The sequence below is a fragment of the Miniopterus schreibersii genome (genome assembly GCF_964146895.1).
Source record: "Miniopterus schreibersii genome assembly, chromosome: X".
Taxonomy (NCBI): Eukaryota; Metazoa; Chordata; class Mammalia; order Chiroptera; family Miniopteridae; genus Miniopterus; species Miniopterus schreibersii.
This window is the reverse complement of record NC_138104.1, coordinates 4,192,590-5,346,022: the sequence shown is the minus strand read 5'-3', so window position 1 is coordinate 5,346,022 and position 1,153,433 is coordinate 4,192,590. Positions and strand designations below refer to the sequence as shown.

The following is a 1,153,433-nucleotide window of genomic DNA, read 5'->3' as shown; positions in this document are numbered from 1 at the left end:
GCACAAAAGTAGCCATAGTCAGTGGTAAACAAATGGGTATGGCTGTGTTACAATAAATCTTTATGTACAAAAACAGATCCACAAAATGGGAAGAGTCTTCTAGCCAAAGTGAATAGCATAATCAAAAGTCCTAAATCATTGATGAGTTTGGTGCAATGTGGCTGGTATATAATGAGCAATGCAAGAGTGATCCCTGCTTAAGTGAAAGAGGTAAACAGTGGTCAGATCACATAGGGCCTTGTAGGCCATGGTAAGGAGTTTGAGTTTTATTCTAAATATGGGGTGATGCTATTGGAGAATTCCCGACTGCTGTGTGCTAAGTGGATTGTAGGGAGGAGGGGTAGAAGTGGAAGACTAGTTAGCTAGTCCAAGTGAGAGATAATGGCAACTTTGATTAGGGTAATAACAATGGAGATGGATAGCAATGTATGGATTCAGATTGTGTTTTGGAGATAGAATCAATAGAAATTGTTGATTAATAAGACAGGAAAAGAGGGAAATCTAGGGTTTTAAGCTTGAGGCACTGATAGGTGGTAATGTTATTAGCTGAGTTGGTAGGAATTAAGAGAGAAACAGGATTGGCAGCAAGAAAGGATTGGTGCAAAATCAAAAGTTTTGTTCTGCTTCCTAATAGACATGCAAAGAAGCAATTGTATGTAAAAGACTACAACCTGGAGCACAGGCCAAGCTTAAAGATGTAATTTGAGAGTCATTAATTAATGGGCAATAGCAAAGCCATATAATTGGATGAGCTCACTTAGGGCGAATGTGCCAGATAAAGAGAAGGAGGACTAGAGCCAAGCCCTGAGGCCCTCAATATTTAGAGGTTGAACAGAGGAGAAAAAGCAGCTTTTAAAAGAGACTAAAAAGGAGTGGTCAATGGAATATGAGGAAATCCAGGAGAGTTGGTACTCTCTGGAAGTTAAATGGAAAAGTGTTCCAAGTTGAGAGAGTAGGCAACAGCCATCAGTCAGATTTAGTTACTGGTCAAGCAAGTAATTAGAAGGGAAGCTGAAACCAGAGTACATGACCGATTGTGCCTCTCAAGTGGGAAAAATATATAGGGTGTAAAGTACCAAATTATCACCATACTTTAAAAAAAATATATCAATTTTAACACTTTGGAGGCTGTGTTGTACACTCAACCTATAATGCTCTATTTTAAGCTTCCCAATTGTTTCTGCATTTGTTCCCCAATGACAAGGTAGTGTTCTTAATTAGAAAATGAACAGTGCTGTTTATCTCCATAAGACTCCTGGAAAAGGTCAAGAGCTATGGTTGTCTCGGAGAATTCCAGTCTCAGTATCTTTACTGTTGCCATGAGGCTCCACAAATTGACCTTTGCTTTTGTCTCCATATTAGAGTCACTGTGTCTGAGAAAAGCAAGCTGTCTAGGGCACAAAGGAAATAATAAACTGGAGCAAATAGATAGACAGATGTTTGAAAAGTTATGTTCCTGGGAGGAAGAAATCTAACAACAATTTTAAAAGTCTTTTGGACTTTTCTCATTTGGGAATTATGTCTCATAATGTATGTTTTTGGCTTATACTTTTTAGCTTAGCACACAGAATTCTTCATGAGCTGGCACCCACAACCTCTCCAGCCCCATCTCTCACCATGTCTTCATATGCACCCTCTACCCCAGAGGTCATCTTGAACTCCTTGCAGTTCCCTAAATATACTATTCTTTCTCTGTTACACTCTTGAGCTTTTTGAGCATAAGCTATTTTGTTTTGCTGTAATACCCATCTCTACCATCTCCCCCCACCCACTACGGCTACCACCTTAATTTAGCTAAACTCTACTCACTTTTCAAAGCTTGGCTCATATAAACTATCCTCCAGAAAGCTTCTTTTGACTGTCTCTAGGGCAGATGCCTTTTCTTTGAATTCATAGCACTTATGTTATATTGAAATTGTCAGTTTTCTCATTTGTTTCTAAACAGTGATATCCTTAAAGGCAGAGACCATATTTTGTCTCTCTCCATCTCACACCCTAAAATACCCTTGGAGCAGAATAGGTACTCAATAAGTTTATCTTGAATGGATATATGAAGTCCATTGGTTTGACTTGGCACCTTACTTGAATTCTATAACATTTTCTAGCCTGCAATGTACCGTGTTCCTTACTAGATATAATTTGTTTGGGGTAAGTTTTCTGTTGTTAAAATCTTAGTTTGTCCTTATGGCCAGCTTTTCTTCTTTGTACTGTTTTTTTGTTGTTGTTGTTTGGTTTGTTTTTAACCTGTATTATTGAGGTAATATTCACATACCATAAAGTTTACATTTAAAGTGTATGATTAAGTGGGTTTTAGTACATTACTAATTTGTATATTCACTAGTATATTTCTTAATTTAAGACTATTTTCATCATCTCAAAAATAAACCCAGTACCTATAACAATCATTTTCAATCCCCCTCTAACCTCATCCTTTGGCAATTGCTTTCTGTGTCTATGGATTTCCCTATTCTGAATGTTTCATATACATGAAATCATATAACATGCCTACTTTCTTTCAATTAGCATAATGTTTTCAATGTTGTAGCATATATAAAAACATCTCTTTTTATGACCAAATAATATTTCATTGTATGGATATAGCACATTTTGTTTATCCATTCATCAGATGATAAACATTTTTGTTGTTTCCACTTGGTAGCTATTAAGAATAAGATTATTATGAACACTCATGTACAAGTTCTTATGTGAACATGTGCTTATAGTTCTTTTAGGTATAATAGGAGTGGAATTGCTGAGCCATATGTTAACTCTGTTGATCTTTTTGAGGATGTGCCAAATTGTTTCACACAGCCACTGTACCATTTAACATTCCTACCAGCGATGTTTGAGGATTCCAATTTTTCCACATTCTCACCAAAATTGTTATTTTCCATTTAAAAAACTATTTATGTAACCATCTTATTGGGTGTAAAATAGAATCACCTTGTGATTTTGATTTGCATTTACCTGATAACTAATGCATTAGCACCTCTTCACGTGCTTATTGGCCAATTTTATTTCTTCTTTTTAAAAATATCTATTTTGAACTTTTGCACACATTTAATAGAGTTATTTGTCTTTTTATATTCAAGTCATAAGAGTTCTTTATATATTTTGGCTACCAGATTTTTGTCACATATATTGCAAGTATTTTCTCCCATTCTGGGGATTGACTTTTTCATTTGTTGATAGTGTTCCTTGAAGCACGTTTTAAAAATTTTTACAAAGTTCAATTTATCTGTTTTTGCTTTTGTCCCTTGTCCTTTTGGTGTTGTATCTAAGAAACTATTGCCAAATTTAAGGTCAGATGATTAACCCATATGTTTTATTGTAAGAGTTTTATAGTTTTAGCCTTTACATTTAGGTCTTTGATCCATTTTGAGCTAATTTTGTACTATAAGGTAGGGGTCCAGATTCATTCTTTCGCATGTGGATATCCAGTTGTCACAGCATCAGTTGAAAAGAATATTCTTTCTACCATTCAATGGTCTTGGTACCTTAGTCAATATTCAATAAGTGAATGTGGTTTTTTTCTGGATTCTAAATTCTATTCCATTGATTTATACATCTATCCTCAAGCTAGTACCAGACAATTTTTATTATTGTAGCTTTGCAGTAATTTTTTTTTAATATATCTTTATTGATTTCAGAGAGAGGAAGGGAGAGGGAGAGAGAGAGACAGAAACATCAATGATGAGAGAACCATTGATTGGTTGCAGCCCGCAACCCGGGCATGTGCCCTGACCGGGAATCGAACCCTGATTGCCTGGATCTTAGGTCGACGCTTAACCACTGAGCCACTCCTGGCTGGGCTTTGCAGTAATTTTGAAATCAGGAAATGTGAGTCCATTAACTTTATTCTTCTTTTTCAAAATTGTTATGGTTATTCTGGATCCCTTGAGTTTCTATAGGAATTTAGAATCAGCTTCTCTATTTCTGAAAGAAAAAAAAAAAAAAAAGACAGTTGGAATTTTGACAGTTATTGCATTGATTCTATATGTCAATTTGGGGAGTACTGAAATGTTAACAATACTAAGTCTTCTGATCCAAGAACATTGGCTAGCTTTCCATTTATTTAGGTCTTTTTTCCAGTAGTCCCCCCTTATCTGCAGTTTCACTTTCCATGGTTTCAGTTACCTGTGCTCAACCATGGTCTGAAAATATTACATGGAAAATTCCAGAAATAAACAATTCTTAAGTTTTAAATTGCATGCCATTCTAAGTATCATGATGAAATCTCGTGTCATCCCACTCCATCCATTCTGGGATATGAATCATCCCTTTGTCCTGTGTATACACACTGTGTATGCCACCTGCTCGTTTAGACACTGAGTAGCCATCTCAGTTATCAGATCAACTGTCATGGTATTGTAGTGCTTGTGTTCAAGTAACCCTTGTTTTACTTAATGATGGCTCAAAGCACAGAGTAGCGATGCTGACAATTCGGATATGCCAAACAGAAACGATTAACTACTTTTTTTAAGTGAAAAGATAAAAGTTCTCCACTTAATAAGGAAATAAAAAAATTGTATGCTGAGGTTACTGAGATCTATAGTAAGAATGAATCTTCTATGAGTGAAATTGTAAAGGGGGAAAAAGAAATTTGTATTTGTTTGCTGAGAGACCACATTCTCATAACTTCTATTACAATATATTGTCATAATTGTTCTATTTTATTTTAGTTATTGTTATTAATCTTACTGTGCTTATTTTATAAATTAAATTTTATCATAAGTATGGATGTATAGGAAAAAAGCTTAGTATATATAGTGTTTGGTACTATTCACAGTTTCAGGCATCCACTGGAGGTCTTGTATCATATCATCCACACATAAGGGGAGACTACTGTAATTTCTTTCAACAATATTTTTTAGTTTTCAAAATATAAGTTTTATAATTTTTGTAAAATTTACTCCTAAATATTTTATTCTATGTGAAATTAGACAGCAGTTTAGACCTAATATGGTAAGCTGTAGCAGGTTATTATAGGCTCAATGTGGAATATAATAAAGAATGGCATTTCTGGCAGCTTTGGAGGCATGCTGCCTGAATCTCCCTTCAAGAAAAAACTTGCAATTCAGCTATTAAGAATGCATTTATCTGACAGCCTCCACCTATTAACACCTTCAGGTTCTGCCTCAGCCATGCTCTTCATGGGAATCCTCTAGCCAATAACTGAGCATAGTAAGGGTACTGGGACCTAGCCATATCTCTCTCTCCATCATAAGACTCCTTTAATGCAAAAATTTGCTTGGGAGCTCTCCATCAGGTTGGATAAGGCTTTGAAAGATCTGAACCTTAGTCTGACTCTCTCCTTCTAATCTTACTTTCTGTCCCCTTTCCTTTCACAGGCATCAGATCAGCATTATAGTCTGAAATCTTTCTCTACCCACTTCTGCTCACTCCTCCTTTTACCTTTCACAGGCATTACTGCCAATAAACTTTTGCACTCCTAACTCTCTTTTGGTATCTGCTTCCCAGAAAGAGCCTAACTAGTGCATAGCTTAAGCTATATTCCCATGTTGGGTGACTAAAAGGGAGTAATAAAAGCATATTCAGAGAAAAACAACCTATTTTTAAATCTGTTATCTTTAGGGTATGATATTGTCACAGTCCGATGACAGTTATATATAATAAAAATCAATTTAGTTATGCCATAGTTTAAGGATGACATACTTATATTGTTGCCAAATATCAAACATAGACCAGATTCCAATATAAAAAATGGTACAAGTTGCTCTAGGAAATGTACACTCTGTAAGCACATAGTCTTTCTTTCAACTGATATTAGCCAGTGTGGCTTAGAAACACAGATGCAACATCTACGTGGCAAATATCTGCATGAAAACTGGGAAAAAAGATATCCTTCCAGCCCGGCCGGGTGTGGCTCAGCGGTTGAGTGTCAACCTAGGATCCAGGTGATCGGGGTTCGATTCCAGGTCAGGGCACATGCCTGGGTTGCGGGCTCGATCAATGACTCTCTCATCATTGGTGTTTCTATCTCTCTCTCTCCCTCTCCTTCCCTCTCTCTGAAATCAATAAAGATATATTAAAAAAAAAAAAAAGAAGATATCTTTCCAGATATTTGGTGTAAGGCAGCCAAACACAAAGTTTAAATAAAGACTTGAGATGATCATCCTATTAATTTGGGCCCTACATGCTATCATCTGAAACATTCAATTGAGTTATTGGTCTTCATGAGGTAGAATGAAACTAAAGATCATCAAGGAGGACATCTACTCTATCACTATTCGGAAGCAGAAATTGAGGCCCAAAGAGAACAAATGGCTTGTCCAAGGTCACACAACAAGCTAATAGTAGAGCTAGGATTGGAACCAAAATCCTCCTTATTTGACAGAGCTCCCTCCTTCTCATTTTTGTGTTTACCATATTTGAAGTGTTACTGATTCTAGCATTTTCCTGTCAGCAGGGTACTAGATCCCATAAAGGACATAAATCCACAGTTTTCACTCTTCCCACTGAGTTCACATGCAATGCAATAGAAAATCTTCTCTTTCCATCATCAGGAATGATCTCTGATATGTGATGGAGTGGAAATCCACTAGAAGTTACACAATTTTGATTATCCAACTCTAAAGCAAGAGAAGGCCTTAAGCAACACCATCTGATTATGCAATTTTACTATTGTGGAGAACTAATCAAACTCATCCTAGAGGCTTATCTGCTGTGTGACACATCCATTCCTTGATATCAAAACTTCTTAATAAATTCGAACACGAGAAGTACTGGTGACTTATTTTCCTAGTAATTTCTGATTTTATTATTATTATTTTTTTCTTAATTTTATTTTTGTTTAAATTATTACAGATGTTCCTTTTTCTTCCCAATGACCCATTCCACCCCATCCTATCCCCCTCCCCAGTCCCTCTCCCCACCATTGTCCGTGTCCTTGGGTTGTGCATATATGCATATAAATTCTTTGGTTACTCTCTCCCCACCCACCCACCCACCCTCCTCCATCCCTCTGACATTTGTCAGTCTCATCTATGCAACCCTAAACTCCAGAAGTTGGTAATGTGTTGATTACTCACCTTCAGTTTTCAAAAGTGTTTCATAGTCAGGCTCACTGGTCTTAAGATTTCAATTTTCTGGCAAGATAAGTCAGCTCCTTGAAGAACAGGAAATTTATGAAGTTACTCTTATAGGACAAAAGAAAGATGGCAGGTGCAATAGTATCTGGTGCAATTGAATCTGCTTCTTCCAAAGCACCAGGCTTGGTGATAGTTGAACCTTTTGGTGGTTCAGTAGCTGGAGCTTTCCCTTAGTTATTAGTTAACACATTTCCCAACAAGATATCAGGGAATACCAGGCTCTCTGAAGTCAAAGCTGCTAACCAATCCTAGCTGCAGAAAACCCCATGACAAATGAAAGGGTTTAGCTTGACTCTTCTGTGTCCACTTCCTGTAATTCTCTTTTGATGGCTGGCTCTGAGTATGTCTTATGGTTTGAAATTGGCACTGCTTTGAACAGGTGAAATCTGAACACCTTGGCAGGATGAGAAAGACAGAGTATGGTAATGGCTACAGCTGATCTGGGCTATAAGAGTCTGTAAAGACTTTAGAGATTCTATTTCTATACTCACTATGAGTAAACACCCTTCCTGAGAAAGTGTAGGTTGGTATATACTCCTATTTCAAACTTTCCTATAGCAGAATCAGGTTTAAATGTATTTCAAAAATAGTTCACAAGGGAAAACTGTCTATATGTTTGTGGTGGCAAGATATTATAAAAGAAACATTCATTTATTTATTAATCACCTGTTGTGTATCAAATATTGGACTAGAGAATGAGATTATAGTACTAATTTAGACAGGAAATGTCTCTGACCCAGAGAATTTACAACCTAGTGAGAAATAGAAACAGATAAACAGGCAATTATAATACACAAGACAGTTATGGGTCACATGGGAGTGCCTAGAAAGGGAATCTAACCTGGATTGAGGGATAATGAAAGACTTCTTAGAGGAAGTGATATCTAAGCTAAGACCTAAGGAAGGTGGAAGTGAGGGACAACAGAGTGTATGCTCAGTAGGGGAAATGGCATGTGTGAAGCAGATTGAAAGAAAACATGGGGGAAAGCTTGCTAGAGGAAGGGACTGAAAGAAATGATGTAAAAGTGGAACATGATATGTGAAGTAAGGACTAATAAGGCTCTGAAGACTGGCTAATACTCTGAAGAAGACAGAACTTCAGTATCATAATGTGTATAGGTCTACTTCATGGGCACTCTATCCGTGAGTCATCACCATATGTGGAACTCTACACTAGGCTCTCTGGGAACTAGAACTTTTAATATTTTTAAAAATATGTTTTTATTGATTTTAGAGAGAGGAAGGGAGAGGGAGAGATAGAAACATCAATGATGACAGGGAGTTATCAATCAGCTGCCTCCTGCACTCCCCCTATTTGGGAACAAGCCCTCAACCTGGGCATGTGCCCTGACTAGGAATCGAACCGTGACTTCCAGGTTCATGGGTTGGCACTCAACCACTGAGCAACACCAGCTGGGCACGATGAACACTCATAAGAAGAAAATGTCACAGGACTTGAGTGCTCAACAAAGACAGAAGACCTTGAGATGAAAATACAGGACTGAATTGTAAGAGAGAGATCTGAGTTGAATTTACAAATATGGTCTCAGATAGATTACCTCCCCCAAAAGAGTGACTATGGTGACAGAAAAGCACAGACTTATGATTGAATATTAAAATATATTTATGGTTTCACTAGAGAGTAAAAAACAAACACCATCACATGAGAATAAGAAGGAAATCAAAGGGGAATTAACCTACAGTATCCTGGAGCCTAAAGGTAGGAGGACTTTCAAGGAATGTATGAATGGATGTGTCAACTAAAACCAAAGGAGGAAGTTACTGTGACCTCCAACAATGCAGTTTTACTTTTCCTTCTCATGAATCTCTCAAATGTACTATGTAACAAAACAAATATTGATAGTTTTCTTGAAATATATACAAACTGAGATGCAGAAACATGATGTGTTGACAGGTATTGAAGACAAATCTTTGATGTAGTCAAATCTTAAAGATGTGTCAACATTTCCACAGTCAGAAGATTTTTGGGCGCATCACCAGATAATTTCTTTGCAAAAGTATTTTTGGTGTTTCAAAAATAAAATTATTGATTTATCTCACAAGAGGAAAGAAGAATCTTCTGCTCTAACAATCTCTTCTTCCCCCTCAAACAAGGGCCACTTCTCTTTAGGAGAGAAATTCTTGTTTGCTTACATAAGGTAAGGATTCTTAAAATGCTTCATTTAAGGCTAAATACTTAACTTCTAGTTACATGCTCCTGCAAGGATTAGAACCCAGAAATGTGAAATTCTAAATTAGGTTCTTTTTCCTCTGGTGGGCCTTTTAATATAAACCAAATTAAGAAGAAATTCACCTTTAAAAATGGCAGCTCTCTTGCCTTCATTTTTTCCCAAATGTTTAACATACCACTTGCATTTTTTTAGGGGACCATGAAGTTTTAGTGAATAATTCCTAACTTATCAACCAGGCTGCTTGGGCCAATGATCTTTGACACTGCATACTAAAACACAGAAAGACAGGTCAAGAATATTGCAATCCAAGTTTGCTTCTTTAGCTTGATAAGCTATAATTTCTGGCTTGAGAAGCAATACCTTATGTAAAGACATTTATAACATATGGTATGCTAAAGGTTACCCATAATTTTAATGGCTATGCCCCTACACACATGCTTATTTGAACCCAGCCAACACTTACAAGGTTAAAGGGAATGTACACTATTTCAACTAAATAAACTAATAAAATTTTTGTTTTCAGATACTTACTTTAAATTCATGATGTGATAAACAAATTTTCAGTGCAAAAAAAAGTTAAAAATGCAGAATAAATGAGAAGAAAGGAAGGCTAGAAGAATAAAAGGAAACCTAGAGCAGGTTGAAGCATTTTCTTAGTCTGACCTTCTACTTAGGTGGCCACTGGAAAAGGTCAAGTCCCTTTATCTAAATGAAAGTGGATCTGATTTAAATGGTGATATTGGATTTTTCAGATCACTACAGAATGGCAATCATGCTATTCAAATGATTCATTTCTTTTGTTGACTCCAGTTTGTCTTCTAACCTTTATATAACTGAATAGCAAAAGAAAGCTCTTTAAATAATGAAAGGAACTTCAAACACATACAGGGGCTATTTGTTTTTCTCTGTCTTTCAGCTATAAACGTCACATTAACCCTAGCTAGCCAACTCTCAAAAATGCTGTACCAGTTACAAGGAAGATTTGTGTATGTGTATATGGTGGGGGAGGGGAATGAAAGTCTAGGTCTCTTTTCCAGGTTCCTCTTTCTACTGGAATGATGCAGAAGAGACACTGTCTACAGAGGGGGCACACAAGGGTTCAATTCTAGCCAAGGGCACATACCTCAGTTGCAGACTCTACCCTGACCCCAGTAGGGGCTTGAGCGGGAGGCAGCCAATTGATGTGTCTCTCTCACATCAATGTTTCTCTCCCTCTCCGTCTCTGTCTCCCTCTCTCCCTTCCACTCTCTGAAAAGCAATGGAAGAAAATGTCCTTAGGTTAGGACTAAAAAAAAAAAAATTAAAAAGCTGACCACCAAGTGCACTGGCTCTGGGGCCTCCTGGGAGGTGCAAAGTCAGCCATTGCATATGCCCTGCCTGGGGCCACCCAGCATGAGCTACAGAGCAATCTGCAGATGGCTGCTACTCGTGTTGGACTTAGAGGTGCCCAGGAGAGGCCAAGCTACGAACCACTGCAGGCTTCCACTAGTGCCAGGCCTAGCACCACTTATCGAGAGGTATGGGGCATGCTGAGGCCAGCTGCTGCTTGTTTGAGAGATTTTAGGAAAGTCCTAAGCATGAGGCAAGAGAGGCCACTTGCATAGAAAAGCCACTGGAAATGGCTTGAATGAGCCTGCAAGTAGGGAGGGGCAGGGTCACAGGAAATCACCAGAGTAGGCAAAAGTGTGAGCCAGGTTGATGGAAAATCAGATATGGCACCTGCCTATGGGCTCTGTGGCAGGAGGGCTCAGCAAAGGAACAGTGGCTTCTGCCAGCTCCTCTGTCTGGAAGAAAGCTGCCCCTCCAGTTCTTGCCCTGATATCAGACAAGTTAGTTCCTCCCAGAATGTCCCAGGTTCCTTTCAAGCTGCCCCCTCAGTGCTGGAGCTGAGAGGGAATGAGTCGAAGTAAGTCTGTGCACAGGCCCTTTAAGAGAAAATGCTGGGACTCCCACAGTTTCTGTGTCACTCAGGCCCAATCCCCGCTGGTTTTTACAGCTAGAAGTTGTGGGGACTTCCCTTCCCAGCACTGGAACCCTGGGCTAGGGGACCTGGTGTGGGGCTGGGACCCCTCGTTCCTCACGGGGGATCTCCACAGCCAACATATCCCTTCCTATTTCAAATCACCACACGTGAGTGTAGGACCGGCTGGTTCCACGATTCTGCCCCTCCCACCATTCTCAATGTGCTTCTTCTTTAATTTCCTAGTTGTAGAACTTACATTCAGCTAGATTTACCTATGCTGTCATCTTGACTGGAATCCACCCTCATATTTTAACTGAAGTGACTAATCAATTCAGTTAAGATGGTAGACCTACCTGACTGGCATGGCTCAGTGGTTAAGCATCAACCTATGATCCAGGAGATTAAGGTTCGATTCCTGGTCAGGGCACATGCCTAGGTTGGGGGCTCGGTCCCCAGTGGGGGGTGTGCAGGAAGCAGCCGATCAGTGACTCTTTCATCACTGATGTTTCTCTCCCTCTCTCCCTCTTCCTTCCTCTCTCTGAAATCAATAAAGATATATTAAAAAAAAAAAAAAAAAAAGATGGTAGAGCCATTTAACTGTGTAGATACTAGCCAAAGAAAAGTGAATAAAATTGGACTGGGGAATTTAAAAATAACAACTAAAGACTTATGTGACTCATAAATCTGAAACTTCTTTCCTCAGTTGAGTGAGTGATTAAATAAAGGGCTGATGTACAGAGAAAATGATGTATTAGTGTAGGTGCTGAAACAAGCATTATTGATTAATAAATAAACTATTATTCTTGCACTTACAAGTGATACAGGATGACCAATAAGTGGAAGGAATGTTTTGTGTCCAAGTTTGATCATTTTTATTTATTTTTATTTTTTGAGGTTTTCTTGACACTGTTTAACCTCTTTTTTACATTATTTTTTATTAATTTCTTTCAATTACAGTTTACATTCAATATTATTTTGTATTAGTTTCAGGTGTACAGCATAGTGGTTAGACAATCATACACTTTACAAAGTGTTCCCCCAGATACATCCAGTATCCAACTGGCACCACATATAGTTATTACAATGTTATTGACTATATTTCCTATGTTGTACTTTACATCCCCATGACTATTTTGTAACTACCAATCTGTACTTGATAATTTTTAAAACAAAGGCTTTTGACAAGTTCAATAAGTTGCAACCTTCTCATAACCAAAGACTCTTAAAAAAATATCTATTCCCACCCTCTATAATACCATAGACTACCAATATACAACCTGCTTTTTATTAAGTAATAATTTATTTTCTTATATTGAAGTGATTAAATATACAGGGATCTGTCAATAAGAGCTTCTGATGAATGTGAGGTAACATGTTAAACCACACTAAGCTCATAGAACTCCGGCTTAAAGCAAAGACTCCTGATGTTCTTGTTTCACCTATGCAGCTTTATTTTGAGAAGCTAGGGCTTTCAGTGGAAAGTAGATCCAGATATCCCACTATTGGCTTAGAAAACCTATAGGAAACCCAGGACTTCAGATTGAAAAAACACTAGGCAATTTTACCTTAAAAGTCCCTCTCAGGATTAATGGTCTATGTTTTATGAAATTTCTAAATTATGTCTCATTTTAGAAATTCATTTTTACCCACTTTTGTTCAATTATGAAAAGTACATATGATTCTGAGGCTTCATAAATCTAAGAAGTATTTTCTTTGTCAATTGATTAAGTAGAACTGTTTAGCATAATTTTTATAATTGTCTAATTAGAGGTGAGGATCATAACTTAGTTATGACAACCTACAAGACAGCTAGTATCAACAAAGTCACAATGACCTCCACCTCTTACTATAACTCATCATGGTAAATCCAGGGACCCTAGAAATCTGGGATCCATTATTCAAGCAACATAACCAATACCTTCCAATGTGTGAATGCTGCCCACAAAGCCAATTCTTTGCATATATCATTAAATGTATCATCTGAATTCTATCTCAAGCTCCATTTGAGTCCAAGAGTTTCTATGTAAATTTAAAAAAAAAAAGTCATCTATCATACATCAGGATCAACATACATTTTGTACAGACAAGGAAAACATTGGCCCCAGCTTCATGGAAAAGTGATGGGATACATTATCTGTGCTTATTGGCAGGACTGGTGCAATTTACTGGCATGCCTGAGGAGTTTCTAACCGTTATGCAACATATCTCCATTTATAGACAGGATGGCTTTATCATGCAGTAGCAGGGAAGCCTGGCTGAGAGGAAAGCCAAAGCTTCCCTTTGAGTTGCCTAGCTCCACACTACATGCAAATCTCAGCGAGAGTATGGAAATTACAATCTTATTTGAATATAAGTCACATTCCACTTTGGTGTAGGGAAAGTGGGAACACTTCACATGTTGAATAATGATGACATATTAATTATTGTCTCTTGAAAAACATGACTGAAGGTATGGAGGGACTGCAGAAGAGCTTCTTGGGCTACTTTAAATACACTTATACATTGATAAAAATATACGATATCAAAATAGGGTTCATTTGGGGTTTCTGCCAATTTTTGTTTGACTGCATTCATCAAATGCTTATGGGCAAGGATATTCAGTTTAGAAATGAAACCAAAGCTGTGTTCAAAGACAAATGCAGTCAGATCACATATGCAAGGCTCTGCCATTTTGGAAGTCGCTCTACATCAATGCCTTGATTAATGGTTTTGCTACTATGCAGAGGTGGTACAGAATGCTTTATATAACTTCATAAGTAGCACCAATTTTAAGTTGCTTCCTGTATAGGTGCATAGGCTCTCTGGAAGACCATCACTGTCATTTAGACTGTATGAATTTAGCAATCTATGGATTTAAGATGACTTACAGCTAACAGAGCTGTGGTTCTCTGTGCTTCAAAAACACCCAGGCTCCTTCTTATTTATGTAATGCTTAGAAGGCGACCTTCTTTATTTTGTTCTCAGGACTCAATCAGATATCATCTCCGAGGAAATGGGGACCAGGCACCTTTTTTATTCTATCACAGTTTCAACAGAGGGAGGGAGAACAACTGCAGTGTACTGGAAGGCACTCTGGAGTAAGAGTTGAGAAAGCTGCTTTGGCAGTGGTACTAACTTGCTCTCTGACTGAGAGAAATCACTTCACTCTCTAGGATGTGGTTCTCCTATTTACAAAGTGACAGATTCAGGGGCATAGGAAGAGAAGGAGGTCCCCTTTAATGAAAGTTATCCATGTATTGGACACTATGCAAGTGCTTTAATGTATTATCTCATTTGGTCCTTACAACTACCCTAGGAGGTAGACACTGGTACTCTTCCCATTTTACAGAGAGGGAAGCTGAGGCTCAGAGAAACTATTGATGTTTCAAATAATGCTCAGAAGAATCCCAGGAGACCATGAAATTGCCTCTGGAACCCTGAACTTATTGACAGTGTAGATATCTTGACCTTCAATTTCAAGCAAATCTAGTTTGCTCCTATATGTTGCATATATTGAGTTTCCATGTAAATGTTTCTGCCACTAGAAAGACAGTTGAAAATAATTTAGTAATCTCAAAGATCCTGTCTGTCTCCAACATTCCATACAATATCCAGTCACTATAAGAAAATACTAAAAGTTAGGCGTATGCTGTGCCTTTTTATTAAAGAACATCAATTTCTCATATAAATTGAGAGTTTGAAGTATTACAAGTTGTTCTTGGTCTTATTATAGAAATAGACATTCCTGAGTTTCCCATGATTCAGGGTGTTTTTACTTCCACACAGAAAGCCAGATTGATCTGGATAAGGCCATGGTGAAGCAAACATGTGAAGAGGGTAGGTAAGTTTATGCCTTAGACTCAGTTATACTGGGCAAACCAAAGCAAAAGTTTAGGGTGAAGTCAGGACTGTTTTTAATTCTCTAAGTCACTTGAGGCGGAGGTAAGCTATTAGGCTTGCCCCACTTAGATAAGGCCTGGACAATCTCCAGTTCCCCAGCTAATTAGGCAGCCCCTACTGCCCTGTGGAAATTTCCAATACTGCATACTGTTATAAATATGACTAAAGTACCCCATATTGGCTGTGAAATCACTTGAAATTACAGTTTGGTTTCATTTTAGCACTCTATACCATCCATTTCTGTCCAAGTTTATGCCTCAAGGCAATATAAAAAGAAAACCTCATAAAAGAATGAGATTTAACGTTATCCAATCAGCTCTAAAATGCTTTCCTGATTAATAAGGATTTTTTAAAAAAAAGAATTAGGCAAAGAAAACCACCCAACATTACAAGTCAGGGTTTACACCAAAGCTGGAACATGACCTGGAGTCCCAGTCAGAAGATTCTGCTATCAGGAATACCATTGTCTTTATGACTCCAAAACCTATCATGGCCCAGGGTTCCTCTGCCTTCTCTCCCTCAGGGACCTGTACCCTGGGTATAGAAGTGAGGAATAAAAGTCTCCTTTTTGGGCCTCAACAGTCATCCCTTGGTGTTGGTGTTTTGTCATCTCCAGAGTAGTATGACAGCCATGTGTTTTTTTAATTTCTCCAACAAACATTTATTAATGAGAATAATTTGGGGAGTGATATGTTCACTCTATCTTGATTGTGGTTATGGTTTCACAGCTGTTATATATACAAAAGACATCAGATTGTATAAATGAAATATGAGCAGTTTATTATATGTCAATTATACCAAATATAACTCTGTTAAAATGTTTATTGGATACTACTCCAGTGTCAGGCACTATACTTGATACTGAGAGTACAGAGATAAACAGGACCTCACAGGTTGAGTACTGCTGGGTTGAACCATGTAAAATTGCTGTATGTATATCTAAAAAATGAACAAATATTGGTAATGGTTCAACTTAACAAGTTAACAATTATATCTGCCTATACAGTCACCATGAGATAGGCAGTGTGGGTATTAATACCATTTTATAGATGAGAAAACTGGGGCTCACACAGGTATAGTGACTTGCCAGAGGATATTTCCCCTGGAATTTCCACACCTTAGCCACCTCTTATCTGGGTTGTCTTGTGCTGGACATGTGGACCATAGATCGGAAACATAGAAGAGTAAACTCTGGATATGAGATTATTGTGGTTTCTATATGCCAAATGGCCCTCAGAGGTGCTATTCCTGAAGCAATTCTAAAAAGTCACTGGGCTCCAAGAATATGCCCTTTTTCCATGTTGGCATAGGGCTCTTTGTGAACTAGTAGTCTTTTGTACTTGGGATTTCTCTGCGGTATAAGGCACTTGCCTCCATTTGTTGCACCCTTGACTATCTCTTGGGGCTTTGGTTTGTACTCATCACCTGCTTTTTTTCCAAATGAACTTCTTTGCCCTATGACTTTCATTTCTCATTGGCTTGGATATAGATTTTCCTGTCCAATGGTGAATCTTACCCTCTAATTAGAAAGTGTCTTCAAGATCAGGGACTAGAGGGCTCTCAGGATATCACAATATAATAATTTTTTGTTAATTATGTTTTGAGTTTATAAAATTATTGTTTCTATCAGAGGATGTTTCTTTATATTCTCTTATTTTTTACCTACTTTCCATAAAATGGGGGCACTGAGAGCCCCTAATTCATGAAGCTGTTATAAGCATTAAATGAGATAATACATACAGACAACTTAGAACAGTGCCTGGTGCATAGTTAGCAGTCAATAATGTTAGCTATTATTATTATTATACATACAGCATTATATTAAATAGTCCTTGGGGTAGGGGTTAGAGCAGGATAAGATTAGGGATAAAAGTGAGATGGATAATGCAAAGGAACTTCCTGCAAGGAGTTTGCAACCTAGCATGCAATTTTAGTATAAGGGATAATATGATTACTATAATTAAAAAGGCAAAATACACTAGAGGAAAGGTGAAATTCCAAGGTTAGGATGAGGGATTGGGAAAAACCTTCATGGGTAATGCAGCATTTGGAGTGGTCCCTAAAGGACAAGTCAGCTTTTGCCATGACAGATGGCCAGGAATAGAGTGAGTATGAAGGACAAAGGGAACCACATAGGCAGAGACAGAGATGGGAAAGTGTTCCCAGGCATTTGGAGGAAGAGGAGTTGGTGTGGTGTACCTAGGGGGGCCATAGGTCTCACAGGAAGTGAAACTATAATCACAGGTTAAGACCATACTTCCAGTAGATTTTAGTGTGGAGGCACCACAAGTAACTGTCAAGATTACTTTGTGCATACTGAGCTCAATGTTAAGTGCAACTGGGTGTCTGTCACAATTGGTGATGATATTGATTCAGAAGCTAACTGCAGTGGGTAGCCCTAAAATTTGCTTGTTCTTAAACCACCTGATAGGACCCAATGAGAATACAGCATCACTTGTGTTACTGCTGCTAAGGATGCACAACCTGAATGTAATAATAAGGGAACATCAGATAAAATCAAATGGAAGGGCATTCTATAAAGTAAGTAGCCTGAAATATTCAAAAGTGTTAAGATCTTAAAAGTCAAAGAGAAGCCAAGGGACTGTATAGACAGACATAATTAAACACATTGTTCTGAACTAGATACCTTTACTATAAAAGAAGTTATTGGGACAACTGATGAAGCTTGAATGGGACCTAAAGATTAGGTTATAGCTTTGTGTCAATATTAATTTCCTGATTTTGATGGGCACATTATGGTTATATAGGAGAATGCCCTTGTTTGTAGGAAATATTCACTGAAGTATTTGAGGGCAATGGCCATTAAAATAGCAACTAGCTCTCAAATGATTCAGGGGAGAAAAAAGCTCCTTGTACTGTATTTACTGTATTTTAACCTTTTCTCTAAGTTTGAGATTGTTTAAAAAATATGTATATAATTACTAAAATAGGTTTGGCAGGGGAAAATAAGATTAAAATAAAGTTAGCAAGTTATCTTTTTAAAAATACTGTTGACTGGTTACCATGGTGTCCTGAAGAGTCCTCTTAGATTGCCAGCCATCTGTGTGTAGGATGTGGTCCAGGAAGTCAGCATGACAGAGGCTGCTGTGGCTTTTGAGGGACCACACAGAGAAAAGCTGTATCTTGGAATGGTCTTCTGCTTCAGATCCTTTAGTCATATATCTAACACTTTGGTCCCCTCGCCTTGCTGTAAGAAGTAGAGAGCAGAGAGAAATAAAATTGTGGCCCAATAACAATATGCTAATTTCTCTGCTTATAAAAATTAGCAGGTGTATTTAAACCTTACCTCATACATTTAGATAAGTCTTATAAGGACCTAGAAAAGAATTTATCATGTCTCTCCTCTTTACCTCAGCATAATCAGGGACAATCTTGCGGTCAATAGTTGAAATGCACAAGGACCACCTACTTAAAGTGAGGTTTCAGCAGGGTAATTTCTCCTTCAGTTTGTTTAAGGATTGTCTATGTGTTCAAAACCTGTCACAGGGGGGAAAAAGTTTAGAACATTGTTAATTCCCACCCCACACCCTAGTCACTGTGACAGTATCTGCTACCAGCACCACCACTATCACAACCACAATCTGCCACCACAACTGTGACGGCATCTTTTCAAAAAGCCCAAGAGATGTGCTACCTTGCCCAGTGGCTGAGCCACCTCCCAAAATCCAGCCTGTGTAATTCCAAAGGCCAGTGATTAAATTCCTCAGCCAGTTGCCTGTTAAGCACTTTAAATAATTCATGTGCATATTGTATGCCACACCATACTAAGTGCTTTACATTTATTAGTTAATTTAACTGACATAAAATCTTATTAGGTGAGTGCTTCTTTTATTCCTAATTTTATAGATTAACATGCTGAGATTTGGAAAGTTACCTGTTCAAGGTCACACATCTCTTATGTTGCAGAGCTAGGATTTGATCCCAGATCAATTTCACCCCAAAGCCAATCTCTTGGCCACTTTGCTATACTGTCTCTCAGGCCATTTGGTCTTATCAACTAAATTATATGCAAATCCCAACACCTCAGTCTAGCTCATACTTTAGAGAATGAGACTTTGAGCAGGTTACTTCAAGTCTCTGGTCCTCAGTGTCTTCACCTGTAAAATGTGAATAACATTACCCACCTCATAGGTGGTAGCAAGGATTAAATGTGTTATGTGTGTAAAATGCATTTAGAACACTCCTGGCACATGACAAATGCTGAGTACATAATGACTAGTAGTATTACATAAATCAGAATGTGCCATGGGGAATACAGTATCTCTTGAAACAGTATCCAGATGATTCTAGCTTATCAGACTATCTTTACCCCAGTAGGAAGAGATGACTTTTTTCTCTCAACAGCAGAATAAACTTAGGAGTTCTGCTCTACTCACTCTGTCTCCTATGAAAATGGGAGAACTTTGTTGTTCTCTGTAAATTATTTAATTCATAAGTATTATGGAGAAACTACTACCTGTTTCAGCACTGTACTAAAGAGTGAGACCATTACAGAAGGATGAAATAAGAGTCCCGCCTCCAAGAAGCCAACAGTCCAGTGGAAGAGACTAGCATGGGAGAAATAACAATGAGGAATTCTGGGCTGTACATAATTAAGTGCTCAGTGGTATGGTATTTATTTGAAGAGACATAACAGTTTAACAGACAGAAAGGAGGGAATTGGAATCAATATTCATATCTAAGCTATATGATGAGAATATCTACTCCTAAAGTATGCAGCAGAGTTGTCTGTTGGGTGTTCACGAAAGCCAGAGTCAGGCCAGCCCAGTGGGCATGTGGGCAAATGTCACCTAGTCAGTCCCCTTTCCCTCTCAGCAATCCCTTGTCCCTTCTCAAGTCTTTTTTACCAAGCCATTTTCAGTGTTTACTCTCTTACCCCATGTTATTTTTCTTCTGAGCAATTATTGCTATCTGACTTGATCATATATATTTCCTCCTTTTTGTATATTGCCCATCTCTCCCACTGGATTATCAGCTCCTTGATAGCAGGGGCTTTGTTGTCTTCACTCCTGCATCCCAAGGCCCCAGAACAGTGCCTGGCTCAATAAATATTCTTTGGACAAAGGAATGAACCCTTGTCAGACCTGCTCTCTTCAGCTTTCTCCTTTGTTCTAATGCCAAGGCTATCGCCAGTGCTGATGACAGAGTTAGCTGCTGCAGATAATTATAACAGCTACTATTTATTGAGCCATGCTATGGGCTAGGCTGTATAATATAGTCCACACAACCATCCATGAAGTCTAGAATGTTATTCTTCCCAGCTTACCAATGCAGCAAACGAGAGCTAAAGAGAGTATTTAATATGTCCAGGTTCACATACTTAAAAGATAACCAACTTCCAATAAGGGTTGACTACATATATTTTGCTCTATGGCTTTAGTCTTATGACAACCTCTAGTGGTGTTGGCATAGGCCCAGAATTTGACTCAGAGAAGAAGAACCCTGAAAAGGTAGGAGTGGAAGATGAGAGAGTTGGTGGGTAGGTGTTATGGATTGAATTGTGCCTTGCCTTCCCCAAATGCATATGTTCAAGTCCTAACACTAATACTTCAAAATGTGACTCTAGGTGTAAATAGGGTCATTTCAGATGTAATTGTGATGAAGTCATGCTGGAGTAAGGTGTAACCTACCTCAAATATGACTGCTCTCCTTATAAAAAGAGGCAATTTGGAGACAGACACACACACAGGGAGAATGCCATGTGAAGATGAAGGCAGAGATTGGAGTAATTGCCAGATAACCACTACAAGCTAAAAGGGAAGCATGAAAAAAGTCCTTTCTTCACAGCCCACAGAAGGTACCAACCTCACAGCCCACAGAAGGAAGCATCCCACAAAGCCAGATCCCTCACACGTCATATATTGGTGGTCCTGCTTGATGGAACAAGTTAGAAACAGGACACTTATGGGGAAAACATCCATAATCTCTGCAGTGTCTGCTGTAGGATATTGATTCCATTGTCCTTTAACCCTCTGGCGCTGGGTTGCTATTACATTACTGGTAATGAAGAGAGAATCCTGCCAGGAATAAAATGGTTGGAAGTCACTATAATAGATCTTTTCACAGTAAAAATAATGAGAGCTCATGACTGATTTCATAAAGAATGGCAAGAAAAATATTCATGCCCATCCCAGGCCAAATACCCATCCTCACAAACCTACTCAGGGATTTTCAGCAATGTATATACTCCTCCCAAGTCCAGGCAATTTCTCTTCTGAACAGAGCTTCCCTGTCATGACAAGAGCTTTCCTCATATGTGGAGTTAGTGTTTGATTTTTCTAACACAGGAGTCAGCAAACTTTTTCTGTAAAAGATCAGATGGTAAATAATTTAGGCTTCAAGGGCCATCTCTTTTGCAACTACTCATTCATGCTATTGTGTGAAAGTGGCCATAGACCATATATATATGAATGGCTGTGGCTGTGTGCCAATAAAACTTTATTTAAAAAAGAGGCAGTAACCAGGTTTGACCCATAGGCCATAGCTTTCTGGTCCCTGGTGTGCAGCATAAAAACACTAAAACTTTGCATCCCATGGATACAATATTCCTCTTTTTAAAGCTTTGGTGTCCTGATTTTTCCTGGGAAATGACATCTCAGGACCCATATTCTTTTGCATTCCCATGATGAAACAGAGGGGAGAAATGAATAAATAAATCTCATTTCTTTCAGGGCTCCATATTGCCAACACTGAACTGAACTGATGCCAACCTGTGTCTCTTTAATTGCTTCCCCTAGAATATATCAGCTCATAAATTTTGTGATAAAGAAACTGCCTTACGGAGTGTCTCCTTCAGTGATGAAATGGCATTGATAGAAGAAGACTAGACTGTGTGTCTGGAGCCTTGGCATTTTGTCCCTGTCTCTGCCCCTGATAAGCCCAGTGACCTCTCACACATCATTTCATCTCTCCGATGTGACAACTCATTCCCTATCTACTTTATGGGACTGTCATGAGAGGAAAGTAAAAAGACCAAGAGACGTGAAAGTATTTTGTAAGAAGTTAAATTGTCACAAATCTATTTCTCCAAGGTAGCCAAGAATATACGAGAGGGATGCTTTTCTGCATAGATGAAAATGTTATAATGAAAAAAGAACACTAAGCCCTCATGATGTAGAGGAACAGGAAAGAAGAGGACGAAGGGCTGCACATGAAGCTAGGACAGTTTTAAGCCTTCCCATTAGACTGGCTGGTTGTTGTGTCATGTAAATTGTGTCATCTAAATTGATTCCTTTCACTTTGGGTTGTTTCCCAGCAAGCTTATTGGAAAGACCAGGTGCTCATTATTAAATTCCTTTGTTTATTTCCCCCCAAATCTATTAAATCAGCACCAAACAATGAGAATTCTGTGACACTAAGGCAAGTGACTTATTTATCTATTGTTATCTATTGCACCTGGTTTTGATAGTCCTCGTTTCTATGTGTTAAAAACACAGAGCCCTTTAAAAGTTTGATTTTATTGCAAAAAATTAGCTTATAGGGGAACGTGAAGGGGAGTGAAGGGGAGCAATTCTCTGACTGACCATTCTAAATGTCAATGCTTTTTAAAAATGCATCAAAACATATAGAATCAGAATGTTTACTAAGAGGCCAGACTTTCATCAATCCTTATAGGAAACTCTTATTTGAGATTAAGCCTGGGGTGGGAGATTTGCTGCAGGGAAAACAGCAGTGGGGTGGGGAAGCCTCGTTTGGGTCAAGGCTCTGCCACTACCTTGCTGTGTGATTTTTGCTAAGTTAGTCACCATTGGCCTGTGTCTTCTCATTTATAGAAAAAAGATATTTAATTTGATGTACTCTAAGACTCCTTTTCCCATCTACTTTTTACAAATTAATAATGCGGTCACCATGATGCTCATCATTTATTTGTTCAGGAAATGTTTATTGATATGCTTGTATGAGCTAGTCACTGGGAGTACAATGATAGACAAAAACAGATTCAGATCCTTCACCTTTTGTATCCCATGGAGTAGAGATAATCTCTCTGTTCCCTCCCTTGAAGCAGAGAAACAGAAGGGCATTGATACTATCATTGTACAATTGCTATTTTAGCTCATCCTTTACAATAGCACAAATTTTACCCAAGTCTTAAGATAATGTTGACCTGACTTAGAAACAGATTTTGGGGTGGTGAACACACAATACAATATATAGATGATGTATGATACAACTGTACAACTGAATCCTATATAATTTTATTAACCTATGTTACCCCAATAAATTCAATAGAAGAAAAAAGTAGAAACAGATTTTGTTCTGGTGGTGAACATAGACTTTGGGTGTGCATTGGGAAGATGTTTGTGACTTAAATGTGATTAGAGACTGTAGTTTCTGGTTTAGGGCAAGAGTTGTCTATCTTTTCGACCTTGTCTGTACAGGTACTGTGGTTAATCCTGTAACCTCAGCCTTGAATACAACTGGCTGGACCTGTTGGCTGGGCTACTAAGGAGAGAATTGGTAGCATTTTTACTGGAAAGAGGAGAGAGAAGATTGAGCAGGCTCTCCAGAGAAAGGGACACAGACCAGAGCCCCAGAAAGCAGAGAATCTTAAAAAAATGGGTAGGATAACACAGAAGTGTCCAAAAGGGCTGGAGTGACTAGAAGGAACAGGTAATGGATGGAAAGAAGGGAAGGTTGGGCACAGTTTTCTGGGATCATAAAAGACAAGCAGAGCCAGTTATGAAAGTTGAATATTTATTTGTCCATTGGTATTTACTTACTGAGTGCCTAATATGCACCAGGTACTTTGCTGGATTATGGAGATACAGATGTGAATTAGACTTGATCCATTCTCTCAGTGAGCTTATGGTCTATTGAAGGAGGTTAATGAATAAACTGCCAATTAGAATACATGTCCGAACTCAATGAGAACAGTGCCATACATAGTCTGCTTCAGTCACTGCTGTTTCTGTAGTTTAGAACTTAACCTGATATAAGACGTTGTAAAGTGGTGATGGTAGCTCAGAGAAAGAGCAAAGTGGAGGAATCAAAGAAATATTAAGAAAGAAGACTAGACTACATATGGTGATGGATTGGAGGTAAGGACAAAGGGAAAAAACAAGAATGAACTTTAGCCTTCTGACTTGGGCAACTAAGTGGATGGTGATGCCATTCACTGAGTGGGAACCCAGGAGTTTGAGCTAAATACAGAGACTGCTGAATAAGGATTGGAAGCCCGGTAAAGCATGGCTTATTTTGAAGCTCCAGAGGTGGCCAAAGGAGCTGACTACAGTGCCTATCTTTATGTTTCTAGCTTCACTTCTTCCCCAGTATGTCTGTTTATGTGTCATATCCTGATAAAAAGAGAATTTGAGTCATTTTGAAGAGTGAGTAGAAACTGAGAATGGTCTGCAGTCTGACATGGTGAGAGTTAAACCAGATATGTGTGTGCAGTAAGCAGTGTCTAGTCCCTCTGTCTTCAGGAATTCCAATGCTTGAGAAATGCCCTGAGGTTTCAAAAGGGATAAAAGGGAAAATGTGCTTGGTAAATATTTCACCTAATATCAGTTCTGTATCTCTGCTCACAGATGTGGGTATAGGGTTTGTCTTTCATCTATAAAGCCCTACCTCATCGGTGACTCCTTCAAATTTTGAGGTTGTCACTCTCTTAGAGGCTCCTTTTTAGCACCATTATGGAAATTAAGTTCAGGCAGAATGGAGCCACATCCCCAAACATTATATTGGGTAGCAAGATGAAAAATGAGCACGTTACCAGAGCAAAAAAGTACTTCTGTCTGGAATTTCCTCTCGATGGTTTCCTTTGGGATGTAAGTTCGGGAATTTGTTAGTTGAAACTGTTGGCCATAACACAATACTTGGTATGTATTCGTGATGGGGCTGGGGAGCTTTTGTCTAGAAGACTTAGTAACAGAATTTAAATGGGGAATTTTGTTAAAGGCAACCTTCATAAGGGAGTAAAGTGTGGAAGGGGCATTGGGCTGGAAGTCAGAAGACTTCTATTACAGTTTTATCTTTGTGGTTAACAAGCTATGTGACCCATAGCAAGTCCCATCCTTTTAATAGATCTCCATTTTCCCAGCTATAAAATAAAGAAGTTGAACTTAATGAACTCTGTTCCTTTCAGCTCTGCTGTTGTAGGAAAATGAACTGAGAATAAAACCACTATGACATAACTACAACTACTATGAACAACTATGAAATAAACTGAGAGTAAATAACTACTCTGGTCAAAAGCTTTGCTGCAAAGCTCTTTGAAAAGGCAGTAACTGGTAGATGAAAGATAATTAAAACAGCTTATTATTTTCATTAATCATGTTCTTATCCTAGAAATTAATCTGATGCCTTTCTCCCAAAGGAGCTAGCCAAAGGAGCCAAATGCAGTTCTGAGAAGTAAACACCTCTATATTCTTTTGAGAGAACACTAATTGGCCTCAGTTTAGCCCTAGAGCGCTGTTTTGGGAACCTCTGCTAACAAAGAATGTGGCTGCGGACTTGAATAAAGGTAATCGCAGGTTCCCATATTGAGAATTAGGTGAAAGAAATTGAGCACCCCGCCACACACATGCACACTCTCCCTGAGTGCTCTTTCCTCTCCCTCTGAATAAAATGGAATGCCTCCATAATGCACTGGGGAACTGGGACTGCTTCTCAAACAGCAAGCACAGCCTTTCCAATTTCATAAACAAAGAAGCTGAGGTAGCTAAAACCTCTGCAGTTGGCCGGGGATTGTAGGAACTAATCATTTTGGCTAGAATTGTGATGGGAGTCCACATCACTTCTGGACATTGAATCTCTCTGTCACTGCCAACCCAGAGCTGACAGGATGAAAACAACCAAGTCATATTCTCTTAAAGACAAAGGGTGGAAGATGTGAAGCCAGCTTTGACTTCACATCTCCCAATGTGAGATGGAAGACTTTAAAGTGTTCGATGAGTGGCCCCAAATGTTGGGCTTAAGCCCCTAAAGTGACCCCTTGTTGGTCTCCTTTGGAAATGGACCCATTTCCTGACAGTATTATTCATAGCCTGTGCAAGAGAAAGAACCTGAATGTTCACACCCTGTCTGTGCATGCCACCTGTGCCTTTTGAGCCACAAAGCAATTCTTTTTGACAGATTTAGAAAGTCATCTGAGCAGCCCCCAAGAGATCTTGCTGACTTTCCCCCCACAATTGTGTAGTTCAGCAATTTTCAACAGGTGTACCACAGCACACTGGTATGATGTAAGAATTTTTAAAACATGACTATATAGTCAGGGGCACTGACTTCTTTTCTCTTAGACTGTCAAGTAAAAAATAACAGCCAATATAACAACAGCCTCCATCCAGTGTGAATGAATCAAAATTATACTTTTTTTTTTTTTGGTCAGATCAGCAAAAAATATAATGTATTTTTTGGTGTGCCACAGAATTTTAGCAATTAGTTTATGTGTACCATGAGGTGAAAGGGTTGAAAATCGCTGATGTAGTTGAAGAAACAGACATGTTGAGCCTCAGCAGTTGGGTCAGGGATATGCTTCTTGGTCACAGTAAATTAATGGCAAAATTAAAACTCAAAATCAGATGTTCTTGGATGAATAATCAACTGGAGGCAGCACTGTCTCCACCACCACTAAGGGACATTTGGAAATGTGTGCAGACCTTTTGGATAGTGAGATGACACAGGGTAGAGGTGCTACTGGCATTAATACTGAGGGATCTGCAGTGCATTAGACAATCCCACATTTCAAAATGCCAACATGCCCCATTGAGAACCACTGTAGGCTACACCAGGCTGTGTCCACTTAGAAAAATACAGAATACAGAGTCATGGTTTAACCTGTCTCCTTCTCCTCAGGAAAAAGCACAAGGGGTATGAGATTTGAGACCTTGGTTCTAGTTCTAGCTCTGGCATTATATCACTGTGTGAACCTCAGACACGTATTCCTCTCTAGACCTCAGTTACTTCATCTATAAAATAGTGATAAAATAGTGGTTTTGCTGAAATGGTCATTAAGGACTCTTCCAATTCAACATTCTGGGCCATCTTCTTTAAGAGTATGATCCAAGGACCATCTAGGCAGCAGTTTGTTAAGAACCTAGATTCCTGCACCCCACCACAGACCTGCTAAATCAGAATTTATGAAGGTGGGGGTACTGGGATCTGCATTATTCCTGCCCCCAAAATGATTCTGAAGTTTAATAAGTTTGACAACCAGGGGTCTAGTGCTCTATATGGTGGAGCTGAATTTGGTCAGCTAGCACTCACAGAGTGTAAAATGACCATTTCTACCTCCCATTCAGTTACAGCAGCATTTGTGTTATGGCAGGCCTGTCCTCACTGAAGCCCCAAAACTGAGCTCAAGGCTTTTTGCAGGTTTCCTGCCGGAGACTGAAGCATATGAGAAGGGGGAGGGAGTCAGCTCAGGTGTTGGTGTTGGTGGAGAAAAAGAGTTTCAGAGACTTTTGAAGACTGTAGGGTTTACTTCTTTGACAACTGAGAGAAGACAGCCTGTGCCTGTTACAACTACCTGCCCAGCACCTGCTTTCTCAAGCAGCTGCCGTGACAGAGCTACAAGCTCAGACTCCATGTTCCAATTGCTGTTAACTACAGAACTTCTTTACTTGATCTAAGCACTGCATCTGCAGCCAGTCTCCTCACACAACTCCAGAAGCTATCTCTCCATCCCAGAACAGTGGATAGAGCCTGCAGCAAACACACTGCATACAACACACCCGTAGTTATTGATGGCTGCTTTCTGTTGTCTCATGGAGTGCTTTGCTCTCTCATTCAACAACCCAAAGTTGAAGGCCTCCATCAGAGTTTAAAGCCAAAAGGCTAATACACAGAGTTCACTTTTGGTTAGTTTGGTGGAGAAAAGGGTGACTCTTTGAACTTGGGGAAAAGTGTCAAACAGATTGCTTTTATGCAAAAGATGCAGGAATTGTGTTCCAGGGAAGCTTTGAAGATTTATTACCTGGTATTCTAGATGACCTTCAGGCCAATAGACCACTGGTAATCACCCTACTAAATAATGCAAAAAATGTTGGCCACACTTTCCTCAGGGGTTTCAAGTCCTCTCAAGAGAATGAAGGAAGAGAAGAGGTTAATTGCCAAACATAAGCTAGCATCCCAATTTAGGATGGACCCCTCTTCTATAGAGAGCAATGTTTCTGAGTTGATTTGGCCCAAAGCTGTAAAATATAAGATGTAGGGGATTATAAATAAAAATTTAAATGTGAGATTTCCAACATGATATTTCTTAGAAATGAACAGTGTGTTTCCCCATTTACTGCCCCCTTTCCCCAATGAAAAATTACCATTAAAGTAGGGTTTGTAGTTTCTGAACTCAGGACACTGGTTTATGTTCAGAGAAAATGCCACAGAATGCATATGTCCATCATTCGAAGGTTGGATGTGAAGATTTAATTACAAATAATTAATTTATTGGGAGCCAAAACTAAGTCAAAACAAATGCCAAGGGACAATGCACTGTGTGAGGTAGGGCCCATTTTACACCTGTTGGACAGCTTCTTAGTTATTAATCTGCCCTGACAGGAAGGAAGCATTTTTGTATCTGATACAGTTGATAAATGTGGCAAACACCACTCCTACACTGTAAAATCAATATGGAATATTTTTCAGAACAAACCCAGATCAAGCCAGCATACCAAACATAAATGGCTAACAACCAGCATGGAGACTAATTATTTAGATGAGTTACAGGGGACAAATAAGAATTACAAAAGGGATAGAAGGAGATAAGGCTGATAAAAGGAAAATGGGCTCAGCCTGGTTCATGGAAACTTTTCTCTAATAAAAAGGATCATTGAAATGTGAGATACTTATGACAGAGAGCAGTAAAATGCAGGGAAGAAATGAGCAGACATTCTGTGAGAGGTCTTTACAGCTAGTGTGCAATTCGGGGCTAAAAGTATGAATTGTGAATCAGAATCATACACAGCTATAGTGCAGAAGCCCTAACATAACAGCAGAATCTTCCAGGTTGGAAACATCCAACTGCATATTCTGCCTAGATACATTTATTTATTCAACAAGCATGTATAAAGAATTCTGGAGAGTCACTGGTGAACAGAACAGTGTCCTTGCCCTCAAGGAGTTCACAGTACAGTAAGATAGAGATATACATGCAATAAGTACAGTGATTGAAAGAGGTGCAGGGGTATTGTGGGAGCACAGAGCAGGGCAACCAAGTCCAAAATGGCAGGAAGAGAATACAGGCAAACTTTTCTAGGGGGAGATCATGGAGTTAGACTGATCTGGGTTCATATCCAGTTCTATTACTTAGTAGCTGTTTGTGACTTTGAGCAAGTCACTAATTTCTATGAGCTCCATCTGTAAAAATGTTTTTAAGAATCTCATCTGTTTGGAGAAATGTCTATTTAGGTCCTTAGCCCATTTTTAAATTGGATTCTTTGTCTTCCTTTTGTTAAGTTGTATGAGTTCCTTATCTATTTTGGATATTAACCCCTTACCAGATATGTCATTGGCAAATATGTTCTCCCATACAGTGGGCTCCCTTTTCGTTTTGTTGATGGTTTCTTTTGCTGTGCAGAAGCTTTTTACTTTGATGCAGTCCCATTTGTTTATTTTCTCCTTTGTTTCTCTTACCCTAGATTCTCGGTAAATATATTTCTACCTACGTTTTCTTCTAGGATTTTTATGGTTTTATGTCTTACATTTAAGTTTTTTATCCATTTTGAGGGGCTTTTTTTTTTGGTGTATGGTGTAAGTTGGTGGTCTAGTTTCATTTTTTTGCATGTATCTGTCCAATTTTCCCAACACCATTTATTGAATAGACTGTCTTTACTCCATTCTATGTTCTTGCCTCCTTTGTCAAATATTAATTGACCATAATGGCATGGGTCAATTTCTGGGTTCTCTGTTCTGTTCCACTGATCTGTATGTCTGTTCTTGTGCCAGTACCAGGCTGTTTTGATTACAGTGGCTTTGTAGTATAACTTGCTATCTGGTATTGTGATCCCGCCAACTTTGTTCTTCCTTCTCAAGATTGCTGTGGCTATTTGGAGTCTTTTTGGTTCCATATAAATTTTTGAAGTGTTTGTTCTAGATCTGTGAAATATTCTGTTGGTATTTAATAGGGATTGCATTGAATTTATAGATTGCTTTGGATAGTATGGACATTTTAATGATGTTGATTCTTCCAATCCATGAACACGGTATATTCTTCCACTTGTTTACATCTTCCTCTATCTCTTTTTGCAATGTCCTGTAGTTTTCTGAGTACAGTCCTTTTACCTTCTTGGTTAAGTTTATTCCTAAGTATCTTAATTTTTTTGTTGCAATGGTAAATGGGATTGTATATGAAAAAATGATCAAAGTCACTAATTATCAGAGGGATGCAAATTAAAGCCACAATGAGGTAGCACCTCACACCTGCCAGAATGGCTCCATCAACAAATCAACAAACGACTTGTGCTGGTGAGGGTGTGGAGAAAGGGGAACCTAATACACTGCTGGTGGGAATGCAGACTGGTGCAGCCACTGTGGAAAACAGTATGGAGGTTCCTCAAAAAATTAAAAAAGAAACTGCCTTTTGACCCAGTGATTCCACTCCTAGGAATATATCCTAGGAATCCTGAAATACTAATCAGAAAGAATATATGCACTCCTATGTTCATAGCAGCATTATTTACCATAGCTAAGATCTGGAAACAGCCCAAGTGCCCATCAGTAGATGAGTGGATAAAAAAGCTGTGGGACATTTACACCATGAAATACTATGCAGCTGTAAAGAAGAAGGATCTCTTACTCTTTGGGACAGTATGGATGGAACTGGAGAGTACTATGCTAAAGGAAATAAGCCAGTCAGAGAAAGACAAGTAATACACGATCTCACTCATATGTGGAATGTAATAAACAAAATAAATTGATGAACAAAATAGATCCAGAGACATAGAAGCATGGAACAGACTGAGGGATCTCAGAGGGAAGGTGCGGGTGGGAGAGTGGGTAGGGAGAGATTAATCAAAGAACTTATATGCTTATATGCATAACCCATGGACACAGACATTGGAATGGGGAAGGCCTGGGGGTGGGGTGGATGCAGGGTGGAGGGGATCAATGGGGTGGAAAGGTGGGGCATGTGTAACACTTTCAACACTAAAGATAAATTAAAAATAAATAAACTTTAAAAAAAAAAGAAAATCTCATCTGTAAAATGGGAACAAATTCACAACCTATGTTTTAGGGTCACGGCGATTAAATGACCAATCCATGGATAGGGATAGCACAGTTTCTGCCTTCCAAGTGTTTGGCAAAGGAAAGAGCATGCATTTATGTATTTCCTTCTGTTAAGCTAAAGCAGTGGGTTCTATAGGCAGTAAGGAAGTAGGTATTCTTCTAATGCAAAAGTTCTAGGGTTTCTGTCATCATTTTCCATAAGGATATGAAAAGGAAATGATTTTTCTGGAAGTCCTTCACTGAATTTGCTCTACCAACTGATATTGCTATCTACTGCTCTTTGTTTTACTAAAGCTGTCTTCTACACCTAAACCTTAGAGAAAGCTGGTAATTAAACACATGCACATGTGCACACACACATATACACAAGCTACAAACACACACACACACACACACATATCCTATGGGTTCTGTTTCCCTGGAGAAACTTTACTAATACAGTCACATATTTTAATTTCATTTACATCTTTAAAAAGATTCATGGGAGTTAAATTTTACTTTGCACATTTAAAGACAAAACAGTGAAGCACAGAGAGACTCAGTAACATGCCTAAGACTACAGAGTTAACCCGTGCATTTCCTCTTCCCCAGGCTGATTCAAGATCCTATTTAAGCTCCCCATTTGCACAGAACAGAATGTTACCAGTGGCTTACAAATGTTACCAGTAATTCCAGTGTAACTAGTGGTTCTAGGCTGTAGCTGTGTCCAGTCACCTAAGCTCTAACACCCTTTGAAGGACATGGCATAGCACACACAGACATACAAATCAGGCTCTCAAATGTAAATAGAGCCATTAGTTTGGAAGTGTACTTCAATGTTCACAAAAGCTACTTCCTTATCCAATATTAATTTCTCCAATCTGAAAGTCTGTTCTGTATATAGCAAAGACAGACCTCCAGCAAATGCAATTTTTCTCCAATGACAAAAAATCCAAGTTTGGAAAACGCTTTCTCATTTTTTGTCAAGGTACTGAATGTCCTGGGTAATGTTTGGTCCTTTACAAAACTACTAAAGGAAAAGGGTGTCACAGAACATCGGACAGCAAAGTGGAGTTGTAAGGTCTGGGAAAGAAAATCAAATGGTAGACAAGGATAGATTTAGTTGAGGTGTTGGCTGGCCTCAGATTTCCTGGCAATAGGTTTTTTCATCCAACATTGATTAAGAACCAATGCTGTGCCAGACATAGGAAAACCAAAGACAAATATGACACTGTCTCTGCCTTCAAAAAGCTCATAATCTAGTTATATCTCACAAGATGACAGAATTCTTTCATCTGTGGAACAAATACTTACCAACTGCCAATTATGACCCAGGCCCATGGGCTAAGTGCTGGGTATAGAGTGGTGAGTAAATCCTTGTATTATAGACCCCCAGCCCTAATGAGGCTCACAGTCTGCTAGGCTATTACACATGCCCTCAAAATAGCCAGAATAGGGAGAGAACACTGTAGCACGCCCCCACCACAATCTCCTTGAGTTGGTGGTGTATTTTGCAACAATGTACTATCTCTCTGTAGATTCTGAATTCACTCCCTCTCTCAGGAACATAACCCTGTGACTGGGGAGAGATTACTGTATTTTAAATTTTACAAAGCCTAATGCTTTCGGGAAAAAAATAAGACAGACAAAAACTATATTCAGACATGCAGTCTCCTCAGCCAGGAAGGAAGGCAGCCAGAGGGAGCAGTGATGACCATCCATCTTCCCTAGCCCAACCCAAGAAAAAACAATCTTCTCTGACTATTAAAGGCCTGGGGACAATTTAGAGACAGAGTCTGCACTTGCTTTTTCTCCCCTACCATATTCAATGAAATGCAGTTCTGAAGTTCAGAGAGACTCCAACTAAGTAGGTAATATGGACACATTTTTCAAAGGACCTGCCACAGCATTTTATCCTCCACAGCATCTAATACCTGTCAAACATTTTAGATTAAAATGAGTATGAAAAACACAGCCTCACTCAGCACTTCCTTTGCTCTGCAGACCAGGGACTGGAATGAAAATTAGCCCTGGGATTTAAAGTCCATACTGGGGTGCCCCCCTCTTTGTATTAGGTATCTACTATGTTTAGAAACAGTATATTAGAAATAGCATTGGCTTTGGATTTGGGCATGCCACAGACCTGCTCTTAAACTTGGGAAGTCACTTCATCTCTATGAATCTCAATATTCCCCCTCTCCATAGGATTATGATGAGTCTCAAATGAGATCATATATATAAGGGATTTGACACATGGTAGACACTCAACTAATAGTTGTCCACCTCCTTCATGTCCCCCATCTTGTCCTAAGGACAGACTGAGAGCACTCTCTTCCTCAGAGCTTATACCTCTTCTAGCCTGGGTTTGTTTTCTACTTTTTTATTCACCTTCATGTAACCAGGAAATTCCAGAATGCCTCCTGACTTCCCTTCAAGATTTTATGGCTTCACTCTGGTCTCCATTTTGCTGCAATTAGGAGGTAAGGCAGCCATGCAGCATTTGTACAACCCAATCAAATGAGCATATTCTGTCATCATTGAGAATCTGTATAATTTAACTAATGCAAATCCTCCAATAATGAGAAAGTTTCACGTTCCATGTGAAAACAAATCTCTAGTAATTAGCATCTTGTCAGCACTGTGTTCCAGCAGGTTGACTGAATGGCCTGGGCCAGAGATTGGCAGCACTCCAAAGCCTTGGTCTGTTGGGAGTCCAGGCTGAAAGGAAAAATAGGTAGGAAAAAGGGAGAACTCTTAGCACTTTTCATTTCATTCCATAGAAGTGGCCTAACACTCAGGACATACAGAAAGTCCCAAAACATTTTCCTGTCATTATCTCTTCCCTCATTTTGACCTTCTTTGGTTCATTTATTAACCTGGCATGTCTAAAGCAAATTCAAAGTATGACTTGAGAAAGTCTCCTCCCTTCTCTTTGCCTCAGTCTTCTCTGTTAATTGACTAATCTAAAGAGGAAATTCTGGAATCCACTGGATTTGTATTTTTTTTATTGTCTTCATCTCCCAACCCCCACTACTACAGCCAACACCAAAAAACTCTCTAGGTAATTAAAAGGAGTTTTACACCTAATTCCAATGTAAGGATTGAGGAGGGAGAGAGGGCTGGATACTGTACCTGTGTGTCTTCCTTAATCAAAGCATGGCTTTAACAAAATTGGTTTGTAAATTTTATTGCAATTTGGTAACCATATATTGTAAAGTTTTTGCGTGGTGGAGGTTGGGTACCCATACAACCAACCAGTTATCTAATACTAGCTGGGTGTCCTAAAATTCAACTCAATTCTGACATTGTCTACCCACAGATAGTGTTGGATTCCACAGGGGAAGGGACATAGAGCTTCCATGAACTCTCAAGGCACAACATTCTCTCAGCACCTCCACATGTTCACTACACCGAAAGCTGTCCAAGCCCATGCCTTTTGGGGTTTTATGGAGGCTTCATTCACTAGTCATGGTTGATTAAATCATTGGCCATTGGTGATTAACTCAATCTCCAGTCCTTCTCCCCTCCCTGGAAATCAGAGGGAGGGGCTGAAAGTTCCAAACCTCTATTCATGGTTAGTTCCTCTGGAGACCAGCCTTCATCCATTAGGTGCTTTCTGAAAATCACCTTATTAACATAAACCCGGTCTTGGTACAAAGGGGTTTGTTATAAAGGACAAGACACCCATTTCACCTTTATGTCTCTGAAACAATTTCAGTAACTGAGGACAAGAGACCAAATATAGCAAAAGATGCTTCAATTGTACTTATTGCTCAGGAAATTCCAATGGTTTTGGAAGCTGTGAGCCAGGAACCATGGACAAAGACTAAATACACATGAGAAATATATTTTGGTCACCTGAATGACAAAGTATATATCTCTTAAAAATCACAATATCACAGTAACTTAAACAACAGCAACAAAGGGATTTATTGGCAGGATATTGGAAAGCTTGCAGAAGCAATGGGAGGTTAAAGACAAGGCTAGGAATGAGAAAGGAGCCAGGGCAGAAACAATTTGAGCTATAGTACTGCTGCTTGCTTGGATGAACCCCAGTCATGTATATTTTGTCCTTGCATCGCTCTGTTTAAGACTGAAAGTGCAAGGATTTAGAGCCTAATTATCTCCATTTATGTCACCTGCTGGCCTCTTGGATTTGGGACAAGTGTAGGGTAGAAGGAGCCTCTATGAACTGTTTTGACTTACATAGCGGGAAGTCACCTGATCACCTCTATAACTTTAAATAGCCGTGATTAAACTATTACATTGACTGATCCATTTAACAACAAACAAGTCTCTTGCCCTCCTTACTTTGTAGCCTGAGAAGATGGAGTTACACTCTCCCTTTATATCACCTCACCACCTTCCTCCAGCTTTCATCAGCTTGTTCCTTTACGTTTCCTAATGTGAAAGTTGATAAGATGCATGCTCTGTTCTGTAACCATGCTAAGTTTTCCATGTGTTTTCTATAGATTGATTTTTCATTTCATTTGTAATTTTAAAAATAAAGTTTAAAATGTATTATTTATTTATTTATTTATTATTTATTTATTTATATTTTGTTTACACACCAGTCTAGTTGATCTTTAGTTATTTTGGTTGTTTAAAGCTCATTCTCTAGCAGATTTCTCAGGAAGGGGTCATGGGAATAATAGCCCCTAATTTCTTACATGTCAATAACAATTTGTTTTTTTTTTAAAATATATATCTTTATTGATTTCAGAGAGAAGGAGAGGGAGAGAGGGATGGAAACATCAATGATGAGAGAGTCATTGATCGGCTGCCTCCTGCATGTCCCCGACTGGGGATCGAGCCTGCAACCCAGGCATGTGCCCTGACCCGGAATCAAACCTTGATCGCCTGTATCCTAGGTCGACACTCAACCGCTGAGCCATGCCCAGCCGGGCCGATAACAATTTGTGATTCATTATACTTGAAAGTCAGTTTTGCTTGAAATGGAGTCCTTGGCTCCCACTTATCTTTCCTAAATGTCTTAAATATATTATTACATTTTTTAAACATAAAGTCTGATGATAATCTAATTTTCTTTCCTTTATAAATAAAATACTTTTTTTCCCTAGATGTCTAAAGGATTTTTCTTTTTCTTTAAAGTCTGGTGATTTTACTAGAATTTGCCTTGGTATTATTGGTTTGGGGTTAATATTCTAAGATATACAGTGTGTACTTTGAATACATAGTTTTAAAATTTTGTTTTTCTATTCAAGTTTTTTTCAATTGTAGATTTCAGTATTTGGTTCCTCTGGTCTTCTTCTTCAGGGACTCTTATTATCTATATGTTTACTATCTTTTGCCTATAATTAAAATTTATTATTTTTTCTCTCAAACCCATTTTATGTCCATTTCTTTCTAAGATATTCATAGATAGAGAGCAGGAAGACAGCTCTGGTGAGGGAAGGGGTGTTGGGGGCAGGGGGATTGAGTCAAAAAGAAAAAATGAGAACTCATGGACACGAACAACAGTGTGGTGATTGAGGGGGAGGGGTGGGTGGAGGTTGAAGAGGACATAAAAGGAATAAATAGTGATGGAAAAAATAAAATAAAATGTTTGATCCTCTATTTTAAAAGGCATTGTTATTTTTTTTACTTCTTTATTCCTTCTAGTCTTTGTTTTCCAAATGATTCTTTATTCTTTATAATTCTTTCCTGAGTACCGTCATCTCCTTTCTGAGTGTTTTAAATTTTGATATATGTTAATCTTTCAGGTACTATATTATTTTCTTAATATCATGTAGCTTGTTTGATATCATAAGTCTGATTTTTGTCTGGTTTGTGAGCAGGTCCTTCTGGCATGCTTTCAACATCTGTGGGATATTATGCCTCTTATTCTCTTTTTTCTTATAATAACTTTATATGAGATCTTGCCTTGATAAACTTTGATTATTTTTAAGGGAAATTAATTTTATGTTGTTTGGTGTACTGTTCACAGATATGGTGGCCAGCTTTCTCAGATCCCTTGGCCTTCTCTCCCCTACTTTGTTCTGTAACTTTGCTTTGCTTTATCTCTGGTCCCTTTCATGCTTAATTTTGATTCCATTACCATTAACTTCTCCTCAGTATGAGGCCCAAAGGAAAACATGGCCAATCAATTTTGAGGGTCCATTGGGAATAGACTGCTTCAGCTCCTTTAGTAGTTCTTTCCTCTTTTCAGTTACATGATTTCATCTACGGAGGCTGCTGTTTACTAGTTTTGCTTTATTTTCTTTTTTTGTGGGGATTTTTTTGGTCTCTTGAGAATGCCCTAATTACCCACTCTAACTCACATTTTAAACTGCTCGTGTTTCAGGCCTACAGTGATATCCTAGGAATTTTATTCAATACTCTTCTAGGGTGGACCCAATATCTTCTTTTATGACTTAGTCTTATTTTGTTAGATTATATATGCAAGAAATGCCTTAAGAAAGGGAGTTAAGAAGATGAACTTTCTGAGTCTTTAATGTCTAAAAAGCTCTTTTCTACTATGAGGTTTGACTAATAGTGTTAGTGAGATCAAATTTTAGTTTTTCTTATAACTTTGTATATATTTCTTCATTGTATACTAGTTTCTGATGTTATATACAGGAAGTGTGATGGCAATCTGATTTTTACTCCTTTATAGACAACCAATTTTTTTTATCTCTGGAAGTCTATAGGATTTTCTCTTCATCCTTGCTGTTCTCAAATTTTTCAGTAATGTGTGTATGTGTGAGAGAGAAAGCAAATCATTTTCATTATATTTTTTAGTACTAGACAGGCTCTTTTCATCTAAAAACTTGTGTCCTTCCACTCTGGGAAATTATAATGTATTATTTTTTAAATTTTTTATAAAATATGCTTTTATTGATTTTAGAGAGAGAGCAAGGGAGAGGGAAACATTGACAATGATAGAAACATTGATTGTCTGTCTCCTGCATGATGCTTTTCTTTAACATGTCTCCTCGGAAAACAGACAAAAATAAGGTGTGGAAGAGAATGGCAACTCACTAAGTGACACAAACTTCTTGACAGATCAATATAAGCATTTCTGGGGGAACCTGTTCTCCCTTGTTCCTGCCTCTTGCCTGTGATTTCAAGTCTTTCTGTCTGCCAGGTTGAAAGACAGAAGAAAGGGTAAGGAGTTGCTTAAGGTAAAACACAGAAAGGAGTTGATTGTGTCCATGAATCACATGTCCATATATTGCTAGGTACAGTAAAGCATAAAGTTCACTGCCACATTTTCCAAGGCTGCTATTAGAAATATATTAAAAATAAGGATATTTCCTCTATCCCAGTTTTGATCTTCTATCTTAGATCGGCAATTTCCTCCCATGGTTATATCTCATTGCAAACTCTCTCATTTAATATTTGCTCATTCTTTGAATTAGCCTTGAGAAAAATAGAAAAACATCATCAAAATACAAGGGAAGAGGGTGCTTAAAATAAGAGTAGGGGATCAACAGGAACAAACTACTTAGAGGTTGAGGAGGATGGAACTCAGAAAAATACTATCAAATGTGTTTACAAATCATTGAGAGATCTTGGTAATTATTTTTTCTAGAAATTGCTTAGATCAGGAATGCATAATGTAGGAGACTGAGGAGTAAATGACACATGGAGAACCTGAGCAGGGGTGCCTAAGTGAAGAGGAAGGAAATAGAAGGAGGGGTCAAGAAGAAGGGTACCTCAAAAATGGGGATAATTGGAGCATGACTGTCAGCAGAAGATAAAAAGCTAGTAGAGAGAGGGGTAGGGTGTGTGTGGAAGAATAACTGAAAGATTGAGCAGGAGGAAAACAGTCTTCTTCTTCTTTCAAATTTAATCGTTGCTCCACATTTCTTTTTTTCAATCTTCTTTTTTTGTACCTACACACACACACTCTTATTTTAGCCATCCTCACAGTTTTTAATTCCTATATCTCTAATATCTTCAGCTACACCTCATACCTTGCTCATGAAGTTCATTTCAACAATTTGATTACTTGCTGGGTACGTCTTGCCAGCCCTCAAGCTCAGTCTCAAAGTGCATTCCACCGTGCCTCCAAGCTTGTCTTTTCCCTAGACTTCTTTTTTGTTTGTGAAATATTTATTTTCCTGGTGCCACTGAGAGAAATTCTGGCATCATTTCTGTCTCATTCCTTTTCTTCATTTTCCATATTCAGTCATACACCAGACCCTGCTAAGTCACAATGATTCTTGAAAATATCCCATTCTTTTATCTTTAGTCCCACTGTCCCTGCCTTAGTACAGCCTCTCATAATATTTCATATGGATACTGGTACTCTGCCTCTAATCTCATCCTCCTTAATTTTACCCCCATACAACCCTTAGTACCTTCATATCTAAATACCTCTCTCATCATGTTACTGCCTTATTTAAATCTAAACAACGAAGCTACCAACCCACCCACCTGCCTACTTACCTACTATAAACATCTTCTGTGGTTCCCTAAACATTCAGTACAAGTAGAAGCCAATTACTTATCCTACCAATCAAAGTATTCTACAATCTTGTCCTGGCTTTCCTTTAAAACTTTGTATTGTGTTTCTCTTCAAAGGAACCCCTTGATCCCAACCAAATGGTTCATTTGCCATCCATCTACTGATGCTCTTTATCTGACCTGAAATATAATTCTTTCACTTTTTCTTACCATTTACTAATTTTCTTTCCATCTCTTAAGACCCAATTTTATTCTAATTTCCTCCATCCACCCCTCTTCTCAGGAATGATGCTGGGCATACAACACGGAAATCAATAGCCTTTTCATTTATATCCACCGAAGTGATCTGTCTCATCTTATAAATTCCCATAATGCCAACACTGAAAGTGCCCTCAAATATTCTCTAATCCAACTCTTTCACTGTTCACAAAAGTGGGGCCCAGTGAGGAAAAGTGTCCTGCAACGGTGACACAGTGAATATCTCAAGCCAAGGCTTTGACAACTGCCTCAGCTAATTGCTTTATTATGTATCCTCTGGCTCTTATACATTGCAATCTTCCAATATAGATATGCAATTAGTTCACACATCCTTGAGTTGTGCTGAGTTCCTGGAAGGCAGGTGATATTTCTCCTACTTTTCTGAATTCCCCACAACACATAATGCATTGCTTTGGACAGAACAGGCATTAAACAAATATGAATTAATTGAACAAGAAATGATACATCACAACCTGATATAAACCATCAATTTTCATTGTCTCATTAGCATATCCTATTCAGTAAAAATTAGTAGTAGCCTTGGGACCCTGAGTACTTACAATGACAAAGCATGGTATTCCAATATAGTCAGGGAAATGCGAGGCCTTAATGTATATTTCATAAAGCCTTTGAAGGGAAGATCTGGAATGTCTTTGCAAGTCATTTCACATAACAGTCCTCTCTCTTCTTCCTATTTTATTGATAAGAAAATTGAAATTCACAGAGGAACAAACAGGACTTGTAAAATGTACACACATTAAATAAATAGCATAGTTAGAACCAGGGGCTAAGTCTTCAATTTCTTTTTTTAAAAATCTTTTTTATTGATTTTTAGAAAGAGAGGAAGTGAGAGGGGGAGAGAGAGAAACATCAATGTGAGAGTGAAACATAGATCTGATGCCTCCTACACACCCCTTACCAGGGATCAAGACTACAACCTGGGCATGTGCCCTGACTGGGAATCAAGCCGGCATCCCTCTGGTGCACAGGATGATGCCCAACCAACTTAGCCACACTGGATAGGGCAAGTGTCCAATTTCTTGAGCCAAAATTTTCCATAACCCAGCAGAGTGGGTTACACACTATGATGGTTAAACAGTTAAGCACATGGGGTTTGAAGTCTGAGTGACTTGGCTCTTCCACTTAAGCAAGTTTATTAACCTCAGTGAACCTCAGTTTCTTCATGTGTAATAAGCCAGCTTGTGGAGCACTGAGGTCAGACAAGGAGACAGTACTCTCTACAGACTGTGGTGCCTCCTGCATTAGATTAAAAAGATCCAACCATCTGCTTAGATCCAAAGCCACTCAAGTCCCTGAAGACACTAAGGGGAGGCCAGGGCCTAGCACACTCACAGATGTGCCTTAGATTTTGCCCATAGACCTGAGATCAAGCAGAGTGCTTCCATGAGTGACTAGCATAAAGACAAACATAAGAAGCATTTGGAAGATTAACTAATTACATTATGTTAGGTACCAGGGAGCAGGCAATGCAGTAATAAGACAGCACCCTCAGGGGCTGTCACTCATCCATGATAGGCCCATTATAAAACTGTCAACAATGGCAACTAAAAATCTCTGAATGGAGGAGGCTGTCTTGTCCTCAAAGCGTTCAGTTGGAGTTTCTTAGTGCTAGGAAAGCCAGAGGGACTCTGAGGTTTCACCAAAAGTTGCCAACCAAAGTAAAAACCAGGAAATATAGAGAGAAGTCTTCCAAGGATAAGTAGCACCAGCCTCTTGAGTGGCTGTGGCTACAGGGACAGAAATGTTAGGGGAATGTTGTGACCTCCAGGTAGAGTACAGACGGCAAATTTGGGATAATGGACACCAGGGACACTTAAGAAAAGTCGTGGGAGATCACATCTGATGGAAATTAGAGGAAGACACCCATGGCATAGAATCCAGATCTAATAAGCATCAAGAACTCAGGTATTCAAGTAAGTGGTAGAAAGAAACTGCCACTTATTAAGTATCTAAGATGCATAACAAATTACCACAAATTCAGTGGCTTCAAAACATTATTCATTTATTATCTCAGAGTATTGAGTCTAGGAATGGCTTAACTATGTCCTTTGTGCAGTCTCAAAGGCTATTCAGTATGTCACCAGGGCTGTGGTCTCATCTGAGGCTTGGAATTTCTCTTCCAAGCTTATATGTGGTTCTTGCATAAGTCACTTCCTTGTAGCTTGCTTCTTCAAGGCTAGCAGGAGAGAGACTTCTGACTCTGATCTTTACACTCTCCTTTAAAAGTCTCACCTGATTATATCAGATCTACATAGAATAATCTCCCTTTTGATTAACTCAAATTCAAACTAATTACAGACCTTAATTACGTTGCAAAGTCCTTTCATCTTTACCATAAAACATAACCTAAGCACAGATGTGATATGATCATATTCATAGATCCTTCCCACACTCAAAGGAAGGGATTATGCACCAGGGAATGAAAATATTGGAGGCTATTTTAGAATTTTGCCTACCACAGCCTACCCTCTGCTCTCCAATGGCACATCTCTTCTACATGCAAAATATGTTCACAATGTTCCCAAGAGTCTCATCCCATTATTGCATCATCTCAAAGTCCAAAGTAACGCCATCTAAATCTGATAATCTCATCAACTCCCTCCCCCATCTCTTAAATCTCATCACCTAAATTATCTACATATGTCAGGTACAGCTAAGGCTTCCTTTCCATCTGTTAAGCTCTATACATGCATTATTACATTTAATTCTGAAAACAATCCTGTGAATACATTTTCATCATCCCCATGTTATAGATAAGGAAAATGAGGTATTGAGAAGTTTTATCTGCCTAGCATCATTTTGAGATTAAGTTTCACAGTTTAAATTTCAACTCAGGTATGCAGAAATTTGTTAGCTATTCTCATTGTCTCTAGAGAAGAATGTTCTGAAGCCCTCTTGGCAAGTTGGAGTTCTTAAATGATCATCCACGCCCCAAGCAGCCAAGTTTTCATGGGTTTGTGGAACTTTTAGTAGATTGTTTTCTGTTAAGTACAGAGGCCACTGAATTACTAGATGTTATCAGCAGGAGCCAGGTACCTATGTAGACAATTTTCTGGGCTGGACCAGTGTGGCAATTCTTTTTTTTTTAAAATAAAATTTTAATCCTCACCAGAGAATATGTTTATTGATTTTTTAGAGAGAGAGGAAGGGAAAAAGAGAGAGAGAAACATTGATGTGAGAAAGAAACATCAATTGGTTGCCCCCTGTACATGCCCTGACCAAGGTTGGAACCCACAACCTAGGTATGTGCCCTGACCAGGAATCAAACCCACAACCTTTTGGTGTATAGGATGATGCTCCAACCAATCAAGTGACCCAGCCAGGGCCAGCTGGCAATTATTAATTTATGTTTTAATTGTCCTTAATTAAGTCTAGATCAATGCTTCTCACACTTTAATGTGTATATGAATCATCTGTGAAAATATGAAATGTTAAAATGCAGATTCTGATTTAGTATATCTGCTATGATTCTGTATACTTAACAAGCTCCCAGATGATACCCATGCTGCTTATTCCCTGGACCACACTTTGAGTAGCAAAAACATAGAGAATATACATATGGAAGCAGAAGCAATGATGGCTCCTTTGTTCCTATTTTCTTAGTGTTTAAGTTATTCAGTTTCAGGTTTAACAAAACTTTGTTGGACACCTATTAAGGATATATAGGCTGGGCATTATGCTAAGAGTTTTCATTTATGTGTCTTGAGTGCTCTTTTGTATTTTCCATTTGAAAGTGCCATTACAGTCTGGCCTGGGTATTGTTAATCTTTCCCCTCACTCATTTGCTTATCAAGTTTATATTAAGTTTTTTTTTTTTTTTACTTAATTAGGCATATAGCCCATTTTTATTGAAGAAATATACATATAAGTAAAAAGATCATTTCACTTACCTCACCATTCAGTTCACTCCTGTTATGTACACTACACCAAACATTGATTTGAAATTAAATCCAGACCCATGGATTTGTAATGGGTAGAGAATGAAACCATGGAAATGATTTATAAGTACAGATAATGAGCATGGGCTTTGTAGTTTCTCAGAGTTCATCAAAATTGGGGTAGGTGGAATATAGGTTAGGGGAAGTTGATCAAAAGCCTGTTACATGAGGAATAAATTGCAGACTGAGCACAGGGCACGGTGTGTTGGGAATAAATGGAATTTACATCAGAATTAATTGATCAGTTATGTAATGAGTAGTAATTAGGCTTCACTGAAAACTCCATTTACCCTACTGACAGTAATGATCCTTTCTGGGGTCAGTCTAGGTAATGAGTAGTCTGAGGGATGCACCTGGTACCCTGTGCCACAAGAAATGAACTGGCCCCATGGCAATTATTTAGCAAGACCCTTGCCCTCAGATTGCTGTACAGCAAGACAAAGAAGTAGATTAAAGAGATCTCCAAAAGGCCAGTCGACTTTCAACATCACATATAAAGTATCTGAAATCCAATTGTTGATGTTGCTGAAAGAGTTTGAATCAGATTCCAAACTTCTACAATCCCTTTTCTACAGCATCTAGCAATCCTCCAGGATGGTCATCCTCTTCAACTGTCTTCCCTGGTCAGATTTGGGGTGGGACAGTTGAACAATCCATACTTAAACTAGTAAACAAAATTTGTTTTCATTAGACCTTCAGAGGGTCGTAGGAGTGTTATCCCCAACAAGTTCTCCCCTGTTCCTTTTTTAGGCCATAACCAGCTTTTTGTACTTTATGGATATAAATATTTCTGGGTCATTTCTGTACCAGACAATGTAAAAGTATTTATGATAATTTTTTTGCATTATTACTAGAAAGGGTCATTTTTTTAAATGAAAAGAATTTATGGATTTGGCAACATAAAAATTAACCTGTATAGCAAATTTATCATAAAAAATTAAAGTTCAAATGATAAAATAGAAAAAACTTGGGCAAAACACATGATAAAAGATATAGAATTAATGTATAATATATTTAATATATATATTTTGAGGTTTGCCAGTTTCTTTGTTTTTGTTGAATTACCGGTGTCTCACATTTCCCCCCCTTTGCCTCCCTCCACTCAGCCCCTGCACCACCCCAGGCCCTCACCACACTACTGTGTGTGTGTCCACGGGCTATACATATATGCATATAAGTTCTTTGGTTCATCTCTTCAAGCCCCCTCCCCTCTGAGATCTGTCAGTCTGTTCCATTGACCCATACCTCTGGACTTATTTTGTTCATCAGTTTATTTTGTTCATTAGATTAATGGTATCTTTTGATGGGCAAATTTTTTTAATTTCATGAAATCTACATTATCAACTTTTTTTAAAAAGTCCACATTTTATATTTAACACTAATGTACAGTACTATCCTCCCCCAACATAGGCAGTTATCTCACTCAACTAGCAGCCCAGCTAGCTTACTCCTGTGAAAGCATACTGACCCTTGCTACTCAGCATAACATGGGAACAGGATAAAAGTACATAATTTCAGGCTTCATCCCAGACTAACTTGATTTTAACAAGATCTCCATTGATTGATAAGCACATTCAAGTTTGCAGAGCACTAACCTATGCAAAAGCGGAACATTTCACAACTGAGTTTCTTCCCCACTGATGCCATGAAGAGTTTTAACTAAATACACAGTACTCAAGTTACTTTTTAAAGTCTAACATTTTAAACATTAGGGCAAAAGAATTTATGTCAATGTGTGGATCGGTGGATTTTCATGTTTATTTGTTTTTAGTCATCATATTTAGTTTAACTCCAGATACTGTGCTTCAATCAGGGAGCCTAAGTAGAACAGCTCGATTAGTTTACATATTTTAGAAAACCTGTTTCCTTTTTTCTCCTAAGAAACCATCAAGTCAAGCAATGCCTTTTTCCCACCATCTGGTTAGAACCTATGCTAATTCATTTTGTTCCTGCTCTTAAAAACCTTCATTTAAAACTCATAATCTGGTTGGGCAATTGCTTTCTTTCCCGTTATGTTCTTGGTTATTCTCAGAAAGACTTACTGAAAAAATAACCTTTTTTGCCTATTAATTTGCCCAACAGTCTTTAAGACACATCAGTGTAGGTGAGCAACCAATTTATGCAACATCACAGTCTGCATAGAAAAGGACTATAATTGCATTTTATTAAACTATACTAACATCTGCATTTGAAGACATTCAAATGCATACATATATAGTGCTATGTCAGGCAGATATTTTTACTAAAGTGTTTGTTGATCACTACAAGAGATCTGCACTTGCATTCATTTGTTCCATTCTGTTACCAAAATGAGGATTGATAGATACTTGAGTAACCCACCAAATCTTGAATAGGGTTCCCATATTTTTTGTAGACAGTGAAATCAATGACTAAAGAATGTGCACAGTGGGTCAGGGAAACCTGGGCTGCAGGCCAAGTTCTTTTGCTTACTAGTTTTGTGAACTTGGGCAAATTACTTAGACTATCTGCATCTCAATTTTCCTCATACATGAAACGGTGATAAATAAAATGTGAGGATCAAATTCAATAATATTAGAAAATATTTTGATAGCTTGCTTGGCCCATAATGTATGTTCAACAACTGTGTGCTTGAATCATTATTTCACAGAGCACAACTAGCCTGGTCTGACACTTAGAATCCATACCTTTTTCCAGCCTAAAAGTAAAGGTTGCCTTTTCTGTAATATTGCATATCTACATGTATGTACATATGCATGTGTGCATGCACGTATATATTTGGAATTTGGGCTATCAAAGAGAGACTTGACCTTTTCCATTTAACTTATTTCACTTAGCACAAAACCTTCTGGCAATATTTCATCATTTTTTATGGTCGAATAGTATTCCATTGTGTGTGTGTGTGTGTGTGTGTGTGTGTGTGTGTGTATAAAACACACATTCTTTATCCATTCATCCAGGTTGCTTCCATATCTTGGATATTGTGAATAATGCTGCAATGAACATGGGGGCACAAACATTTTTTTATTAAATTAATTGGGATGATATTGGTTAATAAGATCATATAGGTTTCAAGTGTACATTTCTACGATACATGATCTGTATATTGCATTGTGCGCCTACCACCCAAATTCAAATCATCTTCTGTCGTCATTTATTTGGCCTCCTTTACCCTTTACTAATCCCCCTTCCCTCTGGTAAGGACCATACTATTGTCTGTGTCTATGAGTTTCAGTTTTACATCCCACATATGAGTGAAATCATACGGTTCTTAGCATTTTTGACTGCCTTATTTCACTTAACATAATAGAAGGTGACCCAAAACAATGTATACACACTTTAACAGCTGATAACTTACTTAACTTTCACTCCTTTTCAGGTTTAACTGATTTGAAATAATGGGTGAAGCCAGACTAAGCTTTGGACATAGAAAATTTATCCTAAAGTGCCACTAGACTTTTTTATGGGGATATATAAAAGATAAAGTTTAGGATACAAAACCTGCAACAGTTGATAAACTGAGGGCACACAAATACCAAATGAAATGATTCTTGATGTTTGCAATTCCATTGCTTCATGTTATCAGCAATGCCTGGACCAGAATGGTCATCAGTTTGAAAACAGGCATTAACAAAAAAATTTATTCATTTCTGTGAATTTTTTTTAAATTTTGAAAATGAACTATGTGTTAATAAACACTGACTTTATAATCATTCAAAGTGCGTATACATTGTGTGGGACACCCTGTATTCTCAAGGTCCATCCATGTTGTCACAAATGGTAGTATTTCATCTTTTCTTGTGGCTGACTAGTTTTCCATAGTATATATGTACCACATTTTCTTTATCTAGTCCCCTATTGAAGGACACTTTGATTGTCTCCATGTCTTGGCCACCATGAATAATGCTGCAATGAACATAAGGGTGCACATATCTTTGTGAATACATGTTTTTGAGTTTTTTTGGGTAGATACACAGAAGAAGGATTGCTGGGTCATATGGTAACTCTGTTCTTAATATCCTCAGGAACTGCCATACTGTTTTCCACAGTGGCTATAACAGTTTAGAATCTTATCAACAGTGTATGAGGGTTTCTTTTCTCTACATGGTCTCCAACACTTGTCACATCTTGTCTTTTTGATAATGCCATTCTGACAGGTATGAGATGATATCTCATTGTAGTCTGATTTACATTTCCCTAATAATTAGTGGGGTTAAATATCATATGTGGAATATAAAACAAAAAAGAAGTGAACAAACAAAACAGAACAGAAATTATTCATAGACACAGAAAATAGGTTGGTAGTTACCAGAGGGGAAGGGAGGGATAGAGGGAGTGACATGGGTAAAGGGGGTCAGTTGTATGATAATGAGTGGAAACTAGACTTTTGATGGTGAGCACACAATAATGTACACAGATATCTAATTATAATGTTGTATACCTGAAACTTATATAATGTTATCAATCGATGTTACCTTAATACAAAAATTAAAGTGAGAGACATGAAAAACCGTGAATGACTGGTGAGGACTAGAATAGGCAAATAGATACTTGTTAATCATTGCGCATTCAGTTTTTGTTTTGTTTTAATTATCTGAGCAGAAACTGTGGGCTGAAGTGCTCATGTACAGGACAGTTGTTTCAAATGCCCCTGCTCATTAGGTCAGCTGAGAGATTAAGGATGGATTCAGGATTTGCCATCTCTGCCTACTAAAAGAAAATGTCACATCATTTCTTTAATGTGCCGTATCAGAAATTCTTGGAGATCTCTGGACATAGGCTAGAAAGATGATAATTAAGCATTGGGAGAATGTTCTCCTCACCAGGAAAATATATTTTCAAATCACAGTGGCTATTGGGTTAGATAATATTCTGCATGAAGAATTGATTGGTAAAAGCACAGAAAATTTTCATTTTCTGATACCAGCTCTCTGAGCTGGGCTTACTTGTAAGGTAACTTAAGTTCAGCTGATTCCTAGTATGGACTAAAAGGACCATGGGAGACTGTTACATATGAAAGAATGGGCAAGCACATAAATGCAGAAACACGAAAAAGCAACAGAATTTTTACTACTGTTTATTAGGACAGTGAAAACTCAGAGACTGAAGTTCTTTATGGTGTGCTTCTTGAATTAAGAAGGCCACAAACTCTCCCTACCTGTATCCCCGCCTCTTCTCCGTCTTCTCTTCTCTTGGCAGCCAGTTTAGGGTGTTTTGCATTAAGTACCTGCCTGTTGGGATTTTATGTGAGCTTAAATTAGTGAGCTTCTAGTACAAAGGTAACAGCTTGATAGGTAATCAGCTTAATAACTAAAGGGTACTCTTAAATATTACATTGCACATTTATTTTTACGTCCACCTTGCAAAAGTGCTTACTAAGGAGGTGTATGCCAGAAAGCACTATTGATTCGAGAGCCCTTTTCTGCATTGTGGTACGTACTGTCATTAGGCCAGCATCTGAGACGTGGAGGACTCTCTTCCTGCAGTAGGAACTATGTGAAAATGGCCAGGAAAATACTGTGCTACTGATATTACAGCATCCTTCCTACTTTTCCTACTGAGTGCAAATTCCCTTGGCCTTTGCCTGTGTTTGTCCCTGAGAATTCTGAGGCCATTAGGAAGTAAGGGGATGCTTATCACCCTGAATTCTCTCAGCATTCTTAAACTACTCTGCCTTCCTTATCCCACCTCTCTCCTACTCTGCACATCTGCCTCTTGCTCTCCCAGTGGATACTATGGACTCAAGATGGAGGTATGCATGCTTCAGCACTTTTAGCTTCCTTTTCTTAAAGTAGCTTATACAGTGAAAAGCACTATAATGTAAGACAGACTTGGATTTTACTCTGGACTCTGTCACTCACTAGATGTGTGCCCTTGAGCTAATTACCTCATTTCTCTGAGCCTTATTTTTCTGATCTAAAAAAATTAAGATAATAAGAGCTCATTCATAGAGTTGACAGGAGAATTAAATAGAAGAATGTGTCTACTATTTAGCACAGTGTCTGGTACATAGTAGACACCTTGCAAATATTACCCTTTACCTGATATTTCTCTAAGCATGATGCACTCCCCATGCTCCTGCAGGATCCCTCAGAAGCCCCAAGTCCTCTCTGCTCCCCTGATTCATTCAATGACTTCTCTGACCCTGCTCAGGGACTTCCAGATGAGATCTCCCTTCTCAGTCATGACCCTTTTACTCCTCTTCTATCATTTTCTAATAATTTACAGAAATTAAAAGTAGCCCCTGTTCTCACAATAAAGCCCAATGTCACCACCTGCCTTGAAGCTTGGGCTTGGTCATGGCCAGTCTTTGCAGACCATTGGCCTATAGCATCTGGACATTAATTTTTTCTTTTACCTGGAGCTGGCTTTAACAAAACTGATGCTACTGATGCTTTGGTATCTTGCCAACTGGTTTAAGCCTTGGTGGTTGTTTTTTTTTGCACCAGCAGATCCTTGATTCTAATTGAGCTGGTAAGGGAGAGGGGAAGGGCACTGAAACATAGCTTCCACCAAATCTCTGACCAAATGCCACAAATGCTGGTCATGGCTAAGGCCAAGCTTCAAGGCAGGCGGCGACATTGGGCTTTATTATTATTATTTTTTAAATATGTCTTTATTGATTTCAGAAAGAGGAAGGGAGAGGGGGGAGAGGAGAGAGAGAGAGAGAGAGAGAGAAACATTAATGATGAGAGTCGTCATTGATCAGCTGCCTCCAACATGCCCCTGACCGGGGATCGAGCCCGCAACCTGGGCATGTGCCCTGACTGGGAATCAAACCGTGATCTCCTGTATCCTAGGTCTATGCTCAACTGGTGAGCCATGCCCGGCTGGGTGTGACATTGGGCTTTATTTTACTCACTCCACAGCTTTTTAAGCTTGAAGTTGGTTAAGGCATGGTTAGGGTCAATGTCAGCCTCATGGAGGGAAGATCAGAGCTCCTATTAGCAGTTGCCAGTTTTTTTTTTTATGCCTAAGCTAATGGGCCCTTCATGTTTAAAGTGCAGTCTGGACCCCTTCATTTCTGAACAACCTGAAAGCCTCCGAGCTTCATAGAGCTAGGAAGGGGCAAAATCAACCATGTTTCTTTACTGAATTCCCTGGCTGTGTCTACAGAAACCTAAAGAAAGTGCTAGAAAGGACAAATTCAGTCAAACTAGCTCTTTGGAAGTCAATCAGATGGCTTAGGTAGGGACTAACGGGACTTCCTTAAGGTGGCTTTGTCAAAGCAACAGGTCAAAATGTTATATACTCTTACAAAGCAGAGTCGTGCACTGGAAGACACATGGATGTGGAACTACCTACTAGATGATTCAATGCTATGATGAGTTGCCAAACCCGTTTGTCCCCTTTACTTAGTATAGTTAACAGAACCTCTTCCTGTAATTATCTGATTATTTTGCCTTTCTTACTATAATATGTGATGGGGACAATAATAGCACTCAGCTTAGAGCAGTTTTGTGGAGAGTAAATGAGAAAATACATGCAGTTAGCACTATTTCTGGCACATAGCAGCAAGGGTTTCAGTAAATGTTAGCTTCCTCCCTGTCCCCTACTCCTTTTCCCTTGAACACAAATAGCCCCACCAGACAGTCCTGTTCAGATTGCTGTAGCAAATATTTCATTTTAGGTTGTTTTCCTTCAGCACTTCTAGAGACTGCCTCCCACGCAGCTGGTGTGCGCATTCAGATGGCAAGTGACTGAGGGACAGTGTCAACAGGGTGATGGAAACCACGACAATAGAAGACGGTAGTCTGAAGGCAGAAATAACTACTGTGAGCCCAAGTGCCCATTGATCACTGTTCTAAGCAAGCTGAAAAGTTGCAGTTTGGGTGATTGGAGGTTTTGCTGAAACTGAATTTGTTAGAATATTTCAAGATTCTAATTTAGATAGTTTGTCAATTAGAGAAATCACAGCAGGAAGCAGACCTGATAATTTACACACAGTACTGGAGGTCAAGGGCAAGTACCTGGATTGTACGTTTCAGATTTATTTGAGAGCTGATACATGCTCAGCAATGTACAAAGAAAAGAGGGGATATGGAAGTAGCCGCTGCTGTCACTGACGACACTTGTGGTCCACCTCCTGTCAATGAAATGTAGCCCTCTTTTTGGTCTGATCCTCCTGGCCTTAGCAGTGTGATTCTTCCCCACATTTTTCTTGCCTTTTGACCCTCTCTGTACCAAATCTGGTATTTCTGTCCTCTTCTACCCTTTCCCTTTTGTAAATGCATTTCTTTCAGGGTGTTGATTTCCCCCTACTACCACATTGTCCATTTTCCTGTGCCTAATGTGGCTTTCATTTTGATTTGCCAGATTACCCCAGTCATCTCATTCAATTTCAAGAGCTTGCAGGTAGAAAGGATATCATTGAGGAAATGAGATTGCCCAATAGTTAGAGTTGCATGAAAAGTTAGTGGGCTTTTAAGATAGGTTGTGAGATCCCCTTCACATAAGGTATACTAGAAGCAGCTCAATGGCCCATTCATGTAGATGCTGGAGGGTTTTTAATACCTGATAGAGAAGTATCAGGGGGAGCATTTTGTAAAGTATATGATTATCTAACCACTATGCTGTACACCTGAAACTAATACAAAAATAATATTGAATGTAAACTGTAATTGAAAAATTAAACAGATTTAAAACATAAAAAATCCATGTGAGCCCCGCCCCCCCAAAAGAATTCTGAGATCCCATAAACCTTAATAAGACCAATCCTCTCATTTTACAAATGAGAAATTAACTTAGATGTTTAAGTAGATGCAGTCAGTACATACACATGGATATGAGCCTAGGTTTCCTTACTTCTAGTCTAAGGCTTTTCTCACTCTAACATACTAGTACCCCAATCCCACCTTTGATCTCACTCCCTCTGAAAAGCTCTCTGTAATTAAATGCATTTCAGCATCAGTTGCATTCTATCTCTAGTATGACACCTTATCTTCCAAAAAATCCCACTACCCCCATGGCTCCCACACACACCAATAAGGGAAGGGGCATTAAAATTTTATTAAGAAACAAATGTCTTTGTGCCAAGCTGCTGGAGGTACCATTCCCAATGAAAATAAGCAAACTTGAAAGGAGGTATCTAAGGAGTTTGGCAAATACCCTCATTCTTGCAGGTGCTTTCCATGCCTCACTTCTCAATTACATATGGTTAGTTAGGCAAGAAGCCTTAACTGAGCTTCTGGGTTGGCCCTACCAAGTCCAATATTATACAAGATGAAGCAAAACAAAAGAAAGTGAGTCTTGCTTTCAGGGAGCTGAGATTCTTGTTAGGAGGAAAAGTACACATGTGAGAAAACAACTTCAGAACAATTACAGGTAACATGGCAGTAACTATACAATCCTATGCTTTAAAGAGAAACTGTAGATAAGAGGTTAGGGTACATTAAGGGAAAAGATTAGGGCTGTTTCTCCATCAATTTTTTTTTTCCACAATTGCTCTACCATTATCATCAACAAACCCTGATGTGTGCCTGCCCTGATGGATGGGGAAAAAAAGGAGGTGTTCATGTCAGCATGGAGATCAAGGCCATGCATCAGGCAGCAAGTGCTCAGGGCTAAGAATGTTCAGGTACATAGGTGTGCAAAGGAGGTGGTGAAAGCAGACATCTCAAGGACATAAAGAGAACAGAGTATTTTCCTACAGAATGCTGGTCACAAGCTGTTCCTTGAAGAACATCTAGAAAACAGAGAAGCAGAAGGTATGTCATGCATGGAGAAAGGAAGTTTAGTTTAGTCCAAGGGTGTAAGAGATAACATTGAAAAAAGTGGAGCCTAACTGTAAAAGGCCATGGATGACACATTAAGTCACGAGTTTGTACTTTATCCTATAGCAACCGTGGTACAAATGAGGATCTTTGAAAGGAAGAGGAGAGGGATAAACTTTACAAAAGGTTTTTAAGAAGTCTGCATTTGACTTCCAGATGTGGGTTGTTAGTGGTAGTGATAGTGGGAAAAATGATCATGTAGATGTGAATTTAGAGCCAAAGCCTGGAGATGTGAATTTCAGGAAGAAGAAATGGGTAAAACTAAGTTCTTGTTTTGGTGTGTGTATTTATTGAAAACAATACACTACTTTTAAAAGCAAAGATCAAAGGATGCTGTTTACTTAAAATCAATAAGAAAGTCTTCAGTGATTTGGAGAACTGGAATTCTTCTTCCAGTTTCATGTTTTAAAGGGAATATAAGAACAAGGTGAATATCAATTTCTTCTTTTAATTATGCATGAGTAAAATTATCTTATATTCTTGTGAATTTCTTTCCTTCTTTAAACCTAAAATACTACTTATTGCTATATTAACAATTCTACACTAAAGTGAATTTTTAAAAATAAGCTCTTGTCCCTGACAATACTACTCTTTATTTTCTATGTTCCCTTTCAGACTTGATCCCAGCATATAATTTATTTTATATGACTGTCATTAGTTACTTATATAACTGTCATTAAAACCTATATATTGACTGAACATGTTTTAATTGAAAACTCACAAAAATGTAAAATAGAGTTTAAAATAAATAATGCATTGACAAAATTTTGTTATGACTTCCCTATACTGTATCCCTCTAAACTACACCAAGTCATGTAAACTGTTAGAAGGTCCATTTGTATTTTACAAGCCTGAAGTTTGTCATCCCAAGGACATAAAATGTTGATATTTTTAAGATCATTATACTTCTCATGAGAAGATAAAATGGGCTTTAAGATCTGGTCCTAATAGTGGCAATGCTTATTTAATTCTTCCAATAATAACAGCAGTTGCATTTATTGTATGCCTACCAAGTGCCAAGCACCATGCTAAGCAATTTACATACATTAATGATCTCATTGATTCCTTACAACATCCTAATGGGATAGGCATTATCCTCATTTTGCATGGAAGAAATGTAATGCTGGAAAGACTAGTGACTTAGCCAAGATCACAAAGTTTATAAGTAGCAGAGGAGGATTTCAAATTTAAGTAGGCCTCAACCCCATTTCTGAACTCCTAATTGACTCTCAGATATTATTTTCAACTTTAATAAGAAAGGAGCTATTTTTGTTCCTGTTATTTAGTGCCTTGCTCCCAGATCCCATGTAACTTTTTGTTTCAGTGGCAGCAGCCTTACTGAATCCTTAATAGAAGTCATCAGTAGGGTGTGACCAATCCTGTGGCTGACACTAACTTCGTGAATCCCAGGGGGAAGTGGGCACACAGAGAAAATGCCTTGGCTAAGCCTTTCGAGGATTCTACCTAGTAGGAGATTGCATCTTATTCCAAAGAACCATATTGACCACTGAGCTGCTGGGAATCACTTACTTGCATGATCCACGTTTTCTCATGTTTCCGTATTACAGTACCTATTGAGGTTAGAGGATAGGGGTGGTTATGTGACTAAGCACAGCTTCCATCCTGTTAGTCCTTTGACAAATATTCTTAGAGTACCTCATATGTCTGACATTATATTTGATCAACTCTTCTCACTCTCATTTGTGTTTGCGCAGATGTCTTCTTTCATTGGAGATTCAATTATTTTTTTCATCTTACTTTCCTCTACTGTATATTTGGGGAAACAGAAACTTCCTCAGCTATTTGTCTTAGACACTCTGAGCTAGCCTTGTCAGGCACTCTCTGGTCACTTTTCGGATGGAGTAGTGCCTAAGAAAAAGCCTTCTAAACTCTTACAACCTGTGCTGTGGGTGGGATCAGGGCCAGCTCCCTGGGCATGCAACCTATGTAATCATAAAGGGCCTGTGCTTATAAGGGCCCAGACTTGGTTGGATGCTCTGCTGGCACTGTCTTGAAATTCTTAATGATTTTTGAACAAGGAGTCCCACATTTTCATTTTGTACTTGTCCTCACAAGTTAGGTAGCTGGTTCTGGATGGGGCCATGGCCCACTGTGCCAAGGGGAACTATGTTCACACAAATGATTCTTTCAAGCCTCATGTAGAGCCCCAATATTGAATTGAAGGAGAGTGGGGAGATGAATGGGCAATTCACCTTACTCAGTAGAGATCTGCTTTTCAATAACCAGTGTTAAACATCTTTCAGTTATCTTATATTTTGCAAATTGCTCTGCAGGCAGACATATTGCAGCTATAGGAGGGTAGAGAGTTAAAGACCTGGTTTACATTTAGCACTACTACTTACAAGATGATCTTAGTAAGTAACTTAATTTCTTGGACCCTCAGTTTTCTATCTATAAAATGGAAATAACACTGTCTGTCTTACATACCTGAAAGGGCGTTTGTGAGACTCAAATGAGATAATGTGTTTGGATATCGCTGATTGCTATCCAAGCTTTTGAGATCAGTATAATTGTTTATTCTTTCCAAGGTTTATGTATAAAAGCTTAAAAATTTTCCTATTTAACAGAATAAGCAGTAATGATTATTTTTTTTAAAGCTGTAGCAATTAGGAAATGCACAAAGAAATAGATCAAAAGGAACATAAAACGTTGCAGGGAATACATGGCATTGCTTGTGTTGGAAGCTATCAAAGTGATTAACTAACCACCACGATATTTTCAAATTATTATTTTAAATAACAATTAAAATCTCAGGAGCATCATTTCTCAGCTATAAATCTACTGTCTTTCAGCACATTAGCCTAACACTTCAAAAATAAAACTGATATTTGGGAGGAATTTGCACCTACCTGTCTAACTTCTAAATCCCTTGTACTCATCTTCTTCCTGTACTTCCATTTGTTGACAGCTGATATTAAATTCTTGTTATTGTTGTTTTTAAAGAAGAAAGAAAATACGTTTAAAATTATATTTCTCCTGTAGGTCAGAAGCCACTGTCAACCTCCCAGCCACCCACCCTTCCATTTCCAGCCAGCAATGGGCAATTACCCTGGTATACCATCTTTTTATAATCAATTTTTAATTAAATTTATTGATGTGACATTGGTAATTATATATGTTTCAGGTGTACAATTCTATGATACATCATCTGTATATTGCATTGTTTGTTTTCCACCCAAAATTCAAATCTTCTTCCATCACCATTTATCCCCCCTTTACCCTTTTTTACCTCCCCCACTCCACTTCCCCTCTGGTAATCACCAGACTGTAGTCTGTGTCTATGAGTTTTTGTTTGTGTTATCTACTCATTACTTTCAATTACTTTACTTTCAATTACTTTCATTACTTTAGTAATTACTAAAATTACTTTCAATTTTATATTTCACATATGAGTGAAATAAAAAAAGTCAAGAACCATATGTTTTAAGTTTTATTGACTATTTTTTAACCAGAGGAGTCTCTACCCACCAGAACTGCCAGTCTTTTGTCCTGTTAGCTGGACTGAGGTAAGGAGCCTAACCATTTTTGAAGGTTGAACTCTTAGATAAGCTTCCTCCTATCCTCCATGGCTGTTCTGACACTTTTCTGGAAAGTTAGTTCATCCACTGATTTATATAGTGAGTTCATTTTGGGGCTCATTTGCTACATTTCCAGAGTAAAATGCATCATGTGCACTCCTGATTTACAAGCTGGGCTTTGTTTCTATTTCTTCCAAGTCTAGAATTTGCTTCCTGGTTAAAAACACCATATTTCCAAGTTAGTAGACAACTAGATGGGCCATATGCTGCTCCAAAAATTTAGGGATAAAATATCTCACAACCACTGCTAGGGCTACTTCATCCCCAGGCAGCTCATTTTTTAGGTGGCCAGCCTTACCTAATTCATGCATAAATGATTCCAGCATCTAAGCAGTCCATACAACTTGGCTATTAAGATAGTAAAAAACATTGATCAACCATTTGTGGTCCTGTTTTGCTTATCACATACACATGGCTACACAATGTAAAATTTAAAGTTAGAAAGCATTTTGCAATTACTTATACTTCATTTCATTTTGCTATATCACCAAGAGTGATTCATAAGTGAATCTTCGTATTCCTATGGCTTAGCCTCCAGTCTTATCACAAATCCTGCCTTAGTACTATTTTTTTTTTAATTTCCTGGCTGGTGTTGCTCAGTTGGTTGGAGCATTGTCCCATACACTGAAAGGTTGTGGGTTCGATCTCTAGTCAGGGTGCTTATGGGAGGCAACAGATGGATGTTTCTCTCTCTCAAAGAAAAAAATCAATAGGAACGTGTCCTCGGTGTCCTTGGGTGAGGATTTTAAAAAAATAAGGCAATAAACCTCCTGGATTAGTGTCCTTTGGGGTGTTTCACTAGATTTGTTAAACTTCCTTTCTCCCTAATACTCCAAGCCTGATAGATCGGAGTACTTTGAAAGGTGCATATGTGCACAGCCTTACGCAAAATATACCCCCATTCACAACATTAATGACAAAGGGTAAGCAAAATGGAATTATTCCATTTGCCTTCAAACCAGCAAAAAGACTCTGTTCCTGAACAACTGTGCTCAAATCCCCAAAATGAAGGCTGCTGATGACAGTAGGATCAAAATTGTGCATGGTACTCATGAAATAGGTGCCTACCCACACCATCCCTGGAAGCTGGCTGCCCAATTTCAAAGAAAAATCAGGATGTGTGTGAACAGCCACTTGGCCCCAATGCAAGCTGCTTCCTTCTCTCCTGGCTTCCGTTTCCTTATTTGTATAAGGAGAGAATAAGTGTATTTTGATAGGGAAGTGAGAGACAAAAGACTGTAGAGAATAGTGGCAAAAAAGCATGGCCATTGTAGCTAGGTTACCTGGCCCTGTTCAAATTCTGGCTCAGTCATTTACAAGTTGAGTGGCCTTGGGCAAGCTACTTAAACACCCTGTGCTTCATTTTCCTCATCCACAGAAACCTGGAAATAATATTGCTTACGTCACAGCATTGTTATAAGAATGAAATGAACTCATACATGGAAAGAGTTTAGCACAGTACCTAGTACATAGTAAATGATCAATAAATTGTAACAATTATTATTACCCGTGGTCTGCAAGCTAATAGAGGTCCAGAACTTCTGATTAGGATGATGTCTAATCTTAAAGTCCCAGAAATCCCAAAATATTAGGTCCTTCATTGTCCCTTAACTATCTCACTATTGAATACTTCATCATTATCCTCTTTACCTAGCTGAGCTATTGATGAATGGAATGTTCCCCTCCCTGTCCCCCTCAAAAATACACATCACACATACCCTATAGTGCCCATCCCTTCACAATGCTTTACCCAAACCACAAAGGACATCCACAGACACATAGCACATGTACGCCCACAATATCATACTTCCACATATCATTCAAAATACACTCACATATACCTTCCACACAGACACAGTCTCTCTCTTTCTCTTGCTCGTTCCAGTAATTAAATGCAATAATGAGTTTCAACATGCAGTTTTAGAATAGTGGCCCAGCCCCCAAAGTCCACCTCCTCCACAGCACTATCTGCCTTGCCTCTCTTAATGGAATCAATATGCTCTGGCTGGTTGCCAAGCAAATGAGAATGCCTCACATTAACTGACTGAGTGAGACCTTCATTACCTGAAGTTCAAAGTTCTTCTCTTCCCAACTCTCTGTGACTGCCAAATAACATAAAGAGTCCCTTCCTGCATCACAATCACTGTAATAGTTGCTGCTTCAGAGGACAATGCAAAATTACAGCATGAAACATGAGTTATCTGTAGTCCTTTGCCTGAGCCTCTTAGTTGCTTCTGTGGACTGTGTAAACTGAGTTGTTCTAACAAACACAGTATGTTATTCCATAGTTTGGGATCCAGATACTAATTATTGGGCCAGAAAAACATAGCATATCTGGACCTCTAACTTATTTGGATATCTTAAATTCTCTGCAACACTGGTTCAGGTCTCAGGCCAGTCAATGGGAACAGTGGGAAGCAGAAAAACCTACTATTTGATGGAAATTCAATTTAAGAAAATGAGTACCCCTTCTTCTAGCTGCCACTTTGCACAATGGCCATCCCTTCAGGGTCAATGATCCTCTATGGAGCACCTTCTAGTCTCCAATTTTCTTTCACTGTTTAAAAACTCTTCCTTCCAATGCCCTGTCAGCTGATGTACTAGAGCAATAATGCAGGTATCAATGTGCTGCAGACAAAGCACCAGACATCACTAGACAACAATCCTGCTGTGAGAACTTATGCAAGACACTTCTACACTTCTCTCTAGGTGGCAGTTTTCCCATTGCCAATGTAAAACATACAGCCCTGTTTTTAAACTTCTTTGGTGGAATTGCCTGAGATTATCATTCGAGGTGTACCCACTTTTTTCTAAAATCACAAGAAGTTATGTCCTAGATTTGAAAAGTACTACTGCTCTAGGTGCTGCCCCTGTACTTATAATCATTTCCTAAAAGCAACAGGATTCACTGATTGGGACATGGAGTAAGGGAGTGTGGCTTAAAAGCCTTTACCACTTATAACTGGAAAGCCACTCTGAAGGAATCAGATCTCAACTTCTACAACTGAAGACACCGGAAGACTGAACACACGACTAAGGAGCCCAGAGCAGCACAGTAGGGTGGGAAGGGACTCACCTGTGGCTAGAAACTAAGCTTCTGGTCCTGCTTTGCCACTCATCTGTTTAAGTATGCCATTCACCCGTCCTCCAAGGACTGTTGTTTTTCCATTTTTAAAGACAATTGGACTAGATGGTCTTGAAGGTCTCTCCTGGTTTTGATATCTGTTATTTTCTCCCTAAAACTTCTGCATAGAATATAACCTATTCTAGAGTCACGCAAACTGTCCCCAACCCTGGGCCAGTGTTTGGTTGCCAGGTGAAACAAGCAAGCAGATATGTACGACAATCTTTATTGCCCTCACCAGTCACCAAGTGTGCATCCGTTCTGCTGATGGTGTCAGCAGTCACCATTGTGTCTGGATGACAGCATATTCATGTTATTGCTTGACTTGACTATATGACAGACAAAAAAGCAGTGGGTCCTTCATGGCTGCATTGTGTGCTCCCACTGTCAAGCAAACTGACTATCTGATCATGTGTGCTGACAAATGTGGAGGGGCTGTGTAAAATATAAAGGATAGTAGAAACAACAGCTGTTATTAAAATAGTAAAACATTTATCCAAACAGTTGTACTAATGTAACACTGTAGTTAGTTCTTTCCATTTTTGTGGAAATAAGTATTGATCCTAGTATCCACCCAACCACAGGAATGTTACCCTTCATGTTTTCTTTATAAGCCCCTCTCTACTTCAGTGAAGGGAAAAAAAATAGTCATATAGACTTTTCATTCCTGGGGCATTTAACTCAATTTCAGTTAAGGTTTTGACCTTCCGTAATAGGAAAATGCTACCTTTTCTGGCTTGTAATCTGGTTATCTAACACCTTGCTAAAGTGATTAAAATGAGGAGTACATGCTTTTTTAAAAAAGAAAGAAAAAGGATCTGGGTGGAGGGGGGGCAAAGGTGGGGAAAATGGGGGACATCTGTAATACTGTCAATAAGTAAATAAATAAATAAATAAATAAAATGAATTCCTATGCTTTAGATTATACTTAAGCATAGATTGGATTAATATGATCTTGATTGAATAAAGGATAGTCTGAACAATACTAAAGTCATTCCAAGTCTGAACACTTCTTTCTGGAATGCTGCAGCACAAAATGTCACTGTCATTTCATAAGCACTGATATATTTTAATGCATAAATAATGTACCTTTTAGAGGCTCTTAAAGCATTCGCATATGCATAGATATTTATTTACAACTGTTTTTGCTAAACCAAAATAGAAAAGACTTAGTTGACTTCTAAGCACTTGCATTTTCCAATTTGAATACGGAAAATTATGACTGCAGAGCATCTCATTTACATAACCAAGAGGTGGCAGTATTACATCCATTATATGTATTTTCTGCACTATGTGTCACTTAACAATAAGAAATGAAATGTGTAAATAAAAATACGTAACAAATATTTCTGCCCTTTCTAAATGGTTGCATCAGTGATAGCCACTAAAAAGCATTCATTAAAGTGTGATGTTTCCTTGTAAACAATAATCACTGCCTCCCCCCACCAAAAAAAAATCGAAGCTAGGAACCACAATTTATTACCACCAGTGAGTTTATTGCAGCTCTGGGAATCCATACGCATCCCCTTCACTGATCGCTTGTTTCTGGTAAAACATTCACCTCCTTCCCAAATATGTATGAAAATCAATTTAAAAATAAACCATGAGACTCCCAAAATTAAGAGCCTCTGTTTCTATGTAAAAAGCAATTTAGCCCAGCCAGTGTTGCTCAGTGGTTGAGTGTCAACCCATGAACCTGGAGGTCATGGTTCGATTCCTAGTCAGGGCACATCCCTGGGTTTTGGGCTCAATCCCCAGTAGGGGACGTGCAGGAGGGAGTCGATCACTGTCTCTCTCCCTCATCAATGTTTCTATCTCTCCTTCTCCTTCCTCTCTCTCTAAAATCAATAAAAACATTTTTTAAAAAGCAATTTAGAAAAGAAATAACTCAAAGAGTTGAATACAGATACATAGCATCTTACAAACTGATTGTTACTACTAAAAAATAATTATTTAAAATCAAACCCTTTTGGTTACCCCCAAGGTTGTTTTGAACATCTGCTAAGTTATGACTTGTGACTTGGGTTATGGTCCAATTAAAATTTACCTAAATTACCTGAGTTGGTTCAGTTTTATTTTTGGTTTTCTATTTCTAACCAGTCTAGGGATCAAAACCCAGTAACAGCAGAAGCAAAATCATTTAAAAACTGGAATCTGTTGGGTCACAAATTTCCTATAAAACTATTCTTAGTAAAAATCAATACTATAAATACATCTGAGCAGTTATAAATAAGTATTTGGAGTAAAAGTTCTTAGAAAAATAGTTTACATAGCAATAGAGTACTTTACATCTAGCTTTAGAGAAAGTTAAACAGATACAACTTTCTGACACTCATAGGAAAATGTTATTTTAAACCATAAACTACATTATACGAGATTTCTAAAGGCCCACCATCCATAGAACTAAAAAACCATTTGAGTATTTGGAAATATAGTTTATGTTATTTAGATACTTAAGCTACTGATTAGAATCAACATACAGTCTGTCTGGAGCATTTGTTGTACAGGTTCTAAAAGTTATCTAAAAACAATTAAAGGGCATTTAGAGCATTAATATCTGACACATACCTAAATATTACCAGACTTCAATTTCTAAAAATATATTCTAGAGAACAGTCATGAGATTGGCAGTTCTGACTGATTACGGGCATCTGAATATTTTAGATATGACCCTTTTATTGATTTTTTTCATATATTGCACAAACAGCAAACACTTCCTTAATATGTCTAGATTGAGTACCTAGTTTGTGGAAAATTGATCTATGAACAGGATTCAAAGAGTACATGTGAAGGTTATGTAATAAAATGATACAGAAGAAATGTGTTGTGCCAATGGCCACATGAGATCAAATCCTCCTTTCCAGTAATTATTGTAATCTCCCCTAAGAAATCTTCCAGTTTCATCACTTTGTGGAATAATTTCTAATCTCAATTTCATTCTCAATCAAATTTGACGCATTATGTTGTCATTTCCTATAACATAAAAATAAAAATGTATTTTAATGTCTTAATTGAATTTAAATTCTAGTTGTGTCATGATATCTTATGTTTCATCAGTTTCTCACCTTCCTCTGTATACAGATATTCCTGTAACACAATCAGATTCTGCCCCCCATACTTCTATTTTTCCTCCTTGCTAAGATATTTCCTATTCTAGAGAAAGATGTGGGTTGGTCAAGAAGAGGGGAAGGCAACAATATCAACATTTACTTGTTTATTTATAATATGTATTTTGCTATGAGCTTTACACAGATAATTCTATGTAATTATTACAACAACCATTTCAGGTAGACTGTTAGCACCCCTACTTGAAAAATGAGGAAACTCAGACTCAGAAACGTAAATTGACTTACCTAAAGTCACACAGCTGGTAAGTGCCAAAGATAGAACAAAATTCCACTTAAAGAAGGCAATACCACCAACAACAATAGCTCCCATTTACTGAACTGCATTATGTGTCAGGTACCATGCTAAGCATTTTACAAGCATCAGTTGATTTAATCCTCAGAAACTCTATGAAGCAGAGGCTAATATTATCTCCATTTTACAAATAAGCAAATGGACACACAAAAGTTATGTAACCTGCATAAGGTCAAATAACCAGTAACCTGGGATTCAAACCCAGCTCTCTTGACTTCAAAACTATCAACTCTGCTGCTCTAAAATAGAAGATAAAACTGAAGGTGGACTCCAAGGATGACTCATCTCCTGAAAGCATTTTCAAATAATCCTATAATTGTCCAAATATATGAAATTTGACTTTACGCTCCCCTTCAAAAGTAGAGCCCAGGGCTCTCTTGGCACAAAAACTCACATCTCCCCTTCACTCAATATAGTGTTTGGTTCTGTCTTAAAAATAGGGGACTGCAGGAGGAAACATGCCACTGTCCAACTTCTGACTGAGAAAAATCCAGTTTCATCGAAAGAGTTGAAGAACTTGCCTATATGGATACCACTTACAGATACAAGTGATTCTTTGCCAACGCTCATACCATTAAAGCACCATGGATAGAACAGATCCCTTTGGAATTCACAGATCCTTTAAAGAGTGGTGTTGCTTGAGAGAGGGAACTCTAGCTTTGTATATTTGCATTTAAAGGGACAAATTGTTGAAGACTGAGATCTAAGAGATTCAAAGAAATTAATCAGTCATGTTAGAATTGTATACAAATTGAAAGACATTTTATGGGTGATAGTGCAGACCTAGGACTACAGAGCATTCTTTTTCTCAGAAAAAAACACACACAAAAACACATACACAAAAAACAAAAACAAAAACAAAGCTTTTGGCATTAATGCACCACAAAGCAGAGCTATCTACAAAACACCACAATTAAAGAAAACTTTCTTGTACTTTGTACAAAATAAATTATTTCTATCTTAGTCTCCAAAGATTAAAAAAGCTCATGTCAAAGATAGAGACATCTACGCTTTGAATTATTAAAGTTGTCAGTCCCTATTTTTAAAAAGTCAAATTAATGTGCAGTCCTGGATATATGAGCCTCATTTCCATTTGCAGAAGGGAGAAGCAAGGATGCTGGCTTCATCTCTCCATTTCTTTGCTAAGTAATGAACAGTCTTAAAAGATGAGTTGTTTGTAATCAACTCATCCATTAAAAAAAAGAACATGTCTAAGGAGAAATCCAGGCATCATCAGTTGAGTTCAGTAGCAGGCTTATCTTTAGAAAGCTATGTATTAAATCTCATCTATTGGTGTGTGCATGCTAGTCTGCTAGGTTTTTCCTTGTGCTATGCAATATGTTGTTGATATATATATAATGAAAGAGCTTCATGATATGACCTTACCTCAGAGGTTTTCTGTTCAAGCATTGTGCTTATGTATGGGTAGTTTCAACCACTGTAAATACCATGGAGATAAGACTTCAAGTCAAAGCTTTGTGTCTGTGACCTTGAGTACTTAACTTCTCGTGCCTTAGTTTTTTCTCTTATGTAAAATAGCATGTTTGATTCACTTATCCCTATAGGTGTTTTGGAGTACCTATTATAAGTTCAGCACTAAGGCTGTCATGGTGAACAAGACATAGCCCTTGCCTTCATGTCACTTATCGTCTAAGTACAGAGACAGCCAATAAATATACAAGCAAAACTATAACATACACTAGTATGTTCTGTGAAAAAAAAATGAAGTAGAATAAAGGAACGGAGAGGGATGGATAAGATGGATGGACTATGTTTTTGATAAAATGTTCCATGAAGGCTTCCTTGAAGAGGGGACTTCTGAGCAGAGACTAAAATGTAATAAGGAATTCAGCCATTCAAAGATTTAGGGGAAAAGCTTTCTAGGAAGAAGGAGATAGAATAAAGACTCTAAGGTGAGTGTGCTTAATATGTTGGAGGTACAGGCAAGAACATACAGATGGCCAAGAGATATATGAAAAGATGCTCAATGTCACTAATCATCAGAAAAATACAAATTAAAACTACAATGAGATATCATCTCACACCTGGCAAAATGGTACCATCAACAAATCAAATAATGAGTGTTGGTGAGGATGTGGAGAAAGGGGAACCCTCATGCACTGTTGGTGGGAATGGAGACTGGTGCAGCCACTATGGAAAATGGTATGGAGGGTCATAAAAAAATTAAAGCTGGAACTGCCTTATGACCCCACAATTCCACTTCTGGGTATATATCCAAAGAAACACAAAACACCAATTCGAAAGATTTTATGCACCCCTACGTTCACAGCAACGTAATTCACAACAGCCAAGCTATGGAAGCAACCTAAGTGCTCATCAGTAGACAAGTGGATAAAAAAGTGGTGGCACATGTATACAATGGAATAGTACTCGGCTATAAAAAAAGAATGAAATCTTACCATTTGCAACAGCATGAATGGATATAGAGGGTATTATGGTAAGTGAAATAAGTTGGTAAGAGAAAGACAAATGTCGTATTATTTCATTTATATGTGGAATCTAAAGAAATAAACAAAATAGAAACAGACTCATAGATAGAGAATAGACTGATGGTTGCTAGAGGGGAGAGAGGTGAAAGAGAGGAAGGGATTAAGAAGTATAAATTGGGGATCTGGGAAGATGGCACTGTGACAAGAAGCAGAGTTCCCTTGCTCCCAGCCACGGACTCAATTTACCGCTAAAATATGGCGTAACCAGCTTGGAAAAACCAGAGAAATATACCTGAGTGGACATATTTTGAGTAGGAAGCACTGAAGAAACATCATTGAGTCTGGTAAGAGAGGGGGTTGTAGAAAGGGGGAGTCCCCCTGAAGCCTGTGCTGGGCTCTGAGGCTCTAGGGCTAGAGGCTGAAAAGCTCCCTCCCCTGGGAGTGTGGACTGGCATCCAAAAGCTGAGATCTCAAACCTGGAGCAGAGGAGAAGTGAAGGGGAGGAGAAAGGAAGGGGAGGAAAAGGGAAGGAGAGCCTGGTCACCAAGGACAGAGGGACCAAGGGGAACAGTGTGCCTGCAAGGAGGGGACCACACCTTCCCAATGAAACAAAGCTCCCAATGGCGGCCAGGACAGGAGTCTTTCACACCAGGTGTTGATCATAGGAAAGGCTGTCCTACAGTGTGTGGCTCCTGAATAGAAAGGGGCCAGAGGGCCACACTGAACAGCCACATACAGGGACCCTCTGCCTTCCTGTAAGGCATTGTGGAGGACACCAGAAAGCATTTGATCTCTGTGGCACAGGGAAGGGGAAGAGAGCCCTTTCACCTCCAGAGAGGGTCTGGAGGCACTGGAAGGGCAGACCGGGACTCCAGCCGCCAGAGCTGCTGGTGAGGCAAATTGGTTTTATTTGATCCAGTCTGGGGGGAGCTGGGATAGCATGCAAGGAGCTGCCCCAGCTTTACTGAGATTAGCTGTACAGGGAAGCTGCGTGGGGTTGACTTTGTGACCCCTCCTGCTTGATACCAAGGTGAGAGGGCAATGGGACCTTGCAGGGCGGGTTCTCTGCCTGTGTGTTGCTTTGTGCATTTTTGAGTTTTTGATTGCTGAACAGGCATCCACCTTCCTGGTTTGCACAGGGGAGACAGACCAGGGAAAGGTGGGATTTGTGTCTGAATAGTGGAGAGTTTGAAATAAGCACAGTGTGCAATCAGCCAACCAGATCTGGGAAAGGAGGGGTGGAGCACACCTATGTCTCCTGTAGGCTAGAAGCACCACCCCCAACAGGAAAGGGGCTGGTTCAGCTCACTGAAGCCCCAGATATACCCAGCAGGGCACAGTCCTGAGGGGGAAGGGGAACAGATCACAGGACAACAATACAATAATAAGACTCTCGGGGGTTATTGTTTGGGAACTAGAGGAGAAGCTTAAAACTCCTTCTGGGGGCTGGGCAGGCAAAGTGCTCATCAGAATTTTTTTTTTTAATAGAACTCACTGAGACCAGGCTGCTGAAACTGCCTGTACAGAAAAGGTAACAGACTGAATTCAATCTGAACCTGCAGCAGGCCATTGTATGGGGAACTAGAATCGGAGGATAGGGTAGGGACTGAGGAGTTGGCTTTGAAGCAGAGACTAACTTCCTCACAGTGAGTGCCTGACAGAGAAACCTCTAAGTAAGGGGAGCAATATGCTGAGCTACACTAGCTGGCCTGCACCCTAAATACTCTTCAGAAGACTCTGGAGTAAGACCAGGCAACCACAAGGGGGAGGCAAAATAGCTGACAAATGGAGGTGGTCCACAGAGAGCCTCAGATCAGCAAAATAACTAAGGACACCAGAGCCAAACCTAGACAACTCTTGATATTGGCTGACACACAAGTACCTCCCAGGAGAACTGAAATCAGCATAAAAAACAGTGAGCCTCAGATAACATAAGCTGCCCAGACAAAATTCACCTGATTGACCTTTTTTTTTCTTTTTAGAAAAAAAGAGAGAAAAGAAAAAAAAAAAATTCCTCTCAAATTTTGTAATATTTTTTAAATTTTTAAATTAAGTTTTTTAAAAAATTGGTTTTGCTTTGCTTGTGTGTTTTTTTGGTTTGTTTTTTTGCTTTGTTTTGTTTTATGTCCTATTCTCAAGATTTTCTTGATAGTCCCTGCTTAATTACTGGGATATTATCATTATAACCAATATGTTTACTGTTTTTCTCTATTGTTTTCCCAAAATCTCTTATTGGACTCCCTTCCTGCCCTTGCTTTATCTTTCTCTCTCTTGTTTTTCCATTGGCATAACTTTTTTTCTATTTCTTTTCCTTTCTTCTCTTGTTATCCCTTCTGTCTTCCTGTCTTTTTGTTTGTTTGTTTCTGTTTGTCTCTTTATTGTACTTTTATTTTTTATTTTTCAACAATTTTCCTGTTCCTACGCTCTACCCTTAATTTTTTGTTAGCCCTTCTTTCAGAATCTTTTCTCTGCCCCTTTTATCTCCCAGTAGCTTCTCTATTTTTACTTTTAATTTTGTTTTATTATTTTTTTATTTTTCAATACTATTAGGAATAATATCCTTTTCTCTATTCTCTCTCCTCTCTCTCTCTCTCTCCTCTCTCTCTCTCTCTTTTTTATTTTTGCTTTAACATTTGTGTTCTCACTTCACTCTCCCAATTCTACTTTCACTTGAGATGCTTTAATTGTGATTGTCAGGATTTTGTAAGATAGTCTTTGTTTCCTGACAGTTTGGTTGTGTAATGCCTTGCCTTGCCAGCAACCATACAGCGGCTCACACAACATAGTTGGGGCTCTGCCACACAGTTAGCCACTAACCTGAGAGGAGAGTCCTTCCGAGAATGGGTCAAAAACATTCTAGACCGAAGCACAACAGGAGAGCCCAAAGAAGCCACAAAAGGGACATCCACAAAAGGGACATGCCTAGAGCAAACAGCTCAGAAGTATAAGAAAAACATACCTCTGAGCTCCACTGGACATACACTACAAAATCCCACCCCACAAGACTGGGAGACAGCAAATATATCTATTATACGGATACAAACACTAAGAGCCACCAAAATGAGGAGACGAAGACACAACCCCCAAATGAAAGAAAAGGAAAAATCACCTGAAAAAGACATCGATGAAATAGAGTTAAGCAAGTTATCAGAAATAGAGTTCAGAGTAATGGTTATAAAGATGCTCAAGGAAATTAATGAGAACAACAAGACACTTAATGGAAAGGTCGAGAAACTTAGTAAAAACATGAAAAAAGAGCTAGATATGATAAATAAGAACTATGCAGAAATGAAGAATACTATATCTGATATCAAGAATACACTGGAAGGAATTAAAAGCAGGCTCAGTGAAGCAGAGGACAGAATAAGTGAATTAGATGCCATAGAAAAAACCACTCAATCAGAGCAGCAAAAAGAAAACACACTTAAAAGGCATGACAGTTTGAGGGAGCTTTGGGACAACGTGAAGCAAAACGACATTTGCATCATACGGTTATAAGATGGGGAGGAAAGTGAGCAAGGGATAGAGAACCTGGTGGAGGAAATAATGACAGATAACTTCCCTACACTGGTGAGCAAGAAAGCCATACAAGTTCAAGATCCACAGAGAGTTCCAAGCAAGAGGAACCCAAAGAGATCCACTCCAAGACACATCATAATTAAAATGGCAAATGTAAAGGACAAATAAAGAATATTAATGGCTGCAAGAGAGAGAAAAGCAGTGACCTGCAAGGGAACCCCCATAAGGCTAAGAGCAGATTTCTCAACAAAAATGCTTCACACCAGAAGGGGGTGGCATGAAGTTCTCAAAGTAATGAAAAGCAAGAACCTGCAACCAAGACTGATTTATCCAGCAAGGCTATCATTTAAAATTGAAGGTGAAATAAAGAGCTTCTCAGACAAAAGAAGGCTAAAGGAGTTCAGTACCACCAAACCAGCATTGCAGGAAATGTTAAAAGGACTGCTCTAAGAAAAAGAAGGAATAGTGAGAGAAAGGTACATTGGGATAAAGGGGGATATTGGCATTAAATAAGTATATATCAATAACAATCTTAAATGTAAACAGAATAAATACTTCAATTAAAGACACAGAGTAGCTGAAAGGATAAGAAAACAGGACCCATACATATGCTGTCTACAAGAGACCCACCTGAGAGCAAAAGATTCACACAAGCTGAAAGTGAAGGAATGGAAAAAAAAAAACATTCCATGCAAATGGAAAAGAAAACAAAGCTGGAGTAGCAATACTTATTTCTGACAAAATAGACTTCAAAATAAAGATCATAACACGAGACAAAGATGGCCACTACATAATACTAAAGGGATAAATCCAACAGGAGGAAATAACCCTTATAAATATATATGCACTCAATATAAGAGCACCTAAATATACAAAAAAATTATTGGTGGACTTTAGGGGGAGAGCGATAGCAATACAATTATAGTCTGGCACTTTAACATCCCAATATCATCATTGGACAGATCATCAAGACAAAAAATCAACAGAGAAACAAGGACCTTAAATGACTCACTAGATCTAATAGATTTAATTCACATTTACAGAACATATCATCCCAAAGCAGCAAAATACACATTCTTCTCAAGTGCACATGGAACATTCTCAGAAATAGACCACATGTTAGGGCACAAGGCAAGTCTCTGCAAATTCAAGAAGACTGAAATCATATCAAGCATCTTCTCAGATCACAATGCCATGAAACTAGAAATCAACCATTATTAAAAAACTCAAAAATATTCAAACACATAGAGGCTAAATAGCATGTTATTAAATAATGAATAGGTTACCAATGAAATCAGGGAAGAAATCAAACACTTCTTGGAAAAAAATGAAAATGAACAGACAACAACCCAAAATCTATGGGACACAGTGAAAGCAGTCCTGAGAGGGAAGTTCATGGCATTACAGGCCTATCTCAGGAAACAAGAAAAAGGTCCACTAAACTATCTAACACAACAACTAAAAGAACTAGAATGAGAACGGCAAGAAAAGCCCCGAGGAAGTAGAAGGAAGGAAATAATAAAGATCAGAGCAGAAATTAATGACATAGAGACTAAAAAAACAATACAAAAATCAATGAAACCAAGAGCTGGTTCTTTGAAAAGATAAATAAGATTGATGCACCATTAGCTAGACTCACTAAGAAACAAAGAGAGAGGACCCAAATAAATAAAATCAGAAATGAAAGAGGTGATATAACAACTGACATGATGGCATTTTATACACCAATAATGAACTGTCAGAAACAGAAACTAAAAAAACAATACCATTTACCATTGCAACTAAAAACTAAGATACCTAGGAAAAAACTTAACCAGGGATGTAAACGACCTATACTCAGAAAACTATAGGACACTGAAAAAAGAAATAGAGGAATATATAAACAAGTGGAAGAATACACCATGTTCATGGATTGGAAGAGTTAATATCATTAAAATGTCCATACTAACCAAAGCACTGTATAGGGTCAATGCAATTCTTATTAAAATACCAACAGCATATTTCACAGAACTAGAACAAATATTCCAAAATTTTATATGGAACCAAAAATAACCCTGAAGAGCTGCAGCCACCTTGAGAAAGAAGAACAGAGTGGGACGGATCACTACACCGGATATCAAACTATATTACAAAGTCACTGTAATCAAAACAGCCTGGTATTGGTACAACAACAAACATATAGATCAATAGAACAGAACAGAGACCCTGGAAATAGACCCATGCCATTATGGTCAGTTAATATTTGACGTAGGAAGCAAGAGCATTCAATGGAGTAAAGACAGTCTCTTCAATAAATGGTGCTTGGAAAACTGCAAAAAAATGAAACTAGATCACCCACTTACTCCATACACAATAATAAATTCAAAATGGACAAAAGACTTAAGTGTAATTTGCAAAATCATAAAAATCCTGGAAGAAATCATAGGCAGTAGAGTCACAGACATCTCATGTAGCGGAATTTTCACTGATACTTCTAAGGCAAGAGAAACAAAAGAAAAATAAATGAGACTATATCAAACTAAAAAGCTTCTGCACAGCAAAAGAAATTATCCTCAAAATAGGAAGGAACCCCACGGTATGTGAGAGCATATTTTCCAAGGATACATCTGATGTGGGGCTAATTTCCAAAGTGTACAAAGAACTCATACAACTCTACAAGAGGAAGGCAATTGATCCCATTAAAAAATGGGCAAAGGATATGAATAGACACTTATCCAAAGAGGACACACAGATGGCCAATGGACATATAAAAAAAATGCTCAATGTCACAAATCACCAAGAGACATATGAGAAAATGCTCAATGTCACTAATCATCAGAGAGATGCAAATTAAAACCACAATGAGGTATCACTTCACACCTGTCAGAATGGCTACCATCAACAAATCAACAAACGACTTGAGCTCGCAAGGATGTGGAGAAAGGGGAACCCTAGTGCACTGCTGGTGTGAATGCAGACTGGTGCAGCCACTAAGGAAAACAGTATGGATTTCCCTCAAAAAATTAAAAATGGAACTGCCTTTTGACCCAGTGATCCCACTTCTAGGAATATATCCTAAGAATCCTGAAACACTAATCAGAAAGTATATATGCACCCTTATGTTCATAGCAGTGGAATTTACAATAGCTAAGATCTGGAAACAGCCCAAGTGCCCATCAGTAGATGAGTGGATAAAAAAACTGTGGGACAAATACACCATGGAATACTATGCAGCTGTAAAGAAGCATCCCATACCCTTTGGGACAGTATGGGTGGACCGGGAGAATATTATGCTAAGCAAAATAAGCTAGGCAGAGAAAGACAAACATCACATCATCTCACTTATTTGTGGAATCTAAAGAATTTAATAAACTGATGAACAAAATAGATTCAGGGACATGGAAGCATGGATCAGACTGACAAATCTCAGAGGGAAGTTGGGAGTGGGTGGGTGGTGGGGAGAGATTTACCAAAGAATTTATATGCATATATGCATAACCCAAGGGCACAGACAGACAATAGTGTGGTGAGGGACTAGGGAGGGGCTGGAGGTAGGGTGGAAGGGGTCAATGGGGAGAAAAAGGGATATCTGTAATATTTTGAACAATAAAAACATTAATAAATGAGATATTATCTAAAAAATAAAATAAAAAATAAAGTCTATGTGACATTGGAGTCTAAAGTAACATCAATAAACATTTTAATAGCCTTTGAATAGCTAGCTGTAGCACATATTGTAGATACTGGATTTGAACAATAAGAATTTAATACATTTCTTTCAATGAATTGGTATGAAGTTTGATTTCTTGCAATATCATGTTTCTTAATTGTGAATTTTATTATATGATTCTTAATACAAGGATTAGCACATATTTGATTTTTTTTAATTTTTAAATTTTACTTTTTTAAAAAATATTACAGATGTCCCTTTTTCTCCCCAATGACCTGTTCCACCTCATCCCATTCCCCTCCCTAGTCCCTCTCCCCACCATTGTCCCTGTCCTTGGGTTGTGCATATATGCATATAAATTCTTTGGTTACTCTCTCTCTCTCCACCCACCTTCCTCCATCCCTCTGACATTCGTCAGTCTGATCTATGCTTCCATGTCATTGAATCTATACTGTTCATCAGTTTATTAGGTTCTTTAGATTCCACGTATAAGCAAGATCATGTGATGTTTGTCTTTCTCTGCCTGGCTTATTATTTTTTAATTGACATATTTTTGAAAATGTAGCCCATTTGTATAAACTCTGAAGATATTTACTCTGGGGATTACACATTTATTTTTTACTTGAATTTTTAAGATATGAGAACCTTGGCACATCTTTTGTATCTCTGCATCGTAATAAATAGTCTGAATTATCATGATATTGAATGAATATCCTATTTGGAATTAATTTTACTTTTGCTTCTGCTTTTACAGAACATGCATTCACAGGTCCTCTGAAATGCATGTAATTCCTTAAGTTTTTTAAACAAAATTAAAAGATACTGTGAATAGAGCTTGAAGGCTAGAATAAAAGGGAAAAATCAATTATCTATTACTTCTTTAACCTTGTTTAGACCTTTATACAAACACATCATCTGAAACAAGATATCTTTGATACAACTGGGAAATGTAAATGCTGACTGTGAAAAGTACTATTAGTTCCGTAAATATGTTAATTAGATTTGATGATGGAATGGCCTCTATATTCCAAAAAACATATCTTTTAAAAGATGCAGACCAAAGTATTTATGGATAAAATAAAAAGAATTGCAACAATTAAAAAGAAGAAATATAAATTGGCAGTTGCAGAATAGTCACAAGGATGTAAAGTACAGTGTAGGGAATATAGTCAGTAATATTGTAATAACTATGTATGGTGCCAGGTGGGTACTCGAAACACTGGGGAGATCACTTTGTAAAGAAGAAAGAAAAAGAAAATTGAGAGCAGTGGGAGATAAGGTAAGATCATAGAGGACATTCTGGGTGAAAAAAAGTCAGGTTTGGGACATATTTAGAGGCAGAGCCAACACAATTTCTTGACAGATTAGATATGGTGTGTGAGGGAAAGAGAGATGCCAAAGATGATTCTGAGGCTTTAGATCTGATCAAGTGAAAGGTTCAAATTGATATCAACTGAGATAGGGAAGACTGAGAGGACACAGTTTAGGGGGGTGGGGAGGGAAGAATCGTAAATTCTTGCAGACATGTAAAATTTAAAATTCTTATTAGCTATTTAAGTGGAAATGTATAGTCAGCAGTTGAAAAATATCTCTGGAACTTAGAGAGTGCTTACATATAGAGAGGTGGATTTGGAAATTTTCAGTGTATAAATGGTTTTTGAAGCCATAGAAAAGGAAAATCACCTCCTAAAGAGAAAGTGTAGTTGAAGAAGGGCAGAAGTCTGAGGATCAAAGCTGGGTCACTCCTACATTAAGAGATTAAGTAGATTAGGTGGAATCAACAGAAGAAACTAAGAATGAACAGCTAGTGAGCTAGGAGGATAATAAAGAGAGTAGTGCTTCAGAAGGAAGTGTTTCAAGGTGGGAGAGAAGTGATAAAATAACAAATTTTGCTGGGAGATTAAGTAAAATGAGAACTGAGAATTGACCAAAAGATATAGCCACATGGAGGTTACTGAGAAATATAATAAAGGTGGTTGCTGAAGAATGTGTGGTAAAAGCCATTTGGAGTTGTTTGAGGAGACAATGGAAGGTAAAGAAGAGACAATGATTACAGACAACAATTTTTAGGAATTTTGCTATGAATGAATAGCAAATGATGTAATAATGAAGGTGCTTTGCAAACTGCTAAGTTTATATAAAATGATTATATACAAATATCACTTCCTAATAATTATAACTAGGAAATCCACTTTACATGTTTCTATGTATTCACACTTTAGAAAGGTTTATTAATATTTTTATTGATCACCACCTGTATTTTAAGCACATGACAGTCTTGAATGCGTCAAGGACTCCCAGATATGAAAAACAAATCTTTTGCCACATGTTTATTGGCATTGTGGATGCCTTTGTTCACTAATAGCCAGAATCTAAGAGGATGTCTATAATTTTCCCATCAGCCTATATGCCCTGACACATTACACCCCAGAGAAATTACACTTTCTCTTCGATCTTCAAAAGAAGCATAAAATCTGTGAAGAAAAACAGCATGAGTCTAAATTCTGTAGAGTGGCTTGAAGTCAGTGTCATAGTTATGGAAAGCGGTGCATCAAATTAGAGAACAAAACATACCTGGATTTCTCTTTTCTTAATGAGACAATCATGAAAAGGAAAGAGAAACAAAACTTGTATTGGAATGAAACTTTCAAAAAGACCTTGAGGAATAGACACGTGATTATCAATTTTTTTTTTCATTCCAACGTATCTAAGGAATTGTTTAGGAGCTAATTCCATTCATTTAAAAAATGGGTATGGAGGAAGCGTTTACGCCAATAAGTGCCTGACAGTATTATATGGAGGTTCTGGTCATGGTCAATATTCTTTGTATTCTCAAATGATATTTAAAGTATAAGATAAACAGAATTTTACCTAAGGCAAAGTAAATATTGACTGCCATCTGAAGGGTTTATCTAGCAGGCTTTGTAAAAGCAAAGACTCCCCAGTGTGGTAAGGAAAGAAAGAGATTCATTCTCCAGGTGCATATTCTATAATCATCACCCACAGCCATTTAGGTCAGAAAAGGGAATTCTCAGGTTGGAAAACAGCCTGCAATGTAGATTTCAGGCAACACACCCATACATACACACACATACAATATTTGTAACACTAATAGCTAATGACCAACTCTGGATAATATTCTTCATGAGGAGAGCAATCAGCAGATGCATAAACTCTGTTGATATATTTATTCCCTCAGATGATTGTGTTAATTTTCGAAAACTCTTGCCTTGATGAGAGCTAGTGGGGAGGAAAAAGAAACAAACTTTGTGGCATTGTATAATTATATCCACATTTTAAAATTTCTTTTTGTTTCTCATCAAGATGCAAGACTCACCATATATCACTATGCACTGACAGCTTTAGTAGAAGAAAAAATAAGGCAAACAATTAGCCTTGGGGAAAAGATATAAACTAATGCACAATTCATGAGTTTGCTACTCATTTATACCTGCTGTGATTCTAACAGAGTTGATAAAATACAACAGTGAATGATTTTGAACAATTTCAACTTAATCTTCTGAAAAAAGACTTGGTGTTGAGATTATTTAAAATATGACTTTTTCTTATGGATTGTATGCAGAATAGTCTTTGTCTGACAGAGATTAAGTTTAATGATAGAATTTGGTACAATCTTCTTAAGTAGGCCTGGGATGACAATCAGGGCAGCTTCATTACTGCCACAAAAGTACCCCTTGATGGGATACAGTTTCACAGACACAGTTTCCATCTGTAGTAGTCAGACTCTGGCTAGATTCCAAATCAAGCCAGCTTATGCAGAAATGAGAAATTATTGCTTTAAGTTACCAAGCAGAAAAGAAGGTGGTATATAGCTGGTTGTCAGCAATAACTGAACCCAGGAATTTCATCACCCCCTAGTTATGCTCTTTTTTTCCATTGCCAATCAGCTTCTAAATCAGTTTTATTCTCTCAGATTAGCTTTTAAAATACTAAGGAAGAGATCTTATTGGTTAACACTCTTATACCAATAAATGGTCCCTTGAGAGCTACCTCTGGGAAATAAAAGACTATTCATGCCCTCACAAAACTTGCAGAGCCCTAGAACAGTGGTTTCTGGGTTTATGTCAGCCATATTGCATCACCTGGACTAAGTCCAAGAGAAGTAGTTACTACCTGCCTGGAGTTTGGAGCTATTCATATCTCAAACAAGATTAATGGGAAACCAAATGAAAGAAATGGAAAGAATTCAAAACCATATTTATAGTCCCAAAAAATCAAATGGGTTTAATTTTGCTGGATTCCTTCTAGGCCCACAGGCTCCTGTTTTGGGGTTGAGAGGAGCTTTTTTTCCCTTTCTTTTCCAAGGCAGTCTAGAAGTAGACATAGGATGAAAATTAATTATTTGTTTATAGTTATAAAGGTGGATTAGAAGAAGTGGTTTGGACTGGTTGCCAAAGCAGAGGTCCCATATTACTTTTTCTCAAGTCAGTATCATGGGAATTATATATTTGGAGAGTTGGGTCTGTAGACCAGGCATTTACCCAGTTAGCCACACAGAAGGTCATGGTTTGGCATATACCCTGGATAAGCAGGAATCAGAGGGACAGAATGAAAGGAGACTTCCAGTCTTGCCTGTAGAAGTTAAGTCTGGAGTCCTGATCCAGCTATCTTGACCATATATTGAAGCAGAGGTAGAGAGAAAAACAAGTGCCCCCAAAGACAGCAATCAATAAATATATCTTGTTAATCACATAAATCCTCCCTAGGAAAGGGAAAAAGTGAGAGATAAAAAGAAGGCCTTAAAATGTCTCTCTGACACTACTTCCTCCTGGGGAGTGGAGCAAAAGCTCTTTCATGTGAACACGAGAACAAGAGACTAGGATCCACACCAACAAAATATTTTTCCATAACCATGATTATCATATAGTTATATACACTCTTACTTTATACTTTTTTTCACTTTTTATGCCATAAACATTTTCTGTGTCATTTACATTGTCTTCCAAATTATATTTATAATGACTGCATAATGTCTCGTCATTTAGGTAATTGTTACTTCACCAGATAATTTACTTTATTAAATATTAAAGTGGTTTCTTACTTTTCTGTCCTAGATAATATTTAAATGGACATTTTATGGCTATACTTAATTTTCTCCTTTTGGATTATTTCCTGAGGTTGAATTCTTAGAAGTAAGGTTACCATGCCAAATGCCATACATATCCAAACCCAATATGTTTATTCCAACCTATACTGCCACTAGTGATATAAACGTGCCAATTTTCCCACAACCTTGTGAATATCATAGATGATCAATAACATTTTGGTTTTTCCTAATTTAATGGCTATAAAAAACACCTCATTAATGTTCTTTTTTCTTTCTTTGATTGCTAGAGGTTTTAAATATTTTCCCATATATTTACTGAATAATAGCACTTTCTTTCATAAATTGTTCATCATTGAATGTCTTTTGTTTTGAATGTCTTAATGTTTTTCTTAGAAATTCATATGAGCTTCTTAGATCATATAGATATTAACCCTTTGTCATATTTACTGGTCTTTCTTTTCTTGTCTGTTTTTGTTCCTTATTATTTTAACCACTTTTATGTGTATGTAGAGGGTTAGTTTTATGGGGTCTACATCATCCATTTCTCCCTTGCAAATTTGTCAATAGCTTCAAAGCTAATAATATTTTCAATCTTTTTTTCTGATATCTTTTGGGGGTTATAGTTATTTAAGAAAAAGACACATCACACTTCCAAAAAAGTTTCATAAGAACCAAAAAAACCTTGAACTCAACCAATTTGTAAAAGAACTAGTTAAGCTTCAAGTTTATTTTTTTCTTACTCATGCTGAAAAAGATTTTCTCTTTAAGCAACGAAATATGGATCATAGCGGGAAGCATTAACTTCTAACACTTTTCAAAGAGCACAAACCTTCTGTTATTCCATTCACATAAAATACCAGTTGACAGATGGTATTTACCAGAAAATAGAGAAGAAAAGCATTTGAACCAAGATTTATAAATTGAAAATTCTCTTAAGAAAAGTACCTGTCTACTTGGTTGGATATTTAAGAGATAATAAGCCTAAGGCTTTTGTAGAAAAATAAGACAGGGAGAGAAGGAATCTTGATCATAAACCTGGATTTTTAACTAGCTATGTGACCTTCATCAGTTATTTACCATGTCTGGTCCTGTTTTCTCATGGGACTAATAAGAAAATTAGACTGGATAATTTATTAAATCCCTTTTGGTGCTAGCATTCTAAGATTCTCCATTCATTTATTCATTACTTTATTCAATAAACATGTCTTGAGCCCATAATATGTGGCACGCACTCTGCTATTGCTGGGAATACAATATTATATAAGAAACAGCCCTGTCCTGGTGGGCGTGGCTCATTTGGTTGAGCATTGTCGCATGAATGGAGAGGTCTCTGGTTTGATTCCCCATCAGGGCACATGCCCAGGTTGTGGGCTCAATTCCCAGTAAGGGGCATGCAGAATACAGCCAATCGATGTTTCACTCTCTCTCCTTCTCCCTTTCTTTCTCTCTAAAAAAAAATCAATAAAAACATATTTTTTAAAAAGTATTAAGAAACAGCCCTTATTTTCACTGACTATTTAGTAGGGAAGATAGACATAAGTAGAACATTGATATCCCATGTGGTCTGTCCCATAATGGTGGTGGAAAGGTAGAGCAATTCACTGGGAACTAAGGGAACACAGCAGAGGAGCACCCCATCCTCATGCCTTTCTCAGCACAAGCTGGATTGTCAAGAGGAATATTTCTGAACCTTAAAGATAAATAGGATTTAGTTTAAGGAGAGAGGAAGTATGGCCTTATGGGACAGTCTATGCAGAGCAATCAGAAGGAACAAAGGCTGAGAAGCATAAAACAGCAGGAAGCATACAGAGAACCGTAAGTTGATGTTACAAGAACTCGGAGTGTGAGGCAAAGATATAAGGCTAGAGGATCAGGCTCAGCACATGGAGGATCCCTTGCATTAAGCTAAGGAATCTGGAATTTATTCTCTATGAAATGGAGAGTCATCATAGGATTCCAGGCACCAGAGTATTTGTATTTTGGCAGAAGCATGCACGGTAAATTGAAGGGGAGTAGAAATGGAGGCAGAATCAGGTAATACACTGAAAAGCTATTGTCATAATCTAGGTGTGATCCCATGGGCTTAGATGATGACAGTAAGGGTGGCTGCGTATGGTTGTTCAGGTTGTTCACTACATGAGGGGGCCTAACTGAGGGGGCAAGTGGGAGCTGAAATTTAGTCTGCTCTAATCACCAAGTCTGTGCACTGGCAAGAGGCTTTACCTTCTGGAGAGACACTGTTCTAATTCAGTCTCTCTCATTGCTGAAGCTCCATAATGCCTCGAGCTTCAGCTGGAAGACTAGAAGACTGGAAGACTGGTGACTGGAATTATCTGAAGCCTTGCTCTCTCACCCACCATGTATGGTGGTTGATGCTAGCTGTAAGTTGACAGCAAGGCTGGGATGCTCAACCAGAATACAACTATGTAGCCTAGCCATCCTCACAGCATGGTGGTGAGTTCTTGAGCATGAAAGCAAGAGTGAGAGCTATGAAGAGAGGAGGGGAGGGAGGGGAGGGGAGGGGAGGGGAGGGGAGGGGAGGGGAGGGGAGGGGAGGGGAGGGGAGGGGAGGGGAGGGGAGGGGAGGGGAGGGGAGGGGGAGGGGGGAGGGGAGGGGGGAGAGGGGGGAGGGGAGGGGGGAGAGGGGGGAGGGGAGGGGAAATTTTAAAGAATTGGTTCATAGAACTGTGGAGACTGGCAAATCCAAATCTGTAGGGAAGACCTATGGAAGAGTTGGTGTTGCAGTCTAAATCTGAAGGTAATCAACTGATTGGATGAGGCTTATTCACATTATGGAGGATAATCTGCATTACTCAAAATCTACTAATTAAATTAACCTTATCTTAAAAAATACCTTAAAGAAACATCTAGAATAATGTTTGAACAAATATCTGTGTACCTAGTAATGACCCAGACAGTCCTACAGGACCTGTCCCCTGGCTATTTCTCTGATCTTTCTCCATTCTTCCCCTCACTACTTCTACTCTATCCACAGCAATCTCCTTGCTATTTCACAAATGCATCAAGTATACGTTTATCTTTGGGTCTTTGTACTTGCTTTACTTTGGCCTGGAATGCTCTTTTGACAAATGTCAACATAAACATTTTCAGTTTGTGCTCCAATATCACTCTTCTAAGAGGCCCTTCCTGATCACCCTCAATAAATCTTGTATAAGTGTGCCAATTCAACACTCGCCCCTCTCCCCCACCCCACACTCATGCAGGTTCAGTCACTTGGTGATTAGAGCAGACTAAATCTGAAAGGAGATTTACTTAGCAGAAATAAATGTCATTTTGCAAAAAGTCTCCTGGGATAAGGCAGTGTCGTGTGATGGGAATTGGGTTAATCAGTGGAAGGAGAATGAAGTCAGCCTTCCTTGAGTGCAGAGGTTGCCTGGACTGCCTAGGTCTTACACCCACTTTTAATGGCTTTCTCTTCTAACATTTGAAATAGCATGTCTCCATATCTGCCTCTAGCTCTATGTTCTCTGTGCTCATTATGTTCTTTGAGAAGAAAGGAGCCCCGACCTTGTTATATGAGTACAAGGAAGTGTCCTAGAGGTAGTCAGGGCCATGAAACATCCAGCCCCTTTCTTTTTCCCTAAGATCTACAGTCCTATAATCTCCCTCCTCTGCACTGCAATAATCATGGTCTTGTCCATTTATGGCTCTTCTTTTTCAAAGTAGGACATAAGCTATCCTTCAAGAGAGGGGCCTAAAATCTCCCTGCAATGTTGAGTGGTTGTCTTGGCTCAGAAGTCATTTGGGGGCTGTACCATGACAGAGGGTACCATCTGTGATTTAGCTCTGTCACCATCTCAGCAGTCTATGTCTTAGTTTCAATTCGAGCCTCTGGAAGTAAGTGCTCTACTCTCAACTTCTAGAGAACATGGTTTGGTTCTTTACCTGATATGTATGTTCTCTGTTCTCTGACAACAACTCATTAGATGTGCTAGGGAAAGAAAAAGGGAGTGTGTTGGTTGCTGAGGGGAGTAGCCCAAAGGGACAGGATAGCCTGGAACACTTCATTTACTTTAGGCTCTAATCTCGTCATGTCTTCTCTCCCACTGTGTCCCTAACTCCATTATAGTCCCTGCAACATCAGTCTAACAAACACACTGTTATAATTAAGGAGTTTTTAACTACTGTTTGAAGACATTAGGAGTTGGCTTAAAAACTTGGCCATTATATTCAACAGAGAATATTTGAAACTAATGCTTCATCACTAGCTCTTTCCATTTTAATTTCTTGCACATGTGGAGGGAGTATCTCTGATTGCCAGAATGACAGCTCACTATCAATGAGCAAACACAGGTAGAGGAAGAAAATACTCAGAAGAGAAAATGAAACTGGCTGAGAATTTCAACATATATTCCCCTATGCTGAATCTGATCTTGGAAGAGAACACTTTCAGTTAGAGTTGGAAATCTAGGACAATGTATCTTTAAAAAAGAGAAATCTCAGATTCCGTAGATAGTTTCTTTCTCCAAACTATTTAGCTGTTTTGTACCTCTGCAGCTTTCCCAGAAAGTTCACTGTGCCTACAGTGTACTCTCTGGAGTGACCTCCCTTTCTTTATCTAGCAAATATCTATCTTTCTTTTAAGATTCAACTCAAGCCCTACCTACTATGGAAAACCCTCCAGTGGTATCAAAGACTGCTTTTACTTTCATGCACCTGCAACGCTTGTAAAATTTTTATTTTGAAATAATTTTATATTTATAAAAGAGTTGCAAAAATAGTACAGTTTCCATAAACTGTTCAACTCAATTTCCTCTAATGTTAACATTTTACAAAATCATTGTATATTCATCAACACTAAGACATTAACATCATTATAATACCAGTAACTAAACTATAGAGCTTATTTTAATTTCACCAGTTTTTCCACTGACATTCTTTTTCTGTTCCAGGATCCAATCCAAGATCCCACATTACATTTAGTTGTCTGTTTTATCTCCTTACTTTCCTCCAATCTAAGACAGTTTCTCACTCTTTCTTTGTTATTCATAACCTTGACACTTCTGAAGAGTACAGGTCATATTTTTTTCTCAAAATGTCATGTTTTTTCACTATAAAGTTATTATCTTTCCCTTTCTATATTGTATTGTTAAAAGTGAGTCACTAAGTTCAGCTCACAGTCAAGAAGAGAGAAATGAAGTTCCACTTCCTGGAAGAAGCATCAAAGAATTTGTGGACCTTTCTTAAAACCACCATGATAACTAACAAATATTTGAGGATATACCTTGAGGCTATACAAATATTCCATTTCACCTTAAAGTTTCACCTATTAATTTTAGATTCATTATTTCTTGCATTCAGCACTTATCACTATAGTGCTCTAATAGTGATTTTATATTTCTCTCATTTCTTCCACATTTAAAAATTTTTTATTACATTTATTGGGGTGACATTGGTTAATAGGATTATATAGGTTTCAGGTGTGGGTTTCTGTGTTATAAGATCTGTATATTGTTCTGTGTGCCCACCACCCAAAGTTCATATCTTCTCCTGTTACCATATATTAAAACTCTCTTCACCCCCACCCCCTTCCCTCTGGCAACCACCACACTGCTGTTTGTGCTCATGAGTTTCAGTTTTATATCCCACATATGAGTGAAATCATATGGTTCCTAGCTTTTTGTGACCGACTTATTTCATTTAGCATAATATTCTCAAGGTCCATCCATGCCGTTATGAATGGCAGTATTTCATTCTTTCTTATGGCTGAATAATATTTCATTGTGTACATGTACCACATCTTCTTTGTCCAGTCCTCTATCGCAGGACACTTTGGTTGTCTCCATGTCTTGGCCACCGTGAACAATGCTGCAATGAACCTAGGGGTGTGCATATATTTGTGAACATATGTTTTTGAGTTTTAGAGGTACATACCCAGGAGAGGGATAGCTGGGTCATATGGTAACTCTATTCTTAATTTTTTGAGGAATTGCCAGATTGTTTTCCATAGTGGATATACTAGTCTACATTACCACCAGCAGTGAATGAGGGTTCCCATTTCTCCACAACCATGAGCTCTGATCCACAAATTGATCTACAACTGTGTAGATGATACCTAAATAAAAATGAACTCTTCATAAATAACTCTGGATCCAAGTTTAATGTGGCTTCATATGGGCTTGTGTGGGACTGAAATGATGGATACTTCCTTTTTAACTTTATTTTTATTGTTGACATTATTACAGATGTACTCTTTTCACCCCCTTTGCCTACTTCCACCTAGTCCCTACCACCCCTTCCCTCTGGCTATCACCACACTGTTGTGTTGTCTGTGTCTATGGGTTATGCATGTATGTTTTTTAGCTAATCCCTTCACCTTGGTTCTCAGAAGAGTCAGTTCTTCCAACTAAAATATGAATATCACCTGCTGGCTTAGGTCCCTTGCTACTAGGACATGTAGCTAGCAGGTGATGAGACTGGTGCTGGCAGGCAAGGTGGGGTGCTCCCAAAGTTATTACTCCAGAGGCCATTACACAGCTTGTGCCATTGCCTACAAGGAGTAGCCTCACCAAGGCATGAACAGATGTTCATTCTCTTCCTGTGACTGCTACATGGTTTAATACCACTTTTGACCAAGAGATGGCCATGGCTGGAACAAGTGCCTCAAGATCTTCACAGAGCTGTTTAGATCAGCAAAAATTAACCTTGCTTAGACCAAACACTCTCAGCAAGTCCTCATTGACTTATGGTATTTAAAGTTTAAATGTCCAGTACGTCACACCCACTCTTCCATATGTTCTTATCTTTAAGTTCTCAGTGGTGCTTATCAACAGCTGAGCTACTGAGTGCTTATCGACTGCAACAGATGTCCATGACAACATCCTGGCACAGCTTCCTCAATGTAAACAAATTCACCCTTAGATCAGAACAACTTCACTTAAATCATAAACAAGTGGATTGGATTCGAAATCATAACAAACCAATACACAACAGAGCTCAAGAATGACACTTGTCATGAATGTGTCTCAAAGGCTCTGAACACTGAATTCCCCAAGCTCCTCCTTTTGTGGTTTCTAGTTCTTATCTAGTCTGCAGCAAATACCTGGTGCTACTATATTCCATCCCAAATGTGAAAACAATTAGCAAGCCTTTCTTCATATAGTCCTCATGCCCCTTGGTCTGCCACCTTTCCTCTTAGCCTTTCATCATGTTTATAGCTCTCCTCAAAATGGCTCCATATATGTTTCAAATTGTTGCCAGCTGCAAAAGCCTCCAAAATCAACCTCTTGCTTGTATTTATTGCTAGCTCTTCAGATCATACTCTGGCTCTCTTAGCAATACACAGTTTTCTCACGGCTTGCTCTAGTAAAATGGGATGAAGTCTCTTGTGCTTGTCCCTAGGTAGCCATGTTGCTTCCTGATCAAGTATTACAAGCTTTTTTTCAATAAAAGGATAAATGGGGAGGTATTCACTCATCATCTAGAATCCCAATATAAAAAATCCCCACACGTGGGAATTTATCATCACCTGAAAACCCAGATTAGAATGCAGTGATTAGTTCGGATTGTTGCTTGACTTCTGAGTAGCATGCATTTGAAAAACACAGAGCTCTAGCAGGCATTTCAGATTCCTCTGCATCTAGTCCTCTACCTAGGCAGGCTGATAGAAATGAATCTTTAAGAACAAGCATTTAGGTCAGACTCTGGCAAGCATAGCATTGAACATCCTATAAGCTGACAATAAATAATACAAACATATCATAAACACCTATAAAAATTATATGGGCTGATATCATGCAATGCAAGATATAACTCCTATAATCAGGACCTAATTGGCCATTTTTAGGACAGTTGGTCCCTGCCATCAATCTCCTGCCTCCAGGACTACAATTTGACCTGTGCAGTTGAGAAGAAAGTTGGTAACTGTGCAGGATATTTGTCTCTAAATATCTGAGGAGAAACCATAAAAAGAAGAGCTGAAAATTATTCACTGTGGTCAGCGTGGCAAGAAAGAGATTACAGAGCTTAAATTGTGTTTTTCCAAGTGTCAGGCTAACTGCGTCAGTAATGAAAACAACATGTAACAAAAGGTGAAACAGAGGGCATTCTCAAGACTCATCATTAAAATAATTTCACTACCTTATATTTGTAGACAAGTTAGTCAGGGATATAAGGTTACAAGCCTCTTTACAGGATGAGTATCCAGAATTGGCGGACAAGGTCAGGCAGTGTCACTGTGATTGGGATAATAAGAATTGAAAACAAAATAGATAGGGTTAGCCATCTGTGGAAATCTTTTCAAAAGCAACCAGCCCTAAGAGATGACTTGAAAATGAAATGAAAGCAAGTCCATAAAATTTCCTCAGGAAGATGCCAATCAAAATGTCATGCATTTAGGATCTGCTGTGATCTCAGAATTGTTCATCAGATTGGTAGTTAATAAGATCTGGAATCGTACACTTACTTGCTGAGTGACATTGGGCATATTTTTTGACCTCTCTGAGACGCACTGTCTTTATCTGAAACATGATAAAGGCTCATAACTAACTACCTGAAAAACTTACTGTATTATATGAAAACATTCACTAGAAAGTGCTTTATAAATGATTAGACCCCTAAAATATTAGGATTATGATGATGATGATAAAAATGCAAATGGCATAGGCTATAGAAGAAGGAGAATTTCAGAGTACATTTTTTAAAAAAACTGTGATTGTGCCTAGGCCTCACTGCCTTGTTTAGGAATATCTTAGAATGCTACTCTTCCATGGCTACCTCCTTTAACCCTCTAAGCCACAACTACCAGTGATTTGTCATCAAAATTCCCATTCATCTCAGTCATTCTTTCCACCCAGAGACAAGTATCTTCCCTTACTTTGCCAAGCCCTCCCCTGTCCTATTTTCATTTTTCTCCCTCTTTCTTACTTTCAAGCACCTCCTACTTCTCCTTGTAATGAAAGGAAGAGGGGCCATAGTTCACTCTACCCCCAACATCTTTCACTTTTCCTATCAGTTTCTTTTGCTTCTCACTCCCCAAAATACAGATGATGTAAAATAAGTCAAGTCCAAAATATGTGCATTTGATTAGGGTCTCCTTATCCCTGAGAGCGGCAGGGACCATATTGGTTTATTTTTTGGTGGAGGTCTAGGCCAGAAACCCAAAAGTATGAGCATTCCTAAATATTTTGGAGCTCATAGTGCCACAGTCTTAAGAGATCACCAAGTCTCTATCCTATGTGATATTTTACCATGTGATTCCACAATTGACCTCAAGTATATACATATCTTCTACTCATGTTTCCATCCCATTTGTTCTTTTGTAAGTTCCACAAGACTGTGTTCTACATTGACTATGCATTGTCAATACACATAATTCAATTTGATTGTTTTGGAAAACACTTGAGATAGGGGTCTGCAGAAAGATTGCCCCAAGGAATCAGGGGAACTGGGCAAAAGTTCTCAGGCTACCATTAATTAGCTATGTGATCTTGGACAAATCATGCCATTTGTTGAATCTCAGACTCTCATATATAAAATTGGTATGATCACTGCTTCTTTGCTTGTCTCACAGAGCCATTGCAAGGATTTCACAGCATCCTACACTTGTGCCTCTCATAGCAGTTGTCACATTGTACTTCAATTTTTTTTTTTACTTACCTGTGTTCTCAACTAAAGTAGCAGTTTCCTATAGGACCCTCTGGAACTCCAGAACCTGGGATAAAGCCAAGCACACAATAGGTTCTCAATGATATTTGTTGTAAGAATGAGCATATGAATGAATAAGTAATGATTTGGAAAGTGCACTGTAAATATAAAATCGTATTCAAAATTATTTCAAAATATTTTAATGAGACAAGTATTGTAAGTACCTGAATACCTATTTTACAGATGAGAAATGTACTCAGAGGGATAAAGTACTTTGTCCAAAGTGATACAATGAGTTAGTCAAGGAGAAAGGAAAAGAACTCCCTGTCTCTTGACATTTTGTACAGCTGATTTTCTGCAAAATTAGAGACAGTGTGCTGTCTCTAACTTTGCTATCAGTATTATTATTTTTATTGGTTGGAGTTTTTAGGTATCTTACCATGGGCCATGTGGGATGAGGTTGTGATAGCACCCAACTTGGCCTGAGCCTTTCAAAGACATTAAAGAGTCTTTAATGTGCCTGAGTCCTATTCTGTATCATTTTAAAAATCAGTTTGATTGTAAAGTAATTCATTAGGCCAGTAAATTCAGTGCAAAAGGATGCAAATTTTGAGCAGAGTCCAGTTCAGTAAGAAACTGGTACCAAAGAACTGAAGTTAAAAAATATTTGCTGGAGTGACTATTTGCAGGTAATCAGACAATTGACAGAAAAACAGGCTCTTCTAAAGCTCTTTAAACCACTCCCCCTCGCTCAGGAAACCAAGTAATTTGCCTTTATTTTATTAAGAAACTGTGACCCTAGGATTCTTTCGAGCTAGAATGGATGCTAAAGGAGCAGCAATTGCCTTTACGGAACAAGTGTAGGACAGTTTTCAGGAGCCCTGCAATTGCTATTTGGTGTCTCAATCAATTACATTGAAATAGCAGCAGCTGCAGAGACATTGTTACCATAGAAACACAAGGATAGCTTATAGAAGTGGACAATAGGATCTAAGCACCCCAAGCATTTCCATGTGAAGATGGTTCAGAGCATAATTATGCCAATCCATGCCACAGACAAATACCCATTTTAATACACAGAGCACAATCCTTGAAATCTTCCCTAAAGTTCCCTTTGGGGATTGTATAATAGCAAATACACTAAGTAACCAAACCTAAGTGGGGTTCAGGAAAACCCTGTGCTGGATGAGACTAGGTCATCTTTTCCACTTTACTGTCACTCTCCTGCTCTAAGCAGGCCCCCATCTTTTTTCATCTGGGCTCTTATAATAACTCATTAGGTGGTCCCCTTGCCCTATTTTTGGACTACCTACAGCTCTTCCTTTACATTGTTCCCAGAGTGATCTTTCTAAAATTCAAATATATGATTATGTTACTATCTTATGAAAACCATTTCCAGTGGTTTCCAATAACCTCCGCTGTGTTTCCAAAAATGTATTCTGGGGTTCCATTGTCAAATAAATTTGAAAAGTGCTTCTTAAAATATTCTCACTTCTGGGCATTCATCCTGCATTCTCATGTATTGAGAGCTCTGAAAAGAATACTATAGGAAATGTTTGGTTTGTTTAAGCCCACTGCTTCCATACTTATGTGATCAAAGAACCCTTTTTCATACTACCTTTATCAACATGTCCAAAGCCTGATATACCAATTTATCAGCCTCTTTAGTGTCATAGCTATGTACCACTTTCAAGGAAATCATTGGGTAAAATGTTAAGAACTGATTTCATTTCTTAGATTCATGTTCTTTTTCAGTTACAATTTACTGAAAAAAAACCTAAGGTGGTTTTTCTTTAGCTCATTGACTTGAATTTTTATTAATAAACTTTATTTTATGGAGAAGTTTTAGGTTCAAAATTGAGTGGAAAGTACAGGAAGTTTCCACATACTTCTGCCTGCACACAAGCACAACCTCCCCCACTGTCAACATCCTGCACCAGCCTGGTACATTTGTTACAATCTATGAACTTACACTGACAAGTCATTATCACCCAAAGTCCATGATTTACATTAGAGTTCACTCTTGGGTATACCTTAAGTTTTCATGATGAACTAAAGTTCCTTGTCAATTTCTAACCCCTATTGGGATTGCTCTTTTATTTAAAAATAAGGGCATCAGTAATCTATTTTTAAGAATCAGGTTTTCAAGACTCAATAAAAGTCCTTAATAAAGAACTACTACAGCATGAACTTGGTTATACATTAACATCTTAAGGCATCAGTTCTTTTCATTAGCAATTTTTCCCCCAGAGTTGAAGGTAATCCTGCCATCAAGGGAATGACACCAAGAAACAGTACAGAAACAGAAGAGATGTGTGCTGAATTTTGAAAGGGGTATAGAAGTTTGTCAATTGAGAAGTGGATAAAGGGCATATGTTACAGACTGAATTGTGTTTCTCCCAAATTCATATGCTGCAGTACTAACCCCCATGAGACAGTATTAGATATAAGGTTGTTGAGGAGGTGATTAAGGTTAAATAAGGTCATATGGATGGAGCCTTGATCCAATAGAACTTGAACCCTTATAAGAAAAGGAAAGGCACTGGCACTCTCTACCACAAGAGGAAGTGGCTATCTACAAGACAGGAAGGGGTTCCTTACCAGAACCCAAATATGCTAGCATCTTGATCTCAAAATTCCAGCCTACAGAACTGTGAGAAATATATTTATGTTTTCTAAGTAACTCAGTCTATGATATTTTGTATGTCAGCCCAATCAGCCTAATACAGCATCCAAGCAGAAAGCATAGCTTATGCAAAGATAACGCATCATAAGAAAAGAGTTTGCAAAGAGTAATAGGTATTGAGTTCAGAATGTGAAAGCCCTTTATATCATGCAAAGGATTTTCAAAAATACTAGGTCTATAGGATTAAGTCCAATGTGTGTTCTTTTCAGCAGTAGTTTTGGTGTTTTAGCACAAAATTACAAGGAAAGAGAGACCAGTCAGGAAACAGGGCCAGAATCAGTGAAAGCTCCAGGAACAGAAAACTACAAAGTTTATTAAGGATTATCTGATTTTCAGAAGTGGAATTTTCAGCACCCACATCATCTCTGAACTGAATTATTATAATAGCTTCTTAATTGTTCTCCCCATATCCAGTTTTGTCCCACCTCCAACAACCCATTTTAGTTCTATTACAGTCAGAGTCCTAGATGAATGGTTTTTAAAATTAAGTGTGCATCAGAATTGTCTTGGGGGCTTATTAAAACAAAGATTGTTGGGTCCATTCCCAAAGACTGGAGTCTGTCCTGAGAACTTGTACTTCTAACACCTCCCAAATGATGCTTTTGCTGTCAGATTTCGGACCATACTTTGAAGACCACTGATATAAGGACAAATTGGATCAATCTCCAGCTAAAAACTCAGTATCTCCTTAGTGTCTCAGGATAAAATCCTTACTTAATCTGGTGAACAAGGTTCTAGATTATCTGTCCCTGCTCTTTTCTTCTGCCTCATCTCATCCCTTCCCTCATCGAACTGCTTGATGCTCCTTATTCTTGCTGTTTAACTCTTCTATGAATTCACATATATTTTCCTATCTGTCTGGAACTCCCAGTAGAATCTTTTCTACATCCAACTACTTCTTATTTATCTTTAAAAACTCAACATACCTTTAATTTACATGAATGCTCCTCTCAACAACTAATGTGAAAGGGTTGCCCTTTATCTGTGCTGCTAAAGCATCCTGTACTAACACCCATTGTTGCACTTAACATGTCTATTTGCATGTTTGTTTTCTCCTTTAGAACAGTAGCATGTTGAAGAACAGGATCCTGTATTGTATTTCATTCATTTTTTTGTTTTCCCAGTGCCTAGCCCAGTGCCTTCACATAGGGTAAGTTCAATTAGAGTAGGATAAAGAAGAAAATAAATGAGTGCATGGGCTCTGGCTTTGGTAAAGACCACAACTGAGAAAACTGCATCTGAAAATTTAGTCTGCCCACAGTTAAACAGCTAGTGAGAGATGAGCCTTGACTAGAACCCACATATATGTCTTACTCTAAAGCTTGCTCTTTTAACCACTATCCTATACTGTCCAAATGACTGGCTACATAGAAACCGAATAACTATGAGCTACTCAAATTTCACACACGTAGGAAACAGAAGCCATATATGAGACATCACTTTACTAACAGACCCTTGCAGGCCTGAGAAATGTTCCTTTCCATCATCCCTTAATACAGTGTTGGGAAATGAGACTCCACAGCAAATCAAGAGGAAGAGACTTAGCTTAGTCTTTAAGACATCAAAATACAACACACACACACACACACATACTTTTAAGACAGCTCTCCAGAAACATACATCTGACAAAATTATTGTGAGGGATGTTTGGGCTTAGCACTTTTGGAAGGAAAGGGGGAGAAGTGGGATTGTGCAGAGGGAAAAGTTGAACAGTGATGCAGGTCAGACAAAGCTTCAGCCAACCATATGGGAAGCTCTGGAGTGAATATTGCCTGATAGAGATATCACTGGTTGGGCTAGAATGTCCAGGCTCTTATGTTCTCATCTTTTTCAGTCATTGGATGTTTACCACCAAAGCAAAGCACATCACGGATGAGGAGGCTTAGCTGAAGCAGGCCCAGAAGGAGCTGTCAGTTGGAGGCACTCTGCTTACTTAACTCCAAACAGCTGGGCAGCAAGTTCTTACTTAAAGGGGGATATACGTTAAACATCTCTATGTCTACCACAGGCCACCCCTTCTGCCAGTGGGACCCACTTCATTTGAGTAAGGAAGGGCTCCCTCAACTATTTGGTGTTTTTTCCCCTAAGGAGAAACTCAGAAAAAGGAAATTAGTGGAGCCAACTGCCTCTGCAGTTAGTCTTGAAGTTGCAATAAATATTCATTTTTTTTCTCCACTATCCAATCTAGATTCCTCTCATCTCCAGTTACCATGCATGCTGGTCTTGGTGGCTTCCCTAATGGTATAACCTTGACCCTCATCCTTGAATAATCTGAATCATTGGTCACCATATTTTTCTCAGCCTGGAGTTGCTATACTTGTGCATTGAAAGTTACAATGGGTAAGTGGAGGTATCAAGTGATACCCAAGTTGATCACCTGTGTTCCATAAATATTCACCCTATTGTTATTGTGTAACAACATCCCTATCTCTTCCTGCTGATTAGGGTCAATGACTCCTGCCAAGATGTTGACTCCTTTTTTCTCTTGTGGTCCAAAAACACAAGGAGCACCAAGTGCTCTACTGACACTTGTAGCTTGTAATTCAGTGTTACCTCCACTGTGTCCCCTGGTAAAAATGTGCTACCTTTGGTGATAAGAATCTCTACTCTAACTCTGTTGAGCCCATACTTCCAGGGACAAGGAGTACAAAATGTCCCCTTAGGTGACAGGGAGAAATAGTAAGTGGGGCCACTCCTGCTTTTATATCCATTTTTTCCTAACCATGTACGTATTCATCTTATTGGGTCACAGAACCATATATGTCTGATTCTATTCATGCACTGTGTCTTAGAAAAGGAAATCCCGTACTTTCAGAGTATTGCCTTCAAGGTGGCACTTTAGCTCTTCCTTCAATAGACCTACTGACACTATCAAGCTGGCAATTTCTGGGTAATAAATATAATGTGTGAAATAAACAATGGAACTCATGGTTTTGGGCCTGTTCCCCTACTCCTTTTCCTGTAAATTGGGGTCCTTTTCCTTATTATGACTAATATCATTAACAGACAAAGAAAAGAAAACAAAATGGATTTTGAGTTTACTATTAGTCCATAAGTATATGTCTTGGAATAACTGTCTACCTCTGGTGTCAGTGGCTTCTCATTCTCCAGGAGTCTTTGATGCTTTTAGACAGTAGTAAATGTCCATTTGCAGTTAGTCGCCAGACAAATTCCCTTCCAAAGAGGTTGGAGAGTGTCTTTTATTTGAAGTCATTTCCAATAAACAAAATTTCCAGGTGGCAGTCAAATGATCTTTAAAGTTTTTGTCTCCTGGGAGCTCACTGTGAAAGGAAACAGTTACCCACTTGGCATTTTCTTAAAGTGACTATCAAACCAGAATGATGTCTCTTTTCAGTAATGTCAGCTCATAAGTTCCTTCATCTAAGTCTAGCTTAAATGTACTATGATGCACGAAGGAATGCAAAAAATAAAAAATGGGGAGCCAAGGAGCAAGGAAGAACCAAGTGGCCATCTTGGGTTCCCATAGCCCTGACTGTTTGTTTAATTTACAACCATTGTTTACCCATACAGTATATGCTAGAAGTTTTCATTACTTATTTTACAATGTGTCCCATGCAATTTCAAATCTTTTGAGGTGTTCCAGGAGCCCTTCCTACACATATTGTGATTTTAATCCTTAAAATCCCAATGTCTAATAAAAACTAAGAAGTAATCAATTAGCATTCTTTGGCTTGGACATTTTACAATATCTAGAAACATTTTTCATTGACATAAACGTAATTTATTAAAATGGACTTATTTTTGTAAAACCCAGTCAAAATAAAGACATGTCTGTTTTACTTAAACCAACAAACTTAAACTAGCTTTCATTTACTAAGAATTAATCTTACATCATGTGAACTTGGAAGCATTAGAACTAGTTTTTATATTTCTGAGAATTTTAGAATAACCAATTCTTACAAGTGCTTGCCTTTAAATTAATTTTAACAATACCATCTAGATGCAGAAAAGTATCTAACATTTACTACATACATATATATAGATACACATACAGACAGACACAAAGACCTTTTAGCCATGACAAAAACTCACTAGTTTCTTTTTGAGAGAGGATGATGTAGCAGAAGTAGCTCAACCCAGTTGAGAAACTGGGATTCTACTCCTAGCTTTTTTCCTTTTTTAACAGTGGTCAACCTTCTAAAAGTCATCCAGACTCTGAATTTCCATTTTCTCATCTGGAAAGTATGTGTTATAATGCTGTTTAACCCATTCTCAGGCTCACTGAAAGTTCAAAAGTGATGCATATGAAAATTGTTTTGGAAGCTAAAGTTCAATATAGGAATGTAATATACCAGCTTTATTGAGACCTAATAGACATACAACAATATGTAAATGTACCACAATAAGGTTAGCAAACACATCCTTCACCTCACATTTTATTAGAGTCTACATATAAGTGAAATCATATGGTAGTGTCTTTTTCGGTCTGATTTATTTCACTTAGCATAATACCCTCTAAGTCCATCCATGCTGTCACAAATGGTAAGATTTTATTTTTTTATAGCCGAGTAATTTCCATTTAAATATGTACCCCTTCTTCTCTATCCACTCTTCTATTGATGGGCACTGGGGTTGTTTCCATATCTTGGCTATTGTAAGCAATGCTTCAATAAACATAGGGATGCATATATTCTTTCAAATCAGTGTTTTGAGTTTCTTCAGATGTTCCCAAAAGTAAAATCATTGGGTCATAAGACAGTTCTAGTGATCTACTTTATTTTTTTCCATGTATCTGTCCAATTTTTCCAACACCATTTATTGAATAGACTGTCTTTATCACATTGTATATTCTTGCCCTTTTTTTGGTCATATATTAATTGGCCATATAGGCATGGGATTATTTGTTCTAGTTCTGTGAAAAATGGCATTGCTATCTTGATAGGGATTGCACTGAACCTATAGATTGCTTTGGGTAGTATGGACATTTTAATCATTTTAATATCAAAGTTTCTCTCTTAAAAAACCCTTCAAAATCAACATTGAAAGAGGCAATTTAAGAATAATATTAAAGAGAAAGATAACCAGTCCCTAGTTTAGCAGCATCTGAGTCATAAATAATTCATATATGCAGTTTGCCACAGTTATCCCAACTGTTGCTGTCAATGTAAAAACAATTGAAAATTTTAGATAAGGTTTAAATTCATAAACGGAAAGAGGGAAGATGCTGTTTAATAAAGAAATCACTTTAAGACAGATTCATAGTTATACCCTGTAGCTGATGACACTATCAATATCAAGGAGCTTACTCTCTGATGGAAAAGCAGACATCAAATTGCACTACAGCATGATGCTGTGTTGGGAAATATACAGGGATTTATGAGGGATCAGAAAAAAACTTTCTGGAGGACAAGTTTTCAGATAGGTGAGGAGGAAGTTGGAAGAGTCCTCCAGACAGAGGTAATAGAATGTGCAAAGGTCAGCATTGAGATAAGGTATGGCATATTTGAAGGGCAAATAGCTCAGTGTGACTAGAAGATAGTTAGGTAAGAAGTTAAGAAGATTATCAAGAGTCAAGGCTGTGACAAGGAGCTTTATACACTTTAACACATTACTGTGGTTTACAAATTATGTGTAATGGGAATTCTGAGAGAGAGTATGGAGTTGAATGAAGTCAATAAAGAATAACTCTCTACCACATCTGAAATCAGAATCAACTGAGGGAGAAAATAGGAGTCAGACAAATGGATATAAACATATCAACTTTATGTTGGAGAGCATGGCTTTACACCAGTTAGTCAAGTAGACTTGTTAATACTTCATCCCTAATGTGAATATATGCCTCCAATCCCAGGTACTGCTGGAAAGTCATAGGCTTCTCCTTAAGCACATCAGCCCCTGTAAACCTTACAGCATGCAGCAGAAAATGCAGGCTTTACTGAAGGCAAACTGCCTCCAAAACAGCCCAGAAACTAAAAGACATGAGTTGTCAGATGCCCTGTAATGAACCACCACAACCATAACAATAACAACAAAACTCATCCAGATGCATAATAGTAAAATATGAGAATACAAACATAAAAGAACCCAGAACTTCCAAAAGAAAAAGCAAGAAAAAAGTTACAGTATACTACAAAGGAACAGGAATCAAATTGTCATCAGACTTTTCACCAGCAATGTGTACCTCCATGTATCTATTGCTCAACAATGAACATCCTGTAACTGAACATAATGAACACTGAATGATGAATATATCATCATTGAGTGTTTTGCCACAATGCTATAGACTCTTTATAGTCTTCCTTCTTAGGGTACTACCTCATTTTGCTGGGTCACACAAATACTTTCTTAAGGAAGAGTGAAAGAACATTCAGGAACTTGAATATTTGAAAAAGTCTTTGTTCTGTCCTCAAATGTAATTGGTATTTTGTGTATAGAATTCTAGGATGAAAATTATTTTCCCTTAGAATTTTGAAGGCATTGCATTATTGTGTCTTCTAGCACCTAGTGTTTTTTCTTTCTATAATTTTCCAATACCTTTTTAAAATTCCAAATAGTCAAACAGTAGATCTCTTGGATTAATGCTTCATGTCTCTCTTCTCTCATATATTTGTCTGCTTGCTCTAAATTGTGTGAAATCTCTACAATGTTTTCTTCTATCACTTTCTGAGAGCTCTTTTTGGTTCTTTGATTATTTTTGCTTTTCCTGGGTCTGCTTTTTCATGTTGCTGACTTTCTTCAAATATCTACTTATAATTTGCCCTTCATATTTTAAGATTTAGCAATAGAAAAGGTGACCAGAATCTTTACATATGCAAGAAGCTTGTTCACTCACAGATTTTGCTTTTAGGAGAAAAGACTATTTTACAAAGTTACTCACAGAAGCCAAAATCATCCTGGAGGTGCTAATTGCTACACTAGCTGCCCTAGTACCCCAAATACACATCACTAACTTCTTTGGGAAAGGACCTTATGATTTTGTTTGCTTGTTTGTTTCCCTGGGTGATAAACACCTGATGGTTCGTGGTGGAAATGTATATAAGCTTCAATTTTTGGAGATCACATCTCTCTTTACTGACTCCTTAGTACTAAAAGAGTTTCTCAGTGATTTTTCAAGTCAAATATATCTCCTCTACAGTTATAGACTATAGCTTCTGTTTCATTCATCATTCACTACTCTCCCATGCACTCTAGAACATCTTCCAGGAATTTGTTGAACTATCTTTTTGCTAGTGGCCTCCTCTACTTATCTTTATGATTCTGGATTAAATGGTGCCTCAGGAAAAAGAAGGGTTAAAAGTATTTGTTCTTCATATAGCCCAATAGCAAGAAGCCAAGTAATCTGATTAAAAAAAAAATGGGCCGAGGATCTGAATAGACATTTCTCTAAAGAAGACACACAGACAGCCAACAGGTGCATAAAAAGTTGCTCAACATCACTAATCATCAGGGAAATGCAAATCAACACAACACTGAGATATCATTTCACACCTGTTAAAATGGCTATTATTAAAGATGAGATAACAAACATAGGTGAGGATGTGGAGAAAAGGGAACCCCGGCATACTGTTGGTGAGAATGTAAAATGGTATAGTCACTATGGAAAGCAGTATGGAGGTTTCTCACAAAATTAAAAATAGAACTACCGTATGATCAAGCAATTCCATATGAAACATATGAAATCATTATCTTGAGGAGGTATTTGCACACTTATGTTCACTGAAGCATTATTTATAATAACCAAGACATGGAAACATCCTAAATGTCCCTTGATGGATGAAAAGTGTTGAAAAAGTAAATTACAGAAGAATATATATATATATTAGCCCATTCATATTATATTAAGGTCAAAACAGGTAAAATATATAATATATTAAGAGATACCTACTTGTGTGATAAACTGTGTAAAAAACAACAGAGTACTCTAAACAAAATTTAAAAAAGCAAATCTGGGAAAATGAAGGTGGATGCCATAGAAGTGGAGCACACTGAGGATATCTAAGGTATTGGTATTGGTAATATTCTCTAGTAGTCTTTAAATTAAACCTGTCATTATATAGGCTCTTTGGGTGGATAATATACTTCATAATTTTAAAATGTAAAGGAATGAATTTATTACTTTATTTAGCAAATGTTTAGTAAATGCCTTCCATATTCTAGCTGCTGGGAATGTAGTTGAACAAAAAGACAAAAATATCTGTTCTACTGGTGTTTACATCTTACGGGGGGGGGGGGACAATGCATAAGATTAACTTATATAATCATTTGTACTTTAGACAGTGATAATGCTAAGGATCAAATATAAGCCAGGGAAGAAGTTATGACATGTTGTGGAGAATGGGTGACAGGGAAGCCCTCACCAAAAAGTAAAGGTGTAAGAGACAAGGTCTGAGAAATGATGGGGGTTGGATCATGGAAGGCATTATAGAAAGGACTTTAGTCTTTATTCTAAATGAGAAGGAAAACCATTGGAGGGAGTCCAGTAGAGTAGTAGATATTATATGACATATTTTAACAGAATAGCTGTTAATTAATGCCGTATTATTTGCACAAAAGTAAAATAGATGTCATAATTGTTCCCCTGCAGTATTACCATGAGGATTAGAGATGATGGATAAAATATAACAAGGTCAAAACCTTAAAATATAGTGACTCAATACTTTTGAAAGTTTTTGAGAAGAATGGTAATACAAGAGAAAAAAGAAAATATTTAAGAAAGACATATTGGTGTTGGGCTAAAGTCAAGGGTACTAAGTTTGGTGCTAACCCTGTGATCAGTGTTACAGCCAGGTTTCAGGGAATTTGCTGTTAGAGCTTATCTTCATGTATGCATCAGGTTTCGCAGTCACCCTTTCCTGTAAAGGTTTCCTTTCACCACAAAGTAATTCCAAAAAGAAATGACTGTCAGAAATCCAGGTATAAGCTACATATTGTCATGCAGAAATCATAGTTTCTAAAGTGACATTGTCTGACAAACCACACAGCTATTCATTACTCAGAGCCTGAGAATTATTTCTATAGCTGAAACACTAAAAAAAGAACATACTTGAAATGTAGGAACCAAACAAAGATGTCCTTGCAGAGAAATTTGAAAAATAAGTGCAAAAATAATTGTATGGTTGTCTGCTCATATTTCAGTCATTCTGCCCTAACAATTTCACAGATCCATTGAGGGAGGGAGTCTACAAGCAGATACTAAGATTTATATGTTGAACTTCTTGTTTACTTCCATTTTACAAGGTGGTTTACAAGTGAAATTTTATGTGAGGAATTTGAGGAAAATAAAAATTAAAATATTAGAAGTATGAGTCTACAAAATATAATAATTCGTGTTAACAAGCATATATTTTATTATGCATAATAGCCATACCAAGCAACTCTATTTTCCTTTAGAAAGTTTTATAAACTATATCATTAGACAGAGACAACACAGTGATGTAACATTTTCAAAGTCTAGTCTGACTTGCAAAAGGATAAAATGCAATGAAATGACATGGGAAACATCAAATATGTGGAGGGAAATTTAGTCATTTTCATTGATTTGTTTTCCTCATACCTAAAATCAGGTACTAGATTTAGAAAACATGAGAAAGATACTGATATTTATTTGACACTGAGATGTTAGGGCAAAGTAAATAAAATGAGACATATGCTACAGGAAATTGCTACCTGCATAAAGGGACCATTGTCTCTGGGTCATTGGCTTAAATCAAGCTGGTGCTGGACAATGCCCTCTAGGAAACTGGCCACATCTCTTTCTTGTACAAAATTTGAATGCACTTAATATGGTTTAGAATGCACAAGCCAGGATCTGGGCTTGATAATCTTTGTTACACAGAGTTTTGTATTGGGTTGGGCTGTGGGGGGTAGAGGTGGGGGATAAAAAATAAAAACTGAATGTTCTATGTTTAACTTGTGGTATGGATTGAACATATTTCAATGTAGTATGAATTTTTCTTCAAAAAAGAATTCTACACTCAGAAGTGAATCACTCAGAAGCACTTTATGACAGACATCCCTTCGGTATATAAAAATAGTGAAAGAGCCAGGAAAAACAGACTAATATTGGGTTTATGCAAGGGCCAGTCCTGTACCTTAAGGGAGACTACCCCCAGAGACCTGAAGCTTTGGTTCTCCCAATGATAGGAAAGTGTCATAAGGGGAAATAAGAACAAAAAGAGGCTCTTAGCAAATAAATGGGCAATAAAATAAGGTAAGCCTGACACTGAACCCTGCTGAGACTCAAATTGACCAAGAATTGGCTGAGGCAGAAGTTCAAGGCCACCTATGTCAAGTAAGTTACAAAAGAAATGACCATTCCCTTTTTTTGTATTTCTTTTGTTTCTTGAGTTTGCTATTTGATTATTTTAAACACAAAGCACTGTACTAAATATTTTGTTTGTTTACTCTACAAATATTTATTGAGCAACTATTATGCAGCAGATACTTTGCTCAGTGTATACACAAAACAATGAACAAAATAGATACGGTCCTTGTACTCATCAATTTAACAGTCTAGGAGGAAAGGCAAATATTAAGCAAATTAATATTTAAATATGTGAATGAATATACACAAATTGATATAAGTGCTCTAAGGGAAAATTATTGTGTGCAATAAAGGAAGATTACAGAAACTTATAGCTGATTGTATTAGAGAAAGCTTCACAGAGAAAGTTACTCATTTTATTTAAAACTCAAAATAACTGTAAGTGAAAGGTGTTATTATTATCTCTATTTTAAAACAAGAAAAAGGAGATTTATAGTGAGTAAGGAAAGTGCCAGCAGATGACTCAGCTAGTAATCAGAAGAAAAAGAATCACACCAGGTATTCATGATCCTATATCTCATGTTCCTAACTACCAGCGTACACTGAGCACCAGGTTGAGGAGCAGATGTCCATGAGTTGCCCTGAGCTGCTTATTTAGGTTTATGTGTTTCTGTCTGTGCCACCTAACCACCAGCACTGCTTTATTTTCTGACAGTGAGCAGGGAACATGGTGTGGTCACAAATAACAAAGATATAACAAGACCTAACCACAAAGCACAGTGGCCATGGATTCATAGTAAGATGCATTGTGACAGCATGTGATTGGTGTAAAACAGTCACTCCATATTTTGGATTTAACTGTTTTTGTTCTATATAAATCTGTTTTTAAATTGAATTTCAACTATAATTGTATAGTTGTGCAACTCCACATTTTCCAGAAAATTAGTCAAGTATAGGATCAGGCTAGGCAACTTAGAGAACTGTTCTTGTTAATAAGGCACCTAATTGTATATAGATCAAGTATTTGATCCAAATAGTAAGGAAAAATAAAATAAAATAAAATGACAGAAAAATATATAGAAGGAATAGCAAAAAATGAATAAACTAACACAAATATCATAGAGAATAATAACAAAAGCAAAAGCTAGTTCTTGCAGAGGAAAAAAGATAGGCAAACAGCTAGCAAGAGCTAGTTTCAGGTCCAGGAGACATTTCTTTATATTCTTCATTGTCAAATGTGCCTTCTTAGGCTAATTTCATTTTTCCACCACAAGCAAAAGGTAGTAACAATTATTTTGCACAATTCCGTGGCTTTTGTTTGTATCAAAACAATATATATCTCCTTTCCTCTGCACCCTAATAAAATTTATCTAGTGCTGGCTGCATCATTACTTTGGACCCTGATCCTGTGGCTGAGAAGCCATCTTAGCCAGGTGGAATGGTGGGACCACACATAAGTTGAGAATCCATTGTCCCATCTGAATTCATTTACAAAACACAATTTCAAGGCTAAATTATTAAGAATTTCAAGACTGTCACCATAGAGATTTGACCCTCCAAACCTTCCTGAGCACAACAACCTATATGGCTGCACTGATAATATGCTGCTCATCAGGCCAGCCCTGGTGTATCAAATGATTGTTCATTACATTTGGACTTTTGCCAATTAAGCCCTTATATCTTTAATAGGCAGACCTGCCAAGCTAATTCTGTCAGCACATTCTCAGGACTACCAGTAGAATAACTCTTCTAACTAAAGACTACTTGTTTCACTTTATAAAAGAAGCATTAATCAATCAATTCAAACAGCAAATATTTGAGTTTCCACTGTGCTGTGGAGGTAATCAGCAAAGGTAGAGACAAGCTTCCTGTCCTCCAAGAGCTCACAAAACCCCTTTGGTGTATTGAAAGATACTCCAACCAAATGATCCACCCGGCCAGGGTGTGTACCACTCCTTCTTTATCCATTGGTCTATTGATGGACACTTAGGTGGCTTCCAGATCTTAGCTACTGTAAATAACGCTGCAATAAACATAAGGGTGCATATATTCTTTTGAATTACTGTTTTGAGTTTCTTCAGATATATACCCAAAAGTGGAATTGCTGAATCATAAGGCAGTTCTATATTTAATTTTTTGAGGAACCTCCATACTGTTTTCCATAGTGGCTGCACCAGTCTGCATTCCCACCAGCAGTGTACCAGGGTTCCTCTTTCTCCACAGCCTCACTAGCACTTGTTTGTTGATTTATTTTTTTTATTTTTATTTTTTATGTTTATACCTTTACTAGATTTCAAAGATGATGTTTAGATAGGAAACATCTGTAGCAACTTCTAACGTTTTTTTTATTGTTGAAAATCTTACAGATGTTCTCTTTTTTCCCCACTGGCCCCTTCTACCCTGCTCCCAACCCCTCCCCAGGCCTTCCCCACACTATTGTCTGTGTCCATGGGTTATGCATATATGCATATAGATTCTTTGGTTAATCTCTACCCCCCACCTCACCTTCCCTCTGAGATTCATCAGTCTGATCCATGTTTCTATGTCACTGAATCTATTTTGTTCATCAGTTTATTATGTTCTATAGATTCCATATATAAGTGAGATCATGTGATATTTGTTTTTCTCTGCCTGGCTTATTTCACTTAGCATAATATTCTCCAGGTCCATCCATACTGTCCTAAATCATTATACTTCCCATGTCCCTTCACATTAATGAGCTTTCTCATTTTTCATACAATTAATATTTATTGAACCTTTACTATGTAATGCACACACACTCTCTCTCTCTCACACACACATACACTCATATATATTTTACTTTTTACTGTGGATACAGAGATTAAATGAAATACTTCAAGAAAATCACTGTCCAGTGAGGAAGGCAGTCAAGTAAATAGTTTACTAACACAATGCCCAAGTTGTGGGAATATTTATTATAATATCTGGAAACTGACAAATAAAAAAATATTAATACCTTTCTCACTGATCTGTTATAAATGACCTATTAATCAGATTATTACTTCACATCTTATTTTTTATCAGCCCATGCTCAAACTGTGTGCTATTCAAAAATCTTCCTGGGTATTTGTTTAGCATCTACAAAGTCAGTCCCCATAATTCTTGCTGCATTGATAACACGATATTAATTTTTTTCAGAAATAACATTTTAGACAGAAATATAAATTAAGTTTTAAAAGTTTTTTTATCAAACCTTATAAATATGCAATCACTTTAAAAAAATGATTGAAAAATGAAATACAATTTTATTGTTCTGTCCCCTGTGTAGGAAAAATAATAAAGCCATTCATTCAATATACAGTACTTCTTATGATTAATCCACAATTGAGGATACTATAGTTGGCTTCCCAAAATGTATGGTGAAATAGAAGGAATTGAAAGAAAACATATAAAACACCTAGTCCCTCCTTATTGAAGGTTAATGGTTGGAGTAGTTCTCTTTGATGGTTTAAATGTTGACCTATAAAAGTAGAGAAAATAGCAAAGGGAAGACGAGGTAAGCCTGGTAGAAAGAAGTTGAAGTGTGGTTGCTATAAAGTTATAAAACTCCTAGACCTGATCAAAGAGAGAAAAGCTAAAGGGGTTCTTTCATGTGCTGGAATAGGAAGTTTCAGAACATTCTTGTAAGAAATAAGCAGTGATCTTGCTGAACTGCTAACTGGGCTTCCTGGTGACTTTTTCTGTCCTTTTGCGCCAAAATCAGCAGTTTAACCAGGTTTATGAAGAGACAGAAGAGCTTATTAAAATACCTGCGTTGACTTTTTTTTTCTTTTTTCCTGCACGCTGTTCAAAATTAACCAATAAATGAAAAACCCACATGGTAATGTCTCAGTTCATTAATATGAAGGGAAATGGGAGGCATACTGAATATCAAATAAGTGACCAGTCTTAAAAATAACTGCTAATTGATGAAGTGCAAATGATGTACCTTTCATGGTGCTATATTTAGTACAACTGAGAATCATCTATAAAAACTTTATTTTAGAGGAGATGGGAAAATTGAGCTTTAGAAGAATAAAGTGTGGGTTTTAAAAAATAAAAGGAAATGTGTACAGAATATTCAAATGCTTGGGAAGATGGTAGGACTATATTCTCAACTATCGTCTATTTCTTTCTCTGAATTTTTATCTTAGAACGTATGAGTTTTCAATACATGAAACATAAAAGTTATACTAGATCAGTAGGAAGTATTTAGTATCAGTGAAAGAAAAAAAAAATGACTGATTGCTTCTTTGCCTTTGGGGCATGAGCTAACAGAAGAAGGAAGAAAATGAATTCCTTCTCTATTTTAATTGCTAAATGTCAATGCAAACAAGGCTAGTATATATGTTTGTGGGAAAAATGCTGTGAGTGACTGCTTAATCAAAAGATCAAAGTAGACTTTTCAATATAGGTTTCTGTATGGTCTTTTGTTTTAAGAATGATTCTGTGTAAAATTTGTGATCTGTGTAGCCAAACTACTTTGGTTCATATCACATCTCTACCATTTGTTAACTTAATCTCTCTGTACCTCAGTTCATTTAGTTTATTTTTTCTTTTATCTTGCATTTATTTGGTTTAGTTTATAATGGGAAGGGAATCATACCTTCCTTTTAGCATGGTAAGAATTTAATGAAATTATGTAGTTACACCTGACTAACATAATGTACACCTGAAACAAACACGAATTAATATTGAATGTAAACTGTAATTGAAAAAGATTTTAAAAGAAAATAAAATGACTAAAAATTTGGGGCATAAAAGTAGATTATAAATAAATGTAAGTTATGTTATTCACCAAAATAAACACTTCATAAGGGTATAAACTGTACTTTATCCACAATTGTATCCTCAATACTTTCATAAGTACCAGGCACAAAATAAATGTTGAATGAGTCAATGAACCCAAGCACCCACTGCATGAAATTATATAGAAATTGGTAACCTCAATAACAGTGTTGGCTGTTATTAGTGAATTCTCATCAAACGCAAACAATGTAGTCAACAACAACTTTTCCCATGTAGGAAAAAGTTTACTCTGGCTCTGCTCCTGTGTAATGCAGGTGCTTGAAGTACAATACCTGGCCACTAGAGGGCAGAGAGATAGCCACTGGCTCTCAGGCAACATATCATTTGGAAGAAATAGAGGACATATGGTTTGGGTTTTAACTTTTGAGTGTCTCTTCTTTAAATTATTTCATTTTATTAGTGATACATAATAATGTCTCCAGTATGTAGTATGTCTCTGAAAATGTTCTTCTTGGATACCATGATTTAATCTATGTTGGTTTAAGACTATTGGATACAGCAGAAATATACAATGAAGTCATTAAGGTTATTTTTCTTTCTTTAAAGTGTAGCATGTCCATTTTATCTTCATTGATTTGATTAAAAAGTGCCCATAAATACAATGATACTGCTCTAGTCCCTAGCACTTTTTTTTTAATCTTTATTGATTTCAGAGAGAGGAAAGGAGAGGGAGAGAGAAACATCAATGATGAGAGAGTCATTGATGAGCTGCCTCCTGCTCATCACCCCTGACTGGGGACCAAGGCCACAACCCGGGCATGCGCCCTGACTGGGAATCAAACCACGATCTCCCAGATCCTAGGTCGATGCTCAACCACCGAGCAATGCCCATCCAGCCCTTAGCACTTTTTAATCCCTTTCTTAGTTGAAACAAATCCTCTTGAAGAATATAAACATAAATTAAAATTTTATCATTTATCAGTAGTCAAAGAAACAATAAAATGAAGGGAGAAAGGGTAAGCATATGCTGGTACAAAATTATAACTGTATAAAAGTACAGCAGAGGCTTCTTGAACAGGAGCATAGATAATCAGCAACCCTCCAACAGGTACACATTGTATAGGCAAGTGAACTCTGGTCTTTGTAATGGCAAGAGTCAGCCAGCAGACAGAGATGAAGGTTAGAGATATTTTTGAGTTTTAGGCATGTGAATTTTTAGATTATTTTATTGGTTACTAGTCAGTATAATTAATTACATTTCCTTACACACATAGCACATTTCCAAATAGTAGAGAAAGTGTTGAGCATTGTCATTGCAAAAGCAACACACTTACTATAAAAAACGTATTTTTGAAAATGATAAAATGTTCTTTCTGATTGCAAAAAAGTAATATACTCAAGTAGCTTTCAGTGAATAGAAAATCTAGATCTAGCTGTGTCACTTGATTTAAAGAATTACAGCTATCTTATTTTAGATTAGAAGTGTGGTGGCTAGGACTTTATCCTGGCTTTCAAAACTGTGCATCTATGTATAAGAGAAATGGGAATGGCTAAGCTTATTTAGATAGGCACACAGATACCTGTCCATCAGTGACCCAAGTCTTCCCTCAGAAGCAATGTAATTGGAGTAACTGACCTCTTTCATTTTAGGCTGTATTAAGAATCAGAAGCAAATTACAGACCTATTAAATGTACAGATGAGTTTTGGGGGAAAAGGCAAAACCTGAATGGTGAAACAAAACTGACTAGAAAATTGCTATCTCCTTATAGAAGCAAGACTAACAAAAATAACTTTTTTTTTTTTTTTTAAATCAAGCTGACTTTAATTTTCCAACAGCAGCACTGGATAGAAGAGCATAGCATTAAAGTACTGAAGGAAAGAATTTTGAGCCCAGAATTATTTAAATGTGAGGGTCAAATAAAAATATCTGCAGGTACAAAAGGACTGGTTTCAGACTTACTCTCCTGACATTAATAACTGCAGAACTGGGCAAAATATATTAGGTGACTGTTGTCAAGTGTTGGACAGCAACCAGTGAGGCTCATCACGCTTTCCCCTGACCCACAGAGAAAAGTTTTTCTGGCTGTGGTACAGGCAGGTGAGCCCAACTGTAGAGCAGTGTTCTTGTTGAGCCTGGAGGTGGGAATAGAATTTACAGCTTCTGATAGGACTGGAATTTGTAGGTCAGGATATTGGAGAGAAGGAAGCCTGCGTGGGGTTCCCTTCAGGTGACTGATCAGGGGCTGGGCTCTGCATGCACTATCAAAATAGTACATACCTCTAGCTTTAAAAAATCAGCTGGAGCTGTCTATAGTGTATTCTGAAATTTCACAATGGTGCTCTCTCCTGCGTACTGAGTGGTAGACTCTGGGCATACATTACCTGCCTTCAAATCTTGGGTCTTCCACTTAAAGACCTTGGGAAAATAACTTAATTTTAAACAGTTTTTTGAAGTATAATTATCATCATAATAAAATTTGCGAATATAGAGAATTCAATGTTTTTTAGTATATTCACAGTACTGGGCAATTATTATCATTATTCAATCCTAGAACATTTTCGTCAACCAAAAGAGGAAGCCTGTATTCATAAATTCGACAATCCTCATTCTCTCCTACCCACCTCCAGCCCCTGGAAACCACTATTCTACTTACTGTTTCTATAAATATGCCTACTCTAGACATTTCATAAAAGTAAAATCATACAATATGTGGTTAATATGTGGTCATTAACGTAATGTTTTCAAGGTTCATCCATATTGAAGTATACATCAGTACATTATTCTATCACCTAATAATATTTAATTATATAGATACACCAAGTTTTATTTATCATTACTCATGTGAAGGTCATTTGGGTTTTTTCCACTTTTAGGCTCTTATTAATAATGCACAAGTTTTTGTTGGCCATATTTTTTTCATTTCACTTAGATATACACCTAGAAGTGGAATTCCTGAGTCATATGATACCCATATGTTTAACTTTTGAGGATATTGTCAGATTGTTTTTCCAAAGCAGCTGCACCATTGCACTATTTTACATTCCCATGAGCAGTGCATGAGATTTCTAATTTCTCCACATTCTCATCACTTACTATTATCTGTCTTTTTTATTGTAGGTATCCTAATGTGTGTGAAGTGGTATCTCCTGGTTTTGATTTGTATTTCTCTGATGAATGATGATATTGAGCATCTTTTCATGGCCATCTTCTCATTGGACATTTGTGTATCTTCTTTGGAGAAATTTCTATTAGACTCTTTGACCAATTTTTAATTGGGTTATTTGTCATTGCACTGTTGAGTTATGAGTTCTTTATAGATTCTGAAAATAGGCCTCTTATCACATGTATGATTTGCAAATATTTTATTCCAGTCTGTTGGTTATTTTTCACTTGCCTGATAATATCCCTTGACACAGAGTTTTAAAATTTTTGACAAAGTCCAATTTATCATTTTTTTTTTTTATTTTGTTGCCTCTGTTTTCGGTGTCTTATCTAAGAAACTGTTGCCCGATCAAAGGTCATTTTATGTATTTTTATGTTTTCTTCTAAGGGTTCTATAGTTTTAGCTGTTACATTTAGGTTGTTGATCCATTTTTAGTTCATTTTTGTATCTGGTATAAGGTATCTGTCCAACCAGATTCCGTTGCATGTGAGTATCCAGTTCTCCCAGCACCATTTATTTAAGACTATTCTTTTCCCATTAAATGATCTTGGCACCATTGTCAAAAATCAATTGCTCATAGATGTATGAGTTTATTTTTGGGTTCTCTATTATATTCCATTTATCTATGTGTCTACCTTTAGGCAAGTACCACAGTATCTTGATTACTGTAGCTTAGTAGTAAGTTTTTCCAGATTGTTTTGCCTATTCTGGGTCACTTAAATGTCCATATGAATTTAAGGTCAAGTTGTTAATCTCTGGGGGGAAAAAGCAGCTGGGACTTTGATGGGGATTGTGTTGAATCTGTAGATCAATGTGGAGATTACTGTCATCTTAACAATATTAAGTCTTCCAATCTGTGAACACAAAATGCCTTTCCATTTATTTAGTTCTCCTTTAATTTCTTTCAACTTTATAATCTTAAATAGCCGAATTTTGTAGGCCAAAAATTTTTATGGGATGGCCTTTGACAGTAATCCATCTCCTGCCACAATGTAACACCTCTTTCTGGCATCCACATTGTCCCATGTTTTAAACCTTTTAAAAAGTATATATGTAACAGACTTGATATTCAAATGAACCTGGGTTTAAAACCAGCTCTGTCACTTAAGAACTGTATGACCACAGGAAAGTTAAATCCTTTTTCTGTGCTCCAATATCATATTCTTTAAAATGGAGAAAATGTCTGCTTCAGGATTACTGTAAGGAATCAATAAATATTGGAAAGTGTCTGCATGGCTTCTGCACATGGTGGTGATTCAATAACTGCTACTCTTCTTTTAACTCCTCACTCACATACAGAATAAATCTTTCCTTAAGATGAGTGTCAGTGGATAATGGAAAAACCAATCACTTATGCTGTGCTACTCTAGCATGTAGTAGATACATTAACTTTCTTAAAAAGATAGTCACTTCAAAAATTATTTAGGGGTGATTTTAGAACATATGCCTTTAAAATTATACACTACAGGCCATTCCTCCCACAACTGTACTGAGTGTTTACTACACACATAATTCTGCTAGGGATTACAGACACATGTAAGGTATAAATAACCCTTTGCCTAAAGATAATGACATTTGGGGTGGGGAGACAAGAAATAGAAAGTAAATAATTTATAGCTGTGTCTAATATAGTAGTTGTCAGTACTTCTCAAGGGGATTATTAAAAATAAGTAGTATGAGGCTTCAGAGGAATACAGACTAGACTGATCGACAGGCTTCAAGTAAATAAGGTTAAAAACTTAACCTTGGGGTTGGGTAGCCTTAGATAGGAAGAGAAATGGCAGAGGAAAGAAAGGCACACACACACACACATACACACACAAAAACCTTTTTGTGTTTTTCAGGCCCAGCCTTAGGCAATTACAAAGGCTTTAGTTGGCAGGCGTCATGGAGAAAAGCTGCCTTTCCCACACTAGACTTGGTGCACAATCAGAGCCCTAGAGTCTCTGAGGGGAGTTGCAGTCAAGGACTCAGATCCTTCTGGCCAGTCACTGTCTTCACATATTTGCATTGCTAGCCCCTGTGCCTTCATTCCTAGGTATCTTTATCTGAAGCCTTGGACAGAGGTATTTTTAGGAGGTCTCTGCCAAGGCCTCCTTATTGGGAGAAGAGTGGAAAATCTTAAAGATAGTTCCTCACTCTGACTTAGTACCCAGTACTTTTCTACTCAGAGCCCTCCTCCCTCACCCCTCTCCTCCTCACCTCATATTCTTAAAAATGCTGGAGCCTTTTGTTCCAGACTCCATCAACAGTGAGATAACCCTCACATCTACACTGATGACCTGACCCAACCAGTGCATGGTTCCATGGAAGAAAATGAAACAGAGTCAGCCCTTGCTTCAGTTTTAGCCTCTTGTTTATACTATCACAGACAGTGATTAAAGGCTTAACGCTTTCCCAGTTCAGGACTCTTATAGTAGCAATGAAAAGGGGTCATGACCTTTGAAGAAATTAAGATTGCATATAAAGAACCTAGCTGAGTCGGTATTGTAGTAAATTACCATATTATAAACATTTAGGTCTTGAAAATCAGATCTGCTAGCTTTCTTTCCCAAAATCAGAATGAAAATTAAACAGAAGATGTATGTCTTCTGGAATGATTTCTGTGGGCTAGTTTAAATAATTTACCTTCTATTTTACTTCTCTCTAACCCAACTACATGGTTCAATGAAATTAAGCACCCTTCAAAATTGGGCACTAAACAGAAGCTTATTTGTTAAAAGGATTGATAAAAAATGTTAAGATAGAAATAAAGCAAACCACTCAGTAAATCCATCTCTCATGGCTTCAGCATGCTCTACCTCAGGGATGGATGTTACTTATGGTGGGCAATGTTAATGGCTCCTACTAGACCATTGCTTAGCTGTAAGGATACTCTGATAAACCCTATCCCTCATTTTTTCCCATGTCAAGGAGGCATGGATGTTTGTGATGCCATTTACAATTATTGCCTACCAGCATAGAACCAGGTTCTCACTGGTCCTTCTACCCTAAGCCTGGGACTCTAGAAGTGGGGAGAGACACTTAAGACTCATTAATTTATTGCTCCCTAAAATACAGGCAAAGGAGAGGGAGGACTAGCAATAGGCTCAGATACCTTATCTTTAAAGAGAAAAAATTTTAACTCAAAATATTCCTCTGGGTAATGCTGACTGGTACAAAGATTTCTTTCAAATACTGGGGTATTTTGAAAAGACATAAAAAACATAATAGTTAAAATCTGAACATCAGTTTGGCCTTTATTTGGCTTTATTTGCTACAAAAACAGGAAAACACAAAGTATAAAATCTGCTTCATCATTCTTAAATCCAATCCCTATGATCAGAAAATCACAAATAGAACATGCAGAAATGTCCTCTACTGTCCATCAGTTCATCTAGCTCATTGAGGCAGAGGCATAGCAATCATCCTTTGAGGTACTGCTTTTATCTTTAAACCTTATAAATTCTGGCTAAGAAAAAGGCTAACATAACAAACTAGGTTTCACAAAATACTGATGATACATGTGTTTACCATTAAATTCTCTGTCTTTGTGTGTGTAGGGGATGGAATTCAGTCAATAGATATAATTTGTTTCAATATTAATTATATCTTCCCATAAATATTTTTTTTCTTAAAACTCTGGCTCTTACTACAGTCTGTCTGCTAGTGAGTACTCATAGATAACAAAAAGTGAATTAGCAAACGGAAAATGAGTACTAACAGGAAAAAAAAAAAGCTAATAAAAAAACTGTCAAAAGGGCACATGCAGGAGGCAACTAGTTGATGTGTCTCTGTCACATCAATGTTTCTCTCTCGCTCTCCCCCCTCCTTTCCTTCTTCCCTTCCTCTCTCTGAAAAGCAATGGAAAAAATATCCTTATGTGAGGATTAACAAAACAAAACAAAACAAGCTATCAAAGTAGTGTAGCTTTAAAGTATTTGGTAAAATTTTCTAAGTTTATTTTTCAGGCAAGTTTTTCCTTAACATATGCATTTATGATCAGTCTCAGCTTGGAACCCTTTTGAGGACTTTCATCTAAGTCTCTGATTTTCAACTGGTGTGCTGCAAAACGCACACTGGTGTGTGTTGCAAGAATTTTTAAAACATGCAATACCTGACTAATTATTCAGGGGCATTAACCTCTTTTCCCTTAGATTGTCAAATAAAAATAATAATAACAGCTAACACAACAATAGCCATCCAGTGTGAATGAATCAAGATTATATCCATTTTTTGGTCAGATCAGCAAAATATATGATATATATTTTTGGTGTGCCACCGAATTTTATTAGTTTATGTATGCCATGAGATGAAAAAGGTTGAAAATCAAAGTCAATGTGTATCTTCTAAAGTTTTGTCTTGAAAGAAAATAGTGAGTATCTTGTCCCAAATATTAGCAGTTTGAAGCTGATGAACTAATTTGAGGAGTAGAAATGACACTTCTGTTCAACTTGGCCTTCTGCATTTCTTTTTGTATCATATCTACACCAATTCCTAGAACTTGAATTCCAATTAACTAAGCTCACATGAAGTGCCAAGCACTTTGCTAATTGATGGAGATAAAAACCCAGATAGGACATGGCCCTTACATTCAAAACCCTCAGGGTATACTGGGAAATACAGAAATAGAAGAAAATAATTCTAATACAATGCAGAATGATACCTGTGATAACAGAGATATGTTCCAAGAACTATATGTACCAAACAGAAAAGATACAAATCTACTTAGGTGAGAGAAAGGAGGAGGTTTCTTGATGAGGGGATATTTACTTTGGGTCTTGAAATATGATTAGGAGCTCTTCAGACAAGGGGCAATGAAAAAAGAATAAAAACTGATATGAAGTTAAGATGACTGGTACAGCCAAATAGATGGGACAAAATTAAAAATTCAGAAAAGCCCACTGGCTTTAACTATTGATTTACAGCTTAATCATATGAACACTGAATATTCAGAGACTGTAAGATATAAAAAGAACAACCAGAATAGGTATGATGTCTTCCCGAATCTCATTTAAACCTTAATTAGATCTAGTGGGAAGCTGGCAAAGTCCAGTCTAGGTAGAAGGAGATAGACCTGTCAGTATGGAAAAAAATTGAAAAGTCATCTAATTCTTTATAAGCCCAGCATATATCTCTAAACTGCACTTTGCAATGATGGAAGAGTAGGTACTTGTATTGAAGAGACATTTTGTTTTATAAAGCGTGTTTTTATAGATATATTTTCATCTGATCTATGTAACTTCCCTTTGAGGTATGGGCATATAGAACATATATTATTTTCCATTTTACCCATATATAAGCTCAGAGAAGTAAAGTAACTTGCCTGAAGTCACACAGCATGTCAGTTTGCAGAACCAGGACCAAAATCCATATCTTCTAATACTAAAGTCTTTGTTCTCTACTATACCACACACTTTACCAAACTCTGCAACACATTTACAGAGCAAATTATGCCACGACATTGTAATTGTGCTTAAATTATTCTATGGTAATCTTTAATTATATGAATTAACTAAAATGAATTAATTCACTTCTTCACAATAAGCCTATTTATAATCATATCCACCTTCAGAGACCTGAGGTAGGCATGAGGTAACGTTTTTCCAGAAATCCTTACAGTAGAAATCTCTGCTCTCTTCTATTCCTTGCTCATTGCCCTGAGAGTTTGTCTTGTGTAGACTTACATCAACAAGCTCCCTTGCCTACAACTTCCTGTTGGGTTTGGCCAGTGAGAAGCACTGCCCTGTGAGAGAAAAAAAGTGAAATTGAGATTGGAGAATATATTCCCCTGCCTCCCTGCTAAAGGCCATAGCTCCTGTCATGTGATCCTCTCCATATAACTATCCTCCCTGGGTTCTAATAATCATTCCCCTTGTTGTTCCTTCAATACCAGGGTTGGTAACAGGTCCTGTTGTTTTCCCTGGGGTACTTTATAATTCCTTGTGGCTTTCCCTAAACCCTATTCACACCTTTGTATGGTCCCTGTGTTGATTTCTCTTCAAGTTATCCAAGATGTGTGTGCCATCTGTTTCCTGCTTGGACCCTGACTGATAAAGCCCCTAACTTTTCTTTTTCTTTCCTTGTATCCGTTCCTGATAATCTTTCCATGCAAGCTCTTGGTTTTCTAATAACCATCATATATTCACTGAGGCATCTTTACTCTCACTGTCCCCCAAATGCTCATGTACCAGTCACAAAGTCATTTACATGAATATCTCTGTCAGGTGTGCTTAGTGGTTAAGGATGTCCCACTAGAGCTATGGGACTTAGTCCCAAAGGAGCTATGGAGTTGTTGGTGCTTAAAATGTAATTGCACTAGTTTAATGGCAAGACTCATGACAAATTTCACAAATATGGGATATATTTGTCAGCTGGGCCTAGGTTTGTTTAAAATTTTCAGCTTTAAGTAATTGATAATACTCTAGTAAGTTCACTGTACTCCTAAGTTATGATGACCATGAGTCCTAGAAACCACTTTTGTCATTTGGACACAGTGTCTTCTCTACAGTATTTATTTTGTCGAAAGAAAGAAAAGTAAGAAAATGGATAATGAATTCTTATGCAAAGAATATTTGTTAATGGGAAGAGAGCTGTTATTTTAAGTACTAACATTGCCATGGACTCTCAACATACATTGGCTTCCCCGTGACTATATTTTCCCCCTACATTTAAAATGAGAATCTTCTGAGAATAGGTTATTCTGTTGCAGGTTAGCACCTATAGCTGAGGCAAAAGAGTCTCTACAAAAATCAGAGAGCTACTGGGAACAATTATCCATATGTAAGAGCAAAGTCTGTATATGTGTATATGCCCATAGAATAAATCAAATGAGCATGAACATTTGAAGAGTGAGAATAAGCAGACCTGTCTTAACACTGAGTAGTATTTCTGAAGTCCTACATCCGAATACTATAATACAGAAAAAGCAGGAACAAATATGTGAAAAACAAGCATGCTTGTTTGGAGTTAGAAAACTGTATCAGCCCAGCTGGTGTGGCTCAGTGGTTGAGCATTAACCTATGATCCAGGAGATCTCAGTTTGATTCCTGGTCAGGGCACATGCCCGGGTTGTGGGCTCCATCCCAAGTCAGGGGTGTGCAGGAGACAGCTGATCAATGACTCTCTCATCATTGATGTTTCTCTCTCTCTCTCTCTCTCTCTCTTCCTCTCTCTGAAATCAATAAAGACATTTTTTTTTTAATAAAAAAGAAAACTGCATCAGTTCTTTTTCATGTATTTACTGATTGGCTCCATGAAACAAACTCTCAACTGATTCAAATAACCCTTGCATTTTGCTGTTACTGTCCACTAAGTTGACACTTTTGACCAAATTACTAGTTGCTCTGGGTTTCTGTAGCAGAAGTAAATTCTGACAAACTCTAAGCCGATGGATGAAAGCAATATAGTTAACTTTGTAATGAACATCCACCAATGATCACCAGAAACAAAGTATCTAGTTTGCCATGACAAAAAATATTCCTAAAACATCATCAAAACCTGATTCTTTAAAAATAGCACAACAATTCAAAAAATTTGGTGATAACTTCTAAAATTGTATTTGAACTAAGACAACTTCTAAACTCAGAAATAGAGATAATTTATTGCCAGGAGGTTTCTAGTGTCTGTGGGTTTTAAAAATAAGTCCCTGTTTTACTCTCCATCTGGAACATCTTATTAGCATCATCAAAAGGAATATTTGGTTCTGATGTCTTACATATTTACTATCTTTAAAAGATAGCCAGGGGATTACAATCCTTGACATTTACATTTATCTAATTTATTGTCCACAGGCTCTGAATTGCTTATTTAATTTAAATTAATGGGCCATGTTCAAATCAAAGAAAGTTAAACTAATTAAGGCAGAATAGTCTAATCAGGCACTTTAAACTCTAAGATTTATTGCAGACATTCAGGATTTGAATTTGATTGCGTTTATTGAATCAAGCCAGGAAGCTATTTGTAATAGTTGGGTTAGGTTAATCTATAATGAAATCCAATTTAAAATTAGAGGTAGGAGTTCAAATTCAGTTCAACATTTGAGCACTGTGTGCCATACAGGTGCTGGATACTGTGGACAGAGAAATGGCTAGGCATCTTACTCTACCTTCAAGGAGTCCATAATCTATTGAAAGGAATCAAAAGGGAGAAACAGTATTGCAAGAGATGAATCTTCTTATCTCTTCTCAGTCTGAAACCCACCCTTCTGAAGAGGATATAACTTCCAAAGATACATTACTTCAAAAAACTTTTTCTGAGTACCTATTACTATGTGCCAGAAACTGGTACTAGTGCTAGCTGGGAATACATAGATCAAGTTTTTGTTTCTGTAATTGAGATGTACCTAAAGGAGACAGAGAAAAGAAACAAATGTTTCTAGTGGAGTAGAACTAGAACAAGAAATAAGCACTGTGAAGAGAAGCACAACTTGTTCTGGAAGTGTTAGGGATTATGAGATGTTGCCAACTAATACACTCAATAAACGTTTAATAAGTGCCCACTATGTGCCAGTCCATGGGGGGAAAATGTTGAATAAGTCACAGTTCCTTCCCTGGAGGAGCTCACGATTCAGTGGAGCTGCGCATTACAAGTTTTGAAAACGTTTACATCAGATAACAAAAAATTAAAATTGGAATCCTCAACCTTCTGAAAGACATATTACTGGCTTAAGATTAAAAAAAAAAGAAAAAAGAAAATTCTGTGAACAGATTAATGAACAATGTACTTTTATAGACTCAGAACTGTCAGTTTAGATGATGGTTAAACAGTTGACTTTACTGAATTGTATTGTGTGTAAAAAATAATTTCAGAGCTGAAGTTCACATATGACTCAATATAATTATGATTGCTATAAATCAAATTATGTTAAATTGCCTCAAATATTTTTCTTGGATTAAATTCCAATTTATGACATTAGATTGTACAATATCAAAATCATTGGTTGAAAAGTGTAAGATTTGGTTAACTAGTTTTTGTCTACCTAATGCTAAATGATTTAAATATAACAAGAAAACAAAGGCAGTAAAATCTCAGACATCTCTTGCAGCAATATTTTGCTGATATGCCTCCTAGGGCAAGGGAAATAAAGGAAAAAATTAACAAATTAGACTGCATAAAACTAAAAAGCTTCTGCACAGCAAAAGAAACCAGCATCAAAATGAAAAGGGAGCCCACTGTATGTGAGAACATATTTGCCAAAGATACATCTGATAAGGGGTTAATTTCCAAAACATATAAGTAACTCATATAACTCAACAAAAGGAAGATAAGCAATCCAATTAAAAAATGGACAAAGTACTTGAATAGACACTTCTCCAAAGATGACATACTGATGGCCAATAGACATATAAAAAGATGCTCACTGTCACTAATCATCAGAGAGATGCAAATTAAAACAACAATGAGATATCACCTCACATCTGCCAGAATGGCTGCCATCAACAAATCAACAAATGACAAGTGCTGGCGAGGAAGTAGAGAAAAGTAAACCTCAGAACACTGCTGGTGGGAATGTAGACTGGTGCAGCCACTGTGAAAAGCAGTATGGAGGTTCCTCAAACAATTAAAAACAGAACTGCCTTATGACACAGGATTTCCAGTGTCTATTTATTTGGCCATAAGAAAGAATGAAATCTTACCATTTGTGACAGCAATGGTTGAACCTATAGGGTATTAATTCTCAGTGAAATGAGTCAATCAGAGAGAGATAAATATGATGAGTTCACTTATATGTGGAATCTAAAGAACAAAATAAATGAATAAACAAAATTGAAACAGACTCATTAACACACAGAGCGGACTGTTCGTTGCCATAGGGGACGAGGGTTTGGGGGGGGGGGGGTGGGTGAAAGAGGTGAAAGGATTGAGAAGTACAAATTGTTAGTTACAACATAGTCATGGGGATGTAAAGTACAGCATAGGGAATATAGTCAATAATATTGTATTAACTATGTATGGTGCCAGATATATACTGGAAATATCAGGGGGAAACTTTGTAAAGTATATAATTGTCTAACCACTATGCTGTACACCTGAAACTAATACAAAATAATATTGAATATAAACTGTAATTGAAAAAATTTAAAAAGAAAATATATTAATAACAAAAAATAGTCTCTAAAATGTAACCACTATTTGACAGCAAGGAATTCCTGAAGCCCTTCCATCTGGAGCTCCTAATCTCATTTAATTGGTAAAGATTTCAGGTTTTATGTAAAAAAATCAAGTTCTGATTATTTTCTTCAAAAGGTCTTAATCTAATACAAAATTGTATTATCCTCTATTTAAAACTAATCATAAATAAATACGGACAGGGACTGAAAAAGAATGTGAGAAAATAAAAATAGTTGATTTGGTAGCATGGTGGGAATGTAGGTTATTCTTTTTTTCTAGTTATGTTTGTTCGATAAGTAAATTTTTAAAAAGTTCTTGTTTCAACTGATTCAACTTTCTTTTCCTTAGAGAAAAAAGATATTTATAGCTTCAAAGTAAATTGGTATAATGTCAATATCTAAATAGAATGACATTGGTTCCTCGTAAATTCCAAGTTTCTCAATGAATGCCTTAGGGAAAGCTCTTGACAACTCTCTGTAGTTGTGCTGTGAGATGATATAAATGCTTTGAACACTGATTCCCAGAAGTGACACTGGTTTGTTCCTAAGGGACCTTGTGTGCCCACCTCATGTGCTTGGCAATTGGCGTCCTCTTGGCATAGGAGTTGTACTGCATACTCACAGCCCAGCCTTCATCAGTATCATCAGTGTTGCTGATTTAATCTCAAATATATGCTGATTTTAATGCCGTTGGCAATGGCTGCCTAAAACATTTTTTACTACACTATAGAATCATCTTAATCTTGTCCTCATGGTCTTTGATAAATACTATCATAATATAATATTCTGTATCAGTTATCTATCACTACATAACAAACGGCCTCAAAATGTAATGACTTATATAAGCAACTATTTCTTATCTCTCAAGATTTTGTCAGTCTCCTAAAATATTTTTCTAGTCTGGGCTGGTTTGGTTTATCTATGCTGGGCTCACTGATGTGTTTTGATCAGCTAGTAGCAAGTGGATAATATAGGATGGCCTCACTCACATATCTGGCACTTTGTAAGCTATTGAATGGAACACCTAAGTTTACCTTTGTAATGAGTATTATGACATACAAACCAGAGCCTCCTTTCCAGGACAAAGACATTTTTCCCACAGTGTCTAGAAGTGTTGCCTGCTGACAACTTACTACTGCATCTCTACCCCAATAATTACCAAAAGAGGCTGCCTACCTCAAGAATGTACTCCCTCCTCAAGGGTAGCCCTCATCCAATGACTGGTTGATGCAGACATTAAAATGCCTGGCCCCTTTGTCTCAACTTGAAACAACTTTAAGAGCCATCTCAGCTCCAGAGTTCCCCAAGGAACCAGCTGAGACCTCTGTTTCAACTGTGTTGCAGACTAACTTTCACCTATGATCAATCCTACATTCATTATTGCCTCACATTTGTTGCAGACAGCATTCCCCCCAAAAATTTCTGCTTGAAAATCTCCATTTCAGAATATTTCTTCTGGGGAACAAGACCTAAAATGTGCTCCAACTGGCCTCTCTTCCTCCAGCAGGTTTTCTTGGGCTCACTCACTTGAAGGTGGTTACAGGTTCCCAAGAGCATAAAAATAAGCCACAAAGTATTTTAAGGCTTGAACTCAGATCATGCACAGTTTCTACTCTGTAACATTATTTTGGTCAAATATATTAGTTTTAAAAATAATTTTAAATGGATTAAATAATGTTAATAGCAGTGATGATGATGGCAATGAATTTTCCATGCTTTATTTGTTCCAGTCACTATTCTAGGCATTATATATAATAACTTATTTAATACCATAACCATATGAGGTAGGCACTGTTATCCTTTTTTACAGCTAAAAAAACAGTAGAGTTTTATCAGATATTTACCCAAACAAGCTAAATCTACTACATGAAATCTAAGAAATACCTTTGATCCTAAAGTGGAAGTGGGTAACAGTGCTGTGATGTACAGAGCAGTCATTCCAATTGGCTGGTTTCACTTTGGGGCTTTAAATCATTGAATAATGCTGCTGCTAATGAGGAGTTCATTAATTTGATAATTTTCTCAAACAACTGAGACTTAGATTTTATTTGAAGTCTACAAATGTTATGGCCTTCAGTACACCTGTGTTCATGGACCTTTAATAATATTTTATTCACTAAGGAATTCCTAAACCAAAAGAATTTCAGTTGAAAAATTAACCTGGTACAGTCAAACCCCACGTTGTGCAACAGAGTAGAAATTAAGTTCCTTTTTCACTTAATAAAGTAAAATACAAAAGTCATTTTCCAAAGTGGGATAATATTCACTTGAATTCTTTAAAAACTGATATCAATGCATTATCAGAAAAATGTTGGCTAAGAAAGGAGGATGTGATCTACTTCATCTAAAATATAGCATTGACTTAAAAAATCATAACCATGCTCCTGGGAAAGATGACTGAGCACCAAAAATGTTTGAAAGTTTCTCCAATTAGCAACACCTAGCTAAATCAAAATATTAATTTCGATCTTATTGCATTTATCACTTGTTGAGCATATTAAATAAATAGGGCTCAATGTTAGGCTTCTTGACCTTATTATTTTTTTGATACGGAACACTTCACAAGTTTGTGTGTCATCCTTGCGCAGGGGTCATCCTAATCTTCTCTACATCGTTCCAGTTTTAGTATATGTCCTGCCAAAGTGTGCACCTCACACTTATTACTGATATTGCTTGCAGAGTAAGATTTTCACTCAGGGAAATTATTTTGATTAATTTCTCAGTGGACTAAGGAAATATTCTATCTCATTTCTGATTCATAAACTTGCTATTTCATTCACTTTAGTTGACAGTGGAAAAGATAATTCTTTGAAATTACCAGTCACTCATGCCCTCTTTTGTATTATATTTGGGTTTGTAAACTTCCATAAGTAGGACAGGACCATAACACTGATGACATACTTCCTGGGATACCTGACTACTCCTCCCCACAGGCCACTGGGTATTGTGTGCACCTGACTCAGAGAAATTCCCACTTCACTAAATAGATCAAAATTTCTGAAACTGTGAGAACATCAACATTTTGATTCATAGAGAATTGTGCTAAAAATGCTTTCAGCAAATGATTTGTTATAACTGAGTTAAAAATGTGTAGAACTCCCTATTTTTTCAGCTGGGTCTCTATTTGTTTTTACCATATGTGACTGCAATGTTAAAAAAGAGGTAAAAAAATAATTTTTAATTGCCCCAAAGAAGAACAAACAATAGCCTTAAGGCAGTTTGTTTTCTTAAGTATCTCCAATTCCTGTTCTAAGAGAATAAAATCAAACCATCAGTTAATTGTATGTATATACACAGATAGTTTCTTCAGCGTTCAAATCCCTTTGAAATTGTCTGCCCTTTAGCTTGCAATTTCTTATTAAGTATGTTTTTGGTACAAGCCTGAAATCATCATTAAATTGCCACAGATGGTTGTCTTGATCACATTTTTCCTCAGTCAGTCTTTCCCTTGATATAGCTGGGAGCTAGCGTTCTGCTTTGACTTGCCTGAAATTTTGAAAACTAGAAACGCTAATGTCATTTTACACCATAAACTGTAATAAATTTATTTTCCTCTTCAGAATTCCTAGGAGGATCTTTATTAATATTGATTTAAGTTGTGTGGCTATTTATGATCAACTGAAGGAGTTTATAAAAATCATTAAAATAAACCCAGTTTTCATTCATTAATTTGTCTAGAACATCTAGGATCAGTGTTTCAGGCCACTTTTCCTAGCTTTCCAATTTTCTGTCACTGTACACCTGAGTGCCAAGAGTCCCTAGTAATAGCCATGTGCGTGCGTGCACGCTCAAGCAAACGCACATACACACAAGATTGCAGATGCCAATGCTGATGTTTGTAACCAGTTTTCCCAAGTTCATGTGCAACAGTTTACTTGTTTTATGTGCTGGATTAATAGTGAAATTTCCTTCCAAATATCTGTAGACAAAGACCCATTTCTAGATTCAAGCCGTGAGTTCTTTAAGGACGGAAACCTCATTAACCTTGATTATGAACCTCTAAGAGCCAGCCTAATAGTGTGGGCTGTGAGTAGATTCTTGGTGAATTAGACACTGATTACCTGAAAATCACAGGCTATAAAGAGACTGTTAATTAGGAATTAAATTGCAGAATTGATTAAATAACATTTAATACATTCCATAAAATTAAATTTAATCTAAAGTATATACTAGAGCCCTTTAAAAACTATCAACACTATGAAAACCATAATTGGAGGTAAACATGAATACAGACAGTCCAGAAAAAGGTAACACTGGATTGTGTCCAATGAAAAGCTTGAACATCCCCTCACACACCTTCTTAATATGTGCCCCTACTTCTTTCTCCTTTCCCATTATTTGAAGAAGAGTTAAAGAAGGGAAATCATATGGGAGGTGATGCTGTACTTATCTTTGTTGTTCACTTAATGTGCTTATTATTCTTGTTCACTCCTGATTTACCTTGTTCTTTTTAAAATCTGTATTTGTATACATGGGAAGTAAATGGTAGTAACAACATAGAACTCAATTATAGCTTAAAACAACCCAACTAATTCAGTTTCTGTGTATTACTGACCCCAAACAATTGCAGAAAGTGGGTGAGTCTGGTTAATGTACAAGTTGAATCTCCTCCTAATATTCAAATATTGACAATGTCAAAATAAAGGAAGTAGTTCACAAAAGTTAACTTTAATTACCTCATCTTTTTAGCAACCTATGTGAAATAAAACTAATTGGTGTCCAATGACAATGCAATGTCTTTGTTCCCTCTCTCCTTACAGGTTTCCTCCAGGTTAGGACTGGCAAAAACTGCCTTTAGTGGCTTCCCAGTCTGGGGTTCCAGATGTATGTGCTCCTTTGTACCTCTCTGTTAAAGCCCTTTTTGTTATAATAGTTATAAAGCTCTGTCTCTATCACCATGTTAGTCTGTGTCTGTAAATAACAGACCCATGAATATAAGCCTTTATCATGAATCAGACTTAAAAACAACACTCAGATACCTAAAAATGAGGTTCATGCTCAATGGTCTTTCACGGCACAATAACTATCTCTCAGTTAAAATATTTCCATATATTACACCTTGATGATGTTCTGAATTTACAGTTCCAAAGAAATAAACTGGGCCAATATCAAAAAGTAGTCTTATATAATACAGATATCAATGATGGAATAATATGAGGAACCTTAGGTATGTTTTTCTGCCCAAAGTTATTTCTGACACACACCTCTCACTGTTTATAATTCACCCATTTGGATTGGCATGGATTGGCAAACTCTTTTAAAATGCAAACAACATAAAGGTTAACACATTAATCCAATGATAAACCCAAGTAACAATCTCTAAGATATGCATAGTATTCTAAATTTTGTAAAGAATAATCATATTTTGGAAATTATTGTTGGAAAATTATTTCCACCTCCTTTAACTCACTTTATATTGATCAGAACCATATGACTTAGGTGGTTAAGTAGCAGTAATAGTAGTAGTAGTAGCAGCAGCATTACTAGTAGTGATGATAAAACCCTTATATACCATGTATTATGTGCCAGACACTGTTGTAAGCACTTTACGTATATTAATTCATTTGATCATCACATCCGCCTTACATGGCAGCTTCTACTTATATTACCACTTTTATAAATGATAAAGCCAAGTCTTGGAAAAGTCAAGCACCTTGCCAAAGGGCACAAAACTGGTAATCTGAGTTAGGACTCAAATCCTGGCAATCTGGTTCTAAGGGCCTGTGCTCTAAACCACTTACGACCATCATCTCTTTGATCATTTACTCAATTATTTACTGAGTGCATACTGTATACCAGATACTCTTTGAAGCTTTGGAGATACAATTAATAAACAGATTTGATCTCTCCTCCCAATGAGTTTTCATTCTAGAAGGGAGAGACACAGTAAATAGAAAGGGAAATTTCCTTAGTGATAAGTTATATGAAAAAAAGAAGGTTGTGTGAAAGACAGTGATGGGGTGAAGCTGCTTTTGATTGGGATCTAGGGAGACTAGTCTGAGAAGACACTGGAGCTAAGGTACGAAGGAAAGAGAGGAAAGAAGCAGCTATGTATATAATTTTAGGACAAAGTACATCAGGAAGCAAGACAAACAATAGCTCTAAGGTGGGAATAACTTTGAAAAGAGAAAGTGAGTGAGGCTAGAATGGGGGGTATCAGGACATGAGATCAGAGATGTCAAAGGAACTTGATTATGTAGAAGGATTTTGGATTTTGCTCTCAGTGAAATGGAAAGTCATGGAAAGCTTTTAGCAGGCGAGTGTCATTATTTGATTTAAATTTAAAATGGGTATTTCTGGTTACTTTGTGGAGAAAAAAACTTTATAGGGTTAAACATGGAAATAAAAAAGACCAGTAAGGAGAATATGGCAGTAGTGCACATGAGAAATGATGGAGGCATGGTCTAGAGTGTTTGCAGGTGAGAAGTATATGAATTTGAGGATGTTTTGAACTTACAGCTAATAAGGAGAGAACCTAGATGAAAATTGAGGTTGTTCTGACTCTAAATTTATGCACTTATTGTCTGCATCTAAAAAAGCTAGTTCCGATTCTCACAGTGAGGAGTGAATATTTTAATTATGGGAAGGGGAAAGGAGGGAAATGTGAAGAAAGGTGGAGGAGACAGAGAGAGTATGAGAAAGTGGGGGAGGAAGGAAAGGGGGGCAGCAGGGAAGGAGGGACAGGGAGACAGGGAGAGAGTTTGGAGTATAGAGCTCTGATGAGTATCCTCCAAGTGGGTTTACACAGTTAAGGGTTTTAGGCAGTAGAAGGTCTGTAGATTTGGGGGAGCATATATTTAGTATTATATAATAGTAGAAGACCAATTTAGCTCATTATAGAATAAGACCAGATAGACTTTATGTGGCTTCTAGGATGATAAACAGAATATCAGTGTTTATGCTCATAAGCATGGTTTCCCCTTTATTATCCCAACTGACACACTCCCCTGAAATTGACAAGCTTTATGGAATTCAGTCAACTGAACTTAATTTTTCTTTTGTTTCTTTTGTAGAGTGATTTAGCAGATTTCTGATATTTCCCTTTCAAATAGGGCTGTGTATCAGCAAAGCGTATGTCTACTGTGCACCCTAGCCAGTCTAATGTGCTGTGAAAGCCTGAGAAATGTTCAATCACCCTAATGATCTAAGACTTGTTTCTGGGTGTCTTTAGGCTTTTCTCTGGGGATATATAGACTACATTATTCTGGGAAGCAGTAACAGTAATGGTTTGGTCAATTAGTATAAGTATTAGCTATGACTAGGCCCAAATGATGAAACTGTAGTTTTAAGCATTTTGGATATTAGGCACAATATATATAAAACCTCTTTTGTAGATTAAATCAAGTTACAGCCAATAATTCATCAAATCCATTTAACAAAGCTTGCCAAGACTTAGAGGATCACTTTCTCTCAACCTTGTTTCTCCTTAATTTCCCTTCTCATACTGAAAGCTGTTCTGAGAGAAAGATTTGAAAGTCATTTGCAGAAGTATAAATGTCTAATAAGGCTTCAGGTATTTGCTACTCTAGGGACATTCTCGTTTTTCAAGAAAACTAGAAATCCTGAGTCCAAAGAATGAAACCCTAGTTATGAAATTGGGCCATCAATTAAGTGAGAAGAACAAATAAATTAAATACCCACTGTATTAGGCAGGTTTCTCTAGAGAAACAGAATAAGATATGTGTGTGTGTGTGTGTGTGTGCGCGCGCGCGCGCGTGCGCATGTAAAGAAATTTATTTTAAGGAATTGGCCTGTGTGATTATGGGGGCTGGTAAATCTAAATCTGCAGTGTGGCCAGCAATTTGAAGACCAGGAGAGCCAATGCTCCAATTCCAGTCCAAAAGCAGTCTGCTGAAGAATTCCCCATTCCTCAGCGATGCTGGTCTTTTTGTGGTATTCAGACCTTCAAATGATTGGATGAGGTCCACTCACATTACGAAGGGCAATCTGTTTTACCCAAAGTTTATGGATTTAAATGTTAATCTCATCCAAAAACATCCTCCAAGTTGACAAATAAAATTAACCATCACATAGACCTTTGATAAGGACTGTTGAAAATATGGTTCTATTTGTTTACTTCTTACGATTTGTATCCCACATTACATTAGAGAATCTTTTGTTTGCAGTTCTGTTTAAACTAAAGATAGTCATATATATATATATTCTCATATTTAAAAATAAGTAAGTATCGCAGTTTCAGGTCCTGATAGTATTTCACATACTGGAGTAATGGGAGAGAAGGCCACTGGCATTATAATTTAAGTTAGGGTAGGCAGGCCTTCTTTCTACAAAGTGGCACTTGAGCTAACACCTGAATGAAGAGAAAAAGTTATCTATGCCTATGTATAAAGGGAAAGCATTCCAGTTAGAGGGAATAGAAAATGTAAAGCCTCTGTGGAAGAAATGAGATTGGGATGTTCAGAAAAATCTTCATGAGAAGTGGCATTTGTGAAGGAAGTTAAAGAGGTGAGATTTTTACAAGTCAAGATTGGGGAAGAGATAAAGAAACACTGATTTAGAAATACAAAACTTTCTATGGAGTACCAGTTATACATTAATATTGCCTTAAAATATTAATTTGAGTCAGATGAGTCCAAATATAAGTTTATGTCCAAGGTAGGTGTTTTACTTCCTTTTCCTTTTGTACAACTAATGAGCAATTACCTACATTATGAAGTATCTGTGTAATATCTATCTAAAACCATGAATACGGGTGAGGTAATCAGAGGGACTACTATCCACAGTACATACAGAGCACTGAAAGTACTCTTTCCTCAAAGACCTTTGCTTTCTAATTTCAAAATGGGATTACTATGAAGTAAATAGTTATTTTTATGCACCTCAATGTAGAGGGTTAAGACTCATGTCAAAGTGAGAATAATTTTGATCAGGTAATGGAATACTTTCTATGTATAACAATACAATCTCAGGTAATTGGAAGTTGACTTAAAAGTTGTCTCATTGAGCCTGGCCAGCATTGCTCAGCGTTTGAGCAGTGACCCATGAACCAAGAGGTCACTGGTTCGATTCCGGGTCAGGGCACATGCCTGGACTACAAGCTTGATCTCCAGTGCAGGGCGTGCAGGAGGCAGCCAATCGATGTTTCTCTCTCATTGATGTTTCTATCTCTCTATCTTTCTCTCTCTTCTCTCTCTAAAATCAATAAAACATATTTTTTAAAAAGTTGTCTCATTAAAGCACATCCTGATGTTTTTGTTCCCACCAAGGGTTTGCTCACCTTATAATTGAACACAGTTAATGATCTTTCTGAGGTATCCCATTCCATCATTGGTCAGCTTTGATGAAATCATTATCCTTGCAGCACTATCCCTTGGTCTAAGACTTATACCTGTATCAGTCAGAGTTCCTAGTTATAGATACTAGAATCCACTCTAGCTAGCATACGCAGAAAGAAATTATTTATAGGTTGCAGGATAACTTACAGAATGTCTAGGAGGGTGAGGGACCTAACCTTGGATATTGCACAGCTAGTAACAATACAGCCAAGTGGAAAGCCCAACCACACCATGGGGTATCTCTAGCAGAAATTCTACTAACACCACTTCCTATCACTCAGCACCTATGATTTTAGACCACAAAGTGTAGAACCTCTGCCATAGTTTCCCTAGAAGATTCTATCTCTTTATTCACAGCCACCACCTCCCTCTCAAACTTAACAGGCAAGTGCATCTGACTGGTGAAGCCTAGATCACATGGACAAGCTTAGATGCAAGAAAATCTGGAAAATGCAGTTTCGTGGTTTCAAGATTCTTTGTAGAGGAAAGTATGGTAGAAGAGGATTGGAAGGAATAGTGAGTGAATCAATTTGCAATATTTTTCACATTTCCTCTCTGAGCTTTCTTGAGATTAAACATCTCCAGTTCCTTTAAATGTTGGAGGGTGTTATGTTTAGAATCTGTTCACCATCCTGGTCCTTCTCCTCTGGGCATATCCCAGTGCAGGTCCCTCAAAATGCGAAACCAAGAACAGGGTAAAATTACCAGGTATCTGTTAGCCTGTGAAAAATGAAGCAGGTCTAGCACCTCCTTTAGATATTGAACATCTAATAATACATCCTCATAATGTTCATGGAATCTAGTGAGTAAGACAGCAAGATTTGTTTACATGTCTCTCACTTTTTAAAGGCATATCATCCCAAATCTGCACTACTGTACTTATAGAGATTGTTTTATAAACAAAAGCAGGACATTGAAATGTGTCACTATTAAATTTCATCTTGTTAAAATCAGAACCCAAAACTTGATATCAAGAGGCTAAAAAAATGGGCAAAATCTATTTTCCAATATAAATCTTTATCTTTACTGGCTTTGTATCTAAGTTTTGGCTAAGCATGTTCACTATGTCCTCACTCAATTCATTAATATAAATTATTAATGTGTCAAGGCATAAGATAGAGACCCATTAGAGATGGGTTAATATTAATCTATTAATTAGGGTAAAGATAAATTAACCCAATATGTATCAACACAATTGTCTCATCAAATATATCCATCTTATGCATAGGCAAGGCTTTGTAAAGTGCCATATATAAATCCAATTACATCATTTTCACAGAATAGCCTTGATCTTTCAGTCTGACAAAATTCAACATAATCTATCACATCACTTTACCCCTAAAACAGATCTGCCTCTTGACTTTCCTGTTTGACAAAGAGGCCCTTTCTCCTTCAGGTCATCCAAAATTGAAAGTTAAACATCTCTGATACCTTCAACTCCTTCTTTCCATGATCAATTAATCACTAAGCCAGTTGTTTACTGTTCATAATAATGTTCTGGAAATTTTATGTCTCCATTTTCTACTTTCACTACCTTAATCCAGGTCCTTATCAATTCAGACATGGACCACTGAAAAAGCTTAACCGATTTCCCTCATTCTTTTACGTAGTGACAGTGTGAAGAATGGCTCTCTTTTGTTCCTGTCACTGCCATATAAAAAGCACTCTCTTATTTCCTCTGTACATATATAAGACATTCGGGGAAGGGGCCATTTCTTATCTATTTCAACCCTTTTGAAAACAACTTGAAGGCAAAGATTATAGTATCAACCCCCCATTATTCTTCAAACATTGCATACCTACAGCTTAATAGCTATATAGTACACAAATATACTAACTAGAAGCTAAGTAGAGATCAAATCCATTGACCCAATTCACTTATTAAAAGACAGGTATGGAATATTCTTATAGTATCATAGTTATGTGAAGATAATTAGATGCAACTTTTTAGAACCAAGACTACCATATTGAATTCATCTGAGTGGTCTTGTAGTAAAGTATTAGGAATTTGTCATTGGAGGATCTTCCAAATACATAGGGTCCAGCACAAAGATACTGGCAGACAAAGCACCCTGAGCTCAATGCTTCACTTGCAGTGTTAGGCTTAATCGTATTTGGCAGCAAAATCCATCCAGAGACCTTTAGAGACTCATTAAAACCAGGTAACGCTGAAGCATAGCAAAATGGTTTCCATTTGGACCATGGTGCCAGCTTAATAGATGTATGAAAAATAAAATGATTAAGTAGTTCCTTGTAAAGACATTCATCTAACCAGGCAGTTCCTAAAAACAGTCAATAGGTACATACTTATTAGGTCAGTGTAGTTGACCTAAATTTTTTGAACCATATAACCTAAACACGAGTGACAGGAGAGATGGTCTGATACCACACAAAATATGTTCTTGTCTAGGAATCAGGAAATCTGAGCTCTAATTTTGACTCTGCCACTAAGTCAACACTAACCTCATTTTCTTATCTAGATATGGAATTAGAGAGAGGCGGGATATTTGAAATGATCTGAATACCCATTGAAAACCTACTATTATCTAGACAGAAGTTATAGGTGATCAATGCATTTACAAATTGGATGTTGAATTATTGAACAATATATCCAGTTCAAAAAGGTCATGATGCAAAGCAGTTATACTATAGCATTAAATTAACTGAACATGTGGGAAAGGGTAAAGAAAAAAAATTCAGCCCTTTAAAAAAATGCTTTTCAATAAAAAACATACACACAAAGGTCTCCTTTGCAACTATCGATATTTGTAAATAGTCATTAGATAATGCTTAGTCACTGATTTGCTGAGGTGGGAGTCTTGACATTCTATTGGTCCTTTTGTACAACAATATTCCTTTTTCTTTGACGATCTTTATTCATTCTTATTCCATAGCAAAGATCAATATAGTTAAACACCAAAGGAAGTCTCAAGGTGGGTAGTTCACTATATTAAAGTTTTAAATTATAATATCATGTGCCCTATTCATATTCTTATTAAAGTAGTTAGGGTTAATCTTTCCTGAACTACATCTGCTGTTAATCTTTTAAATGGACAAGGAGAACAACTGTATATATGTATTAATGAGTTTTACTTATGAGATAGGCCTATTTTTGTTTTTTGGGGTTCAATTTTGGTGACTCAAGTGACATTAACTTTGTGGCTCTTCAAGACCTTACCATGACAGAGTAGATGATGAATCATACAAAAGAGCAGGGCTCTGACAAGGTCTCACAGTGATAAAGCATTGGGGACAGAGACAGGGAAAAAACTAGGATTCTCAAATCACTGTCACAGAAATCTCTTAAGTTTTCAATACTAATCACAGCCACTCTTCCTGAATAAGAAAGAAAATTCCCATTTTCCTGGCCAGCTGCCCCTTTCCCCTGCACTGCTCTTGTGTTTGCCTTCTTTAGACCTGGTCTCCCTTCCCTTCATTTAAATTGTTCCTGGATTTGCTTTGATCACTGAGAGCAAAAAATCAGCAAGAAGTCTTTCTGGGATAGAGAGAGGCAAGAAAATTCTGGGGGTGGGTCAGATATTTTGCCTGGGAAGTACATTGCCCTGCTATTCCCTGTTATTAGCCATAGGAACTATATTGACATATTGAGAGTCAGATAAAGGGAGGAGAGAAGGACAGGAAGCATCAAGTATCTTTTTCTTTTATTCTCAAAGATCTATGGGGGCCTTGCTCTGAATGACATAGGGAAATATGACGAAAAGTGACAAAGCACTGTCACATGTACAGCACAGCCACAAACACCAGCTGAGAACTTCATGGAAAAGAACCGGGGACCAAGGAATTAGAATGGAATCAGTGGCCAGATTACAGCATCTCAAGAGAATAAGGGAATGATAAGAGAGAAAGGCATTTAGAGAAGCAGCCAAAAGCTCCATCTTCTTTTGGTAAGTGTTCTGCTCATACCCATGAAAAGTTTCTCTAAGACAGCTGTTAGAAGAGCATTGGGAGAAATGAACATTCAAGTTTCTCCCTAATAATGAAAAGCAAAGGGTTAACTAGATGACTGCTAAAGCATGTCTCCGATCTTTCTTGGTTACACATCCCTATCAGTAAAATGATAATTACTCCTAGCATGGCTGACATTCAACTAGTACATTCCTATACAGCCCTACCTATTATTTGCATCTGTTCTAGTTGCCCAGTGCCCAGTTAGGTTACAGTACTTCTTAGATGGATCAATTGGTTACCTCCCACATGCACTCCAACAGGGGAACCTGCAACCCAGGTACATAACCTTGACCGGGAATCGAATCTATGACCCTTTGGTTCCCAAGTGATGCTCTAACCACTGACCCACACTGGCCAGGGCCAAACTTTCCTATTCACACTGACAGCCCAATGTTGCCAGCTTTAAAGGCTGACAAAGTTAATAATCTAGGGAAGATTTGGGGAAGGGGTAAATACAAATTAAAAGAACTAATATATACCAGATGGTCTAGTAGGAGTCCCAGGAGAAGCCTATTAATCCTCTCTTCATCACCTCTGTCACAAAGGTCTGGAATATAATAGGTGCCCAATAAATGGTTATTCATTTCCCCTCCACTTTGTCCTCATTTTTTCTTGGCTTCTTGGCATACAAGGGCTTAAGTCACAGATACCAACATGGGTCTCTGAAGGCCAGAAAATGAAGAGTGGCTAAGGATGATACTTTTGTCCAGACTATAACTAAAGAAAAACCATGTCCTGCCTTGTGACCTCAGAAAAGCTCTTCCATGACAATCTGGGTCATGTAGAAGGGATATTAAAATAAACAATTCATTCAACCAGAACATTTAATACACTAGTATAAGAGGCAGGAAGAAAAATTTAATGACTTCTCAAGGCTCCTTGGTCTGACTTGTGCATCTTTGCTCTGAAGACTTCAGCCAGATGGGCTTCATAGGATTTGGGCTTGTCAGGGTAGGGTATGCTGTGGGAGATTCATCAGTCCTTCAGCTTTGCCCCAAGTGCTTCATAATGATTCCCATTTATGAAGATCTCATATTGACTGATCAGAGAAGTCTAAGAATTGAAGAGTATAGCTAAAATCTTTCTGGGAAGTCTTTTTTTTAGAGTAGATAAGAGGAAGACCAAGAGAGAAGGTTGCAAGCAGCAGTGTTGCCAAGTAGGCTGCCCTACTTACCTTGTCTAAGATCAGCCACAAAGTTTTCTCTCAGACAAACCTAATGGAGTAGTGGCCTAAAGCCAGACATTACAAAAAATTTAGTTCAGAAAATAGCTGAGAGTTACAAATGCTTATCAGAGTCAAGTTGCTACCTTAGCTAGACTCTGTAGGTACTTAAAGAAATGCTGGGGAAAAGCAAATGTTACAAATGTGCCATATATTAGATGTAAAACTGGAATTTCCTATGTTGAATTTGCTTGAAGATAAATTAGAAACCATATCCTTATGAAAAAACTCTCACCAGGATTTCTTTCAACAGTGTATTTTAGAATGGCTTTTCTCCATATGCAACTTTTCATGAACATATCTATTAGGTAAAAGTCCTGCACAAAGGTGGAAAGAAGTGATTATTTATGAAGAGCCAAGGAAAGCAGGCATGAACTAAACACAACTCTTTCTACTTATTCAACTGACTTCTCATTGGTCATCTTGCGCTAACAACCAATCACCAGGAACAGCTGAAAAAGTTACTCAAGGGCCTGAAATTATAAGTGTGGCACCTTAATTTTCTAGAATTAAACATTGCCACAAAGTTGTTATGTTTAACAGAATCTTTTGTGATAAGTTTTATGTTCTGTAGCTATATACTAATGTTAAACCTATTAAAAAGTGATTCTATCCCTGGCCAGTGTGGCTCAGTTGGTTGAGCATCATCCCAGGCACCAAGAGGTCACCAGTTTGATTTCTGGTCAGGGCACATGCCCAGGTTGCAAGCTCGATCCCCAGTAGGGGACGTGCAACAGGCAGCTGGTCAATGTTGATGTTTCTCTCTCTCCCTCCCCCTTCCTCTCTCTCAAATCAATAAAAACATATTTTTAAAAAAATGATTGTAAGACACAGGCAGTCCACATGTGTCAGTTATAGCTCTTTGGTAATAGAGAAGAAATTATAATTTAGAAATGCAAGAAGGAAATCAAATTAGTTTCCATTAAAATTAAAGGAAAGCATTAGCTGACTTCATTAAGACAAGTAAAAGCCATTAGGAAATTAAATTACATGTCTAAAATCATGAAGCCCACAGATAGAGCAATAAGTATGAAATCTATTTCCTTTCTAAATTTATCCAATATTACCTCAAAACCCTGCCAGAAACATAATTCATTTTCTCATGCCTCTTTCCTAGTTAGAGTTATAGAATTTTACATAACAGGCTAAAATTATCCTATAGTAATATGCTTACAGGATTTTTATTCTGTGTTTACACCTGGATTTGTATCCTGGCCAAAACAGTCTATACAATCAAGAGTAATTTCAAAATAGGCCAAGTATTTACTTGTATTTCTTAAACATTGCTGTATCAGTAAGAGACCCAGCAGAACATAGATGGCATCCACAAATAGTATAAGTGAGGAAAGTTTACTATAGGAGCCATTTTTACAAGGTGGTAGGCTGGGTAAGATAAATAAAAATGGTAAAGTTCCTGGGGATAAAGAGCAGAGGGAAGCTGCTACCACTCTTAGGACTGAAGGAACCAGAGGAGAGAAGTGTTGTTACTAGAACTCAGTGAAAGCTGTAGCCTTGGAGAAGGGCTCCTCAACATGAATTGTGGCTCTTAGTAAAAGACTACAGCCAAGCCAAAAGCATAGCCAGGTTGAGTGTGGTGTAGGGAATCAATACCTTATCCAACATCTCTGTCTTCCCATCCTTTGATCTCGTGCTAATGCCTCCCATTAACTGAATCTGACCCTAGGCCCAGCTAGAGACCCAGGAAATGCAGTACCTAGAGCCTTCAGGGGCACAAAGCGGAGCATAAAATAGTAGAAAATGACTGTGCAGAAACAAATGGAGAATAACCAGCACAACTGTGAATAGGGACTTATAAGCCACATTCACACTTCCTTAAAATGTCCCTTTTCTCTTTCATCCACTTCCTTCATAAATCACAGCTCTTCTCTTCACACCTCCTAAAAAGGCTTGTCAGCTCTCCACGCTATATCCTGCTTATTAATATCTTATGCTCCTGTTCCTCCTCTTTACTCTTGATTCATTCTATGCCACAAAACTTCAAGAGTGAGTCTGATAAGGCAGATTATTCTTTCTAGGGTGCAGGAAAAGAAGAGACTGACACATATCAAGCTAGAATCATTTTTAGGAAGAAGGAGGAGGGGGAAACTTGATGACTTCATTTATTAATCATTTTTTGCATTTATAGTAAGATTTTCTTAAAATTGTAACCTCACTTCTCATTTTTTACCATCAGCATCACCACAGCTATTACCCCATGCAACTGTCACTCTCTTAAAGACACACCTGTTAATCCTCAAGGTTTTCAGTCTTGTGTCTTAACTCTTCCAAGAGCTAATGTCACCATATTTTCTGTAATCTCTTGCTTTCTCTCTCCAGGAGTTAAGAGCATTCTGGAAAAAAAGTAAAGTTGAATTTTTTTTTATTTTAAAAATTAAAACAATATAGTAATGAGCCTGCAGTTAATGGAGCTTATCATTATCTATATGCAGTCAGGGTAAGAAACAGTTGAAGAGAGCACTACTAAAGCCACTGTCATCCCAGGGCAACTGTGTGCATACCCAGGCTGTACCCTCTAATGAGCAACATCAGAGCCTCACACTAAAGGAAAAAAAATACTTCACTGAAGTAATCCAACAACAATATCAAACTCAGGGGTTGGGGGGGGGGAACCCAGTACCCACAGTTGCTACAATGTATTATCTAAAATATCCAGTTTTCAAAATAATTCATGAGAGATGTGAAAAAAGAGGAAAAACTGAGACACATAAGGGGGAAATCTATCAGACAACAGGAAATAACCTGTAAAATGGAATACATAATCAGATTTAACAAAAACTTCAAAGTGGTCATTAAAAGTGTGTTCAAAGAAGTAAAAAAAAAATACTTAAATAAGTAAAGGAAGTTATGATGACAATGTCCCATCAAATAGAAACTATCTATAAAGAAGTGGAAACTATAAAAAAACACAAAATGGGAATTCTAGTGCTGAAAAACACAATAACTAAAATGAAAGTTTCACTAGAGGAGATAAACAGTATATTTAAACTGGCAGAAGAATTAGTGAAAGTGAAAATAGATCAATAGGATTATGTAATCTGAATATTAGAGAGAAGAAGAAAGAAAAATGAAGACAGCTTCAGGGAAATATGTAACACTATTAAGTGCACCAACATAAGCATAATGAGAGTGACAAAAGGAGAGACGAGAGAGAAAGGAGAAGAAAACATATTTAAAGAAACAATGGATCAAAACTTTCAAAATTTCTTGGAAAACATTAATCTACACATTCAAGAATCTCAATAAAATCCAAATAGGATAAAAGCCGAGACCCCAAAACAGACACATGATAGTAAAAGTGCTAAAAGACAAAGAAAAAGAAAAAAATCTTGAGAGCAGTAAGAGATTGTCAAGGTTCACAGCTTGGCCTCTCCTGGGCATCTCCAAGCCCAGCACAAGTAGCAGCCATCTGCAGATTGCTTTGTAGCTCATGCTGGGTAGCACCAGGCAGAATACAGGTGGTGGCTGCCCTTGGCCTGCACCTGGTGGGAAGCCCCAAAGCCAGCATACCCTGTGGACAGCTTCAGACTACATCAAATTACCACTCAACTGCCTCCATAAGCAACACACTCAAGGGGTAAACTCAGTGGGCACCAGAGTCCCGCTGATGTAAGTCCTGCTCTGTGGGATGGGCCTCTGTACAGCTGATCCTGTATGGTGGTAACAGTGTGCCCTTGCAGATGATCAACCTGGGGATAAATTCCTCCCATTGATGTACCAACAGCAATAAAGGCTTAACTACAATAAAGGATGTACACAGCCCACACTAGGGGGAGTTTAGCAACTGAAGTCCCCAGCTTGGGGGATTGAGGAGGTTGTGCCACTGGACACCTACTACATTAGTCCACTTTGCCAAGCCCGGAAGACATAGCAACTCTACCTAATACATAGAAACAAACACAGGAAGGCTGCCAAAATGAGGAGACAAAAAAAGTCCCAAATCAAAGGACAGAACAAAACTGCAGAAAAAGAACTAAACAAAATGGAGACAAACAAACTACTACATGCGGAGTTCAAAACACTGATTATAAGAATGCTCAATGAATGTAGGGGAAAAGTAGATAAACTTTGTGAAAACTTCAATAGCATAAAAAGGACATGAAAACCACAGAAAAAAACCAGTCAGGCCCGGCCAGCGTGGCTCAGAGGTTGAGCATTGACCTATGATCCAGAAGATCATGGTTCAGGTCCTGGTCAGGGCAACTGCCCTGGTTGCAGGTTCGATCCCCAGTAGGGGATGTGCAGAAGGCAGCTGATCAAAAAATATCTCATCATTGATATTTCTATCTCTCTCTCTCTCCCTCTCCTTTCCTCTCTCTTAAATCAATAAAGGTATATTTTAAAAAAAAAGAACCAGTCAGAAATAAAAAATACAATAACTGAAATGAAGAATAATCTACAGGGAATTAACAGTAAAGTAGATGAAGCCCAGAATCAAATCAGCTATTCGAAATATAAGGAAGCAAAAACCACACAATCAGAACAGGAAAAATTTTCTCCAAAAAAATGATGATGGTGTAAGGCGCCTCTGGAACAACTTCAAACGTAACAATATTCGTATCATGGGAATGCTGGAAAAAGAAGAAATACAGTCAGACTGAATATCTATTTGAAAAAATGACAGATGACTTCCCTAACCTGGTGAAGGGAATAGACATACAAGTTAAGGAAGTGCAGAGAGTTTCAAAGAAGATGAACCTAAAGAGGCCCACACCAAGATACATCATAATTAAAATGAAAAAAGTTAAAGACAAAGAGAGAATTTTAAAAGCAGCAAGAGAAAAGTAATTAGTTACCTACAAGGGAGCTACCATAAGACTGTAGCTGATTTCTCAACAGAAACTTTGCAGGCCAGAAGGGAGTGGCAAGAAATATTCAAAGTGATGAAAAGCAAGGACCTACAACCAAGATTGCTCTACCCAGCAAAGCTATCATTTAGAATTGAAGGTCAGATAAACAGCTTCACAGATAAGAAAAAGCTAAAGGAGTCCATCACCACCAGACCAGTATTACTTGAAATGTTAAAGGGTCTTTTTTAAGAAGAAAAGGAAATAAATCAATAAAAAAAATATGAACAATAAAATAGCAATGAATACACATCTATCTACAAATAAATCTAAAAAAATAAAAAATAAACAAACAAGCAGAACAGAAACAGACTCATAGATACAGAGAACATTTTGACAGTTGCCAGATGATAGGAGTTGGGTGGATGAGTGAAAAAGGTGAAAGGATTAAGAAGTACAAATTGGGCCCTGGCCAGTGGGTGGCTCATTGGTTAGAGTGTAATCCCGTGCACCAAAATGTTCTGTCTTCAATCCCCAGTCAGGGTGTATATGAGAGGCAACCAATCGATGTTTCTCTCTCGCACTGATGTTTCTATTTCTCTCTCTCCCATTCTTCTCTCTAAAAAATCAATAAAAACATATCCTCAAGTGAGGATTTAAAAAAAAGAAGTACAAATTGGCAGTTATAGAATAGTTATGGAGATGTAAAGTACAGCATAGGAAATATAGTCAATAATACTGTAATAACTATGCATGGTGTCAGATGGGTACAAGATTAATCAGGATGATAACTTAGTAAGTTATATAATGTCTAATCACTGGGTATACAACTAAAACTAATATAATATTGTTTGTCCATTGTAATCAAAAAATAAAAAAATGATTTAAAATATTTTTTAAATGTTTTTTCAAATTAAATAATTAGCGAAACTCAAAAGAGTCCATATTCTTTTCTTTTTCTTTTCATTCTCAAAACACATGCCGGGAATATGTCTAAAGAATCCTGGCCCGGCCGGGAGTGGCTCAGTCGTTGAGAGTCGACCTGGGATCCAGGCGATTGGGGTTCGATTCCCGGTCAGGGCACATGCCCAGGTTGTGGGCTCAATCAATGACTCTCTCATCATTGATGTTTCTATCTCTCTCTCTCCCTCTCCTTTCCTCTCTCTGAAATCAATAAAGATATATTTAAAAAAAAAAAAAAAAGAATCCTGGAATACTAATTCAAAAGAATATATGCACCCCTATGCTCATTGCAGTGTAATTTGCAATAGCTAAAATCTGGAAACGTCCCAAATATCCATCAATAGATGAGGGGATAAAAAAGCTGTGGTACATTTATACCATGGAATACTATGCACCTGTAAAAAACAAAGGATCTCTTACTTATTGTGACAGTATGGATGGACCTGGAGATTATTATGCTAAGTGAAATAAGTTAGTCAGAGAAAGACAATTACCATATGATTTCACTTATATGTGGAATCTAGTAAACAAAATAAACAAACAAAATAGAAACAGACACATAGAACAGAGGACAGCTGTCAGAGGGGAGGAAGTTTTGGGGGCTGGGTGAAAAGGTGAAAGGATTAAGCAAAAAAACAAAACAAAACAAAAACTTCTCGTGGACACAGACAACAGTATGGTGATTACCAGAAGGAAAGGGGGGTGGGAGGAGGTAGAAGAGGGTATGGGGGTATAAATAGTGGTGGAAGGAGACTTGACTTGGGGTGGTGAACACACAATACAGTGTACAGATGATGTATTATAGAATTGTATACCTGAAACCCATATAATTTTATTAACCAATGTCACCCCAATAAATTCAAAATAGAAATAAAGTTACATTAAAAAAACACATGCATGGAGATAAAAGAGGGCGGCAGATTCAGTGAAAGCTACACTGACACTCTCCCAAGACCAAACAGGAATTACAACTAAAACATAGAAAAACCATCCTGAATAATCAACTGCAACTGAAGACTAACTGGAGAGCACCTCATAACCGAGGAGGAAAGGTGGAGACCCCACAGAGACTGGTAGGAAGCGTGGAGGCGCAAGAGGGCTGGCTGGACTCCCACAGGCAGCAGCTGAAGGTCCAGAGGGATATCTCAGTTGTGGGGGTTTCCCACTGAGGATTCTGGGGCCTAAATCCCAGGCTGAGCTCCCAGCCAAGAGCACTAGAACTGAGTGCTGTGAAAAGCAGCTGGGTTTCTGTCTGCCCGGGAGACATGGCTGGAAATGCAGGCACCTTCTTAAAGGGTCAGTGCACAAAGTTTTGTGTGCAGCCACTCACCTTGGGGTCCAGCAGAGGGAGGGCAGAGTGGACTAGAGCTGTGTGAGGAGAATCTAGGATTGTGGGCTCTGGAGATAGAGCTCAGAGGGCACCCCTCTGAATTCCTGTGCCAAGTCATTCCCCCATACTACAGAGGACATCTTTCACAGGCAGACATTTACCTTCCAAGCAGCTTTTGCCTGAGGGGGAAGCAATTGCCCCACCCTGATGGAAAACTTCTCACCTTACCCCTTACAGCCTGAGGCTCCTTAAGAGACTGATAACAATCAGCTGTCCCACTCTGTGGAATTTCTACAGCCTGAGGCTCATAAGTGAATCAGATTAATCAATCTGCAGGCAGAGGCAGACCTTAGAGTGCTTTGAGTCTTTGCCTGATCTGCTTCTGGTCCCGGGCCTTGGAAAAGCAGACTTTGGTATGCACCTTGGTCCTGTCCAAATGCACCCAGCCCCAACAGAGGAAACCTCAAGCCATGGGTTGTTGATAGCTCCAAACAGGGTACTCAAGGCCAGTCACAGAGTCTGACGCTGGCCTGCACCAGAGACCTTCCAAAAAGACTGACAATCCTAGCAGGCCTACCTAATACATAGAAACAAACCCAAATAGGCAGCCAAAATGGAGAGACCACAAAACAAGCCCCAAATGAAAAAACAAGAGAAGTCTCCACAAAAAGAGTTAAATGAAATGGAGATAAGCAATCTATCAGATATGAAGTTCAGAATACTGAATGTAAGGATGCTCAAAAGCAAGACAAAAAGATATACAGTGGTACCTCGGTTTTCAAACATCTCTGATGATGAACATTTCAGTTTATGAACGCCATAAACCCAGAAGTAAATGCTTTGATTTTCAAACATGCCTTGAAAGTCGAACATGCCACACAGCTCCTGCTGAGTGCAAGATCCAGAGGCCTAGTTGTTGGCTGTTGATCCCTCAGTTTTCAAATGTTTCAGAACTTGAACAGCCTTCCAGAACAGATTACATTCGAAAACTGAGGTGCCACTGTAGAAACTATGAAAAATGACCAGTCAGAGATGAAGAATGACATAGCAGAAATAAAGAATACATTGAAAGGAATAAACAGCAGATTAGAAGAAGCTGAGGATCGGATCAGTGGATTAGAAGACAGGGTAGAAAAAAATCACTCAATCAGAGATCCAGAAAGAAAAAACAATTTTAAAAAAGGACAGTTTAAGGAAGCTGTGGGACAACATGAAACGTAACAATGTTTGCCTCATAAGAATGCCAGAAGAGGTCAAAAGAAAGTAAGCGTTAGAGAACCTGTTTGAAGAAATAATGGCAGAAAACTTCCCTAACCTGGTCAAGGAAAAAGTCACACAAGTTCAGGAGGCACAGAGAGTCCCAAGCAAGAAGAATACAAAGAGGCCCATACCCAGACAACCATAATTAAAATGCCTAAAACTCAAGACAAAGAGAAAATATTAAAGGCAGCAAGAGAAAAACAATCTGTTACCTACAAAGGAGTTCCCATAAGGCTGTCAGCTGACTTCTCATCAGAAACTCTACAGGCCAGAAGGGAATGGCATGAAGTATCCAAGGTAATGCAAAACAAGGATCTGAAACCAAGACTACTCTATCCAGCAAGGCTATCATTCAAAACAGATGGTGAAATAAAGAGCTTTCTAGACAAACAAAAAAAGGCTAAAGGAGTTTATCACCACCAAACCAGCATTGCAGGAAATGTTAAAGGGACTGATGTAATTAGAAATAGAAATAGCAGCATTGCAAAAATGTTAAAGGGACTGCTGTAATAAGAAGAAGAAATAGAGAAACATAGGCATAAAGAATTAAAATGGCAATAAATAAGGACCTATCAATAATAACCTTAAGGACTTTATGGGAGAGATCAGCAGCAATACAGTCATAGTCATGGACTTTAACACCCCACTGACTTCACTGGATAGATCTTCCAGACAAAAAGTCAACACAGGAACAGTGGATCTAAATGGCACACTAGATCAGATGGGTTTAATTGACATCTACAGAACATTTCACCCCAAAGCTTCAGAATATACATTCCTCTCTAGTGCACATGGGTCATGCTCAAAGACAGACCACATGTTAGGACACAAAACCAGTCTCTACAAGTTCAAGAAGACTGAAATCATATCAAGCATCTCAGATCACAAGGTCATGAAACTAGAAATCAACTACAGTAAAAACAGTCAAAAACATTCAAACATATGGAGACTAAATAACATGTTATTAAACAATGAATAGGTTACCAATAAGATCAAGAAAGAAATAAAAAATTTCCTGGAAGCAAATGAAAATGCACACACAACAACCCAAAATATATGGGACACAGTGAAAGCAGTCCTAGGAGGAAAGTTCATAGCACTATAGTCCTATCTCAAAAAGCAAGAAAAAATTTTAATAAATTATTTAACCCTACAACTTAAAGAATTAGAAAGCTTCCCTGTGAAACCATCTGGGCCAGAGCCTTTGTTTGCTGAGAGTTTTTTTTATTAATGCTTCTATTTCATCAGTTGTTATTGGCCTCTTCAGGTTTTCTGATTCTTCCTGATTCAGTTTTACATGATCTCACTTGTATGTGGAATCTAATAAACAAAATAGACTGAGGAGCAAAATAGATCCAGAGACACAGAAGCATGGAATAGACTGATGAATCTCAGTGGTAAGGCAGAGGTGGGGGAGTGGGTGGGAGAGATTAATCAAAGAATTTATATGCATATGTGCATAACCCATGGACACAGACATAGTGTGGTGAAGGTCTGGGGGGGAGTGGATGCGGGTTGGAGGGGATCAATGGGGGAAAAAAGGGGGATATCTGTTATACTTTCAACAATAAAGATAAATAAAAAATTAAAAAAAGACACATGCACACACTCAAACACATACAATGCAGTATGAATTCATTAGGATTTCAAGCTCATTAATGAGAATGATACCTCTGAGGGAAACCATGATTACTTTCCACTAATACTTTCACACTGAGTAGTACCATCTCTATTCTCAGCCCAAATGGCTTTTCTAGTTGCTTTAGGGAGTTTTTCCTCATCATTGAAGTGAAATACCAGGCTTATAATAACCACTGCCTGGAGACTAGAGCTAACAATCTATTACATCAAACCCTGAGAATCAATTAAACTACTTTATTGAATCAATGAGTCAAACTTTCATCAAGCATCCTCTCTAGAGCACTAAAGTACAACCACACTTTCCTTGGATATCTATTTATCTCAGTGTTTTCCCTCCTTTTAAATTCTCCTATATAGCTGTCCATTTTCTACTTTGGCAAAAGATGCATGATGTATTTATTTGGTAAGCCAGGGAAGTGGCTGATAGCATAAAACCACTAAGTAAAAATTTTGGTGAAGAACAGAATCATATGGTGAGGGTGGGATGGGAAGAAATAAAATACCTAAGAATTTTATTAATTCTAAGAATAAATTATTAATAAATATTTAAAATCCACCAAAACATCACAAAATCTTATTTTTTATCTTTATTGTTGAAAGTATTATAGATGTCCCCCTATTTTTTCCCATTGACGCCCTCCGCCCTGCACCCACCCTCAACCCAGGCCTGCACCACACTATTGTCTGTGTCCATGGGCTATGCATTTATGCATATAAATTCTTAGGTTAATCTCTCCCCACCTACCCACCCACCCCTTTCCTCTAAGATTCATCAGTCTGTTCCATGCTTCAATGTCTCTGGATAAATTTTGTTCATCAGTTTATTTTGTTCTTTAGATTCCACAAAATCTTATTTAATGAAACAACACTGCAGAAGAATAAATGAAGTCTCATGCTATGTTACTGAATATGAAAACTCAATATTACACCAATGCTCCATTTTCCCTAATTATTCTATACATTAAACACAATTTTTAAAAATCAGTTAAATTTACTCTGGAACGTAAAATTAATTTTGTGCTCATCAGGAAGAATAAACATATATGATCCAACAAGAAAATTGTATAGAAGAAAAAAATTAGAGGGTATTTTTTATTACAAAATAATTTAAAACCATAATATTAACACAAAGAGTCAGCTCAATGAAAGAGAATAGAAACTCTTGAGAAATATTGAAGAATATATCATACATAAATATATGATTAAAATTTCATGTCATTTAACAGGAAAAGGAAAGTTGTCATACATATTCTAACAAAACCAGCAAACCAAAAAGTCATTATGTAAGGAAATAAAGAGTCATAATTTTCTTTTTTTTTAAATATATCTTTATTGATTTCAGGCAGAGGAAAGGAGAGGGAGAGAGAGAGATAGAAACATCAATAATAAGAGAGTCACTGATCGGCCGCCTCCTGCACACCCCCGACTGGGGATCGAGTCTGCAACCTGGGCATGTGCCCTGACCGGGAATCATACCCCGATTGCCTGGATCCTAGGTCGACACTGAGCCATGCCCGGCCGGGCAAGAGTCATAATTTTCAAAAGGCATTGCTAAGAAAACAGACATTCACAAAGCTAGAATATACTCTGTGCCATAAAATAGTTTAAACTATATAAAATACATTCTCTGACTGTAAAAGAATTAAACTAAAATGAGAAAAAGAAAAATTCTGGAAATGTTCCATAGTACAAAGTGGATATCACAAGGGAAATGAGAAAATATTTTGAGTTGAAATACAACGAAAAGACAATTTGTGGGACACAGCTAAAGCAGTGCTGAAAGGAAAATATAAAACATTTAATGATTGTACTATAAAAGAAGAAAGATCTCACATCAATAATTTAAGATTTCACCAAAAGAAACTAGCTAAAGAGCAAATTTGAGAAAGAACAAGGTGAAGGAAAAATATAAAGATAACATTAAAATTGATAAACAGGTCCCAGCTAGGTGGCTCAGTTGGTTGGAGCGTCATTCCATACACCAAAAAGGTTGCAGGTTCGGTTCCCAGTCGGGGCACATACCAAGGTTGCCGGTTTGATCCCTGGTCGGGTCATGTATGGAAGGCAACTGATAGATGTTTCTCTCTCTCTCTCTCTCTCTCCTTTCCTCTCTCTCTCTCAAATCAATAAACATATCCTCAAAAAATTTTTTTGAGAAACAATGAAACCAAAGGCAAATTTCTTGAAAAGTCAATAAAATTTATAAACTAGCCAAACATACGAAGTAAAAAAGAACACACAAAGTACAAATATAAGGAATGGAAGAGGGGAAATCACTATAGACAATACAGTTATTTAGAGATAATAAGGAATACTGCAAAAAAAAAAACAACACTATCGCAATCAATTTTACAACTTAAATAAAATTTTAAAATTCCTCTAAATATATGAGTTTCCCAAGCTCACTGATGGAAGCATAGATACCTTGTACAGTACTATGTTATCCAAAGAAATTGAATTTGTAGTTTAAAAACTTCCAACAACAAAAAAATCCCGGTCCAAATGGATTCTGTGGCAGATTTTATTACATGTTTGAAGAAAGAATAATAATTCCACGCAAGTTCTTCCAGAATATAGAAAAGAAAGAAACCCTTCCTAACTTAATTTATGAGACCAGCATTATACTGTTAAGGAAACCAAACAAAGAAATTGCAACAAAAGGAAATTATACAGCAATATCCCTCATAAACATAAGTACAAAAATCCTCAACAAAACACAAAATAGATACAAACACAAAAATGTAACACAACAGTACAGAAAAATGATAATGCATCATGACCAAGCGGGTTTATCTGGGGAATACAAGTCTAGTTCAACATTCAAATATCAATCAGAGGAAGTCACCATATCAACTGAAAAAAGAAGAAAACATATGACCATCTCAGAAATCTAATAACAGAAAGGAACTTCCTCAAGCTGATACAGGCTATCTCCAAAAATATTTATATTTCTCCATTGATGATCGACATTCAATATTTCCTTTTTTGTTTTTTATATTTTAATTTTTATTGAATTTATTGGGATGGCATTGGTTGATAAAATTATATAAGTTTCAGGTGTACAATTGTATACTGTATTGTGTGTTCACCCAAGTCAAGTCTCCTTCCATCACCATTTATCCCCCGTATACCTTCCTCTACCTCTCCCCACTCCTCCTTCCCTCTGGTAATCACCATTCTGTGTCTACGAGTTGGGGTTGTTTTTTTGCTTAAACCCTTCACCTTTTTCTCCCATCCCCACAACTCATCTCCCCTCTAACAGCTATCACTCTGTTCTCTGTATCTATGAGTCTGTTTCCATTTTATTAGTTTGTTCTGTTCATTAGATTCCACACATAAGTGAAATCATGGTATCTGTCTTTCTCTGACTGGCTTATTTCACTTAGAGTAATAATCTCCACATCCACCTATGCTGTCACAAGAGGTAAGATTTCCCTTTTACAGCTGCATAGTATTCCATTGTGTAAATGTACCACAGCTTTTTTATCCACTTATCTACTGATGGGCATTTGGGCTGCATCCAAACCTTGGCTATCATAAATAACACTGCTATGAACACAGGGGTGCATATATTCTTTGGTATCACTGTTTTGGGTTTCTTCAGCTATATTCTCAGAAATGGAATCACTGGGTCATAAGGCAATTCCATTTTTAATTTTATTTTTTAGGAAATTCCATATTGTTTTCCATAGTGGCTGCTCCAATCTGTATTCCCACCAACTCTGCACAAAAGTTCACTTTTCTCCAAATCCTTGCCAACACTTGTTTGTTGATCTGAAAAATCCACTATTTCTCTAATCACAGAAAAGTTATTTTTCAGTTTATACTGAAAAGTGAATTTTATTCACATCTCAAAAATACACCATAGGTTTTTGAGATATTAGATTAATGAGGAATTTTCTAAGTTTATGGAAGATTAAATAAACATCGCATCAGGCAGTCTAGAACCTCTTTAGTATGTGTAATTTCTCTAGAAAATAAGCCTCATATCTCTTAATTTGTTGGGATATGCATGTTAGTATTGGAGACCAGGGAGTCTAACAGCATTTTACCTATATTTTTAACCAGTCCTTATGCTTTCATTATTACCTCATGATGAGGCATGCTTTCTGTGGTACTTGGGGCCTCCAAGCAAGTCTTGTTTAAGTCTGACAAAGAAAGATTTGTTCACTTACTGTCATTATTACCCTCTGTTGCTGCTTTGGCTTCCGTTTTTTATGTTCTGGTAAGCCACTTACCAATCTTCTATCCACTGCGTAGCTTTCCAACTTTTATCTCTTGTGCTATAGTCTTCTCTCCTATTCTCTTTGTGGTTATGACTTATATTTATCTTATTTATTTGTTGTTGTTTTAATGGGATTTGGTGTAACAGCATAGATAAGCTCATGTTTTCATGTGCCATTTTTTAATAGTTTTGTTGTGGATAATTTAAATAACCTACATTTTACCCCCTCTAAGTATAGATTTCAGTGATTTTTAGTAAAATTATAAAGTTGTTCAACTGTCCCTACAATCCATTTTTAGAACATTTCCATGACACCAAAAAGTTCCCTTATGTCCATGTGTAGTCAGTACCCACTCCTAGACTCAGGTCCAGGCAACCGATGAACTCTTTTCTGTCTCTATATATTTATCTTTTCTGGAAATTGCATATAAATAGAGTTATACAATATATAATCTTTTGCATTCAGCTTTTTTCACTTAGCATTATGTTTTTGAGGTTCATGTAGAATATATCAGCAGCTTGTTTCTTTTTATTGATGAATAGTATTGCATTATATAAATAAACCACATTTAGTTTATCCTTTCAGCAGTGGATAGGCTTTTGGGTTGATTCCAGTTTATAAGTGTTATTAAAAATAATTCTATAAGCATTCCGCCAAAAGTCTTTGTGGAAATATGTTTTCATAACTCTTGGGTAAACACTTAGTAGAACTGTTGCATTGTGTGATATGCTTATGATGAACTATCTAAGAAACTGCCAAACTGTTTTTTAAAGTGGCTGCAACAGTTTACATTCCCACCAACAATGTATGGCCATTTTAATGGTATATCATTGTGATTTTAATTTGCACTTGCATTATGAGTAAAGATGTTGCACATTTTTTCATGTTCTTATCTACCATCTATGTATTTTTTTTGCTGAAATGTCTACTCAAATCTTTTGCCCATTTCTTAACTAATTGTCTTATTACTGAGTTTTAAGAGTACTTTATTTAGTCATGATACAAGCACCTTTAACAGATACATGACTTGAAAATATTTTTCTCTAAGTTTGTGGATTGTCTGTTCATTTTCTCTATGTTGCCTATTAAAGCACAAAGGCTTTTTATTAATATAAAGTCCAGTCTGTCAACATAGTCTTCAATGAATCATGCATTTGGTATCATATTTATGAACTTGCCTAATCCAAGGTCACAAAGATTTTCTTCTAAAAGTTTTGTAGTTTTACCTCTTACATTTTGGTATGATAGAGTTTTCATTACTTTTTGGGTATTGTGTGAGATAATGGTATAAATTCTGTTTTTTGTATATGCTATGCAATTGTCCCAAGACCATTTGGAACTATCGCTTCCCTATCAAATTGACTTAACTTTGTCAAACATCAATTGTCTGGAAATGTGAAAATATTTCAAGAATTTCAGTTCCATTCCATATGTCTATTTGAACATCACTATCACACTGTCTTTACTAGTATAACCTTATGGTAACTTTTGAATTGGGAAGTATGAGATCCTCCAACTTTGCTCTTTTCCGATATTGTTTTGGCTATTCTGGGTCCCTTGCATTTCTTTATGGATTTTAGGAATAGCTTGTCAACTTTTACACACACACAAAAAAGAGCCAGCTGAGAATTTGATTGTAATGAATCCATAGATCAATCATTCCCAGCCTTTTCATGTGAAATACTAATTGCATGTGTGTGAAAATGTACATAAATATGATTAACAGGATTGTTTGCAATAACTCTGTGCATGCTTTCCCTCAGAAACCCAAGGCCCAAAATTTAAGAATAACTTTCATATAAATATAAACAACTGGGTACCTAAAAGTGTTATCTTACAAAGTGTAAGTATTGCTTTCTGAATTTAGATTCCAATTTTTTTGAATTTCTACTTTGTTGGTTTGATTTCTCACTACTCACTTTTATTAGAGAACATAGTTAGATTTTAGAGCTATGACAGGTTGAGAGATGGAATAAAATTATTTTAATTGGATATCTCTGTGCAATATTCCATAAATATGCTTGGTTTTCACTCATGAAAATAGTTCTTGTTACGAAATAATATAACAAAACGCTTTACATGCCTGCATAGGACTTATCGGTTAGCTATGGACACAGTAACAGTAGGTGGCAAACAACCACAAAATCTCAGTGGCACAAATGCAAACCTTTTTTTTTTTTTGTTAGCTCACAACACTTTGTATCAACTAATCTAGGCTGGACTCTGCTGGACAAGTCTGTTATTTTTAGTTTTGCTTGCTCATACATCTAGGGGTTGGTTTATCTGGGTTAGGCTCAACTGGGTAGCTCTTCTTACCTCAGATGTGCTTGCTCACATATTCAGGGGTTGGTTCATCTTGTCTGGGATAGACTAGGCAGCTCTGCTAATCTCAGATATGCTTGCTCACACACCTGGGATTTGGTTGAAATAGGCTGGATTTTGCTGTGTCTGCTCCACTTTTCTCTAATCCTCCTTTGGGGTCCAGTGGGCTATCCTGAGCTCACCATGTTCTTCTGGCAAGAGGAGAGGTCAAAGAGCAAATGGAAACATGCAAGTCTCTCGAGGCCTCGATTTGGAACTGGCTCATGGTTACTTCCATTTGATTCTACCGTTCAAAGCAAATCATGCAGTCTTACTCAAATTTGAGTTTGAGAGGACACTATGGCAACACAGACATAAAGAAGGAATTTGAAGTAAATACAACCTACAACAAAACTTTAGAAATAACTTATTATTAAAATTATGAAATCAATATGAATCAGTCATGATTATTCAAACTTATATTTGAGAGTCTCATGCTTAGACCCTCTAAAAATGACCTTCGAGAATGTCACTTCACAATAATACTGTAATAACTATGTATGGTGTTAGTTGGATACTGGAAATATCAGGGAAATACCTTGTAAAGTATATGATTGTTTTACCACTATGCCATACACTTAAAACCTAATACAAAATAATATTGAATGTAAATTGTAATTGAAAAACAAAATTTAACCAAAGAACTTACATGCATATATGCATAACCCATGGACACAGACAATAGTGTGGTGAAGGCCTGGGTGGGGGTGGGGAGCAGGTAGGGTGAAGAAAGGGTCAACGGAGGAAAAAAGAGGACATCTGTAATACTTTCAACAATAAATTTAAAATAACTAAATAACTAAATAAAAATAAAATTCTATTTGAAAAAAATGACACCTTCGTGTCAGAGTCAGAGTCTACTGAAAAAATCTTAATATCTGTGCCTTTGTTCTGTTTTCTGCAATTTAAGTAAAAACATACATTTATAATACAAGGTTATATTGGTGTGCTGGCCTAAACAGTATGCCTTGAACTACAGACATTTATCTAAATAATGCTTTGGAATATCACAACTAATATAGTTAAAACAAATGGCTTTGTTCTTTTGAAACTGTGCTTTAAGCATCTGTTAGCCATTTGTACATTGCTCACTCTGATTGTTATCCAGCTCTAATGGATGTCTGTTTCAGCACTCTCTAAGCCTCTTGTGTTGAGGAGGCTCTGAGTGGGATGTTCAGCAGTTGGTATGATTCCTAGTTGGTAAAGTTCCAAATAATCATTAAATGGTAGAAAAATAATTCCATGTATTACAAAAAGAAAAATATATTTGATATGTAATTAGACTGTACTTATTTAGCAAATTATAATGGGAGCAAAGGGAAATTGCATTTTGAACAAATATATCAAAAGCTAGCATTTTACTCTAATTTGTAGTTTGACTATGGGTTTTCACTCTATTGTGACTAAGATATTATTTCACTCAGTGAATTCTAAATATAGAAAAAATGAAAAAACAAGAACCAACTTATGTAAAGTTGAAATTTCCTACAAATCTTCTCTTAGTGAAAAACCTAACAATATTTCATAATCTTGAAACCACATAAGAAGTCACATGACACCAAGATAAAATCATGTCTACAGAACGTGATGAAGCCTAAGAGAATCATAAGTTTTGGTTATAGTTAGATATATGTTTGGATAAGAACAAGTCCCGGTCCATTCACAAATCGGTTAATCCACTAGGGAACTGACTCTAGCTCCTTTTGAATCAACTCATTTTAACAATTATTTACTGGGTCCTCATTATTTACAAGGCCCCTGATAAATGCTGTTTATAGCCAGACATGGTTTTGGAAGGTCCAAGTCTAAGAATGGAGACACCTAGAGATATACTAATAAAGGAACTAACATTTATTGAGTGCTTACTATGTAAGAGGCACTATGTTAAATATTTTATGTACTTACGTCACTCAGTTCTCAACACGACCCTGTGACAAGAGTACTACCACTATTCCCATTTTACAGATGAGGGAAGAGAAGCTTAAAGTGGTTAGTTCACTGGTGTATGGTTCTACAGCTAGCAAAAAAAGGCAGACTTTAAATTTGAACACAGTTCTATTGAACTCATTATTAATCAACATTATCCAATAGGTGATAAGTGCTCCTACTAGAAATAAAGTCCAATAAGCTCTAAAAGAAGTTATATATTAAATATTAATGAAGGGAGCCATAATATGGTAGGGTTCAGTGAGGAAGGGAATTCCAGGTAGAAGGATACATGAGCAAAGCTAAAACTTTACAGATCATATTTAGGCAATGAATGGTAAAGAATTCTGACATGGCTGGTGCACTCAAAGTGTGAAGAGGATGGAAATGCAGGGTAAGGACCCCAAAATGGCAGTTTGGAATAAGTTTGTCCCACGTTTTGAATGTTTTTTGTAAGAAATTGGGCTTTGTTTCTGAAGGCAGTGGGCTGCCATAGAAGGTGTTTAGAAGAGGGATGATGAGTTTAAATTATGGGACCTCTGAGCTTACCTAAGTGGTGCTGCAGTTATTATTCAGAAATCTGCAAGTTTCCACTATTATAGCATTTGGGCCCAGTGTGTGTGGGTAAGATAGTCAGTTTGAAAAGCCCAAAGTTGAGCCAATTTGAGTACTAAACACGTAGTGCTATATTAATTACCATATAGAGACATTTGTAAAAAGCTGAGCCATTTGAAATTAATTTCTCAAACAGATGAAATTGAGAGTAAACAATTAGGAATCACAAATTCTTCTGGGAAACGTATGAGTTACAAAGTGAAAGAAATATGCCATTTTTATAGTGGTGATTTCTGAAATGAATTGCTTAACAAGGTGATGAGATATCATATTTGGACTAAAAGTTAACTTTTCTATCTTATTGAAGTTCTTATTTATTTTGTTACTTCCATAATTTCCATCCTGACTCTCTCTTAGTCTTAGCTCAATGTTTTGAACATATTGAGCCCTCTACCTGGAATGACTTTGCCCTCCTTTTGCTTGATTTACTCCTTTTTCAAAATTGATTGAGAGAGCAGGGGGAGGGAGAACACTGATTCATTGTTCCACTTATTTATACATTCATTGGTTGGTTCTAGTATGTTCTCTGACAAGAGGAGATCAAGCCTGCAACCTTGGCGCATCAGAATTACGCTCTAATCAACTGAGCAACCCATCCAGGGCCTTGCTTGCCTTACTCTTAATGGTCATGCAAGACTTGGTTTGGGAATCACCACCTTCTACATTAGCTACCTACACTTGTACATTTTTCCCTACTCCGTTCTTAATTAGGTGTACATTTTGTGGGCAACCAAAGCCACTTGTGCTCCTTCAAGCTTCTCTCATAGTCCCTCTTATACTGGGTTGTAATATTCTGTTTACTTTACTATATCCCAATGACTGTGAGCTCCATGAATGCAAGGACAGTCTTATTCACCTTTGGGTCCAATGATACAACTTCTGTATCATTTTTCCATGTAACTACATAAGCAATAAAAAGTATGTTAAATGTGACTTCAAATTATATTATAAATCAATTGTAATCAAATCAGTGTGGTACTGGCATAAAAACAGACATATAGAGATCATTGGAACAGAATAGAGAACCCAGAAATAAACCCATGCATTTACAGTCAATTGATATTCAAAAAGGGTGCAAAAAACAGACAATGGGAAAATAATAGTCTCTTCAACAAATGGTGCTGGGAAAACTGGATATCTACAAGCAAAAGAATGAAATTGGATCTCTATCTCACACAATCCACAAAAATTAACACCAAATGGATTAAAGACTTAAAAAGAAAACACAGGGAGAAACATTCCTGACACTGATCTTGGCGGTAATTTTTTTTGGATATAACACCAAAAGCACAGGCAACAAAAGCAAAAATAGACAAATGAGATTACACCAAACTAAAAAGCTTCTGCAAAGCACAGAAAACAATCAACAAAATGAAAAGGCAACTTATGAAATGGGAAAAATATTTGCAAAACATATATCCAATAAGGGATTAATATCAAAAGTATATAAATAATTCCTATAACTAAATACCCAAAATACAAATAACCTGATTGGAAATAGGAAAATGACCTACATCGACACCCTTCAAAAGAAGAAATTGGAATGGCCAATGTTGTATGAATAGGTGCTCATTATCTCTAAGCACAATGAGATATTCTTTCACATCTATTAGGATGGATATTGTCAAAAAGATGAAAGATAAGTATTGGTGACAATGTGGAGAAAAGAGAACCCTTGCATACTGATGGTTAGAATGTAAATTCATACTGCTCTTTTGGAAAAAGGTATGGAGTTTCCTCAAAATATTAAAACTAAAACGACCATATGATATAGCATTCCCACTTCTGGGTATAGATCCAAGAGAATCTAAAACAGGATTGCAAAGAGATATCTGCACTTCCATGTTCACTGCAGCATTATTCATAATAGCCAAAATATGGAAACAACCTAAATGTCCTTTGACAGATTAATGGAAAATGAAAATGTAACAGACACACACACACACACACACACAATGGGATATTATTCATCCTTTAAAAAGAAAATCTTGCCATTTGCAACAACATGGATGAACTTGGAAGATATTATGCTAAGTGAAATAAGCCAAACACAATCAGTAAGATAAATGCTGTGTGATCTCACTAATACGTGGAATTTAAAATAATCAAACTTGGCCCAGCTGGGCGTGGATCAGCGCTTGAGCGTCAACCTAGGATCCAGGAGATCAGGGTTCAATTCGCCGTCAGGGCATATGCCCAGGTTGCGGGCTGCAGCCAGTCAATGACTCTCTCATCATTGATGTTTCTATCTCTCTCTCTGCCTCTCCCTCCCTCTCTCTGAAATCAATAAAGATATAAAATAAATAAATAAATAAATAAATAAATAAATAAATCAAACTCATAGAAACAGAGAGTAGGATGATGGTTGCCAGGGCCTGGAGAGGGAAACGGAAATGGAGTGATGCTGGCCAAAGCATACTAACTTTCACTAACACAAGATGAAAAAGTTCTGGAGACACAATGTACAACATGACGACTATGATTAGTACTAATTTTTCGTATATTAAAATTTGCTAAGAGGATATATCGTAAATCTTTTACACATACATACACACACAGCAACTATGTAGAGACAATGGATATGTTAACAAGTTGGATTTTGGCGATAATTTCACAATGTATATGTATATCTAAACATCAAGTTATATACCTTAAATATATACAGTTTTTATGTCAATAATATCTCAATAAAGTTGTTAAAATTTTTGCTGAATGCCTATGTAACTTCACAGCTAATCCCTCTGGAGAAGCAATTTGACTGCTTAAGAGCCATCATTTTAATCTTAAATGCTGTAAAATGAGGTAAGATCTTATATTTCTTTCTTTTTAATTAATGTTTACTTTATGTAATGACTATGTATTTACAAGGGAGAACCAATGTTGAAGCTAAAAATTGGAGGAAACTGAACTATTGGAACAGCCATTACTCTGGAAATGACTATGAAGATATTCAGAGAATACACTAGAAATTATTAACTCCAAGAACAATTTGAGGTATTATGTTCCCTCAATCTATCAAACTCAAGACAAGGTTGACTCCATTTTGGGGCTCTTTCCATTTGTTCTTATTTACTTGTTTGCATCAAGACATAGATTCATTTTCTTTTAAAAATTATTTTTATTGTTGATAGTATTATAAATGCTCCCCTTTTTTTCTCCCCCTTTTCCTCCACCACCCAGTTCCTGTCTCACCCTGGGCCTTCACCACCTTATGCCTATAAATTCTTTGGTTAATCTCTTTCTGATCCCCCTCCCCTCTTCCCTCTGAGAGTACTCAGTCAGTTCCATGTTTCCATGACTCTGGTTCTATTTTACTCATCAGTTTATTGTGTTCATTGGATTCCACATATAAGTGAGATCATGTGATATTTGTCTTTCTATGACTGGCTTATTTTGCTTAGGTATTATTCAGTCAATGAAAATAAAGAGATAGACAGATATACATCAACATGGAAAACTATCCAAGATCTACAGTTAATTGAAAAAGCAAGATGGAGAACAGTAAGTCCAACAAGGTACCATAATTTAATTGTTCACAAAAGTGTTAGTATACACATAATAAAAATCCTCTGAAGGAATATACAGAAATTGTTCACAGTGGTAACCTCTAGGGATGAAAATAGGAAGGAAATGCATGTGAACTTTAATGTCTATTTTAAGTATGTCTCAATTGTCTAAAATATTACAAAATAAGTGCATTATTTTTATGGTAAAATAGACTTATTTCTGCAAAGTTTTATTTAATTAACATGGTTCCCATTGTTAAGCATGTTTTTTAGCTTGATATATATGTTGAACTATTTCTCTTAAATTATTTGAAGAAATACTAAGACTTCCCTAATTCCACAGGATAAGATATTTAGTTTTTAAATTTATGAAAACTTTAGAATGATGATTCATTAATGTTTTAGTTTGACCTTTTCAGGCACATGTCAAAAGTGATTATACATTTCACTAAAATATATAAGGACACATGACAAAAGATGCAGAAAAGCTGTACGCTGAAAACTACAAATCATTGCAGATATAAACTAATGAAGACCTAAATAAATGATAGTATGGAAGAAACACTTTATAGAGAAAGATGTTTTAGTGGATTGAATTTTGCTCCACCAAAAAAAATGTATAAGTCCTTGCCCCGGTACTTGTGTGAATGTGACTGTAATTGGAAAAAAAAATTATTTGCAAATGTAAATAAAGAATATCAAGATGAGATCATCCTGAGTTATCTGTATAGGCCCTGAATCAAATGACACATGTCCGTATAAGAAGAGGTAAAAATACAGAATACACAAAGGAGAGACACAGGGGAGAAGGTTATGAGAAGATGAAAGTAGAGATTGGAATTATGCAGCTCCAGGTCTAGGAATGCCTAGAGTCACCAGAAAAAATGGGAAAACTAAGGAAAGATTCTTCCCTAGATCCTTAAAAGAGAGTGCAGTCCTGTTAACACCATGATTTCAAACTTCAGGTCTCCAGAATTACGAAAAAATAAATTTCTATTTGAAGGCACCAGTTAGTTTGTGGTAAGTTTTTATAGCAACCTTAGGAAACTAATAAACAGATATAAAAATTACAGTGACCTTCTCATCAAAAACTATACAGATCCTAGCCAGTGTGGCTCAGCGGTTGAACACTGACCTCTGATCCAGGAGATCTCGGTTTGATTCCCGGTCAGGGTACATGCCTGGGTTGTGGGCTCGACCCCCAGTAGGGGGTGTGCAGGAGGCAGAAAATCAATGACTCTTTCATCATTGATGTTTCAGTCTCTCTCCTTCTCCCTTCCTCTCTCTAAATCAGTAAAGAAATATTTTTTAAAAAAACAACAAACTATGCAGAAAAAATAGTGTGAAGTGAAATATTTAGAATATTGAAAGAAAAAAATCCACCAACCTAGAATTCTAATCCAGCAAAATTGTTCTTCAAATGCAAAGCAAAAATAAAGCCTTTTTCATACAAACAAACATGAGGAAATTCATTGTCCATAAATGCACCTTGCAAAAAATGTTCAAAATAAGTTATTCAGACAGAAGGGAAAATATACAGGTAAAAACCTTGGCTCTACATAAAATAAAGACATTAAAGAAGGAAAAAGTGAAGAAGAAATAAAATGATATATTTTTCTCACTCTTAATTGATCTGATTGACAACAGCTTAGTAATAATGCAATGGGTTATTGTAGCAATGCATAAGGAAAAAAAATGAATAATAGCAATGTCACAAGGGATGGGTGGAAGGAATTGGAAATAATTTTAAATAAAATACTTATACCATATATGAAACTGTTTAGAGTTATTTGAAGGTCGACTTACATGAGTTAAAATGTATATTGTAAACTAGAATAACCATTAATTTTTTTAAAGAAGTATATTTGATAAGTCAGACAGAGAGAGACAAATACTTATATGTGGAATCCAAAAACACTGAACTCAAAAAAATACAGAAAAGCTTGGTAGTTGTCTGGAGAGAGGTACAAACTTCTAGTTATAAGATGAATACATTCTGGGGATGTAATACACAGCATGGTAACTGTAGTTAACAATATATTGTATAATTGGAAGTTGCTAAGAGTAGATTTTAAAAGTTCTCACCACAACACAGAAATTGTATTTATATGAGGTGAAAGATCTGTTAAACTAACCTTATTGTGGTAATCGTTTTGCAATATATATGCACATCAAATTATTATATTGTATACCTTAAAATTACTTGATGTTATATATTAATTATATCTCAATAAAGCTGGAAAAAAGTATATTTGATACACCAAGAGACTGATTAAGAGGAGATAAATGAAATCATATTAAATAATGAAAATCAGAGAAGGCAGAAAAAAAGGAGGAACAAAATAAATGTTGAATAAATTAAGTGAATCAGAAAAAGTTTCAAATCTGGTAAATATTAATCTAACTATAGCAACAGTCACTTTAAATGTGAATGATTCATATGTACACATTAAAAGACACATAATCAAAGTGATAGATAATAATTTCCAATCATATTTTGTCTAAAAGGAATTTATTTTAAATATAAAGATTCAGATAGGCTAAAAGTAAATGAATGGAAAAATTATACCATATTAACAATAATAAAAAAGCTGCTGTAGTTATATTAATTTTACAGAAGCGGACTTTAGAACAAGGGAAATCATGAGATAAAGAGAGGCATTACATAATAAAAAAGGAGTCAATTCTCCAAGCATATACAGCAATATTAAATGGATAGCAACTAAAAACAAAGTGACAGAATATGTAAAACAAAATCTGATAGAGATAAAAAGAGAAATAGAAAAATCCATTATTATAGTGGTATTGGAGACTTCAATACCACTCTGTCAGTAATTGATAGATCAAACAGGCAGAAAATCAGTAGGGATACAGGTGACCTGAACAGCACTATCGATCAACTTGATCTACTTGACATTTATATAATACTCCATCCAACAACAACAGAATGCATATTATCCTGGAGTGACATAAAACATTTATCAAGATAGGGCAAATTCAAAGCCATTAAATACACCTTAACAAAGTTAAGAGAATAGAAATCATACAAAGTATATTCACAAACTACAAAGGAATTAAATGGAAAATAAATAACAAGAAAGTAAAGTATATCCCAAATATTTGAAAATTATCCAACATACTTCTAAATAATTCATGGGACAAAGAAAAAAACCCAAAGAGATTAAAAATATAGTTTCAAAAGCACTGCCTTTGAACCTGATCTGTCTTGTTTGTAGCTTCACGGGCCAAGCAACAGTGTTAGAGCATAAGGACTTATAGCTGGGGCTCTTCAGCTCTCAACTGAACTGCTCTTTTAAAAACAAGCCATTTAATAAATAAAACTTAATAAGATTTTAGGGAAAAGTAATTAGAGTAAAAATCAACGAACCTGAAAACAGAAAAACAATAGAGAAAATCAATGAAACCCAAAGCTGGTTCTTTGGAATTATCAATAAAATTGATAAGCTTCTAGTCAGACTAACCGAGAATAAACAAGACAGAATTACCAATATCACAATGAACTAGGGATCATCACTGCTGATTCCATGGACATTACAAGAACAATAATGAAATACAGTCAAATCTTGGTTCTCTAACATCTCCCATCTTACACAATTCAGTTCTCAATCAATTCGTTATAGAAAAAAAAATGTCTCTGTTAACTTCAATTGATGACCTGACAATCCTTTCGTGCTCATACATCAGCATGACAAAAAGTGTCTCTCAGGCCAGAAATAAAGGAGAGAATGTGCCAGTATGAATCAGTTTACAGCTAAACTGCCTTGTTAACATCTCAAGAAATTGTGTGGTGAATATTTGTGTGTGTGTTTTTCTGTTTTGTTTTTTTTGTTTCGCTTTTGTTGCCTGTGAAATGGATAATTAGCACAATTTTAAAACATAAACAGGCCATTAAAAGATGTTGATGTTGCTAAAGATGTGAAAGAAACAATGATCACAGGCAACTGAAGAGGTAGAATAACTGTTGTTGATTTGGATAAATGAAAAGCAGTTAGCCAGTGACAGCATTTCTGACACAATGATATGTGAAAAAGCAAAGATGTCGCATGTTGACCTTCAGAAAGACACCCCTGAAATGAGTGCTGGAAGTTATTCATTTAAGGTTAGTAGGGGGTGGTTCAATAAATTTAAGAAAAGAAGTGTTTGTTTACAGATTAAACAGTACATTAGACATGTATTTTACATAAAAAGGTTAAAATATGGAAGCATTTGGGGGTTTAGAATGAATTAATTCAATGTACAGTATTTCTAATGGGAAAAAATGATATAGTTTTCAAACAAAGCACTTCTCCAATAGCCTTCCGGAAAAAATTAAGTTTGAAAACTGAGGTTCCGCTGTACATGAACATGAATGCTACACCTAGCAAAGCTGGCCTTCACAATGAAGTCACAATAAAGACTTTCTCAGACAAAAAGCTGAAGAGCATCATCACTAGATCTCAACATCACTAGGCCTTACCAGAAATGCTAAAGGGAGCTCTTTGAGTTGAAATCACATGATAGTATATAAAGAAGATCCTAGAAACTCAACAGAAAATCCTGTTGGAAATAATAGGCAAATTCAGTAAAGTTCTAGGATACAAAATCAGCATACAAAAATAAGTGGTATTTCTATACACAACGAGCAATTGAAAAGAAAATGAAGAAAACAATCCCGCTTGGCCAGTGTGGCTCAGTGGCTGAGCTTCAACTTATGATCCAGGAGACTGAGGTTCGATTTCCAGTCAGGGCACATGCCCAGGTTGCAGGCTCAATCCCCAGTAGGGGGCCTGCAGGAGGCAGCTGATCAATGACTCTCATCATTGATGTTTCTATCTCTCTCCCTCTCCCTCTCACTTCCTCTCTCTGAAATCAATAAAGACATATTTTTTTTAAAAAAAGAAAACAATCCCATTCACAGTAGCAACAAAAAGATTAAAATACTTAACAATAAATGTAACCAAAGAAGTGAAAGACTTGTATATTGAAAACTATAAAATATCAAGAAGGTAATTTAAAAACACAGAGATAAATGGAAAACTTCTGTGTTCATAGATGGGAAGAATCAATATTGTTAAAATGTCCTTACTACCCAGAGTAATCTACAAATTCAATGCAATTAAAATTCCAGTGGCATTCTTCACAGAAATAGGAAAAAAAATCAAGTCCTAAAGTTTACGTGGAACCAAAAAAAGACCCTGAATAGACAATGCAAACTTGAACAAGAAAAACAATGCTGGAAGTATCATCCTTCATGATTTCAAAATATATTAGAAAGATGTAGTAATCAAACAGTGTGATGCTAGCATAAAAACAGACACATGGACCAGTGGAAAAGAATAAAGAGCTCAGCAATAAGTCCACACATCTACAGACAACTGATCCTGGACAAGAGTACCAAGAACACACAACAGGGAAATGATAATCTCTTCAATAAATGATTGAGAAAACAAGATATCCACATGCAGAAGACTGAAATTGGACCCCTACCTCACACAATATACAAAAATCAACTCCGAATGGATTAAAGACTTAAATGTAAGACCAAAAACTTTAAAACTACTAGAAGAAAATACAGACATTGGTCTTGGCAATGATTTATTGGATATGTCATCAAAAGCACAGATAACTAAAGCAAAAATAGAAAGTGGGATTACATCAAACTAAAAGCTTCTGCATAGCAAAAGAAACAATCAATAGAGTGAGAAGGCAACATATGAAATGGGAAAATATTTACAAATCATAAATATTATTTGGGATTAATGTTCAAAATTTATAAGGAACTCAGACAACTTAATAGCAAAAAGTAAATAACTTGAATAAGAAACAGGCTAAGGACCACAATAGAAATTTTTCAAAAGACATACAAATAGCCAACAAGTATATGAGAAAGTGCTCAGCATCACTGATAAAATAAATGCAAGTCAAAACCACAATGAGATATCACTTCACACATGTGAGGATGGCCATTATCAAAATGACAAGGGATAACAAATGTTGGTAAAAATGTGAGGCAAAAGTTACCTTTGTACACTGTCAGTGGGAATGTAAATTGGTATAGCCACTATGGAAGATAGTATGTAGGTTTCTCAAAAAATTAATAATACAACTACAATATGATCCAGCATTCCCACTTCTGGGTATAAATCCAAAGGAAATGAAATCACTATCTGAAAGAGGTATCTATCTGCACTCCCATGTCCACTGCAGCATGATTCACAATACCAAGATATAAAAATCATCTAAGTGTCAGTTGATGGATGAATAAAGAAAATTATACACACACACACACACAGGTGGGGCAAAAGTAGGTTTACAGTTGTGAGTACATGAAACACAGTTTATTCCTGTATTATTATTTATTAATTATTGTATTATTGTCCATATGAACAACTGTAAACCCGCTTTTGCCCCACCCTGGGGAAAGAGAGAATATATTACTCAGTTTATAAAAAGGAAGAAGGAATCCTATTTGTGTCAACATTGATGAACCTGGAGGCCATCATTCTATGTGAAACAAGTCAGAAACAGAAAAATATGTACTGCATGGTCTACCATATGTGGAATCTAAAAATATCAAATTCACAAAAGCAGAGTGGGATGGTGGTTGCCAGGGGCTGAGGTGTAGGGGAAATGAGGCGATAGTGGTCATAGGGTAAAAAGGTTCAGTTATGCAGGATGAATAAGTTCTGGGGATCTAATGTATAACATGGTGACTATGGTTAAACATACTCTATTATATACAGTAAAACCTCAATATAACGGTCTAATTTGGGTGAGGGGGTGCCCATTAAAGCATAAAGTCCTTATATAATAAAGTAGGTTTTCTGAATGCATATGTTACAAAATTGACAAATTATTTTACCTGCTTTTATTTATGTAGACATGTTTGTGTATTTAAAATTAAGTATGTATGAAAAGTTTCATTTTACAGAAAAGTTTTCTATACGTATTACTCTAATTTTAAATATATACTGAATAAGTTTAGTAAATGTGTGTATTTCCTGCTCACCTTGAGTAAACAAAGGCACATGGCTGGGGTGTGGCTTTGCTCGAATGTGAACATGGCCAGCATGCATTAAAACTGCTCCAGAAAGTCACACCACCTTACAATAGAACCAATTACGGAGTGATGCAGTGTGACCACGTGCTAATCATTCACAGAACATTGTTTACCAGTGGTGACTATTGGATTTAAATATGTATAGTTGTAGATATGTAATATTTATTCATGTTTGTGAAATTACTGATTGTTTTTTCCACCATATGGCCTATTCACTAAAAATTGGTTAAAAATAACAGTGAATTAATAACAAAAAATAACCTGTTAATTTAATTTTAAACAAATCTTGGTTAAAAGCATTTTAAAATTAACAGTGTCAATTATCACATATGACATATAGACCAGAAGTTTTGTCCATTAAATCTAAAGTCCATTAAATCAAGATCTGCAAAATTGAGAGTTTACTGTATAGTATGTGAAATTTGCTGAGAGAGTTCACCTTATGTGTTCTCACCACATACAAAAAATTGTAAACATGTGAGTTGATGGGCATGCTAATTAGCTGGTCATAATTATTACACAATGTATAAACATATTTAAAATCACATTGTATACTTTAAACTCAATTTTCGTCAAGTATAGTTTTAAAAAGCTGAAAAAATAAAAATAAAAATTTTAAAGACACTGCCCTTTAAAGTTGACACTACAACCTTTTATTGATTTATTTTTGGGAAAATGAACAAAGTGTAGGGTAATAAATGCACTATGAATTTTTTAAAATACCCCATTGACAACAGCATGAAAATGCAAAAATTACCTAAGAAGAAGTTTCACAAAAATGTTCAATATCTTCATGGAGGCACCTCTAAAATTTTCATGATAGACTGAGAATATTGGAAATATGTCACTTGTCTTCAAATAACTTTCAGATTTATTGCCTTACCTGCATATGCCAAGATGACAAGCTTGGGCTGCTGTCTTCCACTCTTGGTTTGAGGTGGATGGACTGAGGTCTGCAGAGGGAGAAGGACAACTAAGTCCCAGGAGTCAAGGCAAGATGATGATCCTGATGGAGGACTAAGAACTCCCACCACAGAAGAGACTGGTCCTCAGGCCCATCCTACCGCAGCTGTTAGCCTTGGGAGACCTTGGGACATGATGGCCAAATGTGCCAATCCTGACTTCTATCAGGAGATGGGCTACATTTTCAGGGAGGTGATGGCTTTGATATGATGGGGAAAGATTCAGGTGAGCAGAGGGAGTAATCCTAGGCCCTGCCAGACATCAAAGTAAGAACCTTTAAAGAGGGTTGATTTTGCCACCCACCCCAGACAGAGGAGCCCCACAGAAATGCAGCCCTGCTTTCAGCCCTGGGAGGTCCCAGGGAGGCACCACCACCCTGTGTATTTCTGTGATGTGCATCTCAGGGAGAAAGGGGCCTTATGAACGCAGAGGGTACAGGAGAAAATATGAATACCTTGTGGAGGACTGAGGGAAACCCCCAACCTAGAACTACATAGGGAGCCACACAGAAACCTACCTTGTCCTTGCTGTTAGTCTGGTATACTCCATGCAGGCCTGTCAGGTTGAGGTCCCGCGTCACTCCTGTCTTGGTGAGGTAAGGGTCCTGATGTGAGGGGTGAGGCCTTAGGTTGGCGGAGGGAGGAGACTCAGGCAGTAGAAATCAAGGCAAGTACTTAAGGGTTTTCCCATTCCAAGTAGAATGGGACCCACCCCCTCAGCTCCTACTATGAGCCCTGGAAAATGCAAGGCAGAGTACCTGCATGTTTTGTATTCCGACTTTTGCCCTGGGAATCTGAAAGAGGCAAGATTTCCTCTGAGGGGGCTGGACTTAGTTCAGCAGAAGGAAGAGTCTCAGGCCCTGTCAGGTTTCAAACGGCGGCTCCAGAGGGAGGAGTGAGGGAACAACCACCATAGTTAGAAGGGGTGCTCAGTCAGTCAGACTCTGCCCCGGCACCCGGCAGAGTTCCGGAAGTGACGTGACGGACTTCCGCCTTGGGAATCTGAGGGAGAAGAAGCTTCCTGCTGGACTCAGATCAGCGGACGGAGGAGTGTGTGGCCAGGCCTTAAGGTGAGGACGCTGAGAAAAAACTGAAGGGAGCTCTCACCACAAAGAGAAGGTGCCCTTTCCCTGATCTTGTCTTTGTTGTCTGCCCTGGAGGTTCCTAGGCAGGGCCTCGAACATTTTGTATCTGGACCGCCATCTTGGGAGCCTGAGGAAAGGGAGACTTTTTACAGAGGGATGAGAGAAGTGTCCCAGGTTCTGCGAGGCGTTGACAGGACCCTTATTGGAAGGATGAGGAGACCTCCTATCATACAGAAAAGAGCCCACAGACACGCATTCCTGCTGTCAGCCTTTAGAGGACCAGGACATTTAGGCAGATTGCCTCCCGCGATACTCCATACTTACTTGTAGGTGGTATACGGGCAATAGGAGCCTTGGCCTGATGGCCGCATTCTCAGGTCTGCAGAAGGGATAGGGTGCTGTCCTTGACAGGAGTAAATATAAATTCCTTGGGAAGGACTTTGAGTATACCACAGAACCCGGAAGAATCCCCACAGAAATTCACCCTGATCCCACCGTCAGCCTTGCGGACCCCGGGAAATGCTGTTAGGCTGAACTTCTCCTTTTCTCCCCCCATTTACAAATCAGTGATCTCAGGGAGTAGTGGGTCTTGGTCTAAATGGCTCAGTCTCGGGATCAAAGGAAGAAGTCTTGGGCCCTTTAGGTAGGGCTGAGAGGATAGAGAGGGCCCCACAGAAACCTGCCCTTTCTCACAGCTCTGAGAGGTCCCAGATAGGGCTGTTGGGCACAGATATCCCTCTACCCTCCTTACTACTTTAGCGTCTGTGGGATTTGGGTGCCGTTGCCTGAGTGAAGCAGCCTCAGGTCAGCAAAAAGGAGGCGTTTAAGGCCCTGCCAGGAGTAACTACCTTGAGGAAGACTGAGGATAACCATCAAGGCAGAACACAGACTTGTGCAGATACCCATACTGCCCCTGCTGTCAGTCCCGATAGACCCCAGGCAGGCCTTTCAGGCTCAGGCCTAGCCTTACTCCCTTCTTGGTGGTCTTAGTGAGATAACTGCTTTGGACTGAAGGTTGTAATCTGTGGTCAATAGAGGGAATAGTCCCAGCCCTTCCAGGAGTCAAAGTGAGGACTCCAAGATAGTACTGACGACCTTCAACTGTAGACAGAGGGATCTCCAGCCTTGCCCTCTTCCTGTTGTCAGCCCCTGGGAGACCCCAGTAGGGCTGTTAGGCAGAGGCATCCTCCTCCAGCCTCCTGCCCTCCCCTCAGTTCATTGTCTGGTGTCTCTGGGAGACAGAGCCTTGGCCTGAAGAATGCATCCTCAGGTCAGTAGAAGGGAAAGAATGCAGGACCTGTCAAGAGTAAATATGAATACCTTCTGGATGCTTAAGGGTAACTCCCACTTCAAAACAAAGAAGTCCTCACAGAAACCTGCCCCACCCCTGTTGTCAGCTCTGGTAGTTCCCAGGCAGGTCAGTCTGAGTCTTCCCTCATTTTCAGCTAGCATTGGAGGTCTCATGGTGGTGACGATCTTTGTCTGAGAAAACCAGATTCAAGTCACCAGAGGGAGGAGTCCCAGTCCTTGCTGGGGATTGAGGTGAATACCTAAGGGATGACTAAGTGTACCTACCACCCCAGAACATACTGAACTTAACCCTTGCTGTCAACCCTGGGAGATCTTAAGCAGGGGTGGATGGATGTAGTCTCTTCTCATTTTTGTGTCCTTGGCCTCAGGGTAGTGAAGATCTTGGTTTGACCAGGCAACTTCATACCAGCTCAGGGAAGAGCCCCAGGATCTTCCAGGAGTTAAAGTGAGGACCTTGAATAAGAATTGAAGGTTACCCCCTCCCCAGCCCTTGGAGAGATAAGGCCCCTTCCCTGCCCTGCTTCTGCCCTTGTGCAAGGTGTCCAGATGTGGTGCATCCTCAGTCCCACCTAGCGGTATCAGGAGGTTGGACTCTGTTCAGCAGAGGGATGTCTGAAGTTCTGCCAGGAATTAATTTGAAGTTAGAGGATGGGGTGGACTTTCTACTCAAGAGCAGATGGGGCCTAGCTCCTTCTGTAAGCCATGATACGACCCAGGGCATAGTGGTTAAATCTGACACCCTCTCACTTCCTTTGCTGTCTCAGGGAATTGAAGCCTTGGTTTAAGGAGGGTGACCACAGTCAACAGAGGGAGGAATCCCAGGCCTTTCCAGGCATCAAGGTAAGGACCAAAACGATACCCCTATTCCAGAGAGAAGGATCCCCACAAGTTCATCCAGCCCTTATTGTCAAACCAGGGAGGTCCTGGGCAGGTGTTGCCAAATGTGGTGCCCCCTCTCTTCCTCCTGTAGATATCAGGAATGTGAACTCTTGTTTTGAGAGTTTTGTCTCAGGCCAGCAGGGGGTGGGGATCCAGGCTTGACAGGAGAAATATGAGAACCCTGAGTGAACATTGAGGGTACCATCTACCCTAGAACACTGGGGACATCTAAAAGTCTGCCCCCCACTCCTGTCTGCACTAAGGAGGAGGAAGGATTGTGATTGCACTCTGAAGTCTGAAATGCCCACTCAACTCCCCTTATAGGGGCTCAAGTAATCCCTGGCAGGGGGTAGAGGGAGCCTTTGGTCTGAGGCATGTGTCCTCAGGTCAGAAGAGCAATAGAAGCCCAAGCAGTACCCGGAGTCAGTCAGGGCCAGAACTCTGAATATCTACCAAAGGCTTCACCCACACCAGAATAGAGGGGACACCAGAGTGCCCAACCACACACACCCTACTGTCTTACCTGGAATCTACAGGCTCTGCCAGCTGGCAGCTGGCTACACCTTGAAGAGCTTGCTCAGGTCCTCGTAAAGGTTCTTAGGGGACAAGCCAATCAGCAGACCCCTAGAGCACTATCTAAGGGAAGACCTGTTAAGACAGCCTTTGTCAGGGCTGAGAAGGTTGTGTTTCTCACACTCTTCCTTTCTCCCTCAGGCTATTAGTCCCCATCACCCACCTCCTACCTACACTCCTGCCTGCTGCCCCCAACATAACTCATCATGCCTCGCCACCGCCACCGTAAGAGGCATCAGTGCCCCAAGCCTAAACAAAGCCTTCAGGCCCAAACAAAGGCTCTGGGCCTCGTGGCTCCACAGGTTCCTGTAACTGAGGAGGAAGCTGCCCCCTCCTCTCTTTCTTCTTTAATTCAGGGCACCCCAAAGGTTGTGCCTGTTGCTGGAACACCAAGTGCTCCCCAGAGTTCCCAGAGAGCCTGCTCCTCCTCTGCTGCCATCAAAGCCACTCCATTGATCAAATCAAATGAGGGCTCCAGCAGCCAAGGAGAGGGCCCAAGCACTTCACAGGCTCCACCAAATCCTGAAGTGCTACAAAATAAGGTGTCCGAATTGGTGCACTATCTGAGTATCAAGTATGTAACAAAGGAGCCCGTCACAAAGGCAGAAATGCTGAAGAGTGTCATCAAAGAACACAAGGATCACTTCCTTGTAATCTTCAAGAAAGCCTGTGAGTGCATGGAGATTGTCTTTGGCATTGAAGTGAAGGAAGTGGACCCCGCCAGTCATGTCTACATGCTCGTCAAATTACTAGACCTCACCTACGATGGGATGCTGAGTGATGACCAGGGCATGCCCAAAACCGGCCTCCTGATACTTATCTTGGGCATAATCTTCATGGAGGGAAACCGTGCCCCAGAGGAGAGAATCTGGAAAGTGCTGAATATCGTTGGGGTGAAGGCTGGGAAGAAAGATTTCATCTATGGGGAGCCCAGGAAGCTCATCACCAAAGATCTAGTGCAGGAAAAGTACCTGCAGTACCAGCAGGTGCCCAACAGTGATCCTCCACGCTACGAGTTCCTGTGGGGTCCAAGAGCCCATGCTGAAACCACCAAGATGAAAGTCCTGAAGTTTTTCACCAGGGTCACTGGGAATGATGCCACTGCCTTCCCACGCTGGTATGAGGATGCTCTGAAAGATGAGAGAGAGAGAGCCAAGGCCAGAGCTGCCACCCGTGATGGTACTACCACTATGGCCAGTAAAAGTTCCGGTGTCACATCCAGAAGCTTCTCCTGTCCTGAGTGAAGTCTGAGGAAGATTCTGCACTCCGTGTAGAGGGAAATCAAGGTTCTAACAAGTGGAGGGCTGAATTGCAGATTATATATATATTTTTTTCTTTTTGGTATGTTTCAAATGTTCTTCCTAAAAGAATTATTAGCTTCAGAGTCTAAGTTCACGAATAACATTGGTCATATATTTAGTGCTGCTTAACAGGTTTAAGAATAAGAATTTTTCTGTTCTGTAAAACAAACTGGGGAACTTTCCATCTTATTTTGTGAACTGGAACAGGATAGCATAGCATTGCAATAGGAATTAGAAATGTCAAAGTGCTTAGCAATAAAATAGATGAGATCAAGAAATAGAGGAAAAATGTACAAGATGCTTATCCTAGAATTCCTATATTCCATTTAGTCTGCTGTTTTGTAAAATTAAAGATACATACCTGGATTTATTTGGCTAATTAAAGGATGTATGCAAAATTAAATCTTAATAAATGTTAGCCCCAGCTCAATGGCTCATTTATTTTTATAGGTGTGTCTTACAGTTTAGAGAAAAATCTAGAATGGAAAACTGCTCTTAGAAGCTCCTTTGTGATTGTGAAAAAACCAGAAAGAAATCCCCACCTGGAGCAGATGTGGAAAGTATCCTGTGTTCTTGTCCCCATGCCACTGAACATAGTGCACAAACTAAGTGCTCTGTACACTTTGTCTGCAAGGATTTTCTGATAATAGGGAGATATTTCTTTGAAGTGATACTCAGAGGCTGGCACTTTTTCCTTGGCCTGGGAGAGCCAGAGCCCTCTCCACTGAAAGGACATTTTAATTAGGCTATCTTGAGTGCAATTTGGCCAGCTCTCAGCAAGGCCTAGATTTTTAGTGGGGGTGAAATGAATGAAAAGAGTGGTTTGTATGGAAGAGCAGCTGGAGGGAGGAAAAGAGTTAGTCCTTGACTCAAATTCTAGGAATTTTGAGTTGCATCCAGCTGAGGAAGACTTCCTCGTATCCAAATTAAATAATATAGCTACTAACAAGAAAAATGTACTGAGTTTTATTTACAAAGTTTAATTTTTGGCTCACTTGGTATCTTATGTACTAGAGTGATGCATATTCTCTGAGATGTCATGGAACACACACACACACAATCACAGAGAAGTGAGTCTGGGGTCAAAATCATATTAGAAATTACTGCTTGTCATTAAAGATCCAATCAATGTGAGGCACTGTCCAGATGCTTTACTTACATTACATACATACCAGCAGTCCTAAAGTCAGGGCTTACCAATCCCACTTCACAGAACCTAAGATTCCTAGCACTTGGTAACTTGCCCAAGATCATAATGTCTAATAAGTGACAGGACTAGGACTAGATCCCAGTCCTGAATTCACCTAGGCCCAGGCTGTTCCCACTCCTCCCAGCCTGAGGCAGACCTTTTGTTTCTTCATTTCTCTTCCTAGTATTCCATGTTTTTCAGGCAAAAAAAGAAGGGTGCTGTGGCTAAGGTACTAAAAGCAGGCCTAAAGAAGGATGGTGACAAGGAGAAGTAAACATGATTTGGGGATTATCTGTGAGCTTTATTTACCTAGGGTCCTCCTGCCTGAGCCCCAGGGCTCTTTGAGAGCTGACTCTGCTGAGGTATTGGCATTTTTGCCCAGTCCCAACACTTTCCTGTATTACAGCACCCTTCCCCTGGTCTTCCTCCATGTGTCTTCCTATCCAACTCTGGAACCTGGCTTGATGACCAGCTTGTCATTTCTTCCTCTGAAGACTGTGTTCCCTGCTCCCAGAAAAACAGCTCCAAATTACCTACCTTACCCCCAACATTGAGCATTTCTACTGCCTGCAGAAGCCTCCTGGCTGGCTGTTGCATCCCTCTTTCTGGAGCCCCAATAAAAAGTGCACTTGGAGTATATTTAGATACCTGGGTATCCCTCCTGGCATTTTAAACACATTCTCAAATTGTTTTTAAATAGGCTAGTGAGTAGAGTCTGGTTTGCACATAATCTACTGGTTCTTAGGATTTAACTCTCAATTTCAAAAGGGTTTTTGAAACCGAGTATTTGCAGTAGGATTCTAATAAGATGTCTTATTTGAAAAGGGCCACTGGTCACATCAACAGATGAATGAGCTTATCTAGATGGTCAGAAACCAAAGCCCCCTTTGTAAGTCATTGATGAGGAAGCAATAGAAATCACAGTATAAGCAAACATCTATATGGGCTGAATCCCTAAAGCCCTGGAGTCCTAGGAAATGAACAATGGTTCTTTGGTGGACATATTAACTCTAATTTACAAAGAAAAAATAAATAGTTAACCATCCTTCCACTGTCTCTTGTATGTACGTCTGCACCACAGGAATACCTTGGTTTGCAGTATGCCTGATGGCATCTATAAAGATGTTTGGGAATGTTCCATCATGTGGAAGGGTAGCAGAGACTCACAAGTTAACCTTTTGACTATGCATCAAAAGTAAGGAAAATATTATCAGGCTATTGAGATTATAGAGGTTATTGAAAAGGGCAGTGTAGGACTCCCTACTAAGATTTACAGGAACCTTTGAAAATAGGATGTGGTCCTATATTTGAAAGCACCTGTAACATAGTAGGCACTTGAAAAAGTTGGTGAATTTCAAGGAAAAAATGATTTTCTCAGAAACTCCTCCAAGAAATGAAGAGGGTGGTTGTCATAACAAATTATGATAGTTGCTTTTTATTGAGCACTTACTATATGACAGTTTATGGAAGAGACTATAAGTGCTCATCTACATCTTGACTTTCTCTCTTTCCTGGGGTGTCCACTTGTAGTTAGGCTGGAGGCTGTATGCCATTTCCATGCTTCCTCTGCCATTCAGCAGAAAACATGGAGACCCTGTGTTGAGATGGTAGAACTACAAGGTAGAAGCAGCCAGGATCCCTGAGTTGCCTGAGAGCAGAAGGTCCTTGCGAACAAAAATCAGAAGTTGTGTGAACAACAAAAACAAAAAATGAGTTGTAGTAAGCCACTCATAGTTCAGGATTTGTTTGTTACATAAGTGAGCAGTTGCTTTACCTAATTAATGCCCAGCACTTATTTCTGTTCTTAGGCTTATTCAAATATTTTATTTACAAAAGTAATTGTGCATGTATACATATACAAAACATTCTAAAAATAGAGATCAATCACAATTTTCCTCTTTACAAAATTATCCCACCCACAATTCAGCCCTCTTCTCAGAGGTCATGGCAAGTAACAGTCTGATGTGTATTTTAAAGCTGATTTTAGGCTTTTCCATAGAAATGCTATAAAAATATATTGTCTGTTTTACATGTATGGATAATGAAATACATATTCAACTGACTTGTCTTTGTCAATTAATAAAATGAATTTGGGGTCTTTCCATGACAGCACACAGAGGTCTACTTCACTTTAGTAATTACTCTCTAGAATTCTGAAGTACATATATGCTGTAATTAATTAAACACTTTTCCTCCTAGTAAATACATAAAATGTTTCCCACTTTTATTTGATTAATAGAACTTAAATCAAAATCTTTGAGCATGAATTTATGGGTAAATGTGTGTATTTTCTCATAAGAAAGACATTTTAATTTGGAACATTGGCTTACTTGAAATGGGCCACTGATCATAACTGAAAGGCCACTGAAAGGGTGTATTTCAAATTTTTGTAAATATTGCTGAAACTGTAGTCTGAAAATGCTATAACAATTCATTTCCTCACAAACTAATGTATTTTAATAACCTACATGGTCAGAACCATTTTATATTATCCATATTTCAAGTTTTGTAGAAAATTATGGGTAAAACATTGTTTTAATTTGTGTCTCCCATTTTCTCATTAGGTTAAGCAGGAAATTAACTTAATCCCTCACCCACAGAAAGCTGGATTTGAGTCTTTTTTCCAAAGAGACAGAAGGTCCAGGCATACGATGGGCTTCACATTTTGAATCAGCAAATGTGAATCTCTGGTACTTAGTTTTATTCATTCATTCACTCATTCATTCATTCATGGATTCATCCAGCAAACATTTATTGAACAAGAGTTCAAGAAAAACAAAAGAAAATGACAAAGCACTTACTTCAGGTTGGAGATTAGGTTAGGTTGCATCAATAGAGGTCATTTGAGGCCATAGGTTTAGTAAAATTGAGGTTTGAATATATAGCAGCCATCTCCTCTCCTGCAAATCAAAATCACACAAAACTTGATTAATCCAAGGCAAAAAAAAAAAAAAATTAAAGGGAGAAGATGTCCAAAAAATCCACAAAAGAAAATTTTGTATCCATACATTATACACAAACACATATATGCATACATACACACACACACACACACACACATATATGCCTGTGCCCATGCCACCCATGCCTATGTATCTGTAGATCATATTATATATACTGATGTATCTCAGCTCCCTTTTATGGAGCTACTCTTGGCATCCTTTGTCCAACTCTGAACTTGCACCCAGCCAATACCCAGAAACTTATCTCCTCTAGCCTAGTGTGTCTGTTTTAGGCAGCTGGCAGGTCTGTAATAACTACTATCTCATCACAAACAAAACAAGGAGCTGGAGGTCCCAGGTAACTGGAGGCTGAGGTTCCACAATGTCTCCTGCATCTCTGGTTGGTGCTGATTGTCAAAGTTTTAGATGTGGGACATCACATTCCAACTGAAGCTTTTGAAGGAACAGAATCGCAAACACAAGCAAGGCAGAGCAATCTGGTTGAAGTGAAGACTAATCCTGGAGTCCTGCTCGCTTAGTTCTCCCTTTTTTTCCCCTTAGGGATAGTGGCCCTGGCACCTAACCACAGAACTCTAGGGTTCCCTCTAAGCACTGCTGGGAAAGCTCTGTGCTAGAGGACCCTTCCTCAGCTCCGGACTTTGTTAGGCCCCTGCACAGGCATCCATCTGTGTAGACTCCATTCTGCCCAATGGACTGAATCCCAATTTTGTTGCCTGGCTTTCCAGCACTGCCAACAACTTGTGAGCCCTCAACCTTTGCATCTCCAGCATACCTTACCATCCTGTTTCTTTTTCCTCAACTCATTACCCCATACCTGACCTAGACACACTCATTCACATACTGCCCTACCCATTCATCTAGTTTCTATTCTCAGAATGAGACTGGCTGCCTTCCCGGCAACCCACCATCTCTCTTGAGATTTTGTTAGGATTTTTTATGGGAACTTCCTGCTGACAACAATCCCTGTCTCTTCCTTCATTCCTAGCCTTGCCTCTAATGCTCTCCTGCAAAGAGGCCCCTGCTAGTGCTTTACCTGGTAGCTTCTGAGTACCAAATAACATGGAGGGCCTTCTTACTTTTCAACCATGTTTCACTAAGAAGACAAAAACCTTCCATGTAATCCAGTGACTCATGAATTATGAGGATTTCCACTCTGACTAATGGGAACAGGAACAATTTCCAGATGCATGTGAGTTCCATAGTTCTCTTTTGGTGCAGCAACTTTCTATTATTCTGTCTTGCAAATTCTAGCTTTCCTGGACTCCCAGCTCCATCTCCTCGACTCAAGGAGATTGTCCAGTCTCCCACTCTGTGCACTGTGGTCTGCATTAACTTCCCAGCAAAAAACGGGGTTATCATAAGACTTATTTATATAAGACTTATCTCCATTTTTTAGAGATCACTGCCCTTCATGACCTGATGTCCAATAAATTCAAAGTTGTTGTTTTATATATTTCATCTGGATTTTAAGGTATATCAGGTAGGAATTCATTTCTTATTACACCATCTTGGCCAGAAGCAGAAGTCCTGTAATCCAAACTTAAAATCTAAATTTTTTAGAAATGAAAAATGTCCCCAAAATTTTAATCTTACTTAAATTAAAGTAGGGATTGAAAGCCTGTGAGACACATTGATATTAATATCGACATACTTACACACAACTGGAAAAATATCAACAATTTTCTCTACTAGTGGGAATATAAGTGGTTTATTTTCTTATTTATGGTTTTAAAATTTTCCAACATTTCTGAAACATATGAATTATTTTTATAATTATAAAATATAAATACTTTAGCCCTGGCTGGGTGGCTCAGATGGTTAGAGCATAGTCCCTTACACCAAAAAAGGTTTCCAGTTAAATTCCCAGTCAGGGCACATACCTAGGTTGTGGGTTTGATCCCTGGTCGGGATGTGCACTGGAGGCAACTAATCAATGCTTCTTTCTCATATGGATGTCTCTCTCTCTCTCTCTGAAATCAATAAACATATCATCAGGTGAGGATAAAAAATATATATATAAATACTTTAAAATGTTATTTTGACTACCAAAAATAAATACCCACTCTCCAGGTGGTTTGTTTGCCATATTGATCAACCACTTGCTGGATTCTACCCAGCTCTGGTGTGACTAGTGTGTGACTAGAAAGAAAACAATTTTATAATCCAGTTAGTAAGCTGTATGTAGTAATCCAACTTCCCTCACACTTTCAAAGATAATATCACACAGATAAGAATCTATCTTCTTTTTAAAGCCCTCTTTTCAGAAAAAGTATTAACTTATATTTTAAAAGGAAAACTTATATTTTTATCTAAATCATATTCTCTATGATATGATTAGAGCCAATATTTATATGAAGGACAATATACAGGTAATTTGTGGAGAAAGAATTTTAAATATCACATTCATTATTATGAGTGTCATTTATGTCTGTTGTCAAAACTCTTACTAAGTAAATCATGCTATTTAAAAACTACGTTCTCCAGTCATATTACTGCATTAATCCAAGTTGTGCCTAAAAATGCACTTTTACTTTTCTATTATTGATGCAACATATCCATAAGAATATTTATCACTTTATTTCTTAGAATATTATCAACAGTTTAATCCATAATTATCTTTCACAAACCAAACATCATGTAGAAAGTGCTGTGATTCATAATTTTGATAATGCTGCTCAACTGCATATGTTACATGCTTTGTTGTTAGTTATATCTCACAGTCATTTTCTACACTCAACAATTTCACCATTTTTTGTTGTTGTCAGTCCTCACTTGAGGATATTTTTCCCATTGACTTATAGAGAGAGTGGAAGAGAGGGAGGGAGGAAAAGAGAGAAACACTGATGTGAAAGAAACACATCAATTAGTTGCCTCCTGAACTTGCAACCCAAGCACTTGCTCTTGACCAGGAATCCAACCCGAGACCCATTGGTGCTTGGGCCGACTCTCTAACCATTGTGTAACACCAGCCAGGGCAACTTCACCATTGTAATGGTTTCATTCACACACTGCCCTAACAAAACTATTAATGGTCATTGATATCACTCCATATTATTTGTATACCTTAGGATTTTCTCATCGTTGTATTATCTGTCCCTTTTTCTTTTCTCTCTCTCTCTCTCTCTCTCTCTCTCTCTCTCTCTCTCTCTCTCTTTATTTATTTATTTATTATGTGTTTATGTTTTTATTTATTTTTAAAACAACCACACAGACTTTCCTCATGTGAGCATTTTGTGTTTCTTTTTTGGACCATGGCCCTATTTCTGAAACTAATCGATTCCTCAGTTTTACCAAATGATTTTGATACATAGGTGTTTCTACAGATTTTCCGGTGTGAAATATATACACAGTATTTATTTTTTTGCAACAGAATCATCTTACATTCCTTCTTTTTCCCCCCTCTTTAAAAAATTTTTAATTCATTTTTTGAGAGAGAGAGACAGAAAGATTAGAGAGACAGAGAGGAAAAAAATCAATTTGTTGTTCCATTTATTTATGCATTCATTGGTTGATTATTTTATGTGCCTTGACCTGGGATCGAACCAGCAACCTTGGCTTATGGGGATGACACTCTAACCAATTGAACTACCTGGCCAGGTTATTTTTCTTTTAAAATATAGGTTCACAGTCTCCAAAACAAGATGCAACTGAATTATTAAGCACCAGTATCTTTGCCAATATCACTTTTTACCAACACCATTTAATATTTAGTAGCATTTTCCCCTTGCAAAATTAAAACTGTTCTTTATTTCCCTACATTATCACCTTGTTTCCTTTATATGCATTTGTTGTAAATCTACATAATTTGATGACTACTCCACACTATTAAATAATGACAAATTACTACTACATTGTAAGACACTTATTCACATATATGCTTATTAACTGTCCGGTCATTTTTGCCCTTTCTGCAAACTCCTGTATTATATATCCTTTTCTCTACATGAACAGTTTCATAGACTTTAAGCTATGACTGCAATGGACTAAATATTTGTGTCTTCCCAAAATTCATGTGTTTGTACGTGGGGCCTTTAGGAAGTAATTTGGTCATGAAGGTGGAGCCCTCATAAATGAGACTGATGCCCTTATAAGAGGCCAGAGAGCTAGCTGGTTCTCTTTCTGCCCTGTAGGATACTGAGAAGTCGGCAGTCTGCAGTCTGAAAGAGGATTCTCACCAGAACCCAACCATGCTGGCACCATGATCTCACACCTCTAGCCTTCAGAACTGTGAGAAATAAAATTCTGCTGTTCATAAGCCATCCAGTTTATGGTATCTTGTTATAGGAACCTAAGCTGTTCTAAGCTGACTAAGACAGTATCCAAAGAAATTGCTTTGTAGCAGTCTTTAAAAAACTTTTTTCAGATATTTCAGATTTTCTGATCTTTTCAAAGAAACAGGTTTTGTTCGATGGATATTATTTATTGTTTTTCTAATTTCAATTTAATTGATTTCTGCTCTTATCTGTATTACTACTATTTTTCTGTTTGTCTTGGATTTAAGGATTTAATTTATTTTTGCCAGTTTCTGAAGGTAAAGTTGATATTACTGAGTTGAGTCTTTTCTTCCTTTCTAATATAAGCATTTCATGACAAATTTCCCACTTAGCACTGCTTTGACTGAGTCCCATAAATTCTGATACATTGTATTTAGATTTTCATTCAGTTCAAAATATTTTCTAATTTCCTTTAATAACTTCTTTTGAAACATGGGTTAGTAAAAATATATTGTTTAATTTCCAAATATCTTGGGACCTTGTTGATATAAAATAAATGTTAGGATTTTAAATGCTAGGGTAAGGAGTTTGAACCTAATGTGTTTAGCAATGAGGGGCCATTGATGATTTTTGTGAAGTATACTGACATGATCAGAACTATGTTTGAGAAAAGACACTATTGAGGAATTGACTGGATCATAAGCAGGTAGCTATGAACCAACTATTCATTTTAGTCAACTATGCCATACGCACTTATATTTATTGAATTTATCTCTGTTTCTGAAAGACCATTTATCTAAGTATTCAGGTCACTTTGAATCTAAATGTACTAGCAAATTTACTAGATAGTGTCAGCTGCAAACCTAAGTGGCACACACTTTAACTATCTACGTGAATGACTGGTTTAGTCATTATTATGGCCAAGCCAGTTAAATTGTTCAAATTGAACTAAAATTGTTGTTAGTAGAATAGATATTTGCATTCAATATATGTGTTTCAAACTATAAGTAATTGATATTTTGCTACTTAGAAACTAAAATTTAATTGTTGTGAGACATAATTAGTATGAAATCAGAATCTTATAAATCTGTCTAATTATTCTAAATCATATACCTAGAAATCTGGTTGCTAACATATTTTTACAAGGTTTCACACTCTTTTAAATAAAAACATTTACTTCAACAAATCTCTTGGAACTTACACATACTGTGGAAGTAGAACAATTGTAACCCAATGTTTGTGACCAAAAGGGTAAGCAAGATTAAGTTGGGCTGGGCTCATAAAGAAACAGAAACAAAAACAAAAACAAAAACATTACATTCTACTCAGCAAAGATTCTGCAATCTTAAAGATTTGGGGTTTTTTTTTGTTTTTGTTTTTACAATACAGCTAAGTATCACACATCCATATTATATAGGCACAAAGTTGGAACATTCTCTTAAATATATATAAGGAAATAGGAACAATTATTTGCTATTAATGGGAAAAGAGGAAAATTTATGAAGCCATGCTCTGCAGTAAAAGAATCTGCTAAGGTTTCACTTTCTCTTACATGTCTCTTTATATTCAGCATAGGAGAGATTCTTAAATTGTGAATTGGCTATACAATACTCATCCTGAAGTCACATAGCAGCTTTCAAAGAACACTCCGGAACTTTATCAAGACTACCTTTTTTGCCATTCCCTTCAGTGTTGCTTTCATTGAGACTGTGGCTCTTAATGTTTTTAGAATCTAATAAAAGTAGGGGAAGAGGGAACTTTTGCGAAAAAAATTCTCTGATATTTGCATAAAACTCATAATTTTGTCCATAATTTCAGAGGGTTGATAGATTCTTCCCTGTTATGGGTTTACTTGTGTCCTCCAAAACTATATGATGAAATCACAACCCCCAGTACCTGTGAATGTGATCTAATTTTGAAACAGTCTTTCCAAATGTAATTGTGACATTAAGATGGGCCCTAACCTGATTGGTTACATTATAAAAAGACAGAAAACAATGTGAAGACACAAACATGCAGGGAGAACATCACATGAAGTTGAAGACAGAAATTGGAGTGATGCACCTATAACCCAGAGAACACCAAAGACTGAAAGCTGTAAGAATACTCAGAAAGAACCAATAATTATGCTGACACCTTAATTTCAGACTTCTGGTCTTCAGAATTGTGAAAAAATGAATTTCTATTGTTTTAAGTTACCAATTTATAGAACTTAGTTCTAGCAGCTCTAACAAACTAATATATTCACCTTCAAGTTCTCTCTCTCTCTCTCTCGCTCGCTCTATGTGTGTGTGTGTGTGTGTGTGCGTGTGTATGTTTTAGAAATCTATGAAACCCAGGATCATTCCATTTTCAAGTATTTGTTCAGCAGTCAGACCTAGTGGCAAGATGTCTTAAGTATAGTATAAAGCAAGTTTTGTTGCAACTTCTATGACTAAGACTAAATAATACTATGTTTTAAGAATTAATGTGTAATTTAATGAAATACTAAAGAGTGTGCTTTGAAAACAGGAAAGGCTGGTACCAGAAATTTCATTCTTGTGTTCATATTCTCCATATGACTAACCTTTGTTTACTTACTGATTAATATATTTACCTGTCCTCTGCATGAGCATAGGGTTGAATATCAAATTGGCAGCTGGCTCACTTTATAATGGATATTCAAGCACACTCTTTCAGGTGTTAAGTAAAAATTTATCCTAAGCGATATAAAATATAGGCAATATGCAAATAAACCTGTACCTACTAAATGGTTAGTGTGAGTTCCTTTTAAGGTTGTTAACTGGGATTTATATCCATTTCCTGTGCCCATAGGTCTTTGAAATATGGAAAATGTATTAATTTGAAGATGTATGGGACATGATGGGGGGGATGGGGACATCTGTAATAGTGTCAACAATAAAAATAATGTTAAAAAAAAGAAGATGTATGGGAGCATAAGTCAAAAGTCAAACAGTATGAGCCAGTGCATCATATTGTTTTGAGGTCAAAGAATCTGCTGAAAATTTATGAAGTAGAATAGGTTTCATGAGGCTAAATAATAGAGAAGAAAAATTTTCCCATTAAATTTAATTTTTCAGTCTCTAAGAGGAAATATACTGTCCTATCAACTCTGAGTTTGGAGCTCTATTTTAAGAAGGGTCTTTTTCTAATTTTTTTTCATTCAATGATAAAATATTCTTTCCATTGGGTATGAGGAGAAAATATAAACATTTGTATCAGGAGAATTACATATTCATCAAATATTTACTGTCTATTATGTACCTGGCACTATGCTGGACAATGGAAATACAGAGAAAAATAAGATATGGTATTTGCTCAGGGAATTTTGCTGATAGAAGACACAAAAAATAACAATTAGAGTATGTGGTGATTGGTGGGAGGGAGTGTGGAGGATGGGTGCCCTACAAGAGACAGTACTTGAGTTGAAGCTTAAAACTGGCCAGTGCTTTCTAGGGAGATGTGATAGCATGAACTAAGCAAAGGTAAGAAACAGTGTGTTACATGGAACACTTATACTAAAAAGTGTAAGTTCATTGTTTATTTGAAATTCTAATTCAACTAGGTGTCCTATATATATTTTTTCCAAACCTGGCAACTCTTTATGTGGAGAACTGAACACATTTCTGTGTTTTGGAATGTCAATTGCAAGTCAGAGGTTGTGAGAGATGGGACTGGAAAGGTAAACAGACATTAGATCATGAAAAACTAGGTTGCCAAGTCAGGCAGCTTGTGCTTAGTTTTAAGAACAGTAGTGAACATTGAAAAATTTTTAGCAGAAAACTAATACAATGAAACTTCTCTTTTTAGATGGGTTATTCTGCCACACATGGAGCATACATGGAAATAAGTAAGACTAGGGACAGGGAAATTATTAAAATACACTAATGTTAGGTTAACGCAGGAGAGAATGATGGTAGCCTAAACTAGTGCAGTAGTTGAGAGAGATGGAAATAAGGTGGTGGAAAAAACTTTTAGGAGTAAAATCCAGAAGTTTGGGTTGTTGATTAAATGGGGTGATGAGAGAGAAAGGGAGTCTAGGATGACTCCAAAGATTCTATCTTAGTGTCTGGATATATGGCATGGGAAATATAGGAGAAGTGGTGAGATTATTAAGGAAGATGACAAGTTTTATTTTGGGCATATTGAGCTGGTAGTGCTAGTGAACCAAATAGAAACGATCAGAGGGTATCAGAGGAGCATTCTATGCAGACAATATAGATTTGGGAATGATCAGTATAGAGTTAAAACTATAAAAGTCAGAGAGCCAATTAAGAACACTCATTCTTGTAGTTCATGGAATTTAAAATCTTCTTGAAGGAAAATTGCTACTCAATGGAGTTCTAATCTTTTTTTTTTAAGTTTAAAAAAATTTTTTAAATATATCTTTATTGATTTCAGAGAGAGGAAAGGAGAGGGAGAGAGAGAGAGATAGAAACATCAATGTTGAGAGAGCCATTGATCGAGCCCGCAACCCAGGCATGTGCCCTGACCGAGAATCGAACCCCGATCACCTGGATCCTAGGTCAACACTCAACCGCTGAGCCACGCCCGGCGGGGCTGTAGTTCTAATCTTGGCTCATCAATATACCATAAAAAGATTCAATATAGCCCTGGCTGATGTTGCTCAGTGGTTAGAGCATCAGCCTGCGCACTAAAGCATCCTGGGTTCGATTCTGGGTTGCAGGTTCAATCCCCACCCCCCGGTCAGCATGGGTGCAGGAGGAAACCAATTTATGTGTCTCTCTCACATCGATCTCTCTCTCTCTCTCCCCTCCCTTTCACTCTCTCTAAAAATCAATAGAAAAAATATCCTCAGCTGAGGATTAACAACAACAAAAGATTCATTACCATAAATATACAATTATGGCAGGGCACTGTATTTATTGAAAACTATGTGGTGGAGTTCCTACTTATCTAATTTGTGGACTCTTCTCATATTTAATATACCTCAATATAATATGAGAAATTGAAGCTAAAGATAAGCCACCTTGGGGAAAAACCTAACAATATTTTTGTTGAATGCATATATCATTCTCATCACAAGGTATGACCTAACATGAACAAGATGACTTATATGGACCAATATGGGCATTATAAAAGGGAATTCCTGGCCTTTAATCCAGTTTAAAACTTCAACTCTATAACATTGACTGTAACTTTATGTGGTAAAGGAGCTTGTTCAATTCATGCCATTGGGTAGAATAATGTGGGTGAAAAGATTACGTTCATATGAAGAAGAGTTTAACTTGGAGAGAAAGAACATTTATATGTTAAATAAAACTGAATCTTTCATTGCCTGTCACAGTTCTAACATATGTACATCAACAATAAGCATATAGATGGATTACTGAGAACATAGAATTAAACAATTTACATGTTATCTCATAATTTTCAAAGAAACCTTATGAATTAGGTATATGTTATTCCAATTCTATCATTGAAGAAATTGAAACTCAGAGAAGTTGCGTAACATTTGTATAGAGTTTGTAATTTCCAAACCCTACATTTAATATCATACACACACACACACACATATATACATACACATGTGTGTATATACATAACATACACATACATATATTTATAAAAATATATAGCCTATTTACTTTTTATCACTGTCAAGGTATCCATTTCTAATTTTACTACTTGGTTCACAGTCCACATCATAAAATCTTCAAATGGATTCCTGTCTCTCTTAATAGCTATGAAATTAAATAACCAAAATATTGCTTTGACATATATCAATTTAGCTTCCTAGATTTGAGCCATAGAATCTTAGTGTTGAAAACTTTTAAAGTCTGTCATATGTAACCACCCTTTTGGTGTAGGAATTCCTCTTTGACATCCTTGACATATGGTTCTTAGTCTCTGCTCAAATATCTACAGTAACGAAGAGGAGAAAAGGTCACTAATTTCATTGATCAAAAGATGTGGTAGCTCCTAAATCTGTCTTCTAAAGATTAACAGGTTCATCCATGCTGTTGCAAATGGCCAGATTTTCTTTTTTATGGCTGAGTAAGATTCGTGTGTGTGTGTGTGTGTGTGTGTGTGTGTGTGTGTGTGACATTTTCTTTCCTCATTCATCCATCGGTGGACAATTAGGTTGTTTCTATGTCTTGGCTATTGTGAATAATGCAGCAATGAACATGAGGGGGTACATGTCTTTTCAAAGTAATGTTTTTATTTTCTTTGGATAAATGCCCAAAATTGGAATTGATAGACCATATGTTAGTTTTACTTTTAATTTTTTGAGGAACTTCCATACTGTTTTCCATAGTGACTGTACCATTTACATTCCCACCAATAGTGTATAAGAGTTCCATTTTCTGTATACCCTGGTCAACATTTGTGATTTGTCTTTTTAATCATAGCCATTCTAACAAGTGTGAGATGATTATTTCATTGTAGTTCTGATTTGCGTTTCCCTAATGGTTAGTGATGATGAACATTTTGTCACAGGCCTGTTGGTCATCAATATGTCTTCTTTGGAAAAATGTATATTCAGATCACTTTATATGTATCTTTTTCTTCTGACTTCAACATAATACTAACTTTTGTTTGGCCCCACTTTTTACTGCACTTAGATTTTAGGAAACTAGGAATATTTGTAAGGACTTACAACTTCAGAGAGTACTATAAAGGTGGAAAACCACTTTCTTTTATGATATTGGTTTATTTGTTTTTCACTAATGCATCAGGAAGAATACTTTACTGTTTGTTAATAGATAAATTATATTAGGATTGAAAACAGCACAGATCATCATTCATATTGGAAATTCAAGAGAGAGAAAAAGCATCTCAGAAATGTACAGCTAAAAGTAAGTCAATTCACTCATAGCTACAGAGGGCAGACTGATGGTTGTCAGGGTGGACAGGGGTAGGGGGGACTGGGTGAAAAGCAGGAAGGGATTAAAAAGTACAAATTGGTAGTTACAAAATAGTCACAGGAATGTAAAGTACGGCATAGGGAATATAGTCAATAATATTATAATAACTATATATAGTGACAGGTGGGTACTGGAAATATTGGGCAAATATTTCATAAAGTATATGATTATCTAACCACTCTGCTGTACACCTGAAACTAATACAAAATAATATTGAATGCAAAAAAAGTGGGTCATTCTATCTTTGTTGACAATAGTTTTTATATGGAAAATCCTAAAGAATCTACACACACAAAAATGAGTGTTATTAAAATAAATTGCAGAATATGAGATCAATTGCAATTTTACACACCAGCAATGAACAATCATATTTGTGTACACTGACCTGGCCAGTGTGCACAGTGGTTAGAGCATCAGCCCAAGCACAGACCAAAGGGTTGTGGGTTCAGTTTCCAGTCAAGGGCATGTACCTTGGCTGCAGGTGCAATTACAACCAATCAATGTGACTGTCACATCAATGTTTCTCTCTTTCTCTCCCCCTCCCTCCCTCCCTTACACTCTCTCTAAAAATCAATGGAAAAAATATCCTTGGGTGAGGATTAACAAAATATAAAAATAAAAATAAAAATATTTGTGTACATTTCCATCAGATGTGATGCCATTTACTTATCCTATCATCTAGTTTATAAAACTATAATGAAGTTTGTTCCTGAATTTAATGAGTATCTGTGTTAGTGTTGCTACTGTAACAAATTTCTGCAAACTTAAGAAGCTTAAAATAACACAGATTTATTATCTTAAAATTGTGAAGGTCTGAAGTGGTTTTGATTTGGTTAAAATGAAAGTTTCAAGGCTGCATTCTTTTGAGACTTTAGGGGAGAATATATCTCCTTGCCTTTTCCAGCTTTCAGAGTGTGGACATTTTTTGCCTAGTAATCCCTTCATCAATCTTCAAACCATCATTCCAACCTCTGCTTCTATCATCACAGTCCTTCTCTGTCTGACCTTAATTCTACTGCTTTCCTTTTATAAAATTGATTACATTGGGCCCACCTTGATATTTTCACATTAATCTCCCCACCTCAGGACATTAATTTAATCACATCTGCAAAGTACCTTTTGCTATGTGAATTAACATATTCACAGTTTCTAGGGTGGAGGATGCAAACATATTTGATGGGTCATTATTCAGCCTACCACAATATTTTTTGCTGAGTTCCACGTATATTGGTTCAACAGCATTCCCTGATTTACTGGCTTAGTTAGCTTTTCAAGGATCATCAACTGAATCCATTAATTTAAATGCAATGCATTGACTAAATTGAGTTGAGTGTACCACAATGAACTGGACATGCCAATTATCCTGCACCAAAGTCTGGACACATACCAAGTAACTTCTCTAGAGTTACAACTTTTATTAAAGTAAGCCTTGCTTACTGCTATTCACAATCTTGCCTGTTTGAGAGCAATGCTTGGGATATTTTGCAGAATCCATATGCATTTATTAATGATTCTTTCCACATTTTTTCACCAAGATATTATTTTGATGTTATGTATTATTTATTTGTATTTCCCCACAGTAAAATCAGTATTAATTTTTATTGGTAAATAGAATAAACTGTTGCTTAAATATTCATTTGAGCTATATTACAACCTGTACTTTCAGAGGCACAGATAAGAGACAATATAAATATATTTTCTAAATTAATGTAATATACAAAAGAGCAATGTATATATGTTATGTAGAGATAGATAGATAGATAGATATAAAATTCCTGGACCCAAGTCCAACATGGGGGCAAGAGGTTCCTCCACACCAGAAAGGTGTTTGACAGTTCAACTCAATTTTGACGTAATATTGTTACTGGAGAAATTAGTGGGCCAGATTTCTCCAACACTAGTGGGTGGGGGTGGCTCTTGCAATATCTTAAGAAAAAGAATTTTCTAAGATTCCCATGGAAGAATGAATGGTTTTTATTGACATGGAGTACATTCCTTGGGTTGTGGGGTTGTCAAGTCCCATGCCCCTTAACCCAGTCCTGAAAAAGGTGCAACTGGGGTTCCAGTAGAGTCAAAAGCAAGGCCAGTGTCCAGACCTTCAGTTCCATGCTACAGTCAGGTTCAGTCCAGCATCAGGTTAATTAAAGTCCATTAGTCCATTGTGTGGAGTCCACATGGCCTTGGGCCATGTGGGTCAATGCAAGGGAGTGCCTGCCCTGCAACAGGAGTCCCAAGAGAGCCAGAAGGCCAAAGGCCAAGAGAGTGAACTCCTTTGTCTAGGAATTTAAATTTTCAGGTTTTGAGCACTTGCAGTGGCCACACCTATTCTGGCCACTAGTTTGTTCCCAGGTGTGACCAACAAGTAAGCATCTTCCCATGTCACTCAGACCTTATTGGGCATTCATCCAAACTGCCTTTGCCCAGTCCCTTGCCCCTTCGATCATCAGGGAACAGATTTGTAGAGTGTTAACCTGTAGCTTTCTGGCAGAGCTGTATACATGTATACATGCCTATATTATCTAGTCTTCCCTTAACTCCTTTCCTGTTAAATAACAACTAGATTATTACAATGGTATCATTATCAACCCAGAAATAGCATCAGGTTCCACAGGTAAGTGGTTCAACCTTACAAGTGCACCCTCCTGAGATTGTGGATGAAAAAGGGCCACATACTGAATCTGAGAAGCTCAGGGAAAGCTTGTGTAGTGGCCTTGCAAACTCAGAGATCTAAAATAACCATCAAAGATGGTATGAAATTAAAACTTTTTAAAAATATATATCTTACTGATTTCAGAGAAAGGAAGGGAGAAGGAGAGAGAGAGATCAATGATGAGAGAGTCATTGATCAGCTGCCTCCTGCAAGCCCCCAACTGGGGATCAAGCCCGCAAACCGGGCATGTGCCTTGACCAGGAATCAAACCTCGATCGCCTGGATCCTAGGTCAATGCTCAACTGCTGAGCTACGCCCAGCCAGACTGAAATTAAAACTTTTTAACTAAAAGCAGTTTATGGTGAGTTGTCATGTACTAGGCTGGAATCTTCCCTAACAAAGGTCAATCTTTACCTCAACTGAGCCTATCTTATTGTCCTTTGCATCTACAATAACATTCCTTTGGAATGTCAGGGTAACCCCCCTTTATCTAGACCCCTCAGGGCACAAACAATGCACCAGGGTGGAAACCATAAATCATGTTAATTGTTGACTGTTCACTATCCTGTACCCACCTATGTAAAAGATGTATGTGTCTATCGTTTTACTTTTCATCCAATCCTAGAGGTTTCCCCTGCCCCCTCCCCACTTTACTTTCTCCTTTTTTTTCCACATTGACCCCCTTCTACTGTGTCATCTCTTTTGATTGTAATGTATAAAACAGGGTGCAAAACTGCCATTCTCCAGAGCATTATCTCAATCAATTAAAATTTTGCTTCTAGGCAATTTTTGACAGTTTGGCTCAAATAATCTCACAAAAATTTTTCACAGGTTTGAATGTTTCTTAGGTTGACAAGATACACACACACTTCAGACACCATCAATGCAAGTCCAGGTTGTTACCTGCACTTCCACAATCCTCTCCTTGGGTTTGACTAATTTGCTAGAACAGCTCACAGAACTTAGATATCATCAGCTTACTGTAAAAGGAACAGCCAGATGTAAGAGATGCATTAAGGTATGTGAAGCCTGGCCAGGCGTAGCTCAGCGGTTGAGTGTCGACCTAGGATCCAAGCGATTGGGGTTTGATTCCTGGTCAGGGCACATGCCCAGGTTGCAGGCTAGGCAGCCAATCAATGACTCTCTAGTCTTTGATGTTTCTATCTCTCTCTCTCCCTCTCCTTTCCTCTCTCTGAAATCAATAAAGATATATTAAAAAAAAAAAAAGGGGGGTATGTGAAAAAGCATGGAGAGCTTCCAATCACTCTCCAATGGAGCTGGTCTCCCCAAATCTCTATGTTTTCACAAACCCAGAAGCTCTCCAAACCCAGTCCTTTGAGGTTTTTATGGAGGCTTCATCATATAGTCATAATAGATTAAATAACTGGGCATTGGCAGATGAATTCAATCTCCAGCCCTTCTTTCCTTGGAGGTCCGTGATGGAACTAAAATTTCCAACCTTCCAACCACTCCATTGGGTCTCCTTGGCAACCAGTCCCACCCTTAGGTGCTTCCCAAAAGTGACCTCATTAACATAAGACACCTTTATCATTCTCAACATTCAGGAAATTCCAAGACTTCTCGGAGTTGTGAGCCAAGAATTGTGGAGGAAGACCAAATATATATGAGAAATATATTTTGGTTATCTGAATTACAAAATAAATACATATTTCTTACAAATCACAGTATATATATATATTTCCTGCATTGAAAATTGAAGGCACATCCAGAAAACAGAATTTTTTCCTAATCCCTACCACACTGGGTCTTCAAAAGGAGGTTTCTCATAACCAAACTAAAGTTGCTTCTCAATATAATAAAGTAAATCACTTTTTCAGGAGTTCAGACTCAAAGTTCTATTAATGTTTGTGGCAATTGCTAGTTGTAAATGTGAAATATATATACAGAAGTCTACCTATCTCCTGGGCCAGTTGACAATAATTAGAGTGCTGGGACACTCACTTCCTCAGTCTGAGATTCTGAAGGAATGTTAGAGGTCTTCTGGCCTAAACTGTAGCTCCTAGATTGTGGTATTGGCCTACTTAATAAACATGTCTCAGTGTATTCATTGGATATGCTGACTTTTTAAGAAGACTAAAGCACGAAGGCCCCTTTAGGACATTCTTGGCAGAGCTTTGTTTGCACACTTCTTAAGACTGCTTTGGGGTATTATAGATTACCTCTACCCTACCTCTTCTCTTCCTCCACCCCCATCCATTTCTGTTTTGCTGATCAACTCTTTGCTTGTATTTACATATATATCTGCTTGAACTGTTTTGCTATGAGAGAGTTACTGAGGGTATTTCTTTAAGCTTCAGTTTTATTCTGTGTCACTAAGTCCAGAGGACGGAAATCTCTTTTTACAGACTGTGGACTCAACATTTCTATATGTTCACTGCAGTTTGTAGCAACTGGAGATTTGCATTACTTTACCTTTTCCTTATATATCAAGACATAATTTATTAACTTTTTAATGAAATTGTATACATTGCTATTTCATTGTTTCTATTTTTCTTTGTTTCCATTTGTCTCTCTAAACTGTGAGCTGAGAGATTTCAGAGTCAGACTTTGAAATGAGTCAGCTGTTTAGAGCTCAGACACTGAAAGAGGTTTCCGTAGCAACAGGAGATGTGTGGGAAGCCTAATGCACACTATAGCTTAAGAAGCAGGATTTTCTGGCTGAAACACAAAGCTTCCCATTCATCCTAGAGTTATTTTCTTATTACAGGTATATGTGGTCTGGGCTAGTTTTAAGCTAACATTCAAACATGGTAAAATTTCTTCTGTATGTAAACTTTGCATTTTGTGGAAATAAATTAAATACTGATATTAAAACACATACTGTTTCAAAAATAACCATAAAATCAATAAAACACTCTTAACTAAAGGAGCTAAGCTTTAGTCAATGGTAAATAGCATAAGTATCCTATTGATTTCATCAAAAACACATTCACTGGTACAATGAATTCAATCTGGCAAATGTCTTTCTTCCATTCTTATCTGTAAAGTCGTCCTTAAATATATAGAAAATATCTGACAGCAAGTTTCATAGAAATTTCATCTTTCAGACAACCAATCTGTATTTGATCTATGGTCAGCTTATTTGATTGGTTAAAAATTGTACTAAGCAAGCCAAGGCTTCTGGCTTAATTAAATAGTCCTCTTAACCCTCAGTAGTTGCACTGTGATGCAGCCATTAGGTAGAAGTGAAATAATCAGTGTATTTCCACACATGCTCTTGAAGAAGCAACTACAAGGGCACTCCACTCCAGGAAACTCATTTTTCTGTAATACAGAAGCCACATATTACCTGGAATTTTGAAAACCAATAACAAAAGAATCAGTATATTTCTCCACTCCAGGAAACTCATCTTTCTGTAATACAGGAGCCACATATTGCCTGGAGTCTCGAAAACCAAGAACAAAAGGAATTGTAATCTAAAAAATATTGCAATTGGACCATGAGGGTGGTTGTAAAAAATTCTGCAATGGAAAATTTTGCAAAATACTCTATCTCAACCTATAGCTAAACATGGTAATTTACTAGACCCAGCTTCTCCCATGATCTTTGGGGTATGGTGAGAACTTGGTTTATGAAAAATCATTCTTTTCTCTTTATTTCAGTTTATATCCTCTACACTCTTTTGTCTGTTACCATTGTGCAGCAAGTAAGATTTATCTCCCCTAGAGTCATTTCGTTGATTTCTAAAATGACCTCATGATTTTTAGATAAAACCTGCCTCAAATTTGTGGTCATGATAATTAAAATATTGAGTGGTCTACTTAAAGTGGCCATCATTAAAAACTGTTTAGGAGCAGCAATGTTTTCTAACTTCAAAACATTCCATGACTCTAGATTCACCTCCATATTTACAGAAAGTCAGAGAAAGAATTGATTTAGTGATCAAGTAGTCCAAACTCCTCATTTTATGGTAAAACTAAGGCTTTTATTAATAGGATATTTCTCCTTTAATTAAATAAAGTGAGTTTGGAGATCATTTAATTGGAAGTATATTTTTCAGTTCTCTGCTAATATACATTTTAACATCAAATTACATGTGGTTACATACCTGTTTTTCTTCAAAAGATCTTATGTATCTGTAAGGTATTTAAGTGGAACAGAAAATCAAACTTAATCTTCTGAGTTCTATAACTTTTACTAGACAACCAAAATGGCCTTCCTTCTTTGTTGATGATAAAGAGAAAAATGTTGAAAATGCCTAATATCATCCAGACTGCTATGTAACGTAGATAAACACTAAGTATATAAGTGGCACACTACCTCTTTTTTTTCTTTTTCTACTTTTTTTTACTGTGATAAAATACACATAACAAAATTTACCATCTCAATAATTTTTTTTAAATTTTTGTATATTGATTTTAGAGAGAGAGAAAGGGAAAAAAAACATTGATTTGCTGTTCCACTCATTTATGCATTCAATGGTTGCTTCTAGTATGTACCCTGAACAGAGATACCCACAACCTTGGCTTAGGGACAATGCTCTAAGCAACTGAGCTACCTGGCCAAAGCAATCTTAGTCATTTTTAAGTGTACAATTTAATGGTATTAAATACATTTGTTATGATGTAAAAGACACTAACTCTTATTTCTGCTTTAATATAACAATATTAAAGCCATAGCTATAGAGTCAGCAAGCTACTTCATTCAAGACAAATAGTGTCTTATGGTTTCAATGAAAAAATTTTTGTATTGGTTTTCTTTTATTAGGTAGGTTCTAAATAGAATGAATGACTGTCAAACAACTTTTCAAATATATGTACCAATTCTACTATTGAGACTGCTTTCCATCTTGGAAATACTGAGGTAGTAAAATTAACCCAAATCCCAATAACTCATGCATTGAGTAATTAATGTGTTTTTTAAATCCTCATTTGAGGACACATTTTTATTGATTTTAGAGAGAGGGAGGGAGAAAGGGAAAGGAACATCGATGGGAGAGGGAAACATCAATCTGTTGCCTCACATATGCGTCATGACCAGGGATCAAACCTACAACCTCTTTGGTGTATGGGATGGTGTTCCAACCAACTGAGCCACCCAGCCAGGGCAATTTTTAACAAATACATGACACATATTTTGTGTTGAATAAATGTTTGCTGAATGAATAAATGAATGAATGAGTGAATGAACATCTCCAATTAGTTTTTACCAGTCTCTTTCATGGACTCTTTATCTTCCATCCCATCCTCCCAAATTAGGAGTATTAACCAATGCAACATACTACGGCTTTACATCATCATACACATTTCAATTTGATCTTTTAACTTGAGTCACAATGATAGTAGATTTGCCTGAATACTAGACATGACTTCTTGGCTTATGAGCTCTTTCCCCCCAAACCAATTATATCCATAAACAACTCTATTTTCCATAGCTACCTCCTTCAATCAAATTCAGTTCTATTTCAAATAATTTTGTCCCTGTTAAGAACACTTTTACCTTGGCCAGTGTGGCTCAGTTGGTTGGGCATTGTCTCGTGAACTGAAAGGTTGCCAGTTCAATTCCTGTCGGGGCACATGCCTGGGTTTCAGGCTTTATCCCCAGTGGATGGTTGTGCAGGAGGAAGCCGGTTGTTTCCCTCTCACATTAATGTTTCTCTCTCACATAGATGTTTTCTCTCTCTCTCCCTCTCCCTTCCTCTATCTCTAAAAATATTTTTTTTAAAAAAAGAACACTTTTATTTTCTTAAGCTATTCAGGCTTAAAACATTGAATCATTTTTGGCAATTTCTACTCAAATAGCTCTCATTCCATTAGTCACAGTCCCTATCCATTTTCTATCGAAGTGACTGTCATTTTCATCCACATTATTTCTCTTCTCTATGTTCATTTCCAAATATTTATCCTCTCACCATTGGATTACTACAACAGTCTCCTAGCTGAGCCCCCAGGCTCCAAGTTCTTCTTCATCCAAATAATTGCCACTGCTTTCCCTATTTGCTATCTCCTCCAACATTTACAATTTGTGTCTCTCCGTTTAGCACTAAATTACTTAGTTTTACACTAGTCCTCACTGCTGTTGTAAAATTCATTTCCCTAATGTATTATAAATGTAAAGGCATGCATTCCTTAAACTGCTCTGTATATCTTACAGCCCTGAGCACAGGGTGGCCACTCAAAGATTAAGAAAGGCATATGAGTAAAAAAAATAAATAGAAGGCAGAGTAATAGAAAGCAGACAGGAAAAGGAGAAAATAATCAATAAGGAAATAAAGGGACGTTTTCTATGCAAAAATAACCTAATATGAGTGATATCTCCCAATCTTGTCCCACCCTACCCTGTTCTACTGCCCTAGTAGAGCAGTTACCAGGCCTCTATTCTTTATGTTGTCACCATTCTTTTGGTTGGTCTGAGTACTCTGAAAGGCAGGAAGCAATGGCAGAGGTGATCTCTTAACCTTAGCATCAAAATAAGATCCATAACAAAGCTGATACCTTGGCTAGAGTACTAAATTTTAATATGGTTTGGAAAGATATTGAGAAATGAATCATCTTTGCTAAAGAAAAAAAAAAAGCCTCTAATTTCTTTTGCTGGGACCACCACCAAAAACTTTTTAGGGTTCCATACCTCAGTTTCCCACTGACTTTCACAGAAAATCTCAAATAACAATGCCTTATGCTTGTAACATTGGTTTAATCACAAGAGGTTTAGATATGTTTCTGTAACACACAGCTCCAAAATCTCAGACTCTTAAGGCACAAAAATGTATTTCTCATTTATGCAAAGTCAACTGGAGGTCATTTGATATGTAAGGTTTCTCTCCATTTTAGTAATTTTAAGATAGATGCTCCTTCTATTTTTTGCCACTATTTCAATGTATCATCTCCACGGTTACTAAGGAAGAGGCATAGAGAGCTCAGAGATGGTATATGAACTCTTAGTGTTTTGACTTAGTAGTGACATGTGTCATACCTTCTCATAGCTCATTAGCCGGAGTATTCACATGGTCTCAACATAACTAAAAACATACTGAGCTCTAAAGGGGAGCACATAGAAAATTAGGTACTAGTGCAAGAGCACCAGTGTCTTCCACAAGCACTTTTCTTATCCAAACAATTTTGAATCTATTTCTCCTTGATTTCCACAACAATTCTGTGAGATCTCTGGGGCCCACAGCAGCTTCTTTATAAAGATGTAGCAAAAGTGACTTTTTTAAAGTTTCAAATTTAACTAGAGACAGAGGTGGAATTAGAAACCAGGATGCCTCTTTTCACTCCTCAGTTCTTTGTGCTTTAAAATATTTCCTCCTGAGAGGAAAAAAAAAAAAACCAAGGGCCAGGAGCAAGCCAGTAAAATGAAGATGGTCAACTCACTTCATAGTCAGCTACTTTCAGCCACTTCCAGATTTAAAATAAAATATTTCTCTTCAGAATATATTAATAATAACTTTTAAAACATTTAATTGGAATATATTTTAAAGAAATATCAGATATTTGGCTATTTTTAACTAAACCATGGATTTCCTTATACTGGCAAAAAAGAAGAAAATTTCTATTGACCAAAAGCAGTGAGTACCACAAAGCAGTTTAAATGAGGTAGTAGAGAAAGAAAGTCTTGTTTAACAGGCATACGAGATGCTAAAAAGAAATCCAATCAAAGAAAGTTTAATATTAAATATGTGGTTTGTCTGATGGTCATTTAACATTATACACACACCCATGAATATACTATGCCATAGAGATAACTGGTCAACTAGACTTCAAAATAATAGATGTGTCCCATTTATTACTATGCCTCTCCTTGTACTCATCTCTCCTACACTAATATACCTCTGATGTAACACTTCACATTGTGTTGCATTGATATGCTTGTCTCTCCACTTCACCCAATTTTTGAAGACAAAGATCATGTGTTATTATTTGTTACAGTCACAATACATAACAAAATGTTCTTGCTTCTCTTGTTCCACCTTTGAAGGTTCCTCAGCTTTAGCCAATTACTTTCATGCTCCTCAGTGCTCTTTCCTAGGTCCTATTCTCTTCTTAATATATACTCTCCTCTTGGGAGATTTCATCTACTCCCATGAATTTAAGTACCACCTATATTGTAATGATAACCTAATCTCTGATTCTAAGTTTTAGATCCATCACTCATTGTCTATAGTGCCTCTCCTCTGCTCCTGGAACTCAACATATTTCCAGCTGAACCAATTATCTCTCAAAACTGCTGCTGCTCTTATGTTCCCTAGCTCTTTGAATGGCACCACTATCCAACCAGTGATTCAAGTCAGATATCTGAGAGTCATTTCTCTTTCTTCCTATCCATTTTCCACTATAATCAATCAATCACCAAATTCTGAACTTTCTATTTCCTTAAACATTTCTCAAATCCATAAAATGTCTTTCCATCTCTACTTCCACTACATTAATCATAACACTATCACTTCCCAACTGGCATACTCTCAATCTTTCCTCTTCTACACCATTTTCCATACATCAAAGAAAGTGGTTTTTCTAAAATACCAGTATGATCTCATCGCTGCTATACTTAAAAGTAATCAATTATCTGTTATTATTAGGTGCTCTGAGTATAGTAGAGGTGAAGAAAAATGTGGTTTTTAATTTTTTTTTATTTTTAAGGAGCTTCAAATTTAGATGAGGGTAGTTTTATGAACTGAATGTTTGTGTGCCCCCAAATTCCTATGTTGAAACCCTAATCACAATGTGATTGTAATAGAAGGCGAGGCCTTTGGAAGGTAATTAGGTCATGAGTGTGAAGCCCTCATCAATGGGATTAGTGCCCTTATAAGAAATCAGATAGCTACTAGCTCTTTCTGCCATGTGAGAATACAATGGGCAGTCTACAACTTGGGAGAGTCCTCATCAGAACCTGACCATGGGGGCACCCTGATGTCAAATTTCCAGTCTCCAGAACTGCGAGAGATAAATTTATGTTGTGTTGATAAACTGCTCAGTCTATAATACTTTGTTATAGAATCCAAAGTGACTAAAACAGGTGAAGATGAAAAAATCTATAGTCTATAATCAGTTAAGGTTTTCGGATGCAAACAACAGAAACAAACTCTGGCTAACTTAAGGGGGAAAATTTATTAAAAGGATATTGCATAGAAGACAGAACTGGAAGGAAATCTGGCAATGTAGGTTTGTAAACAGTTAAGAACCAAAGAAAACTAGTCAGTGAGAAATACAGCCAAAGTCATTCCACAGGAACAGCTGGTGTTGGCAACAGTGCTACTGGCCACCTGACTACCATGTCAATGAACAATCTCTAATTTTCCCTGTTTCTTTGCATGACTCCCTTAGAATTCAAAGTCCTAAGAAGTATTCAATTGGTAAAGCCTAGGTTATACATCCATGACCTGGTGCTAGGGAGAAAGAGGTTGAAGTACCTTGCCACTTCAAAATCCATGATGGAGATAGAGTCCTAATCCCCACCAAGACTCACAGATGGCAGATTCTCTCAGAATAGAATGGTTGTTTAGATATTAGGCTATTCCAAAAATGACAACTGTATATGAATGTAATCATGTTTATAATCCTTATCCAAAAACCTTAGAAACAGATATATTCAAAATTTATAAATTTTCAAACATAAGCAGTAATAAAATCTATATACTGCATTTTAAATAACACCGAGTGAGATTTAGGGCAATAGTTCATTATCAAAAACATTTATATTTCAGAACTGAAATATATGACTATTAACACTAAACTGAGATAAATATGGTACTCCTGAAACATTAAATGGAAAATTACAGAAAAAAATGACTCATACATTTTAAATTGCACACCATTCTGAGTAGTGTGATGAAATCTCATCCTGTCCTGCACTGTCCTGCCATGTGCCACCAGGAATACGAATCATCCTTTTGTCCAGTGTATCCAGGCTGTATACACTACTTTTCTGTTAACCACTTAGGAGCAATCTGGGTTATCAGATCAACTGTTGTGGTATCTCAATTTTTGTTTTCAAGTAGTCCTCATTTTACAGGCATATCTCAGAGATATTGCAGGTTTGGTTCCAGACCACTGCAACAAAGCTAATATCACAATAAAGTGAGTTACACAAATTTTTTTGGTTTCCTAGTGCATATAAAAGTTAAGTATACAACAGCATTGTGTATTAAAAACAATGTACATACCTTGCTTTAAAAATACTTTATTGCTAAAACATGTTAACCCTCATCTGAGTCTTTGGCGAGCTATAATCTTATTGCTGGTGGAAGGTCTTTCCCCAATGTTGATGAAAATGCAATATCTTTGAAGCACAATAAAGCAAAGTGCAATAAAATGAGGTATGCCTTTACTTAATAATGGCACTGAAGCACAAGAATAATGATGCTGGCAATTTGGATACGCTAAAAGGAAGCCTGTAAAATGCTTCCTTTAAGTGAGAGGTGAGTACAATACAATAAGATATTTTGAGAAAGAGATGCCACATTCACATATTTTTTATATTATAGTATATTGTAATAATTATTCTATTTTATTAGTAATTATTGTTGTTAATCTATTACCATGCTTAATTTATAAATTAAACTTTATTATAGGCATTCATGTAGAAGAAAAATATAGTATATACAGGATTTAGTACTATTTGCAGTTTCAGGCATCCCTTGGGGATCTTGGAATGTATCACCCACAGATAAGAGGGGACTACTATAAAGACTAGAGAAAGTCTCAAATCACTTTAGGTTAGATTTTACCACTAAATAAGGTCAGGTGAGTTCTGATTTTTTAAATAAATTTTGAAAAGTTTTCTATTATTGTAGCTTTGGGGATTTGAGAATTGCAAGAGATAGTCAACCTATCTGTTAGTGCCATAAAAATTCATGAAAGTTTTCAGAGAAAAGAAAATGGATTATTCTGAAGGGATCAAAAAGAACTTACTGAAGAAGGTAACATTTGAACCCAGCCTAATATAAAGGACAGATAGAATTTGAATGGACCTGAATGTGAGAAAGGACATACACAGTAGAAAGCGTAGGATGAGAAAAAAACCCTAGATGGGTTTTAGGGTCTGTGTAGGGAAAGAATGGGATATAGCATTGAAAGGTGGAACAAATCATAGAGAGCAAGGTTAAGTAATTAATTTTATTCTTCATCCAATGGGGAACCATTGAAAGTTTTTGAGTATAGAATTATAAGATCAGAGCTATGCTTCTGGAAGTTTAATCTGGCTGTATTGTGTCGCTTTCAAATAATTTATATAGATAAGTTTTATCTGATATCATAGGAGCTGTTTACTTTATACAATTGAAATTCATTTTCTCTTGTCCTTGTCTCAGTAAACAGCTGCTCAACACCACAAGGTCAATGTTCCTATACTTGCAGAACATTTTTATTCAATTGCCTACTAAGAAGTATTGAATGAATGTCAGAACAGTTGTGAGGAACTAGGTTATTAGTGTAAGATAAACCACAAATACACATGTAATGCAGAATACTGGACTTAAATGTGAATACTTAACCATTTCAGTTGTTGCTTATTTTGTTTAATGATATATCAGTATGCCAGATGATGATCAGAATGAGTTAATTGCAATTATTCCATGTGATTAAAATAGTTAAAGAGAAGATAAACTCCAACAAACATTTATTAAGCATTCAGCGGGAGCCAGACATTATCCTAGACAATTTCTGTACATGATACTCATGTCAAGAGTGAACTACTTCTTGGCCATGCACTAGGAAACCAATCTGTCTCCCTTCCCTCTTCACCCCAAATTCCACCCTCCTTTCTTGGATACAAAACTTCCATCTTTGGCACTATTTTGTCCTTAGCAACAGTAACTGATAGCTTTCTTCATTTTAAAGTTTCTCTAGTCACAGCTACCACAGAGATCAGAGTGGCTATATATCAAAGACCATTGTCTGCCCCCAGCTGATTAGCAGCCAAAAGCACAAAAGAAATGCATTCTCAGCATTTTTATGATATTATCCCATTATTTCCCGCTAAGTGTGAGCTATAAAAGCATCTTTATGGCCTCCACTCTCACTACTGCATTTGGCTCCGTTGTACTGTCCTCCCTACAAGCTGTTACCTGCAGACTCTGCCATGACACATATTGGTCACATATGAGATTAAACTGCAGGATATTTTTGCTCTGGAGGTTAGAACATTTCCAGGAATTAAGAGTTTTAAGAATAAGTTGTTTTGAAGCAGTTTCTATTTCAACAATATTATTAAAATACTATATGGTCCATCCCTTTAAACCCCATAATCACTCTCACCACAAACTCATTCTCCAAAGTCAGTCTTCTTTAAATTGGTAAACATTCTTTATTTTAATATTCTTGAAATTTCTTGGATGTAGTTAAAAAGATTTTTTTTAAAAAGAAAGACTTCATATTTGTCTAGCTCCTGTAACTGGAAAGATAGCATGACTCAATACAGCAATTCTCATCTTGATTCTCCCATGGCACATGGAATGGAAAGCATGAATATGCTTACCCACTCCTCTGAGAAAGTCCATTGCACTAGTCATAACTACACTGCTTTTCCTCCCATTCAAGAAGGCAAATCAGAAGGTAAAGGACTGAGAGTGACCACATAATCTCCTGGTTTTCCTTCCATCCCAGTAAGTGCCCTTTGTGGGCCCTTCTTCCACAACCTGACTTCAAAATAGTGAAGCATTTTGGGATTCAGTTATAGGGATATCTCTTCTCTTTCCATATTCTTTTTTTAGGGACTTACCTTGCTATCCAAGATTCATTTAATATCTATTTGCTGATGACTTCAATATTTTATATTTCCACAGTAAGTCTCTCCTCTGACCTCCAGAAACCCTTCAGTTTCTCTATCTACTTGATATTCAATTTTTCAAAGTCATTTCAAACTCAATTTTGCCTCATAATCTTCCTTCACCAGCTGGGTTCTCTTCCAATATGCCATGCCTCAGTGAATAGTTCCACTTTCCATTTAGTTTGGTAATTCAGAAATCTGGGAGTCAGTTCTAACATCTTTTCATTCAACATTTGATCTAATCTATCCCCAAGTCCTGTCAATATCACCAGCAAAATATTTCTCAAATCCATCCATATTTCTCCTTTTCTACAACTTGCCCCCTAATCTAAGTATCATCCTATTTCACCTGGACTACTATAATTTACTTTGCACACAGCAGACTTAGATTATAATGTTAATGGTGCCCTAAGGAGTCTCTCAACTTTGCAGTTCCCAAGCCACTAAGGGGGAGTAAAATTAGGGGATCATGACCAGAAGTCAGTTACTGGTACTGTAGAGGAGAGATGCTCATCTTTGAGCAGACTATTGTGAATGACAGATATCTCTCTGTGGAACAGTCTAAGGTCATAGTTGATAGGAAAATATTAATACAGACTATATGAAGTAGGATTCAGGAACTGAGAAGCCTGGATTCATTTTCTGGGGATAAGTGAGCTTGCACCCATGACTCTTATAACAATCCTTAACCTACCTTTGAATGCAAATTGAACATCATAAAAGCTCCTACTCAGAACCGGCATTTGTTCTTTACAAAGATCTGCTCTAGCTTCTGGATTTATTGAGCTATGTCTGCTAATTTCAGTCCTCTAGGAGAAGAAACAGGATGAACAGGGATACGTAAAATGATCTAAATATTGAGAACAAGTTTTACCCATAGCTACCTCTGTCCTCTTGCAAAATTACAAAATCAATCTCATCATACATTTCTAAACCTTTCTAATTAGACATGAGTCTATGGTAATAGTAATGTTCCTCATCTTTTACTACTCCCCCCTCCCTTATTCCCTGCCAGCCACATTGTCTCTTTGCTTTCCTGGACTATACTAAACTTGCCCCATCTTTAGAGATTTATACTTTTCTGTTGCTGCTGCCTGCACGCATCTTCTTACAGGTATCCTCATCACTTTCTCTTTCACTTCCTTCATGTCTCTGCTCAGACAATATTTTATCAGAGAAGATTTCCCTAACATCCCCCACCTGCACTTGTTGTCTATATATCCCCAGTTAATTTCAGAAGAGAAAAGTAATCTTTCTCTCTCTCTGTCTCTTTCTCTCCCTCTCTCTCTCTCTCTCTCACACACACACACACACACACATGAACACACACACATGCCCGCCCACACATTTCCCTTTGGTAGTCACAGCATTTTTTAAATTGAAGTGTACTTGACATATAATATTCGTTTCAGATGTACAACATAGTGATCTGATATTTGCATATATTGCAAGATGATCACCACAGTAAGTCTAGTTAACATCTGTCAGCACACAGAGTTACAGAAATTTTTTTCTTGTGATGAAAACTTTTAAGGTGTACTCTCTTAATAACTTTCAAATATGCAGTACTATAAATATTAACTATAGTCATCATGCTGTACATGTCATCCCCATTACTTATTAATTTTGTAACTGGAAGTTTGTACCTTTTGACGCCCATCACCCACTTTGCCCACTCTCCACCCCCCTACCTCTGGCAGCCACCAATCTGTATCTCTTAGCTTGGATTTTGTTTTTTGGGTTTTTTTTTTTTTTTTAGATTCTACATATAAGTGAGATTATATGGTGTTTCTATTTCTCACTACAACATTTGAGAACAATACCAGACTTATAGTAAGAACTCAATAAATATTTGTTCTGAAAAAAATGAGTAAATAATATGATGCAATTTAGTGATGAAATACCCTAGTGAAAATACTTCCTATTAATTACTAACAAATGCTAACCGAAAAAGTCTTACATACTTCAGTAACATCAATCTGTTTGGCTAGAATCCAAGAACTATGACAGTCTCTGCCAACACCCACTCAGAATCCCCTTTGCCCCATCCATATGCTAAATGTTTCTATTCTTGTATTTGCCTTGTGGCTTTGTTTTCAGTTGCATCTAAACTTTTTTTTTTTTCCCCAAAGGAAGAAGCATAATCTCAGTGTCTACTACATATTTAGCCTTTTCTTGTTCAAGATCTTGTGTAATTTCTTTTCCCAGGCATTCTGAACCACAGCCTTATCTCCTCAGTGGTTTTCCTACAACTAGGCCACCTGCCCTGCTCACAACATTGCTAAGCTCAAACAGGTTCAGATCGTCTATAAACTGAATTAAGCACTTGCCTTGTACTGGGAATGTATGAACAAGCTGAGTTGTGTGTGGGCAGTACAACTGTGAGAACTAGTTTTCAAGCTGCTTTCAGAGCTGTTTGAGTAGTTAGGCTTATGACAGCAGCATAAGATTGTATTCATGCTTTCTAAACTCTAGAAAAAAATGACTAAGCTGAATTTTATGGAATTAAAAATATAAATGTACATATATTTATACAGAATCAAAATAAAGCAATAATGATTCTACTAAGATTATATTGGACCTTTTTCCTGTGAAGATTTCACATGGAGCTTTTTACAAACATGGCTAATCAGTCTAGCAAAGAGAATAACAGGAAATGCAATTCTCATGCAATGGTTAAATGGCTATGGAAGGTTCATGAAATTTATACTAGGGTCTTATTCAGGATTCCCACTTCCTAATTTCTTCAGGGTGATTTTTCCAACAGATGATATTAATTTAGGACACAAGAAATAAAAATACCTCGTACTTTATTTTATGTTTTATTTATAGTTGCAATAGTTTTATGACCAATGTCAGATAGAGCATGGTACAATTAAAAGAGAACTTAAATGAGAACCAAGGTTTAATCACAGTTTAAAAATAATGGTATTCCACCTTAAGCAAGTTACCTATCCCCTTTGAATTTCAGTTTCTCAATCTGGACAATGATTTAGTAACAATGGTTCTTAAAGGTGGTTTGTAAAATAGCCCTAGTTGGGACTTTGCAAATATATGCTGGCATTTTTTGAAACTTAGCAGGTGGGTGCCTGCTATACTAAAAGTCCTACAATGTGCATGATAATCCTACACAATCAGGAATCATCTCCCTTGAAATGGCAATAGTGCCCCTCTGGGGAAACACTGGGATGGGTGATTTTCTTTTTTAAATCCTCCCTTGAAGATATTTTTTTGTTGTTGATTTTAGAGAGAGAGGAAGAGAGAGAGAGACCTATCAGTCGCCTCCCGTATGCGTCCCAACTGGGGATGGAAATGGCAACCTAGCTATGTGCCCTGACTGGAAATTGAATTCACCACCTTTTGGTGCATGGGAAGGTGGTCCAAGCAACTGAGCCACCTGGCCAGAGCTGAGCTGGATGATTTTTAAAAATCTCTTCCAGCTCTGACATTCTATGATCCTGGGATACCAACCCTTAGAGTTCCTATGTTAGTATGTAAACTATTAGCACTTGGAACCAATAAAATCACTTCAGGAATGATTTTTTGTTTTGGATATGATATGAAATTTCAACTTTTCTTACAGCCAATAAATTGTCTTGGGGAGAAGTATATACTGAATATGACAAAAATAGCATAAAGGATGAGAAAACAGAAAATAGACCTATATATGTATTTCAAGGTTTCTACATATATCTGTGAAGCAATAAAATATTCCCTCTAAGTAGACTATCAAAATGAAGGAACTATCCTGTAATCTCTAGAGTAAATACTAAAATAAAAATAGGAAATAAACATGATTACAAAGCCAAAAGATAAAATAAAATGAGTTTATAGAAATATATATTCAATTAATCCCACAAGGGTAAGAAAAGGAGGATTAGGAGAATAAACAACAAAGAAGACACCAGAAAATAAATACTAAGATGTTAGACTTAAATCTAACCATACAAAATTTTACAGTAAATGTTGGTGGTAAATAAACACTCCAATTAAAATGCAGAAGTTATCAGAATGGATAGAAATCAAGACCCAAGTATGTACTAAAGACTAGAGATACACTTTAAATGTACAGACACAGACTGAAAGAATATGGATGGAATAAAGATATATGCTATGAAATTATGCACAAGAAGGCAGAGGGCACTATATTAATACCAGATAAGATAAACTTCAAAAAAAAAGTATCACCAGAGATAAAGAGGGGCATTTTGCAATCAAAGAGGGGGTTCAATTCTTCAGGAAGGTATAACAAGAATAAATGTTTATGCACCCTTGAACACAGATTCAATATAATGAACAAATTTGACAAAGTAAAAGAGAAAACTTGACATTTCCATAATCATATCTATAGATTTTAACATTCCTCTTTCAGTTATTGAAGAACAAAACAAAAACCAGTAAAGATATAGAAGATGTGAACAACTTTTGTCAACCAGTTTCAGTTGATATTTATAGAACACTGAACCTTACAATTGTAGAGTACACATTCGTTTCAAGTGTAGATAAACCAATGTCTGGGCTAAAAGAAAAAACACAATGCATTTAACAGGACTGAAGTCTTACAGAGTATGCTCTCTGATCACAAGGGAGTTAAGTTATAAATAAATAACAATAATGTATCTAGAAAAAGAAATAAATACTTGGGAATAAACAACTTACCACTGAATGACCAGGAGAAGAAAGAATATATCACAAGGGAAAGGACAAAATATTTTAAACTGAATAATAATAATAAGTGAAACTATGTCACGTAAAGTGTGGGATGTAGATAAAGCAGTGCTTGGAGGAAAATTTATTGTTTTAAATACTTACAATAGAAAAAACTTTCATTCCAAAAAACCTAGATTAAAAAAAGCAAAGATAATCTTTGATTCTTAATAAGTAGAAGGAAATAAATAATGAAGATAAGAGCATATGTCCATGAAAATAAAAATAGACAATCATTACAGAACATGAACAAAGCCAAAATTTGATTCTTTGAAAAGTTCAACAAAAGTGATAAGCTCCTAGTTAGGTTGATCAATAAAAAAAGAGGGAGAACACAAAATACCAATATAATGAATGAAAAAGAGGTTACCACTAAAAATCTTATAGATGCAAAAAATATTATAAAATAATATTATAAACAATTTTATAACAATAGAGTAGATAACTTAGATGAAATGAACTATTTCATCAAAAAATACAACTCACCAAAAGTGACAAAAAATAAAACAGAAAATCTAAATCACACAATAAGTCTTGAAATTGAATTTGTTATTTAAAAAAGAATGTCCAAAAAGAACTGTCCAAACTTCAGGCTTTTATATTTTCAGGCTAGTAAATTTATCAAACATTTAAGGAAGAAAAAACACGAATCTTAAACTCTTTCAGAAAAAAGAGAGCAATTCACAGTTCATTTTATAAAGCAAAACATAAACCTAATTTTCAAACCTGAGAAAGCTATTACAAAAAAAGAAACTAAGAGACAGTATCCCTTATGAACATAGGCACAAAACTCAACACAATTTAAGCAAATAAAATTCAGAAACAGAAAGATATATCACAACAATGTAACATTTATCCCAGGAATATAAGACTGGCTTAATTTAAAAAAAAAAAAAAAAAAAGCAGATCATTGTAATTTTCCATATTTATTGAATAAAGGAAAACCCACATTTGGCAAGTTCAACACCCATTCATCTTAAGAAACTTCAGCAAACTAGGTATAGAAAGGAACTTCTTTAACCAGATAAAAGTCATTTACGAAACAACCTAGAGTCAACATTATATTTAATGGTGAAATATTCAATACTTTTCCTCTTAGAACAAGGGAAGAATTGCCACTTTCACCATATCTATTCAGCACTTTACTGGAGGTACCAGCTATTGCAATAAGGTAAAAAATGCATGAAGATCAGCAAAGAAGAAACAAATATCTTTTTTATGTTTGTATCTCATGAAGGTATATATGTAGAATATCACATGGAATCTACAAGTAAAACTACTAGAACCATGTCATTTAGCCACATTGCAGGATAAAAGGTTAACATGAAATCAATTATATTTTATATAAGACAGTTCAAATTAGAAATTAGAATTCAGGCAATGCAATTTACAACGGCAATAAAAACTATCATAGTCCTAGGAGTAGATATAACAACAGATGTGCAACACCTCTACAATGAAAACTCTAAGCAATGGCTGATAGAAAGTAACACCTAAATAAATCGAGATACTTGGTATGTTCATGAATTAGAAGACTTACTATTTTTAAGATATCAGTTACCCTAAATTGACCTATAGATTCAATGCAATATCAAACATAATCCTTTCATGCTGACAAACTAATTCCCTAAATGTATATAGCATTAAAAAGATCTAGGACAGTGAAACAGTTGGGAAAAAGTACAACGAACTTGGAGAATAAACTATCTTATTTCAAGAATTATTGTAAAGTTATATTACTCAAGACAGTACAGTACCAGCCTAAAGATTAATGGAACAGAGTCCAGAAAAACACCCACACTTATAACAGTTATTTAGTTTTTGAAAAAGTCACTAAAGCAATCCAATGTTGAAAAGAACAAATGGCAAAAGAAAAACTGGCTATACACATTAAAAAAAAATTAAACCCCTGACTCACATCATAAACAAAAAGATTAATTTGAGGTGGGTAATTGACATTTATGTAATATATATTGCATATTTAAACAATGAAAAACAGTAATAAAAAGGAACAAATTACTGATACATAGGACTATATCAGTGAATCTCAAAACTATTATGCTAAATGAAAGAGGCCTCCTTTCACAAGAGAGTACATACTGTATGATTCCACTTATATGAAGTTTTAGAATAGGCAAAACTAATCTGTGAAAAAAATCAGAACATTGCCTCTGGAGAAGGTGTGGGTGGGATATGACAGGAAATGAGGCATTAGGGAAATTTATGGAGTGATGGCAATGTTCTATATTTTGATAGAGTTTTAGGTTATATGTTGTGTTCCTTTATCAATACTCACTGAATGTTACACTTAAGATTTCTGCATTTCACTTTATATAAATTTTCCGTAAGTAAAGAACTGTAAACACACATTTAACTCTGGTTGATGATATGCATTCTGTAGTATTTTCTGATGAAGGGGACTGTCGTCTGCCACTTATTTTGAAATGCATTAAAGAAAATAAGATGAATTAATTGGTAGATAGATATGTGATAAAATAAGTATTGTAAACTGTGAATTTTTAAATCTGCTTAATGTGTACACACTGTATCATTCTTTCCATTTTTGTGTGTGCTTCAAAGATTTAGCTGTAAAAAATCTAGTTAGACAATGTTTCAATTAGCAGAAATCAGTACATCAGTGAGATATGTGAGTTGCCTATTTCCAAGCCAGGCTGCTCTCTGCCTTGCTTCATACTTCCTGCTGTGTGCAGGTGGCCCTGAGATCATAGGTGTTGATTGAAGACAGGACATCAGAAGCCTGCAGGTGCACTCTATTTCTAAGGAAGAAAAGTGTTGAGATGCTACATTTTACCCCTCATGAAACCAAAGGTTTTTATGACTTTGATTCAATTTAACTTTAAAATCCTAGCTCTAGCTCTGGCCGGGGTGGCTCAGTTGGTTGGGCCTCATCCCGCACAAAAGAAAATTGTTGGTTTGATTCCCGGTCTGTCAAGTCACATGCCCGGGTTTCAGGATCCATCCCCCATAGGGTGCATGCAAGTGGCAGCCGATTCATGCATGTTTCGCTTTCACATCAATGTTTCCCTCTCCTTCTCCCTTTCTGTCTCTCTAAAAATCAATAAAAATATTTTTAAAAGTCCTAGTTCTAAAAATCATATATCTCTCTATGTATATACCTCTCAGAGACCTAGCCTTTACCCCATAATCTGCAACCCCCAGGGCAGCAGAAGACAATAGCCCAGATCTAACAAGGTCCTGGACATCTGGCAGGCTAAAGATAACATCACAACTTAAAGTTTCAGCTCCTGAGTCCTAAGGTAAAATCACCCCTTGGCCACTTTCCCATGAAACCAGACAGAAGGACTCTAGAACAGATCTCAGAGCTGTCCTCAGGATCTGAAGAAATGACTTATTACTCTTACCTCACTCTGACCAATCAGCTCCCAGCACCCCTAATCCATAGTGTTTTGTCATTTTGTCCTATATAATCTGTAACCTACACTCTATCGGGGAGTTTGGGCTTTTGAGCATTAGTTTCCTGTTATCCTGGACTGTGCCTTTCATAATAAAATAGCCAATCTTTCTCCACTGCAATTCTCGATTTTAGTGTTTGGCTGTGTTAGCACCAGGTAGTCAAACTCTTGTCTGTTCCATCACATCCGCATTGCTTTATCTCACCAGTAGAATAATCTAAATGTTGTTGACTGAAAGAAACTTGAGTAGGGAGATGAAATCCACTTTTTATTTCCAACTCAGATGAAACCACATTGTAATTTCTGATTTCTGCCTAGAGGAACATCTTGGTTTTTCCAATTAACAATAATTTAATATGTTATTGTTTATCCTTTGTTCTTTTCCTTTGAGCTCATCCAATTACTACATACTGCTTTTGTTCCTTAGCTCTAAACACTACTTTTACTTTTTTATGAGATTTTTCCTAATTATAAAGTATTTTCAGTTGTATTTAAAATCATGGTTAAATGCTGTGTATTTTTGGCATATATTAAAAGATTGGATAAAGCATCATCTCTTTCTCACTTGGGGAATAGTGCAAGTTACAAAATACTGTTTTGAAAATTTTAAACAAACCATTTTTATCTGTTTGAACTTATTATCATTCAAAGTATATTCAATTTAAAGTAAATTGCATCTTCTTTGCAAATCAATGGCTTTGGAAGCAAGCTACTTTCTTGACTGGATAATCAGTCCAGGAGCCATTCTGCACTTTCCTGCCTTTCACAGAGTGTGGGACTCAAGCCATATAAGAAACACATGGATTCACTATATTCCTAAAATATTTTAGAAGGAAACCAAACACTGGCACAAAATTTCCCAAGATGTCACTTTACCTATTTTTATTGAGTAATAATGATCTGCTAGGTATTGCAATTAGTGTCATCCAAACAGTGCTTGCAGTCTATACCTCATTATTTACTGTTGCAATATTTTATAGTTCCCAAATGTAACTGTAAGCTTCTTGAAGGCAGAAAATGTATATCATGCCTTTATTTGCTCCTACAATATCAAGCGAACAGTTAGGGTCAGAATAGCTTTCCAAACGTAAATGGATTGATATGTTTCTGCGCCATTTCTCTTTCAATGCACTGACTACATTTGTGCTACATGGTTCTCTCTGAATAGAAAATCTAATAAAATTAATCTTTTTAACCCAATTGGTCATCTTCACTTGCACTGAGATCATGCATTGTCTCCTCTGTGGGCTCTTGGAAAAGCTTACTGACCTACTGATGGGAGAAAAAATCAAGTGTAGATTAGACACATTTCTAACAGTTTTTCCAGTCTCCATTAAAAAATTGTATAGCCTAGAGGTCAAGGGACAATTTTCATAACCACTTTATTAACAGAATTCATCAGCTTTATTTCATTGATTTTCTTTATAGACTTTCTGGTCTAATAGAAGAAATGTAACCTCTGAACCATTTATTACACTTTTAATCAGGTTGTGTACTTTGAAAAAGGTTACGTATACTGGAATATCCCAATTACTTAGCAACACACCCTTCCTAAGGGATTTGGAAGTTCACCCCACTGCAATAAATCATTGCTTTATACGAATAAATTATTAGCAATGTGTCTGTGAGCTCCCTCATTCCATTCAAATTTGCTAAAAAGCTCTTCAGTTGATTTGTGCTTATGTAAGGGAATGTGTTCTAAATGTTTATCTAACTTTACCTGTGAAAATGTGGAATAGGCTAGTAAATTTTGAACTTGCAACTCAAAGAACTGTTTCTACAACTGACCCCTTCACTTATTAGTCATGTAACCTTGGGCAAATTATTTAACCTCTCTAAAGCTTTGATTTGTCCCCTATAAAATGGTGACAATGCTGCCTGCTCTCCCTCCTCTCAGGGCTGTGAGGATTTACAAGTTTTGCAAGCAGTAGAACATAATACACATTGAAGGGATGATAGATAGCCATACCATAACCAAATAAATTTCCCTACCTTGAGCTATTCTTTGTGGATTGAGCATAAATTTTCCTGGAGAAGATTTTAGTTTCTAAATAAATAAAACTGAAAGCCCTACTGGCTAAAACTTGTTTATTGCATGGAAACATTGTCCAGTTCTTTCTAGAAATGTGCCTCTGCCCCCTCTCTCTGACATAACTACCAACTATTCCTTTTTCCATGCAATTCCTCCCTATTCTTTCAGGACCATTTAAAGTCTAGTTCCTCAATATGTATACACACCACACTGATTTCTTCCTATACTGAACTCACAGAAAATTTATGATGGTCTAAACCATTTGATTAACTCTGGCTTTTCTTGCCATCTTTCCCTGACCACCCCTACCAGGTCTAGGTTATGGGACCTTTCTCTGTGCTCCCAGAGGCCCCTGGGCATGTCACTTTTCTAGCACCTATTACACTTCATGTTTTAAAGAGCATTATGAGATATATCTGACATAAATTGGAATAAAATGATATTTTGATCACTTATTTACTTACCATCAATTTAAGAAATAATGATGTCATCAGTGTATTGAAGCCTCCTAGGCACCCCCCTTTCTAACCCTGAATCAATGTCCATTTTCCATGTAATTCTATATTATTTAGCTACACATATATGTAGAACTATACACCATATAGTACTATTTGTTATGTTTTATAAACTTTATATGGAATTATACTGGAAGTATCTTTCTGTGATGTAACTTTTATCCAATGTTGTTGTGAGATTCCTCTATGTTGGATCCTTGAGTATACTACAACACTTAGTCTTGAGTGTACTACAATGTAATCATCAATCCTTCTAATTGATGGACTGTTTTTTCAAACAATGTTTTAATATAATTATGCTATGACATTTCTTATACTTGTCTTTTGCTGCACATGTATACATATTTCTGTAGAGCATATACATAGAATTGGAATTGTTGGATCATAAAGTATGTATGAGCTAAGTTTTACTAAATATTACCAAATTGCTTTCCAAGGCAGTTGTAGGAATTTATATGCCTATCATAATTGTATGGGATTTACCCTTGGTCTACATACTTTCCAATACATAGTATGGTTAGGCTTTTAAAATCTCATGGGTCTTGTGTCACTTCAGATGCACAATTTATTCTTTCCTATCCTGCTATGTGGCCCACGATTTTAATTGTATGCATGACAGTATCGGTTTCCTTGTCTTTGACTTCTATTTGGTTTTACATGGGGAGCACCAGAAGGAAATCAAATGGAGGGCAGAATTTTCATTCCTTTGCTCTCTGGGGAGTTACCACATCAAGAGTTAGAATCATACTTTCATCATTTCTATTGAAGTGACCTTTTCCTTACTGAATTGTAGGAGTTCTTTATATATTCTAGATACTAATACTTTTTTTTTTTTTTGCTCATGTGAATTGCTAATATTTTCTCCCAATGTGTTGTCATATCATTTTACTTAAAAATATTTTGTATGAATTTTTTTAAACTACAGTTGTTCTATTTATCAAGTTGTTCCTTTTACAATGTATGTTTTCTTTGTCTTCTTAAATAACTATTTCTCTACTCTAAAATTATAAAGATATTTTCCTGAATTTTCTTCTAGAAGAGTAATAAGAGTTTTGTTTTTCACTTTTGACTTTTAAGCCACCTAGAGCTCATTTTTGTATGTAGTGTGAAGTAGAAATCAACATTTAGTTTATTGTGATATGGGTATAGCCAGTTTTTCCAGAGCAAATTATTGGACTCCTATCCTTCCCCCACTATGAAACACCTCATGTTTCTGTTTCATGCAACTCTTCTCTTTATCTCATTCCAGGTTCAGTGTACATGCTGACAGAGCAAGCACTTACACTTTATTATCTGGTTATGTATCTCCCTATTTGTAATAGTTTCCTATTGCTGCTATAACAAATTAACACAAACTTGAGGCCTTAAAACAACACAAATGTATTCTGTGAACTGTAAATTTTGAAGGCCAGAAGTCTAAAATCAGTTTCACTGGCAGAAACCAAGATGTCAGCAGGACCAAGCTCCCTCGGAAGGCTCTAGGAGAGACTCTATTTCCTTTCCGTAACCAACTTCTAGAGGCCTTCTGAATTCCTTGCATACATTGACTCATGACCCCTTCCTCCATGTTCAAAGCCTTAACAACTTCAAATCTCTCTCTGCTGAAGTTGTCATATAGTCTTCCCTCTTCTGTAGTAGAATCTGCCTCTGCCTCCCTCTTATGAGGGCACTTTTATTTACATTTAGGACCCACTTAGATAATCCAGGATAATTTCCCATCTCAAAATTCTTAATTTAATCACATCGGCAAAGCTCTTGTTATATAAAATGTAACATTCACAAGTTCCAGGGAATAGGACCTGGATATCTTTAGGGGCTATTATTCAGCCTATCACACTCTCTATTAGCCCTGTGAACTTTTTAAAGGCCTCTGGTTTTACTCGCCTTTAAATTCCTAATGCATCAAATGTAGGAAATGTCCAGAAAACATTCTCTGAATAAATACAATTTTGTTGCATTTCCATGCTATGATTGTTAACTCCTTCAAGGAAGACTTTGTATCTTTAACTTATTTTTTACCTTCCATTGAATCTATAACAGCATAGATCCCTAGCAAATACAATACTCTTGAGGCAATATGGTAGAATAGAAAGAGGGTTAGAATCCAGTCTTGGTTGTATCATTTATTAACAATGAATTTTAGGGTAATTTTATTTTTAATTGTTTGGAATTTTCTCTCTTCATTGATAAAAGGAGAGGAGGCAAGAGTAAGCTTAGCTAATGAGAATCCAAGCCGCACACTTCTGATTCATACAGAACATTTCTGCTTTTACCTGTTTTATATAACTACGTACCTTTTTAATTCAAAATTTTGTTTGAAAAACAAAAGGTTCTGCTCTTTTAAAAGTATTTTCAAAATTATGGTTCTCATCACAGTCCACCATGGAGATACTGAAACTCAGAGAGGGGTACTGTTTTGCCTCCTGACTTTACTTTCTGAAACCACTGCTTTGAAACCATTTGGTTAAAAAGGCCACTAGAATCACTTGTGTCTTTATCTTGGACATTGCTAACATTCTCTCTTGTCTTAACACACAAAGGACAACTGTGTAAACTCTAAGATACTATATGAATATATGATTAGTGGCTTATTTCCTATAGGCAGACGAAGATCCAAGTCTGCAGTACAGTCCCATGAAATTGCAAATCACAGCAATTATTTGGGGAGAAGAAATAGAGGAACACCAAATCACTCAGTAAGCCAGGAAACTTACTATATTCAGTGTGGCGAGGGGTACAAAAATGCTCCTTGAAAACAAGAATAGTATCTTGTTCCTATTAATATATACACACATATATTGAATAGATGACACAGTGTCTGCCCCCAAAGGACTTATATCTTTGATAGTATTATATCATACGCACAACTTTAATCTAAGAGTCAAGCTGATTAGGTTCATTGTAGGCCAATATTTGCAGTTACTCATATATGACTTCCATTGTCTCTCTCTCTCTCAACTTCAACATAGAGCTCTTAGAGCTCAGTGTCATATATCCCAAAGATGGTCAATAAAATTAGTGATAAGGAAGAGCTTAGCTTTTTTCCATGTATTTACTTAGCTTTTCTGAAAAAAATAAAATAAAATCTAAGCCTCATTTTGTTATATGAGAATTATGTTTATGTATTCTGATCACTTACAGTCTGTGTGACCTTAAACAGTCCCTTTCTACCCTTATGCATCATTTTCCCACTTTTAAAATGAGAAAATTAAGACTAAGTGATCTCTGAATTTCTCTTCAGATCCAAGGCTCTGTAATCTATTATTACATGAGTAAATGTATCACTTTCACCCACTGAACTGGTCTTCTTAGCTGTCTGTACCATTAAATAACTATTTAATGCGTACTAGGTACAAGAATTTCACTCAGAAAGAAAAAAAGCAACAGGAAGGTGTTGATTCTGTTAGTGATAAATAATGTTATTTGTTGACAAAAATTGTGATTTCTGGATATTTTTTGTCTAGTCAACCAAGAGTAACCATGATAACATAGGTTAAGTTGACTCTTACCTTATTATAAAGTGTCAAAGTCTTAAATTCCTCCTCTGTAGCAATGAAGTAAAGAAGTAACAAACATACCACTCATTTCTGAAGCCCAAATAGTTAAACTTAATGCCGTAAGTTGGGCATTTTAATGGACTTTTCAGAAATTCTGTGACAGATCATTTAAGGGTAGAAAAGCAATCTAAGCTACTACCAACAAGATTAACATTTTTAGGGTCCCATTCCATCTATATAACTTAAATCAATAGCTGGGTTCTTGAGGAATGTGGTAATCAAGAAGAGATTAATATTGTAAGCTTTTGTTATAAAAATGAAGTCCAGTCAATTTTTAAAATGATTAAAATCAGGGAAAAATATTTTTAAAACTGCATCATAAATAGTATGAAAAAAAGTGAATGGAAAAATCACATGATGTGTGGAAAAACATGAAAAATAAACCAGGAATCATAAAAAAGAATTTTTCAAGAGCTGGAAAAATTTAGAAATAACACTCAAAAAATCATTTGAAACATAGATGAATTTAATTACATTTGAACTGGTTATTTTCTTAACTTTATTGTTGTATGAGAGTGACTTTAACTATGGTGCCTAGAGTTAACAAACAGGCAGTATTTGTTAACAAGTTGAACCACTTCCCAGATAAAGATATATGAATATTTCTTATCAGTTTCTTAGTATTCCATGTTAGGAGTGATGCCTCTCTGCATGCCTTTCACGCAAAGACTCTTTTGACTATTTCCCACACATGTCAAGTCCCTAATCCTTCCTTAACTCCTCATACTCTCATCTCAGATTTTACAAAGAAGACCCAAGAAGATCAAAGCTGCTTTTCATGAGTTCCTTCAAGGCCCTTCCCTTTCACTTCTGAAGTCTTCTCTCTGTTCTCTCATTCCCTCATTTTCTTTTTGCATTTTTGAGAAAGAAATGTATCCTGCCACTTATTTGATTTCATTACTGTCCTCTGTCTCTTCCTCCCAGCATACTCATATCTCCTTTTCTGTGTTCACTTCCTATACTTCCATCTCTAGCAATCATCTTTCATCTATGTTCCAGATCAAATCTTACCAACTTCTGGGTGGATATTTTCATGTAAATGTTCCTTACATTCCTTAAACTCAATGTTTTTTATTTATTTTAAATATATCTTTATTGATTTCAGAGAGAGGAAAGGAGAGGGAGAGAGAGAGACAGAAACATTAATGATGAGAGAGTCATTGATCGATCCCGCAACCCGGGCATGTGCCCTGACCGGGAATCGAACCCCCATCGCCTGGATCCCAGGTCGACGCTCAACCACTGAGCCACGCCCGGCTGGGCTCAATGTTTTTTAAATGAAACTCACCATTCCCTTATAAACTCCTATCTAACATACCACCTCTCATGATTTCCTCATTTTGTTTAATGACGCTATGCAGTTAGTTGGTGTCATCTTGAACCACATCTTTAACCATTCCCACCTCTCGCCATCCCCTACACCTAGGTAGTCACCAAGTCCTATTGGTTGTAAGACCAAAATATCAATAGCATCTGACCTATACTTCGTGGTCAAGTTAATGTAATTCAAGCCCTCATTCTTTCCTAATATTACTACAATTGCCTCCAAAGTAATCTTTCTGTTTCTGTTCTAATTTTCCTTCATTCTATCCTTCAGATTATCACCAGGGTGCTTTCTTAACATACAGCTCCAATCACGTCATTCACTTGTTCAAACACCTTTGCTGGGTCAAGAGAATAAAACCTTCACTAGTCTCTGTGTTATTCCATATTTAGCAACATGGCTTGATCTTCCTATGAATGTTGCTTCTTAGACCTACTTAACAGCTCTCTGTTCTGGAGATGATTCTAATACACTCCTGTCTTTGGAGACCTTTCCCTGTCTAGCTGCACTCTTGTTCTCCTGTCTGTCAAAACTCAAGGCCAATTCAACTCCTTCATGAAGACTTTTTTTAATAGTTTCTTAAAAATAATATGTTTTTATTGATTTCAGAGAGAGGAAGGGAGAGGAAAAGAGAGATAGAAATATCAACGATGAGAGAGTCATTGATCAGCTATCTCCTGCACTCCCCCTACTGGGGATTGAGCCCGCAACCTGGGCATGTGCCCTGACCAGGAATGGAACCGTGACCTCCTGGATCATAGGTTGATGCTCATAGGTATATGCTACACTGGCCAGGTGCATAAAGACTTTTTTATCTCTCTGTTTGAAATGTTTCTTCTCTGCTTTGTGTTCCTTTAATTTTTCCACTTGTTCTTATGAGGTTTGCCTTATAGTTGCTATGTTCCTACAGATCCTGGCACAATATAAGTGCCTGTATGTTTGAAGTGAATTGAATCAATACATAATTGATACAATACACTAAACTATGGGTTATGGTAATATCATGTACAATGTGAAATCACTGTTTCTTTTGGTAAAAATGATTATCAATTGGTTATTTCATATGGTTAAACCTAATACTTGGCTCTATAATTGGATTTTCTATTATTTCTTTTTTTCTGGGAAGGAAATTTCACAGTGAAATGGGGTCACAATATAGTTAAAGTGCCATGGTTCTCATAGCTAAAATAGAGAATGTTTATTAGACATTCTTATTTGCATTCTTACCTTCTCAGCATTCTCATTTTATTCCCTAGATCAGGTCACCTAAATCACTACAGTAATGTCATATATACTCAAGGCTAAAAACCAAACATTACTGAAAAAAAGGCACCACATGCACTTAATGGAAAACAGTCATTTCATTCCAAAACAGTATGACCAAACATCCTGATTCAATGGAAAAGTTTAATTTTGGTTCCGGTGATCTGGTTCCACTGAGAAGATACTATCACATTGTTGCTGTACTTTACAAATGAACTGAATTCTAATTCTCTTCTTTAAATTCATAATGATCTATTTATAGGAATTACTAAGGACTTTTCACAAATGAGATTGAATATACATATAACATCACTTTAATGCACTGCACTCCACTGAGCCCATAGAGGTAAATGATTTCCTGAAAATGAATGTCCTATAGGATGCCAGTCAGTATATTTGAGTTACACCTTATATTTCTCCAATTATCAAATATGAACTTTGGAAGCCAGTAATCATTGGAAAGTATATGATTTTATTGTTCTATATTTAAAATGTTCTTTTTTATTATCCTGGTCAATTAATCTCCTTAATGGATATAATACATTTTCAACTGTGTCTCAGATGTTATATTTTTCTGTTAATTTTACATAATAGCATATTATGATTCTTTAAATTTGACTGGCTAACATACAATTAATTCTATACAAATATTCAATAAATTATAATTTGGAAATATGTTAAGCTATTTTTTTTAAAGTCATTTATCCTTAAGTAAAATCAGACATGTATTCATCCCTCCTTTGGATTCTGGAAGGAGAGAAATATATGCCTTGCCAGCTTGAATTCTGAAATAATTTCTATGCTCAACCTGTGGATCTGACCCAGTGTGACACCCTTAAAAACTCTTTTCCCACTTCTTTCCAAAGCTGCAGTTGTACTAAAAAGAGGCTCAGTAAATTTCTCTAAGCTCCACCTTCAACTCTTCATCATCCATTTTGCTCTGGCACTATATTGCAGGTCTCTATCCTACCTTATCATCTGGGTTTGTAATCCTAAATAAGATTACACATTTGCCTAACTTCAATTTTGGTTTTCCCTCTGGATACCTTCACTGAACACTCTAGACAAAGGGCCAGATCCTTATACCCTTGGGGTTACAGCCCAGGTACAACACCCAAGGCTTTAGTTTGTCCAAAAATGGAGTTCAGACACTTTGTCTAATTTAATATTGACCATTCTGTAACCACAAAACCAAACCCACATACCAAATGCTTTTGAAAGTTTTCAAACAAAGGAATCAGAAAAAAATGCATTTTGATAACTAGATTAAAGATGTTTAAAATGAAGTAGGAGGAGTGAAGCAGTTCAACAAAGTGATTTGGAATCAGGAGATGTAAGTTTGAGTCCCTGCTCAACCACATACTAGTTGTTGACATTGAAAAAGTTCTTAATTTCTAGGGATTTCTATTCCTAACACCTTTCCTGTCAATTTCTTAGGGTTATTGTGAGAACTAAAAGATAACAAAAGCAAAAACACTTTTCAAAGAAAAGGAAAATTATCCTTATTAAAATAATAACAACAAATAAGCAACATTTTGAAAGGAATGAATCCCTTGACATTTTACAAAGTGGCTGAGAAAATAATTATCTAAAACATAAAGATAACTTATAAAACCCTAGTTTCCTGTGGGTCCTGGAGCATCCTAGTAAAAGTAATTATTTATGCTAACTGGCTGTTGCTATTTTTTACTTACAATATCTCCCATTACACCCTAACTTTGATTCCTTACATGCAAAAATGGTTGCCTTTATGTTTCATGTCTTCTTTCAAATACTGGGACTAATAGAGCACAGTGACATGAATAATAGCCAATCTGCCACAGTACACACTACACCTCATAACATGATTCATCGACACAGTTTTGGTAGTGCAATTTTCCTTGATTTGAAGTTCTGGAGGTCTATCGTTTCCCTCTATATTAACTTTGAACATATGTCAGCATTCTAAAGTCCAGTGGCTTTGGACTGAACAGATGCTCTATTTTGAGGGACAAGGATTCTAATGTTTAGAGTTGTGGTTTGTAGACTAAATCAATCTTTTCTAAGGTTTCATGTCCTTGTTTATATAAGAAATAATTGTCACACCACAATTTACATAATTATTGGCTTCACAAAGTATTTCACTGCTTTTCCTTTATTTCCTTTTTGTTAAGAGCAAGTCTGAGTTAGTAGAGCTACCACTAAAGGTTTTTAATTAAATGAGCAGTCTATAAAGTAATCAATGGTCATGTTGAGGGCAATCTCATTTATGGCCTGTCTGCTTACTTGTAGATTAAAAAACCAAACTCTCCACCACTTTCTGGGAGATTCTTTCATCAAGTCCGTGAGATGTTCTCTTTGTTATAGGACATCAACCATTTTCATATCCCTATACCTCTAAAGTCAATTCTCTATTTTTAGCTGCATTAATGGCCAATTTTCACACAATGGAGCAACCTGACCAAACAGCGATCCGAAACATCATGGTAAGAGGACATGTGGACTTGCCATTACAATCTGAAAGACTGACAGTTAAAAGCTATATGTGGCAATGGTTAAATCTGGGGCTGTTTAAAGATGGCACCCACAGCATAAGTTTGGGTGAGTTATTTTCAGTAGCTCAGTTTCAGATAGAGGTTGAATTCATGTTCTAGCACAATAGAGCAACCCCTTTTATGGGCTGAGGTTGACATTTCAACTGATTGATACGTCTTTCTTGAGCCCTTGCCATGTGTCCAAAGCTGTTAGAGTGACTACATTGTTTGATTATGTTAGAAGGCAAACCCTGAGTTTTATAGCACAGATCAAATATATGCAGTGAAAAACTAAAATGAAAATGGTTGGGCAAAAAAGCCTGAGATACCTTAAAAATTCCCAACAGCAATGTGTCCAAAGAGCAGACTGGGGGACAGGATACAACAAGGGGCAGCAAGAGCCATGGTGCATATGGCCACAGAAAGGGGTTGGGCAATGAGAACAGATAGCCAGTTATCTTCTCTGTTTCCTCTAATAGCCACCAGCTGCCTTAGGAGGAAACACTGCATGTGTTTGTTTTCTTTGGCAGGCAGGCAAATTAGTCAACTGAAAAATATGAACTGCTTACTATGTATACTCTTCTCTAGGTACTGCAAGATGAGGATACAAATAAATGGATAATATAGTCTCCAGACTCTAGTTGTTTATAGTCTAGGTAAGAAGTGAAGATATCTATGGATAACAATGTTACACCAAAAGTTTGTACAATATGCCAAATGAGAGCTAGAACTTATAAAGTTTATAGAAGTTCAGAATTCCCCATCTATATGAACCAATTTCCACCATCCTTCCCTGACTTCACAAGCTAGGGCCAGTCCTTTCAGTACAGGCACACTCCTAGAACCTCCACTTTCCTTCCTACTCCCTTTTTAGTCTGTAACTCTCTGTGATGACTTTATTTCTAGCCACCTCCAAAGTATAAACCTATAATCAACATGAAAGACTGAGGACATTTTTCTCCCCACCATTGTATCTCCAGCACCTAGCACAGTGCTGACCCTGGCCCCATGCAACCACTAATGTTTTTGTCTGAATTTTCTAGGATTTCACATACATAGACTTATACAGCATGTACCCTTGTATCTAGTTTCTTGCATTCACTATAATGATTTTGAGAATCTTCATGCTGTGTTGTAACAATAATTTTTGTGCATCCTACAACAGTACTTTCTGACAAAGAATGCATTTCTGTTGTTTTAAAAAAATTTTATTGAATTTATTGGGGTGATATTGGTTAGTAAAATTGTTTCTGGTGTACAATTCTACAATACATCATCTGTATATTGTATTGTGTGTCCACCATTTATCCCCTCTATACCCTTTTCTACCTCCCCCCTCCCTCTTTCTGGTAATGACCATACTGTTGTGTACATGAGTTTGTTTTTTTCCACCTTTAAAAAAAATCTTCATTTAAAACTTGACCAAAAGCTACAAACATGAGTTTTGGGTTCTTTTTGCTTAATCCCTTCACTTTTTTCACCCAGCCCCCCAAAACCCTCCCCTCTGACAGCTGTCAGTCTGTTCTCTATCTATGAGTCTGTTTCTATTTTGTTTGTTAGTTTATATTGTTCATTAGATTCCATATATAAGTGAAATCATATAGCACTTGTCTTTTTCTGACTGGCTTACTTCACTTAGCATAATAACCTCCAGGTCCATCCATGCTGTCACAAAAAGGGAGAGATCCTTCTTTTTTACAGCCAAGGAGTATTCCATTGTGTAAATGTACCAAAATTTTTTATCCACTCATTTACTGATGGGTACTTTGGCTGCTTTCAAATCTTGGCTATTGTAAATAACACTGCAATGAACACAGAGGTCCATAAATGCCATTTACTTGTCATTAATTTGTGCTTATACTATTTGCATTAGCCTCAAAGCTGAGTTTCACGGAAGGAATATTTTTAAGTTACTTGCCAATTTTTGTAAGATTTCTTTATTTTAAGAGAGATTTTTGAAAATGCTCAAGTCAATGTAACCAGGCTCACAGAAAGTATAATTAGGTGTAGTCAGGAGAAAGTAAAACGATGAGCTAGGGCACCACCATAGTGGCTTCTGCATGGTGGAACTCCAGCTCTTTCCTTAGGACACTGTGCCTGCTTATGTAATAGGTGGTCACATGAATACCAAGTGAGGGTGCCAGGGTATATCCATGTACTCAATACTAATAGAGCTTTTCCCTCTCTCTTACTATTTGAGCTAAACTACATAAATAAAACATACCTTACTTCGAAGACCATTGCTAAATAGTGGAGAGGTATTGAGATTTCATGAGTGGAGGAGTGACATCATAAAAATGGTTATATCAGTGCATGATACTATACAGAATGTGTTGCAAGGAGGAGTAACTGCAGGCAAGGGGAATAGTTAGAAGTTGTGTTTATTTTTATTTTTGTTTATTTTTAAATGAGCATATTTAAGATATTTACACTCAAAGTAAAATATTTAAAGGAGTAAAGGATATAAAGCCCTCTTTCTCTCCTGAACTTTCAGCCCAACTCCTTAGCTAACTACTGTTAATAGTTTTTTGTGCATCTTTTTGGATAGTTTCTATGTGTATAAAATGTATATATCTATGCATATACTTGCCTATTTGCATAAATGTGATTAACTTTTCATGCAGTTCTGAAATTGCATTTTTGCTTAACAATATACCTTAGACATCTTTCTACATACGTAAATAGAGAGCCACCTAATCTTTTTAAAGTGCTACTGAGTATTCCAGTGCATGGATATGCCATCATTTTTTAACCAGTTCTCTTTATTTTGTATTTTGATCCTTATTTGAAACAAGGTAGTGGCCTTATGTGTACATATGTTTCGCATAGGGTTATTTTTAGAAGCAGCTTTGCTGGATGAAAGCATATATTGGTTTTTATTGTTGAATAACAAACTGTCTTGTAAAACAACAACCATTTATTCATTCATGATTTTATGGGTTGGCAGTTTGGGCAAGACTCAGGTGGCATGGTTCATCTCTGCTCCATATGATACCAGTTGAACTCACATTTTTCAGACTGTCTGAGAGATTGGCTTGTCCTGGATGCTCTCTCTCTCCTGTCAGGGGTTCCAGCTTTAAGGGCTGCTACAGCAGGTATGGCTGGGCTTCTCTCTTTCACCACCTGATCTTTTTCTCTTTCTCTGTGGTGACTTATCGTCAAAGAGGTTAGCCCAGGTTTAGTCACAAAGTTGTAGTGATGCAAGTGAGAACAGAAGGTGCAAAGCTTCTTTAAGGTCTGGACTTGGAAGTCACACCATGTTAATTCTGCCATATTCTATTGGTCAAAGAAAATCCATAGCATCCAAGATTAAGGAGTGAGAAGATAAGCCTCCTCTTGGAAGTTCCAACAAAGTTACATTGCAGACATGTGTGTATACAGATGGAAGAAAATGTTTAGCTATCTTTGTAAACAATCTTCCACAAAGAATGTGCAGATTTTTATTTTGACAAATCTTTCCAACTAGGATAATATTGTAATGTCCAGGTCACTGTAGAATAATAATACAGGAATGATGCAAGACCCATTGTAAAGAATGAGCCAAGTGGACTTGTTAACTGATTAGATATGGGGTGATAGGTAAGAATAGAAAATAATTTTGATGTTCAAAACTAGGCTTTTATGTCATTGCCCAAGTTTAGAATATTAGGGCCGGAAGAGACCATAGGACTTACGTGCTTCAACCCCATCTATTACTCAGATTTCTTCTTCAAAGACATTTCTGAGGTGGTTGAGCACCTTCAGTAATAGGGGCATCTCTGTCTCCTATGATAGTTCATTCCATTTTTGGAGAGTTTTGCTACATGGATCTCTCTTAAATCGAGCCAAACTTTGCCTCCCTGAAGCTTTAACTCCTCAGTCTTACTTTTGATTTGTGGAGTTCAGAGGATGATTCTATTCCTCCTTTGCCATTAAGGCCTCAATAACTGAAGCCCACTACTATGTTCTTCCTTAGTCTTTCCTTCTCTTAATTAAATATCCCCGAGTCCTTCATCTGTTCACCACATTACGTATCTTCCAGAATATCCATCCTTTCTATGAATAGCAGTATTTGGATATTCTCTTGTTTGGCAAGCTCTCTCAAAATATAGTGTACAGAACACAAGACAACACACAAGGATGGTCTGACTAGTATATAGCAAAACAGAACCTTTACCTCTTTTCCTTGGACCTTCCATATTGATTAATAAAACCAAGGCTACACTAGCTTTTTTGGAAGCTGAATTTTATACTTCACTCATTTCTATTTTTAGTAAATGAAAAAATGTATGTGTTTCATTTTAAAGTATGCTCTTTTTAGTACTGTGCCAGAACCCTTTGAAAAATCCTGTCCTTGCAAGCCAAGAGTTTTTTGCCATTTTCCATGTAACGATCTTTTATTTTTATTTTTTTAAATAAGTCTAATAAACTCTCATTCAAAATTCCTAGAGTGGTATTACCAGTACTTGGCCATTTTATTCCTAAATGATAATTTATGCATTGCATTCTTTACAAGGGAATGGAACAAAACATGAGATGGTTTGCAAAAATATCACATCTTGCTTTTTATCCTGAGACAATCTGTCTATTGGTTACTTTGTAATTTTTTTTTTAAATACAGAAGAAGCCCACTTCTCTGTGTCCCAAATGAGAAAATAAAAATTGTAATTAGACTTGAAAACTATCAATCATCTTAGTTATAGAAGCGAGGAGTACTCTCCCCTAAGACACAACAGACAGGTGATGCCCAAAGAGTTTGGTTCTCCTGAGAAGGTGGAGAGGGGTAAAATTTACACTCTTCAGACTTTTTTTTTTTTTTTTTAAAGAAAAAAACATTACCAGCAAAGGCTTGAAAACCATTACAAGTAAAAACAAATTGTTCTTTTAATATTAATATTATCTTTATCTTTTGTTGAAAAACTCTTTTAACTTCCTTTAGAGTTCAAAATATTTCATTTGCCTTATGGGAAAAAAAATCAATCAATTTAGTGTCTGAAAAGGAGAGATGTCTACTGATCTTCGACTAAGAAATCCCCTGAAAAAAGAACTGGCTGTTTTCAACATGGATAAAAAATGTTATATTTATTTATATCAGTCAAGGTTCATCTTTTAGATTCAGACAAGGAATCTAGTTTGAAGAGATCTTTAAATCTGATTATGTCATAACAATACTTTCACTGTTCCTCCCAAATTCTTGTGATAAGTAGATTTTATATTTATGTTATGAATGTTCCCCTCTGAGTCATTAAAAAATTGTTGAACAAGGACAGCCCAAATTTTCAGCTCTGCAGTATGACACTAGAATGTTCCTTCCAAGATAGCAGTGAGCCATAATCAGCACCTTTTGGCCATATTCAATCGACCAGCGCTGAATTCACCAAGCTCTACTGGGCATCCAGCCCATGCTTCTTTACCTCATCCAATGGGACATCATGAAAAACACTATTATCTGCTTTCCAGATGCCCTACTTTTTCTCTCCCTGAATTCCTGGTTTTAAACTCAAATTTAAAGTTGTTCCACAGACTGGTGTTTTTTTAACCTTCATAAGGACAGATATTTCTAATGCAGAGGCATTTTTAAATGTCCATAAAGTTCTTTAATTTTAAAATGCCAAATTCATCTATACACCAAATAAAGTGAAATAGCCCAATGCACACTATTCTTAGCTCAATCTGCCAGAGCATATTTGCATAATATCACAATGTACTGATTTCAGCTGCTTGTAATATCAGGACCAGACGGAGCAAGGCCAGGAAACAGTGAAAGTGGCGATAGAGCTACAGTACTGTTTTTCATTAATGAGAAGCTCAAAGAATGGCTTGTAAAAAATAACACTTGTCAGAACCTTAAAAGGGTGCTGTCTAAGGAGTATTGATTGATCTCGACTAGCCAGGAAATTAGAAAGAAGAGAGTCATAGTGGAACAATTCATCTTTGTCAATAAAAGGAATCTCTGTTGGAAACCATCTCTCTCTTGGCTCGTAGGCTGCAGTCTTCAAGAACTGTACATTCTGTAGCAATTTTCATGTGTTATCTTGAAAAGTCCTCCAATCACAATAATTATACTTGTTGCCTTAAACCACTTTTTTTTAAATCCTCATCATAGGATATTTTTTCATTGCTTTTCAGAGAGAGTGGAAGGGAGAGAGAGAGAGAGAGAGGGACATCAATGTGACAGAGACATATCGATTGGTTGCCTCCCACACACACCTCAACTGGAACCTGGAATTGAGCTTGCAACTGAGGTATGTGCCCTTGGCCGTAATCGAACCCGGGACCTTACAGTCTGCAGGCCAATGTTCTAACCACTGAGCAAAACTAGCTAGGGTGATTAAACCACTTTTAATCACATTTACCTACCAACAGAAAGTGCCAAGAAATGAAATGTTGACCCAATACACCCAAGAGTTGCTTAGCATTCTAACAATGAAAATGGGGGAAAGTTGCCATTTGTGTCAATGATAACTAAAAATTATATTCTGTTAAGTTGACCTTTTTCATCAGTGTAAGTACCATCAGAACAGAGATGCTACTTTGCCAATGCTATGTTCCCAGCACCCAGAGAGTATATGGCACAAAGCAAACAGTCAATGATATTAATGGGATCAATAGATGGATTAATGGATAATTACTGCAATAAACATCTGCTGGATTTTAACTATGGGCAAGACACCAGGTAATATTCATTTATTCAACAAATACTGAGTGCCTCCTTTGTCTCAGGCACTGGACTAGGTTTTAAGGGTATAACTAGGTTTTAAGGGGAAGATAGAGTATGCCCTCTTAGAACTTATAACCCAATGACAAGTAACCAGAAGTAAAAGATAGTTTCTCTATACTTGGGAGCTATTTTAAAAATAGAGCTGGGGCGGGAAGACATAAACAACAGAAAGTTAAATGAAGAGACTTTAACACATGTAATACAAAGGTTATCATCCCTTTTTATTTATAGTTCTAAAGCTTACAGGCTCCACCTGAAATTAAGTTTATGTCCACTTTTTTTGGTTTTGGTTTATGAGGGCTTAGATATCCTTACCTCAAACACTTAATCTTATCTTTTCTGTTCTCCATTTTATTTACTTTCATTTATAATTTTTCTTTCCTGTATACTATAAATCCCCAACCAAACAGGAAACAAAATAAAGTGTGATACATCTTGTTTACTTTAAAACATCACTACCTTACTGCTCACACCAAGGAAAGCAATTACACTTCAACGTTTGTTGGCCGTATCATCTCAGCACTTTTAATTTAGATGTAGTTACATTTGCATAACAGTTTAGCTGTGAATTTGGCAGGAAATTCTGAAGAGTTATTTTGGTTCTACAGATAGTGTGCCCAATGTCTAATAAGTAGATATCTAAATGCAATACTGCAAAATGTGCAGTATTGCATTTTTATCTTTACCAAAAAAAATGTACCCTGGAGGCTCATACCTTGGCAAAAGCCTTCTGGCTAACAAATAATAAGATTAGCAGCATTGCTTTTCCTGAGAGTGATAATGTGGTGAAGCCTGTTGAATTTTTGAAACCATAGTAACAATACAGGAGAAACTCAATGAAAATGATATTTAAAATTTTTGTATGGTTTACCTTTCTGATTATAAAAGAAATGCATATTCATAATTATACATTTGGAAGATGTAGAAAAATATAGAGTGTAAAAATTACTCATGATTCTACCACCCAAAGCTAAGCACTTTAATATATTGGAGTAAAAATGTGTGTGTGTGTGTGTGTGTGTGTGTGTGTGTGTGTCTTATCTTAACAAACTCAGGAGTATACATTATAGGTCCAGGATGGAAAATAGGTGTTATTGCACATGTCATTCTAATTCATTATTAGAGACTACTAGTGGACTGAGGAAGATTCTTAGACAAGGATACAGTGATGGATTAATAATGGCCACCTTCTTTCTTTCATTCTTTTATTCATTCATTCATTCGTTTTTTCCTTTTATTATAGAATATTTAAAACATAAAATAAAAGAAGCAAAATATTATAATAAAACTCTAGGTACCTATCACCTATTTCTACAGCTACCAACATTCTGCCATTCTTATTTCATCCATATCTCCTTACCTCCCCAAACTACTCGATTATTACTTTTGTACATTTATAGATAAAAATATCATATGTTAAAGTGCACACATTTCAACTGAACAATTTTTAAAAATGGATACATCCATGTAATCCACACCAATATCCAAAAAGTTTCATTCTCAATCAATCTTGCCTTCCTACACCTTGCAAGCAACCAGAATTCTGACTCTTCTAGAACCTCATACACATATACACTCCACATCCACATACATATACAGTATATACTCTTTAGTGTATGACTTCTTCATTCAGCATAGTACCTGTGAGATCCATTCATATTATCATGTTCATCAGTAGTTCATTTTGTTTATTGCTGAATGTATGCATAAACCATGGTTTGTGTATCTATTTTTTCTGTTGATGAACACCTGATCTACTTCCAGTTTTCACTATTATGAATAAAAGTGATATAAACATTCTGGTGCACATTGTGTGTAGATATATTGAATAAATACTCAGAAGAAGAATGCCTGGGTCATAGAGAGGTGTATGTTTAGGAACTGTCAGACTTTCCAAAAGGATTGTAACTTCCTCCCACTCTACCAATAATCTATGAGAGTTCCAGTTGCTCTACATGCTCACCTACATTAGGTGTAAACTGCCATTCTAACAGGTATATTTGTTTCACATTCTTGTCCAGTCATTAGCATGACCAAGTTTCTAACATACACATATCTAGGTTGAGGCCTGGTAGACACCAGTGACATCACAATGTCCATGGTGTCACAAAGGCTGCTCCTTGGCAATGAGTGGCTGGAGTGTGGGGACAGAGTAAGTGGGAATGAGCACTGGTGTCTGGTATCTTGAGAGGCTCAGGACAGCTGGACAATCAAGCTAGGTCAATTAGAGTAAAACATCATGTCTGGAAAAAGAAGTTATCATAACTCCTATAAGCTTAAGAAGCAGACATTCTCCAGCACCACAAAAACCAAGCTGCAGTTACCCATGAGTCATGGGGATGGCCCCCTGCAGGGAAACTGCTCTGTCCAGCACCTGAGCTTGTCCACACAGGTTTTCCTCTCTGTTATTATCAAATATATGACTACCAACATTCTACTGCTGATGAGCAATAAGGCCAACAACAACTGCAGAGTTCAGACGGCAGTGAACAGCAACCCAGAGTTCAGCCACCACTTTAAGGATGACACCAATTCTCAGGTGGATGAAAAGTTCTAATCCAGCAAGAAATGCTAATGTTTATATCCAGAGACTGGAGGGAGTCCACAACAGCTTCATCTGTTGACAAAATCTCTCACAGAAAGAGGCCTGTGCTGCTAACACCTGCGCATGATATTAAAGAATTTAAATCTATGGGAGTGCTTCTGGTTCTTCTCAATTTTAGTCACATTATGTTCAAGTTGTATCTGAGACATCCAAGATAAGAAATTCCATAGAGTTGAAGGGATAGAGGGTGTGGTCAGCATGGACTGCTTGAATCAGTGATTTCAGGGGAGCACAGATACCTGTGGGGAGTGGCCCTGGTGGGAGAAACTGATTGGGGTGGGGGGAGAACTTCCTTATTGGCTCTGAAGATGTAAGACCTTGTGAGGCCCAAAAGTTGGCTGAAGTCCTCCTAGATATGTTGAATTGCCATTATGATGGGGGTAGTTTGGTGCAACTACAGACAATGGATGGGGTGCAGAGGCTTCATTCGGTTGATAAGGAATGCCTAAAGGTTAGAAGTTGACAGTAATGGGACTGGGTGGAGAAGGTAGCATTGTGATTTGCATGAATTTAATGGGGCGGATACTTTTATGTGAAGACTGAAAAGTGATAAAGGAAATATTAAACAAGTATACAAAAGAGAAATTATGATCATGTCAATTTCATTTATTATTTATTTATACCCTCATTCCAAAAAAGGGATTATTAGCTACATAGTACTGTGATTCTACTTGTGGAATATACCTTTCTATCCTCTTTCATGCACACATAAATAGGAATATTATATATAAGCTAGTCTCTGGACTAAGGCATGCAATTCAAGCTGTTCTTAATGGTCATTAAATATTAGTAAATGGACTTACTTGTTAATGTATTCCATTGTAAATGTAATTATCAATCTTATTCTCAGATGAAACGCCAATGAGTCTAATAACCATATACTTGATAGAGCACCATAGAGTTATGTGATTAAATAAGAATTTTAATAGGTATAAGCATAATGCTATGTAAATTCTGTTTCAAGTGATGAATTCAAAAGAAAGTTTTATAAACACTTTCATGAACTATATTGTTAAAAATAGGTATCACATTACATGTAAAAATCTTAGATTAAGTTTTATGAACAGTAATTATTCACCCTCCTTTGTGAGTGTCAACATTTGAGATTTTCACTTATTCATCATATGCCCAAAGGCCACCCTTTGCTGCCTCTTGGCTTTTTCATAGAGGGCTGGTAAGAGGCTGTCCAGATAACCTGAGCCACAGAATTTGGTTAACCAGGTTGAGGATAATAATTCACCACTCACTGGCATGTGATCTTGGACATTGATTTATTCCCTCTGAGCATCAGTTTCCTCATCTGTAAAATGGGAATAATAAGACTTCCTCCATCTTTGTGTTTTCACAAGGATTAAGTCAATTTATGCCTGTAAACTGCAGTTTAGCACAGTGCCTAGCACAGAGTACTTTTCATGAGTAGCTGAATATGTCTTCTTTCATATATACCAAATGTTTAGGTGTACTTCCCCAAGGTGCAGTTGGACCTGGTTCTCATGTGATTGTTGGATGCTTGGGCCACTGGCTCTGAAAACCATACCTTGCTAAATCTCATGGAGATACAAAAGAGTGCTATGAAGATAAGAAGTCAGAGTTAGGGCCTGACCAGTGTGGCTCAGTGGTTGGGCATCGTCCCATGCACCAGGAAGTTGCCAGTTTGACTTCTGGTCAAGGGCACATGCCTGGGCTGCGGGCTTGATCCCTGGTGGGGGGCAGGGAGGAGGCAGCCAATCCATGTTGTTCTCTCACAGAGATGTTTCTCTCTCTCTTGCTCTCTTTCACTTTCTCTCTAAAAATCAATAAAAAACTATTAAAAGAAGTCAGAGTGATAACAGAGAACTAGACAGTCCATACACTGTTTTCCTCTTGACTTCCCACTGACTTGTGACTTACTCTCTTCGCTTTTTACTATTTGTCAAAGCAAAATGACCCAGCTAGACCTTTGCCTGCTACACAGAAGTTCTCTAAGAATGAAAGTAATAATATTGGGGTTGGGTGTACAGCTCTCTTGAATATGAGCTTGTATAAATCCAAGAGACCTTTCTGTACTATCTTTTACTCAAGACCTAATATATCGCCTCTACTATTGTGCTGTCCTTCTGACAACTGTGCCCTGTGTGTTATAACGTTTTCCCACTTTGTCTGGTTAAAATACAAAATATTCTCAGTCCTATGGGACCTTTGGAAATTGTTCAGCTTAGTGCTTTACAGTGATTCTATTTCCTGTGCCTGGTAGTTTCCTCTCATGCATGAACAGGAGTAATAAGCCAAAGACTGAAGGGAATATATTTGCAGATCTCTAGAGTTTTCTCTCTGCTTTCTCCTCTCAAGTACTCTTCCCCCTGATTAATTACCAGCTGCATTTGCTTCCTTGAATTTTGATCTTTGACTCTTCAATTCAGTAATACTACAAGTCTGTACTTGGGTCCCTCCTCCCTCTGCACTTTACTTGGAAACAACTTCCTGTAATAAGTTTGGGAAACTGGAGGGATCACCTCATTTATTTCTTTTCCCTTTGTGATAATAGTCCTGTGCAGCCTGTTGTCCAGCCTGAAAAGAATTGATTTATATATTGTATCCAGTTTTCTAATTGCTTAAGTCAGGAGAGAAAATCTGATTTTTATTACTCTATTGTGGATGACTGTTACAAATTTCAGTTTCTTGTCTACTTCTGATATTTAAAATTTTTCTTTTATTTCTTTAAGTACAGTAAGTATACCTATATTATAGTTGATTACAGATTGTTCCAATTTCTCAACTCTTTGATGAATTGTTTTTCTATTGTTGCATAACAAATTGCTATACATTTAGTCACTTAAATCAACAACCAATTATTAAGCACACGGTTCTGTCAGAAATTGAGGCATAAGTCTTTGCTTAGGGTTTTCACAAGGCTAAAATCAAGTTTTTGTGCATTATGTCCCAAAGGAATTAAAAATAAGCATTCCTGGGTGAATGGAGCACTTAGTCTTCTGGGTGCTTGGGCAGCAAGTGGGGGCTGGCCTACATGAGGTTAGCTGAAGGTATGCAGCTCCAAGAACAGTATGGGGCCTCAGGGACCTGATGTGATGGTCCCAGCTGACCAATGCAGGGTGTTTGTGCTGGGACTCTCAGTGTGCTTTGAACCACTTGTAACCTTGTTGAGAGTGTGGCTGGGGAGACCGAGGTTCCCATGGCCAAGGCATTGCCCTTGGGGTGTGCAAAATCAAAGGTCCCATTGACTGAATTTAGCTATCATGCTGGCACTTTACTTGGATTATCACATTTAACCCTCATAAGTCCACAAAATGGGTACCACTAGTACCCTGGTCCTTGCTGAATGTTACTTTTGAAAATCAACAAGAGATAACAAATTTGCACAGACTAAAAATAAAACAACAAAGGTAAAGAAAAAAATAGAATCTCTCTCTCCCTCTATCCTTCTTCTCTCTGAAATCAATAAAGACACATTTTTTTAAAACAGAAAGAAATAGAAGTAAAAAACAGAAACAACTCCAACATTTAGACAATGCTTGTGATGACATCATGCTGCAGAAGACTGACTACTTAATGATACCTTAGCAAACTGATGATGCTTTCATTAGCCATTTTCAAGAAGAAACACAATAATGTTAAAAGAACTATAGAAAAAATTGCAAGGGGAAGTGAATGTCTTAGAATTCACAGCGGATTTGATTCAGCAAGTGTTAGCAGAATTGTAAGTTCAGTTATATGCAAAAATTAAGAGCAATAGAAACCTTGAAGCCAAAGACCTTGAAGCCAATGAACATTAAACACTTTATAATACTTTAAAATTTTTGTTCAATATATTTGAATATTATTTAAAAATTTAAATGTAAGCATTTTTTGAACCAGCAATTCCACATGTAAAAACTTCATGTCAAGAAAATAAACATAGATATGTATTAAAAGCCACTCATACGTTCAACAGAATATTATTAACAATAGAGAAAAATAGTAAACAACCCTAATGCCCAACTGTAGGAAGCTGTTTAAAATACATATGGTAGAGGTGTACTTCATGCTCCAGAGTTCCCTTGCAGGATCAGGTTGGAGCGAACCCTCCATGGGACTTTTGCCAGAGACTACACCTGTGTATCTAGTATGACTCACACTACTAGGAAACACTTCCTTAAAAAATTACTTGCAAAGATGGCAGTGGATTGAGAAGAAGCTACACTGACACTCTCCCAGGAACACACTGGAATTACAGTTAAAATAGAATAAAACCATCCTGAATAATCAACTGCAACTGAAGACGAGCTGGAGAGCACCTTCATAACCAAGGATGTAAAGTGGAGACCACGTAGAGACTGGTAGGAAGTGCAGAGGCATGAGAGGGCTGGCTGAGCTCCCACAGGCAGCAGCTGAAGGTCCGGAGGGATATCTCAGCTGTGGGGTATTCTCATTGAGAACTCTGGAGCCTAAACCCCAAGCTGGGTTTCCCAGCCAAGAGCACCAGAACAGAGAAAGGTGCTCACATAACATCTGGCTGTGAAAAGCAGCAGGGTTTCTGTCTGCCAAGGAGAGACAGCTGGAAATGCAGGCACCTTCTTAAAGGGGCAATGCACAAAGTTTTATGTGCAGCCATTCACCTTGGGCTCCAGCAGATGGAGGGCAGAGTGGACTAGAGCTGTGTGAGGAAAATCCAGGGGTGCTGGATATGAGGCTAGAGCTCAGGGAACATCCCTCTGGATTCTTGTGCTGAGTCATTCCCCATGAGGCAAAATACATCTTTCTCAGGCAGACATTTACCTTCCAAGCAGCTTTTGCTTGGAGAGGAAGCAATTGCCTCACACATTGTAAAACCCCTGGAGTTTCTACAGCCTGCAGCTCATTAATAGACTGAATAACAATCAGCCTCTGGGTGCTTTGAGTCTTTAGCTGATTTGCTCCTGGACCCAGGGCTTGGGAAAGCAGACCTTGGTGGGCATCTTGGTCCTTTCCAAATGCACCCAGCCCCAGCAGAGGGAGCCACAAGCTATGGAGTGTGGAAAACTTCAAACAGGGTACTCAAGGCCAGTCACAAACAGCATCTGGCATTGGCTTGCACCAGAGACCATCCAAAAGACTGGGAGTCCTAGCAGATCTACTTCATACATAGAAACAAATCCAAAAAGGCAGCCAAAATGGGGAGAGAGAAAAATAAGCCCCAAATGAAAGAAAAAAGAATTCTCCAGAAGAAGAGCTAAATGAAATGGAGATAAGCAATCTATCAGATATAGAGTGTAGAATACTGATTGTAAGGATGCTCAACAGAATGAAATAAGATATGAAAACTATGAAAAATGACCAGTCAGAAATGAAGAATGACATAGCAGAAATAAAGAATACATTGGAAGGAATAAACAACAGATTAGAGGAAGCTGAGCATCGTATCAACAAATTAGAAGACAAGGTAGAAAAAAATCACTCAATCAGAGATCCAAAAAGAAAAAACAATTAAAAAACAGGGGGGGACAGAGTAAGGGAGCTGTGGGACAACATGAAACATAACAATATTTGCATCATAAGAGTGCCAGAAGAGGTCGAAAGTAGGCAAGGTTTAGAGAACCTGTTTGAAGAAATAATGGCAGAAAACTTCCCTACCCTGTTAAAGGAAAAAGTCACACAAGTTTAGGAGGCACAGAGAGTCCAAGCAAGAAGAACCCAAAGAGGCCCATGCTCAGACACATCATAATTATAACGCCAAAAATTCCAGATAAAGAGAGAATATTAAAGACAGCAAGAGAAAAGCAATCTGTTACCTACAAAGGAGCTCCCATAAGGCTGTCAGCCGACTTCTTATCAGAAACTCTAAGGGCCAGAAGGGAATGGCATGAAGTGTTCAAGGTAATGCAAAACAAGGATCTGAAACCAAGACTACTCTATCCAGCAAGGCTATCATTCAAAGTAGATGGTGAAATAAAGAGCTTCCTAGACAAAAAAAAAAGGTTAAAGGAGTTTATCACCACCAAACCAGCACTGCAAGAAATTTTAAAGGGTCTTCTATAATAAGAATTTAAAATAGAGAGAATAAGAAACATAGGCATAAAGAAATAAAGATAAGTACTTATCAGTAATAACCTTAAATATAAAGGGATTTAATATTCCAATCAAAAGACATAGGGTAGCTGAATGGATAAGAAAGCAAGACCCAAACATATTCTGTCCACAAGAGACCCACCTCAGAACAAAAGGCTCACAACGGGATAAAAAAACCAAAAGCTTCTGAAGGCCTTTAAGGGGGAGATTGACAGCAATCCAGTCGTAGCGGGGGACTTTAACACCCCACTCACTTTACTGGATAGATCATCCTGACAAAAAATCAACAAGGAAACTGACTCTAAAGGACACACTAGATCAGATGGATTTAATTGACATTTACAGAACATTTCACCCCAAAGCTGCAGAGTATGCATTCTCCTCAAGTGCACATGGGACATTCTCAAAGATAGACCACATATTAGGACACAAAACTAGTCTCTACAAGTTCAAGAAGATTGAAATCATATCAAGCATTCTCTTGGACATTTACACCTTTGAATATTATGCAGCTGTAAAAAAGAAGGATCTCTTACCCTATGAGACAGCATGGTGGGGCCTGGAGAGTATTATGCTAAGCAAAATAAGCTAGTCAGAGAAAGACAAGAATCACATGATCTTACTCATATGTGGAATCTAATGAACAAAATAAACATGACCAAAACAGATTTAGAGTCATAGAAGCATGGAACAGACCAACAAATCTCAGAGGAAAGGCAGTGGTGGGTGGTTGGGGAGAGATTGACCTAAGAACTTATATGCATATATGCATAACCCATGGACACAAGACAATAGCATAGTGAAGGCCTGGAGGGGGTTGCAGGGTGGAGGGGATTCATGGGGGAAAAGGGGGGTGGAGAGGATCCATGGGGCAAAAAGGGGAACATTTGTAATACTTTCGACAATAAAGATAAATTTAAAATTATATATATATATATATATATATATATATATATATATATGTGTGTGTGTATATATGTGTATATATATGTACACATATATATATGGTACATGCATAAAATGGAAGAATGGAATATAAGATATATTATATGTAATAATGCAATATATATTCACTATTTATGCATACTTATTAACATTCAGGTTTTAAACATATTTGATGATATAAATGATGTCATTTTAAATTTAGAAACAAGTTACAAGATTATATGTATAACATGACTTTATTTTTGTAAAAAATAAAATAATGGATAAAAACAAATGGATATATATTCTCAAGTTAAAGGCAGTTATCTCTGGGTAGTGGGATTGAAATTCGCTTTATTTTTTTTCTTTTATTTTTTTAATTTTCAAAAAATTTACAGTGAATATATATTCCTTTCATAAATACAAAAAATATTTTATTTTTTAAAAATATACTGTAGGACTCTCTTAATAGACAAGTAAGTGATGGCTCAGTTTTCAGATATGTGCAGACCCTGGGAGATCTGTGTTAAGGGGCATGTATTGAATGAGAGACAGTACACCTTCTTGTCTTTTTGCAGGCAGACTAGGATGCTTTGCTGCATGAGAGGGAGCCTTGACATGGTATTGAAAAATTTTTCAGTGCTCAATTATCTTATAATAAGTAGAAATTCCTTCAAGAATCTGCTAGGAGGTTGTCTTTCAGTCTTACTTTTCACTGCTGCTGAATTTTCATCTTTTTATTTGCCTTTGTTAGTGTTTTAGGGAAAAGTTGTATGAGACTGTAGTAGAGATGTTTGCCAGTCCTTCTAAAACTGAATGTAGAGAAAAAATATTCCTGTTGATCTATAATTCTGTTGTCATATATATGATGGTATCTTGAGTAGGCATTCTTTTATAATATTATTCACAGATATTAGTCATTCTTCTTACTTCATGGTCACTTTTGAAAGCTTGGCATGGATTTCTGACATATTGGAGAAAATTGTTTTGTTTCTTGTATTTATCCCAGATTTCTGAAACAGAGGAGATGTAACCCACCTCCAGATGTAGAAGGAAGGAATGCACCAGGCAGAGACTGGATTCTGGGAGCAATAAGTTTTTTTAATTTCCAAAAGATCACCTCTGGAGACAGAGACCATTTTGGTTCTGGTTTTCTAAATTGTGACTGAGAGGTCTATTCTGAAAAAGGAACATTATTACAAGCTCAAATATTAAGGCCCTGGAATCAGTTCTGCCCTCTTTGTAGGAACTTCACATACCTTGTAGTTGTTAATGTGCTTGGGGTAAAATCACACTGACAGTTTGATTACACCTAGAAGTTCAGGTGACCACAAGAAAAAATAACTATGTATAGATCCCATTTCTAATATATTACGTGTTAATAAAGTCACTCTTTAAATTTTTCTGATAAAGTTGTATTAATGTCAAAGGACATGTCCACCTAGTTTACATGTAGATTTTATAGAGATTAGGAAGTAAGACTTTTTAGGTCACTGCAATTTTCTAATATAACTTGCTTTGACACCTCAAAATAAAACTTCTCTTGAATTTCATATTTGCTTTTAATTGCAGTATCTCATATGTGCTACTCTGTAGATACATCATTATGTTATACAGTTTTATGTTGTACATAGAGCAAATTAAAAATGTGAAAAGTATACTCTTTCTGATTGGTGTTTTGGGATTCTTAGGATATATTCCTGAAGTGGGATCACTGGGTCAAATGGGAGTTCCATTTCTAACTTTTTGAGGAGAAATCTGTAAAACTTTCAACAATAATGATAAAATTTAAAAGTGTGAAAATTATCATTCAAAAATAATGATGTAGTTCTAAAGAGGGGCTGTGATTCAGTTTGGTGTATGTTCTTGAATTGTCCTCACCCAAATTAATGAACCTGAAAAATACTGCAAACCAATATCAGATTTTTTTTAAATCTTCACCTGAGGATATTTTTTCCATTGCTTTTCAGAGAGAGTGGAATGGGGAGAGAGAGAGAGATAGAAACATTGATGTGAGAAAGATACATCAATTGGTTGCTTCCCGCTTGTGTGGGGATTGAGCCAGCAACTGAGGTATGTGCCCCTGCCAGAATAGAACCCGGGGCCCTTCAGTTTGAGGGCTGAGGCCCTAACCACTGAGCAAAACTGGGTAAGGCAAGTATCAGATTTCTATTTTAGCTTGAAGAAGACTTGTAGATAATCTGAACTTAATTCCTTGTTATAGAGAAGAGAAAACTAAGATTCATTAAGATTAAATATATAACCTAGGGTCATACAGCACAGTCTTAAAAATCACTTTCCAATGCTTTTATGAAGTAATTAAACGTACAATATGCACCCTGCAGAAAACACCATTGTGGTTGCTCTATAATAATAAAATACTGTATTCATTTGTGGAGCAACTATTTTCTTTCTGGGAAGAGAAATCAGAGCATCGACTGCTTCTGTTCTCCCTTAGCTAAACATTTAACTCAGAATTGTTTTGCAAAAGCCTATTTGGTAATTGTGTAAAATCACAACCATAGGAATGAGTCACTCTATACTCAAGTAAATTTTTATTGAGATTAATTTATGCTAATCAAGGATAATGGTCTGACCATGAGCAATGATATCAGTTAATGTAAATACATGATAAAGTTATAAGAGTAGTGGTGCTTTTCTTAATAAGTCAGTTTGTAATGAAACAGACCCCCTCAACACCTGTGCTACCTTTATAGACCTGTCAATTCTTCAAACTCCCTAAGGCCTATACTACGTAAGCTTTGACTGTAGCTAGCAGAAACTAAAAAATGATTTCGTAATTCTGTCAAAAAATCTTTCTGGCATTTAGTGTCTTGTTAGGCATCTGAGCAGCAGCTAAACCTCAGCTTCATGAAATCTGTTTGGCTCTGCCTCTAATGGAGATGAAATTAAAGAAAAAGTATCAGTTTCTGACACGATCATGATTTTCTACAAAATTATGTGAATATATTATGGCCATTGTGATATGAACCCCTCCAGCTGTTTCTTTTGGGGCTTTTAGAGAATAGTTACTAATAGGTTTCCCTAGGAATGAATTGGTTGTCTGATGATGACTCATTTTTTTATATAATCTCTGCTTTTCAGAATGCATTTATTGCCCCCAATTCTACAAGCACTGCCACCCCCATCTCCTCCCCTATCTTTCAACCTAAAAATGCAACAGTGACTTCAAAACAGTATATAGTTCCATTTGATTTAATTGTGAATATATGTATACAAACTAGAAATAGCTAAGAGGCCAGTTTGGATTAATAAAATTCTGATATTTCTGAATGTTTTAGATGAAAAGTAACAAAACATTTTTTGTGTGAGTGCTTCCAGAAGAATTTCAAATACATTGTTTTATTTGATCCTGAAAACAACACTGTGATGTTCGTAGCACAGATATTAGTACCCTCATTACATATGTGAGGAAACTAAGGTTCAGAGGGGTTGATTGATTTTCCCCAGCTTACTCATGTAGAGACTAGCACCTATGTGTACCTTGATTCCTACCTAAATGACTTTTCTTCTACATGCAGCTGAAATGTTTCACTTTTTAGGCAAATGGTCATCATTAAAATTGGTATTAGGTAATTTGCACTAATGAATTTAACATTATTTAAATGAACTTTTCCATGCCATAACTAAGTGAGAATTTCTAAAGTGTTTGAAAAGAGTTAATGAAATCATGTTATTACAAAATTAATGTTGCGATACCTGGAATTCTGAATAGAAAAGGCAATAAGTGAGAGGATTCTAGGTAATATATAAAATGGTAGAAAACAGTCCATTATTTTCTGATCAAAAGTTCACCTTTTAAAAATGACAGCATGTGGTTAATAGGTTTAACATTCCCATTTAGCATAGTCATCTTTTCCTCACAGTACAGGGTACTTGTTAAAAATATAGATTTAGAAGGCAGATTGTGTAAGGTTTGATCTTATCAATTACTGCCCTCACCACTTTTTAGCCATGTGACCTTGGATCCTTAGTCAGGGTCATTGATTCCTCACCTGTAAAATGGTGGTCATGTATTAATTGGCAGGTGGTTGAAGATTGAACATAGCAGGTGGATGTGTGACATAATGTAGGGATTAACACTAAAAGTAGCTCAATTGATTGTTAAACCAGATTGTTTAGATTGAGGGAAGACAGGTCACATAACTTGGTTTCTATAGCTACTGAATTATGGATAGGTAGGTAGGTACATAGATTTATAGATATATAGATGATAGATACATACAGATGATAGATATAGATAGATAGATATAGATGATAGATAGATAGATATAGATAGATAGATAGATGATAGATAGATAGATAGATAGATAGATGATAGATAGATAGATAGATGATAGATAGATAGATAGATAGATGATAGATGATAGATAGATGATGATAGATAGATAGATAGATAGATGATAGAGATAGATAGATAGAGATAGATGATGATAGATAGATAGATGATAGATAGATAGATGATAGATAGATAGATAGATGATAGATAGATAGATAGATAGATAGATAGATAGATAGATAGATAGATAGATAGATGATAGATAGATAGATAGAGATAGATGATAGATAGATAGATAGATAGATAGATAGATATAGATAGATAGATAGATAGATAGATAGATAGATGATAGATAGATAGATATAGATAGATAGATGATAGATAGATATAGATAGATATCGAAAGAAAAAAAGAAAGAGGATAGGCATAGATCTTGATAGACAAAAGTTAAGATTCCTCCATAGCTAATTAATTATGTTACCACCCAAGTACAGAAGTATCTTCTGTATATATGTATTTGTCACATTGTTTCTGCAGTTCACTCAACCTGAATTCTATTTCTGGGACCCTATTTGCTAAGATATTAAGGTGACAAGTAACAGAATACCTGACTAAAAGATGACTTAAAGAAATAGTGATTTATTATCTTACTTAGAACTTCATAGTGAGCTTTTTCCTGAGGTCTATAATGGCAGAACTCTAAGTTGGTCTTTATGCAATTAGTTTGAGTTTCTGTTAATGGTTGCAACATAGCTGCCACAGCTCAACATATCACATTGTCAGAGGACTCATCAACAAGTAGGAAAAAGGGACTTCCATTATCTGCTATTCATCAGGGAGGAAATCTTTCACAGAACCATTCCTACTCCTGGAAGAATTCCCTTTTCACTTTTTAATGAAACTTGGTCACATTCTCGCCCCTAAACTTATCAATGGCAAGAAAGCAATGGGATTATCATGCTTGGTTTAGATTGTAGAGATACCCATCTTCCCTGAGATCTTTGCTACCTATCCTGAGCAAAATCAGGGTTCTGTTAGCAAGGTAGCAGGAGAGCATGGATGTTGGATAGGTAATAACCAGCAGTGCCTGCCATGAGGATGGGGAGACTGGTATTTGGCAATAGATTTCTATGTGATACAACCTAACACAAAAATCTACCTTCCCTTTGACCTAATACTGAAAAGGGAAGCCCAGGAGATTTAATAAAAATAATGTTAATTATGGAACACTGCTTTGTGTTTTTTATTTCTTTTTTGATATAAAGTGAAATTTGGTATATAAAACCACATAAACTTAAGCTGAGTTTGGGATTAAGGGTAATTTGGATTAATGGTTTACATAACTTTTCAAGGTTAGAAGGAACATTAGAAAATATTTCTTGCAGGGGTAGAGCTCAGTGGTAGAGCATTTGACTGCAGAAAATACTTCTATTTACATCTTGAAATCCTCCATCCACTGTTTAAGTTTTCAATACCGTATCAGTGTCAAATAATTATTTCCTTCTCCTTGAACACTTTCAATGATGGACACCTCACTACCTCATGATGTATTCCAGTGCTTCTCTGAAGAGTTTTATTAGAAATTTCAACTTCATGCTTACCCAAAATCTATCTTCCTCCACCATTCATCTTAAGAGTTGAATCTAGGGCTTCAAAGGACTAATCTTCCCTCTTTTCTAAGTTCTAGACATACAGAGATTGCTCGGTATTTCTTCCATGTAACAACCCTGCAATTTGAAAAAGTTATTGTGTATCTATATGTCTCATCTTCTTGAAATTATATGTTCCCAGATCGTGCATGATTTCATGTCCCATCACCATCCTGGTCCCTTGCTTGTAGCCTCTGCTCATCTTAAAGGTGGCATCCAGTGAAGAATGAAGTCCTCTGGAGTGATCTGACAAATGCAGGGTAGAGGGTGACATGTCTTCTCCCTCATTCAAGATACTAAATATCTATTATAGCAGTCTAAGTGGGTACTACTTTTATAATATGGAAACTGTGGACTTATACTGAGATAGGTTTTTAGTACAGTATATCAAAGTCATTTACCATAAAGATATCCTCCATTGGTCTATTAAAGTAGAAAATTACATTGATAGATTTTTCTGGCACTAAACTATTCTTTTATAGGCCAGACCTGGGGTAGGTCCTGTCTGGCCATGATGTGTCATTTTCCCTTGTACACTTGAGTTCAGCTAGCCAATATTGTGTTAAGAATTTTTATATCAATAGTTTTTTAAATTAAAAATGTTTTTCTTCTAAAACACTTAACTGGTTTTGATATCAAGTTATGAGAGCTTTATAACATGAGTTTCTCTGTAAAAATTTGTGTAAGATAAGGGTTACCTAGTCTTTGAAAGTTGATATAACACAGATATAAAATCATTTGGGTCTGATGTTCATTTGAAGAGAAGCTTTGTGATTACCATTTCATTTCTTTAATGTAATTTGCTTAACAAGTTTTCTAATTTTGGTGCCAATTTTGGCTTTTTATATTTTTTCAGACATTGATTCAACTTGTGTAGGATTTTATTCTTTTATTTTTTAAAAATTATCTTTTTTGTTGTTGAAACTATTACAGATGTCCTCTTTTTTTCTCCCATTGGCCCCCTCCCCAGGCCTTCAACATGTTATTATCTGAGTCCATGGGTTTTGCATATATACATATAAGTTCTTTGGTTAAACCATTCCAGCTCCTCTGCCTTCCAGCTAAGGACCTTCAGTCTGTTGCATGGTTCCAAGTCTCTGGGCCCATTTTGTTTGTCGGTTTATTTTGTCCATTAGATTCTACATATAAGTGAGATCATGTGATATTTGTCTTTCTCTGACTGGCTTATTTCACTTATCATAATACTCTCCAGGTCCAGGATTTAACAACAACATTTGACAGTTAATCATAGTCTCCTCTTTGAAACAGTTTCTTCATTTGGCTTTTAGGATTCCACAGTCCATTGGTTCTCCTGATACTCCACTGGCTTTTCCTCAATGACCTCCTTTTTTGATTTTCCCTCCTCTTTTATCTAATCTCTAAATGTTGGAGCCTACAAGAATTTACTCCAAGGCCTTCCTATCTTACTTAAGTTAAATCATGCAGATTCACATCTAATAAGCATCTAAATTTTAAAATGACCCAAACAAGATCCTTGATTTCTACCCACAAAATTCATTTCCCCAGTGTTCACCATCTCATTGAACAGCAGCATCATAAGCCATATTGCTTAAGTAAAGATTCTTAGTGTCTTTGTGGCTTATCTGTTTCTTTTCATAGCCAGATTCAGTGTTTCAGAAAATTCAGTATACTATATCTTCAACTATATCCCAAACTCAATCCGTACTCACTAATTGTACCACTAAGCATTTTGGTGTACGTTACCAAAACTTATGAGATGAATCTAAGGCAGTGCTTACAGGGATATTTATAGTTGTAAATGCTTAATTTCTATTTCTTTATTGATATTCTCTATTTGGTGATACATGGGTCTTCTGGTTTCCTTTTGTTCTTTGTCCAGACTTTTCTTTAGATCTTGAGCAAATTTAAAATAGTTTATTTAAAGTCTACTAAAATGCAACATCTATGCTTCTTCATGGACAGTTTCTACTGACTACTTTTATTCCTATTTGTGGGCCATACTTTCTTGTTCCTTCGCATGTCCCATACATTTGTTGAATACTGAGCATTTTATATCACCTAATGTGTCAATCCTGGAAATTGGATTCCTCTTCCGCCTCGGAGTATGTTATTTTTGCTGTTTAGTCATGTTCCTGAACTATTTCTCTAAAGTCTGTGTTTGTTTTAAGTAAATTATTTGTTGTGTGCAGCCACTGCATTCTCTGCTCAGTTAGATTATTGGTCAAGTAATTTTTGGACAAAGATTTCTTAAATGCTTGGAACTAAATGTCTCCTAGTGTTAGCCAAGGGCCACTGCCTTAACTTCCATGCAGTCCACACTCAAGCAGATAGTTTACAACTCTTCTTTACTCCTTACTTCCTGCTCATGAAGAGCCTTAAGTTCAACCCAAGGTGAGAGCTTAGACACTTTCAGCTCTTTCCTGAGCCTCTCAAAGTCTGTAGCTATCCCACCTTGACCAAAAATAAAGTTCACATTCTTATCTTGAAAAAGTAAGGTCACTGTATACTCTCACTAATGTTTTGCCCAGTGCAATTCCTTCCTTTCTAATATTTTATCACTATTACTGTTCTCTTTTTCTATCTCATTCCTCTTCATTTTTTCATTAACTGTCACTTATTTCAAGCTACCTCTTTTTTCCTCTGTCACTTATATAATAGATCCACTTTTATTTTTCTTAACTATTTTTTAGTTTAGTTTTTTTATTTCCTTTTTTATTATAATACCACTTAAAAATAATGATTCACTCATTTCTTCATTCAATACATATTTGTTCAGTACCTACTCTTTGTCAGACATTGTTTCTCACATTGGGGATATGTCCTCAGTTACAGAACAAGAAAGATGATAACTTTACCTTCACAGCAGGAAAAAAAATAACAATCAAACAAAACGTTCTACAATATATCAGGTGTCGATAAGTGTTATGAGGAAAAATAAAGCTGAGAAGAGGATATTGAGTGATGGTAGCAGAGACAGGTTGCAAATTTAAGTAGAGTGGTTCAGGAAGGAAGCTCTGATAAAGTAATATTTCAGAAGAGACTTGGAAGAAATTAAGAAGTAAGCCATGTAAAGATCCTGATCTGGGTAAATAATGTTCCAGATAGAGAGGACAGAACATGAAAAGTACTGCCCTATATCAGAAATGTTTCTCATATTTTCAAGGAAAAGTAAGGGGGCCAGTGTACTTGTGTAGTGAGCAAGAGAGAGAGAATTAGGAGATGAGGTCAGAGAAGTAGGGAGGGTGGCAGAATGTGTATAACATTGTAAAATTTTGACTTTTACTCTGAGTGAGATAGAAAGCCATTAAATAATTTTGATGAAAAAGGTGATATGACTTAAATTTTATATAATTTCTCTGGCTAGTAGGTAAAGAATAGGCTGACGGGGAAGGATAGAAATCTGGAAACTAGTAGAGAAAAGGCTATAGTCTAAACAGGAGTTGATGATGTTGGCTATGCCTAGGGTAGTAGTAACAGAGACGCTAGGAAGTGTTCAGATTGAGGATATATTTTGAAGGTAGAACTGATAATTGTTATGAGAGAAAGAAGATCAAGAGTAGAGTGAAGTCCAATTCAGTTTTTGACCTGAACAACTGGGTTAATGGCCCAGTAATTGAGCAGATGGGAAAGTCTGGGAAAGGATCAGGTTTTGGTTAAGGAAGGAATCAAGAGTTCTGCCTTGTTTACATTAAGTTTGAGTTTCCAAGTAAACATCCAAGTTTACAATGTCTTGTACGCAGGTCAAAATGCAAATAATGAGTTCAGGTACAAGTCTGGGCTAGAGATATAAATTTGGGATTCATTTATTTGTAGATGTAATTTAAAGCCATTGGGTAGGATGACATCATTATATAATTTTGTGTATTAAGGGAAGGCCTCAAAATCTGAGCCCTGGAGCACTCTAATGTATATATGTCATGAAAATGAGGAAGACCCAGCAATGGAGACTAAAATGAATGACCCATGAGGTAGAAAGACAACCAAGAGGTGGTGTCACAGGAGCCAACACAAAAGAGAATTTTGAGAAGGAAGGATTGGCATTTATTTTTTTCCCATTGTCTGGAGATTCTAAGCATGATAAAATTAATAGTTAAAATCCATTAAGTACTTAGTATGTATTAGGCATGTGTTAAGCACTTTACATGAATTATACAATTTAGTTCTCATATTAATCTTAGATGTAAATAAAAATTATTACCCCCATTTTTCAGATATAAATCTGAGGGCCAGATAAATTATATTAATTGGTTAAGATTTAATAGCTTGTAAGCATTGGATCTGGATTTGAACCTAGGAAGTTAGAAGTAAAAACTTGTGTTCTTAAACACTATGCCATTTTGCCAAAGTAGTGTTATTAGTGCTGTTAGTAGCTGTCATTATTGGCTTTGAAATACATTTTACATTTTTGCATTCAGTATGATACTGGCTCTTGGAACATAAATAGAAATATACCATCTGATAGAGAGACAAAGAGACACAATCATGCTATGGAAATGTAAGAAAATGATTTATGTCTAATTTAGTAAGAATTTTTATTAGGAATAAATACAAAACTTGTTTTAAAAACCAATTTGGGACACCCTAGCTGAGAGGCTCAGTTGATTGGAGCATTATCCCACACAGCGTGGTTAGATCTCTGGTCAGGGCACATACCTAGATTGCTGGTTTGATTCCTGGTCAGGGTGCACATGGGAGGCTACCGATCATGTTTCTCTCTCACTTTGATGTTTCTCTCTCTCTCTCTCTCTCTCTCTCTCTCTCTCTCTCTTTCAACCTCTGTCTCTCTCAAATCAATAAACATATCCTGGTGTGAAGATTAAAAAAACACACAATTTGGGGCTTTTTAGGGTAAATATTGACAAGATTACTTTAAAATTTACATGGAAATTCAAAGAATCTAGACTAGCTAAAACAATTTTCAATAAACACAAATTTAGAGAACTTGCTTGGTCTGATTTTAAGACAATATAAAACTATAGTAATCAAGACAGTGTGATATTGGCATAAGGGTATAGACATATAGATCAATGGAACAAACTGGAGAGTCCAGAAATAGACCCATACATATATGGCCAACTGAACTTTGAAAAGGTACAAAGACAATTCAGAGGAGAAAGGATAGTCTTTTAAACAGATTGTACTGAAAAAATGGGATGCAAAAACAATCTGAAACTGTTCTCATACCACATCAAAAATTCACTTGAACTACAGTATAGACCTAAATTTAAGATCTAAAACTACAAAATTTTAAGAAGATGACATAGGAGAAATCACTGTGACCTTAGGCTAGTCAAAGATTTATTAAATAGAACACAAAACACACAAGTTACAAAATAATATTTGGAAACTTGAACTTCATCAAAATTAAAAAGTATTGGAAATTCCAAGATGGAGGCAGATTGAGTGGAAGGTACACTGAAACTCTCCCAGGACCAAACTGGAATTACAACTAAAATATAGGAAAACCATCCTGAATAATCAACTGAAGACTAGCTGGAGAGCACCTTAATAACCAAGCTCTTAAAGTGGAGACTGTGTAGAGACTGGTAGAAGTACAGAGGCACAAGAGGGCTGGCTCTGCTCCCACAAGAAGCAGCCAAATGTCCAGATGGATATCTCAGCTGTGGGGGGTTCCCATTGAGAACTCTGAGGTCTGACACCCCCAACCTGGGCTTCCCAGCCCAGAGCACCAGAACTAAGAAAGGTGCCCACATAACATCTGGCTGTGAAAAGCAGCAAGGTCTGTTGCCAGGGAGAGTTGACCAGCAAAGAAGACACCCTCTTAAAGGGTCAATACATAAAGTTTTGTGTGTAGCCACTCACCTTGGACTCTGGCAGAAGGAGGGCAGAGTGGACTAGAGCTGTGTGAGGAAAATCCAGAGATGCTGGCTCTGGGGATAGAGCTCAGAGGGCAGCCATCTGGATTCTTGTGCTGAGTCATTTCCCCATACCGCAGAGGACATCTTTCATGGGCAGATCTTTACCTTTTAAGCAGCTTTTGCCTGGGAGAGCAATTGCCACACACTGTTGGAAAACCTCTTGCCCCAACCTGTGGAGTTTTTACAGCCTGAGGCTCATCAAGAAACTGAATAACAATCAGCTGCCCCACCCTGTGTAGTTCCTATAGCCTGAGGCTCATTAACAGACTAAATAACAATCAGTCTCTGGGTGCTTTGAGTATTTCGCTGATTTGCTCCTGGACCCAGGGCTTGGGAAAGCAGACCTTGGTGGGCATCTTGGTCCTTTCCAAATGCACCCAGCCCCAGCAGAGGGAGCCATAGCTGTGGAGTGTGGAAAACTTCAAACAGGGTACTCAAGGCCAGTCACAAACAGCATCTGGCATTGGCCTGCACCAGAGGCCATCCAAAAGGCTAGGAGTCCTAGCAGTTCTACCTAATACATAGAAACAAATCCAAAAAGGCAGCCAAAATGGGGAGAGAGAAAAAAAGACCCAAATGAAAGAAAAAAGAATTCTCCAGAAGAAGAGCTAAATGAAATGGAGATAAGCAATCTATCAGATAGAGAGTGTAGAATACTGATTGTAAGGATGCTCAACAGCATGAGAAAAGGTATGGGAATTATGAATGAAATTAAGAATGACAATAGAAATAAAAAATAAATAAAAAATAATTAGAAAAAACACTGGAAGGAATAAACAGCAGATTAGGGGAAGGTGAGGATCAGATCAGTGAATTAGAAGACAGGGTAGAAAAAAATCACTCAATCAGAGAACAAAGAAGAAAAAACAATTAAAAAACAGGAGGAAAGACTAAGGGAGCTGTGGGACAACATGAAACATAACAATATTTGCATCATAGAAGTATCAGAAGATCTTGAAAGTAAGCAAGAGTTAGAAAACTTGTTTAAAGAAATAATGGCAGAAAACTTCCCTAACCTGGTGAAGGAAAAAGTCACACAAGTTTAGGAGGCACAGAGAGTCCCAAGCAAGAAGAACCCAAAGGGACCCATGCCCAGGCACATCATAATTAAAATGCCAAAAATTCAAGACAAAGAAAGAATCTTAAAGGCAGCAAGAGAAAAGCAATCTGTTACCTACAAAGGAGCTCCCATAAAGCTGTCATCTGACTTCTCATCAGAAACTCTACAGGCTAGAAGGGAATGGCATGGAAGTATTCAAGCTAATGCAAAACAAGGATCTGAAACCAAGACTACTCTATCCAGCAAGGCTATCATTCAAAATAGGTGGTGAAATAAAAAGCTTTCCAGACAAGACAAAAAAAAAAAAAAGTTAAAGGAATTTATCACCACCAAGCCAGTCTGCATTGCAAGAACTGTTAAAGGGGCTGTTGTAATAAGTAGAAATAGAATGAGAAACATAGGCATAAAGAAATAAAATGGCTATAGATAAGTACCTATCAATAGTAACCTTAAATATAAAGGGATTAAATGTTCCAATCAAAAGACATAGGGTAGCTGAATGGATACGAAAGCAAGGCCCAAACATATGTTGTCCCACAGGAGACCCACCTCAGAACCAAACACTCACAACAGGCTTAAAAAAACAAAAACTTCTGAAGGACTTTAAAGGAGATATCGACAGCAATACAGTCATCGTAGGGGACTTTAACACCCCACTCACTTTACTGGATAGATCATCCTGACAAAAAATCAACAAGGAAACTGACTCTAAAGGACACACTAGATCAGATGGATTTAATTGACATTACAGAACATTTCACCCCAAAGCTGCAGAATATGCATTCTCCTCAAGTGCACATGGGACATTCTCAAAGATAGACCACATGTTAGGACACAAAACTAGTCTCTACAAGTTCAAGAAGATTGAAATCATATCAAGCATTCTCTTGGACATTTACACCTTTGAATATTATGCAGCTGTAAAAAAGAAGGATCTCTTACCTTATGAGACAGCATGGTAGGACCTGGAGAGTATTGTGCTAAGCTTAATAAGCTAGTCAGAGAAAGACAAGTATCACATGATCTTACTCATATGTGGAATCCAACGAACAAAATAAACCGATGAACAAAATAGATCCAGAGACATAGAAGCATGGAACAGACTAATAAATCTCAGAGGGAAGGCAGGGGTGGGTGGTTGGGGAGAGATTAACCTAAGAATTTATATGCATATATGCATAACCCATGGACACAGACAATAGTGTGGTATAGGCCTGAAGGGGGTTGCAGGGTAGAGGGCATCAATGGGGGAAAAAGGGAGACATTTGTAATACTTTCAATAATAAAGATAAATTCAAACATAATAGAGGACATTTTGATATAAATGGGCAAATCAAGGACCAGACACTTCACCAAAGAAGATACGTGAATGGCCAATAAGCACATGAAAATGTGCTTGACATCACTAATCATCAGGGAAATGCAGGTTAAAGCTGAATGTTGGCACATACAAGAATCAACCAATGAATGCATACATAAGTGAAACATCCAATCAATGTTTCTCTCTCTTTTCCTTTCCCCTTGTAAAATCAATCAATAAAAAACCCACAAACATGATAGATACCACTGTACAAACACCAGACTCACTAAAATTGAAAAGACTGGATAAGTCAAATATTGACAAGAATTTGGAACAATTGGAACTTTTATACACTGCTAGTAGAAGTGTAAAATTAGCATTACTACTTTGGGAAAAGTTGTAAGAGTCTCTTATAACACGAATCATACACCTACTCTCAGACACAGAAAATATACTCCCTGACATTTACCTAAGTGAAACGAGAGCATATTTCCACAGAAACCATGCTCTCTTCAAAACAGCTAAATTTTGAAGCAGCCCTGTTGTTGTCAATAGAAAATGGATAAACTGTGATATATTCATATTATGGAATACTACTCAGCAATAAAAAGGAATGAATATATGACAATATGGATGAATCTAAAAACATTTTCCTGTGCAAAAGAAGCCTTACACAAAGAACACACATGGTATGATAACATTTGTAATAAATTCTAAAATGTAAACAAGTAATCTAAGGTGAAAAAAATCAGACCACTGGTTTCCTGTGCATTGGTGGGTATTGACGGGGAAGGGGAAGAAGGGAGTTTCCTGTTGTGATAGAAATATGCTATATCTTGATAAGGGCCTGGATTTCATGGTGTGTGAATTTGTCAAAACAAACCAATTGATACACTTAACAGGTGTGTATATTATATAAAAATTTTAGCTCCCCCTCCCAAAGAAGTATACAAATATTGTGTGTTGGTATGTGTGTGAGATAGAGACGGAGAGAAGGGAGGAGTGGGAGAGGGAGAGAGAGAGAGAGAGACTATTTAAAATAATTTTGGAGATGTGAAAATTCCAAATAAATTTTATTTTAAAATCATTAAAATGTACAATTTGGAGGGAAATAATTTGAAAAACACTTTATTTTCATCATCTTGCTGTTTTTTTCTTTTTCTATAAGATTGTACTTGTCTAACAACCCATATTGCTTGACAAATTCTTTTTAAAGCAGGCAGAGAATAGCTTGTTCAATAGAAAAGGAGGAAGAATTTAGTAAGGCTGATACACCCCAGTGTAATAATCAAGGCTGTGAATCATACTTTGCTCATAGATCATTTTCTTTGGTTTTTGCCTACTGAAAAGAATAATTTGCTCCTTGGGTTTCTACAAAACATATAAAACAACTAAGTTTCAGGGACATTCCAATAATCCAGACCTAGGTTACTCACAGTCTCTTTCAGGTCATGAGACATAAAAGAATGAAGCATTTCAAGAAGATCATTCTTTTCCCAAGCATTTCTTGAATGCCAGGGACTCCTATTGTGCAGCTACACTAGGTTGATTAAGGTTTTGTGGACACTCAGTGCTATTTCATGACTGGGCCATTGCTTATAATGTTATTTGTTTGTTTGCTTGTTTGGCCTAGAGTTGTCTACTAGCTTTCTAACTGTTAAATTCCTACTCATCTCTTAAGACTCAACTCAAAATAACTCCTCTTTGAAACTTTTCAAATTTCCCTAATCAATTTTTTCCCTTCTGGCACCTTGATTATATTACAGCATCTATCATAATCTGACTAAATTGGATAGAAACTGAGAGTTTCTAGAAAGTAAAATCTGTGTATTTGGTTTCTAGCAGAGTTTAGTCACATGATATCATAAAGGATGGGTAAAAGTGAGTTACAGTTGTGGTTACATGAAACACAGAGCTTATTCTTGTATTATTATTTATTAACTTTTGTGTTATTTTCCCTGCAAACAACTGTAAACCTATTTTGCCTCACGTTGTATGTAATTCCTGTGACTACAAGGAAATTTGGAGACATCTTTACTGAAATCTCCCTGACAGTAGGAAGCAGGACTCTTTATTTAGTGACCTGCTGCTCCACCACACACACACACACCTTTGTTTTGTATGCATTTGACATTCTCAATATGTTGGTGAATGTAATGGTGACATATTTTGAAATGTCCCTAAGATCTACGAAATGCAAACATTTTTTAAGCTGCTCTGTTAAGCTGTTTTGCATTAAAGGGAAAACTGCAGTGCAGCCAGCCTTTTATAACTAATTCATTTTGGTTTTGCAATTTTAAAAGAAGAAAATAACATTTGGGTTGTAATCATCCAGTTTGTACAAGGGCATTAGTGAGAGAGGTTTACATAGTGAAGAATGTAAAACTGAATAGTTATTTCCAGCGAGTAAGGAAAATTTCCCTGTTGTTAAACCCCAGAGTACCTCTTTTTCTGCAAGACTGACTCAGTCTTAATCCATTCGTCCTTGTGCGAATGCTTTATATGGGCCTCAGTTACGTGCTGTGCATGGTTGACAGCTTATAGGGTAATAAATATCCACTGAGCCAACAAGCAGAGCAATTGACTCATAGGAGCAGAGCTTTACTCAATCATCACCTGTGTACATTTCTTACTCTAATTGTTAACTCTAGAGAATTGGAAACCAATTATTTTAAGAGTGTACACAATTATTTAGAGTAAAAAATGTCCAGACATGCTGACATATGGGGCAAACGTGGGCAATACTCTTTAATGTACAGAAGTGTCATACCTGGCAGGACGGAGAAGCCAGAGAGCCCTGGCTTTTTAACTTGGATGTCTCAGTCTCCCTACTGAACAGACATGTTCATCCTCCCAGAGGAACATAGAATCTTTGAGAACTTTAGGGAGTACATCTGTGTGTCTGTGCACCTGTAGAGTGATTGTACGAGAGATAGAGAGGCACAGTGTTTGAAAAATTAATAGGAATGGAGAAATGGAATGAATATTTCGCTAACTGGTTTAGAATTTTAATACTAAAACCCATCCATGCTGTGTGTTCTAGAAAGACTTCCTGCAAGATGACAAAATTGCAGCTGTTACAAACCTCTTCAAGAATGCCCACATAGAAATTAGAACATTCTAAAAGTGATACCATGTACTTTCTGTATTTTTTATCAGAGTAAATGTGATGAAATAAATACCAGACACTTGGTGCTCATGTGATATTAACAAAAGGGCTGATTGATTTGGCATAAGCAATTGTTCTCTGTGCAACAAATTCAAACTGACCTCTAAAAAGCAGCATAATGTTTAGAGGTCAAAAAGGACCTGAACGTGATGGTCTATGAAAGGCCCAAATGCTGATTCTCTAAGTTAGGATTTTTCTCTTTTTTTCTCATTTAGAGCTAAAAAGCAGCCCAGATTTACGGATATATCCTGTTGCGTGTACTATAGCTTGTAGCTTTTTCAATCTTTAGTGGGAAAAGGCACACCCAAGGTGACAGAAAAAGCTAGCATGGGGACCTGGTGTTTTCATCCCGGGATAGCTCACTGCATCAGGGCAAACCACGGGTCCACATCTTTGTATACTGAGTGATGAAAAGTTGTCACTGCAAATATGGGTAACAGTTTGGAATACCACTTATTTTGGTGATTGGAAATGGTCATCTATTATGCCACTGCCATAGTCCTGTACAGATTTTGGTGCTGGCGAGTGGGTGCAGCTATAATCAATACCTAAAATGTGGAAATGGCTTTGAGTAGAGGTGTAAGAATTTGGGGAAGCATAACAGAAAAAGACTAGATTGCCTTGAAAACCCTGCTGGTAGAAATATTGATGTGCTAGCAAGGGTAGGCTGGAGCTGAGTGAGGCCTCTAAGGCACATTTGCATGACATTTATTCAAAATGGTTATCAGTTGTGATTCTGCCACCCCATATCCACAGGATGGCTATAATCAGCTGGTGCAGATGGAGAGATGATCCTATTAGATAGTCATTTTCCCCCAAGTGTTTGCTTGGACAATAGGTGCTTGGGAAATCTGGGACCATGTAGCTGGGGTCTTTGAAACTCTTCAGTGAACTTGATTGGCTTAGGACTCGGGCAGGGGAGGGGAGGAGGATTGCTACAGATCATTCCCTTCTCAGTCCTTTAAGGATTCCAAGGCAATGAGTATGTTTCTCTCCAGGTACAAACAACTCCTAGATGAAAAAACTGGCATTTGTTTTGCTTTTAAATAATTACAGGAAGATTGAAGAAAGTGGTTGGGTTTTCCCCCCATTGTCCCTCATGCTCAATACAATGCAAGGGTTGGATATGCACTCACAGATAGTGATGCCAATATGAGAGGGAGTGCCATGCCATAGAGCAGTGGTTCTCCAGGCGTGGTGGGCATCAGATTCAGCAGATTCCCAGGCCTAGCCTAAAACCATGGAAGCAAACTAAACACCACCGGTGATTTAGCTACCCAAAAGGCCGGAGGGACCAGCAGTCTACTGCAGTGTTAGTATGTGCTCTTTGAAACTATGGCTTCATGGCCAATAACTTATACCAGCATTTCTCAAAGTTAAACAGGCCTCCTTAACACAGGCTTTATGAAATTTCATTGTATTAATACACATTTTTTAATCCCAAAGTAGAAATTAGTGTATGCCAGTGGTTCTCAAAGTGTAGTTCCCAGGTCCAACAGCCTCAGCATCACCTCAGAACTTGTTAGAAACCCAGAGTCTTGTGCCCATCCCAAACCTGTTCAATCAAAACCTCTGTAGGTGGGATTGAGCAATCCAAGTCTTATAAGCCCTCCAGGTGTTTATGATGTGTACAAAAGGTTTGAGAGCCAATAGTCTTTGCAGTGTTTTCCAAAACTATTCTTTCATCAAGTATGTGGCAGGGCTAATATATTCTGCCATAAGGAATGTTACAGAAGTGTGTTTATGTGTGTGTGTGTGTGTGTGTGTGTGTGTAATGAAGATGTGTGAATGCATCATCACTTGTAGGGAGGTTCTTTTGGTGACTACTTGATTATTAATTTATATAAACAGCACCTTCTGTTAAAAACTTGAGGCAGCTCAAGGAGAATATTGGCAGTAAAGGATCCTCCCGGGGTATTTTGACCACCTCTTATTTATGCCAGGCTTCCCTGAGACATCAATAATGTACTGATTTGTTTATTACCAGAAGACCTACGCTCTTCATGAACAATGACAAAGCCAAAGCAGCAACCAAAATAGTCAGTAAACCGAACTTAAAGTCCTTGGAGCAAGAGGGAGACAATGCAATCTTTTCTTTACTGATTGGAAATTAGCAAGAGTTAATAGGGGACAGGCTTGAGTGATTCTACTTCTGGCACATGGTACAAAGACACCTGAGTCCACACTTCATGCTGGAAGACTTTAAAGCTCAAGCAGGATGAGGGCTTCAGATGGAATCACAAGGTGACTGAACTTGGCTGGGTTAGGAGCTCCTGCTGAGTGTGGCTGAAACACCTTAGAATTAGGCAGCTTCCCCTCTGTACAAAAGCATGCTGATTGGGGCCCCAGTAATTTTATTCGATGGATTCCCTGAAAATAACCATTCAATTATGTTTTACCTGCTCCTCTACATTTCCTTCATATATCGACTGCTCCCGAAGCATGTATTGCCAGGCAATGGCAACTTTGGAGAGCTAGTGAATAGTCAACAACATTAAAAATGTTTATATTTTTCTTCAGCTCTCAGAGGTGGAAAGGACCTTTGATATTTATTCGTGTTTTCCCTCTACTTACAAAATGAGCAACAGAAAGGGAAAATAGTGGGAATGGCAGAAAGAATACTAGAACATAGGTCTTATTTGTATAATTCCATCACTGAATGGGAATGAGAATTTTTATTCCAATCTGAAGTTCAAGTACAATAACTAGTACAATAAAGACACTTTTAAAGAGTGTTCACGTTAATATGAATCTCTAGATTGTAGATTATCTGAGGGCAGTGACCTTATGTATAATTAAAGATTTAACTCCAGTTTCTATGACAGTTAATGGTAAGTAATAGACATGGAATAAAGATATGGTGAAGAATTTTTCTTTGAATGAATATAAAGAGTTTATTCGGTGCGTATTTGGGTATATAACAACAAATATTAAACAACTTTGTTAAACATTTTTGTGCACAGGACAGAAAACTGCCTGTACATGCTATGTCCACTTTTGGAACACAGATTTTAACAATTATTAATGCACAAAATCTTACATATCATGCAACTCTATGCCAAGATTCCAACTTTCTTCCATGCAACAGATATGAAGATCTAAATGGAAACCTAGCTAAGTCTTAAACACTTTTCCAGAAGCAAGTATAAGTATATGTTGTTTAGGGATAACCAGTCTTAATATTTCCTTGTACACAATATTCACGTGCCAAATACAATGACAAGAGAACTCATACACATAGAGATAAGACATTTCTTATTTTAACAACACAAAAGACAACATCACAGTTCCACAATTCCTGTCTTTACACAAGAAGCCACAGCAATAGTTTAACATGATAACATAAATGGAATTAAGAGAAATCTACACTTGAGGATTTTTTTTTTGTTGTTTAAATAATCTTTACTGACTGGGGTTAACAATACAATTCAGTTTCTATGCACAAAGTATAGCACAAGAACTTGACCAGAGTACTACAAATCTAAAAAAAAAAAAAAAAAAAAAAAAAATTGGTAAAATCACAAGAACACTGTTACCTTGAGCCTGAGATGCCAATTCAGATCCAACCCTGAATTTGGTGGATTTGGATTAAGTGACACAGAGTCAATAGAACCACTGAATTTCAGAAATCAGAAAGTTGCACTATACCGAACTAAAGAACGCATGTGAATCAAGCATAGATAGAAAACATTAAGCCAAGAGAACAACACAGTTTACATAATTTTGTTTGCCCCTACAAAACACTTAAGCAGTTAATTTTGTTTTGTTATGTTTTATTTTTGAAGAGCAATTGTGGCCTTTTACACTTTCTTATTTGGAGGGCAAATTTTTATCAGCATGAGTGCTGCGAAATGATTGTGGTTTGTCATCCCCAAAGTTAAAGTCAGATCATGAGAAAATGGGACAGTCCTCCCAGATTTAGTTCACTGATAATGCTTAGAATTCTTTTGCACAAGCTCAGTCTAAATGATGGGGCTTTAGTATGGATGATAAAGTTTAATGGCAGAGAGAATAGTGAACTTTGCCCATTTATTTGGTAAACGTCACTGACAAATTTGAACTTTTGGGTGAAGGACTGCTAGAAGAATTCAACAGCACCTGGAGTAAGGTTCTGTTACAGAGCCCTTGTGTTTTGCCCCCACTGGCTACGTCGATTCATTGTGGCTCATGGATTTGCCTCCGTTCAGCACTCCGGAGACGCTTCTGCTCTTGGTTGGGGTCCCGCTTCCAGATCGGGAGAACTCTGTGAGATCGTGCAGCGACGGCTCCTTGTACATGGCCACTGAAAAGCACAGAAAGAGGGTGTCAGGGGCCTCGGAATGGGTACAGCACACTGGCCCTCACCTTTTCTTCTGGTTACTAGGCCTCTGTGCTTTAGGCCAAAGATGAAAAATGCTGCTTCCAAGGATTCAGTAGGAATTGAACTGGATCAGGTTAAGCAAAATCTACCCTTGGCGAAGTAGTGTATAAAGATTTCTGATGCCTAATTTCCATCACTTATGGTTATGTATATGAGAGAACTGATGAAAAATGCATTTAATAAAGCTCTTATAAGTTTAAATATGATCTAGAGCATGCTGTGCAAGCCAAATATGAAAAGCTTTTAAAAAATACCAATTTCTATCATGATTTAAAAGGAAACTCCCAGAGTTTAAATATTAGCACAATTCTTAATGCAATAAATGGTAACTATGATTATTATGCTCCAAATAACAGTACTAGCTTATGTTTATGGAACACTTACAATGTGCTAGATACTGTTCTGAGCCCTTCGCATTCATTATCTCTTTTAATCTGTGTAAGAATCCTCTGACATACCTACTCTTATCCATATTTTACAGACCAGGAGCTTGAGGAACATACATGGCAATAATCTTCCCAAGATCATCTGGTTAGTAAAGGGTAAAGCTGGGACTGGAATCCAAATAGTTTGGCTCCAGAAAAATGTGCGTGAAGCAGTGTTATGCTGACTGGGCAGGCTGCCCTAATTGAAACCCACTAAGCCTAGGCTAGCGGCCTCTTGGAGGTCTTGCTCTGCTTTGCCTGCATTTTATATTCCTTCCCCACCATGTCTCACTACTTTTAACATCCCTGCCCATTCTTATTGTTCCCCCTTCCTAATTTGCTACTAATATGCTAATAATGACTGGAAAGTAAAACTATGAATGAAAATTGTTGGGACAATATTGTTGGGCCCTTTCAGAGTATCCAAGGAGTTTTCGAATACATGTTAAGTGTACATACATTTAAGCATCTGTTTTTCTGCCCAGGGACCATTCTGGCATAATTTGGGGTTCTTGGCTGTCCTGAGTTAACAATTAAACTACTACCATAAAAGTAAGGTGTTACTATATGTAGATATATTATGGAAAAATTAAAATCAGGAGATTAGATGCTATTGTTGCTGTTTAATATTTTTAAATATTTAAAATGTTACTAAATTTTTGTATAAATGCCTAAATGTAGAAGAATTATGTTCCATTTTCAAAAGCGTGATAAAGGAGTAACTTAAATGCATACTCATTTAATCCACAGCTCGTATAACATCAAGCTTACCTTTCATTGGTTTGGGCAGAAAGTGGGCCGCAGGCTTGTTCTTCTTCACATGGTTTCCTTTCATGATCTCTCCTTCTTTGTTCAGACCCAGATACCACCCTCGGCCTGACTGCTGTTGACGGTATATCATCGATGAATATGTCACATAATAATTTTCAAACACGGATTCTTTGAATTTGCACTCAAGTGTGAAATGTTCCTACAAGAAAAGTAAATAAACTAAAGCTCAATATTTATAGCTATGGATTTCATGGAGAACCATGTGGTATTGCCCTTTGGAAGTTAAGGACATACTTTGTTAAAGCTTGTATGACCAGTGCTCTCTTTTAACAGCATAAACTATTGTCATTAGAAAACAAGACTATATATAGCATTTTGTGTGATGCTTTAGAAAAGCACTAAGTGCAAATGCTATTGATTAATGATTAGCTCTCTTTTTAGTAAGGTAATGGAAAAATCGGAACCAGCCACAAAAGTGTAATATATCAGACAAATACAAGAGCCAAAGAATGAAAGATAAGCATAAAGCTGTCACATGGATCTTTGTTTCCTTAGGGATTAAGTATGAGAAAATAAACATTCAGTCCTTGGACTTAATTTTCATAGATTCTCCAGTTACTATAAACTATAATTTTCAATTGCCCAAGACTGAAATCTGTGTTACAATGCTGGCTGACTATATTTCTGAAGGGATGCTACAAAGAAAGATTCCCTTTTACTTTTAGGTAAACCAAATTGATTTTTCTTTTAGATCATTGGACCACGACTTAAAAAAATTTCCTCCTCACCATCATCCTTGCTTTACAGTAAAGTTTACAAGCAAATCAATAAAGAAGCAAGGAATTTACAGTAATTCTATAAGCAGACATGAGAGAACAGCCCAGGGGACTCCCAACCCTAGAATGTGATATTCTGCCACATGCTTGACCATGTTTTCTTTCGACTCGCCCATACAAACGAAGTGTTCCTGACCCAGCTGTTTCATAAAGAAGAAACCTTGTAAGATTTGTGCATGTGTGTGCATGGAATAAACAGCTATTAAAATGGCCATTTGTGCCCTGTCAGCGTGGCTCAGCCGTTGAGCAATAACCTAGGATCCAGGAGATCGCGGTTCGATTCCCAGTCAGGGCACAGGCCCGGGTTGCGGGCTCGATCCCCAGTCGGGGGCGTGCAGGAGGCAGCCGATCAATGACTCTCTCATTATTGATGTTTCTCTCTCTCCTTCTCCCTTCCTCTCTCTGAAATCAATAAAGATATATTTTTAAAAATGGTCATTTGTAAGCAAAATGAAATGAACAACAAATTTTAATCCCTAAGGAATCCATAGAGTAGCAGAGGGTCCACTTGGAGTGCAAGATAATGAAGAAAATGCTAAGTGAGCTACATATGACAGGGGCACTGAGTAAGCCATTAGATTTTTCTCATTTGCTGAGATGTTATCAGGAATAACTTTTTATAAAACCCTAAAATAAGCTACCTTATAAAAATACTGCAAGCTTTCTGGACACCAGTCTTTTCTTAACAATGCCTCCATGGTCCTACCTTCCTTCACTTTCATAAGAGATATCATTCTAAGCGAAGAGGAGCAGATTCCTCAAATTGGGGCTGCTTTTCTCTGAAGGTTAAATAATTGAACTTTTTTTTCTTTTCTTTTCTCTGGGAATCCACAAAATCTGTCTCACTCAGTAATCTCACTGGTTCCCATCTGGTCCGCAGAGTCCACAGACTGGAATCATATTTTGGGTTTATTTCTGCCTGCGGCAGCCTTGATAGATCAGAAGATTCACCCAAATTCAACCTTACCCAAGAATAAACGTTACATCCAAGGAAACTATCATGTGGTAGGAACCAAGGTGTTCTACTGATGGACTGTGAAAACTCCTCTTTGTAGGATTCTCAACATGGGAAAGTCAAGGAATGCCTACAAAGAAATTTGACTCAAAGTCTCCACAGCCCCTCCAGTGATGAAGAAAATTTCACAGAACGTTGCTAAAACTCATTGGGGATTAAATCACCATCTGGGGGGAAAATCTCATCATTGGAGAGTGGATTTTAGTTTTGTAAGGAGTCAGAAACCATTTGAAATTAAATATAGTGAGTAACACATGATTTAGGCTAGTGATTCTGTGTAGCCATATCAAGATACTATATGACAGACTACAAAATGTTGAGGTGAGACCACTGTTCTAAGGCAGGTCCCCAAAAGGGCTGCATTTAATGTCTTGTGTGATCACAGCATTCATTCACTCGTTCGTTCGTTCATTCATTTATACACATTTTCTAACAATCCATTATACGCTTGGGTGGTACTAAAAATTCAGAAGTAAATAGGATGTGGCCTCAGAAATCTTACCATATATTTTCAGGAGAAAATATACCCAAATAACCTGGACACAGGGTTTGCTGCCATTAAGTACAGAAAAAGATGCATAAAGGATGTGTTGTATGAGAATAGAGGAAGCCTGACTTAATTCTTATTGGGGGGCTGGGGAGTGGTGTACTTTACAGAGATGGTATTACTGTAGCTGAGCCTTGAAGGATGGGTAGGAATTCAAAACAGAAAAAGGAGAAGAAGAATGTTTGAAGCACAGAGCCACAGTTCCTCTAAACTCCACTCTGTGTCTCCTATCTCAGTAATTAGTCCACTATGCTGGCAACTGCTAAAACTTAAAACTTCAGGGGCCCTTAATGTTCTTCCATGTGCTCCCCAGTATGTGGTCTTGACCTTCCATTCCCATGGAACTGCTCTAGTTTGTGCCCATATTACCTCTTCACTGGCCTGCTGTATTGACCTCCTAACTGGTCTCTCCCTTTCTGCTAAAAGATTCAATTCCTGAGGAACTTTTGATGGTATCTTCATGCCTCTAGTAAAAGAGACAACTTGATGTTGCATTTAAAATTCTCCACAGTTCAGTCACAACCATGCCTTCAGTCTTACCCTCTACCATAGAATCGTGTATGTCTTTGTGCCTTTACAGATGCCATGTGTTTGCTTTGTTTAGAATGTCATTCTTCTCTCTCTACCTACCAGCTTTCCCTTCATCCCTCAAGGTCTTGCTCAAATGTGACTGCCTCTGGAATCACATTTGATCTCTCTCATTCAGGGTACTTGCATTTCTGCTCCCACAAACTCTAGCTAGATCTCCAGCTTGGCCCTGTGACTCAGGCAAATGCTTGACTGGCTCCAAATGGCAGGGGACTTGTCCTATTTCTGAATCCACCTTCCATCTTCATAAATTCCTGGTGATATTGCCTAGCACACAGCACACCATCTGATTATTATTTATGGGATTTGAATTTCAGGGATTCATATTTAAGTATTGCAAATTCCAGGATTCCAAAGTATCAACTAGTAAAAAGTCTGTAGGGAATTTCCCTAATACCATCTAATGAAATCAGTTGTATGTAGAAGGGAGCTGTCATGGCACAGACAGATCCTGTGTGTGTGACTTAGTATGTGTTACAAATAACAGATACTACACAGATACTGGCATCTACAACATTGGGGGGGGGACGACTTGGTAATTGTTACAACTATTGGAAAATGGCAAGGAAGAAGGATTCAATGAACTGAGTGCTCTGTCACATACTGGCAATTTCTTAGTCATCACCACTAAATTTAGGCTAAAAAACTCAGTAGAAATGGAGGAAAATGAGGCCGAAAAAGGACTGTAGAAGCAACCAAAGGAGTGCTCTGTTCTCTGTGTGTGACACTGTCATTTTATCCAGTGTTGGAATGAGTAGGCAGAAGAGGCTTGATTTCTATGAAATGTGGAAAAATGAATATCCCACTCATCATAGGAAAGGTCCCCAAAGAAGAAGGGGTGCAGTTATATTTGTCTATGTCTCAGCAGTGATTCATATAAATAACAGAAATTAGATTTGATCTTAATCAGCAAAGCCTTATTCAGAGGACACCAGGTAGACATATGGCAAGGAATCAACCTCCTTTGATAGATCTGGAGATGATTATTAGTGCTCTTGGCACATAGTACTAATTAGAGGTAGCAATCACTTTGCTCTGTATTTACTATGCATTAAATATCTGCTATCGTAATAAATGAGTGAATGAATTAAAAAGATGCCAAGCATTCCTTGAAGAGCCACTAAAAAATTACTTGGCATGAGTACAAAAGAAAAGGTGCTTTATATTTTAAAACTTTTTATGCATTGATTTCTCTTAAAAGTTGTTTTATCTTTTGCATATCTACTTTTTTTCAGAGAAATAATATCTTTTTAGTTCATAAAATAATCAGTCTGTCTCTCCTCTGTATTATCATTTTTATTCCCCTTAAAGTTCAAGGTTAGTTCTTTCTTAGTGAATACTGAACCTTGTGTGTGTGTGTGTGTGTGTGTGTGTGTGTGTTCAAAGTTTTATTTTTTCTGGGGTATTTATTAACTAAATAATTACTACTTTTTAAAGTAAATTTATTAGTGTGACATTGGTTAATAAAATTATATAGGTGTACAATTCTATAATGCATCATCTGTATATTGTATTGTGTGATCACCATCCCAAGTCAAGTCTCCTCCCATCACCATTTACCTCCCCTTACCCTCTTCTGCCTCCCCACCCCCCTTTCCCTCTGGGAATCATTGTATTGCTGTCTGTGTCCATAAGGTTTTTTCACCCAACCTCACACCCTCCACCCCGGAAAGCTGTCAGTCTGTTCTCTATCTGTGTATCTGTTTCTATTTTGGTTGTCAGTTTACTTTGTTCATTAGATTCCACATATAAGTGAAATCACATGGTATTTATCTTTCTCTGACAGGCTTATTTCACTTAGCATAATACTCTCCAGGTCGTGAATATTGAACCTCTTTTTCTAAGGACTCCATGCCAGCTAGTTACAATGATCATATTTTAGGTAAGGAATCAATAATACATATTTCCAGAATGAGCTTATCCAGGAGCAAAATCTAACACTTCTTTTTACCAATTTATTCACTATTAAGGGGAAATAGTTATTTGGAGGATGAAATATCACCAGTGAGAAGAAAACATCTGAAACCCTCAATATTAGTCAATAGGACATATTGGAGGATACTTACAGTCACAAATTGTAATCGTCAGCTGCACTTTTCAGGACATCTTAGACCTCCACACAGACTTTGAGAACCAAGTGAAGAAAGTGTCAACACAATGAGTAATGTTATTTGCAAATAACCACCAGATCCAATGGTGTGCCGGAGAACACCTCTGTCCCAGAACAAAAGGCTTTGGACCTGTGTAAATTGCTGTTTTCTGTTAGGGTCAGAAGCAGCAGTAATGCCCTGGGGTGTGTCTGGTGCTGAGGGCAAGGTACAGAGAGGGGTGCAATACCTCCACGGCCTTGGGAACTGGAGTCAGCTCACAAGGAGCACGGGCCCTGACGGCGGTTTCCCCGAAGGAGCCAAGTCAGGGCCTTGCCGCTCGGCCGGCAAGGGGCACTCAGTGCCATAACCCAAACGGGGAGGGCTAAAAAACATCCATGTGTCATTTATGTCATGTCGCTGCCCTAAACGCATCTATAATGCTAAAAGACACACACCGTGACTAAACGCCTTCCTAATTAAGAGAAGTAATTTGGCAAACGCTGGCCTCAATGGCAGACTTTCCATACTTTCCCCGCTGCTTCGTATTTTCAGCTCTGGTCCCCCTGACAGGGTGGCAGCGTTTCCCTCGAGTCTGTATCTCAGCAGCGTGGCAAACTTTGAGGATGGCCATGCATATTCTAAATGTTTCCTTCTGACATATTTCTCTCAAAAGAAATATTTTGACATGGGCTGCACTGATTCCCTGGGATCTCGAGAGAGCAACAGAGTCCCCTGGGGTGGCCCATGCAGACAATGGCAGGACGACGTCCCCAGATGCTGACACAGTAAGAATCATCTTTCACATGTTTGTGCTATGCCAAGTGCACACGCCCTGGTATACATGAATGTTTCTCAATATAGTTTGTCTTATTCAGATGTAACATTTTGTAAAGCAGGCATAACAAAACAAGGAAAAAAAACCCGTTTATGAGTGGGCATTTAAAGAACCTTTAAAAAATGAACCTAGTAAAACATAATTTCCTCTTCTCGGCAGGTTCTATAAACATATTACAATTCGTCTCTCTCTCCCTTTAAGCCTCTCCCCTCCCTTCTCTTCTCTTCCAGTCTTCTATTCACATTTTCAGTAGCCCGACAATCCAATTAATTTAACAATTACTGTCAATAGCAAGGGTCACTCTTCTAAATCTTAGCTGTGTTCTGATTACAATTAATTTTCTAGATTTAAAGTTAGCAGGTTATTTAAGTAGGTCTGACTTGTGCACGTCATTATTCCCCAGGCTAATGAAAATAATATGCAGATTAAAATTAGATTTTAAATTTTGTTAAAAAAAAAAAAGAACCTTAAAACAGAAATCATACCCATGGGGGTGACACTGTAACTACCTATATTCTCTATATAGGCTTCCCTTTATCAATGATTGCAAAATCCAGGATTAATGATTATATTCAGGACTTTGATGTTCTGTCCCAGGGTATTTTTGATGTGCATGAACTTCATTATTACAAGATCAAAGCATGGGACAGGAGGGGTTGGGGACGAGGGAATCAGCCCTCAATCAGCGCACTGTAGCTGAGCAAAATTATAAATTCATGATAAACAGAGGATGGTGTGTTCACTCAGATATCCTCTGGGCTGTGGGACAGTTGTGGGCAACTCCTAGAGTAAGGCCTAGCTTGTAGCCAATGAGCAATACACATGTGGCGAAATAAATAAATGAAAGAATTAACTATCATATAAAGAGAACCTAGAAGCTCCCTTTCAGATTCAAAAGGCGTTAAATGTGGCACTAGATGAATAGAGGGCTGTTTTACAGCAGAGACTAACAAGTCAACACTTGCCTCTGAGGGTAGAAAGAGTAAGTGATAAAAGGAGGAAAGCTGCCTACAGATAAATTCAATTTAAAACACTGGCGAGGGAGGGAGAGAGCAAAGGGAGGGCCTAAGGGAAGGAGGGAGGGAGGGAGGAAGACAAGAGGGAGTAATAAAGAAAAAACAGTGCTTACGCTGCAAGAATATGGAGGTTTCCTGTAAACCAGGTATAAGGAATTAAGCTTATACTGTTGGTCTTTGGGTCTGCAAATAGCTAAACATTTCAGTTATATAAATTACCTTGATTTTTGTAAAATGGGGTCTGCAGACCTTACTGGATTTGTTGTGTGAGGATCCAATGAGATGATGTATGTGAAAGAAGCTCTGAAAATTGTAAAGCTCCAGAAACATGAAATGCGGGATTCTTGCTGATAACACATGCCCAGAAAACCAGGGCAAAATAAATAAATAAGTACTCTTTTTTTTCAAGGTCCTTTTTCACTGTGGAATCAATTTACAAAGAAAGGGTCTGCCTGTACGTGTTTTATTAACATGGAAGCATCGAAATTCTGCCAGAAATTAGGACAGCACATGAATTACACTCTGTATTTAATGTTCTCCTCCAAGCTTGGTTCCCAGAAAACTGTTTTGCCTCCTTTTGTTTTTCATTTCTGCCTACAGCAGGCTGAGAGGCTGCAGTGCTTCAAGCCACAGCACCAAAGAAACATAGTGCTTTAAAATGGGCTTCAGGAAATGCTATGCAACAGGACGACTTAAATGTACACATGTTAATTAGCAACCATTTGTAAAAAAATGCCAATTATAATTAAGAATATGCCCATGGGTCTATTTTTCTGTATATGGTTACAATGAAATTTCTTGGTAGTAATTTCATATCCCAAGGTATATCATAGACATTTTAATTACCTTATGTTGACCCCACAAAATATACCAGCACACTACTGCTTTTTCTCCTTAATTCTTCACAAACGAAGATGAAACAAATATTAAGGAGTCTGTCAACCAATGGCCTGTTTAAAACAGAATGAGGATGCAGACATGATCATATTTTAGCCATGGAGTTCATTTAATCCTTCATATTGGCTTGTTCTGGATTTTCATATTTCTATAAAGCAGTCTTATGCAATGGATTACTCAGGCTGTCAACTTTTACAAAGCAATTTGTTTTATAAAACACACTGAATAAGCTAGGAAAAATAGCAGGAGACAAAACAAAAATAATGCATCCGAAGAGGGGTTATTTTTGTCTTGATATAAAAATTATATGATCCAAAGGCCTCATTAGGCTCCAAACCTGGTAAGCAAATACATTTTGAAAAGGAAGTTGCTGAGATGTGTGACAAAGGAGAGGGTCAGGCCACACGTCTCCAAGGTTGTGTAATTGGCCCAAAACAATGTTAGTATGACCCAAACCTTGCAGAAGAATACAGATTGTTTAGGCACTCCCATTCGGTGGCAGAAGATGCACTTCATTTCACATAAGACATGTTGCAGAGTGACTGTATGACCATCGTGTTATTTTCAAAATCTTACTAGGGAATCTCACAGTGGGAAAGTCTTTTTTGCAAGTAAAGAACACTTTTCTAAAGTGAATCACTCTCTAAAACTGTTTTGGTCTATTGTGTGTATTAACTCTGGATGCTGACTTTTTTTGGTGGTTGTTAACCTTCACCCGAGGATGTTTTTTCATTGATTTTTTTTTTTAGAGAGAGTGGAGGGGGGTGGGGGAGGAGAGAGAGAGAGAGAGAGAGAAAGAGAGAGAGAGAAAGACTGATTGGCTGCTTCCTGCATATACCCTGACCACGGCCAGGATGGAACCTGCAAGCCAGGCATGTGCCCTTGACCGGGAATTGAACCTGGGACCCTTCACTGTGGGGACGGACACTCTAACCACTGAACCACACCAGCCAGGGCTGGCTGTTGGCTTTTCTCATAGCAGGGCTGACCTATGTGCTTTGAAAGAGGAGTCAAATCTCAGAAATGATTTCTAAAACTACACTTCCCTGTCTTTTGGCTAGTTACTGGAATTAATTTGTGCCCATTGAATAAATATTCTCTGTTACTATGATGTTTTTAACTTGTATAATAACTTTAAAGTGGGATCAATCCACCTGTAAGGGAATTCTTTTGGAAGTATTTGTACTCAGCAACAGAATAAGCTTAGTAGGTTCAATCTTTTTATTTTTTACTTTTTTAAAATAAATACTTTTTTTACATTTCAGAGAGAGGAAGGATGAAGGAGAATGCGATAGAAGCATCCACCTATCAGCTGCCCCCTGCACGCCCCCTACTGGGGATGGAGCCAGCAACCCGGCCTGTGCCCTGATTAGGAGTCAAACCGGCGACCTCCTGGTGCAGGGACTGACGCTCAAGCACTGAGCCACACTGGCCAGGCGCTTCTATCTTTTTAAATAGTCGTTGCAAACTCCTGTCTGAAAATGTAAACTCTGGGAACTCTGAAAACTTTTCCCAGAGATCCAAGAAACTGGCATGAAAAGGAGAAAGACTCTTTCCTTGTAGATCAATTGGAAAAGCCCCGGCAATGTAGGCGGATTATTAAAAATAAAATCACAGCAAGGTGGGCGCATAGGATGTTCTGGTACTTCGTCAAATAATGAGGAGTGGAATTTTGATTTGTGTTGGATAGTGATTGTGTTAAATTTGATACGGCCTGTCTCTGCAGAAGAAAATGACTTACAATAACCAGGATTCCACTTCTTCAAAGACTTTCAAAGGAGACTTCTTATCTCTTCTCCTGTACAAGTAGGAAAGCAATGCCAGACAACAGTGACTGCTCAAATGGAAGTCATTAATGTGTGCTTTCCACTGCAAACCATAAAACCCAGAGTCTCACAGGACAAAATGCAAAGCCCTCATCTATAAATGAAGGATGAAAAAGGTGTCGCAGAGGGCCATTTGACTGCCACGTCAAATTACACCTGCAAATTACTTCTGAGGATAGGAAGTCGTAAAGAGAGTAATCTCTCTATGAAGAGAGTGCATTGAAAGGAGCTAATGAGAGGATGCTGGTGACAGTCATTTACCAAGAGTTTGAATGGGGGAAATCAATGCATTCAATTAAGACTCAAATGGAAGAATACATTCAGAACTACTACTTAATGAGAGCCTACTGTGTGCCAAGCACTGTGGGAGGCTCCTTTGCATATGTAATGATCTGGTTTAATCTTGATAGCAGCTCTGTGTAAGAACTTCAGTGGATCTATATCCCTCTGGCCTGACAGGGAGGAATCCTCCCACCTCACAAGTGAAGATACCACAGGAAAGAAACCCTTAAGTCATTATTTTATAAACTCAATTGGAAGTGTACCTTTTCACCCTAACAGTCACTGTGTGGGCAAGAGTTGCATGCCAATTCTCATCTAAATGTACAGTTCCAACATTTGCTAAAGGTTCGGCCCTTCCTCCTATTCGTGTGCCCTGCCTCTTTGAACACTGAAGAGCTCTATGCAAACCTGCCTCTTCCACTTTCCAGATTTCTGAATTTGGGCAATTCACCTGTGCTCTGATCCCGCATCCGTAAAATACCACCAGGTGCCTCACAGGGAGGATTGCAGAGGCTACAGAAAGCAGCTAGCTTATGTGTAAGTGCTCACTGATGGCGGGATCCCTTCCTTGGCCTTAATTTTAAGTTCATGTGATATATAAGAAAATGCAGCATCCTCTCCACTCCACCCCCAACTTGACACTGGTATGAAAACTACTGGTGGTCAATGAAAGCAAGTGGAGTAGAGAAGCACCTTTCCATTTCTGAGATGGGTTCCTGTTACATGTTACCTGTGTGTCTCACAACTGCTTTCAGTACTGACTCCTTTCCAAGGGTAACAATACATGAGCTTTTAATTTGGGGCTTAAAATAGACTAAGATTCTAAAATCTGAATTACTATAACATTTATTGGTGAACCCACATGATATTAAAGAGATCTGTGAAATAATCCAGTATTAATGGGCCAAGTGACATTTACACATCTCATTTTAATTACTGTGCCACAAAAAGTACAATATTATTGTCTCACTTCTTTTGTTCTAAACCGCTGTTTTACTAGTTCTACTTTTATAATACAGGTTACTAATAACAACAATAATGAAAACCTAATAGCACCTTATGTTTAAGCAGTGCCTGTTTTACAAGTTTTCTACAACTGCTTAAATAGTTATGGCATTCAAGTGACAGATAAGGGACAGTGTAATAATGGTAACGATAACAAAGGTAATGATTATAATGGATTTTGGTAGACCTTTATTTTCTCTCTAAAGAGCTTTTTTAACAGTTGAAGAAATGGAACCAGAGATGCTAATTACTCTGAAATCTGGCTTTCACACTTTATTCTAGAGAATGAATCCAGGCAGGGAAGCAGCTCCTTCTAGATGAAGTTGGGATCTGTATAAGGTAGCTGGTGATGACATGTGGCAGGAACTTATTTTTAGGCAACCTGGTCTCTAAGATGTTTCCAGCGATGCAAAACACTGAGGACCCAGAAGCTCTAATTGGGCCTGGGTTGCAGAGGGAAGAGCCAGCCCGTCTCCCAGCCCACTGCTTTCTCCACCGCGCAGCTTTTCATTTCTCTTATGTAAATGTGTGCATTTAACATTCTCCTAGATCATGCCATTAAAAGTTCATTCTCCTATTGCAAAATGTTCACGACTGAATTTGGCACGTTTCAGGTTTTTGCTTTTTCTTTCCAGTGACCTCTCTTCCCTAGAAGTTTTTATGGCATGACCCCGGAGCACATTTACTGACACTAGGTGACATGTGGGTAACGGGTAAGGAGAAATAGAAATCCAGCCAGCCAGACCCGTGCATGTACATGTGAGCCTGTGCTTGCAAGACAGCTAGAAGGGGCGGGGCAGAGACAGAGAGAGACCACAAAAGTGAAAACAGAGAAAGTAAATGTAATGATTTGCCTTTCTCAATTCCATAATCCTGTGGCCTTTGAGAAAGGCCTGCCATGCCCACTGCTCCTACACCCACTCCGAAGGTTTAATGGGGAAGGTAGAAAAGTAAGTTGTGTCTCCGCTGCTGGAGAAAATCTCTGTTTCCTCTCCAAACTCCCAGCTGTGACTCTGAGCTCAGGGTAAAATCCAAAAGGCCACCCAGGGCAGGTTGTGTTCTTCTTCAAACTTAGTATCTATAGATCTGTAGAGGAACCTGATAGAGGAGTAAACTTATTTATTTCTTCCTGGAGCTTTTCCTACACATAACGCACATCCATGGGGGGGGGGGGTGTGGATCCAGGTCTCGAGAAACTCAGGATTAGTGCAAAGAAGTCCCGAGAAAGTTCACTAGAACAAGACTCTTCGAAATAGGAATGTCACTATCACAAAGTGAATTATATTTTCGTAAGAGAAATGTAATGCTTAGATGTATAGCTATGTCACAGTAAACAAGACAACGATTCCCTGTTTATGACAAGGCGCTGCCACCTGTGATGACATTTATTATGGTTCCGCAGAAACCACTGCAGTGAAGCCTGACTTGTAAAACTGCAGTGCTTCACAGGGGTGTTCATGCTAAGCACCCAGCTACAATTCATAAATGAGCTTTCAGTAGCTTCGTTTAAATTAAATTTGGATTGTTCTGTAATTCTTGAAATACTGCAATATTTTTATATTAATTTTGTTAAAAAGGGTTTGATGACATTAAATTTTGAAATAGGTAAATTACAGTTCTTTATCCAACTATACAATTTCAAATATTTGTTACCTATGTATTACTATAATTGAAAACACAATGCAAGAATATAATACCAACTATAAGAATACATAAAAAATGATTAATACTTCATAAGCTTTGCACAACCACGACCTAGTTGGAATAATTTTCAGCTTTCATTTTCAACAGCGTAGACAGTTAAAGTATTTGCATGAGAATGTAAAATGCATAAATTATCCCCACAGGGAACGCTTAAAACTTAAGGTAATTATATAGCATAGAAGTGGTTTCAAAGAACTCAAACAAAATAGCAAATAACTACAGTCACCCTTTAAAATGATTATTATTCTGTGTTACCAGTGATCTTGATCACTAAAATCCCTCTCTTTACAATTACATTCACATGATCAAGTCTTATTTTGCTCTGTTACCATCAAGCTCTTGCAGCTGGCCCTGAAAATTTGCATGCTGTAAAAGCTGAACTAGACAGCTAGTAGAGATGAATTCTCCAGTTATGTTAATGCTGGGAACGGAACCATAACACTCCCTTAATATATCTTATCATTGCACTTTTATACTAAACATGCATCCAAATCAAGTCCTATTTTTCACATTCCTCCTGTTCAAAATCTTTTAATGGCTCCCTGCTGCCTACAGAATAAAATCCAATCTCCCTGGCCTGGTGTTCAGGGCCCTCCACAATCTTGAACCTGTTCACCTACAACTCTACCAGAAGATACCTCAACTTAAGCCAGGTTGGAGAAATAAGGCCAGGACCGAAAGGAGCAGAGATTTTTCTTAAGAATGGAAAAATACCTCCTCTGATCCAATCCCTGTACTTCAGAGGCTGAGCTATTTGCTGTGATTAGAGAGAAGCACTGGGTCCCAGGGAATTCGTAACTAGTCACTCCTAAATTTCTTTCTTGTGCTCTGTATTTAATTCAAACAATGACCTGCACGTTTTAAACATACAAGCTGCCCCATGTCATGGTCCACACACTAATTTAGCAGGCAGTGGGTTTGTACAGAGGCCGCCACCAGCCATGCCATTCTCTGAGGCCACATGCTAATAAGCAGCACCTCTCCTCACAGCACACAGAGGACAAAGGACCAGACGTCAGCATGTCAGAAACCTCCAGGCTCAGCTTCGGCTGGAATGCAAAAGCACTTTACAACTGATTATTTCTGAAGACATTCACGGCATCAAGGAAGAAGATAATGAACTTGTATCTGAACAGAAGGAAGCTAAATTATTTATCTCATACTAATTTTTAGCAGGTGGCCAGTGATGAAAAATCTATACTGGCAAATATGCCATCTATATTTCTTTAAAGATAGGCATGGGGGCTAAAACTTTAAATGTTCACAATAGATTTGTATTTAAGTCTTACGGCTCATATTGATGCCACACGAAGTTTCTTTTAAATGCGTGTGATTGGTACATGATAAACCAGACCACCAAGCCATTGTCAGCTGCATCGTCTATTCATGAATCACATCAGCAGTTGGGTTGCTTCCCCCTTTTCTAACCTCTCAGATAGAGTGAATTTAGGCTGTTGCCACTTGACGGTGCCTTCTGTACTCCTCAGCATCAGGAGTGTGCAAACACTCCTTTCCCAAGAGAAAGAGAAGGCCCTGGCCCTTCAGGGAGATCGCAGTTCTCAGAATTAAACTCCCTCACTTAGCTGCAGGCAGAACTGGTTAAACCCTGAGTTCCAACTGAAATGAACTGGAGAGAGGGGACATGAACTTGTTCTTTGGTTGACTCTCAAATGCCAATTATTCAGGAAAGGAGAGAAGGCATCCAATTATATGTGCTGGGTCATATCAAGCATGATATTTTCCGATATGCCTAGGCATCCCATACTGTCCCTAGGTAAAGCAGGTAAAACTTCTGACTCTAAAAAGGAATTGGTTTGTGTACAGACTCACGATGCATGGTTTTTCCTAGTGAGTCAGAGCTTGTCTGAACAACATCTTTATATAATGTTTACTGTTTTGCAGAATGTGCAGGGTCATCTCTGGCTGATTTATGGAGGCTCATTACTTTATACACCATTTTATGGGGATTCTCGTTCAAGTCAACAGAGATTTCTTAAGTGCCTATCATGTGCACTGTTTTTGCTAAATGAGATGCTGACGCTCATGGTGCTTAGCACGTTGGGAATAGTAGTTGCCTTCCCCAGACAGTTGTCCAAAGAGCACTTCTTGAACTGCAAGCAGAACCCATGCAATGCCCCAAAATGTGTTCTTACAGTGAGAGAAAACAGACCAAATCTGAGTTCTATAGTGTACAGTGGCCAAGCAAGATACAGACCTACTGTGGGTGAGTATCTTCCTACTAGGGTAACCTAGTTGGGCCGTAATTCCACTTGAAAATGATGCATTTGGTATTATCTCTTACAGTTAAGTGCTCTATTTCACAATCAGTAAGAGCTAAACATTTACCAATCTCTGAAAAAGTGTGACTATCTTAGGTCAAGTTATAGCTTAGAATTCAAATAGCTTATGTTGAAACCTAAAAATAGATCATTCAGAATCACACCAGAATGACCAAAGTTGTCACTGTTATAGTACCTAAAAAACATAATTTGTACATTCTAAGATTAGCCAACATGATTCAGTTTAATCAGGTTTAACTATAAATGATACTGTATATTATATGCCAATATAAGACAATAAAGCTCCATTTTTAAATCACGTTCTTGAATGGTGAGATTACTAAGTAAATCACCAGAAATATGCTTTAAACACACTTTAGTGTTTTGGTGCCACTGAACTTATACTTTCTGCAGTTCCATTCTATAGAGAGAATATTTACAAAGATGGATATTGGCTAAAAATCACAGGGAAAAGGAATGAACAGGGGGGCTGTAGTGACCAGAATAAAGGATAGTGCGAATACTTTGAGTAAACAGTAACAGAGTTTCAAACCTCATACCTTTGGGGGTGGCTCCACAGGCCATGCCCAGTACTCAGTGACTTTGCTAATTTTCTAGCCTTAGAAAGAAACAGGAGGAGACATGTTAAACAGGGGTGAAGCATTAGAACTGCAGTGTTTAACTTTGGGCAAGCACATCAAATTACATACGCAACTCCAATGAGGAAGCAAAGGGATGGCTGGGCAAAGAGCCACCAGGAACCGGAGGACAGATATACACACAAAGCTGGTGTGAGAACTGCTACAGATCACATATTTGTCTTCTTAGCAACATTACCTTTCTGTTCTTCTAGTCTCAATGTTTACCTACAGTTGCTTTCTGTATTTTGAGTAAGCAATAGGTTCTATTCTCCCTAAGCCTGAGTCACAGCCTGGTAGTAAATTAGAAACTTAGGAAGGTGCGTTACTTCCTTGAGGCCACTGAGCCAGCATTTAAGGCACAATATGCTTGGTTTGGTTTATGAAGACGCTACTGACTCACTGCAGTGGGAGTTGTTTTTGTTGCACTGCTGATGGCCGAGTTAAATGAATATACTTGTTTTTTCTCTCCTTGCAGTATGGATAGGATGGCCTGAGCTTTCCACTGTAGCCCACAAAGCTTGCTTAAAGGTTGAGGTCATTCTGTCGCTGTGGAACAAAGTAAAATCAATGAGGGATGAGGGAGGTTGTGGACTCCCTGATAGCATTCTCTAATTGACTGTTAGCTAGCTACTGGTGCCATAAAAGCCATATTTGTAGTAAAACATTAATTTACAACATAAGGCGAATCATGTTGCTCTTCTACTCAACACCTTCCACTGGCTTTCTGTCTCCAAGTCAAAACCAAAGTTCTTACCTTGGACAAGATCATATGTTATCTCATCCTGGCTACTTCTCTACTCTCATCTATCAAGTAATCTCTTTTTAACTTTATGTCACACAGGTTTGCTAGCTGGTCCCTTGAACATGCCAAGCATATTATCATCTCAGGACCTTTGAATTCGCTGATACCTCTCCCTGTAATGTTTTCCCTCCAGATACCCACCGGAACCCTTCCCTCTTATCCATCAAATGCCACCTTAACACAGAGGCTTTCCCTGACCACCCCATATGAAAGTTCCCCCCACCTCTCAGCATGCCCTTATCCCTTAGCTCTTCTGGTTTATTCTCCAAAACAAATTATATAGTAATTTGTTTATCTAGTCTGTCTACACCCTCTAGAAGATAAGCTCCATGAGGACAGGGATTATGTTTTGTTCACTGCTATATTCCAGCATTTGGAACAGTGCCTCCACCTCTGAATTCATGCCATAGAAATTTGCTGAATAGATATGCATCCTGGTGGTCTGGTAGATTGAAGGGGCAAATTATTCCATATTACTAAGGTCTTTGCATAAGTACTAAAGAATTGATTTGTCATGAAATGATATTTAGGCTCCTGTACAGATAGATATCAGGGCTTTCATTTCACCATGGTTATAAACTACATTACAATTGTAAGCCAGCATCTCTACCCAAAGAAACCAAATACACCTATATTAATAAACTTTTGAGCTATTCATGAGAGACTATTCATAAAAAGGATAGGTCAAGATGAAAGGAAATAGCTAAAGAGAATACCTCTGAAAAGCGTGCCAACAGGTAATTAATCACCGAAAGCAGCAAATCCTGGTAGCTAGTGAATTTCAAGGGCTAACCTCAGCAATATATGAAAGTGCAATCTTCTCAACATATTAGAAATGTCAGTTTATTGTATTGAACAAAAGCATAAACGAAGCATACCTCTTTCCACAGAACATGCTATTATTTTTAACGATTTAATTAAAATATATGAAATAAAACACTAAAATATCAAGAAGAGGTTAGCCAGGGACCTAGTGCTTAACTCTGATGTGTCTTCACTGGGGGATTAAAACCTGATATGACTTAAGTTTTCCTGCGTAGAGCACAGGGACCTCGGGCTAAATGTACACAGTGTAGAACGAGTCATATCTCATTTCTTCATCATGGACCACATTTTGTCTTCAGCTTACCAAAGGAAAGGTGAGGATGTTTTAAGAAAGAGGGATGCTAAATAAGAATTATAGGTCAAGCTGTGGTGGGAGCGGCTCAGTTGGTTTAGCATCACCTGTGTACCACGAGGCTGCCAGGCCCAGGCCCAGGCCCCGGGCAGGGTGTGCACGGGAGGCACCCACCGATGTCTCTCTCAGCGGATGTTTCTCTCCTTCTCTCTCCCTTCCTCTCTCTGCAAAATCCATAAAAAAAACATATTTCAAAAAGTATGTGCCACAATTTGTTAATTAAGTACAATGGGATTTTTAAAAATCACTTCAGTGCCGCCCTTCAGATGTTGTTTAGAGAAAGGAATAATTTGAAAGGAAGCAGAGTGAAGGAGAAAGAAAAAATAATGGCTTAAATGGTAAATTACAACTTACATAAATACATGTATTGACAATAGCAGCAGTAAACGCAAACTGCAGCTCTGTTCCACTGACCGGATGACCATGACTACGTGAAGCAAATGTGTACATCAGGGCTCCACTGCAACGGGCCTTGCTAAGTGGAGCCAGAATTCCTCGCATCTAACCAAACGCCTGGGGTGGTCCAGCAAGTAGCAGACAGTAGGTCCCTGATCGAGTCGTAATAGGTGAGTTGAACTGTATTCCTTGAAAGATATTCTCTTCTGCATATAAACTAATGGATTTGATACAGGACCCTTATAAAACAGAGTAAGGGGACAAGCATATTAGACCTCTAGTAGCTCTTTTTGCAGAAATTGATTTTTAAAGATATTCTCACTTCAAATGTCTTGGCTTGTTGATTTTGGCCCACTGGGAAAAGGAAAAGCTAGTGGCACACAGCTGCCCAGGACTGTTGTATTGTAGACTCCTTCATTCTTAATTTTATGTTCTCTATTAAGGCAATTTTGCACGCCAGTTGAAAGAACAGGTTTCCAAGTAATAAACTGGCAGAGCAATAATTGGAACCCAAGTCTGTCTCACTGGGTAACTTTGGGGAAGTACTGTAACATCTGGCTTTAGTTTCTGCATCTTTAAAATGAGGAAAACAATACTATTTTCTTCATAGGGTTGCTGGGAGGATTAAATAGGTTAAGATTTGTAAAGGGCTGCCTAGCCCATCTGAAGGAATATAATTTTCTAAAGCAGATGTTTAAAATTCAGGAACAAATGGCAGCATTGTAGGAAATCTGCATTCATACAAAGCACAATTCCTTTTTGCCTAAATAAAAGATTGGTGCAGTGATGGCTGCTAACAGAGTCATATCACCCCCACGTATAAACCAGAGCAGGACTGACAATCAATTAGCACCTACAGTCAGCATCAAATCTGCTTCAAATCAGCATCAGATCAGGGTGGATGATTTAGGCGTTTGGTTCTTAAAATGGGGTGGTGGCAGGTACTGAAATTCTGTCAATTCACTGTTGGGGTAAAGCTGGGTTTTTCTTTTTTTGTTCTTAATCAGCTCTCCTCAGAGCACAGGTTAAGATCATCCACTTTCAAGAATTAGAACAATAGCTTATAAACATCTGACTAGGAAATCCCTCAGGGAGCTCTCTGGAGCTGTTCTCCACTCCTCTGCTCTTTCTCAGCTTTTGAGGAGTGAAACGGATTCTCCTGTTGCCAGGCAATGAATCGCAAGAGCTTAACTTTGGATAGTGACTCCTCGAAACGCATCCCATTCTAATAATGCACCTCCTTCTTGTCTACATCCCAGTTCCTAGGCCATTGCTGTTTTTTAATACCCGCACCTGAAAATACTGCTACAATGCTGCTCTGTAATAGTGACCTGTCCATGGTGCTCGCTCTTCATGCAGCAGTGGCCAGGCAGAGTAAAAGGGGATCTCGGGGAGGCACTTGATGTAGTTAGCAGTTCAAAGTCTGTTTCTTCCATTTGACTACAAACTCAGGGAAGGCAAGGGCTGTGTTTGCCAAGTATTGGCCAATTGGTGGATTATTGCTCAGTGGATGGATGGATGGACGGATGGGAGTATATGTACAAGAGGAATCTATAATGAAAGGAGTAGAGGGAGTAAAGATGAAAAAAAATCAAGAAACATTTACTTAGTATCTTACTAACGGGAAACAGGAGAAGCTGAGATTAGGTGTATAATTTGCTGAAGCTATCAAGAGCAGGTAGAAGAAATGAGAGTGAGAGGGGTTAAGAAGTGCTAAGGAGGGGCTACTAGGGTTGATGTGTGTGGTGGAAAATTACTTGAGAGGGAAAGTGCCTTTTAGGGGCTGCTACCCTAAGCACTTTTTAGCAGATCGGTAATGATACTGCGTAATGGTGGTGAAAGGAAAATTATCTACTACCCAATCTAAGGATTTGTAATTAATATCTAAGTGTGATTCTTACGTTGCATTCAACCTGAGGTTAATATTTGGGGCATAACTGCCAATGCTAATGCTCTGCATGTATTCACAGCGCATATCTTGATTGCGCTAACCTTGTGTTTCGTAACTGAGCAACACACCCCCTTCTGAGAGACCACTCCCTGTGGGAGTTGCTCAGTACCTGTGACACTGGGACACTATAATCAGCAAACATCTACTGAACACCTACTACAGGCATGAGAAACTCAGTTCCATCACTATGCTAAGCACTAGGGATAAAGCAGGGGGTGGGCCATAGCTATTTTCTTCTTCAGAGTTTACATTCTGGTTAAAGAAACAGAGCTAAGTGTGCAAGCACCTCTTGGCCAAATGCATATGGAAGTAGGAGTAACTACAGTGTGCTCTGGGTCTTCGAGAGCACATAGCTATCTAGTCAGGGGAGAAGCTGTTGCTTGGTAAGAGCATCTTAGACTCAGGTTTAACAGCTATTTTATCCTGAGGGCCATTATCCTGATAATAAAAATGGCTGACATTTATTGAACACTTGCAGTATGTCGGTAATATGCACAGGTCTTGACATAACTTATCCTATGGAATAGGATGAAATATCATAAGTAAATCTGATAGGTGCTGGGAGGCAAAGTTGCCTTGGGAAGTTTTCTAAGAAGGCTTTCTCTAGAAGGTAGTGGCTTCTGAGAGCTGATAGAAACAGAGAACAAGAACCATCCTGTGGCACTAACTCTTGGTTCGCCAGGAGTTCAACTGTACTTGTTGGAAGAAGAGAACATAGTACCTTGGGGTTCTTATGACAGCCAGTGAATGAAAATAGCTATTCCACAAGGCCAGTCACCAGGAGCATATGGGTCCAACACCAGCAAATCGTCTGTCAGATGCTGGCAGGTCATTAGCTTTATGATGGAGGATAAAATAAAAAATGGTTAAAAAATGGAGGGGGATGAAACACAGCCTCCTTTTCAATCCTCTATGTAAATACTATTAAAGTGTAAGATGAGTGACAGGCAGAGACTCCGCTGAACCTTGGAAAACAGATACAATGTTCAGGAAAACAGAGTTGGCCGGAAAATCCTAATTTGGGAACATTGTGAGGCATCTTAACCATAGAAATGCCATATATAGAAGGGAATAAAAAGTGCCAGGCATTGTTAAGGCCTACCTTCCTCAGCTTGACTGACAGTGCTGAATGGAATAATCCCTTGCATTTAATGACCCCTCCTGAAGCCTTTCAGAAAGGATGGCATTTCATAGATCAACCCTGTAAGCTGGGCTCAACTCCCAATTATAGGTAAAATGACTCCTTCATATGGTTCTCTTTGAATGAAGTCTTGTTCTGTAGGAATTACAGGAAATCAATCTTAGCAAAATCAAAGCTAATTAACTGGCATATGCTAATTGATTGTCTATGGGCAGGGTACTGTACTAGATTCCTGGAAATGAATACAAAGATTTAGTTGAATCTTTAGTTTTAATTTTGATGTCCTAGGGTCTCATTTATCATGAATAAACACAACCCAGTAAAGTCACTAACTCACAGATGGGGTGTCCATGTGACTGCACCTACTACTAAAATAACATTAATCACTCTTATGTTCTTCAATTATTTAATTAGAACCAAACACGTATATCTCCAGGAATCACTGTCTTTACCCCTAAAAAGCCGGCATTAAGAGCTTTTGCCTCAAGTCACACGGGTATGCATAATCTATTTGAAATATTTAAAAAGTTTGACCCCATGTTATACAACGATATGGCATGTGATCCTTGAATGACATTACCTACTCTTTATTATCTCAATTTTTCACTTTATGGCTGTGGCTATATGTTTAAAGAAAGCAATCTGATGACTAGGCTTTATGAAAGTTTATTCTGGGAATCCACAATAGAAATTCAGTTTATTTCCCAGTATTTTGTCTACTGGAAGAAACAATCAACCCTCAATATGATTACTACACGGATGCTACAAATCACAACTTGAAATATTTAATTAATATAAGAAGTCTTTGATGAACTTTGTTTCTTCTTCAACTACTTTACCGTATAAGACAGCAGAAGATTCTAATGAAGATCTTGCCTTATTGATTTGCTTCAGATTTTTAAAGTGACCATGTGTAAATTGATAGTAAAATATTTATTATGTCCAACTGGTTGCTTTCTTTTCTTGAGGATCGGTCGTGAAACTGGAGACTGTGAAATAGGCTCCCATGTGTAACTGCTCAAAATCTCACCGAGACAAAGCCAACTAGTGAAGCTGAGCAGCTAGATTTCACCAAGACTATAATATTTGTGTTCAAGAGGGAGAAATGTTTTTCCTAAGAGAGGAGAAAAAATAAATTTTCTGCACTCAAGTAATTTTCCCAAGTAATCTTCAAAATGAGCAATAAATGTGAGCCTGTCAAAACAGACAAGTTTCCTTTAAAATAAGGTGTGAGCAAATACTACCAGCAATTACTAACAGAAGTTGCCATCACTGCCACAGTTAGCTAGGCTGCTCAGCACATCTAAGAAAGTAATCATTAAAACTTTGTTTCCTTTTGTATAGATACTGAAATAAAAGCAACCAGCTAATCCACTTATTCTAATTGTACTTTTTGAATTATTTTTTGATTTATTTTGGCCAGGCAGATAATTTGAAAGCTATAATTATGACAAAGTTGAATTCCATTTACCAGTATAGAAGAATAATCATTGTTATGAAATGCTACAGGAAAGAAATTTTCAGTTTGCCTGAAAAATGTTTGAGCAATCATGTGTCTGGAGTAGCTTATATAAATCCAGTTACATTCTTTTAGATCAAGGAGTTCTAGTGGGGAGGGACCTTTGGCTCTGTCATCAATTTAACTAAGACCCTTTACTAAAGTCTGGCAAATGCTTTAAACCTTCGGTTTCATAATTTATATAATGGAAAGAATGATAGTGACCTTGCTCATTTACAAGTTAAGAGATGATGAATATTACTGATGCAAGGCCACATAATTACAGCTTAATTTTTTTCTCAAAATTGTCTTTAAAGAGGAAGTTGTTTTTCAAAGTGAGTAAACCTCATCTTCTGCATATTCTAGCAAACATGTGAAATTGAAAGAAATTGGCCCACATCACACCTCAATGATATAAGTAAAAATATAAAATCTTAATGCAAGCTGATGGTGAAATACCAGCTTGCTTTTCTATGGAACTTATTTAATCCTGGAAGTTGGTCTTATCTCTCCAATCCTCCTGAAATGTGAAGGACATGAGTAATGGCTTAGAAAAATGAATGACAGACCTTCACCATCACATTAATACCTGCTAAATCAATGGGTGAAAATGTTTCATACAGTGATTTTTATAAATTAAGTATAAAATGGACATTATAAACTTAGCCACTCTTCTTGTTTTCATATGCTATGTGCTTTTACTAATTTGATGCACGCTTGGAGTATTTATGCCTAAACAAAGGTATCACATAGGTTATTAGCACAACATCAATCAGGGAAAATAAAATTTAATTGGTTCTCCAATTTAATTTGTAAAAGGAAACCACTGTTAGAACCCATTACATTTAAAGTGCTATAACCTTCCCTGAAAACCTTGTGGGTGGCAAGTGACGGCAGCCTCATAACCTTTTTAAAACCCACCCGTATATTTTGTTTAAACAATTTAGGCCTTGTTTAGCAAGGCCAACCAATGATTTGGGGTGCCTTCCTAAAAGTACTCTATGGCATACATTATATTTGAATGTTGCTCTATCTATATACGATATTTTCCACTTTAAGAAGACAATGATTTGAAATTTATTATATTTTGGGGAGTTACACAGGGAATACACACCCACTTTAGTATTCACCTAAGAAAAGTATAAGTAGGAAGAATAATTTCTGCCCCAAACACCATCTTGCATAGCCCAAAGGTCCAACAGACACACATTTTAAGAGTCCTGATCCTTCAGATAATACACACTGCGTTGTCTTTCCAGAAGTCTCCTACCACTACTACTCATGGATAACAAGCGACCAAACCACATAGTTACTTGACCAGGATACGTCCATGTCATTTTCCACCCTTGACCCAATCCCTATCATGGCTGCCTTACTAGGCCCTCTCCTTTTGTTTCATGCCAAATAAGATCTTGGGAACACTTATTGGAAGCAGCGTAGCCCTCAAATCTTACCCTCTCGGATATTTGGTGCCCTTCTGCAATTGGCATTTGTGGGCGCAGACTAACAGTTTACTTTGTGCCTCTGACAAATCTAAACTGTCATTTTCTTTCTTTACAGAGAAACCCACAACTAAAGGTTCTGGTTTTCTAAGCTCTGACATTGATTCCATTTGGTGCTTTGGAGCTTCAGTGGGGATGAATGAAAATCTTTCACTGTGAACTCTTATGATGTTACTGCTGCTGCGTTACTTAACTATATTAGATGCTTTCCATACTAAGAATCCAGGAGGCACTATGATTCTGTTTTGAGGTTTTCCTTGTTTCTTGCAGTCTTCTGTTTTCACCAATAATATCAGACAGTAATTTAACTTATCTGACTTAGATTACTGTAGTAAAAAAATAAGATGGAAAGAATTGCTAGATTAAGTGAGAAATAAAGGTACATGAATAGTTGAAGATCAATATTTCTTTGTTCGTCTTCATGGGTAGTTTGCCATTTTCATGAGTTTCACTCTACAGGAATGGCTTCATTTTATGACTTGATAATTGGGATATAATGAGAAATAGAATCAAGCTGTGCAAATGTTCATGACAAAATCTCACACACTAAGAACTATTTCTTTCTTCTTCTTTTTTTAAATATATCTTTATTGATTTCAGAGAGAGGAAGGGAGAGGGAGAGAGAGAGAGAGAGAGAGAGAAACATCAATGATGAGAGTCATTGATCAGCTCCCTCTTGCACGCCCCCCACTGGGGATCGAGCCCGCAACCCGGGCATGTGCCCTGACCGGGAATCGAACCCCAATCTACCGGATCCTAGGTGGATGCTCAACCACTGAGCCACGCCCGGCCTATTTCTTTAAATGTGATACAAATTTCACTGGGTGGTTCTAACCTTCTTCATCACCTTAGTGTTTGGGAAATATAAAACACAATCCTTGGTAAAAATTCTAAACTTGTATATTGTCTAAGTTTTGCATTTTTTTGGAGAAGGTAGTATAAAAATGCAAAAAAAAATCCCCAAAGCTTCAATATAAGAAATGAGGGAATTTGCATTTACACAAAGCCTCATCCAAGTCTTTGTGAAAAATATAAAAAATTCCACATTAGCAAAGTTGAAATTTATGAGGTCCTAATAATGTTCCCCTGATTTCTATAGACTTAGCATTGAATGATTCCCTTCCTGAACACTGACAAAACAGATCCATTGTTCCTTTAATTTTTATTATTTTCCCTATAAAACAGTTCCCTTTTATATAAGAGTACAGTAAAAGGTAATGACAAGTAGAGTAAAATAAAGCATGTTTCTAGTTAAAAATGAATAATTAACATGTCTCAACAGTAGTCAATATGGTTCCATACTCTTACAATGTGACTTAAATGGTGCCTTTGGAATATGCTTCAACCATCATTTTAATATATATACATGGTTCAGCATGAGAAAATTATTTTACCAAATAATGCTTTCTAAAACCATTGAAAAATAGACAGAGCAAGCCGCAATACATATACTGAATTCACGTGCAGAAAGTCTCCATGTATAGATGGAATAGAGCAGGTAACCATGCCAGAGGAATAAAATGTAATTCAGGTAAAATGGCACATCTGATGGAAAAGGGCATTTGATTCCATTCAAAAGTTGCCTCTAAACAGTAAAGGCAGCAAGGGCCTCTTCAGCTTTCCATTTGCTAATTGTTTCTAATCTACTCTGCAATTAAAAACCACACTGTACTAATGGATAATCATTAAGAAGGAGTGGATGGCTTTCAACTAGCTCCCAACTCTGTCCAGGCCCAGAGAACGCACCAGCTGTAGTGCACAGGCTCTGAGGCCAGCTGACAGACATGATCACTGAAGTGGCCCTTTGCTCCAGAAGGCTCTCAGCTTTCACATTTCCTTTTTTTTAAAAAAATATATCTTTATTGATTTCAGAGAGAGGAAGGGAGAGGGAGAGAGAGAGAAACATCAACGATGACAGAGTCATGGATCGGCTGCCTCCTGCACGCCCCCTGCTGGGGATCGAGCCCACAACCCGGGCCTGTGTCCTGACCGGGAATCGAACCCCGATCTCCTGGATCCCAGGTCGATGCTCAACCGCTGAGCCACACCCGGCTGGGCTTTTTTTTTTTTTTTTTTTAAATCTTCTGGTCCAAAACCTCATTCTTCCTATCTAAGGAGGCTCAGACAATGCAGTCATTTTAATATTCATCTTAGCAAAATATATTTAGGAAGATAAACATCTGCCCTGAATACCGTATTGTCCAAGCGGAAGCTTTTTAGCAAGCACAGGTTAGAAACCCTGAATGAGGCTTTGGATTAATTTTTTCTACATATACAAATCACAATTTTCTATGTCTGAATTACTTCTAATCAAATCTGAGCCAAATTACTCAATGAAATCCATACAGTAGTTAACACTACCACCATTATTTATTCACAGACAGTTTAAAATTGACTAATGAGGCTTAAGGAACAAAATCTACAAAGCAACTGATGCCGTTCAAGAAAGTCTACATGAAGTCCGCAGCGGAAACCAGGGTAGGCATATGTGAGCTCTTGCCTTCTGTACAGACATCCACTAAAACCTTCAGAGTGGCCACATTTGAGTTATGTCCGCATTCTGCACCTGGTCCCAATGAATCGCCCTCACCTAGTCTCCCTTCTTCCACATGCAAGTGCACGGTAAGCGAATGGGCATGTGGTCATGGGTAAACTGACGCGCAGACATGCAAATAAATAAGTGCATTTCATTTATTAAAAACCAAACTGGCCAACTATCTAAAATCCATGTTTAGATCAGAAATAAGTTAGAGTTAGTGTGTGTGTGTGTGTGTGTGTGTGTGTGTGTGTGTGAGAGAGAGAGAGAGAGAGAGAGAGAGAGAGCACGTGCTCACATAGAGATGGGAAAGGTGCACACACCATGGTCTATATTTTCAATGCTTTAAGATTTCACTCAAATTGTTGCAATTAAAACTTCAGTTGTTTCAGAATCATGATAGGGAAGCCCTACAGAAAGTCCCACAGCACCTTCTGCTGTGATTCCCCTGTCTTTTTGGTATTCTTCATCATTTGATTGTCTACTGGTCTCATTTAGGTCTCTTTTAGCACCCCTCCAAGGCTGCTTTTACAAACAGGCAGCTGCTGCAAGAGCATCTCCTGAAATAGCTGTATAAATGAATACGAAGAGAGTATGGCCGTTCCAGTGGCCTGCACTGGCTCAATGGTACAAACTCCTAGCTGGCGAATTCCCCAGGAAGTAACCACAACAAGAACAATCTGTTTGATTGATGCAGTGAAGTGTGAATATTGTTATGGCACGAAGCTTCCTATCTGGATTGGGAGGAAACTTTGGCTAACACAATCTCGTGTGGACAATAATGTGATTTTGAGGGTGTGTGGGGGGGCAGGGCCCTCAGGAAGTTCAAAGTTATTTCAAATTATTAGTCAGTTTTGAAATGTTATATTCAATAACTGTTCAGACTCCAAAAGGACACATCACTCCTTTGTTTCAGTGAAATCACCTCCTTTAAGATATTTTAGGAGAAAATATTCAGAAAAGCAATCAATAAAGTTCAACTGAAAAAAGGAGATGTTACAAGGGAGATCAGTTATTAATTAATCCCTAAACACTACTGTGTGGTTGTGTATATATATGTGGGGGCGGGGGATAAAAAATAAAATAATAAAAAATTAATTCAAGAAAAATTTTTTTTCCCACTATAAGTTTGCATTCACATATTTTTCCTATTGTATATTCATGAAGTTTCTGGATAAAATACTTTGGAAGATCACAAAAAATATAAACTGTACGGGGGAAAAATGGAACACTGTAACAATAAAAAATGTATGTTAAATACATAAAAAAAAATTCCTCCACAGATGGCTGGTTATAGAACACTTGGCAGTTCGAAAATGCCAAGAGGGTTTCCCACATAGGGCCAAGAAAACTTATTTTACCTCTTTTTAAAGGAAGCAGTGGTAGAAGGACCAAGAACCAGGAAAAGAAAGAGGTAAAGAAACTGAACCTCTCTCTCTCCAAATATCCAACAACGCTCTAGCTCCCAAGAAGTCAGGCAACACAGAGTAACTAGTTTGGCTCTTGAGAAACCAAAGAAACAAAAGTGTAAGAAAGATATTCCCTTCTCACCCTTTCTACCTTCCTCATCGTTGCCCCACTCAGTTTTATTCCTACATTGTTTTTAAATTCAGCTGTGCATGATCAACACTCAAGGACACACTGGATCCAACAAACTCCCTGGAAAGGAGGAAAAAGAGCCCAGGTATCTGTACTGCGCGGGTTCTCAGTGCTTTGGAGTTTGCTTCAGTCCCATCATACTCTACCAGCCCTGGAGAGTATTCTCTAGTTTAGAGTTTCCAGAGATCACCCCAAGGCAAGATACAGGCCTTACTAAAGCCTAAAATTCCTTCATTAATAATTAATTTGAAGGGATAAAGCTAAGCTGTCTGCCTTTCTTGGTTCTATGAGACGTGGGAAGCTGTGTCAATTCTTCAAATATCATATTAATGTTGACTCTGGGGCTTGGTTAAAGACAAGGCTCTTGCGGTTTTAAGTTATTCTTGATCTGACTACGTATCTAAGATCGTTTCACCCTGTGCACTGAATAGCAATTGAACTTACTGCTATTTTTCCTGCTTGGTTTGAGGAGATAATGGATGAGCCAATAACTGGGGCTTTTAGGAAGACATAGGTAAAATAATTTTGAAAGATTTCATGAACTCTTAAAATCTGTGTACAATGTATTGCCCTTTTGGCTGGGCCTTTGGAAATTTATCTTAAGCACTTAGCATACTGTAGTTAATGCCAAACACTAATCTGAGCAAAGGGATACTATTAAAAGCATTTTATTTCTGCTTATGAAGAATATGCAGATTATTTTGTGGTACATGGTTTCAGTATTCTGTAAGTGCTCATTAAACGCAGGCAGTTTAGCTGAGATGTAACGGCACTTAATTCTTGAGAGAAAAGCAAAGTCTTTACTCTTACATAAAACAGGTAGCAAAAGTGTGTGTCTAACCACTTTTTAAATAGATCCCAGGATAAAGCAGAGCTTCAAAATGTGCCATTTTAAAATAAAAAGAACAGCAATCTGCTGTGAAGGGGAAAAAAGCAAGGAGCAATAATGCCATCAACTAAATTAGGAAGGCACATACATGGTCATCAGCACACTTTCATTAGGTGAGGAGGGACACCATTCCAAGTATAGGCACGTTTAGTTTCTCTCTCTCTCTCTCTCTCTCTCTCTCTCTCTCTCTCTCTCTCTCACACACACACACACACACACACACACCCTCAGCCCTGCTATTGAAAAACTCAATGATATACAGGAAATTAAAGGCTGGTGGTAGGGTGGGCTATAGGCAGTGTGTTTTTATTTTAACATGTATCCAATCTCTAAGAAGTTTTGATAGAAAAGTTTTGTCCTATGGTTTAAATACTTGGCATTTACACTAAATTTCTTCACCTAGCTATCCACATTTTAAAATAAATTATGTTCAAACTCTGAATGACTGTAGTTCGGCCTCCCTAAACTGTTAGAGAAAAAGAATGAATGTTCCTCTTTCTGAGAAAAGCCTGAATTGCTATGTAAGGTACCACATAAACATCATCAATAAGGATCCAACATCTAAGAGTTTTTTCCAGGTGTTAACACACAGCACATTTGCATTTCTGAAAGGAAAAATGTGATGTGTTTTTATTTTTAGAATCTAGCCATATTCAGTTTTCTGCTAATGAAGAAATTGGTAAGAAAGCTAAATTCTCTGAAGTTATGACCAAAAAATGTGTGTAAGGGAATATTCAAGTAAGAAATGTTAGTGAGAAACACTTAAAGTGGAGAGTTTGGTACTGGAAAGAGGATTCGTCTGGAATCAGAAGACATGAGTTCAAATTCCAATTATTCTACCTATTTATTAACTGTGTTCTTTGGCAAATCACTTCATCTCTCTGAATGTCAATTTCCTGCCCTGTCTCACAGGGTGGCTGCAAAGATCAAAGGAAGAAATGAATGTGAAAACACTATATATTTTAACGGGTTAGATATGTATCAATTATTATTATATCTGACCAGAATTTAAGTGCCCTGACCTAGACATGGAGGTTGCATACATTTAGGTGTGAACAGTTCCATATTCACAGAAGCAAAACCAAAGAAAGAGAAAACAACTTAAATAGACTATTAAATATTCAGCCATTAATATGATGATGTGGAAGAATATTTTAATATATGAGAGAATATTCATGATGAGAATATTTCAAATATGGTATGTATAGAGTGATTTTACAGAGTGATCTATAGAGTGATCTATAGACATAGATGTAAAATCATATATAGAAATAGATTTAGATATCTATATATGTTGAGAGATGGAGGGGGGGCACAAGCAAGCATAAGGAATGTTAACTGAATGTTAACATGGGTTGGCTCATTAGGGGATATTTTTATGGGTCCTTTTTATATTTTCCATTTTTTCTACAGAAAATACACATTACATTCATGAACAGAGAGTAAACATGCACAAAATCAATATTCTCTTAAATATAGGAAGGGAGAAGAAGAAAGAGAGAGGGAGAGCGAGGAGCTCAATTAGAAAGTTAAAATTCTTGTTCAGCCTAAGACTAGTAGACAGTTACAATGAGCCAATTAAAAAACAAACAAACCAAAAAACCAACCAATCAACCAGCCAAAAAAAAAAAACAGTTGGAGACTTATCAGGGTTGAGCTTCTTATGAGCAGACCACTTGAATTTTCAAGAAGCACTGGCTGCTGGGGTAGACGCCGGGTGGAATGGCTTTGAAAGTGAGTTCTGATCAAGCTCTGCCACGCGGTGGTAGCCTGTGCCCTCTGTATGGGAAACCCTGCCCTGCGCTCCCTTTAGTAAGCATACAGATAGAGTGCAGACCAGGGTCTCCCAACAGCAGCTCGTTCCACTTTCCATTCCAGATCTCTCTTCACATGTGACGCTATGTGGGGAATGGATGGCTCGTTGAGTGACCTTTTCCTTTTCAATGATCCTGCTGCAGTGATGAGTACAGCGGCCTTGTGGATCAGTTGTCTCCTGTAAATAACTGTACTTCTGGACTATGTAACTCTTATTCAGTCTTAGAAAAAAAGGCAAAATATGACAATATAACGACAAAAATCCTCGTAGTCTTCCAAGAATTATAGATTGCTACCATATTGGCCTGAAGTCAGCATATCACTATATGGACTATAATAGCAAATAATAAGACTAAACATTTATTGCCTCTCTCTGCTTAACTCTCTAAAATGCTATGTATGTGTCATCTCATTTAATCCTCTTAAGGAGGTTTATCTTATGATTACCCCTATTTTATAGATGGGAAAACTAAAGAACAGGAAGATTAACTCCTTTACCCAAGAGTCAAAAACTATAATAAGCAGTTGATCTGTGTTTCAAATCCATTTAGTTTGGCAGAGCCCTCCTTCTTAACCACTGCAAGCATCTTGAAGGCAAATATTAAGTATCATTCATTAATGATGTTGGAGCCTGTTCTAACCTAGGACATCAAAAGGCTGTTACCACAGGGTGAGAAGTAGACTATTCTGTTCTATTTTGCAGACAGACATAGTGTTGGCTATTTTGAGTTTGAAGAGCCATTAAGTGATAAGAAAAGTGGAGATGTGGGGTAGCCAGTTGGATATACAAGTCTGGTTCTCAAGAGTGAAGTTGTTTGCATATGGTGGTACCTGAAGCCATGAGAACACATTGAGTAATTCGGAGAATACCTGCAGAATAAGGACAGCCACTGAGGTTGGAAGCTGGGGTAGAGAAGACACCAACATTTTAAAAGAGGTAAAAACAAAAAGGAGGAATCAAAAGGAAAAATAGTGGTGGTGTGGAACAGAGAGAAAAGTGTTGTGAAAGCCAAAGAGAAAAGTTAGTTTCAATGAGGAGGAGGTGACCAACAGAGTCCACTGCTGCAGAAAGGAGAAATAAGGTAAGAACTGAAGAAAACAAATTATATTTTGTGGTTCTAGAGACCTTAGCAACAGATGTTTAAGGATGATAATGAGGGCAGAAGATAGAATGAAAAGGGTTGAGGAATTAAGTACATGAGAAAGCAAAGACGGATTCATTTGGCTCTTGGCTATCAAGGGAGAACCGTTTGAAGGGAAGACAGTTACAGGAGGGGCTTTTTAGGATGGGTAGTCCTGGAAGGATCTGCATGCCAAAGGGAAAAAGCCAGCAGTCAAGGAGATCAAGTGTGCGGAAAGGGGTAACTGATGGATCTAGTGCACGTCTTTAGAAAAGAATACAATCAAGGGAAAGATAAGAGGGCTTAGGCCTAAAAAGGAAAAAGAGGCCCTCTTTTACATGACCTGTAAGGCCCTTCACAATATTAATGTTCTTTAATAAAGGACAAAAAGTCTGACAGCAATTATAGTGAGCTTCGGATGCCTAGGAAGGAAATGGACTCCTAGGGCCTCAGGCTGGCTCTGCATGGCTCGGATGAAGGGAATGTTACAGGCCCCGGTCTACTTCAAACAACTACCAGCAACCCCTTCATCCGATGCTAAACCTAAATCTACGCTTTTTTCAACAAAAGTTCTCTCATTTTCTGTCTTACCTGGCTTATTCCAAAAGCTGAGAATAAAGTGTGATACTTTTGCATGAAAGTGACATGAAATCTACATATAAGTCGACAATAATATATCCAAAATATTTCACTTTAATAATGTGATTTGGGGCTCCCTCCCTCACCCCAGTGCCCATGCTGTCTTTACTATCTCTGCATTACCCCTCCTGCTTCCCCCTAAAGTACCTTTAGGGTTTCTCCTGTGCACATAACAACAGCACTGTGTACATTTCAGCACTTCAAAGAAGCTTCCAATCAAGTGAGATCTGACTTGGGATGGTGAACACACAGTATAATACAGAGATGATATAAAATTCCACACCCGAAACCTATATAATTTTATTAACCAATGCCACCCCAATAAATTCAATAAAAAGAGGCTTCCAGGTGCTAGATACAAGCAGAAGATCTTGTCGGGGTTTTTTTCCCTTTGTATCTAAACAGTCTGATTCTCAGTATGGCTCATGGGAACTGTTTCAAAAGCTGAAGTGTCAGAATCAGATAGGAAAGAAATGTGGAAAATCGCTACATGTAAACCTGTCATATTCTTTCATTTTTCAGAACTGTATATGCATGGGTTCAGAAATTATGGCTTGTTGCATAGTTTTATTGTCAGCATACAACAAAAAAATGTCAAGAATGTAAGGTTGGTATATTTTAAGCGTAAATGTTCAACAGATTTGATCTTTAACTCAAATAGCTCTATCTGTTAATTCCCTTTCATTCCCTTTGAATGTCCTTTAAGAGAGGGATCTAGGGCAAATTACACAGTAAAATTTCATTTATTCAAATTTAACTACTTTGAAATTTACAAAACTTTAAAAAGAGGATAGGGGAGAAACTTATACTGTTTATCAATCCATTTATACACAGAGTACAATATAATGACACTGAAGAAGAAATTTTAAAAATACCTGCAAATCAAATGAAAAAATGCATGTGTAAAGATGTTCACCCCAGCATTGATTTGTAACAACAATAAAAAAGTAAACAATCTGAACATTCATCAACAGGATTGACAAAGCAAATTATGGTACATACATAGAACAGAATATTATTCACATAATATAATAAATGATGTGGGTGTACATTTATTGACATTGAAATTGGTGCATGAGATATAAGTGAAAAGAGCAAGCTACAGAACAGCGTATATTGAATTATAAGATTTATGTACAATCAAGAATATATATGTATATATATACATCAAGGCATATGGGTGACAGACACCAAAATCTCTGGGTGGTGAGTAGGGAGTGATGTTTAAACTTCTTTACATTTTCTTATAAAATAAAAACTAGAAGTAAAAAAGTACCAGAGTACAGGTTTTTGCGCAGTCCTCAAATAACTTAAATTCATATGTAAACAACTGAAATATGAATTATACATTATTTCATTAAATCAGGTTATCTTAGGACCCTTACTAAAAAAGGAATTAGAATAGCTTGAGTTAATCTAGGGAACAGGTGTAACTGCATCTTTTTAAAAAATACTTTATAAGACTGACCCACCTCGTAATTTTTTTAGTAGTGAGTGGGCTGTGTGTATGTGTGTGTGTGTGTGTGTGTGTGTGTGAACGGAATAGCAAGTCTTAAAGTTGTTCTTTAGCTGTGGTACACCCACACCACCACCATCGCCACCACCACCACCACCACCATCATCATCATCATCTCCATTTTTAATCTGCCTCATCATAAAGGATATTAAAAAGACATTAAAGGTAATTACGTAACTCTTAGGGGACAACTGTATAACTATAATTCTCATAGTGGACCTAGCCAGTGGGGCTCGGTTGGTTGGAGTGTTGTCCCATACACCCAAAGGTTGAGGGTTTGATTCTCCATCACGGCACATACCTAGGCCGCGGGTTCAGTCCCAGTTGGGGTGCATATGGGAGGCAACTGATCCATGTTTCTCTCTCACAACAATGTTTCTCTTTCTCTCTCTCTCTCTCTCTCTCTCTCTCAAATGGGTAAGCAAAAAAAAGATTTAAATTTCTTTTTAATTATTAAAAGAATACTCAGTGTTTCCTAGCAACATATCTAAACAAGTGAGAAGGGAATCAATGAATGTATTATAAGAGTTCAAGATAAATTACACTGAACACCATCTCTGCTTCCTGCAAGAAAAACCTCTGGTTTTCTTATTTATATGTACCAGTTAAAAATAAATAAATCAGCATTTCTACATCATGGAGTAGGATAAAATTATAAATCTTAAAAACACAGTCAATGTTCATCAGTGTTTTCCTCATACAAACTAGGATATTTGAATTTCAGTATTACTCTTGGGAAGTTGTTTCAAGGACGAAATAATTAATCAATTAATTAAATATTTCAACATACATTTACTGAGCACCTACTATATGCTAGACACTGTTCCATGTATTGGGGATAGATCACTGAACAAAATAAAGAACCTACCCTCAAGGAGCTGACATTCTAGTAGAGGAAGACAATAAATAAACATGTACGTATTCACTCACTCGACAAAAACAGGGAACAAAATTCCTGCCTGTAAGTAACATTCTAGTATATTGATACAAACAATATACAAATAAACATTTTATTCAACAAATATACATTCAACATATTTATCATGACTTTGCCTACTTATATGTGCTATATATACAATGGACAATAGGAGATGGAAAATGAGTGTGAAAAGTGCTATTTTACATTAGTCAGGGAATCATCTTTGATAAGGAGACATTTGAACAGAAACCTAAAGGTAATGAGAGAGTGAGCAATGGGGACATCTGGGGGGAGGAGCCCAGGCATAAGGAAGAACCAGTGCAAAGGCCCTAAAGCAGGGGAGGGCTTGTCACGATGTGAAGGGAACAGCATGAAAAACAAAGTGATTTGAGCCAGTGAGTGGTGAGCGAGAAGCTGGTGCAGTCACACAGATAGTTAGGGCCCCATGTCAGGGGATCTTACGAATGACTCTGAAATTCACTCTGAGGAAGTGACTAGAGGAATTTGAACAGAGGAGCTATTATAGGATCTTAAAAGGATAACTATGTGGAAAACAGTGCGGAGGGTTATCGGCTGAAAGAAGGAAGACTAATTAGGAGGCTGTTGCCAGAATCCAGGAATGACAGTGTGGACTTAATTGGTATAAATGAAGGGGGTGAGAATCGGTTTGATTCTCTGGTGTATATATTTGAAGGAAAAAGCAAGATTTGCTGATGCGTTGGGTATATACTATTAAAGAAAAGAGGCAAGGCAGCTCCAAGGACGTTCACCTAAGCAAGCAACTGGGAGGAGGAAGCTGCCATTTACTGAGATGGAGAATACTCTGGGTAAGAGCAAATTTGGGGAAGGGACATAAAGTTTTATTTGGATAAGTTAACTGAAAGATGCTAATTAGGCCCTCGAGTGGAAATGTCAAGGAAGTAGTTGATTTTCGGTAAGAGGGCCAGGCTCGAGATTTGGGGAGAGTATTTGAAGTCATGAGAGTGGTACATCAAGAGAGTGAATATAGAGAACAGAACAGGTCCAAGAACTGAGCCCTGAAACCCGCCAAAATCTAAAGGTGAGGAAAATAAGAACGAAGCTGAAAAGGAGACTTAGAAGGATGAGCCAGCGAAGGAGGAAAAACCAGGAGCGCGGTGTCCTGGAAGCCAACGGAAGAAAGTGTTTTCAGGAAGGAGCTGTGAGCTGCATCAGCTACCGCTGTTAGGTCAGAGAAGAGGAACACTGAGGGCTAGACATTCAATTGGGAAATAAGGAGGACACTGGTAACTTTGAGAAGAGTAATTGGGTAGAATAATGGGGGAGAGGAAGCCTGATTGGAATGGATGTAAGAGAAAATGGGAGGGGATGAGATGAAGATGGGTACACAATTCTTTAAGGGGTTTAACAAATGGATTGGCAGCTGGCGAGGGGTGTATAATAAATAGATTTTTCTTATTTAAACTGGAAAAATAAGAGCATGTTAGTATGCTGATGGGAATTACATATTAGAGAGGGAAATTTGATGACAATGAAGGAAGGGCACAATTTTTGGAGTGATAATCTTCAGTAAGAGCGTGGGGTTGAATCCAGTATGAAACTGTAAGGACTGGCTCTACATAGGAGCAAAGAAAAGTGACCCATAATAGTGGAGAAGGCAGGGTATGTGGGCATAGGTCTAAGTGGGTAAGTAGATATGGTGGTAGAAATACAAGGACATTTTATTCTGACTTTTTATTTTCTTTGTGAACAAGAATCTTAGCCTGAGGAGAGGGAGGAGACATACACAGAATTTCAGGAGAAGGTATGAAATAATCAATTAGGTCGGTATATAAAAGTAATTCAAATAAGGAAATTCTACAAATAGTAATGCTAATAAGGAGAAGGAGGGGGCGGAAGAAGAATGGTGGGGGGAGAGGAGGAGATATTAAGTGCTTACTAGTCCCAGGCCCTGTTTTATGGACTTTACATGTGCTAACAAATTTAAACCTCTCAACTCTATTACAGCATTTTCTGTTATTATCCCTACAGTATACATGAGAAAACAAAGTACAGTCAGCAGCTCATCTGTACATGAATTGGCATAGATGTGAATTTAACTAGGGTTGAGGTGTTGCCAGTCAATGAAAATGGGGTGAGAGAAAGAAAATTTAATGAAATCCACGACGTATGAAAGAGTGATTATCGTGATGAATTGTGTCCCCTGAGCTGCGGGAGGAGATAAGTGAGGAAATGGAAGGGGGCAGGACTGAGAAACTGAAAAGGTTTTACTGTAACCATACAGTCCTCCTAGTGGGATCGATAAAGTGTTAGTCTGGGGACTACAAGGAATGGACTGCGGAGGTAGAAGGTCAAAGAGTAGGATGCTTGGAATGATAACGGGGGAGGTCCAAGGTTAGGGTCTAAAGTTTTGCATGAGTGGCTGAGATCGGGTGAATAACGTTATTGGAAAAGAAAATTCAAGGAACTGAGATTTAGAGCACTTGAGACTCATCTACATGGGCTACTGTAATCAACAAGATTTATAGCAAGAGTAATGTTAGAAATTTTTTAATTTTTTTCCAATTACAATTGACATTCAATATTATTTAATATTAGTTCCAAGTGTACAGTGTAGTGGTCAGACATCCATATAATTTACGAAGTGTTCCCCCAACAGATCTAGTACCCACCCGACACCATAGATAGTCAGGGCAATCTGACGGACTATATTCCCTACGCTGCACTGCACGTCCTCATGCCTATTTCATAACTACCAATCTGTACTTCAGAATCCCTTTGTTATAAAAACCTTAAGGAATCATAATAGTCATCTGCCATACTTTTAACTCTACATTGTATACCACAGGCAACAATAATTCTGTGAAAAAAACATTCTTGTGATTTTTATATTTATTTTGTTATCATTATTATTAATTTTATTCCCTTTTTTCACAATGATGCAATTCTGATCATCAGTTATGCATATCAGTGACAATGCCACATATTAAATCAACACTATTATAAGTCTAATGAAATAAAATTAATTTTAGAAACTTTGATAAAGGCATAAAAATACATGAGATAATAACCACTCTGAACGTGTCTCTTTTATAAAGAATGAGAGCCAAGAGATGGAGCGTGAGTCCTCCAAAAGGTTTTGTTGTTAGACCCTCTCAGTCTCTGCATTTTGTAGTAATTCAGGCTTCTGTTAAATCATGGAGAAAATACATGTTAGCTGCTAAGGCATCATTATTAATTAAGGGTTTAGCTTTAAAGGAGATATATTTGTTTTGAATGAATAAAAATATCTCCAATCTGTAGTAAAATGGCTTCATATAGAGATACTGTGTGGTGGTGACCAAAGATTAGACACAGCAGAAAAAGATATAAAGAAGAAAAAGGTGAAAAGCCCCTACTTCGGTGCACCTGCAGCTACCGGGTTGGTCCCTATGAGGTCTGTTAGCCCAGCAGCCTAAGGAAACAGGGTGAACTGGAAGCAGGTATAGGTTAATTTATGGGGCCATTCTGGGTTGAAAGGCATGTTAAAACATGAATGGGATTAATACACTTGGAAAACCCAGTTAAATGTTTACTACTGATTTATTTCCATGGATACATGTTTTCTTCACCATATGTCTCACTAAATTCAAACAAACTTATTTGGGCCTTAGTCCCCCATCTATAAAAAAAGGTAGGCTATCAAGGGAAAATGATACATTATCTGAATTCAAGTAGATCATCCTGTTGGAGACTTAAGATTTCCTTATAAGGAATTCACAAAATTATAAATTCTTTCCTATCCATCGACCAACCAGAAATTTAAAAGGTTGAGAATATGATTAATATTTAAAACTTCCTTCAAATTTAGCTGATCCTTTCCCAGAGCTTTTAACTTTTCACAATGTGATGCAATGCATGTTAGCCATGCACTGATAAAACATCTCTGCAAAACAGTATAGTAGGGATGGAGGGGTGATATCTTAGGGAATAAAGTAGCATTCCAAATAAATTATCCCTCGAAATGGATAACTAAGCTGTTAGATTCAGTCATGTCAATTTTTCTTTTAGAAGCTTTCATGCGCTCTTTGCTCCTTGCTGATGTACAGCATATCCCACTCACACACATCTCTGGGCCACAACAAAGGTAAGAAAGAAGAAAACTATGACTGTACAATTGTCACAGTGCCCAACTTGTGCACATTTATGACTGCACCATGTGTTTTTAATGCAAGATAGGTGAGCCATGGAAAGTCTTAGCTCTGAGATTATCCAAGACTTATATAACATGAACTTGCATGAGTGTCGTGTTTTTTTCCACTGACATTCCTCAGTTCACTTAATTTAGAAGAACTTTCAGCCTATAATGTACAAAGAAGTATGCTCCACAAAGTAAAACAGGATAACAGAGGGCCCATAAGAGATGTTTTTCTTTATAAAGATGTTTCATAAAAAACTCTTAAAAACTGACTGCTTTTCTACAAGCCACACTTGTAAGCTAAAATTAAATTTTAGACTCTACAATTGCATGACCCTCAAGAAATGTTTCCAAAATTTTTGTTACATAGAAGTCTGCCTTAGGCCAGTGTTCACTCAACCACAGTAATGGGGATACAAACATTTATTGAACACCTATATGTGCCAGACAATTCACATAAGTAATCTTATTGAACCTTAGGAATATGAAATACCCCACATTTAAATGAAGAATCTGAAGGTAAAAAATGTAAGATAATTGGTCCAAGGCAACATAGCTGGCAAGTAATAGTGGAGAATGTATATGCTTATGATGCCTGTATTGGGTCTCAGAGGTGGGTTCTCCTTGAACAGGGAAAATAAGGCTATTTGTGGCTACTACTATAATTCCTTCACCTACATTTCTATAAATATATTATGAGAGAGAAAATTTCATTCATTGACATGTCTAAGGAATATTTACAGTGCTCCTAAAGATTGTACCACTGAGATGGGCTGTCTCTAAGACAGAAAAAAACTGTCAACAGTAGGACGCTGTATCATAAATTTGTCAGCATTGTCCTACAAGTTAAATGTACTCAGAATCCTCACTGTTCTTGACAGAATTATACACACCTCTATCTTCAAATATATTTTAAAGGAGAAAACTGAGAACACTGATCTTACTGTGTTTCTCTAAAATGAAATAATTTGTGCATAACCCAGGAATTTTATAACAGATTCCATGTCCTCTAAAAGTTATCTTTAATTTCACTACGATTTAGAGATGAAAGGAGACTATAAACTAATGAAACAGCTTTTCCTGGCTCATTTATGAGGGAATAGGACAGAAATCCTTGGGTTGAATTTTAAGAAATCCCAAATGCCAGCATTTTTAATTTTGATAAAATTAAATATAAAGGAATAGATAAATGAAACTAAGTCAAACCTACGACATTAGCCTTTCCTCTCCCTTCAGACCACCAAAGCTTGGATGTTTTATCTGCTAACAATTCCTCTAAAAGAATCTCAAGCATGTTTTCTTGTCATCAAAATTAATATATATTCTAGGGAATTATAACTTGATAAATTCATAGAAGAGGGAAAATTCTCATGAATATATCAGAAGCTTGCTGATATTCTGTAGTAACACTAAAAACACCTGTTAACATAGTAAATAACTATGGTAACTTTGGAGGTAAATTTGTTGTAATTTGACATATGATTATATATTTGTTAAATCTTGCATATTCTGTTGCCCAGAGATCCCTTCTGATAAATACCAACTTTTCTAATACTGTTTTACTGGGTTTGGAATGAAACTATAGAATGGATAATTACCATCTGAGAAAGTAAAGCCTCTAACTACCACAATTATCCACATTAATTCAAATTGCATGAAAACAGAAATAACAAATGTTTGGAAGACTGCACTACGGAGGAAACTAAACAAACCAGCACACACACACACACACACACACACACACCCTGATATTAACAGAGGAGGAAAATAATGTATTTTCTCTTGTTGTATAGGGTAATAAGATTTGAGTTTGAAGTCCACTTGATGTGTTTCCTGAGGCATTACCAGTGAGTCAAGGAAACAGAGGAGGCAAGTAAATCTTACCATAGATGCTGTAATAACTAAGTGCACCATAAAAGTTTATTTCTGCCGGGCCGGGCGGGGCTCAGCGGTGGAGCATCGACCTGGGATCCAGGCGATCAGGGTTCGATTCCCGGTCAGGGCACAGGCCTGGGTTGAGGGCTCAATCAATGACTCTCTCATCACTGATGTTTCTCTCTCTCTCCCTCTCCCTTCCTCTCTCTGAAGTCAATAAAGAGATATTAAAAAAAAAAAGTTCATTTCTAAGCCCAATGAGAATTTCTTCTGTTTAGAAATATCTATGCATGTACCTTACCATTTTCAAAAGCTGCCTCCCTCCCTTTATATACAGAAAATTGCCATATTTTGACACTGTTTACACATTCATTTATTATATGAGTCATAGACCATGGAAATGTGACATTTTCCATAGTTCAATGGGATGAAGAGAAGGACCATTAAGTAGAGGCAATTAGAAGGCACAGTCATCCTTTATTGGTCAAGCTCAATTATGCTCCCAGTGGAATCTTAATGTTACTTTTATATAAATAAACCAAATAATCAAAGGCAGAGAAATAGAAAATAATGTTTTCATGGAAGATTCATTAGAAACCCATTTCTACTGTTTTTTAAAGTAATTTTTCATTGTTGACATTATTATAAATGTTCCCTATCTTCCCTACTTCCCCCCCCCCCCCACCCTAGGCCTTCACCACACTCTTGTCCGTGGCCCTGGGCTATGCATATATGCATACCAGCCTCTCCCCACCCACTCCTCTACCCCTCAACTTCCTCCTGAGATCTGTCAGTCTGTTCCATGCTTCCATGCCTCTGGACTTACTTTGTCAGTTTATTTTGTTCAGTAGATTCCACATATAAGTAAAATCATGTGATATTTGTCTTTCTCTGACTGGCTTATTTCACTTAGCATAATACTCTCCAGGTCTATCCATGCTGTCTCAAAGGGTAAGACATCCTGATCATGAACAGAAAATAATTATTCATTTCCTCAGGTATAATCTATCTCTTTCAAAGACTATCCCCTGGCCAATCTGTACTAAGGAGCACTCATTCAATGTATACACTACTTAACCCCATTGCTGTGGATTTTATTAAAAATTTAATGATGAATGAAAAGTTGAGGTATTTGTGGCTTGCAAAATACATTCCAGGGCCACAGGAATCAAATTTTATACTCTCATTTAATATTTGAAGTAACTGAGATTCTGACAAAGGAAAGGAGCTGCCCAAGTTCATACATTTATTTGAAGAGGGTTTACAAGCTGCATTCCCAGATTTCTAATTCAGTGTATCCACCAACGAAATTGTGATATCACTACTTGTTCAATCAGTGTTTCTCATGTATTAAAAAAAGACAATCAAATAGCATGTTATTCACCACTATTCTGGAATGGTGACAAAGATCTTGTATACACATAAACCTCCATAATGACGAAGGAGAGAGACGTGTGCACATACACATGGAAATACACATGTACCTTGGATCTCTAAATGGCTCCTTACTAAACTGTATCATTTTTGATTCAGTCATCTCTTATTATGTAAAAGAGAGTGTCATTTATTTTCTCTCAATCTTTGGCCTTTTACATAGTAAAATTTTCTTCTCTCATCTATATACTAAATATTAGTATAGTGCCTACTGGATATTTAGTAATGAATTCGGTCTGGTGGGGAATATAAAAGGAAAGGCACCATTCTTATCCACAAATAACTTAAATATTGTTCGGTGATACCAGATTTACACACAAGAAACATCTGGAGAATAAAAGAGGTACATAAAAATAATACACACGTTGTGTTGTGAGAACACAAAATGAGGCACTGTGATGCTTATATGAGCTTTTATAAGGTTGTAACATTACAAGAAAATACGCTGATATTATCAGATACTTCTTTAAAGTTTGTATTTACAATCGATTCAACAAAGCCAAACAGAGTTATGGCCTTTAGGATGTGTAATCCATCTTCTATCAAGGGACTTTTGCTAAATAAAAATGTGAAGGCAGTGAGTCCTTTCATGAGCAATTCAGGAGAGAAGGTAATTATTGTAGACAAAACAAACAAAGCAAAATCAAACAAGAAATCCTATCTCGTTTGAATTCAGAATGCCACACCTGAAGGGAAAACAACTACTAGGTATTCCTATAAAAATAAGGATTAAAATTGAGTTGGCAAGGAAGCTTCTTTTAGCAACCACAAGGAAATACAATTAAACTGTGTAGAGGAACAAGTTTCCCTTGAATTAAGTGGAATGACCACTGACGGTACATGACTGCCGTCGGGGCTGCCACTGATATCATAACAGCAAGAACAATTTTCTAAGACCTTTGAAAACTATACGAATGTGCCACAATATCATATCAGAGGTAGTGATTCTAGAATTCTGCAGAAGACTAAGACTCATGAAACAACAAAAAAAGTTCAAGAAAAAAGTTCCAAGAAAGCCACTTAATGTTTCTTGGTAGTAGTGCCTCACATATGAAGATTATTCTAGAATGATGAAGAACCCTTTCAGTGTGACTCTAGGCCATAATGAAAAAATTTAAATGGACAAAATGATGAATTTCAAGTTACTATTTTTTGTTTGTTGTTACAAAATATACCTATTGTGACATTGCATTTAATTCAGCACTACAAAATAGCAATCCAAATACACTTTTACTTGACCAGCTGTCAAGTACACATACTATGATATAAGATAAGGTGATGTAGGCAATAGGGCTATGAAAGAATAAATCACCATACATAATATTATGTATTTTGATATTATTATTGCAGTGGGCTATCTCTATAAATTTACCCTTAGAGTCCTAGAGACAGGACAAACTTAGAATAGAAACTCTTTTTATAGTAAAGGTTCTTTGGCATGACACAAACTAAACTCTCACATGGGATCCTTCTACACAGAAAAGTACATTTACTTCAGGGTTCCCATGAACTTTTGACTCATCATGGGTTCTGTATAGCAGCTCTGCATGTGGCTTTCCTAAAAGATTAATTTCCTCAATATATTGAATGAAACACTGGTTCATGATGAAATGGTAATAGAGTAGGGTGGCAACAATAAGAGCAAATAAAGGTTAAATAAGATCTGATAAAAAGGACAAATTTTCTCCTAAATTCTAAGAGAAAATGCATTATTAATGCAAAGCATTCTGGTTCGCTTCCATTTTCCCCTAATGCTCCAACAAATGTTTGAAAATGCAGTGTAGCCACTCGGCTGGGCCAAGCCATATGCCAATTTATAACCAATGAAAGAGTCATTGATTCGTTAAGAAATTAAATGTTGCTAACATTCAGAAAAAGAAAGTGTTATTGTGCTTATAAAAGTGAAATGAGAACATGTTGAACAGTTTGTGAAGTAATTAAGTAATGTGCCAGAAATAAACAACCTGCTTGAAGATACTTTCCAGGTTTTTTCACAGTGGGCACTATTTTCATTTCCCCTGCCTTAAAAAACACCATATGAAGTTTGAGATCTCTCAGGTTAAAGAGCAATGAGCCATACAAAAAGCAGGATTTAATTACTAATAGATATTATTTATTCAGTAAATCAGTGGGTTGATATCTCATACTCTTATGATAATTTCATATATACAGATCTTAATATACTTTTACCTCTATACAAATTACAATGATATATTGGTTTAATTTCTTGGATTCCTGAATTTTGGATTTGATGAAATCTACATAATGTCAACTAAGAATTTCTACCATTTTATGGGATACGTTTACATGGAAACAGGGATGATTAGGTGCCTGGACCAGGTGCTCCCACACTACGGAACCCCAAGGATAGAGGTCAGCACTTAGCGGCTAGTCAGAATTTCAGGGAGCACTAATGACCTTGGGGAAGCAACTGCACTTCATTTTCATTTTGGCTCCCCCAACTGCCCTGCCCGAAGGTTCCAACTGTCAAAAAGAAAGGTAACTGGGTCTGAAATAAATCTAGTCCAGGACTGTTTCAAAAACATCTGGGATTCTTAGATTTCTTTACTGTTATTGTACCTCATCTACATTCTTGCATCTTTTGAATGTTTTAAGGGTGTTTACTTACAAAAATAACAACTATCCAGGCAGCCTGTAGCAAAACAACTGCCACTCTTTGGCCACATCCAGATGCAAGGCCCTGAGAGGCAGAGCCCTTACCTACTGACAACAAGAACCAAGAGCAGCAGACGAACATCACCGGACCGTGTTATAGATACTGAAAAACAAACTAAACAAAACACCTCCCCTGATGCCGAAACTCCACTGGTCTCATGAAGGCTTCAGAGGTTCGAGACAGCAGCTACTGATGAGGGTGGTGAATGCAAGGATACAATGATGGAAAGGAAAAAAGCCTCCACCTCAAACTCTGGAAAGAAGGCTACCAAAAGAGCTTCCAAACCACATAAAATAAAATGCTGCCCTACGTGTCTTGGGTGTGGACAGAAACCAGGCCAAGGTCCAGAGCAAAGAAAAGCACCCATCATGGCTCTGTTGACCTGTATCCTCAAGGTTAATTACTGGTTTGAAGATAGTCGCATGCCTAAGTCAAAGACACTCACTAGCAGTTAAAGTGTTTCCCAGGCCTATTATCTTCTGTAAAGTTTAAGAATTGTTGGATGGGCCTGGAGAATAATATGCTAAGTGAAATAAGCCAGGCAGAGAAAGACAAACATCACATGATCTCACATGTGGAATCTAAAGAGCTTAATAAACTGATGAATAAAATAGGTTCAGTGACATAGAAGCATGGATCAGACTGAGGAATCTCAGAGGGAAGGTGGGGGGTGGGGGGTGGGGAGAGATTAACCAAAGAATTTATATGCACATATGCACAACCCATGGACAGGGACAATGGTGTGGAGAGGGCCTGGGGAGAGGGGTGGGGCAGGTTGGAAAGGTTCAACAGAGAGAAAAAGAGACATCCGTTAATATTTTGAATAAAAAAATAGAGAATTGTTAGATTCAAATACCCTTGTGACATAGAAGTGCTTTGGTTTATTCATAGCTCTACTGGAAGCAAAACTTTTTAATTTGAGGAAAAAATTCTATTTAGAAACAGAGGAGAACAAAGCAGCACAATAATTTGGCTAGGTGACTTCTGTTGTTGGTCAGGATATTAGAAGTGCAAATGTAATAAACTACTTTAATAAATATGCTTTTTATCCACTTACTGTCCCTAGTGTTAACCACTCAGCTAACCACCCATCTAATCAGAGACAAATGGTACGTGAGTAACAGGGATCTCAGAGCAAGAGGTGATACGGGTCAACACCTTGCTCCATTTCTACAGCAGCCATAAAAAGTCACGGGCAGGAAACGGTAATTCCATTCTGGAGAAATGGACACTTGGTATTCGTCAAAATATCCGGTGTTAATATATCTTGCATATTATAGCTCCAAGAAGCTGTATCTCTGTCTATGGGTCAGCATTGCTTCTCTCTGCTTTGCTTACTGCTGCAGCATGCAATTATAGAAAAATAAAGAATAAGATTTCCCTGGGTCAATGTCCAAACATGTGAAGTAGACTCATAGACTTAAAGCTTTGGTTGGTTGAATCCACTGTAAATCACCTGTGTTACACAGTGGGAGACTTTTTTATTTTTTTATTTTTTTGTTTTTGAATATATCTTTATTGATTTCAGAGAGAGGAAGGGAGAGGGAGAGACAGAGATAGAAACATCAATGATGAGAGAGTCATTGATCGAGCCCGCAACCCGGGCCTGTGCCCTGACCGGGAATCGAACCCCGATGGCCTGGATCCTAGGTCGACGCTCAACCACTGAGCCACGCCCGGCCGGGCAGTGGGAGACTTTTTTAAAGTCACTTATTTAACAAACTCTTAAAACACTTCAACTTATATCATTTCTTGATATAATTAAAACCCACTTTTCCATTGTATGCAATTTTACCTTCCCAAGACACATACACATGGTCTTAATGTGATCTGCTGAAGATTGTGGTTCTAAACATCCGATATATATTGTTCAATAAAACTGGTACATTTCCATAATGATGCATTCTCACACACCCTCAACCCCAAGAGCATTCAAATCGTTTCCCTATGTGGAATTTTCTAGCAGTGTGTTCTGGACTAAAAATAGCATTGCATGGCTGCAGAAGTTGGGGAGAAACAGTTTATGCTGATCCTTCCTGTAGTAGATCAACTACTAACAATTAGGACTCTGAACATAAGACGAGTCTGATGCAAACTGCAGCCTTTGTTAGTACAGATCAATGTGACCACTGTTTGGGGTGCCTAGTACCTTGTGGATGTTCCACAAATATCTGGTAGTTGATTGGTTGACAAAGCTTCTGAACCCGTTCATGCCTCAGTTTCTCTGGGAGTATAAATGGGTGACTGAGCTTTCTGAGACTAGATGAAAGAAGAACGTTTTCAGGAAATCTCTCCTTCAAGAGTTATGATACAGTATTGGAAGTACACAGCTTCAGGTCTCCCCTAGGCTTCTTTGGGCAAATAGCCTACAAAGAGGCTCTTTCATTAACACTTCCATTACAGTCCATACAAGGGAATATTTTATACAATATTTGTGAGAATTCTTTAATCAGGCAACCAAACACTTTTGTTATTGTAGCCCTGCTGATTTTGTGGCTAGATTACAGCAATAGATTTGTCATGAACAGGCTTTTTTGTTACAATATTTGCTATATACACTGAAGTTTTACATGTTGGAATCTCACTTCTGAAAGCTATAACTGTCATTTTCTGGTGTTTCGTTGTCAATTATGAAAGTACTATGGAATGATTCATACCCTCCCTCTGGTGAGCATTTTTCATCCTCTGCATTGTAGCAGTCTGCATTCTAACACCTTGGAGTTGGTTATTTACATTTGACTTTTCCAAATCTCTATAATAATTTTTTCTCAGGTAAAAATGGACATCATCTTTAATTCAGGATACTCATGTAATATGCTGACCGAGAATTCTTATACATATCTGAGGCCCTTAAGGAAGTGGATATTATATATTATAACTACTGGCTATATGCAAAATCTACATAAGAAATCAACTGAGGCTTTCCCAGTAGTTACACTTCCAGGACCGTCAAAAGCAGTTAGCATCAGAGTATCTGAGGAATAACTTAATCAGAATGTTAGCACAGACTTGCTATCTGTTCACACATTCAGCCTGGGCAAAACATATTAAATACATTAGTCAGGGGTTTTCCAGTTATTAACCTTGGTTCCAGCTATTATACTGATTAAAGTAATGCTTTCATTTAAACTTTCCCTTTAAGCAGTGCAACCACTGATACTAGTGCTGTTGCCTTCAATTTTTTTGTGTGTCTCAGTCATTTACTTTCTTATATAATCCTCAAATGTTAACACTTGAGAGGATCCATGAAAGGTTATAATTGGGGCCCTTTAACTTATTTTAAATATTCCATGGGGCTGACAAATTACATTATATGCCTTCATTGTTTGTTATATACGTTAATTATTTTAATAAATATTTATTAAAAAGGTAATTTTTACTGGGCATTACTCTATGACTAAGGGGAGGTGAAGAGAAATCAAATTAGTTACTACTTAATGAGTATGATTTGTTAGGTAAACTATTTTAAAACACAACTTTAATGGAAAGAAGGGCAATAAGAAAAAAAGGTCTTTATTGTTTCTGTGGATTAAAATTGTACAAACATTTAAGGCTGCTGTTTTTTTGTTGACTTGCTGTCTGGAGGCTCTACCCATTAATGTGAACGGGGTGTTAAATGCCCACTATGACTGTATTACTATCGTTCTCTCCCTTCCTGTTCATCGAGATTCGCTTTACATAGTTAGGTGCCCCTATGTTGGGTGCATAAATGTTTACAACAGTTGTATCTTCTTGTTGGATTACTCCCTTTATCCTTATATAATGTCCTTCTTTGTCTCTTACCATAGCATTTGTTTCAAACAGACTCACAGATACTGAGAACAGGCTGGCGGCTGTCAGAAGGGAGGGGTTGGAGGGCTGGGTGGAAAGGGAGAAGAGATTAAGCCCAAAACAACAACAACAACAACAACAACAAACTCAAAGACAGACAACAGTGTGGTGATGACCAGAGGGAAGGGAGGGGGGAGGTAGGAGAGGGGAAAGGGGGGGAAAGGGGGAGAAATGGTGAGGGAAGGAGGCTTGACTTTTGGCGGTGAACACATAATACAATATACAGATAGTGTGTTGTAGAATTGTACACCTGAAACCTACATAATTTTATCAACCAATGTCACCCCAATAAATTCAGCTAAAATTACACTGCAACGCTGTAAAGATATTAACAAAACAAAAAATATATATAATTATGCAAACAAGAACGCAGAAACTAAAAATGATATTTGCACCAAGACTTGAGATTCACTGGAGAATTACATAAAATGTAGCCAAAAGTCTTATTTTCTGTTTTATAAAGCTATTAAGCATTACTAAATATGTCTATAGGACAACCTCTAAAGATATTTCATGTCCAGTATAGGATATATATTTAAAACAGAATTATTTTAAATAATTCACCCCATAATAACAACAGAGCAATAAATACAAGATTGGTTTCTTCCATTTGTATCTCCTGTGTGTGTCGTATGTGCGTCCAGGTGTGTGTGTGCACGTGTGTCTGCATTATTCATTACCTACTTACATCTGGCTTTACCTGCTTAATTTCTTCTTCACTGTTCTTGCCAATTATTTTATTCTTTAGCTCCAAGAGACTGGCTTTTTCCCTACAAATATAAATTTTGCTTCTGAGTTAAAGCCATGAGACACTCTTTTAAATATGTGCCCCATGACCTCTCCTTTGGACTATTTTTTCAGCTTGGCCTCAGAAACATTATACAGAGCCAGCCTTGTGCTATTTAGCTACAACTACTCTTGCGCCCTTGATTTCTGAGCAAGTGTGATCCTTAGTCATTCTTTCCCCTATGAAACTAGACCTTCACCCTGAATAATTTACCAGGTTGGGTTACTTTTTTTTTTTTTTTACAGAGACCATGAAGAAAAGGCACTTGACTTTGAAGGTACAACTAACCAGATTTATCTTATTTCATATTCAAATAATACCGAGCTAGGTTTTCTTTCACATTTGAAGGAAACTTCCATTAACTGCGAAAAGAACTAAGTCTGTGAAATAATCTGGGACTTGGGAAATGTATTTCAGGTTTGAAAATTATGCTGATTCGCTGGTATTCTGAAGGAATATCTAAGACGAACACAGCTACTTCAATATATTTTTCAATACAATAATTTTAATGACTTCTAACTCAACAGCACCAACACAATAACTTAAAGCCTCTTTAAAACATAAAATTTAGCTCCCTGAGCTAGCAGAGCCATTCAGCAGCAAATAAAATGTGATTATTTTCTCTGCTTTTCTTCCTGTGAAACAATTTCATTTTCTTCTTTTTTACATTTTCAGTGATACCACTCAGAAATATGTATGTAAGTGTATAACTTCCCTTATACACCATAACCAATTTGTCTGGACTGAAAATGCCCATCAAAAATGTTTATCCCACAGTCACTGAAACCAAAAGTTTGTTAGATGTAGGCACCAAAATTGGGAAACTAAGTTTTCATAGTCAAGACTTTTCTAACTTTATATTAAGTAAATCAAATTCAATAATTTTTGAATTAAATGAAGTATACAAATAAGCTAAAGCTATAATCGGAATTTAAAATTTATTTGTGCCTACTTGTTTAGTAGGGGGTGTTATATGCGATGGCTACTGGCTATATGCAAAATCCATCCATGAAATCAATTTTTATTTGAAAATGATCATTTTCTTCTATATTAAATATGATATGCTCATGTTTGTTTTAAATCTATTTCCTTTTATAATTGACCCAAACCTACTTCCTTAAAGAGCCATAATATTTAAACCAGCACCCTGCACTTAATTCTATTAAATATATAAGCCTCTATGATAAAAACCCTGGAAGTTAAAATTATATGAACTTGCTGATATACAGATCTGACATAACATTTTGCATGCTACAAATGTTTGCTAGGAGTACATTCATCACTCTGAATTGATCGATGAGTTCACCTAAACTTTAACATCCTTTCTATATTAGAATATGAGCTATAACTGTGAAGCCATATCACTGAAAATTAGGTCTTAAATTGTCACACACTAAAATCAGATGAACTAAACAAATCTGTAGAAGTAAGCTCACAGGATAGCTAAATGTACTGAACACCTGAAGCACCTTAACATAAACCAATCCTCTACCCTCAGTATGAAATTAAGACATAAATCAGAATCAAATTTTAATTCACCTGGACAATATAAACCAACCTTCCATTAAAGAATAGTATTTAAGCACAATGACTAGAGTGTTGAACCCATAAAATCCTTTGCTGCTGGATCCTGTTTTTATGATTCTTGTTCAATTGGGGGGGAAAAAGGTTAATTTTTCACTACTTCAATTTAACTATTAGTCATTTCTCAATTTATTAACTAATTATCTTATTTTTCTAAATAGGTTTGTGATTCCTGGAAACAGGTTAAAAACTTGGCTCTTAGGAGCAGGATATTTATTCCAAGTGTTTCTGAACAGATTATTTACTAGTTGCAAAAGAGAGGGGGAAAAGCAAGAACTATATATTGGAAAATCAGACAATATTTTGATTGGATCATCAAAATTTACATCTGTGATGGGAGAAGAAACCTGGTAAGTTAAGGTATGTGGTAATAATCCAGTAAAGAGGAAAATATGTCCCCTTTGTTCAGATTCCAAGTCTGACTGGGCCCCTGGGGTCAAGTTGCACACGCACTGCCTCACTGCCACGGCGTCAGGCTGACTCTCAGAGAGACTTGCTTTCTGGTTTTGCATCTAGTTTGTGGTGGTCCCAAGACCATAAAACAAGGCAGTAAAATCACTCCTGTAAGTCCTTTCTAGAATGGAAAAAGGTTTACTTGTCAAATAATTTCTACTTGTCCACACAATTTAGCTACATTAACCCTAACAATAACCCAAGTAACAGTTTGGACTCTGGAAACAGAAAACTAGTGTTCATGGAAGGTAAGTAATTAGGCAGATAAAAATACTACTGCATTGTGGAACATTTCAAAGTCAAGAAAAAATGCTTTTGGTTTAACTTTGAGTTTTCATTATCCGGTTTCTAATATCTATTATTACTCTTCTACTAAAATAGATCCTAGGACATTAATAATATTTTCATATTTAAGATTCTTGATTGTCTATAGTTAATGTTTATTTATTTCAAGCAATTTTGAAACACGTATTACAAGTAGGTTTATACTATTAAATATTTATACTATTAAGTTTTGAAGAACTCTCAAAAGCATGTGTACAATTCATTATTACTGGTAAAGAAAACCAGAAGGTATGAACAAAGTTGTCCATGCACAATGAATAATTTCCTTATAGTTCCAGAAAGACTTAGTTATATCATGGACAAAAGTAAATGTGTTATGAAATAATGGCTAATTATGATTCTCTGTGCCACAGATGGTTTCTCACTGCCACTTGAGCCTACATCAAGTCTGTCCCTCATGGCAACAAGAAAAAAAAAGGAGGGGGGAGGGTGCAGTGCAAGAATCCTGAGATTAATCACGGGAAGTAAACTGCTATCTCTGTAACAATAACAACATGGAGATATTATTTGTTCATTTAAGGGACAAAAGGGGAGAAGGTACGGTAAAAATGTAAAATTGAATGTAAAAGAAATGAAGGGTGTAGAAGCATAAATGAAAAAGTAGAAAAAGGAAATAAGAAAGCTCTTCCAAGGATCAGCCTTTTTCTACATTTCAAGAAATCGTCCTACAGAAGGTAAAGGCAGTATTTTTGCAAGAGTAGAAAAATAAGATCAGAAATTTCAAATAAAGGATAAAGTACGTATAAATCCATGATTTCTGATTTCATTGCAAGGGTTCTGAATGCTATTCAACGATCATTTTTCTTAGGCCCCCACCAGTTTTTAACCCATGCTACACATTAGCATCAGCTGGGCGGCTTCCGGAAATATTCATGCACAGACCCGACCCTGATATTTTGATACAACTGGTTTGGCTGTAGCACAGAATGGAATTCTTTTTAAAGATCCCCAGGTGATTCTAATAGGTAGCTAAGGTTGAGAACTATTATCTCCTTAGGGATCAGCAAACATTTTTTGTTGGAAAAGGGCAAGATAGTACACAATCTGGGCTTGTGGGCCACAAGGTCTCTGTTACAACCATGAAACTCCGCTGTTACAGCACAAAAGCAGCCACAGACAATATGTGAATAATGGGGTGACTGAATGTGTTCCAATAAAACTTTATTTACAAAACAGGCAGTCGGCCCTATTTGGTCCATGGGCCACAGTTTACCTGCCCCTGGTCATTAGAGTATTTCCTCCTCCCTTTCCCAAAACGACTATTCCAAGCATTCGCCTAAGCCATCCCCATGCCTCTGATTCCAGCAGGCAGCCTCTCATTCTGCTCAGTGGGAAAATACAGATCATCCGCCTGGAAACCCTTCCAGTCCCTCGCCCATCGCCCGCAGGCTTACTGCACCTCCATCCGCCTCTGTCCCCATCTCTTTGCCTCCTATTGCAGCCGTGACCCTTCTTTTCAAAGTGAGCCTAATCCTTCCAGTTGTGCTCAATTCCGTCACCCTTCCCGACTCCTCTGGGGCCCCACTCCATAAAGGATCCCGTTTCATATGTCTTTAAGTTTTCCCTCCCTACTGGCGCTTTCCCTTCAGCTAATAAATATATTCAAGTGTCTTAAGCAAAGAGCCACCAGAGCCTTCGGCAATCTTGTGCCCTCCCCATACTCACCCACAGCTCCCCTTCCCTTAGCAATTCTACGCCTACGGCCTCTACTTCCTCTCTTCCCATTTGCTCACTCCCTAAGCCACTAATCTGGCTTCTGTCTCCACCGAAAGTGCTCTTGTCAAGGTCACTGAAGACCTTCATATGGATAGAACAAGTTCTTGTTTCACTTGTTTTCTCTAAAGCACTTGGCATTGCTGATTGTTCTGAAAACTCTCTCTCTGTTCAGCTTTTGCAATACCATGATATCTGCCACAATGAGTTCGGCTGCTGCTGGCCAGTCCATGCTGCTATTCCCTAATATTATAAATAATCTTTTCTTCTTATGTTACATATTCTCTGAACTATTCTCATGGCACCAACCACCACCTCCTACACGTGACAATAACTCCCACTTTTTATCTCTGCCTCACATCTCTTTCTCAAGCTATGGTTTGTACTCAGGTATCTTTTTTCCCAATTCTGCCCTTTTTCTTTTGTTCTTCATCTTGGTTAATAACTTCACCATTAACCCAACTGCCAAAGGTGAAATTCTCCCTCTCCCTTAGGACCCCTACTAATCTACTATTGTGCAAAATTAAAAAAAAAACAATCTTTACCTGAAGATATTTTATTTTCATATGTGCGGTGAGTGGCCACCATACATATTCAACCATCCATGGTAGTCCTGTTTTCCCTCTAAATCTAATCGGCCACTAAATTCTGATGATTCTACCTCTAAAATAGCTTCTGAATCCATCTCCTTTCAGCTTTTGCCCCTGCAAATGCTTTAAGGTAGTCGTCTGTCATCCCTCACCAAGATTATTTTCAATAACTTTCTAACATTTATTTTACTTGCCCACATTAGTAGCTCCTACTTCACTCTCTTACTTTGCTTCCTCCTTAGGTCACTGTGCAATCCTATCTTCTCTTTGCTAAGTGGCAGCTAACACCTGCATACGGCCCTTCAGCAGCAGACACCATGGTTTTATGTAAGGGAAGACTGATCCTTCCTTTTCCGAATGAAGCATTACATTCATTTAGCTTTTTGGTCACAGGGACACAAGTCGTTGAAGTCATTAAAATAGACTCTATCCTAAGAGAGTCTGAGCACCACACTTTAAATACATAGTTTCTTTTCCTTACTATCAAGTGCATACTGAAGGTTCCTTTTCCTTAATAGAAAATGCACACAGCAGCCTACACTTGCTGCCTGCTGGCTGCCCAACATGGAAAGGAATCTCGTCAATCCACAGGATTACTGGGCAGCCCTCCTCAGAAATGAGCCCACGTTGGCTTTTGCACGTTTGTTAGAATAACGGTCCATTTGAATGGTAGGCTATACATTTTTTGTTTTATTTTATTATTTCATTTTATATTTTCCATCACCCTTTATCCCCTCTATGCCCTCTTCCCCCTCCCCCCACACTCTTGTCCATGTCCATGAGTTCTCTCTCTCTTTTTTTTCTTTTTTGCTCAATCCCTCCACCAGCAGCCCACCCTACCAGAGCTGTCTGCCTGCTCTCTGTCTATGAGTCTGTCTCTATTTTGCTTGGTAGTTCGGTTTGTTCATTAAATTCCATATATGAGTGAAATCATATGGTATTTATTATGCTAAGTGAAAAAAGCCAGTCAGAGAAAGGTAGGCTATACATTTTTAATATCAGTTCCCTAAAGGTAATACTGAATGTCCTAAATTTCCTGAATGAGGGAAACTGACATATTACCTAACTTAAATGACATTTTTTTCATTCTAACATAAATATTATTTCCATTAAAAACAAAACAAAACACCTATTGTAACAAGAATAAAAAATGTCAACTTTTCTCATCATGGCACTACAATGGTGACCACAACTCAGTGAAATTATTTCCTGGAAATTATTTCCTATGCTATCTGGTATTTATCTTCTCAAAAGTATGCCCAGTATATTACATTTCCTTCCCATGCCTAAATAGTAGTTTCAGAAATCAGTCATTTATTTATTAAAAACCTACCTTTGCATCTGGTCCCGTTGAGGTAGTCTGTTGATCTGAATGAGTTCAACTAAAATCCTTCATTATTAAATTATCTTACCTTGAGGCACAAATCTGAAAAGTAAATCCCCTTTCCTATCTTTTATAATAATAGTAATGTATTAATAAAGTGACATATTTCATGAAGTTTGCAATAAATCCAAATCTTTCATTTGTAAAAAGAATAAACCCCCTGCATTTATTAAACAATAAGACAGTTAAAATGGCCTGATAGGAATACTGATAGTGACCAGGCTTTGAGGATTATGCTGATAATTAATATTTTATCATAATACAAAATAGACTACCCAGTTCACCAAATGAATGGGCCCTTTATATTCTTGCTCTTCTCCAACCTCTCTCTCCCATCTTGCCCTCTGAAAAACAGGGTTAGGGCACACTTTCCTTCCATGTCTTCCAAGAGTCTCTCTATATACCTGACTTTGAAATAAATTCTGGAAACATGAGAGAGCAAGAGTAGCTAAAGGTGACTACTTTTGCAGTTGGAGGAATAGATAACCTCCTTCAAGGTTATCTAGTCGAAGTTTTGCAAGAAATTTCTCCATTTTTAACATCTCATCCTTTTTTAAAAAAATACATGAAATTCAAAACAAAGGTTAAAAATATTCATATATTAAGTGGTCTCCTGTAATTTGTAACCAGATCTACTGATAAGAATAAAATCCTAAACCTGGTGTTGTTCCATTTCCGTCTATATTTAAATGTTAAAAAACCCCCACAAAAACCCAAACCCCTTAAATCTTAATTTGGCCCCATGTTCCCAATATTGAATTGTTGTCTACAATGTTTATAAATTTCTTGGGAAAAGTTCTATTTTTTACTCTGTTCATTACAAACTTGTAAGAAAAAGGTAAGCAGAAATGTGCATGTAAGGAGAGGGTGAACTGTTCTTGATGGAAAAATAGTATTTAAAGTAGACACAGCAAACATGAACTAACTGAACTGAAGATAAGAAACAGAAGCACTTCTAGAACTGTCCTTTATGTCCCAGACCTGATCTGAGAAAGAGGTCTCATTAACTTCTTGAGAAATAAACATGGATAAATACATGTTGAACTGAGTTATAGAAATGGCTTTCCCACAGCTGCAAAGCAGGACAGTTACATAAAATAATAACCCAAATGCCACTGTATGCAAAAATGTTTAGTGGATCTTTGATTTTATACCAAAAATGTTAGCGTCAAAGATTAATTAGAAATAAATATCATTTTCACTGGGAGTTAAGTTCTCCTTTCAAATGAGGTTTTTCCATCAAGAACATTCTTTCTTCCATCACAGAAAGCTGCCATAACATATATGCAGTATATTTTATTTCATGTCAGATAAAAACTATAACAGTTAAAACACGAGCTCAGTGAAAGGCTTACCGAGGTGTACAGGTATCCCTCGCTGTTCATTGCTAAATACAGCTTGGTTTGAACTCCTTGAATAGCCACCACTCGAAGTCCCACAGGGATGAGATTAAACAGAGCTGAAATCAAAAAGAATGTGAAAACAATGTTATATTCTGAATTCCACAGATTTCAAAGTTTCCAAAAGCAGGATCTGGTCCTGCAAAAGAGATGTGTGCTTGGTAAGAAAAGACAGACACTATATTTATTTACGCACATACAGATATAGTGTCTCTTCCACCCTTTAGGATACTTGACTCATGGTTGCAGTCACATAACTGGGACTATAAGCACATATACTCAAACACCCTGGAGAAAATGGAAGACAATTCCATGGTTTACATAGTGTTGAAGGTGGGGAATCATAAGTCTTCTGGAGAGATCCAGTTCCAGAAATTGGTCTATATATTAAATAGCTTTATCCTCAACAAATGAAGGTTTTAATCTGCTCCTTAGATAATTGTTGAAATTCACAGAGGCAGTTACAATATAACACATGGGGATAAATTCCTAGAATCTTAGAAAAGACACTAGTCCAATTCTCTCATCTAAATTATATTATTTCCATTGCAACAACCCAAAAATAAATCCAGGCCTTGAAAAAAAAAAAAAAAAAGGCATTTTTGTACTCATGTTCCCAGAGTAGTATTTCTTAAAGAACCAACATTTTCCAAGATAGGGTTGAGAGGGGTCTTAGCTTTTAATCTCTAGGAGCAAAGCTTATAGGAATAAAGATAATGAACTTGATGGGTTGATTTCTTTTTAATTAATTAATTTTTGCAAAACAGTTGTAAGTGGGCATCCAGCTAATGCCAAAGAGGCCTTCATCTCTCCATTTTAAGGTTTGACTGTGTGAAACTTACACCCAGGCTCTCCTCACAATCATACACCACTCACTGGAGAAAACCAGTGGGCGTCCTCCCCCTACCAGCTGTCTCCTCCCTCCTACACCCTGAATAAAAATAAAACAGTACATTTTTAAAGTGTAGTGCTTGCCACACACATCTTTTGAAAAGAGTCTATGCACCTTTCTCTCAAGAGACCTAGACCAATGTTGATGATTTTTGTTTTGGTGAAGAAGATAAATCAGTCTGCTATCATTTCTGTGAACAAGAATATATAAAGGAGTCACCTCACGGGTAAGAATGGTTTTTCTGAGATCTCTTATCTTGGTGCATATAGATTCTGCTGCAGTAGATGGGGTTATATGGATGATAAATATTAAGGAACAGCTAAATATTCCTCGGTGAGCCTACAATGTATCTTCCCTTAAAATCAGGGCGCTACCAAAGAGAAGCTAGGACATGCTGTACAGTTCAAAATCAAGTTTTCCTACCACATGTCCCTGATGGCACTTCATTCAATACTCATCATATTAAAGCTGTGCCCTTCTGTTATGTGAGGTAAAGCAAAGTAATTTGCACAGATTGCGAGCCAGGATCTCATGCTATATTTGACAATGCAATGCACAGGAAAGAACGCGGAGATCTTTGAGCACGTCACGTATACATCTCTTTCTGCTGACGATGCCTCGCTCAGGGCAGGCGCTCGCACACATCTGTGGACTGCTAGCAATGTACATGGTAAACAGGATAATATTGGATTTTTGCAAAGTAATAGATCACAATCCCATTACATAAAAGTTAATAGTTTAAGAATTCTGAGATCTAAAAAACCAAAGTAAACCAAACCAAAACCTCCATATGGGTCTAGTTTAAAAGCCATACCACTAGCCCGGCCGGGCGTGGCTCAGCGGTTGAGCGTCGACCTAGGATCCAGGTGATCGGGGTTCGATTCCCGGTCAGGGCACAGGCCCGGGTTGCGGGTTCGATCAATGACTCTCTCATCATTGATGTTTCTATCTCTCTCTCTCTCCCTCGCCATTCCTCTCTCTGAAATCAATAAAGATATATTTTTAAAAAAATAAAATAAAATAAAAGCCATACCACTAGACAACTAGACAACCAGCATTTGTCTTAATCCTAGCTCAGTCATACTAAAAGATGACAGAGTATGATAAATGGAATCCAGAACTGCTTATACAGCTCCACGTTTTACAATATTCTGAATCTCCCTAGTTCTCTTAATGCAGCTTATAACAAGTAAAGAGAGATTGATTTCTCACTGTGTACCCCGACTACTTTCTGATGTGGGTTTTAATGAGCAGTAGAATGCTTAAACTCCAAACATCAGAGAGCAGAAAGAAGAGACGCAAAGAACAGTAATTGCATTGTGAATAATGTTATTAACTATATAGTAGAACCTGAATTTCTCACTTTGTAGCATAAATTTCTGTGAAGCCTGATTCAAAAACAAAAATCACCACTCAAACAAAATATTGAAGACAGTAAGAAAAGCACAGAATGGCTGGTCATACGACTCCAATCTTTTCTTTAGACATTCAAGATAGATCATAAACTGGGTTGGTTTAAAGTCTGTCTAAAGGGACTGTTTCCGGATAAAAATGCCAAGAAATTTTATTATGGGTGAGCTTGGACAGAATCAATATCTTTCTTTATGCCTTTATTACTCTAAATTTGGAGTACTTCTTCATGGACTTAAAATATTATTTTGATTAGGATAAACCTATTCTAAATATGAGAAGGAAATAATTGATTTCATTTGTGTATGTAAAACACATTCATTAAATACCTAAATTCCGTTTTCATCAAAGTTTTGAAGAAGCTTTTAATAAATAAAAGGGCCTGTGTTTCATGTTTGTTCTGCTGTGTCTACATAAAAACAACTAAACGCCTTGTACCTTGCAGGGACCAGTTTCTCGGACATGTGCACACAGTCGGCACTCAGTGCTTCTGAAACCGACAGTGATCCTTTTTCATCAGTTTGGCTAAGGTCAATTTCTCAAAGGGAGTAGTTAATAAAAATACATCTTAATGAAGACTGGGAAAACCTGATATGTTGAACTGGCAATACTACTGTAGGCTTGAAGGGAAAGTTGCCTATTCCATGCATAAAGCTCTCACTGCACCCAAGGCAGATACAATAAAACTGACGCCATGCAATGTCTATCATCTTTTCCTTTTCAGGGAGAAATGCATAACTTACAATGGCTGATTCGCTTATGATGAGATTGCATTGGATGGACATTTATCATGGAATAAATCTACCTGGGGTCATCTTAAATACATAATACCAAACATATGTTTTTAGAAATAAATGTACCTGGGTAAATGTGAACTGATCTGTTTTATCATCATCTTGCTTACCAGGTCAGAATTAAATATGATAATGCTAAATGAGAAAAGTATGATTAAAAATACTAAAAATTAGAAAAATATAAACATAATACTAGGAATCTATACTAAGGAAATCTAGGAACACATATTAAGGAAATAATATATAAATGAAAGAGTGATAGTTGAAAAAAACAAAACCTTTTCCCCTGTTCTGCTCACTTAAAATAATTAAGTAATGAATGCCCCAAAATTTGCTTGGCTTTAGGGGGAAAATTGTGCATGGCTAGACTTCCATTTTAATGATCCTTTTAATCATTAAACATTCATGTTTCATTATGACTTATACCCTACAGTATCCTCAATTGGGAAGATAAACTAGCTCCCTGGCCTCTGGTCACACTTATCATCAGGGGTAGAGTCAAGCCCCATGGACTTGCTATTTGTTTTGAGATACTTTTCATTTGTGTGCTTCATTTATAAGACAACCAAAGGCAGAAGCTACACATATGGAGGAACTGAAGAATAAAACCTACTATGTGATTTAAAGCGACATAGTAAGAAATGTAGTCTTGATTTACATACATATATGTATGTATGCATGTATATGTATGTGTGTATATGAATATATATGCATGTATATCCTAAAATGACTACATACAGTGTGATCTTAATGTATTTGGCACATTGCTGTTTATAAGGCACGGCAAATGAATTGTCTTTCTTTTTCCTTTTCAGAAAACACATGTGAACACTGGACCCCAAACCAATTTTTCTCTGATTTTGATCTGGAATAGATATTAAAAATAAATAGGGGAAAAGTTGACTGTGTGAGGCTCATTAGTAGCTACCGTAATCATAAATTTCCTTTCAATAACACCCAAAGGATCCATTTTGCTGAGGTACTTTTAAAAACAGCACCTTACATCCCCAAATTCCTTCCCCACATAATGATTTGTACATATTGATTTATGGGAATGTCTTATTACTGATCCTCATGTACTACTGTTATATAATTACAGCAAAACCCTCTAGTTACACTTGACTAAATTTTTTTTCAAATACAAGAGCATACATAAAAGAATGTCTAGTATACTTTAATATCACAACAGTAACATTGCATTTTGCAAAACAGTGAAGAACCATTCAGTATGAATATTTTTCATGCTAGGTACCAAAAGATCTTTCTTCAAGGGTAATTAAAGGTTACTTCCTCTTGAGGTCATAGCTTGGTCATCAGCCCAGGAAGCATTCTTAACAGGTGTGAAACTTTTAACATTTAACTTTGGGACCCTAGTCTATGGCTTTGCTGTCTGTAGCCAAGTATCTGTAGCAGAAGCCTCATTAGCATTCAGACCAGCTTTCTTGGGCTGTTTTTAGCTGACAGTGGGAATATTTCTGGGAAATTATCAGTCTGAGGAAATGCAATATAAATTAGGGAAAAAGAAGAATCAATTGTCAAAACTAGATGTTTTAGTCTTGTGGAAATTTTAATAGATCTGCAGAAATCTGTAAATTGTAAGAAAATACCAATTACTGTCACTGAAGAAAGAGCTTCACTATTTGTGAGTTTATGTTTGTATTACTCCAAATAAATAAAGCATATATAATAAAATATTATGTGACATCTTGGAATCATCTTACTTCAATAATTAGATATAAAATTGACTTTATTTTTGACATGTTTCCTTTTTAGGTTCACCATTATGATCTCCAATTTTGTCTTTACTTAACCCATGGTTAAAAATAAAGCACTAAAATAAATCTCTTTACCCACCTGTGGAGCTATCTCAATGTTAAAATCCCAGTTAGTCTCAGAGTTATCAGTGTGTGTGGAGGGAAAAACAGAAATAAAAGCTTGTAATGATGAATTCTCATGACGTGAAACCAGCCCTCTCTCCTGGGATAGACCAGTTTTTAAGAGTAGAAATAACATGCTATTTCAAGATCAGTGCGTGGGCGAGTAAATTTTCTGTGGGGAAAATAGTAATAAAATCCAATGGACAGTCATAAATCTATCCAGATTACCATGGAGATGACATTTGGATTGTTTTTCAGATGGTGCCAGCATTATTTGCTATAGTTCACTATTTTAGATACTTTCAGGTTCAACTTCCTTTAGGTTAACCTGCATAAACAGGATTATGTAGTATTGACTGTATTTTGTATTGTCTTCAGGATTTAGCAAGGGCTGTTTATTTAAAAAAATAAGGAAAGAAAGAACAATGTCAACAACATGCTGAGATATACTAATTTGTTTTGCAGTCACTTACTGTAAGTGCTCTCCTCATCTTTTGTGCCATCGATGGTTCCATCTGCCTGCAGCTGCAAGTGGAAGCCCTGTCGGCTGTACAGTTTGGTAACTATACCCTTAAGTTGAGGCTCTGTAAAGAGAACGATGGTTTGGATCAATTGTTAAGTTGTGAAAAGACTCAGAATTCAAACCTGATTTCTACTTTGTAACATTGGTAAAGCCCTAAAGCTTCTGACAGCAGCCACAGCTTCTGATAGGTTGTTCTTTGATTTCCAGACTGGTCTTCTATCTCACTGAGCATTTGGAATGGGCTGGCAAATGGCATATTCTGCCTTTTAAGAATGGGCCACTTTTCATGCGGAAGGAAAATAAGAAGTACAAAGATAGTTCAGAATGGTTTGCCAACCAGGGACCAAAAAAACCACACTAGTAAAGATTTTCCTCAGAATATGGCAATTTGAATAAACAGCCCCCTCCATTCTAAGAAAGTTGAAATACATAAATAATCTGCAAGCCCATCAAAGGACTTATATTTAGAAAACTGAGCTGTGATACAAAAAAAGGAGGAGGGGAGAATAAAGCAGCCATTACCATACCCTAGCATATTAATTACCCTTAGGAAGAATGGGTGCAAAAAGACCAGAGATACATTGGTGGGGAGGAAAGAAAATTAGTTCATACATATTTTCAGAAATATCAGAAATGATTATCCAAAATATGTTCTCAATTAAAATGATTTTCAATTATGAATCACCATAGATTAATAAAGTACTTAATTTACCAATAACAACCATGTTATCCAAAAGTTGCTTATATTGAATACAGACACCTGCACAGAAATAATATTTACGTGATTATTAGGACCTCATAATCATGCTTTGCAACTGCTTAAGCCTTTTTAAAATAATCCTAATTTACAGCTAATGCCTTAAAAAACCCGGAGCCAACAGAAAATGTACATTTGCATTTCCATTCCAGGGTGTGTAGAATTCATAAATAGAGAAATAACAGATTGATGAATAAGTCTGAAATTCTGCAGTACTCACCTAGTTAAAAGCAAAAAAGCAGAACGGATTCGTTTGGTTAAGAGTCACCAGATAAGCTGCAGGTTCGCCTGAAGATCTACCTTGACGCAACCTGACACCGTGAGCTGCGTGAATTTCCCCTGACACCAGAATGTTGCTGCTCTGATCACTGAACAGGTTCAAAAGGACCCACAGTCTGCCTATGAGTTTATATTCTCTTCAGTCCTGCATTTTAGTAGCAAGTAACCACAGTTTTACTATTCTAACCAGATCACTAAGCTCTTTGACAAAAGCATCTAGGGATACACTCCCCTCTCTCCAGCAAATATTTCAAAGCTGCACCACAAGTCAAGTCTGTCCCCCCATCAGCTTAAAAGTGATCAAAGAAACAGAATGCCTAGACGGCGGAAAGCCACGGAAGCTGGAGGGAAGGGTCAGGCTGGTAAGAATAAAGGCAGGGAGGGATTCCCTGGGTTCTCCGGGGTGGGGGTGGGGGTGGGCAGTGGTGTCTACCCAGCTCCGCCTGCGATTTCCACTCCACAGTGCACGCACACACACACACACACACACGCACATACACGCGTGCACACAGACACACACACACACACACACACACACACGATGGCCATGTCTGGATGGCGCCTGCCCAGAGCCCGGGGGCACACACACATGTGGCACGTCTGAAGCCGGCGGCCCGCCGCCTGGGCAGGGCAAGCCCCCCGCTCTGCGCCTGTCCCATGGCAGTGGCAATGCAGCAAGCCCGGTCCCATTTCTAAGGGGGCGAGAAAGCCATCGCGTCCCTCAGCACGCACCCTGGCTAGGTGGCCGCACAGCCCCGCAAAATGGGCCACCGGCAAACTCACCGATGCTAACCCACACGCCCCCCGGCCCCTTCGCATCCGTAAAGTACGAAAAAGACAGACAGAGCCAAAGCAGCCAAAAGCTCCTTCCGACCTGGTCTCCTCCTGCGCCGCTTTTTGGAACCGAAGAGTTTGACCCGGGAAAAGACGTTTAACTTGTTTTTGTCGCAGCTGGTCTTGCCTTTGCTGGGGCTGCTGACACACTTGCAGGCGTTGGATTTCTCGCGCTCGCGGGCTTGTCTCTTCTGCCGGATCAGCGAGCTGGCGATAGCCGCCGCCATGGCCACGACGCCCACCACCACCACTTCTGCTGCCCCGCGCCGGCTCCGCCGCCTCCGCCCGCGCCGCGGCGCCTCGGCTGGGCCACTGTCTCGCGCCTTCGCCGCCTCTGGCTCCTTAGCGTGCGCTCGCCCGGGCTCTCCCGCACTCGGGCTTCAGCCAAGGAGGGGGCTCAGCATGCCGTCTGAGCTCCTTCGGCGGTGGTCCGGCTCCCGCGCGGGCTGCGGGCTGGGCTGCGGGCTGCAGGCTGGGCTGCGGGCTGCGGGCTGCGGGCTGCGGGCTGGGCTGCGGGCTGCCTCGGTCCGAGCCGACGCCACAGCCCCGGGCCGGGATCGCGGGCGAGACTGGCGGGCGGAGGCAGAGCTGCGCGATTGCGTGCGCTCGGCCCCTGCGCCCCGAGGACACTGTGCAAGTCCAAGTGGCTCTGGTCGGAGTTTGGCGGCACCCCCTCCCCTCCCCCCACCCTGTGCCTCGCGGAGGGGGCTGGAGGAGGGAGGCGGGCGGAGGGAGAGCGTGGGCGGGAGAGCGGCCGGGAGCACGGGAGGAGGGAGGAGGAGGAAGGGGCAACCGCGAGGGGGGAGCGCGCCCTCACCCTGGCCCCTCCAAGCCTCCGACTAGTCCTTGCAACTTCTTGGGGTGACAATCGGGAAAAGTTGGCCGGTGCCAGCTTTCTGGCGGGGATCAAACAGGTAATGGCCGTGCATCTTCGCGGCGGCTGCTGCTGCTGTTGCTGCTGCTGCTGCTGCTGCTGGTCTGGGCGCGGCACGCTCTCGGCAATGGAATTCCACCGTTGCAAGCACCCTCAGGAATAGCTTTTTTTTTCCTGCTCCTCCAGCTCCGCTGCCTCCCCGAGGGCCCCTCCCCCGGCAGCCGCCCCCACCCCCCACCCCCCACGCCCCCGGCCGGCGGCTGGGGCTAACACCTGTAGGGGCTTAAGCACTGACCCATCCCCAAATCTTTCTCCCTTCCTCTTCCCCAAAAGAGCTTCGGGCACGAGCAGTGACGGAGGAGGTACCAGGATGAGGTGGTTGCATTGGAGGAGCAGGGGTGGTGGGTGGAGGGGGTGGTGCTTGTAGCCGGGCTTGGCAGGGGAGGCTGTTCCTCACTGTACGATTCTCAGTGGGCAGGGTAATGGCCGGCTGGGGTCCCCGGCAAGTTCCTAAGTCGCTTGCCGCCAGCTCGGACCCGCGGCACAGCCCCTTCACCCCCCGGGGAGGAGGTTCGCCCGGCAACACTTGTAGCCATTCAGGAGCCCGAGCTCCAGGCAGCCCAGCTCCGGGCGGCCGGCCCTGCAGAGCTGTGGCGCGCACCGCGCTGCCACCCAGTGGTTTTTGCTGACTTTTTATTTCGAGCTGGTTGGCGCCGTCGGAACCCCGTTTTTCCTCTACGCCCCCTCATCTTTACGTCCGGGTTTGGGATGCAAGCAGAGAGCAAGTATCGCGCGCCATACACAGTACTGGGGAAATACAGAGCCGATCCTCCTTATTAAGCCCTAGCCTTTCCCCAATCTCCTAACTTATTTCTTTTCTTTCTTTTTTTTTTTCTTTTTTTTTTTTCCTGCTCCTCAAGCTCAGGCAGCCTCTCTCCCTCCAATGCAGGAATCAAGTCTGGCCTTTTGTTCACCTCACTCTATTCACAAGGTCTGTCCTTTCCCTGATCTGTATTTTAATCTGCAGGAGAAAAAGAACGAATTTTGAGCTCAAGAATATTACAGAGAATGGTGCTTTCACATACGTACCTTCAAACAGACAGGACTGTTTTACTATTTTACTTGATTTCTGATGCCAAAAAGGATGCCCCAATAATAGGGCTGCTCTCTTGTAGCTGCCCCTACACTGTCTTTACTGGACTCCCCCCTCTTCCAGACCTTTTCAGAATAGATGTACATGCAAAACCAAATGCCCAGACTCCAGCCCTTCTTTTCATTGCCCATCCATAAGGACATCTGAGTGACCAGTCACCAGGTCAAGAACACTGATGAGCTCAAAGCACCAAAGTGAAGCAACACTGAGATCCCACCAGTAACTGAGTAGGGCAGCAGAGGGGGTATTTAAGAGACTGGGCAGCAAGTACCACCTTTTGTGCTCTATCTAATTACATCAAAAGCCCAGAGAAATGACTGGATAGATATACAAATGAGGAGATTAGAGAAAAGCCATCAGCAAAGGCTCTTGCCACTTAACTTCATGCAAAACGAAAAATGCATTTTAAGGGACTCTTGTCAATCTCACACTGGAATTCCAGGGACAGAAAAAGTGATGACTGTATTTTGCAACATAACCTGACACATTTATTAGCAGGCAATGAGTCTATCCTAGTCAGATCATTTGGGGGAATTATGCTTCAGAAACAAAGGTCTCCAGATCCAATTTTTAGCAATTGATTGCCTCTTCTGATTTGCATTCAGGATGAAAAGCCAAGGAACCCTAGGCTTGCATTGCACTAGGATGATGGCTTGGTCTTCATTATGTCCCCTTTTGAGATCATTCTCTAAATACTTAAGCTCTAGAATTTACTGAAGCCACCTCTGGTTTATATTTAAAATCTATTGTGAACATACTGATTAATTCGGATCCTTTAAGAAGAAAAATCCTATAACCCACATAAAAATTTCATTGTTCAGTCATAATTTATGAACATTAAAAACATAAAGCACCCTGATGGTATTAATTATATCAATGAATTCAGTTCTTTGCCATCTAATTAGTCATAGCAGCTGCAACATCAAGAGTTCAAGGCCTCTGATTACCTGCTTGGTCATTTAATCAAGAAAACCTGGAGAGAAATATTTCCTTGTTGCTGTTGAGTTTTCTCTCTTGATCATAAGGAAAGAACACAAGGCAATGAGTCTAAGCTACAATATGTGAAGATTTAAGTTTTGTACAAGGAAAACAGTCTTTTCAGTGAGGGTTGTTAAATACCATGATTGCTGATTCTGCTATAGAAGCTTTTATGAATAGAACAGAAACCTATCTATCTTGGTGGGCATGTGAGTTGATTCCCCTCAAGGCTCTCATTCTTTCATAAAAACTACACTGTGTACTATTTATATTACCCATGACTACAACCAAGAATTGGTCCCAGACAGAGGGGAAGCAACACCATTACTGAGAAAGCTTAAGGTTCTGTCCTTATGGGGCACAGAGATAGATAGCGAATTTGGAAGATAATATTGGGTGAACTTGGAGCATGTGGGTCAAGGCAGTTATACCCATTTTCTAAAGTTTCTCTTGTCCAACGTGTGGGAAATGCTTTCTAGATACAATAAATTTATTCTTAACCAAATGGGTTGCCTCACTGGTGACACAGCATCCAGAGCCAACAAAAAAACCAGCTTCTCTAAGTGAGGCTGATTCAGTTTTATTCAATAATATTTGAAGATCTTGAAAGAGCAGTTGCTATTTTATGAACTGACTGGTGGCTAACAAACATAAATGAGGTGTGTTTCTATGATGAACATTTACGGCAGACTAAAAATTTGCAAGACTCAGAGGCAAAATGTCTGTAATGCTGGGTTCATTTCTTGCCCAGTGAACTAAGTAATCTAAATGAAAAGCTAGGGGGAAAATGATGGAGGATTTACGGCAAAAGCAGACAATCAGTAATTTTTCTGGATCTAAGCTGTTTCAGGAAATAGGATTTCTGGACGAAGGTGACCTGAACTGAGGATGTGAAGAAGGGAATGCAGTGTTTGCAAATGATGTAATGTTCATTATTACTTAGCATGTGGGGGTGCGCTTCTAAGATAGCACAAGGGACTTTGAATTGATTTCCTATTTGCTAATGACATTGATTCACTAATTTCCTATCAAGATTTGCCATGTTTTAAAGAAGCAGGGAGGTAATAGGAAAATACTCCTGTGCTTCCTTAGTATTAATCTTAAGACATCTTGTGTTAGACACCAACCAGGATTTGGGCGGTAGAACCTGCTAAATTCAGAGGAAAGCATGCCCTCTGGATTCTGAGAAATAGAGAAGACAAAGGAGAATTCCACAATCCACCTGAGAACTGTGCAGGTGCCGTAGATTAAAAAAAACAAACTTGCCCTGGCGGGTTTGGCTCAGTGGTTAGAGCGTCGGCCTGTGGACTGAAGGGTTCCGGTTTGATTCCGGCCAAGGGCACGTGCCTGGGTTGCAGGCCCAATCCCCAGCCCCAGTTGGGGCTCGTGTGGGAGGCCACCAATAGATGCGTCTCTCTCCCATCCATGTTTTTCTCTCTCTCCCTTCCACTCTCGCTGAAAAGCAATGGAAAATATCCTCAGGGGAGGATAACAACAACAACAACAAAAACCAAGTATAGTTGGTATGCAATCTTGTACTGGTTATATTAGTTTCAGATTGACATTTTTATTCCTTTCTATGTCATCACCCTACTACTGCTAGTAATCATCCGTCACTGTGCAAACCTATCACAATATTACTGACTATATTCCCCTTTACCTTTCCACCCAGCCCTCCACTCTTTGGTCTCTGTATCTATGAGTCTGTTTCTGTTTTTTTTGTTTTGTTTAGGTTCCACATATACAGAAAACCATACAGTATTTGTCTTTCTCTGCCTGACTTATTTCACTTTAGCATAATACCCTCCAGATCCATCTGTGTTGTTGCAAATGGCAATATTTCATTCTTTTTTATTGTTGAGTAATATTCTACCTATTTTCTATCCATTCACTTAGATGGTTTTTAAACTCTCCACTCTACTTTAGATTTTTGGGGTCAAATCTTGTGTTTCAATGGTGGTAGCACTCAGTAAATTCTGTGGTTATAATTGCACAAGCAATTACAGTGTTCAGCACTGTAACAATTTTTATTTAATCCTTACAACCACTAAGGTAGGTATTATTACTATTGCCATTTTACAGATGGGGAAAGTAAAGTCTAGAAAGACTAAGTGCTATATCTATGGTTTCCTGGCCTGTACACAGGTGGCAATGCCACCATTTAAGCCAAGGATCCTCAGCCAATACACTTTATGTGTACAAGACCAGCCTTTAAATACAACTTTTCCTCTTTGGCACCGGGTCTGGAATTGGGTCGCTGAACAGTGTGCTTCCTGATACGGCTGTCCCTAGGCTTGGGTAACAGAAAAAGATGGGGAATATAGCATGATTTTCAACTCAGTTAAGTTTTTTCTTTCTTTTTCTTAATAAAAGTGAATTATGGAACACAAAAGGACAGATATGACCTATGTTTAGTTATAAGCATAGTTCATACACTTTTAATAACTTCTTAGAGTGATTTTTAAAGGAAACTGCTATGTTTTGCACTAAAATTAAATGATTATAAATCACTGCTTAATGTCATTCTGGGATCCTCAGCCCAGTGAGCACATGGACACCAGGACCTGCTTTGACTCAGGTTATCTAGAGCTTTAGAACACCGAGGCCCAAAAGACACTTCCTAGCCTTTACCTTCATCACTACTTCACAGAGACAAGCGGTTAAAGCACTCCCAGTTCTCTCAGTTCTTTTCATACAGGGAAAACTTCTTTCCACGTTGTAAGCTTTTTTGTGCCATTTGCTTTCAGCTACAGGAAGCTTGAGTTCAGCCGAAAGAGAGAAAAATATTACCCACAGTGTATGCACTTCCATGCCTGGAGCCCATGACTATCCTTTTGCAATCAGGGATTTCTCTAGTATTCATTCTAACAGATTTGCTCTAACTTTTCCCTTCTGACAACAGCTTAAATGTATAATCAACAGATTGAAATCATTTTGGAACTTCTCTTTCATACCTCAAGCAATTTTTATAAACTGATTTCCTATCAGGGGTCTTGATGCTCAATTAATATTCTCATTTTAGAGGAGAGATCTGAGACAAGAGTAGTTGAATAAATTTGCTCTGGGTCAAATTGTTTATTCATTCATTCACTCACTCATTCGCTCATTCATTCATTCATTCATTCATTCATTCATTCATTTATTCAGTCAATCAGTCAAGATTTACTGAGAACTATTTGGCATGTACTTTGCTATGCCCTGAGGGATGCATGAAAAAAACTTTAAGCTAACAAATGAATTAAAGATTATGGGGAAACGACTGTCCAAGCCTGATAATCCTAGTAATTTTCTATGTGGACTTCAATATCCCTATTGAATAGGGAAACTAGGACTTGGTTGGTATTTAGATATCTTGAAAACATATTTAAAATATCTTCCTACTTACAGCATTTCTCTTTCTGCCTCTAAAATTCTAGTGCCTATTTTCTCTGTCAGAATCGTGGTATCCTGTGTTCTGAAAAAAAAAACTTAACAGAATTACTAAGAGAAACAACAGTTCTCTATTTCACTATAAGAAGAAACAAAATAACACAGTGTGTGTACCCGTGTGTGTGTTTGTGTGCGTGTGTACACACTGCAGGCTGGCCTTGGGCAATGCTCTCTGTCCTTTATGAGGCCCCACAGGAACCTGCCCTGCCAGAGAAGATTTTATGATCCAGGTTTTCCTAATCCCTCTCCTTCATTAAAATTGTCCTTTCTTATATCCCAACCTGAGTCACTGTTTTCCACTAAAATAGTTAGTTAATCAGAGACTCTCATTAGTGCTGGGCTAATGAGTGCTAGTGGTCAGTCCTCCCCTCCACACACAGGAACTGGCTTATTCAGAGAGAGGGATCCTCTGGAGGCAAGATCACAGCACAAGACAGCATCTCTATTGGTGACAACCTTTGAAATGACAGAACAGGCTGCTGGGTAGCTTGAAGGGATGGAACAGCTTTGGAGAATCCCTCGTCCCCTGCTATTTCAGACCGCTGGCTCTGTGAATGTATTTGCAGGTGAGTGTGCACACAGGGTTGCTGTGCTCACTCTGCTCTTCATACAGCGTAAAACAACACGTCAGACAAGCACAGCCAGCTTCCGTCCCATCTTTCTTACTCTTCAGAGACAAGGTTCTTGGGGAAAAAAAGATTGTCTTTAATTACAATCTCTTCTTCCTTACTCCACATTCACCATTCACATTGCTTTTAATATATATTATGGTGTGTGTGTGTACTCCAAGTGATTCCGCTATGTAGATTGCAATATTCCTTTTGGAGAAGGACAACTAGTATTTGGTGTTTGAATATATTGAAAACACATTTAAAAAATGCTCCTACTGCTGCATTCCCCTTCAGTGGTTCTTCAGTTCTGGCAATTTAGCCATCAGCTCTTCATCTACTGCTTCTCCTTAAATCTCTATCGCTCTTCTGAAACTTTTATTAGCTGCACGTGAGAGCCCATGCCCTCCTTCATGACTCCCTATTTTTCTGTCCTAGTTCCATCTTTTTGTCTTTCTATGTAGAATCTGGGTGCTTTACTGATCCCCTCTCCAGTTGGGTTTAGTCTATTGTTTAATTTGTTTTTATTTCATTGATACACACACATATACTATATATTATACAGTATAATAATATATATGACATACTAAAATTTTATATATATCTACACATATATATACATATATATATATATAATTTTTATAATTTGTTTCATCTTTTCTAATATGTCTATTTTTTTTTTCACAATATGCTGTTCACACCTTATGAGTTCTATTCCTTCCTTTACCCTATTGAACATTATGAAGATACTTATTTAAAGTCTCTTTTACATTGCCTTATGATACAAGTTTTCTGGAATATGAATTACCCTGTTTATTGTTGCCACTGACTCTCCTTGCAGTGGCTCGTTTCTCTCCTTGCTCTGTAAATTTGACTGTGGGCTCACCTTCAGCAGTAGACTGGTTTTCTATAGAAGTCCCATGTGAATCCTGGATAGCAGAGTTATCTATCTCTACAGTTTTGTGTTCTTTCTACTCCAGTGCTCTATGGCTTTCACTGGATCCAGGTCAGTTTTTTATTTAATTTGCAATTTTTTAGTACAAATTTATATGTGGGGTTCCAATTTCTTACACTCTAGGCCCAGAATGGGCACTCTGCCTATCATCTATATCCCTAGACTTTGAATCCTCATTTATCATGAACTTAACAGGACTTCCTGACTTGCAGCTTTACGCAGGAAGCTCAGGGCCCTGTATCAGAGCTTAAGGCCCAGAGCATATGCTCAGTTCTGATATACTTGATGGTCATTTAGCTTGAACTGTTGCACTTTGCACTGGCTTTGAATAGTTGTGTTGTTTCTATCACCTGGAGATTTTCCTTTTTTGTTTTAACACACAATTTTCTCGAGTATTTTCAAAAGCTTAAGGTAATATTTTATTCACTATTTCTATGTTTTTATGGAAGGATGGGGACTTCTGCAATACCTTAGTTCAACATACTGACTAGAAGTCCCTATTTAATTTTTACTTCCATCATAGCACTAAAATTGCTTTCACTAAGATCAACAACCTTCATTTTATTATAGCCAATGACTGCTTCTCAGTCATTATTTCACACACCCTTTTGACAGCATTTCACTACTCTCTTCTTGACATTCTTCTATAGGCTTCTCCAAGATGTGTTCTGATTTTCCTCCTGCCTAGATGTGACTGTTCCTTCCTAGTCTCCTTTTCCAGTCCCTTTTCTTCTTACCAGCCACTTGAGTTCCTTAGGATTCTGCCTCATGCCCTCTAATTTTGTCCCTCAATCCCATCTCCCTCGGTTTGCACTCTTCATTCATCCATTCAATGAATGTTCTTTGAACATTTACTCTGTGCCAGGCTTAGCTGCAGGTATTCAGCGGTAAACAAGGGAGATGGGATCCTGCTCACATGGAAACTATACTCTAATGAAGAGTCAGAGAGTAAGCAAGTAATATAAATATGTAGTTATAGATTGTGATAATTGCTATGAAACAAAAGGACAGGATGCTATTCAAGAGTAATACAGGAGAGACTAATTGAGACCGGAAGGTCAGGGAAGGCCTTTAAAAGGAGATGGCATTTCGCTGATTCTTGAAATATGATAAGGACCCAGTTTTGTGAATAGTGCAGGAAATAACTACCTTTCCTACTGTAACAACTCCCAAAATCTCCACTGCTTTTGATGGGCTTCAGGATGTGCTACCCCAAAATATGGCATTTTGGCATACTGAACATTTTAAACTGAAAGAGTCTGACAAAGCAGCAGAAGCAGGAAGGTCACCTGGACCTCCCCTCTTACCTTTTTCCCTGAAACAGGTTGTAGAACCCTCATATGTGACAGAGGAAATGAGTATCATTATTTTCAAGACAAAGGGACACTGAGAAGAATGCTAACATGTTTCCCCAGTTTACTGCTCTTGCTTTGTACTCCTTGGCCTATCATATTTCTACAGACTGCCCATCCTTCATCAAACTTAGCATGAAAATACTCAGGTCTATATTGTTTCTCCTGGCCTTCACTTTCTTATAAAGGTTCTCATGTCATGTGAAACTTCTATTAAATATTTTTTTTCTCTTGTTAATTTTTCTTTGTCTGTTTAATTTTCAGACCCAGCCACATACCCTAAGAGGGTTGAGAAAAATTTTTTCCTCCCCTGCACTTTCCTCAGCTCAGATAGCTCCTCTGAGGTCTAGATATTCATAGCTCTATCCAAATGCCTCAAACACTCAAGACCTCAAACAAAAATCCAAAATTAAACTAATACTCCCAAACTGGTTCCTCACCTCTTATTCCATGTGGCTATTAAGGTTGTTTCTTCTATCCTACTCCTTTCTGGATTCATCTACTATTTCAACCAAGGCAGAAACTTGGGCATTGTCCTGAATTCTTCACTCTCTCACCTATATCAAAGGACTGACCAAATACTGCAGGTTCTACCTTCTTAATATCATTTCTAAATTCCTATTGCTAAGACTCTTACTGATTTCTATTTCATTTCTTGCCTTAATTTCATCATAGCCTCCTCTCTGACCTGTGATCGAATTGCTCTACTCACTGCTACAATTCTAATAGACAAATCTGATCATGTCATGCCCTGTAACAAGTCTCAGTTGCTGTCTACTTATAAGCCCCCCGTTATCTTGTCCCAGACTTTGTCACTCTGCCCTGTCACACACTGTATTTCAGACATGTCAAGGTACTCACCTTCCCCCAAATACTCCTCCTGCCCTTTAGCTATTCCAACTGCTGTAACTTTGAAAATTCTATTCCCTCCCACTCAGCAAACTTTTCAAGATTTATCTCAGGCACTATCTCCTCTGGGAAAACCTTCCCTGACAATCCCCATGTAAAGACAGTTTCTTCTTCTCAGCTCCACAGCACCCTGTACATTTAGCTATTAGGAATTTATAATATTCATTTCTGTTACTTCTCTGTCAGGCCTACAGTGAACTCTCTAAGGCAGGGACTAAGACTTTGTCTCTGGATCCTCACACCTGGACAGATGGAGGCTCAGTAAATGAAGTTTCATGGCTAAGTGAATTAGCCAATTCTCCCTTTCTCTGTTTAGAAAGCAGACAGTAGACATCTAGAGCAATGAAATGCAGGACAGGTCCATTTGATAGGAGTAGGTTTGTGTCCAATGCATGTTGAAGTGTGGTCATGCTTTAACTAGAAACAGGACTATAGTTCAGGCATTGAACTATTAGCTGGGGACTATTGCCTTTTTGTGAAGGGCAAAGTTAAATCAGCTTAGTAATTAGATTAGTCCATATTTTAGCCATATTCTGATATTAAAATAATTGTTTACAAGTATATAACACTGTAAGATTTGACAGAGCCCTTTTATAACCATCTTCTTATTTGATCTGCATGAGAACTATTGAGGTAGCCAGAGTAGGTTTCAACTAGCTCCATTTCACAGAACAGAAAACTGTTTCTCACCAACATCAAACAACGAATCTATTTATTAATCAGTTTAGGCCCTACCTCATACCAAAGAGGAGTTGCAATTGCTTACCAAAAAAAGGTGTACAGGAAAATAGGACTGAAAACAAAAAAACACACTAAACACTGGAGTGAAGGAAGAGGACTCGGCTACCACAGGAGGTCAGTAGGGTTTCAAACCCAAGGTTTCTGATTCTCAGTTTGATTCCCTTTCAGCCCCATCTGACTGCCTCCAAAAGATTTTGAACCACTGGGTGGTGATTGGCAGGAGTTTTGTTTGCATTAAAAAAAAAAAAAAAAGCAGCAACAATTTTGACCTCATAAGGGAAGTAGCCCAGAATCTGTTAGAATAATCTCCCATCAAATGTAAGCACTGAAAATTAAATCCGAACTTGAATTACCGCAATTATCCTGCTAGGACTAGAAACCTAATCAGCCAACAGAAAGAGGCAAGGTGAAATGAGCTGAGACCACAAAGAAAATTGGTCCATGAGGATGCAGGGGCCTCGGTTTGTTTTTCCAAGCTACATATATACGGGAACATTAATTAGATCAAAAGGTGACTTGGTTTCAGAGGTAAACTAATTCAATTTTGATCACATCACATTTTACAGACATCCGCCTGCTGCTAGATTTTGTTGAGAGTTTAAACTATAATGTGGCTTTAGGTGGATCCTGTGACTCAACCAGACTCACAGTTACCATTTTCCTAAGTGTTTTACTGAAATTGAAAATGATAATACCTATAAAAGCTCTCCAGTGCTGACATTTCCAAGTCTCTACCAGCACAAACAAAATTAGAAAATGGAAAATATAACCTTTCTAGCCTTGTACTTTCTTCACAGGGTATAAAATTGAAATGCAGTTTATATTCCAACATCATAAGCAAATAGCAGAAATGATAATGACAAGAGAGCGATAATAATAATTGCAGCTATTTTTTTGAGAGCTTTTACTCTGGACCAGGCACTTTTCTAAACACTTTAGATATGTTACCTTATTTAATTCTCACAGCAACCCTATGAGGGAGGAACTATCATTACGTCCATGCTATAGATGTGGAAAACAAGATACAGGGAGGTTAAAAAAGTTGCCTAGGTTCATGCAGCTAACAAGTGCTGGAACTGTAATACTAACGCAGACAATCCTGCTACACACAGACATGCAGATGACCCTAATTTATAGTTATTTGGTCATGTAGATGGAGTATATATTTTGTGGATTGTGCCTGACTTTTTTTTTTACTTCCTCTTGCTTTTTTTGCTGTTTATATCATTGCCAAATTCACATTTCAGTAGTAGGGTCTCAGGGTAAGTAAAGATACTACTAAATTTGTAGAAAGTTGGGCAAATTTCTTCAAGAAGTGTGGATACTTTTCAGTTTTCTCCCTTGATGTTTGCTACACTGATTTCTATCATGCTTTGCAGCTTTAAAATCACTTCTTCACATGTATATAGCTAACCCTGGGGTTGCCATGGAGATTTAGATCAATGCTACTAGCAGGGGCCTGATTTGCATATTCTTTTGATTAGTGGGGGTACTCGCTAATCCCTGCCAAATTCTCCCATCCACTGCTATGACTAATCTCATGTGTTGGCGATATATGAGATTCATGAATGTTAGGAACTGATTTCTCAGGTTATTTAACACTTCTCTTCTGTTCAGTAACAGCTTAATTAAACCTCGAAAAAAAAAAAAAGGTCAACAGAAAAATAAAATCAAGTCTTTTAGGAAATTAGTTAATGAGGAGGGGAAGTAGAATTCATTGCTGTGAGGAAGAGCAAAGAATATAATAATACAGGGGTGGGGAAAAGTAGGTTTCCAGTTGTTTGTATGGAAATACTACAAATAAATAATACCATAATTAATTAATTAATAATAATTTAAGAATAAACTCACCATTGTAAACCTACTTTTGCCCACCCCTGTATAATACAACATAAATGATCATCCTCACCAACTATCATTTATTAAGAGTCTTCTCTGTACTTGGCAGGGTGCTAGGTACTCTCCTATGTTATTTCATTCCATTTTCACAATAATATCATATCAGGCCGGGAGAGAAGAGTTTGAGTCACATGTCCAAATGCATACAGCCATCAAGTGATACCATCTGAACAGAGCTGGACCAGCCAAGTGTGTCTGACTCCCTCCACACCACCTGAGTGGAACTATAGGTGTTTACTTCCCATGTACTATCTTGATTCTCTACAGAACAGAAAGAGGGCTAATGGCGAGAAGCTGCAAGGAAGCAGATTAGGGCTGACTTTAATGAAGGCATTTCTAACAATAAAGGCTGTCCAAAAATAGACAGAATGGATTATCTTGGGAACTAATCAGTACCTTGTCACTGGAAGTGTTCACATAGGGGCTGCAGGGTTCATGCAGGCCCGCTAAACACTTATCAGATGTTGTAGAAGGGATTCTTGCATGTATTGAATGAATGAATCATCATGGACCTTTGTCAAAGCTCCAACACAAAGACCACCAGAGAAACCTGTTGGTCATAAAAAGCTGGACATGTGAAACATGCTGAGTAAAAGAAAATACTCCCTTGACATAGTCTCAGTGGTGGCTCAAAAGGGAAGACTTAGAGAATAGTACTTACGGGGTTTTAGGGGCTGGGGTTAGTTCTAAGGTGGTTTTTGGGCAGAATTTTATAAGTATGTCCCGTACAAATTCAGTTCAGAATTTGGAAACTAGGTGAGTTGCTGGAATAGCCAGTGGTCTTATCCTTGGTACACATGAGCCATGTGGAATTATTCTTAAAACAGTCCAAGCCAAGAAACAGTAAGACACAAAGAAACTGTGACAAACAACAGGAGACTAAAACATTATTATTAAATGCAACGTGTTTTCCTGGATTGGACCCTGGAACATAACAAGGGCATTAGTGGAAACACTGGTGAAATCCAAATAAAGTCTAGGGTTTAATTGATAGTAATGTACCAGTGTTGGTGTCTTAATTTCGACAAATGCATTAGATGGCAGGGGCCATCTAGTTTGAACAGAGTGTCTATTTAACCTGAACTACGGGAAAATAAATAATGAGATTTGATGGGGTTGGAAAGGATGTATCTGAAATAAGAGCAATTTTTCACTTATTGTGTTTTTCCAATTTTATCATTTCCTGAGTTAAGGGGACCACCTTGACTACACAAATGACACTGTACCAACATTAGGGTGAGAAGGCACTGCCCGGTCTGTGGCGAGAAGCATGGACACTGTGTCACTGCTAATGGAAAAGCAACAAGTAAAAAGTAGCGAAGCCCATGGTACGGTGTTTTCCTGAGGGATACAGCTTCCTAAACCTACCTACCCGAGAGCAAGAGGTGAGCGCAGGTCAAGGCCAGCTCCTTTATGTCGCATTGCATTAGAAACAGCACTCTCGTTCTTCCTAAGCTGCGCTGTGAGATTCGTCAGCATGAGGGCTGCCAGCGCCAGATATTATGAATTTCAAGTCTTTACCTTTTAGAGGAGCCAGCTGCAGATGGTGTTTGTGATCGCAGCAGAGGAAATGCCATTTAGGGGAAAGTGTATTGATAATATAATGGCTTCTTTTCTAACTAAGGATATTTGGCGTGCACTTCCAGTGGTATTTACTTTTACTTGCCCAGGAAGCTTGAAGCTCCTTTGCTCCACCCTGCAAAAATATTGATATTATTGGTAATGGACAAAGCTTTCATTTGCCTTTGCAAAATAAAGGCTAGGCGTTGTAATAAGTCAACGTTTGTTAATGAGTTTGCAAATGATAACTAGAAACAGTATTTAGTTGTGTCCAAGATAACCTGTCATTTCCACTTTTCAAGCTATAGTCTTAATGGAAGGATGAAAACAAGAATCCTGGATTTGAGTCTCAGTTCCCCTACCAACTAGTCTTGGGGCTTTAGGAAAACTCTGTCTTACACTCTGGACTTCTATTTCCTTGTCTATTAAATAAGAGATCTATGTACATGAAACCTCTTTGAATTTAATTAATCTACTACTAATCAGAAGACAATGACCATGGAACTTTATCACAAAGCCATAGCATTATTTGTCCATCATATTCAGTTGCTCCATCAGATTGAAAAAGTCATGAAATAACAGGAAGCCAGAAGCCCCCGTGCAGGCTCTCCACTTAATGCAGAAGGTACTGAGGCATGTGGCAGAGTGGTTAAGAACATGGGCTCTGCAACTCAAAATTTAGGTGTGAATCTTGTTTCCATAGCATGTTAGATATATGACCTTAGCAGGCTAATTAACCTCTCTGTTCCTGAGCTGCCTCAACTCTGAGATGAAAATAACAACAGTACCCACATCCTCGGGTAATTAGGAGCACTAACTGGGTTAATAATTGTAAAGACCTCAGCATGTAGTTGGCATATAGTGCTCACACAATAAACTGTAGTTGCTATTTCTGTTATTCTTCTTGTTGATATATGTTATTAAAGCCAACTTTATCTGCACACATATCTGGACAAAAAATAGCCAGAACCTTCCATCTACTGTAGACTACTGAAAAGTTACTGATGTTACAATTGAGACCTCCAATGTTCTCCCATCTCCTGAGCCAGCTTGGCCTGGGCTGTCTGGAATAAAAAAGAATAATAGCAAATAATCTATGTGTCAAATACTGGTCCTTTGTATGTATTAATTAATTTAAGCCTGACATTGAGGTGAGTATTATTATTATCCCTAATTTTTGGATGAAAAACTGAGTCATAGGGAAGTTAAGCAACTTGTCCAAGTGACAGCGAGTATATATCAGAGGCAAGATGTGGACCCAAACAGCCTGGTTCCAGAGCCCCTGCTTTGAACAGTATGCTTTGCTGCCGTAATAGAGAGTGTTTGTTAAGTGCCGCACTCATTACAAACCTGATCTCTAATCCTTAGGTAATCTTGCAAGACAGGCATTATGTTTATCTCAATTGTTATAGATGGGGAAAGTGAGGTTCAGAAAGACGAAATAACTTGCCCAACATTACATAGCTAGGGAGTGCCAGAGTCTGCCTCCACAACCTGTGTCCTGTCCACTCTACCGCATTTCCTCTTAGCAAAAAGAAGATTCAAGTTTTGTTTTATTTTGTTTTTAATTCAGAAGCATTCTAGTGGGAGATGAAGGCAAATTTTACTCAGTGTCAAATTTCTAGAAATGTTGAATAACTACAACACCAACGTTCTCTCTGGGAAATATGCAGAGCCCTCCCATTAACGAGGCACAGCAACAACAGCCTGGCCTTCGGGGAAGGCGCCTGGTGCTAGTCCAAGCCCCACAGGTGCTGGGAGATCTGCAGATCTTTCCAACAAGAAGATTTTCTCTTATATAAAGGGAAAGAGTTACTGAAGCACATAAAGAAAGCTTTCATATGAAACTCTAATTTGTTCAACCTACCTAAGACCGAATCTTAAACGAGCAAAATAGCATTCTGACTAAAGCCCATAATCACATCACTTTTTATGTGATGAAACACAATGAGATGCTTGGAAGAAATGACTGTGGAACAAATTCACCCTATTTAATTCTTGGGAGAAGAGCCCTTCTAGATCTACCCTAGAAGTAGTAAGATGTCAATGAGGCCAATACATTTTTTGTGATACACTAGGGAAACATACCTAGTAAAATGTAAAACAAAGCTAATAATGAATGTGTCTTTCTCCTTAGATTTTTGGAAGTATGGCCCACAAAACATGTTCCAAAAGGCATTATAGTGAACAACAAAGGGTTGGAAAAATATATAAGTTCTGTGATTTTTTTATGCTTTTCCCAATGATATTATTGTCATATAATTCCTTATTTCAATTTTGTATAAAAAATGTCTTCCCAATTCAACAAGTTCTTAAAACTAAATATAAAAAAGAAGACTGAAAGGAAAACTTATATTTTAAATATAACAGTGACTTTTACTTGCCCAGTATTTTAATATCATATCATCCTTTCTAAAGCCACAGTCAGCAAAACCTGAAGAAAAACATGCAAATTCACACTCTGTTGAGGATCTTTATATGAGCATATTTATATTAAATAAAAGTGTTTTTTGAATCATAATCCAGCACACAATGGCTTATTTACTTATACTTCATTCTAAGCTGATACAATTTTTATAGTTTTTCTGTTTTGGTTCTGTGCGTTATATAGCTCCAGGTTCTCCAAAATTTCATAGGGGGTCAATCTGTCATCCAGCATTTAAATATGAGTAGACAGAAATTTCCAAATACTCCATCCTGGAGCCATAGTCCCTGGACCCTTCAAAGACCTTTCATTGAAAATTTACCATAAACAAGCTCTGACCTCCAAGTTGAAGACTGGGTTTAACTAGGGCACATGTGCAATTATCCCTCAAGCATGCAAAGAATGTTGGACTATTATGTAGTTGGTAGATATTTTACTAACATTTTATTGAGTACTATTACTTCTGCAATAATGGTACTCAAGCACAAGTCTAAGATGTGATAGTAAACAAAACTCAGAAAATATGAATTCGAATTCCTCCACACGTCTGGGCTTTCCAATGCCTAGGAGACAGTGGTCATATGCCACTGGAGAAGGGCAGGAAAACTGAGAGAGACACCCCCCTCTACTCAATCTAGATGCATAGGGCAGGGATGGCGGGGATAATAACTGAGAGAAACCCCACAGGCCCTGAGAACCTTCAGTATGCTGAGTACCCCCCATTGGCCCTCTACTGCTGTGATGGGCAAGAAATAAAACAGAGAAGACCCCCTCCCGCCAGGGTTCTAGTAACAGAGCCTGCTGGAATAGGGGGTTCAGGAAGGAGAACAGACAAACTATCCAGGCACTTCAGATTGAAAGTACTGCTAAAGAGAAGTTGTGATCCTGCTCTTAAATAAGGTGAAACCTATGGTGAATTGAATATAACTAAAGCAACAACAACAAAGCTCAGATCCAGAGCAATCTAACAGCAGATTGATCCCAAACCAAATACTAATGGCCTAGTAGAAGAAAAGGTATTTCCACTTTTGGACAGTGATAAAGTTTACCTCAACTTCTCTTATTTTATACATAATGGCTTGTACTAAAACAGAATTTACATAAACAAATAAAACAAAAGACTTACAAAAAGGAATAAAATAAGAAACATTCTCAAGAGCTAAAGCATCAATAGAGCCAGTCCCAGAGATGGCCTAGGTGAAGGAATGGATATAGAATTTCAGCATCGAGATGGAAGTTATAAGTAGAGAAATATGGAAACACTATAAGTGAAATGTGAAATATCAGAAATAAATTTTTAAGGGATTATCAGCTGACTGGATATAGCAGACAATGGAATTTGTGACTTGGAAACATGGGAATAGGAAGTATCTCTAAAAACAGAAAGAAATAAAAAAATTAAAAAACTGAAACAGAGTGTCTGATATTTGTGGGACAATTGCAAACCATCTGACATGACTGATTGGAGTCCCTGGGGATGAAAGAGAAATGAGCAGAAAAAATATCTGAGAGGATACGGCCAACAATTTTTCAAAATTTATAAGAGAAGATCTGAAATATCCAAGAAGCTCATAGAGCCCTGGTGTGTGTGGCTCAGTTGGCTGAGCACCATCCCATGCACCAAAAGGTCACTGGTTCGATTCCCAGTCAGGGCACAGACCCAGGTTTTGGGTTTGATCTCTGGTCAGGGTGTATGCAGGAGGCCACTGAACGATGTTTCTCTCTCTCTCTCTCTCTCTCTCTCTCTCTCTCTCTTCCTCTTCCTTCCCCTCTCTCTAAAATCAATAAAAAGGTATTTATACAAACAAATAAAAACTAAAAAACCAGATATAGTCACCAAGGCCGGAAGATGATTTTTTGAAAAGACTAATAAAATTTTAAACCACTAGCAAGACAGATGAAAAAAGAGAGAAAAAATGCAAAGTATTAATATGATAAATGAAAATGAGAGCATCGCTAGAAGTGCTACAGACATTAAAAGGATAAAGAAGACGCTCTGGTAAACAACTCAATAGTAAGACAAAAGACCTAGTAAAATACAGGGAAAACATGCTTCAATAAAGAAGATGTACAAATAGCCACCTAAGCACATGAAAAGTACTCAACATCATTAGTCAGCAGGCACATGCAAATTAAAACCAAAATGTGATGCCACTGTAAACACACAAAAACAGGTAGAATGGAAAATAACTAACAACCCCAAATGTTGGTGGTTATCTGGAACCCTCAGAATTCTCATTGGTGGAGTGTAAAATGATGTGAAAACTTTCAGTGCTTAAAAGTTAAATTTATATCAACCTTATGACCTCACAATTTCACTGCTAGGTGTTTGTGCTCCTCCAAAATTAAAACATACACCCCCCAAAATTTTATAAAGATTGTTTATCGAAGCTTCACTCATTGTAGCTCTGGAAACCATCCAGATGTCTCCACAATGAGAGAGCAGGTAAACAACCAGCATATTCATGGAATGAAATACTCCTCAGCAATAAAATATAATGACTTACCGATACACACAGATATATGGGTGAATTTCAAAAACATTCTGGATGAAAGAAGTTAGACACAATAAAAGCACATACAATAAGGTTTCCATGTTTCCATTTGTATAAAGTTCTAAAATAGGGAAAACTAACCTATGTTGATAAGTAAGTTCAGTGGTTGCTTCTGGCAGTAGAGGGGTGTTGATTAGGAAAGGGCATAGGAAACTTTCTGGGGTGATAGAAATTTCCTATATCTTACACATGGATTATATGACTATGCATTTTTCAGAACTGATCACTGTCTACTTAAGATATGAGCACTTTAATATATGTAAATTATACCCAAATAGTAAAAATCTTTAAAAAGTAATATACAGTCAACTTCTTGTGTGTAGATAGGGGAAACCAGTTAGGGAAGGACAGCAATGAAAATTGGGAAGAGAGTAATTAGTAGAGAATACTTCCAGGAGGATTTCTCTAAGGGAGATATGTGTAGTCTTCCTGTTCCAGAATCATATGGAATACCTGTTAAAATGTATATTCTTATGTTCCAACCAAATCAGCTGGGAATTTCCAACTTTAACCAGTTTCACAGAGGATACCGATGGCATACACTAAAGTTTTGGAACAGTTGGGTTACAAAATTTTCAGCCCAGAATACAAAATTTTTCCACATAGAAATAGTGTAGTTAGACAACACTGAAGCTAACGCTTGAAATGTGATTTTGGATATTTTCATGAGTTGTGAATGTTATGAGTCAGCTTTCGTAAGTCTACAAAATCAGATTATTTTATTTCCTTGAAATGACTTGACATTGTAATTTTTAGTTGGATGTTTGAAATTTAGCATCTGACAGAATCTATAACTTTAACTGAGGTTCTAAATTTTCCTCTTAGATAAATTGGCAATATGTATTCATGTAAATATGTTTAACAAAAGTGAGCTATAGTGTATAATACAATAGTTTTACTTCTATTAAGCATAAAGCATTTGTAGAATTGCTGTTGGAACATAAAGGCACCTGCCTTGGATTGATTGTAACCAAAGACTTGTGATCAGAATGGTAACAGCCAATCAATGAACCAATATTTGTTCAAAATCTATTATATTTGAGAAAGATGGCATTACATGGGCCTGCTTTAAAGACTGGCCCCAATGTTCATTAACTGAGGAACTCTGTCTCATTATTTAACCTCTCGGAGCCTCAGTTTCCTCAGTAGTAAAGTGAGGAAAATATTCACCTACCTTGCAGGATTGCTGTAAGCATTTGAGTTCTACCCATAAAGTATTTATACTAGGGACTGGCCCATAGCTGATGCTTAACAAATGGAAGCTGTTGGCCACACAGTCTTAGCCACTAAAGCGATTAATTAAGCCTCTTTTTCTTAATGAGAAGGAGCAAAGAAACTGTTGACCAAGACAAAGAATCAAATAGATAACACAATTAGAGAATAAAATCTATTATGAAAAAAAAATAGGAACCTGACTTCTTACCTTTGGGTTCACCTTTCCTTATCTTTGGAGTGTTAAGACCTGTAGGACAGGGTTATGTTGTGATTTAGGGGAAACAGGACAAAAAGCTTGCTTGAGTTGCTTCTAGACTATATAGTCTGTTTTATTCAGTACTATACATGCCTGCAAACGAAGAGATTCTCAGCGCATAGCTTGGATTTAGTCCCGTCCAGCTCAGTAATCATGAACTTGACTAACTTTGTTCTCTGACTATTTTGGCATACTACTGTGTAGCAGTGGTTAACTGAGAAGTCATGGAATCTTCAGGATTCAATCAACAGTTTTTTCCCCACATAAATGACATTTTAAGTTCATATTGTTATTAGTCCTGTGCTATTGATTAGGTAGATAAATAGAAGTATTGAATATGGGCATTGCTTCCTAGAAATTTATCATTTAGTAAGGGAAATGAGTACAAAGTCTAACACAATATGAGAAAGTTTAGAATGAGTGTCATATGACTGGTTTCGCTAGTAAGGACTACGAGAGTTCTAAGGGTGATGAAATCTTATTTGGTTGGGGGAGGGGAGAGAAAAGGCATCTCGGAGGATGTGAACCAGTCTGACACATTTAAGTCCCTGGTTAAATTACACCTCCTCAATGAGGCCATCCCATATTCAGCCAGCAGAAGGCATCTATCCTAGTCCTGTTCCCCTGTGGCTTTTTGTATTTCCATTACAGCACTTATCACAGTGTGTCTGGTATTAGCAAGATGGGCGACCAGACTGTGCCTTCTTGGAAGGCAGGGCTTATGGCTCTTTCATCTTGGCACCTTCTTGGGTGTGTAGCGCATCACAGAGAGGGCGCTGCCTATAGTACACACTAATGAATTGGGCAAATCCCTCTAGGTGTAATGGAAGCAAATGGATTGACTGAGGCGGTTCTCCTAGGGAAGGAAGGAGCAAGGACTTGAAAGGTATGTTGAACTGGACGGTCGTAGTCTTGTTTATAGAATAAAGTCAACCACCCCTTGCCCCCAACTGCTTGGCATTCAGTGAAGCCAGTAAAGATTCGCTTCACTTTTTATATAGGGAAGAAACATGATGAATGGCATTTGGAGACCCTACCATATTCCGTTATATTAGCTAGCAGTACAGCTGGAAAAACATCTTCTTACTCAACTAAGATGACTATTACAAAGAATGCCAGAGTATGCGGTCTTTACAGAGATGCATGCATGGAACCAACCAAAGACAGAGTCCCAGTAAACATCTGCAACCCTGACTCCTCTGGAGCCCTACTATACCCCTAAATAACGCCCTATTGTCATGCAAGGTAAGCCTCCTGAATCATAACTTAGTCACCTAACAACATAGTAATGGATAGAGTATGTCAGGAAAGAGTCAATATTTGGACATTGCAGGTCCACGCTGAACTAGACATAGGGAGTTAGTATAGGTAATGAAGTAGAGTTTTGGGTCTGGGAGACATGTATAAACCCTCTTTAATATATTAATGACCATACCTGTTATTTACAACTCCTTTTGAGTAAGATTTTTTTTTTTAAATGTATTTTAGCCTTGGCTGGGTGGCTCAGTTGGTTGGAGCATCGTCCCATAAGCAAAAGGCTGCAAGTGCAATTCCCACTCAGGGCACATCCCTCGGTTTGAAGTTAGATCCCTGGTCGGGGCGTGTACAGGAGGCAACCTATCCATGTTTATCTCTCACATTGATATTTCTCTCTCTCTTTCCCTTCCTCCTTCTCTAAAATTAATAAAAACATATTCTCGGGTGAGGATTAAAAAATGAAAAATAAAAAATAAAAATTTCTATTTTAGAAGCCAATATTATCATGTCATATTAGATAACAGCAGCTAAATTTTAAGAAACACTAATAACTTATTCAGAAACTTGCAAAACAAAGTAAGCAGATTTAAATGTAACTATTTTTAACATTCTCACAAATGAGGCACTATTATATTAAAACATAGTTTACCAAGTCCTGGTCAAACAATTCTTTCTAAAGAGAATGTAGATATCATGTTTACATTTGGTATAAAGATTCAGACTTTCACATGGATAGATTAGAGAGTTATCCTTTGAATATGTATATTATAATCAAATTATTTTATTTGAAATAAAGGCTCTTTTCCTTACTACATACCCCATGCGCATTTCAAATGGGACTTGATTTACATACAACTTTCTGGAAACAATTTAATTGTATAGAGACACAGTTGTTCTGTGCATTGTTTACATTTTGGGGCATGCCCAGTGGCACTGCAGGAATGAAAAGAAAAGTTATGGCATATCTGTCTTTCTCCCATGGGCCTGGTATCCCAGGGCAAACTTACAAAACCTCTTCTACCCAAGAGGCACTTGCTTCCTGCCGATACTCTCCTTGCTTTACAAGAGCTCAGCTGTTGTGATGAATTGTCTTACTGCTCAAGACCTCTTCCCTTCCAACAGTGTTCACAAATCCAAAGTCTCCAATTTTGAAAGCAAATGGCAAAAGACCAATATAGACTTCCGGTGTACATTCTAAAGACACAATGTGAGGAGAGCCTTTCTGGTCAGTTTTATAAGGTCAGCATAGATTGTTTAATCATGTCCAAAGCAAATATATTGAAATAGTTTTGAGTGTTCTATGCAGCCATTGTAGATATAGCCATTCACTCAACAAACACTAAGTATCTACTGAGCCCCAGACGCAGGTCTAGGCCGTCAGAACTGCGTATTATGAGGAGGCACTGCCCAGGGACAATGGCCTTAGTGTTTACAATGAGTGATCTATGGAACAGCTGAAAGTACACACCTACGTCCTCTGAAAAATGGACTGAGTGGTTATTGATAAAACAAACAATAGATCATTTTCTAAGTCTCTATCGATAAGAAAATTAACAAATATGTTTTTTTCCTATAGAAGGCCCATAACCAGCCAGAAACGGAGAAAAACATAAAGGGACCTTGAAAAGCTGAAGTAGTCACGACAAACAGAAATCAGCACAGCAAGGACAAAAACACTCAGAGAAGTAAATAGGTGAGCTAAAACACGTTGATTAAAAACAAGACTAAAATAGGCTACAGAAATTCAGATTCCTTAACTTAAGTAAGCCATGAACATGAGGGCTTCAGGGCTGTGAGGGGTTACACAGAGCATAGCTACTGTTTGTACCTTAGCCTCCCTGAGGACCAAAGAAGAGGCACGAGACTTAACTGGAGGATGAGGGATTTAGGGTGAATCCTCCTGCCTTGAGAGCTGTTGAAATGACTTCTTTAGAGAGCTTCTGGGTGCAGTGGCTGGGACAGTCTCATCTCTATACCAGGGGTGAAGATTTTTTCCTGTCTAAAGGCAAAGAGATAAACTACCTGACCTTTCTGGGGACTCGCCCTTCTTTGGTTGTATAATCCTTTCCTCTAGTCTCTTTTGCACTATGCTATTATGCTATATTGCATCAGGTACTTTTAACATTCCTTTCAAAAAAGAAACTCCAGTCACTGTCAATCTGTCGCATATTTTGCATTCATTTCTGCAAAGCGTCTCAGTTTGCCATGAGCATACATCCACTTAAACAGACACGTCTATTTATAATATTTCATCAATCAATCTAGAAGTCTTTTGTAAGCATAAACTTGGTTGGTGCTTGAATCTAACCAAAGAGCTTAAACGGCAATCTGATAATTTCCAATTAACGTATGCACATGTTAACGCAATAATTGGTTGGTGAGAATTACCTGTGTCACAGACCTTACTCAGCTAAGAAGTAATGTATACATTCCACTCAAATACTTTACAAGCGATGAGTTTAAATGTTTCTGCTGCATGTACGTCAACCTGAGATAAGGGACACCGAGGCTGTAGTCTGTTCCTTAAATGATGATTATAAGCTGTCTCCCATCTGACATATGGAAACTTCTTAGAGGCATGAATTGTGAGCATCAAAAATTGAAATGCTTAGCCCACCTCAGAAATTCTGTAATGATTTGCATCACTAATATTGCCCTTGGTACCCTAACCACTGAAATGAGTTTTTTTCCTCCCTTTCCTGGGGAGATCGGTTGAAAATAACCAAATAAACGGTGTCCATGCAACATGACAGATCAATCGGAGCCTTCGTTTGCAGAAGCTCGGGGACCACTCCAAGTAGTCCAGAGACCCTGCCAAGCACTCAGGAGGGAAAGCTTAGCAATCCCAGTTAATCCCATGAATAGGCGCATGTTACACAGCAGTTTCGGGACAAGGGGAAGGGTTTCGAAGAGACAAAAATTGCAAAGAATAATCACTCACTTGGGCAAAATGTTCTGGCAAAAGAAAACGTTCAGAGGGGCTGGCGTTCTCGGGGACCCTGCCTAGGTCAACGTTAAAGTGCAAAGGATGTCACTTAGCTTGGCGAGGCTACTTCCTCCAGATAATATGAAGCTTGGCAAAAAGTTTCCCAAGGAGAGTTGTCGTTTTCCATTTAGTTATGTGGTCAGATTTATCATAAAAAAGGTCGTCCCTGGAGTGACTGCGACCCTCCACAGGAAGCCCTGTCCTCCTGTTTCCAGAGGCTTGAAGGCGGAGGCTCCAGGGCTCCTCTGGCTTGTTTTCCTCCGCGGCCCTGGGCGTTGGTCCCTCAGCCCTCGGCCGCCTCCCCAGCGCCGTGGAGGCCGGTCCCCTCCCGGCTCCCTGACGGCCTGGAGCGCCCAGCTGCTCGGATTTCCCTGTGGGTACACCTAATCGGATCCTCAGAGTTAACGTGGAACTGTCCACCTTTCCTTAGCTCCCCATTGCCTTCTCTTACTTTCCTTTTGCTAAGCTTAAAGCAAAATACATTTGAAGCTAATTACAATCGTGTATTCTCTTGTCTTCCTTTAGAAATTCAAATGAATGTTTTGTGCTGTAAGCAAAGAATAAATGCAGATCTGGAGGGAGGAAATCTCTCTTGAATCAGCCAGTGTCGCGGTTCTCTAAACATAAACAGGACTTTAAATAGACACAGTCACTCTAACAATTAATATCTAAAATTCCTCTTAGAAAAACAACAACAAAGGAAGCATTTTTCAAGAGCCCATATTCAACAGCCAAACATCATGGAGTACAAGTAACTCAAGAGCCCCTGTCCCATCCGGAAAGAAAATATCTCAACAGAAAGATCCCCAGCCTAATTTTGTTAATTTTTAACAAGGCACAAATGTTCCAGATAACCTTTCAAATCTACATCCTTCAAAAACATTGCTTAAATAAATCTTACCTGAATACGATTTCCTTAACAAAGCCATGCTTCTTTATAAGCTGGTCCTACCCAGACAACTGCTGTCTACATTTGGAGCAGACACAGAGAGAGGAGATCAGAAAAAGTTTAAGGCATATCTAAAGTATTCTCCAAGGTACTGGCCAGAAACATCAAGCCCATACTCGCGGTATAGAGAGATCATTAATGGGCATTAGTGACAGACCATTATGACTCTCACAGATCATTAATGATTCATCATGTAGCGGTATTGTTCTGGCAATAATCAGACCATTGCTTGGACTCAGATATAAGCTTCACCCATACTATTTGCTTAAACTTATTATTTCCAAGCAGAAAATTTTATTTTGCCTTCTAAAATTACAAAAAATACTCTGTAACAGGATCCCTCAGCACATTAGAGGCACTTTTGAAGCTAGCTGCCTTCCTTGGTAGGCACTTCTCCCACTGTTAGGAATCTTGTAGTCTGAAAGGCTCCCCAATAGCTTTTGGGATGCAGAAAATGTGTCTTTTATTTTGAAATTAAATTATTGATGAACGGAAAATGCTACAAGCAAAACAGACATTTATAAGTGTTACAGTTGCTCAATCCTCTGTAACAATTACTTGTAAAATGTTGAAATTCTGAGTGAATTTTGAGTTTCTTGCCAAAAAATACATTTTCATATTGAAGTCCTTTGTTAAAAATTTAGAGAATCTACTAGCAGCCTATGTCTAGGCATCCAGCTAATTAGAACAAAAAACAAGAATGTAGGCTGTTTTAGCATTTCATCTTACACGTTACTGAAGCCCTCAACAGTGTTAATATAGGAATCAAAATTTTAAGGAAAAGTGAAACCCCAAACCAACTTGCCATTCTTTTTATTTTGCCTTATGAAAGATCCACTCTTTTGGTTAAAAATTCAAATGGAAATGGAAATTCAGTTATTCTGGGAGCAAATGAGTCTTTCCTATCGAACAGATTGGATTCTCCTTCTGTGTGGCTCTGGGAAAACTTCCCTTGAGTCAGAGCAAAAGGAAATCTGTCCCAAGGTCTGAATATTGTCACTATCAATGAATATTGAAGATTTACTGACACCCACAAGAAACTATATTTATTGAATCCCACCACCCATACTCAGTGCTATATGGAAAGGCAGATTGTGTATTTCCAAAAGCATTCCATAAACTTACATATTTTTTTCTTAAGCTTCTCTGAATAATCAAAATTGCCTTTTTCTCTCTGCCTCTTCTTTTCCATCCAAAATGAAGAGTTAACAGACAGCTGCAAACGTTGGCCCCTCCCACAGGTATCCAGCCTCAAGGGAATCTGGTTTAGCTGCAAAACCGGATTTCAGCAGTAGGCAGAGGATGGGAAAATTTGTTTCGCACTGAAATCAAACACCTCCACCAGCAGCCTACAGCCCAAAGGCCTGAACATCAGGAGCCCTTAGAACTCTGGCGTCCACACAGCTGTTCTTCAGCAGGGCCGGCTTTCTGGAAGTGTGTCCTGTGCATTCATGCAGGACTCTGCTCTGAGAAGGCCCCTGTACTTGGTTTCATGCTTTGCTGTCACCATTTTGAAATTGTTTAAAAATTTTGAACAAAGGATAAAAATTTAGAACATTTTGTTTTGCACTGGGCCCTGAAAATTATGTAGCCTGTACTATCCCTTAACAAGCCATTTGTTAACCAGTCAGTCACTCCTAGAAGGTCATACGATCAGCTTCTGAATGTGACCGGGGCTCTTCCCCAATGATCTGTGACTGGGAAGCTGAGCTAGTGCTCAGACCACCGGGCACAGAGTTGCACATACTCAGGTCCCTGTTTGCAAACCAAAATGGCTAATGGAAGAATTTAGGTTTCAGTGAACTCCTTACACAGGAGAGATGCCAACTTCCTTCAAACAAAAATAGCAAACCCTAATATGGAGGCAGTCTCTCCTGGCCAATGTAAGAGCTCTTTAAAAAAGGCATTTCCCAAGGGACAAAATTAAGTCATCTGAAAAAGTGGTCTTATCAGGTCTAGTCAAGAGACATAGTCTTTATTTTAATTGTGCCACAGCTCCTTGTGGCGCTGCAGGGGCTGCATTGGTCAGCAGTGGGGAAGGAGGTCCCCTGGGATGACAGCAACTCAATCTTTGATGTCTAGACTGCACAGAAATAAACAAAGTGAGGGCTGATATAGAGCCAAATTGCAAGACAGGTGGAATTTATTTCTGATACCCTTTTTCTCCTTTCCCTCAAACTAATTCTCAGGCACTCAGGGCCTCCCTGCTTCTCAGGACCTTGGCGCTGCTCTCTAACTGTTATAACTACACTGCAGGAGTTAACCCCTCTTAGGCCTGGCAGCCCCCTCAGGCCCCGTGCTTCTCTCTGCTCTTACATTCCAGGTCTCCCTACTCGCCTAGTCCTCGATATGGCTGATCTTGGTCAGGTGTTATGAAGCTAAGAAATCTTGATTGAACTAACCGACATGAATTTGTAAATAAATGACAGCTCTTACAAAGGTGTTTTCATTTTGGGGAAAAAAAAAAAAAAAAGTACCTTGTTCTCCAACTGGCATCCTCTTGGGTAGTGGGACAAATGGACGGATTTTAAACAATAGGAAGGCACAGAGGATGGTAGTGCTCCCCTGTCCTATTTACCTTAGGGGCATAGGTTTGTGCCGATCCAGCCCAATGACTCAGGGTAAACTAAACATAAGCACCAGACTAACTGCCTTCTTTAAACGTCCCAGGCTCTTCTTTATCTCCACAGGTCCGTTCATGATCTTCCCCCAGCTTGTGATGCCCTTGTCCCTTTGTCTGTCTACTTTCAAATAGAACATGTTCTAGGAAGACTTTTCATCTAACCTCTTCACACTTCTCAAGTTGACCATGGCCTCCTTGGTCCCTTCATTATCCCCAACGCAAACATTTATCATCGAACTATTGCACTGGGTTGCATTGAGATGTTTATATGATCCCTCATTTATTGGACTATAAATGGCTAAAGGACAAGGTCCACATGCAATCTGATAAGCTCCTATGAATGAATGAACTCAACAGAGAATGGTGCATCCTAAATGGTGAATGCACTAGAACCCTGAGCCTGTATGGCTGCCATAATTGTGACACATAAATATTAGCAGGTTGTAGGGTACAGCTTTGCATGGACAGCCTTCACTTCCTTTATGATGATTTTAATTCAGATCTAATCAATAGTGGGGTCAGTGCTCAGTGCTGTGTCACTCACCCTTTTCCAATAAATGCCATCAGCAACCAACTCTCTTTCTGCCCATCTACCAATAGGACCCCTCTGAAGTCACAATCTATTATCTGCCCCTACAGGCAAAGTCCAACTAAACAGAAGCTGACAAATCTAGTTAACTCTCTGATGAGTGGCCTTTAATCTCAGCCCAAGACATTACAGATCTCGAAGCTTTCACTGCACTGTGGTCAAGCAGCCCAAGTAAGCTTCCTCCCTTCCTGGAGGCCCCAATCAATACTCTGCCCTCCTCTTAGAGCCCAGACACATCAAAAGCAATAATGCCTGATATTTAGTCATTTCCCATTAAAATGCAAAGCTCTATCTCCAGGCCCCCTTGACAGTTTAATTGTTTTAAAATGTCTGCAGAAACTGATGTAAACAGATTTGTAGTGCATTGTTTACTTGCTGTGCCACCATGACCTCCTGGCTAATTAATAAAGAGCATTTTGCCATAAATCAGGCATCTTGGTTGTACTGATCTCCCACTTTGGGAAGAATTTTTGGGAGTAAGGACAAATACATTTTTCATTAAAAATCACTGAGTTAAAATGTTATGTCCATACAAAATTGTGCACTCAGATGTTTACAGCAGCTTTACTCATAATTGTCAAAACCTGGAAGCAACCAAGATGTCCTTCAGTAGGTAAATGCATAAATAAATTGTGGCACTTATAGGCTATGGAATATTATTCTGAACTAAGCAGAAATGAGATATAGTGCCATGAAATGACATGCAGGAACCCTCAATGCATATTACTAGGTGAAATAAGCCACTCTAAAAAGGCTACGTACTGTGTTATTCCAGCTGTATGACATTCTGGAAAAAGCTAAATTATCGAGGCAGTAAAGTGGTTGCTAGGGATTAGGGGGAGGTGGGGAGAGAGAGGAATGAACAGGCATAGCAAAGAGGATTTTTAGGGCAGTGAAAATACTCTGCATGATACCATAATGAAATACATGTCATTATACATTCCTCCAACCCCAGAGAATGTACGAAAGCAAGAGTGAACCCTAATGTAAACTATGGGCTTCGGGTGATTTTGATATGCCAGCGTAAGTTCATCAGTTGTAACAAATGTCCCACGCTGGTGGGGGATGTTGCCTGTGTGGAGACAGGGAGTACACAGGAAATCTCTGTACCTGCCACTCAATTTTTCTGTGAATGTAACACTGCTCTGAAAAAGAAAAAAAAAAAAAAAAAGTCTGTTTAAAAAACAACAACAAATGGGTACCTAATGTATTCCAAGAGTACATATTTCCTCATGACAACCCTGTAAGGTTTTCTTTGCTTTGTTTTTTCTTTTTTTTCTTTTAATTTCTTTTTAAATGTATCTTTATTGATTTCAGAGAGAGGAAAGGAGAGGGAGACAGAGATAGAATCATCAATGACGAGAGAGTCATTGATCGAGCCCGCAACCCGGGCATGTGCCCTGACCAGGAACCGAACCCCGATCGCCTGGATCCCAGGTTGAGGCTCAACCGCTGAGCCACGCCCGGCCGGGCTGTTTTTTGTTTTTTCAAGTGAGGAAACTCAGGCTAAGAGAAGTGAAGTTTCTTGCTCAAGGTCACATAGCTGGCAACTGACTGGAACACTGTCAAAATTTCAGAAGCCTGCTTGGTGGTTAAACGGGATGCCCTTTATGGTTTCCCCCAACCCAGAGACTTCATGATTCTGTGCCCCCTTCCTCCATGAAGCATTTGCCAGTGAATCCAATTGCTTTAAGTCCATCAGCACTGCCCACATCACTCATTTCTCCAGGGAGGAGAGGAGATGCTGCACAGGAAGCCCTTCACCCCCAAGCAGATGATGGGAACCACTGTTAACAAATAGCACGGGCTGCACCTCTCATTTTCTCTGAGGGTTGCAGGGGCAGAGAGGCAGCCAGGGGGATCCCTCCCCCTCCTCCCTGTGGACACAGGACCCAGCTTCAATAACACCCCATTGGCTACTCTGCCCACCACTCAAACCCCAGTCAGCATCACCAAGGCCTTAGGTACAGAGAGGCATAGGCAAAGCCATGGCCACTCCCAACACCACCACCTAACTGAGTATTTTAATGGAACAGCCACGATTGTGTAAAAAGATAGGTGGTGGGACTGGGGTGACGATCATTTCTTCATTGGACTATTATAAGAATTAAATGAGAAATTCATATAAAGTGCTTAGAGCAGTTCCTGGCACACTGTGAACAGTCAATAACAGCCCTCTTCCCTTCCCCTTGGTCCCTTCTTGCCCATTCGCTTGTATCCCTGTAATCTCACCATTATCCGCCCTGACATTTTTGGCAGTATTTTTGTGGAAAGTGATCAATAAGCAATCCATGAACATTAACTGAGTCCTGACAATGCACCTTTGCACAATGTACCTCTGCCATATGCAAGAGATACAAATGGAAAGCATTCCCACAGAGCTCAGAGTCTAAAGGGAAAGCTAAACATGAATACAGTTCAAAAATCTCACTCCAAGTTCAAGGCCATAAGGGACATGTTGAAGGCAGAAACTGGAGATAAGATTTTGAAAACAAGATTCAATTTACCTAAGTCGCTGGTTATACAAATTACAACTCCCCAAATACTGACTGTGTTGTGTGTGTTCCCCCATTATGGTCTCATAGAATCAAAACTGAACTAATGAACACAAGCTGGTACCACTGTGTCTGTGGGCTCTTAGTAACAAGACCTAACAGATAGCTCACCTCTGATACCTGGACGGGTCTTCTATAATAGTCTCTTTTATGTCAGGGTTAAAAACAAGAGAGCACATGCTTCTGTTCTGCTCAATTTTGCTTCTGACATCATAGTAAATGACACCTAAGTTTTTTGATGAACAAATTCCGGATATATCACAAATCATGAATCTTTAAACTTAATGTCTAGATCTTTTAAATATGCAGGAAGGGGTGCTGTGTGCATGCACACATGCACACACACTTGCATCTTATTAGCAGAAAGACGTGTTCCAGGCATACATAATTTTCAAGCATGATGGAAGAGTTATCCACTTCTTGCAAAAATTGTACGCAATGCAGGAAAAATAGAAAAGTTATTTGGTTTCTGCAGTTTCTCTGAGGAACATATTAAGGGAGAATGGCTTCTTTTTGTGTTCATAGCACCCCCTGGTGGACAGTCAGCACATTTCAGTTGCATGCTAACCCTCTCACCCTCAGCAATTTTTCTTTTCCTCTTGATAGTTTTATGGAGGGAGAAATGAAATATTTTTCTAGACTCCTATCTCATGAAAATAAGAAGATAATCCAATTATAGTCCTCTTTGTCCACTTATTCTGAAGATTCTCTTGGCTGACTTTTGAATTTTTTTAAAGTTTTTACTGTTGACACTATTTCAGATGTCCCGCATTTTCACCCCCTTTGCCCACCTCCACGCAGCCCCCCTCTTGGCTGATTCTAAAATTGATGCCAAATACTTGCCTATTTTAGGGAAACTTCCTTTTTATTCCTTTAGTCAGCAAACATTTCCTGGGTGCCTATTATATACTAGGCCTATTCTGGGTGCTTGAGACACGGGAATAAATAATCCCAGGTCCCTGCTGGGGAGGCGCTTGTCCAAAGCTGAGAGGTGCCGCTGGAAGGCCATCTTCGAAAGTACAAGGCTGGGAGGCTAAGCCAGGCCTGGAAAGACTCAAAGAGGATGAGCAGGAACCGAAAAGCTTTCACAGACCAGGTGACAGCTGCCCTGAGCGTGACAAGTTGAACAGTTGTTCCCAAGCAGATGGGGTTGGTGAGGGAGATAGGGTATTCCAGGCGGTAGACGCAGAAAGGGAAAAACTTAAAGGTGCGAAACAACCTGAAACCAGATGGGACACACCAGAAACTGGAAGTCCTTTGGCATAGAGAGGAGTTTGAAGGCATAAGCTGAAAAGGCAGGCAGCGAATATTCAGAAAGCCGGTGTTAGGAGCTTAGACCTGATCTGAAAGATGACTGGGTTTTACAACAGAAAAGAGAAAAACTACTTTCAGAAAGGAAGCTGGGCTATAGCGCGGATAATATGAGGGGTAAGGAGCAGGGCTGGCGATCGGGGGCCCTGCTAAGTGATACCAGAGACATGATAGGAATTGAAGTTAGTACTTTACTGTGAGGGTGGAAACTGGAGCTGTAGGTTCCCTCTGAAGCCCCCACCAAAACCTTGGTCACTGTCTACAAAACAAACAAACACCGAACTAGTTCTGTTGACTGCAGCACAATTGACTGGGGTTGGGAAGGGACAGGCAGTGATTATTCCAAATAGTCATCTAAGCTACTCTTCGATTTGGTCAACACAATGTAGATAAGCTCCATCCCAGCTGAAGATTCACAAGGAAGCAACAAAACGTAGTAAAAAGCATGGGCTCCAGAGCCGCACAAACTTGGATCTTGGCTGCGCCACTCGCTGTAAGCTGGGCTTCCTTGGGCCTGCTTCCTCATTGCTCTGAGCCTCAGTTTCCTCCTGTGTAAAATGGGTGTAATAATTGTGTCCACCTTGTAGAGCGGTTGTAAGAGCTCATTTAGGAAATGTATGTAAAGCGGTTACTATAACGACTGGCACACAGTGAGCAGGTGATGAAGGTTAGATGATTTCCCCTTCTTCCCTGTTCAGTGTCCCCAGCAGCAGAGCAGTCTCTGTAAGATGGCTCCTACACATGTCCCTTAGTACCTCTCTAGGGCACGCTGCCTTGGGCTAAGAAAAGCCTCTATTTGAAAGGTATCTGGTGATTTCAGCATTTTATTTCCCTCCTAACCAGGGCAGAGCCTCAGCTCTGCAAATATAGTTGAGAACAAGCCAGGTTCTCACAGTTCAGAGAGTCTGGTTTGCGTATCTGCCAATTCTCACTGGAAAGCATGGAGCCTGGAAAGGAGGCTGGCACCAGAATTCCATGGGATTTCTAGGCCAGCCAAGAAAGAGACAGGTGAACAGGAAAAGACCCAGCCAAGAAGGGAGGCCAAATGGCTTTGGCATTACTGGTAGCAAATAGATAGATGGGCGCAGGGAGGCAGACAGCAGGGCGAGGCCTGGAAGAATTCCTTGAGTCAAGCTGCACCTCATTGCAGTGGCTTTTTTAATGATTCTCCCAGAGTTAGCACTTCTGAGTGAGTTGTGGGGAACACTAGTATGACCAAGATTCTCTGACTGAAAAGATCCTGTCCCCCTCTCCCCTTTCCCATCTCTCTCCTTCCCTCCCCCTCTCCACATGTGCACAGAGGAAAGACTGTGATGGCACAGAGAGAAGGGGGCCATCTGCAAGCCAGGAAGAGAAGCCTCACCAGAACCCAAACCTACAGCACCTTAACCGTTAATTTCTAACCACTAAAGCTATGAGAAAATAAATTTCTGTTGTTTACACCATCCAGTCTGTAGTATTTTGTTATGGCAGCCCTAACAGACTAATATAGTATCTATTTTTTTCTAAATCTTATATAACTTTTTACCTGAGCATGATAAATTGAACAGTTGAGGACCTAGTCTGCACCGGGATCTGTGCTTGGCTCTAGGATGCTCGGATGGGCAACACAGTGTTGAATAAAATGTAGTCCCTTCCCTCAAGGAACTCAGTGTTTAGTGGAGGAGACAGACAAGTAAATAGACATTGAGAAAGCAAAGGTCTATGTTACAGGGGAGGGGCATCTAAAGCACTGATCAGGGTTTGGGAGGTTGGAGTGAGGGAAGGCATCCCAGAAGAGGTGATATTAAGCTGAGACTTGAAGGAAGAGCGAGAGGCAACCAGGTCAAGAGAATAATTGCTCTAGAAACCGGCAGAACCCTCAGAAATCATACAAAGCCTCTGCCCTAGGTGAGCTCTTAGCTCCGGGAAGAGAGAGGCCAACACATATGTCCATTAGCAGGAAATTCTGTTCACAAGCTGGAATAGAATTTCCAGCAAGAACAGATCCTACATATGGAATGTATCATTTTAAATAAAATATATGAGGGGTATCCACGATCAAAGCAATGGTGTGATGAGGACAGTGTCTAATATCATCTCATCTAAGAAGTAGGGAATTAACCCTGTTTGCCATTGTCACCATCATCATTATCACAATTATTATTTACTAGATTGTTTAACTTACTCTTCACAACAACTCCCTCATTGCAGATATGATTAATTTATCCTATTTTACTAATAATAAAACAAAGGACCAGAATAAGAGTAGTATAGCCTGCTCAGGTTCACACAGTCAGTAGCTGAACTTGGACTTGAACACATTCAATAAACAATAAATATTATTATTAATTGAGTACCTATGATGGACCATACTCTAAAAGTATGTTCTTCCAAGTGGAATGCATGAGTCTCGGGAATGGGCTAGACAATCAGATGTGGGAAGAATATATTGTACCTTCAATTATATTTATTTATCCTATCCTTTTTTATTTGTATGCTTGTGTATATTTTATAATATAAATAATTAAAATATAAACTCTATTAGTAGATATATACATATACCTAAATTGTATATAAGTAAATATTCACACTCAGAGATGTGTGATCAAGAACCTTGTAGGAGACTGATGTAGACACAGTGGTGAACAAGACCTCACTAGCCCTGACCTTCTAGAATTATCACAGAAGACCACCTGTCCCCGAGCCCATGTTCCTGAGCTTCTCTATTTTATACCACTTTGAAGTACACAAATCCTTTGCATTGTTTGGACCAATGCACAGACCATGGACTTAATTTAAAATATAGTTTTGTGAACAATTTATTTTCTAGACATTTATCCTCTGAGGCTATTTCTCATTGTCAGAAAAAATCAGAAGTATCTATGTTTGAATCAACACTTTCCATTACTCATTTTTATGGATGATGATTTTTTTTATAGTTGAAACATGAAAAACAATTAAATTTGAAATATGGACCCAGATAACTGACCATATTACAGGTTAGCTTCAATTTTTCACACATCCTAAGGCACTATTTTGCTTTTATATGTTTTTTTAATTTTAATTTTTTTTTAATTCTCAACCAAGGACATGCCTTTATTGACTTTTTAGAGAGAGGAAGTGAGAGGGAGAGAGAGAGAGAGAGGTGAGAGTTAAACATCTATTGGTTGCCTCCTGCACGCACCCTGACCAGGGATCGAACCCACAACCCTTTGGTTCACAGGATGATGCTCCAACCAACTGAGCCACATTGGCCAGGGCTGCTTTTATATGTTTAGTCCACCCATTCATTTGCTTATCCATTAATCAGATATTTACCGAGAGCATGCTGGATTCCAGGCACTGTTCTAGGCACTAAGGAATTTAAGCATTCAACTTGTATGTCTGCACATCTCGAATTTTTAGATCCTTACTTATCTAGAGTGTTGTTGTTTTTCCTTGATCTGAGTTTCTTGGCTACCAACCGCTAAAACAGGAGGTACTCTCAGAGTTACTCAGATTTAATTGTCAGATAAGAGTATAGCAAATATGTAAAAATTTTAATTGGTGGAAATGAAGCCACAGTTCCAGAAGTGGTTTCCCTTTGATGGCTATGAGCTATACTTTGAATTTTTAGAGTGCAAAAATCAGAATGTGTCTGAATTATTAAGCATCTACCCTATCGGTATACTATAGTTTCAAGAGAGCCTCATTCAGCTGAAAATAAACGATGCCAAACTATAAGATTCCCAAAACCTTTGAGATAAGAATATGAATCCTATAACCATCCTGACCTTTCTAGTTTTGTAGCCAAATCTGGGCAATATTTGAGTCTAATTCTTAACTTATTACTTCACCAAGTTAACTGTCCTGAGACTGCTGTCCTTAGAAAGGCCTCCTGCACAGCTGGGCCTTGTTTCATGCCTGGTAACTTGGCTGGTATACAGTTTCCTACACTGATTTGAAACTTTCACTACATGATAAAAATGGCTTACTGCATTTAAAAAATTTTGTACAAAGGATGTTTACGCTGAATACCTACCTCTTTTTCTTCTGGGGCATCTGGGATTTTAATACATACTAGCCGGATGGTGCCTACGTGGCCAGTCCTCAATAAAAACCCTGGGCACTGGGTCTCTAATGAGCTTTCCTGGTAGACATTTCACATGTGTTGTCACATTTGTTGTTGGGGGAAATAAGCAAGTCCTGTGTGCCTCCACTGGGAAAGGACTCTTGGAAGCTTGCACCTGGTTCCTTCCAGACTCCCTCCTGTGCACCTTATCACTGTGTTGACTTTGCTCTGTATATTTTTGCTGTAATAAGTCATAGCCATGAGCATGACTAGATGCTGAGTCCTGTAAGTCCTTCTAATGAATCACCAAACCTGGAGGTGGTCTTGGCAACTCCTGATATATCTTCTAGTACATGCTCATCACGTTTTGTGAAATAAACAAAACAGCCTCAAGTCCACCCTCGACTGTAAGCTCCATGAAGGTAATGACTTTGCTGGTTTCATTCACCACAGTATCTTCAGCCCCTAGCATAGTGCCTGGCACAATGTAGATATTCGAAATATTTACAGAATGCACAGATGAATGAAAGAATAAATAAACTAGAGAATGATGTATGGGCAGTTAAAGTCTTAAGACTACACTTACAAATTCATTGTTAAAGGTAGATGAATGCTTCAACTCGATATTGGTTTTGATTTTTACCTCAGGGTCCAATAATTTTTTGTGGAACACATGTCTAAAATAATAAGACCTAATCAGAAAACGTGATCTAATACATCAGCTTTTTTTCTCTTGCATTTAGCATAGTACCTGGCATGTATAAGACACTAAAATATGGTTATTTAATAAATACATTAATGAAGACATAGATCAAACTCTATAATGAAATTGTTATATTAGTTTGCTCTCAGAATAAGAAATCAATCTATACTGTGAAAATCCATTCATAGCAAGTCATCAAAAATTTGCATTTCTTTTCTGAAAAACTTCTCTCTACTTTATAGAATCGCCTGTTTTTGAGCAAGATTTCTAAGCTTCTAGCTTTAACCCATTTATCAAATTGATGAGGAAGCATCTACTTCATCAAAATAATGAGGAATCATCCAGACAGGGAAAGAGCTTACCCAAAGTCTCAAGGAACCAGGCTAACCTCTTCATTCTATGAGGTATGTTATAGACTGAATTGTGTACCCCATGTGTTCAAGTCTCAACCTCTAGTACCTCAGAATGTGACCGTATTTGGAGATAGGGTCTTTAAAGAGATGATTAAGTTAAAAGGAAGCCATTAGGGTGAACCATAATCCAAAGAGAAAGGTGTCCACATAAGAAAAGGAAAACTGGACACACACAGAGAACCAGGAATGTGCACACAGGAAAGTCCGTGTGAGGGCACAGCAAGAACGTGTCCATCTTCAAGCCAAGGAAAGAAGCCTCAGAAGAAACCAAACCTGCTGACACTTTGATCTTGGACTGCTAGTCTCCAGAACTGTAAGAAAAATTAATTTCTGTTGTTTCGGTCACCCAGTTTGTGGTATTCCATTATGGCAACCCTAGCACACTAACATAAGGAGTTTCTTATCCTTCAGATGACAGTGTTTGTTACGCACCCCTATCAGACCAAAGAAAAGGTAGGGCAGCTGGCAATCGAAGATTCCAGGAGGCCTGGCCAGTTTATCCCTCCGTCCAGCTGCCCAGTGAAATTTCAGGATGGAGAAACCAAGCCAGCCAGTCGGTGCTGGAGTGGGTTTAAGAAGGAGCCTGCCAGGGCAGCCAGCTGGAAGCAGGCCTGCTGTGTGCTGGTTATTAGCAGGCAGGCTCCTGGAGATGGCAGCATTAGCTAATGATTACTCCTTCAGGCAGTACAGCTGCCTTTTTGCTTTTTCTCTAACAATTTGCAGCAGGAGGGGATAGCAATGGGCCTAAATAAAACAAAGACCATTGCCAGGGCCATATGTTTCTAACTAGGGTGGGGAGCCTCAGCAAAGCTTATAGAAAGAATCTCTTTCTCTTGGCTAATTTCACCACCAACACCACCGCCACCCCGCCACCCGGCCCTTTAGCAGAGCACAGCCTCCATAAATGCCAGGCTGCCTGGGGGACAATGACGTCATTGCATCACTCATTATGGGTTGCAAATTCCACATTCCAGTCATTCTGGTGAACTCTCGGTCCTGCCCATCCCCTTACTGTCACTGCCCCACCAACACCCAATAATATATATTTCTAGCTCCATGCTTGTGTTCCCACTGTATACACTCCAACTGGAATGCCTTCCTTCCCTCTGTCTAATTCCAATCCTTTACCTGCTTCTAGGCTGAACTCAGTCTGTCATCCACGAAGGCTTCCTTGGGCATCACAACCCTCAGTCAGGTGTCTCCCCCAGAATCACAGTAATACAGTATGACAGTCATATAATGGAGCTGTATACAAAAAGCTGTGGAAGCCCAGATGGGAGCAGGGAGTGGATGGGATAGGGGATAGAAGAGAGGAGAAACATCCCTGTCTGTACACCTAGTGTGGCGCTTCCTTGCCTGGCACCTAATCACATGCTGCCCTAGGAAGCTGTGTGGCATCACAGCTTGACCCTTAGGTGACTTTACACTTTATGTATGCTGATCACTGCTACCTCAGCGCCCCCTCAACATTGCTCCTCTCCCCACCCCTCCCCATCATCTGTGTCTTACCTGAACTCAGAAGGTGTTGAATATACCCATAGGGGTGAATTTAAGCCCAGCGTGGCACCTCAGTGAATTTTTGAGAAAACTTAAAAATAACTATCTTGTGATTGTTTTCTGTCATCATTAAAATGTCAACATGGTGCTTCAAGGAAGAGCTAACTGCTCCCTGCGAACTGTTCGGTGCCCAGGGATGTGTGAGCCGATGGTGAGCTGGCAGTTACCGGATGTGGCAAAGGAGCAGAGGCCGAAGAAAACAAACGAACAAAAACATGCCTAACACAGGATCTCTGACATTGAAACATTCAGATTAACAGGGAGGACAACACACTGAGTGCGACAATGAGGGGTGGACAGGAGATTGGAAGCAGTGGGGACAGAAGCGTGGTGGGAGTGGGGACTGTTTAGTGAGCACATACTCTATGCCAGGTTCTGCGACGGCTGCTCCACATGCATTATCTAGTTCAATTGCTTTAGCAACCCCGAAAATTTGATACTGTTGTTACACAAATTTCTTTTTTTTAAAGAATAGCTTATTGATTTTTAGAGAGAGTAAGGGTGAGGGAGAGAGAGAGAAACATTACTGTGAGAGTGAAACATTCATCGGCTGCCACCTGCACACCCCCTTCCAGGGATGGAGCCTGCAGCCCAAGCAGGTGCCCTGACCGGGAATCAAACCGGCGACCGTTTGGTGCATGGGGTGACACTCCACCCACTGAGCCACACCAGCCAGGCTACACCCATTTCTGACATGACAAAAAGCAAGGCTAACTGACTTGCTCAGAGCTGCCCTCCTGAAAAGTAAGCAGGGGCAGGATTTGCAGCCAGGCCGGGCGCATGCTGAGGGCTATGCTGCACTGCTGGCCACTGAGCTGCACTGCCCGCCATGAGCTGCACTGCCTGCCGCTGAGCTGCACTGCTGGCCACTGAGCTGCACTGCCCGCCATGAGCTGCACTGCCTGCCGCTGAGCTGCACTGCTGGCCACTGAGCTGCACTGCCCGCCATGAGCTGCACTGCCTGCCGCTGAGCTGCACTGCTGGCCACTGAGCTGCACTGCCCGCCATGAGCTGCACTGCCCGCCATGAGCTGCACTGCTCGCCACTGAGCTGCATTGCCATGCACAGTACTAATCACCATTGTCACACAGTGCTTCAGCTCTGACTTCTTGGTGACTCAACACTTTCTTGGTAGCAATGAAAAAGCTGTGTCTGCTCCACCAAGTCAAGGTGGAAGGCGAGAAGCAAATGCAGGACAAGGGCCAGACATTTTATGAACAGTCTTTCCCAGAGAGTTAAGAGGGCCCAACAGCCCAGACTTCAGCAACTGGGCCGCTGAACCGACCAGGGAACACAGACAGCCCCTGGGTCCTAGGCCTGCCATGAGGCTCTCTTTTCAGTTACCACCTTCTAAAGGTTAAGATGAATTTGCCTTCCCTCCTCTTACACAGGAAATGTAAGTCCCGTGGCACACCCTGGGCCCCTTTCTTAAACTGCCCAGCTCCTGTGTCCTGCCCTGAAGCATTCTGGTCCTACACCTCTTTTTGCTTGGCTGCAAGTTTTGATTACAAAGCTCTCAAAAGTAAAAATCCTGTATCCTTGACAAAGGATGCAGCCAAAATCAATATGCACATTCTATCTTATATAGCAGTTATTTCATTTATGCTAATTAAATAATAAATCCACAATCAATTATTTGGCTATTTACTAATGGAAAATAGTAAAAGTGGCCCATGTAAATACATTCACACACCACCCCTCCCTTTTTAATTATCTAGAATGGTCTACACACACTTTCTTCAGATGTATTCACATCCCAGGTCTGCTTGAAGAGTAGGGAGGTCCCTTATCTGCACATTAGCTCTTTAAGGCCAACTGGGTAACAAAGAGCAAATTGCATCCCTATGGTAATGAATGGGAATTGAGAGCCTAAAAGTGTTTACTGCACACAGCCACACACCGTTTCCACTGCAGGCTGGTCTAAGTCATCACTGGCTTTGGGTTCATAAGTAAAGAAGCAAATTTCTGGTGACCTGTAGATCCCAGAGCAAGGGCTTGGAATGACATTGTGAATATGATGAAACCACGTTTCCTTCAAGATCTCAACACTTCTAACTTTCTGCAGTAGTTTGGGAACACTGCATATACCAAGAGAATATTGGTGTCTTGACATCTCCTTAGGGCTTATTTCAAACTGGTCACCTTTCCTGTAAAATGCCATTGATGGCAACTGGCTGAGAGGAGAGGAAGCTATTTATAGTAAGCAAAGCAGGGCACAGCTTCGGCAGACACCTCAAGTGTGCTTTCTCACAACCTGATTCTCTTGACAAACAAACAAGGGAAGAATTAAGTTGTAATATCGGTTGAGGAAAAAGAAAATGTGTGGAACAACTACAAAGGCCCAGCTTGCTGATCCCAGTCCCTCAGTTACAAGGGCTATGGGGTGACTAACCATGCTTAGTGCAGTCGAGCTTGCCTCACTCTGGCCTGATCCTGAGCTCCTCGTGGTGTCCTCTGTCCTTCTTAAATTCAGTGTGGAAAACTGGAAAAGATACAGCATCCAGAGTCAGAGACCTGGATTGACTCTGCCACTTAGGAGCTATGTGACTGGGCAATTATATCACCTCTGCACTTCAATCTCTCATCTGTAAATTGGGGCTATACAGGCTTGTTCTGAGGCTAAGAGGAGATGATTCGAGTAAAGAAGCTGACACATGATAGGCCTTCAATAAATGGCAATTGCTACTGCTAATACTGAAGGTCAGGGCCCTTTATTTCACCTCTTCTCTATTCCTAACAATGATTAGCACAGTTACTTCACGAATAGAAGCAGCCTTTGATGAGTCCTTGCTATGGGCCAGGAACTGTGCTAGGTGTTATGCACGCCTTGTTAGGGCATGTGAGGGTGGGTGGGAACAAGTGGGGAGATAATGGTTGTAACTGAAGGAATAATCTGGTTCCAGAACTTCTGCCAATTTCAGCAACCATTATTAATCTGGGAGATGCTCACGTCAGAGTCCCTCAACAAGGCACAGTTAATCCAGATCAAGGTTATTTACAGTGTAGCTCACCTAACACATTTGCCCTCCTTCAACAATTCCCTGTGTTCATCCTAAACTGAATAGACGGAAAGGTGCTGCTGTGTGGTCTGCATGTCTGCATGTGTGCTGCATGTGTGCGCACACACAAGTGCCTAAGGGAAAGGCAAGGAGGAGCAAGCCCTTGCAAGTGTTTGATTATTTGTGGCTTATTTACATTAACCACCGACCGTTCTTTGAGTTCCTGTGTTAATTCTTGGAAAGAAGGATCAGGCCACTGATGCAAGCCTAACTTGGTGTTAGCCTCACTTTGCAAGGCTGGAGCCCGGTTGGAGAAGTGAGATTGGAGAACCCCCAATGTGAGTGGGACAGGGTGCTGGGGGTGTGGCCAAAACAAAGGAAGACTTTAACAGACAATCTATTGCAGATGAGAAGACTGAGAGTTACAAGGATTGCCTTCGTCCATACCACCCCACCCCACCCTAGATTCCACTTCAACTCACGTATCAAGGCCAACAGTTTTCCTTGGGTAAACTAATATACCATAGGGACTTTATCCACAGGTCAGTGAGTCAACAGCAGAGCTGAATTAGAAACTACGTCTAAATGGTGTTAGCCCAGGCCCTCTAATACTCCAACATAGTGGTGCCTAAAAACCTGCAAGTAAAAGAAAACCTGGAACAAATGAACAAGGACAGGCCAAAATGAAAGCTAAACTTTCTTCTAGCTTCTAGGAAGAGGTGTCTAGACATATATTACATTACCACAAGCACCGGGTCAAAATCATGAACGTGCAGATTTATGCTCCCCTCTGGCTTCAGATCACAGCAGAAGCACCATGTTAAATGTGCCTAAAAGAACCCCAGGGGTTAATTTAAGTCAACTAAAAAAGCATGGGCCCTTGCCAATGCTTTTTATGGCCCTTGAGATTTAATATTCTCTACGATGCTTCCTGGTCTTCCTTCACTTGCCATCCAGTTCTTCTTAATGATTACTTATGAATCTGACAAAGGTCACCGACTCAGTTTTTTACTCTCATTACCAAACTGAGGCATCACCTTTGAATTGAATAGTACTGCTCCCCCAGAGCTCTGAGCACTTCACCACTCCTGGAACTGTTTTGGAAATATTCAAGGCCAAAGGCTTTGAAAGAGCCACTGAGGCAGCATCAGGCTGGTAGAGAGGCATGCTGCCAGTGGCAAGTGACACTCTCAAAAAGCAAATTGATCGTGCCCCTCTGTGTGATGTCTGCCCGGCTGGACCTGAGAGCAGGGGCTGGGGCTGGGAGCCTCCACTGTCTAGCAGTGTCTGTTATAAAGCAGCCCCATCATCAGTGCCGACTAAGGTGGCACCTCGTGTCCTATTTATCAAATCCAGAGGATATTTTTCGACTCTTAACTTCAAAAGACATATACAGCATTTGACACTGAGAACCACACTTTGCTCTTTGATATTCCCCACCCTTGGCTTTCCTGACCCCACGTTATCCTGGTCGTCTTTTCAATTTCTCATCTACGGCCCCATTTTCTACTTCCTGACTCCTAATTGTAGGTGGTACCCAAGGCTCTGGCAACACCTCTCATGGTTCTTTCGGACTTTCTCTCAAGATCAGTGCTGTCCAATAGAACTTTCTGTGATGAAAATGTTCTATGCCTTACTATCCAATATTGTAGCTACAAGTTACAAGTGGCCACTGAGCAATTAAGTGTGGCCAGTGTGACTGAATACCTGAATTTTTTATTTCATTTAATTATAATTAATTTAAATCAACTAGCCACATGTGGCTAGTTTCTATCTCATTGGATAGTGTAGACTCTTGCAAGTGGCACTCTCATCCTTTTGCATGGCTTTAGGTGGCATTTCCATGTTTATGACTCCTCAATATCCTTTGACTTGATAACCAACTGTATGTGGAAGATCCAATTTCATAAGTGCTACCTCTGATAAAATTTCAACTTACAGGCCTAACATATACAATAAATACTTACTAAATGTGAACATGAACAAAGGGCAGTGGATTAATTTTAACTGCATCCATTCTTAAGAAAACTAGATATTTTAACTGAGAGCAAGATTATTCAGACAAAAAACAAATTAATTGGCTGGTTGTTGAAAAACAGAATCTATGCTCCTCTCCAAATGTATTACATTCCTTTACCACAATTACAACCCAAAGAGCTTAGATTCTGTCCTCTGGGAAGGCAGCACAGTGTTAGGGTTAAGATATTGGTATCTGCAGTTAGACTGTGTAGGCATGAATCTTGCCTCTACCACTTATAAGATGTAAATGTGGGCAAGTTACTTAACCTCTCAGTACCTCAGTGTCTCCATTACAAAGTAGGAATAATAATAGTACTTACTTCAAAGGGTTATTGTGAAGATTAAATGAGATAATACATAAAACTTGTACTTAGTGCAAAGTTTAGCATATAATATTAATAATAATAGCTAATATAGGCCTGGATCACAAGCTTCTTGAGTTCACTAAATCTGACTTAGACATGTCAACCGTTAGAAAGTCTAGGGATTCTGGACCTCAGGTCCAAAATGAGGACCCCCTTAAGGAGGTCCCCAAATCCTAGACACCTTTAGTAGAAGAACTGTCTAGTCAGCAGAGCCCAGTAGCCCTGGCCCTTCAAGACTTGTAGGGACTACTGACTACAATAGCCAACTACAAATTTCTGGAAGATATTCTGCATTTATAAAGGGACAGTTCCTGAAAGGTTTTTATTATATCTCAGTATAACATGAGACAATGGAGCCTCCTGTTTAGCTCACGGAAAGCTTGGGAAAATATGTATATGTATATAAAATACGTAATATAAAAATGTATTGCATATGTACTTTATATAATATGTATACATATACATAAATCTATTTTCCAAGCTTGCTATGAACTAAGCAGAGGTCTTCATTGTCTCTAGTTATATTTGTCTATCTATCTACCTGTCTATCTAGATATATAATATAAATATACTATATATTATACAGACCATATAATATTTTATAATACACACACATATCCTACATATATGGAGGAGCTTCCCCTATTTGAGTGGGTCCTTAATACATAAAACTCTAGCTGGGAAACCATGTGTATCCTCGCTGGCTTGGGAACAGACACACAGCTCACTCCACGAGTATTTGCAGTCCTGCCATGTCACAGCCACTACATTTGTCTGTGCACAAAAGCGTGGCTGTTGTATCTGCAAAAACCGTGTCTCTAGTGCAGCAACAAGATAATTGGAAGCTAAGACCTTAGAGTCAACATTTGTTTTTGGATTGAATATTCTGGTAACAGTTAATTAGCACCCTCATTCACAGTATTATCCTCTATCATAAATCATGAACCTTAACGTGAGGGGCTGCTTCGACCGATACTAAGGAGCTGGCATTCTTCCCCTTCTGCACCACCCCTTCCCGCCTTAAATTCATCAGCTGTGAAACAAGGCCTTCCATTCTTTTTCCACATGGTAAGCTGCAGTTATGTGCTACATCCAGTGCTAAGAATGCATCCTCAGCAATGGGACAGCACTGTCACTCTTGCATTTATTCACTGGGCAGAGAGAAAACAGAGCTGGGGAAGGAGCCGAATCAGGGCAACATAAGTGCAACAAGAGCTCACACTGTCAGCTGGCTGCTCTTTAGGAGGAAGCAAATGGTCATCAGCCAGATACCTTGCTTTCCACCTTGTGCCTGCAGCACAACGGGAAGGAAGACACTGTCAATTCTATGGATCCAGTGGTTCCAAAATCAGCCTCCTTTCCCCCTATATGAGTAGCGTTTGCTGTGTTTCTAGTTTGTACCCTGAGCCAAGAAGCTCTTTCCTTTGCCCAGGAAGCCTCAGAACCAGGGGTCTGTGAGAACAGATCAGTAGCACAGTAACAAACTATGATTAGGCAGCATGTCAACCCTGAACCTGAGCCAATGGACTCTTGGCAGCTTTTTCAGATTAAAGCATGTATAGTTAACCCTCTGATATTCTAGGTGAATAAAATCAAATTCTATTGTTCTGCCGAAAATAAAATTTCCGTACAGGGCAAACCTCTAACCCCTGCTGATTGTAAACATCCAACATATTTACAAATAGTACAACAGTTACTAGGTGTACACTCTTATGCACACACCTTAACCTCTCAGTGCTAGGTTTGATAAACTATGGCCCAAAGGTCAAAGCCAGCACACTGTCATCTGTTTTTGTATAGCCACAAGTTAAGAATGATTTCCAACATCTTTAAATGGTTGAAAAAATCAAAAGAAGAATATTTCATGATACTTGAAAATTATATGAAATACAAATTTAAGGGTCCATAAGCAAAGTTGTATAGGAACACAGCCATGTCCATGTGTTCCTGTACTGTCTGTGGTTATTTTCTTACAGTGGCAAAGTCGGAGCAGAGACTGCAAAGCCTAAAATATCTACTGGCTAGCCCTTTATAAAAAAATTTGGCCCTGGCCGGGTAGCTCAGTTAGAGTGTTATCCCGATAGGCCAAGGTTGAGGATTCGACCTGGTCAGGGCACATGCAAGAATCAACCAGTGAATGCATGTTTCTCCCTCTCTCTTTCTCTCTGTCTGTTTCTCTCCCTTCCTCTCTCTAAAAGAAAGAAACCTGGGGTCTTCTGAGAGATGGTTGTTACTTCTTTTCAGTCAGTTCCTTCATGATAATGGCAAGGATCTGTTCAACACAATAAATATGTACTAATTCTCTGAAGGGCAAAAAATTAGTTAAGAACTCAAGTTGGAGGGACCTCCGTTTGGATATCGGCTCTGCCATTTGCTTAATATGTAACTTGGAGAAGTCTTGTGGCCTTGTTGAGACTCTTTCCCTATTTGTAAAATGGGTTAATAATATTTCACACCATTTAGTGTTCTCAGCCACCCAGTGAGAGAAGTAATTAGCTATGTCAATGTGCTTTTTAAATGCAAAAGCAGCCCTAGCCAGCTTGGCGCAGTGCCTAGAGCGGCAGCCTGCAGACTGAAGGGTCCCGGGTTCTATTCTGGTCCAGGGCACGCACTTCAGCTGCAGGTCAGATCCCCAGCCCCGGGCAGGGCTCATGCGAGAGGCAACCAGTCCATATGTCTCTCTCACATCGATGTTTCTCTCTCTCTCTCTCTCCCTTTCACTCTCTCAGAAAAGCAATAGAAAAAAATATCCTCAGGTGAGGATTAAAAATAATTAAATGCAAAAATAAAAATGTCTTGCATACTGGTGTGATTATTATTGCATGTATGGTCTCTCCCTTACTGACTTGCTTGGTCAGCCCCTTCAAAAATACCAGATCTATTAAGCATGGATTCCTCTTACGGGAACTAATTACACGTACTGCCTTTCTCCAGGTAGGATTCTGTGATCCTATCCTCTACTACACACTCCGCCACCTTATCTGACACGAAAAGCTTGACTCCTTCATCTCACTGCTACCATGCCAGGCACTCTGCCTCGATGCCCATTTGTCACATAGCAGAGAGCACCCAAGACATATTTCAAAACCAATCAAGGTATACAATTTGAATTACAGATGGCCTGGAGGAAATTTCAGAAAAAATATAGCCACATAAAAATGAACAAGTGCTATGTTGTCATGATTAATAAAGCTGGCTAAGCAGTCAGATGCACTTGGATTTGAATCCCCACTTTACAGCTGTGAGGCCTAGAAGAAGTCATACTCATCTCTTCGAGCCTACTAAAAACCTTTCAAGGTGTGATCATTGCCCCAGAGATGGCATTACCTTCCCTTACACGACTGTCACGGCTCTGTAGGATCTGGTTAATATATAACTCTTTCTCTCTCTGCACAGTCCAGCCTTATTGGACTTGGTTGAGATCCAGTGTTTCATGCTTTTTCCCACCAAAGGGACTCTGCATGGGCTGGGAATGAACCCTCCACTCCCACTCAACTCTTGTGCACTTCATCTAGTTAACAGCCATTTATCTTTCAGACCTCAGTTTGAATGTCATTTCTCCAAGAAAGTCTTCCTAACCCTACCCACCTGTCCACACAACCGGTTTGATTCCTCCTTACTGACCCCCACTGCATCCTGTACCTCTGTGTACTAGCAATAGTAGTACACTAATACTTCCACTTTTAAAAGTGGAAATTAGATATTATTTGTTAAATGTCTGTCTCGCCCATGAGAACAAGGGCTGGATCTAGTCACCATTTTATCTCTAGCACCTAAGTTGGTGCCTGCTACATAATAGAGGATCAATAAACATGTATTGTAAGAATGAATGAATGAGCCTGTGATGGGCTCTCCCTTACAGGAAGTCAACTTCATTATCTCACAGAGTTAAAAGTTCCAGAAGGCTACCGTCTGCACAGTGGTCAGTTCACTGATGACAACATGACTTGAAGAGCAGGAAGAACCCTTTCAGAGTCGCAGTTGCATCCTCCCTGCTGACATAATTTCAGCAAACACCTATCTCTCTTTGTTGTTGCTAGTCAGGATGATATTAGAAGCCAAGTAATACAGCCCATATTTAGGGTGTTTAAATATCTTTTTCACATTGCACATGATTTATTAACATCAAGAAAGGCAATAGCTGAGCTGGCTGATGTTTCCTTACATTGCAGCAAAACAAGATGTCTATTTTCCCCAGCCGGTGTGTGAATCCTGTAACTCGAATCAATGCTAATGACAGCACGTGCCTGCAAAGAGAGCCAAGTGAGGGAGGCTGTTCCTCCTATAATCTCACAACCTCCCATTGCCTCAGTGAGGAGGAGACAGCTTCTTTTTCTTCCTCTTGAAATGAGATCACTAATCTCACTCATATGGTCCATGTCTTTTTCCCAAGATAAACAGAAGCTCCATTTTGAGCAGACTACACTAAACTATATCCTCTGGCATTCAACTATGTTTCTTAAACTTAATGTGTGTACAGGCCCCCTGGAGATCTCATTAAAATGCAAATTCTCACTCATGAGCTCTCGTGCGGGGTCCGAGTTCCTACATTTCATGCTACTGGTCCATGGACCACACTTTTAGAAATGAGGTCCTATGGGATCCTGCAGTCTTTCTTTGGTCTCATAAGTGGTAACTGAAGTGATCGATGATCATTTTGAGGCTTTGCAACTTCCTTCTGAACAACTGCAGAAGAGCAGAAATTCAAGATATCATTTTGAAATTCTGAGAGCCATAGTCAAGAATTCTCCAATAAAGCAACTCTCTGGGAAGCTAAGAATTGTTTCAAGCTTGGCATATAACGGTTATAAGCAGAGGATCCAGTAAAAAAAAAGACATGGGTTTCCTAGCCCAGCCAGTTACTACGTGAGGGACCTTGGCCAGGGCATTTAACCTTTCTGAACATCAGTTTTCTCATCTGTGAAAAGGGCTAACAGTTGCAGAGAGGAGTTTCGAGTATTAGAGACTAAAGTACAGAGCCTAGCAGTGATTGTATCAGCACAGCTAAAGTCATCTTGGCCCCATAAAACCTGCTGCATTTAAGACCAACACTAGCTGACCAACGAAGCCTCCCCATGGGCAGTTTCCTCTGTGGGAATACCTGCTCAGAGAAGGGGCCTCTTGGGGGACTGCAAAGCTAAAGAGTTTTCAGACTTGGCCCTTAGCCCTTTGAGATCACTACTGTCATCAACCCCACCAGACATAGCATCATGGAAGCCTAGAATCATCTCAGACTCCCCTCTCTACTGCCACAGTCACTCGGGCCTGGTTGTTTAGGCACCTATTTAGAATTGACAGAAAAACTGCACCCATTTACCCCTAAAGCCTTATTCTGGATTTCTTTCACTTTATATTCATTCATATAGATATTTATTGCATGCCTCCTTAAGACATGATTTCCCCAAATATATTCCCCCAAAATAGTATTTGAAAATGTATTATTCAGTGAAATTAAAAAATGTGGTCAGATTAGATGGAAATTCTGCATACCATACTTCTCTTGAGATCTGAAACGTACATTGGCCTATCAAAGGCTCTGACAAGAACTGCCATTCACTCAATCACTAATAATCCATTCATTCATTTAATAAAATATGTATTGAGTGCCTTCTATTTGGTTGTCACTATTCTAGGCATTGGGGGAGTAGAGCAGGAAACATAGTTATCCCACAGGGCACTGTTTAATCCAGTGTTTCCCAAATGGATTCTCTGTAAAGAGCCTTCATGATGTGGCACCCCTTTGTCCCCCACACACGCTACAGTTGTATCTAGAGGTTTCCAAAGCATGGCATTAAGCCTCACACCCCTGTGAATCTGCTCACCCTCTGCCCAGAATGCCTTTTCTCCCCTCAACCCCTTCCTGCCTAACTAACCCCACTCTTCCATCTGGATTCTGCTCAAGCTCCAGCTTCTCTGAGGATGTCTCTCAGTTCATGTCACCAGGCTGAAATAGCGTCCCCTCCTCTTTGCTCCCATTTTGTAATGATCCTTGTCTGTCCTCCACTAGACTCTGCGCTCCTAGAAAGAAGGAACCATGCCCCATCCATCTCTGTATTAATGTGGTCCTTTGCTCTCAGTAGTGACTTTTCCAATACAAGCGCACCTCATTTTATTGCGCTTTGCTTTACTGTGCTCCACAGATGTTGCATTTTTTACAATGAAGGAAACACCCTCCGGCAGCAAATAGGTCACGGCTTGCTTTACTGTGATACCCGCCTTAGTGCAGTGGCCTGGAACTGAACCTGCAGTATTTCCTCGGTGCGCCTGTTAAGTGTTAAATGTCTGGATAAGTCAGGTCAACAGTCTAGTGCTTTCATGCAAATTATTTTATTTTATTTTATTTTTTTTATTATTTTATTTTATTTATCTTTATTGATTTCAGAGAAAGGAAGGGAGAGGGAGAGAGAGAGAGAAACATGAATGATGAGTCATTGATCGGCTGCCTCCTGCACCCCCCCCCCCCGACTGGGGATGAAGCCTGCAACCCGGGCCTGTGCCCCGACCAGGAATCGAACCTCGATCTCCTGGATCCTAGGTCGATGCTCAACCGCTGAGCCATGCCAGCCAGGCCATGCAAATTATTTTAAAACAGCACCTGCTCTTAGCAGGCTCAGCCTGGGAGTGCATAGTTTGGCAAGTGCAAGGCACATATGTGTATGGAGGGGAGGGGCCCTTTCCTCCAGGGTCTTGGTGCAAGGCTTGGGAGTCAGAGTATGGATTAACTTTCAGTCCCAATGACCACTTTGGGATCTTTTTGTCAGCAACTGCAGAATTAAAAAATGAGGTTCCAGGTCAGGGTTGGAGATTTTGGAGAAAGCATTACAGAGATTGACCTCCACAGCCCTCACAGAGCTGAAACACTGTAAGTCTAAAATAAGTAAACTAGAGACATTTCTATACAAGCCTGCATTTTTAGCATGTTTCCTTTCTCTTGTCCATATTACTATATATTTTGGTTATACTCAGCTGATGGCTCATTAACCAAATCAGACATCTGCTGCTCATTTGTCTCTAAAGAAGTGAAGCTCGTTCTGTAGGATTCCCATTATAATAAAACAAGTTAAGATCGGCCTTATTGCTATATTTCACTTATGTAATTTGGAAATTATAAATAGCTCTAAGGATTGCCAGATAAAATATAGGACGTTCAGTGAAATTTGAATTTCAGATAACAGTGAATTTTTTTTAGTTTAACTATGTCCCATATAGTACTTGAGACATACTTACACTAAAAAACTCTGTTCTTTTTCTGAAATTTAAATTTCACTAAGTATCCTCTATTTTGGTTTACTAAATCTGGCAACCCTACATGTGATGCCTTTGCATACTAACAACTAAAACAGGATAGTTAGATTTGCCTGGTATTGCACTCCAGGAAAAGGCACCAGGCTTTGGGGGCAGTAATTAGTGGAAAGTAGAGAGAACACTTTTATTTTTTATGTTGATTTGTTAGGTTTTTCTCTCTGCTTTCAGAGAAAATATAAATTTATTATTTCTTTAAAATAAAGTTTTTAGAATATTACAATGAGGAGAATAAAAATATCTATGCCTCAGGGCTCTAGCAAGAATTAAATGTGATAACACATTTTAAGCATCTAAACAGAAAAAAAGTTCCAGGAATTGAAGCTGCTAATATTTTCATTATTCTATTGTTGATATTATTTCTAAATTTGGAGCAATCTACTATGAGCTTCCTGTCTTCCAGCACCTAACAAGAGGGATACAACACAGGAGTAACTGTTTGGGGAAGGGGGAGAAAACAGAGTTCCCATACCTCACATTTCACCCTCAAGGGCTGTATTTATATTTCACATTATGGTGCCCATAACAATAGCAAATGCTTTACCCAGACAGAATTTTGATGCTGTTTATTTTCAATTATTATTTATTATGTGTGTCAGTCCTTTAAGTCCATGCTGTTTTCAACCATGTTTAACAGTGTCATTGGGCAAACTTTGCTAGTATTGTTAGTTAGTGAGTTGCAAAGATGGAAAGATGGCCAGCATGTTCTTTTTTAAAAAATATGTTTTTATTGATTTCAGAGAGAGGAAGGGAGAGAGAGAGAGAGATAGAAACATCAATGATGAGTCAGTGATCGGCTGCCTCCTGCACGCCCCCTACTGGGGATCAACCCCGATCTCCTGGATTAACCTCCGCCACGCCGGCCAGGCGGACAGCATGTTCTGATGGCCATATCACAACTTAGAAACTCCAGTTCTACCACAAATTGATCCACTATGGTTCTGGCCAAGACACATTTCCTTTTAGCTCTGTGACCTATTTAATAGATCATTAGTTTGAAAGCCTTTCAAAATCCATGAAGTACTCCAGCTACAAATACATCTTGTGTTGAGCTGCTGTTGCTTCTCACATTATTAGTTCCTAATGGGAATCTGGACAAAGTATCATTCATTGAGCCTTACTGTTAGAGCTAGTTATGAACGTATATATAGTGGGCTCAAATCATAGCAGCATAGAAGACTATTTCTTTACCACTGACTGAGCTACCTGCTGTGTCATTTTAAGTTCAAGTTGATGGCTGGTCTATATTTAGTAAAAAAAAAAAAAAAAAAAATTTTTAAATGGCCGTAGTGAAAATTGATAGAGGTGATCAGTTTAGACTCAGTACAAGCAAATGATAGTTATCGCATGAAATTAAAAGAGAGATCAGGATTCTGGAAGGCAAGTTAATTCAGGTAGAACCATGAAATTAGTCAGCCCTCCCATGAGCTCCGTGCTCCCGTAGAAAGCAATGTGCCTGCCTGGCCGGGTGTGGCTCAGCGGTTGAGCATCGACCTAGGATCCAGGCGATCGGGGTTCAATTCCCGGTCAGGGCACAGGCCCAGTTGCAGGCTTGATCAATGGCTCTCTCATCATTGATGTTTCTATCTCTCTCTCCCCTCCTTTCCTCTCTCTGAAATCAATAAAGATATATTTAAAAAAAAAAAGAAGAAGGAAAGAAAACAATGTGCCTGGGGATCAGTCCTTAACCACAGTGTTGCTCCCTCCAGTAGAACCGCCCGAGGGCCTTCCAGAGAAATCCTGATGTCATCAGCCCCCTGGGGGGTAGACGGGCAAAGGTGGACTTAACAATTGGCGAAGGTGATGGGCATCCCAAATCTCAGTCATCAAATTGGTAGGAGGAGTGCAAGCATGTAATTCTTTCTACTTAGTCATTTTATGAAATATTAAACACCAATAACAACCGTCCACTAGCCTAGGAACTTTGAAATGCTCAACAATCAAATGATGAGCATTATCTGCTTTCTGTAAAGATATGCTGCAATACATGGTTAGGTGGCTAAGGCATTAGAGCCAAAGTAAAATTCTGACTGCTCATATTACATAGCAGTTAACTTTTATAATCTTACTTCTTAGCTGTCAATACTTTTGCTGTGGTACAGAAATTAATTTGGGTTTAAGAAATTTAACACAAAATATATTTTATGGAAGGGTGATTTCACAGCTTGAGAACACAGAGCATTCAGCATTCGCCCAGTGCCTACATAGCACTTCAGGCGCTACATGCCGGCAAGAAGACACACGTTCGCCTTTCTTTTGTTTAACCTCTTCCCAGTTATTTCAGTTGACCTTGCTGTGTTTTACCTTCCCAGGTGTGCACATGACTAGATTCCAATAATGTAGGCGCTGGCTAACCCTTCCACATTGCTTGACTCAAGCTCCCATGTACCATACATTCCAGTGATGTCAGTACTACTGTCCTCTGTCATTTCATTTTTTTCCGTTCCTTTGCTCTAGCTCCTGCCTTAGGGGCAGACTTGAAGGAGGTGGTGACCTGTTTAAAAGGTGTAGGTCACGGTGCCCCTATGCATTCCTCGCGGGAACTGGAAAAGCTAGGGCCTCAGTAAGTTAATTCTTGTTAAATAAAACAATGAAAGAATGAATACTGAGATTTAACTCATCCTACGAACATACCTCAAATGCTTCTTCTGCAATAATAGAGAGATAATGACGATGATGATGATAGTTAAATAGCACTTACTATGTGCTAGGAACTAGTCTAAGTGCTTTGTACATATTAACTAAGTTAATACTCACTTCAATCATATAAAGTAGGCACTATATTTTCCCAGTTTACAGATAAGGAAACTGAGGTACAGAGAAGATTAGCACCTTGCCCAAAGTTATCCAGCTGGTAAGTAGCAAAATTGGGATTCAAGTCCAGACACTTCGGTGCCAGAGTCTGTGCTCTTACCCACCATGCCAAATTGTCATACCTTCTTAGACCTCTCTTAACACCTCCCAGATTTTGCCTTAACATAAAACTGTCTGTACTTAAAAGAAATGACTAGAAAACAAGTCATGCTACCTAAGTGTTTACTTCCCACACAGAATAGTGAGATACTTGGAGGCAAGGCTCATGTCTTCTTTGTCTTTGTGTCCGCCAGGGTTTGCACCTTATCTAAACGTATCATATGTCCAAAATAAATATTTTTAAGAGCACTGATTTGAAATATTAGGCTGGTCCATATGAAACTGACATTGTTATAAGTTGAAATAGTTAATTGTCAATTTCCTTTAGTTCAACCTGCTAGAATATGGACAACACACAGCAGATCTGAAGCTAACAATACTCTTCATGCTATTGAAATGTTTTATTAATTTGTAGCACATTGATACTTACAGGAAGAGAATAATATCATCAGATAGTCTACTAACCTACAATTAACAAGGCCAAGACATGGACAAGCTGGCAGTTCTTGATTTCTTCCTGAAACTATTTTATTCTTCGTTTTCCTCTATGGCAAGTACACCATTTTTAAAGGTCTCCAAACCAACATTCGATCAAGGTGACATCCACCTCAACTTTCCAAAGCAAGTCTCCATTCCACTCCTATCCCCTTCTCTCATTCATTCATTTATTCAGCAAATAGTTCTCAACAATTTCTTCTAGACTAGGCTTTGAGGAGTCAAAGAAAATATACTCAGTTCCCCTTGGTGGCTTTTTGTGACTCCTAAGTAGTAATGACAGATATCTCCACAAGATGGCACTCCTAATTCTTCTTTGTATTCCTTTTCCATCATGATGAAAGACCCTGATTTGTAACTGTCACAGAACAGAGAACTATGACATGTTTCACAATTGATGTAGTTGACTGCTCATATGAATAAATTTCATATGAGACACTTGAAAATGATGGTTTTCTCAGGGACTTGTAAATGTTACTTTGGGAGAGGGTATATGTTGGAACACGAAGGGCACGTTGTGATGTGAAGACATGAGTACCTTCTCTTATTGCTGGTCCATACTCTGGAGGAGCACTCAGGATTAAGGAAAAGCGGAATGTGCACCGAGGCCAGGGGAGCTCAGTGGGCTCCAACGCTCACCCCAAGCTTCCCAGAGAAGGAGATGCTCCAAATGCATCTTGGGAGTTCCTCTTACTGAGCTGTTCCAAACTATTCCTATCCAAACTGGTGCCACAGGCTATGCCCACCCTCACCTGGACCTTCTTCACCAAAGCAGAGGATTGAGCTGAGTTTGAGAAATTTTGACAAAGGATTTTACTTTAAGGAATTAGCCTAAGGCTGAGACTAATACCTATGAAAATGATAGTAACATTCATTGAATGCTATATACCAGGCAGTCTGCTAATCGCTTTGCTCAGCAAACGTATCTCATTTAATACTCACAAGAACCCTATATTTTATGTACAAAACAAACACTTAATGTAACACCTGGTTTTAAGCACTTTATTAATTCATTTTAATTAATCATAATATTCCTATGAAGATATGTTATTATCTTCCTTTTATGGAAAACTGAGGCACAGAGGGATTAAGTAACTTGCCAAAGGTCTTACAGCTGGTAGGAAACACAACTGGGGTTTATAGACAAGAACATCAAACTCCAGGGTCTGGCCTCTTCGGCTGCCTCTCTGTTTCACAGAAAAATAATCTGGCCTATCAGTTAAAAATTCCTCAAATTCCTGCTACCAAACCTATAAACTTACCTGAATCTGCACCTTCCTTCCTCCCTATCTCTTGCTAAAGCTGATATTCTCATCTGTGTTCTGAGTCTTTTTTTCTTAGCCTTTCGTGGGACCTCACTCTATTGACTGTCCTCTCTCTATTTGCTTTTCTTTACTGCCATTTGAAACATAATTGGACTTCTGGCCCAGACAAGATGATGTAGAATCATCTGTCCTTCCTCTTCTGTACAAAGTGCAACTATAAATTCTGAGAACAATGTGTGAGGCAAACAAAGGAGAACTCTGAAAGGTGGCAAAAGAAAGGCTGACTGTTCTTGAATCCAGGACTCAAGGAACATGATGGTGGCAGGGTGGTCTATGACTGCTCTTACTCAAGAAAAGATGACTCAGACCCAGCATTTCCTGATCCCTAGATAAAAAAAAGAAGGCACCCTAGGTAGGCTTATTTCTTCCCCAGATGAAATGGTAATCTCCCTGACATTAGGTGAGCCTGACTGCACCAGCAAGAGGGGCTAACTGGGAGTCCTGTTAACTACAGGTGGCCAAGGGCAGCACTTTCCTCCTCTGCTAGCCCAAGACTCTCCTTCCTTAGTAAGAAACACACAGTAGCCAGGCAGCACTGGCAAGGGGCATCCTGCCACAATAAGCAGGCTTAGTCTGGAAAATTTATTTGTACATGCAGACCTGGCAATCTCTCCCCCTTGGAGAGACATCAGGTTGCCAGGTAATACCATTTAGGGGGATCCTACCCCAACAAGTACCTTGCACCATAAGCAGTTTTGTCCCCACAAAGGGGACAAAGGAACTTGAGGTTCCCTTCCCCTGCCAAGAGATATTAGGACAGGTGGGGCCCAGTCATGACAAGCAGCTTTCCTAGGAAGAAGCTTCTTCAACCATGCGAGCCTGGGAAAGCTCTGCCCCCTTAGGCAGCACCAACAGGAACCAGTGGGAGTCCACATGGCACAGATAAACCAAACCAACCAAAATTATACTGTAAATGCCCTAAAAATTAAACTCCCATTGGAACTACAACCCAGAGTACGCCAGGATCACCTGCATGCAAAACCTAAAGAGAGGGACTGCCTACTAAGAGAAAAAATTTAAATAGGACCCTGAGTGTCCTAACATATTAGCCAAAATGTCCAGAAAACAATAAAAAGTCACCTGTCATACTAAGAACCAGGAAAGCCATAACTTTAATAATAATAAAAAGAAACTAATACCAACACAGAGGTGACTTAGATGTTAGAATGATCTAACAAGGATTTTAAAGCAGCCATCATAAATATGTTTAAACAGCAATTATAAATTCTCTCGAAATAAATGAAAAAAATATTTAAAAATCCCAGAAGAATAGAATTTATAAGAGAACCAAATGGAAATTATATAAATAAAGGAATCAATGATAGACTAGAGATGATAGAGGACAGAATCAGTGAAATTGAGAATGGATCAATAGAATTCACATAATATTAACAACAAAGGTTAGACTGAAAAAAAATATGAATAGAACCTCAGCAACATGTCATTCATATCATGGGAATCCCAGGAGAGGAGAAAGAAAGTGGAGCTAAAAATTGTAAAGAAATAAGGGCTAAAACTTCCCATGTTTGGTGAAAGATGCAGACATACAGATTCAAGAAGCTAAGTGAACTTTGAATAGGCTAAAACCAAATGCATGCCAATACACATCGTAATGAAAATTCTAACAAAGGAAGCCAAAGAAGAAATCTTGAAAGCAGCCAAAGATAAAACACATCACTTATACAGGATCGCCAATTTGAATGACAGCAGATTTCTCATCTGAAATCATGGAGACCAGGGGGAATTAGCACATTATTTTTTAAGTACTGAAGGAAAATTCTTTGCTCTGAGAATAGCCAAGTGAAGAAAATGCAAACAAGCTACAGTCTGAGAGAACATACAGGAGTAGGCAAAAGTAGGTTTACTGTGCCATTGTGACATCCTTCTGAGTTAATAAAACTATTGTAATAATCATAAGCTCCGTGCATTTTCCCCTATGAACTATAAACCTACTTTTGCCCACCCCTGTACTTGAAAATCACATACCTGACAAAAACCTTCTAGAGTATCTAGAATGCATAGAGAACTGCCAAAACTCAGCAGTAAAAATCAAATAATACAACTGAAAAGTGGACAAAAGCCATGAACGGACATTTCACCTGACTGAAGAGAATATACAGATGGTAAATAAGCCCATAAAAAAGATGTTCAAAATCATTAGCTATCAGGGAAATGCAAATTAAGAGCACAGTAAGATACCACTATATACCTATCAGAATGGTTAAAATAAAATAAAAAATAATAACAGCACAAAATTCTAGTGATGATGTCAAGAAACTGGATCATTCATATATTGCTAGTAGAAATGTAAAATGGTGCAGCCACTCTAGGAAAATAGTTTGGCAGTTTCTTTAAAAAATTAAACATGCAACTAACTACCATGTGACCCAATAAGTGCCTCCTAGGCATTTATCCTAGAGAGATGTAAACCTATATTCACACAAAAACCTGTACACAAATGTTTGTAGCAGCTTTATTTCTAAGAGCTAAAAACATAACAGCTCAGATGTCCTTCAGTGGGTGAATGGTTAAAAAAACTCTGGTGTAGCCATATCATGGAACTCAGCTATAAAAAGGAATAAATTATTGACGCATACAATATTTGGATGAATCTCCAGGGAATTATGCTGAATGAAAAAAGCCAATTCTAAATGGTTACATACTATATGATTCCATTCATAGAGCATTAATGAAATTACAAAATTATAGAAATGGAGAAGAGATTGTTAGGGACTCAGGAGGGTGGTTAGTGTGGTTAAAAAAGGGCAACATGAAGCATTCCTGTGCATCTTTTTTTTAAAAAAAAATAAATCAAATAATTAATTTATTTCTTAAAATCTTCCAAGGACTACCCAACAGACTTAGAATAAAATCCAAACTCCTTTTCCTACCTATTTTTCCAACTCGTCCTTTGTGAAAAGACAAAGAAGAATTTAAGTCTTCACTTTCCAGGAAAAAAAAACAACTGGAGGAGAAGGCAATGGAAGTAACATATAAATACCCACTCTGTGTCTACCCCCAGGGAGAAGGAGACTGCTTTATTTTCAGGAAATTAAAATCCCTTGAGAATTATTTCCCTAGCATGGGTCAATCTCTCTGCCAATCTGGGCCTTCCCTGGGGACTGCTGCCCAGAGAACTTCCTGCCTCCAACAGTTTATTAGAATTTCCCCTCCCATCTCCTTACCTCACCTCCCACCGTCTTTCTCACCACCGAACCAAAGGCAGCCATCATTAATTACCAACAGAAGGGCAATAAAACCTTGGCCTTCTGTATTGTGGTCCAGCTGGATCTGCCACTAACTAGCTGTATAACCCCACACAGGCCACATAATCTCTCTGAGCCTTAATGTTGTTGAAGTCGTCCCTGTTAACACTAAGATTCCATAACCAACTGCTAGTTTTCAAGTCACAACACATTACCAATTCTACTAGCACCAGGGCAAAGAGAGGAAAAATAAACAAGGAAAGGAAAGAAACAAACAAACATTGGGCATTTTCCTTTTTTTCTTGGAAAACCTTTTGGTTAGCTCTGATCTTTCTTTTGTGAGACAGAGAAATCTTAAACTCCTGAATCAAATTACCAATATCTGCCTACTTAATAGCTTACAATTTGCAAGAGTTTTAGACTAATTTCTTTAAAGTGATAGGTCTTGCTTGACTTTTCAAAGGAGAAGATTCTTCCTCACTATCTACAGTGTGAAAATGTTTTTTTAAAAGAAATTAAATGAGGAATGATGAATTGATATTTGAATTAGTCGTTAATCAGCCAGATGCGGCTGCAGAAGCTCAGAGAAGCACTGGCTCTGGCAGCCCAGGTTGGGCTGCACAGAGAAAGTGGTCGGACAAACCCAGCTGCCCATCCAGTGCCCAGGCCTTCAGCCTTCAGCCTTCCTGCCTCTACACCGTCTGTCCTGCCCTCCATCCTATGCATTCACCTGCCCTGGTGAACCTGCCTCAGAAACATTTCCCAGAAAAGTCCAGACCCAAATGGGCAATCCTTTCTCTCTTCAATTTCACTTATCTTATGCCTTTTGTGTTTTCACACTCTATGCCTTTGTCTTCTGCCTTTAGTAAAATTTCTGCCTCCAATACCAAGGCTTTATTTTCATTCTTCCTCTTAAATGAAGCTGAAGTGGCCCCTCCTCTGGGAAGCTCCTCCACCCCGACTCTGCAAGGCATAGTCTCACTTTCCTTCCCTGCACTCTCCCAAGACTTTGCCCATACCCTTCCCAAAATGCACAACAGTGTATTACAATAACTTTTAGAGTTTACTGGTTAAAGCTGAATCTTTGAGTCTTCTTTATCTCTGCATTGCCAGCACCTGGCACAAGGCTGGTGCATTTTCAAAGTACTTAGTCGCTGTCTATTCAATAAATTAGCACAAGAATGGATCCTCAGAACTTGGATTTTCCCATTCAGGAAACAAAATTGTACTTCCTTGACCCAATGCCTAGTATGATGTCAAGATCTGCCTTTGGTATGTCAAACTGTTAATTGGCTGCTTTATTTAAGGAAGTCCTTTTCCTCTAGCATCCATTCTGCTATTGTATTTGAACTGATGTTGGAGGACTGAACTGTTGGTTTGTATTAAATTGCAATCAAAGGAGGAAATAACAAGGCTGATGTGCACTCTTCAATTATTGTCCTGGAAGGCTCCCTCAGTGGTCTGAATTGTAATATCTTGATGTCTGCAGCAACACTTTAATTTCTGTACAATGCAAGATATTTATGAACAGTCAAGTTGGTTTTGTCACTCTAATGACCCTAATTGGAATTTGCCAGTAAAACAAGAAGAAAAACTCCATGAGCATTCAGCTAGAAAAGCAAAATGCAATTAAAAGGGTTCATTTGTTAGTTGTCTACATCCCTCAACTTATCCCCAGGACATTTTTAAAATCTATGAATTTTGACAGGAAAGACATTAGCTTTGATCTGTGGTCTTGATAAAAAAATGTTCACCATGGTTAAAATGTTTGTTCATTAAAACTTAATTCACCCCCAGCTTCTTTGTTCCTTCCTAAACTTCTCAAATTCATGCAATTTCACCAAAGAGTGAAGATGACTTAATTGTATCCCAAGAAATTCATTCCCAAGGAATTCAGGGGTATAAGTTAAATGGTGTTTCTAGTTTCTCACAACAATATCATCTTTCCCCTTCTAAGCTCAACTTTCTCTATTGGAGGACCCAGATGCATCTGCAATTGCTCCATAGCACTTGGTAGAATGTCTGACATAGATTCAGCACACTCTAAGTTGAAGCTAAAGGTGACAACAATAATAAATTTTAAAAGCATGCATTGACACCACCTACATTTTCTGTACATTTTATCATTAAATCGTAACATCGCTGCAAGGCAAGTGGTATTATCCCTATTCTGTGGATGAGAAAAGTGAGATGTAGAGTGTCTTGCCCGAATTACGTGGTTAGTGGGTGGCAGAGCCAGGAAACAAGCCATGTCTCTCTGGCTCCAAAGGCAAGGTATTTTTCTCTCTTATAGGAGCCTCTGACCAAAATGGATTTCTTCATCTCATTTCTATTTTGCAGGTGAGAAAACTGAGTCTTAGAGAGGTTAACTTGTCCAAGGTCATATTACCAGGAAGTATCGGAGTAAGTTGTAACCCAGTTCTGTCAGACTCCTAAGTTCATGTTCTCTCTCTTAAACGACCCTGTTTCCATGAACTAATGAACCTAGATTGACCTGAGACTGATGTCATGGGGTGTCAGGAGAGTCTGGGGACTTGGGGGGTATCATGTACAGGAGTGATATTTTAAAAAGTGGCAGTAGAGGGCAGCCAAAATCCTATCTTCATATTCCTAGTGATTTATTTTTGCCCTGAACAGCTTGATTCTCTGCAGTTCAGAGCATCATTGGGGAATGTTGAGTCCCCTGTAGTAGGTTAAATGGTGACTCCCCCTCAAATATATGTCCACATCCTAATCCCCAGAACATTGTCATATTTGGAAAATGGGACTTTGCGTATGTGGTTAAATTAAGGATCCTGAAATGAGATCTTCCTGAATTATCTGGGTGGGCCTTAAACCCAATTACAAATTTCCTTATAAAAGAAAGGTAAAAGGATATTTGAGACAGACAAAAGAGGGTAAGACACAGAAGAGGAGGTCATAAAAAGACAGGGGCACAGATTAAAATGATGCACTTACAAACCAAGGAACACTAAGGAATGCCTGGAGCCAACAAAAGAGGTAAGGACTAGGTTCTTCCCTAGAGCCCCTGGAGGGAGTGAAGCCAAGCCAACAACTTGATTTTGGATTCCTGGCCTCCAGAGAGGTGAGAGAATAAAATACTGTTGTTTTAACCCATCAAGTGTGTGGTAATTTGGCTGCCACAGGAAACGGCATATTCTGAGTGTGGTTTGAGGTACTTCCATCTCTAGACACACGAAAGGAGAGCTCTGTCCACTTCTACAGCTGAACAGTTTGATCATGACAAATTCCCAATCATGGAATCCAAGATGCTTGGAATGAAGGCCCAAGTTCTTGGGCTATAAGATACAAGGAGTAAGTGGGTGGCAGTCAGGGCCTACCAAATGGCCTGTAATTGGAAGGAAAATCTTGGTAAGCATGAATGTAAGAATCCTAACTAGGAATCAATACTATACCAGAGGCATTAGCCTATAAACATGAGGACTTCAGCTAAGCTTCAATTAGGAGAATTTATCCTGCCTTTAACTTCATCTGAAGCTGCAGGATGTGGGGAAATGGGCGTGAACTTTAGTCTAAAAACCTTGCATTTGAATTTTGGCACTGTCCAAAGTCACACAGTCATTGAGCTGACAGGACTAGAAAGTTTCTGTTTCCTTATCTGAGAAGTTGAGACAATGGCAGGAACTGTCTCATTGAGATGTCAGGACTAAATTAAGTATTACAAGTTTACATGTAATATCACACAAAATAAGTGCTCACTAAATGGCAGTTGTTCTGTCCAGTCATGAAACCTGAGACTGCAGCTCTATTATTGCCATTGTTTCCTTGAGCTGGCTCAGGAGCCAGGGGCAGGCTGTATTCTCATGCTCAATGCTGCAACCTAAGGGGTAGACAGCTCAGGGCAACAGCCTCCTCTTCACAGATCCAGTTCTCAAGGTGGAACAGTGGCGAAATCCCATGGATTTCATAGCTCGGAAAAGAGATGATGGTTTCTCACTTTATCTGCTAATTGTACCATAGCTCTTACAACAAAATTGCTTGGGTGAATGATACAACTATTTCCAACCATTATTTTTTTGTAACTTAAGATAAAATTTAGTACGCTTATAAAATAAATGACTCATAGGGATTAATTTTTTTTAAAAAATGAAGTCAACAAAACAATACAAGCTGCCATCACAGCTAATGGGCTAGATTCTGTCATGATATTCAGTGATAGTATCCACTTGAGTGGCTGGAAAGATTGGATGACACAAGGGACATGGCATTTGAAATGAGTATTTTCTATGAAGTCACACTTCATTTGCATTGTGACATCAAATGACTCAATTCCTTTTCATCTGTTATGCTCAGTTCACAGACCTTACCTGCAGTCTAATCTGTCAGATCCTTTCAGAAGTGTTACAAGTAAGATCTGTCAGCACGACAGGTAGTTTTTTTTTATTCCTACTCTTCAGTGTTCTTTCATTCTGGGATTCTGACAACTGAGAAAACTCCTATAACTTTCTATGGAATCTTGGGGAAGCTCAAAGGTGAGGAAACCGACCTATGATCCCAAAGGCAACAGTTCTGCTTTAAAATATTCTCCAGGGAAAGGATGAAGTGAACAAAATTTGGTGTATTTTTTACAGTCTCTATTACTGTTACCAAGTCACAGGTTAACTCCTGTTCTAGAATGTCAGTCCTTTAAAAGAGAAAAATAAACCAGAATTATAAATAACTGCAGCCAGGAATAATAGGACTCATGTTTTTGTCCTTGACTAGAGAGTTATTTTGACATTTTGTACTGTACCTGACATGGTAGAGTTTCCCCACAGAAGTACACAAGAAGTCAAACTCAGACAATCCAAGCAAGGTTTTATTCACTCTGTTGGGAGTTCTCTTTACAACTACAAACATCGGGTATCATAAGGGTCAAGTTATTCCCTCAAGAAGCTAAGCTGTAGGTGGAATGGAGCCAAATTAATTAACTCCTACATAGGCTTAAGTTATTTATAAACTTGAGAAATAAGCACAGCCTGGATTTCCAAGTGCCTCTAGCTAACACACGTAACTCTTTATCGACCAGTTTAAAATATTCAGATACTCACTTCCACACTGGAGAAATGTTGGTTTAGCCAAGTCAGTTCTGCCATCTTCACTTAATTCTTCATATGATATGATTTGTCAAAGATGCCTACAGTCCTAAAATAAAGACAATAAATCTAGGCTAGGTTCTAGCATGAGCTATTCCTGTGAGTAAGTGACTCAGACTCTGAGTCATCAAGATCAATCAACATTGAATGGTCGTCATGGATTCTTGACAGATAACACATGAAAAGCAAGTCTGGGCAGGTGAGCCTCGGAGCTTCTATGTTGCAAGACATGTTACACGTGTTGTAGGACACATGTTTGGAAACACACAATCCACACTGTAAAGACAACGATTTCAGAAATAATTCCTTTCATTGGCAGCATAGCAAACATAATGGTTACATTCCAGTAGAGTTCAGAAAGCCCTCGTATAGGCAAAGAGAATTATAGGACTGGACTAGGCCAGATGAGTCTGGAGAAGTGATCCATATATAATAAACATAATTTGCTGTCCAAATCAGGACACTTTTTGAGGATGAAATGAGAAACTATTAATAATTATATCAAGACTTGACTATAAGGCAGGAGAGGGCACTGCTAATATTATAACTCATACTGGCAGCAAAAAGATAACATCTTTCACAATGCCTGGCAGACAGTAAAGTTCAATAAAGGTTTGTTGAATGAATAAAATAATACAGTAAAAGTTGTATGTATTGCTTTCCTTCTCCAAAGTCTTTCAGTCATTGATCACTGGGATTGGTATAACATTATTAAGGACTTGGTGGTGGTGATGGTCTAAATTCACTTGTTTTATAATAAAGGGAAATAACAGAGTTCCAATCATCAAATCCAATTGCTTTGTCTCAGCTCGGCCCTTTTTGATCTTTTGAAGTATCTGATATTATTGGCCAACCTCTCTCTTACCTTTGTTTCCATGACATTCTGCTGTCCTGGTTGTTCTTACTTTTCTGACAACTGCTCCCTGACTCCTTTTAATAGTTTCTCTTTATCTTTTTGCCCTTCTGTGCTAAAACCAGGCTTTCACATGGGATTCATCCTTGACTTAGTGCTCTCTGTTTCTGCATGTGCCTCCTTAGTGGTCTCATCTAACTCCAGTGTACTACTCACACAATTATCAAATTTTGCCTCCTTCCAAAGCATCAATTCTATAATGCAATGTTCCATCTCCACCCCAGAGTCATAATATGTGAAATAAAACTCAACATCTTAAACCAACTCTTCCTTCTAATTTCTTTTTGTGAAGGGCACCTCCATTTCTCAAGGGACCAAGGCTCGAAACCCCAGGCTTATAATTTTTTTCTTCCCTCTCACTGGGACACATAGTGGACAACATCAAGTTTTCTTGGACCATTTTACCCAATCACTCCTACATTTGTCCAACTCTAATGGCAACCATCTTGGTTCAAGCCACCATCTCATTCTTGATATAGTATACATCTACCTGCTGATTAGCCTTTCTCTCTTCATTTCTACCTTCCCAATTCAACCCATGTCTATATGTCCAATTAATATATGACAAAGGAGGCAAGAACATACAATAAGGTAAAGACAGTGTACTAAATAAATGGTGTTGGGAAAATTGGACAGGTACATGGGGGAAAAAAAAAAGAAACTAGACCACCAACTTACACTATACTCAAGAATAAGCTCAAAATGGATAAAAGACTTGAATGTAAATCACAAAACCATAAAAATTGTAGAAGAAAACATAGGCAGTAAAATCTCAGACGTCTCTGGTAGCAGTACATTGATATATCCCCTAGAGCAAGGGAAACAAAGGAAAAAAACTGTACAAATGGGACTACAACAAACTGAAAAGTTTCTGTGCGGCAAAAGAAACAACAGAGATTGAAGAGGGCGGCGGACTGAGTGGAAGCTACACTGCCACTCTCCCAGGACCCAAGTGAAATTACAACTAAAACATAGAAAAAACATCCTGAATATCAACTGCAACTGAGGACTAGCTGGAGAGCACCCTCATAACCAAGGAGGAAAAGAGGAGACCCCATAGAGACTGGGAGGAAATGCAGATGCGAGAGGCCTGGCTGGGCCCCCACAGGCAGCAGCTGAAGGTCCGGAGGGAGAGCTCAGCTGTGGGGTTCCCACTGAGGACGCTGGGGCCTGAACCCCAGCATGGGCTCCCCAGCCCAGAGCACCAGAACTGAGACAGGGGCCACATAACGCCTGGCCCTGAAAAGCAGCTGGGTTTCTGTCTGCCAGGGAGAGACGGCTGGAAATGCAGGCCCCTCTTCAAGAGCCAACGCACACAAGTTTCCTGTGCAGCCACTCACCTTGGGCTCCGGCAGAGGGAGGGCGGCGTGGACAGGAGCTGTGTGGGGAGAATTCAGGCTTTCGGGCTCTGGAGAGAGAGTTCAGAGGGCACCCCTCTGGATTCCAGTGCAAGTCATTCCCCCAGACTGCAGAGGACATCATTTTCAGGCAGACTTTGACCTTCCAAGCTGCTTTTGCCTGAGGGGGAAGCAGTTGCCCCACCCTGATGGAAAACCTCTTACCTAGTGGAGTTTCTACAGCCTGAGGCTCATTGAGAGACTGCTAACAATCAGCCATCCCACCCTGTGGAGTTTCTACAGCCTGAGACTGATTAAGAGTCAGGGCACCCTAGAGCACTGTTGATGGGAATGCAGACTGGTGCAGCTACTGTGGAAAGCACTATGGAGTTTCCTCAAAAAATTAAAAATGGAGCTGCCATGTGACCCAGCATTCCCATTTCTGGGAATATATCCTAACAATCCTGAAACACCAATCAGAATGAATATGTGCATCCCTATGTTCATAGCAGCACTATTTAGAATAGCTAAGATCTGGAAACTTCCCAAGTGCCCATCAGTAGATGAGTGGATAAAAAGCTGTGGGACAGTCACACCATGGAATACTATGCAGCTGTAAAATAGAAGGAAATCTTACCATTTGTGATGTCATGGAGGGACCTAGAAATTATTATGCTAAGTGAAATAAGCCAGTCAGAGAAAAGATAAATACCATATGATCTCACTTATATGTATAATCTAATGAACAAAATAAACTGATGAACAAAATAAACCCAGAGGCATAAATACATGGAACAGACTGACAGCTGTCAGGGAGGAGGCAGAAGTGGGTACTGGATGAAAGAAGGTGAATAAATTAGCCAAAGAACATCTATGCAGAGCCCATGGACACAGACAACAGTGTGGTGATGGCCAGATGAAGGGTGAGGGTGGAGGCTGGGTGGAGGTGGGTAAAGGGGGAGAAACTGGGGACATATGTAATAGTGTCAACAATAGAAAAATCACTAGGATTTGAAATTGCCTCTACTTGGATGTCATCACACCACCTATCTTAGCTGCATAATTGCTACCCCTGGGTGGGGGTGTCCAGTGATTCAGAGGCCATCCAAGCACTAGGTAAAGGATTTGAGTAGAAATCTATACAATCCCTTGAAATAAGTAGCAGGGCAAGTAGGAGATAGGGGCCTGGAAAGAGAGCACTGAGACTGCTGGGGTGGGGGCTGCCTCATATTCACTGGAGCCCATTTTGTTCATCTCTAATGTGGGCTAGTCTCTTGAACATTGCTGTTGTCCTGGGTGAAGGTCCTGGCAGTTCAGACTGAACCTTCAGGATTTCCACTCCCACAGCCTACTGAGTGAGACTCAAATGAGCAGCACCTATAGAATCTCTTTTGGAGGCCAACTTTATGCATGGTACTTGATCCCCAGAATGTGATTTTTAGGCTCTTTATGAAACTGGTAAGATAGTGCCTCAGTTATCTAAAGATCCACTGTTGGGAATCTCCGGCCACTATAGTCATCTACTTGCATATCCTTTCTGACTGTTTGATGATGTTTTGGTCTAGAGTCCCGGTAAAGCTTCCTCTCATCCTCACAATCCCACAGAGTTTCAGAAAACTAGCAACAGCAGAGTTGTCACAGAAGCACAGCTTTGCAGCTACATTTGCTTCCTGTGCAGCATAGTTGGTCTTTTGATTTGATCCCAGATGGGGTGACAGCACTGAGCTGAGTTTCGGACTGAGAAGCAAATGAAGGACACCAAAGCCATACTCTGAAAAACAGTGCCCACACTGGTGCAGTCAGCGGCACCATTTCTGCCTGAGTTCCAGAAAGGAGTCAGTTCTCCGGTGACCCTCCGAAGAGAGGCATATGTCACCACATTCAGACTTAATGTGATTTATAAAACCTGACACACTCTGCTCCCACAGAATTTAAAATTTCCTCTTTATTCATTTAAAAGATCCTTAGCTCCCTAAAAAGGAGAAAGAGGTGAAACTAAATGGTAAGCACTCTGCTTCTTATTTATCCTCTCAACCCCCTTTGGTTGGCTTATTAGAACCATTCACTTTACTGTCATGGACAGCTAGATTCTTCAAATGTGGCATTTCATTTTCTCAAAAAGCTTTCTAGTTCACTGTCACAGCTCCTCCTACCACCATCCTTACCTGTCATATGTCACCTGTGCCTGACTGGTGAAATGGACTGTGCACCTCAAAGTATCACACAGAAACTCAGATACTTATTTTCAGTATGCACCTATATGCACAATCATTATTTGGAGCTAATAACACTTGCCCAATGATGCTTTTTGCCATGATTCTTGATCACTAATTAGCTCAAAATTATTTATGTGCCTGTGGGATTTGTGTACACACACACACACACACACACACACACGCACACACGCACGCACGCACGCACTTGAGACCATATACATTATCAAGATGTTCCTGGTTCATAAAAGAAGAATCATTGACACAATATATCGAATCTATACACTTCATGTCCTTTTCTGCATTGTCAATTTGACTTTGGTTCTCTTTGTATACAAACATCTTATTTTTAAAAGGATTCTTAGCAATTCAACCCTACGTTGTGTAAGTATATCAGAAGACACAGTTCAATTCATTCTTGCTTTGTGCTACATTGTGGTAAGTTTTGAAAAAAATGATATTCAATTTTTGAGACTGTCTTCTCCAGTGAACTAATTCAATTAATTTTATCCCTGAAAACAGATTATCTACACTCTTATAACCTCATTTCAGACTGTGGTATCTAAAAGACCCCACATTACTTTTGAAGAAATATTGAAATATCAACATAATAGTAGGGCGAAGGTTAACAATATTATTTCATACTACCTAATGTCATCGTAATTCATTTGAGATTAAAAAGAAAGACTCATAACAATTTTTTATTGATACTAATCAAATGGAAAGGCAGATTTTTCAAGTAGGTGCAAAATTAATGTCTGATGTCAAATTGACATGGGTTTATATATGTTATATAAATAGAAATTAATATATGTAGCACCTCCTATACATTCAACTTTAAATAAATATACTTGGATATAAATAACAGAAACTATCTATATAGGGTGACTTTGAAGAAATAAATATACTAGGCAAGAGCAAATGCCAAGTTATTTTCAGATACTGGTGTCTGAGGAAACCTCTTTGCTTCCTGTCCTAAAAATCTTTGAAATTCCTCTGCTGTATTTTCAGATACTTGATACATTACACATGAAATAAAGTAAATTAAAATAATGGCATAAAATATGTACTAAACATAAACACACACATACACTGAGGGAAGAATCTAAATATTAAAATGGCATTTGCTCTTATTAAATTGACTGGATGGACTGTATTTTTTAAATGTAATATTTGATTGGACCTGTACTCCAGCCATCTAAAGTGGGGGTGGTGGGGCAAGAGTGGAGGAATCTTTTAGGTCTACAATCTAATGAATCCTCTGCTGAGTGGCTAGAATAAATAAAGATTAAAATTTCATGATTCAAAAATGTATAGGGCCAGTTGAATACTATAAATGTGAGGACCTAACTACTTTTAACCCTAGAGGGAAAGGGGGAATTTGGGGGCACTATTAAAAATCAGAACTGCAGCCTTGGCTGGTGTGGCTCAGTTGGTTGGAGCATCATCCTGTGCACCAAAAAGTGGCGGGTTTGATTCCCGGTCAGGGCACATACCCAGGTTGTGGGTTCAATCCCAGTTGGGGCACATGCAGGAGACAACCGATCGATGTTTCTTTCTCCTCTCTCTCTCTCTCTCTCTCTCTCTCTCTCTCTCTCCCCCCTCTCTCTCTTTCCCTCCCTTTCTCTCTGTAAAATCAATTTTAAAAGATCTGGAGTGGCCACTTTTTAATAAAAAAGTCTATAAGCTCTGTCTATCTTTGTGGCTCCAGGATGGAACTTCGATAGCTGTTAATGAATGAATAGATTAAAGAAAAAAGATATTTAAATACCAACATTGATGTCCAAAATACTCTTTTAATTATTTACTTCTAAAGCAAATGTTGTATATACACTTCTCTGTGTCCATGTTACTCTAGTCTCTTTTGTTGTTATTTGCTGAAGGCTTTAAATTTTCTTAAAACTCATATTTTTCTTGCTAAATGACTTAATAATTATAATAAACATGTTCTTATGTTGACCAGCAATAAGAAAATAATTCTAAAAGAAAATCCCAATTTAACAAAATAACCTAGTCAAATTGGAAGTTTGAATCTATTATGTATACTTTTTATAACAATGAATCTCAAACTTTATGTAAATGAAACCATATGTAGAACTCAAAACAACAACAACAACAACGAACCAACAATCGAAAACAGAGCTGATCTGCACGGGGAGGTGGCCTTCAGTCCATCCCTGAACATGTCTGTCCTCTAACTTCAGCATCTCTCCCCCAGTACGCCACAACTCAGGAACCCGAGGGCTCCCAGAAGCTGTTTGAAAACTACTGCTCTAGGAACTCTATACACTTCAGCAAGGCTGGAGAAGGGAAGCCGGGTTCTCTCTTGGTGGGAATGTGAGGACATGAATTTGGCGCTGGACAACGTGGACTTGAAAGAATGTATCACAAGATAAAATGAGCAAGGGCTACAATCAGATTTGGTGGCTTCCGAGAATAGCACAGCCCGTACTCCTGTTGGTGGCAGCTGCCTTAGCAGAAACACACAGCCTGCTGTCTATATTCAGGCTGCACTCTCAACACTTCCAAGCGCAGGAAGTGCTTTTCTCCCCATGTACCCTCCCACCTGCAGATCTGGATTTCCTTCCATAGCTTCTCCACCTGAGAAACTGAGTTAGAGCTACTCTGAGAAAACCACTCTGCGTCCTGGTCCAAGCCGAGGGTGTAGTACCAGGAGGAGGTCATTATCTCTGGTGCTAGAGAGAGACCTTACAGGGCACAAATGTTTCAGAGTCCTCGAAAGTCATGTGCCCTGCAGCACCCTACTATCCACATCCCATAACCATGTACAAACACTATGACAAAACTGGGGCATTTCCACCCCAAAGCAAAGTGGAGCACGGCACCCAAGGCACTCTCAGGAAACGTCAAAGTCATCAGGTCAAGCCATACTGAAGCACACTCTCACAAAGAGCTAAGGCCACACCGTATTTTTTCAGAGCTTTGACTGCTCACAGCCTTCCTCCCTCCCTGGGCATAGCCTTTAAGGCCCAGAACAAATGCTACCTCATGCACAAAGCCTCTACTTCAGTCTTCAATGATCTCTCTCTTCTCAGGTCTTCATTTGCACTTATCATTTCTACCACATCTCTTTTTAATTGCTTACTTTTGCTTTTTGAATTGTTCTAAAATGGTTTTCTATCTCCTAAACCAGACTAGACACTCCTTTAGGATAGATACTGTATAAAACATCATAATGAACCACTTAGTTCCAGATCAGACTACTGAAAATCAATCATATAAGCAAGAGCTGTGAACAATTAATACTTCAGTATTGACTTGTCTCTATATTTCCACATTCATGAAGCCAACTGCATGCCGAATATCTTCACTTCAATGTTTAATAGACATCTCAAAATTGACGTGATCATGAAAGGACTCCAGATTTCCAATCCCACCACTAGTGCATCCTGACTTCCCCTCAATATTTCCTTTCTCAGTAAATGGTACCACCATCTTCCAAACTGTTCAACCCCAAAACTAAAGTTTATCTTTCATTGTTGGCTCTCCCTCATCTCTTACCTCCAATCCTTTAACAAATCTCATTAATTCTACCTATAAAATGTATTCTAAATCTAACCACCTTTCATCATCCCCATTATCACTCTAGAGTTTAGAACAAATCACCACTGTCTTCGGCCTACACTGTGCCAATATGCTCCTGAGTTCTCTGCTTCTGCTGTTGCCCCATTAAAGTCCATTTTCTTTCTCATTTCCATTCTCTCTCCATACTCCCTTGCTCCACTCGCCCCTCCCCGTCCACAAACTCTTTGGTCAACTGGAACTTTACTAGGAAATCGAAGAAGAACCAAGAGCTGCCCCCTTTTTGCTTTCCTGTTCCTTCCTGACTAGTATTGCTGAGATCCTGAGACCTATGTATCAAGAGATATGAGCTCCACGTTTTCCCTTCCTTTTCTCCAATACCTCCAGCTCTTTAAACAATTCCTCACATCAGATGCTTTCTTGACCCCTTGGCATCTCTGGGTGCTCTCCTCCAGATTCTCCCTAGTTTGTCCATGTTTCCCTTAATTTATGATGCTTCATTACAAATGAAGAGAATGGTACCTACAAGTTGCTCCAAAGCAGTGCACTGCTTGCCTTGATCTGGTCACCACAACTGTTTTAACTAAGCTTGGATGAATATATTATTTTAACAGCTGCTAACTAGAAAGTATGGGCTCCCGTTAAGTGTATGGGCCAATCTAGATACTTCCTCTAGCTATCAAAAGCACTGCGCCTGAAGCAGTTTTCTCCTGACTTTTACCTATGCAATTCAACTTTTGAACCTCAGTATAGACTTTTCTTCACTTGTTGAGTTTGTGCTGATAATTCTAGACTATTAAAATATTTTATATATATATATTTTTAATATATCTTTATTGATTTCAGAGAAAGGAAAGGAGAGGGATAGAGAGAGATAGAAACATCAATGATGAGAGAGTCACTGATCGAGCCCACAACCCGGGCGTGTGCCCTGACTGGGAATCGAACCCCGATCGCCTGGATCCCAGGTTGACGGTCAACCGCTGAGCCACACCGGCCGGGCAATATTTTTTTTTTTCTTGATTATCATCAGTCAGGACAGTCATCCCTTCCAGCTATTCTCTTTGGCTTTGATAACCTGCTCTCTGCCTTCAGTGAAGTCCGTGATGAGACTGACTGAATGAATAAGTAAATGGTGGACTAGGACATTTCCATCTTGGAGTATAATTGGAACAAATCTATCCTACTTGTTATATATGTAAATGAAGTGGGCATTAATTATATTTCTCATGTTCTGAATAACTTCAATAGTCCAAAGAAAAATCTACCTCTCTTAATTTAAATTGTTCTACTCGTAAAAGACACAGAAGTAGCCTTGAAGAAATGGAAAGACATTCCTTGTTCTTTGATAGGGTGAATCAACAGTTTAAATAGGTCACTTCGTTTATAAATTTAATTTATCAAGTTTACTTATAGTTAATTTATAAATTTACTCACTGAAGTTAATATATAAATTTATATAATCCCAATAAAAATGTCAACAAAAATTTTATAGAGTTAGACAAGTTGTCACTGAGCCTCATGTGAAAAAATAGAGTAGCCATCCATGGAAACACAAAAAATGAAGAACTGTGAATAGGTACTAGCCCTATTTGACAATAAAACATTACTACAAAGCCTCTATAATTGAATAGGTGTGGTACCAGCACATCAATAGAAACCAGTGAAAAAAGGACACAAAGTTAAAAAATAGACCCAAGTGAATATGGAACTTTAGTAGATACCTTGAATAACTAAAGCAAAAATAGATATTTTTGATAGATGGAGATGGGACAAAGGTTAGCCATCGGGAAAGAGATAAATTAGATCTGCAGCTCACACTTTATATAAGAAAAAGTTCCAAATGGATCAAGGATCTAAATATAAAGTGAAACCACCATACAAGCACTAGAACAGAATATGGGTGAACTACTCTTTAAGCCGGGTGTAGTAAGAGGTCTTCTAACTAGAACTCTAAATCAAGATACAATAAAACAAATGATTGGTGCCCTGGCCGGTGTGGCTCAGGGGCTAAAGTGTCAGCCCGCAGACTGACGGGTCCCTGGTTTGAATGTGACCAAGGGCATGTGCCTCAGTTGCAGGCTCCCTCCCAGGGCCAGGTCGGGGCGTGTGCGGGAGGCAGCCAATGGATCTCTCCCCCTCTCTCACTCACTCTCTCTCTCTCTCCCCCCACCCTTCCACTTTCTCTAAAAAGCAATAAAAAAATATCCTTGGGTAGGATTTAAAAACAAATCAACAAAACCACAAATGATTGTTAAATCTCACTACATAACAATAATTTAAAAAACAATGCATGTCAATAAATACCATAAACAAAAAGATAACTGACAATCCAGGACAAATATCCACAACATGTATGGAAGATAAATGGCTATCTCTAATATATAAATAATTCTTAAAATTTGAAGGAAACAAGTCCCAGATAGAAAAATGGCCAAAAATATGAATAGATAACTCACAGACAAAAAAGATTAAAATGACCTTTAAGCTTATGAAAAAAGCATCCTCACTCATAATAAAAGATATGCAAGTTGAAACTACATTAAGAATCTATATTTTACTGATAAGATTGGCAAAAATTTTAAAGTGTATTACTGTGTAGATGAGGCTTTGGAGAAACAGGCACTCTCATATATTGCTGAGAATACAAATTGGTACAACACTTCTGAAGGGACTTTTGCAATATTAACCAAATTACATATGTACTTAACTTTTGACTCATCAATCCTACTTATCAGGATTTACCCTGACCATGTATCTCCAACAACATGAAAATACATAAGCATAAGGATATTTATTCCAGCATTATAATTACAAAAATATAGGAAACAGTGTGTTCTGTAGTATACTGCCCTTGTGACTTTCCTGGAAGTCTGAAATCATGTCAAAATTAAAAGTAAAAGAATGATTTTTTTCCCCCTCCAAGGATACATTCATGAGTTCATCGGAATTTTTAGGACTGCCATTGTCAAAGTATCTATCTCATATAGCATTTTAAAAATAATTATAGAATCAAGGCTTTAAAAGTATAAGTGAACAAAATATTCAACAAAATCACTCATCACATTGTTGTAGTGCTCTCCAGACTGACAATAAATTCTAGAAGAAGTAAGTCAATCAGTGAACACATTTAGCCTGAAAATTCCTAGTGTGCAGAGAGTACCCCGGGAGGTCCTGCGTGATATTATGGTAAAAGTGATGAAGGTGGTTCTGCTTATTCTTCCCTGTCTCCCTAAAATTAGTTATTGAGTACCTTTGTGTCCTGTTTTCTGGACTTAGGCATACTCCAGGGTGGTAAAAGCATGGCTGTGGACCATGAACTTTTATCCTTCTGAGCGGGAAGGAGGACAGGCCCCAAGCTTTGAATTCCTCAAGTTTTCTATGGATCAATGTCATTAGTATCGGCCAGATAAAGAGTCAGAACTTGCTTCATTTGAAATTCAAAGAGTACCATGAAGATCAGTGTGGTTCTTAATCCCCTTTAAAATGCAAAGGACACTTATGGATCTCTCACACTTATTCTGCATAAATTGGCAGGCTAAATTTTATAAAATTTTGCCACTTCTCTGTAGGGAGCATGCATGCTTCTCTTTTTAAAGAAATATCAGTGTATCAGAGATGCTGTAGAGACAATATGTAGAGGGATACATGAAAAATTAGGACAGTTTTAACTGCTAAGGTCTCTTCCCACTCAAAGATGGCATGATTATGTGGTTTAATCACTCTGAAAATTTTCTGACCCCTCTTCAAGAAGAAGTAATTTTAAGTGCTGATTTTCTGCCTCCTCCAGTCTTGTACTTAGGCCACTGGAGTGAAGTTAAAGATGTACAAGCTTGTCTACAACAAGGGTTGGCAAACTTTTGCTATAAAAAAATCACAGTATATATTTTAGGCTTTGAGGGCCATATGGTCTTTGGTGCAACTACTCAGTTCTGCTGTAGTAGTGCAAAATTAGCCATAGACAACATGAAATTGAATGGGTGTGGCTGCATTCCCGTAACACTTTATTTAGAAAAAGAGTTCATGGGTGGGCTTTAGCCTGAGGGCTATAATTTGCTGACCCCTTGTCTACAGCATTCAGGACAGAGGCCCTGTCCTAAGTTGTTAGGCGTCCAGTTCTAGCACAGGACCTGGAATCCTCAAAGATACTCAGTAACCAGTTGTTGAATGAGTCCATCTTTAACCACAGGGTCCAGTCGTGTAGTTATGCCTGGAAATTTCAACATATGTCATTTTTCAAAGTGTGAAGTATAGAAACAATCTTAATCATAATTATAATTCAATTATTAATATCCGAACAACGTCTACAATATTCCCACCAAGTTGCTGTCCATTTCTGCTTGAATAGAAATTCAACAATTCCATCCTCCAAACAGAACATTTTTACTAGTGGAGGCGAACTGTAAGCAATATTTAAAACTAGTGCCTATACTGCTTTTATCTCCATTCTCTAGAGGAATAATCCCTGCTTTTATTTTAGGAAAAGCTATGTTATGTTAATAAGACTCATTACAGAACTGCATATTGTATTCACACACATTTAAAGCAATAACTCGAAGGTGGGATATTGTAATTTGCCCTAAAGAATAAAAAAAATCACACTAACAAGTTAGGTCAAGTGTCTCATCCAAAGTAACCATTTAGGCCAAGGATCAGGCCAGGACTTTAATTCACAGCTTCTGCAACTTCTATGTGTTGGAGGCACTCAAGTTCTCAGGATTTAATCAGTTTGTGTCCTTGGGAAACAAGTAAAATCAAACAGAAATAAAGTGCAAATGGTAGGTAGTACATAGTATTAAGGAAAGAATGAAGGTGGTAAAAGAAAATTGTTTTATTGAAGCAGTTATCAAGTGACAATAAGATATAAAGAATTCTAAAGAGGAGCAAAGAGTATTATCTGTCCTCAAAAATAAATGACAGACAAAAGCATCAACTTTCATTCAAATAATCAATCCAATTTTATTTCATCTACATTGTTCAAGTCCACAAATATTTAGAGATAACTTGCCATGTACCTGGTGCTGTGCCAGTCACTCCAGATGAATAGGACAGAACCCCCATCCCCTATGACAGAGGTAGGCAAACCTTTCCTGTAAAAGGCCAGATAATTAATATCTTAGCCTTTGTGGGTCATTTAGTCTCTGCTGCAACTATTTATCTCTGCTACCGGAGCATAAACAGTGCAATAGAAAATATGCAGATGAATCAGTGTGGCTGTGTTCCAGTAAGTTGTTATTTAATAAGACATACAATTTGGCTCAGGGTCTGCAGTCTGATGACCCCTGCTCTGAGCTTCCAGATGAGTTCATGAGCCAGATCAACTCACATCTGAAGGTAATAAAATGGAAAAAGTGTACTATTTGAGATGTAAATGGGGACATTAATGTTACCTGGCAGCAGGGTTAGTGGAAGGCTTCTTATAGGAAATGACATTCAATTTAGGCCATGAAAGAGTAGAGTAGGGTTTGGGTGAACTTAATGCGCATGAATTTGTGGAGAGTTGTTTGTGCATGACGCTCTTTGAGAATGAGGAATAGGCCAGTGTCTCTGAAACAGAGGGCAGGCAAAAGAGGACGGGGAGGTTGATGGGGACCAGGTCAGGGAGGGCTTAGTGGGCCATATTAAACACTGGCTTTATCCTGCAGTCCACAGTGGGCACTGAAGAATCCTCAAGCAGCGAAATGATGTGATCAGATATGGGTTACACCAAAATCCTTTAGGATTCAGCGAGGGCAATGGACTTGGGTGAGGGGGATATTAAAGACAAAGAGGTTGGATGGAACCTCTTTGGGAAAGCTTTCAGCTAAGGCTGAAATAGTGAGGTGAGAAAAGATGTATTCTGAGATAATTTAGACCTGTATGGTCCAATATGGCATCTACTAGCACTTGACATGTGGTAATGCAACTAAGCAACTGAATGCATCATTTATTTAAAATTTTGATTAATTTAAATTTAAATATAAAAACTAGTATTCAATGCAGTTATTGCAAAATTTTCAAGTACATTTGCAACAGTTTGGGTAATATACTTCTAGTTTTTCTTTTTTAAAATATATTTTTATTGACTTTAGGGAGAGAGGAAGGGAGAGGGAGAGAGAAACATCGATTGGTTGTCTCCTGTCCATACCCTGACTGGGGATTGAACCCGAAACTGGGACATGTGCCTTGACCAGGAATCAAACCAGCGACCCTTCTGCGCACTGGACAATACTCAACCACCTGAGTCACACTGGCCAGGGCACATCTACTCTTTCAGTAGTAAATTTGATAAAATCAAAATATAGGCTAAATATCTCCAATGAATATTTGGTATATACTTTCAGATATGCTGTAAGTATAAAATGTACAGATTTGAAGAATTTAGTGTTTAAAAAGTACAGTATTTCACTCAAACTTTTATATTGATTAAATATTGAAATGAAAATATTTTGGATGTATTGGATTAAATAAAATATATTATTAAAATTAAGTTTACCTGTTTCTTTTGAATGTGGCTGCAACAAAGTATAAAATTATACATGAGGCTCACATTATGTTGCTATTGGACAGTGCTGCTTTAGAGGGGGAATTTCTATGATTTGGTGACTACATGGAACAGAGTCAGTGGACTAATGGTTATCAGATTGAAAGATATGAGGAAGAGTATAAAAGTAAGATGATTTCAACACTTTCAAAAAGAAAGAAAAATCAACTTATTTTTCCATAGGCTACATGCCCAGCCCAGCTTATCCAATCTGAGAGAAAGGGTCAAGGCTCATCCACTCTGTACCCCTGTACCCAGCACGGAGTTCAGGTCATCATATGAGGCACAGATATCTGTTGGCTATTACTTATGATAAAGATGACATGATCATGAACACACACTGAACCTCAAGGTGAGATCAAGTCAAGAGTACGACAGTTGCTATGTCTAGGATTTCTGTGCTTGGTTAGAACCCTTCTAAAGCAAAGACAAAGAAATCCTCCTTTATCCCTTCCTGCAGAAATGAGGACAGTATAACCACCATATTCTTCACATTAAAAGAGTCAAAACAATCCCTTACCTTCACTTTGCTGCACATAGTAATGCCAAGGTCAACAGCTCTCCTGGACCAGAGTTCAATGTGAGAAATTTGCAAGGTACCTCAGGGGCAGGAAATAAGTTACCTGATGGAAACAAGTTACCAAAAACTACATGGGCTTAGAGAAGGATCGCCTCGTATGGACAGCTTCCTGGAAGGAAACAGGTGGCACTTGCAAGGGAGTAACTGAATAGTGTTTAACAAAGGGACCATTTACAGAAACAAGGGCGGCTTTCGGGGAACCCTTATGGAATGGTGAAGCTCCCAGGGATGAAGAAGAGTAGGAATTTGATATCCCACTTAAAACTGCAGGGGCAAGGGGAGACATTATTTGAAGCTAGAGAAAGCTGCAGCCTTAGAAGAAGGGCCACCTGAAAGAAACTGTGGCCAAAGATAGAATAATCCCAACCATTCTCTCCTCCTTTCCTCCAATCCCTTGCCAGTGCTCCCCACTGGTGTGCTCCAGTGTGAACCAACTTGAAGCCAGAGGGCGAAGGACTCTATGTGATTCACTCAGCCCACACCCTATGGCCACAGCAGGTCCCCCCAAAGGTACAGAATGAATCTAGAGGGACGAATGGGGTATATCTACCTTCAAAATTCATTCTTCAGCCTAGTTGTGTAATCTATGAATCAACAGTAGAAATTAAAATATAGGCATAACCTATGTCCAGATGATGAGGAAACCAATTAATAGGAATAAAAGTAAAATACACAATTCCTTACACTAGATAAACACTACAAAAATACGGGGTGGAGAGGCTCAATGGGGGAAAAAGGGGGACATCTGTAATACTTTCAACAATAAAGATAAATTTTTTAAAAAAGAAAAAAATATCTGGAAATTGAGCTGGGATGACCCATATCACTCCTTGGAGATAAATCTGCCTTGGGCCATCATTTTTTTCTATTTTCCTTCCTAAAACAGAGACTTCTCATTTTCTGGCATTGAAGCTTCCAAAGGGACAAAGTGCATTAAATCAGTGATTCTCAACTGGGAGTGTTTTTGCCACCCCCCAGGGTATATCTGGCATTCTAGAGACATTTTTGTCTGTCATAATTTGAGAACAGGGCTGCTGTGCTACTTGTATGTCAAGGGTAAAAGACCAAGGATACTGTTATACATTCTACAATAAAAAGGACAATGCCCCATAACAAAGTGATCTGTCCCAAAATGTCAGTAATGTATAGAAGCCTTGTTTTATTTTATTTTTATATGTTTTTATTGATTTCAGAGAGAGGAAGGTATAAAAACATCAATGATGAGAGAGAATCATCAATCATCTGCCTCCTGCATGCCCTCACCTGGAGATCAAGCTGCAACCTGGTCATGTGCCCCAACCAAGAATCAAATCATGACCTCCTGGTTCATGGGTCCATGCTCACCCACTGAGCCACACCAACCAGGCTAGAAACCTTGTTTTAAAACCAAGTGTTATAGTTGATTTAAGAAAGTGAGAATATGAAAAAAGAAAATAAATAATTCAGAGATTTGGTACGCCACAACAAAAGAACCTTTTAAAAATTGCTATTTTAGCCTTCAAATAGCAAATGTATTTTCTCTGAGATAATTTTTTCTGCAACACAAAATAAAAGTAGGCCCTGAAATTAAAGTGTCTTTCTTAGAATGTTCAGATGACCACTTTGAAGCCAGGCCTTAGTCTGTCAGATTGCTCACTGATTAAGTTTACTTATATATAAGAATTTTCAGATAACTGATAACAATGTACATTATCTTTCACCCTAATTTCTTCTGATTGAATCCTGGCATTCAGATTATTAAAAGAAAGAGTGACCAACTTGAGGTAATGGCCATAGATGAAGCTTCTTCACTGAGACTCTTGAGGACATTAATGTTTTCACATATCTGCAGGATCCCACAGCAGGGGGTAGGAGTGGGAGGAAAAAATAAAATCAATTCATAATAATAAAATTCAACTTTCCCTCTGTACTCTCCATTGAATATTCACAATTATCCCAATAGGTAGGTACTAATATTATGATTGTGTTACATATATGAAAACTAAGGTTCAGAGAGGTTAAATACCATGCTCTAGGTCAATTATCTGGTTAGTAGATAAGTTGGAGATCTTAACCACTATGCTCAAGATAGAGGTATGGGCAGTAATGAAAAGATTCAAGCAAGAATTAACAAAGACATTTGGATAAATTCACCTTTTAGGTCAGTTTTACCTGTGGTTGCCAACAAGTGAAGAACTAAGTAGAAAATCCAATTTTGGAAGAAAAGGTGTGATTTCCTTGCAGGGAAAGGAAGGTAAGGTCTTTAGGATATTTGTAGCCAGTGACTAAGATGTAAACAAACTATTAGGCGACACAAGGTTGCCACCTCAAAGGTAAGCAACAGTCCAGTCCTTTGGCCCTGGGAGCCCGGAATGTTTCATCCCTCCTCCATCAGTTTCCTGCCTACCGGCATCACACCCCTGCCCCTGTCAATGCTGTTGAAGCTGAGCCTATGGGTTCTTTTCTGGTCTGCAACTGTTTGCTAAATGCTGAAACCCTGCTTTGCATCTTGGATGAAAGAGTAAATTGATGATAATTACTGCCTACAAGTTTGCTAAGTGGCCTCATATACATTGAACAGGGAAGAATCCATAGTTCTTTCATATTGATGAGAAATCATTAAAATCATTCACACCCTCACAGAGAGGTGAGAAAAGAGTGGCCGAGAAGGGATTGTGCTTATTGGAGTCAATTATTTTTAAGAGGCTACTTCCTGCTTGTAATCAAGAAGCTAAACGGTTTGATTTCTTAGCATCAATTGGAAGAGAAAGGAGAGGACTAAAGATTATATTAATTCCCATTTTAAGAGTGCTTAAGAAAGGAACATTGCCATTTAACAGCTTTGAAAGTGGGGAAATAAAGAATCTCCAATAACGTGATATAAAATTTGTTTGAAGTGGCCAAGCAGTTCCTAAACTGGTGGCAATGTCACGAGGCCATACCCATCGATCGTTACCATCGTCATGAAGCTTTTACTCAGTTCCCAGGCACTGGAGATACCAAGCTTATCTCGTCTTATTCCTCCAGGAGTTCCAAGTGCAGCAGATGGAAACACAAGTCAATGAACATAAATGTGGGGCAACACGTATAAAGGCTACAGGATCACCAGCTCTAATCAGAGTGACACTGGGAGGAGGAAAACATCACTGATGCAGAGGCATCATTCTAGATCTGGTGGAGAAGGGGACAGGCAGGAAGAGCGGAGTGAACAGCACGAACAGTCCTGAGCCATGGAAATCCACAGCATGATCGGGGAGTGGCAGGTGGCTTGGTATGTCTGGAAAAGAGTGACTTTGAGGAGACGAAATAGGGAGAAATTTTAGATACAGTTATAAGGTATTAAACACTGTGACAAAGGATTGGACAGAGGATTGTGGGACCCAAACTTATACTTGAAGTAAAGGATAACTTGAAGATATTACAGTTCAATGTCCCCATATAAGTATTTCCACTACTACTATAAGTACTATAAATAATACCATGACCACAACTATCATCATTTTTGAGCATGTACTAGGTTCTAAATTCTATGTTTGGTGATACACACTGTTCAGTGATATGTATTATTGCATTCAATCCTCAAAAGAACCCTATCGTGTCCATATCATTATACTCACTTAAGAGATCAGAACATTTCACCAATGGGTTATTTTTATATAGAGGATAGTTGAAGCATGGAAGTGAACCTGAAACTCATTTTCCTGTATACTCTACTCCTGCCAATTAGCACCAAAAGACATCTAATCTCCAGAGCTCCTTTACCTGAGCATATTTATATTGCAAATGCTAGCGTAGCCATCAGGAAGGAAAAAGCTAGAAATTAAGGGAAAGAGAAGGACTGATTGAGATCAAGGTCATCAAAATGGCAGGAAGAAGGCCTATCGCAGCACATGCAGAAAGGCGGATTAATTTTGAGCAGGAAGGGAGCCACATCCTGTGAGATACGGAATGGAACAGAGGGCGACTGCAAATGCTGGTGAGTTTGAAGGTCCAGAAGAGGGAAGCTGAGAAAGTTCACCTGGACTTTTCTCTGTAACACTGGGAGTTCACCTGCTGAGTAGTTGTGATGATTAATTTTATCTGTCATCTTGATTGGGTTAAGAGATTCCCAGATTGCTGGTAAAACATTATTTCTGAGTGTCTCTGTGAGGGTATTTCCAGAAGAGATAAGTATTGGAATCAATAGACTGAGTAAGAATATCCCCCTCCCCAATGTCAGTGGGCACCATACAATCTCCTGAGGGGCTAAATAGAGTAAAAAGGCAGGTGAAGAGTAAATTTGCTCTCTGTGTGGGCCAGCCATCCATGTTCTCCTGGCCTCTTATATTGGTGCTCCTGGCTCTTAGGCCTTCTGCTTGGACTGAATTACAACATCACCTCCTCTGGTTCTCCAGCTTGCAGATGGCAGATTAAAGTTTAGGACATCTGCTGTGGGAGATGAAAGAGGGAACTAATAGGATACATGATAGACCCAGTGACTTAGTGGCAAGGCTGTATAAACTATGTGTACTTTCCAGTGTAAAGGAGCAATATGTGAAATTCTTCTTTTGTTATGTCCCAAAGTATAAATAAGCTAAAAACCAGAACAAAACCAAATATAATACTTTTTGTAAAAAGTGAATTTTTGGAGATTAAAGTTAAGGATAACTAAAGATACATAATAATAATGTCTTATTCTTAGTGATACAAAGTACATCTTAAAAGTGGAGCTGTGTCAAAGATCTTGGCCATAAATACAGGCCAAGTTTCATGAAATTCTGCCAACATTCTGTCTAAACATATCCAAAGAGACCATAATACGATAACATTTGGTCTTGAAAGGGAAGGAGTCAGAAGTGGTTAGGATTTTCTGCGTCAAAAGGCCTCTACCTCACATGCCTTCCTTCACTTATCCCATAGTTTCACAACCCCTAAGGAAAGGGAATGTTGTCTTTCTGCTTCAGTGAGCAGACTATTACATCTTGCTGCAAGGGAATTATATATGTCCTACTCTATTTGTGCTTAAGAACAATATTCCTGCTCAAACATTTTCTCCTTGGGGCATTTCCTCCACCACACAGGTAGATACCAATCCATTTCTAATGCAGACAGGACCATTAACCCAAGAAGTTGAGCAAAGCATTCCTTTAAAGAGGATGATTCTAGGCCCATTGAAAAGACCATGGAAAGATTGGACTGGACTGTCATTTCACTTATCTTCTTATCTCTTAGCTATCACGGCAGTATCTCGGTTTGTGAGTGATAAATGTGGTGGTCAAAATTCTTCTGAGTTGCTCATTGGGGCAATATATACATAGTAGTTAAAGAACATAGTCTTTGGAGGCAGGCATATCTGGTTTCAAATCCCAACAGAACAATTTACTGCCTAGTAGGGCTTGGCCAAGTGAATTCAAATTAATACTCCAATTCTCCATTTTCTCATCTTGAAATTGGGGGCAAATAATAAGATAAAACTCTACTATTTGGAAGATTACAAAAAATAATGCATGTACATTCTCAACCTGGTACCTAGCACATAGTGGTGCTCCATAATTTGCAGTCAAATAAAAATAATTCAGCACTTTCTCTTGCCTTTGCTTTAAAGGGAAAAGTAACTCGTGCTTTACCTCTTCAGGTCCCCATGATAAGCATGAAAACCCTTTCAAAATGGACTGCTGTGGTTAAGAACTTGACCTCTGGACTCTGATTGCCCAAGTTTGAGTCCCTTCTCTGCTACTTACAAGCTGTGTGACATCAGGCAAGTTATCTTTTAAAGCCCCGTTTTCTCATATGCAAAATAGGAATGAAGTGAAATCATGTCTGTAAAACACAGTGTTTGGCATATAGTATACACTAAAAATGTAGGCAACTGATACTATTGAGTAGGCTCACATTTAGCTGAAAATAAGATGAAGATAAGATGACATTTTCCAGAGGCAGTCTGATGAAAATGGGACTCTAGGTTTCCGAACAATATTGCCAAAGCTGTATACTATACTTGTTTCCCTGGTGGCAGCCACACTCACACCAGTGTGGATGTCTGGATTCTTAAACAGGGTCTTCCTAATTCCTTTGGGAATGAAGAAATAGTTCAGCTCCACTGAGCTAACATGTGAGGCTTCTAGAAAATGTGACCCCACCCCCCCCACCCCCAAATGATGGTTCTCACGGTTCAGGTGAGGGTATTTACGAAAATAACATCTAACAAAAAGCTTTTCCTGAGAAAATCAATCTGTCCTCTCAGTCCCCATCAGTTTGCTTTCTGATTTATAAAGACCCTTTCTAGAAGATCATTATATTTGTCCTTTCTGAAATATTTCCCACAGGAACTTAGTGTTATAACTGTTCAGTTTCAGGATGATTCATTCACCTAATGCATTAGGTGCTTTCAGGGATGAGTTTGCTATTTCTGAAAACCTCTTATCCTTTTTAGGCTAAATGAATACCATTAGGCAACATATGTCTACAATGTACTAATGAAATCCAGGTGGTCGAAAAGTTGGCACACCCCTTAAATGCTTAATTCATTTCCATACAAGTCATTCATAGTGCTCAAACAAAATCTATCCAAAACAAAACCGAAGAATCCACAGAATATAAAATATAAAACGACAGGTCTAAAGTACAAATTTCTCAAGTGGTAAAATAAGAGACCTGAATGGTAATATTTCAAAAATAGTCTAGTCATAAAGGCCTCTTCATGACCTGCACACTATGCAGAAATCAAAACAAACAAAAAAAAACAGATTCAAATAATCCTGCTAGGGGAAGGAATCAAACCACACAGGGGTGGGGAACATCCGGCCCTGCCAAGGCAACCAACCACAGGCACGAGTCTAAATTCGATAAATCTAGGAGCTTTTTTCATAGCTAATTTTTAAGTTGATAATTTTGTATGGCCCGAGAATGATATAAATATCCAAATGGCCCTTGGAGGAAAAAAGGTTCCCCACCCCTGATAGCCCAAGGCCACTATCCCTGACTTTAACTAATAAAACAGTTTTATCTTTGAAAGTTATGTATAAATCAACAATTATTTAAATATCCTAGTTTGGAAAGGCCTTATAAACCAATGTTGCAGTGAATCCATAAGTAAAATTAATAATGACTCACATTTACATCTTTCGTAAATTGAAATGCTCAAATAGTAATACTTAAAGTGGGATTTACTTTTGACCCAAGAGACCCTAGCACAGTAGCTAAATACCGTAAGCAACTTTTATTCCAAGATGGGCATTATGGCACTACACTGGTACACTGGCATATTAATGCACAGTAGACGGAAAGACAAGCCGTAAAGCTTGTGGCACATGGAACTGTAGCATGGGGGTCCATATGAGATTACACTCCCTATCCCATTGGCTATACTTTAAAACTCAGCTGATATCAAAGGGAAAGTCTGCCAGCTGTTGAAGTATGTTGTGATGCTGGGGAAACTTGTATACAAGCTAGAAAATGGCATTGACTACCAACAACCTTGAAACTTCTAATGAACAGATTGGCACGTTCTCTGGTCCTGGCGGCCTGATCACAGCGACAGCAACTTCATAGCCCTATTAAAGGGCTCTCCTGAAGTGGGTGCAGCGAAAGAATGATAAGGGTCATGGGTATTAAAGTGAAGACAGCAAAAACAGATGAGCTTTCATAGGGGGGAGGTACTTTGTAATTGCAAGAACAATCTTATCTGCATAAAATAAGAATGAGACAGAGCTCCTCAGAGTCTTTAATATTCTAACATGCAGTGCAAACCTCCAGGGCAGGGAGATGGCCAGCAGCTGTTTCTCGGGCAGTTTTTACTCTCAGGACCTTTCCTGTGGGAGCATTTCATTTGGGTAACATATTTGGAAATGCTGCTCTGAAGACAATTTTAACAACAATGAGAATAAGTAGCATTTATTAAACTCCAGGGACAGAGCTTACTGTGAAACTCCGGAATCAGTTTGGAAGCACAGTGCAATATGGGTCCCATTAAGTAGTTTGGAATTGTGGCTGAAAACTTTACATGACAATGGCTGAATCGGCTTAAGGGTGACCCAGTGAGATAAAAGACTCACTCAGAGCTCAGTGTTTACTATCATTATCAATTATAACAATAAAAATAGTTCCGCTTTATCGATCATTTGCTGTTTCAGGCACTGTGGTCAATCAATCCTCAAGACAGCCCTGTAATTTCGATCCTATTATTGTCTCGATTTTACTCTCATTTATCCCACTAACCGAGCACGTGTTAGAGGTGGGATTGAAATCCAGGCTTGTTTCACAATGAGTTCTGTGTTCTTACCATTCCACTACATCTGTCTCTCATGAACGCATGAGTGAAGACAAATCCTGCAGAACATCACGTGTAGCAGTTTATGCTATATTTAATTACACTCAACAGAAGACACTAAGATAAAATAATATATACAAATGAATTCTCACAGATCAGAACTCGAAATACAGAAAAATATAATCAGCAACCGAAATGATTTTAACCTGAAGTAACCTGCAAGCAAATTCTATGTGGAGGCTAATTGCCTTGATAAAGTAATGAATCTATTGTTTGCTCAACATTTTAAAATTTCCATTAAGGTGAAAACAGCACTCAAGAGACGGACCTTATTGTGCTACACATTCTGTGAAAGCCATTTACTAGTAAGACAAACATGCCCTTCACAGAGATGTGTAACACGCAGTATTTTCCAATTCTGAGAAGTATTATTTTGTGCATTAAGAGAACAAGGGGAGTTCTAATTACTTAATATGCCACCATAGCTCATTTCTAAAGCAGCAGCATTGTGGTCTTCAACGGAGAAGCCTGTACTGGGTGCCCACTATGTGCCAGGAGGAAGACGTGGGTCCTGCCCTCTATGGGAAGACAAAATCCCTTAATCTTAGGCAAGTGGTGAAAATACCTAAAATGAAGGGGCTCAGTGAAGCGCTAAGATATCGACAAAGAGGGACTTATTCCAAGAGGGTCTCGAGAGGAATGTTGGGAATAAATCTGAGAAAGCAAAAGCTGAGCTTGCTTTTGAGCTAGGCTTTTAAGAGTTTCGCACCTGACCAACTTTTGCATTTACAGGGATGAGCTGTGTTGTCCACAGTAAAAGAAAAGTGAAAAGACCCCAAGTTTTTTTTTAAAGGCTCAGGAATGAAGATACCCAATAGGCCTTCTATTTATAGACAAACAGATTGGAATGGATATTTATGCAGCTACTATCTTATAGCCACCAAGAGATTTACCATGGCAATGTCTTATGTGTCTAGTGTACCTATTACTCTAGAATAAATTATTATTATTATTATTATTTTATTGATCATAGAGAGGGAGGAATGGACGGGGGGGGGGAACATTGATGTGAGACAAACACATCAATTGGTTGTTTCCTGCATGTGCCCTGACTGGGAATTGAACCCATGACCTTCTAGTACATGAAACAATGCTCCAACCAACTGAACCACACTGGCCAGGGCTAGAATAAATTATATTTTGTAAATAAAATAGAAATTTAGTCACATTTTAAGCAACAGTTCAAGTCACCAGTGCAGGTGATATCCTGGATGAGAAGTCAATATATTAAAAGATTGGTTTAAATAACTTACAGTTCAAAATTCAAGTCAAATTTTTTAAAACACATACTGTATTTTCATGTTCTGCCTAATCTAAACCCTCTGAGCCTCAGCTACCTGAGGTATGAAATTGGGATAAAATAACTACATTACAGAATTTACAGAGAAATTAGGGAAGCTTGATATACTTGGCCTTGGCTAATTTGATGACAGTCAAGTGCTCAGAAAATGTTTTCCTCTCGCCATGTCCACCTCAGCCCATGCCTAAACTTTACTCTTCTCAAAGCTGCCCAGAATCAAGATCACCAGTGTCAGCAGGAGTCTGAAAAAGGAGAAGCCCGTGGTCATCACCACATGCCCATGAAGTCCCTCTAGCTTTTGAACATTAAACCGCCCAGTTGAAGGCAGCAAAAACTTGAAACTTATCAAGTCAGGATTCAGCAATATCTATTAGTCCAATTTCCATTCAAACTGTCATAAAGTTATAAGGAAACCTAGCAAAAATTTGAGTCTTATTTTGAACCATTCTGAGATAGAGAATGGTCCAAAACAAGAAGAGAATTCAGTACCCATTCAATCCTCTTTTTTTTTTTTCCATTTTACAGAGAAATATATGCAGACCCAAGGAAGGAATGGACCTTATCCAAAGTTACATAGCTCACTGGGAGTTCTTTACTATGATAAGGAAATAAAAGCAGAGCTAAAAACCGAAACCCAGATAAACTGCAATTGCTTTTGAAAAAAATATATCAAAATAAATTAAATTAGCTGAGAGGCATATTTCACTCTACTCTTTGATAATCCTTCAGAGTATTAATTTCTCGGAATTTTGATGAGTTTAATTTCTGTCCGTCACCTGATACATTTTGCAAGGCTTCACAAAACTCCCTTTTTCCTGATCTCATGTACTTGTTGGTATAAAGGAACCAAGAGGACAGGGAAAAATGATGGTACATTTTTAGGATTGTTTTAAGGACTCAGAGGGAAGCAACTGGCCAAGTGCCGTCAATATTAGTTGGGTCTCAATGGTTAGATTTAATGTTCTAAGCTTTTGAATTTTTAAAAAATATGTCTTTATTGATTTTAGAAAGAGAGGAAGGGAGAAGGAAAGAGACATAAAAACATCGATGGGAAAGAATGAACAATTGGCCGCCTCCTGCACGCCCCTCACTGGGGATCGAGTCCGCGGCCCGGGCGCCCGCCCCTGGAGGCCTCTCGGTGCCTGGGCCTCCGCTCAACCACTGAGCCACACCATCTGGGCTAAGCTGTTGAATTTTGACTTAGATAGGAAAACCTGCAAAAGCAAATACTGTGGAAGGCTTTTACCTTTGCTCCTCAACTCTGCTGAAAATATAGAGCGGACTTAGCAAGAGGCTTTCTAAAAATACTGCAACGAAAAGACCTTCCTGCATGAGGTTGTATTTGATCCTGGGCCCTTGACACAAACTTATATTACTTCTCATATGTGAGAGCTTGACTCTTAAGCTCCTAGAAGGCAGGAGCTCTGTCATACTGTTCCAGATCTCCTATAATAGACACAAGGAAAAACAAAGTAGGTACTCATTAAATGACTGTGAAATGACTAATTTAACCAGAGGACTAAGTTTTCTTATAACAAGTCACTGCACTGAGTTCTACTGGAAAGTTTCATAGTTTAGATAAAAGTTAAAAGGCTTTTGGATGGGTCAGGGAAGGATTGGAAGGGTAATGCAGAATTTGGATTAAGTTGAAACTATTAGTACCCAAGGAAGGATGACATTGGTTGTGATTAAACAGAAGCATTTTGACTGGCTCTTGGGGAAAAAAGGGTAATTTTCAGACCATATCTTTCTTATTTGCATAGTTATTATATAGTCAAGTGTCTCTCCTCATGGGACGTTTGGCGATGTCTAAGACATTATTTTTGTTGTCACAAATTTGGGGTGGGCAGGAGCATATATAGAGTCTACGGATGCTGCTCAACATCCCACAATGTACAGGATGGTCCCTGAGAACAAAGAATTAGCTGACCCCAAAGGTAAATAGTGCCACGGGTGAGAAACCCTGGTCTAGTTCATCATAGGGCCTGGAATTAATTGAAGGGAAAAAATAGTCATGTCAACTAATTTTTACAAGAAAGAAGAATTAACAAATATGCTCACTGGGTTTTAGTTTTCACTTGTGTTTCCAATGTTAATTTGGTATTATTTTTAACCCAGTGTTATTTGTTATCAAGAATTGGAATGTGTTGGTTGATTTGTTTAGATCTTTTATATAGGAAAAAATAGGCAACAATGCACAGAGATGATAAATACTACCACTTGGAGCACTCTAGAGGCGCAGATCCATCCACTTCTGATTTTTCCAGTGTCCATTGTTACTGCGAGCAGAAACAGGACTAAGCAGGAGAGCAGACAAAGTTCAGATTGTGTGTTAAATCTAACCTTCTTCCCCCTGCCTACAGAGATATTTCTCCTTCCTCCTCAAAGCCCTTTCTCAGGGCCAGTCGACAGATGAGAAAAGGATGGCAGGTTATCAAATGGCTCAGCTACCATGTTCTACTATGGAGAAGCCAACCTACATTTTAGGTACAGGACACTGCCTCAGCACAGATTTAATTAAGACACAATCAGGGGGAAAAGGAGCATTGGATGGGCTAAGAAAAAACTGAATGTTGAAAAGGATGGGTGCACGAATGCAGAGTTTTCTACAATGTCATTTTCCTGTCTTGGTAAGAAGGGCACAGGGCAGAAGGGTCTCGCAGCTGCAGCCTCTGTCTGAGAAATGCGTAGCAGCCTAATGCAATCTTAATTAAGGGCTGATCCAAGTACAAGGCTTTATTCAAAACTAATTTTCGCCAAAACCCTCTGGACCTACTTACATTATGGAAAAAGTTAATTAATTTAATTTTTTATATTCTCATTCTGAAAACACAAAGCTTCTTTCCTCTCTTGAGACCACTAAGGAAGAATTATTTTACCCTGGACAAGGGGGCACCCGGTTCAGAAAACTTTCATCCAATTTTGCATGGGAAGTTAACATTTCCATGGGATCCAATCTGTAAGTACTAGATGAAAACTCAGCTCCGTTATACAGACTCTATATTATATTGTCAACTCAACAGCTCTTCACCAAAAAAACTGTGTATTTGTCCTTTTGAAACACTAGCTCTTTGGCCCAGCTGGCGTGGCTCAGCGGTTGAGCATCCATCTAGGATTCAGGAGATCGAGGTTCGATTCCCAGTCAGGGCACAGGCCCGGGTTGCGAGCTCGGTCCCCAGTAGGGGGCGTGCGGGTGGCAGCCAATCAATGACTCTCATCATTGATGTTTCTCTCTCTCTCCTCCTCCCTTCCTCTCTCTGAAATCAATACAACCATATTTTAAAAAAATTAAAAATAAATACTAGTTCTTTGATTTGGCAAGAAGCATTCATTGCTAGACAAGGAATCAATTTCTATAGTCTAGTAAGAGTGCATATGTTTATAGAGTTGGCAGAAAACTTGCTTTATTGGAAATTCACATCATGTCAACCTTGATTGTAGCATATTAATAAAACTCTAAAATATGTTAGTTCTAAAATCCTGAACTCAAGTGGCACTTTACTTTAAATTTGAATTCCCAGTGGTCCAATATATTTAAGCTATTAAAAAATACTGAGCAGGCTTAACTACTTTAAAAAGGACAAATAACAAAAGAATAATTTAGTCTTGGCAAAAACTTAAACGTCAGATGCATTATGGAAAGGAAAAATCAATGACATCTTTAACAAAGACCTACTGCTAAAGAAATAACAGTTGGGCTGTATATGATTCCTCATCCCTCCATCTATCAAAGGTCATTCTAAACAAACCCAATTCAATGATTTATGCTAGTTATTTACAAGGGTGTGAGAAGTGGAGAGACATGTTCTATACAGTCGTGTGCTGCTTAACGACAGGGATAGGTTACGAGAGATGCGTCATTAGGCGATTTCATCATCATGCGAACATCGCCGAGTGCACTTACACAAACCTGATGGTATAGCCTACCGCAAACCGAGGCCATACCGTGTAGCCTCTTGCTCCTAGCTGCAGGCCTGGACAGCCTGTTACTGTACAAAACAACTTGAGATCAAATCAAGCACAAGAGAAAATGATGAGATGAAGAGATGTGGTAAACACGAGATAAATGAGGCTGCTGCTAGCTGAACACAACATACTGTTTTATAGCAAACTTTTTAATAAGTAGAAAGAGTACAATCTAAAATAACAATAAAAGTTATGGCATAGTAAATATATGGACAAGTGACATAGTGTTTATTATGATTATCAAGTATTATGTACTGTACATAATATATGTGCTGTACTTGTATACAACTGGTAGCTCAGTAGGTCTGTTTGCACAGATCACCACAGACATGTGAGTAATGTGCTGTGTGTGCTATGACACTAGGATGGCTATGTCACTAGGCCACAGGAATTTTTCAGCCCTAATGTAATTTTATGAGACTACCATCGTATATGCATTCTGTCCTTCATGGAAATGTTACGCAGCACAAGACTATTGAAACAAATTGGGCTACAAAGCCTAGATGTTAAAGGGAATACAGAGTGGGGCAAAAGTAGGTTCATAGTTGTGAGTATGCAAAACAGTTTATTCTTGTATTATTATTTATTAATTATTGTATTATTTTCCATACAAACAACTGTAAACTTACTTTTGCCATACCCTGTATATGAGAAGCTTGAATTAAATTACCACCTCTTTACTGCATTCTGTTCTACTGACCGATCCCTACTTTCTAGAGGTCAGCTCTTCCCTGGCTTTCTGAGCACCACATTCTCCCAGTTTTCCGTCTTTCACTTCTGAGGAGTCCTTTCTTTTCTATACCACCTTAAAATATTGGTGTGCCTCAGGGCTCACTTCTCTACACACTCTTTCTCCTTAGGAGATCTCCTTGACTCTCATGGTTTCTCAACAGGTCGAAAAGTGTTGTATATCTGCCAGGAGCACAGAACTCATTCCTGAACAATTTGAAGGGTAGGCCATGTAGTGTCTGACACTCAGCAAAGTTAATTAGTAAGTGTTAAATGAATAAATGAATGAAATATAAAAATGGATTCATGGTTCTACTGTTCACTTTTTCACACTTTAAGAACCTTTCAGCATGGAACAAATGTCTATGTGGCTGTTTTGGGAAAGGAGCAAATATCAAGGACCTTTTGGCATGGACCAAATATCTCTGTAGACAGGACAAAACAGTGTGAACCAAATGTCTCCATGGGTGTTTTACACAGGACCATATGATAATCATAGACTACCTATGGCAGACCTGTCCAACCTACAGACTACGAGAAAAAATAAAGTTGTTCCTATTTTAAGCTATTTTGTTTTAGGGTGACTTAAAATACAAGAGCTAACTGATAAACTAGTTTGAAGTCTGCTTTTCCTGCCAGTCTTCCCTCCTCAGGGCAGAGATGGTGCCTCTTGTCAATTCTGTGCCTAATAACCAGAATAATGCCTGGCTTATACAAGTCAATGAATAGCTATTGACAAATACATTAATTCTGTTAATGGTGACTGGGAGCACTGTCAGTCACTTGCTGCCTAGAATTAGTGCAAATGGCCGGTTGAACTCAGAATTTCAAAATTTGTTATTTGAAGAAGTTAATTGTAATGATAAATATGTATTGAGTATTTATTGTTGAAAGACACTGTGCTATGCCTCTGGTATCTATTTAATAAAGTTCTATTCACTGGGGGTGAAGTAAAGAATGTATGTTTAAATAGAGTTCTAATTGGAAAGGGAGATAGATCTCTTTTAAGATACCAGTTAACTACTCCCAAAGAAAAAGCTGCACTAGAATAAAAGGCTCCTGAACTATTCTGATTTGCTTTGGGGATTTTTTTCCTCCCACAGTAAATACTCTGGGTATATTGAACTAATTATCCACTAAGTGAACAGCTAACCATGCATATCAGTTAGAAATTTACTAAATCAGTTCATGCATCTTCTAACATGGATCCAAAATGCTATCTTCTCAGAGGAAAATCTAGTGATTACAGAGAGAAAATGGCTGAAGAAGGAACAAAAAAGAAAAGTTACTGGTTGGCTGTAGCTCTAAACCCTACTTTTTGCAATGCCCTTTGTTCCTTCCTTGTTGCATGCAAAGAAGTCGATTTTGTACACAGGCTAAGGCAGGCTGCTAGACAAATGTCCTCATTGTATGAATGGCCTCTTAAATCCACATTATCTTAGAGAGGGCTGTGATTAGGTGGGGTGTTGCTGGGCTGAAAGGGCTCTAGTAGAGGGATCATGTGAGCTCGACTGCTTCTCTGCTTGTGTTTTTCCTCAATCAACTATTTCAACTAGTGATGTGAGTGTGTTTGTGTGTGTGTATGTTCTCATTTTCTTTGAATACTAATTAAAGACCACATTTCATTTGCCCCAGTGTTTTGTGTTTTAGGAAGGGGTAAAGTCAACAGTGCCACCAATGGGGCAATGGGACATCTCTGGTAGAGCTCCTGCCCCAATGAGGTCCTCAGTCAAGGGTCTACACATAATCAAGGGGAAATCACTTGTGTTCACACTAAGAGAGAGGAACAGAAAGAGCAAAAAAACGCAGTATGGACGTGTTTGTCCCTTTAATCTCCCTGCATTTCAGGGAGACTACCCTAAAAGGCAGTTTAACCTTAAGTGCACAAGATTGCTCCACTCCAAGATGGGCACAAAAATCCAGAGCCAGAATGGAGCCTCTTCTCTCTCACTGGGAGGGACCAAAGCTGATGACGTAAAAATAGGCTTTCTCTATCTGTGGGAACCCTTCCCCCTCCTGGGGGAGGCAGTCCATGGCTGAACCAGTTAAGGCGATTTTAAAGTCTAGTGGTTCCATGAGGAAAACTATGGGCTTGAAGTATTACTCCATTTAAGGAGTCACTGCAAGAAAAATGACCTGCACTTAGTAGATGTTCATGTAGGGAACAAAGGAGAACATGTGACAAATCGCATGTTGCTTTGTTTAACCCCTTGTCTTCTGCTTATACCAACATTGAAACCAGGACGTGGAAAAATAAGAAAAATCTCGCAGTGGATGGACTGAGTAAGTGCACTTTGCAGAGAGGTAAGGCTCTCTCTCCGCAGCAGTGTGCAAGGCGGGGCTGGGCTCTCTTCTGCTTCCCACCTGAAGCGGGGAGTCGGGGCTTAGGGCATAGGATGAGCTGAGGCGGCACAGTGAGTGGAAGAGGCCTGTCTTGGAAGACTAGCTTTCAAATCCCAACCAAGTCACTTATTAGCTGTGTGACTTTAAACAAGTTCTTTCTTATCTCTACACTCTAGTTTCCCCATCACGTCCTTCAAGATTGATCACACCTACTTCATAGGTTGGGAAGATTAGCAATAATAAACCTGAGGTGCCTGGCACATAAAAGATGCAAAAAACCTGATAGCTAAGCATCCCACCAAAGCACAGTATATAGAATGCACTGCACAGAATGTATCACAAATTCCGGACACCTCCTTCTGCATGCTGCAGGAGGGAAACGGGCGATTCCACGCCACCTCACGCCTTGGGAAAGTCACACAGAACTCCTGACCATGTTCCATCTTGACCACGGCCCAGCCCAACTTGGCAGGACATTCTCCTCACGTGTGTCATATTAGCTCTCACTATGCGGTGAAAGTTCTGTCATTCAGGGACTTAGGTCAGCAGATACTTCGTGAGGCCAGGTTTGCAGGTGGAAGGTCAGTTGGCCCGAGGTGATTAAGAACTGGCCTGAAGCTGAATAAATGTACACTAACGCAGGGAATAAATCCCAATTCTGGCACTGCAGGTTGTAAAGCATTTTGACCATATCAAATAGGATGAGAATCTGTTCTGAAATCATATTAAAGTTAAACCTGGCTGTTTCTCTTTTCTCTGAAGAACAAGCCACCTTTTTAACCTATTGTTTTTTCTGACAGCAGGTACCAGGTCCCTCTACCTCTGCTTACTTAGTACACCTGGTGATGTCTCTCAATAAAATGACACTGGAGTAACTTGCTGTTTGTAGGGCCAGCCTTGTTATTACGGTCTCTTGTAATTGAGAGACCATGGAATTTGGAGGGAGATAGGCTACATTTGAGTATTGGCTCCATTTCCCAGTCTCATGGCCTTAAAGAAGGTATTTCACTGCTCTGAGACTGGGTTTCCTCATACATAAAATGTAGAGGGGGGAAAAAACCTACTTACCTCCAAGGATTGTGAGAATTAAGATAATGTTAGGTAAAGTACTTAGAACATAGTAAATTCTGCATAATTGCCAATTATCGTTTTCATTATTCACCTCAAGCTACAGAGTAGGGTTCCAACAAGTTGTAAAAGAGAATTGATTGCTAATATCCAGACCTGTATGTAATACCTAATCCTATGAAACTGTGGACATGCTCAGAGCAAGTCTTAACATTCCTCTAAGTGGTGGCAATTTTACTGAGCTGAGAAAAATGAAGCAGTAGAATCAGCTTCTTAATAATTAGAGATGAAATTTCCTCATTTCTACTATTATAGGTGAAGGACATGCCCTGGCTTAAAGAGAGGCAATTAGGCAAGTCAACAGTTTAGGCTGTGTGTTGTTTTTTGTTTGTTTGTTTGTTTTTAATATAGGGATAGTTCTATTACATTCAAATTGAATTTAGCTATTCACTAACCATTCTACTCTTTCTTTGTGTGTCCTGGAGGAAGTCATCACTTCCTTAAAGATAAGGTCATTTCATTTACTTTGTTCAAGTTCTGCACTCCACCTAACTACAGGCCCACAGAACTAGCAAGTACCTCCTGAGATCTTTCTGCTTATGGCAATTACTTGTCATAAAAAAGCTGAGAACGGAGTGTAGACACCATTTCATTCCTTTAAACCTAAGATGTCTTTTCTGCACTAAAATTGCTTTTGGACAACAAACTCACATATAGGGCAACAGGGGGAAGGCTGAGAATATGGAGAAGCCATGGAGGGGAAAGACCATGGGCTTTGGAGGCCAGAAAAACACAGGTTCAAATTGAATCCTGTCATTCATTTATCAAGAAAGTGATTTAACCTTTCCGTAACTTAGTGTGTGAAATTTCGGAAGCATCCCCTACCTGACAGGGTTTTTGTGCTCATGCCTGTAGGGGACTTTGCACAGTGCTCTCACTGCATGTCGAAGCAGCCCAGTGGAACCATGCTCTTTCCCTTCCTCTGTATAGAACTGGTCTTCCAGCCAGCGTACACTTGTTGCTTCCAAAGGTGGACAAGCTTGAAGGTTGAACTGGAGCTGTTCTGAGAATATATATCTTAAAATAGCTAGGGCTCATAAGCAGAAATATGCTAGCGCATAGGTGGAAGTGGACATGTGATTTTGATGTGCTGGAGTGAGTGTGGATATTGGCTGCGAAGCAAAACACGGAAGGGTAAGTGTTGATAAACTGCAGGATGTTATATCTCTCATTCCACACCTTCCTGAGGGTGTTATTCCAGCTGCATATTCTTAAGCAGGCTGACAAATGCTATAACATATAACACATAAAAACCTGAAGCAATGTAATATGCAATGTTCGGAATGATTTACAAACATGGATATCAATTAAAGTTTCTCAGTCATGTCAAAATCAGTTTTCACATCCATGCTGCTGTAATTTTATGCTGCAGTAACTGGTGATATTTGTAATGATAAAAAGGCAATGCTTCAACAATGACAGCCTGTGGCACAATTTGAGGATAGACACCCAGGTCATGAGCAGCTTGCGCCAACTTTTGCAATCTCACCCTAGAGCAGGAGCAGTAAAGTAAAAGCATAGTAGTAATTTTCTGGCATATGAATACTCTCTTCTCCTCCATCTTCTTCTTTAAGTTGGCTCAAACATGGTCCCTAGACCCTCTTCCACCCACATCTGCAAGCTGAGTCATAGTTTGAGAGCAGAGCAAGTGTTGCAACAATTACTTGCAAGAAAGAATGTTGGTCACAAGGTGGCAGATTACCATGCTCCTATGGAGAAGCCTGATTATCTTTTTTTAAAAAGCACAGAGTGGCAGGGGCAAGGGGACTTCAAAAAGGGGTGTGTGTGTGCACGTCTGTGTGTGTGGTGGGAAATATGGATGCCTTACATGGTCACAAGTTCTAAAGGTCATATAAGTGCTGCCTGTCCAGCAATGTCCCTTAATCACAAGGCACCTCCTAAAGAGGCCCATGCAATCAGCAAGATAAGAATTCTGAATTGACAGCTGACGTCACACAGCAGACCACATGCCAACGTGATACTTTTCTAAGGCAAAGGTTCCTGCCCTGTTAGCACATTAGAATCACCTGGGAAGCTTTTCAAAAAAAAGAAGCCATGCTGAGCCTCCACCACAAGAGATTTTGCTTGGAGAAGTTATTGATGAGTTGGTTGGTTTCGGTCTGATGTTGAGCTCAGGCAGGCATCAATATTATTTAAAAGGTCCTCAGGTGATCCGGGTGTTTAGCTACGGCTGAGAATCATTTAAGTACTCGAAGGCACTGGCATTCAAAGTATGGTGCACAGACTTAATGCTGATCTGTGGACTATGTCTCTAAGTATATTTTTTACTCAGTCAATACTTTCCTTTTTAAATTAATTTTAGAGAAAGAAGGGGAAGGAGAAAGGGAGGAAGAGAAAGAGAGAGAGAGAGAGACATCCATCGATCAGTTGCCTCCTGCACATGCCCGACTGGGGACCAAACACTCCAGCCAACCCAGCCGGTGCGCGGATTTACATTCGGGCACGAGCCCCTTATCTCACTGAGGACTGGTCAGCAATTGAAGGCCCAGCTCTCATCCACAGACCAGGCCGCGCAGCGCTTCCTTACAGACAGCGGGCGAGGGTTTGAGGGTTAGAGGGGAAGGCGGCAGCGGTCAGTTTCAGAAGTATGTTACCCCTCCAAGCTGGGCTTTGACGCAAATGCACTGCTCCGTGGGGCCGGCACGGCAGTTCCCAAAGCGAACTTGTGGGATGTTGAGTGTTTAGAATAAAAAGGGTCCCAGAGCTGGAAGATGTTGCCACTGAAGTGCCCAAAGTAGGAGAGATTCCTAATGTGCGAAACTCCTCAACACCTTTAATATATAGTCTTGTGCCCTGTGACTCGGGAAGAGTGGTGCAGAATTTGGGAAACACGTATTTGACCACAGAATCTGTCTTTTCACAAAGACATGATTGTGTTTCATGAAACATAATTTGAAATACTGGTCTGATAATTATTTAAGAACATGTGAAAGAGAGTAGGTTAATTCCTGCATTGTCTTCCTCCAGGCAAGCGTGTTCTCTTTTAAAACGAAAGGCAGAGCGAAAATTGGAGCTGAGAAAGCAGCACATCCCGGTGTCGGCCTTGATTTGAGAAAGCAGCTGAAAGTCACCCAGGCTCTGCCATGTTGGACGTGGGACAGAGTCTGCGTGGGTCATGCCACACTGGGTCAGAAAGGCAGATTTTGTTTAATTTTTTTTTTATTTAAATGATTTTATCAACTGGCTGTGAAGAGAAAAAAAAAAAAACAAGAGGAACTGTTGATAAACTGGACCCTCAGGAGCACATTTGCAATGTGCCCCGAAGGAATAGCTTTGATTGGGCAGAACTCATCCGGATGGATAATTTCCAGAGTTTTTTCAAATATAAGCACTTAGATTTTGACATTTTTAAAAAATCAAAATCACCACCATAACTCTGTCATCCATCCAATAGGCCTTTCAGAGCACTTTGCCAAAGCGATTTGATTTTAAGCATAATTACTTCAAACAGGTCATCAGTGTTGGCTTCACACAAGAAGAAATATCTGCCTCCAATATTAACTAAGGGGAACCTCGGTTGATGAGGGTTGTAAAGAAGAGACTTCTCAAGGCAACACCGCTACCACCTCAACAGGGACACCTAAGCTCAAGCGAGAAGGGAGACGTGTGGCTTTAAAAAGTGAATCTTCGAAGAATGAATGGTTGTTAGCTTCTACTGTAAAAGCCAGCTTGGAGATGGAGTTGAGATGCATATATCTAATAAGTGAATAGCAAATGCCCATGCTGGCCTGAAAATGAATTATTGGCTGGTTAAGTATACTTCCTTGATCAAATTATTAGTTTCTCCGGGAGTAGAATCAATCCCCAAAGTATGATTTAATTTTGCATTTGCTACAATAAGGTGTGGAAATAGGAGAGAAGAGAGAATGTGCTTCAGTGTCATTACTAGTTTCCTATTGTTATTAGGACATAACAAGTTGTCTTCTAAGAAGTAGCTGACATGCAACCAAGAAAAACACATTTAAACACTCTGTATGGAGAGGATGGTGTTTACTCATGGCCTTCAGATTTCTGGCTTTAGTTTGATTTTGATACAGACCAATTTTTTAAATATTTTTTGTGATTCTGCAATTATGCTGCCCTTTGCTTCAATGAGCAAAGAAAATTATCTGGTGTCATTTCTGTCACCCTCAGGTCATAAATCAAAGTCAGTGAGACCCTAAGTCATAGTTATTTTGAAATTAAAAGGTTAAGAATAATGAATTTGATCTATTCAGAGTCACCCAAACATATGCCCTTATGTTTTCCTAATAAAATAGAAATATCCCCTCAATTCTCCAGATACAGAAACCAGTTAGATTTTTTCTGGAAGTCAAGACATTTTCAGGTGTCAGGTATCAGCAGGTTGCTTCATTTCACTGAACCAGCTAATCATTCAAATAGTATCAGACCCATTTTTCTCCAAAGGTAAATTAGTATTAAAATGAGGAAGACACACAACTGGAAATGACAGTTGATGAAAAGGTAAGAATGAAAATAAAAACATTTTCCTCAGCATATTCCTTAATATTCTTATACCGTCTTCCTCTCGTACCATTTAGATAAGACTGATATGCATGGTGATATATTCTCTTTCTGGGATAAAGAAACCAAGGCATTATCACAGTAATAGTCATTGTGCTAGTTACAAATATGTCCCCTTAACATTTGGCACAGAAATTTGCTTTTTTCTGGTTGGTAAAAGCTGACATACCTCATCACCAGTCTAGAGCACAAATGTTCTTCTCCAACCAAAGTCACTATGGTTAGATGCGTCTCTGAATAAAAAAGGTTATGGATGTCCCAAGGGAGGTGGAGAGTGTGTGTGCGTGTGTGTGTGTGTGTGTGTTAAATAACATGAAAATAAGACTACAAAAGAGGCCAAAGACTTGATTAAAGAAAAAAAGAAAAAGATAGTGACAAATCTCTGAGCTCTGTAATATTTTCCTATATTATGTGAACTCCTACAAATTTACTATTGTAATCAGGATATTCAATCCTGAAAGCAAATGCTAGGAATCCATGCTTTAGTTTTCTTTATAGATTTTCAACAGTAACCACATGCAAGCATGCATATCTTGGTGTGATTCTTTTGCACAATCTTCAAACATAAGTAAAAGCCCAATGACTGGTGTTTAGCAGCAACTATGCTGGTAATATATTGGCTTTGACAAGTTACTCTAAATCAGTGATTTCATTTTGGCACACATGACAACGAAAGGAAAAAAAATGAACAAAAGAATGCAGCTATGATGATTATAGTTTCTCTTGCCAGAAGGCTCCTGGAACAATAAGAAAAAGATTTTGGTAATGATTTCCACTCTCCATGTGGCTTTCTCATAACAAAGAGAGTTGCTGGTACTGAGCCAAATTGGACTCTCAGACATTTATATGTGCTTCTTCAGCCAAATTCCAGTACTCACATAAGATTACATCATAAGTGGTTTTTATGAAAATAATCACATCACCGAAAATCACAAGTATTTGGAAAAGATTAAAGAATTTATTTTAGAATTGGCTGCTCAGAATAGAAACCTGTTTATGGCAAAGCGTTATTTGGCCTTAGTGTATCCTGAAAAGCCAGTGAGATATATCACTCATTCTATGTATTATTTTACATGAATTCTGAGGGCCCTGGGCATAACATAAAAATGTCTTTAAAAGGACAAATGACTGGGGACAATTGTAAATAAGTGTCTGTACCAAATCTCAGGTGATCATAAACTATGGAAGTAACCTGGCCCTTACAAAAAGTATCACCAACCAAAATAAACACCAAGATTTTGTCTACAATAATGCAAAAAAGTTGGTGGATTTATCAATTCAGTAAGTTAGAAGAAAATTAATTCCAGCTTTATCATAATACACATAAACCTCTTTTACCTAATCTAATCATTTCTAAGACTTATCCAACTCAAATGTCTATTTTCCTCCCAAATTTAAATATATTTTTCATTTTTCACAAGGGCTGTACAAACACAGCCTCATTAGAAGAGGTCATACTGACAGTGGCATGTACACAACAAACAATGGGTGGCTTCACCAGCCTGTCCACTGCCTTCACCTGCAGTGCAGTTGGTGGGCAGCCATTGACAAGGTCACTTAAGGTCTCATCTTTGGGCACAGAGACAATGAGAGGAACTCTCTCTTCAAAATGTTTCACATGATAATACAGTGTTTCAAGGGGTGGACATATAGAACTAAGATTCTACCCATTTTACTAATTATAATAAAACATTACAACAAGTGTAAGAAAGAACTGATCACTATTCCTTACAGCATTTAAAAACTGGTCTTGCAAAAATCTTCCAGGTCGACAGAATAGTCACTGAACCCTTTCAAACCCACAGCCACTTTACCTCCTAGTAATCACGAGCTTTGGTACCCTACATGAAGGAAGCATGTTGATTTCTTAGCAATGTTTCCTTCTTTATCCAAGGCCTCTTCCACAGAAAGTTTTCTTTTGCCCCCACCTAAGGTCTTCTGGATCCTGATAATTTGTACAGAGATCAAGTAGTTTCATTTTAAGGTCTGGGTTCACCATTACCTTCTGTGCCTTTGTTTGAAGGGGTTACGGTAAAATTGTAAATGTCATCCCAGAAAACCTCTAATAAATCCAATACTATTTACAAATAATTCAAAGTATTACAAGTGAAAGGATGATGGTCATTCAACTTGTGGATGAAACGATAGCTTAATAACTATCCAAAACTTGTATAAGAGAGTTTAACTGCTACCCATTCTCTAAAGAATTGTTTATATCTGAAAACATTCCTAACAGTATTCACAATACACTCAAGATAATATTTTGAAAATTAATAGATCCTGTCAAAATTATATGCAATAAGAAAAGGGAACTGATATTTAGTTATTCAACTGTTCTTTTTAAAATCTGAGTATTGTTAAAACAATTTGAAGTTTCTAACCAATTGCTTGACTGGATTTAACCGGCTGCTTCTTAAATGGCTTATTATTATTTTTTTTAATATATCTTTATTGATTTGAGAGAGAGGAAGGGAAAGGGAGAGAGAGATAGAAACATCAATGATGAGAGTCATGGATCGGCTGCCTCCTACATGCCCCCGACTGGGGATCGAGCCCACAACCAGGGCCTGTGCCCTGACCGGGAATCGAACCCCGATCACCTGGATCCTAGTTCGATGCTCAACCGCTACGCCCCGCCCAGCCGGGCTTAAATGGCTTATTTTTCTTACTCAAACCAAATTTTGCTTTTCAGGCTGATGTGCTAATAGAAAAACAGTATAGTATCTGCTATATAATTATATAATAAACAGTATATATCTATAATACAGATCCTGTTTTGTACTTGCAAATACACACACATATATAATTTTAGAGAAAAGAAAGCAGAGCAAATTGGAATGTATTATATACAGTAAAGTAATTGTCACTCATTAGTATCTTCTCTACTAAATCACCAAAAGATTCAATTTACTCACTATTAAAGGATCACCATTTTCATCTCCAGATAAGTAAGTGTTGACATCAGAACCCATATCCAAAATGGATAGCTTGGATATGAAAGTATAGGTAAAATAAAATAGAAATGTTCTATTCTATTGCTGAAATAAAATTAAACATGAAAAATATACACTTTTCATTTTCTGTGAATGAACATTTAAAATTTTATTTGGAAGGAAGGAGAAGGGGAGACTTTGAGATGTAAAACCTTGCTTTCAAAACTATGGAATAGAATCAATCTGGAGTAATTTCCTTACATAGCAAACTTTGAATAGCACCATGTAGCACTCTTTTCCATGTCAGAAAGACAGTTGTACTAAAGACACCCATAATGTTATAAAAGGACAACTTAAAATGGGAACAAGGTCGCTTTTAGAAATTGGATCACAACCATTTATGCCAAAGCCTACACCATAGGACAAGTGAAGTTAGTCACTTCCAGTGTTATTCACTGACAAACTGCTTAAACAGTGTTTGATGTGGGGGAACAGGCTATTTTACAACAAGCATTTAATTACCGTACACAGTACACATCTCAAATGTCATTTTGGAAGTTGAAATGTACACAGCTGGCAAAAAGTTTAACCACATTTTGTGATCTAAAAAATGTTCTTGTCTGATCTATTCAAAAAAAGTTGGAAAAAATGAATACTCTTTCTGGGGAGACGAGATCATTTTGAGATTTATTTGTAGCATAGATTGCAAGGAATACCACGACCTCAGTTTAAGTAACAGAGTTTTCCAAACCTGTGCTTGAGCTGAAAGGAAAAACAAGCTACTCATAGTTTCCTTGAAGCATGCATTTCGCTGTGGCAAGTACAACCGGGCGTGCATTACACGGCAAGTCCGGGCCGCTTCAGCGAACTAAGGGGCCCGCGAGCATTCCGAGCGCGGTGCAGAAGCTCTATGGCGTGGAGGCGCTAAGAAAGCCCCTGCTGCTCGGGAGCGCCGGGTGATGGGAGCTGACTGAGCCAGGTGCCGGCTCCAGAAGCAAGGGACTCAGCAGCCAAATGGGGCAATGGAATGGTACCGGCCGAAACCCTTTCAGCTGTGAGAAGCAGGGCACCGCGCTGTGCCAGGGGTGACTGTGTTATACAGTGTCCCATCTGAGACTGCAAAACACACTCGCCAGCGAGCCGGGGGCCTCCTCCCTATGTCAGGGGCTGAACAACACACAGCACACCAGAGGGCAAGACACAGTCGAGAAGAAAGGGAAAGAAAGGAGAGTGAGAGAAAACAAACAAAACATGCGTCCGTCGCGCACAAACCTTCGGGCTCTGTGTTTTCTTTGTGGTGTACTTGCTTCAGCGGGCAGCAGAAGATTTCGTGACACTTAGCACGAAAGGGGGACTCTTTTTTCTTTAATTCCGCAGATTGGATGGAATCTTGCCGTAACATAATGTATTCCTGTGTGCCAGGGGGGGCGTCATCCAGAACTGTGGTCACCACATAACAAAATGAACTCAAGTTAGAGCTTCATGAAAGCAGTGAACGTCTTAAATCAAATCTACTCCCAGGGGAGACTAAAGAAACAACATTCCCCCAAAAAATTCCAAAGAAAAGCATTTAATAACTTGTCAATTTTATTTTTAGAGGTTTTATTTAAAATACTAAAGGCTTGGAAATAGCTTACTCAACTGTAGATACCTCTACTGCTAGTCCAATGAGAATGTAACAGTGTTAAACTGTGCCTGTAGTGGGATAAAATATTTTAATACCAATAACCATACTGTATCTAAATAAACACCATACAAAACTCATATATTTTGATCTGAGATACAGTATAAATACAGGGGTGGACAAAAGTATATTTACAGTCATTCATATGGAAAATAATACAATAATAAATAACAATACAAGAATACATTCTTGTTTCACATACTGCAACTGTAAACCTACTTTTGCCCACCTCTGTATTTACAGGTGATACCGGCCATTGTCCATCAATTATCAGTTTATTTTTCTTTCCTTGGTCTGCTTCTGGCAATAACCTGACTTCCATGCAGTATATACTGAGTCTGATGGAAGAATCAACAGTGCTGCTCTTTACTCTTTGATTTCCAAAGAGAACTAGAGCTGTTGCAAATACTGAAAACCCTTAATGAAGATAAGAAATTCCAGTTGAGAGCCTAGTAATCAACACTCGATCAAAGATCTACCTTGTTGAATTGTGGAAGAGCATGGTCTGGTTCACTACTTTTGGCCAGAGATATACACCAAGTCCCTCTCAGCCCACATTTTCTTTCTAGGCCCTTGGTCAATTTCCTAGGCATGATTGTGAATTTTTAGCGTTTTTCCCCTACAAGAACAGATGTCTGCTTTTACAGGGTCCAGTGCACAACATTCTTTAGCCTGATAACCATCCACCAAAGGGGGTAAAAATTTGACCTGCATTTGCAGAAACAGGGAACTGACCATGGAACAAATTTTTTCTTTCGCACCCTTCCCAACAAGGGCATTCCATTTTGCCAAGAGTGAGTCAGTGCCTCCAAAGCTGTGCTCAGTGACATGCTGACTCATCCTATTCCCCCGAATGCACACACTTAATATGCATTTAGGAAGACTGGTACCACCAGCAAACTTCTTATGGAGAGAATAATGCTGTGGTGTTTGGAGCATATAAACGGCTTATGGCTGAAATTAGACAGGATCTGAAAGTTCTGTGTTTGGCATCCTCAGCCCATTGGCTGGGATCTTAATGGGCTTTAAGAACTTTCTTTCATATTGGAGTAAAAATGGTATAAAAACCTACATGACTTTTAAATTAGTATTATGAGTTTGGAACAAGTTCTAGATAGATAGTCAGTATGTGAAATTGTTGTCTTTCTTTATAAGTCATTAAATTATGCAAGAAGGTGATGCATATTTTAGTCAGTTCTCATTCTATTTTCCTCTAGTGTTCAGCAGCAGTAATCAAAAATTTTATATAGATACACCACCACAGCTTTTCTTGGCAGAGAGTTCCCTTCATCTACTAGGAATGTGACTATAACTTCTTATAATTGCTTTGAATGCATATCTTTGCTAGGAACAGCTGCTATTCAAAAACACTTGCTACTATTTCCTGCCATGAAGCAGATAGTTATGATAATATAGACACTTATCAAATTCCAGGATCACAGCCGAAGACAAATTCTGGTTTTACCACCCAAAATATTTAAAGAAAACTTCCCAAACTTGGAAATCTTTTTGAAAAGAAACACCCATGGTTATAAAGAAGCTGAGAGATTCCATTTTCATGCAGTGCATATAGGAAGCATATATTTAGATTAAAGGATGATTGGAGGGTGAAGAACAACTTTTGATAATACATAGGGAACTTGCCATTTGGAAGTAAATGGTGAACATAAGTCAACTGTCTCCAATTTTTATTTTTCAATACCTACAATGATGTCACAAATGGGTATTTCTGGAGATTAATGGCAGGCTGAAGCTAATAGCCTTTGGCTGATTCTCCAGCCATCAGCTTTTCCCAGCTGGTCATTAATTCCCAGAAAAAGGCCTTGCACTGCCATCATTATTGTTTAATTAGATACAACTGGTTATCTGTAACATACAACAAAATTCAAGTGAGTGGGATATGCTAACCGATACAAGAACCAGCCCAAAAAGTCATCATGATGGGGAAAGCACGAACATCACAAAAGTGCAGGATAAATGCTTTCCACAAAATTCTCTCTCTCCTCTTCTTTCTTCAAACTGAATTTGGCAAGTGCAAAAGGTGCCAAGATGAGAGCATTTAAGGAGCCATCTGAGTAATAACCGCAGACACAGAACATTTCTTTGGAAATCATGAACATCTGGGAGTTAATGGCTCAGTTTGGGTCTCAGGCTGTCTCTATTCAATGTCCCAAACATCAGTCAATTCAGGCAAAACAGTAGCTTGGTATCATGTTGACACAACAGCCAGAAACATTTTGGGCTTTTTAACCAGAAGTGACATTGTTTAGGCAACATCTCACTCAGGTCTAAAAAAATCTCCAAACTTGAGAATATTTTGGATAAAAAATTAAAATTGTTACGTCAAATGCATTTATTCCCAGGACTCCTTCAAGTGAAGACAGTGGCTGTATACGCAATCGACAGCAGCAGGGGTGACAGTGGACTTCCACAGCTCTAAGGCAGGTAGGTCCCTTAATTCTACCTCCCTAAGGGGCACTTGCTCTAGAAAAGGGAGAGTAGGCCTACAAAGAAGTCAGTGTATCAAAACGGGAAAAAAAGAATGGGATTCATTATTTACCTGACTTAGTCCAATATTTTCTAACATTTCCCCCCTTCTAGTGCGTTCCCTTCTTGCACATAATCTCTATCATCTGAAAACTACTCCTCCCTCTGTTCATTTCAACCATTTTTCCACATTTATTCAATGACTCCTGCTGCCCTTCCCAGCAAAAGATTTATCCAATCTTGGAGGTAGACCAAGGACTCCAGGGATTCGGGAGGCAGTGCATTTACACAAAGCCTCCTCCAGTTTCAGAGGTTCAGTCTGACTCTTCAAAGCACGTAAGAGTGGCTCATGGCTGATTTCTAAACTGTGTGGCCCCATGCTTTGGGAGAGGCTGCTGAGGCCCATGACAACAGCTGCCAGGGAGTAGGCCTTTGCCAGGAAATTGTGACCATGTACACAGTGCCCTTGGCCTTGATCACACAGGCCACCTACTCAGGATTCCAAAGTCCCGCAACAGTAGTAGAGGGCTGGAGGAGACAAGTGAACACATGCAAATCCACACATCCACAGACACACAGACACTGAAGGGTGGCGTACTCAGATGAGGAGGTGAAAAAATAAGTGACTTTTAGTGGCAGGATGATACTTATGACCACAATTTATGCAAGAGCTACTTCTTAGTATAAAAGGTATACTATTAACTCTCCATTAGATGAGCAAGCCTGCATCTAGAATTGGTTTCCCAGTAGCAGCTCTAGGCTGGCATTAGGCCATCTCCACTCTCCTCCAGGCTTCTCAGCAATCACCAAGATCAAGGTCAGGAGTGGGAGGCAGTCATGGAAATGAAAGAAAGTTTAAATCTAAGCCTGATGACTTGGATGAAGGTGCTCACGTTCACAGAAATGTAGTATGCCCATTTCAAATTAGACAAAAAGAAAGACCCAGTCTATAGCAAAACAATCATTGATAAACTACCCAATAATCACAATGTAATAGACCTTTTAAATGTATTTAAACTAAAGAAGTTAACAATCATTTATCCATCCTATGTTTAGAAAATTCAACTCTTGTTTTACTCCATAACTTTATCAATAAATATAATACCGGCTACATAAAATAGCTACCCAAATATTTAGTAGTACCACAAACACTACAATATAATCGTCCAAGTCATTCCAAACAAAATTTCTAGAGATAATACAAACTTTTGTCTTAAAACACAAGGAATATAAAGTTCAAGGACAGGAAGTAACTTTTATTGGAACAATTATTGGAAAAGCCCAGCCTAGAAGCCAGGATTCTAGTGTGTTTACCAGCAAGTCTAAAGTAAAACTGCTTAGTACAAAATTGATATATTAAATAGGAATCAGGTTCTTCAGTATTTTTTTAATCCTCACTCAAGGATATTTTTTGCATTGCTTTTCAGAGAGGATGGAAGGGGGGGGGGGAGAGAAAGAAAGAGAGAAGAAAAATAGATAGTTCCTGGAGGTAGACCAAGGACTCCAGTGAGAGAGACACATCAATTGATTGCCTTCTGCACAGGCCTGGACCAGGGCTGGGGATGGAACCTGCAACCAAGGTATGTGCCCTTGACCAGGAATCAAGCCCTCGACCCTTCAGTCTGAGGGCCAACGCTCTAACCATTGAGCTAACTGGCCAGGGCTCTTCAGTATTCTTTAGCTTCAAAGATTACACCTATCTCTGATGAATTTTTCTTTCTTTATTCAAAGACAGAAAAGCAAGTTTCTAGGAAACTATTTAGACAATGCTACAAAGGTACCTGCCCCTCACCAGAACCATGTAATTTTCGAGGTTTGCTGACTTCAAGCTGGAAGCTGTTAATAAGCCCTCAATGATTTGATGATGCTGGTTTTTGGTTTTAAATTAATTCATCACAAAGATGACTCAACATACTTAATGATACATGATTTTAAATCAAAGCAAATCGGATATCACCAGAGCTATGGAAATCAAGTACAGCCACGGGATTCTCAAAGTTATTAGTGACTTCAATAAGCAAATAGTTAAAACCATCTATGAAACAGAAAATATGACAAATACACAGATTATCAAATGACCTCCCATAATGAGAATGTGAGAAGAAAACAGAGTAATTAGAGTGATTACTCTTCCATGTCACTGAGCACCTACCATGCTGAAAAGTACATTCAAACACAGGATAACTTAGCTCAAGACCTCCGTTTTGCTTCACAGCTAACTATGCATCCACTTATCTAAGCATGATATTCAAGCTTTACTGCCACAGTGCACATTATCAAGATGGCAGGTTTAAATGTAAATGAGTAACTTAAATAAACAATACACAGAATGGAACTGATCAATACGAATGATCATTTCATTTGGCCAAGATAGAAACAACTTAAAAATACTTCTAGAAATGTCAATTACCTTCTCATTTTTTAAAATTTATCTTTATTGTTGAAAGTATTACAGGAGTCCCATCCCCCCCCCCCCAATTGACCCCCTCCACCTCGCTTCCTGGAGGGTGGAAGAGATTAACCAAAGAAGTTATATGCATATATGCATAACCCATGGATACCTTCTCATTTGTAATTTCCCCCATCTACATTCAGTTCCCCAAGCACTATTAGATTTTCCTCCAAATTCTGTTTGTTCACACTGTTTTGCTCTTTTCATGGTAGAATGAAACTCAAACTCCCTACTATAGCTGTCCCCCACCTCCTCAATTCCGTTGCTTACACTAGCTTTTCGTTAGTGTGCAGAATATGACAGGCTTTTCCTGCCATAAGGCCTTGCACTTGCTTTTTACTGTGATTCTCCTTTTATTTCCCTTCTGGCTCTAGTTAAATGCCACTTCCTCAAAGATGTCTTTTCAGGCACCTTAGGTACATTTGCACTTGTCACAATCTAATTATTGTATGTATGTATGTATGTATGTACTTGTCTCTTATCTGATTCTCCCCACAAAAATACAAGTTCTCTGAAACACAAACATTATTTTTCCCATTACCATTTAATATGTGGGTCCAGCACAGTGCCTTACTCATAATACGCACTCAAAAAATTCTCATTAATCAAATGAAGGATGCCCTCCTTCCTGTTTATTCAGCCTTCTCTCAAAGCCAAGGTAAAGAGCCCACTCTCTTAATTTCCATATAACATTTTAGGAAACTTATCTTCTTTTGTCTTGGGACAACTTTTTGGTTATTACCACAGGCTTTTATTGAAAAGTTAGACTGATAACTATTTTCATACATGTCTTTCCTCTGCAACTTGAATGTAAGTTCCTGGCAGATGAGAACAATATCTCTTTTGTTATCATCTTTGCTTTCCTAATGGCCTACAACTCTTTGCACATACTAGTTTTGCAGGCATAAAATGAGTCCCTTCTAGGGAAAGCCATGCCTACTTTGAAGGTATGTGCTAAGAAGACGGGAAACTAAATGGGAAGAGTTCAACACATTGCTTGGTATCTGCCATGGAGGAAATGCTGTCTGTGACAGAGAAAAGCCTGTTGAAAAATGCACTCTCGTGGCTTGGAAACCAGAATCCTCACCCTGAGTCGCTGCTGACTTTCTGGTGGCCTTTGGAATGCCATGTCACATTTCTGAACCTCAGTTTCCTCATTTCAAAAATAAGTGATTTGGATTAGGCCAGGGTTCCTGAACATTGCCACTTTTGATATTTGAGGCTAGATACTTCCTTGTTTTAAGAGGCTGTTCTATGCACTGCAGAATTTTTAATAGCATCCCTGGCCTCTACCCACTAGATTCTAGTAGTATGCTTCTCCAACTTGTGACAACCAAAAATATCTCCAGATATTACCAAATATCTCCCACAGTGGGATGAGGGCAAAAGTGCCTTAGTTGAGAATCACTGGACTTGAGATGGATAAAGCCCACCTCGTCTACAAGCCTCTTTGTAAAGAAGTAGTGCCAACCCTGCAAGTCCCTGTGTGACCCTTGGAGATGCTCAGCATCCTACAAGGGTTTAGCTATTCCACTGAGGGGAATTTGGCACCCCCAACCCAAACAAGAAAGAGAAAAAGGCACTAGTAGGCACGCCAATTGTCCAGGTCAGAGAAAGCTTCTGACTGGCAGGATGCAAAGCACTATTGCTACACGTTGGGGGGGGCTTTCCTCAGCCCAGGGCATAGGCTTTCTGCAGTGAGCGATGACACTGGGCGGCACCAGCAGCATTTCTGGACACCAGGTAAGTACCCTCAGGTACCTGCTGTGAATAACAGGTGGGGCCCAGCCAACTAAATACCTTCCTCAAGTGGGGATGAGAGGAAAGGAGAGGCAGGGAAATCTTCTCTGGCTTTATTAAAGTAAGAAGAATGACCCATGGGAGAAAGAAAAAAATTAAAAAGTTGGCTGTACTGCTCGTAGAGTAATATACTGAACGACAAATGGCATTGCTTCCAGAACGCCACCTGCAAGTTCTTGAAAATGTTTAATCATGAGCGGCTTCATTGGAAATTTTTTATTTATTCTCACTCGTTTTGTTTTTTAATGCAAAGTGCTTCTGGCCACTGTGTCCTAGGAACTGAAACATCTAGGCAGCCAGTGCAGATTACTTCCAGGCGGATTCCAGCTGTTGCCATTGCACCAAATTTCGCCCCTTCCTCCAGGCCTAATTAAGGACTTAGTACAGGCTATGGTTAGGTTCACAAAATGTCATAGGTTAAAAGAAACAAAAACAAACAAACAAAAAAACCAAAATGTCATAGTTACTCCTGGAAACTTTCTTGCCTGAAATCTTCTCAGCCTTTGGTCTTAAGACCTTACTTAGATTACCTCACAAGCTAAATTACTAAAGAAAGCCTGTTTTCTTCTATCGATATTTTCCATTTTGGGAGCATTAAATCTCAGAAGACGAGTATCCTCGCCAATATACTATAGAGGGCACTCTTAAGCATTACAGCCACGTGTTCCTGGAAAATGTGCTCATTGACACCATACTTCTTCACGTGTCATGCTAGAAGAGTCCTGCATGACCCATTATCACTATTTCCTTCATATTGTTATTTCAAGTTTCAGAAGCTGATCTCTGATCTGAATCCCATGATTGCTCCAAGTCCCTGGGATGTCTTGAAAGCTCAGGAAACCTCACCTCACAGGCTCTGTTGACAGAAATTCCTTGGTTCTAGTGATAGTGACTAGAAAATTATACTGTAATGTTGCTTTAAAATTATATGATTGGGAGAGTGATCAAGGCCATCATTCACCTCCCCCTCTACATATCCCCCCTGAAAAGGCATCTAAGTAGCAAACTCATTTTATTTTATTAGTCAGGAAACACTACCCTTACTGTTAAGCAATAAGCCTTCCCTTATTTTCCCTGCCTGCTAGTGTTCTGTGACCATATGGGCCTCTACCACCGATTGGTGCCTCCTTTTGTGGCATGGATGAAAGTTCACTCAAATACATTAGCAGCCCATCTTGACTAACCCTTTGGCAGGAACCATAAAGCAAATACCAATATATGAGCTGATCTATAAAAACCATTTCTCAAAAGCAACAAACGATGTATATATCATTGTGGTTCTGTGCTACCTGGCATTACACGTAATATGGTGAGATACCAGTGATTCCAGGTGCAGTAAAAAGACAAAAGAAAAAACAAAGATTTCAATTGAATAAGTCTTTTACTTTGCACTCATGCCTGCCAGTTTCCAACTCCCCATTCAGTAAAAAAGGAGTTGTGTGTGTGTGTGTGTGGGGGGGGGGGATCAGAAGAGATAAACCAAAGAACTTATATCCTTATAGGCACAGCCCATGGACACAGACAATAGGGTGGTGAAGGCCTGGGTGGGGATAGGGGCTGGGCAAAGAAGGGTAAAGGTGGAAAATGGAGGACATCTGTAATACTGTCAATAATTTAAAAAATTAAGATAAACATAAAAATCAATGAACATAAAAAATTAAAAAAATAAATTCAATTTATCCTGGGGCAAAAATACATACATACATACATACATACATCACATGAAATTAAAAAAAAAAAAAAAGTCGTTGTTTCTTCTGGGAGGAGGGTCTGTGGGGAAGGGCTGTCCCTGCAGGGATTTCAAATGGAAGAATATGTTGTGCCATATTAGAACCTACTCTCAACTTGAGAAGAATTTCAAAGCAAATGGCATTCGAATTTGTTTACTCTTGGTGTGTCAGAAGCATTTCTGTGTCAGAAAAAAAAAAAAAAGGCATTAGGATTATTTTAAAAGACTTGAGCCATCAAATTTCCTTAAAATAGCATTTAGTGATTTAGGTGTAAATGAATCATAAACACTTAGATTCAAATTCCCCCTCAATCCCTACAAACCCAGCTGATTTAAGTGGGGTTTTAGCAAAAGAGTACTTGGCCCCCTTTATCCTATTGAAGGTAAGATCTTCTGAGGTGGGCTCTAAGCTGGGTTTGGTGCTCACACTTAGAACATGAGGAATACTCACAGTATATCTTTAACAGGAGTAAAATCGAGTGTGTATTACCCACCTGCACATCCTTTCCAGTATTCACAACAACCTCATGAGGCATGTATCATTATTGTCCCCATTCGTCACACAGGAAACTGAATGTCAAAGCAGTTAAGGAACATGCCCAGAGTACCCCAGCCCCCAAGATGCAGAGCTGAGGTTCAAATCCAGGTGTTCATGCTTCCAGAACCTATACTCTTGCTCACTATACCATATATCATATTAGTTTGTATATCTGTGGTAGGTAGAATAAGGGCCCCTCAAAGATATGCACATCCTAATCACTGGAACCTGTAAATATGTTACCTTAAGGTTGCAACTGTAATAATTAAGGTTGCTAATCAGCTGACCTTTGGATGAAGGAGATTGCTTTGTATTAGCCAGGTAAGACCAAGGCAATTGTGAGCTCTTAAAATCAAAAGGAAGCATAAGAGTGGGTCAGAGAGATGAAAAAGAAGAAGAGGCAGGGCCAATTAAAAGTGTGAGAAGACTCAACTTGCTGTAGCTGGCTTTGAAGATGGAAGAAGGAGGCCATGAGTCAACAAATACACATAGCCTCTAGAAGCTGGAAACAGCCCTCATTTGACAGCAAGGAAACAAGGATCTCCAGCCTATCAGGAATTGAATTCTGCTAACAACCAAAATAAACAAGGAAACAGATCCTGCTCTAGAACCTCCAGAAAGGAACGTGGCCATGCCAATACCTTAGTTTTGTCCTAGTGAAATGTGTCTGACTTCTCACCTACAGAACTGTAAGATAATAATTTGTGTTTGTTTAAGCCTCAGTGAGAAGGTGACTTTGGAGCAGAAGCCTGAAGGAAGAGCAGAATGGAATAAACCACGGAGGTCTTTAGAAGAGTGGGCCCAGTAAAGGAATCAAACATGCAAATATCCAGAGGTAGTATGACTTTTTTTTTTTAGTAAATGAAGGAGGCCAATGTGGCTGGAACTGCGAGACTGAGAGGGAGAGTGGTAGGAGGTGAGGTCAGAAAAGTAACAGGAAGCCTGCTCGTGTGGGCCACTGAAATAACTCTGGCTTTAATTCTGAGGGGTGGAGAACCATCAAATGGTTTCAGGCAAAAGAGCGATGTGATCTGGCTTATGTGATCAGAAGTTCATATGTGCTGCTATGAGCAGACTTCAGGGCACAAGGGTAGAAGCACAGAGACTAGTAAGGAAGCTACTGCTATAGTCCAGACAACAAATGATAGTAGTTAGTACTGTGGAAAGAAGTGGCTGGATTTTGGGTACATACTCTAGGGATATAGACTTTTATAACAGAAGTTGTGTCTAACAATATGCAACATCTATTTAATATAGATCGCATTTGATAATGGTTATCCATGGAATATACACTTCTCAGAGGGAAAATACTTCCTGTGGGTTAGCTAATTCTACTCTTTAGGCACAGGAGGAGAGAAATCTCACATTTAACTCTCCCTTGCAGTCTCATTATACTAAATGCATCTATATAGAATATGATTAAGCAGGTACCCAGCAAACATTAACATTGCATGAGAACATTAATGGCAGTGATGTAGCCGATGATAGGCAGTTTGCAAAACAACATTCTTGAGAAATTGATTCTCTTGAGCTTTGTTTCCATTCAATAGGTCTAATTTCCTTCTATCGTTATGTCAAAGAGACCACCAAACAAATCTAACACTTCATGTGCTAGAGGAGAGGAATGACAGAGAAACCACCTTAGAGCTGAGGTGCGCGGCCTCGTAGCCCAGCCTCCGAGCCTACCCCTAACTATATGTGTCACCCAATCTGTGTGAGCCCAGATTTCCTCAAATGGAGCGGAGCAGATGATCGCTACAGCCGTTCCCGATACTTAATTTGTAGGGGAGAGTGGGTGTTCTTCCCTATCCTTTATATTTTCTTCACTATGAAGCTAACTAGCATAACACTGCTGGCTTCTCTTTGCCCCAACATTCACTATTTTCTGAATGGGGTACTAATGAGGTTTTAAAAGAGAAAATAGCATTTGTAGCCTAGCCCCTTCCTTTTCTCTTTCTCCTTGGGAGCCAGCTTACCACAAAAAGCATGTATTCTGCTCTTCTCCTCTATGCCTTAAGTTTTGCAGGTGGATGCCCTGTGCCAGGGCAGGATAGGAGAGTTCCAGAGATTCCTATGACTGAGTGGATACATCTGTCTAATTATGTGGTTCATTATTAGAATGTCCACCTTTACAAAGATCAAAGTCTCATCTCCTAGTATCAGCTTTATTAAGAATAAAGGTGATATTTTGTTGTTCATACACCTTTCTATTTTGACTTGTTTCTTATTTGTTTACAACCTGGACAGAGAGAGAAAGGGAGTATTGTTCCCCCACCAATATTCTCAATATTTATGAATGTTCAGAATCGTTGTTTCAGGGAGCTAGAAAAGTCCTAAAACTTCTATAGACTGTCAAGCTCTGCTGGCCAGTTTGGCTCATGGCAGATATTAGAGAAACTAGCAGTTATTTTTCATGGCCAAGATCATATCAGGGGACCTGCAATCAGAGGCCAGCATAAATAGGAGGCATAATTAGGAAAAGGAGACATAGAAGGGCGGGGAGACACGAGGGCCAATTTGCTCCTTCACAGATGGAAGGAGCAGGCTGCCACATTCATTTAAAAACCTTCTGCTGTCATACAAATTGTTACCTATTGATAATGTTCTTGTAATCCCACAGGAATCTCAGTAGGAAGTCCAATTTCAAAGCAGCAAGAAGGGGACGGACAGTGATAATTCAGGCCGCACATGGGAACAGGGACATTAATGCGAGCGGGATATGCAGCTGTGAACCCTTCCTCCTGCATGGCACTGAAGCGAAGCGTCCACACGGGGAGGGAGCACAAGACTCCAAAATACGAACTCCTTGTCTTTTCTAATGGTCCCTGCAGTTCGTCCCCTCTGACAGGCCTCCGATATTTGCATTAATTAAACTCAGCCCGAGAAACCTGGTCATTTGAGGAAATTGAAACCTGCCACTCTTACAAGCTGAGGGAGTAGAATGGAATCTTTTCCCAGGTCTCGTATTAAAGGTGGCCTTTTCCTTTCTCCTTAACGGAGAGTTAAGCGGAGTTCAAGACTACATGCAAGAAAGCCAGGGCAAAATGTTCTAAAGAAGTGCTCTCCCAGTTAAGCATTTAATTGCTGAGTGGTAGACAAGATACCTTTAGAATTCCTATGAAATGCAGAAATATCATCATCAGTCACCTTTTAGAGTTGTATAGAGAGCAGTTCCTTCCTCTTTCCTTTGCCAATGCCTTTGTGTAACACTTGTTTAACTGACAACTTCTCAGAAACAAGGTTAATGTGAGATATTCTCAGAGGCTTCAGACATCACCCTTGAGTCAGTCCCTAGTTGGCAAAAAGATCCTCAGGTTAAGGTATGGGAACCTTGACAAAATGTTTTGGGCTGAGATCAGGGTGGGTGACAATCACATTTCGGAAGCTGCAATGATTATGGCCTGACTCACATGCTACTTTGGGGTTGTCAACCTTTTGCTGCAGACCAATTCTTTATATTTCCTTCTGGCCTGCAGGGGACTTTGGGAATCCCTTACCAGGTTTCTGGTGACCAAAAAAGAACACAGTGTTCTCTTCGATACCCATATTTAAGGTGGTTGCAATGAATGGAGGCGGTGGTGGAGGCAAGAAGAAGCAGTAGGCATGCCTAGCCGGGGTTCTCTGGCAATCAAAGGCCTCCTGACTCTGCCCCTGGCTTCATCTCTCCTTCCTTGTAGGGGAGCAAGTGCAGCTCGCTTCTCTTCTTCTGGAAGTTCCCAGGAGGCACAGCCTAAAATGCTGTAACCAGACTTATAATGTGCTCCTACAATAGCTGTGGGAAACAGCCTGAGCAAAGTCCCTCATCCCCAACTCAGGAAAAGCAGGAACTAAATGAGTCGTGATGATTGGATTTGCCCCAAGTGTCAGGGAAAAGGGAGTGTATTTACTGAAAAGCACTGTAATGATTATTTTACATATGAACCTGACTGGGCCATACGGTGCCCAAATATTTGGTCAAACATTTCAATCCATATACTGAATGAAGCAGATCGCCCTCCCTAATATGAATGGGCCTCACCCAACCAGTTGAAGGACTGAATAGAGCAAAAAGGCTGACCTTCCCATAAGCAAGGGGAATCTCCTTCTGCCTGATGGCCTTCAAACTGAATCATCAGTTTTTTTCCTAATTTTGAACTCAAATGAAACATTGGCTATTTTTGGGTCTTAAGCCTGCTTGCCTTTGGACTAGAACTATATCATCAGTTCTCCTTGTTCTCAGGTTTTAACACTTAGACTGGAACTAATCTGTTAGCTCTCCTGGGTGTGTCTGGTGTGTTGACTTACCCTGCAAATCTTGGGACTTGCTAGCTTCCATAATCATGTAAGCCATTTTCAGATGTAAGTAAAGTCCAGCTCAATTGATTTTAAGTTAATCAAAAGGAGACTAATCTGGGTGGGCCCAGCTTAATCAGGTGAAAGCATTAACAGAGAAAGATTCACCTGCTGGCCTTGAAGAAATAAGCTACCCTGTGAGAAGTCCTGGGAGAGGGCCATGTGTCAAGGAACACTGGGCAGTCTCTAGAAGCTAAAATTGGCCCCCAGCTGACAGCCAGCAAGAAAATTGGGACATTGGTCCTACAGCCACAAGCAAGTGAACTCTGTGAAAAGTCACATGAGTTTAGAAGAAGATCCTGATGTCTACAAAGGAATACAGCCCAGCCAACATCTTGATTATGGCCTTGTAAGATCCTTAACACAGTAGCCAGCCATGCCATGCCCTCCAAACATTTATTGGCAGGGACTTTATTAGCCACAAATGTGCTGTTGTTTTGAGGCTTTAATTCTTAAGATTGAAGAAGCAGGCTGTGGTGATGGACAAGAGTAATTAGGATGAATCTCTCTGTGTATTCTATAAAAATTACCACGATAAAGGAAACAATTATCTCAATATTTAGCATTAGTCACCTCAGAAAGATTACAACAAAAGAAAATTTCTAAACAGAACCTGAGTAGACTGAAATATCAGTACTATTTCTTCCATTTGAAGTAAAGTCATTCTCAATATGAAATATAAAAGCCTCCTTTTGAGTAGTTTTCTATTCTTAGGAGAGTCTCATTTGTGGTCATCTTTATTTTCTGTTTCAAAGGTAATGATTATTTAAAAACAGTCATTTTAAATAACATAACTATTTTTGAAGGAAAATATTTTCTCTTCACAATAGTTTTTGTAGTAAAATTTGTCAAATAACACTTGCCATTTTAACCATGTTTAAAAAGTGCAATTCAGTGGCATTGATTATATTCATCATGTTATGCAACCATTACCACTATCTATTTCTAAAAATTCATCACCATAAACAGAAACTCTATAACTATTAAGTGATAACTCCACATTCTCCTCTTCACCCATCTCCTGGCAACCTCTAATCTACTTTCTGTTTCTTTGAATTTGCCTAAGTGAATCACACAGTATATGTTTTTTGGTGTCTGGCTTATTCACTTAACATGTTTTCAGGGTTCATCCATGTTATAGCAGATGTCAGAATTTACATTTTTGTATTATACCACATTTCATTTATTCATTCATCTGTCAGCGGACACTTGGGTTGTTTCCAACTTTTGGCTACTGTGAATAATGCTGCACTAAACATGGGGGGCCAGTGGGTGGGTGAAGGGATTAAGAAGTACAAATTGGTAGTCACAAAAGAGTCATGAGGATGTAAAATACAGCATAGGAAATACAGTCAATAATATTGCGATAACTATGCATGGCGCCAGGTGGATACTAGACTTATCAGAGGAATCACTTTGTAAAGTATATAAATATGTAACCACTGTGCTGTTTAATATTGAATGTCCACCGTAATTGAAACGTAAATAAATAAAATAAAGAAGCATGAGGTCTCCAATTTTGTTCATTTTGCATATTGATCCTGAACTCTGCAACTTCCCTCAATTAGTTTATTAGCTCTAGTAGCAAAATAAATGAGCAAACAAAATAGAAACAAACTCATAGATACAGAGAGCTGACTATTGGTTGTCAGAGGGGAGGGGGCTGTAATATCATGTCACCTATGAAGAGGTAGTTTTACATCTCCCTTTCCAATTTGGATGCCTTTTATCTCTTTTTCTTGCTTAGTTGCTCTGGCTAGAACTTGCAGTACAATACTGAATAGCAGTAGGAAAAGTATCTTTGTTTTGTTTCTGATCTTAAGGAGAAAGCTTTCAACTTTTCACCACTGAGTATGATTTTAGCTGTAGGTTTTTCATAAATGCCCTCTATCACGTCGAGGAAATTACTTTCTATTCTGAGGTTTCTGAGGTTTGCTGTTTTTTAAATCCTGAAAGGGTACTGAATTCTCTCAAGTGCCTTTTCTTTATCAATTAGGAGGAGCTTTTTTTTTTCTTCCATTTTGTTAATGCGATACATTTTATAGATTGATTTTCTTATGTTGAGCCACCTTTGCATTACTGCGATAAATATCACTTGGTTACTATGTGTAATCTTTTTAATGGGTTGTTCAATTTGGTTTGCTAATGTTTTATTTAGGATTTTTGTATCTGTATTCATAAGGGATACAGAAATATAAATTATTTTATTGACATCTTCATCTGTCTTTGGTATCAGGGTAATGTAGGCCTCCTAGAGTGAGTTAGGAAATGTTCTCTCTTCTATTTTGAGCTCTGATTTAAGCTCTTTCTTCTTTTTTAATGTAGCCATTTACAGTTATAAATTTTCATTTGAGCACTACCTATTCTGCATTCCATAAGTTTGGGTATATTATGTTTCTATTTTCATTATTCTCTAAGTATTTTCTAATTTCTCTTGTGATTTCTTATGTGACTACTGGTTGTCAAGAATGGATTGTTTAATTTCCACATATTTGTGAATTTTCCAGCGTTCCTTCTATTATTGATTTCTACTTTTATTTCCTTGTGGTTAGAGAAGACACTTTGGATTATTCCAATCTTTACAAAATGATTGACTTATTTCATTGTTGTTGTTGTTTTAAATCCTCACGTAAGGATATTTTTCCATTGCTTTTCAGAGAGAGTGGAAGGGAGAGAGAGAGAGAGACATCAGTGTGAGAGAGATCCGTCAATCGGTCTCCTCTCACATGTACCCCCACCCGCACCGGGATCCAGCCTGCAACTGAGGTATGTGCCCTTGACCGGAACCCGGGGCCCTGAAGTCCGAGGGCCAATGTTCTAACCACTGAGCCAAACTGGGGAGGACTGATTGACTTGTTTTGTAACTTAGCATATGGTCTAATTGGAGAATATTCCATGTGCTGTTGGTGGTGAATTTTTCTATATAAGCCTGTTAGGTCTAGTTGGTATGCAGTGTTATTCTATACAATAATCCTTTTAAGAGGACAAGTTTGGGATCAAATGAGTTTCATGTTGAAATCAAGTTATTTTCTAAAAAACTAACTCTCTTCCCTCCCCTTCCCTCAAAGGAGCTCCAAATTCTTCACAGACAACCAGGAAAACCTTTAGCTCCCCACTAGGTAATGTGTTATATCAAGAGAAGCATTTTACAGCTCGGGAAACGCAAGTCACACGACGTCATCTGGTGGTTAGTCTCAGGTCTCAAGCTCTGGGACACGTGCATAGTGCTAGTTCCAGAATAGAGGCATCTGATACCTAGGCCTGAAATTGGTACACCAGGCCCCATGTAATTCTCAAACTTCCTTTAATAGCAGAACCCTTTTTTCTAACAAACTCTTTCATGGAATCCCAATACAGGCAAAGCTCGGAGACACTGTGAATTTGGTTCCAGACCACTGCAATAAAGCGAGTGCTGGCAAACCCTTGGAGACACTGCAGGTCCAGTTCCAGATCACTATAGTGAAGTGGGTCGTGATCACTTTGCTTTGTGAAGGGTCTCACCTTCAGTTTGTAAAAAATGCAACACCCGCAAAGTGCAATAAAAAGAGATATGTCTGTACATAAACTAATTTTAGGAGTGGGTACAGGAGCCCTGCAGGCTTTCCTCATGCCCTTGATCACAGGCTTTGAGACTGGGAGAAACACTGCAGAGGCCTGCTGCCAGGCAACATTTCTATTCTCTAGGACAGAGGCAGCCACCCCTTGTAACTGCAGCTCCAAGTCGAGCACAGAGCTGATGTGATGTGAAGAAGAAACCTGGACACATGGCTCTGTCAAGACACAGCCCAAGCAAATCTCAGTGTTGTCATCTTCAGCATCAGCTGCCAGGCTGGCATTGGGTTTCAACGAAGAGGTTTTCTAATGTAGTATCAATACTTATCACACTTTCACTTATCTGTGCACCAGGCAAATAAAATCAGCCTAGTGCAAACATTTTCTCTTTAACACAAAATTCTTAGAGACGGCAAAAGTAAGTCCTTGTGGTTAGTAATTAAAGCCACCTTCATATCTATCAGCAAGAATTTGTATTTAGCCATATCTTCAGCCAATGTATGCATGGGGGGAGGGAGGTATGGAGGGCCAGAGAGCAGTACATGTGATTCCACCTCATGAAAGTTTCATTCACAACCATAAGGTAAGCTCGTCTCCCAACAGATATACCAAGGCCTGCACTTAGAAGAGCAAGCACAGCTACTAGAAGGAAGATCGATCTTGTCAAGGGGACAGAAGACATACCAACAGGGACTAGTCTCACAACTTGTTATCACCAAAATGTTGATTAAACAAAAACAATGAGCTCAGTTAGTCCAGCTGTGGGGAATGGAAAAGCAGAAACCATCCATTCATTCCACAATTTTTACTGAGAAGCCTAGAAGAGCCAGCCACTGTTCTAAAGTGAAAATGCCACAGGAATCAGAGGAATATGAGGTTATGAGAAACACAGAAGTCAGAGAATCATCTGATAAGTCTCATAACCTACCAGGATGCAAAATGTCCATATGTCTGATGGTGATGGAAGAGCCAGAGGGGACAGCCAATGACAAGGAAAAGTTGCATGAGGCAGGGAGCTCCAAGTTCTCATCCTGCCTCTGCCCCCCGCCCTTTGCTGTGGAACCTAGAGCAGGTTAGTTCCCGTCTGGGTCCCAGTTTCTTTCTCTGTGAAATAAGACAGTTGTGACAGATGAAGGATCCCTCACAATTCATAGGAGTAGAGCCTGAAAAGCAAGCATTAAACTGGGTGAGTGTCCTAGTGTGGACAAGATACGCTCCAACCTTTCTCCCATTGGTCAAGATCAATACTGCAACGTAATTCTGTGCTCTCTTTGCTCTGGGGTGATTATCCTAGATGAAATTTGTCAATGATCAGCGTCATTTCTATTGAATGCCATCAAAATGTTTAGATGCAATAAGTGAAAAACACTAAATGTTATCATTCAGTGGTAACAACAGATACAAAAGAGATCAATACCCAAAGCCATGTGTTACTAGTAGAATAGTAACCAACTCAATGTGTTTGGCATTTCACTTTAAGAAGTGCTTTCCCATATCATCCCTCATTTTGATTGCTACAGTGAAGGAAGCTGAGGCTCCAGAAGTTATATGCTTAGGTTTACACAGAAAATACATGACAGAATTTGAAACACAACCAGGTCTCTGATTCTAAATTCAGTATCTAACACAGATATATTTCTTACGTTCAACAAATTCATTAGCATATCCATTTATTCAGCACTTACTATGTGCCAAATCTATGCTAGACTCTCGGGCCTACAAAAGGGAGCAAACCAATGAATATTTACATGAAGTTAATATATGAATGAATCGGCCTTGGCTGGTTTGGCTCAGTGGTTAGAGCATCGGCTGGTGGGCCAATGGGTCACTGGATCAATTCTCAGTCAAGGGCATGTACCTCGGTTGCAGTTCCAACCCGGGCCTCAGTCAGGGCTAGTGCAGGAGGCAACCAATCGATGTGTCTCTCTCACATTGAAGTTTCTCTCTGTCTCTCTGTCTTCTAGAGGGTATGTTAATGTGATAATATAGACTTTCATTCCATGGGGCACTGTACACCATGTACAACCTGAAAACCTTTTGAGTTAGGCAAAATGGGGTTAGAGCGGACTTAGAAACAACCCTGGGAAGGAAAACACCATTAGACAACGATTATTCAATTAAGGACTGTCAACATTGCCTCTTGAGAGCAAATTATTCCAAACAACTCTTTTTCTTTTTTGAATTTAAATAGAGCAGCAGCAACAACAAAAAGAGATGAGGGGGGTCCCCCCAAACAGGCTGAGGAACTATACTTCCAGAGGAAAACACAAAGATTTAATCAGCACCTCCACATACTTAGATGCTGGAGAAGAGAGTAGGGCTTTTTCTCATTAAATTAAAAGGTAACAAACCTTTAATTTTTCCCATGTTTTGGCAAGAAAATTATAAGTAGCTGTGCCCCATGGGTTTAGCTTGAATCTAAATACCAGCAGGTGTATGTAAGACCAATGTATGAATGCTGTCATTTAGAGGTATGTACATTACTCAGCATTTGGGGTAGGAGGAGGTGGTAGAAGCCTTCTTTAGCCAGGTGCCCTACAGGAGCTGCCCAAGCCTAGGTGGTTGCTTTACAAAGGGTGTGTTGACCAGGCCAGGCTTACTCTCTACAACTGGATGGAACATAGTGCCCTCCTACCAGGTGCCCTGGCATTTACATAGGGGTGTGATAGAATCCTCTCACACACCCAGCTTTACCACAGGGTTTGTGGTAACTCAGCTTCAGACACAGCATGAATCAATTTAACATGAAAGTTTCAGGCCTATGCCTTATGCCCTGGCCAAGCCAGTCACCAATGACTGCCTTTGGGCATAAGGAAAATGAAGTGAGAAAGTGGAGATGACTCCATGTGAGTTAGTCCCACTACTGGAAACACAGGTCATACAGCATCTGAAAAAGTCCATCAAATCCCCAAGCTATCAAATTCCAGAGGATTGTCCTATCTTAGGTATGACCAGCCACAAAGACAGCCCATTAAGGCCCTGCTGAGCAAGATCCCCAGAAAGCTTTCTAGGAGACCCAGAAGAGGGGTTCAATCAATATTTGTAATTGAATTGCTTCCTTTTGGCCATATTTATAATAATGGCAAGAGAGGCTCAGATAAGGGGGGACTACTGTCCTGGGAGAAAACAAAGATTTGGCTTGGATATATGGAGATGCACTGGCATCCCCACACCAGGAGGGAGTCAAACACATTAATAAGTTCAATGACAAAAATAAATTGCTGCCTTTCATAACACATTTCTCTGGAAGGGTACAGCAGAGAGACCTGGAGATTAGCTCTGACTGCCCCTCCTAGCTTTGTGATCTTGGGCGAGTCAGTTAAGTATTTGAATCTTTATTGCTTCATCTGCAAAATGGGGTCAATTACACCCCCTCTGCCTACTTCACAGGGTACTATTAAGATGTGAGACAGGGCAATTCACACCATCAGGACTATTCTAGATGAATATGTTGGGGGAAGAGAGAGCAGGGCAATGGGGCTTGAAAACATGGAATCAGGCTAAAGCTGGACTCCAGCTGAGCCCACTGCCTTGCTTGGTTGGCTCCTTCCCTGCCCTCTCCTGCTTGCTCCCGTTCTCCACCAAAGAATCCCTGTTTCAGGTTCTGCTTCTAGGGAACAGAAACTGAAACAACCAGCTTTCAGCAACACAATTTTAAGAAACTAATATGCTCTATTTCTCTCCTTGAGAGTCGACTTTAGCTTATATTTTATTGAACCAGATACCCAGGATGGTGAGATAGGCCATTTATGCCAGCCTCCACTATCTTCCCTTGCCTTAAGGAGCCAGGAAAGATATTTTCAAGCTAGATGGCACTAGAGGTTCCACTGTTGACACCTATGACTATCTACTTCTGGCCCTCAGCAGAGGAGAACATTTTAACTAGGGTCTTGATAGTATTGTGTTACAGTAAGCCCTAAGAATCCCAAAGTATCTTATGCAGTGTGAGCTGCCCTGGTCTTAGAAGTGGCTCTGTGAAAGGGGAATCAAATGTCCTTAGGACCATGAGAAAATCCTGCGTCAAAAGTGGGTAGTAGAGAAGCCCAGACTTGGAGAGGCCCTCAGTAACTCGGCTTTGCTCATTCATAGCCCATGCAAGGGAAAAGGCTGTAAACTGGAGCTTACTCACACCAATTGCTAAAGTTCAGATTTATAACCAAACATTTGTTACCCAAAACATTTGTTCTTTAAACCTCTCCCTGACAACAAAGGCAGTTTGCCCACACCAGTGAGAAGTGGAGGAAAGGCAAATTGATCACTTGTTATTTTTGAGATGGTTTCAGATTTGCCAGCCACAGCTTATTTCCCCTTCCGAAGGTAGAGAACAGGAATAAGAAGCTGTAGTTGAACAAAAGGTGTGTAAAACACTGGCATTTCTCAGGAAATAATGAATACTATATTCACTCACAAACAATTGCAAGATTGCAGGAAGGAAGTCAATATGTATTGATTATGAGTCCAAGTAACTAAAATAAGGCATCTAAAGGGAATCTCCTGTGGATTCACTTACCAATGAAAAAACAAATCAATCACGGTAACACAATACCATCAAGACCTTAGTTTAAAATGACCACATTTAGAAAGACAGCCACTAGTGTCAACAGTGGAACCTCTAGTGCCATCTGGCTCACAGATATCTTTCCTGGCTCCTTAAAGGGGAAAGTAGTGGAGACTGGCATAAATGGCCTATCTCACCATCCCCGGTATCTGGTTCAATAAAATATAACCTAAAGTCGACCCTCAAGGAGAGAAATAGAGCATATTAGTTTCTTAAAATTGTGTTGCTGAAAGCTGGTTGTTTCAGTTTCTGTTCCCTAGAAGCAGAACCTGAAACAGGGATTCTTTGGTGGAGAACGGGAGCAAGCAGGAGAGGGCAGGGAAGGAGCCAACCAAGCAAGGCAGTGGGCTCAGCTGGAGTCCAGCTTTAGCCTGATTCCATGTTTTCAAGCCCCATTGCCCTGCTCTCTCTTCCCCCAACATATTCATCTAGAATAGTCCTGATGGCGTGATTCTGGCTTTAACATGATCCCATGAGGACCTGTGGGGCACAAACTGCACCACAGGGTTGGTCCCACCTTAAGGCAAAGGGGTTGAACCAGTTATTCCCCCAGCGATGAAAAGGGAAAAGGGAAAACCTCTTTGGCAAGAGGGATCTTGTTACAGAGGAAGGGGCGACTGTTACAGAGGAAGGGGCGACTACAATGACCCTTAGCAACCAACACTCTCAGCAGCTAAGGGACAGGTACACACGACTGGTAAAGAGAATGTGGGCAAGGCACCAAACAGTGTCCAATTGCTGAATATCAACTAGATACCTTGCAAATAAAACTTCCTACTGTGGGCCTGCAACTCTCAACCTCATCTCCTACTATTCTGTCCCTTGTTCACTCTACTCCAGCTGCACTGGTCTCCTGGCTGGTCCTTGAACATGCTTTCATCTCAAGGTGTCTGCACTTGCTGCTCCCTCCGCCTGGAGCTCTTTGTGCAGATAATTTGTATTACTTCCTTCCTTAATCCTTCAGGTCATTATTCAGAAGTCATCTTCACAATTTGGCCTTGTGTAGCCACCCCCCACTCCCACAGACACACACTCCAGTGCCCCCGTTTATCTTCCTTGCTTTATTTTTCTCCACACTACTTATCAACATGTGACATAAAAAATGTTTTATTTATGTTTATTGCCCCTCCTTTCCCTCATGAATGTCAGTTCCAACAGGGCAAAAATATTTTTTCTTTATTTTTAAACGTCTTTATTGATTTCAGAGAGAGGAAGGGAGAGGAGAGAGAGAGAGAGAAACATCAATGATGAGAGAGTCATTGATCGGCTGCCTCCGGCGTGCCCCCCACTGGGGATCGAGGCCACAACCCGGGCCTGTGCCCTGACTGGGAATCAAACCGTGATCTCCTGGATCCTAGGTAAATGCTCAACTGCTGAGCCACACCGGCCAGGCAAGATTTTTTTTTCTTTACTGCTATATCTTTAATGCCTGGCTCATTACATATTCATTGAATAAGTAAGTAAATAACTCCTTAATTTCAATGCTCTCACCTAAGCTTTAGCCAACTGGGCTATATTTCCAATGTTCACATCTTCACCTCTATTTCATCCACACCATTTCCAGTACATTAGGTTCACTTTAAAAAAACAAAACAAACAAAAAATACCCACACACGTACAGCCCTGGCTGGGTGGCTCAGTTGGTTGGAGCGTCACCCCACACGCCAAAAGGCTATGGGTTCAAGTCCCAGTCAGGGCACATGCCTAGGTTGTGGATTTGATTTCTGGTTGGGGCATGTATGGGAGGCAACCAATCGATGCTTCTCTCACATTGATGTTTCTCTCCCTCTCCCTCTTGCTCTCTCTCCCCATTCCTCTTTCTCTAAAAGTCAATAGAAAACATATCCTTGGTGAGGATTTAAAAAAATAAAATAAAATAAAATAAAATAAAATAAAATAAAATAAAATAAAATAAAATAAAATAAAATAAACAAACAAAAAACACAGTGATGGTCTTGTTTATTCCCACTACATAGTTTCAGATGTTCACCAAACCAATTATAGTCATTGGATCTACATGGGTTATGAGTCATGTTTGTTTTGAAAGTGAAAATGCTTAAAGCTACCCATCCTGCCAGTCATGAGGGACAAGACACTACAAGAAAGAGTCTAGTGACACTTCCCAAGTAGGCAAATAAAATCCAAGTGCAGTGAAGGTGTATTGTACATCCTAAAAGGGACCAAAGCCCCCCCTCTCACCCCAATAAATTGTATCTGAACAGAAATTCAGTAGCTTCTATCAAATGAAGCTATTTATATATGCTACTTATTTTAGGAAACCTAGAAAATAATATGCGCTACTTTTTTATATTTCTTCTATAATGTATGATACAGTGTGTATGAACACAATCAATACTTATTAGGTTTTTGGATCTGGAATAAAAAGAAATCTTAGTGCATCACTTTACACCTGCATACACAGAACACAGTTTGAAAATTCAAGTGTTTTACTAATTGGTTCATTTCAGCGGTTGACACAAAAACAGAATTGCAAGTTGTGATAAGCTTCCCAAAATTTGGGTATGCTTTCACCCAGCAAAAGTGCCCCAAAATGCCTTCTAAACCTTTACTAGCTTCATGACCTTGGGCTCTCTCAGTCTTAGATCCCCTCAACTATAAAATGGGAAAAACCTTATTGGGGTTGTGAAATCCTATGAGATCATGAATGTAAAAGGACTTTGTAAAGCAAGATACACAATAAGGTTTGAGGTACATCTGACATGCCAGCAGGCTTCTAAAATTCAGCTTGTATATATATGTTTCATAGCTTAAATTATTTGGAAAAAAACAGCAACAACAAAACACTAGGAGGATAGAAAGGCCTCAGAAGTTATGGCACAATGGTAGAAAAGCAGAATTCAATAGGCACTTGATATCTGAAATTAGCAGACAGGGTCAATCTGCTCTTCTAAGTCCAATCTTGTGCTTTTTCACCTGTTAAACAACTATGACTGGGAGTCCTGCCAGGAAAAGCAATCTTAGGCCTTTGTCCCAGACTGCCCCTTTGTTTCTGGGCTAGTATCATCTACTTCATTCCAGTCTGGTAGACAGATGCAATGTAGCATAGTGATTCAGAGCACAGGCTATGGAGTCAGACTACATGGGTTTGCATTCTACAGCCCTGAATTCCTAACTGAGCAAGCTTCACAATGCTGCATAACACTGAGCCTCAGCATCTTTATTTGTAAAACAGGCAAATGAATATGAGTATGTACTTCACTCAGGGTGGTTGTTAGGATTAGATGCATGACGTTTGTAAAATGTACAGCCCGCAGAAATAATTCAAAAAGGGGCAGCGGTTGCAACCTCTAGGCCAAGTCCTCGCACACTTCTTTGGGAACGCCTTCATCGTGTCTGCCATCGCCATCTGTCTGGTTATACCGGCGAATGTGACATATGGCCCTTATTCAGTCTGCTGTTCTGTATAGTGTGACGACCCTAGTAAGCACCTATTTCGTAGCCTTTGCCTACAAAAATGTGAAATTTGTTCTCAAGCACAAAGTAGCACAAAAGAGGGAAGATGCTGTTTCTAAAGAAGTGGCTCTAAAACTTACTGAAGCTGATAATAGAAAGATGTCTTGGAAGGAAAAAGATGAAAGAATCTTGTGGAAGAAGAATGAAGTTGCTGATTATGAAGCTACGTTTTCCATCTTCTCTAACAACACCCTATTCCTGGTCTTGGTCATTGTGGCATCCCTCTTTATACTGAAGAACTTCAGCCCCACAGTGAACTCATTCTGTTCACTAGTGCTTCATCAGGCCTCATCGCCCTCCTGTCTACTGGCTCCAAGGAGACCATGGCAGCTTCACTCCCTGGCTTTGTATCTACGGGTGGCCTGTGGTATATGGAAAAGTAGCCAGGTGCTCGGGGTGGGAGACACAGAAGATGTTTTTACAGTCTGAAGTTTGAAAGACCCAACAAAATGTAATTCAGTATTTGTCTGTGGGCTCTTTTTTGACAGACTGTTGAAATTACATGAATTGGAAGGGAAACTCAAGAGTACAGGACATTTATTAAAAGGCAAAATGTGTCACAATGTGGTATAATCACAAGAGAAGAAAATAACTTGTTTCCTTGATCTGTCAGAGGTCATAGTAACCTGTACTGAGCTGTTAGTATTTGTTATAGTAGCAAGAAGTTAATAGCTGGTTCTGTGCATTCCAAGCACAATATTACAATTGCATGTTTACAAGTCTCTGAATTTGTGATTTGAAGTAACTCAAAGTTAAAAACATGGTTTCTCCAATTTGGGGAAGAAAAAAAGGGGAGGCAGCTATCATTGTCAGACCAATGAGCTGTGCCCGAATTTTGTTTTTGTTTTAACTTTACCTTTTACAGTCCCAGGTTTCCAATGTGCTCGATTGAATGCTAAGGAAGCCCTCACCAGCTGCTAGGACAAAAGCTAAGCTGTCTCATCTGGGCAAGTCATTATGGATGTGACTGACAGGAACTCTTCCCTGTTGAGGCACAATGTGACAACATGGAAAGAACACTGGACTTGGAGTCAGAAGACTTCAAGTTTCAGCCCTACATCTTACCAGCACTGTGACCTAGGCTAACTCACTTCTGCACTAGAAATTAAGGTCCTGGAGGGCAGGGGCCATATCAAAACCTGTTCATCTGTCCCCAGCACAATGACTGAACTTTAGTAGGTGTTTGACAACGACTCTTTAAATGAATTAAAGACATGAATATATCTGATCTCAATTTCCTTTTGCATTCAAAGAGATAATAATAATTGTCTCAAGGTTGTTTGGAGATTAGGCTTGGATCAGAGTATCCTCTCCTTCCCCTGTCCTAACATTTATCCTATTCAATGTGACTGCCTTTTTTATGCTGGTTCCCTGTCTACTAGAAGGTCTCTCATGATGTCCTTCCTCTTTCTACTCCCTTCCAGTTAATGCCTATTCATTCATCCATTCTTTGCTCAAAAGGCCCTTTCTCTGACTCTTCATGGCTCCTTCTGCTATTATAGCTCTTCCCATACGTCCTCCATGAACTCAAATTATATTTCTATAGTGATTTCATTTTTCTGGTTAGACTGTAAACACCACCACGGCAGGGCTGGTGTCTATCTTGCCCACTACTATGTTCTTTGTTCATTGGCCAATTGTTCACCTATATGAACAGCTTATTGAAAGTGTTTTTTGGATGAATGAGTGAATGTTTGAGTAAATAAATAAAAGAGAAGCAGTTGTAACAATGGAAAGGATCCTCCTTGCTGCCTCATCCTTTTGCAGAACCCTCCAGTTGTTAGTTTAAGACTATTGCCATTATGTGGGATCACTCCATTCTAATGCTGTTAGGAATGTTACTTTGCAAGCCCTATTATTTAACAGTAAAAATATACTATAACAAATTCTCGGATACTGAAACTGTGAAAGCAAGTGCTCAAGCTCATTCTTTGTGGGCACCCAACTCTCTCTCTCCTTCTGATCACAACAGAATGCTCCTGTCTTTGGAACGTTGCCCGCTCCTCTGTCTCCAGCAGTTGAGCTCCCAGGCTCCCACTTTTCCAGCCTGCCTGGAACCTGGCTCAGTGCTCTGCTGTCCTGGTCCTCTAAGATCCATGCTCCAAGGTCCTCATTGGAGTGGTGCTTCCCAGACTCCCTAAGGTTGATGGCTAGCACTTAGCACTCCTTTTGGCTTAGCAAGGCTGGTGGGAAGGGGAAGGAGGTGTGAAGCTGGAGGAGAGGTACTATAAAGGTCATGAGCTGGATCCCTTTAGAAGATCTTCCCACCGAACTCCTACAGCCTTCCTGGGAATCCTCTATTAGTACTGTTCCTATGTTCCAAATGAAGAAACTCTATGACCAACCATTCCCCTGGCAGCAGTCTCATGCATGAATGCCACCATTCTTCTGATGTCTGTTCGCAAGAAGCTGTTCGTGTGACATAAATGTGATGCATGATAATGTAATTGTTCTTGCTGACCAACGGGGGCATTAGAATCATTCTTCCTACTAATATTTTTTGAGCACCAGCCATCAGCTCAGCTCTGGGGAGACATCAATGCACAAGACAGATATAGAACTACCGGGATGGGAGTGGGGGCAGAGAGGCATTGCAGTGCAGCAAGCACTGTAACAGGGAAGGAAGGACGTGCGGGGTACAGAAGGGCGCTGCTTAGTGCACACCAGGGGCGCAGGAAAGCGGAACGAAAGCCTTCTTTGCTGCAGTACAGATGAGAATGGCCAAATCCAAACAGGCCAACATGAGGCACTTCCCATCTCCCGTACGCAAAATGTCCCTTTAGTCAATAGATGTCTGTGACACACCGACTCTACGCGAAGCAGAGTGCTGTGCACTCGGGGTGCGAAGGGAAATGAGGCAAACAGGATCCTGCGCTTAGATGGGCACTTCGACCACGTGGTCTCAAAGGTGCCTCCCAGCAAGGATGTCCGGGTGTTTTTCCTCCCAACTGTACAAAAGTCCCTTGATTTGATGCTCCCATGACAAGCCCCAAGGGTAACACCGGACAGTCTGTCCCAGATTAAAGGGACATCTCCTTAGAAGCCTACCAAATCTCCTTAGAAACCCATCAAATCTCTCTGGTGTCTTAGAGAAGACAATGCACTTGGCTTTCAAAAAATATTCCAGAGCCCATCTCTCTCTTTTGTTGTTGTTGCTTAAGCTTCACCGAAGGATATGTTTTATTGATTTTTAGAGACAGGGCATGTGCCCTGACTGAGCATCGAACCATGACCTCCGAGTTCCTGGGTCGATGCTCAACCATGAAGCCACAGCGGCCAGGCGGGATACACTCATTTTTAACATGAGGGAAAGATGTTCTCCAACCTCTACTTTTTAAGCTGTTCCTATATAGATATTTCTGCCCTGGTAATGGGCTCTGTCTCCAGTGGGGGGCGTGCAGGAGGTGGCTGATCAATGACTCTCTCATCATTGATGTTTCTATCTCTCTCTCTCCCTCTCCCTTCCTCTCTCTGAAATCAATAAAGATATATTTTTTTAAAAAAGAATAAGTGAAGTAGAGAAGAAAAGGCACTTCAGACCAGGTAACAATCTAAGCTGATATAGTCATGAGTGTGGGAATTGGAATAAGCCCACAAAAGTGACAGGAGGGGGGAGGGTCAGGTTATCAGAAATAGCTTCTATATCATAATATTTGTTATTGCCATTCTCATTCCAAAATAGTTCTGTATTCCATAAAACCCTGGTTCCCAGGGGCAGTTGGAGAGAAGACTAAGGATCTGTACTGCCTTCCCTGGTTACCTTACACGATTATTCTTAGGAGATAATTTAAAATGGTATGAATATACTAGGAATTAATAAGAATAAAAGAAGGTTCTGTGAAAATCAAACTGATTATCATCATATAATTAGAAATTTCACCTATGGCTGAGCTTGTATTATATAACAGCAAAAATCTAAGTAGTGGCAATGGCTGTCAAATTATTGCAAAATAAAAGACTATCAGTTCAATCCGCTTGGAAGGGTGGTGAGACAGTGATTCTGTGACAATAATCCAGTTGGTTTACCATGGACTATGAATTTCACTTCCCCATGCAAAGGCTCCAGTGGCTACTGCAAATTCTCTATCAGAAGGAGGGGATGGATGTGATGTGTGTCCGAGCTTAGCTCCCCTGTGGTCCTGTTAGCCTCTAAATGCTATATCCTGCGGAACAGAAGCTTCTTAGCATTTTCACATATTTGATTGGGAAGAATCTTCTTCTAAGGCCTTTTGACTAATCCCCAGAGTCAGTATTTCATTTGAAAAAGAAAAAAAAAAATGCCCAAGCAATTGAACCCTACTTAGTCCCATGTTCACTGCACAGAGTCAAAGAGATATCTGATTATGAAGATCAAGTTGTTATTACCAAGGATGTAGTAACAGTTTCACAAATAATTTGAATCTAACTCCCTTTATCAAAAGAAGTGAGAAGAGTGCATGTTGTGACACACTATCTACGGCCTATTTTCTTTGCTAACACTCTATTGCACCAATTCCTATTATTTGCAGCAACTCATTCCAATTTTCCTAGGAATACTGTGAAGTTGTACTGCATACATGTGCAATCAATGTCTTTTAAATGTAATCTGTAATGATGATTCACATTTTCAAGCTCAGTTTCCAAATTGGATTAGTATGGTCCTAGTGAAATTGAATTTAATGAATACTTTTAGCTGCATCTTATTTATGGAAAATCTAGTTCTTCCTGCAAAAATGACCTCATAAGTACATTATTGCATCTGTACTACATTCATAAATAGCACTAGGAGAGATTTAATTCAGAATTCTATGAGGAGCACAAATAATAAACAACTAAGAAAATAAAATGCAAATGGCACATTGAGAAAAATAAATAAACAAAAGAGTAGCATTAATTTTCAAATATTCCTGATGCCTTACTGGAAATTTATGGTTAATCCAATTTATTTGATATTCATGAAATATAAATTAAAATAAATAAATCCCAACTTACCACTACTATCCAAGTAGCTACTCCATTCCAACCAGCTTTCCATTGGGAATGACATGTATTAGATAAATAAGAGACCAGTAATACAATGTACCCAAGAGGGGAAAGCAAGCACTAACAAATTTCCTTTTCAGATAATGCTATATTGATATGAGCTAGAAGCACAGAATTGATCGTATTATGTTAACTAAAATCAATGATCCCCATCCCACCTCAAATTACTGAAATGTAATTGGAAAGAACTGCATTCTTCCCTGCCTCTAGTCTGTGACATCGATATATTTAATTAATTTATTTCTGCTTATGCCCATTGCACATGCCCACTGTGGAAAATTTGGAAATTAGGAAATGCATAAAGAAGTTAACAACTACACACAAACCCACTAACTAGAGATAATCCTCTGTTGACATCTTGGTGTAATATTCCTTCCTGTTTTTTCCCCCTACATATTGTTAATTTTTTCTCCCATACAATTAGAGCTAAATTTTATAACTCAATCTATTTATATAACATTACATAATAGGTATTATCCATGTTAATAAAATTCATCATACACTTAAATTTTAAATGGTGGCATAATATGCTACCAAACAATCCCCTAATGTTGAACAATTAGGTTGTTTCTATTTTTATTATAATAACAAAGCAACAATGAATATTTAAATCAGATTTGCAAATAAAATGCAGACAAATGACAATGAAATTACTTAGTTTTAGTTCAAGATGTAGAATTACAACAGTCAAAGGATATATGCATTTTAAGGCTTTATATATGCATCTTGTCAAAGTGATTTTCGGAAGGATTGTTTGAATATGCCTTTCTAACAGAGCGTCTCAACCTAATGCTCTTCAACAATGGATATTATCATTAAAATACAAACAAGCTAATGAAAAAACATTTTGCCAATATGATAAATATAAAATAGATATTTTATTAATTTGAGTTTTCTTGATTACTAGAAAAGGAAGCTGAACACTTTCTCATAGGTTTATTGGCTCTTTGTAGAGTTCTTTAAGCCTTTTGAGACTGGGGGCATTTTTAAAACAAGATTCTAAATATTTTCAAGAGAGAAAAAATAACACTTCCTTCTGTCTTTCTAACTCCATCTTAAATACCTCTTTCTGCTGTCCAAACCTACTTCTGATTGTGCTTTCTTCAGTGGGGATAAATAGCTTTCTCTATGCCTTTATGCGTATAAAGATCTTAATTACTTTAGCTCTCAGCCTCCTCTTTATTAGAAAAAAAAGATCCTTTAATTCAATGGTTCCCAAGCTTTAACTCACATAAAAAGTCATTTGGAGTGCTTGTTAAAAATGCAGATTCCCTGGGTCCTCTCCCAGAGTTTCTGATTCAGCATTTCTTGGGTGAGACACAGAAAGTGCATTTTACCAAGCATTCCAGGCAATTTTGATACAGGTGAGCTAGACACCACTCTTTGAGAACATTGCTTTAGCCACTCATCATAGATCTAATAATCCTAGAAACTCATGAGAACTCTCCTGTGCCTCCCCTCACCAGTTTCCTCTTCAGTGTTTCCCTGTAGGGGCAGCACTATGGCATTTGGGCCTGGATAATTCCTTAGTGGGCGAAATATCCCACTCAAAGCACAGCATTTCACAACACTGGTGCCCATCCACAAAATGCCAGTAGTTCCCTTCAATGAGTGTGACAATCCAAAACCACTCCCACAACTTTTCCAAATTCCCTGTAGGAGGGCAATACTGCCCCAGGTATGAAACAATGCCAAAGTACCTTTGGATCAAAATTTTGGGGTACACCTGACCACTGCTGAGACTCCTGAGAGACACTCTGTGTTTGTGACACTCACAAGCACACACACACACACACACACACACACACACACACACATTTAGCCCAATATCATGTTTGTTTTCTTTGTTATAAACCTGGATCTACTTGCTCCTCCTCAGAGAAGATGAGATGAAGACATCTGGCACACACACAAGATGGTAGAAGTAGAGCAGAAGGGAATCTAGAGAACAAAGAGCATATGGCTGTCTCTTTTTGGCCTCTATGGATCAGTATTCTTTTGAAGCACAATGGGAAAACAATAAATAGTTGGAAAGTAAACAATGATTTACATTAAAGAACAATTGCTCATGTGCCTTAGATAATAAAGACCTTGTTACTCTTTGCCAAAGCCATCATCCTATGTCTGGGCTAGCTCTGATTTTAGGCACCCTGACTGCTGCTGGCATTGGAGCTGAAGGCGTATGTTCCCTTGGATTGCACCCGGCACAAAGGCAGAGACAGACAGAGCGAGGCAGTGGATATATACCAAGCAGCTCTTGGCAGCCAGAGGGCAATTTGTGTAAAAGCGCAATAATATTTGTGGTCACTGATAGTTTTTATGACTCCTGGGTCTTCTTTCTCTTTCTTCCTGGCAGTGTAGCTGCAGTGAGGGGGCTCACCACGAAAACAGCTGCATTAGTAGTTGGTAAGCTGTTATTAAGTGGAAAGAATCTATTTCTGCCTCAGTCTATGGAATAAAATGGTCCAGCTAGCATGACCATTAGCTTCTTGGATTCATTTTATTTTTTGTTCCAAGTGCATTGGAGGAGGCAGGCTAAATGAATGACTCTTCTAGGAATGCCTTCTAGATAATCACATCATGAGGATCCCAGGGCCAGTCAAAGTGCAAAGCAGAAAATGTGCGGCGGAGCTGAGGGTGCGCAGGCCGGGCCATACAGTGTAGGCAGCCTGGCGGGGGCAGGCATCCAAGTTGTTCCTAATGCTTAAGCAACCTTTGCAGAGACAGGCATTCTCCCCTCTGATAGGTGGCCAAGTAGGAGGACACAGCATCCAGGAGCTGACTGCAAGATCATTTCTGAGAACTCCAAAGACAAGATCCCCAAGCAACAGTGACTCAGTAATTATCTGGGTGGCAATACCATCAAGGCATTCATACATGCATGTTGGTAGCAAGGATAATTAATGAGTCCCTCTGTCCAGAGCTTTTGCAGCATACTTATTTATACTTATTGGCCATATGACCTCTTGGCAGCATAAAACACTAATAATCCCTTGTTCCTTCTTCCAACTCCCCTTCACTCAGTTACTAAGGCTGCACTTTGTCCTGCCCATTAAATGGACCAATATGTCCACGCTTACACATTTGGACTAGGAATACTGAACACCCCATTTGGCTCTGTATGCATACTCAGTGCTTCCCTTGGGCTCCCCTTACATGACAACCTGTTTTAAAAGTGTGTTAGTGACTCTACCAAAGCAATGTCCTTCAGAATAAACCTTTGATTTTCATATTTGTGCCCAGAACTGTTAGGGAAGAAGAACCCGAGGTCTCTGCTCCAGCCCAGGTGATCAATCTGTTAGGTGTGTGCCCTACCTGGACACTCTGTCAGGGGAAAGGGTGATAATCAACTCTCCAGGCTCTCCTCCTACTGCTTTGGGTTGTCCGTATACACTAGTCTAGGTGCCTGACCTTGGGTAAGATGCTCCCTTGTCAGCTCCCCTTCCTCCTCTAGTTTGCCGAGTACAGATACCAACCCAGGTGGAGGCTTTGGACCTGCGGGTTTCACACTCTACATTCTTTGTCTTAAAAATGCTGTGTGGGTATCCTCTGTTTCCCCCATGCTGGTGGCTGCTAAATTTCTAACCCAGCCTGACTTCTCATCTAAGCCTCATCTCTCTGTCATCAGTTGTCTACTGAGCATTTGATCTGTACTGGACTGGCCTGCTGCTACCACAAAATCCTGAAAAGCGCAGACCAATAAGTCAAAAGGGACCTCAGAAAGCATTTTCCCCCCTTTCTTACTTTCCATCTTCAATCTTCAGCCCCAAATTCTCCCAGGCACTTCATGAGGCAGTGCATGTGCAAATGCACAGGCTTTGAAGTTAGACGAAATCTGGGCTCTGCTGTTCACTAGGTATGTAAACTGGAGCAGGGTGTATAACTCCTCTAAGCCTTGGCGATCTAATTAGTAAATTGGGAAAACAACTGCTCTCCCACATCTGGGATTTTTACATGCTACTCCCCTGCCTAGAATGGTTCCCCAACCCTTCTTCTGCCATCTCCATCAGAATGGCTCTTATGTATCCTTCAGTAGCAGATTGGATGAAAGAGTAGCAAGATAACAGATGATGGCAAGCCTCTAAATCCCTGATCCGATCAAAAGTTTCAGGGGCCACTCAGTTCAGCCTTGCTTGGCTAAGTGAACATGGATCCCAGGCTTGGAATGGTTCACACTCCACTGATCCCTAACTACTATGAACAATTATGTGAGAAGAGTGCTAAAGCCACATGGTATCAGGCACAGTTGCTAGAAATGTAGAAAGGAAACTCACCAGGGAAGCCTCAGAGAAGCAGAGCAAGCCACGGCCGATGCTGAACTACCACCACACCTCTGTCTGCTGGCCGGCACCATTTCTACTGTGCTGCTTCCAGAAGACTTGTAGGAAGCCACTGAGGCTGGGCATGCTTGCTGACTAACCTGGGCACATCAGAGACCTGGGCATATGACCAAAGAGCTCGATCTATGAAACTCCTTCAGCACTGATGGGTCTCAGCCCTTATACCATAGGTAGGACTTGTATGGTCAGTCATAACAATTTGTCACATGAATGCATTTAGGGGCCAGACACTGGTCTAAATTCAGATCCGAACAGGGATTAATCACTCTGATAAAGGAGCCCAAAAGCCCATGATTTTTTTTTCTTGATGAGGCCAAACATGCACACAACTCTCAACAACACCTGCTCGATGAGGGAGCACCCTCTCAGGCTTTCAGCAGCACTGTTGACAAATTGTTCCACATATACAAAGCTTAGCCATAGCATCAGCTACCTCTGAAGTTAAATCCCAGTTGCCTAAATTAATGCCATGGGATCTTTCTCCAGCTAAAGAGGCACATTTGCTCTTCTGTTTAAAAATGTTTCCTCTGACATTAATGATAACAACAAAAATTAAGATTTCCTAGTAGAGCTGGAGACAAATAGCAAAAGGGAGGACGTGGGGCACTAGTTTATTCCATTGCATACCTTTTAACTACCTGAAATCTGTAAGCTGTTGAGGGCAAGGACTACCTGTGTTATTCACCTCTGTGTCATCAGCGATTAGTGCAAGGTCAAAGCTAAGAGCAGCTGGTCCATATTGTTTCTTGAACATCCACTAGGGGCCAGGCACTTGATTAGACACTAAGTAGATACCCGGTATACGTGTGGTGGATTAAAATGATGGATCTGTCACACTTCCTTCTACTGAGGCAGATGGTTAAGTGCAAGGACCTTGGAGGGCCCAGGACACATTTTATACCTCAGTTTTTTGAGGGAGAAATTCAAGAATTAGTTTGCCTTCATCCACCATGTCTACACTTGCTTTTTCTTCTATGTTCTATTACAATTGTAGAGCATTCATTCCTCTTTTTAATAGAAGGTTCAAAGTATACCGAGAGATGATGAAATGCCGCAAGTTTTTTGGGGAAGTGGAGATTCATGAGAGGGAGGGAATAAAAAAAGAGAAGAATTTCTTATACCATCTTCATAACATATCAGAGCAATTCTATAGCTGGAAAGGAGAGAATCTGCGTCATCTGCCTTCTGTATTCAATTGGCAGTTTGTGAGAGAAAAATTCAGCGAAGCTGTTTGGTGACTTATTGTTGTCACTCTTCTCTTCACTCCTATTCTCTCAGGCTTACTGCAAGGGCTCATGGGGGCACTGAGATTGTCAGAACACCTCCTTTCACCAAGGAAAGATCTTCCTGGCATTTGCTTTCATGCTGGAGGGTTCAGTCTCTCTTCCCTGTTCCATCACAATTCCAACAGTCATGTTCACTGAATTAGAACCCAGATTCAATGCTCTCTCTTGTTCCCTCAGATTTTCTAACCTTTATTGAGTTCTTTATTCAGGGCACAGCCAGTCATTGCTATGGCTCATAGATTGGAAGGGCTTATAGGAGGAAAAAAAGAAACTCAACACTTGCTGGCTGTGGGTTGAGGTTAATATATGTGAGTGAGAAACAGGGAAATAGAAGCCTATATTTAAATTCAGTTTTCAATGTCATGATTGTTAAGCTGATTACAATCCCCTGGCCATGTGTGGCCCAGCACACTGCCCAAAGGGTATATTGCACTCAACACCCTACAGAGCAGCCTTTCAGGCTGCAGAATGCCATCTTTTCAGCCTGTTCCTTGGTGCAAAAATCCAGTCACACTGGCACAATTCACTCCATTTCTGGGGCAACAGTTGCCAAAGTTGTCATTCTAGGAAAGTTTGGTGAGGCCTCAAGAAAAATTGAGGTTTGGGGCGCAAGTGACACATACCCAGAGAAGCCCTCTGGATCTCAAACCAGAAAGCAGCTAGACATAGAAAGAATATTCATAACTATATATACATGGCAGGCCAAGACAAGAATGAGTTGGCTATACTCCACCTTGGATTTCTCCAAAGAAGATTTCCCCACGGAGTGTATTTTACCCCCAAAAAGACCTATTTTTAGCCTTTCCTCAGGTAGCTAGTAAATGATTAACTAATTCTCATATCCCCAGGAAATTGCCTGCAGTTAGAAGCAAGAAGCAGAGTGCTAGGCCAGCACCCTAAGTGAGGTCATTCACTTTCAATCTGAAATTTGGAACTAACACAATTGTATGTGTGTGTGTATGTGTGTGTCAGTGTCCTCATGTGTGTGAGTACATGTGCATGTGCCCTGAATTTATAATCATGGAAAGATCTAAGTTTTAGGGAGAGAAAATGAGAGACAAGGAAAAGAATAAGAACTTAAGTTGTATAAAACCAGAGGTCCAATCAGGCCTTGGAAGTCAGCAAGGCCCTTTTTGCTCATGAGTCAAGACCATTTTTACTCTATATTGGACAGCTCGTCAAGGCTTCCACTGGAGGCCCGACTGCATTATAAATTGCACAAGCTGATCATGCATGTTACTAATGTCCAAACCTCCACTAACTCAGGGTTCCACATAGGATCACATCGTAACCCTTCACACCATGTCCTTAGGCAGCGTCTCCATTCTTATCTTCTACCCCTTGGTTTGTCCAAGCTGGAACTCTTGATATTTACCTCTGTTCTCCCTGCTGATCTTCCCTATCTTGGTACAAGGTACCACCTGGAAACTCAGTACAGAACTTGGGTTTCCCTCCTTCCTACACCCTTAATTCCAATCCATCAGCAGGTCCTTTGGGTTCTACCTCAAAAATAGGTCCCAGGCCTGGCCGGTGTGTCTCAGTGGTTGAGTGTCCACCCCATGCACCAAGAGGCCGCCAGTTTGATTCTCCATCAGGGCACATGCCCAGGTTGTGGCCCCAATCCCCAGTAGGGGGTGTGCAGGAGGCAGCCGAGTGTGTTGATGTCCATGTTTCTCTCTCTCTCTCCCTCTCCCTTCTCCTTTCTCTAAAATCAATAAAAACATATTTAAAAATAGATCTGATGACTCATCTGCACTCTAGCGCTGTAGTCCAAGCTACCGCCACTCTGCTGATCTCCTCTAGTAGGGCCCTAATTTATCTCCCCTCTTGGTATAGTTTGTTCTTTTCCACTTAATTATTCACAAAACCACCAGGCAACCCTTTAAAACTCCAAATCCTATTGTGCTGCCTCTAGCTTAATACTGTCCAATGGCTTTTTCTGTTGCTTTAAAAAAAGTCCAAAGACCTTCACATGGCCCGCAAGGCCCTTAGATAGTGTGGCCCCTGCCCACCTTCCTGGCCTCATCTCTTCTGACTCCCGAATTCACTGCTCTTTTCTGTCCTTTGGACAAAAGTCACTTGTTTCTGCCTTAGAAGCTTTGCGCTTCCTCTGCCCTCTGCCTCTTTCTTGGAAAACCACTTTGCATCATTTAGATCTCACTCAATACTTCCTTAAGCTACAGAAGCATTCCTTCAATTACTTTCTGCTTATTCATGCTGCTGGATTTTCTTCAGAGCATTTAGGACTTTATAACATTAGTTGAGTATTGAGTTACACATTTATTACGAATCTTCTCACTTTAGCACATATTCTTTGAGTGAATAGGGATCTGGTCTGTCTTGTGCACTGCTGTATCCCCAGCATAATGTCTGGCACACATTGAGTGAATATGTACTGAAAGGCATACTAAATCTACTTCTTTTTTTAAGTTGGTAATTCCTCTTTCCTCCCCAGTTGCAGTATTTAGTGCCTGTACTGATACAGTTGATTATATTATGACTCAGAGGGTGAGACCATTTGCTGGAATCTTACCAGGCCTGATAGTTCTGCCACAGACCATAAGCCCAGTGGCAATCCAACACCACTCTCTGTCATTCATCACCAGGAGACCTGTGCAGGAGAGTGGGGAACTCAGCTGGCTGAGGGCAGAGCTATCCGTGGAAGGGTCATGGCAGAGATTTACATGTTCCCCCTTTAACATGTTTCCTTTATTTCCACAGCATTCCCTTTGTCGGCAGCCATCAATATGCCCATCTTCACAAGTTCCAGGTTGTTGTGAATCTCTGAGCCTTTGAGTACTCAATATTTTTCGTTATTTTCTTTTTTCCAAGCCTTATGCCCCTGGCAAACTCCTAATGATCCTTCAAAACCCAGTAAAAGCATTGCTGCCTATACAAATATTTCCCTGACCCCCATTTCTTCCGATGCCTCCAAGTATACCTTGTACAGGTAAGTTAACCATTACAAAGCGATGTGATGGCTTCTCTTCTAAAGTGTAAGCAACACGAGGTCAGGGACTGGGATTTTGACATTTACATAGGGAAATGAGTTCAATTCATTCATTAATTCAATCAACCATGCATTAGACATTCATTGAGCACTTGCTATCGGGAAAAACTCCAAGGCTAGAACCCTTTCCACTACAATACACTCCACAATTACTGATGGGGACCTCATGTCTGCATTCTTTACTCCAGTTGAATTTCCAGTTAGTTTGTAGATGTCAGGAATCATGAAATTTAAGTGATTAATCCCTTGCTTTTTTTAATCCATGCAGATCTGAAGAATCAGTAAACTGAAAGCTTTCTGGGAGGAAAAAACTAAGACTGCTGTATAGAAAAATAAACAGATGGAAATTAGGAAAGCAAGGCTAATAGAAAGGCAAAATGAGAAATGTCAACCAAAGTCTAAAAGGATTTTCAGAAAGAGATATGAGAAGAGGTTTAAGGTATAATGGCAATAGCTTACAAGAATTGAAGAAAAAACGAATCCTCATCTTTAGAGTCAATTAATATTTGACAAAGGAAGCAAGAACATACAATGGAGTAAAGGCAGTCTCTTGAATAAATGGTGTTGGGAAAACTGGACAGGTACATGCAAAAAAATGAAACTAGACCACCAACTTACACCATACACAAGAATAAACTCAAATTGGATAAAAGATTTAAATGTAAGTCATGAAACTATAAAAATCCTAGAAGAAAATGTAGCAGTAAAATCTCAAACATCTCAGGGAGCAGAATTTTCTAGTTCAACTCCTCAGGCAATTGGTCTAGCAAGCTCCCTTGGCCTTCCGTCCTATGCCTCCCTTTCACAGCATTCATGTCTTGGTTACTTAGGGATGCGCAATGACGCTGACCGCATCACACTGAGACAGGCAAAAAAGGCTCATTTGCAGCCCAGCCACAAAAACTTTAATGTTAAGTTTGGCAGATCATTATTCCACCTGCCTATCCCTAAAGCGTAAGCTGCTGCCTTTTTTGCACCCCCTCTTCTAAAAAATAGATGGCTCCTTCAGTAAGGCGCTGTGTAACAAAGAGGCTGCATGCTCTCCATCCTACTTACTTCCTATGATTCAAGCCGGCTAGGCCAGTAGCGTTAGCTTCTGCCTCCCCAAGGAACTGTGGGCAGACAGTGAAGTACACAAGACGTGGACAGCTCTGTTAGGAAAAACCTTGGGGGAACTCCTTAGCTCAGCTCAGCTTAACAAGGAGAACAAGAGCAAGGGGGCTTCTACTCTCTCACAGTGCATAGGATGCTATAGCGTTACCTCCATTAAGGCAAAATTGACTGGAAGGTCTCAGTCCCCTCCAGTCACCTCTCCACCAGCTCCTATCCTCCTTCCCTAACAGACTGATAACAAGACTGTGGGTTGGGAACAGAAATGGGAGTTAAAATGCAGGCTGCAGCTGGAATTCTAGTAACTCAGCCACAAGAGAGGGGACAGAAGCTGAGTCACAATGCCCTGGGCCTAGTCATTGCATTCCTACCATTAACGGAATTGTAGGAAGCATCCCATGTGGCCTTTTCATTTTCTGTTCCCTTGCCAGCTGGGAAGAGCACAGGATTAGAGAATCACCTTCAGATAGAGACACTGCCACTGAGCATGCTCCCTGAGGCCGGGGTGGGGTGGGGGTGTCCTTTGGGAGAATTCCTCTGAGAGTCTAGCACCAATTGGGCTTTCTGCTCTGGGCCATCCTGGTGATCCAATTTGTTCCTGATCTCATTATTACACTCATTTTTTTAATGAACCACATTTATTTGCGGGTCTATTGGCAGCTTTACTTGGTTTTGAGAATTATAAACTTAACTATTGTTTATCAAATATCAAATAAGGATGCTGATTAGAAAAGGCATCCTGCTGTGCTAGAAAAAGCTTTGAGTGTGAGGTCAGAAGCCCTGAGTTTTAGTATTGAGAGAAGAAAGAAAGGAAGATAATTTTACACTCAAATAGTAATAGTGGATTTGTCTGTGAAATGGGATCACAGGTTTTTTTTTCTTCTTCAGCATTTTCCATATTTTTCAAATGTTATCTAATAAGCATGTCAAATGAGAACACTGACATCATATAAAAGATCAGCATTAGAATCTCATTTTTATCATTTATTATTTGTGTCACTTCGGAGCCAGGCACAGTCCCTTCTTTTGGTCTTTAGCTTTCCCATCTATAAAAGGAGAGGCAGGGACTGGAAGAGGAGACTTTAGTTCTACCATTCTGAGTTGCTAATGCATTTTTTGAAGTAATATTAATAGATTTAGGCAATTTCAAGAACTTGGACATTACCTGCACTTCAAGTCACCCTGACCAGAGTGGCCAAGTGCTGAAGAAGCTAGAATCCTTTCTGCAGGGCTCTGACACTTGGTGTGTGAGCAAGCAGGTGCTGCTATTATATTCTGCATTTTCTTGTGAGTCACAGTCATCCTGATCTTGGGTATTCAACTAATATTGCTACCAAAAGTGTAGGATTAATAAGCCTCAGAGAAGTACAAAGCCAGGTACCAGTGTTTGAACACATGTCTGATCAGCCATCCTAAATGCCACTCTAGGAATCTGACTAGAAAAAAAATGTGGGCAGCTGGGTGTGCTGGGGTGGGGATGGGGGGACCTCACTGAGCTTCTAGTTCTCCGTATCTGGTTTTCCTCTGTAACTCAAGGTGATCAAATCCTCTAGGGAGAAGGATTTGTTGTTTTGTTATTTCCCTGGCCTCTGGTGTATGAAAATGCCAATCAGCATGGAAAAGCCTCTCCACCACTCCCACACAAAGCTAGAGGCCGGAGACTTGGGAATGGGTGTGGAAGATGATGGCCCCTCCCCAAGTAGAGCAGGTGGTAGGATCTGAGCTCCTCCCATTTGAGAATGCCACCAATCACAGGGAGAGCCAAAGATGACAGCGGCCCCCACGGCAAACTCCTGGGTGTAAGGCTGAATAACATGCCAGTAAGAGAAACATCCTAACTTTGCTTTCTGGTCTGAGTTCAATTCAGTCCCAAAGTATAGCCCAGCCATGCTCTAAGACTCAAGGCATTAACATTGGCTTCTAATTGACATGCATGGTCTATGGAAGGGTATTGTTTCCCAACTTTGTGCTTACATGACATTTCTATCACAAGGGACAAGGGCAGGGCTTCCGCACACATAGGCAGAGTGCAGTAGAAAAGCAGCAGGATTTCTAATTGGTGTGAGCTCACTAGGTGACATTGGGCAAGTCACCTGTAATATCTTTGAACTCTATTTTCTACATCAATAAAATGGATATAATCTATCTCACAGCATGTTTATGAAGCCTGAATTAGGACATTTTCCCAAAGTATGGAGCAACTATTTTCTAGGCATGCTGATAGGTATTTGGTTGGCGTGTACGTGAATCAAAGTGCACATGAGAAGGAAGAGTACCATGATCTAATGATTTTGGGAAACACTGAGTTAAACACAGTAAGCTACTGTATTTTAGGTCTTACACCACCAACTTCCCAACTTCCCAGCCTATCATAGTCTGGAAGCTGCTCAGAAACTCCATGGGAAGCTCAAGGCAGGCCAAGTGTGTTAGGCTAGCCTGAGGGAGCCATTCTGGACCACCAGCTTATTCAGAGAGTGTTGAGACAAGATCAAGCTAAGACCCACAGTTCCTCCTGCATTTGCCTAAGGGTCATCGTATGTCAGGAGTTGCCAGGTCTGCGGAGTCCAGCTCGAGGTCAACAAACACTCAGGCTGGCTCTAAGCTAGTGGCCAAGGCCACCAGTCATATCAAGTTTGGTCACCTTTGACCAACAGCAATCCATAAGATTGGCAGCTAATATCTACCACATTCGAAGACCAAGAGTACATTTAAGGAGACATGAAGATAGCAGGTAGCTTGGCCTAGAGGTGGCATTGGTACAATGGAAGGGTTGGGATCAGACTCCCATACGGATAGGACAAAGTTGGTAGAATTATAAAGTTCAAGTAGGAGCCAGAGTGTCAAAGCTTAGCAAGATGGAAGCATTGGCTAAAAGGATCCCCAAATGAGGAAGCCACTGAAAGTTCTGAAGGAATGGTCTTTCTGCCAGACTAGAAAAGTCTAAAGGGGCATTTTGATCCCAGATAAAGCCAAACAAAGAACTGAGATGTGGAGGAGACATAATATTTCGTAAAACAACAAGAGAAATAAACTGTGGCTGTATGGAAACCTAGGTGAGCATGTACAATGGCACTTTAAAACTTGGCTTCTACACTCATGACTCAACCAGTTAACTTAAATGTATCAGCTATCACAACTACACTACACCCCTTATATTTAATGAGTGACTAGGAAAACACTGGTAAGTATCAGAACCAGAGCTGAAATCCAGGTCGATCTGATTGCAAACCCCAAGTTTTTTCATTTACACTGTGAGAGAGGCAGTGTGAGAGAGAGTTGGCTTTCCTAAGCCTTGAGGTGTCTTTCAGTAAAGCGTCCCAGTGCTGGATCCTTACCACAGCTGGCCCCCATGCCTGCAGGCTACTGCCATTCATTCATTCCTATAGCTCACAAGCCCTGGTACCTCAGGCTTTTTTTTAATGCCAAGAGAGCTGTTGAGGTGCCTGATGCCTAACAATTCCAAGAAAGGGGAAATTACCCCTTCTCCAGGACAGCCTAAAAATCTTTCAGTAGATTTTGAAGACAATGTCAAACATATAGTGCCTGTGCCATTAGGCCATTGCTCTAGTTGTTTTCTATAGTGAGAATGCCTTTGTCTGATCGGATCCTGCGTGTTTTTCGAAGTCCATCTTAAATTTTCTTTCCCACCATGAAGTATTTGTTCATTCTGCCAACATCCTGGGATCTCTCACTGCTCTGAAACTCCATAGCAAATATTTTATCCTGTATCACAGGCAACTAATAGCTTACATCTCCCCCAAACTTCTCAACCATTACTGTAAACCTGTCAAAGTAGGATGGCATATTTCTCATATATATATGCCTCGAAACACTCAGAATAATAACACCCAGGAAAAGATCCCTGTCCTCAGAAAGTACTCAGGAGCAATTTCATGACTTGAATCCATATATAAATGCCCAACACAGATCCTGACTGAACATCTACTTCCCCTTCCTGAGAAGAGGGAGAAAAAAAAAGAGAGTGAGAATCCTAAGTCCCTGAGCAAACAGCTTCCTACTCGCTTGGAGACTGATCTCTGTGTGTATCCCAGAAGTAGCAGAGCACATTTTATACAAATGTTCAGTACTGACATAAAATATAGTAGTAAATCTATGCAAATTCAGTCCAGAAATCTATAATTCCTTTTAAATCACTCTATTAAAGACAACAAGCAGAGACTGATTAATCCAATGCTGTTGAATGAGTAGTTTCATCCCCTGATGTCTTCCTCTTTATCTACTGTATATACATATTTTACTGACACTATATCTTTTCCATGGCAATTTACATTTTGGGTTTTTCACAATCATTTTCCCTTTGTATTCAGCGTGTGAAACCAGAGTGGTTAGGTCCACGTGGAAGACAGGGAAAGACTTAACCAGAGTGATATTAAAGGTCATCCTTCAAATCAGAGGCAGATCTGAGAACAGAACACTGACTTCAGAGACTTGGGCTCTGAAGGTATATTTAATTAACAAGTCAGTTGTCCATACAAAAGAAAGGAAGAAAAAATGGAACTGAATTAGAGTTAGAAACCTCTTCTATCAACATAGCATTATTTCATTGATTTAGAGTAAAGGATTGACACAAATTGACCAAAATTGTGCAAGCAAAGGAGCAGATTAAAGAATACAAACTCCCAGACCCCACCCCATAACCACTGTATCAAAATCTTGGCAATCCTGTATTTTAATGAGCTTTCAGGTGATTCTGTTGTGCATCTATGTTTAAGCCCATGCATTTATGTCATGGCAAAGGTGTCAGATTTGAAATCTCACACCCAGGCTCTGTTCTGTCTTGCCCTGAAGTCTCCATTCAAAATAGCAGTGGAGGTGAGGGGAGGGGAGGGATAGTTCTCAGGCTGCATCCAGGGAAAATGAAATTCTGAAAGAGCCCTGTACGAGTCTTTGGAAGGAAGCATCCTGATCCTTCCTCTGGTTGCACACAGTATTTGGCTCTGACATTTCCTTAGAACATGCTTTTCACTCTTATATTATCCTGGTATGAAGAGAAAACGAGCCCCTAGCAAAAACAACTCATTCAAAGCCAGATGATGATTCCACAGCAATAAATTACAAACACTGTTTCATTGCATCGCAAAACCCATTTGTAACCAGAAAGCAACATTCTCCTTTTAGGCACAGGACCTTATTATGATTTTCTTCTCTTGCACCTGTGCAGAAAAATCCTCAACTATTTAGAAACCTCAATGATCATTGGGTTAGACTTATGAAAAATATGACTTAAATTACCCAGAATTACAACAACAAACAGAGCAGGAAGGAAAACAAACAAACAAAACAAATAAAAAACAAGTATGACATTGAATGAGTAGCTTAAATCATCCTTAAAAAATTAATATGATTTGACAGGTTTTGCCAATCCTGAATAATCAGAAGAATTCAATAGCTTGTTTTTGGGTTGTGGTGCAAAGATAAGACTCCAGGATGGAATAATTTAATGGAAACAACATGCCTCCACCCAGGATTAAATGCAGAACCACCATGAGTGAAATCTCTCACTGCTTTCCTGTTAATATTATTTGTACTGTGCTTCAACCAGGTGAGCTACTGCTTCATTAATGAGAGTAAGGCTACCACTGAGATAATTCCTTCCCTTCTGCGCCTTATAAATAAAAAAAATACAAAAAGCCATGGAAAATTTACATGAGCCTTTGACAAATTTCATTCACTAATTACAAATCAATCACCAGTTTCCTCAGAAATCCTGCTCTTAGGGCTCCTCCTGGGAGACCTCCCAACCTCCCTCTGACAGCTCCCCTGGACAGCAAGCAGCTAAATGGCCAAAAACGTATTGAGATCCAGACAAAGGGGCACTGGTCTAGATGGTTCGACCCACTCCCGCTCCCTGAGCAGCCACTGCCTTCCACACAAATCTGCTTCCAGTCCTTTGGGCCCCACTCCAGTTCTTTGAATCCTCTCTCACCACTATTATTCAGCTACTCCACATAATAATTTAGGCCAACTTTCTGGACTCTGCCTGTTCTCCCTTTCCCAAAATAAAGCCTAGCCCCTCATGCTGCATTTCTTCTCAGTTCCCAGGACAGCAGGGCTAGGACATTCATGGCTCAGGATACATTTATCTCTGACTGTTTTCTTTAAAGCCAATCTTCCTAAAAGCAAGCTGAAAGCTCCCAAGCCCACGAATGGTTTCCAAAGCTTCTGTAAAGCCAAGACTTTGCTACTGTTTCTGAACTTCTCTTGTACCTTTCTTGCCTCACAAACCAAAAAATTAAAAGAATGAAAAATAATCTTTCTTATTTGGGCCAAGTAAAAAAAAAAAAAAATGCTGGGAGAGTCCTGGTGAGAATTCCTTGGAGAGGACAGAAAGTGGTAGGAAAACTGCTCCAAGCAAAGGCTTAATCTTCTTAGAAAATCCAGGGTCAGGTCCTTTCAGGTCTCATAGCGTATCTCACACCCATATCCCCTTGGTGCTCCCTCTTCCTGTGCACACTGACAGCTTTCTACTGCAAGTACCTGCAGTTTCTGCCTGCCAGAGTGCACTCTCTGGCTGCAGAAACTCGCTCAGTCTGGTCGTGGGGTAGGCTGGAAGGAAATTCCAGGAAGCTGTTGTTTCCAGGAATAGCTCTTAATTGATAGGGGTTGGTGAATAAATGCTCGTTTTTTCAACTCTGAGGCATGTTTTGCACAACTACTCCAATCCCCAGGATGAGTTCACCCCAGCTGCCCACAGTGGGCACCTGCTAAATAATGTACTCGGTATTGACTTTTTCATTCCTTACTTCCCTGTCTCACCTACTCCAGTAATGGTGCTTCTAGAAATCACCTCCCAAATAAAGCAATTGAAGTCAAATCCTGTCTCAGGTTCTACTTCGAGGAGAAGCTGACTTAAGGCCCTTATCATTATCATCCCCAGTCCCATGACTGACTCTCCCCAGCCCCTGCTGTCACTGCCACATGGCCATCTCCTGGAAAGCCAACAGGTGTGAGAACAGTGTTGTGGACGGCAGCCTTCTTGCCCTTAGGTGAATGCTAGCTCTTGCCAAGGACTGTTCACACGTGCAGTTTATATGCACAGCAGCATTAGTTTGAGACTAGCTAAGCCAGTCTCAGCCCTGGAGGAAGGACCTAGGACATTTCTGAGATGTCGCTAGGATTTTGCTGTCTGTGATGAGGAGGGGCATTTGGTGAGCTGGCCAGAGGTGCTCACTGAAGGGTACCACCTTACAGCTGCTACTCAGAGTCACTCATTAGGAGCTATATGCTGACTTCTTGCTTAGTCCACCACACTGGCCACTTTAAAAGATCCTCAAACTAAGGACTATACTCCTTGGCTCTTCTCTGGATAATTAGGATTCTCTGTCACTAGCCCATGCCATTCGAAAGTGCCCTCTATAACTCTTAGGCAGTCCTCACGGCTCTGCGGGGGAGGACTGCTTCAAGTATAACATGTTTGGCATCTTTACACTCCCTCACTTAGTAACTAGTCTATTTTATAAGTTTGGAAGAAGGAAATGGACATATTTAGCTCAGATCCTTGCTTTCTCTTGAAATCTGCCTGCTTGAAGTAACATGCTCTGGTCTGCTTGGCCACAGACCTAAGCGATGACCTCTAAATAGCTTTATCAGAGATCACAGTGGTATGTTTATCTTCATCTACCTCACTACTGTGTCTCATTTGGTTCAGGACTCAGACAGGGGATGAAGGAGTGTTATTTACTGACACACTTAGTGTCTTGTCACCCTCCACTGTTAGAAGGGACCCAAATGCTCAAGAGTGCACTGCTGTCCTCAGTTTCCATGCACACACTTCAGAGGGGTAAACTCATTACTTGCCATGTGAACTTTAGAAAACTACTTAAACTTTCTGCACTTCCATCATAGGATTGCTGTGAGGATTAGGTATGAAGTAAAATGCCTGACATATAGTACACATAGAACAAATGGCAGATCAATTTACATAGTGTATCGTGGTTTCTACAATTTCTTCCTGGTCCCAGCACCCTCACCAATCACATTTACTTCTTACTCATTTCATAGAAAATAATTCTATAAATACATATTTGTCCTGGGTCACGAAAAGCTCCAAAGTGTGAACAGCAGGTAGTTCTGTGATGTTTGGGTAATTTCCCTCAGCTGGTCCTGCTGGTGTCATACAAAGGTGCCTCCAGAACTTTGGGAGGATCGTAGAGTAACATCCGCTCATAATTCCCAGTGAGTTGATTATAAAACAGTAGGAGATGACTTGAAATTTTCATGCCACATCTTGGATGACAAATTCCTAACCTATTGGCCATTCTCACAAGTCCATAGAGGCCAAACAGTCCTTAAATTCTTCTGAACACAGATTCCTGATATCTTTCACCAACTGATTGGAGTTGGCAAGTAAAATGGATCCATTTGCAATATGTAAGCCAGATTACAGAAGAAACCGACTTTATAATGTGAGGAAGCTCGCATGGGTGTTTGGATTACAATGCACAGAGTCCACATTCTGATAAGATGACCATCAAAAGGGGGCAGCAATGAGTCAGAGAAGGGCTAGCTTTCAGTGTATTGTAGTGATAATAAATTCCAATTTCTGGTGTTGACAAAGATAGAAATATTTATATGAAGCAGGCAGAACACATTAACTCCTTTCTGACAAATTGATTGCTTTTAAAAAGCTACTTTAGTTGGGAGAATGATCACATTACTGCCTTATGTTCAGGAATAACATCAATATCCAATCTAGTAGTGATCATATTTCAATGAAACCAATATGAGCAGAAGCAGGAAGAAGTTTAGAGATTAAGTCATCTGACCCTCCCTTTGCACAGACTGGAATACTGATTTCTACAAAGGAGAAGGAATTTGCCCAAGTTCACATAGTGAGTCAGCGGCAGGATCATGACCACGGCCAAGAAATTCTGCATTCTGCACCAAAGCTCTTTTTACTATACCAGATTGTCCCTGAATTACAAAAGAAAGCAATGGTGAGAGAGAGAAAGGGGAACAGAAAGAGAGGAAGAACAAGATAGTACATAATACAAAATATTTTTTTGAAGATGACCCTGACTATAGTTATGTAGTGGCTCAAAGAGTACTGCTAATTATACAAGAATAAAGAGAAATAAAGAAAAAAGGAACAGCATTACATTGAACAACTAAACAGTCTAAGACTTAAGAAAATACACATTTACCTTTGAACCTCCCCCACCCTTCACTTTGCTTTGTGAGCATCAAGTCTCCCCTTAGGGAATTTCCTTTCCTATAATTTACCACAAATTCTAAACGAGAGTTCACTCCTGGACAAGTGCTTCCAGTTCAGTAAAGACAAAAGATAACCAAACTGCTCCATGTCTCATGCTTTCCTGAAGTTTTCATTTCTCTCTTTTCACTTTTGTTGTTGTTAATACTCACTGGAGGATATTTTTTCCATTGATTTTTTAGAGAGAGTGGAAGGGAGGGAGGGGGCAGAGAGAGAGAGAGAGAGAAAAACATCAATGTGAGAGAGACACATTGACTGATTGCCTCTCAATGCACCCCAACCTGGGCTGGGGATCAACCTGCAACCCAGGTATGTGCCCTTGACCAGGAACCAAACCCTCAACCCTTCGGTACGCAGGCCAACACTCTAACCACTGAGCCACACCAGCCAGGGCTCTTACTTTTCAGTTGCCTTGCTCTTGTTCGGCTTGCCGAGGAGGAGCACACGAGGCCAGATGAGAAGGCAAAGGCGATTTTATTAGGGCATCTGGATACAGACAGTTAAAGCATCTGAATACAGATGGGCTGAGCTCCAAATGGCATCAGCCCGAGTGGTTGGGAGGAAGTCTTTTTATAGGGTGCAGGGAGGGAACTTTTTGGCATGTGCCCAGTTTTTCTGAGCGGGAGCAGAAAGCTACTGAATGTAAGGAACACGCCGTTGCTTGAGATACTTTCTCACGCAGGGAGTGAAAGTTGTCAAGCATAACAAACAGCATGTGGCTAGCGAAAGGAGTTTACCTAAGTTTACATTCTCATGTGTGGGGGGTGAGCCCTTAGGAATATTAAGCTTTTGTCCAAATCTAACAGCTATGAGCACCTTTGGCTCCTGGCAGCAACAGGTTGCCATGACATGAGATTAGGCTTTCAGCTCTCTAAGTGAAAAGAACCTTCTCATTTCACGATGACAGTCAAACCGCAAGAGCAGCAGGAGCTACCAGAAAAGAGACCAGTGGAACAATTTTCATGAGTTACAATGAGACTGAAAGGAAAGTTCATGATCACTTAATCTGAAATAAGGAGCTGCCAGGGATTTTCTCAGCTCTGGCCCATCTTTCTTGGACAGAACATAATATGTCTGTATCTTTGTGTCTGTATCTGACAAGGGAGGGGAGCCATACCTCCAGATAGTTTGTCTTGTAGCAAAACCTTTCCAAAACAACTGACACACTTCTCTGTCTCCTTAAATAAAGGAAACTATATATATAAGTCTATCGGTTCACTTGTGCTTCAATACTATATTCATGTAGCTCTTGACTATTGACAGTAGGGCTTGCTGTTCAGATCTGCTCCCTCTGGGAATTGGCCTTTCACTCTATCTGGCTTACCCAACCCCTTCAACTCCCAGGGCCCCTGACTGCCTTGAGTATAAAACTCTCCACTGTATTCTGTGACTTCCAGACCCTATTCTCCAAGCAGCTTAGCCCACAAAGTTCTGACCTGCCTGCTTCTCCCAAGCGAAGGAAGTCCTGGATCACAAGAGAGTTTGCTTCTGCACTAAGTATACTAAGCCACTGTGCTGCATGAGGTCTAATGCCTGCTTATTTTAAATGAATCTCCCTTATCCTCACACTCAATAAAAGTCACTGATCACTTACCGTGAGACCAGAAACTGGCCCGAGGGTTACAAAGGTCAGACAGGCACGATCTCTTCTCTTATGGAGTCAAAACCGTGTGGGACATATAGGCGAGTAACGTGCAGACACATGCAGTGTGAGAAGCGCTATAAGGAGGGTATCACAGGGTGATGTGGCAACACAGAGGAGGAACTTGGAATAAGACCTGACAGGAGTCAAGAAAATCTTCCCAGAGAAGTAGATATTGAGTCCTGAAGGATGAATAGAAGTGAATAACCGGCTGGCAGATAGTATAATTAATTGAGATGAGTTGAAAATCATCATTATGTGCTGTCATCACAGTATCTGTCTCTAGAATTTCCCTTACTCCTTCCAATTTACTGTCTCTAATGTGTGAGGTGCTTCAAAATCAGATCGGCAGGAATGTTAGTGCTGTATATAAATTAAGGGCAAATAGACTATTAGAGACTCTAAGCGGTTTACCTATGAATAAAGTGCTAAAGGATTTCTTATTCAAGACCACAAAAAGCAAAGAATGATAAACATGGCTGCATTAGAATGTAAAATGTGCACTGGGCTAGGAGTTGTGGGGTGATCCACAAATTATGAGGCAGAACACAAGCTTCATAGGAACAGAAAAGTTATTGGGGAGATAAAATTAACCCACATGAAACAACCAGAGAAATCACTCAATCAGGTCCTTATCATGGAATTTTAAAAAGTCCCAAGACCTCTGCATTATTGTTCCTCATCTTGGTCTAGCATTCAGGGTGTCAAAGGTTGATTTTACTATTGGCGATGTCCCCAAATAAACCTCTCCAAGAAATCACTTCCCATTTCCGAAAATCTTAAAAGTTTAAATGTTAGATTAGGGATTCATAACTGTATCCTGAGTAAAAGCAATGTTTATTCTCAGTGTCTGAGGTCCATTATCCAGTCATCAAACATGCTTCCAGTGGCAGAATTTGAATTTCCCTCTCCCATAGTATAAGGCTTGAATCCCAAATCGAGATGGACCCACTGGTTGTAAACACCTCCTGAGGAAAGGCATGGCGTGTCACCGCAGGCTAGCCTGCAGAGGACTCTGTAGGCCTCAATCTGCTGGAATTCTGTTCTCTCCCTACATTTTCTTATTGGATGAGCTCATCCATTTCCATGCCTTCAGCAATCATCTCAGGGGTGGGGTTGGGGATCATCTCTAAAGCTGTATCTTCAGGATATAATATGATGCTCAGCTCTAGACCTGCCTTCCAGGTGTCTACTAGGAAGCATCTTTCCAAACTAGATTTCCTCAGGAATACCCAATTCTATCTTCAGCACTGTCATTTTCCCAGTCAGTTGACCATGGTCTGTTGACTCCACATACACACACTTGACTCCTTTCCTATCACTCCCTATTTCCCCACATCTAAGTTATCACCAAGTCCGGGTAGATTAGCCCCTAAATATCTCTAGCTGTCCACTTATCATCTCCACTGTCACTTTCACAGCTCATGCTAATATTTTCTATTCCCCAGAGTACTAGCAATGTTTCATAATAGACCTCCCTGCTTCATCTCTTGTTCCATCCAATCACTCTCCATAAAGGGAGCAGAGTCTTCTTTCTAGACTGCAAATCCATACTAAACACTTCATATATGTTTGTTGAACTCAGATACATTAATTTGTATTACCAAATCTTCTTAAATGGGAGTTTCCTTATTCAGTACATGTGCACATTCATAATTTAATGATGCTTTCAGTGCCAGGGAAGAGACATGATTTCAAGGTATTTTGCAAGCATAATGTCCCAGAACTTCAAAAGAAAAGTACACTTCTATTATGTTCACATTCTATCAAATCTCCAGCATGCTTGAAGTATGATAAGCTTTATAATATCAATTTATTAATGTTATGTTTTCATGTTTTATGGTATTGCCCTTTGAAAACCAAGCAGAATTTTGAAAGTAAGGTGCTACCACTGAGATAGGATGTACTACTGGTCCATCTAGGGCAATGGGGAGGGGCTCACTAAATTAAGCCCTAGTGAATGTGAGAGATTAATTTGGTTTTCTTTTATTCCCATTTATTCTCATTTATTCCCAGCTCTTCTATCTAACTAAAAGATCAAACAGAATATGTGTAACCGTATGATCAAAACAGAAGGCTGACTGGCTGACTTTTCTAGGTTAGTAGTACAGCAATTGATTGGCTCCTACAACCTTGCAGACACCATCATGTACAGCTAACACCAAATGGCAAGGCCAGCCAGGCAGCCCACCCTGCGACGTTACCGAACTGAATGCAGGCCTTCCTTACTGCTTTGTCGGTGCCAGTTTTTACTTCTGTATCATGTCACACAAGGGTAGACGGCAAGCCATGCCTTCTCCTGAAAGATGCAGGTGACCCTTGGCTACCGCCCTACACCCATCCATCTCTTCTTTCACAAAGCTCTAGCCACAGGGACCTTCTGGAGAGTTCTGAAACCAGCACCCAGCTCTTTCCCATCTGCAGGCCTTTGTGCTTGCTGATTCCTCTACCTGGATTCTCTTCCTCTAGATGAGCACTGTCTGCCTGCTTGTCATCATTTTTATGTCAGTGTAAATGTCACTTCCTTTATCTGAAGCAGCAAGCCTCGCCACCACCTCAGGTGCTCTTCAGACCATTACCAAGGCGCTCTGTCTCCAGTGGCATCATTATCTCTGCATTCCTGAATTGATCCAGGCAGGGAAAGGTAACCATGTGGAAACTTTTATACCAGAATTTATAACCTTTTTGCTGATGAAAACTTCCTTTTGATTTTCCTGAAGCTTTGTGAAGTAGAGGCAAGAGGGTGTATTACTCAGTCTTCTGATGATTGCAAATGGCAGAAACGGCACTCAAATTAGCTTTGGTAACAATGGGAATTTATTGGCTCGAAAATGGCATGTCCAAGGGGGTGTGTTGGCTTCAGGCATGACAAGATCTGAGAGTTTGAACAATGTCAGCAGTACTCTGCTTCTCTTCCCCATCTCTCAGCTTTGCTTTCCTCTCTGTTGACTTCATTTTCAGGCAGGAGTTTTCTCACATTTGGAAAAGACTGTCACCAGAAGCACCAGGCTCTGTGCTGGGTGCATAGCAATGACTGATAAGAAAGACATTGTCCCTGGTCTCTTGCAGGCATGACTTGGGGACGGTGAGCTGACTGGGCATCTACCTCTGTCTGACATGACACAGGAGTAAAACAGGCAATAATGCAGGTAGTAAGGACATATATACGGGCAAAAAAATAATAACAGGGATCATTTCAGATAGTGACAGTGATATTTAACACCCCTCAGAACACTATAGTCACAGTTTCCCATACATTTTCATTCTAGCCAGCCTTTACAGAGAACCTACTCTGTGCCCACCTGTGCCAAAAGGCTGCAGAGCAGAATTGAATAACCAAGTCCTGTCCTTGAATGACACACAGTGCTATACTATTCCTAAACAACTCCACCACCAGTAAGCAGAATAGGGTGGAAATATAAAGGACATCCTAACCAAGGGCTATGTACTACCCTAGTAGGTGAGTTTACCTAGCAGGTGGTTGAGGTAAGGGTATGTCAGGAAAAAATACTGGTAAACTAGTTAATGTATGAAATGATGAGGGGCTGACCTCAAGTACTGGTAATGATGACAGAGGAAGAGATGGGCCAACGAGGCATATGAGAACATCTGGAAAGTTAAGGAGCAGCAGTTCTCAATGATAACAGCAGGAAAGGGAGTGATATGTTTGGTTGGGAACATGTTTATATGAAGGATGCAGGGAAAGCAGCTATCATTATCTTTTCTGTTCCCATTTGTGGAGGGCATATATGTGCCATGAATAATGCTTCCTATACATTATTCCACTTAATTACACATCCAGTGCCTCTTGAGAAAGTAGGTGTTAGTCCCGCTTTTTACTTGTGAGACATGAAAAGCAGGGAAGTTATGGAACTCATGCAATGTCATACAGCAAGTCAGTGACACAACCACCATTTGACCCTCTACCTCCGTCTGACCCTTTCTACCCTAACCCCTGCCTTATTACAACACATATTTTCAAAACTGACAAGCGCAAAGATCTTACTGACTCACTTTCCCATTAAAATAATTTCTAGTTGAAGAAAGAAGCAAGAGGGATGACTAAACCCCATGTTGATTTATTTTGGAAGACTTTTCACAAGACTCTTTAAGGAGCTCTCTGACAGTGCTAATTTTAACTAAGTCATTGTCAAGCAACCTTGGATTTCTCCATGGAAGGCAAAGTACAAATACAAGAATATGACTCAGCACAAAGCAGCTGTGGTTCTCCCTACACCCCATTCCCCATTCCCCAAAAGGGATGAGTAACAACCCCAAGATTCACTAAAGAATTCAAAATTTGCTCAGATAGCCCCCATATTCCCGATCCCCCCAATTTCCCATACTGAGGCTTTTGTACCACTTCCTAAAATATCTACTCCTAGTGAACCTTCTTTTTATAATCCTCTCTTGTCTTTGTGTTGATGGCAGGGCTGAGCTTGTCTATGGGACATGTCATGCAAATGGTAAGTGGCAATGAGCATCTGTTTGCTGAGACCACTGATCAGAGGGGAGGTGGTCAAGGAAGGGCTCAGACTGTAGTAACAGCAGCAGCAGCAGCCATGGAGATCTGGCCCCCATGCTGGATGAGGTCCTTCACTTAAGGACCACTGAGACGCCGGCCTGCATTACTGTCACCATAACAAAGCTGCCCAGGACATCCTAAACTCAAATTCTCCCCATAATTTTGTTCTATCTCTCCTGCTCTCATCACCTACCCCAAGAAATGGAGGAGAGTGTTTTTTCAGACTTTGATCTGGAGTCCACAGCCCACAACCCAGGGGATGGAGGGTTTCCTCTCTTGCTCTTCCGAATATGCTCTTCACTGTCACCTGCCAATCACATGATCAGTTATTCATTCCACAAATATATAATTCTTCCCTACTGTATGCAAGACACTGTTTTAGGCTACAGGAATATAGAATGACCAGAACAAAAAATCCTTGCTTTCATGAAGAAGTGAGGGGAACAGACAATAAGGGATCAGCATAATAAATGAGTATATTATATGGTATAATAAAAAAGTATAGTATAACTTGACAAAAAAAAGGAAAATGTGAGCAGAGTAAGGTGGATAAGGAGTGCCTGATCTGGGGTGTTTACATAAGTTGTGATATTGAATAGGGTGGTCAATGTAAGCCTCATTGACATTGTAAGACATGAGCAAGGCTTGAATGACACAAAGGATTTCATCCAATGGATATCTGAGAAAAATCCATTCCACACTGAAGAAACAGCCAGTGCAAAGACTCTAACTAAAGTGGGGCCATGTCTATTGTATTTGAAGAGCAACAAGGGAGCCTATGTGGCCAGAGAAGAGTGAGTGAGTCTTATTCATTCAGCCTCTTAGAAAGCCAAGATGATTCTGTAGGCCCAGAGTACAAACCTTGTACCAGCTTTTTTTTTTTTTTAATTGTTCAAAATATTACAGAAGTCCCTTTTCCCCCACTGACCCCTTCCATCCCTTTCACCCCCCTCCTCAGTCTCTCACCACACCATTGTTTGTGCCCTTGGGTTGTGCATATAAATTCTTTGGTTAATCTCCCCTCCACAACCCCCCTTTTCCCTCTGAGATTCCTCAGTCTGATCCATGCTTCCATGTCACTGAATCTATTCTGTCCATGAGTTTATTAAGTTCTTTAGATTCCACATATAAGGGAGGTCATGTGATGTTTGCCTTTCTCTGCCTGGCTTATTTTGCTTAGCATAATACTCTCCAGGTCCCTCATGCTGTCTCAAAGGGTACAAGATCCTTCTTTACAGCTGAGCAGTATTCCATGGTGTGACTGTCCCACAGCTTTTTTATCCACTCATCTACTGATGGGTACTTGGGCTGTTTCCAGATCTTGGCTATTGTAAATTGCGCTGCTCTGAACATAGGGGTGCATATATTCTTTCTGATTACTGCTTCAGGATTCTTAGGACATATTCCTAGAAATAAGATCACTGGGTCGAAAGGCAGTTCCATTTTTAATTTTTTTGAGCTTCTTTACCTAATGCATTTGAACAAACTACCAGAACAGGAGCTCCAATACCGTGTTCATAGCTGCGTACCACTATGAAAATAGTGCCAATTCAAAAAATATTTGTTAAGTGAATGAATGAATGAATGAATGAATATAAAATTCTGTCTTTTATTATTGCCATTCTCACTTAATCCTAGGCCCTGGGGACCCTCAGGCTTATTTGACTGGGGTCCAAGTTTCAATCTCTTGATTTTACATTGAAGCAATCTATAGTCGACTTCTGCTTTGCTGCATGGACTAGCCCATACTATATCTTTAACAAGTTTCTCTCCCTCACACTATTTGCTTATATTAAGTTCTAATGCATTTAGAAACAACATTGCTTATTAGCCCTTCACTTCTCAATTTCATCTTTCCACTACTTCTGACTACACGTGCTTGAATTAAGTTCCTCTTGCCTTCTGCACAGACCTGGAACAAATCACATGTAACAGTAATACACCTTACAGCCTTTGCTTTTGACTATAACTTATTCAACAAATGTGCATATTGTGCCTGATATGTGTTCAGCGCCATTAAAGAAGTTAATGCCACAGTCCCAACCCTGGAAAAGCTTTCCAGATATCCAGTTGCTATAGATTACATGCTGTGCTATCACCTAGCATCAGAAAGGATGTACTGTTCCTGGAAGTATATATTGGTACACTCTTTGTAGCAAGCAATTTGGAACTACGTAACAAGAGTGTAAAATATCACATGTTTTCCCCTAGTAATTTCAATTGTGGAAAGCCGGAATAAGAAAATAGAGAAGTAGTCAAATGTTTACATACAAAGATATTTATATGCATTATTATGTTGGAGGAAGCTGAAAATAAAATTTTCCCAAATAAGTAAATATATTTCTGTACAACTATGTAGCCACCAGGAATATTTAATGACATGGGGAAATGCTCACTATATACCACTAAGAGAAAAATGAATACAAAACTGTGTGTACTGTATCATTATAACTTTATTTTAAATAATGTACAACAAGTTAAAATGTTGGAAAGAAATGTAACAAAATTCCAACTTGATATTCTTTGGGAGTTTAGTGTCACGGGCACTTTGTGTACTTTCCTAAATCACCCATAGTGAGCAAATATTCTCATTTATATATTAAATGTTTATAAATGTATAATTTATAAATTTTAAAATAAAATAATTTAAATATTCTAAGATGAGCAATAGGTATTATACAAAAAAAAAAAAAATTACCCAATTTGGGGGGATTTCTTCAAGAAAAGAGGCACATCTAGAGAACAGAAATCAGAAGAGAGTTTTGAATCTTCCATTTCTGCCTTTGAAGGAGGGTCCTCTTGTGGAAAAGTATTAGCACAGTGCTCTCAGGAGGTAGGAGGCCAGACATAGTGGTGCCCTCACCTCTCATGAGTCTCCTGATCCCCAGAGGGCAGCACCCTCCGCATGGGGAGAGGGAAATCACCAGTTACTCTAAGAGAGGAATCTGCAGGAGCCTCACATCAAAAACCTAAATGCTGGGAAGCAATCTCAGAAAATCCTTACACCAGTCCCACAACTCCCCATCCAGAACAGGAATTTTCTCTACAGTTTCCCTGACAGTTGGGCTGTGAGTACATGCCTCACTACCAACAAGACATGTAGACTTTACTCTTCTACACTTAAAACAACCTACTAAAACACAGGCCCACTCTACCTGCCTTTCCAGTCCACATTCTCACCACTTCTCACCCACTACTTATCAAACACACCATGTTTGGGTCAGATGATAAAGCACCTGCTTGGACTTTTGCTCTCTTTCCTAACAATGACAGTCTGTACCTGAAACAAGTCATTTCTCTTGCTCTCTTCTCAAAGTCACATGACTTGTACCACAAGGCATAGCCAAATGAATCAGAATGGACAATTGAACCAAAGAAGGCCACATGGGCACTGGGACACAGGAATTCTGGTAAATTTCTGTTGGATTTCTGAACCAGGAAGTGGATTTAAAAGTTGAGGCTGATGGGATTATAAATCTGTGAAAGTAGAAGAAAAAAAAAGAGAAAAGTGTGTGTGTGTGTGTGTGTGTGTGTTTTGTGTAAAGAAGGAGAGAAGAGATAAAATTGAAGCAGTCTTAGAAATAGCGATGGATGCCTCTATGACCCAAGATGATGGAATGAGTAATTTTAGCTCTTGACCTTCTAGTTCTTGGATCCTGCAACAGGATCTAGGCAGGCTGTAGTGACGGACTCCTCCAATCTCTTCACTTCCTTTATATAAGCAGTTTAAAAGGATTCTCGACTTATGTACAGCACTTTGTACATTTGTAATAGCGTGTGATAACAATAAAATATAATTAAAACAAGCATTTTCATAGTAAAAGATAAGTTCCAAGATAGCCCAGACAATGCCAGACCTATTCTTTAGTTGTCCCCAGCATTTAGCAAATAAGAAGTCCTTAACATTCAGACTGATGGTTGCCAGACGGGAGGGGAGTCGGGAGACTGGTGTAAAAGGTGAAGGGATTGAGAAGTCCAGATGGGTAGTTACAGAGTAGTCACGGGGAAGTAAAGCACAGCACAGGGAATATAGTCAACAATATTCTAATAACTATGTATGGTGACAGGTGAGTACTGGAAATATCAGGGGGAACACTCTGTAAAATAGATGATTGTCTAGCCACTATGCTGTGCACCTGAAACGAATACAACATAATATTGAATGTACACTGTAATTGAAAAATAAAACAAAATAAACCCAAGTGGTTCCAACCACTTGCCTTAGTTACATCTTGACTCCCTCTCCTCTGTGCTTACAATGTTCCCCCAGATCTTCGTAGCCCAGTTTAAGCTCCATTTTGCCAGAGCCCCTTCCCTGGCTCCGTGAGTCTACAATGATGACTTCCTTTCCCTAAACTACTCTACAGCAACTCTGGTCCTCAGTCATACACTGTCATGAACTATTATTTCCCTGCCTTACTCTGTGTGTGTGTGTGTGTGTGTGTGTGTGTGTGTGTGTGTGTGTGTGTGTGTTTAATCTTCTCAACACCTTGTAAGCTCTTTTAAGGCAGGGGCTACTGTGTCTTCCACTTAGAGACCCTACCAGTGGTTTTGGCCAGAGCACATGCAAAATAAACACTTGCCTAGCAAATGCAGCATACATTCCAAATTCACCTTTTTCAGTCCCTCGGCCAATGTCTGGCAAAAAACTGATAGATTTCAAAGCTATGGGCTCAAGCCAGCAGGGTACTGGGTGCCTACCAGCAAGTGGCCTGAATGAATTAATGAGTTTCATCAAGTCTGAGAGAATATAGCTTGTTTACTTCAAGGCCAACATATTTGTCAATCTCCCAGTGAAGCATGTGCTGCGCTAGGGTGTCCAATGTTTTTTCTGCTGTGTTTATGCCATAATAGAATAATGTTTCTAACTGACAGCTGCTTGAGTTCAACTAATAACTATTGTGTTTATTTAGAAAAAGCCAAATTTAGGTTGTAGGGTTTTGTTTATTTATTTTTTAAATATGTCTTTGTTGATTTCAGAGAGAGGAAGGGAGAGGGAGAGAGAGAGAGAAACGTTAATGATGAGAGTCATGGATCAGCTGCCTCCTGCACGCCCCCTGCTGGGGATCGAGCCCACAACCCGGGCCTGTGCCCTGACTGGGAATCGAACCCCGATCGCCTGGATCCTAGGTCAATGCCCAACCACTGAGCCACGCCCAGCCAGGCAGGGTTTTGTTTTAATGCTCACAGAAACAAGGTAGAGGAATAGTAAAATACATGTAGAAAGGAAACTGTGATCTACTGTTTTCTGGATGGGACAAACTTCCCTCCACAAAAGTCTCCTCCAAAACCAGAGAAGAGGCAGAAATGAAGATATATGAACAAAACATTCTGATGTTACTTAGGAGGACAAATCTAAAAGTCTTTTAATTTTTTTAAATCAAAAATAGTCATTTGCCAAGCATCGTTTTTCTTCATGAACCTAAGAACTACGCTGTAAAACTCTGCCTGCTTTCACTTGCTAAATCTAAATTATCCTCTCCATGCAGTTATCTTGGCAGCTTAGTAGAGATGATAACAAATAAGGCGGAGCTGCCTCTGAACTGCAGCTGTTTACCGAAAACCTGTTGCAGGGACCACACACAGCTTAAACCACAACTTGACCAAATGGATTTATAATTGAAGTTGAAAAGTCGAGGGCTGTGGAGATACCCCAAACCTCCTTCAGCTGCTCTGGGCTGAAACACTTGATTTATCCCTAGCAACTTGGGTCACTGAGGCACACACATACCCTGTATTAAATAATCGGTTGTCTGCAGAAAACAAGAAATGAAAAGAAAGGACAGTAGAAATGGGGGGGGGGCTCTAAAATCAATTTTCTGAATTAAATTTCTTATGAAATATAAGTTGAAAGGATTTTCTACCATAATCAGAATTCTAGTCATTTTTTTCCCCTCAAGGCCAATATTTGAGGCCATTTACACTGCAACTACCCACAATGCTTAGCAATAGTGAGTATGTGCTCTAGTTGATAGTAGAAAAAACACTAGATACAGCCCATATGGTAGAGCAGACTTAGTTGTCACTGATAGAAAGGGACCCTCTTTTTTAGTAACTGTCAAGTTTTCCTTAGCCAGCAGTGAGAACTGCAGGCCCATCTACAACTGGGGAGTAGAGACTGACAGGGAATCTTCTAGCTACAGATGTTTATGGGAAAACTTCTAGGGAGCACTGTCTAGGACAGTATGAATCCCCTTTGCTTAGCAGATGTTTTTGTGAAACTCCAACCCACCAGGGAGCTGAAATTCTAAGCATAATGCCTTTGTCAAGAATCAAAATGATGAACCAACATCTCTAAGCTGAAGCAGGAAAATACACTCATTAAAAATAGAACATGTCACAATATCTAGTTTGGGGGCTGAGTTTTCTTTCAAACTTAAAAACAAGTCTGTGTGGCCAAATTGCCCCAGGCCTTCAACATACCTAACAGAGCTATATGTGAATAGAGTTATCAGCTTCTGTCAGTTGATACAAAAAAGTCTGCATATTTCTAGTTTTAGCCAAGGATGAGAGAATTTACTGTTTCTAAAAACTCATGTGTACTCTACTCAGCTGCACCCTAAACACACATGAGTCTAGTAAGAAGAGCCGAATGAAGGGCAAATGATGGCATTCAAAAATAGGTCTATGTGCTCAAATAAAAACAAGCAGATAACTAGGAAAGAATGACCACAGCTCAGCTTCTAAGAAATAGGCTCTGAATCTGCAGCTAGTGTTTTTCCATTTGTATCTCCCAACAGCTAAGGAGGCCATACAGAATGAAAGCCAGTAGCAAACTAACTACCCACCCCCACCCCACCATTATAGAGGCCGCTCCTCCGTGGAGTTTAGGGTAGGTCACCCCTCCTGAAGGCAGGCTTTAGCCAATGACACATCTTCCCTAAAGGAGGTCATTGTCACTGACTGTTCCTGAGATTGGTTCCAATGGTGTACTTGTGACTCCCAACAGTATCCATTTAAGCCTAAATATTGCCATGAAGGTAAAAGCTGCCTTCATGGTAACTTTTCAATCCTGCGTAATTAATCCATAGCACACTAACCATTTGCCATCTTGTTTAACATGTCAAAATACCTTGATGGGAACTTGTATTTTATTTCATAAGTGTTTTGCTTGTGGAACATGGCTCTCTGTTCACAGCTTTGAAAATAAACTGGATGAAATGTGCTATAGGTTGCAAAAATGCATCTGTAATTTGGAGGCTTAACAGGTTGGAAATCAAAACACAGGATTCTGTGGGAAGATATGGTAGGTGTCCAAGCTAATCTATCATAAATCCTTTTCAGCTCACCTTTATGATACAAATGTGCTCAGCACTTTGACATCTGACCTAAAGGGTCTTTCTTTGAGTTAAGCAAGGCAAGTACTGACATCCATGTGTTTCACAGAAGGAAAGGATCAGAGAAATTTCAGTTCCTTGCCAAAGGTCCCATAGCCAGTAAGGGGAAGGGTTTGGCAAAAGGCTATGCATATTACCAAAGCTAGTCTAGCTGGAATATAATTTGTGACAAAGCATTCCTGCTCTTTCCCTCCTATACCCCGGACTATGGCAAAACCTAGACTTTAGGAAGAGGAACTAGTAGAGGGAGAGGGGAAAGAATAGTTCCCCAATTTGGCAGATATGAGCGGTCCTTCTGCCTTATGGCACCAGAACTGAAGTCTCCAGTCTTTATTCCTTGCAGAAAACTTGGTGGGTGACCCCTCCAATGGGTCAGGGCCTATGTAAGTCAAGGTCCACCTGCTCTGCAGCACAAATACAAATAAGCACTGAAGTCATGTCAAACACTGACAGAATGTTGGCAAGTGGAGCATTTGGGGACTGAGGGCTGCAATGTGGGCAAAAATGCTATTTCTCCCAGCTTCACACGACTTCCCCAGAGTGTGCCCTATCACTGCACATAATCCCAAGTGGCGTTTTTCAAATTAGGGCATTTAATAGCTCAGCAGCAGAGATGGCACATGGAGGATCAATCACTTTCTCACGACTTGAAAAGAATCAGGAGCCGAGTTCAACCAATTGTCCTTATTACCCTTCTTCCAACTCTGCCAAACCATCAAAGGCTTTGCGTGCCAGCATTTTTGTGTAGGAACTAAGAGGTAAAAAATAAAACCTATATGTGGTGTGTTTGGTTCTTTCTTGATTTTTTTAAAAAAATTAACAGACAGTAAAATTTACTTTTATGGTTTTTGGCAGTTCTCTGAGTGTGAACAAGTGTATAGGTCTGGGGAACCACTGCCACAATCGATCACTCTGAAACACCCCCTCATGCCACCCCTTTTTAGTCACACCTGCCCCCCCACCCCTAACTCCTGACAACTGCTTTGTTCCACATCATTATAGTTTTGTCTTTTTATGAATGTCATATAAACAAGAAAAACGGAACCTGTGTGGTGTGTTTCATTTTGATGTCCATGAGGAACACTTGCAGACCCTGTTGCTTCCAAATACGAGTTACAGCCTGGCTAGGCTGAGGGTTCAAGGAATCCTTGTGAAGACTTAACCTCTGCATTGCTTCTCCTAGGTTCCTTATGAATCCTTAGAGTCACAGATAGGGAAAGGGCATACTGGGTATTCCAAGGTCCCCAAGATGTACCTGAACAATGATGAATCATCTCAAAATTCTCACTAGGGCTCAGTCACCTTTTGGAGAGAATGGCCCCTAGTCTACACCGGGTGTGCTACAATGGACCAACCAGCCTACTACATTCTACTGCTTCTCCCTAAAGCTCCATCCCTGGGCTGCCTCTCTCTGCATAAAAAGAGCTCCCCCTGAGTGACCTTTCTGATACATGCCAAGATGTCCTCAAGCTTCAACCCAGACCAAAAGGCAATATCAATAGCACTTATGAGTCCAAGTTTTGGAGTCCATATGCCTGATTTGAATCATGGCTTTGTCACTTTTCTTTCCCTCTTTTCACTCATTATGACAGTTTCTAAATCTAAAGAGTGGGGACTAATAAAAGATCTCACATAATTATTGTAGAGATTAAATGAGATAATTTACACAAAGCATTACCTGGATATAGAAAGGGCTCAATAAGCATTAGTTGTTATTATAATAATTAGAACACCAAGTGGCATTTACTTGTGAACATTTCAATCTCTTGCATTAGACTGTGAAGTAAGGTCCTTGATGGCAGGGACCTGGTGTCATTCATCTCTACATTTCTAGTGTCTAGCATCATGGATGGACGGCATAGATTCTGCCTAACTCCTACGCACACTATAATACATTTATTCATTCAACAAATATTAATTGAGCACATTGTATGTGCGCCTTTCTGTGGAAGCACACCTTCTATAGGAATATTTCCGTGAAAACCCACACATGCTAGTTCCCACAGGAAGCTCCAGTGTTCCACCATTCTCCATCACCCTTCTGCACTGGAGCCCTCAAGAACTGAAAGTATAAAGCGCAAGGCCATGGGCCAAGGTAGGGTCATAATGCCACAGGGGACATTTTTCACTTTGGGGAGGAAAAGGATTGAAGGTAGAGGTGAGGATGAGTGGCTGGCTTTCTTTATCTCTGCTTGAGAGAACACCTTTCTGCATAGCCAGGGCACCGCTGTTATATGACTGGTGCAACAGCAGCAGGCCGAGGGGCCCCTTCTGCTTGAATAGAGGTGTCTTCCTTTCCCTCCAGCCCATCTCTATTCTCTTCTTTAGAGAGCTTAGCAGAAACCCAGAGAAACAGACTTTAGGCAAAATAACCCTTTCGGGTCTTGAAAGCTTAGCTCAGCACAGTGGGGCTACAGTTATACACTTGTGCTGGGAACCGCAGACCCAGAAATTGTTCCTGTGCACGTTATCATTGAGCAAGTGGGCAGGAACTTGGCAGATACCAATATTTCCAACAAAACTTATAATAACACAAAACACACACACACAGGTTGGAAGTGAGACCTTCATCTATACTTACCTTTGCACCTGAATCATCTCTGTGGGACACTGAACGCTGCCTTTATGGTTGCCTTCTGACTCTCTAACTAAACTACCGGTGACGTGTGAGTAGAAGCTGTTCCCTGGTCCTCACAGTATCCCTAGTGTGCGGCATAGCCCTTGGCACATTGTAGGTTCCCAGTTAATATCTGCTGAGCGACTATTTGTATACAGCTTTGTACATATCAATGAGTGCATGAATCAACACACACTTCTCTGCCAGTGCACTGTAATTTGTTATCCCCTAACCTGCAATCTCTACAGCAGCTAGCACTGCATCAACACAGTGCAGATAATCTGTTAATACTTGCTGAATAAGTAACTCTAGCTGAATGATCTAGAAATGAGAAAGCAAAGGCCAAGGAGAAAAAGAGAAAGCCATTAAACAGTCAGTGTTCTTCACAGTTAGCCCCACTTCAGTATTCTGCATTACAGAGAATATTTTGCAGAATGCATTTGGGGAACAAGTCAGGAGTAAAAAAGAAATATGGAAGTCAACTGCATAAAACACTGCATAAAACACTAAAGCACTGAGAGTGTATGAGAGAACGGTGGCAGGGGTACAGATGGAGAGGGGGAAGCCCAGAAGCTCGCTCTAAGGAACCCTATCATCCGGAGGCTGCTTAGAGGGGGCCAAGCTTGCAAAGGACACTGAGAAGGAGGATCCGGGGAGGAAGGAGAAGCAGGAGAATGTGAAGTCAAGTAAACCAAGAAAAGAGAGCAGTCTACTAGTGGATGCTACTAAGCGATCAAATGATATGTAGAAAGAGAAGACCATTTTATTGAGCAAAGCAGGAGGTCACTGGTGACCTTGAAAATAGTGCAGTGGCAGGACGACTGAAATGGAGGGAGGGGATGGCAGCAGAGGAGTACAGGCTGTCAGTACAAATGCTAAAAGTAAGTCTTTTTCCCAACTTTCGGGGAAACTTACTCTTCTTGCCAAATAACTTTTGAGTAGTTCATTTCCTGCCCACTACTTAAAAAGACATTGCTTCTAGCCAAATCGGAGCAGTTCTAGGATGCAAATAACAGGCATCCAGAAAAGGGAGGCAGGGTGGCAAGCTCTGGATCTGAAATGCACAGGATTCTGCAGCCCCAAAGAGCTGTGACTTATCTGCTGGTGCTGCCCTCGGTTTGCTGCGCAGCCTCTGGCACATTCTACCCCTCTCCATTCCATCCATTATTAATGACATCATTGTGATCAAAAAAGAATTAGGGAGAATTTGGGCTGCATCAAGTAGGAGTTGCAACAAAATACTGTGCTACTCAATGATGAATTTTTAAATGAAACATCTATATACAGATTTCTCCCCAAGAGATGTTCTGATTTGAGGCTGAGCTTGATGTACTTCCAAGAAACTGTCTAATTACAAATGAGGCCCTAAACCTAGATGCTTAGGTAAGTTTCTCATGCAGAACACAATGCAGTCTTTTTCACCCAGCTCCTCCTTTGGGCTGGGGTTCAGAGCAAGGTGAAGGCCGGTTAACCTCTAGTGAGAAGCTTGTACATTAGGTCTTCAGAGGCATTTGCTAAGGTTTCCCTGTCTTGGAGTGGTTGGGTTTAAGTGTAATTTTAATTATACTTTGCTTTTAAAGGGCTTGGGGAAGAGAGGCTGGTATTTAAAGCCATTTCTTAAAATAAAAACAATAAAATCTGATTTGCCCCAAGATTTTCATGCCTGGTAGACACAGTGCCAGGAAATAATGACTCTGAATCTAGCCTGACCTCCTGTTGACATTGCTAAAGCTGCTAGTGAAAATTTATTTATGAAAACCAAGCCACAGGTCAACTGGCCCAGGTCATGAATGGAGTTAAATAATCTCTCCCTGTATTCATCTGCTAAAAGCAAGAAATAACAGGTGCTGTTTCATATTTCACGAATTGAAAACCCCCAGGGTTGTACAGAAAGTCCTCAAACCTCACACAATGGTATACAAGTGGGAGGTCCCTGCTCCCAAATTCGAGGCCAGATTGGGTTGTACTCAAGGCCTCTTATTCCTCTGAAAAAGTAGCATTGCTACTAATCTAAAGGTGTCTGAAGCCCCCTTAACTACCGTGTCTATATTCAAGCCATCTTTCACAGGGAGTCCTTGAAAACCAATGCTTTGATCTAAAGGGACACCAGATAGAGCTTAAATCTGCAGTCTGTAGGCCTCCATCATAATTATTCCCTGATAAGACTCAGGGTTTATCATTAGAATCATGTTCAAAAAAAGTCTATAAGTCCAGACAGCTCTTATCCTGTAAAACGTTACTATCATCTATCTTTTATGAGCAACTACTTACTATATACCTGGCATGGCAAGAAGGGTTTTTACATGGAATATCTCATTTGATTCATGAAACAAGCCTTGTAACTTGGTATTACTATTCCCTCCATTTCTTAGGCAAGCAAATTGAGGCTGAGAAAAGGCAAGCAATTTGTCCAATGGCATATATGTAATAAATGTCAGAGCTTAGACCCCCAGAGCCCATGGTCCCACTCCTGCACATTCCTCCCTCTGGAATAAAATGCCTACCTGATTCAAGAAGCACAGAGTGTCATCTCCATTTGGAACCATGCCCCCCCAAATGGCCAAGGCTGGAGAATGTTTTTTAACACACACACACATCTACCTAACAATTTGGTTAAGAAAGGGACATCTTGGAGGTAGCCTACAAGCCTTGACCCTTGGTCATCTGTGAACCGGCCATAGCTCCGGGTCCCTGGTCATTTGAGCAATGAGATAATGTCCTCTTTGGTGCTTTTCTTCTCCACTGGCTTCCTAAGAAAAGCCAATAAGAAGAAATGCACCCTTTTGTTGGCTAGCTACAGAGCTAATTCTTCCCATCCATAGAATGAACCCTTCTCAGAATTTTACCTCACACAACAAATCTCTAGACAGTTAATTAAGAATTGCTAACTAGATTCAAAGGTATTTTTCATCTCCTGAGTTCACAAGGGGAAAAGAAAACCCTCAATATTGAAAAAAAAACAAAACTGGGGAAATTCTCATTAAACTGGCTTGTTGTACTTTGTGCTCTTCAAGTATTTTGTTTGTTTTGCCATTCAACATATAACTTTTCATCTCTGAGACTGCTCTAGGCCATTTACAAGATTGAAAAATTTTATCTGAGCCTGATGAACAGTCAGTTTCTGTAAGCCTTAGATCAGCCAAGATTCGACTTTGCTCATGAAATTTATATCAACTCCTGCTAAAAGTCTGGGGGTGGGGGGGGTGTGGAGAAAACCTCATCTCTTCTTTCCTATTGACTCTAAACCTTCCATAATAATCACACTATGTATTTTTCTTGCACTGCAGGGGCCAGGAGAGGGCAATCTGTTCCTCCCCTGGGCATCAAAGTGGGCTCCAGAACAGTCCAGGAGAGAGTTGCTGGCTCACGCCCACAGCCCGGGGCCAGTGATGAGGGTCTGAAGAGGCCTCCTATGAGCTCCAATGTGGAGTGAGTGGGATCTGGCCATCTAGTCTTGTAGGCTGTGCACAACTCTTTCTGGTCAATGTGAATGGCACCCCACATGTAGGACGGTACGTGGCAACCAAAGCCCTACAATTAAAACTGTCTCATCATGTCACTAAGCTAAGAGAGCATGAGCTTGCCATGGCTCCCAAGTACGAATTCCAGTGAGAATACCATAAAATATGTACCACTGAAGTTTTATCATCTCACCTACTGGGAAGATCTGTCAAAAATATCATTAACCAAGAATGACCAATGGATGTGACCCACATGGTTCATGGCAGGACATCTGAACAGTAGGAGGAGAAACCAAAAAGCTAAGCGGATCTCCACTATGACTCTATCTAGAATGACTGGGAATGAGCCACTCTGGGGCATTCTCATTCAAATTCTAATCATTTTAGCAAAGACCATCACTATAAAGGGGATGAAGGCAAAAAAGGAGGGTGAACATCACTGCTGAGAATAACTCCCTGCCTTTTCAGTCCTCAGGAACAAAGTATAAGAAGATAACATGGACACTATTTGGCTGCCTAAGCGAACCTTCTCAAGAGCAATAACACCTGAGATATCCGACAGGGGCGGGGCCTGACATAATTCATGGAAGGGGGCCTGGCTGGGTACAAATTCAGAACTGAGAGTTGCCTATTGGTAATATTTATAAGTTATTTAATGAATCCACAGTGGATTTTTTTTTTTTTTTTGCACCTCCTATGTGTTAGGCACATTACAGGAACTCCATTTACATATCTGTACTCAATCCACACAGTCCCACGAGGTAAGTATCATTGTTCCTATTCTACCAATTCAGCAAACAAATATGTATGGAATGCCTACATGTGTCAGACACATAAGTTCACAGTAATAAGGAACTGACCCAGGGTCACATAGCCACCAAGTGGTAGAATCTTCATTGAACTCAAGTATTTTTGACTCCTATGATTGTGCCCTTTCCACAAAACTACACTCTTATTCCAGTTTCCATGGGGACCTCTGTCATCTAAATGATCTGTACCGAGCACTGCCATCCTCAAAGTTTCCCAAATATAATTTGCCATTTTCTCCTTCCCGTCTACTCATTAAAAAGTCCTTGTTATCAAAGAATACAAAACAGTATGGAGCTCTTAGACTTAAAGCACATGAAAATTGAGAATGTGGAAAAAGAGAATTGAGACTCAGACATAAGTTCTGGTCTCCTACTCCTTAAGGGGCTATGTGACCTTGGGCAGATCACGTTGGTTATTAAATCTTAGTCTCCTCATCAGTGCTTATAGGAAGAGAAGATGAATGCTCTCCACAAGATTACATGAAAGTCAGGATGGGAATCTGTGAGCTATTTTTAACATTTCAGTAAGCGTACAATGGATTGTAAAGATCCCTGAGATCCAGCAGACCCCTGGCTAACTCAACCATCAAGTGCCTTTGCTTTGGGAAGGAATTATATCAGTTTACTGTGGTCACATTGATTATTTCATGCTGACCAGATGCTCTAATGGGCAGTTATCAATGGCTCTGAGCAAAAAACAATGGGAAAATAAATTATAATATGATAAATGTAATTTGTTTAGTAAGCCAGATATTTCAAAACAGGAAATGCAGGGAGAAATTAATTAAAGGTGCCCTAGGTGATGAAAATTTTGGAGTCCCTAGACTGGATCATCTCCAAGGACCCTTCCAGCTCAAACATCCTCTAAAGCACTCTTGGGCTGCCAGCAGATCATAGGCTACATCTTAGAGTCAGGGAGGCTGATTTCAGGATGAAATATTAAAATGGAGCTTCTATGTTGCTGTTCCTCAAATATGCTTAGACACTAAATTTTTTAGTGGCTCAAAAGCAGTGGCAATTTTCTCATTAGTATTTTTTTATTCAGGAAAGAAGCAAAAATTTTAAGAATAAACATTTCCCACCACTCCACTACCACCAGGAGATTAATAAAATCATTTTAATTTTGGAAATCCATCTATCCTGTTCTTTCTTCTGGTCCTATGTATTGAAGTGCCTATTTATTCCATACACAGCTTTCTTTTCCCCAGTTTACTTCTCAGAAAAGCTGTTGGTCGCCATTGCTCTAAGGATTCTGTTCATGTTGGTGGTGAGCAGGCTGAGATGAGGCAGTAAGTGCACAGAGGCAGCCCACACTGAAGAGAAGTCAGAGTGCACCTTCAAGGAACAGCCTAGGAAAAGGAGCTGCCATAGTCAGAAAAGCAGAGTCCCATGATGGACCTGTAGTGTCACGTAAGGCTTGGACTTTCATTTCCTACATCTTCATATCCAAAACTGTGTTCTTCACTGCTGTACAGGAGGAGTCCATGGGACGTGCACTGAGTTTCTTCATAGGCAACGTTCTAAGTCCTAAAAGCATGGGGAGCCATTAGGATGGTTTGTGTGAGGACTGCTTCTCTGCTCCTCCAGCACAGAGGCTGACCTCTACCATCCTGCATAATGGGGGTAAATCACAGGTAGCAACAGAAGAGGCTGTGGGGTGTCTAGAGATCACTCAGGCAGTGGAGTATGAAGGAGGCAGTTCTGTTCAGTTTTCCTTGCCAGCTTCACGAACCAAGGGGACTATCCCTAGTAAAAAAGGAGCTACCTATTCAGAGCTCTTTATTATTATGCTTATTAAGATCCCTTGCAAACAGAACATCATTCAGGAACTGAGACTTATATTGGTGAGTATGTTTTCAATTAAACGATTATGCATGAAGTAAAATAACAGGTATATGGAAACAAGATTCAACGGCTTAAAGATATAGGAAGTCAGAAATGCTTTTGTATCAGGAATAATCAAAGAAGGCATCCTCTGTGCACTCACAGTGACTATGGGCTACCTCCACAGAAGCTTGGTTTATACTGTAAGCTTTTCATCTGATCATAGGAGACTATTAGCTAATTAGATGCTGTAGATAAGTTCATAATTTCACATCCCAGGTATATATCGCAATGTAGTTTTCTAAGATATTTATTTTTAATCAACCTCTTTCCTCAGGACAAACTCCTTCCAAGTTAAAGAGGTATAGTGATTAAAAGCAATGACCTGGTGTCAATTTTGATGATTTCAAGTTCTAATTCTGCCTCTTACTCTCTGTGTAACCTTGGGAAAGTTACTTAACAGCTCCAAGCCTCAGTTTCCCCATTTGTAAGGTGGGTCTGATGATATCTCTCTTGCAGAGTTCTTGTGAGGATTAGAAATAATGCAAAGACAGACTTAGACACATGGCTAATGCTCAATAAATGGTGGCTATTTGTTATGAATTATTAACAAGAGGAAAGCATTAGATGGAAGACTGAGATATGGACTGAATTTACCAACTGTTTTCCTTTACACAGCCTATCTTGATTGGCATCCACTGGGCATTGGAAACTACTAAGCAATTATTCATGGCCTTAATTTGACTTATAAATTTTTCCAGGACAAAATATTCAACAGTTGAAAGTGAATGAACTCAGTATGTTGGACTGGTAAAGAGGAATTTAGCAAGAGAGTTAGGAGTGATCAAAAGACTTGGGAGTTTGATCTGCCTCCATTTAACCTCTTTGAACCTCCACATCTCGAAAGGAGATATAACAATCCCTGACTGATCACTTCAGTATGTTTTTGTGAAAATCAAATGAAATATAGAAGGTCCATGTAAACTATAAAGAATTCAACAGTAGGAAGCATTGCTATTATCACCACCATCATCATTTTCAACTGGCCCTCCAATCCTTACAAATGTATTTTATCTGTCATTTGAACTACCAACACCCATTTCTCTGCAAATAATTCATTGTTAGGAACTGAACTATTCACTGGTAGAAACAGTATCACAAAATAAGTCACAATCATAAGAAATGTACAGAGAACTGGATGCTCCTGACTTTCCCTGTATAATTTCTTAAAACTTTCAGAGTTTGGGGACAAAACTGCATGAGAACAATGCATATAAACAGACCATTTTGGGTACTGCAAGCCAATGTTTTGTGACAGAGTGAACTGAAGCTTGATTGCAGAGGCTCTAGGAAAAATCTGAATTGCTTCATTACACTAGCATGACTAAAAAGGCTCTCTGTACCATCACCCCCCCATTCCTTTTCATTTTATAATTAACCATTTTGAGGTCACCATTTCCTAATTCTTCAGTTGTGCAATTTACATGACAAGCTTTAAAACAGAAGCAGTAAATTAGGCAATACTTATTGGATTTTATTATCTATACAATGGGAATAATAACACCTACTTAATAGGGCTGTTGTGCCCTATTATATGAGAACAACTGCATTGTTCTCATGCAGTTTTGATCAGGTTCAAAAGGCTTTGAGGTCACTTTGTGATGAATTTATTGTTTAGTCTTGGTTCTCCAGATATAACATCTTCTAAGGGTTAAGACTTTAGGCATAGAAATTACTCAAATTATAACTACAGGGTTGTTAAGAGCCAAACTGTGTGTGCCCAAAATTCATATATTAAAGTCCTAACCCCAAGTACCTCAAAAGGTGCTTGTATTTGGAAATAGGCCTTTAAAGGGGTAACTAAGTCAAAATGAGGTCATTAGGGTGAAGCCCTAATCCAATATAACTGATGTCCTTATAAAAAGAGGAAATTTGTACACAAATATATGCTCACACAGAGGGAAAACCATGTGAAGACACAGGGAGAAGACAGCAATCTGCAAGCCCAGAAAAACAAAGGCCTCAGAATGAAACCAACCCTGTTGACATCTTGATCTTGAACTTCTTGTTCCCAGAACTGTGAGGAAATAAATTTCTGTTGTTCCAGTCATCCTGCCGAAGTATTTTGTAAGACAGCTCTAGCAAATGAATACTACAGCTTATATAGACAGAGAGAGCAGGCATGTTTTACTTATTAACTCTGCCATGCTAACCAGAGTACAAGTCAATGCCTAGAAACACTCCAGTGTGATTTCTCAAAAAGACTCTCAAGCCCTGGCTGGTGTTGCTCAGTGGTTGAGCGTTGTCCCATGCACCCAGAGGCCACCAGTTTGACTCCTGGTCAGGGCATATGCCCTGTTTGTGGGATTTATCCCCAGTAGGAGGTGTGCAGGAAGCAACCTATTGATGTTTCTCTTTTTCATCAATGTTTCTGTCTCTCCCTTCCTATCTAAAAAAATCAATGAAATATATATATGTTTTAAAGGCTCTCAAATAATTCTGATGATATACCTGGAAAAGGAGATGATGGACTAAAAGTAACAGGATGATGTTACTATTGACCTTTAAAAAACATTGGTGAGAGTGGGGACTGAGGGTCCAGGCAGTCAAAGAGAACTCAGGACGTGGCATACACACTGAGCTCTCAACTTGTGCCCTGGCACTGAAGGCTCCAGGAAGGAGGGAAAAAACAGAGAAATCCTCAAAGGATGAGACCTTTGAGAAGATGTCTTGGAGTAAGAGAGACCAGAATGCCAGGTGGACGACTTTTGGCTTAATCATAACCTGTGGCGAAGTGTAAGGATGTTCCAGTGCCATGTACGGGAGCTCCCAAATTTTACAACTCTGGAGTTCAGGGGTGAAAAACAGATGTCCCCATTTCTCTTTTATAACTCAATTTACAAACTTATGGTTAGAACTCCCACTGTAGAGAACTGGAATCCTCATATCCTCAATTTGGAAAGTTGATACCTTGAACACTGTTTGTCTCTACCACTGGTAGGTGCTGCATTCAGTCTTGGAGTGTACAATGTTAATTGCAGACCTACCCATGCTCCCCACAGTACCTGAACTAGAATAACAGAACAACGGCTCTTAATACAAAACTAATGCAATATGAGGCAGAATGACTGACTCAATTTAGAGGGGCAGGGAGAGTCATATATAGGAACGCAACAGCTCTATTAAGTAGGGGTTATTATTCCCATTGTATAGATAATAAAATCCATTCAGTAGCTGGCCAGAATTAGAGCCAAGGTTTCTCTGGCACCAAAACTTAGATGGTTTTATCCCAGCATTGCTACAGAGATCAAGAAAAGTGAGAAATTATATCTAGTTGAGGAGACCTGGGAAGATGTCATATTTGAGCTTGACTTTGAAAAATGGTGCATAAGTTTCCTAGGGCTGCCATTGTTATTTGTTAATTATCACAAACTGGGTCACTTAAAACAACAGGAATTTATTCTCTCACAGTTCTGGAGGACAGAAGTCCAAAATCAGGTGTTGGCAGGGCTATTCTCCCTCTGAAGGTTCTAGGGAAGCATCCTTTCTTGTCCCTTCCTCGCTTCTGGTGGTTGCCAACAATCCTTGGTGTGCCTGTCTTCACATGGCATTTTCCTCTGTGTGCCTGTGACTCCGTGTTTTCAATGACTTCTTATAAGGGCACCAGTCATTAGATTACAGCCAACCCTAATCCAAAATGACCTAATCTTAACAAATTATATCTACAAAGAACTAATTTCCAAATAAGGTCATATTCTGAGGTTCTGGGTGGATGTGAATTTTGAGGGAACACTATTCAACTCAATACAAATGGGTACACTTTTAGCAGATGGAGGCAGAAAGGCTTCTCAAGTGTGCAGTGTGGGGTGGGGGACAGCAGGAGCAAATATGCAGAAACAGGAAAAGACGGGAATTATGTCGAGAACAGTAAATAGTTTACACCAGCAAGAAAAGAGGTAAGGTTATAAAGGTAGGTTGAGATCAGAGCATAAAGAGCCTAGAGTGAATATCTCGGGGAGACCTTCAACAGATGTTGCTCCAAAGGCTTGATTAAAGCCTCTGATGTCTTCAAAAGGCAGAAAGCAAGCTTAGCCAATAGCCTTTAATGCTTTGGGCTGCGTACTCACTCTGCAGCAGCAGCAGTAGCAGAAAGTAAGTTACAAACACAGCTCTGTTTCCTCTACCCGCCACATTCTTCTCCATTACGTGGAATCAAAAGAACGTGCATTTCCATCATTCAGACATGACTAACAGCCAGAAATACTCCTCTACTCCCCAGGAACGCGGTAAGTCAATGAGGGATCTACAAACGGCCTCACACATCAAACAGGTATACGTTATGAATATAATGCCCTAACACAGAGGAGAAATCCATCAACAAATTTATTTTTCTCTTTTAGGATGTAACTCATTTGAAATTCAATATCTCAACTTCGTTTGCTATTACATATAAAAGTAATAATACAAGCCACTAAAAATATGAAGCTAATCAATAACTACCATTTTTGAGAGCCTACTATATGCCAGATTGTGTACTTATATTCTATGTAACACTCACAGAATATTCACCAGTACTTACTTAAACTTCAATTTACACATGATATAAGTGAGGCTCGCAACAATCAAGTAATATGTCCAAGAATTTTAGTTAGACGTTTGTTTCATCTCAAAGTCCCTGCTATTCTCACTGTACAACACTGAGTTGAAAACATTCCACACATCTGCATTTAACCAGCACATTGCATTTCTGGAAAAGCATTACATGTGTTGTTTCATACAATTTCAGTTTTCAATAAAATTGTCCTCTCTGCCAGGAAGTTGTATAATCATACATATCATATCTGTGTTGGGAGATTCTGTTATTAGCATTAATCAAAACTATAAAGATGTGATTTTAGAATTATATATAAAGAACTCTGTCCATAACTACAGCCTATCTCTTCTTGGAGGGTCATTTCTATGTTCAATGATTCTGTTTGAAGTATGCTAAGGAGAAAAAGGAAATTCTTCCTATATTTGCCTCTAGTATAAAAAGAGCTTTTGGTAAGATTGATATAATATAAAGTTAAATTATTATATCTCTATCAAATACCATTTGTGGAGGGCTATGTGTTATACCCTGTGCTAAGAAGTAGTCATACAATTGTTCATTTAATACTCATAATTACCCTGTGAGAAAGCAGGGAGTACTATCCCCTTTATACAAATGGAAAAACTGACCCACAGAAAGATCAAGTAACTTGCCCAAGGCCACACTACTGGAAGGTTTTGGAGCCAGGATATGAATTCGGGTGTGTTGAACTTCAAAGTCATCTGCTGAATTCTGCAATATACTGCGTCCCATCACCACATTCTAATAAAAAGGATCTGGTGAACTAACGCATCCACTATTAAAAAATAAGGTCAAGAAAGGGTGTATGTTATAGTGGTTTAAATGGAGGCTTTAGAAGACACCACAGGAGAATATCTTCATGGCTTTGAGGTTGGCAAATATTTCTTAGGACACAGGAAGTATGAATGATAAAAGGGGGAAAAATCAATAAATAAGACTTCATCAAACTAAAAGACCCTGTATACCAAAAGATCAGAGAAAGAATAAGCAAGCCACAGTCTGGGGGGGGGGATATTCACAAAACATATATCTGATACAGAACTTATATCCAGATATAAGATATATAAATAACTCCTACAACTAAATAGTAAGAATATAAACAAGCAAATAAAAAGTAAGCAAGACACTTTAACAGGCATTTCATGAGGAAAATATATGAATGGCCAAAAAGACATGAAAAAAATGCTCACCAAGGACAAGGTCAGGGAAATACACATTGAAATCGTACTGATACCACAAGACACCTGTTAGAATGGCTAAAATTTAAAAGGCTTCAAAGAAGGATCTCTTACCCTTTGAGATAGAATGGATGGATCTGGAGAGTATTATGCTAAGAGAAATAAACCAGTCAGAGAAAGGCAAATACCATATGATCTCACTCATATGTAGAATCTAAGGAACAAAATAAACTGACAAGATAGGACCACAGACGTGGAAGCATAGAACAGACTGACGTATTTCAGAGGGAAGGGGGCGGGTGGGAAGAGATTAACCAAAGAACTTATACGCAAGTATGCATAACCCATGGACAGATAATAGTGCAATCAAGGCCTGGGGAAGGGACAAAAGAGGGGTGGAGGGGGTCAATAGGGGGGGGACATCTGTAATACTTTCAACAATAAAGATAAATTTAAAAAATAAAAGACTTCAAATATCAAAGTGCTGACAAAGATGTGGAGCACCCACAACTCTTATTCATACTGGGGCAGTCTACTTGGAAATATGTTTGGCAGTTTCTTGAAATGTTAAACATACTATTTTCATATCACCTAGGAAATCCATATCTAGATAAATATCAAAGAGAAATGAAAACATCTATCTACAAAAAGACCTGAGCACAAATGCTCATGGCAACTTTATCTGTAATAGCCAAAAACTGAAAACCAAGCAAATGTCCATCAACAGAAGAATGGTGAACAAACTGCTATATTCATACATTGGAATGCTAGTTGATGATTTAAAAGAAACTACTGGTACACATAACAACATGGATTCATGCTGAGTGAAGAAAACTAAACACAGGGAACTTCATAACGTGTAATTCCATTTATATTAAATTCTAAAGAAAAATAAAACTAACCTATAATGAAAATAAAAACAGAAAAGCCTTTGTTTCCACAGTGGATGGAGAAGTTGGCTGAAGGAACTAAAGAGAACAGTCTGGGGTGATGGAAATGTTCTATATCTTAATGAGGTTGTGGGTTACACAGGTGTAAGCATTGCTCATAAAACTACACTAAATATTGGTACATTTCATTGTATATAAATTTAACTTAAGTAAAAAATGTGTGTGTGTCTCTGTGTGTGTAAGAATTACTGAAAAGTGTGCTTTAAAATCAGACAGACTTGGGTTGAATCCAGGTCTCCCATCATGTAACATATCCCACACATGTATTTATTTATTGAGCCTCTGTTATAGGTCAGGTACTGTTCTCTTTGCTGGGGATCAGCAGTGACCAAAACAGACAAAAGACACTGCCCTCACAAAGTTGTTTGGCTACTTTGCTAAGGGTAAAGAATAAGTCACTGATGGATTTTAATAGAGGGGATAAGGTGATCCAATTTGCATTCTCAAAAGATCATGCTTATCCCTGTTCAATAAATGAAGATTAGTTATCAGTTGTGTGGCCTTAGGTAAGTCTCTTTACCTTTCTGAGCTTTAACTTTGTTTTAAAATTGGGAAAGACCCCGGCCGGGTGTGGCTCAGTGGTTGAGCATCAACCTAGGATCCAGGTGATAGGGTTTGATTCCCGGTCAGGGTACATGCCCAGGTTGCAGGCTTGATCAATGACTTTCTCATCATTGATGTTTCTATCTCTCCCTCTCTTTTCCTATCTCTGAAATCAATAAAGATATATTTTTTAAAAAAATTGGGAAAGATATTAATGTGTATCTCAAGGTTGATCGTAAGGATTATGGAGATGTAGGTAGCAACTGACATTTAGAAGGTGCTCAGAAGCTATTATTATGATCTACCCTGAGATAATTATACTCTATTACATGAATTGTTAAACTTCATTACTTCAGCTGCAGTCATAAAAGAGAAAATGCATTTTTAAAATGATCTGAGTGGCCCTAGCTGATGTGGCTCAGTGGTTGAGCATCGACCCATGAACCAGGAGGTCAAGGTTCGATTCACAGTCAGGGCACTTGCCTGCATTTTGGGCTCGATCCCTAGTAGGGGGCACGTAAGAGGTGGTCAGTTGATGATTCTCTCTCATTATTGATGTTTCTTTCTTTCTCCCTCCCTCTGCCTTCCTCTCTCTGAAATCAATAAAAAATATATATTTAAAATAAATAAATAAGTAAATAAATAAATAAATGAATAAATAAATAAATAAATAATCTGAGTGATCATCTGAGGAAGCCAATATGAAGCAGATACCTCAAAGTTCACCCTGTTCTAGTATTACATACCCTGGAATCAGTCATCAAACCACTAAAGCAGGAACAAAAGAAGTCTCCATGGGGAATAATCTCGTCTTTGGGGTCCTCCAGAGAAAGGGCAAACATGCTGTGATTTTCTGTATGAAAATCATCATGTTTGAGTGGTGGGCCTCCTTAATAAGGGGAGAGTAATAAGCTCTAAGGCTGAAGAAAGTCAGGGAAGGGAGGTTCTTTAAACTCTCCTCAATCAGTCCCCACACCTGGTTATGTATTAAAATCAACTGAAGAACTTGAAATATACTATAGATCTATGACCATACTCTAGATCTCCTCAATCAGACTGTCTAGGAGGGACACCTGTGCATCTGTACTTTTAAAACAGAATAAAACTCTTTAAGATGATTTCAATATACTCAAAGTGTAGATCAATATACAGAACAACTGTTCAAGGACAAAATTCTCCCTTCTTAAAGGAGAAACGGAGGCCAAACAGAGAGAAGGGAACTAAGTCAAGATTCACAGAATAGTTAGCGGTTAAACTTATACTTTCACACCCACGTCCTGCCACACTTCCCATGTTCTCTCCATGCAATAAGGATACAGACGACTGGTAGTGAATGCAGCATTCAGAATACAAAGTCTGTTTTAGGGTTACGAGGAAGGTAGCAAAGAAAGCAAATGGCTGGTGCTCTGTCTCTCTTTTACTTTTCAAAACACTCTTCTATGCAGACATTATTTTCTCTATTTTGATAGGTGAGAGAATGGAGGCTCAACAAAGATGAGTTAAGTTGGCCAAAACCACACAGATAGTAAATAGAAAAGCCATGACTCAAGTCACATCTGAATGCATCCAAAGTGTGTACTCTTACCCACTATACCAGGCCACTATCCTGGTTTGACACTCTGGCCTGGCATTCTTCCATTAATTTTCAAAACCCTGGATAGGCTGAAGCTATGTGTAAGCGGATCTCTGGCCTGGAAGATGAGCTATCTTTGCTTCTGATGCACAGAGAAATTCCACCCAAAGAAATATTGATCTTCAACTCAGGAAATATAGACACCAGCTTGTATCTAAACCCAACAAAGGTATATGTGAATTGCCATTTTGCTTTCTTGAGTTTGTTTGTTGGTTCCTCTCTCTCCACTCTGGTACCTAGAAGGAGTTGTCCTCATCTTGGACCAACATATAGCAAAGGGAGACCAGGACAGACTTGACTTGGCTTATCCGTAGTCAGGCCCATAACAAGTCTAGAGACTGCACCTGGGGCTCAGTCAGGTTTCTTCACAGTGACAACGTAGGTTGGAAGACTAGGGTGGAGTCCAGTCCAGTAATAGCCTGGGGTTTCTAGCTAGTGGCCTACAGCCAAGTAGGTATCATGCCAGGAGCATGGCCAGATGCTGCTTCGTTAAAACTTATGGCAGAGAGTTTGTGGAAAGCCAACAGTATGGCACATTATTGAGGACAAAGGTAATGCTTTTGACTGTCATGTGTATTCTAATAGAGTACAAGCTATAAAATGGATGCAGACAGGGGAACCAGAAGAAATGAGACAAAATGAAGATGGCCTTAATGGAAGTATAACACACAAGTCAGCTTTATTTCCATTTCCTGCTGCTGAAATTGTAGTGATTACATAAAATTGTGGGTTTAACTGTGTCTGTCCAGGTTCTTTGTAAAGATAATGTGGTATGGGTGGTAGGAGAATTGCTATTAGAAGAGAAATGCCTGAGTCTCTTCACTGAAAGTCAGTCAGAGACATGGGTTCCACTCTCAGCTCTGCCACTGACTGAATGTATAACCCTGTTTTAGTCATTTCTGCTCTCTCTGAGTCAATATTCTTATGTAAAGGAATGAAGGGATTAGACTAGACCACTGGGTTTCAAACTATGATCCTTAGAACTGCAACTCAATCAATGTTATACTCCACATTCATAAAACAAAGGATAAAAATTATATGATTAACTCAACGGACGCAAAAAAAAAAAGCACTTTACAAAATACAACATGCATCATTCATATGTGGAATCTAATGAACAAAATAAACTGATGAACAAAATAAATCCAGAGACATAGAAGCATGGAGCAGACTGATGAATCTCAGAGAGAAGGTGGGGGAGGGGGGGAGATTAACTAAAGAACTTATATGCATATATGCATAACCCATGGACACAGGCAATGGTGTGGTGAAGACTTGGGTGGGGAGGGTGTGGGGTGGAGTGGGTCAATGGAGAAAAAAGGGGGACATCTGTAATATTTTTAATAATAAAGATAAATTTTAAAAAGAAGATAAAAAAATATCTCAACAAAGTGGGAATAAACAAAACACATTTCAACATAATAAAAGCCATATATGGCAAACTGATGGCTAACATCCTCCTCAACATTAAAAAGCTGAAAGCTTTTACTCTAAGATCAGAAACAAGGCAAGAATGTTCACTCTTGTCACTTTTATGTGACATAATATTAGAAGTCCTAGTCACAGCAATTAGACAAGGAAAAATAAATAAAAGGTATCCAAATTGGGAAAAGAGAAGTAGAACTGTTACTATTTACAGTTGACATGCTACCATATATAGAAAACTCCACCAAAGACTCCACAAAAAAACTATCAGAACTAATAAATGAATTAAGTAAAACTAAGGATACAAAATTAATACAAAGAAATCTGTTGCATTTCTATACATGAATAATGAATTATAAAAAACAAATTAAGAAAATAATCTCACTTATAATTATATCAAAAAACCCACTAGGAATAAATTTAAACAAGGAGATAAAAGACATGTACTCTGAAAACTGTAAGACACTGATGAAAGAAAATTTAGACAGCACAAATAAATGGAAAGACATCTAGCTCATGGATAGAAGAATTAATATTGTTAAAATATCCATACTACCCAAAGGAATCTACAGACTCAATGCAATCCCTATCAAAATACCAATGGCATTATTTCACAGAACTAGAACAAATAACCTTAAAATTTTATGGAACCATTAAGGACACCAAATAGCCAAAGCAATCTTAAAAGAGAAGATGTAGGTATTACGCTTCCTGATTTCAAACTATACTACAAGTCTATAGTAATCAAAACAGTATGGTACTAGCAAAAACAGATATATAAATCAATGGAACATAATAGACAGCCAATAAATAAATCCAGGCTTATATCATCAATTAATCTATGACAAAGGAGGCAAGAGTATATAATGAGGAAAAGACAATCTCTTCAATAAATGGTGTTGGGGAAAATGGACAACTACATGCTAAAGAATGAAAATGAACCACTCTCTTACACCATATACAAAAATAAATTCAAAACAGATTAAAGACTTAAATATAAAACCATAAAACTCCTAGAAGAAAACATAGTCGATAAATTCTTTGAAACCGTTTTTAACAATAGTTTTGGAATGTGTCTCCTCTGGCAAGGGCAACATAAACAAAAAATAAACAAATGGGACAACATCAAATAAAAAGCTTTTGTGCAAAAAAGGAAACCACCAACAAAAGACAACCTAGGAGGAGATAGGAGAAAATATTTGTACATGATATAGCTGATAATATATAAAATATATAAAAATTCATACAACTCAATATCAAAAAAAATGTGATAAAAAACAAGTAGAGACATTTTTCCAAAGATGTACAGATAGCCAAAGGACACATGAAAAGATGCTCAACATCACTAATCACCAGGGAAACACAAATCAAAACCCCTATGAGATATCCCCTCACACCTATCAGAATGGCTATTGTCAAAAAAGACAACAAATAACAAGTGTTGCCAAAGATGTGGAGAAAATGGAACCCTTGTGCACTATTGGTGGGAATGTAAATTAGTGTAGTCGCTATGGAAAACAGTATGGAAGAGCCTCAGAAAATTAAAAATGGAACTACCATAGGATTTAGCAATCCCACTTCTGTGTATTTATTCAACAAAATCATTTTTGAAAATGATTTGAAAAGATATATGCAATCATATGTTCATTGCAGCACTGTTTACAATAGCCATGGTATGGAAGCAACATAATATCCATCAATAGATGAATGGATAAAGAAGGTATGGTACACATACAATGGAATATTAATCAGCCATAAAAAAGAATGAAATCTTCCTATTTGCAACAATACAGATGGACGTAACTAAGGGTATTCTGCTAAGTGAAATAAATCAGACAAAGACAAATGCCATGTGATTTCATTTATATGTGGAATCTAAAACAAAACAAGGAAACTAAACAAAATAGAAATAGACTCATAGATACAGAGAACAAGCTTATTGTTGCCAGAGGGGACGGGGGTAAGGGATGGGCAAAGTAGGTGAAGGGCATTAAGGGGTTCAAAGTTCTAGTTATAAAATAAATAAGTCATGAGAATGGAATGTACACCATAGGGAATATAGTCAATAATATTGTAATAATTCTGTATGGTGACAGATGGTTACTAGACTTATGATGATGATCATTTTGTAAGGTATATTAATATTGAATCAGTATGTTATACAACTAATATAATACTGTATGTCAATTATATTCAACTTTAAAAAACAAATAAAAAGGAAAGGAGAGCAAGAGAGAGATCAGCTCCCATCTAATCTACTACATCAGAATTAGAGAAATCATTGCAAGATGCAGAGTCTCTTCAGAGAGGAGACTGGGAGCATTGTTCAAGCTAATTAGAAAGCTTTGAAGTGAGGGAAAACAATATTTCCATAATACAGTATCAAAATGCACAAATGATTTCATGGCATTCAAAAAAACTTGGCACAGCTGCTGGGTACTATTTAGCAGAAAGGTGGATGAAGAATGAGCAGGCACAGAAATAGACTTACTTTTCACCTCTAGATCAAATTTATCTTCAACTCAAGAAAAAGAAAACAGATGGGAGTTAAAAGTTCAGCCACCAGAAATAGAATCCCCATTTGACTTTCTTGGCACATAGTAAGCACTCAATAAATGTTTCCTGATGGTTCAGATAATGTTCCAAATCACACACTGGTGGGAACATTAAATGCTTTCAGGCCCCCAGACTCCTTTTTCATGAGTCATGAAATAACTACTCTGAAATTCTGTGCATCTGCTAGAACCCCACTCTTGGCAAGGCAAGCTGACCACTCCCATTGCTGAACAGCTCTTGGCATTTCTGCAGGTACAGACAGGTGTGTAGCAGTTTGGGGAACAAATTACCATGGAAAGAGTTCATGAGTGTCCCTATACACCCACCTTAAAAGTTATTGTTTCCTTTGCATTGACTAGCCAATCCCCATACAAATGCCTCCCATGGCCTGGCCTACTGCATGCCCTGGCCTTTCCTGTGTCCCCACCTCACCACAGCAGTGCTCACCTACACATACCCCCTTGGTACTTGCTGCATGCTAACTTGGATTGTTGGACTTATTTTCTGCACAGTATTGGACCTCCCTTATTACACTGCATGCCCCGTGGGAATTCGGAGAAAACAAACCAAAGAGAATCTTCATAGCTTCTTACACAAAGTCCTATTTAACTTGTCTTATTTCTTTCATTTCCAATCATGCCCACTGAATATTTAAAGTGTTTTAAAAAGGAGTGTGGTTAACTGGAAAGTTGTTACAGGCCTTTGAATTTGGTCAGGATCAACTAGGTATGACTCCATTTTATCATCTGTAAAATGGGAAAAGTGATACTCCACTCACTCATACATATGTTCAACAAATACTTGTTGAGCAGCTACTCTCAGCCAGGCAGTGGGCTGGGAGCTTGGATTTAAGTGTTAAAATAAATTTAAATATACACAGCTATAGACTCTACTTTCATTAAATATCTAGTATATAAGGAGACTTAAACATTAAGTAAATAATTTCCTCCAAGGATGATGTATAACTTGATAGGGAAGTCGCAAGAATGTTACAGAAACATACAGCAGTAGTGAATTCAGTTCTAACATAATCTGTAGAGCAAGAAGACTTCATTGAGGGTGAGGACAGACCTACAGCAGAAGTGGGGGTGAGGGAGTGCGTTCTAGGCAGGCAAACAGCAAGTGCAAACAAGGGATATGGAGTCTGAACAAGCTTAACTCTAGATCAGAAATCAGCTAACAACACTCCAAGGACCAAACTTGGCCCAGCACATTTTTATCTATGACGTGGAAAGTAAGCATAATACCTACTCTTCAAGGGCTCATACATTTTAGTAGAATCTGAGTCTATTTGAAATCAAGGATTTTCTAAATATCCAGAGGGTTGATCAATGCCTTAGAGATAAGGGATGCAGTGGGTATTTCTACTTTCTTCTGCCATAGAACATTTCAGACATCAAACAACATGTAGTTCCACCCATCTAAGGAGGCAAGAACAACAATACACAGTTTGGGATGGAAGTAAACCTCCAGAGTACAGGCCAGCCTGCTGTTCCATAAACACCTGACCTGTAACCTGAGGAATTTCCACTACAGGTCAAGTGTTTCACAGAGAGAGCTAGAAGTATTCAATGAACAGTGGACCAAAAATCTAATACAGCAGGTCCCAGACAGCTCCCTCAAATCCCATTTTCCTACACTGCAGGTCCTAAAGAGGAAAGAACACCATCAAGGCCTGTGTCCTACCGTTTCTTTCAACATTGTTTTAACGATGTTACGCCATAGGAATTTAAATCTTCATATCAATTAGCCTATGGTTTTGTTATGTCATTTAGCTTAAAGTTGCAGAACCTATCAGTGACGCTAAGTGGGGACTTACTGTCTAGGCCAAACTGCTGCCTTCCCAGTTTGCATAGTGATCTTGCCCTTTGCTGTTTTCAAACCTCTCTACCCCCCTGAGTGTCTCACATCCTAAAATTCAAGTCCTTCACAGTTTTGATCTTTCCCTCCTTCCCAGCCTTTCTTTTCAGCATTCTGCCCTCCTGCAGCCCCACTGAACTGCTTTCATTTCTTTTTCAAGTTATCTTTATTGTTGAAAGTATTATAGATGTCCTCCTTTTCCCCCATTGATCCCCTCTACCCCACATCTACAACATCCTCAGGCCTTCCCCATACTATTTTCTGTGTCCATGGGTTATGCATATATGCATATACATTCTTAGGTTAATCTCTCCCCATCCTGCTTTCAGTTCTTTGTCATCCGCCATGGGTTTTTGGGGTTTTTTTGTGTCATTTCCACTTGCTCGCACCATTTTCCTCCAAGGTCCTTTGTCTCCTCTGGATCTATTGGGCAAAGAACTATCCATTCTTCTAATCCCAATTTGAAGCCTACATCTGCCAAGAAAACTTCTCAGAGCCCTAAACTAAAGGGCTTTTTTCCTCTAGTCCTCTGGCACTTTGACACCATGGTATAATAGAAGAGCTGGGAATCACAAACCCTGGATTTCAATCCCAGCTCGGCCATTTGCTAGGTGTGTAATCTTGCACGAGACATTTAACCTCACTTTCTGAGTCTGTGCCTTCATCTGGAACATGGAGATAATAATGCCTTCCCTGCACATGTCACAGGCTTGCTGTGAACCTCAAAGGAGATAATATACGTGACAGCTCTCAGTATACAATGAAATGCCATGAACACAGACAGTTTGTTCCTTTTATTATTGTCCTTCAATTGAAAAATCAGCCAAGGCTGCTTTGAAGCAATCATTCTGAAAGGTGTAAGGGAAGAAATTTGTTCAGCCAGTCCCTAGGCACCACCATCAGAGTGTCCCAGAAACTGCAGGATTTCAGCCTCCAAACTCGACTTTCCAGACTGCCTCTGGCACTGGAAGGGGCATGGAAATCTTTACTGCCATCATTGATGACTGAGATAATGGTAGTGGCGGTGGGGATGGAGAGGGGATCTATTTAAGGAGCAAACTCAAGAGAGCTTTGTGATGGAACAGATTTGGGGGAAGGTGGGCGACAGAGAAACATTTAGGCTGAGTTCCAGATTTCTGACTTATTTGGTGGTGTCACAAAGATGTGAAATACATGAGGCAGAGCCGTGTGAGGAGGAGGAGGATCAGTTAGGACATAAAATCTCGACACAGCAACATCACTTGTACAATGCCTGCAAAATAAAATGAGTTTGCGGGGTATCATATTTGTGACATTTGTCATAACAGTGTGTTTTTCATTGCTAGTGTCATTTTCCTATAAGAGCACCGGCTTCTGAACCCAAAATGCAATGTATTAGGAATGCCTTTTAATTAGCACATCACTACAACACACCGGAGAGCTGATAGCTTGCCCTTGCCTCTCATGTATAACAAGCATAAGGAAACTAAGTTTGAAACTCTAACACCAATGGAAACCCAAAAAGCCACCTGACTCCGTGACTGTGTTCATACATGCATTATGCTCTTTTGGCAGGCAAGTCGCTCAGGCAAGTCAATCAAGCCCATTTTTGACTGGCTGATTCACCAGCCATAATGGCTGTGCATGTGAATGGTAACACTGTTGGACTAAAATAAAAGTCTCACAGATCTCAGTTCACGTATATGTGTGTGTGCCTGAGTCATGGCCATTCACTGGCAAACTTGTTTTCAGTATGGCCTTCCAACACTGTATGACCTGTGACAGGCACAGGGCTCAGGAAACCTCCTGGACCCTGGGGGCCATCCCAAAGCAAGACCCACTTTCCCATGACTTCCAAAGTGAATTAGTTTTAATAAATACATATACTTGATGAACATGTGTGAGAATTTACAAGTTACCTCTGTTTTCAAGAAAATACAAAATTATTTGTGAGAATTTCCTTTTTAAAAAAAAGGCCATTGAAAATGGATTAAGGTGGGTTATTATGAATCAGAAAGAATGACTTTTTGCATGAAGAAAACAGTCACTGCCCTGGCTGGTATGGCTCAGTTGGTTGGGTGTAGTCTTTTGCATCAAAAGGTTGCCAGTTCGATTCCTGGTCAGGCCACATGACCCAGTTGTGGGCTCAGTCCTCAGTAGGGAACATGCAAGAGGCAGCCAATCAATGTTTTGCTCTCACATCGATGTTTCTCTCTCTCTCTCTCTCCCTCTCCCATCCTCTCTAAAAATCAATTAAAATATCTTTAAAAAGAAAACGGTCACGATAACACATTTGGGATTTGATTGTTGAAATTATGGTTCTCTTCTCCATGGTCAATTGAGATAAAAGGTCAGAGTCACCATTTTCTCCAGAGAAAGTTGCTAAAGTTATCATTTTAATATGGATGGTTTCCACAAATAAAAAGAGGTTTTACAGCACCCTACAAAATAGCTTCTTTAGAATAGCAAATGTTCAAGCCATTTCAGATATTAACTATGAGTCAGAACACATTTCAAATGCTCAAAATACTAACAATGAACTCTTTTAACCTGGATATTTGAAATGTAGAAAGGGGTTGTTTTAGAAGGTCTGTAACTTTGTTCACATGAACACTGGTGCCAAACACTGCATGAACAACAAGATACACCATTCTTGGTTCATGCGGTCCTCTCTTCACCTTCCAAATACAGTAAGTGCAATTCATTTACTTGACTTATATTAAGTTTCTCTTTCCCTTAAAGGACTAGTTAAGCTTTCAAAATATGTTTTATAAGATGATGAAAGTATTGAAATATCATCTGTATTTATCACTGATAAGTGGTGGAAACCTTTGCTGATAGTCCACAAACTCTTCAATGATCTTGCCCATGATCTACTACAGAATAAACAAATGGAATCAAACTTAACTTGATGAGAGTTACTCTTCATGTGAAAATAGTGTGGGAAAAGGTGTCTTTGCACCACAGGTGTTTTAATATACTTCCTCATCAATACCTTATTGACCTTAATTAGTTGGGACTTAATTGGTAAGGAGTTAACTACACATGCACTCAAAATATATTTGGCTGAGGAGCCTGGCCACAGGGAAATAAGGAAGAATGATGGAGGGGAATACAGTGAAAAAGTGAGAGAGGGGAGTATAGCTAGAGGGAGAGATGAAGGTGGTAACATATGAGGTCCCACTTGGAAATGGCCCCTAATTCCAAGTCACTGCTACCAACCACATGGCACTCATTTATCCTTGACTTAGGTTTAACTTCACTGCAATTTAAGCTGGCTTACAACTCAAACACTTAAGGTCTGACAAAAATAAAGGATAAGTCTTGAAACTGTGCTCACCAAAACGGTAGCCACTAGTCACGTGTGGTTATTTAACTGTGAGTTGATTAATATTAAATACAATGAAAATTTCAATTTCTCATTAGTATTATCCACATTTCAAGTGCTCAAGAGCCATATGAGTCTAGTAGCTACTATGTTAGACGGTGTATAGAACATTTCTGTCATCATAGAAAGTTCCATTGTACAGCAGCGTCCTAAACCATTGCTTCATATGTGACTTGATGAGCCTTTCGTAACAGGTTAGCCCTCTCTCCCTCTGAACTTGTCTCTGGGTGAATTTAATGTACTTTCAGACCTGTTTACCCTCCATGGTCTCACTTCCCTGATTCTCTTACTTGATGGTTAGATTACTTGATGGTTTCAAATCAATAATAATGATAACATTAGCTAACATTTATTGAGTACCTACTATAATATAATACCAGGTATACTTGACTTATAGCACACACTCAATCCTTACAACCCATTTTATAGAAGGGGAAACTGAGGTATTGAGAGGTTGATATTTTGTCCAAATCATACTGCTGCCAGGTGGAAGACCCAGTATTTGAATCTAGGCATTTGAATCTAGTCACCCAATATGTTACTCCAGAGACATTTACATACCATACTATTAAATGTTTCAGAGGACTTTGAAATAAAGAAATAAAAGACAGAGTTTGTGTTCTTTGAGACCTTTCCATTGAATCCAGGAGACTAACAAAATGAGGTAAGTAGTAAACTATTAAAAAAATTGATAACCACTGGGAGGTTTTGACCGCATGGTACAGTGCCTTTTCCAACTAACATGGGACAGGCTTGTTAAATTATAGGCTTTTGGGAGCAGTATTTTCAGCTACTTTTATTTAAAAAAAAATATTTATTGATTGATTTGAGAGAGAGAGGAACATCAATTTGTTGTTCCACTTATTTATGCATTCATTGATTGATTCTTATATACACCCTGACTGGGGATCAAACCCACAACCTTAGAGTGTCAGGATGACTAACCAGCTGAGCTATCTGGCCAGAGCAAATTACAAGCTTTTGAACAAAGGCTTGTTAAGTGGTAACCCTACTGGCTTAAACTTCAGGTAATGTCAGAGCAGGCACAAACAACTACTATTCTTGAGTTCTCTATGTACCAATACCTCCCTGAGAAGAAATGTCAAGGTCAGATATCTTATCTTCTATGAGAAACCTCCACTGTGACTGCCTAAAAAGACTATAATCACTTAAATATAGGACAGATTAATGAGACATCACGGGGCTGGAAGTACACTAGCTGGGAAGTCAAAATGCCTATATTCCATTACTGGCTCTACCACTTGGCAACAAGCATTGCCACCTTGGATGAATCCAGGCTTCTTTCTAGCCCTTAGTCGGCTCATCAGTAAAATGAGAGAGGAGTACACCAGATCAGAGATTTCCAAGTTTTAGTACATATCTGACTTTCCAGAGGGTGAGGAGGCAGGAATATTTGCCCATCCTTTATAGATTTTCCTTTCCCACCTCCATTTCCACAATGTGCCTCTTCCCACTTGACAAAAGAGATAGATCCCTTGACCATCCTGAACTTTACCATGGAGCAGTCTCAAGGACTAAAGTTCTCTAGAGTACCAAACAACAAAGGAAGAAGGGATTGGGAAGTACAGATTGGTAGTTACAAGACAGTCATGGGGATGTGAAGTACAGCATAGGAAATATAGTCAATAATATTATAGTAACTATGTATGGCGCCCATTGGGTACTGGAAATATCAGGCAGAACACTTTGTAAAGTATATGATTGTACGCCTGAAACTAACACAAAATAATATTAAATGTAAACTGTAATTGAAAAAAATTAAATACCCCCCCCCAAAAAAAAGGAAGAATGTCAGAGCACAGAAGCTCCTGAAGGAGAGTCCCTATAGAGCACAGGTGGAGAACCTTTTTTCTGCCAAACATGATTTGGATATTTATAACATCATTCGAAGGCCATACAAAATCATCAACTTAAAAATTATCTATGAAAAAAGCTCCTGGATGTATTGAATTTTGAGTCCCGCCTGCACTTGCCCTGGCAGGGCCAGACCCAATGGTTTCACAGGCGTGTGTGGCCCGTGAGCTTTCGTTCCCCACCCCTGCTATAGAGCAAAGCAGAGTGTTCAGGTAAGAAGTGCTGATGAGGCAGTGCCTTTATTTCATCCAAGTGACAAACATGGCAAGGCTGTGCGCCTTGTATACTCATCTTAACTTTGAGTTCAGTAGTGTAATGCTGAATTGATCACAAAAGGGTAAAGCCAAACTCTTTCAAACAGAAAGTCAGTCTGAGTCGGCTGATTGGTTTGGCAGCGGGGATTGGTCTAAGTACTGAGGTTATATGGCGGACACTTTCCATTACCAAACTGAACTAACTGAGCATTTCCAAGGTTGTAATGAAATATACTTAAAATGTATAATAAATATACAACATGATTAAACTTATGTCCTTTGCAACTATTTAAACTCATGATTTATTTATGTACATAAAAATAATTATGTGAATGGCTATTCAGTTTCTCAATATACTTTTATCATTTTAGGGAGAATACAAGCAAAAAAAATGTGAGTCTCACTGAACTAAATGTCTCGGCTTCTCTAATGTTCAAGAAGCACTTCTTTCCCATTCCCTTTAGTCCTTCAGCCAAACCTTATCTCATTTTAAGTCTACAGCATTTATATCACTGGATTCTGCAAATTTCCTTGAAACATGGAATATCTTACCTTTCAACTTCTTAACTAGAAATCAAAAAGAATCTACCACTTCATCTCTCTCCTGGCTCAGGAATGTTGATTGGTGATAATTTCCTGTTGTCTTTGTCATGAGGACTTGTTTAGAAAGAGAATGTTTTCTTTTAAAAACCAAATTTCACAATAGTACCTACTTTATTCCTTCAGTTAGCTACAAAATGCCAAACAATTGCTAAAGTTCTTCCCATGAAATAGCTGGTTGACAAATGCTAAAAACCTCTAGAAAATAGTAATGCTAGTCAGGACTATGGATGCTTCCAGAAGTATTTTTTGTCATTAATGTAGTAAAAGCATAGGAGAAATTCATGTTTAGGAGAGATACAGGTATCTTTTGTTTTCTAGATGATAAGAATGAATAGTCTTTGCTGTCAATGTTCATTAATTTTGGTAACTTCATGATCTATGTGTTCGGTTTACAGGTTAAAACAATCAAAGTGGTGAAAAAAAGGGTCAAATGGAACAAACTAGATATGTAGGAAGAAGGTTTCCATTCACATATTCATGAAACAGATACTAAAAGCCTAACATGTACCAGGCCTTGGGTTACGCACAAGGAATAGAAAGAAGAAGGAAATGCAGTCTCTGCCGTCTACAGCCTCGCCTCACAGTCCAATATTGGATGAAATCAGAAACAAAAATGTCATGTTTTGTTTATTCGACTCTATGCCAATGATGCAATAAGGTAGAAGGCTATGAGAACACAGTGAAGAAACATCTGGGGGAGTTCTAGGATCAGCAGGAAAAGCTGTTTGGTTAGAATAATGCTTGGCTAAGGCTGGAAGACTGAACAAGAGTTAGACAGGAAGGACATACTAGACAGAGAAATAGTGGATACAAAGGCAAGAGAATGTAAAAGAATACGGCCCAGTCAGAGAACCACAGTGGTAATGGAGGTGTTCTTACATATGTGCACAAATGTGTCTGTACATAAACATCAGGGAGGGGGCTGTTGTGGTGCAAAATGAGGCAAGCAAAAATCAGGAATTTGAGGATTATCCCAAATAAGTTAATATATATTGAGCAAATACTGTATGCCAGGTATGTGTCAGTATACGACGAGTGAAGGGGAAACATGAAGATAGGTAGGGCATACCCCTTAGATGGATTCTTCACACTCTCACTCACCCACACAGGGTTCCAGAGAATTTTCAATCAGTCCTTCCATTCGGGATCAAGTTATATAGTCCAACAGTCCACTTTGGTCCACAGCTCATGGGGTGGTGGAAATTGGGAAGCAGCCTATATAATTTATTCAATCTCTGTCCAAAAGCACAGGGCATTAATTTTAGGCTCAGGAGCCACAACATGAAGCTCATCTCGTTATAACCAGCACTCCCTACCCGCCCTTCTCATCCTTTATTTCTCTTTCCCTCCCACACAACCTCTTGGTTCATCTCATTCCTTTGCTCACACCCCTGCCTTAGATCTGGTTTCCAGAATCAATCATCCATAGGTAGTCGGGATGAAGGATCAGACTGGGTATTGATCAGGGCTGAGCAGTTTGGCAAGGCTTGGGAGAAAAGTCAGAAAGGTCTGTTCTAATGGGGTGTAGTCATTTGGGGAGCAGGAGAGTGGGAATGTAGTCAGCAGTGGAGTACTTGACAAATGGGCTAGAATGGTCTCAGTTAAAGGGCTCTTTCAGATTGAAGGATTTAATCAGGGTTGGGAGAAGGTCCCTAAGGTCAAGAATGCAGGTGTGGCCAGACATAGAGTATGGACAGGTCTGGGGAAATCATCTGAATTGCTGGGTGTTGTCAGGATTAGTGAATCTGTTTTGAGCTAAAGTGAGCAATTATTCTTGGATAACTACACTTCCTTTTTTCCCCCTCCTTATTTCAAGTCCATTTTCTCCACCAATATCATTAACCCTTTTCCAAAAGAATGTCACAATCCTTATCCAGCCCATCCACATAGTCCTGACACACATATGCCAGGGAAAATCAAAGACGTTAAAACCCAAACTCAGAATGTGTATTTTTCACTGAAGAACAAATTACTGATAAGTGGGAGGAAATGGATTCTGCATCTCAGTAACAGTTTTCTTCATGGAACTCACGAAGTCATTGAAAAGAAGCTATAGAGTAAGTTGTACAAGAAAAGCTGAGGAATGATCATTTCAGCCAAGTATCATTAAATACATATCTTCACAGACTGGTGGAAGATAACTTTAATTTATATGACCCAACGGCAGAGCAAAAATCAGCACAAGACAGAATGGGAAAAGCATGACCTAAGAATCAGAAGGCTAAGATCCTTGTCCCAGCTCTGCTACCAGTTAGCTGAGAGTCATTAGGAAAATTACATTCCTTTCTCACCCTCAGTTTCTCCATCTATGAAATGAGCATGTTTGACTGGTGGGTGGTAATGAAGACCAGAGTCAGAAGGAGCCTCAGCACTTTGTGTTTTATTTTTATTTTTTTAACCAAAAGAAAAGTAAAAATGTAATGGACTAAGCATCCAGGTCAGCTGAGAGAGAGAGAGTGTGTGTGTGTTTGTTTAATTTTTGTATTTTTTTTCTTTTAAAGAGCAATGAAGCAACACCACCATTAGTTCTCATTAAAATGAAAATGCGATTGGAGATGTTCCCCGGCCACAAAAATTACCTAGAGCACTAATGGGATAAATGCAGTTTGGGAAAATACTAATGGCATCACACCTAATCATACTAATGCCTTTTGGTTAGATGGTGGCTTCCTCTCAAAGAGCTTAAAGGGTGCACCCCTTCTTTCAGCATAGTTGTCCTCATGACACCACTGTGGAGTGAGGAAGAAAGGAAACATTAGCATCCTCCATTAGCACCATGTGGAAGAGAAAGGTGAGGCTGTGTCTAGATCACAGCAAACATGGTGTGGCAAGGAACACAGTTACACAGATTTACAGATAGGAACTGATGTCCTAGTTTTTTGGGTAATTTTGGGATGCTGTGTGTGTGTGTGTGTGTGTGTGTGTGTGTGTCTACCCATTCAAGCTAACAAGGTCCATAGAATCACAGCATTTTATAGAGAACCTTAGAGTCCACTGTCCCTTACTCGTGGCTTTTCTGCCTAATATCTCCAGTAAACAGGATGGCGTTTCCTAAAACAACACCTCCCCGGTCACCCTGGTTCAGTACACAGATTAAAAACAAAAGTGACCCTTCATGGAAACTCCCAACTATCTTGTTTTCTGAGTACAATTACATGAGAAATGTTGGTAGCCAAAGAGGCTAAAAGAGTTTGAAAGTCTCAAGGCTTTTCCCAAGATTACTCTGGACAAGTGGGGATTCTCAGCAGAACTTGCATTGAGCTTTGCATTGACCCAAGAGTGCCTGCTTCCAGCTGAGAGTCCATGCGGGGAAAAACAGTCAAGTCTCTGGGCAAAAAAACATAAAATCTCTCCCCAAACCCTAGGAAAATGTTTTTCTAAAATATAAGTGATAACTGAATGTGGTTGCCAATTTATCAAACACTGGTCTTAAGGGAAACAATTATTACCCAAACTATTGTTGTTTGAAAATAAATAAATAAGTAGTAAATTAGAATACCACTTCTTCAATAAAATGATTAGCGTTAGAATAATCTTATAAGGAGAGACTATTATTATTTTCATGAAGAAAAGTGCTCTGGTCATAAAATTAAATATAACGTTTTTTCTACAAGGTGTCCAGAGATTAAAAAAAAGATTGCTGCATTATGCGGTCTATTTAGATACCATATAACTTGACTACTTGAAAAAATTTAGTGCTTTGTTTATAATCAGTTCTTGAATCTGCAGGTTTTATGCACACTAACTTATTTTATCCTTAAAACAACCAGACAGGCACTGTTATTATACCCATTTGACAGATGAGAAAAAGAGGCATAGAGACGTTGAAGAGCTTGTAAGTGATAGAGATAGGATTCAAACCCAATTCAGCCAGCTCCAGAGCCTGTGCTCTTAGCCACTATGAGTTTATGCGTGTGTGCATGGAAATTTACCCGTGGTAGGACTGTTCCTATTTTTTTGCTCTATAAGAGCAATAGAGCCCAGCTCCATGACTGAGCATGGTAATTAGAACCAAAGTGGCATTTTGAGCTCATCTAGCATAATTTTTCTCATTTTACTCAAGAGGAAACTGGGGCTCAAGCCAAGTCCAAGATCAAACAATAAGTAAATGGCAAAGCCAGAAACTGAAACTATGTGCCATGACCCCAGCCTGAATTTCTCCCATGACACTGTGCACTTGAAGCTGAACGTTTCTTCTACTGGACTAGAAAATCCAGTTAATCATCAGGAGTATGTACTGCCCCACATCGGAAGGGGGAGGGAGGGGCACATTTTCCCACATCATAGAAATATTTTTAAAGAAAAGGCTGACATATCAACTAAATAGGCTCTAGTGTTAATTTCTATAAAGTAATCCAATTTTCCCATTGAATCAATTTAAAAAACAGGGATATGTTACATTTCATTGCTTATCACAGGATATTATGAAAAGTATATCAAGCTACTCATAGCAAAGAAACATGGAAAATGAACAGAAACAGAATGAACATTTTTTTTAAATCACCCGTTATCCTGCCATCTCTTGAAGCCAAATATTTAATACGCTTTTGATGTTGCTTGTGCAACAAATATTTTAAATGAAGAAAACTTCAAATAACCTTCTGAAGAAAGAAAAGAAAGCTCCACGGCTTGTTAAGTGCCTGTGTCCCTTTGGAGGCATGTACTGAATTAGGTGGCCCAGCCACACTCCAGGTTTGATCCCTAACCACCTAGGAACTGAAGACAAGGGACAAGCGACCACAGAAGATGGTTAAGATCCCTTTGAGGTACAGCATGAGGGTTGTGACATCCACAAAGGCAACAGCAGTTTCAGTAGGACAGCAAGCCTCTTTTCTTTTTCTATGGATGGAATTATTTTAAATATTCAGGTCTCCTGAGAGCCACTGCACCCTCTGCCCCATCCTTCCTCTTCCCCTAGGGTCAGCTCCTGGATTCTGCTCCTAATCTACAAATAGACCTCTGGGTTCTTCTAAATTCTCTGCCACTGGCTGGAACCAGAATCAGAGCAAAATGAAAGGTGCAAATTCTGCAAGTAACTCCAGATGTGCAGCTCTGCAGATGAAATGCATGACTTAAATTCATTTCATTGACTTCTGAAATTCAAAATTGGATAACTGTCAGCTAGAGCAAAGATTTAGCTGGTGTTCACTTAGTTGAATGATCTTAACAATGACCAAAATGACTTCTTATTGGCTTAGATAAGATTCAAACGATGTATAAAAATGTGAATATTAGCAAATTAGCTGACGGTAGTAGGAGTCGGAAACATCAGGGGGGAAAAGGGAATTCTTGAAATCATATAGGAAATATCTCAGGGATAGTGGCTGAGGTTAACCTTGTTTTCTTAACATCTGTTATTCAGATTTTGGCTATAAAATATGTGCACAACATTTTGATGACAGACTAAAGTATATATGAAACATATGCTACTCATTTGTGAGTTCACTTTCAGTGTTGATGAAGAGACAGAAACATAATCTATATGATTTCATTAGTAATAAAAATACTTTTGAAGATAGGAAAGAATTTTCTCATTATAATGAATTTTCTTCATTATAAGAATAAAAATAGCTCAGTTTTATTGTTACAGATAAAAATAATAGTTTAATTGTTTTCACTTGTTCCATAGTTAGGAACAAGCAAAATCATTTTCCCTCACTGTGTGCGCACCAGAGGTTTTTATTTTATTTTATTTTTTACTTATACAGTCCTCGCTTAAATCTAGGTGTTCCCAAACCTCCTTCATTAACCCCTCTCTCTTCTCCCTTGACACATTATTGCTGTGAATATCATCTGCTCTCTGGCTTCAACTCTACATATGCTAACAAGTCTTCAGTGGCCTGACTTTCTGCAGCTAACTTGCCAATTTAAGTCAGCAAAAGAAATTTCTAATTCTCATTACAGGTGAATAGGCACATAGCAGATGCTGCATAAATATTTGCTCAATGAACGAATAAATAATTGAATGGATCTATATTCTAAAATGATGAACTTTTATCATAGGTTCCTCAGCTAGGATCTCCAAATGATGTTATATAGATGTGGGAAAATATACATGATTTACTGTTAAGTGGGGAGAAAAAGGGTTACACATCTCAGTGGAGTTAAATGTCCTGCCTAGAGTTATAAAAATACCATGGGGAACACCAAGAACAGAACCAACACTCATCCAACCCTAAACCATGTTCATGCCCTTATATCACATTATCACCCACAAATTCAAGGTTGGAATCTACAAATAAGCTACAACAGCCACTAGCTTTGAATTAAATGAAGACAGCATAGATTTCTAAGCAGAGCTTGAAAAGGGGCTTTGTAAAAATAAATTAATGCTGGGAGTAAATTTTTGGCATCTTAAAAGAATCTGTCTAGAGAGTGTGTGTCCAGGCCTGGAGACTTCCTAATTTGTGAAATTACAAATTTCCTTTTTCCCCCAGAAGTAAACTGTATGATACCTTTAGAGTGAGTTTCTTTGATGGTACAAACAACCCTGGATTGGGTATTGGTTCTGGATTCTAGCCTTGAATCTATACTGTGTGACCACATGCAGGTCTCTTTACCATTGGGAGCCTAAATTCTTGTCTATCTCTAAATGTTAAGGTCTGAATAAGATATTATCTCAACTTTCTTTCAGCTTTCTGAGTAAAGGCTGAAAAACACAGGCTTTAGACTCAGAGAGACTTGGCTTTGAATCTTCACTAGGGCATCCACTAGCCTACATGGCACCTCTGTGAGTCAGAAAAGCTCAATGTAGGCACAACCCTTTAGGCACAGGTAGACAACCTATGAGCGAACAGTGTCCCTTCCTCGGGAGGAGGCAGGCACCAGGAGGGCTCAGGATTTTGTTAGCACAGCCTAGGCGAAATTCTAGCCCCACCCTAGGCACCTTCGTGCACTGGGAAAACTGTAAGACTCCTTTAAACTGGCAGTTTAAAAGCTCAGGCTGACAGAGACTAAACCTCGGAGTTAGTAGGAAAGGACAGTGGGACTGGCCCAGAATTGAGCAGTCCACACACACTCACCCGTCGGTGCCTTTCCATGATGTTATGTCTGTAATTGCTAATGGATTGCTGCTACCTAAGCATCCTGGGAGGATTTTTATCATAACAAAAACAGAGTAAACACTTCCCCTCAAGTTTGATATGTAGAAGACAAGTTCCATTCATGGAATGAAATCGAATCGGTTATTATTGCTCTCACAGTTTGAATGGCAACTGTGTGTCTGGTACTTGACACACACCTTGCAAGAACTTGGGGAGCATTCTGGTCAGAACCCTTGTCTTCTAGGCTTGGCTCACTGTGTGACCCTGGGCAAGTCACTGACCCTCTGTGGGCCTCGTTTCTTCTCTAAATCATTCAGGGATGAGCTAGATCATCTGTAAGGGTCTTAGCAGCTGTGACCTTTATGACTCTACAGCTACTTTTTTCTTTTATAGAGAAGTTGGGTCCCAAAGTCAAGTGCGGAGTAGAAGCAGAAGTAGCAAAATAACAACAATAGAGACGGCTTCCCAATCACGACTGTGTTTTTAATGATAAATGATAAAAAATGAGGGAAGGGGGGGTATTTGGGAAAGTATTTTAAGTACCCGTAAATGCCTGTTGGACAATCTTATGTGGTGCAATTTATATTACCAGTGACCATCGGGAACATTGTAAACCAGCCTTCTCCCAAATGTCACTAGAGAAGAAACACATTTTCCCTTACAACCCACTGTACTAGGTAGTTTTGTTTGTTTGTTTTTTAAATATTACAAATGTGCCTTTATCTCTCCCAATGACCCATTCCACCCCCTCCCACCCCCTCCCCAGCCTCCCTCCCCACCATTGTCCATGTACTGGGTAGTTTTCAAAGTCCCTCTTTGTATGAGACCAATTCGCGTTGCCATCAGCAATGTATGAGACATATGAGAGCACCTGTTTTCACACAGCCTCACCAACACAATATGGTGACATACTCTTAAATGTTCACCATTCTCATAAGCTGGAAAGAGAAAGGTTTGGTCTCTTTCTTTTCTTATAAAGGCACTAACCCCATCATGGGAGCATCACCCTCATCTGAACCTAATTAACTATCAAAGGCTCCACGTCAAAATACCATAACTTCAGGGATTAGGGCTTCACCATATGAATTAAGGGGGGCGGGGATAAACATTCAGGCTAAAGCACTGTTATTATTGCCTTTTTTAAATTTCAACTACCATTTCCCTTTGTAGATGTGAGTTCAAATTTTCAAAATAAAAATATTTTAAACACATAATTCCTATACTAGAAAAGTCGACTTATTATTTCAAGATGCTTTCTCTTGTATTTTCCTGTACATACATTGTGTGTACACAAACATTATGAATTATACTGAATATATAGTGTGTTTTTTCACTTAGTATTTGCATCTATATACTTACAGACTTATTTAGGAAACATTGGGAATTTAGAGTTTTTAACAATGCTTAATATTTCATCAGATAAAGTATTATAGTACTAACTAAACATCTTATGTTGCATATACTATGGTTTGCTTGGCTATCATTCTTATAAACAATGTTATACTATGCTAAAAGATGCATAAACAATGATCTCCACATCTGAGAACATTTCCCTACATCAATAAATATTTTTTTCCAAAATGCTTTTTAACAATTACATTATATTTCACCATGTGTATTCTTTTCTTAATTAACTTTCTATTATTGAACAAGAGGTTGTATCTAATATTTTGATATGAGAAATAACCCTACAACAAACTTCCTTTAAAAAAATGGCTTTATGCACATCTTTGATGCTTTATTTCAAATGAATTTCCTAAAAATGGAGTTGCTGGATCAAAGGCTTCACAACTTTTTAAGGTTTTGATTCATACGGCCAAATTGTCCTTAAAAAAGACACATTATTTCAACCCTCATAGAAGGCTACAATATTGTCCATTTTCCTGTACCCTTACCAAAACAGCTCACCTTATTTTAATCTCTAGTTTTTTAATATGTAGAAAATATTTCACTTGTGTTAACTTTTTTCTTTTAGTTGAGCTTAACATTTTAGTCTCATTTCAAATGTCAATTACTTGAACTTGTGAGGTTTTAAAAATATCATCTAAGTGATTATAAGTAAGTTTGGTGCTTTATATTTTGATAACAAGCAATATGTGAAAAGAGTAGAAAAGGCATTATTATCCCTATCTCTATTTTTGTAAATGAAGTTGTTGTTCAGAGAGTCAAAGCAATTTTCCCAAGGTCAGTAAAAGATCAAGACTTCTAGCATTCTTCCTACTCCCTTCCCATCCTGAAGTTGCAAACTAAACATGGGCTGATAAACAATCTAAGCTTTTCCAAATGCAAATAAAAATGTAACATATATAATTCAGTGATGGAGTTGGCCCAGCCCTCTCCTCTCCTTTCATCTCTCCCTTCTAGCATTATCTTGGCAAAAAATGCAAAGGGAAGAAGAAAGTAAGACAGCTGGGCTTGGGAGGTCTCCCAAGCATAACTAGAACATATTTTATTCGCTTCAGCATTTGGCTGCACAACAGTACTTGAGATGACAATCTGTGAGGTGCCTCAGGGCCAGTGACATGGCTTCCTTATGGATGTCCTATCTAGGTTGCTCCATCCTCCCTGGTCGCAGTGTGTCTCCAGTTTGCCTTTTGCATGGAGATCCAAAAAGAAATGGGCCACTCAAGGGACAGTTGCTTTCTCCCACACCATACAAATATGCTCATTTTTTAATTTTAGTTTTCATATTTTTAAGAAAAAGGGCCTGAACGGACACCTCTCCCAAGAAGGCATATGAAGAGCCAATAGATATAGGAAAAGATGTTCACCCTCACTAGCACTTAGGGAAATGCACATCAAAACTATGAGATACCACCTCACACCTGTTAGCGTGGCTATTGTCAACAAGACAGGCAATAACGAGTGTTGGAGAGGTTGTGGAGAAAAGGGAGCCCTCATTCACTGCTGGTGGGAATGTAGACTGGTACAACCACTATGGGAAACTGTATGGTGGTTCCTCAAAAAATTAAGGCTAGAGCTACCATACAATCCAGCAATCCCTCTCCTGGGTACATACCCAGGAGACATGTATTCGCAAAGATATATGCACCCCTATGTTTATTGCAACATTATTCATGGTGGCCAAGACATGAAACAACCATGCAATAGAGGACTGGATAGGGAAGATGTGGGACATGTACACAATGGATACGGCAACAACATGGATGGGCCTTGAGAATATTATGCTGAGTGGAATAAGTCAGTCAGAAAAAGCTAAGAACCATATGATGTCACCCATATGTGGGATATAAAACTGAAACTCATGGACACAAAGAGCAGTGTGGGGGTTGCCAGAGGGAAGAGGGTGGGGTGAAGGGGGTCTTAATATATGGTGAGAGGAGAAGATCTGACTTTGAGTGGTGGGCACACAGAGCAATATACGCATCTTATAACACAGAAACCCACACCTGAAACCTATGTGATCATATTAACCAATGCCACCCCACTGAATTTAATTTTTTTTATTGTTCAAAATATTATAGAAGTCTCCTTTTCTCCCCATTGAACCCTTCCACCCCATGCCCACCCCCTGCAGTCCCTAAAAAGGAAAAAATCCCCCCTCCCCCAAAATATGTTATACTTCAGGAGGTAAATATCAGGCCTCCATTGCCTAAATATTATAATACTTCTAAAAGGTAAGTTCTTGTTTACGGTTTAATTTATTATTACTTTTATTAGAAATAACGAGGTTTATTATATGATGATTATATGTAAATATATCTGTAATGTAGCAGTATTGTCTAAAAATAAGTGACACAAAAATGGCATATTTACAGGGGAAAATAGATAAATCCATAGATAGCGGAAGAGTTTTAACAAATGTCTTTCAGAAAGTAACAAATCAATCAGACAAAAAATTACTACAGGCATGGAAGATTTGAACTACATAATTAACAAGCTTGATCTAATTGAACCACATAGAATACTTGTACCCAATGATTAGAGAATACACATTCCTTTCAAGCACACGTAGGACATTAAGGAAATCTGGTCACATAGTGGCCATAAAAGAACTCTCAAAAATTCCAAGGAGATGCATTTTAAAAAGACACAAACTCTTTCCAAAATCTCAAGATCCAATAACAAATGGTAACAAAGGGGAGGAGGGAGAAAGGGAAAGCGGAAGGCAGAGATGCTTTTGGTAACTGAAATAGTAATCTAAGTAATTTATCCGTCAAAGAAAATATTGTAAAGGGATTTAAAATATTTTGAATAAAGCATTTAAAAGGTGAAAACTTTAAAAATAGCTGCCATATCAACTTTGCACTCAATCGATCTGGATGACTGGGAACTGGACTGTGTTAGGAGACACCAATAACTGGTCTATTTCATCCACATTACACGCCCTGCCTTGTTTTCCTCCAAATACCAAAGAGGACCCTATGATAACATTTCTGTAGAAAATATCACTTGGAATGTTTGAAGATTAAGGGGCATAGAAGGATAATTAATGAAGAAGATTAGAGATTAACCAGGCAGGGATGAGACAGGAGCAAAAGGAGGAAGGGGAAGCAGGAGCGATGAATTAGTCTTGGTAGGAAGGAAGGGGCTGTTTTCTTCTAAGATGGGAGAGAAGGTAGAAATGATGGGTATGTAAAGCGGCACAGGGAGGACTTAGTAAGTTATTTTAAAAGGGCAAAAACCAACCTTTGGGTTCTGAAATTATTTCTAGTAATATACGTAAAAACCTATCTATGTAACTTTTCTTAAATAAAGACATAATTAAATTTAACATTTGAATTAAATGTAGCATGCATATTATAATCCCCTTTAATAAACACATTTGTTGTTATATTTAACCAGCTTTTTAAAAATACTGTTTCTTGTATATTTTTTCTGTATTCTTTTTTGGGCACATAATACCCAGCCATTTTTAAAATGACCCCTAAATCCAGTTAAAGTTTTAAAAAATCATCATATTCCAATGTTTTCCCTTTTGTCTGCCTCCCTCTACTCTGTTAAGTTCCTCTTCTTTCTGTCCAGCCCAGTTCTTATCATTTCCTTCACTGTCCTCATTTTCTGAAAATTGTTGATTGTATGAGCATTTGTAACCCATGTACTGCTGATGGTGACTTTGTAGCGGAAGTGAAACATATTCAACTACATTCAACCACCAGGAACACCCAAAATATATCTACCGAGTCCACAATCCAAAGGTGCTACTTGATTAGGGAGAATAATTCCCACCCTACCCACATGAGGGAGCATCTGCCATGGTCTTGGAAGGCAGATAAGTGTCCAACATACATGAGGTTCAAAACAAGCAAGTTTGGGCTTCCAGCCTTTGAAAATAAATGGCAAACCCTCCCAATGGAGCGATCTGCTAGTAGCTCTATGCTCTCAAGTGACAGTGCTTATCAGTTCCAAGTTAGGCACTATTCCAAACACTTCGAATGAATCATCCACTCTTCACAAAAACCATGTGAGATTGTCATTATTATCCTCTACCGATGAAGAAACGGGGACACAGATTTACAATATAGATAGAGCATAAAACCAGAAGATTCCGAAGTCAAAATAAAGGATTGATGTATTAGCTGAAGCCCTCTGGACTAAATCAGAGATCATTAATCTTTTTCTCTAAAGAGCCAGATAGTAAAGGTTTTAGGCATTGCAAGCTGTATAGTCTCTGTTTCAAGTACTCAGTTCAGCCATAGGAGTATGAAAGAAGCCATAGGCAATATATATAAACAAATAGGTGTGGCTGTATTCTACATTTTATTAATGAACAATGAAATTTAAATTTCATATAATTTTCACATAACACAGAATATCATTCTTTTTTAGATGTTTTTCAATCTTTTAAAAACAAAAATGCATTTTAGATTATAGGCCATACAAAACCAGAGACAGATTGAATTTGGCCTGTGGGCTGAAACTTAACCCCTGGTGTTGTCAGGAACACATCTGATAACAAATCCACAGCACCATAATCACAAGGACACATTTACTTTGAAGTGTAAATTGTAACAAAAAGAAAAAGGTAGAAAGACCAACAGGAAGGCAGGAGAAAAGAGAAAGAGAAAAAGAGAGGGTGAAGAAATGGAGGGAGGAGGGAAGATAGAACACTTTGACCCAGCTATTTTATTTCTAAGAATTTATGTAAGTAATCATGAATGTGTGCAAGATTAATTCCCTCTCAAGAATGTTGATACCAGCATGATTTATAGTTCCAAAAAGATGAAAAAACCCCAATAAATAGCATGAGGAGATTGGTTAAGTACAGTAAATCAGTGCAATACTACACTGAACATCATTTTGTGAAAAACTATTAATGACATTTGATCTTGTTCATAAGACAAACAGGAAAAAAATTTAAATGTTAATGTGATCCCATTTTTTGATAAAAGCATATAGACACAAAAATGATTAAATAATATGCATCAAAATGTTAACAATGAATATCTCCAGTTGGTGAAATTAAAAGTGATTTTTCTTTTTTGTTTTTTCTATATACCTTTCTATACCTCGTAATGGCCTATTCAGGATGAATTTCGATCATGGTTTGCCACCCTGTTCTGTACCCCACATCCTAACATCACCCTCTGAGAGTTCTTCAGTCCATTGATCTCTATATTACCTCCTAGTCCACCAGACTTCTCTTTTCATTTCCATCCCTACCCTGCGTGATCTGATTGCTACAAGCCCAAGCAACTTGCTCTCTACATCCTCAGCATATTTCCACCACTGTCCTGCCACAACCCCAAATCCCAAACCCTGTTGCAATACTAAAATCTACCCTTTTTGTTCTACCCAGCAAAAGTCATGCAAACCAGTCAGTTTAGCATCGTTACAAATTCATGATCACTAACCTTTGCTGTAATTTCAGCAACCCCTTTATACTTTTCATCAGTTCATTCTTCATCCTCTCCAATGACCTTTTAAGCCTTTACTACCTTGCTCAAAAGCCCTCACTCAACCCTGCCCCTTCTATTTTCAATATCTGGCTTGCCCTCATGCTTCATGAACACAATTGAAGGTTTCAGCTATGATTTCATTAATTTTCTACATCTTCAACATAAACGTTTACAAATCACGCCCTTGCTCCTTTTCTCCCCTCAAGAATGAGGGTTGAGAGGTCCCTCATCCAGTTCATGACCCACATCCTCTCATTTCTTCTCTTGGACATTGGGCCTCAAGTCCTCTCTTATACCTCAAACCATTCTCTCCATACAGATCCTTTACTTTCAAACTGTAGTTTGGTGGGGTCTCTTCACTGCCTGGAAAGTTAAAAAAAAAATCCCTCCCTTAAAGGACCTGTCCCCCCAAAACAACACCCTTCTGCCTTCCCTGCCCCAGCAAGATCATTGGAAGCGCTAGACTGGTCACTCACAGTGTTCTCTTCCTTCACTCCTTACACACTCTCATTCTACAATAACTACTTCTTTTCCTTTCCACTTCATGAAGAGGGGTCTTCGTAGAGGTCAGCACTGAGCTCCCAAATGCAAAATACTGTGGCTCTTTCCAGTCTTTATCATTCTGGACCTCTCTTCTACACCACGCAGTGTTGAGCCCCTGCTCTATCTTGAAACTTCCTCCTTCTTTAGCATCCATGATGATGCATCCTCCTGGTTCTACCTGAACCCATGACTCATGGCCTCTCTTGTAATGCCATGTGTAGGTTCAGTGTTACTTGTTATATTCCAATTCCCATTGTCCCAACTTCCCTGCCCTCATACCACTTCACCAGTGAAATGTCCTTGGTATAATTTTCTACACCTAATTAAGATTTTTAGCAATGACATATATATTTTAAAAGCTGACGGCCTTATCATTTTTATGGCACATATACGATACAATTTTATTTATGAAGATATTAATATATTTCCCCTAAAGTAAGGAAAGTCATAGCATGGGTTAGTAGAAAGGGCCTTAGTTTAATAATTAAAAATGGGAATAGTAACATTACCCTCAAAATATTATGATTAAATGAGATAAAGGTGCCAGAGTGACCAGAACAGTGCCTGGCACAAAGCAAATGTATGATAAATGTTTGCTGAATCTAAATCTAAAGTCATTGAGTCTCCTTGGCCATTAAGCAATAGGTCAGTTGGAAAAATACAAAGTGAGTCAAGGCAAGTAAAGCATTATTAGTCCAACTAATTGTCTGGTGTACTCAGATTAAAGCAAAGGTTAGTATCCCTTGGCACATGCAAATGATGGCATGGCGATCCACCGTCTCTGGTGGGAGGCCCAGTGGCGGCCTCCATTCTTCTCCACCATTCCTGCCAGTGGCAAGATGAGAGCCAGGGGCATGAAGGAGGTGGGGGAGCTGGAGCCTGGGCCTGTGTGACTAGTCAGCAGGCACCGTAAGCCCGAGAGACACGTGCTGCTCCAGCCAGTGTGGAGGAACATTCTCCTCCAACTGTAACCAGCGCCCCTTGGCGCCCCTTTATAGGGCCACCAAACACCAACATAAAGAAAGCCACTGGCGGATGAACCTGATCTTGATTTTTACAAGCAGTCATTTCGGCATTAAGCAGCCAGTCTTTGAGTGTTTCCCCTCCCCGCGCTTAAGCACGTCACCATGGGAGTTTGTAAATAGACACAGGAGGTGAAACTGCCACATTTCTTCAGCTCTTCTTTTTTGGTTGTCAAGTGAAATTACCCAGTGTGGCTTTAGTAGTGCTCGAGGCAATCACAAATTTAGCACACATTACACATATCCATTGCATCTCTTCTACTGTGCCCCTTATTCAAAGTGGCATTTGATTGTATTGGGGAAATTTTTGTTCTTATGTAAGCTTCCTTAGACCTTATAAAATATACTGTCACTTACAATCTAACTGATACAGGGATGTTTACATAATGGGACACTGATCTTTTTTAATTCAATAGGGGCATTAAAGTATAACCCTTTTCTCTAATAGGATACAGGTTTTTTTTACATATTCTTAAATATATAAATGTTTAAAAGCTTACACAGTCAATACACTTTTATAATATAGGAAAGTTTTTGTCCAAAGCAATAGAACACATTATACTTTATCTTTCATGAGTCCTAAAAACTCATTTGTAACTTTAAATTTGTCAAGTCATTTAACTGCCTAAATATAATCTCATTCATACTTTACAGTTACTGCATGGATTCAGCTTGCATCCAAAGTAACACACTGATGGTGACATTCAAAACATTCAATGTCAATTAACATCTGTGCTTCTTTTGTTCAAAACACAGTTTTATTTCATGTCAAGTTTTCAATCAACAGTGATAGGCCATAAATAGAGATATATCTTTAAACATGCTAAATAAAAAGCCAAAGGCCTTTTGTAACCTTTCTTTAATGTCACTGTAAATAAAGAGGCATAAAAATGCAGGCAGACAAGAAATGAAAGGACAATGTGAGAGTCAGAGAGGAAGAATTCAGGAACCAACATGCCTCTGTTCTTCTAGGCCAGCCATTTAATCTCAATTTTTTCAAATAACATCAGAAAGTGTCACAATACAGTCCATATAGATACTTATTTTGGGCAAATTGACTGTTTCAACATGCTTTCAAAAGAACGGATAATACACAAAGATCTAAGGCAAACAATCAAAATCACATAGTACCCTTCCACCCAGACATGACTGTCAACATTTAAGCACAGGTCTCTCCAATTTTATTTATCCAGGGGTGAGTTAATGCACAAATCTCCACCCAAATGACATCATGCAAAGCTGAGACCACAGTGAATATAGAGCTCTTTCTCTATCATTATTACACTGTAAATATTTTCTCATGTTGCTAAATATCTTTACAATTTTTAGTCTTTATATATAAAACTCCATCGTATGGATGTACTAAATTAAAAATGGTACTTAAAAATGAACAATAATATTCAAGATTACTTTATATTTGGATAGGGAAATTTGAAGCTTGGGAGAGGTGACAGCAGTCACACAAATATAGTAATCCTTGACACTTTCTTTTTGTAATGTTATGGAATACCTTGGGAATCACTGGCACTGAAGCAAAAGAACAATCAGACATCTGTGCTCTAGGAAAAAGAAAAGCCAAATGATGGTGTCCCAAACTTCATGTGATTCCATCTTTTGTTATAGGTCCTGAAACAATCCACACTATATTTATGTAGGTTAAGGCTGAAGTTGCAGTGTGTGTGTGTGTGTGTGTGTGTGCGTGTGTGTGTGCACACGCACCCATGAGTGTGCATGAACAGGCACAAGCTGCAATGAGGAGAGGTGTGATCATGGACCACTTTGAACAAAGAAGTTCTGCTTTAATCTGTTTTATATACAATGGTCTCATGGCTAGCATTTTTTGAGTCAAAGAAAGTTCTTTGGCCAAATGCTTAAATACATATGTATATACCCACATACATACATACATACAATTAAATTAAACTAAATTTTGAAAAACACTGGTGGAGTTAAAAAAAACTCACAGTAGTTGAAGCCTATGGACAGGGTTCACATCCTTAGATCAATCATGTTGGCAAATATATGATGTTAATAAAATCATGTTTTCTCCTGAAGTTTCAAATTTCCTTATCTATAAAGTAGGGACAAAATATTCACTTCACAGGATTATTACATACAGTAATGAACACATATCCAAGCATCAGATTCTAGGTACACAATAGGTACTTAATATATGTTAGCTGAGCCCGAATTTACCTGCTTAGTGGTCCCCAGAAAAGATTAAATTAGAAGAACACCATCATAAAGTTAAGTTCTCATAGTCTAATAGTGCACATAATCACACTGATGAATCTCAGAGGGAAGGTGGGGGTGGGTGAGTAGGTGGGTGGGCGGGTGGGTGGGGAGAGATTAATCAAAGAATTTATATGCACATATGCATAACCCATGGACATAGATAATAAGAGGTGAAGGCCTGGGGTGGGGGGGTGCGGGGTAGAAGGTGTCAATGGGGAAAAAGAGGGGACATCTGTAATTCTTTCAACAATAAAGATAAATTAAAAATAAAATATAAATGAATAAATAAATTAGCATCAAATAGTTACCTCGATTATTTAGATGAATATTTGGCAAACTTTTATCTGTAAAGGTCAGCTAGTAAAGTTTTTGGCTTTGTACACCATACCATCTGTCAAAACTATTCAACTCTGCCACTGTAGTGTGAAATCAGTGATAGGCCACATGTAAGCAAATGGGCAAGTTCCAATAAAACTTTACTTACAAAAACGGGTCTTCTGCCTGCTGACTCTACTTTGCCAACCCTAGTTTTGACATATGCATGAAGTCAGCCTGGTAAGTAATTTGGGGGTAAAAACATAACACAAAATCCTCTATAAAACTTGTCAAGAGAAAGAAGATATGAACTTAGGTACCAAGGAGTTCAGTGGGAGAGATATAAGCTGTATTCTTGCCACAGTAGTTTTAATCCAATCACAAGTGGTTTTGTGTTTGTTTTTGTTTTATTTGAGAGGTTAAGGCCCCTCAACCTGAGTCAACGGCAACCAACCTGGTCCCTCTTACTAGGAAGTCACATGTCCTCCAACAATCTTACCAGATACTTCTGTTTGTAGCTGCATGCAAATCACTATTGTTTGTGTCTGTGCGTGCCTGCCCACCCCCATGTGTGATTTAGGCAATCATTTCAGTTATCTGTTGCTGTAAAAAAAATTCCCCAAACTAATGGATCCAAAGAACAATATGCTATATTATCTCACAGTTTCGTGGATTAAGTGGACTAAGCTGAGTCCTTACTTGGGGTCTCTCCTGCAGTTGCAGTCAGATGTCAGGCAGAGCCCTACAAAGATTCACCTAGACTAGATGTCCAAGATGGCTATTTCACTCACATGTCAGCTAGGATGGCTGGAGCAACTGGGGTGGATGGTCAGACATCACTCTCTCTCTCTACATGGTCTCTTAACATTTGAGCATCCTCAAGCATGGTAGAGCTAGGGTAGCTGGACTTATTACTTACTAACTAGCTTCTCCTAGAATGAGCATTCCAAGAAACTCAGACTGATGTTGCAAGATTTCTTATGATCTAGCCTAGGAAGTGTCACTTCTACCACATTCCATTGGTCAAAAGCCAGCCAAGCTTCAAAGGAAGGGCGTAATACAAGAAAGAATGGTTCAATTTGAATGCTATCTTTGGAGTATAGCTACTACAGGCATGTCAAAAGGTATCCATTTTGAAGATCAAGTTCTTGGAATTGCACATGGTTGACTTATTTAAAAGCCTGAGGCCAAATCAGATCACACACTCTAAGCTTACACTATCTACTCATGCGTGTGTATTTCCATAGACTATTTGGCTACAGAATGCAAAATATCAAAAGTTTGGGGCAAAGCGTCTTCAAAGAGCCACTTTACAGTAAAGATGTAAAATCTCCTCAAAGAAGCTGAAGATATTTTTAAGACATTTTTTAAAGCTGACCTTTGAGGTGAAAAGCAATCATGGCCCAAGATTCTAGTCACAAAACCTGTTTGAGAGTAAATCCCAAGCAAGAAGGTAACAGTGTCTGGATTATTCAACAAAACATCACAGAAGGGATAAACCAAAAAGGAATCTCAACATTTCAAGGGACTTGAGAGCACATCAAATTCAATTTCCCACACAAGGCAGGTGCCCTTTCCTCAATAAGTTTTAGGAAACTGAAATTTTAACCAACTATTCTATAGCATGATAAATACATTAACTCCTCACAACAACCCTATTAGGTCGTTATAAAGTAGGCAATATCATTATTCTCATTTTATAGATAAAGAAACTGAGGCTCAGATAAGTTAAGTGATTTGTCCAAGGGAACATAACATATGTAGGGATTGGCATCAATTGGATTTAAAGCCTGTTGTAGCTGATGCCAAGCTGAGTGCTTTTATGCCACCCTGCCCCTCTGGTCAGCCAGCATCTGTACATGTGAAGTAATCAAGTGTTCAGTCTTTCATGGACTAGACTTTCCAATACTGGGCAGTTCTAATAACCAAGAAAAAAATAACATGCTTCCTTAGTGTACATTTACCTCAACAACTTATGTGGTCAATCAAGAGAAGCCTTTCCTGCAGGGACTCTTAATCTCAGAATGTGTGGCTGAGTTTCAATGGCATCATAATTCCTTGACATAATATGTAAATTGTACTACTTATAAGCATTTTTCATGGCGACAGGTCTACAACTTTGATCGGATTCTCAACAAATAAAAAAAAATGACTCAAGAAGTTTATGAGCAACCAAACTATGAAGAACACCTATGCCCACTGGGAGCTGACAAGGGACAAGGTGTCTATTCATAAACAGTCAGCAAATACAAACCCTGATCCTCACAAGTTCACATTCCACCTCAAAAGAGAGAACATGCATCTAGACAACCAGAGCACGTACACAATATTATAATTCCCACTGAGCAGGTTCCTACCCCGCTACGGATCTGTAACAGGGCTTGAGCAGATGTTTTCTCCACTAGTTGTACTGGCCATAGAATCATTTCTTTAAAAGAAATCTCATGCTGATGTCAAATGTAAGTTGTAGATAAAAGGAGAACTTATCTAGTCAAAGGAATGATCGGTTTGCCACAGCCTTTTCCATTCTGTCTTTCTTTGGCTCCCAACTTGATACCTACCCCTCAAGAGTGTACGTGTAGGGTCTGGGAAACAATTTTAAACCCACCAAGTATAGTTGTTAGGATGGCTTCTGAGAGTCCATTTACTTTTATACTTCCCTATAGTTCTGTGTCCCAACGTCCAATTTTTCGACTTTACAATGGTGTGAAAGCAATACACGTTCAGTAGAAACCATACTTCAAATTTTCAATTTCGATCCCTTCCTGGGCTAGTGTTATGTGATACCATAGTTTCTCAGGCTGCTGGGCAGCAGCAAGCCACAAGTCCCCGTCAGCCAGCCAGTCATGAGGGTGAACAGCGGATACTCCGCAGCGTGCAGTCTTGCCAGCTTTTTCTGTCTATTGTGCTCTGAGCACATTTCAGGTAGGCTAGGCTAAGCTATGATGTTTGGTAAATTGAGTGTATTAAATGCATTTTGAGATTATGACATTCTCAACTTATGATGGTTTTATTGGAATGTAACCCTTTGTAACTGAGGAGCATATGAGCATATGATTTGTTCCCAGCTAGGTTGCACAGAGAAGACGTTAGGGACTGAGCACGGATGAGTAAAGAAGGAGAGAGAAGAACCCTCAGCGCCTTAGGCAAAGGGGGACTTGGCTTGGACACTGGGAGACATAGATAGGAAGGAAAACAGCAGCCACGTTACTGAGTAGCCTCAGGAGTTTTGATACATCAGTAGCAGGTAATGGGAGGGAGCTCATGTTTGTATTTTGCAGCTCACTGCTTCCTGCTCTGTTGGGGTCTGAATTACAGAGGAGCCATGACAACTGAGATGGATGGATGTTTCTTTACTCATTTCTCTACCACCTTCCTGCTTGAAGTTAATAACCTTGCAGTCTCAGAAGGCAGATCACACACATTTCAAAAGAACAGAGGAGGACTTCAAGGGACTTTCTGTTCTTTGAATTTTGTGGTACCGAGGAAGAACTGGGCTCATTTATCAGCTCACCTTTCTCAGTCTGGTGAAATAATTAAAAGACCAGAGTCAGAGTATCTGATTATACTAAAAAATAAATGCTGCTGAAATTTGGGGGCTAATTTGGAGAGATTTGTGGGCCTTCTTTTTCACCTCAGCTCTGTAGGGAAACTCCCAGTTTGCATTTAGATTACATCAAAGCAGAGCAAAATTAGAATTTCTGGCATCTATTGCTTTATTAAACAAATCAATTTTACTTGGAAAGTTAAGTTACATGACATTCTTTGTCTATATCTTTTTGTTGCAGAGGAGTACTATGTAAATAAGCAATGCTAATAATAACAATAACAATGTTTAAATATATCCACAAACTCTGAGAAAGAAAAAAGTCAGAATGTTCATGCTTACTCCAATGGGGTATAACTTTTTTGATGTTATAACTTAACAAACCTTTATCAATCACATACTTAGTTACGAGATAATTTCCACCAGATGGCCTCAAGGCTTACATTACTGCCCCCATTTTAGAGATGAGGAAATCAAGGCTCGGTGACCAGCCAACTTGCCCAAAGTAACAGTGTTAGGAAGTAGACAGGTAAGAAATTTTGACGTCAACTTCAAAGCTCTTTCCAATATACACAAGGAAATAGACAAAATCTTAGTGGCAAAAAAATGCCATGTAAACAACCATGGCCTTTCATGACACCAGCCCCTGTGCTTCTACCCCGCCATACTTCAGGCACCCTCCACTTCATGACAAAACGACTGCAGTACAGGACAAAGCCCTAGAAGCTCCCTCTTGTTGTTGAAATAGGCAATCATCTAGGAAGCATTCAAGCTCCTAACTAATATGACATTTTGTTGCACAGAGCAAGTGTGAACTAAAAGTGAAAATTAGTTTGGGATAAGCTGATTTCTTTCTCTCCATTGCTGCATGGCCTATTATCCCTGAAATAACATCTAAAGGGCAGGGGAAAGTAATGTCCAGCTACAGGGTCCACATGCTGCTTGAGTTTCTGTGTTCTCTCACTGAATGATTATGGCTCTTCTGCTCCCAAAAATGACTTTTGTCTGCATCACTGACACTTACCAACTGCCTTTCAAACATGGAAATATCCACTTTATAATCACAGTAGCAAATTCTATTTATTTAGTTCTTACTCTACGTTAGCCACTGTGGTCAGTGCTGGAAATTCAGTCACAAACAATTCAGTCCTGGAGGCCTACTGCCTAGTAGGGGAGACAGATGTTAATCAGATAATCACTATTCAGTGGGAGAAGTGGCCCAATAGGAAAAGTAGTCACAGTGGGGAAACAAAATATTTGGAAACTTGGGGAGAAGTTCCAGTAGGAAATGACATCTAAGTAGAAACACGGAAAGAATGAGGGGGTGTTAGCTAGGTGAATGGGGATAGGAGGGAGAGAGTATGATTCCAACAGAGAGAATAGCATGTATGAAGAAGGCTCAGGGAAAGGGAGAGAATGTTCTAGAAACTGAAAGAAGTATATTACGACTAAAGTGGGAAGGAGTCATGAATGGTTTGAAAGCTGAAGAGGTAAACAGGGCCTGTTTTTAGAGGGCCTTGTAAGCCACAGTGTCTGGAGCACAATGGGAAGCCACTAAAGCCAATGGCTTGTTCAGTCTCCATGATTCACAGGTAGAAAATGTATATTTCAAGTATCTTGAAGACTGGGCTTATTTTTCTTTACAAATAGTTGCTTTGTTGATTTTTCTACCCCTATTTATTTTGCTTAAAGAAAAGCTCTCTGAGGACAGATTCATTTTCTCACAAAAACGAGGGTATTTGTCATGTTGTGTGTGGGGTTGGAGGCAGAAGAGGAATTAGTATTTATTTTTTTACATTGCCTTTTTTCAATTTTTAAAAAGCCTGTTCCTCTTCTCAATTAAAATGTAAAAGAACTATGGGGGGGGGGGGTATGATAGTATCACAAAAGACAATGTATTCTATTATCTCTGCAGCAGGAATGACCAGTACAGTGCCACTTGTGGTATCAAAGTGTTTAAATATCCCATGGCAGTGAATAGCCCCCTTATAAACACTGTATGACACTGGTCTGGATTTGTATCATCTCTCCACCCACCAATCCATCTTCTGCCTCATTTCGAAGATCATTTGAAACAGCCCCAATATATACAGAATGACAATGTGATTTTTAAAAATAGGTTAAAAAATTAGGAGGAAGAGGAAATTAGAATGTCACTAAGATCAAGTCCAGACCAGAAATGCACTCAAAACTACACACCATGAAGTCCTATATAGCTGTAGGAAAATGCCCTGAAGTTGACTTTGAGCATTCCAGTGGCTAAAGCAAAGAGACCCAATCAGTTGTAACAGTGATCCTCAGCTTTGGCTGCTCATTAGAATCACTGGAAAGGAATAAGTGTTTGAAAAATTATACTATGCCAGAAAAATTAAATTCTTGAGAGTGGGGCCATGCCTTAATTAATATTTCGAATATGCAGCTATAGTTATATTATTTAGTGGGTCTGGCCCCTGAATAACAGAATTCCAAATGCCCCTGAGTTAGAAAACACATTAGTTGCTCATGAGAAACAGAGCTTTTCTTGGCAATGAGGACTGAGAGAACTTCTTCCCTCCCATGGGTTCCTCTAAAGTGTATAGAATGGGATATGGTGACAATGCTCCTAACACCATCCCTACCATCAACACAATGACAGGTCTCTGATGAATAGTTCTGATAGGGTGCTGCATTGGAAGTCAAGTGCCTAATGCTGAAGTACATTTCAGAGAAGGTGAGCTTAGGAGGCTTGAGATGCATTACAAGGACAGAGCTCTCTGATGTGCTCACCTCATCCACAAAGAATATTTCTAGAGGAGCAGACAGAAAAATATATTTTTTTACCCACTGCCCCCAAAGGAGAGCCTTCCGAAACTCCAGTACATTTCTCAACAGCCAGGCAAAGCTCCATGTGCAGTAATTCCAGATGATATATTTACAGTTCTAAAGATATAAAATGTCCTTCATTTGCCAAGGGACCAGTAAGTAAACATTAAAAGTCATTTTTATGTCAAGCAAATACTTAAGGATCAGAGAGAAATTCACTAGTGATCTATAGAATAATAGCACACCTGAATTATGAAATAGGGGAAAATTTGAGAATTCTATTGATTTTGACCTTGCCTAATGCAACAGAAACACCTTGGTATCACAAATGTATTTAAGCCTCATGGGTGATAGAGCGCCAATTTTTACAATCCACTTTCAAAATCAAATAACAGCCCACATGCTGTCATATGCATGACATTCTACTGCTTCTCAAAGCCACCCTCTGCTTGGAAACTGGAGGGCCAGGCCTTTGGGGGTGTCCACAGAGCCTGTTCTTCATTCCCTGTCCTCTGAGTCCCATGGGGCTTGATTAGCCATCACCCCAGGGCTTCTACTTCTTATCCTCTCTAGTGGCAATTTGAAGAATGTCCACCCATATTTTCAAATGTCTTTCTAGCCCTGGGATCTTTTTTTTTTTTTTTTTTTTAAGTAGCATCTGACCTAGAAGTATTTTCTCTGGTTGAAGGAACCCCATCATCTTGTCCCCACCAAAGGCCTAGGTCTGTGGGGTGTTCAGCTTGAAACCACTGCCTTGCAGCAAGCCCAGGTTAAGCATGAGGGTTGAAGTCCTGAAGTTGAAGGTAGGCTCAGATCAAGTGGCAGACTTTCTTAGCTCCAATAAAGATAGCTCTTCTAACATCTTTGGACAGCTTTGCAACTTTAATCCTCACCACCTACTTGTCCCATGACTCCCTGCAACATGGCTTCCTTTGGTCACTTCTCTACAGACAGAAAAATATAATTTTTTACCCACTGACCCCGAAAGGGAGCCTTCCGAAACTCCAGTACATTTCTCCAGTGTGCGGCATCTAGTGAAAAGCACATCGACCTTGGAGTAAGGAGAGTTGGGGACATCCTTTACTCGCTGTGGGCAAGTCTTTTAAATCTGAACCTCGCTTTCCCTCTCTATACAATGAAGAAATGAATTCCTTCCTCATGGATTTGCTGTAGTAAAGGAGGTAATGTTCCAAAATAGGTCTCATGGGGCTGAGAGCAAGGTGTCGGCAGGACTGTGTCCCTTCTGGAAGTTCTAGAGGAGAATCCACTTCGTTCCTTAACTCTGGCAGCGTCTAGAGGCCGTCCACATTCCTTTGGCTTGGCTGTACATCGTTCTGACCTCTGCTTCAGTTTTCACGTCTCCTTCACTGACTCTCCTGTCTCCCTTATTCCCTTATAAAGACCCTTCTGATTACAGCGGGGCCACCCAGATAACACAAGATAATCTCCCCATCTCAAAATCCTTAATTTAATCACACCTGTGACTTCCTTTTTACCATGCAAAATAACATATTCATATTTTCCAGGGTTAGGTGTTGTACATGTTTGGGGGTCACTATTCAGCCTACTGCAGTTATATATTAGATACTTCACTGGATAGCCTTCACTTGTCTCTCCAGATCTACATCCCATCCCTCTCCACCCTGATCTGTGCTCTAGAAAGCTAACTTGTATGGACTATATCATTCTGGTTTCCTTCCCCTCTGGCTTCCATTTGGGTTTGGCCCATATGAAGCTGGCAAGAGAGTGAAGGAAGGGTGGGGTATGTGGCCCCACCACTAGATTCCTTAGTGCAGGGCTACCAGTTGGTATTAACTGTCTTATTCTACTAAAGGTCATTGGACTGATAGCAGGCCTTCTCCAAATGGCTGCTGCTCTCTCCAGGCTCTATAAGAGCCCCCTACCCCGGCTGTATCAGGAAAGGGGCTGTTAACAGCTCCCTGGACTTGCTTGCTATGGAATACTTCCCCCTCCCTTGTTGGTTTCCTTTAACCATTAACCCCAAACCATGACGACAGCTTTGTAAATAGTCCCTTCATTAAATTACCCTCTAGTTGCTCCTTTGGGTGTACCACTAGTTTCCTGCTGAGAACCTACGTGATAAAAATACTGAAATTACTTTTGAAAGGCTTAGCATGGCCACCTTCTTAAAACCTACTTGCCTGTCTTCACTCCCTTGACCTCTCTAGAATATTTGATAATGTAAACAGCTTTTCCTTAATTTTCTAAATAAAGGATAGAGTATATGCTTTCAAAACAATCAGGACATCAGGCTTATTTTAGCTCTTTGAACAGACCAAGCTGTTCCTGTCAAGACCTATCTAGATGATATTCCCTCTGGCTGAAAGTTTTTCCCATTGCTAGTTCCTCCTCATTTAGAGCTCAGTTTAGATGTTATCTCTTAAAAGAAGCCCTTCCTGATCCTTCAATTTAAAGTAAACAACTACTATTCTCTATAGTAACAATGCTTGTTTCCCTCATAACTTTTCACCATCTGTGCCTATTTAATTAATTTGTATGTCCCCAGGAGAGCAAGAGATCAGGTCTATCTTGTTTTCCACTGTCCCTCCAGGGCCCATCATAAGACCTTAAAAAATATTTGTTAGTGAATAACAGACATAAGAGCGAAAGGACTATGTTCAGCACAATGTCATTAAATATTTTATCTAATCCTTAGAACAATCATTAGATAAGTAGATATCAAATTTCATTTTACAGAAAAGAAAGGTAATCCTTAGTGAAAGTAAGGAATTTGCTGAATGTTCATCAATTAGTAACCAAGATTTGAAACCAGGCATTCTTTATTCCAAGACTCTTGCTTTAAAAAGCTAATATTTATTGAACACTTACGTTATGCCAGGCCTGTACTAAGTGTTTCTAGACATTCTATCATTTTAATGCTTACTACAACACTACAAAGTAGTAATCATTATCATTAATTAACAACGAGGAAACTAGGGGTCAGAGAGGTGAAGTGACTTGCTGGAGGTCACACAGCTAGGAAGCAGTGAAGTTGAGATTTGAGTCCAGCTGGGTCTGACTGCAAAGCCCTTTCCTTTGTGTGAGGAAGCGCTAGAGGCCTTAAAACAGTGTCAGAAGCACCGAAGCCTAGCATAAGGTAAGGGTTACCTAGAAATGACTTATTCCATCATGTTCCAGACAGGATGACAAAAGAAGAGCTAGGCTTGTTCTTGTAAATAACAGCATGTTATAACCAGAGGAGAAGGAAAGCATAGATTTTTCAACTCCTAATCTGCTCCAATACTACTCTCAGTCAAAGGTAATGAGGCAACAATAGGAAAAGGCAAAACTAAGGTAGTTTGGAAGAGAATAATGGTAAGGATGGAGACTTACCAAAGCTAATCGAGGAGACAGGAAAGGAGACCTGGATATCCTAATTGATTTCAACTTCACCGGGTTAGAAGGAGGGATGTTGTTTTGTTCACCCTAGAAAAGCAACTGTCACATGGCAGGCACTCTATCAGTATTTTATGAATGAATATTCAAGTCTCCTGGCCCATTCAGATGACATCACAGGCAAAGAAAGCACCTGTAGACTAGATTTCTTAAGGGAGGGGAATCAAGATTTGCCTAAGAAAACAGAAGCTCGGACAAACTTGAGCAGACCAATATAATATGTACAATGATACAACAAAGGTGTTGTTGTTTTTTAATTAATCTCCTATTATGTGGAATAGAATGGGCAGATCTATGTTCTATTATAACACATTTAAATGAATGTGATAGCACTCTTGAGAGGATTAGCTAGAATTCTAAGGTGTATGCAAAAGCACTGATGCTCCTATGTGGTGAGCTTGTCAGAACAAGAAATTTAGTCTTGAGTCTCTTCTGCAGGATGGACTTCTCCCACTGACACCTCAAATTATATTCTGAGTAACTTTCTTTTTCATTAATTACATGCATTCATTCATTCAACTGGCATTTACTAAGCACTTTCTATTTTCAACACTGGTCTTGGCCTCATCTCAGCTTTGCTCTTCCACATAAACCCCAGAATTTGAATAGAACTCAATTGCTTGAATAACTTCGCTTCTGTGTTCTAGTTGCAATCATGGTTCCTAACTTTCTCCATGTAACCCTAATGGGTCTTTTTGAATTACATTAACCACACCAACTTTGAGTTTAATGTAATGTAAAAGCAGGCACTTGAACAAAGCATCACATTTACTGATTGTGGGTGAGAGAACAACATTGAAAGTAGACTAGTAGAATTTGTCCAAATTTTAAAAACCAAACCAAAAAGATATTTACTGTAGAAAAAATTAATGCCAATTCTTTTGTCAAAAACACTCAAAAATTATTTGCCATGTTTAGTAGCCCAGCATAGACAGGAAATATCCCGAACATTCGATCACATGAGTAAAACTGCTGACATATCAGAATATTCCATCATGGTATTTGACAATACTGGGCATTTAGCCATTAACTAGAAGAACAGGTATGTCTACATTACCTAAGAGTTTAAATGAAATTTACACAGAGCAATAAAGGAAGCACTGTTACCTGTGTTTATTTCCATTTGAAAAGCCTGAGCTATGCTTTATCTATAGAATAGTGCTGTTATTCTAAGCAAGAGATGGGTATTCTCGATGGCCCAATTCAATGTGGTACTTAGATGTGCAGAACATGGGTTTGGAGTATATGGAGGTAGATCCATAAGAAATGAATAATTTGGACCAGAAGTCATTCTGAGAATGGAGTGCTGCACTAGCATAATATCCCAGGAAGTGCCTGACAGTGGTTTAGTGGAGTAGGTGAAGATATAATTAGCTCATTGGTAATATCTACACTTATGAGTTTAGGGATAGAGTCATGTATTACATGATGTTGGTAAATTCTCTCAGGTGTAGAACAAAACTGACATATAATGAAGGCAGTATACGGTTCCTACCTATTAACATTCATTTATGTAAAAATATTTGATTTTAATAATAAAGTACAGCTAATGACTCCGTTTGGTTTCTTAATTTAAATATTATTTTTAAAAGACAGATGATCCACTGTAATTTATTCAATTTTGTGCAGTGCTCATCTCAACTGAATTAAGTGCAATTTTTTTTAGACATGGCCCTTTAAATATTTTATGAACTGAAAAATGTGAGTCTGAGTTCACTTATCATTGAAAGACATCACTGTATAATGTTAAATTTGTATTTCAGAGAATTGAATTTTTAAATATATCATGGATCCTGATTAATGCATTACTTCATTTTTAAAAATCTGTGCTTCATATTTTGGAATCTGAACCTACAGAGGACAGAAAATGTTCCTTGATTATGTATCCATAATGCTTGTCATACTCCCTGGTACATTATAGGTCCTCAATGTTTGTTTTTAATATGTGGATGTCAGCGATTTCTCCCAGCTGTGTGTCATCTGCTGGGGAAGGGAGGGCTGCTCCATTTCCCTATCCTACGTGTACATGTGAAGGTTCTTCAGCTCGAGCAAGAGTCCTGGCTTCTTACCCACCTGTGACTTACCCGACCACAAGGAGGAGTAAGTTATCTGACTGGTGGGGCACGTCCATGGGGTTTGACTTCTCGGTCAGGAAGAGCTAATCTATAATTAGAAGGCCACAAGTGTAGACAACAGTTTGGGGGTTTCTCAAGAAGTTAAACATAACATTACCATATTATCAGAAAGTGCACTCCTAGTTTTCTATCCAACAGAAATGAAAGCAAGTATTCAAACAAATACTTGAATACAAAAGTTCATAGTAACACCATTGAGAATAGCCAAAAAGTAGAAACCACCCAAATGTCCATCAGCAGATGAATGGGTAAACAATGAACTTGAAGGCACGTAGAGGACAGAGTGCAGTGCAACTGTTAGCAGACACTTCTCACTACAGACCTAAAGCCAAACTCTTCCATCAGCTTCATGCACAATAATGTTAGCATTCTGTCTCCATTTGTTTGCCTTTTGAATTTTATTTCTCAGCTAACTTGAAAAGGACAGAATGAAATGTTATTTATTGGGGTCCTCTAGCCCCATCAACAAAACTGAGAAACCTGACAAGCATGGCTCCTGTGGCTTCGTCCAATCTAGTGATCGTAAGCTTGAATGCTAGAGACTCAATGATAGAGAAGGGCCTATAGGCCTCGCTCTACTACAGCCCATCCTCAGGGTCTACAAAGGCAGGCTGAGCATCTGTTCAGAAAATACATCAACAAAGAAAACAACTTGTCTGTCCTCAAGATATTTCATTCAGCATTCTCCTAATTCAGTCATTCAAGCTGCTCAGGTATCCGCCTCCTGGGATCCGAGAGGCATGCCCAAGGTTGCCCTGTGAGCTGGTGGTTAAGACAGAATCAATAGAATGAATTCCTTGGCTACTCAAAGTTCTCTCTGAACTATAAAGCACACCATCACTATGCCAACAATCTCTGGGTATATTTTCTTAATGATCTAAGAATTCATCTATGTCACCATCTTGCACATCTCAGATTCTGAATAGTACAGGGTTGAACACTGATTTTAGAGTCCACAGAACTGAATTCAAATGCTGGCTCTGCTACTCATGGGCTGTATGATCTCGGAAAAGACAGTCAACGTCATGGAGCCTCAAGTTCCTCACCTGTAAAATGGAGATAATAGCATCACTTACCGCTAAGATTAGTTGGAGGCTAAAATGAGCAAATGTATTCAAAAATGTTTGTATCGTACCTAGCACACACCGGATGCTTCCTGGAAGTTAGTTTACTCTCTCTAAAATGAGGTCTATCCTCTCTGCTCTTGAATGGGCGTTATTGACATTTCAAGGGCTTTTTTAGCTTTAATGAAAATTATACTAGTCTTCGTTTTTATGGCTCATTGTAACCTTTCTGATAATACAGAAGTAACTCAAGTAAAAGTAATAGCATTCCCCTCCCTCACCCAATAACAGCCCTGGATGTAACCACCATCAACAGTTTTGTGTTTGTCTTTCCATACAAACAAACAAACAATATATGCCCATATTTAGGCTTGCTTTTTAACAAAATGGGATCATACTATACACACAATTGTAAAACTTGCTCATTTTATTTAATTATGTACAGTGGACAGTCTTCCAAGTCTGTAGACAGCTAGTAGGTCTATAGTAACTTTCTTTAGGTGCATATTAATCCAAAACAGTGAATTACCACAATTTATTCAATGATTTCCCTACAGATGGCTACTCAGGTTCCTTTCAGCTTTTTGTTTTGTTTTGTTTTTAAATATTCCAAGTAAATGCTTCAATAAAATTTCCTGTATATATACCTTTATGGAATGATATTTTTTCTATCAGGTATGTTCCTAGAAATATGATTGCTGGGTCAAAGAGTATATGCATTTAAATGCTAATAAATACATAGACACAGAATACCGTGCGGTGATTGCGAGAGGGGAAGGGGTACAGGGGGAGGTAGAAGAGGGTAAAATCAGTCAGATAAATAGTGACAAAAGTAGACCTGACTTTGGGAAGTGAATATACAATAAAATATACAGATGATGTATTACAGAATCATGCACTTGAAACCTATATAATCTTATTACCTAATGTCACCTCCATAAATTTAATAAAATTTTAAAAATACTACCACATTAATCTCCCAATAGGTTTTACTCAAATTGATCATTTTTATGTAATAAAATCTGTAAAGTTTTTTTTCTTTAAGTAGTGTAAATCCATGTCTTGCTTAAGGAACATCACCATAAAGTCATATACATATTCTCTTACACTGCTTTCTAATACTTTGATAGTTTTCCTTTTACATTTCCCCTATAATACATCTAGAATTTATCTTTGTATATGTTGTAAAGAAGCTCTGTTTTTATATTCTTCTAACACCGTATACTGAAAATGTCACTCTTTCCCTACTGACTTCAGTTAATTCCTTTAGCCTATAGCAGTTTCTAATATATACTTGGATCTATATTCTCAGTTCTGATCTATTCATTTTTTTGTTCACAGTTGGATCAATATCATTCATTTCTTTATAGTCAATTTAATATCTGACTGGGAAACTTTTCCCTCACTCTTCTTCTTTGCCAAGATTTCCTTACTTCTTTGTTAGCAAGAGATGCCAGCATATTTATTCTTCCATATCATAATCTCAAGTTTAAAAATATCATAAGTGTTTAAAATAATAATTCTTGCCATGCAGGGACATGATATGTCTCTGGCTTTGAACATGTCTTGTCTTCTGTCACTATATTATGCTGTTTTTCATGCAGATTGTATCTTCCTAATTAATTCTATTCCTGGATGACTTTATTAGTTAAACCTTTTTATGAATGGGATTTTATTCTTTTTCTAACTGGTGTTATTATAAATGAAATCAATTTATTTTTATGTTTATTTTGATCAAGCCACCTTATTAAATTCTTATTCATTTTAAAGAGTTTACAGTTGAACTTTTTGGTTTTTATAGATATATACTAATATAGTATCTAAATATGATACTTTTGTCATTTTCCCTGTTTATAAAACTAATTGCTTTTCCTTCACATATTAATGATTACCTCTAAAACAATGTTGAATGACAGTGATGATGGAGGAATTCTTGTCTTATTCTTACTTTTAATGGAAATGTCATTTGTATTTCTCAATTTATTATGATATTTACTATTGTTTTATAGTAAATATGCTTCATCATGTTTAAGAGGTAGCTTTCTGTTCCAAATTTTACTTAAAATTGAGAATTCCTGATTTTTAAAACTCTATAAAGTATTTCCTATTTTCCTCTGTCTACTGGTAATATGCTTCAAATATATCACAATGATAGATTTTTCAACTGTTGAACCAATCTTGCATTCCTGTAATAAACCTAACTTAATAAAGTGTTTCTCACTCATCTCCTCTCCCTCTCCCTCTTCTCTGCCCAACTGCAACCTGAGTACATGAAAATGAACGAGTTAGCGGGAATCTATCTGTTCAGGCATGCGGCCAAACTAGTTTGTGTACCGCCCCCGTCCTTTCCCGTCTCTACCTTGGACAGGGTGCCTCTGCTCTGTAGTTCTTGCCTTTTCAGTCTGGGAGCTTCGCATGCGTCACAATGGCAACTGGGCTTCAGAGGGAAGCTGGTCTGAGTTTATTGTCTGCCTCTGCAGATGTTATTTCTATCTTGTGGACTGAATGAAGTCTCATAATCCAGCCATACAAGGCGCAGATGCCAGTAAGTTTTAGAATCCCACTGCATTCCTTCTGATTTCTTGGATCAGTACATTTGCACAATGGGAAGTCAGGAGAACAATTTGGGCTCTCTTTGGGGTAAGGCTGGCATGAACATTTGGGAGGGAGCTGAATCTTTACCTGTCATATTTCAAAGCCCAATCAATGAAAATCCTCCTTATCTTAGATGTCAACAAATGTGACAAATAATGCATAGCCACATATCTTTACCACATTTTACTTTTCTAGAAGTCTCTCCCAAATGATAGCTCAGGCTCCCTTTCTCCCATTCACTGAATATGACGTGCAGAGCCAGCTCTTTAGGCACTGTGCCAGACTCTGGGAATCCAACTTAAGCAAAAGCATTCTCTCGAGGCAATCAGTCTAATAAGGGACAAACATGTTAGCAAATCAACGTGATACAAGATAAGGTGCAATAAAAGAAGGACATACAGGACACATGTCCTTTCAATCTTCCCACCTCAGCTTCCATCTTGGATACAATATCTGACTTTCTTTCACTAGACCTAAAAAGAGCCTCACCTAGAGTGATAAGTCTTCAAAGTGCTACCTTCCAAAATGCAATTACTAAGAAGAGCAGCTCATTATCACTATCTCCAGCAGTGCCTATCACAGAACCTTGCTCTGTATCAGCAGGCATCCTGTGTATGTTTTGGGTAGCATGAATGCAGTAAAATATCAAAAGTATTAGAGCCTACAGAGGAAGGTGGCAAAGAAAAAATGAAAGAATGAATAGGTAAATAGATACAGACTGAAAATGGAGAAATGCACATAAAACAATCACTAGTGTCACAAAGTTCTCCCCCCTCCACGTAAAATGACATTAATAGCACCACTCTCCTTCAGAGGGAGTCCACTATGTTTTAAAATGTAATGTGTAATTATGCCTCCAGTTTACATTCTTGGAGATGCTGGGTGTATCCTGACAAAATTTAGATTTCTGTTTTCGTGCATGTGTTTTTTTAGTCACCTGGAAATGTAATAGCTCAGAAGAACCATTTTCAGACATAGTTAATTCAGATTGCCTGAAAAAACTCTATGCCTCAAATAAATCAGCCTTTACTATATGTCTATAAAAAAATGACCAACTATCATGCACATGCCTCTTCTCTAGCTCTTTGTCATGACATCCTATGTATAAGTATGAGAAGCACTGCTCCAAATTTAAATTGTTCACTGTCTGATTCAATAAACTTTCTTCTACTTGGCACAGCTCAGCAATGACATGTATGGGTTAATCAAGCATGTTACTTATTGGATACCCACCAAATATACTTACAGCCCCACTAAACATACTATACATAGATAGAAATGTGCACCAGCAAAACAAAATTAAGTCAAACTCAACCTTTCTTTGATTATTCATACACTCTGCTGAATCCAAAAATCCAGGTGCAAGATAGCATGGTGGTTATACCAATTTCCATCATCATTCCAGCCCAAGGGGTGGCTAATATATCAGTAATTGAAAAATGGCACAGACATTCACTTTGGTTATTCAGATATTATAGAATATTAAAAGCTGAAGAATCTTAAGGATCACTTAGCCTAGTGGTTTACAATTTTACTCAGACCTTGGAACCCTTTATTCAAATGAAACCCTGACTAGAGCACCCATGTATAAACCAGTAGAAAATAGAACTACTTGGGTTGGGGTTGTGGGTTGAAGGGTCAGAGTGGCTCCTTCAGCAATCTCTGAGGCACCTCTGTGGAACCCTATGAGTCTGCAGAATGCAGTTTATAATTAAGAGTTTCAACTAGATTGGTAGTTTTCAGATGAGGAAACTGAAACCTATTATAGTTATTGTGAATAATGTTGCTATGAACATTTATGTACATTTATGTTTTTGCATGGACATATGTTTTCAATACTCTTGGGTAGATACTAGTAGTGGAATCACTGAGCCATTTTTTTTTTCTATTATAGAGGTAGTTTGCTGCGGGTCAAACTATAAAGCAGTGACTAATCTGGAACTCGAAGCCAAGTCTCCACCTCTAGCAGTTTTCCTTGCAGTTTCTCCTGCTCTGTATTTGCTCTAGAAAATAGGAGTTAGTGCCCTGACCAGTGGCTCAGTTGGTTGGAGCGTTGTCCTCTACACCAGAAGGTTGTGGGTTCAATTCTCAGTTGGGGTGCATATGGGAGGCAACTGATCGATGTTTCTCTCACATTCATGTCTGTCTCTCTCTCTCTTTTCTCCCTCCCCCCCCCTCATCTATCTAAAATCAATGAAAAAATATATCCTGGGGGGCGGGGGGGGGGGGAGGGAGGAAGGGAGGAAGAGGGGAAGGAAGGAGGGGAAGGAGGGGAAGGAGGGGAGGGAGGGAGGAGAGGAATCAGCACTGGTTTCTGAGAGTTCCATTTTAGCCTATGACTGATTTCAGCTATGTTCTGAAAGCCCTCTGGCAAGAAAAAAAAAAAAGAAGAAACAAAACTACATTTTTTGCTTCTTTTAGGCCATTAATGAACAATGGTATATCCCAGGTGCAAGAGTTAGTATAAATTTACAAGTCCCTGAAGCTTTCTTCCTAATATTTACTTAGATAAGAGGAGTTACTTTAGCTCATCTGTCCCTTTATATCATTATGTGACATGTGATATAGGTGTTTTTCTATTGAAACATTCTTTTTTGTTTGTTTTGTTGGGTTTTTTTGCTTGCTCCTTCAAAGTCTTTTTTGTTTGTTTGTTTAAACTATTACAGATGTCCCTTTTCCTCCCCAATGACCCATTCCACCCCGTCCCTTCCCCCTCCCCAATCCCTCTCCCCACCATTGTCCGTGTCCTTGGGTTGTGCATATGTGCATATAAATTCTTTGCTTACTCTCTCCCCCTCCCCCTTTATGAGCTTTGTTTTAGGATGCTAGACCTTAACACTTGGAGTAATGGTTAGTCATAAAAATCATAAGTTAAAAATAATAAAAACTTGGAGTTCCAATCAAGATGGTATTGTAGAATAATACTGAATATAAACTGAAATTGCAAAATAAAATAAAAAATAATAAAAACAAGAATGTGACATGCTTGAATATGAAAACTTTGTTTTCACATCACATCCCCTCCACTACAGAATTATGAAGCAATTGATCTATTTTCAATGAATGAATGAATGAATGGAGAGTTTGGGATATTTAGGGGGTTGAGAAATCAGCAAAACCCTCTTTTCTAGTCCAGAGCCTTCGCCACTGGAGAATCAACAGTCACTACTATACATGGAAGACCTACCAAGCACTAGGTGCTTTACAAATTATTTCTCAAAAATGGATAAGTGACCATCACATTTTACAGCCTAGGAACTGAGGGTCGGATAATTACTGAAGAACTAAGGTTCTTCCATTTGAAGTAAATTCACAGTGAACCAACTGGTCAAACTTTCAAGCCTACACAGCCAGTCGGAGATTTGGTGTCTCCATCTGAGGAGCAGGCATAACACAACTGACCCAGGGCAGTTACTACAGGATGAGAATTAGGAGGTTCATGTTCATAGCATTTCCCCTAATCTCCTTTGAAAAATACAAACTCCGTGAAATTACAGAACATTGGTGCTATTACAAGGGATTTTGAAAATGGCTGAATGTACTTTCAACTCGAAACATTGTGCAGGGAATCATTTTAATTCAGATTCTCATTTGGTATGAAAGCAATAAACATCTTTTTAAAAGATTTCTTTCTTTGCTCTAAGTGGTGATGAGTAATAATGTGGGTGTAAATCTTCTTAATGCTCCCTAAGCTATTTGAAATTCTTAATCATGATCAGAGTACAAAACAGAACAAGATACTATACGTGTATCGTTAAAAACAGTATTTGCTGAAAAGTCACTTTCAGTTTCCTTTCTGTGGTTTGGATAATGATGGCTCTCAGGGCAGGAGCATGCAACTTTCAATGAAAGGAGAGATGTTACTTTGACCTTCAATTTAAGCCTGGAAATGTACAGGTCCCCCACCCACCTGCGGCCAAAGATTAGTTTAAATCTCTGTAAATTAGCAGCAGAGGGTAAGCAAAGATGAGTGATGGAAATTGTCCGGGTGGGTAGAAAGAACCCTGGAATAGGAATCACAGGGCCTGCCCACTAGGCCCAGGTTATCTGGCTATATCAGTCCCCTTCTCTAAGTTTCAGCTTTCTCACCAGTAAAATGTTGGGATTTGGTAGATGACTTCTAAGCCCTCCCAGAACTTGGGTGCAAATTTTTTTGAGATTCTCTGGTGTAAAATAAAGACTACCAGGAAAATCTAGTCACTTAGCAAAAGTGCATGTAGGCACCTACTTTGTGTCAGGCCTATGCTGAAAGATACATAAAGGAAAATCTTCAGAGGGAAGATAATACATGCAGACTAGGTAAAGAAGAGTCAGGGAGGCTTTCCAGGAGAAGTGACATCTGAGCTAAATCTTGAAGGCTGTCTCCACATTTTTACAAAAGACAGAAAAGTACTGGTTGCTCCAATTAAGGCTCCGGATAAGAAATGATTTACGATTAATTAACTTAGAGAAGTTAGCTTTGGAGTTATTTTCTGAGTCTCACAAAAAGACATAAAAATCTATAGAGAGAAAAAAAAAACTAGGTTTTCTACCAGAATGGCTAAAATTAAAAACACTAACCATACCAAGTATCGACAAGGGTGCAGAGCAACTAGAGAACTCTTATAAGCTACTAATAGAAATGTACAATGGTGTAACCAATTTAGAAAACAGTTTGGCAGTTTAAAAAAAATTAAAAAAGAAAACACAACATACAGCCCAGCAATTCCACTACTAGGTATCTACCCAAGAGAATTTAGGCAGAGAAAGACAAATATCACATGATCTCACTTACATGTGGAATCTAAAAACATAATAAACTGATGAACAAAATAGATTCAGTGACATAGAAGCATGGAACAGACTGAGGAATCTCAGAGGGAAGGGGGGATGGGGGGATGGGTAGGTGGGGAGAGATTAGCCAAAGGACTTATGTGCTTATATACATAAGAGGTGGACACAAACAATAGTATGGCGAAGGCCTGGGGCAGGGAGTGGGGGGAGGTGGAAGGGGTTAATGGGGATAACAAGGGGACATCTGTAATACTTTCAACAATAAAGATAAATTTTAAAAAATGAAAATATATCTCTACACAAAAACTTGTACATAAGTGTTCATAGCAACAATATTCATAATAGTGAAAAAAACTGAAACAACCCAAATCTCTACTGGAACTATATCCATACAATGCAATATCATTTGGCAATAAGAGCAAATGAGTGCTGATGCATGCTGCAACATTATGAACCTGGAAAACATGATGCTAAGTGAAAAAAGCCAGTCATAAAAGCTATATATAATGTAATGCCACTTATATAAAACAACTAGCATAGGAAAATCCAATCTGTGGTGTTCAGAATTCTAGTGGCTATCCTTGTGGTGAGGAGTAAGTTCTGGATGAGGGCAGAAAAGGAGCTTCTGCAGTGCTGGTAATGCTCTCTATTGATCTGGGGGTGATTTACTATGGTTTGTTCAATTTGTAAACGTTTAATGAGCTGTACATGTAGGATTTGTGCACTTTTCTGTATGAATGTGATTCATCTAAAGGAGTTTACTAAACAAAATCTAAAGAAGCTATTTACAATTCAGCTGTTTTTATCTTCTGGGGGAATATTAACTCTATACAATCAAATACCTGCATCACCTTGAATGCTATGTTTGAAGTCAAAACCAGAAAAGCAGCAGTAAAGCTTTGATGTGATTTTCTTCTCTTAGTCCCTGCAATGTGCTTCAAACATTTTAAAGATCATAAATAGCAACTATCCTGTGGCTGGCACCCTGGGTATCCAAAGTAAGAGGGCAGACTTTTTAAATATGAAAGGCAATGTTCCTGGCAAAGTGAATACCTTCATGGAAGCCTTTCCCAAAGCAGATTTCTGCCACCCTCTTTCCTTTCTCACTTTCTTCCTTTCATCTGTCCACCCATCATTCTTTTAAAAAATGCTGAGTTCCTACCATGTGCCTGGACTGTGCTAAACCACAATGAACAAAACAGACAAACCCATGCACTCATGGAATTTACCAAAGAACCTCACCAAGGTGATTGAGCATTCTAAAACTGCATCTAAGACCAAAAATCACTTAGAGGCTTATAGAGGCTTTTAAACTTCCACAGCCATAGGTCTAGTCATTAAAATGCCTAAGATGATGTTTCTTAGGCAGTGGATGGAGCCCAGTTTCCTATATTTCTTGTTGATTTGATCATTCATTCAGTGGCATTAAAACAGTGTCCATATACACTGATTCCCAACATAATCATGTGAAAAAATGTGCCGAAAAGAGGTGAAGAAAGTCCAGAAATCAATAATGATATCACAATGGCTTTTATAATTAGCACAAAGCTGCACATCAACAAATGTATATAATAATTACAGGCTCTCAGGGTGAACAGAACAAGTTCCAAATGAATACATAATTCAGTCATGTCCTTTCATATTTGCAAAGAGGGTTTAGATCAAACACCAGGATCCATGAAACCAACCACCTTAAATATGGTGACAGGAGCCTGGGTGGCCACATGAGATGAGGTCATGATTGAACCTGTAGTGGCCTCCCCTTTCCTCTTTGAAAGTTACACTGAGTTCAAGGGGATTAACCAACCAAAAAGTTAGTCTTCAGAACTGCCTTCATCTTTCACGTTTTGAGATTTAAAAAAAGATAGGAAAGAGGAATGTGGGGAGAGAAAAAAAACTTTGAACATCACTTTCACTACTAATATGACCAAAAGCCTGAAAATTTGCTGATTTTTTGAGAAATGACTTTCTAATGTTTAACAAAAGCCAACAGAAAATTTAACTGATTTGGGAAAAAAATAATTGGCCCCTTTTCTTTCAAAAAGTTTTCAGTGATGCATAAAAGAGAGAAAAACACCACAATTTAAGTTCCTCTGTTTCAGTTTGTAGACTCGGCTTTTAATCTAAAATCCTGAGTCATTTGACTCCTGAACTCTCCCAGGCAGAGAGCCACCACACTGTGTACCTGAGTCACCACCACAATAATAGATGGTGTTACACCAGGCTTTTCTTCAAGGGTAAAAAGAAGAGTATTTTCTAAGTAAAAATGTACAGGAGGGTCTCCCTGCTTTACTGCTTCAGGCCTGTGAGGCAAAAGGAGATAGGACTAAACTTTTTCAATGGAGAACCTTATGGGGTTTGTGTGACCCACTACACACTGACCTCAAGAGACCCTCTGTATTTTCATTTTTCAATATTTTATTTCAATCTTACGTTATTCTCGAAATTAGACATTTCTATTACTGCTGTCTTATGAAAACCATGCTTGTTTACATGCATCCATATTTATCATTTCTTTGTTCATGACCAAAAAAACCAAAAAGCTAGAAAAAAAAATTTAAGCTCCAAGAGACCCTGGTGACAGGGCCAACTCTTTATTTTTCTGTTCTTTTACACAAATGTACTGTACATATCCTTCCCCAAATTGCTTTGTACAACCAACAATATTTTCCAGATACATCTGTATTAATGGATATGGATATAGTTCACTCATTTATGTACCATATAGCATTCCATTCTTTAAATATGTTACTATTTATAATATTAATACACTCCCATGTTGTTGGACATGAATTTTTATGTGGCAATAAACATTCTTATTCATGTCTTATTACATGTGCAAGGATTACTCCATAGTAAGATACTAGAAGAGAGACTTTGGGATCTTAAGAAAATATGCACATCATTGATTTTGCCAGATATTGCCACAGTTCTCTCCAGAGCAGGTGTATACATTTATACTTCCACCAGAACTCCTAGTTCCCTACATGTTCCCTTGGCATGACCATGTGGTATTATCATGCTTTCTAACGTTTGCCGATTTGATGGTTGTAAAGGATTGTCTTATTTTGAATTTAATTTACATTTTCCTCATTACTAGTGAGGGTAACTTTTTCAGATATTTATAGGTGAATCAGGTTTTCCCTTCAATAAATTGCCTGCTCATATCCTTTACACAATTTTTCTAATAAACTGTTTGTCTTTTACATAATGAATATTAAAGTACTTTATAGCTGGATATTAATACTTTCGTATTTATAAGAGCTAAAAATGCCTTATACCAGCCAATGGTTCATTATTTTAAATTTTCTTTGTGGTATATTTCATCAGAGTTTTATTTTTAATGAAGTCAAATGTATCAATGTTTTCTTTTTATGGTTTCCATTCTATGGTTTTAAGAAATCTTTTCCTACCTTGATATCATTAAGATACTCTTCCAAACTTTCAGAAGCAAATATATTTTACTTTTAACATTTAGGTCCTTAATTTATCTTGAATTTTTATTTCTATGTAGACTGGGGAAGGGAATTTTACTTTTTCCCATGAGTTTGTTTCTGGAATTTCAGTTTAGTTCTATTAGCATATTTGTCTATTTCTGTAGCAATATCGCACTTTTTATTAATATGGCTTAATAACAATTCTTAATACCTAATAGAGCTAGTCTCTTCATCTTACTTTTCTTCAACAAAAGAATTTTAGTTAATCTTTGCCCTTTTTTTTTCCAATACAAAATTTAGGATATTTGTCAAGTTCCATGAAAAAAAATCTGTGGTATTTGATTGGAATTGTATCAAACTACAATTGAATTGTGAAGAATTTAATTTTTTATGATACTGATTCTTCTAAACCATTAAAATATTCTATTTCTTTTATTATTTATATTAGGTGATTATTTATGCTCTTCAACAAAATTTCATAATATTTCCTTAAAAGACATATTTTGTTAGGTGTATCTCTAGATTATTGGTTTTGTTATTATGTGAATGGGAATTTTTTTCCTTTCAAATTTAACAATTTATATTGCAAGTAAATACTAATTCTAGTATATATTCATAAATTACATAAATAGCTATGGAGATAAGACCTTATGTGCTTGAAAGTAGCTGACATTCTGAGCTCACCAAATCAGAGTCAATTTTGACCTTTCAATAAACAAAATAGGACAATTCCAATGATGTTTGGAGACTGCTTTTTAGTTAGTATGCCATTGTTTCTATATTTCAGGAATGGAAATGTTTCCTATGAAAGCTTCTATTATTCCTACATGGGACTCACTCTCTTGCGGTAGTTCTATATGCAAAATTTTGGAATATGTGTTGGTCCTTTATTTGCAGTTAATGTATACACTTATTCAAAATCACTTTTTTCTCCTTATAAGGTTCTTGGTTTAGAGGATATATATATGTACACACACACACGCACACACATGCACACTTACACACACACATGCAAACACACTTCATCTGTTTTTTTAAATATATAGTGTTGCGTGTGTTTTTTAAGTATATCCTTATTGATTTCAGAGAGAGGAAGGGAGAAGGAGAGAAACTGAAACATCAATGATGAGAGAGTAGTCATTGATCGGCTGCCTCCTGCACGCCCCTGACTGGGGATCGAGCCTACAACCTCCTGGATGCTAGGTCAATGCTCAACCACCGAGCCATGCCCAGCTGGGCTAAAGTGTTTCTTCTTGATACTGTTTTCCTTGTTTTGCACTTATATTCCTTTCTAACTCTTCTCCATTTCTAGTAATTCTGTCCTTGCTTTAACCATTAATTTTTTTCATCTTTGAAGATAAAGATGTCTTTGTCTTCTTTATATACAAAGCAGTTTCTTTGCCATGTTACTCTTATTTTAGATATAGTTTCACATTATTTAGAAATTCAATACTTATGAAAGTACTATCTTCTACCAACTTGACATTACATTCATCTGTATATTAAACATAACATTTATCCTCTGTAATGGACTAGATAATAGGTGAAATGGATTCATAACCATCTAAATATTCATATCTATAATCATCTAAGTCTTCTTTTACTAAATCTTCACCAGCATTCACAAGTTTCAAGGGTTCCTTGAGGTGATGTCATACTCTGATTTTTCAACACACTTTTAAAATCTTCTTGCAATGATTTGCTCAAAGGTTAAAACATTTCTTTCAGAGGAATGGTTTCTTTCTCTTCTATTAATCTAATCACAGGAGCCAGAGCTTTCATCTTTAAATAGTTTCTTATTTATTGGTAAAAGTCATAAAGTATTAATATTTCCTTTTGGTTTTCCCTTTCCTTTTTATACTTCTTTTCCTTAAACTTTTCCAAAGTAGCTTTTTAAAATCAACGGGGTTGATTAAAAGGAAAGTGACTTGATAAACTTCTTGCTTGAATATACACACAAGTGAGGGAACACATACTCTAATGGGGTGTTGACTACACCTAGGTGAGACAGGAGTGAATAATCAGTGTTATCACTTTGATTTTCAATTTCCACAGTAGAAGCTAAATCAAAGTCACTATGGACTTGGAAGAGGAAGCATTACAAAGGAATAGTCTCTATGTTCTCCTTAAAGATCCTGATTCCTGATTTGTTCTTTGTTTTAAATTGGTTAATTTCTCTTTAAAGGGCCTGGAAAAAAGGGAAGGACAAACCTCATGTCCCAAGCATATTGGGAGGAAGGGGGCAAATCTTGCAAAAACAACTTAAGATCTGAAAGAAAGGGAGAAAAGACACCAATGCACAATTCTGGAAGTCATATTAGCTGTTAGAATTTGTCTTTTATAATATTGCATCCTTGATTCTTACTGTTGAAGCGGAGCACTATTGATTTTTATATATTGACCCTACTCCCAGGAAACTTGTTGAACTCGGTATTAGTTCTATTAGTTTGTCTACATGTTCTCTTACATTACCTGTGTAGACAATCGTGCCACCTGTGAAAAGAACAATATATTTTCAATCCTTATATTTTTCTTTTCCCAATGAGCTGGTTAGATGCTCATTTATAATACTGACTAAAAATGGTGATTAGAGGCTTTCTTGTTAGTCTTGTTCCTTACTTGAAAGAGATCTATGGACATCTAATATTTTACCATTAAGCATAATGTTTGCCATAGAGTTTTCATAGATAGCCTTCATCAGGTGAAGAATCTATTTCTAGGTTGTTAGGTGCGTTTTTATAATTAATCATACCTGTTTATTGAATGATTTCTGTACCTATTGAGATGACAATCATTTTTTTTCCCCTCTTTTAATCTATTTTATAGCTGTGGATGTCATAAGATATTGCATTTTTGTCAAATAACCTAATCTATATGATACTGGCTTTCTGATATTAGAAATTTCATTCAAAGTTTAGTAAAAGGTAGATTTTTTTTTTTTTTTTTGCATGTGCCCTATTTTTTAGAAAATAGTATTTATTTTGTAATCTTGGGTGCAGGGTTCTCTACATTTGACCATTTTGGTTTTCAAATCTTCCATATTTTAAGCACTGTTTGCTTGCTAGATCCCCATCATTGCCTTCCCTGAAGATGTCTAGCACAAGGCATTGCCCAAGTAACCTACACCACAACAAATATCAATCAAGTTGAAGTGAACCATTTAAAAAACATTTAGTTTCAGAGTTTGCCAACCAGGGTTTGTCTAGAATAAAAACTGTCACAAAAAGAGTCATTTGTTGCCTATTGGACATTGTGCAAAATTATTACAGAGCTTAGCATGTTGACCTGGCAAGAAATGTTTGCCAAGTTTCAAAGGTTTGGGGGAAAGACACTAGAACCCCAAGTGGCCCCTTCTTTTTATTTTGTTTGGAAGTCTTTGTAACTCTAAGATCAAAAGGTAATCCTTGGACTGCCTCTTCATGGGTAGCTGGCACTAAATTTCTCTAATTTATTGTTATCAGCTTCCGAAATAAGAGTAGTTATATTTAATTAATGCTGAATAGAAGAAGACTTCTTTTGGATCTTTTGTTTAGTACTTTAGAATGAGAGAAATAACAGGTGTGGTATTAAGTCAGTGTTCCTTCATTTATTTCAAAGCCAATTTCTATCAGAAAAATATATTTAGACCACCAGCCTCAAGAAATTGCAATAAATACAATTCAAAAGATTTCAGAGCCAGCTTTGTCTTTCCCTCACATATGAGGTATGGACAGAACATTTCAGTTGACTAGTTGACATCTAAAGGGAGGTTAAACATAGCAGATGATCTGAGCAATGAAGCCTACTCTTAAATCAATAGATACGGTAGACCAAACCTAAAATATAATAGACATAATTAGGCTTACAGAGATGAAGCAACTCCCTCAAGGTCACACAGTCCATCCATTTTTCTCTTGTACTGCTTCTATCCCAGTATAAGCCACCACCATGCCTTGTCCAGTCTTCTGCAACAGCCTCCCAAATAGTCTCCTTGCCTCCAGTATGGCTCCTGCTTTAATCAATTCTCCACCTCCTTATAGCCAGTCATTTAATTAAAACATTATCTTACATAAAACCTGGCAATGGCTTTCCATTATTCTTATGAAAATGTTCACTTTACCATAAACAGGTAGGTCTAGAAGGCTCTGTCCCCTTCCCATATTCTTAGACTCAACTTTTACTTTCTCCCATATTTGCTCCAGACATGCTTGCCTTCATGTAATGCATTAGAACAACCCATATCCTTTCCTTAGCCCCATTCTTTCAGGAATGTTCCCTTTAGATACCTTTGACTAAACAACTCTTCATTCTTCATAATCATTTTTCATATATGACCTCAAGTTTCACTTCTTTGGGTCATTAAGTTCTATCAGTGAAGTTCACTGATGCCCCAGACATGGTCAGGTCTCTCATAACCTGTACTTTTCCTGCATAGTATCTACCATGTCTGTCACATAATAAGTTCAATACCTCTTTGGTACTGAGTGAATGCATGAGTTATTTGATTAACATCTATCTTCTTGTATAGATAGTAAGCTCCAAGAGGATCACTAGTGCCATTTGTTGAATGAATAGATTCATGATTTGAACCAGGGATTCAACCTCTTCCTACACCCTCCTTTTTCCCAGACTCTACCTTCCCACTCTGCCTTTCTCCAAATATCTGTTCCTATCCCCTACCTGCCATCCCATTGACTTCTTTACAACAGGCACTGCTTAATTCCGTTAGTGGCTCAGTTCTACCTAGATGCTCATTGGCAACTGCTCCTTGTCTAAGGATGGCCTTTGTCATAGGGAGAAGCATTTACCTGCCAAGAGCTAAAAAAGCCACCATCAGGATATTGTTCCTTCCCATTAAGAACAATGGCTGTCTCAATGTAACCCCCTTTCAAAATGCCCATCAGCCTATCGTGGGGAAGATAACACTTGCCTTATCTATCCCTCAGAGTCAACATGTTTGAGTCCTTGCTCTTCACCCCGCTCAGCGTTGGATGAGGTGCTCAAATAATTGAATGGAAGAAAGAACTGAAATCAGACGGAATAGAGGGGAAAGAAAGGGCTTTCAATTTGGCCACACGCTAATTCTATTTCAGCTTGTTTTACCATTAGTTTGAAGTGGATACGTTAATGTTAAACCTGTATATGTATCTGTATATTAAATTACCAATTCCAAACCAATGGCATATGACATCTGTGTGTACATTTCTCCAATTACATTCATTTATATAGCTTGGATCTATAATTATCAGCCACCATTACCTATCAGAAAAAAGTGCCCTCCAATGATTATACTGGTGCCCTATTCTGACCATTTAGAGCCTCGATGTGTAGAGATAGCCTTCCCTACATTTAAGCTCTCCATTAGCAAAAACATCACACAAATGGCTTCTCTGATCACCTAAAACCAAAGCACTCTTTAGACCATTAGTACATTTTGGATTAGGAAACCCAAAAGGTGTTAAATGGGAATTTGTGATCTGAATGTGGCATAATTATCACATGGTCAAATGCAATCAGTGTAATCACTGGAATGAATGCACTGGTATAGAAGTGTAATTTGAACTCATCTGGATACCTATTTACTTGAAACAGTGTCTGTTTTTCATGTACAACAGAACCTAAGAAAAAAAAAAGTAAAGAGAAGGGAGAAGCCACAGTATCTTCTGCAGGTACAGAGATAAATTTGCTTTAAAGCAATCAACAATAGTGGGCAATATCTTTTTAAATTTATTTTAATGACCTGATATGTTCTCCTTGTCATCACTTTGGTCAGTGAAATAAAAACATTAAGTAGAATTATAAATAAAATTCAATTCTGTGCTATCATAACGTTTCTAATGAGTTTGATCACATGCAAATCTCAACACAGAGAAAGTGAAAAAGAGTCACTAAACTGAGGCTGGAATCTGATTCTCGCCTGGGAATTGGCCAGGAGAAAAAGTCTTATTTTTTTTCAGTGCTCTTCCCTGATCTTTTGGGAACTCCATCTGAGAACTCAATGCCTTGAAGGTGGTGAGACCACTTGGCACAGGTAACAAACTGTACCTCTGAGGTTTACCCCAAGAAGAGGTATTGCAGTGCGCCGCCCACTATAGCCCATGGCACAGGTAGGTTTATTTGATGACACCAAAGAAGAGAAAGTTCTCTCTGAAATGTGTAGATTTGAAGAGGTAGGTTTTGTGGAACCACATGGCTGTTTCTCCTGTTTCCCTGCACCTGAACTTGGGATGAATTCATTCTTCTGGAAAAGGACAGAATAGTGTGATGCTGACTGACACTGAGGGCACAGCCGCAGTCCAAGTGCATTGATTCAACATTGATGGCACTTTTTTCTAGTAGGTTGCAGCTGCCCATTCACCAGACTCCTTGGTGGTCCTTATTTAAAGAGCAGGAGGAATCTCTGAAACTTTAACATACATCGTAATAGAACAATTCAGAAACAAAATGTAAAATACATTGTTTTGCTGTTGCTGTGTTTAGTATTCAACTTGATTTGGATGTAAACTCTGTGAACAATCTCACACATACAGTTCAATTAGAGGTCATGGAGATGCCTTAGTTGAGATGAAGGATGCATAAACTAATAGTACTGAGGACCACACTGTTGATAACCAAAAATTATTATTTCATCATTCCAATAAGTAAGCTCAACTCTTAAAATTTTTAATCCACTCAGTAGAAAACAAACTTGAGAGAATACAGCTCATTCTTGACATTAAAAATGATCTCTAACCCCAACACAGCTAATATTTCTTGACCACTTACATGCATTTCTCACAGTTATCTACTTAGCCTGCTTTAAAAATATTAGCCAAGGTGGCCCTTAAACATTGCTCATTAATTAGCTCCCATTTTTAACTCCTATATGCATGGACAAAGGGTGGGCAGAAAATGTGACTTGGAGTCAGACAAGTCTGGATTCAAATCCTCCCTTTGCCTTTTACTAGATATATGATCTTGAGCCAGTTAATAACTTCTTAGAGCCTTCAGTTCCTTATAACTGTCATGAGGACAACTTCGCAGGTTGCCATGAGAATGGAAAAAGAGAGCATCAGTAAAAATTCTTGGCATATGGTAGTTCTCAATACCAATTGAGCATTAATAAAATGCACCTCCTTTTGAAAAGCCACTGGAAGATAATTAAAATAAGGATTACCAATGGAACATTTGTTACAGATAACCTGCAAACTTCTTCAAGTGTAGAAGCCTGATCACCACTTAAGAGCTAATAACAGTAAGCACTCAAATACTAAGTATATTTTTTACCTATGTACTGTCCACTGTATATTATGACAACTGTATGAAGGTAGTGCTAACACTTTACCCATTTGACAAATTAAGAAAGTGAGGACATTTGGAGAAGGTAAATAATTTGACCAAAGGCACGTGACTAGCAAGTGATGAAATCAGGACTCAGAGCAAAGTACAGGTGACCTCTTTCCTACAATCTTCCATTTACTTGAGCTCTTAGGACATTTCTAGGTCTTAAGCTTGTGTATTTCTTTTTCTTCTTTTTTTTTAGTTTCCACAGTGGTTCTGATTCATATGCCTAGTTAAGAGACAGTAAATTAGGGAATGATTAAAAACACATGAAAGATATAAAGAAAGGAAGCAAACTCCTCAGGCCATTAGCCCAGTTCTCCAAAATCTAAATAAAGCTTTGAGAAAATAACCCATCCCTGTGAGTCAATCAGAAGAAATTGGACCTTTGCATGGCTGCAAATCATCTTCACAAGTGTTCTAACACTTCTGTCGCTATCGGCTTGCCCTAAACAAACTGTCACCACATAGTAGGGTTGTCCAGGCAATTTCCAGAAATGGCACCAGGCCGAAAGATGGAATTGACTATAAGGACAATGACATAATCTCTGAGGTACCCTAACTTAATATCAAAGATTACATGTTATTAGCAGTTAACATTGCTGATTCTTTTCTCCCTTGAATTTTTAAAGACTTTGTAAGATAATCTAAACCTCAATGTTATTACAGAATCAAGAAGCAACTACTGCCCTAGTTTCATAATGAGTGCAGATCAAATACATTTGAATTGGAAAAGTAAATTTAATTTGCAGGTTTCTGTTTACACATTCTGATTTATTTTCTTTGATAAGATCAGTGAACAAAGTTCAGAGGACCTTTTTAGTTCAAACATTTTTTCATAATGGCAAATCAATCTGCTCAGGCAAACAGAATATCAAAACGCTAACAATAGGAACTATCATTGAAAGGTGATCCAATTTACACGTAAATGTACCCTCTAAAATGTGAATGAAACTTTATAGAGGAGCAAAACTGGCTAAAGTATTTGTTGAGTCTTTCGAAGCAGGTACTACAATAAAACTGCAGAAGTATGCACGAATTGTGCCAGCTCTAATCAATCTTATGTATTTCTTCTGTGATGTCACCAAATACATTTCATAGAAGAGTAGAGCAAGCTCACAGCAGACAAAATATGGTAGCTGAAGTCAAGCATAGCTAATTTTCTGTTTAGGACAGATGCAATTTACAGAATTCACCAATCAGCTCTGATATTGAGGACCGGTTCCCAGCATGCATTGCTTCTATGTTGGTTTTATGTTGATGATAGAGGCTTCTCAGATCTAGATGGATATAAAAGATGTAGCAGTATATGAGCAGAAAGCATATCCTATTTTACATGCCGGCATTAAGTATAATAGGAAGGCAATTCTTCATGCCAAGTCTGGTAGTGGGGAGCCAGGAGCAGGTCTCAGACTCTCCTACAAGAGTTAAGAGTTCAGAGACAGGGGCAGGGGGAAGGATGACAGCATGAAGAAGAAGATAGAAGCCTAATGCCTGCAAAACCAGAAGATATGACGACAAGGTCTCAGAGATGAAGGAAGCAGAGGCACAGCCTCACAGGCTTAACCATCAGAATATATAATATGAGCCCAGAATATAAATATCCAGAGCAGTTTCCCAGGAGAAAGGCCACTCCCCCTTTAGCTTCGTTGAGAATCCCTAATTGAGCACAAAAAGAATGAAGGATCTGGGGCTGAAACCCACACCCTCACCCCATGTAACACAATTACAACAGAGTGGGCATTGGGAGAGTTACATTGAATGGGGCAGAGAGATAGATGAGTGCACAGATTTTAACATGCAAATTCTTGGGCACCGAAGAGCAGTGCAGAAGTGGTTAAGGGTATGGACTATGTAATCACAAGTTTATGGATTCAAAACCTACCTCCGAAGCTTACTAGCTCCGTCATACTGCAGAAATTACCCAACCTCATCTAAAGATAGGGGAAATGGTACTTAACTCCTATGACTGTTATGAGGCTTAAGTGTCTTAATGCATCTAAAGCACTCAGTGAAATGCCTTCATCATGGTAAGCACTCAATAAATGTTAGTAGTTGACATTATTAACAAATAACCAAAATGGAAAGATGGGGGAAATAAAAAGATGTGGGGAAATTGGGGGACATCTGTAACACTGTCAACAATTTTTTTTAAAAAAAAGATCATAAAAAGCAGAATCATAGCAATCCCCCCCACCAATTACCTGTTCTGAACTTTCTTAAAATTAAATATTCTATACATTCAATGCCAATTTCTCTTGCTTATATTCATATGCTTCTTCTAGAGATCTGCCATTCTCTCACTCTCACCCATATCTACCTGTAGCTAGAGAGGACATATTTCCTACCTGTGTAGACGTGTTACTAACCAACTTACAAAATGAGAGCGGACACACAAAAGTAATGAGGAAACATTAAGGAGGCTGAGGGACACAAATCCAAGAAGAGGTAGGTATACACCCTAAATTCCCCTATTCTCCCTGTATCACTCACCTTTGACAAAACCCCAACATGAGTTAATCCAACTCTTTAATGACTCCATACTTGCTCCCAAGCAGCTTAACATGATTGGGAAAACACATAACCATGTTGTCTGTTTTCTTTTAAACTGATGAGCTCAAAAGTCAACTGCGGGCCTTCAGTGCTGTCTGCTATCCTACTCTCTACCCATAGCACATTCATTTGTTTGCTCTCCTTGAGACTATTGCATACTGTCTCCTCTCTGCTCATATCTCTTACCTCTCCTTTCTTCCTCCTCACTCTCCACTGATGACCTAGCTTCTGATTTCAGTGAAAGAAAGATGAAATTAGGAGAAATTCCACATCTGCCCACAACCGCATCTACAAACCTACCAGCATCTGTACCCACAGACTCCGCCTTCTCTCTGTTAACTGAGGAGGATGTATCCCCATCTCCTAAGAGCAACCCTCCATCACTACCAGGAAACTAATACACCTGCTTCTCTTTATAGTATTATGACATTATAGCAATTACCTGATACTATAATATAGGTCTATTTGTTTATTGTCTAGTGCCCCATTAGAATATAAACTCCTTGAGGATAATGTATCCTGTAGCAAAAAGTAGTGCCAGGCACTTATTAGGTATTCAAAGAATATCTGTGGAATGAACAAAAACAATGAAAGAAGGAAAGAGAACCATGATTTCTCACAGTGAAATTCCCTTTTGCATGCTTATAGTTATCTCCTTCTCCCTGCCCCTCCCCCATCTCTCATCTTTTGGATAGAAATCTAATGTCTCAGAAGTCTAGGTTATTAAAAAGTGATGCTCTTCAGGGATGCATACCTTGGGCATCCATGTGAGTGATGAAGCCTGCATAGAACCTGGTCTTGGCTAAAGAATGACCATGAATGAGGCTCTACCACAGAGCAGGCCAGACAGGAAATACGGGAGGTATGCTTGCCAAGCAAAGTTCTATTTAGGATCCAGATCCAATGACAGGAAAGCTTCTTGACTTCCTTCCTTCCTTCCCACTAAGCCTGAGGCTGTGCCAGGGAAAGTCCAACCTTCGAACACCTACAGAAAGTATCCCAGGGAGGAAGTAAGTGGCTTGTATGTACCATTTGCACAATGCTCAGAACGCCAGCCAGCTTGAATGGGGAGGGGCCTCTGGCTTGCACTCTCTGTCTATGAGTAAGATACTGTTTCTGAGCACTGTGGCCAACATGGATGAAGAACCAAATGAGACAATGGATGTAAAGTGGCTTGTTATTAGATAGCAGGCATGATACACACACTGGAGCAGTTGTTAAGAATATGAACATGAAGAAGATGAAAATGAAAGAAGAAAAAGGGAAATGGGGGAAGTGAGGAGGACTAAAGAAGGTAGAAGAGGTAGAGGAGGGAGAAAAGGAGAAGGGAGAGAAATGAATTAGTTCTACATGTCTGTGGTGAATATAACTTGTACTAAAGATTGCATATATGACTACTGAACTCTGACATTGGAAGTCAACAGTTTGGGCACCTTGGACAAGTCCTGTTCCTTGTCTGGGTCTTGGTTTCCCCATAAGTCAATGCAGGAAGTGCTAACTTAGATGATCTCCAAGGACCCTCACAGCTGTGACTTCTGTAAATACGTAACCTTTGCAGTTACCAGCTTGATGATCTGAGTCAGTGGAGTCAGCAAGCACCTAGACCAACCAGGACACAGTTTGGAGCTTTAGCAGATTTCCTTGAAAATGGCAGAGACTCCCAGTGCCAAAATTATCCCCAAATGGAACCTTAGCTGCCTTCCCATAGCCCCCATCTTCCTTCCCAAGAAGACATTCTCCTTGAGGCCTACTAATATATAGGTCTCATTTTATAGTTTCTTTTTCCTGAGAAATTAACAGCACAAACTATAATTTGTTCCTCAGCACAGAATGAAACAGTCCAATGAAGTTCAGCCAATTTATCCTTTAATATTTTTTTTTGGCTCTTTAATGATGAATTCATTTGAGCACTTGGCCCCAGAACCTATTTCACAGTGACTAGCAATGTAAATAAGACCTCTCCTAAACTTTGCTCGTAACCTCTTCTGAACTTTCATAAATCGCACCTGATCCCTTGGGCATGGCCGCTCTAGTCTTACTTTGGGAAAGGATCCAGCATGGCAGGCACCACGTTTACAGTTCTTATACCATATCGCGAAATCATCCAGAGTCAGGCATCCCCACATGCAGCTAGCCTAGACTGGGAAGGGAAGGAATACAATCTGTAAATGTTGTTTCCTTATTTTTAAATCTTTCCAAGTTAACTGGTGTAGACTCTAAATCAGTTGTTCATATGTAACCTTGGAATATCTTATAATTCAAAGAGGCCTTGTGGTTTACCAGAAAGAATACTGAAGCAAGAATTCAAAAGGCCAAAGTAAAATTTTGGCTCTACTTCTTAGCATACTTTGGACAATTTACATAACTGCTCTGAGAGTCCTCTCTCCATCTCTAAAGTAGAGATAATAGCACAAAGATATCTTTGTCTAAAGCCCTTAGTACAGTGTCTGGGACATATGTGTACAAAAAATAATAGCTACTTGCCATTGGTAGAATTAAATGAAATAATGACTATGGGCATACTGCTTAAAATAAGAAGAGCCACCAAAGTCTGTTTGAAAACACCTGACTCTAACGTGAGCAAATAAATGTTACCTCATTTTCATTACATTGCATCTGCCTCGCCAAGTGAAGTGAGCAAAAAGCAAATATTCACACTTATCCAAAGGAACTAACCATAGATGCCAGCACAGATGGAGACACAGGCTGCAGTATCACTGACAGCTAAAAACTGAAAAACACCTGAATGTCCAAAACAGGGACTAGTTGAGGAAATCGTAATATATACATAAAATAGATGACGAGGCAACAATGAAAATGATGCTCTGAAAGTATATTTACTGACAGAAAAATATGGACAAAATATACTGGTGAATGGGAAAAAAAGGAAAGTTAAGAAACAGGTGTTGTGTTTTATACATTATAACCTATCTTGTAGAAATTTTAACAAATATAATTTACTTTGGAAATAAAATAATAGAAAGTGTACCATATGATCTCACTTTTCAAATATATAGTGTATATGTTAAAATGTACAGATACATTTTCAAAGGCTTTACACTAAAAGGTGATTCTTTCTGCATGATAGAAACTTTGGCGATTTTTACTTTTTATTTGGACTTAGCTGAACTTTCTGTGGGGGGTGGGGCTAAGTGATTTTTTTTAAAACAATGAACTTCTATTTTTTGTTCAATAGCATAGCAAATAGGGTCCCTAATTATAAGTCTCTAAGTCTCTCAAAGTACTCAAAATTTGGTTACAAAGGCTGATATACTGGTTTCTGGGAGTCCTGGACCTCTCAGGAAGCACACAGACACCTGCTGCCCTCCAAATTTACTGTACGAGAGACAAAGGCAGGGATATTTCTTGCTTTCTCTGCTTCAGGAATTATGCCATCTTAGGGGGAGAGGGGAATACAGAGTGACTGCTTAATGGGTATGAGGTTTCCTTTGGCATGATGAAAATGTTTTAGAAATAGAGTTGATGACTGCACAACACTGAATGTACTAATTGCCACTATTTGTATATTTTTAAATGGCTAATTGTATGTTGCATGAATTTCAGCTCCATAAAATAAAAATAAAAATGAAGTATGAACACCAAGTGCAGGTAATTTCATCACAGATGTGGAAAATTTGCCTCTTTAGTTTTGTGTGTCCAATATGTAAGTACTCTGCACACCTAGATCAAAATTTTAAAAGAAGACTTTTCACTTTATTTCAGGGAGATATATATTATTAACTGTCATTATCATAGTCATAGGGTGTTAGAATTGAAAGACAACTCAGTCACTTCATTTTACAGAATAGGTAGTTGATGTTAGAGAAGACTTAAAACACAGTAATTTACAAAATCAAACTTAGAATTCAAGTGTCCATGGTCCAGTGTTCTTTGCACAAAAATCCATGTTATTCTTTTCTTCATTTTTTGTCCACTTTAAAATTATTTTTAAGTATTTGCTGTTTGATCAAATTCTCTGCCTCATGTTGCTTTCTAGAATTTGCTTTGCACATCCAAAATCCTTTGATATAATGTATAATTGCCTTGTGTTTTGATAGTAATATTGAACAAACTCACCCTTGTTTACAAGTTATTTCAACTGGGAGAAGTAGTTGATGGGTTGTGGATTAACTCACACCTTCTTGGCCCTACCACTTTACCCCTGAAAAACCTGAAGATCTGCGTTTCATCTGAGTCTCACCAACGCTGTCATTAACACAGCAGTTTCTGTGTCTGCATCTCTCACATTGCCATGGTTCCATAAGCCGGCTTGATTATTTATTTGAGGGACAAAAAAAAATCTTTCCATTCACAGCCAAGAACATTATACCTTACCAATACTTTGTAAGGATTAATTTCCTAGGAAGCTCATTATTGAAGGCTTCTTGAATGTGTCTCTCCATAGTTGGACTATACAGTTGCCACTGATCTGCTATTTGGAATCAAAGCAACATTGACATGACAGAGGCAGCAAAGATCTGAGTATTTTGTTAAGTCACATGTCATAGATTTACAGTTTGGTGACACTTCCATTCAGCCATTTGAAATCATGCAGAATGGCAGGTTTAAAAAAAACTTTCTTGAACAAGGTGGCAGCGTAGATAACAGTGGTACCCACAGTCTCCCACAACCATATCAAAATTACAACTAAAATATAGAACAACCATCATTTAGAACCTCTTGAAATCTGGCTGAACGTAAGTCCTATGACAAGGAAACTGAAGAAGCACACTGAGACCCGTAGGAGGGGTGGAGACGCAGGATGGAATCGGGGCTGAATCTCCTAGACTCGGCCAAGGGCCCACACCCAGGTGCAGCGGTTTAAAACCTGGAAGGATATCTCGGCGGTGGAGGTTTCCCAGAGCAGTGAGGGGTCCCAGCCCCACAGCAGGCCCCCAGCCCAGGGTTCCAGTGCTGGGAAGAGACATTCCCACAACTTCTAGCTGTAAAAGCCAGCGGGGACTGTGGCTGCGGGAGCCCCAGCAGCTCCTCTTAAAGGGCCAGCACACTGACTTACTCTAACCCACTCCCTCTGAGCCCAGCGCCGGGAGCAGCCTGAAAGGACCCGGGACACTCAGGGAGGAACTAACCTGCCTGAAATTGGAGGGAGAGCTGGAGGGGCGGCTTCCTCCCAGGCAGAAGGGCTGGCGGAGGCCATGGCTCCTGTGGCGAGTCCTCCCCACACACAGCCGGCAGGCAGGCGCCATGTTTGAATCCCCAGCACCTGGCTCACACCTTTGGCCCCGCCCCGTGACTCCCGGAGGCCCCGCCCCTCCCCACCTGCAGCTCATCCAGGCCATTTCCAGGGGCTTCTCTGTGCAAGTGGCCTCTCGAGCCTCACACTTAGGACTTTCCTAGAATCTCTCAAACAAGCAGCAGCTGGCCTCAACATGCCCCGTACCCCTTGACCAAATCCCCTGTTTAGCAGAGCAGAAACCTGAAGTCTTGAGAAGGGGAGTAATGTGCTTTCATCACCTCCCACAGAATCTCAGGGTTTTTGCAAGCCTTTCAGTGTGGAAGGTGGGGCCACCCCGACATTAATCAAGGACTCTATTAGGACACCATGTGACAATGTGACAATGAATCCAGCATAGGCCCTGACCCTTAAGAAACTCACTGTCCACTGAGGGAGACAGGTAAGTCACAAACAACATGAATTCAAGCCAAGAAGGAAGTTCACTGACCAGGCTATGTGAGTTCAGAGGAAGAAAAATCCTTTCCAGTTGGGGGCAGGGAGCCAAGAAAAGCTTAGTAAAGTAGATGATATTGACAAGAAACAGGTAAAACTATGAGGAGAAATACATTTAAGTCAACAGCTAGAGCAGAGACAGAAGACTTCAGGGTGTATTCAGAAAGCACTGATGGGTCCAGTTTGGCTGGAAATGAATATAGGTGAAGGAGACCAGAGGGCTGTTGAGTTAGATGGGAAGCCCATGAACAGAAAGCTGAAGAGACTGTCCCTTAGCTGCTGAAGTCTCAGTACAACGCGAAGGTGGTCAGAACTGGGCCTTAGAAGGATGTACCTGGCACTACATTACAGTAAATGCTGGAGGAGAAAGAGGCCAGAGAGGAGAGACGCAGGAAGGTGGAGAACAGGAGGATGTTTATTGCAACAGCAAAGACAGGAGGTAACGACAGCCTCCCTGACATGGGGCAGTGGCTTGGGAAATGTAAAGAGGTAGCTGCTTGGTATACTTTTCCTTCTCTTCCACTAGGTCCATGGTTAATTGCTGAGTGGCATTTAAGTGGTCTGTACCAGTAAGTAGTCAAGATCACACAAACCTTACTCCATAGAGGTTCTTGTTCCCTGAAGGGACATGACTACATAGCTTCTGAATATTCAGTCTCTCTACTCTGGGCTATGTTTGGTCAAACTCTGGTATAACTGAGCACCTTTTTACATCCTCAAATTTTAAACCTTATGACCTCATCAAAATATTTCACTAATTGACTTTTTCAGAGGGGAGTTTGGGGGTGAGATGTACAGACAGAAGCCAGCTTCAGACAGTAGTCCTTAATTGTCTGTGATCACTTCTTTCCTGGGTCTTGGCTCCTAGCTGGGGCTTTTTGCTATAGCATTCCTCAAGCAGCCTACCTCCCAGGATCAAACCTAACAGGAGAAGCTACTTGGCAGGCAATTAGATATGTCCATTCAGATGTATTTACTAACTGAAGCTCTGAAAAAATAGCTGGGAGGCATAGGACAGAGACAGAGGAAGATCCACCATGTTCCTAGAAGCTTCGGTTTGACCTACTCAGAGCAATTTTCTTCTATTTAAAAAAAAAAAAAAAGTTTTTATTGAGTTTAGAAAGAGGCCGGGAGAGGGAGAGAGAAACATCAATGTGAGAGAGAAACACTGATCAGTTCGATCAGTTGCCTCCCTTATGTACCCCAACTGGGGACCAAACCTGCAACCTGGGCTTGTGTCCTGACCGGGAATCGAACCAGTGACCTTTTGGAGCACAGGACGATGCTTAACCAAGTGAGCCACACCAGCCAGGGCCAGAACAATTTTCACAATCTTCCCACCATTCAGTGACAATAGCTGCTAAAAATTAACTAGGGGCCACTTCCAGGTGAGAGGAGTTTCATCTGGTGGAGGACTACACCTTGCTAAGGGCAAGGCCTTACACAGAGACTAAATGGATTTGGCTTTCTTTCCAAAGATGAGTTACTGATCTTAGGATAAGGCAATAATACTCGATAAAGGCAATCACATCTCCAATCTTCCTATAACAAAATCTGTTTCACAACTACCACCAAGACTAAAAGTGGAACCACCACAAGAAATCTAGAGAGCTTGAAGTGATCAGCGGGGACAAAAATAATAGTGTTCCAGGAATGAGTACTGGGGCATGCTACAAACACCTGTGGACTACTATGTACCCAAACCAGCAAAGTCATCCCTATGAAAAGAGATGTAAAATTAACAGTCCAGTCAGCTCCTTGCAACATACCAGGCTGAAGGTATAGCTCCAGTAGGCTGGGGATTATTTTGTCACAATCATACCACAGCTTACACATCCATGTGCTGTCTTGCCTTCAGAGTTTTCCCTTGCTGAATTCCAACTTACTGCCCTACATGTGCTCAGAAATTTAAGACAGCTTTTCCTTGGCAGCTGCCTTCAGAGATGCTTGTGTATACTTTTCAACCATCTGCTATTGCTAGGAGAGCCAGGGGACAGTGGAAAAGCAAGTGACAGCTGGAGCTGTCTAAGAGAAAAAGATAAGCCCCCACCTCTACCACGGAGCAGGGGAGCTCTTGAAGGTATTCAGGAGAGCTCTGGACTTCCTGAACTACTTGGTAAACTATTGTTTTGTATGTTAAAGGAAGGTGTGATCCCAATGAACTTCCTCAGAATGCCAAAGGTATCATTGGCTCCAGCCTCCTGGGTGTCCACTGAGCCAAGATACACATGCTTGGTAGCACTCAGGATACCAGGCTTAGGAGACCTGTGCAAGAGTACAACAGTGTCTCTGTTCTTCCAATATCTTCTACAACTAAATTTTACTATTTTGGGGGCCTTCCAATAATGAACAATCATACTGCTACTGCACAGGGGGCTACATATACCATGTCCAAGGGCTTTGACAGACATTACTTCATTGGATCTTCTCAACATTTTTATCTTTTTCAATAAATGAAGAGGCTGAGGCTGGGAAAGATGAAATGACTTGACCAAGGTCACTCTGCTTGGTAGAGGATGCCAGGGGAAACACCTCAGCCTCATAATGGAATTTCAATAAACAAAAATGTAGCAAGCGTAATACACCATTCAGAAATAATGTTGACTTTTATATAGGGCCTCTATAGTGCCTGCTCGTTTGTAGTTAGATTAATATTTCAAGGGAGGCTTCCTTTCTTAATGTGGCAAGACCCAGAAAACCAAGGTTCATAACCAAATTATTCTACATCATATGGACATGGTAGACATAATCATACATCTTTCTTTATGGTGCTGAAGAATTACCATACAGCTCTAAAGTTAAGTAAAAAAAAAAAAAAAAAAAACACTCCAGAAACTGCATGTATGCAATGCAGCACAACTTATAATATACCTGCATGAGTCAGAAACAAAACATGGAATCAACATCACGAAAGTGGAGCTAATGGATATGGAACTAAAGCTAACAGAGGGACTGGAGGTAGAAGTGCTGAGGTCCAGTGCGCAGAGGGGCCACTTCCAGGTGAGAGGAGTTGCATCTGGTGGAGGGCTACACCTTGCCAAGGGCAATGTCATACACAGAGACTAGGGGTCTTGTTGAATAAGGGTCAGAAAAGGAGAAGGCTAACTGAACCAAGCCACCAATCCCCCACTGAGGGCCAACTACGTGGGTGTCATGGTAGGGAGTCAAAAACCAATTACAAAATGTGCTCTCTGGCTTCCAGGCACTAAAAGCCTAAAGGAAAATAAAGAGCATGTTGCCATACAAAAATAGCGGATAAGAAAGGATAGCCTGTACAGAGGACCAAATAAAGTTTCCCAATCTGGGTCATTCCATCCAAAGCCCTGGGTCTTAATGCAGGCGTTGGCTCCCACTCTATGTGACTCTGGGTGAGATACTGCCCCTCTCTGGCCTCCAGTTCATGTACACAATGACTGGGTTTGGACCGGATAACCTGTAAGACTATTGATGTGGCAGCCCTAAAGTGGCTCTGTGGATTGGTGGGGTGAGGGGACTGTCTGTAAAACAGTAAACCACAATTGCCCCCAAATATACATAGTCCCCAAACACTCCTAGTCTCCAGTTGGCCCTCTGAACTCTTTCCCAACTTCCTTGGAAACAGCTATCTCCCTCTCCTTTAATCAAGAAAACTGTTGTCTCCAAAAGCCAGATGTTATATGCTAAGGTTTCAGGAACAGCCTGTAGATGAGGTGGGTATGACATGACAAAGTAGATCCTTCTGAAACCCAGAAGCCCTCACTTAGGGAGTAAAGAGAGGTATAGCAAGTAGCCCAAGCAGTTGTACATATTCTTACGCATTCCAGCAGCTTCCAAGCTCAGTCACCAAACTGGAAGTCACTTTTGACCACTAAAATACCTTAAAAACAGACTGTGAGATAGTGGAGAGCCAGACAGAGACTAATCACTTAACAGTGGCTCAGTAAACAGCAGAGGTTTTGAGATGAGGTCATAAAGAAGAGATAGGTTGCACTGTAGAAGAAAAGAGTCCACCAAACTTCACTTTGAATCTCAGCTTTGCCATTTACTAGGTGAGTGGCCTTGGCTAAGTTGCTTAAACTCCATGAACTTCGTTTTTTTTCATCTGTGAAGCTGGACACAATAACACTACCTACCTCTTTGAGTTGGTATAAAGATTATATATGACTTAACGCAATACTTGGTATATAGTAGATACTAAATAAAGATAACAAATATGAGTATATCTAGTTATCCCTTTCTGTATCCTTGTTCTTGCTAAGAGATGTTCCTTGTCCATGTCCATAAATGTATCTGCTCTCAGGAAAGAATCTAGCAAAACCACTCACTTGTTAGGGACCAGGGAAAATTGTGATCAGTGGGGTGTCAATGACTGATAAGGTCTCATATGCTTCCAGAGAGTAGATAGCATTTTTAACAAGGAGAAAATGCTTTAAAAAAAATTAATGAACATCACATGATCTTGCTTATACATGGAATCTAAAGAACTTAATAAACTGATGAAAAGAATAGATTCAATGACATGGAAACATAGATCAGACTGACGAATGTCAGATGGATGGAGGAGGGCGGGTGTGTGGAAGGGGAGAGAGTAACCAAAGAATTTATATGCATATATGCACAACCCAAGGACAGGGACAATGGTGGGGAGGGGGACTGGAGAGGGGGATGGGACGGGGTGGAACGGGTCATTGGGGAGAAAAAGGGACATCTGTAATATTTTAAACAAAAATAAACAAAAAAATTAATGAAGCTTAAATGGTGGACTTTATGGCTTCAACCAGTTGATGAAAAAATAATTTTTGGAGATAAAGGCATCTTTACATTACCCCAGCTTGCACCATGTGAAACTACAGTTTACTTTTTCAATTTTACACTTTGCCAAGGGATAAATGCTGTTCAGTTCCACTCAGTTTAATTCGGTTCAATTGAATTTTACCGATTCTGCGTGGTTCCCTGCTAGATGCTTGGAATGCAGGCAAGAATAAGACAGGGTCTTTCCTTCAAGAGAGTCACAACTCACAAGATTTTGCAGACATGTAAGAACTCATTAGATATAAAAAGAAACATAATGCTTGCTACGGAGAAGTTTGGGGACTATGTGATGGAAATGCAGGAGAACAAGATGTCTATTTGTTTGGGGGAAGATAGGAGAAGCTTCATGCAACAGATAGAATTTGAGATGAGCCTTGAGAAACAAGTATTTCAAAGGATGAAGATGTAGGAAACGATGGTCGAAATGTTGGGAAGGGCATAAATGAAGCTAGGGTCTAAGGGAAGTTAAGAACAGATCAAGAGAAACATAGTGTAGCTGAAAATCAAAGTAACGAGTAAAAAAATACTGTTTTAAAAAATAGAAAGCTAGGCTGGGACTAGATCATAAAGGGCCTTGAAAGTCTTCCTATGATTTGTAAGTGTGAAAGATAACTATATGACTAGTACCATGTTTTAATAACAGTTTTGGTGATTATGTGAACTATGAAATAAAAGGCAGTAGTACTGGAAGCAGAGGCACAAATAAATATTAAGAATTAAAAGGGGCATAACTATAGATGCAATAAGGAATTTAAAAGTCAAATAATGCTATGAGCAACTTTATGCCCATAAATTTGGAAATTTTGATGAAATATCCAAGTAACTAGAAAAATATGTTTTTAAATTGACTCAATAATAGTCCTATATAAACATCAAAAACTTTTTAACATTCCATTAAACAAAAGCCAGACCCAAGGGGAAGGGGGCTTATAGGCTAGTACTACTAAACATTCAAGAAACAGATAATTCCAATCTTATACAAACACTTTGAGAGAAGAGAAGAAAGGAATATTTCCTAACTCATTTTATTGTGAAACTCACCTTGGCACCAAAAGTATACAGGAATAATAGAGAAAGGTATATATACTACTCTAACTTGTGAACATAAATGTAACAATGCTGAATAAAATATTAGCAACTGAAATCTAAGTATAAAAATGAAAATAAATTGTGACCAAGTTGGGTTAATTCCAAGAATTTAAGGTTTCTTAAAATGTATTTTTATTGTTGAAAGTATTACAGATGTCCCCTTTTGTTTCCCATTTATCCCCTCTATCCCACATCCACCCACCTGGGCCTTCACTGCACTATTGTGAGTCTATGGGTTATGGATATATGCATATAAATTCTTTGGTTAATCTCTTTCCCACTTCCCTCTGAAATATGTCAATCTGTTGCATGCTTCAATGTCTCTGGACCTATTTTGTTCATCAGTTTATTCTGTTCATTAGATTCCACATATAAGTGAGATCATGTGATATTTGTCTTTTTCTGACTGGCTTATTTTGCTTAGCATAATAATCTCCATCCATGCTGTCGCAAATGGTAATAGATCCTTCTTTTTATAGCCGCATAGTATTCCATTGTGTAAATGTATCACAGTTGTTTGTTTTTTATCCATTCATCTACTGGTGGGCACTTGGGCTGTTTCCAGATCTTAGCTATGGTAAATAATGCTGCTATGAACATAGGGGTGCGTATATTCTTTCTGATTAGTGTTTCAGGCTTCTTAGGATATAGTCCTAGAAGTGGGATCACTGGGTCAAATGGCAGCTCCATTTTTAATTTTTTGAGGAAATTCCACACTATTTTCCATAGTCATTGTACCAGTCTGCATTCCCACCAACAGTGTACTAGGCATCCAAATTGGAAAAGAGGAAGTAAAACTGTCATTATTAGCAGATGGCATGATATTGTACATAGAAAACCCTAAGGACTCCACCAAAAAACTACTAGATTTAATAAATGAATTCAGCAATGCAACAGGATACAAAATTAACACCCAGAAATTGATGGCATTTTTATACAACAATAATGATCTCTCAGAAACAAAAAAAAAAATCCAATTTACCACTGCAACAAAAAAATTAAGATACTTAGGAATAAACTTAACCAAAGAGGTAAAAGATCTGCATTCAGAAAACTACAGGACATTGAAAAAAGAGATAGAAAAAGATATAAACAAGTGGAAGAATATACCCTGTTCATGGATTGGTAGAATTAACATCATTAAAATGCCCATGCTACCCAAAGCAATCTATAGATTCGATGCAATCCCCATTAAAATAAGTTTGTTTTAACATTAAAAATTCTATAAGTGTAAAACACTGTATTGCTTTAGAGGATTAAAGGAGAACAAAAGAAAAAAGTATACTATATTATCATCTCAAGATACAGAAAATATATTTGATAAAAATCCACATCCATTCACAATAAAATTTATTAGCTAATATAGGCGGTTATTTCTCCAACCTGATAAAATCTATCCATACAAAATAACCTGGAAGCATCATAACTCAGCAGTGATATATTGTAAGTATTCCATTTAAAATCAGGAACAAATAAAGAATGTTCACATTTATCACTTTGGTTCAACATTGCACTAACAAGTCTTAACCACTGCAGTTAGGTGAAACAACGGAAATGTCAGCATCAGGATCAGAAAGAAAGAAAGAAGACTGTCATTATTTACAGATGATATGATTGACTACATAGAATAAAACAATCATATACATTATTAGAATTCTATTAAGAGGATTTAGCAAGGTTGTCAGGTTCAGACCTCTAAATTATAGGTAGTGTTACTCTATTTCCCAGGCTATATGGTGGACCCATGCGGGTTCATTTTATTTTTTCATTATAATTATTTTTAATCTTCATGCATATGTTATATGTACTCTTCTGTTTATACATTTCACCATAAACTTAAAATAAAATTAAAAAAACACCTTCCCCCTCTCCCTTTCTCTCTGGCTATCACCATACAGTTGTTCATGTCACTTCAATAAATTCAATAAAAATAAAATGAATAATATAAATAAAATAAAATAAAAAACAACCAACCAGAAAGTATGGAGGCAGAAATATCACTGCTGTGCTCTCCTGATACTATAGGTTGGAAAGAGGAAAGCTTCAAATAGGCCAGTGATGGTGAGGATGACCAGCTGAGAGTTGTTAGAGGAAGCCTACTATACAACCCCAGAACTCAGAGGGGGAGGTGAGACTAAAAGGAGTCTAAAAAGAGCATAGAACTACCCCTCACCTCTCTGTCAATGAGGCCTCCCCAATATGAGCCCCTTTCCTGACTGCTAAACTCTGTACCTCCTAACAGTAAACAGTGGAGCTGCTCTCTGTGCTCCCCACTCCACCATGGTGGTCTTTGAGCTCCCTGCCTTGTTTCCTCTGGCAACTCTGTGCCTGCAAGCATAACCCATCTTAGCCCTGCCCTTCGAATGACATAGCCAAATGAATCAAGTTAATATGTATTTGATGAGTCTGACTGACCCAAACTCTCTTCTGGAGTAACAGTCAAAAGTAACAGCCTCATTAAAAGATAAGAACAAATCTTACTCACTTAACTAATCTCCATCATAGGCATAGTAACCTATCAAACTGTTGTGTATGGCTTATTCTCTCTGGGGTTTTGATGAAGGGAATAGTGGTAGAGAGGGTTTTGTTCTGTCTCAAAAAGAACAATGATTTTACTATATCTTAAGCCCCAAGAATGGCCAGACAGCTGTCAGAATACTAATACAAATGTACACTCCATGGTTAGGCCTTTGGTTCACTCAGGACCGATGATTGGGCTCCTAGTAACACAATACTTCAACTTTTTGTCCTTGAGCCTTTCTGTACCATGTCCTCTTCCCTGCCCCTACCTCTGTATCTCACCTATGAATTAAAAGAGGGGACAAGCCCAGGGGCATGTATATCAAACCCTGCTATGAAGAACCATAGTACACTTCACGAATCCCTTGGTGGGCCCCTAAGGTGGGAAAAGGAGAAGGCAAGCACTGAATTTCCTGCCAAAATTTCAAGCAAAGCAGCTCCAATTCAACCTGTTGGAAATATTGCACTTGGCATAAGATTTCAGAGAGTATTTATAAGAATCAGTGTTAAAAGAATACAAAGCAAAACAAATAAACCAAAAATGTGTGAAAACTGCTATGTCATGAAAATGACAACTTACTCCTAGATCAGTTAAGTCCAAAAAGCCTGGAACCATAACCCGAAGTACTGGCAGCAACAGAGAGGCAGACTTGAGTATAAGGAGGGCCCATCCAGACCTCCAGAATAAGGCAACAGTCATGTGAGCCTTCCTGCCACTTACTGAGAAAAGCAAACACACACACACACACACAGAGAGAGAGAGAGAGAGAGAGAGAGAGAGAGAGAGAGTCAGCAACCACCAGGGAGGCAAAACAATTTCTTTGGGATAGGGTATGAGCAGGGTTTGCAGAGCAGATGGCCCCAGCTTGAAACACAGCTTTACCACAATCAATAGACCATGTACTAAGGACACACATGCAGGAGATTATGGAGGTGAGGAAAAGCTACCAAACAACTACCTCAATCAGGATATGCTGGCACCTACAAGTGAGAGAAATGGAGAAATGAAAGAAGAGAGAAGAAGCAACAGAAGAAAAGAGAGAGAGAGGAAGGGAAGGAGACAGGGACAGAGGGGAGAAGGGATGATAACAGGCAGATAAGAATGAAAATGGGAAACTCTGAGCATCAATGACAATAACACTAGGAATTTTATCAGAAGACCAAACCCCAAACGGCAGCCAACTCAAGGAAGGCAGACTACCATGTAGAAACTTGGCACGTCAAGGGCCCAGCTGAGACGCCTACAGGGGAGCTGTGATTCAAGGAAAAGGAAAAGTGTTTTGTGTTTTTTTCCTTTTGAAGAGCATGAACACCTGCAAACAATAGGATTCATCCACTAGCCAAAAAATGTGAAACGCTTCATCACAATTCCCACTTTCTTGAAAAGTGAAAGCTCAGACACTCATCCTCAATATAGGGATGCGATCACTTGTATGACAAAAGGGAAATGGGCATCGTGAACCATGTTCCTTGGCCCAAGTGGAAGAAATGGATGGATATACTACCATCCATCCTCTGCTCTTTTCCCACAATATCACTAGTCAAGAAAAGTAGTTGCTATGGCTTAGCTAGCATCTTCACAAGACACATATAAAAGATCAAACAAGAGGAGTAATCTATTTTTATATGCTATTTAATTATATCAAATGCCATAATCAATGATATTTAATGTATATTAGTATCAGTGGCATCTAAAGCATTAATTTCCACTTATCATCCTTACTTAAGAGGACCTCTTCAGGATTACTCTTCTTAACAAGCTAAGAGGCTTTTTCCCCCAAGTCTGGTCCTCTCAGACTCCATGCCTTTTTTATTTCATAACAAGAAGTGGGTAACATCCATCTCCTTTAGTCCTGCCATGGTAACAGAGAAATAAAATAATTTGGATTTTTGATATTGAAATTATTTTGTACAATCGACATTTAAGTTTCCTCTTAAGCTCTCTTCTAGCTATACTCCTAAGCTCTGCTCATGCTAATGTTATACCAGCTTTTGTGTGGCTTTCAAGTAACTTGGTGCCAGTTTTGGTAAAGGAACAATCTTTTGTAAGGCTGGCATGCTCTGAGTTTGTACAGTCCCCAAACATGACTCATGCACTTTCAAACTGAACAAGTCCATCAACTTTGGGGAAACTTCGCTGCTAAACTGTAAATGCGTTGGACTCACAGACCCAACTCTAACTTCTACTGAGGAGCTGGCATTACAACCAAAGGCCATATTCTCCTCAAAGCCATTCTGACAACAAGCCCATAGTCCACTATGCCTTCAGAGATTATTAATATTGTGGTTTGGTTAGAAATCAATAAATGTACTTTTTAATCATCCTTCAAGCCAAAAGCTATTGAATACTTTGCTGCAAATACCTAAAAACAGGTGCAGTTTATTTTACTGCTACTCCAACTACAGCATTTGTTTTGAAAACATTCTATTATTTGTGGTTTTTACTATGACATGGTTTCCTATTTTTAAGTGAGAAACAAGTTTAAAATTTTTGAAAATAAAATTTCAGTGAAAATTGGGTATTACTTTGCCTTTCAAGAGAATTAAATGAGCTATTATACTTGAGGAATAAAAAATACAATTTGAAGAAATATAAGACCTTCAGAATAAATATAACTTTTCAGTGAAAAGGAAATACATTCAGGCCCCAATATACTAACTTTAAAACTGTAGTAAATAAAATTAAATGCAGATCTTAAAAACTGGTTTAATATCTCAGCAGAACACCAGCTGCGCCTCCTGAAACAACTCTGTGACACTGTGCTACAGAACAATTTCAGAAGATGAGGAGAAAACAGTACTCTGGAAATGCAAGTAAACTGAATAGACAAGAATAAATCATTAGAATTTCAAGTAGTGTTTATAACTGGATTGTTCTGAGGACAGAGAAAGGCTTTTGAGAGAAATGCAAAGCAGAGCCCACAGCAATGGTAGGCTTCCAACCCAGCCCAGGCTCACCCTGTTAGAGACCCCGGCATCTAACATGGGTTGTCTTCAGTCCTTGTAGTCTTCTGGGGGACTTCTTTGGAGAATGCAGCCAAGGCATTCCATAGGACTATGCTTCCCCAAGAAATTGGGCTATCCTGAACTTGGACTGATTCAAGAGTTTAGGCTTGGAACAGACTGACAGATCTCAGAGGTGGGAGGTGGGAAGACTGGAAGAGATTAACCAACGAACATATATGCATATATGTATAGCCCATGGACACAGACAATAATGTGGTGTAGGCCTGGGGTGGGGTGGTGGATGGGAGGAGAGGGGCAAAGGGGGGTATTGGGCAATATCTATTATACTGTCAACAATAAAAAAGAAAGAGTTGCCCAGCCGGTGTGCTCAGCGGTTGAGTGTCTACCTATGTATGCACCAAGAGGTCCCTGGTTTGATTCCCAGTCAGGGCACATGCCCAGGTGTGGGCTCAATCCCCAGTAGGGGGCGTGCAGGAGGCAACAGATCAATGACTCTCACATCATTGATGTTTCTATGTCTCCCTGCCTCTCCCTTCCCCTCTCTCTAAAACCAATAAAAAAAATATTTTAAAAAAGAAAGAGCTTAGGCTTGTGTTGTCTGCTTCCATATTTCATGCTATAACTACATCTGTGCATGATTCATACTTTGATGCATAGATAGATGCTTTTGTGAACTCCCCCACAAATTAAAGTCATTAAAATAGTGTTGATATATTCACCAAAACAAGTTTATTTAAAATAGAACTTAAAGCAATTCTGATAGACATCATCCAAATGTATAATGTCCTTGATTGTCCCTTTGAGAAATATAAGCATAATATAAAGCCACATGCTCACGTCTATATTATGCAAGTATTTGTTTCTTTCTTAACAGTTGTCCCAATGGTAATTAGACCAGCACCCAGACTGTTAGAGAATTTGGGTCAATGTGGAAAACTGGACTGGAAGAATGGCCCCATGAGATTTTAATCTCTTCTTCTATGTCCCTCTTTTCGCCTCTCTTTCACTTTCTCTTCTTTGCCTCACTAAGCTCACCCCTCCTTCCTGTTCTAGCATCAGGATTTCCTCATCTATGAAGCTCTCATAACTTTTCTCAAATTTCCATAGCATTTATAATCCTCACCACAATAGAACATCTTATAGTTCCTCTTGTTTACATATGTGCATCTTCTCCTCCCTACTGTTTTATGACATGACAATTACCAAATATCAAAGAGTTCACTGAGGCCCCAACACATACTAATGCCATGGGACAGTCGGGGAAAATAAAAATATGCTTACAGACAGAAGTTCTAATGTTAAAGTCCCTGAGTCATCATACACTAAGAATGTGACACGAGAATACGTCTAACTTGTCTGCACCTTAATTTTCTCATCTGCCAAGTGGGAGTGATGATACCTAATGACGAAGTAGGAGGAAGAAGAGAAGAGGCAGAAAGAGAAAAAGAAGTGCTTGTCACCACCGCATTGAGGAAGAACAAATTTAGAGTTAGGTGGACCTGAGCTCTATCATTTACCTTATGAGACACCAAATACAAGTTACTCAGACCCTCAGAACTGATTTCCTCATCTGTGAAATTGAAATAAAAGTACCTACCCTGATGACTTGTCTTGTTAGTTAAGCAATGAAAGGACCAAGTAGAAGGCCTGGCACATAATGATGCCTCCACAAATAATAGGTATTATTACACTTGTGATCATCCTTATGAGTCATACTTGATCCCTGACCTCAAGGGGTTCCCAAATCAGCAAAAGAAATGAGACACACAGATAAGCATCTTTCTCCCAACGTGCAGTATCTCATGCTGAGTGCCACATGGGCAGTACAGATGGGAGAGCCCTGGATGATGGAAAGGAAGGGAGAGCTTACAGGAAGCTACAACAATGTGGGAAGAGCCTATCATCGTGAGAAAGAGTTCATCAGTGTGGGAAGGCTCCAGCAATGTGAGAAGGCTCCATGCTGAGTAAGGCACAGTTCCCTCGCCATTCTTACCCCAGCATAAGTGTTCACTCCATGCCAGGTACTTTCCCACAATCATCCAACACAGGAGTTTAAACAATGTCCTAGAGGCAATGGGAAATCAGAGATGCCTTTCAATCAGAGGAATGACACGGTGAGAGCTGCACTTTAGGAAACTTGATCTGAGAGTGCTGTGCAGAATACATTTAAGAGGCCAATTCGTTCAGAATATACAAAAGGTGGAAACAACCCAAATGTCTGTCAATAGATGAAAGGATAAATAAATATGGTCTATCCATACAATGGAATAGTATTCGGCCATAAAAAAGAATGAAGTACTGATATATGCTACACATGGATAAACCTTGAAAGCATAATGAACCTTAAAAACATGCTAAGTGAAAGAAGCCAGTCACAAGTGTCCACATACTCTGAAATTCCATTTATATAAAATGTCAAGAATAGGGAAATCCATAGAGACAGAAAGTAGATTCATGGTTGCTTAGGGCTGGATGGAGGAGGGACAGGGGGCAGTGGTGTGTGTGGTAGCTAAAGAGTCTGAGGTTTCTTTTTGAAGTGACAAAAATGTTCTTAAGTAGACACCAGGAACTTGCATGGCATGTGAATTGTATCTCAATAGAGCTGTTTTAATTTTTTTTTTTAAATATATCTTTATTGATTTCAGAGAGAGGAAAGGAGAGAGACAGACAGACAGAAACATCAATGATGGGAAAGTCATTGGGGATTGAGCCCGCAACCCAGGCATGTGCCCTGACCGGGAATCAAACCCCGATCGCCTGGATCCTAGGTCGATGCTCAACCACTGAGCCATGCCCGGCTGGGCCCAATAGAGATGTTTTAAATAGAGGCCAGTCAGGAGCCACTAGAGCAGTCCAGGTGCAAAGTGCTATATGCCTGAGACTGGGAATCAAGGACAAACAGCAATGGCGTGGGAAAGGAACAAGTGAGAAAACATTCTCAGACCAGATACAGAGGAAGATGGAGATTATGACAACTTTGAAAAGCAGACTCACTGTATCCTCCAGAACCTAGAGCAGAGATGAAAGTGTAGTAGAGTGGTAAAGGCCATAGACTTTACCACCACCCCGTGTGGGCTTTAGATCTGCCTCAGCCACTTAATTGCTCTTTGACCTTGATGAAGTCATAAACCTCTTTCAGCCTCAATTGTCAAAATTGTGCAAAATGAGGGAATGATAGTATTTGCCTTGTAGAGTTGTTGGTATAAATCAATGATGAAAATGTATTAATGTCAGGTGAATTGCCTGTCACATAGAAGGTCCTCAATGAATATTAACCGCCATGACCATCATTATCATTATTCAGAAATACTTTTGACTAAATAGGGAGAACAATGAGGGGGATTAGGTTCAGAGGAGGAGTTTGTAGGACCTGGCATTTGGGGAGTCCAAGGCTGGGGCTTCTTGTCATTACCACTAAGAGACATATTAGCTGATATGACTTCACTCCTCAAAATACCTCTTAAGCTGTGCTTCCAAAAAGAACAGTGAAACTTAATAGCTAGTCTATCAGTAAGGAATACCCTCCAAGAAATGTGGCCTTTGGCACTCTCATGGGTAACCAGGGACATTGGGCAATACAGGACTGCTCTTCCCTAACTTGAGCTTAGCCATTTCCTGACTGCCTGACAAAAGGAGAATACATAGTCCAAAGCAGTCAGAAGCACACCAACTCACACTCCTTGATATAGGACCAGGAATAAGTTAGAAGTCAGGAAACTATGGTTCATAAACCAATTCCAGCCTGCCAACTGTTTTGTAAAGTTTTACTGGAACATAGACATAACCACGTGTTTCTATACAGTCTATGTTTTTTTTCATACTACAATGACAAAGTTCAGTAATTGCAACAGAGGCCATATGAACTGCACAGCCTCAAATATTTACTATCTAGCCCTTTACAGATAAAGTTTGCCCAACCTTTCTTTAAATTACACTGGGCCCACTACCGTGTCCTGTGTGATTTTCTATTCCTTCAGCTTTTTTCCATTTTAAATTCTATTATTTTTACTATATTTAACAAAGGCCATTAATATTAACATTGTTTTTCAGTAGGATTCCTTGTCTGGCCAACTCTCACCAGACTTAAAAAACAGGTCTCAGGTATAAAAGGCACTGGGCTGGGGGCTGCTGGGCACTTTAAAATATAAAACCAATTGATGATTCATTCATTCCTTAACCTGCGACTGCCATGATCTGGCATCCATAGATCATGAGGTGTTGTGTGCAGTAGAGAAAGGGTGGTGGAAGAAACAGGCACTGAGCTGGGAGCTGGGAGTTGGAAATCATCCTTTCTAATCCCAGCCTTTCCAATAACTTGCTGAGTGACTCAAGGGAAATTGCTTTCCATTTCTGGGTCATAGGATCCTCCTCTGAACCTGAGGCCCTCTAAGTTCTCTCCACGACTCAGGCTCCAAACTTTATACAATATAAAGTACTATAATCCATCTTCATGATATCTTCCAAATAGTGAGGCTCCAATAAGGTAGAGCTTTTAAAGCAGTTAGCACAGTGTGGGGCATATAGCAAGCCCTCAATAAACAGGGGCAGTTACTATCGCAATTAATAAGTATTGGCTTTTTATTCACTAAACACTTAAATTACATCATCACCTTTTTAGAATATGGTAGAGCACATTATTTTACATTACAATACTTTAGAATACATTGCAGGCTGGCATGACTAAGAAAAAATGACGTATTTAAACTTAAAAGATAGAATATGATTATTTCCATTATGAAAGGGCTTTTTCCTTCACCAAATAATCCATCACAGATTTCTTACAAAATGTCAACTTCCCTCAAGTAAACAGGAATTGTTGTATGACTATGTGATTTTCATTCAATTCTTCAAGATCATTTCTATTATGTTAAAAATTACAGCATGCTTGGTACACATCGAGGGGAAGCACTGTTGACTTCTCTGGGCAATAGCAGGATTCCAAAAGAAATGTGAGTGACACTACACGGGAATGCTAATCCTGTATGTTTGTAAACTGGAGCTAAAGCAAACTTGGACCTCTAATGCAAGATCTGTGACCTAGTAGCCATCCTAAGAGGAACCCCTCCAGCGTGCATGTCAGCACCTTCCAACTTACGGAGCACATTCCATACACAGAGGTGCCCTTAAACTGCCTGGTAACTCCAGAGAGGCCTCAAGGTTGAGTGCCCTCACTTGTCAGATGACTCCACAGAGTCACCAAGAAGTTTGATGACTTACCCAGGGCCATCCAGCTTGTCAGCCACAGAGGTGGTGGTCAAGATCCAATGCTACTTCTCTTTATATCTTCAACATGAATTTATTCAATTCCAAGGCCATGAACTTCTAAAGGAAATGTTGGGCTTCACTTTTAGAAACCCAGAGTTTTGTAAATATCCTGCTAACTATGGTCTTATGGCCCTTGCACTCACAAACGTTTAGGCTGGATGGAGAACCAGCTGTCACAGATGGAACGGGAGCATAGGATAATCTATTTGGGCCTCCAAGATGTTTATCCTCATTGTTGTTTCTGGGAGCTAAATATTTTAATCATTCATTTTATTGGACTCAGACTCAGAGAATATGTGAGCAGAGATAGCAACTTCTAAGATCTAGTTGGGACTCCAAATGAAAGAACATGTGAAAGCTTCCACATAGAGTTAAAACAGGGTTTTGACATTCCTTATAAATAGATTTTAAACACTTCATTGCCAAGTGTGAAGGAGCCAGGATTTGCTGATGCAAGCATGGCCCTGAAGGACAAGGAGAAGACCAAGAAGACTAAGAAGAAGCTGGGGGAGGGAAGCAGGAGTCCCTGAGCAACCACTCTGTGAAATCACTACTGCACCTGCTGAACAGATGAGGAACTCAAGCCTCAGGATATTTCTAGAAAGCATCAGAAGCTTGTAAATTATCCTTTGTGCAGAGGCCATGTTATTTTTCATTTTTATTCTGCTTTTAATATGTATTAGACCCTGGAGATATAAAAGTGATTTAAACACAGACCCACCCTCAAGGAGTACACAGTAGAGTGAGGAGGAAGGGTGTGTGGACAAGTAAACTGACAAATACAACAAACTATGATAAACAGAGGCATATGCTAGTACTACTATAACGGGCACCTGGCCCCTTATAGTAATGCCTGTAGATGCTATTTTATTACATCTAAAATTATGGTTTTGGGGGGAAAAGCATATTGTAACTTGTCTCTCAAAGGTGGCTTTCCTTAAAACCAAAGCAACTGGTTATTTATCATGAATACATCACATACAAGAAACCTCTTAAAAAGCCAAAACAACAAAATAAAGTCCTCACAGATGGAAAGTAATCAAAAAGCCTTGGGTCATCGATAAAATATGCTGATCGTAAAATATTTATCTTTCACTGCTGAGAAGAGAAGAATCCAGTTATGAAAGCTGGCCTCTCAGGCCATCTGCCAGGGCTAAGTCTGAATCTCCAGTGAATCTTCAGAAAGAGTTTAAAATAAATATTTATGCCGTAGGAGATGCAGACTGATGAGGGGAAATTATTTGGAGGGTTACCTCGGAAGGGCGTATGGGGCTTTCTCGCATATTCCCTGGGAGGGGGCAAATGAATTTGAAGTATAGTTCACGGGGTGGGGGTTAACCAAGCGGTTTCCATGGTGCCCAGGGTGGTGGGGACGAATGCACCAGGCAAACTGTGGCGAAATAAATGGGCTGTCAGGCCCAAGGTTATTGGGAGGGCAGGATAGGATGGCAGGAGCCTGTGAGAGGCAGGCGAGGTAGGAGGGAGGGGGAAGACACGAGATGGGGGCAGGGCAGTCACGTGGGCTCTTGGGGGAGAGGCCCCAAGCCAGCCCCAGAGCAAACTGCCAGGTGAAGTGGCTACTCAAGGAGCAAACTCTTTCCTGGACCAGGAGCTGTACGTGATCAGAACACCTTAGAAGGACTCAAAGCACCTGCGGCCAGGACCCAGCTGAGTGGTCTGCAGCAGGCCTGGGGGCCAGCCATCAGGGACAGCGGGCCCTATGGAAAAATTGGGACAAAGGTTTGGAGGTGAGCATTGGGAAACCAACTCATGGCTTTCATGCAGGTGTAGGTCTCCATTTCTTCTGGGACAGACCAGAGTAAGTGCCCTATCAGCATTAGAGGACCAGCTGAGGGTACTGTCCCCTAAGACTGCCAGAGTCCTCAGCACCAGTCTAGGACTCCAGAAGAGACAGTGGCCATGGTGAATGAAGGTCCTAACCTGGAGGAGCGGGATGGCACCTCTGGGCAGTTTTAGCTCCAGGCATACCCCAGCACATCTGCCCATCTCAGTGCCTCTGTGAACCCCAGAAGTTTAGCCCACCCCAGTACCTTGGCCCAATCCAGTGGCGTGGCCCACTCAAGTAACCCAGCTCACCCCAGTAGCTCAGGCCCTGAGGACCTCAGTGTGATCAAGGTGAGCAATTACCGTTAGGCAGTGGTCCTGTTGTTTAGCTGCTACTCAATGTGCAATGCCTTCCAGTGGATCCAATATGGCTCCATCAGTAACATCTTCATGAACTTTTACTGGGTCAGTCCCTTTGCCATCAACCAGCTGTCCATGTGCTACATGCTAATCTACATCCTTCTACTACTGCCAGTGGCCTGGGTGCTGGAAAAATTTGGCCTACACACCATTGCCCTCACCAGCTCCTCTCTCAACTGCTTGGGAGCCTGGGTGAAGTTGGGCAGCCTGAAGCCACATCTCTTCACAGTCACCATGCTGGGCCAGATCATTTTCTCTGTAGCCCAGGTCTTCATCCTGGGCATGTCCTCCCGCATTGCTTCAGTCTGGTTTGGGGCTAATGAGGTTTCAAAGGCCTGCTCCATAGCTGTCTTTGGCAATCAGCTTGGAACTGCAATTGGTTTCTTGGTCCCTCCTGTTTTGGTACCCAATATTGAAGACCAGGACAAGCTTGCCTATCACGTCAGCATCATGTTCTGCATAATAGGAGGTGTTGCCACTCTTCTTTTCATCCTGTCATCATCATATTCAAGGAGAATCCTAAATATCCCCTCAGCAGGACCCAATTCCTGAGCTATGCCTTGGCATCCCCTGATGCTTCGTACTTAAGTTCTACCCTCCAGCTCTTCAAAAATCTCAACTTCGTGCTGTTTGTCATCACCTATGGTCTGAATGCTAGAACTTTTTATGCCTTGTCCACTCTACTGAATCACATGGTGATCTTGTACTACCCAAGAGAAGAAATGAATGCTGGAAGAATTGGCCTGACCATCATCATTGCAGGAATGCTTGGGGCTGTGACCTCAGGCATCTGGCTGGAGAGGTCCAAAACCTACAAGGAGACAATCCTGGCGGTCTATATCATGACTCTGGTCGGCATGGTGATGTACACAATGACCTTGAACCTGGGACACCTGTGGGTAGTATTCATCACCGCTGGCACAATGGGCTTCTTTATGACTGGCTATCTCCTGCTAGGATTTGAGTTTGCTGTGGAGTTGACATACCCAGAATCACAAGGCATGTCGTCTGGCCTCCTCAATGTGCCTGCCCAGGTATTCAGCATCATCTTCACCATCTCCCAGGGCCAGATTATTGACAGTTATGGAACCATGCCTGGGAACATCTTTCTGTGTGTTTCTCACCCTTGGAGCAGCCCTCACCGCATTCATCAAGGCAGATCTCCAGAGGCAGAAAGCAAACAAACTCCTGAGAATAAACTCCAGGAGGAGGAGGGAGAGGAGGAAAGTAATACCAGCAAAGCACCCACCACTGTGTCTGAGGAGCACCTCTAAGAGAAAAAGGTGGTTGCAACTCAGGGAACAAGGAGATCCACCCACCCCCTCTTCAGTCAGCACAGCTCTCACTGCCAGCACAAAGGTCTTCACAGGAGCAGCTTTTGGAAGGAATTGGCTGGAATGTTTGTGGCTTGGACAGCAGTGCCCATGCCTCCTGGAACTCACTCAAGAGCTTGTATGATCTAGTTGGGGAAAATCACATCTTTCACCAAATGCAGATTCAATTCCTGCCCCCTCTCTTTTTTAGTTCTGAGAGGTGGTATCGGAAGGGGCTGGTGAGTACTGGAGTCAGTCCTGATTTGGTGCCTTGCCTTTCCTCCTCACCTCCATCCCTCATGGAAAAAGCCTGTCAAATTATCACAGAAGAAAGCTTATTAAGGATATTATCTTTCTAGTGTCTTAAGACCCTTAGAAGCCCAATTCTAAGGAGCAGCTGCTGCTCTGGATGAGGGTCATTCTTGGGTCATCAGACTGACTGCTAACATTCTGCGGAAGAGAAAGCTCCATCAGAACAAGCTTCATCAGAACAAACCCATGGACACTCTGGGCCTAGGTTCTCCTGCCGTAATGTTCGAATCTGTCTCCCAATACTATTTCCTAAGAGCTGATCAAACCAAACATCAATAAACTTGAGAAAAACTTTGTCGTGACCATGAAGGAGAAACTGATTTGGGAGTGGTAACCACCTAGGTGTGTTAGGGTGCTGGTGGGCTACATTCTAAGTGTGTTTGTGGGGGCCTGTTTTGGGAATTCTGATAGCTTGTTTCGGGAATGGGAAGGTTCTTCTCTGCAAAAGAAGTTCTTGCCCAGAGACTCTATGTGTGTCACAGTCAACTCAGATGCCTTCATCCGGTCATTGCCTTGAGAAACTAAGTGCTTATTTTGTCTAGAGAGAGGGAAATACCAGCCAACTTCCTGTAATATTTACTGAAAACTAACCTTGACTCATTCCACCCTGAAAAATCAAAAACTGCTTCTGAGAGATGAGGAAAAGTGCAGAAGGAAAGGTGGCCCAATGGGAATTGAATCTGCTTGAATTAAGCATATCCCACCTCTGGTGCGGACAGTATTTGAATGTCCACCCCCTTCTAGCAATAACATTTTATCAGATGTTCTAAATTTAAAGGCATTGTCTTTAAACCAACCCAAGTTGACCTCCATCTACTCATAGGCCTGGACAGCATCTCCTGAAAGTAAGACATTTTGGTAACTTCTCCTGTACCTTGAGCAGCTACAATCATGACCACTGTGCTGTTTGCTGTGGCTACTGCCCTGGACTCAGCATATACAGAGCAGCCTGCACTGGCAACTGCTGTGGCTTGGGCCTCTGCCAGGGGAGCCGTGTGTGTGTGTGTGTGTGTGTGTGTGTGTGTGTGTGTGTGTGTGTGTAGACACTTTGTACTTAATAAAAGAAGTTCACATTTTAGGTGGAGGGAGCGAGTTATGTGTGGAAGAGAGGTGGAGAGGAAGTTTGCCTTACTTTTTCAACAAGAAGAAAAGTGTTGACTCTTCCATCCCATAAAATATATTAACAAAATGTTAACTGAATCCATTGTTTTATTTTAAAAACGTAATTTGAAATGAAAAAAATATATAATTTGTATTTTCTATTTGTAATCCAGATTTTTAAGGCAATAAAATATTGTCTAAAAATATATTTATAGAACTGAAGACTGAAAGATGGAAGGAAAAGGGGGGAGAGAGAAAAGAGAGGGAAGGAGATGCAACAGGAATGATTTTTTGCCTTTGATGTCACCCCTCCTCTTCTGGAGGTTCTACTACATTCATGAACAGATATTAAGCCTCTCAAAATATAAACTATAAACTACCATAAGGATACTGAGTAGAAGAAGAATTAGAAGGAGGGGGAGGAGAAAGACAGTGAATGAGAAGAAGAGGAGGAGAGGCAGCAGCAGCAGTAGCTGTCATTTTATTGAATACCTAGTATCATCTCATTTAATCAATAGAAACTCTGTGGTGAAGTGGTAAGAGTCAAGGAATGTGGATTCTGTAAGTACTGGCTGTGCCTCTTCCTAGCTGGACATAGACATAATTAAAATTAAATAGCAATCCCTGACCTAACCATCTAAAAGACTGTGAAGACAAAATAAGATGACAGAAATGAATAGGCCATGTAAACTCTAAAACACTGTACAAATGTTAGTGATCATTTTTTATTTATTTATTTTTATTGAACTTATTTGGGTTGTATTGGTTAATAAAATATATCATTTCAAGTCTACAATTCTATAATACATCATCTGATTTTAAAATAATTTTATTTCCCACTATGGAACACTGACCTTGAAATAAAATAATGCACCTTCTCAAGTCCCTTGTGATTTATTTATCTGAGTAAGGAACAGTTTTGTTGTTTTCATATCAAAAAAGGCACATAAAACTATGTATGAAAATTCATTCTGAAGGTCAAATGTCACAAACCTAGAAAGTCCTGGTCACTAGAAGTTCTAACCTATGGACAGATTGGTAAGTGTTCTAGTCAGGTTTCTGTGTGTAGGTGATGTAGAAGAGTTTTGTATCTCACTGACTTAACATCAGGGGCAGAGAGGAAAGGCATGTGACAGATTCAGCTTTAAGAACATGCAAATTCAAAGCATGGTCAAGATTTTGCTTTATCATTCTTCTGTTCTTATAAGAAGTCATACAAACTCATGATAGAAAATAATCAGAATATACACATAAGAAAATAGAATCAACTAAAAAGTCCTAACTGTACTACCTACATATAACCACAGTTAATATATCTTAGTGTGTATTTTCAGATCTCATCCTATGGATATAAACATGGATTTTTAAGCCTAAAATGATATTGAATATTTTTAAAGAATATTTTATTACAAAAATAAGTGTTTTTTATTTAAAAAAAAATGTAATCAATGCAAAGAAGAAATTGTTCAATATAATGTTCTCTTGTTTTTATTCTCTTGTCAGCTATCAAAACCAGGTTTTGTGGTATCTGTCCCTGTTCAGGGAAATAGGACCAGCTCATTAGTGTTTATTAACAACCAATCCAGCAACAAAAAAGACCATCGGCGGTCAACACATGTCACATGTGCTCCATACCAAGAAAAATATTCTTTACTTCAATCCAAGAAAAGGGGTAAAAACCATAAGATACAGGCCAGGGGACCTGCTGTGCTTTTGGATGATGATGATGATGATGATGATGATGATGATGGAAAAAAAAGAATACATGGGAAGGAGGGAAGGAGAAAAAGGCAAAACCATGCCTCAGATGTCATTCTCTTTGAGAGAACTAAGGCTTTCTCTGATTAAGAGCAAAGGCTTTGGAGTGAGGTAGACATGAGTTGGCATTTGAGCTCAGCCACCCATTAGTGGTATGACCATGGATCAATGACTTCTCCTTTATGACTACCCATTTCCTCACATGTGAAGTAGGAATGGACGAAGACCATAACTTCCTCACAGGGCTGTTGAGAGGCTCAAAGGAAACAATGCATATTAAGTGCTTATAATAATGCCTGGCACACAGTTAGAGAACTATAATGGTAAAAATTCTTGTGGCTGCCATGCAAATCAACCCAAGGAATCCTCAGGTATATAAGCTGGAAAGAATTTAGAGATCAGGGTGTCCAAGCCCTTCACATCTCAAAGGAGAACACTAAAGCCCAAAGAGGGGAAGATAGTTTCCAATGACACACATCTATTTTCAATTAATTCAGTGAACACTTATTGAGCATTTGGGAAAAGCACTATTCTAGGGGCATGATGGGGGGCACAGGTAATAAAGTGTGTAGGTAAATTTTGTAGATGAAGATGCTTACAATCTGTGCAAGTTACTTAATCTCTTTGTGCCTCACTTTCCACATCTAAAAGATAGGGCAATCATTGTACCTACCTCATAGGATTAACTGAGAGAATACATGTAAAGTGCTTAGAATATTGCCTGAAAAATAGTAAGCTATAAATATACACACACATATGTATATATGTGAACATATTTACACATTTTGCATTTCTATTTGGAGTATAGGTATACATATTCATTCATTTTATTTATTTTTATGTGCTCATGTATTTGGAAGACTAGAGTAAGGCAAAGATCATCTTTCTATATCTTCATCTGTTTTGTTTTTCGCTCCTGACAAACAAAGTTGTGGAGACACGGCATACTCCACAGCAGTGTTCCAGTGCCCAGTCATTGTTTGTGTGAGTATTGAGAGACAATTGCAGTGGTTATAGTGGTGACCTCCTCCCACTGGACTGCAGCACAAGCTGTGTGTCCTAAAAGCCAGTGCCCCAGCACTAGCCTACTGATTCCTCATCTCCCTGGATGTGAAAGCAGGAGTGGCTCAATTTGGTGGGCCAGTTCAGTGCTGGTGTTATGGGTGTCATTCCGGCAGACCCAGACTAGAGGCCCCACTCCCACCCATCCCAACCATTTTGTAAGTACCTAATTAAACAGCATTAAAATACCTCTCAGTTTCAAACAGCAAGAGTTTTTTAGACCTACAGACGTATGTTGACTGCTATAAATGAGTAAGATCTCAAAAGACAGAGGAGGAGTGGAGAGTAAGAGTAAACACACCCCAACTAGTGGTAACAGCCAGAGCAAAGGTGCAGAGCAGGGGTGTTCATGATACAGTCAAGTGACCATGAGAAGGGGCCTCCTGCTAGAACAGACAATCACAGCTAGTCTGACAAAGGTTTGCTCTGGAGACTGATGCATCAAAATGACCTCGGTGACCATGTTATTAGACATCAGAGAAGACTGGGAACAATTGTACCATCCCAGGGAGGCAATGCTGGGAGATTCTCAGTACCATTACAATGCTCAAGAGTCCTCTTTTTAAAAAAGCCTACTTCATAGAAACAGAGAATAGAATGGTGGTTCCCAAAGCCTAAGAGGAGAGGAAATGGGATGATGTAGGCCAAAGGGTACTAAGTTTGAGGTATAAAAAGAATACATTCTGAGGATCTAATGTACAGCACGTGACTATAGTTAATAATATGTTATTGTATACCTGAATGTTGATAAGAGTAGATCTTTAGCATTCTCACCACAAAAAAAGTTACTATATGAGGTGATGAAGGTGTTAATTATCTTGATCTTGGTATATCAAATTTTGCATTGCATTGATATGTATATTGAATCTTGAATATTTGTCAATTATTCCTCAATAAAGTTAAAAAAAAAAAAGTTCTCTTTTAGTATTAGGGAAAGAAATTTGGAGATATATAGTTATGGTGTCATACTCCAAAGATGGAAGGTGTTTTTAGCTGGCAGAATAAGGATAGAACTGAGGCTGCCTAACAATGAACGGCTTTACTGCTTCTAAACAGAAAATTTTGATTAAAGTATATCAATATTAACTCCACTTTATAGGATTCCAGTATTTCTGCCAAGACAGTTCTGTCGCAGTGCCACAGGAAATTTCCCCAATGAAACTGTTTCAGTTTATGAATGCTATCTATTTCCAGAAAAAAAAACACGAGCTGCCATAAATGGAAAAAGTTTACATAAGAGAAACAAAACAGAGCACCCAAAAATGAACAGTACATTTAAAATAAAATGCTTCGGTACTGCCAAAATTGAGCATAACAAATAGCTGATGCATTTTCCCCATTCTAAATTCCTTAGACATCAAGTATTTTTTTTCAATCTCTAGTTTATACCTGACATATTAAAATTTAATCATTACATTGCTGGATGAATAAGCCCACCTCCAGCTTCTCCAAGTAAGGTGTAATGTATTATTCTATGACCATTTAGTATTAGAAATTATTATAAATTCTAAGACCAATAAAAACTGGGGCCATGTTTCTTTGATACTAAAAAGAAAACCAAAGTCTACCATATTTTAGGGAGACAGAAAATATACAAGTTTTAGAATCAAATAGACATGGAATTAAGTCCTGGTTCCAATGCTTATTAGATGCATAATCTCAGGCATACGTCTTAGTCACTTTGAGCTTTGATTCCCTCACCTGTAAAATGAGAATTATGGTAACCTACTTCACAGGGCTGTTATGAGACTAAATAAAATAATATTTGTAGCCCAGCCGGGCATGGCTCAGTGGTTGAGCATCGACCTAGGATCCAGGTTTCATTATATGTTGTTTTCCTTATGCTAATTGACAGAAGAGTTAAGTTCCTACGACGTATTTCTGGTCATGAAAACATCACCAAACTTCTAAATAAAGGTCTAGTTCAGGGTATTGAGGTGTCATAGCCTCTCCTGGCAGCTCAGGGCACAAGGCAGGACCCATCTTGGACAGGACTCCCTTCCGTCACAGGGGCACTCACACAGACCCCCACTCAGACTGGGACAATATAGACATGCCACTTCATCTATTGTGCACATCTTTGGGATGTAGTAGGACACTGAAGGACCCGGAAAAAGCCCACACAGACACAGGATAATGTGCAAACCCAACAGATAGTGAACCAGGCTGGGAACTAATTTTTTTTTAATCAATGTTATATTGAAACGATTTTATTCAAGGACCTGCTGTACTTAATTATGTAGCAGTTGTGTGTGCATATGCATACACACACACATACATACACACATGTATGTGTGCATGTATCTTTTAATTTAGACCAGGTTGTATTCCAGAAAAAAAAAAAAATTAAATATATCTTTATTGATTTCAGAGAGAGGAAGGGAGAGTGGGGGGAGAGAGAGAAACATCAATGATGAGAGAGTCATCATTGATCGGCTGCATCCTGCTTGCCTCTGACTGGGGATCGAGCCCACAACCCAGGCATGTGCCCTGACTGGGAATTGAATCACAATCTCCTAGGTCCTAGGTCAAGGCTAAACTGCTGAGCCATGCCCAGCCGGGCTCCAGAAAAAAAAATTAAAGTGGCTTCTTGAGTAGTAATAAAACATCATGAAAGCAATGGGAAATGTTCACATCTAACGCCAACTAGAGGCATTTATACAAGAACTGTGTCTGAGGACACTGATCCAAATTATCATAATCACTGTCTAATTTCAGCCACAGAGACCTAGTGGAACTCAGTCACATTCTTGACTTGCAGTCCAAGCCATCACCTCCTTCCCCACCAGCCCTTCTCCCAGCCTTCAAGTGTATGCGCCTACAGATTCTCCAATAGCTCCAAGAAGGTTCTTACCAAAGGCTCACAAAGCTAGTAGGTTGTGAAGCCATGATTCAAAGCCAGGCCACCTGACTCCAAGGCCTATGCTCTCTGGGCTACATCATGCTGCTGCCTTATTAGAATCTTAATGTTTTCTTATGAATCAAAAAAAAAAAAAAAAGTATACTTGCCTCCTCATGCATTCTGCAATGGTGGCAGGTAACACAGAATTAGGAACTCTACTAAAAGATATAACCTCACCCAGCCGGACGTGGCTCAGCGGTTGAGCATTGACCTAGGATCCAGGTGATTGGGGTTCGATTCCCTGTCAGGGCACATGCCCGGGTTGCAGGCTCGATCCCCAATCGGTGACTCTCTCATCATTGATGTTTCTATCTCTCTCTCTCCCTCTCCTTTCCTCTCTCTGAAATCAATAAAGATATATTTAAATATATATATATATATATAAAACCTCTCCATAGCAGATGTTGCTAATTCAAACTAGGTTGAGGTTGACTACACTTTGCTTATTATTTGAAATACATGGTTATATTATAAAGTTCACCTCTTAACTATTGAGTAAGAGTCCATTCACAATTCCTCATACTTGGTAAGGATCCCTTTTCTGTGCTGCATAAGTGGCAGCATGATAGAGCAGAAAAAACACTGGAGTGGGAGTCAGATGGCAGGGCTGCTATCTGCTTGCCTTGGCTAAGTGCCTTTGCTGCTTTGAATTTTCATTCCTCTTCCTGGGAAATGAGGAGGACTGTACCAGGGATGACTAAGGGCCCTTCCGGGTCTAATATTCTCAGAATATCTGATGTCTCTAGGCAAAGCAAAACTGACTTTGGATTCTCTTAACACCCTCTTAATTTAAGTAATTAATGTCTTTACAGCCTTGGATGGCAGTCCTCAAGTGACTTAATCATGAACTGCTCAGAGAAGAGCACAGAACTTAGGTCCCCACCCAAGGCCATAGGGCCCAGATAACTAGAAGCTGGCTTACTAAAGAGAATGGGAGAAAATGCATGGGCATCAAAAGAATGCCATTTGTATAGAATAATTTGTCTTAGAGAGTCTGTATTTTTTTACCTTGAAGTAAAAAAACTCCATCAAGCAAAAAGAGAACTGGATCTGATTTAGAAAACACAATTATCTAAAATCTAGATGTATAGTGGTATTTTATTAACATTCCAGGGCAGTATGGGGAAAAAATAAAATCTGAATGTATAAAACAGATGAATCAGGGTTAATTGTTCACACTACCAAAAGCCATGGGCTTGTAGTCTGACAGGCCTGTATGGATTTAAATCTTGTCTCTGACACTGAAATGCTAGGAATGTGAACTCCAGCCAGTTCTGTTCGACCATGGGACATTTATTGGATAAGACTAAATGCCACTTCCTGGGTCAGGGGACAGGGATATCAAACTCAGTGCAATCAGTCCCTGTCCATGAGGGTCTCATTGTTCCATGGGTGAGACAGAGACTTAAACAAGAAGCTTTCCTGGAGGTGATGACACCTCAGCAAGAGTTTGAACTTGCTTACCCAAACTCTCTAAGCCTCTGCTGTCTCCTTACTTATTCAGTGGGGAAAACGAAGACTGCCTCACACCACTGATGTTGGCAATTGTTGGAGAAACTTAACACATTAAAAAAAACAATAGTCCCCATGATGTTTTCTCAATCTTATGTAAAGTATGACCTATATAATTTAATTATTTTTGTTATTTCTTCTCTGTCTTACCCCACTAGAATGCCCTATATGACAACAGAGATCTTATTTTGTTCTTAATATATATCATCGATACCTAGAACAGTGCTTTACTTAAAGTAAGTATTCATTAAATAAGGTAGGAAGGAAGGTCGTTTTTAAAACTTTGCTATTTTTAGCAAATTCCATAAAATTCTGTGAGTTGACTAACATCCATTTTCTCCTTCTTTTTTCTAACAAAACCCTCATTTTATTCAGTGTAGTCATATGTCCAGCTGGTGGACAGCATTCCCAGCCTCCTTTATAACTGGCATGTAAATGACAGATGTTGGGTAGGGTTTCCAAATTGCTCTTCAAAGGGACTGACTTAGCTGGGAAATAGGTCACCTCTACCTCCTTCTTCTCTTTCCTGACTGGAAAGCCAGCAGGTATCTTGAAGGTGACCTTAAGACCCTGGCTGGGTGGCTCAGTTGGTTGGAGCATTGTCCTGTACACCAAAAGGTTGGGGGTTCAATTCTCGGTCAGGGCACATACTGGAGGAAATTGATCTCTCTCTCTCTCTCTCTCTCTCTCTCTCTCTCTCTCTCTCTCTCCCCCCTCCCTCTCCCTCTCTCCCTCTCTCCCTCTCTCTCTCAAATCAATAAACATATCCTCCAGTGAGGATTTAAAGAAAAAAAAAAGTGACCTTAAGGATGGAAGCCCCATTCTAAACTATAGTACCTGGAATAGCAGAAAGCTAGAAGTTGCCTGTGTCCTGATGACACTGTAGAAACTTCATTTCTTTAATATGACCTTTTCTCCTTTCTTTCCTTTTGACTCAAACTGGCTTCGTCCAGCACCCTGACTCACCTGCCTCCTTCTCTCTTGTGTGTCCACTCCCTTAATCATTAAGCCCTGAGAACAATGAAGCCCTTGTCAGCATCAAATAATCTTAGGAACAAATCGTTAGGTCTGTTGACCACAGAGACAGAGTTTTAATCAAACTAGAGATGACATCTAGGGCTCAATTGTGCTTTAGCTCCAGGCCCCAAAATGGAGGGAAAACAGATGAAGCGATGCCATGACTGACATCAGGACCAGATGCAATGATTACCCCCTACCCTAGCACTGACCAATCAGTAGAGACCACGACCCTAACTCCCTTAGTCACCATGATTGATGATTTTTTCTCTTATACAGTCCATCCCCTAGAAGCCATTGGGGAGCCAGGTCTTTGAGCATTAGCTCACCTACGACTTCAGGTGTGGGCCACTTCCTGAAAATAAACCCTTACTCTCTTTGCTGCAAACTCCTGCTCATGTCTTATTGGACTTTGATGCACACAGGCAAACAGGCCCCTTTAGTCCAGTAACAACATCATATAAACACTGTATCTACCCTGGAATGTTCACCTCCAGATTTCTTTCATGTGACAGAAATATATTTAAGCTATTGTTTTAAGTTTCTGTTATTGGGAAGTGAATGACTTTTCTGATACATATAAGTTTTCAGTTCAAATATATATTTTTGTTTCTTTCATAGCATTTCTTAATATTTTTAAGTTATGTCTTTGTTATTGTTTGCCTTCCTCACTAGAATGTCAACTCTATGACTACAGAAACTGTGTCTGTTTAGTATACCATCTTCTACTATATGCCTGACACATAGTAGGAACTTAATAAATATTTTTCATATAAATGATTCAAGTAGCTTGAATATGGTAATGATATATAGTGGGTGTACCAGGTCACTCCCATTTTTAAAAACATAATGAGTGGCCCTTTAATTCAATGAGAAAAAATATACAGATCTCCAAGATCACTTCTATTAATTAATTCAAAAGTTTATTGGGCACCTACTAGGTGTTAGGCCCTAAGCTAGGGACTAAAGAGAAGTATTTCCAAATGTTTATAGCATAGCAGTTCATACAAAAACTCTCAATATCAATAGCAAATTAAAAAACAGCTAGACTCTGATCGTGGAATACTCTGAAATCTTAACAAGGAATATATGATGAGTGATCATTGCTAATTTTCATTAAAAAGTACAAGTTCCAAAACAGTGGGATGCTTATTTTATGGCATTAAGATTAATATCCTTAATACAGTTTTCTCATTTCTGGTATTTTTTTCTCCTAGATCAAGAAAATACAGAAATTAATATTTCTCATTCCTCCCAAAAGACCAGCTTGATTTTGGTAATTAATATATGACAGTCTATAATAATTCTATTGTAGATTTGTCTATTCTGGTAGTTGAATTTTTTCCATGAATACCATTTCAGTATTTTCTTTAATCTTAAAACAGAATATGAATATTAATATAAAAATGGCAAATGCCCTTTCTCACTGTAAACCTAAATGGTAATTTTAATGGTCTTTTAGTAGAAGCAAACTAAAGTGATACAGAAAGTTGTTCTGGAGGTTGAATCCTGTTGCTTCTAGTTAGTAAAGAAAGAAAAAGGGGAGCAGAAAAAGTTCCATTTTGCAGTTTGTCTAGTTAACCAGGAAGAGAGAAAAGCACACCAGGGGGAATGTTCGTGAGGACAGGAAAGGCCAAATTGAAGAACATACAGCAGGAGGGAGAACAGTACAAAGTGACCATGTTCCCATTTCTGCCATGGCAACCACCTGATTACTGATGGCTAGACTTCCCTGGGGACTGCTAATGAGAAAGCAAAGCAGACCATTTTGCTTCCCAACATGAGATATGCTACCAAATTGGACGTTAAAAATACCAGCCACAGCATTAGAAGAGGAATAACCAAACTAGGACTAATAAAGGGAAGCATATAACAATAAGAACTGCTACCATTAACTGAGAACTTAAGATGTGGATGACACTATGCTAAGAACTTCATAGGAGTAAGCACTTAGAACATAAAAGGGGGAAGGTGCAAGAGACCATTTAGGCCACTGGTTCTCACTTGGGGTGGTTTTGGAGCCCTGGAGACATTTGGCAATGTCTGAAGGCATTTTTGGTTGTTACACCTGGGGTGGGGACAGGAAGGATGCTACTAGCATCTAGTCAGAAGAGGCCAGGGATGCCACTGAACATCCTACAATGCACAGCAAAGATTCATCCAGTCTAAAATATCAATGGTTGAGAAACTCAGATTAAGTTTACCCTTTATGGTACAGAGTAGATTAAGGTCCAGAAGGAGTGTCTTGTCCAAGGTCGCGCTTATCTATCATCTATATATCTTTTTCTCCATTCTCTATTAGCCAAAGTTTAAAATTTCATTTGAATAAAGGGTCCTGCTACTTTAAAAAGTGTGAAAACCACTGATCCAATCCCCAGGTATTATCAGAAACTAAAGCAAGTGTTTCTTCCCTTTCTAAAGAAGCCCATTACTGTTCAGAAAGGCATATAACCATCTGAGTTAAGTCCTCCTACTATTATTTTTTAGATGAGAAGCACAGCCATAAGCAGAGAGGAGACAACCACCACACCCCATCCCCCTACACATACATTACATCCCACAGATGTCTGAGGTGGTACCTCCCTGCTGCTCAGGACCCAGACAATGAGCTCCCTCCCCTGCCCTCCCCCACAAACACTGCCCACTCATTTGCTCAATGAAGCATCCCCTCGCCTGCTTCCTCATTCATCTGATTTTCTTCATATCATCTCCTTGATATAAGGCACTAAGCTCGGGCTGACAGTAGGGGATCAAGGAAGTCTTGAGAAAAACAAGGTACAGTCCATCCAGGTCCTCTATGGGCCCTCCCGTCTTGTATGGAATGGGAAGGGCATGAACAATTTTCCACCAGGTAGGTTGGGATAAGAGACCCTGTTTGAGGCTACAGGAGGAAAGGAGGACATACAGCAGCTGGAAGAATCAGAGAAGGCTTCCTAGAGAAGGTGGCAGGCATCCTGCAAGGCCAGAGGCAAGCAGTAGATTGTCCCTTTACTGAAGTATATATACTGGGAAATAGGGAAAATCCATAAAGGAGGAGCCAGATGGAAAAGGAGCTTCAGACCCATTCTGGTTTTAGAGCTTCTGACATTTAGGCAAAACAAGAGAATCTTCCTGAAACTGCTACAGACCTCCTACTCAAAGATTTATAGCCTCTAATCCTAGCAAAATAAAAATCGAATTCCTACCTGGTATCCAGTGCCCTTTACTCCCTAGCTTAAACCACATCTCCCACTATAGGACCCTGCCAAAGAAATACAAACTGGTCTGCTTATTGCCACCAGAACTCCCAGCCTTAGCCAGTATCTAAATTTCTCCTTTTCAGAGCACCCAGGTCCTTGCCTACCTTTCACAGTGGCAGCTTGCTCTAGGCCTGAGAATAATGTGAGTTACTCTTGGCATTCACTACAACTATAAGCATGACTAGTAATTACTAAACAGCATCTTCCTTTGCTGAGTACTGACCATGTGCCAGGTACTTTATGTCTATTTGTTTACTTAATCTTCCCAAGGATGCACTGTTATTATCTCCATTTTGCACTCAGAGAAACTGAGGCAAAGAGAGGTGACATCGGTTCCTGGAGGTCACTTGGCTAAAAAATGGCTGAGAAGGGATTCAAATCCAGTTCTGATATGCCCCACAGCAGAGCTGCTCTCCACCAACCTATGCAGCATCTCTAGGGCCTACCTGTTCTGTGATGCTTTCCTTGAGCCCCCAGCTCTCCAAGATTCCTTGTTCCTCTGAACTCTGAAGCACATGGGGTCTGCCACTCTTGTCGTCCACATTGCCTTTGGTTACTAATAGAAATTAGCAATAGTAATAATAGCAGACATTTCAATAGTCTTTCCATGTGGCAGGAACACTTTTCATTGCTTGATATATGTTACTTCATTTAATCCTGCCAATGACCCCATTATCATTGCCATCTCCAATTTATAGACGAAGCAAGTGAGACACAAAAAGTTAAGACACTTGCCAAGGCCCAATTAGTAGGTGATCCAGCTGGGATTTGAATTTAGGCAGTCTGGCTCCCATGTTGTCTTCAAGTTACTATATATTACACTACTTCTTATATACCTCTCCATTTTTATAGATAAGGAAATTGAGATTCAGAGATGTTAAGTAATTTGCCTGAGGTCACACAGCCAATAAGAAGAGGATCTGGGATTGGAATCCAAATAGTCTAGCTCTAGTCCATGTTCTTATACCACACTGTGGCCTCTACTGCAAAATGAGCTATCTTGGGTCTCCCCAGCTACAGCTTTTACTATATATACCACCAACCTAAAGTAGCAGGTACAAGCCACCCTCCCCCCAAAAAAGCATTTCTGATTTTCAAGATATATTCCTAAAGTCCCCCAGAAGGCTTCCTCCAGGAGGTCTACTTGGACCCTGACCACATTTACTTCAAAACATGTCTCAAGGGCAGTTGCACAGCCTGGGCCTCCTAGCCCTGCAGGCCCTGTGAGCTGTGGGCCAACCAGAAGACCTAAGTGCCTGCGTCCAGCATCCCAGATAAAATCAGACCCAAACTGACAACCAGGTTCACTACTGAAATACAGATGACTAATGAAGGCAGAGGAGGCAGGGGAAAATGACAAGCACATTACTCATTTTAAAACCACAAATGTACAATTATAACCTTACTCACTAATAATTTCAGGTGGCATTTTCCTGACAAGAAAGAACTACTCTTTGTAAGCAATAGTACCATTTTATAGTAGCAAGTAGAATGGGGAGAAGCATATAATCATTTATTGTTGTTTTTATTTCCCCGAAGGGCTTCTAATGTTACAATTCTGACATCACTATAATTTATTGTATTTCCTTCTATTCCTCATCCATAGAGCCAGCCACAGAATGATTTACCAATTTTCATCCTTCATGAAAAGACTGGACAGGATTTTAAATGTTTAGGGTATTTTCTTGATAGAAACATCTCTGCACTGTTTGTAAAAACTAAGCAACAATATAAGTAAAAGAAAGAGCATATGTTTATATTTTGAGAGATCTGAATTCCAGAAGTGGCTCTATCATTATCTGTGTGACCATGAGCAAGGCAGTTACCACTCTAGGCCTATTTTAATGGTACCCTGGATTTGTTTTAATCAAGTGTGGTAATGCTCAGCCGGGCGTGGATCAGCAGTTGAGCATCAACCTAGGATCCAGGTGATTGGGGTTCGATTCAGGGTCAGGGAACATGCCGGGGTTGTGGGCTCGATCCCCAGTCGGGGGCGTGCAGGAGGCAGCCGATCAATGACTCTCTCATCATTGATGTTTCTATCCCTCTCTCTCCCGCTCTCCATTCCTCTCTCTGAAATCAATAAAGATTTTTTTTTTTTAATCAAGTGTGGTAAGACACAGAAGTGACTGTCATGAAAAAACAAAAGTCTATTATATTATCCAGTCCCCTAGAATCAGGAGGCATGCTACACAAAGGCCCACATGGGGAAGCACTGAGGCCGGTCAGGAGCAGAGGGAGTGAGAGGAAAATGTGTGACTCTGCATAGAGTATGGTATCCTACTGCCCTGGGCTGTGAGTTTTTAAGACTAACAAACTGCTGTCAATCTCATCTGTTCAGTGGCAGATGCTGTGTGTTGGGCCATCCCCATAACCCTAGGGCACAAATCTTCCTCACCAATGGGCTAAATAGGAGGCGATTAAAACAAGGTATGAATGAACACAGAAATCTGTTCATAGGTACAGCCCATCACATAGGATTTTAGCTACTACTTCCCTCCCAGTTTTTTGTTCCCCAGGATAAATAGTCTTTTCAGTGCCCTCACAGGCCATGACTCCCAGAATCTCTATCCTCTTATACTATTTGGGATGTCCAGATATCATATGTGCCTTGCAGTGGCAGGGCCTACAACTAAGCACAGGCACTTCCTTTCACAAGTGTGCTGACCACTGAAATGAAAACATCCCAAGCCCTGGAGTTAGACTAAATTTCTTGGGCCCAACCAAAGCTCTGCAGCTTCTGCTCAGAGTCATCCTGGCCAGTTCTCCTCACCTCTTGGAGTCTCAGTTTCCTCATCTGTAAAATGGGAAGAACAGCAAGATGCTCACAAAGTTTTCATGAGGCTCCACTGAGAGCATGTTTGTAAGCAGCTGGGTCCAGAGTTGGTGTTCATGAAGCACTTGCTATTATTATCATTATCATGTACCATGAAAAGATAAATGGTACAGAGAAGTACACCAGGCTGGAGGGCAGGCTGACAGTGGGCTGGCAATGAGCACAGCCTCCAAATGGAACTCTCTTACAGATTTCCTCAAGGGAGGAGGTGCTACTGCTAAGTCCCACCCCAGCTACGTGGGCAGTAGACACATTCTTAGACTCCAAAACAAGAATCCCATGACCAAAATCACATACTATGTATTTTATGCCTCCATCCATGAGACAGAAAAATATTTTTAATTTTTTTCAAAATTAAGACAGCAATGAGGTCATGACATGGCACAAAGACCAAACCAACTGAAATCCATTATGGAAGCTGGGGTGGAGGAAGGGGCGAGTCACGGAAATAGAAATTGCTATACATCTGACTTTGGGGGTATTTTTAAGTCTCCTTAGAAATAGCCTCCCTAGGGGAATATTCATATTTAGTACTGATTATTTCATAAACGTCTTCAACATGATCCAGAAAAAAATAAAACTGTCATCAACACCAGTAAATTTTTTGGCAAAAAAAAAAGTTCAGTTCTTTTTTTCAGCTTGCAAAATTATGGATTCTGTAGTGTTCCACCTGCCATTCATTTTCAAAATAATTAGTTAAGAATGAAAACTATATTTTCCCTTTGGGGAAGCTCCAATATAATCTGGAAAAGTTCCTATGTTTATGATGTAGCTCCACAGAGTTGAATGTCTTCATTTTTATGAACAGTAAGTTACATCAATTAAAACAAATAAAAAAGCAAAATAATTTGATTCCTGTTGTATTAAATGATCCATATCCCTTAACTGAATCCTAGGAAAATCATTAAGCAAACATGGGCTGGGCCAAGTCCTATGTTAGGGGAGCGGGTTTGAATGAAGATGTGTGGCTGACAGGCCAACAGCTGCTGCAGAATCAAGGCCTTGGAAAGGGGTAGTCCAGTAGGTGGAAAGGACAAGGGTAGAGGGTAACAATAGATTAAAGTGCTAGCACCAGACCATGTTAACCTCCTCCAGCTTATCCACATGCCATATCCCATGTGCACCCCTGGCCCCAGCTACCAGTGCCTGGATCCACTTGTGTCTAGGCCCTTGTGTATTCACATGATGTACTTCACTCACAGGCAACTAGTTAGCCTTGAGCAACTCACTTCACCCCATGGCCCTCCATTTCCTCATATCTCACATAGGGACAACACTTTATACGGCAGGGCATACTTTGGCACTCAGCCACGGCATCTTTTGCACTAAAAAGCAGAGTTGAGTAATTGAGACAGAAACTGTATGGCCCATAAAGCCTAACATATTTACTATCTGGCTCTTCACAGAAAAACTTTGCAGATCCCTGCCCTAGAATGCCCTCTCCTTTTATTCTTACTTGAATAAATCCCATCTATCTTTCAAAATTCAGCTCAAGGGTCTTCTCTTCCAGGAAATGTTCCCAGACCTTTTCACCACACCAGTACTCCAAGGTAAATGGAACCTTCTTCTTATGTGCATTCCACCTCCATTTTGCACTCAATTCATGCCCCTACGAAGCACTAATCATACTGGGTTGGAATTATCTGCCAGAACCCCAAGACAGTGACCTCCCTGGGACTCTGGCTCATTCATCTATGTGTCATGAACACTCAATACACAGGGCTTGACCCCCAAAAATTGTACTAAATAAATCCTGCTGGAATGAACAAGCATGGCTGTCCTATATTTGTAATGTAACACAAAGCTATACCACCCACCACTCAACAAGTACTGTGGCATTTGTGGAAGTCACAGTCATGGCCCTTCAGTGAGAATTATGACAGTCTGAGGGAGCTATTCTCCAACAGACAAGTATGGCTGAAGAAACATCAGCAGGACAGTAAAATCTGCCACTGCTGCTTGAAGAAAAGATTCACCCATTAGGCCTAGAACCCTAAAGGCTATTTTCAGCTCTGAGCACAGCTTACTGAGGGGTCTGTTGGCTGAACCACATCAGGCCATTGGGTCTTCTTACCTCCTTCATTCCAGCTCACTATACCAAGCTCCAGCCTAACTCCCCACCTGTGGCACCACACGTACCATGTCTTGAGTGCTACTTCATACAGATCTGCCAGCATACCCATGGGCCTGATTTTTAACCTTGCCATTTTCTTCTTAGGTACTAATATTATTATCAGGGACAGTGCACAGTGCCACAGAAAGTAGCACTGGAGATGGAGTCAGAAGACCCAGGTGGTACTACTGGCCATCCCACTTTCTAACTGTGAAAACCTTGGGCAGCTCAGGCCTCAGCTTCCTTATATAGAATTTGTAGATGATAACGCTGCTAGATCAGAGGAAATAAGGAAATCAAAGGAGTGAAAGTGCTCTTCTCTCTGGGAAGTAGTGATTCTCGGAGGTTAGGAGCATGGCCCCCTCCTCCAGGGGGGAGGAAAAAATTTTTCCTATTTTTATGAGAACTCTCTTCTCTATGAAAGATAGTGTTAGATCTTATATTTAAATATGTAAAAATCAGACTCTTTTTCAGGTTGCCAAACACATTGTCAAAGAAGAGTTATTCCATTTATTAGATGTCTTTTCAACATCTACTAAATATAAAAATGTTATATTTTATATAAAATATATACATTTATATATGCAATACTATGTAATATATAAAATAATGCTATATTTTACCCCCAGATCTACTGAATCAGAATCACCAATGTCAGGTGTATCTATCTCTTTAAAGTCTCTTCAACTTATTCTGATAACCAGCCCAAATTGGGAAGTGATGCTATGGCAAAAAGAGAGAAGGAGTCCTAAATCCCACTCTCGAGGAATTTGGTGAAGGAGGCATCCTGTACAGGCATACCTCATTTTATTGTGCTTTTCTTTATTGCACTTCACTGATGTTGTATTTCTTACAAATTGCAGGCAAAACCCTCCACACCAGGAAAAAGACTATGATTCGCTTTATTGCTATACTCACTTTATTGTGAGGGGTCTAGAACCGAACCCACAATATCTCTGAGGTATGCCTATACAAGAGTGAACATGAGTTACTTTAGGCCCTTCGTGAAACAAGTAAATTGCAAAAGTGGAGAGCAGGAAGAAGTATTTTTTTAGAGGCATTTGAGAAAGAGATGGGCCTTGAAAACTGAAGGAGGTTTCTTGCATCTGAAAGCAGCAGCTGACAGCAATGAGATCCAGACTGGTGTTCATGTTCAAAATTCTCTCATTTCTTTATGCAGTTGGTAACAAATGAGTGAGAGCTCCTAAGTGTCATGGTGGCACTGCCTGAGCATTCCACATGCTGAGAAACAGCCCAGGCAGAAAACTAGAGGGCAGGTCTCTTTTCTGCTAGAAAAATGTCAGCAGGCAGGCTATCAGATCCTGGAACATTCTCATCCTTTCTGACTATGACCACGCCTGCCTTGCTTGCTTAAGATGAGGCCAAGTCCCTAATGTTCTATCTCATGAGCTCTTTGAAACCTGGGAAAGCCACTAGTCAGTCCCTAGATTATTTTCAAAGCCCTATAATAAGGATCCCTTCCTGTCTTCTTTCAACTAATATTTATAGAGAACATTCTATGAGTCAGGCACAGTACTAGGAAGTGGATGGATAAGGAAACAGAGACTAGCTTAGGATTGAACAAATATATGACAGAAAGGATAACTTCAAATGACTAATTTCAAAACTCTTTAGGATTTCTGCCTGCTTATTTTTTCTAGATGAATTTTGCTAGCAATTTATCACATCTCATGAAGTATCCCGCCAAGTCTTTAATTGACAATGCACTGACACTGTATATTAATTCAGGGAACACTGGAATCTTTCCCATATATTGTCTCTTCAACTGGAGCAAGATATCTCTCCATTCATTTCTTTAATGCCTTTGATTCCTTCCTTTAGGATTATTTGAATAAATCTCATGTCTCAAATTAAATTAATGCCCTAGTGTTTAATGTATTTTGTCTCCATTGCAAATGAATTATCTTCCTTATGATATTCTTCAGCTGTTTGCAACTAGAAACATGACTATTTGTTTTCATTTGCCTTGAATTTCAAAGTGTTGTTAATCTCATTTATACCAACTAGTATATGATGACCTTGTATGTTCTAGATATGCATAGATTTTCTGGGGTATGTCGCCAGTACCTACCACAATGTCTCATGTACAGTAAGTGATAGGCCTTCCTATTATATGTTGAAAAAAGGTATGGCTTTCTTTGCTGATGGCATTTGTCTAATTTCTTTTTCCTTACCAATGACTATGGCTTGCATTTCTACTACAATGTTAAAAAGTGGTAGAGCCTTAGTCCTACCTTTGTCATTTGTAATTTTTCCTACTTTATGGGAACTTTCTTCTCTATGAAAGATAGTATTAGATCTTATATTTAAATATGTAAAAAACATACTCTTTTTCAGGTTGCCAAACACACTGTCAAAGAAGAGTTATTGCATTTATTAGATGTCTTTTTAGCATCTACTGAGATAAATATTACTTTAACTATGTTTTCATATTAATAAGATAAATTAACACAATAATTTTCACTTTATCATCTTATCCTGTGCTCTTGTATTAAATCTCACTTGATCAGATAAATTTTTAAGTAGAATTTTTTTCTACTTATAATTGTTTAAATAATGAATATCCATAATTAAAGTTGGCATATATATTTTTTCCCCAATTTGGGGATTGAAATCATATTTTTGCAAAAAGTAAATTAGAATTGAATAAAGCAGTACCAACTCAACATTCAAGCACAATTTAGGGAAGACATAAATTTGTATTTCACTTTCTTTTTTTCAGTTTCCTTGGATTATAGTGCCTCTGTTACTGGTTTCTAAACTTGTTTATGACTAACGATGTTAACCATTTCTCATGCATTGCAAATGAAATACCATGTTTTCTGTTATTATTTACTGTGCTGTTTTAATTTTTGATTGCACCAAAGTTGTATATTATATATAATCATGTTCTCTTTAAAAAAAATTAATACTTTTAGAAAGTATAATATAGGGAATTTTTTTACATTTGTAGGCAGATAGATCTGAGTTCAAATCCTAGCTCTAGCACTTATTTGCTGTGTGACTCAGGCAATTGGTCTAACATTTCAAAGCCTATTACATAAACTGTAAACTAGTGTTACTAATAGTGCCCATATATAATCATTATATAGATTAGACCGTAGATGTGAGAGAGAGAGAGAGAGAGAGAGAGAGAGAGAGAGAGAGAGAGAGAGAGAGAGAGTGTGTGTGTGTGTGTGTGTGTGTGTGTGTGTGTGTGTGTGTGAATGATCTTGTCCATAGAAGACAGTCAAAAAATAGCATGGCTTTCAAATTTTGGGATTTTTCAATTAATGTATTGTGTAAAAATACCTATGACTTGTGGGAGTTTCATGATAAGACTTTAATGACTTCTTGTTTCTTCTACTCTAATTGGTCTGCCCATGTTTTCTATTTAATCTTGTGTGAGATTTTATAATTTTGGGAGGAGTCAATCTCTACAAATTTCTTAATCTTCTACATTTGTTGTCATGTCTCTTGTCTCATTTCTAATTTAATAAATCTTTGTTTTCTCTTTTTTAGTTAGGCAAACCATTGTTCTTCCCCCCCCCCCCCCCAAAAAAAAAAAATCAGCTAAAGTGCTTATCAGCTATTTCTCCAGTTATTGACCTCTGCCCACTTTCTGGCTTCTGACAATTGCTCCTATTCAAAAACACTGACATGCCTGGCCGGGCGTCGCTCAGCGGTTGAGCATGGATTTAGGATCCAGGGGATCGTGGTTCAATTCCTGGTCAGGGCACATGCCTGGGCTGCTGCTCGATCCCCAGCAGGGGGCATGCAGGAGGCAGCCAATCAATGACTCTCATCATTGATATTCTCTCTCCCCCTCTCTCTCTCTCCCCCCCTTCCTCTCTCTGAAATCAATAAAGATACATTTAAAAACAAAACGAAACAAAAACATTGACATGCTTGCCCTGGCTGGTGTGGCTCAGTTGGTTGGAGCATTGTCCCATATGCCAAAAGGTGGCAGGTTCGATTCCTTGTCAAGGCATGTAGCCAGGTTGTGGGTTCAATCCCCACCAATCAATGTTTCTAACATCTCTCTCTCTCTCTGTCCCTCTCTCTTTTTCCATTCCTCTCTCTCTAAAAGTAAAATCCAATACAAAAACATCTACATGCAAGCATGATTTATTATGCTTGCCTTTCCTTTGTTAGTAACATAAACTCCTGGAAGAATGCCTTTTCATCTAAGCACCACTTTGGCAACACCCTATATTATTTTGATATGTTCATATTTATGTTTGTTTTGCTTATTAAAAAGTTTGGGTTACTGAGTTCTGTACTTTTCTAAGAATCAAGCTGTTATTGAAGAGACTATGTTGTTTGATTAATCTCTCTCCCCACCTCCAATCCCTACCCCTACTTTCCCTCTGAAATTCGTCAGGCTGGAGAAGACCTGGGGGGAGGGTGAATGTCTGGTGGAAAGGCTCAATGGGGGGGATGGGGACATCTGTAATACTTTCAACAATAAAGCAAAATAACAACAACAAAAAGTGACTATGTTGTTAATTTTCCTTATTTCACATTTCATTGTGGCTTCGTAAAGTGTTTTTTTCAGTACTTGTGTCTTTTTATGTTTACAAAGTATGTATCTAAGTCCAGGCATACTATTAATTTTTATGAATGATCCACATGCATTTGCAAAGAAATTGTATAACTACTATAAGAGTAAATAATGTGATTAGTTTCAAATTTATGTTGTCATTTTTAATTAAAATAAGAGCAAGAGGAATCTGAAAATGTGCATTTTCTTTTTTAGATTCTAATCTTAGTTATGGGAATTCCTCCAAAGGAAAATGAAATGCTGTTAGTCAATTTCCTTGTGTTTCCACTTAATGTAAGAATGACAGTCTAAACAAAATATTTCAATGTGCTAATTCTAACCAAATGTAGTAATTCATGGTATTTAAACTGGCAGTAGTAGAATCAAAATATACCATTATTGCAATATGCACCTCTTCTAGGCAAATGGCCTAGAAGGGGTAAAAATCCACATATTTCTTTTCTGACAATCGACCAGCACTTTCCAATATATGTCCATCCACTATTAACGGGGATTAAGTGAAAAAAGGGTTTCAGTGGTCAAATACATTGGGAAAGGCTCACTTACCCAAAGGTTTCCCTAATGCAAAATTTCTTGGGGTCTTTATATAATAATGTAGGTTATGAATCTCTAAAAACGGGATATTGGTTCTCCAATATTTGACCATGGAACCCGAAACCGTTACTGCTAAGCACTAGTATTTTCATGCAATACACTTTGGGAAACCTTATTGGTAAAAAGCAAAGCAGCTCTCCAAAGGCAAGGTTGTCTGTCTGTTGGAAGCAGGTTCCCCAGGCAAGCACAAACATACCCCAGTAGGAGGCTTAGTGAAGTCAAGCTGGGTACAGTTATTATAGGAAAATGAGAAAAATTTTCTCACTAGGAAGCTGAGGCAAAACAAATGCAGAGGATATGGGGAGCATGTAGTGAGAATAATTCAGTGGTTACTATGCTACAGATTTGAAAGCATGGCTACCCTAAAGACCAAAGAAGGTCAAACTGAGCTTTAGATGGCAGAGGAAGAAGAGAAACTTCATATTATAAGAAACATGTCCCTTCTCTGAGTTTCACAACCATGCAGTTATTTATAGTGCCCTTTCCCTCTCATCACTGTTATCTTGGGCCTCATGAGCACTTTCTCACATTCACTGGGGGCTTTGGAACTTGGCTGTCAGTCTTCCACTCCACGAAAAGTACCACATTCACCCTACATGACTTCAGTGTAAATGTACATAATATACCCAACCTCTGGCCTCTCAGTTCTTTAGTCTCCTCATCTCCAAAGATCACCTCCATACACCTTTGTTGACCCATAAAATTTATACTCCCCTGGAACAGTTCAACTCTGGTATATGTTCAAACAGCCTATTATCTGGTCATTAGCTTTCTCAGCCTGCTACTCTCACCTTTCAGCACTCAGAAAGAAAGTAGAGGAGTCAGAAGACTCTGAAAACTCCTAGAAGTCTATTAGATCACTTTTGCCTTCCATCTTAAATATGGCAGTTCACTTCAGTCACTCTTTTGCCAATGTCCTTAACTTCTGTGCCTCCTTTTCCATCCATTTCCCCCTTTTGACAAACTCCCAAACCTTGATCAATAGAGGAGCCATATGGACTGGTACCACTACATATTCATTGTGTCTAACCTTACCTGGGACTTCACCCTGCCCAACAACTGTTCTACATGTCCTACTTCATTTACTCTCCCGATTCCTCAATATAGCTCACTTAGTCCATTTACCTGCTTCCTCAAGCTTGACCTGTCAAAATATTGCTCTTGCCTACCTCCTGTTCATATGTTCCTCTCCAGATACAAGGAACTACTTTTTGTTTTCAGAAGACATCATGGAACCTCCTGTCACAGTATTTCACACACACTGTTTCCTCTTCCTGTAATGCCTTTCTCCTGTCATGGCTGAAACTCCCCTGACCTGCAAAGTGGGTGCTGGAAATATCACAGGGAACACTTTGTAAAGTGGAACCTTGGTTCTTGAACTTAATTCATTCTGACAGGTTGTTCAAGAAGAGATTTGTTTGAAAATAAACATTTTTTCCAATTAGAAATAATGTAAATTGAATTAATCCATTCCAGACCCTCAAATGATTCCATTTTAACCTTTATCAATTGCCTGTGATGGTTGTTTTGCAAGCACTTCCACACCTTTAGCAACATCAGCACTCTTTATGGTCTCTTTATGTTTTAAAATTGTGCTAAGCATCAATGTTGCCATGCCATACTCAGTATTGAGATCAGAAACTCAGCCCGGCCGGGTGTGGCTCAGCGGTCGAGCATCGACCTGGGATCCAGGCGATCGGGGTTCGATTCCCAATCAGGGCACATGCCCAGGTTGCGGGCTCAATCCCCAGTCGGGGGCATGCAGGAGGTGGTCAATCAATGACTCTTTCATCATTGATGTTTCTATCTCTCTCATTCCCTCTCCTTTCCTCTCTCTAAAATCAATAAAGATATATTTTTTTAAAAAAAGAAGAAACTCAAACACCTCTATTATACTTTGCAATTATTCCTTTTTTAAGCTCTATTGTTGTTCTCGCAACTTTCCTTTTCACTTTGCTGTTATCACTAACTTTCTTAGGACCCACTGTGACTTACTGTAGGTATTTAATAATAAGCAGCAGCAACAAAAGGAAAAAAACTTGAAAATATTCACAGCACAATTTCCTGAGATGTTAATAAAGCTAGGTTTAGCAGTAAACTGACTCATACTCATTCATTCTCTCCTTTGATTGTCACCTGAGATGGATGATTGATCATACAGGTTATAAGCATTAAAGGATGGTCGGGTCGAGAACCAAAGTTTTGTTCAACAACCAAGACATATTTTTCCATGGACAACTTGGTCAAGAACTGAATTGCTTGAGATGAGAGACATTTAATAGCTGAGATTTGACTGTATATGACTGTCTAACCACTATGCTGTACACCTAAAACTAATACAAAATAATACTGGATCTTAAACTGTAATCGAAAAATAAAATTAAAGAAAAAAAGGAAAGGGTAAAAAAGAAACTTACCTCTCCTTTTAACTAGACCCTGTCCCTAAGGAAATGCTTTACCTGACTCTCCACCCTTAGGCTAGCTTTGGTGCTCTCATCATCTCAGCCTTCACCTTGCATCATAATTTCCTCAAAACCCAAACATCTCAGCACACAAACTTCCAGACCCTCTTTGAAAGTAAGGACCATTCCTGTTCACTCGGGCCTCAACATTATAGCACAGAGTGGTTTAGGAAAGTCAGTCCCCAACCCACATTTGATGAATGAGTGAGCATAAAGCCATTAAACAAACACTTATAAGGAAAAGAGTGACTCAAATCTAAAATGACTTAGAAGAGCCTATTAGGCTTTAATGGTGTCTAATGTCATTTCCTCCAGCTTTACATAGCTAACTTCTAATTACCCTTCAAGGTTCAACTCAAAGGGCTCTCCTGGCCCATCACGGCTAAAATCAATGCCTCTCCCCAGGGCTACCCCACCCCTCCACGTACATACAGTAACCTCACTCACTGTATTGTAATTATATACTGACATGTTAAACTTTTTATCTAAAGTGTGAGTTTTCTGAGGGCAAAGAGTGTGCCTTACATTTATATCTATATCCACATGTCCAAGTCTCTAAGACCACCCCCAGATTCAATGATTTGCTCAGACTCACAGAACTCAACAAATTGTTGCACTCAAAGCTGTGATTTATTACAACAAAATATACAAAGCAAAATCAGCAAAAGAAAAAAGTACATGGGAACACGTACAGGAGAAATCCAGAGCAAGCTTCCAAGGGAAGCCACACAAAACACACTTAATTCCCCCAGCAACAAGTATGGCAACACAAGTGAAATGTTGTCTACTAGGGAAGCTCATTAGACTAAGTGCCCAGGGTTTTTTCTTTGGGCTGGTCTCATAGACACTATCTACCAAGCACATATCAAAATTCCCGACTTCTTGAATTCAGCATAAACCACACTGTTAGTACAGTTTAGGCACAGTGAGACATCTTATCATTTAGGGAATGGTAGGAACCCTCCTGAAATCCAATTCCCAGATGCCAGCCAGGGACCAACCTTGTAAGCAGGCCTTTCAAACGACAGCAGTCAGACCTGCCATGTTAACTCTTTTCTGAACAGTCTATAACACCTAGTACTGAGCCTGGTGCAGAGTAGGCATTCAGTCAATGCATGAAGAAGGAATGACATTTAGGCAGGCAATTTACCTATCTAAACCATGATATTTCACAAGCACCTGTAATGTAAGCATTATTATTCTAATTGTTGACAGAGAGAACCTTGATCAGAGAGGTTAAATAACATGCCCAGAGTCACATCCAGGATGACAGTAAGGCTAGGATTTGATCTTATGGCCTACTCAAGACCTCACTCTTTTGGCATTTTTCCACAACTGCCTACTCAGTAGGGATTATGTGTGTGTTTAAGAAAAAAAATTCAAAACACTCTGAAACAACCTTTACATATCTGGTTCAAGTTCAAGCTCTTTGCCTTGTATTCAGTGCCTGCTCTTGGCCAGTGCACTACCTGGGCCCTGGGAAGACAGAGATGAGCAGGTCTAGTCACCATCCTTGAAGACTGTGTCACGGAGTAAGGGTTCAAGAGTAGATATTCCCTTGCTCCTCTCTCCCAAGACTGACTGGGGACTGTCCTCTACCAATGCAAAGTTGAAAGGACCCACTGGAATCAATATCAACAATAGTAACAATAGCAGCCAACATTTATTTAGCAATTATTGGGTACACCAGGCACTGTGCTAAGCATATTACATGCATCATTTCATTTATGCCTCATAACAGCCTTGTGAGGTACATATATATATATATATATATATTTTTATTCCTCACCCAAGGATATGTTCTTATTGATTTCAGAGAGAGAGGATGGGAGAGGGAGAAAGAGAGAAACACTGATGTGAGAGAGAAACATTGACTGGCTGCCCTCCATAAGCACCCAGACAGGGGAGCAAACCCACAACCTGGGTATGTGCCCTGACTGGGAATTAAAACCATGACCTTTCAGTGTACTGGACAATGCTCCAATCAACTGAGCCACACCAGCCAGAGCAGGGTACATATTCTTATTAGTCTCACACTGCAGATAGGCAAACTGAGACTTAGGGGGATTAAGTAACTTTCTCAAGTCCAAACACCCAATAAGTGGTAAAGCTGGGATTGAAACCTACTTCTGCTCGTCTACAAAACCCAGGCTCTTAACCACAGCACTCACTGACTTTGAGAAGCTGATATGAAAGTACAAAAGGACAAAGGAGCAAGGCAGCAGGATTTAGCCACACTGTCCCTCACTCAGCCCAGGGGCTCTTTCTGCACTAAGGACAAAATGGTCCTCCTTGGGGCCTTTGTATCTGCTCTTCTGCCTGGACCACTCTTCTCCCTCAAGCTTCAATTTCTAACTTCCTCCAGGCCTTTGCTGAAATTCCACCTTCTGTGTGTGGTCTTCCCTTACTGCTCCATATAAATTGGCACCATTTCCCCACTGCACACCCCTGGACCAGTGCTGCTCTTCTATGTTTATTTGTTGGTTTCTTTACTATCTCCCACCCACCCTACCAACCCCAGCCCCATGTCAACACTAGGATGTAAATTCCATGAGGGCAAGGATTTTTTTTTGGTCTATTTATTTCCTTATTCCCAGAACCCAAGACAATGCCTGGAATGTAGCAAATGCTCAATAATTATTTATAGAATGAATAGTAACTGCATTGATCTTTGCAAAATGCAAATGCAAATTGGATCATGTTACCCCAGGCTTAAAGTATTTTAATGACTTCCCATTGCTACACAAAAAGGTTCCAATCCAGCATCATCTTCTGCCACCCTCTGCTCACTAGCTCTACTCGAGCCCTGCCAAACTTTTCTGTATTCACTGTTTCTTTTCCTGATAGGACTTCACACGTGCTGAGCCCTCCACCTACAATGCTCTCCTCTCTTATCATATAATAACCACTCCACATCCATATCATTCCAGCTGAAAAGTCATTTTCATGGAGAAGCCTTCTCAAAACCCACAGACTAGGACAAGAATCTTGATTTTGTTTGTTCATCTCCTTCCCAGTCTTTTCCCACTCCTCTTATTAACTTATTCATATTTAGCTCTTCAATGTTCTGTTTTATCTAATAAACCATAAATATGGAGACCATATCGATCTTATTCAGTACTCTGGTTCCTAAGAGACACATAGTAGGTGTTCAGTAAGTATTCCTTAAATGACTGCTAAAAGCTAATGCCTGATAATGCAGCTCAAATCACATAACTTCAGTAAATGTAAGGTCATGGGTTTGGTGCACCCTGGGACCAATATACTGATTAGTCTAAGAGTCAGAAAAAGAGTTCCCTGGTGATCAGGCTGAATTAAGACTTTGCAGGGCTCAAGCACTCAAAGAACAGGCACTGCCTGAGGAGCCCCCAGGCTAAGATAGACCACCTCATTCCTTCTGTGAGATCTAAATTGGTGATATAAACACCAGTTCCTTACAAGTGCATCTGTCTCCTGAATATGAAGACAGATCATTTCCAAAACAGAGTTACGATAAATGTGTTTCACCACATTTTTCTAAGCTGCAAGCAGTGACTGAGATATTTATTGTCAATATTTTAGTTGTCAAGTGAAAAAATAGCACAGATAATCAGCTATAGGTTCTGCAAATAAAAATGACAGTCAACAGAAAGAGAACGATAAAAATACCACCACATAAAAACATCATAAATGGCATCACAGACAATAAAAATAGACAAGGTGTAAACTTCCAGAGAACAAAGTACTCTCTCCAAGAAAACTTTAACTAAGTACGTGGTTCTTCAAAATTTGCTGCTAAATAGTAAGTCTCTCTAATTCTTACCAGACTGAGGGAAGAAGTGGTGTTTGGCTTTTAGGAATGATGCAACTGTTAATACAGAGGCCTTGGGCACCAGTCTGGCTGGGTTCAACTCCTGGCTTGGGCACTTTCAAGCCATGTGACCTTAAGCAAGTAGTGTTACCACTCTGAGTCTTGGTTTCCTCGTCTGTAGAATGAAATAAAAATAATAACTCCCTTAGCGGTTTTATGAGGATTAGATGCACTAATATATGAGGGGGAAAAACAGAATAAGCATTCATCAAATGTTAGGGACTTCATTATGGTGGTGGTGGCTATCGTCATCCAAACATAATATAAGCTAAAGAGATATTGGCAAGTAGAGGTCCTGACAGACTTCCTTTAATGCAAAGAAGAATGTCTGGGCATTTGCAGAATCATCTAAGGCCATTCAAAAATAAAAATGTTGTAACAACACACTGTGGAAGATAGGGCTCCACAATGCAAACACTACATTCCCTCTGATAAGCAGAATAAGCAGTACAAGAAACCCAAGAGATTTAAAGGCCAATGGGAAATTTCTTGCCTCTGAGAAACATGCCATGAAGATTTTGAAAAGAAAGCCAGGAGTCTGTAAGCACATTTATGCTTTGGATATTTATTTGGTAATCTGAGTGGCTAATTCCACATGCCCAAGTTAATAGGCACAGTAGTTTGGAACAGCTGCCATAGTCCAGCCAGAAACCCTGTAGACAAAAAACTACTTCCCCCTTAACCCTTGCCTGAGAGGGGGGCAGTTCACTTCCACATCCTCTGAGAACAAAGCCCTAGGACTGTAACTCTGTCCTGATTACCCCTGAAGGCAAATCACTTCTCTACACTCCCCACAACCATGCCTCTCAGGCAGGTCCTCTTTTTTCCATGCCTAGACTCCCATAGTCTACAGCTATCCTGATGCTGCCAGAGGCCTCCTTCCAAAACCAAGTCAGATCCTGGCACCCAGTTGCTGGAAATTTGTTCAACAGGTCCCGACTACTTTGGGGAAAAAATTCTACAAACCTCTGCATAGCCTTCAAAGCCCTCCATAGCAACAATTCCCAAACGTTTTGATCTCAGGATCTGAAAAATAACTGAGAGGTGGCAGGGGTGGCGGGACAATTTCTTGAAAAAAAAATTGTGAAAACCAAAGAGCTTTTATTTATATGGGTTACATCTGTCAATATTTATCATATTAGAAATTATAACTGAAAGAAATTTTTAAATATTCAGGTATTAATGTATGTAAAATTAGCAATAGTAAACCTATTACAATTATATATATATATATATATACACACACATATATATATATATAAAATTACATAGTAACATAAATACCATGTTTTAATTTAAAATTACCATATTTTATGTAAAATAACCATATTTTTTAAAACAACCAAAAATGTACGTATGACCAATACTGTTTTGCATTTTAACAAATCTCTTTACTGTCTGGCTTACTAGAGGACAGCTGGATTTTCATGTCGACATTCTGCCTTCATTTTTGAGAGGTTGTGAAAGGTTGTTTTACCTGAAGTACATGAAAAAACTCCAGCCCTATAGATATGTAATTAGAAATGGTAGGACTTCTCAGACCCCGTCAAAGGAACTCAGGGTTGCCTGGGGGTCCTTAGACCATACTTTAAGAAATACTTCTTGACCAGTGACTTCCTAGGGACAATGTATGGCATCGGGGTCAGGGAGGAATGGGAGAGAGGGATTATAGAAGAGTAGAAGAAAACTTGGGAGTGATGGATATATTCATTATCTTGACTGTGGTGATGGTTTCACAGTGTCACAGCGTACATATATCAAAACTTATCAATCTGTACATTTGAAGTATGCTATTTGTCAATGGTGTTTTAATAAATCTGTTAAAACTAGGAAAAAGGGAAGGAAGAGATACTCTCATCATGGCCTCAACCTCCCTTTCTTCCTCCTGTCCCCACAAAGCCATACAACCTACACTCCAGCTGTGTGTTACTAACATTGGTGCCCAAGCCCCACCTAGCCCCAGTGTCTCTATGTACCTCTCCTCTTATTCCTTCATCAGCCTGAAATACCTTCCAAACAATGCCTCCACTCTGCCTCCCTCCCTTTACCCACTGGAGAAATTCCTCAAAGTCCACATCAAAAGTCACCAGCCTAAAAAGGATCTCAACACTCTCTCCAGGAAATATTAAGCTATTGTCTCAACTTTTATGAGTCAGGAAAGAATCAGGTGAGAGCTTCTGGGGGCACATCTCCATCTGAATTTCCTCAGATTGGCTTATCCCTATTAATCTTCTTTGAATCAAGAAGAGACACCAAATAAAGGGGGAGACCGAAGCAGCCTGTAAGCAGATGAGGGAAGCCCAGGACAAGAAGCCTCCTGTTACATGGTCTATGGGGAAAACTCATCTCCATTGCCAGCCCCCCTCTGCTACACATACAATACAGAAGACTCCATAAACATACTCAGGGAGCATCCTGGGGTCGAAGGCCACACTTAGCCATCTATAATCTTCCAAGTGTTAAGCCCAATCACAGGCACTCACAAAATACCTGTGCTGTGATGAGGCAGAATTTCCTCAATAAGTGTCAGTTTCTCAATCTATAACAAGGCATCTAAGAGCACCTATCTCTCCCAGTTGTCCTAAATCCTTATTTACAGAGTGTCTTAGTTTCTAGGGTGAGCATAACAAAAAATCACAAACCGGGTGGCTTAAAACAACCAAAATTTATTCTCTCACAGTTCTGGAGGCTAGAAGTCTGAAATCAAGGCATCAGCAGGATCTTGCTTCCTCCAAAAGCTGTTCTAGCTTCTCCTAGCTTCTGATGATGCCAGCAATCCTTAGAATTCTTTGGCTTGTTGCTGCAAAACTCCAGTCTCTGCTTCAATATTCAAATGGTCCTGTATGTCTCTGTGTGTCTCCAAATCTCTTTCTCCTTATAAGAACACCAGTCAATGAATTTAGGGCCCACCCTAATTCTGTATTAACTGATCTTAACTTGATTACATCTACAAAGACTCTATTTCCAAATAAGGTCACATTGTGGCACTCTGGGTACACAAAGCATGTGTGAAAGTGCATGGTACATAGTAGGAACCCAGCTTATGTGAACATCCTCCCTTCCTTCTGCAAATGCCGAAGAGTAGCAAAGTGCTCCCTTGACAGCAGGGTGTGTGGGCTTTTGAAAGACTTTCTACATACATACTTATCAAGTGTGAGAGACAAGCAGGAAAGTCAAAGACAGCAGTGGATGATAACTGTTTTCCTTCTCAGCTCCTGCCCTCCTCCCACAACTGCTCGGTCCTTGTATTTCCTTTTTCCCTCACCTCACACCCACATGGGCAGTCCCATACAGAACACATATCTGCATATTCAGAGTAGAACTTCAAACGCTGTCCAGGAATCACCTCCTTACACTTAGGGACTATAATGCTAAAATTTCTTAGTGAGGAAAATACAATTTCCCAGTGAGAGAACATGTTTGGTGTATATAGCTTACACAATAAATCCTAAAGGACAGCTTTATCAAATGAATTAAAAGGAAATAATGACTCTGAATGCAATTACCCTAAAAATGTCTTCCCAAATCAGCTCTGATCCAGAATGCTGCAATGTAATTGTACTTTCTAATATCAGTGGCCAATAGTTAAAAGAAGCCATGAGATATTATGGTAAAGCATCATGAAATCTTTGTTGAAAAACAGAAACAAATAAATATGGTATGTCCATCCTGAACACTGAAAGGCCAGCAATGTTCAACAAAACCCACATTTGGGGACCTGTGCTTGACCTATTGGCTTTAATGAAACTTCACCTAATGTCAGTTTTGCTGTCAATGCATAACAGGCCTTCTCTCTCTCTCTCTCTCTCTCTCTCTCTCTCTCTCTCTCTCTCTCTCTCTCTCTCTCTCTCACACACACACACACACACACACACACACACACACACACACACACACACCCCAGAGGCTTGTATGTTTGGGAAGTATTTTGAGATTCATGCAGGCAGATCAGGTAGTGTCCTGATCCCCCTGCCCAGAGCACAGGGATTGGTCAGCCAACGAGGTGGCCGGCCTCGGAGTCCTGCTGTGATTCCTTTTTGTCTCCAATACCAAATCTTAAGTACAATTTTGAGTTACTCAAAACATCATTATTTCTCAAAGGCAACCTGGACTTAGTCTCCTGCAATGTTAAAATGGCCTTGACCTTTTCAGCTGTCAATCTCAGTGATTTGGCAATGTGTTTATAAAAGCCCTATTATTTCCCTTGAGGATTCTTTTACTCTCTCTGCTTTACTTCTATTCTTTACTCTTCCTCTAGTCTTTCAGGATGTTCACACTGCCTTCTTCAAATTGTGATAGTTAACACATCATGAATTTGCACCATTTCAAAGGTTTTCCATTTCCAGGCTTATCAACATAATACACACTATTGTAATACATAAGATTAAAGATTTAAGAATTTAATTATAAACATGGAATTGACATCAAAAGAGGGACCACATGCTGTGTTACATCGAGAATACTTTGTTAAATAGACTCAGGGTCAATACGCAAGGACTCAATCTTTACAAATGCTGAAAATTTGAAGTGCTCACATTTATAATGGCCACTAATATTATATCTGGTTAGTATGTTTGGTGAAAAAAATCTGTTTAAGTTTAAAATTTCCTAAGAATAGCAGTTGAGCATCTAGGTCAAAATTCCCATTCAAGTAATTACATTTCCCAACCAAATGTTAATTAGCACATTTTAAAAACACTGTTGGATAGTGTTACTTGATAAGATTACTTGAGCAGGTACATGTCAAATATACAAAACAGCCTAGATCTCCCATGGGTTACCTTTTCTATGAATTGGAAATACAGCCCGTTTCGAGGATGAGCACCCACAAAAGGAATCTTGGACAGCCTTTGAGACAAAGCTAAACTTCCTCATACGTATAATTTCCATAAACTCTTCTGAGAAGATATTACACCGATTACTTGCTTATCCAGCACAAAACTTTTTTGCATATTTCACCTATCCAGAACTTATATGGTAACTGGAAGAGGGGCAGAATAGGTCTCTTCAAGGTGCACAAGTGCACACACACACACAGTTCTAGAAATTTTGTTCACAGGAGAGCTCCTCAACTCCTCACTAGAAGTCTCTTTCTCCTACTTTACACGAAGTTTTTATAAAGTTTGCTACTGATCATTATCTAAACATCTGAGAACCATCAAATGAGAGGGAGGAGAGCAAATGCTCCCAGTAGGCCGCCACCACCAATTCAAAGTGACAATTACTGGCCAGCCAGTAAAGGAGACCAAAAATAAATTTTAAAAAGCCCCAACTCAGGAATATCAGCCCAAAAACTCAAAAAGAGTGGTCTTAGACCATGTGGTGCAGGATAAAATGCTCCCATACCTCAAGAATTAATTCTTCTTAGGGAGATTTTGAGTCTCCAGTGAAAGGTAAATTGCATTCAGCAGTTCAAAAACAAAGTAGTGACTAGTATATTTGAGAAAGATACCCATTCAAACTTTTCATTTAAAATTATTTTGGTATCTAAATGAAAATGGTTAAACTCAACTGTCCACAATAACTTCCTCCCTTGGGCTGAGGTAGACAAGGTGGTACTGAAGAGAAGGATTTGCTTGGAGATGGTAGCTTGGGAGTCCCAATGAATAATGCACCTTCTTTTTTTCCTATTGGATCCATCCCTCACCTAGCCCATTAAATAGGCCAAGTCCATCTGCAGTGCCTTCTCTCTATTCCATGAACAAATATTTTCTGTGAGCAAGACACTATGTTAGATATTGGCAACAGAACAAGATAAAATGGTCAATGCCTGTACACAGCTCACAAATTAAACAGCATATAGAACACCAATTGGTCATTGTATGATAATTACTGGGATACAATGAGCCTAATTCCCCTTGTTTCAGTGCCCCAATCAGGCTGCTCTCCAGGCCAATGTTTATGATCTGAATCTTTTCTGATCCTCTCCCCTATATCCTTTTAGCATGCAGCTTTCATGGGCCCTAAATGTTAGACTTCTAAGAGGATACAATCAGATAAATCATGCATTCTCTTGGAGGTGATACACCTTTCGAGGGTGTGAAAATTGTTTTGAGGGGAGGGAGGCTAAAAAACATTTACAATGATTTGTGGCCCTCCAAAAGCTCACCCTACCCAACAAAATCTTATTGCTTAGCATTTATTTTCTCCTGTTGGGTTTTCTTGGATATCACATTAGCAGCACTGGCAATGAATTCATTGATGATACACAAAACATGCAGATCAGTGCTACAAAACTATAGTCAACACACGGTTGTGATTGGAAAACAACCTCTTGAATGATTGCTCATTCTAAATGTTATATAGCAAGTGATGGCCTGTGTGTGCCTATTAGCTGCCATTGGCTATCCTGTGAATATAGTTTATATTTCATCCTCAGTTTATATTTTACTTAATTCAAAAACATAATTCAACTGATGTTTAATTATGTCAAATGCAAAGAAAAACTGTCAGCAAGATCTGAATAAATATCTAGCAGTAGCAGCTAAATCAGAAGTTATTTTCCCACATCAATTAATAGTTAAAAATTAGCCCGGCCGGGTGTGGCTCAGCGGTTGAGCATCGACCTGGGATCCTAGGGGATCAGGGTTCGATTCCCGGTCAGGGCACATGCCTGGTTGCGGGCTCGATCAATGACTCTCTCATCATTGATGTTTGTATCTCTCTCTCCCTCTCCCTTCTTCTCTCTGAAATCAATAAAGATATTTTAATAAATAAATAAATAAAAATTTAAAAAAATAGTTAAAAATTAAGTTCACAAAAATTTTTTAATTTATTTTAATTTTTCAATGTTTTAACATACTAGAAAATAAGTTTTGAATGAATTTTTTTAAATTTGATCACATAGCTATTATCATTATGTATTTCTAAAACTGGAAACTTGCATAAGTAATTTGAAAAGTTGCAATTCTAAGTAAATAAAAGTTACTCAACAAGTACAAATAAACACATAAGTTTACTGTTAGTAGCTTTCTAATTTTCAATTTTGCTTTTACCTTTAAAATATCAGGATTCTTACTTCAGCATGTTATAAAGTGTAAGTAAGCCTATACTTATTCTTTTTGTATATAAAGCAGACATACATACAGCACACAAACAAATATACAAACATCTCTGCCATTAAAATTTCATACACAAGTAACTAGAGAAAAATGTCTAAAAAGGATCTTTAGGGGAGCAATAATATAATCAAAAAAGCCTGAAAGACACTGAGATAAACTAATCTCCATCACCTTAACTGGAACTAACTGCAACACCATGAACAGAATTGGGGGGGAAAAGGGTGCTCTATGTACTGAAATTTGAGGAATTCTCTGAAGATGGAAAGCACAAGAGATATGTTCAACAAGAGAAGAGGAAACCATAGCTCAACTCAGTGCGAGAAGGTAAATGCAGATAGTAAGAAATTCTTAGCTCAGAGTGAACTATTACAAAAAGATGGAGAAGGCCGTGGGGTATTATTAGGGTGATTAAGTTCAAAAAAAAACAAGCCCAATGTGTACTGGCTATAAGTGCTTCTGTGTGGGCCAGTATGTGCACATATATGGGGCACACACACAGAAGAGAAGAGAGATGCCTTTAACCACAGTCTAAAAACTACAAACCATACCCTAAAGAAAACTTTCTAGGTCCAGAGCCTGAGACAATTGCTGGTGCTAATTCTTAAGCAACGTATAGTGAGGAGGAAGGACTGGAAAGGTGGCTCTATCCACAATAGAGATATCCTGAAGCCTTCTTTATTCAAAAATAAAGCTCTGCTCAATCTCATTTAGGAACTGAGTCCCCAGTCTGAAAGTGTACTCCATGCACAGACACCCTGAAACGAGTTCCCACTGCCTCCAGAAAAAATCAAATCAAATCCTGAAAGAAAGTTTGCAAAAGATGTTCACAATGCCCTCCTCCCACACCCTGTGCTTCAGTCAAAGTGAATTTCCTTCAGTTCTTCCAAAATGTGTTGTCCTTGCTCATCTCCAAGCCCTCATGCACGCCTTCCCTTTGTGGGGAACACTACTTCACCTCCAACCCTTCTCCAATCTTCTTTTTCTGGATAATTCGTCATCATCTTTTGGGTCTCAGCTCAACTTTCCTCACTCCTACCCCCCACCCTCAGGTCAAACCAGGTGCCCCTGTCATGTACTGCTTTTCTCACAGTTCTCAGATAAAGGAGCAGACAGTTGAGTCTAGCATTGTTTTAGCCCTCACTGGACTGGGAGTTCCGTATGCCAGGGATAGTACCTGCTCTTCTGATCAATGAATCCCCAGGGTCTAGTTCAGGTTAATAGCTCAGTAAAATATTGATCAGATTGAGCTGCAAAAGGAAGAGAGACTTGGAGTCTGGAAAGGCTTTTGGCTGTCAATTCACCCCCACAGACAACCAAAAACTCCAATATTGGTAGAACCAGCCTTGGCTTCCACTTTCCCAGTGATTTCTGGTTTTATAGAAATTTGCCTCAATGTACTGTAGTCACATGAGGTTGGTTATTTAAGCACATGGCCAACATCTTTATCAAGAGAAAACGCAAAAAATAATAATAATACTGACCTGGGGGTTAGGAAAGATGAGAAGCTTGTTGACTAGCTCTACCCCTTACCAGATTTCCAACCTTGATCAATTACTGTCCTTCCACTAGGCCTCAGTTGGTAAGATAAGAGAAATGAGACATATCTTCAATTTTCTTCCTCCTGATCTTACAGTCTATGACTTTTATCCTAATTAATAAATAAAGTTATCCTGCTACTGGGTTGTTCAGGGGAGCTAGGGGGAATTTTCCTTTTTAAAAATATAGGAAATAGGAAAAATAAGAGGGAAAGGGAAATAGCTACTGTTGTGGGTTGAACTGTATACCCCCAAAAGATATGCTCAAGTCCTAACCCCCATGATATGGACTGAATGTTTATGTCCCTCTAAAATTCATACATTGATGCCCTGGCTGGTGTGGCTCAGTTGGTTGGGTGTCATCATCCTGTGCACCAAAGGGTTGCTGTTTCAATTCCCATCAGGGCACATGGCCAGGTTGCAGTCTCAGTCCTCAGTGGGCAGCGTGCAAGAGGCGGCTGATCGATGTTTCTCTCACTCTCACTCTCACTCTCCCTTCCTCTCTCTCTAAAAATCAATAAAAATATATATTTTTTAAATTCACACATTGAAGCCTTAATGCCTAATGTGATATTTTGAGGTGGGGTTTTTGGGAGGAAATTAGGTTTGAAAGAAGTCATGAGGGTGGAGTCCCCATGATGGCACTAGTGTCCCTATAAGGGAATCAAGACACCTGAGCTCACTCTCTCTGCCATGTGAGGGTACAGCGAGAAGATGGCCATCTATAAACCAGGAAGAGGGCCCTTATAAAGAACTCACCCTGATCTCAGAATTCCAGTCTCCAGAACTATGAGAATTAAATGTTTGTTGTTTAAGCCTCCCAATCTATGGTATTCTATTACAACAGCCTAAACTGACTAGGACACTTCAGTACCTGTGAACATGACCCCATTTTGCAGATATAATCAAGGTAAATGAGGTCATACTGGATTAGGGTGGGCCTTTATTCAATGACTGGTGCCCTTATAAGAAGGAGGAAATTTAGACACAGAGAAAGAGGAGACACACACAGACACACAGGGTCAAAAAGGCCATGGGAAGATGGAAGCAAAGACTGGAATGTCAAGGATTGCCAGCAACCCCAGAGGCTAGAAGAGGCCTTCAGAAGAAGCATGGCCCTGCTGGCACCTTGATTTTAGACTTGTAGCTTCCAGAATTATAAAGACAATGAATTTCTGTTGTTTCAAGCCACCAAATTTGTTACAGCAATCTTAGGAACCTAACACAGGTACCATCTTGAAAAAAGACCAAACACAAAAAAGGTCTTATTTTACCTAAGATCTAATATTCATTAACTATCTCTGGATGACATGTCCTTGGGTCCTGGTAGTAAGATGACTTTCTAGGACAACTGCTAATGAAACCGGGTTCTGGCTATACAATAAGCAAGCACATGTGCAAGAGTGAATGAGGAGACCAAAAATAGCCTTATTTCAAACTACTATGAGATTTTTCTCTTCAGGACATTTTGTGCTGCTCACAAAGCATTCAATAACACAACCATTTTAAGAACATCAATGAAGCAATGTATTTACCAACCTCAAAACAGAAATGAGAGGTATCCAGGACAACATATCCATTGTCTCAGGAAAGCATTGGATGAATACATAACATAACCATGAAAGCAAACAATTATGAACAAGGGTTCTTCTGGACATATTAATTGAAAATACAGTGCCCAAACAATTACTGCTGGTTAATTAAAGTGGCCCCCAATATCAAAATGTAGCTACTAAAGTACAATATGCCCTGAAAAAAAATAAGAACAAAAAATTCAATTTATTTTCAATAAGCAATGGCTGTAAGAGACAAAAAGTAGGGTCTGCAGTAGCAAAAATGATGTGGAAAATGTAGTCAGGAGCCCTAGGCTTCATCCCCAACTCTGTGCTCATGTAAAGAGCACGACAGCACTGGTATTTCAGAATATTTTGATTGAGAAAACACTGAGCCAGCTAGAATGCATTGAGTAGTTCTGTTAATTCATATTTCATAATAATAAAGGTTAACACAGCACTTACTTTGTATCAGAAACTGTTCTAAGCACTTTTTTTGGAACTAACTTAAGCCTGACAACCTTCTAAGATAAAATTATGATGTCCATTTTACAGATAACAGAAGTGAGGCTCAAAGAAGTTAAGCAATTTGTCCAACATCATTACACATTGCATAGCTTATGAGTTCTAAATGGAGAAACTCAAACCAAGCAGTCAGATTCCAGAGCCTGTGTCCTTAACCAGATATCACAATAGTAAGCACATATGTGTGAAAACCAGAAGGACAAATAGAGTCTATAGATAATCCTACCTGTGCATATATAGCACCTGAAGCATTAATGACACTTTCACATCCTTAGGGTACAAGATTCGCAGGTTGGGACCCAATGCTGGAGATACTTTAAAGACCAGTCCTCTGTGTTTCTATGGAGGTCCCTGCCAGGTCAGTGAAAATAAGGTACTAGTAGGAAATCCTCTCAACTCACCAACTTAGGCAAAAATATCCCCCAGCACTCAGATGGAGAGAAGTGCAGGGTTACAACTTATTTGACTTGTTAAGTTATCCTCCATGAGTTATCTTCAGGAGACTTCAGCTAACTGTGGATTCCCTGACTCACCATTCTGTGAGTAGGAACTTGTAAGGTCCTGGATTCAGAAGGAAACACAGAAACGTTCAAGGACCCTTACTGGACACAATACAGGAGCCTGGGCCCAGCAGTCTTCAGAGGCATGTTTGCCCTGGAGATGCAGATGCCTAGTGGATTAACAGATGGGTAGAGAAGAACATGCAAATGTCTGAGAGTTCTACTTTCTCCTCTTTGGTTAATATGAGCTCTCAAAGAATGGTGAACTAGAAACAAAAGCAGTCTTCTGGAACTTGTCCTCTCCACTCTTCAGAAAGTGCTTGGGATAATGATCTAGGGATTCCCCCTACTAATGACCACCTCTTAGTAACAGCTGATGGACCAAGGTGATGCAGGCCATAGCTAGGGGCTGTTTGTCCAGGTGAGTTTTGGGCAGGAGGGACTTCTTTAGCAAGAGCTTCTGGGACCAGTTTGCTTAATAATAACGGAAAGCTTTCCCATTACTGCTATGGTTACCCATACACTGGGCACTGACTGATCTTTCTGCTGAGCTCCAGACCCAAGAAGCTAACTGCCTACCTGAGAACTCAACTGAGCAGATCTACATTTTGTAAGGCTTAAAGCTTATATAATTCAAGACAACTCTGTTTAGAAATAGGATAAGAAATTAGGAATAAAAAATTAGGTATCTGGCCTTGTAAAGGGCCATTCAAGTACAGGGCCTCGAGACTGACTAGATTCATGACAAATCCACCTTTGCTGACAAGTACCTTAAAGGTCACACATGGAAAACTGAATTCACCATCTCTCCACTCCTTTCAGAGTCTGTGGGGGACTGACTCTAAAGTTGGCCCAATGTGTTCAGCCTCCTGGTGTCCTACCCTTATATAATCCTCACCCTTTGAGTGTGGGTGAAACCTGTGACTTGTTTCTAACCAAGAGGACACTGTAAAGGTGATGGGATGTACGTGATTATGTGTACATGAATGGAATTTAACATATATCTTGCTAAAAGACTTTCCCGTGCTGGTTTTAAAGAAGCAAGCAGCCATATCGGGAAAGGCCATTTGACAAGGAACTGAGGGTGAACTCTGGCCAACAGCCAGCAAGAAACTGAGGCACTCAACCCTACAGCCCACAGGCCTAAGGGGAGCTTATCAGAAATCAGGGCTCTCCCACAGAGGTTCTTATTCATCAGCTAGCATAGCAGAGTGGGGAGGCTCAAGAGTTTAAATCATTTTTTTTTACAAAATTGTGATGCTAATGCTACACTTTACCAAACAATGAATCCTAATTCCTGTTCATTTTCCGGCCTAGAGTCCTTCTCATTTATCACCTCTTCTCCATTCTGATTGCCACAGGCTTAGTGTATTTCTCATCTTCTTACCTAAACTAATGGAATATTCTCCTATCTATCCTTTTCCCCTGTTTCAAATCTCTCATCTCATTAAATTAATTTTCATAGTATCCCCAGAATGATCCTCCTAAAACCAAAATGGGATCATGTCCCTCCCCTTCCTCAAAAGCCTTCACTGACAATACAAAGATTAACAAGGTCATTCATCATAGCCCTTATATACAGAAATATGAACTTAGGTGACAGCCAGCAATAGAAGAATGTTTAGATAAAATGTATTACACCTAGCCCTAGCCAGTTTGGCTCAGTGGCTAGAGCATTGGCCTGCGGACTGAAGGGTGCCGGGTTCAATTTCAGCCAAGGGCATGTACCTCGGTTGCAGGCTCGATTCTCGGCCACGGTCAGGAGGCAACCAACCGATGTGTCTCTCTCACATTGGTGTTTCTTTCTTTCTCTCTCTTTCTCTCCCCCCCCCCTTCCACTCTCTCTGAAAAGCAATGGAAAAAATATCCTCAGGTGAGGATTAAAAAAAAAAAATGTATTATACCCATGATTGAACAGTAAGCACTCATGAAAAATGATGTGTTAAGAATGTTTTAATCACACCAAAAAATATTTACAATATGATAGGAGAAAAAAATGTAAGAAATAGAGCTGTAAAGATGTATATCCCCACTGAATAGATTAAACACTGAAAACAAATTCACCAAAACCTCAGCTGGCTTTTCTCTTGGCTGAATTATGCTGTCTTTTTGCATGTTTCTCTATTTTCCATGTTTCTTATAATGAGTATGTAATGAGAAAGAAAAAAAACACAATAAAACAATCTATAAATAGTATCTAGGACTCCTCAATGTCAGGAATATGCTACTAAACCTAGCAGTCAAAGGTCATTTAGGACCCTTGCTACCTAACTCAGCCTTATCTCCAAATACATCCACCCTCCAGCCACAATGAACAACATGCTCTTCCTCTGTTGCACATCATGTCTTTGCTCACATGGCATTACCATCTCCACCTTTAGACGTCTTACTCAGCTTCCAAGGTTCAGGTCAAAAACCACCTGCCTCCAGGAAGTCTTTCTCAGATCCCTTCCTGATGAATGACCCCTTCCTCTGCTCTCCTACTATCAAATCATTTGCTAGCTTATCTGCTCTTTCATTTATCACCCATCCAATTCCACTTTCAATCCCATAGCAGTTTACATGTCTTTCTACCCTACAGAAAGCAAGCAATGGGAAGGCACAGGCCATGTTTGAATCAACTCTCAACTCCTCACTTGGCCCAAAGGCTTGAATGTTACAGACACTCAATAAAAGGCATGTTGAATTGAAAAACATACAGGGTATTTATAGCAAGTAAATAACTACATCTTTTAGAAAATGGCTGAGCATGGTTTGGATCCAATGGGACATCATTAAATTCAGCATTTTACAGGGTAAATAGAGCAATGGAATACATTTTCTGTCTGCAGATATGATTGTGCATCATCATGAGGAACTTAATTAAAATCTAAGGCAAGACAAGATACACTGCAGTCCACAAGTCAACACCTTTGAGCTTTACAGGCCACAATAAATGATGGTAAGGAAAAAGTAACAGGTCCTTAAGCTGCTGTTTATGTCAAATTGAAGTGAGGAGTCAAAACCTAAGTGAACTAAACACCACAAAGCCATCAGATGAAAACAAGACCCAGACACTTTTGGGAAAATTTCAGAGCAAAATAGACTGTTCCAGGCATATTTGAAGAGCAGTAGTATGAGAAGGGAATAGGAAGAGCAGTGGCATTGTCTGAGCATCTACCACATGCCAAGCGTGTGATGCAGCTGTTTCATGCCTGATATTATTTAGTCCTCCCAATGGCCCTGTAAGGTAGGGCTATTTCATGGATGGGCAACTGAAGCTCAGAAAAGTGATATCATTTGCCCAAGGTCACACAGCTAATAGGTGCAAGAGTAAGGACTCAAACCCAGCTCTTTCTGATTTAGCCACAGGCTCTTTACATTAGGCCAGATCACAATGGGGCCCCACCTTCCACCACTAACTCAGCTACAGTTCCTCCAAGTTGCCACTAGGGAGCCCTTCCTAAAACCCTATTTGAACGTTGCACTTCTCCATCAAAATCTCTCCACCAATTCTCCATTACCTAAGGCAACACATCCGAGCTCCTCACCTATATTTCCAGCTTCCCTCTTAACCCCACACATGCTTCCCAAACTCTTCATCCTCTTTAATGATTCTGCACCTTGACAAGTAAGATTCCCTTTGCATTTCAATTTGGCAAATTTCTATTCATTTACTAAGACTCATGTCAAATATCACCTCCTTAGAGAAACTTCCCTTGAGCAATTATCCTTTATAAATTAACATCTCCTTCCACGTGTGTTTCTCTAATAAACTCCACATAACTCAACTGAAGAACCTGCCAAAGTATACTGTCTGTCTCACTTACTGGATTGTGAGCTCTTCAAGGGTAAAATAATCTCTCTACACCCTGTACTTGGCATAACAGCTGGCACATAGTAAAATGTTTATGTGAAAATGGCAGGTTTAATATAAACATCAAGACAAAATATATTATAATTACAGGGATGAAGATAAGCAAAAGTCAAGTCAGCAATTACATACACACACCCTAAACCAATATGTCAACATTGCATTAATTATAGCAAAGTAGAGGCTCAGTCAATGTCAATCATCTCAACTCTGAGCAACTTTGTATTACCAATCTGAGATATGAATGGTGGCAACACCTGAAAAAGAGAACAACTCACTCAGGGATGTGGCAATAACAGTGCCCCAGATAAGTTACATCCAACACTAGAAATATACCAAATACACGGACAGGTGTCAAAACCCTGATCTCTCATGAGTGGCCCTGATCTCTCATGAGTGATAATGATAAATATTCTTCTCACCAATGAATCTAGAGTCCCAGCTGACAGTCACAGAGTTCATAAGTCATATCTGAATTGACCAGCCACACATTTGATTGAGAAGATAAACATAGCAAAATACATCAGCCCACAAAGTCAGGCAAATTCCACTTAGCAAAAATGAGGGACAATGGCATAATGTACATGCTATAAACTGCTTTTTTAAAAAAGCATAGGTGTCCTCTCAAACATTAATGTGTAAATACTATGGAGTAATAATTTGAAACTTTACCAGAATATAAACTACAAATATCTACCATTTCAAAGACCATATGATTTCACTAAAGAGAAGACATACTTCATAAGACTGGAGTTCAAAATGAAAACTAGGGTACTATTTCACACTCAAATGAATAAACGTGAGAGCATGGGTTACATCTGCATGGTGTTTTTTGTAAGACCATTTGTGAACTGACCTAGTTTTCATAAAAGTTTTGTAGTTAACAGTCAAAATGCCAAATCTTGAAGTCCAAGTGAGTGTTATGTAAACAAAAATTGGCAAGTTTCCCTTTCCCTGCCTCATAAAGGAGTTTGTACAAAATTTCATTGGTACAAGAGTCATATTGCTAAAACTATAGTATTAGTTAAAAGTATAAAAGTCATTCCCCTAAATCCTTTCAGTCCACTCTCCATGTCTATACCAGACTCTAAGCCCCAAACACTGTTTACACATTTTGGTCCCACTGCCTGCCCTCTCTCCCAGTGAGCCAAGCTTTTCCCATTTGTGCTAACCAACCCCCCTTACCACAGCTACAGTGTTATTTCCAAAGGACTGATCCATTAGGCCTCTTTCCTGCATATGGCCCTTTAAGTCCAAGCTGCTTAGCCCAGCCTGCGAGGGCCATTGTGATCTGGCCCTTGCTCTCTTCCTAGTCTTACCTCCTGATACCCACTTCCCATATATAGACATTTTCTGTATCAAAGTAATCTTCATTTCCCAGCATGACATGGTTTCACAGACACCTCAGACTTTGCAGGTGCTATTCCTTCTGCCTAGAAGGCCATTCCCCAATTCATCCCCTGGAGAACTCATATTCATCTTTCAAGACTCAGCTAAAAGCCATCACTTATGTGAAGCCTTTCTTGACTATTCCCCAGATTCCATACTTGGCATCTTAGTGGTTCCCTCCTCTGTGCTTCCAACCATTTTGCACTCATTTATATTGTGTTTCTTGTCACAATACGCTATAAATATCTGTTCCCAAGGATGCCTAGCTAATCCTCTGAATCTGCCTTAGCGCTACCTGTGAATAAAGTCCAAAAGATGGTAGTCTGACATTCAAGGCTGTTCTTACTAATCTAGCTTCAACTTACATTACTAACCTGACTTCCCATCATTTCCCTCCATAAACCCTATTCTCTAGGAAACATTTACTTCTCATTGTTAACCACCATGCCACATGCTTTCTCAATCTGACTGCTCCCTCTGCCTTGCCCAATTTCTGTATATCCAGATCCCAGCTATCTGTCAAGAAACAGCTCCAATTGCCCTCTTCTAGGAGTTCCCCAGCAGAAATCAATGTCCTCCTCCCTATAATTCTCATAGGCTCTTGATGTTGTGTTTGTATCTTACTCCATGGGGCTGAGGGAGAACAGAGTTTTGCTATCCCAAAATATGCCTTTTTGAAGATAATATTTTAAGTTGGTTATTTTTAAGAAACAAAAGACTCAAGGAGAGCTTTTGACCACCCCTTTACCTGCCTAGAGGAATTCAGATAGGAAAATCTGCTTAAAGAAAGAGGAATTGCCTGCTTTTCCTTTGAAGTCCAAACCACTGCCCCTCTTCTCCTTAGCTCAAAATGCCATATAAACCTCAACTGCCAGATTTGTCCTCGGGTCCCATATTCTTACACAACCCCCATATGTATTTACATAATAAAATTGTTTTTTCTCCTGTTAGTCTGTCTCATGTCAATTTGATTATTAGACCAGCCAGAAGAATTTTGAAGGGTAGAAGGAAAATTATTTTTCCTCCCCCACAGGTCCTACTAGATATGAGCTCCTGGCAAGTAGGGTGTGTGTTCCATTCATCTTTGTGTCTCCAGAGCTGACAGTGGGTGCCCAATGCAAGCTTGATGAAAGAATAAGGATCCATTCTCAGAGCTATTTTTAAAATAAGAATCCTTATTAGGAATGTGTGAAATGCAAATTCTAGATTGTGCTCCTTTCTCCTCCTTAAGAAAACTATTATTAGATGCTGAATTTCTCTTAGGTTGTACAGAGTACTGAAGGAATGCGGGAAAAGCTTGTGAAAGAAACAAATGCAGGGAGTGGGGAAAGGAGATTGTCTATGAAGCTATTTCTCTCACCTGAAAAAAAGCAAAACAAAAAACAAATGAGCTTCTGATCTGCGGTTCTAATCTAACCCTCTACTATATGCTCTTAGACTGTAATCTCCCATCAGCAGAAATGGGGTGTGAGCAGGCCCTGTGCCCCAATCCATGCTCTGCCTTACTGCCTTGTTTGCCTACCTGCTTGTCTCCTTATCACCTCTCATAATGACTTCAATTTTGTAAAAAGGAAAAATTCAATTTCATATCCAAATTTGATACTTTTTTAAAAATATATAAGGCATTAATAACAAATCAGCATGCCCATTACTCAAGAGCTTCCCGAGTAGGCCCAATGACTTACCGCTGTCATGTGAAAAAGCAGTGCCAATTATTTTCTTTTTAATGTGTAATTTCCAAATGAATGAATACGTTAGAATGCTAATGATTTTATACAAGAAAACAGTGAATTGTCTTTTCTACATTGTGATTATGATATTGCTTTGACATGCCGATGATTCATAAACTTTTCAAGAGTGACGAATATGCATTGTTCTATTATTTTCCTTTATAAATATTCAGGTCACTTCAATGTGACTTGTCTCTCTCTCCCTCCCTCCCTCCCTCCCTTTTTCTCTCACCTGAAAAAAAGCAAAACAAAAACCAAATGAACTTAAAAGCATACCTAGAATGTGTTTTGCCCCCAGTGAGTCCTCAATAAATATAGTTGTTTAAAACTAGTATCATCAAAATATGATTCCAACATATAATTCATATATGACTGTGTATTTCTATTTTATTTGTATTAAATTCCCTACAGGTCCATAAAAATCTCATACACTTTCATAAACATATGAAATGGTTTCAAAATGGTTATTTTTTCTCCTTAATATCAGGACCAAAATAGAATTTGAATAGAAAGTTTTATGTGATTAATTTGATGGTTCTTGAGCTAGATCTGAAGCAGATTGGGAGACCAGCTTTAACGAAGGGACACATTAACTCTTTTTGGTCAAGAGGTCATGTGGGGAGATGACAGTCAGCCAGGCCCACAGGAACCTTGTTTCCTGATTCAAACATCCAGCTCATGCCAGACTCCTACTTGCACTGCTTACACTTTCCATTTCATCCTTCCTCTTGCCCTCTCTCCATTTCCTTTGTTGACGGTACTGGCTTCCACTTTGTGGCTCTTAGAAAAAACCAGGTATTTGATCCACCCTTGCTTTTCAAGGTCCTGATTTTAGGAGCAGAACATTACTCAGTGAACTTCTGCACAAAGATCTAAAGATAGAAATCTTAAAGGGAGAAAAAAGATCAACTTGTTCACTATTGGCAGACACCAGAAAACTCTGGGGATAATTTATATAGTATTCCATAAACCCTTTGCCAGAACTCTGCAACCACTAATTAATCTGTATATTCGTGTTCCAACAGTCAGAATCTGGTGGCAGATACAGAATTTCTCAAATCAAGATACAAATTTTGCATAACACCTTATTAGGCTAGGAGACTTGCAAATTATATTACGTATGATTTTTTTTATCCTGAGCCAAGAACCAAAGACACTTTAATTTTCAGATTTACATTAGACATATGCCATCCCCCAGTTTATTTCCACTGTCAGTCAATCAACAAATATTCATCAAGAGTATGTTACGTGCTACGTACTAAGGGGGATTAAAAAGCTGACCTGCATGTCCCAAATCTTTAAAGAGATTAAAATATAATTAGTGCTATAGTCTGAATGTTTGTGTCCCTCAAAATTGCATGTTGATGACCAAGGTAATGGTTTTAGGTGGGGCCTTTATGAGATGATTAGGTCAAGAAAGCAGAGCTATCCTGAATGGGATTAGTGCCCTCATAAAATGGCCACAAAGAACTCTCTAACCCCTTCCGCCATGTCAGGATACATCAAGAAGTCTACAACCTGGAAGAGGGACCTCATCCAACCATGCTGACACTCTGATCTTGGACTTCCAGCCTCCAGAACTGTGAGATATAAATGTCTATTGTTTATAAGCTACAGCCGCCCAAATAGACTATGAAAATTAGAGAAACAAAATACCTACCAATTTAAAAAGTTAATTACTGATCTGAGGCAATATGCAAGTACCATTGAAGAGTAGTGTCAAAAAATGATGTAGAGGTACTTTGATAAACTCAACACAACAGAAATGTCTGTTCTGAAGAAAAAACAAAAAGATTCAGATGTTGTCCTACTACAAATCATATCTCGGCTTCATCCCAGCTATGCCACTGACTATCTCTTGGGCCCTGACCAAGCAATTTTACTTCTCTGGCTCTCAAGGGTCTCACCTATGCAAAGGAACAAAACTACCTGCCCCACCCACCTCATTGAACTGTTTTAAAGAGCAAGCAGTACGAGTAATGGAAAGCATTTCCAGAAGCTACATTTTGCTACACAAAACACCCTTGGGCAACTCCTTTATCTTTTTATCCTCTCCGGGCCTCAGCTCCTTAAACTGCAGAACGCTGGACTGTTCTCTGAGGTCATAGAGTTTAGGATGATGACAGAAAAAATAGAAAAAATGTGACATCACTTACACCATGCTGCCAGAGGCAACTTCCAAATCAATCAATATTCCTATCCATTCAACTCCAAGGGCCCCACAGAGAATGCTGTCAAGTATATACAAGTGTTTTCATGCTAACACTCCCAATAATTCCATTACAAACTTAGAGTGGTCAATCCACTCTCCATACCACGTCACATACGGAATTTCTGCACTATTGCAAAGTTTGAAACTCTCCATGGAAACCTCAAGGAGGGGGCCAGGGGGCCAGAATGTGATTACCAGAGAGAGAATTTCTAAACAGCCAGATTGATATCTTAGATCTTTAAAGAAAGATCAAGTGAACTATGCCTAGAAAAACATTATACCATGTATTTCATGTAGTCTCAATCTGCACAGTTTGGGTGTCAGGTCTATAATCATAATTTTTGTGTGAAGTCTGTAATCACAATTTCTTTCTTACATTCTTTGCCACAAACACATTCCCGTTATCTCCTTACTTTATCTTCTGAGTGCAGGAAAAAATAAGGAATTAAACTGCAACATCAGTGTTCTAGATCCTTTTTATATCTCTTTCCTTATCTTAAAATTATTGGATCATCAGAAAAAAGAAAGGGAGGGAGGGAGGGATCATGTACCACCCAAACTACCTAACAGTTTTTCTTTTTATTTATGAATTATAAGCCAGCAAGATCAAAAATTGACATATACAGGTGATGAGATACCAGCAGTGCCTTTTTAACAATAGTTTTACTTTACATTAATCTAAAGAACTTAATAAACTGATGGACAGAATATATTCAATGACATGGAAGCATAGATGAGACTGACGAATGTCAGAGGGATGGAGGAGGGCGGGTGGGTGGAGGGGGAGAGAGTAACCAAAGAATTTATATGCACATATGCACAACCCAAGGACATGGACAATGGTGGGGAGAGGGAATGGGGAGGCGGATGGGACGGGGTGGAAGGGGTCATTGGGGAGAAAAAGGGACATCTGTAATAGTTTAAACAAAAATAAAATTTAAAAAATATTAAAATTAAAAAAATATAGTTTTACTTTACAGAACATTTAACTCTATGGTCATTATTCCATTATGCCAATTGACTCCGCTAGGGGCAGTCTAGCTGTGGTTATTCAGAAAAGAAATAGATCAAAGCAATCCCAGCGTAGTGTGATGGGAAGAGTTTTGACATGGAAGGCTCTGGTCTGGTAAGTTTTCATTTTTAATCAAAATCCTCTCCAAATATTAAGATTGCTTCCATCTTTAGGAGTCAGTCTGGAAGGATTCCCCAACTGCAGTCAAGCTCCAAGGTAAGAAAGAACAGCACAGAATGTACCACAGATAATGGTTAATCCACAATGAGGATCTCAGTGAACCAGTGAAGCAACATACCCAGACACGGTCTTCTCATTTTTAGTCCTTTATTTACCCTCCCATTACATGTCTTCAAACTTTTCATATCTTTCCCTGAGTTGACAGCAATTTTCCCATTTAAAGAAATCATTCTTTCATTTATTTAGGAAAAGATGCATCTCTTTCCATCAACAATCAGTTTTCAACCTTCACTTCTGCTCACAGAGCTCTGAGTGAAGCAGTCTTGTGATTCCAGGGCATAAAGGAAAACATACAGAAGAACTGGGTTCCTGTCCCAGCTCAGCTGCTTCTTAACAGTGTGATCAGAGGCAAATTGCTTAACTGCTCTGTGCCTTAGTTTTCTAATCTGTGAGATGGGGAGGACAATGGAAACAACCTCACAGGATTGATATGAGGATTAAACCTGCCTCATATGAGAAAAAGTGCTTTGCAAATGGTGAACATATGTTTTAATATCTGTATTTACCTACAATATGGAAGTCTCATGGACTGATCTGATTTATTTCCATATGCCCAGCATCCAGCACTGAGTGAGATCCAAATGAGACATTTATTAGATGTTTGATGAAGGCATGAATGACTGATGAATAAAGGAATGCACTCCCTGTGTGTCCCCATAGTACCAAGAGCAGTGACCATGTACTATGTATATAGCACAAGGCCTGGCTCAAAGTAGTTAATCAAATAAATTTCACCTAATAAATGGATGAATGATCCTGTCAAGCTGGACCCAACAGCAATGCCCCATGAGCATTCTTACTTCCATTCCTTTTTCCCCCTTAACCCCTACCTGGACTGCACTTTCCACTCTCCTTACTGATCTCATCCAAAGCCCCCCTTCTTCCATACAGCCTCTCTGATTTACCCCGTCCTCAGTATGATCCCTCTGAACATCCCCATATACACAAAATAAACAGCTTGTCTGTATAGTTTATATCTTCCCAACTGGCTCACCGCCATTTCAGATAAAACTTTCTGAGATCAATGCCAATGCAAATTCTTTGGAGAAAAACTGTAGGCCTTATTAATCTGTGGTATTCTTTACAATGACTGGCACCATGCTGTGCACTCAGCTAAATGATCTTCTAGAACTGATGTTCCTAAGGCTTTCCCATGCACTAATTTATCTAAGCTTGGGTGGTGACTACAAAAATTCTATTATCCAGATCCTCAAAATTTAGTTTTCTGAAATACTGGGGGTTAATTTTTTCTTAGTTCTGTTTCTCTCTGGATGAGAAGACCCATTCTAAAAAATACCATATGCTTCCTTAACTTCTCAAGTAGATCACAAACATATGGGACCATCAGTATTACAATGGGCTGTACATACAATTTAAGATGCAGTTGAAAATGATGTTCAAACTAGTCACCTGATTAGTTGGTGACTCTGTAGTCATCATCCCCACTACTTCCTAGCTGCAGAGGTTGGCACACTGGCCCTCCTCCCCTAGTGACTACTGTTCTATAGTTTGCTAATCTGTATTCCTGTCACCAAATATACCCAGGAAGTAGAAGTAGCCTACATTCATGCTGCTTTCAGGTACCACTCAATTCAACAGTCATTCACTGAACACTCCTGTGTACCAGGTGCCAACTGAGAAAGAATGGTTCCATAGTTTGCTGAAAGTTGGAACAAATAGAAAAGATAGCTGAGAAACAAGTAATCACATATTATTTTTAATGTTATTTGGGCAGATTGTTGAAGTAGTAATAGAAGGATAAACCGATTCCCTATGTCATTTACTCATTTAACAACCATTTACTCCAGGCTCCTCTACAGAGCCAAAAAAGACAGTCCCTGCCCTCTTGGGGCTCACAGTCTAGTGAGGAATCAACAAGCCAACAAATCATGATTTATGAATTATTATTTATTATGCAATAAAATCACTTCTTTAAGAGAGATGTTCATATTGTAGTGAATGAATGCAAAGGAGGAGCAGCAGATAGGTCTACCTAGGGGCCTTTAGGAAGGCCTCACAAGAGACAGTACAAGGCATATAGCTACCAGCTCTGCCCTTGGCGTGCTCAGTCTAGCTGGAGTGAGTTATAGAGAGGAATACCCCCACACCCACACCCCAGGAAGGTAGAGATGTACTGTCATTCTAGTTGCCTCTTCTCTTCTTTTGTGCCCCAGTATTTGCCACAGCCCACTTTGGTTGTGATGACCACCCCCTTGAGCTGTCCTGATGTGTACTGCAGAGACAGTGCAGACCTCTGGCCAGGCAGCAAATTGAGGCCACCTGGGGCTGGCTCTACTCTTGTGGGGAAGACAGTGACCACAAGGAAGGATAGCCCTGAAAGAAAAATATCCTATCCAGCCATTCAACAAACAAAATTGAGTGCCTATAATATACCATGGCACTGTGCTTGAATTACACCAGTACCTTCCTTCAAGGAGCCCACAGCCTAGTGAGGGGATAGATCCTTAAACAGATAATGTAACACAGTATGATAAATGATATCTTCCAGGAACTTACTAGAAAAAGTGCTGGAATTACACTGGAGATTATCCACTAGGTTTAGGGAGAAGAGTAGGGAAGGTAGGGAGAATGAATGTTTGAACCAGGCCTTGAAGGGATTTGAAGGGTTTTGCAGGGTGAATGGGGTGGGAAGAACATTTGTGGCAAATATTGTTGGTTATTTAGTGAACAGGACTCCTTTACCACCACCTTTTCCCTCTCTAACAGAACACACACTTTATTCAGACTTTTGCTTTAGACAAAGACCCTCTAGGCCAATAATCTCAGTTGTGAGTGCATAGTAATGATAACAAATGGACACTTATACAGTACTTACTATGTGTTTTTCACTATTCTAAGTATTACATACATTAACTGACATTCCACACAACAACCCAATGAGGTATGCACTATTTTTATTCCAATTTTACAGGTGGAAAACTAAAGCACAAACTCTGTGTGCTCAACCACTACACCATATTTTCTCTTCACTATGAAATGCTAGCCGTCCCCACAGCAAAAGCAACTTTAGTGAACAGTCTCAGAGGTACCTTCTCTTGAATATCAAAGGGTAAAGCCTCAAAAGGGACACAGAAAGGCAAATCCTAAATATTTTCAAGTATCCTTACTGAAAAACTTTCAGTTTTCCATTTTGAACTTCAATAGGACCATCAGCTTTAACCACCCGGATTACAACCCTACCGCATCCACGAGTGACACACTCAAGGGGCACACTTGGTGGCCACCAAAGCTCCACTGAAGTAAATCCTGCTCCACAGGGGTATCTCCAGCACAGCAGCTCTTTGGCTGTAGCTGCAGCTGGTCCTCACAGCTGATTAGCCAGGGGGGTCAATTCCTCCCAGTGACGCCAACAGCAACCAAAGCTCAACTACAACAGGGCAATGCACACAGCCCACACAGGGGAGCACCTAGAAGGCACAGCTCAGGCGGCTGGGGAGACTGAGCCACTGGGCCCTACAGGACACCTACTACACAAAGCCACTCTGCAAATTCCAAGAGACATAGCAGCTCTACCTAATACACAGAAACAAACACCTGGAAGCAGCCAAAATGTGGAGGCAAAGAAACATGTCACAAAGGAAAGAATATAAGAAATCTCCAGAAAAGAAACTAAGTGAAATAGAGCCAAGCAAGCTTCTAGATACAGAGTTCAAAATAATGGTTATAAGGATGCTCAACGATCTTAGTAAGAATATTAAGGAAACTAGCGAGATCGTCAATGGCATAATAAAGTACCAATCAGAAATAAAGGCTACATGAACTGAAATGAAGAATAATTTACAGGGAATCAAAAGTAGAGTAGAGGACGCTGAGAATCAAATCAGCAATTTGGAACATGAGGAAATGAAAAACACCCAACCAGAAGAGCAAAAAGAAAAAAGAATCCAAAAATATGAAGATAGTGTAAGGAGTCTCTGGAACAACTTAAAGCGGCCCAACATTCATATTATTGGGATGCCAGAAAGAGAAGAAAGAGAGCAAGACATTGAAAACCTATTTGAAAAAATGACAGAAAAGTTCCTCTACCTCGTGAAAGAAATAGACAAGTCCAGGAAGCACAGAGGGTCCCAAACAAGAGGAATCCAAAGGCGCCCACAGCAAGACACATCATAATTAAAATGCAGCCCGGCCGGGCATGGCTCAGGGGTTGAGAGTCGACCTAGGATCCAGGCGATCGGGGTTAGATTCCCGGTCAGGGCACATGCCCAGTTGCGGGCTTGATCAATGACTCTCTCATCATTGATGTTTCTATCTCTCTCTCCCTCTCCCTTCCTCTCTCTGAAATCAATAAAGATATATTTAAAAAATAAAATAAAATAATAAAATAAAATAAATAAAATAATAAAATAAAATAAAATAATAAATAAAATACCAAAGGTTAAAGACAAAGAGAGAATCTTAAAAGCAGCAAGAGAAAAGCAATTAGTTACCTACAAGGGAGCACCCATAGGACTGTCAGCTGATTTCTCAACAGAAACTTTGCAGGCCAGAAGGATAGGCAAGAAATATTCAAACTGATGAAAAGCAAGAACCTACAACCAAGATTACTCTACCCAGCAAAGCTATTATTTACAACTGAAGGTCAGATAAACAGCTTCACAGATAAGAAAAAGCCAAAGGACTTCATCACCACCAGAGCGCTACTACATGAAATGTTGAAGGGTCTTCTTTAAGAAGAAGCTAATGAAGAAAACAATCTGTCAAACAAAACAGACCCAGAGACATTGCACAAAAGAAAATACTTCCATGCTTGCATTTGCAAATCAACAAGTAGTTTTCAACACCAAAGCAGGTGTATACATGGTTCAGACCAATTTAGTACATGCAAATGTTATGTGGATGCATATACACAAATTTCAGAGACAGCAATAGAAAAAAAAAAAAAAGCCATTTGTACACTTTTAAGAATCAAATAACCGTATGCTACATTTGAAATTCTGCCTTGCCAAATTTATACAAGAATGCAGGAAGAAGAACTTTACTCCTGTTCAATAAAAAGAAAAAAGAAAAAAAAAACTCTGACTATCTGAATTCTGGGTAATACATATTTTTATTCTTGGGCACCTTTTCCCCCCTGGCAACATGCAAAAGTTGGCAACCCTCTTCCTGCAGATATCTGCAAGGCTATCTCTCAGGTTTTTACTGAAATGTCACCTTAGTGAGTCCATCCTGACCACCATATACAAAACTTCACACGTTCACCACCACTGCTGCCACCACCACCACACATTCTCAGATTTTTCTCTAAAGCATTTGTTGACATGCTTTTTACATATGTTTTGCTTATTATGTCTCCCCATCTCTCTCTCTCTCTCTCTAAATATATATATATATATATATATATATATATATATATATATACACACACAAGTATAAAAAGGGCAAGGGTCTTGGTTTTATTCACTGCTATATCACCTATGTCTAGATCAGTGCCTGACACATGGTAGATATTCAGTAAGTATTTGCTGAACAAATGTTTATATGAAAACTTCTTGTTTTCAAAGTTGAAATAAAATCTTCCCATACAAACTTTAGTCATTTTAGAATGAAAAACCTTTTTCATTTCTTCATGTTTGCTAATGCATTTCTGACTTAACATGACCATTTTCTTCAGAAAGAACACTGAAATCCATATTCCAGGACCATTTTTGGAACAACTCTCACTATTATAGCCTCAAATGTGAACCACTTAGTAGTTCTAGTTCATGTACAGATGAAACTGGCCTTGGTCAGTACCTGCATTATCTTTGTTTTGCACTGGAGCAAAACTCATTAGATTAGAATCAATGGTACAGAATTCATAAATCCCACAGGGGTCAACCTTGGGCTATCTAAGGGGAAAGGGTATGCTGAGTATATTGTGACACATGTCTGACCAATCTAGCAATACCTACTTTCTAAAAACAATAAGAAAAATTGAAAAGATTTGCATTTGTTTATTATGATAAAATCCATGAAATCTGTAAAATTTTGCAAGCTAGTAGTTCATATTATTTTGTATACTTATGCATAATGAAGTATTCCTTTCAACCCATTATATAACCTGCTTTCCTTTCTAGTATTCTGAAGACACCAATTCACTGATGTAATGATTCCAAAGCAGTGTGACTTCGCATTGTTGACCTTAGAATCTAACCTTCGTCAACAGCAATAACAATACCTGTAAGTTTTCTCTTAACTACAATTGGGTTCATAACAGATGTGGTTTTGGCTTTTACATTTGGTGTTTCTGAAACAAGAGAATACCATGTTGCACAAAACTATGCAGAGCAAGGTCTCTCCCCTGAGATGAGCAGAGAGCTCTCCCAGACAGCAGTAGCCCACGCCTCCCTCCCCCAATGTAGTCAGTATTCAGAGACTCAGGGTACATGGATTCTCTGAAAAAGCTCTTCAGAGGCTTTTTATTTTTTAAATATCTTTATTGATTTCAGAGAGAGGAGAGGAGAGGGAGAGAGAGAGAGAGAAACATCAATGATGAGAGAGTCATTGATCGAGCCCACAACCCGGGCATGTGCCCTGACCGGGAATCGAACCCCTATCGCCCGGATCCTAGGTCAACGCTCAACCGCTGAGCCACGCCCAGCTGGGCTCTTCAGAGGCTTTAATTCTCTGCCTTAGCCCACGGTCAATGACAACCACCCTTAACTTCTTAAGAGAATGGTCTGTTATAAACACTAAATGCTTAAACACTATTACCTTGTTAATAGCACCCCTTAACACTTAGGATCTGACATTATCATCTACAATGCACAGACACAAATATTAACATAAAGCTCTTAAGTGATTTTCTCTTGCATTAGATAAATGCAAGACAATAGGAAAATAGGAAATAAAACCTGAGTTTTCAAGTCTCAGTCCAATATGGGGACCATTATAACACACTCACTCTAAGGTTTGATTTCCACTTTCGACTGGTTTAGTCTTCATTTTAAAATAATACTCCCAGCACTAAGCTCCAAATAAGGAGACAATATGCTAATATGCAACTAACCAGGAAATGTGCCTACATAAGAAATGATGAGTGACTCACTAATGTTAGTTCATTTATTTAATCAATATTTATTGAAGGTCTGCTATATACCTTAGAAGTAAAGGATATTAGGGTCATTATCAACCACCACTGAAAATGGGTCTGCAATCACAGTAGGGAAAGTTAAGAAATGAAGAAAAGAAGGTGTCAAGAGAAGTGATAATGCCCAATCACACATTTATAAGTGCTAGAGATGGAACTGGATTTCAGAAACATGAGAGTCATCATTCTTGACTCCTCTCTCCCCCTTAATTAAACATCAATGTACCACTCATGTTATTATTAGCATTAAACCCAAACTCTTCCAACCCCTGAATAGTGCTCTCAAATCTTTAGACATCGTCCATCTTCATTCCTACCCTGCTGAGCCTAAGCTTGGTTCCATCAGCATTTTCACTGCAACCCCACCCAGAGCTTTATAAAATGTACATCAGATCACAGGACCTCCACCATGCAACCCTCCAAAGGCTTCCCAATGCACTGAAAATTAAATTCAAACTCCTCATCCCGACAGACAAAACCCTCAATGCCTTTGTGCGCTGCCCCCTGACTACCTCTCAAGGTGCATCTCTTGCCTCTCCTCTTTTAGCCATAATGCATATTATTCAATTATTCACATTTATACTTATATTTGCAATCTGTCTCCCTCACTCTCTCCTTTTCTTCTCTCCATTCCTCCCACTTATTTGTCTTAAGATGTGCTGTTCCCTCTGCTCGAAATTCTCTTTCCCTTCCTCTTTGGCAGGCCAGCTCATACCTCACTTTTTTGATTCCAGTTAAGCAACTCTCTTCAGGAAGCTTTCCCTGACCCTTCAAAAGCTGAGTTAGCTGCCCTCCTCTGAGCTTGCACAGTAGCCTTCTCCTACTACAGCATTGCTCACACTTTGTTTATCCCAATTGACTATTTCTTTGTCTTTCCCACTAGACTGTGAGCCCCATGAGGGAAGGGGCCATCTATAGCTTGTTCACCTTTGTATCACCAGCACCTACCATCGAGCCTGACACAGAGCTGACAACCAATACATGTTCAACGAATGAATACATGATATGAATGGAACTATCCTGAAATTTCTATGTGGGAACATCTGGGCAATATTTGTGAAAGCACATTTACTTTCATAAAATGCTGAGGTGCAAGCTGAGAGCTAACATGAGTGATGTAACTTGGAGTCAGAAATAAACTGTGCCCTGCCTGATATCATCTGTTAAATATCAATGGTCTTTTTGACTTAATAAAAATTCATGACCTATGAATACTAGCCATATCACTAGCATGTACTTTTGTATGAATACAGTTGATTAAGTTGCTTTCTGGACTGGTAGTGTCTGACTTCTAAACAATTTATATTCTGAATAGCTAAGAGGTTATCTCTCACTCCTATTATCAATAAAAATGAAATCACACTGCAAACACATATATAAATTTCTGATCATGGAGCACACAACTGACAAACTTCCAAGGCCTCTGATTTTAGCAGAAAAAAATAAACAACATTGACAACAACAGAAAATTTCAGGCTTCTACTCAAAATGTAATGAGATTTATTCATTTAAAAAGATAGCATCCTATGGTTTTGTTTACAGTCTGCATATAAACACGTATATAAGTTAACATTGGGCCTGTTTCAATGTTGGGTAACTTGTCTCTTCATGTATTTCTTCCAATCTAGGAACCTGCTCATTAATGCATAGAGAAATTATATTTTAGATATTCCTGCTTAAAAATGGGAATGAAAATATTCACCGAAATGTGAGTGGCATAATCCAACATCTGCAAGTACTGTACACGTAACAGAGGCAACTCACTCCTCTAAGAGTACTGAACCTCCTTCAGTTCTCTAAGTAAGCCATGGTCTCACTAACCTCCCAGCCTTTGCATGTACTACTCCTACATTCCAGGATACTCTCCTTCCTTCTCCTCAACTGACAACCTCTTGCTCGTCCTTCATGTGTCCAGTTAATCTTCCCACTACTACTACCATCCAACTAGGCCAGTTCCCTTTCCTCTGAGCTTCCCTAGCTCTCCATTCTCCCAGGTCAGGGTACTGATTCCTTGCCTATTTCACACACCATCAACTCCATGGGAGCAAGATGAGGGATTCTCTTCCTCACCAGTGTTTCTCCAGTGCCTGGCACTGAGCCTGCCATATGGCTAGTACTCTTTGAAAAAAAGGTGTCCAAATTCTCAGGCATGTGTTTCTGAAGTGTTGTCTATCACCTGAAAATAAATTTATCTCCATGCTTTCTGCTCACCAATGGGAAACAAAATATATTAAACATTGCTAGTGCTTTTATTAAAATGCAGAGTCCACTTTGAGAGATTCCCATTTCTGGAAACATATAAAGATGTTAGGGAGGGTTCAGAAGACAGCAGGGGGCCATGATAAACAAAGCTTAGGGGCCAATACATAGAATGGGAAATCTGTGCCCTCATATAAATCTCAATCACAGCACTAGCTGTACAATCCAAAGCCAAGCACAATACCTGTGCAAATCACCTTCAGAAGTGGCAGAGAGGGGAGAATTCACAAATAGGATGATCAGAGGGAACTGCGCAAAGCAAAACTAAAACTCAGGTCTGGATATTTCCTCTATTTGGTGCCAAGTATTTAGCAAATGTTTCTTCCACTCCCCACAAAGGATTGAAGGGGGAAAGTTAATTACTACATATTTAAACCTAATTTGTGCTCCAGAACATAAGCCACGTCTCACACATAAAAGAAGCAGATAAAAACAAATAAAAATGTCAAACTGTTCCAAGACTAACTAGGAAGTTAAAATTTTCCAAATGACAGACTGAGCCATTTCTATTCAAACAAGCATTTATTGCATTTGTCTCCTAGGTACTGGGGATTCAGAGATGAATGGCAGGGTCAGGAAGTTTATAGTATAGTGGGAGAGACACACAAAGCAAGAGGGGAATGGAAATAAATTGCAAAGGGCATAGGAAGGCACAATCCACTCCAAATGCAGGGATAAAGTATCTTGAGAGGAACCAAATTATTTCTACAAAAAAATCACTGTACAAAAAAACACCATAAACAATAAATAGACCTAAGAGGAACAAGAAAAGCCCTATTCTTCTCATGGTTCTCAAACTTGCAAGTCATCTCAGAACTCCAGGCCACTAATTGTTTGAGCTCTTCCTTCACTTTATTTACCATGTTATTTTGATGACCTAGGACTAAAGACTGAGGAAACAAATTGATTATTTAAAGCAACTTCTCCCATCAATTAAAAAAAACAAAACAGGATCAGCACCCATGTTCATATGGTAGCATTATTCACAATAGCCAAAAGGTAGAAGCAAACCAAATATCCATCAACAAATGAATGAATAAAGAAAATGTGGTATATATATATATATATATGTGATGGTTAACATTATGTGCCAACTTGACTGGGCTAAGGAATGCCGAGATATCTGGTAAAACACTATTTCTGGGTGTATCTGTAGGGTGATTCTGGAACAGATTAGCCTTTGAGTCAGTAGAATGAGTGATCACTCTCACTAATATAGACAGGAATCACCCACTCCACTGAGAGCCCCAATAAAACAAAAAGGTGGGGGACTCTGGAACTTACATCAGCCTGCTTCCTCAGGCCTTTGGCATCCAGCTGGAAATTATACCATCAGCTACCCTGATTGTCAGACCTTCATACTTGCACTGAATTATACCATCAGCTTTCCTGGTTCTCCCACTTGCAGACAACAGATCATGGGACTTCGTGGCCTCAATAACCATGTGAGCCGATTCTTATAATAAATCTCCTCTTATGTATCAATGTCTCTATCTATCTCTATCTATTTTTATGGATATAGATAAGTATGGTCTGTTTCACTGAAGAACCCTAATACAACATGCAATAAAATATTATTCAGCCTTTAAAAGGAAGAAAATGCTGATGCATGCTACAATGTGGATGAACCTTGAGGACATTAGGTTAAGTGAAATAAGCCAGCCACAGAAACATAAATACTCTATGATTCCACTTATATGAGGTATCTAAAGTAATCAAACTCATAGAAACAGAATGTAGAATGGTAGTTGCCAGGGGCCGGGGTGGGGGAGGAATGGAAAGTTGTTGTTTCATGAGTACAGAGTTTGTCTTGCAAGATGAAAAAGTCCCAGAGATTGGTTGCTCAACAATGTGAATATACTTAGTACTTCTGGAACCAAACACTTAAAAATCCTTAAGATGGAAAATGTTATGTTATGTATTTTACCACAATTAGAAATAGGATAAAAATTTTAAAGGATCACACTCTAATGATACATGGTACATAACATAATGATACATGGTACATAACACGATAGATACATTGTTATGAACCTCTACTCCAAGAAAAAGTGGTTATGGCATATAAAATCCCCAAATGTTTAACTTGTGTAGAAATATTCTTCTTCTAGTGAAAATTTCCTCATCTAATGCCCAAATAGGAAAAACTGCAATGCTTCAAGCAGTTCTTCTAGTCATGGGTAAGTAAGTACAATCATATGAGAGGAGATGAACACACTTTTCAAAAATGTTCTTGCCTTTATGCGGAAAAAGAATACAAGCAGTCTTATTTAGGTCACAGCAGTTACTGTAAACATCCCAAGGAAAGCATATTAATAACAGCCACCCACAAAAGACCTGGTTTCAACCATGGAATGTCATGGAGTCAGTGAAAGGAAGGCTGGGGGAGAATTTGGTCAGATTTTAAAAATTAGGATGTTAGCATATTTTTATAGTTTAATTTATATTTAGAAATAACAAGTAGAGACAATATTTTAAATTAGGAATTTGGATTAGATGGTGTCTGAAGGGCTTTCTGGTTCTAAATCACAACGATTGATTGCTTACTTGATAAAAAAGAAAAACATCAGAGAATCATCCTAAATATTTGCATCAATCCTTGATTCTGCTATCAGTAGAGTAAAAGAGGCCACCTGCCTGAGTCTATCAATGTGGTCACGTGGGAATGCACTGGGCTAGGCTCCTGTCACTAACTTGCTCTAAGAACTTGGGCAAGTCATTGTCTCTCTGTGGGCCTGATTCCCTCCTCTTTGCAATGGGAAGTTTGGAATAAATGGTTATGATGGTCTCTTCTAGCCATTGTAACTTCTGATTATGAACCTGGGAAGCCTGCTAGTTATGGTTGCAGAACAACATAAGTGTATGAAATTCCAGAGAACTGTACACTTAAAATCATTAAAATGATAAATACTATGTTATATATTTTACCACAATAAAAATAAAGATAAATTTAACATTTTTAAAAAGGACCTGGGGAGCACAAATAGCCACTCTGAGCAATAGCTTATTGTTAGAACTGACAGGAAACCCAAAATGCTTCCACAAGAGGCCTCTAGGCTTGGCATTTCTTTATTTTTAATTGAGTAATCCTTGATTCCCAAAGAAACATTCAGATACACCAGAGATGATATTAAAATAAAACTTTTCATAAAACAATAAGTCCATCAATGTTGTAATTCCCCCCATTCACCATTTGAGTCCAGTATATATATGGCTTTGATAAACTGAGTCTCACCTATATACAATACAGTCAAGAGAGAGGCACCCTGGCCAAAATCTCACTTTCAGTAGAGCAACTGCTCCCATTTCCTCCTGCCATAGATCCTAAGCAACTCAACTTCTGGCTCAAAGGTAGGGGAACAAGTTTATTACCTTCTACCAGGTTTTTCAGATCTTAGGAAGATGCCTCTGCATTAAAAATCAATACAAGATTTTTCAAGGTATTTGGTTTTGTCACTTGTCTAGAGACAATGGCCTCAGAAAAGAGGATGACCTGTCTTACTTCCCTTTCTTCCCCCTCTGTGCATGCTGCTCTTTAAAGACAGGCTTTTTGTTCCATCAGTTCAAAGGTTGCTTTTATGTCCAGTGGGGTGGAGGGAGAAAGCTGTGTTTTTTTCAATGGTGAAATCTTTCAAGTCCCAAAGGCTCTTGTGATACAAATCAGGTCATTCTATATAACCTAAACCCCCAATTACACAGGGGAAATAAAAATCCTTTATAACTTAAAGCAACTAGCAATAATAGGTCAATGCGCTTGATTGGTCGTGAACCAATTACAGGAACAGTGTTTGGTACCTGGACAATGAGAAGAGGTAGGGGTGTATCTAAGCCTGGTCCAAACCTCACACTCCTATCCCCCATCCCCCACTACCAGACAGAGGCAGGAAAGTGATGTCCAAGAAGAGGACTTCCCTTGCCCACCTGCTCTGAACTGGCAATGTGATTATCATGTAAGTTCCACTCCCATCACTTTATCCCACAACATCAAGATCCATTGAGATTCAAGCCACCAGAAGGGCCAAAATATCTGAGCATTGATGTCTGCCACTATAATAGCTGTGCTGAAATTGTCAGCTCTGGATGACATCCCCAAAGGCCCCTCCAAGCCCAGCCCTCCTTGGAAGGACCCAGGCTTTGAAATTCCCTTCCTTCCCCCATTTTCTCCTAAAGAGAATGCAGCAAGAGGAAGAACAAAGGAAAGACTGGCAATAAGAGAGAAAAGAGGAGCGAAAGGAGGAGCAATAAAAGGAGAAAGAAAGCTACCAAACAGAATATTTGCATGTGGAAGATAAGCAGGGTAGGGGGCACTGGAGGTTATTTACTTCAATCCACCAGAAAACTCAGGACCCAAAGCACACAGTTCATTGAAAACAATAGTGGACATAGACCTCAGGGCTCTACCTCAGTTAACATTTTTTGAGATACTGAACAATTTGAGAATCTGTTGAAAGTTACAGACACCATTCACCAGAAAAAATATGCATTTACACATAATTTCTTGGGTTCCATTGATGTCTCTAGGACAGTATTTCCACAACTTGCCAGATCATAAGAATCACCCAGATACTTGTTTATAATGCATATTAGAAAACTTTTCCCAAATTTCTAATTCAGCAGGTCAGGAGGGGGGTAATCTTTTTTTAAACAAAGATGATACTTAACTTCAGGCAAACTTGAGATCAACACTTCTCAGGAGCAGTAAGTACCTACACTGGCTGAGCATTAGAATCACTGGAGGAGATTTATTTAAAATATGGGTCCATAAACCTCACACCCAGATTACATAATCAAATTATCATATGGGGGATATATGTGCCAGGAAGTGATATTGATGCCTAAGCATGTTCAGGAACTTCATCTCTAGGGGTCCCGGGGCCAAAGATAAGTAATAACCCATGTCCAACTGCATCCAGGCTTCCTCCTTGGTAGTTTGGCCTGGGCCAGGCCCCAATGGCCATGATAGGCACCAGGCTACTTACTGCTTGACATATGACCAACATGGAGCAGAGTGCTTTGTGCCCTGAAAGACTGGTTCCGCTAAGTAAACTTGCAAAATATCAGCTCAATAAAGATAGGGATGGTTATCTGTTCTGCGCACTGCTGTATCCTCAGTGTCTGGTATAGTAGGTGGCACATAAATATTTATTGAGTAAATTAATGTATGAATTAATACATGAGTTAGTATAAAATCCATTAAATTGGAGTATGATTGTCAGACAGATATGTGAATCTGTAAATTTGTTTCTATGGCCATCTAAAGAGAACCTTAGAACTTGAATAATCAATATGAAAATCACTACAATTTTAGTAATAGTATCAATATCACCATTGACCAAATTTGATGTATGTTTTACATATGCTATACCATTCCATCTTTAAAATAAGTTTGTGTGATAAATATAACTATCTCCATTGTGGGGAGGCTTAGAAAGATTATTTGCCCAAAATTGCACAGCAAATAAGTAGAGGAACTTAGTTGTGAACCCAAGTCTCTAAAATCGGAATTTTAACCATGTAGCTTTTACATGGAAGATAGTTCATTGTAAAGTAAAAATTATACTCCAAATTAAATTAGCAATATTAAATCCAGATGGAATGTTGCTGTCATTTAAAGGCTTTTGGTATGGTTTGGAGTTTACTTTTTATTATATCATTATATACATCCACTATAGAAAAAAATAGAAGATAGAAATATAAACTATATGTCTTCTATAAGCCAAACGCCGAGAGATGACTTTTGGTGTCTATTCTTCCTGGATTTATTCTAAGCATTTATATATATTCTACATGCATTTCTTTTCTATTTACAGATTTATGCATGTATATATGTATTTTTATATATGCACATATCTGTATATATACATTTGTACAATACAAATGATGTTTGTGGATCTCAGTGAGAAGGCTGTCAAGAAGGTATACAAAAACCTTTCAGATCCACAGGTACAAAATCAACATCTCTCGTTGTCACCCCTAGTGGTAAGAGGATAGAGCAAGAGTATGTACTGCATGATCCCACACACACTTAATTATTTTTGGATATGAGTGTATTATAAAATTCAGAGAAAAAAAGAGTGGAAAGAAAATCTCAAAAAGTTAACCTGGGAGTGGGACCCTTGGGTGATATTTTCTTCTTTATGCTTTTATTTTATGATTTTCCCAACTGTCCCTAGTAAGTATGCATTATTTTATAATCTGAAAAAAATCAATACAATGAAACACAAGCAATATAAGAGCACACAGATAAATTCAAAACAGCCCTGGCCGTTCTGCTCAAGATGTATCCAATGTTTTTGAACTGCTAACAGCAAATTACCATTGACCAGAGGAATCAAAGCCTCTTGTGTTGGCCAAGCCCCGACTTCTAGGCTGGGATTGCAACCTGACCTCCTTGCTGCCTTTCAGGCGCTGGGTGGGTGGGTCAAGTGTATGCAGAGCAAGGACAACAGGATGGCGGGGTGGGGGCGGGGGCGCTTCCTCCGGCTGCCACCATCTTAGAGCCACCATCTAGACCTGAGTGGCGGACCCCTTCCCCCCTGCAGCCGCCAGCGCCACCGGCGCAGCTCAGGGCTCACTCTGCAGCGTCCCCACGCGAGCCAGGTCCGGCAGTGGCACCCCCGGCGAGGGGTTAAAGGCCTCCGCTGACTGCCGCCACCGCCACCGCCTGCAAGGGAGCTTTGTCATGCCCGGCGCCCAGCGGCTCTTCGTCAAGTTTCACCTTTGGTGACACAACTTTTCCGTGTTTCTTTTTTAGGCAACCGCCACATCACGAGGTTAATGAGCACACTGAGAATTGTAATAAACCAGCCTGCCAGACACTTGACGACCAAGGGACGCTGGTTAACCAGACCGGTCAGCACTACCGTCCGGTTTCCAGCTGGTCGGGAAACAAACGCTCCCAGAAATGAGAGCAGCGAGGAGCGCCTGGCCCTGTTTCCAGGGGAATGGTTCACATTGTTCCCAGAGCTCTGAAAATCACTTGCAAACCCAAGAGCTCTTGGAAGTCTTCATGTTCAGCAAACCCCCCAAGGGGAGAGGCATGCATGCACATAGAGAATCAAAGGCAAAATAAGCAAATAAATTCATAATACTTTCAAAGTCATGCTTGAAAGAAGATTCTGAAAATATCTACAGGCATATTTAAGAACTGCACTCAGCCTGCCTTCTTCAGGCTGTTTACTTCTACTTTTAACAGCAAGATAAATATTTAAGAACTCAATCTGTTTACTAGCCCCCAGTTTAAAAAGAGTAGAAATGCTACATACATCATTTGGAGGGATTTTTGAGAAATGGATTCTACATTTGTTATTAAACACACCTGTCACCATGCAAGAGACCCATCACTGTTAATTATGGCTGTTGAACATAGGTTCTGCAGCACTGAGAAACTACATGATTCCTAACTTTGAGAACTATAATTAATATGTTCATTCAAAGCATGTGTCTCTGTTAACAAGATATATTTTGGGAAATATTATCTAACTGAAGGCAGCATAAATAGTATAAAATACAAAGCTCACACTTTTTTTTTCCATTTAAAGTGAGTTATATAATAAGTAGTGAAAGTATTCTCCCGTGGAAGGGGGGGAGGTTCTTTTGCTGAACTTAGTACAGCTATCAAGGGAGAAAATCCAGAAATGGGAACCCTCCAATGATCCCAGCACACCCTAAGGGACTACATTTGGTTAAAGAAAACCACTGACATCTGTTAACGAAAAAAAGAGAGAGGGAGGGACAGAGGGAGAACAGGGTGGGTTGAGAGAGAAAGAAAGAAAAGGGAAATGAGACATGATTCTTATGAGAGACAGACTCAAAACATATGTCCTTTAATGGGGGGAAAAAATAAAACAATTGTAAATTAAGAGGAAGTAAATTAAGAGGAAGTTTAATCTTGAGAACAAGTGAAACAAGCTCCTAAACACAGTTCTGGAAGAAAGTACTATTATTTTCAAACTGACAGATACTTCAATCTTAAAAGTCACAATCATGTCCAAGTGAGGGACAATATACATTGGAGAGTAGAAAGGTAATATCCAAGGCCAAAGAGGAAGGAAATGGCACCCGTAAGGTAGGACTGGGTTTCTTTCATCTCTGCACGCCCAGGCCCAGCATAGTACCTGGCATGCAGAAGTCACCCAAGAAATGCTGAGAGACCTGTTCCGCTGGACCAAGACCACAGACCCAGAACAATCATGCATGCAAAGGTACACTCCTCCTAATCATGTCCTCATTGGCACACAGGAAGTACTTTTGTCTTCGTGCAAACCTAGATTAGAAAAGAATCAACTGTGCTGCCTAGGGAGGCAATATAACAAAGTGGTTAAGAAATGGATTTGAATTCAGTGAAAGCTGGCTCAAACACTCCACCACCTTGCTGGCCAAGTGACCTCTGGCTAAACTCAATCTCTGAAACTCGGTTTTTGCATCTGTCAAATGAGAATAATAATAGTATGTATATCTGTCCTCCAGAGATTGTTATGAAGATTTCATGAGATATTTCATATGAAATACCAGGCATATAGTCAGTGCTCAGAAAAACTATTATTTTTAGGAACCCAACCAGAAATTACTTCCCCAACCTATCTGGGTGACAGAAAGTCAACCATTGAAATTAATTCCTTGAGGTTAAGGCTCTGCCTCTGGCAATCCTTAGTTCAAATGTAAATATCCCCAGACATATCAAATGAAATCACAGTGAGTCAATGACAGAGACTTTGTCCATCACACAGCTTTCTGATAGGACAACAAACTGGAAATGAACATAGCATAGGACCAAGTGAGTTTTGATATGTGTGTGGTACATGCATCACACATTTATTGACTATTGCAATGACAAACACTGTGCTAATAATTTGCAACCCACCAGCTGTGTAACCTCATACAAACTACATAATCTCTAAGCTTCAATCTCCTTACCTCTAGCCCCTAAATACTAACCATTACTTTATTTGGTTATCATAAGTAGTAAATGAGATATATGTAAAAACAATGTACGCCTAGTAAATAGCAAGTGCTCTAAAATTTAAAAGCTACTATAATGATAACTATAATAACTATGATAATTATTGTTATTGTTATTAAATGAATAAAACATATTCCTGCTTAAAGGAATTCCCTACCTGACTAGATCATTCAAAAAATACTCCTATGGACCTGCCAAGTATAAGACCCTATCGAGTGTCCTAATGTAGGGCAGGTGGGGGTCTTTAAAGAAACCAGAGGACAAGAAAAGGAGAAGAGGTGTCAACCAGAGAAGGAAATAAGCTGAAACGAGAAATGCCTAGGTGTCAAAAACAAAGAGTGCATACTGCATGATTCTACTTACATTTAATTCAACAACAGGCAAAACTAATATATGACAAATCAAAATAGTAGTTGCCTTTGAAGGACAAGTGACATGAAAGGGACATGAGAGAATTTTCTGGGGTGATGAAAATATTCTGTATCTTGATTTTGATGCTAATTACATGGGTGTAAACATCTGTCAAAACTGAGATGCACACTTAAGATTTGGGCTTGTTACTATGTATAATCTGCAATTCCAAAAAAGGAAATGGGTTCCTACTATTTTTTTTAATTAACTCCTTTTAATTTGGCCTCTGACCAGACCTGCCTTTCAACAAAATATTTTTTTTCTTTCTTCCCAGGCCCTACTGACAGGATTCAGAACGAAGGACAGACATGTATGCCTGAGAATTCCTTTGGGCCTAAGAGTAATTGTCCAAACTAAATTTGAGGTCTCTGAAGAAAGCTGACAGCAGGCAGGACAAGCAAGCAACCCAGCTCAACCCAGCCCTGCAGCACCCCATAGATAGAATGCCAACCCAAACCTTACACCAGCAGAAACCAGAGTTATAAAGAATAAGCAACGACACCTACTACCCTCTGCCCTTTGCCTGTGGGGAAGGTAATCAACCAGTGACACTAATTCCATTTCCATTTGAAGATCTATGCTAAAAGTCATTTCAAAGGGCAGAGGCAAGAGTAGGGTCTGTGGACTGCTCTGCTATCTCAACATACAGTAATTGTTATCTAGGCTTTACATTTCTCACAAACCCAGATCCTTAATAAAACAGCCCTTTGCATTTCCATTGTGCCCCAAGAATCAAGAACTTCTCTCTTTCCTAATACAAAGCCCACATTTTCAGGGTGAATGCCGTGAAAAACACTACTTTAGAGAAAAATAAATGGCCATCTAATTCAAGGAGAAATTAGACCTGCCGGCTGGAATTATGGTCATAATGATTACTAAACGTATACTATTTCACTTTCTTTGGGAAATGAGTGCATTTACCCAGAAATCCACACCCCTAAAAAATGTTTCCTCAAGATATGGCATTCATACCCTGGCTGGTGTGGCTCAGTTGGTTGGAGCATCGTCCTGTACACAGAAAAGTTGCAGATTCGATTCCCAGTCAGGGCACATACCTGGGTTGCGAATTGGATCCCCAGTCAGGGCGCATATGGGAAGCAACCTATAGATGCTTCTCTCTCACATTAATGTTTCTCTTTCTTTCTCTCTCTCACTCCCTTCCTCTCTCTCTAAAATCAATTTTAAAAAGATTTTGAAGAGTCTTCTTTAAGAAGAAGCTAATGTACAAAAGAAACTGACAAAATAGACCCAGAGACATTGAAGCATGCAACAGACTGTCATATCTCAGGGGGAAGAGGGAATGGGATGGGGGTGGGAAGAGACTAACCAAAGAAGTCATATGTATATATGCATAACCCATGGGCACAGACAATAATGAGGTGAAGGCCTGGGGAGGGGGTGGGAGCGAGGTGGAGGGGGTCAATGGGGGGAATAAACTGGGACACCTGTAATACTTTCAACAATAAAGATAAATTTAAAATATAATAATAAAAAGATGGCATTCATCAAAGTGATAAAATGCCACAGGTAAAAATGTCAGAAATCTGATTCAAGTAAGTTTGTAGAATTGATGTATCACAAATAGGTAAGCTAAATTTCAAGTTAGTGAAGACTGACTAAAATGAACCACATTACACAGGACAATCAATGAGCCTAAAATCCAGTCCTCAGCCTGTGCTGAGAAATCCTGGTGCTGACATGTCTTCTGGTTAAGGAAATGTAAATCAGTGACTGCAGACAATGATTTATGCAGACGTTTGTCTGCTTTACTGATTGCTAAAACCATATTATGTGCCTAATCTTCATATTTCGAAGATCATGTTAAACTTAGCAAGGTAATAGACATATAAGATCCCCTCCACCCACTGTACTTTAATTTTTTTTGTTTCTTTTTGATTTGTTTAATCTTGTCAATTATTTTCTATTTCTTTCAAATTTCTCAACTCCAAAAATATAAGCCATAATGAAGCAGGCACTAGAAATCCTTTTTATTGGATGTATTTGAAGAGCTGCAACACATTCTGGTTGTTCTGTGTTGATTGTAATTCCCAGAATGAGGAGTTGATTTGAGCATAAAACGGCACAGCTGCAAAGACCTGGAATGTTAACAGTTTCATCTCCCTACTCACTGCCTCACAAAGCAGCCCTCCATTTTAGCACCCAAACCCTGATTCCAATTCTCTACCCAGTTCTAATCCTGTTCTCAAGGACATCATACATTTCCCTGCCCTAGGCATGAACCTCAACCCCTTCCTTCACCCCATAGCTCATTTACTGCTTCTCACTCAGGCCCCAACCCAACATCCATTCCCACCCAACCTCACCTATATCTCCAGCTTGAGGATGCATCCTAACCCCTTTTCATGATTTGAACTGTACTAGAAAGAGGAAGCATTACTAAGTAAGGGAGAGGATACAGTACCCCTAACCTATGTCCCAACTTGCTCTCCTTTCTAGCTTCATCCTCTGAATAAAGAAGCTACACACCACTAAAAGTAGTAAAGAGGATTTGGGTGGGGGTGGGGGGGGGAGGCAGTATGCACACATCTGTACCTATCCCCAAGAACACACTAACATTTCTGATTAGAAATCTCCCTGGGCACACCCCTCACCAAGACTTCAATCATCATCAGCCGAGAAGAAAATATGGGGCTTACAACATTCCATAAAAACACTGGCCATGACAATTTATTCACAAAGTGAAAAAACAAGTCCCTACATGAGTAATGGGTAGATTATGACTGTTAGTTTTTAATAAGAGGTCAGCAACGTCATGATTTCATGTAGTTAAAATACCTCTAAACACACACTTTACCTGGCCCAAGCCTGAGAAAGACACTTGCTCGATGCTATTACAGTACTCCCCAAGACCAAGATGATCTTTTGGAATGGCATTCAATGTTTAAGAAGTGATATGCTGACTGCATGACCACATGACCTGTCCTTCTTAGGTATGGTTAAAGATGCCATTAGAAAAGGCCAGGAAGTGAGCAGAAAATGAGATGTGCCCATAAATACATGTGGCAACAGCTGTGTAGGTGCCTGGCTTCTTGTACTACCCTGGAATTGTCCTGCACTGCCCAGCAGCCAGCAAGCATAAGCGCAGCATGATGCTGGTTCCAGCAGTCCCACCTAGAGAAACCACAGTCCCCGTGGCCTTGAAACTTGCATAAATGTGATACCTCTCTGGCTAAGCACAAGGGAAAGGGTTATAGAAAAAACATACCCAACTCCCTGAACAGGTAACTATATACAAATCAAATGATAATTTTGAAATCAAAAATTTTCTAGCAATTTTACTCAATCTAGAAATGATCTGATTTTATCTGTAGCAGGCTACACATTTCCTGAATGCCAAGGGAACACAGTTGCAATAGACCAGACACAGCCTTAAATGAGTGCTTTTCCAACAAAGAACTGCTGAAAAAACCTAATGTGACAAGGTAGAGAAGAGTAAGTCAAAGCTAAGCGAATATATCTGCTTGAACAAACAAATGTTATGCTTTGTTCTTCCCTGAAATGGAAAAAGGTCCTCCTGTTCAGGAGCTGAGTGTCCCAAACTATATACACATCTGCCAGTTTCCAACTTTATGCAAATTCTAGGCCCTAGCTAGGTATCTCAGTTGGTCAAATCATCCTCCAAATATAACAAGTTTGCAGGTCCAATCCTCAGTCAGGGCACATATAAGAATCAACCAAGAATGCATAAATAAGTGGAACAACAAATCAATGTTTCTCACTCTCTCTTTCTCCCTCCCTCCCTCTCCCTCTCCCTCTCTCCCTTTGTCTACCTCTCTAAAATCAATTTTCAAAAGTTTGTGCAAATCATAAATAGATACACAAAAGATGATTTGCTGCACAAGGGCCCATTATAACAGTTTCAAAAAGAATCAAGATGCCCTCCTTCTGCCAAAGAGGACAGTCTATCTTGGCTGGCTACATAACTGAAAAGGTTATCCAAAAGATCGTTGTCCATCAATGGCCTTAACCTCCATGAGTTAAAGAAAACATCATTTAAAAAGACAATTGGCAATTTATATGCTCTGAGGCCATATTTTACTAAGCAGCATAAATTAATTTACTGACTACCTACTACCTGTGCTTTTAAAACTGCAGAAATGCTGTAGTCTATGATAATCAACTATGTAGTTATGATAGGTTGTTGGCATGAACCCCAAATGATGGGATAGGAGGCTGAATTTAAAAGAGATTATGAAATTCATTCAAAGTGTTACTAAATTATTTTATTTGATTCCATCATTTGTCACACCACTGTTAAAAATAAAATATGTAGATATTTAAAGTATCTATTGAATGTTCAATGTTTTATCTTGCTATGTTGCACAATGTGCTCATGAGTCTCCTAGCTTAAAAAAAATTTAATGAACTATATATGAGAAATTTATAAATAACCAAACCTATTCAAGCTCTAACATAAAAAGTTACGTTTAAAATTTAGTCACATAAGACCTTAACATATTTGAAAGGGGGGGAAAAACTAATGAATATTAGGCATTCACTATTTTGAAAATGCTCTTAATTCAACAACCAATTGAAAGGCAGAAATGGGACTCCTGCTCTTAGCAGCCATAAGATTCCCATCTCTCCAGGAAAGTAAATTCCTTCTTAAAAGTTACCTAATAAAATTACTTTAATTTTATTCTAATTGCAACCATAATTCCAAATGCTAATTACACAATTCCTACACAGAGGTATTCGGTTTCAAATGTGGTGAGTCAACATAAGAAAATGTTATGACATAAGCATAGTAAAATTTTCATTATAGAGGTACAGAAACTTGCCCTAATGTTTCCATTCCCGACTTAATCAGTTCTGGACAACTGCAAACTATATATATATATATATATATATATATATATATATTCCTAAAACAGCAATTCAGTTTCTGTAAATGAATTTGGTTTCAGGGTCCTCCCAAAGGCAGCCTGAAATAAAGCTTTGGTAACCACCTGGTGGAAACCAGGAACCAAAGTTCCAGAAACAAACTTGAAATACTCCCAGATTCATAAGGGGAATCAGTTGCTTAGATCAATTTGGCACTATAATCTTCCATTACATTTACCTTTCCGGGTCCTCAGTGGAAAAACAAAACATTTTAAAGACCCTGAAGTCATGTCCTCTTATCGAATTAATGCCCGATTAAGACGCACTACAATTAAGAAAGCTCTGGAAATGTGTAGCAGTTCTACTTTCCAAGTGACTGTTTCAATTAACCTGTGAGCCTCAAATAGCCAGCCCATATGAGGGGGTTGGAGGCGTTGGTAGCAACATTCATCCTTAGGACCACAGATCTAAACCCCTCACAAACTTCCTGAGCCTTTCATCAACGCTTTGTCTAGTTGGAAGAGAACTGGCTCCATTTAGAAACAAGAATAAAGGCCCTGAGCTGAAGACTTTGACAACTTTCCGCGGGGGAGGGCTGGCGCTGCCCTAGAATCTCCCGGGAAAGAAAGCTCTGAGAGATGGGGAGAGGCGAGAAGGAGGAGATGAGAAAAAGGAACATGGAAAGGAGTGGGAGGGAAGGGGGGCCCAGAGCTGAGATGAATTGGGGCCCCAGGAACCAAAGCTACGCCTACCCCTGCCCCGTTGCATCTCCACCTTTGTAGCGTGGACTCGTGTGGGTCGCTGAGGTTCGGGACGATCCAGCCCACTCCAGCGTGTGCTCTGTGGCCATACTGGACACTTGCACCTAAGTCACTTGTCGTTCCTGGCACTTCTCTCCCATACCCCCCCCTCCCCCCGCTTTGCCTCTCTCTGCACCCAGATCTCCAAGGATGCTGTCTCTAGTTTACTGCCAGAACTAAGCCGGGTCCTCAGTAAGGCAATGGCTAGGACTGGCTGGCGGGGGCCAGAGGGGACACCCCTTTCTGCTCCTGAGTTCTCCCCAGCCTGAGCCCCGCTTGGCTGCGCCTCCCTAGCCGTCCGAAGCGAGGCTCCAGGCCGAGATGCGCACAGTGAGGTACAGGCGGCGGGCACCCCCAGTGAGGTGGCTGAACCCCAGAGAGAGGTGGGAGGGGACTGTCGGCTCCACGGAGGCCCGCTTCAGCTGGGCACTACTGGCAAGGGGACAACAGCCTTTGTTCTCCTGGGGCTAGGCAAGACTGAGCTGCCCAGGCGCGGAGCGGGCGGCGCCTGGGCACAGGGAAAGCTCACTTTTGCTCGCGGCATGGGGAAGGTTGCAAGCTCCTGTCTTCTGGGGAGGGGGTAGAGAGTTAGGGAGTAGGGAGTAGGGAGCGTGGGGGAGGGGTTTTGCATCTTGGCCAGGCTCTTTGTTTGCATTGGGGGCGGGGAGAAGGGGGTTGAAGGTGGATCCGAGCTTGGTTTCTTACAGTGGGGCAGATTCCTGTGTATGTCACCATGTTGCACCCGCGCAGCACACATATGCACACTCGCGCACACGGACACACATGCACTTGCACAGACGCGGCCAGCCGGTAGCAAGCAGTACCGTCCCCGCGCTCCGGGCTGCGGCAGCTTCGGCTGCCCGCAGCGCCACCACCGTGCGTCCAGAGGGGGAGTGGAAGAGGCTGGAGGCATTCGCGGGGCGACAGTTCCACGAGGGAAAGTGGTGCAAACCGAGACCCCCCTACACACACACACACACAACGGCCCCAGTTCCCCCTTTCTTGCCCGGGGTCGCAGAGGTCATGGGCTGCTTAATCTCTGGGAGGGAGGCCCGAGCGGCGGAAGGGCGGAGTGCACTCTAGGGGGGCAAGGGAAACCAAGGGAAGGGAAGCGGGCGAAGTCTGAGGGCGGGCTTACCCTTAGAAGCATCTTTCTCCTCTTTGGGTTTGGTCACCTTTCCACTCATAGATCCCAGCTTGCTTGACAAGGTTCGCCCAAGAGATGGAAGTCCTCACGGAGCGGGCGGGACTTGGGAGAGTCCTTAGGGCGGCAAGTCTCAACCCGGAGCTCCCCTTGGTGTGGAATGGGGAGGAATCCGCTTTCCCCCACCGTTGCCGCCGCCACTGCCTGTGAGGAAGTGGGGAAGAAAGGAAAAGGGTGAAGGAGGAGCCGCTGCTACCGCCACCACCGCGGCTGCCTCGAGCCCCAGCGGCCGACCGCGGGAGGAGCCGCTAGCCTGGCTCAAGAAGTGGAGACAAAGCAGCGCGGCGCTCCCTCCGCGCCCCTCGCTCGCCGCCTCGGAACTGCCGGCCCGCCTGCCTGCCGAGATGCACTCGCAAGCCCGGGGCGGCGAGAGGGGCAGTGAGCGCTGCCCGCTTCTGCCGCCGGCCTCCTAGGCTCCGCGCCGGCCGCTCTCCCCACGGGCGCGGGCCGCGCGCGGGTAGTTGCCTGGGTAGGCTGCCCCGCGCGCCGGCAGGCTGTTTTCCCCCCTCTCCCAAAACGCTGCGGGCTGCCAACTCAATCAAAATGAGATCCCAAGGAAGGTTTAAAAAAATCACAACAAAGACGAAAGGGAAATGTTTGACCATGTGATGAGCAATGTGTGAGACTGTTACACTGCAGAGCCGCGCAGCTCCTCGCCCGCGGAGAACCTTAACGGGAGGGTCGCATCTTTTTCTCTTTAATCAATTCTCAGGTTCCTATTATTTTGCCAAAAGGAGGGCCCAAGTTGCTTTTGACAGAGGAGCAGGAAGCAATGGCCCTTACCTGCTCTCTCTCTCCCTACACCCACACCCCCTTGGAGCTCGCCTGCTCCCTCGCTCATGCTCTCCTTCCAAAGAACTCTCGGTCCCGGAGCCGCGACTCTACACACTACGCATTCTACAGCCACTGCAAGCTGTGGACACGCGGGGGGGGGGGGGGGGGGGCAACAAGGGCGGGACGGCACTCAGTGGTGGGCCGGCTGTAGTAAAGGGAGAGCTCCGCAGGGGCGCGTGGACGTCAGCCGCTGATCGTCAAAACCCCAGCAAACCCAGGAAAGAGCACGCAAGCGTATCTACCCGACGTCTCCTGGCCCCTCTGGGCACGCAGGGCCCACCGGCGCTGCCACAGCTAACTCGCACTGTCCGCCGCGGATCGAAGCCCGGCGCCCGGCACCCCCGCCCGTTACCCACTCTGCTCCTGCAGTTCAGGCAGCGCGGTCTGGCCGGTGCTGGTCACCACTTACACTCTGAGAACTCTGCTTTCGGCCACCGCCTGCAGTGAATCTCAGCCCGCTAGTCAGCCACTCGTCGCCTCCAATGGCCAGCTGCCCAAGTTGAGATAGCCGGGCTCTCTCTGAGAAGGGCGCGCTGGGATCTGAGTGTCACTAGGGCACGGGTGAAACTGACAGCAGTGTCTGCCACTCCCACCCTCACCCCCACAAGCAGGCCCCTCCTCCAAGGGCTGGACGCTCTGGTTGGCAAACTGGTATTAAAGAGTGCCCACCCCCCAGTATGGCCAACCCCAGACAAACAGAGCAAGGTGGGACTGGGGCGAGTGCTCAGACAAGTACACGTCACCTGGGACAAGTTAATGACAAAACACAGGTAAGGTCCCAGAATATTTGAACTAGAAGAAAAACTGCTCAGAAATTGTACAAGAGGGGCTGGACTAAGAAGGAAAAAGAACCAAGGAAAGAGAAAGAGAGACAGGATAGGCCTGAGGTGTCCAGGGAAACCCTATCTGCGATGGCCCTTTCTGGGTACACTTATACCCAGAAGCCCGATGCTCTGCTGAGGGACTGCACTGGCCACAAGCAGGACTCACATACTTCCATTAATCAGACCATAGGCTCCAGACTGGCAGTGGAGACGTGGCATCCACTCCCATACAGAAAATTCGTTTTCCCTCGTCCCACCCAACCCCACTCGCTCCTTAATTCAGTTTTGTTAATGTCATTAAACCAGATGAAGAAATTATACAGATGGATTAGTCCTACTGAATCCCAGGCGGTAACCCAATTACTACAGCCTACTGTAGCTTTCAAGAGCAGAAGACAGGGCTGCCCCTTGCAGCCAGCCTTGGTCTAAAGGTCGGCAACCCTCTAAATTCAATTTGCAGCCTCTGTCCTAGGTCTGGGAGGAACTCCAGGCCTGTTTTTCTTGAAAATAATATCTAATAATCTGGAGGTTGATGACACAATGTGATTATCCAACCCAAAGTTAGACCATTAATTAATATTAGTACTCTGGGAAAAAAGGAATTTCTCTTCAAATGACTGGAATTCAAAGGGAGTGGAAAGTTGGATGGTTTTAGAGGAAAGGTAGAGGGGAAGAAGACAGAGTCCTTAGATAGTTAATACCCAATAATAGTCAGTTACCATGGATTTAGTGCCTACCCTGTGCCAAGCATCACACTAAATACTTTACATCATTATCTTATTTCATCTTCACAACAGGCCCAGGAAGTTTTGAGATTTTGTTATTTCCATTTTACAAATAAGGAAAATGAGGTTATAAGAGATTAATCAACTTGCCAGGAGGTCACAAAGCTGGTAAGTGGTGGAGCCTGGATAAAAAAAAAATTGGAGAGCCAGGATAAAAACCAGGTGGGTCTCTTTTTAGACAGTGCTCTTATGTTAAATCACATGGTCTCTCAACACTCCTATCAGCCTCTTAAAAGTAGGGGGAAGCACATTTTCACTGGACCTGTCTGCCAATCCTAAACTCCTAGTTCTTTTCAAACTCCCTAACTCAGCACATTCAAAATCTCTCTCTCCCTCCCTCCTTCTCCCCCTCCCCCCTCTCTCTAACACACACATACATACACACACACACACACACACACACACACACATATTCATTTTCCACATTCTTCCAGTAAGCAACAAGAACCTCTTTTAGGAAAAGGGTCAGTCTTTGTCTTGGGATATCTTAAGCATCATACTTATGTCCATCCTGTCTCAGCTTTCATTCCACATTCAAATTTCCAGGAAAGTTCTCTGCACAAATCAGAACTGCCCCTATGCCAAGTACTATCACTAATGAATGGTACATCCAACAACTGTAACTTCCAGCTAGAACCCAGATATCACACTGTTCCTTTAAGGAAACTAATAGTTAACATATGACTAAAGCTAGGTTAGTTAATATGATTGAGGTGAGTTGAAGAGATCTCTACTTGGGAGTATTAGTGGCATTTGTCTGTCCATGAATACAAACAAAGGTCAAATAGAGTGTGGATCACTTTAGTACCTGCAAAAGAAATAATCAGAAGACAAATAAAATAGACACTTCATGAAAGAACAATCTGGTGATGTGTGTCCATATGGGGACAAATCAGTGATGTCATAAGGACATTCATGACACAGACCAAGGATTATCAATATTCAAGTGCCTGGACCAGCAATCTCATCTGAATGAAGCTTCTAAAGACCCTGCTAAGGAGGCCGTGGCATCCTCCTTTGTGGAAGGCAAGGGGGCTTTCTCCTCTTCAAAGCCCTGAGATGTTTACTTTGAAAAGCATGTTGGCACTGGCTCAGAAAAAGGCATGCTCCAGCGTCCAGGCTCCAAGTTTCTTGGTAATTCGGGATGTCAGCTGGAAGATTTGACATCTGTTTGGGGCATTCAGGAGGCGGTCTTTTCCCCACAACCAAATGGACTCAGTCTTGAAGCATCAGTAAAGCCCTGACTTAGTTTGTAGCACTTCCTCTTCCCCACCCAGGCCCTTCTGCCCCATCCCACTGGAGTGAAAGTGCCTTCACTTTTCAGTCTAGCAATCTGCACTACCTGATCATTTCAATTTTCTCTGTCTTGTCACTATGGTAAAATGGTCCCATCTATCTTGTCTCTGCCCCTCCTATGAGAGAGAATTCCAACATCTTATAAAACTTGGGGCTCAGGGGTTATCCTGTATAGTCAAGTAACCTAGTCCTGGAATTAAATCAATATTCTACAATAAAATGGTGGATGGCCACACCACTAAAGAGGGCTGGGTTGTTTTCTGGAGTAAGGGGCAGAGGCTTGAGTCTTTGGTATGAAAGTGGAAAATGTTCCAAGAGTCTTATCATCTTAGCCCTTTGTCTATTTCATACCAGTCCCCAAAATGCCTCCAGATACCAGCATCTGGATTCTATGTTTGCTAATCCTCTAGTAGCTCTGAGCACTGTTTCTGGACAAGATGCCATGAGGTTTCAATGTCTGCACAGGAGACAGATACATTTTGAGCTTCTTCCTGGCAGGTTTGGACTAGCTGAGTGTAGAGCTACTGTCATCAGGTACAACCAAATTAGGTGTTTTAATGACAAGACTGCCTCTCACTGGACCAAATGTGTTTTTCATTGGGGGGGGGGGGCACAGCACAAAGCTGGTCCAAAAAGCAGCAGCCTGGCCCTGGCCAGTGTTGTTCAGTGTGTTGGGCATTGTTCCATGCATTGCAAGGTTGCTGGTTCGATTTCCAGTCAGTGAACATGCCAGGGTTGTGGGCTCAGGAGTGTGAGGCAGCTATAGGAGGAAGCCAATTGGTGTTTTTCTCTCTCCCTCTCCCTTCTTCTCTCTCTAAAAAAAAAAAAAAAAAATCAATAAAAATATTTTTAAAATAAATAAAACAAAAAAGAAGCAGGCTGGCATAACCTACACATCCAACCAGGGTACTTAAAATCAAGAAAGGCCCACTGGACGAATATCTAGAAGTTGCAAGTCACTTTAAGCTCATGTCTCAACAATGTGAACTTTGAGATCCAAATACTAGAGCTCTGCAAGGATTCATTTCTGATTCAAACCCTACAGTGTTGATCCACCTCACTATTTAAGATTGCTTTCTATCAGAATCTCTGGTGAGCTGTTGGATTTCTGTAACATAAAAGATAATTTCCAAAGACGGTGACTATGGCAGTTTTAAAACATGGCCATTGAGAGGTAGGCACTCTGACCTCTTCCCTTGACTCTGGATGGGCTTGTAACTGTTATACAGTATGGTGGAAGTGATGCTCTGTTCTAAGCCAGGTTTGAAAATGTCATGCAGCTTCTACTTGGCCCTCTTAGGACATCTATTTGGGGAAAAACAGCTGCCATACATGAAGTGTGCCTACCCTCACAATGCTGTACTGCAGAGCTCATATCTAGGCTCTCCAGCTGACAGTGCTAGCTGAGCTCCCAGACGACAGCCAGTGTTGACTTTCAGCCAAGCAGGAGACCCTAAATGACTGCAGCCCCAGTTGACATCTGACTACAACCTTGTAAGAAACCCCCTTGATGGAAAACTATTCAGTGGACCTGTTGTCAAATTCTCAACCCATAAAATTATGAGCAAAATTAAATGGATGATTTTAGTTGCTACATTTTAGGGTTAATACACTATGCAGGAATAGTAAATGGAATAACAACCATCAATTTCTCCTAATCCTGTATGCATATGCCACTCCACCCTCTAGAGGCCATGGCCTCATGAATACAGGCTGGCCTTGACCCTTGTTTATACTGACAAAATGTGGTCAAAGTGATATTATGCCAGTTCCACGCTTAGCCATTAAGATACTTGGCAGCTCCATGTTCACTCTGGGGATGTCAGTTGCCATATAAGAAGGCAGACATTCTAAGACCTGAAGTGTGCCTACCCTCACAATGTTGTACTGGAGCATATTGTGCGGAAGACCAAGTTGGCTAGATGGAGAGACCACGTGAAGAAGAACTGAGGAACCTACCTGATAGTAAAAACCAAGGCTCCAGACATATGGCCCAAGAAAAGTCATTGCAGTCAGCTCCCAGCCATTCAAGCGGTAAGGCTCTAGATTTCATGTAGCAGGGAAGAGCTAGGATTGCTGTGCCCTGTCCAAATTCCTGACCCACAGAATTGTGAGCAAAAAATTTTTTTTAAACCACACTGTTTGGCAGTGATTTGTTATACACAGTAATAGATAACTGACATGAGAATCCTAGCATCACTTTTAGACCAAGCTGTCTCTGTTTCTTGGTCTTCTCCAAACTAGAATGGGACTTTAGAGTGGGAGAAAGTTGTAAGTCAGAGAGTTGTCAATGATTTATCCAAAAACATCTTAACACTAAGACCTTTCCAATCTACACCAAACATATATGATTTTCTGCCTCCTTTGAAACTGAATATTTGGACCATTGTAATGCAATGTTGGGATGCCTGTTGGGAATGAACAACTTTAAATATTTTGCCACTTTCTTCTCCAGTGAAGAAGAAAACAATGAGCTAGAGCTTTTTCAAGAATCTACCCTTGCTCCCAAACAAGGAACATCATTGGGCAGCATCGGTGCTCCACTCAGAAACCCTATCAGTCCACATCATTCAGAAGTTCCTGTGTCAAGAAGAATGGTTAATCAAAGGTGGGCTTTTCTTCACAGCATGGTTCTGATTCTCTATGTCAGAAACAGAGGACCTAGTCATTGTCTCTCCAAGTAACACAAAAAAGATCATGGCCTCGGTCAATTTCTAGATTTTCCAATCCTGCTCTTGCATCCATTCTAGTGGTTATACTGACAATGCTAACAGAAAAACTTCAGACAGAAACATTTATTTCTTGAAAAATTCTTGGATATAGTAGTAAGTTGCTAACACACTTTCATTTGCCCATATTTTGATTCCTCAACAAGAATGTAAGCTCCTATATGACAAGGACTGAGTTAAACCCTTCTAAGAGTAATTCCTGCCCCCATTCCCACCCATGGTTTATGTCGTGCCCAGCACATCAAAGGCACAGTAAAGAGCTTCATCATTGTAACACCATTTATTTAATTTACTGGGTTTCTTGCTTTGTACCAAATATTTAACCAGATTATGCCATTTTATACTCAAAGCAACCCTCTGAGTTAGTGACTATAATTATCTCCATTTTCCAGTTGAAGAAACTTGAGAGGTGAAACAACTTACCCAAGATCACAGTAAAAAGGAACACCCTGGATTGAGGTGCCTCAAGTAGACCTTCTGCTTCCAAAGACCCTGCTTTTTTCACTATATGACACTGTATATTTTGTAGATGTTGTGGAATACTTAGTGCTTCCAAAATTTCTCCAAAGATAAAGCCAAGCTTTAGGGCAAGAGCAGAGATCTCAGGGCTTACTAGGCTTTCATTCACTTCCTGTCAACACCTGACCCCCCTGTGTGGTAGACATGGATGGGCACTGTTCAGATTCCCCTTCTAGGTAGGGCTTGCTGCCAGCTGTGGGGAGTAGGTTCAGTTGGCAGCCTCTAGCTGTCAGCTTCTTCAGGGTCTGTATCAGCTGTAGAACCATGACTTGATCTAAGGTCACCTTCCTAAAGCAGCCCACATCCAGTGAGTGAGAAAGGCCTGGCCACTTTGGATCAACACAAGCTCTCTAATAGACACTGCTCACTCCAAAGCTCCCCATCTGGTTGACCAAGGCTTTGTTGGTCCTGCTTCACAATTTCACTTACCCCTCTGCCCAATACTGCTCTTCTACCTTCCTTTCACAGTTGTTGACTCTTGAAGAACAGCCTCCACCAAGAACTCCCTCTGCTTTCAGAGATCCAGCCTGAGACTCTTCTACCCTTTTCCCTCCAATTCTGTTTTATTGCCCAGGACGTAGTAGAGAGGGATTCTGAGAATCCTCCTCTTCCTCTGGCTGTTTAAGTGACTTTCACTTTTGCCTTTTGCCTCCAACTTTCCTGTTTTGAAAGAATGTCTTTGAACCTTCTTTGGGGCCTAGATTTACACCTATCAAAGAGCCTTGATCCCCAGCTGATACTGATATGACTGTTTCATTTAGGGAAAGAGGAGTCATTTGAAGATAATCAAGAAATACCAAGCTGAGTTTCTAATAATAAGACACTCATACCTGTACTTTTCTTGACTTGAAATTGTTTCTAACCCAATGGGCGTGATTTACCCAGCACAGAATGGATGTATTTACCTGACACGTGGTCGGAGTGACTGTACCCATCACACTGTTGGTGTCAGTGTACCTGCCAGACTGCAGCTAATTGTGATCTTCTCTAAGGAATAGCCCCTAGCCAGTTTCCCGCTTCTGCAATTCTTTATTCTTCTCTAATCTACTTCTGCCAATGTAGCCTCCTTTTCCCTTTTCATGCTCTCATCCCCTCTCTCACTTATAGGGCCTAACATGACTTTTCCCTATTACTTACCCCACCCATATTTATTCCATTCTCTTACCTAAAGCCTCCCTCCTCCCTGCAAAGTCAGGATTTACTGTTGTCTGCTTCTGGGGAGAGCATCTCAAATCAGGATAGGAGAGGTGCCTCCATGCTCTTAGGCCAGGAAAAGAGGATCCTCTTTGAAGGTCCCTACTTGCTATGGAAGAATAAAAAGCAACACCATCATATTTCTTCTCTGTAGACATGCATTAGATGCATTGTCCAGGCAGCAAAACTAATGACAAAAAAAGATGGGAGGTGCCCTGGCAGGGTGGGTCGGTTGGTGGGAGCATTGTCCAGTACACCAAAGAGAGGTTGGGGGTTTAAGTCCTGGTCAGGGCACAAACTAGGTTGCCAGATGCTGACACAGACAAGAAGGATTAGGTACCAGGCATAGGCCAGATGATTCTGGAAGAATGTATGACTAGTGAGTAAGTGATGCTCTGGCTTTGGTGTTACTGCAGAAGGCATCACTGAGACCAAAATCAAACCATGCGAGTCAAGAGATCAATGTCATTGGGACCCAGGATCTAGAAGTCCTCACCAGAGACCACTTTAGGAATACACACAATCCTATGCTGCTGCACTTTAGTCTTCGTGCTGGGGTACAGTGATAGAATGTCTATTGTCAGCTCAGATACCACTGCCACTTCTGACGAAGGCCAGGAACTAGGTTACCCAGAAGACCCTTATGTGGCTTCAGGTTAGAGTTTGCCACTGAGAGAAGCTCACCGAAGTCTTGGAAGATGGGAGTAAAGCAGAAGTCACTATTCTCAGAAGGATGTGACAGTCAGTGTGGATTCACAGATCTCTCTATGATTTCCCACTTCCTGGTCACCTTTTGCAGTGAGACCTGATGATTTCTCCAAATTCCTGTGAGTTCTGGCATCCTCACCTCCAATGCTTCCAGTTGAAGTCATTAGAGATATTTGTCTGATCCTCTGGCATGAACCTTCTGGACTTTCACTCTCCTAGATCCTCCCAATTTGTATGAATCTAGTTTATATATAAATCCCTTTTTATGGCAATATTTTAGTAGCTCTATTTTCATGACTATGCCCAGACTGATCTAGATTCCCTGAGAAGTCATGTAACTAAAGTCCAGTCAGGTCCAGTCATATAAAGGCCTTTTTTCTTTTTCATCATAAACCACAGAAGATTCTGGGAAGATGATAACCTAAGCATTGTTTCCTATTCCTAATTCCATGCTGCATACCTATCTTCAGCTAAATAACTATTAAAGCCTATGGAGAAGAGTTGTGTGTGAGTGGGGTTCTAGACATTATTGTAGTCTCATCAGAAAGAAGTATTCTTGAGTTTTGTTTTGAGTACTGAGCAAAGCCTGGATTCAGCACTAGAAAGGCCCAGCACAAGGAGACCAGGAGGTTGAGAAAACAGTATCAGACCATGTTCTCAGTCCACTAGATCTCCAAGGGGCCAAGAAAGCATCAACTAAAGCAGAAGACCAGGTCAGTTAGAGAGGGAATAGGTGAAGGGACCTGGGAAGAGGGCAGCTGCCTTCAGATACTTCATTTCCATCATTTGAGGGCTTACTAGCACTTGGGGTAGCTCTCAGAGATCCCTTTCACAGTGAGCTGACCCTGACAGGCTAACAATGAAATAGTATATAACCATCTGTGTGGGTCCAGCAGCCAGCACCCAGAGGAATGTTGATTAAGCAATTCATGCTTAAATAAATAAACTGGTGGGACAAGAGACAAATGATAACTTGAACAACGATGACAGTGATAACAACAAAAAAGGATCATATGCAGAAACTCTTGTGCAGCATAAAAGGAGACTTTCTGGAACTACAAAATGTGATTCCCCAAAGAAACAGTTCAGTAGATGAATTGAAAGAGAGGATGATCACTGCTAAGACCCAAAATAGTGACCTGGAAGGTAAAGTGAAAGAAGATTCACAGAGCTCCAAGTCAAAAATACCAGGAGAGGGAAATCATGAAGAAAAATGTAAGAGACTTGTAGATCCTGGAGAATAATAAGCCTTCTAGAAGGAGAAGAGGGAGGAGACAGAAAAAAAATTTAAAGTAGTAATTTAAAAAAGATATTACAAAAGAACTTTTCTGAGCATAACAGCTATAGAATGTAAATAAATGATTTAAAAGATGAAAAAACAACAGTTTGGAAGTAAAAAAATACACTGCTAAAATACCACTGGTCAAAAGTGAAATTACAAACTATCTAGAAAGTAATAAAAAGAAAACTTTATTCCAAAACCTACCTAGAACAATGACTGCTGTACTCAGAAAAAAAATTACATTCAGGATGTCGTCAGTATTAATAAACAAAGATGAAATGATCAAGGAATTTAGTATTCCTCTTAAGATATTTGGGAAAACCACGAATTAAACTAAAAGAACTAAGAAAAGGCTTTAACAACAAAAAAGCTAGTGCTATAACCAAAATTGTTTTTTGAGAAGACTAATAAAACAGATAACCTTGTTGCAAGTCTGATTAAGGAAAATAATAAATACTGACAGAAGGTAAGTGAAAAACTACACACAAATTATTTAAAGAATTATAAAATGATATTACATTAAACTCTACAGCAGCAAATTTGAAAACATAGAGAAAAAGAATGATTTTTTTAGAAACCAAAATTAACCCAACAAAAGCTGTTGAATAGGTTAATTATCAGGAAAGAGGCTGAAAAGGTCATCAAAACAGATTGGTTCATCTGTTTTAATTCAACTTTTTTAAAAAAAACAAGTAATTTCAATGTCATTTAAACTATCCCAGACCATAAAAAAGAAGGGAAGCCCCTTAATCCTTTTTCCCAGCTTTATTGGGATTTAATTGACACATGACATTGTGTAACTCTAAGGTGTTCAACGTGACAATTTGATACATGTATATATTGTGAAATGTTTACCAAAATAAGGTTAGTTAACATACCCATCACCTCACATAATGACCATTTTGTTGTTGTAAAAGTGAGGATATTAAACCTCTACTCTCATAGCAATATTCAAGTATAAAATACTTGTTAACTATATCATCATGCTATACATTAGATGCCCAGAACTTATTAACCTTATAACTGAAAGTTTATACTCTTTGACCAACATCTCTTCATTTCCTCCACCCCTCAGGCCCTGGCAACCACCATTCTTCTCCGTTTGTCTGAGTTTGAGTTTTCGGATTCCACGTACTAGTGACATCAGACAGTATTTGTCTTTCTGTGTCTCACTTATTTTACTTAGCATAATGCCATCAAGGTCCATCCACACAGTAAAAAAATGGCAGGATTTCCTTCTTTTATGGCTGAAAAACATCCCATACATATATTTCTCACATCGTCTTTAATCATTAACCTATCAATGAACATTTATGCTGTTTCCATGTCTTCTCTGCAGTAAACATGTAAGTTCAGATATTGCTTCAAGATACTGATTTCATTTCCTTTGGATATGTAGCCAAAAATGGGATTGCTGTATCATATGATAGTTCTTTTAATTTTTTTCAGGACCCTCCATACTGTTTTCCACAGCAGTGCACCAGGGTTCCCTTTTCTCCGCATCTTCACCAGCATTTTTTTTAATCACTTGCCTTTTTTATTATACCCACTGTAATGGATGTGAGGTGATACCTCATTGTAGGTTTGATTTAGGGATGTTGAGCACCTTTTTATGTATTTGTTGGGCATTTATATATCTTCTTTGGAAAAATGTTTATTTGAGATGTTTGGCTTTTTACTTTTTCTTTCTTTCTTTTTTTTTTTTTTTTGCTATTAAGTTGTATGAGATCTTTATATATTTTGGATGTTAATATATAAAATATATTTATCAGATATATGGCTTGCAAATATTATCTACAATTCCATAGCTTGCCATTTTTATTTTGTTGATTGTTTCTTTTGCTGTGCAGAAGCTTTTTAGTTTGATGTAGCCCCTTATTGAATTTGCTTTTGTTTCCTATCTTTTGGTGTCATATCCAAAAAAATCATTGCCAAGACCAATGTCTAGGAGCTTTTACTCTATATCTTCCTCTAGGAGTTTAATGGTCTCAGGCCTTATGTTAAAACCTTAACCTATTTTGGTTTAATTTTTGTGAGTGGTGTAAGATAGGGGTCCAATTTCATTCTTTTGCATGTGGATATCCAGTTTTCCCAGTACCATTTATTAAAGATACTATAGTTTCTTGATTGATTATTCTTGCCTCCTTGTTGAGTCTCAATTCTGTTCCATTGGTCTATGTGATTGTTTTTATGCCAGAACCATGCTGTTTTGATTCCTATATTTTTGAAATATAGTTTGAAATAAGGAAGTGTGAGGCCTCCAGTTTTCTTCTTTCTCAAGATTACTTTAGCTATTCAAAGACCTTTGTGATTCCATACAAATTTTAAGATTGTTTTTTCTTTTTCTTTGAGAAATGCCACTGGACTTTTGATAGGAATAGCATTGAATCTATACATGGCTTTGGGAAGTATGGGCATTTCAATAATATTAATTCCTCTGATTCATGAATATAGTATGTCTTTCTATTTATTTTTGTCTTCTTCAGTTTCTTTCATCAATGTCTTATAGTTCTCGTTGTATAGATCTTTCACTTCCTCGGTTAAATTTATTCCTAAGTATTTGATTCTTTTTGATTATATTGAAAATGGGATTTTCTTTATGTCTTTTACAGATAGTTCATTGTTCATGTACAGAAATGCAACTGATTTTTATGTATTGATTTTTGTATCCTGAAAATTTCCTGAATTCACTTATTAATTCTAACAGGTTTTTTGGGTGGTCTTTAGAATTTTATATATAAAAAAGATCATATCATCAGCAGAGACAATTTTACTTTTTCCTTTCTTATTTGGATGCCTTTTATTTGTTTTTCTTGACTAATTGTTCTAGCTATGACTTTCAGTACTGTTGAATAGAAGCAGTGACAGTAAACACACTTGTCTTGTTCCTGATCTTAGAGGAAAACCTTTCAAACTTTGACCTTTGAGTATGATGTTAACTGTAGTTTGTCATATGTGACCTTTATTATGTTGAGGTATATTTCTTCTATACACATTTATTGGGAATTTTTTTTTTTATCATGAGAGGATATTGAATTTTTTCAACTGCTTTTTTTATATTGAGATGATCACATGATTTTTGTTTTTCATTCTATTAATGTGGTGAATCACATTTATAGATTTGTATGTTGAGCCAGCCATGGGATAAATCCCACTTGATCATTTAATATGATTCTTTTAATGCACTATTGATTTCAGTTTGCTAGTATTTTGTTGAGAATTTTTGTATCTATATTCATCAGAAGTAGTTATTGTTTCTTGTGGTATCCTTATCTGGGCTTGTTATATCAGAGTAATACTGGCCTCATAAAATGAGTTTGGGAAGTTTCCCTTCTGTTCTGTTGTGGGTTTTTTTGAAGAGCTTGACAAGATTCAGCATTAATTTTTCTTTAAATGATTTCTAGAGTTCACCTATGAAATCATCTGGGTCACAGCTTTCCTCAGCTGGGGAGTTTTTGATTACTGATTCAATCACCTTACTTATTACTGGTCTGTTTAGATTTTCTATTTCTTCATGATTCAGACTTGGTGGAGTATACATTTCTAGAAATTTATCTATTTCTTCTAGGTTGTCGAAGTTATTGGCATATAATTGCTCATAGTAGTTTCCAGTGATCCTTTGTATTTCTGTGGTATCAGTTGTAATGTTTCCCCTTTCATTTATATTTGTTTTTTTTTGAGGAGGGGGTTAGTTCTCTCTCTTTTCCTTAGTAAGTCTAGCTAAAGGTTTATTTTGATTCCCTTTTCAGAAAACCAACTATTAGTTATCATTGGTCTTTTCTATTGTTTTCTATTATCCTTTACATTTATTCCTACTTTGATCTTTGTTATCTCCACCTTCTGCTCACTTTGGGCTTAGTTTGTTCTTGTTTTTCTAGTTCCTTGGGGTGTAAAGCTACGTTGTGTATTTGACATCATTTTTTTAAATGTAAATATTTATTGCTATACATTTCGCTCTTAGCACTGGTTTTACTGCATCCCATAAGTTTCGGTATGCTGTTTTTCCATTTTTATTTGTTTCAAGATATTTTTTTTATTTCATCTTTGGTCTTATTGGTTGTTCAGATGTGTTGTTTAATTTCCACATATTTATGATTTTCTACAATTATCTGCCTGTCATTGATTTCCAGTTTCATACCATTGTGGTCAGAAAAGATACTTGGTATGATTTCGATCCTTTAAAGTTTCTCTAAGACTTGTTTTGTGATATAACATATCATCTATCCTGGAGAATTTTCCTTGTGCACTTGAAAGAATGTATATTTTGCTGTTGTTGGATGGAGTGTTCTGCCCTCGTGTTGCTGTATAATCTCCCCATGGGCATGCACAAGGGACTCTGTTGAGACTCAGACTGGGGGCATGCAAGTGCACAGCTGGAGGGGCTAGCTGCAGGTGAGCCCAGTGGTGCAGGCCAGTGACACAAGACAAGGCTAGATCCAGGCTCACAAGCAGCTGTGGGGATCTTGGCTATTAGCATGCATTTCCGTAGCTGTTAAGATCTTGCCATGGCTGTGCACATGGCATTGGAGGATGGTGATGGGTGTCAGGCTGGTGTAATGTAAGTACACAGATGGAGGGTCTAGCCCTGAGAGTGCACATAGTGGTGTGGTTCAGCCATGGGAGTCTAGATTTGAGTCTTACACTTGTGCAGCCAAAGAGTCCTGGAATGGCTGCTGCAGTGGGTGTGGGTGTGGGTCTGGAGCTCAGGCAGCAGCAAGGGGAAGGGAAATGGGAGGGACTCTGATGGCTGGTGTCAGTGAATGAAAATACCTGTGGGGAAAAACCCAGTGAAATCTGCAGGGGAGTCTGTGATAGCTTTGCTGGCCATTGATTTCTTTAATGGCAAAAGCTGTTGGGGTTGTCTGCAAAGCAGGTCTCTAGGAACCCCCATAATTCCTTTTTATGAAGCAGCCCCAATTCAATACCCAAACCTACAAAGGAGGCTACAAAAGAAAAATCTATAAATGTTCTCTTTTTAAATATAAATGTTGAAATTTTGAATAAAACTTTCCTCCAAATACAATCAAGCAATCTTTCAATAAAGTAAATTTTGGCTACATGAGGGCACAGTGGACTATAGTATTGAACCCAATTCTTTCCCCCTATTTGGATCTAGGTATTTATTCCATGTAATTTTGGAGTTCCTGCCATAAATACTAGTATGATATACATTTCCCTGTCCCTTAACTTTGGGATCAGCCAAATGTCTTGTTTGGGTGAGTAAAATGAGGTAGAAATGTGCCACTTCCCAGCCGAGGCCTTCCTTAACCCATTTCCACCTTCTGCCTTGTGATTCTGGCAGTCACCTTGCCCCAGCAGGAGGATAAGAGTTACCTGGGGCAGAGCCACCCTAGCCATCACAACCTGAAGCAATGCAGCCTCAACAAACCAACAGACCTACAGCGACAAGCAGAGTCACTCAGCAAAGCCCAGACCAGATCCTCCAGACCCCAAGTAACATGAGCGATAACAAATCATTGTTATTTTTGAAGCCCCTGAAATATTGGCTGATTTGTTTCACATAAATTACTAACTGACATATAGGATTACATTTGGAAATGCAAAAAAGGTTCAATATCAGCAAATCTATCAACATAACTCATTACATCAATAAATTAGAGAACCATATGAATAATGATATTAAGAAATACTCAAAAGTCAACTGATAAAATTCAACTTATTCCTAATACATTTCTAAATTAAGTAGGATAATAAGAAAATTTCTTAAAATAATACAGACTGTTTACCGAAAACAGATGCCAAATATTATCCCAAAGGGCAAAATACTGACCTGTTCAAATTAATTCAAAACTAATTATTCAACACTGCCTTGGAGAATCTAGCTTATAAAAAAGACAAAGGAAAGAAAGAGAGAGAAAAAGAGAGAGAGAAAGAAAGAACTAATATAAACATCAGATAAAACATCTATTTCTTTGCTAATGGTATATTTGTATAGCTACACAAACAAAACACTCTCGTAAAATTGGTGAGACATATTTAGAGAATTTGGTATGGTAGCAAAATACAAGGTTACTAAACTAAAGAAATAGCATTTCTCTATTCAAGCAATCAACACTAAGAAATAAAAATGGTAAAAATTATATTCACAATAATGAAAAAAATCTATATGGGTGGAGGTGGAAGAGGGCATAGAGGGGATAAATGGTGATGGAAAAAATAAAATATAATAAAACAACTCAAGTGCCCATCAGTAGGTGAATGGAGAAAAAAAACTATGGTACATGTACACCATGGAATATTATGCAGCTGTAAAAAAGAAGGATCTCATACCCTTTGAGACAGCAGGGAGGGACCTGGAGAGTATTATGCTAAGCGAAATAAGCCAGTCAGAGAAAGACAAGTATCACATGATCTCACTTAGTTGTGGAATCTAAGGAACAAAATAAACTGATGAACAAAATAGTTCCAGAGGCATGAATACCTGGAACAGACTGACAGATCTCTGAGGGGAGGTGGGTGTGTGGGACTTGAAGAGATTAACCAAAGAACTTATATGCACATATGCATAGCCCATGGACACAGACATTAGGGCGGTAAAGGCCTGGGTGGGGCTGGGGCTGGGGCTGGGGCTGGGTGGAGGGTGCAAAGGGGGTAAGAAATGAGGGACATCTGTAATACTGTCAACAATAAAAAACAAATTTTAGAAAAACTATATATATATATATATATATATATACTCTTCAACCCAGCTATTCTATTCCTGAAAATCTGTCCCAGAGTAAAAAAAACAAGTACATGTAAGAGTATGTAAATACAAAGGTGCTTATTGCAGTGTTGCTTTTCAGTGACCCCCCCAAAAAAACAAAAAAAAAACACCTGTGACAGCAAAGTGAATGTCCACTAAAAGTCGTATGGTTGAATATATCATTTTCCATCTACATAATAAAATTCTGTTCAGCTGCAGTTGCATGGAAATTGAGCAACTTATGTCAACTTGAAGGTTTTGTTGAATGAGAATAATACCAACAATGCAAACAGCAAAGACTCATATATAGCACTGTTTTAAGTGTTGTACGTATTTTAACTCATTGAATCCTCACAGCAACCCTATGAGATAGGTATTATTATCAACCTCATTTTCTACACAAGGAAACTGAAGCCCTAAGATCACACAGCCAGTAAATGGCAAGAATTTTCTGCTAACATACAGAAAAGTGTGAATAACATGATATGATCTCTGCAAAATAATCTATAATAAAAAAGGTATATGCATGTACATAGGTGTACATATGCATGTTTTATATAATAATGAGAATAGAAATATGGAAGGATACATACTAGGCTAGTAATAAAGGGTTATTGTATATATTATATAATTATATATTATATGGATATAAGTAAATTAACAATAACCAAAGAGCCACAGCATTTTAGTCACAGACAATTCCAGAGTGGTTGCAGTTTTGCAGTTACTACAGCAGGTCAGGCAAAGAAGGGAAGACCCTGCAAATCTCCATCACCCAATGTCTCCTGGACCTCCTATCTCCTGCCCACCCCAACCCCCCCACCCCCGGCACTGTGCTCATCCCTCCCTTATGTCAGAATGACTGTATTTAGAAATGCCAGGTGCTTTCCCATCCTACCTAAGTCACGAGACTACCTGGAATCCAGTCATCACTGTGCTCTGAGATTGCCCAACCACAAAAGGCTTCTCAGATCCCACCCTTGTGCATGAATCTCAGGTTTGGGGCATGGAGACAGAAAGGATTTGTCTCACATCCACATCTTTTAGGGAAAATAAAGCCTTATCTATTGCAGAGGGATTTAAACTTTGTCATGTCCACTGACACACTCCACACTCATTCCCAAGGTGTTTACAGAGAGAAATGGACAGAGGCCCTTCTGCCAAGAAGCTTGGGTTCTTGAAGGAAAATATATACCTTTCATATTAGGTACTCAATGAATGTTGAAGGAAATGATGATGTATAGGAATAATTCAGATTAAAGATAGAGGGTAAAGTGTTCAGTTTCAGAGCTAAAACCAAATGCTATGGGAATTGGAATAGGGAAGCATGAATACTTCAAGAAATGGTTTTATAAACTGATAACATTTGAGCTAGATGCAGTGTTTCTGAAAGTGTGGTCAGCATCAGATCTTCTGAGTTGCTTAAAAAAGATATATGCATGTACATAGGTTTACATATGCATGTTTTTTATAATTATGAGAACAGAAATATAGACCTGCTAATGCCAGGCCTGCTGAATCAGAATAACCAGAAGTGAGTCCCAGGATTTGTTTTTTAAAGATGCCATCCAAGTCATGCACACTAAAGTACACACCATGAGATGAAGCAGATTTAGGTGCCTAGACATGAAAGCAAAATCAAAAACATGCCCAGTTCAATCTGACTGGGGGTGGGGGTGATGAAGAGGAATAATGAGGAATAAGATTGGAAACGGGTTAGGGCTAGATCATGGAAGATCTTGGGAATGCCAAGTGAAAATTTTTTAACTTAATTCTCTGAGAGATTTGACACAAACAAAACAAAAACAGGAGGGCCTTGACTTTTACAGTGCTTCCCAAATCTGGCCATGTATCAGAATTATCAGGATTGCTTGCAAAAGTCCAGGTTCTGGGGCTGCATTCCCAGACCTTTTGAATCTGAATTCCCAGGGATGTGACCCAGAAATTATCATTTAAAATAACCTTTCCAGGTGATTCCTGGGCAGCCAGCCTGGGATTGGTTCATGAAATGGTGTTAGTAAATCACTGTTCTACTAACAAATGCATTCCTGAAAAGTTGTTTGTTCATGGAGATTTTATTAGTGGAATCATTTATTCAAAGTACTATGTGGGTGTGATATTTAGAGGCAACCTCTACCAAATCACTTTCTCTAGAGTGTTTCAATAAAACACATACCCAATTTGAATGCAAAACCCCTGATAACTTTCAAAAAAATGTGACAACATATTTGGGTGGTAAGACCAGTGCCTGGATTAATGATGCCATGTGGCTGCACAAATGCAACATGAGGAAAATAATTGAAAAGTGCTAGTTTCATCTATCTTTTCAGCAACATGAATGAACCTTAAAGTAATATCAGAAAGGAGGAAGTGCCAGTAGGATACAATGCCAGTAGAACCATGGCTTTAAAATGGAAATATCCACCATGTATTCATTTTGAGATCACAGGAGAAGTTAAGGCAACAGTTGAGGTATAGACCAGATGATCACTTATTCCAATTCATGGTCCAATTCAAATAAAAGGTAGGACATATTACTTCCAAGGTGTTTCTTATAGGATTAAGATTTTAAATTTATGTTATTTGGACAGTCATCTACTTTAAAGATGGATGAAAGGAAACAAAGGCAGACACAGCTGATTCTGAGTATGAAGAATTTGTTTCCTTCAACCATGTAATATTTTAACATTGTCATTTTCAAGTAAACATATCTGTTACTAAAGTGTCTCTTTTACATGAAAACACCTTGGTTTGGCAAGCTGGAATATTGGCATAATAGTTTGCTTAATGCAGGGCTCAAAGGTCATCTTTAAGCAAAAAAATTGTTAGTGCTCAACCTTCAAACAACCAAGACAGCTTCTTTTTTCTCTCAGAAGTCTTCTAACCTCAGACCCGAAACTTTCCAGCTCCCTTTCAATTCCAACTCCTTCTCTGAAGGCCCACTGCTATGAACAGGCTAGAAAACAGAGATGAGTCCTAATGGCAGTATTTCAGGAAGGAAATGGAATCCAAGCAAGTCTTTTGTGCACCTGGATTAGATTCCCTCTTTTGCTGGGACTGCCCAACCTATAAGAATCCTTGTGCTAGGCAGCTCTGCATTACTCTGTTCCTGTACAGCAGAAAAGGTAAACACAGATAACCAGTCCCCTGTGCCAAATTCAAATTCTTAGTGTTAATAGCAGGACAGGAAGGACAAGGTACCTAGAATAAAGCATCTATACACAGAGAAGTTGAGAAAGGGTTACATTTAACACTTAAGGTGCTTTCTTGCTAGCTAATATCTTGGCTTTGGAGTAGGAGGGTATGAGGAAAGGAAATAATGCCCAAATATTGCTGTGGCTTGATCAGTGTGTGAGGAATATGGACTTAGACTTTCATTGTAAACTATGATCTGCCCTTAACATTTGTCTCCCTGCCCCAGGTGGAGAAAATTTGGGCCGGGGTTACCCAAGATCACAATTCCATAGCATTTCCCCCAATGAGTTTGGTTTCACCTACCTTAGAAATGGAGATTCAATGGGCTTGGTGGTGAGAAAAAAGCAAGATCTCACCATGTACCAAAATCTTAAACGGACCTGTTGTTATGAGTGCCAGCAGTCACGCGCTCCCGAGGAGAGGGAGAAAGCTTCTTGGTCATATCACCGTATTTCTGAGATTTGCAAAAGGCTGGATCTGAGACAAAGCACTCCTAACTCCCTAAGACCCTCCTGGTTTCAAGGGCCCCAGGCAGGAAAAGCAAATAGTTTAAAGTGATTGCAGGGGTCAGTGAACCCTGTGTGGTTCATATCAGACTGTTCTGAGGAGTGGTAAGTCACAGGGTCTATATTGCAGCTATTTTTAGTGAAACCAAATTCCTTACCCAAGTTCTCTTGCTTCCAACTTGTTCTAAGTGTAGGAGACCAGCTGTGGTCAGATCATCTTACTGGACCAAGGCTCTCTCAAGGCGAAGGGACCGAACCAGGGAGGTGGAGTAATTAGCTGGTGACTGTTGGTACTTTGGCTCTTTTTCACTGTCTCAGCCATCTCCAGAGGGAGTGGGCATTCCCCTCCTACCTGTCAGAAACTAGATAGGTTGGTGACATTAGAGGAAAAAACTTAGAATTTGGCAGTCCTTCCCCATTCTTCCCCAATTCCTACAATCTCTCTTCTCTCTCTCTCCCTCCCCACCCCCTCACAGACACAGACACACACACACACACACACACACACACACACACACACACACACGCTAGGTTCTGTAAGCCAAACCCAGATCTTGGTCTGACTTGCTAGAAAGGTCAAGAAAAGAAAGAGTGTCATCATCCAGGAGTCAGGCCAGGCTTGAAAGTATGAGTAGAACTGGTGTCTAGTCAGTTTGCAGCTGTCATTCATTATTCTAAGAGAGGTAGTTTTAATGGGGAAGAAAATTCAGAAAACATTTATTTTGGCTCCAAACCTTGACCAGAGGTGTTAATTCAGAAGACAGCTCTCTGCAATTCTGAGAGTGGTAATTGCCTTCCCCAGATTCATCTAGTTAAGTGTCTTTATAAACTGTGGGACAAGACGCGCTAGACAGTAGTGAAATCTATTTAGTGGGCTGTGACTAGCATTTAATAATGAGAGAAAATTAGATGAATAGAATAGAATAGAATAGAATAGAATAGAATAGAATAGAATAGAATAGAATAGAATACAATACAATACAATACAATACAATACAATACAATACAATACAATACAATACAATACAATGCAATTAAGTAGAATGGAATAAATTGGAATAGAATAAAATAAATATAATATACTATACACAGTAAAGGTGAGTATTGTTCTATAAAACTTTTGTTTCTTCTATGTATATGTGTACTTAATAGCCACATAAAATTTATTTCTTACTGCTGGTCATCACAAAATTTTACTTTTCTATGAATACACTGATCTAGATTATTTGGTAGAAAAGAGCATAAGGAAAAGCCTTTGGGCCACCCCCAATTTTTTAAATTATGTTTTTATTGATTTCAGAGAGAGAAAGGGAGAGTGAGAGAGATAGAAATGTCAATGATGAGAGAGAGTCATTGAATGGCTGCATCCTACACACCCCCTATTGGGGACTGAGCCTGCAACCTGGGCATGTGTCCTGACAGGAAATCGAACTGTGACCTCCTGGTTCATGGGATGACACTCAACCACTGAGCCACGAAGGCTGGGCTCACCCCCAATTTTATAAATACTACTACTATCACTGCTTTGGGGGGATTTCATTATATGTCAGGCACTATACTAAGTGTTTCATGTTTATCATCTTATGTAATACTTATCACAAACTTCTGGGGTAAATTAATTCAAGTTCTGCAGAAGAAGCAGTAAGACTTGGCATTAAGTTCAAGTATCTAATAAGGGGAAAAGTTGAGGTATGAACCTAGGCCTATTTGTCTTCAAAGCTTGTGTTAACTGCTCTGTACTACTTCCCTCTTTAATTGGTCAATGCACAGTTAAATTCATTACTTAAACACATATAAAAATCCTGGCTGTGCTGGTAGCTTCATAAAAAATAAGATGAGAATGTTTAGAAAAATTACTTCAGATTCATAGGAACTTCTAGTAACTTCTGATTTAAAAGATGGTTAAATTTGAGTTAGTTGCTTATTTGACTCAGTATCCCATGCCCCAAACCTACCCTCAAGACCCTCTCATGAGCATCTGAAAAATCAGCTGGAAGAATATGATTTTAAGATACTAGATTGTCATGTTCTTACCCCTCTGGCTGCTTCCACTCTATTCCACACAAAAATCTTGTACCAGGGCACATTTGGATTTTGTCTTTTTATAGTTTGAGCTAAATCAGTTCAACTACTTTTGAGTTGAGGAAAAAAAATCATACTTCTTCCACTTCTAAAATAAGCTCCTCTTTTGGGCATACAGAAAGCTTAGAAAAAGAAACTGAAACTTTAAAGATTCCCACTACACATATGTGTGCTTTTAGGCCCTCGTTACTTTTAAATGTTCTCTTAAACTCCTAGTGATTTGATCATTTTGCAAACTCCTTTGTTCTGTTGTCATTTTTGTAAATCCCATAGCACACACCCTGCGTGCAGACCCAGTGTTTTAAAGACCTCAAGTATTGACTTCAACAAGTGCCAACTTGTGGAGAGTGAATGTGGGGTAGAGGGGCTGAGTAGGAAGGAAAATACTGAATCCAGCCTCCTGCAAGGGCCCCTGCAAAGACCCCACTGGAGTTCAGGTTAGGTAAAAAATGCCTATAGGGAAGGCCCCCTTTTGTTTCTTGTCTGCTTGCGTGGCCCACACTAATATCGCATGGCTGCTGGCTTCATAATAGGATTCTCTCCAAACCAGGGAAGGCTGAAACTTGACCTCACTGGCTATTAACTTCTCTGTAGTAGTTCTTGGCCACTCATCAAAGCTTCTCTGAACTCTTTGTTTGAAATGAAAACTAATTGACTCATAAATATATGCAGACTTTCTAGACAAGTTGTTCATTGTCACCAGTGACCTGACCAGACGCTGGGGCCACAGGTGCTCTCAGGAGTCCAGTCCAAATCTCAGTTCTCCCCAATGGGGGCCCAGCAACTTCCTGGCTGGGCTTCGCTTTTAGGGGCAGAATTCACCCCCACCTGCACCTACATCCTTCCGACACTTTTCAAAACAGGAACAGTTGTCTCAGTTCCCCCTCCCAGTGTCCAGGCTATTCTATATTTGCTGGAATGGAATAGGATATTGCAGGCCTGCCCCAGCCAGAGCAGGACTGACTTGTATAAAGAGAGCCTTGGAGCTCCCCACCCCATGGCATACTCCTAGCCCTGACTGTTCTAATTGCCACACTCAAGGAAGCACAAAGGACAAAGAAAGGGGCTTCTACTTCTCAACTTTACCACTCTGCCTGAAGCTTCTATGAACAAAGGACATTTAATAATAGAACTTTTCCCCTGGTATTTACAGCACCAATTGCTCAAAGCTGTTTTATGCTTTATTTTTAAAATCCCAGCCTTTGTCACAACCTCCCCAGGAACTGGAGCAGAAGGCAGGTATTAGTTGCTCCACTTTGCTAACCAGGAGACTGAGGGGTCAATGAACAGAGACTATTTCAAGAGTGGACAAGCAAAGGCCACTGAGAAGCAGAAAGCTCAACAAGGCTGTGGTCCTTCATTTCATCATTCATTCACAGACATTGATTAAGTCCTGATTCTTTTCAGGCACCACACTAGGCACCAGGAAAACAGCAAGGAACAAGTTTATGGTTTCCCATTTCTTCAATAAAGAAATGTCAAGGAAATGAAAAAGAAGGGATAACGTAATGTTTGAAAGACATTTGAGAAACATAACTAAATGCAATGTATCGACCTTGTTTGGACCCTGAATCAAACATAAAAATGTAAGAACACGTTTGTGAAACAATAGAGGAAATTTTAAGATGGAATGGATATTTGATAGTTAAGAAATTGTTAATTTTTTATATATGATAAATTACAGTGATACAATTAACTTACCATTTAGAGACATATATTGAATCATTTATAGATGAAACAATATGATATTTGAAATTGGCTTTAAATAAAACATGATTGATAGGAAGGAATGGGTAAGTATATAGATGAAACAAGAATGCCTTTGAGTGATGATTATTATAGTTCGGTAATGGATATAGGGCAGTTCTAGTCTAGTGGAAAGAGATCTATTTTGAAATAATTCCCCAAAATTCCAGAACTGAGTCTCATTGAACTGGATTGTCACTGTAGCTAAGAGCCTGGAATTTATCAGTAGGACAATGGACTGAGAATAGGGGCCAATTGGTTGCTCATTTAAAAACAAGTATCATCAGAAGATGGGGAAATGAATGCTGGGTAAGAAGAAACAGGTCTAGTGCACTGGAGAACAAGACTGTGGAAAATAATCTAACAGAGGAAATGGTTGGTCTCTCTGACTCCATCTTGTTCAAGCCTGCTTTGTTCCCATGGCCTTCAGGCAGATACATTCTGCTTAGTCTTGCATATAGATATGCTAATCATTAGAGGAATTCTGCTTGCAGCTTGAGGCGATAAGGGAAGTTTGTACTGTTTATCGGAGATTTGCAGAAACCTTGTGGGCTCACATCAATGAGCACACTCTTCCTCCAATCCCTGCTGGTGCCTATGTCTTTGCTTGTCAATCACCTCTTGTCCCCCACCCCCATTCCCTTTCCCTTCACATAAAAGAAGCCTGAATTCTGTACTTTCTTTATGTGAATTTGAGGTACCACTAGGTTTCCTATCTTTTCAGTGCATTCTTGATCAATAAACCTTTCCTGGGGATGTTACTAGTCTACTCATTCTAATCATCCTATTCTAACAGTGGACTGAGAAATTTGCAGTATTTCTAAAACTCAAGTGAGCCTTAGAGGTCATCTGATCTAGTTATCTCCCCCATTTTACAGGTAAGGAGACTGAGGCCCAAGAGGAGACAGAGTTGGCTCAAGGTCACACAGTATCTTAGGCACAGAGTCAAGGGTATATTTTAGGGCTGAAAGACCAGTGCTCTTTCTATTGTTACACAGCTACTTATAAACCTTTTTCATTTTGACAAAATGTAATATACAAATGGTCCCTGACTTAAGATGGTTCAACTTAGGATTTTTCGACTTTACAATAGTATGAAAGAGGAACTCATTTACTATAAACCCTATTTTAAATTTTGAATTTTTATCTTTCCCCAGGCTAGCAATATGTGGTACAATATCCTCTTGATGCTGGGCAGCAGCAAGATGATTTTGCCTCACTGTAGGTTAATGTAAGTATTCTGAGTACATTTAAGGTAGGCTAGGCTGAGCTATGATGTTCAGTAGGTTAGTTGTACTAAGTGCATTTTTTACTTATGATATTTTCAACTTATGATGGGTTTATTGGGATGTAACTCTATTGTAAGATGAGGAGCATCTCTACTTTATTAGCTAAACCAACTTCTTTCAACATATATCTACAATAGGGCTTTCAGCAATGAGGCAAAGGGATTAATTAAATGACTGCACCTCAAAAAAAGAGTTGTCCTAATATTCATCCAACCAGGGCCAATTATGTGGAGTGAGATGTATGAGGGAATGAAGCCTCTGGGCCTAAGCCACATATTCACAGAGGGCTTTAAAGCTATTTTTTTTTACATTATCTTTAAATGATAACAACAACTGGGAACACATAGTACTTGGTATATACCAGGACCTATTTCAAGCCTTTTATAGATAATAACACATTAATCCAAATAGTTATACTACAGTGATATCTTAAGTGAATGTTAAAATTGTTAATATATATTGATAATATTTTAAGCATAGCACAAGTGCTATAATCCTATTTTGACATTAATACTTTTTTTTAATATATCACTAGCTTCAAACAATGAAAGAGGACTGAGTATTGATCTTAGAAAGGCCCTGCCACCATCCATTCATTCATCTATTCACTTACCCTTCCATCCACTCATCCATCCAACCATTCGCCTATCAATTGATCAACTCATCCATCTGTCCATCTACTCATCCACCTACCCTTCCATCCACCCATCCACCCACCTACCCATCCATCTGATATTTGCCAAGATCCTCCCATACAGCAAGTCCTGTGTTTGGCGCCAGTGATGCAAGATGAAGAGAACACACTACTTATGCTTGAGTTGTTCACAATGTGATAGAGGAAAAAATATGAAGTTATATGGAAACCACTGTGAAACAGTGGCATAAATGCATGGAGGAGGGGCACCTTGCCAAGTCTGTTTGCTTAATTATTTTTAGAGGCGAGTGTCAAGAAAGACTTGCCCAAGAAGGTGACATCTCAGAGGAGGCCAAGTAGATAACAGTAGGGGACCCCAGCAAGAGCTCTTCAGCTTCCTGGGCCATAATACCCTTGGAAAATCTAATGAAAATTATATCTCTCTAGATAAAGGCATATATATACTTGTACACATATTTTACCTTTTCAGAGGTGAGTTTAAAATCACACATTTTACCTTTTCAGAGGTGAGTTTAAAATCCAGCTCCACCACTCACTAGCCATGAGATTTTGGGCCTCAGTTACCTAATTGGTAAACTGAGAGTAACAATAGTATTTGTCTTTCTCTCAGAGTAGTTGTGACAATCAAATGCAAAATTGTGTGTAAAGCACCTACAGAAACTTGGCAATCAATAACTCATAGTTTCCTTTCCTTTCCCTAAGTGAAATTTAATTTTCAAAAGCAATGAGTTGACAACATAGCCAAGAGGATAAATTGATCATTTCTTGTTTCCTATGGAGTCTAATTTTTTTTTTTTTTTTTTGGCCTCTTCTATCACACCGGTTAGTCTGCCTGGCCTCATTTTCCCAGGTGGCTTTTTATGGCCAACCCCTTAAACTACTTGGAACCCCTTAGGGTACCTATAAAGATGTGATCCCTGCTTAGGGCAGGAGGCTTATCTTTCCCTTGGGAAATCTTTTCTACCTAAAAGGATTTCAAAATATTTTCTTATAGAATTTCTAGAAGTCTCTAGCCATATACAGATCCCCAATTCTAACAGAGTAATGACATAAGTTGAAAGTGCTGTGTCAGGCCAATGGGAAAATATCTCCATCACCACAACTGTTCTCTTAGATTAATTTCTAGGATATGTATTAGTTTCCTAGGGTTCCTATAACAAAGTTCCACAAACTGGGTGACAAAAAAACAACAGAAATGTATTCTTTCGCCACTCTAGAGGCAAGTCTGAAATCAAAGTGTAGGCAGGGATGGTTCTTTCTGGAGGCTCTGAGGGAGAATCCATTCACTGCTGGCAACCCTTGTCATTCATTGGCTCATCTGTGTACCATCCCAATCTCTGCCACTATCTTCTTTTTTTATCTCTCCTAACTTTATTTTTTAATTTTATTTTTCAATTACAATCTATATTCAATATTATTTTGTATTAGTTGCAGGTGTACAGTCTGCTACTATGTTAATATCCTCTTCTCTGTGTCTCTCTGTGTCAAATCTCTCTCTCCTTTCTCTTAGGAGGACACTTATCACTAGATTTAGGGCCCATCCAGATAATTCAAGATAATCTTGAGGTGCTTAATTTAATTATATCAGCAAAAGCCCCTTTATACAAATAAGATAACATTCCCAGGCTCTGGTAATTAGAACATGGACATTTTTTTGAGGGTCCACCATTCAATTCACTACAGGTCTTACTTCTGTGACTAAAGTCCAGCTTTTTCAAGCCTGGAGATTTGGCTTTTTCATGATGTCACTATCTTTGAGTAAAGGGAAATGAATATGTATCAGTTAAAAAATGGTGCCAGACACAGTGCTGGGTTTATATATGCATTACCTCATTTAATCTACATGACGGTTGTAGGGGGCAGATGCTATGATCATCTTTATTTTGCAGATGAGGCTGGGAGTACTTCAGTAATTAACCTCAGGTCATACAGCTAGTATGTAATGAAGTTGCATTTAAACTCATCTCTGCCTGATTCTGAAACTTAAGTTATTGAGTGCTGACCCAGGGCAAGGCACTCTTCTAAGTGTTTTAAAAATCAAAACACATCTAACATTCCTAATAATCCTAACAACCATACAATTTAAGTACATTATTAATAGCCTCTCCTCTCCCTACAGATGAGGCACCTGAGACACAGAGAAATTTAGTAACTTTATTTAGTAATAAAGCTAAAATACCTGACCCTGGATGCCCCTGATATGTAAGATTAGGAATGAAGATTATGGAATGTTTACTACATCAGGCACTTTGCCTTTTTTCACACTGAGTCTTCCCTGGAAACTTGTAAAACAGATATTATTATTATTATGTTTTATAGATGGGAAACTGAGACTCAAAGGGACAAAATGACTTGCCCATGCTTAATGGAAGTGGGATACAAACCCAGGTCTTTGCAATTGGATAGCTGTGTTCTTTCCACTACCCTTCACTGCCTCCCAGAGTTGTTGTGAGGCTCTAAAGACATGATGTGTGTGACTAGGACTCACTTTTAAAAGAAGATGGGCCTTAGGGAAAATTAAGTAGTTATCTATATGCTTATAGTAGTCGTTCACTTTATCATCATAATTGCCATTGTTTTCCTCATCATCAAAGTACTACTGTAGTTGCCCAACCTGAAAAGTCCAAGGCCAGAGCCAGCAAACGCCCAGGGGGTGCTAGTGCCTTGCACAGCTCTGACCTAATCCTGACAATTTAAGAAAAAGTATTACATAACCTGAGGGGAAAAGGATGAGTTGGCATGAAGCACACAGTTGGGTCACATTGTAGTCACGCTTGGAGTATCTAATTAAGCATCAAGTATGGGTCTCCTGGCAATGGCTAAAAAGAGGGTCAGGACAGAATCACTCACCCTCTACATACACAAGGAACTAAAAAAGTAGAATATGGAATTTCAACCGGGCCACAGGTCACCAAGCGCTTTTCAAGGCAGACTCAGCTATTACCAAGGCGGGGGCAGGGCTGGGGATTGAGGGGAGGCTGGTGTTGATGCCATCAGAAATGCAGTCTACTTACACACTTGATGTCAAGGGTGGCAGAGATCCAAACACACAGAGCATGTTCTTCAATACACCAGCTCTATCTCCTGCTTTCCTAATGTTTCATTTTGAATGATACAATCAGATTTGAACCTTCAACCTGCCTTGATTCCACCTTCAATCTCACCTCCTGTGGGACCTGCATTGTGGTACTTGTCCACATCCCAGAAGTTTCCTCTGGTGCTATGTGTGTGGTCCCCAACTCTCTTTTGAGAAATTTCCTCTTGCACTCTGATTATGTGATCCTAGGAAGAACCCCACCTCCCATCCCTGCTGCAGTCATGGAGGTAGGTTCAAATAGTGCTCATAAGATATAAACCTGGCCAATATACATCCATTTCTGGTAGTCTTCAACTTGGAGCTGGGGAAGAGGACCCTCCTTGCTCTCCAATCAGTGGCCTGGAAGGATGTTAGCTTAATGTTGCCCTGTGGTCAAGTTTCTCACAGTACCCCTAGCAGGGAAGAATGAAGGAGACATAAAGAAAATAGAGGTGAGAGGAAGAAAGTGCCTAAAGAGCATTCTTCTTTCTGCTTCCCAGCTATTTCCAATGCCAACTCTATTCTTCTCTCTCCCCTGGCTTAATTACTGAAGGCAATACATTCCTCTCTTTTTTGTTTTAAGATTGAATCTTATTTCTGTCATTTTCAACACTTATACCCCCCACATACCAATAAGAATCTTAATTATTCTATGTAGTCCATGTCATTGGGTGCCTCAGAACATTTCTCTGAGGCAGCTAACCCTGTTTTACAGATGAGGAAGCTGAGCCACAGGGAACTAAATGAATTGTTGTAAGTCCCACGACTAGTCAGTGGGAAAGCCTGGAATCTGTGTTTTGTTCCCTGTCTTGCTACTAAATATCATTAACTTAATCCCTGCAACATGTGTCATAGCGTTCCTTTCCTTCTGTCCCTCCTGCCGTATGCCTAGGTTGGAGCCTCTTTACCCCTTTCCTAATGTAGTGCATTAGCATCCTAACTAGTCCCACTGTACCTCTCTAACTCCAATCCATTATTTCCCAGTCAGTATTTCCAAAGCATACTACTGGCTATGTATTACTCAGTTTAAAAATCTTTCAGGGCTTCCCATTGACTATTCGATCAACTTCTTTCTTAGCCTAGCATTCAAACGGTTCACGACCTAGGCCTAATCAACCTTTAAATGTTTATTTTCCTTTCTTTTGCTACCCTCTCTCGAGGTTCCAGCTCTACCCAACATGCCCCACACACTCCTACTTCCACCCCTTTGCTCAAGTAGTTCCCTTATTGGAACTGCCCCTGTGCCCCCTGTAGAAATCCAACTGGTTCATTAAGGCCTATCTCAGAGATTGTCACTTTCATAAGGCATTCCCAAGGCCATTAGTTGTATGTCATGTTTCCCTCTTGGAATCCTCACGGACACTTCATTCTCCCCTTTCAGAGCACTTCTCACATTCTTCTTGATATTATAGCTATCCTGAGATTTTTCTCAAAGTTTTTATCAAGTCAAGAGGGCCAGGAAGACAAGGTGTGTGTCTTCTTTCTAGATTTTAGTCAATATACATTATTCAGCATCTTCTAAATAACTGACCCTCTGCTTCGTGCTAGAGGTAGTAACTTATATTAGATAACATGCCCAGCACTAGTCTAATAATTTTATGCACAATAGCTTGTATAATTCTTACTATAATTCTACAAAGTAGGTACTATCATGCCCATTTTACAGATGAAGAAACAGAAGCCCAAAGAAGTTAAGTAACTTGTCTAAGGTCACACAGCTAGTGAATGGCAGTGCTGGGATACAAATCCAGCCAGTGTGGTCCCAGGGGCTGTACTTGGCCAGGGTGCCTTTGTAAGTGTCCTCTTCTGTTATGACTCCAACTTACTCCTGCTCATCATTTATTTATTCTTTCATCCACTCCTATCACAGAGTTCTATCAAGTGCCTACTATGAGCCAGGCACTGATGATGATTTCAGCAGTGCAGGGGGCTAAATGATGGCCCCAAACACATGTCCACATCTTAATCCCTGGACCCCATGTATATCACCTCATATGGAAAATCTTTGATTAAGTTAAGGATCTTGAGAGGAGGAGTTACCCTGTATTGTCCAGGTGAGTTCTAATTACAAGGGTCCTTATAGGAGGAAGGAAGGGGGATCTAAGTCAGATAAAGAGATGTGACAATGAAAGCAAAGGTTGGAGTGATGCAGCCATAAGCCAAAGAATTCTGGAAGCTACCAGAAGCTGAAAGAGAATGAACAGACTCTCTCCTACAGCTGCTAGAGGGAAAGTGGCCCTGCCAACACTTGGATTTTGGTCCAGTGATACTGATTTCAGACTTACGGCCTCTAGAACTGTGAGAGAATACATTTCTGTTGTTTTAAGTCACACAATCTGATAATTTGTTATGGCAATCCTAGGTAATTAATACAGTGAACAAGACCAATGTGATTTCTGCTCTCATGGAATTGGCAAGACAGATTCTAATTTTTAAAAATTAGAAGTCCTGGATGAAAGAAGGTGAAGGGATTAAAACACACACAGACGTATACATGCATACATAAGACACACAGACACAGACAACAGTGGTGAAAGCCAGAGGGAAAGGGTGGGGGTAGGGGGAGGTGAGCAAAGGGTGGATAAATGGGGCTGGAAAGAGATTTTGCTTTGGCTGATGGGCACACAATGCAGTGTGCAGATGATGGTTTGTTGAGTTGTACACTCGAGCCTTGTATGGTTTTTTGAATCAGTGTCACGTCCACAAATTTAAAAAATTAGAAGGTCATGAGAAGTGCAGGGTACAATGAGAGTTTGTATATCAGCAAGCCCACCGCCACAGCTTTCCTGCCCCATAGTACACGTGGAGGGGACAAAGGATGCGCTTGATGGCTGAGGGCTAAAAGAGGGGCTTAGAATACTGAAAAAGCATGGCAGGAGTGCATTTTGAACACTGACACTGAAAACAAGAATTTATCCTGGTAGTGCTTTATGAGATTAAAAAAATAAAGGGTCTAATCCTCATCCTTGCTATTAGTGTTTTCATAAGTTACACAGAGGCTCTTGTAAACCCTGCCCAGAAGAATGCCTCTTTCCTTTGTTAAGATTTGCCCACAGGTTACTGTAGAAGCAGTCCTGTGGCCACTTATGCTGGGATGACAAGTAGGTCATCTCCATTAAACTGGTAGTGACGGACTACCACACTGTTTTGAGAAAGACTCTGATGCCATGTCCAGACTCAGTTAGAAAGAGTGTCATGATTGATTAGCAATACCTGTAATGAGCTGCTCATAGTGGAATGTGAGCAAGTAACTCATGCATTTCCGAGCATTCTCTAGAGCACTTTTCTCAAACTTTAGATTTATCAAACACCTGGGGGTTGGTTAAAAAAAGATTGCTGGGCCCTGCCCCAAGAGGTTCAAATATATTAGATCAGGAGTGTAAGCCTGAGAATTTCCATTATTCACAAAGTCTCAGGTGATACTGATGCTGCTGGTCCAGGACACACACTTTGCAAACCACTCCAGAGTGTTCTCAAACTTTAACCTGAGAATGAATCACCTGGAGTCCTTACTAAAAGGCAGATTTTGACTCAACAGATCTGATTCTGATTCTGTATTTCTTATAAGCTCCCAGGCCATGCCCATACTGCACCATGGACTATACATACTTAGAGTGGGCAGGAGCTAGAAAAAATCTTCTCAGTTGAGGTGGCATGGCATACAAGTGTACCAAGGACAATTGTGAGGTGCTATAAGTAATTTATAACTAAATACTTTCTCTAAAATAAACTATGAAAGATTTATTGTTTTCTCTATTAATTTTTTTTTTTTTTTTTTTACCTATGCACTTAACTACAGCGAATCTGCCCGGAATTGTGTATAGAGTCAGAGACCATTCAAATCTCATTTATTTATACAGATAATACAGGGACTTAGGAGGGATGCTGAAGACCCCACTGTACCCTCCATGCACTAGGGAAGGGGCAAGAGAAGGACATATTTTGCCATGGGTGACCCCACAGGGGGATTAAGGGGTTGCTCTTGGAGGAATGAGGTAGGGGTGGGCTCCTCCCCTGAGGCCATCACCTGGAGGCATTAGGTAGAGTCTGGAAAGCTGTGTAGAGGGAACTGAAAGGGAGGATGGTGGACTGGATGTGATTCTGTGCTGGGCCAGGCCCCGCACGCCCATTGAGGACAGCCTGGGGTCCAGCTGGCTCCATGGCTCACTGACAGCAGGGGCATCTGGTGATGCTCACAGTTAAGCTTCCACCCAGGTCTGGGAGGGTGGAGGAGATGGGTCAGGGGTCCAAAGAGAGAAACTGGCGCTTTCTGATGTCTTGTAAAAGCTGATTCCCGAGGACACCCAGTCCTTGTTATACTGCCCCAAAGCACACTACAGTAGTCCACAGTGCATGCCATGCCTCTGAAGGTCATCTATTATGTTCAGCAGCAAAGAAAGGCTAAGATCACCGGCTGGAATGTAAGGATGCAGTCCTTTGGAGAGGACATCCCACTTCTTCCCCCTAAGCTGAATTACAAGGACATGATGGGTGGGGGGGAAAAATTATAGTAACCTCTATAAATAGAAGGGTGGGAAGGAACACAGTAGTATAACCAATCATCCTGGTTTTCGCAGGCTGAGTGGTTGCTGCTGCATCCCCTGCTGAAGTGCCCGAGTCTCCCTCTAATTTTTCTGCCTCTGTACCCTGAAGATTGTTCTGTATCATTCTCTCTCTGACTTGCGTAGCCTTTTCAAGTCCACTGGCCTACTTTTAAGCACCATCCTAAAATAACAGGAGCCAGAAGAGTATGTCAGGGAGTTTCTTTCTAATCATTCCATACCACCCTTACTGTTGGCAAGGTGTGGTGGGGTGGATGTATATTTCTCTACTGGCCCCAGGATATCTCTGGATCATAAGATGCCTCTTTCCTCAGATGGCAAAGAAAGAATCTGAGTAGCTCCAAGAGGAAAGTGAAAAAGGAACAGGTTGCTTAGCATGGCTCTGGTCTAGGCAAAAAGAGTCTGAGTCATCCAGACCAGCTCACCAGAAGGACTGATTACATAGGGATCTGGAGCCAGAGCCTGAGGTACTAATATGTTTTTAGAGATGATTTCAACTTTAGGAAGCTAAGGTAGTAAGAGGAAATGGCTTGAAAATCAGTAGATTTAGGGATCTAGCCAAACTACGACATCCAGGGACCAACTGAGCTTTCTTCTTTTCTCACTATTAATTAGTTATTTCTGTTCTTTTCCCTATCTTTCCAATAATGTTTTTGGCATTATCTCATCTCAATTATGTTAGCATTTCAATAAACTTATTTTTTAATATAAAGCAGAAGTTGATGTAATGTGATCCTGACACATTCTCTCAGAGCGGTGGTTTATTGTAGTCCCCAAAGAATCTCACAATCAAATGTTTAATGATGACAATCCTAGCATGTGGTCCTTCCCATTAGTTTAGAATTATATATCTGAAGTTTTTAAATCAAATTCATACACACCTTAGTAAATGAATAGCTTTTTGATATGAAAATTATAATGCTGGGCCACTGTAGTAACTAAAATTCTCCAAAAGCAATTGAGCTATATGTAACTAAGTTTTAAAAATATGTCTATTGCCCTGGCTGGTGTGGTTAGGTGGTTAGAGTGATGGGCCATGTACTGAGGGTTCGTGGGTTTGATTCCCTATCAAGGGCATGTAGCTGGGTTGTGGGTTTGATCTCTGGCCCTGGTCAGGGTGTGTGCAGGAGGCAACCAATTGATGTGTTTCTCTCACATCCATGTTTCTCTCTCTCGCCCCCTCCCTCCCTTCCACTCTCTCTAAAAAGCAATGGAAAAAATGTCCTTGCATGAAGGTTAACAAGAAAATGTGTTTATATATATCCTTTGCTCCAATTGCACTTCTAGATTTAAAGATATATTCACAGAGACTGTACTTCTACTTAGGATATAGAAGGGTACAAGAGAATGTCATTTCTGCCCTAACTATGTGAAAAACCTAGGTAACTTATAAAAACATAACTAATATTTCTTGAGCCAAACAAAAATTTGAAGTCACAGGAGAAGCAAGTAAAATGACTTGCAGGGTGATCAAATGCTCTGAGAAAAGATGAGACACATAATCTCTTTCACCTTTGGCAGAATAGAGGGAAAAATGAGGCTGCCACACAAGTGGTATCTGCTACCATTTTAATGACTTCATAAGGTCAAGTATGGGTTAGTATATCAGTTTGTAATGGTTAAGAGCTCACATTCACTTCCACAGACCTCCACTGGATATTCACTATAAATATTAAAGGAAAGACAAAAGACAGGAAAGAACTCCCTTTGAACACACAGGCATGCAGGAGATAATTGGTTGCTGCTAGGGGACCAGTAAAATGTCCCACTTGCTTCCCTGAACCTTCTATTTATGAAGCAAATGCTTTAAGCCACTGCAGGAATGGCAACAAAATTTTTGCTCCCAAGTTCCATGCAGAAATTTATTGATTCAGGAAGAGAGGTAGAAGCAAACACCTTCTGTCCCTGAGGGAGAGACAGAAATTCATCTTGGCCTTAGGATCCCGCAAGGATACCAAGCAAACATCCACATCATCTAGGAGAGGAGAAAGGAACTCCCATACAAGTTCAACCACAAAAACAAGGCAGAGTTTGGCTGCCCAGGAAAAAAAGGAAAAAGCATTGAGAAAGCCCTACCCTTGAAGTCCAAGTATACAGGGAGTCAAACTCTGTAGGGCAGGTGTAGAAGAACTGGTAATTTCCCTAAGGGGAAGAATATAAGCACTGAGAAAAACCCATTAGCATCCCAGTCCCATTCTAAGAACAAGTTAATTAGCAGCAGCAAGTATTTGGAGGAATTTGAAGCCTGTGGCACATTTCAGTTAAATACAGCAACAACAAAACCCAAACCCCACTAAACTCATAACTAGATTGACTCACCCCCAACACTAATGGCCTAACAGAAAAAAAAAGTGTACTCCCTGCCAGGCTAAATACCATTTAACTCTGTTTTAAAGTTCTACTCATGATGTCCAGTATTCTATAAAAAACTACAAGAATTACTAAAAAAGTTTTTAAAAATTATTGTCAAGAGATGACATAATCAACAGAACCAAACTCAGAGATAACCCACTTGTTGAAATTTATAAACAGGGACTTAAAAGTGAATATTATTTAAAATGGAAACTTGTGGACACGAACAGCACTGTGGTGGTGCCAGAGGGAAGGGGTGAAGGGGGTCATAATATATGGTGAGGGGAGAAGATATAACTTTGGGTGGTGGGCACACAGAGCAATATACAGATCTTGTCACATAGAAACCCACACCTGAAACCTATATGTTCATATTGACCATTGTCACCCCAATAAATTTAATGAAAGAAAGAAGGAAAGAGAGAGAGAGAGAGGGGGGGGGAGGGAGGGAGGGAGGGAGGGAGGGAGGGAGGAAGGAAGGAAGGAAGGAAGGAAGGAAGGAAGGAAGGAAGGAAGGAAGGAAGGAAGGAAGGGAGGGAGGGAAGAAGGAAGGAAATATTAATATATTAAAGACAGCAGGAATATGATACTAGGTGGAAATTTGGATATGTGCAAATCAATTAAAAGTAGAAGAAATGGTAAAAGTTAAAGTAAACCTCAAATATGTTATTTTCACATTTTAATTACTTTAAAAGATAATTGATAAGTTCAATTCTGACTAACTTGGAGAAGCACACTCCATGCTCTTTCCCACTGAAAGCAGTTATAAAATCTTGATAGAATATATGAGCTTCTTTTTGAGGACACTGAAAGTAAATAGTAGCAGGTGGGTTGAAGAAGTAGATCAAAATTCAATATATCACCAAACCTGAAGTGAGTTTATCATTTTCTACCCCTCTGCTATCAAACCCAGACTTAATGCAGCCTAAAACCTGGAAGTTGGACCTGGCATAGACAGAGGGAGGATCAGGAAATACCAGTTATTGCTCAGTGAGCAGGAAAGTAACTTCCTAATGCTTAGAGAAAGTGGGGAAAATCCACATTAAAATCTTTTTCTCCATCCTTTCACATCCCAGCCTTCAAGCAAACTTGTTTCAGAGGAAATAGCCACAACAAAAAACAATGATAGGGATTGTTAAGAGCAAAAAACTCTAAAAGAGGCGAATCATCCTCTCCAATCAGAAAAGCTGAGATCCAAAATGGGAAGGTATAATGTGCATTGCTTCCCCCACACCCATGTTCTCTCACAAATTGTGATAAATATGTGCACAGTCACGGGAAGTGTACAGGAGCATGGGGTAAATAGAGCCTCAGCTACTGAGCCAGAGGACCAAAATAGGAAGGCACAAGTACACATGAGATCACAGAAAGAAAGAAAATCAGTATATCAAACCCATAAAAAAATTGTTTATGAAATCATGTGCACATGGTGGATCTGACCCTAAACAGCATAATGAAGACTTTTAGAACTGAGAGAAACAATAGCACACCACCCAGGTCCCAGACTAGCCACCGGGTGGTACAGGTACCAAAAGCACTGTAAAGGCTTTGAAAATGGAACAAACATTGAAATGACAGCCCACAGAAGGCTAGTTGTAACTTGTGCCTTGAACAAGACAGGGTTGATTACTTACAAAAGCTAAAATAACTTTCATCATTGGATTTAAACAAGACTGAAAATCTCATAATGTGATATTTAAAATACACAAGATACAAAATAGATCCAGTGACATAAAAGCATGGAACAAACTGACGAATCTCAGAGGAAAGGTGGGGTGGGGGGAGGAAATTAACCTAATAACTTATATGCATAAATGCATAAACCATGGACACAGACAATAGTGTGGTGAAGGCCTGGGGAGGGGTGGTTGTAGGGGGGGGTCAATGGGGAAAAAAGGGGGACATCTGTAATTCTTTTTTAAAATATATCTTTATTGATTTCAGAGAGAGGAAAGGAGAGGGAGAGAAAGAGAGAGAAATATCAATGATGAGAGAGTCATTGATCGGCTGCCTCCTGCACACCCCCGACTGGGGATCAAGCCGGCAACCCAGGCATGTGCCCTGATCCGGAATCAAACCCCGATCACCTGGATCCTAGGTTGACACTCAACCGCTGAGCCACACCCAGCCCAGCTGTAATTCTTTCAACAATAAAAATAAATTTTTTAAAAAATATCTGTTTTGTCCAGCTGGGCGTGGCTCAGCAGTTGAGCATCAACCTAGGATCCAGGAGATGGGCGGTCCAATTCCCAGTCAGGGCACATGCCTGGGTTGCGGGATGGATCCCCAGGAGGAGGCGTGCAGGGCGCAGCCGATCAATGACTCTTTCACCATTGATGTTTCTCTCTCTCTCTCCCCCTCTCCCTTCCTCTCTCTGAAATCAATAAAGATATATATATTTTAAAAGTATTGGTTTAAAGAAGCTGTTATAGAAATGCAACGACAAGTAAGTTTGAATAGATTGAAAGTTTCAGCTAGAGAGAATATTCTTTGGGGGAAGCTTTTTTGTGTGTATGTACGTCCCCTTTGTTGTTTTATGTTGCTAACTTCTTTAGCTCCACATCCAGGACATATGAGGAAAAAGAAAAGCCAGGGAACTCAGTACCATGTTGTACCTCAACTCCTAAGGTCCACAGAGAGTTTGCATTCTTCTCCACATTTCAGAGTCTTCTTGTACATGTTATATATATAATTTCCAGGGCTTGTAGTTTTACTTAGCAAAAGAAATAGGATAAAAGAAGTCTATTTCATCTTATTAGAAGTGAAAGTTCTCCGAAAAGATTTTAAAAATTGAAATCATACAAAGTATGTTTTACAGTTACAAAATAATTAAACTAGAAATTTGGCCCCAACCTTATCATGTAACTATATTGAGATTTAAGTGGTTCAACTTTATTTTCATATTTTTAACATTCTAGAATCTCTACTACTTTTCCTATTTCCCCAAAATACTTTGATATACAATAATTTTTTGATGTTCATATATAATTTCACCTATTCAAATTTCCTTTATTTTACCCCTATTGCATTTGGTGTGATAATATGACACATCACTAATTATAAGATTAGTTTTAATTAAATAATAGTTTAAATGATCACATTTTCATTTTCATTTAAAATATTTTAAGTATTCACATCATGCATATATTTAATTCAGATACTGCTGAAGAATATAATTTCTGTTTTACACGTACTATCTGCATTGGAAAAATCACTAATTTACATCTTTAAATTATTATTGTTAAAATGATTCTGAGCAGAAATCAGATCCTGAATTGTCAATAAAGTTTTTGCCTGATTTTTTTCTAAGTCACTTTTCTACCCTCTGTATTAAAGGATTATGAAAATCAGTACATACTGGTTAGTTACTGGATTTGAAAGAGCAGGAGTGCGTTCTTTTCTGGATAGCACACAGCATGCCAGCAAAGATGCAAACCTGAAAGAGAGACCAGTAAAGATGGCACCATGACCTAAAATGCATGATTTGTGAATTATTGTGTTGTGTTTTTCTAGTGGTTATGAGTATTCAGCATATATGGTCTGATTCTCTGGCAAACCTCACTGAGAAGCACAATAAATTGAAAATATGCTTCTGCCCAAGCCAAAGGTAACATTGGTTTTTGGCTTTCTTCTATGGAACACTTTGAAAGGTGGTCTCCAATGAGAAAAAGACAGGCATCAAAATCCATATTCATGAGGAAATTTTTCTATGGACATGATCAAGGAGCTTGTCTGAGCTGTTAGTTCTGCTGTAATAAGAATATCATACAGTGGGTGATTTAACAACAAACACTTATTTTTCACAGTTCTGGAGTCTGGGAAGTCCAAGATCAAGGCATGGGAAGATTCAGTGTTTGGTGATAGTTCACTTCCTGGTTCAAAAACAGCCCTCATTTCTATATGTCCTCACATGGTAGAAGGGATCTTCAGCCCCTTAAAAGGGCACCAATACCATTTATGAGCCTCCACCCTCATGGCTTAATCACCTTCTGAAGGCCCTACCTCCAAATATGATCATATTGGAAGTTTAGTTTCAACATAGGAATTTTGGAGGGACATAGAAATTCAGTCTTTAGCAGAGCTCCAGGCAATGACCTCCTCTGCACAGCCTCAAATACCCTTGTAAGATATAGCCTCTGAGTTTGACAGCCAAAAATTTTTTGCTTCCATTGATGGAAAAGAAGTCATTTGAATCCTTAGATTTCAGCTTCAACAGTAAATTGATACCAAACCAACTACAGTTTTGTTGTATTTGAACAATGTGATTAAAAGATCATTTTGAAAACTTTAAAGATCAAAATTCAGAAGTCAAAAAAGTCATGAGAGAGACATCTTAGGAAAAAAACTGAATTTGATGAGTCAGTCCAGGAAACAATGGGAGGAGGTAGTTAAGCATAATGACTCTTAATTCTTTTTTGTCCCAGTTTTATAGAGAAATAATGGACATGCATCACTGTATAAGTTTGTTTTCCCACTGGTTGATTTGAGATGATGTCAGAGAGAAGGAGGCAGTAAAGTCTACTTCAGTGATATTCAAGTATTTTTATTCTAATTCTCCAAAAGAATTTTTAAGGACAATATGTCTCTTTGCACATTTTAAAGTAGATTTTTGTCAGGTACATAAGTAGGTACAAGGAATACAATTTCCCACATATTATGAGTAAAATAAAAACTGTTAAATCATTATTTATTACTCACCATTATCTACTTTAAGTATATATAGTTCCTGTTTTTTTCTTGACCTCATACATTCATTTCATTCCACCCTGAGATATTTATTATAATATTTTTATACTTGAATATCTATAATTAAGTCATACATAAATTGAAATTAATTTTTAAAAATTTTCTATGAACCCATGGCTCTATGTTTTCTTTACAATTGAATTATAATTATCACTATTACACAATAGTTTGAAATGATATAAATTTATATTTGATAAAAACAAGTACACCTAAAAATAAAATTCTTATCTCTTAATGCATTGGATGAGGATAAGTTCTCAATTAATTGGTGCATCTCTGAATTAATATTACTTTTTGGCAAAATGAGACTGTTCAATTCTATCCCTCTTACATTTTTGTATATATGAGTGCTAAGAAACTTTGTTCTCACAAATACCAGAAGGAGTATGGTATACCAATGTCACTAAATTTCCTGAACTACTTCTGAATTATATGCCCAAATCACTTAGTCATATTTCATCAAAAATTATATTTAATGATCTCTCTTGGTGGGCAAGTCTATTAAGTCCTCCTGACATCTTTTCTTAGGCAGATCAATTTCAGGAGAGAATACATAAGGGGAAGATATGGAAATGGATACAGAGTGCCTATGTACTCCCAGGAATGTATTCCCCCAACTCAAAAATTACTATTTTATTCTACCATCTTAAAACTGGAATTTTCTGTAACATTTTTTAAATTTAAAAATGAAAAAAACCTGAAGCAAAATGTTAACATGTATTAATTTTGAATGTGGATATATAGGTATGTCACTTCTAGTATTCTCTCTACTTTTACTGTGAATTAAAAATATCTCATTTAATATAACATCATTCATTCATACCTGACAATGGTTAAAAGACCTAATGAGAATATTTAGCTCAAGTCTGAATAGAAGCCCCACCCGTAGTCTAGCACATGTTTCCATTGTGGAATTTAGTTGCTTTGATTTCTCAGATTTCACTGTGAAGTTCAAGATGTACTTTTTAAAATAACCATTTAAATCCACTGAAGAGCATGTAGAGAATGTGTACGCCTGTCAAATTTTAAAGCCCTAGATATGGCTGGCTGATGAGCATGTATGTTTCACCAGCCTCCACCACCACCCACATACCCACATCCACACATTCTGAAAATGCTCTGTATAGAGGTATCCTTGAGAACAGGATTAAAGCCAAAGTTTGAAAACCAGAATATGTGGCCTAGGAACTGATGGGGGTAGGACAGGGAATAGTATGACTCAGAAACTACCTAGCCTGAAGGAGGTAAAATAAGCAGTAAATAGTAAGCTTGACCACACAGCTTAGATGGCCAAAGTCAAGAAGTGTTCATGGGATAGTACAGCACCTAGGGTGTATGAAGATCATTGCCAAAGCAGCCTGTTATATGAGAAAAAGTACAGACTGGGGAGTCAGATGGCCTGGGTTCAAATCCAAGTTCTCCTACCATGGCTAGCTTAGTGATCTTGAACAAATGGCTTAATATATACAAGGCTTAGTTTCATTGCATGTAAGTTAGGGTTATAATACCTATCAGAAAAGATTGTTTTGATACGTAAATTAAATGAGACGAATTATGTGATATGTCTTGGTCAAGCCTAGCACAAAGTAAGCATTCACTCAAAACATGTTCACTTCATTTTGTGATTTTCTAAAAGACATTTGCACACTACTTTTAGGCATTGGAGGTAAAGAATAATAAACAGATAAACTTGGGAATGATACCTGGATTTTGCCAGGGGGAGGATATATGATTTCTTGGTAGATACTCACATGCAAGTTTGGGATAGTACACTGGCTAACGAGCTCTGGAGTCCAGCTGTCTAGGTACAATTCCTGGCTCTGCCACTTTCTAGATGTATAAACTCAGATACATTGTTTCATTTCTCTGTACCCAGCCCCTCAGCTGTAATAGTACAATTAAAGACTTTTGTGTCCCCCTAAAATTCACACGTTGACATCTAATCCCTAATGCGATGATATTAGTATGTGGGGCCTTTAGGAGGTGATTAGGTCATAGGGTGGAGCCTTCTTGATTGGGATTAATACCCTTACGAAAGGGTCCTCAGAGAGCTCCATAGCCCTTTCTACCATGTGAAGGCACAGCAAGAAGCCAGCTGTCTATGAACCAGTAAGTGTGCCCTTACCAGACACTGAATCTGCTGGCAACTTGATCTTAGACTTCCCAGACTAGAAATGTGAGAAATAAATCTCTGCTGTTTATAAGCCACCCAGTATAAAACACAAGTACCAGCCTCACAAGATTATTGTAAGGATTATATGAGTGGATAAAAAAGATGTGGTACATTTACACAATGGAACACTATGCAGCTGTAAAAAGGAAGGGTCCCTTACCCTTTGGGACAGCATGGATGGACCTGAAGAGTATTATGCTAAGTGAAATAAGCCAGTCAGAGAAAGACAAGTATCACATGATCTCACTTATATAAGGAATCTAATGAAGAAAATAAACTGATGAACAAAATAGATCCAGAGACACAGAAGCATGGAACAGACTGATGAATCTCAGAGGGAAGTCAGGGGTGGCTGGGTGGGAAGAGATTAACCTAAGAACTTATATGCACAACCCATGGACAGAGACAATAGTGTGGTGAAGGCCTGAGAGGAGGGGTGCAGGGTGAAGGGGATCAATAGGGGAAAAAGGGATATCTGTAATACTTTTAACAATAAAGATAAATTAAAAAACAAAACATAAAAAAGGGATAATCAATGTAAGATGTTAGCATTGTGCTTGGTACACAGTAAACACTCAATGTGTTATTTTACACACATACACACCCTATTGTAGTCAAGGCCCTTTGTTGAGGAGGTTTGCATCTATATTCATAGTGACTGTGAATCTGTAGTTTTCTTTGCTTGTGATGTTTGTCTGGCTTTGATAGGGTAAATTGTGGCTTTAAAGAATGAGTTAGGAAGTATTCTCTCCTCTTATATTTTTTGGAAGAGTTTGAGAAGTATTAGTGTTAATTCATCTTTAAATATTTGATAGAATACATCAGTTAGGCCCTCTGGTCCTGGGCTTTTTTTATTAGGATTTTTTTGATTACCGATTCATTCTCTACTTATGAGTCTACATAGATTTTCTACTTCTTCTTGAGTCAGGTTTCAGTGTTTCTAGGAATGTATCCTTCTCATCTAGGATATCTAATTTGTTGGCATGCTATTGTTCATATTATCATCTTATAATACTTTTTATTTATGTAGGTCAGTAGTAATGGACTCAACTTTATTTCTAGTTTTAGTAATTTGAGTCTTCTCTGTGTTTGCATTCATCAGACTGGCTGAGATTTGCCAAATTTGATGATCTTTTTGATTAACCAACTTTTGGTTTTGTTGGTTCTCTCTCTAGTTCTTCTATTCTCTACTTTTCTAAATTTATGCTCTAAACTTTATTATTTCCTTCCTCCTGCTATTGTAGAGTTTGGTTTGCTCAAACTTTTCTAGTTCTTTAAGGTGTAAAGATAGGTTATTTGAGATCTTTCTTTTTTTAATGTAGACATTTCCAGCCATAAATTTCCATCTGAGCACTGCTTTCATTGCATCTATTAAGTTTTGGTATGATATCTTCTCATTTTCAGTCACCTCAAGTATTTTCTAATTTCCCTTGTGATTTCATTTTAATCCATTGATTAAGAGTGCAGTGTTCAATTTTCAAATATTTGTGAATTTTCCAGATTTACCATGTTACTGATTTCTAGTTTCATTTCTTTTAGGATGGAGACAGTATTTTATGTTTTCAATATTTTTAAACTTGTTGAAACTTGATCTATGACCTAATATATGGCCTGTCTCTCTAGATAATGTTCCATGTGCACTTAAGAAAAATATATATTCTGTTGTTGGTGGGTACAGTGTCTGTTAGGCCTAGTTGGTATTGTTAAAATCCAATAATTCTTTATTGATCTCTTTATTTCTACTCATTTTGGAAAGTGAGGTACTGAGATCTCCACTGGTATATAGAACTATCCAATTCTCTAAAATTTTCCTTCATATGTTTTCGGGTTCTGTTATTAGCTATGTATATATTTATAATTGTATCTTCTGATACATTGCCCCTTTTATAAATAAATCGTGTCATTCTTTGTTCTTGTAACAATTTTTTTAATTTTTTAATGTTTTTATTGATATTTTAGAGAGAGGGAGGAAGGGAGAGGTATAGAGAGATAGAAACATTGAGAGAGGAACATCAATTGGCTGCCTCCTGCACACCCCCTACTGGGGATCGAGCCTGCAACCCTGACATGTGCCCTGACCAGGAACTGAACTGGTGACTACCTGGTTCATAGGTCGATGCTCAACCAGTGAGCTACACCGGCAGGCCTTGTAAGAATTTTTAATTAAAGGGAGTCTCTTGTAGACTTACTCATTCTGTAAGTCCTTCTAGCTTCCTATTTCTTTGTGGTTCTACTCCCATACTGTCTCTGTGAACTTGGGCTACATGTATTTCTCTGGGCACTCTTCTTCTGTACAACACAGAAGGGTCTGTGAGTGAGAAGGCTAGATTAAATCAAGATCAGTGTTCTTACTTAGACATTGTACTTTAACTTTTCATAAGGAAACATATTCATGCTATATTTAACTGATTCTAAGGTATACATTTTTTCAATTTTAACATGACAGATAGTGTAATGTATGTTATAATTGGTGCATAAGACAATACTGTTTCATTGTTTAATTTTCAGCATTAAAATTTTCTTGGTGGTACAAAAGAAAGCATTCTACAAAAGTAACATAGTATATTCTATAAGATATGTTAAGTTAGTCCTATTTAGAAGGTTTGGAGGCACATTAAATTCATGGCATGCTGATTCGAGCTTTTTAATAAGGGTGACCAGGTGATACCCTATTTCTTCTCTTGAAGCCCTGGACCCAGGGTCCCTTATTAGGCTTTCTCAAACACTCCTTCTTTATAAACCTCAGAGCCTGGAAAAAGGGGTAAACCTCAACTTGTTGATTTTTAATACTAGATCATTAAAACTGGCACGAATTATAGAGATAAATGTCCAACCACCTTTGCTCACAATTGGACAGTGGGAAAAAGACTTCTCCAGGTCATAAGGAGAGTTAGTGGCAGAGTGAGAGTTAGAACTGTGGTCTATTGTTTTCTCTACTAGATGAGGCTGTCTCTCTTTTATCCCTTCACTCTCTGCTTCTTATTTATCTGTATATCATTTTTCAAATAATTCTAAAGGAATTCTCCCACTTTAATGGATAGTTAGAATGGAGACAGCTACACATTTTAAAAATTGTTAAATCATGTTTATAATTCAAGTAATGTGATTTCCATTTGGACATGAGTAAAAATGCCAAGATAAGCCAGAGCTCCGTTGCACACTATGTTCTCTTCCTTCCAGACACTAGCCAGATCACTGTTGGTGAGAAGGGGTGGGCTAGCAGCCTTTGTTAGCCCTTAGGGGCAACCCAAATGTTTATGTTAATTGGATCGGGAAATGCAGGTATTAGTTTCAGCCTTGACATAGCTATCTGGCTGTATGCCCTGAGGTCTTGGTTGGTGGAACAACACTTGGTCTGAGGTTACTACAGCCCCAAATGGAGCAATTTGGGAGGCAATATTTTTAGAAGAAGCTGTATCAAATTCCAAACAGACAGATATTAAGAACCTTAGAAAAGTATATATAGATAGAAATTCAGTTTATTAATAATGTGTTCTTTGGAAATTATAAGATAGGCATGCAAATATTTATATATAAGGATGAGTACAGAAATACTATTCATTATAGTAAAAAATTGGAAATAAGTTAATATTCAAAAACATGTAGTTAAGTACATGATAGTTCTTTACAGTGAAATGAAATACAGCCACTAAAACTGAAAATGAACTATTTGTGACTATAAAATTTGTTTCAAAATTAATCAAAAGGCAAGTTATAAAATAGTATATGAAATATAATTCCATGTGTATAGATTAAAAATATATGTATGACCACATAAGACAGAAGAGACAACAAGATGGCGGTGAAGGTAACCGTGGTCCCCTCCACCTCCCACAACCACATCAAAATTACAGCTAAAATACAGAACCACCGTCACTCGGAGCCTCCTGAAATCCTGCTAAGAAAAGAAGCCCCACAACCAAGGAGCTGAAGGGGCATCGAGACTGGGAGGAGGGGCGGAGACTCGGCTGCAGGCCCACACCCGGGGCAGCGGGTAAACCCGGGAGGGAATCTCAGCGGTGGGGGTTTCCCAGAGGAGTGAGGGGTCCCAGCCCCACATCGGCCCCCAGCCCAGGGCTCCAGGGCCGGGAAGAGACGTCCCCACAACTCCGGGCTGTGAAACCAGCGGGGACTGTCCCTAAGGGTCGTGGGGCTGCAGGAGCCCCAGCAGCTCCTCTCAAGGGCCCGGCGCGGACTCACTCGGACGCTCCCTCTGCGCCCAGCACCAGGCAGCAGCCTGAAAGGACCCGGGACACTCGGGGAGGGACTAACCTGCCTGAGATCCGGGCGAGAGGCGGAGGGGCGGCCTCCTCCCAGGCAGAAGAGCCGGCAGAGGCCATGGCTCCTGTGGCGAGTCCTCCCCACACACAGCCAGCTGGCAGGCGCCATATTTGAATCTCCAGCACCTGACTCACACCTTTGGCCCCGCCCCGTGATTCCCGGAGGCCCCGCCCCTCCCCACCTGCAGCTCATCTGGGCCCTTTCCAGGGGCTTTTCTCGACCCTCACACTTAGGACTTTCCTAAAATCTCTCAAACAAGCAGCAGCTGTCCTCAGCGTGCCCCTTACCTCTTGATAAGGGGCCCCAGGCCTGGCACTAGTGGCAGCCTGCATTGGCTCAAAGCTTGGCCTCTCCTGGGCACCTCCAAGCCCAGCGCTAATAGCAGCCAACTACGGTTTGCTGTGTAGCTCATGCTGAGTGGCCCTGGATAGGGCACAGGCAGAGGCTGACTCTGAACCTCCCAGAAGGCCCCAGAGACAATGCACATGGTGGTCAGACTCAACCACGCTGGATTACAACCCTACCACTTCCATGAGTGACACACTCAAGGGGCACACTTGGTGAACACCAAAGCTCCACTGAAGTAAATCCTGCTCCACAGGGGTGTCTCCAGCACAGCAGCTCTTTGGCTGTAGCTGCAGCTGGTCCTCACAGCGGATTGGCCTGGGGATCAATTCCTCCCAGTGACGCCAACAGCAACCAAGGCTCAACTACAATAGGACAGTGCACACAGTCCACACAGGGAAGCACCTAGAAGGCCCAGCTCAGGTGACTGGGCAGGCTGAGCCACTGGGCCCTACAGGACACCTACTACACAAAGCCACTCTACAAATTCCAGGAGACATAGCAGCTCTACCTGATACATAGAAACAAACACCAGGAAGCAGCCAAAATGTGGAGGCAAAGAAACATGTCACAGAGGAAAGAACAGAAATCTCCATAAAAGGAATTAAATGAAATAGAGCCAAGCAAGATTCTAGATACAGAGTTCAGAATAATGGTTATAAGGATGCTCAAGGATCTTAGTAAAACTATGAAGGAAACTAGTGAGATCATCAATGACATAATAAAGTACCAATCAGAAATGAAGGCTACATGAACTGAAATGAAGAATAATTTACAGGGAATCAACAGTAGAGTAGAGGACGCTGACAATCAAATCAGCAATTTGGAACATGAGGAAACAAAGAACACCTAACCAGATGAGCAAAAAGAAAAAAGAATCCAGAAATATGAAGATAGTATAAGGAGTCTCTGGGACAACTTTGAGCAGCTCAACATTCGTATTACTGGGATGCCAGAAAGAGAGAAAGAAATTGAAAACCTATTTGAAAAAGTAATGACAGAAAACTTCCTCTACCTGGGGAAAGAAATAGACTTACAAGTCCAGAAAGCACAGAGAGTCCCAAACAAGAGGAACCCAAAGGCTCCGACACCAAGATACATCATAATTAAAATGCCAGAGGTTAAAGACAAAGAGAGAATCCTTTTTTTTTAAATATATCTTTATTGATTTCAGAGAGAGAAGGGGAGAGAGATAGAAACATTGATGATGAGAGAGTCGTCATTGATCAGCTGCCTCCTGCACACCCCCAAATGGGGATCGAGCTCGCAACCCTGGCATGTTCCCTGACCAAGAATAAAACCTCAATCCCCTGGACCCTAGGTCAATGTTCAACTGCTGAGCCATGCCCAGCCGGGCCAAAGAGAGTATTTTAAAAGCAGCAAGAGAAAAGCAATCAGTTACCTACAAGGGAGCACCCATAGGACTATCAGCTGATTTCTCAACAGAACTTTGCAGGCCAGAAGGACTGGCAAGAAATATTCAAAGTGATGAAAAACAAGAACCTACAACCAAGATTACTCTACCCAGCAAAGCTATCATTTAGGGCTGAAGGTCAGATAAACAGCTTCACCAATAAGAAAAAGCTAAAGGAGTTCATCACCACCTGCCTAGTACTACATGAAATGCTGAAGGGTCTTAAGAAGAAGCTAATGAACAAAAGAATCTGACAAACTAAATACATCCAAAAACAATGAAGCATGCAACAGATGCTCATATCTCAGAGGGAAGAGGGAAGGGAAGTGGGGGGGTGGGAAGAGATTAACCAAAGAAGTTATATGCATAACCCATGGACACAGACAATAATGGGGTACAGGCCTGGGAAGGGGTGGAAATGAGGTGGGAGGGGGTCAATGAAGGAAAAAAGTGGGGATACCTGTAACACTTTCAGTAATAAAGATAATTTTTTGAAAAAAAGAAAAGAAAATTAAAATATATGTATGTCTATATGCATATGAAAAAAGACTGGAAGTATGTTCAATAAATGTCAAAAGTGGCTGACTATTGTTGGTAGAGTTAATGCATTATTTTTTCCATTTGCTTGCCTACACTTTGTATATCTTCTACCAAAAAAAATGTTTTATATGAATAATTAAAATGCTTAATGCTTAATAAAAAGCAAGGAAGATAATTTAAAGCAGAAGAGGCTAAGTAGCAGGGATGACTATGGGAATGAATCCATGAAGCTGAAAATATGGATCTTGGACAAAGCAGTGCTGACCAAGGAAAGGCAGAACTTCACTTTGTGGTCAAAGCTGCTCTGCTTTCTGGAAAGCTCCTGCTGAGAAATGTAAGTGATGGCTCCCAAGAGCTTAAGGGCCTATGCCCCAGATCAAGGCATTGTCTTTGGCCCACACATCCACATACTCCTCCAAGCAACACCAAGCACAGTTCCCCAATCAGTGCTCTGTAAATGTGTGATGACTGAATAATGATAAACAGATACATAGCTATTAGTCGCTCATTAAGAAACAAATTTTTTACGTAACGCAGAAGAGGCAAAAACTGCATGATTTGAGGCAAATCTCCAAATTAATATTTCAAAAAGAAACACTTCATTTATAACATTCTGATATATTCAAGTAAATACACAAAGAGATTACTCACTCAGCTATATTTTCACAACTTCCCTTGAGTTTGGGGGATGATATGCCTCTAAGCCCAGAACACTATAAAAGATTTATTACATTAAAATTACTTCTCAAATTTATGAAATGATTAAACTGAAGTTTGCTTAGAAAGGATCTGAAGCAGTCAGCCTTAATCAAGTTCTCACTCTGGCACTGACCATCTATGGGGTGCTGAACAGGTCATGTCCACCCCAACCCCTGAGGCCTCCATGTTTGCACCTGTACAAACTATACAAAACCTCCTCCAAATCTAAGAGTAGTGACTCCACAGGTGGATGAAAGCTACAATAAGCCTCTGTGTCACTGGTTAAAAGCATAGATTATTTGCACTCTTGCCCAAAGCCCTGTCTCCATTAGGGTTTCTGAACATGCATAACTCTCTTTGCCCAATGGGATGATTCTGCTTATGTTGAATCGAATGCGTCAGAGTCACTGCTGAAGGACTGGCTGGACAGGTTGATTTCTCGATAGACACATGAAGACTGGTGGGGCGGAAGTAAGACCCCTCTCTTGTCAGTAGTGATCTCCACACATTAAACCCCTCCTCAAAAATGCCCCCCCCACACACACACATATTCCACCAATTAGAGAGACGTTTGGGTTGACCGATGGGTTTGCATATACACAGAAGTCACTCACCCATTGGTGTCTACTAGTTTTAATCAGTTGTACATAGAAAGGAAATGGTTTTGTCCTAAGTTCTGCTGATTCTTTTGCAGGAGGGAGAAGAGAGGAATAAAAGTAAGGATATATTGAAATCAAGAAAAGATGTTATTCACTCACTATATATCAGATTCTACCTAATCAGTGACTTTGCTTTTCTTGGCTTGTTATACCTCCTTCCTTTCCATCTATATTATGAACACCTAGAAATTATTGTTTTCCTCTGTATTAGTTAGGGTAAATAAAGTTAACCTCTGTAAATAAGCTTTAGTGGCTTAGCAGGAAAAGGGTTGCCATTCACATCACAATCCAATGCAAGTATTTCTGGTTGTGGAGCTCCCTCATTGTCATCCCAGACCCAGGGTCCTCTAATTTGCAGAGTTCTCTCCATCAATCTGATGTATAGGAAAAGGATTAACAATTACAAGAAGTTGTTATGAGCTAAGTATGCACAAAGTTCAGGTCATTTTCACTCATGTTTTACATGGAATAGTCATTCAACCACACCTTACTGCAGTTGAGTTATGTGCTTAAGAAGAGAACACAAATATTGGTGAGTGTTAGGGGATCTCTTCCAAATCCTCCAAGGTCAAGTCCTCCATTCTTTGATTTGCAATCAGGAATACAAATCACTAAGTCATTGCAATAAATTTGGAGATAAGTAAAGACAAACGGAAAACAAGTTGGGATGCTGAAACTGACCACAGCATGATTAATTCCTCCTCCAAATATTGTAATATTCCCAAAGGGAATATTTAACCCACAAATTAGAGGCTACTTGAATGAAGACAGAACATCTACTGACAGAAAGGATCTGCTTTCTGACAATAAAGTACTCAGTGGCTGAGTCACATAATTAGAGGTAAATGACAGGTAATATAAACCATGCATATTGCCTCTCAGCCTAGAGGGGAAGTTAAAATGAATGTGACCAATGGGGGATGTGCATTTGAGAGAGGTTGCAGAACTCCCCATATGTCTACAGACCACCTATTTATAGATTTGGAATACAGTGGGTTTAACGGAAATGGAGAATACTCAAGGAATAGACAGTTTTGTTTTAAGCCCTGGGCCTGCCACTTACTGGGCTTGTGGCCTTGGGAAAAGTACTCAGTCTCTCTAAGCTTTGGTTTTGTCATTACTAAGATGGGTAGAATAATGATACCCTTCTCACAGAGCTACTAGGAAGGGTAAATAAGTCAGGTAAAAGTGATTGGCATGAAACTTGACATAGAAAAGATGCCCAATGGAATGCCTCTTTTTAAAAATACTGGCAAGCTAATTTCTAAATGTGTGGCCTGCTGCTCTAGCCCAGCCTATCTCTCAGATATCCAAGCAGGCAAAGGGGAAGATAGGGGGCAATGAGATCAGAGAGCAAACAGGGACTTTTAGAAGGGACTTGCAGGCCATTGTAAAGGCTTTGGTTTTTATTCTGAGTGAAATGGAGGAACCTTTAGGGACAATATTAGTACCTACCTCACATGCTTATTGGAGGGTTAAATGAAATAATATGTCAATCATTAGCCCAGTGCCTGACACATAAACATCAGCACTATTGTAAATAGTACTCATATTATGTATTATTCTTATTCTGAACAAGAGGAAAGATGTGCTAGTTGGGTAAGAGAAAGGGGAAAAGGAATTGTGGCATCCCTTCGGCTGGCCTCAGTCTTCTCAATAAGGTAGAGGGTGTGATGGTGGTGCCAAGGAGGTCTTGAAGTGAGTCACAAAGGTCTGGCAGTGCTCATATAATAAATGTTGTCTTCCTCAGTCCAGCCTCATAGGGGGACATCTAAAGACAGGGTGAGATCATGCCTGGAAAGTTCTTTGTGTTCCAGAGGAGAAAGATGTCCTGCAAATTTGTTGCTATTATTTTGAAAGCCAAATGCCATGCTTTGAAATGCAGCTAGCCTCTCTTCAATATCTAGTCATGTTTCCAAAGCATAGGAAGAAAAAGAAGCCAACTGTTTATATGCAGTAGTATTTCTGGTAACTGAACTAATTAGTTTTAAAGGTAATATTTACAAAGCTCACAAAATAGCACGCTTTCTGTCCACAGAGACCTGTTTTAATTAAAGCTCTCCCTTTAAAATTTATTAAAGTAATCAGTTCTAAGAGATGAGGAGTGCACATATTAGATTTGAATATGTGAGTGCTACACATCCCGTTCTGCAGGTGCAGGAGGCAATGATTTCAACAATCATGAAGAGCTCTTCTTTCATTTGATTTAATTTTATTTAAAGGCACTAGCTGGCTAACCTCAGGAATTTCACTTTTTTTATTAGGCGTAAGCAGCTCATTGTCTATTATGTAGATCACCTCTTAATTACTGTCACCTGGGCAGAGCTGTGGCTCAGACGCTGTCTCTCCCAGGGAAGAGAGGATGGAAAAGGGGAAGTTGACTATTGAGAGACAAAATGTCACCATGTTCCCCAGCCTCAAAGAGGTTTTGCTCTTATACCCTGGAGCCCTGGCTGTGCGGGGAAGAGTGATGGCTGGAAGAGCTCAGTGGGGGTATTTTAGAGTGGTAATGATATCATAACAATAACAACAGCAACTACAACCACAACTATTATGACTACAATCTATGGAGCACTTACTATGTGCCAGGTGTACACACTATTGTGTTTTGAGCCTTATATCAAGTCCATGAGATGGGCAATATTATCATCTTCATTTCACAGATGAGGAAAGTGAGGCCCAGAGAGGCTAGGTCACTTGCCCAAACCCACAGAGAGTGAATAACAAGAAACCACTGCAGGAGGAAAACAACTGGCCTTGGAACTCCATTGGCCACTTTCTAGATATGAGCTCCTTGATGTAATCTCCCTGAGCTTTGGTTTGCTCATACATAAAATGGGCTTGATTAGGTCTACCTTACTTCACTGTGGCAAGAATCACATGTGGTTACACGAGTGCAGCATTTAGCAAAGAGCTTGGCACAGAGGACACACCCAATGCATGGTAGTCATTCATATCATGTGACTGTGAAAGAGATGGACACCCAACTGTCAGGGAGCCAGCTCCTCTGTGCCTCAAGTACTTCCCTGGCAACCCCCACTGGGATACCAGAGAAGGTGGCAGGAAATATGTCCTAAAAAGGGAAGATGGGATTTAAGTCAGCTTGTGTTGGGATGTAGAAGAGCCCTGAGCATGAGAGGGCTGTAGCAGCCTGTAACAGTCAGCCCCTTTCCTCACAGAATGAGGGGAGCAGAGTTTTCATGAAAGGCACTGAGGCAGGTATACTAGGTACAGGCTAACAGCACAGTACAATGAGACCAGTAAAGGCAACAGCTAGGCTCAGAAAGGAATCTCAGCCACTTCCCCCAGTAAAACAAGTTGTCACTGCCAAATAGAAACACTAAGAAAGGTCCTTGATGGCAATCTTGTCCATCCTCCTCTGTTTTCACAAGGTAATAACAAGGCCCCATTAGTGTAAGTCTGTTTTATTTCATGTCCAAAGAGCAAGTCTCCATAATGGAGTTCAAGATGACTCTGTCACTTTCCTAGCTGTATGACCTTGATAAAATTACCTAATGTCTTTATGCCTCAATTTCTTCATCTAGAAAGCACCTACTTCATAGTTTCCCAAAGATTAAATGAGACAATGCCTGTATAACCTTTAGCTCAGTACTTGACACCTGCTAAACATTCAATACATAGAAGCTTCTGCTTGCCTTTCCTAAATTCCCTGCGTATTGCTCACACCTGTTACCTGTGACAATTAGGTCCTCACTAGTAATGCTCATACTGGTGAGATGTCTATTTCTATGGGGCTCTAGAAAATGGAGGGCCTGTTTCAGTATTCCTGCTTTAGAAGCTCTTTTGGGACAGCTGATCCCCATAAGGATTAGCTCTTGGAGTCAACCTCTGGGTAGGTCTTTCTTACATGCTATGGCTTCTGCTGAAAATAGTGAGTGTGCCTACCATAGGCTTGGCATTCAGTCTCCTACAGCTTGAGACTGTGTCCCTTTCTCAGTGTCCCTGAGGTGAGGCCACAGCTGACCCTCAAAGCAGAATAACTTCTCTGCCAGGCACTGAGCTAGGCACTGAGACTACAGTGATAAGCAAGGTGGATGTAGTCTCTGCCCTTAGTTATCAGAAACTATAGTTGATTGGGCAAGAAATAATAAAAAGGTGATTAGAGCTATTCACTTATTTATTTAACCACTGTGAACTGAATACATATTTTGTGCGAAGTCCTATGCTTGGTGTTAGAAATATGTTGGTGACACAAAAGCAGACACTGTCCCTGACCATATGGTCCTTAGAATCTAGTGAAGAGGACTGCATAATTGTAATTATATACTTCTTATTGTAATCACTTGCTTGATGTCTAGGTGATGGAAAGAAAAGGAACAGGTTGCTAAGAGAGCAGATAATGGGGGCTTGTTGATTCAGTTTGGAGGATCACAGAAGTTTCCCCTGAGGAAGTAATGTTTTGTCTGAGCTCTGAAGGATGCAGTTATCTAGGCAAAGACAGTAGGAGGTCAGGTGCTGGCTGGGAGAAATGATTAGAGGCAGAGGAAACATTAGGGAAGGCTCCAAGAAAGTAAAGCACATGACAAGCTTAAAAGAGTTAAGAGATTGCTAGTGGGTCTAGGGGTAATAGGCAAAGGAAAGAATGGTACAAAATGAAGTGATGAGGTTAGTGGGCCTTTTGTCCATGGTAAGGAGTTTATACTTTATTTTATGGGCAGTGGGAGCTGTTGATGAATTTAAAACCAGAGTGACATTATTTGACTTGTGTTTTTGAAAAGACCTGGCTGCTGTGTAGAGAATGGGTTGTAGAAAGGCAGACCAGAGCGGGTGGTGCAGAGACCTACCTGTTGGAATGCTATTATCCAGTGAGAGATGGTGGAACAGCTTGGAGTAGGAGAGTGACAAAAGGGAATGAGAAAGTGGGTTGATTTGAGAGACATGTCAGAGTTGTAACTAAAAAAACTTGATGATGAATTGGTTGTGGAGCGTGATGGAGAGGGAGGTGTCAGGGATGACTCCATTTTCAGGCTTGCATGCTGGGCAGGAGGTGGGAGCTGTTCACTGCATGGGAAATACAGAAGGAAGAGTAGGTTTGGACTGGGGTGAAAGTGCAGTGAGCTCATTTTGAGATGTGTTGAATTGAGGAGCTTTGGACACACAGCAATGGGCAATTGTGAATCTAGGCCTGAAGCTCAGAGGAAAGGAGATAGAAATATGAATTTTGTCAGTTGGGTATAGAGGTGATAACTGAAGCCAAGTTCACCTAGAGGGAGTAGACAGTGAACATGAAGGAGGACTGACTACAGGACTCTGATTAGGTTAAAATGAGGAGACTGAGAACCACCAGCCAGAATGGGAGCCAGAAAAATGAGTGCTCCAAGGAGGGAGCAATCAACAGTAGCTGCTGGGACAGAAGTCAAGTAAGACGAGGACTGAAAAACACCCGTTAGATTTAGCAACATAGAGAGGTCATTGACATGGATGAAGACTAGGAGCTGGTCTTCCCACTCGCCCCTTTAGCTGAGACATATTCTTCGGGTGCCTACCCCTTTGCCCTTTCCCAGGCTCACCCATGAGTTGGGGAGAACTCAGTACAGTTAAACTGATCCTTGGTCTCTTGGGTAACTCCCAACTGATTGGTGCTCCAGGCATCATTTTTCTAACTACCACTTATCAGTAATTTGGTCCTCATTCTGGCTTCATGTTGTTTGTCTTTTACCAAGGGCTAATAGTTATGCATTAGCTATAATTTATTCCTACAATTACTTTTGAAGGGCTCAGCAATGATAGTTGTTTTCAATCCTATGCTATAAAATGTGATTTGGGGGCTATTATAATCGCATAATTATATAAATAAGTGAATGAGCAAATTATCCAAAGCAAAATGCTGTTAGACTCCAAGCAGCTCACCTTATTCCTTAGTACTATGGGTACCTTCCTTTCCAGGTGCCTCCCAACTACCTTCCTCACCCCTGCACGGATAAATAAAAATTAAAGCACAAGGCTTGATTACTAGGGTGGCAAATAAAACTGTTCAGGTAGGAAATTTGAGGATGCAGATGTCATTAAGAAATGGGCAGTTTTTAAAAACAAAGAAATTCAAAATTAAAGAAACCAAATGGAGGATCACAATTCAATTTGTTTCAAAATTAGTTGTTTTCTTACATAGGAAAGCAGAGCATAATTCAGAGTGGATTGACTTCATATTGTACAAATTCAGCTATTAACATCTCCTTTGTGGATTCTCATCAAGTTTCATTTCAAAGATATCATCATTGTCTACTTAACATTTGAACAAAATAGTTCCCTCTTACACTCTAATTTTGTTTGAATTTATTACAAATGTAATTGAATATTATCTGCCCAGTTTGGCATCTCAAGAATATCATGTAGTTACAGCTGAGGAAGATAAAACCAAATGTGATGTGTGTATATCCTGTAATGTTCACCTGTGGCACAGATTCTGGAGGCCCCTTCAAGGAATTGTGCCCATTGCTCTAGGCTCTAAATCTCACTCCTCAACTTGAGGAATATATCCCCTCAGTCAGCTGGGTACTTCCTACTAACAACTCTTTAACTCAATTCACAAATACACTTAAAAACCAGTTATTATTTGACACTGTGACCTCACAACAATCTACTTGGTCTCAATTCCTTTTTCTGGGGTCCAGTCTCTGAACATGGATAAGAATTAGCTTGTAGAAGTGTTGCTTCTTATTGCATGGGTCTTCCTGGTTCTCCTGAGGTTTGCTGGTTTCTGTCCTTAGTGCTTCTAGTTATCTTCTGGAAAGCCCCCTCTTAAAGAAAGGGTCCAAGAGCATTGGGATCACCAGCCCACTTATAATGTCTCCTCAGTAAAAGACACATCTCTTTCTTTATAAACTTCCTCTTACTCTGCTGTTGCTGGTGATCAATGAAACAGATCTTTATTCAGTTGGAGTGACCAATACTGTGGTCCATACATACTGTCCTTCCAGTCCCACATAAAAATTAATACTTTCTTTAAAAAAAGAAAAATTGGTACTTTTGATTCAGAGGACTACACCCCAAATCTCAGTGGGCTTCTCCAGCTTCTTGTTTATGTCTCAGCTATCCAGAGGGAACTGCAGGAGCACAACATGTACATTAGCCAACTAAGAGACAAACAGGCTCCAACATCCATCAGAGGTTTGAAGTTTCTTTTTTTTTTTTTAATGACTTCAGTGTCCTCACTCCAGTCTAGGAACTGAAAAAAGATAAAAGTCTTTCTTCCTTATTTGGAATGAATAAGGCCACCTACATCATTTTGCAAAGGAAAAGCAAAAATGAAAGCAAAGACAAAGATCTTAGTGTCACTATCCTGATATTTGACACCTGGCTTCTCTTTTATTTCAAGATCTGCTTGATTTTTGTCCTTGTTAGTTTTGAAAATCTGCAAATTTTCCAAAGATAAGCCAGTCTAAAACAAACAAACTAGCAAATAAATAAATAAATAAATAAAACTCAGTATTTTGCAAGACTCATTAACAATAGAGTAACAATGGGATATGAATTTCTAGGTGGACTGTGTTCTAAAATGAGCAGCTTATAAATAAGCAATATATTTGTGATTTGGGGCATTGCTAATATATCCTCTAAGAAAATCCTTCACACAAAACTCAGAAACAATACAGATAGATTAGAGGGAACTTATTTGCATTACAAAAGGTCTCTTCAGTTTACAAAAGGATTCACCACAAGGCTTCTTTAATGAGAGAGCATTTGTACAAGATTTGTTTACAAACATAAAAACACCAATTTGTACCAAAGTTACAGGAACTCTCTGATGTTGTAACATGAGAATCACCCGCTATTAGACAATTTATTTTGGGTCAGCTGGGATATAAGGTCACTCTAGGGAATGTGCCAGCTGACTCCACCAGGATCCTGGAATTCACTGAATAAATTCTAAGCTCATAATTCCCATATGCCCCACTCTCCTTATCTGTTTTCTGAGTGTCTGGAAGAACGTCCTAACAAAAAAATCTTTTGGGGCATTTCAACTCCGAGATTGAGGAATCATAACACTCCTACTCTCCCATTCCCTTGCTTTCTTACCTCCAAAATTGGGATGGGGAAGTTTGATAGTCAGGGCTCCCAGACCCACAGAGCTTGACCTTAAGGCCTATCTGTGGGAGACACTGCTCTGTGTCCCTGCTGATTTGAGGCTTGGATAAAACTGCTTGAAATCTTCACTTAAAAACTTTGTTCATGATAAGATTAAAACATCAACAAAGATTCTGTTGTGGTACAAGCCTCCATTTGTGACTGGAAGCTCTGCCAAACAAAGCCATTTGTTAGTTTCAGTAGTTACTGAAGGAAGCTCTAAAACTATTTTAATGAGTTACATTTTTTCACACTTGGTAGTTTCCAGAGGAAGAAGCAGATAATATAAAAAGAGGACCATTCTGTTCTTCAAAGAGAAAATCAGTGAGCAACCTTTATCATTAAGGGGCCCATTCTAGTGTGTTGGGCTAGCTCCTCTTTCTGTTTCAACGGGGAGAAGAAACAAAGTAAACACTTCATAAAGAGGACTGGTTCACCTGATCTGGCAATGAGCTAGAAAGGCAGCTGGAAGCAGTTGAGCATATTATTAAAAGGAGCTTGTGGAACTTGGCAACTCAGCAGATCTGGGTGTGAATCCCAGCTCTACCACTCATTCTCTGTGGAACTTGGGCAAGTAATTTCATCTCTGTAGTGAGATGATTTCTCATCTGGAAATTTGGGAGAATACCATCAACCTTGCAGGGTTGTTGTGTTAAATTAGACAATGTTTGTGAAGGGCTTAAAGAGCACAGCGTAGGCTCTCAATAAATGTTGAATTAATAACCACCTATAAATGTCAGAACTAGGGCTGTCCCTTTAATTCTTTCTAAACCTCAAGCAGGGTCAAGAGTATACCAATAATTGTGACACAAGGAAAACTGTATGTCATTAAGTTGTTGATACAAATCCTAGACCCAGGAAGGATTATATTCTCAGATATCATTTAGAGTAAGTTAACAAGGATGATCTAATAAAGTCTGTGAGCAGAAACAGAGTTAGATTAAATGTGGGTGATTACCATTAATGGTTTGTAAGCTTGTCAACTCTGCTTTGCCAATTAAGCCCAGTACTTTGGGTCACATACCGGGACACATGGTGAGTGTTGCTGTCTTTGCATACAGCTTTCCTGAAAGGAAAATGTGTCAGTACAAAACCTGCTAATCTTATTACCTCAGAATTGTGGTAACCCTGACCACAAACCTTTCCAATCACTGTCAATTAGTAAAACCAGTACTTTAGAGAAATGGAAAAGATTCAAATGTTTTATCTTCCAAGCCTGTGGCTCCAAATCATAGAGGTCTTCAGGAATAAGGTAGCCCCCTTCTGATAATTTCCTTCTGAGAGCATTAGGCCCCTTGGCTCTTCTTTTCTTAAAACAAATATATTTTTGAGAGAGATCCAAGATGGCGGTGAACTAAGTGGAAGCTACACTGACACTCTCCTGGGACCAAACTGATTTACAACTAAAACATAGAAAAACCATCCTGAAAACCAACTGAGGACTAGCTGGAGAGCACCCTCATAACCAAGGAGGAAAAGAGGAGACCCCATAGAGACTGGTAGGAAATGCAGATGTGAGAGGGCTGGCTGGGCTCCCACAGGCAGCAGCTAAAGGTCCAGAGGGAGATCTCAGCTGTGGGGGTTCCCACTGAGGACTCTGGGGCCTCAACCCCAGGCTGGGCTTCCCAGCCCAGAGCACCAGAACTGAGAAAGGTGCACACAAAACATCTGGCTGTGAAAAGCAGTAGGGTTTCTGTCTGCCAGAAAGAGATGGCTGGAACTGCAGGCACTGTCTTAAAGAGCCAATGCACAAAGTTTCGTGTACAGCCACTCACCTTGGGCTCCAGTGGAGGGGGAGTGGAGTGGACTGGAGCTCTGTGAGGACAGTCAGGGGCTGTGGGCTCTGGAGAGTGAGATCAAGGGACGCCCCTCTGGATTCCTGTGCTGAGTCATTTCCCCAGACCAGGGGAAGCAATTGCCCCACCCTGCTGGAAAGCCTCTCACCCTGCCCAGAGGAGTTTCTACAGCCTGAGGCTTGTTAACAGAATCAGATCAATTAGCCCGCAGGCAGAGGCAGACCTCAGAGTGCTTTGAGTCTTTGCCTGATCTGCTTCTGGACCCAGCCCTTTAAAAAGCAGACTTTGGTGTGCATCTTGGTCCTGTCCAACTGTACCCAGCCCCAGCAGAAAACACCTCAAGCCAAAGGTTGTTAATAGCTCCAAACAAGGTACTCACGGCAGTCACAAACTGCACCTCACATTGGCCGGCACTAGAGACCCTCCAAAAAGACTGAGAGTCCAAGCAAGCCTATGTAATACATAAAAACAAACTCAAATAGGCAGCCAAAATGGGGAGACCAAAAACCAAGCCCCAAATGAAAGAACAAGAGAAGTCTCCAGAAAAAGATCTAAATGAAATGGAGATAAGCAATCTATTAGTCACAGAGTTCAGAATACTGATTGTAAGGATGCTCAGCAGCATGAAAAAAGATATAGAAACTATGAAGGAAATTAAGAATGACATAGCAGAAATAAAGAATTCATTGGAAGGAATAAACAGCAGATTAGAGGAAGTGGAGGACTGGATCAGTGAATTAGAAGACAGGGTAGAAAAAAATCACTCAATCAGAGACCCAAAAACAATTAAAAACAGGAAGACAGTCTAAGGTTGCTGTGGGACAGCATGAAACATAGCAATATTCATATTACAGGAGGGCCAGAGGAGGTCAAAAGTAAGCAAGGGTTAGAGAACCTTTTGGTAAATTAATGGCAGAAAATTTCCCTAATCTCATCAAGGAAAAAGTCACATAAGTTCAGGAGGCCACAGATTGGCAAGCAAGAAGAATCCAAAGAGGCCCATGCCCAGACACATCATAATTAAAATGCCAAGAATTCAAGACAAAGAGAGAATCTTAAAGGAAGCTAGAGAAAATCAATCTGTTACCTACAAAGGAGACCCCATAAGACTGTCAGCTGACTTCTCATCAGAAACTCTACAGGCCAGAAGGGAATGGCATGAAGTATTCAAGGTAATGCAAAACAAGGATCTGAAACCAATACTACTCTATCCAGCAAGATTATCAATCAAGATAGATGGTGAAATAAAGAGTTTCCCAGACAAAAGAAGGCTAAAAGACTTTATTACTACAAAACCAGCATTACAGGAAATGTTTAAGGGACTGCTATAATTAGGAGTAGAAATAAAGAGAATGAAAAACATAGGCATAAAGAAACACAGTGGCAGTAGATAGGTATCTTTCAATAATAACCTTAAATGTAAATGTATTAAATGGCCCAATAAAAAGATACAGCCTGGCTGAATGGATAAGAAAACATGACCCAAAGATATGCTGTCTACTAGAGACCCACCTCAGAACAAAAGACTCACACAGGATGAGAGTGAAGGGATGGAAAAAAAATTTTCCATACAAATGGAAATGAAAAAAAAGCTGAGGTAGCAATATTCATATTGGACAAAATAGACTTCAAAATGAAGACCATAATGAGAGACAAGAAAGGTCATTACATAATACTAAAGGGATCAATCCAACAAGAGAATATAACCCTGATAAACATATATGCACCCAATATAGGAGCACTTAAATTTATAAAAAGAAAACTTCTAGAGGACTTTAAGGGAGAGATCAACAGCAATACAGTCATATTAGGGGACTTTAACACCCCACTGACTTCACTGGATAGGTCTTCCAGACAAAAAATTAACAAGGAAACAGTGATCTTAAATGACACACTAGATCAGATGGATTTAATTTACATTTACAGAACATTCTACACCAAAGCTGCAAAATATACATTCTTCTCAAGTGCACATGGTACATTCTCAAAGATAGACCACATGTTAGGACACAAAACAAGTCTCTACAAGTTCAAGAACATTGAAATCCTATCAAGCATCTTCCCAAACCACAGTGACATGAAATTAGAAATCAACTACAATAGAAACACTAAAAAACATTTAAACACATGTAGGCCGAAAAGCATGTTTTTAAACAATGAATGGGTTACCAAAGAGATCAAGAAAGAAATAAAAAACTTCCTGGAAACAAAGGAAAATGAACACACAACAACTCCAAATCTATGGGACACAATGAAAGTAGTCCTGAGAAGGAAGTTCATCGCCCTACAAGCCTACCTCAAAAAACAAGAAAAACTTCTAATAGACTCTCTAAACTTACAACTTAAAAACTTGGAAAGAGAACAACATGAAAAGGCCAGAGTAAGTAGAAGGAAAGAAATAATAAAAATCAGAGCAGAAAAAAATTACATAGAGACTAAAAAAAAAAAAATACAAAAGATTAATGAAACCAAGAGCTGGTTCTTTGAAAAGATAAACAAGATTGATGATCCTTTAGCCAGACTCACCAAGAAACAAAGAGAGAGGACCCAAATAAACAAAATAAAAAAATTTAAAAAAGAAGTGAAATAACAACTGACTCAACAGAAATACAGGATTATAAGAAAATATTATGAACAACTATATGTCACCAAGCTGGACAACCTGCATGAAATGGATAAATTCCTAGAAAAAGACAACCTTCCAAACTCAATCAGGAAGAGTCAGAAAGCCTGAATAGGACAATAACTACTGATGAAGTTGAAGCAGTAATCAAAGGGCTCCCAGCACACAAAAGCCCTGGCCCAGATGATGTCACAGGGGAGTTTTACCAATCATTCAAAGAAGAATTAGCACCTATCCTCCTCAAACTATTTCAAAAAATCCCAGAGGAAGGAACACTTCCAAACTCTTTTTGAGGCCAGCATTAGCCTAATTCCAAAACCAGATAAAGAAACTACAAAGAAAGAGAATTACAGGCCAATATCCCCGATGAACATAGATGCTGTAAAATCCTCAACAAAATATTAGCAAATTGGATCCAGCAATATATTAAAAAGATCATACACCGTGACCAAGTGGGATTTATTCCAGGGATGCAAGGCTGGTACAATATTTGCAAATCAATAAACGTGATACGTCACATAAACAAACTGAAAGACAAAAATCACATGATCACATCAATGGATGCAGAAAAAGCATTTGATAAAATCCAGCACCCATTTTTGATAAAAATTCTCAGCAAAGTAGGAATAGAGGGATCATACCTCAGCATAATAAAGGCCATATATGACAAACCTACAGCCAACATCATACTCAATGGGCAAAACCAAAACCATATTCCCTAAGAACAGGAACAAGACAGGGGTGTCCAATTTCACCACTCTTATTCAACATAGTACTGGAAGTCCTAGTCACAGCGATCAGACAAGAAGAAAACATAAAAGGCATCCAAATAAGAAAGAAGGAAACAAAACTGTCATTATTTGCAGATGACATGATATTGTACATAGAGAATCCTAAAGACTCCACCAAAAAACTGCTAGATTTAATAAATGAATTCAGCAAGATAGCAGGATACGAAATTAACTCCCAGAAATCAATGGCATTTTTATACACCAATAATGAACTCTCAGATAGAGAAACTAAAAAAAAAAAAAAAAAAACCCATTTACCATTGCAACTAAAAAAATAAGATATCTAGGAATAAACTTAACCACAGATGTAAAAGACCTTTACTTGGAAAACTATAGGATATTGAAAAAAGAAACGGAGGAAGGTATAAACAAATCGAAAAATATACCATGTTCATGGATTGGAAGAATTAACATTATTAAAATGTCCATACTACCCAAAGCAATCTATAAATTCAATGCAATCCCTATTAAAATACCAACAGCATATTTCACAGATCTAGAACAAACACTTTGAAAATTTATATGGAACCAAAAAGCACCCCAAATAGCTATGGCAATCTTGAGAAAGAAGAACAAAGTTGGAGGGATCACAATACCAGATATCAAGTTATACTACAAAGCCACTGTCAACAAAACAGCCTGGTACTGGCACAAGAACAGACAGATCAGTGAAACAGAACAGAGAACCCAGAAATTGACCCATGCCGTATGGTCAATTAATATTTGACAAAGGAGGCAAGAACATACAATGGAGTAAAGGCAGTCTTTTCAATAAATGGTGTTGGGAAAATTGGACAAGTACATGCAAAGAAATGAAACTAGACCACCAACTTACACCATACACAAAAGTAAATTCAAAATGGATAAAAGACTTAAATGTAAGACATGAAACCATAAAAACCCCAGAGGAAAACATAGGCAGCGAAATCTCAGACATCTCTCGTAGGAATATGTTTACTGATACGTCTCCTACGACAAGAGAAATTAAGGATAAAATAAATAAATGGGACTGCATCAAAATAAAAAGCTTCTGCACAGCAAAAGAAACCACCAAAAAAATGAAAAGGGAGCCCACTGTATGGGAGAACATATTTGTCAACAACACATCAGAGAAAGGGTTAATATCCAAAATATATAAGGAACTCATACAACTTAACAAAAGGAAGACAAACAATCCAATTAAAAAATGGGCAAAGGACCTAAATAGACACTTCTCCAAAGAGGACATACAAATGGCTAAGAGACATGAAAAAATGCTCAAAGTTGCTAATCGTCAGAGAGATGCAAATTAAAACCACAATGAGGTATCACTTCACACCTTTCAGAGTGGCTCCATCAACAAATCAACAAACTACAAGTGCTGGGGAGGGTGGGGAGAAAAGGGCACCCTAATACACTGCTGGTGGGAATGCAGACTGGTGCAGCCACAGTGCAAAGCAGTAAGGAGTTTCCTCAAAAGATTAAAAATTGACCTGCCATTGGACACAGTGATCCCACTTCTAGGAATATTTCCTAAGGAACCCGAAACACCAATCACAAAGAACTTATGCACCCCTATGCTCATAGCAGCACAATTTACAATAGCTAAGATCTGGAAACAGCCCAAGTGCCCATCAGTAAATGAGTGGATAAAAAATCTGTGGCACATTTACACCATGGAATACTATGCAGCTGTAAAAAAGAAGGATCTTTTATCCTTTGGCACAGCATGAAGGGAAGTAGAAAGTATTATACTAAGTGAAATAAGCTAGTCGAAGAAAGACAAATACCACATGATGTCACTTATATGTGGAATATAATAAAATAAACTGATGATCAAAATGGATCAAGAGACATAGAAGCATGGAACAGACTGAGGGGTCTCAGAGGGAATGTGGGGAGGGGGGAGTAAGTGGGGAGAGATTAATCAAAGAATTTCTATGTTTATAAGCATAACCCATGGACACAGACATTGGTATGGGGAAAGCCTATGGGTAGGATAGATGCAGGGTAAAGGGGATCAATGGGGATAACAAGGGAACATCTGTAGTATTTTCAACAATAAAGATAAAGAAACTTTAAAAAAATAATAATGAGGAAGCAGTATTTTAAAATCCCAAAGTCTTGATTGAATTATAAAATTAAATTTTTTGGTAAGCCCTCCCCCCCAAAAATGTATATGTATTTTATTGGTTTCAGAGAGAGAAGAAGGGAGAAGGGGAGAGAGAAACGTCAGAGGTGAGAGAGAGTCATTGATTGGCTGCCTCCTGCAAGCAACCCTGGCATGTGCTCTGACTGGGAATCAAACCATGATCTCCGGTATCATAGCTCGATGCTCAACAGCTGAGCCAGGCCGGCCTGGCGGCTCTTCTGATTGTCTAGGATTAGTTTGATGAGATACATGGTTAGAAATAGAGGGACATTAACAGATGTTCCACAAAGTAAAGCAAAGCAAAACAAAGCATGAAACTTACTTTGACTTAATGAATCTCTTTTTCTTGCTCCAGTATGGTACTGGAAAAAATATTAGCTGATCCCTCTTATTCAAGCTGCATCCGTCAGTAACCCTTTGCCCTGGCCCCTAGTCGAACTCACCTTATCTCAGGGTGAAAGACACTTTCCTATGGCCCCCTGTGCAGAAGTCAACGCAGTCTTTAGCTCATCTTATTTGTGTATGAGAGGACCTGAAGCCTGATTTTATAGAAACTTAATGTGGTCTACAGAGTGCTATTTATACAAGGACACCACTGTGGCTATCCCAGTGCTCCTCAGGCAGGCATGAAGGTCAGTGTTTGGGCTACACTAATTACCATAGGTGGTGTTTCAAGTTCACTTTCCGCCTTTCACAGGTACCATTCATGTGGCCTCCATAAAGTATTTATTGAGCACCAAAATTGAGGAATACTTATTTGATTGATAAATTTGGGTAGATTACTGGCCATGCTTAATTCAGTTTTCCTTTCTCTTGGGAGCAATTGTACTCATGGGAGCCAGTGTTCTATTCTGTTCCTCCTGTGCTGCTTATGTTTAAATGGATAAGTTTGCCTATTTCTTACAATTCATTTGACACATTTCCCATGCTTGTTAAACTAGGTTGTCTACCCTGGACTCCATCAGTAATGAAGTGATATTTAAAGTCCATATTTACTGTTTTGTATATTTGATGAAATGGAGTGCTATTCATCAGGCCTTTGGAAGCCACTGTAAACACCAATTCTGTGCCAGGCATACAGTCTAACTGCAGGGACATAATAGTGAGTGTCATAAACAGAGTTATTGTCTTCATGGAGCTAATATATCTGTCTCCCAGGAGACATTTCTGGTGTGAACAGCATTTCTCTCACCATCACTTATACAGCATGCTATCTCCATGGAGTAGGCAATTGGGACAGTTCCCCAGCCATGTGATATCAGTGGCAGAGCCAGGTAGATGTTCTGCCATACTTTCTTGCTCATGCCTCTTTCTAAGGTATGTTTTCTTAGAGTTGTGTTCCTAAGGGATAGGACTATTGCTGAAATACAGAAAGGATTCTACCTGTTACATCTAATGGCAAAACTTGGCACTTATTTTCCTTTTTAAATATTGTTCTCTTCTTGTTTGTAGATCCCATCAATGCCATGTGGTGGAGTCAAAGCTTTTGAAGATTTACTGTTTAAGATTCAGAATTAGTGCAAAGCTCAGGAAATTTTAATCCTTTGCCAAATATCAGATATAATTTTCCAAATAAAACCAGAGAGTTTCCAAAAATATTCTATGTGGTACACCGGATTTAAAGTTCTGAAGTTGTTTCAATGTTTTTAAGTGTGCAAGTCCAGAGCCACAACTTGGAAACAATTCTATTTCTACTGGGTAGATTGGAATTATCCCCAATAAGTTGTTTCAATCCACATGCTTTGACTGGATGCCAACAATGTGCCCAAAACTGTAGTAACTGTCAATGCTTGCTTGCCCCAACTCTGCCCAGCTTTAAGTACAAAAAGCCTATATAATATATGTAAGGTAAGATACCAGAAGCCCAATTTCCACTCCGGGTAGTGTTAGTCTCAGCCATGCTACCTAGAATCTGCTCTCTAGTGTATCTTAGAGGAGACTTTAAGCACTCACATCCCAAGTGAAATATACATTGTGTGTGCCTAACAAGTTTATAATTATCATCCCAGTTCCCCACTGGTATTGGAGCTCTGCTCTGTCCTCACTATTAACATTTATCTTATGCTCAAGAGTTCACATGATAACTAGCTTTATAATCCTCTTCTTCATATGCTATAAGGTTAGACTGCCAAGTCACAGTTACACATGACCTAGGACTAATTTCAATTAGAGTCAGACCTAAAGATACCAAAAAGTTTGGTGGGGAGAGATCCAGGTGAGAAGTGAGTAATGATTGGTTTGGAGGAAGAGGAGATATAGTCTGCTTTATCATTTCTTCCTTCTTATGCATTGACTGAAATACGGGTTAATGATGGTGATTATTTTCTGAAACATCAATCTTCAAGACACATGACTGTCAAACAAATGTTTATACCACTTACAGTGTGAAAGACACTTAGAAATAGTTTGCAGCCCCAAACATTGACAGTTCTTATACATTTTGATTTTTTATGTCAGGGGTTAAAAACTCAAATGTCTACAAGGGTGTGAAATATATAACATAAGAGAATGAAATGGACTGATTTAAACCAATAGAAAGTGTTGGGGATATGGGTGAGCTGGAATGTACCTACTCTATTTAAAGTTATACCAATAATTTTTTTTAACTATGGAACAAATTAATTAGGTCTATGTGTTGAATTTCTCTTGGGAGCCACCAATTTGCCAAATGTAGGCTTAGAGATATAAGAGATCATTGTACCACCCTTGAAATCTCATGTTTTATGATCTCTATAGCTAAACTTCTTGATAGAATTGTTCAGCTTTATGCAACTGTGGAACAATGGAAGGAACACTGTATTCAGGAGCATAAGACCTTGGTTCTAGTCTAGATCTTATAAGATGTGCTCTATGATACTGGATAAGTCCCTTCTCTTCTTCAGGCCTTACTCTCCTCATCTGTAAAGTTGCCTACCCAAAATAACCTTTAAGGCACCAAAGCACCTTGATCTGTAACATTCCTTTTTCCATCTCTAATCTTACCCTCAGGAATGAGTTTCTGGAAAACAGGTTAAGAAAGATATTAAAATACCACTGTTTAGTTGCATCATGTGCAAATATGTCCATGATCAAGATTTGAAATGATACATTCTGTTAAGACCCATGACAAGCAATTAAATTCGGTGTGTATACATGTGTATAAATGGTTTGGAACAGGATATAGCGAGGGAGAGCAAGGTGGCACAGTTCCATTCTCATCTTTCTCCTATAACGCTGATGTATAGGTCTGACTCATGTAACTGTCAGCAGGGAAATAGGAAACGGATGCTGCCTAAGCATTTTTCATTCACCATTAATCAATTATTCACTCATTCACTTAACAAACATTGAGCACCTCAGATTCTGGTAATGCAGGGCTAAATGAGCAAGGCCTCATCCTGTAGAGCTCATTGACAAGCATTAAGAGGCATCTGGTTTCATCGAAGAATATAATAAATATTGAGGATGTGGTGGCTGAGGTGTTTCCAAATGACATCCTCCCTTCAGGTATAAATCAGTTGTATTCAAATTTGTGCTAGAGCCACCAGGTTCCACCGGGGTGCTTCTGTGACTGTCACGGTTAGGAAGTAGTAGAGTCTGAATGAGCAAGACTTTAATTACAGCTCTTCTGCTTTGGTGCAATTTATGTCTTAGGATTCCTCACCTTTCATTTGAAAAAAATAGTTTTACTAGTTCCAGTAGGCTAAAAATGCTCCCCAAGAGGTCTACATCTTAATCCCTAGAATTTGTGACTGTTACTTTGCATGGCAAAAGAGACTGGCAGATGTGTTTTTAAATTAAGAATATTGAGATGGGCAAATTATCCTGGTAGGACCAATGTGATCACAAGGATCCTCCTAAGAGAGAGGTAGGAGGGTCAAAGTTAAAGAGAGAAGGATGTGAGAGTAGAAGCAGAAGTCTAAGTGATGCCACCATGGGACAAAAAAAAAAAGGGAATGGCCTCTAGAAGCTGGTAGAGGCAAGGAGTGGATTCTCCCCTAGAGCCTCTAGAAGGACACCTGGATTTTAGCCCAGTGAAACTCATTTTCGACTTTTGACACAGAACTGTAAGATAATAAATTTGCATTGTTTTAACCCATTAAGTACATAGCGATTTGTTATAGCAACTATAGGAAATGAATACACTAGTATAAAACATGATGTTTAGAGGCCTTTCTAATCAAAGCCAGGACTCCTTTAATGTAGATGTAGAGAGATGTTTTCCCAAAGCAGTGCCTCTCTGTGATTCTTACTAGGGTCCCTCTAATCCTGGCACTGCAGTTAGAATTCTAGGTGTGAGCAACCCAAATGCCCCAATTTTGAATTGGTTCTGCCCCCATCAGCTTCCCCAGGCCAGAAGCTGATTGTCTCTTGCTTTAGGTAGAGCTCAGAAACCTCCAGTTTTCCCCTCTGTAACAGCACTGACCCACTTCTGTAAGCCATTGCTAGTTAATGATCAGAAAAATCTACGTGAATGCTTATTTTTCTACATCCAATTTTCTAACCTGGCTGGATTAACAACTAATAAGAAATTAATGCTCTGAGTAGGCATTTCTTCTGACTCAACAGTGAGCAAGTCAGCAAAACTTTAAGTGACCATTTTATTGCCCACCCCCACTGCAACAGTGTTAACGATTAGGAGGCAGGGAATGTAGTTGTCATCATTTCCCTTTGGGATTTTGGCTGTGGTTTTAGTTCCTGAACTTAAAATGAAACAGGAAATGAACAGTGCATGGTAAAAATTTGTTACATAGTGAGGTCAAGGGAGCTTTTCATCAGTGTCTCTTTCCATTTGGAACAGCAAGGCAGGGGAGAGGAAGGCTCAGTAACCTGGATATCAAGTGATGCAGTTCCAGTCCTGTTCCTTCTACCAACTTGCTACGTGAGTTTAAGTCCTTCAGTTGACTTATCCATAAAATTGAGATGGGGAGGTTGATGTTGAAGAATCCTTTCATCTTTGGCAATATGAATCAACGGTTTCCAGATTTTTGAATTTCACAGACCAATAACATTTTCCATGAGCATTTTGGGAACATATGTAGGATTTACAGAGTTTAACTGCTAAGTGAAAGCATTTTAAAAAGCTACCACAATAATCTCAACAACAAAAAAGACATTTTATCACCATAAAAACTAGAAGGGCATAATCTCAAAATAGAGAACAGATCATTATGTTGAATCCTTTTAGCTTTATGAAAAATTCACTACCTTGACTTTATTTTTTTCTCATTTGTATATGGATATGTAAAACATTGTTAAGACTGGCAAAATCCTTCACACCCATTTTTGGGATTCAATGTTCTATGGCACTAAAACTTTCTTCTTCCTCCCCTTAAGTCACTCTGGGTGAGTGATCTCGACTGCCAGGTCTGCTCAATGCTGCTCCAGTCAGAATCTCCTCAAGGGGAATACCATCAGCCTTTTTCCTATCCAGTAGAAAAAGAATATCTATGTCCAATAGTCTCAGCACTGAACATGAAGGAGAATAAAGTGACAAAGGGAACTGGGTTTGATGAAGTTGGAAAAAAGCAAACAAATCAAAAGGACATGTATGTGTGCATCATGCATGTGCATGTGTGCAAATATATTCCAAAAGAAGAATCTAGGAAATTTGAAGTTTGGCTTCAGGCATCTGAAGCTGAGTGTCATTCATGTGACTCTGGTTCACAGAGAAAAATGCCATACCCCAGATCTCTCCCACCCAGAGAGGGTTGGGTTGCAGGTGTGTGCGGGAGGTAACCAACCAATGTCTCTTTCACATCTCTCTCTCTCTCTCTGTCTCTCCTCACTTCCTCCCTTCCTCTCTCTCTAAAAATCAATGGGAAAAATATCCTCAGGTGAGGATTAACAACAACAACAGAAGAATGAAATAGATATTACAAAGTTACAAAGTTGGAGTCAGTGTTTTTCAGTCTAACAAAAGCCATACAAACACTACACTGCACATGATAGAACATTTTCATTTTCAAATCTGTTTTTCATTTGACAGAAGAATACTCTGGCTAAAGTAAGATTTTTCCCCCCCTCAACAGCCTAGCCATGCAAGGAGTCACTGTCACCATTATTTCCTCTCTTTCAATCCTCTCTAGTCACCATGCCAGTCTGGGTCCTTATCACCTTGTGCATGGATTACTTTAACAGCCTCTAAGCTAGGATCAGATTTCATGAAACAAAATTGGAGCTCCCATGATTACTAAGTATCAGGCACTGAGCAGAGCATTTCACACATTTTGTCTTGTCTACTCCTCACAGCATCCCATTGAAGCAAGTACGTTGTATTATTATCTTCATCTAGAGCTGAGACAACTGAGGGTCAAGAGAGACAGAATGCCTTACCTAAGATCATAAAGCTAATCAATGACGGAGCTCAGACTCAGACTTAGGTCTCTGGGCCTGTTCCCACATTCCTGTGCTTGAGGTATACAAACAGCATCTTTACTCACTCTAGTTACTGCCATTCAATTCATCCTCCAACCCACAAACCAATGCCTGAGGATCTTCCTTTAAAAATGCTCTCATTATCTCCTTTCTGCTTCAGGAAATGTGACCAACTCTCCATTGTCAATAGGATAGAGTGCCAGAACTCCTGCAATATGGGGCCAGCACTCCTTTCTAATACCACTGTGAATTCTATGTTCCGAAAATATCTCTATTTATGATCCCTATCCCTAGGCCAGGCCTTTGTTCATGTCATTCACTCACATCTGCCTACATCATTTTGCTTTGCCTCTGTTTCCTCAGCTACAAACTGGGAACAATGACATTGTCCTTGTGAGACCCAATCTTAATGGATGTAAAGAACCTACTGCAATGCCTGGAATATAGCAGGTCCTAAATAAAATGAGGCTTTAGCTCTTCAATTCATTTCCATTCCTCAAGGAAGCACTTAATGCCTCCTTTTCCATGGAGCTATTTATGAACAGAAATGGTATTTTTCTCTTCCACAGTCGTATTTCTTCTCCTTCCTTCTTCCCCTTTGCTCCTTCCTCCTCCTCCCCTTTACCTCTCCCCTCCTTCTCTTCCTCCTTTTTCATGACACACATGGAACTTATTACACTGGACTTTGAATTCTAGTGATTCGTGTCCAGGACCTTTCCTCACTTATTAGAATACAAATTCATATGGGCAAGGGCCCTGTTTTATTCATGTAGCCTCCTTCCAGGCTGGTGTTTTAGAATCAGAAAAACTATAGTTTGAGTCTTAACTCTGTACCATACAAGTTAGATGACCTGGGGAAGTTATTTTGTGCCTCAGATGCCCTATCTGTATGGTGGTGATGGTAACAGTATTTACCTTTTAAGGCTGCTATGGTTTTTTGTAAATGAAGTGGTCTACACAGAATGGGACATAAGTATTCTACTGAATACATTGCAAAATTTCTGTGCTGACCTGGTGTCCATAGCAATGCACCTGTTTTTTACACTGATGAAAAACTGGCCTTACTGGTAAAGAATACACTTTCTGGAATTCAATCTCAGCTTTTCCTCCTACCATCTGCCTTTGGAAAATTATTTAAATTTTCTGCACTTCAGTTTCCTAATCTGTAAAATGTGTATGAGAATAATAGTACTTGTCCTACATAATTGTTTTGAGGTTTGGCAATACTGTTAGTAAAATATCTACTATAATATCCCAGCATATTTTAGGTGCTTGACTCTTTCATATAATTGATGATCGGTAAACATCAAGTTTTTAATTAACAACTTTATTTTATATTTTATTTTATTTCTGGTAGTGGAAATGGGTTTATAGTGTCTGCCATACTCTCTTGCCTATTCTCAGGGTAATGGCTGGCCCTGGCCACATCAATACATAGCACACAGTTTTTTGGGGGGCCCTAATGACACAAACCTACATTCTTTACTATGCTTCTTTGAGGGGCATGGCTTGCTCTGTTTTTCCATTTACCAGTGAGAAGGTTACTGCACATGGCAGTGATGTGATCCCCAGTACAATTATAGCCAGAACTCCAATCCAGAGCCATGTCTGGTTCTAGTCTCTCTAGAGTATATGGCTTTGATAATGGAAGACTAGAGAGTTTCACTATTTGCATTCACTGTTGAGAGGAAAAATCAAGCTAGAATCTATACACCATATATTTTAGTAGTAATAAGAATACCATACCAGGAAACTATTAATTTCTCCCAGCCAAAATGACCTCTTTCTTTAAAACAGGCCTAGTAATTCTCCTTGGAAAATTATAATTCAGTTACTAGACTGCCTCTTCATCTGGAAGGAAAATTGCCCACTCATACAGTAGATCAAGGATAAATAGAACATGCTGGTAATGAAATACACTAGGTATGAGGTCCCATTTAATTCCATTCCACTGTGTTGGCACATTATATAGAGAGAAGTTCCCTAGATTGCCACAGCATTTTGCTATTCAACACTAAAAAAAGCAGGGATTGGGTACCTTTTGCTTTCTATCATGTTAAAGCAGACTCGTGTTCAAGTATAGTGTGTAAAAGTAGATATGTGTGAGGTGGACCCATTGAAAATAATGTCTCTGCTTAGAAGCCTCTGTCATTTGGTACAAATCTTGGGATCTCAGGGTGAGCCAGCTTCTCCTAGCTTACCAGCAACTTCCTAAGAAGCATTCTTCATACACAGTGAAATCAATATTTACATATCTGTCAGGCAGTATTTGATCCAGTAAAACAAGTAACGAATCTAATGGTCCTCATTTGAGGTCAGAAGGATTAATGAGGCAGAACAACTGATTACCCTATTATAGTAACAGGATAATTATCACCATCATTATTAATATTTACTAATATTTACCAAATGCTTACTTTGTAAAAAGCACTTTCAAATATGGATACAATGTTCTCAACAACTCTGGGAGAAGGGTAGTGTGATTTCTACTTTCATTAATAGTTATGTCACCTTGGACAGGTTATTTTATCTCTTAGTTCCTCCACCTACTCATTAACAAACAGACGCCTATGGGAATTTTCAGGTCCCCACAGGTACAAGCTTACACAGTGGCATACACAGATGTCAAGGAACAAAGCCAATGATTTGCCACTGTGTTTGTAAGCAGATTTAGTCTGTGCTTGAGAGACTCTTAACAGTGTTGGGGACTTAAAATAAAGACTGACATTGTCAACTGCATCCCAATGGCTACATTGGAACTTTGGAGTACTGGAAAGATCACTGAACATTGAGACCTGGACGTGGGTTCCAATTCAACTGCTTAGTCTCTGAGGAACTTTAAATAAGGCACCTAACCACCCTGAGATTTCTCTGGAGACCAAGGATGTTTGAATCCCTTTTCTGCAACTTGCTAAATTTGTGATTTTAAATAAGTTATTTTAAATTGTTGCTTCTCATTATCCTTATCCATGAAATGCGGTACCAATTGCATAGGGTTCTTTCTAGTATTAAGGAGAATAATACATGCAAATGCCTGTCTACAGTATACACTTGATAAATTTCTACTGTTACTCTTCTTATTTTTTGTAAAGTTAGGATAATAATACTTAATTTGTCTGCCTTATAGCGTTGTTACACGGGCATTACATAGGGAAAGTCATAAGATCTTCAAATAAGGAGTATTTTAAATTCAGTCTCTAAGCTGAAAAAGACTAAGTGCTCAAAGCTATTTTTACCTCTATCTCTTACTCAAGAATGCCAGTCTCATAACATGGAATGTACCTGCAAATGTTGCATTCATGCACAATCCTTCTAGTAGGCAGAATTCCTTCAGTCTGTTCTGCAGGTCTTCCTTCCTGGCAGCCATATATTGCTGAAGATGCCATCCAGTCCCACCTCAGGTCTCCTGAGGTCATCAAGCCCTTTCTGACCTGATAGGGTTGAGGCCCAATCCTTCTCTTATTCCCAAAACATAAATGTTTAAATAAAGTAGAAAACATGGCATTTAAAATAATCCTAATCTATTTTGTATTCAGTGGCCACATGAAAAAGATGCCTCTGGTATTGGTTAGAACCAATTAAAGTCAATTATGGCTGATTGATATATAGATGCAATCAAGAATCTGTTATATTTGACAATATGTGTCAAGGGCCTTAAACATGTGCATTTATTTAAAACAGTAATTCTACTAGGGATTTATAACAAGGAAATAGTTAGTCAAAAAATGTCCAATGGATTCATGGTAGAATTATTTATAATTTGTTTTATAATAGCAAAACCTGAAAGAAGAAAAATGTCCAGTAATAAGGGACTGGTTAAACGAATTATGGTACAGTTGAGTGGCATGCAACCATGAAAATGCCCTCAACAAAATTTATTGACTTGAAAATATGCTTACAATAAAAGGTTAAATGTTAAAAGCAGAATATAAAACCATGTATAAAACTTGTTCATTAAAAAAATACCTATCCATCAGGAGTAGAGACTTGAAGAAAATGTACTAAATAAAATAAACATATATGTTGGGTGGATTAATGAGGCATTCATTGTTTTGAGCAGTTCATGCTGAGGAGTTGTTGGATGGGATTCAGGAGAAGATCCCCACCTTCCAAGAGCTGAAATGTAGTGACACAGAGCTCTTAGATTTTGGGCAGTGTGTTGATCAGAGTCATCAGTGACAGTTTGCTTTCCTTTGGGGGTAGATGAGCAACTGCTGAGTGCTCTGGTAATAGGAGTGACTAAAACAGTGGGCAGTACCTATAACTACCTGGGACGAACCAGATGATGGAGGCTTTTGAATGGAAGGACTTCTCTTCAGCCTTATTATTACTTTTGTATTCAGAGATTTATCAATTTTGTGATCAAACTAGGTTTTTCGGTGTCACAGACCAAAGACATCGGGACTCTGGTGTCGGATTCCAATCTGCCCACCCCGGCTTCCACTGCAGAAAGCCTCCAAGGAGTTTACTGATAATGCAGAAGCTAAACAAAGAGCCTGGATTTCCTTTCTTTTACTGATTTAAAGAATGGAAACTTGGAAGCCTGTAGTTAATGCCTCTCTATCAAGTCAGGGTATATACATTGGTATATAACCCACCTAGAATAGTCCATTTATTTCTAAAGAACTTTGTAGATAAGCTTGAACTAAATTCTTTCTTAGCAATTAAACTCTCACATCAACCAACAAGTATTTAGCCCTGGCCTTTGTGGCTCAGTTGGTTGGGCATTGTCCCATGCACCGAAGGGTTGCTGGTTCAATTCCCAGTCAGGGCACATGCCCAGGTTGTAGCTCCATCCCCAGAGGGGGAAGGCAGCCAACTGATGCTTCACTCTCACATCAGTGTTTCTCCCTCTCTCTCCCTATCCTTTCCTCTCTCTAAATATCAATAAAAAATCTTTTTTAAAAAGATGTATTTAAGTATCTACTACAATCTTTATAAATTTTTATTTTGTAAAGGGGCAAAACTACAAAAGGTGTCATGAGCCCTGGTCAGTGTGCTTCAGTTGGTTGGAGTGTCATCTCATACACTGAAAGGCAGTGGGTTTGATTCTTGGTCAGGGCACAAACCAAGATTGTGGGTTGGAACCCCAGTTGGGGTGTGTATGGGAGGCAACCAATCAATGTTTCTCTCTCTCTTTCTCTCTCTCTCTAAAATCATTTTTTTAAAAAAAAAACAAAAAACAAAAAACATAACCTTGAGTGAGGATTAAAAAATATGTATTTTTTTTTTTTTATAAAAGGAGTCATTCAACATTGCACAAAATTTTTGAGAAGAAATTTCTGCTTATATAGATGAAATGGAATCAAGAGAAAAATTGCAATTGATTAATTCCATCTGCCTTTGGGAGATCCTATTATCTTCATTTCTGGTTCTTAATCCTATTTTTAAATTTTCTAATTCTAAACCACTATAATGTACTTTCATTTTAATAAATATTCATTTGGAAAAAATAGATATCTGTAGGTTAAAGTATTATGAATATTTTTTATTCTTGTTGTGTTTTTCTTCATTGTATTTTATATTCTTCAGATTTGCTGTAATAGTCATTTATAGAGGCAGGATTTGGTGTCCTTATAGTGTGCTTGCCCCAGTATCTGAAGACCCATGTTCTAATTTTAGCATTACCACTTCCTAGTTGTCAACCTAAACAAGATATTGGATTTTTTTGGACTTCAGTTTCCATCTATGTTAAATGGAAATTATTATATTTACATTCAGAAAGATATTCTGAAGATTATTCAATGCATGCAAAAGATGGAGCCCTGTATTGAGCTCTTCGTATGGACTCAAAAGCATAAGTCATTGTTATGCATTACTATTATAATCAGAAAAGAAATGTTATTTTAAAAATAGCTCTAGACTTCAATACCCACAGTTGGTCATAGGCCTCAGGCATTTTGTTTGCCTAGCAGTTTGTTGGATAGCAAAACATGCTGTTTTAAAACACATCACAGAAAACTTGTAATGGGTAAAAAAGGAATTTCACTCTGAAGCCCCTATGGGAAAGAAACAAATTGTTTCTTTCAATGTGAGCAGAGAGCTAAAAAAATCAACCCCAGCTTCCGGGGATATTTATGGAGGGTTTGTTCTTTATGAATATACTGAATGTTTTCACCATAACATGTATTTTAATATTTTGTGAGATGGCGATGGTATCACTTGTCCATAAGCGATCCATTCCAAATAAGCCATGTCAGGCTGTAACACATATATCTATCAGCTTCCTTACACAAACATGGAGTACCAAAGGACACTGGGCAGGTAATTGCATGAACTCAACTCTAAGTAGTTCATCAATCACTTTCCAGAAACCAGGGCAAGGAAAATTATTCCCTCCTTCTCGAGGAAGTAATCGGCACTAGTTAAGATGACACAGAGCCTTTTTGAGATGCCAGCCTGACAACCTAGTGTCAGGTCAGGAAGCAGGAGATGGACTGAGTTCAGGCACAGAAAGAAATTTAGACAATTCACCAAAGTATTATACATAGAGTAAGCAGTGTCCATCATAGATGAAGGTCAGATACTAAGTTAAATGACTGAAGACACAAAGTCAGAGCAGGTGTAAGGTGGAAAATTAGAGTCTGAGGATTCAACTTCAGATTGGCGATGACTCAATGCAAAAGAAGTCTGGGCAGTGGGACTAAGATATAAAAAAATTTGCCTGTGAATCTTGGTGGGGAGGGAATATCTCTGCCTCTTTGATTATTCAGGGGCAATGTGGGTACTCTAGACAACTTCAAGAAAGTTCTCTGGGAAGAATACTCCCAAACCCAAATAAGTATCCTAGAAAATAATACCAGGACACTAATGCAACTCTAAGTGCTCACTAGACTCACTCACTTAAAGGCTATGAGTGCTCACCAGTATCCAAGTTCTCTTCTTCCTGAGTACACAACTAGATTACACTTTCCAGTCACCCTTCCAGCTAGATATGGCCACATGACTGAGGGCTGGCCAACTGAATGTGAGTAGAAGTGACCATTTCACTTCTGGCCTGATACTGTAAAACCTACTATATGCAATAGCTCCCTCTCCCTGTCCCAGTCCCTGTGGATTACATTATATTCTAAGAAAAAAAGAATTTTTGTGTGTGTGTCCAGCCACTGAGTCTTTGAGATAGTTTATTACAGCAGTTAGACTACCCTAATTATGCAATTGGTCATGTTGTTCCCTTCCTCCCTATATAAACACCACAACTATACTCCAAAGTTACATCTCTTGATGCCATGATTCTTTTCTCTTTTTAAAATAGTTTTTTCTTCTTGATATAATAATAATACATGTTTACTGCAAGAAATGTGGGAAACAATAGACAATACAAAGAAGACAACAGAGATTGTTCAGAATCATAATCCATTATTCAGAGATAGTCAAAGTTGACATTTTGGCTCATGAACTGACAATATATTTTCTAGAAGTATATATATATTTCAAAACTGGAATCAGAGCATTCATCATGTACACTCAATACATATGCTTCCCTATCACAATTTTAGAGCTACATAGGAAATTATTTAATAAAAATAGCATTAACTTTCCTATATATAATAACTTAGAAAATATAATCAAAGAAAAGAACCCATTTAAAGTAGCAATAAAAATTATTTTTACTAAAACAATTCTATCAAGAATATTTATAATTTTTGCCCGGCTGGGCATGGCTCAGCGGTTGAGCGTCGACCTAGGATCCAGGCGATCGGGGTTCGATTCCCGGTCAGGGCACATGCCCCGGTTGTGGGCTCGATCAATGACTCTCTCATCATTGATGTTTCTGTCTCTCTCTCCCCCTCTCCTTTCCTCTCTCTGAAATCAATAAAGATATATTTTTTTAAAAAAAAGAATATTTATAATTTTCAAAAATCCAAATAAAATACAAATAGGATTCAATTTTGAATCAGCCACAGTTATTCTAAAGTTCAAATGAAAATATAACTTTAAGAATCCCAAGGAAAATTTTGAATAAGAAGAGTAGTAACTACAACAAATGAAATTGAAGCAGTAATAATAATAAAAAAATCCAACAAACAAAAGTCCTAGTCCGAATGGCTTCATAGGTGAACTTTACCAAACACTCAAAGAAGAGCTAACACCTATACTTCTCAAAGTATTCCAAAAAAATTCAAGAGGAGGGAAGACTCCCAAGCTCATTTTATAAAGCCAGCATTATTCTAATCCCAAAACTAGATAAAGACACTACAAAGAAAGAAAATTATACGACAATATCCCTGATGAATATAGATACTAAAATCCTCAACAGAATATTAGTAAACCAAATCCAGCAATACATTAAAAAGATCATACATCATAATCAAGTAGGATTTGTTCCTGGGATGCAAGGTGGTACAATATCTATAATTCAATTTACATGATACAGCACATAAACAAAGTGAAAAATAAAAATAATATGGTCATCTCAATAGATGAAGAAAAAGCATTTGACAAAAATGCAGCAACCATTATGATAAAAAACTTTCAGAAATGTGGGAACAGAAGGAACATACCTCAACATAATAAAGGCCATATATGACAAACCTACAGCCAACATCATATTCAATGGGCAAAAACTAAAACCATTTCCCTTAAAAACAGGAACAAGACAGGGGTGTCCGCTTTCACCAGTCTTATTCAACATGGTACTGGAAGTTCTAGCCACAGCAATCAGACAAGAAGAAGAAATATGAGGCAACCAAATAGAAAAGGAACCAAAACTGTCATTATTTGCAGGTGACATGATACTATGTATATAGAAACCTAAAAATTCCAACCAAAAAACTACTAGAACTGATAAAGTCAGTAAAGTAGCAGGATACAAAATAAACATCCATAAATGGGTTGCATTTTTATACACCAATAATGGACTATCAGAAAGGAAAACTAAGAGAACAATACCATTTATAATTGCATCAAAAAATAATAAAACACCTAGGAATAAATTTACCCAAGGGGATAAAAGACCTGTATTCAGAAAATAATAAGACACTGAAGAAAGAAACTGAAGAAGATACAGATAAATGGCAGCATACACCATGTTCATGGATACGAAGAATTAACATCATTCAAATGTCCATACTACCCAAAGCAATCTATAGATTTGCTATAATTCCTATTAAAATACCAGTGGCATATTTCACAGATCTAGAACATATAATCCAAAAATTTATATGGAACCACAAAAGACCCCAAAGAGCCACAGCAATCTTGAGAAAGAAGAACAAAGTTGGAGGAATCTCACTACCTTACATCAAAATATACTACAAGGTGATAATAATAAAAACATAATGGTATTGGCATAAAAAGAGTCACATAGATCAATGGAACAGAATAGAGATCCCAGAAATTAAGCCCACACCGATATCGGTAATTAATATTTGAAAAAGTAGGCAATGGCATAAAGACAGTCTATTCAAAAAGTAGTGTTGAGAAAACTGGACAGATACATGCAAAAAAAGACACCGTATACAAGAATAAACTCAAAATGAATTAAAGACTTAAGTGTAAGACTTGAAACTATAAAACTCCTAGAAGAAAACATAGTCAGTAAAATCTCTAAAATTTCTTTCAGTCATATTTTCTGATATATCTCCTCAGGCCAAGGAAACAAGAGAAAAAAATAATGGTACATATATACATTGGAATATTACTTGGCCATAAAAAGAATGAAATCTTAACCATTTGCGACAGCATGAATGGAGCTAGAAGGTATTATGCTAAGTAAAATGAGTTAGAGAAAAACAAATATTATAGGATCTCACTTATATCTGGAACTTAAAGAACAATGTAAACAAACAAACAAAACAGAAACAGATTCACAGACACAGAGAACAGACTGATGGTTGCCACAGGGGAGGGGAGCTGGGGGACTAGGTGAAAAAGGTAAAAGGATTGAGAAGCACAGATTGATATTTACAAAATAGTCACAGGGATGTAAAATACATCATAAGAAATATAGTCAATAGTATTGTAGAAGAGTAGTGAGAGAATGTTAGCTATAACACCACTTAAAATATCATAAAATGTATATAATTAACACAATTTAATATTAGTAAATGAATAGACAAATCAATGGCATGGAACAGAGAATCTAGAAGAGATTGATAGATAGACTCTATATATTTATATATAAGTATATATATAGAAAATATATGGTTTATTATTAAGGAGGCATTTCAAATCAATATGGGGAAAATGAATATTCAATAAATGGTATTGGGTCAACTGGCTAGGCATTTAAAAAGTAAAGTTGGATACCTGCCCTATTTTTTATGTTAAAATTAATACCAGATGGATTAAAGTGTTAAATATTTTCTTTAAAAAACTATACCACTAAATTAACAAAAGAAAACAAGGAAAACTGATTATATTCTCAGAAATGTTGTATAAGTGTGATACATCACCAAAACCCATTAAACAAGAGACAGAGACATTAAAATTTGAAACAGCCCATGTATCAAAATATCATGAATGAAGTCAAAAGTTAGGTGACAGACAAAATACTGTCAGTATACATGATAAAGGATCAATTTTTGATATATAAAGAGATTTTACAAACAAGTAAAATAAATTTAATTGCTTATAAGAAAAATGGGCAAGGAACATGTATATTGAAAAAGAAATGAAAATGACTTTTAAATATATTAAAAGATGATATATTCACTCATAGAAAAGATATACAAAATTTAAGAAAAAAAAGATCATCTTCCAACTAGGACTGAAAAATATTAAAAATTACATGTACTATGTTCCAGGATGTGAAGAAACACCCTCGTTCATTGGTGGTAATTAAACTGGAATACCCTCTTTGAAGGATAATTTGGCAATATTTATCACCATTGTAGATGTACATATACTTTGATCCAGAGATTCCAGTAATAGCCATTTATAACTCTGTGCACGTGAGCAATGATGTGTGTATGAAGATAATGCCTTCAAAATTATTTGTAATAGCAAAAGACCATAAACAACTTTGGGACTGTTTACATGAATTACAGGATATCCATTTGTTTGAATACCATGCAGCCATTAAAAATAATGAGGGAAATCTATTCATACTGAAATAAAAAGATCTATTCATACTGAAATAAAAAGACACATTGTTAAACAATAAAAACAAGGTTTAAAACTGTGTATAGAATATGCTATCATGTTTGTGAAAATGAGCAGGGAGATAAAAAAAGATATGCTTCTGTATGCACGGTATATGTCTTGAAAGAAACACAAAAAAATATAGTGATTACTTCTGAGAAGTGTGACTGGCAGATTGAGGGTGGTGGAAAAGAGCAATTTATTCTTCAGTGTACAACCTTCAATAGCTTTTGCCTTTTCCTCCATGTGCGTGTATTATTAAAAATATAAAGTAACAAAAAAAGGTCAAATTTTTGACTCTTCTGTGAGGTAGTCTTTGGGAGGTTAATATTTCCATGTAAAACTCCCAAAGAACAGAACGCTTGGATTTTTCAAAGGGGGTGCAAACCAGGTACAAAATTACTCTAGCTTAATTTTCCCAATTTATACAAATTCTAACCTAGAAAGATTATATACTTGTAACATGAAAAATAGTTGAGCTAAATTTCAGCCATGACTACTGTAAAAGTGAAGCAGAAACCTGCACAGTCCACAGAAAGGTGAGATCTATAATTATAAGGAAAGGAAGGATACTGAACAGATAGATGCCAGGCTAGTAGTTCCTGGCAAGTTTGTGAGGTAGGAGTTATCTCCACTGTACAGATAAAGAAACAAACTCCTAGAGAAGAATACATTTGCCCAGGGTGACACGGCTAGTGACTCTGTGAAAACAAAGAGGTAACCTTCTACTTTCTATTATTTCTCAGAGGTCTACTGATTAAAGAGAACAGGAGATTTTGTGTTTCTTACCAGCTCAGTTAGTGTCTCATGAAATCCATCAGTGTACAGCCCTTGTGTTCCCAAAGGCATCCTTATGCTTACCATTCTTACCCATCTTGAAGGAAGGGAAGTTGGTCCTAAACTCTATGAACCCCAAATTCCTTATCCGTAAAATGAAAAGTACCTGTTTAGCAGGTTTGTCATGAGGATTCAAAATAAATTTTGTAAAGTGTTTGGCACATAATGGATGCTCAATGTATGGTGGTCCCTAGTATTGTTATCATGATCCACTGAAATTGAAAGATGCATGGGCAACAGGGGAATTTGGATTCCAGAATATGGAAATTTCCGGAAGTAGGATAGTGAAGGATTTAAGAATGTGATCTCTGTCTGATTTATCTCACTTAGCATAATGTCCTCAAGGTCCATCCTTGTTGCAAATAGCAGAATCTATTTATTTCTCATGGCTGAATAATATTCAGAGATAGATGATAGATGATTAGATAGATGATAGATAGATAATAGAAGATGATAGATAGATGATAGGTAGATGAGAGAGAGAGAGATGTCACATCTTTATTCCTGTTGATGGACACTTAGGCTGTTTCCATATCTTGGCTATTGTGTATAATTCTCCAATAATCTTGGAAGTGCTGTATGATATCCCTTATATGTGGAATCTAAAAAAGCCAAATTCATGAAAACACAGAGTAGAAGAATGGTTGCCAGGGGCTGGAGGGTAGGGGAAATGGGGAGATATTAGTCAAAGGGTACAAACTTGGGGTAAGAAGATAAGTAAGTTCTGGAGATGTAATGTACAGCACTGTGATGATAACAATGCTGTATTTTATACTTTAGAGCTTCTAAGTAACTAGATCTTAAATGCACTCATCACACAAAAGAAATAGTAATTATGTGATGTGATAAAGGTGTTAGCCAATGCTACAGTGCTAATCATAATGGAATGTGTAAATGTATCAAATCAATGTGTTGTATACCTTAAACTTACACAGTATTATACATCAATTATATCTAAATTTAAAAAAGTGAATTCAGAATAACTTCTGTCTGAATCTTGACTCTACCATTTCCTAGCTGGATGACCCTGAACAAACCACTTAACGCCTTTTAGCTAGCCTTCATTTCCTCTCCGGTAGAAAGGGAATGAGAGTTTGTAGGCACTATGTAAAATGTTTATAAGGATTCAATGAAACAATGCATATGACTTATTTAGCACAGTGCCTGGTGCATAATAACTGATCAATAAATGTTAGTTATTGCTTTTTACTCATACATTTTTCTATGGTTTGATGTAGATCCCTATGTTCTGTATGACAACTCATTGATCCTGGCTTTGGACACCCAAGTAGAGAAACACCCATAACAAAGGAAAATGAAAAGCATATCAATAATCGCCACCTCTGAATCACTTCACAAGGTATATAAATCTCTAATTACTATGTTGTACACTTGAAACTAATATAATATTGTATCTCAACTGTAATTGAAAAATAAAAATAATTAATTACAAAACAAATGTCAAAAAAGTATTGTTTCAAAAACAATAATCATCACCACCTCTGCTGTCCATATTCTATTTAGTCCGCCTCAAATTTCACTTCCTACACGACCATATTCCCTCATCTGAGCCCACAGAGATCTACCTGTTCCTTATTCAGGATTCCCAAAGTTCTCTGGTTATACTTCTGTCACAGCATATTTCAGAGCCCATGTGGCTTAGTTAGACTGACCATTTAATTTATTGTTCAAATCAAGACACTTTTGAGGGTGAAAAAGGTGCTATTAATCATTTCACTGGAACAACAAGAATAAACCAGGACATATGTAACTCTGCTTAATGTAATGAGAAAGAGCATTGGTTCAGATGAAGCCCCTGCACATAGTAGGTATTTAGTTAATGATAACTATTATTTATGTGTATTTGTGTTCCCTAATAAATCACAAGCCTCTTGGAGTGGAGAGACCAGGTTTGAATCACTTTTACACCTCCCCCAAGAGCCTCACTCATATAATGCCTGGAAAACATTAGGTGTTTGTTGAACTTTTGAGCACATGACACCTGTTACTACCCCCAGGGAAGAATACTCGGTGTATGGAAGAAAGCAAAAAGCCTAATAATGCCAGTCACTAGGAGCAAAGTCCCAGAATATCAACCATTGTTTGAAGTCACCATGAAAGATATGACTCAGAGGCACTGGATGGAACAATGCAGGTCTTGGTCCATGGGGAGATGGTCTGCATCTAGCACTCTCACCATGCTATTGATAGAGAACAGACTCAACAGCTGTGAGAGGGGAAGGGGGTTGTGCGGCTGGGTGAAAAGGGTGAGGGGATTGAGAAAAAAAAAAAAAACACAAAACTCGTAGACACAGACAAGACTATTTTCTTAACTACTTTAGCACATTTGTCAAAAATCAAATGACTTTAGAATTTTGGTTTAAATCTAGAATTCCTATTCTATTTTATTGATCTATTTTTCTATCCCTATTCCAGTATCACACTGTCTTAATTACTGAAACTTTATAGTAACACTTGAATTCATATATATATTTACTTTGTTCTTCGCTTTCAATATTTGACTATTCTATACCTCAACACCATAAAGGCCATATATGAAAAGCCCACAGGTCATATGATAAGCAATTGAGAAATTGTAAAAGCTTATCTTCTGAGGTCCAGTATGAGGCAAGAATGCCCACACTTGTCACTTCTTTTCAACATAGTACTGATAATCTTATCCAGAGTAATTAGACAATAATTTAATTAATTAATTAATTAATTAATCCAAATAGGAAAGAAAGAAGTAAAATTACGTTTTCAGATGACATAATCATATATATAGAAAAAGCCTAAAGACTAAAAAAAAAAACCCTATTAAAACAAAGAAACAAATGCAGTCAAGTATAGGATACAAAAATCAACATACAAAACTTAGTGGCATTTCTCCATGTAAACAATGAACTATCCAAAAAGGAAATTAAGAAGACAATCCCATTCACAACAGCAACAAAAAGAATAAAATACTTAGGAATAAACTTAATCAAAGAGGTGAAAGACTTGTACACCAAAAATTATAAAACATCTATATTTTACATCATGATTTGCCATCATAATTACCTACATCATTACCTGCCATCTATATATCCACTTTGGTGAAATGTCTCTTCATCGTGTCTCTTGATCATTTCATAATTAATTTTTTGTTTCTTTACTGCTGAGTCTTGATACTAGCTCTTTGTCAGATATGTTACTTGCAAATGTTTTTCTCACAGTCCATACTTTATATCTTTCATCCTCTTCACACGGGCTTGCACAGAACAAAAGTTTTTAATTTTGATGGGGTTAAACTTTTATATTTTTTCTTTTATGGATCATGCTTTATGTCAGGTGTAAAAGCTTTTTGTCTAACCCTAGTTCCCAAAGATTGTCTCCTATGCTTTTTTCTAAAAATTTTATAGTTTTATGTTTTACATTTAAGTCTGTGATACATTTTGTGCTAATTTTTGTATAAACTATGAGGCTTAGGTGAAAGTTTTTGGGCCTTTGAGGAGATGTGGTTTTTTCTTTGTTTTTTGTCTTTGGATGTCCAATTGTTCCAGCACTATATTTGTTGAGAAGTCTATCCCTCCACTGAATTACTCTTGTAATTTGTTAAAAACAATTGAGCATATTTGTGATGATCTATTTCTGGATTCTTTATTCTATTCCACTGACCAATGTGCCTATCCCTCCACCAATAGTATACAGTCTTAATTACACTAGCCTTATTTTCAAGGTAGAGCACCCCTCCCACTTCATTCTTATCTGTCAATATTACTTCTATCCTAGGGTTTGTGCCTTTCCAATTACTTGAAAAAATGTTTATTCTGTTACTTTTAGGTGGAATCTTCTATATATAAATCAATTCCATCCTGTTGGTTAATAGTGTTGCTTCTATGTCTGTGCTGATGTTGTATCAGTTGCTGAGAGGGGAGGCTTTAAAGTCCCATTTAGGTCTCTTTACTTCCCAGTTTTGTTTTGGTTTGGTTTTATGTGTATCTTTTTAAATTTTGTTCAAAATATTACAGATGTTCCTTTTTCTTCCCAGTGACCCATTCCACCCCGCCCTACCCCATCCCCCAGTCCCTCTCCCCACCATTGTCCATGTCCTTGGGTTGTGCATATGTGCATATAAGTTCTTTGGTTAATCTCTCCCCCTCCACACACCCACCCTCCTCCATCCCTCTGAGATTCCTCAGTCTGATCTATGCTTCCATGTCACTGAATCATTTATGTTCATCAGTTTATTAAGTTCTTTAGATTCCACATATAAAGGAGATCATGTGATGTTTGTCTTTCTCTGCCTGGATTATTTGGCTTAGCATAATATTCCCCAAGTCTATCCATACTGTCCCAAAGGGTACAAGATCCTTCTTTACAGCTGCATAGTATTCCATGGTGTAAATGTCCCACAGCTTTTTTATCCACTCGTCTACTGATGGGCACTTGGGCTGTTTCCAGATCTTAGCTATTGTAAATTGTGCTGCTATGAACATAGAGGTGCATATATTTTTTCTGATTAGTGTTTCAGGATTCTTAGGATATATTCCTAGACGTGGGATCACTGGGTCAAAAGGCAGCTCCAATTTTAATTTTTTGAGGAACCTCCATACTGCTTTCCACAGTGGCTGCCCCAGTCTGCATTCCCACCAGCAGTGTACTAGGGTCCCCTTTCTCCACATCCTCGCCAGCACGTGTCATTTGTTGATTTGTTGATGGAGCCATTCTGACAGGTATAAAGTGATACCTCATTGCGGTAATTCCCAGTTTTAAATATCATTATTTTTAGTATTAGATGGTGTTATAATATTTGTTTTAATCATCATTTATGATTTCTAAAACTCATGTGGGAATGGATAGGCTATTATATATATCCATATTTCTGTTCTCTGCACTGTTCCTTCTTCCTTCCAGATGCTTCAAATGGCATTCATTTATCATTACCTTTCTGTCTGAAGAATTTACTTTAGCCAATATTTAATAAGTGTGCAAGTAAAAAAAAAAAATCTTATAGTTTTCTTTTGCCTAAAATGTTTTTATTTTCTATTCATTCCTGAATGCCTAAAAATGTTTTTATTTTCTCTTCATTCCTCCTAAATGATAGTTTCAACTGATACAGAATTTATTGTTGACAGTTGTTTTCTTTCAGCACTTGAAAAATGTTGTGTCACTTTGGACCTCTATGTTTTCAGATAAGAAATACACGTTGGGATTGATGTCCCCCTATAGGTAATATGATATTTCTCTAGTGCTGCTTTCAAGATTTCTCTTTGTTTTAATTTTTCACAATTTAATTTCTATGTTTCTTAGTATCTTTCTTTGGTTTTCCTGTTTATGGTTTGTTCAGCTTTGTAGATCTGTAGGTTTGTATCTTTTGCCAAATTAGAACTTTTCAGTCATTATTTCTTCAAATACTCTTTCTGCCTCACTCTCATCTATCCTTCTTAGGCACTAATTACACAGACATCAGAATATTTTATTACACCATAGGTCCCTTGGGTTCTGTTTCCTTTCAGTCTGTTTTCTCAGATGGCTTCTATTATTCTATCCTCAAGTTTATGTCCTCTGTCATCTCCACACTACTATTAAGTCCATTCAACAAGTTATTTATTTCAGCAGTAATTTTTGGTTCTGAAATTCCCATTTGGTTCTTTTTTATGACTTCTATTTTCTTGCTGAGATTTACTATTTTTTTCATTTGTTTCAAGAAGATTTATAATTGATTGTAGAAGCATTTTTGTGAATGCTGCTTTAAAATCCTTGTCAGATCATTCCAACATCTGATTCATCTCAGTCTTTGCATCAGTTGATTGTTTTTTCTCATTCAAGTTGTGATTTTCTGGTTCTTGTTATGATGGGTGGTTTTCAGGTTTACTTGGATATTTTATTAATTATGTTAGAACTATTTAATTCTTTTATCTGAGAACTAATTTTGAAATGAACATTTGAATCATGTGTTTGTGTATGCACACTTTTTCTTTTATCTTTGGTAGATTTCTAGGGGTGGGATTGCTGAGTCACGTGTTAGGCAATTGATGAGCTGATTCTAAAGTAACTGTGCCATTCTTACATCCTCACCACCAATTATGAGGGCTTCTGTTTCTCTGTTTGGTGAGTTATTTTGGTCATACCTTATTTTAATCATTTAAACATCATTTCTTTTAGTTCTTTGAACATATTTATAATAGTGGCTTTGAAGTCTTTTGCACTAAATCCAACATCTTGGTAAACTCAGAGACAGCTTCTTTGACTGTTTTCCTGAATACATGTGACACTTTGCTGGTTCTTTCAATGTCACATCATTTTTGGTTGAAAAATGGATATTTTCACAAAGTTATAGAAACTCTATATTGATTGTCCCAGGGTGTTGTAGTTGCTGTGCTTAGTTAGTTAGTTAGTTAGTTAGTTAGTTAGTTAGTTAGTTAGTTAGTTAATAGACTTTATCTATAACCATTGTGTAAAGTCTTTATCTATACTCATTGTGTAAAATCTGTTGTCCTAAAACAAGTAGCCAGTAATGTCTTTACTCAGGTTTTAAAAAATTCTTTGTTTTTAATTCTTAAGCCTGTTTTCTTATGGGTCACTCCTGTGTCAGCATATCTTTAAGAGCAACCAATGACTGGTTAGATGTTGTACTCAGTCACCATGAGTCAGTAAAACCTCCTTCCACCTTTTTCTAATGGATCACTGTGTGGGTTGGAGGTTGCATTCAAAGTCGTCAGTTTACAGATATATCCCAGATTCTACTTTCTACCAGGCCCTCTCAGGTCTCTGTCACATGGGAGGTCTCACATTTGGCCAGGGCCTTATGCTTAGCAAGGATTCTCTCTGGTCTCTCAGCATTCATGCAGCCTTGAGAATGTGCACAGCCTTCTAGACTGCCAGAGAATTGTGGGAGCTTATCAAGGCCCACCATATTGTCTCATTTCCTGGATTTTCCTGTTAAGTTTAAGGTTAGTCTGTCAGTCTGTTGCTTGCCAACCATGATGACATAAACCAAGCTGTGATGTCCTTCCTCCATTCATTTGTCACCAAGATCATCTCTGTTTCCTACAATTCCAAGGGGCATAGAGTTTTCTATGCTGAACTCCAAGTCAATTTAGTAGCCTCTGGCAGCAAAGCTAGTTTCACAGCTTGTCCTATCCTAGCAGAACTGCTGCACTAATAGATGTAGAGGAAGTAGGAGCAGCCCCAGACTAAAAAACAAAAAAATTGAATTCCTACTGTTCCGACATGAGGTTCAGTAGTTTGTATTAAATAAACAGCTCTCAATTTATTCTATGCCCTTGGTCAATTTCTACAGTCCAGAGATGGGTATTTTGTCAATTTTGGTCAGGACTATAATTGCTTGTAGGGGAGAATATTTGTCTATTTTCTCCTATGGCCATAAACCAGAATAGCCTTTAACTGTTTTTCTTGCTGGCCTTCTTGCCTTGCTACATTTCTGTCCTCAGGAACCAGTTAGATCATATCATACCTTTCCTATATAAAACACACCTCTGGCTTTCTATAACACTAAAAGTAAAACCCACACTCCTTAATGTGACCTAAATCATCTGGCCTCTCCTATCCTCTCCCACTACATCTCCTACTACTCTCCTCACTGCTACTACCCAGTCAATTCACTATGCTTGAACCATGGCACCCTTCTTTCAGTCCCTGAAACATGCATGTTCTTCCCTTCTTTGTGCTCTTGTACTTGCTGTTCCCCCTGCCTAAAATGCAGGACTGCGTTCTCCTCAGTACTTAGATCTCATCTCCTTAGAGAGGTCTTCCCTCTCCAGTCAAGCTAAAACACCCATAGTTCCACTTAATTTTGTTGATAGCACTTATTGCAATCACATATGACAACATTTGTGTTTATATTCTGTGCCAAACCCTCCTAATACAAGCTCCATGAGGGCAGGCTATTGTATTTGCTAGCATCTAGAACTGCTGCAAACATATAGCAGATTACTCTTGGGCCTTTTAACATATATAAATAAATATATATTGGGTATCTTTCCATTTTTTTATAATTTTTGTAATGGCTGCATATTTTCTCACTGTAAAATGTACTATCATTTGGTCCCTTGAATATCTTATTACTCTAAAGAATTTAGTGTCATATGAGTGTTCTGGAATGGACTTTGGAATCAGACAGATGTTGGTTCAAACTCTGGTTCCAACTACTTACTACCTGTGTGATTTCATATCAACTCTTAATCTTTCTGTGTCTACCCCAGTTTCTTATCTGAAATGTAAGGGACTCAGGATTGTGCCATGATCCTAGGAAATGGAAGTTAAATTGCATTTTGCTTTTGCCTAAAATGCCAAAGTCACTCCTTAGTGTTTTCCTTTCCCTAGCAACCCTTCACAGTAAAAACACAACCCAGTCCAAACAGATTAACTGAGCCTCTCCCTTCTTTTTCATTTGACCTAGCCTTTGCATAGACACTGCTGGAATTTGGGAACCCGGTACTCTATTTCTGAGCAATGGCTCATGCCAGGTGAAGACAATGAGGCTAAGGAAGCCCCAAGGAAATCAGCTGAATAGGCTGCAAAATGGAGACTGAAATACCTTCTGCTCCTCCTGCTAGAACTAGAGGATTTGGGAATTCTTGGGGCCCCAGAAAATTGTGAAATTAAATGAGCAGAGCTGGTTTGATTTTAACATTTCCATATGTAAATTCAGCACACTCCGGCCACCAGTGTAGCTTGTGTCTCTTGGAATCTTGCCCTTAAATCAGAAATATTTTTAAGCAACAGAGGACCAGCTCACTTATTAAGAAGAAAAGAAAAATGTTCTCTGGCCTCTGAAAGCTTATGTTCTAATATATGAGTTTTGTGTCTACATGGAAGAGGGAGGGAAAGGATAGGGGCAAAGGTATGTTTATTTGATTTATGTCTTACAAAAAACTGTTGCTGCTGGAAAGTGAAATTTTATATCTCAGATTTTTCTTAATCAGAATATTATAAAAAGAGGAAAAATAGGTATATTTTATATGTAGTGTTATTATTGATAGAAGGTTAAATCCAGATAAATTCAAAGTAAATTTGGTTTCTTATTATATAACCCAGATGTGATAGAGGGTCTTTCCCTTTTTACATAAAAGGCATCTTTGACAACATAATGTAGCACAAAGGGATTGAGCTTGGTTGTCTTTTGCACCTGGGGCTCCTGTGTGATGTCATCTCCTGTAGGTAACCAGTGGCAGTTCTCCCTAATAACCCAATTGTCAGAGGGGTACCTTTCCAGCACCATCTTATTCTGAGCAATATCAACACAGGCTATACCATTTGCAGTCCTGTGACCATCCATTCTCTCCTACCTTACCAGAGCACACATCAGACTAAAATGGGGGAATGTAAAGTTCTTTACTAAAGAGTGGGAAAGAGTGAGAGAAAGTGAGACTAAATGGAAGTTATGGTCTTTTTTAACCTAATCACAGAAGTAACCTTCTGTCACTTTTGCCATATTCTGTTCATGAGAAGTTAGTCCCTACACTCAGCCCACATTTAAGTGGAGGAGATTACAATGACAGTGTGAATACTAAGTAGAATGTGCGGATCATTGGGAGCCACTTTAGAGATTGTCTTCTAAATCTGATATCCAATGAAGGGGCCACTGAATGCCAGTGGGAGAACAATAGTCTTTCCCACATATGGTACTGGGCCAATTGCATATACATATGGAAAATTAGCGATGACCCTCAAATTGTATATCAAAAAAAACAAGATAAATCAGAGACCTAAATCAGGGGTGGGGAACCTTTTTCCTGTCAAGGGCCATTTGGATATTTATAATATCATTCTCAGGCCATACAAAATTATCAACTTAAAAATTAGCTATGAAAAAGGCTTCTAGATTTATTGAATTTCGAGTCCCCCCTGTGGTTGCCTTGGCAGGGCCAGACCCAATGATTCTGCAGGCAGTATATGGCCTGTGGACTGGGCATTCCTCACCCCTGACCTAAATATAAAAGGCAAAACAATAGAACTTCTGAAATAATCAGAAAATACCTTCATGGACTTGGGTTAGACAAAAATTTCTTAAATGGGACATAAAGAGTACTAACTATAAATGAAAAGATTGATAAACTTGCTGAGTTTTAATTAAAATAGAAAAATAATATATTAGCTTAATTAGCTCTAGCTACTGAAACAAACAATGCAACTACAGTTTATTTCTCACTCATAGGATAGAAGAATTTAGATTAACTCTCTTCTAAGCAGTGACTCAAAGACTCAGAGTGCTTCCATCTAGTGGCTTTCAGGTCAACCTGGTATTGTCCTGACATCAAACAGGTGAAAGAGTTCAGAAAAGGCAAACTGTGTATTTACCTATCTAGGTGCAGAAATGACACATGTCACTTTTACTCAAATTCCATATACTACAACCAGTCTCATGGCCAATCCAACTACAAAGGGATGCTGGGAAGTGCAGAGTGGGACAGGGCAATCCATGATCACTAGCAGACTCTGCCAAGATTAGGAAATGGAAAGCAAAGTACTTATAACTTTTGAACGTGTTATTATATCAAGTTGAAAGAATCTTGAAATGGACACATAACAAAAATTAATGTGAAATAAAAATAAACTTAAAGTTTAGATATTCAAGGGAGCCCTTGTACCTTTTAATTTCTAAATATCCTTTTTCTGCCATCCTGACCACTAGGGCCACTTGAAAGATTCATATTGGACAAAGCAGAAAGTTACTGGCAAGAATGAGATGAATACATCCAGAAAATGAGAGGAAAGAACAAGAAAGACAAGAGTCAGCAGCACAGGCTAGGTTTGAGGAAGATTTTGGAGAGATTTAGAAAGAAGTGAGAGGTTTGAGGCATCTTTATTGTGTAAGCTATTGAATGAATCATGTGAGAAAGAGGTTTAAGAAAGATCTTTATGAAAGTTTGACATACAATGAAATTTGAACCCCTTTTGGTGCATTCTGAGACCACATGTATAGTGCCAATTGCAATAGTTTTTAACTTTTTTTTTGATCTTTAGAATAACATTTCTTTGAATGTGACCTTGTGCCAAGATTGCGTCTTGAGATAGATTAGCTCCATAGAGATTACAAAAAATTTTAGAAAACCCTGACAAACACTTGGATTAAGTGCTCATTTTTAAGGTGATAGCAAAGTAGATGTTCTATGTAAAAACTTTTGGAATGACTGCATCTGGTTCCTTGTGAATATAAGGGCATTATGAACCATGAATGGGGGGGCGGGCTTATGCACAGGAACTTCAACACTCACTGAATGTTATCTCTTTGATACCTACAACTGATATTTTTAAATGGTTACCTTAATGTCAAAATTAATATAGCTGGGACACTTCTACTACAACAACATTTATAGCTAAAAGTTATTTTGGATCCAGTGTAATTCTGAGATTTTGACTACACTAGTGATAAACATGACTGCTTACTTTTCCCCAGGGAGAATACATAACAAGGTGAATGGTGTTTCTATCTTTATGCATTTGAACAACAATAACAACAAAAGGCTGATTTGGTCCACAAAAGAATGAGCAAGAATGGAATCAGCTGACTAGGAAAAAGCCTCAATTTTGAGTTTTGCATGAGATAGGAGATAAACCCAGAATTTTTATTTCCTAGATGTTAACCATTCTTGTTGTTGGTATCCCTGACATGAGCCACATAGGAGAGGGATGGCAGGCAAACAAACAATCACACATACAGCATAAAGGTCAGTGCATCACACTCCAGTATTTGTCAATGGCCTGGCAAGTACTGTGGCCAAATTTGAGTCAGAATAGAAGCAGCCTATCTTCAAAAGATATGGAGAATCACACTCCAAGCATGCTACAGGTCTCACCATTAAAAAGTCCCCTCTCTCTCTGGAATAAAATGAAAATGCAATAAGCTGCTTCTCTTCTGAAATGCAATAATTCCTCAGAAACCAAATCCATTAACTTTCCAGTATGTTAGTGTGAAGTTTATGGTACAGATCATTTGTAGAGCAACTTCAGCAGGCCACCTGCCAACTGGTCACCTGGGGAAATGATGAGTTATTAGGGGATAATGGGCTGTGAAAGCCAAACTCCTGCTATCCCTGGGGTCTATGGTAAGGCCTAGTTACCAGCCAAGGGATGGTTCTTAGATGCTACTACTAATTATCTCAAAGGAAATGGGCAAAGAGCTCTTAGAAGGCGCCAATCAGCATACTTCTGGGAGCATGTGAGAATCTCATACTGTGGCCAAGTGGGCCCCAATTGGCTCAGGGCTTAACACATAGACTGTGAAGCTAGAAGAGCTAGGTGTGACTCTTGGGTCTGCAACTACTTACTATGTTACTCTTGGCAAGTTATTTAGCATATCTTGTCCTCCATTTGTTGATCTGTATAATAAGATAATAAAACCAACTTTGGAAGATTACAGTGATGCTCAAATGGGATAATATAGGTATGATAGTTAACCTTTGGTTGTCTCAAAAATTGAGCATGTAAGCATACAGCACAACATCTGATTAGAGTAGGGGATGTGATGCTTGGTGTTTATTATTATTTCTGCTTTTTAGCCCTGGGTTTCAACCTTTTCTCACTAAATCATATAGCCCCTTGAACTGTAGTCAAGACTCTGCCAGGTACACTGCTTAGAAGGCCAACCCCAAAGTACAATTTTGTCCAGGCAGCTGTGGCTTATCAGTGTAGCAACCCTGACTTAGGGACATGGGTGAAACCTCAGTAGCAGTTTTACTCACTTCCATTTCCAGGTATACACCCTTTTAGTAAATCACCCTCCCCAGGCTTCAGTCTCCTCATTTATGAAATAAGGGGTTAGGATACAAGATCATCTCTAAGGGCCCTTTCAGCTCTGATACTCTAAGTTCTTATGATTTTATACCTAGTAATATAAACATGTAGAAACATTATGTTCTTGAGATTTTTAAAGAAGGGACAGAGACAAAGACAGGTTTGAGGGAGTGCCTCAATAATGGGGTTAGTGGAGGTAGGGATAAGTTTAACGCTAGCAATAAAAAGTGATAGAGAAAAGAGTTATAAAACTCCCATAGGAACTTCTAAATGGAGAGTAAAAAAGGGGTGTATGAGATTTGACGACCTAAACTCAATCAGTTTTAGTGAAGACAAGAGATGACTGCTGATGCTGGGATATTTACCTCTCTCACCCAAAGACAAGGCAGACCCCTGACAACTCAGAGCCATGAGCCAATTCTTCCCTACTGAACACTCACTAGTTGGGATCATAGACTAGTGAATTCTGGCCAAAGCCAAGGATTTGTTACAGAAAAAAACAATGCTCCATGCACCGAGGCCAATTTGAATGCAAGTTTACACACTGTAGTTCTTGGCATGAATCAAGAAACAGATTTGTTTGAACAGAGAAGTATTTCTATTTGCAATCATACTACTGTGTGCTATGATCTTATTAATTCTCACAAGCCAAGCAGCTCTGTGGGACTGTCTGTCTTCCTCCATGTGCACACATGCAACCACCAAGGGACACTCAAAATGGTAACATAGGGGCAGTAGATGGCAGTCATCCACTTAATTCAGGAAGAGTTCATGGATTGGAGGCTGTCTCTGCTAAAACAAAACCATGGACCCGAATACTCCTTGAAAACACACTACCTCTTTTAAGACTGAGGGAAAACGTCAAATCTGCTCTCCACCAAGAGCAGGGCAAATTAAAACTGTTCATAATGGGAGGCAACCTCATATGGTGGATAAAAGCATGAGCTCTGGAGCCCGATTGCCTGAGTTCTCCTCCCCAAATCTGCCACTTATTAGCTGTGTGACCTTGGGCATATTATTTGACCTCTCTGCTCCTCAGTTTCCTCATATGTAAAATGGAGGCACTAATAGAGCTCAGCTCATAGAATTGTTGAGAAAACTGAATGAATTAATATTTCTAAAGCAGTTTTAACAGTGCCAGACAGAGCATGTGTTTTTAATTGTTTATTAAACAAAATAAATAATCTTTATATGTTTGGTACCAGCTAAAGTATCTGAAAGTCAATAGTACTTTAGCTGCTTTTCTCCTTTATTAAAAATCTTCAGCCTACTTGCATAGCACAAGTACTAATGGCCAAAATCAGTAGAGAAGGTCCTAGATAGCCTCACATTACTTTGAATCCATGACTTCCTTTTACTGAATAAATGTGTTCCCTCAAATTTCATATGTTGAAATTCTAAACCCCAATGTGATGGTGTTAGGTGGAGCCTTTGGAAGGTAATTAGGTCATGAGGGTGGAACCCTCTAGAATAGGATTAGTGCCTTTAAAAAGAGACCCCAGAGAGCTCTCTCACCCCTCCTGCCATGTGAGGACACAGTGAGAAGACCATCATCTATGAAACAGGAAGCAGGCCCTCACCAGACACCAAGTCTGCCAGAGCCTCAATCTTGGACTTCCCAACATACGGAACTATAAGAAATAAATTTTTTTTTTTATAATCTACCCAGTCTATGATATTTTTGTTATAGCAGCCTAAATGGACTAAGGGAATGACCAAATTCAGAGAATGTTCTATCTAAATTATCAATCCAGAATGATGCTATTAACATAAGGTACTTGTATTAGTTTGAGTAGGTAACCCAAAAAACAGACTCATATTTGTGATAGTCTCAAATATAATAGAACCTTACTTCTTACTCATTTAAAAGCTTAAATGGATGTTCTTGTTAGGCAGACAGCTCTCTTTCTAAGCAGTGACTCAGAGACCCAGGCTCCTTCTACTTTCAACACATAGTTTCCCAGATCACTATGCTCCTCTGCATCAGGTCAGTAAAAAGGGAAAATGGAGTTAAGAAAATGCACATGATTTGCCTGGAAGTAATACAAACTTCTTTATTCATAAGCAATTGGTGAGAACTAGTCACATGACCCCATCAAACTACATGGGTGGGCAAAAGTAGGTTTATAGTTGTAATACAAATAAATAATACATTAATTACTAAATAATAATATAACTATAAACTCTGTGTTTCACATATTTACAACTGTAAACCTACTTTTGCCCACTCCTGTATAATAAAGACTGAGATACATAGGCCCTAGCTGTGTCTATGTATTATGTGTATGGGTTTATATGTATATATGTTATGAGTATGTTTACATGTATCAGTGCATTGCATGTTTATATTGGTAGATGTGTATTTGTATATGTATGGATATATATCTGTATGTATACATGTGTGCATGTGTGTGCATGTCTGCATGTGTATATATGTGTTGGTGTACCTTTATGTGTGCAAGTGTTTGTGCATATATGTATGTATGTGAATGTGTTTTTATAGGTTTGCGTTTGTATATTATGTATATATTTACACATACAAGTTTGTACATATTTTCATGTGTACTCATGCATATGCATATGCTTATGTGTATGTATCTGCATGTATATTATACATGCACACACAGAAACACCTGAAACAAGTTTTATGAAACAATATTTATAACATTCAATGCACTCATATTTTCCTTTAATCCTATTATATTAATGAAATATCCAGGTCATGAGTACTTTTAAGTGATTTTTCTCATCTATTAATGGATTGAAACCATATGGTGAAAAATACTCGTAGGAGACAGTAGTAATATAAATAATAAAAATAGCAAATATTTTTAAGCAATAGCTAAGTGCCAAGTACGTTACATACACTATTTCATTTACCACTCATAACAATCCCATGAGGAAGGCACTATTATGTGTTTTATTTTATGGATAAGAAAACAAAATCATATAGGAGTTAAGTAACATACTGCATGCCAGTACTAGAATTAACCCTTTGCGGTCGTTTGTCTACTCTCAGCCACCAAAGCTTTTTTACCGTTCTGGTCGTATGTCTGCTCTCAGCCACCACAGCAAGGAACCGTACGAATCTTAACTCTATTCATTCACGTATCAGTTCGTAATTTCTCTGAAAGCTCTTAATTCCGACCAGTACAACACCCATGTCCAAATTTAATACGACCGCAAAGGATTAATAAATTAATCGTGGTTTACTAAACAGACCAGAAACTGAAGCCAGACAGTGTAGCTCTAATGACCTATCTTATAATCAATATTCCATACTACTCTGCCATCTATTTGTAAAAAGGCTTCTCTAATCCCCTTGACCCATGGTTTTTGTTGAAGCTATATCCCTTACTCCATTTTCCCAGCTCCAGTGCCTGCTGCAGGAGCAATAGCTGGCAGCCTCCCTAACTCTGGCTACAATTACTCAAGTGACTGGCACTGCTGACTGAGTCAATGGGCACAGATGAAGTGGAATCAGATGTAGCTGTAAGATGTAGCCATTATTTTCCAGAAGGTTTCATTACCATGGTTTTTCCTGTAATAATATTCCTATGTCTTTGAGCTCCAGTCAAACACATGAACTGGGAGACAGGCCCCACCAAATCAAGTGACTGAATCTTCCTGGCATGGCTGATTGTACTATGGGCATAAATCTACGGCTAACATCAGCACTTTGCATCTTGTTTTGACATTTACTACATGAAGATAATAATGACTGCCACTTTACTAAGTCCACCTTGCTGATGCCCTTTAGTTTCATACTTGGTAATGGGACTTATCTTTCGTTTTCATGCTTGGCAACTGGACTTTTTCTGTCTTTTTGTACTTGTCTTTTTTGTTTGTTTTCCCTGCAATTGCTCTCTGCTTTCCATCACCCTGTCTAGATCATAAACAACTCAAGGCCCAACCCATCCATGTTATGTCCTGGGTGTTTCTCAGCCGGTTGAAGCAAGTGCTTGGTTGTGTACAAAATCTCCGGTGCAGCTGTGTGTCACTCACTCGTATACCAAACACCTACCCTGTGCCTGACACTGTGCTAGAAACTGTGAATACAGAGACCCAAAAAGACATAGTCCTTGACATTAAATAGTTCAATGTAATTGGCACTCTAGAACATATCATCAGTTCAGTCTCATTTGGCTTGAACTTAGAGTCTTTGGCCCCCCATGAGGAGGGAAGAAAAATGCCCCCACTTGGCTTATAACTCCCCACAAATACAAATTCCCTCTCTCTCAAGACCCTGCAGTTTGAAAGCCCCATTCTTCTGCTTAGCTAGGTTGGATAGGGTGGGCACTAATGGCCTAAAGGGGCAGTGTAGCTACCTCTTAGCAAGTATTGCAATGGTGTATTTGGTAGCTCTTTTGCTGATCCTGGGAAACTGTGAGGAACAAGGACTCCAGAATCAGAACACCTGGGTTCAACTCTTGGCACCAGCACTCACTGTCTGTGTGACTTCAAGTAAGTTGTGGATTATCTCTGTACTTCAGTTTCCTTTTCTGTAAAATGATAATAGTACCTCCTTCATGGAGCTGTTGTAAATGAGTCAATCCACGTGAAAACAGTTAGAAATATGCCTGGCACATAGTAAGTGATGAATAACTGTAAGCTTTCATTATTACTCATTTACTTAACACTCATTGCCCCTAGTTTTGAGCTTCAGCCTAATTTCCAGGACTACTGGAAAAGTCCCATCATGCATCCTATAACATTCACCTTATCTCATTTTATCCAGGGTGGCTAGAGCAAAGTTAGAAAGAATAATGAGAGAAGATAAAGCATAAGAGGTCAGGAAAACCCAGACCATGCAGGGGCTCATGGTAGATGACAAGTATGGGTTTCAATCTGAGTGTAACCAAAAATGGTTAGAAGCTTCTGAGCAGGAGAGTGACATGATGTGATTAACATTTACAAAGGATCATTAAGGTTGCTACTGGAGAAAGGATGGATTGTATGGGGCAAGAGTGATCACTTAGAATGACCATAGAGTCTAGTTAGGAGGCTATGGTTATGGTCCAGGTGAGAGGTTATCTATATAAAATATTGAATACATAAATAACATTCTGGATATTTTTGAAGGTAGAGGCAACTGGATTTTCTGGCGAATGTTATATTTATAAATGAGTAAAGAATTCTGAAATTGCTCAGGCAAGGGGTCCTGAAGCAAACTGGCTTGCGGGGAATATTCAGGCAGGGGTATGATGGTGTTCTGTAATGATGATGGCTATGATGATGACAATGGTAATGGATATGGTTTGTTGATAGTGAGGTTATGATCTGACTGTGGCTGGCTGGAAGAAGTTACCACCCATGTAAGAAGACGAAGACTATAAAAAAATATAGTGAAAACCCCCATCCATGCCCAACCTTCAGTGATGAGGAGTAACATCTTATTATTTCTTAACACATTGTATGTGCGAAACATATTTATACGTTTTACGTTGACTGGTAGTAGAGAGCGCGATAAAAACCACCCGCAAACAATGTGTTAAGTATGGAGTCACAGAGCTGGTTAAGTCTTCTTACAGTGTAGGAAAGTTAAAGTTATCAGAAAATGTTTGTTTTTAAAGCTCTTTATACTTCCCAGTGTGCTATCGTATTGCTGCCAGTTCAAGGATTATAATACTTAGCTATTGCCTTAGATATGAAATGTTCATTTATCAAGGTTTAATCTCAGCTGTGAGCCAACGCAAGAAGGAATATTATATAACATGATGTACATTTTCAAAAGCACATGTGGTCATGGTCCCAAGGTTAAAGATGAAGTTCCAGGGCTAGCTGTGCATTTTAGAGCCCTGGGTAAGGCTAATTATGGCCTAGTTTCACCTGTCTGGAGAGACATTTTGTTGGATTCAAGATTCTAAGGACATAGGAGAAGAAGGAAATCAAAGAGGTCCAAACTAGCTCTTTGAGTGCCTTGAATTCGTGTTTTATCAGAAGGTATTTACTGGACTTGAGGTTGGTGAATGGAGTGTGCTGTAGGGATCTAGGACAATTCCCTTTGGAGGAGCCATGCTCAAGTTCACCAACACACTCCATTCACTAAGCTACCAGCAATCATCAGTAGGAGGTTAAGGAAGAGTGGAAAAAAAACTTGCAGCAGTAGCAAGATGTGCTTTTTAAAGTGTGTAAAGCATGTTATATAATACTCATTTTAGTGTTGGCTCACAGCTAAGAACACATTTGCCGATGATACATCTGATAAGGAGTTAATTTCCAATATATATAAACTTATACAACTGAACACCAGGAAGACAAACAATCCAATTAAAAAATGGGCTAAGAACCCAAATAGACACTTCTCCACAGAGGACATACAGATGGCCAAGAGACTTATGAAAAAATACTCAATGTTGATAATCATCAGAGATGCAAATTAAAACCACAAAGAGGTATCACCTCACACCTGTCAGAATGGCTCCATCAACAAATCAACAAACAACAAGTGCTGGCGAGGATGCGGAGAAAGGGGACCCTAGTACACTGCTGGTGGGAATGCAGACGGGTGCAGCCACTATGGAAAGCAGCATGGAGGTTCCTCAAAAAATTAAAAATGGAGCTGCCTTTAACCCAGCAATTCCATTTCTGGGAATGTATCTAAAGAAACCTGAAATACTAATTCAAAAGAATATATGCACCATTGTGTTCATTGCAGAATTATTTACAATAACCAAGATCTGAAACAGCTCAAGTGCCCATCAGTAGATGAGTGGATTTAAAAAGCTGTGGGACATTTACACCATGGAGTACTATGCAGCCATAAAAAGGAAGGAAATCTTAACTTTTGCTAAGTTAAGGAAATTTTAACTGGCTTATGCTAAGTGACCTAAGCCAGTCAGAGAAAGACGACAAATATCATATGATCTCACTCATATCTTGGATCTAATAAATAAAATAAACTGATGAACAAAGTAGAAACAGAGACATGGATACGTGGAACAGACTGACAGCTGTCAGTGTGGAGGGAGGCTTGAGGGCTAGATGAAAGAAGGTGAAGAGATGGAACCAAAAAACATATATATAGCACACAGACCCAGAAAAGTATGGTAATAGCCACAGGGAAAGGGTGGGGGCAGGTAGAGGTGGGCAAGGGTGAGGGAAATGGGACAGAAAGAGACTTTGCGTGGGGCGATGGATGCAGGATGCAGTGTGCAGATGATGTTTTGTTGAGTTGTACACTTGAAACATCTATAATTTTGTGAACAAATGTTCTAATAAATTCAATAAAAATAAAAATGAAAGTACCTTAATTAATGAAACTTCCTCCTTAGCATTCTACTGATTCTTGCTCCATTGTCAAAAGTCTATATTTCAGGATACAGCTGGAAAAGATGGAAGAATGGATTATTCCTTGAGGATAAGGCAGCTATTCTTAACAAAAATTACTCTCACCAATATTTAGGGAAAATGAATATGTGCTGGTTACATAGCAAGTAAGTAGCAGGCAATCTCATCCTGACCCAACATCCATGTTCTTTCCACTATACACTGCTTCAGTAACTGCTATTTACTTTCTCTATAGCAGTTTTGTACATTTAGATAAATTGAGATGATTTAAAAAAAAATAAAATGCCATCTTGAAGGCATGGATAAATGTATTAGATCTTGCTTAAATGAGATGCTGGTATTAGCACTGTGTGCCAGTCGGGGAGTTGCTGTGTTATTTTGATTAATGAGACAGTTTACAAACTAACTGGTACTGACACAGGTGACATAAATGGTAGGGGAAACAGTAGACACGGAGATACACTGTCCTGATCCTCCTTCAAGGAACGACTTGTTACCCACCTGCAGAGGGTGTGGTCACACTCACAAACTGTCAGTTCCTTTCAGGTCTGCCTCAAATGCAGAAAGCTACCTCACCTGAGGTAATGCATGCAGAGAGCAAAATGATCTGAGGTTGAGGCTGCCTACTTCTAGTGACTGAGCAAAATGGGAGAGGGGTGATAAGTGAAAAGGCCTGGCCATTTCCATCTGCCACAGGGCAACTATGAAGTGCAACTCCTGCTCCAGAACTCCTCACTACATTGATCAAGGCAATTAGTATGCACCCTAAAGTTTAAGAACCACTAATTGAGTAGAGTTTCTAACTCCTCAGGTGTGACACAAGGCCCTTCACCCTCTGGTTCCCCTCTGGTTCCAACTTCCTTTTCCAGCCCTGTCTCCCTTGATTTTCCTCCAGGCATTCTTGGCACCAGATACACCGAACATCTCTCTCTCCAGAACACAGCATGTTCTTCCTATCAAACATTTATTCATTCTTTAGGAACTCACATAGCCTGGCCAATGTGGCTCAGCAGTTGGGCGTCCACTCATGAACCAAGAGGTCACTGGTTTGATTCCTGGTCAAGGCACATGCCCAGGTTGTGGGCTGGATCCCCAGTAGGGAGCGTGCAGGAAGCAGTCAATCAACGTTTCTCTCTCATCAATGTTTCTTTCCTTCTAACCCTCTCCCTTCCTCTCTCTCTAAAATCAATAAAAACATATATTTTTTAAAAAGAACACAGATATATCTCTTCTTTGGCATTTTCTCCCATTTCTCCATTTCTTTCCTGTTGCCCATTCAATCATTAATTCAGTCAGCTAACAAGCATGCTACAAGCATGTAGTTGCTGGGTGATGGGAATCTAAAGATAAAAAAGCTGCTGGCTAGTAGGAGAGACTGAAATACTGAAATGAAAGGTTAAAACAAAATGTGGTTAGTGATATACTGTAATAGAGGTAATCACAGGATCCTATGAAAGTTAAGTTGAATCATCCCAACTCTGGCTGGATGTGGGAAGAGTGGTGGTCTGCTAGCCTCATAGATGAGGTGACACCAACAGAGTCCTGAAGCACCATAATAAATAGTCCAGGACCCGATGTACAGCATGGAGAATATAGTTTAAAATACTGAATTTTATACTTGAAAGTTGCTAAAAGAGTAGATCTTGAAAGTTCTCACCCTCCCCTCAGGGGAAGAAAACAGGTAAGCATGTGAGTAATGGATGAGTTAACTAACACTATTGTGGTAATCATTTAACAATATATATGTATATCAAATCCTTATATTACATGATGATATATGTCAGTTATATCTCAGTGAAACTGGAAAAAGGGATAAGAAATATTCCAAAGTCAAAGCAAGTTTCTCCAGACTTTCCTTACACAATTTTGGTGGTTTCGTCATGTAAGCGCACCATTCCTTGCCATTCCTTGCCCTGCTGCTCTTTAGATACAATACTCAATCTGTCTGGTGAGCCATCTCCCACTTGAGGACCTGAGTTCACCCCTCCAAACACCTGCACTACTCTGGGGTTGATCTCTGGCCTCTTGCTCCACTATCTTCTGAATATGGCCCTTCTCCTGTGGCCTAGAGTTCTGAATACTCATGCCCCTGTTTTCTTACTGGAGACCCTCAGACAGACTGGACACCAACCTACAGTCTTATTTATGAGCACACTGCATTGGAACCTGAAAGTCAATGGAAGAGTTGCAATCTGGAAGCACACATACACAAAATAACTTTAATCTGCTGTTTAAAGTTAAATGACCCATTTAGGATTAAACCTATGACCTTGGCCCCATCAGTGCTGGGTTCTAGCCAAATGAGAGCCGACTGGCCCAGTGTGGGTTTGCTACAACTTATGTCCTCAAGGCACTTCTATATTAGTTGTATATAATAAACAAGGAGTCTGTGTCTTCACCTCTCAAAGCCACTTGAAATCTGCCAGATGGAAACATTTCAGAAAGTTCTGGAGGAGGGAAGATGGCGGCACTGTGAGAAGCAGCAGAGGCCCCCGCTCCAGCCACGGACTCGATTTCCTCCTAAAATCCTATGTAGCCAGCTTGGAAAAACCAGAGAAACATACCTGAGTGGATGGAGTGCGAGGAGGGAGCACTGAAGCAGCATCACGGAGTCCGGTAAGAGGTGGGGTGTAGGAAGGGGGAGACCCCCTGAAGCCTGTGCTGGGCTCCGAGCCCCGAGGCTTGGAGGCTGCAAAGCTCCCTCCCCTCGGGAGTGCGGACGGGCCTCCAAAAGCGGGGATCCCACACCCTGAGCAGATGAGAAGGGAAGGAGCGCCCCGTATGGAGGGCAGAGGGACCCAGGGGAGCGGTGAGTCCCCCAGGAGGGGACAGCCCCTTCCTAGGAAACAAAGCCGCTAATGGCGGATGGCACCTTCCTGGGAAACAAAGCCTCTGATGGCGGCCGGCACCTTCCTGGGAAACAAAGCTAATGGCGGCCGGCGCCTTCCTGGGAAACAAAGCTAATGGCGGCCGGCACCTTCCTGGGAAACAAAGCCTCTGATGGCGGCCGGCGCCTTCCTAGGAAACAAATCCGCTAATGGCGGCCGGCGCCTTCCCGGGAAACAAAGCCTCTGATGGCAGACGCGACCGGTGTCTGATGCTCAGGGTGCCGACCATACGGAAGGCTGTCCCAAAGTGTGTGGCGCCCGAGTAGTGAGGGACCAGAGGTCGGGACTGAGCAGCCGCACACGGGGACCCTCTGCCCCCCTGTAAGGCATCGTGTTGAGCCCCAGAAAGCGCTGAATCTGCCTGGAGCGGGGGAGGGGAGGAGCCCTCCCGCCCTGAGCTCCCAGTGCCGAGAGACTGGGCTCTGCGACCAGCCCTGAAGGGCACCGTGGTGGCGCGTGGAGCCGCCCCAGCTTTGCACAGACCAGAGGTGCGGGGAGCTGCAGGGAGCTGACTTTGGGTCCCCTCCCCTGGGTGCCTTGGCGCGCTGACAGGGGGACCCTGCAGGGCGGGCTCTCTGCCTGAGTGTTGCTTTGGGCGTTTTTGAGTCTGATGGCGGAACTGGCTCCCACCTTCCCGGCGTGCACTGGGGGACGGACCAGCGGAGGCTGGGATTGGTGCCTGCACTGTCTGAGGGGGGCCTGGTGGGACCAGCCAACCAGAGCTGAGCAGGGAGGGGCGGAGCCCGCCGGCCTCTCCCGCAGCCGGAGCACCCCCCCAACAGGAAAGGGGGGGGGACCTGCTCCCCAAGGCCCCAGACACCCCCGCAGGGCACAGGCCTGAGGGGAAGGGAGAGCAGTTCACAGGAGGACTCTGCAAGAATAAGACTCTCAGGGTCTGTTGTTTGGGAGCTGGAGGAACCGCTGAAAACCCCTGCTGGGGGCTGGGCAGGCGAAGGGCTCACTGGAATGTTCTTTAATCAAACCCACTGAGCCCAGGCTGCTGAAACGGCCCACACAGAAAAGGCAACAGGCTGAAATCAATCTGAAGCTGCAGCAGGCCAGAGCCTGGGGAACTAGACTCAGAGGACAGGGGAGGGACTGAGGAGCTGGCGGTGGAGCAGAGACTAACTCCCGCAGAGTGAGCGCCTGACAGCGACACCTCTAAGGGGAGTGATACCCCGGGCGACACTAGCCACCCTGCACCCTAAACACTCTACAGAAGACTCTGGAGCAAGACCAGGCAACTACAAGGTTGCAAAATAGCTGACAACAGGAGGTGGTCCACAGAGAACCTCAGATCAACCATCTACCTAAGGACACCAGAGCCAAACCCAGACAGCTCCTCACATTGGCTGCTGATACACAAGCACCTCCCAGGAGAATGGAAATCAGCACACAAAACAGTGAGCCTCAGACAACATAAGCTGCCCAGAAGAGACTCACCTGATTGACTCTTTTTTTCCCCTCTGTTTTTTTTGTTTGTTTGTATGGTTTTGCTTTGTTTTTGTTTGTTTTTAATTTTTTCTTTGTGTGTGTTTGTTTGTTTTTTCTCTTTTTCCCTTAGGAAGAAGAGAAAGGGGAAATATTATTTGTTTTTTCTTCTTTTTAAATTTTATAATAATTTTTTTTAAAACATTTTTAACTAAATTTTTTCCCCTTTTTTATAAAAGAATTTCGTTTTGCTTAGCTTGTTTTTAGTTTTGTTTCTCTGTTTTGTTTTGTTTATTTGCTTTGTTTTGTTTTATCCTTGCTTCTACTATCAAGACTTTCTTGATATCCCTGCTTAATGACTGGGACTTTATCATTATAACCAAGTTTACTGCTTTCCTCTATAGTTTCCCTCAAATCTTTTATCAGACTCCCTCCCTGTTTAATGACTGGGACTTTATCATTATAACCAAGTTTACTGCTTTCCTCTATAGTTTCCCTCAAATTTCTTATCAGACTCCCTCCCTGTCCAGGCTTTATCTCTCTCTCTCCTCTCAATCCATTGACACAACTTTTTTTTTTTCTCTTTTCTTCTTTTTCTTTTCCTTCTTTCTTTTTTTTTTACCTCCCTCCGTCTTCCTGTCTTTTTGTTCAGTTGTCAGTTTCTCTTTATTGTATTTCTGTTTTCTCATTTTCAAATATTATCCTATTCATGTTCTCTCCCTTAACTGTTTACTGGCCCCTTCTTTCAGAATCTTTTCTCTGCCTCTATTATCTCCCAGGAGCTTCTCTATTTTTTACATTTTAGTTTATTATTTTCTAAATTTTCACCACTATTAACAACAATATACTTCTCTCTCTCTAAGTGTTACTTTTCTTTCTCTCTTTTTTTTATTTATTTATTTTTATTTTATTTTTTGCATGTATGTTCTCCCTTCACTCTCCCAGTTCTATTTTCACTTGGGTTGTTTTCACTGTGACTGTCAAGATATTTTATAAGATACCACTTGTCTCCTGGAAGTTTAGTTGTGTACTGTCCTGCCTTGCCAGCAGCTGTACAACAGCTCACACGATGAGGTTGGGGCTGAGACACACAGCCAACCTGAAAGGAGAGTCCTCTCAAGGACTGATCAACGACAATCTAGACCCAACCACAACAGGAAAACATAAAGAAACCACAATAGGGGCATCCACAAAAGGGACACGCCTAGAGCAAAGAGTTCAGAAGTATAAGGAAAACATACCTCTGAGTTCCACTGGGCTCACAAGACAAAATCCCACCCCACAAGACTGAGAGACAGCAAATATATCTAATATACAGATACAAACACTAAGACCTACCAAAATGGGGAGACAAAGAAACAACCCCCAAAGTAAAGAAAAGGAAATATCGCCAAAAAAAGTCAATGATGAGATGGAGTTAAGCAAGCTATCAGAAACAAAGTTCATAGTATTGATTATGAAGATGTCCAAGGAACTTAATGAGAAAAACAAGGCAATAGAGGATCCGATCGAGGACTTTAGGGAAAACATGAAAAAGAGATACATAACATAAACAAAAATCAGACAGAAATAAAGAATGCTGTATCTGATATCAAGAATACACTGGAAGGAATTAAAAGCAGGCTCAATGAAGTGGAGGATAGAATAAGTGACTTAGAAAATAAGGTAAAAAAAAAACAATCAAAGCAGCAAAAAGAAAAAACACTTAAAAAGCATGAGGACAGTTTAAGGGAGCTTTGGGACAACATGAAGCAAAACAACTTTCGCATTATAGGAATGCCAGAGGGGGAGGAAAGAGAAAAAGGGTTAGAGAATTTGGTGGAGGAAAAAATGACAGAAAACTTCCCTAGGCTGGCGAGGGAGAAAGCCACACAAGTTCAGGTAGCACAGAGGGTTCCAAACAAGAGGGACCCAAAGAAACCCACTCCAAGACACATCATAATTAAAATGGCAAATGTCAAGGACAAAGAGAATATTAAGGGCTGCAAGAGAGAGACAAGCAGTGACCTAAAAGGGAACCCCCATAAGGCTAACAGCTGATTTCTCAACAGAAACTCTTCAGGCTAGAAGGGAGTGGCACAAAGTTCTCAAAATAATGAAAAGCAAGAACATGCTACCAAGATTGCTTTATCCAGCAAGGCTATCATTTTAAATTGAAGGTGAAATAAAGAGCTTCCCAGACCAAAAAAAAAAAACAGGGGGCGGGGGGCTAAAGGAGTTCACTACCACCAAACCAGGACTGTAAGAAATGCTAAAAGGACTGCTTTAAGAAAAATAAGGAATAGTGAGAGAAAGGTACATCAGCATAAAGGGGGAAAATGGCATTAAATAAGTTTATATCAATGGAAACCTTAAATGTAAAGGGAATAAATGGTCCAATTAAGAGATACAGAGTAGCTGAATGGATAAGAAAACAGGACCCAACTATATGCTGTCTACAAGAGACCCACCTGAGAGCAAAAGACACAGGCTAAAAGTGAACGGATGGAATAAAATAGTCCATACAAATGGAAAGGAAAAGAAAACTGGAGTAGCAATACTTATTTCTGACAAAGTAGACTTCAAAATAAAGACCATAACAAGAGACAAAGATGGGCACTACATAATACTAAAGGGATCAATCCAACAGGAAAAAATAACCCTTATAAACATTTATGCACCCAATATAGGAGCACCTAAATATATAAAAAAATTCTTGGGGAACTTTCAGGGGGAGATTGACAGCAACACAATCACAGTGGGGGACTTTAACACCCCACTGTCAGCATTGGACAGATCATCAAGACAAAAAATCAGCAGGGAAACACAGACCTTAAATGAAACACTAGACCTAATGGATTTAATTGACATTTACAGAACATTTTATTCCAAAGCAGCAGAATACACATTCTTCTCAAGTGCACATGGAAAATTCTCAAAAATAGACCACATGTTAGGGCACAAGGCAAGTCTCTACAAATTCAAGAAGACTGAAATCATATCAAGCATCTTCTCAGATCACAATGCCATGAAACTAGAAATCAACCACTATAAAAAAAACTCAAAAATATTCAAACACATGGAGGCTAAATAGCATGCTATTAAACAGTAAATGGGTTACCAATGAGATCAAGGAAGAAATCAAACACTTCACGGAAAAAAATGAAAATGATCAGACAACAACCCAAAATCTATGGGACACAGCAAAAGCAGTCCTGAGAGGAAAATTCATAGCATTACAGGCCCATCTCAAGAAACAAGAAAAATAGCTAATGAACCATCTAACACAGCAACTAAAAGAACTAGAATGAGAACAGCAAGAAAAGCCCCAAGGAAGTAGAAGGAAGGAAATAATAAAGATAAGAGCAGAAATTAATGACATAGAGACTAAAAACACAATACAAAAAAATCAATGAAACCAAGAGCTGGTTCTTTGAAAAGATCAACAAGATTGATACACCTTCAGCCAGACTCACTAAGAAACAAAGAGAGAGGACCCAAATAAATAAAATCAGAAAGAGGTGATATAACAACTGACCCAACAGAAATACAAAGGATTGTAAGAAAATACTATGAGCAACTATATTCCAACAAATTGGACAACATAGCTGAAATGGACAAATTCCTAGAAACATACAACCTTCCAAAGCTGAATCAAGAAGAGGCAGAAAACCTGAATAGGCCAATAACAACTAATGAAATTGAAGCAGTAATCAAAAAACTCCCAGCAAACAAAAGTCCTGGACCAGATGGATTTACAGGCAAGTTTTACCAATCATTCAAAGAAGAATTAACACCTGTTCTATTCAAATTATTTCAGAAAATTCAAGAGGCGGAAACACTTCCAAACTCTTTCTATGAGGCCAGCATCATCCTAATCCCAAAACCAGATAAAGACACTACAAAGAAAGAAAATTACAGGCCAATATCCCTGATGAACATAAATGCTAAAATCCTCACTAAAATACTAGCAAACCAGATCCAGCAATGCATTAAAAAGATCATATACAACGACCAAGTGGGATTTATTCCAGGGATGCAAGCCTGGTACAACATCCGCAAATCAATAAATGTGATACATCACATAAACAAAATGCAGGACAAAAATCATATGATCACATCAATAGATGAAGAAAAAGCATTCGACAAAATCCAGCACCCATTTCTGATAAAAACTCTCAGAAAAGTGGGAATAGAGGGATCATACCTCAACATAATAAAAGCCATATATGACAAACCTACAGCCAACATCATACTCAATGGGCAAAAAATAAAACCATTTCCATTAAAAACCAGAACAAGACAGGGATGTCCACTTTCACCACTCTTATTCAACATAGTACTGGAAGTCCTAGCCACAGCCATCAGGTGGGAAGAAAACATAAAAGGTATCCAAATTGGAAAGGAGGAAGGAAAACTGTTATTATTTGCAGATGACATGATATTGTACATAGAAAACCCTAGACTCCATCAAAGTACTACTAGATTTGATACCTAGGAATAAACTTAATCAAAGATGTAAAAGACCTGTAGTCGGAAAACTACATGACACTGAAAAAAGAAATAGAGGAAGATTTAAACAGGTGAAAGAATATACTATGTTCATGGATTGGAAGAATTAATATCAAACTGTCCATACTACCGAAAGGAATTTATAGATTCAATGCAATTGCTATTAAAATACCAATAGCATATTTCACAGATCTATAACAAACATTTCAAAAATTTATATGGAACCAAAAAAGACCCCAAATAGCTGCAGCCACATTAAGAAAAAAGAACAGAGTGGGAGGGATCACATTACCGGACTTCAAACTGTACCACAAAGCCATTGTAATCAAAACAGCCTGGTATTGGTACAACAACAGACATATAGATCAATGGAACAGAGCAGAGACCCCAGAAATAGACCCATGCCATTATGGTCAGTTAATATTTGACAAAGGAGGCAAGAGCATCCTTTGTCAAAGGCAGTCTTTTCAATAAGTGGTGCTGGGAAAATTGGACAGATACATGCAAAAATATGAAACTAGACCACCAACTTTCACCATACGCAAAAATAAACACAAAACGGATAAAAGACTTAAATGTAAGTCACAAAACCATAAAAATCCTGGAAGAAAACATAGGCAGTAAAGTCACAGACAACCCACATAGTGGACTTTTCACTGATACATCTCCTAGGGCAAGAGAAACAAAAGAAAAAATAAACATATGGGACTACATCAAACTAAAAAGCTTTTGCACAGCAAAAGAAAACAGCCTCAAAATATAAAGGAACCCCATGGTCTGGGAAAACATATTTGCCAAAGACATATCTGATAAGGGGCTAATCTCCAAAGTGTACAAAGAACTTATACTACTCAGCAAGAGGAAGACTAACAATCCAATTAAGAAATGGGCAAGGGACCTGAATAGACACTTCTCCAAAGAGGACATACAGATGGCCAAGAGACTTATGAAAAAATGCTCAACATTGCTAATCATCAGAGAGATGCAAATTAAAACCACAATGAGCTATCACCTCACACCTGTCAGAATGGCTACCATCAACAAATCAACAAATGTCTTGTGCTGGCGAGGGTGTAGAGAAAGGGGACCCTGGTACACTGCTGGTGGGAATGTAGACTGGGACAGCCACTATGGAAAGCAGTATGGAGGTTCCTCAAAAAATTAAAAATGGAGCTGCCTTTTGACCCAGTGATCCCACTTCTAGGAATATACCCTAAGAATCCTGAAACACTAATCAGAAAGAATATATGCACCCCTATGTTCATAGCAGCACAGTTTACAATAGCTACGATCTGGAAACAGCCCAAGTGCCCATCAGTAGATGAGTGGATAAAAAGCTGTGGGACATTTACACCATGGAATACTACACAGGTCTAAAGAAGAAGGATCTCATACCCTTTCGGACAGTTTGGATGGACCTGGAGAATATTATGCTAAGTGGAATAATCCACCCAGAGAAAGACAAACACCACATGATCTCACTTATATGTGGAGTCTAAACAACTTAATAAACTGATGAACAGAATAGATTCAATGACATGGAAGCATAGATCAGACTGACAAAAGTCAGAGGGAAGGAGGAGGGCAGTGGGTGGAGGGGTAGAGAGTAACCAAAAAATTTATATGCATATATGCACAACCCAAGGACACGGACAATGGTGTGGAGAGGGAGGGGGGTGGGGAGGGGTGGAATGGGTCACTGGGGAGGAAAAGGGACATATATAATATTTTAATCAAAAATAAAATTAAGAAAAAGAAAAAAAAAGCAACTTCTCCATGGGCACTGTTCAAGAGCAATGTGATCAAGCTGAGTAGAGGCCCTGAACAACTCAGGCCTCCTGAGGGTCTATTTCCCGCTCACTTCATCTCTGGCTGTTAAATAGAAAAAAAATGTCTTATAATCATCAATGTAATGATTTGTAACTTTAGAGCATTTTAGTTTTCCAATTTGGGGGAACCAAAGTTATTTCAGGAAGGACTGGTTTTTAAATATTCCTAGACTTGAAGTAACTAAAAATAACCAGTGAAAATAAAGACAAAATCGAAAGTCAAAATGTGGTTTACCTTCTGTCGCTACACAGCTATTCCCAGAATTAGCAGCTCACCTTCCTGCCTTGCTGAAGTAGGCATTAGTCCCTGGAAACTCACTCAGCAAGCAAGCAGAATGGGAAATACCTGTTTGTGTGATGATTGTAAGGCTCTAGAAGGACCCCATTTGTCCCCTACCCTTAAGTAACCCCCAATTACCTCTTTCTAGCTTTATTCTTCTGCATTCCATTAAGCTTTTAAGCCTTCTATAGCCCTCTATGAAATAAATATGAGAAACCCTGGAAGATGTCATAATATGAACTCTTACAGTTATCACATACTAGGGACAACGTAAAAAGCTCTGGCCCCATGCCTACCCTGTGGCTCCCCAGATTGTCAGTGTCTTTCAGATCCTCTGTGCGGTTCCTCTGTGCCTATCTCCAACAGCCCCCTCTTCTGGACTGGGTTGTAAGGTCACAACTCTGCGCCCATAAGGATTCTGCCAAATTCTGCCCTGATTTCAAGGACGAAATGTATATTAAGGAAGGGTGAAAAGAGAGCAGCAAGATTTTGTTCACAAAATCAGGATCTATTTCTTCACGGTTGAAATCCCAAGCTCTTTTCTCCTTATTCGGCAAAAATAGTAACTGGGTCAAATATAGAAAATTCACCACCTCTCCCTTTTATTTACTTCTCCATCTGTGTACAGGCTTCATCAATGATGACAGCAGGAACTGGCTTGGCTTTGGAGCTCTCGTTAGTTATTTGATGCGAGGAAGCAGCTGAGAGAACATACACACATGCCATTCCTGGGCCTTGCTCCAGGGGGGCCTGCTATTGGATTTCTCCCCATTTGCCAAGTGAGAGATTGTTCTGGGAGCCCATTATAAGACCCTTAGAAAAGATGCCTGCCCTAATTTGCTTTTTTAGAAAGTCATACAAGAGGTATTTTAATATTTGTTGTATATTTTTTCTAAGCACAAAAATAATAAATGCCCAATTAATATGACCCAAGAAACAGAAAAACAAAGTAAAGTCACCCATTATCCAACTCCTACAAATTAACCATAATGATTATCATTTATGTCTTTTTTGTTTTTCCTGTGCATACTTATAAAAATAAAGAAAATTACTAATTATTTACAATCCCTGCCACAGTTTCCATTATTTTCTAAGCAAGGTGGATGCTGAGGAAAGTTGGGTTACCTCTCACATCTCCTGTATGCAATAAAGCCAAGTTGAAGATCCAGAGGAGGCCTAGCTTGTTCTGCCTAAAGAGAGACTAGAGCTGTGTTGTCCAATATGGTGACAACTAGTCACATATGGATAATTTCTTTTAAATTCTATACAATTAAATAAAATTAAAAATATATTTCCTCAGTAGCACTAGCCATATTTCAAATGCTTAATAGGCACATATGGTTAATTTAATTTAAATCAATTACAATTAAATAAAATTTAAAACATATTTTCTCAATTGTGCTAGTTACACTTTAAGAGCTCAATAGCCACATGGGGCTAGTGACTGCCATATTGGACAGAGAAGCTTATAGAACATTTTAATCATTGTAAAGTATTCTGTTGGAAAATGCTTAACTACAGAAGCACAGCAGAGGGGGGGAGATGTTGGCAATAGAAAGGGAGAGTCACTGAAGGGATTTGAGAGAAAAGGAAGGGAGAAAAGTAGCTGCAGAAGGACATTATACTTTGGCAGAAGGGAAAGGTTTGAAGGAAAAGTGATTTAGAATGTTTTGCTGTTTGAAATACTACTCGGCCATAAAAAAAGAAAGAAGTATTATCTTCTGCAACAGCATGAATGGACCTGGAGAGTATTATGTTAAGTGAAATAAGCCAGTGAGAAAAAGACAAGTACCATATGATTTCACTCATATGTGGAATCTAATGAACAAAATAAACAAACAAAATAGACTCATAGATACAGAGAACAGACTGACAGCTGGTAGAGGGGAGGGGCATTGGGGAGCAAGGTGAAAAAGGTAAAGGGATTAAGATGTGGTACATATATAATGGAATATTACTCTGACATAAAAAAAGAATGAAATCTTGCCAATTGTGATAACATGAATGTTCCTTGATTTTGTAGCACTATAACAAACATTTTTGTATTCATCCTTCACAAACACACACACACGAACACGCACACACACACAAATATATATGTAATTAAACACACACAAACACATTCATTTCTTTTGATATATTTCTAGAAGTCAAATATCCTGGGTTAGAAGATATGCACATTTTTAAAGCTCCCAATACATACTATTAATTTTTTCATAACTGCCAACAGTGAGGTATCCATATTTCCATTTTCTTGCACCCTTTCCAAACCTACATATTTTTATTCTTTTTATTTTTTGATGTTTTTGGACATAGTGTTTATTTTAATTAGAAGTACTTTTGAAGTTTCTCAAAACAAAAGCAGAAAGAACACTGCCAATACTAATGCTAATCTTTAGCTTCTCAAAGTATCATGAAAATTATCTCCAGGAAATCCAGAAGAAGCACCTCAAAACAATCATTCGATTTGAACAAATATATTCTGACTTTAATCTCTAAATGTTGGCATGTCTATGTGAACACTTAACAATCTGCTTATGTTAAACGTATTTGCATACATCTCAATTTACCCCAACTGGATCAGGATTCTATTTTACTCCCCTATAAAATACCTCTGGAATTGAGCATAATGTTTCATACAGAGAGCTAAAGATGTATGTACTGAGTTTAATTGTGTACTTTTTGCACTCCTATGAAAACTTAAGCTCATGTTGGGGAAATAGAGAAACATGGTATTAATGGTACCATAACTGGGTTTTATATCCTGGCTCTGCTGTGTACAACTCCTCTTTGAGCCTCAGCCTCCCCATCTATAAAATTAGGGAGTTGGCCTGTGATGTTTCTGGTCCATCCCAGATCTAACACAATTCTATTCCAAGGTCCTCAGTGTGTGTGGGATTCGGGTGGCATGGAATGGGAGAGGTGTGTGTCTTTATGTGAACACGTGCATGCAAATGTGTGTGTAGGGAGAGGGAGGGAGGGAGTGATTTATGGATGCTCTCTCTTCTCTGCTGGGAGTCCTCAGAGATAAGGAAAAAGGTGAAGAGGCAGCAACAAGTTTGGAAATCAATTAAATAAGGCTTCAAGATACACAAGCCCATTCTAATAAATTGTTTTGAGATGCCTGCTCCGGGCCATTGGGGTAAAAGGTTCCATGATGATCTGTGCAACTGAAGGTCATATTAAAGTGCCAATGTTTTCATTGTTCTTTCCCTACTAAAGGAGCAACTAAAAAGGTCTGTGTAACTTAGTTCTTGATTAAAAGCAGCAAGATAATTTCTAACATGAGTTAGTAGCCCCCTGAGGCTAACAATGAATGGCTCTAATATTAAGATCCTCTACTGTAATTACCATTTGGAATAAGCTTTATGCGAAGGATAGATCACTTCATCAGTGGCATGTCTTGATGCCATGGCCTCATGAATAAATGACTGCCTGGCTGTTAGTTGGAAATTTTGTGTGATTATAAGAGTTTGCAGAAGGGCCTTGTCCTTATACTGACAAGGGGATAATATTTAATAGGGTACCACAAGCATCCAACATTCTGTTCACAAAATTTTTTAAGCACAAACCTTAAGCCAGGGTCCCACTATGTATTGTCAAACTGTGGGAATCTCCTCCTCTGCATTGTTTTATTACATATGAGTTAATTTGAATCAGGGAGACTTTCCATAGATTCATTGTGAAGAATCATACTTATCAATACAAGTTGCAGTACTTGAGAATACAAAGTACGTTAAAAATCATTTTCCTAATGGGTTAACTGATGTCCTGAGAGCAGAAAGGATTTTCCCAGGGTCATAGAAGTGTTAAAGTAGCAGAAGTGGGACAAGAAGCTAAGTATCTACTCTCAGTTCAGTAGAAAATATTGAGGAGCACCCCTGCTCCTGTTTCATTCACACAACCAATATTTATTGAGTATCCATTGTGTTCCAGGCATGGTGCTAGGTGTTGGGGACGTATCTGTGAACAGGCAGATCTGTCTTCCTGGAAGCTTTTTAGGATGGCTTCTTCTTTTTTTTTTCTTTTTTTAAATATATCTTTATTGATTTCAGAGAGAGGAAGGTAGAGGGAGAGAGAGTTGAAACATCAATGATGAGAGAGTCATTGATTGGCTGTGTCCTGCATGCCCCCAACTGGGGATCGAGCCCCCAACCCGGGCATGTGCCCTGACTAGGAATCAAACTGCAATCTCCTGGATCCTAGGTCCATGCTCAACCGCTGAGTCACACCCAGCCGGCATATAGGTACTTCTTGACTATAAACTACTTACCAGATCTCCAAAGCCACATCTGAGGTCCATTTGTACTCGAACCAAAATATCAGTGTTCACTTACTGTAAAGAGTCCAAAGAACCTCATTTTGGTGACTGCATGACTTCCAGGTTTCCCTTTATTTGCCACATCCTCTCAACAATGTACAAAGGACTAGGAGCCATTTATATTCCTCTTTGTTGTGAAATTTCAAAAAGTGTTCTTTCTTTTCTATCAATTGTATTATAGGGACGCTAAAATTGAAGTAGCATCCTGTCAAGGACATCAATGCCAATCATGGATTTTACCAAATTCACAGTGCCTTGAGGCCACATTTTCATTAGTTTAGAAATGTGTAATGTTTGTTTCAGGAGGAAGAAAATGAACTAAAAACATGTTCCATCAAGTCACACAGCTGTAAGTGACTGAGCCAGGACCAGGCCCCCAGGCCTGTTTGACTCCATAGAGACAAGATGAGAACATTTTTTATTATTATTTCTGGAACTTGGACGATGGATGTTGGAAGAAGACAAATAGACATTTCTAAGACAATCATCAGATATTTATTGAGCTCATGGTATGTACAAATTTGTGCAAAGGGATGAACATGGAGTGATGAACCAGATAGAGTCTAGACTCCTAGAGTTTAAAACCAGCAACAGCCAATCTTAGGAACTTGACAAGGCTGACATTCTATCCCTCCGCCTTCTTGCTGTATATATTCTAGTGCACTATTTATTTTCAATGGGATGAGTGCAATTAAGGTTTTCAAGGTCCAGGGGAAATAAGTCACTATTCTGTGTTGTCCTCTGAGCTGAATCTAAAAGTATCTCATATACCCCCAATTACAGATTTTCTAAGTTCTGCCTACATTATTGAATGTTCTTGAAAGCTAAGGAGAAAAGGAAGACCACAGCTTCCTGCCATAATGACAGTAAGCCCCCACTCTGTATATGGCTCCCAAAACATATTCCCAACCACTTTCTGAGTTATAGGTCTAATATCCTCCTTTCTGCTTGCCATCTTCATCTGTTTCTCATTTGTTCTCCTTGGTTCTGTGAATGACACAGTCTTCCATGCCCAACAAAGTAGAAGAGGTCACTGCTAAGGCTGAGAGTGAGTGGAGGCTTGAAGAGAGCAGGTCTGGAATAACTGGCTTCTGGAACTCCCTTAGATATTGGCAAGATTGAAATTCTGCCTCAAGGATCCTAAGTCAACCTCACATCCTTAAATAAAAGTCCCATTGTTTGTAGTTTTTGAAAAGTGACTGTAGAGGCTAACCAAATTAAAATCTTTATCCTGGACAATTCATGAGTATAAGATGGATGTTCTTTGGGTAGAGTGGCCCACTTACACAGGTACCATTTATAGCATAGTAGCACACAGTTCCTCTTATAAAAACAATTCTAGATATAGTGTGAAATTATTCTCCTTTGCAATTCCTCCATTGCATTATTAGGATGAGCTAGAAACTCAATTCCAGATTGTTAGTCTTCTTTGTCATTATTATTAATTTTACTTGAAGAAATATGTCAGTAACCCATATTTTTGTTTTTCTAACCTCTTCTAAACTTTAGCTTTATGCAGGTCATTTTTTACCTTCTTATTTTAAAGTAAAGATGCAGAAAACCACACAAAACAAATGTAGAGCTTAATGAATTATACGAATAATACCCTTGTAACTACCATCCAAGCTTAAAAAAATAGCCACTCCACAAGATCCTTCAAATGCCTAATACAAAATACAGACCCCTCGCTCCATCCAAATATAAATACTATCCTAAGTTTTAGAGTAAATTTTTTTATTCTTATGGTTTCATCACCCAAGGGTGAATCACTAGACACTGTAGAATAATCTTGCCAATTTTTTAAAAAACTTGATATGTCTTTTTGTTATTAAAATTTGTTAATGTTGCCCCAACTGGTTTGGTTCAGTGGTTAGAATGTCGACTCTCGAACTGAAGGGTCCCTGGTTGCAGGCTCGTGCCCCTGGTTGGGACACATGCAGGAGGCAACCAATCAATGTGTCTCACATCTCTCTCTCTCTCTCTCTCTCTCTCTCTCTCTCTCTCTCTCTCTCTCTCTCCCCCTTCCACACTCTCTTAAAAGCAGTGGAAAAGATATCCTTGGGTGATGATTAAAAAAAAAATTGTTAACGTTGACACTCATTTTTCTCCCCTTTGCCCACTTCTACTCACCCCTGCCTCCCTCTGCCTTGGCCTTTACCACACTATTGTCCCTGTCCATGGGGTATGCCTATATGTTCTTTGGCTCTCCCTTCACCTTCTTCTTTATCCAGGCACGTCCACCCCCTCTCCTCTGTCACCTGCCAGTCTGTGCCATGTATCCATGCCTCTGGTTTGATTTTTTCCTCAGTTTATTTTGTTTATTAGATTCCACATATGAGTGAGATCATATGGTATTTGTCTTTCTCTGACTGGCTTATTTCACCTACTTTAATCTATAGGATGTCCCTCCATCTATTTATTTTCTCTACAATTTATGTGCCAAAGAACTCATGCTGTTTGGCCTACAGAGTTCCACATTGTCTGAATGTTGCTGACTGCATAGTCATGGTACATTTCAACATGTTCCTCTGCATATCCTGGTGGATTCAGGTCTTGTTCTGTCTTCAGTTTTCATTTTTTTCTTGTTAGCAGCCAATGATGCTCAATTTCAAAATGATCATATTCTGCCCAGCCGGGAGTGGCTCAGTGGTTGAGCATCGGCCTAGAATCCAGGAGATCGCAGTTCGATTCCCAGTCAGGGCACATGCCCAGGTTGCAGGCTCGATTCCCAGTTGGGGGCGTGCAGGAGGCAGCCAATCAATGACTCTCTCATCATTGATGTTTCTATCTCTCTCTCACTCTCTCTTCCTCTCTCTGAAATCAATAAAGATACTTTTTTTTTTAAATGATCATATTCTATCATTTTATTTTAATTTATTGGCTGGAATGATTTTTTAATATAATTCACATACCATAAAATTAATCATTTTTAAATATATAATTCAGTTATTTTTTAGTATATTCACAAAGTTTGTTGTTATTGTTCTCTGTTTAGTGCATTTTCTGAACTAATTCTGCAGTCTGTGTTCTTTGTTATGTATAGTCACTGAAGTCTCTGCTTGGTTAGTATAGTGATCAGTTAATGAGTCAACAAAGATTTCCTTAAATGCATAGAACCAGTTACTCTCCCACTATTTACCTGGAGGCCCTATGTGCCCGTTAGGGAATGCTTTCAACACTCAGCCAGGCAGTTTGCAACTACACCTTAGCCTTCATTTCCAGCTTATGCAAAGAATGAATGCCAGTCTGTAGTGACAGTTTAGGGTCTTTTCATGTCTTTACTGAGTGTGTGCACAGCCCTACAAATCAGTGTCTTTCTAGATGTTCAGAAATATGTCAGAGCTTTTCAAAGTCTCTACTGACACCCCATTCCACAAATTTTCCTTTTTGGCTTTTTGATTAGGCAATCATTTGGCCCGTTTGACTCCCTCAGTCAGAATAAAAGTTAAACAGTTGTCCCAAAATATCTTCAACAAACACTCTCGGGGAAGAGGCTTTTTGCATTAGGTGAACTCTGTGTCAGATTTTCACTCTACAAGAATGATTTTTCGCCCTCTTGGGGGCAATATTAGTTCCATTGTGAGTACATGAGTTATATTTGTTTGCTTTGTCCATATAACACACATAGTAATATCGTCATAACAATACAATTACTTCCTCTACCAATATTCTTGAATATTTTAAACATTCTGCACGTACTAACCCCTTTCTTCTCCCATTTGTTTTATGGTTGTACTATATCTGCAATGCCTCATCATATAGCCATACCATATTCTCTCCCTTTTAACTCTCACTTAGACTTAATTCTAGGAGTAAATATATATTTAATGCTCACAACTCATCTTTATGTTGATATAATTCTAGACATAGTGAGAGATTTTTTGGTTATCTAAAGATAATTCTTCATTATTTTCTCAGATTGGGCTTATATCAATATTCTCTTAGTTCCTAGATGTTAACAATTTATCTGTGCCCTCTATACTGGAAAGTCAGTGTTCCTGGATATAAAATTCTTGGCTCACATTTTCTTTCTTTGAATATCTTAAAAATATTACTCAATTCCATTGTAGCTTAAAGCTTTGCTGTTAAAAAGTCAGACGATATCTGATTCCAGTTTTCCGTATAAGCCTTGCTCTCTTTATCAAAGATAGCTAAAGATTTTTCTTCTTTAAAACTCAGTGATTTTACTAGAACCTATTCCTGGTGTTTGTCATTCTGGGTCAACATTCTCAGATACACAGTGAATGTATTTTTTTGATGTGTAGTTTAATTTTATATATATATTTTTTTCGTGTGTGTGTGTTCTTCCCTTGCTCAGTTTCCTTCTTCAGGATTCCTATTATCTATATGTTGGATCTTCTCTGCTGGCCTTCCCTATGCATCACTTTCACTAAAGTTATTTCATCTCATAAAAATTATAATAAATAAAGCGGGTGACAGAAAACTTTTAGAGGTAAAAATAAAATTAAAATTAAAATTTCCTTTTAATTTTCTGTTTCTCTTAAGGCATTATTCTTGTACTTCTAGTTTATTCTTCATTTCTAAAATAAATTTTCCTATTATTTCTCATCCTTTTTTGAGTTGATACCCTTATTCATGAGTTTTTCTAATTCTGATTTATATTATTCTTTCATATCTTGTATCATATTCTTAATACATTTTAATTTTTTAAAAATATGGAACACTTTTTATCTGTTTTTAAAGTATGCCTTCTGATGTGTTTTCATGATATAAAGAATATTATTTTGCTCCTTATTCTCTTTTTCTATAGTAACTTTATATATTTTTGCCTTGATACATTCCTCATTTGAATGTGAATTTAGTTTGACTCAATTTTTAGAAAGAGGCATAAAGCAGATAAACTTTCTAACTTCACAGGGCCCTCTTTTCTGTTATTTTTGTGTGGTATTAAATAATATGGCTGCTCTCTTTCTGACATTTCTTATACCTGTTTCCCACCCAAACTTTTATGGAACATTCTATTTCCCTTCTGTCTATGGTTCCTAATATGCTCAAATTTTATTCAACTGCCAGGAGTTTCTCCTCAACATGAGGCTCCATCATGATAGGGGAGTCCTCGTGGGTCAATTTTAATAGGTCATATGAATACACAGCTCTAGCCCTTTCAGACCTTCTTAGCATGGGCTCTTATAATTTCTTTTTACTTAATTAAAAAAATTTTACTTAATCTTTTGTATATTTTCATGTATCTCAATAATCTTCATATTTATCATTTTCATTGGTTGCAAGCAATACCATTTAAATACCATACTTCTATAACCATCTCTCTATTAATGGCTGTTTGGGATATATCTAGTTTTCCATGACAATACATAGCATGCAATACTTTCCTTCTGAAGTATATGTTTAAAACAATACCCTGGAGTGAGATTCTTTAGTAAAAAGGTATGAGCATTTCTATGCCTCTTGCTAAAAACTGCAAGATTGTTCATCAAATTGACTGAGGTAATTTATAATGCTGCTAGAAACATATAAATGTTTCAATTTCCCCAAACAGGCTCATCACTAGTTTTAATAATGTTCCTTTACTGTTGCTAATTTTAGAGGTATAATGTAACATTTCATCATTGTTTTAATTTGCACTTCTTTTACTGTTGGCAAGACTGCACACTGTTTTCTACATTAATTTACTAATGGTGTTTCATCTTATGTAATGATTCTTCATGTTTTTTACCACTGTCCCCAGTGAACTTAATGCAAATTATGTCAATATATTTTAGAAATGCCATTATATGTATTAAATATAATTGTCTATTTTGTCACTTAACTTTTACCTTGGTTTTATTGTGTTTTACTTGTATCAACATTTTGTGCAATCACACTGTCTATCTTTTCCTTTGCAATTTATTTTCTCCTTTAATCAAACATTATCTCCCTCCATAACTGAATAAGTGCTCTATTTTCTCCCTTTATTCTCCAATAATTAATTTTTTCTAAATACACTTTAATTTTTATTATTGATTGTGATATATTATTGCATGAGATGTGGGTTTGTTAATTTTCCCCATGGTAACATCATTATCTAAATAGCATTATGAAAATGAACCCCTTCCCTGTTGCTTTGTTAAATTTAGTTGGATGTGTTTTGAACCCTTATGCATGTTGATTAAAGCCTATATTCATATTTACCTAATTAGATTCAAACAGTCTGCATTTATGATGCTGCTTTTTGAGAAACAAAGTCAGTGTTGCAGTGTCATATCAAATGGTTTGTGGCAAGTGCTCAAAAGTAGCTTTTATCCTTTCCTTCACTCCCTTTCCTTCCTTCTATAGAGAGTGTGCCCTTCACTCCTTGTCTCTATTTCCACTATAGACATCAGAGTTGCCAGCTGAAGAAAAGAATCTGGCCCTTCAATGCTTTATGGATGGAAAATGGATGGAGAATGTGGAGAACCAATGTATGTACCCAAAGGCCTTTTCTAGAAATCTCCTTCCCTCATGCCTTCCTTGCTCTCTAGCATCTAACTCTTCTCTGACAGAAGTAAAAAAAGGATAATCTTATACCTATCCCTCACATACACACACACACACACTCACAAAATCCCTAATTATGTTCTATACGTTCATATTTGTTTCATTAGGTTTTCTTAATGTGGAACCCATCTGTAGATCATATAGCCAGAAAGCCCCTTTAATATGCCAAATAATGTAGACAGATATAATTTTTAAATTAAATTGAGTTTCCAAAAAATATATTTCCAAAAGAAAGGTTTTATGCATTCGGCAATTTTTAAAATTTTATCTTTATTGTTGAAAGTATTACACATGTCCCCTTTTTCCCCCATTGATCCCCTCCACCCCGCATCAGCCCCACCTCCAGACCTTCCCCCTACCAATGTCTGTGTCCATGGGTTATGCATATATGAGCATGTAAGTTCTTTCATTAATCTCTCCCCACCCACTCCCTCACCCCCATCTTCCCTCTAAGATCCCTCAGTCTGTTCCATGCTTCTATGTCTCTGGATCTATTTTGTTTATCAGTTTATTTTGTTCATTAGAGTCCACATATAAGTGAGATCATGTGGTACATGTCGTTCTCTGACTGGCTTATTTTGCTTAGCATAATACTCTCCAGGTCCCTCCATGCTGTCTCAAAAGGTAAGAGATCCTTCTTCTTTAGAGCTGCATAGTATTCCACTGTGTAAATGTGCCACAGATTTTTTATCCACTCATCTACTGATGGGCACTTGGGCTGTTTCCAAATCTTAGCTATTGTAAATTGTGATGCTATGAACATAGAGGTATATAAGTTCTTTCTGTTTGGTGTTTTGGGTTTCTTAGGATATATTCCTAGAAGTGGGATCACTAGGTCAAAAGGCAGCTCCATTTTTAATTTTTTGAGGAACCTCCATACTGCTTTCCATAGTGGCTGCACCAGTCTGCATTCCCACCAGCAGTGCACGAGGGTCCCCTTTCTCCACACCCTCGCCAGCACTTGCTGTCTGTTGATTTGTTGATGGCAGCCATTCTGACAGGTTGGCAAATTTTTTATTTTAGGTGACAATAAAATGAATGATCAAAATACTGCTTCACAGTAGATGAGTGGATAAAAAAGCTATGGTACAGCACAGCTGGCTCAGTGGTTGAGCATTGACCTATGAACAGGGGGTCATGGTTTGATTCTTGGTCAAGACACATGACAGGGTTGCACACTTGAGCCCCAGTAGGGTGTGTGCAGGAGGTAGCTGATCAATGACTCTCATCATTGATGTTTATATCTTTGTTTTGCTCTCCCTTCCTCTCTCTGAAATCAATAAAAACATATATACTTTTTAAAAGCTGTGGTACATTTACACAATGTCCATGGAGTGCTGAATCCTCAGTGATAATAACCTACATTCTAGTGTATCCAACCACTCTGCTTCCACCATTAGGTTGTGTGCATACTAAATATAACTTCCATTTATTTCCAAATCTATTTATTCAAATTTTACTTGTTATTATAATTACCAGATTTAATTAAATATTAATTAAACCAAATAAACAAGTTCAGGAAAAAAAAGTAAACTGTTGTTTGTATAAAAGTTAGGCTGAAAAGCTTTGTGAAAAACAATATCAAGATGAGAAGACAAGCCACAGATTGAGAAAAAAGTACTTGCAAAGGACACATCTGATACAGGACTGCTATCCAAAATACAAAGTACAATACAATACAAAATACAAAGAACTCTTAAAACTCAACAATAAGAACATGCCTTGATTAGAAAATGGACCAAACACCTTAACAGATACCTCACTAAAGAAGATATACAGATGGCAAATAAATATATGAAAAGATGCTTCACACCATATGTTCTTAGGGAAATGCAAATTAAGACAATAAGATACCGCTACACATCCATTAAAATGGTCCAAATCAGGAACACTGACAAAGCCAAATGCTGGACAAATGTGAAGCAACAGTAATTCTCATTCATTGTTATTGGGAATACAAAACGGCACAGACACTTTGGAAGACAGCTTGACAGTTTCTTACAAAATTAAATACACTCTTATCCTAGATCCAGTAATCACATCCCTTCATATTTACCCAAATGAACTGAAATTTTATATCCACACAAAAGCCTGCACACAGATGTTTGTAACAGCTTTATTCATAATTGCCAAAACTTGGAAGCAACCAATATGTCCTTCAGTAAGTGAATGGATAACTAAACTGTGGTCCATCCAGAAAATGGAATATTATTCAGTGCTAACATGAAATGAGCTATCAATCCATAAAAAGACATGGAGGTACCTTAAATGATATTACTAAATGAAAGAAGCCAGTCTGAAAAGGTACATACTATATGATTCCAACTATATGATGTTTTGGAAAAAAGTAAGATTGTGAAGACTAAAAAGATCAGTGGTTGCCAGCAGTTGATGGAGGGAGGGAGGGAGGGAGGGAGGGATGACTGGGTATAACACAAAAGATTTTCAGGGCAGTGAAAATACTGTGTATGATACTTTAATGATGGATACATGTCATTGTACATTTGTCCATACTCACAGAATGTACACTGCCAAGAGTGAACCACAATATAAACTACTTTTGGTGATTATGATGTGTCAATGGAGTTTCCCTTAAATGTAACAACTGTACCACTCTGGTGGGGGATGTTGATAATGGAGCAGGCCATGCAAGCATGGGGGCAGTGGATATATGGGAAATCTCTGTACCTACTAATCACTTTTGTTGTGAATCTAAAACTACTCGATAATAAAGTCTTAATTTTAAAAAGTTAAGCTTAATACTTCAGAAAGTCTTTATAAGTGCATTTCACTATAAAATTATATATGAAAAGACATCTGTAAAATAAAGGAGGGGAGAATCCTAGAAGGAATCTAAAAGGAAAATTCTATATACAGAAAAGTATAAACTGAAGGTAAAAGGGCACTAAGTGAAATAAGTCAGAGAAACACAAATGGTGTATGATCTCATTTATATATGGAACCTAAAAAAATAATAACTCACCAAACTTATAGATGCAGAAAATAGATTGGTTGTTGACAGAAGCAGTGGGGGTGGAAGGATGGAAAAAATTACCAAAGGTGTTCAAAAGTTATAAACCTCCAGTTATAAGAAAAATAAATCCTGGAAATGTAATGTACATCATGGTGTACATAGTTAATAACATGTTGTATATTTAGAAGTTGCTAAGAGAGTAGATCTTAAAAGTTCTCATCACAAGAAAAAAATTCTAACTAAAAATAGCGATTGAGGTTAACTAAATGTATTATGGTGATCATTTTGCAATATAAACACATCACAAATCATTATGTTGAACACCTGAAACTAATGCAATGTTATATGTCTATATCTCAGTAAAAATTTTAAAAATATTAAAAAGAAAAAAAGTGGAGGTAAAATATATTTTCATATATTTTTTTTAAAGCTGAGAATATATGTCACCAATAGACATACAAAGGTTCTTCAGGCTGAAGGAAAAGGACAACAGATGGTAACTCACATGTATAGGATATAATTAAGAGCATTTGAATTAGTAAATATGTGAATAAACATAAAAACTATATCTTTTTCTACTCTTAAATCTTTAATTATTTTTTAGTATTTATAACATAGACAGATGTAATATATATATTAAAACTATAGGACAAAAGACATGAGGCTAAATGGAACTGTGCAATTACAAGATTCTTATATATTATGTGAAATAATGCAGTATTAATTCTATTTAGACCTCTATAAGTTAAGGATACATGTTGTAATCTGTAAGGCAATCACTGGCAAATAATGAAAAGAGGCAAAATTGAGAAGTCAATAGAAAAATTAAAATGGAATACTGAAAATATTAAATCAACCTCCCAAAAGAAGGAAAAGAGCAATAATATATGGGAGGGGGAGATATCAGGGAAATAGAAAACAAAAATGCAAAATGATAAACCTAAATCCAAATAGATAAGTAATTACACTAAACCAACCATGTTAATAAACACACTAAATGCAAATTATCTAAATCTAGCAAATAATAGAGGTTAACAGATTACATAAAAAAGCGACATTCAACTATATGCTGTCTATAAGAAACCCAGTTTGAATATAAAAATATAGTAGAATTAAAAGTAAAATTATGGAACAAGACACGTGTGCAAACACTAATCAAAAGAAAGATGGACTGTCCATATTATTATCAAAGTAGTCTTCAGAATAAAGAATGTTATATAATTTATATATGTGTATGTATTGTGGATAGAAAGATAGATATAGATATTGAGAGCTATAGATATATCTAAAGAGAGCTATCTATACTACCTATATTGAGAGAGAGAGAGGATACAGGTACCCATATGAGCAAGCACAAATGGGGCAAAATGTAAACAGTTGATAGATTTGGGGAAGGATACATGGTATAATATTGTTGCAATGTTTTTGTATTTTAACAATTTTATCAAAACAAAAATTTCAATGAAATAACTGACCAACTGCACAACGCAAAATGCATTGGAGAAGGGTGCTCCTTCTGGGGGAGGCAAAGCACTAATATGAACATGAGTTATCATATGACAGTTATATTTTCACTGCAAATCAATGGATTCATTTTCTTTTTCTTTTTTAATGGATTGATTTTCTAATTCACGGTCTGAACTTTGGTGCCATAAGCCAGCTTTCCTAGAACTAAGTTGTTTTTTTGTTTTTTATTTTAGAGCTATATTGTTAAAGAATGAGCTGCTCAAGGAGATTTTAGATCTCATTTTTTTACTCAAACATTTCCCAAGTATATTCTCTATGAAATACTCTGTACTACTTTGGCTCTGAAGCCAAGTAATCCACCCAGGATGCAGGGCTGATGTTGCTTACTATAATACATCCTACCCCTGTCAACCACCTTTACTAGAGACAATACAGTTCCTCATTCCATTTGTTTGGCAAAAAACAAAGTGATATCTTGTCATTTATGTTTCTCACTTCTTCAAGTGGTTGCAAAAACAGGATCTCCCAATTGGCACTTCTACAGTATCAATTGCCAAAATATTTTTTTCCACATGCTCTGTGTTGTAATACACTGCTGCAAATTTGTTTACTCCTTGAGTGATTTCTCCCTTACCACTTAGAAGCCATATAATTCTTTTTGAAATCTCAAAACCCTCAAGAGGAATATCACTCTATAAACCCTGAATTTCTTCCTTATGAACTAATGATTACTATATAGAGCACCTTCTATGGCAGATTTTAATTTTTGACAAGTTTGTGTGTGAGCTCCTCAGTGTTAAAAACCATTCCTTACCCGTCTTTATGTCCTCAATACCTAGCATGCTATCTACCACATTACTAGAACTTAATAATTGTTGGCTAAAAATTAATAAGAACATTATTAAGCAGTTATAAGAGGTAACTTAAAATCTCAGGAATCTTTCATTACTTCCTTTCCCATGTTCCTTCTTCCTATTCCCAAACCCAGTAAGTCACCTCTGCAAAATTTACCCTAATAATAGCAGTTACATCAGTTACCCCTCTTTTGTTCCCAATACCTTAGTTCAATCTTCAAGCTACCATGTAAATTTTCTACTTTGTTCCCCTTAGTCACACCTCTGAAAATATTGCTTTACAAATATCATTATCATGTTCAGCAGTTTCCTACAGGTACAATTGCTTCAAAAAATCAACAACCTACGAATAAATTTAACCAAGGATATAAAAGTCCTGTACTCAAAAAATTACAAGACACTGAAGAAAGAAACTGAAGAAGATACAAATAAATGGAAGCATATACCATGTTCATGGATAGAAAGAATTAACATCATTAAAATGTCAATACTACCCAAAGCAATCTATTAAGCTCAACGTAATTCCTATCAAGATACCAATGGTGTATTTCACAGAACAAGAACAATATTCCAAAAATTTATATAGAACCACAAAAGACCCCAAATAGCCACAGCTATCTTGAGAAAGAAAAACAAAGTGGGAAGAATTACGCTATCTCATATCAAACTATACTACAAAGCCATAGTGATCAAAAAAGCATGGTACTGGCATAAAAACAGACATATAGATCAATAGAACAGAATAGAGAGCCCATAAATCCACACTTTTATAGTCAATTAATATTTGACAAAGGAGGCAAAAGCATACAATGAGATAAAGATAGTCTATTCAATAAATAGTGTAGGGAAAATTCAACAGATATGTGCAAAAAAATGAAAATAGACCACCTTCTTATACCTACACAAGAATAAACTCAAAATGGATTAAAGACTTAGAATGTTAGACTTAAAACCATAAAAAATCCTAGAAGAAAACAAACAGCAAAATTTCAGACATTTTTTGTAGTAATATTTTTTCTGACCTATCTCCTCAGACAAGGGGAACAAAAGGAAAAATAAACAAATAGGACTACATCAAACTAAAAAGTTTTTGCACAGCAAAGAAAACCATCAACAAAATGAAAAGACAACACACTGAATGGGAGAACATATTCACCGATACATATGATAAGGGCTTAATATCCCAATTTTATAAGGAACTTATAAAACTCAACACCAAAAAAACAACAATCCAATTAAGAAATAGGCAAAGGAACAGAACAGACACTTCTCCAAAGATGGCCAATAGACGTATGAAAGGATGCTCAACATCACTAATCATCAGAGAAATACAAATTAAAACCATAGTGATATTAACTCACACCTGTCTGAATGGCTATGATCAATAAATCAACAAACAAGTGTTGGCAACAATGTGGAGAAAAGGGAAAACTCTTGCACTGTTGGTGGGAATACAGACTGGTGCAGCCACTGGGGAAAGCAGTATGGAGTTTCCTCAAAATATTAAAAATGGAGCTGCCAGGGTTTGATTCGATTGCCAGTCAGGGCAAATGCCCAGGTTGTAGGCTCGATCCCCAGTAGGGAGCATACAGGAGGCAGTCGATCAATGACTCTCTCACATCATTGATGTTTCTCTCTCTCTCACTTCCTCTCTCTGAAATCGATAAAAATGGAACTGCCTTATGACCCAGAGATTCCACATCTGGGAATATATACAAAGAAACCCAAATTCTGATACATTTATTGAGAGTTTTATTCATTTGAATCTTAACATGCCATAATGTATTAGTTACTTCATATCTATATTTTCTGCCTTTCTAACTAGACTGTTAGCTTTGTATTCCCAAGACATTAGCTATTCCCCTTTACACAGTAGATCCTACATAAATGGTTGATTATGATAATGCTGATGAATATGATCATGGTGATGATATCTAGGATCCTTTCTTCCTTGTGCTTGCCAACCTTGAAGACAAAGCAGTAGATTTTTTACTTATATGCACTTTAGGAAACCCACTCATATATTTTCTCCTGCAAGTAGATCTTATGTTGAACAAAGAGGGGAACATTAATACCAAAGAAATCAGCTATGTAGAGTAAAGGGAAAGTATGGATGAATATGCTACAGATAGGCTTACAGGAACTTAGGAACTTGGCTTTATTTCTTGTTTAATCTTGTTGAGACAGGGAGTTAGACAAGGGTCCCTGATATCCCTCTATCTTGTAAAGAGCCCTCCTTGGCACAACCTATCTTCCTACTCCCCTATAGCTGGCAACCCTACAGTACAAGAGATACCTAGGGCTGAATCAATTGTCTAATTGATTTTCCGCTGCCCATGAGTAAAGGTTATATTTTTCATAATAGGAAATCCTGGAACATTGGTATCTTCAAGTTTAATTATGTTGCCTTTGTTCCAATGCAGTAATTTCAAAGAGTGAATTGTATTCCAGTGTCTTATTCACACAAATGCTGTCTTCATTGCTATGGTACCAATTTGATTAGAGGGCCTAGAGACTAAGAGCAAGATAGATACCCAATGCCATAAGTTGAAATTGCTATGGGAAACCAAGTCCTCTCATTGAACATCAAATTCACTGAGGCCCCTTTCATATCTGCTCTACAGTTTTTTGTTTCTTGTCTAAACAAGGTGGGAAGCATCAAAACAGAAATAATTGCTTTCTACTTCTGGAACATATGCAGAGTTCCATAATTAGAGATTTATCAGGCTATACACCTCATTGTTCATTAAATTATGCCTCCATGTAGGCAGTTTTAATGCATTTTTGAGAGTTACATTTTGCCTGTTTTTCAGTACTGGTATCCATTTCCTAGAGTTGCCATAACAAAGTACCACAACCTGGGTAGCTTAAAATAACAAAAACAGTCCCCTAGTTTTAGAGGTCAGAAGTCCGAAATCAAGATTTTGACAGGCCATACTTCCTCTGAATCTTCTATTGGAGAACTGTTCCTTGACTTATCAAGCTTTTTGTAGCCCCAGTAATTTCCTTGGTTTGTGGAAGCATAACTCCAATCTCTGATTTTCTATTTGCACAGCCGCCTTACCTCTATATGGGTTGGTGCCCCTTCTCCTCTTTATAAGAAAACCAGTTATATTGGATAAGGCCCCACCACACTCAAGTATGACTTCATCTTAACTTGATTACATCTGAAAGACCCTGTGTCCCAGTAAGGTCACATTCACAGATACTGGAGAGTTAAGACTTGAACATATCCTTTCTGGAGACACAATTTAACCCATAATAGTAACTAAGATATATATTCCTACCACTCTTTGGTGAGAAAAGTAGATCACAATTCTATAACCTGATTCCTATTTATTATAACCATGGCATTTCCCTTGAGCCCTTCAAAAGGAACACTTTTATGTATGTGAACGTTTGAAGTGTTTAAAAGTGTTTTACAACTATACTGAAGTATTATATAACCATGTAGAATTAGGGTCCCAGGACCTTTTCAGCTTACTAAGAAAACATTTCTGAGACAGAGGTTAGGACATAGCAAGAAAGAAAGCAAGTTAACTCAGATATTAAAAACAAACAAACAAACAAACAAAAACTAGCCCTGGTCGGTGTGGCTTAGTTTGTTGGACGTCATCCTGTGCACAGAAAGGTGACTGGTTTGATTCTCAGTCAGCGCATATGCCTGGGCTGCAGTCTCAATCTCCAGTAGGAGGTGTGCCGGAGGCAGCTGATTGATAGTCTGCTCTCATATTGATGTTTCTCTCTCCCCCCCCCCTTTTTCCTCCCTCTCTCTCTAAATATCAATTAAAAAATCGTTTAAAAAAACACATTAAAATTCAGTTCTTCAGTTTTAAAAGTCCCAGTGCTTGTTGCCAAATAAACTCTTTAATAATACATGTTCTTTCTTCAGAATAAATGGATTTCCCCCTAGCTGAGCACTTTTTACATGTTAATCAAATAAGGTCAAAAATCAACAGGCAAAAAATGTGATGACTACGCCAATGTTTTATATAAATTGTAATGTCCTCAACAACATATTTGATTCCTGAGTAGTGCCAATAGCTGTTTGACATAAAATTAACTTTCTTTTAGCTCTGATGAATATGAAGTGTCCTTAAAAATCCAGTTTTATAAATCCAAAGGGTAAGAAATCCTGACAAATTTACCATCCTCATTTTTTATCAGTTCTCTCTCTCCACCTATATCCATAATATATACCTGGAAGATATTTTAAAGAGTAGAAATATGTTGGAATCATGCCATATGTTGTTCCAAATCTTCCTTACTAATTGAACACAATTTCTCCATCACCTTTTTAAGCCATTTTAGGCTTAAAGCTAAATACCCACTGCATTTCATTGCAATGTTAAAATGTAACCAACAGTCAGAAAGAAAAGTGTTTGAAAATCAGGTCTGGCACCAGAAAATTAAAAAGGATTGTAATAGGGTAACCCTGTAGGTACATGCATGTTAAATGAGGAAAAGTCAATCGAGGGGGTGGAAAAACGAAGAATGAGTCTAATTAGTTGGAAGCAATGTTAACTATAAATACTCAAGTATGTCTTCCCAGAAATTAAGTCAGGATTCGACTACAAGTACTTAACGAAATGTAGTGCAAAAACATGTGTGCCAGACCAAAGGCAATGACTTTACTCAGCAGGGTGAGAAAAAATGCAATCTGAACACTGTTTCTCCAAACTAAAGCAATGTTTTTTGTTGGGTGAGTAATGTTCCAAATGGCTGATTTATGAGTTCCAGAATGTTCAGACAGAAAACTGAATGTGCCCACTGAGCAGTCATTTGTTGCTCTGCTAACTGGAAAGCAAGAGAATACTCATATTTCCCAAATGTCCAAGAATGTTCATTCCAGCAGAAAAAAACTTTGGTGTTTGTGCAGAACAGGCTGAGAGGGTCAGTTCTCACCTATGAGGAAAAGAGCTATGATCTAAATCTAAAAGAGCTACCGTCTTACTTCCTCTCCTTGCTGAACACATGAAAGGGAAAGAATGAAGCCAAAATACAATGAAAAATAAAGAGATTATTTGGATCCATCAGGTGCTCTTATAACTTCTATATTCAGAATATCTATTTCTTTATTTGTGAACTCAGTTAATTCAATTCAACACATTTGAGTGCCTACCAGTGCAAGGTATTGCTAACATATATGAAGATAGTCCCAGGAAAGGACAACTATAAGTGTAAAGACCATAGTTAAGAGTTTGCTTGGCATGGTTGAGAAACAGTAAGGAGGCTAAGGAGGCTGGCATGGAGTGATCAAGGGGAAGAAAAGTAAACAAAGAGGTAAGAGAGAGAACAAAGGACAGATCATATAGGGCCTTGTGGGTCATTATAAGGAGGTGCCATTGTAAATTTTTGAGTAAGGAAGTGTAGCAATCACTCTGAGAAGAGACTGCAGCCAGAAGGGTAGAAACAGAAAGAACAGTGAAGAATCTAATGCAATAATATAAGTAAAAGAGAATGAGGACTTGGAGTAGGAAGGTTGTGATGGAGGTGAGAAAAAGCTGTCAGATTCTGAAATAAAAGAGAAAAAAAGAAAGGAAGGAATCAATTGGGGTAGAACCAACAGAATTTTCTGATGGGCTAGATGTGGATTGTAAAATTATAAAAAGCAGGGAAAAATCAAGGTGAACTCCAAAATTTTAGGCTGGATATAATAAAATGGAAGGATAGAGTTAGTATTTAACTATATATGGAAGACAATGGAGCAAGTATGAGAGGTGGATAAAGATTAGAAATTGTTAGTTTTGAAATAGTTATGAGATATCCAAGTAGGTATGTCATGTTTAAAATTGAATAATTATGGAGTTTAATGGGGAGAATAGACAAGAAATATTCATTTAGTAGTTGAAAGCACATATAAGGTATTAAAATCCATGAGATTGGATCATATTACCAAGGGAGTGAGTATAAATAAATAAAAAATTCCAAGGATTAAGCCTGACTCATGCCAAATTCAAGCAGTCAGAAGATGATGCCGATCAAGCAATGGAGACTAAGAAAGAGTGGCCAGTAATACAGCAGGAAAACTGAGAAAGTAGACTGGATTGTTCTAGATGCTAAGTAAAGAAAGTGTTTCCAAGAACAGGAGGTGGTCAATTGTAGCAAATGCTGCTACAGTGTAAAATGAGGACTGAGAATTGACCTTTGAATTTGAAGCAAGGAGATCATAACGACCTTGAGAAGGGCAGTTTAGTGAAGCGGTGAGGGTGAAAGCCTGTCTGGAGACAACTAGTGTAGATAACTCTATGAATTCTTATTTCAATAGGAAAACGAGTGGTAAGCGGGGTCAACAGAAGACTTAAACTGAGAGGACTAATAGCATGTTTTTATGCTGATGAAATTGATCCAGGAGAAAAGGGGGGAAAATACATGAAGGAGAAGGTAGAATTGCTCAAGTGATGTCCTTGTATGGGTAAGAGGGGGGATAGGATCTACTGTAGACTTAGAAGGGTTGGCTTTAGAAGCAGTGAGTTCATCTTTAATAATCAGATAGAAGGAAGAGAATGAGTACACATGAATATATGTGGGTAAATGTTTTGGTAAGAGTCTGAAGAAGTTTTCTTCTGACTGCTTCAATTTTCTCAGTGAAGTAGGAAAGAAGCACATTACCTGAGAGAGAAGTTGAGGGAGGAGGTGTTGAGTGTTTGAAGGGAGAAGAGAACTGTGAAACAGTCATCTGAGAGAGTGGGTGCACAAATGAGTCCATCTGAGGGAAAAGTAGTGGGATTTTAGGTGGCACTAAGGGCCCAATTGAGGTTTTTGAAAGCTATCAGCAAGGCTGTGTGTTTTCTGTCACATTCATTGCACAGGCTAATAAACAAAGAGAGCAGAGTTGGATTTAGCCAAGATTGTGGTTTTGCCACATAGAAAATGAAGACAAGTGATTACAGGATATCTACAAAAGGACCAATAAAATAATTGAGCATGTAATATGAATTGGAAAAGGAAGGAAGAGAAGATATGAGATAGGTACAGGACAGTAAACCATAACTCCAACCCAACCTGTCAGAAGCAGAAATGAAAAAAGTGAAAATGAGTCCAATAAATTATGGGATATTTATTAATATCTTTCAACTTGTAGAGAAATGAGACAAGGTAGTACATAGGTCCCCATGGAACCTCAGCAATGGCAGCAAAATCTATCAGGATTCATTACCTTTTCCAAAGCAGTATGTTGAGATGAGAAAATGAGTCAAAGCCCACACAAGTGAAAATACCTCTGACAGGGAAGAGGGGCCCTGACATGTTTAACATGTTTGAGACTATCTGCCTCTTGCTTTTATACTTGAATAACTTGCCTGGGTAAAGCATTTTGGAGTCACATGTAATTTCCTTTAGGATTTTGCTCTATCTTCTAGCACTGAAAGTTTCCAGGACAGAATCTGAGGCCAGCAAGAATTTTCCTCCTTGTAGATAACGTGTTTTTTCTTTCAGCAGCCCTAAATAGTTTTTCTTCATACATCAGGTTTAATAACTTAACCAGAAGATGTTTTAAATTTTATTATTTACTTATTATTTATCTATTTATTTATTTATAGTTTACTTTCCATTTTATTTTGTATTGGTTTCAGGTGTACAGCTTAGTGGTTGCATAATCATATGCTTTACAAAGTGTTCCAGTTGACATACAATATTATATTATAAGAGGAAACCCTCAACATGGGTTTTTCTGCAAATACCCATGCTGCACCAGCCACTCTCTCCACCAATGACACCAATTCACCTAAGAGAATATCCTCCAGCACTGAGACTACAGAAACCAATAATACCCAGAACTCACAACGTACCTCAACATGGGACTGCGGTTTAAAGATAGACCTAGATTAAGTAGGAATGATATCAAAGATGACCATAATGCACTAGTGCAGCAAATAGAAAGCCTGGAGAAAGCTGCCAATAATAAGCAGGAAAGAGATGTAAAATTACAAAGCATAGAGTGTAAACACTCTATGTACTTCAGAAAAGAAGGGGGGGGCATGTGAGGAAGAAGGGGAGTGGAGTAGAGAGAGATTTAGCAAGTCTGGAGGAAAACAAAACTTAAGAAACCAAAGCAGCCCAGCCCATGTGGCTCAGTGGCTGAGCATTGACCCATGATCCAAGAGATCACCAAGATCTTCGTTCATTTCCCAGGCCGGGCACATGCGGGGGTTACGGGCTCAATCCCCAGTAGGGAGCAGCTGTTCAATGACTCTCTCTCATCATTGATGTTTCTCTCTCTCTCTCCCTCTCCCTTTGTTTCTCTGAAATCAATAAAGATATATTTAAATTTTAAAAAAAAGAAAGAAACCAAATCAGCTTTGTTTTCTTTTGTTATTTTTCTGGGAGAACTCCACGTTTTTTTGTGGGGTTTTTTGTTTGTTTCTAAAGGAAATCAACTAGGAGTTAAAATATAAGATAAAATCAGAGGAGAGAGATGGAGGAGCTAAGAAAGTAAAATAAAAACTAAAATTTTCCTAATATAGATCATAATAAATTGGAAACAGCAAGAAAATAGAATCAACTAAATGACAGAAATATTTGAGATAACAAAGGTAGATAAAATGTCCAGATCTTAATTCTGATTCATGGTGGGGAGGAGTTTCCCTACCACTACCAATCAATTCTCTGGACCAACTGGGTGCTATTCTACAATTCAACTCAATTCTGACACTATGTACCTGAAGATAGTGTCAGAATCCACAAGCTATGGGCTCAGCCCCCCCCCCCCCTTCAGACAACAGTTGCAAGCCCAGGTGCTCAGAGAAACATTTACTTATCAGATTACCAGATTTATAATAAATAGAAGAAATAAATAGGGCAAGGTTTGAGGAAAACCATGTAGCAGCCCCTGGAAGGAGAACATCTTGCCATTCCCTAGCAATGTGCACTAGCAGCAAGGGACTTTTACTTTTGCTCTGGCAGCTGGATTTCAATTCTCGGTTGGCTAAGCCATATTTTCCAAGTACCAACTCAACTAAACTTGGACTTTATTACTTTTATTTCTCCTTGTATGAAACAATAGTGTGATTAATCTATCATTGGTTTGGAGTACATTATTTCTTTATTGGCTTATTAAGAAACATTATCTTATATGTTATTGGCTTGTGAAGTTAATATAATTCCCTCAGTGAACCAATGTTAAACTATCCACAAAGACAATCTCAGTCTCTGAGCATAATTTTACCCCTCAAAAGAAGATAGTTCACCTATCGATTTGATCACTGAAATAAAGAACATTTCCAAGAATGAAGAACTGGATCCTCTGGTCAAAAGGGCACACTGTAACCCTAACTGGTTTGGCTCAGTAGTTAGAGCATCGGCCTGTGGACTGAAGGGCCCCTGGTTGGATTCTGGCCAAGGGCACGCGCCTCAGTTGCAGGGTCAATCCCCAGCCCCTGTTGGTCCGCAAGTAGGAGGCGACCAATCCATGTGTCTCTATCACATTGACGTTTCTCTCTCTCTCTTGCACCCCCTTCCACTCTCTCTGAAAAGCAATGGAAAAAATATCTTCGGGTGAAAATTTAAAAAAAAAAAAGAAAGGGACACACTATATACCAAAAAACACTGACACAATGCAAATATCATTGATTAGTAATGTCAGATGGGTACTAGACTTATTGGGCGATTGCTTTGTAGGTTATATAAATATCTAATCACTGTTTTATAGCTGAAACTAATATAATATTAAATGTCAACTGTAATTGAAGAGTAAAAAAAAATTTAACATATTCTGGTTAAGTTATTAAACCTGAAATGTGAAGAAAAACTGTTCAGGGCTGCTGGAAGAAATAGTTATCTACAAGGAGGAAAATCTTGCTGGCCTCAGATTCTTCCCTGGAAATTTTCAGTGCTAGAAGATAGAGCAAAATCCTAAAAGAAATTACATGTGACTCCAAAATATTTTACGCAGACAGGCTATTCAAGTATAAAAGCAGCAGGCAGATAGTCTCAAATACGAATAAACGAAACACTAAGGACACATAGCCCTATAAGATTGTCTTAAAAGAAATACTGCAATTGATATTACAATTGAGCCAACCAATTGTTGGAGTCTAATGAAGAACTCAGGACAAGATAAGATAAAGTAATGGGACAGTAAGCATTAAACCCAATTAAAGGTAGAACTTAACTGAGAGAATTGTGATTGCACAATAGCATATAAATATTATAAGCACTGATGACATAAAACCGAGACCAATGGCAAAAACTGAGAGGTGGAAAGAAAGGAAGTGAGAGCAGTGGTAAGAGAACTAAGTAGCTGGTGTTTTAAGGTCACTCATACTGCTAAAAATTGAAATATGGAGCTCTAGAAAAAATAATTACTTCAGTCTCCCAATGATCTTTAGAATTTATTTTCTTAATTTTAAAGGGATCTTTTAGGAACCAATATCTAGCATTCAGTGATTTCGTCAGCTCTTTTTCATTTCATTTTTTTGTTAAATTCAGGAAAATTCTAATATATTTTATTATGAAAGTAATAATATGCTTCTATGTGACCTAATTATTTTAAATTTGTTTTTATCTGCACACCTACATATCCATTCATCCTTCTATCTTTATAAAGAGAGCTACCTAGTCCTGGACGGTGTGGTTCAATGGGTTGGAGCCTCATCCCATACACTGAAAGGCTGTGGCATTGATTCCTGGTCAGGGCGTCTATGGGAGGCAACTGATCGACGTTTCTCTCTCACATTAACCACAATCTCTCTCTCTCTCCCTCTCTGTCCTCCCCCTCCCCCTCTCTCTAAAATCAATAAACATATCCTCAGGTGAGAATTTTTTTAAAAGAGAGAGAAAGCTATGTATAATAATGACCACGAAGTATGATAATATCACTCATTTCTTTTTTGTATTGCTTGAATTTTTATAGCTAGCCTGTTTCATTTTTATAAAAATATTAATTTCTATTATAACTAACGGGTCACTCTATGATAGAGAGGAAAGGGAGAAAGAGAGTGCACCAAATATTTATTTTTGGCCCTAAAATGAGGCTTTAACTATAAGCCTCCCATGTCAGAACTCTTTTACAGGGTCATCACTTAGGGCAATTTCAAATTGATTCAAGTTATTGAACATGTGCTGCCTGTACTGTTCAAATATGTAATTCTTTTTCCTTTTGCTTGAGGTGAAACAAACCCTGGCCAACAGAACACTGACAGAAGACATAAATTATCCTGTGAGTTAAATGTACAACCAAGGCTTTTATTATCTGCAGCAGTTTAGAAGCTGTTCAGAGACTGTAAGCAAAAGGACCCTGGTGGCAATAGCTCTATGATACTCTATTGCAGGCTGCTGGAGACCACGATAACTGTAGTTGCCTTCTACCATTCAATACTACACCATAGCACATGTCATTATACATAACCAAAAGCAGAGCCTGAGAGAAACAATGCCTATTTAGAAGCATGCAGAAACAATATAATTATGAGGTTCTAGGTGCAGTGATACAGGATCATTTTTATTTATAGACTTATTAATCTGTAGATTAATTACTAACCCACTGAAGTTATAACTAATAATGGTGTGTACCCTAAAGAAATATTCATGGGACTGTAAATCAATTTCCTCCCCTTGAAAACCAGGCAAGTCTTGCTTTCGAGGATGGATCCAGAGATCTTCAGAAAGGACCTTTCCCAGCAGAGAGGTTACATGTCTACCCTTTATCCAGCTTCCCCTAATGTTAACATCTTATATAACCATAGAACAATGATCAACTCTAGGAAATTAGCGTTAATGAAATACTATTAACTACACACCTTATTCAAGCTTCACCAGTATTTCCAGTAATGCCTTTTTTCTGTTCCAGGATCCCACCTTGCATTCAGTGGTTATTTCTCTTTAGTCCTCTCGAATCTACAATTCCTCAGTTTTAATTTGTCTTCATGACGTAGATACTTTTAAAGAGTACTGAGCAGTTCTTCTGAAGAATAGGCCTCAATTTGGGTTTGTCTGTTTCCTCATGGCTAGATTGAGGTTATGTAGTGTTGACATAAATGCCACAGAAGTCATGTTGTGTGCCCTTCCCAGGGCATCATATCATGTCCATGTGTCTTATTACCATTACTCTTATCCCTGATTACTTGGTGTACGTGGTGTATGATTGGTTTTACCACTGTGAAGTTAATATTTTTCCCTTTGCAATTGGTAGACATCTTTGAGATATTTTGAAATATGCCAATATCTTGTTTCTTCTCAAAATTTAACTTACTGATTTTTAAAATCTATGTGTGTCTTACTATAAATAATTATCAATGTAGTGTTTTTCTAGTGATGATTTTGTATTTTATCCATTTTTTTTACACATATTAATTGGAATCCTTCTATAAGGAAGTGCTGCCCATTCTCTTCTCTCATAGACTGAATGTTTGTGCGCCTTGAAAATTCGTATGTTGAAACCTTCCCCTCTGATGTGATGGTATTAGGAGGTGGGGCCTTTGGGAGGTAATTAATTAGGTGAGGTCATGAGAGATTAACGCCCTTGTAAGAGTCGAGAGAGAGCTTACTGCTCTCTTTCTGCCATGCGAGGATGCAAGAAGTCAGCAGTCTGCAGCCTGAAAGAGGGTCCTCACCAGAATTGACCATGCTGATACCCTGACCTTAGACTTCCAATCTCCAGAAGTGTGAGAAATAAATTTGTGTTGTTTATAAGCCACCAAGTTTATGGTAACTTTGTTATAGCAGCCCAAACAGACTAAGATATCTTCCATTTATTTATTCATTAAATCACTTATTTATATCTGTGTGGACAAATGGATATATATTTCATTCTATAGGTTATAATATAATACTATCATTTATTTTGTTGTTCAAGTTGTCCCAGATTTGGCCATTGGGAGCCCCATCAGATTGGATCCTATCTAATTCAATATGCTTTTCGTGTGTGTGAACATTTTATTTTCTGGTACCACACGATGTTCCAGGTTCATCTTACAATGTGTTTTCCAACTCTGAAATCAGTCACTTCTCTGAAGTGTGTTAGTTCCTTTTATTGTAAAATTGTGTTTACAAATCAAGGTCTGGGTACATGAGTCCTAGGTCCTCTGAAGTCAAATCTAGAAATATAGTTGTATATACTAACCCATATATAGCAACAATATCTATTTCTATATTTATCTCACTGTATCTATACTAAAGGCTATGAGTTTATACTGACACCTCTGTATCCAATCCAAGCCTCAACCATTCTAGCCTTCCCTCTTTCCTTAAACATCTTTGTTTCTCTGCCAAAGAGAAAGCTGGCTCTCATTATCCACAATAGATTCATTTTATTTGTTCAATCTTGAACATAAAGTTGTTAGAGAATTGCTGAACAATACCCCCGTAATAACAGGGTTACCAAAAGGAGTATTTATGCACAGCTTTGTGTTTAACCTTACAATATCGAGTCAGAATGCTGTTTTCCAAAGTTACTATATTAGTTATCTATTGTTACATAACAAATTTTCCCCAAAATGTAGCAAATGAAGATCACACACATTTTTCTCACAATTTCTTTGGGTTAGGAATCTGGGCATAGCTTAGGCAGATGCCTTTGGCTCTTGGTCTCTCACAAGGCTGCAATCAGGGTGTCAACCAGTGCTGCATTCATCTCAAGGCTCAACTGGAGGAGGACCTGTTTCTAAGCTCACTCATGTGGCTGTTGGCAGGCCTCAGTTTCTCAATGACTGTCACCTGGAAACATTAATTCCTTGCCACATGGAACTTTTTTGCAGGGCAGCTCACATCATGGCAGCCAGCTTCTGTCAGAATGAGTAAGAAAGAAAGGGTACCCAAGACAGAAGCCCCATCTTTCTGTACTCTAATTTCAGAAATGACATCCCATCACCTCTGCCACATTCTTTTCACTAGAAGCAATCACTAAATCCAGCCCAAGTCAAGAAAAGGTTACACAAGGACCTGAAAGCCAGAAGGTGGAGCTCATTAGGGGCCATCTTAGAGGTTACCTATCAGTTACTTTGGTCATTTTTTTCTCACCATCCCCTTCAATGTGGTTATGTTATTCATCTGAAATACAGTTAGGATCATCTGTTACTATTTGAATTCCAAGTGGGTTCTCCCTCTCCCATCTTGGTTGATTATAATTATCAATTCATTTTTGGCATGGTATGTGGAATATTACCACAGTTCTAAGAATTCAGGCTATACAAAAAGATAAACTCTGAGAAGTGCCACAGCCACCTCAACCCTACCGCCTCATTTCCATTTCCCCCTTCGTTCCATCCTTTCTCACCCAGACTCTTCTGTTTCTGGTTTATCCTTCTTGTATCTGTTGTACAAGTGAGCATATATGTGTATATTTTCTTTTATCCTTTTCTTCCTTACATGAACGGTAGTGGATCATAGTCTTTTGCATTTTACTTTTTTCACTTAAGAGTATATCTCTGAAATTATTCCAAATCAGTTCACTAGAAATCTCCCTCATTTTTTACAGCTGCATAGTACTCCATTGTATACATATGCTACAGTTGATTCAACCAGTTGGGGAGAGAAATTTTTGACTATCCTTTTTTGACGAAGAAACACTCCTCAAACATTTAAGTATAATTTTCAAGTAATAACTTGGGAAGAAGAATATGCTTCCTCTAGGCTTCTCTGTAGATTAGAAAAGCAATGTCTTAATTCTCAATACCTGATAAGGTTCAAGTGAAACTAGAACCTCCACACACTACTGGTGGCCTTGTGAGGACAATCCTACCTCATTGTGAACCCCACTTCAGAGCTCCATCCCCAAAATTTCCACCTCTTTTGGCTCCCTAGCCCCAGCCCCCCTTTTTTCCCTGGGTCTTCAACAGATCCTCTATCCTCTCCTTCTTCTTCCTCTTCAGCTACTATCTTGGTCTAATACTCCCCTTATCACCCCACCACTGGTAACCTATTTTACAAACCCTCTCTTTCTCCCTTAGTCTTCTATGGTGAGAAATATGGGACATTTCTACCCTGGGTTTCTCCCTTTCCCAACCTCATCCTTTTGAGGGGATTGGGAGTGCAAAGGGACTGGGTCTTCATTTATTGGATTACTAATATTGTTTTTGTTGACTAAAAAAATAAATAAAAGCAGCATAGCAAGAGCCACCTCCGTTGACTAATTCAACTCATGAGAATTTACTTAAGAGAGGGAAAACTCTGGAAGCAGGAGGATGTTTATAGAAAGAAAATGTATAATCCTCAAAACCATAAAAAGAATCCAAAAGTCCAATAAGAAATGGCCTAATAAATTATGATTCATCAGTATAATAGAATATTATGTGGCAACAAAAATAATTATGTAAACTATGCAGATGGAAAAGGTTTTAATATATTGAGTGAAAAGGCAGGATACAAAATGATATAGTATGACTACAATCAATTCCAAGTTGAAAACAGTAGCTGTGTGTAGTTGTACCAAAGTGTATTGATACTGGGAAGTGGCTGTCCTGTCAGTTAATACATTTCCCAGTTCCTCTTGCATTCTTGTAGAGCCATGTGGCTGAATCCTGGCCAACAGAATTGTGTAGAATTTATGTGAGCAACCTCCCTGCCTGGTCTATATACATCTCCCATGTGTGTTTTTTCCCTTGTCTAGCAGCGGGATGTCAATTCCAAGAAAGCATGTGTTAAAGATGGCAAAGTCTTTGTCAGTCTGAATCTCCTCACCCTTAGCATTGCTAGTTGCGCCTTGGTGAACAAGGAACAAGTATCTGCTATTTTAAGCCACTGAGATATCAGGGCCTATGTAATTTGAACTTTTCTTTAATGTTAATATTTTACCATCTTTTGATAATAAAAAATAATTTAATATTCTAATCTGTAGGAGAAAATTAAAAGTAAGCGAGTGAGCAATTAGCATTTCTTCCTACGGTACTTTGTCAGGAAGACAGACAAAGGGAGGCAAATGTTCATTGTACAGCTCATTATACTAAGCAGAGTGTCAGGACATACCAGAATAGGAACTGAAAAGTGTATGTTTCTTTGATTTCCAAAATGCTGTACTCACAGGGCTGCCACAGCCAGCAAGAATACAATCATCTAGGAAGCCAAGAGTGTCAGAGATTTGAGGCTATAAAAGATGACTAGCAATATATCAAAACATCACCTTAATCCAATTGTTCAAGCAAAGATGTATTAGAACAGCTGCCTTGGGCCTTTTGGAGATCGGCTGACACAGCCCTCCAGACCCTGACAAAAGGAGGCCATGGGGCTGTATATCATCAGCCTTAATATTTGCAAGCACATCTAAGAACTGCATCACTTCTCTTGTTAGAAATCCTGCTACCAGCTTGCCTCCTGTGCCTTTGTGCCAACAGTGCTGGTGGCTTACTTCACATTCAGAAATCAAAACATGAATGAGACAAATGAACAGCTAAAAGAAGTGTACTATAAACATTTTTAATTAAATTTATTGGGGTGACAGTGGTTAATAAAATTATATAGGTTTCAAGTGTACAGTTCTATGATACATCATCTGTACTTTGCATTGTATGGCCACCACTCAAAGTCACCATTTATCCTCCCTTTACCCTATACTACTCCCCCATCCCCCATCCCCTTCCCTCTGGTAACCACCATGCTGTTGCCCATGTCTATGAGTTTTTGTTTGTTATAAATATTCTTAATTTTCTACATATTATGATGTTTCGACATCTTAAAAAAATGAAACAAATCTTCTGCCTAGAAAAAGTTTGCCCATCCTGGGGCTATCTCAATTCTTAAAGATAACAAAGGACCCTGAGGGAACTATGCCTTTGATATGTAAATCGACTAACCCAGAGCCCTGTCTCCACCGCCTGACCCTTTATACTCACAGGAGACAATATTCCTTTGCCTTAATTATCCCAGGGCCTGGTGCCAAACAACTAGGGACCACCCCTATAGCCCAAAGCCCTTGGAAATTATTCAAACTAGCCAATCCAGAATTATTCACCCTTTCTCTGACTGGTTTATTTCATTTAGCATAATGTTCTCGGGGTTCATCCATGTTGTCAAAAAGGATAAGATTTCCTTCTATTTTACAGCCACATAGTATTCCATTGTGTAAATGTACCAAAGCTGTTTTATCCACTCATGATGGACACTTGGGCTGCTTCCAAATCTTGGCTATTGTAAATAATGCCACAATGAACATAGAGATCCATATATTCTTCTGAATTAGTGTTTCGGATTTCTTCGAATGAACTAAGAAGCAAAATAGAGAAAGACTCATCGATAGAGAGCAGGCAGACAGCTCTGGTGGGGGGGGTGTTGGGGGGCTGGAGGGATTTAGCAGAAAAGAAAAAAAAAGAGAAAGAACTCATGGACACAAACAACAGTGTGGTGATTGCAGGGTGGAGGGAATGTGAGGAGGTGGAAGTGTGTACAGGGGGAATAAATGGTGATGGAAATAAATAAAATAAATAAAAAATGCAAAAACAACAACAACAAAAAAAACAGAAGCCCTCAAGTAGTTGTCAAAATGAATGACTACTGTTATGGGCCTCTCATAACACAAGACACTCTAGCACAAGACACTCTAGAGAGCAATACCATACTAACTCTATGTCCAGAGTATCTAACATCATTCTGTTAATGCCACAGGCAAAAAGAAAGATGCTCAAAAGGATATCTCTTCTTCCACCCCCAATACCTGGTTCACCTTGACGAACATAGTCTAACTACTGTCCAAATGCTTTCATCTTAGTGAAGAACTTCTTAAGGCACAGACCAGCAATCTTTGGCATCACTAGCCCAGGTAAAATACAAAACCATGCTCCTACAAGAAACTTATCCCTTCAAAATGGAAACCTAAAATCCTGATATACTGCTAGTCTTGAAGGAGAGTACTGGTACCAGTTTCAATAAGAGTTGTTATATCTGGGGTGCATGCTTTTCCCAGCAATATAACTGAACCTATGTTATAGAAAAGTTGGTGTCATGGAGTTTTTTTGTCTTAGTCAGCTCAGGCTACTGTAACAAAATGCCATAGACTGGGTGGTTTAAATAACAGACATTTATTTCTCACAGTTCTGGGGGCTGGGAAGTCCAAGAGGAAGGTGCTCGTAGATTTGGTTCTTGGAGAGGGCTCCCTCCCTAGCTTGCAAACAGCCACCTTCTCATTGGGTACTTACATGGCAGAGAGATGAATCTCCAGTGTCTCTTCCTCTTTTTTTTAATCCTCACACAAATATGTGTTTTTATTGATTTTGAGAGAGACAAAGAAAGAGAGAGAGAGAGAGAGAGAGAGAGAGAGGGAGAGAGAGGGAGAGAGGGAGAGAGAGAGGGGGGGGACTTCATTTGGTTGCCTCCCATATGCACCCTGACTGCAGATTGACACTGCAACCTAAAGGTACATAGGTTGACACTCCAACCACCTGATCCACCCAGCCAGGATTCTTCCTCTTCTTATAAGGGCACTAATCCTATCATGGGGCTTCACCGTCATCACCTTACCTAATCCTAACTACCTCTCAAAGGCCCCATTGCCTAATACGGTCACATCATGGGTTAGGGCCTCAACACACAAATTTTGAGAAGATACAGACATTCAGTCCATAACAGAGTTCTACTTCACTTAGTCATTGCAGTGGCAAGGAAAACTCATCCTCTGCTGTCCTTCTAGAATTGAGAGCAGAAGACAAATTTATAGTTAAGATATTTTAATTCTAAGGATATATAAATTAGGCTAAAATTACTTTTGGAAAATATTTCACACTATATCTCACACAGATCATCTAACAAGGAAGATTTACATCTCTCCCTTCTTGATGCAATTATAACCAAGCAACCAAGCTCTCAAATTAAAATGCATAAGAATACAGATGATTGTCCAGAACTGAATGTTTGAGTTAGATTATCTTCATTGATTTTTCTTTGCATTGTAATATTGGAGCCAAACCATGTACATAAGTGACTACACAGAAAGTTCATCAGTCTGGCTTCTCTACTAAAATCCCATCCACAGAATAGATAGTTCAGAAGGCTATGAAAGTTATTCTTTGTTTGTCTGTTTGTTTTTAGGGCTTTTATTGTTTTTATTTATTTGTTTTTGGTGAGATGCATTTTGTATCTCTTAGAAAATGAAATTGGAAAGGAAAACACCACCATTAGTGTGAATGATGTCCTCCTCTGTAAAGATGCTTCCCAAGAACCACAGCAGCTGCACTCACCAATACTGCCCTGAACACAGAGCCATTCAAGGGACTCACAAAGTGAAAAGAGGGATAATAAAGATTTCATTATCAACTTACATTTACTGGAAATCTTCTCCTGCTTTTCAAGGCTTCAATTTTTGAACACATTATGGTATTTTATTCTTCTGTAACATAGGAAATAAATGACTCCCATTAGTCTTTATTTGGCTAGAACCAGATGTAATATTCAAAATATTTAACTATCAGAATCCCACAGACATTGAACAATCAGAAAAGATGCATACCTGAGCTAGTTAGTGAATGTCCCTTACTTCACTAGAACTTAATTCCTTCATTTCTAGATTTGGGAGTGTGGGATGTAGGTTGAGAAGGCTTGTCCTGCCCTTTCAAAACAGCTGGAACTGGAACTGACTGGAACTGGAAGTTAGGCTACAGCAGTATCCAAGTTACATAGCTAGTGTGTAACTGAGTCAAGACTGAAGCCCCAAACTCCCCAAACTATGCTAATCCTGGCCCCTCCTATGAAAAAAGGAAATCAAAGGCTAGTGCTATCCACCCAATGGTTCACATTTCATTACTTAATTGTGACACATGCTTATACAACTTATAATTCTATAATAAGCTTCTACATTGGAAAAGAAAAATTGCAGTTCACATGGAAGGGTTTATCTGAAAGGACTATAAATTTCACCAGTAACATTTTGGAATAAGAAAAAATGATATTAGTATTGTTTTGGATGCTAGGCCACTCTCCATACTTTTATTTAAAGATAAAAAACTCAACCACTTAAAGATAGCCAAAGTTCCCCTTTCTCCTAGCTTCTAGTAATTTTCACAAGAATGGTTAGGTGTGGACTTTATTGACAGGTGTAGTGACTAACATTCTTCTCATAAGTACTTCATGCTCATTTTTTTAAAAAAATTCTCTTTATTGTTGAAATTATTACAGATATCCCTCTTTTTCCCCCATTGACCCCTTCCACCCTCCACCCACTTCCCACTTCAGGCCTTCACCACAGTACTGTCTGTTTTTAAACCTTGGAAAACACACAAAAATATAAAGACTATGAAAGTCACCCACTATCCTACTGCCCAGGGATATAACCACAGTTAAATTTTTGATATATTTTCTTTCAATGTTTTTATTATGCATATATATATATATATATATATATATATATATATATATACACACACACACACACACAAATTGAAATCACCTATATATACTTAAAGACTAAAATATTATGAGAATTTTTTAATGGTCATTAAAATTTCTGAGAAACAAATTTAAAGTTTTCTTAATACTCTAACATATGGATGCAGCATAATTTATTTAACCATTCCCATATCTTTAGAGAACAGCAGGGCTTGGACAGAAAATAAATGGTTATGTAAATAACGGGACCTGAATTAGCTGCAGAAGATTAAGAACCCCAGGTTATTCCTTGGTCTCTGCAATTTAATAGAATCCAGGAAGGCAGGACAACCAAATATAGTATTTTTAGCCTCTAGAAGGATCCATCCATATTCAAATATGTTTAGCCTTTTTTTGCTGATGTGTTATGCTGAAAGGTGTCCCCAGACCAAAACGTTTAAGAGAGGCTCCTTATCACAATTGTGAGAGTCACTCTTGTATGGGTAGAAACCAGTACCAGAGAACACCACTCAGGGAACTCAATTGCGCCAATCAAAACACAGCATTTCTCTAAGATAAATGAATCAAGGTTTCTATTTACCAAATTTATGATATTTTTAAAATATTTAAACTTGAGTTGAAATTAGTCAATTATTGCATTTTTAATCTTCTAAGTTATGGTCCAGTTTTAATGAGGGGATTTATGGCTCCAGAAAACATAAATTGTAAGGTTGTGTAGCTAGGCACATAAAGAGGTGCCCACTCTTCTCCCAATACATTATTTATATTTTTTAAAAGAACTACATTTCTTACTGGTATCTTTGACTTGGGGAGGATTGTGTGATTACACATAGCTCAGCTGGAATAGGGAACAGAGCAGGTCACTTAGGAATAGATTAGAGAGAGAGCTAAGGCACTTTTATGGAACAATGTTTTCAAAGGATGGTGAAAAAGAAACAGCCAGCAGTACACCACAGTGTACTACTGTCATTAGGAAGTGACTGCCCAGCCAAAGGGCACATTTCCCAGTCCCTCTTGCATCTTGTGGGGTCATGTGGCTAGCTCTGGCCAAGGAAATGAAAGCAGAAGTGGAGTATGGACCAAATGTCAAGTATTCCATCCTTGTACTTTCTTTTCATTTTGAAGTTACCATGGAGGCTGATACTGAATGTGACAGCAACACAAGATGGAAGGAGGCTGCATTCTTTTCTTTTTTAAAAAAACATATCTTTATTGATTTCAGAGAGAGTAAAGGAGGGGGAGAGAGAGAGATAGAAACATCAATGATGAGAGAGTCATTGATCGGCTGCCTAGCCTGCAACCCGGGCATGTGCTCTGACCAGGAATCGAACCCTGATCTCCTGGATCAATGCTCAACCGCTGAACCATGCCCGGCCAGGCAGAAGGCTGCATTCTTCAGTCACCATTTAGAAGAGTTGCCCAGGACAATTGACTACCCAGGAATATAAACAATGGATTTTGTGTAACTGAGAAATAAATATTATGTTAACCCATTGACATTTGAAGGTTGTTTGTTCAATTACTCACCTATCTCAACAGGGACTCACTAAAAAACCCTCTACTATCTGACAGCCTGATTTGGCAAAGACAAAGCATGGGGGGAAAAAGTGGAACACTTCTTCAAGACGGATATCATTATTTCTCAATAAAACTGGGAGAGTGGAGAACAACACAAATGGGGGCAAAGGCAGGGCTAGAAGAGAACAAAGAACCATGATTTATATTTTCAGGGAATCAAATTTGAAGTTCCAGAAAATAAAGACGGTGGGGGGAAGTCTAAAATCAAATTTATTTTTGATATGACTGAGTTCTTGATTTGTTCCCTGGCCTACATGACCAATGAAACAAGTTATAGATATGTTTCTGTCAACAAGCAGTGTTTATTTGGTATTCAAATCATTTCTGTTCCCCAAATAATCTCCCTTTTTGATTGATGACTCTTAGCTCTTGATTTTAGGTCATATTCTAATTCATTGAGTTCCCTTGAGATTTTGGTTACTGGTTGAAGCAACAATAAAGGCATGAAAAATAGTTTGAGATTTCATTACACAGATTGAAGATGTTAATGAAAGTTTTTTTATCCTGAGCAAATCAGTCAGGGTTTTGTCATCAGCTATGGATTTTTCATAGCTGTGAAAACATTCACAGTGACATGAAACCACCAATCTGCTTACTGATATCTTGAGTGGTAAGTGCTCCTTGTATTACTCTCCAAGGATAAAGGTGTATTGAATTGTTATAGTGTTAGCCCTTGCCTTCTGCAGCCCCCCACTGCTGGAACTGCTGACCTTCATTTCCATCCACCTATGTATCTATCTATGTATCTATCTATGTATCTATCTATGTATCTATTTATGTATCTATCTATCTATATCTATCTATGTATCTATGTATCTATGTATCTATCTATCATCTATCATCTATCTATCTATCTATCATCTATCATCTCTATCATCTATCTATATCTATCTATCTATATCTATCTATCTATCTATCTATCTATCTATCTATCTATCTATCTATCATCTATCTATCTATATCTATCTATCATCTATCTATCTACCTATCATCTATCAATTTTACGCTAGATAGTTAGCTAATTTTAAGTCCTAATAATGAACTGGGCAGGGAATATACTAACTGCTAAAGCCAAACCTAACTAGGACAGAGAGTTTTATGGGAGCCCCAACCACACCAAAATATAGGCTCTAGACTGTCTTGCTGCTCTAGTACAGGGCGGGGCAAAAGTAGGTTTACAGACGTTCATATGGAAAATAATACAATACTTAATAAATATAATACAAAAATAAACCCTGTTTCACATACTCACAACTATAGACCTACATTTGCCCCACCCTGTATGATTCTAGGATGGCCTGGTGTGTACTATCTCCACTGGCCTCTGAGTTCCTTACAGTATAGGCATTATATCTTCAATACACAGCCCAGAATCTGACCCATAGTAAATACTTGACAAATGTACACTGAATAGAACTAAGTTCTGGAATGCTCAAAGTCACGATTTTCTTGGAATGCTTTCTGAATTGGTAAAGTCTGTTTGCATGGGCTTCCACCTTAGTTTCTTATTAGAGGTGAATATCATCCTTGCAAAACAGCCATAGATAGCACTCCCAGAACTACTCAGGACCCTCTTAAAGGAGTTTGGACCCTGCTCTCAGTAGATCCATTTATTGTTTGAGGATCTTCTCCAAAAAAAAAAGTCACTCCGGCCAGATGTACCCCTTCTATACACATAGACACACACAAACTGGGATTTTGAAGAGTCCCAAATAAATTTTGGTCACGGAAGAATTCAACCCATTCCACCGGATACTGCATGTTCCATAGGAACACAGCATGTTCCTCCTCTGCCTTGTCGCCTAACTTGTTCCACTATTCCCACTGTGTCTCCCTCAACACCTGCTCACTGCATAGGCTCTAGTGAGTCCCTTAACAGAGTCCCCTCACTCCCTTAACCCCAAGCTATTTTTATGAGGCCAGCATTATCCTAATTTCAATGGTGACTCTCTCATCATTAATGTTTGTCTCTCTCTCCCTCTCCTTTTCTCTCTCTGAAATCAATAAAGATATATTTTAAAAAAGAAAAATCTATATATATATATATCACAGAATTAAAACCTTTTCCACATTCTTAACCATATCAGGCATGTTTCTACACAATGTGAATCCAATTGCTTTTGCAACTGTACCCTATGCCGATACAGAAAATATCCAGCAGTCCATAGACATACCCTTCATTTTCTACCTCTGTGCTTCTTTGATTTTTGTCACTCTTCCAAATTCACATTTTGGAGCACTGCATCATGTGATGTGACACACCTTAGACCATCTCATTTACTGCTCATACCCCATCTGTAAAGTGATTGGTACCATCATCCCCATGTTATATGTGAGGAAACTGAGGCTGAGAAGTTTAGTGACTTATCCAAAGACACATGCTACTGAGTTGCAGAGTTTGGATCTGAACTCAAATCTCCTGACCCAAATCCCATATTCTTTCCACTACACCACACACCTTCCCTTGGATACAAAGTATCTTCAACTGTACCCCAGTTTAAATTTTCACCTGTGAAAATGCCTTTTTTCTTTTTGAAATATATCTTTATTGATTTCAGAGAGGAGAAGGAAGAGGGGGAGAGAGAGACAGAAACATCAATGATTGACTTGCCTCCTGCACACCCGACTGGGGATGAAAATGCCTGTTCTTAAGTCTCCTTCAAATACTATCTCCATAAAGTCTTCACTGATAACCCAATCCAAAAATGAGCTCTCCTTATACTGATTTCTTTAGCATGTTCTCTGTCCAGTCATTCAATGAACAACTGTGTAACTACTGTGTGCTAGTTTCCACAGCAAATAACACAGTGAATGAGACAGAAGAGACACTCTCTTCTCATGAGTCATATATTTTTATGGTATGTATCATAAAATCATAGAATGATAGCTTTAAATTTTATGTCATCTAAAATCTTTATTTTACAGATGAGTAAACTCATACTCATAAGCAGAGCCCAGACTGGAGGGCTCTATCCACGCTTATCAACATTGTGTCCATGACTTCTTTACCCTAATAGGCTGTCATCAACTTGAGGTCAGGAACTGTGTCTGAATTATCTTTGTACATCCTTCAGCATTAGTATAGCCATTCCAAAAGCAACTGGAATGTATGATAATAGCAGCAAATAGTACAGATGGATTATCTACACCCTTAGATCCTGAATGGACAAAAGAACTAGACATTTAACATTTATAAAACATGTTACAATTCGAAGCATTCCCCACATCTCTCAGCAAAGCAGTTTTCATAAATTATGGATGTACACTGCAGAGCTAAGCTTGTGGAAAGAATCACATATTTAAAAAATATAAAATGTTGTTTTCTATAATAACATATAATTTTACATTGTTTCCCCCTTAATTCAATTCCCAGAATTACAAATAGCATATTAATACCTAACTTATCTAACTAACTTCAACCATGAAGAAGTCACCTTAAATGAAAAAGTAAGCAGAAAAAAAATTCCTCTGAGTAGCCAAAATAGATTTTATGAAGTATACGCACTAGAAAAATATACTGCATTGAATCTTTAATGTTTGTTCATTCTACAGTGACTGAGTGCTCATGCTTTCCCTGTGCAATGAATTCACTCTGGGACTCTTAACTCTTAGTTTGGGCACATTTCAGACATCTAATTTTCATATCCTATAGGCAATGAAAAGCAGCAAACAGAAGGTGGAAAAGATTGGCCAGAAGCAGGCTATTTCATCCCATTCTCATAGTTCACTATAATTCCAACAGCCACAGGCATATATCATAAATAACAAAGAATAGACACAATGCAGTGTCAGTCTATCGATTATGGTACCTCATAACATCTGTAAAATTTGTGATATATAAACACACTGTGCAAGAAAACTTGGGTTCTTTCTTAGCAGCAGCCAGACTACAGTGGCTAAAGTCAGAAATTATTCATTTATCTTTCCATATTAAAAAGCAAAACCACTACCTTTGTTTGAAGGTATTTTGTTACTGCGAGACTTAAATTCCCACCCACTTTAAATTTTTCAGTGCCCATGTGGATTATTTTTTACCACCAGGGGGAGGTTAAAACAAGGAAGTCGTAAAAATGTCCAAGTCTTCACCAGAGGGGCTGAGCCTTTTGGAATGTCACTTTAGAGGCAAGGTCTCATTTAGAAAGGTCAGGAAATAGTGTTTAACATTTACTGAGGCAACAAATTTAGGAAAAACGAGTGACAAAAAGAAAACACACTCAGTAGGATTGTTCTTATACAATGACCTCAAGAAGAACTGAGAGAGAAACTCAGCAATGTCTGTACCACTGCACACTGACAACAAATATTTTTTGCCATGAAATCACACTTGGCATATGTTTACAGTGAGAAGACATGCAGCTCAGAGAGAGCCAAGTGCTTACTCTTCATTGCAATGAAACTGATGACATAAAGGCATTTGTTGGTTTTATGTAGAAATCATCATGGGTAAATCCAAGTCTTTGGCTGGATCGAGAGGTGGGCAGAGGGCAGCCAATTCCCCATGGCAGCTGCCACTGAGATCCAGCAAAGATGGGTGTGGGGGCCTGAAGGAACATACCACACCACCTGAATTCTCCTGGGAAACTGAATAAGCAACAAACTATGAAGCTCACCTTTCTTTACCTTAGCACAATACAGAAGAACCACCAGACAAAATCTCAACCCAGGGAAAAATGGTCCTTCTGTGAAAAATGCTAATTCTACCAAATCATTTTTATTTCATGAGACACAAGGATAGGCATAGCAAATTCAGGGGAAGTCTATGCTCTAACATATACTTGGTATGACCTCGAACAACTCACAGCTCTCTTTGCTTCAGTTCCTCTATCTACAAATTAATGAAGATGTATGGACTACAGAATCTCTAAAATAATCTCAGCTCCAACATTCTGGGCTCTACGATTCAACTGCAAGATCAAAAATATGAGAGTGACATTATCTTCCTAAACTAACATTATCTAAACATTTATTTGTTTATTCATCATTAAAAAAAGATGGGCCAATTATTTTAATTATAATGGGTCAAACCTCCTTCATGAACTCTGCTTAAATTCTGGCTAGGTAACTATATTGAAGAAAAGGAACATTTGATACTTTGAACTGGCTATAGAATTCCTCTTTGGGAAAGAACTGTTTCTATTTAGGACAAAGTCCATGTTTGGTTATGAAGATGAGCCCCCTGGGCTGAGACTGAATAGACCAGGCTGAGACTAGTCTAACAGCTAAACTGCTATCCACAAGAAATGAAAAGAAACTGGTGTGGTTAGAAGGAAATGAGTTGCCAAGGGACAGAGAAGAGGTGGAAGGCAAGAGCAAGAGGTCATGCAGCTCAAAGGACTGCTGAATCACAAATATGAGAGGTCTGGAGAATATCTCCTAAGGCTAGTGTTACAGATCAAATTTAACTAGATAGCTTGTGTTTTATTTTATTTATAAATTAATTATTTTATTTATAAATTAATTTTTTTAAATTTATTGAGGCGACATTGGTTAATAAAATTACATAGGTTTCAGGTATACAATTCTACAATATATTATCTGTATATTGTATTGTGTGTTCACCATCCAAAGTCAAGTCCTCTTCCATCACTATTTATCCCACCTTTACCCTCTCCTACCTCCCCCAACCCCCTTCTCTCTGGCAATCACCACACTGTTGTCTGTGTCCATGAGTCTTTCTTTTCTTTTCTTTTCTTTTCTTTTTTCTTTTCTTTTCTTTTCTCTTTTCTTTTCTCTTTTCTTTTCTCTTTTCTTTTCTTTTCTTTTCTTTTCCTTTTCTTTTCTTTTCTTTCTTTGCCTAATTCCTTTGCCCTTCTCACCCAGCCCCAAATGCCCTTTCCTCTGAATGCTGTCAATCTGTTCTCTGTATCCATGAGCCTGTCTCCACTTTGTTAGTTTATTTTGTCCACATATAAGTGAAATCATATGGTACTTGTCTTTGACACCTTGTATTTTAATTTCAAGTGAACAAGGCATAATTTTTAGTATTCGTATGTCCCAAATATTTTTGGGACATAGTTATACTAAAAAATATTTACTGTTTATCTGAAATTTAAATTCAACTGTGTGTCCTGTATTGTTATTTGCTAAATCTGGCAATCCTCTGGGGCAGAAATGACAAATATTTTTAGCTGTACCAGTGTGGTAAGCAGTTACACAGACTTGAGCAGAGCAAGGATGATGGGCCATGTATAGAAGGTCACCAGTGTGGAAAGTTCTGAGTGCCCAGCTAAGGACAATTATAGGGTAAGGCCTCAACCCCAAGGGTGACCTTTCCTCCTCGAGCATATTACTGGTCATGTGGTTGGTACCCCCTGACCTTTCTTCCCTAGAGATAACATCTAGGCACCAACCAATCAATCAGTGGAGAGCCTGACCCTGAAAGGAAACACCTGGAAAGCTGCTGAATATTCTCTTGAGATTTTCCCTTGGGACCTCCTTTAAATGTCCACCATTAAAACCCTTAGGGAAGAGGACCTAGAGTGCTCTCACTCCTGGGAGCATGTTCATGACTTTCCCTTCACCCTCCTCCTCCCCCCAAGCAGGTTACCATTGCCTTCCTCACTCCCAAGCTCCAAGGGCCCCTCCTTTACCTCTATAACTTGTTTCCTAAGCCCATTTCTTCTAGGGATTACTTCTTCTACTTCTGTGATTTTTCTAAGTAAATGTTCTCTTACAGTTGGAGTCTTGGCTCTGAATTCTTTCCTAGCCAGAACACAAGTACCAAGGTTGCTGAACCCAGGTCTGGTCTGACCCCATAGGTCTAACACTTGGTGCCATTCCCACCACCTAAAACACTACGGTGTGAACCCCTTCAGGGCTGCCACTAATCCATACATCAAGTTTGAGTTAATTATTAAAAGGTGCTCCTTTCTCACAGGACTCAGCAAGGGCACAAGGCTTGGGGAGTAGCTCATGGGATGAATTTTTACCCCCATTTTCTTAATCCTGCCTCCTTTCTATGTCTTCAAACCTTAGCAAAGACAGCTACACACAGCCCCAGGTTAAAGGTATGGGGAATAGTGACCCCCCCCACACACACACACACCCAGTGCAGGACTTACGTGAAGAAATGCAGGAAAAGAGAAGCAAGTGTATTTCAGAGGATAAGCCTCAAAGCAAAGATTAAGTGGCCACAGAGATTAGAATTCAGAGGTAACTAAATAAAATAGTACTCAGCCCTAGCCAAGAATCCCCAGATATTGGATGGAGTCTAGGCTGCCCACTTTGTATTGAGTGGAATTAGAGTCCATTATAAACATCAGGATAAAATTCAGTGATGGGACAATTTGGGCATATGAATGTGGTTATATAATTAAACACGGATGTAGAAGAGTGATGAGAATTTAGAGATTAGGAAGAAAGAGGAACTCCTCAGACTTCAAGACAGGTCAACTGTTCTCTGTTCTGTGAAACTTTTCCTGAGGGCTCCAGGCAGAATTCACTCCTTCTTTGTGCTCCAATATTTCTGACACAGACTTCTGTTAAGCCACAGGGAAAGACACAATCAGAATACAATGTGCAACTCTCTCTCCAACTAGATTATGAATTCGAATGTGTTGATGTAAGAAATGTCCAAACCTGTAGAGAATTTTTATGAATTCATTTGAGCCAAACCGACAACACATCCAGGGAGCAAGATCTCAAATGCTCCAGAGAATAACAGTTTTGCAGCTTCTTTTATACATTTAAATTTAAGAATTTAAGGAGGAAACTTAAGGAATGTTATAAGGTGGGAAAAAGCAAGGCAGAGATTGGATTACAGGATAGTCAATAAAATTATGTGCTTTCTTGAGGGTGGTTACAATTTATTTCAAAGGTGTGTTAACCTAGATGCATAGAAACAATGGACAGAGCTTGCTGAAGGCAAATATAAACCTTTTGTTGAAAAGTTATATGCCTGGGGCATGACTATCTACCATGACCTGCCAGGTTAGAAATTTATGATCAGATCACCCTGTGAGGTTACTTTCCATAGAACTCCTTATTATACTCCACAAAAGGGAGCAAATATGTCACCCCAAAATATGCTTCTTTGACAGAAGTATTTTTTTAGGTACTTTGTATATTTTATTTATGCTCTTGTATATAGTATTTTTAAATTTTTATTTTTCAATTACAGTTGACATTGAATATTGTATTAGTTTCAGGTGTACAGCATAATGGTTATGCAGTAGAAAGTTAGTCAGACATGGGTAGAAGCAAGGATTATGGGTTAGGAACAGAAGGTTACCAGGGCTGAAAGCCCTCCGTGCCTAGCAACTCGCAAAACAAAGGAAACAAGTACCTCACCCCCAAGGTGACCTTTTCTTCCCTAGCATATCACTAATCATGCAGTTTAGACCCCACTAATCTTTCATATCTATAGTCATGTGGTCCCTTCCTCACCTCCTCCCAGGTGTGTTACCATTACCTTCCTCACTTCCAAGCTCCAAGGGCCCTTCCTTTATCTCTATAACTTGTTTCTACCTCTGTGATTTACCAAATAAATGTTCTCTTATAGTTTGAGTCTTGGCTCTGAATTCTTTTCTAGCCAGAACTCAAGTACCAAGATTGCTGAACCCAAGTGCAGTCTGACCCCACAGGTCTAACACCTGGTGCCGTTCCTGCTGCCTACAACAAAATGACTGGGTAATCAGCCTCTGATGTGGACTGTTTAAAATAGAAAGAAAATCATTTTTCATTTACTTTGGTCAGTTTAGCATGGTCCTACCTCAAAGTCCCTTGTGGATGCAGAATCCTGTTTCTCATGGCATTGAATTGTATGTACAGTGGAAGCAATAGCATTACTATTTTCCTAACCGAGTATTCAAATTATAATGCTATGACTATGGCCAGAACTGACACTTTGAGAACCCACACAAAAAAATGCAGCCCAAAAAGGAAATCATGAAATTGTCAATCCATAGGGGACCCTGAAGTATCTGATTTGATTCAACTCTGAACTTTACCTTTAAGATTGGATAGATGCCTAAAGAACTTAATAAACTAATAAGCAGAGTAGATTCAATGACACGGAAGCATGGATCAGACTGACGAATCTCAGAGGGACGGAGGAGGGTGGGTGAGTGGGTGGAGGGGGAGAGATTAACCAAAGAACTCATACGCATATATGCACAACCCAAGGACATGGACAATGGTGTGGAGAGGGACTGGGGAGGGGGGTGGGACAGGGTGGAATGGGTCATTGGGGGAGAAAAAGGGACATCTGTAATATTTTCAACAAAAATAAACAAAAATGCATTTGACAGCTTGAATAAAAATAATGCCAATTACAAATAAAAGCTGATTAACACATTAGGCTCCTCAAAAAAAAAAAAAAGGGTTGGATAGATGCAATTGACTCTTGAATGCCCTGTTAATTCAGTCCTTTTGACTAATTGTCTTGGGGTAACTTGGGAAGTGTTGGTACTATCTGAACTCTCATATGAAAGAATTATAAATAGAAGTCTAGAAAGGAGAAAGGAAGGACAGTTTGTCTCAGAATAATATTGCTAATAGTGATGATGAGAATTTTTGTGCCCTACAAAATCTCAGAGACTTCATTCTCCCTCTTTTGTTCACATTTGAGTCTTAAGGAAAAACGCGTCCGTCTTTTCAAAGGTGAAACACAACCACCACCACCCCTAATAGGTCCTTTTGTGCCCATCCCTTTTCACTGACTTTACCCTGTTAATTCTTGCTTTTTATCACCCTCTTCTTTTCCCACTTCAAATTCCTCTTCCTCTGGCACCTTTCTCTTGGCCTACACACATGCTTAGTTCTCTCCCAGACTAAAAACACTTTTCTGCTTCTCTGACTCTTCCTCACCAATACCTGGTTCTCCTCTCTTCCCAGGAGTATAGAGTGCACTTTCTACTCCTTGCAGTTAGGCAGACTCATGTGACTAGTTCTGGCCAATGAACTGTCAGTGGAGGTAACATGTCATTTTGAGACAGAAGTTTAGAAGGGTAGGTGTGAAATTGTCCATGCACTTTTTCCTTGAAGCAGCAACTAAGGAGACCTCATGTTCCAGAAGGCATGGCAGCAAAATGATTGAAAAGTTATCTATGTTAAACAGGACCTCTCCCCTGGCTTATGATGATCATACAGTATGAGTAAGAAATCACCATTTCTCACTGAAAAATGGATAAAAAACACTGAGATGTGGGCATTGTTAGTACAATATTTCCTATCCCATCCTGGTCAATAGTCTTCTTTCTCTTCTACTTTACTACCAATCTTCTTCAAAATGTAATCTAGTAAGTGGTTCTCAAGTCTTCCTATGCATAAGAAACACCTAGAGTGCTTTTATTATTATTTTTTTTAACAAATCAGATTTCTAGGCCCCACCCCAGACCTGATTAATCCAAATACAATTCTGTGGCTGAGACCTAGAAATCCACCTTTTAATAGTCTTCCCAGTTGATTCTGAGTTAGCCATCCTGTACTACTCCTCAGACATGTTCCAGACCAAATGTACTCCTCATAATCAACATTTCCTCACCTCCATTTACTCATCAACACTCTGTAACTTGGCTTCTCCATCCCCTACTCCATACCATAGGCCATGTCAGACTTCCAGGGCCTCCTAATTGCAAAACCACTTAGTCTCTGTCCTACTCAAATTCCCAGTAGCATTTGCCACTGTTATGTGCCACTCTATTTCTTGAAATTCTCTCCTTCCTTGGTTTTCATGAAAGGACACTACTGTTATTCTTGTTCCTGCTCTATGACCAGTACATTTTTGCTTTTTCTTGTTTCCTGTCTTTTTTCATGCTTGATAGAAGTGATTCTATGCTTTTAACTTTAGCCCTCTGCTCTTCTCTCCATTATATACTCTCTTCCTCTATTGGTGTGCTAGAGCTCCCATAACAAATTACCACAAACTGGGTGGCTTAAACAACAGAAATTTGTCTCACAGCTCTGGAGACTAGAAGTCTGAGGTCAAGGTGTCAGCAGGGTTAGTTCCATCTGAGGCTGTGAGGGAAGGAAGTTTCCAGACCTCTCTCCCTGGTTTGTAGGTGGCTATATTTTTCTCACATCTCTTCATATCATGTTCCTTCTGTATGAAGTGGAACAGAATGTTACCCCAAAATACACCTCTTTGGCTAAAGGGTTATCTTGAGCTGGTTATTTTTATTTTTAAGAAACACCAGACAGGGGAGAAGCTCCTAAAACCAAGTAGAAGTTACACTTTTGTAAGAAACATTTACATTTATGAAGGAAATATCCATTTGCAAGCATGTCTCCCTCTCAGTATCAGGAAGTAGAGGATGACTAAATCTCTAGAGCTTTGCCTGGTAACCTTCCATAACCGACTCCCCTACCCCCAACATCTTCTTTTGTCTTTAGCTGGAGATGGTATTTAAGGTGATGACTTTGGCCATTTCAAATAGTTGTTCTGTTTTTCTGGGTATCTTCCATATATACAGGAGATATACAGGTTATTAAACTTCTGTTTTTCTTCTGTTAATATGTCTTTTTATTACATGGAGGCCTCAGTCAATAACCTAGAAGGACATCAGTTATATTGGATTAGAGCCCACCCTAATAACTTCATTAGCTTGATTACCTCAGTAAAAGACCCTATCTCCAAATAAGGTCACATTGCAAGGTATTGGAAGTTTGGACTTCAAACATAAATTTTGGGAGGAAACAATTCAACCCATAACACTTCCTCAGTGATTTCATCTACTTAGTGATTTGAATGATCACTTCGGTTAATGTGACCCATCAGTCTTGGCCTTGACCTCGCTTCCAATCACTGATTTTAAAAAATAGTATTGTGAACCTATGATTTCTCAATTATACATTGAACAAGCAAATTTCTTCTTCATACAGAGCTAACAGAAACTCATTACACGAATAGCTGCAAGGGAAGGTGGTAAGTGTAGAGGTAGGGAGAATATAGGGATTTATGGGAACCTATAACAATGGAATCTACCCTATCCTTTTGGGTGTCTCCATTTAGATGTTCAACCAGCACAACAAACCCAACACATTCAAAATGAAGCAAACCTCTGCTTTCAAATCAATGACTTCAGGTGACTTCTCTGTTTCTATGAGAGACTATCAACTAGTCATCCAAGCTTAAAAACTTGCTGTCATCTTTGTTTCTTCTCCCCCTTATTTCCAACAGTCAATCAATCACCAAGTCAGAGCCAGTTTAGCTCTCCAATATGTCTGTAAATCCTGTCTCTCTATTCTCTTCCCACTGCCACTAGAGTAGGTCATACACACATCTCTACCTAGACCAATGCAGTGGTCTAACTGCCTTCCACACTTCCAAGGTATTCTATACAGTACTATCCAACTAGCATTCTAAGTAATAATTGCTGTAGCTGACTTTGGAATCTAACCCAACATATATTTCCAGACCCATTTTCTTGTCACTTTACTTTCTTCTACTTAACTGGCACTGTGCCTTGAACATGACCCATGTTTTTCCATCTTTTCTCATGTCTTTATTACTAAGAGAGTCATTTTTTTATTTATTGAGTACATGGAATGTAATACCCATCTCTAGACCCACCTCACTCTACTATGAGTTTCTCACACTCAGTAAATACAGCTCAGTAAATAATTGTTGAAGTGTGTGGTGTTCTATGTTCACAAAGGATATCATATCATTAATCCTCAAATTAACCCTTCAACATAGGTGCTTCATTTGGTAGGCATCTACTAATCCCACTCATACCCCAAAACACAAAATTACTCATGGTTGGCAGCCCTTGGCTAACTTAAATGGACTAGGAAGTGGGGGAATACAGCTATTCCAGAGCTTCAAGAGCATACCCCTTTCCAAGCAAAGCATACCAGGTCATGCAGAAGAAGGTTGTATTCATGAAATTACTTTTGGCACCAGTTTCAATCCCCTGCATCTTGCTCCCCTCTCTACTTGCTCCCATGGGCTTGTCTGGCTTCCAGTTAGTATGCCCTTCCAGTGTGGTAACCTGTGTGATCAATCCTGTAGCTAGCTCTTGACTCTCCTGCTTTCCTTCCCAGCTATAAATTGCTTTCTTCTTCCAGACTAAGAATGATCTGAGACACTTCTAAGATACCATTAAGCTTTGCCCATGGACCTTAAGACTAGGAAGAGCATAGTGTCCTCCCTTCCCAGGAGGAATCATACATCTAAGAAGCTGTTTTCAAATTTTGTGCTCAAGTTTGATAGTAATAACTGAAAACCTCCTCCTGTCCTGTTTTAGCATGAGCGGTACAGCTTGGAAATATGCCTGGGTGCACAACTTCCTTCCATCAATTATTCCTGAAATCCTGAATCCTGTTGTGGAGGCTGCCAGGACCTATGTTTATTAGTCTTGTAGCAAAATCTCCTCTGAAACCACCTTGTTTATTGACCATAGAGGGACTGTGCACTGATTTCTCCCATCGTGTATGGTGTCCTTATCACCTCCCAGCATAAAGCTCCTTGTTAGTACTTTTTCTAAACCGAAAAGAGAAAGCGTTATCTGCTTTTCACCATTCTCACCTGCTGAAAATCCTGTCATGCTTTTATGCTTCTGAGGTGGGTGATAGAAAGGTTTTGTCTAAAGAGCTTCAGAACACTAATCCAAACAAATGGCAGATATGGTATCAACGTGTTTGCTCTGCTTCTCTGTTCACAGTTCCTGAATAAAAAACACAGGACCATGAGGAAAACATTTACACATTCATTCCACAAATATCTAAGGAGCACTAACTCTGTGCTAAGTGCAGGGAATCCAGAAGTTGCCTCCCTCAAGTAGCTCACAGTACAGGAGTGAAAAGCCAAACATCATTTCATTTTTTTTATTATGATCATTCAAAACATACATTTCTCATATTTGGGAGGCCCCTGTTCAACCTTCTCTCATCAGCTTCTATTATTTTTTTTACAAGAGAAAATGAGAGTTTTGCTTAGAGAATTTTGCATGTAGAGTCAGTGAGCAGAAGAAAAAAGATTTTAATGACAGTGGTTTATTATAGCCTTTTCTTTGCAGAGATTGTTCAGCCATAGACAATATTCCATCCACAGGAGACTTTATTTTCTCTTTCCTTTGTCTTGTGGAAACACTCTCATCAGGTAACATGAACTTTAAAATGTCCCACCTCCACAAAGAGGTCACTTCCACACATTGTGAGTAGAGCAGAGATAGAGGGGAGGCCATACTGCCAAAAAAATACAAGAGCCCAGTCCTGGTACCTGGCCCAGGCTGGGAAGTGGGGGCAGAAAGGACTTCTTACAAGTGCTGCTTGAGCCAAATCTGAAGGATTGGGGAGCAACAAGGGAGTGTGTCAGGCTAAGAGGACCATGGTGGAAGAGGGCCTCATTCCAGGTAGAGCAGATGATAAAAGCAATGGCTTGGGGGGAGAAATATAGCATCATGATTACTGGACCACTAGCAAGAGATGGGAGATGAAGCTCATAATAGACTGAGCTAGGTCACCAATGAGCTAGCTTTACTTCCTTAGCAAATAGGAGCAACAAAAATGTCTGCAAATGGTCTACCTCTGGTATTAGGAAATCTCTTCAGTGACTTTGGGAATGATTTCTCCCTGTTTTCTTTTGTCCTGTAACTGTATAATAATATATCTCAAGTATCCTGGGTGCCCATGTCATTTGGGAGCCTTTTTAAGTCACTGCAGATACAGCAGGTCCTCAAATAATGTCTTGATATAAGGTTGTTGAGATGTTGTAGGAACCTAACTCTTGTTTATATCAATTAGCCTATGGTAAAACTGGTTATATGTTGTTTCGCAAAAAGTCACAGAACCTATCAATGACATTAAGTAAGGACTTAACATATTTTAAAGGGTGGTGAAAGTCACTGGAGCTCCTTTGAAAATACAGAGACCCTAGGCAGCCATTAAGACCCTTTTGTGAATATGTAGTTACAAATGTCCAATTGCCAAAGAAAATGAGGACAAGCTCTCCACCTGGACCAAATGACAGGTGTGGTCTGTAATGATCAAAAGGAAGGTCTCACAAATGAGAGCAAAGAGAAAGGAGGAGGCATGCCAGTGAACTGGCAACAGGGGTCAGCGTGGTTCTTTGAAGATGGTGAACACAGTGATGGCAGGGCTGAGGAGAGCCAGAGAGAAGATCCCAGTCAGATGTCCATGTAGAACGAATAGCCAATGTGATACATGGCACATTGCAGCACATATTAGTTTCCTGTGGCTGCTGTAATAAATTACCACAAACTTAAAACAACAGAAATGTATTTTCTCACAGTTCTAGAGTCCATAAGTTCAACAGGGGCATACTCCCTCAGAAGGCTCTAGGGTTGACTTGTTCCTTGCCCCTTCTGGCTTCTTGTGGCTATCAGCATTCCTTAGCTTATGGACACATCATTCCAAAGTCTGTTTCCATCTTCATATGGCTTTCTTCTCTGTATCAGTGGCTTCTTCTCTTCTGTTTTCATAAGGATACTTGTTATTGGATTTAGGACTCAATCAGAATGACCTAATCTTGAGAAACTTAATTACATCTGCAAAGATTTTTTCAAATGTCACATTCATAGGTTCCAGGGATTAGGACAGGGATATATATTTTGGGGGGCTACCATTCTACCCACTACAACAATATACAAGGGGGAGAGGAATCCACTCTTTCTTATTATAAAGTTAATACATGTTCCTTGTCAAAGTATAAAGAATATTTTTAAAGCCCATCTTTAATTCCACAACCCAGGAACAGCCACTGTTAACAATTTGAGAAATTATATTCTAGACTTCTATGAATATATACACATATTTTATTAGGCTCCTACTGTACTTACTGATGTGTAATCTGCTTTTTTCTGATTATTGATATATTGTGAACATCATCCATGCCATCAAATCTCTTTAACAACAAAATTATTACCAACTACATGACACGCCACCACAAGGTTGCATCACAGGTTAATTAAAGAGTTCTGTACTCTTTGACATTTGGGCCATTACCAATTTTTCAGTGTTATAAGTAACACTGAGATGAGAACATGTACGCCAGCATATTTAAAATAATTAGGTTGTTATAATACAAAAGGATATTGACTGTGTATACCCAATATTTTCTAAGTTTTATAGAAAAACATACACTGGGACATACTGAATCAGGCCAGAGTTAGGTCAAGGATTTGGCCTGAAGTTCAGAATCACTTTACTACTCTTTCTCTTTCTCAGAAATATGCCTCATTATTCAGCTTCATCTCCTGCCATGCCCTGCCTTATGCTTTTTTATTTTCAAGGCAGGGGTAACAGAACCATTACCTCTTTTTAAATCTTACTAATATTTTATTAATGCTTACCACCTTATCTAGCGAAGCAAATCTCCTAATTTAGTGAAGTATAAATACAGCTTTTTATTTTTAGCCCCATGATAAATCCTGAAATGAATAGCACTAGAAATACCTACCATGATTCTTTTCTTTCTACACCTACACTAATATATATATATATATATATATATATATATAGAGAGAGAGAGAGAGAGAGAGAGAGAGAGAGACTAGAATAAAAGCAGGGTAGGAGAGGGATCATGGGTAAACTGAGTAAATACAACATTGTTTGTAAAAGCAACTGAGGCTTAAATAACAAGAAAAGATAGCCCTCAGATTAATGTGAAAGAAGGGAAGTTTATGTTGCTATTACAACAAAGTCAATGCAAACCTATCTCATAGTCTCATATAATAAGACTGACAAAGAGCCTCCAGACTGTTATTTAAAGAAAATTAGTATTTGCTGAGGAAGCCCATTCATTTTTTAAATTTTATTTTTCAATTACAGTTTAATATTGTTTTGTATTAGTTTTAGGTGTGCAGTATAGTGGTTAGACAATCATATACTCTACAAAGTGTTCCCCCCAATATTTCCAGTACACACCTAGCACCATACATAGTTAATATAATATTATTGACTATATTCCCTGTGCTATATTTTATATCCCTATGACTATTTTGTAACTACCAATTGGTACTTTTTAAAATTTTTATTTCTTTCGATTACAGTTTACAATCAATATTATTCTGTATTAGTTTCAGATGTACAGCATAGTGGTTATAAAGTCATGTACTATACAGAATGGTCCTCAATGTTTTAAGTACCCACCTGACTCCATACATAGTTATCATGATATTACTGACTATGTTCCCTATGCTGTACTTTACATCTCTATGACTATTCCATAACTACCAGTTTGTAGTACTTAATCCCTTTACCTTTTTACCTAGCCCCCAACCCTCTGGTGACTATCAGTTTGTTCTCTGTATCTATTAGTCTATTTCTATTTTGTTTATTTTGTTCATTAGATTCCACATATAAATGAGATCATATGGCATTTGTTTTTCTCTGACTGACTTATTTCACCGAGCAAAATACCCTCTAGGTCCATCCATGCTGTCGCAAATGGCAGTATTTCATTCTTTATTATGGCTGAGTGATAATGCATTATATATATGTACCACAACTTTTTTGTCCACTCATCTATTGATGGGCACTTGGGTTGCTTTGAGGAAGCCCATTCTTGTGACAATCCAGCTTACTTTTTGAAATGACATAGGGACTAGCAAGTTTCTATCTACTTATATTTGTTATTTCTAGGATTACTGCCATAGAAAATTGGCCCATAAAGTGAATGCTCTTTCTGGTTTGGCATTCTGCATTCTTAAAGTGAGAAACTGCTAAAAAATATTTAAAATTTTAAAAAATAATGTGAGTCTTGATGTTATCTCTACATCTGAATAGTATAAGTAAACAATTCAAAAATGACACCAATACACAACACTAGTATATGTGGTTTCAAAAAATATGTTGAAAGTGCATATTCACTCAGGTTGACTCCAATAGTGATTTACCAAAAATACATTTTTTAAAAATTCATCTCTATTGTTAAAGAATTACAGATGTCCCCCCCCCCATTGATCTCCTTCCCAGGCCTTCTCCACACTATTGTCTGTGTCCATAGGTCATACATATATGCATCTAAGTTATTTGATTAATCTCTCCAGACCTGGAAGAGGGGGTCACAATTCAACCCATAGCACACACTGAACAAGCACTTTCAGCTCAGTAGTAACTACAGAATGCAGGGAAGGGATAAGGGCTGCAATGTAAGGTCACAGGAATTGAATAGAGGAGGCTTGAGAATGTTTTCCAGGTGAGAGAAAAACTCCAGGAAAAAGAGAGAACTTCAAGAACTATGGGGTTAGGATAACTAATGGAACAGAGTCTGGCAGGGAATAGGAGGGAATGTGGATCCTCAGAAGGTAGGTAGGATGCCACTTCTGAAACAAAGGAGGAGGGGAGAGAAGATTTAAACAACTGACATTTATGTGCATTTGTGGAGACATCTGCATCACCTCAGCCCCAATCACATCCCAGATTCTCCAGAAGCCTGCCTCATATTTCTTCAGTAAATTACACTTATAGTTTTATAACTTTATAACTGTTTGATTTGCAGCTCTATAATTCTCAGATATTGCTTACCACTTGATGCAAAGTATCACAGGAGCTTCTCCATAATAATTTCTAGAAAAAATGTTTGAATGATTGAGTGAAGAAGTGAATGCATAAATATAAAGAGGAGACAATGTTACATAAAATAATCAGGTCTTGTAGCACACTGCTCTGCATGGCTGAGGTTAAGCAGTTAGGCAAATTCCTGTGGGTAAAGGCAGGGAGAAAGCACTGAGCAAGGGTATCAACAAGGCCTGTGCCAAGACACATGACACATGATGGAAAACATCCCTCCATTTGCAGCTGCTCATAGTCCAATAACAGGACACTCAGAGAAAACAACTGTGAAATCCGTCATCTTCATTTCCTGCTAGGGTGAGCAGCAGCTCCACATGGACCTGAAAACCTCATCATACAATGAGCAGTTTGAATTAAAAAGATGCCTTATTGCCTAAAACATCAATATTTCAACCCAGTTGTCAAAATCTGAAGCTACTAGATACAGGGCAAGTCCTACAAATTGGTGCAAGGTGGGCATTTTTGAAAATGGACATTTTAGACATGGTGACTTACCAGCCACCAGAGTGCCAGTGATTCCAGCAGTGCTTCGTGGAGTTGGCCCTGGTGTGCTGACATGGGACTTGGTAAAATATGGCTTTTGCCATCTCGTCATGTTCATTTCAGCATGTTAAGACAAGCTCATTAGGGAAAGTTGAGATGCTTTCCCCTAGATCTTTTAGCAATCAGTGCAAGGGTATACAGAATGTGACTGGAGGGGCCCCTGGGTGAACAGCTTGTCTCCTAATCATGAACACTGGCCATAAGAACATAGCTCAGAGGGCAAGTATAACAGCATTCCTGAGTATTTTTCTCTCCCTTCCCAATTTCTCTTGGACTCATACACGCTGTATATATTTATGGAAAGAGTTTATATATAGCTTACCTGCCTAAGAGCATGATTCATTTCTTATAAAACATGATGTCTTATAATTGAGCACATCCTCTATACTCTTTATTCTCTCACTAATTTCACAGTTCTCTTTTGAAATAAAAAGCTCTCAAAACCAGTTCCATGTGTGTGGGGGTATCATAATCAAGAGAATATTTTAGTATTTAAAGCATCAGGGAACCAAATTTGATAAGCCTATCCCAAAAAGAAATAAAAGTTTTACAAAACCTGACAGGTTCAAGCATTAAGCCCTTTCCCTTCAAGGTATGCCTCAAAGAAAGCGATTTTTGAAAATGTATATCAAATTTACAAAAATCATTATGTAGTCCAAATGCTATACTGCCTATTTATAATTCAAACATTTTATTTTCAAAGTAGGGTTCACATGAACAAACAAACCACAGAAACAATGTCTGCGGAGTAATGCAGTCAGATGATTACTGCTTTGCCTTCTTTTTGCCCTTCTCTCTCCTCATTTTGGGAGCTAAGAGACAATTTGTATTGTCTCTATACACTCTGGTTAACCATGGAAGAACGCAATTCAGTAAGTCCAACTGTTGCTCACTCACGCCAATTAAAGGGCTCTGTGCTTAAATCTGCTCCAGGCATCTTTCAGAAATGAGTCTTTCTGACCAACATTCTCAGATGAGAAAAGGCACTGAAAATTAATTAGTACTATTCCTAGGTACCAGTGAGGATGCTTCAGTGCCACTGTGCTTTAGGAAAGCTCACCTGGGACTTGAAAGTAGGCTCAGAATTTGCACCAGCTCACTGATTTTCTAAATTGATTCATAAAAATGACAGGGAAGGTAAAAGTCAAAGAACAAAGGACCAACAGTTAGGCTGAACTTTCAATTCACAATACATATGGCCTTGACCTTCTGCTTCAAAAGAGATTTGTACAGCAAGTATGGCTCTTCAAACAAAAAAGGATATGGAATCAGCCTCCAAGCTGTCACTGGTGACATGAAATTTAATGGTGACAGAGGGGATAAACAGTTTTTGAGTCCTCTTTTGTGTGACCTAACGTTGAATGTGAGAATAAATTAATTGAAATGTTCAAATGGTTGGTCTCTCTTGGCACATCTCTATCCTACCACATCGTACCCCCAAAATTTAAAAGCAAAAGAAATTAGCAAAGTACTAAATTGACCTGTCATGATGATGGAGTGCAACAATGTCTTAATTATAACACATTGCATTCACTAGAACAAAAAGTGGTTCTATTATATTTGCTTTGACACATCTGTCACTGCCCAATATCTTTCCCATATTGTAACAAAATTATGAGGATATTATCTCCCACCAAATTTTATTTATTTTTATTTTTTAAAAATTTATTTTAAATTTTAATAAATTTATTTTTAAATTTATTTGAGTGACAATGGTTAATATGAACATATAGGTTTCAGGTATGGGTTTCTATGTTACAAGATCTGTATGTTTCTCTGTGTGCCCACCACCCAAAGTCATATCTTCTCCTATCACCATATCCCACCAAATTTTAAAAATGAGTGAGGAGTCCTATTACATACACTCAACTCTAAAGCCCCTCCCCAGAACCAATGGAGAGTGCAGGTCTAACAGAGTGTGGGGACTCCTGGAAACAAATTTTGTTCTGCATTTACTGTGGTCTCTCAGATCACCATCTCTATTTTACTCACCTTTGCTAGCTCTTTCCCATCTCTCTGACATTTAAATGTTAGAGGGCCTCAGGGCCCAGTCCTCAAACATCTTCCCTTCTCTACACTTACTCCCTTGGTGAGCTCATCGGTTTCATGTCTTTAAATTTAACTTTCATCTATATCCAGACAACTAATATATATACACACACACACATACACATGCACACACAGGGTGGGGCAAAAGTAGGTTTACAGTTGTTCATATGGAAAATAATACAATAAATAAATAATAATACAAGAATAAATTCTGTGTTTTACATACTCACAACTGTAAACCTACTATATATATCTTCTGAAGCCCAGGTGTATATCCAGCTGCTTCCTCAGTAGCTCCACTTGAATATTTAATAGGCATCTCAAATTTAACATATCCAAAACCCAAACCCGGACTTTTCTCCTAAAATCTGCTCCTCCTCAGTTTTCCCCATCTAATTCCTAACAATCCCATCCTTCCTATGGTTCAGGCAAAATCCTTAGAGTCATTCTGTCTTCTCACACCCACACCCCATCTGTAAGAAAATTCTATTGGTAATACCTTCAGAATACATCTAGAATCCCATCTCTCTTCCCTCCCTGGTCCAGCCACCATCATCTCTGTCCTAGATTGCTGCAACAGCCTTCTCACTGGTCTGCTTCTGTCCTGGCTTCTTTAAATCTGTTTTCAACACAGCAGGTAGAGTGATCCAGTTAACACATGTCAGATCATATCACTTCCCCGTGCAAATCCTTCTACTGGCTTCCAACTTCTTCAAGTCTTTGCACTGGATTACAAGACCCTCCATGATCTGCTCCTCCATGTGATCTATGACATTGTTTCTTATCATGCTCTGCCTCCCTTACTCAGCTTCAAATACCTGGCATTTCACAGACCTGGTTATACATAGATCCATCTCAGGGTCTTTGCACTTGATGTTCTCCCTCTGCCTGGACTGTTCTCTCCCCCAGATATCTGCATGCGTCATTCCTTCAACTCCTTCAAGTCTTCGCTCAAAGGGTGGCTTCTCAGTGAGGCCTTCCCTTGCCACCCAGTTCCACATGGGACCCTCTCCCAAACACAATAGGTGTACACCCTGTCCCCCTACATTGTTTTGTTTTATTCCATAGAATTTACTACCAACATACTGTACATTTTATTGTTTAATTATGTCTTCCCCTGACACATGACTGTATATTCTATGAGGTCAGATATTTATTCTTGTCTTCACTAGGATCTGAAACAGTACCTTGTACATAGTGAGTACTCAGTAAATCTTTTATGTGTGTGTGTGTGTGTGTGTGTGTGTGTGTGTGTATTTACAACTGGCTACATGTTGGCTTCATAATTAGGCATCACCAGGAGTAGTTAGCATAGTTTGTCATGTAACATTGGAAGCAAGTTTTGTTTCAAGATCAAAGGCATTTCATCTTCACATTGTTTGTGTCAATGTGTGTGGCTTCCAGACTCCCAGGCCTGCCTCTTACGTGCAGGGGTATAGTCGTTGAGATAGCCATTGGTCTGCCGCTTGGACAGCCCTCCATTCAGGATGTGCTGGATGTGCTGCATGATGAGGTTGATGGCCACTAGATTGTGTACACATCTAGGGATTAACACATCTGCATATTTCTTTGTTGGCAAGCAGAATTCCTCCAACGCAGGTTTGACAAAAGTAATGTACTGGGATAAAATCTGCACCAGGTCCCTCCCCCTTTCGCTGATGTCTCTTAACACTCTGCAGGAGAGCCTGGTGTCAACATCCATGTCCACGAAGATCTTTATCTGGAACAGGTCTCACACCTCTTTGGAGTAGAAGGCCAAAATGCCTTCGAAGAGGACTACATCTGGAGAGTAGAGGGTGACTGTCTCCTCTTTCCAGGAATGGGAGACAAAGTCATACATGGGAACCTGCACTATTTTCCCTTTGGTGATTTCTTTGAGAGTTTTGAGGATGAGTTCATTGTCAAAGGCATCTGGGTGATTAAAATTGAATTGGCCTTTCAAGGCTTTGGCCTTCTGCTCTAATGTGAGGATGCAGTAGAAGCTGTCCTGGCTCAAAATGACCACCTGCTTCTGGTGGTAGTCTACCTTGTTCTGCCCCAGGAACTGCACAATCTTCCCACAAATGAAGGACCTGGCGCTGGCTGTACCTTGGCTGATGCCGATCAGGAAGGGCTCAAAGCTGTTGGACTGCTGGTAGTTCAGCAGGGTCTGCTCCCTGTCTGCCGCCATGGTTCACGCTGCCCCTCCTCCACGCCTGTTCATGCGGATGTACATGCTCTGGGATGTCCATGCCCTCAGATGCACATGCTCTCAGACGCATGAGCCCTCAACTAAATATTCTTTGAATAAATTAAAATTTCAAGGCAAATAAGGTAAATATATTAAAGTAGCTAGACATCATTGAATAAAATGTTCACTCCAGTCAATTGTTTGTGTAATATATATGTGTGTGTGTGTATGCATGTATGTGTGTGTGTATATATATATATATATATATATATATAGAGAGAGAGAGAGAGAAAGAGAGAGAGAGAGAGAGAGAGAGAGAGAGAGAGAGAGAGAGAGAGAGAGAGAGAAAACAGAGACAGAGAGAAAGACATAGAACCTACATCAGTTAGCAATGAAACAATAGAGACAGAAATGGGGCAGGGGTAGTTAAGCAGAGATGCTCCCAGCCTCTGGGGCCCCACCAAAGCCAAGGCCAATTTTATAGGTCTAATGCTTTATAAAAATAACTTGCAAAGTTATGATGAAGTATTATTGAGAATTCAATAACCCATACAAAAAAGGAAGATTCATCTAACCCCAGGCTAAATTTTTTTTTTTCATTTTGCTACATAAAATGGCAATAATCAGTTATAGCTATAAACAGAATTACCAAGTCTGATTATTTTTTATCTGATAGTTCATCATCAATAGAAAAACATACTAGACTCAATAGAAGGAAAATGATAGATGCTACAGGAAGAAAATGTGGTCTACTAACAGATTTATAATCATGTTTGCCCTTTCTCTTATAAAGCCTTGCCACTCATTTATGATTTATGTCATTTGAGTAGGAAAGCTATCTTTGCAAGAATTTTTTTTTAAATTCAGACACTTCACCTTAACTGGATTTTTTTTTTTCCCCTGTTTGGTATTTTTCTTCCCAGGCATATTTTACTGTGACAAGATTTCTTAGATGAAAGCAGAGTTCAAGGTAGGTTACTATACATAAGTCTAATTAAATATTTGAGAAAATAGGTCTTTTGACCCAGCAAGGATTCAAAAATTTATTTATTCATTTTTTTGTCTAGTAAAAATGAAATGTGATGGTGTAAGATGGCTGAACAAAGAATAACTAAGCTGGTCTGAACATAAACTCAGCTTCTGATATAGCTAAATGAGATAAAGACAAGCATACTGGCCAGGACTTAAGAGTCTTAGTTTTCATACCTGTAAGACAATTGTTTTTCCTGCCTATCTCAAAGGGTTGCTGTGAGACCCAAATATGAAAATGAAGGGGTGTGGGCTCTGTCCATTTTAAAATGCTGTGCACATATAAGCCAAAGTACTGGGAGAACTAGAAGGATCTTGCTTCTACTTGATGGGAGGGCAAATGGAATTGTTAAAATATAGAAACTTTTGACTCCCAAAGAAAATGAAATGCTTTAAAAAGCAAAAGAACATTGTTGTGTTGAATCACTCAAAAATTTCTTTTATGTTTCATCTGCTATGATGTATTATCTTTGGAGGCAATATGATGCTTCTGTTCTAAAAATGTCACAGTTTTGAGGATAATAATTTAAGAATTTCAGACAATCCAATGAATTTCTCTTAGAACATTCTTTTTGAAAAATGACCAAGTATAAATCCTTTACCAACAATCTGTGTCATAACAATCAATAACCAGAGTGGCTGGCTGACTTATAATTGTCTACATCCTACCAATATGGCTCTTGATTCTAGAATGCAGGTGTGCAGCAACTACTTTTACAAGAATCAAAGATGCATATTGAAAGCCAGATACTTATATAGCACTATTTCCTTATATGTCAAAAACCTTATTACCTAACTTGGGTAGAATGGTGCCCTCTCTGCTTCCTTTTATCCATGTAGTCACATTATGCTGTACAATTGTACTTTATTTTCCCTGGACTCCTTTCCTCATTTGCTGATTCTTACACAGAAAGGACGCCAAGTGATTATCCTGGTGCCCTCCAGTTTGAATTCATAAAGAGATTAAATATAACTTAACATGTTTCTGCAGCTGAAATATCAGAGTGTTTACTTCGCAAATCATCCACTGGTGAAACCTAAATCTCAAAACCATAAAATGAAAAAAGTTGAATCCTCACGCTGTCAGTTATAAGTCTGAGCTCCGGTAAACCTGTATAAGTAGGTTAGTCAGTAGTACCTCAACATTCCAGCTCTGTAGCCTCCCCGATGCTTTCTCTTGCTCCCTTTATTCAAAGGCAGGCAAAATGACTGGTAATAGGTGTGAATTTTAACGTGCAACCTACTCTGATGTACAGTTGACAGGGATCAAACAGGAAAGGAAAGTACCATTTATTCTTATGATGTGACCAGTAATTTATAGACATTATCTCACTTAATCATTCATTCATTAATTTATTCACAAATGACCTATAAATGTCAGACAACCTAAAATAAGCACAGCAGATAACATTCTTACCTTCATGTAGATTACAATCAACTTAAGACAAACACATTTAAAAATAATCACACACCTTCTGCTGCCAGGTAGAACATAATACTTCACAACAAATAAATAATCCTGCTCTGATAACTAATTAAATATGGATGCATCACAAAAATCATATTTTAAATTGCTGAGAGAGCTTCAATAACAATTAGGACTAGATGAACTACAATTTCAGAGAGTATACAACCATTCCAAGCCCCGTGCTGCAACAAAGAAATAAGGGAGTCTTTCAGCATGGATGGACTGGAAATTATTATGCTAAGAGAAATAAACCAGTCAGAGAAAGATGAATACCATATGATCTCACTAATACGTGCAATCTAATGAACAAAATAAACTGAGGAACAAAATAGAAACAGATGCATGGATACATGGAACAGACTGAGCTGTCAGAGGAGAGGGAGGAGGGGCGACTGGATAAAAGAAGGTGAAAAGATTAGCCAGTCAACATATCTGCATAACTCATGGACACAGATAACAGTGTAGTGATAGCTAGAGGGAAAGTGGGTGGGGGCAGGTGGAGGTGGCCAAAAAGGGGATAAATAGGGACTGAAAGAGACTATGCTTTGGGCAATGGGTACAGGTGATGTTTGGTTGTACACTTGAAACCTGTATGGTTTTGTGAAACAATGTCACCCCAATAAATTCAATTTAAAAAGAAATAAAGAAGGGAGTCCTTGAGACAGAAGAAAAGGATCCCAGATAGAAACGTGGAAATGCAGGAAGGAAAGAAAAACATGAGAATGAACTTATATGTGGGTAAATATAAATAAATATTGACTTCACAAAGTAATAATACTGCCTTCTAGAATTTACATTAAGTGACAATAATAACAATGACAAAATGAAAGCAATATAAAACCAAAGCAAGCAGAAGGAAGGAAATTGAAAATATCAGAGCAGAAACCAATGAAATTAATAACAAACAATAGAGAAAATTAATGAAATAAAACGCTGGTTCTTTGGAAAAATCAATAAAATTGATAAACCTCTAGCAATACTGAGAGAAAAAAAGAAAAGAAACAAATTGCCAATATTGGGAATGAAGTAGAGGCTATTACTACAGATCCTGCAACATCAAATATAATAAGGAAATACTATAAAAAACTTTATGCTCCTAAATTCAACAACTTGGAAGAAACAAATTCCTTGAAAACAACAAACCAGCAAAACTCAAATAAGATAAAGTAAATAATCTAAGTAGCCCTACAACTATGAAAGAAATTGAATCCATAATTAATAAGTTCCTAAAAAGAAATCTCTACACCCACTTTGTTTCACTGGAGAATCCTACCAAACATTATCAAAAAAAAAAAAAAAAAAAGTACAAAAATCAATTGCATTCCTATTTACTAATAATGAATATGCAAAAACAGAAATTAAAAATATAATAGTATTTCCAATTACTCCAAAGAAAATAAAATAGTTAGATATACACATACCATAATATGTATAAGATCTGTAGCTGAAAATTACAAAATGCTGATAAAAGAAATCAAAAACCTTAATAAATGGAGAAACAAACATGTCCATACCATGGCAATGGATTTGAAAACTCAACATAGTGAAGATGTCAATTCCTCCAATTTACATACAGGTTTAACACAATCCCTATCAAAACCAAGATTTATTTGTAGCTACAGATAAAATTATTTTAAAATTTATATGGAAACTTGTGGGCCCTGGAATATTTAAAGCAATCTTGCCACAGAATATTAAAGTGGGGGGAATAACTCTAACTGATAAAAATCCTTATTATGTAGCTATAATAATCAAGACAGTATGGTATTGACAAAGGGATAAACACATACAGCAATGAAACAGAATAAAGAACCTAGAAATATACCCAAACCAATATAGTCAACTGATTTGTGAAGAAATTTCAGAAGCAATTCAACAAAGGAAGGACAGTCTTTTTTAAAAATTGTGCTGGAGGAATCAGACATCCATAGGTAACAAAAATGAAGTTCAACCTAAACCTCATACTTTATACCAAAATTAACTCAATATGGAGCACAGGTATAAATCTAAAACTATAAAATATTTTAATGGGGTAAAACCTTCAGGATTAATGTTAGTGGAAGACTTCTAAATGTGACACTAAAAGTGTGATCCAATTTTAAAAATGATAAATTATACTGCATGAAAATTCAAAAATTTGCCTCTGTGAAAAACCCAGTTAAGAAGATGAAAAGACAAACTGCAGTCTTGGAGACAATATTTGCAAACCATGTATCTGACAAAGGACTCACATTTGCAATATATAAAGAACTCTAAAAATCCAACAATAAAAAAATCAAACATTCTAATTGGAAAATAGCTAAAAACCATGAACAGACATTTCACTGAATAGGATATAAGCTGTTTAATAAATTATAAGGTGTTCAGTTTCATTAGCCATTAGGAAGTTACAAATTAAAACACAATGAATTATTGCTACGCGCCTATCAGAATGTGTAAAATAAAAAATAGTGACAACACAAAATGCTTTTAATGAATGAGAAACTGGATCCTTCATCCACTGCTGGTGGAAATGTAAAGTGGCACAGCCACTTCAGAAAACAGTTTGGCAATTTATTTAAAAACTAAACATTCAACTACCATATGACCCAGAAATTACATTCCTAAGCATTTATCCCAGAGAAATTGAAAAGTTACATATATATAGAAACCTATATATGAATGTTCATAGCACATTACTGTTAGGTTTGGACAAAAGCTTAATGTTCCTGAGGGCTCCCCCATGCCCCACTGCACGAGAATGTAAACTTTAGGTAAACTCATTTCGCTAGCCACGTTCTACTTGGCAACTTTCACTCCCTGCATGAGAAAATATCTTAAGCAACAACCTGTTCCTTACATTCAACATCTTTCTACTCCCGGTCAGAAAAACCACGTGCATGCCAAAAAGTTCCCCCTCTACACCCTATAAAGAGACTTCTCCCCAATCACGGGATGCTGACTCCACTTGGAGCTCAGCCCATCTGTATTCAGATGCTTTAACCATCTGTATCCAGATGCCCTAATAAGATTGCCTTTACCTTCTCATCTGGCCTCGTGTGTTCCTCCTCAGCAAGGCTAACAATTGCTGCAATAGAAAAAACTGGAAATGATCAAAATGTACCTTAGTAGGTGACTAGTTAAACAGTCATCATGGAATACTACTCAGCAATAAAAAGGAATTAACTATTGAAACAACTAGCAATTTAGATGGATCTCAAAGGCATTGCTCTGAATGAAAAAAGCCAATCTCAAAAGGCCACATACTCTATGATTCCATATTTACAACATTCTCATTATAGAAACTGAAAACTGATTAGCAGTGCCAGGGGTAAGGAATAATTAGAAGGTAGAAGTGGGGTGTGATTATAAAATAGTAGGACAAGGAAAATCTTTGTGGTGAAAAAATTGTTCTGTATATTGATTTTAATGGTGGTTACATAAATCTATACATGATAAAATCACTTCGCATTATACATATACATTATACCAATGCCCATTACCTCGTTTTGATATTATACTATATTAATAGAAGATGTAAACATTGGAAATAACTGGTAGAAAGGTATATGGGTTTTCTGTGCACTATTTTTACAATTTCCTAACACTCTATAATTATTTCAAAACAAATTTTTGAAAGATAAGTTCCCAATATTTTTCTAATTTTAATAAAAATATCAAACCACAGATTCAAGAATCTCAAAGAACCCCAAGAATATCTTGGCTCATTATATTGAAATTGCTAAAAATTGATGGGTTGTTTTTTTTAAAAATATATCTTTATTGATTTCAGAGAGGAAAGGAGAGGGAGAGAGAGAGAGAGAGAGAGAGAGAGAAACGTCAATAATGAGAGAGTCATTGATTGGCTGCCTCCTGCAGGCCCCTGAATGGGGATCGAGCCCGCAACCCGGGCATGTGCCCCGACAGGGAATCGAAGACCGATTGCCTGGATCCCAGGCTGATACTCAACCGCTGAGCCATGCCCAGCCAGGCACTAAAAATTAATGTTAAGAAAACTTACTGCCTTCTCATCACAATGCATGCCAAAAGGCAATAGGATGTCATCTTTAATGTGCTGAAAGAAAAAAAATCAACCTGTATACATAGCCAAATAACTTTTTAAAAATAATGGTAAAATGGAGACATTTTCAAATAAACGAAAGCTGGGAAATTTCATAAGAAGACCTAGACTATCAAAATTATTAAAGAAAATTCTTCAGAGTGATGAAAAATTATAACAGACTGAACTTGGATCTACACAAAGAAATGAAGAATATCATAACAGCAAATATGTGGCTAAATATAAAATATTTTTTCTCATTTTTAAATTTCTTTGTAAAATTACAGATTACTTAAATCAGAAGAAATAATAATGTTAAATAGGAATAAAACATGTATAAATAAAATGTATCACAACAACAGCACAAAGAACAGTAGGTAAATGTTGGTATAATGTTATGGGTCTTTTATATTATATGTGAAGTGGCATAATATATTAACCACTATACAATATTCATTTATTTTACATATATAAGTATGTTTGCATACACATACATTCACATACATACATGTGTTCTGAGACAGGGTCCACATGATTCACTATATGGGTACACGGCACAACAAAGTTTATAAACTCCTCATTGTGAGAAGGAACATAACAGATCCACCAGGTGACACAAGGTATGTAAGCATTAGGGGTGTTTTAAGGAGGGTGACCAAATGCCTTTGTACTGATGAATTTTGCTGCACAGCAACTGTAGCCATTATACCTCCCCTTATTTTAATGATGTGTCACTTCCTGCTTCAGCCTCAAATCAGGCACAGGGGCAAAAGTCCATGGGATGAGAGGTGAAATTTAACGGTGGCTCCTGCCTATTCTCTTCACTTAACCCAAGAAGCCATTGCAAATAGCCCAAAGATGCACTAAGGGAAATGGACATTGTTTCCCAGAAGTAAATACAGTTCAGCTTGTACTTTGGAACAATTGGTCAACCTTGCTACTTGCACAATCTACTAGCAAAGGTTATGCAGTGCCTGAACATGATCATGGCAGAATCACCAGGCCTCCTCACCATCTGTCTTTTAGGATATCTACTCAGTGCTGAATGTGCAGGTTTGTTTCCTTTTAAAAGATATATTGAGTATGCTTGTCTTTTGGATATAGAAATGTCTGGTGCTGTCTTCTTCACTAAATAATGAATACAGGATTTGACAGCAATGTTTAAGATTCTAGTAGTCAGCATGTGTGTCGGCAAGTACTGCTTCTCTGGTATCTGCGTCTCCTTAATTTTTAAAACTAGATTTACAATTCTTATGGTACATTTTTTTTGTTTGGTTGGTTGGGGTTTTTTTATTTTTATTTTTTATTTTGTTTTCTTAAATTTTATTCTATTTTTTAAATTTTTATTCAAAATACTACAGATGTCCCTTTTTCTCCCCATTATGGTACATTTTTTAATGGACACTGTTGGATTTATGCTTTGACAATGCAATTTCTCTTAGAAAATAGTCATCTTCTTGGTTAAAAAATTAAAAGGGGGAAAATGCTTTAACAAGAAAATAGCAAATTATGGAGAAAAAATTAACTGTCATTTGGTTACTTTTACTAACCACTTTGAAATCAAAATGGGAATCATTAAAGCTAAAAACAATGGTTTTATCTGCATAAAAAGTTTGATTTTAAGATATATGATGTATTTGGCCCTGGATGGTGTGCCCAGTGGTTAGAGCATCAGCCAGTGCACAGAAGGGTCATGGGTTCAATTCCCAATCAAGAGCATGTGCCTGGGTTTCAGGTTTGATCCCCTGCCCCAGTCAGTCTCTCTCTCTCTCTCTCTCTCTCCTCCTCCCTCCCTCCCTTCCACACTCTCTAAAAATCACTGAAAAAAATATCCTCAGGTGAAGATTAACAAAACAAAACAATGATATATGATGTATTTTAAAAATTTATAACTATAATGCCTTTAATTAAAAAAAAAGAAATTATATACCTTCAATTTTAAGCTTTAGTTGAAACAGACAAACTTTTTATTTGTAAGTTGTTACTTATCACTAACATTTTTCATGGATCAGGAAGAAATTATTTTATCTCTGATTTTAAACATCTCAGAGTTAATACATGGGGAAACTCAATACTCAAGCTCTTAAGAGAGGAAAGCGAGTCTAAGAACTGACATAAAGAGTAGAAATTGGTTAATGCTATGTGGGTCACTTGGTTTTTTCACAGCCTTAGTGACTTTATGCACTGTCCCCAAAGGAAAGCACACAGGAAAGAAATTACCTCATTTAGACAAATAGCATGTTCTCACAGGAAGCATTAATCACACTTACTTGTCAACCTACTATAATCAAATCTAGTAGCTGACAGTGCCAGGATCAGGGGTGCCAACCCTAAGCATCCCCAGAAAGCAGACTGGCCCCATGGTTCCCACTCCAGACATGATGTCAGACTGAAATGCAGAAATGATGATTCAAGAATGCAAAGGTTAAATCAAACTAGCAAAGTGGGTAGAGTCCAGGAATAAAGACATTTAGCTGGAAAACTCATAAAGCAGGACATAAAACTAAGTCTTTACAAATATCTCCTCAGTGTGAGATCAGCAGGACAAAGGATCCAAGCCCTTCCTTCAGGATAAGTGGTGAGATGATGGAGGTTCTAAGAGGGCTGCTGACCGCTTGAAGACCTCAGATGTTGGAAAAAAGGACAGCTATGAAGAAAAAAGAGGAATTGACATTTCAGAGCTTGAGAAATAATGTCTAAAAGAGATAAACCCGAAAAAAAGGTTAGATATATGATCCTCAAACAATACTGAGGAGAAAGGCAGTGTGATTCTGGAGTCATTGGAGTCAAAGATAATAGGCCCTTGACGAGAGAGCCAGGGGAATTTTCCTAAGGTGGACAGTATTGATGCAGCACTCTGCTGCTGTTAAATTGTCATTGGCTTCTAAAAGCAGTTTCGATGAATGATTTACTGAGCTGTTGCAATTTCATGGCTGCTGCCCTTAGATTTTATTGCACCAATTTGGATGTTGAAATCAAAACTGTTCTGTGAAACTAATTCAGTTTTGTAAAGTGCATGGACCAAAACTGTCTTTCATTCAGAATGAGTGAATGAAATGAATGAATGAAATGCAACTTCAATTCATATACTTACAAAACTGAATGACTATAATGGTGCCAGGTGATGGCAAGGTACTAGGGATGTGGGGATAAACCAGACTTGCCTCTTTGGCCTAAAGCACCATGAGGTCAAGAGAGAGATTTCAATATAATGTGCTAAAATGTATACCAGGTGCTAAGGGAGCATGGAAATACATTAACTAGTGAAATACCTGACAGAGAGACAATAAAAATGATCTGGGTCTTTAAACATGAGTAGATTAACTCTTCTTAAATGTCTGATCTAGGGCATTCTATGCAGAGAGGATCACTCATGTGCAAAGATCGAGGTCCACAAAGAATGTGAGGACTTTCAATAACTCAGTTTGTTTTGAATGTTGAATATGACAATACTCAGGATAGTTAGTCAGGGCCAGGTCATCAGATAATGAAAGACCTAAATTAAGAAGTTTGGACAATAGAAACCAATGTGGAGTCACTGGAAGTACAAATACCACTGATGGCTGATTTTGGATGCTCAGGCTGGCAATATTCTAATCAACTGTATGAGGAAGGGGAAGCAAGACTAGGAGAGACCAGTCTTGAGGCTACTGCAATCATCCAGGGAAGCTAGGAAAGCCTGAACCTAGACATTAGCAGTATAGACAGAGGAGGGATAGGAATTCAAGTAACATTAAGGAAGTAGAAATGATATGGCGTAACTATCTGGGTATAGGAAAACAGGTTTAGAGAAAGTGTACAGAGTATGTCTTGAGCATTTTATGTGATTACTAGACACAGTCTAGTGCCTAAGAGCATGGACTGTGCATGTGACTGCCAAAGTCGAAATCTTGGCTCTGAACTTTGGTGTGTTGCTTGGGGCAAATTAGTTAACCTCTGTGAACCTGTTTTTCTCCATCATGAAAATGAGATGACAGTAACTCTCTCTTGGGACTGCTGTGAAGATGAAATGAAATAATGGATGCAAAGCACTGAGCACAGTGCCCAGCACATCAGAAGCATTAAATAAACATCAGCTCTCTTTCGTTGCATTGCAATGTACAGTTAGGGAGCTGGAAAGATGATCTGGAATTCAGAAGATGTATATGACTAGGGATGAATATCTGGAACACACTGTCAAATAATAGTAGCTACAGCCATGCTTATGAGGATTCAAGGAGTGAGCATGGATATTGTGGCACCTAGTATAGTGCCTGGCAGTAGTGACTGTTCAGCAAATTGTGTTGAAGAGTCAGGGCTGGATTAGGCTGAGGAAAGCAAGGCAAGTTGGGCATGAGTGTACTTGCACACACTGAAAGACAGTGCCTCCTTCAATTTTGTGCACTAAATGCCTTGTTTACCTCACCCCAGTCCTGGCCTTGACAAGGATGGATGGAGGGAAGAGGGAAAAGGCTTAAGCTGGAGCCTGGTAGAACTCTGAAGATTTAAGGGGCAGGCAGAAGAAGGGGAATTAACTGATTCAAGTGGTGGATGAATAACAAGAGTTAGAGCAAAGAGGAGAACCAGAATAGAGTGATTTCATGGAAAGAGTGTCCTGAAAAAGGAGAGATCAACAACTAGAAATGTTTCAGAGAAGTCAGGAAATACATAAACTCAAAATTATCCTTTAGGAGGTCAGGGATGATCCTGACAAGTTATTTCATTATATGGATGACAGTAAAGAAGGGAAAGGGCTACAGAAAAGAGTATTAAAGAGCCAAAGGGAGCTAAGGAAATTTTGAGACTGTAAGTTTCACAGGTTGATTTATTTAAGATCATCTGCATGAGCAGAAATGAACCTGAACAGCCAGCTCACTGAGTGCCATCAATTTGAGATCCAGTTCTATTTTTCCAGGAAGGAAGGGAGTAAGTGAGGTAATAGGGGAGAAGAGAAATAATTGACATATACCAGCCTACACATATTATCTCACTGATCCTGTCAACAACACCGTGAGGCACATATTCTTATTATACTACTGGTATACCCATTTTACATTGAACCAAGTTAAGCTTCAAAGATTATGTGACTTGCCTAAAATCCCACAGCCAGCAGGTTATAGATTCAAATCCAGCTGTGTCTGGTCTGACTTCAAAACTCTGTTTTCCACTATATCGTGCTGTAAATGGATGCAGACATAGATGCTATTGTAGATGTGCCCAGAATCAAGCAAATGAATTGCCCAGCAGGGAGGAGGACCTGGTGGAGGTTGGGAGGCATCAGTATGCAATGGCATCCACCTACAGCTTGGGAATTGTCTCCCACGGTTCTCAGTTGCCTCAGAAGGGAAGGAAGGCAGCAGACAGCTGCACTGATCTAGTGCTTTGGATTGGACAGTATGGCAGCACTGAAGAAGGGGTGAAGGAAACTGAGAAAGTTGGCACATGAAGAGAAGAAATCTAAGCTAAATTTAGGGGAAAAATGAAGCCCAAGAATATGTGCTGAACAAGAGAAAAGCAAGGTTGTCAAGGGACTAGAAGGGTCCATAAAGTGAAGAGCTGCAATGAAAATAGGGGAATATAGTTTAGTTTGTTTCTTTTCTTATCCTTTTTTTTTTTTTTTTTTGAGTTAATGAGAAAGCAGTCCTATTATGCCCTGGAAAGTTCATCTTATAAGCACCTGGTCCTGTTGAGATGATATCAGATGGTCTCTTGAAGAAAGAAACTACTCCAGGCAACTTCTTGAGTCCCTGTTATTAATTATAGATATAGATATAAATAATATATCTGTATCTATTTGTATATCTGTGTGTGTGTGTGTATATATATATATATATATATATATATATATATACACAGAGAGAGAGAGAGAGAGAGAGAGAGAATTAGGCTAGAGACCTCAATCCTCTAGAGCTCAGGAGTATCCCTAAAGGTTAGGCAGTCATAGCTAAAATAAACCACATCCTGAATCCCAGTGAAAGATTTACATCACTGGAATTCCTACAACACATGCCAACTGAAGGTTTTGTGAGTCTAAAGATTAAAAAAAATTAATGCAGTGGTTTTTCTTTTTAAGTTAGTGAGAGAACCTGGGGTTGCATTTCCATCAGGACTACAAATAGGCTTTTGTTCTTCCAAGAGAAATTTGTTGCAAAGCCATTTGGGCAACTGCATCCTGAAAACACACCCCAGCAAGGGTGATGGATCACCTTGCACTCATCTGCAATTAGCCATTTTCAAATAATGACAAAGTGTGAAGTTAACTGCTTATTTAAAAACTTTCTTTTTCATCCCAAGTAAATTCAAATATGATTGAAAATCTGACCTTTTATTACAGGAGCTCTTTTGACTAAAAGTAAAATTGAATTTTAATTCCTAAATCTCCATGTGTATACAGTGCCATGAGAACATCATACACATTGGCTCCAAGTCCCAGAGATAAATTGGCTTTGGGATTACTTGGATTAAAAACAAAACCTCCCTTAAGAGATTTAATTTTCATGATGTTTCCTTTTTCTTAAAGCTAAAGAATAGTTCTTTTAAATTTCAGTTTTTCTTGATCATGAAAATGCCACCAAAATTCTGAATCGGCCAAGGAGATATAATTCAGGTAAATTGGAAGAGTTTGTTCAAGGAAATCTTGAGAGAGAATGTATAGAAGAAAAGTGCAGTTTTGAAGAAGCACGAGAAGTTTTTGAAAACACTGAAAAAACTGTAAGTATTTCCACATAACATCCTTCAGATGCAAAGAATAATAAATGTAAAAAAAGAGAAACTTCTCTTTGTAATTTTAAAATATCTATACATATATGTGTATTATAAATGCTATAAAAGAGAAGGAATTAAATCCAAGACATTTTAAATGCCACCATTAACTTCTCCTCTTTTTCTTTGTAGACTGAATTTTGGAAGCAATATGTTGGTAAGCAATTCATTTATTCCTCTAACTTGTATATGAAACATTTGAGAATTATGTATTTTTTCTTCTGTGTAAATACATATTAAACTCTGTCAAAAGGGCTCAGATAAGTAAGTTCCATTCTTTTATCCAAGACTGAATGGTGATATACTACAGGTTTATGCCAGCATGGGAGATATCAGTTGGCAGATAAGCTTACTCCTCCCTAGGGCTTCAAAAAGAACATTGGTTCACCTCAGGAAGCCGGAAGGAAGAAACAGAGATGATTGCATATGGGGACTGAATTAGAGTTTGCAAATCCCAGTAGAGAATCAGAGAATGCTGATTGACTTGTTTATTGCTTAAAAGACCTTCTCCTCATGATGGCCTATACAGCCCTTCACAATTGCCCTGCCCTTCCCTTCCCACTGCCCCCCATCTCATCTCTTATTGCTCTCACCTCACACACTGGACTCCAGCCATCCTGGTCTCTGTGATGCTTCTTGCACACTCTAGGAATATTCCCACTTTAGAGTCTTTGATCTAGCTATTCCTTTAGTGTGGAATGCTCTTCTGCTAGATTTCTCTAGGCTTGCTACCTTACCTTCTTTGGGTCTTTGCCCAAATGTCATTATCTCAATGAAGCCTACCTTGATCATCTATTAATAGTTCAACCTCCCCCCCCCATAACTCCTTCACTCTAGACACCATATCCTACTCTATTATTTTTCATAGCACTTTTCACCATCTGAGGTATCATATAATGTTCTTACTTATACTATTTATTATTTTCCCACCTCACTAGATGGCAAACTTCACATTGGTAGGGGCATCAATTGTTTTGTTTATTGATGTTTTCCTAGTACCTCAAACAGTATCTGGTAAAGAAGCACTGAGTAAATATTTGTTAAATGAATTTACCAAAATAAGGAAAAATCAAAACTTTAATGACAACTAAGTTTTAAAGTTAATTTAAAATCCAGCAGCAGGGTTTTGCAGCAGTATAAATTTTACAGGTTGACTTACCTGGGCAGGAAATTCACTGAGTTCCACCAATTTGAGATCCAGTTCTAATTTCCAGTTTCTATTCTGGAGACACTGTTGCATTTGTTCATACTCTTCTAACTCATAATTCCTCCACTTTTGTTTTTAAACCATGGGGGAAGAAGAGGTTCCCTCCATTACATTTGTTTTATCTGCCTTTCTTTGTTCTTGGTAATGAACACTACCATGCCAATTCTCTACTGGGGTATTCCCCCCAAGTTAATCCAAACAAGTCTTCTCATTCTCTATTTGTACTATATTTAAATTTTCAAATCTTGAGATATATTTTAAAGCACACCAATTCCTAAATTTTGCCCCCAAAATATTCTTGGCTGTATTTAAACTCCCATGATCCTTTCATTGCCCACCCCCTGACCTGGCCACCCACACCCTAGCAGGGGTAGGTCAATACCTCTTAAGATACATATTTTGAAGTTGGGCTCCTGCATTCTAGGTGACAGGTAGTGGTTACTGTATCTCACATAAAGATATGTGGGAAACATTAAGGACATGATTCTGTCACTATTGCTTTATCTACTGAAAAATAAAACACAAACAAGAAAAATATAATAACCCCAGGCCTCTTTTCACTTGCAACTGAGATTCCTATTTACCCCAAAATAGCCTATGCTATATCTCACTGTGTGGGCTGCCACATACATCAGGGACACAGGCCCCTCACTCCTGCCCCATTCTGGGCCATCAACTCACCACATAAAGCGTTCAACCACATTAACCAGCATCTGTCAAGTGCTTTACAGAGTGTCTGTCACACTTAATCCTCATACCAACCTTGTGAACCAAGTATCATTAACCTCATTTCGCAGAAGAGGAAACTGAGGTTTAGGGAGATTAAAAAACATGCCAAAGTTTACCCAGCTGGGGAGTCATGAAGCCCAACCTCTTGGCATCAATATTACCCCTCCCAGCCTTCAAATTTAAATGCAGCTATTCATTAAACAATAATGTAGTAGCCTTAAAAAGGAACCTCTCACTTGGCAAGGTCTGGTCCCTTGTCTTTGACCCCTACTGTCTGTGGCTTTGCCTCAGCCCAAAGTACACACAGACAAGCACCCAAAAGAGGACTAAATGCAGGATATAATGACACTCATTTTAAAGATATGTCTCAGCAAATGAGTTGTCGCGTAGCTGGCCGCGAGCCCAGACCCTTTCAGTGAAACATCCTAAATAATTCAGGTCCATTGGTCTAAACTATAAAGTGCAAATGTAGCTCATTTCTTAGACCAGTTCTGAACATCAATAATAACAAACCAGAGATAACATATTTTGTTTTTATAAAATTGGAACAAACTGAAGTATTTGTGCAAAAGCACACTGGATCAAGGGACAAAGAGGACACTGTCAAATTTACAGCAAGCAGACTTTCCAGAGAGGGACTATTTCTAAGAAGCTATATTAGTTCTTAGTCAATGGGACCTGGATACATGCCACTGACCGAGAACATGACAGACATGCTACTGCTCTTCCTAGAGCAGGTAAGGATCTCCAAGCTAGATGACAAGGAGTTTTGCTCTAAAGTTTGACTGGTAATTAGAAATTATTTGTCCCCTTTTTTCTCATTCTTTCATTCTTATGTGATCTTCATCCACTGTTTTGTTTCTCATATATTGTCTTGCTGATCTAGCTCCCATATTTTTTTCTTCAGGCTATTTATATTAGCTCAAAGTATATACCAGTCTACATTCTGGTCCTATTCATCCCTTTCTCCTGAAACATCCTTAGAAGTATGGATGGAGGCAGAGCTCTAAGAAAAGACTAAAAGGTTCCCTTCTCATCCTGACCCTTCCTTCCCCCTTGCCTATTTCTTCCTCCTGTTTTTTTACCACCAGTGTCTTCAAAGGCTTTTAAGAACTCTATAAATGTAGAAACTTTAGGAAAGGTAAAAAGGAAACATAACATATCCAATCTATACATAAGAAGGGACATTTTCAGAATCTTTTCTCTTTAATTCTTTTTACTCAAAATTGTTTCTCACTTTGCCTAAACTATTTCGGACCTAACACATAGACAACATATCTTTAAGCAGTAACAGATGCTTCTGGTATTTTTTTCTATTGTTTCAAACCAGAACTACATATTATACTTAAAAGTTAAATGATGACACAAGGAAAAAGATGCATTTGCTCCATGCCTAGGCCACCAGTTCCTTGAGCAGAAGTACCATATGTGAACTGGCTCAGCATGCACTGCAAGACCTGTGATAGAGCAGGTCTTGTACAACATATAGATAATAATTGTTAAAGTGAAGTGACTTGACTTGGAATTAACTCTGTCATCATTCTATAAGAAAGGACTGAACATTCTTCTCACCATATGCTGATACAGTACATTTTTATACTCAAAGGTCATTCTCCCTCTTCCTTTTCCAGTTACATGAACTATGTACATGCCTTCCTCTAGGTAACTTTCTAGGACAGTGTTAGCCTAAGAACCTTTGTCTGGGTTGTGTTTAGAAATTCAGGAAGGCAGGGGCATCCAATAAGCACCTGGCTTCCAGGTCAACAGTTCTGCTCTGACTCTAAACTCAGGCTCCCCTCCCCATGAGTCTGCGCAGGGAGGACCAGGCATTCTAAACAATTTATCTGCTAATTCAATGTCTTAACCTATCTCAAAGATGGAGATCAGTGTGAGTCCAATCCATGTTTAAATGGCGGCATATGCAAGGATGACATTAATTCCTACGAATGTTGGTGTCAAGTTGGATTTGAAGGGAAAAACTGTGAATTAGGTAAGTAACTAATTTTTGATTACTCATGGTTCAAAATTTCCCTTTAAAGCCAGATGAAACTGGAAAATACAATATTCATGTGTCATAATTTTCCCTTAAAAATATATTTTTATTGTAGTAATTTACACAACATGAAATCTATACTTTTAACAAATTTTGAAAGGTAAAACACAATATTGTTAACCGTAATCACTATGTTGTACAGAAAATCTCCAGAACTTATTCATCTTGCATAACAGGAACTATCCCCATTGAACAGCAACTCCCCATTTTCCCTTCCCCATTCTCTGCTTCTATGTTTTTTACTATTTTAACCATCTCATATAATCATACAGTATTTGTTGTTCTGTGACTGGCTTAATTCATTAGCATAATGTCCTCCAGGTTTATCCATGTTTTTGCATATGACAGGATCCCCTTTTTAAAGGCTGAATAATATTCCATTGTATAAAACATACTTTCAAAGCTTATAAACATTCATTTTATCTGTAGTCATAGATTCCAGAATGGGTTCAAGAAACTATTTTAAGAGCAATAATAATATTTGGTAGATAATAAGTAATGATGTTCCACTTACTTATTAATCCTCAGTACAACCATATGCAGTCAGTACCATTATTATTATACCCATTCCATGAAGATGAGAAAACTACAGCTCAAAATCACAGAGGCAAGTAAATGGTGAAGCCAGGACTTGAACTTCAGTGTGTCTGAACAAAATCCATGCTTTTAAACAGTGTCCAAAAAATGCAAAGAAAATCGAACCCATCAACTGAACTCATGACTAAATTGCTATCAACATAGGCAGTGGAAGTCAAGCAACTACAGAATTGAAGTATGGCAAAGTCAGTAATAGCCACTTCTCCACACATACCAAGCACTTTACATGTTAAATTTGTTGACAAAAATCTGAGCTCATACATTGATTACAATGAGAGAGTTACAAAATAAATTTAGGTTCAGTGTGCATTTTTTCCTCTCAGAACCTAGAATAATTTTTTTCTGAGATTTTGGCAATTGGAGACGTAAACACTGAAAGTCCTTTAACTATTTGTTTATTACCTCTGGATGCAAGATTACTGGTACTGTGATTGTGAAAAGCACACAGTGCTAATGACAGATTCTCTTTCTACTCTGAAACTCCAGAAGAATAGAGATGCAATCCTAGAGAGAGAATTTAACACCACAAGCTATATGACTAAGGGCAAAGAGTAGAAAATTAGCAGGACTCTATTAAGGTGTTATAGCAATCCACCTAACACATAGATGAAAAAGGCATAAAACAAAATAAAACACAGCAGCTGCACCTTCTCTATTGAGAAAGGGGGAAAAGTCACCTGTAATGTTCAGAATTCCTTTCAGTATTAAAAAGAAATCCATTAATCATCTTCCTTTGAGGTTTAAAAGATAAAAAAAGAATAGTAGATAAGAAAAGGAAAAGGTGGCAGGGACAAAACATTTTAGAAGACAGAAAAGAGTGAATGCAAGTGGATGAGCTGGTACACCTGGCCTGGATTCCCATTCCCTCAGATTTCCTAGTGAGGGGACAAACCAAGGCCTGGGTTACCATTCCTCTGATTGTGTTAGTTGGTTCAAGATCTCTGAAGTGCTACTTTCATTTGAAAGGTTATATTTCAAATTCAGATTTACCTAGATAAACTTGATCCAGCTATTATGGAAATCTACAGAAATCTTTGGAGTAGTTACTCATATGCAGCTTAAATCATGTAACTATTGGAGCTCAGGGAATGAATAATTCAATTAGTCTCAGTGAAGAATGAAAAATACATTGTAGTAAAGTATAATTGAAAGTAGCATTGCGCAGCCAGGTGTGGCTCAGCGGTTGAGCATCGACCTGGGATCCAGGCGATCAGGGTTCGATTCCCAGTCAGGGTACATGCCTGGGTTGTGGGCTCGATCAATGCCTCTCTCATTGTTGATGTTTCTATCTCTCTCTCTCCCTCTCCTTTCCTCTCTCTGAAATCAATAAAGATATATTTTTTAAAAAAGAAAGAAAAGAAAATAGTATTTAGCATGAAATATCCCTAAATGTCTTTAGTGTAAAAATAAAGACACTGTAAAGGAAGATAATAGCCCTGAGTAATGTAAATATGAGTGCATAAATTCCCTAAAAGGTTTTGCTCTATGTGTGAGGCTAAAGACCACATAAAAATAGTGCTAAGTCTACAACTGAACCCATTTCTCGGGTTCCCCACATTTTGGTTTGCTTGAACTGCCTCCGCCACTAAATCTGGCCTCTGGATTATATTGATCTCTCCCAGCTCATCTTATCAAGGTTTAGAAAAAATCCTTCCAGCTCAGTTAGTTCAGAAACAAAGTGGGAATTCTCTCAAAAAGCTCTTTATCTCAGACACTAGAGGACAGCAAAAGCGAAAATATACAAACTCCCAATTAAGCTGTTGCTTCAAACTGAAGTAAAGACTAATCTCAAAAGCTCCTAGATAGAACAGTTTATGGAGTACCTGGGCCCCAAGTCTCTTGACTCATCCTAGCTTCGAAAGGAAAGGAAGATTTCCATTGTTCAGGTCTTTTTGATTTTCTTTTCCCTTGTATATGAGGCTTCTCTTCAGGGGAGAGAGGTACAAATATTCAGGACACACTTTCTAGTTAGAAGAATAACAATTAATTGGCTATTGTGTACCTTTGGCTAGAATAAAGATCATAATATGTCCCTAGCTACACATCACATTTGAGTCCTTTTCAGATAGATCAAGGTCTGTAAGAACTTGGTCATTCCCTCCCTTCTAAGAATACAAGAGGCATTTCCCTACAGTAAGATAGGATGGATGAACAGAATAGATTCAATGACATGGAAGCATAGGGGAGATTGACAAATGTCAGAGGGATGGAGGAGGGTAGGTGGGTAGAGGGGGAGAGATTAACCAAAGAATTTATATGCACATATGCACAGCCCAAGGACATGGACAATGGTGGGGAGAGGGACTGGGGAGGGGGATGGGATCAGGTGGAGTGGGTCATTGGGGAGAAAAAAGGGACATCTGTAATACTTTAAACAAAAATTAAATTTAAAAAATTTAAAAAAAAAGAAATTCAAAAAAGAAAAGATAGGATGGAAAGAAAAAAATCACAAACACATAAAACACTTCATTTTTCATTTTGCTAACACATCACAGGCACTACTGTCTGATTTGCTATGAATTTCTGTGGAGTGAAGAAAAGAAAATACCTTTAGTCTAGCTGAACAATAGCATGTTCTGTGCTAAATTTGTTAAACAGAACATCTTTTGTCCAAGCTTTGGTTTTCACATCAGTGAATATATCCAGGTAGAAGGCAGAAGAAAATAAAACAGAAAAGTAGCTTTTGTGGTAGACATAAGGGGAATGAGAAAGAGGAGTTTGTAGCAACATGGAGGGAGAAGAACACATGTTTTAGGCACTGAGACCAGCCTCAGAACCAGGGAGACCCCATATCCAACACAGTGTCTGACATCTAAGTGCTCAATAAATGATGGATGAATGAGTCCCGTAGTGACTGCTCCTTAGATCCTGGACTATGGACCTTTCATTGGATATACTTGTGCTATTAAACTATTCCCAGAATTTTGAGTCTTTTATCTGAGGGTAAAAGACAGCTGATTGGAAAGCAATATTTCCCACAAACCAAGCTAGAGAGCAACAACAACATACAGGGCCACGAAGAGCAAAGGCAAATGGGAAAAATCATGGAGAGGTTAGTGACTTAATCAAGGGTACAGAATCAGAACTGGGAAAGCCACACTGAATTTACTCATTCCTGTTATGCATGCTCTGCACCAAACCAGGCTGGACCTACCACCTACCTCTATTAACTTATCACAATCTCATATTGACTGAACACATTCTACAGGTGGTATTTGATTTGGCTGAACACTTTAGTACTGTTTGTAGCAACAAAAATGATAGCTAGTCCCATGCAGTCACCATGAGTGAGGAGAAAGGTCTTTAAAAAATAAATAAAAATGACCAAATGACATCTTTTTGGATCATGCACTTAATGGATTATTGGGAGCAAAGGTTAAAGCTCAGGCTGTTTTCTCTGTCTACTGGCAACGGTTGGTGATTGGCCTCCCTTTATTTCCTGAAGTGTCAGTAAAGAACATGAGCTAATTGTTATCTTAGCCTATGCTAGCCTATGTAAAATATAATTCAAAAATTTAGATCTGCCACTCAAAACTCTATAATATACTCCAAAACCATATAGTCACTCTGTTAGCCTAGATTCTCGTAGAAAAAAAGAGCCTGTGACACAAGCTTATTTATTAGGGCTGCAATCCTAGGGAGCAAGAGTAAGGGACAGGGGAGTGAGGCAGTGAGGAAAGGAGAAACAATAATAAACTGAGTCTTCTCTTCTTCCACAACTGATTGCTTGATCTCCTGGGACTGTTTTCCAAGAAGCCTTACGAACCGGCCTCAGGATAGTCCATCTACAAGGGGGGAAGAGGTGAAAAAAATTGTCCATAAACATCTGTCTTCCATTGGTCAAAAGTTCAGCATATGGGTTGAATACATCTCCAGGTTGTATGTGCTGGGACACCTGGGAAGGTCATGTGGCATCCTGTGCCTCAGGATCAACAGGGAAGTACCAAAGTAGGAGATGAGAGACATGCAGTGCAGATATGAGCCAATGCCATTCAACATGAGGCCAGTGGAAGTCTATGTAGAACTGATCACCAAAGTCCTGGGAGAAGACACAGGGGAAGCTGAGAGGAACTAAGGTAGTGCATAGGCTGGGTCTAATATAGTCACTCATTTTCAACCTTTTCATGTTCTAACTGCACTGACAAGTGAGCATTTCTACTGAAAGTTGTAATGTTGAGCATATAGGTAAGGCAGAAAGTGTCTTCTATTCATTGTGTTCCTGTGCTACTCTAGAGACAGAAATAGGCCCAAGAGCAGAGCCTGTTTCTCTTAACTCAGCCATCTCAGCTAGCAAGCCATGAACCATACTACTTCCTGTTACTGAGATGACATAGGAGAAACAAAGGGAAAGCACAATAATTAGAAAATATGAAATAAGATGGTAGAAATAAGCCAAATATATCAGGAACCACAATTAATTTGAAATGGTGTTAATGACAATTTTCAGCCTGGAGTTAAAAATCAAATTGTACGTTGCTGACAAAAAAGATACCTAAAATAAAATTACACCAGTAGGCTAAAATAAAGGGATGTAATATGATTTTTAAGGTAAATCCTAACAAAAGGAAATGGGCAAAGCAATCTTAATGTCAGATAAAACAGAATCCAAGACAAAAAGCATTATGAGACAAAGAAAGATATTTTATATTAATAAGGGATATTGTGTAGGAAAGTAAAAAAAAAAAAAAAAATGTGAGCCACTAGAATGCTTATCATTATCAACACATAATGTCTTTGACATTTAGCTACCTAAAAGGACCCTATTTCATTCTCTTGTGTTGGTACATACCCACCTCAGCTAGCTACAAGTTTCCTTTGATAAATTGGGTTATATTAAAACTATTAACTTCTATTCAGCAAAATATACTATGTAAGGTGAAAAGGCAAGTCACAAAGTAGGAGATGACATCTGCATCATATATATGCAATAACTGGAACTCTCATACACTGCTGGTGGAAATTTAAATGTGTACAATTAGAAACCAAAAAAATTCTGGAAGAAAACATAGGCACTAAAATCTCAGACATTTCTTGCAGCAATATTTTTGCCAATATGTCTCCTAGGGCAAGGGAAACTCAGGAAAATATAAACACATGGGACTACAATGAAGCTCAAAATCTTCTGCACAGCAAAAGAAACCATCTACAAAATGAAAAGGGAACCCACTGTATGGGAGAACATGTTCGCTAATAATATATTGATAAGGGGTTAATTTCCAAAATATAAAAAGAACCTATACAACTCAACACCAGGAAGACAAGCAATCCCATTAAAAAAAGGACAAAGGACCTGAATAGACACTTCTCCAAAGAGGACATACAGATGCCAAGAGACACATGAGAAAATGCTCAGCATCACTAATCATCAGAGATGCAAATTAAAACCACACTTGTCAGAATGGCTCCGTCAACAAATCAACAAACGACATGTGCTGCGAGGGTGTGGAGAAAGGGGAACCTAGTGCACTGCTGGTGGGAATGCAGACGGGTGCAGCCACTGTGAAAAACAGTATGGAGGGTCCTCAAAAAATTAAAAATTTAGCTGCCTTTTGACCCAATGATCCCACTTCTGAGAATATATCCTAAGAATCCTGAAACACCAATCAGGAAGAATACATGCACCCCTATGTTCATTGCAGCGTTATTTACAATAGCCAAGATCTGGAAACAGCCCAAGTGCCCATCAGTAGAATAGTGGATAAAAAAGCTGTGGGACATTTACATCATGGAATACTATGAAGCTATAAATAAGAAGGATCTCTTGCCCTTTGTTACAGCATGGATGGATCTGGAGAGTACTATGCTAAGTGAAATAAAATGGTCAGAGAAAGAAAAATATCATAGGATCTCACTAATATGTGGAATTTAATAAATAAAATAAACTGACAAACAAAATGGAACCAGAAGCACTGATACATGGAATAGGCTGGAGGGTGCCAGAAGGAAAGGATGGGGGTAACTAGATAAAGAGTTGAAGGGGTTAGCTAAAAAACATATGCATATCCCATGGACACAGACAATAGTATGGTGAAGGCCAAGGGCAGAGGAGGCAGGGGAAGTGGAGGTGGGCAAAGGGGGTAGGGAATGGGGGAAGTCTGCAATAATGTCAACATTAAATTTTTTTAATAAAAAATTGTGTACAATTATTTTAGAAAACTACTTAGCAATATCTACTAAACCTGAACATATGATCCAATAATTGCACTCATAAATACACATCTAGAAAATATGCATGAATATGTTACCAAAAGATATATACAAGAATGTTCATAACTGCTTTATACAAAAACAAGAGCCCCAAACTGGAAACTCAACTCAAATATCCATCAACAGTAAAATGGATGAATAAAAGTAGTAATATTTATACAGTGGGAAACTACACACCATGTAAATGAAGTACTGCTATACAAAACAACAGGGATGAATCTCACAGTCAAAATGTTAAATGAAAGACACAGAAGAGTGCATATTGTGAGCTTCTACTTATATAAAGTTCATGAACAGGCAAAATTCATTGATTTTTAGAAGTTAGGGTAATGGTAATTTTGGAAAAGAGGAAGAGTATAATGATTTGAAAGGAGGCATTAGGAGAGTTTCTAGGATGTTGATAATGTCCTGTGTATTGATCTGCTTAGTGTTTAAATAGGTGCATCCACTTTCTGAAAAATTCACACTAAAGTTCTGTGTACTTTTCTGAATATGTATTATATTTAATAAACATTTAAATTGTAGTCCATGATTTAGTGAAAGTAGAATATCCAAACCTTCAGTTTTATGTCAAATCAAATATATTGCTGCCACTGTTATATATTAAGAATTTTATTTTATCTTTCTTCTCTTAGCTCAAGGCTCCTGGCTTTTCTCCATGAATGTCCCCAGCTTATATATGACCTACACATGAGTCAGTAGTTTCATGTACTTTTTAGAAATGGATGTTAAAGGATGCTATTACTGTTGATTTTGCTTTCTTTCAGATGCAACATGCAGCATTAAGAATGGCAGGTGCAAGCAGTTTTGTAAAAAGGGCAGAGATAACAAGGTGCATTGTTCCTGTACTACAGGATACCGACTTGCAGAAGACCAAAAGTCCTGTGAACCAGCAGGTCAAAATCTAAATAAGTTTTTTTTTTTAAGCTTAGCATATACATTCTCCAAATCTATATTTGAACCATTAGCATTTTAACTAGCCTACATAATTATAATCCCTACTTGTTTTTACTGCTTTTTGAAATCATAGAAAACAGTAGTCACAAGAATTGGAAAACTTAATTTTTCACATTGCATCATCATTTTAAATAGAAATTCTGTAAATGTCTTTAGTCTGAATTATTTTCCATGTGTCCAATTTTTTCTCTGACTTTTATGTCATGAAGCAATCGATTTGTGTGATTTCTGTATGTGTATTTGTAATTCATCCAGTCAAATTAATGTAGCAATCCTATGCCATGAAAGATCTATAAATGATGGAATGATAGGCTTCTAATACAAGGATGGTGAATTTTAAGCATGATTCTGCCAAGGTGTGGCTGGCTTCCTCTGAGAAAATTATTTCCTATCCTTGGGTCTCAGGCTGAGTTTACACCTTTGGTATCAGAATAGTTCTGACAACCATCTGTTTTAAGCCGTGCCAGGCTGCTCAGCACAGTCCATCTATTCATCGGTGGACAAAGCAGTGTTTCCCAGTCATGTTAACCATGCTGCCATGTTGACAGTGACTGGTGCATTCAGAACATCACCACTCCACACTCATATGACTCTTCTCTGAAAATGAAAGCAGTAGAAACTTTGATATTTTTTTTTAAAAAAAGTAGGCTCTGCAAGACCATTATATTTGATAAATGAGGGGTCTATTTGAAACAATATACAATTTCTTTTGCATTTCCAAAGCCTGATATCTTATTAAATTGGTACATTAAATCATGCACCATTCCTCTGTAACTGGGTTCAGTACCTATCTCAGCAATGCCTTTAGCAGAGGAAATTAAAGAAAGGACCGGAAGCCAAGAGTATTCATGCTGCAACTAAAGTAAAGAGTATTTAATGCTTCAAGGTCCCACCTGTCTTTCCTACCTGCTTCTTCATATACACTGCTTCAAAGTCAGCCTACTTGGAAGGAGGATATATATATTCCAGTGTAGACAGAAGGCATAATAGCTAAATCCTTATAAGCCCTTCCATGTTATAAGAGAGAAAAGAATTGAGAACCACCTCCAAATATTAAGGTGTTACATCTGAATATAGCCTTTGCTTTAGCAGAATAAGTAGGCCAAACCTAAAATAAGCTTTTCTGCCTTTCAATAGTAATGGTCCCTTTTCTCTAACCATTGATGATTTATATTTATACAGAAGTATTTTGAACTAATTTCCTGTTTCCCAACCACATGCTGTCTTCATGATACTTTGCCTCAGCTGGTTGCTATAGAAATGTCTGTTATAAGGAATGTGGTTGGAAGGAAAGTGAGAAATGAAAATAAAATGTGAGGTGACTTTGCTTGACTACAAATTTCCATTCTGGTTGTCCCCACTGCATCAGTAGACAATTTGTTTTCTTTAGGAAATAAACCAACCCAAGGTAAAAAGTTGGCCAGTTCCCAGGTGGACATAGCTGTGATAATCATATTAGTAATTTATTTGGTTAACACTTGACAGTCAGGTAATTAAATCACAGTGATTTCACCCCCAACCCCCCCACAACATATACCTAAAATCCACCTTGGAATCTAGAAGGCACTCTAGTCTACAAAAGAAATTCTGTTAACAATAAGCAGCAGAAGTACCATTTACTTAATTCTAAAGTTAAAGTTACAAGGCACCAATCCTCAGACTTCCATTCAGGGACAGTACTTGTGAATAAAACTTTTTAGTAAAAACAAAAAACTAAACAGGAGGTCATTAGACTTTACAAAGATCTTACAAAATTTGATTCTGGAACTCTTATTTCCGTAATGATGATGGATTCTTGAGTGAAATCTTTTCATGAAATGTTTGAAAACTTACTATGAAAATAATGCAATTAACATTTTAGTTTGAGACTATATTCATTGATTAAATTTTTTTTTAAATATTGATGGGCCTGCTTTTCAGGAGTGACAAGGATGGGCCTCATTTTCAATCTTTGTAATACATGTTCTTCTTGACAATGAGAAATATTCAAATACTATTTTCCCCCCATTTTTCTAGTGCCATTTCCGTGTGGAAAAGTTTCTGTCTCACTCAATTCTCTGAAGCTCACTCGTGCTGAGACTATTTTTTCCTATACGGACTATGAAAATTCTACTGATGATGAAACAATTTTGGATAACGTCACTCAAAGCACTCAACCATTTAACAACTTCATTCGAGTTGTTGGTGGAGAAAATGCCAAACCAGGTCAATTCCCTTGGCAGGTACTCTATATTGATGGTGTGTCAAAACTGGAGGGCAAGGGGCGGGCGGGCAGGCAGGTGAGGTGGGAGGCTGAGGCTACAACACTAGGTAGACCTATCTGGGTATGGGAAGTGTTTAGGCAAGTTTCAGCACTAAGCAATATGAGGAATCCCCCATAGGTGTGGGGAACTGGTGAAAGAGAAGTCCAGAGATAGCTACTATACAAGGTCAAAAAGAGTTTGTCATCAAGTAACTAGCATAGCAGCATTCCAGACAAGTAATAGGAAGGGCTGGAAGTAACAGGTACTGGGGTTCAGGGTACTACTTTAGGTTCATCCCCTGGGAGAACTGGTAAGAATCAAAAAATCTCTAGTTCAAAAAAAACTATTATTTCTAAGGGATTTTAAAAAGGACTCAAGTAGTAAGAATTAAGACAAGAACTGGGCTATTAGAACCAGGATATAAGATAAGTGCTTGGTCCAAGCCTGTGGTTCTCAAAGTCTGGTAGCATCAGAATCTCCTGGGAACTTGTTAGTAATGCATATTTTCATGCTACACCTTAGACCTACCAAATCAGAGTCTCTGAGGGTGGGGCCCAGCAATTGATGTGCTACAAGCCCTTCAGGTAATTCTAATGTGCACTATACTTTGAAATCCAATTGTCTAAAGGAAACAATCTTGTTACAGAAGCTATGATCCAAAACCACAAATAGTGGACTCCTGGTACCTAATCACACATTCCTCCAGATTTGAACTGCAGACAACCCACATGAGAATCACCTGTGCAAATTTTTTTTTTAAATGTATTTTTACTGATTTCAGAAAGGGAGGGAGAGGGAGAGGGAGAGGGAGAGGGAGAGGGAGAGGGAGAGGGAGAGGGAGAGGGAGAGGGAGAGGGAGAGGGAGAGGGAGAGGGAGAGGGAGAGGGAGAGGGAGAGGGAGAGGGAGAGGGAGAGGGAGAGGGAGAGGGAGAGGGAGAAACATCAATGATGATAGAGAGTCATTGATCTGCTGCCTCCTGCATGCCCCCACTGAGGATCGAGCCCGAAACCTGAGCATGTACCCTTACTGGGACTCAAACCATGACCTCCTTGTTCATAGGTTGACACTCAACCACTGAGCCATGCTGTCTGGGCAACCTGTGCAAATTTTAGAGCGACAATCATGAGCTAAATTTGTAGCAAAACCTGGGTTGTAGCTGACTATAGCTAAAGCCTAAGTGATTCCATCAGAGAGAAGGAGTAGGCCTCAGAGACAAGGATCCAGGGTGGTCCTTATATAAAGTTGTGCTGTCCAATAAGGTAACTACTAGCCACATGTGGCAATTTAAATTTAACTACCATTAAATCAAATATAAAATTCATTTCCTCAGTGACACCTGCCACATTTTAAGTGCAAAATAACCTCATGTGGCTGCCCTATTGGAAAGTGCAGATACAGTACATTTCCATCATCACAGAAAGTTCTATTGGACAACGCTTATAATAGTTGAGTCTAATATAAAACTCCCTAGTGGCCACAATCATGTGATTTTGTAGTAATCTCAAGGATGCTTCACTAAACCTCTCTACTGAGGTTTGAACATTTGCTGTCAGAGACCAGTAGCTTTAAAGACTTTTCAATCATCAAACAGGTAATAATTTAAGCTAGGATCATGTAAATGTCCCCAGGTTTAACACTACTGGAATTTTCTGAGACTAGCTATGTATCTATCCAGGATTCTTCAGATTGCCTGCATTTATCCAATACAATGGGTGTAAGATATTGAACCTATCCCTGTAAGGTAGGGATCTGGCACAGACATTCTGGAGAATGGTACTGAAGGGTTGTAGACCATCATGACCAAAACTTTATATTTTCCTTTCTTTACCTTTGCTTTTAATATTTGTTGGACTTGATCTTATAGACAATACAAAACACTATATGTTCCTTTACACCTCTCTGTCCCCAACTTCAGCATCCTACCAGTGCTGCTTCCTTCACTCACCCACATCTTTACTTTCATTCATGACTCTTGATAAGACTGACCTTTGACCTTCTTCATCAGCCTCTCCTTGAACAATCCCTCTTGGGTCAGCCACTCTAATTATGCCTTATTCTATTTAACACCTATGTATCTAATTCTAATTTTACTATGTTTGTTCTTGTGTATTTTCATTCATTCTCTATCCAACTTCTGTGGGTAAGTTGCTTAGAACAAAAATTCTGCTTTATAATTATTACCTTCCTTGAGCTTATGGGATATAAAGCAGTGCCTAGAGTGGAGAATCCAGTCACCCAGGGGTGTTTCATTAGTTAAGAAGATGACTTCCCATTTTAAAAACCCAGGATTTAAAAAAAATCCCAGAATGCATACATTGTAGGCTTAGTTCCTTTGTCATCCCAGAAATGAAATGGCATATCTATTTAAATGGGAGCTAAAAATATGGGGTTTTGTAAAGTCTCAATTGAGTCACATAATCTCTTTCCTACTATGCATCCCCTTTAAGCTAGGTGCTTGCCAATGTTTTAACAATGCAAGCCTTTCCTAGTAGAAATTTTACTCTAGTAAGCTATTTTTTTTTAAGCAGAAGAAACTATTAGGTGATGGTTACAGTTGTACTGTGAGGAAGAAGATATAAATGATACCCATCATTTTAAATCTGCCATGTCCTCCTCACTGCACACTTGTAGTTAGTATACCTGTTGTCTCCTTCCTATCAAGCCAAGCTAAAATAATTTGGAATGTTCAAGATCACTCATCCACATGTATGCACACATATTCACTCTCTATTTTCCCTACATGAAGTAAGATTACTGACTGGAGAGCTACAAAGTGCTAGGTTTTAGTTTTTCCCCACAGGTGAAGAACCGATCTACTTTCCAGGATACTTGAGAATGACTGAATAAAATTTCTGCATTGTTTCCGTCTTCACCAGAGCACTGTCCACACCCACCTCCACCCAGTTTCTCATGAAACGTTACTTGTTTTCAAAAATATGAGATAAATTTGAGCCCAGCCAGAGTGGCTCAGCGGTTGAGCATCAACCTAGGATCCAGGAGATTGAGGTTGGACTCCCGGTCAGGGCACATGCTTGGGTTGCGGGCTTGATTCCCTGTCAGGGGGCGTGCAGGAGGCAGCTGATCAATAACTCTCATCCTTGATGTTTCTATCTCTCTCTCCCTCTTCCTTCCTCTCTCTGAAATCAATAAAAACATATTTAAATATATATATATATATATAAGATAAATTTGACTATATAAAAGTCACTTTTAGACAAAGAAGAAACAGATATGAAACAAACCAGAATCTCTCATTTGTGGAAGAGCCAGTTCCACCGCATCACGGTTAATCTGCAGGGTGGAAATACTTGATTTGATTGCAGACAAGACTGCAACACACCTGCTGCAGCCCAAGGCATCAAGAGAAAGCAAGCAACAGCTGGGGTTTCAAAGGCCAAAATATTCTATGGCAATGAAATAGAATACACTGTTCAACAATGTCACCTAGAAAAGAGTGATACAAAATGCTGATGCTTCATAAAAGGGGGTGGGGGTAAAGCAAGAACTTAGGTAAAGAAATACGCAAAAGAACATAGAGAGTTGACTTTCATCTAGAGTAATGAACAGCTTGAACGAACTGGAAAGGTTTCGTCTGTTAAAGAAAAGGTTTAAGTGAGTTGTTTGCAAGTGCTAAAGTGCTACAGGGGGAAGGGGAAGACGACTTTTTGTGGATTTATGGGTGAAAGTTACAGGCAGATTAGGCAGATTCTGGCCCAGGTTCTAGCCCTTTCCAACCACAGGGTCGGTTACGGGGGGGTTTGGGCAGCTTCGGGAGGAAACGCTGGTTTAAAAAATGTGTAATTGTTGACCTGAAGAGTTGTTCTGTCACTGGGGACAGCAGCTGCCGGATAACCCCATGAAGAGAACGTCCAGGGCATTGTTTCACCTAGGGGGAGATTAGAGTAGGCTAGGGGACAGCTTTGAGACCGTAAGGAGCTATGTGCCCTCTCCACGTGGCCCGCCCGTGGTCGAGTTCATTTCTTACCTTATTCTAGGGCTTCTACCTCGAAGGCTGGAGGCAAGACCTTCTCAACCGCAGCGGTTGCCACAGACGCTTCCCATAACCCCCATTGGTTCCAGCCTGCAAGGCCCCTCCCCACCCCCAACCTCAAAGGTGCAGGCCCGCTTGCCAGACTTGGAACTCGCAACAACTTGACAGAAGGCCTGAGAGAGAGGTGGAGGGAGGTACAAGGCCAATTTCCTTCATTTTCCCTCCAAATGCCCAGTGGTGGGCTCAGAGCCGCTTGAGTACTTGGGAAAAGGAAGCAGGGCCTCTGCAGGGACGCCTCAGGAGGGAAGAGAGGAATCTAAAGGTTTACGTGCACTATATAGGAACAGAACATCTATTTCCCCGAGTCAGCATATCCTTAGCCTCCTTAGCGGAGTGGGAACTAAAACAAGACTAAGAATTTCATACAGCTACATAGGGAAGCAATGAAAACTTATGAACTTATGAACATTAGAGAAAAAAAGGAAATTGCACACCTATACTACAAGACTACCATCATCAACACCTTAAAAGCGAGAGATTTGAGGAAGCCAGGCACTGTTTCGTATTTTCAAAGCTTTAATTTGGTTTTGGTCCCACCCTTGAGCCGGTCAGCTGACAATTCTGAGCATGCGCAAACTTACCTGAAGAGCTCCTCCCACCTCTTCTGCTTTGGCTTAGGATCTCTCCCTCCCTGTATGCCAAGTACAAGGTCTATTTTCTGTTTTATCATGGGGGGGATACAATAGAAGCCAGGTCCTCAAGTTTTACCTATCCTTTATATTGCGTTGTATCATATGCAACTGCAGGTATTTAAACGTTTTAACAAACAAAATATGCCTTTCTATTCTTTATTATATTCTAGAACTAAACAATCTTAAAATGTTTTAGCATTTTCCCCAGTCTGGGCTTTCCTCAGCTTTGGCCTGAAGCTATTTTTATAGGTGTCTGAGCTCTTGACCTGTACATCTACCTTCCCCATAGCAATGTCTGTGTCCATGGGTTATGCTTATGGACATATAAGTTCTTTGATTAGGCTCTCCCCATCCACTCCCTCACCCCCACCTTCCCCCTGAGATCCCTCAGTCTATTCCATGCTGCTATGTTTCTGGATCTATTTTGTTCATCAATTTATTTTGTTTATTATATTCCACATATGAGTGAGATCATGTGGTACTTGTCTTTCTCTGACTGGCTTATTTCACTTAGCATAATACTCTCCAGTTCCCTTCATGCTGTCCCAAAGAATAAGTGATCCTTCTTTTTTACAGTTGCATACAATCCCATGGTGTAAATGTACCACAGCTTTTTTATCCACTCATCTACTGATGTGCACTTGAGAAGAATGTATATTCTGCAGCTTTGTGGTGCAATGTTCTGTAACCGTCAATTAAATCCATCTGATCTAGTGTATCATTTAGGGTCACTGTTTCCTTGTTGATTTTTTTGTCTGGACGACCTAGCCCATGAAATCAGTAGGGTGTTAAAGTCCCCTAGTATGACTGTCTTGCTGTCAATCTCTCCCTTAAATTCCTCTAGAAGATTTTTTATAAATTTAGGTGTTCCTATATTGGGTGCATATATGTTTACCAGGGTTATTTCCTATATATATATCTTTATTGATTTCAGAGAGAGGAAGGGAGAGGGAGAGAGAGAGAGATAGAAACATCAGTGATAAGAGAGTCATCATTGATCAGCTGCCTCCAGCACATCCCCAACTGGGGATCGAGCCCACAACCTACACATGTGCCCTGACCAGGAATTAAACCTTGATCCCCTGGATCCTAGGTCGATGCTCACCCGCTAAGCCACACCCAGCCAAGCAGGGTTATATCCTCTTGTTGGATCGATCCCTTTAGTATTATGTAATGACCTTTCTTATCTCTCATTATGTTCTTTATTTTGAAGTCTGTTTTGTCTGATATGAATATGGCTACCCCAGCTTTTTATTCATTTCTATTTGCATGGAAAATTGTTTTCCATCCCTTTACTCTCATCCTGTGTGAGACTTTTGTTCTGAGGTGGGTCTCTTGTAGATAGCATATATTTGGGTCCTGTTTTCTTATCCATTCAGCTTCCCTATGTCTTTGGATTCGAGCATTTAACCCACTTACATTTAAAGTTATTCTTGATAGATACTTATCTATTGCCATTTGAATCCTTTATGCCTGTTTCTCTTTCTCTCTATTTCTACTTCTAATTATAGCAGTTCCCTTAACATTTTCTGCAATGCTGGTTTGGTGGTGATAAACTCCTTTAGCCTTTTTTTGTCTGGGAAGCTCTTTATTTCACCATCTATCTTGAATGATAGTCTTGCTGAATAGAGTAGTCTTGGTTTCAGATCCTTGTTTTGCATTACCCCGAATACTTCATGACATTCCCTTCTGGCCTATAGAGTTTCTGATGAGAAGTCAGCTGACAGCCTTATGGGAGCTCCTTTGTAGGTAACAGATTGCTTTTCTCTTGCTGCAGTTTAAGACTCTCTGTCTTGAATTCTTAGCATTTTAATTATGATGTGTCTGGACGTGGGCCTCTTTGAATTCTTGCTTGGGACTGACTTTCTGTGCCTCCTGAACTTGTATGACTTTTTCCTTCACCAGGTTAGGTAAGTTTTCTGCCTGTTTCTTCAAACAGGTTCTTTAACCCTTGCTCACTTTCGACCTCCTCTGGTCCTCCTATAATGAGAATATTGTTACGTTTCATGTTGTCCCATAGCTCCCTTAAACTGTCCTCCTGGTTTTTAATTGTTTTTTTCTTTTTGGATCTCTGATTGAGTGATTTTTTTCTACCCTGTCTTCTAATTCACTGATCCAGTCCTCCACTTCCTCTAATCTGCTGTTTATTCCTTCCAATGAATTCTTTATTTCTGCTATGTCATTTTTAATTTCCTTCATAGTTTCCATATCTTTTTTCATGCTGCTGAGCATCCTTACAATCAGTATTCTGAACTCTATATCTAATAGATTGCTTATCTCCACTTCATTTAGATCTTTTTCTGGAGACTTCTCTTGTTCTTTCATTTGGGGCTTGGTTTTTGGTCTCCCCATCTTGGCTGCCTATTTGAGTTTGTTTCTATGTATTACATAAGCCTGCTAGGACTCTCAGTCTTTTTGGAGGGTCTCTAGTGCAGGCCAATGTGAGGTGCAGTTTGTGACTGGCCCTGAGTACTCTGTTTGGAGCTATCAACAACCTTTGGCTTGAGGTGTCTTCTGCTGGGGCTGGGTGCATTTGGACAGGACCAAGATGCACACCAAAGTCTGCTTTTCTAAGGCCTGGGTCCAGAAGCAGATCAGGCAAAGACTCAAAGCACTCTGAGGTCTACCTCTGCCTGCAGGCTGATTGATCTGATTCTCTTAAAAGCCTCAGGCTGTAGAAACTCCTCTGGGTAGGACAAAAGGTTTTTCAGTAGGGTGGGGCAATTCCTACCTGCCCCCCAGGCAAAAGCAGCAAATTGTCTGCCTGTGAAAGATGTCCTCTGCAGTTTGGGGAATGACTGGGCACAGGAACCCAGACGGGTGCCTTCTGATCTCAATCTCCAGAGCCCGCAACCCTGAATTCTCCTCACACAGCTCCAGTCCACTCTGCCCTCCCTCTGCTGGAGCCCAATGCTGCACATGAAACTTTGTGCATTGGCTCTGTAAGAGGGTGCCTGCATTTCCAGCCATCTCTCCCTGGCAGACAGAAACCTAGCTGCTTTTCACAGCCAGATGTTACGTAGGCACCTTTCTCAGTTCTGGTGCTCTGGGCTGGTAAGTCCAGCCTGGGGTTTAGGCCCCTGAGTCCTCAGTGGGAACCCCCAACAGTTGAGATCTCCCTCCAGACCTTCAGCTGCTGCCTGTGGGAGCCCAGCCAGCCCTCTTGCCTCTGCACTTCCTATCAGTCTCTATGTGGTCTCCATTTTTCCTCCTTGGTTATGAGGGTGCTCTCCAGCTCATCTTCAGTTTGATTATTCAGGATGGTTTTCCTATATTTTAGTTGTAATTCCAGTTTGGTCCTGGGAGAGTGTCAGTGTAGCTTCTACTCAGTCTGCTGCCATCTTTCAAAAGCTGTGATCTTAAGGTAATCAAGCAAACATTCCAAAACCATGTCTTTTGTAATATCTTTAAATGCACATATATTTTAGGGCTTCTTCTTGGCAAAGAGGTTTGCTAAAATTAATAATACCAATCAGGGATTGGCAGAAAATGCTCTTTAGGCTTAAAAGAACACAGCCATATTTCTCAATCATCCACCAGAAAGCAGAAGCTCTGGCAGCAAGTCTTTGGCTGGAGTCAGACTGGCTACATCATAGTCTCTGTGCCCAGGGTCTGTGGATGTCATTCAGTGTGGACTAACTAGCTCATTAAGCTTAGAGATGTCTAATTCACCTCTAATACAGAAGTGAATTCTTAACCCCCGTTACTTGTGAATTCTTAACTCCAGTTACTTGAACAGAGGTATTCAATTGTAACCAATTAGGACCCATATAGAAAAATATTGCCCAAATTTGCTTGGTGATGAAAATCAGTTGAGGTCAGGGCCAGCTTCATGAACTTGTGACCTGTGCAGGTGCACAGGGTCCTGCATCTGAAGGGTCCCACATTTGGAGTTCAATACTCTGCATTTCTGTTTTATAACTCAAGTCCAATGAGACATGGGGCATACATAGGCTAGGAACTTGGAAACTTGAATCACTGTAATCTCACTTCTCAGTATCCCAAAGGGATGGATTCTTGACCTCCCACTCCCCTGTCCCCTGGTGCCTTGGCCAGCCCTGCCTCTCCCTTCTCACACTTGCCCAATGACCACTTCCACCCCTCAGCCCATGGCACACTGGCATACTCCCCCTCCTCATTTTCAATAGCAACCACTGTCATCTTCCTCCTGCAGAGTCACAGGAAAGGTTGAGATTGGGTGCACACACCCTATGCCATCTTGGGAGGGGGCATGGCCCCATGGCATCTTGGGACCAAAAATATGTCACAGAACATTTGGAGGGTACATGGTGGGGGTCTCTTGCCCACCTCCATTGTAGGCACTGAGCACATCCTGGCATGGAAGTTGCAATCTCTTGGGAATCCCCCCTCTGCAGTTGATTGCTGTAGTGGGCCAGTGGGAAGGAAAGATTTACATACCCTTACCACTGCTGGGGCATGGGGCATCAGTCAAGTGGGAGGAGGGTATGGGGTAGGTGTGTTTACATGCTAAATTTCAGGGTGCAGCCCCTGGGAACCTGTGAGTATCTGCCTTCCCAGTAAATATCCCTCATGCCTAAGGGAGCACGACATTAAAAAGTAAATTAAAAACACTGTTTGCCAGAAACCACAGAAGGGAAAATTTTGTATTTTAGTGTCTTCAATGCCATTTTTCCTACCTTTCGAATGTGCGGGGGGGGGGGGGGTGTCCTGCATATTCATTTTATATTGAGCCCCACAAATTATGTAGCCAGATTTGTCCAGAGTAAGAGTTTTTTTTTATTGTTGACAGTATTACAGTTGTCTCCCATGTTCTCCCTTTTTGCTCCCCTCCACCTAACCCCACCCTATCCCAGGTCTTCCCTATGCTATTGTGTGTCTATGGGTTATTCATATCAGATTGAGCACTTTTAAAACATAAAGTTCACCAACCACTGGGAATTCTGAAACAGAATTTTTCAAATTTAATTATGCATAAGGATATTCCAGAGATCTTCATTTTTCTCTCATCCCATCCCCTAAATATTCTGATTAAGTCTAGGTGGGCTTCCAAATCTGCATTTTACAAGCATCCTAGATGATTCTACTGAAACTGGTTCACCAACCATACTTGGAGACATACTGGATACTTAGAGGCATAGATTCTGAAGCCAGGCAGTCTAGGGTTTGCATCCTAGCTTCGCCACTAACCTTATGGCAACTAACGTGCATATCTAAACCTCAATTAGTTCATTATAAATGGGAATATTAATACCACTCCCCAATGTCTTGCATTAAATGTACATAAAACACCGAGCACAATGATTAGTCCATAGTAAGCAATAAATGTTCCAAAACAATTAAGAAGATTGTTAAGTCTAGCTGGTGGCTACACTGGGGTTTATTATATTATGTGAGTTTTCCTATATTTTTACAACTTTTCAAAATAAAACGCAACAGCTAGAATGAGAGGGAAAGCTCGAGTATGGAAAAGGGGTCAGAAGCTTGCAATGAGTCAGCTCCCTAGGTCTCCAGGTAGGAGGCTGGGTGCTTCACTGTCTAAGATTTAGCATGCATTCAGTAAATTGAACTCAGAACAAAAAGAATCTTCACTAGAACATGTCCCAAGGACATTCTCAGATTCACATTGAAAGGAACTGACCATTTCCTTCCCCTAGTTTATGAATAGGCTTACTCCTGGGTCTACGTATACTCTAGTAAAAAGGCATCTATTCACAAGAGCTAGTTAGCGCCCACAAAGGGTTTACCAAATGTTGAGTGTGCCCTCTAGTGTTCACCTTCTCAGCTTTGTTCCTTAAGTGGTGGATCAAGGCCCTTACTTACATTGGAAGTGAAATTCTCCAAGTTTATCTAGTCATTGATGTGGTAAAAATATTCATTGTCCACTCTGATTATGCAATGAATGTGCAGATGAAAGACTGGAATGGCCTCTTATCTAATAATGCCCAGGCTCAAAGCAACACCCAAACACCTTTATCCACTGTGTCCCAAAATAAATAGAACTTTTAGGACAAAGGCAGCTGACACATCCAGCCAGGGGCAGTCAAATATGGTTAGGAACAGTGGAAGGAGTGCATGAGTCTTGCTCTTCCTCGTTGCCTGGATGGCCATAAACGTAGCCCTTATGAAGGCTATAGGTCTCGTTTCATAATATTCCTGTTTAGAAAGGGCTTGAAAAGACCTTTAAAAAGCAATAGTTTTTCTCTTCAAATAACCTGCAGCAAAAAGATTTCCTCACACATGGACAGGAGACTCAATAATAACTACTGATCTCAAGGAGTCAAGTCAGTGCATTTCTCAATGTACAATTCGTGCCATCAGAGAATCTGACTCACCTGGAAGTGGAATCTGAGGGCCCCAGATCTCCAAAAGAAGCTGTTCCCTCATATTCGCTTCATCTAGAGCTCCCCCTGGCTCCATTACACATTCTCTTCAAGACAGTTACAGAAATGGCTTTTTTGATTGTTCTCCGGAAACACTAATTCATCTGCAATGCTGACACTTTCCAGAAACACTGCAGGTCTGCCAGCGCCTAGAAGCCAACTTTTGCCTGCTCCTATAAACAGCACACATATTTATTTTGTTCTGAATCAAATATATTATGTAATAAGATTCATAATTTTGTTTCCACAGGTCGTTCTGAATGATAAAATGGGTGCATACTGTGGAGGTTCCATTGTTAATGAAAAATGGGTCGTAACTGCAGCCCACTGTATCAAACCTGGTGTTAAAATTACCGTTGTTGCAGGTAAATAAACAAAGAAGGATAGTAGTCTGCAGCATCACTAGATCTTCTATAAAACTAGTATATTTTACCAGGGTCTAATAAGATCATTGTTAAATAAGTTGGGCTACTGGTAGTGAAGCCATATTTTCAAAATCCAACTTGTTTCATCCTCCAAGCACCCCAGAGTTATTTTGGTGTACCTTTATTAGCACTCACTTCAATGGGGGACAATTATTGGTGTCTCCACTTCCCTACCAGGCTGATCTTTGTATCTCTGGTGCCTTGCACAACCTGTAGTGAGCCCTCAGCTAACATTTGAATGAATGACCAAATGAATGTATTATCTGTGAGCAAAAAGGGGTAAAAATATTTGAAATTGGGAAAGACTAGAAGAATTTATGACAAGTAGATTATCACCTGTGAACAATGTAAGACTTGTAACAGCAAGGGTGAATGGAACCATCTCTATGATGGGTCCTGAATCACTTTTTGGTCTGAAAAGTATGCATTGGCCTCATTACATCTTACGCAAATCATACCAATGTAAGGTTGAGATCTTTGACACTTGGCTGCCAGTTATTTCAGTGACGCCAAGTGGACACTTTGAAAATCTGTTTATGTGAAAGACTATTTGTGACTGAAGAAAAATTTATTTTCAATGGATGAAATGCCAGTTAAGTAAGTGATGCTAGGTGGGTACTTGGAAAATGTGTCTCTATGAGAAACACAGTGACTGAAAAAGAAATCTGTTTTCAACAGGTGAACATAACACCGAGGAGGAGGAACATACAGAGCAAAAGCGAAATGTAATTCGCGCTATTCCTCACTACAACTACAACGCAACTATTAATAAGTACAACCATGACATTGCCCTTCTGGAATTGGATAAACCCTTAATGCTAAACAGCTATGTAACACCTATTTGCATTGCTAACAGGGAATACACGAACATCTTCCTCAAATTTGGGTCTGGTTATGTGAGTGGCTGGGGGAAAGTCTTCAACAAAGGGAGATCATCCCCAATTCTTCAGTACCTTCAAGTTCCCCTTGTTGACCGAGCCTCATGCCTTCGCTCCACAAGGTTCACCATCTCTAATTTCATGTTCTGTGCTGGCTTCCATCAGGGAGGTAAAGATTCATGCCAAGGAGATAGTGGGGGACCCCATGTTACTGAAGTGGAAGGCATCAGTTTCTTAACTGGAATTATTAGCTGGGGTGAAGAGTGTGCGGTGAAAGGAAAATATGGAGTATATACCAAGGTATCCCACTACGTCAACTGGATTAAGGAAAAAACAAAGCTCACTTAAAACTGTAGTTCCAAGTTTGACATATTTGAGATTGAAAATGAACAAGGTCTTTTACTAACTAATCACTTTCTCCTCTCATCAGATTTGAATATATACATTTGGTGAATATTGCTTTTTGTCTTTATGGGGAGAAATTTATCTAGAATTGACGTTTCCTAGAATAAGTAGATTAGAAAATATAATCACTTGAGAAATATACTGTGATAAGTATTTGGGACCATGAAAAAATTGTGAAGTTAACTTCTTCATCCTGCTCATCCGGCATATTTCTCCACTGAGGCAATTCCCTGATTCTCCCTCCTTCGTAGCATTCCATGTTCCAGATCTATCTTACCTCTACTACCACAACGTCAACATGTATTAGATCCATATCCAGGATATTTGGTCTAGTCCACCACAAGTCCAACATCACACTCATAAAATAAGAACACAGGAGCAGCTGACAGGTTAAAACTCATCAGAAACACTACTTCTTTTTCTGTACCCTTACTTCTGCATCCTTTATCTTTTACAACTTCTAATCTCCAAATCAGTTTCTCTCTCTTTCCCTCTCCCATTTTCCCTACACATAGAAGAGGGAAGGGAAGCATCAGACTGCTTTACTGGTATGCACAATGATATGTCTATCAAACCCAGACTTGCCTTCAGTTTAGTCTTGGATTTGCTTATCTAAGCATAGGGATGAAATAAGGCCTAAAGAACCTGGAGGAAAAGTTCCTCTCAGAGTCATGTTATTAAAATACATATATAATAGAAGGAATGACTTATCAGAATAGTTCCCTAAGAGCTTGTAATTGTGTTGTTATGGAGGTCTGACTAGAAATGGTTCTACGAATTCAAACTGACATGGCATTTTAACTAAGAATGATAAAAAAAATGTTAACAGTTTGCAATCTAGAACTAGTAGAGTCTGCAAGGCAGAATTCATCAGTGTATTTCCAGTGCTAACCAGGGCTAATGAAGGAGTTGCCCAGATCACAGAATATGAGCATCATGTCCCCCTAACCAGTGTATCCCCACAGTGGAGAAGGGTGCAAAAGGCTCACAGACATGAATCATTCCAATGAGCCAATTAACTCCTCTTTTACTGGTTTCATACCCACCAAACAACTTTTTAAAATAATCAGGCCTTCTATATAGAATTTTCTAGAGTGTTGCTGACCAACCAACACATGCACTTCAATCGGACAGAATAGTTCCCTTTATGAATAAACTGATGTTTTGGTTCATACCTTGGCTTTTTTAACTTGGTTGATATGAATTGGTCACCCCAGCCAGGCCACACTATTGCTGATTTCTTTCAAGTTATTCCAGTTAATGCTCTAGTCTTTCAAACATAAATATCAATAAATGTATTTTTTAATTTCTCAAAACGTGTTTGTTGTTAAATCATTCACAGGAAAGGATCCCAAACATTACATTCAGCAAAACAATCAGAAGAATGTGTCCAAAAGAAATACAACACATTAGAGAGCTGATGCTCTATTATCACTCAGCTTTTATATGAGGCAGTGTGGATCCAACTGGGACAGAACTCAGTTTAAATAGCTGTGAATATGGTTTTGAATAAGTCACTCCATATTTTGGGCTTTGATTTCTCCATTTGTGTAATGAGGGAGTTTTACAGGATGCTGTCCAAAGGCCCTTGTTGACCTTGATACTCTGATTATATTCCTTTATTAAAAAAACTATTCAAGGAGGGATTACTGTGTGCCACACACCAATAGTGTTCATTAAATTTGAATCCACATTTATGTATTTCGTGTTAACTAAAATAATGTATGTAAATCGCTTTGACAGTGCCTACTACATTAATACACAGTAGATGCTCAATAAATGTTGACTCTGAATCCATATTTATTCCAGAGTAGGAACGAGTCTTGTATTGAGTGTCACGAAAAGAGGCCATACTTAAATGAGTGGGACTGAGGTTTCATGAAAAAAAAAAAAATCAGTCCTGCTATTGTTGGCTAAAGGAGGGAAAGAGAGAGGAGATGCTCTAATTGTCTGCCTTAGATTTAAGGAGGATACTAATTCATGCATGAAAACATGTTACTTCAAGTTTGAATGACTAAAGGTCTGTAGACCCAGTGCTCTGCAACTGGTAAAAGTGAGCCACTCTGGCCTTGTTGCCATGGAGACCACCCCTTACAAAGGCAGCAATGGTTGGTATACCCTGTGGCAGACAGAGGAGCTTCTGGGCTCATAAATCGCTAAGCCAGTTATCCACTTTACCATGAGTTTGGAAATGACTGAATGGATCATGAGCCACCTGTAGCATGTTGCCCCATTAAACATGTGGATCCTTTAAGCCCACCTAAGAGCCAGCAGCTTCAGAGCTGGGCCCTCACTAGATTCTACATAGGGCATTTGCAGTCACTACATAAGAATCATTAGTGCTTTCAAAATTACTGTAACTACTTAACCTCAATGGGCTGAAACATGCTGCTGCAATATTGAAAGTGACAGGTTAAAATAGAACTCTTACTGAGTGAAGAAAAGTGTGTTAATATAGTGTAGTCATTTTAACTTGCTGTTTAAGTATTACTGGTTTTGGTTCTTTTTGAATATTAGTTTCTTCGTGATCACAGGAACTAAGTAAAGTCCAATTTTCTCTTGCAAGGGAAAAAGTATGGCTTTTCTCCCGTATTCTCCTGAACTGACAGACCAGTTCACAAAACTGCTTCAGTATAATTTTGCAACAACTTCTGAATGCAATCTAACAACATCCAATCTAAGTATGTCAGAGCTGCAAAGGCCCTTAGACACTATCCAAACCACTCTGCCCATTTAACAGTTGAGGACATTGAGGTCAAGATAAGGCCAGGCCCAAAGTGACAGTGGCAGAGTCAAGTCTAGAACTCAGTTCTCCCATTACATACTATGAAAGCATAGTGCTTTCAATTGGAGCACTGTCTTTATTTTTAGAGCAGCTGGGGAATTCTGCATTGGTGGCAGTCCTTTCAGCAAACCTGGAACTGAAAACTACCTGTAATTCTAATTATTCTTGACAAACAGGTGACAAAATCAAGACGACCAACAGATAGCCTGAAAAGCAGAGTGGCAGCCAAATAACAGACTGGAGCTACAGCCCCTGACTCATAGCAGGCACTCAGTAAATACACCGTGCTGCTAGTGTCTGGCTTTTAACCCAGCTATGAGCACTGGGCCTTGCAGATGTGACATTTGACTTCTACAGTTCATCAGTGTTATCTGGCACACAGTCATTCAAGCAACATTTCAAACAGCTTCATTGCAACTCTGCTGGGTAAGACATATGTGGCACACTGAGGCAGCAGACTACTCCAGAAGCTATTGCTTGGGGGTTGAAGAAAGGCTTCAAAGACCCACTGAAACTGGGATTCTGACAATGCAGTGCAGGCATGGGTGACTGGGAAACAGACTTCAGCGGTTGACAGGCCTGCCTGGGCAAAGTACTCAGGAATCAGGGCTCTTTTTGAATCTGAAGCTTATGCTGTCTCGAAATGTCATGATTAAAGCTACAAAAACAAGCCTGTTCTGCAAACTATGCAGGCCACTGATGGAGTCACAGCAGGCAAAAGACTGTTGCACCCCTACCCTTTTCAACCAGTCCAGGTACAAAGATCACTCTACTCATTTTTTCTAATAGTACTTTCAAGGCAGACCTTTTTTATCCTGTCTTCAGGGTTATGGTTTGCCTTGAGAGTGCCAGAGTTTCTCTCAACCTCTACTGTGAATAAAGGTATCAGAAGGGAAGAAAAGCATGGAGACCCTTTCTTATACAAATAGGTAAATAAGTAAAGAGGTAATGGCTTCTGAAACAGACCAAAGTTTCTCCACACCGTCACAGGGCAGTAGCATTTCAAACCACTGGACAGATCATTTCACTCTGGTAAGAGAGTTACTCTCTTGGTTGAGAGGCAGATGAAAATAGAACAGAGGTAGTCCTGATTCCAAAAACTTCAAAAGATTGCTTCATTGCAGTGTTAAATATGATATCCTAATCTATACAAAGTTGCCAGTGTAGTAAATCGCCCAGATGCTGTCATTCTTAAAGTTTTAGAAATCCTTTAGTCTATAGCTTCTCCAGATCAATAGCCATGAACTGGCTTAAGTGCTGACCTCATAAAGAAAAAGAGGTCTCACAATTTACACATTCCATGCTTTAGTAAATATCTATATATAAAAATCTATTTCCCTCTTGGAATATATTACAAAAATAAGCATGCATTTTCATATTAAAACTCAGCTCTAAAAGTAAAAAGCCAAATTAAGAATAAAATGAGTCTCTGAGAAACTCAGTTCATGCTTGTTAATGAACCAATGTATAAATGAAATGGAAGAAAAATGCTATTACTGACCACACCAGTGCAAAACTCAGTCCTCTAAGGTAGGAATGAGATAGTCGTCCTGAACACATAAGGGAATATGCCATGGGAGGGGTGGCAGACAAATATAGAGAGACCTCCTACATTCATTTTCTTCCCAGGACATAAAAAGGAGTTATCACTAATTTCCAGGAAATGTAAAAAAAATATTAGCTTAGCTTAAAAGGCCATGGTTACAGCCCTGACCTTTTCCTCTCCTGTTAACATTTATTGCTTTTGTTTGTATTTTCCAAAGCTGTATTAACCTTTTTTTGTCTATGCTTTGTATCTTCATTTTGGTAGGTATTTAGTGGCTATACCTTGTTTTTTTGAGTTAGGTCTTGGGTTTCATTTGGATTTTGAAGTTTTATATCTGAATTAAACTGTTATTTTTGGCCACAGGGACTTAATTTATCTCAATACACCTCCCATATTATTGATATTCTTCTATATGTTCTTTCTAGAGTTCTAGATGGTCATGTTGAAGATGAGAATCTCTGCTTCCTTAGTTTAGAAAATGTAAATTTGGGTAATATATGTGCTAACAGGATAGCTACACATTACCTAAAGGTGGGTTATAATTTATAAATCTTAGCACACTCCAAAAAGGAATTTTACTGAACACTTACTATGTGCCTAAACACTTTATCTGTTTCCTAAGACAGAATCAGTGGTGTGCTGGAACTGACTTATACCAACTCCTAAATGCCAATTTTGCACATCTCTTTCCAACTCCCAGTTCAAAAACTTCATGTCAATAGTTTGGTAGAGATATTTACACCACATATATTGACAGATGCTACAAAATACACACTTTTAAGGAGACCAAGTTGTTAAACATTTACCGATGCACACAATCTAATTATTTGACCAAAAATTCATCATTTTTACAGTCCTGCTACTCCAGTGTTATGAGTGAGCACAAAATACCCCGAAAATTAAAATGTAAAGTTGTTTAAGGAAGCTAAATGTTCATGAGCTAAAAATATTGAAAATCAGATCTTTAAAGTTGTTTTCAAAATACAATTATATTTTGCTGTAAAATGAAACATATTTCTTAAGTGCAAATATTTCTCCTACACAACACATTCACACATTGTTAAGTCAAGGAAGGTTTATTCTATGGTAATTTTCTGCTAGTATATTAGTTCATAGTAATTTGTAATTTATTTATAAAGACTGCAGAAAAGAGTTCTTAACTGTTTTCAGCCAGCATAAAGATTTTTAAAAAAAAATTTCCACAGGCGCCCAGCCAGGCGTGGCTCAGTGGTTGAGCATCGACCTAGGATCCAGACGATCGGGGTTCGATTCCCGGTCAGGGCACATGCCTGGGTTGTGGCTCAATCCCCAGTCAGGGGCGTGCAGGGGGCAGCCGATCAATGACTCTCTCATCATTGATGTTTCTATGTCTCTCTCTCCTCCCTCCTCTCTCTGAAATCAATAAAGATATATTTAAAAAAATAATTTCCACAGGCATGTATCGAAGGTAAGTTTGGCACAGGATTTTACTACATTTCAGTCATCAGAGGACAAGGTATTATATTTCACTTTTCCAGTACTTGAATTTGTCATGGGCCTTAATACAGAAAATACATTTTGAACTAAAAAGGAATTATGTTTTTTATAAAGTGCCTGTTATTACTTTTATTAATTTACTTTTGAATATAAAGGGTGTAGGTTTTGTCTTTAATATTGTTTTGTTCCTAAGCATTTTTCTCTCCTTGGGCAGGCCCCTAAGACTAATTACAAACTGAACTGACCATTCCAAATTAATGTAGGGAAGTGTAATAAAAATGACTCGTTTTGACAATTAAATGCTTGAGACTTGATTCATTAAGCACTCTAGAATCTACTGCCCCTATGCATAGTAGATTCCTGTGGTCTAGTATATTATAAGCATTATTATACTTAATAGTAAGCATTTTTCTCAGAGAAAGTGTGAAACTGGATTGATTTCTGACTAAACCCAAAACAAAATCATAGACCTAATTTCTCTTCAAGTGGAGCTTTTCTTATAGGCCCTTAGACTTTCAAAAATATCCTCTGAAATTTTCTTTTTGTAATAGAATACTGTAGCCCAGATGTCAGGCTGGCTTTTATAACAATTATATATTCTATAATGTAAGATTCATACATAATTCTGGAAAAATGTCAACAATAACATTTACCCCTCAAGCAACATAGGAATAAAAACTTAAACACATTCTAATTTTTAGGGCACTTTTTGAAGATGGATTAACTTATCGATTAACTAGTTCACTGATTATGCTTCCTCCAAAGAGCTCAAAATAAATTTAATGACAAAAGAAATCGTTGACCCTGTGATGGATAATCATTAAGACATCTGAAACAATCTCAGTTTTTAAACAATGGAAGAGTCAATCAAACCAATTTGTTAGATTTTTGTCTCCTAACAAATATTAACACACAAGTTCTGGAACCCAAATAAGCTGTGGAAGAAATCATTAAGTCTGGCAAACTCAACTAAGAGTCCTTTTGCAAGCAATGGCTCAGAGAACTGCGGGTATATAGATCCTCTCCAGGTTTCCTTGGAGTCCACTTTATGGAAGCAGATTTTTTCAGTGTGCGGAAATATCCACTCAGAAACAGGGCTATCTAACCCCTGAAACCTCATTTACTGTTATCCTAGATTAGGGTGAAGTAACTTTTTGAGCAGAACATTTTACCCTAGCTCTAGTCAGATATCTATCTCTGTCTCTTTGTTTCTGCCTCCTCTCAGAGAATCATTTAGTTAGGCTGAAGGTAAACATTTAACTCAAAATACTTATGGTGCCTTTAAAGTATCACTAGTAAATTAGAAGGAAAGAGTTTTCAGTATATAATTGATATTATACTAAGCTGGATAATTTTAATGTGATATTAACACCAGTACATTTACATTGTAAGTTCATTTACAATGTAATTAAAATTTGAAGACTTAAAGGGAGATTGCTTCTGTTTTATAGTAACACATTTATAGCCCAATAAAATGAATACGGTGTAGTTACACATACAAATATAGCATACATTGTACAGTGATTAAAACATTAAAAGATTATAACTGTATGTTTGAATCTATAGAATTCAGTATTGTCTTAAATGATTAAAATCCCTAGTTGAATACCATGAAATTAAAATATTTTGTGCAGAAGGGCATCATTATTCAAAAATTTTGTCTCCTAATTCTGTCTTCTAACCACAGGATCAGCACACAAAAGAAATGGATTTTAATTTCATTTTGTTGTTATTTTTGCAGAAGCATTAAGTGAAATATCAAATATATGGGCATTTTCATGAGTGAGTTATAAATCAACCATCATAAATTCTGGCAAGTGTACATTAGAAGCTTTATAATTTGTAGGTACCTTTGAATAAAATATAACTGGTTTGTTATACAAATTGTTACATCAAACGATACCACCGGCATAAACTATGATGTTGATATGACATACAAACCTATTTAAAAGATAAAATACTTATTATATAGTTATTGAATTTACTGTTTATTGTAACACATTTCACCAAAAAAACACATGCATGTAATATGCCAACTTGATAATAAAACACTACAGTCCGTGATTCAAAAGGCAGCAGTTTCAAACCATTGTCTTCAGTGGTCCTTGACATAAAACACTCCAAGCATAAATTCAACACTGCATGCAAGAACTGGCCCTGTGCTTTAAAACAAGTCATCACACTGTTTACATATATAAAAGAAAGACATCTACAAATGTATTATTAAAAAAAGACAACGTAGGAAGAAACACAGTATAACTAAAGAAAACCTTTACTAGAACAGATTTTTCCAGAAAATTCAAAAGCAAGTAAAGACACTAGAAAGTAGAGCTTTGTTATAGGAACACCTCTTGTACATATCTGAATATTTAACTTAAAGCTGACATGTGTCTAAATTGCAATGCATAAAATGTAAACTTCAACACATTTTAACTACAGGATTTTTAGCTTTGGATCTTTTTAAAACTCTAAGACAGCCCTGAAAACCCTAAATACCAGTCAAAGTGCAACAGACGTCCTTCAAAACATATCCCTTTGGTACATTATAGTCACATAGATAATATAATTAAATAATAAAACAAACTATCAGTTAACAAAGTGGTTAAAAATCTCTGATTATCTCTCCTCTCTCTTTGGATTTTTGTTTTGTTCCTGAAAAGTTACCAACAAAATTACAGGTAAAGGCTTTCACCTGTAAATGTTCAAAATAATTGACTTATAGTTTTTTAGATGGAATCTAAATGCATGTTATGAAAAAACCTATTCGGAAACAAAGTAACACTGCACTTTTTACAGTGTGAAGATGCTTCTTGCAAGAATGAGACAAACTGCGAAAGCTGAAGTCCACCTCAGTCCTGAGGAAAGTCTGTAATGTCATGGGCAGCATAGGATCATCCTGACTCTTGTGCTGTTTACCTGAAACACTTTTAAGAAATATAATCTAGTTCACACCGCCAAAGGAAATCTTAATTTTAAAAGTCTATTCATTCTCCTTTAATTCAAGGGGAACTTATTTTCCTTGAGTTACTCAGAGCAGCATCTACAAAATAATGAAGAATGATGTTAATATTCAAGTGACTTTTAAAACCAAAAATGTTGTCTGTGCTATGATTTCTAACACTAATAATAATGTACAAGATGGAATCAGTGTAATTTGAGGGAAAATGTGATTCATTACAGCTACATAATTGGCTTTTGAAAGTATTCCAAATGTTAGTATCTTAGATTTTATCTTATTCTAACAGGCATAACTTTTCAACATTGTAAAGTACTTGATTCAGCATGTGCAATTTTTTTTGTATTTGTTTGATACTATTTTCTGGTTGGTGCTCTCTCTGCCCTGTATAAAGAAAGAAATTGTTAACCACTCAGCCATGATGATATTGTCCTGGGTTTGCTTTTAGAAGCTTTATTATTCTAGCTTTTATGTTGAGGTCTATGATCCAACTCAAATGTGTATGAAGCAAGGTGGAGGGATGGATATCCAGTTGCTCCAGCACCATTTGATTAAACAAACTTCCTTTCCCTATTCAGTTGACTTGGCACCTTGATTGAATGTTAATTGATAACGTATATGTGGGTCTACTTCTGAAATCTCTATTTTTCTACACTACACTACATTTACTGTAGCCTTATAGGATATTGAAATCAGAGTAGTAAGTACTCCAAATTTTGAGATTCTTTTCTAGATTCTTTGCCTTTCTGTATACATTTTAGAGTAAATTTATTTTTACTTTTTCCCCCCCAAAAGAGCCTGCTGAGATTTTGATTGTGTTAACTCTACAGGTCAATTTAGGGATAATGGGCTTCAAGATTTCCAGTTCTTGAACATGGTATCTCTCTCTCCCTTTCTTGGGTCATTTTAAGTGGATCTAAGCAATGACTTGTGATTGTCAGTACAGAAGCCTTAGACATTTGTTGTTAGACATTTCTATTTTATGTTTTATATTACCGATGTAAATGGTGGTGTTTTTCGAAGTTTCATTTTTTAATTCTTTGCTGCTAGGGTATAGAATTAGTTTATTTTGTATAATGACTTTGTATACTATGGCCTTATGAAATTCATTTATTACTTCTAGCAGGGTCTTTTTTTGTGTATAGATTCCTAACAACTTTGTACATACAAATGACTGGCTAAGCACTACAGCGTTGCCTCTTCTTTTCTAATCTTTTTATCTCTTTGAGTTATTGCACTGGCTAAGATTTCCAGTATAAATGTTGTATAGAAATGGTGAGAGTGGATATCCTTGGCTTCTTCTAAATCTTAGGGGAAAACTTTCAGTCTTTAACCATTAAGTATGATGTTAGCTGTGGTTTTTCGCAAGTGTACATGATCAGATTGAGGCGATTCACTTTATTCCTAGTTTGGTGAGAGTCTTCATCATGAATGAGTATAGAGTTTTGTCAGGTTCTTTTCTGTACCTACTAAAATGATTACATAAACTCCCCTTCATTATGTTAATATGGTGAATTGTACTGAATTTTAAGTGTGCAGTACAAGTATTTAATGCTGTAAATTTCCTGCCCTCCTCAGCTGCATCCACCAATTTTGATGTTGCATTTTCATCCAACTTGAAATAATTATAATTTCTCTTGTGCTTTTTCTTTGTTGTCCCATGTGTTGTTTAGATTTGTGTCATTTAATACCCAAATATTTAGGGATTATTGATTTCTAATATAATATTTTTTGAGAATTTATATGATTCCAATCTTCTGAAATTTATCGAGATTTATTTCATGACCTAGCATATGACCTGTCTTGGTAAATGCTTCATGTATACTTAAAAATAATGGTGTGTTCTCCATTTGTTGTGTTTTAATAAATGTCACTTAGTTCAGGTTGTTGATAGATCAGTCTTCTGATTGCTAATTATCTAAACAATTCCATAATTCAATAATTATCTAAATAATTCAACACTTAGTGCAGAAAACCTTTGAAAGGTGACCCAGATTTGGAGTACCAAAAGAACAAAAACAAGAAGTGACTATTTGTGGGGTTCCCATGTGACCCAATATTTATATTGAGCCCTATCAATCTTAGATTTTATTTCATGTCATAAATGAAATTTGGAACCAAGTAAGTTACTCCTGGTCTAAAAGATTCATCTAAATACAATGTACCATTACCTAGAATTTAAATACAAATCAAAAACTAGAAATTCAAAGGAAATATAATGTACATATAGTAATCTTGTTCACAAACAAGTCTTTTATTTTTTTTGTGTGCTGCCTTTTTATACATATCTCAGTATCACTCAGCATGAAAATCTACAAAAATACTGCTTTGTATATAGAAATTTTATGTATCAAGGGTTGGGTTAATAGAAAGGACCATTAGGTTAGTTCTCATTGCTTCATACTGCCTTCACATATTAAATCTTGGGCACGGGCACAGACACAGAAAAGTTTGTGTGTAGCAGAAACCTACCCTAAGGAAAGAACATCTTCCGTGAACTGAGTAAAAACACACTGCTAAAACATTCTTGGATAGTAAAGCTGGTACTTTGAAAGTATTTTATCAGTATTTAGTTCTGAAGGATCTCTTGTAAGACACCACAGTATCTGAAACTCTCTTTCAAACCTATCAACCTTATAGGGAAAAGTTTAACATGTTTATTAAACCCTAGCTAGCACAGTAGGCTTGCAGCTTTATTTCTAAGTGCAAGGATGTTCTTACCCTATGCCAATTGCATGTTTGGTAAAGATTTACAATTTTTAGCCTTTAAACAAATAGTATACTGTCTGTTCATATTATACCTGTAACTTTGGTATTCCAAAACCTATAGTCACCGATTAAAATCTGCAAACCATTCCCTGGAATCAGCCCTTCTTTTCTTCTGTTTAGATTTTCCACCAACCTAAATAATAAATGAATTAGTAGCCAACAATGGTAATATAAGCTAATAAAAAACAAAAACATTGCATTGCAGCTCAAATTTTCAAAGCTATTGCACATATTCAAAGACCTTCATGACACTGTTCTTGAGTCTTTTGAGTAACCTACAAAGGACTGAGGTTACTAGCAAAAGTGCTTATTATTTTAATAATACACCATTCATTTTCACCCTCGTGTGTATACTCTTCCATCTTTAGGGTCAGAGTACATGGTCAATGTAGCATTTCAGTTAAAGTTATTGACACAATGAAAGAATAATTTCATAAATTTTCCAAGATTTATGGAAGCTGTATTCATTCCTCTTCCAAACAATAGTCCTTCCTGCTTTGGGTTCTCTAAAGTTAAACGGCACATTTGGTAGAACCATCTTTGCAATTGGTGCTAAATGAAGTCAAACGCATAGGATAGGATAAGCCTAAAAAGTCAATATTTGAACTGATAAAGAGAAGTGTGGCTATGTTGTAAAGGAGCAAAGAATGGTCCCCGGCACATAGTAGGCATTCATTAAAAATGTAATGATTTAATGAATGAATTAAATTACCACATGTAATGCAATCTATAGCTGTTACAAAGCCAGATGTATCAGCTAACATCTGAGCCAAAGGTAAAGCACAAAAGAGCATGCAGACTCACAGCATTTCATTCTTTCAAAGTATTTTTCACTCACCAAAGGTTAACATTCCTTTCAGTGAGCTATATAGGCATGGCTGAAGCAATGAAAATGAAACACTGATAAGAAATGTGATATTTCTGCTTCCTAAGACTGTGTAACAAAGATACAAGTAAAGCAGAACATTTGATTAGATACCCATGTGCCCCAGGTGGAGGTCATCATAGGCATGGAGAACGCACCTACCATTGACCCTCAGCATCCTCATGGAGAAGCTGAACGACATCTCCATTTCTAATCAGGAGGTCTTCTGAGCCTCTTTTCCTGCAATCTGCTAGGGCTTTATATTTGCCTGCTGACTGTAAGGTTGTTTTGAAAAATTACGTTATAAACTTGATTGCAAAACTACTTGCACAACTGCATGCTCTATGACAAACAATTCACATGGTACTTCAATGGTAAATGCGATAGCTACAGCAGCTTTGCAGGAACAAACATGGAGCAGTTTGTGATGGAAAAAAAGCAGAACATGTGTTTATTTAGCCTGAAGAACTCACTTTTATTTGCAAAAAGAGAATTACACCATGAACTACACAGAAAATAACAGAGCACAACTAATTTAAGTTACATGAATCATAAGCATATATCAAGAAACAAAACATTAAAATAATTTTTAAATAGTTATTTGCAACCTGCTCTCATGGAAAATTTATCTTGGCACACACAAAAGGCAATGGCCCTGAACAAAGATTTACTAATGCCCCCAAAAGGATTTCTAGGCTGTATGCTGTTTGGTATACAGGTAAAAATAATGGGCACAAAAGCTTTGGGTCCAATAAAAGTAGATTAAATGTTGTGCATTACATGGCCTTAATCTTTTTGCAGCTATATATATTTTTTAAAGGATTAAGGTGTTTTATATTAATTTTACAGAGCGAGGAAGGGAGAGGGGGAGAGAGAGAAACACCGATGTGAGAAACATCCATCGGTTGCCTCCTGTATGCACCCCGACTGGGGATTGAACCCACAACCTGGGGATGTGCCCTAACTGGAAATAGAATCCAAGACCCTTCAGTGCATGGGACAATGCTCAACCAACTGAGCCACACCAGCCAGGGCTGCAGCTGTATTTTTAACTTGATTCATTAATAAGCTAAGTAAACCAAGGTATACTGATTGCATTTGGTTACAAAGTAGATGAAGAAGAAATAATAAATCTCATATCCAAAAGTATTCAGAGATGTTTCAAGCACAGTATCTTACACATTCAATACATGATTTAGAAAAGTAAAATTACCATAATTTTTTAATGACAGAAAAAAAAAATTATGCGATGTCGATTCTTTATACATCCAAAGAAATTAACCTAAAAACAAGATCCATATCACTTGGGCAGCATGTCTTTTGAGCAGTACTTTTATCAAATGGGCTGAGGAGCAGGCAGGAAAGAGCTACTTGCCATTTAACACAGTAGCGTCATCAAAATAGGAGAGCCATCCCCAACACCAGCCTCTACAAGGGGAGCCGCACCCATTATTTCTGACTTTTCATTTGATAAAGTGAGGCTAAAAGAGCAGGTCATTGCAACCCATTTTGCTTTGGGGGGGCATCCTTTATTGCATGCATTTAACTGTGTGGGGTTTTTTGTATGGTTTCCTTAGTAGCGCATCCCAGGGAATTATTGGGAGAAGAGAGAAAAACTAATAGGTTTTTCTACATTCCCATCCCCTATGATTAGAGCACTAATCAGTTTTGCATATTTGCTTTATTTTCCAAGACTATAGCTGGGAGAATGCTCACTGAAGATTTTGTCAGTTCATGACAATCCCCTCACAGAGTATCTACAGCAAATGCTTAAACCCTAACTGGCTTCCCCTGACTTTTCACTCACATCTGAACAATGGCCATCCTCACAGTAATAATTAAGGAAATGGAAGTTCTTTTTATTATTAGTCTAAATGGGTGGTTTTCAAAGTTTAGGAGGCAGACCTTTGGGGGTTCTTGACACCCTTCCAAGGTCGAACCTATATGAAAACATTATTTGCCTTTTCACTCTTATCCTCTCACAAGTATACAGTGGAGTTTTCTAGAAGCTACCTGATGTATGATAGCACAACAGACTGAATGCAAAGCAGATTAAAGAGACTTGCAAAAATATTTTAAATGCCACTCTTCTCACTATATCTCGTTTCGAAAAATGTAAATTTTTAATAAAAATGTTATTTTTATCAACTTACAATGGGTTTAATATTTTAAAATAGTGAATAAATAACTTCATATTTCTCAGTTTTAATTTATAATATGGTAAATATCAATAGATATAAACAAGGGCTCTTTGGGATTCTCAATAATTTTTAAGAATATAAAGGGTTCCTACATTAAAAAGTTTGAGCACTGATGGTGTATAGACAATTAACTCTGGACAAATCTCCTACCAACACCGAGCTTTGGTTTCCTCCTCTGTCCATTGGAGGTAATAAAGCCTGACCTTCCTCTTAATAACACTATGAATATTAAACAGGAAATAATATTATAAACTGTAAACTACCATACAACTATGTTTATGGTCATGGTATTATTAGTAGAAAGAACATTCTCTCACTTTTTGAAAGAACACATTCAGGTCAATGCTCGGCAGCTTTGTGGTTATCCATGCCACTGTTCCCTTACCTCAGTATTAAAACTGCCTAATTGATTTAGTTGCTCTGAAGGGCACAAAGCAGCAGTCCACTACAAAGCATCATTCCCACCATCCAAGCTGGTGACTTCAGAAAATTGGAGATATACCCTAAATAGTCCTAACACCCCTTTAGTAATCCTATAGGAGCCTAACATTGCGAACTACTTCTGTAAAACACTTTTACCCTAAAGCAACCTCCTTTAGCTCTATGGGGTGAGCCCTTGCTCTAATATGCTGAGATTTGGTGTCATTAGCACATTTTTGACAGCCCACTAAAATATATTCCCCAGATGTTATTAGAGTTTTTAATATGTAATGTTCATTTGCTCTATTTTCTAATCTGGAATTTAAACTGATTTTTAAAGTATATTTGACCTTCCTTTGTCCTTGAGTTTATCTCACATGCCTCAATTGACAACACAGTGAAGTTTAACTAAAGATAAAACTAGTCAATGTATAGAAACTTGGAATGGTTGACTATTTGTCTCATCAACTTCAGTAGGAACTCCATGTGTAGCTCAAACAAGTTCTACTTACAGAGAGAAGTGCTTACTGAATGCTCAAAATTATTTCAAATCTTTTGGCCATGGAACATACCTCAAGGATATTGACAAAGGAATGCCCTTATGTACTTCACCTATTTCATCAGGAAAATTGCCTCAAGAGTTTCTATTTATTTATTTTAATATGTCACTACTAACCATTAGGGGTCTTTCTTCTTCATTGTCAACACAGGAAGAGGAGAAATAGTTGTTTGACCATGCCTCAGGCCTTTCAGAGATTTCTGTAGTCTGAACTATAAGAAAAACATGGAGGGTGGCAGTTACTTAATGGTGCTGGTCCACCACAAAGAGAGAAGTAAAACTTACTGTAATAATCAAGGCTACAGTGGTCCAAGAATTGTATCTCTATATAATAAAACCTCCAATTAGATTGTACTGTTTTAGAATTGCTGTTATTTCAGAAATATCACTTCTTTTACTTATTAGGATGGCTTCAAGTTGGGGTTAGTGGGAGAGTTATTAAAATAAGTTAAATAACATTCCAAAGAATATTTACCACTTCTTACAGAAAAGAATATCTTCCAAAATTATTTTCTGTAGCATTTTTATTGGTCCATTCAAATAGCACTTATAACATTCTACCCAGTAATATTATTTTTGACTTGTCTTATCTCTCTTATTAGGCACAGACTATGTTGTATAAGAGCCTTGCATGTAAGAGGTGCTTCATTAATAAAATATATTGAACTGATGTGAATTAAGCAATCTAATATAGGTAGAGAATTAACAGTATCTCAACTTGGCCACTATTCATGTAACCTTGGAACAGTCATGTCAACTTTCTCTGACTTGGTTTTTACACCTGTCAAATGAAGGCATTGGTACTAGGCTCCCTCCTGACTGCTCTGTGGGCCCCAGAACAGAAGAACTGATAGAAGTGACCTTTAAATGGATAACTGAAAGTTGAACGTTATCATTACTTGTTTTCCCTCAACTAGTAGAGAACTCCTCCAGATTAAGGACCATCATATTTAAGTATTGCATATCAGGCACTCTGTTAGGCATTTCTCATGGGAAGTCTATGCTGTTGAGGTGACCCTCCTGGATCCTTCTGCAGCACCTTGTACTTCCCTGTTCAAATGCTTATCACATTTAATTTTAATTGCTTGTTGAACTATCTTTCTACCTTCCTACCTTCCTACCTTCCTAGCTTCATGGGGATGGCAGCTGAGTGTATCTTAATTATACTGTATTCCCAGGGCTTTGCACAATTCCTGGCGTATGGTCTATGTTATATTTGTTGAATTAAACACATTTTAAAAATCAATTTAAATAAAACAATTTGCATTAAAAACTATGCCAGCTGGAAATGACTCTTCTCTATTAATTAAATCTATGCTGAGTAAAGTGGGCATTCCTTTAAGCCACTATGTGTTCTGTTCATCTTTGTATCTATCCTGTGTAGCAGGGGTTCCCAGACTTGAAAATGCATCAGACAGACTCACATGGAGAACTTATTAAATCACAGATAGCTGCATTTCACACCCAGAATTTCTGATTCAGAATATCCACAGTGGAGTCAGAGAATTCACTTCCCTTACAAATTCCTAGGTGATGCTAATGCTACTGATGCAGGGACTGCACTTTGACAATCACAGCTCTGCAGTGCCCACCAGCATCTTGCAAATGCAAGACATATGAAACATAAAAATAGGTTTTGTTTTCTTTATATAAAGATAATAGATGGGTAGATTTTCCAAATTAACAATGGAAGAATCTGTACAGCCATGAATCTTACCTTTGGAGGACCATGACACATACCTGTATTTGCTTCTGCCTGAACTGTCACGATTTCCTCACAGGCCCCTACCACAGTGTTGGTGTGCTCTGATCCAGTTCCCTCAGCGCCTATTAAAGCTCCCTGTTGCCTTCTGAAATAGTAAATACATGAAAATAAATGAGCTTTTGTACAGTCTAAGAATCAAAAGAAATTAAAAATTGTATTTGTTCTACTAATACCAAGTGTCAAGAACATACTCTGAGAAACCATTCAAACAGAGTTAACTCCCCCTTATTTAAGTCTGTGTGATAATAGTTCATAATATACAAAAACTTAAACCCTAGGATCCAAGCCAGCAGGGTCTCTCTTTAATATGCAAGGAAAAAAATTACTCCCTTCTTGGCCCAAGGTAGGTATACTGTTTAAAATACCCATAGCATATTATAATGTATATCTGAAATTTGCTAAGAGGTAGATCTTAAATGTTTTCACCACACACACACACGGATAACTATGTGAGGCAATGGATGTGTTAATTAGCTTAACTATGGTGAATATTTCACAATTTATATGTAGTTTAAATACTCAAGTTGTACTCTTTAAATATATACCATTTTAACTGTCAACTGTAACATAATAATGATGGAAAAATATACACAATAAAACAATCCCTGTTGCTCTATGAACTTTTAATCTTAATTAAATAAGATGTATGTAAATGATGATGAAACTTTAATCTGATTAATACTGCTGAGTTATTAGTATCAGCTAATAAAGTCAATTACTATATGAAATCTAAAGACTTTCCTTCTATAATGTATGACAAAGGATTGAGTATTATGAAGATAAAGACTTCCGCTGTGAGTTTTAAATGGTTCTCTTAAAGCCCCAGATGAACCAATACACTTTGCACCTGATTTCAGCTACCTCTGAAAGATCATGTGCAACAAAGAGAAAAAGAGTATTTTTAATAAGGCATTCAATGATCCCTCTATCAGGCAGAGGATGCATAGTGAATTCCTGTGCCTAGGCTTTGGAATCAGTGTGGTGAATCTTTCTGCGTATCTGCAAATGTTCTCCGGAAGCTCTACCTTCTAGGATTCCTAGAGGCAGAATACAAGGACCACATCTCTAAACCAGCAGTCAGCAGTGCTATCTTTCTGGCCTGCTAAATTCCTCAAAGACTGCATGATTATGTCCAGGCACAGTTCCCTCCAAGGACCCATACCTCATCTCTAACTGCATAGGAAGAGAGATCAAGTCACCAAGAAGTGGACTCCATCAAGGGACCACAAATCTCTGGGCCAGTAGAGGCTGTCAGTCCTTTAACAACTCTCTTTCTCCAACCAGATTGAAAGTGATCAAAATTATGTTGAAGAGAAATCCAATGAGTGCAGCTACTGTTATGGTTAGCATACACGCCAACTCTCCCGCCAGCCCGATACACTGAGAACAAAGCATTTGTAATTGTGTTTATCCCAAACTATCGCATTATTATTAACATCAAGGGGAACAATTGTATAACTATTAAGGACTATCAGTCTCCAAGTATAAACATAGAACTGAGAAAATGATGGGCTCTAGGAATTTGATGAGTTATTGTTAAAAGGGCAGGTAGTTTTTGTCTGAGATGCTTTAATCACACTGCTTCATGTTGCATGGGGAAAACAGCAGATTGAGGGAGTGATAGCCCTTAAAGAATAATCACTTACTCATCATTCCGTTGAGAAGAAAGCTGGTTCTGCTCAGTTAACTGGTTATACTGTTGTCGTTCTTTAACTGTGGAATTAAGAAAGTTTATATAAGCAACATTCAGAAGCCACACTTCTTCCTTCCTTCCTTCCTTGAAGACCAATGACTTTCACATGCAAGCACCCCCCTCTCCATTCCCCATTAGAGTTAACCTTCACATACTTGAAATAACCAGAGGGAAAACCAGTCTGAATTTGGCATATAGAAAAGGACCGAACAATTTAATACCTCATTCAAGAAATACAAGTGTATTACTAGAACCACACCTAGCCCAACATTACCAAGCACTGATACTTGAGGTCCTAAATAGTTGCTTCATGGGAAGGACTCAGAATTAGCACAGTCGGTTTGATATGTTATTTCGCAATTGCTTCTCAAGCACAAGAGTACATTTTCTAGTGTAAAGTTCATTCTCCAAAATAATTTAAACAACCCCATGAGTCTTGATCTCCTACTAATTAGTTTAACAAGCCCTTTCATTGTAAATAGTATAAAGTAAATATCGGCCCCATTCCCCATAAAAATTATCACAAAATCTGAGTCAATGAACTATTATAGTACTTCTTGTTCTGTAAAAATGCATGCTTAAATTTACCTGTCATAAGTTCTTGTTGCTTCAACAAAATACTTCTTATTTCTTTTAACCATATCATCTTCACATCTATATTTGAAGCCTAAAATTTTTAAAAAGGGGGAAGAAGACATGTTTCCTTTTAAAAAAAAGATACTTTACAATAAAACCAGTGTAATTAAATATGTCAAATATGAACCTGAACATGAATCCTGAACCACCATATTCAAACTGTAACATTTTGACTCTTCAAACTTCTAAGAAGCAAATAAGCAGCCATCAAATTAGATGAAATAATAGCCAAAACCATTTTTGAAATTGCTTTTAAATAATAATGCTCACAGAAAATACAAAATATAACCTCACTTATTCTTCTGTGTAAGAGGGTTCTTTTAAAAATATAAATGTTTTTGCATTTAATTTTGGTAAAAATAAAACAAGTTCTACTGTTTCCAAAAAGACAGTCTATTGCAGAATAATATGATAACTGATGACAGCAAGAAATCTTATATTTCAACCAAACCAAGAAAACATTTTTATGAATTGTAATCACCTAGTAAAGGATTAAAACAAAGAAAAAACACTGGGCACTTTAAACATATAACAGCACATTCACCTGTCACAAGTCATTATACAAATACTTATTGAAATGACAACATCCTCTTGAAATGTTCCCATTCCTCTACCCTTCCTTCAAACACACTGGACCTTATATTATAGCACATCTGGCCAGGGTTTTAACCATAGTCTTTAGGAACAAAGATCAAGTTTGTATCCTTACACTGCCATGTCTTGTGATTAGGTACTCTCAGAGTGACTAGCATAAGAGGAACTCAGAACTAGTAGAAACTTGATGGGGATAGAGAAGCACCTGCCAAGCTCTTGGCTATCAACAAGAGTTAATAAATCTCCTAGTAAGGCTGTGAAAACTTAAGGCCCTAGAAAGCACCATAGGCATATCACAAGTTAAAAACATGTTACTGAAAAAATGTTTAACTACATCACAAAAAATAATAACTAAATAATATTTAAGTGGCCTGCATGAAAGGAATGAGAAGTTTTATAATGTAACGAAAATTATTTCTAGAATAAATGTTAAGTGACCAACCTGGACAATGTAAATTTCTTCCTTCCCAGCATACCAGATTTCAAACTTGCGGTTATCTCCTTTTACATATTCAGTGATTCCAACTTCATCCATCTATAATATATAAGTCAAAATTTTCATGAGCACTTAATTTGAATATGAAATTACATTCACTCTACCCTCATCATACTCTAAATGAAATGAAATTTCTCACTTGGGGAAAATACACATTTTATATTCAAAGAATATGAAATATTTCAATCACAGATCTGAGTCTTTAAATGTTTTCACTGAACTATGCACTTATAGTACAGATTACAAGCTCCATTCCAATGATTGAAACAAAGGTTACAAATCTGAACATCCAAGTGGTCCATCTAAGATTGAATTCTGTTATAAATTAACTGTACACTCTGAAAACAAATTATTGTGTCAAAAAGAAGTAAAAGTAATCAACATCTGTGTAAAAGGTCATCCAAAATTAACTTAAATAGTTCTTTTTAATAATCGTTTGCACGATAAGTTAATCTTACAAATTATTACTTATATATATAGAAACCCTACAAGTTACAAACATTTGATTTATGGGGCATGAGAAAACCAGCCAGGTACAAAGGAGCCCCTCTATTTTCACCAATCTGTCAGCTTCAGCCTTTTCAAGTTAACCTGGAAATGTAACCATTATATTTATCAGACAATACTGTTCTCAGTTCCAAATTAAAACTACATATACATTGAACATTAGTATACATTTAACAGAAACACACTAACTGAACAATACACACCAAATAAATTAGAATACAGGGGTTGAGGGGAAATGCAGAAAAGGAGAATTTTAAAGAAGTTGTGCCACTGCTGTGGATTCAGAAGTGAAGCAGAGAAAGTGGACAGAAGCAAGAAGTTGGAGACCTGACCTAACCCTGGTCAGGAACCTTGCTAAGAATAGCATGGAACTGGTGACCCTCTGGGAAGAATGAAAAGCAGGGCCTGCTTATTTAGTAGCCTCTGACACAAACTCTTCAGGCCTCTCTCGGGACATATTGACTGCTGTCTTTATTACTGCTGCTAAAATTTTCATCAATCCTTTAATATATACAACTGTGAAAGAACATGCTCATGAAACATGACTAAAATGATAGTGATTGGGGAATCAAGGGTAATAATTTTCTCTGTTTTCCAAATTTTTCTAGAGCAAATGCTACATTGCTTTTACAATTTAATACTTGAAAGATAAAATTGATTAGGTGTAAAATAATCAAGTTTGGCAATTGCAGACTCATGCAAATTGGAAGTTCCTCTTGTCAAAAGTTAGAACCAGCTGGGAGTATCATTGGACTGCCTGTGAATTCCTGTGACTTCCTCAAACATCACTGCTCTCATTTTCCTACCAAACTAATACTAGAACAGAATGTAAGTTTAGGTTACAGGAAAGAAGAGAGTAATTTCAGTCCTGTGGACAGCATTTGGCTGTAGGTGGGCTTGAACACCGAGGGGCGGAGATGCTGGGAAATGGAGGGCGGGTACAGAAAGGAAGGTGGGGATGTGCCAAACACACATCCATTTTTAGATTGCACTGGGGGAAAGGAAGACATTCTTTCCTCCTTGTCTCTTCTGTTATAAAGGCTCCCTGCTGCCAAGACCAAGAACTCCACCCAGTACCACCAGTAAGAGTACTTATGGGGAAGCCTGGGTCACTTCTCATTGTTTCACACTATGCTCTGCCCTCCCCCACTCATTTCAGGCAGAAAAGTTCTGCTTGACCTGACTTCTGTATAAGACTTCTACATGAGATTTCGTAGGTGGGATAAAGCAAAACAGGTGAAGGGGGTGAAAGGGAAGAAAAACTTCCAGTTATAAAATAAAAATAAAATAAATAAGTCCCAGGGATGTAATGTACAGCATGGTGACTACAATTAATAATATTATATTACATATTTTAAAGTCACTAACAGAGTAGATCTTAAAAGTTTTCATCACAAGAAAAAATTTTAACTATGTGAAGTGATGGATGTTAACTAGGCTTACTGTGGTGATCATATCACAATACATACAAATATTAAATCATTGTTATACACATGAAACTAATATGTTACAGGTAAATTATACCTTGATTAAAAAATATTTTGTTTAAACAAAGGGATGTACCAGTGAAGTATAAAACCCATTCATTTGAACTGAAAAAGTACACAAACTTGAATATATATGTAAGAATATTACATTACATAATTCAAACTGCCTTACTTTTAAAGAGTGCTTGTAACTGTATGAAGGGTATCTACTAGAGCCTTCTCCACTTTCAAGACGCATTTTACAAAAAACAATGGCTTTTTCATACAAGAAAAGGTGCCGCTGCATTGGTTTGAATCTAGCAAAATCCTTCATTTTTGTAGCACCCTTTTTGTGTCCAATCCAAACACTGAATGCACCCTGCATTACCATCTTGCCCAGATCATTTAAGTTTCCCTAGAATGAAAAAGCAAAACTCATTAGCATAAGGCAAGTGAGCTACAGATTCCTGACATCAACATTATAGTGTTTAGCTTGAACTACTAAAATCTTGAAGCATAATTGATATAGTTTTAAAAATTTTATCATAACTTTTTACATTAAAACATGTCATGTGTCAAATAGTTACAAAATTACTATGGAGTGTGACATCTAAGAAGTTTCTTTTTCCCCCCGGCTTCAGGTCTCCACGTGGAGGTTTAGACGGGGTTACTCTCCCAATCTCTTCCTCCATCCTGATTGGCGAATGACACCTACCAGTCCAAGTTTCTCCACTGGGTGGAGCTAACTCTAAAGATTTGATCTTTTTCTTCCACAGCGATACTGGACTACTACAAGGAGAAATTCTGGGACAATATATCTCCTTAGAAGACCCAAACATTCCTTCAAGCAGGATCATACAAAGTCTGGACTTGGGGGTAGGCTGCTGGGGACAAGGGGACTGTCACAAATCCATTTGGCTGGTGATCTGAAGCTAATTCTCCACTTAGCATTATCAGTGATAATACTGACATTTGGATCTCCATTTGTCTGCCTCTTCTTATTTCTCAATCGGTTCCAGGAGAGGAAGAAAGGTATGTGAACACGCCTCCCTGCTAAAACTGTAACAGTCATTAAAATCTACTTACAACATAACCATTTATTGCAATCTGATGCATAGAGTCATTAACTGACTTCAGTAAATCCAGCATTGTGTCAAGTGCCTCTTTTAATTGTCCAGATCCTTCACAGTCTTTGCTATATTTTAATAGTTCCTGTAATTAGAAGTCAAGAATTAAACTTAATAGTAGGCAGACATTAATAGCTGGAGAAAATTAATAAAATTTTGTTCAACATGTTTTCAAGGAAGAATTCAAAGATAATGTCACTTCTTGAGTATTTTTTTCATATGCTATTTGTCACATTAATACTACATTTAATAACAATTTCACAATTGGAGAAGAAATAGAATATTGCCTAAAAGTGTAAAGCAAAGGACATTCAATGCTTTTGGAGCTGAAGAACAAAGTTTTTAGGACATATTAGAGACTAATTTCTAAAGCAATTACACATTTTTTGGTCCTGTACACACAACACTTTATTTATTATGCATATACAATAGAACATTGTGAAAAATACATTTTAAAACAAACTATACTGTATTTATACTTAACACAACATTGTCACATTACACAAGGGGTGTACCATCTTCACCTTCCATTGAGAAGACCCATATGAAATGCAGTTGCAAAACTTTGCTTAGTTCTTGTTAACAATAGTAAAAGTTTTGCAGTAAATGTTATTTATATATATATATATATATATCAATGTAACATGTATGGAAAATTAAATAGCTGAAGGGACACAAGATATTCTCAGCTTTACATCTATGCCTCCAGCACTTGCATAGCAAGTGAACCGAAGGAGCACACTACATTAATCCTACTTCTAAAGCTACCCTTCCCAGTCATTGAGTCTACCTATTTCTAGTGCTTCCTAGTCAGCTAATTCCTCTTAATGGCTCTGGCACATCTGACCCAAAGAAGTAAGTAAAGAAACAAATGCTTAATGTACTTACCTTCAACAGTAACTGATATTTAGTGAGTCGTTGCACTGGTTTGAGTAAATAGGAATCCAGACCAAGTCTATGTTTTAATTTTCTTTGGCATTCCTGTCATTAAAATATAATTATCAATAAATTTAAATGAAGACATATACCTGTGAAAATGCCAAGTGTTCATTGATTAGACCCAATGATTACTGTTTTCTAACATCGCAAGGAAAATTTATCAGAAAATCACTGTTACATATGGTATGGCCATTAGTAGTGCTATACCTGAAAAACTACAGAAAGTGGGAGGTGAAGGCAAGGTTTGAAAAGAGAAGGTTTAAACAGACTTGTTAAAAGTCTGTTTAAGAAGTAATTAGATACTAACAAGTGCTGATGAGGATGTGGAGTGTAAGATGGTGCAGCAACTTTGGAAAACAATCTAACAGTTCTTCCAAAAGTTAGAGTTACCATATGGCCCAGCAATATCACACCCAGGTATATGGCCAAGAGAGATGGAAATATATGTCCACACAAAAACTTGTACACAAGAGGTAGAAACAACCGAAATATCCATCCACTGATGTATGAGTGAATAAAATGGACAGTATCCTTACAATGGGATATTATTTGGCCATAAAATGGAATGAAGTACCAATACATGCTACAGTGTAATGAACCTGAAAAACATTATGCTGAATGAACAAAGGCAAACACAAAAGACCACATATTTCATGATTCCATTTATATGAAATGTTCAGAAAGGAGATCAGTAATTGCAGAGGGCTGTGGGGATTGGAGGGAAATGGAGGGAAATGGAGAGAGACTGCTAAAAAGTTATGGGAATTTTTTGTAGACTGATGAAAATGTTCTTAAATTGATTGTGATGGTGGTTGCACAATGTTGTGAATACAGTAAAACTACTAAACTGTACATTTTTAAAAGGTCACTTTTATGGTATTTTAATTCCATCTCAAAAAAGCTCTTACCAAAAAAATTTAAAGGAACATAAAAACCTAAAGAAGAATAAGCAGCTGCCTCTCCCTCCACATATAGCAGAATAGGTGTTTATCTGAAAAGAATAAAACTGGGGCCTTTTGATTAGGTAACACCAGGTCCAGTTGAGAGCAGAGCACCATATAAAAAGCAAAGAGATTACTTGAATATTTATGTACCAAATTAGAGACTCTCAGCCTTTTTCCCGCACTTTGCTACAGGAACACTGGCAGCCAGATCCTTATTAACCACCCTGAGAAAAAGGACCTAAAGACACAGGTATTGAGGATTCCCCCAAGGAAACAGCTTGAGACAAATCACTCAGTAATGAAGACCATGTTCAATACACCTACATAAGTGTAGGAAATTTCCAATGAGCTTTTTAGTGCTTATTCCTAATGTAAGTGGACAAACAAGTATCACCAAACTTTGAAGAAAGTAAGAGGAACAAAATGAAGGGAAAGAAAAGCAATCTGAAGAAAACAAACTATGCAGAGAGGAGAAAACTATAGTTAATGAACTTTTGAGTACTGTCCACTTTTTAGAGATTATAAATAACACTGCTATATACATTAAAGTACAAGATTTTATCTGAATTTACCAAAAACTATTAAATTATATACTTTAAATGAGTGAACTATATGCTTTGTAAATGCTATATTAATAAAGCTGTTTAAAATTAAAATAAAAACACATAACGGCAGAAACAAAATCCTCAAGAGAAGGACTGGAAGATAAATTCCAGAAAATAGAGCAAGAAGACAAAAAGCCCAAAAATGGAAAGAAAAGATAATTAAAGGACTTGTCAGGTTATACAACATCTGTACAATAGAAATTCCAGGAAGAGAACAGAGAAAATTGTGTGGAGAGAATCAAAGAAAAAAATTCATGTAAATTTGGATAAGAGGTTCTAAATTCAAAGGAATCACTACAAGACTAGTATAATGGATGAAAATTGTGCTAACATCATGACATAGTACTGTGAAATTTCAGAACCCTGAGAATAAAAGAAGTTTCCACAAGCTTTTAAAGAGATGAGAAAAATTAGGTCACATGCAAAGGAACAAAAATCATAATGGCATCTAATTTTGAAACATCAACACTGGAGATTATTATGCTTGGTGAAATAAGTCAGTCAGAGAAACACAAATGCCATATGATCTCACTTACATGTGGAATATAATGAACAAAATAAACTGACGAACAAACTAGGAACAGAGGCATGGATACATGGAACAGACTGACTGATGTCAGGGAGGAGGGGACATGGGGGCTGGATGAAAGAAGGTGAAGGGATTAAGAAAAAAACCTGTATGTACAGACACAAACAACAGTGTGGTGTTAGCCAGAGGGAAAAGGGGGTGGGAGTGGGTGGAGGTGAGCAAAGGGAGGGTAACAGAGATGGAAAGAGGCTTTGCTTTGGGCAATGGTCACACGATACAGATGATGCTTGGTTGAATTGTACAGTTGAAACCTGTATGGTTTTTTGAACCAGTGTCACTCCAATAGATTCAATATAAAAAAGGGGGGGGGAAGAAAGAGCAACACTGGAAGCTAGAAGACAATGGCGCATTTGCCTTTAAAATTCTGAGGAAAATTATTTCTACATAGAATGCTATACACAGCCAACCTAGCAATCAAGTGTTAGAGTACAATAAAGACATATGCAGATGTGCAAGCTCTTAAAAGCTTTTACCTGCTATGCACATTTTCTCAGTAAAAGTACTGAAGGATGTGTTCCACTAATCAAGTCAGCAAAACAAGGAAACAGGAGAGCCTATGCAAGAGACAGATAAACAGAGTTCCTAAAATGATATTCACCAACATCCAAAGATGACAGCTACACGATAGGTCTAGTGAATCTATCTGAGCAGTCTAGACTCCAGAAGAGATTTATTCAAGATGAAATTCAGTTTGAATGCACTGAGAAAAAATTTATGTAACTCTCACACTGGGAGAGTGTGCAGTAGAGTAATGATAAGTAGCTAGAAAATTAAGTGAGTAAAAACAACAATTGCAAGAAAAACAAAAGGTAAGGAAAAACAACTATCTTACACCACATAATTCATGTAAGCATAGAAATCACATGGTCTTAATAATTTAACAGTGTATACCAATCTAACCAAAATTAAAATATAACTATATTAGATGATTTGGAGGAAAAGTATATGTATGTGTGTGGGGGGTAGCAGTAAAAAAGAGCTAACTCTTCATCTTCCATGTTGGGAAGCAGCAATATAAGCATAATATTGGAGATATACAGGTAAATACCAAAAGAAGTAGCTAAAAGAGCTAAAACTTGTTGCCTCTGGGGAGCAACATAAATGTGTGTGCATGTGGATGTATGTGCATGTGTGTGTGTTTTGGAGAGGGCAAAATGGCTCTTTCACCAATATATGTATATACTGATTGAAGTACAGGTACTTAATTAGTAAATAAGAACTATCCCAATATCTTTCAGAAAGAGTATGCCCCAAACCTGAATAATTACAATACCTGGAAAAAGGCACATTCTGAATACTTCTTCCAAACTGCCTCCGATTTGGGCTTATTCTGACAATACTTTGCATACATCTCAAAATCAGTTCTCTGTGATAAAAGAAAGATCAAAGGTATTACCAATTTGTGAACATGTATTTTTCTTATCAAGAAAGGCGAAGCAATAGGGAGTGCAGCTAAGCATTATAAGGAATGTGGCAGCTGGTCAGAAGCCCTCTTTGTAATCCAAGAACAGCATAATTATCTAAGCAATTTCATAGTTTCCACTTACCAAGTTTAAGAGTTAGAGGGACAAAAGCTTTCTCTGAATGAACTATAAAAGCAGACTCATATTTTCACAACTGTGAGCTAATAGGTACCAAGAAATACTCTTTGTATGCTGTTAGTTGTTCGATTTCCTGGTGAATGAACTTGTAGCTAACTTCCAAGGTCCTTGGTTTATCACTGGGACATCATTGTACCATAACCCACTAGACATCTGCCCATGCTAATCTCTTTCCCTGGAATCATCTTTATTTGACCCTTATTCAATGGGCCGTCTCCTACTTACTCTGTAACATTCACTTCCTGAGTCATCTCTTCTATAAAGCCATCATTTATACCTCCAGTCTATGCATGATTCACATTTTCTTGGCCCCTATAGGACCCTTTGTATATCTTCAACATAGCATAACTCACACTGTACACAATGGATTCCCTATTTTTCTCTGTAAATAGTCTTGGGCTTGGTACCTACATAGCCTAGTACAGTGCTTGGTGCATAGTAGGTTCTGAGTACATGGCTGTTGAATGACTAAACATATCAGAAGGCATTTATTAAACTACTACTGGTTGCCAAGGACTCTAACCTTATGAAAGATACAAAGATATATAGGATATGGACCCTGCCTCAGAGTTTTCCATCGAGTTGGAGAAAGAACTCATGAATATATGTAAAGATGCATAGTAAATGTAAAATCCCCAATGAGTAGCATAGTCATTAAGTCCTACAGGAGTCCAAAGGAGAGAGAGACTGCTGTTGCTTTGGGAAGAATTTGAACATAGTTTAAATGTGTTTAAATTTAGGGTATGTTGAAAAAGGTAGCAACACAAATTTCTTTCTTAACCATATTATTTTCTCAGTCCATAAACACTTTCTAAGATATCTATTCAGGAAGCTTTCAATAATCTCTTCTATCCAATTGAGTCTGAAATTAAGACAGAACTGATATTTCAGGAACAAGAAGAACTAGATAAGCAGAGAACATTCTGAGAGGAAACTCTAATGGAGGAGAGTATGATTACAAAACTTGGGAAGTCAACTATATTAAGTACGCTCTTGGGACATGGAGAAATGAGCCTCCCTGAATGATCTGATAGAATAAAAAGAACAGACAGCTCTCAGTGTTGCAAAGTTCCTGTGATAGATGCCTTGGGTCTGAAAACCAGAGTACATTTGATTCTACTAAGAGTTCACATGTATTAGAGGGGAATACTAAGGCATCTCTTAGGCTAAAAATTAACCAAGCAAGAATGGTTGTGCTAAGATGAGTCCCAACTCACATCTTCATAGCTTGGATGGTCCTTGGGCTCCTGGGATCACCCAGGGGTCAATGGTCACAAGCTGAGCCATTGAAGCATTTGCTAGCACAGAACACAATGGCTATTTGCATACTCTCGATACCCCTTTGCAATACTTTCTGTAACAAAGCCTGGTTTAGCATTAAATACTTGCTGGAGTAATGTGTCTCCTCTGAAAACATAAAGACATAAAAAACAATACCTACCTTGTCTCTAAATCTGTTCTTATAAAATAAGCTGCTATTTTGATGGTCCATATTTATATATTTTTAAATAATAATTGAACTAACCCTTTCCAGGAAACAAAGTCCGACTCTTTCTGGAGCATCAGTACAGTTTTCCAGACTGCTCATGAAAAGGCTATGAAAATTTCAGAGAAAAAAATAATATATGTTTATGTGAAATAAACTGATCAATAACCCTTTAAATAATATCATGAAAAAGAAAATTCAATACAGTAATTACATACTTGCTATGGAATTCATAGATTTCTGCCATATTTCCAAAGAGAACATCCTTTTTATTTCTCAGAAGAGGTGGCATAAGAGCAAACATCTCTGGATTATCCATCTCTGATTTATAACCCTACTCAAAATAAATAAGTTTATTCATTTAAGATATATTCACATCAACAGTTGATTGGGCCACCAAAGGTATAGGTACAGCAAAATGTATAGGGGATTAGTGAGTGCAGCTGTTTGTCGTTTTAACATTCAAATATTCTAGTTCCCAAAATTATCCATTATCACTTTTTTTTTTTTTTAAAGTAGAACAAGGAAGTGAAGGTTTTCCACTCAATGGGTAGAATAAAGTCATAGCTCTTTGGCCTTCAGGGTAGTTTATAGTACAGGAAACAAAATAGAAAGCAAATATGAAAAATTATATTACAGGTCATTAACTTCTAACTTAAGCTAGCAATACATGTTTAGGTTTTTTTCAGACCAAATTCATACTATGACATTTGTATGAAATGAATGTTATTGCATTTTTAGTTCTTTACATCACAATCTCTGAATAGCACCATGGGAATAATTAGAACAATCTGATGTATCACTAAGAGAACAGCTTCTCTCCTCTATAATAAATTCTGAATCCACAATTCTCACACCTGAGGGAGAATTTGAATACACACATCTGATAAACATGCAGCTCAAAGCAGAGCAGAAATACCCACTTCTGCCATGTGCCAATCAAGGAGGCATGCAGAAAGAGAAGACTGCCCTAAACACTTCCTAACAGATGTAGCAGAGGAGCATTTGAGAAAATACAATTTGAGCCCCTTACCAACAAAACAGTAAACAGCTCACGAACATAAATCTTCTCGGTCTGTATCAGCTCATTTAGAACATGGCTAAAATGAAAAGACCATATTTATTTTATCACTTTAGAATTGTATTGCAATATTTCAGTTATTATCATTATAAATTGTCCAGAAACTACCAATAGTTTTGGCTTATATTATCAAGATACAAAATTAATTCTATGGTTTCCAGAATAAGTACCAAACACAAGATTCTAAAATATATTTAAAAGAAAGGGGAGTGGGGCTCAGGAGTTATTTTTAAATTAAAAAAAACCCCTACACACCTTTATTTCTAACTCACTAAGTTTAAGAATCAATTTACTAAAACCTCACAAACTCTACTCCCAAAAATCTGTGAAATACTTTTTGGGGGGCAGCACAGTTTCTGAGCTATAGGTTCCCTCTCTATCTCCCTTTCCCTGAAAAAGAAATATTAGCAATTTATGCACAATTTTTTCCTTTTCCCAGTAATGTTCTGAAATTTTCCGTGGATTATTATACTGGTTTTCCCAAGTATAAATCATACTTAAGTTTTGGTAGTAATTTTGATTACTATCTCTTTAGAATAAAATACATTTTCCCTCCAATGCGATTTCCAATTGACATCATATTTAAAATTCATTTTCTTACTCCCCACTATAGGTAAACCTTTTAATTTAACTTCTATCTTTAGCCTCTTTTTTACCTTTTAAGCATTAACCTTTAACAATCCTTAAAATATATATACACATATATACATACACACAGGGTGGAGCAAAGGTAAGTTTACAGTTGCTTGTATGGAAAATAATACAATTAATAAATAGTAATATAAGAATAAAATCCTTTCATGTACTCACAACTGTAAACCTAATTTTGCCCCATGCTGTATATGTCTACATACACCTCACTCTAACATACTGGCTACTTACAACTCTATGATATAAAAGGTAAATACACTTATCTCTGTAATATTAACATAATCCTATAAAATTCAATGAAACAATGATTATTAACATCTATATAATAACACTGTATATATACATACTCCTTTGTAGATTTTGAAACACTGTCCCATTTATTCTGACCTCTTTTACAGAAGAGACTAAGATTCCGAAAAGGTCTAGTTAATTCTCAAGTCACATAAATAGAGCATATGTTGGCCAGGTCTAAATCCAAGACCTCTGACATCTCATCTAGTGCTCTTTTCATCACACCCCGTATAATCCCATTCTGTGAACTCAAAATCCCAACCATGTCCACCTTGGACACTAAATCAGTGACTTCTACTAGTAGATGTGTATATGAGTGCCTGTTAATAAATAAATACTTCTTTAAAATATCCAAGGTATTGGCATTGCTCAAAGTGGAGGATGGACCAGCACTTCTCTTCTCCAGAGAATCATGAACCACTTCAATCTGAAATAAAAATAAGTTAAATTAGTATCTAAATAGGTATAGTTCTTCTTTAAGAAAATCTAGCTCAAATTAAGTTTTCTCTAGATCCTGTGTAGATAAATTGAAAGTAAAAATTGATTTGAGCTGCCTAAGAGGACAGATTTAAGATACTAATTAGAATTTATTTTATATATTAAGTAATGTTTCATTTATTTGGCACTTTGGCGAAATGAAGTTAATTCATAAAAAACCTTATTGTGCAAATAACTAAAGTTTATTTACTGGAGAACCAAAATGGCTTTTCAAACTGAAGATCTGTTAAATATTTTATTGATTTTTTTGAGAGAGAGAGAGAGAGAGGGAGAGAAGCATTAATGTGAGACAGAAACATGGATCGGCTACATCCTGTACTCCCCCTACTGGGGACTGAGAGCTCAACCTGGGCATGGGCCCTGATCAGGAGTCGAACCCGCAACCCCCCAGTGCATGGGGCGATGCCCAACCAACTGAGCCACACCAGCCAGGCCTCAACCTCAATGATTTTTTATGGAAACCTTCCTAGGAAATATTTCATGAATGCTTTTCCTAATCATTCAGTGGCATCAATCATGAACATGAATGATATGAGAAAAGCTAATGATACACTGCAGGGCTAGTAAGATGTGCAGAAATGTTGTTTCTTGAAATGGCTATAACCTGTTCATCTGCCACATGTCAGTTGTTGCCATAAGTGACTTCCCTGCAAATAACTACTAACTTATTTGCAGACTCTATGGGACTTGGACTGCATTACTGACTCAACTGCATGAGATTTATCACAGAATGAATTGATTTGCTCTTCAGAAGCATCTGAAGCTGTTCCAGGGATCCTGGCTGTATTGGACAGCTGAGACAAGCAAAAAGCCTTAACCTCCAAGTAAATGTAGTGTTACCTTGTAACAACTAGAACCCAAAATCAAGTCCAGGATCTATCAGCTAAAATGCATTTCCACAGAATATGACCTACTTATTACAAATATAGGTGGAAAGGAACAAACATTATTTTATATATATTGTACAGGCACAGTCCTAAGTCTGTAACACACGTCATTACATCAAACTCTCACAGCAATTTAGTATGCTATGGCATGCTTATTTCCATTTTACAGATGGGAAAACTGAGGCTCAGAGGGGTTTAGCAACAGGGCCAAGGTTCATACCTAGTAAGTAATGAAACAGAGTCAAGCCCATGGTCTGCCACCATTATCATGCTCCCTCTTTAAGACTGTGCTTTATGTCTGTTCATTGTACCAACTATTATCATTTTAATACTATAATTAAGACTGAAAATACTGCATACTCCACTTATCAGATAGGTGTGCATCATTAACTTCTAAAGGGTTTCTGAAATACAAGTTTGGAAAGTTCTGAAACAAATATATACTTTAAAGATTGTGCAAGCTGACTTGAATTGGATGAATACTGTGCATTTTGGAACCAGGTTCACCAGCTATAAATGTCACCATGAAAATGTACAGAGCCACAGCCTCCTATTTTTCCCCTGGATATATGCAAATGAATAAATACACATAGTGGAACATTAAGGTAGTCATGAGTTAAAAATAGAACTGAAAGACATGTGAGATGATGGAATTTGACATTCAACCCGTTTCCTTCTTGAAACCAGTTGTGGCTGTATAACATGATAACCAGGCATGGTATGTCAGTATAGGCCATTCACTAGCCTGCCAATAATTGCATAAACCCCTTAGAACACTACCATATGCCACGCATCATTCAAAGTACTTCACAAATATTATTGTATTTTCAAATTAACTCCATGATGAGATGTTCTATTATTATGCCCATTTAACAGATAAAAGCCCTGAGTTCCAGAGAACTTACCCAAGGTTATACAGCCAAGAAGTGATGGAGCTGGGATTAAACTCAGGCAGTCTAGCTCTATAATCTGTATTACTATGACAAACTGCCTCTTGGAGATATGTTCTTGTCTTTATTTACCATCACAAACACACAAAGAAAATGTAGGGTACAATTATGATCAGGATACTCTCTGCAGATACCAGAATATTATGGATAACAGAGAAGGAATCGTGTATTATCAAGAAATGAATAGATGCCTTTTTTCAGACCAAAGTATGGTCCCTTACAACCTGTCCTTTATCCATGCTTCTTACTTGCAGTAATGAAATTTATGAAAGAAATCCCTTTTATTAAAATGTGCAACACTTATTTATGGTTATTGAAGTGGGGTGGGAGGGAAAGAGATGCTGGAAGTTACATGAGATATTCTACAAAAATTATTCTGAACTTGACCCAAGACTTGAGAAACTACTCATACATCTGGGGATATGCCAGGACTGCAATTAGACACAATGCAGCAGCAGCTTTTTCTTTTAGATTAAATAGGCTTTCAAATGCACAATAATGGTTGAATAAGTTAAAAATATGGTTTAAGCCCCCATTCCAATTCTGCAACCACAGCAATAAAGCCAGGTTTGACTTAATTAATGATATTTACTTTTAAGTTGCTCTGATTTTGTTTCCAAGTCTTCTTGCCTGGGAGAGAAATGTGAAAGAAGAATTTCAAACCAGAATGAAAATCAACACTTTTAATAAAAATACATGCTTGTTAATTAAAGAGATAGTAATATTACAATGTGTTTATATCAGTATTTTTTAAACCATACAATGCAAAACAGTTGGTTAAAATATTAATATTTTAACTTTTAATATTATATAAAATTATTGAGTGCCTATATGTTATCTCAACTTCTCATTGAGTATAATTTTGCCATGTATTAACCCATTCTTTCACCATTCACTTGATTGCCAAGCAAGCATGAAGTTAGGTGTTAGCACACATAATTTATTTGCAGATTTAGTGTTCATTTGGACACATAAGCATTTAATCAGATTGTAGCTCACTGATTAACTGGGTCAAAAGTTTTGAAAAAAAATCTAAATTTAACTAATAATTGCAGCATTTATTTGGCACTTATGACATGCCAGCACTCTAAGCCCTACACATGCATTTTCTTTTTTAATCCCCAAATCACCTTAAGAGATAAGTACTGCTTCTACCCCCATTTTAAAGATAAGTAAGTAAGGTTAATATTTTGTCAAAAAGCAGAGGTGGTATTCAAATCCAAATTGTCTACTGTCAGAATCTGTGTTTCTAACCAGTATATAAAACAACATTTCTGAAGCATGTTAAGATACTAAAACGAAACAAAACAAAAAACAACTTCATCAAAATTCCAAGCTTTAATCTTTCTGTTCTTCCTGTTTAATCTTTTTCTTTCTGTTTAATCTTTCTCTTCTGTTTAAAAAGGGTGAACCCCTATATTGTTAAGCAAGGAGTCCAGATGTTCCTACAAAGCCCAGAGCACGATCCACTCAAAGACTAGGTCATTTAAGCTCCTAATTCTCAGGGCTGCTGAAAAGGCTGCCACCCACACAGGCTGTGTGGATCTCTCCTCTCCATGGAAGGAACATACTTTTTGTCTTTTCCTCCTCAGCAGGAGCCATTACAAGGCATACTCAGGGAAAGGCTATGCTATTATGTTCTCTAAATTTTATACTTCACTTTCATTTATTTAAAAATATATATGTTTTATGTTTATGTAATCATATACATAAATATAAATTAGACTTACTGGCAATTACCTTATAAAATCAATTTGTCAATAAATACTGATGTCTACCACTTTAAAGACACCTGATATAGAGAGCTGAACTTATTTATAAAGGTAAATTAGGAAGCTTCACTAACTAGCTGTACTAATTAATTATTTGCAAATACATGAAGAAATGAAAAAAAAAAGACATTTACAAGAGGAATGCATCTTTTTCTGAAAAGCAAGGTAGATAAACTCATTATTTTTAACAATGTTAATATTATATAAAATTGAGTGCCTATACTATATGCTAAGCTCCATATTTGGTGCTAGGGATACAAACATGAATTGCACACAGACCCTGCCCTTACAGATCTTACAATCAAGAAAAACACAAAACAGGACATAACACTAAATTTGAGAAGAAATGAAGGGGGACTTGTTATCACAAAGCTTGAATATCTAACTGAACTGGGTACAGGGGAGGAGAGGCAGGAAGGTAAAGCTTACCTAAATGAAGTGGCCTAGAGATAGGAAAATTGATGGAGTAGGAGCTAGCAAAGGGAAAAGGGAGATGGAAGGGAACAGTGTTCCTGAGAGAGAACAGTATGTGTCAAGTCCAAAGGCAAGATAAATAGGGGCATTTGAGAAGGAAAAGTAGTGAAATAGGGAGCTGCTGTAGTTGTCAAAGCAATAGATGATGTTAACTTGGATTAGGGAAGTGGCAGTGAGCAATAGCAGTGGGAATGGAAAGAAGTGCATTTTTTTGATTGATTAGAGGTGGGGCATGAATGAGAAGGGGATGCTGAGGGCCAGGGAATCATGGTGCTGTTCACTGAGATGAGGGACACAGGAAGAGCAGTGATCAGTCTGGGGTATGCGGAGTCTGAGTTGTCTATAGAAAATTTGAGGAGGCAAATTGTAAATGCAGGCTTGAAGATTAGAAAGATCTAGACTAGAGTTACAGATTTAGGAGTTGAAATCATATTTTACCCCTCACGGACAATGTTCTTCCATAACTTCCCTTGGTATTAAATGTTAATTCAATAAATACTTATTACATCCTACTAGGTGCCAGCAGGCACTGTGCTAGGTACAGGATTCTATTTGATGCAAATTAATAAAAATAACAAAAACAGTTTGGCTTATTTTATGAAAAATTAGCACTTATGGTTTGATTTGACCAAAACTTATATATTTGGCTTAGCCGTTAAAAATCTTGAAGAATTATTTGGAACTGAGCATTATAATCCCCATTACTCACAGAGCAATTAGGTAAAATGAATGATGTTTGTAGCATAAGTAATGCTTTGATTTAATTTATAAACCATGACTGACGATGAATAAAATCATTTATCTAACCATGTCATTTATTCAGTAAGCTGCCTTCTTCCTCATAAATACATTAGGCAGTCTTAAATTGCAGCAAATCCAAGCTACTCCCAACAAATAATTTTATTGTGGATGACACAAGAGTCTATAAAATAAAAGAAAGCTTGATTTATTTTAACATTGCAACTGTTTTCCTTGTTTTCTTTTTATGAGTGGTCATTTGATGGAAAAGCATAATTTACTTTTGATATAGTTATTTTCCAAGGCTAAGTTTAATACAGAGAATAATGGATGGTTATTATGGAAAAGAGATAAAGTTAATTGTGGGCATAATGCAAGGATGAATACTGCTGGTTTTAAATGCCAAACGGGTTTTTCATGTAAAAATGTACTGATGAAAAGTAATAAAGATGGGTACCTTTCAAAAAAAAAAAAAAGTTTACATGCTTGAAAGAATATCCAATCCCCACTACAGAAAGAAAGTGTAACACCATTAAATATCAGAAAGAAAAATTAAACACAAAACAAAATGCACTTTTAGTGATTAAGGCCGTGAGTGGGATTTGGACAGTGTCTTCAGAACCCTGCTCCTCCACACACACTGCAGCACTGCCACAGTCCCTTCAAAGGAGCTGAGCTTTTAGAAGACTATAAAGAAGCCTTAGTCAGAAGGAGAGCATAGTCTAGTTTATTGAGTACTTCTTACATTCTACAATTTTTTTCACAAGAACCCTTTGAAGTCAGTAGGTGTTAGTGTTGATTTTACAGATAAGGAAACTGAGGTTAAAAGAGGTTAAGTGAACTGCCCAAGGTCACATAGCCAGTAAATGAAGGCAGAAATCTGAGGTCTTAGGAATATGAACCTGTTCTATCTTTATTCTCATAGTTATTGGTGTTTAGTCCATCCCTTATTGGGTTTTTTGTTCTTTTTACTTTTTCCCACTATCATCTTAGTCAATATGTTATTCATTTATGGGGTTGTTTATAGTTTTGTGAGTATATTTTTATATTTAATAACTGTTAATCATATAACTTTGATCATCTTAGCCTAGTTACCTGCTTTCCTCACCTCTTTTTAATCTGATCCATGCTGGGGATGGGCTGTATTTTTATACTCATTATGACTGGCTCAAGCTTTCTCTGAATTTCAAAGTAGTTCCCATACATTAATAAAGTTTCTGATGCTCTTAGATCAGAGAGACTGAATCTAGTCCCACATCCACCCATTCAACTTATTTAAGTCCCCAAAACCTAATCACTCTCTCAGCCAAGAGGGTAGAGACTGCTCAAGGGAAACCTTGAAGCAATAGAGTCACCTCATTTCCAGAGTAGTCCAACAACATAGTGAGGATAATTATTTTATCCCACAGAATATAGAAAAGAAAATGGATATTACATGATTAAAATGGGTCAACAAAGATTAAAACCTGAAAGTGGACTCTGTGGCAGGTAATTACCAGCAAAATTATTCTATTTATTTACACTTATTTAGAAAAGGCAATCCATTCTATTATATAAGCCATTCACTTACTAGAAGTTTATAAGAACCAAGTTATAGTTTATTGAGGTAAGTAGTAAATATGCAGCAGTGTGTGCAGGCACACATGTGTACCAGTTCCATATGCCTTCCTCCATCTGCTCAAGAAAAGGTTGAATTTGATGGTGAAAATGTTCACACTCATTGCAAGTCTGGACTATTGAGTACAGATTTGCATCATCCTGTACTATATTATATCACCACTGTGGAACTACTGTATGATAGTTTCAACCACAACTCCTGTCTTGTGCAATGTAATTAAACATGATAAAGGATGCATAAATAAAATTTCAATTTACCAGCATTGAAAAATGAATTCAGTATTTACATCAAGAGTAACAAAGTAAATAAGAGCAGGAAAAGAAAAGGTAAAAAACGTGAATGTAAGATTCTTTACCAGGTTTAGGTGAATAAAAGGGTGTTTTAGATCTGATCACTTTGTTGGAAGCAGGCAACACAAACTGGATTGGCCTCACATGCTCATCTTTCAAGTTCTTGAAACCACCTTGTTGGCTCCCAAATACAGTTTGAATGCTTTCGAGCTTGAGTTGCACAGTCTGAATTTGAATCTACAGGTTGCATAAGAATTTTATGAAATATTTTCTGAAATGGGGTCATTATAAATACTATAAGATTTCTCAGACCCAAACAGTCAAAAAATTAATGTAGAGTTTGAAATATAACTAGAAGAAATTTAGGAACATAATGGAAACAGATTAACATATAATCTCCACATGGTTATAAAACCAGAAGATCTGAACCAAAACAAATAAAAGAAGAAATGCATCAAGCAGTCATGAAATAGGTCACTGCATCAAGTGATTTATCCTTCAAGACTGGAAGGGATATTGGCTGAAAAAGAAGGCATGTTTAGCATGAGAAAGCTACCAAGTTAAGTACTGTCACAGTAGTTTATGTTTTAGCCTACAGGACATTCTTTAGTTCTTCATGTGGTAAAAGGCTCCTCAGAGCCATGAGGATGACTTGGTTATTGCCACAGCCATGTTTCTGATTTTCTGAGGCATTCCCTAAAATCTACAGCTAGGCATAGATTTAGATACTGCTCCAATCTTCGAGTCACTTAGACACTTTAGCAGCAAACAGCATCAGAAATGCGCTTATCTACAATGTGAAGACAGTGCTTCATGACATCTCCAATGAGGTGGTACTGAGCAAACCTAAAGCTCTCCACCCTGCCAACAGCAACTTCCACCTGCTCCCTGCCACCAAGCAGACCCAGATCCTTTCTTTAAACCTTCCTTCTCAAACTGAGAAGCAATATCTGTATCTACAGAGCATCTGTTGGTGGTCACTGCAGCACAAAGGAAAGATGTTTGGGATAGGGTGCTCTTGACATAGGTCCAATATTCTCCTATGAAAGCTTTGGCCTTTCTCCAAGGATGCACAGGAAAATGTATGTTAGAGCTCCTAATATGTGAAAAGAGTTTTAAAAAAATGGAGGCAGAGCTCAAAAAGGAAATTACTCTTCATTAAATAGCAAGAATAAGCCTTTGGACTTTTTAATGCTTAACAGTGGCACTGATATCACCCCTAACTCTTAAGAGAACTGTGTAATTGCAATTTGATATAAAGTTAGCTGTGAAGTAATAGATCTCTTATCAACACTACTGTAATTATAGTTTTTAAAAATGTGTTTACTTAAAAAGAAACCTCTTACCTTGAATTCAGGAGATAAAATTACATCAAATTCATACTGTAGCATTTTAGTATCATAACTTATAAAGGGGCAGAGCCATTTCAAGAAAATGTTTGCTATCTTGGAGGGCTTTCTGAGCATCTTCTTTAGACTGAAACTTATCTATTTCCTGATTAGAAGACATTCTCCATCACAGCACTGAAAAGCCTGGTGAGCACGCATGCATGCATGCACACACACACAACCATGTTTGAATGGAAATACAGATGTTTGTCCCTTAAGACAGTGTTTATCAGTTTATCAGTATTGGCTTCTGTCAATCAGGATTACTTTCAGAGCTATTAAAAAATAAAGATATCTGAAGATATTTGGGTTGGGCCCCCAGAAATTCTGATTGATTTTTAGCTCAGGGCTATAAGCCAAGTATTTACATGTTTATAGAGCTCCAAGGGTATTTCTGAGGCACAGCCAAGGCTGGGAAGCACTGCGCTCATTTCATAACAAGGAAATCATTCTGCAGCAGCAGCCTTATCATTCTTTCAATACTAATATTTGAGCTGCATGCAATTTTCCCAAAATCAGTAACTGAAATATGAAACTCTTAGCAAAATAAAAAGTATAGTATAAAAGCATAATGACTGCCCAGGATAAGGAGACAAGGATATCTGCAGATTCAAATGTTCCTGTTCAGATATGATGCCTGTGATAGCCCTATTTTATGTTCCACTGCCAGGAGCAGGTCTTCTCTTCCTGCTTACCCATGAATGGGGTCAGACCCTCAAGCCATGGAGGAATATTTTCCAGTCACTGTTTAATTTTTTATTGCTGTAACTATGAAATGTGGTAGGAATTTCAGGCTTTAGAAAAATGCCCCCAGGGCTTTTAAAAGTGTTCTAACTGCAAACTATCAGCAGAGTAGAGGCTTCAGAGATGTACACAAAATAGAAAGGAGCCATCACAGCCATGATCTCACTATTCAGAACAAAGGCCAAAATTCTTACCTTACTACACCTGCTATGAATTATGTAGAGTTAATATGGATTAAATAAGCATACTCAAACTCAGACTTTTTGCAAATTTAATTCCAAAGCTATACCAGACCCTGACCCTATAACCTCTGAGAAGGACCCAAGAAAAATATTTATCTTTTTCAGAAATGCATCATGTCTCATGACACTACCTGCTGTAGGAGGAGTTTATGCATTTTGAAGGTCCTGCTGAGCTGTATCCGTTTGCCTTTGATCTCATTAACCAAAATATCAGAAAGATAACGTAGCTCGTTGCACCTCTGGCAGATCAAATCAAGTGCGTAATGGTGATTTGATGCAAGTCTGTGTCCATGTAAAATCACAAACTGGGCCTTTGCTAATAGATCCTGATTTTAAGAAAGAAGTAAAACAATAACAGCATGATCTCTGTTCGAAGAGGAGGGGGGAAAGTAATTAAGAAGCAAATTGGTTGAGCAAAGGGATATTTTTCCAAAAACATGATTTGGAGTCATACTTCTGCAGCCTGCAAAAAAGCTTACAGTTACAGTAATTAGCTATAGCAGTTGATGCCATCAGAAGCTCACGCATTTCGGGTAACATAAAGAGAAAATTATCCAGCCTCCCAGAATAGGAATGAGATTTGCTTCTCATGGGTTGTACAGATTTAGAACAGAACCGCATATATCAAATGAGGTACACCAGCCAAAGAAAGCTAATGGATTTCACACATCTCAGCCTTGGAAATCCTGATAGTCGTCATCCACCTGACTCCTTTGCAGACCTGAAATGAACCTGTCACAGGGTTTCCATGTCAAAAGGGATCAGCCTTGCCTCCACATCAACTGCTGACCCACGCCCAGTGTAGTGACAAACATAATAGTGGGCAAACCAGGGTCAAAAAAGGAAGTCGTTTAATGGAATAGAGTTCTAGTGTTGCAAGATGAGAAAGTTTTGAAGATCTGTTGCACAACAATGTGAATATACTTAACTGTACACTTAAAAATGGTTAAGATATTGAATTTTATGTTATGTGTCTTTCTCCCTAGTTTCCAAGACAGTTTGCCTTCTCTTTCTACTATACCATAGTGATTTGTAAATTGCCCCACAATCGCAAAGATCTACAAAAGCACAATTCCAGAACTGGTCACCAATACTGATACCTCAATTTTTGTTTTTTCATGCTTATGGTTCACCCATAAATCTGTTTGCTGAGAACATACTTTAAAAACCATGGCCTTGCCCTCACATACAAGACAAGAGAACAAAGCTTGAGTTTGCTAAGTAGTAAAGCCATGAGTCCAAGCTTTAAGACCATAGCTGGCTCTTTTGAGTACTTACTATATACCTATATATCTCTGGTACTATGCTGAGTGTTTTATCTATAACACCTAAATGAATCCTTACAATCACTCTGAAAAGTAGGTCCTTTCATCCCCAATTTATAGATGGGGACATGGAGGCTTAGAAAATGTAATCAATTTACCTAAGGTCACACAGCTAGCAAGACTAAGTAGATCTATCTGTGTGAATGTATGTTTGGTTCGAATGCATACATCAAAAGATGGATATTTAAGGAATTATGTTCTTGTATGTTTCCATCATTTCCAAATACCAAGTAGCATTCTTGATAGACATTTTTCTAGCTTCTTCAAAATGATTTATGGTCTTGTTCCCACTGGCAGGCCTAAAACATTTCACACCATTATCTCAGAAGCTTCCTACATGACATATGCAGTGTCACCTCAGGCCCACATTGAACAGAATGGAAAACAGACCAATATTATTGAAACAGTTATATAGATTGTTGCTGAGAGATTAATCATAAGGGTTTCAACTACTGAAAAGCATCAAAATGTAACTATCATGCTCCATAAATATAATGAACATCTAAAATGTAATCTTACCTGCAAATTTTCATCTAAGTGTTCCAACTCTTTTATTTTTTGTTTTATTTGAGCTATATTCCCTGTGACATCTGCCAACTCTGCTTGTTGATTTATTAGAAGTTCAACTTCACGCACAAGCTAAAAATAGTAATAAAAATTAGTCTGAAAAGCACATAAATTATTAAGCATTTCCCTTAATAATCAAATTGTGCAGGAAATGCTATTAAATAACAATATGAAAAAATTGCACATATGGAAAATATTTTCAGTTATTTTATTCACAGTAATTGGTATGATCTGTTAAAATTTAACCTCCTAAATCAGTCTGTACTGATATCAGTCTATATTGATTATTTATAAAATATCACTATGTACATATGAGAGCATGTATATGTGGGCATGTGTGGAAGTACGTATATGTGTATGTATGTATGTGTATATATATGTGTGTGTGTATATATATATATACACACACACATATATATATTCCCTAGCTCTATGGTGAATGGCTCTAGAAACAAAGACCCTTTAGTAAAAGTGAGCACACCTAGCACCCAAATCTTGGCCTTTACTATCATTTGCCAGAAAAACAAAACAAAGAACAAAACAAAAAACAGCTTCTCAGGAAAACGGCTGATTCCAGGACTGAGGCTTGGACCATCTCTTTATGCTAGAAAGTAAAAAAGTGATAAAAGTAATGTTTGGACATATCAGCAGGACATGGGAGCCAGTTTGAAACACCAAAATAATTAAGAACAGTAATAAGTTATAAACCACTGAAAATCTAGGAAGCCATGAACCCAAAAACTCGATAAATAGGGAGAAGAGAAGGCCACTGTTTACCATAGCATGCCTATATGGACTGGCAAATGTGGAGGGGACACTAGAGATGAAAAATCAGCATTCCACAACTATTGTAATAAAGTTTGGTTGAATCTACAATGATTAATTGACACTAAACCTATGGTGATCTTTTCATGAGGAGCAAGATATTTGTGCGGCCTTAAATTTTACTCCTCACACATTTCCTACTAGATACAAGTAGAAAATAGTAACTATACAATGGAGAAATTCAACAGCATCCTGACTAGGTGATCAAAATCCACATCAATAATGAGGGGCAGTTGGACTTACTTTCCTCCAGATGTGATACCCTCAGAAGGACACATCACATATGTGGTGTTCTAGGTGATCATACACAGATTAATCATGAGAATATGTCAGACAAACTCAAAAAGAATATTTTATTTTAAAAAGGACTGTATTATAGTTTTGTCTATGAGGGTTGTTTTACTTAATCCCTTCACCTTTTTCACCCAGCCCCCCAACACCCCGTCCCTTCTGACAGTTGTCTGTCCCATACATCCATGCCTCTGTTTCTATTTTGTTCATCAGCTTATTTTTTCATTAGATTCCACATACAAGTAAAATCACACAATACAATATACAGGTGATGTATTATAGAATTGTACACCTGAAACCTATATAATTTTATTAACTAATGTCACCCCAATAAATTCAATTAAAAATAAAATAATAAATAAAAAGGACTACATTATTAAAAATGTCAGTGTCATAAAAGACAAAGAATGGCTATGGATGTTCTAGGTTAAAGGCAACTAAGGAGACATGACAACTTAATGCCATACACGACCCTCTAGACTGGATCCTTCACTGGACAGGGGGAAATAATGTAAAGGATAGTATTGCCCTGGCTGGTGTGACTCGGTTGGTTGGAGCATCATCCCGTGCATCAAAGGGTCATGGGTTAGATTTCCAGTCAGGGCACATACCCAGGTTGTGTGTTCGATCCCCATTCGGGGCATTTATGGGAGGCAACTGATCGATGTTTCCCTCTCTCTCTAGAAAAAAATCAATTTAAAAGAAAAGGTAGTGTCAAGTTGACAAAATTGGAATGCTGATGGTAGATAATACAAAAGTATTACATTATTGTTGAATGTACTGAATTTGGTAACTATATTATGGTTATGCAACAGAATATTCCTATCCTGTATATTCAAAAATATCACTAGTTTGACAATATTCAAAATTTTATGTAAGTTTAAAATTCCCAAACCAGTTTTTTAAGTTAACTTCCTAAATATACAGTCTATCTGATGTCGCTGTGAGATACAGATTGTGTCAGTGAGATTACAATACAATACAAACAATACTGATTAGAGGTAACAATGACCTGAAAAAACAGAATAAAATTGTCATATAAAATTTTAGTATGGATGCAAATTAAGATATAAATAGAGGCATAATAGGTATGTTCCATAAAAGTGTTATTTTTGCATGTGTTCAGCTGGGAAGGAGGGAGAAATACAAATATCTGGAAGGACCAAGAGCAATTTGACCTATTCTTATTTTAAGGATGATTTCATGGAGACCATGGCATTTCAAAATGCTTGAACCACAGGAGGGAAAGGGCTGGTAGTAACAGCCCTGTGCCCAGAATGCAGTGCCCCTCTCAGACCTAATCCTGCTAGAACAAATGAAATACCAAGTAAGCAAGCCATTCATGGGTAGAAAAAAAGCTGGTCACATGGAAGAGAGAAAAGCGATTTTTCCTTGGATTCCCTGGTAACATATATGAAAGAGACTGTGAGGAGCTTGGACACGATTGCAAAAAAAAGAAGAAACTAAATCTAGGGTGGTAACACTGCTGAGAGGCCGTTTGCAGAGCGAGCCGATGACGAATACCAGAGGACTTGGATCTCAGTTAAAGGGCAGTATTCTAGTTACTGAATTTTCAGCAAGTAGACCTTTTGAAAGGCATGATCTTCTTCAAAAAGGTTTTTCTTGTTCGAAAATGAACTTTTGCCCAGTCATTCTCTTGAATTATCAGAAAAAAAATTCTAGCTCAACCAAGATGAAATTAATTTTTCCACACTGAGAAACATCCAGGGTCTGTTTGCGTCACTAAAATTGCAAATGGAATTCAAGGTAGTGCAACAGGTTCAGCGCCTTCCATTTCTTCCACGCTCAAACCTTTCTGATATATTGAGGGGTTATGATAAGGCCATTGGATTTGAAGATATTCTCAAGGACTCGTTACAAAATAAAGTAATGGGAGAACCACACTTGATGGTGAAATATAAACTTGGTTTACTATAATGTGGTGTGCTGATCATGGACATGTGGGGGGCGCAGGGCACTACAACTTATTTATAGTCATCCTTTTACTATAATTTTATGTACACAACATTTAAAGTATTGACACATGAGACTTGTTGCCTAAATAGTATCTGATAATTTTAAATTATTTGGGTCTTTGTTTTATGGCCATGTGATAGGTGAAAGCACTAGAGATCATTTTAAAATTCCTGAGTTATATTGAAACAAAAGCTTTTTATGCCTTTAAAAAACAATTGCTAATGAATTTTGAATAATCATTATCAATATTTGAGTCTGCAGTGTTCATAGTAACCTCTTTTAGAGTAAACATCTATAATCAACTTCAGTGGTAACACTGCAAATTAAGTACAAAATCAGATATTTATATTTTACCTTGTTTAGGTAAAATTAGTATTCATAAGAATATTTGTTTTATTGATGCTACTTTACAAGTATAGCTATTCTTTGATTCTTCCAGGTTGAAAAGTGTAAGTTCAGAGGTTTTTTTACTTTAGCCTCGTCCTTAAAGTAAAAAATTAAATAAAGCATTGAGCAGATCTCAACTTAAAAAAAAGAGCCCGGGAGTGGCTCAGCGGTTGAGCATTGACCTAGGATCCAGGAGATCACAGTTCGATTCCTGGTCAGGGCACATGCCTGGGTTGCAGGCTCGATCCCCAGTCAGGGGCATGTGGGAAGCAGCCCATCAATGACTCTCATCATTGATGTTTCTCTCTCTCTCTCCCTCCCTCCCTCCCTTTTATCTTCCTCTCTCTGAAATCAATAAAGATATATATATATATATTTTAATTTCACTAAGTATCCTCTATTTTGGTTTGCTAAATCTGGCAACCCTACATGTGATGCCTTTGTGTATTAACAACTAAAACAGTATAGATAGTTATATTTTTAAAAAATTAATTATGTGTCTTTTGACTATATATGATGGGTTTTCCAGAACTACCCAACTAGAATATACTTTTAACCTTTTAAATAATGTATAATTAACATGATTTAATTTCATCCATCAGGCTTTTCATAAGTATAAATTGCTGGATCAGGGGGAAAAAAGTTTTGTTAGATCATGTTAAATATAGTCAGCAGAGGAATAAGATCTTTTTTAAAAAATCAAGAAGGAAATTTATATTATTTCCTAGGAAAGCTATCCCATAGTCTGAAAGCATTTTATATTTAAAATAAATATGAATAACAAATACCAGGGTACATTACAACTTTGTCCTCATATATGTTAGCACATCAGTACTCTTTTGAAGGAAATGAGTAAACCACAGAAGTAGAAGTCTTGGCATTTAGTAGCTGTTTTCTTCATTCAAGGTCAAGGTTCACTCACAGTTGCCTCCTTTTCTCCCCCATCTCTCTAAGGGTTTAAATGGTGATCTTGTGAGACTGTATTTCTAATGATCAAGAAATAAAAACTTCTGACATAATGAAAATAAATGTATAAAGAAATATTTAGCCCTGGTCAGTGTGCTTCAGTTGGTAGGAACTTCGCCCTGAGCACCTAAGGGTTATAGTTTCAATTCCCTGTCAGGGCACTTACCCAGGTTGCAGGTTCGATCCCTGGTAGGGGTACAAGAAGGAGGCAACTGATCAATGTTTCTCTCTCACATCAGTGGTTCTCTCTCTCTCCCCTTTCCTCTAAAATCAAATTTTAGCCTGGCCAGTGTTGCTTAGTGGTTGAGCATCAACGTATGATACAGGAGATTACAGTTCAATTCCAGGTCAGGGCTCTATCCCTGGTAGGGGGCGTGCAGGAGGCAGCTGATCAATGACTCATCATTGATGTTTCTATCTCTCTCCCTCTCCCTTCTTCTTTCTGAAATCAATAGACATATTTTTTTAAATAAAATAAATTTTGAAAAAGAAATGTTCAACTGACCTCTTGAAAATCCTGCTCAAATTTCCATAGTTGCAGATACTGCTCCGTTTTTAGTTGGTGTTTTTCCCAAAATTCATCAAAAGCAATTTCCATATCATGTACTTGAGTCAGCAATCTTAACAAAGAAAAGTCACAGAATTCCTTAAAAACAAAGGCTTGTTTTATAGGTATGTAGATAAACCTGGTCTGGACATTAAGAATTGAAGGCAAAGTCACAGCTCATGACACTTGGTCCAAGTAGAGACCATCAGTGTCCATAGAACCCCATCTGCAAGCAAACTAACTTTTTTGAGACAGCTCAGGAGTGAGTTCTCAGATTTCCAGAGATCCAGGAATACTATAACACTTAACAGATTGCAGCAAAAATGTTTAATTCTTTTTCAAAAGTATAAAATAAGTAACTCTATACTCAAAAGAAAGCACTCACTTATTAACTGTTTGCCAGTCACCACTTATTTGCTCATGATGTTCAAGTCTTGAACTGATAGATTCTTCAGTGTCAGGTACCTCCAGATTTGCTAGCAGAATTTTTCCTTCTTTGGTTACAGCTGTAATATCATTCTGTACAAAGGTACAATAGAATGTATCAAATACCTGCTAGTAACCTAATCTGAATGACCTGCAGAGAAGGAAGCATATACCTACAGCATGCAGAATAGAAACAGTAGTTTTAGAATGACCTTTGCTTTCATAATTGAAACAACCAAGGAATGCCTCAGTATCACAGAATCCAAAAGCTGTGAGAATCTCCAAGAAGCCTCTACCTGTTGCAATCACTATTTCTATAAGATCTTTACAGGCAGACATACACCATGCACCATTTGTAGACTTCTCTTACTGGTAGAAAGTTCTAAGTTATTCTATTCTAATATTTTAATGTACTTCAATAAAGCAGTAGTACATAATCAAGAGTACCACACTAGAAAGCATAGTTACAAATAATATTTAATGTATATTCAGATATAATTAGATGCCTTTCCTACTAATCCTTAATTGCTGCCCATCATTGCCTGCCATAAGTATTATGTCCACATTTAGATTAATTAATCATGAAGCATATGCCTCTATTCATAAGGTCTTAACCTTCGACAGTGGACTCTTCAGGCATGTAAGAGCGATCTATGACTTCCTTCAGAAGAGCCAATAATTTGGATGCACATGTATTTTTCCGGAAACAGATTCCATGACACTACCACCAATAGGAATAAGAACATAAACATTAAGAGCTATTGCCAACTAGGTGAGAAACACTGTGGTACATACACATATCACATACTTTATTTCATTTATTTCAACAACCCTATAAGGTATGCAGGTATCATCATCATCAACCTCACTGTAGATATAAAAAAATTCAAATTTGCCTGGCCGGGCATGGCTCAGCGGTTGGGCATTGACCTGGGATCCAGGAAATCAAGGTTCGATTCCCGGTCAGGGTACACACCTAGGTTGCAGGCTTGATCCCCACTCTGCGGCATGCAGGAGGCAGCCAATCAGTGGCTCTCTCATCATTGATGTTTCTCTCTCTCTCTCCTCCCCCCCATTCCTTCCTCTCTCTGGAATCAATAGACATATTTTTTTAAAAAATTGAAATTTAGAGAAGGTAAGAAAATTACCCAATCATACAGCTTATGAGAGACAAAGCTTTCTTTCCTTGAACAGAGTTTTGCTTTTAGATTATGGTTTAAGATTTCACTTTCCTTAATTTAAAAATATCACCTCTACATAGAACTTGTATCTGTTAGTGCCCCAGACAGCCTATTATCATGTGAAGGACATGAGTTCTACAGGGAAGTCTAATGCTTGTTCAGATGATTCATAAATATTTTGGGGAAGGTGATTTTAAAGTACTTAGTGATTGAATCGTGACTCAGAATCCTTCAAAAACCAACACTCCAGACAACTGGGTAGGAGAGCAAAATAAACTACTTATTTTAGAAAACATCAAGAACTAGTACTCTTTGGAAAAGAAAGCTTGTAAGTAATTTATCAATGTTTGGCTTAGTCCCAATGCTAGTATATGGCAGAGTTAGGACAAGAAACCAGGCCTCCTGACTCATCAAGTTCTCCATTTTACATCCTACTTGCGGTAGATGTTAAAACAGAACACCTGCATGCTTCTTGATGCTCTAACTTTCCAAATGAGGGCCTTTCCACAGGATAAAGAATATGTGGTAACAAAAATGACCATGGATTTCTTATTCTGGAGTGTTTATAAGCTATTCAATTTACAAATAAACAACTTCTCAAGGAAAAGCATCATTAACAAAGGGGACACTTAGATTTAACATATCCAGGACATTCTCCTTTTGTCAAGTATTCTTATTTTTTATTAGTGTGCTTTATAATATATAAATATATATTTTGTATCCCTACCCACTAATCAGCGTGAAATGGACACAAACACCTCTCTAGAAAAAGTCCATGGAAAACATTTGTTTGTCCCCTCTATCAGACATACCTTCAACAGGTGATATCTTTCAGCACGAATTGCAATAATTTCTTCTATTGAAGGAATATCATCTGGTAGTTCTGTCTCAGCCAGTTCGGTTCCAAAGGCCTGTAACATTTGAGCCATTTCTTTCACTGTGAGGGCAAAATTTTCTATAGCCTGCAAAGAACCAGTGATTCTTTTAATCCTGTGGAAACTGTCAGCATATCAAAAGCTGGATTAGTAATTGTATTTACTTTTATTTAGGTATGAGAGCAAACATATACGATGAACTCTCCTCTGCTAAGGGAAGTTGGCATTGCCCTTGACAATCAACTCTAACTTTGCAGCTAAGCCTCTAAAAAACTATAGTAAGGTGAAGAGTCTTCTTTAATGCCTTTTATCTGAATTTCTGTACTTATTTATTGGACATCGATGAAAACTATTTCTTAAAGATGCCATGTACTGAGTGATTTATTTTGACCTTGAAAAACGCAGAGTTTACTAGAATAAGGAAAACACTGTAATTATAAAATTGCTTTATAATAACTTTACTTCTGAAGGGAGATGGGAACATCAAAGCCACTTTATATTTATTAACATTTATGAACAAGCATTAGCATTCCAAGCACGGTGACAGAATGAGGTGACGAGGGAATATCTAGTCACAACAATTCATTTCAGGTTCTGTTGCCTTAAAATGTCAAGTAACATTCTGTTGTTTGTTTCCTAAATCAATTACTCAGAGAAAGAAGGACAACATATAGAGAGCATATAAATCCCTTGTTTACCACACAGCTCAAGGTATCTGCTTTTTTTATTTATAGTTTTATCAGTTATTTAAGGCTAGCCACTACTAATTTTGACAAGATACCTTCATATGAATGAATAGGACGATTGAATGAAGAATAAATATGAAGAAAATAGAAACCTAGTTTAATTAAACATCATTTAATTACATCCTTCAGAAGATTCCTGTGTCTCTGGGATTTGGAGTAAAGATTCTTATACAACAAACTCACCCCTGTGAGGTGCAGGGCCTTTGCCTATTTGTAAATTTCTAGAACAGGAGTCTTTGCTACAAATGTAACTGCCTCAGGAGCACCACTACCATGGTAAGATTAACAATATGATTTGCATTTTTTAAAATCCTCACCCAAGGATATGTTTAGAGAGAGGAAGGGAAGGAGGGAGGGATGGGGAGGGGGAGGAGGGGAGAGGGGGAGGAGGGGAGAGGGAGAGAGGGAGAGAGAGAGAGAGAGGGAGAGAGAGAGGGAGATGGGGTTGGGGAGAGAGAGAGAGATTGGTTGCCTCCTGTATGCTCTCCAACAGGGGATTGAACCTAAAACCTAGGCATGTGCCCTGACTGTAAATTGAACCCACAAGCATTTTGTTGTATGGGGCAACACTCCAACCAACTGAGCCGCCCGGCCAAGGCATGATCTGCACTTTTTTTGAGGGCCCGCCATATGCCGGGCACCATGCTAAACATTTTACATTTGTTATTTCATTTAATCTTCCCAATATCCCTAAGAGTTAAAGTATTATTATTCCCATTTTACAGCTGAGAAAACTGAGACTCAGAGGTTATATAACTTGTACAAGGTTACACAGCTAAAAATCATCATTGCTAGGGTGTGAATTCCAACCCTTTGTTTCTTCAAGTCACTACATGGCCACAGGAGGGGGTAGACAGAGGAAGATCTCTTTATTCCCTAGGCCTCTCCTTCAACTGCCATTCTCAGTAACTCTTCATCATTTCTAGATATTTCCTATGGAAGAAAATCAAGATGTTGAATTACATGTTTTTAAAAACTAGGAGCCCCAGAAATCTGTTTTTCTCAAAGAGGAAAAGAATTCTAGCTCTAGATTTAAAAGCTAACATAAACTATAAGATCTACAGTAAGGGCAAAAGAAACATACATTTCTGAAGATGATCCATTCACTGTGGCAGTACTGCAAGGTGCCGCCTAACTCAGGGGTTAATTGCTTGTCATCAATGTATGTCAGCAAATCACTAACTGAGCTCAGCATAACCACCTATATAAATAAGCAAGAAAGATACTGTTAACTGCCCTTCATGGCATCCCTCTATTCAACTGTACAATGAACTTTAGCATTCACTTAGCAGAAATTTATCTTTTATAAATGGCTCTAACAATTCTCTCCCATACATCCACCCACACACGTAATGCACTACCTTCTTCAGGTAATAAGAGTCTTCATTTACAAAACATTTCTCTGTAAAGCAAAATTAATCTCCATAGAAACCCAAACACTTGATTCTCCTTGATTTAAAATTTTGCACTGTTAATGCTCAACCTTCTGAAAGGATGTTATGCCTACCACAAAGTAAAAGGGCTTTATGTAGTCAGTTATAATTTATCAGGAGAGACTGATCTTTGCAAAAGTATCAAAATTTATGAGCACTCTATTCCTAGCCCTAAAAATGTATAAAAGTATCTTTTAAAAAAACAAAAACATGATACTTTGAACTAGCTCAGGATGTAAGTTCATGGGAGTTCAAATACACAAAACACATACTCATTATTTTCTGAAATGAAATGTCTTGATTTTATACATGCATGCACACATAGAGGGTGGGGCAAACATAGGTTTACAATTGTTTGTATGAAAAATAATACAATAATTAATAAATAATGGTCCACGAATAAACTTTTTCATGTACTCACAACTGTAAACCTACTTTTGCCCCACCCTGTATATATAGCATATGTGGCATATATCTTTTGTAAAAGTAATTGCTTCATTAAAAATTGATTAATCTATTTCTTTAACAGTAGAAGACTTTTAGTCATTTTAAATTTGCATTTTTGGAAGACAAATTATATTTTTTTCTTTTAAATTCTTTGTGAGCACAAATAAAACACGAACAGCACGGTGCAACGTCTTCATGAGAATATAAGGGACAAAACACTTTAAAAACATACTATTACCGGGAGTTTGAGCATGAAATCTTCCTGACTAAATCGAAATCCTATGTCTGTGAAAGTTCGTTGAAGAAAACTGGTTGGGCGTAGAACCAATACCAAGTGTAAGTTCCCAGGGAAGGAAATCTGTAGAAAGAACACAGGAAAGAAAGAAAAAATTGTCACAACATGCACTCAGCTGAACACGTATCATAGAGTTGTAATGAAAGGAAACAAATTTTAAAGTCATAAAAGCCACTAAAAGGACAAACTTTAAAAATGGATATTGATAAAATCTAAAAACCTGAAAATAAAAACAAAACCAATGTGAGGTCATTAGGTCACATCTTTGCAATGCTCGTGTCATGGAATTTTCTCACACTAAAGTAAGCCCCAAGTTACGAAGAATTAATCTCTTAAGCTTCATTTTAAAGTTAGTTATTTATACTCAAATTGCATTTATTCCCTGTAAAACAGAATTAGGAGGCAGGTTCCTAGGATAGCCCTAAAAGTCAAAGGAAACTAAAATACTATATACTTGTAGTAAACCTAGAAGAAAAGTATATTAAGAACTCAAATTTTAATTTTCATCCAAGCAACATTCACTGAATAGTTTCTGTTTCCACTCCATGTATTTAAATAAATAATTATCAGGCACTGTTAACATTCCGTGTACACAAATTAGTCCCTACCCTTCTTGCAAGAAAATGACAGTCTAATAGTGGAGCCCATTAATAATCATTAGCTCTATAGCATAAGTTGATAAATGGAACGAGGAAATTAGAATAATATACAACAGGAAGTGGTAGCACCAAGCATCCTAGACCTAGGAATGTCAAGAAAGATTTCAAAGCATAGGGAAGAATTAATTCAAACAAGAGAATGTCATTCTGGTGCACCAGTTTCCCCAGTTTGTAAAATACTGGTGCATAGTAGGTGATCAAGAAATAATTGCTAAATGAAAGAATGCAAAAGACTAGGGAACTATGCAAAATTAGTAAGGGATGGGCTAGTATAGAACAATAATAATAAAATACCATATATCAAATGCTTAATCTATGCCAAGTATTTTTGCCAACATTATCATAGTTCCTCTTCAAAATAATCCATTGAAGTAGTTAGGCAATCCTCTTTTACAAATAAAGAAAAGTGAGGTTTGGAAAGTTTAAGTATAACTTGACCCAGGTAGTGAAGTCTTCATTTGCACCAGAGTCTGTGTTTTTAATCACTATACTACCCCGCTTCTTCAAGAGGTTCCAATCAGGGAAGCTAGAGGAAAATGATGCTGGGGAGCAGCAATGAGATAGTGCTAAAAAGATGGGCAGGAGGCAATTCAAGAAAGACCTAGGGTTTTCCCCTGGAAGCAAGGAAAGACTCTAAGAAGTTTTAAGCAGCAGAATAACATGATCAGTTTGCATTTTAGGAGAATCATTCTGGCTTTGGGACTGGAGTTGAACAAGACTGAAACCAGGTGAGCTAGAAAATCAGTCTCCAGATTTCGGGCTTGAGTAACTAGGTGAATAGTACAATCCTCACTGAGGTAAGGAACACAAGAAAAGCAGGTTTTAAGGAGGTGGTAAGGTACTGGTTTCCATTCCTGGACATGCTAGCTTGGAAGGGTGAGCAGGACACCCAGATGATGTCCACTAACAAATTTATGTACAAGGAAGGAGGGAAAGAAGTGCAGACTGGGAATGCAGAGTTGGGAGTCAGCCTCAAAACAGCAGATTAAAGCATAATAAAGCAAAATATGTCAAGAATGTTTAAAATACACTAATATTTCAGGCATGTTGAAATATTAGTAATGAAATAAAGTTATAAAACAAAAATTATTAAGATATTGTGGGGCAGACTTAATTGGAAATCTGTACTTTCTGCTCAATTTGTTGTGAACCCAAACTTGCTCTAAAATAAATAAATAAATAAATAAATAAATAAATAAATAAATAAATAAATAAATAAATAAATAATTTTCACTGAGGTATAAGACCTAAACTCTTAGGGAAATGACATTTTCAATGGGGAATTTTAGCCTGGCTGGCATGGCTCAGTGGTTGAGTATCAACCTATGATCCAGGTTTCAATTCCCTGTCAGGGCACATGCCCGGGTTTGGGGCTTGATCTCCAGTAGGGGGCGTGCAGGAAGCAGTCGATCAATGACCCTCTCTCATCATTGATGTTTCTATGTCTCCCTCTCCCTTCCTCTCTCTGAAATCAATAAAAACATTTTAAAAAAATAAATGAGGGCTTTTAAAAATTCTATTTGAAACAGTGATAAAAACTATTAAAAGGCAATGATAACTAGAGGGAAAGAGAACAGAGTGTCATACAATTAGGTAAAAGAGCACACAGTTAAATCAATAAATTAGACAATGATAATAAATGGACACAAATTGAGATGGCTTTCCAACTCCTAAATCCTTCAGGTAGCAATGTTTCTGCTACCTTCTCCCTTCATGAGAAACTTCTTCCTTTCTGCTATACACTGAATAGTTTGTCTCCCCCAAATTCGCATGTTGAAACAAGCCCCAATGTGATGATATTTGGAGGTGGGACCTTTTGGAGGTGATTAGGGCATGAGGTTGGAACCCTCATGAATGGGATTAGTACTCATAAAAGGGGCCCCCAAAGATATCCCTCATACCTTCTGCCATGTGGGGTCACAGAGAAAAGATGACCTTCTATGAACCAGATGTGGGCTGTCACTAGACACTGAATCTGCCAGCACCTTGATCTATACTTCCAGCCTCTAAACTGTGAGAAATAAATTTCTGTTTATAAGCTACCCAGTCTATGGTATTCCGTTATAGCACCATAAACCAACTAAGAAAGCCTGTTATTATTCTCAATATTAGTTCAAAATAAAAACTGTTACCTTTCAACATGACCTTGCCCTTCTAATACACAATAATTAGTAGTGGGATGAAAATTTGATGTAAGCAGGACCAAAGTCCTGCCCTAGGATTTTTCAAATTAGTGCTGAGGGAAGGAAACTGAGGGCACAATTCCAGAGCTACTGGTAGTCATGACCCCTGCTGCTGGAGAAAGCTTATTTCAAAGATCAAAGCCAACTTTTATAGAGCAACAGTAGAGACAAAGAGTTCTGATGATAAGGTACATTATAAACTCTATTATGTACACAATGTATATTTTATTTTATGCCAAGCATGGTACATATTTCCCACAATTATTGTAAGAATTAAAAGAAATAGGGAATATAAAGGTACTTTTTAAATTCTAAAAAAAATTAATAAGATAATTTACTTTGGACTCTTAGACCTAAGGAGAAGCAGGTTTAGGTAGAAATATACCAGAATATGGATAAAGTCTTGCTTAAGGAGAGACTGACAAGGGATTTATGAGAACTGCAGTCCTATTTTTAGGTTGAGAACACTGATTCTATTTCTATCCCATTCACTTCAGGAGTTAAGCCTTTCATAGGTAAATTACTAGTATTATTATTATATTTACCTGCTTTGATCCAGCTTATTTTTTCACTTTTCAATGGAATTGAAAGCACCCTACTTTTTCCAAAACTTAAAGCAAAATTACTTTTATTCTTTCATGGATTCTAGGTTGATGTGGTCTCATCTTCTCTTTGACTTTCCTTAATATCACATTTTCTGGTATTGACTAGGAAATCTATGGATGCAAGACCCTAGGGATGACCAACTTAAAACATGAAATACCCTCCTCCAAAATTGGGGTGGAGGGTACTATGGGAACAGAGAAAGCCATGTGGCAAGCCTCTACCTGAGGTAGGGCCCTGGTCTCTACCCTGCCATCCCTAAGAGAACAAGGCTGTTACAGTGGTCAGGTCCAGGGACAGCTGATCACACAGCAGGGGACAAAGTACGCAGAAGAGAATAGTAGAACCACTGTCCACAGAACCCACAGGGAAGAGTTTCAGCAGAGTTTGGAATTATTCAGCTGCTCCAAAGTCAGGGTTTAATGTTAGCTATTTATTAAATCAGTTATTGTCGCTATTTGATAAACTAGTTTATCAACAGGAGGAATTTGGGGCAGCATAGCAAAGATGGTACAAGGATCAGGTTGAAGGTAAAGAGTCTAGACATGAAACCTAAAGAAAAGGTAACAAATCTGAATGCCTACCATGTGTTAGGATAATGTAAATGCATGAAGTAGGCAGGGTTTAATTAAAACACAGCTTGAGCAAGGTGGAAAATGGTGATTCACACTCTTCCTAGATGGTGAAGGAAATAGGAAAGCATTGTGGAAGGGGAACACACTACTCAGTTCCAGATAAATATAATGTGGGAAGGTGGACCCAGATTTGCCAAATGTTTTTATTTCTAAAAGAAGCCAGAAATCTAGAGGTTTCTCTGTGAAATTTCAAGATTTTAAAAGATGAGAAACAAATTGGAAGTTTGTTAAAACACTTTAGCAAACACAAAATACTATATGGTCTAAACAAAACACATCTATGGACTACTAGTTTATAAATGCTAAACTAAAACTTCATATACCTGAACATGAGCCAATATCAATATGTACACTTTTCTGTCTCTGATTGCTGGCTATGAGAATCTGGAGGGAAGAGGGAACAGGGAACTCTTGGGGAAATTTTAACCTGAAAGGCCATATAGATTCAAGATGTGTTTGTAGATGGGAATAGAGAGACAGTGCTTTTCCTATATATACTGATATTTACATAAGGTAAATGTTTCATGATAATCCATTTTAAAACTAGTATTCAAGTGAGCAATCAAATAGCATATGACATAACAGAGACAGTATCAGATGCATGCATATATATCTCACAGCAAATACATCTCAAGACCATTGAGCTTTCCCATTTTGGTTTGGAGAAACTGCGTTCCTAAATTCTTGGGTATGCTGCTTTAAGGCTCTCTAATCTGTATGGTTATATAAACATGAAAAGGTACAATTTCTATTTTCTCCAAAATCAAACCCTAGATTTTAAAACCATAAATCATTTTTGAGAACTTGTCAAAAAAGCAAAAAGATGTGGGTAAGTATTAGCCTTATTTTACTTTGTCATTATTTCTTAAAAAAAAAGGTAGCATGAGAAAGGAAACAGTATTGCTTTTAGCTTACTGTGGGCATTGTTACTTGGAGTTCCAACATATGACTGCTTAAAGGCACTCAAGTAAAAAACCGAATAAGCTGCCTATCTTCATAAAGTTCAGAGCCATTTCTCCATTCAATCACTGTGCATGGCCCTACCCCAGCCCTCGGCAGCAGTTCTTACTGGTTCTTCAGGTTCATGGGCATAGAATTAGCTTTCTCTGACCTTTTCCTCCTAGAGAAGAGATTTACTCCCTTCTCCTCATACGTTCTCTCAGCTCACACAGTTATATGGCCTTACAGCGGTAAGGACAGCAGTAACACCACCAAAAGGCATAAACTTGATACATCATTTCACTACTAAGGTGTAGCAATTAACCTTGTTTGATATGTTTTGTGAAGTATCTAAAGGAGGCAATTCATACACCCTATGCATACTTTTCAGTCATTCTAATTATTTGAAATTATCTAAAATGACTTATACAATGTAAAAGTTTGGTTGCTTTGCTATAAAAATAATTTATATTCGTATAGCTTTTTTAAAATATGTAGTACAACAAAAAGCAGTAACAATTAGAGGTAGCCCTGGACTGAAAGCCTATTACATATGTGCCAGGCTTGTTACATATATTACCCTATATAGCCTTTGTAACACTGCAGTGAAGTAGGCATGATGGCCTTTTTACAAATGAGCAAACTGAAGCACAGTGGTGCAATAACTTGCCCAAGATTACAGTTAGGGAGCAGTGGCACTCAGGCCTTTCTGAATCCTAAGGGCAAGCTCTTTCCAGGACACGATACTTTTCAGGACATGTACTTAACAATGCATAAGCTGAATGCACATTCAGACTTGCTGCCTAGCATTTAGGAATCACTTGACATCTACAAAAGAGGACAAATATTAACATTCAAACAAATTGTTGGAAACAACTTGACATCATGCAGCCTACTAAACAAAAACTAGTACAATCTAATATAAATAACATAATGCTTAGTTGTTAGCATGTGATTGACCTTAATAAGGTCCAAACTATCTGTTTAGAGTAGGTTGGGAAAAATCTCTTGACCTCAGGCTATAGAGAAGAGTTTTCAAGGCCATGTACTACTTACTTCCACACTCTTCCATACCCCACCCCACCCTTAAAAGAGTACAGAAAGTATGAGTTACTCTACAGATCACCAAACAACTTGCCAAGTGACCTCAAGGGCAATCCAGTCCTGGGAAATACTCCTTCCTTGTGGGTTGCCCTTCTTGTCACATATCTGTTCTCATCTCCTCCCTCTCACTTGGCCACAGTCATTGCAATTCCCACCAAGTAATCAATTTAATCCTCTCTTTGGACTTTAAATTCACTGTACCATCCTTTCAGGTACTACCTATGATAGCCTCCATTATCAGCCAACTCTAAAGATTCTCAAAGGTTAAACCACTGTGTCACCAGATGAGTTTCAGATTTTTCACTCTGGTTAAGCACTATCCATGTAAGCAGAACAAATTTGTCTTTCACTGTAATTCTGGGCTTTAGACTTAATCAATTATATTTCAAGATATTTGTTCCTGGGGGCCTCTTACAAGTTCTTTCATATTGCTTATTTATGAATGTGTTTTACTTTCTCTACTAGACTGAGAACCCTTTCAGCTCAGTAACCACTCCGTATTTACCTTTGTAATCTATCTGTGTGTAGCACAGTACTAGATATGTCTCTTCAATGAGTACTTGTGTGTTGTATTTGTGTGTACATGAATGTGTATATACAGGAAACTAAGTTCAGCACTGAGAAAACACCTATATATAAAGGAATTAGGAACTTTCTGAAAGCTCAAGTCAGTTACTTTTGATAACAAAAGTACTAATGCCAGTTGTACCCAATACTGCAAAGCACCTACATGGGCATTTATTGTGTACCATAAATTGTCTATTAAAAGTCTGAAGCTATTATTCCCATAACACAAAATCATGTGTAGAGCTAAAGATACAATTTTGTCAAAATAAAAAGATTCATATCCTAAACTATAATTCTAAAATAGCTTTCCATGATAAGAGCTTTTTTAGAATATAACACATTTACTCACCCACTGATGGTCATTGTCATTCAACAACAAAATTCCTCATTTATTTCCCTTATCTTACTTCTGATTCCAAATGTCATTTTTTATGTCTGATTTTTACTTTCTTATTTTGTGTGTGTTGTCTCAGTATTTTTAATGAGCAGGTATTATATTTTAAGTCATAATATCAATAATGCTATCTTAAGTTTTGAAAGAAAAAGAGGGGCATTTAAACCCTGTTAATAACCAGTTAATTGTGAAATAAGCTAGTTTTATTTCACATTTCCCCAAAATATATCTAAATATCACTTTAGAAATTTGCTGGGAATTTAGTATATAAGTGAGCTAATGAAGGCAAAATTTTAGGTACAAAAATGCTGGAAACATATCTGTAAGGAGAGATTTCTAAATTCTAGCCTAAAATGAAAAGTGAGTGACTTTTTCCTTAAAAAATAAGAGGTTGTCAACAGGCTAGAATTCTATATCTTTAAAGTTTTAATGTGGACAAGAATAAAAATCAGACTTTGAATCAGAAGGCTTTAAAAATTGTTTCACTTGTACAGTAACACCCATGAAGGGCTTCCTTTTTAAATACTGATGAAGTCGTCTCCAGATCTTATCCATGGTATCATACTCTACTTGACCATGGTGAAAGAATGAATCCTTTTGTTGATATTATTTTAACTAGTGATTTAAAGCTACTCTGCCAAACGATTCAAAATTGTTCATACAGTCTTAAATAACACGGTGCTAAAGCACTAATGGTGCTTCCTCATAAAAACTTGATTACATTTAGATTTTTAAATTACATTCTGTGTTTCCCTATGTCAACATCACAGTCATCACATTAATGCAATCCATGCAAATACAAGTCTCCATTCCCTCCATCCGTCCTTAAAAGCCCGGTTCAGCAGTTTCTGCTACAGCACCATGCTGCAGCATCCCTGCACTTGAAGTTGCGAGCAGGCTTTTCGGGACTGCAGGCAGAGCCCTTACCGCATTCCTTCTGAACCTCATCTTGCCTCTCGGGGGAGTTGCTTCTGCCATCTCGCCTATACACAGTAACACTCTTCTTTTCCAATTGTCAATGCAACATTGATGAAATATGAGCTGCTTCTTGGGTAGTATTGAAAAGCGGCAGCCAAAAATCTCTATCAAACAAAGCTACGGTAGCTGTAGCTGCTTCCATTACCACTGGGGCAGCATTGTAAGAAAGCCACTATCCCTGATTAGTCAGCTGACAAATCCTTCCCTGCTGCTCATTGTAATTCAGAGCTGACACATTCCCCAATTACTTAGCCTGATTGAAGCTCATGGATTAGCTTGTGCTGGACTGCTCAAGATGATCGGGCATGTCCTAAGAGTGGACACAGAAGGGGAAAAAAAAGACTCTTCTCCAAAGGGCTGGATGGGACGGGCTTCCTCCTCTGCGCAGTTTGATTTTTAAGGTGGAATGCTAAGAATCTTTGTGAAGGTCGTATTAACTGATACCTTCATCCTTTGCCTACCCTGGTCTGTAACTTAAAATTCACTTTCTAAAAAAAAATTAAATTCTATTATGTGTTAAAAGCCTTATGAAAGTTTAGTTTTTAAATGTTTTTCCTGATGATTATCTAGAAGGAACATAACATGCAAGTTTTTTAAGATGGATAGGATTCTCTCCCAAATTACCATGTCCCCAAAATGTGTAACTACAAAAAAAATTTCTGGCCCTGCTGGACATAGCTCAGTGGTTGAGCATCGACCTAGGATCCAGGAGATTGGGGTTCGATTCCTGGTCAGGGCACATGCCTGGGTTGCAGGCTCAATCCCCAGTCAGGGGCGTGCAGGAGGCAGCCGATCAATGACTCTCTCGTCATTGATGTTTCTATCTCTCTCTCTCCCTCTCCTTTCCTCTCTCGGAAATCAATAAAAATATGCTTAAAAAAAAATCTTGTCTCCTATCATGAATGATGAAGTATAACCTAACTGCATAGTGTATTTTGGAATCTACAAATTAAGGTCTACAAATTGAATTGTAAAATTATTTCTTAGACACTCATTTAAAATAATATACCAAAGACAGTTATACCTATCTATACAATGGCAATTTTCACCAGAAATCCTTTCTGAATGCCAACTTTTGCTCTCGAAGTTAGCTTGCACTATTTACCTTTATTGCAAACAGTGTCGAATGGCTACTAATGGTTGAGATACAATTTATGTGCTCTTGAATATAGGTATAGAAACTACCACAAGCAAAAACGTTTAAAATGTTAAAAAGAAACATATAAAATAATCTACAGCCAGCTACATCACCTGTACACCCACTCACTCACTCCCAATGCCGTCAATTTGGCAGTTACAAGAATAAAGGTACTCTGAATGTCCATCCAGCTCTTTGCTGAACATGGTTCATTCTTCCCCAGTAAGAGAGCATTCCTACAAAGACAGAAAAGGGAGCATAACCTCCCAAAAAACAAGTCTGTATTCCTCTGTTAACCCCAAATCAATAGGATCACAACTGAATCTTATATTTCTCTTTGAGGAAAAACAAGACCTCTACTCCAAGTAACCAATTTGATTAATAAAAAATGGCTTTTACTTCATTTGGCCCCATTGATAGGGATCAACTATATATGGAGGGCAGACTTGCTCTCTCCAAAGGAATTTTACTTTTTTCTAAAAATCACTGATTTTATTTGTCTACCCAAAATCCAATTTCACTTAGAAATTGATAAAAAGCAGCAGGTGGAAAAGGCACCAACTGAAATTAATGAAAATTCAATTTTTGCTCTGGCTCTTTATTAGCTAGCTATTTGACTTCACATAACCTTTCGAAAATGTGTACCTCCATATAATTCCCTCATCTATAAGACAATTATAACGGCACCTGTCTGGAGTACTTAATCAGGAAATAAAGAGAATCAACATTAGTTTAAAAATGTGACTGCTTTTGAAAGGCAAAAAGATATTATACAAAGTCAAGGGCTTGTAATTTTACTAACTTGTGTGAATCAACTCTTCTTTCAATATCTTATGATTAAACACCTCTGTTAAAGAAATAAACAAGAAACAAATTTGCTGACTTGCCTAAGATGAGTAATTTATACTGGGTATGAAAACAATAATGATCTCATTCATTTCACCATGGAAGTTCAGTATACAGCTGACCCTTAAATAATGCTGGATTAGGGGCCCAAGCACCCACAGTCTAAAATCTACAAATAACTATTGACTCCCCAAAACTTAACAGCCTAATGTTGACCTGAAGTAGTGTTACCGATAATATAAACAGTAGATTAACACATATTTTGCATGGTATATGTATTATATACTATATTCTTACAACAAAGTAAGGTAGAGAAAATGTTAAGAAACTCATAAGAGAAAATACATGTACAATATTCATTGAAAAAAAATCCGTGTATAAGTGAACCCACATAGTTCAAAGACGTATCGTTCAACTATCAACTGTATTTTTTTAAAAATATATCTCTATTCATTTCAGAGAGAGGAAGGGCAAGGGAGAGATAGAGATAGAAAAATCAATGATGAGAGTCATTGATCGGCTGCCTCCTGCAGGCCCCTGACTGGGGATCGAGCCCGCAACCCGGGCATGTGCCCTGACCGGGAATCGAACCCCGATCGCCTGGATCCTAGGTCAACGCTCAACAGCTGAGACACGCCCAGCTGGGCTCAAGTGTATTTTTTACACTTGTTAGCAACTTAGTTTAGTAAAAAGAAGCTAGTCTCTGAAGCCTAACAACATAGATTTTTGTCTTGCCTTCACAAATAAATCAACTTTCTCTGCTGGGTGTGGCCTCCTGTGTCAGGAAACAAAGTAAGAATTTCAGATGGTTGATGATGTTGGACTCTCAAAGAAAAAAATATATATATTGATTCCCAGCTACTCTGGTATGATAGAGAAAGTTGAAAACATGGTACTTCCACAGACAGCTCCACTCTTACCAGCTCAGGAGTCTATGGGTTCTTAATCTCCTTCCTCTTTTATGAAAGAGAAGTATCAGACAATGCCACTATATCCAAGTGAGCTTAAAATGTAAAAGACTGTCTTCCTTGTCGGCAGGATTGCATCTCTCATAATGTTTCCTTTAGGGAAACTGTTTTCACTTATCTGGATCTTGGGGAGCTGGGGACTAGATTCCAATAGGGGAGATATATCATTTTACAGGTGACTCACTTCCCTACTCTATCCCAGGGAATAAGCACTTGTTAAAAAGTGCTTATTTCTGGATGGTTGGATTGACTACTGTTTTAAACTTTCTTTTTTATACTTTTCCATATTACAATGAGTATACAGCACAGCTATTTCCATTTTTAGAAAGTTCCCATAAAAACTTGCCTTGCTCTGAAAGGCATAGGGAACCATGAGTCTCTTCTCACTTATAATTGGAACAATTTACTACTCATTCTTTTATTTTGGGTGTAGTTGTTTAGCTCAATCTCCTGTACCAACTCTTCTTCCTACTTTCCCATCTCACCATCCCATCTATTTAATTGTCTCCATCAGTAACTTTTTTGTTTCCATCAGTATCAAAATAATCTATACCCCCAAAACAGAAAATAAAATGTAAAACAAAAATAAGAAGTTACTAAAAATGCACTGGTACTTACTGAGATTTTTTGGAGAGAGATTTTGATAGAAGACCATGTATCCAATCTTCGATCAAGAATAATGGTAAACCTGGAATCAGATCCATTTTTCCTACAAAATAAGAGAAAATAATATGTATTTATTAGTAATCATCCAAATTTGCTAGATACATCCTTACTTCTGATTATTTCATTTACATTTGATGTCTTAACTAAAGACAGATTTGGATTTGAAAGCTATCACAAAGTGCTACCTTAGAAAACCAAATTTATTTCATATTCCACTACTCACTATTTAAAATTTCTTTTTCAGCATTAATGTCAATTTTTTAAATAGACAAGAGACAGTGTAATGCAGATAGGTCACTAAAATGGATTTGGGAAACTGCAATCTTGGGTATTGGTAAACCTTATAGACCACTGTCTTTCATGACATTAGATTTAACTTTTTGTGAAACCCATCATAAGCCAATGATCATCCATTCATTTGTTCAGAAAAATACTATTAAATATGTTTTAATCTGTTGTCTACCATTTTAGAAAAGGCAGTTAAGTTGGTTGTCAAATGATCTTTAATTGAAACATTTTCCTTTGTAGTTCTTAACTAGCTGGGCACTCCACTGCACCACTGTTGATGTCATCTGTGATGTCATGAGGGTGGTGGCCATCAACATTGCAGCCCACAGACTGGGCAGTCCCCAGGGTCTCTATAATGGTTCCAGAGAGTTATCTAGTTAAACATCGGTGCCTCATCTGTCAGGCAACGTTGACAATCTCATCAAGAGTGATATTTCCTCTGTGCTTAATGTGTTTTTGCTTCTCTCTGACTCTTGGCAGTTCTGAGGGCTTTGTTTTGTATTCAGAGATCCCCAGTATAATTTTTATAGTTATTTAGGTAGCTGACAGCTTCCCCTTCCATTTATCTACTCTGAAGGTGATCATTTACAATAGTAACAGTCACACTCAAAAGCCATTTTCCTGTTATTGCACTCATATGGGTATCCAACATAAAACAAATTGAAAAAATGTTAGGAAATGCTGTACCTCGCAATCGATGTCAAATAAGTCAGTACTTTTGCTATCACTTCTTCTGGTATACATCTGAAATTACAGTTTTCTGGAAATGTAATGATCCAAGCATTGTCCTTTCCCCGGCCTCCTAAAATAGTATTTAAAAATCAAGCAAATTAATAATTTGTGTGACAACAATGCAAGAAAGAGAATTTCTAAATTTGAAAATATCAGTTAGGAGACAGTTTTTTGCCAATGCAACTTTTATAAGGATGATATTGCCACATAAACCAAAATGATACCATGCTCCTAAGTTAAAAAAAGTGACAGTAGATTCCAAATGAGGGGAGGGGACAAAATGAATGAATATATTTGGAAGAAAATTTCATGGAATGTGTAATCAAAAATATAGTCAATACCTCAAATTGGACAACCAAAGATATTGGGAAATAACTGTTTCTTTACCAATGCTATGAGCCTAAACTCAAAATGAATAATTGGCAGTTTGACAGCAAGTGGAAACTGATATAATCAACAACTTAGAGTCATGGTAAGCATGAAAGAATACAGGATACAACTGCAGGAAATAAGTGGTGCTCTAATGGAGTTGTGGAAGACACAACATAAGCAGTAATAGCAGCAATGGTATAGAAATCCTACCAATGCAAAGAAAGGCTGACCAAGAGTTTGAAAAACACTGATGATCTTCAGTAAAATCCCCTGAACTCAACAGTGACAGTATGTCGCACATTTATACCACTTATAAAATAAAACATAAAACCACATTAAGTCACCACTAATTCACAATTGCCACTAATTATAATCATTAAAGCAGAGGCTAGATTGAAGTGCCTAATTAAAATCATCTATAAAGTAAATACTTCCTTAGTAAACTGAGCATGTAGATATCATTTTAGGAGAAAAAAAAAAAAAAAAGAGCTACTTAAAAGAAATAAAATTGTTTCTTGTATTACCAACACCTGAAGAAGCATTCATTTTCATGCAAACTGCATATAACTTACAAATTTTTGTTTAATATAATATATATAATGTTTAATGGTATATTTCAAATTACTCTAATACCTGAAAGCAATTAGCTTGTCTTTAAGCAAAATGTTCCCTAGATATCTGATCATGTCAAAAGGAAAGGAATGGTTATGTCTCTAAAAATATGTAATGCTGTTAAGCAGCATTATTCACAGTAGCCAAAAGGCAGAAGCAACCCAAGTATCCAACAACAGAAGGATGGACAAAATGTAGTATATACATAATATGGAATAATATTCAGCCTTAAATAGGAAGGAAGTCCTGACATATGCTACAATATGGATGGACCTAAAGGACATTATGCTAAGTCAAATCAGCAGTCATAAAAGGACAAAGACTGTATGATTCTACTTATATGAGGTACATAGAGTAATCAAACTCATAGGGACAGAAAGTAGAATGAAGGCTGCCAGGGGCTGGAAAGGAGGGAATGGGAAGTTATTTTTTAATAGAGTTTCAATGTTATAAGATCAATAGTTCTGGAGACTAATGGTGATGATAGTTGCACAATGAGAACGTGATTAATACCATTGAAGTGTACACTTAAAAATGGTGAAGATAGTAAATTCTTTATTATGTGTGTTTTAACACAATTTTTAAAATTATATACAAATGCATATACATATACAAATATAGGTATATATTTTAGAAAAGTAAACTTCTTTTATCACGTGGAAATGAAATCCTAAAAAAAATAATAAATCTTAGTATGTGCTGCTTGATTAGGTGAAAGATTGACAGAATTTGTAATAAACATTTAAGAAATCAGAATATCGTGAAGGAGAAAAATCTCTTACCCAGCCAGCACCCACCTAGGAGACGTATTCTACTTTCACCTATCATGGATTTCTAAAGACTTGTCAGAAAGTGAAATATACAAGGGTGGTAAAATTGGTTTAAATCACATATCTAAACATATTGAAAACCTATGTACACAATGTATAAATTTTTATTAAAATAGTGTCTCTCTCTCTCTAAATATACATATACACACATACACACACATATAAACATATATATATACACATGTATATATACACATATATATATTTATACTAATAAGGACCAAACTAACTTTGCTGATTCATACACTTATCTAAATATACATAAAAGTCTGCTTACCAGACAAAAAGGCAATGTCTTGCATTAAGAAATGACTGATGTCCTTTACACGGAGACGTGGCTGGGTATCTAAGACAAATGAGGAAAAGAAACATACATGTTAAAGTACAGCTAGAACCATAGATATTATCGCATTGTGCTAAAAAGAACTCCAGGGGTCCCGCAGATCTGTGTCCACAGACGTGCTGCTGCTCTTCCCTTCTTTACTCCTCAGCTACATGGCAGGGAAATCTCATTGTTGAAAACATCACTGGGTAAGTAGGACCACTGTCCTAGTTCTCAGAATCTATGCCCAGGACATAAACTACTCTCACTCACCAGAAACCCAGGGGCAAAGGTCCAAACTCCAAGGCATCTGGATATATATTAAAGGGTAGATAGTCATGTGGAAACACTAGCAGATTGTCTTCTAATTCTGATAATGTCTTTCATTCTTCAAAGCTTTATTAGAAATTACAAAGCACCTCTCAGATCTCTTATCTTACCGAGTCCTTAGAATAACCCCAAGGAAGGTATTATTATCCCATCTTGTAAGTTAGGAAAAGAGTCGGAGAGTAAGTACAGTGTAGTGGTCAAGCATGTGGCTTTCGAGTCAGACACATCTGAATTCAAATCCCAATTTTTTGCATTTACTGGCTGTACGAACAAGTACAGGTTACTTAGCCTCTCTGAGCCTCAGTTTCCTTACTTGTAAACTGGGCATAACAACATCTACCTCACAGGGTGCTGTGCCAACAAAATGCAAAATATCTGGCATAATAACAGGTGTTTTATAAACAGTAGCATATTAACTCACCTTTGATCATTACAGGTGGGGCCACATCCATGCACTCATTCAATGTGTTTTAGTTGTCCCTGATCTTAAATGCTGATTTCTAATGTTCAATTCTAGTGAACTCTACAGGCACCAAAAATCAAAGTCTACTACCTGCCTCTGGTCCATGAGCAAGGATAACTTTTTGAAAGAAAACAGGTCATCAAACTAGGCTATTTTAGACTGCTGGTTTTAATGCCTGTGGTTCCACATCTCTTATAGAAGCCATATTTTCCACTTGTCTCTGATACAAAAAAAAAAAAAAAAAAATGGTCTTCAAAGACCTAGTCTCTGGTGGTGTCATGCAGATGACACCCTTCTTAGTGCTCCTCAAATCATACAATACGGATGTGGTTTATCAGGGTCAACCCCACTCAAGTTCGTGATGGGTCTTCACTAGACACTGCAATAGGGTAACTGTTACAGAATGACCCAGCCCCAATGAGGCTCCCAGTATGTCCCAGGCCAAGGCATGAACTTGCACATTTTTGTGTCTTCACATCCAAACTGCACAGTGTAGTTATTTTTTCAGTGTTGCATGTTTCCTCAGATAAAAGAATGTGTTTCTGACAGCCACAAATATGTGTCACACATTGACATTTTTAGGCATGGAGACATGTAAGAAGGGTGAGAATGGGGATAATGCAAAGACGACTAGAACTGTCTCTGCCCTTCAAGGCCTGTAGAAATGGCAATGCCCCAAATGTGTTCTGGCATTTAAATAAGAGCATTAGGCATTAAAATATTCCTATATAATAAAACTCAAATCCCTCCCTGCCTTGACCAGTAGAAGATAAATTGATGAAATTTATGTCAGATGGCAGATCTAGAAGTACAAACACCTGTAACTTCATTCCTCTCATATCATTCAGGCTCCTGCATAGCTACAGAAACTATGTCCACTTACTCTACATTTTCTTAATCCACTTATATAATAAGATAGGTATCAGGCATAAAACAGAAGGGAGTGAGAGGACCTGGGCCTAGTGCTGGCTCGGTCAGTGAGCTGCTCTGTGATCCTGAGCAAGTCACTCCCTACCTCTCAGCTCATTACTCCCATTTTGGAAGCGAGGATGATACAACAAATGCTTTCTAAGGCCCTTAACATTCTATGAGATCCAACAACAGGTAACTCCATAGATATAAGAAAAACATACTGATGTTTCCACCATAAAATGTCTCCTACAACTGTGCCAACAAGATAACATTTCCATACCAATGAAAATGGATGAGATAATAATTAAGAGAGAAGACAGTATTACTTTAAGAGATGATAAAGTCAAGGGTTGGAAACAGACTGCACAGGAAATAACACAAGAGAGGAAACAGAAGATACAAGGTTATCACTGAGCAGCTACAAAAAAGAAATAGTGTCAACTTTCTCCGAAGTCAGTACTCTTGAGTTCCACCCAGCTTTATATCGGACTCTCTTGAATTTCTGCACAAATTTATTCCTGAAATACAAAAGTGAGAACAAATATGATTTATAATGTTCCTCTTGCTGACGACTCTTTAGAATCTTTTACTCCAGAGCATGAGAAATAAAAAGACTGGATCACCAACGCTGGATCAAGTCCACATTACAGCATGTTCCTTGTTGGCTCGATTCACATTTGATAAGAGATTTGTTAGGCTGTCCTAGGTGGAAAGCTCAATTACTCACAAATGAAAAGCATGCTTTCTCTTTACTTATTACTAGTTGCTAAACCCCAACAGGGCCAGTTGAGAAGCCAAAAAAGGAGGCACTAACTCAATAGGTAATCTGACAAACACCCTTGAAAACACCCAGTTGCAGCAGCTTTTCATTTAAGAGCCTTGCTGAAGAACCATGTGTTTGTAAACTCAAACACAGTCAGGCACAAACTGGAAACAAAAGACAAGAACAGTGCTTGCTAATTCATTCATTCCATGCATGTGTCAGGAAGCAAGAGACAAACTTGTGAAGTCATCACTGATATTTCTTCTAGGTAATCGTGCAAATGAGGATACAAGCTCCAATTTCAAACGCAAAGAATTTTTTAAATCCTAAAAGGTGTGAAAATAAACATTTATTGAGCACCTATATATGCCAGGTACTGTTCTAAGATGTGAACAGATATTATGAGTAAAAGCAAAGTTTCACAATCAGATAAGTTTTGTGAAATATTGGGGGTTATACACACTGAAAAATTCCCCAGCAAGTACACATACAAGCATTGCAACTCCTTGTGTATGAGCCAGAACTATTTGCTTGCTTGGTTTTAAGACAGAGGGGAAGGGAGGAGAGGGGAGGGGAAGGGAGGGGAGGGGGAGGGGGAGGGGGAGGGGAGGGGGAGGGGAGGGGGAGGGGGGAGGGGGAGGGGAGGGGGGAGGGGGAGGGGGGAGGGGAGGGGGAGGGGGAGGGGGAGGGGGAGGGGAGGGGAGGGGGGAGGGGAGGGGAGGGGGAGGGGGGGAGGGGAGGGGAGGGGGAGGGGGAGGGGGAGGGGAGAGCAACAGAGAATTCTAGAGACTCCAGGTGAAGAAGCACTTTGTTCTAGAAAATGTAAATGAAATGATGCCCATGGTATATAGAGCAGCCCTTCCTTTTCATTAATAGAGTTTATTTGAACTAAGGCTGAACAGCTCTGTGGCAAGGAAGCTAGAGTGGACAATCAAGCATGTAGCTGGGCTGTAATAAATGATCCTTTATGGCCTACTTCTCCAAGATTTGAGCATGTATTACCATTGAAGGAATTTCAGTTCTACTGAGTTTATTAATGACTCCTATAAGGAAAATGATAGCCAAGAAAGTTAAGTAAATTGGCATCTATAACCATTATCATTTTATAGAAAGCATTTTTACTACAGATTTTGGTGTATAACAGCAATAATTCCAACCCTTGAGCTTTATTTCACAGTGACTCTCTCTTGTGTACATGTAACCTTTCTCCAGAGTTCCTGTTTATACAAAAGAACAGGAGTCCTGAACCATGCTGTACACACATGGCAAACTGCATAAAAGAGTAAATACCTCTATTCTTAAGTTTTCCTAAAAATAAGAGGCAAAGATGGAGCACAAATTAAAACAGAAAGGAAAATGAAGGAAATGTCAACCAGAAAGATACAGTCTCTTCCATGGCAACCAACCCACTGCCACCACCAATATGAAAACAAGGGAAAGCATAGTAAATGACTAACAATAGATGTCATTTCTGGAGCTATGACTTATAAACAACCTGCAAAGCACTGCATAAAGCAGTTCGTACGCATTTTTTTTCTGGTCTTAATAACCCATCAAAGTAAATATTAAAACCCTGCTCTTATAGGTGAGGAAACAGGCTCCCATTTATGAACTTATTCATTCAAGAAATTCACAGTGAAAAGTTACCAGGCACCAGACACTATTTAGATCAAGGTAGAATCTAGAAGATTTTTAGAAGACACTTTAATGGTGTCATCTATTTGGTTCCATAACCTCAGACAGGCAATCTAAAATCTGCACTCAGAAGAATCAATTGGCTTTAATGCAACTTATTAACTAGATATGACTCTGTAACCTCCCATCTTCCTCCTCCAGCATTTCATCCCAAACCATATCAAAAATGTTTATAAATGATCTCTTGCAAGAAACCCCATTATTTTTACAGCCTGAAATTCTTAATGATGGTGCTTACTTTTAGCAATCATCTCTGTAAGTTCCCTATTGCTGGTGTACAGGACTCAGATAAAATTAGGTTTTATTCTGAGTCCTAAATTCTGTTGCAAGGCTGATGGGATTCTATGAGTGTAATTTTTCCCTTTCAAAATGAACATCAGTCAGATACTCTAGCCCATCTGTAAACAGTAATGGTTTAGCACATGCAACAGATTGAAATGATGTCGACCCATGATACGCTTTAAAAGGTGGAACAAATAAAAGGGTAATTGTGAAACCATCACAAAATGAATTCCCATTAAACTACAGCAGGACAAATGATACAGGACTTTGTTCTGCAATAAAGGAGGAGTACTAACAAAAGAAAAGAGAAATTCTTGCTAAAGCCTCCCTCTCTTAACAACCTACCACACCTCCCTCCAATCCACTGTAATTCAATTCAGCAAACATCCACAGGGTTTCTACGTGCTCCTCTCTGCTAGGTGTTGTGGCCCATTGGAATATAAATAGTTTCTCACTTAAAAAGGCTTAACAATTTAACAGAAGCTATGGCATAAACAGCTAGCCATAATATAGACTACAGGGGAATAGAGTAGGACTTTCCAGGTGAAAGATACAAGGCACCAATACAAGAGTAGTTAAAAGACTAAGGGACTGTATATGGCCTGATATGGTTTGAGTTTAGAGCGTGGGCAAGTCTAACTAAAGCTGGAAAGCAAAACTAGAAGCTGAAAGTGGAGAACTTTGCAGGCCTCCAGAGGAGAGCAGGCTTTTGGAATGCCTTTGATCCAGGATCACTGACTTAGCACAAAGGTATTTTCCAAGCAAGCAACTCCTACAACAGAAAAGCTGGGATGTAGAAACTGGTGGATTCTACAATCAATTAGCTACCAATTTTTAGTGTAGCTTCAGGCAATTTACTGAAGTTTCCCTATGGCTCTGGTTGTTTATAACCACCTATACAACACAAAGCATGTAGGAAGGGAAAGGGAAAGGGAAATCCCCTCTTTTGTGTTATAAATTCCAAATAAAACTTGGCTTGAGTACTATTCTAAGATTTTGCTTTGTATCTGTTTCTTGTAATAAATACTAGTTATGAGTATGAATATGAGTCCTGTGAGTCTACCTAGTAAGTCATCAAACCTGGGGTAGTCTTGAGGATCCCCAAAACACAGTCACTTCCCCAAAGAAGAAAAAGTATCTGTATTCACAAATGACATGATCTTGTATATACAAAATGCTAAGGAATTCACACACACGGACATACATACAATAAAACATTTTAGCACAAACAAGTTCAGCAAGGGTATAGTATATTAGATAAATATACAAAAATCAATTCTATTTCTACTGTACCATGGCAACACATATACTCTAAAACTACAAAATATTATTAAAAGAAATAAAGATGATTTAAGTGTATGGAAAGTCATCCAACATTCATGGACTAGACTTATTATTATGGTGGCAGTATTATTTTAACTGGTATACAGATTCTAAGCAACCACCATTATAATCTTAGCTGGCTTCCCCCCCCCCCCTCAAAATTGACAAGTTGATCCTAAAATTCATATGGAAATGAATGGGAGGCAGATTAACCAAAACAATCTTGAAAAAAATGAATAAAGTTTGAGGACTCATACTTCCCCATTTCAAAACTTACAAAGCTACAATAAACAAGACAGTGTAGTACTGGCATACTGATAGACATAAAGATCAGTGGAACAGAATGGAAGTCCAAAAATTAGCCTATGTATCTAAAGTTAATTGATTTTTTAACAAGGACAAGACAATTCAATGAGAAAAGAATAGCCTTTTCAACAAATGGTAATGGGACAACAGGATATCCACTTTCAAAAGAATGAAGTGAATCCCTACTTTATACCATATACAAAAATTTACTCACAGTGGATCAAACATTGAAATATATGAGGTAAAACAATAACATTCTTGAAATTAAATACAGGAATAAATATTTGTGACCTTGCATTAACAAAACCTTCATATATATGAATCAAAAGCAAAGCAACAATACAAAAAGAAAAGAGATAAATTTGGCTTTGTCAAAATTTAAACTTTTGTGTTTAAAAGGATACTAACAAGTAAAAAGATAATCCACAGAAAGGGAGAATATATTTGTGAATTATCTGCTAAGGAATATCTATCTAGAACACATAAAGAATGCTTACTAATCAATAATAAAAAGGCAAATAACAATTAAAATGGGCAAAGGATGTGAATAGACACATCTCCAAAGAAGATATAAAAATGGTCGATAAGCACATGCAAGGTTGCTCAACATCATACGCCCATGGAGATAGCTATAATCAAAAAATGGACAATAACAAGTGTTAGCAAGTATATGAACAAATTAGAACCCTCATACACTGTTCATGAGAATGTAAGATGGCTCAAAAAGTTAAACAGAGCTACCCTATAATGCAGCAATTCTACTTCTAGGTATGTAACCAAAAGAAATGAAAACATACACCTACAACATGTACAGGAATGTTAATAGCATTATTCATAATAATCAAAAGGTGGAAAGAACATAAATGCCCATCAACTGAAGGACGGATTAACAAAATGTGGTATATCCATACAATGGAATATTTTTTGTCAATAAACAGTAATGAAGGACTGAAACATGCAACAACATGAATGGATCTTGAAAAGATATTGCTAAGCATGAGTAGTTACAAATTATATGATTTTATTTACAGGAAATATCCAGGATAGACATATAGAGAGAGCTGGAAAGTAGGTTAGTGGTTGGTTAGAGATAGGGGAATGGGACGATCAGGGAGATGACAGCTGAAGGGCACAGGGTTTCTTTTATGAATGATAAAATGTCCTAAAACTGATTGCAGTGATGTTACACAACTGTGAATGTGCTACAACATTGAATGTTACACTTTAAATGGGTGATTTGTATGGTATGTGAATTATATCTCAATAAAGCTGCTACAAAAAAACAAAGGAAAGTGGTGTTTGCAACAAAAAAGTTCATTTGCGCATAGGATGTACTTTCTGCACTTCGTCCAAATGAATTTAATCATGAAAAACAAGTAGAAGAGAGCTCAACTTTTAGAGATATGTGTTAAAAAAGATGAAGGTTATGCATAAAAATAAACCACAATGATATCAGAGAACCAATAAGTTAACATGGTTGTTGTATTTGGGTGTTATCTTGAGTGATTTATACACGTAAAATTCTGATTTTTGCCCGGCTGGTGTGGTTCAGTGGTTAAGCATCAACCCACACACCAGCAGCTTGCAGATTCCTGGTCAGGGCACATGCCCGGGTTGTGGGCTTGATTCCCAGTAGGGGCCGTGCAGGAGGCAGCTGATCGGGGTTTCTATCTCTCTCTCCCTTCCTCTCTGAAATCAATAAAAACACTTTAAAAAAAAATAAATAGAAACATCAATGATGAGTCATTGCTTAAACTGTGTCTCAGTTTCATTTACTGGTAAAATGGGGGAAATGATAATACCTATTTCATGGGGTTACAGTAAGGTTAAAGTTGTTAATACATGCAAAGACTTGGAACAGTGCCTAATGTTCAATAAGTGTTGGTCATTGCTAGAGAAAAAATAATATTATTTAAAAGGTTTAGTGTACAAGTAAACATTCAAGCAGTGGCAGACTGGGTTAGCATTACGTTTCTGCGAAGATTTTGATTCTCACCTTCCCAGTCACAACTGCTTCAAGAGGAAAACAGTCAGGCAGAGGTAGAAGAGGGTAACGGGGGATAGATGGTGGCCAGAATAGGATCCCCAACTTTCGGTTCATTTGCAAATTGGGAAATAAGACTATGGTTCCTTATCCATATCTCAGGTCTTGTGTACAAGGAAAACTCTTAAATGAGATCACATTTGAATATAAAAATTGAACTTTCAAGTTTGAAGCACATGAAGGAGCTTCTCGTATTGGTCACAATGGGGACTAAACATCCTGAAAAACTTTCCTGCTCCAAAACAAAAACATGGTGGGAAAAATAAAATCAAAGCCTTTTTGATGCATGGCTGAGCTGGCAGAAAACACAAGGAAATTCTCAGAAGTCAAAACCACTACTAAGGCAAATGTCCTGAAAAGACAACTAAGAACATCAGTTGCCCCCGGACATGTGCCAATTCCCAGGTAACTTACAATTGGGTTTTATCGGTCATGCACTAGAGAAGATTCAAAGCCTACAGCATTAGGAATCACGTCACATCAGAGAAAATACAGGAGGATCTCTGTATAGCCTGTGGGTAGGGCAGAATTTTTTTAACTAGGATACAAGCAGCACAAACCATAAAGGAAAAAGGCTGATAATTCAGGCAATGTTTAAATTTTTTTCATCAAAAGACATCCACAAAAAATGAGATGAGCCACAAATTGTGTACAGATATTTGCAACACATATAAGTGACAAATACTATCAAGGATATATAAAAGATTCTAAGTTATTTAAAAAAAAAAAAAAAGACAAACCACCAAGTAGAAAAATGGAAAAAAATAACACAGGCATTTCACAGAAGAAGAAACAGGAATGGACAATAAACATGAGATCTTCACTGCATTTATGTGTGAAATGCAAATTTCAAGGATAGTAAGATAATCTTTTGTACCCACCAGTTAAGCATCAATTTTTAAAAATTCAACATTAGCAAGGACCTATGTGTTCAACAACATAATCATTATAAATATGTTTTAGTTTTGGCCTTGGCTCTTACCACAGATTTTTTTCATGAAGCATCCATTTTGAAAGAGCACCTTAAAAATTGTTTTAGTGGCCCCAGCTGGGTGAATCACTTGGTTGGAGCATCGTCCTATACAGCAAAATGGTTGTGGGTTTGATTCCCAGTCAGAGCACATACCTGGGTTGCCAGTTCCATCCCCGGTAGGGATGCGTGGGGTAGGCAACCAAACGATGTTTCTCTCACATTTAGTTTCTTTCTCTCTCTCCCCCTCCCTCTCCCTCTCTTCCCCGCCCCCGCCCCTAAAAATCAATAAACATTCTCAGGTGGGGATTAAAAAAACTGTTACAGCAATAACTTAAAACATATGAGGTAGTTTTACTCTGATAGAGCTGAAGAGTAAATACAGTGACTTTATACAGTCTAAGGGGAAAAATCAGAAGTGGCAACAAAAATCATAGGCACTCCAGTTGCGTTCAAAACTTGTACATACCATCAAATAAAACTTTTGGAAGTTTTGCCTGAGTAGCTAACCTACTAGGCATTCAATGTCAATTTACCACTATTTAACACAGCACGTAACAATGAATAGGTTTCAATTCAGGGGAGTGCATTCATGAATCTTGCTGTCCTCAGATGCTCAACCTCTAAAGTGTGCTTTGAAGGAAGGAACTGTGGAGTGATCTTACCTTCAGGAAGCCTGAAAAGGAATTCTTGGGTAAGATGGGAAATGGAAGGAAGAAAGGAAAGAATAGAAAACAGGAACCCATGGTTCAACACAACTTTAAGTGTCTTTGTCCTTTATCAACAGCTCTACTCATTCATGTGTGTGTGTGTGTGTTTAAATATATCTTTATTGATTTCAGAGAGAGGAAGGGAGAGAGAGACGTATCGTTCAACTATCAACTGTATTTTTTTAAAAATATATCTCTATTCATTTCAGAGAGAGGAAGGGCAAGGGAGAGATAGAGATAGAAACATCAATGATGAGAGTCATTGATCGGCTGCCTCCTGCACACCCCCCACTGGGGATCAAGCCCACAACCCGGGCATGTGCCCTGACCCGGAATCAAACCCTGATCACCTGGATCCTCGGTCAATGCTCAACTGCCGAGCTACACCCGGCCGGGCTCATTCATGTATTTTTTTCTTTCAACAAAACTGTTACACTCCCATCTCATGCCTGTCCCTGCGAGGTGACGAGGACACTGGTCCACATCTCAGGGGGTTCTTCAGGAAGAGGCCATTACAGTCCAGAGGGCTATGTGTTACAAGAGTCCTGAGCCAAGATGCTGTGAGCACACAGAAAAAAAGACATCTAGTACTAAACTGATAAAAACAGATGATGTCATTTAAAAAATGAAAAGTTTTATGGCCTAGCCTATGCTGAATACCTCCTGGAACTCACTTTCAGCATGTTTGAGGTCGTGACACAATGTTATACTGAGGTCTACAGACTCTTACCTGCTTCTAAGGACAGGAGCGATTTGGAAGCGAGCTCCCTCATCTTCTCATGGGGCAGACACATATCGTATGAGATGGGGAATGCTTCATTTCTGTAACTCTTGCAAACACTGATGTCTATGCGTTTATGTGCATGCATATAGTGCACACATATGGAAATATTAAATATTGTACCAAAAATGGCTGTTTTTGAAAGTTCACTCTTCCATCTTTAAAAAACAAACAAAAATGTTAAGTCAAAATGTAATTATTAGGATGTTCACACTGACAAGGAAAAACATGCAGTTTGGAACCTTTTCTTTTTTTAGTGACTTGATCATGCATCTTTTAAAATTGAAAATCCATAAAGATTGTCAAATTCTTTGCAAAATGCCAGAACTATGGTAAATGGGCTTTTAATATGTATCAGCATCTACTAGAAATATCAGGGGGAACACTTTGTAAAGTGTATGATTGTCTAATCACTATGTTGTGCACCTGAAACCAATACAAAGTAGTACTGAAAGTGAACTTTAATTGAAAAATTAAAATTAAAACGCAAAAAATGTATTGGCACCATCTTCAAAACTCTTATCTGTTATGAAAAGAAGTCTCTTTGAGAATTAGTTTCCTAGGGTCCCTCTGAAAGCACAGTTTAAAAAAATTCATCACACAATTGTGAGTGTTCCAGATTATTCCTTAACAATAGAAATTCAGGGAAAAGGTGTGTAAGTTCAAGGGGCATCACTTTACTCATCCAAGTCATACTCATTCAGTATCCACAGTGCAAATGAGCAGACGTGCATAAACATGAGTGTGAAGACAAAATGACAGTCCCTAACCATTATAGCCACAGCCACCACTAGATAATTCTAAACATCCTAGCTTAGCAACAGGTAAATATTAACATTAGCCACTTTTTCAGGTTTTATTATAACATCAGTCCTTTGGAGAGCAGCTATTTAAAGCATAAGCTTTTAAAGTAGACAAGACAACCCTCTAATGTCAGAGCTCACAGTATCCACGTAGACATGTGACTAAATGTCAGCTCTATTCTGTGGCTATTCATCTCATCTTGGGTTAAGAAAACCTAATTTTGAAATACACAGCATCTGCAAAGGTAATCCAATTAAAATGATTTGCTTTGGCTTATAAAGCATGCAGAAGAACACACATCTGTTAATGGTCCTTGGAATGTGTCAACTAAGGAAGCAAAACTGACCCTCTTTTGTAAACTGACAAGTACAAAATGGCAAATAAAAACAGGGCTGCTGCTTTTTGCTCTGTGACTAATCACATGATCCGGCTTGTAATTGCAAACTCAAAGATGTCCCTCAAATACACATATATTAATTTTAAGTGTCAAAAAGTGTAAGAATACCTAATCTCAGCACATATTTAAAATAATTTCCTATGGTTTTTCTTGTCATCAGACTATATTGAACAGCTAATACTTCAACTTAACTATCAGTGACACAAGAAGGCTTGATGAACTGAGAACCCACAGTGTCCCTGAATGTGAATACTCCTGATTGACAGATGTTGACCCAGACAGAGTATTTTTGAAAGGGCAGTTCAACTCTGGCACAAAGTTATTCAAAAGTAATGTTCCAGTAGCATCTACAATCTTTCTATTTTGCCTACAAGCTTTACAAAGAAAGTCATTAGCAACTTATTAAAAATTAAGTCAGCATATAATTGTATATAATATATGAAATATATATACACATATACATACTCATATAAAGTATATATGTAACTTGATTTTAAAACGTAACTTCCAGTGAAGAAAAGGTTTTCATGGAACTGTTGTGGGGTTGGAGATAGTGATATTTAGATTTTTTAAAAGCTGAAGCTTCCACTTCTTACTAATTGAGTAAGACGTCATTTGAATATCAAATTAAAGTAATAGTAACACTAATTTTATGTTTTAAATACATTGCCTCTTTATACCCATAAATACATTTCAGACAAACACTAATCCATTTCTTAAATAATATATGCATTAAAATCTCATTTTAATGTTAATTAATTTCCTTAGTAGCTGGAGGTGGTCTCAGCATGCAATTGGTCCAGTCCATATCAAGGAAATACAGAAAGGTTAAATAAAAAGTTATCTGCTTATTCAGTCACAAGCAGTTTGAACAATTGTGTAAAGAATGCACCATTCTCACCCTGACCAGTGTGGCTCAGTTGGTCGAGTGTCGTCCTGTGCACCAAAAGGTTACCGGTTGATTCCCCATCAGAGCCCATGCCCGGGTTGTGGCCTCGATCGCCAGCGGGGGTCATGCAGGAGGCAGCAGATCAAATTTTTTTTTTTTTTTTAAAGAATGCACCATCCTCTTTGTCCTTTATAAAAGGAAAATTTTTAAATAATATAACAAAATTATTTTATATAATTGGTTTCCTGCAGACAGTAGGACTCAGCTAGGCACAGAGGTGACTTTTACTTATTAGTTTATGGGTATGTGTATTGCTTAGCTGTTGTACAAACATCATATAAGTCATTCAATTTAAAAACATAAGAAAATGGGAAAATAAAAGACCCTTACCCAAAAGCAAAAAAATCAAACATGCAAAAAATGCAAGCACACAAGGCACTAGGCAAGAAGGAAATAAAGAGGAAAAACCAAGAAGAGACAGGAATGAAAGGGAGGGGGCCAAAAAGTACATGATAAAAATGAGGTGCAGCAAGTGGAAAATTACAGGGAAGTGACCTCCATCCAAGAGCTTAGTGTCCCAGGTTGCTGGGCCTCGCCTGTGTCTCTTGTAGGTGTTTAATTAAGAGCATGGCTATGGAAAGCTTTTCCTTTCTCCTCTTCAGATTAAAAACCACCCAATGAAGACAGCAGGTTTTTCTTATACAGCAGCGGGAGCTGCCATTGTCTCAGGAACTTGCCTAACAATTAAAGCCCAATGAATACATTATTCAGAAACCCAATACACGTAAGGGGAGGGACTAACTCATCTCATAAAGAGAGCCGCATATGTGGTGATTTACTGTATGTAAAAGTAGGGATAAAAAATGTTTTTCCTGCTTAGAGCATCAGCAAATCCACAGCAGAGTCGGCCCAAACTGATCTGTTTAGCACTGTAATCTCTTTTCCTAAATGACATCTCCTGCCATAAGGAGGGGGATTACACACTTGATTGACAAATGGTCTTGTCCACCCTGGAAAAGTCTTTGCAGATTCCTGGTCTATGTGGTATCAAAATGTGCGCCTCATTTTCCCTATGTTATCCTACCCTAGTCCCACACAGACTAAGGCAATTGAGTTAGTGATTATGCTTTGTGTTGTCCTCGTTTGTGCTTTTGTTTTTCCTTGGGAGAACTCTTGTGGTTATTTACTTTTTTGCCTCTTAAACGTTTAGGAAGGTCTCTAGAATAATTCCATAATATGAATGAATTAGTATATTGTAGTCCTTCTAAACTCATGAAAAACTTCATATGAATAACCATCCAACATGAGCATTAATGGGCCACAATGCATTACAGTAAATAATTCCCAAACACCTGTAATGTGAATACCCCATATTTGGGGAAACCTCAATTTGTACAACTATAAAAATGAGGTTCAGACATTCCCTAAATTACAATGCAATCCCTAGCAAAATCCTAGCTAGCATTTTATGCAGAAAATGACAAGCTAATTCTAAAATTAATATGGAAATGCAAGAGTTCCAAAATTGCCAAAACGATCTTTGTTACTCTCCACTGCACCCCAAAATTTGGGATTCCTGTTAACACAAGGAACCATCACCAAAACAATCTTGAAAAGGAAGAACAAAGTTGGAAAATTTATACTTCCTGATTTCAAAATTTAGTCCACAGCAAATCATCAAGAAAATGTGATACAGGTATAGTGATAGACTTATAGATAGATCAGGGGAATGAAACTGAGGGTCCAGAAATAAACCTTTGTATCTATGGTCAATTGATTTTAAGTCATGTATCAAGAAATTTCAGTAGGAAAAGAATATTCTTTTCAACAAATGGTTCTGGGAACCCCTGGATTTATGCACATGCAAGAGAGTGAAGTTGGACCTAACTCACATTATACACAAAAAATCAACTCAAAATGGATCAAAGACCTAAATGTAAGAGCTAAAACTATAAAACTCAAACACATAGGTTTGACAACATGGATGGAACTAGAGGATATTATACTAAGTGAAATAAGTCAGACAAAGACAAATACCATATGATTTCACTTATATGTGTAATCTAAAACAAAAATAAGTTCATAGATAAAAACATTATTGATTGGGGGATGTTGGGTGAAGGGGGTCAAAAGGTACAAAGTCCCAATTATAAAATAAGTCATGGGGATGTAGCATACAGCATTGCATATTTGAAAGTTGCTAAGAGAGTAAATTCTATCTTAAATTACTCATCACAAGAAAAAAATTAACTATTTGTGGTGATGGATGTTAACTAGACTTATTGTGATTATTTTGCAATATATAAAAATATCAAATCATTACGTTATACACCTGAACTAATAATGTTATATGTCAATTATACCACAATCTAAAAAATAACTGAGCCTTGGCTGGTGTGGCTCGGTTGGAGCATGATCTCTGTACACTGAAAATTGGTGGATTCGATTCCTTTTCAGGGCAAATAACCAGGTTTTGGGTTTGATCCCAGTCAGGGTGTATACGGGAAGCAGTGGATTGATGTTTTGTTTCTCCCTCTCCTTTCCTCTCTCTGAAATCAATAAAGATATATTTAAAAAATAATAAAATAATAAAATAAAATGGGTAAAGAGCCCTGGCTCAGTTGGCTGAGAATCGCCCCATGTGCCTACGAGTTGTGGGCATGCAGGAGGCAGCCAATCGATGTTCCTCTCTCAACCATGTTTCTCTCTCCCCCCCTCTCCCTTTTTCTCCCTCTAAAATCAATTTAATAAACCCTGAAAATTAAAAATAAATCTGAATGTGAATTGTTTTAAAAAAATAAATAAGATGAGTAAAGAAGTTTTTAAATTTCTTTGTTAAAAATATTAGACATCCCCTTCCCCCCCCCCATTAACCCCGTCCACCTTATTGTCTGTCCACGGGTTATGCATATATGCATAAAAATTCATTGGTTAATCTCATCCCACCCCCTTACCTCTGAAATGGGTAAAGAATTTGAATAGACATTTACCTTTAAAAAGATATACAAATAGCCAATAAGAATATGAAAATATGTTAGCCGTTACTAGTCACCCAGGAAATGCAAACCAAAACCACAATGAGAAACCACTTCGCACACCCTAGGAAGGCTGCAATCAAAAAGCCAGAAATTAACAAATCCTGAGAAAGATGTGGAGAAATTGGGACCCTCATAAAATGATGGTAGGAATATAAGATGATACAGCTGTTTGGAAAATAGTCTGGGAGTACCCCAAGATTAAACATACAGTTTCTCTATAACCTAACAATTCCACTCCCATATATGTATATCCAAATATATATATTTGAGAGAAATGAAAACATATGTCCACAAAAACTTTTACAAGAATTTTCATAGCAACATTACTCATAATAGCAACTCAAATGTCCATCAACTAAAGAACGGATCATTAAAATGTGGTCTATATCTATTTGGCCATATAAAAGAATGAAGTACTGACAAGTGCTACAACATGGATGAAACTTGAAAATGTTATGCTAAGTGAAAGAAGCCAATCACAAGAGATCATATATTATATGATCTTATTTATCTGAATATCCAGAAGAGGCACATCTATAGAGAAAGGAAGTATATTATTGGCTGCCAGGGCTGGTGGGAAGGGCTGCTGGGAGGAAAGGGGGAGTGACATCTAATGGGTAAGGTTAATGGGTTTCTTTTGGGAGTGATGGGAATGTTCTAAACTTGTGGTAATGATTGTACAACTCTGAGATTACACTAAAAACTACTAAAATGTATACTTTAAATGAGTTAATTGTATAGTAGGTTAATTATATCTCAATAAAGCTCTTTTAAAAAACTAGAACAGGTTTCTCTCATTTGCCCTCTTGTTAAAAAAACTCTTGTGCTCCTCCTTGCTAGTTGCTGCTAAAATGTCTTCTTTCCCAGGATCTGCAGGGTTAACAGCCGAGTTAATTTCTTCATGGCAGGTGTGACAGTATCATTAATAAATATTTGAAAGAGAGAAGATAATCTACCGTAAGAGTACATTTCAATATATTAAAATATCACTATATTTGCTAATTCAACTATTTTATAAGCCCCAAACTTTGCTATGAGTGTAAAATGGTCCTTCTTTCCAATTTGCAATCAGGATTTGGCTTACCATCAAAATATATAAAGGGTATCCTAAAAAAATGTATACACACTTTGAATGATTATAAAGTCAGTGCTTATTAACATACAGTTCATTTTCAAAATTTAAAAGAATCTACAGAAATGAATTTTTTTTTTGTCAACGCCTGTTTTTTTCAAACTGATGACCATGCTGGTCCAGGCACTGCTGATAATGCCAACATCAAGAATCATTTTGTTTGCTATTTGTGTGTTCTCAATGCATCAACTGTTGCAGATTTTGTACACTAAACTTTATCTTTTATGTATCCCCATAAAAAAGTCTAGTGGCACTTTAGGATAAATTTTCTTTGTCCAAAGCTTAGTCTGGCTTCACCCATTATTTCAAAATAGTTAAACCTGAAAAGGAGTGAAAATTGAGTTAACGTTAAAATGTGTATACATTGTTTTGGGACACGCTATGTTTTTAAGAAAATTATATCATGTACTGAAAATGATAGGAGCTAACTGAATAAAGGTCTTCAATTGGAAAGCAATAGTGACTGCTTAATATTTCTACTACAGAAAGAAAAAGATGGGAAGAGATTCATCTGCAGCATAAATTTAAGCCATAAAAGACGAACCTACAGATTTGTCCCCATAAAGATCATTTAACAGTGAAGTTACAGTTTCTCTCTTTGTAGAGCTTTAAACATAGACCTCTTGTTTACCCTTAGGTAAAGATTACATTGGTTCCAGACTGTGAACAAAGGAACAAGAGTCAACGTGACCTGTGAACATATTTGATAGCACAAACATTTGGACAACATATCAGAGAAATGAATTGCCTTTTTGGAGCACTGCTTTCCTTCCTCCACGAAATAAATGTTCCTTTGGGGAAGTCATAGGTCATCCATGAGTCTTCACTGATGGGACACAAACCACTGTCTCTTCTGGCTGACCTCTATCTATACTCACTCATCCAGGGTTTACATACCTCACATAAGGAGGACAACTCCATGTCGTGGGAGGGAGGCTGCAGGGGGTGTTCGGAAGGTGAGACCTGCAGCGTAAAGAAGGCCAGCGGAACCGCCATGGAGAGAACGATCTTTCTTTTCCTCTACTGCGCAGGGCTGGTTATATAGGCCACAGCAAGCAGTGCGCTAATGCCGCATGCGCAGCTGCATTCTGCTGGATCATCATTACATAAGGCCATCGTCATGAGCACGTGCATGGGACACCGAGGCCTATCAGCCCTTACCCGACACACCTGACACTCTGAAATTACTATCCCCAGCCCCAATCCCTTCCTTGAATGCCAAATTCCTATATCCAATTGCCTGCTCGGCATCTCCACGTGGATAGCTAATAGACTCCTCAGAGTGAACAGGTTCCACCAAACTTCTGATACTCATAGATTTTCCCCACAAACCTGCTCCCCCTGCAGGCATCTCCATCTCCATTAATAACAATTCCTGCCATCCACTTGCTCAAGCCAAAACTCCTTGACTCCTCTTTCTCTCATACCACGTGGACAAACCATTAGCAAATCCTTTTGTCTCTACCTTCAAAATATATCCAGAATATGACTACTTCTCAGCATCTCCATTATTACCTCAGATTCAAGCCACCATCATCAATCCTAATAGCGTCTTAATTGGTCTCTGGGCTTCCACTTTTCTCCCACCTTTAGCCTATTCTCCACACAGCATCCAGAGAGGTGTAAGTCACTCTTCTCAAAACCTTTCTATAGCTCCTCATCTAACTCAGGATAAAAGCCAAAGTCCTTACCAAGCCCTGTATGATCCAGACCCCTTACTCCTCTGGCCTCATCACAGGCTCACAGGCATGCACCACACAGCCATGCACATGTGCTAGCACACACCTGAATGCACTCATTACTTCAGCCACATTGATTCCTTTCTTATTCCTTAAACTTGTCAGTATGCTCTCAGGGCCTTTACATCAACTGTTCCCTCTGTCTGGGGCACTCTTCCCCCTCAGATACCCCTGATGACTTCCTCACCTTCTTTAGGTCTTTGCTCGATGTCACACCTTCCCAGCACTAAAAGTAAGGAGAAGTCAGTCAGATACATCTGTTATACATATAAAATGAGGAGAGGGTTTGGGTGAAAAAAAATGGGAGGAAGTTCTGTAAGTGACACTGGTTTCTTACCAGGAGCTAACTGCCTCTGGGACAACACCTTGGCAGCAATATAAAGGGATACTCATCTTGGCAGCAATAGTAAAAGAGGCATCTCCCCTTCTGGGCTGACCTCTGCTTCTGCCCTGGGGCAAATGCAGTGCAGTTTTTTATGGCACCATCAGAGGGTGCTTAACTGAGAAGATGCTATACACAAACATAAGCTTTCAATCCTTTCCGGCAACATCTAAGACTGAAGTGCCTCCTAGTGCCAAGCACTTACAGGCATGCTCAAGACACACAATGAATAAAATATAACTTAATTTTCTGATAGATTTTGAAGACACTTGTTTGTGTTACAAGAAAGTAAAATTTTACAATTTCACAGTTGGAATACCTCAATTTATAACAGAACACAGGTTTTACTGATAACTCCTTAAACAGCAGAAGCCCTCCAGAGCACAACTAAGAACTAGGAAATAAAGGAAATAAAAAGCTTTTATGCAATCGAAATAGATATCACAGTGTCCATATGCTAAAGCTGATATACATGACTAGTAGACTATCACAGCCCTACTCATAGTCTATTTACTATTATTTTGCAGACAATTCTAACAAATTTGGTTATCTCATTTCCTCCCTCATAACAACACATCAGAAGGAGCAACAAAGGAGGAAGCATAGAGGATTCGGTGGTAACTGCTGGTTGGTAGAAACCATTAAAGTAATAGTAGTAAGAAATGACAGCTAAGAGAGAGGGAATATATGGAAAGATTAGAAAAACAGGCATCATAAATTAAGATGTGGAACAATCTGTGTCCAACATAATCCAGGGACACACAGCCCTCCACAATTTAGGAGCCCTTGAGGCAACACTATATACAGCACATTAAAATACTAATGCTATTACAAGGATAACCTTGAGTCATTAAGAAAGGATGCAATTACTTCCAGGTTCAGGAGTCAGGAAGGCAAATAATCTTTTTGAAAAGTTTTCAACCCAAAATGACTAGCGATTTGGGTGGGGAGGGATGAAGCACTAAACATGCTGAACCTCAGTTACCCATAAAATCAGTTATGTGGAACTATTGAAGAGTATAGTGTTGTGGGTAAATGACCCATCTTCATTGGAATAAATTTTATACCATACTGGAATGTACATGAATAATTAACTCACCTTGAGGTAAACTCTGACAAAATAAAATCTACAGTGAACAGATTTTCACAACTACTTATCTGAGGTTACCTTAGATCAGTACAGTTTGCATTATTTTGTCCAGCAAGGAATGCAAAACATTTCTTTCTCTTTTTTTTACTTTTCCCCCATGATCAGGTAAGGTGAGTGTGAGGGAGGAAAACCCTATTATTTAAGGGCAAGTTCAAAGAGTAATTTTATAATAAATATGGGCTACTTCTATGCTAAACTTTCTGAGTTACCAACACAACCCATATAAGTAGGTTTAAAGAAAGCACTTCAGTGCCAGGGCTTGTTTAATCGATGCCACAGATGAAGAGTAAGAAATAAGATTCATTTTTTTCAGCTCCAGACCTGTTGGTCATCTCTCTCTGAACGTTCCACAGAAAGCACAAACCCACAATTTAACCCAAAATGTATTCTTCGTCTTTCATTTCCTGCTTTAATGATATCTCTCCCCACCCAGTCACCCTAACCAGAAACCTGGAATTAACCTAGTCGCCTTCCCTGTCCCTCAAACCTCACACCTAGTCACCAAGTCAAATCAATTTTATGCTCTCAATTCATCAAGCTTCTCCCCTTAACCCCATTCCCAGAACTGGCATAGTCCATGCCTTCATCCACTCTTGCCCTGTTTTCTACACCACTTTCTAACCAGCTACTCTTCCTCTCCACTGCACACTCCACATACTGTGTCTTCCACACACTGTACAACCCTAGCCAGGGCCAGTCTGTGTGAATGGAGCCACGAAGGGTTTTGCAGTGCACAACCTATACAACCCAACCATATGCAGCAGCCTTGCTCTACTCCCCCCCCTTACAACACACCAATGACTCCCCATTACCCTACAAAGTAAAGCCCTTTAATATGCGTTACCAAGCTCTGCCTGATCCAGTCCCTGCCTACCTCTCCAAAGTGATTTCTTGTACTTCCGACAATTTACACTGCACTTGTTTTTGCACATCTTATTTTCTTTGCCTAGAATACCCCTTACCCTACTTATCCCCACCACAACCCATCCCCACCCCCATTCCCAGTCCCCCAGGAAATTTGTACACATCCTTGAAGATTCAACTCATGCATCACCCTTTCCCCTGAAGGCTTCCCCTAACCCCCTAAGTGGAGTCAATCTTTCCCTCTTTTGGCTGCCCCATGCATGAGCTCAGACCATGCATGAGCAAGAGCAAGTGTAACTAGTTTATGTCACTGTAGCATGTTTCTGGTAGTCAAATGATCATTACTGAAAGGATCTTTCAGAAAGTTCTGTACCACAATGAAAGCTTTGTAAACATATTTTGAATATATGAATGTTTTTAAAATACATGAAATCCTTTTCACATGTAAGGGTGTCCTGTTCTAACAACATAGGTACACACCACTTCGAGGACACTCTGTTGGTCCATATGGAGATGGATGGCACCAGAGACAGATGACACCACTAAAAATGCTCAAAGGTAGGAAAGTATTGCAAGCCTGCATGAGAACGCAGCACAGCAACTGGTGTTCTTTAGGTGCTGTGATGTGTGGTAACACCCAGAAAAGGGGGGCCTACCAGCCCTGAGTAAGCACAGATATTTGGAACATGTGTTGTGGCTACCTCATTTGCAGAAAACTACCAGTCAGTCTATTTTTTGGATGGCAAACCTCCCATTGCAAGACTTAGCACCTGGTAAACCAAATGACAATTTGAACACAGGAAGACATGGCCATCAATTAGAGCACTTAGCAGACTGGTCTGAAAACCGCTGGCTGAACTTAAAAGTCCCAGAGTTGCACCCTGTTCTCGGGATGCTACCGCGATCCAGTCTGCAGGGTCCCAAAGGAACCGAGGTGCCTCTGCTGGGTAAACGTATGTGCACCACGGGTGGCAAGCGATGAAGCTCAACCTTACACCGCTCACATCCCTGATGCAAACCGAGACAGCCGCAGAAAAGGTTTTGCGGGTTTCTTGGGGTTTTTTGTTTGTCCTGTCAGACAAACGAAAACGTCTGCCTTTGTAGCGAGGACCCCACGAGGCAGGAGGCTCATGGACCAAGGGGGAAAGATGCACTAGCGGGGTAAGTGGCACTGCTTCTCTCGAACTCCTCCAACTGCGGCGCACCCCGTCTCAGAGTCCCAGCGCCTTTTTCGACTTGGTTCCCCCGCACGTGTTATTCAACTTCAACCCCATCCCCTCGCTTTTCCACCTTTCGGGTAATATTCAAGGGAAGTGTACCCATGGAACGGTGGCTTCTGGTCTGCGGGAGGTGCAGTTGGAAGATGCCCGGTATCCCTACCTCTCTGTAGACGCACAGAAGCCAGTGAGGAGGGGAGAGGGGACCTGAACCAGCCGGGCAGAGACATCCTCACAGGGCGCCTGCGGGCCGAGGGGGGAGAGGCTCACCCTGAAGCGGCTGCGGTCTGAGGGACAAGGGGTGGTGGGAGCGCCACCGCAGTGAGGACCTGTGTGCGTGCGCCAGGGGCGAAGGCAGACAAAGTGCGCCCCGGCCGGGCGGGCAGGGAAGGAGCGGGATAGCAGAGGAGCCTGCCCGGGAGCTAAGCAGGAGCCCGGGCGCGGGCGGTGTGCGCAGCAGGGCACCTACCTACGGCGAAGGCTGTTTGCAGGAGACAGAGGTAGCTCTGGCCGTACTGCTCTGCCAGATCCACGGGCTCCAGGGCCATGGCCATGTCCACCTGCAGAGTGATCGCCTGGGCATTAGGCATGGACGCACAGCCGTCCTGGTTCAGGGGCAGGTCCGGGGTCCTGTCGTCCAGCTCAGGGGTCTGTGGCGCCGAGGCCTCGGGCACGTGCGGCTCCTCTAGAGTGGGCGAGCCCAGGTAGGGCCCGCAACCGCCCGCCGCCATCGGCACGCGGGAGTCCGGGCTGGGACAGTCACCCCCTCCGTGCACCTCCAAACTCCGCTCGGAGTCAGACCCTGAGTGTCCACGCAGCGCCGCAGGGGTCCTGCCGCCAGGCCCGCTGGGTCCCGCCGAGGCCAGCCCACCGGCCAGAGGCCGCAGAGCGCTGCACGCCCGGAGCCCGGGAACTTGCTCAGACTTTGGGGCCCCGGTGCAGTGCATCTGGCCGCTGCCACCCGGAAAGCAACTCTTCCAGGGTGCGCACACACGTCCCCGCTAAGCTTCCAAAAGGATGGAGGAGGCGGGGGATGTGGAGGAGGGGCTCAAGTAGCCAAAAGGGAGAACCCCCGCGGCGTCGCCCATTGTCAGGGAGGGAAGGCCGGGCTAGGCAAGCACACGTGGTGGGAGGAGCCGGCCCGTCCTCGCACTCCCATGGCAACTCTTGCAAGTCTTGGCGGTTCCTTAGCATCCCGGCCCGCACTGGCCAGGGCAAAGATCGCAGCTCCGGGAAGTTGCTCCGTATGGACACAGGCAGGTGGCTCTGCCAGGATGACTGTCCCTGCCGGTGCCAAGAGGACACTGGCCCTGTACAGCCTGAAAGGGTCTGTGCTGAAGCCGGAATATGCCCTCCCCACCCCCAACATGCGCGCGCAAGCCCCCCCCCTACACACACACACTCACACACACACACACACACACACAGCCATTCCTATCTCTTGGAGATGCTAAGTCCCTTGCCCTCCAGATCCCTGATTGTTAAACTCTGGGCCCTAGGAACCCCCCTCTGTATAGAAACCTGGGCTGCCATCCCTCGGAGGCTTGGGACTCTTCACACTTCTTAGAGAGGCGACTCCTTAAAGAAGCTTAGTAGGAAAGAAAAGGAGCTAGAGCTCTTTCCTTTCCCCAAAGCCCCCAGGAATGGGGCAGAGGAAATATGGGTCTCTCCAGGTCTGCAAAGGAGTGAGCAGGGCCTGCGGGCTGGCCCAAGAAGTTGCAGTGGGCTGAGGAGAGGCCAGGGGGTGTCAGTATAGAAACTATGCAAGTCGGAAAACAACTCAGTACCACAGTTCTGCTCCAGTGCTAGAAGTCTTCATGGGAACTGCAAGTGACACTTCTGGATTTAATCCTACCCTTTTCAGAATGGTCTGTCAGGAGAGTGTCTGATGTTATACAGGCCAATCATTCCAAGTCAATCTTTTAAATACTCTATGGGGAGTCACTGATTTACACCTGAGGAGAATATGTCCACACAAAGCACAAAAGGCAAGAGCGAGTACACACACACACACACACACACCGCTTCTCCTCTAGCCAGTTTAAACTCTGTCTGAATGTGTCAAGTCAACAGGCAGAATGTTGGCCAGCCTGTCTCTTAACTATGTGCAGAGTGGAGAAGACCAACTGCTTATACTTGTCCCCTCTGCTGTGAACAAAATGACATTAAGAATTCCACTAATGCTACAGTCATTGTTCTTTCACAAGAATTTAAGTTAAAAATAAATAAGAATTGAGTTCTATAAAGGTACTAGAAGATTATATAGGAGAATATTTTTTATAACCATGTGGTGGAGAAGGTTTTACTAAGTATAGTAAGAAAAGTATGCAATTGATCCACATATGGAAAGACACCCTGCTATATTGTCAAGTGAAGAAAGTAAGATGCAAAACCATATTTATAATTTGATAACACTTTTTAAATCCTATACATATGTATATGAATACAAAACGGTTGGGAAGGACACAAACCTCTAACAATGGTGGTACCTGCAGGCTGAAATTGGCAATTAACACAATTAAATGGAGAAAGAATATTTTTTTCAACAAATGGTGCTAGGACAACTAAATGACTGTATGCAAAAGAATGAAATTGGACCTGTATGTTACATCATGTACAAAAATTATTCAAAGTAGATCAATGATCTAAATGTAAGAGTTAAAGCCCTGGCAGGTATGGCTCAGTTGGTTGAGTGTCATCCCATGCACCAAAAGGTGTCCTGTTTGATTCCCTGTCAGGGCACATGCCTCGGTTTCAGGTTCGATCCCTAGTAGGGGGGAGGAGGCAGTCCGTGGATTCTTCTCTCTTTCCTCCTCTCCCTTCCTCTCTCTGAAATCAATTTAAAAATTTTTTTAAAATCAATATAAGAGTTAAAATTACAAAACTATTCGAAGAAAACAAAGGCATAAATATTCATGACCTTGAATTGGACAATGGTTTCTTAGACCAAACCAAAAGCACAGGCAACAAAAGAAAACTAGATAAAGTAGATTTCATTAAAACAATTTTAATGTGTGTGAAAAAAACACTATCAGGAAAATAAAAAGACAACCAAGAATGGAAGAAAATGTTTGGAAATCATATATCTGACAAGAGTCTAGTGTTTAGAATATATTAAAAACTCTTAAAACTCTAAGATAAAAAGACAAAGTAACTTAAAAATGGGCAAAGTATTTATATAGATATTTCTGCAAAGAAAATATACAAATGGTGGAGAAGTACATGGAAAGATGCTCAATATCATTAGCCATCAGTAAATGCAAGTCAAAGCTACAATGCAATACCACTTCACATCCACTAGAATGGTTATAATAAAAGACAATAACAAGTGTTGGCAAGAATGTAAAGAAAATGGAAACCTTGGAGGGAGAAGAGGATGGGAAGAAATTAACCAAAGAACTTATATGCATATATGCATAGCCCTAGACACAGACAACAGTGAGGTGAAGGCCTGGGGAGGGGCAGGAGGTGGGTGGGTGGGGGCAAAGGGGGGAAATATGGGGGACATCTGTAACATTCTCAACAATAAAAATTAATTTAGAATAATAAAAATAATAAAAATAAATTTAAAATGGGGTCACAAAATAAAATGACAAATAAAACAGTACCAGTGGCATGGAAACATGGAACAGACTAACGAATCTCAGAGGGAAGGGGGGACGGGAGCAGAAAGACATTAACCAAAGAACTTATGTTCATGTATACATTGTCCAAGGACATAGACAATAAGGTCGTGAAGGAATGGGGCAGGGTGGGAAACGGTGGAGAGGGGAAAGAGGGGGGGAAATAGGGGACATCTGTAATACTCTCAATAAAAATAAATTTTAAAAATAAAAATAAATAACAAATGGGGAAAATGGGTAAGAGCATATGAAATCCCTGTGTTATTTCTTGCAACTACTTATAAATCTACAATTATCTTAAAATAAAAAGTCTAATTTTTAAATTATATTCTTCAAGAATTTTTATGAACATGGGAAAGCATTCATGATCTTTTGTTGATTGTATTATCTATATTCAGTGTAATCTCCACTACACGCCATCTATAAGCACTGAAAAAAATGTTCGTAAAAACACTGAGTAGATAGATAGACCAATTAATGAGAGAGACTAGGCTTACAGGAGCTGCTTCCGTGCCATCCATAAGATGATTAGTTATGTAATCATTAAAAATGATTACCTGCCCCGGCTGGGTGGCTTAGTTGGTTGAAACATCACCTGTTACACCAAAAGAGGTGTGTGGGGGTAGGACAGGAAGACAGGAAGAGATTAACCAAAGAACATATATGCATATATGCATAACCCGTGGACACAGACAATAGTGTGGGGAAGGCCTGGGGTGGGGTGGGGGTGGGGTGAAGGGGGGGCAAAAAGGGAGAAAATGGGAGACATCTGTAATACTGTCAACAATAAAATTTTTAAAAAATTGATTACCTGCCCTGGCTGTTTGCCTCAATTGGTTAGAACATTGTCCTGTACACCAACAGGATGCGGCTTCAATCCCCAGTCAGGGCTCATAAGGGAGGCAACTAACTGATTGATGTTTCTCTCTCTGTCTCTGTCTCTGTCTCTGTCTCCCTCTCTCTCCCCCCCCCTTCCTCTCTCTCTAGAATCAATAAACATATCCTCAGGTGAGGATAACAAAGGTGACTACCAATTCTGTGAAGCTTTGCCACATTCCCTGTCCCTTTGTCCCATCTCCTTCATACTGATTCTCATCACGTGTTGTAATTGCTGGCAGGCTGACGATTTAGATAGGTTCTGAGGTCCTCCAGGAAAGGAGAAATGTCTTATTAAATGCTGCCTTCCAGGGCCTGGCATATAATAGGCACTTGAAGTGTGGGTTAATCGAATGGGCGAATAAAATGATAGTGGATGAACAACAGTCCTTTAATTTTACCGCGGCCGCTTACTTGAAAGAACACTAAATGAGGTCAGGGTTTCTCAGGGCTGAAGAAAATGCATAGCTATGACTCAGTCTTCCCCAATTTCCAGAACACATTCAGATCCTTCGACACTGACTTGCTCTATAGTGTAGTCTTTAGGGCCCTTGCCACAGGCCTTAAAATGTAAACTAACATCTTTGGAAATAAGGCCCTTTAGGATTTCATTAATGTTCTTGGATGGCCTAAGGATGAACTAGCCTTATAACAAATGCCTCTTTTTACTAACCGTGATATGATAAGGTTTCATCCCATTTGTCTGAATCCATAGATCTCATTTCTCCAAGGTAGAACAGAGGGAATTTGAGTGGCAGGGAATATTATTTTATCATAGTAAATTAGGCATATGTTTTGAGAAGCTACAATCTCTAAAATGCTGAAATGAAAGGTGACAATAAAGTTAAAGGTATCCTGACTTGCTCCTTATAACCCTTTATTTTTTTAAAAAAAAAGTATCTTTATTGTTGAAACTATTACAAATGTCCCCTTTTTTCCCTATTGGCACCCTCCACCCCACACCCACATTTGCACCCCCCAGGCCTCCCGCACACTATTGCCTGTGTCCATGGGTTATGAATATATGCATATAAGTTCTTTGGTTAATCTCTTCCCATCCACCTTTTGAGAGGTCCTGCAGAATTCAGGAAGTCTATTGACGTGGGAGAGGATTACCAACAAAAACTCATTTGTAGAATAGGAATAATAGCAACTTCACAATGTGTTTAGATGAAAAGTGATCATATTTAGAAAGGGCTGTTTCAAAATTCACATTGTGCTAGCTTCTTTGCCCTGTATGTAAGGGATATCTGTCATTTTTGCCTGCCCAGCATCTATATACTTCAATATTCCTATGGAGAATCTTCCTTGCCCCACTCTAAATCCATATGGTTCAGACAAGATTGCCAGTAACCCACTCCCCACTCCATCGGCACCAGGGTGGGAAGGTGACACAGGCCCAGCGGTTGAGCATCGACCTAGGATCCAGGGGATCCGGGTTCGATTCCCGGTCAGGGCACATGCCCGGGTTGCGGGCTCGATCAATGACTCTCTCATCATTGATGTCTCTCTCTCTCTCTCTCCCTCTCCTTCCCTCTCTCTGAAATCAATAAAGATATATTTAAAAAAAGAAAAAAAAAAAAGAAAACCACTTTCACCAGAGTGGTTATATAGGTTGCATGAAGATTTAAAAAGTACAGGTAATAGACCCAAGCTGAGATCCATAATTATACATAATACCTGGTATTTCTAAAAAAATACATACTCTTTGGTAGCAGTGACCAATATCAGTGTTAAGGATTTTAGTATTCAAGTATACCATGCTTTTTCTTTTGGTAACAGCTTTATTGAGATATAACTCACAGAGATGTGCAACCATTACAGAAATCTAATTTTTAGCACAATGTTTTCAAGATTTTTTCATGTTTCAGCATGTGTCAGTACTTCATTTCTTTTTATGGCTGAATATTTCATTGTATGATATGCCACATTTTGTTTATCCATCCATCATTTGATGGATAATATGCTTTTTCATATATAAATATTGAAACCTTGATATTTTTTAAGTAAAAATATCTTTTCTCTTTAGAACACTGTTATTTTAAAAATCTAATCTTCAGATGTAAGTAGAGAGGTATACTCTGCACTAAAATTTCAAACCAGAGATACACTCATTTTCAAAGTGTACTGAGGACCTTCCTCGTCGGTGTGAAGCCCTTCCAAGGTCTCTTACTGTTCTTGAAATGACTGATTCAGGGTTACTTGTGAGGCTGAACAACTTTTTCTGTTGTTCATCTAGGTGTTCTGTAGTCATCTAGTTGTTCTCTTTGGGTCTGTTTTCAGAGATCTCTGATGGAGTAAACTTAGGACGAGGTGTGGGTATTAAAACAAAAGGGCTGGGAAAGCAGAAAGTTATGATATCGAGATGATTTTTCCCTGATTTAGGTTCTCTCTGTTTCCCTCCTCGCTTACTATTCAGGCCAAATTTATTTCTTAGGATTGTGTCCCTCCTCCTCTATGGTAATTTATTCTACTCACAACCTTCTTTTTCATTCATCTTATCTGGGGGCATTCAAGCCACAAGGACAGGACAGCCTCATCTGAGCCTCTCCCAGGAAGAACATGTTATAGGGAAGAAAAAGATAACCATATTTCAATTTTTAATAAAATACTGATTATTTTATTGTAACTAGGTATACACTTGCGGCTGAAGGAGAATTCCATCACCACTTAATCCATCACCATTTAATCTAGCATGCAGCCAGCGGCCTGGGACATCAATTAAAGTCTAGCATTGAGCCCTGGCCGGGTAGCTCAGTTGGTTAGAGCGTGCTCCTGATACACCAAGATTGCAGGTTCCATCCAAGGTTGTGAGTTCATTCCAAGGTTTTGGGTTTGATTCCTGGTCAGGGCACATACAAGAAGCAACCAATGAATGCATAAATAAGTGGAACAACAAATATATATATATCCCCTTCTCTCTCTGTCTCTAAAATCATTTAAAAAAATTTTTTAATCTAGCATTGAGCTGGATCTTAGCCACAAGTTCTGTCTCAGTTTCTAGCTGTTTCTATTGCAGAGCTCTCCGGGAAACTGTGTTTCTTAGAATACAAAGAACAGTCCTTTCCCCACTTTCTTCCCAATGTTTAACCAAGGCTATTCCATGCAAAAATTAACCTGAGTGATTTGAAACTGCACTATTTTGTTGTTGTTGTTGTTGTAAAAGGCCACACAACTTTTATTTTTAATTTATAAATCCACAAAGATGAAGAGAACAGGAAAGGGCCTCTGAAACAAGAAGAGATTTCAACACAATTTGTCAAGTCAAAAGTAAATAAAGGCAGGTCTTGGGGGTGGAGGGATTGAGCAAAAAATAAAAAAGAGAAAGTGTTAGGCTGGCCACGGACACCAACGGCAGTGTGTTGAATCTGGGAGTAGGAGGTGGGTGGAGATGGAAGAGGGTATGGGGGGATAAATGGTGATGGGAAAAATAAAATAAAGAAAAAAAAGTAAAGAACGGCATGATTGAGGACGAAACAAGATGGCGACGCAGGTGACAGCTGCCCCCGCCGCCTCCCACAACCACATCCAAATTACAACTAAAATACAGAACCACCGTCACCCGGAGCCTCCTGAAACCTGGCTGCACAGAAACCCCGCAGCCAGGGAGCTGAAGAGGCACCGAGAGCGGGAGGAGGGGGAGACGCGGGTGGGTCGGGGCTGAATCGGAGACGCGGCCGCGAGACCACACCCGGTGCCGCGGGTCAAACCGGGGAGGGAATCTCGGCGGGGGGCGGTTCCTGAAGGAGTGAGGGCCCCCAGCCCAGGGCTCCAAGGCCCGGAAGAGACGTCCCCACAACTCCGGGCTGTGAAACCAGCGGGGACTGTGGCTGAGGGTCGCGGAGGCTGCAGGAGCCCCAGCAGCTCCTCTCAAGGGCCCAGCACAGACTCACTCGGACCCGGGACACTCGGGGAGGGACTAACCTGCCTGAGATCCGGGCAAGAGCTGGAGGGGCGGCTTCCTCCCAGGCAGAAGGGCTGGCGGAGACCATGGCTCATTTGACCAACCCTCCCCACACACAGCCCGCAGGCAGGCGCCATGTTTGAATCGCCAGCACCTGACTCCCACCTTTGGTCCCGCCCCGTGACTCCCGAAGGCCCCGCCCCTCCCCACCTGCAGCTCATCCGGGCCATTTCCAGGGGCTTTTCTGTGCAAGTGGCCTCTCTAGCCTCATGCTTAGGACTTTCCTAAAATCTCTCAAACAAGCAGCAGCAGGCCCCATACGGCTTGATAAGTGGCCCCAGGCCTGGCATTAGCGGCGGCTGCACTGGCTCATAGCTTGGCCTCTCCTGGGCACCTCCAAGCCCAGCACAAGTAGCAGCCGACTACGGTTTGCTGTGTAGCTCATGCTGGGTGGCCCTGGGCAAGGCACTGGCACAGGCTGACTTTGCACCTCCTGGGAGGCCCCAGAGACAGTGCACCTGGGGGTCAGCTTTAACCACTCTTTTACAACCCTACCACATCCACCAGTGACACACTCAAGGGGCACACTTGGTGAACACCAAAGCTCCACTGAAGTAAATCCTGCTCCATAGGGGTGTCTCCAGAACAGCAGCTCTTTGGCTGTAGTTGCAGCTGGTCCTCACAGCCAATTGGCCTGGGGATCAATTCCTCCCAGTGACACCAACAGCAACCAAGGCTCAACTACAACAGGACAGTGCACACAGCCCACACAGGGGAACATCTAGGAGGCCCAGCTCAGGTGACTGGGGAGGCTGAGCCACTGGACCCTACAGGACACCTGCTACACAAAGCCACTCTACCAATTCCAGGAGACATAGCAGCTCTACCCAATACATAGAAACAAACACCTGGAAGCAGCCAAAATATGGAGGCAAAGAAACATGTCACAAAGGAAAGAACAGAAGAAATCTCTAGAAGAGGAACTAAATGAAATAGATCCAAGCAAGCTAACAAATACAGAGTTCAGAATTTTGTTTGTAAGGATGCTCAAGCATATTAGTAAGAGTATTATGAAAACAACTGAGAAAATCGATGACATAATAAAGTACCAATTTGAAATGAAGGCTACATGAACTGAAATGAAGAATAATTTACAGGGAATCAACAGGAGAGTAGAGGACACTGAGAATCAAATCAGCAATTTGGAACATGAGGAAACAAAAAACACCCAACCAGAAGAGCAAAAAGAAAAAAGAATCCAGAAATATGAAGATAGTATAAGGAGCCTCTGGGACAACTTCAAGAGACCCAACATTCATATTATTGGGATGACAGAAGGAGAAGAAAGAGAGCAAGAAATTGAAAACTTGCCCGGCTGGCCATGGCTCAGTGGTTGAGCATTGACCTAGGATCCAGGATATCGAGGTTCGATTCCTGGTCAGGGCACATACCTGGGTTTGCAGGCTCAATCCCCAGTGCGGGGCATGCAGGAGGCGCCCAATCAATGACTCTCACCATGGTTGTTTCTCTCTCTCTCTCTCCCTTTCCTTCCCTCTCTCTGAAATCAATAAAGATATATTTTTAAAAAAGGAAATTGAAAACTTATTTGAAAAAATAATTACAGAAAACTTTCCCTATCTGGGGAAAGAAATAGACTTACAAGTCCAGGAAGCACAGAGGGTCCCAAACAAGAGGAACCAAAGAGGCCCACACCAAGACACATCATAATTAAAATGTGAAAGGTTAAAGACAAAGAGAGAATCTTAAAAGCAGCAAGAGAAAAGCACTTAGTTACCTACAAGGGAGCAGCCATATGACTGTCAGCTGATTTCTCAACAGAAACTTTGCAGGCCAGAAGGGAGTGGCAAGAAATATTCAAAGTGATGAAAAGCAAGAACCTACAACCAAGATGACTCTAGCCAGCAAAGCTATCATTTAGGGCTGAAGGTCAGATAAACGGCTTCACAGATAAGAAAAAGCTAAAGGAGTTCATCACCACCAGACCAGCACTACAGGAACTGTTGAAGGGTCTTCTTTAAGAAGAAGCTAATGAACAAAAGAATCTGACGAACTAAATAGACCCAGAGACATTGACGCATGCAACACACGACCATATTTCAGAGAAAAGAGGGAAGGGGGTGGGGGGTGAGAAGAGATTAACCAAAGAAGTTATATGCACATATGCATAACCCATGGACACAGTCAATAACGGGGTGAAGGCCTGGGGAGGGGGTGGGAGTGAAGTGGAGGGGGTCAATTGGGGGGAAAAACAGGACACCTGTAATACTTTCAACAATAAAGATAAATTTAAGAAACAAAAACAAACAAATAAAAAAGGCATGATTATTAAACGTGAGATAGCGGCAGATTGGGTGGGGTGGGGATGGGACTCACAGAAACAAATATGGATCACAGGGAGTTAGTTTGCCTGGCGCAACCATGGAAAGTCTTGGGATTCAGAGATACCAGGTTCTGTGAACGGTGAGAGTAAGACTCATTAAAAGACTCTGTGGGAAAAGTTCCTACTCTCTCCCCACTGCATCTCTTACACTTTCCACCCCATTCACACATAGCACTACTCAGCTTTGCAAGAGAGCAGAGGCTTCTCTGGGGAACTTGGAGGGCCTTCAAAAAAATTCCAAATTCTGCTATTTAGGGGTCTCCCATCACGTGATTCTTTTTTTTCTTCCTGCTTTTAAAAAATTTGTTGAAAATATTAAAGATGTCCCCCTTTTTCCCCATTGACCCACTGCCCCACCTCCTTCCAGGCCTTCACTGCATTATTGTCTGTGTCCATGGGACATGCATATATGCAAATAAGCTCTTTGGTTCATTTCTTCCCCTCCACCCCCACCTTCCTCCTGATATTCATTAGTCTGTTCTATCCTTCCACGTCTCTGTACCTATTTGTTCATCAGTTTATTTTGCTCATTAGATTTCACATATGAGTGAGATCATGTGATTCTACTCATCTTTCTCACCCTAAAGCAAACACTTTCAGTTTGTCAGCCCTGCCTATAAACTCCCCAATCAGCTTTTCTGGGCTTCATTTTTAAATATGAACAGGCTGGCAAGGACCACTAAATTTTTGAAAATGACTAATGGTCACTTTTATATGTCTATTTGGTTAGGCTACAGTTATCCAATCAAACACTAATCTGAGTGTTGCTCTGGGGTATTTTGTAGAAGCCATTAACTTCTACAATCAGTAGACTTGAAGGAAATTGCCCTTGAAAACTTGGATGGCCTTATCTGATGGATTGAGGACCTTAAACAGCAAAACAGACTTGCCTAAGGAAGAAAAAAAAACAAAACCTCAGGCCTGTAAGTTAGTGCCTGCCTGAGGTTCCACCCTGCAGACCTACCATGTTGATTTCAAATCCACCTAGACAGCCTCCACGATTGCCATTGTGTAAGCCAATTCCTTGAAATAAATCTCTCTGAGTCTCTATCAATGAAAAGATAGATATATGTATGTGTGTGTATGCGCACACACACACACACACATCCTACTGGTTGTGTTCCTCTGGTAAAGCTCTGACACAAGTCACCAAATGCAAAGAGAGACCAAAATAAATAGTGAAAATGATCTGCCCCACCCCGTACCTTACCAAACTCATCTACTATCACTCTGCCTCTTGGTGCACATTGTCCAGCCACACTAGCCTTCTTGTTGTTCCTGGACACCGCATGCTTGCATTCTCAGAGCCTAGGACCCCTGGGGACGCCTCCCACTGCAATGGTTTGCTTGACCTCCAGAGACACTCCATTTAAAAAAAGACACTGCCCCATTCCCATATGCTTCATCTATTGCACTGATTTTTTTCATTCAGAGCAAAAATGACTTCCTAAAATTATATATTTGCACATTTATAAGTCTGTTATCTGACTGTCTCCACTAAATGCAAGCTCCAGGACAGGGACCTTTTGTGTCTTGTTCACTGTTGTATCATCACCTAAAACAGTGCTGCATCTTTTATTTGAAGAGTTGATATATGTCCTTAAGATAGTTGCTGCTCATTCTGTTTCCTCAGCCACAAGGAACCACAGTACACCACAGCGTGTCTCTCCACCTGCTCTGGGAGCAGGCTCATTCTTAACTTCAAATTAAACATGAAGACTTGGAAACATGTTCTAAAACCAACCTGCTCTTAGCAACTATAAACTTAGGGAAGACTTGATTTGAAGTAGAACACAGAAAACATTTTTATAAACCATACACCATATCATAGTGGAGGAAGGGGACCTACGATTGTTTTCTCTACAAGGACAACACTGGTGAAATGGAGCTTCCACTAAAAAGAGCTAATTCCCAGATTCAAAGTAAAATATTTTTGCTCAAAATGTATAAGTGACTAGAGCAGATGATCTTTAAGGTACCTCCCAATCTTAAGATAAGGATATATATGCATATATCTCTGTGCAATATGTGTATCCCCAAAGGCTTATTAAAATACTGTTGCCCTTTCTTAGTTTTTTATACTTTTTGATTTTTTTTTCTTCAGTTAAGACAGTAGAAGAGATCATTTATCGTACACATCACATTCAGCCACAGCCAGACCAGAACAAATCCAGAATGTCACAGGTCCAGGGCAAAGAACCAAAAGGCAGGTCTCTCCAAAGGTGGTCAGGGCGATCAGATAGATCCATTGAGAGTTGCAGAAAGCAGGCATGCAGTCTAACAATTTGTACCCATGTCCTTGGCCTCTGGCTTCCCTTGTTTCTGCTCCTGTGGCTTCACTTGGACCTCTGCCTCAACTTTCTTCTTTTGTCCTGCAGACTGCACATTTGCTTCTTTCCCCACTTGGCTCTCATAGCACCAAGGTTTCTAAGAAGATGGCACTAAGGCCAAGAGCTTTATACTTTTCTATTTTTACCTACATATTTAAAAATGGACATATATTTAGCTTATAACAAGAAAATATAAATCATATTTAAAAATAGACAACGGCCCTGATCGGGTGGCTAGTTAGTTGGAGTGTTGTCTCGTGCACCAAAGGGTTTTGGGTTTGATTCCTCCCTAGGCACATACCTAGGTTTTGGGTTCAATCCACGGTTGGGACACGTACAGGAGGAAGGCGGCAGATTGATGTTTCTCTCTCACATCCACGTTTCTCCCTCTCCCTTCCTCTCTCTCTAAAATCAATTAAAAAAAATCCTCGGGTGAGGATTAAAAATAAGTAAATAAATACATAAATAAATGAATAAACAGACAGACAACAAAATTAGGCTCAAGTGATCCTTTTAAAGCTTAAGTCACATCATGTCACTGTTCACAATGCTACAATCTTTCAATGAAACCAGAGTAAAATGCAACATCTTTACCTTGGCTTACAACGTTCTACATGAGCTCACTCCTCCCTACCGCTTTAATTTCAACTCCTACCACTCTCCCTCCGTTTCGGCCACGTGTCATGTAAGCTCCCATCTCAAGGTCTGTGCGTTTGTTCCCACTGCTGGGATTTCCCTTCATCCATATATCCAAAGGGCTCCATCTCTTGCTTATTTCAATTCTCTGCTCAAATGTCACCTTGTCAGAGAACTTCTTTCACTACCATATCTAAAACATAACCTGCTGTCATTCTCTACATACTCATTAAAACTTCCTTTGTAATGTAAAAAGATGCCATATGTGATGGTAATTCCATACAGAGAAAAATACTTGCAAATATATGACAAAATGTATTTTTCCCTAATAAATAAAGAACTCTTACAAGTAAGGAAGGAAAAAAAGATGAGCAACCTAAAAGAACAATGGACAAAGGAAATGTAATTGACAAGAGAAGAAATGCAAATTCCTACCTGTTTAAAATATCTAAACTCACAAATAAGCAAAGCAAATACTACCGAAGAGTAAGACACTGTTTTCCTCTAAACCAGTGGTTGGCAAACTTTGTAAAGATCTAGGTAGCAGAAATTTCCACAATACAGTCTGTCACACATTCTTCATTGTCTCTGCACCAGGAATCCCCCATCTTTGATTTTATACCAGAAGCTGATCTGATAAGTGTGCTTTTTTTTTGGTCTACAGTGCATTGCCACATCATTAACAATAGCAGGCAGGAGCAGGAGGAGGAGAAACCTAATTAGCCGCCAACTAGGGAATGGTTAACTAATCAATGTACATGAAATCAATATCACAATGTATTAATGTGGAAAGGTCTTCACGGATTTTCTCAGTTAAAATATATAAAATAGAGTGTATAACACTATGCATCTGTAAAAAACAAGGATGTCTTACCCAACCATGGATGGACCTGGAGAGTATTATGCTAAGTGAAATAAGCCAGGCAGAGAAAGACAAAGTCACATGATCTCACTTACATGTGGAATCTAATGAACAAAATACACTGACGAACAAAATAGATCCAGAGACATGGAAGCATGGGACAGACTGACAGCTGTAGGAGGGGCAGGGGACAGGAAAAAGGAAGCTGAAGGGATTAACCAAAGAACATATATGCATGGCCTATGGACACAGACAACAGTGTGGGGAGGGTAAAGGGAGGGGGTTGGGGCTGGGTGGAGGTGGGCAAAGGGGGAGAAAATGGGGGACATTTGCAATGGTGTCAACAATAAATAAGTGGAACAGCAAATTGATGTCTCTCCCTCTCTCTCTCTATCAAATCAATAAAAAAGAAATGGGAGTATTACAGTGTTCAAATTTATTACACTTTTATCTCTCAGAATAAACGATTTATTTGTTTTTGTGTGTTTTTTATTATACATGCGCATTGGGGATGATTTGAAATCTATGGAAAAGCATAAATAAACAGAAAAGCAAAAACCCTGCCTTTATGGCCACCATGGTTAGTATTATAGCATTCACCACCATCCCAGGTCTTTTTGAGATCATACTGTTTTTAATTTTAAATACTGTTTTTTCCTAAGCATTAAAGTGTACTCATTTCCCACTGGCAATATCTTTTTAATGAGTGTGAAGAAAAATATGTCAAAGCTTCAAATATCAAACTAGTGATGAAATAAGGTTAATAGATCATATTTGAATAATGTGTTCTTTCATACTTCTATGGCTAAAATCTAGGGTTCTACACAAAATTGCATTTTAAATCCCACGAGGATAATAATTTTAAAAGCCCACTGAAATCTAAACATTGAATTAGACAGTGCTTTCAATCAAATGGTCAGAAGATTTCTTATAATCAAAAGGAGGGTCTTTAGGGAGGAAGTATTAAATATGCCAACAGTGAACACATGTTACTTACACCCTTTGATAACATCAGTGATTGACAAGGAAGTTAAAATTGCTCTTCAAATTTTATATACAGACCCATTTTAAGGCATGGAAAGAAAACAAGATAAAAACCTGTCATCCCTTTCCAGTTCCAAAATTATTCAATAGAACAGATAATTTAAATGTCAGGAAAGGGCCTTTCAAAAGCTTTCAGAAATATTGAGAAATTGTATAAATAATCTTCACCTAATATTTGTGTAATTTAAGATGTTTTCTTACTTTATTAAAACATACTCTAAAGTCTTGACATCAGGTTCACCTGTTAAACAATAGTACACTATTCAATTAAAATTCAAAGTGAATTTATATTTACATTTCAATAGTACATGTTCATCCTTAAAGGTTATAATTTGTTGTAAATAGCACAGCCATCTGTCCTGTGACGGTTCACATGAGTTTAATTATTGAAGAGACTAAGTGAAATTTTCCCCACAAATTCGCATCCTGTTGATCTGTGCTGAAAACATGAGATTTGACTCTGATACTTCAATCTTACGAGGGAATTATAGTCTCGAGCTATTTCTCAGTAGTATAAATCACTAATGTCTGCCACCTCATACATTCAGCTATCATCTTCCATATATTTATTAAGCAGTTATTACTTCTAGAATTTTCCTATTCATGATTGTTGACCTGTTATTGCAATAAGTATATATTTAGGTTTGCCCTGTACACAATGTTCAATATATAGAGTTTGTGTAATAAATTGCACTCAAAAAGTTATTTTGTATTAATAACTTAAATATTAAAAGGAAAGTCTATCAAATTTAACATATCACAGAGTTTGGAGGTAGCATTATTAGCAGAGATTACAGAATCAAGATTTAGAAGATCTCAGCAAGTTGGGACAGTAGGTTAAAAACCAATGTAGTGACAACTCCAACTCAGCACAATTGTGCTGTACTCATGACTCATCCATATGGTAGCATGTCTAGATCTATAAGATGATTTTGCAGTAGGTCTAAATGTAGAGAAAGGGACTGAGGAAGGAAATCACTTAAGTGATGTGTCAAGGCACAGGGACAGTATTTAGGATAGTTATTAGGAGAAGAAAGACCTTTTTTAAAAATTTATTTTATTTTGAAAGTATTACAGATGTCCCCCATTTTCTCCCCTTTACGCCCCTCACCCATCTCCCACCCTTCCCCAGTTCTTCCTCTGTCTATTGTCTGTGTCCATGGGCTGTGTATATATGCCTATAAGTTCTAGATTTGTTAGCTCAATGTTCATTCAACAAATATTGAGCTCATACAATTTTCTAGACACAGAATATATGGAGAGCAAAGATAGGGGTCCTGCCTTCAGGGAGCTTACACATGTAGTGGGGGGAAATATGCAAACCAATAAAGTATGATGTTATTATTTGATCAAACTGAAATAGGACCTACTTTGTGCCAGGTACTTTTCTAAGTGTTTTATATGTGCACCTACACAACCATATAGTGGAGGCACTGTTACCATATGTGGAATCTAAAGAACAAAATAAAAGAGCAAATAAAATGGAAACAGTCTCATAGACAGAGAGACACAGAGAACAAACTGATGGTTGCCAGAGGGGAGAGGGGTTGGAGGACTGTGTGAAGAAGATGAAGGATTGAGAAGTACAAATCGGCAGTTAAAAAACAGTCACGGGGATGTAAAGTGCAGTGTAGGGAATATAGTTATTAATACTGTCATAGTTGTGGTGGGTACTAGAACCAGGTGGGTACTAGACTTATTATGGAGATCACTTCATAGGTTATATAAATGTCTAACCACTATGTTGTACACCTGAAACTATTACAAAATAATATTGAATGTAAACTGTAAAAACTTTAATTAAAAAAATGATAAATCCTTAGAAGCTGTTCACTCAGAGCCTTTCCCTCATCATTTCGGACGCAGTGTCTGATCTTCCTCTCTGAAGAGAAGGGCAAGCTAGAGGGGCTGGTCCGCAGCACCCTGGGAGCCTGCTACAGCCTCAGTTGTTGGGCTGTGGAGCATGGAGGTGAAAGTAAAAAAGAGTAGCAGTGTCCTGTGGAGTTTCCACAAAAGGCGAAGACAAATGCGAAGGCAGGTTGTAGCTCCTTAGAATTCCATGCATGAGAGGCTCAGCACAGGAAGCAGGTGAAATCCGCCTGGAGGAATGTCTTGAACCAAGGAGTTCCCAGCCAGCTGCAGGGTTTTTACATGATTCCTGAGGCTTTGGGGTGGGAAGGAGTGGGCACCATCCTTGAGAGCTCAGTACAGCCCAAGATCAGCACCCATGGAGTTCTGACACACTTATTCATCTGAATTTTTAGTCAGTTACTTGTTATAATTTACAAAATCAGTGGGAGAACTTAACAGGAAGGAAACAGATAATTGTAGTAAAATAAATGCTATAAATGTAGCAAGAAGTAAAAATAACTGACAATGAGAGCACAGGACGTGCCAGGACAACTGTAGAAAGAGATCTGGTATGCACTTAAAGCCAAGCAGTGTGGAGACACCCAAATGCAGGCATTGCTGTACTTCTTGCCTGGCACTGTACTGGATATCCATAATGATGACCCAGTGTCATTAAGAGAAGGTGACGTGGTATTCTGTACCTTCTGTATATAATGGCAGGAAAAAGCGCAGCACAGTATAAATAGACTTCCATTCAAAAATGATCGAGAAAAGTTTTGATGCCTAAATGAGTAAGTTATTTAGAAAACCCAATTAGGTAGACATTGACAGTGCAAGCTGAAAGAGATAAAACTGTTAAGGAAATGTAGCAAATGCAGGAGCGGGTGTGCACTCAATAAATACATAGGGTGTCCCAAAAAATGTGTACACTTAACAGGTGATAAGCTCAATTGATGTTTCTTTCTTTTCAGATTTAACCCACTGGAATGAATAACTACTCGAAGAGTGTACACACTTTTTGGGACACGCTGTACTTAAAAAACAAATTCAGTTTCTGAGCCTGCATGACTCCACCCTGCCAGGCTGCCTAAATAAACAAATGAGTGAATGAATGAAGGAAATCGTCATTCCTGGGGTTCCCTTTTCCTCAGGGTTGTACTGTAGTTCCTGGAGCTCATGCAGTGTCCAGGTGCTAGAAATGGGTGAGGGCACCTATCTGGTCCTCAGTCATCTGCACACCTTGCATCTGAGAGGTCCATTCCCAATGTAGAAGGTGTCCCCTACAGCCAGTTCTCCTGGCTCTTGCCCAGGCTGGCTAGGGTCTTGATCTCTCCATTCCTGCTGTTTCCCTGTAGGTCTGCTCAGTAGGAGAGCATAAGACCTGCCTGCTTTTTGCACAGAAAGACCCCTTTCTCATTTCTCTTCCAGCAGCCTGGGGAAAGGCTCTGTAATCATGTAATTCCAAGACAGTCTATGCCCACAACTCCCCCTTTCCCTCTCCTCTGCAAACCTACATTCTTCTTAGTGATCCTCCTTTGAAACACAAAAGACCTTTTTTTGTGTGTGTGCTTTTCTGTTGCTATATATATACTTCTTCTTGAGGTAATGAGCTCAGGGCTGATTATCTGAATATGAAGGTAAAGGAGGAAATGTGAAGAACCCTCCCCTTTATATTGTAATATCTCTCTCCCCTGTGAGTTCAAAGCCAGTTGAGAAATAGGCTCAGGAAGCAGTTAGACATAACATGTACTCATTAATTTAATGCATATTTGTTAAATACCATCTATGGTCCCAGCATGGCTCTAGGCGGTAAAAATACAGCAGGGTCTAAAGCAGACAAAATAGCCATCTATTATTCACAAAGTTGCATTTTAAAATTTGGCCTAGCCTGAGCCCAAATGACCTCCCCTGAATTGTATTTAAAATCCATTTAAGAAGATGTGATGTACATCTTGAATGTGACGTAGGTAAATTGAATTTATCTAGATATGCTCACTCCTTCATTTAGCTCTAGCCTTTTTAATGCTCAAGTGTCTTTATTACTAATTGAGAAGGTGGTATTTATACAAGTGCCTTCTACTTCCATTAATCTATGCATCCATAAAAATTATCATCTATATCACACTAAATATATTACAAGAGTGAATTCAGGTTAATTTCTCCACATGTACTTTCTTAATGTGGAAAATATAAAGGATGAAGTTTATAAAGGAGTTAAAATCTAGTTCCTTAAAATTTCATCTTAAATGTACACTCAATTATAACAATAAATATGAACCTGATTCCTTAAATCCTGCATGTGTCAGCTCTGGCCTGTTTTCCCTCAGATGCATTCTTCACCCTTCACAGCTCTGCTCTGCACTGTAGGGATGCTAAGTAGCCCCCTTCCAACTGTTTCCCAGGCTCCCATGTTAGCTGCTTCCAGCCAACTGAAGGCATTGGCTGAAAGTCTGGGGACAGGCAGAAGCGAGGGTTTCTACTTCAGGCTGCATCTCCAATAGTGACTAAGACTTGGGGGCCCCAGCTGCTCGATAGGTCAACAATAATTCCCACTTCTGCCAAGTAACCAGGCCATAAGACCCAGGATCTCCACCTCCTCCTTTTTGTCCCACCAGCCTAACAGTGGTTCCGGCCTCAATTCGAATCTGTGGGCTGCTTTGCGTAGAGACCCCAGTTGGCTTTTCAGCCATTTTAACTCATGAGATGGTCTCTCTTCTATTTTGGACCTCTACTGATGCTTTTGGCTTAATATCTACATTTACATCTTTCTCAGATCATCAAAGTGAATTCCATCAAGTGGGGAGGAGTGTGTGATTTATATAGTTACCAATGTAGAGAACCTTGTTGTGAGATAACCTACACGAAATGGGTTCCTTGGTCCAGTGTTTGGAACAGTGGGTTAAACCAAGTCAAATGGCTTTCTTCAATATTGTAACCCTCAGAGACTTTAATGTACTAGTATGCGCTGTCACTTCTCAAACAGGGGACAATCACGCAGAGAGCTTCCCAGCATTTTCTAGGACTCGTTTCATACAACCCAGTTTGGGAAATGCTCAATCACAATCATCTCAATCAGATTTTGATAGAGGAGCAGGGTAGACTCATTTGAGACGGAGTGCTGGCATATCTCCATGTTCTTGCTCTAAGTACATACTTTAGATCGAGAGGTAGAGGTAGGTGACTAACCTGATGCCTCGTAATAAAATTAAAGGAGCTTGCCTGTATTCTCACTCAGATGGCAGGGGGTAGGGGGAAGGGTAAAACTTGACGGAAGCCCAGTTTAGGGACAAAGTGGAAAACCTGGGCCTGGGACATTCTGAGGCCACCCAGCTCAACACTAAGTGTTGACATGACTCCTGTTTATGGTTTGGAGTAGGACTAAATCCCGACTGGCCCACAGGAAAATGACTGCAGTAAGGTTTGTTTTATTAATCTCTAGAATCCGGTAGGACATGCTTTAGGAGCCCAAACTGCAATGTGATGTAGGGGGAAAGTGTGGCTAAGACCTGGGTTCAGTCCTGTGGGATCAGGGGCAACATAACCAACCTGTCTGAGCCTGCATCTTTATACGCAACAGTCTGGAGTTTAATGCTCTCTGCTTAGGGCTGTTGTGAAGATTAAATGAGGTATGTAAAAGCACTCCACAAAGTGTTATGCAGATATTTTTTTAATTTTTCAAATCATAATTTTAAAATGACTTCAGTTGCAAAACTAGAAAAAAATTCACATATACTTCCCCCTCAGATTCTCCAAAATATAATCATCGCACTAACAATTGCTGGTTCAGCATCCAACTGAGGATCATACGCTGCACTTAGTTACATGGCCTTTCTCTTTATGTGGCCATTCCTTAGTCTTTGTCTTTCATAATCTTGATAATTTTGAAAAGTGCAAGCCAGTTATTGTGTAGACTGTCCCTCAACTTGGGCCTGCCTGATGCTCTGACGGTTAATGTCCGTGCTCTGCATTAATGCTGCAACGCTGTATGGTTGTTCAGGCCATTAAGGGCCGTATAATGATGCAGATGGTGTCCTGGTTAAGTGCTTGGATTCCAGTCAGAATACCTGGGTTCAAAATCCGACTCTACTAAACTGTGTGATCTTGGTTTGTGACTCAGCTTCCCTACTCGTGAATACGTTGATACCTATTTCATAGGGTTGTTAGAACTATTAAAGGAGTGAGTACATATAAAGTCATTACAACGGTGCTTGGCTGTATGCGTTAGCCGAGTAGGGATTTTAGTGACTTTACTAGTAGGAAATATGCCCTTGCAAGCCGATGAAGACACCAAAGCAGCTGCAGGCATTTTAGCCATGAGCATCCTTGCACCTCCCCAACCAGAGCCAGGGCCAAAGACCTGCTGTGGGCAGGAATTCTGGCCCACTAAGGTGCACTGTTCCCTTCAGCCAGAGGCCTGCACCAAGCACTAGCTCCTAAGGCCCATGCGATATGGGCATAAGGATGTGCTTGATCCACACAGCAGTATTTCTTCAGCATAGTGTGTCCACGTACTAGGACCTGAGCCCACGTTTCCTTGCCCATCAGTTGCTGGGAAAAATGTGTCAAATTAATTTTTAAAATGTCATGAAATAATTAAGCTCCTTTTCTTCTGATAACTATTCCAAGAACTCAGCCCTTCAAGCTTCATTAGTATGCGCCCAGCACTACAGCCATGGACACATTCACTAAATAACCATAGTGATAACCTTAGCCCCTAACCTTTGAATATGCTTCTTGTTGAAGGGGCCAAACCACTCAAGACCCTCACAATACTTACTTCACTGGCCAATCCTGGGCAGACTCAGCAGTAAGGCAGCTCCCTAAAAGGAAGAATGGGGGAAGGGAGGGAAGCCTGAATAGATTAATTCTAAGAAGGTAGAATCTAAGACACATTCATGAAAATTTGGTAAATGACAACTACTCATCCAGAAGGTAAAAAAAACCACCCAAACCCTTAATATAAAAATGATGCTTTCACCTGAACAGCAAATGACATTTTACAAAACAATTTTAAACCTTTACCTCGCTTGACCACCCCTCACTCCCAAGACACCATTTTGCAGGTGAGAAGAGCGAGCACTGACTGGGAAATGGCTCCGAGTCACAAAGCTGAAATTTTAACTCAGGTCTCAACTCCAAATACAGCACAATTCCCACTTAATAAAAGAGAGACCACAAAAAGAGACTGAAGTGTAAAAATGTAATGTATCGAGCTACAGTAGAAAAACTTTAATTTCTTAGCGGTCAAGGAGAGTAGGGTTTGTCAAAAGGGACTGTCACAGGCCTTGGGTGAAGGCTGAACATGAACATGTCAGAGAAGGTGGAAAGGGAGGTAGAGAAGTGGGAGAGAGGGAAGGAGGGGGAGAGAGGTATACACACATATTCTGGATCAAGTTTCAAGCTATTATAAAATCTCTGCATCTTTGGCTACCTAAGAATCAAATGGTTTCAATTGGATGGAGACAAAGACCATACATCAGACCGCGCCCAATGCATGGGCAGCAGCAAGCGCCCAGCAGACTTTCAATATGGATTTGCTGATTTGGCTGGACTTTGATCTCTGCAGTAACAAAGTACAGTCTTATTCAACACTCCCACCAATATCATGACCTCCACAAATTACATACTGCCCTAAAATGCCAGGCGAACGCATACAGAAATGATCACTCTTTTGTGACTTGTACAAGCAGAGGAAATTAGAAACTTATTTCCCATTACCAAACTGCTTCCATATTGTTTCTATGTCAAACTGAGATGTTTCCAGAAAAGAGACTAAAACACCAATCATATCATACCAAAGTTTATTGATTAGATCAAACAAAATTTCTGTAATGAAAAAGTTGCATTCATAAAAGATGGCATTCACATTCATTATAGAAAGCAACAACGCAGATGTAAAAAATTGCTTAAGTGAAAAATGTCATATTGCAGTCCCATTTTGCAAGCCGAAAAAATGATTTTGTCAATACTTGCATAAAATCTGCTCATTTATATACTGCATGTTATTAAAAAATTTCATCACTAAATTATGAATTTTGCAAATTTATGCTTACATTTATACTGTTGCTGGTGTAAATGTGGTAGGTACGGGATTTATTTTTTCAGTTTAGTAGGTAACATCTTCAAACAATGGACAACAGTTATGAAATTATAAGGACATTTTGATAGTTCATAATTATTCCCATGATGTCATATGATCCTAGCATTACATTTTCTCCTCTGTCACAAAATAAGGTAACGGTTAAATTATAGAGCTGGGCATACTGGACAGCTTACTTCAAGTTATTCCATCTGTTAACCCCTAGCTGATTTTTAGTTCATATTTAATAAAATGTCTTTCAAAAAGAAAAGTCAGGTCCCTCTCAAGGATCTGAACTGCAGTGTAATGTGTAGTTGAGACTTGATTATAAACCCCCCTTACTTATCTTTCTTCCTGGCTGCAAGGAATTTTATATGCTACCAGTTATATTTCTAGTACCATGGATATTCTGATTATGTCAAGTCTCCAATGGTTCTGCATTAAATACACTTCTTTATCCAATGTGGCTCTCTCATTGGTATTCACAGTCTCTATAGTCCTTACATAAAACAACAACAATACAGCAACAACTATAAAAACAAGAATGGCCCTGGCTGGTGTGGCTCAGTTGGTGGTGTCATCTCATGCACCGAAAGGTTGCTGGTTCAATATCCGGTCAGGGCACATGCCTGGGTTTCAGGTTTGATCCCAGGTAGGGGGCGTACAAGAGGCAGCCAATAGCTGCCTCACTCTCACATCGATGCTTCTCTCTTTCTCCCTCTCCCTTCCTCTCTCTAAAAAAAAATCAATTAAAAAATCTAAAACAAAACAAAACAACTACTTATAAAAAAGCAAACAGTAACAACAAAACATCACAACTTTTCTGGGTCTGAGTTTTTAGCTCTTTGGAATGGGGAAATAATATATAGACTTTGTTTTCAGCAGACTGCCTCAAATACAGGATACCAGAACAGAGCACACTTAGGTAAGGTGTGAATGACACCTAAGAAAATATTCAAAACTAATACTGATAGACGACAACAAATGAAATCATGAAAACAAGTCAATAATGATGGAATGGTTCTGATAAGTGAAATTATGCCCTTATAGAATTTAAGAAAAATTACACCTAAACATTAACACAAAATATATATGGAAGAATCAAATGTGCCACATGGACTATATAAATACATTGGTATAGACGGAATTCAGTAATTTTCCAAAAAGGTACAACATAAACACTAACGGTAGTAAAGGCATGCCAGAAAGAAAACCAAAAATGAAAACTGGTACGAAAACACTTTTTAAAAGACCATTTCAATCTAGTACTCAATTGTAGTCATTTATATCCCCCCCCCAAAATGTTTAATTTTACCATTAATAAAGACATTTCACATTTATTTTTGTTTTAAGTGAACTCATTAGCAGGCTAAAATCTCCTTCTAGTCCAGTAAGTCAAGGACTTTACCAAGGTGAATCTCATGGTTTAGAGCTAAACCATAACCCAGCCAAGTTTGTCCAGAGTTATGGCTCTGCAGGCTGAAACACCATCTTGGGATGGGTTCTTACCTCCCAAATAGGCAAGTTAAAAAAAGGTGCTGCACAAATGTAGCCCCTTTCAGATAAAAACCATTAAGTCTGAAAGAAGCTATTCTCACTTCCTCTCTACAGTCATAAGAGACTGATGTTCAGAATGCCCTTTACTTTTATGTAACTATGGTTTGGCCCACCTTACCTCAGATCACAGTAAAATATGGGGAAAATCTGTTATATCTTAACTATTTTGAGGGGTTACTAAAGATTGGAAATGTTTTATGTTCAAATCTAGTAGCCACACACCCATTACGAGGGGTTTGTTCAGAAGAACAAAAATAAAATTTTTTGATTCTCACAAAAATACCAGGACTAATGCAATTTCCACATAAGTGTTCAAGGTATTTTTTGGCAAGGATATTCTATCAAGACAAAATTAGCATGTGGGTAAACAGAAAGGATTAACTATTCTAACTGATTCATTGATATCATTAGTCATGTTACGTTCAAGTATTCCTTTCATATGTTGAAAAAATAATTTAAGATGATCATTCAGCAGGAACAAGAAATGTGATCCAAACAGCTGATTTCTTCCACCAGGCAAAAAAAAGAAACATTAGCAAAATCTATTCATTACCATTGCGTGACTTCTATTTTATACTATTCTATTTAAATCCATTCACAAAATTCATGGGTTACAAGAGCACCCATTTGGTAGTTACATTATTCTATCTAAAGCCAGAAATTGTAAATATTCTTACTTTCATCTTTCATGTAATTTGTAACTGAGAGCTTTGACCATAATGGCTACTTACAATAACTATAAATGCTTACAATAGTCATTTGGTATTTTAATGGACATTTATTCTGAGCCCTAGACATAAGAGAGTGGTTTCGTTTGCTGCATATCGAGTATCCTGAGATGATAACTTTTTGTAGTTGTTTCTTCATGCTTTCTTTTTTTAGCTGTAACCACAGTCAATATGCTTGTAGGATAATAACATAGGCAGTTCAAGATTCTGATTCTGAAAAATTTAAAATATACAGTTAAAAGGTTTATTTTAATAATAATAATCTGTATAGCATTTTCAAAAATAAATCAAGTAGTAAATTTTGTTACGAGAGTAAAGCGACTGTCTTAACAAAGTGTCAAGTTTTATTCACATGCAGGGAAAAAGAGAGAGAGACACAGTAACCAGTTTTTAATCATTTCATCATTTGTCAGCTGGTTAAGATTCAGACTTGCTTTTTGCTTTTGGACTGCTCCAGGGTTCTCCTAACAGTTGTTATCACTAGGACTATCCACCACAGCAGAGGCTTACCTCACCAAGATCCCTCCTATAACCTGGGAACTCCTTGAAAACAGGGACGCTCATCTATCTTTCTGTCTCCAGCACCTAGCACAGCATCTGCACATGCAGATGTTCAGGACATGCTGAACGAATAAATCAATTACTGGTCTCTGGATGTGTAGATTTTGACAGAGAATGTCTGAAGATACATTGTTTTGAAAGACTGCTGTGAAAGTATTTTTCCTTTATTGAAAGAAACATGTTTCCTCCTTGTAATATTGAAGTTAATATCCCTAAAAATTTGTAGATATCTTTTCTGTCCTCTAAATATTATCAAATGTTATGATTGGGATGGGGCATGACAGGCCAACAGCTCAGAGTATAAATCAATCAGGTATTCTGGAAAGTAGAAGTCCTATGTCAAGGGAGGGAGCCTAACTTTTATGCTCTACTCCGAAATCCCACCTTTTGAAACTTGAGTAGTGGAAGGCTTTAAACGGGCTTGCTATTTTCTTGGTGCACCATCCTTGCCATGGTTGCACTGTCCTCTAAAGTACTTTCCATTCCTTTTTATGTACCATATTCTCATATTTGTTTTTCAGATAGCAGGGTAATGGTGACTAATGAAAATAAGATTGCCATTCACATCGAGAACTTGTAAAGGTGTCACCTTATCAACCAAGGGACAAACTCAGTGGGGCTAAACTAATTGCCACATGAATATAAATTCCTGGAAGAAATAAGCACATTAAAATAAATTGTTTAAAAAACACAACTTCCTCAGTTCTAATTAGGCATTGTAGGAGTTAAGGCCTTGGAGAGTCCAAAAGCAATAGCGGCGTCTTGCTACCCAGCCTAGTTCCCCAAACCACAGACTGAGCTAAAGAAAGCAATCCAGGGGGATGCAAAATCAACTGGAAACAGTATAGCTAAAAAGCACAACACAGCGTAGGACAAGGCTATCTGAGACAAAAGGGTCAAAGACTTTGAAGGCTACTGGGAAGCAGATTCATCACTGAGGGCAAATATAAGCAGGTCAGTTGCTCAAAATGGGGGTGGGTGGGAGATGCTGACAGAGGCAAAATTAGTTGGCTTCCAAAATAACATGGCAGATGCAGACTGTGATGAACTGCAGAAGACAGAAGAACCAAGGGAATCAATCCATTGGTTCAATATTTCTTCTTTGCTGGAGTGTGGGGAAGCTGAGAGCTAATGAAAGAGTGGGCCTATGAGATGGACTCACAATTGTTAGCTTCAAAATAAACTGAGCTGCAGTTTTTTCATGATGATCATTAATTTTTATGTGCATAAAAGACAGCCCTTCCCTAAGCTGTACAGAGTTGTTTCCAAGCTGACAAGCTTGGAAACCTCATTCATGAATTACTCTAAATTTCCATTAATGAATAAAAGTCCTATATAGGTGTGGGGTAACAGAGGCCCCTGCAGTGGGAAACAGAATACACATGAAGGAGTCATTCTGAGTTCAAGGATTCCTCCCATAGTATATCAATTCCTCCCAAATACTTATTGGGCAAATGAAAAAAAATGTTATAAAATGAATTTACTCATTTTTAGAAAAATTATTTATGAATCAGTTTATATAATTATAGGCTAGCATCCCCCTGGATGGCTGGGAATGATTTTACCTCTGAAAGTTGAAACATTTAGCTTGAATAAAACTTGACATTAAAAGTGATTAGAATAGACAGGCTCATTAATATATATTTGGGGATCAGACATTTACAACGACATTAAGTTTAAACCTGCAAACACACAGACACAGCACATGGAGATACAAACACATCAAATTATTCTCACATAATTCCCAAAAGAACATGCAATGCTAAACTGACTTTGATATTATACAGATGCAATTTTGGAATATTTATTTTCAATTTTCCAAATGATATTTTAAAATAAAACATATTTCTTGATTATTGAGCATTTTCACAAGATGGCACTGCTATGACTACTTGCCCCTTACAAATTAAATTATCTTACCCTTCAGCTCTGGAAAATGCCTAAAATTTTATTTGGGGTGGGGTTTAGCAAATTTAAAATACATATTTCCACATATTCCAAGTAATGCATCTTTATATTCTTGCAAAGAATAGTATAAAGTTCACCACACCAACAGCAGAAAAATTTAGAGAGTGATATTTTCATTTTTTTCTTTATAATGCTGTTAATCTTTTTCTTTAAAGCCAGCCCGCTTAACACTAGGTACCTGTTACAATATATTAGATTCGTCTGAGAATGTTCGTAAAAGAAGAGGTCTGACTGAAGGTCTGGTGGATAATGAATCAGATGCCTTTTTACAGCTCAGATTTCTCTGTAATAGTGAGGTAAAGATACTTAAAGGATTTGAAGATTGGTTAACCTACCTGGTGATAAAAATGTAAAAGAAAAAAAATCACTTTCTATAGACTATTCTTCTGGCTAAAAGTACAAATGATTACAGTATAGCAAGTGCATAACATTTAAATGAATACATTTAAAGGCCTAAGAAAGTCTCCAACTTGAATTGTTTTCATGGCAGAAGTATACAAACATTAGTAGTATGTGCCAAGCTTGGGTTTTTGAGATGACACTGGTAGGTTATGTGGTAGATGAGTCAACATGCTTTGATTAGTAACCCATACCATCCTTTTGTGAACACCTGAGAGTTGTGGCAGTGCTGTCAGTGTATCGAACAAATAGAAATTGTGCAAAACATTCCTGTCTTGGTGAACAGATGGGCTCTGACACACCGTGGCTTCCACTGCATACTAGAAATCAATGGGACCAAAGACTTACTGTCCAAGTTTTTGAAAATAATTTCCTATCCAGTGTGACAATTTGAGAAGATGAACAAATGATTAAAGGAAAGTGACAAAATACTCTTACGCATCAATAGAAGATAAAAGAATGAGTCATGAGAAGTGATTTTTCATAGAGAACCAGAAAATGGTGTCAAGCAAATTAGAATGCAAGCAAGTTGGTACAGTAAGAAAGGAAATCACCTTATTCACTCCAAGAGAAACTGTGACTGCTGGGAGTTTGAGAAAGCATGAAGATAGTAGATGTTCCTGAGGAAGGGAGGCGTTTCGTTACCTTGTTCACAATTGCACAAAAGGTGGAAAATTGCAGTAGAAAAAAGAGAAATGCAGAAACCAAAAAAAAAGTAAATATTCTCTGAAATGTAAGACATTTAAAAAGAAACCTTGAGAATTTGAAGTCGAAATGACATGTTAGTACTGAAGACGTTACAAGTAAAAGTAGAGTTAGAGTTAGGAATAGTCTATTATATGTGCAAACTGCTATTTCTCTATATCAATTTAAAATTAATTAGTTAGTGGGAAAATTGACTATTTTGAATAAAATAATTTAAAAATGTTTCTCACTGAAATAAGGCTTATCTCTAATTAATTCACTAAGCCACACTGTTAAAAATCCACTGGTTGAGGGGCTATGTCCAGGCTGCATCACCAATCTACTTTGAAGTGATTATCTCCCCTATCCAACTGCACACATACAGTATGAAGGGACTGACTGCCCTTGGGCAGCTGCAGGTTAAGAACCTAATCAAAATGAACAAAATGAGAAAACATCTGATGAAACCACATTTTAGTACCATTTACCTCTGGGCCAGTGCTTAACTACCTTTATTGTAACATAATTTGATACGTTTCCTCCTTTTTCCTAGAGTCCTCTTTAAAAGGGTAGGCTAAAGAGCTATAAAATTTTCCTTTAAAACGCCTAGAAAAAGTAAGCACTGATACAATTTAATCAGGAAATCTAAAAGGTTATGCTTTTCCTTCTTATTCTGTGCCTGAAGTTACAAGCTAATTAGAGACTTGGTTTTGGCATCGCCCAAGCCAAACAGATGAGTGGTCAACTACAGGGACAAGTTTAACAATGCTGCTAACTACCTGTATCATCTACTTAGTGACTCATGAAAACAGGCTTAAAAAAAGAAACCAGTTAAAGTAATATATGTATCCAGCAGAGTAATAAACAAACTTTTAAAGGCAAATACTTTGATTGATTCATGTTTTAACATTACTACATTTTTCCTGTTCATATTTTACCTTCAATAAAGTTGGTGACATGTTGGTAACATGCAAATTACAAATGGATAAAGCTAGAGAAATGTTTAGTTTATAAATTTTTAAAAACTGTGCTGTCTTCTATTTTGTGGGCAAAAACCTTATAAGATTAACATGATACCAAGTCCCACACCCCCATGTTTAACATACAAGCCTATCTATTTAAGACTGTAACAAGCATATTTTGGTGCACTCAAACCTTGTATCCAACCATCAAAGATAAAATTATTTCTATGACGCACAAATTTTAGGAGTTTATAGATTAGGTTACTTTATAAAGGAAAAAAGGAAATATGAAAGTACAGAAGTCAGTAGAGAGCATGGAGAGAGTATCTAAAGCAATCAAACACTGATATCGCTAGCAATTGGTAGGGAAGAGGTGAGCACAGGGATAAGGAGCTGAAACGCTATGAAACGTCCACATTCCTTTGCAGTCACCTAGAGCGCTTTGACACCAGCTGGAAGCAGTATGTCAAAGAGGCCAATGCATAAAGGTCCATCTCAACAGCCACAATGTTAGGATTCAACTTTATTTTTGTCTAATCAGTTCACAGTATTATTTTTCTCAGAACCAATGGTTGTACGTGACTGCCAGCATTTCAATACCAATCACGCTTGTCAATATTGTTATTGTAGGGATAAATTACATTTTCCAAAATTTTTGAAGTGCTTTCTCTGGGAATTTTGCTCAGATAGCTGACATTTTTCCTTTTCTTGTCTTCCACTCTGAAAGAGCTCCCTTCATAATGGAGTATTTCTTCTTGTTTTTACAGACATCCCATGCTAGGCATCACCATGTTGCTGGTTCCCTTCCTATTGGATTATAGTGTCCCTATGTCTAGTAGGCAAAGTCAAGCCTCCCTTTTGATTGTGGTGGTTTACATGGGAAAACTTATATATGTGAAAAATTCCTCCACTGGAAATGGGAAGTGGTATTTACTACTTAGCCAGAAAGTTTAGATGTATTTCACGGATGGAGAGATAGCTCAACGACTGTGCTCAGAGGGGAACACAACTTTTTGAAATACCAACAATCCTAAACTTTAAATTCCCTTTGAAGTGTTATCCTGTTGCTCTACTGCTCAGTGCTCAATGGCAGTTTCATCATACACTGTCAGCAGCATGGCAGTGCAGTCTTGACAATTTCTAAGCTACAGAAAAGCCCTATGAACCTTAATGATGGAATTTTAGCTAAAAAATTAGGCATACTGCTGAATATATAGCTGAGGAATACATAGCTTAACTAGACCCTTGAGTTAAGTGACTGAGGGAACCTATTTCTGAAGATAGCAGAATTTGCTTTAATCCCCACCTTATAAAAAGTAATTTATTTTTACTTTTCAATTACAGTTGACATCTAATATTATATTAGTTTCAGGTATACAACCCAGTGATTAGACATTTATAACTTATGAAGTGATCACCCCAATAAATCTAGTACCTATCTGACACCATACATAGTTATTACAATATTATTGACTATGTTCCCTATGCTGTACTTTATTTATATCCCATGACTATTCTGTAACTACCCAATTTGTACTTCTTAAACCCCTCACCTTTTTGAAGACAGCAGAATTCTTTACAATGCTACTGCCATGGAAGAACTTGCCTGTGTTGGCTTCAGGAGGTAGTGACTCAGGCACTGAAATACCACATGTCTTAAATCAAGCCATATCATTTAGTCTACTATTTTGATTTATATCCCATGAATCCCCATTATAACTTAAGTAGAGTGAGACTCCTTATGAGCTGGGGCCTTATCTGATTCATCCCTGAATCACCAACACCAAGTACAGTAGTTAACTTTAGTGGACCCTCAGGAAATGTGTGCTGAATTGAATGGAGGTCACCAGAAGGCTGCTTCTGTAATTCTTACATGTAGATGTCTTAGCATCTTTCTCAAAGGTCATGGAGACATTTTCACTACCCCCTGCGAAATTCTCTTCAAAGAGGCTGCCAAGACCAACCTGAGGCTAGCACTGGGAGTCTACCTGCCACAGGCATTTCTGGCAGTGTATACAAAGTATCTGAGATGCTTACTGGCTGGTGGTCAGGGAATCTTCTATTTCTAGGTAGGGACACATCCTTTATCCCATTAGGGGGTGTGTCAGGTATGAGGCCAAACTAGTGTAAAAGAATATTTTTCCCTCTCTTTACAATGAGGCCAATGCCTTAGCAGGGGATACTGAACAAAGGAGGAAGTCACACAGAATGTCAGACTGTTGGTCATTAAGATATTCTTTCTCCTTTATCTTAGAAGTGGCCTCTGCCTCTTTGATATAGTCAAATAGCACCTTATGTAAACATGCAACTTATCAGAATAGCTGTGGCTGCCATGTTTTAGTTGGCCTTTATGCATTCATATGCACTACTGTGCTCTTGCATCTTCTCACAAGGAAAAAAGTGGCAGCACTTGCTGAGTGCCCACAACATTCTGTCTCATCTGCAACTCTCAAAATCACACAGTGTCTGAAAAACCATTTAGCCTTTCAAACACCGGATGTAAAGAGAGATGTTCATCATTAGGTGGTTCAACATGTTCATTGGTTCAGTGAGGGTAAGTATAAATGGATGAATGATTGAATGAATGAAGGTGGTTATGGAAATTCTCCTTGTTGTTCTGGCACCTCAGCATGCCAAGCTGCAGCATGGACACTAGAATTCTTCCACCCATGGCAAGTAAACTTCATGCTGAACCCCTGGCAACATTCTACGCTTGCTTTGTAAAAAGTGCTGCAGTCCCAGAACTGCATGCTTTCAAAAGAAGTTAGGAATGTTCTGATCTTCATCTGTGACTGCTTTGTAGCATCTCTCTGTTTAAAAGCCATTTAATTTATATAAAAGTCACCTTCAGCCAGTATCTAATTGTGTATATCTGTTAGTAGCTATAGTCACCTAAGTTATCTAGCTTTTTTAAAAGAAAGGGCCTAGCCCAACCGACATGGTTCAGCAGATGAGCATCAACCTATGATCCAGGAGATTGAGGTTTGATTCCTGGTCCGGGCACACGTCCAGGTTGCGGGCTCGACTCCCCCGTCAGGGGCGTGCAGGAGGCAGCTGATCAACGACTCTCTCGTCATTGATCTTTCTCTCTCTCTCTCTCTCCTTCTCTCTCTCTCTCCCTCCCTCCTTCCTTCCCTCTTCCTCTCTCTGAAATCAATAAAGATTTAAAAGAAAAAATAATAAAAGGGCCCAAGGAAGAGGATAAGATTATATGTTTGAAGGTTTTGATTTCTGAAGATTTTTGTATCATCTTTAGAGCATGAAGCTGGGTGTGAGCCATTATTCGGTATGAACCCCATTAGCCCAAATAAGAAAAACATTTAGGAGCACCCCAAAGGATACTTCCAAATAAGGAGAATGGAAAAACATCTCAGAGATTCTTCCTAGACAAATTCTCTATTATAACAAGGCAGCAAACCATTTCTTACTGTGACATTCTTTATTTGGCTTTATGCAAATTGGCAGTTGAACCATTCTGGGAGGAACCTGTTATATTAACCTGTTTTACCACTGTTTAACTGATATTGAGGTACAATCAGACAAGTAAATGTCACTTTCCCATTCTAAAACTAAACACCAGGCTAGAGGAAGTTAGTTGAGGGTCTACTAGAAAGATTAAAGAGCAGACTAAGGCCGTCTTAGGTAGGTTAACAGTATTGTGTCCAGTTCTACCCATAAGGCATGCAGAAGCAGGGAATTAAAGCCAGTTCTGACCACTTATCTATACACCGACTGGCCTTTTATACCAAGAATCAATGTGGCTTATGCCACTGATAGCCTATTTCTTTTGATTGAAGCCAATACTGACTTGTATCAGTGATGCTCCTCTTTTCTATATCTAATTACTGAAGATATTCCCACTATAATTATTTTAGTTCCCTATGTCTGCATATGACAGCCAGTGGATTCTATCAATGCAATAGGCCAAAAAAAAAAAAAAAATCCATACAAACCAGTATTGTGGCTAAACTGGTCGGCAAATTTGATCAAATAGGTCAGGAGATATACACACACCTTAGGCTGTTAAATAAAAATGTTGCCTTGGAGAGGCTACAAGATCTAGTTGGTGTCAATATGATAGAAACGGGGTGTTGTTTGGCAAAAAGGAGATAGTGTTGGCAAGAATGACATATTTAATTAACGTGTTGGTCAAAATTTGCCAGAAGTTTCTCCCCCCACTCGAGGCTAATCAACCCCTTTCACCTTAAAGGCTTTTATAGAAATGTTCAAAGACATCAGACAATGCAGGGCCAAGCAATTAGGCTGACAGGTAATAACTTCTCATTCCTGCAAAAAATTTACAATTTAAGCAGAAACAATAAAAACACACTTATAAAACAATCTTGAATTTTCACAAGTGTGTTCAGGAGGGTAAGGGTGTACAAACCACATCCAGGGAATTTTTTTGGTTCAATTATACTGCTGGACAGACAGGGCTAGAAGCAACTCAGAGATTAAGCAGCACTATAATTATAGGAAAGGGAAAGTTTTGAAAAAGGCAAATAGGGATTATCAACTGGGAAAAAAAAAATCTGCAAACAACCCACGGGGAAATCTCTAAGGTTAAAGCTGGAATGTTGGTGTGGAAATTCCTGGTGTGAAATTCTAGGCTAAAGAAAAAAAATCATTTTTCCATTTAAAATTCCATATGGAGCATATGTGATACTCCATATGGATTGCTAAAGGTCACACAGAACACTATTAAGGAATCTACTTACCACCTGTACTGAGTAACGAAGTTTTTACTATACTTTTTATGCAGAAGAGGAAATTAAGTGATGAACCTGTAAGGAGGGGTTTAACATGCTGTAACTAATGCAGTTCTCTAAATAAGGTTTTTAGTTCACGGCCAATATTGATGCCCCTTCCAAAAATCGGGTTGTAATATAAACTTAGTTCTTACCCTGGCACTTCTTCTTCTCACATTCTTTAATACTATGAGGAGAATCTCGGGGAAAAGGCTGATAAATACTAGAAGAATTATGGCCAACCATATGGATACAGAAGACAGCATTTGAGCAAATACAAAATACATTCTCTGTTGTTTGAGAAAAGGCCTAGAGTGGAAAGAAAATACATAAGAGAAAAGCAAATCAGTTCCTATCATATGAAACAGAAATGTAACTGAAACCATCTTTTGTATTTAAAAGGAATTTTCCTTATTCACATTAATACAAGTAATTTTCTTTAGAATGTTCCAAAAGTAGTAAACAGATTTCATTTATCAAATGTTTGAAAAAAACTGGTAAAAAGAAGAAAAAAAGATAATAAAATGCACTTGACTTTAAAAACAACCAAGCAATCAACTTTAAAGCTACCAAATGGAAATTTTTTTTTCATTAGAAAATACTGGAGCTTTAAAGATACGCAAGAAAATGATAGTAATTTTTATGTTAAATAGCGTTTTATTTCCTCAGCTACTTTATTAATATGAGAGTGGATTTGTGCTATATATTCAAAATTGAAAAGACATTTTTATAACCCCCCCAAATCCCTATGTAAACACAAAAAGAACTGTAGAGCTTAGCTCTCTCAAATGGGAGGACTCTGTCACTCTCACCCACAAATATATATTAAGTACTAGTGTGTGTCAAATAGGTTGATGGACAGCAGAATACTGCTAATAGGACATTAAGCCTTGGAGTCCAGAAATCCAGGAGGACCCCTCAATCTGATGTTAGATTTCATTCCAAGTCATCCACTGATGTTAGGTGGCTATTGAGAAGCACAACCAGATTTTTTTCTACTGCCTGAGCTGAACCATGGAGCAGCTAATCAAGGTCGGGATTCACACCAGACTATCCTTAGATTAGGAATCCTAGGCAGATAACTGGTTGGTCCCATTTATTAGGTCACACACAGTGCTCACTGAAGATAAACTGGGTTCTCCTTTAAAAACTGTTGTTTGTGCACTCTGATGTAACAAGATAAAATCAAGCTTGTGGTTCTACATATATGAGCCAGACCAGAATGAGGAATAAAAAGTGAGAACAGTGAGGTGGAGAAACTTATAAGGTTTGGGTTAAACCAGCTTTCTAGGGTCTCTACTACACAGAAAAAACTTCTTCAGAGCTCTACCTCCACTCTGGTTTTGAAAAGCAGCCCAATTTTTTAGACAATTAACTGAGCCATAAAGTTCCAGCAGGCAACTGACAACTAGTCACAGGGTATTCCTTTGCATAGTACCTACAATACTCCGTGATTAATATCTCCAGGATTTTTCTTTTTTACTTCGATGGTATCTATGGAGCTTTTCAAGGGGAGCAGTAAAAAACAGAAGATATTATTACTGGATTGGGTTTGGAGCTCAGAAATCATCATTCTCACTGGCCACTACTAAAGAGGAGTGTGTTACAATGCCTCAAGGTTGAACAGGTCCAGAGATATAAGTTGCAACCAGCATTCAGCTGAAGTTTCACATGGTTTCTAGTCACAATTTGTTGGCTGCTTTAATAGTAAACATTTTATATTCATATAGTAGCTTAACTCAGCCAGTTCTACTTAAGGACAACACTATAGGCAAGAAAAATAAAAGATTAATACTTCATATTTAGGAAGTATCCCTAATGAATTAAAACAGGTATGATGATATCTTAATCACTTAAAGGATTTATTTAAATCAATAAGGAATAGCCTATGGTAAGAGTTAGAAAGTAGTTTGCAATACAATTCTTATGGAAATTTTGCATCATTAGTTCAGATGCTGATTTTACAGATTCATCGACAGAATTATGGTACAGTGGCAGAACTAAAACTGTATATTACATTTGGTTAATCAAAAGATTGTACATGGATCTTCAACTGTGTGTGTGTGGGGGGGGGGTGTTGGCATCCCTAACCTCCATGTTGTGAGGAAAGGAGACAAAAATCTACTGATTTTCATTCCTTATAACTCTCCCAATCACACCTATGTGTCCCTCAATGGACTAATCTCCTTGGAGCAGGAGTACAATCTATGTCCTTGTATCCCATAGAGTACCTTGCACAAAATGGATCCTGAATATACATTTATTAAACCAAAATGAATTGAATGATCTTCAAGGCCAAGCTGCAGATTTTGCCTTTTCCCCCCAAAACAATGAGATGGTGATTTTAAGATAGAATCCTCTGAGTATTAAGTGCTATATAATCTATACCTTGAGTACATCTATCAGCCACTATATTGTGTAGAATCTTTACCAGATGAGTATTTCCACTAGAAATTACATGGTGGAGTCATGCTAGAAATTAGTTTCACTTCACAGACAGATGTTTATACACTTTCAAGTTGAAAGATTTGGCCAGGGGCTACCACTTATATGCATAGCCCATGGACAAACAATAGAGTGGGGAAGGTTTGAGGAGGGGTGGGAGTGGGGGGGCGGGCGCTAACAGTGGGGAAAAAAGGGAACACCTGTAATACTTTCAACAATAAAGATTAAACCTTTAAAAATTTTTTAAAAATAATAAAAAGAAACAAGGAAAAGGAAAAAATAAAGGTGGGCTTTTGAGTAGCTTATGCAGTCTATATACTTGTATTTGAAATCTCCCTGAAATTAACAGTGTTACTGGTTAGAAGTAACTTCTAGGCCATTAATACTGAAGACATGCCATCTTATATAATCAAAACTTTAAAAGTATAATTAATGTTTGCATATACAATGTATATATACATATACCTATTTTGTTATTTACATATTACTCACACATATACAGCTGCTTACCAAATAATTCCTCCCCAGAAGAATGAGAAAAATACATAAAAGGCTAAAGAACCCCAAATCACAAAGTGATTTATCCATGTCCAGAAACGGGTATCCAAGGCAAGCTGAAAAGATACAACACAAGAGATTTCATGATGAGTACAGACTGTACCAAGCTATAATACACTATGGTATCTGATAACTTGTATACACTATGATACATATGGGAGGACCTAACTTGGGCTAGGCTTCCAGAAGACAGTGGAACTAAAATGAGAACAGAGTCCAGGCTTCTCAAAGAGCTAAGGTCTCAGTGCTGAACTCTACCCGAAATCTTCTACATTCTAGAGTACAAGTGTGGAGATGTAGTCAAGCAAGTAGTTTAGTAGGTATGGGGCTACAGATGTCTCACTAGTGAAGAAAGGGCAAAGAATGAGGTAATGATAAAATCTAAAAGTCTAGAGCCCCAAATCCTCAGGTAGTGGTGGCCAGGGAGATGATAGCAAAGGAGAAGGCCTAGCTGGTAGAGGCAGGTATACTGGAAAGCATGAGGGAGAAGGGGTAGCTTAGGAAGGGTAAACAAACTGCACAGTCCTGATAGCTCAAACACAACAGACAGGGGATACTAAATACAAAGGAAACTAGCTCTATACACCTGCACCATCCAGCAATGGATCACGGGTCTGACTATGCAATGTACCTTTCGATTGCAAAACCCTTATCTATTCAATTCAATTAATAACATTTTTAGTTGCCTCAGATTTTAATCCTTTTATGTTCCTGCCAGGGCTGACTGTTTCTACAGACTGTGGAACTGGTATTTTCTAAAGAAATCTAAAAACAAGAAAGTATAGTCTGCTTCGCTTGCTTGTAAGTTCTGGGTCATATGAATTAATATGAAGGGCACTGAATTATTGAAGAGGAAGTGGTATCTCAGTTTTGATACTTGCTGTGACACCATGGTCTTCAGTTCTCGGTTACAGTTTCTCACTCATAAACAGGATGGTGATAACATTGTTAATGTAACCCAATCTTGAATTCTCACCCTTTGGGCTGCTAGGGAAAATGTCACAAAAATATCCATCCAAGAAGAGGGAGTGGATGTCTTTTGAGGGACTTGTGAAAGATGCTGCAGTAAGGCCAACTTTAACTATGAAGGGCTCTTGGAAAACCTGGGGCCATACACAAGGCCAAGGGGAAAAAAGGTGGGGAAACTTCCATTTCTAATCATTTCCCTGTAAATCACAGTAGTAAATAACAACTACCATTTATTATACTGAGCACATTCTATGTGCCAGACTCCATTCTAAGTGCTTTGTATGTTTAATTAATTGACTTCTCTCACACACACAAAACTCCTATGAGAGGTAGGTGCTACTTTTATCTCCATTTTATAGAAGAGGAAATGGAGGTGCTGAGAAACCAAGTCACTTGCCCAAGGTTACACCCTACTATTAAGTAGCTAAACTGAGATGAATTCTAACATTTTTGATAGTCCTAAAATAGTAGATGCAAACATGTTAGTTCTTTTTGGTATAAAAAATTAACCAGGAATAAAATTTTAGAGGGGAAATGGTTAGAAGTCTGTTGTCAATTATACTTCTGAATTCTAGTTCTGACTATTGGGCATGCTGGAATTCATTTAAAGGCACTCATTCTGGACCCCACGTGAAGTGTTTATTACTGGAACGGTCAAGCAAATTTGATTATTCTTTCAACTATAGGAGAGCTCAACTCATGAGTCTCAAGGGTAGCAGTCATCAAAGCTTTGGAGCCATTATTACATGATTTTGGCTACCAATGATTTTGCCAGAATACACTTCCTGTATATAGGCAAATTTCAATGATGAACACAGTATATAAAATTTCATCACTACCAAGCTCTTTTGCATACATATCTTGCTGAACTGTCTTAAGTACCCAAATTCATTTACGCCCTGGCGTTTTTTAACAAATATATAACTTTAAAAACTATTCAAGTACTTACCATAGTAAGACACACACACATACACACACACACACACACACACACACACAGAGTCTGATTATATACCATTTATCTTGAAAATAGCTGGAAAGAAGGAACAGATTTCTGACTAAGTGTGGTGTTGAATTTTAAAAAAATAAAACCAAATAAAGAGGATAGACATACAGTAAAAAATGAATCACAAATAGCATACAAATGCCTAAATCTCTAATATCATACACATTTTAGTAAGCTTTCAGACTTGGATGACATCCCATAATAAAAATAAAGATTAAAAGACAAAAAAGAAGTATTAGTATAAGACCAGAAAGTATTACAAAATGGTGTTAAACATATTTAAATAAATAAAAATCTAACCTTTAGAGTTACAGTGAATACTAAGACTGTAAAAACAATGGTTCCAAAAGTCCAGTTTCCATACACCTGAAAAAAAATTAATAATTACATGTACCAAGAATATACAAGCCTGCTAAAAAAAAATAAAAGCCAAGTGTAATCTTGTGTATAACTGCAAAAAAATTTTTATGAATTGTTTGAGGAATAGTAGGTCAAAAGGTCAGGTCAAAATGCTGGATTTACTTGTGACTTCAAATTTTCTTGTTCAGGTACACCACGTTTGTGGTAGATAGCATTTATTTCCATTATTCCATGCAGCATGAAACAGGGAAAACTCTGGTATGATAAAGGGCAGAAAAAAACCCTATTCCACTAACAATAATGTTCATCAAAGCAAGTCACTGTATGACTCATGTCTCTAAATAGATTGATATGGGCTTTTCCTATAATATAAAATGAAAACTGAAATAAGGAATCATTTGCAGACAAATGGACTCACATTTTTAAAACAGAGTCTAATTTTTGGCTGTAAATATTAGAGCTGTCAGCATGTGCACATCAAAGAAAAGCAGATACCATGTATAAATCCAAACGATGGCAATGAATGGCACATATGCTTACCAAATGCTGTCAAGATCTGAATGCATAACATTAAAACAGAAAATGAAATGTAAAAGGTTTTCGAAAATAAAAACAAAAAAATTAAGGTTAATAGAAGCAAAAAAAGAATTTGATCAAATCATACATGGGCATTATGTTTAACTGCTCATAGCAGTTCTTACACTTACTGTAATTTTAGCAAACATTTAGGACGGTGACATATATAGTAAAATCTAATTAATCTGGACATCATGAACAAAACACAGGTGAACTGGACACAGGCTGTGTTGAGTTGAGGCTCCCCGTGCACCACCTGAAGAATTTGCTGAGCAAATGAACCATGACAACAGGACTGCAGGAGAGTACCCACCTACTTTGCAGCAAACTTTTTAAAAAGCAAGAGTCAGCTCTATATAATTTATGTGCTAAATAAAACTAAAATAAAAAGTGAAAGTCACAGAATTAGTCATACAACTAAAGACTTGAGAAATCATAAAATCTAATTCTTTCTTCTTACTGATGGGCAAAGTTGACTTGGAAAGATGAAGTGACTTGCCCAAGGACATGCAGAGAGACTGAATGGGCTCACTTCTTGGCAAAGCGCTACATGTACCTACTCTAAAGTACTAGATCTGTATTTCCTCTAAAGTTACTCGGGGATTAATAATGTTAATGGATTCTTACTAAACTGACTTCTGTCAGTCCAAATTAGAGGTTTTGGCTGCAGTACCTAATTTAAAGTATTATTCAAATCCATTGAGCCTATCACTTCCCTAACAGATACTAGGTTCTAGACACAGTCATTGTACTCAGTAAATTCTTTTTGAACCTTAGCTTGCTTCACATTATGAATATAAAAAATGAATGACGATAAAAGAAGAAGCCCAGGAACAGCAAACATAGTGAAAGCAGCATGCAAGCTGGTCGGCGTGATTTTCCACTGTGTGGCTGAAGGAAGACCTCTCCCCATTCTCTCCTACAGCACAGCCAGGCAAAATCATCCCAGTGCAGGCGCTAACCTATGTGCTTGCTGGGAAGGCACAAGCAGGACCAGTGTAGCCTTTCTGGAAAACACTCTGCTACCATGTGGAAGGGAAAGAGGAAGAGAAGGAAATTCCACAGATATGGCAGTTACCCCTTTGAACTCCAAGCATGGAAGGTCACTATGAATAAGACTTTGCTTTTAAAACAAGAAAAGCCTTGCTCACTTACAGTGGTCCAAAGTCTGAAGTCCCAAGAACTCTGTTTATCCAATAAAAATTACAGCCAAGCTAAGCTTCCAAGAGGTTTGCACATAAGCTCTCTAGTTAGCCATGCACATAGGAAGTGATTTTATACGTCAACATTTCCATTGTTCTAAAGAAGTTGTGAGAACTAAATACTGTACCTTTAAAAAATTTGCAAAATGATTACAGCTAGAATATGTGTATGATACCAGCGCCTATGGAAAAAGATAAGCCATGCTTATAATACAAAAAGAGTAATACCATTTGTTTACCTTTGCATTTTCTTCTAGGGATGAAGTCTGAAAAAGAAAATAAGTCCCAAAGAAGAATACCATCCCTTCAAATGCAGCCAGAAATGTCCAATATAAGAAGGGGCCCCACTGTAGCATGGAATTGCCAGAAATTTTCCTATTGAGAAATGGGAAAAAATACAGGTTAATGAATCTCTGTAGCCTGTTTATTTAAAGATATGGTGAATTGCCAAAAGTGCACATGGGTTTGACCCTGTTATAATGAAAGGAGCTACCGTCAAGGGACTGAAAGGCTTTTGGTAAAAGGTCAGACTGAACCACAGGTTTATTTTTATGCAATCACTTCCTCACTGAGGTATTGGAGTGAACTGTCTAAACACTTCTATGTTAAAATTCTGGCCACCTGACAACAATAATGTAATCAATAATTAGCTCCCATTTATTGAGTACTTATTACATGTCAGAAAACTAGGTTAGAAGTTTTATATACACAGTCCATTTTTATCCACATAAAAATTACATGAGATAGGTATTCTTATCATTCCTATTTATAAATAATAAGGAGCCTCAGAACAGTGTATTATACTGCTTGCCAAACTTTGATGCACACTGGAATCATCCAGGGATCTTTGAAAACACTGATGCCTGGCTCCCAACTTCATTCTGATTTAATTGTCATAAGGCTAACCTGGGCATCAGGGTATTTTTAAAGCTCCCCAGGTGATTCTACCATGCAGTAGTTTGGGAACCAGCAGTATAGCAGCACACCAAAGTTCACTCATTTAGTAAGGGACAGAGTTAGTATACAATCCTAGATTTGCTTGACTTCAATTATACACTCTCAACCAAGATACCTCCGCTTTCCAACTACAACTGTTAAAATATTTCTTTTAATCAAGATTTCTTCCTGGAAGCTTAAACTATTTTGGTCTTGGGATGCCCTTTATACTTTTTCAGTTGAGTCAAATAACGTGTTTGAAGCTGTACAGTCATGCTTTGATAAATGGAATGTGGACAGAAAAAAAGTTTAAAATCTGTCAAAAATAGCACAATCTTCTCAGTACAAGTCAGAATGTTAAATAAGGCTACCAATTCTAATGGAGCAGAGATGCAGAAAGAAGATGGATTTGTGCATAGAATTTCTTTGGACTCTATTGCTCTATTTCAAATTACTGTCATCATTTATCAAAAGGTATCTAATCACTCAAAAACAGCATCAGTACCATCAAGAATGTCACTGGGCTGATGGAATATGAAACACCTTTGTAATGTAAATAAAACGTGGCAAATACACAACGCTTACTTACTATGACTTCCAGGTACATGCAGGTATCTGGAATTCAGGGGATGCATAAAGCAATGCACTGTTTTTGGCCTTAGAAAAATTGCAGGAGGAAAGAGGTAGCTGCTTCCCAGACACAAGCTCTCCCCACAGCCAATAAGTTGTATTCCCCAGGCAACTGGAAACCCTATGGGAGGCACCTCCCTAAAGATCCTTGCAGGAATTGCCCAGCAACTGCCAGCCAATGACGCTTTTGAGAGTCACTGTCATGGACTGAGACAGAAAGTGGTTCCTGTGTTTCCAGACCGTCTCTGGAAATTACATTACACACTGTGGGAAGATGGACAGGGGCGTCATGGTATGCTGGGTTACAGGTGAGGCTTTCTGGCTGCACTCAGATAAATGATGAAGTTGTTGAAAACAGAATATGGCAGTCAACATGCAGGAGAACATGAGAAAGAATATAGACCCGGGAAGCAGTTGACCAGAAGCACAGGCCTGAGCACTCCATATGATGGGAGGCAGCTGGTGCACCACGAACTTTTTTTTGCTTTTAAAGCTGTAGAAGAAGCAAACCACACCTCTTCCCTCTATAAAAGAACTAGTTTACTTTTAACATTTCTCTTAAAAATATGAAAATATACAATTATGTTTTTCTTGTTTCATATCAAAATGCGTGGGAAATGCCTAAGCCAGTAAGTCCCCGAAGATGAAATCTATAATATGCTGCACAACTGCAGAGAGAGCCACATATGAAAACTAGGGTTTCATAGTTACAAAAGAATACTTGGAGTAATGGAGCAATCTACAGTGAAAGGCCGAGAGCAGTGTCTCATCAGAGCATGAAAGAAGGAAAACTGAATTTTGGGCTGGGCAACAGGTGTGTCACGGCTTTCATTTCTGCATCAGAGGTGTCAAATATGCTCTCTATGCAAAATTGTTTAATAATTCATTACCTACACCTGCTGTTTATTGAGTAAAACTTTGCGGAAACCCTTACAATAATTTGTACTCAATAGTTTTCTTCACGTTTTCAACATTCTTAATGTATGAAAGCGCTCAACAAAGCCCTGAAGTGGAAGAGGGTGTTAGAAAAGCTTGAGAGCTACCATCTACTGAAAAGTTCCTATGTGCCAGGCACGGTTTTAAGTTTTTTATGCGTAGTCACTTGTTTAATCCTCATAAAACCACTGTGGATTAGGTGCTATTGTTACCCAGATCTTACTGAAGATGGAATTGAGGCACATCTCAGTCAAGTAACCTGTGCAAGGTCACACAGTTAGTGAGGGGCAAAGCCAGGACTGGACCTCAGGCAATTAGCTTGAGCTCTTGCTGGGACTGAATGGGAGGGATTCTGCTCACTGCTGCCAAACCCCACTTCAACCAGAACAATGGCACTATTGGGTTTCACTTTCATTGTTGTCCGAAGACAGAATACACTGTTGGCTCAGTGTCTGAAAACCACCTGCCTGTTGGAAAGAGCACAGGGCTGATAACCAGGAGGATTTAATTATGATCTTAGTTTGGCCCCTAGTTATACCCTGTGTCCTTAGGCAAGTCATTTCTGGGTCCTGGTTCCCCATTTTAAAAATGAGAGCATGGGAGTTGATGCTCTGTAAGATTTCTACCAAGGTTTCTATGATTCCCTTCAAGGTTTCTATGATTCCCTTCTAGATCTAACTATCCCTTTGCAACAAATACAAGGAAAAGAAAAACATGTTAATGCCATCAATGTAATCAGCAAACTCTAGATCAGGGGAAACTCTACAAGATAAATGATCCCACTTCGTCAACAAATAAATTGCCAGGTTGACCTACAGATTAAGAGACTCAAAGAAGCATATTAACCAACTGCAACATATGGACCTTATATCCAGATTCAAACAAGCATGCTATTCAAAGAAACGAGTCATTTGAGAAGTCTGAAGATTGACTGAATATTTGATATTAAGGATCTATAAAATTTTAAGGTATGATAGGGTACCGTTATTTTTTAAGTCCTTATGTTTAAGAGCTACATACTGAAATAACTATTGTATACAATGTTTGATATTTGCTTCAAAATAAGTCTATAATAGAGCAGAGAGGGTTATTAATGTCTGAGAATAGGCTCTGAATTGATAATTAGTGAAGCTGAGTGGTGAGGATATGGAAGTTCACCATATAGTATTTTTGCTACTTCTGTACATGTTTGAAAATTCCCATAATAAATACCTGTAAAATGATGATATATTTTATAAATCTGGTTGAATCTAACAATTACTAAATGTGAGTTTTATGAGTCATACTTGTTAAAGAAATCCCTTAATTTGTACACCTTCACTTCATACAAATAAACCAGCCAAGTCTTGTACTGCACTTGACATCTCCTATTTAGCAATGCTTATAATATGCTGTAAATTAACATCTTTATTTATCCTTAGCTTTAGGCTTAACTTATAAAAATCCAATTAAATCATAGGTTAAACAACTAAGGCTAGTGCCAAGTCCCACCTTCCACACAGAAACGCATGCATTTCCAACCAACATAAAATGAATATAATGGCTTGAAGAAGTAATTATCTTCTTCAACAAAAGTTTTAGAATGGGGCTAACAAAGGGAGAGAGTCTATGCTTCAGGGAGAGTTTACAAGGGAATGCCTAACATAACATCATCAGTTCAATCCATTATAGGTAGAAATCAATATTCTAAACTAACAAAGATCTTTGTGTGAGGCTTTTTTTTTGGCATAGTTAAAATATCGTGTCTTCCTCTAAGACTCCAGAGCTCAATGACGATGTAGGTTCAAATTTTAGAAATTAATGATTTTGATTTAAATGGTTCACACACATTCAAGTATAGGACCTATACTTATGAAATAAATCATTTTCCTGTTGAATGGAACAGAACCATGTGATCAAACCAGGTTGGCAGTCTGTGTCCTTTCCTCCTTCATATGAAGTGAAACCCACAACTTTATAAGTCTGAGGGGATTTTAACTATAATGTTCAACTTACATATACAATCGGGGATCTGAGGTCAGAGTGTCAATGTCGATGTGCTGTTCCAGTAGACTGTAGGCCAGGATGGGCAAGGATGTGAAGCAGATATTGTACATTGTAAGGTAAGCAGCATCATACAGTGGCTGGAATGACAAACAATGGAAGAGAAATAAATGTACTGCAACAACTGTCTTCAAGAGAATATATGTATGTTGGAAAAAAATCACAAGTTAAAACAAAACAGTTTATTCACACTTTTTGTAATACCAAAGGAAGTTTATAAAAATTTTTAAAAATATCTTTTAACTTTTATATCATACTAGTTTCAGGTATATAATCCTGTGATTAGATACTTATATAACTTACAAAGTGATCACCCCAATAAACTGAGTACCCACCTGATGCCATACATACTTATTACAATATTACTGACTATGTTCACTAAGCTGTACTTTACATCCCCATGACTATTCTGTAACCACCAACTTGTACTTCTTAATCCCTTCACATTTTTCACCCATCCTCCCACAATGCCCCCCAAAATCTGGCAACAGTCATAATGTTCTCTGTATCTATGAGTTTGTTTCTGTTCTGCTTATTTGTTCATTAGATTCCACATATAAGCGAAATCACCGGCATTTGTCTTCCTCTGCCTTATTCCTCTCAGCACAATACCCTCTAGGCCCATCCACGCTGTGCAGATGGCAAGACTTCATTCTTTTTTATTTCTGAGTCATATTCCATCTGCACTTCTTTATCCACCCATCTATTGATGGGCACTTAGTTTGCTTCCATATCTTGGCTACTGTAAGTAATGCTGCAATGAACATATGGATGTACATGTCTTTTTGATTTAGTGTTTTGGGTTTCTTCAGATAGATGCCCAGAAGTGGAGTTACTGGGTCCTTCTTTTTCTCGTTACAGCCTTTGTTTTAAAGCATTTTGTCTGGTATAAGTATTGCTATCCCAGCTTTTTGTTTGTTTGTTTACATGTTCATGAGATGGCTGTAGCTTGAGAAAGAGCGAAGCAGCCCCCGACATCACGAAGCTGGCCTGGCACTCACAGCTAGGAATGGGTGTTCTCCTGTCAAACATGCGCAATTTCACAGAAATGCAACATCGAAAAAGGCCATTCTGTGACTATGATAGATCAAAACAAAAACAAGACCACTGCACAATGACAACTGAACATAGACAAAGCATGACTATTTTTCAAATCATAAATAATGACCAACTTCCCCATTCTGGCTAATATGAGTAACTGTTGCTTCTTGACCAATGGCAGTGTTGGCCTCCTTCTAGTCTTCATTCCTCCTGGAGAAGATTTACTGGAATGCGCAGTCATAAAATTACCCCTGCTTACTAACAGCACCCAATCTAGGTCAAGGCCCCACTTCTTAAATCCTTCTCCAAATTATCTAACTCAACCCAAATCTTATAAGACTTTTCTAACACTCTCCATGAGAGACTCCACTGTTCCTCATGGTGTATATTCTTTCTCATTGCATCGAGTAATAAACTGGATTTGATCAACTACAAGTGTGTTCCTGGTGGTGTTTGACCAGAGGGCTTTGACAACCTTCACCTCTTAGGACAGGACTTGACATATAAAAAGCATTCAATAAATGCTGGATGGATAATTGAATAGATACTGGAAGCTATAACACATTTGTAAAAGACTGATCTGATGCTGTAAAGTTTCCTTTATGGAAAAAAAGGTATTCTCTGAACCTCTTTTTGATGAATATACTTGTTGAATGAATAATATCCCATATTAATCTGTATTTTCACACATATACATGTTCTTTAATAAAATGCATTTAAGTGTGACATAAATTACCATAATTAAGCATTTTCAAACAATGGTTACTAAAGATACACTTACTATCATAATGGGAGTTGCCCCAAAAAGGTTGAGAACAACTTGACCATAGCATTAGTTCATTCATTAGTTGACTTCAAAAACATGTACTGATTGCTTACTAAGTGACAAGTACTAGGGACAAAGAAGATTCGTGCCCTGTCCGCCTTGGCACTCAAATTGCAGAAGGGGAGGCAGGGTGGTGAGAGTACAAAGGGCCGAGGGAGCCCAGAAATAGGGACAACTCTGACCTGCAGTGGAAACACAGAAAGATAATATGCCTGCAAAATTATCAATGAAGTTAAAAATATGGCTCTACAGAGAACATGGAGATACTTCCCATGTACAAAGATTTAAGCTCAGCAAAAATATTCTACTGAATTCTTAAGAGAGAGGACTAGTCTGTTGATGTACAACACTACATTTTCATCGGAAACTACCCATTTTCGCTAATGAAGAAATTGAAAAAATAACTCAGATTGACTGGTATGTAATTTAGTCTTGAATTTCATTCAAACAAAAGAAGCATCAGGGGGGAAGGGGGCGGGAAGAGATTAACCAAACATATGCATATATGTATAACCCACAGACAACAGACAATAGTGTGGTAGGCCTGGGGGAGGGGATGAGAGCAGGGGTAGGGGGATGGGGGAAGGGGATCAATGGGGGGAAAAAGGGGAGACATCTGTAATACTTTCAACAATAAAGAACTTACTTTTGTTCCACTATGGAACATTGAGGTTAAATGAAAGAGAACTGTAATTCTTAGATGCATCATTAGAGAAAACAGAATGTCTTCAAAACAAACAACAGCTTTACTTGACTATTTTTCAAACCTGTTACAAATGTTTTATTTTCACGAAAAAAACGTCCAGTACTATTCTAGCTTTGCTAAAGAAAGACATGCTTTTTGCTTAAAGAATCAGAATCCTGGCCCCACTTCTAATTTTTCCATAGCTCAACTCTCTAAGATCCAGGGTTGCAGAGGACACCTGCTGTGGACCTAAGTTGAAAAAGGATCCAAAGATATTTGCAATAAAAGTTACTACATTCAGCCCGGGCACTAGGCCAAATTCAAAACTAATGATATTATACATCAGGTCACCACCTCAGGGACCTTCTTTTTTTACTCCATACATTTTTCCTCTAAAACCTCTGCATAGCTCCTTCCCTCATCTCCTTCATATCTCTGAGCAAATGTCACCTTATCAGAGAGAACTTTCCAAATCATGTTCTCTAAAATAGTGGCCCTCTCCTTAGTCACACTCTATCCATTTTTTATGCTTTTTTTCACCCCCTTTCAGGGCATTTATCAGCAACCCACAATATATTTATGATTTCCGTTTTCCCCCCAGCACTATACTGAAAGCTCCATGGGGGTAAGATTTTTGATCATTGCTGTATGCCCAGTACTTAGCCTGGTACATAGAAGGCACTCAAGATATATTTGTTAAATGAAGGAGCATACCAGTTGAGCAACTAAGGAAGCCAAACATCAACTCCTATGGAAATCAAAGCAGTTAAGGTAACCTAAGCAGACCCCAGACAGTCCAGGGTCTGAATCTCAGCTGGCTTTATTACAAATAAATCTTTCTTTTCTTCATATATTTTGTGTTTGATAAACATATTTTAAAAAGATAACGAAACAACAGACTCCTTTCAAAATAAAAACAATGTTTTAACCAGATTAAGCCAATTTCCCTTTAGCATTTTGCTACAAAATTTCAAATATATTTTTAATGCTTGCATTCATCTAAGCAAAGATTTAGAAACATTTTGATCAAGAGTAATCTGATGCCTCCCCCTTTCCCCCCCATTGATCCCCTCCACCCAGCATCAGCTCCCTCCCCCCCTTCTCCACACTATTGTCTCTAAGGGTTATGCATATATGCATATAAATTCTTTGATTAATCTTTCCCCACCCACTCCCCCAGCCCCACCTTCCCAATACTTTCAACAATAAAGATAAATTTTTTAAAAAAGGAAAAAATACTTCTACTAAAAAAAGCTAAGTTTTTGCATGTATGTATGTATTTCATAAACCTCCTGTCTTTCAAAAAAAAAGTAATCTGGACGTTCAAGAAAAGAAGACTCATCAAAATCCATAAAACTCTCTGTTGCTAATACTGTAAGTTTTGAATACAAGAAGGCTGATGGCACTTCCTACAGCTAGATGATTAATTCATAAAGCAATTTGCTTAAACGGCACCCTGTGGCTGATGACCATGGCAGTGATGTAAGTAAGAGCATACCAAGTGGTAAAGAGGCAAGTTCAAGAGAAAGAGAGCAGTCACTTCCCATTGAGAAGAATATATTCGCTTAAAAATACTGCCAAGAAATTAGAAAACACACACACTTCCTATCATGAAGAATTAAGCATACCTTGAAATTTAGAACCTCAATCTGTAATACCTGTGGTGATGTTACCAGTAGTTTCCCTTGGCAAAATCACTGAACTGTTCATAGATTAACTACAAAAATTTCTGAGTCACTGAGCATTATAGCTTCTATATTTAGCTGTATTTCCACTAGAAGTAATGCAAAATCCATTTCCGTTGTTAAAATGACAAACATGCCTGCTCATCCTGCCACTTAAATATCAAGTTAACATAATGCATATTCTTTATGTAATAACTGTTCAGAAAACAATAGAGGGCAAAAATGTAGAGTTGCTCAAGTAATCCAAGGTTTTATCCAAGAATCACAGCTTCGTGACCAGCTTAAAGGTGAATGTTTCTCTAGAAAAATCAACCTGAGAAACTGCAAAGGTGTGAGATTTTATTTGATGAGATGTCATCTCAATTCTAATCAGATATACTAAATAACTTTCAAAACAAAGTAATAATAAGAACACTGCTAAAGGAAAAACACAAACAATTGCTATTGTCAAAATGCAAGCCAAGATCAACTGTTGAATAAAAAACACACAAAAACCCTCCTTCTATTTTGGACATGCCTCTCTAATATCTATAATCCAATACATAAAAAGGTAAATCATTAATAGCAACTGTAAACTACATTATAACAAATAACTAGGGAAACAAACCTGTTGTGAGAATCCGCATAAGAACTGGTACAAAAACTGTGGCAAAATGAAACAAAGGTTCTGTGAATAAAATGGAGAACAGGGTTAATGTCTTCACTTAACTTTGTGAACTAAAACAGGAAACTATCGCAAATGGTCTACGGTTAGTCCTAAGCCCTTCCACCACCAGAAGGCAATAAGCCTCTATTCTAGAGCGGTAAGGGAAGAACTCCAAAACAAATGACTAATTCATATTAACACTAACTCCTGCCCTACCAACCAAGGCAGAAAAAGTCTCACTTAATGAGACCTTGCTACTCCTCTTCTGGTGAAGAAATGAGATCACACGATACAAGTACCTAATAGTACCGCACCTTAAATGCCAATTAGATTTCCAAAATCATTATGAAGTGGAATGACATAAAGCTGTAAGTGTATACAGGGGAGCGAAAAAGTAGGTTTACGTTTATATGGAAAAAGACATGCAGGTTATGATTATTACAATAGCTTTATTAACTGTTTCATGTATTCACAACTGTAAACCTACTTTTGCCTGTCCCGTATTTTAAGTCAATTAATGCCAATGAAGAGTCAGTAAATTATTACAATGTTGACACTAACAGTGTCAACTAATGCTTTACTGTCTTTATCACTGCCTCATCAAACAATCAGCATATTAATTTTGATTGTTTACTATATGCAAAGGTGGCACTGTAGGTAACACACACACACACACACAAACTTCTTATTCCTAAGGGACTTAATTTAATTGGTAGAACACTAAACACAGATTTTAAAAATTCAAGCAGGTAATTCATAAGGCACTAAAAGTTACTAGGTGTGGTTCTAAATACTGAAATTAATGTCTTCGGGCCAAACTACCAGAACCAGTATTTTCAAATGAGTGCTATTTGGTCAAGGCAGGCTGTGGCCTTATTTGAGTGCTGCTTGTCACCTTTTCATGTTGTCTCTGGATTTGTCTTTGGGCAGCACCTTAGAGAGCCCATTTCTGAGCCATGTCAAAAAACCAGTCTCCTTCCTTCTGTCACACATTCTCACTTAGGTAATTTACCAGGCTGGGAGACTTGAGGCTGTTTTAAAAAATCCAATGTATCCTCAGAGGATGAACATCTGCCACAGCTGAGGATAGATACTTAGGTGAATATACTACAGGCTTTGGAGGATGTTCCTAAAGAAAAGTGCTATACCTGTTTTGAATTAACTCCTACAGCATCAGAGTAAGTGCCATAGCTCCAAAGAGCTCATCACCTAGAAGGGTAACACTCAGTTGTATATATCAATTCTAGTAGATTGTAAAATATTGTAGGTAGCGTTTCTAGAGTCATAATTTATTCTTTTTATTGAATTTATTGGTGTCATATTGGTTAATACAATTATGTAGGTTTCAGGCATACAATTCTACCGTGCATCATCTGTATATTGTATTGTGTGTTCACCACCCCAAGTCAAGTCTCCCTTCATCAGCATTTACCTCCCCCACACCCTCTAAGTTCTAAGGTTGGAGGAGGAGTTCTGTGGGGATTATGGGGGAGCTTTGTGGGAAGGGGAGGTGTGACTTTCCCACTAGGATGTAATTTCCATGAGAACAGGGACTTTGTCGGTCTTATTCCATTATGAATTCTCAGAGCCTAAAACAGTGCTTGGCACATGGTAACACATTCAAACATTTGTTGATTGAACGAATAGAGAAGTTAGCATTTGAACTAGGTGCTAAAGATGAACAGGACATGTTGATAGCAGGAACCAAGGTAAGGCCTTACATATTTTAAACAGATAAGGGAAGACTGGGTGAGACTATGGGTGCCATAAAAGCCAGACTAATCCTTAGACAATGGAGAGTAAAGTTTCTGAAGTGTAGTTAAAAAGTTGCATTTTTCAAACATTAACCTGGCTGAATTTTGCAAGGTAGACTGCATGGAGAAACAGAAAGCAAGATGATCTGTCACTGAAGTACTCCAGGGGGGAGGCGATAACAAATTGAAGATGCAGGAAGGCTTCTTAGCTCAGTCAAAGAGGGCCCAAAGTATTAGAAATCATCTTGGGATGAACAAAATAAACTGATGAACAAAATACATCCAGAGACATGGAAGCATGGAACAGACTGACAAATCTCAGAGGGAACGGGGCAGGAAGAGATTAAAGAATTTATATGTGTACACATGGACACAGACAAGCGTGTGGTGAAGGCCTGGGAGGGGGTGGGAGCAGGGTGGAGGGGCTCAGTGAGGGGAAAAAAGGGGATGTCTGTAAAAAAAAAAAAAAAGAGGGATGCCTGTAATACCTTTAACAATATAAATTTAAAATTTTAAAAAAAAGGAATACTGTCAGTAACTAAGAGATAATGGGCAAAGAGATCCTAGTAAGACAGAGGGCACCACCTACATAAATAATCCCCTCAACTGGGAGCCTTCAATTACAGACCACTAGTAAACATTAGCTATTTTAATGCTTATTTTGTTTTCCGTAACAGAGTATTCCTTCCATCTGGTGGCAGCTGAATGAATTGCAGGCCAAAATTGTAGGCAAACCGAGCCTCTGGAATTAGGGATTAGACTGGTAGGCAGATATCTGGCAAATCTTCATGGGCTATCATACTAGAGGGAGGTAAGAGAGAATAACAACCCATCTCCACGTGGGGCTGTTAAGTTACTGAGTCCAAGGCTGGACAGACCCTAATCATGATGTACAAAGAGTCCTGGAATTAGAGTAAATAAAGCTATTGTGGAAATCTTGTTCTTTCACCTCCTAGCTGACTCCAAAGGCAAGTTATATAAGTCCTCTGAGCCCTACTTTCCACATATTTTAAATGGAAATAATACTAATTGCCTCACAGGAGATATATGAGGATTAAATAAGAAAAATAAAGTGTTTTTGTCAAACAGCAAAGTACATTACATATACTAGGTTAATTATCATTCTTAATCATCATCGATGTTTGGCCTGGATACAAGCTGATACTGGTTAACAGGGTCACAGTAAATTTGCAAACCTGAGGTCATGGTTATATACATTTTTTGAAAATATGAAGTTAATAACACCTGGGCTTGATCACAGAAAACTGACACACAAAAGATGTTTCTAAGTTTTCCCTCCTGTGAAATATAGGGTATCAAACACCCTGTTTGAATCATTTAGGAGTGGTATGTTAACTTGATAATATACCTATAAACGAATCTAATTAAAATATTTGCGCTGCGGTGGCTCAGTGGTTGAGCATCGACCTATGATGCAGGAGATGGTGGTTTGATTCCTGGTCAGGGCACATGCCCGGGTTGCGGGCTCGATCCCCAGTAGGGGGTGTACAGGAGGCAGCCGATCAGTGACTCTCTCATCAATGATGTTTCTATCTCTCTCTTTCCCTCTCCCTTCTTCTCTCTGAAATCAATAAAGACATATTTTTAAAAATCTCTGATAGGTGCTAAAAGACAATCAAGGTGTTGTTGGGGAAACTACCTCAGTGTCCAATCATGGGGAGCTGGGATTTTGTACAATTATTGTGTTTTAGATGAATATTTAACTGGGTGAAAAAATGTTCACAATATATTAAACAAAAAGGGCAAAGTGAAAAACAATGTTTTGGGGCTGACTGCTAATAGGTTTGGGGTTTCTTATTGGGGTGATAGAAATGTTCTGGAATTAGTGGTGATGGTTGCACATCATAGTGAATATATTAAAAGCCACTGCATTAAAAGAAATTTCTGGTTCCAATTCTATAAATAGGTCTTTGTTTTGCTGACTACAAATTTCAGCATGAAGACAGCAAAAGAAACACGAAAAAAGGAAGGAAAAAACCCCCACTATGACTAAATTGAGCCCATGCTGGATTATACAGTCTTACGTTACATTGCAAGTATTTGATCACATACCTTATAGAAGAAATACTGTACAAGGTGTGCTATTCTCACATAATATAGATGTCCATGAGCCAACAGCAGTTTTTTTAAATGTTTAAACTTTGGAACAGAATAATCGCTATTCCTGGATGCTTGGCGACCTTCTTTGCCTTTAATACCTAAAAAAAAGAAAATCTCTATAGGATGAGTATTTTATAGAATAAACAAACCCTGGATTTGTTATTTTCATATTTTCAACTTGCTTACAATTCAATTGTATAGTTTAGCTTAGTTTTACTTAACCAAAAAGTGCTTTCTTTAACAATGACAATGAGAATCACCAATAAATAGTAAAACTAAGTTTAATTGATAATTATCTATTTATAACAATATACAACAATTAAATAGGATCATTATTTTAATCATTATAAGGCAAAAATTATCTTGAAAAAATTAAATCTGGAAGTTATTCTAAAGCCACTTAGTGTTTAATTGTGCATGGTACTTGACTGGGTACAATATGAAAACAAATCAGAGACCTGGGATTTGTGGTCTAGGAGCTCAAAACTAAAAAGTTACAATGAGATGGTGATGTTCTTTCACTGAATGAAACTCTCAGTAGTAGTGCAAACTTTTTATGAGCTCAAGGAGCTTTGGGCCATTTCCACACTGGATAACTAATGAGTAGAACTAAGAGTTCCATACAACATAGGGGTAGCTACAAATGAAAAGAATTTGGGAATCCAAACTGCAGTACATGAATTCCCAAGGTACTAATTCCACTATTTCTAACCCTTCCAAAAAAAACACACAAAAAAACACCTTGCTGGGGTGTTAGGATTGCTGCCTACCAGCAGGCTGACAACGGGGGGGGGGGGGGGATATAGGTACAAGTTGTAGAGAAGCTGTTTTTACATGCCAACATACAAATTCAACACTACAGCCCAAACCACTCAAAAATAACTCCATGTGGAAAACCAGCTAAGCAATGATTATTTCTTAGTACCAAACAGTTAAGAATCTCAAAAGATATAGTATAGCAACATAAGCAGGCAATCTGGCCAGGAGCAGAAAAATCAAATTTCATACATGCTTTCAAAATGAGATCAACTGTGCTGCAAGTAGGTTTGGGAAATTCACTTTACTTGGCTCATATAAAAAGATCCTCAACTTTGTAATGCTACATTCCCCCCAGGAACAGGACTTTGGGATAGACATGTTGCATGATCAAATGATGACCTTCACTCAATTAACAATTATCATTCCCAAATTCAAATTCAGGATGAGCAACCAAAACAATCTCTCTAGAATATAAGACCACTCTACCAAAAACCAATACTGATAACTTACAGCTGCCATCTCATTAGATGTTTCTTACCTATTCCCACATGGGATTCCAAGATCATACTAACATCATTGGCACCATCACCTATCGACAGTGTTATTGGGCTGCCTTTTAAATTCTTCACCATTCTGACAATCTAAACATTAAATACAAAAGAGGTAAAGAAAAAGTCAAAGCCAAAAGTGAGATTGTTCTACATTAGGGGTAGATGCCTCATTCACACTTAAAAATTGAGGCCTTGCAAACAAAAAGGGAGTTTGTGCATATATATATAACAGTATCGAATTTTCAGAGGCAGAACATAGCTTTTCAAAATGTAATACAAAGGAGATGACTTTGGGTGGTGAACACACAATATACAGTTGATGTATTATACAATTGCGCACCTGAAACCTATATAATTTTATTAACCAATGTCACCCCAATAAATTCAATTAAAAAATGTAATACCAGTGTCAACTTGTTTCTGGTTCTGTGAATGTATGAACTGTCACAATCTCTGCCTCTTGCCTATATTAGAGGCCAACATGTTTCCCTTTTTTATCATTGCTTCATGTGTCCTTTCAGATCAGGTGCTGAATGTGTGATAGTGGAGACCAGAAAGCTGATTTGGGGTATCATGCATAGGGCCACCAGAACAAAAGAGGGAAGTTAGAGAAGAATGTTTTTGGGAACCTCTCCCTCTCTCCTCCCTGACACTCCCACTTCCCCTTGGTGCACCCCAACCCTATCCCCAGGGACTTATCTAATGTTAAATTCTTGCAGTCATCTAGCTGCCAACTAAATTTCTCCCACTGCCCAACATGATTTCATCTCTCCTATAGGTAGCTGCATTTTAAAAGGGAACACCTTAAAGGTGGTGAGATTTTCAGAAACTATTTTGAGATATGTGTAAAAAGCCTGTCACTATTCCTTGAGTATCTCTTCAAGGTGTCAATGACACATTATCTCAATGTTGTGTTCACGGTAGGTACCGAATAAAATAAATCTTCTGGTGGAGTTACTTGTGGGAAGCGTATTGGGTAAGCAGCTGTCCCTTCACCCTACGTTTTAAATAATGACTGTTTTATGTGTCAACCCTCAAAACTCCTTGGAATCTAGCAGCTTTTAAAAGCTTATATAATCCAGTAGTTAAATAATGCCTTGCAAAAATTCTTTCCTCATGATTGCTTTCAACAGTTAACATAAATAAAACCCATTTTAAACATAACTGAAGTAATTCAAAATAATTTATATAAGCCTAAACCAACCCACAGTGTTTTTTTAAAACAAAATTCAGTCAGGTTTTATTTAGTATTAAATAGCATACCCCCAAACCCACATCCAATTCAGTTTAACATAAAAATGATGGTCCTGTGAAATGCCAGCTTTCTTCCAATCCTTCCTTTCATCTGGGTTCATTTAAAGAACTTTATAAGACTGTCAGAAATTATCTGTGAGTCAAAGACAAAAATAAAGAACCCAAACTAAATCGACTTTTTATGGGGTACAATACTCGTTAAACTAATTGTACTTGTTAAACTATGTGCAGTAATGATTTGCACCTCAAGGAAGAAAAACTGCAGCCAGGAAAGGCAATGAAATTATCAAAGGTGACAGCTTCTGCATGAAAATATAGATTAAAAACAATAAAGCTTGTCCTTGTGAAAACAAAAGATATATGGTCATGGACTATGAAATAATGAAAGATTTATAGATAAACATGGATTTTTTTACTGAGCTCCAGTTCACCTGGATTAAGAGTTTCTCTTCAATCTCTAGCATAGCTTCATGAAAAAGAAAGCAATTTACCAAAAGATATTTATTGATAAAATTTAACTTCATGTAATTCAATGCACAAAGCAATGTATAAATTCCAAAAAAGATACAAGGCCTGGTCCCACACCTTAAAAAGCGTATGATAAAGTAGTAGAGATAGGGAATAAATACAAGAATTAGTAATCAGATTAATACAAGATAACAGTATGCAATAATCTGTGCAAGGGAATATATAACATTATAATCTAAGGTGTCCACATAAGAAGGCTGATGATGTCAGAGAAGGAAGAGGACACTATATGCCACAGTGATCAGGAATCACTTTACAGAAGAGTGATTTGATCTCAATCATAAAAGATTGGTAAAATTTGCATGAATGGGGGAAATGGCATTGGAAGAGTATTCCAGAGAAAGAAAATATCATGTTCTAAGACATACAGCCAGGTAAGTACAGCATATACTCAGCAAACAGACCTGGCTTGAGCAGATCAATGAGTTTTCATACAGAGAATGGACAGTTACACCTGGGGCCAGATCAACAGGGAGTGATATTCTGAGAGTAGCAGCAGGGTGCAAGAAGAACAGGAAGAAAAGGCAAGACTGCAGGCGAAGTTAGGTGGCTAGTTCAGGTGCACTTTAATTAGCTGTTAAAAGCCTAGACCTGGAAAGTAATGGAAAGGAAGGAACGGATTGAAAAGACAACGATGTATTAGAAAACAGACAGAAATCAGTGACTGAGACCATATTATAGGTAAAGAGCAAGGCAAGTCAACAGAGATTTAAATGTTTTTAATCTAAAAACCTAGAAGTACATTGAGCTCAGTAATAGACATAGAAATGAAGGAAAATGACAGCTGGGCTCTAGAGAAGGTTGAGTTGATGTAATAATGACACACCCAAGATGTATTCAGTAAGAAGCTACAGAAATAAAGTAAAACCGAAAGATTTGGACTGGAGAAGTGACTTAAAAATCACCTATATGGCCATGACAAATGAGTACGTGATAGCCCAGAAGTGACAATAGTGAGGAAAATAAAACAGACTGAGGACTGCACCACAGGGGGCTCCATATTCTGGGTGGAAGAACCAGCATGGGGTCAGGAATTCAGGCACCAGCCTGGGCAATGGAGTAGTCAAAACCCAGGTGAGTAAGCTGAGCACCAGTGACTGTAGGGAGAAAAAGGGGTATTGCCTCTTACTAAAGGGACAGATTTCTATGGATCCTGTTCTGGCAGGATGTGCTTCCCCAGCTAGGGCCAACCAGGGCTCTGAAAGTTGAACAAAAAAGACGAGCACCTGACTGTGGTGGGGATTGAGAGTGAGAAGAAAGTAGACAGAGACAATGCCCTAAATTAGGATGTGCTGTGCTGTGTGTGTGCATGCATGTGTGTGCATGTGTGAGGCAGGGGGTGGGCTGTATGTAAAGGAGAAGCGAAAGAAACAGTCATCCCCTGCATGTAGAGCAAGCAGCTGAAGAATCTGAAGAAGCAACATGAACACATATGAAAGAATACTCTACAGGGTACACAGCAGCGCAAAAGTATGTAACTGAGACTTTAAAGTTCCTTGGATCCAGTGAGTACAAGGAAGCAAGGTGAGGCAGATAAATGTGCGCTGGAGGAGCTGAAAAAGACAGCATACGGGAAGTGGTCTTGAGCTGGGTTTTATTATGAGTATCATTTTTGTTAGGCCAAGAAGAATTCTGAGAGAATTTCAGATGAGGAAATGATATGAGAAAAGCTTGGAAACTGGTAAGTGCATGGCATGTTGGAAGCACACAAAGGTGGAACAATTCACACTGGGTATGGGAGTTATGGTGGACACAAAGTATGTACACACACATTAAGGGCCAACAGGGTGAGCCCTGAGTACCACACTGAGTCCTCTGCCCTTCATCCTAAGAGACGAGGAAACTACTGAAAGTGTCTGAGCAAGAATATATGAGAGAAGTAGTGTTTTAACAAGATTAATGTGGGAGTGTGGGGAAAGAGACTAAAGGGGGAATTGTGAAAGTAAGGAGACCAAATCAAAATCTCTGTGTAAAGTCGTAAGGGCTTGGACTGGGCTAAAGGTAAAAAGTTTAAAAAGATGGCACAGAAATGAGAGCTATGACAAAAGGTAGAATCAACAGGACATAGTGCCTATACATGGAGTAAAGGAGAAGAGCAGGGTAAGAGGTAGTTGGGAAACTTAGAAAGCAAAAGAAAACTGGTGGCCCAGCCAGGAGTGGCTCAGCGGTTGAGCATCGACCTAGGATCCAGGCGATCGGGGTTCGATTCCGGGTCAGGCCACATGCCCGGGTTGTGGGCTCGATCAATGACTCTCTCATCATTGATGTTTCTCTCTCTCTCTCTCTCCCCCTCTCCCTTCCTCTCTCTGAAATCAATAAAGATATATTTTTAAAAAAAGAAGAAGAAAAAAAAGAAAAATGGTACCGGTAACAAGAATAATAAAGACATAAAACAAACTGGCCTGAAGGAGAAAATTGTAGGATCTGTTTTGAACACCAGAATTTAATGTGACAGTGGGGAATCCATATGGAGGTGGTGAGCAGGCAGCCAGAAATATGAGACTTAACAAAAAGGAAAAGTCAAGCCCAGAGAAAACTAATAATTAGGGGGAAGATAGAAGATGAAACAAAATAAAAAGACACTAGATTGCCAAGTAAGGGGGGAAAAAGTCAGGACTGTGAACCATCATGGAAACCAAGGGAGGAGAGTTTTATGGAGGGTATAATCGATAGTGTCAACTGCAGTGAAGAACTGAGGAGAATGGAAGGCAGTAAGATGGATTCAGCCAGGAGGTCACTGCGCTCCTCCAGGGGATTCTAGAGAGTAAGATGAGCAGAAAGAACGCATGCGACTAGGGTAGGCAGCAGGCACCAAACATTCATTAGAAAAAATTGGAAGGAGAGGAGCTGGACAGCCAACCTGAGGGAACAAGGTTGGTTTAATTCAAATTGGTGGGAAGACTCCTGATTTTGAGCACAAAGAGGACAAAGCCAGGGAAGATGTAATAAGGTAATTATGGCTCTTTGAAGAAGAAACAAATTAGAAGAAAAGTGAACATTTGCACATGTGTATGTAAAAGTCCCCAGAATGGAAAATTAACTAACATGCAGTTACCTGTGCTTTCTGTAACGGTGCCATCCGGCAGCAGAGCACTGCAGTGCACTTCATACAAATCTGAACGAAAATGCTTTTGTAATTGTTAGAACTTGAGTCATGACTAGAATTTAATATGAGGGACAATGTGGAGCCATCAATGATTAATCCATATTCCTGCTGTTCTGTCCATGTTCTGAAAAAGAAAAATAATGCTGTATTTGAATCTATTATACAATTCTATTTAGGAACCTTATTTCATTTCAACTATAAGAAGGAGGGTCTCACATAAGAGTCATCGTTAATCTGATTTCTGAACCTGAAGCAACTATCTCTAATAATGGCACATCAGATACTTCATCATATGTTTGAGACTCAAGCTGCCTATATAGATGACATTAAGTTATACTAAAAGGTATAAAAATAATGGACATTTAGCAGTCAGTTTCTGTATAAGAAAATGAAGATGAATTCTGGTACCTACAGGTCAAACTCTGATATAAGGACGAATCATCAGTCAATCTAAAAACTCCTTAACAATACAAGGAAAAGACTAAATGGCTGTGGGGTACATAGTCACAGAAGAGCTTTTCCTAATATTTTTGCCCGAATGACATAAACTGTCAGTACACCAGGCTTCTCAAATACGATGGAGTACCTAAAATATATGGTGTTCATTAAAGAATACCATGCAATGATATACGTTCCTTAAATAAGTATCATTTTATACTTGATTAGTGCTTCTCAGCTATAACCTTCCCATTACAATCACCTGAGCAGCTTTAAAAAATTGCCCATGCCAGAGGACTATCCCCAGACAAATTAAATCAGAGTATCCTGGGCAGGGCTCAGTTATACATAGGTAGGTTTTAAAAAGCTCTGTAGGTGATTCTCATGCATAGCCAGGAAAGAAAAATGTAACCAGTGCCAAGTATTTAAGAAAAACATATGAGGAGAGAACTGACAACTGAGAAAATTCTACCAATTAACACGGCATCTTTTTTTTACAGGGAAGAAAAAAAGTGATTAGTCAATGTTAGCTCAAGGAAACCTTGGGTGCCATTTGAAAACTACTGCAGTAACAGTTAAACACAGCTTGATCTCATCATGCGTTACATATTCATTTGTCTAATTTGATGCTTCTCAAAGTTTAATGTTTAAAAGAATCTTGTTAAAATTTCTGGGTATCTTGTAGATTCTGATCCAATACGTTTGGGGTGGGACATGAGATTTTATATTTCTAACAAGCTTCTGGTAATAATGGAGCTGCTGTTCTATGGACCAAACTTCAAATACTGAGAGCCTAATATGCCTCATCTATCCTTTATTCCATACTTCTTTGGTGTATAGTGTTAACACCATAATATTTTGTAGTTACCCATATTTTGCTTCATAATTTTATGACTGATTTTTTCACTAATTAAAGAGATATCACCCGGCCAGTGTGGTTCAGTGGTTGAGCATCAACCCATGAACCAGGTGATCAGGGTTCGATTCCTGGTCAGGGCACATGACCAAGCTGTGGCTCTTGATCCCCAGTGGGGGGCATGCAGGAGGCAGTCAATCAATGACTCTCATCACTGATATTTCTCTCTCTCTCTCTCTCTGAAATCAATAAAAACATATTTTTTTAAAAAGAGAGATATCACTCGTGTTCTTCTTAGCTCCCCTACTCACAGAGCTGACTTAATGTACAGAAAACAGTGGCTTAATAATCAAGCAATATTTGTAAACATCAACTATAACTAGGCCATATAGAAGGATGAAAAGAACTATTAACTAATCTTTCCTTGGAGAAAAGAAAATCTCCTTGGGGTGACAGAAACATACATGATAGACTACACCCAACCGAACAAGATATTAAACAGTCACTATCCAGTGATTGGGACAATAAATACACAGGAAGAATGGTGGGTTCTTTCTGAGGTGTGATATCTGAAACGGTGTAAATTGAAAATGCCACTTGAGGCCTTTGGTGCAAACTGACTCTGTGGGTAATGGAGAACCACTAAAGGTTTCCGAGCAGGAATGTGATATAGGCAGTACTTTACACTTAAGGACCACTTGTCTGGCAGAGGAGCTTAAAGAATTTGAGGCATGGGTTGCTACAAAATCTTATGTGAAGCACTACTGGTGAAAATGAGAACATGGATAAGGCTTGGTGGCTGATCTGAAGTGGAAGGGACAAAGAAGCAGAAACTGGCAGAGGTGATTTTAGATCTGACACCTATGTAACTTGGGAAAAGACTGCACCCACACAACTCTAAACAGATGAGCCAGGAAGAGGAAATGTTCTGAGCTGATGAGTTAAGTTTTCCAAAAGCCCTGGCTTTTATAAAAGTGCCCCAGAGCTGCTGAATGATGCTATGAATTGAATTGTGTCCCCCACCAAGTCCTATTTTGAAGCCCTAACCCCCAATGTGATGGTATTTGGAGATGGAGCCTTTGGGAGATACTTGGGTTTAAATAAAGTCATGAGGTGGAACCCTTATGATAGGATCAGTGCCCTTATAAGAGGAAGTCAGACACCGGAGCATCCCCTCTCTCTGCAATGTAAGGACACAGTGAGAAGGCAGCTTTCTGCAAGCTAGAAAGAGGGACCACACTAGATGTGAGAAATTATTTTCCACTGTATAAGCCACCCAGTCTGTAGTATTTTGCTATGGTAGCCCCAAGCAAACTAAGACAAATGGACAAGTAAAATGCATGTACTTTGGACTGTCTTTAGTAAGTATCATTTGGCTAAAGGAAGAAAACATTAATCATAAAAACCTGTTTATTCTCATTGATGACCAAATATCAGAAGAACAATGGCTGTTTTAGAATTGGCCATAGCCTCATGAATGTAGGATATTCATTTTTAAAGTGTGTTTAAACACTAGAGATGAGCATGCCAATATAATACAGTTGTTAAAGATATAGCATGGGCTCTGGAATTGGATAGACTTGTTCCATCCCTTATTAGCGCTGTGATCTTGAAAAAGTCACTTCATCTCTCTAAGCCTTAGTTTCCCTATCTGTAAAATGAAGAAAATTGGATTGCCTTACGGGGTTGTAGTGAATATTAAATGAGAATATTTATATAAAGTGGTTAACATTGTTCTTGGAACAAAGAGTGTGCTCAAGAAACGAGAACCTGCCCAGCCAGTGTGGCTCAGTGGCTGAGGGTCAACCCATGAACCAGGAGGTCCTGATCAGGGCATATGCCTGGGTTGTGGGCTCGATCCCCAGTAGGGGGCGTGCACGAGGCAGCCAATCAACGACTCTCATCACTGATACTTCTATCTCTCTATCCCTTCCTCTCTGTGAAATCAATAATAATAAAAAAACACATAAAAAAAGAAATGGAAAACAGTATTATCTTTGCATTTAGTGCAAATGCATTCCTGAAGAAGAAATAGATCTGTTTATGGCCAAGGTAAATTCCAATAATTGGTTTAGACAAGGATAAGCCTTGGTCAATGATAAGTATAGGAAAATATACATGTATCATTGAACTATTGTGGATCAGTGGCTTTCCTTGAGATTCTTAGGTTCCACAAGTTCTTCCTAAGCAGCTAGTTGAAAGCAGAGCCAAAGTGTCCATGTCAACAAGAATTCCGTTCCCTTTGGAATTCTGGGACATGAAAATGCACACAAAAAATGGCTCCAGGGTCTCAAAATACATGGAAACTATTAGAGATCAGTTTTATTACATTCCATTTAAGAGACTGGGAAAGATGTTTTTTTCCTTAACAGGGACCAGGCCAGAATATCAATGCTAACTACCCAGGCATTAAGAAACTGAACTAGTTTCCTAAACCTTGAGAAGTGCGGGGTTTTCTTTTAAACTAAAGGAGGGATGGAAAGTGCCAAATAATTTCAACTGGGCCATTAGCCACATCCTCAGGGAAGGTTTCAATTTACAAGGATAAAATGTCTGCAAACAAAAAATGACAAATTAAAAGAGTTTCCTGCATAAGCAGCTGTCATTTACATCTATACCAATGTCTAAATATAAGAAACTGATGCACTTTCTTACTTTTTAAGGCTTCTAGTACTTTTAGGAAATTCATGCACCAACTTCTTACGGTATTCTATCAACAATTCATGTAATCGATCTTCTTTCCTTTCACTTTCTTCAATGGTTTTTGTGGTCAGTTCCAAGAGCTCAGTGCTGGTTTGGAAAAGGCGGCAGGCATAGCAGGTGGATTTGGCTGTCTCCATCTTATCTCCAGTAAGCACCCAGACTTTCAGACCTGCCGCATGCAGAGCTTCAATGGTCTCAGCTGCTTGATCTTGTAGCCTGGGAACGCAAAGGAAACCTCATTATCCTTGAAAATTCCTGACAGAGATTCTGCAAGAAGGCTTGTTAAAGAGAATATTTTTACAATTCATAGCATTCTGGAGTCCTGACATGGTATCACAGTTGGTTTTCTTATGTATCCTCTACTCTGAGAGTGTTCTCTTTGGCACAGTTTTACTTATTAAAGTGTATTTCAAACAATGAGGTTTAGAAAAATTCATGACATCTCTTGATATAACTGGTACCCTATGGCACATTTGAGAATCATCCTTCTTAGCTAAAATGTTCAGAAACTCACCAAGCATTTTTTATTCAGTCACATTAGCATATTACATTATATTTTATATCTCACCACACAGATACTTAACATGGTTCAAAACAGAAAGGGCGAAAGACATTCTAATGAAATATTGAGGGAAGTTAGTGAATCCCATCCCTGAGGAGCTTTAAGAGTAGGAAAGCCAAACATCCAGAAAGAGAATTTAAACATAATTCTAAAGGGGGGGGGATAAAAGGAGACTGATACTTTCTTTGAGTTCATTTTGGCAAGAGAAGAAAAATGAAATTAGATTAAATGAATTTCATTAGAATTTCAGTACCTTCCAATGTGGCTAAATATATGTTTGTAACTTTTTGTTTGGTTAAGTCTCACAGTTGGCACTTATAATATCTAAAAAACTTCTACAATATTAAGGGTCTAAAACTTTCAGGAAGATCAATGCTGAAGCCCTACAATCATGTCTGTCAGAGCTCAGCCTATATAGTTAAAGCAAATCATTTATAAGTATGCAAAAACAAGCTCTAGTCTGTTAAACCAGGTTAGAATGACCTCTCATGTTATTTGCTCTACACCTTGAATTTCCTCTTTGCTCATCTCTATCAAAATTTTACCCATGCTACCAGGCACCAGCTCAGCTCAAATGATGCTTCCAGCACAAAGCTCCCTACACCTAATAAGATTATTTCATAAATATCTGCAGAAATAAATGGATGGCTTAGTAAATATTCAGAAGACATTAGTGATGACAGATTTATTCTTCTAACTCACAAATAATTAACTTAATAATCATTCCCACTAATAGTTCAAAATCTGGTGTGTAGACAAAGCAAAATCAAAGATTTTAAAACTTGAGACTAAATTACCAATCTGAACAGATACCACCCTAAATAACTGATCATTAAAATAACAAGAATTTTCTAGTTACTTGTCTTCCACTGCAGTGGCTCCAATTAAATTCATGTTTGTCTCAATATCATCAAAAACCTTTCCCAATTTTTCTTCTCTGTCTTGTAAGGCCATTTTTGCCTCCATGAGCTGTCTGTCAATTCTTTCATAATCATCTGGAGCAATTTCTTTAAAGGCTACACAAAGTGTCCGATACCCATCCTAGAAGCAAAGTAGGAGATCTCTAGTTATCCAAATAATAATAGGGGGGAAAAAACACTATCTTTAAATACTATTGCTTTTACCACACAGAAGAGAAATTCTGACATATTTTTAGTTAAAAACAACAACAAATTACAACTAAAAAGGTAAAATTCAATTAAGTTCAAAATAAAATAATTATCTATGGGGGTAAAACAAAGCAGAACATAATACAAAGATTCTTGAAAAGTAGTTAAGGCTCCAAATTTTAAAGAGAAACTTGCTCTAGAATAATGTTTTCTATTAAAATAAGGTAACACTACTACTAAAGCTCCAAATCTAAAAATAGACCATAAAAATAAGCTAAAATTCACTTAAACAGATATTTAAATAACAATCACATAAACACAGTCATCCCCAGCATTTCTCGATTTCTTGAGGGTAAGGGTGTAGGCTCACCATTGCATTTTGTTCCACATGGGCTTTAGTTGCCTCAATTTCATGATTTTGCACCCTGGGGAAAACTGTTGAGTCAGCTCCTTTACAAAAGAGAAGTATGTCTCCTAAAATAAAAAGCCAAAGTACTCAACTTAGAATTTTAAGACTTGTACTGGACTTTAATAACAGATGACTATTAGGGTGGACACTCCTATCCAGCTGTTATGTGTCCTAAGCCTGCCTTGTAATACTCACCCAAATGGATGAGACATGCCATTCACCACCTCTTAAGACCAATATGAACACAAATAATAACTCAGAATTTACAACATGCACCCATTAAAATACTTCTTTCTAGTGAATCATGAAAGACTGTTCTTGAGTTAAGAAGTGCATCTGAATTATCCTTGAAAATGTTGTCAACCATGGTCTAAAGAGAACGTGTGGCATCTACAGATGTCAAGGACCAAACTCAATCTCAAACGAGATAAAGTTATTTTAAACTATACAAATTAGCTTTTAAACAGTGGTTTGACAGATTTTACCATAAACTTGAGAACAGCTTTGGAGATAATACTTGAGAATACTTTGTACTTGGTAGCACAAGTACAGCTTTATATCAGTCCATGTACCCAGGAAAGTAGTAACAGCTGACCATTAAGAAAGACACTTCATCCTTGTAAGGCAAAAGGCTGAGAATCCAACAAATTAAAAAATAACAGTGTTGCTCTGAGATTAAAGCCCTTGGCAGACCACTTCCCGAGACATCTCACCATTTGCAATAGAATGCATATGTGAATGGGCACAGGTAAAAACAGCAAGTATTTCAAATGCTGTTTTGTTTTGTTTTTCATTTTCTCTCACACATCCAATTTGTGTAAGTCATAAAGCAAATTGTACATTCACATAATGAAATAATTTTCATGACTTTGCAGTCACACCAGAAATTATGAATACAATGAGATATGTTCCCTCAAGAGTCTGCCCGTATCTTTCCCATTCCCACATTCAGGAATTTGCAACAGATTTTATGCTAAAAATTAAATTACTAGGAAATCAATCAAGGATATTTTGAAAAAAACACCTGCAGACAGACATACACACACAGAAACAGATACAGAGGCTTCCAAGAACCAGCAAATGAAGCAGGAGTTCTCCACATGAGTCTTGCTGAAATCGAGCAGAAGGCATTCCAACCACCGTGGCCCCTCCCAGATATGGGGAACCCTGGGATGATGGCACTGGTTCCCTTGCAAGCAAAGAGCAAGCTTCTTTACTCTGTCAAAGAGGCCAGAGTGCTGAAGTAAAATTACAATGCTCTTTCACACTAGACCGACCATTGGTTACCTCTAGCTCACTGGCTCCCAGGGAGTGTAAAGCAGTGGGGAATGAGGAAGGTCAGAGATGGACAACCAGCAACTCTACACTCAAGGACTTTATGGCTAGTAATCACAGTGATTGGTCAGTACCCGGAACACAAAAGTCACCCTTTCAGTTCCTGTTTGGACAACCAGGACTGATGAGAGTTCGGTTTCCAAAAAAAGGCACACACTGTCATACCAGGGGTTCTGCCACTGACAATCTGGCAAACTGAACATTATGTGCTTTCTCATATAAGAAAGCTACTGCTTTACATGAACCTTAGGTAATCATGTACTGATACATTTAATGTTTTCTTTCTTAAAATTGTTGATTAACATATAAATCTAAAAGGGAAAAAGAAAAAAAGTCAATTTTTTAAAATGCATACCTGCTTGAGTCCTCACAATGACACTCATACGACGGCGGTCAGAATCAAAGTTTAAGGTATGAAGAAGTTCATAGCTTTATGAGAAGAAAAATGAGAAAAGTAAAATACCTAGACCACACTGGGAAAAACAAAACACAAGAGAAACATCTTAAGATATTTAAACATCTTAAATGAACAGAACTCTCCTCTTTGGGTAAGGTGTGCTGGTTATGTGTACAACTGGTGATTTCCATTGTGAAATGCCTCTGCACTGAGAACATGCTGCCAGAGGACACCACTGTTGGTAAGGGGTATCTGTATCTTCTCATTATGTCACTTAAAATGGTAAGGGTAGCCTGGCATTGAGTAGAGGGAAGAGCATGTGCAAAGGCACAGAAGCATAACATATGGACCATGGGGGGCAATATAAAGTAGCCTACTAAGGCTTGACAGCTAGTTGATAGGGGAATAGTAAGGGCGGTAAGCAGGGGCTGGGAAATGAATAACACTGTGGGCCAGAGATTTGGGATTTTATCCTAAGAGCAACAGAAATCCATTGAAGGGTTTAAACAGTGGAATATGATATGATCAGATTTGTGTGTGGATGGCTGAGCTGTATTAACCAAATGAAAGGATGCAGAAGGGTAAAAATAAAAGTTAATTATTTTAAAAATGTGAGAAAATATTTTCTTGAAAATAAACAACTTGGATATAAGCATTTGACCTAAAAATGTTGATCACAAAGCTTATTTTTGATGGAAGTGAGGAGGTCATTGTTTTGGGATATATGTGTATAAAACATCAGCATGTAGCATTTCATTTGGTGTTGGCAAAGATGGAGGCACTGTTGTGAACTGGTTAGAATCTGGACTGATGATGACTCTGGGCTTTTGGCAGTCAGGCCAAAGAGCCTTCCTCTGGCTTCTAAGCATCTCTCCCCAGAGGTACACATTCCTCAAGCACATCTACATATATTACAGGTTTGTGAGATGGGTCTCATGAGATGCTGGGGGCCAGAATGTAAGTCAGGTAATTAAATTCCAGATGAAGAAATTTAAATTAATCACAGAGCCTAATTCAAATCTGCTATTAAGCCAAAGTGACTTTGTTCCTTGGGATCTCTGTAGGGAAAGACACTAATGCATTAGAGTACTTGCCCTGAGGCTCAACCCTGAGCATCTAGAAAAAGACAAAGCTTCTGACATCAAAGCTGCCATGATTGGCAGGGCTTGAAATCCCAGTTATGGGTTGGGTTCTAGACAGAAGGTTTCATGCATGCCCACTAATTTTTCTTGTAGCATGTGTTCGAGACCTAAAATGGTATTTTAATTTCTGAAAGTCCAGGCAGACTCTCATTCAGGCTACTGGATCCATATGTGACTCAAACTGGAATCATGTCCCCCTCGAATCTCAGTTTCTGCCATTCTATGAAAAATGCCTTTCTCCTCCAACTACATATACATAAAACACTGAACTGGGAGAGCAGACTCCTACACTTATAAATGCAATCAGTTTCCTTTGCTGTCCTTACTAGATTCAATTAAGGTTGACTATGGGGTTAAGAGGTGACAAATACACAGTTTTACTTACTCTTCTATTTCTTTTCTTTGGTTCTCTACTCTCATATGGCCATTGTGAATTCCTAAAAATGTGAACCCATACCTGTCAAAAACAATAAAAAAGACATTTGTATATCTCTAAAGAATGATTTATTTCCTTTGCACTGGGGTTACTTGAAACCTTTTATTGTTTTCTTCTCTTTCATATAATCTCAATCTATACCTGTATTTCCCTTTATTGGCTGAGAAGATAACACACAGCAAGTCAATGCCCAATCACAAATTGTAACCAAAAAAGAGGCAATTTGTAATTCCAATTCTGTAACTAACATACTGGGTGACCTTTTAGTCACTTAATCATCTTGGGCCTCATGGGTAAAATGGGACTGTCATTATCAAATGATGGCAAAATTGCTGGGAGCACTTCATAAATAACATGTGTTGTACAAAAAGTGGCCGCTGTTATGATCTGCAAAATATAACAGGAATGTTTAGATTTCTGGCTGGTATCCATGAAGAGTACTGCAAGTTATATCTATGCATTACTATTTTCTTTTCGCTCTTAATTGGTTAGGGTTTGGAAATTTTTCATAAATTTTCAGATAAAGGAGTCTGACTTTTTATTAAAGAACAAGTATATTTATAAGATAAGGTTATTGAAGCAAACAGAGGGGAAAAAAAATAACTCCTGTCCTGTGAGTTCACTTTCTCAGGACAAGTACAGGAAGTGTTTCACTTTTTTCACTCTTCAAGAATGCGAATGTATTTCTCTACAACTTATCTCAGGGTTTGAAAACAGCTTTATTGAGATATAACTGATATACAAACAACTCCATATTTAATGTATGCAATTTGATAAATTTGGACACATGCAAACACCCGTGATACTATCACCACAATCTAGATAAGAGACATATCCAACACCTCTCAAAGTTTCCTTGTGTCTTTTGTTGTTGTTGTTTGTGCTAAGAACACTTAACGTGAGATCTACCCTCTGAACAAATTCTGAAGTGCTAAAATACTATATTGTTAACTATAGGTATGGTACTGTACAGCTAAAACACTGTATTGTCAACTATAGGTACAGCACTGTAAAGATCTCTAGAACTTATTGACCTAGAATAATGTAAGTGCTTACTTTTTAGCTCCTTTCACCAGAGCTATTTCATCTGGTGAAGAGGCCACATACGTTAATTCAGCTGATTCTGTAGCTCCATCAACAGCATCATTTGTTTTAATTTCTACAGTATGGCATAAACACAAGGCACGCAGAAAGAGCTCTTCTCGACTCTGTTAACAGGAAAAAAAACCGACCATTATTTTCACTTTGATCACTTGGTAACTAGTCTGTGAACAGAGAAAAGATACTGTGAAAGTTATAACCTCTAGCAAACTGAGTTAGCAGAAATTTATAAATTCTTAATACTCAATTGGGCTATATATCCTCCTAGTGCCTAACAGCATTCCTGGTTCCCAGCTAACATACGGAGTAGGGGCTGTGTTAACACATTTGGGTTAGTGTAGTGCCACCTAATACCAAAGCAGTGACATCTTCGTGGTCGAAAAGAGTTCATTCTGTATCTAATTCACAATCTGGCAATACCTCAGGGGCAGGGAGACTCTGGTTCATTTAGTGCCTAGACACTCCTGGGACTTGAATGATTTGAATAGGTATCATTCTTGGAACAGCTCATATTTTAAAGACAATCGCACAGACAGGGAAGTGAAAGTTTTACCCAAATGCAATTTCCCATAATTCTACTTGTTTAAAAAATTCCAGAGGTGTTAGTAAAACAAGAAAGGTGAAATGAGAGAAGAAACAAATGGTTATTCAAAAGTCTGTCATAGGCTAAAATTCCTCATTTCCACTATGCAGGGGTAACACATGCATACACAGACTGATTTCTCAAGGTAAAATGGTAATGCAGAAAATGCCACCTTATCTGCTTTATCAAAATATGTTAAGGGTCCATCAGTTTGAGAGAGTCCATCAGTTTCCTGAATTACACCTTTATACTTGTGCCCATCTATGCAGCATTCAATGAATTCCATGCTGTTTTCAGTGAGTGTTCCAGTTTTATCTGTAAATACATAGTCCACCTAAAAACAAGGACACAAAAGTACATTTTAACTTTGTTCAGTGTGATTAATTTTTAGTTGGGTATAAGGCAGAGCAATTTTTGTATCCATAGAAAATATCTTTTCTAAGACTTCTTGTCAAATGTCAGGTAACTACAGAAGCAATATTATCAAATGAATGAGAAATGAACGAGTATTTTTAAGACACTGAAACAGTATCACATGTCTAAAGTAGACCTATTCAAACACAGAAGATTAATAGGAAGGAAGAATGTGACTATTTTATCAAAGTAAAAACCCTTCAATTTAACACCTACCCATTTTGATGTAAAGAAGTTACATAAGAAAACCAATTTTCCAAGTCAGAAACAAGAATACACTGACACTTATTTTATGCCCGCATATGCGTGCACACATGCACACACAAATATATACATACACTTGATAGGAACCTAAACTAACTGGGATATAATAAAACTTTTCCTTAAAAAGTAAAATATTCTATAAATACATCGGATTGAAGTAAAATGCATTGTTTCACATAATATGCATAAGAGTTACAGAATACAGTTGGGACAGGGGAAATAATAAAGTTAAGTTACTTAAGAGACACATTAAGTCAATAATGATCAAAAACAGAATTGAAATTTCTTTCCACATACTATGTAGATTTTCAGATACGCCTCAAAAAAGTTTCCAAACAAACAAAAAAAGCACTGAATTTTATGATAGGTTCAAGTACAATATAAGCATACTTTCATAAATAATGGGGGGGGAAAAACTATGAAGTAAATTTTCCATGTAAAGTAAGTCATTTTGAGCATTTCCACTTTATCTCAGTTTTTATCTCTCTTCTATTTATAACATCTGGCTTTTGGAAACACACAATTTTATCTCCTTTTGGCAATTTATGCTTAAATAGTTAAAATTATGGGCTGACAGGAACAAGCATAAGCACAAGATTAAGGTTTCTATTGTGTAAGGGAGAAAGATGAACTTCAGCAATAGTTGCTTTCTAATTATTTTTCAAAGCTTTTCACGGTAGCAGCACGGTACCAATACAGCATTCCAATCTTCCTTTTCTTCCTCTTAGCCGGCCAAGTTTGAATTCCCTCTTTAAATTAATCCAAGTGGTATGATTCCTGTGTTGTTAGGTTTTTTTCCTAGTTAAATCGAAGTCTTTGGGGCTTTTTTTTTCTGATCAAAATTATCAACCTTCAATTTCCCCTAAAGGTTGTCCTGGGTTGTAGCACCTCCTATACTACGGTGGGGCTTAACCCATTAAGAAATCTTTTATGAGGGTCAAAGGTGGTAATTTTAAAAATATAAAGTGCAATTGTTTGCCAATATATAATAGGTTCTGCAGTATGGCTCTCTGTGCAATTATTTTCACGGGTAAAGGCCAACAAACTATACCCTAATATAGTAATTATCAAACTGTAGTGTGCTTTGCACTTATGTGGAGGGCTTGTTGAAACTCACATTGATGGGCTCTATCCCCTCAGTTTCTAATTCAGTAGCTCTGGGGCAGGGGCAGTTAATGTGAATTTCTAGTAATTTATCAGGTGGTGTTACTGCTGCTGGTTCCTGGATCCTCCTTTGAGAATCACTGCTCTAATACATACCCTATACTCAGGAAAGAGGGAGGAGAGGATTGGCTATTATTGAAAAGTATGTATTCTCATATTTAAGGGAGAGAGAGAGGGCTAAAGAGTGAGAGCCTGCTGCTTGCCTCTGACTCTCAACAGCCTCTTCCTCTTTAGTGGTGGGTTTAAACCAGCTAAAAAGAACCCTCTCTATCAATACGCTCAAACCCATCCTTTATGGATAGAAAGCCTAAAATGAGATAGGTGTTCTAAGGTAGAAAAAACCCTGAACTAAAGGTTGAACACAAGAAATTGCCTTTCATAGTTCAAAATTGGTCAACAATGTTCATACAATTCAACCTAATGGAACACTTGGAATGGAGTCTTGGCTCCAGCATCTACTAACTTTGTTATCTTGGGAAAAATCTCTTCATCTCTCTGAACTTTAAGTATTAACCTTAAATATCTAAACCTGCTGCACAAGGCTATAAAGAATACAAAATAAAGCTCAACAATAAATATGTTTATAAACTATGATGTGTTACAGAGATGTTGATTGTCACTGCTGTTGACTTGAGCAAAATTACACAGTACTGAACTCTTTCCTTCATCCCACATTCCCTAATTTTTCTCAATTATTATGATCACATTGCTATAGTTAGGTATGATGTGTTTTCCCAACTAAATTGTGAAAAATTTGAGGGTTTCTTGTTTACTTTATAATAGTAACCTCAGTACCAAGAATATATCCTACATACACAGAAGCTCAATACATAGCACTGGACTGAATTGTTGGAATCAGAGTATATACTCAGACACAACATTAGGCATAGCTGCAAGACTAGGAATAGATACAAAGGAGGCTATCCCCACAGGTTTTTTTCCAAGATTGGCTGAAACCATTTGGTTGTCTAAAAGACTGATGTCTGATCATAAAAAAAGACCAATCCCTTTCCAACTGAACCGAGTAGTCTACTTCTTTTTGTTTCTCAAGTCACACACTGTTGTAAATATATCTTTCTATTTTTAAAAATACCAACGTAGGTCACTTTAAAAGAGTTAAGGAAGTGTTTGCAATGATGTTGATGAGAACTGACACTGTTTTCAGCAACATAAAAAGCCCTACAGCTCAGCCGGGAGTGGCTCAGTGGTTGAGCGTCGACCTAGGATCCAGGAGATCAGGGTTCGATTCCTGGTCAGGGCACATGCCCGGGTTGTGGGCTCAATCAATGACTCTCCCATCATTGATGTTTCTATCTCTCTCTCTCCCTCTCCTTTCCTCTCTCTGAAATCAATAAATATATACGTATTTTTTTAAAAAAGCCCTATACATCTTAAACTATGATTCATTAGAGAGGAAATTGATTATATTTCATTTTGTGTGTCCCATTCCATTGAAAGCTAAATGACCTAAGAAACTATTTCAAGACTCCTTTGCATTTTCATTCGGGTTGCTTTGACATATATTATCTGCTAATGATGGCAAATTGTTTTTTTCACTGTATAAATTGAGGTGGTGGTCTGGCTATATTAACTAAATGATAATCATACCCAGAAAAGCAGGTTTTGGTTGGAGAAAGAAGTGCTGGATGAAATGAAGACTACAGTTTCTTTTCACTAATCAAATTTACCAGATCATTCCCCAAAGCTCCACTTTACTTTCTGCAGTGTGAATACAGTCTAAATGATAGGGATTACATTCCCGTAGGAAACATGGAATCTGCGGAGGTGGAGATCTGAGAGATAAGAGTCTCTTCTAGTGGAACCTGGCCTGGATATCCTGCCTGTCTCTGGTGGGCATTAGGTATCACATGTGGAAGATTGGCTGTTTTATTTGCAGTAGCCTCGGGCTAGCTAGCCAAGTTCATCTTTGGGTAGGTTAATTTATACAGCTAGGCACTAAATCTCCTCAACTAAATCAGCTGTCAGGGAAAAGTTCACCAGAGGTGGGTTTTTTAACTTAATTTTTGTTTTTCATGCAAAAATGCTACAAATTTATGACTTTTATAGGGACTAGAATAGTTCTACTCATATAGCTCTGTCCCTGGATGAAAACCTCTGGTTTAAAAAGGCTAAGGTCAGCTATCGCAGCTGAAGTCACTTACAAAAAAATCTTCTGGGAATATCTGAGGGGAAAGTATTCATTCATTCATTCATTCATTCATTCATTCATTCATTCATTCCTTGTTGTATTCTTAGTGACTCAGTATCACTGTGGGATGCAGATTCCATGGTTTGGGATCCTGGAGTCCTGAGGTCAAGTTTCAACAAAATTATATCTGGAGAGTTCTTTCACTCTTGTGACTGTAGTTGTCGAGGGTACTTTGGTTTAGGTAAAGGCCGTGTAAATGACAGAAACAGAGTGGTGGCGGAAGGGATCTAAATTCAGGAAGAGAGTTTTGATGTGTAGATGCAAAATGGCACCATTTAAAACAAGTCTGAGGCTTTGTTTCAGCCCACAGTTCCATTAACTGAATTTGCATCTCACAGTCACAGAAGTAACATTTCCACATCCCTGCCATTCTAAATATCATGAGAATTAAATGTAGCCAAAAATTTTCCTCAGCTTGTGAAGATCATTATATGACACACAGTAAATTCAGGCAAAGGGAAAAACTCTCTCAATACTGGTAAGAAAAGCACCTAGGAGTGATCACTTGAATTACAGCTAGACTGCATTACATTGGAAAACAAATGCACCTGATTTAGAAACAAGGTCATAGCCTGGGCTACACTAGTATATGAAACAAAAAGCACTTTGAGAAGTGCACGCCTTCACATTTTCTGTTCATTTAAATTTTTGAACTGGAATAAACAACTGCTTTCTAGGTCTATATTCCATCTGACCAGAAATGTACTAAGAAAATGTCAATAGGACAGCTCTGGTCATTCTAGTTTATGGAACAAAATGCATTTATAAAATAGCTTTATTTAGTACCCTGTATTCTATCCCCAAATAGTTATAGTTGGTGATGAGGACTACATGTTTCCTGTTCCAAAGCAATAACTCATAATCTAACATCACCAAGTTTTAAAGAAAATTTCTGTAACATTGAAATTCAATACATATTGGGATCTTTCTCAAAAATGCCAGCAAAATAACTGATGCTATAGCTGTGACAACACTGCTTGCCTTCATTGTATGTCTGTTTAAAATTTTTTTTTCTTTAAATCACATTCCCAAACATGGTATGGTCCCATAATTGGTAATCCAGACTACAGGAAAAGATATTTTAACTATGTTAACTTATTTTAAGTAAAAATAAGTTCTAACCTGACCAAGTTCTTCATTAAGGTCTGATGTGTTAACCAGGGCTCCTTCATCAATTTCTTCATCATAAAAATCCTTATCCCATGAAATGAAGAAGGAGCCCAAGAATTTCTGCATTTCTACTGTGACATACATGGAGACAGGAATAATAAAGTTGAACAGAACCATAAATGATAGGAAGTCGGTGAACATTTTCAAAACCTAAAACAAAAAAAAGTTCATGCTAATTAGATGTACAGTTCCATTAAACAAATGTAATATAAGGAACTAGTTAACTTTCTATCTTTTTATTTCAATGCTAAAAGCACTGCTCTTGCTACCATAAAAAACTTCCCAAAGACACTATATCATTGGTCAGAATTATCACAGTATGTGAAAACACCCTCAATTTTGTCATTATTCTTCAGTGAATGTACCTTTTGACTCCATACTTTTTCACTTCCTTACACTGTCTGCTCCTCCCACACCAAGCTAGGAATGTAGGAGCAAAGTTTATATGTAGGCATTCATTACGCTACTTGCATGATATATCACAAGCTCATATTATATTAACGTGCCAGCTTATTGCCCCAATTGTTTAAAACTCTTAAGAGCTAAAAACAAGCGTAGAAGCCTAAATTAAAACAAAATAAAACTCTAAAACTTAACTATTTTAATGGCTTAGGGCTACCATACAACCAAGAGAGAACCCAGAAACCAACAAAAGGTATCATTAATCTAAGCAGCATTTCAATAAAGGATGGCATGGTAACAAAGTGCTAGTTAAAATGTTTAGCATAAAACAAATTACCTTAAAAGTATCCCGCTCTTTCTGGGTCTTTTGGTTATACCAAGGTTCATCATTATATGGGGTATTTTGCCAAACATACTTTAGAATAGTGCATACTGCAGCTTTGGTCAGCAAGATAGATAAATACACAATCAAGAAGAGATTAATGGACCTGAAAAATAAGATATTATGGACTGAAAAACCATCTAATTACTTAAGATATCAACCAGATATAACTTAAACCATTCAGTTTTCTAAAGCTTCTCCTGCATATGATGTGTAACCACAGCACAAGCCTGTATGTATGCAAGAACCTCGGTTATCACGCTGAAGCATTACTCTCAAGTGGTAAAATGGAAAAGCCAGTCCTGACCTGTTTGTTGGTCACCAATGCTACCCAAAGTGCAATGGCTGACTAGCTTAATGCACCTTTAGTAAGGATCGTATAAAGTGACAGGGGACGGACACGGACACACACACACACACACACACACACACACACACACACACCCATTACCTACTCAACCCTTATAGAAGGAGTAGGTTGTCTCTGTTTCCCTGAATCCTAAAGATCTGGAGTAGAGGGTGGAAAAGCAAATGTACAATCCTCAAGCTTAGCGTGGATTCTTTTAGTCTGAAAGTAGACCTATGAAGAGGGTGTCACTGATGTACCGGATATCCATGCTGACAATAGCTAGGTCCATGCCAATGGCAACTGGCTTGAGGGTCTACCAGGTACCAATTCAACATTTGCCTGGAGACTATTATCTATGTTGTAGATCCTCCTTACATATAGCAACTATACAACGCAAACCATTATCCAGAAGCAAAGGAAATAAATTTATATTTCAACTAAACTCTGCCTCTGAATAGCGATGTGAGCTTAGGAAAGTCACTTATCTCTTTGATGATTTCTTCATCTGTAAAGAGAACACGCTAACAGGAATTACTCCACAAAGCTGCTCAGAGGGTTAAATCAAATCAGAAACAGAAATCATTGAGCACAGTTTCTGGAACATAAAAAGTACTCAAAATGGTAGCTGCTATTATAATTGATGTTGTTTTTTCATTATGGTTCTTACTGGAATTACTGAGAAGTAACTACTTCAATTCAATAACTAAAGAAATTGTGGTGCATACTAACTTTTCAACAGCAGAACGTTTCTGAGATTTCCCTTGGTAGTTCAAAGCCATTTTGGTTTCCATTCCAGTGTAAACAGCAACTCCTAAGGAATAAAAGAATAAAATGAAAATTAAGTCAAAACAAGCTCCCCAACCAGCTGGATCTATCAATTTTTTGCATCCTTTAAAAGTAGGAATTTTAAACTCTCTTCTATTCACCAGTTAATATATCATTTATAGTATCATTTTAATTCTACATAATTTATCATATTTCAAGTTAGTTTACCATCTTACAAATTCCCAACACCTAAAAATAGGCTTAAATTAAATGGCAGTTGTCTGTGTTCAATTTTTAACATGTACTATTTATACACAGGCTTTATAATGCATATTTCTGATAAGTGTATCTTAAAAATTGTTCACCATATATCTTCTTGGTATTTTTTAGTGTAGCTCCTTTCAACAAGAGATTTTCGGGTCCCAAAGACCTAAATAAAAAAAATGAACACAGCTTATCCAAACAGCCAAATAAATAGAACCATCAACATTTTGCCCACACACCTATGTCCTGGGTTGAGAATGAATCTGTCTACTTATATCACATGCTTACTCCCCAGGACAAACTGAAAAACCCTTCCCTTGGAAGTTACTTGAGGGTACAGCACAGATAAAAGCACAGTACAGGAGTAGCCAGCAACACAGAGGCAAAGGGATACGCACAGAGGTAAAAGGATTATGAGTCATAGACAGCAAGATAAGAACAGGACAAAGCAGCAGAAAGCGAGACACAAAAAGAGAAGTTGACAGATAAAAGACTGGGAAAGCAAAGGTGGTAAAAAGGCACAGTGACATATTTATGGAGAGGAGCGTTAACCCAACTTTGGGGGGGATAACTGAGCAACCAGGTGTTTCTTTTACTTCCTTTTGAGTATAGTATGAAGGCCAAGAGGAAAAATTGAGGTACTAAATGATAGAAGAGGGAAAAAATACATCCCTTTTTACATATGTTTCATTATAAATGATTAGCCTTTCATTTTATTTAAGTCCAGGTAATTCTCCCAGCATTTTATCCACTGCCCATACCCTCACTCTCCCTTAAATCACTGTTCTCCGGGTATACTGCCAGTACTGTGTACCATTGAACAACCTAGGAAAATAAACAGTGTCTAGGAGATATTTGGGAATATCAAAGTGTCTGGAGCTCTGCAATTCTGGAAACCTTCAGCATCACTCCCAATACCACCGGCCTCCCAGGACACACACAACTCAGAGCCCCTAACAATTATAAGGTTGGTTATTTAAGATCCATCAGTAGGAGATGGCTTGTTACTCCAGATTTATTCACTTTCACACCTCTCTCTCTATAAAAACAGGTATTTAGCTATTTTAAGGACTTACAACAGAAATACCTCCCCTCAAAAGACAGATGAAAGGAATAGCAAACTAACCTTGCAACAGCCTCAAGACTATTACTGTAGATACTGATTCGCCCAACAAACCTGCAAAAAGAACATAATAGCAATGAGTTTTCTACATATAGGTAAAATCTATATACCACTATTACAGAAATGGTTCAAAATACAAATAATACAAAAGAGATAAGACTTTGATCTATGAATGTCTATTATAGTTCTGAAAAAAAATATGAAATAGCAGTAACATTTTAATGTAATTCTTAAAATATTATTTTAACAATGTAAATATACTAAATTGATATTCAAGACCTTCTTGGCATTGTGCATACACATTACACCTGTCTTATTTATACTTTATATAAATAATTGGCTTCTGTTAAAGATTCATGTAAAGAAAGGTTTCTGGTGCTAACACAACTTTCAGAACCATTATTTAGCTCAGTAGTTCTTTCACTTGAGCATGCATCAGAATCACTGGAGGGCTTATTAAACTACAGATTTCTAGGCCCCATCCCCAAGTTTATGATTCAGGTGAGAATTTGCATTTCCAACTAGTTCTCGGGTGATGCTGACACTGCTGGCCTGGATAACCCTTTAAGAACCAAGCCATTAGTTTTAGGCAGTGAACACTTGATCACCATCTTGGAAATTTCCAAACTGTCTTGAAGCTGATTTCATTACTGAGCTTGATCCAATCACTTAACATGGCTAGGCACAAGGTAATCTGCACTTCTGAAAAAATGGGGTAAAAAGGCTTAACCCCTCCTTAACAAGAATGCTGTGAATATTTTATAACTTGCATTTTTTTCCAGAAAAATGGAACTTATTATTACTGTATTCTAAAATATGAGTTTCTGCTGATTCATTCATCATATATAAATTGTGCAAGTACTGTGATGGGTGCTAGAGATACACTAATAAGTAAAAAAGATATTACTTACCCTGAGACAAACAGGCAAGTACAATATGAGTGATTACCCCTAGGGTAGTGAAAGTACAAGGTATTCTGAAGTCACATATCAAGGGCACTCAAGCTAGTCTAGAGAATTAGGAATAACCTTCCCTGATCTAAAATTCTCCTTCATATTTAAGGAAACTAAAAAATTCAGGAGTTGCCCTATAAATATGCAAGGATGTATATTATTCTCTAACTCAGGCAGAATCAGTCACCCCCTTTTCTGTGATTCCATGGGCCTTTCATTCACCTCTGTTATCTCACTGTACTGTAAGCCTAGCTTTACTGTTTTATCTCCTTTGCAAACTGTGAACTAAGACAGGGAACAGCTGTTTTGATTTATGGTTCTAGTTTCTAATATGAAGGTGAATACAGAAGAAGGAAAAGAGGAAAGAAGGAATGGTGGGAAGGAGGGAGGGGGCACTGTTCTTATAGTAGGATGGCTACTTTGTTTTTCCACTACTGGGCATGGGTTTAAGCCACACCCAACCATATGACCCATTATGACCAATAGCAGTCATTAACAAGACAGCTGGAATAGGTAATGGATGCCACCTGTAATGGTGTAACAGAATAAAATTAATTGGCCCACTTGGGGATAAAACCTGTTACTCTACCCTCATTGACACCATGCTCTAATCAGCCAAACTGAACCAATCTTAAAAATCAAATTCCAAATTTCTGACAACCCACAATGACCGTTAATCAGCAAATCTACTCCAGAAAGCCTAAGCATAGTAAAATAGAGGACATTACACCATTTCACTACTTCTTCCACTAATCTGTTTACTGCGGACAAAAAACAGCCTATTCGAAATCATCACATAGAAAGATAGAGTGCCTACTAAATGGGTGGCTCCATATCGTCTTCTCTCTTTGATGTTGAAAGACACATGAATTGGTTTATTTTTGTTTTAAGTTAACACTGGTTAACGAATTAGTTCGGTAGATCGATCTTACAGGATAACATTATCTTAAAATTTGATGAATGGTCATGTTTATAAATAACAAAAATAACAGAAAAATCACAAATAAGATTCCTGGGCCCATATACCTTATCTTGGGCTGGAGTGAACAAGGCTGATATATGGTTCATTTCCCTTCCAGAAGGAAGAGACAGCTCATAAAAGCACAAGTGAAAGAAGAGTGGTAAGTGGTGGGTGTTTCTTTGCAATACTAGTGGCAATGATAGGCAGAACCAAGAGACAGCAGTAAAATGAAACCAGAAGATATTTACTTGTAGAGGTCAGGTTGAGGCTGTTCACATTCAATTGCTGCTCGGAGTCTGTCAATGGATTCAGCTGTACCTAGTGCAATGGTGTCACGTACTGCAAAATGTGTCTAGATGAAAGCAGAAGAAAAAGCAAAAACAGAAAGTATTTCTTTTCGTAATCATACACCCACCTGATTCCAGAAACACAGTATGTTTTAGTAAGCAGCTTTGGCTTACTAAATAATACAAATATCGATGCACATTTCCAACTAAATAAAATTCTTAAAATCTATTACAAATAATTACTAAGCTATCCCTACTGCAAGGGGATTCCAAAGATAATGAAAAAAAACTAAAAGCTTTTCTTGATACTGACAGCAGGGATAATTCCATTTGCAGCATGCATATAATTAACTGAAAACCCCATAAAAATGTAATGCATTTACTTCTACTGATCCCTATTATTTTGCTCACCATAGTGTATAGTGATGTAAATATATACATATGAATTGAACATAGCCCTTTTGGTCATAAGACTGCTAACACCTTGCGAACAGAAAGAAAAAATCATTAATAGTTCCATTACACAAATAGCATAATTAATGATCCTGAAAATGCTAAAACTGGCAACATTTCATATGAGGAGCAGGGAGATGATGTATCTTGCTTGAGTCAGACAGAGTATTCTACTAGTGTATATTATGTACTTGATTTACCCAGATCTCAAGGCAGGCTCCAGTGAACCCATTTATAAATCATCAAAGAAAGGTTGACACAGATTCAAGGACTGTACCACTTACATAGAAGGGAAAGCTGTTGCATGGTCTTTGGGGAATAATATGGAACTGCCTGAGCTATATTTAAAACTATCTCCTGACTTTGAAAACCTATGTACTTTTATTTTACTTATTTTTTAAAATATATTTTTATTGATTTTTTTTTTTGAGAGAGAGGAAAGGGGAGGGAGAGAGAGAGAAACATTGATGTGAGAGAGAAACATCAATTGGCTGCCCCCTGCACAACCCCTACTGGGGATCGAGCCCGAAACCTGGGCCAGGAGTTGAACCAGCGACCTTTTGGTGCATGGGACAACTCTCGACCAATGAGCCACATCCGCCAGGGTGAAAACCGATGCACTTTTAGCTGATTTGATTGGATCAACTTAACAACTTTTCCTCCTATCAGGGAATCTTTAGGTTAGAGTCTTGATTTTTACCTTGACATTCCTTCAAATATACAGTGATACCTCGGTTTTCAAATGTGATCCATTCCAGAAGACCATTCGAGTTCTGAAACGTTCAAAACTGAGGGATTAACAGCCGACGGCTGGGCCTCAGGATCTTGCCCTCAGTGGAAGCAATGTGGCATGTTCGACTTCCGAGGAGTGTTGGAAAACCAAAGCATGTACTTCTGGGTTTACAGTGTTCGTAAATCGAAATGTTTGTCAACGGAGACATTCAAAAACCGAGGTACCACTGTAACTTTGTTTTTGAACAGATTCAAGGGGACTAGTTTATCACCATACCCTAAAGCACAGAATATAGTCATCTAAAGCACTTAAGTTTTCCTTTTTCACATACTGAGCCCTGGTCCTCAACTCCAGATGGAATAAACAAGCAGAGGAAGGCCCTGAAGGATATACACAGAAGTGAGCACATTAGTATCCTTCCTTAAAGGCAGCATACAGAGGATAGGTCTTCATGCCCTGCAGAATTCTGGATGACAGCCAGAACTAACTCTGGTCAAAGGTACCAGGGAAGTAATTTATCCTCCAGTTTGAGCAAAGTTACTTTAACAGATTTGTAATTCTTCCTAGTTGCAATAAAGCAAACGTTTACCAAACTACGCCCTAAGGTACTGTTTAAAAGTCAATCAAATTACTCCAGATTACATTTTCTATATGCCAGGAACGAACATTTTTAAAGAAAATATTCATCACTTTTAAAATAATAACAGATCAAACTGTAAGGTGAGAGTACTTGTAAATTATTTTTATAGTTACATACTTTCAGCCTATGATTACTCACATTTTAAAAAGCCTAAATAAAATATTGAGTGTGTTATGTCAATATGAAATGCAAGCAGTGACACAAAAAATGTGGTGGCTTTTACTTGGGACATGGATTTTCCTCACCCAAAACCACCCTTTTCCCAAAAGTTGAGAATTTGCTTAGAAGTTCAATGATAATTACATAAAAGCTATCTTCAAATACAGAACTTACACAAATAAGATAAGATAAAAGATTAGGGGGCAGTGGGAAGGAGTACTTAATGATGAACTATCCTGAGCTTAAAATGTTTAAGCAAGGTTTAGTCGTTGTTACCTTGCAATTGGATTCCCCATCAAGGCTGGCTGTAGTAACATAACAGGTTCCATCACTAGTGCAGGACGATAGAAGAATAAGATCACAGGGAAAGGTTTCATCTGCCTGTACTTCTACTACATCACCGACCTAGAATGGAGAAAAAATAAATATAAATATTCTCAATTCCAAACAAAGCATTCATTATATTGCAAACTGAAGGCAAAACAGTAGTAAGGAGACCTCTCCTGCTCTGGGGCCTGGAGAGTGTCTCTGCATCCTACACCACATGAAAAATTGTTCCCGAATAGGTCTTAAAATTCTTATCTTTATCTGCCAAATTGCATAGCAAATAGGAGGCAGGTGAGATCTTGTGATGCTTTCAGATTACCTTAGTATTGAACTTTAATCTCCAATGAATGACTTCAGCACCCAGGGACCCCTTTGCTCTCTCATATTTCTGGCACTGATGTTTGATAAGACAATGATCATTATCATTCCATGAATGAATCAAGACAAGCTATGTCTCAACTTGAGAACTTCATGAACACTGGCCAGCCACACTCCCACTCTGCATCATGCATATTTTAATGTTTTGCCTTCAATGTGATAATGGCTGTTATTGTTGGGTGCCAATTCCTTCTTCAGTGCTCAGAAAACCTCAGTTTAATTACAGCACCTATTTTTCCCCATTTTTGAAAAAAACTCAAATAGGTCATTTTCCAACAATTCATCTGCTATTAGAAGAATCAATTAATACAGCAATGAGAAACAATTTCCTAAGTGCAAGTACCCCAAGCTCCAAGTAGAGGAAAACATGAGAGAAGAAATCACGAACCATTTCTATTGCAGATAATTTAAAAATGTAGGTAATAAGTCATAATGGTTAACAGCTAGGACTTTTTAACCTGACTTTATGCCCCAGCTTTGCCACTTGACTATATGACCTTGGGTAAGTGCCCTAGATGATTGCAACTACCTTGTAGGACTGGTTTGAGCATGAATGAGGACAAAGGTAGTGTTTTGCAAAGTCCTGGCATATAGTGACCATCTGATAAGTATTACTTATAATTACTATTAATACCCTGTGACTCCTTTACCCCCAACTTTTGTTAGGAAAGATGTATAGGAAACCATCAAGTCTAGCACTTTCCAACATTTTTCACACAGGGGCACATAAAAACACTGTTATACAGCACCCTCAGATAAAGGGTGGAGGCTGCTGGTAGCAGAAGGTGACCCACTTATGAAACAGTCGCTATCTGGTACACCAACCCAGACCCACTAGTTGTGAAATGCTGAACTAATAAATAACACACCTGCCTCCTATTTGCTATGCAATTTGGCAGATAAAGATAAGAATTTTAAGACCTATTCGGGAACAATTTTTTTTTTCTTTGCCAATCTTCATCAGTTGCCAAAGCAACAGCATCAATAATTGAACTAATTTGTTTTGTAAATAGCATTTTATTTTGTTGGCTCTATCCTCTCAATTACATAAATTTATGTTGCTTACATAAAACCACAATTGATGCTTAAATAAACAAAAGAAAAATAAATGAAACCCTAAAGCACGTTATAAGAAGGAAATATTCAAAGCATAGAAGCTGATTCTCAGGCACTGAAAAATATAAACCACAAAGAAAGAATTTCTTCTACAACTTTTAGGATTTGCTTAGATATTAACTATCAAGGTTCCTGTATCTGGAGTGCAAGTTGAGGCCTGGTGAGATGGATATGGGCCAGCTCTCAAAGGTCCTGGCAGGACAGGCTTAGAGGTCGAGGCCTCACCCTGAAGGCAAAGGGGAACTGGGAAAGGACATTTAAAGAAAAAGAACAACATGGTCCAGTTAGACAATCCACTCTAGAGTTCTGGTTCTTAGGAAGTTAAAAGCCAGAAGAGAGCAGCACTATCCCTCAACATAAATATTAGAAAATCTACAAAATCTTTTTTTTTTTTAGTTCATCGGAGAGTTGAGGTTGCAAGGCAACCAAGTGAACTGAATTTCAAAGTTTGAAAAGTCCCTCTGAGGAGACACAACTGTTTCACAACTGACAAAGCACAAGATGAAGAGACAGCTACCATAAACCTGCATAGGAAAACAACTAGATTTCAAACCAATTCTAAAAGACTAGGTAGGAGCTAACATGACATCAGAACCTCAGCAAGCCTGACAGAAAAAAACAGACCATAACCACTCATTAGTTCTTCTCTACAGGCATCCGCTGGGTGCTTCTGAGAAAGGAAGAGGGCAGGAGACCTAAAAAGAGTCTTCCTCACTGGTACAGGCATAGAGGTCATGATTGACTGTGTCAGAATCGTGGACCCTTTTCTCATTTGAGGCAAAAGCCATCTGTGTCCAGGAGAAAGGCAAGAAACCCTCCCTGGCATAGTATCAGGGAAATGTCACTACTGCTGGAAGATACAGAAGCAAAAGCCATCTGCTGCTGGGGATGGGACAGAAAACTCACTCATACCAAGGACTTAGCATTAATAAAAGGCAAAGTTCAGCTGCCATGTGAGGTGGGGTAGGAGTACTGAGAAAGTTCCACCCTAAGGTACACAAGGCCTGCCTAATAATGAGCATGATTATCTAAAAAAACACTATTCCAAACAGGAGCCTTGCAATGAATAACAAGAAATAGAAATCCCCCACTGAGGGAGGAGAAAAGAGAGCGCGAGAGCACGAGAGCCGAGGAAGGGAGGGAGGGAGGGAGAGAGGGAGAGAGGGAGAGAGGGAGAGAGGGAGAGAGGGAGAGAGGGAGAGAGGGAGAGAGGGAGAGAGGGAGAGAGGGAGAGAGGGAGAGAGGGAGAGAGGGAGAGAGGGAGAGGGAGAGAGACATCCACTGTGTCTCAGGGATGTAGGACCTGCAGAGGGTGGAACAGGAACACTGAGAAAAACCCTTTGGGGCCCCAGGCCCCACACAAAGCACAAGGAAATGGCAATCCAGCCCTCCAAGAATCTGAAGTCCAGTGATGTACTGAAATATCAATAGCTACAAACAAAAACCAAAGCCAGCCCCAACTCCTGACTAGATTGATGCAACGCCCAACACTAATGGGCTGACAGAAGAGGCCTGCCCAGTTCAGAATATGAATACTGTCTACCTAGGTCTTTAGCATTTTTTTATATACAATCTCCAAATTTCAATTTTAAAAAATGAGACACACAAAATACAGACAAAAATGACCTATCATCAAGAGATAAAGGAGTCAACAGGACCAGCCTCAGAAATGTTCAAATATTGAAATTAGGAAACAGGGATGTAAAAATAGCTATGATTAAGATTTTAAAGTACTTAGTGGAAAAGGTAGACAAGATACATGTGCAGACAAAGAATTTGGAGAGATGGAAACTACAAAAAAATAGAACAAACAGGGAAGTCAGAAATGAAAAACATGATATTATAAAGATGTTCTTTAATGGACTCATCAGCAGACTGGATACAACAAAGGAAATAATCAGTAAATCTAAACAAACTCTTCCAATATTTCTAATGCCAAAATCCATACTCTTTCCCTTACAAATATCTGTGATTTTTTTATATTTGAATTCTACAAGTTCTGTTTCTAGGCTCTCTTCTCTATGTTGTATGTGATTCCATCCAATCTCATGGTTTCATATGCCATCTACATGCTGATGAAATCCAAATTTCTATTTCCATCTAAAACATCTCTGAGCTCTGGTCTCAACAATTCCATCTGGATGTCTAATAGGTATCTCAATATTAACATGGCCAAAACGGAATTCCTAATTTCCCTTTATTCCCATCTGCCCTGTTCTTCTCCATCTTATTTAACAGCACGAGCATTTTGTTAATAGCATTATTTAATTCATCCAGTTGCTCAGGCAGAAACCAAGAAGGCTATCTTTATTCCTTTTTTGCTCTATGTCTCACTCCCTACATCTAATATATCACTAAATCCTAATGTCCACTAGTTGTGGACAACTTTCTTAATGTCCCTCTGCCTCAGTTTCATCACTTATAAAGAGGAGATAATAATATAAAAAGGGCACATCCTACCTCATAAGACTGTTGTGAATTAAGGATTAAATGAGTTAATATAATTAAAAGGAGTGCCTGGCATATTTATATAGTATATAAATGTTAACTACTGTTTTTATTATCATTATCTCTACTACTATCATCCTAATATAAACTCTTGCCATGTTTTGCAGTAGCCATCTAACAGGTCTCCCTAATTCCACTTTTGCCACTCTCCAGAGTCATCTTTTTTTTAATTTTTATTTATTTTATTTTATTTTTGTTTAAAATATTACAGATGGCCCGGCTGGGCGTGGCTCAGCAGTTGAGCATCGACCTGGGATCCAGGCGATCGGGGTTTGATTCCCGGTCGGGGCACATGCCCCGGTTATGGGCTCGATCAGTGACTCTCTCATCATTGATGTTTCTATCTCTCTCTCCCTCTCCTTTCCTCTCTCTGAAATCAATAAAGATATATTTAAAAAAAAAAAATATTACAGATGTCCCTTTACCTCCCCAAAGACCCGTTCCACCCCATCCCATCCCCCTCCCCAGTCCCTCTCCCCACCATTGTCCCTGTCCTTGGGTAGTTCATACATGCATATACATTTTTTGGTTACTCTCTCCCCCTCCACCCACCCGCCCTCCTCCATCCCTCTGACATTCGTCAGTCTCATCTATGTTTCCATGTTATTGAATCTATTCTCTTCATCAGTTTATTAAGTTCTTTATATTCCATGTATAAGTGAGATCATGTGATGTTTGTCTTTCTCTGCCTGGCTTATTTCACTTAGCATAATTTTCTCCAGGTCCATCCATACTGTCCCAAAGGGTATGAGATCCTTCTTCTTTACAGCTGCATAGTATTCCATGGTGTAAATGTCCCACAGCTTTTTATCCACTCATCTACTGATGGGCACTTGGGCTCTTTCCAGATCTTAGCTATTGTAAACTGTGCTGCTATGATAATAGGGGTGCATATATTCTTTCTGATTAGTGTCTCAGGATTCTTAGGATACATTCTTAAGAGTGGAATTACTGGGTCAAAAGGCAGCTCCATTTTTTATTTTTTGAGGAACCTCCATACTGTTTTCCACAGTGGCTGCACCCGTCTGCATTCCCACCAGCAGTGTACTAGGGTCCCCTTTCCCCACAGCCTCGCCAGCAGGAGTCGTTTGTTGATTTGTTGATGGAGCCATTCTGACAGGTGTCAAGTGATACCTCTTTGTGGTTTTAATTTGCATCTCTCTGACGATTAGCAACGTTGAGCATTTCCTCATGTGTCTCTTAGCCATTTGTATGTCCTCTTTGGAGAAGTGTCTATTTAGGTCCTTCGCCCATTTTTTAATTGGATTGTTTGTCTTCCTTTTGTTAAGTTGTACGAGTTCCTTATATATCTTGGATATTAACCCTTTATCTGATGTGTTTTTGGCAAATATGTTCTCCCATACAGTGGGCTCCCTTTTCATTTCATTGATGGTTTCTTTTGCTGTACAGAAGCTTTTTATTTTGATGTAGTCCCATTTGTTTATTTTCTCCTCAGTTTCTCTTGCCCTAGGAGATATATCAGCAAACATATTGCTACAAGAGATGTCTGAGATTTTGTTGCCTATGTTTTCCTCTGGGATTTTTATGGTTTCATGTCTTACATTTTAAGACTTTTATCCATTTTGTATTTACTTTTGTGTATGGTGTAAGTTGGTGGTCTAGTTTCTTTTCTTTGCATGTACCTGTCCTATTTTCCCAACACCATTTACTGAAGAGACTGTCTTTACTCCATTCTATGCTCTTGCCTCCTTTGTCAAATATTAATTGACCATAATGGCGTGGGTCTATTTCTGGGTTCTCTGTTCTGTTCTATATGTCTGAACTATATTTCTGTTCTCTTTATTTCACCATCTAACTGGATTGATAATCTTGCTGGATAGAGTAGTCTTGGTTTCAGATCCTTGTTTTGCATTACCTTGAATACTTCATGCCATTCCCTTCTGGCCTGTAGTTTCTGATGAGAAGTTAGCTGACAGCCTTATGGGGACTCCTTTGTAAGTAACAGATTGCTTTTCTCTAGCTTCCTTTGAGATTCTCTCTTTGTCTTGAATTCTTCCTTTAAGATTCTCTCTTTGTCTTGAATTCTTTCTTTGTCTCATACCTAGACACATTTTAATTAGGATGTGTCTGGGCATGGGACACTCTTTGAATTCTTCTTGCTTGGGACTCTCTGTGCCTCCTGAATTTGTGTGACTTTTTCCTTGACCAGGTTACGGAAGTTTTCTGCCATTAATTCACCAAACAGGTTCTCTAACCCCTGCTCACTTTTGAACTCCTCTGGCACTCCTATATTACGAATATTGTTACGTTTCATGCTGTCCCATAGCTCCCTTAGACTGTCCTCCTGTTTTTTAACTGTTTTTTTGTTTTTGGGTCTCTGACTGAGTGATTTTTTTTCTACCCTGTCTTCTAATTCACTGATCTGATCCTCAGCTTCCTCTAATCTGCTATTTATTCCTTCCAGTGTATTCTTTATTTCTGCTATGCCACTCTTCATTTCTGACTGGTCCGTTTTCATAGTCTCCATATCTTTTTCATGCTGCAGAGCATCCTTACAATCAGTATTATGAACTCTGTATCTGAGAGATTGCTTATCTCCATTTAATTTAGCTCTTTTTCTGGAGACTTCTCTTCTTCTTTCATTCGGGGCTTGGATTTTGGTTTCCCCATTTTGGCTGCCTATTTGGGTTTGTTTCTATGTATTAGGTAGGTCTGCTAGGACTCTCAGTTTTTTCGAGGGTCTCTGGTACAGGCCAATGTCAGATGCAGTTTGTGATTGGCCCCCGAGTACCCTGTTTGGAGCTATCAACAACCCTAGGCTTAAGGTCTCCTCTGCTGGGGCTGGGTGCATTTGGACAGGACCAAGATGCACACCAAAGCCTGCTTTTCTAAGGCCTGGGTCCCTAAGCAGATCAGGCAAAGACTCAAAGCACTCTGAGGTCTGCCTCTGCCTGCAAACTGATTAATCTGATTCTCTTAATGAGCCTCAGGCTGTAGAAGCTCCACAAGGTGGGGCTGCTGGTTGTTATCAGTCTCTTAAAAGCCTCAGGCTGTAGAAACTCATCTGGGCAGGGAGAGAGGCTTTCCAGCAGGGTGGGGGAATTGCTTCCCTCCTCAAGCAAAAGCAGAAAATTGGCCGCCTGAGAAAGATGTCCTCCACAGTCTGGGGGAATGACTCAGCACAGGAATCCAGAAAGGTGTCCCCTGATCTCACTCTCCAGAGCCCACAACCCCAGACTCTCCCCACACAACTCCAGTCCACTCCACCTCCCTCTGCTCTACCCCAAGGTGAGTGGCTGCACACGAAACTTTGTGCGTTGGCTCTTTAAGAGGGTGCCTGCAGTTCCAGCTGCCTCCTTGGCAGACAGAAACCCAGCTGCTTTTCACAGCCAGATGTTATGTGGGCACCTTTTTAGTTCTGGTGCTCTTGGCTGGGAAGCCTAGCCTGTAATTTAGGCCCCGGAGTCCTCTGTGGAAACCCCCCGCAGCTGAGATATCCCTCTGGACCTTCAGCTGCTGCCTGTGGGAGCCCAGCCAGCCCTCTCGCATCTGCACTTCCTACCAGTCTCTATGGGGTCTCCACTTTTCCTCCTTAGTTATGAGGGTGCTCTCCAGCTAGTCTTCAGCTGGTTTTCAGGATGGTTTTTCTGTTTCAGTTGTAAATCCACATTGGTCCCAGGAGAGTGTCAGTGTAGCTTCCACTCAGTCCACCACCATCTTGGATCTCTTTTTGGAGGATCTCTTTTTTTTTTTATTTTAAAGATCAAGTCACTCCATGACTTTGAAACCCTTCAAAGAATTCTCATTGCATTGAGGATACGGACTAAGTAACTCTCCTGCTCAACAATTAAACATTTAGACATGTTTGGTTTATAAGCATCTCTTTACACATACAAATACTACAGAAAAGGCTCAATCAAATAATCATATAGCAATGTCACACAACAGCATCAACTTATTTAATTAAGGTTATACCTGGATGAGGTAAGCCTTAAGGCAATAAAGCCTAGTGAAGGGTTTTAGTGAAGGTAGAATATGGGAGTATTTCTAAAGGAATGGGGGTGATAGCAAAATCAGAAAGAGGAAATGGGAGAAAGAAAGACAAGTGGGAGACTTTTACCTGTTTTGCAAATTTCACTATATGTCCTGTGAGCAACAGATTTAATGTTATGAATCATTTAGGATGCCTTGGTTCATATGTTAAACAGCAATGCTGAGTTTCTACAACTGGTTTGAAAAATTCAGATCCTAACTACTCTGGTTCATCACAGGGTCTTTCCCTCTGGGATGCAGAGAATAGAGGGGGGGGGAAAGGGTAAAAGACAGACATTCTACGCCAAACTCAGGTAGCCCTCCTATGTTGTAGCCTTCGTCCCATCATTACTATAAGATGCAAGACAATTTACCTATCATTGGGGATATGGAGAACTTAAGTCAAGAAATTCCAGGTATTTAATAAATAATTCAGCAGTGATAACACTTGATAAAACAGGAAGTATAATTTTTATGAATTTATGACAGTCCTAAACCATTCTGAAATGATACCGTCACATACCTGCTACTCTCTCTGTTCCACCTATTTTCTTGCCTTGTTCTGGGGGATTTGAATTATATTAGCTTTCATATTTTAATCCATATTCTCATAGAAATATTATTTTTAAAATAATATCTTGCAAGATCAACAAAATGGACAAACCCTAAGCCAGACTAAGAAAAAAAGACTCAAATAGCTAAAAAAGAGAAGACATTACAACTGATGACATGAAATAAAAAGGATAAGAGACTACAAACAATTATATTCCAATAGGCTAACCTAAAAGAACTGGATAAATACCTATAACATACAATTCACCAAAACTGAATTATGAAGAAATAAAATACCTGAACAAACCTAAAACTAGTGAGGAGATGAAAGCAGGAATCAAAAACCTCCCAAAAAAGAAAAGACCAGGATCAGATGATTTCACTGGCGAATTCTACCAATCGTTTAAAGAAAAAATAACACCAATCCTTCTAAAATTCTTCTAAAGAATGGAAGAAGACAGTATACTCCCAAACTTATTCTATGATACCCTAATAGCATTACCAAAAAAGAAAATTAAAAAATCCAACTACAGACCAATATCCGCAATAAATATTGAAGCAAAAATCCTAAACAAAATATTACCAAACCAAATTCAACAGTACATCAAAATGATCATATGCCATACCAAATGGAACTTATCCTTGGGATTCAAGGAGGTATATACAAATCAATAGATGTAATACAATACATAAACAATGGAGAAAAGCTATATGGTCATCTCAATTGATAAAGAAAAAGCATTTGGCACAACTCAACACTCTTTTCATGACAAACATATTCAATAACCTAGGAAGAGAAGGAAATGTCAACACAGTAAAAGCCACATATGAAAAACCCACAGTTAACATCATACTCAATGCGGAAAGACTTTCTCTCAAAGCTTATTAGACAAGAAAAAGAAATAAAAGGCATACAAATTGGAAAAGAAGTAAAATTATCCAGTTTTGCAGATGATATGACATTATAGGAAAAAAAACCCTAAGGATTCCACAAAAAAAGTTAGAATTAGTAAACATATTCAGTAAAGTTGGAGAATATCAAACCAACACCCAAATATCAGTTGCATTTTTATACACTAACAATGACGAAACCCAAAAGAATATTAAGAAAACCCATTTACAATAGCAGCAAAAGGGATAAAATACTTAGGAATAAACTTAACCAAAGTAGTCAAAGACTTGTACATTGAAAGCTACAAAGCACTGCTAAAAGAAGTCAAAGATAACACAAGCAGATGGAAAGATATTTCATGTTCATGGATTAAAAAACTTACTATTGTTAAAATGATATTTCTGCATCTATTGCTATGATCATGTGATTTTATCCTATATTTGTTTATATGCTGTATCACATTTATTGATTTTTGGATATTGTACTAACTTTGCACCCCTGGAATAAATCCCACTTGAGCATAGTGTAGGATCATTTTAATGTACTGCAATCTGCAGATTCAAAGGAGTTCCTATCAAAATGCCTATGGCATATTTTGCAGAAAAAGAATAAAATTCATATGAAATCTCAAGGGACTCCCCTGCAAAAACAATCTTGGAGGGGCAAAATAACTTAAATGCTTCACACTCCCAGATTTCAAAACATACTATGAAGAACAGTAATAAGGATGGTGTGGTACTAGCATAAAGACAGATATATAGACCAATGAAACCCGAATAAACCCTTGCATGTACAGTCAAATAATTTTCACTAAGGGTGCCAAGAATATGCAATAGGCAAAGGACAGCCTCTCTTCAACCACTGTTGATGTGTCAATGTAGGTTCATTGATTTTAACAAATGTACCACTCTGGTGGAGCATATTGGTGACAAGGAAGGTTGTACCTGCATGGGGAAAGGGGGTATACAGCCCGGCTGGTGTTGCCCAGTGGTTGAGCGTCAACCCATGAATCAGGAGGTCACGGTTTGATTCCCAGTCAGGACACGTGCGTGGGTTTCCAGCTCGATCCCCAGTAGGGGGCGTGCAGGAGGCAGCCGATCAATGACTCTCTCTCATCATTGATGTTTCTCTCTCTACCTCTCTCTGGAAATCAATAAAAACATATTTATAAAAAAAGGGGGAAGGGATATATATGAACTCTGTCCTTTCTGCTCAGTTTTGCTATGAACCTAAGATTGCTCTAAAAAGTAAAGTTAATTATTAATTAAAATAAAAACTGTTGGCAACAAAAATATTATTTGATGTAGACAAGTCTAAAATCTTACTGACAGGAATCCTGTGAAGTAATAATAAATAATCGTTACTTTGAATAAAAATTTTAAATGCCTGATATTAAAAATCATAATAACTTTGGATATCTTATACATTGCTGATAGAATATAAAATGGTAAAAACTGCTGTGGAGAACAGTTTGTACCTCATGAAAAATTTAAATACAGAATTACTGTATCATCTAGCAATTCTTTTCCTAGGTATATACTCAAAAGAATTGAAAACAGCTGTTCAAACAAAAACTTATATATGAAATGTTCATACCAGCAATATTCATAATAGCCAAAAGACAGAAAAAAAACTAATTTCCATCAACTGATGAACAGATAAACTGTGGTACAGCCATAAAATGAAATATTATTCAGCTGTAAAAACTAACAAAGTACTAACATATACTACAACATAAATGAACCTTGGGAACACTACATTAAGTGAGACGCCAGACACAAAAGACCACACAGTGTATAATTCCTTTTATATGAAATATATAGAATAGGTAAATCCATAGAGAAAGAAGATTAGTGGTTGCCAGGGATTGGAGGAGGGAGGAATGCGGAGTGACTGCTTAATGGCTTATGGGGTTTCCTTTTAGGGTGATGAAAATATTCTGGAACTAGGCAGGGTTGATGGTTGCACAACACTGTGAATGTACTAAATGCCACTGAATTAATTGTCCATTTAAAAGCGGTGTGTTGCCCTGGCTGGTGTGGCTCAGTTGGTTCGAGCGTTGTCCCACGCACCTAAGGGTCACAAATTCAATTCCTGGTCAGACCACATACCTAGGTTGCAAATTTAGTCCCTGGTAAGAGGCAACCAGTTGATGTTTCTCTCTCTCTCCCTTCCTCTCTTTAAAATCAATGAAAATATGTCCTTGGGTGAGGATTAAAAAAAATAGGTGTTTGTTTTTTTTTAATCATAATAAAGAAGAATGAACTCAAAAATTAATACCTTGATTTTTTCACTTTCTTTTCTAACTCGCTTTGCATTTTCAATAATGTAAACATGTCTCTTGTTGACTTCCTTGTCAGCTCTGTGTCTCAGCCAATCTTCATATCCCTAGAAGGATAAAAAAAAAAACTATATAATCAAGCTCACGTAATGAAGTTGTTCATTTCTATAACCCCCTCCATGAGTTATCAGCAGATATTTATACTTACAGTATTAATTTCAATTCATAATGCTAAAGAGACAACACTATACATTTTTATAGAAAAACTAAGATATGCTTTCAAAATACCACTTAAATAGCATTATTGTGTTAAAAGGTTCCTCCATTCTATATTTAAATATTAATGAAAACACAGGCATTAAGCCTTAATATTGTTCAACTGTGAAGGACTATGATCTGTTCTAATCTACTCTTATTCAAGTTAATGTTAATTTTATTCTACTTTTGAATTTGAAAAAAATTTTCTGGGTCTTATTTTCTTACAGACTTAACCACTTAAATATATTCTCCTGTAGTACACTATTGGAGTGATCATCTCTGAGGAAACTGAATTCCTCCCAGGGAGAGAATAGAAAAGGCAAGCTTGGATTATTTTGGCAGAGAATCTATGATAAGTTTTAGAGATAGATCAACAGTTAAACTCCTACACTGACTTGGTGATAAAATATAAATTGGTGTTCATTTCTTAGAATTAAAAGTAGTCAGGGAAAGGTCTAATGGCTCATTTTTCTTTGGGCTTTTTGCCTGGAGTATATTTAAGGCAAAAGAAACAAGGAAGGAGGATGTTCATTTGCTTGAGCACAACCTCCTCTCCTTTTCTACATCACTTTCTTTCTTTATAATTCTAGCTGTACCTTTTCAAATACAACTGTATGAAAAATCCCTTGATTGCCCCCCCCTTTCTCTCAGCTGCTAGATTCAGTCCTATTCTGTCTCTCTTTATGGCAACGCTAGGCTATCACTTCAGTGAGGAAACAAAGGCCCTAACATGAAACAGTACTGAGAATAAAATGAATCAGTAAGAGCTTTTGAAAGTATTACAGGGTATTTTGGGAAGCAGCAATTCTATGATGTTAAAAAAAATAATCCTAACAGCCTAAGGGAAAGAACATTTCAAAAGTCTTGCTTTAGCAACCAAGAACTTGATAAAATGCTCTTGAAGTTCCTGTTAGGCAAGATAGAAGACCCGATAACCCCAAGAGGAAAGGTAACCCTGGTCCCAATTCTGTTCAGCAGACCTTTATTTTGGAAATTCTTTTAGACACTGTTAAAAGGATTTAGACAGTACTTTGAAAAGTAATGTCTAAAAGTATGTTAGTAATTAGCCTGGTCTTGTGGCTAATTACATGTTAAAAATTGCTAACCTACCCCCTTTTCCCTCCAGTTTCCGTTTCCATTTTCAATTTCATCTGGAATTTTCCAAAGGTACTATCATATAAAATGCTCAAAAGACTTCAAAGACATTGTAGCCACATGGGAACTTCATTTTTTTAGTATGACCTTTTCTCCTTTCTTTCCTTTTGATTCAAACTGGCCTGTCCAGCACCCTGACTCACCCACCTCCTTCTCCATTGAGTGTCCACTCCCTTAATAATCAAGCCCTCAAGACAATGACGTTCAAATAATCTTAGGAACAAAGCCTCCTGTCAACCAAAGACACAGAGTTTTGGTCAAAGTAGAGATAATATCTAGGCCTCAGTTGTGTTTTAGCTACAGGCCCAGAAAAGCAGCAAAACCAGATGCACTGATCAACTACCCCCCACCCTAGCACAGACCAATCAGTAGAGACCACGATCCTGACCACGACCCTAACTCCCTTAGTCACCATGACTGATGATTTTTTCTCCTATACAGTCCATCCCCTAGAAGCCCTTGGGGAGCCAGGTCTTTGAGCATTAGCTCACCTACGACTTCAGGTGTGGGCCACTTCCTGAAAATAAACCCTTACTCTCTTTGCTGCAAACTCCTGTTCATGTCTTATTGGACTTTGATGCACACAGGCAAACAGGCCCCTTTAGTCCAGTAATATCATATAAACACTGTATCTACCCTGGAATGATCACCTCCAGATTTCTTTCATGTGACAGAAATATATTTAAGCTATTGTTTTAAGTTTCTGTTATCTGGAGGTGAATGACTTTTCTGATACATGTAAGTTCTCAGTTCAATTTCTTTTTTGTTTCTTTCACAGCATTTAACATTTTTAAGTTATGTCTTTGTGGTTTTGTTGTTATTGTGTTTCCTACTAGAATGTCTACTCTATGACTACAGAGACTGTGTCTGTTTAGTATACCACAACACTAACTCCCTTAGTCACCATGATTAATGATTTTGCCCTTATAAAACACATCCTCTGGAAGCCATCTGGGAGCCAGATCTTTGAGCATTAGCTAACCTGTGACTCTGGGCCAGCCAATGCCTAAAAATAACCCTTACTTTTTTTGCTGCAAGCTCCTGTTTGTGTTTTATTGGGCTGTCATGCACGAGGGCAAATGGACCCCTTTAGCCTCTTAGTCTAGTAACATCAGTATTACAAACCGTGGCAGTTGTCAGCTTTGACAAGAAAAATAAAAGTCTCCTCTGCCTACCACCCCCTTCAGCACCATCAGGAAAGACAACAAAATTAAAGTACTTACACTCTTGAGTTCTCTGCTATAGGCAAACAAACAAACAAAAAAAAGCCCACTAGAATGGAAATTTTTCAGATAGACATACCACAATGAAAAAATTAATGCACATTAAAAATTTGCCTCCCATTTCCCAACTTAGGTTACATCCCTAAACAAAAATATTGAGGAAAAGAGTATGGATATTAAGGATGTACTTTAAGATCATTTTAATAGATTTTCAATAAGAATAAATATAAATTCAATCCATCAGCGATACTGCACACTATATAAATATGAAAAAGAACCTTTGACAATGAAACTTGAAACAGACAGGAATCAAATGCAGACATAAATAAGAAATGTACCTGCTTGATGGCTGTAACAGTTATAACAAAGAAAAGTGGAAGTCCACTGGTAACTGGGCTAGTTGGTGTGTCTACTGTGACCTAGGTAAAGAAATTAAATTGAAAGTAAAATGAAAATAAGCCAGTAACTTATATGCAGCACATACATGCTGCAAAAATTTCAGACAGAATGCAGACAAAACATATTTCAGTAGCAGGGTGAATGTTAACTTTCATTAAAACAAAAGCAATCCACACAGCAATTAGTTTCAGAAAATAGTTCAAAATCAGGTTTAGTTTTCATCCCAGCTTGAATTAACCCCTTTGCTGAAATACATCCATTCATTTACCATCTACTTGTTGAGCACCATTCTGTCAGCCACTGCGCTATTATCAGCCAGGCTCTAGAGATGCTGCTTTAAAGAGATGGAGAATAGTCCCTGACCTCATATAGCTGGCAGCTTACAGGGAAAACCAGGCATTAAACAAATGATACCTTGAGATCTGAAGAGTAAACAAAAGTTAACTAGATGAAAGGGGGGTGCTTTCCAGAAACAGTAAACAGTGTATACAATGCCGCTAATGGCAGGAGGGAGTGTGGTACAGGTAAGGAAATAAAGGAAGCGAGTAACAAAAGTGTGTGGTGTGAGAAGGGGCTGGAGAGGGAGACGGGCCAGACCAAGCAGGGCCCCCTATGCTAGAATTCATTCTTTATCCCACAAACAGTGGGAAATAACTGAAGCTTTTAAGCAGGGAGAGGTCATAGAAGAACTACACTTTGAAAACATTCTCACTGCATTGTGGAAAATAAAATGGAAGGGAACAAGAGTGGAGGCAGGGAGTCCATTTAGGAGGCTACTGTTCTAATCCTCATAAAAAATAATGGCTTGAATGAGGGGAGTAGCAGCAGACATGGAAAGATGTTCCAGAGATATTTAGGAAGCAAAAATGGCAGGGCTGGTAAGGAATTTGTTGTAAGGCGTGATTAAAGATGTCTTCCAAGTATCTGGTTAACATGGCTGGTGGATGTCATCATTCACTGAAATAGGAAACAGTGAAAGAGAACGAGAACTAGATTTGAGGGACAGAGGACCAGGAGTTCCATCTGCCCTCACAATTCATTGATTCTCATCTCCAACCCCCACCCAGACCTGGCCCTGCCACACACGCTGTGTTGTAGACGTAGGCTTTTACATGGCTCTGTGCCTTCCTGCACAGAGATACCAGTCTCTAATCTTTCAAGGCTCAGTTCAGATATCACCTACTCTTTGAAGAGTTTTCAAGCTCCTCTTGACTAGAAAAAAAAAAAAAAAAATCACTACTTCCACCGTATCCCCATAACATTTTGCTCATGCTACTTGTATGACTTTTACTACATTAAATTAAGTGAATACATGACTGGTTTTGGCTATAACATAAATTCCTTAAGGACAGAAAAGCTGTATCTTGATCTTCATTGCACCTAAAATCTTTGTTGTATGGACTACTGAATGGCACTTAAGAGGTGCTTGCTGTATGGTCACTAAAATTGAACTGAAATGCACTGTACACCAAGTGGAAGGACTCTTGTGTACATAATTCTCTACGCAGTTTATTTTACGCTGTTCTGTAAGACATCTTACCACGGATGTAGGGGACCCCCTTTTAAAATGCCCCATCATTCAAAATTGAAATTGGCTCTTTTCCCACATCACAACCCAGATTGGTTTTAAGTAGCAGGGCTAAATTAAATTACTGTACCATTTACTCAAAGACTTAAAGTGGATAAACAGAAGCACTTAACAATCAATAAGGTATCTGAACAATTTCATGGGGATGTTTCTGCTTCATTTTAAAAAATGAAATGAGAAAAGAAGTACCTTTAATGTAGTAAGATTTTCAGGGGTTGATTTTGGCAAGGGAAAGATTTTAATAGCTTATAGACTTAAAAATGGAAGATGCAATTTAAAATGTCTAAATACTAGGCTTTCTCTCTTAAAGTAAATGAATGAAGAGCAAAACTGATAATCAGGAAGATAAGTGATAAATTTTCAATTAAGCTGAAACTAGTGTTTAATAAAGTAAACTATTAACCTAATCTATTTACATTTTGATATATACCATTGCATTCAATGGTATTGAATACATGTCCTTTTAGCATGAACAAAGATATGAAATCCATGACAATTTTTAAAAAGAAACAGTTGCAACAAGTTTTCTAGTAAAAGTGCTACTTTAATATAAACCTTAAAATGTAATATTAGTACTTTAAAAAGTATTACTATAATAAGCCCTGAAACATCTTTTTAATCACAGAGCATTTTAAGATTAGAAATGGATTGAAAATTTGTGAAGTAATTAAGTTTCTAAATGTGGAGTGGCATTTATGGCGCTCTTACCTGTACAAGGAAAATTATGAGAAAATAAAAATTTGCAATTCTTCTAAACTGTTCAAACAGATTCTTTGGGATGAAATTCCAAAATGTATACTGTAAAGAAGAAAAAAATTATCAGAAAGCAAACTTAAAAAAATCTTAGTAATAATGACTCATATGGGTCCAGGTTATCACTACACTTTAAACCTCACACATACGAATAAGCATATACTTAGAGCTATAGTAAATAAACACTTTTTAGTAATCAAGTTGCACTTTGACCATTACAATTGGGCCATCTAGTCCCATATCTCTGTCCTCTCTGACATGATTTAAATTAGGTCCCTTGTTATATGCTCTCATATTATCCAATAACAATTGTTGTAGTGAATAATTATATATGTGTGTATTTTTTATTAAATTTTTTACAATTACACAAAGTAGACACCCAATAAATTAGTTGGATGAATGACTGAACAAATTAAGTCCTCTGGCTCAGCTAACCTCTGGAGTCTTGATCACAATCACAGATATAACTCTGTCCCTATCGGTACCTCTCCCCTCCATGACAGCTGAGTTATACACATAACCCTGGGTCAACAAGGGATTTCACTTTAGTCAACAGCATAATCCTGGGCTTTTGTAACTGGTTATAGGTAAAGGTTTAAAGGCTAAATTGTACATGAGCAGGAGGAGAGACCTTTTGGGCCAACTGTCAAATCGCATAGATTTTCTCACTGGTACCTTAAGCTCCAGGACTGGATTAATTAAAAATCACCAGAAGAAGTTGGAATTTCTAGATATTTTAATAGAACAGATCAGAAACCAATAAGAATGGAATGTTTCTTTCTTATTGTTTCTAAATTTATACTAGAACAATCTCAGCCTAAAGTATCTCCATAATGTGAGAAAATATGCATTAAATTAAGTAAGTTGAATGAAAAGTCAAAGTCACAGAACATGACATAGAATATGGGAATTTACTACTAACTCCTCTTTAAAAGGTTTATGGGCTCAAGATTTCCCAAGGGAATACCAAGAAAATGAAGATGAATAGAGGGAAACATATTTAGTGATGCAGCTGCATTATAACCAACAGATAACCCATGAAGTTCTACCTCCAATTTTCAGAAGTGTCTCAAGGAAGCCCATTCAAAATGAAGTGCAAATTGTGTGTGCATGGACATCACTTGGGAGAAGAGAGTCCACACTTTCATCAGATACCCACAGCAGCCTTGGGGATCAAAAACACTAATCCACTTTTTTGTGTGTGATTAAAGTTTATTTGAACAGAAAATACTTTCTCTGTCTACAAAATTTGTTTCCTGGCCAAGGGGGGCAGATCTCTCCAGAGAACTAAGGCCAGGTATACAGTTCTGTGGATATATATATGTGCATGGTGGCTGAAGTCCCTTCACCAAAGTGCCTCTCTCTCATGATGGTTTCTTCAGGGAGGGGAAGAGAGCACCTGGGTGAAGATCTGGGAAGATTTTGTGTAGGCCAGGCAAATAGGCTATACCTTGAAGAAGCCCGCAGTCTCCTTGGATACCACTACTGCAGGTATCTAATGAGGCTAAGTACGATATGATGTCACTCATGTGGAATATAAAACAAACTCGTGGACACAAACAACAGTGTGGGGATTGCCATAGGGAAGGGGGTGGGGGTGACAGGGGCCTAATATATGACAACAGAAGATGATTTGACTTTGGGTGGTAGATACACAGTGGAATACATAGATTGTGTAACATAGAAATCTACACCTGAAACCTAGGTGATCTTATTATCCAATGTCGCCCAATAACTTTAATTTTTAAAAAAACTTAGAAAAAAAGAAACCAAAACCAAAAAACACTGATCCAGTCATTTTGAAGCTGATGTCCAGATCAACATGTAACTGTTCCAATAACAGGCTAAGAGCTGAACTTCTAGCTTGCTGACCTAACTAAAGGATTTTTAATTAAACAAACATTAGGAACTGTTCAGAGTCCTCTGATGGGTCTTAATACATAAAAGAAAACATTTTTGTTGTTTCTAGGGTGCCACTGTTCCTTTACCACTTTTCTACCTTCCTGAAGAACGGGCCTCTTGAGGAACTCGGGTTATTCCCTTTACAGGAAACTACTGCTGTATGTCCTCTTCTTTCCTATTTCAGGTCATGAGCTATTATGAGCTACAACACAGATGGACCTACAGGGTATTATGCTAAATGAAATAAGTCAGACAGAGAAAAACAAAACCATATGATTTCACTTATATGTGGAATCTAAAACAAAATAAACAAGCAGGACAGAAACAAACTCATAGGAAAAGAATCTTTAATGGTTGCCAAATGGAAGGGGTGGGGGAAAACGGTGAAGGGATGTAAAGTAGAGCACAGGGGATACAGTCAATATTTTAATAACTATGTGTGGTGCCAGGTGCGTACTGGAAATATCAGGGGGAAGGAACACTTTGTAAAGTATATGATTATCTAACCACTATGCTGTATACATGAAACTAATACTAAATAATATTGAATGTAAACTATAATTTTAAAAAATAAAAAACTACAGCATAGGGAATATAGTCAATAATATTACAATAACTATGTATGCTGCCACGTGGGTACTAGACTTACTGGGGTGATCACTTAATAAGTTATATGAATGTCTAATCAATATGCTGTCCACCTGAAACTAATATAATATTGTATACCAACTGTAACTGAAAAAATAAAAAATTGTTTAAATAAACTCAAAGTTCCAAACAAACAAACAAAAAACGTTAAAGAGCATATCATAGCCCCCTTACCACGGGTGCCTAACAAGAAATCTTGATTAAAACTTGTTTGTTAGCCATTTACTCTTTTGCTCCAACTTAAAAGCAAATTAAGCTTCTCATCTCTATTACAATATAAAAGTCATATAGCATACATTATTTCAAGGCAAACCAAGAAAACCCTCCTTTTTTAGAGTTATCCGATTAAAATTTAAATGGAATTAAAGCCATATACACCAAGTTATTCAAATTGACTTGTTTACCTAAATAGTAGTCTCAGACTTAGTTGCTATAAACCAATTACAATGTTAATTCATAGGAAGAAAATGTTTTTAACATTTCTTTCAGTAACAATGAGAACGGAGTTTTTTGGAGGGCCATAAGTAAGTTCTCACTCAAAGAAGTAAGTGAATCTTAACATGCAATTATGAAATTCAATAGCAACACTGACATTTAGAACATGTTTAAAAATGGGTTCTACAGAAAACTGTCAGCTTTCCAAGTATATACAATCCATTTCATAACTACTCTATAGTGAACATAACTGGTACACAAATGTGGCCACTAAAGATGCAATTATGTGGGGGAGGGTTAAGATGGCAGTGAAGTAGATGGATCAATCTAGCATCCCTCTCAAAACCAAACTGGAATTAAAACTAAATTGGGGGATATTTACCCTGAAATACCAGTTGAAGAATGGCTGAAGAGGAGACCTTTAAACAAGGAAGGGCAAAAACTACCTCGAGACTGGTAGAAAGGCCGGGGTCATGAGAGGGACTGGCCCGGAGCCAGCGAAGGGTAAAGAGGGTTACCTCGGAGAGGAGAGGCCTGGACCCCAGGCAGGGCACTCCAGCCGAGAGAGCCAGAGCTGGCAGTAGCTGCCCATGCAGCAACCAGCGGTGGGGCTTCTACCGGCCAGGGAGCTGAGACTCCCCAAGACAAAGCAACTTTCTTTTTTTTTAAATTTAAAATATTACAAATGTCCCTTTATCTCCCTAATGACCCATTCTACCTCATCCCACCCCCCTCCTCAGTCCCCCTCCCCACCATTGTCCATGTCCTTGGGTTGTGCATATGTGCATATAAATTCTTTGGTTACTCTCTCCCCCTCCACCCACCCACCCTCCTCCATCCCTCCAACATTCGTCAGTCCGATCTATGTTTCCATGTCATTGAATCTATTCTGTTCATCAGTTTATTAAGTTCTTTAGGTTCCACATATAAGTGAGATCATTTCACAACTTTTTTTAAAAAGGGCTGGCGTACTGCCCTGGCTGGCTTGGCTCAGCGGTTGAGCATCAACCTATGATCCAGGAGATCCAGGTTTGACGCCCAGTCAAGGCACATGCCTGGGTGGCAAGCTTGATTCCCAGCAAGGGGCATGCAGGAGGCAGCCGATCAATGATGACTCTCATCACCGATGTTTCTCTCTCTCTCTCTCTCTCTCTCTCTCTCTTTTTCTCTCTCTCGGTCTCCCTTCCTCTCTCTGAAATCAATAAAGACATTTAAAAAAAAGGGGGTGGCACACTGAATTTTCGTTCCCAGCCACTCACCCTAGGTTTCATGGAGGGAGAGCAGTGTGGACTGGAATTGCCTGAGAAGAGACGGGTGGAAGGAATTGGGGAGAGTCACGGGGGAGTAAATGTGGGGATACCTGTGCTGGGTGATCACCCCGCCATTTTTCCTGAAAGGCACAAGCCCCTCCCACCAGCAGAAGCCTGTGGAAAGGCAAATACCCCACCACACGGCATACAGCTTGCCCTACCCTAAGGAATCCCCCTCACCCCACCCTTAGGAATCCAGTGCACCCCACCCTGCATCTCAACCCCTGATGAGGAGGCAGTAGTCTCAATCTCAAGGAGCATCAGTGACTGGCTTTGGAGCGAGGCGATTACCTCCAAATTACTGGGAACATGGCTGATGCTCCCCTCTGACAGGAGAGCTAATAGAAACTCCTGACTTCTGGCAGACCTCACCAGCTGCCTAACAAGGGTTCCACACTGGAGAGGTCAGTGATATTCTAGGAAAGGCTCAGTTGAATGGCTCTGTGACAGAGAACACACCCACCGTCTTCCCTGAACTTTTGCTGACCTGCCTCAGGGTCCCATGCTGCTATAAAGTCAAACTATGAGTTCAGATTGGCGCCTCCCATGGGCAGCAAAGACCAGTGGAAGCAGCCACATGTTGTGGATCGCTTGAAGCTTTGAACAGGTTGCTGAGAGCCAAACGTGCTAACAGGACTATTGTAAGAAGAAGTAGAGAGAGAGGAACATAGGCATAAAGAATAAAAATGGCGATAAATAAGTACCTATTAATAATAACCTTAAATGTAAATGGATTAAACACTGCAATCAAAAGACATAGGGTAGGTGAATAGATAAGAAAACATGACCCATATATATGCTGTCTACAAGAGACCCACCCTCAGCACAAAAGACTCACACACAGGGTGAAAGAGAAGGGATGCAAAAAAATTTCCATGCAAATGGAAACAAAAACAAAGTGGTGGTAGCAATACTAATATCTGACAAAATAAACTTTAAAACACACACCATAACAAGAGACAAAGAAGGTCACTACATAATACTAAAGGGATGGATCCAACAAGAGGATGTAACTTTGGTAAACATACATGCACTGAATATACGAGCACCTAAATATATTAAAAAACTCCTGGAGGACTTTAGGGAGAGACAGACAGCAAGAGTCATAGGAGGGGACTTTAACACCTGACTGACATCACTGGATAAATCTTCCAGACAAAAAAATAAAATCAACAAGGAAAGTGACTTTAAACAACACACCAGATCAGATGGATTTAATTTAATCCAAAGCTAGAGGACATGTTAGGACACAATATAAGCCTTTACAAGTTCAAGAAGACTGAAATCATAACAAGCATTTTCTTGGATCACAATGACATGAAAGTAGAAATCAACTACAATTAAAAAAACCCAACAACTCTAAAACAAACACACGGAGGCTAAGTAGCAAGTCATAAAACAATGAATGGGTTACCAATGAGATCAAGGAAGAAATAAAAAACTTCCTGGAAACAAATGAAAATGAACACACAACATCACATCTATGGGACACAGTGAAAGCAGTCCTGTGAGGGAAGTTCACAGGTTTACAGGCTTACCTCAAGAAACAAGAAAAGCTCAAATAAAAGATCTAACACTACAACTAAAAGATTTAGAAAGAGAACAAGAAAAGCCCAGAGGAATTAGAAGGAAGGAAATAATAAAAATCAGAGTGGAAATAAATGACATAGAGACTAAAAAAACACTACAAAAGATCAGTAAAACCAAGAGCAAGTTCTTTGAAAAGATAAAAAAGAATGATAAGCCTTTAGCCTCATCAAAAAACAAAGAGAGAGGACTCAAGTAAATAAAATCAGAAATGAAGGAGGCAAAACAAAACTGACACCACAGAAATAAAAAGGATTGTAAGAAAATACTATGAACATCTAAACTGGACAACCTGGTTGGAATGGACAAATTCATGGAAACATATAATCTTCCCAAACTCAATCAGGAGGAACCAGAAAACATGAATACACCAATCAGAAAGAACATATGCACCCCTATGTTCATAGCAGCATTATTTACAAGAGCTAAGCTCTGGAAACAGCCCAAGTGACCATCAGTAGATGAGTGGATAAAAAAGCTGTGGTATATTTACACCATGGAATACTATGCAGCTGTACAGAAGAAGAGCTCTTATCCTTTGTGACAGTATGGATGTACCTGGAGATTATTATGCTAAGTGAAATAAGAGAGACAGAGAAAAGCAAATATGACATGATCTCACTTATATGTGGAATGTAATTGACAAAATAAAGACAAATAAAATAGGTCCAGAGGCATGAAAGCATAAAACAGAATGACAGTTCTCAGGGGGATATGGGGGGGCAGGAAGAGATTAACCAAAGAACTTATATGCACATATGCATAGCCCATGGACACAGACAATAGTGAGGTGAAGGCCTGGGGTGGGGTGGGGGCCGAGTGAAGGGGGGTGAAGGGGGGAAGGGAGGAAAATGGGAGACACCTGTAATTCTGTCAACAATAAAATTAAATTATAAAAAAGATGCAATTATGTGAAAAAAAAATTGTGGGTCAGCACCTCCAACATTTACCAGTTAATTTAACTTGAAACTGAAAATGTTATAAGCTTTCCTAATTCAATCAAAGGAGGGAGGTCGACGTTGAATTGAATCAAAGTTTGAGAATCTATTATTTCAACTTCAGCAAAGGGAGGGTTTAGAACATTACTTGTTTTTACCTGAAGTCCAAAATTTTTTCTGATTTAGCATTAAAAATGCTGATGGTGTAGCTAATGCTCCAAATAACTTGTTCTATTGTGTAAGTACATCACAAGGGAAAGGGGAACAGTTAAAAATGAAGTAGTAACTATTTAAAGTAACTACTAAAGTTAGCAGCCAACTGTGAATGAGCTATCAGAAGGAGCACTGACTTTTCTAAGTACTAGGATTTGGATGTGATGGAACAAAATAACTATGCTTTAAAGTTAGGTGTAAATAAGTTCCCAGTTGTAAATAAGCAGAGCTCTACCTTGAGTAACTGTCCAGTATGTTAAATTACTGTATCCATTTTACTATCAACTCTCCTTGTTACAGGCATTAAATACAATTTTGAGCATCATAGCAGTCTATTTTCATTCCCATTAACAATGTCAAGTAGAACTTTCTCTTTTTAAGTATCACTCTTTTCACCATAAATTCAGAAGATCAAAGGGAGTTACTAGAATATTACTACATTAGGATTTAGTAACTTTAGTTAAAACAGCACCTTCGGGGAATTCAATAAGACTCGGCCAAAAAGATCATCACTCATCATCAGAGAAATGCAAATTAAAACTACAATGAGATATCACTTCACACTTGTCAGAATGGCTCCATCAACAAATCAACAAATGACACATGCTGGGAAGGATGTGGAGAAAGGGGACCCTAGTACACTGCTGGTAGTAATGCAGACTGGTGCAGCCACTATGGAAAATAGTATGGAGTTTCCTCAAAAAATTAAATATGGAACTGCCTTATGACCCAGCGATTCCTTTTCTGGGAATATATCCAAAAAAACCCAAAACACTAATTCAAAAGAATATATGCACCCCTATGTTCATTGCAGCGTTTACAATAGCTAAGATCTGGAAGCAGCCCAAGTGCCCATCATTAGATGAGTGGATAAAAAAAGCTGTGGTACATTTATACAATGGTATACTACGCAGCGGTAAAAAAAGAAGAAAATCTTACCTTTTGCAACAGCATGGATGGACCTGGACAGTATTATGCTAAGTGAAATAAGCCAGTTAGAGAAAAACAAGTACCATATGATTTCACTTATATGTGGAATCTAATGAACAAAATAAACTAACAAAGTAGACAGACTCATGGATATAGAGAACAACTGACAGCTGTCAGAGGGGAGGGGGTTTGGGGCTCACTGAGAAGGGTGAAGGGATTAAGCACAGAAAAGACTCCTGGACACAGACAACAGTATGGTGACTGACAGAGGAAAGGGGGTGGGGAGAGGGAGAAGGTAAAGGGGGGATAAATGATTACAGAATGAGACTTGGCTTGGGGTGGCAAGCACACAATATACAGATGATTCACTGTAGAACCGTATACCTGAAACCTGTATAATTTTATTAACCAATGTCACCCCAATAAATTCAATAAAAAAAAAAGACTCAGACGAAAAGATGTCTAATAAATTCTATGGCAATTCCGATTTTTAAGCTGAGGGTAAACACTAATGTAATTTTAGGCTTGAAACTTTAATCTAAGATATTTTTTTTACGTAAGAGTACTAAGCTTAACCTTGGGCGAACCTTCAAAGAGTTAGGTGGAGTTCACTGATTCTTATCCCACTGAAGAGCCTTCAAGATGAGGCTCAGGATTTTTAAAGGAAAGAAATATGGAAAAGAGAAATATGATGAAATCTAAAGATCCTAGCAGGAATAATCAATTCTTCTTTTGCTAGAGGTGGTGATTTCGGAATTTTGTACCAACTACAAAATTCTGTTGATTCCCAAAGGTCCCTGCAGAGTACATTAAAGGAGGTAGGCTACAGAGGACAAATTTCTCTAAAGAAAATGTTTGTGTTTTAATTTTTAAAAAATATATCTGAATGCATTTCAGAGAGAGGAAGGGAGAGGGAGAGGGAGAGAGAGATAGAAACATCAATGATGAGTCATCATTGATCGGCTGGCCTCCTGCACACGACCAAATGGGGATCGAGCCCAAAACCCTGGGGCATGTGCCCTGACAGGAAACTGAACCTCAGTCTCCTGGATCCTAGGCTGATGCTTAACCGCTGAGCCACGCCTGGCCAGGCCAAAGAGAGAATCTTAAAAGCAGCAAGAGAAAAGCAGTTAGTTACCTACCAGGGAGCACCCATACAAGTGTCAGCTGATTTCTCAACAGAAACTTTGCAGGCCAGAAGGGAGTAGCAAGAAATATTCAAAGTGATGAAAAGCAAGAACCTACAACCAAGATTACTCTACCCAGCAAAGCTATCATTTAGGGCTGAAGGTCAGATAAACAGCTTCACAGATAAGAAAAAGCTAAAGGAGTTCACCAGCACCAAACCAGTATTACATGATGTTGAAGGGTCTTCTTTAACAAAAAGCTAATGAACAAAAGAATCTGACAAACAAAATAGACCCAGAGACATTGAAGCATACAACAGACGCTCATATCTCAGAGGGAAGGGGAGTGGGGGGTGGGAAGAGATTAACCAAAGAAGTTATATGCATATATGCATAACCCATGGATACAGACAATAATGGGGTAAAGGCCTGGGGAGCGGGTGGGAGCAAGATGGAGGGGGTCAATGGGGGAAATAATGGGACACCTGTAATAGTTTCAACAATAAAGATAAATTTAAAAAAAAAGACAAAGTGATGCTTTTAAAAATACTGCCTTTTGGGTGGAATAATTACCGCAGTTGATATATGACTGGTATAAGTGCACATCAATGTATGCATATATAAATACACCAGCTTCCTCAGAAGCATAAATAAAAATAAGTGCATTATGTGGCTCACTATATGAGTATACACTGAGTTAAAAAAAAAACTCACCTTAGATGAAACTATTCTATTATCACAAAATCTTTGTGCAATGTAATCTTCTGCTACTGAAATCGGATGGTTGCCAACAAACACGGTGCGTGTACCAACTCGTTTCTCTTCTGCACACTGACCAAGAGAAAGAGGGGAAAAGTCAGTTTTTTATCACATTTCTCCATGTTTCTACAGAGCTCAAAATTCTCATCTAAGCATCTTTGACTAGTCTAGAGAGAGAAATACTAATAGAGAAGAAAACCTTAGTAGTAATGACAAACTCCACTAAGCTCTTAGTTGCTGATTTAGTAAGTGTTGCTTGAGCCAACTGTTCTGAGGCCAATGCTGAAATTCTGAAATGTTTAAATTAAATAAAGTATTCTAGGGAAACAATAATTTTTTATTGCCAGTTATTTTTCTTTCACCCACAGAATCTCAACCATCACCATCACAACAACACACTAACTTAGGAAAGGTCAGACTGAAATATTTAGTTTTTACACAACTATTGATGACAACCTTGTCATTACCCTTACCAGACAGCAGAAAACAGAATTCAAATTACTTCTAAACACAAAATAATTACTTATAAGGATACAGAAATACTACTGAATGATCAACTATTTCTACAGAGAAAAATGGTAAATTCTTTGGCTTTACAGCAAAGACATTCCTTTGGCTCTCTCAGGGACTATTGTCAAAAAGTCTCACTTCACAAATCATCTCTCTAATGTCCCTTTAAACTTTTTAAAAAGCAGATCTGCTGAATCTATAAGTTCCAAGGTTGAGCTCCATTTTACCTCACCCTTGTATTTCACCGAGACTTCACTCTTTCTTTTCTTAAATCAGGATAATACGTTTTCTTATATAAATTTGGGACAGTCTCCTTTGATGGTACTTTACAGTATCATGTTTGAGACAACCATATATTTAAGTCTAAGGAAGTATGACAGAAACCAATATCCACTTATATATTTCCATTATTTTTAAAAAAGATAATCCCTCAACCTAAAATGTTTTAAAAGCATACTGCCACAAAGACTTTCCTTCATTTCAATGATCTATTCAAAGGTCAAAGATATAAATCTCTAACCCAAAACAATCATTTTAAACAAACTACTTAGAGCTTGCGAAGATCTCCACATGTCTATGTTTATATATATTCTAAGTCAGAATTTTTACACCTTATATAGATAGTACAGGGAACATATTTTATTTTGAAAAAATAAAAATCACCCTCAAAATATAGATAAAGTCTCTTGCTCACCCTTTTTAATTTAAGCTTATTAAATATTTAGTGGAGTATTTCCTTCAAAATCTGTAGGGAATCAACTGAAGAGTAACTGCGACAAACTGAAGTAGGAGAGACTGAGGATACATATAAAGGGTAACTTCTGGAAATCTACCCTGGCATGAGGCTAAGAGAGGTTGTGGGAATCTATCCATGGCAAGCTGAAAAAAGCCAGTATCAGTGCTGAACAACTTAGCTATTTACCCACCTGCCCAAAGACAGGGCATTAGAACTGACTGTGCAGGTCCTTCACATGTCAAGAGTCAGTGATTATAGCAGGTAAATTTTCAAACATTCTTGGAAACCAGTAAGGAATACCTTTGCCAGAATGGTAGCTATATACATTTTGCTTCAGAAACTGATTTTGTCTGCAACTATAATATATCAGGTCTGACACGGTTTACAGATAAGGGCACTAAATTTCCCATAATATCAATTTTTCAAAACAGAAACTGAAGTTGAATACATCTTCTAAAATCATACTTTATTCTGCTTCACACTTACCCTGACCATCTGTTGCAATTACCATCTCACTGTAGTCTCTACGACACTTGAACCTTATAATGTACCAACTCGAATTACAGATTTTGTCAAGTCCATATACACACTGCAATTTACAACCTTTAGTTTGATATTCATAAGGTTGTTTAGTTTTTCACACAAGCAAGAAATGGCATAGAGTAAATAAAAAAGAGCTAACTTTTATGTCAGTTCTCAGATAATTCTGCAAATGGAAAGTGGGGGGGAGTAAAAGGAAAAGAGGCAGAGGGTCGGTGAGTGTTTTCTGCAGGATGTTTCATGTGCTGCCAATATAAATTGTTCCCCTCAGTTAACAATGGTCACTGATTAACTTAACAGAAATGAACTGGTACTTCCTCAATTCTGAATTGTCTTCAAGTTTCTTCTCTGTCAGGTCATAGGATTCCAGAGAACAAAAGGAAGGAATGAGCATAATGCAATTTTTTCAGACACATGATATTTTTATGAATTCTCTATATCTGAATAGCATTTAGTTTCCCTAAGTGCTTTCCCCATACATTATCTCTGGGATCTCTTTCAAATAGGCCTAACTGACCTCTCTATCTCCATTTAATTGGAGAAAATGGATTAAAATTGATGTGTAGGTGGAAGGGGATAGAGTATTATTAGATGATGAAATAGAGGCCTAAGAGCTGTAGCATGTCCACTCCAGAGGATTTTCCACAAAAGGGCAAAGTCTCTTCAACCCCGGCAGGATGGGGTTTGGAGCTTCCTGAGAACTAGGGGTGAGGTGGGGTGAAAGATACTTTTCCATGCCTATTTCCATTCTAAAATCTGATGAACCTGCAATTTCTGGTGGAATTTGCTCTGTTTAATGTTGTTTGGTCTGCATATAAATGGTAATGCTGAACTTGTGTAAATTCACTGTAATTTTCCACTTGCTGCCAATGTAGTGTTAAGACAGTGGTTTTAGTTCCTGTGATTTTGAATAATATAGGTGCCTTGGCCAAAGCAGAGAAACTCCAAATAGGAATCATAATATAATTTACCATTTGGATGGCATACAATGTAGTCTGGAGTGGGTGTGTATGATTCCTGCCACCTTATAATGAATTTTAATCTATTAAGAATCCATCCTGTGTTGAACTGCTTCCCATCCAAATGTCCTCAGAAACAAAATTTTAAAAAATTGAAATATGCTGGCACCAATTCTATTTTAATGACACATCATACACTATAATGAAAAGTATAAAGAATATTTAAAAGTATATTTATAACATATGAATTAACAGAGAAAGCAATGTAATTTTCTTCAAGATAAAAATCATCCTTTTGTATTCGTTTCATACCTCCATAGTATAAACTGAATAGTTTTAAAAAAGCAAATAACTTTCACCAGAACATAGACTCTCAATAAAAAATCAGAGTAAAGTCATACTGTTATTCAACTGGCATCATCTTAAAATTCTATGCCTTTAGTAATCATAAAACACAGAAAGCTGTTGAAAGTATAATTTCTTTCTTGGTTTCTTCTAGACCAATGGCTCAATAAGAACTAAGGGAGAATTGAAATTTCAATACAGCCCAGCCGGGCTTGGCTCAGTGGTTGAGCGTCGACCTAGGATCCAGGCGATCAGGGTTCGATTCCCGGTCAGGGCACATGCCCGGGTTGCGGGCTGCAGCCGATCAATGACTGTCTCATCATTGATGTTTCTATCTCTCTCCCTCTCCTTTCCTCTCTCTGAAATCAATAAAGATATATTAAAAAAAAAAAACAACACAAAATTTCAATACAAGACTGTCACCATGAAAGCTGGCACAGGATCTGAAATGGAGCTCACCCTCTCCATCCTTTCAGGTATTGGCCAACTTAAATTTATCCCTTAGTCACAGATCAGTGGTTCTTAATTCTGGCCACACATTGGCTATAAACATAATACCAAAGCCTGCATCTTTTATTTAATGCTTAATTTTCTTTTTCTGGAAGCTCCCCAGGCAACAATTCTAATTTTAAGCCAGGACTGAGAACTGCTACAGAATCTCTCTAATTGAATTAGTGATTGTCCTTAACTAACATCATAAAAGTTTTTAGCCATAACCCTACATTTTTAAGTAATTAAAATAATTTTAAACAATTTTCTTTTCAAAGGATAAAATACAAATAACCCTCACATAGTGCCCCCTCCAAACATTTTAAACTGTTCACTAAATGAGATTCTCCTTCAAGGCAATTGCACGTGGCTAATCTACCATCAATTATTCAGATCACTGATAAAAATGACAGGCCATGATATAATGCAAAACAACTCGCTTTAGTAACAAATCATCACTGATGTCATTCTTGGAAAACACAGTATTATTTTTATTTTTAATCAGTCTGTTCTTTGTGAATTATTAAATCAAATATAAGTATTTGCTTTAAAAAGAGCAAAAAAAAAAAATCCTTATTAAAAATGTGAAAACTTGGCAATGATTTAAAACTGTTCTCTGCACCCCAGCCCCAAAGCTGTTTTCTTCTCTGAAGCACTAGTATATTTGAACAGCATCATCAGTCTTAAATAGTCCAAGTGAATTCAAAAGAGAAAGAAAGAGCATTTCATCAAACTTTCAGCCGTTTATTAAAATGCTCCCAAAAGTCAGCATTTTTGTACTAGGGTGTGGGAGGAGAGCACTACAGTGGAAACATTTCCAGTGTGTGCTAAACTTCTTGGTTAAAACTGATACGATGTATTTATTCAGTGGTCAAACTGCTGAGGTTTCCAAGCCCACTCCATTATAACAAGCCAAAAAATGTAATCTTGATGTATAATTTAGTCATAGCTTTAAAATGAGCCTTAAAATAGTACTTTTCAGATTTTGCTTTTACTGCATCTTTTTAAGTCATTAAGCTGTCTCTCCCTCCTTTGCCAGAGGTAGTGAAGCAAGACTGAGACATTTTGTATCTTCTTGCCTTTAAAGCTTAGTTATGGTCATATTAACCAAAACTCTCAAACACCTGATCAAAAGACAATTGAATATTCAAAGTACATCCCTAGACACAAAGATTGTCTCTAATTAGGCATTACTGGACAGCAGCACATTTAATTGAATAGAAACTGCTATAGGAAATAGATTAAGTCCCACAAAAACAAACACCTAAATCAGCAAGCACAATGCTTAGGAAATGGCAGTGACCGTAGGACTTGGATAACAACGACTTGTTTGGAAACTCAGAGTTAGACTTTCATTATCTAAATGTGATCCACTCAACAGTTTAATTTCAGTAGGAACAATCCATTCTGAGCGTTTCCAATCTGATCCTGCTACCCACTATGCTCTCAGCCGAAGGACCGAAGGACTACAGAAATGTGGCTCTAAAGATGAAATACAGCTCTTACAGGATGGCTAATAGAGAGTTGAGTCGAGTCGATAGATCAAAATGCTGTATTTAGTGATTCAAGATTCTTACAGGAATATTTTTTAATGATTCAGAGATTCTTCCATTTATAGAAAGTAACCTGAGACTTAAAGTTTGTCCTGGGGCTCCATTTCTTTGTTAACAGTATTTCTCCTGAGAGCCTGATGATGTGCACACAGTTAACTAGAAATGAACAGAACACATGTCTACAAGCCCTCAGAAGCTACTTTTCACTTTCACTACCCATATCTACACGCTACCTTGCATTCAAAACACTTAACAAAGTTTAAAAATCTATATTGGGAGGTACATAACTTGTATGGATAGGAACTGTGAGGCTGACTCGCACTCTAGCTATATATTCCTCATAGCCCTTGGGAAATGGATAAAAACACACATGCAAATAGAAAGCAAGTATAAAAAGGACCTAGGACCTCAAGGCCCAACCTGGCTGAAAAGAGACCAGAATAAAATACTGATTACGAACATCAGAGGCAGGAGGGAAAGATGGGACCCTCTGCATACCAACAAGTTAACACAATGGGAGCTAAATTGCTACAGATTAACAAGCAATTTGTACTAACCCCTGTGATCCTAGTGACGTTTCCCAGACTATGGGAAGACAGCCAATTGTGGCTTTCAAGTTTGTGTAGGTCCCAGGGACGTGGCAATGGACGCACTAGAAGACTGGTCTATTCCTTAAGACTTCAAAGCAGCACTGTGGTGGCCTGATCTCTGTTACAGCATTTTACACCTTTTTTGTTACTCTTCTCAAAAGACCTGATTTGCCTTGGTAACTTCTGATTTTAACGTGTCGTTATTTTAAAATATTAGTAGCTTGCACATATACTGTTTTCTCCTCACCTTGTCAAGTTCTTTTCTAACCCACGCCTACAATAAATGAACCATTAAAAGTGGGGGTAAAAATCAAACTTCTGAGGAAAGTTCAATTGAATTTTTGGTTCTAGGCAGGTAAATAATATTAAGAGGAAAAGATATAATCTAGGTATTCACTGTGATACACTGAGTCCCCATCTCCCACTAAGAGAGTGACTGTAATATTGTACACTGAAGCTTCAAAAACATGTGCCAAAAAATATATATAAGGCCTAAGCAGATATCTCTGTAGAGACATCCCTTAGGGCTGGAAGATATTCCTCACATTTTAGATATCTCATAGATAAGATTTATCTCAGTAGCAAACAGTAATACCTAACAATGCAAGGAAAAATACTGGATATTAGGCCAAAAGATGCCTTTACCAATATCATTACCTTGAAGAGACAAATTCTCATCCAAAAACCCCTTTCTAGGTCATTAGAGAAGAATTTTTATTATAGAGATAAACTCCAGCTAGAGCTAAAAATATATATTGCAAAAGAGGTGTCTAATGTCCCAAACAGGATTTTATCTGCCACTTTAGTGATAGCATCATTATTATAAAAGTGATAATAAGCTTCCTAGAAAGGTCCAGCAGTTCAAATATAGGCTAGAGCATGTTGGTAAAACCAATGAATGCATTTTTCCTGGTACTGGTAAGTATCATACAGAAGGAAAACTTCCTGGAAAAAAATGTCAAAGCTGTAAATGTAATTAATTTAAATAGTACATCCAGGCTATATCTATTTATTTTTAACATCCCCAAACCAATGGAAAAGATTGGTAAAAAACAAGTTTCCACTGTGAAGCATGACTCTAGCCATTCAACCACTTACAGTAAGATTAACAACACTTAGAGATCACTTTAAAGGGGGGGTTCTAAAGGCTATTCATGTTAGATGATGAGGTTTGTTAACTATATAATTATTAAAACTGAAGGAACTAGGCTGGCACAGAACTAGGAAATGGCCTCAACATAATTCAGATGTAAATGTTTTATTTAAAGCAAGAAATACAGCCCAGCTGGGCATGGCTCAGCGGTTGAGCATCAACCTGGGATCCAGGCGATCAGGGTTCGGTTCCCGGTCAGGGCACATGCCCGGGTTGCGGGCTAGGCAGCCAATCAATGACTCTCTCATCATTGATGTTTCTATCTCTCTCTTTCACCCTCCTTTCCTCTCTCTGAAATCAATAAAGATATCTTTTTTAAAAGTTGGAACTAACAATATTTATATAAAAAAAAAATACATAAGACCTACAATAGGCAATTCTGCTCCCCCCCCCCCCCCCCCCCGTACAAAGGGGCAGAGTGAGTTATGGCCCAATGGCAGCAGAGTACTTGGTGTTTAAAACCATTCCTTAGTGTACACGAAGAGGACTAGAGCTGGCCAGGGAGGCTGACGGGTGGCATGTTTGACCTCAAGTGAGGGTGACTCGAGGACTCCCCTGGAGGTGTTTGGCCATATTATAAGCCATTAGTTCCTTGGAACCGCTGATCTGACTCCATGGGAGTAAAATGAGGAATACATTTCTCTCTTTGTGGCAGAGCACATGGCCATTTGGGAACTGCACTGGAATTATTGACATTCTCTCTAAATCTCCCTTCTCTCTTCCCAAAGCTTTGGAATCAGGGCTCCTGGCATTATAAAGATTGGATGCTGCTATAAATTTAAAAAGTGATCTGTTTGTAATTATTCCTAAAACATGCTTAAAAGAAACATTAGAAATTAGTATGTTTGAAGTATAACTTTCAGTATATTGAAGCATAGAAGAGCACTTCAAATGAATATTTTACTTATTTATGGCTTAATGGCATTATTATGGCTTATGTATAATAAAAATTGTTTGGTTTTTGAAATTTTAATATGCCTTTGAGTACTGCTAACTGGGAATTGCAAAGTAAGATGGACTGGCAAGAATATAAGAATACATTACTCAATGTTTCCTAAACTGCATTACATGGAACAAGTTAATCATGATGTTCCTTAGTGAAGTGGGAAGACTGCTTCTGTAATCCCTCCTCCTGGTTATATTCACAATGCATATTCATATAATAAAAGCTCTAAAAATTGTTAAAATAAAGAAACCTCTTTAATCTTTGGTCAGTATTTGCCATAGAAATCTCACCCCCCCACCCTCCAAAGATTCAATGACATCACCTTCTGCATGACACAGTTTGGTCACTGCTACTCTAATATATTTCTTACTTTGTCACAATCAGCTATACTCGTAAAGCATTCAAGGGTATGAGGTGAGCTGTTAACTTTGTGACAATGCCTCTCCCCATATGCCAAAAATAGATAAGGAAAATTAAGTGTCTGGTCATGATCCCAGGTGGGTGTGCTCTTGCTTCTAAGCTTAATTATGAGAGGTGAGAAACCAGGAGATTTTGGTTCTAATTCCTTCTACTACCAAATGGACTCTGTGTGTCTTCAGGAAGTCCCATATGGATTTCCTCAAAGGTAACTGGAGCAGAGCTTAACCTGATCAAGAGGATACAGAGGAACTGGGTCCAGATCTTCCAGCAATAAAACTTGAAATGTGAGTCTGGATGTTGTGCCATTTACCACCTTTTCCTGCCTGGATCCAAGAAACAAACAAAAAACTTTTCAAGGGTGGGGAAGAGATGTTTAAGGATAAAGAATAACTTACGAACCACTATATGATGAGAAGATAAGTGTATTCAGGATGAAATTTATTTGTAACTTCAAAGTAGAGAAGGAGTGAGAGATAAAGAAACCACGAAAAGTCACAAAGACCAGGGAAAGGCTCATGTGCTTCCGGGGTACTAATTTTGATACACTAGAAGGTATATTGGCTCTTTCAGGCTTTAAGGATGCCCATTTAAGTCACCATAGTCAATTTATTTAATGGTAACCTTTAGATGTGAAAAAAAATGCCTTCTCAAAATGTGGCTATTACCCAGGGGAAACAGTATATTTGTCTGATAAAACAGAATGAAATTTATGTCCCTGCACACAAGATACAAACAAACAACTTCAAGTTAAAACAGGTTATGATTAACTGCCATAAGGGCAATTTAAAAAATAATGAACCACATAAAATTACAAGTTGTACTTGAACAAAAGGCTTTAGCTATAAAATGAAACACACAGAAAAACACCTGAAAGAATTTTTATTACAGCACGCACATTCAAAATGTATGACTTTTCAAAAACAGACCTTACACTAAGGTCTCATACCACCTCATACCACCCCCAAAACAAATGATTTCTTTAACCAAAATAGGACAAACAGTAGTTTGAGGTTCTGTTCAAGTATGTGATTGAAAATAGCAATGAGATATTTCCAAAGCACACATAGAGGTTATCAAGAACAATTTTAAGAATTTATAGCTGACATTAAAAATACCTGGCAAGCTTTGAACAGGAAAAATTCTTTCAGCGAAATCATGAAACAGCAGAGTGGCTAAAGTATTAAGTAACTGTTGCTCAGTGGAAGACAAGCAGATTAGTTATGACCAGTAGTTGATAATTAAGTGTTCGCAAAGATTCAATTCTCTGACTGAAATGCATTTCACTCTATTTCACATTATTATAAAAGGCATGTGTGCATGCAAATGTGTTAACACATTTCTAAGTCCATTCTTACTCTACCTTGTAAATTCAGATATGATATAAAACTTTCTAAACATTGAGAAACAGAAAATAATAAGCGATAGCATTAGTTATGGGTGGAAAAATGGCAGAACCCAGCATATAAAGATGGGCCTCAAAGGCTGGAAATTTAGGTGTCAGATTAGTCCTTGAGACCTCATTTTTGATCATAAAAATGTAGGAAAGAGGAAATGGCGGGGTTATCCTAACAGTTGCAAGCCTTTCTTAAAAGGCAATGGACCAGAATGATATTGAATATAGAGTAAATGGATTTAGAATCCAATTCAGTCCATTGTGTTTTTGATCTTCACTACAATTTTTCATAATGTGGACCAACAATATGAGGTATCAAAGAATGAAATATTCACTGCAAATAAGGGGAGGTTCATTCATGCAATTTTATTTATTTTTCCTTAATTTTTTAATTAAAAAAATTTTTTTAAATATCTTTATTGATTTCAGAGAGAGGACAGGAGAGAGAGAGAGAGAGAGAGATAGAAACATCAATGATGAGAGAGTCATTGATCGAGCCCGAAACCCAGGCACGTGCCCTGACTGGGAATCGAACCCCGATCACCTGGATCCTAGGTCAATGCTCAACCGCTGAGCCATGCCCAGCCGGGCTAATTAAAAATTTTTAATGTTGACATTATTGCAGGTGTCCCCCCTCCTTTTGCCTACCTCCACCCAATCCCGCCTCCCCCTCCCTTGGCCTTCACCACACTCCTGTCTGTGTCTATAGGGTATGTGTATATGCTTTTTAGCTAATACCTTCACCTTCTTTATCCAGTCACCTCACTCTCTCCCCTCAGGCACCTGCCAGTTTGTTCCATGCTTCTATGTCTCTGGATCTATTTTGTTCATCAATTTATTTTGTTCATTAGATTGCACATATTAGTAAGATCGTATGGTATTTGTCTTCCTCTGACTGGTTTATTCTGCTTAGTATAATACTCTCCAGGTCCATTAAAGCTGTCACAAAGGGTAAGAGTTCCTTCTTTTTTATAGCTGCATAGTATTTCATGGTGTAAATGTACCACAGGTTTTTTATCCACTCATCTATTGATGGGCACTTAGGCTATTTCCAGATCTTAGCTATTGTAAATTGTGCTACTATGAACACAGAGGTGCATATATTCTTTCTGATTGGTATTTTAAAGGTAACATACTTGTAGGGTGTTTAGAATTTTAAAAAGATATAGGAAATAAAAATATTGGTGGGGACACCTTGTGAAGTAATTGAAACACACGTACATTGCTGGTAGAGGTATAAAACAGTTCAGTCTCTGTGGAAAACAGTTTGGTGGGTCATCAAAAAGCAAAACAAAGAGTTACTATATGAGCCAGCAATTTTACTTCTACATATATACCCAAAAGAACAAATTCACAGATGCTCAAACAAGACCTTGTTCACTAATGTTCATTAGGTGGAGACAACCCTAATATCCACCAACAGATGAATGAATAAACAAAATATGGTATATCCACAGAATGGAACATGATTCAGGCACACAAAGAAATTAAGTACACCAAAAAGGTGGTGGGTTCGATTCCCTTTCAGGGCACACACCTAGGTTGCGGGTTCAATCCCAGGCTGGGGAACATATGAGAGGCAACTGGTCAGTGTTTCTCTCTCACATTGATGTATGTTTCTCTCTCTCTCTCTCCCCCCCCTCACTGCCCCCTCTCTCTCAAATCAATAAAACATATCCTTGGGTGAGGATTTTAAAAAAGAGAGAGAAGCTATACACAAAGGTCACATATTCTATGATTCCATTTACATGCAGATTGCCAGAAGATGGGGGAGGGGAAAGGGGTATGGAATTTTCTTTTTGGGTGATGAAAATGTTATGGAATGTGATAGTGTTGGTAGTTTCAGAATCAACGGAATTGCTTACTTTAAAATAGGTAATTTTATCTTATGTAAAATTAATTAAAAACTAACACCCTTGCCTTATAACAGGTCACAAGTCAAAATTGTTAATATGGTTGATACATCCATTCAACCAAAGTATTTGTTGAGCCCCTACTATGTGCAAGACACTGGAAATAAAGTGATGAATAAACAACAGACACAGTTCCTGCCTTTGAAGAGTTCAGAGTAGTGGAGAGACCAGACACTACACAAATACTTAAACAAATCTGTTAAGTGACAAGAATGGTGGCAGCCCAGTATTGCGAGTGGTGACCCAGTCAGGACCACACAACAATCACATACAACACAACACAAGCCTGACCATATTGCTCCTCCTGTCCCCATATTAATGGTTTCTCACTGAATCTTCAAACTGAAAATTAAATCCTTAAGGTCTTGCCAAATCAGGACTCTTCCTTCTACTCCGACCTAGTCTTGTAAGACTCACACATTCTTGCTTTCTCTGTTACAGCCCATCTGCCTCCTCCTTTCCAAGCAAAGTGAGCCGCAGGCCCTTTCGTGCCCCAGGGCTTCTACTCCATTGCTTCCCCCCACATAGAAAACTCTTCCCTCTCTTCTTTACCTTTTTGTTATCACCCTTCAGATATCTCAACTATCATTTTCTCAATAAAGCCTTCCCTGATGGCAACTCAAATAAAGAGAGACTAATAACTTGTCCTCCACAATCTGTCTGCTACAGGGAATTTACCAGAAGCCATGCAAAGCAAGAAGAAAATCTCAATACAGCTTTTCAAAAAGCCGTAACTCCAAGTGTCCCCAAAATTCTCCTCCAACATTCTTCTCAACATTTACCCAAAGAAATCCTTTGTGAATCCCTTGACTTTGCAGAAAGTGGTTTTTTTTAACCTTCTGATTTGTTTCGGTAAAAACAAGGCAGTGATTATGATAATTACTCTTTATAGTCTACTGACACTTCAGCTCATTAAACATAATTTAATGTGACTAGCTATTGTAATGCCTGTTAATTGATTTACACACAAGACAATTTTATCCCAAGCAGTATTTAGATTCATAATTTCCAGATGATTAAAGAGTTGATTTGAAAGGGTGATTATGGTCATTTCTATTATTTTTTAAAAAGTCAGACATCAGGCGAGGAATATAATCCTCAATGTAATATTATTTCTGTGAAGGAAATCAGATTAGACTTATATTGCTTTGACTTCCATGAACGTAACCTGCCATAATGCACAAGGACAAGTTGTAAAAGGTTTTTAGGAGAGCCAATCACACAGCCAGTATGCACTATGGAACAGAAGCTAGGACAAAGAGCAACATAATTCAAATCAGCCAGCCATGCACTGTTCTCTTTTCAAGTCCACCTCACTTAATAATCATAAACTGGGGCACGGTATTTTTCGCAGCATTGATTTCTCTGCAAGCAGAGCCGAGAGAAATATCACTGAACTACAGAAAGTCCCACCCAAAAAGACTCTGTTAAAGCTGTGAAGGACATTTATACACTGTAACATTATCCTTGTGCTCTTTGGAAGTGACAATAAGTTGCATTTAAAAATAAGATCTCAATGATTACCAGATGTTATTTATTTGTACATATATTTGACAAAATAATTAGTAACAAAGCTTACACAAAGGGTTTACTATTAAATGGGTAAACAATAGCATGTAATCAGCACTGCTATTTCTTGGATCATAGCTTCTAGTCTTAAATAACACTACTGGAGTACAGGTAAGAGGGTATGGAATTTAAAGCCTAAAACACAGCCCTGGCTGGGTATCTCTGTTGGTTAGAGCATTGCCCCAATACACTAAGGTTGTGGGTTCAATCTCCAGTCACAGATGTTTCTCTTTCTCTCTCTCTCTCTCTCTCCCTCCCTCTCCCTCTCTCAAAATCAATAAATAAAAATAAGAAAAAGCCTGAAACACAGAATCTAGATACCCTACTCCAAGTAGAAAACAAGACTAGTGTTTTCCCCATTAAGTTTTCACCTGCACCCCTAAATGTTTATAAATACAAAATGCCAGTTCATGACATGTCTAAACCCTGCTAAGATCAAACAGTTCCTTCTATTTGATCACAGCAAACACCTCCTCCTATGAAAGAATTTCCTAAAGGGTAATAAGGTTAGGGCTAGGGAAGGAGGGCTGCGGGTTGAAATGCTGTCAGTACAATGGGTTGGGAAAGAAAGAGACTGTATTTGTTCAAATGAAACTCCAAACGAGGTTAACATTCAACATTCAAGAGCAGCACAGCTCTAAGGAAAACCTCTCCTTTCACCAATATTCAACAACATGAAAGTGAATTTTCTCCCTTCAGCTTTTGCTATTCCTGCACTGAGACTACAATGGAACTTTTGTAGAAAAACAACTCAAACACATAACAAGTGATATGTTTCAATCACAAAATTGCAACTTGTTAAAATTGTAAGCCTCCCTGACAGCAGAAAAGACACAAAAAATTAGGTTTTAAAAGTATTTTACACACACACCATCTTGCTCTGGAGTTAACAAATAATGGAACCTAGTAGATGATTTTTTTTAAAAAGTTATTTACCTAGGGAAAATCTTTCTTCCTAGTTTCCCTAGTTAACTGGGTTCCTGGGAATGGGAAACCTCAGGTTATAGCTCAAAAAAGATGAGCTCATGGCTCTCTAGGCCACCAAATATCTTGCCTAGCCCAGGGTGCATGGGCAGGTTTTAAATTCCATACCTTATACCTTCCCCCTGCCACACTGCCAACCAGTAACTCTCCCCCCTTCTTTCACTCTTTCACCTTTTGCCATGGTGGGAGGTCATCAGCCAGCAAGCAGGGACACCAGCTCCTTTTTTCTGGACTCTTACCTCACTGACTAGGGTTACACCCCAGTTCCTAAACTACAGTTCCTGAGATACAATCTCACTGGATTGAAGGGAAGACCACAAAGAGGACTTAAGTGAAGGAAGTATATAAACACATTTGCAGCACATTGCTAAGAAAACATGAAATAGGAAGAAAAAATAAGGGTTGCTGAAATGCAGAGGCTGACTACAGCCAGATAGAGCTGGTCTAGGAAGATTTCCAGATTACTGCATGTCCGTGCCTCAGGTAATTTGGGCCTCTTCTAATCAAGAGCGTGATCAAAATCATTTCTAAGTCTATTGTGTATTGCTTCAAAACTCGAATTTGGATAAAATGACAAGAGAATTTCATTTCCAGTCATATACTGTGCTTGGTTTTGGGACTTCTCTAACACAGCCTGACCTTTCCTAACCATTCTAACTGCATTTTTTACTAGTAGTCCCCAGCAAGAGGGCTCTGCTCTCACCAAACTGGTCTCCTTCCTCAAGTATCTCGTTTATTCCAAACTGCTGCTCTCCTGGACTGGAATCGCCTGCATTAGTCTCCCTAAAAGTAAACTGAAGGTTCAGCTATGCTAAATTAAGCAACCTAATTAAGAGACCCTGTAACATATGGAGGGGTGTAGATGCATAAAATTGGCAAACCTTAAGAGATTGGTTTCCCTCTCAAGGTGATTAGCCAGTGATTCTTGGAGGTCTGGGTCGTATTCTCTTAATAGGTATTTTGGATTTGCTTCCTCTGTAAGGACAAGCAACACCTATGTGTAAGCAGATGAAGAATTCTGTAGATGGACAAAGTGACAAAAGAGTACAGGGAAACAGATATGGCTCACTCATTTGACTAAACCAGCCTAGCCCCCAAATCAGAGTATTGTTTAGAGCCGTTTGAGGTCACCAAGAATCATCAAGCTATAATGTGACACAGAAATATTATTTGATCAAGGCCAGAGTCTCAATGTTTAACTGTCTCATAAATATCTTCTAATGGTGGTATTTTTAATGCTAAAAAAATCAAAGGCATTCTGATATTTGCTATTCTAATTACCTTTTTTCAGAGAACCTGGCAATTAGCGGGTTGTTTCAAAGTGGCCATAAAAGAGATGGCAAGGAAGAAGAGCACATTCATTGGCTGAATGTGGGGGTTCTGGAGACAGATGTCTGGGTTCAAATCCTGATTATGCTACTTACTAAGAGACCATTGGCAAATTACTTAACCACGTCATATTTCAGTTTCTCTATCTGTACAAATAAGGATGATCATGGTAATAAGGCAATTGTGAGACAGTGCCTTCATATAGTAAATACCCAAACAATGTTAGTCACTGTTTTATACATATAGCACAGGGAAATAGCAATTTCCTTCGCTGCCTCTAATCGGTTGCTTCCACCATAGATTAAAAATAACTATGTAAAAAAATGTAATCCTAACACAAGTGAAATACATCTACAGGGTTATCACACTTGAAATACAGTGGCATGAATTAAATCAATGTGAACATATTTGTAACTAGAATAAAAAGAGAGATACAATCTTTATGAAATGGAAGCAGAGAGAAAGGAAGTATGCTTACAAAATCACAACGATTCATGAGTATTTCTTTAAATGAACTGTGTCACACTGATCAGATAAGAGTTCTTACTTAGTTCTTACTTTGAACATAAGACAGAATAGTACACACTGTGACTTTACTCAGACTTCAATGGGGCTAGAAGACCTAGAGTTCATTCAAAATGCTTGCAAAAAAGAAACTAAAGCCAACTTCAAAAGGCCCAGGGCTGGAATCAAGAGAGTATCAGAGAGTGGAGGGCTCTGAGTAAAGAACTAAGGTGGAAGAAGAAACAAACAGCATGTGTAATCAAATGTACACATCTACGAACTAGCCCATGGCTCCATAACACCTGCAATGAATAAATACCCAACCCCCCGCCCCCAGCTTCTATAGTGAAAGCAGGACTTGGGCTCTGAAGGTGACCCTAAAATAAAATACTATAAAGAAACTCCTTTATTCATCCCTAAGAATAAACATCTTAAATTTGTAAAAAAATAAATAAATTATAACTATGTGAGATGATGTGTTAACTAACCTTACTGTGGTAATCATTTCTCAATATATACATATTTCAAAGTATTATGCTGCACAGTCTAGACTTATATAATGTTATATGTCAATTATATCTCAATATAGCTGAAAAAATTTAAAAAATGTAAAAGTAACACAAATAAGTATAACATAACTAAGGATTTGGGCTACACTTCTAAAACAACTTGCTCACTGTTATAGTTTGTATTTTGCATGAAGCAGACTCACAGTAGTTAAGAATCAGGTTTTGGGGGAGAAAGCACATAACCTAGAACTCTAGTCAGGCTCAGACCTAGACAGCATTTGAGAAGGGAAAGGATTAATGGGGGCAATTGCCAGGTACTCCTGTGGCACTCGGAACTATTCACATGGTATTTAATGAAGATGTCTTTACAAAAAAATTTGAGAACTTAAAAATCAATTACAATCAACTGCCCATTCTCATCCTAACCCTCACACTGCTCTGTGCCTCTTCTCTCCACCACAGTCATGACTCACTATTCCCCTTCCCTTCCTCGCTCCTAACTCACTGATTAAACCATGACCTGTAGAACCTGCTGTCCTTGCTAATCAAACTATATATATATCCTTAACATCAGAAAACATTCCCTATAAATACTTGCCTTCCCTGAGACTTGGCTCTCTTCTGAAGACTCTTCTTCAGAGGGGGTAGGAGTCAACTTCCTCTTGCTTGCCCACAGCCCATTACTCTAATTTCTGACAAATACTGCAGCCTTAAATGTATTACCAGAAGGCAGACACACTCAATCCTCACATGAACAGTAAAAAGGAGAATATCTTTAGCAGACAGAAGAATGACCTCCTCTTACACACAACATTTTACACAATGCATGCGTCTAGTTACATAAAGAATGAAACCAACTTATAAAATCAGTAATGTAAATGACAATTATCAACCTCATATATGCCACAAATGAAAGAAACTGCTTAACAGAAGAAAATGTAAAAGGCTTTTTAAAAACAGAATTTCATTAGACTTTTAATGACTAATTAGAGAAAGTATTTCCATGCTCCTCCAGGTAGAGAGATGCAGCAAAAGTAAAACTGCAATTGGTGCCAGCTTTCCTTGCCCAGTGACTTCAAAGCACTAATGAGTTATTTCCAATCTAATTTACTGTTTAAGGACTTGGGATAGACCAAGAAAGAAAAAGAAAACAGATATGTAGGACATAAGTGATATGAGAAAAGAACAGTCACTAAAGAAAAGCATCAGTATTCAATTTTATGAAACTGAATTCTTTCAAATGTCTTGTTTCTGGCTCCTCCCTCTCAGATATACTGCACCTAATTTGAGGTTCAGTATATAACATGTGTTACTTCAAAATAAGTCATATTCAGATCCCACAGCTCCTAATAACCATAAAACTATCATTGGTTTAAAAGGCAGCTCTTTATTTCCATCTTGAGAAGGGAGAACTCTTATTCTGACTCTGTTCAACTCAACAATCATCTATAGAGCACTTACTATGCCCTACTCTCTATGTTGAACACTGGGGACCAGAGAGGAAGACAATATTCCTTTCCCTTACAGTTAAGTAGGGGAGGAGATGTGCATCTAAATGAGGCAGAATATCAGACTATGATAAATAGTACAGCCTGGATGTAACAAGAATGTTCTGTTTTTTAGACCAAGTATCCCAAATATTTGTTCTAGAAAACATGGTGAGTCCAGCTGCAAAAAACACATGAATCATGGGAGAAAGCAATTAGTTTATAAGGAAATGGAGAGGGTAAAGGATAAATCTGAGAAACATGAACATATTCCTTCATTCGCTACTTCATTAATTAAGTACCTACTATATGCCAGGCTCAAAAGATACAAAGAAGGTGAGCACAATAAACAAACATTGATATTGCATAATGAGTAGAGATAATAATGGTAATAATGGTTAACATGTATTGAAGATTTACCATGTGCCAGGTATTGTTCAAAGCATTTCATATGTATTAACTCATTTACTCCTTATAACAACTCTATGAAGCAGGTAGCTATTAGTTTCCCCATTTATGGATGAGGAAACTGAAGCACAAAGAGATTATCTGACTTATCCTAGGTCAGGTGGCTAGGAAGGAACAGAGCCAAGGTTTGCAGGTCGACAGACTCGCAATCTGCATCCTTAATCCCAATACTACACTGTCTTAAGCAAATGTATAAATCAAGATTATGTAATCCTGTTGAATAATCCCCACAGCAACGCTAAGAAGTAGGTTTTATCACCCCAATTTAGAGAGGCAGAAATTGAGGGACAAAGAGGATTACTAAATCTTCACAGTCTTCCAGTTACGTAGCAGAGGCAGAATACAAAACCAAACCAACCATAAATCTCCTCATGTATTACAACTGTCAGCCCTAACCACACTGGGAAAGTAAACCACTATGTATACAGTTCTTCCAGAGCAGCAGTATCATACTGGAAACATACTAAGTTTTTAAAATGCCTTGGCACATGGTACCTTGGGGAGTAACTGCTGCAGCACCTTGTCTGCATTAAACAGAATCTGGTAATTCCTGAGGACCAGCAATACACAGGGCACCTTGTTTTGTTTGTTTTGATAAGAACACAAACCCCCTGGAGGGGAAGGCAAACAGGACATAGGATTGGCATGACAATTTTGTTGGCAATATAGTTGGAGCTGCTGTTATACTGTGTGCTGCATAGCAACTTGTTCAGGAAGAACTCTGTTACTTGTGGACTTTAATTTCAATGTGGCTTTATCTATTAATTCTACCACTTAAGAGAACACATTTGTTTTCATCATTCCTGAGAAGCATATAAAATAGCCCTCATCAGGGCCACACAGCAGGCCCAGGTGTGCAATTACTAAGAAGTTTTATTCAAATGTACACGACTGACAACACACACAAATACTGCTTCAGAGTTAGAAGAGAAGCTAGAACAATTCAATTAATGGAAAATGCAACATTTCCAAAAAATGTTGAAACCATAAGAAAAAAAAATCCCCTAAAGTAATTTTAAAGAAAAAGTATTAGTAAAAAAAAGCATTTAAGAATAATTGAAACATGTAATCGTGTTAAGGATTCTCTATACATCTAAAACATTTTTGTAGTTTATATTACTTAAAATGAATCACAGTGTATGTGTGATAAAAATATTAAATTATAGTTTTACAGTTAATTTTTAATTTGCTTGCTGAATATATTTTCCAGTATATTTTTCAGACTTAACTTGTTACAAATGGAGCTACAAATTTCTCAACTTTAAGAAATCCAAAGTTGCTTTTACTTTGTGCCAATTTTTGAAAAGTAGCAAAAACTTGCCAATTATCAGCATTCAAGATGAACAATGGTGTAATTTCTTTTTCAAGTGTGTGGCAGATACAGATAGTGGGGGTCAAAAAGACCTCGGATCAAAACCCTGGACCTGGCCCGGCCGGGCGTGGCTCAGCGGTTGAGCATCGACCTAGGATCCAGGCGATCGGGGTTCGATTCCCGGTCAGGGCACATGCCCGGGTTGCAGGCTTGATCAATGACTCTCTCATCATTGATGTTTCTATCTCTCTCTCCCTCTCCTTTCCTCTCTCTGAAATCAATAAAGATATATTAAAACACACACACACACAAAAAAAAATCCTGGACCTGCCACTTACTAGCAAGGTCTGTCATAGTTGGCAAGTTACTTAACCACTCTGTGCCCCAGTTTCCGTATTTGTAAATTGGAGCCATACTATATTCCTAAAACCAGGGTGGGGAATGTCCAGACTGTCAAAGCAACCACAGGCAGGACTCAAAATTCAATACATCTAGGAGCTTTTATCATAGCTCATTTTTAAGTTGATAATTTTGTATGACCCGCGAATGATGTTATATCCAAATGGCCCTTTTCTACTTATTCTGAGCTTTTTAAATAAACAGAATAATACACTATGTGGTCTTTTCTGTCTCAATTCTATCACTTATCATGTTTTCAAGGTCCGTCCATATTGTAGGATGTATCAGTGCTTCATTCCTTTCTATGATCATACAAAAAATTCCACTGAATGGATATACCACATTTTGTTTACGTATGCATTCATCAGTTGGGGGACATCTAAGTTGTTTTCACCTTTTTGCTATATGAATAATGCTGCTATAAACATTTGTGTATAAACATTTTTTGTGTGCAAACACATTTTCATTTCTCTTCGGTATATAACTAGGAATGAAATTGCTAGGTAATAAGGTAATTTCATAATTAACTTTTTGAGGAACCAGCAAACTGTTTTCCACATGGTGGCACACTTTACATTCCCACTAACAAAGTATGAGGGTTCTGATTTATCTACATCCTCCCCATTTTTTAAAAGTCAATCTGAATGTGCGTGAAATGGTATCTCACTGCAGTTTTGACTGGCATTTCCTGAACTAATTGTGTCGAGCACCTTTTCATGTGCTTACTGGCCAGTTGTACATCTTTAGAGAAATGTCTATTAAAATCCTTTGTCCCTTTTTCAGTTCAGTTGTCTTTTTATTGGTGAATACACACTGTTTTGGAGCCTTCACTCTGATGCTACCTATGGGACCTTGGACAAGTCTTTAATCTTTCTCTAATCAGCTACCTCATCTATAAATTGGGAATACTAAGAGTACCTATCCCATAGTGTTATGAGGATTAAATAAGATAATGTTGGTGATCATTAAATGGTAACTATTATTGTTCAAAATAGTATTTACACACATTTTTAGATATACAGAGGTGGGCAAAAGTAGGTTTACAGTTAATGCAATAATTATACAATAATACAATAATAAATAAATAAATAGGAATACAGGAATAAACTGTTTCACATACTAACAACAGTGAATCTACTTTTGCCCCATCACATATGTTCAAGTATATGTGATGGTAGGTTTCATTCTTACGGTTCCAAAAGCTGTGTTTACACTGGTTTTATTTTAAAATTATGAACTATCAAAAAGAACTATAAATTGGAAAACTTTAGATATCATTACTCTAATTTCTAAAAACAGCTGTGTGTTTCTACAAATAAGAGTAATAAAATGTAAAAGGATGCTGGTTAACACCACTGTTTATAACAGTAAAACAATTAACTACATAACTCAAATATCCATCAGGGTGGCACCGTTTAACTTAACGGGCTACTGTACAACTGATAAAACACCAGTAGCTCAAAATGTACCGATATGAAATCACCTCTAACATACTTTAAGTGAAAAAGCAATTTGAAGACTGTTATGCAATCTGATTCTAACTGTATATATTTATTTATTTTAATCCTCACCTGAGGATATGTTTTTATTGATTTTAGAGAGAGAGGAAGGGAGGGAGGGAGGGAGGGAGGGAGGGAGGGAGGGAGGGAGGGAGGGAGACAGACAGACAGACATCGATCAGCTGCCTCCGGTACTCACCTTGACTGGGGGTCAAACCTGCAACCTAGGTATGTGCCTTAACTGGGAACTGAACCCACGACCTTTTGGTCTATGGGACAACACTCCAACCAACTGAACCACCTGGCCAGGAACTAATTGTATATTTTAAAAAAGAGGGTGTGTGTGTGTCCTCACACAGACATAAAAACAATCTGAATACGCAGATAAGAAGTTTAACGGGTTCCCTCTGGAGAATAGGGCTGCAAATGAAGCAGGAATGTCAACTTTTTTATATTTTCTGGAGTTAAAAAAATTTAACCACATACAATACTTTTCAAATTAAAAAAATACTGATTACTAATTGTCAATCAAATTTTTCTCAATCATATCTATCCTTAGTTACATAAAACGCCAGTTAAAGAGAGACAGACCCTGAATTAAAAGAAATCACTCCTACTGATTTCGGGATTAGATAAAAACTAATCTAAATTTTAAGTTATTATCAAGTACACTTCAGACCCCGTTTGGCTGACACAACTTGAGTATTTTAAGACAACCCAAGGAATTAAAATACAGGAGTGCTATTTTTAAATAGCTAAAAATGAATTTTAACTACAAGAACTTTGAGAACAGCAGCAGCATTTGAAATAGTCTACATCAAGCTTACCCTTGATCAGATTCTCCAAGATACCAGGTAAAAGTCCAATCTCATAACAGCTCCTATGAGCTACCAAACACTTTTTCCCCCTGTGAGTTTTCTACGGCTCTACTGTACTGTCATCTAATATACTCTAGAATAATTGTAAAAGAAACTTTGATTTTCAGGATTTCCCCAGAAAGACAAGAAAAAGAGAATGGGTGGGGGATCTCTATCTTCAAATGCTTAAATTAAAGTAGTATACCTGTATTACCACACAATTCACTTTTCTAAGTATTAGTAACCTGTGGGCAATTCACTTAAAAAAACTGATGGGAGGAAAAAGTGAAGTGAGGCTTCAGTGAAAAAGTGGGGCTTCAGCTTTCATAATCAGCACTTTTAGTACATAATGCTTTGCTTTGTACAGAGCATCCCAAAATATACAATCTCATTATTTAAAAGTTACTGAGTATAATGGATTTTTAGTCTGATGCAGCAATTTGCATGAATTCATGTGACTGAAACAGTGTTTATTTTCCAAAGAAACTGCCCTCCCTAGAGTAAAGGAAACGCCCAACTATAAGGCCTGTTTTTCCTTTCAGTGAAGCTTTCTTATCTGTAAGTTGCAGAATATAAATCTACTTGTTTTATATAGTGGTGAGGGCCCCAAGTGCTTTAAGAGATGCAATACCCCATTCTTAAAGGCAGTCTAAATTCTACTTTAATTGTCTTTGACTTCATGTTTCAACACTGAGTATATATTTCTAAACCCTGGTTTGATTTGTAATATTTTTATCTAAAAAAAAATCAATAGCAAAGCTGGTGGCTATGGAGATTAATGGTATACTCTTAACATAAATGTTGATTGACTTTATCATAGAGACAGAAAGAGTTGCGGTTGATAGCAATTAGGGAAAAGGGGAGAATGGCGAATTATTATTTAATGGGTAGAGTTTCAGTTTTGCAAGATGAAAAAAATTCTGGAAATGGATGGTGGCGAAAGCTCACAACAGTGTGGATGCACTTAATGCCACAGAACCAACCATACACTTAAAAGTACTGTAGTTAAGATGGCAAATTTTTCTTTGTATTTTAGCAAAATTAAAAATAACTAACAAAAAAAACTGGCTTGTTTCAGAAACTTTTTTGTTTTAAGTTGACTGGCTCCAAAGACAGTGCAGTAGTGGGTTAGAGTACCTCCAAAGAGTCTTGAACAAAGGATAACTATGATTCCAATTTCTTGCATCTGAGGTCCATTATGAACAGAAATAGAGTACAGACAGGAGAGCTTACCTGGATAAACTTCCTGCTCTGCTCCTAACTAGTTTTGTGATTTGGGCAAGTCATTTAAACTCTCTAACCCTGTTTCCTTATCTGTAAAATACAGAAAATAAACAGTACCTATCTTCACCAGGTTTTTCAGAGGACTTAGTGAGATTATACCTGTTAGAGTACACATCACACGCAATAATCCCAAATTAGTACTAGCAACCACATGAATATACAAAGTTGATTTTCCCAAACTAAACAGAGATGCATTTGTTCCCTTTTGGCAAAGGTGTAAAAGAGGACAGTGGATGTGTGTGGCTGTATATCAATACTCAATGCTGATTCCAACCTCAAAGGATCTGTGAGAGTAGTCTAGGAGATAAATGTGTGTAAAGCAATTTAAACAGCCCTTAGCATTTGCTAAGAGAACTAAAAATCTTAGCTGCTGTTATTTTTGTTAGTTTTAAGAAACAGTTACATGCAATAAGGTTTTCCACAAGCAAACATTCTTGATGAACCTTGGTAATTTGCTGAAATGAAAAGTTGATTTTAAAAACCAAAATGCAGCCCTAGCTGGTTTGGCTCAGTGTTTAAAGTGTCGGCCCTTGAACTGAAGTGTCTTGGGTTCAATTCCAGTCAAGGGCATGTACCTTGGTTGCAGGCTTGATCCCTGTGCCGGAAGCAACCAATTGATGTGTCTCTCTCTCATTGATGTTTCTCTCTGTCTCTCCTCCTCCCTTTCACTCTCTCTAAAAAAAATCAATAGGGTGAGGATTAACAAAAAATAAAAATTAAAAACTAAAACGCACTAAGAAAGTTCTTAATAACAGACAAGAAACACTTGCCTGTCTAAGCCATATGCATGACTCAGCTGGTACTAAGGGGCATGAGGCTCCTTAGTACAAAGAAAACTACAATTTCTGCCCTGGAGAAGCTGACATACTAATAAGGGGAAAAGGCAAACACTGACACTGCCATAGGCACACGTGAGACCAGACATGCATCTGTGTTCCTCTGTGCCCACTTACCAGCAATAATTCCCTAAATGGCTGTGGCTCCATTGCTGCTGTTTCAGACCCAATTCCTCCAAAGTCCCTGGTCTAAGTTTCTGTAAGCTCCATGGTCTGTATGTGGGAACTATTAGAGGATTCCTGTACTGGTGTTCTTCCATTTAATTGCTTCTTTAATTGTTTATACTTAGATTTCCTTTTAGCATCTCAAAGGGAAGTTAAGAAATAACAATTAACGTTAATGACCAATATAATTTTAAAAGACACAATTTACCACCTTGCCAGGCACAAGGCAAACAACAGCCATAAGCTAAATAATACATGTGGCTGAGAAGAGATATGCCAATACAAGAGCAATCTCCTTATTTGTGGTTCACTGAGAGCCATTAACCAACCCACCACGCATCAGCCACAAGAAATACACACCTAATGTCAATACAGCTAGACAGAGCCCTGAACAGAAGCAGTTTGGGGAAAGAAGAACTTAACTGATTAGAGCACAGTGAGACAATGGATAACATACTTCCACAAATGAACCATGCTCCACAGGTGTTTTGCAAAAATCCACTGTTTGCAACTGAGAACACATTAACTTTCTTAATAAGCAATAACACAGAATGGTAAGGAGAGCATGAGTTTGATATTTCCAGTCAGACTGTGTGTTTGAACCCTAGCTTTATTCCTTTTAGGCTATATGACCTTAACTTGTTTACTTCTCTAAGTTTCAGTGCCCTAACCTGTAAAATGGAAATATAGTGAGGAGTTAGTAAATACACAGACAGGGCTTAGCACAGCGTCTGGCACTCAATAACTAATAGTAAATTAAATACTGAATATGTTAGTTACTGACAGAAAATAAAATTTAAAAAAACTTTGTATAAAATAGGAAGGAATACTTAAGGAAAAGCAAGCTTGATCACATGATCAAGTATATTACCTGTGTCAATTCTAAATAAATTTTTAAAAACAGATTTAAAGATCAATTACATAGATTCATTCATTCAGCAAACATTTACTGAGCACCTACTATGCATTAAGCAATCTATTAGGTACCAAAAACAATTATAAATCCTAATAAAAGAACATGTGTAAAATGCTGTAATGGGTACAAAACACAGGGATGGGAGGAATTCATTCAGTCCCACATATGTCAGGGAGAGGAGATCCAGGACAGCTTCAAAGCCCAAATGACATTTGAGTTGGAAAGACAGGCAACTCCAGAAAGCAGGAGCAAGTGCCTGGAGGTATGTGGAAGCCTGTGCATAATCCAGTATGACAAGCGACTGGAATATTAGGGAGAGTAGTCACAGAAAGGAGGCTGCAAAGGTAGGCCTGAGAAAACCTGTGAGGGAATTTAAGCATTCCCTAGGCTGTAGCATAGAGGTAACCAGATATGGCAAGACTGATGTTTTCATGTGATAAAGAAATGCAAGGAAATAACTACTTTAAAACTCAGAATAATAGTTATTTGGGAAGGAGGGAGGGTTTATGACTAGGACAGGGCACCTGAAGGGACTTCTGGGGTGGCTGACAATGTTATATTTCTTGATCTGGATGAAGATTTTGAGTATGTTTGCCTTGTAATATTGTATTAAGCTACACATCTGATTGTTGGATTTTTTTTAACCCGTGTCATTTTATAATTTTTTAAAAGCTTAGAAAGAAAAAAAAGGCACCCTCTTGTGATACTGTATAGTCAGAAGGGGGCAGAGAGGGAACTAGAAAGTTATTGCCTCTAGTTGCAAGATGATGAGGGCCAGCTCCAGGGCAAGGGCAGTGGAGTGAGGAAGAAATAAAGACATTTGATAAACACCTTGAGAGTTGACTGTCAGAGGTGTAGAGAAGACACAGAGAGTGAGTTCAGATTTGAACATACCGAGTATGAATTACCTTTGGGAGTTCAAATACTACTCCTTCCCTTTTAATTTATGGCTTTCCTTTGCCTTGTACACAACTATCAGTAGTAATATTCAACTCCGTATCAGTCATAATTCAATTCATGCTTTTGGTTTTCAAATGGAGAAGTGAGACAGGAGTAGCTTTTGATGTAATGTCAAGACTTGGGGGGAAAAGGAGGAAAATGGTTAAAAGACGTATGTAAACACACGTGAAAGAGAATCTCTTTGGTGAAATTAATGACAGTTAGTAGTAAAAGACAGAAATAAATGGATAGTCTTCTCAAGTGTACTATTCCACTAAAATGTAAGAAATGACATGGAAGGCAAGAGTAGTAGGGTCAAAGAGTCTCACGATCTGATAAACAGAAACATCAAGGGAGAGCAACACGTCATGTACCCTTCTTATTTCACATGTCTTTCCTAAGTTAGGGACTTTCTTAAGTTAGGTACTGTAAGCTAAAGAATAATTATAATAGAAATTTGAAGGTGAGAGAGATGGATCAATGAGAAAGAAAAGGTATTCCATACCAGGTCAGAGCACAGTGGAGAAGGACATGATTTTGCTTATGTATATGCCAAAATGAACTGTCTTCACTTGAGAGAACAGATGGATATCAGCAACTATGTATGTTTGAATAATTACAGAAATGAGCCATAGCAGCCAATGTCCTTAGAGTCCCATTCTGCTTTATCATAGAACAGACACTTACCAAATGCATGAAGAACCAACTTTGATAATACTTACCTAGAAATATTTAGATTTTACCCTCAGACCCATTTCCACTGCATAATAATAAAACTTAGCTACCATTTATTGAACAAATACTTTATGCCAGGCATAGTCTAAGCCCTCAGCATGCATTACCTGGTTGAATCCTCACAGCAAAGTCATGATGCCTTTTTTCAGCCGCATACTACAAATGAAACTTTCATCCCTTCAAGTCTTAACTCTGGAGAAACAAGACATGAAGAAGGCTGCATAGGACAGACTTGGGCCTGAGCAAAACAAAGAGACTGCCTCATAAACGGTCCAACCCAAGTCACCAAGGTATAACATTACATAGAGATCAGGGTCTAAATCTCCCGTTGCTGATAAAGCGTTATTTTGTCTTATCCTCAGTGTGTCTATCTCATCTAAAAACATGTGGCAGTGGTTGGTGGTTGGCAGTGATTTGGGATCCTGGCCAGCTCTCTGTTTCTTTCCATAAAAATATGACCAACATCTGGCAGAGTCAGCAAATGTCAAGATGAATGGGTCTCCACTAATTTATACATTATAAACTGGATTGTCAAATTCCATTACAGAATTACAGTTCAGCTGCACTTAATGCTGAACACATATGAACCATTAACTGGAACTTTGACATCTCTTTGCTGTATGGAAATTTCTATTCTGGTAGTAGTTGTATGAGATTTGATCTTTATCGCTTTTCCTGGCAGCAGTAAAATTCCATTTCCATGAACTCTGTTTCCTTTCAGGAAAGAAGTCTCTCAGGAAATACTCAAAACATTTTTTTTCTCAACAAAGTTCTTAAATAGGAATCATTTTCAACAGCCAGGAAGACACTCCTTCCCCTCCTGTTTTGCATCATACTACTTTCCCTAAAATGACAGTTTGGGGGCAAGATATACTTATTTGAAAAAAAGAAAAAAACAGACAGTACTTCCTTCATTCTGTCTCCTCTATGGCTTTGCTCAAGCAGATCATTCTGCCTCAACTATCTTCTCCCTTCTATCTGCTTGTTCATGTCCTACCAGCTCATTCATTCATTCAACAAATATTTCCTGAGCACCTACTAGTTTTTTCAGTCCTATAATAGGTGGTAGGGGTTCAAGTATGTGTATTAGAAATTAATCAGGCATGGATTAGAGGATCATCATTGTAGGCAGTGAAACCATAATGTGGATATGCTGAGAATTTCCTTCAAGGAAAAGTTTTCCAGAAGAGGATACATTTAAAGGACAGCCCTTTAAGGACAAGTAGGAGGAATTAAACGATAGAGAAAAGGCATTTATGAAGGCTTAGAAGACGGCCAACTACAAGGAGCACAAATGAGCTGCTGCCTCAGAAATCCATCCTCATGTCTGTACTGAAGCCATACTTCCAATGTACTGTACCTACCTGATCAATGCCTGTGTACAGGAGGAACAGGACTCCACTGACTACTGACTTTGGACTTCCCAAAGGCTTTTTAAAACCTTTCTTCAACTGCTCATTAGCCTCGAAACATTCTGCCTAAACTACGACTCTCTACCTCCTCTTCACTAGGGGTCAGACTTGTATCATGGAATGGTATACCTACCCTTCTGAGCTCCCTCCCCACTGTCTCTCACACAAGCAGTTTCCCTTAATAAAATCCTTGCCAGTTTAATGCTAAATTTGTTTTTCAGAGGACCCAGACTAACACAGAATTCTAGACAGAGGACTCAGCATGAGTAAATACCCAGAGGCATGAAAATCATGAGGTGAACTGAGCACCCCAACGAGTGAGTGGTCATTTGATGATGGCCTGCTGCCCTTTCTCAGACTCAGTTTTTTTTTTCTATCTCATTGCTATTCCCCTGACTTGACTGATGAAACACAGAAACTCATGGGTCCTACTTATGATAACCAAAATAACCTTATTGAAAACAGCAGTCATTACCTCCAAACAGCCTGAAGTAGTTTGTGTCAGTTAGAGAAGAGTCACAATGACTCAGAAACTGTCAGATCAGATCAGCACGAGCTAAGGAAATAAAGCTACCAACTGATGGTTGGTTACTCACGTAAAATGAAAATGGCATCTCCAGTTCTCTGGGCTAAGACAACCACTTCCAGACCTCCCACCCCCAACACACTACTTAAGCCCAAACCATTCGGCAGTACTTCTTAAGTCTTCCAAATTTGCAGACTGAATTAGTATATTGGTATTGTTTTGACTTAGGAAGGAAATGGGTTAAAAGTAGAGAAAACTAAGTCTATTTATATAAAAAGGAACATAACCTAGGTTATTTTGGCAAAAGAAGTAAACAAACTGCAGAAATCATTCTAAATCACATTTGGCATTTTCCAAACCCAAATTAATTATTTCCAGTTATAAAGTACATTTAATGATAGGAATCTAATAACGATGACAGATAGTAATGGACACCACAATACTGAGCACATTCTAGTATAAGGCACTTTACATATATTATCTGTATTCCTCATAACAACTCATGTTAATATTCCACATTTCAAATTTGTAAAAAATGAGCCTCAGTGAGACAAATGTGCCACGAATGAAGTAAATGCCAGAGGTAAGATCCAAACCAAGATATCTAAAAGCCCAGATTTTTAAATGGCAATGAAAGTTGGTAGAGCATCTCTCCCTTTCCTAATCTCAATCTCTTTCCCACCCTCTCTGTACCTGTCTATGTCACTCTCCCTCCCTCCCACACACATGCATGCTGTGGTTTCCAGAGAAAGGCAATAATACAGTGTAGTGGGTTGATCATGGGGCTTAAGTTCTGACCCTGCACTTAAGTTCTGACCCTGCCATTTACTAAATAAAAAACTTCAGTGGTACAAATTACTTGATGGACCTCAATTCCTCATTATATTTGATTAATTTAAATAAACATACACTGTCTAGTACATAGACACTTGCTATATTTGTTGCCTTTCCCCTCGATCTCTTTTGGTAGCCTGAAGACCAAATGAACATGAAGCAAAAGCACTCTACCTGTATTGTATAAGCAAGGTAAGCACTTTCCTTAAAAGAGATAGAAATGGTTCTAGTGACCTATAAAACACATATAGCTAAGGGACTATAAACAACTTTGTGGCATCTAACCATGATTTTTATAAAGAACCCTCAAAACACACACAGTTGGTCAAAATCATTAATCATTAGGAAAAATGCAGGATAAAATTACAATGACATTATCACTATTAGAATGGCTAAGGATGTTGGAGCAACTGGAGCCTTGTATATTACTGACAGAAATGAAAAATGGTATAGTTACTTTGAAAAGCAGTTTGACAATTTATTATAAAGTTAAACACACACTTATAAAACCAAGCCATGCCACTCCTTGGTATTTACTTAAGAGAAATAAATATATATGTTCACACAAACACCTGAACACAAACGTTTACAGCAACTTTATTCATAATCACTAAAAACCTTAAATTCTCCAAAAGTCCACCAACTGTTGATTGGATAAAGCTTAGTACATTCATATAGTGGAATTTTACTCAGCAATAAAAGGAGGCAAACTCTGAATAAACGCAACAACATGCATGACTCTCAAAAACATTATGCTAAATGAAACAAGCCAGACTCAAAAGGCTACACATTTTGATCCCATTTATATGAAGTTCTGGAAATGATAAAACTATAGAGACAGAAATCAGACCAGTGGTTGCCAGGGGTTGGCAGTATAGGGAGGGGATTGACTACAGAGCATGAGGAACATTTTGCAAGAAAAAAAATTCTATTATCTTGATTTCAGTGGTAACTACAAACTATATAATTTTGCCAAATTCACAAACTTGTACATATCTAAAAAGAGCAATTTCTACTGTATGTAAATTATATCTCAATAAACCTGAAACACAAAAACAAAAAAGCATACATACCATTTCAGAAATGGCCAACTATTTTAGGCAGAGATCTACAATTAATCAGAACTAAACATGCTGAATTTTGACTAAGTCATGACTAAAGGACAGGAAGAGGACAAATGTCATGAGAGTTTTGTGTGTCTTTCACTGCTGATTGATAAAACTGTGTAAAAAAGGTCTCTAGTAAGAAGGTGATAAATATGAAATTTAAAACCCAAATTCCCCATTTCCTATTTATTTTAAACAAATTAACCTAAAATGATAAATGGCCACTAACTGTCCTTACCAATTGCTCGAGTTTGTAGATGACTCATTCAAAGGACCGCCTAATGAGACAGGAATCTGTTCAAGTACTAATTCTCCTTAAATTACAAGTGTTCTGATTTATAAGAGCAGGTAAGAAGCATTTTCATTCTGTGCAATTTCTTTCTCTTGGTTAGAATTTTGAGGAGACACAATAGAAGCTTATCTTGGTAGCAGAGGCTGCAGGGTGGGAGAAGGTGCAGAGTTGTCCAAAACACCCCTGAAGGGCCTTTCTCCTAGTTTGGCAAGCTATTCAGTGATAGCTGCAGGCAGGTGTCTAGTAGTGGGTAAGCCAGTGTGCATGGTTCTGAGTTTGCAGGGAGCTATGGTCAAAACAGTGGTAGGAGTCATTTAAGTAACATTCTCAGAGCCCCAAAGGAGACCCAAACTGAAAAACAGACTACAGAAGACTTGTCTTCATTCAGTCATCCATTCATCCAACAAATACTTATTGACTGCCCATTTGGGGCCAGGCTCTGTGTTAAGGCTGAAGACAGATAACTACCTAGTCTAGAGTAGCTTACAATCATCTGGTGGGCAGGCGCGGGGGTGTACAATAACAGAAAACAGGCAGGAGTGCACCTTAATGGAATAAGAAAGCTACAGCTGTGATTTATTCCTCCTTGTATGCTATTTCCCATTAGGCTCTCAGCACCCCAAAAGACAAGACAGGCAGACATTCCAGGTTGCAAGCACAACATAGCCAGGAAACCACAGGAAGTTCTGTGGTACTGATAACCTGATGGAAAATGGTGTATAATGAGACTGAAGAGGTAGGCACGAACCACAAATGTTGAGGGGCTTTGTAAGTTGTACCAAAGAATTAGATGTCAGTTTGCGGGGTAGACAATAGAAAGACTATTAACAGCAGAGTAACAAATGAAGATTTGCATTTAGAAAGATGAATCCAAGGGCAAGTCCAGAACAGACAGGAGCGCAAAGGAGATGGGGAGTTTCCTCTCTCTCTTTTGGGTAGTTGAAAAGCTAACAGAGTACCAGAAAGTTGTTGTTCATTGTATAGCCCCTCCATGAACCAACCCAGAGTCATGCAGAAGAAATGGCCCATTCTTTGCCCATTGCATACCTCTAGCTAGCAATTGTTATTATTTCTCTCTACAAGCCCTCTCCAACAAAGTAGCAGCTCCCTAAGGACAGGAATGGTTTCTCCCCCCACACCCACACACACACACACACACTTTCCTTTATATCCTAGTGCCTTGCTAACAGTAGTAACTGTGTTGACTGGGTGAATGAATAAATGAATGAATGAATGGTTTGGGCCCAAGAAACCAATTGAAAGCTGTTGCAAAATGTGATTGATGGGTTATTTGAGAAGTTGGTAAGCTACTCATCACGTGCAAAATTAAACTGAATACCTTTGGAAGGCTCTTCCAATGTGAACATTTTATGATTCTAGGCCACTTCCCTGAGAAAGTTAACAAGTGGCAGAAAAGAAGATACGTGAAATTTATTCTAAAGAAAGACAAAAAATTGGTCTAATCAAAATGTTAATGGATGAGTTTATAATATCAGAAAATAATGAACTAAGTCAGCTAAAAGCTAATAGTACATTTTTTATAAAGGCCCCGGAGAAAGGAAACCACTGATTATCATAATTAAGCTTCTGAAGGCAGTCAGTGTAGTAGATCAGGCCCTGTAGTCTACATAGACCCTTACATACTGGAAGGAGGGAATGTCACGTACTTGGAGATGGGCCCAGAAGCAATGTCTAGAAGGAATTTCACGTAGGCAAGAGTGCATAATTGGAAAAGGAAACTGAGCAGCAATAGGCAGATGTCTAGGCAGCTAAGCAGTGAGCATCAGGATACTCAGCATGGAGAAAGCAGGCAGAACACAAGGGCAGGGAAATCTGATAAAAAGCAATTAGTCAGTGAACATCAACATCAATAATGAGCAGCAAAGGCATGTATCTAAGCAGAGCTCAACTTACTGAGAATGAGAAGCCTGGCTAAAAAAGGGCATATTCCTACCCTTTGAGAAACTAGGGCACCAACCACTATACGCAGACTCGGACTTCACAGGGTTAAAACAGAACAGGGCCCGGTTTTTGGCATGAAAATACAAGGTCATTCTTTTTCTTTTTTAAGAATTTTTACTGATTTTTAGAGAGAGAGGAAAGGAGAGGGGGAGAGAGAAACATCAATGTGAGAGGGAAACATCGATCGGCTGCCTCCTGCATGCTCCCCATCGGGGATCAAGACCGCAATCCAAGCATGTGCCCCAACCAAGAATTGAACGAACTGGCAACCTTTTGGCTCACTGCTTCCCTGCCTAGACCTCTGTCTATTGCTGCCGAACCACAACTGAGACACATAGGTCAAGGCAAGGCCATTCTTAATCACAAGGAACTATACAAAAGCAGCCTTACAAAAACCTGAGCACACACAAAGTCAGAATAAGTACATAGCAAACACGCTGATGTACTGAGTTAGTTGCCTGAGATTCCTGAAATTCTCTCCAACTCAGGACAGGTTAAGGCCCAAAGCCTCACTCAGGGCTGACCCACCCCAACTCTGTCCACTGGATTGCTGTGAAGACATGAAAGCCAGCAGGCCCTCAGAGCCCTCCAAACATCAGACAGCATGAGGCAGGCCATACATAGAAAAGAGCTGCTCAAAGTATATCAATAAAAGAGAGTCTGTCACAATGAAGAACCAGGGAAGAGGAATATGGAATTCAATATATAGACATTTCTTCTGTTCACTTTCTCCATCCACCACCATTTCTCTAATCCAGAATACATATACTTGGGGGGGGAGAGGGAGAGAGACAGACAGACAGACGTAAATTGGTTGCCTCACGCACGCCAGCCATAGAGGGGTGCAAACCTGCAACCCAGGTACATGCGCTTGACCAGGAATCAAACCCACAACCCTTTGGTGCATGGGCAACACACTAACCACTGAACCATACCGGTCAGGACTAGAATACATATCTTTAAAAAGTGCTACAAACCATAGGTATTATCCAGAAAACTATTCATTTTATATTTGTGACTATATCTAGAAAAAATAATTTGGTATCAGTTCCTTGGTCAAAACGTTTTATTCCCATTACATTTTTTCCTAATGTAACATACCATGGTCATAATGTGTAACCGGGAGGACAGTCCATATTGCTATTCTTCTTTCCCATTCTGAACCACAGATTTAGAAGGTCTTGAGGGGTTTATGTTCTGGCCTATCCATTCTCACTGTACAAATGATAATCTGAGGACCATTGAGGAAAATTACATTAAAAAAATTACACAACAAACTCATGGTGAAGCCAACAATGAAACCCAGATGTCTCTGTTCCTTTCATGTTTGCAGTGACACCAAATCTGGTAGAAATGCCTGTCATTAGGAAGCAAAATTCAGTTAAAAGTATTCACTCTTAATTTTTAACCCTTCCCACTTGAGCTTACACACAGTCCAACAGAAAATCTCTTTCCATCTGCACAGACGTTCCTTGATACATGACAGAATGGAAATCCACTGGAAGTTACACAATTTTGATTATCCAACTCCAAAGCAAGAGAAAGCCTCAAGCAACACCATCTGATTATGAGATCTTGCTGCTGTGGAGAATTAATCAAATTCATCCTAGAGGATCATCTGCTGCATGACACACTCATGCCTTAATATTGAAACTCCGTAACAAATTTCAACACAAGATGTGCTGATGACTTCTTTGCTAGTACTTTGTGATCTTCATCTGTTACTGTGACTAGCATTTGAAGGAATGTAAATAAGCAGGAGGTTGATTCATAATATCTATACAATCCTTTATACTTATATGAAAGATGGGAGGATAGAAAGGGTCTTGTTTGGGGAAATACTTTTCACTGTTACTTCTAAGTATAAAATAAGTGAAAACAGAAGGTGAGAAAGTCTAACTGGTAAATCATAAATAACTGAGTTGCAACAGCATTTGAAGAATGTGATTTAAACTACTTAACAAGTCACCTATAATTAAATAGTTTATTGTTTAAATTCTGTGGACCTTTCCTTCTGGAAAAATCTTTCTGAGAAGTGCTTTAAGTTTTGTTGGGCACCATGGACATGAATTAAGGATGAGGTGGATAGCCCGGCCGGTGTGACTCAGTGGTTGAGCATCGGCCCATGAACCAGGAGGTCATGGTTCAATTCCTGGTCAGGGCGCATGCCCGGATTGTGGGCTTCATCCCCAGTAGAAGGCGTGCAGGAGGCAGCCGATCAATGACCCTCTCTCATCACTGATGTTCCTATCTCCCTCTCCCTTTCTCTCTGAAACCAATAAAAATATATTTAAAAAAAAAAAAAGGTGGGATGGATAAAGAGTGAATGGGACTGCTGGAGACGACAGCCCCATAGCGCTGACCCTGGCCATCAGTCTTGAAGCAAGCACTATCACTTGCTTTAATTCTTACTCCCTCATCCTTTGCTATCTCTGAATCTGGTGATTTCTAGGAATAAACCTTCTTTATGATACATGCTGTATATTATTCGGTTTGAAGAAGCCTTGAATTTATGTGAAGTAAAGCAATGTTTTTTTTCAAAGCTCTCAGTTCTTAAAATATCAGAACCTGCAAAAAGCATGTGCAGAGTTGTTATTATCCCTTCAAGTCAATAGCTCAGTCACTGCTATGAGATATTAAGAAAGGAGTTAAGAAGACAAGCAAATCTTTAGGGCTGCATCTATTCTGGCAAAAGCAGCACAGCAGAGAGGCACAAACATGTTAACAACCATTTTAGCAAGTGAGTTCTTGCCAAGCAAAAATATCTTGGGCCACTCTGTCTACCCAAATGTTTTCATAGAGATTTTAGCTAGCAGGCAATTAAATTTTAGGAGCAGCTTCAGGCAAACAGAGGCTTGGAGGTTGAAAAATAAGAGTGGATGTGGGCAACAGCTGGAGATGGCAGTATTTGCAAAAATATATTAAGGGTCTCCTAACTGCTCCAGAACAAATATTCACTAAAATAGTCATTTTAATTTTAAATCCCTTCAGCTAAATAAATTTCACAATTTAAATAAACATTTTAAACATGTCAACTTCATATATCTGTCTCCTAATTAAAATAAAACTTAAAAGGAGATACCAAAAAATAATGGAGAAGGTCCCACTCAGCAAGAAAGACGTTATATGGAATTTCATATTTAAAAAACAATCTCTTGGGCTACATTTAGTGACTTGTTTCCAAAGAGCACAGTATGGAAAGGAAGAAAAACAGTAACTTGCTAGTGGAGGAATCTGGTAAAGACTCATATAGACAGGTGATTAAGGTCAACACCAACAGTGATAAGTCATATTGATAATATGTACCCTTGATAGGGTATGATAAAAATGGCACTTCACTTCTCTGGTCTTCCTCGAAAAACTCAATATCCTGTCTAAACAATCATGAGAAAAGTAGACAAATCCCAACTGAGGGGCATTCTACAAAATATCTGACCAGTTTCTCTCAAAGCTGTCAACATCATCTAAACCAGGGGTGGGAAACATCTGGCCCACGGGCCATATATACAGCCTGCAAAATCATTTTGTCTGGTCCTGCCAAGGCAACCAAAGGCAGAACTCAAAATTCAATAAATCTAGGAACTTTTCTCATAGCTAATTTTTAAGTTGATAATTTTGTATGGCCCTTGAATGATGTTATAAATATCCAAATGGCTCTTGGCAGAAATAAGGTTCTCCACCCCTTATCTAAACCAAGGAAAGTCTGAGAAGCTGTCACAGCCAAAAGGAGTCTAAGGAGATATAACTGAGATAAGATATCTTGAATAGGATTCTGAAGTAGGAAAATTCCATTAATGGAAAACTGAGGAAATCAGAATAAAATATGGACTTAAGTTAATCATATTATATCTATATTGGTTCATTGATTCTGACAAATGTACATTACTAGTGCAAAATGTTAATAATATGGGAAAATGTGTGTGTGGCATATGAAAACCCTCTGAGCTATCTTCGCAAATTTTTGTGGGGAAGGCCTGGGGTGGGGTGGGGCATGGGTGGAGGGAGCAAAAAGGAGGAAAATGGGGGACATCTGTAATACTGTCAACAATAAAAAATAAAATTAAAATATTCTAAAATAAAAAGGCTTTTAAAATATTTAAAATTTCTTTCTTGGGCCCTGGCCAGGATGGTTCAGTTGGTTGGGCATCGTCCTGTGCACTGAAAGGTTGTTGGTTTGAATCCTGGTTGGGGCAAATGCGCAGGTTGTAGGCTTGATCCTGGGTAGGAGGTGTGCAGGAGGAAGCCAACTTATGTTTCGCTTTCACATTGATGTTTCTCTCTCTCTATCTCTCTCTCTCCCCCCCCTCTCTAAAAATCAATTTTAAAAAATCTTTAAAATTTTTTCTTGGATATCTCCCTTCTCCATTGGCATGTACATGTAACCAAGTATCAGAAAGAGACTCGATGAGGCTTGGCCACCAGTTCTGTGAGAAAGAAACCTGCAATTAATTTCCTATGGATCACCTAATAGTCACAGGGAGGGAATGGTTTTGTCAAAATAGTGTCCTTGCCCAGCTGGGTGAGGCTCAGTGGTTGAGCGTCAACCTGGGATCCAGGCGATCGGGGTTCGATTCCTGGTCGGGGCACATGCCTGGGTTGTGGGCTTGATCAATGACTCTCTCATCATTAATGTTTCTGTCCCTCTCTCCCTCTCCTTTCCTCTCTCTGAAATCAATAAAGATATATATATTTTTTAAATGGTGTCCTTGAGTCATACAAGGAGCAAACTTAAAATCAATGGCAAAACTGGGGATGAGTGACCTTTAACAATGCAGTCAATCCATCAGCAAGAACAGACTGATGGTGTAGCACAGCCCTGGAATCTAAACAAAGCAAAGAATATGTACAACTAAGCCTTGGTAATGCTTCAAAATGCTTTAGATAGAAATCTAGAAACTACAACAACCTAAGCTTTAGCAAAAAATAGTTTTGACCCTGCATAAAAAAACATTTCAAAAATTTAAAAACAAAGTGCTGCAACACCGGAATCACGGGCATTATCAGTTTTATAATCATTTCCTGGATTTGGATGGCAGAAGATACAAGTTATATTTAGAGTGGTAAAGGTTAAAAAGTACTGTGTAATTTTTAAAGTCCAGGTTTGGGTTGACTAATCAAGTAGACCTTGTTTACATTTCAGTTGACATCTGAGGACATCAAATGATAAAATGGGGGTGGAGTGGGAGACTGAATAGTTTATAACCAACTGTTGGTCAGAAACAACGTACTTGGTCTTCAAAGGTTTAAACTGAGTAAACCCTCAGTCAATATTTTTATAGAAAGCTGGTTCTCAAACATTATGCATCAGCATCACCTGGAGGGTTTGTTACAAAACAGACTGCCAGGCCCCATCCCCAGAGTTGCTGATGCAGTAGATCTGTATCAGAGGCCTGAAAAATCCATGTCTAATAGCTCCCAGGTATTGTGGATTCTTGTCTTTATATTCTCTTTTCTAAATATTCCAATATATTAGGAAAACCTACCCAAACCAAATTTACATTAGGAAATTTCCTGCTCTTTTTCTTTAGCAACAAATATTTTTTTTTAAATAATGTGCTGACTTTCTGAATACATTTATAGGATAAACAGTCCTTTCAATGCAGAAGAACAGACATTGCTCTAGCAGAGTCAAAGCCAAGGGAAACATAAAGCACATTTGGGTGTTCACTGTGCAATAGCAACAAATATTTTTGAGCATTTATTACAAAGCTCAGGACCATACCAGACACTGGCTCTGAGTATAGACAGCAGTAAGTAAAATCACACATGTCCTTAGATCTTGCTCTAGAAGGGGAGGCAGCTAATAATTAGTTCCAAAATTCATTACTAATTACAACTGCAGAAAGACCTAAGTAAGAGAAGCACAAGGTGATAGGAGACCCTGTAAGACTGGGTGGTCTGACCTCAGAAGGGGTCAAGGGAAATCTTCCTTAAGGAAGTGATGCTTGAGCTTAGTTCTGAAGGAGGAATAGAAATGGGGTCTTTGGTGAGAGGATTCCACACAGTAGGAGCAGAGTGTGCAGTAGCATAATGGTGCCTTTCCACTAACTAGATACTTTGAGATAAGGTCTAAGATTTAAGCATGTTAAAACCAACACTGCACTACAGTAGACCTCATAACAACTCAGAAGGGCATTTCTGGCTGACAGGCTTCATTAAGGGCTTTATTCACATGGCACCTTTTCAGGGAGACCTTCCTTTATCGTCCTATGAAAGACTGCAATCTCTACCACCTGGTACTTCGTATCCTCCTTCCCTGCTTTATTTTCCCTTTATCACTAGCATACAAGATAATACAATTATTTGTTTATTGTCTGTCTCCCTGTCTACTGGTTGTCTACCCAAACCTGTTCTTCCTTTCTTCCTGAGCACCTGGGTTTTTCAGCTAGAAATTACATTTCCCTGTCTCCCTTGTGGCTGAGGACCATGTGACCAATATTTCTCCAGAGGTATGTATGTAATACTCATGTGTGAAAATTTCTCAATATTTTCCTAAAGAAGCTTGCCCTTGAATCCTCTCTCATTCTAGCTGCTTGGAACTTGAAAACCAAATGCTGAGTAAGGCAGAACTGCTCCACTAAGCTTGGGGTCCTGAGTGACCTCATGGAATAGAGGCTGGCTCCTTGCCCTGGGCTAGTACATGCCACAGAAACAAACACCTACCTTTTACTGGCCACTGTATTTTGGAACTCTTTATTGTATCAGCTTACCCTTTATCCTAACAACATCCTCCCATATTAAAATGTTAGGTTCATGGGGACAGAGATTTCTCTCTTGTTTTGCTCACCAGTGCATCCCTAGCAAGTAGAATAGTGCCTAACGCATCGTAGGATATCCAATAAATATTTATGGATTGATTAAATTTGGCAAGTTCATTATCACCACCCTTCCACATCTCCAAATCACCCTCATGGCTTCAAGGGGTTCAGATTGAGAGATCCAAACTGCTCCCAAGAAAGTGCCCCAAAATCCTATACCTCTTTCACTGCCATCTGCCCTCCCCTTCTCCGTGAATGTGCCCTTCAGCCACATTATCCTCCTTCCAGCTTCCCAGTGCCTGGCTCTTCCCAAACTGAGGGCCTTTGAACAATCTGGTTCCAATACCTCCTCCCAACCCCTTTTGCAGTAGCCCCACGTTCCTTCAGTTATCTGCTTAAGTGTCATTTCCTCAGATGGAACTTGTTGGCCACCCTATCAAAAACAAACCCTATTTCTATTATTTCTGTTTCTATTCACTTTATTTATAACTTATGAAAATGAGTAATTATAAATGTGTTGCTTATTTTTTATTGTAAATTAGATTACAAGCTCAACAGGACACAAACCACTTCTGTTTTTATTTACCACTCAGTCACTATTGCTTAGCATAATGTTTGGCATGTCATAATAAGTCAGTAAAGCAGTGAATAAATAAACTGCACTTAAGATGCTGAGTGTTTTTTAAATATTTTGAGGTAGACATGGGTTAAGGCGCACATAGCTCTCCATAAATGCAGTCTTCAAATGTCCTTGACTACCAACCTGAGGATAATGTGTTTCTGTTTATGGAGCTATAAACCAATGCCCCTTCTGTCATGCCTTTACTACTTAGGATTATCATTCCTCCTTTCCGCTACTAGTTTTTAGTTGCTAATGACCAGGTGGAATTTGAATGATTCCTATTGGTGTGATAGACCAAAAGCAGCTTTTATCAGGATGTCTCAAATGCAGGTTCATACGGGCATATACAATTCCAAATAAATGATTATATTTTGTGGGCATGCCAACTGGCCTCCCATGATCTCAAACCCAATGACCAAAGTTCCTCTTATCTCTCAGGTCAAGACTTAAACTCATCAATTTCCTTCAGGATTATGTAATCTGATGTGACCCTCTGGAACTGTATGGGCACCAGCCAAAGTGAGCACTCTGGAACACTGAGGGTACTCAGTGACACAGATTTTTAAAAACGCTGCTTTTAAAAATTGGTTGTTGTTTTTTTTCTGTATCTTGTGGATATACAAACCTACATATGGGATAAAACTGCATAGAACTAAACACACACACACAGACACATATGAGTACAAGTATAACAGGAGAACTATGAATAAGATCAGTGGATGTTAACAATATCAATACCGTGGTTGTGACATTATACTACAGTTTTGCAAGATGTTAACATTGGGAGAAACTGGGTAAAGGGTACATGGGACCTCTATTACTTTTTACAGTTGCATGCAAATCTACAATTATCTCAATCCAAAATTCAATTTTAAAATTCTGCTTCAACACAGAAAATCTATGTTGCAGAATTCAACTGGTTAGTTTTCTAAAAACAAACAACACACACACACACACAAAAAAAAAAAAAAACAGGAAGGAAGAGGCTGGGGAAATGAAAGAGAAGTAAAATAGGAGTGAATCTGAAACTTCATATTGAGGGACATTACTAAAAGAACACTGCAATCTCTGAAAATATACACACATCTCTTCAATGTACTTTCAGGTCACAATGTCAAAGAGTAAAAGATTGTTAGAGAAACACCTAGATAACCTCCTACATTTTACAGATCTGAAAAATGAGGCTCAAAAAATAATTTGCCAAACTTTTTAAAAAAAGATAAAGGAAACTAGCTTTCAAACTTTGGCATAGGGAAGGATTGCTTAAATGAGACATATAAAAGCACTAACCATAAAGAAAAAGACCAAAAATAAAATAACTACATTCAAGGTAAGAACTTGTTTATCGAAAGACACCAAAAAAGTAAAAGGAGGAGCCACAGACTAAGAAGATACTTACAATAACAAAAAACCAATAAAGGATTAATATATAGAATATGAAAAGGACACATAATAGAAAATAAAAGGACATGAACAAGTACTTCAGAGGGGAAACATAAGTGGTCCCCAAACATGCAAAGGTGCTTAACTTCATCAGTAATCACAGAATTGGCAAAAAGTAAGAAGTCAGACAATACCAAGTGTTGAAAAAATATGAAGCAATGGGAACACATACATTGCTAGTGTAAGTTTATACTGGTAAAACCACTTTGGAGAACAATTCCACCTCTTCTCGTAAAGTTGTATATTTCATTATCTATCATTAGCTGTGTCTGTCTTCCTGAGTGTATATGCCTGAGTGTAAATGTTTGTATGTGTATATGTGTACACACACACACACACACACACACACACACACACACACGAGGGGGGGCATTTTATAAATATACATCAAAAGATATATTTTCTGATCATAACGGAAAAAAACAAACCTGTAAACAACCTAAAGGTCCATCTACAGAATAATGGGTATGTTCCGGTATATTTCCAAAGTGAAATATTATTCAGCAGTGACAATGAATAAATTATAGCTACATAAACCATATGAAGAATCTTAGGAATACTGAATAAGAAAAAACAGTATACTATCTCTACAGCTCAAAATAAGAAAACTAATTTATTATCTAGGCTTGCATACATGTGTTAAATTTTTTTTTAAAGCAATAGAATGAATCACAGAAATAAGATTAATGGTTACAGCTTGGCTGGCATGGCTCAGTGGTTGATCATAGACCTATGAACCAGGAGGTCACGGTTCGATCTCGGGTCAGAGCACATGCCCAGGTTTTGGGCTCCATCCCCAGTAGAGGGCGTGCAGGAGGCAGCTGATCCATGACTCTCATTATTGTTGTTTCTATCTCTCTCCCTCTCCCTCCCTCTCCCTTCCTCTCTCTGAAATCAATAAAAACATATTTAAAACAAAACAAGCAAAGATTGAAGACTACTATTACTGGAGTCACGGATTTCAGAGAAGAGCATTTTTGGGAAGATTCCTATAGCTACTGCTGTGGAGACAGAAAGCAGCCTGATGTCCATTTTTAGTGCTCCCTTTTTTAACATCTAATTTCACCTCAGAAAACATAAGGCATTGAAGACCAAGGTTTCCATCTTTCTGCTGCATTGAGTTGGGACCTCTGCCCTCTAAATCAACTGGTTCCCCTGCTTTAAGTGCCATAATTAATAACTACCCAACTGCTCAGGTAAATGCCCCCACCTGTAATGAGGTTGCCCGTTCCTTCGAATCCTTTGGATTCCCTACCACCCAGTTCACTTGCTACCTCCTCTATAAATCCTGCCCCCAGCCACTGGGGCCAGAGTGAGATTGAGCGCCCTCTTTGAATGTCTGCTGCACTTACTGTGTGTGCCTTCAAAAGAATAGCACTGATGACCTGTTGCCTTGTGAGGAGGCTGGTCCTGTGTGTCCTCCTCTGTCTCTAATAGACTGAAAGCTCCTAGAAAGCAGGGCTGTGCCTCACATACCTCTACAGCACCAAGTAGAGCATGAATGTTCAGAGGAAGCTTGTGATTCACATGAATGTTTTTAAAAAGGAGCCAAAGTAAATTGTGAAACTATACTATAGATCCCTTAACCCATATTACTGCACACTGCATTAATTGTGAAGCTTAGCACGCCCACTGCTTAGACAACAGGTGTAGCTTACATAATTCACTCTACCCAGCTGTTACTTATTTGTGACAGTTCCCTCTTGGCTTGGGCTCCCTGATGATCTGTAGGATTACTGCATCTCCCAGTATGATTTCCTGATTTATTCCTTACCCAAATCATAAAATAATTTTACTTTCCCTTTCTGACAACAGTGAAAAAAGCTGGCACTTAAAAATTACCACAGCGGTATCCCTGGGGGTTTCCATGACTATAAAACTCAAAGAACAATCCTGAAATAAAACACTATTTATAAATATTGCTATAAAATTCATTCATTAGTCCAAGAATTTTATTTTTTCTTTTGGCAGTTTTTCCTATATAGTCATCCTTGACTAAATACTCTTCAGTATGCCATCTCTTTGGAATTGTGTTTCACAAAAGGATTTTCAAATCAGCTGCCTATGAGCTAACAGTTAGCCATGTATAGAATAAGATGAAGTAATGATGCAAATAAGTGTTGAAACTATGGGTAAGTGCATGGAACAAGGAGTGCTGGGGGCAGCATCAAAAGTCCAAAAGTCAGAAAAAAATGAAAATCCACGAACTTGGTAATGCTCCAAAGAGGAAACCAGCAAGTGTTGACGCTAAACTGGCAGAAACATCAATACTTCCTGGTTCCCCCACTGGATGCATCAATTTACCACAGGCAGGCTGCTCTTCTGCTGCAAGTGACAAATAGTAAATGTGTTCAACAACCTGAAAAGGAATGACCCACAACCCAAAAGCACAGATGTGTGCAGCAATAAAAAGAAGGTAGTGATTGCTGAAATTCTCAGTCTCAGCTCTGCTGATTACCTTAATGACCATGAACAAGTCATTTCCCCTCCATGAATAATGTTTTGTAAAATTAGTGTGTAGGATGTAGGAGAGAGTTAACATAGCAGGCCAGAGACAGCTGCTCTTTAAAAGCCCTGCTTGCAAGGCTGGTACCCAGCTGGTGTCTGGGGACTTGGATTTGGGGAAGGTTCCCAACACCCTAACTGATGAGTAGCTCACTGTGCATAAATTGTGTAAACAATATGGTTTATGTTAAATACCTGCTTTCCTTCTCGAGGTCTGGAATTTTGGCACATACCAGGCATAGGGTATCTATATAACCAGCTCCCAATAAAAACCCCGGTCACTGAGTCTCTGATGAGCTTCCCTGGTAGACAGCATGTCACACAACAAGGTGTCACAACTCACTGCTGGAGAAATTAAGCACAACCTGTATGACTCTAGTGGGACACGACTGTTGGAAGCTGTGCGTGGTTTCCTCCCAACTTAGCCCCATGTGCCTTTTCCCTTTGCTGACTTTGCTTTCTATCCTTTTGCTGTAATAAATCATAGCTGTGAGTGCAACTATATGCTGAGTCCTGTGACTTTTGCCACTATACCATCAAACCTGAGAGTGGTTTGTGGAACCTCTGACACACTTGACAGTGTTGAATAGTCTACCAAACATCTTCCCAGCAACCTTGTGAAGTAGGTATTATGATGTGCATTCTACGGATAAAGAAAGTAAAGTTCAGAGAGGTGTACAGTATACACAGAAAATAAATAATGCAGTGCTTATTATATATGGACATTCTCAAATTTTAGTGAACCACAGAACTATCTGGAGTGCTTCCTAAAAATGCAGTTTCCTTGGGTCTATCACATGAAATTTGGATTCAGTAGGCATGAGGCCCAGGAATCTGTATTTATAATAAACATCCCAGATGATTCTTATACAAGTAGTTCAAGAACCACATTTTGAGACACACTTTGATGTATATGAACTGCAACGCCCAGTTTCCCAAGCTGGGTAGTAAATGGCAGAACTAGGATTTGCACTAACCCTTTTTAAGAAGGTTGAGGCTCTTTTCACAACAAAATTGCTTCCAAATATCTCAAACCCTTCAGTTCCTCTGGTTTACTCTGCCTTCTCCCTGCTAGTATCCACCCAGCTGATGGCAATTGGGTGCAAACAAAGGAAAGTATCTAAAATTCCCAGCACCAAATACTAAATGGCATCCTGAATCCAAATAATGCACACTTACCATGGAAAATCAAAAGATATTCAGCTCTTGGAGAGTAAATACTGCAGCTTTGGTTTTCAAAAAAGATTTGATGTGCTGCTGGCAACAGAAAATATTAGCTTAGGCACAGATTTAACACAAAGAATATGGATTTGCTTACAGTTTTAGAAGTTAAAGACAGTACGTTAATAATAGTTTTCTATGAAGGATCAAGAAAAGGGAGGATGCTAAAGATTATTTAATACCAGGGACTGGCTGAGCGTCTCTGCAGCCAGAAGCTGGGGTCTGGGAATTGCAGTATTTGCGGGGGAGGGGGCGCCTCCCCCTCCCTAGGCACCACTGGAACCGCTAGCCAGACAGAAATGGAGAAAGTGGCGGCTCAGCCATGGAGCCTGTAATGCTGGGGGCTGAGAGGAGGCTCCGGGTGCTGGCTGCAGAGGCTGTGGCAGGAGTGGAGAGGCAGGAGCCCGAAACTGAGTCTTACCTGAGGGAGTGGTGGGAGCACTCAGCCATCATCCTGCCTGGAAAGTTTGCCCCATCTGTGTCTATGGGAGGGACCAAGTGGTGGGACTCATGGCCAGCAAAGGGGTCTGATGGACATGCCCAGCAGTGAATCTGAAGGACCCTTTGTTTTCTAAAGAAACTTGGGTAGAGAGCAAGATGGGGGCTGGAGAGTTGGGCCTGGGAAACAGGATCAATCCTGCCCATCTTGAGAGCAGAGGAAGCGCCTCTTCCCCCTTCTGCGAATAGCTGGTTCTGCCCTGCCTTGCCCTGCCTTGCCCTGCCTTGCCCTGTGGGAACATGATAGGGACATTTTTGTCTAGTTGGAGCCTGGATAGAGGCCCTAACTAGGGGGGGATGGCTGCGCTGAAAGACTGGAGTGCTGTCTGGCTGGTGTGGCTCAGTGGCTGAGCATATGACCCAAGAGACTAAGGTTTGATTCCCGGTGAGGGCACATGCCCGGGTTGCGAGCTTGATCCCCAAGTTGGGGGCATACAGGAGGCAGATGATCAGTGACTTTCATCATTGATGTTTCTATCCCTCTCACTTCCTCTCTCTTAAATCAATAAAAATAAGAGGGAGGGAGGGAGGGAGGGAGGGAGGGAGGGAGGGAGGGAGGGAGGGAGGGAGGGAGGGAGGGAGGGAGGGAGGGAGGTTAGAATGCTAAGAAGGGCTGATCTTTAAAAAATTTTTATTATCCCCTCCTGCTTGAGGTGGCGGCCAAGGGGTGCCAGCAAGCCCCGCAGAGCTGAGGCATTGAAAAGAGAGAAAGTGCCCCCCCCACACAAGCTACGGGCACCACCCCCAATGCAAGTCTGTTCAAACCATCATGGCCAAGACGCGGCTACCCCCAAAGAGCCACAGAGCCCAATTTCGTGGGGGAAAGGAGAGTAACAGGAACACTCAAGGTGCAAGACCTGAGGAGGACCCCACCTGGGGGAAACAGAGCGCCCACAAGACTAGCTGGGGCTCTGCCCTGCTGTGCTTCAGTCAGGTTGTCCAAGGGGCCAGCAGAGACAGTGGCTAACATTAGCTTATACCAGAGAAACTCCAGGAAGCCCAAACCAACATACCAAGGGGTGAGCTTCAACAACATCAGAGCAAAATCCAGCGAATTCCACAAATAGAAGATCCAAAGTTTTTTCTTTCTTTCTTCTCTATTTTCTTTAATACATCTCTTATTTCTCTCTTGCCCTTAATTCTATTATTTTTCTTTATTATTTTTTAAATTTTCTTATTTTCTTTTTTCTTTTCCCATTCTATATTTTTATTACTTTTTAAAATTATTATTATTTATTTATTTTTCTTTTTTATTCTCGTTCTAATTCTTTTCTATTCCTTCTTTTCTTTCATATTCTCTGTTTTGGTTCTTTATTTTTTCTCCTCTAATTCTTTTGGTCTTATTTTGTCTTGTTTTGTTCTGTCATTACCTGTATAACAGCTGGCATGATGTGGTCTGGGCTGAGCCTCAGAGTCAGCAAGCCTGAGGGCTGAGCCCACCCACAAACGGTACAAAAGCAATCAAGATGCAAATACAACAGGAAGGCCCACTTATGTCACACAAAGGACATTCCTAGAGGACCCAGCTCAGAAGATCAAGGGGACTACACCACTGGGTCCTGCAAGACATTTCGCCAAGTTTTATCCAATACAAAGAAACAAACCCAAAGAAACAGCAAAAATGGGAAACAAAGAAATAGGCCCCAAATGAAAGAACAGGAGGAATCTCCAGAAAGAGAGCTAAATGAAATGAATGCAAGCAATTTATCAGAAACAGAGTATAAAGTAATGGTTTTTAGAACGCTCAACAGCATGAAAAACAACATAGAAACCATGAAAAACAACCAGTAGGAAATAAAGAATGACACAGTTGAAGTAAACAATACACTGGAAGGAATTAACAGGAGATTACAAGAAGTAGAGGGTTGAATCAGTAAATTAGACAAGGTAGTAAAGTGTATGTGTGTGTATATATATATATATATATATATATATATATATCACTGAATCAGATGCATATTAAAACGACAATGAGGTATCACCTCACACCTGCCAGAATGGCTACCATCATTAAATCAACAAACAAAATGTGCTGGCCAGGGTGTGAGGTATGGAGAAAAGAGCACCCTAGTACACTGCTGGTGGGAATGCAGAGTATACAGCCACCATGGAAAACAATATGGAATTTCCTCAAAAAATTAAAAATGGAACGACCAGGGACCCAGCGATCCCACTTTTAGGAATATGTCCTAAGAATCACGAAACACTACTCAGAAAGAACATATACACCCCTATGTGCACAGAAGCACTATTTACAATAGCTAAGATCTGGAAAAAGCCCAAGTGCCCATCAGCAGACGGGAGGATAAAAAAGCTGTGGTACCTTTACATAATGGAATACTATGCAGCTGTAAAAAAGAAGGATATCTTACCCTTTGAGACAGCATGGATGGACCTGGAGAATATTATGCTAAGTGAACTAAGCCAGTCAGAGAAAGACATATATCACACGATCTCACTTACATGTGGAATCTAATGAACAAAATACACTGACGAACAAAACAGGTTCAGAGGCATGGATGCATGGAACAGACTGACATACTACAGAGGGGAGGGGAGTGGGCGGGAGTGGAAGAGATTACCAAAGAACTTATATGCATATATGCATAGCCCATGGACACAGACAATAGTGTGGTGAAGGCTTCAGGTTGAGCAGGGGCTGGTTTCAGGGGGACAAAGGTGGGTGGGAATTGCGGACATCTGTAATACTGTCAACGATAAAAAAATTTAAAAAATAGTTTGCCCAAAAAAATTTAGTGCCCTAATCTAATCTAAAAAACAACCTTAAATAAATGCTCAACTTTTTTTATTACTTTTTAAGTGGACATAAAAGTATTATTTTTCTCATTTAAAGTAAGCATAGTATAGTACTTTTTCCACTGAAAGGAAGTTATTTTCAGTGCTATGCATTTAATAGTAGTCCCGTCTGAAATGCATAAACTTCTTGGTAGCTGCTTACTCAACTGATCATTTTTCATCTGTTATTACTGACTTAAACTGTGTTATCAATTCAGTTCAAAAAAATTCTGCAACTATTTATTTAGCAACTACTGTTTGCTTGATGCTATGCTAGCTGCAAGATCATTATCAAGAAAACTGTTCTCATTTTTCCACCACCTAGGTGAAGAGGAAGAGACTAGGAAAATATAGTCACCATAATACTTTAAGAAAACATATAACAGAGGAGCCTAAAAACCCAAACAATACCTGCTTAAACAAGGTAGGCCTCACCAATCTTTCTATGTTCTATTAGACAAATATGGGGCAAAAAAAAAAAAAAAAAAAAAAGGATGACATACCTGGATATCCATGGTCCAACATTATCTATAAACCACAGATAATCAAGAAGTCAGCCAAACCAACAATCCATCTATACACTGCAGTAATTGAAAGGCTGTCTGCCAACGTGCTGGCATAGGGCATACCGTGCCTTTATCTGCAGTGCTGAGCACTCATTCATCATTAAACTGCAGTAGTGTTAACATATGCTGCAGTTGTGCTAATGTTTGTTTTACAATCACCACTAATCTACCCTTATACCAGCCAAGAAGGTAAGTGTTAAGTGAATGGAAATAAACTTGAAAACTAGTTCATGTATGGAAGCCCAGAACCTTCCTACAGCAAACCAGAAAACTCCCCCTCAATCTCAAGGATTCCAGATTCAAAAGATTAATCAGGATAAAGCACTACAGATATATAGGAAACTCCACTACCTTGATGAAAATACAGAATTTTAATTTTGTGTCCCATGCCTTCACCCTCTTTGGGAGAACCAATCTACCATGTGAGGCAAGCAGTGAGCCTTGATGATTTTTTCCATCACTCAACAAACCAGGACTTGAAATCACTCATGGGCTAGTTCTTTGCATACCATCCAGACACAGGGGGTTAGTAATGGTTCTCCCACGGGCCACTGACCATCCTTTACCTCCCAGAACTCATAGTCCAGCTGATGATCAACTGGAAGCCTATGTGAGGAAATGAGCTGAGTTGGACAGTTGTACCAATATGAAAATAGCCAGCTTCACCTGCCTGAATTTCACCTCTGCTAAAAGTTCATTAAGAGCACTGAAAACTACCTGATTTGTAGGCACTCAATATTACCCACTGAAAGGCTGAATTATGAGCAATAATCATAAACAGAAGGAGCAAAAGTTAACCCTTACAGAAGGTATTTAGAAGAGATTCAAAGTTTTGTGTTGCTTAATCAATAAAAGGCAGATCAGGGGGAAAAAGACAAAAAACTTGTTTTCAGGTTATTTAATACACAAATAATTTAATAATAAATAAATATTTTTTTCAAGTAAAAGAGAATCATTCCTAAATAGATTTCCCAACTTACACAGGATTTAGCATAAAATAATTTAATAAGTCAAAAGGGGGCAATTCTTGTTTAGCTTTTCATTAAACCTTTAAACCCATGTGAAAATGCTACTGCAATCACTAGGAATTTTATGAAGAGTAAAAGACAGGCTAACATAAAAGTCCCTGACCCTTAAGTCTCAATTAGTCCAGACTTTCAATTAAACATGCCTGTAAAGGAAATAAATTCTATAGCTAAAGCTACTACTATTTATTTTAACAAATTAATTTATGGAGAATGGAGATGTTGACTGGGAACAGGCTGTGCTTTTATTATACTCAGAGGCATCCAACTCTTAAATATTTTAAGACATCCCTTACCTGCCTAAATCCTAAAATCCTACACCAAATCCAACAATTTCTACCTCAAAACTGCAAAAAGGGAAGTTATAATTCATCAGAAAGGAAAGAAAACAATTATTAATTGCAAAGATGGCAAGGACATATCTTTTAAAAATACAATGAATCACTATTTCTTTCTTCTTTTTACATAACTCTGTTATTCAAATACCGTCTGATCACTCATGGTCCAAGAACATTCAAATAATAAACCAAAGAGAAACAGATATTACAGATTGGTTTCCAAACATTATAGCCAATGATGCCACACTTGCCTATGAGTTCACCGACATAAAACCACATCCATACCTCACTGGCCACCAAACCACTGAGCAGAGCGTCCTTAACTGTAAGCTGTTTGAAGATACCAGTTTGAGCACTAGTGACTATTTTTTTTCAAGCTCTGAATAGCTGTAGGGATGGATCTCAGCAGGGGTTGAAGGAGCCAGCTCAACCATGGTACAGTGCCAAAATGTGGCTAATCAAGGCTTGGAATAAGTCACAGCATCTTTACCAGTGTGCACGTGTGTGGGGACGGGGTCTCAGTTATGAACAAATTGGGGCATGGTTCTAAGATGGAAAGTCTCTGAATCACTACTACTTTTAGCTTGAAACTGGAGATCCTGGGGAAATAAATGACCTTTTTTAAATGATTCAGCAAACACTACTAAGCCATAGATGATGCTACTCCCAAGAGATATTTATTTTCCATGTCAGGTTTAAAATATAAAGCACTGTCCTAACATGTAGTATCTAGTTCTCAGTGACCAGCAACTACAAACACCACCACCATAATTTATTTCACATTCAATGTCAATTTCAGATCTTAGATATACAAAAAATCACTTAATTTTGGTAAGAATTCATAGCCCCATCTCTAAACTATAAAGCAATCATAAGACAGCACACAACTTGGACTACACTACTGTGCAAGTCTCAAAGTCCAACCTTAATTATAGCCTTAGAGTCATTTAAATGCAAGTGCCCCTCAAATAATCTCTACTAGGCAAAAGAGGAGGACATGGCTTCCTGATCTAAAGGAGATAAAATGTGGCCCCCCAACATTCTGAAGTCATGCTTTAGCATGTATTCAATAGCATGCTTCACATTCAATTCAATGGTTTGCAGATTAATTCCTTGCTCTAGGCCACAGATACAACTCCAGAGAACCTTCCAGTTTACTGCACTGGTAGAAATTCCGAGACTTTCCATAGTCATGATTGCATAGGAAACTGTTAGAAGTCAGGTATTCCAGCTGAAACAATGAGGTCAAAGCTCATTTCAGTGTGAACTTGTGATTCTCTGCAGAAAGATCTTGGTTGGGGATGCAAAGTACTGTACTAGCCTCAAACCTGCAGGTTGGCACCTCAAGAACTGCTGCAAATTCTACTGCATGCCTTGGCTTCTTGGGCCAACATTGCTTAACTGCTACTCTGATACAATGCAGATCACTCTTAGCCAAAGAAAAGTAAAGGGGGCTTGGTTTGAAATATTCAAATTCTCAAAAAGATGAGAATGTCAACATCTTAATTTCAAGCTAATGAATTTATTATGAACCAGAGACCAGTTGTTTTCCATTATAAGTGTGCCATGTGAAAAGATTATTCTTTTCTCAAATATTACAATTAGCTTTTTGTCACCTTTCCCTTTTTGTCACCCTCAAACAACACTACAAGATCACAAAAGTGTATATGAAATAGAACTATAAAGGAGAGTATTCTTTTACCTTCTCAGACTAAACGTGAGAAACCAACGTTGGTCACTTGTTTTATAGCAAAGCATCAAATACAAGCCAATTCCTACGGAGTTCAAGACCCTTGATATGTAAAACCTCTACTGCTCTGTGCCACAGATAATCTGCTCCAATTTCGTTAAGGGCATGTTTATGGGTGAGGTAAACATTTCGAAAAACATTAACGCAGCACTCTCGTGATACTAATATCCTAAATGGGGATGTACAATTCTTTCTTTCAGCCATAGTACATTTGTGAAAGTTTCAAATGTAGAAAACCTGAGAGAAAAATCATCCGACCATAAAAAAATGTCAGCAATGCTTTGATCAGGAATAAACACGTGAAAAGAATCAAACCGACAAGTACTCAAACCTATACTGTGAGGGGGTTGTTGGGAGCGCACAGCACCCAACCATTTTTCGTTAAGTACAGAAAAATCTAAACTTAATGACAAACTCTTCTTTCACATCGATGGCAGAAATAAAATCCTATTCCCGCCACCTCATCTTGCAATTAAGGAAGTTTCTACAAAATAGCAGCCTGGAAGTCATGGTCCCTGTTTTGCTCCCTCCGTTCTTACTTAGCGTACCCTCTAGGAGTAAAACAGGTTACTCAAAAGTCAGTAGGCAGAAATCGCTTTTCCCAATGCCCAACTCCCTGCGGTGGGGCCTTGGAGGGGTAAACGTGGGCGGAGTAGTTCAGCAGCCGCCTGCCTCCCCCCGGGGTTCGCCGCCTCAGACGCTCGGGGCTCCGAGCGGCTTTGGACGCGGCGCTCCGCAGCGGCGGTGCCGCCTCCAGAAGTCTCCACATCCACCCAGTGCGCACACACAATCGCCCTGGCTCTCACCAGCCCCTAAAGGTGAGCTCCTTAGGCTGGGTCTCGAAAGTTTGCCCAGCCTCCGACCGTCAGCCAGCCACCCGGCCGGCCGAGCCCCGGGCAAGGCTGAGTCCTGCCCTCGCCTCAGCCCCCCTCAGCCCCCAAGTCTCCTTTTTGGGCCGCGGAGACAGGTTTCCGTTTACCTCCATGTGCTCGCAGCAGAGGAAACAAAAGAAAGCCACCTCCCTGATAATAAAACGCCATCTTCGACTAAGTGGCAAACAGAGGGGCCGCTGGGTCGGTCCCCCACCGTCCGGCCCGAGGCGCCCCCACCCAGGCTCAGGCGGAGTTCGTAACGGCTCCCGGCAGCTCTGCTTAAATCATCCGGGATGGGGGGGTCCTCTGAGAGCCCTACCTGCCTCCCCACCCCTGCTGCTGGGGCGGCATATTTCAGCGCGTGTTCAAAGGGGTGGTGGTGTCCCCCACAGATGCACTTATCTCCTCAGAAAACTGTTCGGAGGGACCCAGCGGAGGGGCTGACGAGCCAGCGACCCGGCCCGCGTGGAACCGCAGCGCGTGTACTTACAAAGCGGTTAAAGCTCCGGCGGAACATCGCGTCCAAGGTTGGGGGGCGACGCGCTGGGCTCTGCCGAGCTGTCTGGGAAGGTGCCGTCCACAAAACACACTGCGGCGTGGGCCGGTGGCGCTAAGAGCGCGGGAGGCCGACTGCCGGGCCACCAGAACGCCGCCGCCGCCGCCCCCGCCCTCCCTGGCTCTGCGCCCTCCCCCGCCCTCGCCGCGCGCGCCCCCGCCCCGCCTCACTCCGGCCCGCCCCCCGCCCGTCTCAGGGGCTGTCGTGGGTCGCTCCCTGTTATCTGGCTCCAGAACCGCCACCCCGCCGCTCCCGCAGCGGCCCTCGAAGAAGGCGAACCCGTGCGCGGGCGAGGGAAGGCGGAGGAGCCCTAGGCTCCTCCCGCGGGGAGGGGACGCCTCTATCTCTCCGTCGGCGCCGGGCCCGGCCTCCCGCGGTCTGCACTCTTCTCCGGGGCACTGCTACCGCCCGCCCTCCCTGCTGGCCGGCCCGCGTGCTTCCGCCCCACTCGGGCACGGGGACTCTCCGAGGCACCCCGCGCCTCACCTTGCCTCAGCCTGGCACTACTCCACGGGCTCGGTCGGGAGTCACAGCCTCCCCTGCCCCGGCCCTAACTCCTGCGCGGCGCAGCTTCACTCGCAGCCCCTGCTCGGTCCGCTCCGCCCCGCGCTTTCGTCCCGCACCGGGGTTGGGGAGCCACAGTGCCGCCCACCGGCCCGCCCCGAGCCCACCGGGCAACCAGGCTCTGAGCTGGGAGTGGCAAGGCAGTGTGGAGACCCCAGAGCGAGCGGGGCGGGGGAACTAATTATGAAACCCGCCCCCTCCTCGTCGGGAAAGGCGCGGGTCTCCCCACTACCCTCTCCTAGCTCTGCTCCCACCTACACGGCTGTCCCTCCTCGGTTTCTTTCCTCCGTCCTGCCTCCCACCTAAGCCGTCCCACTTCCACTTTCTCTAGGAGGTTGTAAAGTCAAGCTCGGTCGTTACTGCGCGGCGGGGCGGGATTTCCCGGCCACCCACCCCACTCAAACTCCGCCCCCTCGGCCTCCTCCAGCCCGCACTTCTCCCGGAGCAACCTGGGAGTTGTAGTCCAGCCGTGCCCCTATTCGGCCTCGTACTGCGAGCCCGGAGCTCCCCCACTCGCCCGTGCAGGGTTTGCCCAGACGGTTGAAAGGAGGAAGCGGCTGAGACCTCTGGGCCGAACCCTGGTTCTCCTGGTTCGATGTGGGGGCCAGGAGCGCTCAGCAGATTCCCCGCGATGGGAAATGTGAGAGGGATAAATGAGGCGTAGTCCCAAATGCTGGGAACTGTCCCTAGGACGTGAAAATTGTGAAACCCTCTACACCCTAGGCTCCTAGTTTACAACTGGAATTTGCGAAACTTTAAAAATGAGATGTGAAAGCTGAGTCTAGAACTGCCCTGAGACTGGGCGTTCCAACCCCCACCACTTTACGGCTTGCCCGAAGCTGATGAGGAACTTT

The 1,153,433-nt window shown here is 38.6% G+C and overlaps 5 protein-coding genes and 5 pseudogenes across 28 annotated transcripts; 6 read left to right on the top strand and 4 right to left on the bottom strand.

The window, feature by feature from the left end:
* Positions 1–168,235: 168,235 nt before the first annotated feature.
* Positions 168,236–169,273, top strand: LOC308551280 (putative MAGE domain-containing protein MAGEA13P; the record flags this gene model as incomplete). Its single annotated transcript, XM_081125748.1, has 1 exon — positions 168,236–169,273. One exon carries the CDS (start codon positions 168,236–168,238, stop codon positions 169,271–169,273), a length of 1,038 nt encoding a protein of 345 aa, XP_080981874.1.
* An 86,265-nt stretch (positions 169,274–255,538) lies between these two features.
* On the bottom strand, positions 255,539–697,402 carry FGF13 (fibroblast growth factor 13). Of its 12 annotated transcripts, XM_081125302.1 has the most exons (8): positions 677,961–678,120; positions 676,652–676,861; positions 629,486–629,648; positions 430,328–430,495; positions 321,191–321,301; positions 315,700–315,803; positions 258,454–258,652; positions 255,545–257,179 (listed from the first exon to the last, which is right to left on the bottom strand). In XM_081125302.1, the coding sequence occupies exons 4-8, from the start codon at positions 430,455–430,457 to the stop codon at positions 257,043–257,045; spliced, it is 681 nt and encodes a 226-aa protein (XP_080981428.1). In that variant the 5' UTR covers positions 430,458–430,495; positions 629,486–629,648; positions 676,652–676,861; positions 677,961–678,120; the 3' UTR covers positions 255,545–257,042. The 12 variants fall into 12 exon arrangements, with proteins under 12 accessions (XP_080981426.1, XP_080981428.1, XP_080981417.1 ...); XM_081125291.1 differs by lacking the exons at positions 629,486–629,648; positions 677,961–678,120 and adding an exon at positions 697,093–697,402; XM_081125292.1 differs by lacking the exons at positions 676,652–676,861; positions 677,961–678,120 and adding an exon at positions 697,093–697,392.
* Positions 455,525–456,044, top strand: LOC308551624 (translocon-associated protein subunit gamma pseudogene; annotated as a pseudogene). Its single transcript has one exon. The product of its transcript is annotated as a translocon-associated protein subunit gamma pseudogene (transcript).
* Positions 597,152–600,172, top strand: LOC308551623 (choline/ethanolamine transporter FLVCR2 pseudogene; annotated as a pseudogene). The gene is made up of 3 exons: positions 597,152–597,215; positions 598,303–598,433; positions 598,671–600,172. The product of its transcript is annotated as a choline/ethanolamine transporter FLVCR2 pseudogene (transcript).
* On the top strand, positions 686,590–754,250 carry LOC308551701 (N-acetylneuraminate lyase pseudogene; annotated as a pseudogene). Its single transcript has 2 exons — positions 686,590–686,752; positions 753,758–754,250. The product of its transcript is annotated as an N-acetylneuraminate lyase pseudogene (transcript).
* Positions 754,251–852,955: 98,705 nt separating this feature from the next.
* Positions 852,956–853,741, bottom strand: LOC308550905 (uridine-cytidine kinase 2 pseudogene; annotated as a pseudogene). Its single transcript has one exon. The product of its transcript is annotated as a uridine-cytidine kinase 2 pseudogene (transcript).
* Positions 853,742–861,104: 7,363 nt separating this feature from the next.
* Positions 861,105–895,058, top strand: F9 (coagulation factor IX). The gene is made up of 8 exons (XM_081125282.1): positions 861,105–861,330; positions 866,804–866,967; positions 867,151–867,175; positions 870,831–870,944; positions 878,579–878,707; positions 880,785–880,990; positions 892,308–892,422; positions 893,161–895,058. Exons 1-8 carry the CDS (start codon positions 861,243–861,245, stop codon positions 893,706–893,708), a joined length of 1,389 nt encoding a protein of 462 aa, XP_080981408.1. The 5' UTR covers positions 861,105–861,242; the 3' UTR covers positions 893,709–895,058.
* Positions 895,059–901,540: 6,482 nt separating this feature from the next.
* On the bottom strand, positions 901,541–962,518 carry MCF2 (MCF.2 cell line derived transforming sequence; the record flags this gene model as incomplete). The annotated part of the gene is given in 31 exon segments (XM_081126440.1): positions 901,541–902,612; positions 905,330–905,430; positions 906,325–906,437; positions 909,460–909,554; positions 911,083–911,192; positions 912,754–912,820; positions 913,389–913,467; positions 914,473–914,565; positions 916,693–916,914; positions 917,586–917,711; positions 918,515–918,607; positions 921,977–922,069; positions 923,830–923,899; positions 924,009–924,124; positions 924,824–924,890; positions 926,152–926,240; positions 928,741–928,778; positions 933,106–933,277; positions 934,387–934,455; positions 934,457–934,542; positions 934,545–934,572; positions 935,546–935,740; positions 937,259–937,378; positions 942,258–942,372; positions 942,685–942,818; positions 944,719–944,868; positions 946,612–946,728; positions 947,646–947,765; positions 959,335–959,425; positions 960,358–960,472; positions 962,494–962,518. Coding segments are annotated over 31 exon segments (3,150 nt in total). The 3' UTR covers positions 901,541–902,571.
* On the top strand, positions 939,936–940,360 carry LOC308551622 (proteasome maturation protein pseudogene; annotated as a pseudogene). The gene has a single exon. The product of its transcript is annotated as a proteasome maturation protein pseudogene (transcript).
* Positions 962,519–1,008,044: 45,526 nt separating the features above from the next.
* Positions 1,008,045–1,152,139, bottom strand: ATP11C (ATPase phospholipid transporting 11C (ATP11C blood group)). Of its 8 annotated transcripts, none has more exons than XM_081126277.1 (30): positions 1,151,950–1,152,139; positions 1,097,550–1,097,666; positions 1,087,701–1,087,790; positions 1,085,344–1,085,424; positions 1,082,369–1,082,476; positions 1,070,599–1,070,727; positions 1,068,299–1,068,402; positions 1,066,140–1,066,190; positions 1,065,115–1,065,179; positions 1,064,714–1,064,795; positions 1,063,591–1,063,741; positions 1,062,804–1,063,001; positions 1,057,803–1,057,964; positions 1,057,003–1,057,154; positions 1,055,896–1,055,967; positions 1,054,327–1,054,400; positions 1,052,598–1,052,701; positions 1,051,978–1,052,159; positions 1,050,509–1,050,772; positions 1,046,509–1,046,683; positions 1,041,659–1,041,761; positions 1,040,314–1,040,459; positions 1,036,448–1,036,507; positions 1,031,556–1,031,683; positions 1,027,298–1,027,433; positions 1,025,221–1,025,286; positions 1,022,898–1,023,001; positions 1,020,098–1,020,251; positions 1,013,328–1,013,432; positions 1,008,045–1,010,833 (listed from the first exon to the last, which is right to left on the bottom strand). In XM_081126277.1, exons 1-29 carry the CDS (start codon positions 1,151,974–1,151,976, stop codon positions 1,013,331–1,013,333), a joined length of 3,387 nt encoding a protein of 1,128 aa, XP_080982403.1. In that variant the 5' UTR covers positions 1,151,977–1,152,139; the 3' UTR covers positions 1,008,045–1,010,833; positions 1,013,328–1,013,330. The 8 variants fall into 8 exon arrangements, with proteins under 8 accessions (XP_080982403.1, XP_080982404.1, XP_080982407.1 ...); XM_081126278.1 differs by lacking the exon at positions 1,151,950–1,152,139 and adding an exon at positions 1,143,573–1,143,647; XM_081126281.1 differs by lacking the exon at positions 1,062,804–1,063,001 and having other exon boundaries at positions 1,151,950–1,152,062.
* Between the last annotated feature and the right edge of the window lie 1,294 nt (positions 1,152,140–1,153,433).

Coding starts and splice junctions, on each gene's coding strand:
- F9 (XM_081125282.1), top strand. CDS start 861,243: ATGCAGTGCCTGAACATGATCATGGCAGAATCACCAGGCCTCCTCACC. Junction 861,331..866,803: donor ACTCAGTGCTGAATGTGCAG/GTTTGTTTCCTT, acceptor TTTAAATTTCAG/TTTTTCTTGATCATGAAAAT. Junction 878,708..880,784: donor AAAGTCCTGTGAACCAGCAG/GTCAAAATCTAA, acceptor CCATTTTTCTAG/TGCCATTTCCGTGTGGAAAA.
- FGF13 (XM_081125291.1), bottom strand. CDS start 676,700: ATGAGTGGAAAGGTGACCAAACCCAAAGAGGAGAAAGATGCTTCTAAG. Junction 430,496..676,651: donor GGAGAAAGATGCTTCTAAGG/GTAAGCCCGCCC, acceptor TGGTGACCACAG/TTCTGGATGACGCCCCCCCT. Junction 258,653..315,699: donor AGGGATACCTGTACACCTCG/GTAAGCCTTTCA, acceptor CTTTTCTTGTAG/GAACATTTCACACTTGAGTG.
- ATP11C (XM_081126277.1), bottom strand. CDS start 1,151,976: ATGTTCCGCCGGAGCTTTAACCGCTTT. Junction 1,085,425..1,087,700: donor TCATAATTTTCCTTGTACAG/GTAAGAGCGCCA, acceptor TTCTTTACCTAG/GTCACAGTAGACACACCAAC. Junction 1,052,160..1,052,597: donor ATGTGGAACAAAATGCAATG/GTGAGCCTACAC, acceptor CTTTGCTTCTAG/GATGGGTATCGGACACTTTG.